The 1,153,433-nt window shown below is 44.1% G+C and overlaps 3 protein-coding genes across 7 annotated transcripts; all 3 read right to left on the bottom strand.

The window, feature by feature from the left end:
• Nucleotides 1–179,174: 179,174 nt before the first annotated feature.
• Nucleotides 179,175–234,899, bottom strand: ANXA2 (annexin A2). Of its 2 annotated transcripts, XM_075006879.1 has the most exons (13): nucleotides 234,769–234,888; nucleotides 228,467–228,526; nucleotides 221,994–222,093; nucleotides 206,355–206,449; nucleotides 201,527–201,640; nucleotides 192,412–192,502; nucleotides 188,999–189,078; nucleotides 188,391–188,450; nucleotides 186,314–186,407; nucleotides 184,355–184,450; nucleotides 183,186–183,244; nucleotides 180,731–180,853; nucleotides 179,175–179,475 (listed from the first exon to the last, which is right to left on the bottom strand). In XM_075006879.1, exons 2-13 carry the CDS (start codon nucleotides 228,512–228,514, stop codon nucleotides 179,416–179,418), a joined length of 1,020 nt encoding a protein of 339 aa, XP_074862980.1. In that variant the 5' UTR covers nucleotides 228,515–228,526; nucleotides 234,769–234,888; the 3' UTR covers nucleotides 179,175–179,415. The 2 variants fall into 2 exon arrangements, with proteins under 2 accessions (XP_074862980.1, XP_074862979.1); XM_075006878.1 differs by lacking the exon at nucleotides 179,175–179,475 and having other exon boundaries at nucleotides 180,608–180,853; nucleotides 234,769–234,899.
• A 37,676-nt stretch (nucleotides 234,900–272,575) lies between these two features.
• On the bottom strand, nucleotides 272,576–347,155 carry ICE2 (interactor of little elongation complex ELL subunit 2). 2 transcript variants are annotated; one of them, XM_075007080.1, is made up of 15 exons: nucleotides 346,861–347,155; nucleotides 342,318–342,422; nucleotides 338,966–339,227; nucleotides 337,075–337,194; nucleotides 331,763–331,897; nucleotides 331,334–331,456; nucleotides 325,869–326,028; nucleotides 316,335–316,519; nucleotides 314,362–315,307; nucleotides 296,433–296,611; nucleotides 281,235–281,364; nucleotides 277,887–277,971; nucleotides 277,474–277,524; nucleotides 276,094–276,352; nucleotides 272,576–274,431 (listed from the first exon to the last, which is right to left on the bottom strand). In XM_075007080.1, the coding sequence occupies exons 1-15, from the start codon at nucleotides 346,887–346,889 to the stop codon at nucleotides 274,255–274,257; spliced, it is 2,946 nt and encodes a 981-aa protein (XP_074863181.1). In that variant the 5' UTR covers nucleotides 346,890–347,155; the 3' UTR covers nucleotides 272,576–274,254. The 2 variants fall into 2 exon arrangements, with proteins under 2 accessions (XP_074863181.1, XP_074863182.1); XM_075007081.1 differs by lacking the exon at nucleotides 272,576–274,431 and having other exon boundaries at nucleotides 276,210–277,356.
• Nucleotides 347,156–354,901: 7,746 nt separating this feature from the next.
• On the bottom strand, nucleotides 354,902–965,014 carry RORA (RAR related orphan receptor A). Of its 3 annotated transcripts, none has more exons than XM_075006386.1 (12): nucleotides 964,685–965,014; nucleotides 531,084–531,113; nucleotides 400,577–400,662; nucleotides 384,835–384,976; nucleotides 377,672–378,067; nucleotides 373,629–373,750; nucleotides 371,167–371,299; nucleotides 369,970–370,077; nucleotides 368,271–368,381; nucleotides 367,299–367,411; nucleotides 366,590–366,750; nucleotides 354,902–366,266 (listed from the first exon to the last, which is right to left on the bottom strand). In XM_075006386.1, exons 1-12 carry the CDS (start codon nucleotides 964,845–964,847, stop codon nucleotides 366,110–366,112), a joined length of 1,722 nt encoding a protein of 573 aa, XP_074862487.1. In that variant the 5' UTR covers nucleotides 964,848–965,014; the 3' UTR covers nucleotides 354,902–366,109. The 3 variants fall into 3 exon arrangements, with proteins under 3 accessions (XP_074862487.1, XP_074862489.1, XP_074862488.1); XM_075006388.1 differs by having other exon boundaries at nucleotides 377,861–378,067; XM_075006387.1 differs by lacking the exons at nucleotides 531,084–531,113; nucleotides 964,685–965,014 and adding an exon at nucleotides 470,797–470,930.
• Between the last annotated feature and the right edge of the window lie 188,419 nt (nucleotides 965,015–1,153,433).

Here is a 1,153,433-nt window from a genome sequence, read left to right as displayed (position 1 = left end):
TTTTGTTTTTCACAAAGCCATGATCTAAGTTACAGAAGTGATGTGACTCTATGCATTCTATTTCCCTTGGCGGGTTTCACAATTAAAAGTCATTTAAATAATATTTAAACTTCATGATATACTTACTTCATCCTGAATAGTAACAGAGAGGGAGCCGTGCTAGTCTATACACTATCAAAATAAAAAGCAGTCAAGTAGCACTTTAAAGACTAGCAAAATAGTTTATTAGGTGAGCTTTCGTGGGACAGACCACTGGGTCTGTCCCATGAAAGCTCACCTAATAAACTATTTTGCTAGTCTTTAAAGTGCTACTTGACTGCTTTTTTTTTTACTTCACCCTGGTCTGCCCACAGTAAAATATATTAATCCGTGCAAGAGTGGAAACTGCCTATTTTTTCTTAATCCCCTTTAAAACTAGCCAGTTTTATGATGAAAACTACTGAGGATATAATAGGAAAATGGCCTATTAAAATTCTCAGGTAATGATTTCATAGAGCAGAAAAAGTATACTACATAAAGCTATACAAACCCACAAAGTGTAAGTTCTAAATGCCGAGAGCCAGCATTCAAAGGGTATTAGTAAGAAAAAAGGAGCGGAGTAGCGTGGTTCTCCTAAAAGAAGTGGAGAAGTTAAGTCTGTTTTTCATGGTTAAAGAGAAAGAAGTCAGGGCTTTCCCCTGGGAGCAGCTGTGATCTGATCGCCACCAACAGTTTTAATGCCAATATCCACAGAATCCCCATTAACACGCCAATGCATCAGTGCTTCCCACATCTTGTCTGTTAGCTTACCGAGACAGGGGTTGCACGCTAAGTGCGTGAGTGCCACAAATCACAAGCTAAAACAGTCTTTCCTCTTCAAAGGGGAGAGCAAAAGAAGAAGATGGGGGGAGAAGGGATAAGAGGGAGGAGAGATGCTTAAAGTGATTTACGACCCCCCTTTGAGAACAAGCCAGACATGGGCAAAGCTTTTTGCACCTGGGCCATTATGAGGCAACAAGGATGATCTCTCGAGGAGCAAAAGACATTCAAATGTACAAGTGGAAGATTAGGATGATTCAATCTTCCCTGGGATCAGTCAAGCTTCAATCAAAGAGAAATATATTTTAAATACACATTATGGGTAGTGTGTGTAGATGCATATAAACTCTTTCCGAAGAGAAAGGGAATGAAGATGAGCCAAAAAAAAAAAAAGATCTTGTGTATTCAAAGTGCTAATTCAGAACTCTTCTCTCTAATATACTCATGAAACATTTTAATTGTCTGACTTTGCATTCAAAAGCCTTGTTTGCAACTCTTAATTGCCGATGGCGTTGAACAAACAATTGAAATGCATGACTTGTGGGGTCTGCCTAAACAATTATAATGCGCTCTGCCAATAGATGCTGGGTCCCACTACCCTGCCCCCACCTTCTTCGTAATGCAAAGGAGCTAGTGTGGTATTTGGAGCCCAGTTAAAACCTTGCTAATTTGCAGTGCTGAGATGTGGGACTGTGACAGTGGCCTTACCCGTATTACTGCTTGCATCAGCACAACATGGCTCTAATAGTTCAACTGAATGTGAAGAAGACCTTTTCATTTTCTGCTGAGAGCATCCCTCTGGGAGGTGCTTTTCTAAATACAAATCCTTCATACGTCTGTTAGTTTTGTCTCTGCGTAAGATTTATGGAGCAGTTTTCCTGAAAATTCCCTTTGTGTGCTTTTAGCAGAGCCTCCCATTAATACAGACGCTCTTTCCCACCACAATTAGAATAAGAATTTCAATGAAACCATATGATTTTCAAACCCACTAAAGTAATCCGTATCTGTGTTGACATAAAACTAGTGGACAATATCCTCTTTCTAAATTGATAGTAATCTGCCAAGATACATGTCCTGGGGGAGGGTGTGCTTTGTTTCTTTAAAGGCAGGGGTGGCCTTGGGAGCTGGGGAGAGACTTGGATCAAATGGAGGAACTCACATAACTGTGTACATCCATACCCCCCAGGCCTCACACTATACCTATAGGAAAAGCAGATTTAATACAGGTTTCCTTTGTTAAAAAGCAAAACCAGAATAATTGTTATATCTGGCACAGCTATGTTTGTATAGTTCCCATTGGATGTGAGCTAGGAATTCCATTTTGACCCTGACTACACAGAGCTCTAAAGTTTAAAGCATGTTTAAGGAGAGAAGTTAAGCTCACTTTAAATATTGCCCTATATCCACTGCTTTTGATGATCAGGGTAGACTGAACCAAATTGTTTACCGTGGAGTTTGTGCCTAGATTCCTATTTTCACTGATGGACATAAGGACTTCTGCTGCACCACTAGGCAATAGTACAGTTAGCAGTATAGCCCCCTCATTCACTAGAGCAAACAGACTTGGAAACCTTCAGTCTGGAGAAAATATTTATCTTTAAGAGCATCAACTCTCATTTGATACAGGTTAGAAGTGGTCTTTATAGCTGAACTCCTGCAACAGTGAAAGTTAGAATGAATGCCACAATCTTAAATACTATGAAATTATGTAGCATTCATCCATCTGCCATTCCCGAGCTACTGTTAAGTCATAACGTGAAGAATTTTAGCGAGATAGTCCTTTTGAGCACAGTTCTGAATTCCTTACTCAAGGCTTGATTCTGCACATGCAAATGGTTCTCATTTCCCATGGGCTTTGACAGGTATGCAGCGCCTGGTAGGAAAGAACCCGTAACTAGTTACATATGCAGATTAACTGACTTCAGTAGAAGTTTTGCCTTGGTCATAGCATTAGCACTGGGATCACTGTATGACCAATGGGAAATAATGATAAGGTTTAGACCTCTAGTTTAGTATATTTTCCTGCCAAACTCACATAATCCAGCTAATCCGGAAATTTCTCCAGTAAAATCATCCAGAAGTTCTGAATAAAATTCTTGGTGTAGATATGTACTATCTGTGGAAAATATGTGCAATTTTACCCACACAAGACTGAAATTGGTTTGTTTAGTTTGGGAAAGAGAAGACTGACAAGGGACATGATAGCAGTTTTCAAGTACCTTTTGGTTACTTGAACTCTATTGATAGGACAAAAAACAATGGGTTTAAACTGCTTCAATGGAGGCTTAGATTGGACATTAGAAAAAATGTCCTAACTGTCAGAGTGGTTAAGCAGTGGAATAAATTGCCTAGAAAGGTCGTGGACACTCCATCATTGGAGATATTTAAGTGCATGTTAAATAAACATTTTTCGGAGACCGTCTAGATCAGTGGTTCCCAAACTTTTTGGCATCACGCCCCCCTTTTGATTTTTGAGAAATCCTCATGCCCCCAAACCTGTTCTTTGCCATCACCTAACCCCCTTTTAACAAAAAAATCAATTCTTAATTTAAAATAAACAAAAAAACTTGATATAAAAATGTTATTTAAAATTAAAAACAAGCACAAACAGTTTTTCTTGGCTGATGCCTGGTGCAGCCCCAGCTGGCCAGGTGCCTGAGCCCTGTGCCAGCCACCTGCCCACCTGAAACCTGTGCTGCCACAGCTTCCCGCCTGAGCTCCGCACCACCAGAGCCAGCTGCTCACCCAGCTGTGGGCCAGCCAACCGATCCGCTAGCCCAAGCCCCACACCGCCCAGGGCAGCCGACCACCCGTCAACTCAAGCTGCCTCCAAGCCTTGTGCTACCAGGGCTGACCACCCTCCAGCTTGAGCCACCTGAGCCTCGTGCTACCAGGGCCAGCCACCTGCCCACCAGCCCGAGTCAGCTGAGCCCTGTGATGTCATGGCCAGCCGCCCAAGCTCTATAAGTCCTGGCCAGCCGCCCAAGGCCTGCAAGCCCCACCAGCCACTCACCCGTGCCCTTCCCCTCCCACAAAGCCAGGTAGCACCACCCCCACCGCTCTTACTTCAGCCCCATCCCACTCACCTGAGCCAGGCACCCCAGCCCCCCATTTCACTCCATCCTCCTCCTCCTCCTTCCCAACTCACACTCACTCACCTCTGCACATAGGTCTTTGCCAGCTGCCTGCTTTTTATAGTGGCTGCGCCGGGTCACCCACATAAAATGGCAGGGACTGAGAGCCAGAAGCAAAGGCTGGCTCTTTCTTTGGGTAGGTGGGGTGGGAAATGATGGTGAGGCTGTTCTGCATGCCCCTCAATTTGGAAAACCATGGTCTAGGTGGTGCTCAGTCCTGCTGTGTGACAGGGGACTGGACTTGATGACCTCTCAAGGTCCCTTCCAGTATTCTGTGACTGTGTGGTTACATGAGAAAAGCTAGACAAAAGTATTTTCAGGAGTTGGGCCTTAGGCTATATCTCTACTAGGTCAAGAAAGTCGACTGCAGATACACAATTTTAGCTACGCCAGTTGTGTAGCTAAAATCGGCATATTTGCACTCGGCTAACTTGTCTGTCTATACAGGGGAAGGTCGATGGGAGAGTTTCTCTCTTTGACCTCCCTTATTCCTCACATATCGCAAGGACTGCAGGGGCTGATTGTGACTGGTAGTTTGATTTCATGCATCCAGACTAAACGTGTGAAATTGAACCCCGGAAGATGGACTCTTAACAGATCGATGTCAGGTGGTAGTGTAGATAAGCCCTTTGTCTGTAACTCATCATGTACATTTATGGAGTTGCATAAAGGATTTCTAATAAATGCAATCGCTGTGAGGAGTTTAATAACACATTCCAAATATACTGCACATGTCCTCGATCAGTATTAGTGATACCAGTAAATAACCTAAGGACAAGCACAGCCAAGCAACCAAAATACTTTAAAGGCAATTGAGATGATCAAACTATTAAAGCAAAAACACCAACTTACATGCCTAGGACCTAATCTCTCAACGTAGAGTGTAATAGACCAAAATTACACAGCAGTTACTCACTTCTGAGGTTCTTTCAATGTGTCATGGAGTATGTGCCTGTCAGTGTTGCATTTCATTTGTGGCTTAATCAGCCAACATGGAGCACTCTCAGAACAAAGTGGCTATCATCTCCCCCACAATAAGTATTGTAATTGCATCATTTCCATAACAAACTCATCCTTCATCAGCAGGGGACCTGGAAACTTGAATTCACTCTCAAATTCAGAGCCAGATCTTTGAGACACCTCTGTTTAATGAAAAACTTTGTAGTGGGTTGAAAAGGGGCACTTCCATGAGGTTTTGGGATTATCCACTGGACACAGAACTATGAATATTAATTTGAAAATTTTTACAGTGTAACTCACATCAACCAGTGAAATCTACCATTCTGAAATGAAAACTCACAACTTAATAAATAAGATTTAACACATTCTTTAGCAAAAAACTGTGATTCAAATTCTCTGCTGGCTCACCTCTAATGAGGTAAATGGAGTTAATGCCAGCAGACATCAGATTTCTGTCTCTCTGGTTACACACAACTCTCTTGCATTTTATACTGTCTATATTTAATAGATCACACTAGGGTTAGCCTTACAGGCAGAATAAAATGCGGATATTCTGCTTTCTAAACCCCATGACACTAACACATGAGGCTAATCGTGTTCCAAGAACATAGCAGTGAAAAGGAGAAATAGATTATACCATGTAGATGTGAAGGAGAAATACTGTGCTGGAATATTCTATACATATGCAAGCCATAACCTCATCAATCAACATTCTCAGGTCACTTTGGCTATGTTTAGGCAAAAGATATGTTTGTATCCCAAAATAGCAACTCCACAGCTACTTGCCACACTCTGAATAGCAAAAACAAGAAGTCCTGTGGTACCTTCTAAACTAACTGACTTTTGGAGGGTCTTGGACCACGAAAGATTATGCTCCAAAAATCTGTTCATCTGTAAGGTATCACAGGACTTCTCATTGTTTTTGTGGATACAGACCGACATGGCTACCCTCTGACACTCGAAATAGTCGCACTATTTCGAGTGCAGTGTTCCATTTCCACTACCCGTCTCCATCAGAAGGGTAGCGGAAACCTCGGAATAGCTGCATATTTCGAACTTCGGTGCCATTTGGACTGCACCAAGTCCGAAATAAGATAACTCAAAATAATTTACACAATTTGCATTGTGCAAATCACTTACATTATTTTGAGTTAGGGAGACAGTCTAGATGTAGCCTTTCAGAATTCAGTTTGTGGTCTCTTAAAAACCAAGCTCTTAGGTGGCTTCCTTCACCCTGACACAAACTTTGGCTCTGCATGTTGGTTCAGAAAGGCTAGAATTACGCAATAGCACAGCACAATATCAGTTGGGGGTTTTCACTTAAGAAACCCCTTTATAAAAAATAATTAGGCTGATTTAATATATTAAGCTAAAAGCATTAGATCCAGATTTTGAGAACTGTTTGCACCCAAGTTCATGTGAAATTACATGACTGCAAACAGTTAATTTACCTCATGCAGTTATGTCTGTGCATTCAATTCCATCTTCACTCTTCCCATCAGGAGCTGCCTCAAGCCAGTGATAAGTTTCAAGATTTTAAAATGCAAAGGGGAAGGGGAGTAATTCACAGGCTTTGAGTACGTCAGAAGGTAGAAGACAAAGAAAGAGCAGAATACAAATGGACAGAATTGTATGATTGCCCACTGCTCTGTTTTCAGACTTCTTGCAAAGAACGTTATGCAGATCAGAAGCTAGGAGAGCAGCACTGGTAAGGTTTTAAAAAAGGGGAGGTTCAAAATGAAGTGGTTTGACTTTGCACATAGCCACCAATATACATTCTGTAGTAGAGATTTATTACAATTTAATATTAGAAACATTAGTGCATCTAACATGTTACATGTTTATTCCAACATCTACCTTTAACACATGCAGCTGATATAAATTACATGGCTTTACATAAAGATATTTGTTAACCGAGGAGGACAGGAATGCAGGTAGGCAAAATTCCCCCAGGAAAACCAGATAGATGGCAGAAAACAAGTGACAGTAAGTTGATTTATCTAATAGCCATCTTTTCATCCCATAGCCTTACTAAAGGGGCTTAGCTTCACCGCAGTTGAAGTGTCTGTTTGGAACACCACAAAAATTAGGTTTGCAACTGAAATGCTAATATATACATAGCTACTCAGGTGATCCCAACAACAGACTTATTGCTGACATGTTTAAATGGCTTGAGATTGTCTGTTTGATTTTCACATGGGGTGTGATTTGGGAAATAATGGGTGCAATCAATGTGCAAATTTTGCATTTTACGTGGTGAGTGGTTTCTGCAGATCAGTGACAGCACATCTCAGCCATTTTATCAGGATGTATAGGAGAAGCAGGAGGAAGTAGACTTGAGATCAAACTCACAAGCAAATGATTCCCAGGTTTTTTTGTTCCCTGCTTTGTCAAACACTGGCATTGTCTTTAAGTAACAAACTCGATGGTGATTCTGTGGTCTGAAAAGTTTGGGTGCATAAAGCAGAAGTCAGAATATGAAAAGGGGAAAGCAGATTCAGCATCCATTAGGAAATACATTTCTAAGTAGTCTGATCGGCAGCCTTAGCATATGTTATTGTCTGATGTTTATGGCTGCAGAGCAATTCCAGGTCGAACAGAGGTTATTGGCAGAGGCAGGATCACAACTTCGGGGGGGCTGACAGACTTGCAAGTCCCTGGGCAAGGTGAGAGATGGGCTCTCTAGTCTCCTTGAAGGGGCATGGCTGTGGGCAGCCAATCCTGCATGCTGCCCAGAATGCTCCATGCCCTGCCCCCAGACAGCCCTCGGTGCCACCCAGAGTGCGTGGTGTGGCTTTGGCAGCGATTTGAAGGGCCCAGTGCTCCGACTGCTACTTTTCCTGTAAGAGCACCAGCAGAGATCCCCAGGCCCTTTTGAACTGCTGGGCCCTGGGGCAAATGTCCCCTTTGCCCTTCACTCCCCACTCCTATCAGCGGACCCCTCCAAATCCTTGGAAATCAGGCTCTTCATGGCAAGACACTGAAATATTGAGTATTACATGTTCTAATCCCTTAAGAATCTGAAATATTAGGAACAGAGTAGGCAAAGTACTGAAAAGTATTCCAAGACAGACCAAATAGGTTCTTCCCATTTGGAACATGTAGGGGCCACATTGTTCTTACCCAAATAAATCCGTTGATGCATGGAACCCAGTGCATTTAGGAAACTGCAAGTTTGGTCATACAGTTTCCACTCTTCAGCTGTGTCTACACGTGCACGCTACTTCGAAGTAGCGGCACTAACTTCGAAATAGCGCCCGTCGCAGCTACACGCGTCGGGCGCTATTTCAAAGTTAACTTCGACGTTAGGCGGCGAGACGTCGAAGTCGCTAACCCCATGAGGGGATCGGAATAGCGCCCTACTTCGACGTTCAACGTCGAAGTAGGGACAGTGTAGCCGATCCGCGTCCCGCAACGTTGAAATTGCCGGGTCCTCCATGGTGGCCATCAGCTGGGGGGTTGAGAGACGCTCTCTCCAGCCCCTCAGCTCACTGGTGGCCGCGTGGAGCGGCCCCTTAAAGGTCCCCTCCCCCTCCCTTCCTGTGCAGGAAGCTGAGGCAACGTGCAGGCTCCTGCCTGCACACGCGGCGAGCCTGCACAGCCCTCAGCCAGCCAGCCAGCGGCGATGGCGAGCTGGCAGCCCCCCCAGCGCCCCCAGGGGAACCCCCCCAAGGGGAGCCAGGGCAGCCAGCCGAGCCAGAAGACCAGCCAGTCTGGGAAGCGGCAGCGGGGCCCCTCCTGGACAGAGGCCGAGCTGCGGGACCTGCTGGGGCTCTGGAGCGAGGAGGAGGTGCTCCAGGTAATGGGGAGCAAGAGGCGGAACGCGGATGCGTTCGCTCGGCTGGCCGATGGCCTGGCTGCCCGGGGTCACCCTGCCCGCACTCCGGACCATGTCCGGAGTAAGGTGAAGGAGCTGCGGCAGGGTTATGCCCGGGCCCGGGATGCGGCCAGCCGATCTGGGGCCGCCCCCGTCACTTGCCCCTTTTACAGGGAGCTCAGGGACATCCTGGGCCCCCGGCACACCTCCTCCCCTCCGGCCACCCTTGACACCTCGGCTGACGAGGCCCAGCAGGCCCTGCAGCTGGAGTCCGCCCCGGAGGCAAGCCCCGCACCCCGGGGGCCCCCCCCGGAGGCCATCCCCGGGACATCGCGGCAGGAGGAGGAGGAGGAGGAGGAGGGGGGCTCCTCCTCCGCAGAATCCAGCCTGCAGATCCTCCTCCTGCCATCCCGGAGCAGCAGCAGGGCCTCCACCCGCCGGGGATCTCCGGACCGTGGGAGCGGACCGACAGGTAGGTACCCCTCTCTGGTGGACACCCCTGGGCTTGAGGGGCGGGGGTAACAGAGATGTGTCCAGGGCCCCCCACACACTCACATGGCCATGGCCCCAAGGACACCAGGGCCATGGCCCTCACAGCACTGCAGCCATCAGCCCCTGCCCCCCCCCACCCTGCACGACAGTGCCATGCCCCATCCCCGGGCCAGGGGGGAGCGGAACCTCGAGGGGCCCCCGGGCGGAGGGGGTGGGACACCCTGCAGCAGCAGCAGCATGTGATGGAGTCGGGGGAGTGCCAAAGGGAGACTCAGGCTACATATGAGCCACAGGAGCCGAAGAGCTCCCAGGGCCAAAGGAGGATCCTGGCGCTACAGCTGGCAGGTGACACCTCTGCCCCGAACAAACAGGAGGGAGGAGCCGAGCTGGCTTGGAATTGGGGGGCGAGGGCGGGGGCCACAGGTAGAGGCTAGGGGAAGGGAGAGCTGGTAGGCAGCCAGCCAGAGGAGGGGGAAAGCTGCATCCCAGAGGGGCCCCCCTTGGGGTCTTCTCCCCACGACGGGTTGGAAGGACTGTCTCTTCCGACAGCTGGTGCTGTCACTCCTGCCAGAAACTGGCCATCTGTGGCCTAAGAAAGCTCTCCTGCTCTCAGACCCTGCGGGGTGAAGTGAGAGTCGCTCCCACCAAGGGACGCGGTGCAGGGCAGGGGGACCTCTGAACCCCATCCATCACAGCAGCATCTCCCGGGGACGGGGATGGGGAAACTGCAGCACAGGGCGGGGGGGACAAAGGCCACGGCTCGGGGCCCACACTAACGCCTGTCTCCATTCTTCTTCCCCCCCTCCTCTCCTGTGTCCTGCACCTGCACCTGCACCATCTGAAGGACCGGAAGAGAGCGCCGGCGAGGCCTCAGTTGTCCCGGAGAGCCCTCCGGGACCATCGCTCCAGGGCAGCCCCTCGGCTGAGGAACGACCGGCCCCGCGGAGGGCAAGACGGCAGACCCCGCGCCTACTACCAGCGACGCCGACAGACCCCCAGCTGCTGGCCATCCTCCACCAGCAGCTGGAGGTCTCGGAGCAGCACCTCCAACTGCAGGAGCGGGCGCTGGCCTGGCACCAGGAGGCATGGGGGGCCTACATGCAGACATTTAACTGCCTGGTTGAGTACCTGGCCCCCCATGCCGCGCCGGCCGAGCCATCGTCCGCCGCGCCCGCTCCTGCAGCCCCACCACCAGCTGCTCCAGCCGTCGCCGGGCCGTCCGCCGTCGCCCCACCACCCACCCGCGAGTGCCACAGTGCCGAGGGACCCCTGGAGCCACCTGAGACTCGCCGGCGCCGATACCTTCCGGTCCAGCCCGCTCCCACCCAGCCGTGGACCAGACTGCAGGCACGGCGGGGCTCCCGGCCGGGCACGCCCAGTGCCGGGCTCTAGGGGCGAGGGGCCCGGGACGTGGCCCCCCCTTGCTGTATATAGTTTGACTGGTTTTTTTTGGTGCCCCCATTTGCCCCGTCCCCCCCATGTAAATAGTTCTCCCCGTTCTCCTCCCTGCTTTTCTTTTTTGTTGATGGCGCACACTTGTTTGCTTTGTTGTTGTATTGTTTTATTTGTGCACATCTTGCTTTGGCTGAACGTTTGTCCCTCCTTTTTGGTTTGTGTTTCACATATTTATTTATTTACATACCAAAAAAAAAGTTTCGGAAAGACAAAAAAAAAGTTTACGTTCAGCCACAAGTTTGTGCTGTCATTTGTCCAGGACAAGTGGGGGCGGGGGCGGTGGGGTGCTCCATGGTGTGGGCGTTGGGGCAGGAGTGTGGGGGAGGAAGGGGCGGGCAGTAGGGGGCCTGGGCAGAGTTCACCCTGTGGCCTGTTGGTCGAAGCCCCGACGGTGGCCTTTCCAACACCAAACTGCTGCCCCACGGATCGGTAGCTGTCCGGAGTGGCCAGCTTCCAGACAGCGATGCCGACCCATTTCTCCACAGGGAGGACACGCCGCATGGCAGTGTCCCGGTGCCTGAGTGCGGGGGTGAGCCACTGGCACAGCTCCAGGAATGTCTGCCGGGTCATCCTGAAGTTCCTGAGCCAGTGGTCGTCGTCCCACTCCCCAAGCACCAGCCGCTCCCACCAGTCGGTGCTGGTGGGGTAGCTCCACAGCCGCCGGCGTGTGAGGCGAGGGGTGGAGTGGGGTGCTGCAGGGGTAGGGGTTGAGCCCTGCTTCCCTGGGGGCATCTCCTCCCCTGGGGCAAGGAGGTACTCAGCTGCCTCCCACATGGCATGGGCCAGGGCAAGCCCTGCTCCTGCCGGGAGGGCTGGGTGGACCTCTAGCTGCTGCTGCTGCTGCTGCTGCTGCTGCTGGGGGTCCATGACTGCGGCGCCCGGGGTCTGTGTGCCTATGGCTCCTCAGACCGCGTGCTGTGCAGGCTGAGTGTGTGTGGGAGGGGCCCTTTAAGGGAGCGGCTAGCTGTTGCCCCGGAAGCGCTAGTCCGCCCGTTGACCCTGTCTGCAGCTGTGCCTGGCATCCCTATTTCGATGTGTGCTACTTTGACGTGTAGACGTTCCCTCGCTGCGCCTATTTCGACGTTGGGCTGAGCAACGTCGAAGTTGAACATCGACGTTGCCGGCCCTGGAGGACGTGTAGACGTTATTCATCGAAATAGACTATTTCGATGTCACAACATCGAAATAAGCAATTTCGATGTAGGCTTCACGTGTAGACGTAGCCTTCTTGTGGGCATCTTCTCCCTTAGAGACCAGAGAGAAGTCAGAGGATTAGGCTTTCCCAAAAACTCCTGGAATTTTGTGAGCCACCACAGAGTGCAGGTGTTGACTTTCACCCAAAGAGTCTAAAATAGCAAGGACAGCGAGGCCCCACCCTTGGAAGCAGAACCCCCGGGGGAAGAAATGGAGGCAACAGCAATACCTGGAGTCCCCAAGAAGTCTGAACACCTGAGCCAAGAACCCAGTCCTTGGGATGAGGACTACTCATCAGCTCGCATGCTGGACTCCCCCTCCAAGACCAGAGGGAAGATCCCACCCTCCGGTTTGCCTACGACCAAGTAGCCTGAGTTGACGGGAATGTGACAAGCCCACAGCTGTTCTAGCAACCATCCCACTTTGAGTTGGAAGCGGATTGCTCCTCCAGATTCCACAAACAGGCGAGGTTCGGACCCTGTTCATGGTCCCCCAGTGCCACCAGAAGGCTGTCTGAAGATTGGCTCATGACATCCCAGCAGCCAGCTATATGGGGCAAGACAAGACCCTGGACCAGATCTTGTTCTGGTTTAATTAGCCTGGAGTCTTTCAGGAACTGAGGGACTATTGCCGTTCCTGCCCTAAGTGCCAGCTAGCCACCAATGGAGGGATCCTGAAGGTCCCCCTTGGTCCTTTACCCATGGTTGGCACCTGGTTGAGCAAGTGGCCCTTGACATGCTTGAACCCCTCTCGAAAAGTAAGGTGGGGTTCCAATACAGCCTCATCCTGGTGGACTATGCCACACGCTTCCCCAAAGTAATTCCCCTGCAGAGTACCAGTGTCTGCACCATCACTGCTGAGACAGTAGAAGTCTTTGCCCACTTGGGGCTGCCTCAAGAATTTCTTATGGCCCTGGATAGTTCAGAAACCATGACAGAAGGTCACCGATTTTTAGTCTGCTTAAAAACTTCAGAAGAATTCAGTGTACGTATTTGATTGTGTTTTAGAAAATAGATTCTATACAAGGAGATTTTTGTAGGCACAAATGGTGTTTAACTATCATTTGTGCATTTAAAACTCCCCTAAATAATACTGCAAATCACAAAAGTTTCTATTTTGTCTCCAACCTCATGAGATGAAGGGTTGCCTAGTGGTTAGAGTGCAGGTGTGGGACTTTAGAGACCAAGATTCATTGCCAGGTACCCTGTGGCACCTGAGGTGAGTTAATAATCTCTTTGTGCCTCAGGTCCCCATTTGTACCTTATGGGTTACTGTCAAGACAAATACATTAAAAATAGCACTCAGATGCTATGCTAGCAGGAGTCCTATGAATACCTTAAATAGATAAATATCAAGGGAAGCGGCTCTCTAATGATGAGTGGAAGCAGAGAGATACAGGAGAATGAGTTACAGTCTTCCCCCCCCTTACAAGGGTAATTCGTTCCTGAAAAACCCCTCTTAGGGCGAATTCTCATAAGTCAAAAATGTAATTACCATTAATTTCAATGGGAAAAATTGTATGTGTTCCTGAGCCCCAAAATGTACACCCATTTATGCTAAAACAACACCAAACCCCATTAAATCCAGTGCAAGGGGGCGGGCAGGACAGAGCAGGGCACGGGGAGGCATCCCAGCCTGAGCGCAGCTTAGGTTAAGTGGGGAGGGGGTGCTGCCAGGGGCTGGCTGCGTGGGGAGCTAGGCAGGCACAGGGGGCCCCCAGCTGGCGAGGGGCGATGCCTCTCTTGTGCAGGGCTGTGTGGCAGAGAGGCCCCGCCGGCGGCAGGAGCGTGTGAGCCAGGTGCTAAACGGGAGGGAACGCCACAGACGGCGAGTGGCACCTGAGGCACAGCTGCGCAGGGCAGGCGGCGGTGGCCCCCTAGCCACCAGCAGGGTGAGCAGCAGCAGCTGGGCTGGGATGGGCTGCGTGCCCAGCATCCACGTCTCGCAGAGTGGTGTGATCTACCGCCTGAACTCAGATGAGTCTCCCTCCCCGCACCAGACTGCCGCCCTCTCGCAGGGCGCTGCCACCCCCCTTCACAGCCTCTTCATCAAGACCAACGCAGCTGACTCCATCCCCTCAGTGCTTGCCTACCAGAGCTGCCAGCCTCCAAATCGGTCCTCGTAAATGCGAAGAAATGCCTCGTAAGCTGAAGTAGGCGTATTAAATGAAACTCCTTGTAAAGTCGAATTCTTGTCACTCTAATGGGCATATCTCAGGGTATAACTGTATTTAATTTTTATCAAGGTGATGGCTAATAGTGGCTTCAGTTTCAGTGGTGTGAAAAGGACAGAAATCTGAGTGGAGTCATTCCAAGAGGCATTTAAGGAGAGGAAATGATGAACTAAGAGTAAATGGCACAATTCAAGGAATTTGGAGGCAATGGGGAAGGGAGATTAGGCGACAGGTCTGGAGGAAGGAATGGTCATAGAAGGGCTTTCTTAGGGACAGCAACCAAATGAATGCTAAAAGGCAGACGGAAAGAACTCCGTGGAGGGAGAAGTGAGCAGGGTCCAACAAAGCAAGAGGTCTTCAAGGAGATCAAGGTGGCCGGTACCAGAATATGAAAAGCCAAGAGATCTCAAAGTCTGGATTAGAGGTAGACATAGTCACAGCAGGAAGAGGGGTCTGGAGAGAAGAGAAAGGGATGGACAGATCTTGCCAGTAAACACAGTGTAAAGAACTGGGATAGAAGGGTGCAGTGGTAGATAAGAAGAAATGTTTGAAGACTTAAGAAGTAAAGATTTGCTTGGAATAGGATGTGTGTGAGTGGGCAAAAGCTGAGAGGTAGAATTGCCTGGCCAGGGATGGAACTGACGACAACATGAGCTTCCAGACCCTGATAATACATCTACCATATCATGCAGAGACATGAGTAGAATCCCTTTTATATAGCAGATTTCTATAACATCATTGCCTGAGTACATTCCTGTTGTTCGCTGATACCTCTCCAGGATCCTAACCCACAATTCTGTTAGGAAAGAAGCAATGTACATAATAACTATTACTAATTATTTAGCTAACATTGTAAATATGCACAAAGATTTACAAAATAAATTAGGCAAGTTCCTGTCTCAAAGAGCTTTATTAATTATTAAAGTATTTATACTTATTACCCAAATTATTATTAATTCAGTTTTTTAAAAAAAAAAAATAATATCAAAGCAGCTCACAAAGAGAAAATATTACTGAGAAACACCTGCCGAAATATCTTAAATGAAATCAGAGACTGGGTTATTCTGATATTGCAGTCACTAAGAGCAATCTTTCTGGAAAATATGTACATATTTTATTGAGGTCAAAGTGCAAAATACCCGGACAAGATCCAGAGTGCATTTCACTGTGCTTGTAAGTTTCTCCTCCTTTCTCCTTCCCAATGCCTACTTTGCAGCCCCTGCCGAGGTGAGTCAGAGGGAGGGCATGTTTGAGATAAGGAAGAGAAGTGGCAATATGGTGCTCACTGCCAGGCAACAGAGATGGAGCCACAGGGTGGGTGAGAGGAGCAGACAATGGAGCTGGGGAGGGAGTGGGAAAGTGGGGTGTGGACCCAGCTGCTGCCTCCAATATGCTTATTAAGGAGATGATCTGGAGGTGTCATGTTGCTTCCACCCCGAACAAAAAGTGACTGATAGTTTTCCAACATCTTGTTAACTGAAATGATCCGCCCCACACACCATCCCACCCGGGTGCCATCCACCCTGAGGACACATGGCGGATTGTGCTGCCTCTTTTATTGTCTTGTTTTGAACACTTGCTAAATTGATTGAGGGTAGTTCAGGCCAGGAGGGATGCCTGCAAACTCTGTAAGGGGGCAGGCTGCCACAGCACACAAAGCAGCAGCAGAAGGAAGTAGCTGCTAGTTTATATTACTTACCTACATATCATGTTACGGGGGGTGGAGCCAAAGGCAGCCTGTGGGTGGTCACATACCCCTAGAGCACCTTTCAGTTGTCCCCCCACAACCTCTTCCCCACACACTATCCACAGTTATGTGTCACCTCTCTTCAAGTCATTCAACTGCCCTTGCAGAAAGTCCTTCAACAATGTCGCCACTAGCAGCAACAATGGGACATGCTGTGGTGAGTGCCAGAAGAGAGACATAATCGGATGGAGGAAGAAGATTGAGGGAACATGCTACCTTTTACAAGTATCAGAGGGGTAGCTGGGTATCAGCAGAAACAATGAGAAATCCTGTGGCACCGTGTAGACTAACATATTTAAGGCATAAGCTTACATGGGCAAAGACCCGCTTCATCAGATGCATGCGTGGTCTTTGCCCGCGAAAGCTTATGCTCCAAAAAATCTGTTAGTCTATAAAGTGCCACAAGACTGTTCATACCTTTTTACAGCCTCACTTGGAAATTAGGCCTGAATTACTAGTGCTGGCTGAGGATTAGCACGCTAGGAGAAGGAACTGGAGCATCAAAGACAAGAGTAGCAACAGTGTTCATGATGTGGGGGAGAAGAGCATGCCAACTCTGCAGTCGTAAGTCCCATCTCTCAGGGTACATACACGCAACAAAATTGTGTCTATTTAAGATCAGATCAACAATCAGCCACCACAGTAATTAAATCACTTGTGCGCCTCCTCACGGCATGCCTCATGTCTCCTCATGAGGAGTGCTCCAGCCGCTGGTCCTGTCAGCGTGGGGCATTGTGAGCTGGTTTCTGAAAGCCAGCAACAGTCAATATAAACAGCAGTGTCTATGCTAACACTCTGTCAACACTGATTCTACACCTCTGATGGAGGAGTTACGAAATTCAGCAGAACAGGCCGGCTACATCAGCAGGAGCAGAATTTTAATATACACCCTATAGGTAAGTCAACGTAAGCTGCCTTGCATTGACCTGACTGCAGCTGAGACCAGGCCTCAGAGGAAACAGTGTGGCAGAACTTGAGATCTACTGAAGTCAAATGTCCTTTCAAGGTAAACGCTCCTCTCCCCCATCTGCACCACTTTTTTACAGGAAGAATAAGATATGCCCTGTGATAGATCATGTAATTCAGATACGCTAGTAGTTAGATTACTTGGATAGAAGAAGATAATAATAGGTATTGATTATTCTTGATAAATGCACACTAAATATATGCCACCTTTAACAGAATATAGACTAAAACCAACGTCCTACCCTAAGGCACATACAGTCCAAAGGCCTGATTCAATGCACACAGGAATCCTTCCATTGCCTTAACAGGCTTCAAGTCAAGTCTTACAAGAAACATAAAGCAAGCCCATAATGTAGTGAGTACATAGCAGCAGCAAGTTATAACAGCTACAGCCAGTAACTATATAAGCTGGTTGAAGAAATACCAGAACCATTTTGTATTAAAAATGGATCACAAAACTAAATGCAGACAAGACTAACTTTCATATCAGAGAACAAATACCACTGGTATAATAATAATAATGTAATATTAAAATATTATAATCAGCTAAACTTAGAAGATATTTAGATGGCAAAATTAAGAATATATGCAAGCACAATCTAGAGTTCTGTTTTATGCATACAAGGGGAATAATTAGCTGATCTGGAAACATGTAAATGAGAGCTTAAAAGCATTTTCAGAAAAGCACTTTCAATTTCAGTTACACACGCAGAAGTTGCTACACTATTATAATTAGATTTTTTTAAACAAAAGATTTATTTATTTTGAATAGGAGTATTAAATATTATACTAATTACTGGTTATTTCACTTTGTACCCAGGGAGAAGGAATTAATATTCATTAATTCCTAAAGCTACCAAACCTCAGCAGACCAGACAGATTCCAGCATAGCTACTGAGTTAAATACAGAAAATATTTGCTTCAAAATCTGACTCATTCCACAAATCATGGCTTTGACTGCTTTAAGTGATTAAATGAACTGCAGGATACAGGCAAAACATAAACCACCACAGTTTTGAAATCCGAATTAGTTTTGGGTAACACCTTCCTGAAGCACTTTGGATTAGTGTTATTTTGAGAAACACAGTAACTATGGTACCAAAGATCATTTCAATATCAGAGTCAGCCTGATGAGTGGGTGATGTAGGTGACTGCACAGAATGTGTCAGGGTCAAAAATCAAGGCGTGGAGTGGGCAGGGTGTACAAGGCCAATGCGGAGAGAGGAAGGAGCAGGGACCAGGGAGGATGGGTAGGGAGCAAAGTGCCTCCTAAGCTCTTCCATCCACTTGCGGAATTTTTCCATCTATGTGCAGAATAATTTTGTATGTCCACTGAGGCAGGTGCAAATGTGCACCCCACAGTAGAAACAAAATACCTAACTGTGGGCCCTCTGCTAATCCTCTGGGTAGCTTTGGAATCACTCCTGAGTGGCTGTATAAGTGTACAGCTGACATGAAGCCCTGGGAGGGAGCCTGAGAGACAAAATACAATTTTGCCCACGAAACCATTGTCCCTAAGGCTGGCCCCATTCAGTATATCCTGGAGATAAGTAACAATCAACACATCATCCGCTTTGGACTGCAGCCTCTAGTATATGTGCAGGCAAAACCGCCTTTGGCTTCCCATTACTATAGGAACAACACAGAAACATTTTTCTTGCACATGAACATAATGGCACATTGCACTCAAGACACACACAATTTTTCAGGAATATTTCCACTTAACTTTCTGTCCCAAAGACCTGGAACTCATCTGGATGCTATGGTTAATCTGGTGAGTGAACTGAGGCCAAGATTTTCAGAAGTGACAGGTACTTTTCAGGTGCCCATGTTTTGGAAAACCACCCTGAGATAAGGTAAAAGAGATTTATGTCTCAGAGAAGACATTCACAACAATTTTTCAGAACTGGGTCCATTTAAGGCACTTCAAACCAAGCAGCCAAAATCAATGTTCTTTTTTGTAAATATTGGCTTTAATGACCAGAAAATGAACAGGCTGCCAGTTTTGGTTAGAGTCTTAGCAAAGCAGATGCTTGCACAAGCTCTGTCCTTCTGCTCACCTTTTTTACAATGCCTCTAACCCCTGTAGCCTCCATGAGGAGCATCACCTGAACAGGAACTAACCCTCCGGGGGATATGACACTTTTTGTGGTGATTTTGTGATGGCGACAAACCAAGTCTTTTTGTTTTCATATTGGAAATGACCAGAGCTGTGGTACTGCTGCCACGCTGTTTAATGATGCTATGCAATAAATACAGATTTCTTAAGTGTGGCATAAACAGACAGTTTAACTAACTGTGGAGTTAATTCTTCCTCTAACACCTGAAGATTGATGGAGTGAGCCCTAAGCCAACAGGATAAATTCTCGTCTAACAGAATCATATGGTAAATGATGGTGTTTGTAGTTGCAGTGATGTAATTTATTGAAAACTTCTTAAATTAAAGCAATTAAATTTGACAGTAAAGTACATAGCACTTGTATCACATCTGCGATAGGAGTATCATCAAAGTATTGAGTAAAATCCCTAAGTCTTTGCTCTCTGTACAGCGCACCTACTACAATAGGGTCCAGGTTCATGACACTACAAATAAATATAATACGGAGATACAGACACATTTTATAGAACTGGAAGGGACCTTGGGAGGTCATTGAGTCCAGACCCCTGCCCCCTTGGCAGGACCAAGCACCATCCCTCAGTGATTTTTTTTTTTTAAAAGTCTATTTGCCCCAGATGCCTAAATGACCTCCTCAAGGATTGAGCTCACAACCCTGAGCTTAGCAGGCTAATGCTTGAACCAGGTCAGCACAGCTAGAGTCTCTAGGTCATTTTGGCCCTTTTGGGAGAGTTTATTAAATAACACCACTTTATTCAATTTTACAATATCCCATTTAGATTACTAATTTTTTCCTTATATTTTATATGTTGGGCAGAGTGTCTTTATTATGTATTTTAATTTTAAGGCTCTCAGTGGCTCCGAGGCATGAGAAACTCAAATTTAAATTTAATAACTATTGAACAAGTATCAGAGGGGTGGCCATGTTAATCTGTATCTGCAAAAACAATGAGAGGTCTTGTGGCACCTTATAGACTAACAGATTTCTTGGAGCATAAGCTTTCATGGGCAAAGACCCACTTCATCAGACGCATGCATTGTAGACACTGTCTCTAGAGTCCAAGTTATTAGCAATGTCATCTCTTTCTTAATGAAAAATACCTGTATGCCTCAATCTGTATGTTTTCTATTACCCTAAATAACCACCATTCCACCACATTTCATTGTAAATCAGCTTTATTTTTAAGTCATATATAAATTCTAACCAAATTTGTTAAAAAAAAACTCCACTCAGTTAGTTCCTATATTTTGTTAATTTAAATATTATTAGGACATAAAGAGACCCTCAGCATGAATTTGTCCCAATATGTTTCTAGCACAGGCCAGATTTTGCCAATAAAAGGCAGGACCAGACATTACCTTGTTTAAAATCAAGGGTCAGCAATCCCCAGGACGTGTACCAGGACTGGCACATGAACCAGTTTTCATCTGCATTTGAGCCAGATGAAATGCAGCCAGGAGTTTACTCAAAGCCATGCGGCCTGTGGATTAACAAAAGACCAACTAATGCTACCAGCCACCACCTAAATGGTAAAGCTCTGCATCTTAATTTCATAGAATCATAGGCTCACAGGGCTGGAATGGACCTCAGGAGGTCTTTGAGTCCAGCCCCCATCATTTATTTATTAATGATGCCCATTTCATGCACTTCAGTACTGAGCTACACGTCCAAATTATACTGGAAGTTGGTTTGTATTCAGCATGTATTTTTTCTGGGGGATGGGGGAGAGAGGGTTGGTTTTTTGTGCACTGCACCTTTAATTTTACAGAGACAAGCAGCCACTGTTTTCCTTTCAGTTCCCTGTCAGAATTAAAAAACTCTCACAGAAACTTAATATTTACTTCTTCTAGCTCATAGCCTGTGTCTCCACTACAAAATAACTTCGAAGTTGCTTACTTGGAAGTATAACTTCAAAGTAAGCAACGTCAAAGTAGAGCATCTACACACAAAATGCACCTGCCTTAGTTCAAAGTAGGCGTCCCCCTACTTCGAAGTTAAGTGTCCACACACAAGTAGCCCCTACGTCGAAGTAAGGGGCCTGGAAATGATGCGGGCATGGGGTTGCATGGCCGACAAGCCCTACTGGGCTCATAGCCAGCCGACCCCTTAAAGGGCCCCTCCCAACACCCACAGCCTGCCCGTGCTCAAGGCAGACAGGCTGTGGACAGCAGCAGAGCACATGCAGGGGAGAACATCCAGAGACCATGCTAGCTCCCTAGCTTCCTGAGGACGATGCCCTCTCCATCCTAGTCAGCCTGCTGGCCATGCTGCTTGCCCAGCTACGCCAGCAGCACGGCTGGTTCGCCTGCATGGGGCCCAGGCTTAAGGCCATGGCCATGGCCCAGTTGCCCCTCCCCCATTTCCCCCGACCCACCTCCAGTGAGCCGACACCACCAGCACCAAATGGTGGGACCGGCTGCTGCTGGAGGACTGGCAGGACGAGTGGTGGCTGAGGAACTTCCACATGACCCAGCAGACATTTGAAGACCTCTGCCACTGGCTCGCCCCAGCCCTCCAGCACTGAGACACCTGGATGCGGCCAGCGCTTCCGGTGCAGAAGAGGGTGGCCATCACACTATGGTGGCTGGCCACCCCCGAGAGCCACAGATACGTCGGCCACCAGTTCGGAGTCGGCAAGGCCACTGTTGGAGCAGTGCTGATTGAGGTATGGCCAGCCGCCACCATGGGCCCACCCTTGGGAGGGGGCAACCAAGAAAGAGGCAGGGGAGCCCCGGTGGAGGGGCACGGGGCCTCCCAGTCAGGCATTCATGGATGTCTCCTCCTCCCCTCCGCAGGTCATCCAAGCCCTCAACACCGTGTTCCTGTGATGCGTTGTGACTCCGGGGAACCTGGATGCCACCCTCACTGGGTTCATGGACCTGGGCTTCCCCAGTTGTTGCAGAGCCTTGGATGAGCCGTACATGGTGATCCAGGCTCCAAACCACAGCGGGGGTGCCTACATTAACAGGAAGGGGTACCACTTGGTCCTAATCCAGGCCCTAGTGGATGCGAGGAGCCATTTCCCAGACATGTGTGTGAGGTGGCCAGGCAGGGCCCATGATGCCTGGGTGTTCCGTAATTCATGGCTGGGACACCAGATGCAGGAAGGCACATATGTCCCCCTGCAGGAGCTCCCACTCAGGGACATCACAATGCCCCTCCCTTAATCATGGCTGACGCTGCATACCACTGCACCCATGGCTCACATGGCCCTATACTGGGCACACCATGCCGACCCAGGACACCTTTAATGGTCACCTCAACCATGCCAGGGGCACAGTTGAGCGGGCATTCAGGAGGCTGAATGGGAGGTTTCGTGACCTCCTCACCAGGCTGGATGTCAGCCTCCCAAACGTTCCCACAGTCATCAACACCTGCTGCGCCCTCCACAACCTTGTGGAGGGACACCAGGAGCCCTTTATCCACAGGGCTGGTCTGCAGACCCAGGGGCCAGCTATGAGCAACCACCCACTGCCCCATGCTGTGAGGCACAGAGGGATAGGGTCAGGGTCTGGGAGGCCCTGTGCCAGACCTTCATGCACGGCCTGCCCTGACTCCCCCCAGCCACACACCACACCACACCACCACACCCCTCAGGCTGTCCCCATCACCACTCTCCCATGAAGCACCAGGGAATGGGGTTAGGGTTGGAACAATGAACTTTAATGTGGGAATAAAGTATGTCACAAAACTGAATGGAACATGATAACGTCTTTGGTGTGCAAAGGGGAAACGGTCAACTGTGGGGAGGTAGGGGCCCGAACTGGGGGAGGTGGGGGCTGGGATGGGAGTAGGGTCAGTTGCCCAAAGGTATGGGGGGGCTGGGAGCCAGGTCAGCCGCAGCCACTCCTATCACCCCAGGTCTGGGGCCTCCTGCAGGACTGCAACAAGGCTGCAACCACAGAGAGGTAGGGCTAGGGTGGGGGTGCTGCAGGCTCTGCCTCCACCGGGGGTGCCACTGGAGCTGGGCCAGATGCATCTGCCTTGGCCAGAAGCCACCGGGCCAGCTAGATACACTCGGCTGGTGCCAGGTCCACCACGCGTTGGGCAGCAGCAGGATGGGTGGCTGCACGGGGGGCAGCTGCTGGAGCAGCTGGTGAGGGGGTGGAGGCTGGGCAAGATGGGAGGCCAAGGCCTGGCCCTCCCGCTCCATCACTAGCCAGTCACGGAGCACCCTGGTTATCTCCCCCACAGCTGCCCAGTTGGCGGCCACCCCCTCATCCCTCCAGCATTGTCTTCAGGAGGCCTGGCCATGGCTGTGGGGGGATGCAGGCTGGGGTGATGGGGCAGCCTCCTGAACCCCTGAGACTGCGGCCTGCTCAGCTCTGGGGTGGTGGCTGACCAGCGAGGGACCTGTGGAGACAGAAGGGGACAGGGGAATGGCCTGTGAATGCTGGATCCCAACCCCGGGGGGGCCAGAGCCCCCACTCCCTTGCTCCCTGACCTGCTTCCCTGCCACCCAATGGCCTGTGAGTTCCTGGATGCTCAGGGGTCCCACCTGTGTCCCCTCCCCCTCCCCCATCCTGAGGCATGTGGGCTGTTGGGCTGTTCCAGGGGGACCCTGTCCCCATTCCTTGTGACTTCCCACTTGCCCCGAATGTACCTGCTGTGACCTTCTGAGGCTTGGGCGAGGCGAGGCAATGCTCAATGCGGCCTGGCTGGGTGTCCTGGAGGGGGGAGTGATGATGGGGGTCCCATTGCTGGAGCCCTCATCATCACCCTCAGTTTTGATGGGCTGGTCCAGGCCCAGGGGGCTGCTGGTGTGGAATTGGCCCGCCTGCTCGCTGCTGTCCACGGTGTGGGGGGGGGACTGGCATTGTCCAAATGACCACCTCCCTCAGCCCCAGGAGCCTGTGCAACTCCCAGTAGCGGGGGCAGTGCAAGGGCCATGCCCCAGACCAGCTGGCAGCGTCACATCGCTTTATGTGCGTCTGACGGATCTCCTTCACTTTTATCCTGACACTGCTGCCAGTGCAGTCAGAGTGGCCTCAGGCAGCTAGGCCGCTGTCCAGCTGGTCAAAGGCCTCGGCATTGCACTGGTGGCTGCCTGTTTGTCGAAGGACCTCCTCCTCCCCCCGACAGAGTGAGGAGGTCCTTCAGCTCCTCCTCAGTCCAGAAGGGTTCCCTCCTGGCACGGCCGTTGCCCAGGCCCTGTGAGCCCTTGGACCCCTCATCCAGGGCCCCTTCCTGCTGCACCGCCATGGTGGGTAGGGGGTGCGGAGGCTGGCAGGTCTTCATGCAGGGGCAGTCTGAGGGAAAGCTCGTGCTGCCCCTGCTTGTGGCACAATCTCAGATTCCTGTCTGGGGTTGCCAGGGAGCTGCTTCCTTTAAGGCAGGTGACAGGGACAACGGAGCCCTGCTTCAGCTGGCCAGATTGTCTCCATCCTCCAGGGGGTGCCTCTCCATGGAGGACTCTTACTTCCAACTAAGGAGTCCAGAGCATCGACACATACTTAACTTCGAAGTTAAACTTTGAAGTAAGCCACTACTCCATTCCTGGGAATGGAGTAGTGACTTCGAAGTTAGCTGCCCTTACTTAAGTTAACTTCGAAGTAAGGAAAAGTGTGTGTAGATGCTCTGCAGGCTACTTCTAAGTAGCCCCTTACTTCAAAGTTAACTTCAGAGTAAGTCTGCCATGTAGATGCAGTCTTAATCTAAAGTAGGGGTTTTTTTTTCTGTAGTGAAATGCACACACACCCTTTGAGACAGGACCTAGGTATTTACATACAACATCTGCACACTGGCTCAAAACTCACTTCAGTTTCATTGCCTCTACTGGAGATTGCACATCTGTATTCCATGGTGAGAACTGAGCCAAACTGAAGTATATTCAGATCTTTTTTGCATCGTATTGTTATTGCTAGAAACACCGAAAGACTGATTCCAAGGTACCAATCGTGTTTTCTCATGGAGCTCCAGCCATGTTTGAAGCTGTCTTAGCTCAACTCAAAGTCTGAATATGTACAGATACAGTGTGCTGAATATTCTAGTGAGTGCAAATTAGTTGGTAACCTCACTACTGGTGTCCCTGAAAAACAAATCAGTACCAAATACTTTATAAGGAGCTATTAATCCTCAGAGAGAAAGGCCCTGATTCAGAAAAGCTTTCCTAGTTACAACAGCATTTAAATGAATACTTAGGTTCTTTCAAGACTATGAAACTAATTATGGAAGTATAGCAAAGTTTCACTCAATTATTTCCACTTAATCTTTCAATGGATTCAGAAAACTTTCCTTTTTCCTCTTTATACCAGTGATGTGGATTTATGGAATGTCATGATTGGTAGGAAATTATGATATAAAATGCATCATTAATATTTTAAAACCCTGCTTGATTTATATATACACACTGATAAATAACATAAAATAAGCTAATTAAACCAAACCCACTGAAGTGTAAATAGCATAAAAACTTATTCTTCTGTAAGCTACTGAAACCAACTAATAATTAAGATATTTGCCATACGTCTAAAGCAATACAGGCAGGGTTGGGGTAAGTGGGTTCTGTGCATGTGTAGAGAATGTGGGGCAGAATTATTTCCAGTATTAATTTGTAAGGATTAGTACAAAACATGCACCAAACCCTCATAAAGAAAAATGCCACTATATTAAATATTAACTACTTGAGTGGGCAGGGAGAAGTAATTATTTCACGTCTTACAAGAGTGACAGAAAGAGAAATTCTTGAGTCACATACTTTGTAATCATACTAGTAGGATGTTTAAAATTCATTACAGTACATTAAACTTGCACTGAATAGTTAGCTTCATTGCAAAAAAAATAATAAATAGTCAATTCGCTCTGATCAGCAGAAATTCTGTTAAAATCAGCAAAACACCAATTAAAATGTGAAAAATGTCACCTGCTGTAGTTATTCTAAAGGAACGGGGACGTATAAGAAGCCACTGATGTAATGCTTATTTTCATATCAATTGTGACTTCAAACTGTAAATCATTACAACTCTTACTTCTGTATATCCTCCACAACAACTGCATTAATCTGATTGATGATTTTACTTTTAATACTAGACCAACACTCACCACAACCACCAGGAAAAAAAGGACTTTCAGCACGGTTATAATAAATTCCTGTATTTAGGGGGTTACAACTGGACCATAACTATGTGAGATAGGTTTAAAAATGATGAATAAGATTTTAGCCTGATTTTTTTTCTGAGAGGTTGACAGGTGGGACAGAAGAGATGACTAGCGGTGGTTTGTTTACATTTGTAAAAATCCCTATTCATCAGGTTTGTTAGTTTCAAAAACATTTGGCTGCTGTAAGGCTCATATCCTGCAAGCATGCCCATGCTTAACTGCACAGACCTCAGCAGTTTCAGTAATTTCAACGATATTACTCTAGTGCCTAAAGTTAAGCACGTGCATATATATTTGCAGAATCAGGGCTTTGTGTGTACAATAAAATATGTCCCACAAGTGTTGGTAGGGATAGGATGAAATTCTTACTACCTTGAGCTATACTCAAGCTATCCAATGACCTATGTGTAGCAGAAGACACATTATTCTCCGTTTCCTGAAAGTCAGCAAGGACTAGTGTTGATGTTTTGTACAGATGTTCTTTGTCTGGGGCAAACGCTGGTTGTTGGTATAAGCTGAGAAAAAAGTTTGAATGAATCATCTCAACTTCTGAGTGTTTACACTGAACAGTTTGAGTTTGGCCCACCATTCATTTAAAATACTGCATGCCACCTGCCAATCCTGGAAGCCCTTATGAATCTCACCCCAGGCATCCTCACTGAAAAAAGTAACCTTGTAGGCTGAGTGATCCCATTCACCCAGTTGTTAAGGATGGAAAACATGAAGAAAAACCCGGTGGTACACTGGGCTCAGAGAGGAATAAGAGATATTTGGATTCCCTCGATGGGTTTTCTTTGCCCAAATATTTACTGTGCATGTCCAGGGATCAGGGTTTGTAGTGAGGTGGCTGCCTCACTCTGGCAAGGCAGGGGACCTTGAAAGCAGGCCAGAGTGAGCCTGTGCAAACCCTTCCAATCAGAGAGAGGCTCCAAGGGAGGCAGTCAAAGGGCTGCTTGCAGAGGCAGCCATGATAAGGAGCTGCATGGCAGAGCAAAGGGCAGTTGGGTCCTGATCAGTGACGGTGCAGGACTGGTTCCCAGGGAGAAGCACCTTGGACAGAGCTGTGCTGACAGGCTCAGGGGAGCTGGAGAGGAGCTGCATCCTGAAGCCTGCCAAGCTACAGAGTTTAATATAGAGCCCAGAAGGTGAAATGGTCATGTGGAAGTGGCCCAGGGAACACTGAGGGCAGTAGAGGTGAGTGAAGAAGAGAAGGACAAGGCTGGTGCCAAAGCATTTCTGGGCCAGGACACAGAGTAGTGAGTGAGCCTGGGTCCCTCTATTTCCCTATGCACCACACCTTGCTAGCCATTGCAGCTCCCCTGTAGGCAAGGGGCTAGACTTTGGGGCTGCAGTTGTCCACCGTGGCAGGTGAGAGACTGAGAAAGGCTGGTACTCCTGGAAGGGGCAAGAACAGAGTGGTGTGTGCCACTGGAAGGCAGTGTACTGATGATGTTGCTTCAATCCAGGGCACGAAGCAGCTCCACAAAGAAATGGAGAAGACAGTGGAGCAGCATGATGATGGGTGAGACATCGGCCCGAAAGCGGTACTCCAACAAACTCAGTTTATTGCCGGTGTGACCAGCAGGTGGTGCTGCAGCAGTAAGTCAACAATTACAGGCTTGGCCGTGCTATGTGCTCCTTGGTATTGTTAATCCTGAAGAGCTATACTAAGTCCTTAACCAGGGAAATCTCATAGTGATTTGAACAGAAACCAAGTGAGAACCTCAGCACTTTGTTCATTATTCATCTCTTTATTCATTCCCATCAGTGGTTCTCAGCACCGTACAGAGAGGAAGACATGGAGTTACCTTTACTGGACACACGATACAGTTCTGAAACAATGCCCTGCATAGTTATGGATTGGAAAGTTCAATCTCAGATTGGTGCAGATACCTCTCTTTGAAAGATCCTGTTTAATATTGGTTGGCTTTGTAACAGACACTTCTCTAACACAAGAGATTTCAGTGAAGAGGAGCCAATTATCTGGGATGCAAAAGGAATCCTATCACCAAACAGAAGTCAGCAAAGAGAGGAGAAGGACCATTGGGAAAGGGGGCAGTGTGGAAGAAGCATAGGGAATAAGATGGGCAAGAAGAAGGAGTTAGTAAAGAAACATAGGCCAAGACAGAGTTGTGTGGGGCTTTCTAGTCAAGGCAAGAAACCCAAACTTGGAAAACACGTGTGGGAGGGTCAGTGAGGGGATACTAAAGTAATGAATATTCATAACGTAAGTAATCCACCTCCTTACCCTGCTCAAGTACCCCTCTTGCATTAGCAAAGGAAAGGGTCATCCTAACTTCCCGAAAGCCAGACATCCACCAACTTTACCACAAGGTTTTATTTTTCATGCCCATTTGAAGCTTCTGAGACTGGTTAAACCAGGAATGAGTCTATGAGCCTTTTCACTGACTGGGAAATGCAGTAATGAACTACCTAAAGTAAGTTTCCCTGGTGATTTATTCAGAGAAATGCAGTATGCGGATGCCCTAAACCTTGTAGGAGGTAGAGAAAGTCACCCCGAGCTACATCCAACTTTAAAAACCCTTCACTGGTCTTCTGAAGGACCATTAGTCCAAGAATTAATAGTCAAAATTTTTCTGAGTAAAATCCAGTTACTGACTGCAATCAATAAGAAACCCTTTTTATTTGGACCATGACAAGCGGGAAAAAAGGTAGGCTTGATTTGCCCAGTCCCTTACAAGACATCACAGAATGTCAGAGTAATCCTCACAATGGCCTAGGTTCTAAGTCAGCGGTGGACAACAGGAAATCAAGGATCTCCACCCATGTGGTTGTCATATTTCCATATTTGCCACTTTTCCCCACCCTTCACTCTAAATAAATGCCCTCCCCCAGACCCAGGCACCCTTCTTCCCCTGTTCTAATTCAATGCCGGTGACTCAACAGAACTTCTGGTGACATCACTGGAGCCCCTGCTGGGGCCAACACCACGCGCTTCTCCCACGTAGTGGTGGGTGCACGCGCGGAGTGGGAGGATGGCACTTCTCACGTGCGGCTCTCAGGAGGAGATGCGTTTAAAGGCTCCGAGAGCTGCATGTGGCTCAAGAGCTATATTCACCACAACGCGGTGTCATATTTGCCACATGTGGTGAGTGGTGAACATATTGGACACCCCTGCTTTAAGTGACTGGCATCAACTCAAAGATATTAGCTCTGTAAAAGTAGCAATAATGTTAATCTGTTTCCCAACTGGTGCCCATCCTCACTAGGGATGTTAATGCTTAACCAGTTAATGAGTAAGCCTCACACTAACAGGATGAGGCTTACTGATTATAGTTAACTGGTACAAGCTAGAGCAGCTCTCTGCCCACCATGGGCAGGGGATTGCTCCAGCCCCATGGAAGTCTGAAGAAGCCCCATCCACGGCAGCCTAAAGGGGAGGGGACATCAAGGAGAGAGGGGTGGACAAGGACTGCTCTGGCTGGGCTGGAGCACCCCCGTCCCCTGGCACGCTGTGAATGGGTGCTGCTCTGGCCTCACTGCAGCACACCCCACCCATGGCAGCTTGGCAGGCATGGATGCTCCAGCTAGGCCAGAGCAACCCCAGTTCACAGTATGCCACAAGAGAGAGTGCTCCAGGCTGCCCGGGTTGGAGCAGCCTCTGGAGCTGTACCCACCACCCATTTAATCCGTTAACCAGCTAAACGTACCGTTTAAACCGTTAACTAATTAAATGGGATTTTACATCCCTAATCCCCACAAACGCAATGGCTCATTCTTGCCCAGAGAAAATGTCACTACAGGGCTAGGGAGACTCGGACTCTAATAAGTTACCATAACCCCAATCCCTCGTGGCGTTACAGAATGCTTCTTTGGGGCTATTGTTAGAGAGGGCCTGTGCAGGTTTGGTGTACAGCAGGGCTTTGGCTACAATAGAGTGTTTTGTCAACAAAACAAAACTCATGGAGCCTCTACGCACGAAATGCATTTTGTCAACAGAAAAGCCGTGCAGACGCTCCAGGGGCCCTTTTGTCAACAGAGCGGATCAAAAGATCGATCCGCTTTATGTGTAGATGTGATCTGTCAACAGAGGTTCTGTCGGGACATGGCTTCTGACAGTCACTTCTAGAGATAAATGCTTCTAGTGTAGATGTGGCCTGCGAGGAAGATGGAAAAACATACCTCATATAAAGTCTGCTATGTATTCAGTGTTTAAAATGGGCTGAAAAAAAGCATTTGTTGGAAGGGGCGGTTTATCTGCATCTAAGATGAAGCAGCCGTACAATGCTCAGGCTGTGCCTCCCAGAACCCAACTAAATCTTTATTTTTTGTTCCACATGTGTAACCTTAGCAGCCCGCACACACTTTCCCTCAGAAGTAAGCACTGCATATGCTGCTTTTCTGACATGCTATGTTGTGGAAGCCAGCCTTTCTCATGTGCCGTGGGGTGCTGCCCCCTGCTCCCACATTCTCCATCCATTCCCTCATGGCCCCTCCCTGGCCCTGGAGTACCTACGGAGTCAACGCCTACAGTTGTAGCCACATTGCTCCCAGGATATTAGAGACAAGATGGGTGAGGCAGTATCTTTTATGGGACCAACTTCTGCCCAGCAGAGAATGGAGAAACTGTCAAGCTCCCCAGAGCTCTTAACTCAGAGCGTCACAGCTAAATACAAGGTGGAACAGATTGTTCAGCATAAGTAGTTAACACATATTTCAAGGTGAAGTGGTCTGTTAACACCCCTTCAGACATAGGGAGGAAAGGAAAGGAGGGAGGAAGCTGCTGAAGGAGGATGCTAGTGAGTTACAGATTGTTGTAATAAACCATAAATTTCTCTCTTCAGTCCGTGATTTTTAGTGCCTAGCAAAATTATGAATTTAAACTCCCAGGCTCATCTTTTCAACGTACTGTGCAAGTTTCATTTGAGGGTGAAGAAAAAATAGGTCAGAATTAGTCTGATCACAGAGTGAAAAGAGTTTACCCTGGGTGATGTAATGTTTTTGTCTTTTATAATTTTCCTGTGCAAGTTCATTCAGGAGCATAGCAATTGTTTGGTTTCACCCAAAGACTCGTTATTCATCCTGAAAGAAACACTTCTTGAACCCCCACTTCTAGTCTTCAGACAAATAACCCACCCAAGCTCTGCACACTCATCGTCAGAACCAAGCGCCCAACAGACCAGGGCATGCCAATACAAAGCAGCAGCCACTCTGACAGAACAAGAGATGCCAAACCATCAGGTATGGGCGATTGGGTGAAGCTGCTTTTTGAAGAGGCAAGCTCCCCAGCCTGTGCCCCAACCCATACTCTAACCACATCTCATTCCAGGCCCTGGGCCCTGCCCACGATCTCCCTTTTTGCTCTGCTTGCCCATTCTAGCCAAATCAATGAACCCAAATGGAGCAAATGACATTTGGAAAAATCCCACACTTCTAAAATTTCTTTCTAAAGTAAATGGAGCATATTTTCCACTACATGACAAATTATGAAAACTGGACATGCAGAAGTTACTTAATTAAAAGCAGTAAACTGGGAATAAAAAACTCTGTCCCATGTTTTTTATATACCTGACTTTTGACAGAGATTTAGTTGCAAAAACTTTTTAGTAAGGACAAGTCAGTTGTCCTGCTGAATATAAAATTAAATATTTTGGACTACGTGCTGTAGCCCTTCTCTCTTTTACATTTTCTTAATCAGTATTTCTAAGCTGATTTTATTATTTAAATATACCAGAAATCACTACATATTTAAACTCACTGAAACAAAGATCTTATTTTAAATTAACCAGTCAGAGAATTTTATGACAAAGTTTATGTGTTCATGACAAAGTTCACTTCATTTTTTGAAAAGGGATGCTAATTTATTTTGTGTCATTTTCATAAAAAATGCATGTTTTTGAAATTTAACTATATGTTCATATTAAAATATGTTTCCAAAAGTGTTAGGCACCTCAAAGGATTTTATATCTTAGTAAGATATTGATTTTGGTTGCAGTATCCTTTAATATAGTTGATCAAATAGCTTGACCTCCTTTTTTCCCCACTGTGACTGAATTATATTAAAAGACTACCTCACCTTGAATGGTCCCTGGAAATGTGTATTTAGGATAAGTAGTTAATTACAGAATCATAGAATCCTGGAACAGCAAGCAGATGCCCAGAACTGGACACAATACTGCACCTGAGACCTAATCATCCATAACAGAGTGGAAGAATTCCTAACAGTGTCTTGCTCACAAAACTCCTGTGAATGCAGATGCCAAAACAGCATGTTCCAGGGTCAACATCAACCCTGGAATTCCTTGCAAGTCATGAGGATTAAGGAAGGTCAATGGGAAGAGCATCCCGTTGACCTTCTGCCATGAAGACAGGAGTGAACATTGACAGCTGAAAAGTCGATTTTCGGTGTGCAACTGGCATAGCTAAAACTGAGTCTCAGCTGTCAACCTTCTAGGTGAGTGTAGACACAGCCCCAGAGAATTGGACTGTACGAATTGCCCAGGAGCTTGTCTGGTCACAGTAAGTTCTATTTGCTTTTATTTTCTGGATTAAATTATGGGCCCAACTCTGTTTCCATCAAACCAATGCAGGTTTTGACATGGCTTTCAGAGGGATCCCTTCTGGGTCTCCTTCAATCCAGTCCTGCAAAGGCCTGTAAGCACAGACAAGGGTTTGCTCCCATGGTGCTCAGTGTGGGACAGGAAGGATTATCTTCCTTTAATATGTAACTTCTAATCAGTCACATTTTATTTTATGGACCCATTGAGAAAAGGTTAAGAAGCAAGTGTTATAAGCATAAGTCACGAGCATGCAAGCCACATACCAAGTGATATAGATGGTAATTAGCACACTGATAAATGTTATTATACATTTATAAGCAACCTAGTTACCTTCAGAGCTCCAACAATTAGTTGACCATTTGTTAATACACCTAGGGTTTGTCTACACTTGCCCCCAACTTCGAAGGGAGCATGTTAATCAGGGCGATGGCAGATTACTAATGAAGTGCTGCAGTGAATATGCAGCCCTTCATTAGGCTAATTCTACCCTGCGGCAACTTCAAAGTGCCAGCATGCATGTAGCAAAATTCTGAGGAGTAAAGGCACTTCGAAGTAGTGTGGGCACTTCAAAGCGCTTGCGGCTACCCGCATGCTGGCACTTCGAAGTTTGACACTTCAAAGTTGCCATGGGGGAGAATTAGCCGAATGAAGTGCTGCATATTCACCGCCATACTTTGTGTAATCTCCCATCACCCTGATTCACGTGCCCCTTCAAAGCTGGGGGCAAGTGTAGCCCCAGCCCTAATGATCTTTTCTTAATCCTTCATGGCCTATTATAAATGTACATTTAATATAAAGGGTCAGCTTCTTATCTTGTCCATCTGCCTTGCCATGTTCATACTCTGTTGTGCAACAAGTATTTTCCACACCAGAAAAAAATTGTGGCTCCTGCGTCATTATTTTCCTTTTTGTTGCTCATTGCTTGTTGGCAGTTTATCTTAGGTTTTACAAATAGCAAAAGCAGCAGCAGCATTTGGCTTTTGGATTCAATAGATGCATAAATTTTAATCTAATTGACAATATTTAGTAACAAAATTGCTCCATTTTAACTTCAATGCATTTCTTCATGTCTGGGAATTATAATTTAAAATAATAAATTCGACAAGATGACTATATAACACCCATTAATTCCAAATACTGCCTATTTTCAGCACTTTTTAATTATTTGAGTGTACTCATTCATATATTTAATTGGAGTAGAAAAATCATTCAAATTTCAGACCATTTACAATTACCAATTTATCTGCTGCTTTCCATCTGAATTACTGAACTTCAAAATAACATCACATTATCAGTGGTTTATTTTTTCCTGACTGGTAGGAAATATTGAATTAGTTGAGTACGAATGTCTCAGAAAATGGCAGTGTCATAAACCTGTATGAATTATTAAATCACAAAATTGCAGTTTGAAATAATACTGCAGATCTAACATAAACCCGAGGATATTCACCGTTAAGGCTGAGGCTATGTCTGCCCTAGCCCAGAAGAGCTATCTGCTCAGGGTTGATCAGACGTGTGAAGTTGACCCATGTACTCTTCACAAGATGCAACCTTCTTCAGAATAGACAGCCAAGTAAACAGAGCCCAGATATGTCTATTCTAGCTGTGCAATTGCTGTAGCTAGAATTGCATATCTGCAGTCAACTTACTTTGCCTAGTGTAGACATAGCTTCAGATTCTGTCCTTAATCATGCTCTGTTGTGCTCGCTATGCATCAGCATATTATGATCTGAACTATGGGACTGACTCTCAGAAAAAAGATTTTCTTGATATGCAATGGGAAGTTGGTAAAAATGAAGGGCCAGATCCACAGCTGATGTAAATTGTCCAAGTGCCATTGATTTCAACTGAGTTCTGACAATAAACACCAGTTAAGGATCTGGGCCTCAGTTTTAGCCTGCCTTCAGAGCATGATGGCTTTTGTGTTTGTTACTACTAGCAGGATGAGTTTGCTATGACTGTGATGATGATTAGCCTATGAAACTATTATTTTTAATATAATTAAGAACTTCCTGGAAAAACTGATGGGGGAGAGAAGCCAGATCCTTTTGGAGTCATCTTGACAATGTGCTCTTTTTAGATGACTGCCAGGGAAAGAGAGAGAAGATCGGTGAGGCAATATCTTTTATTGGACCAACTTCTATTGGTGAGAGAGACAAGTTTTCACACTCACACACAGCTTTTCTTCAGGTCAGGGAAACTTTAAGCATCACAGCTGTAAATATAACATCTAAAAGATAATAACATGATGGCTACATCTACGCTTAGAGAAATCTTCGAAATACCCATGCTAATGGCCATTTCGAAGAATACTAATGAGGCGTGGAAATGCATATTCAGCACCTCATTAGTATGCCACCGGCTGCGGCACTTCAAAATTGCTGCTTTTAACTCCCATGCAGCTCATCCAGATGGGTGTCCTTTTCAAATGGACCCTGCCAGCTTCAAAATCCCCTTATTCCTAACTGCTGGTAGGAATAAGGGGATTTTGAAGCTGGTGGGGTCCTTTCGAAAAGGACCCCCATCTGGATGAGCTGCGCACAAGTGAAAAGCAGCAATTTGGAAGTGCCATGGCTGGCGGCGTGCTAATGAGGAGCTGAATATGCATTTCAGCACCCCATTAGTATTCTTCGAAATGACCATTAGAATGGGTATTTCGAAGATTTCTCTAAGTGTAGACATGGCCGATAAGCAACAGCATGGATTATAAAGAATAAATCATGTCAAACCAACCTTATAGCTTCCTGTTGATAGGATAACATGCCTTGCTGATAAGGGGCAAGTAGTAGATGTGGCATACATAGACTTCAGTAAAGCATTTGATACGCTCTCGCATGACTTTCTTATAAATAAACTAGGGAAATGCAACCTAGACAGGACTACTGTAAGGTGGGTGCATAACTGTTTGGATTACCATTTCGAGAGAACAACTCAGTCATGCTGGAAAGGCATAACATGTAGAGCTCCACAGGGATCAATTTTGTGATTGGTTCTTCCAAACTGGGAAGGGTTGCATGCACTTTGGAGGATAGGATTATAATTCAGATTGATCTGGACAAACAGAAGAAATAGTCTGCAGTAAATAGGATTAAATTCAATAAGGAAAACTGCAAGGTATTCCACTTAGGAAGGAACAATCAGTTGCACACACACAAAATGAGAAATAACTGTCTAGGAAGGAGTATGGCAGAAAGGGATAAAGGGGTCATAGTGGACCACAAGCTGAATCTGAGTCAACAGTGTGACATTGTTCTGGGGGCGGGGAGAAGCAAACCCTGAGTGGTTGACCTTCCGTGATCAGAGTAGATGTACCTTCAGAAACAAAGCACAATTTGCAAGGTGTGAAATGCTATCAACTTCCTTTCTGTAATGGCAACTGTGGTAAGTACAACACAGGATCAGACCCCTAGTGCAGAAGCCATCACAGCTTTTAATTCCAGAAGAATAGTCCTAGATGAGACTATGAATAGTGTTAATGACATGAAGAGAAATGAGTCCTACCATGGGTGCTTGAGAGATTCGGATAGTTTAGATGATCCTTGTGCCAGACAAACCTTAGGCACAAGGCTAGTAAGGGCTTCCCATTGTCACAATCGCAACCCAAGCAAATTCCCTTTTATGCTGAGCTGACAAAGGAATATTTTCCAAAAGAACTGAAGTGCCTACTAAAATCCTAGCACTTTAAGACACATGGTAAAGTTCAACTGTGACCAGTAGATTTCCTTCTCATTCTGGATACTTCAAGAATTTTATATATTTACATAAGATTTCACATTTGTTCTCGGAATTATATTTTAATTGTATATAATTCTTTCAAGCAATTGAACCACCATTTTTTCCCTCACGTTGCAATGGTTTTATCCAGATGTTCTCTATCTTTTCAAATGATTTCAGGACCATCTTATTAAATGAAAATGTCACCATATTTTTCATGAATTTCAACAAATGGACGAGGGTAACCTTTTTTATTTTTCTGAAAGAGATCACCATTGAGTCACCAATGCTAGCATTTGGCTTTCTCATTTTCTCATCTTTGTACTTCCCTTGCTTGCCCCAGAACTGGAAGAACCAAAGAGCCATAGGGGAAATGGTTCTTATATGATGTTCATGATCCAAAAGGAAACCAAAGTTTGCAGAAATCCCAAAGAATACCTGTTCCAAGGAGTCTTCCAGTAGAACAGACCAAACAACGTCTGAACAGTTATGAATTTGGAGCTCTTACCTGAATTGAGACTTCTATGGTTTGACCATCACTGTAGTCAGTCTTACATTTCCACATCATGCTCCAGTGTCATTGGTTGTTCTGATAGTAGCCTCTCCAAAACAATATGCGGTTAGATAAAAAGTATAAAACAACAGTGAAGTGCAATTTAAAGAACAACCTGGGAAAATCACTGCTGGCTGCCCTTTTTGTAAAGGCAAAGGACACGCTGAAACAGCTTTAAAAAGTATCCATGATGCTTGAGCAAGGCCATACACCTGAACACTGGGAAAATCATTAAAGATTTATAATTTATAAATCAAGAAACAAGACTTTTCTTCTGATGCCATTCGGCTGTCTTACTTATTTCCTAATAGTTCTGCATCCATAAAAGGCCAAAGGACTCTGACCTTGGCAAACTAACTAAGCAGGAAAAGGCAATCATGTGTACAAGGTTGTCACCTACCCCACAAATTATGATAAAATATATCTCAGCATTGGAAAAAATAGCTGTATGTCTTCAGTGACATCCACTGTAGTACGTTTAAGGATTTGAATAGGACAGCAATTTATTTTGCACTAAAATGTTTTATGGTTATCATAAAGCATTATGTCTTCAGAGACTGAAAGGTGATGTTTTTATGGACTCCTGCTTCTTGTGGCATTATCTTCACAGCTCAGAAATGATCTCTTCTTTAAAAAAAAAAAAGCCCCCCCTATCTCCTGCTAGTAAAGGATGTCACACTATAGTTCAATTTAATAAAAGGAAACTAAGTTAAACAAAGGGTACAAGGAACATATTTCTAACACAGAAGAGTTTCACAATGAATGATTATCTGGCTAATTAGTAAAATAAATAATAATAATTGGCTGTCCCTCCTCATTAGAGTCTTTGAAAGAAAACGGAGCCCCAGAGCAGACTTCTCACTCTCTTTTGATTTGAAAAATTGAACATTGTTAATTACATTATCACTTTGCCAGAAGGCTAATCTTCCTGCACAATGTGAGGGTGAGAGGATGGATGGACAGAGTGGCTGAAAATGTGAAGGGAAAGATTCCCTCTTCTTGTACTATAGAGCAGTTGTTTAGGTAAATATATAATAATTGGACCAGGTCAGTTAGCTGTTGATTTAGCCATGCTGTAGCATCTGAACTACTAGGAAGTCTTTGGTAGAACAAATAGACAGTATGTGCTGTTGCCATGCTAACCTGAAGGGTTTCAAGCCTAAGGTAAAATGTCAAAGCTCCTTTCCTTCCAGCTCAGGTTTATCAGGCTTTGAACAACGTTGCTTTTGCACAGGGGTAAAACTCCTGTTCATGTGTCCATCGCTTTCTGGTTGCATAATTCCAATTCACTGTTTGCCAGGACTCCCACAGAACTCTGTCGCTAGCACAGAATTTAGAGTACCTGCCAAAGCCAGCACATCCAAGTGTATTACTTGATGCTGAAGGAATTTCACTGGCTTCTAATGAGGCAGTGAATTAGCCTTAAGGGATCTAGTATCAATTTGATGCATGCATTAAATGGAGTTACTTGCACACGTCACAGAGTTAATCAATTTATCTAGGCATTTATATGGCTCTCATCAGAGTGATATCTGAGCACTTTAGAACAGATCTGCAGAGGCCTTTGGAGGAGCACTGGCCCTACAGGGTATGTCTGCACTACAATTAAAAACTCACAGATTTCCCATGCCAGCTGACTCAGGCGTGGGGTAAAGGACTATTTGACTGCAGTGCAGACATTTGGGTTCAGTCTGGAGCCTGGGCTCTGGCACCCAAGGCTCTAGGACTCCACAAGGTCAACGAATCTCAGAGCTTGGGCTGCAATATGAGCCTGAATATCTGTACTCAGTGGTACAGACATATCTGCATGGGCCCCAGGGCAAAGTGGGAAGAGGGCCCAGCTCCCCACCCTGGGCTGGTGTGGGGCCAAGAACTGAAGGGGTGGGGCATAGGGCAGTCAGTCCTGGGGCCCCTCCCCCACCACACAAGGAGCGGCAACACAGCGCTCAGTGGTGTTTTGAAAGGGCCTGGCGCTCTGGCCTCTGTCTCTGCTACTGGAGCTCCAGGCCCCTTTGAAATGCCAGTCCCAAGGGCAACTGCCCCCTTTGCCTCCCCTCTGCCATCCTTGGGCCTGTCTATACTACAATTACACAGCCTCTTCGTCACAGTTTGTTGAGCACAAGTGTGCTGGCACCAGCTAGTGGGATGTCTAATTGCAGTGTAGATATTCGTGAAAAGTCGTTTGTTCGGTGAGATGACACTGCACATTTTTAACTCCCAAGTCCTTGCAATATATCCTTTCCTCAAGCTCAGACGCACACTGCAACACTGCCACCGCAGACGGTAAAGATGTGCTACCCTAAGCTTGTCAGCTTAAAGCAGCTATGCAAGAGAGCTGGCAGCAGAGCAGCTGCACTGCTGTAAGATCTCTGGTACAGGCATGGCTTATGTCTCTCACTTATCCAACCATTCTCATGCAAAGCCAGCTCACTGTTCCAGCAGCTTCAGCCTCCTGTTTTCAGCAAAAAAAAGGTAAACTTACATTGCAGACCCCGTCTACACCCTCAAGTTGTTGTGGTCTAATTTAATGTAATTTTTCAATTAGTACCATTGAAGAAATGTGAACAGTTCTTTGGACTTATTTGAGCTGGAGAGTGGTTTATTGCTGTTTAAGTCCTGGCCTACACTAAGCAGTGGCGCTGACAACTGCCATGGGCTCAGTAGTGGGGGCCTATGGCAGAAGTGGTGAGGCTTAGGGCAGTTAGCCCTTGGGCCCCACATGCTCCCTCAGAGCCATAGTCATAGTGGCAGCACACCACTCAGTGGCATTTCAAAGGGGCCCAGAACTCCAGCTGCCACTGCTGCTACTTTAAAATGCTGGTCCAGGGGCAACTGCCCCCTTTGCTCCCTGTCAGTGGGCCTGACACTAGGGAAGAACGTTGACCTAAGGCATGGAACTTTAGTTATGAAAATAGCATACCTAGAGCCAACGTACCTTAGGTCAAATTTCTCCGCTGTCCCCACAGCAGGAGGTTGACGGGGAGAACTTTCCGGTTGATTTCCCTTACTCCTCACAGCTGCAAGGCATATGGTGGTCAATGAGGTCACCCTTGGCAGCAACCCAGCAGTAAGTGTAGACAAGTGCTAACTCTGCTCCCAATCAACTTGAGTTAAACCAAAATAAGCCTCTGCAGGCTCAAAAGGACGTAGAACCATAGAATGCTAGGGCTGGAAGCAATCAGTCATCCCAGCCAGGAGTTTTTCACGATGGAACTTAAAAACCTCTAGGGATGGAGATTCAACCATCACTCTAGATAAAGGACACCCAAACTAAAATGAGAATGTCCTTACAAATTTTTGTACAGGTTTTACTAAAAAGAATTAAAGTCATTCCTCAGATTGGTGCGACTCACTAATGAACACAAGTCCATTGCCCAGAATGCTGTTTTTTCTGTATTACTTCCCTAAAATTTTCAATGACATTTTTGGACAAAACTTTTAACAGATAGAGGCTTTTCTCTTCTTAGACAACAGTGTGTTCAGACTTACAACAGCATCTGGATTAATTGAACACATATGCTCTAGCACTACATCAGGTCGAGTTGGCTCTCTATTATGTTAGTGCCATATTTGACATAATAATATGAGGAAACAGTGTCTAAAATATTAATATTTTTACTTCACCAGATTAGACAGAATCACTTTAGGTAGCAATTATCATATGATCATCTAGAAAGCTAGGCTGAATACAACCTTCTTTCAGCAAACTACTATAATGGTGCATAGCTTCTTGAATCACACAAAGTTATTTTTTAAAAAGAAACCGTAACTTCAGTCTTGCTCAGCTGTCAAACTGTGTTTCCTACTTTAGAGTTCGAAGGTTATTCTTTTTGAGCTGCACCCTAAATTTCCCATATGCTATTGTTAAATCACATTAGAGACCTCTCATTTGATCTCTAATGGGGTTGGCAGTGAGTCTTCCATATTACAGAGGAAAACACGACTGTTTTTTGCGTAATGCAGAGAAGTAGCTTCATTGGTGACTCAGCAATACAACTGCCAGTATATACGTGTGCTGTCTAGGCTCTTTGTTTCTTGTATCTGAGATTCTGTATTTACCCATAGCTTTCCTCTCTGTTTGTGTTGTAGATATTCCTTTGTCATTAGAAATGAGGACTGCTTGCACCAGTTCGCAAAGAAAACCACACTGAAATTCCAAGCTCTTATTTCTCAAACAAATCATTGTCTCTTTCCTGAGCATTTTTTTCCACACTACTTGCCTATTCACAACAGTAAATAAGTTTTCAAATTAAATATACAGGTTTGTGGTTCAGCAATATGTGCTTCCCAACAGTTGTCTTTCCAGAACTGTAAAGCTTTCTTACTCAGTGTCTAGCTCGTATGCCTGATTGTTAGCTATACGTTGCACTGGGAACTTTCCAGAAAATAGACAGAGCCCACCTTCCTGCACAGAAACTGCAGAACCCAAGACCTATGAAGGTTTTTCTAGAGAGTGGGGGATTGCTGCTTCAGAGAACACATGACTGGACATAGAAGTCTAATGACACAACTGCACCTACGTATCAGATGGCAAAATGTTCAGAGGCCATCCATTTTTGAGGAAGGACATAGTTCTCTCACTCAAAATGTAAGTGTTAATATGTTCACATTCTAATCCTATTAGCCCTGCTCTGAAGGGCTGGGATTAAACCAAAATCCCAGAGTCTGATGTCAAGGGATTTAGGTCTGGCCTAGAAGTTCAGCTGCAAACACCTTCCACAAAATGTGAAGTGTTCAAAAGTCTATCCATATTGCCATGTCCCAGCTGTTGACTTTGATTTCACCAAATTGGATTAGAAGTGAGCTCAGACTTAACTGAATGTGCCTGTTTGCCATTTTTAATGGCCAATTAATTCCAGTTTTCCATTCCATGATGCTCTAACACAACTTGAATTAAGTGGATAATCACATCCAGGCCTAATATATTTATATTTATATAGTGAGATTTCTCTAAAGATTTCTATTACTGTTTTCTCTGCAGCTCTCCTGCTTCCTTCTGCCCTCCAAGGGACAAGAATCGACACACACACACACATTACATGTCTCAAGGACATACACACTTCTTGGTTATCTGTAGTTAGATGTGTATGCATTCTTTGTTACTTCTTTAAGAAGAGAAGTAAAAGATCTCTAAAATATGTGAGTAGTGGGGAAAGCAAGAGAAAAAGCAAGTGAAGTCACTTGGCACTTCTTCAAAGAGACATTATTAAGGGCACCAGAGCAAACTATTCCACTACATAGAAAAGATAGGAAGTATGGAAACGGACCATCCCAGAAGATTTTGAATGATCTAAAAATCTAAAAGGAATTCTACAAGTGAAAACATGGTAAAATCATGAAGAATGAATACAAATAACACAAGTGCATAGAGGCAAAATTGGAAAGGTGAAATCAGAAAGCTAGCTCGGTTTAGCTAGAGACATACAGGATAGCAAGAAAACTATGAGGGTGTGGCCACACTTGGCCAAAATTTCAAAAGGGCCAAGCTAATGGCCAAATCGGAGAATACTAATGAGGCGCTGAAATGAATATTCAGTGCCTCATTAGCCTGCTGCCACCCTCCACACTTCAAAAGTGCCGCTTTTTGATCGCACGCGGCTCAGCTACACAGGGCACTTTTCAAAAGAATCCCACAAACATCAAAATCCCCTTATTCCTAGCAGCTGATAGGAATATATAAGAACTAAAAACAATAATAGAAAATATGGAAATTGCAGAGATGCTTAAGGACTTCTTTGTTTTGGTTTTCACCAAGAAGGTTGATGGTGATTGGACACTTAACATAGTGAGTGCTGGAGAAAATGAGATATGTTCAGAAGTTAAAATAGGAAAAGACCAATTTAAAAATTACTTTGAAAAGTTAGATGTCCTCAAGTCACCAGGGCCCACACAAATTTATCCTAGAATATTCAAGGCGCTGATAGAGGAGATATGTGAGCCATTAGCTATCATCCTTGAAAAGTCATGGAAGACAGGAGAGATTCCAGAAGACTGCAAAAGGACAAATAGGCTACGTCTACACGTGAAGCCTACCTCGAAATAGCTTATTTCGATGAATAACGTCTACACGTCCTCCAGGGCTGGCAACGTCGATGTTCAACTTCGATGTTGCGCAGCCCAACATCGAAATAGGCGCAGCGAGGGAACGTCTACACGGCCAAGTAGCACACATCGAAATAGGGATGCCAGGCACAGCTGCAAACAGGGTCACAGGGCGGACTAGCGCTTCCGGGGCAACAGCTAGCCGCTCCCTTAAAGGGCCCCTCCCAGACACACTCAGCCTGCACAGCACGCGGTCTGAAGAGCCATAGGCACACAGACCTCGGGCGACGCAGTCATGGACCCCCAGCAGCAGCAGCAGCAGCAGCAGCAGCAGCAGCAGCAGCAGCCAGAGGTCCACCCAGCCCTCCCGGCAGGAGCAGGGCTTGCCCTGCTCCATGCCATGAGGGAGGCAGCTGAGCACCTCCTTGCTACACCGGAGGAGGAGCTGCCCCCAGGGCAGCAGGGCTCAACCCCCAACCCTGCAGCACCCCACCTCCCCCCCCGCCTCACACGCCGGCGGCTGTGGAGCTACCCCACCAGCACCGACTGGTGGGAGCGGCTGGTGCTTGGGGAGTGGGATGACGACCGCTGGCTCAGGAACGTCAGAATGAGCCAGCAGACATTTATGGAGCTGTGCCAGTGGCTCACCCCTGCACTCAGGCAACAGGACACCGCCATGTGGCATGCCCTCCCTGTGGAGAAACTGGTTGGCATCGCTGTCTGGAAGCTGGCCACTCCCGACAGCTACCGATCCGTGGGACAGCAGTTTGGTGTCAGCAAGGCCACCGTCGGGGCTGTCCTCATGGAGGTAAGAGAACCCATGGGGGGAGGGCAGGGCAGGGGAGGGGGGCCCGGGCAGAGGAGGGCAGGGGAGGGGAGGGGAAGCCAGGGCAGGGGAGGGGAGGGCAGGGCAGGGCAGAGGAGGGCGGGGGAGGCCAGGGCAGGGCAGAGGAGGGCAGGGGAGGGCGGGGGAGTGCAGGGCAGGGGAGGGCAGGGCAGGGCAGGGCCACGCACACCCTGCTCACCCCTCATTGGTGCTGTCCCATGTGCTTTCTCTGCAGGTTGTGCGTGCCATCAACGCCATGCTCCTGCACAGGCTCGTGAGGCTGGGGGACCCAGATGCCACCATCGCGGCCTTTGCCACCCTGGGCTTCCCCAACTGCTTCGGGGCTCTGGATGGGACTCACATCCCCATCCGCACCCCGCATCACAGTGGAGGACGATACCTGAATCGCAAGGGCTACCATTCTGTGCTCCTCCAGGCCTTGGTGGACAGCCGGGGACGTTTCCAGGACATTTATGTGGGCTGGCCTGGCAGCACCCATGACGCCCGGGTTTTCCAGAACTCGGGCCTGTGCCGCCGGCTGGAGGCAGGGACCTACATCCCCCAGCTGGAGATCCCTCTGGGGGACACCACCATGCCCCTCTGCGTCATCGCAGATGCGGCATACCCCCTCCAGCCCTGGCTCATGCACCTGTACACGGGCCATCTCTCCGCTAGCCAGGAGCGCTTCAACCAGCGCCTGAACCACGCGCGCCAGGTGGTGGAGCGCTCATTTGGCCGCCTGAAAGGACGCTGGAGATGTCTCCTCACCCGCCTGGATGCGGGCCCCAACAACATCCCCCTGATTGTGGGTGCCTGCTGCGCCCTGCACAATTTGGTGGAGAGCAAGGGGGAGGCCTTTTTCCAGGGCTGGGCTGTGGAGGCCGGCAGGGCCGACGTGCAGCCACCCGCTGCCCCCAGTCAGCAGGTGGACCCCGAAAGGACCCGGGTCCGGGAGGCCCTGCGGGCCCACTTTGATGATGAGGCCGCGGGGTGAACTCTGCCAGGCCCCGCACTGCCCGCCCCTTCCTCCACCACACTCCTTCCCCAACGCCCACACCATGGAGCACCCAACTGCACCCCCCTCCCACTTTTCCTGGACAAATGACAGCACGCACTTGTGGCTGAACTTAAACTGCTTTTTCTTTGAGAACTTTTTTTTTTAACTATAAATATATAAAACAAGAACAAACTATATACAACATGTGGAACCAAAGTAATATGTGCAAATAAAACAATAGTAAGAAAAAAGTGTCCTCATTAATAAAAAGAAAACCAGGGAGGATAAAGGGGAGAACTATTTACATGGGGGGGACGGGGCAAACGGGGGGCACAAAATAATAACTTCAAACTATATACAATGGGGGGGGCCACGTCCTGGGCCCCTCGCCCCTACAGTCTGGCACTGGGCGTGGGCGGCCGGGAGCCCCGCCACGGCCGCAGCCCTGTCCAGGGCTGGCTGGGGGCGGGCCGGACCGGAAGATATGCCCGGCGAGTCTCAGCTGGCTCCAGGGGTCCCTCGGCGCTCCGGCCCTCAGCGGTGGGTGGCGGGGCGACGGCGGACGGGACGGCGACAGGCGGAGCAGCTGGTGGTGCGGCTGGTGGAGCAGGCACGGCGGGTGCTGCGGCAGCCGGCGCGGCATGGGGGGCCAGGTAGTCCACCAGCTGGTTGAAAGTCTCCATGTAGGCCCCCCATACCTCTTGGTGCCAGTCCAGTGCCCGCTTCTGCAGCTGCAGGTGCTGCTCCGCGACCTCCAACTGCCGACGGTGGATGGCCAGCAGCTGGGGGTCCGTCGCCATCGGCTGTTGGTGGTGCGGGGTCCGCCGTCTAGCCCGCCATGGGGCCGGTCGGTCCTCGGCCAAGGGGCTGGCCTGGAGCGATGGTCCAGGAGGGCTCTCCGGGACCACTGATGCCTCGCCGGCGCTCTCTTCCGGTCCTTCTGATGGTGCAGGTGCGGGACACAGGAGAGGAGGGGGGGAAGAAGAATGGAGACAGGCGTTAGTGTGGGCCCCGAGCCGTGGCCTTTGTCCCCCCCGCCCTGTGCTGCAGGTTCCCCATCCCCATCCCCGGGAGATGCTGCTGTGATGGATGGGGTTCAGGGGTCCCCCTGCACTGCACCGCGTCCTCTGGTGGGAGCGACTCTCACTTCACTCCGCAGGGTCTGACAGCAGGAGAGGTTTCTTAGGCCACAGATGCCCAGTTTCTCCCAGGAGTGACAGCACCAGCTGTCGGAAGAGACAGTCCTTCCAACCCGTTGTGGGGAGAAGACCCCAAGGGGTGCCCCTCTGGGATGCAGCTTTCCCCCTCCTCAGGCTGGCTGCCTTCCAGCTCTCCCTTCCCCTAGCCTCTACCTCTCCAGGTCCCTTCTACCTCTATTAGATGCGTATCTCCATATAAGATAACTAATTAAAGAATCCACCTGGAATATGATAAGTAACATCCATCATGGGTTTTTAAAGCCAACCTGATTGCTTTCTTGGATAGTATGATAAGCCTTGTAGATGAGGGGGAAGTGGTAGATGTGGTATACATAGGATTTAGTAAAGTGTTTGATACACTCTTGCACATTCTTGTAGATAAACTAGAGAAGTGCAAACTAGATGGGGCTACTATAAGATGGGTGCACAACTGGTTGGATAATTCTTCCCAGAGAATAGTTATCAATAGTTTGCAGTCATGGCAGAAGGGCATAACAAGTGGGGTTCCACAGGGATCAGTTTGGGGAACAGATCTTTCAGTATCTTCAGCAATGATTTAGATGAAGGCATAGAAAGTATAATTATAAAGTTTGCAGATGGTACCAAGCTGGGAGGGCTTGCAAGAGGGCTTATCCAGTACACAGGACAGCTGATAAACCACTGGCAGAGGAGGAGATAGATCAGGGTGGAAACTGGCAGCTTGTCACTTCTGGCAGTAGGCAGTGTTCCACCCCTGCTAAGAACCCTCCCACCATGGCACTAGGAAACCATTATGCTGTACTTGATACAGGAGACAAAGAATCGCCCGGTACAGCATAGGAGAAGCCTCATACCCCCAAGGCTGGGAAGTCTGCTGCCACCACTGCGAGGAGGAAATGTAGCATAGTGGTGGTCGGGGACTCTCTTCTGAGGGCGATGGAGATGCCCATCTGTCGCCCTGACATTGCATCTTGGGAGGTATGCTGTCTGCCAGGGGCCCGTATCTGAGATGTTACGGAGGTGGTGTCAAGGATTATCCGGCCCTCTGACTACTACCCCATGCTTCTCATCCATGCAGGCACTGATGATACTGCGAGGTGTGATGCTGAGCAGGTCAAGAGTGACTTCAGGGCTCTGGGGACACAGGTGAGGGAGTTTGGGGTGCAGGTGGTATTCTCCTCAATCCTGCCTGTCAGTGGTAGGGGCCCAGGCAGAGACAGGTGCATCTTAGAGGTGAATGCCTGGCTTCGAAGATGGTGTCACCAGGAAGGCAGTTTTTCAAAGGGACATTATTAAGGGCCCAAAAGCAAGCTATCCCGCTGCGTAGGAAAGATAGAAAATATGGCAAAAGACCACCTTGGCTTAACCAGGAGAACTTCCATGATCTCAAAATAAAAAAAGGAATCGTATGAAAAATGGAAACAAGGACAAATTACAAAGGATGAATATAGGCAAACAACACAAGAATGCAGGAGCAAGATTAGAAAGGCTAAGGCACAAAATGAGCTCAAACTAGCTACAGGCATAAAAGGAAACAAGAAGGCTTTTTATAAATATATTAGAAACAAGAGGAAAACCAGGGACAGGGTAGGGCCATTGCTCAGTGAGGAGGGAGAAACAGTAACAGGGAACTTGGAAATGACAGAGATGCTTAATGACTTCTTTGTTTTCAGTCTTCACTGAGAAGTCTGATGAAGCAATGCCCAACATAGTGAATGCTAGTGGGAAAGGGGTAGGTTTAGAAGTTGAAATGAAAAAAAGAACAAGTTAAAAATCACTTAGAAAAATTAGATGTCTGCAAGTCACCAGGGCCTGATGAAATGCATCCTAGAATACTCAAGGAGCTGATAGCAGAGATATCTGAGCCTTTATCTATCATCTTTGGAAAATCATGGGAGACAGGAGAGATTCCAGAAGACTGGAAAAGGGCAAATATAGTGCCCGTCTATAAAAAGGGGAATCAGAATAACCCAGGAAACTACAGGCCCGTCATCTGTGCCAGGAAAGATAATGGAGTAGGTAATTAAAGAAATCATCTGCAAGCACTTGGAATGTGGTAAGGTGATAGGGAACTGCCAGCATGGATTCGTAAAGAACAAATTGTGTCAAACTAATCTGATAGCTTTCTTTGTTAGGATAACGAGCCTTGTGGATAGGGGAGAAGCGGTAGATGTGGTATATCTAGACTTTAGTAAAGCATTTGGGATGGTCTCACATGATATTCTTATAAAAAAACTAGGCAAATACAATTTAGATGAGGCTACTATAAGGTGGGTGCATAACTGGCTGGATAACTGTACCCAGAGAGTAGTTCTTAATGGTTCTCAATCCTGCTGGAAAAGTATAACAAGTGGGGTTCCGCAGGGGTCTGTGTTAGGACCGGTTCTGTTCAATGCCTTCATCAATGATTTAGATACTGACATAGAAAGTACGCTTATTACATTTGCAGATGATACCAAGCTCGGAGGGGTTGCAACTGCTTTGGAGGATAAGGTCATAATTCAGAATGATCTGGATAAATTGGAGAAATGGTCTGAGGTAAACGGGATGAAGTTTAATAAGGACAAATGCAAAGTGCTCCACTTAGGAAGGAACAATTAGTGTCACACATACAGAATGGGGAGAGACTGTCTAGGAATGACTAGAGCAGAAAGGGATCTAGGGATTATAGTGGAGCACAAGCTAAATATGAGTCAACAGTGTGATGCCGTTGCAAAAAAAGCAAACATGATTCTGGGATGCTGTAGGACGTCCGGAGACACCCAGCCCCTTGGCCTAGGGTGGGCGGCGCCCAAAAGGGGTTACAACACCAGCCCCGCACTCAGTTCGGGGCGGTCAGCAGTTCACCGTTACAATACAATACAGGCCCCAGCCCTCAGTCTAGGGTGGGGCAGCAGTTCACAATAGCCATACAATTCCAGCCCAGCCCTCAGTCCAGGGCGGGGCAGGAGTTCACAATAATGGTACAATTCTGGCCCAGCCCTCAGTCCAGGGCGGGGCAACAACACAAGGGTCTGAGCACAGGCCCAGCCGTCAGTTTGGGGCAGGGCAGCAACACAAGGTTTGAGCACGGGCCCAGCGCGGGCTGGCCCTGTCAAGGAGCGGGTAGGGGGTCGCAGGCCCTCCCATTCCACTGCGACCCGGCCCGGGGCTCTGGGGGTCACTCACACATGACCACGGCAGTGGGGATCCAGGCCGCAACACACCACCATGGGTTCGGGAGTGTCGTTCCCCAGGCCACTTCCTACCTCTCCCTCCGCTGGCGGAAGGTCCCAGTCCATCTGGTCGGGGGGTCCCTCTAGGTCGGCCTCCTCCAGGTCGTCCACCTTCGGGGGCTCTGGCCAGTCGCTCATATCAATGTCATTGGGATAGTTGGGCGGCGGTAGCACAGGGGACCCGAGGTGATCCTGGGCCTGAGGGCTGTAGGGATCCCCCAGGTCTCTGGGGCAGACCGCTCCTGGGGCTTATTCCAAGGCGGGGAGTCTCCGCCAGCGTGAAGGTCCTGGCAGGTCTGGGAAGTCCGGGTAGTCCCCCTGGGGCATCTGGATCCGGGGTTGTTCGGCGCCGCTGGGGGCTTGCTCCTCCGGCAGGGCCGGGCGGTGACAGGCCCTCTGCCCTTGGCACCGGGGAGCTCGTGCAGGCGCGTCCTCCCTGCCCGGAGGCCCAGGCTTTAATGGGTCCTGAGCCCTGCCCTTGGTTCTTCTAGCACTGGGCCCCGCCCTCTCAGGGGCAGGCCTCTGGTATTCTGGCCCCGGACCCACCCACCAGGGCCTCTGCGCAGCCTCCTCTGCCTCTGAGTCTGCAGGAGGCCATACTGACTCACTACAGATGCATTAACAGGAGTGTTGTGAACAAGACACGAGAAGTCATTCTTCCTCTCTATTCAGCACTGGTAAGGTCTCCGCTGGAGTATTGTGTCCAGTTCTGGGCACCGCAGGTCAAGAAAAATGTGGAGAAATTAGAGAGGGTCAAGAAAAGAGCGACAAGAATGATTAAAGGTCTAGAGAATGTGACCAATGAAGAAAGGCTGAAAGAATTGGGCTTGTTTAATTTGGAAAAGAGAAGATTGAGGGGTGACATGATAGCAGTTTTCAGGTATCTAAAAGGGTGTCATAAGGAGGAGGGAGAAAACTTGTTATTTTTTGGCCTCTGAGGATAGAACAAGCGGCAATGGACTTAAACTGCAGCAAGGGAGGTTTAGGTTGGACATTAGGAAAAAGTTCCTAACTGTCAGGGTGGTCAAACAGTGGAATAAATTGCCTAGGGAGGCTGTGGAATCTCCATTGCTGGAGATATTTAAGAACAGGTTAGATAGATGTCTATCAGGGATGGTTCAGACAGTACTTGGTCCTGCCATTGGGGCAGGGGGCTGGACTCGATGGACTCTCGAGGTCCCTTCCAGTCCTAGTATTCTATAATTCTATGATTCTATGAAGTGCTTGTGAAGGATAGGATTATCATTCAAAATGATCTGAACAAACTGGAGAAATTGTCTGAGATAAATAGGATGCACTTTAATGAGGACAAATGCAAAGTACGCAACTTAGTTGCAAACGTACAAAACTGGAAATGACAGTTTAGGAAGGAGTACTGCAGAAAGTGATCTCGGGGTCACAATAGATCACAAGCTGAATTTGAGTCAACATTGCGACTCTGCTGCAAAAAAGCAAACATCATTCTAGGCTCCAGTAACAGGAGTGTTGTTTGCAACACGAGAAGTACATCTTCCACTCTATGTTGTGCTTATTAGGCCTCAACTAAAGTATTGTGTCTTGTCCAAGGCTCTATGTTCCAGAAAAGCTGTGGAAGAATTGGAGAAGGTCCAGAAGAGAGCAACAAAAGTGATTAAAGTTCTAGAAAGCACGACCTATGAGGGAAGAGTGAAAGAACTGAGTTTGTTTAATCTAAAAAAGAGAAAACTGGTAAGGGAACATGATAACTGTTCTCAAATACCTAAAAGGTCATTACAAGAAGGAGGGGAAAAATTGTTCTTTTTAACCTTTGAGGCTCAAACTAGAAGAAATGGTTTTAAATTGCAGCAAGGGAGGTTCAGGTTGGACATTAGGAAAACTGTCCTAACTGTCAGGGTGATTAAACACTGGAATAAGCGGCCTAGGGAGGCTTTGGAATCTCCATCAGTGGAGCTTTTTAAGAGAGTTTAGACAAACACCTATCGGAGATGGTATATATGATGTTTGGTCCTGCCATGATATGAGAACATCTTGGGGTTCTTTCCACTTTCAGTATTCTATGATTCTATGAAGGGTGTGTGTGTGTGTGTGCACTGGGGGGAGGAAAGATATCCAGTAGAAATGTGGCAATAGTAATTTCTACTCTTCCTTAACAATTCTGAATTGAGTCCAAGTTACTGCCCAATGAGTTATGAGTGGATGGAACCCAATTTTCATGGAAGGATAGCCCTGCAGTAGGTCTTCACCAGTGATTCTAGTCAATATTTCCCCTTGGCAATGATTTGATAATGAGTAGAACATCTTCATGTCACCCTCCTATTTGTGAGTCCACTGATGGCGGATCAGCCCAATTTTGGAGCCCCAGATCTTATCAAAGAAGGTGCAGGTGTTGGCAGGGCACATTTTCTAGCCCCCTCTCCATGTGGGGTGAGGAGAAAAGACCCCAAACAGGGCTGCTCAGTCATGGATGCAGCAGCTGGACCATTCTACCACCTCAGTCCTTGAAATGGAATGACTGATACATACATCCACTGCCTATGTGCTGGTTCATAACTAAAAGCTTCCAGATTTCACAATCCTGCTCCTGTTGCCATTTGCTAGTCACTGTAGGGCTTAAGTTTAGGAGAGTAGCAGGCAGAGGAAGATGCCTGTGCTTGACTTCTTTTAACGTCAGGGGACTGTTGCACTGCAGCCACCACACAGTTCTTGATGGCTCAGGTCCAATGGCATGGGATCCACAAAGACCGGGAGTCTCCTGTCTGCTGCAGCCTTCATCCATCTTAATAGCTATCCTTACCCTTACTATCCACCACCTCTTCTGCCATTGAGGACTTTTAGGATCATTCTCCATCCGGACCCCTGCCCTTGACCTTGCCTGCAGGGGTGACTCTGCTTGGGACTACAAGAATCCCTACGGCATCACTCTTTGGTTCATTGGAACGCACAAGCCTGCTCACCCATGGCAAGGTGATGATCCAGAGAGTGAGTCTAGTCAATAATCAATAAGCCAGAGGCAGTTCACCAGCATTAGCCCTTGGTGGGCTGCTGGCATTATATTTACCTGCCCATTCACAGGCTGCTTGCAGCTCCTGTTGGTAGTGGATTCCCATTCACAGTCAGTGGGAGCTGCAAGATGCTGTACCTGTGGATGCAAGAGTAAATACAGTGCCAGTGACCTGCCAAGTTTTAATCTTGGCAAACCATATCTGGACTGTGGTCTGCTTATTGCCCACTCCACGTTACTTCAAGCCATAGTTCAAATAGGGAGCTGAAAATCCTGTGCATCCCTTACAAAGAGATTTGGGTTCAGTTACCCACTTTAGGAAACTTCTGTGGACTTTATCATGGTGGTGAGTTCCACCTTTTATTATATCATGGTAAAAGTTAATGATTTCTATGCAGTGTATGTGCAATAGAAAGGAACCAGAATCTATGCCTCTTTCACAATCTTTCTCCAGATGTACACTTTCCAGTACAGTATGTCTCCGAGCACATCACATAGCCTAGGCTGGTCCAGATGAATTCCATTTCCAAACAGCATGAAGTCAGAGATGTTTGGCTTTGTGACCTTTCCTTTCTCCACTACAATGTCATTTTGAGTCATAACCTGACACTCTGAAATATTTCTATATTAACGGAAAGCATAACTGCAGAGGGCACAAAATAGATCTGTATTTAATATACCTTTATATTTCATACAGGTTCACTTTTTACAAATATACTTTTCTACTTGATTTAGCATATGAACAAAACCAAGAAATCTCTCTCTAAATTAACAGTTCTTCATTATTGATCTGACTGGTTGCTGCTTTGGAAATTCTTGTTAGAAAAATGAGACAAGAGTACTGTATTATGTCTTAAAATGAGCACTTCTCAAGTTGAACCCCACAACAAGATCAGATGCTTGCATAAAATGTTGACAGCAGCAAATAAGCCCTTTAACACTTGGGCATAACTGGCCCAATATGCCACAGCTGGCTATAAAGACCAACACCCAACATTAAGAGTATAAAACAATTAATACAAGATTCTGATCCTCACCTGTATGTGCATGTGGATGGGTCCAATTTAAGTGACAGTACCAGGGCCTAACTGGGGGCCTGAGCATTTTAAAAGGGTAAGAAAAAGGACTCCTTATTGAAAGGGTTGTTAAAAGAATGAAGTAATAAAGTAAAAGCACAGAATTCACACAGGGCTTCTTTGACCCTAGACTAGGCACACAGCAAGAGAGTTATCCCAGCTTCAAGCAACTCAGAATTAGAGCTTATTTCAGATAGACTACATCTACACTACAGAGATCTGTCAACAGAAGTTACTGTTAGAAGAGAACTTCCGGCAAAACCTGTCAGTAAATCCCATCCAAATCCATCAGCAAATCCCATCCCATCCACAACAGCGGCTCGAAAGAGCAAGCCGCTCTGTCAACAAAGAGCAGCCAGACGCCTGACCGCTCTCTCAGCAGAAGGCTGTGTTGACAAGGGTGTTATTCCTCATCACAGAGAGATGGAACACCGTCAGCGGACGTGCTGGGTTTTCTCAACAGACTGTCAGGAGAATGCGCTTTGTGTGGGTGTGTTCCACTGGTTTTGTCAATAAAATTTTGTGGTGTACTCGTAGCCATAGTATTTAGATCCCTCCAATGTCCAGGAATAACTGACTCGCAAGGCAAGCTAGGCTGATTGACAGCATGTCCGGACTGATAAACAATGCAGATGTTTCTGGAACATATTATTTTTTTGCAGGGATGATTTGTTAGCCCATCGCCCAACCCCCAACCTGGAGGACCAGGGAATCACTTTTTGTCTAGTCACTACCCGTCGACCTGTCTGGTGTGGGTGACCCTACAAGGAGCACTAGGCTCCTGCTGGCATAGCTCTGAGGGTCTCTGAGACACACAAGTCCCCCACCAGCTCAAGGTAGTGATCCCATCAGGTACTGTAAAGGTGGCCAAAAGATGGGAAAAAATATGGAACGCTTCACAAATTTTCAGATTACTTTTTCTTATGATCATTTTCAGCTTCATTAATGGCTTAGTCAAACCACACAGGCCAGCCTGGCTCAGCTATCTGGCAATCTTTGTATTTAGGGCAGGCATACAACATGCTTCTCTGCCACCCTCCAGCCAGGACTTGCACACGATGTAGCGCAGAGGTTGAGAACAGAGCTGCAAGCTGCCATTCCACAACCCAGAATGTTCTCTTCAGAGCAGAAATATGAGTATGCAAAACCCCTCATGTAATTACTTTACTACAGGCCAACCCAAATTCCAGTGATATCAGTTAGAATCCTACCACTGAGTGCAATAGGGTTTGGATTAGCCTCATCTAGAGGAAATGCCTGTTACTTAAGCAAGCCAAGATAAAACAACATAAAGAGAAGTGGATCAGAAATGGAAATCCTCACATGTGTGTAACAAACCAGGGGTAAAAACAGACTGGTCCCAATATTAAGCATAGTTATGAATATAAATGAAAATGTTAGCGCCTGCATTCATATATCATGCGTCACTCCTTGCAAATGCTCAAATTTAAACACAGAAAGAAACATAAATGAGTTTAAACCCCAGTTTAATTTGGGAGCAGGGCAGCTATTGGTCTACTTTGTAAAATGAGAGGATGCAAACCCCCTACCAAAAAGTAACTGTTTCAAAAGATCTCATTAAAAGGTTGTGCTGTTTGCACTAATTTTCTGTAGCAGCAACAAGAACACCTATAAATCTGACTGAATTAAATTTTTAGGCCTTTATTCCAGATAATTTCTTCTCCCTATGTGGACTTTCCCAGGAAATGAGATTTAATGAGTCATAGTCCTCACTGATAATCACAGGAGAGCTCATTAGCTTTTTGTCAGATTTGTGCCTACTATCTGCCCTCAATATGCCTGTGACTTATTTGAGTTAAATATGATTTTACAGAGGGAATGGGTATGCATGGATGAAGCAACAGAGTGGATTTGGGACACTAGAGAGAGACATATTTTCACTTACATTTACAGCCCATTGAGATCTGAAGAGAGAAAGCCCCTCCCCATTGGTGGTATCATTGTCCGGATGACACACATCATTGGAAAGAATTAAGAATGACATTTAGATTCCCTCGGCCCATGCAGACCTCTCAGCAAAGAAAGGGCCCAAATAGCTCCCGATCTGTGCATGTAGTCACTTGAATACTCTCAGGCGAAAGAGTACAAAGCTACTGCTTGTCACAACCCTATACTTAAGTCCCTTCCCCACCTGAGCTGTGCTGAAGCATCAGGCATCCCTTTCCTTGTGCACCCCCTGGGCTGTTTGGGGTGAAGGAGCAGCCATCCAGTGTAGGACTGAGCACCAATGCCAGCTGCTTCGTGCATCCAGGTGGGTCAGGGTCCCCGTGTGGTTGCAGGAGATAGGGGTGCAGGAGATGCAAGGTGTAGGAGTGAAGGGGCACAGTGCACAAGGCACAGAACAGGCATTAAGGGCAAGGGGGCATAAGAGAGAGAGGTGGGATGGGAGAGGTGAGTGTGGAGTGCCTAGGAAGCCTATGAGGGAGTGGCGCAATGGGGGGCACCATGACCACAGAAGCCAGGGGCACCAAAATGCAAATTTGCCCAGGGTGCCATTTTCCCTAAGGCCTGCCATGTGCAAGGCTCTCAGCCAAGAAGCCCCCTCAGGCAGCTAGCAGCTAGTCAGGTGCAAGGTCTATTCTCTCCTATGGGGGGTAGGGGAGAGTGTGCCAATAACATCACACTTTCATTCCCTCCTCCCTCCGGCTGTACAGCAGAGAAGCCAGGGATCACCTGCTGTGAGCCAGCTGACTCAGGCACAGATCATTGGCAGGTCCTTTGCAGCTCTGCGTGAAGCAGCTTTCAAACTCTGAGAGACCTGGGTCACTGAACAATCCTGGAGCTGAGCACTGAGCTGTGAATATTCATGGGGTGGGAGCACCAGCAGCCCACATAAGGCACTGCTTATGGGCACCAAGATCACATAACCACTGAGGCAAGCCTTTTATCCCACTCTATTCAGGATGTGATCCCTTGCCCATCACTGTGGCATTAGTGCTGTGTAGTAGTGCATTAGGGCTTGGTTATGAGTTGGTCTATGCACCTACAAATGGGAGTAAAAAGCCCCTTCACCGCTCACCTTCCTGAAGTCACAGTGTTGTAGGGGAGAACCTACCAATGTGTTGTCCCCATGTTGAAATCAGGTAGACAGGGCCCCCACAATGCACCAGCCAGAACTGAGCAGAGATATTCACGACAGTGAGCTCTGCCCACTCTTTTTCTGGCACACCTCACTTCTTCCAGGAAGCAAGAACCAAATCAGGATTCAAAAGTTCTCACCCTCTCTCCTACAGAACAGTCATGAATTTATTTCCCATATTTGTTGGGGCAGTGTACTTATGTACTACAGGTTGAACCTCTCTCATCCAACACCCTGGGGTCCTAACTGGTGATGAATGAGAGGATTTGCCACACAACGGGAGGCCAATATTTTCTAGCACATCACCAAGACTTCCACTGATGAGTGGGCTGTTAGAAGACATTTGGGGTAAACTACAGCTAAATGACAGCACAGAACAGAGAGATAGGACTGGTGGCTGTAAACAAACTTCATGGGATCATGTGACAGAGGTAGCTGTGTTAGTCTGTACTCCAACAAAACTAAGCAGCAGAAATGTAGCACTTTAAAGACTAACAAAATTATTTATTTGGTGATGAGCTTTCACAGGACAGACCCACTTCATCAGATCAATTTCATTTCCAGCACAGACTGACATTTATAAGTACAGAGGACAAAAAAAAATTGCAATAAAAGCTGACAAATCAAATAGGATAGAAGGAAGGGGGTGAGAGGTGGGAGATGTCAGTTGTCCAATCTGAGATAATTACGCGTATCAAAGGAAGGCAAAGCAGTCCCTGTAATGCATGAGGTACTTGATATCTCTGTTCATAGCGGCCGTGTCTACACTAGCCCCAAAGTTTACTAATGAAGCACTGACATAAATATTCAGCGCTTCATTAGCATGCGGGCTGTCGTGGCTCTTCGAAATTGACGCAGCTCGCCGCCGTGCGGCTCATCCCGATGGGGCTCCTTTTCAAAAGGAAACCACCTACTTCAAAGTCCCCTTATTTCCATCTGCTCATGGGAATAAGGGGACTTCGAAGTAGGCGGGGTCCTTTCGAAAAGGAGCCCCGTCGGGACAAGCTGCGCAGCGGCGAGCCGCGTCAATTTCGAAGCGCCGCGGCAGCCCTCATGCTAATGAAGCGCTGAATATGCATTTCAGTGCTTCATTAGTAAACTTCGAAATGACCATTTGTGTGGCCATTTCAAAGTTTGGGGCTAGTGTAGACATGGCCAGCATGTGTTGTTGTGTCAAATTTGAACACGTGCTCTAATTCACAAATCTCTCACTCTAATCTGTTGTTAAATTCTCTATGTTCCAGAACACAAATTCTTAGGCCTTTAACAGGATGGCCCACTCCATTCAAGTGTTCACTGATCAGCTTATGTGTATTGAGTTTCTTGACATCTGCTGTGTCCATTTATTCTTTGGCGAAGGTTTTGCACAGCCTGTCCAACGTACATAGTATCAGGGCATCGTTGGCACATAATGGCTACATCTACACGTGTATGCTACATCGAAATAGCTTATTTCGATGTAGCAACATCGAAATAAGCTATTTCGATGAATAACGTCTACACGTCCTCCAGGGCTGGTGCCGTCGACGTTCAATGTCGACGTTGGGCAGCACCACATCGAAGTAGGTGCTGCAGGGGAGCGTCCACACGTCAAAGTAGCACACATCGAAATAAGGGTGCCAGGAACAGCTGCAGACAGGGTCACAGGGTGGACTAGCACTTCCGGGGCAACAGCTAGCCACTCCCATAAAGGGCCCCTTCCAGACACACTCAGCCTGCACAGCACGCGGTTTGCAGAGCCATAGGCGCACACACCTCGGCAACGCAGTTATGGACCCCCAGCAGCAGCAGCCAGAGGTCCACCCAGCTGCCCCTGCAGGAGCAGAGCTCGCCCTGCTCAATGCCATGCAGGAGGCAGCTGATCACATTCTAGCCACAGAAGAGGAGCTGCCCCCAGGGGAGGAGGAAGCAACCCCAGACCCTGCAGCCCCCCCCGCCGCACACGCCGCCGGCTGTGTGGGAGGGGAGGGGATGGGAGCCCTGGGGGTGGAGGGGAGCCCTGGCAGGGGAGGGGAAGGGAGCCTGGCAGGAGAGGGCCAGACACACCCTGTACACCCCTCCTCATTGGTGCTTTCCCATGTCCTTCCCCTGCAGGTCGTCTGCACCTTCAGCGCCCTGCTCCTCTACAGGCTCGTGCGGCTTGGGGACCTGGATGCCGCCATCGCGGGGTTTGCCACTCTGGGGTTCCCAAATTGCTTCAGGGCTCTGGATGGGACCCATATCCCCATCCGTGCCACGGAGCACAGCGGAGGATGCTTCTTGAACAGGAAGGGCTACCATTCAGTGGTCCTCCAGGCCTTGGTGGACAGCCGGGGCCGCTTTCTGGACATATATGCTGGCTGGCCTGGCAGCACCCACGACGCCCGGGTATTCCGGAATTCAGGCCTGTGCCGCCGGCTGAAGGCGGGGACCTACATCCCCCAGCAGGAGATCCTTGTGGGGGACACCACCATGCCCTTCTGCGTCATCACAGGTGCGGCATATCCCCTCCGGCCCTGGCTCATGCACCCTTACACGGGCCATCTGTCAGCCAGCCAGGAGCGCTTCAACATGCACCTGAACCACGCGCGCCAGGTGGTTGAGCGCACATTTGGCCACCCCAAAGGGCGCTGGAGGTGTCTCCTCACCCACCTTGATGCGGGCCCCACCAACATCCCCCCGGATTGTCGGCGCGTGCAGTGCCCTCCACAACGTGGTGGAGAGCAAGGGGGAGTCATTCTTTCAGGGCTCGGCTGTGGAGGCTGGCAGGGCCAACGTGCAGCCACCCGCTGCCCCCAGTCACCAGGTGGACCCTGAGGGGATCTGGGTCCGGGAGGCCCTGGGGGGACATTTCGACGAGGCCGCGGGGTGAACGCTGGCAGGGCCCCCCCACTGCACCCCCCCCCATCCTCCACAACACTCCCTGCCCCTATGCCCACACCACAGAGCACCCAAGGGCACACACCCCCACACTTTTCTTGCAAATAAAAATAGACCTGTTGTTCGTGAAACCACCAAACATTGAATTCTTATTATTATTATATTATTTACAACAAACATAAATATTATATATATTATAATGATGATAAGCAAAAAAAAGGGGAAGACAAGGAAGGGGAGAACTATTTACATGGGGGGGCAGGTATCATAATATAACAGGGGTCTAATACAAACTATATACAAAATACAAGTAAAAGGGGATATGTACAAAGCCAGGGGGGCCACGTCCTGGACTCCACACCCCCTAATGTCCAGTGCTGGGGGTGGGCGGCCGCGACCCGCGCCTCAGCCTCAGCCCTGGCCGGGGCTGGCTGGGGGCCGGGCAGACCGGCAGATATGGCCGGCGGGTGTCAGCAGGCCCCAGGCCCCCTCGGCAGATGGCCCCTCGGTGGTGGACAGCGGGTGGAACAGCGGGTGGAGTGGCGGGTGGAGCAGGCAGGGTGGGCAGAGCGGCGGCCGGCGCGGCATGTGGGGGCCAGGTAGTCCGCGATGTGCTCAAATGTGCACATAAAGGCCCCCCATGCCTCCTGGCGCCAGGCCAGCACCTGCTTCTGCAGATGGAGCCGCCGCTTCTCCACCCTCAGGCGCTGCTTTGAGACCTCCAGCTGCCGCCAGAGGATTGCCAGCAGCTGGGGGTCCATTGCCGTCCTCGGATGGTGCTGGGTCCACTGTCGTCCCCGCCCTGGGGCTGGTTGGTGCTCCGCCGAGGGGCTGGCCTGGAGTGATGGCCCCGGTGGGCTCTCCGGGACCACTGACACCTCGCTGGCGCTCTCCGGTCCCTCCGTTGGTGCAGCTGCGGAACACGGAGGGGAAGAAGAGTGGAGACAGCCGTTAGTGTGGGCCCCGAGCCATGGCCCTTGTCCCCCCACCCCTCTGCTGTTGGTTCCCCATCCCCGTCCCCGGGAGATGCTGCTGCTGCTGATGGGTGTCCCACCCCCACCCCCTAGGGGACCCTAGGTTCCGCTCCCCCCATCCCCAGGGATGGGGTATGGCACTGTCGTGCTGGGGGGGGCAGGGGCTGATGTACTCTTCTGAGGTACATGCCACTGCTGTCCTTGGGGCCATGGTCACCTGGGCATGTGGAGGGCCCTGGTCATGTCTGTTGCCCCCATCCCTCAACCCCGGGGGTGTGCACCAGGGGGGTACATACCTGACGGTCCGCTCCCACGGTTGGGGGACACCCGGTGGGCGGACGCCCTGCTGGAGCTCTGGGACGGCAGGACGATCCGGAGCCCCCCATCGCTGGAGGAGGATCCCCCCTCCTCCTCCTCCTCCGGTGTCCCAGTGGTGGGCTCCTGGAGGGACCCCTGGGGTGCGGGGCTTGCCTCCGGGGCGGACTCCACCTCTGGGGCCTGCTGGGGCTCATTGGCCGAGGTGTCAAGAGTGGCCGGAGGGGAGGAGGTGTGCCGGGGGCCCAGGATGGCCCTGAGCTCCCTGTAAAAGGGGCAAGTGATGGGGGCGGCCCCAGATCGTCCGGCTGCATCCCAGGCCCGGGCATAATCCTGCCGCAGCTGCTTAACCTTGCTCCTGACGTGGTCAGGAGTGCGGGCAGGGTGACCCCGGGCGGCCAGGCCCTCGGCCAGCCGAGCAAATGCATTCACGTTCCTCCTCTTGCTCCCCATTACCTGGAGCACCTCCTCCTCGCTCCAGAGCCCCAGCAGGTCCCGAAGCTCGGCCTCCTTCCAGGAGGGGCCCCGCTGCCGCTTTGCCGCCTGGCTCCTGGGCTGGGAGCCCTGGCTCCCCTTGGGGGGGGTCCCCTGGGGACGCTGGGGGGGGCTGCCAGGCGGCCATCGCATCAGGTGGGGGTGTGGGTGGCTGCGGAGGAGTGTGCAGGCTAGCCGCGTGTTACTGCTGCTGCCTGCACGCTCTCTCAGCTTCCTGCACAGGAAGGGAGGGGGTGGGGGCCTTTAAGGGGCCGCTTCATGCGGCCACCATTGAGCTCAGGGGCTGGAGAGAGCGTCTCTCAACCCCTCAGCTGATGGCCACCATGGAGGACCCCGCTATTTCGATGTTGCGGGACGTGCAACGACTACACGTTCCCTACTTCAACGTTGAACGTCAAAGTAGGGCGCTATTCCCATCCCCTCATGGGGTTAGCGGCTTCGACGTCTCGCCACCTAACATCGATGTTAACTTCAAAATAGTGCCCAACACTTGTAGCCGTGACGGGCGCTATTTCAAAGTTAGTGCCGCTACTTCGAAGTAGCGTGCACATGTAGACACGGCTCTGGTGGGTAATTCAGTTTTATAAATGCTTGGTCAAGATCTTGTACTTTTCAATCTCTGTCAGTAGGATCAGAGCAGATGCGATTGTATCTAATTGCTTGACTGTAAACGATGAAATGTGTGATGGAAGCTGGAGGCATGTAGGTAAGCGTAGCAGTCAGGAGGTTTCTGGTAGAGGATGGTGTCAATGGGGCAATCAGTGATTTGTACTGTGGTATCCAGGAAATGTATTTCTCATGTGAAAGAGTCAAGACTGAGATTGATGGTAGGATTCAGGTTGTTAAAATCTCTGTGGAATTCTTCCAGTATCTCTTTAGCTTGGGTCCAAATGATAAAAATGTAATCAATGTAGCGTAAGTAAAGGAGGGGTAACGGGGATGAGAGCTAAGGAATCGTTGTTCTAAGTCAGCCATAACAATGTTAGCATACTGTGGGGCCATGCGGGTGCCCATAGCATTGCCACTAATCTGGAGGTCTAAACTGTCTCCAAATTGAAAGTAATTGTGGGGGAGAACAAAGTTGCATAGGTCAGCCACCAGATTTGCTGTGGTAACATCAGGGATGGTATTCCTGATAGCTTGTAGTTCATCTTCCTGTGGAATATTGGTGTAGAGAACCTCTACATCCATGGTGTAAATGATGGAATTGTCAGGAAGTTTTCCGGTGTTGTGTAATTTCCTCAGGAAGTCAGTGGTATCTCGAAGATAGCTGGGAGTACTGGTGGTGTAGGGTTTGAGGAGGGAGTCTATGTAGCTGGACAGTCTGGTAGTAAGGGTGCCACTACCTGAAATGATAAGGCATTCTGGGTTTCCAGGTCTGTGGATTTTAGGCAGTAAAAAGAATAATCCAGGTCGGGGCTCAGATGGTGTGTCTGAGTGAATTTGGTCTCAGTTAAACGCAGGGAGTTCTTTAAGTAGATGGTGTAGTTTACTTTGGAATTCCAAAGTGGGATCTAAGGAAAGAGGTCTGTAAAATGTGGTGCTGGATAGTTGTCTAGCTGCCTCCTGTTCATAGTCTGATTTATTCATGATGATGATAGCACCCCCTTTGTCAGCCAGCTTGATTATAATGTCCGAGTTTTTTTGGAGACTCTGGACAGCATAGTGTTCAGCACAGTTGAGATTGTACTTCATTTGTGCCGTTTCTACACAGGCCACTTCCTTCGGAAGTGGCATGCTAATACATGGAGCAAAAGATGCTAATGAGGCACAGGTGCAAATTCCCTACGCCTCATTAGCATAACATCACGTGATTTGGAGTCCAGAAGACCGTTCTACTGGACTCCAAAATGCCATGTCGAAGCACAGCACCCGGGGGGGCTTCAGGATGAAAGTTCTTCTTTCAGAGGCCCCTTTGTCCCGAAAATTTTCAGGAAGAAGGGGCCTCCAGAAGAAGGACTTCCTTCCAGAAGCCCCGCTAGGGGCCACACTTCTACACGGCGTTTTGGAGTCCAGAAGAACGGTCTTCCAGACTCCAAATCACATGATGTTATGCTAATGAGGCATGGGGAATTTGCATCCATGCCTCATTAGCATCTTTCGCTCCATGTGTTAGCATGCCACTTCCAAAACGGCCTTGATGTTTGAGTATAAGTTCAGTCTAACCTGAGAAAGATTCTCACCTGCAATCACTGGCTACACCACAGTAATACAAATCCTGGAACTCTTCCTTGCAACAAACCCTGCTGTCAACTTTGCCCACATATTTATTCTGGAGATACCATCACTGGACCTAACCATGTTAGTTACAAGATCAAAGGCACATTCCTGTGCACTTTCAGCAACATTATATATGACACTATATGCCAACAATACCCTGACACTATGTACATTGGACAGACTGGGCAAAACCTTCACCAAGAATAAATGGACACGGAGCAGACATAAAAGGGATAGAGAGAAACTGTTCTCAGTGGTGACAGACAGCAGAACAAGGGGTAATGGTCTGAAGTTACAGAATGAGAGGAGTAGGTTGGATATTGGAAAAACTACTTCATCAGGAGGGTAGTGAGGCACTGGAATGTGTTGCCTGGCAGGCGTGGAATCTCCACCCCTGGAGGTTTTTAAGTCCTGGCTTGACATAGTCATGGCTGGGATGACTTAGAGCTGGTGCTGCTTGGGGCAGGGGGCTGGACTTCATGACCTATTGAGGTCCCTTCCAGCTCTGTGATTCTGTGATCCCATGATTCTACGATTCTATGATCCTCCCAACCACCCTGGAGCCCCGAGAGCTCATCCAGTGTGGTGGATTTTTGGATATTAGGAAGCTGGTACCCTGCAGCTTGTACAAATGTACTTTATTTCTGCAGTAGCCAGGGGAGTCGTGGGAAGGGAAAAGGAGAGAAGATACATTATTTGCTACATTACACATTATTTTATTCTCTGCAAAAAAACTCTCTGATTTGTTTATAAATGCAAATTAAATACCTTTCCACTTGGCAAGTGGAGAATTTTCAAGCTTTTAGCATCAAGGCTGCTTGTATTGTCCCACCTACATGGTACAGGATGCAGGTTTCTGAAAAAAAATCTCTTCTGAGTATAAAGGTATTTCCAGTGAAGACAGGCCTAAGAGGTGGTATCCGCATTTCGATCAAGTTTGGGCATCGGGCCTACTATTGGGTTCAGAGTTGATCTGTGATTTGACAGTGCCAGAATGCTGCAAGCTTCTTTTGAAAGATTTCAGACCCATTTCGCGCAAGGTTAAATAGTTCCAGGAGATTTCTACTCTCTTGGGCCCAACCTTTGTGAGAACAGCCATCTCAGCCAAATCGGAACTGAAATAATTATAGGCCACTTCTGATTTGGGATCTGACCAGGTACCGCATGCATTTATGCAGGTTTGGAGGATCCAAGAGTCTGCATTTAAACAGAGTGATTTCAGAGGGATTCACATTCTTTTTAGCTTAAAATCTGCATAACAACAGAACATAGCTTTCCGCATTCATCACTATTTCAAGTGACAGCATGTTGGAAGTGAATAGGACAATACACAAAAATATCAGCTATAAATACAGAATACTTAATTAGAAAAAATGCTGAGAAACTAAAATAAAATGTCAAAGAATATAAGACTGGTGCTGATACAGACAGAAATGGAAAGGGTAAGACAGAAGTGTAGCTCATTTATTTGAACATGCTTTCAGACTCACTTTGTTCTATTTGTGTGTAACTGTAGCCATGTCAGTGCCCGGATATGAGAGATAGACAAGGTAGGGAAAGTATCTAACCTGCCTTATCTCTGCAGTATATACACCTACTTTACTCTGATGCAGTGTGGCTGAATTGTTTCTCAGGACTTTATATTGCAAGACCCATAGAAGTGTTCCTTAATTTTTTTTCAATTGAACAAAACGTAAGCTAGATCCCTCCATGAGATAGGAATGGCTCTTCCATCCATCATGCATCAGTTTGACCAACTTGCCTGTGAGACACAAGTACATAGCACACTCACCCATTTGCCCATGTGGTCTTGATTGTTCCACTGGTCATTTATGCACATTCATTTCCCAACTGCCTTTCCAAAGTAACTCACAATAGTCCTATATGTGTCTATCACACCTCACCCAGGGCACTGAATGCCCCAGTAGCAACTATGTGGGTGAACCAGACAATGACAACACGCTTGAATGAACTTGCACATGAAAACAATAAGAGACAGGATAAAAGTTCACCTGTGGGTGAACGTATTTCACAAACTGATCATTAGATAGCTGGCACAGTATTCCCAAAGGAACCCTGCACAACGCTTTCAAAATACGAGCCAGAGAACTTAAATGCATAACTTACTAGACAGTAAAAATGATAGACTGACTAGAGACACTGTTGTAATAAGCTGTAAATCCTATCTGTAACCCATGAACACAACTGCCTCGTGGTCCAGCTGATTCCCATCTCTGACCATGACCACTCCCAGGCACCCCACTTATTGGAGAGGTTGTTAATGGGCTTCTTCACCTTGAATGCCGAAGACATTATTTTGTTAGTCTTTAAAGTGCTATGTGACTACTTTTGTGTTTTGTTAGGATGCAGACTAACACAGCTACCACTCTGTTACCCTTGAATGCATGTTAATGACTTATGCCAAACAATCTGTTCCATGTTTAGCTCTGACACTCTGATTAAGCTTCCCAGAACTCTGGCTTGTCTACACTTATTTTATTTTTTTGGGGGGTGGGAGCTTTTTTTCCAAAAATCTCCACAGTGTTCATGCTGCCATGCACAAGAAGTCGAGATAAGAGGGTTTTCCTTAAAATAATAACTCCAGCCCTGTGAATGACTTTCATCAATTCCCACTCCCCTTTAAGGTCAAAAATGAATGTGTGTGAACAAAACACACCTATTATCAGCTTATGTGAATGCTTCTTTTGTAATGCTGTGGCTGTAAATGAAAGCTCTCGGTTGCGCAACACTGGGGCTGTGTGAATATGATATTTCAACTCTACTAATTTTGAGCCTGGGGTCTTGAAAAAAGCATCACCAAAAAAACACGCAGTCTAGACACAGCCGAAGAACTCTGTGTAAAGCAGGAAAGTTTATCTCTCAATCACCAATAGTAGCTGGCCCAATACAAGATGTTACCTCTCACCTTGTCTCTTTAATACCTTGGGACTGACACAGTAACAACAACATTGCATGCAAGAGGCTCAGGAATGCAGTGTGCCCTCGGTAGTCACACCTCTATTTACTGGAAGAAAGAAACTGGAAGTGGGCCTAGCAGGAATGGAGAGAGAGTCTTAGGCAGCTACATTTCCAACACAAACCAACCAGTCTGTGATGTTTTTTCATGAGCCTCTTTTACTAAGATTGTCAACAGAGCAAGCTATACATATTTTTAAAGTGCATGAAGATGTTATACTTAAATTATGGGCACTGTTCTCTCCTCCAACTCAGGCCATGCTTTTTTGAAAGTGTAATTCCAGACAACTCATACACCAGAGCCTAGCACAGTGGTGCTGGTGAAGGTCCTGATACAGCCAGGTCCCCTAGGACAACTTTATATCAGGAAGATGAGTTACCATTGGATCTCAATTATTAAAGGAAGAAAGGGTACGAAGATGGAGTAGTTGTTCTGTGCCCCAGATAAACATTTATGTAAACTCCAAAAGATCCTTTGTATTTTGCATGTTAATTTTAATTTTGCTTCATGTTTTCCATACTTACAATATAAAGGGGATAACAACCCATGAGACTTATGTTTACCAGCTCCTTCAGTTTGAATACATCTGCAGTTATGATGTAATGCTTCAAAATAACTTTCATCTTTCAGAATCACCAAAGGGTTTATATCAAATGCATTCAATATAATTATAATACAGGTATACATAAAAATGTACTCTACACATACACATACTTTATCTACTCTGTACAAATACATGTTGAAATGCCATGCTAGGGGAAGGAAAGCAACTATCAATATTCTTTCAGGTTCAAACACTAACTGATCTGACCACATTCATGAGGGGATATATCAGGACTGCAGGGCCACGTCTACACAAGAAGCCTCTGTCAACAGAAGTCAGCCAGAAAGGATTTCCCAGCCAAACTTCTGTTGACAGATCACATCTTCACTGCCCGGCCCTCTCTCAACAGAACAGCTGACTGGAAGCTCTGAAAAACAGGGCTGCCCAGTGAACCAGAAGCCCTGTTAACAAAAGGGCTCCAGAGCATCTAGACAGCTGTTTTGTCAACAGTACACTGTCAAGAGAGGCATTAGACCTGAACGGGGAGAGGTACAACGCTACCAGCAGATGTGCCAGGTTTTTGTCGACAAACTGTCGACAAAATGCATTTGCCACGTAGACACTCTGAGGTTTTTATTCATCAAAAGTCTGGTTTTCTCAGGAAAAAAACCCACTCATGTAGACATGGTCCAAGTGACCTACAAGAGACTATATCCCCTGAGACTTTGCCATAACAATGGCTATGTCTTTGTGTGTTCCCTTTCCATGAACATTAAAGAACTATTCAACTAACTCATGAAGAAAGCATGTTATGCATGAATACTCAAATTCCACGATTATTTATAACATTCAAAATGTTTACTGGTTTGTTACATAAGTCTGCCCAATCTGCAAAGAGGAACTACGTACCAAACTCAGACAGAACAATGTTTAAAGATCAAATATTTGAACTTTTTTTTCAATATTTGTCTTCAAGAAGCTATTCAAACAGGCAAATATCAAGTAAATTTGAAATTTTCACAAACATCACATTAACAGAAAGGCATCAGTACAATAAAATCTTCAGATAATTTATGGCGCTAACAACCCCTGTGTTTTATGATAGTGGTATGAGCTCTTTAATTTACTGACAGATCTACTGGGAAGTAAGGAGAAGGTTAAGATAGTGGACCTCTTGCCTTCCCACTTGGATCTGAAAATCTAGTCTCAACCACGGATTTTGTCCTCTCATTTTTGCCTGTGCAATTTATCGCACCTACCAATATGAGCATGTGCTCATTTTACACCCAGACAAAAAATAAAAAGCCATATCTGAGCACCCACAGCAAACAGCTGAGCTAGCTCTGTGTGAGCAAAATTGGTGCATAAAACAGCACCAGCAACACTGGGTCAGAGAGGAATATTTGCACACAAAATACCAGCTGTTTGAAAAGGATAAATTCCCTTTGACCTAAAAATCTATCTTAAGACTTATGCAGCCCCCATTACAGTGACATCTGAGCACGGACCCAGTCTTTAAGGTATTTATCTTTACAACACGCCTATGAGAAGAGAGGTATTAATACACCATTGCACAGATGGGGAAGAGAGATGCTAGTGCCCTAACCCAGAAGACTCCCCCACCTGTGTGATTAAATGAAATATGAAAAAACGCAGAGAAGAAAAAAATATTTTCCCTCCATAGCATAAAGATCAAGTCACCAGAGCTGTGTGCAGCCCTACTCCCTTTGCCTTGTTCAATACCCTGAAGACATTACTGGTTTGCAATGTAACTTTGCATTCCTAGAACTACAATGCAACTGAGAAGCTCAAAAAAATTTCAAACTGCTATGCCTCGGACCTCATGGTCAGTTGAAATGAACCCAGTTTCTCTGAAGCTGAGATCCCTTTAGGTCAAAACATAAATAACGTTTAATTAGACATACACCCATCCTTGGCTTCTCCAAGGAAACTGCCCAGACAGAGGTGTGGATTGATGATTGGAGCAATAGTCTGATAAACTAGACTCTGCCGTGGAATCACTGAGACTTGTCACAGAAGTTTGTGACCCTCTTTTTAAAGTAAGTTAATGGTGTTAGGTTGATACCAACTGAAATAGGGGTACGGGAGATGCGTCAGGTTCACTACCGCTTCGGGGTGCCAGTGTCAGTCATTAATCACTTGAGCTGCACTTTCTGGGTTTATGATTTTGACAAAACCCCTTCATCTGAATTATGGCCTTGTGTGCTGCAGTGGGCCATGTATTATACTACATGTAATTTTTAAATACAAAGACAAACAGCATGGAACAATTAGAATCTATGACTGAAAAGTCTAGCCCTGCCATGGCATAGGCAAACATAACTCTCTTCACTTCATATGGGGTGTATTTTTCATACATCACAGCTTTTTATAAATGTGCTATATAAAGCACCAGAGCTACTTTGCCAGCAAAATATAAGGAAAACAAATATGTCAGGGTAATGATGCCAGGACTCTTCTTTATTGAAAAAAAAGCAGTTTATTAATACCTTATTGCTACAAGCTAGATCTTATTATCATCTTGGGTCATTTAGAATCTTATTAGGTATTCCGATGGTGGATGAATAATCCTGTGATAAATTCTTTGCCATGTCCTTCACAGTTGTCATAGCAGGATCATAAACAGCATTTATAACAATCTAGCCTAGAGGAAAAGGCTTACAAAGGTCTGTTTAGCATGCAGGAAATATTCAGATCGTCCATGTCTGGTTAGACATGAGGCCCACAGGAGAGATACCAAAGTTAAATGTAGCATGGGATTTTCTGAAGATTAGTTTTAAGAAAGGCATTGGTTCAGGGACATGGGGACTAATGCCAGACATGTGGCCACCGAATCCTTCTAGTAAATGCAGTCACCAGTGTGGAGAAAATGTAGTTACAAGCTAGACCCTTTATGTGAACTAATAATTTAGCAGCATGGCTCTTATTAGTTGCAGCTATATGGTTTTCAGTTAAATGATGTATTTCTAAAATTGTTACATGAAAGGAAACATGCACACACACCAAAAAGGCATGTGTAACTTACATACATTGTGATCTTTGGAAACCTGACCCGCATTTTGGCTGCTAATCTCCCTCCCTGATGGTTACTAACATTCGAAACCTCATTCCTACTTACAGTGGGTCACATGGAGTCTTATCTGAAACTATCACTGGTTCAGGACTTTTGTAATATTAACAGGGGAGAGGAAAGAGGGTGTAAAGTCCAAGTGAGGAGATCATGGGTGCATGAAAAATATAAATTGTAATGACTTAAAATGGCTATTAAGCACTGCATGTGATTTTCTATATCTACATATGCACATATATATACCTTCTAGCACCACTTACTCTTTCATATCTGGCAGCCCGTAACCAGGAGGTTGCCAGATACTCCAATATTCTGGATAATAGAGAGGTATACCTGGCAATGTATAACACTAAAGAAAAACAAGATTAGATGCTAAGAAACATATAAAGATGTATGCAGAGTACTTTATTTACCAACAACAGTAGTACCGTAAACTTATATTGTATGTACTTTATTTATACTTACTTTCACTATACTGTACTTATGGAAAACAAAACTAAAATTTACTTATGGTAAAAATGCAGTTATTTGAGAGTTCCAGATAATAGAATTCCGGATAGGAAAGAGTTTACTATAGTAAGTTACTCGTTCACGTTGTTTCTTTCATTTTCAGAGATGTCACCAGTTCCTACACTAGTCCTTGTTTTTCTAAGTGCAGAGAATCTCTCTCAAACCAGCAGACTCTTTAAGAACCATCATATAAACTCATATAAACACTTAAAGTTCAAATAAAATGAATTTTATTTGAAATTCTAGGCATCCCTTCAGGCAGATGTATTACAACTAGGGTGGCCTACTGAAGGGGATACTTTGACCAGTGTGTTCTCTCTCTGTATCCCCTCCCCTGAGCTAGGAAGTCTCAGGCTCTGTCTACACTTCCAGGAAGATTGACTCTGGTCAGAGTCTTCCCGAGTTCAATTTTGCACACCTGATAGAGATGCACAAAATCAAACTGTCTGGGGTCGGCAGCCAAATCTCCCATCAACCTCCTTATGTGTGGACGGCCAAGTAAGTCAATTGCAGATAAGTCAATTTTAGTTATGCAATTGCTGTAGCTAGAACTGCATATCTGCAATCTACTTACACCCTCAGGAGGTAGCTGTGTTAGTCTGTATTTGTAAAAACGACAAAGAGTCCTGTGGCATCTTAAAGAGCTGTTAGTCTTTAAGGTAACATAGAACTCCTCATTGTTTTTCCTGAGACAGGTAATTTTCTTGCATTTGTATAAGCGCAGGGATTGTGAAAAGTACCAAGCTAAATTTACTTTGCTGAAACTGATACCTGTTCTACAGCGCTATTTGACATGAATTTTCAAGCAATTGAGTTCTGCTCACATAAGTATTCCCAGAAAAGAAATTTTAAATTTGCATACATGAGTATTCGATGATGAAAATCCACAGACCCGCATCCAGACAACAAATGGAAATAACATGGTCAGAAAACTAGTCTGAATCCAAGCTAATCTATAATCACTGATCTTGCAGTGCTTAATTTTACTTGCAGTAATAGCCCCATGTGATCAAGAAGATTACATGTGGCAATCAAGGTAAGCATGTGCATGAGTGTTTCGAGACTTGTTGGAGGCCATAGTTTGCATATCAATATCAAATACTCAGTCAATTTTTTTGTGATCAGGTCATGAGTTGGTGTGAGGTGTCAGGGAGAGGTTAAAACTGCCAAATACTTTTGAACAAGTAAATGGGGTAATGGCCTTCTACCCTGGCATTTTAGGTGAATGGAAAAAGAAACCAAATTAATCTTGACCAATTAATTTCCCTTAAATGCCCCAATGCCCCTTTCTGCTAACATTTGATCCGCTCAGTGCAAATTCTCATGGCGAGGCTTTGTGCCTCCTTATATGGTTTCTATATTACCCAGCACATGGGAGCACTACTGGGAACAGCTAATAAATAGCAATGGTTACAAACACGAAGAAAAGGAGGATTGCTGAAGATACGAAGCTTTGAATCCTGCTATTCAGAGCACAGGTGGGAGACAAAAATCATCTTTTTATATTTAGAATGGAAAAATAAGAAAAATGTTTTAAATGAAAAAGGAAATAGTGCTCCAAAAACTTTTAAGTCAATATTAGTTTGTTTCAAATGTGATCTTGACATGTTTCATTGAAAAAGAATGGGTCTCCTCTAGCACCATAAATGCTCACGACCAGACTAAAACACACACATTTTGGCTGTTATCCCAGCAACAACTTTTTGTCAAATTCTACAGCAGTACCTCGTATATTGGAGTCCTCTACAAGCTAAATAGAAAGTCAGTGGATTTACAAAAACACAGTTCTGTCCTCAGACTTTGCTGTAAGCCTCTTTATATCTGTCACTTCCTAGGATAAAATACCACATTTTTCCACTTCCCAATAGTGATCCACACGTGATTTTTCTATCAGCAATGTACCCATGAAAGGCAAGATTTTGAAACTCAACACTTACAAGAAACAAGTCGCACCATTCCGTGTAACAAAACTCTCCGCCTGAATGAACTGAACAACTGTGAGAAGGAGTACCATATCTGAAAATGTCTTCTGTTTCAGGAGGAAACGCCACAGACCAGTACTTTCAAACTGTACTGGAACAGACAGAAAGAGGAGAAATAGGTCTCAAGGTAAATGAAAGTCTTTGGAGATTGAAAATTATAGAGTATAAATGCACTAAATCCCTCCAAGGCTGGTTTGCTTAATATAGTCACCTAGGTGTATTAATTTATAGAAATCTCTCAGCTCTTAATACACTTTAAATTCCAGGCTATGTGGGTCTTATTCCTGGGAGTTAGTTCTGTACTGAAAACTGGAATATAAATTCAAAAAGCATCTGATCTGCACGCTACATTCTTTTCCTTAATTCAAAAAAATGAGAAAATATGTTCTTGCCTTAAATTAAGATTGCTTCAGCACTATCAGATCACAGTTGGCAAGGCATGTCAGGCTGAAGCAGAAGTAGGCATTAGGAGGTCAGACCTGTATAAGCCATTATCTCAAGTTAATCAGAAACATAGGTTGAAATCTGTCCCCTTGAAGTCAATGAGGTTTTTGCTACTGAGTTCAGTGGGATCAGGATTTTAGCCATAGATCTCAGTCTGACCTGAGGTACATCAACCAGTTCCACGCCAATGCAACTCCATTGGCTTCAATAGTAATTCTGGATTTACACCTACACATGATCAGGTTCAACCCAATAAAGCCACATGTGGTTTGCACACTGCATTCTTACGTTTTCCCAAGGTGGATTAGAGCCGTGTTGTCCAATGTAGTTTCTGTTTGCCACATGTGGCAAACTGGACACTGCCTTGTGGCAAAATGTGGCTCCTTAGAGCCATACGCATGGAGAGCCCTTCACACGCTCTGCGCACACACTACACTACTTGGTGCCACAAGTGTGTGGCAGCAGAGGCGTCTCCTCCTACAGCTCCAGTGTCGACAGCGCGTGGCAGGGCTCAAAGCATCATGCGGGGCAGCTCCAGCAGCAGGGTGGTTCCAGCGATGGGGAGCTCCAGTGGCAGCTCCGGTGAGTCGCTGGCAGTTTGCGTAGGGGGTGCCTGGCCCTGGGGAGGGGTGCCTGGGTCAGAAAGCGAGAGGAGAGGCGGCTGCGGCAGTTGTTAAATTTCTTTTGGACACCACTGGATTAGAGTGGCTTGATTTTTACAGCCGTGCCTTGAGCTAAAACCTGTATATGACTTATGTGTTACTTTGTGCGCTAGTGTTTCTGGCCTCTGAGGTCCCACATGTTATGAACCTACCTTTCAGGACTTCTAGTTTTACATGCTGATGACTTTTTTTTCCTTTCACCACTCAGAGATGTTCAGATTTGTTCTGCAAAATTCTCATCCAAGGACATTTTTGGCATAGCAGGTTTATATCCAGCTGCAAAAGTATTTTGTAAAAAGAAATGAATGCTAGATGCTAATCATAAAACATGCATAAAACGTAACCCACAGGTCCCCTCATATCCATTTGCAGAGGATATGAGGTGTTACAGATGCCAGCTGCAGAGACTGGGCTCCTTAACCCAAGCTGGGGCAGGTCGTTCTTTTTAGCTCTAGAAGTCTCAGGTTCCAGCCCCAGAAGGTACATCTGCTTTGCAGTTAAAACTCTGTGGTTGGCCATTGCCAGCCTGCTCAGGCTGCAGGTCTATTTAACTGCAGTGTAGACTTCTAAGCTCCAGCTGCAGACAGGGCTATAGGGTGCTGCGGGGCGGGAGGTCCCCAGGTTGGAGCTGCAGCCCAAGCTAGAACATCTGAGCTGCAGTTGAACACTCCTGCAGCATCAGCCCCCTGCAAACCCGAGTCAGCTGGCATAGGCTAGTCATGGCTACCTGCAGTTTAGACTTACCCAGCGTGCTAGCCAACAGGGCTACCATCTCCACTTCACCAGCACTAACCCCATCTATGGTAAAATACTTCTTGAGCTGACCGATAACTGATAGTACTCAACAACTTTCTCTAACACCTCCTGATTCCCAGGTCAAAGGTCATATCTGAAATCCTGTAAACCGGGGAAATTGCTTTCCTAGTAGTGCACCTTTACCGGTTGAGCACGAAAGAGAAAGAGTTCACATCCTACTACTCATTCAGTATTTTCTACATTGTAGGAAAGTATACAGGCATATCATTCATCATCATAGGAAAGGTAGGGACTAGAACATACCTGCAGCAGGTAGTCCGTCGTGTCCGATGATGACATCTTGAACTTGCACAGGCTCATCGGTTGTGGACTTGCATGTGGCTGAGGAGTCCAAGCTTTGAACAGCATGAGCATTCACAGTGGGGGCAAGGGAATTGTCCTGGCTCTGTTGATCCAGCTGCTGCTGTTGCTTTCCTCCTCTCACGAGCATCAATGAGGCGTACGCGTCTCTGCTCTTCAAAGTTGTCATATGCTTGTCATACGAGAGCACGCCAGCCTGTTCCGTCTTTTGCATGATGCCCTAGCTGATCTGGTTTTAAACCCGCATGAGCAATGCTGGCCTTTACACAGTCTTTGTACCTCTTGCAAGGCCTACCTTTATTCCTTTTGCCCTGGGAGAGTTCATCATAGAGGAGTTGCTTAGGGATTCTTGACTCCTCTATTTGTATGATGTGCCTTGTCCAGTGAAGCTGGGCGTTCAGAATCAAGGCTGCAATGCTCGTGGTTCCTGCTCTGTCCAGGACTTCCAGGTTTGTAACTCTGTCCTGCCATCAAATGTTCAGTATTGACCTCAGGCTGCATGTGGAAGAGCTCCAGAAGTTTTATATGTTTTCTGTACAAGGTCCAGGTTTCACAGCCATGCAGCAGACTGGTCAGGACTACAGCCTTGTACACTTTCAGTTTAGTAGACTGTTGGATATTGTGCTGATTCAACACTCGCACTCTCAGATGTCCTAGTGTCCGGCTGGCCTGACAGATTCTGGCATTCATTTCTTTGTCAAGGGAGCCATCATTGGCTATCACACTGCCAAGGTACTTGAACTCCTCTACTGTTTTTAACTCTGTGCCTTCAATAAAGATTGAAGCGGGGAGAACAGCAGATCCTGGAGCAGGTTGAAACAGCACCTCGGTCTTTCCTCGGCTGATGGTCAAACCAAAGAGGTGAGTGACCTCAGCAAACTTGTTGACGATGAGCTGGAGATCAGATTCCTTGTATGCCGTAAGTGCACAGTCATCAGCGAAAAGGGCTTCAAGGGTGAGCCTCTCAAGCATCTCGGTTTTAGCATTCAAACAACGAAGGTCGAAAAGTGACCCATCAAGACGTACCAACATTGTCCATTAGCAACAATTAACACAGTTAGTGACTCTCCAGATAGGATGGTTTAGAATTGTAGTACTAATAAATTACAGTTGTGTCTAAGGGTAAGAAATGTGAAAAACCCTACACCTGTTACACCAATGGTGCAATGCCAGTTGAGGGTTGCAGCAGCCTTTAATCATTCTGCTGAAAATGACACAAGTACCATACAATAGGGGAATCCTAGCAGCTGCTTTCTTCTTTGCGATGTGAATATTGAGGCCCTCTTGGAACTTGACAGCAGAGTGCCTTTGCTCCAATGATCTTGAACAAAATTTCCTCCAACTCCCTGTGGTTGGGCAGTGCAGTGTGCAGCTTCTACCTGGATGCTGAACTGTCCCCCAAATTATTTGGGGTTATAGCCACCTAAGGTTTGTAAATTTTTTGAAAATTAGTTTAGGATAGCAAATATGATTAACGTGCAAGATAATGAAAATCGTGCACATCAATAATGCCAAAGGTAACAGAAATAGAAAAGATTTCCAGGTGATTTTGTTCACTCATGCACCACTGTACACTAGATAGGGACAATGCATTTGTCTCCTGTGTACCATGCCCCCCGCTTCAAATTGAGTGAAATATATGAGAAGCATAACAAACAGAAATGAATCCCATTTGAAACTCTGAATGCAACAGATCATTCAGTTCTTCATCTATGTATTTCAAGCACTGGGTTTCTTTCACAAACTTCATTTCAAATTAGAATATACAGTATTAAGTGTTAAATTAACAGATTTTTGGAGCATAAGCTTTGGTGGGCAAAGACTTACTCCATCAGATGCACTGCCCATGAAAGTTTATGCTTCAGTATATGTTAGTCAAAAAGGTGACACAGGACTTGTTGTTTTTGCAGACACAGACTAACACAGCTACCCCTCTGATACAGTATTAAGCATTGAACACATTTTATTTACCTTCTGCTGTGATTGCCAGCCGTGCTGCTTTTAGATGTTATTAGGCATTTATAAACAGACTGAGCAATTGTACTTCTTGTATCATAACCGCTCAAGCTACAAGCAAATGATCTGTCCAGTGGCCAAACTATTGATCAGATCAATTGTTTCCACAATTTCCATTGAATGAGCATTATACTCCCTCAGTGATTGATTTAACAGGGCCCTTAGAGCTTAAATTGTAGCTACAGCTCCGTATTAATCATTTACAACGTAGATACATCTCTCTATTACTCATTTTCATATGAGTGTAGATCATCTTTATACAACCTCTGAATTAAGCCTCTCCTTATATAACTTTAACTTTATCTAACTTTATATTAAGTCTTTTGGACTGTCTCCACTAGCCCCAGAACTTTAAAAGGCGAATGATAATGAACCTAATTGAAAGATGCTAATGATTAATAAAATAATTAATAAATAGCATAATGGCGGCCACAGCACTTTGGAACTGCCTCTTTCAATCGCGTGTGGCTCATCTATATGGGGTCCTTTTCAAAAGAACCCTGCACACCTATAACCAAATAACTGAAGTGTACGGGACCCTTTCGAAAAGGACCCCATGTAGACGAGCCACGCATGATCGAGAGCAGCACTTTCAAAGTACCGTGGCTGCCATTATGCTAATGAGACACTGCATATTCATGGCAGTGCCTCATTATCATCTTTCAGTTAGGTTCATTATCATGCCACTTTCGAAGTTCTGGGGCTAGTGTAGACATAGCCTTGTTGTATATCTTGGTATTATGAAGTCCTTTTATTTAGAAACTTTTTACAACTTTATATTAAGTCTTTTGTATTAGGTAAGGTAAAGAAAACCTCTTCACACTAGACGTTTAATTAATGGATTTCCCTGTTGAGTGAATGAGGTGTATGGCTGCTAAGGCATGAAAGACAAGCACCTCCAGCAACAGCTGCAAGGGTCTGAGAGGGGATGGAAGCCAGATCCAAGAACAATAAGACCTGTGAAGTGGGCTCATTAAAAGAAGACTGGACATATCTAAGACCTCGGAGTCAGCAGCAAGTACTGGAAGCACCCCTTTTTGAAGTGTGGCAGCACTGAGACAACACCCAGAAGCTGCCACAGGTTCTGCATATGCATGAGCTAATGCATGACAAATTACCATAGATCTGCATGAAAGGGAAGCTGCTATAAATCCAGGGTATTTTGCACGGGGACCCTGGGTCTCTTGTCAACATCAAGCACTGATCCAGACCAGCAGAAGCCCAGCTCCAGCCCTCCCTGATCTAACTCACCTGGGCAATGAAGGCAGGGGGAGCAAAAAGACCGTGTGAGCGTGTGCGTGCACCTGCGTGTGTGCGTGCACGTGTATGAGTGCATTTATGCATATGATAAAGTAGAACCTGCTATAGCTATTACCAGTAAATGTGGCATTTTGACTTACCGCCTGCAAAAGATCCTGCATAAGTCTTTGAAGTACAACAAAGGCTATGTCTCCACTAGCACAAATCTGCAAATGGCCATTTCGAAGATCACTAATGAGGCTCTGAAATGCACATTCAGTGCCTCGTTAGCACGCCGGCGGCCACAGCACTTCAAAATTGCCGCGTTTCGCCGCCGTGCAGCCCGTCTAGACAGAGGTCGTTTTCTGCTGATAGAAATAAGGGGATTTCGAAGTTTCCAGGGTCCTTTGAAAAAGGACCCCCATCTGGACGAGCCGTGCGGCAGCAAAACGCAGCAATTTTGAAGTGCCGTGGCCACCAGCATGCTAATGAGGTGCTAAATATGCATTTCAGAGCCTCATTAGTAATCTTCGAAACGGCCAGTTGCATGGCCATTTCAAAGATTTGTGCTAGTGTAGACATGGCCAAAATGTCTAATGCACAGGAGAATTCTATGTAACCTCAAAACTTGCCTCTTACTCCAACAGAAGTCAGTCCGGGGACATATATTACCTCTCCCACCTTGTCTATGTAATTCCCAAGAAATAGATAGAGCTGGGGTCCTTGAAGGACTATGACTCTACATACCATTATCTGCCATTAACTCTAAGGCTGTCTAGATTGCAGGGATTTGTTGACAGACGATCACAGCCAAACTGTCAAGAGCGATCTGCTCTGTTGACAGAAAGCAAATGGACAGCTCAGCCACTCTATTGAAAAAATGGCCAACCAGAAGCACAGCAGACAGGGCTGCCGGGTGTCCTGGAAGGAGAGGACCCCCCAGAACAGCCAGAACAGCTCATGGCGACTGGGGCACAGCTGTTGACAAACATGCTGTGTTCTATTGACTTACTGTGGACAGAACAGCTTGGGGAATCTGGACACTCCATGGGCTTCTTTGTTGTTTTACTGACAAAACACTCAAGTGTAGACATAGCCTAAGTGTACAATACAGTTAGGTCAAAGGCACATGACAGAGAGGCAGGGTGGCACATAAAACGCAAATACTGTGTGGGATGGAATTGCTCTACTGGATCTTCATTTCTAAAAGCCCTGTCTGCCCTAGAATATATGAACAACTGAAAACATGAGTCACTGATCTGAATCTATTTATATTTCTTGCTACAACAATTTACAGTACAATGCTCACCTGGAATTACTACATTCAAGCCTGGGCAGCCACATAATAGTAATTAATTCTTCATGACTGATCTATACCTAGGTCCCACAATTTAGTGTGTGTACATAGACCACCACACCCACAGGAAAGGCCATGAATGTTATTCAGCCTTGCTTTTAACATGCATTTACTTCATTATAAATGATGAAGTATGGACTTTCCTGGATATTTCCCTTTAAGACACCTACATGCACAGTAAGTGGTGGTAATAATCTAGCCACAAGAAATGAGACAGAAGAATGAGCTCAAAAACTGGCTTTGTGACCAACACTTACTGGATTCCATTGCAAGTCTGAATATTTTACTGGTACAGATTACAGCTACGTCTACACGTGCAGCCAACATCGAAATAGTCTATTTCGATGAATAACGTCTACACGTCCTCCAGGGCCGGCAACGTCGATGTTCAACTTCGACGTTGCTCAGCCCAACATCGAAATAGGCACAGCGAGGGAACGTCTACACGTCAAAGTAGCACACATCGAAATAGGGATGCCAGGCACAGCTGCAGACAGGGTCACAGGGCGGACTCAACAGCCAGCCGCTCCCTTAAAGGGCCCCTCCCAGACACAGTTGCACTAAACAACACAAGATACACAGAGCTGACAACTGGTTGCAGACCCTGTGCCTGCAGCATAGATCCCCAGCTGCCGCAGAAGCAGCCAGAAGCCCTGGGCTAAGGGCTGCTGCCCACGGTGACCATAGAGCCCCGCAGGGGCTGGAGAGAGAGCATCTCTCAACCCCCCAGCTGATGGCCGCCATGGAGGACCCAGCAATTTCGACGTTGCGGGACGCGGATCGTCTACACGGTCCCTACTTCGACGTTGAACGTCAAAGTAGGGCGCTATTCCTATCTCCTCATGAGGTTAGCGACTTCGACGTCTCGCCGCCTAACGTCGAAGTTAACTTCGAAATAGCGCCCGACGCGTGTAGACGCGACGGGCGCTATTTCGAAGTTGGTGCCGCTACTTCGAAGTAGCGTGCACGTGTAGACGCAGCTTACAAGTGATTCAGATCAGCTTTAGAGCCTTTAGCTACACAGCTGCATAGATCTGGATCATGAAATGCAATAGCATTACTCTGCTACTCTAAGCAATTTTTATTCCTTGTACAGGATTAGACCATACAACTGCCCAAAGCTATAGAAATAGGGTTTGGTGCTATCTAAGGTAGAAATCTGCTGAGAAGGATGTTTGAAACTGACGATGAATGCATGCTCTGCAAATACTTTTTCTGCATAGATGGATGATGCATCAGAGACTAGACCCGATCATAAAAACTACAGTAGCAGATGCTACTGAGATAATAGTAGGAGCGACATGGACATTCTACAAAAGTCAATGAGAAAAAAAATCTTCTCAGGTATATGTGTATGTTGTTAATCATAATTAAGGCAGGTATGACAGCTTCTTGGCAACAGATACTGAGTTCCCTTTCCTGGCATACAAACCCTGCAGGAATGCTCTCTCTTTCATTATAAAGCCTCTCATTCTTTATGCTACTATTATCCACTTGGAGTACTTCAGATCTCCAAGAAAACTTCCACTTCATCAGTTGTTTGTCGGATGATGGAATCATTTGCTGCATATAACTCCCATGTACTAAGGGGTGGAATGTCTCATTAATAAAGTAATTGATAAAGAAAGAGCATTACAAGCTAGCATTATGTAGAAGTGTGTATACTGCTACACACGAGTAGTGCATCCTTACAAGTAATTGTGTGCCTCTTTATTTAGAGTACTGTGTCAAATATCAATGAATTCCCAATGTTCTCACCTGCATATAATATACTGCTCCTAGAATGATAGGTATGCATAAATACCTGGATATTTTTCAAAAAATACTTACCTGGAAATATTCCTTTAAAGTACAATTAAGCAATATATGAAAAACATCAGCTATTGTAACAGATTTTAATTTCTAAACACATTAAAAATTTGGGAGTCACACACTTCATACAGTAAACTCTTTCATATCCCGTATTCTATCACGTGGAACTCCCAAACAACCGGTATTTTAACCATCAGTAAATTTTAGTTACATTTTCCATAAGTACAGCATAGTGAAAGTAAACACAAATAAATACAGCACATACAGTATACATTTGGAGTGTACAACACTACTGTGGTTGGTAAATAAAGTAGACTGCATACGTTTTTGTTTGCTTCTTACTATCTTCTCTTGTTTTTCTTTAGTTTTATGTATTGCTAGCTGTACCTCTCTATTAACCAGAATATATGAATATCGGGCAACCTCGCAGTCCCAGGGCTGCCAGATATGAAAGAGTTTACAAAGCATTTACCGTAGATACATTCAAAGAAGACTTTTCAGATGCTTTTACCCTTATTTTCTCCACAATGGTTATGCACATCTAGGGGTGTTCCCACAAATGAAACAACACCCCTTCCACACCTCTTACTTTACACAGCCAGTGACAAAAAGTCAAAATTGTAAAAGGAGGGAAGAAAGGCTAAGAAAACATAAAGGTGGTTTTGTGAATAGCTTTAAGTCATCAAGATGAGAAGAATCTCCAGGATCAAAACATCACAGGGGTTATGTCTGCAAGTGGCAACAATGCTCTAAGGGATCATTCTTGAAGGTACAGGGATGAACTACTGACACCTTTGTCTACAAATCTCCCTCTGCCATTTTTTCCTGCAGAAATTTCACCTTTTTGGTTCAAGTATTTGAAGCAACCTCTTTACTAGTAGAGAAATAACACAGTGTCTCATTTGGCTTATACCAACCTCCTACAAATCTCATCTGAGAATTGATAGATTAGATTACTTTCTCTTGCTATATAATTCAGCATGTGTTATTAAATCCTAAAAGGCAATTTTAAAACACATATTAAATGATAGATGTCATACAGAGGAAAGGCTTATTACGTTTTATATGTATATTAGTTTAGGCACGTTTTTAAGCTAAAACCTAATACATACGTGAAATGCAACAATGTGTCTAGAAAAGGGTGTAGGAAATTGCAATGCACTCTGGCAGCAATAAATAACTGAGAAAGCCAATGCTACTTTCAGTTAGTTATTGCACTAATCAACCTTGAGTTCACAAGACAAAAACTGCTGATCAGGGAATGACAAAATATTTGAAGAACTATGTAAATAAAGATCCACATATACCGAGTTTAGCTGAGGGATAACTAAGTGGGGGACATGTTAACAGTATTAAAATGATGGAATGACCAAAGATAGAAAGGAAATGTGGGGTAGTATACAGGGATTTAACTGCCAGTAGGGAAGCCAAGTTATAAAAGAGGAAATTAAGGAGCAACACCAGGAAAAGCTACAGCTGATGAGATGTACCATGTGGTGGAATTGTCTCGTTAGGGAGATATGTACACACTACATCACTGAAATCCATATAAAAATAGAGGGAAAAACACATTTACAATGTTCTGCAGGGACACTTCTGCACTGGCAGAGAGATGGACTGGCCTTTTCTGGGTCCCATCACTACAGGATAAGTTTGGAAATGTGGTTTTAAAAGTACCCCTGCTGCTGACTTTTGATTTTGTTGTCTGTCTCTGGCTGTAGCTCATGTTAGTGAGATCCCATAGGGTTTAGCAATTAGCAGGAGGAAAGCAGTATGATAATCAGAAGAAATTAATGGTTTAAGAACATAATCTCACGCATCCCCTGGGACCTGTTCCATGCAACTGGAAACTTTAAAAAAACGAACAGGTAATTGATTCTTATTAAGAGAATTATCTACCAGAGAATCCTATTCACATAGAAAGGGTTTTAAATTAAGATGCTCTCAGAGCCAGCTGGAACCTGTTCCTGATACAGTATCCAGGGGAGATGGGCCTATGAACCTCTCCTCCACTTCCCTTTCACTCCTACACAGGGGGCTTGAACATAATGGGAGTCTTTGCAAGCAAGGGTTCATCCTCTGCAAAGGGAGCAGGGTGTGACATGGAAGCAGCAACACTATTTCCTCCTCTGTCTCTGCCTGCAGTGGTTGGCGAGTCAGCCAGTTACAGAGAGAATATACAGGGCTCTCTTGAAGACATAAGTAATTCGGGGAAGCCTGAATGACACCTTGTTCAGAAACACCTTCAGCCTTTGTTCACTAGAAGCTACATTCCATTTAACTGAGCTAAACGGTAAAGGAGACGTGGTCTGGAATAGGCCTCCAGGGTTTTACAGAACAGGTTGGACAAACACCCATCAGGAGTTTGGTCCTGCCTCAATGCAGGGGGCTGGACTTGACGTCTAAAGATCCCTTGCAGCCTGAGATGTCTTTGGTTCTACATGTGCAGAGCCCACCTTCCTTTTATGCTCTTTTGAAAAGACAGGTGCAATTTTTTTTAAGCCAGAAGAGACCATCCAATCCCCAAGTCCATAAGTGCATCATACAGGCCCCAGATTTCCACAGTTACCCATGCACTCTACCAAATAGCTTGTGTTTGCCCAGAGCATATCTTCCAGACAAGCATCCAGTCTTCATCTGGAGACATCAAGCGATAGAGAGTCCATGCCAGAGGTGTACAGTGGGAATTCAAAGCTGGCCACACTTGTGGTTGTCATCGGTCCACATTTGACACATTATATTATACAAAACTTTATAGAGCCAGGCACTCCCAGCCCCTCCCCCAGCTCTAACTGATGCCCTCCCCCAGAGCCAGACACACACACACCCTCTCCCTGCCATTCTAATTCAGTGCCAGCAACTTGCGGTGGGGCATGTTCACGGAGAGGGCAGCTGGCTGTTCCTATGTGCAGCTCTCAGGAGCAGCGGCATTTAAAAGCTCCAAGAGCCACATGCAGCTCAAGAACCATGGGTAGGCTACCCCATATTCGCCACAATGCAGCGTCCTATTTGCCATATGTGGCAAGTAGTGAGCATATTGGACACTCCTGATCTATGCCTAATGCCAAGACAAGATTTGGTCTGTGCTCCTTTGTCCAGCATATATATGAGACTTAGGGGATCTGCTTTCCAGTGGAAGAGAAATCAGTGCTGCATAAATCAGGTGTACACTAAATATAATTACACACATACTCCAATTCCAGAACAGAAAGGGTCAAACGACAATCAGCAGCTTTCAGTTAGGAATCTGAGCCCCAGCTCCAGCAACCAGTGCATGCTGAACAACTCTGTCTAAAGAATTGACTAATTAGAGATCAAGGTAGACACCAAACTCCTGCTGCTCACACATCTCCCTTTTGAAGGACAAATGCCAACACTCAGAACCTTGCATAACAAAAATTCACACCATGGCATGTCTTCCCAATATTGAATATTCACTTGTATGTTAGGAAAAGAACCTGAAACACTATGTGTAACAGCACCACCTAGTGATGCTTGCCATAACTGTGCCATACATTGGACTGTACAGCCAGTTGCTTCTTTTCCTTCCCTTCCCCCAATCATATAAATTAGAGGGAAAAGAAGAAATCTCGGTGTGGAAGTTTTACAGGTGAGAATTTAAGTTTAAAGTGCAAAAATTCACAGTGGAAGGTCCTCAACACAGAAGTAGGCCCCTTTCTAGAGTTCTAGTTCTGCTCTTCAACCGGATGCAATTTCCTACCACTTTCCTGTGATGCTGAGTGTTAGCATATGGCCCAGCTCCCTTGGCCACCAACCCTGCCACCCCACTCAGTTGCTGGCTCCATACTTACTGTTTTCATGCACTGACCTGAACTCTTTACATAGTCCCTTCCTTTTTTCTTAAAGTTCTTGGTCAGAGCGAGACAGTGGGATTTGGTACCCAAGTAAACAGATCATATCACAAGCAGTGGCCAGAAAGAGAAGGGAGTGTGCGTTCTGGAATGGAGGGGGCAGGCCATCTCAGAAGGGTGAGCCCTGAGAGGTGAAGTGAATCCCTGAAGCAGATAGGCTGGGCAAGTTGAAGTTGCTGTCTGTATGAGTTCCAGTCTATCCTGCATTTTAGTGGGCAGAAAACTTCCCTCTTCACAGGGAAGAGGGAAACACAGACACCTTCTGGTGGGAGACCAGGGCAGGATAGAGCTCATTCAGGAGAGCATCCCATTCCCATTCCAGGCATAGGCCAGCAGTGGATGTGGACGAGAGAGTCATTAGAATGTAGCAGGGCCAGAACTTGAACTAAGTTTCCAAAGGGAACAATCTTGCCTCGCACAGTGACTCCTGCATGTATTTTCTGTCATATAGATCAGGCAACTGCACAGTAAAGTCTTCTCATTTCATCCCTGATGCTGAAAGCACCCACATTCTTAACCATTAGGAACACACATAGTCCCATTGGATTCGGTAAGACTACTCCACTGCTTAGAGTTACGCACATGCCTAATTGCTCTGCAGGGTGGAGCCCTCAATAAATAAAAATGCTTCATTCTGCTTGCTGTCAAAAAACAGTCTCCCACGCGAGCACGGACCTATTGTAATAATATCAACTGAGGTCACAGCAGCTCTCTTTCCCCAATGGACATGCTGCCTGACTATCCTGCTGGTTTTGTCTTTCCTATGGTACCAACTCTGTTAGGATGCATTTCACTATTTGATAAATTGCACACTCAAAATGGCTCCTGAGGACTCAAAATCCACATTTAACAATTTCATATTCATAATGGTAAACATCAATATATCTCCATCGAGAAAAACTGCCATTTGCATAAAATTTAACAAGTAGTCCTTATTAATAAATTAGCCATATTCCAGTAGCGTATCCATTACAATCTTTCTCTTAAACCTCACAATACTTGTTACAAAAATTACTGGTAGGTGGGCAGGTTTTTACCATTTTTACAGACTCTACTACAGGAACCAATGTGATAAGGATCATAGGAGAAATGTACCTAATCTTCACAAATAAGTTTTCACACCTATCTGCTTTTTATACTTCAAAACCCTGGACTATCCAACACCAAGCAAATCACATATTTGTTTTCCCCACTGATACTTCAATTTTGTTAACATTTTGAAATGCCTGACCTCACACTCTCAGGTCCATGTAGGAAAAGCCACTGATTCAACCATTATTTCCCACCCACCCACCAAAGCATCTCACCAGGGAATCTATCTTACCTGAAAATAAAGCTGTCAGATTCTGAAGTGCAAATGGTCAAATATCTTACCATAAAATGCTCTGACAACTTCAGTATTTAGGCAGAAGGCCGTGTTAAAGTTGCTTAGCAGCGGACCTTTGTAGTATTGTAGGCTTAACTTTTCAATAACTTAACTCAAGTTCCATATACATTCTCTTATCTGATTAAAACAGTCATCACTTGTATGATTTTGGCACTAGGCAGAATTTCCAACAAAAGATAAATTATTCATATGCCAGGAAAGAAATAAATTAGGTTACAGAGAACCGGGCACTTTGGGAGGATCTCTCATGTGCTACTACTCTTCCAGAAAGCGTTAAGAAAGCAGATGCAGGAGGAGGGGACACCCAGCGATGGCGGTACTAGAAACAAAGATGACCATGTGGTCCACAGATGGCCTATATCTATACTAGAAGCACCTGTCTACAGAAGTTACTGTCAGAAGGGATGTTCCGATAAAACTTCTGTTGACAGATCGCATTTACAAATAAAAGCGGATGGATCTTTTGACCCACTCTGCTGACAAAAGGGCCACCCAGAGCATGTACACAGCTTTTCTGTTGACAGTTTCTCTTGACAAAACGCATTATGTATAGACCCTCTGTGAGTTTCGTCGACAAAACTCTCAAGTGTAGATGTCTCCCATGGAGATAAAGAAAGGAGCAGACACACACTGGAAAACGCAGTACTGGGCCCAACTTTTTAATCTCATCATTACAAAGATCATTAAGTTCAAATAAATATTTTCATTTCACACAGTATATACTATTTGTTAGCCATCCCAGATTGTAATGCTGCCCAAAGAACACTTAGGTTTTGTCTACATAGCCATGCAATCATGTCAACGCAGTCACATTGTTACAAGTCAGGCAGCACAGCTGCTGTTTGTCAGCTCGTCCATTGACAGAATATTTCCAGACCCAATAAGCGGTGTTTCCGTTGTCAGCGTGCTCCTGCTAGCAACATGGTGTTCACACTGGTGCTGGCCGTGACAAAACTTGTGTCTGTTTTAGAGAGAGGGGTTAGCACTTCTGAATGATAAAAATGTTGTCATTCAATTGCCACTGTGGACATAGCCTTAGTTTTAAAAGATTTCAAGGCTGAAGGTGTATTTCCATTGAGATAAGCAAGGTAAATATCAAAGTAAATCTGTTAACTTACATCCATTTCCCCACTTCCATATCACCTTCCATTTCTGCCTCCTCTTTCTCTTTTTCCTTAATAAAACCAACAAAAAAATTCTAGAATAAGTGGGCCCAGTCATTTAACAGTACACGAGGCACACATAAAGTTAGGAAACATAACACAATGGCTACGTCTACACGTGAAGCCAACATCGAAATAGCTTATTTCGATGTAGCAACATCGAAATAGGCTATTTCGATGAATAACGTCTACACGTCCTCCAGGGCTGGCAACGTCGATGTTCAACTTCGATGTTGCGCAGACCACATCGAAATAGGCGCTGCGAGGGTACGTCTACATGCCAAAGTAGCACACATCGAAATAAGGGTGCCAGGCACAGCTGCAGACAGGGTCACAGGGCGGACTCAACAGCAAGCCGCTCCCTTAAAGGGCCCCTCCCAGACACAGTTGCACTAAACAACACAAGATACACAGAGCTGACAACTGGTTGCAGACCTTGTGCCTGCAGCATGGATCCCCAGCTGCCGCAGCAGCAGCCAGAAGCCCTGGGCTAAGGGCTGCTGCCCACGGTGACCATAGAGCCCCGCAGGGGCTGGGGAGAGAGCATCTCTCAACCCCCCAGCTGATGGCCGCCATGGAGGACCCAGCAATTTCGACGTTGCGGGACGCGGATCGTCTACACGGTCCCTACTTCGACGTTGAACGTCGAAGTAGGGCGCTATTCCTATCTCCTCATGAGGTTAGCGACTTCGACGTCTCGCCGCCTAACGTCGAAGTTAACTTCGAAATAGCGCCCGACGCGTGTAGACGTGACGGGCGCTATTTCGAAGTTGGTGCCGCTACTTCGAAGTAGCGTGCACGTGTAGACGCAGCCAATATGTGTACAAATTGAACCTCTCTAATCCAGAATGCTCTTGTTCAGCAACATCTGTAATCCAGCATGATTTTAGTTAGGTGGCCGACAACTTATCACAGGTGTGGCCAAGTTTTCTGTGGTCCCATAAAGTTTATTTCTAGCCACGACTCCTGGTTCTCAGTGTTTTATGCTGTTATTTAGCTCTAATTTATCCTTAAATGTCTTCTAAGAGCCCAGTAAGCAATCAAAGTGTTTGTAATGCTGCTAGGCAGTATTGACCTCCTGTGGTCCAGCAAATTCTCTTGTCTGGGACCAGTCAGGTCCCCAGGGTGCTGAACAAGAGAGGTTCAATCTGTGTTATTCAACCACATAAGGTATTAGCTTCACCCAGTTTAATATTTGCATTAAACGTGCCTACTTGGATCTTTCCAAATGGTACCGAGTGTAAGTAACAATTTCAGGGGAATAGAGACACATCACTAAAACAGCCACCTTTCCGCTAGGTCTTCTATATTGGACATTATCGGCTTTGGATTTTTAAAGTGAATACAGTATTTAATTATCAATTTTCTAATCTACTGCAATTGTGAAACACTGATTAATCTAAATGATCACATCATTGCAATGAAAGTGGATGCACTGCTGATTGAATGCAAGCACTCTCTGAAGAGATTGGCAAACTTTTTAACGGTAAAACTGGGTTCAGTATATAAATGGCTCCATCTGCACTAGCCTCTTCCTTTCAGAAGGGGCATGGTAATAAGCGAGTTGGGAAGATGCTAATGAGGTGCTGCTATGAATATAGCATAATGGTGGCCTCATGCAATTCAAAAGTGCCACTTTCAAATTGTGTGCCACCTGTGTAGGTGGGAGCTTTTCAAAAGGGCCCGTTGCACTTTGAAAGCCCCTTTTTCCTGTTCGGTTTTATGAAGAAGGGGCTTTCAAAGTCCAGGGGGGTCCTTTCAAAAGACCCACATCTACACAGGTGGTGCATGGTAGGAAGGGGCATGGTAATGAGCGAGTTGGGAAGATGCTAATGAGGTGCTACAGTGAATATGCAGCTCCTCATTAGCATAATGGCAGCTGTGTGCGATTCAAAAGTGCCCAACTCACTCTTTACCACACCCCTTCCAGAAGGAAGGGGCTAGTGTAGGCTTAGCCAATATGAACACAACCTCTCTAAAAAACCAAAAGTATTAAGTATATTTTATGCAAGTGACTATTAGTCCTTCCTGGATAGTGTCATGGTATTTCACCTGTGGTACAAATAAGACCAAGCAGGCCTTTCTAGTATGAAAGAGCACCTTCTATCAGAGGGAAAGATTTATTTACCAGACCAGGACAACATGAGGACAAACAAAAGCTTGTCTCTGCTAGTATTTCAGAAACTCCACCCAGGTTAATCACTCGTATTTTCTGCCTCTCTAACCACTGAGCACATGCAGGCTGAATTCCATCCCCTGCAGCTTGAGCCTCTGATGGCATTTAGCCAGACACCACTCTATTGACAACACATAGCTCTCAGCTGAACAAGCCCCTAGTAGCTTTCCAGGAAATCCCATAGCCTGTTTGTTCACCTGAACTGCTCTGGCCCCAGACCATTTTTACCTTGGGGCCTGTTGGTCTCTCACTGAGCATTTGTTCTTCAAAGAAGTTTCCTATACAGCTGCCCTAGGAACCTCTCTCCTCAGACTCTTTCTCAAACTTGGCTTCCTATCTGAGCTTCCGCAGAAGCTTTTATTAATTCCAGGTGTTCCTTACCTAATTAGCACCCACCTTCTTAGGCTACGTCTACACTTACCCGGAAGGTCAACAGCCACTATACAATTTTTGGTAAGCAAATTTCACATCAAAAATTGACTTCGCAGCCGTTGACTTCTGCAGCTGTCCTCATGGCAGAAGGTCGATGCTTCTCCTTCCTTAATCCTCATGGCCCACAAGGAGTTCTGAGGATGATGTTGACCCCAGAATGCGCCTTTTCATACATGTGCAAAACGGCACCCTACAAAAGCGAACCTAAGTGGTCGATCTTCCATAGTCAGTGAAGATATTAGGCAAGTAGCTATCCACAGGTAGCACTGGGTTGGCTCACTGTCCTTAGCGAAACCTCACTCAGGTAGTCTGGGTGTGTGACTTTTACAGGCTCCAGCCCTTGTGATGACTTTCCCTGGGCCTACATGTTACAAAAAGTCATCTGAATGGCAAACCTTTTCTTTAAAAATTACTTTCACCACCACTTGACCCTCAAAACGCAGAAGATTAATCAGATAGGTAAAAATGGTCAAACAAACTGATCAACCAAGCAGGTGTTTTGAAAACACAGGTAAGAGCTCAGAATTCTTAAAATTGAGCAGGAAAGCCGACAGTACTCAAAGTCCATGGATCTCATTGCTAGCAAAGAATAACTGCCATGACTTGGTTCCAGGCTACACTGAAGATTTCATTCTTTCTTCCAAATCCTTGTATTTTTACCTAGCCTGTGTGCAAAGTGAGTAAATAAATTCCCACTACCTGCCATCTCATGTTGATATATTTGGATATAGTCTGACTCACCACTTCATAGCCCTAAAATGCTGTAAGTGTTATTGGCACTATAATGTTGATGGCCACATGCCAGTTTGAGATGACTGCAGTAAGATGAGCAAGGGAAAGTGACACCAGTGATAGCTGAGTTACGGTGTCCATTCCAACCTCACTTTTGAGTTGCTTATTAGTCTACCTGTTTCATGGTCTCAAACAGAGAGTTTGGGCAGGGGGGTGCAGGTTGATTAGTTGGTTTGATTTTATTTTCTGATTATCTTAGCTAAAAAAAAATTATATTTCTCATGGTGGCACTAGCAGTTTTGTGCTTCACTTTAAAACAGGGGTCAGCAACCTTTCCGAGGCAGAGCGCTGAAATTTGACCTTTTGACTTCTATGTACAGTCAGAGTACCGGTGATACCTTTTAAAGTAACTAGTAAGTCCTACTTACAACAACCTCTTTAATAAATTAATTAAGATGCAGAGCTTTACTGTTTAGGTGTGGTTGGTAGCATTAGCTGGTCTTTTGTTTAACCACAGGAGGCATGGCTTTGAGCAGGCTCCTGGCTTCATGGAGGAGGAAAGGCAGAGCTGAGCTCCTGCCGTACTTGCCAATGAAAATCGGCTCGCATGCCACTCTTGGCACATGTGCTGTGGGTTGCTGACACCTGCTTTAAAAAATGGCTGACACCATTTCAAATTTAGCTTTTTTTGTAGCTCTGACTGGAAATAAGGCTAAGAAAATTTCAGCTTAGTTATTTTTTACATGACAGCTGTTTAAAGTCAGCAGTTACATGCATGGTCATTAGACTGTCCTATTCATTGTTTGAAATATGGAACATTTTATCACAGTGCCAAAATGACTAGAATATTAAGAGCTCATCTAGACAAATCCCAATAATTCTTGCATTTACAAGAGATGAATGCCATGCTTCTCTGTAGCAAGGAATTTACACAGCAAGTTAAGGATGGCTTGGAAATTACTGATACCCAAAAGACAAGAGTTTTTAAGAGAGAAATATCTCTGAATATTGTCTGCCAAATAAACAGTTGGTCATACCATTCCATATCAGTAGCTGGGATTCCAAATTACACCATCTTCCTTTTTTCTGAGTCGCTGTTTTCTAATTTAGAGTTACCCATGATCAGATGATGTAGGATCAGTATCCTGAGTTCAATGGATTACACTGAACATTCCCTTGATTAAGTGAAATCATAGTTATCCAAGTTATCCAGTGTACCCCAAAGCATTCAAACAATTAAAGATGTACCATATTAATTTTACTAATCTTTAATAGATTATGATTTGAATTAAGTCTCTAAAGAGGGTATATGCATGTGTGTAAACAGCAAAGTGACAATGATTGGTCAAAAATGAAAGCAGAATGCTTAGTCTAATTACTTCATTAGTTATCTGAATATAACACACATTTTATTTAAAATTGTTTATTTAGAAAAACAAGATTGCCACTGGAAACGAGAAGTCCCTTAGCTTTCTTCTTTCCACTGGCAATCTGCTAACAGCAGCAAATTACTTTCAAATTACACATCATCTAGTATTAGTATTAATTGTAAACCAACCTCAGTTCACTTAATTGTGGGCATAATGAAGTATTACAATTAGCCATAATATATTATTTAAATAAGAAATATCCATATTATTTAGAGCAGATGCCAATTACAGAAGGCAATAAAATATGCTGGAAAATGCATTTCAATTAGGAATTCCATTTTAGCAATGCCAAAGGTCCCTATTATGACAGCAAAATGGCTATGGGTCCAAGCAGGCACACCTCCTTTGGGGAACCTGGGCCAAATTCTGCAACCCCACTGGTTTCAGAGGGACTGTTCAGACACAGGGAAGCATGACCACAGCTGTAATCAGAGACTTCTGAAGACAAGAGCCTATAATGCTGTCTATAATACATAAATAAATTAGAACCATCATTAATGACATTTCTCAACTCAGATTCAGGTTTGACTTAAACTGGCATGACCACATTCAATACAAATTCAGTGCTGACTTGGATCCTTTGCCCACTATATCACAAACACCAGTATTTACCTACTCAAGTGAGGGTATATCTATGCTTACAGCAAGAGCAACACCCCGGAGGTCGATCTTCCGGGCTAGGATTTAGCACAGCTAGCAGGGATGCACTGAACTTAACATTTAGGGTGCTCCATCAACCCCAGTACTCGTCACAGTCATGAGGAGTAAGGGAAGTTGCCAGGAGATTTTTTCCCATCGACCTCCCACTGTGGGGATGGCAGGAAGTCAACCTAAGGTACTTCGGCTCCAGCTATGCTATTCTTGTAGCTAGAATTGCATATCTTAGGTCAACTTTTTCCCCTAGTGTTGACCTGCCCTCAGAGGCATTTTTTCTACCTAATTAACAACCACTGTTTGATTGAGTTTTACTTTCCTGAAGGATATAGTAGAATGGACAACTTGGTTTTGTATGGATTTGGGCAGCAAGGAATTCTGGGATAAAATCCTGGCCCCACTGATTTCAGTTGGATTTTTATTTCCAGCTCTACCAACACCTGATGGCTTGGCCTGGGACAAGACACAAAAGATTTATTTCTAAAGGCCCAGACTGCCTAGATGCTGACTTTAATGCAACATGAAGATACTCAGCGCTTCTCAATATCATGTTCCTACTGTCTCTGCCCTACTTTCCCTAGGGAGATGAATATTCAATGAGAAGATTCACTTTAAACACAGTGGCTACATCTATACTAGAGGCATCTGTTTACAGAAGTTACTGTTGGAAGAGATGTCCTGACAAAACTTCTGTCAACAGATCGCATCTACACGTAAAAGCAGATTGATCTTTAGATCTGCCCTGTCAACAAAAGGGCCCCTCGGAGCATCTACACAGCTTTTTTGTCGATAGTTTCTGTTGACAAAATGCATTATGTGTATAGATGCTCCACGAGTTTTGTCTACAAAACTCTCTAGTATAGACGTAGCCAATGTGCAAAGTACCGTGTCTCATGCATTCGCTATAGTTCAGTTTAGTTTGTTATAAACCAGTTGCTCCCACTGTGCTGAATCAAACCATAAAAAACTTAGGTTAAAGAATAAGAATGAGCATTCTATTGCAGAAAACTGACCCTGGAGCTGTCAAAATCCAAGTTCCCACACACTTCATTGCTTGACAATTCTTACATAAGGCTTTACTATCAAAAGGTAGATGTAACAACTGTGAAAAGTAAGATAGATTTTAGGGTCCTTAACTTCAAAAGTGTTGAGTGTCCTCAATTCCCATTATCATTCTGGTTAGACACACTCAGTGCTTGGTAATTTTTCCCCTAAAATTGTTAAGGCACCCAATAAATCCTTTCTAACAAGAACAATGTTTAGCACTGCTATAGAGCTTTTTATCTTCAAAGTACTTACAAGCATTAGGCAGCTCCTAATGACACACTGTAGTAATGCAAAGTAAGGAAAAGATTTTGATTAGAATGAGGAAAAGTTGAAGGGAAGAAACTGCAAGCTGAAATGCACTGGGAGAGTGAGCAAGTTTCAGCCACAGGCCTACGGTAAGAGAACTTTTCTTGCTGTACATTAAGATAATTTCAGCATACTACAATTATGTGCCTAATTAAAATTAAGAAATTAGAACACAGTTAAAAGGAATAATATTTTGCTCACAGCTAATTTCATTAAAGTATTAATGAACAGGACTCATTTTATGGCTAGAGGGCAACTACATTCTGCAAAGTACTTCCATGCTAGCTAATTTATTCATGCATGAAAAACAATCCAATGAGAAATGAGCGAGCTGGGAACTGCTGGTCCTAATTAAAATATTTAAAACACCATGTCTCTTCTGTTCCATCTAGCCAAATACCTAAGCTAGGAGTCAGCGTGATGCCAATTAACATGGAACAAGCAAACACACAACACCCACAGATTCTGATTAAAGTGCATATTATTGTACCATACGATATATTGTTCTACACATATATGTAAATGTTTAATTAACCCATGTCTAAATCTGCAATATTCAAGAATCGATACTTTAATCCCTAAACAAGTGGCAATCAGACTGCATGGCGCATTCACTTTTATTTATCACGGTGCTATATTAGAAAGGAAAAAAAAAAAGAAAAAGAACCATCCTGCAATCAATTTGTTAAAGTGTTTCTGGAAGAGGAAAAGAAAAAAGCAAAAAAGATTTTCATCTCCGTACCTTAGACAGTGATGAGATTGCTAGTTGCCAAAAGCTTGTAAAAGGAAACCAGTGTTGGGTTAGCCTTAGGTAACAAAGTATTTTTTATTTATAACTGAAAAGAGAACCTGGGACTACACTCATTTTTCACTCTCGGACAGAAGCAACAAAACCAAAATAAAAATGCTTCCTTTATCAGCCACTGAGCTGTTTGTAATGGAAGAACTCAAGGGATGGTTACCATTAGAGAACAACCCTGAAACGGCTCAGAGAGAAGTTGGAGACTTAGAAACTTAGTAGAAAAGCAGGATCAAAAAATAAAAGTCTTCTAATTTTAGTTCACATGCAGATGAGAAAAATTACAGTTCAAGCAGACTTCAAAAAGCTGAGATTTTCCTCAGTTTGCACCAACACAGAAATTTCTTTTCCTGAAAAGTTGTTTGTTTTTTTTTGAGTTAATCTTCCAGCAATTCATGAGAAATCTAGTTCCCTACAGATGATTTTTCCTGTTCTAAATTCTTCCCCTTACCAAGTTCAGCAGAGGAAGGAAATCACCTGCCCCTTGGTTTTTGGCTTTTTTCCACCCTTCCTTAACCGAATACTTATACGATGGCTGAAATGTCAACATAAAGACTTGGGATTTGCCAGAAATCTTACTGGAGCAACTATTATGAAAATTTTCTGGTAACAAACCCCAGAAATGAAATCGTGTAGCACTCTATAGTCTTTCAAACTAACATGGGATCAGGCCTTACACACTGGTCATGGAGACGCAAGTTTGTGAGAGATGAGTGTGCTTTTTTATGGGTCCTCTGAAGCTCTGTGTTCATTGCCCTGGACCCAGTCAATGCTTTTGGCACCTTTTTGACACTCATTTGATTCAAGAGACGATACTGAAAGCTCTAATCCTCCTGAGAGCTGTGGAAGCAGAGATATATGGCCAGAAGAAACAGACTGAGCAGGGAACTCAGAGAGACAGGCAGGGGGATTTGAAAGTCAGATGAAGGAGCTGAAAGACTCAGGACAGGGGTAGCTGAGCATCAGTGAGGAGCTCTTTGGCAGAGGTATCAGGCAGGGGAAATGAAAGACACTGGCAAAGGGAGCACAGTATCTGGAGGGGAAGAGAACAAACAGAGATCTGGGAGATAGCACAGAAGCATGCAGCAGAGGAAAGAGAGTGAAAATCTGCTGGAAGTAGACATGTATGAGCCAGGGGACAGGTGGAAGAGCTGAGATCCAGATGAGGGTATCGGCAGAACTCAGAGCAGGAAAACACTGATGGTTATCTCCAGAGAGAAGGGTTAGGGGAGCTGAAAAAACTACATGATGGAAGCTTAGCTGCTCATTCAGGCTGCATCTACACTAAGAGATAAATGTGAATTTATTGATTTTGTAATTCCGGAATTTATAGGTTCGAATTTGACCATCCTCACCTCCCCACGTGCTCCTCATAAAGTTGACTTATTGCTGCCACAATCAACTGGCAAACATCAACTGTTGCAGTAGTGCATTGTGGGAACCTATTCCACAGTTCTCTGATCCCTGTAGCATTCTGGGTGTGCTCGCTGGTCTTTGACATCAATCTTCCCACATTGCATTTTCCTCATTCCCCTCCCATGCTAAGCAAACGTCCATTTTCCCCATTGGAAGGAAGGAAAAGTAGGGAATCCACAGAGATGGCAAAAATGTTTACAGAAATGTCTTTCTTCTGTAGCTGAATCTTCAACTGGCCATCCACTGAGTGTCTCCCCTCCCATGATTGCATCTGCTCCCTGAAAACAATACAGCGACATGGACGCTATTCTCAAAGTTAGAGGAAAGAGGATAGAAAAGTCCAAGAAAAAAGATTTTTGACTTTTCCTTCACTACACAGATATTGCCAACAGGGGTGATGGCAGTGAAATATCATACACTGAATTTATAAAAAAACAGGAATATCAACTAGCCGCCCACCCCCATGTTTCTGAGGAGGTCAAAGCATGAAGACAGAGAGAAGATGTTAGCAAAAACATTTTATAGCTTAAATATCAAACCAGCAAGTGCCTGTGATTGACAGCTGGCTCCCGAAAATATTTTTGGCGGGCGGGGGGGTGCTGTGGTCAGCAGCTGCAGAGCCACTGGGAATGTTGAAGAAACTAAAGTGCCCCCCCAGTTATCTTAACTGCCAGGCGAGACTTCCCCCTGACCACTACAAGCCCCAGTCGTCTCATGCTATGGGCATGGGGGCATTCAGTGGAGGGCCAGTTGAAGTGGTAACCCCCAAGTATCTCAACTGATGGCAGAGACTTCCCCTTGGTGACAGCAAGCCCACGAGTATTTTAGCCAGTGGGGGAGACTTCCCCCCAGTGGCTGCAAGCCTCCAAATATCTTTCCTGCCCTTGAAGCCATAAGCGCATGCTAACTAGGACATGGTGCTGCCTGGCAGCATGGTCAGCACCGAATGGCAGGTACATCCTTTTATTGGGTTGGGAGCTACCCACGTGATGTGGTTGAGCACAGGAAAGACCCCCGATTGCATGGCGCCTGTGGGGGAGGGAGGGGTGTTAGCGCACAAATGTAAACCACTGAGAAGAAGCCAACTTCCCACTTTTCTATGCCCTCAGCCCTGCACTCCCCAAGCCCCAGCCACTTACCCTGCATCTCTTTTCCTGGTCCCCAGAAAGCAGGTGCTGAGAACGGCTATGTCTGTCATCAGCACAGAACAGTTCCTGGCTGCCAGACACACTTGGTAAACTTGAGAGGTCCTCATCTACCTCAACCTCACCCTCTAACCTCTAATTTCATCCTCTGGGTTAGTTCCTATGCCTATTGACAAGGTGCCCTCCGAAGTACCTGAGGCAAGGCCACCCTTGATGATTGCATCCAGCTCCTTGTAGAAACAGCAGGTCTTTGGTGAGTGGGATCTCTTCCTGGGCCTTATGATAGGCTTGTCTACATTCTTCAATCTTCACTCTGCACTGCAGCATGTTCGGCCACTCATACCCCTTTTTACACAAGGACTGGGGAGTGGGTCCCAGTTCCTACTGGTCACTCGCAGCTGGGACTGGACACACTCCTCTTCCCATACACTGATCAGGTCCAACAGCTCAATGACAGTCCAACCAGGGGAGCATTTGGTACAATGGCCAGTCATGGGCACCTAGGAAGTTGTCATGAGACCACAGGACAGCAAGCCAGGCCACAGGGGTAGGGTCAAGCTGAAGGAAACAGGGTTTAAATTTGATAGTGTTTACAAGGGGGGAGGGCAGGTGACTGTTCACCTGTCCACATTGCAGCAGAGCTCAAACTGCAGACTTGGAATTGTGGGCCACTTCCTGGAGGCTAGAATCAGTAACAAAAGAGCTCAAGGTGTCTCTACTGTAAGTTTGTTGCCAGCACAGGGAAAGGAAAAGACGCTTCCCTCATGGAGCTAGAAGGCTTCTGTCAACAAAACTAGCCAGGTTTTGAGACCAAAGTCATGTTGCAGTGTGGGCACTCATGCAGTTTTGTCAACAAAATTCACTCTTCCTCCACAACACTTGCCAGTGTAGCTAAGCCCTAAATTAGCATCTTAGACAAATGTCAACATTTTCATGGAGCAGGAGCAAAAGGGAAGACTTCAAAGAAGAAGCCACATTTGTACGCATCTTTAGCCTGACAAACATTAGTCCTTCCCACTTACTCAATCAGCTATTTTAAAGAATGTTAGCTGGCTGCTTTCTAAATATGCAGATGTTCTGTTATCAAACTTCCCCAAAGAAATGAGCAGCTCCTTAATATTTAATAAACTTTGCATGCTGTCCCCAGGCAGGAAGCACAGACTGTTGATAGCCATCTACTAAATGGCCATTAAAACACAGTCTGTCTCTTTAAAATGCACTTAAACAGGTTGTATCACCTTCCATGGAATGTGAATTATCTCAGCTTTTAAAGAGGAATATTCCTTTTCCTAAGAAAAACTGGATACAGAGCAGTGGGAGTTAGCATGCCCAGCACTCGGTCCAGAGCCTAAAATAAAACCTCTGCCCTTTGACAGATGTGGCTTCCTCATGCTGCTACCACTAAGTATGGTGTGTGGTAATGGGAGCACGGTCCACAGGACTCGCTGTAGTTAAAGGAGGGGATAGAGAAGTCATTTATAATGTGACTTCATGGGAACCTTGTTTGTTGTCTCTTGTGGACAATGAAAGCCCTAATACATTGCAATAATGAGGTTCACTAATTGGATTTAAAAGCCATTGATACAGAACAATAATATTTGTGCATTCTAGTACCAGATTTTTATCTCACAAATGCAGAAATTAATGCTAATGTGATCAGAGGGAAATAGTAATAACCTTTAATATAATTAGGGCTAGGTATTGCCTTTCCTATGCTGGCACACCAAGCTCCCGGGAGGGCACAGAACCCTTCTTCCCTTCCTGAATGCAGTCAAGCAGGATCCTTACCCTAGGGAAGGGGGCTTAAATGCCAGGTTGGGACCTACTACAGAGAGGCCATAAATGTTGGTCAGAAGAGTTCTGGGAAGTGCGACTGCCCATCACACCTGCCTATACAATTCCAGGATCAAGAAGTACTCGTCTGTCAGCTAGCAGCCATGAGTAGCTGGCTAATGTATCTACTATTCACATCATCATTGACTAGACTATAAAAGGCAGCCTCGAGTGACACTTCTGACCATTGTGCCACACAAGCACCTTTAAAACGCACTTACTTCCTCAAACATCCGCCAAGTGGGACCTGTTGTTCTTCATATCTGTTATTAGTGCAGCTGAACAAAGCTCTTCTAGGCTGATCACTTGCATCAATCCCATCCTTTCCATTCAACTTGGCTTCGCTGGCACAAATCTGGCACTGAAATTAAAAGGAAATGGTGCAATATGGATACATTAACATGCAAAGAGTTTAATGGCTTCTGATTAAGAAAATTGTGCTCCAGAAGTTGATATGAAAGGTTGAATTAGTTCAGCTAAACTCCAAGGAAGCTCACAGAAGAATCTGGCTCAGTCTTTATTGGAAATGCAGAGCTGTAAGCACAATAGACAATGTGTTTTAAATTGAATATCATTCACTAGTCTTTAAAGCCAGTCTTGACTAGCTCTTTATAAAAACTTTAATGGTTGAAATGTGTTTTTTAAGCTACACGTCTTGATGGCTGATTAGCTTGGTGCCTGCAGAAAAGGAAAGAACAGGATTAGAGAGGAATGAAGAGTCTTTTAAAATTGGGATCCTCTTTGAATCTCAAAAATGAAGTGGATCCAATCCCCTCAGTTTGGAGTTTGTCAGGCCTGGAAGCCTCCAAAGAGTTAACTAGTACATAGTTCATTATTTAAAATTTATAGGAACCAAAGCAAAACATTTCCCTGCTGGAATATGAGTAAGTATTAGCTACATATGATTTTAGTCAGTTCTTCTGGTGACGGTCACCCTGAACACCAGAAAACATATTCGAACTAGGCCAACATTTTAAAAGGCCTGTACTTCCGTAAGCATTTGAAAATCAAGGGAACTATCACAGGGAAAATACCTTTCAAGATGGCCCACTATAAAGAGTAATTAAATTTAGGGTGCAGTATTTGCCATCTTACTGTATTGCCTGTGGTATTGGCTGCTCAAAATTCTAGAAGATCGCTTATTGCATCAGCTACTCATAAAGGAGATACAGCCACAGCACCAAGCTTTTATACCGAGTCAGGGCTTTGACATGGCTGATTTTAGCTCAGTGGTCTTCTGAGTAATATAGTTTAGTGCTTGGGTGGCCATTTGCACCTTCCCTCCCCACCCTCCCCGCTGCCCGTCTGTGTTTATGATTGGTTTAAAAAAAGGATGTGAGATTACAAATTACTATTTTTATAACTTAAATGAGATAAGTCATTATTGGAAGGGGTTGTTCATTTTTTCTTAAATGAAAGAGCAGCCTTGAGTTTTCGTAAGTGAGGGGTTCTGAATGACAATCTCGTTTCATAAAATAGAGTTGGCTGAATCAGGAGGGTCTTTTAGACACTGTGGGAAGTAATCATTTGCAGTGAAGTTTGTAGTGACAGCATCTAACTGGGCTGCAGTTGGTTATGTTTATATTTTGCTAAAGAGCTTGTTTTAATCATCTACAAATGAAGAGCGGTTTGGCCCTCTGAGGTATATTTTCTCTTCCTATTGTGCTGCAAGTCTGCCTGCCTGCAAAATGAAACTTCACAACAGCAAAAAGCTTATAGGTAGATGCCTTTTCTATCATTGTTTTTCCTAACATATGGAGTTGAAAACACACGCGCGCACACACCCACCAAAGGCAAGCATGAACAGAGTGATTTTTTGCACAATATCTGGACTCATGTACCTGCTTGGATTGCTTCAGGGAGCTGGAAGACCCTTGTATGGAGCTCTGTGTCACTCAGTGTGAGTAAATGTAGCAGCATTTAGCCCTTAACTGCTAGGCCAACCAACAATAGAAAAATAAATAACTGCCTTGGAGCTGATGTACTGCCTTGTTACACAGCAAAGGCTGGTTTGTTTGACAGTCTACCATTTCCATGGGTGGAAAGCGCTTTAACATTAACACTCAGTCCTTGTGTGGAAAAAAGATCATCTTCTATTGTTCAAGAGCAGCCCATCTGGCTAACAGAGTAGAACTGATGGTCTCCAAAGGCTATTCCTTATCCCTTTTGTAAAGGCAGCTGCAGGCCCATTGGCTAGAGTGGGGGAAAAGAGGGCAAAGCAATTCAAAATGGCCCAGGGCACCGATACTGCAGCAGTTGTGAAACTTAGCGTTCCCAAGCATTTAAATAGCTGCCAGAGCATCTCTAGGCAGTGCTGAGGGGTTGGCAGTGCACTGCAGTCTGGGTGATCCTGAGGGCTAGCTGCCCCCAACTGCCTGAGGTCCCACACATGCTGAGACCATGGAACTGGGCCTCCCACACCTTGCCCAAGAACTCAGAGAGGTTGTTGGTGCCCCTTGAGCTACAGATAGTACAGCTGGTAGTGGCACATCATGGAAGAGAAAAGATTTCACCTTTCAACAGTGGAAAATAAACACTGAATATACATCAACATATTTTCTTTGTACATCAGAGGCCTTGACATCTCAAATCTTGAGCTGGGAGTTTAAAAGACTTTCAGTCTGAGCAGAGAACATAATTAAAATAATTAAAAAAAGAAAGCAAGAACTGTGTGCAGAAAGAAATATGAAGTGTTGTTATAAGTAGCCTCACATGACAACAACTCATTTTAAAATATCAGACACTGTAACCACATCAATGTTTTGAATATTTCTTGGCTTAATAGTGATCTGCAACTTTTTCCAAGATAAGTTCCTGACACTGGCTACTTCTTTATTGAAGAGTTTTTTGTTTGTTTGTTTTTTGGTGGGACCTGGTGGTCAGGACAAAGTGCGACGGTGAACAGTGGCAGTGGAACCTGCGCATGGTGAACAGCACATTCTGTGAGATCCGTACCTGGCTGGCCCACGTGCTTCACTGCCAGGACATGGGGACGCAGCCAGCCCTCCTGGTGGAGAAGTGTCTAGCCATCAGTATCTGGAAGTTGGCCACCCCAGATAGCTACCGCTCCATGGGGCAGCAATTTAGGGTGGGAAAGTCCACCTTTGGGGCCATCGTACCATGTGCCAGGCCCCAGATCAGCTTGGTGGGGGGCGTCAGGCAACGGGGACCCCAGGGACCCTTGGGGGGCCCAGACACAGAGGCCAGGGAGCCCGCCACAGGGGACCCCGATACCCCACTCATACACCAACCCACTCCTGGGGGGGCACCATGCTAGGGGAACCATGGGGTGGGAGGGAGGAGGTGGCCGGGGATCGGCTCAGGGTACCCCTGAGCACACCCATGAGTGTGCATGCTCTCTGTCCCCTGCAGGTCATGAGGCCTATCAGTGCAATACTCGTGCAGTGGCTTGTGCGCCTCAAGGACCTCAACGCGGCCTTGGCAAGCTTTGCAGAGCTCAGCTTCCCCCAGTGCTTCAGGGCATTGGATGGAACCCATATTCCCATCAGGGCCTCAGCCCACCATACCTGCCAATATGTCAGCCACAAGGAGTACCACTTGATCATGCTCCAGGACATGGTGGATGCTCAGGGCCAGTTCACCGATGTCTACATCGGCTGGCCCAGCTGAGCACACAACACTCACATCTTTCAGAACTCCTCCTTGTGCCACCAGATGGAAGCGAGCTCATACATTGCCCAATGGGACCTTGTCATTGGCAACATTGCCATCCTGCTATGCCTGGTAGCCGACCTGGCATACCCCTGCAGCCATGGCTGCAGTGCCCTACATGGGGCACCTGACCTTATTGCAGGATCTCTTCAACTCCCAGCTGGGACACACCCAGAACACAGTGGAGTGTGCCTTCGGGCACCTAAAGGCATGGTTCAGTTGCCTCCTCAGGTTCCTCAGTGTGGCGGTGGAGAATGTCCTACAGCTCATGGCTATCTGCTCTGCTCTCCACAATCTCATCGAGGCAAAGTGAGGGGACACAGCATCAGGGTGGGCTGGCCCCACTGCTGCAGGAGTATAAGTTGCCACCCACGGCCCCCAGCTGGCAGCTCCACTGGGATGGGGACTACATCTGAGAGGCCTTCACCAACAGGGACCTCTTAGCCAGGCCCACAACACAGGTTCCCCTCCACCTCCCAAAGAACAGGGACGCATGGGTGCCAAACAAAACTGTGTTATGTAAATAACTATCTATAGTAACATATATACAAACAATAAAAACATGTTTCGGCATAATGCAAGGGAGTGGGGTCAACTATTTACAAGGGCGGGATGTCTGGCAGTGGGAGTGTAATAACTGGGTGTGGAAGGGTAAAGGAAGGGACCTACTCAAGGGATGGAGTGGAGGGCCATGAGCCCCAGCCCCCATGGCTGCCTCTCCCACCCCGGGTCATTGTCCCCGTTGGGGCCCCAATGGGGTGGGGAGCACAGGGAGGGGGTGGTGGGCAGCCAGTGGCACATCCTCCGTGGGGGCAGTGGCAGAGGATGGTTCCCAGGGTGGGGGAGCCTGCCATGGGGCCTGCCATGGCCAGGAGCCAGGACCCCAGGGTCTTGAAGGGCTGTTGTGGGAAGACCCCGGTGTAGTAGGGCAGCTATGGCCTCAAGGGCGGGGATGGCTTGGGCTTCAGGGATGGCAGAGGGGAAGGGAGGACAGCGGGGCGGACAGTGGAGGGGGCAGGAAGAGAGGGGAAGGGAGGATGGCAGGGGGGAGCAGCAGGAGGGACGGGAGGAGAGGGGGAGAGGGGTGACAGGGGGGCAGTGGAGAGTGCCATGAGAATTCCACATACCTGGTGGAGCATTCTCAGCATCTCCCCCGCATGTGTCCCAGCATCACTAGAGGTCCTCCAGGGCCAGGTGCTTCTCTGCCATGTCATTTAGGTGGAGTAGGGCGGCCACATACGCCGCTGCCTCCTCCATCAGGCTCCGGGAGCGGACCCTCCACACCCACCAGGCTGTGGCCGCACAAGTGGGTCATGCCCCACCTGGGAGCCTGCCAGCTTCTCTGGCCTTAGGCTCCTCCATCACCTCTCCTGTCTCCCAAATGGACCTGCTGTAAGACAAGGAGGTGGGAAGACGGGATTAGGGCCCCAGCCATGCCCTGTGTGGCAGTCCCCTGGCCCCCGCTTGGTACCTGCATCTGGGCTGGACCCAGAAGGCACTTGTGCAGGCCATGGCCCTGGCATGGTGGTCTTGGCAGCCCCTCACCTTAGGGAAGCTGCCACCTGTGAAGGGCCCCACCTGGAAACGGGGCACTGGGTGAGAGAGATGCGGTCAGGCACAGATGGCTCCATGCCCGGTGCATGGGTAGGCTGGGCTTTGCTGTGCACCCTGGGTTCCCCCACTGCACAGACCTGCGTGTGCAGGAGTTCCCAGTGGGGGGATGTGGGGGGGTGACCTGCAGTTTGCCTGTGGCCCCACAGTGCACTCTGGTGTGGGACATTGGGGGGAGCGTGGTAGGGGGGCCTGAGTGTGCCCCCACCGGGGTGGGGGGGATGCTCCATGCCATGTGCTTACCTGGCGTGACTTCATATAGGTCTGGGAATGCCCAGCTGGACATGGCCTGGCTGCTGGACCTTGATGTCATAGCTATCACAAGGGACCCCTCAGAGGAGGAGTCATCCAAGGGTCCCTGGGCTGGCTGGCTAGTCTCACCCACCTCCCCAGCCTCTTCAGAGGAGCCGCTGTCCTCCCCCTCTGGTGCAGCAGGGAGGTTTGTGGCTGCTGTGTCTATGAGGTGGTGCTGTGGCAAGGTGTCATCACCTGCCAGGATGTTCCACAGCTCCCTAGAATAGGGACACCTGGGTGGGCTGGACCCGGAGCGACTGCTGCTGTCCCTGGCCTGTGCTTATCCCTGGAGGAGTTTCTCAGTCTTGCACTGGACCTGGTCTGTGGTCCGGGCAGGATGGTCATGGGCAGCCAGGCTGTGGCCAGTCGGGTGCAGGCAGAAGCGTTTCGCCGGTGCCCCAACATGTCCCTCAGGATACCTTCCTCACACTAGAGTGCAAGGAGGTTTCTCATGTCTGGCTCTGTCCAGGCAGGGGCTCTCTTCTTATGGGTCTGCTTCTCCTCTGGGCTGCCTCCATCCGACTCCCCAGGGCTGCCCTGGCAGGAGTGGAGGGGCTGGCTATCTGACTACTGGCCATCAAGTCTGGGGTTACTGTAGGCTGGGTGCTGCAGTCCAGCACTTTTTGCCAACCTCACAGCCCCTGCTTCCTGCTCTGGGGTTTCTAGGTCCTTGCAGCTTTAACTTACTGCTGGAAGCAGGCACCATAGAGCCCCTAGGAGCTTGCTAGATTGTCTCCTGGCTCTGGCAGGGAGCCACCGTGGTGGATCACTTTTTCCAGAAGAAGCGGTCTGCAAGGGTCCACATGTGCTTTCTTCTGGGAGAATCTTCCAGAAGAAGGCGCTATTCCCCTCAGAAAAGAGGCAGTAGGGATCCAGAAGAAGTGGTGTTTTCTTCTGGATTCCTTCCAGAAGAGCACCTTACATGTGTGGATGCTCCCCAGATCTTCCAGCAGAAGCCTGTGTTCTTCCAGAAGATCTGACACGTGTAGACACAGCCTTAGGGTATGTCTACACCAGTGTTTCTTAAACTGCGTTCCATGGGACACTGGTGTTCCGTGAACAACTCGCAGGTGTGCCCTGAGCCTTTGGAAAAATACACTGAGGCTACATGTATACCAGCGAGTTTTCTGGAAAAAGCCGTCACTCTTTTGAAAAATCTTGTGGAGACTTTCCACACAAAATGTATTCTTTTGATATGAAATCCGCAGAATGTGGCACTTTTTCTGGCAGCCCTTTGCCTCTCCCAGGTGAGGAAGAGTCTTTTGAAAAATAAATGTGTTTATAGGGTAGGGGGCCCTTTTTTCGAAAGAGAAGTCCTCCATTGCACCAGAGCTGGGAGAAGCCCTGGCCAGAGCAATCAGAGCTTGATGCCCTCTGCCTCCAGCTGAAGGTGCAGACTGCCTTGAGAGCCCCATGGCAGGAAGCTAGGTGGCTGGTTGCAGCACAGGCACTACTCACACCCCTCCACACCCTCACTGCTGCACCCTCTCTAAGGACTGAGCCTAAGGCCTACAGGCAGCAGCACTGTGACCCCAACCCGCCCCCCCGGGGTCCTCCAGGGAGCCACCAGAGTGTTCCCAGGAGCTCCCCCCAGGGCACAAAACACAGGACCCCATCATGAACTTAGCCTGAACTGTGGAAGCTGCTGGGCCCTGGGAAGATGAGGCCATCCTGAGAGCGAGACCATGGGGAAGAGGTGGAATGGCCCCACATATGCCCGGCTTGCCCCCGGCTTGGCAGCACATGGCTATCCAACCCAGACCCTGGAACAGCTCTGAGCAGAAGTTAAAGAACTCAGACAGGGCTATGCCAGGACCAGGGACATGGCCAGGAAGTTAGGGTCAGGACCTTCCACCTGTCCCTCTATAAAGAGCTCCATAGCCTCCTCGGGGGCTATGACAGCTGCTCCTCAGCACCCTCTGGGCACGGCTACAGAGGACCACCCTCTTCATTACTGGAGCTGGAGCCTGAGACATAGGAGGAGCAGTTGGGCATATCCACCCAGTCCATCTTGGAGGAGCCGGAGCTGGACCCGGACTCACCCTCTGACCCAGAGTCCAATGATGGTTCCCTTGTTATCACTGTGGCCTTGGCATCCTGTAGCCAGGCCATGTCAAGAAGGACATCCCTGACCTGCTCAAGGGCTCCCCAGTAAGTACCCTGCATGTCGCATGCCCTGGGGCAAGGGGGAAACCACTCACCCCTGCCATGGCTGGAAGCAGGCCATCCCCATGGCTGCTGGCCTCACCCCAGACACACCCCAGAAGGCTGCAGCTCCCAGCTCATGGGTATGCCCATAAGTGACACTGAGCCCCCTGCTCCTGCAGATAACTCCATGAGCCACACATGCAGGGATGAGCTGGGGAGGAGAGGCCCTGCCTTGTCCGGTGCGTGCACAACCCATGGGGGGGATCCCTCAGAGCCAGGAATCCCCCAGGGCTGCTGGCCCATTGGATGGGAGGGCACAGGGGGGTCACAGCAGTATGCCTGCTCCCACTGGCCCCATGGGATCCCTGTGCAGCAGGACCCACCATGCAGGGCACACATGACCTTGCTCCTGAGACACCCCCAGCCTGGGGGTGTGGGGACTCCTGCCCACAGGGTTTGGGGGGCAAGGCCCTGGGGGCTATAGTACAGGAATGACTTACTGTCTCTCTATCTCCCATCTCATCCTTACAGCTGCACCATCCAAGGGCCTGGCAAGCCCCACCCCACCACCAGGGCCGGCCAGCCCCATCCAGGTTCCAGAGCCATGATGCCCAGGAGCAATGGAGGAGAGGGCTGATGCACAACCACCACTGGTGCCAGGGCAAGCCCACAGCTGGAGGGCCCATCACTATCCCCAGGATGACGCCTCAACCTACTCGGTTGATCTCAGGTGCCAGAACAATTTGGAGGAGCAGCAGCTGCAGGTGGAGGAGGCAGACCAGGCATGGCGGCAGCAGCAGGCTTGGGCAGAGCTGAAGTCCCACCAGGAGACAACCACCACCATCCCGCAGGAGCAGTCGCCGAGCCTGCCTCCCCCATGCCCTGCCCCTGCCTGAACTCCCCCAGGGCTTCGTGGACTCTGTCCACTGGCTGACTGCCACAGTGGGTGCTACCATGCCAGCCACCCCACCACCTCTGTCTCCTGGCCCACAGTCACCTCCTTCTCCTCCCTGCCAAGCCTAAGCCCTGCACCCCTCCCACTCCAATACTTCCCTGTGCACCTGGCCCCATCTGAGCCCCAGTGGGGACCCTGAACCTGGGGCAGAAGGGGATCCGACACCCACTATGGCTCATGGCCCTCCACCTCCCTCTGAAGACTAATGCCCCTGAGCCCCTGTCCCAAGCTCCCATGGCCAATGTACAGAGTTCGCAACATTGCACTTTCTTGTAAATAGGTTTGGGGTTATTTCTGAGCTAGTTGCTGAATTTGCTCTTTAAAGTAAAGGTTTGTTTTTGCGAAACCCCTGTGTGCCTCATCATTTTGGAGAGGTAGGGGAGGGCAATCAGATGGACCCTGTGGGGGAGGAAGTAGAGCTGTGGTCCCAAGGCCCTGTGGGAGTGGGGTCATTGGGATGAGTGGGAGAAGCCTCCCAGAGGGCCTCGTGAACTCACACCCCATCCCTGTGGGTTTGGCAGTGAGGATCCATGCCCAGCTGTTTGTAGTAGCAGTGGTACAATGCCGCGGAGAGCACAACATACCTACACAACTTGGGAGAAGTTTTGATCCCCTAGGTCCAGGTGGATGAGGAGACAGTGAAAATGTCCCTTCAGCCAGCCAAAGGCACGCTCTTCTGGAATGCACACACAGTTGAGGTAGCTGTTAAAAAGATCCTTGTTGGGGTCCAGGTGCCTGGTGTTCAGCCGCACGAGCCAGGGAAGGCGTGGGTATGTCGTGTCCCCCCATGATTCACATGTAGGTCCTTGCCTCCATCCTGTGGCAGAGGCCAGAGTTGCAGAAGACCTTCATGTCATGGGCCCAGCCCAACCAGCCGATGTAGAAATCAGTGAAGCATCCCCTGTGGATGACCAGGGCCTGCAGGACAATCGAATGGAGGTCCTTCTGGGTGATGCACAGGCTGGTGCTGTAGCCCAGTGCCCAGATGTGGATGTTGGTCCCATCAGTGGCCCTGAAATAGTTTTGGACTTCCAGGGCCATGAAGCCGGCCATGATCATGTCCAGGTCAGCAATGCGGATGACTCTCTGGAGCAGCACCGCATTGATTGTCCACATGACCTGCATGGGATGGAAACAAAACACATGTGAACATGTGGGTGGGTGTCCCTGGGCCCCGGCAGACTGCCCTGCCCCCTCCCGGCCCACTTCCTCCCCAAGCCCAACAGGTACCCCCACAATGACGCCCCTATGGCAGCAGGCCTGTGGAGGTTGGGACAGCATGGTCCTGTTATGACTGGCCTTTTCCCCTTCACCCCCTACCCAAACCCTCACAACCACCACCCCAGTCCTCGAGGGTCCCCCTCGGCCAGGAGTCTCTCCTCACAGGGCAGGGTCTGCAGCTTGAGCATGGCTTACCTACATGACGACAGTCCCGATGGAGGACTTCCCCACGCCAAATTGTTGGCCCATGGAGCAGTAGCTGCCTGGGGTAACCAGCTTGCACATGGCAAGGGCTCTGCACTGCTCGACGCGGGTGGTGGGCCACATGTGGGTGTCCTGTCTGCTGAGGGCAGGGGTGAGCCAAGTGCTCAGCTCGAGGAACGTCCCTGTCCTCATCCAGAAGTTCCGCACCCAGTGTGTGTCATCGCATTCACCCATGACCTTCCAACCCCACCAGTCCAAGCTGGTGGGGTATCTCCACACCCACCTGATTGCCCCGGGCAGCTGCTTTGTGGAGTAAGGCTAGCAGCTTCTGGTCCCTGCACTGGCTCTGCTATGCTTTGGGGAGCAAGGCAGCCTTAGTGTGTGCAGGGAGGGGGTGTTTGGGAGGGGCCCTTTAAGGGAGAGCCTGGCCGGAGCTCCCAGAAGGGCTTGCTGGCCATGCAGCCCCCATCTGCGGCATTTCCTGGCCTGTTCTTTCGAACAAGTGGTCAGGACTGTGTGGCAACTCTCTATCAATCCACTTTTTGGGTGTGGCCATGATCATTCGGTAGCTTTGTCTGCCTGGATCTTCCAATAAAACTTCTTTTGATGTATCGCCGTAGTTTAGCCCTAGCCTGAGGCTATATAAGTTCTGTTATTAAACATGATTAAATTACTTCATCTTGGTTTTGCCATGTATGTTGCTGTTTGTTTGTGGTGGGGGGGTTGGGGATTTTTTTTCTTTTGGTTTGATAATTTTATTAAAGAAAAATTTCATAGGTGTTCTGCATAAAAAAGTGTATTGTTTGGTGTTCCAGGGTCTCAAAAAAGTTTAAACACACTGGCCTACCTTACCAAGTTTTGCCATCAAAAACTGTCGTTTGGAAACAAAATAGTCAGAATGTTCATTGCAATGCAACTTTCATCAGGCGTTTTGGTCACAAAAAAATTCTAGTCTTATGAGACACTTTTTTCCTCTCCCCTCCCTTTGTTGTTGACAAAGAGCAACAATGCAATGAACAAAATAATGTTAAAAGCACTCAAACTAAATGAAATAAAATTTTTGTTTGATCCATGATTGGTTTTTCTCCCTCAACATTTCAATTCAGCAACAATTTTTTTAAAACCGCAGTTTTGGTTTGACCCCCAGATCAATTTTTTTCCACCTTTTTGGAGTTTCTAGGGAGATGAAAATATTCATTAATGACACAGCTCTCGTTGTGACCCAGTGTCACTGTGACGGGTAAGTTCTGAGGTTACAGAATTCATATCTTCACCTCTCAGCCAATGCCTTTGGAAGCATCATCATCAGGCTGTGTGGTGCTCTGTTGAAGCCAGATGTCTCTGAGCTTCACCTGACTCACATGTCCCCTTCTTCTCCTGGACTGCCTGAGGGTATGTCTATACTTATGGGGGTCGGGGAACGGTCGGTCAACGTACCACATTCAATCTTCAAGGGATTGATTTTTCCATGTATGTGAAGATGTGGCAAAATTCAGCTCTCTGAACTTGGCCGTCGACCCTGGTACTCTATGCTGACGTGTGGAGTAAGAGATGTCGGTGCGAACCTGAAGCTCCTATTACTTCGATTATAACATCACTAACGGCACGTCCAGAATTGCACATCTGTGATCAACTTTGATCCCTAGTGTAGACCAGGCCTGAGTTTGTCTTGCACCGTCTCTCTTAATGCATATGCTGGGCTTGCTCAATTCAAGAGAATCAAAAGTAGCCAGGCCTGCACCTCTGCCTCTGCTTCATGGGCCTACCCCACGCACACATCTATGCCTAGTCAGCCACTGCTAGACTCCTGGGGACTTCCAAGTTCTGGAAGCCACCTGGAAATTTGCTGGTAACTGTCCAGGCCAGCCTGAGTCTGGATTCAGAGGAGTCAGGTTCTGTTCCCATTTGACATTGCTGTTAGAATTGTTGTAAAATTTATGCTCATGTAAATGGAATCAGCATCGGACCCAGGAATTGCATTCTGAGGTATCTTCTGCATAGAACACTTCCCCTGCAGCATAAGTGATTGGCTAGAGGCTACAATGGGATAGTTAAACTTCGATGCATAGTCCCTGTTACCCATGTCACTATACCCCGTATAGACAAGCGGAGTGGGGAAAGACTCCCTGAGCTTGATTATCTCTAGAAGTTTACAAATAATGAGCAGTCCTGTAGCACCTCAGAGACTACGAACTTTATTAGGTCTTCATGGGTAAGACCCACTTCTTCAAATATGAACCACTTTTTCATCTGAAGAAGTGGGTCGAACCCAGAAGAGCTCATGACATACTAAATTAATTAGTCTCCAAGGTGCTACAGGACTGCCTATTTGTGAAGCTGCAGACTAACCCAGCTACCCCTCTGAGACAATTTACTATGCAAGGCTCGAGAATTTTACTTCCTGACTTCCTCTTCCTAGAAAGACACTGCTGACTCTTTCATACCTTGGCTGGAGTGAGTGAGCTGCCTCTGCCACAATCAGTCAATAGAGCTTCAGCAGCTTTATTTCCATGTCTGTGGATGATGTCTAAGGCCCCAGAGCTCTGATTTCGCTGGGCCCTGGATGTGCTACTTGTAACACAGATAATAAAATCACAACAAGGGACTTACTGCTCTCCTAAGTCAGGTTTCTGTCACAGAAGACTAGTCTGTTTTACAAATTCAGGCCTTTTAAAACTTAAACTATTTCATCATCTACCACTCTGCTCAGGATTCAATAGCTTAAAAAGCTTTAAAGAATTTAATGTCAATTTTATTTAATCTTTCAGCTTAGTGTGCATCAGCATCCAACCCTGAATGAAGCACGTAACATTTCATTCTCATAAAGCTACCTAATAAGGGGTAGTCTCATTTTTCTTCCTTAATGCAAGAGCTAATAAGCACTTTCATTTTCTGAACCTTCTGGGTCTGATCCAAACCTCACTGAAGTCAGTGGGTGTCTTTCAATTGCTTTCACTGGGCTTTACATTCGATCTTCTGAAATGACGGTATTTTAGAACTTCAAAGAATTGCAAACACTGATTGGTTGCTGTAGTGCCAGTCAATGATTCATTTGGTTACCTTGAGATTTCTACCCATTGCTAAATTGTATGAAATGATCTACTTGTCCCCACGTGTAATCTCTCTCTCACACACACACACACACCTGCTGCAAGTAACCCAAAGATGTGCTGAACGTTAGTCTAAATAGTGAAGAGAACAGAATCATAGAACACTAGAACTGGAAGGGACCTCGAGAGGTCATTGAATCTAGTTCCCTGCCCTCTCGGCTGGACCAAGCACCATCTAGACCATCCCTGACAGGCGTCTATCTAACCTGCTCTTAAATATCTCCAGTGACGGAGATTCCACAGCCTCCCTAGGTAGTTTATTGCGGTTTTTAACCACTCTGACCGTCAGGAAGTTTTTTGCAATGTCTAATCTAAACCTCCCTTGCTGCAGTTTAAGCCCATTGCTCCTTATCCTTTCCTCAGAGGACAAGAAGAACAATTTTTCTCCCTCCTCCTTGTAAACCACCCACCTCTTTGAGGTACTTGAAAACAGCTATCAGGTCCCCTCTAAGTCTTCTCTTTTCTAAACTAAACAGGCACAGTTTGTTCAGTCTTCCCTCAGAGAGCTCATGTTCTCTAGATCTTTAATCATTCTTGTTGTTCTTCTCTGGACCTTCTCCAGTTTCTCCAGATCTTTCTTGAAATGTGATACCCAGAACTGCACACAATACTCCAACTGAGGTCTAATCAGCACTGAGTAGAGCAGCAGAATGACTCCTCATGCCTTGCTCTCAACAGTCCTGTTAACATGCCAACATGCCTGTCATTAGGGCTATGTCTACACAAACAGTCTAAATTCAAAATAAGCTATACAATTTGTGCTATGAAACTTGTATAGTGTATTTAGAATCAATTTCAAAATAGACTATTTTAGCACATGGTGCTGTCTAAACGGTGCCACATGTTGAAATAAAGCGCTATTTCAAGGCATCCCTTTCTCCTCCTGCGATGAGCTATACAGGGATGTTGAAATTGCACTTCCATTATTTTGAAAAATATTTCAAAAAGGCAGGTGTGTTGCACAGATGTGGGGCAGCTATTTTGGGATACTGCAGTATCCTGAAATAGCACCTGACGTGTAGATATAGCTGAGAGGAGCCGGCGATCCTTCACCAGCCACTTTTAGTAAATTGGACTAACTTTTTTTTTTTAAACTGTTGCTAGGATTCTAAGTAGAAAACAGCTTTTTCATTTGGATATCACAAAAACCATTACAGACAACCTTCTCCTTTGGAACAGAAAGGCTTTATGTATGTAGTGTAACACTTTTCCCTGTGGGTTTGAAATTACACATAGTAGTGCCAAAGGTAAGTCATTTCTAGACATTTATACATTTCTTGGGTTTGGTTTGGTTTTGTTTTTCCCCTTTTCTCCCCTTGCGGAATATATTTGTGGCCCCCAGCAATCGCTTTAGACACGTCCGGATAGAGATAGGTGACACAAGTAATCTACTTATCTTCCTTTTCCATCACCAATAAAAGTGACAGCCTGCCTAATTAGGCCTAATAAAGCAGCAGCCAAGAGAGTGGCACAGCAGCGATCTAAAGAGAAATGGCATTGACCCACACACACAGGTGCCGCCTTGAGGCAGTGCTGTTATTACTTTATCTCCAACCCATTGCAGCAAGCATGTACCATATTCAAATGCAAGGAGCATGTTTTTCTCCTCAATTCTTAGATCAAGAACAAAAAAAAAATCTCATCTAATCAAAAAAGGCACTGACAATTTTTCAGCCTCACATTAAAAGCAAAGAGTCATTCGGAACAGTGCACTCGATATTCTATTTTATAATATCACTTTAAGCTATTTCTTTGAATCACAGACATTTCTTTGTTAAAAAGGAAAATCAAAAATTCATCAGAAGACTTTCTCCGGTTTCTTCTTCCTCTTTCTCCCCCCTCACCCCCAATCCTCCCACCAAACAGGGCTGAAGCATTGGTTTTTGAGCTGTAACCAATGCTTGTAGAAGTTAGGGGTCCTTAAGCAATTATTAGCGATGAGAGTTTGACACACTTGAGAGTTGTCAACAACTGACTTTAAACAAAGTGGAAGGAAAGGGAAATAAATGGTGCTCTCTGCAAAATTAATACACAGCCCTGCAAATTAAAGACGCAGTGTGTATTTTAAACAAGGGGGAAAATTGTGAACTTTGCACGAAACAGGATTTTAAGTATATCTTTGCAAAAATTATCAGATTGTCAAATGGCATCAAAGCAAATCAAGTCCATAGCTGTTCAAGATATTTCCACATTCGCAGACAAATTTGTGTCTTGCTTTATTCTCTTTCTCTGCAGCTATTATTTGTTCCTATTAGCCTAAGAGAGACTCAGATTGTTTTAGGCTGTTTTTGTTTAATTAACATTGGAATACTAACAAAGAGTATCCTTTACCAGCAGTGGATATCTGGACAGGAGATTTGAATTCACACCACAAAGGGATTCATTTAAATTTACCAATCACACTTTTTGCTTTTGAATGAGACACAGAACAGAGGCTCTAACATTTTGTGATCACAGATCCCTTCATGTTTTGCGGAAGAGTTGGACTTTTAGCTGAAGTGCCCTCATCAAATTCCAAAGTGCATGAAATTGGTGCATCCTGTTCGACCTAGTATTCTCCCCTATGGCTTAAACTTGACCAATTGTAATTTATCCCTGCCACCCCCAAATACTGTTTAATGATGCCATTCAGAATGGCTAGCAGATGGTTGCATTTTAACAGGTACTACAGGTTGCACCTCCTAAAACAGCATTCTCTGGTCTGGCAACATCCCTTGTACAGCTGGATGGGGAATGCTCCTGGACCAGACAGCCAGGGCAGTAGAACAAGCTGAACTGGCCTCCCAACAGCCCTTCAGGGCTGGGGGCCAGAGCACCAGGATCCCCTGGCAGCCACGCAGGGCTGGGGCCAGAGGCAGCATCACCCATCAGCCCCCATAAGGGTCTGGGGCCAGGGAGCTGGCTGCAGTGGCAAGCTGCATCTGCAGGACCAGGAAGCCATGGCTGGAGGATCAGCAGGGGAGGTCAGGGACCAGGGGTCATTAACCTCTCCTGGTCTGGCAAAATCCTTCATTCAGGACCGCTGAGGTCCCAAGGGTGCTGGATCAGGGAGGTGCAACCTGTAATGGTTTTCAGCAAAAATATACCGTTTACACAGCATACGCATGGAACTCATTGCTAAGCATCAAAGAAGCCAAGACTACAGTAAAAGGAGTAGACATAAGAATATCCTGTTATTAGTTTAAAAGTAGCAAAAGCTCAAAGCATAACATAACTTCTGATTAACGGTAGTTAGGAAGAAACTCCCCTGTATGAGGGTCATTTCAAAGCTGCCTGCTGTGAAGGCCACAGTCCTTCCTCTGGTACTTAAGCATTTAACATTTCAGACTCGGAAATCCGCCCAGTGAAAGGTAGTTCAATTTTTTTCCTCATGCCGCAATAAGATAAAAAAAGCATTTGCAGTGTCTGAAGGTTGTGGGCCTGATCTTACAGCTCATTGATCTCAACAGAAATTGTATTGATTGGTTTCAAAAGAGAAAGCCACCTCCTCCTTTTATTACAGGCTGATTATCACATGTTTAACACGTAGTTATTGCTGGTCAGTAAGTCCATCTCCCAATTTTAGGACCCAGCAGAGACTAAGATAGCTGAGTAATTGAGCTGATATGACAGCTTGATTCTAACGTACATGTCAATGTTTCTAGGGCAAGATTCTCAGAGAAGCCTAAGATTCTTAGGCGTATAAGGCCAACTTTCAAAATAAGTTACTGCTGGTGCCTCAAAGGTACCCACCTCTCATTCAAATCAGGGGTTAGGCATCTACATATCTTTGAGGATCTGGGCTTTATGGGGGGTCTACATTTTATTCATTTTCCATAGAGCTAAGGTTGCTATCTTATTTTAGTGCTTTTCAAAAAATATACCTTAGGAGCCTCCTTCTTCTTTGCCTAGTACTTTGGTTCCTCATTTGCACCTAAGATTAATGGTAAACTAACACATACAAATCAGAATGGCAGCATTTTCCAACCATTTTGCCTATCACCATAGGAAACTCTGGAGAATTAACAACTAGGGAATGCTGGAAAGTAGTTTCACTTTGAATGAATTAAATGCAACTTTTCAGAATGGTTATACATGTTGTATTTGCAATATAATTGTGTTATAGATTTATGTGTCCCTAAAACAATTTGATTTTAATTCTCTCCCTCTTTGTTTAAATGTCTGCATGACTTGAGTGTAAGTGAAATAGGTGGTCTTTTATTTTTACAAAAAGGATGAAAGAAACACCGGAAAAACAAAATGTGAATAAGCAGTCTTCAGGATCACTAGGTGGATACACTGCCATCTGCATGCACAATGTGGGAACTGAACTAGAACAGACAATCTGCAAACTCGTAAAAGAATGGGAAATAGAAAATGGGTTGTCTTTTCCTAATTTGGCTTCAGGATTGCTCCTTACCCTGTTCCCAAGTTGGGATGTAGGAACTGTGTCTTGTGCAGTTCTTGTTCTTGTGCAGATATGCTAAACAATAGCTTGAACGTTCAATGAACTGTGATTGGGGTTATTTTTTAAAAGAGAGGGAAGTATGAAAATTTTCAATGTTTCCATTTTTGTTACAACCTTCACAAATATTCAGAATTTCAATTTTTTTTTAAAGTTACTAACTTGCTTAACACCAGATCAAAAAACTAAAGGAAAAACAAAATTAATTCAAAATATTATCTTTTCTCCACCATTAAAACAAAACCAAATTTTAGAAATTCTGAACCAGCCCCAAGGATTATTAACTAAACTAATGATGTGCACCTGACACTGATCTGGAACGTCCTCAGATTACAAAGGGGTGAGGGGAACGGAAACAGATATGAAGTTTAAGGGAGAACATACCTTACAACCATTTGACTTTTATTAACAAAGGATACGTGCGCACGAAGCCTAGACAGAAAAAGGTCCTTCTGAAAGATTTTATAATATAAACAAAATTGCAAACATATGTAACCACATGACTGGCAAAGTCAGATTTCCCTATTGTCTCTTTCATGAAGAGATGGCCAAAGTGGACACACTGGGACATTGTGGGACACTTTAGGAGGCCAGTAAAATCAAATTTAATAACACTGCAGCTGTACAAGCCTAAGGTTGACATTGCAAATTCAGTTTTGGCCTTACTTCTCATGAAAAGTAGGGGTACAAAAGTCAACTTTAGGATCCCTTAAAATCAACGTACTGAGCCTTGTAGTGAAGACTGATGATTCATAAAATTGACCTGACTCACTTAAATTTGAATTAATCTCCTTGTGTAGACCAAGCCTCCAATTAATAGTTTGCCTCTGCCTAATCCTTGCTTTCTTAGGCCCCCAGCCTGCTTTGCATCTCAGAACATTTAGGGCTTGTCTACACTACCACCCTCCTTCGAAGGAAGGATGGTAATTGGGTGTTGGGAGTTTACTAATGAAGTGCTGTGCTGCATAGGCAGCACTTCATTGAGCAAATTCCGCCCCCCGCCCCCCGTGGCAACTTCAAAGTTTTAATCTGCAAAGTACCGGCTCGCGTCTCAGTACGGCTCACCTGCCGGTACTTCGAAGTGCCTTTACTCCTCAAAATTTTGAGGAGAGCGCCATCCCTGCTGCAGACATTGATTTCATGGCATCTGCTTGCTCAGCAGTGCTAGCTCAGTATAAACTGGCAATAAACTGAAATAAAACCCGTAACCCGCAATGAAGTGAAATAATGTAATTTACTGTACATGCTGGGCCCTTTTGATTATGATTATTTGAAAGTAACAGATGGAAGTCAGCTTGGGAACATAAACGACAAGAACATAAAAGACATTTCTCCTCAGAACTTTGGTCAAAGCTAACACACTGTCCTGGGAAGTGATAAAAGTTTGCTTACCTGCCACGGCACCTTATCTATGTACCCCCTCCTGTCCAGTTCATGCAAAGGGAACATTAACAGCGTTCCTTCAAAATGAGATATTTCAGAATAGCTCTTCCAGAAGAGCTTATTTCGGAATAAGCCTGCTCTGTAGACATACCCTCAGAGAGCGACAGCCCTCAATCTTGTACCCACCCTAAGCTGCTGTTATCTCACTATTGACTCCCATAAGTCATCATGTAAGAAATGATAAATTCTGGAGATCCTGGAAATGAGGTCACCAAAAGGTAGATACGTTACAAGAGAAAGAACTGCCCACTCAACTCAGATTTCCTATTTCTGCATTTAGGGTCTAATCCAAAACTCACGGAAGTCATGCTTCCATTGACTTCCATGGGCTTTGTGATCCTCAGCCCTAACGCAGCAAAATATTAAAGCATGCACTTAACTTTATGTGACTAATCCCCCACTGCGTTCAAAGGGACTAGTGTTGTGCCTAGTTTGGACTGGGATCCTGGTTCATGCACTGCTATTCTTTGTATGTAGCATATAGTCCTGGAGGGTTAAGAGCTCTAGGCAGTACCAGTGTTCTCTGTGACTTCCCAGGAGACATTCAGGTGTTGCCCAGCTGATTAGCAGAGCACCCACAGCCTCGTATAACTGGCAGCTTGTGTTTCTACTGGCGGTGCACATCTGCACATGCTTCAGTGTGCAAAACAAAATTTATTCTGACCATGGACAAAAAAAAGAGGAAATATTGGGCAGTCCCAAAGGTCCATCTGTACCTCTGTATGGCCTCCTCTCCTCTCTCCTTCCCTAAATTCAGGTCAATGTCATCTGTCCTCAGGTAGGTGACATTGACAAGAGATTGCCAAACACCAGTTTCAATGAGGTGCTGCTGTAAAAACTCTCATAAAGATACCGTGAAATAGATACCCAAAATAGGACTTACACCCAAGACAAACATTTACTACATTCCTCAGATGCTTAACTAGAACATAGGATATCACCAAAACTAAAAAAAGTGTAGTTATATCTTTTAAAACCTGTCACGTGTCAGCATTTCCCTCTCTTATAGCTGATCGGGGAATTTTCTATAGAGCCAGATCTAATGCAGATTGGGTTAACAATGATGTGGCAGAATTAAAAATAACTACCTTTTAAAATCCTTTGCCTCCTTTTCATATGGTCTTAGCAATCAGTATGTAGTTCTTCACCTCAATTAATAGTCACATAGGAAGGAAAAAGAAAGAAACACCAGTGTTTCATAAGTAAATAGAAAGTGCTAACCTTAGCATATTCAAAGGAGCATTTTAGCATGCGGCCATTAAGTTAACTCATGGTTATTTATTTCTTCTGCTTGTTATTAGCTCTGCGAAGAATATTATTCTAATTATGTCAGCCCAATCAGCAGTATTGCATGTCCAGGCTCATTGCAGTTAGTTTGAGCTTTGTCTTTCACACTGTGATACTAATTCAATGAGACATCAAACATTTACATCGACCCAGGATGCCGAGGTCAGGCAGTTTTGCCCTTCCACTCTATTAGCACTCGAGTGTAATTGTGTTTGTCACTCCCTGCATGACTAATAGTATCAGGGTGACTATCAGAGCACAAATGAGCAATGCACTAATATATTATTTTGTTCTATAATATCAATATGTGTTTATTCAGTGGTTGTGTTAGCCAAGTTGAAATGTTCACTTTAATATAGTAACCATAAGCTGTTCACTTAAGCAGACGCAGTCACTCATACAATTACTTTACAGCAATAGAATCTTGTCCACATGAGACATGAAAAAGTTGCTTTAAAATAAGCTTTGAGAACTAAACTTCAAGCCCTAAATTTGATCCAAAACATTAAAAACATATACATATATATATAGAGAGAGATCCTATACATCATTTTAAAAGAGTTTGCTTCTTTAAATCGAATTGCATGGTAAATTTAAACCAGCACAACTTATGACAGCATCACTACACACCCCAGAGAAAAGGAGGGTATAGAATATGGGCTCATTTAGAGGACCTCATTTTCTTTGACTTACAGAAGTCAACGGCCCCATTTCAAAAATATACTTAAGCATGTGCTTAACTTTAAGCTAAAATGTCCCTCCTCAGAATGGATGCAACCTCTGACTCTCAAATGCTGCATTGTTGTTCCACCACAAGGTTTTAGAATCATTAAACCTAAAAATCCCTCACGCTTATAGCTCTCTAAATTTGAAAATGACCACACATCATTAGCCAGTGTCAATGGATGGGAAGCAAACCTCACAGCACCAGTTTGAAAGGCACAGTGCCAGGGCAGTGTGTGACCTTACACTGTACACTTGGCACTGCCACAGAGAGGTTGGTAGTTATGCCTCATCAGGGAAACCTGCAGATGGCACAGAATTAATGTGCCTGAGAGCTGGTGAGAGAAAAAGACCTACACATTCTACATAGCCATGCCCTCAGTGTGCCTCAGCTATGATTTGGAGGAACCATTTCTGGAGAGGAGACGGCACCAGAACTGACTCTCCAAACCTTTTCATTTCATGGTCTTAGATATTATGGTGTGGGGGGAGGGTGGTAGTTCAAGCATTTAGACAGTTGATAACATACTGGTTAAATTCTTGTTCTAAGCCTCTCAGCACAAAAGCATGGTGGAGATAGAGTGGAAGGTGGTGATGGGGGCGGGAGTGAGGAGGCTTTTACAGTGGGGATACTTAGAAGCATACCCTCATTTCACACAGGATGCTAGTTCAGTTAGCAATGGCATCATTCATTGGTGGCCTGCTGCTACTGAAAACAAAACTTGTTGGGAAATGTTATTTAAACTCCTGTTGCTTTAACTGGGACCAGGATTTCAAACACAGTATCCAGAGACACTCACACTCACATTTTCCTGTACTGCAGAGATTGACTATGAAGCAGACTGGCAATTCTAAAACACTAGAGACCGAAATTAAATTCTAAGCAGCATTTAAAAACGAGCTTCTCCCAGTTATTTTCAAAGTTTGAGGCTCTTCCCAGAAGGCTTGAGATTGCATTGTATTAGGGATTCAGTTTTAAATTTTGACTTCAGGTTTCAAGAAAAAAATAAAGATCTCAAACATCTGTGAACTCACTGGTTCCTGCCAGTTTCCTGGACTCTTTTTCAGCTTCACATATGGATAATATATGTATTTTCAAGGACATTTAAAGATGCCTGATCAAAAATGAGTCTTATAACACTCCAGATGATTATTTTATAAGCAAGTGGTTTGTCCTTCTGACACACAGACTGAGCAGAACTTCAACTGTTAACATTCACATAAGCAAGACATGATGAAAGCCTTCTGCTTCTGCACTTCCTAGTTCTCAAGGAAAGAGAAAAGCAAGCTTTGAAATCTCAGTCCGATAGCTCTCGAACATAAGCTTGGAAATAGATCCAAGCTTTGGGAGCTTTACCTGTACTTTACATCTGGAGGTTGGCCCCTCATTAAATAGCAGTGATCTATGCTCTGTTTAAATTCTTGGCTTGTGATGAAGCCTCGGCAGGCTGAGTTTGGCATCTCGCCCAGTGTAACATATATCTGCTCCAAATCATAAACTTCTGAAAGTAATGCTTGCCTGAGCACAGCTATGCACTGGGAGAAGGGAGGCTGCGGGGAGGGAAGTGGAAGTATAAAACTCTTCTCCCTTTGCTGTAAGTTCAATAAATTCGACCACTGTATGTTAATTGAAAAATTGATTTCTGTAACCACAGATTAAAGATTACATTTTAAATAGCTTTTATTGTGATTCTTCCCTTGTGTCAACCAATTCACTTCTATTTATTGTTTCCAACGGAATCGGTCTGGTCGTGGACAGCAGCACACAGCTCAGATTTATTACATTTTTGCTCCCTCTGTTAGTGCGCATGGACAGAACACAAAGCAGTTAAAACCTTGTCTGCACTGGTGGTGGCATGTCATATGTGTAGCGACATCGCAGTGAAAAGTAGACTCTGTCCACAGTGCCATATAGAGCTAGATCAGCCTCTCTTAAATGTGGCCACCAGAGGCGTTTCTTATGGCCACAGTCTCCTGGGCAGTGAGGGGGAGCACAGCCCCTCTGCTGGGGAGACACATCAGCTGGGGGAGCAGGCAGCCATGCGAGTTTCTCCCCTTCCTGCAGGTGGCAGGGTTGGGCTCCAGCCCAGAGGCTTCAAGCTCCACCCACAGGCCCTGTTCCCTAAGCACAGGCTTTGGATTCCATTCCCTGGCTGCACTGTGGCCCCAAGCTCCCCTCAACCTCTATCACCCCTGGCCACCACCTGACTCCTCAGTGCTCCATCGCCCCGGCCTTCCTCGGTACCTACCTCCCCATCTAGGGCTTCATTTGCCTCTGTTCTTGCCAGGGCTGACTAAGTTTGCTGTGAACACTCTATTTGTCTCAGAGGGGTGTAGCCATGTTAGTCTGTAGCTTCACGAAAACAAGCAGTCCTGTAGCACTTTAGAGCCTGACAAATTTATTTATTAGGTAATGAACTGTCATGGGTAAGACTCACTTCCTCTGATTTTCCCAGGAAAGCTCCTTACCTAATAAATCAGTTTGGCAGTCTGCAAGGTGCTACAGGACTGAATGACATTAACTACAAAGTTATGCCGTCTAGTGATTAGCAAGCGGGAATCTGAAACCCAGAGTTCCCATGCTTTAATCTGCCCTTTATCACTGACTGGCAGTGTGGTCTCGGACAAGCCACTGAAGAATATCTTTGTAGTGCATCAAACACAATAGGAATACTCATGCATGTTGAACAGGATGGAGCTTGTAAAGAACTGGGTAGCAGTAAAGAGAAGCTATTTAATCTAAAGCATCATCTGTGTCCGTGGGTTAGGTGAAAATGGGTCTATGCCCTCTTATTTGCAGGCAAGGATTTAAAAACCAGTTGAAAATAATTTTGTTTTCCATAAAAACTATCACTGGAAACAAAATTTAGATTTTTCCATCAAAAATTGATTTTTTTGGTCCCGTTATAATGCGCATGTGCATGAATGTGCGTATACACACCATACAAGTCAGAACCCCTATTTATACTTAAAATCTACTGTCAAACTTTTCAAGAAAAATCACATCTGCTAGAGCTGATCGGGAATTTTCTGAGAAAACGTGTATTTTTGACAAAAAGGGAGGGGGAGCTCTTTCCTGCCCAGCTGTAATTACACACACACACACACACGCACGGCAAAATGTATTGTTTTGCATACTGTGTTTGCCTACCCATTTGCAGTAATTAAACCCCTGTGTATTATATTTCTCACGTGATCGATCCTTTCATCTGACAGATCAAAAGATTAAACAAACACTTTGTTTCCAAACAATATGTTGTGCATGACAAAACTGCTGCCATTTACTTGTAGCATCTTTGCTTGCCCCTGTAAACACAGCTGTTATACAGGATTTAGTTTTTCCTGCATGCAATAGTTCTTTTCCCCAGTTTCCATTTCCAGTCACTCGTGTGCTGGAGCCACACCAGCTCTGCAAGGGCAGCACAATGAGGCACCTAAGGGCAGGTTTTTAAGTCCCGTCTGGACAAGGTCCTGGCTGGGATGATTTAGTAGGGGTTGATGCTCCTTGAAGCAGGGGGCTGGACTAGATGACCTCCTGAGGTCCCTTCCAGCCCTATGATTCTGTGATTCAGGTACACCATCCACCATTCAGCAAGCTTCTGTCTTGTTAAGGGTGATGCTGCAGCACAGGCTCACATGACAAGAGTCAGTGGGGTTACATTCACAAGGCCATGGAGATTGCCCACCACCGGCACTGACTCTGCACGACAGCTAGAAAGAGTTTCTTCACTAGAGACTCTTCTGCGGACTATTTTGAACTGGCCCTGGGGGCTAGGAATATCTTTCTTCAGCTGTTTAGTCAGAGGAAAGAGCAGCAGAAGGCGGGGACTGGGGAGGCACAGTGAAGTTTCAAAACAAAATTCCCTCTGGGTCCCACAAGTCCAAAGGCTACATCTCTATGGGTTCTGAAAATCTCCCGCCTTTGGAAAGCACAACAAGGAATATTCAAGAAGGGTCTTTGTCACCCATCATGAGGGTTTTGCTGACCCCACCCGAAGAAAAAATGGTTTGGAAATTTGAGGATGAAGAGAGCTGCTAAACTGTGATACTGTTTAGTTAAAGAGATGGGTAGATGAGGTAATCTCTTCTATGGACTTCCGTTGGTGAAAAAAAGACAAGCTTTTGAGCAACACAGGGCTGAAGAAGCCCTCTGTGTAGCTTGAGAGCTTGTCTTTGGACCAACTTCTGTTTGTGAAAAAGACAATATTACCACCCCCCTTTATCTCTAATGTCTTGGAACCAACACAGCTCCATCACCACTGCCCACACATGGTAACAAAAGAAACACTACTATTTCCCGGCTCTGCAGAATACAAAAAAAAGTTAACCCTTCCAATGCAGTTTTTGCACAAATGGCAAGTCAAATGATATAGCCACCAGCAAGTTAGTGGGAACTGACAAACAGTGCATGTCAGTAATTCACATGCATTTTTTAAAGTAATACGCTAAGTCTGTAGTCTGCAACGTCTTCAGCCTCTCCCAAGTGTAACATGGCATTAGTTCCCAAAAAGCTGTTAGCAGAGTTGTTTCCACCACAATAGTGAAGTGTCTGTCTTCCAGTGGTTATGCTTCTTAAGAGCTAGCTGGAGCACTGACCAAATTCAGGGTTTCCCAAGGATTTTTGAACTAGATACACTCAAGAACAAAAGTAACTCTACTCTCCCTTGAGTTTTTATTTACCCATGCATACCTTTAGTTTGCCTATGTGTTCTGTATAATCTCCAGGTAGCACTTATTTGCCCTAGAAGTTAAGCAATTCAGACCTCTTCTGAGCCACTTGTCTTAAATCAGGGAATAGTTCATTTGAATGTGACCATGGCTTCATTCAGTCAAAAGGAGCTTTCCCATGGATTTCAATGGGACCAGGATTTCATACATTGTCCCAGATGATTAAGGGTGTCGGTTTCCAGTCAATTATTCACTTGTACATAGGTTCTTATATCACCCTCTTCACTATAGTATCTGCACAGCTTCCCTGAGTGCTTTAATCAACATGACTAACGCGTGGCCCAGGTGGTTCATTCTATGTGTGGCGAGAGACCATGTTGTGTTTCTCTCCCTAGATCACCTTCTCCCTCAGAGGCACTCTATACTTACAGCTATCCTGCAATCCAGCACCCTGGCTAGCCCGTGGTACCTGACACAGCCTAGGTGTGGGGCTGCAAAAACTGCAGTGTAGGTGCTCAGGCTCAGGCTGGACTTGTAGCCCAAGTCCAACTCAGCTGACAAGCCCCTGGGGCATGTTTAATTGCAGCATAGATATACCCTTGTGTGAAGAGCCCCAAAATGCCTTGAGTTTGTACTGTCAGATCCAAACATTCATCAGTACGTTTCATTCCACAGACAAACAAGGCCTGTGATTTTGAATGGCCAGGTTACCTTTCCAGCCCTATTTCCCCCATTCACCTACCTCTGAGCCCTTTCGGCTTTGAGTTTTAAAAGCACAGATCTGCCCAGGAAGGGTCTGTACTGCAGCAGCCTTGCTTTGCAACAGCTGTTTCCACATTAGAAGCTAAACCTGAAATTAACAATTACTTTGATGAGTCATCCCCTCGGTTCCTGCAAAAGAAAAAAAGAAAAATCATGAGAGATCAAGATCTTCTCAAAACAAGCATTTGTCTGCAAGTTCTTCTAAAATACATGTATGCCCAGGGAAGTTTTCATAGACTAGTTCTAGAAATAATACATTTGGGAATCACAGCTTTTCGAAGACACCCAAGCATGATAAGCATCCAATTCTTATTGAATTCCAGTGAGATTTGGGACCCTAAAGCCATGTCTACACGTGCACGCTACTTCGAAGTAGCGGCACTAACTTCGAAATAGCGCCCGTCACGGCTACACGTGTTGGGCGCTATTTCGATGTTAACATCGACGTTAGGCGGCGAGATGTCGAAGCCGCTAACCCCATGAGGGGATAGGAATAGCACCCTACTTCGACGTTCAACCGTGTAGTCGTTGCGCGTCCCGCAACTTCGAAATAGCGGGGTCCGCCATGGCGGCCATCGGCTGAGGGGTTGAGAGACGCTCTCTCTCCAGCCCCTGCGGGGCTCTGTGGTCACCTTGTGCAGCAGCCCTTAGCCCAGGGCTTCTGGCTGCTGCTGCTGCAGCTGGGGATCCATGCTGCATGCACAGGGTCTCCAACCAGTTGTCCGCTCTGTGGATCTTGTGTTGTTTAGTGCAACTGTGTCTGGGAGGGGCCCTTTAAGGGAGCGGCTTGCTGTTGAGTCCGCCCTGTGACCCTGTCTGCAGCTGTGCCTGGCACCCTTATTTCGATGTGTGCTACTTTGGCGTGTAGACGTTCCCTCGCAGCGCCTATTTCGATGTGGTGCTGCGCGACGTCGATGTTGAACATCGACGTTGCCAGCCCTGGAGGACGTGTAGACGTTATTCATCGAAATAGCCTATTTCGATGTCGCCACATCAAAATAGGCTACTTCAATGTAGGCTTCACGTGTAGACGTAGCCTAACTCTCAGAGAGCTTTTCTTCACTACAAGGCTAGCTCAAGGCATATGTCAAATGTTTTGCTCTGGTTCTTACACAAAAGTCTCTAGATCAGGTTAACTGGCAATTTAAATTGGAGGTAGGTGGCCCCTCCAGGTATGTCTAAGAGCCAGCTGGTTACCAGATTTCCAGAACTCTTGCTCCAGCCTAGGCACACAAGTCTACACAGCAATGAAGGAGCTCAAGCCCTGGGAGCCCTAGCCAGCTCACATAAGCTAACAGTGGGCTTTTCTTTGCTGAGCGGCAATACCCTCCGAGGTCTGGCTTCAAGCTTGAGTGCCACTGAGCTCAAACTAATCATGCAGCGTGGATTCAGCTGCTCTGTGAAGTTCACACTGTTGGAAGCACAGTGCTGACCAAGTATTGTGGTGGAGTGTGACCTCCTGGGCTTGAGTAAGCAAATCTGAGCAGAGACAACTTAAGGTAACACAAGCCAAAGGCACCTGTTTAAAACCCCAGCCCACAACAATGCAAGAGCAGGTACAAATAGCAAAAACGCACACTCATCCAGTCAACTGCAAGACAGGCATGTTTTTGGAAGCACATATCGTGGACATTAAGCTATTTTGCTAGCCAGGGAATGGAAAGCAAGCTTTAAGGCCCTTTCCTCAAAAGATAAAAGCAAATCAACTAGAAAAAGATGGGAATTATTCCCAATGTATTTCTCTGCTGTAAACAGAGAAGAGAGGACATAGCATTCCCCTGCTTTCTGAACTCCACCCTGGCAGCCATGTAAAAACAGACAAGGACTCACCAGCCATTTATGGACTGCAGTTCTCTTACCTAGACATGGGTATCTTCTTGTCAAGTAACTTGCCTGTGCTTTATACGTATCCAAAATCAACCAACACGTGGCTCCCCTCCTCACACTCCTTCTCCACACTCAATAACCGGAGAGCTCCATATACAGTTAAAGATGGCAAAACTGAGGAAAGAAGTTGGGGGTTGGAGAACCTGATGGAATCTCAGACTTCCAGACTTTTGTCATTGTGTTTTAGAATTTGGGATTTTTCAGTGGACCATGGTTAATTAAAGATGAATAGCAGTTGCCCATGGAAAGCTCAGTATGATGCAGAAGAGTTCTGTGTATTTTGCAAAATGAATCAGTTTAAAAACCAAACAAACAGCACAGGGAAATTGAGAACACCAGTCCCAAGTTATCTGTTAATTTTTTCAAAGTTCATTCCTGTGCCTCAAATACTGCCTGACTTACCCTGATTGGTTTCTAAAACAAACATGAATTTCTCAGCAGAAAAGGGCTGAGAATATGGCTTACAGCTCGAGGTGTTTTGTTTTCCTTTGTTTTTTCCCTCAAGTAACAATTTATTCTACCTGCTTGAACTGAGACACACAGGTGGTATGACATCTCAAGAGGAGGACTTGCCTTTATTTAGCAGACACAACGAAGCAGTCATGTCACATTGGCAGCCCGGCCCTGACTGGAGTTTGTGTGAGATATGTTGTCCCTTTGTTTGCTGCTGACAAGCGTAAAGAGCCACTTTCACTGCAGATAATAATGGTTAATTTATCACATAGAGCGGTGGCTGACCTCTGTGCGTCCCAGCCCCTCCATCACCTTCACACCTGCTCAAGCTAATTGTTAGAGCCAAGTGTAAATGAAAATCAACTGGGCTAATAATGAATGGAGCCCATTACTTGCAAAAGCACATTGCTTTACAAAGGTTTATCAAGCAACATTATAACCAGCCCCTTTGTCGCAGTTCCCTGTTTTATAAATGAAGAAGCTCATGCAAACACTTGAAGCCAGTAAATGAAAACAAGCTAATAGGACAAAAGCCCAGTATTTGGCCCTGGTTTTACAGCACCGGATCATGAACGTAAAAATATTAGAAAGTGGAAACAGAAAACATATCTAAGAAAAAAATGTTTCTATAATTCTGGGAAGGGGACACAACCAATCTTTTTTTCAGAGGCATTGGTGGTATAATGGTAATCATAGTTGCTCTCCAAGAAGTTGACCTGGGTTTTACCTAGAGAGGTGGTGGAATCTCCATTCCTTGAGGTTTTTGAGTCCTAGATTGACAAAGTCCTGGCTGGACTGATTAAGTTAGGTTTAGCCTGCTTTGGGCAGGGGGCTGGACTCAATGACCTCCTGAGGTCCCTTCCAGCCCTAGGCTTCTATGATCTTCACCCCTGCGAAATGACACTATTCTGTCCAAAACTCAGGGGAGAAGAGGAGTCAAAAAACACTAGGCCTTGCATAATATTTCTCTTTAGCAGACCCCAAAGTACTTAATGCACGCGCAAACCTTTGTTAGCAGAAATATCTAGCTCAGAAGTCAGAGTAAGAGCATCCAATAGAATTTACCCATAGCAAAGCCAAACAACAGTCAACATTTTGTGAGCCAAGTTTTCAGCTGGTGTAAGCTGACAGTGAAGTTGTTGTCTTGGAGCAGAAACCCAAAATGCAGTAAGTTGGTTTTTAGGAGCATGAATACATCTGCATCTCATGTAATTGCCTGAAAAAGAGCTGTGTTGCTCAAAAGTGTGGCTTTCACCAGCAAAAGTTGGCCCAATATAAGATATTCCTTCACCCACATTGTCTCCCCAGTATTTCCAAGTGTCACTGTGGGCTGGCCAGGATTAGTCAAAGCAAATTCTTGAAGGATCAACTACTAGGCTAAGAGATTCAGTCACCTAAATGAACAAGAGATTGCAGAAAGTGTAGCAGAGGACTCGAAACTGAGGCTAGAGATATTTACAGGAAACTTTCAATCTCACAAATTCTCTCTTACCTAAAAAGAACCTCCACGTAACCAGTTAAATGTCTCTTACAGGTTGTTGCTCCTTTTTTTTGGGAGGGGGGAAGAGTTAACTGTAATTATGGTCCTTGAGCAAGCATATTAATCTCTGCATATTATTCTAACCAAGCATGGAGCAATAAGAGTTTGCTGCTAGGTTCATAAAGGATTTGCATTAATGTACACTGATCTGCAATATATGCCCCAAAAGCAGCAAACAGCACTAGCACAGCAACACCAAAGGAAGTAAATATTTGCATGCCTGTTCTGTGGAGGGATGCCACAAAGAAAACTGAAGCAGAATAAGAACCTGGAAGAATGACATTTGGCTATAGTGATTTCCAAACCAGCCAGAACCAGCCAGCATTTGGGGGAACTTGGTATGGTTTCTGATAAGCAACAGCCAGTCTCCCCCATCAGATTTAACTGTCCTGAAGCTTGGCTGACTGTGGGCTTTGTTCTATATTACCCTCCAAGTAATGTTGTGTGTAGCTATTCCCACCCACGCAGATGCTACCATTCTCACTGGATAGAACTTTCCAGCTTCTTTCTGACAGCACAAGTGGCTACAAAGGTGCCGGCAAACACAGTCAGGCCCAACGAGTACCGCCTACACATGTCCATCCCTCCCCTCCCAGAAACTGAGTCAAACACAGTGACTCTCTTGGTATTTATTCTGCACATCAAAGGAATGTGTTAACAGCATAGCCAGGGGGAGCATTGCACAGATGTTCTTGGCTGGAAGTCAGCATTTCCATAACCCCATCATAAGTCACTCCTAGGAAAAATACATTTATTGGCCTGAACATGAGGCATTGTAAACACCAACAACCAAAAATATCTAACCCTACAGAGATTGTCCAAATTGTCTGTTGACATCAGTGGGAGCAGTTTCATGTCTCAGTGGAGCTGTGCCCATTTACACCAGAAGAGAATGTAAGCCAATATACTTTAAAAGTGATGTCTCATATGAGGTAGCAGTCAACCATTCAATTAAAACACTTGAGAAACATCTGTATACAAGTCACAGCTGACCAGCAATCCACGCCCTGTGCAATGTGCATGTTCATTTGGGTTGGAAGGGATTTGTGAGCCATGTATTCCATTCCATGCATTATAGGAAGACCAAAGTATTTGTTACAACAGTTGAATAAAAAGAAATTAATAAAATAGATGCCTAAGCTAGTCTGAGTCTAGTCCAGCTTGCTCTTCTACAACCTGCCTTGGCAACTGTTCCTCTCCTTAATTTTGTCATGCGCCTAATCCTACCGACATTTGGCTTGTTACACAATAAGTCCCATTACTACTTGTGCAGTCTTCACTGATTATGAATGTCATTTATGTAAGAGGTGCTGAGAGAGAGGTAAAAAAAATCCCATCCTAACAAGAGGTGCTAACAAACTCAGACCTCAGACTCAATGACTGGGGCCTACAGTTTTTAGTACAATTAGGGAAATATGAAATCAGGAAAAAGCAAACTCAATACAGACAGGAAAATAAATAAATAAATAAATAAATAATCACCTCTACCACACTTGGCATATCGTTTAGTCCAACGACAGACTTCCTGACTGATCACCAACATGAGAACATCTCAGAGAAAGCACTTTACTCCCAAGCCCAAGATGGGGGCATAGACCTGGAAAGATGTTCAGATAAATACAGAACTGCAGACTATGCCATCTTCCTCCCACACAAACGCAGTTAGAAAGTTACACATATTTTTCCCTAGTCCTCCACCTTCTCTTTCATCTTCCCTTCATATTTTTCTGTGGTTTCTTTCACGTTCTGGCAGGGGTGCAGTCCAAAGCTTTGTTCATGCCCAGAAGGTCTTTTGTTGGGTAACTGCTTCAGGTACCACACGCCCAGCCAGTTGCATCCTGGCCGCACAACCAAAGAGAGGACGCTCCACTCATTGCAAGGACTCGTGTACACCTTCATTCTCAGATATCCAGACAGCTTCTGTATTACTGCAGGAGTTCATTGCTAGCACTCAGTAACCTAAAGAAAGAAAATAACATACACCAGCATGGTGATGTCTTTCTTTCCCTGGGCACCAACCAGATTGTCCCGGGCTAGGGCCATGATCTTAGTGAGTTTTTCCCGGAAGGCCAATACGTACTACACCACAAATTCTCCACCAGGAGAGGCCTTCCCCTCCCACTCATCCGCAAATGATTACATTGATTATATAACAAAGACCATTGCTGCAGGCTAGGTGTGGGTTAGTTCTGAAGATACAATCCTATTTGTATTTGTAGCTTCTTGAATTGATAAAACAATAGTGATAGTTTACATATAAAAGGCCTACGTCATACATGCCAATAACTTGTTCTAAGCTTTAGAAGAACTAGGAACACTGCTGAAAATGAATGGATTCCCTCTTGAGCATTTTATTGCTTGGTTAGGACACCAAAATTAAGTTCTAGCTGACAAAGAGAGAAAGAACTTAAAAAACTCAAAAAAGAAATCAACAAGAAGTCCTGTGGCACCTTATATGCATCTGACAAAGTGAGTCTTTGCCCATGAAAGTTTATGCTCTGATAAATCTGTTGGTATATATGATTCCACAGGATTTCTCTTTTTTTGTGGATACAAACTAACACAGCCACCCCCGATACTTGTCACCAAAAGAAAATAAAAAAAACCAGGGTTCAATTGGCAAACAAATAAGCATTAATAAAACACTGAGATGAATAGCTCCACACCAATTAAAGCAACTAGGCAAACTTAGAAAAAGGTGCTATGAAAAAGTTACACTTGTATGAAGCTGATCATTCAAGAGCAACTACAGTCAGACATAAGGGAAGTGAAATGAACAGGTCGGTTACATATTTGCCACGGATATCCATCCATTAATGACTAAGGTATTTGATAAATCCAGTAAAAGGAGGCAGCATAAAATGGTTGATGTAATCAGGACACTCTACACCTCCATTAGGAATGCCCCATTTAAGAACATTTACAAGCGCTAACATGAACTAGCGTGACAATTTGTGAGCTGAACTCAGCCTTCCACAGACAGAATAATTATGCTAATAGAAGAAAAACTTTCTAAAAAAAAAAAGCAGCAGCCAAATCTAAGAGATCTGCCAGCACTACTGTCATCGATGGAGCGATAACTAGTAAAGAGCAGATATCAAAGGCTGTCTTTTCCTTCCCTTTCATGGTCTGTTCTGTTTGAGCCCATGGTGGTCACAGTTCCTTTAACAATATTTATAATGAAGGAACAACGTTGGAGATGTCAACCTTGATTATTCAGAAAGACTCCCCCTGCCCAACTCTTCCTTTAGGCTAGCTGTAAAAGTACCTGATTCCCAATTCTCAAACACAAAAGCGTGCAGAGCTTGAAAGCGGAGCTGACTAATAAAGTTTGCATATCCCTAAGAACAAGAGCACACAATGAAGAAGAAAAGGAATGGCAAGATTAAACACAACCAGTAAGCTTGGATGGGCAATAAAAATTTTAAGAGGCAAGAATTCAGATTTTTCTTAACTCCTGTTCATTTACATTTCAGTGCATCCCAAGAAGCATCTGTTTTAGCTCCTCACTGCCACACCAAGGTATAACGTACACCCAGGAAACTTAAATGAGTTTTTGGAGGTGGGATGACTGGAAGAGGACCTAAGTGCTGTGAAGCCTATCACATTGAACTTAATTCACAATGCAGCTGGAACAAAGGAGAACAATGTCCCAGTGAAAAGGTTTCTGGGTTTAGTGCTTTACTTTTGGTCCTTTATTGGTTTTTTTTACAAATGTACATAAAGTATTTTCAAACAAACAAAAAGCTGGACTAACACGTAATGATTTGCAATGCTGCAGCACCTCCGTGCATCTCAAAGTGCTCAACAAACACTGCTTACGGATAGAATAATAATAGCCATTGCTCAACCAACCACTGATTCTTCCCCTGCTGAGCTCTTGGCAGGGTCTTTGGAAGGCAGGCACCAGTGACATGGACATGGGCAGTCAGGCCTAGAGGACAGCATATAGTTCAGGAATCAGAGGTCAACGTCCGAAGTCAGGCATCAGACAAGAAGCGGGCGTCAAAGCCACGGGTAAGCACTGCATTGGAAGTCAGAGATAATGCCATACAGTCAGCAGTAGTCGTGAGTGTTCAGGGACTGGTATGAGCAAGAGCCAGGAACAGGTAGGGTCAAAGCCAGGGGTCAGGGACCTGGCTGGCAGACAGGTGGTGGACAGCAGGTTGTGTGAACAACTTATTGTGTCTCTGGCTTAAATAGTGTACCCAGCCCATCAGTTCTCATGGGCAGTATCAATTGGTCGACGAGAAGGCCTTAGAACTTCCAGTTCTCTAGTCAGTACCATCACTGTTTGCGGGGGTGTTGTGGGTGAATCAGCAGCCAGTACCACCACTGTTGGGGGGTGTGGTGGGTGCAGCAGCAGGCCCAATTCAAGATGCATAGCCCGTCACAGCCCTCTTCTCATTGGTACTGCCTGGCTGCTGGAGACTGAGTGCTGGCTGGGGAGGCAGCAAAAAGAAGAAACAGAAGAAAGTGCCCCCCAGTGGCTAGAGTAGCTGTCTGGCACAGCGAGAGAGTGCGAGGACTCAATTTGTTCCCTGTCCTGGTCCATAATGGGGACAGATTGCTGCACTAAAGTCGGCCCCATAAGTTTCCCACCACCACTCTACATGAAAGCGAGAGAGACACAGGACTCCTGTCCCCCATCCCCTGGGGGCTCTTTGACAGCACACAGCACGCTACAGAAGCACACAGAGCAAACTGTGACGGCTCTAGCCAATGGAAGCTACAGTTAGGATTTAGGGAGGCAGGATTACCTAAGTACATTAGCACCTGCGTGGGGGTCTGACCTATACACTGGGGTTAACATCCCTGAACTCACAAGTTTAAAGCTGATGGGCACGGGGCGCGAGCAGGTCGGATTGCACCTGGGACCTTTGGGGCAAAAGCCATGAGCCTCTCCCACATGAGCCAAAAGCCACCTGCCCCTAGCTAAAGCTGGAGAGCAAACCTCACTCTCCCTTTCCTGGGGACCTGAGTACCTCCAGGGCACACAGCATGGCCAAGAGACCCTCGTCATTAAGCTTTGACCTCTCCTCATTGAGGTTTAGTAGATACAATGGTCCAAATCAGGGCTGTCCCGAGGGGGATACAGGACAGTTCTGGAACTGGCCCTGCCCCTTCCCCTGCCGCTCCCATTGCGCCCCTTCCCCAGAGCTGCCTCCCCCAGTCAGTCAGCCCAGGGGTTCCCAGGGTGCCTGGTGCAAAGCAGAAGAGGGGGTCAGCCTCCCTGCACTCACCGCAGCAGTGGGAGCTGGAGCCTGCTCCACTCTGCCCCACCACCCTCTCCCAGCCCACTGTGCTCAGCTTCTCCGTGATGGCGGGAAGCAGAACAGCCCAACTCTGGCCCCCTGCTGAACTGCCTTGTTCTATTTCACGCTGCTCTGGGCCAGGGGCAGGACCACCCCCATGGTGAGGAAGGGCTGGTTAGTGGTGGAGCAAGGGGTAGGAAGTGGGGTTTGGGCAGAGGAGGGTTGTTCCCACCTGTCCCCAGGCTGTGGGGGGCACGTGGCAGGTGTCCCCCTCCACAGAATTTTTAGCAGTCATCAAACCACAACACGTAGGAGGCATCTGGGATGACCACACCCACCCAGCATTTGGGTCTCTCTCATACGGAGCATCTTTACAGTCAAACTACTCCACAACTCACGTCTCCATCTGTTTTTATAATCACTAGTTGAAGAAAAGTCATGTAAGGGGTGAAGAGGAATAAAATTAATTTGACTTTACTGTTCACATCAGTGGACCCTGATGTACGGCCTTGACAGAGTGAAGGAAATATCATTACATGTGGCACTACATTCACAGTCATTACTCTGGGAATGATTCATTTTAAAGAATATTTTTACAAACTCTGGCGAGTTTTGTTGTGGAGATTAAAAGCACTCTAGAAAATATACTAGTTTAGAATATAACGTCTCAAGGCATCTCCTAACCAACCCGCAGCTACCAGGCCAGAGCTTCTCCCTGAATTTGGCACAACTTTGGTGTGCAGAAGGGCCTATAAACCAGTCCAGGGAAATCACCAAGTGGCACAGAATAAGCATAGCCAGTGCTATTTGACCTCTTCTCACCATAAAAGGCTGATGGCTGTCACAGGGAAGGGGACAGAGCATGCCGATAGATTTTTACCGCTGCAGTTACCTCTGCATAAAGCCACCACAGTGAATGTTTCACTTGTGCATGTACATACTGGGCTCCTCATGACAGTGCTGTGAATATTCACTAGGAACGCAAATGTTACTGCACAGTGCAGTGCTCCCTGGGTAGGATTCCCAGGACACCATTCACCATTGTCCAGAGCTCTGCCTCATGGGAAGTTTGGCAATGTGGCAATGTGGTAGAAGCAGTCCCATGGGGATGAGTTGGGAGAAAAGGTCAACTTTCCAGCATGCAACTGTCTCTGCCCCCTAACGTTATCTACATCCCAGAATTTCATGCCTTTTGAAAGAGGTCCCACAAGCCCACAGCCCTCCCTGCTGTCGGCCAGCTCTAACTGAAGTGTGGTGCTCGTGCAGCTATGAGCATTGCAAGCACAGGACTCAGAATCCTCCACTATTTACAGAGCCACAAGAACCACCAAATCAGCATGGAACCCTACGCTTTCTTGGAGGACGGATTGCTGTAGGACGTAGTGCGTGTTGTATAAAGCCTCCGCTCAGTCCAGTACAATGGAGATGTAAGCCCTGCAACTTTCAGTCATTGCTGGTTTTAAAACCCTGTACCTTTCTGTAAGCTTTGAAACAGTAGCTCTGTTTTATACATGTAACTTTGTTCTATACCCTTATATTTTGTTGTTGCTGTAAGCTTTGTTTTGTAGCAGCTGCTAGGTCTATATTAAGTATTTTAAGCTAGTAAGAAATTGTTTATAGATACCGTAAATCTGTAAGAAATGCTGGTTGGTTGGTTGTAAAAGAACTTGCTTTCTCTGAAGTGAGCTTGCCTTTGTGCGAGTGAGGAAAGGTGTGAATGTGGGTGTGTGTGCGATGGCATCAGTCCCTGAAGCCAACCTGTCTGGACAACCAGCTGCCAGCAGCACCTGGGTGGCCAGAGAATAATAGGAGCTGAGCCCTGCAAAAAAGTCCACCCAAGAGAGAAAGAGGTACCATCAAGAGAAGATCAAAGTCCTACCTGCAGGGTCAATGGGACAGAACAATTGCTATTGGACTGAGACACGCAAAAGATGGGTGCAAAGCTATAGGAACTCTCTCTTCTTTTCCTGCTTCTTGCCATCCTGGCTCGGCAGGAGTTAGTCTCGGCTGAGGGTAGTATCACATAGGGTTGTGGAAAATCCACACCCCCAAATGATGCAGTTATACCAACACACCCTCTGTAGACACATCTGTGTCAACAGGAGAGATTCTTCCATCAACACAGCTTCTGCCTCTCACGGAGGTCGATTAACTCAGCTTTGGGAAAGTAGCATGAATACAAACTCAAGGAGTCTGGAAACAATTAGAGATTAGAAACAAAGCCCATTCTGTCTTTGAATGCATACAGAGGCCTCCTGAAGTATCCAAGAGATCCACACTCAGGTATATACACACACACCACCCCCACTCATCCCCTGAACCCACCTGCTACCCACAGGCCCCACCACCAACAGCAGCAACTGTGCAGTAGGAAGTGGCAGTGGGGAAGAAAGTGCTTTAGTGGAGGGGAACATGGGTGCACAGACATTTATTGAGGGCCTGTCCTAATGGTGGGCAATCTGTGGCCCATGGGGGTGGGGATGTCTGCGCATTGCTGTCACCCCAAGTGCCCCTGTGGCTCAGACGAAGCTGCAGGGGTGGCACCTGCAAGCAGTAGCATGTGAAGAACCCCTTGCCTGGGCACCCCAGGTAAGTGCCATCCTCCCACCCTCTGCCCCCCACCTCCCATGCACCCTTCTAGAGTCTGCACCCAAATTCCCCCTGCATCGCCTACAGCTCTCAAACTCCCTCCCAGAGCCTGCATCCCTCACACCCTCCTACATCCCCAGTCCCTGCCCCAGCTCAGAGCCTGCACTCCACACCCAAACTCCATCTCAGGGCCTACCCCCATCCCCTCCTGCACCCAAACTTCCTCCCAGATCCTCCCCCTGCCCCCAATCCCCTGTCCCAGCCCAGAGCCTGCACCCAGACTCCTTCCTAGAACCTGCACCCCTCCCCACCCACACGCCCTCCCAGAGCCCTAGGCGGGTGGTGGGTAAGGAATCTTGGGCACAGAAGGGGCCCCAGGAGGGGATGGGTAACACCAGAATTTCTGCAAACCTGCTGCCTCTGCTTGCATTATGAACATCTCATCTGTTCCATCTTGTCTACACCACAGAGATCTTTCAAAAGAAGTCCTTCTGGAAGATCTCTTCTGAAAGAACTACTTTCAAAAGACAGCATCCACATACAAAAAAGCGGCTCAAAAGAGTGATCTGCTCTTTTGAAAGAGAGTATCCACACATCCCCTGCTCTTTCGAAAGAATGGGCCAGGGAGCAAAAAAAATCAGTCATCATGAGGACTGCTCTTTCGAAAAAATTGCCCATAGAGCATCTAGACGTTTTCTTTCAACAGCAGGTTTTGAAAGCAGGTGCTCTTCCTGAGACGGGAGTGGAAGAGTGTTTTCAAAAGGAGAGACACGTTCTTTTGATTTAATTTTGAAAGAACACTTTGTACATGTAGACACTTTGCTGGATATTTCGAAAGACACAAATATTTTGAAAGAAGTTGCTAGTGTAGATGCAGCCCTTGTGTTTAAGGGACATGTTGAGTACCTTGTCCAGACCTGAAAAGCAGCTTTGAAAGAATCTTTTAAAGACAGGTCTACACTAAACCTTAAAGCTGATTGCAGATACACAGTTCTATCTACAGCTTTACATTTGGCTTACCTTGGCTGTCCTCAGAGAGGGACCTCCCTTACTCCACATCATAGTGATGAATACAGGGGCCGACTGTCCACCCCAACAGTTTGATTGTGTGTATCCCCACTAGGTGCGCAAAATCAAACCCCCAGGTGGTCAGCTCTGACAAGGTCAATCTTCTGTTTAGTGATGACATACCCTAAATTTTCACAGTAACTGAACTTGGTATTATCTCAACAACATTGACTAATAGCCTCGCACTAACATAGTTACAACACCGCAGCCATCTACACTATGCATTTGTTAAGGCATTGCTGGATTTATGACAATTTCTAGTTCACACATGATGGAAAGAAGTGTGCAGTTAACTAAAGCCTGTTAGGCCCACTGGTATGCAGGGCAGCAATGAAGGTCCTCCTCTTCTCTCTCTCTTTGGCCATTTGCTCCAGTGTGTCCCAGGTGTAGTTCATTCTCTTCATGTCTGCCCCAACAGCACCACCGGGTTGTCTTGGGCCTCCCACATTTCTGTTGTCTTTCAGGCGTCCAATGAAATGCTGCCTTTACAATGGCGTCTGCCTCCCTTCTCATCACTTCCCCTATCCACCTCCAGCTTCTTCTCATAATTATAGTGGCCATGTCCTCCTGGTGGCATTGCAGGAACAGGCCTTGGTTGGAGATTGTTTTCAGTCAAAAGATGCAAAGTCTCTTACGAAGGCGAGTGGTGTGAAAGGGAAAGAAATGTGCAGCTCTTAACTTAATGGCTTGGACCCATTTACTTTGGGTATGAATTTGACTATCTAGTGCAGGGGTGTCCAACAGTAGTGCAAGGATCACCACCCTTGTGGTTGTCATCCTTCCAGACTCACCACAGCCCCCCCCACACGCTAAATAAATGGCCTTCCCAATAGCCAGGCACCCCAGCCCTCCCAACTCCAACTGAATGCTCTCCCTCCCCCAGACACAGGCAGCCCCAGGGCCAGGCAACCCCTCCCACAACAAACTGAATGTCAGTGACTCACCAGAGCTGGAGCTGCAGGGGCCACCACTGCTGGAGATGCACAAGCTGTGCCAGGGCCAGAGCTGGAGCAGTTGTGGCTGCAGGAGAGGCACCAGAGCCACAGGAGCCTCCACCACCATGTACTTGTCCCACCAAGCGGTAGAGCACATACAGAGCAGGCATTGGACACTCCACATGTGTGGCTCTGAGGAGCCACATTTAAAGGCTCCAAGAGCCACATGCAGCTCCAGATCCTAGAACCCCCACATTGCGGTGGAGTGTTCACCACATTTGCCGAACAGCAAACTTATTGGACACCGCGGATCTAGTGCAAAAATGGGAGAAGGGAAAATGCCACAACTGGGGAAGCATTTTCTCCTTTGCCTTCTCCCATAGTCCAGCCTCCCAATAGTCCCTTTCCCTATTAGGTTTCTGTGTATTGGAGACAAGCAGTATCCAACCTCCACCCAAACACACACATCATTTGTTTCTGAGCTCAGCTATTGAGAATCAGACGTCTGCTCAGACCATCTTTCCGAGGCAGAGACTTCCTTGCAAGATGGCATCTTTCAGTTATCACAAGCTTGGACATTACTGCCAATGAGACCTATATCATAGCCGAAAATCTGGTGTATGTACTCTACATCATTCGTGCATAAGACCTTGCAGGTGACCAGCTTCAAAGTGGAAGTTTAGTAGAGCAAAGATACTTCTGGCTTCCTTATTAAAATCGTGAATTTACTGAGAAATACCCTCACCCCAAAGTGATCAGGTCTTGAACATCTGCTGCTATGTGTATTCATGTATCTGACTGGAGGAGCCCGCCCCCAGTTCCTAAGCTAGGCATTCAATTTAGATTTAATAAGACAGTAATTGCACATTAAATACTCATTGATTAACTAAAATATATTTATTCAGATGTAACCGATCTCTTTCTCAAATGCTCTTAGATATGCACATATTGTTACAAAGCAGTTAAATGGCAATAAATGTTTATCTAAAAAATTAGCATTCAGCTAACATAAAACACACACCCTATTAAATCTAATTAAATGCACACTGAAAACAATTAGAACTCTTATATGCTTGCCTGGATTTTCTGGGGAATGGAGTGTTTTACATCTTTATATTGAGTCTGAGATGGTCAGCAACGTCATTCAGGGCAATTTCTGTAAGTCCAGTGATGGGCTTCCTCTCCCACGTCCCCACAAACCCTACGGCTTCCAGTCCAAACAACTCCAGCTTGGAAATTGATCTGAGATAAGGTTGAATCAGAAACAAAAGCAAATATCTTGCTGTAAATAAAACCTTCTTTGAGTGAGGAAGGAATCAAGTTTTAAAAACCTACATTTTACATTTGCAGATCTTTGTCTGAAATGAAACCTATTTCCTTATAGCAGAGCAGAAACTAAAAATCTTTTTTTTTTTCAAATTCATTGCATGTCCAGTTCATACTGTTTCAGAGGAAATACAACTGATACAATGATGTGTGTGTATGAGTAACAGGTGGAACAGTTCTCTGTTTCTATGATGGAAGAAGTTTTGAGATCTATCATTCACTGCAGGGCTTTGCTAAGGGTATGACTACATTCACTGGAAGATTGATGCAGTGGTGGTCAATATTACAGGGTTCAATTTAACATACCTAGTGGGAGCCGCTCTAAATCAAACGATCAAGGCTCTACCATCAACCCTGATACTCCTAACAGCCATGAGGAACAAGGGACCCGTAGACCTCTGGCTGTGGGGTCAGCAGGGAAAAAAAAATTATCCAGCTATTCAATTCATGTGGCCCGAGTTATATCTTAAATTAATTTTTCCCTGTAGTGTAGACCTGGCCTAAATCTTTGAGCACTGGAACATTAGGGGCCTAATCCTGTAAACACTAAATCACACAAGTAGAGTCACCCAGACGGACGAGTGTTGCAAGACCAGGCACTAAATTAAGGGGTCTAAGAAACATGATTTGAAGACTAGTAATTACTCTGTCTGTTGTCCCAGAGCTGACTTCTGAAGGCCGGGAGAGAGGAGCGACATGTGGACCTGCTTCATATTTGAATATCTGTTTTTGTGTGAAATACAGAGTTCCTGACAGGTAAACCACAAATGTTGCACCAATCAAAAGGAGCTACAGGTGCTCAGCAATTCTGAAACCAGACTACAGTACTTTGATTTAATCGCATAAATACCAATATAGGAGGTCCAGCTTCAGGTATCCAAGTTTGGAAATAACCTCATACCATCAAAGCATGGTAAACACCAGAGCTTTCTGCCTTTGGGTGCAGCTTTTAATTTTAGGAAAAAAATACCTGAAGTTAGACTTTGATTTCCAGAGTCAAATATTGACATGACATTAATTTGGACCCTAATCTCAATGCTCCACAAACTCATTTACTCAGGGAGTTGGAGATCAGGTCCATAGGGTGACCACTTACCATGTTTTTGTATTACTTCTTTCTGGTAGTATGTTAAATAGGTGATGCTCACAATTCTTCTGAAGATGTTTCAGAAAATGCTGATTGCACTAAACTTAAATGTTTCACAGAAACCTCAATTACATAAAAATTGTCACAGAAATTGTTCCCATTATGATATTGAAATATTGTTCCAACTTTGTCCTTTCAATATTTATTAAAATAAAACAATTTGTGATTTCAAACAGAACCACATTTCAAGTCCTTGGAATTACTCAACATACAGAAATTCCAAAATTTTGATCCCAAAATACTGTGACTGCTAGTAATAATTTTTTGCCTTTTTGCAGCAAACCCAATTAAACCTTTCAAGAACTTTGAGATAAACAGACATTGTAACCATCTTATAGATGAGAAAAACAGCTACAAAAAGGTTAAATAACTTGTTCAAGAATCTAAGTCAACAGGTCAAGGAAAAACTTCCTGACTCTCTAACTACTGGCCCACAGGACCCATGACACAGTAAAAAACAAACCTTGGCTGTTACTTAATTGACTGTTAGAACTAATTTTCTCTTGGCCCTGTCAGAGCATGCATGCCTCACAACTAACTGTAGCTCATTAACTTTCTCTGCGTGCCTAGATTGGTCAGAGAAAAATCATTCCAAGCCATCATTCTGGATCCCAGCCTTAGCGACAGCAGCAAAAACCGACATGGTGAGACAGTGAGACTCCTGAGGCACCTGCTTCTGCACATTGGCAGTTCCCTCCAAACACAGCTGAGGCTCATCAGTGCGCCAGTGTCAGAAAACCTGCACTTCTGCTACCGATTTGGTGATTAAGCAAAGTACTGCTATCAAAGGGCATCTCACATAAGAGCTAATTCACTTTTCAATATGAAGCACATTAAAAAAGCCTATTGCTTAATAATGCACAAACCTCATTGAGAAGCAGAATATTTTTTAGTAAATGGCTGTTTATTAAGCACAAGTCCATTTGGGCTTTCCGAGTGAGGGAAGTAAAAGAAGCGAAGGTTATAAAGTAAAACAATGTAGCTGGAATGTAGGTGCAGCTAATCATGTAAATTCTGTTTGAAGCCTCACTTGTCTGTTCTATTATGAATTCCATAGGCAGCTACCAATTTAGCGCAGCTGTTACACTCCTTGTTCATTAAAAATTCTCTCTGCTGAACTTTTGAAGAGGCTTTTGCATGACACAAGTACCGGTCTTTTCCAGTTTCACAGTTACAAGCTACTGTATTGCTATTCACATTTGTACTACCAACTGTACCATGTACGGAAAAAAGAGTAGCCATTTAAAAACCTTGGTACCTCAGGCTTTCATTGCTAGCTGCTCTAAACTGCCCAGGGTGAAAACAATGAGAAGTCCTGTAGCACCTTGTAGACTAACAGATATTCTGGAACATAAGCTTTCATGGGCAAAGATGAAGCAGGTCTTTGCCCAAGAAAGCTTATGCTCTAAAATATATTTTAGTCTACAAGGTGCCACAGGACTTCTCGTTGTTTTTGCAGATGCAGACTAAGATGGCTACCCCTCTGATACTTGCCCAGGGTGAAGTTTCCCCAAAACTATGAGCTATGGTAGCTGTCAGCAACCAGTTTTGAACATGTGTTCCTAAACCTATAGCTGTCCATTGCTGTCTGTCACACCCTTCTCTTACCCAAACAGAGAGGAAGAAAATATATGGAGATCAAATGCTTCAAAATGTTCATGTTCCATTGTTTTCAACCACATGCTTTAAGAAAATCAAGCTAAGTGCTTCAATGAGAAACTAAGAAGGTGCAAAAAGAATCCCTCTCCTCAGAAGTATTAACCCCACTAATTGAGCATTTAAAGCTTTTAACAAGCCAGCCTTCAATGCCTGAGTAAGAACTGTAAAGATTAAACCACTGCATTCCGAAGAGGAAATATATATTCATTCATTCATTTCCCCCTCTCTATTTCAACAGCACAGCTTTAGCTTCCCTTTACGATAGTTTAGCAGCAGACAGATCAGTCAGGATCTGTCCCACTCAGTTGTCTTTCATATGAACAGTGACACATTACAAACAAATCCAGCAATTGTGAGATGGGGTCGAAAGTAGTGAATCTATTTGGCAGATAAACTTCTTACTTTCCATTTTAATTTGACTTGGAGAAAATATCAAGATGCTTATCAAAATAATTGCACTAAGCAATTTATTTGGGTTGAAGCACAACTAGTGCTTTTTCTTCCCTCTGCCTCTTTCATTCTCATTTTTTGCCTAGAGCAAACTCTTTTTTGCTTTATATTGTCAACTAGGAACAGAGTTCCTGAGGAGATGTACAGGGGGTAAAGAAGACAAATCTGTCTCCTTTGTGTGAAAGCTGTAGGCCAGAGTTATCAACTCCTCAGCTATTCGAGGCAGATTTGCATATCCAAGGCCACCCGAGGCAGAGAAGACATTTGGAGTCAGATTTTTCCACAAGAACACATCAGGGAGCAAAAAAACAAAATAAGGAAACTCCGAAAAGGATCCAAGTAACCACTCAAAAACTTTGCAGGGGAAAAAAGTTCCATTCAAGGACCTCTTTTTTGAGACACCCATTTTATACACAAAGGGATTTCCAAACATCTGTATTAAAGAAACTTCACAGACAGCAGCTTGGCATGCAAGAACTTCAAGACCTAAGAGCAGGAGACTGGCATCCATGCAGTTCGCAGGGTGTGTCTATATCTTAATACAACTTTTCAGAAGGCGGTGGTCAGCAAAGATCATAGCCGCAGTCCATAGAAGTAGTAGTTTGCTGTATTAAAAATAAATAATATTATAAAGTACCCACTCCTTGAAGGCAGGGGAAATCTGTGCATATCAGCATTCATACAATATGCTATATACATTAGGCATCGCATATTCAAATAGCACAGGGATTAATTTTGGTTGAAATAAATCCTACAGTCACATTATTTGATTCCATGAGATCAGCAATGTGATTCGAGGGTTTACTTAAATCAGAGTTAATCCCTGGGGTAAGTGTGGTAACTTCTTTGGTGCAGTACAAGCAACAAGTCCCACCCCCTCCTGACCCCCGGAGAACTGAGTAATATTTTGGGGGGTGATGGTAATAAGTTTCTCATCTCCAACATTTTTACTAAAGATATTGATAAGACAGCTTATGGTAACTGGCCAGCCGAGTCGCCAGCAACATAGCTAAATTTCTCCTTCTGCCTCAGTTCAAGTAAATAACTACCTAAAATGCAGACTGCCACCTTCCCTCAGCGTACTGCTCAAGGATGTCAGAATCTGGCTGTCAGCACAGAGCACTCATGGGCCATACTCTCTTTCCCTTGAATAGCAATAGTCCCACTGACTCAAAGGTGCCTGGTGTGGGGATTCGGAGGGGAAACGGCCCCAGGCCCCTCTCCACCTATGCTCTGCCCATGCCTCTCCCACTTCTCCCCTGCTCCACCTATGCCCCATCCTTGCCCCTTCTCCTGCCCTCCACACCACCTTCCTCTTCCTGCGGAAGTGCTGCACTGTTTCTGGAGGGCGTGGGGGCATCTCCCCTTCCCCAGAGTGGCGTAGCCCAAGCTCAGAAGCTCACAGTGCTCCAGAGGAGAGGCAGAACCATCCCTGCACTCATCAAAAGCAGTGCAGCACAATGGTGAGTGGGGGTGGGCACTATACTGGGGGTACATGTGACAACCCCCCCCCCTGCACACCCACACATGGCCTCTGCTGTGACTTGAAAACAGGAGTCTGGAGATCAGAACTGGCCCTCAGGCTATGTCCACAAAGTAATGAGACACCTGCAGCAGGCCCATGCCATGTGACTCAGGTGATGTGGGATACTTCATTGGTGCATAGGTGAAGGTTCATGGGTGTCTAGTTGCTGTGCAAAGAAGACCAAAGTCTAATGAACTCTGGCTGGTGAAGCTGTAGACTGTCACAAAATTCCACCTCAGAAATCTGTTGCTCCATGAAACAAAGACACTGAAGAAATGTGAGTAGCTAACAGTAACACCGAGGCAAAATTCATTCCTAAACAAGTGAAGGCCAATAGCCTTTTGAACCAGATTTAAAAAAAAAAAGTTGGTTCCAAATGTTGAAGAAAATTGATATTTAACAATAACATCGGAAATTAAGCCCATAGAACCATGAGGCCAAGTCCCACATAGGGTTGCCATCCATGTTGTTCATTAGTGAAATCATATTCCATTAATTTACGCATTTTCAGAGGGTGCGAGGAATTACATAACAGAATTCACCGAACCAGAAGGTGGTTTCCGGTTTCCACACAGATCTCTAGCTCATGCCCAGCAGCACCAACATTTTCCTTTAGACTTAGAAACTTGGCGAATCAGAGTCCAGTGTGTTCAGAGGATCGACAGCCTTCTGTAATCTAGAGCGTGTTTCTGCTCTCCTTTAGAAGAGTGATGTGGGAAAGGAGGACAAGACTGAGAATGCCCAAGATTTGGAGAGAGAGCTGCAGAATTGGTTAGAACCTTTTCGTCGTCAGTCTCTACGAGGATGTACTCCTTACCATGAATGCTGCTTTACATACTGCATACTTGGCAACAACGTGAGAAGACTCTATGTTTCTAAATCTAAATTAGCTCTTAAGAGAGCTATTTACAGGGGAACTGAATTTCAAACTGGATTCTAGCCATGTGCACATGCGCGCGCGCGCGCACACACACACACACACACACACACGATTTCTGGTGCCTCCATCTATGTTCCTCCTGCCAGTTTCCAGGCAAGTGGCTGCAAACACGGCATGAAAAGCCTAATTTCTGTGCTTACTGTTTGAATAGGGTAGAGATTAATGTCCATATAAAGCGTGTGCCATTTTGCAATCTTGAAATATACATTACATAGGCAATCTCAGCTATACACATAAAATGGTGTGGTTTAAATTAGCTGTGATGACTCAAGAGATCTTGGAGTCACTGTGGATTGCGCTCTGAAAACATCCACTCGTGCAGCAGCAGTTAAAGAAGCCAACAGAAGCTTAAGAAAGGGATACATAAGACAGAACACATATTGACTCTATATAAATCTATGACATGTCCATGTCTTAAACAGTGCGTGCAGATGTGGTCGCCTCATCTCAGAAGAGATGTATTGGAATTGGAAAAGGTTCAGACAAGGGCAACAAAAATTGGAAAACAGGTGACTATGGGGGCATATGGCTGAATTCTACTAAATCATGACTGGTGTGGAGAAAAATATTCTTTACTTCTCATACTCCAAGTATTAGGCGGTCACTAAATGAAGTTAGTGAACCACAGATTTAAACCAAACAAAAGGAAATATTTCTTCACACAACTCATAGTCAACCTGTAGAACTCTGCCAGAGGATGTTGTAAAGTCCAAGACTAAAATAGAGTTAAAAAAAGTACCAGATAAACTCATGTGAGGTAAGTCCATTAATGGCTATTAGTTGGTATGGGCAGTGAGGGTACCCCAACCTCTGCTTGTCAGAAGCTGAGACAGGGTGATGGGATGGATCATTTGATTGCCTGTTTTGTTCATTCCCTCTGAAACACCTGGCATTGGACACTATCAGAAGGATACTGGGGCTAGATGGACCTTTGGTGTGATCCAATATGCCTGTTTTTATGTTCAACTCTTCCACCAACAGAAGTTGGTCCAATAAGTGAGGGGTGAATAAAGTGGGGGGCAGGTCCCCGCAGTGGTGGGGGGGGTGTGGCAGCACATCATGATTGGCTGCTATGTGTTGGGTTCATCCATCTCATTAAAAATACTGGAATATGTTACTGTTTTTATGCATATATATTCACATTTAGATATTAATGAAGTTGTTACATTCAACACACTTTTCCTTACACATGCCAAAAGGTAGGTTTTTTATTTTCATATGGACACAACAGAAATTTCTGTTGGTTTGGATTACATTGGTCAGGTTGGGGGGGCCGTGCTAATTGCAGGGATGAAAAGTGGGGCCCGATGTAAAAAATTTGCTAACCCTGCAATGTTACCCCAACAACCTTTTCTTGCACATATACTAGTACCAAGACTGCTACACCACTCTAATCACAGTAACGTGTCTAACAAATCTTTATCCATGCTGTTGACATACACTTTATCATCATTTAGGAAACTCAAGAACTTATTCCCATTCTACCGCTTTTGTAATTTCCATAGTATCTGCAAGATTCATTGCAGACCTGCAGAATTCTCCTTTAACAAATAAGCCAACAAAAGCAACTAAATCACATTCAGATGAACCCTAAAATAAAGCTCTTTTTGAGGTTCAGCAGAAGCAGGGAGCTAATTGTAGCATTTGAATTTAGAATTTATTATTTAGGATATAGAATAGTACCAGATGGCAATATTACACCAATGCCACAAGCAGTGCACCTTGGAGGTACGAAAGACTGTCACAAAACAGAATATTTAGAGGCAATTTGGCTTGGTTACAAAAAAACAATTCTTGATATAAATTAAAACAAACCAGAATTTGCAACTGTAATAAGACTTCACTTATTGTGTTATTTTCCGCTCTAAAGCATCCTCAGGTCCTCCCATTATATAGGTGACCATCACACCTGATAAAGAATTATTCCTGTGGCTCCTCCAACCTACCAAGAGAGACATCTGCTTTTCGGTTGAAAAGCATCCCAAGTTACCCACCCTTCATGGCCAGAGGCAAAATGCAATAATTAAAACAATTAATGGCCCAGTGCATGCAGAAACTGTTCAAAACAAAAACAACCTTCTGATGTTCACCAATCCCATTCTCAAAACAAAAGTTAATATGAACTTCCCTGTAGTTTATAACTGATTGTGATATTTTCAAAGATGCTGAAATTCTGTTTTCAGAAGTCACTTCTAAAAGTGGGATTTCAGACTCCTAAATCATTTCATGGGCTTTTGAAATTTTACCTTACACTTCACGAGCTTTTTCCTCACTGCATTATCAAGGCAATAGTGAAGGAACTTATTCAGCAAGCAGTAACTTTCCAGCTACACAGAGCACCTCTTCAGGAATGAGAAAAGTACGCAGTGTCAGTTAACTAGAATATAGTTTGGCATCATTAGTTAGGTGTACCTCAAAACAGCATCCTAAAACTCATAAAACAAGCTGTCCTGTAGCACCTGCAAGACTAACAATTTCATTTATTATATTTATTATTAGCTAATAAAGAGTTAGTCTTGCAGGTGCTACAGGACTGCTTGGGGTTGTTTGTTTTTGAAGCTACAGACTAACACAGCTACCCCTCTGAGACTAAAAATCAGTAAGTATTCATAGGACCAAATTTCTGTGGTTCTTACTTGAATAAAATTTCCATTGACTGTACCTGAGGTATAATGTCAGAGCCCCAGTCAAGGTGAAGTGAAGCAAAAAGGGAGCTCAGTGAGTTACAGATTGTTGTAATGAAGTCACTGGATTCTTGACTTCTAGTGTCGAACACAGTTATGGAGTTTAGACACCCCAAACACCGAGAAATCTGTTATCAGAGTTCCTGACTACAGGTGCTACAGAGCATGCTCCAAGGAGAAAGCCTAGGGCAGGGGTCTGCAACTGAAAGAGTGAGAAGAGCCATTTTTTCAAATTCAGTTACAAAACTATCCTTCAAGAGCTGCAATGCATGTAAGGAGGAGACAGTCCTTAATAAACAGCGTCAAACCGTGCTTTTTGTCACCCCTATTTTAATAACCACGCAGGTGCACACACACTTATTTGTACCAGTTAGAAAGTTAAGTTACCACCATCTCCAGGCTTTGCCAGCCCCAAATCCACCTCCAGTCCCCAGGCTTAGCTCCTCTGAGCCCTAACGTCCTCCCACCCACCCCCAGGATTAACTCACATCAGCACATAGTTGCGCCACAGCCACAGCCTCCCACTGCCGCTTTCTGCCACCACCTCCTCCTCCTTCCCGGCAGGCTGTGGAGCTGTGCAGCTCTGGCAGGGGCAGGCTCAGCTGCCCCTCCTCCAGCTCTCCTGCCAGCTGACTTCTGCCCATGTGGGGTGGCTCCCAGCCTGGCTGGCTTTCACTTCCAAGCTCTCTGCTCTGCTGCCCCTGACTGCTCAGCAGCTCTGGAGCTGCCGCCGCTTAAACAGAAATTATTTTTAAATAAATTGCGTTTAAGTGGTGGCCACCTCCGGAGCCACAAGAGGAGTCAGCAGCAGCAGCACTCGGAGCCTCAAGTAGCTCCTTAAAGAGCCTCATTCGGCTCCAGAGCCACAGGTTGTTGACCCCCGGCCTAGGATATATATCTTAATACACTCAAAAATGCCTTCATCGAATAGCCAGACTTCACTGCAGAAATGGATTCCGTCATGAGACAGGCCATCCAAACACCTTGAGAGAACCCTGACGCAAACCCCTGCCCCCAGCCATACCTTTCTTACCCACCGCACACTGGAACCCCTGGCTGCGTCTACACGTGCACGCTACTTCGAAGTAGCGGCAGTAACTTCGAAATAGCGCCCGTCACGTCTACACGTGTTGGGCGCTATTTCGAAGTTGAAATCGACGTTAGGCGGCGAGACGTCGAAGTCGCTAACCCCATGAGGGGATGGGAATAGCGCCCTACTTCGACGTTCAACATCGAAGTAGGGACGTGTAGACGATCCGCGTCCCGCAACATCGAAATAGCGGGGTCCTCCATGGCGGCCATCAGCTGGGGGGTTGAGAGATACTCTCTCTCCAGCCCTTGCGGGGCTCTGTGGTCACCGTGGGCAGCAGCCCTTAGCCCAGGGCTTCTGGCTGCTGCTGCTGCAGCTGGGGGTCCGTGCTGCATATACAGGGTCTGCAACTAGTTGTTGGCTTTGTGTATCTTGCACTGTTTAATGAAAGTGTGTCTGGGAGGGGCCCTTTAAGGGAGCGACTTGCTGTTGAGTCCGCCCCGTGACCCTGTCTGCAGCTGTGCCTGGCTCCCTTATTTCGATGTGTGCTACTTTGCCGTGTAGACGTTCCCTCGCTGTGCCTATTTCGATGTTGGGCTGAGCAACGTCGAAGTTGAACATCGACGTTGCCAGCCCAGGAGGACGTGTAGACGTTATTCATCGAAATAGCCTATTTCGATGTCGCAACATCGAAATAAGCTATTTCGAAGTTGGGTGCACGTGTAGACGTAGCCCCTGTGTGGTATCACATTCATAATGGGGATCCCCTACTGAAAGAAATCTTTCCTGAATCCCCTCTTCAGGCCTTCCAACCTCCACCCCCAATTACATCATCAGAAGCTATCAACTCACAAGGCCAAGGACAGGCAGGATTATGGGATTTGCTTCAGCACAGAGCCAATTAGGGATAATGTACATTATTAAGCGTCACTATTTCAAGCTGCTACAGGTTCACAAGGTACACATTAGCAAGCAAATAACACAAACAGGACAATGTGCTCAACCAGAAAAGAGGTGCTTTGGAAGGCTTACGTCCCTTTCTGCCATGGGGAGTCCCAGTCCGAAAGTGTCTCACATCAGGGCCACAACAGATGTGGCTCCAGCTGGAGGGAATCAACCCAGGGCACCTGTGAGGCTGGAAGTCCCTAGTGGAACTCATCGAGGGGTGGGGTTTCCCAAGTTTTAATCCCCCAGCTGTTTACCGGGTGCATGTACTAGCCCAATGCTACTTTTAATGTTTTCACAAGGCTGAAGCCAACACTGCCCCGTTATGTGGTTTCCTAGGTTCCCACATTCAAACACAGGTGTTAAGGCTGCTTGTCTCATGCTTGGCATACATTGGCAGCTATGGGGTAGGGTTTCGTTATTTTTTTGTTTTGTTTTTAAAGACTGATCAAGGATGACACAGTCCACCTGCTGTTTATGCTGGCGAAATTCAAGGCTGTGCCTAGCAGTGCATAGCAAACATGGGAATTTCCCCTTCTGCTGTCTAAGGCCTGCGGGATGCTTTCTAAGGCCTTTAGGCCTACAGATAGGCCTGCTGACGTTACGCCACAGAGGCTAGCTCCCAAAAGACTAAGTCTCCGACCCAGTGACACCAGACTCTGACAGAACAGATGCTAAAGCTATGAACACCACCACAGGTCCTACAAACACCTACATGAAACATGTAAGTATGTGGGTGAAACCAGACAATTGCTATGCTCTCAGATGAACTCACACAGAAAAAAAAAAGGATCGAAGAAAGCCACACCACTCATGGCGAACACTTTTCAAAGAGATCATTTTGTATCTGATCTAGCAATCTTTATCCTCAAAAGATGCACAACACTTATAAAAAACAAGCCTGGGAGCTTAAGTTTGTAACTTTGCTAGGCACCCAAAATCATAGAGCGATGCTGGACTTCTGGGGTGGATTACAATGATCTGTAAACCACTGACCTGCCTTGTTGTCCTATGAAAAGTAGGACTTTAATGGCCACTTCACCTTAAAAGGCTTTTAGAACACTGTCACACGAAGAGGGGCCAGGACCCTCAGGGCAGCCTGAAATTTCATAAGGGGGGTGCAGCATAATTGGCTGCTGAGTCTCAGGCTCATCCATCTTATTAAAACGTTGAAAGCTGTTACTGTTTTTATGTGTGTTTATTCATTTATGTACCAGTTATTAAAGTTTTTACTTTCTACACACTTATTTTCTTACACGTTACGAAAGGGTTCCCCCCATCTGAATATAACTGAAATTTACATTGGTTTGGATTACATTTCATTGTATTACATGGGGAGGGGCTGCTAATTGCAGGGAGAAAAAGTGGGGCCCAGCGTAAAAAGTGTGTTCACCTCTGCTTCAGATTATAGGCTACCTATTTAAGCTGAATTACCTGTTCATTGTTGTGCTTAGCTGTGATGCTCAAAGTACCTTTCCCAGACCTGAAAAAGAGATCTGTATTGTTCCAAAAAAAAAAAGCCTCTTCAACATATAATCGGCCCAGTACAGTCTTTCCCCACCTTATGAGGATAATTTGTTCCTGAAAAACCCCTCTTAGGGCGAATTCTCGTAAGTCAAAACGGTAATTACTATTAATTTCAACGTGAAAAAATTTTATGCGTTCCTAACCTCCAAAAATGTACACCCATTTATGCTAAAACACCACCAAATCCCATTCAAATGAACACAATTACTTCAATAGTTAACATCGGTTATCGTAACACAACATGGGACACCTGAGGCACAGCTGCGCGGAGGGGGGGGGGGTTGGCGGACCCCTAGCTGCCTGCGGGGGGTGAGCAGCAGCAGCGGGGCCAGGATGGGCTGCAAGCCTGTTAGCCGATGGTCAGGTGAGATGCCACTATGCCCTTGTATTAATACGAGATTTCAACCGCCAGGGTAGAGCTCACTAGTGACCAGGCTGAGAGCCACTGAAAAGCAGGTAGGTTCTTTGTTTTGTGTTCAGTTTTGCACAGTAACAGGAGGAGTCAGGTTACCACTTAATCAATTACTTTGTTTATTTACCTAACAAGTTAATCTCTTCCTGTTACAATGTTGCTTTATTTGTTTACCTAGCCAGTTAAGCTCTTGTGGTTACAATCGTTACAAGGTTTATACTTTGATTACAAATAGCTAGCATGCACTCTAATTCATAGATCTATACTTGTTGAAATTCATAGATCTATACTTGTTGAATGCGTGCAAAAAGAAATGAAAAGTAAAATACCTAGCAGGTCTTATCCTCACCCCTCCATTACCAATGTGAAGAAGTCCTTTGTCCTTTTTTTTTTCCAGGAATCGAGCATCCCCGGGGACCTGGGGAGACCCCCACCCTCCTGTCCGGCAGGAAAGATAATTGGAGCTCAAATAGGGGGTCTTCCGGACCCCTCTTTTATACCCATTGGATCACGTAGGCTTCTTCCTTGGTTTAATTGAATTAAACTGTCTGATACTGGTTCTCACAGTGAGTTCAAGGGTGTAGTTCATGCCTGTGAGGTAAACAGTTGAGGGCATTTGTTTCTTAATGGGCTGGGAGGTTTTTCCTCCTCTCTGGGACAAGTGTCCTGGCGAATCAACTGATGGTAATAGGCCAAGGGCAGTCCGAGGCCGGCTCTTAATTAGCCCATTGTTCTTAGCTTTGCTCCGGAGCTTCAAAGACCGTGGCTAAGATAAGCCCATCTGCGCTCTCGGGCACTCCAGGGCTGGGCTATTCCTTTTAACCCTTTCGTGCTCCGAAGCACCTAGGGAAGGCAAGATGGAGTAGAGCAAAAGGGGGGGTTCTGTCTGGCTACATTGCCCAGCATCACAGAGTGGCGTGATCTGCTGCTGGGACTCGGATGAGTCTACCTCCCCCAACTGCACCACCACCCCCCTGCATGTCCTCTTCTTCAAGACCGACATGGCTGACTCCATCCACTCGGTGCTCGCCTACCAGAGCTGCCAGCCTCCGCCCAGCCCTGGCCCGTGCCTCCAGAAGTGCAGGGGTCCCGCAGCTGCTGGCTGGGCTGGGGTGCGCCGCTGCTGCAGCGCTGAGGCAGAGACCCAGACCATCTACAGCAGTGTCAAGGTAAAGGCGGGAGTGGGCCGAGGTGCCCAGGGCAGTGGCTCTGCGGATGGGTGCTGTCCCCTCCTCTCCTGGCTCTGGAGGTGGGCGCCCGCTGTGGCTGGCCAGGGGCTCCGGGAAACTGCTGCCGGGCGCTGCGGAGAGATGCACCAGGCAGGCAGCAGCTGCGGGCAGCCATTGCCTGGAGCCACGGTCTTTCTCCCATTGCAGGGTGGCTGAGTCCTGCTGAGGCGCGCGAAATCCAAATCAGTCCTTGTAAATGTGAAGAAATGCCTCATAAGCCAAAGTAAGGGTATTAAATGAAACTCCTCATAAAGTCGAATTCTCGTAACCTGAATGGGTGTATCTCGGGGTCTGACTGTAAAAGGTATTACAGGTATTACTTCCCCCATCTTGTCTCTAACATCCCAGTAGGAACTCAGCTTACAAGAAGTTGTTTAACATAGGTGATCACTTTTATCCTATTAAAAAAATAACCCTACCTGTTCTCCATGTGCCTTATACTGAACATATTTCTTTTGTTATGGTCTACATATTCTATCAACTGATGTCTAAGCCATTGCAAAAGTATCTTACAAATACAGTAAAATGGGATCCTGAATTAACTAGTATCTTCAGTAAGAAGCCAGTTCATCCATTGTTATGCAGTGAGACAGTGCTAAAATTGAGTGGACAGCTTCCTCAGTAGATAAATACTAGTGTGGCTCTGGAGTCACACTGATTTACACCAGCTGAGAATCTGACCCAATAATTACCTGTCTGGACGGCTTCAGAGTAACATTTATTATCTATAAAAAAAATTGCTAGAACAATGACAGAAGCATTAGATGGAATACTACAGGGAAGGGAGGGGACTCTACATCATATACAGTTGTACTCTCAAATTTGCAAACACTTGGCAGTCATTAAATCTTGTAGTTTCCACATTAATGCAAAGTTGCAGCATTCCACATTCCTCCTTCACAATACAACTACCTTTTTCCAATGATTTCCCTCAACAGCAGTAGTCAAATTTGGCAAGAAGCTGGATCATTTCATAGACATGCATGACATCAGAGTTAGTCAACTGTGGAGTTACTTCAGATATTAATGTGCCCAGCCAGAGACTGACTTTTTGTTTAAAGCATGCCTTCTTTAAGCATAAACGGATTAGCAACAGATTTGCAGTAATTAATTATAATTATCTATTTCCAAGGGCAATAAGGCATAATAGACTTGCTAACAGAAATGTTTCAATTTAGACTATGCTTGTTTCTCTTCCATAATACCATATATCCTTTGCTAAAATGTTAAGGGTCAAATACATTCCTTCATATTGAACATTGCCTCTCCCCTCAGAGTAGCCTCATTGACTTTAAAGAATGCCTCGCTGGGCTCTTAGGCATTTTCAACCTACAATGGACAAACTCCTTTTCTTCTGCAGCAAACACTATGCTCTTGATTTGGCCATGAGTAGATGGGAGTTTTACTTGAAGACCATAGACATTTTCTTACTGCTATAGTCTCAGCTTCCAAACACAATGCTACCACCTAGAATAACATCCTCTTCAACAGCAGGATACAAATTGTAATTTTGCAATAGGCTAACAGCCACAATTACATTTTTAATGTTTCAAATCATCTTGTATTTGATGTTTCTCAAAGTGCAGGGATATTTTACAACCTCAGGTCATTACCAAGACATATGGGCCATGTCTACACTAGCCCAAAACTTCGAAATGGCCATGCAAATTACATATTCACTGCCTCATTAGAATGCCGGCAGCTGCGGCACTTTGAAATTGATGCGGCTCGCCGCCACACAGCTCATCCAGACGGGCCTCCTTTTTGAAAGGACCCCGGCAACTTCAAAATCCCCTTATTCCTATCTGCTGTGGCAGATAGGCAGCAAGCCACGGCAATTTCGAAGTGTCGCAGCTGCCGGCATTCTCATGAGGCGATGAATATGTATTTCAGCACTTCATTAGTAAACTTCAAAATGGCCATTTGCATGGCCATTTCAAAGTTTTGGGCTAGTGCAGACGTAGCCATGAAGTTTATGTCATGTATTACAGAACCCTAAGGCTGGAATGCACTTCAGGGGTCATCAAGTCCAGCCCCCTGCCTAAAGCAGGATCAACCCTTTCTATATCATCCCAGCTAGGACTTTGTCAAGCTGGGACTCAAAAGCCTCAAAGGATGGAGATTCCACCCTCTCTCTAGGTAATGCATTCTAGTGCTTCATCACCCTCCTAGCAAAAGGTTTTTTTTCCCTACTATTCAACCTACCCCTCCCCATCTGTACCTTGAGACCACTGCTCCTTATTCTGCTATTTGTCACTATTGAGAACAGCATCTCCCCATCCTCTTTAGAGTCCCCTTTCAGGAAGTTGAAGGCTGCTATCAAATGCGCCCTCACTCTTCTGCAAACTAAATAAGCCCAAATCCCTCAGCCTCTCTTCATAGGTCATGCGCTCTAGCTCCCTAATCATTTTGGTTGCTCTCCCCAATGCATCCATGTCCACATTTATGAACCAAATACGTGGAGAAATCAACACAGCCCAATACATCAAAAACTCTACGCACACCAGCTCTCCACTCACAAGCTAAGCCAAGCTAGGAACACTGAAGCTGCCTTACTGCTCTTGCTGAAGAAAGCACTCATCACCTCTTTGGAAACAACATTCTACGTATCGCAGTTTAAAAATCATTTAATGGAAGTGAAACTCAAAGTCCACCTTTCAAGTAAAGTAGCTGCGAAAATGAGGAATTAAGCTAATTCAAAGAAATGCTTATTTTATGGTCTTCCATGCATTCTGAAGGTTCAGCTTCTGATATACAATAGAAATTAAATAATTTGCCAACCTGTCTGTCATAAGGACCATGTAAGATCACAAGTAAGAGTGGCAGGGATTTCAACCAATTATCCTCTCAGAGGGTGAAATGGAACTAAGTTATTTTTGCAACCCTCTGGGATGCAGTGTCTATCCACAAAGAGGACTAGTACAGGCTTAACTTAGAACCATCATAGTTTTCTGATGTGAAGGCCAAAACTTTCACAATATTTCAATAGAGTCCTGGGACTTTTCCTTGCAACAAAGCCCACTGCCAGCTTTGTCCACATATCTATTCTGGCGATACCATCACTGGACCTAACCAGGTTACTCACAAAATCATGGGCACATTCTCATGCTCCTCAACTAACGTCATATATGCCATCATGTGCCAAGAATGCCCAGATGATTCGTATATTGGACAGACTTCAAACTCTCTTAGACAAAGAATTAATGGGCACAAAACAGACATCAAAACATTCCTGATCCACAAACCAGTTAGTCTACATTTTAATGGAATGGGCCATTCTGTTAATGACTTAAGAGTCTGCGTTTTATTGAAGAATTTCCAGTCTGCTTTACAAAAAGAAGCTGCTGAACTCTCTTTCATATTCAAATTCGACACATTAACAAGTGGTTTGAACTGGGATGCAAACTTTTTGGGACATTATAGGGGCTCTTTGGCATACTTGGCTTAATCTAATTCTTGACTTCCCCCACTCCCCCACCCGCCCACCACTCTGCTCTCTGATTTGCTCACCTTCATCATTTTTTTTCTGATTTGTCAACTTTGATTACTGTTTTGGTTCTCTGTACCTTAAATATTGAGTCTGTTCTGGTCTGGCTATGGTCTGAAGAAGTGGGTCTGTCCCACGAAAGCTCACCCAATAAATTATTTTGTTAGTCTTTAAAGTGCTACTTGACTGCTTTTTTGTTTTGATAGTATATAGACTAACACGGCTCCTTCTCTGTTACTATTTGACACATTAAGAAAGGCCACATAAAATTCTGACAGACAAATCAGCAATTGTACACTAAAGTTATAGGTAACATAAGAAGATATTGCTCCTCCATCTTTTTATCCTAGTACTTTACTGTTTTCTATACAAAGTGTACAGTAGGCATTAATAAAGGATTGTGTCTCTACATCAGGCTTGCTAGAGCCAGCACTTCTTCAGGCAGATGCTCCTTTACTGAGTTCCTAGCTAAAACTAGGCCTTCCTTCAGTTAGACAACAGCAATTTGTTTTAGTTTGATAGGTCCTACTGAATAACAGCATCATCAGTAAACATATGCTTTCTTCTAAGCAGATTAGGCCTCCAATGAGGAAAGTGTGTTTATAATTCTAATTTGAAGCACAGCACATTAATATGCTGATTCTCATAATGCTTGCCTTAACCTGTTTCAAGAAATTATGACTACAAATAACTTGTACACAACACCTCTAAACTACCAGCTTGTACAAACAACATAAGAGCTGATGCAGCTTCATACAGATGATTAGAACCACTTCGGAGGCAATCATGATTAGCGTTTTGGCTTGAAGCCATGTTTTACCCATAAACAAAGCATCTGTTTCTGCGTTCTTGTCCCCAGCGAACAGACCCACCTCCACTATTAGTAATAGACACATTGAAGAGGGCCAGATGGCCCAGCTGAAAGAGCCTTTGCATTTTCCTGAGTGAGATGTACTGCGGCTCTGGAGCCAAAGCTGGCTCCAAATCATATTTCTTTGGACTCTAGGAGCCAGTAAGGAAAGATGTAAAGAAGAATGTAAATGCTGGGGCAATCCATGATTCAGAATTGGCAGCAAGCCAGCCAGGGTTCCCTGATGCAGGTACAAAGTGGACGGATGAACTGTGCAGCGTGCTTTTGCAGGAGTCAGTGTGTTTCAATGCAGATTGCCTTGACACCTTGCAGTCAGCAAATCCCCACCTATAGCTGTCTTCACTGTATGTTGTACATATTTGGCAAGTAACAGAGAGGGAGTCATGCTCGTCTATATACTACCAAAACAAAAAGCAGTCAAGTAGCACTTTAAAGACTAGCAAAATAGTTTATTAGGTGAGCCTTCGTGGGACAGACCCACTTCTTCAGACCATAGCCAGACCAGAACAGACTTAATATTTAAAGCACAGAGAACCAAAAACAGTAAGCAAGGAGGGCAAATCAGAAAAAAATGATCAAGGTGAGCAAATCAGAGAGTGGAGGGGCGGGGGAAGGTCAAGAATTAGATTAAGCCAAGAATGCAGACGAGCCCCTAAAGTGACTCAGAAAATTCCCATCCCGGTTCAAACCACGTGTTAATGTGCCGAATTTGAATAAAAAAGACAGATCGGCCGTTTCTCTTTGAATAACGGTGCGAAATTTTTTTTCAGTTACACTCATACTCTTAACAGAATGCCCCATTCCATTGAAATGTTGACTAACTGGTTTGTGGATCTGGAGTGTTTTGATGTCTGTTTTGTGCCCATTAACCCTTTGTCTAAGGGAGTTAGAAGTCTGTCCAATATACGAAGCATCTGGGCATTGTTGGCACATGATGGCATATATGACGTTAGTAGAGGAGCATGAGAAAGTGCCTGTGATTCTGTGAGTCACCAGCTTACTCACAGAACCAGGTTACTCACAGAATCACGGGCACTTTCTCATGTTCCTCTAAACACATTATTTTGCTAGTCTTTAAAGTGCTACTTGACTGCTTTTTGTTTTGATATTTGACAAGGGGTGTTACATATGTACTAAAGTGCAAGAGTGTTGGAACAATCTGTGTATTGAGGGTGCAGAGAGCTATCAACCCAAACGCTAAACCCTGTTTATGAAAGAAATCACTTCTAGACAGAGGATGTGATAGCATCTTCCTTCCAGGAACTAGGAATTAAAGCAATGCAACCTGTGTGCCGTGGCACACTGGTGTGCCACAAAGCAGTACTTAGCATACCTCAGAGATGTGCACCAGGACTGCCATCCGCTGCTCTGCGCATGCACCCCACTCTGGTGAGTTGCCGGCACTGAGTTAGAGTGAGGGAGGAGGCTGTGAGTGTGCTGAATGATGTCTTTTCTTTTAGTCCACTCCACAGTTCCTTTCTATGCTGCCTCTATCCTTTCCTATATATCGTCTCTGTCTTAAGACAATGTTTGACCTAACTCCTCTGCAGTGCTTGGACGAGGTCCACCACCTCATGAGCACAGAACGAAAAACAGCCTCGGTCTTTCTTTTACATGTTACTTTTTAGTCTCCTGAGAAACAAAAATTGAAAGCCCAGAACTTTCAAGAAGCAAGAGCTGGTAGTGAGGCTGGACAGACTAGAACAATTAATTCATTTTTATGAGACTAAGTGTATGTGTAGCAGGATATTTAATTGTAGCTGTTGTTTTTAAAGAAGAAATTTAGTGTTTTGATTTTAAAAATATTTTAAAAATCTATTTTTTATTTTCTTTTTAAATTCAAGGATTATCCATCCTGATAGAAACAAACCACTTATTCCAAAGACAGCCCCCACCCACACATGCTTGACCTCAGGAGTAACAGCAAACTTCTTTATCCCTCCAACCATACCACAGCTGTGGCAAGCACACCTCCTCTGTTAGATCTCTGGGCTGCACCAGTGATTCCTTTGTATTCCTGTTCCTGGCTAGGGGTGACTTCAACCTGGTCTACACTACAGAGGTGGTCAGTGTAAGGCAGCTTTCAGGGACCTCAGTGAGTAAGAATTGACACAGAAATGGAGCTTCCTCCAAGGTAACTCACCCACTACAGCAACTTAATAACTCTGCTTCTCAGAGGGGCATCATGCTTGATGATGTGGTTAGGTCAGAGCATCAGTCGAGACACTGCATTGCATCCATGGACTGTTGATGCCTTTCAGGCACCATCCCACAATACCCATGAATGAATGAAAGCCCTCCTGGCGAGGACATGCATGCACAGGCACTGACTTTTCAAAGTGTCAGGGCCCCTCCCCACAGCTCTGCCCCACATTCCACCCCTACACCGCCCTTCCAATTAGTCTCCACCTCTCCTCTTCCTGCCCAATTCTGTCCTGTCCTGTGAGCATCCTGCGTCCTTGTTCTGATACAGCAAGCGGGGGGTGCAGATCAGCAAAGCCTGTCAGTGGGCAGGAGCTGCCAGGTGGAAGCAGGGAGCTGCTGGTCCTGCTGAGCACCCACTAATTTTCCCCCATGGGTACTCCAGCCCCAGAGCACCCACAGAATCAGCACCTGGGAGCACATCACTGACTCAGACAGCATAAAGTGGACATGCCACAGCTACTTAGTTACTGTGGTGGCTGTCAGCCGCTGTATCTTCAGTCGATTTAATTTAGTAGTTGAAATTTGCCCTTCATTGGTGATAAACGCAACACTTAACACCTCTCTGGGTTAAAGCACTCTCCATAAGCAGAGTGACCAATCAGTCACTGAGATGAACTCAGTGATCCAGCCCAGGCCCGTCACTCTGCTCCATTATACGCAGATCCTCTGTAGTTTTAAAATTGCTCTTGGATCTCCAGGGATAAAAGGCAAAATAAAAGTGTAAATTATTCTTAATATTTCCCCTGCTGCCAGTCCTATGAGCATTGCGAGCACTACATGAGGGATATTCACTGGCTTTAAATTAAAGCCCTGAAGTGCAGGCGCACATCACAGTGTGGATCAGCAGAACTACCGCATCTGGGAGGAACACTCTGTCCGCTGGAATTGTTCAGCCATGGACACAAAGATTCCTTTGCAGCAGATTTAATCCAGCAAAGGGCCTTGGAACCCAGTCTATTACTAGTGACCACTGTGCTACAATGCATGTCAGCTTTTCTCACTTGAGGTTTGCATCAGCAATGGAGCCAGCAAAGATCATGGAATTGCAGGAATACAGGACTTGATGGGATCTCAAGAGGTCATCTAATCCAATCCCTGGCAACTAAAGTGGCCAGTATACAGACCAGCTCCGTTTGTTTAATCAGTTCTTCAAAAAACTCCAGTGATGGTGACTCCAATTTTCCTTTGTCATGTAGCCCAGCACTTTCCTCTCGAAGAGTAAGAAAGGTTCTCCTCATATTAAAAATAAATTTTCCTTACTGCAGCTGAACCCATTACTTGCTGTCCTACCCTCAGTGGACATGAATGTACAATCCTTTTTATAACAGCCCTGAACGTATTTGAAGATTCATCCTCCCCCCTTCAAACTAAAGTTACCTGGTATATTTTTTAACCTTTGCTCACAAGTCAGGTTTTCTATGCCTCTTATCATTGGTGTTGCTTGCCTCTGGACTTGCCCCAGTTTGCCCATATCTTCCTTAAGGTATGGTGCCTATGACTGGACACGGCACTCCAGCTGAGATGTCACCAGTGCCAAGTACAATGGGACAATTTCCTACCTCTTCTCATATACAGTACTCGAGTTTATATATCCCACAATGACACTACCCTTTTTACAACTGTATCACATAGTTGGTTCATATTCAGTTTGTGACCCACTATAACCACAGATCTTTTCCACAAGTACTGCTGCCTAGACAGGTATTCTCCATTTTGTAGCAGAAGACTGGAGTTCTCATTCTTAAGTGCAATACTTTACTGACTTTTGTATAAGTTTCCCAGGGTTGTTTGAAATCTAACCCTGTCTTCCAAAGTGCTTGAAACCCCTCCCAGCTGGAAGCATCTGCAAATTTTATGAATATAATTTCCACTTGGTTGTCTAAACCAGTACTGGAACCAGGACCACCCCCTCCTGCAGTACCCTTATAGATATGCCTGCCTTATTTGAGAGGGAATCATGGATAACTTGCGTATAGATTTTCAACCACTTGTGTACACATCTTATCATAATTTCATCTGTACATTTCCTAGTATGCATAGGATAGAAAACATAGATCATGAGCTCCTTTCCATATCTTTAATTATAAATAGGGACAATCGTTTCAGTTCCCTCTATGTGAGGAGTGGACAATAGGCAGCCCACAGGCCAGAGGTGGCTCGCCAGCAGATGCTTTATTTACCTGAGCATCCCCAGATACAGCCATTTGCTGGTTCCAGCCAATGGGAGCTGCAGGAAGTGGTGGCCTGGCCTGCAACACTTCCTAAAGAGCCCATTGGCCAGGAATGGTGGACCGTGGCCAACAGGAGCCACAAGTGTCTGTACTTGTGGACGCTTAGGTAAACAACATGTGATGGCCTACTGGAGCCTAACCCTGGCAGAAGGTACCCAGCCTGCAGATCACTTATTGCCCACCGCATCTCTGAACTTTGCAGTGACATGGCCACACACCTCCTGATTAAGCCCTGCACAGGGGCTCAGGGCTGCAGCAGGGAGAGGAGCCTCTCCCTGCTAGCCCCAGCAGAAACCAGTACCAGATTTGCCACAGATCTGGAGAGATCCAAACCCCGCACCTTCACCATATGAATTTTGTTCGGTGCATCTGTGTGGACAGTGATGTGTCACGCATCGTACAAAGTGTACCTAACAAAATTCATTCTGCCCATTTATGAGAAAGAATAGAGAGAACACTGACCATAGACTGTATAATACATACTTGGACAGCAGCAGACATGGCTGGCTCCTATCTTCTCTGTTTTATGCTTCAGTTCAAAGCAGCAATAAAGAGCGCAGGAGGGGGGACAGAAGGCAGCTTAAAATGACCTGAATTACCATCAATTTGCTCTCAATTTCAGAAACTCTTTTTAAAAGGCCTTTGGATGAGCAATGCCATTTTCTTGATCCGTGTCAGCCTTGTATGTTCACTTAATTAAAAAAACATTTGTTAGTATATTCAACAACATTCATAAACACACCTAGTAGGGCAAGGTGAATTCTGGAAAAGAGCGGCCCAAGAATGATAGTTAGAAAAATCCCTGGGCAGCTGGGAGTTAAATAAAATGAACAATTTTCCTCTTTCAAAGCATTCCAGTCTCAGATTAGACCAATAGAGTTACTCAGGGGCTTCAAGTTACACATATTGAAAGGCTTTGCTGGTCAGGGCCTACCTGAATTTGCTGTTTACTGGATGTCCAAGTTGGACTTCTCTGACAGAGGTTCCCAACTATATTATACCAAACAGCCCTCAGAGACAAGTCACTTGGGCATACTGAATTCATGTCAGATGCTGCTTATCACAATTCTGTAAACTCAAGATCCTTTTGCCTGCTTACTACACTCCTAGCAAATGCTAAAGCCGGTTCACTTGATGCTTTTCCTGTGCCTTGAATTAGCTCACAACATAACTCCAGAATCCCCTGTGCACTTGCAAAGCTTCCTTTCTGTTTAGTCCTCTCCCAACTGCTTAATGTCCACAACAGAAGCTTCCACTATACGCTTCTTGATTTAAACAGCTGATTTAATACCCTTGGACAAAAGGGGCCTGGTGTTTTGGTGAGCTCCCATGGGCCTAACTACCACAAAGAGGGGCTTGTTGAATAAAAAAGGAGGAGCTCGGAGGCAGGCACACTGATCTTTATGACCCATTGATTATTCTATCAGTTAGCAGAAACATAAATCTATCCCTTGACCTAACAAAGTACTATTTTATTTCTCTTGACTCTATATTTTTTCTTCGATGGCCAATAAAACATTGAAGATCACTAAAGGTTATGTTCCCATCAATATTTTCACTAAATGACAATAAATTTTAAAACCAGAGTTTGTAGCAGCGGATGCTGTTACCGTGACATTTGTTTGACTGTATCTCTGGAGAGGCATCACCACCCTCGGTACCACAAAACCCATCTGAAAACTTTTATGCTGAATCTGAAGTAGTTTATTCACCCTCTTAATATTTTAATGGGAACCTTATGCACTAGCACAATGCAGAGTAAGACAGTAACTGCTTCAGCAATGAATGGACTCTGGGGAGGACAACAAGTGGTCTTTTCCTGCTTTTAGTGTTTTATCCAAAGCCCATTGAAATCTATGGTGGCCTTTCTAAAGACTTCCAGGGGCTTTGTACCAGGGCCTTACAGAATTTAAAATTGTGCAACATAAAAGCAGTAAGGGAAAGTGAAAACAGTGACACAACCTGGAGAACCATACACAGTACCTGCAATTAAATTCAAGATGAAACATTCTTCAGCAAGAACTATTACGTAGAGAGATCAGGCCCTATTTTCCAGGGGTGATCTGCCCAGTTGAAGCATCTAAATTATCTAAATTAAGACCAATGACCTCATCCTTGCCTAAAACAGCAGCAGTGTTAGGAATTAATATTGTTCAGATACAGGGATAATTTCATAACTGAAACTCCCGTCTGCACTGTTCATTCCATACTTCTTATAACTGTATGTTTGGAGATTTGAAAAAGACTGTTGTAAGTAAAGCTGTCATTTTGGGCTTTGTGGTATAAAAGCCAAGGTAAGAGGAAAATTTATTTTTGTTTATGCATCCAGAAAAATTATTCACAGCTTATATGGTGTTTCTAATTCATACAAGTTGTAGGAAAGGCTCTAACCTACCAAGTATGTACTGAGTGAAAATCAGCCAACAATGTGATTACTGTTTGAATGGGACAATGTTGTTCAGATGAAGTGCTCTTGTTCTGTCTGTTAACTCATACACTGTAATTATAGTCTGTGTTTTCTGTGCATTAGAATCTGCACTAGATCCTTGTCAGCACAAGTTCTGTTCTGTAAACATTTTTTTAATTACAGTCCAACCCTGCAACCCCTGGTGGGAATTCTGCCGCAAGAGTGCACCCAGTAACAGCAATGGGATTACAAGTTGTAGAAAATGATGTTGCCAGACCCTCACTACCTAATACACATATTCGCACTGGTTTAGCTCAACTGCTGCAAACCCCAGGCCGTTTGCAGAGCTGCCATTCTGCTTTCTGTCACCAGAGGGCAGTGGTGTCTGGCAGTTCTCTGCATGTACACGCAATTTGCTGTGTTGACAGAAGTTCTGTCAAGATTTCTCTGGCGACAATAACTTCTGTCAACATATGCTTCTGGTGTGGACATAGCCCCTTCTGTGGACAAAACTCTAGTGTAGACCCAGCCCCTGTGCATGTGTCCTATTAAGTCCTATTTAAGTGTGTCCTGTTTAAGTGCGTCCTATTACTGATTTACTAAATCTACATCTACTAAATTTACTAAACTAAATTAAGGCTACTTCCACACTTAGTGGGAATGTTGATAGCTGCTACACAATTTTAAGTATACCAATTGTGTACCTAAAATCGATTTTGCAGCCATCAACATTGGTCCTCAAAGCAGAATGTTGACAGGTGCACCCCTCCTGCCACTGTTCCTTAATCCTCACAAGGAGTTAAGGGGGTCAACGCTGACCCCAGAACTCACTGTTTCATGCACGCGCAAAACGGCGCCCCGGAAGGTCAAACCTAAGCATTCAATCTTCCACAGCTAGTGGAGATGTAGCCTCATAAGTGAGTATCCACTTGGCCTTTTGCACTGGTTGCACCACATCAATTTAAAATCCCATTTTCTGCTAAACTGGTATCACTCTCTGAACTGATGCGCTCTGTTTGCAGGATCAGGCCAAGACCCTGTGCAGCACCTGAACAGTTATGGCTTAATCATTTAAAATAATGACTAGACTAAAAGCATTCTAACTACCTGCTCCTTCATGGGCTTCATTTGTGTATTAAACCTCACAAGTAACCTGCTTTCCAGCATTGAGGAGTCCTCCTGAATTGGTGAATGTTCCATTGTTTGGACTTTTAGCTCCCTTTTAAATCCACTTTCTGTCTCAAAATTGAGAGGAGCATTACAGCTGGTCATTTAATTAACTCAAAGTTGGCCTCATGGCTAGTCCAAAACACTTTTTGAATGCGATCAGGTTAACTCTCACAAGCACTATTCTGTTGAGGGAATGTAATAGACACAGCAAGCAGGATGCTCTCTGATGCAGCTATAATGGGCCAGGTCCTACATTAGTTTAGTGTCATTCTTAATGTTGAGCCTTTTTGCTCTCTTCCAGTTCCCATAACATGCTTTTAAAAAATCAGTATCACCCTCACTTAAAGGAAAGGCAGCTCTGCCCTGAAGCAACTGTTCTGATTCCCCGCCACAAGTCCCAGCCTTCCCAGTGCAAACAATAAAGAGCCCAACTCCCACCTTTTTAGGTTTTCAGTGGTTTCCTTGTGCTACCTTCCCCAGCCCCCGATAAAGTTTCCTCTCAGTTCAAGATCTGCCTGGGCGATGAGCCAACACTGTTCTCTTTTTAAGATAAATTTGAGTCGGGAAGAGAGAAGGAACAGTTTCTCTTCTTTCCATTTAAAATCATTAACGTTAGAGCTTTAAGTGCAAAGGAAAATATCAAGCCCAAAACAAACCCTTCAGATCCAATCTTAACCTGCTCCCTCTCAAACCTTTCCAGAAAGGGAGTTCTTCTTGAATGTAGAGATATTCAACCAGTTTTTCAGCTTGTGATTATGAATATCTTCACCAGCTACATATTTGCAATGGGCTTGAGAATTGTTTGCACGTTGTCCAGAACATCTATTTTTTAAAGTAACACTTCCCCCAGCCCCCTCAACACACCAGGGAATACCCTGCTCCACTGGGGACAGACAGAATTAGCTGTACAGTATAAAGCCTGTCACACAGCGAAAGCTTTGTCCTAACATGGACATTTAAAGTTATTATATCCATTTTTAACATAGTAATGCAAGACATGGCATTATATAGTGATCTCCTTGGAAATACAAAAGTATAGATATTTAAAATAAATGAATTGATAATTACATGACTTTAGATTTACCTCAGTGAGATTAAATGTATTGAGTTATATTTTGTAATAATCAGGAAAAGCCAAGTACGATCAAGTCTACATTTTCCAAAAATAATTAAAACCTGCCCACAAAATTTTCCAAGTAGTCATTAACTTGGTATTTTACTATCTACCATGCAAAAAAGAGAACAATTCATGCATAGCTATTAATTTAGAAAATTACATGCACCCAAACAAAACATTTGCAAAAATAACACACAAACCAAAAAAAAAAAAAAAATATCCAGGCTACAGTTTTATCTGTATGTCCAAAAAATTGGTTGGAGGTTTAGCCCTCTGAATAGCACCAGCTTGTGAGTAAACTATTTCCCCAAAATAGATATAAAAAAGCAAGTTTATAGAATTTTGCTTTCTAGCAAAATGATTCAAACAGCTAATACATTAGGAAACCACAGACTACATTTACTCTACCTGCACATCTCATCAACCTTTTTGAATTGCTGTTTTCCCATTAATAATTAAGTACAATTATCGTTAAAAAGTCACCTTGAGAAAGATACAGTTCATTGGGTATCTCCATTATGACACTAAACTACATAACCTGGACATACATAAGTCACACCACCTAATTAAATAAATTCTTTCACTCTTAAAATTTTAAGAAAGGGTTTCCTGAGTGTACACACCTGGATTTGAGCAGGGAGAGAAAGCAACCTGATACCCATAAATAACTGGAACTTTCTCCTTGAGCAAACCCACTTTAATAGCATGGTGCACAAAAATTATTCTGTTTTATCAGCACTAAGGATTGCAGAAGGGCAACGCATGTTCACCTATTAACAATTAAACCCTTGGCTGCTAATGTGAATACAGCAAAAGAAGTAGAGATGTACTTAATTTCCCACTGAGAAAACAAGAAAAATTCTTTGGAAAGTGCCAGTTTCTGTCAGCGAGCAATTTTATAAGAGGAAATAGTTTTGGTCCCAAAGGCTTCCGGTTGAGAGAACAAGGAAAAGAAGCCCCTTGGTACCTTGTGCCATTATTAACATGCTTTTTAATGGGATATTCATGAAAGTGTCTTGTTTTGAATAACCCAGAACTGGTTAGAATAAAAGGACCTGTTTGAGCTCCCAAGAGGCAGCCAGATTGATTGTCAAATATCCAGGTAATTATTCCCACTAAACATGAATTTAAGTTTAGTTTCCAAGGAAAGTTAAAACAGTATTTGTGACATTAAGCTTGAGAAAAAGACAAGGCTAGTCCAGAATCTAGAAACATAAATGTTTGCAGAGACCCCTGATCTCAATTTTTTGTTAAGACAGTGAAAACTTGAAGCTTTCTCAGAGCTCCCTCTTGTGAGCAAGTGCTAAAACTGCATCCCCTGCAAGAAGCTGCAATTTCAGAGCAAGTCATTCATGTGTCAGGCCCCTAAGGGTCATGACAACACCAAGCTGTGGTTCCAAGAGTATTATTTGTATGTAAATATTTGTCCCTAGAGGGAAACAGGTCAGTTTTCTGGGTTCCTATATATGAGTAGGAGAACATTTTTAACTGACCTTCCTCCTGGGGGCAAATGGCTCATCAGCTCCCACTGTAGCCCTCAAAAGAAAAAAAAAAACCCACAACCATGAGGTGCAAAGGAGCAAGCAGTGTAGAGAACCTCCTGTTCCTTCACAGCAAGGAGTAACTTAAGCTATTTGGACACCTGACAGCAAGACCTCTCTACATTCGGGCAGCATAAGTAGTACCTGCTTTAGGTCAAACTTGACAGTAAGCACCCTGCCTCAGAAGTCTAGGGCTGGTTCTTGACTTACTTACTAAGTATGCCTAGTCTCCTCACAAGGAATGCCTTATCCCTCTGTGCCTCCGTTTCCCATGTGTAAAATTGGGTTGTTATGGCTCTACCTCACCTGGGAATTGTGTACTTAGTGTCTGAGCCCCCAACCCACAAAATATTTGTGAGAGCCTCAGTCTGATGGTCTCATGAGGTACAAGCATAGGAGCTACATAAATATCTTCTCGGCCCCCAATTATAGGAAGAATGTGGATACACTGGAGAGGGTCCAGCGGAGGATGACCAAAATTAGGGGCTGGAGCATATGACTTATGAAGAAAGTTTGAGGGAATTGGGACTGTTTAGTCTGCAGAAGAGAAGACTGAGGGGGGACTTGATAACAGCCTTCAGCTTACTGAAGGGAGGTTGCAAAGAGGCTGTTCACAGTGGTCACGAATGGCAGCACACGGAACAATGGTCTCAAGTTGTGGTTGGAAAGGTCCAGGTTGCACATTAGGAAAAACTTTTTCACTAGGAGGGTGGTGAAGCATTGGAATGGTCTACCCAGGGAAGTAGTGGAGTCTCCATCCCTGGAGGTGTTTAAGTCTCACCTCAAGAAAGCCCTAGCTGGGCTGATCAGATGGGTTTGGTCCTGCCTAGGGCAGGGGGCTGGACTTGATGGTTTTTTTAGGTCTCTTCCAGCTCTATTGTTCTATGATCTACAGCACAAGCCAAGAGCCACAGAAATAAGCATACTTGTTGTGGCAGGGCTCCACTCCCCCACACCAGTGCCTCTACGGGTGATTGGGGGTCAGCTCCACAGACCAGTGGCGTCTCACCTGCTGTCATTTCTGCTTCTAGACCCATGTGACTCCTGTGGCAGCTGCTTCATGACACAGCCCTCCAGCCATGCAACAATCTACTCAGCCTTCTTCCCAGGGCCGATACTGCAACCCAACAATCCAACCCTTTCCTCAGTGGCACAGACAGAAAGGACAACACCCAGGTCCACCCTCTACGCCAGGTCCCACCCAGCCCAGAGACCCTGTATGTGGCAGCTATGAGTGGGGCTGCTGCCAATCTCTCAGAACATTTTCTTTAGCTACAGCTCCAAAACGTTCCCTAGTCCCTGCTCATAGCGCTACCTTGTCTAAGATGCTAACACTTCTTCTCTCTAGGAAACTCATTTTCCCTCTTTGAGCTCTATGCAAGCTACTGACCATGCTCTGGCCAGCAGCAATTTTTATATGGGCCTGCCAAGCCCTGCTTGGCTAATCTTCACAGCACCACTCCTGTTGGCCGCTTTTTGCATGGCCTCCCAAGGGAGCTATTAACCACTTGCGGGCCAGTGTAGGGCAGATGCCCCATCACACTGAAGTTACACAGCTGTGACACATCTCTGTGATTTGCTACCCATTATATATTGCAGCACCCTTAACCTAACAGCCCCTTACGTGCAAAAAATACTTAGCCCATCACTAGCTATCTCACCAGAGAAAGTGGAGCTTCACGCCAGTAGGGCACTGCAGTAGAAGGGTTCAATCAATGTGAACATGCCTATTAGATACTAGGGAGGAGAGCACTTGATTAGCTAAGACTGTAGAGTTACTAGTTAATGCATATGTCTCATAATAATATGAGAATACCCTACGCAGCAGCAAACTGACCACCTTGGTCTTTCTCCAGCAAGTAGCCCATAATGCCGCCAGACTATCCCCGCTGATATCGCTCTTTTATGTAGTTTCCACATTTGTCCAGAACTTCAGCTTGGACCATCAATCACCTGTGTTACTCCAGTCTCTTTACCTGCAAAAGACCTGACTTCAGTGAAACGCCTCGTAGACACTGCCTGTGCTGCCCGCGCGCCTCCAACTCTTTGTACCAGTGACTAGCAGCTCGTCTGCCCTCCCCTGGGATGACAGAGGTGGGACAAGCAGGGCACGCAAAAGTGCTGTATTCCACCGCCCCAGGGTGGCCACTAAGGGTACAACCCGACCTGGTCCTAGGCCACGTTAAAAGAAGCTTTCTGAGGAGAACGATGTTAACGCAAAGGAGGAACTTTCATGTCATGCCTGTCTCACCCATGTGGAGGGCGCCATGGCACAGCACTTTGCCATACATTGCTATTCGCACCCTAACCGTGGGACGGTGTAGACCAGCCTGTACTTCCTTGCGTAAGGTCCTGACAAACTAGCGTCTGACAGGCAGAAAGGTACTTAGACACCTAAGGATACGGCTAACGCTCTCTGGGTGCCCAGCTGCATTTCCAGGGGAGTAAATGCCTTTGAATATTGGCCCAACTGTTTATCTGTGAATGAAACATAGCTAGGGAAAAACTACTGTGATGGTTAAATCCTGCCCCATCCCCATTAATGTCACCGGGAGTGTTGCTAGGGTTTGAACCAATGTGTTCTGGCAGTCTGGCTTTGTGGCCAAGGCACATTATGCTGGCCTCGCAAAGGGAATCTGATCATTGTGCTATTATACACTGTTCCATGGCTACAAGAGGCTTGTTTTTCCTGCCTTCTTTTGCAAATCCCTTCACCTGGCCTCCACTTTGGCTGGAACGAAGCAGGATGGGTCAGCTCGGGGGCGGGGGGGGGGCCTTGGAGAAACCAGTATTTTGCTAGGAGAGGAAGGCTAATTTCCCCCCACACCTGCTATGCCGCTAACAATAAGGGCCTGACCTGGGACTTCACAAAGCCAGGTTCCATTTCCTATTCCTCTACTGACGTCCTGTGTGATCTTGGGCAAAGCAGTTAGCTGCTCTGTTCCCAGTGTCCCTCAGTAGAATGGAGATGCTAGCACTTCCCTGTGTCACAGGGATAGCGTGAAGGTAAACACACTGAAACATATGATATGCTCAGATATTACCAGACGAGGGTCTGGTGAACGCTGTCACTAGCTAGAGGGGTAAGTGGGCATCAGATAAAGGGCCACAAATGCTAGAGTGCTCAGTCTAGCTGTTAGCCCACCTGCTCTTGGAGGGCCTCGGGTTCCTCACTCAGCAAAAAGCTGACAACCCTGGCTGGTGTGAGACTTGCCTCATTGTGCTGCGGTTTGGGCTCCTCAGCCAGAGGGTGCTGTTGAAACACAAAGCCATACGAGTTGCTAAGCTGGTGGTCTGGTGTGTCTGTGGCCTTTGTGTTCCTCTGGAAGGAGAACTACAGTATGCATGTGCTGTGAATGCTTGAAGACAAAACCAGGGCCTTGCCACTGCTTGGGTCAGCACAGATTCACATCTTCGCCAAGACAAGTAGATGGAAATGGTGCAGTGGCCATCTCTGGCATACCAGGGATCTAAACTACACTGCTTAAAAATTGCAGTGCCTCTCACACATTTTTTTAAGGTACTGGCCTTGTAGAGAGTAGTATTTTTGTACGGACATTGAAACATAACCCAGCCTGCAATGCTAATTCTAAAAGCTCATGGAGACCTAATCTTGAAGCACAGAGATTACTGGCAGAGACCCACTCTGCACTGCTGTACCTGTTCATGTGCGTGGATCAGATGTAGGATGACAGCCAGACTTTGCAAATTTGTCAGCAGTTTTGGCCTCTCACTAAGGAACTGTTCGAAGTGTGAAGTGCATGATTTAAAACACATATTTTTAGTGTGTATTCATCAAACACACCAGCCCTTAAAGGGAAGCTAAAATGTGTATATTTAATTAAAGCTTTTTTATACTATCATATATAAAGCCTAACTGTCCCACTCCCCTCTCCCCAAGAACCACTGAGAAAGGTGCTTTAGGAAAGGAAAACCTGGACTGAACGAAAGATGTTTAGGGCTGTTAGTTCTTGGGCCTTTTTGACATGGTAGGGGTGTCTAAGATGGCTTTTATTTCCATTTGTTGTTCATACACGATACTAGCTGCCTAAATTACATAGGTCAGAGTTGGGCAGTTAATGGATGAAATTCAGGGTCTGGGATGGAGGTTGGCTGCATAAGGGAGAGCGGGGTAAAGGATTGGGGTATAGGGGGTGGTGTGGGGTTTGGGTGAAGGTGGCAGCAGTTGTGAGCTGGGGCAGGGGATGGGGCTGCAGGGGATTGGGTTGTGACCTAGGGCAGGAGGAGGGTCTGGGAGGGAGGAAGGGTGCAGGAGGAGGGGTAGCGGGTTTGGGTTCTGGGAGGTATGGGTGGAGGAGGGGAGACAGAGGTAGGGGTTATGTGGGCTTGTAGGGCACAGGCCTGAGGGAGGGAAGAGATGGGATTCCAGAGATAAGCTCTGGTCAGATTGACTCCTGGCCAGCAACCCAGCTGATTTCTCAGGCAGACTTGCTGCCTGCAGTACCATGGCTACGTCTATACTAGCCCCAAACTTCGAAAATGACATGCAAATGGCCATTTCGAAGTTTACTAATGAAGCGCTGAAATGCATATTCAGCGCTTCATTAGCATGCGGGCGGCCGCGGTACTTCGAAATTGATGCGGCTCGCCCCCGCGCGGCTAGTCCCGACGGGGCTCCTTTTCAAAAGGACCCCGCCTACTTCGAAGTCCCCTTAATCCCATCAACTCATGGGAATAAGGGGACTTCGAAGTAGGTAGGGTCCTTTTGAAAAGGAGCCCCATCGGGACGAGCCACGTCAATTTCAAAGTGCAGTGGCCGCCCGCATGCATATGCATTTCAGCGCTTCATTAGTAAACTTCGAAATGGCTATTTGCATGGCAATTTCAACGTTTGGGGCTAGTGTAGACACGGCCTATGACAGGAGCCATGTGCAGCTAGGAGCCTGGCGGGAGAGGGGTGTTACTTCAAACCAGAAGTTCCCATTTGGCCAGAAACCAGCCAATGGGGTTGTACTAGAGGCAATGGCAGTGCTTGAGGTCTCCCTGCTTCCCTGCCCAGCTATTTAAAGAAACAGCCTCCTGCAGCTGCTTCTCTGAGCCACGTGCAGGGTGGGCAGGCTCACCACTATGTCCACAGGCCAAATTTTGCCCAGCCCTGATATACGTTTATTTAACTTTGCTTTTCATTAACCACTTACATGGGCATTCCAGAGCGGAGTTTTGAATGCCCTGGCGCAGTGCACACTAGCCATCCAATTCCCGATGCTCATTCCGCTGACTGCAAAAATGGCTGCCAGCTGATTGCTTTTGTGGGACCCCAGGTGAGAGCAAAGCGTCCGGAGCTGACAGCTAATTATATTCTGCTAGTGAGCCATTTATGCTAGTGAAACGTGGAAAATAATGTCAAGAGTAGCATGCAAGCTCCATGTATTCCACCAGCGTTGCTGACAAAAGATCCTGGGTGTCACCTACCGCGATTGCGTTACCAGTGAGGAGGTACTACAAAGATGCGGGTCATGAGCACTGCAGGATATCGTGACAGAGTGCAGTTTGCTGGACACATTCTGCGTCTGCCAGATCAACTGCACCCAAAGACTGCAATGAGCTGGATACCGGCAGAGGGAAGAAGGAAGAGAGGCAGGCCGCTCAGGACCTGGCGCACCACAACTAAGGAAGACTTATTAAACATTGGTATATCATGAGAGGAGGCAGAATTCTTTGCAGCCGACTGAAATCGCTGGCGAGCACTCGTTACCCAATGTGCCCAGATGCACAGGCGGACCTAAGTCTAAGAAGTAAGTAAGTGAGCTGTTACCTCAGGAATTAGTTTTCATGTAGAAATCTAGGAGGAAAGGGGCTTTTGTAAGCAGGTGTAAATGCTGCTGCTCCATGAAGCCATACACTGGCCATGCGCCTGAAAAAAATATTACATTTGTGTATGCAGAGCCTGAGCGTGCAGCTCAATGCACCAAATCTTCAGTTGTGTGCGAAGTGAAGTGTGTGTGTGTGTCAGCCAGAAAACCTGCTTCATGCTTTATCAGGAATGGGGTTGCTGTCTGTGGCACGTCCACCATGCAGGAAGGTTGATATTATAAAAGATCTCTCCAGGGAGTAGAACAAGCTTTGCAATAAGGCTACAGGTCAGGTAACATCTGAGGAAAAGGCCTGGTGCTAGTTGGTGGCTCTGTGCTTCTAAAATGAATCACTGCCACCCAGTGAGGGCTTTAGGTTCCCATACTACAACTATTTTTTATTTGCATTACCCTGACCAAACACACACTAGGCAGGGCAGTGTATAATTTACATATTACAGCATTCAAAAAGCACACAGCACTAAGCCCTGGACCTGCACTAAGATACATACTGAGGCCCCCCCTCCCTTTGGAGTGCCCCAAGGGACCCATCCCTCATTGCAAAGTTGCAGCCCACTACCTTTTGCACCTGTGGGTAAGGGCTGTGAATTTCCACCAAGGCTACGTCTACACTAGCACACTACGGTGAAGTAGGCTATTTCGAAGTAAAAACATCAAAATAGGCTACTTAGATGCGTATCATCTACACATCCTCTGGGGCTGGTGCCGTCGACATTCAGTGTCGAAGTAGCAATGGGGAATGTCGAAAGGAGCTGCCCCGGAAGGAAATGCGGAGCTTCCACACACACGCGCACTCTCCATTGAAATAAGGGGCCAGCAAAGCCTGCAGATGGGGTCATAGGCTGGACTAGCCCTTCTGGGGCAAGAGCAAGCCGCTCCCTAAAGAGGCCCCTCCCAGACACACTCAGCCTGCACAGCATGAGGTCCGCAGAGCCAACAACTGGTTGCAGACCCCGTGCACACAGCATGGACTCCCAGCTGCAGCAGCAGCTGCCGCCAGAAGCCCTGGGCTAAGGGCTGCTGCACGCGGCGACCGTAGAGCCCTGCAGGGGCTGGACGGAGCATCTCTCAACCCCTCAGCTGATGGTCCCCATGGAGGACCCCACTATTTCGATGTAGCGGGACACAGATCATCTACACACGCCCTACTTCGACGTTGAACATCGAAGTAGGGCGCTATTCCCATCTTTGGATAGGAATAGTGATTTCGACGTCTTGCTGCCTAACGTCAATTTCAATGTCGAAATAGCACACGACATGTGTAGATGCGACGCGTGCTATTTCGACGTTGTGCCAGCTACTTCGAAGTAGCCAGCTAGTGTAGACGCACCCCAAGTGTGATAGTGACACAACTCCCTAGTCCAGCTGTAGTTATATTGGTATAAAGGACAACAGGTGCAGCTGACAGGAGAAGCAGCCAGAGCAAGGATTTATGTCCTGGGCCAGAGGGGGATAGAACACAGCCCAAAGAGGGTCGTGAAAACCTTTGACAGTGACAGAAAATAGCTTTTCTGACCCTCTTCTCTGTTTAAAGTCCACTGCATGGGCCTTTCCAAGCCAGGATGAGTGCTGTGCCTCTCGCTGGGGATGGGAATCGCCCCCTTCCATGGTGAGTGGGAAGGCAGCCCAGGGCCCCAGCCAGTGTTTGGCCCTCGCTTTGCACCAGCCTTGCCTGCAAACTGAGCAGCAGTGCAGCACTGTTCTGCATGCTGCAAGCCACATGTTGTGCTCCTCAGAGCCTCCCTAGTGCCTGGAGCACAGGCTGCAAAGGGCCGAGCTGGTGACTCTGGTCCTGCATGGCTGGTGGGGGTAGAAGCAAGAGAAGGACTTAAAGAGGCTGGAGTGGTCACTGCTGCACCTGTAGTTGGGCTGAGGTCCAGATGGATTGAATGGGCGTGGGCAAAACTCCAGCAAAACTGGTGTGAAACATCAGGAGTCTTTCCCTGTCTGGAGCCAGCTGTGTCCCACCCCGGCATCTCCGTAGCTCCCATCTGTGCAGAGATCCATCCCAGCGCTGCACTGACCACCACCCCATGTTCCTCTGTCCCACTATTCCTGATACCCCCATTCTCCTGTTCCCCAAGCTTGGTGCCTGACACCCTCTCCAATCCTTCTCCTCAGCCCTGAACTAGCCCTGTAAGCATGGTGGCTGCATGAAAGTGGCTCCCTGTGGTGGAAGTGTTTGGCCCTCTCTGACTGGGACAGTAGTCCTGTGAGGATCACATGCCTGTCTCTGCATTCCCTGGACTCAGCCTCACATGGGGCAGCATGGGGTAGGGGAGGAACAGAACAGGGTGTGTCAAAGCTCAAATGTCAGGAGCAGAGCAGCCAGTAACCCCAATCCCACAGCCCCCTCACTGGCACAATCCCTCTCCCCAGTTACAACTGTGCAACCTACCAAATGTTTTGCTTTGCTTTCTTGGAGTTCAGCCATCAGTGTAAGGATCTGAGGTTGAAGTCAGAGCCAAATGAAAGGTCTAAAGAGGACCAGATCCTGATACAAGTAGTTCTTGCTCCCTGTCTGGAAACTCCGACCCACAATCTCCCTCTGGACCATTAAAACCCTCCTTTGGAAAATGTTAGCACTGAAACAGGGCAGAGCCTGCTGGAAGGGGGAAAGTGAGTCACAAATATTATGAAAGCAGAGAGAGCAAACAGAAGAAACCGATTAATTGCAAGGCAAATGAGATAAAATGTAGAGATTAACATGATTTGGTTTCAGATGGCTATGTGGCCACTCACTGTGTAGTTGTGTCATTTACACCAGTGTTTCTCATCCACGGGACAGGTACCCTTGGGGTACACCCAGGTATTCCAGGGGATACATGAATTCATCTAGATATTCACCTAGTTTTATAACAGGCTACCTAAAAAGACTAGCATAGTCAGTACAATCTAAAAGTTTGTGCAGACAATGATGTGTTTCTACTGCTTCATATCCCTTATGCTGAAATGTACGTACGATATTTCTATTCCAATTCATTCATTTGATAACATGATGGTAGAAAGTCAGCAAATTCTCAGTAGTATCTTCTGTGATATTTTTACATGTTTTTGTAGGTAGGTTGTTTTAAAGGGAGGGGTAACTTGGTGGCACAGAAAACAAATCTGACTCTGAAAAGGGTACAGTAATCTGGACAGGTTGAATGGCACTTGTTTCTAGACCTCAGATTACCTTAGGACCATGTTTCTCAACCAGTGGTATATGTACCCATAGGGGTGTGTGAGAGAAGTCAGAGGGTACTTACAGGTTTTTTGTTTTTTTTTTTGAAAAAGGGGTACTTGATAAAAAAAGGTTGAGAAATACTAGTTTATACTATGGGATTTGATATACCTCAAGTGTATAGAAAGATTTCATAACACCTCAAGTATAAAGAAAGGCCAGGAGGAGCCTCCAGATCAAGAATACCAAGGAAATGGCCAATGACTATAGCTCTGCCTGCAATCCAGTATGGGAGAGGATTTGTTTTGTAAATGAATTCTGGATAATCTGAAAATATAGGACTTGCTTCCCTTTAAAATTAGACCTGGGTGTGTTACGAGAAAAAGAAAAGTGCCAAGATTAGAACTGTTTAATGAATGCTCCCAATGGCCAGCTCCTCTAGAGGGATATTACATATCAAATTAAACTCTCAGTTTTCATTCCTTTGTGGTGTGACACTCTGCAGATTGGTCCTGATCGGAAATATTTTCTAGACCCCTCCTATTCTCCCTCCCCACAATTCATGGCATAAAGCTCTTATTTCTAGATCAATATCATCACGAGATATTGTATTTCACACTACCTCTGATCTAGCAAAGAACATTGCTCATCCAGGATGTTGCACCAGGGTAACATGGAGAAGATTCCATGGAGATAAAAATGCAGGCAAAGAGCAAGGAATGTTTACACACCAACCTATGCTATTGAAACAACACCCAAGAGAAAGGCCTGTTTTCTTAAAGTAAAAATTCAGTTGTATTTGTATTTTAATGGAAACATTACATAAGGAGGCAGAGTCTTTCACAAACACGTTTCTCCTCTTTATTCTTGGAATATTCATTTCTCTGGCCTTTTGCTTAGAAGGACTTTGGTAAAGCCAAGCAAGGCACGGTTAATCTAGAGAAGTGCAAGAAAGCAAACAATACCATCAGCCTTGCAAATACAAACGCAAGCTAAAGTTAGCCAGGAAAGTCGATATTACTAGGATTGCATGAAGATGAAGAGCAGAAAAGTACATCTGTGGACACGGACTTCTTTGGTCACAGTCTTCAATTGTCTCCTCCACACAGGTTCAGCAGCGCCCTCTGGTAATCACCCTTAGTATCTTGCTGCAAAATGAGGGAAGGAAAAGGCAACATTAGAAGAAGTGAAGGTTACATGAAGTCCCCCCATGACCGCACTCTAACATAGACTTGCAGGACAAAACTCAACAAGGAGTCTATTTATGAGCAGAAGCTTTCTATAGTGTTTGGCATGTACCATGATAAGAGTGGGACCAGTAAGGAGAGCTCTGGTATACAATGAACAACCTAATGTCAGAGAGCAAAGGGGTATGGCTCACTTCTGTCCTCTGATTACCATCCATTAGCTATTTACTAACCTCTTCTAGTCACTACAAACTTGGAGTAAGTAACCCAATGGGGGAAAGGCTTTGATATGAAACCATGGTTTGCCCAACCACTCTCCAATTAAGTTTAATTAAGCAAAACATTTCTACCATTGTAAGTCAAAGGTTTGGAACTGCACAGTTCTCCCCGTTTCCTGAATACAAACAATAAGTAAACAATACAGTATTCATAAAGGGGGCTGGTCTACCCTAGAAAATGAGGTCATTTTAAACTAAGCGGTGTCTCTCAGCAGCAGTTAAACCAACTGTGTTGAGACAGTGCTAGGTCCATGCTATTGCCCCTCAGGGAGGTGGATTAATTAGAGCAATAGCGGAATCCATTGTCTCAGAGCAGGCAGTGTCTGCTTGGAAGCACTACAGCAGCACAGCAGCATTTTTAGTGTAGACAGCCCCATACAGCAGAGGCAGGAGCTCCTGCAACCCTGAGCCAGCAATCAAAGAAAAACATTCCCAGTTCTCCAGCTGATAATTTCAAAGAAAATAATTACTTGAGACTTATCTTCCCCCAATCCACATGGGCCACAGACAGGAATTACTCTAGCTTTAGGGCTACGTGAACTTCCACAGACAACATGGCCTGGAATCATGGCAGGAATTTATATGATACCCTCTTCCTTGGGCCGCTCCACAACAAGCCTGCTTGTGGGTGTTTTTTCTTTACGTTTGGCTTTGTGGGAAGGCCCAGCTTTTCTCAGTGGACATGAGCATGCTCCCAGGGACTGCTACACACAGCACACGTGGCCTAAAATCTGCATAACGTTCACTAGCTAGATTTACAGTATACAGCTGTCGAAAGCCAATGGGGGGGATTTTCAGAAGCGCGTGACACTGATCTACCTGCTCCCACTGAAGCCAATGATAACACTTCCATTGACCTCAGCTGGGGCAACTAGACCAGTGCTGAGTGTTTCTGAAAATCCAATACACTGATTATAACAAGGAGTCTTGTGATTTACCTGGATGAAATAATAGAGGGATTTTCCATACTTCCTCTTGAATTCACTCTTAATTTTCAGCATATCAACCTCCGAGCGGGAAACCATAATCCTGATCAGAATTTTATCGCGGGTTCCTTTGCCCTAAAAGCAGATTTGCATTGAGAGCTGTAGTAAGGTGAAGTGAAAAAATTCAGAGAGCTAATGTCTTATAAGGGGGGAGAGAGAGAGAGAGAGAGAGGGAATCTACTGATGAGCTGTACTTTCCCGCAGGAAAAGTCGCAATCAATTACTTCTTTCTGCACTCACAGTGCCCTCCTAAAAACCTGAGACTCAAGCTTGTTTTCCTACCAATCTCCACCACTTGCTCAATTTATTAGCGTGCATTTTCCATCACTGCAGAAGGTTTAGGCACTTACATCTTCAGACATCAGGATCAAAACCCCAATAACTGCACCAGGAACATGGACTGTAGCTGAGTACTGGCATTGTGCGTCACTCATTCTAGACTATACCTTTTCTTACACCATCTTCATCATCTTATCCAAGCACTTTCTAGTAAGCGCAGATCTGCACTACAGGAGAAGGTCAAATTAAGGTACACAATTTCAGCTACACAAATGACATAGCTAGAGTCAAGGTACCTTAATTCGGACTTCCATGCTGTCTCCAATAAGGGAGATTGATGGGATTCTACACTCCAGTTGACTTCCCTTACTCTTAATGGGGGGCAATAGTACCATGGTAAATTGGGGTGCCCTGTAAATTTGATTTCATGCATCTAAACTGAACTCTGGAAGATCGACTGCAGCAGCGTCAATTTTCCCTGCAGTGTAGATGTACCCTAAGTCACTATGCCATAGTGCTAACATTCCTCCCAGGTGATCTCTCCTCTCCCCAGGAGGAGAATAGTGCATGCAATAGCACTTTCTTTTAGTAGAGTTTTATTTCTAGGGGGTGTATGTGCTTGTGTTTTTAATTCATAGTTTCTTTATCCAGTGAAAGCTAATTAACTGTTAATCTAGAACCTGAAGAAGCACTCAACTTCGACATCCGAAATGTTGGTGACGGTATTTCAGTCTAGCAATTGTTTAAAAAATATTTAGTCTGTAAGGGCACCCTGCCTCCAAAACTATAACAATTTTAAGTTACTGCTCAGTCAGTCTGAATCCTAATCATTTGTAAGTGTTCCATGACACCATTTTAAAGCATGTGGGTCAGAGAGTCCTAAGCTTAAGCCACCAGTTCGCAGAGGTTCATCAAATTGCTTTGGCATATGGAAGGTTTCGCTCATACTTGCTGAACAACTCTCTGACTAGATAACCAAGATTTTAAAGGGTTCTTATTTAAAATCTTCCACTTCTTGTAAACAATTTTGTTTCATCCTTGGGATCTTTTCTACAATTCGGTGACCGAGCTGGGACACAAAGGTGATCTAACAGGTAATAGTGCCCTAAAACAACGTCTTGTAACTTGTGATCGCAGCCTGTGATTTCACCCTGCAATTCCGATGACCACTAGGTTTCAGTCTGGCACTTTCCAAAGTTTCATCATTTCATTCCTATGCTGACTTTCTGTTGCTATGTATTCTGTGTATGGCATCTCTTCTGACTCCTACCTGCCTGTGGACCAGGTATATTTCCCCTTCACTTCAATGGGAGATGGACTGAGCTAGAGTACTGAGCTTGAGAGGCAAGATTTTTTCTCTCTGTCCATCACTGCTCCCAGCTGATTTAAGTCAGTCTAGCCTTTGTCACTTTCCTCTACATTAAATCTTTGCTTAACCCAGAAACTCCAGGCTAACTTTTTATTCTAGAAAAAAAAAGTGAACACTAATATTCCTGACCTATGGGAAAATATGCATTTGAGAAATGGGGGAAGAAATCACTCAGTGGTTTGAGCATTGACCTGCTTAACCCAGGGTTGTGAGTTCAGTCCTTGAGGGTGCCATTTAGTGATCTGGGGCAAACGGATTTAAAAAAAAAAAAGGGTGGGGGTGAGGGGATCGTGTATGGTCCTGCCAAGAGGGCAGGGGACTGGAGTCAATGAATTCCCAAAGTCCCTTCCAGTTCTATGAGATGCATGTCTCCATATGTATTATTTAATAAAAACTAAATGATATTCCCCACTGCTCTGCACTTCAATTACAATGGCAGTTTTGAAGTTATGTTTATAGTTGGTTCTGTTTCAGTTCTTTCTGTTCTATTTCTACAAGCAGGTGCCATTAGTCTATTATTTTGCACTGAACACATATCTCCTGATGTTACTGAACAAAAAACATTAGGTTAATTTCTCTATGCATATAATTTCAATATAATTCTTTTGAAGAAGGCCAGGACGACATCATTGTTGGGAATTCCAGTGTCATCTAAACAGTCACAGACATAATGGACACTAAAGATTAAAATGTAGTTGACTACGGAGAGGAGGAAAAAAATTGATACTATGAAACAAGGCACTTTTCAGTCCACCCTACCTTCATGGAGTCATACAATCGGTCCGCAAAGTACAACTGCTTGTTCTGAATGCACTGGACTGCAAAATGAAGAATATATTATTGGTTAAACATACTGCAGACACTCAGATCTGCAAACTAAAATGGCTTTGACTCCCTTCTTCATAGATCTCACTGTTAAACTAGGAGAGGGTTTTCAAGAAGGGATGGATTCCCACTGCCAAAAAAACCATACCAACCAACAAAAATCCCAGAGACAAAATGGTTTGTATCTGCAACATTTACTTCTAGAAGTTAATAGATTTCAGTAGTTGTGCCAAGGAAGGTTTCAAATTTAACCCCATGTCCCTAAAATCAAAAAATATTTTTCTCCTCAAATTGCTATCACATCTCAGTTTGGTGTCCCACCAGGGTCCAGTCTTTGATCCATACTCTACACATCTTACATTCAGATCACACCCTTTCTGAGCATGTTAACACAGATGTCCCCCAAAGAGAGTTTTTTTCTTCATGGCTTTTCGGAATTTCTCGTCTTAAACAAGAGCCTGCTTCTACTACAATGTCAATCAACTCAGTGTATCCGAAACAAATAACCTCTTGTCATAACGTCCCTCCACCAAAATCCCACCACGTTACTCCCGTTCCACAACCCAAACCTCACATTCACCCTTAAGTGTCTACAGAACACAGTCCTAAATCAAACTTAATTTCCTAGCCTCCAAAATCCTTGGACCGGCTTCAACCCAGAAAACACCTTCCCTCTGTGGTCTTCTTCAACCTTTCGGGGTGCCAAAAAGCAAACCCCAAGCAAATATTTAATGCTTCAGATTGCAGCTCTAATAGCCATTTTTCCAAAGACGTGAAGGAACAATTCTGTCTCCGCTGAAGATTATAAAGGGGAGATGAACTAACAGCAGATCATCCGCTTTGGGAATGGACAGTTGGAGAGCTGATTTTTACCAGATGGCAGTAAATCACTCGCTACACTCCACCCACTTCAGATTAAAATAATAAAACACATTGGCTGATCCCACCCTGACAGCACTCCAAGCTTTTCTTCTCCTCCACCATGCTCAAACTGGTCTGTAAATAGCTGGGCTGTGCCTCATTTCAGCAAGCAGATTGCGAGAGCACCTTTGAAAGGTTTCACCAAAAGCTACTGTTAATAATCTGAATGATGGTTTTCTTACCAAGATTAAGGAAGGCATTTTCCAGGTCTCCCTTGACCTCCTTCTTGATGCTCTCCAACATATCATAAGGACTGTAGCTCTTGTACCTCTCAAACACTATAGTAAAGAAGGAAACCATTAACAGAGCAGAAGTGTACCTCAGTTATGTACACAAATTCAGGGAGGCAGAAAGAGGGTGTGCACAAAAAAACTGCAGAAAACAACTAGAGAGGAGCCAGGGGACATTAAGAAATTTGAGCACCAATATCTAAGATCTTATGCTTCCTCACTTTCACGTTCATGAATGAATGGATGTATTTAAGGACATTCTCAGTTCATCAGTGATTTAGGAAAATGTCACCATGTATTGGTTTTCTCACTAAGATATATGAAAAGTCACGATGAGAGATTGCCAGGAACATAGATATTGGTTCAACCCACATCACTCTGTGGCACTTAAGTCCTCAGAAATAAAACTCTCAAAGGAGTTTTCTGGGTGATTATTATATTAAAAAAAACTAGGAGAGTGGTTCCCAACCTGGGGTCTGCAGACCTATGGGGGTCCGTGGAAAAAGATAAAAGATAAATAAAATTGATCATAGAAAATACATTTTAAATCAACTGCAGAGTTACAATCAATTATTATTTTAAATTAAATATCTTCCAATAATGTCATTAACTGCTGTCCGACAATCTCTGTTGTGGAGCCTTTGTGTGACGAAATAATGACAACGGTTAGAAGCGTACAAACATTATTAGCCAGACATTCAACGTGGATTTGTGGCTGAAATCAGGCCTGCTGAAGAGAAAGGAGACTGATGAGCAAAGGGAAGCAGCCACAAGTGGAACTTTTGAATGTTACTTATTCACATTTCCTTTTTCATTTAATGACATGAACACAGCGGCTGCAGTTGGCTCTGACGGGGGCCCACGAGTGGTTTGAGGGAGAAGTGACTGGGGATCTGCGCTAGTGAAAAGTTGGGAATCGCTGCACTAGGAGCCCCTCCAAAAGCCCAGTGACCAAAGCTTTACATGTGTGTTGTTCACATATGGTAATTGTGCCCACTCATCCCTCGTTAAACGAGTACTTTACTTACAAGTACTCACTACAAAGAGGGACACATATACTTACCTTTGTTCACTAGATGAGCGAACTCCACCCCGCTAATACAAGCCTTACGCCCCTCCCCACAGACCACACTCACTGCATCCTGACCCCTCCCACTGGCCCCGCAGACCCGACCCACTGTAGCCTGAAACTCCGCTGGCCCCCCAGACCTAACCTGCAGCAGCCTAAATGCCCCCCGCCCACCCGACAGACCCATCCCACTGTAATTTTAACACCCCTCTCTCCCCGTGGACCCAACCTGCCGCAGCCTTAACCCCCCCACCTGCCCCACAGACCCAACCTGCCACCACGTTTTAACCCACCCTCCCACTCACGGCCACAAACTGCCCCCAGCCTTTAACCTTTTAGCCTTTAACCCTCCCCATCCACCCCCAGCAACCCAAAGTTCACTTACCTTTCAAAAGCAGCGCCACATGCTGCCACTCCTTCGCCTAATTACGAGCACTTGGACTGAATCAGAAACTTTTACATGTATTTTAATGGGAATTTAGTGTCCCTCTTGTGAGTTTTCACCTACGAGCAGAAGATGGGAAACCCCGCCAGTCCCACAGACCCTGTTGTGCTCGTATAGCAAGGGAGGAGTGTACTTAAATGGTGCCAGCAGTGAATTCAGAGATCACTTCTGAAAGTGCTGCTTCCGGCTCTGTATATATGTTCAGATAGGTAGACTGACATATTTACTCTAAAGATACAAATGTATTTCTTTTCAAATAGTCATGGCTCAACACATAAACTTTTCACAGTATCTCCCTCCTTCCCGGGCTCTTGCTTGATTTAATTATTATTGCAACCAAGCAATGACCCTCTCACCTCTGCCTTCCTCTTGTAGAATTTTTATCTTTGAACAATACCTTTCTGGAGGTGGGGGATGCTCCTTTCAGTCATAATATTGATCCACTTAGGAACATCGGTTCCCCTCCTCTTCACGCCAGCATCATAGAGGTCCTGTGGTTAGAATGAAAAGCGCTGTTTAAGGCTATGTCTACACTACAGCATAAAGTCCATTTTAAGGCACTTAGCTTGGTTTTATAATGTTGCTGTCTTCACTACAAATACCATGAGGTCAATTTTAGGGAGCACTAAGGTCGATTTTCTCAGGTTGATTGTGCAGCTCAGTGTAACGCCAAGTTCGAATTTAAAAGGTCAGATTAATGCCAGTGTGGAAACAGAGTTACTATAAATCGACTTTATTGGCCTCCAGATGTGTTTGACAGATGTTCTACTCAATGCTCTACCACTGTACGGTCTGTCTGCTTTCACCTCCCATGCTTCCCAGGTGTGCAGAAAGTAGGAAACAGGAAGCCCAGCATTTTTTAATTCATTTTTTATGATCAGGGTGGTGATTGCATCTAGCCATGAAAAAGAGCCCCAGCATAGAGCCATCAGGGTCTCAGTTTGGCTGGCAGGCTAGCCTCCACCCCACCACACCACGTGGCTGCTTGGCTGTGAGGACCAGACAGCAGCACATGGGACAGTGGGGCAGCATGTTCTGTGTGGGGTGAAGGCTTCTTCCTTGCACAAGATATAGCAGGAAAGGCCAAAATATACTTTACAATACTTCAAATTTGTACGTGGAGGTGTACTCCCCCACAGATGCCATGCAGTCAGAGGTCTAAGCCGCCACCCCCCACCCCCCAGCACCATGTGGCAAGCCAGCCTCCACCCCACAGTGACGGCTAGGCTGTGGGGGTCACACTTGTATGAGAGGCTGAGAAACTTCTTTCCTGCGGATCACATTTGTAGAGGGGCAGCCCCTCCTCCCCCAACAGGTGCTATTCCCACTTTTCCTAATTTCCTTCTAAAAACTGGCCATTTGGTTTCAAAGGGTGCAGAATGAGGGCAATGCAGTCTGGGAAGATGAGAGTGGGTGCCATCAGGGCACATTTGGTTTAAAAAGTTTCATAATGCAGACCTCTCAAACAATATCTCACTGGGAAAGAGACTTCTGAAAAATGGCTGTTTGTTTTGAGACCAATGCAGTATGGGAAGATGACATCACACTCCCACAACCCCTTGTGGGCAATTTTTTCCCATAATGCAAGCGAAAAAATCCAGAATGCAATAGGGCTCAGGGAACTGTGGGACAAGTTCCCACAATGCACTGCTACAACAGTTGAATTTTGGTGATTAGTGGGGACACACTAAGTCAGCTTTGTGGGCAGGTGCAGACACTCAACTTTGACTTTATAAAATCAAGTGTTACAAATTCGACTTTGATGAATTCGACTATTTTGCAGTGTAAACATAGCCTTAGTCACAAAGGGTAAAATGAAAGCATCACTGCAAAGCTGTAGAATACCTCAAAAAACAAGTCTGACTTCAGTCAAATCAGAGGGAAGCGTTAAATACGTTGACACACACTTAACCTAACCACTAAGAGAGTGCACACAGATTCAATGGACTTACAGAGATGATTCCCAACTAACCTGGGCTTTACATCCTTATAATTCCACTGATATCAGTGAAGACACTCTTGACCTCCTAGAGAGTAGTCACGTTCTGGGTTTAAATGGTGACAGGTGAAAAGGATAGCTACATAAAACTGTCACTAAATTTAATTTATTACAAGATTTCTCCTGATTCTCTCTTGGAATCATTTGGCAACTATCATTCTTGAATCGCAGCAGAGGACCACTGCCCTGTTAGGAAACTCCACTCAGATGTCTTTTCGTCAGGGTATTGACAGAAGCAGTAAGACAGCTGTGTCCAGATGCTGGTAGGAAAGGGAATCCCTATGTGGAAAAGGCTGGGCTCTCACAAGCGTAAGTGGTGCTGGACGAATTCGTTTCTACGTCCACAGAATGCGAGGGAACACACTCTATATGAAAAAGTAAGCAGCATTTATGTGGTCTATTCTGAGTTTTCTGAGATTTATTTCATGACAGTACACTCAGGGAAGTTCAGTTACTACTGGTCACCGGCACTTACTTTAGCATCCATGTCAATCAACTCATAATCAATCACAGACGTGTCTTCAGACCTTTTACCCTACAAACAAAAAGAACAAACATTTAGCAGATGTAGCTGAACTGAAACAGTGGAAGCTGCTATCTATTTTTTGTCTGTCGGTGTTCACCAACCTTTGACAACTGAGCATTACAACATATTCCAGCTCCAGTACAAAGCTCTATGTTAGTTACTCTCGCATCAACTGCATGGTCATGCAGCATCTGTAGCATGGTCTTTCAAATTGCCAGATATGCAGTGACAGGGCATGTGAATGCAAACTTGGTATCAGTCAGATGACTGGATTGCTAGTCAATCACTTAGAACAATCAGTGTAAGTGGCCTGTCACAACTGGTGAGCAGACTGAGAAATAGGATAGAATTAAGGAAAACTAGATAAAAATATTTACTGAAGGAGCTGTCCCGTGCTTTGGGGGCCAGTGCGGCTTCCCAAATTGTCCTATGGCCAAATACAGGCACTCAGGGGGCAGAGATGGGGTGAGGGCAAGGCCTGGATGGGTCATGGGTGCAGCGCCAAGCTCCACATCTTCTTAGGGATGGCCCAGCGTACTAACTCAGATTATCTTTACCTTTGCCAGGGCAACCATCAGCTTGCGGAAGTCGCCAGAGGTGTCAGACACAATGTCCTTTTCCAGATCCATCTTGTACACTAGAAAAACAGCAAATATTTTTCTGTTTCCTGCTGACCCACAAACATTACTCCATACCTCATCAAGGGCAACCGGAGGGAGAACAGCAGCCAGTTACTTTAGCTGCTGTAGCGGGAAGACATACATGAATAACTGGCTAGTCTATTAAAACAGAGCAACAGACTGGACCACAGGAAGCCCTGCTCAGATCCCTCGTGTAGGCATGGCTCTGCATCCAGGTGTGTTTTGCCACCACTTATTATTTAAACACAACTATACAACAACGATGCGCTTGTGTGTTTCATTACAGATCACCAGTCATTGACTTTTTAGACTGCTTGCAGCCAATAAACAATTTTATTCAATATGACCATAGTTTAAATACCTATGCTTAAATACAGGAGTGCTTTCTTCTTGGAGTATCAATTTTCTGCATTACTATGAAATTCTGCAACTTTCCCTCTGAATGTTTATTGGTACAGTAAACCCTTGAGTTATGCAGCGGTTGCATTCCTGCAACCCCAGCATAACTCGAACGTTTGCACAAGTCGAGGAAAGCCAGGAACCAAGCTGCCCCCTGGTACCCAGCTCCCCCAGGCTTACAGAAGCCAGGAAACTGCCCAGGCCACCAGGGCTGGTCACTTTTCTGGAGCGCAGGGAGGGAATCAGGGAGCAGCCTGGTTCTGGGCTCCCTACCCCTGGGACCCAGGAAACTGACTAGCTCATGGATGGTCAGTTTCCCCATACTGCCAGCACAGAGTAGCCAGGAACCAGGCTGCTGCTTGGTTCCCAGCTCCTCGCTGCTCATGGGACCCAAGAAACTGACCAGCTCATGGCAAGTGGGGAGCCAGGAACCAGGCTAAAAAGCCTTCTCCCTCCCTCCATCCCTTCTATGTGGCTGGGGGAAGGGAGGGAGAAGGATCCAGCTGCGGGTCTCCCCGTCCACCCCACTGGGGACCCTGCAGATGGCTCTGTTCCAGCTACAGGATCTCCCTGCCCTACCACCCGGGCACCCCGCAGCTGGGTCTACAGGGTCTTACCACCCCCTCCATTCTTCCCCCACACATACCTCTTACATAAAAGTGAGATATGTGCATGTTGAATGCGCATATCTCGAGGCATTATTGTACCTCTGGAGCTCTCCATTTTACCATCTACGCGTTTTCATCCAGTTCATCGCTGTAATAATTATTTTCACCTTATGCCACTAACACTCAGCTGTCTTTGTTCGTATTTTATTGATTTGCCCATTTCTCCTTTACACACTTGTTTACAGCTATCAAATACAAATATATGACAATTTTCCCCAATTCAAGCTAAATAAGACACCTGTTACTACCAAATTAAACAGTGGCCACCTTTGTTACTGTTTGTGATGAATGCGAGTTGAAACATGAAAGGTCATAAGAAATCATAAGGAATAGTCTTTGATATTGAACTCACATTCACATCACTGTTAAATCTGGTTAACATCAACTGAGAGATACAGCTAGGAATAGGTAACAGCCTTCAGCATTTTTTAAAACTCCATGCTTTGTATCAAGTCTTGTCCAATCTCTATGCACCCCCCACCCTTTTTTTTGGATGGTGGGGGTGGTAACTGTATCAGTTAAGATGATAAAAAGGTTTCTTCAATAGATTCCAAATTCAGGTGCTCAAAATCGGCAGAATCTCAGAGTAGATTCCTCTGTCTGCCTTACAATAAGAAGAAAACAGACTATTGCTGCTGTGTTTTCACATGAGAGAAACATTTGGGAGATGTCCCTCTGTACTTGTTTACTACAAGATCTGTAGTTGATTCCAAGGCACCAAACTTTGACAGACAGATTTCTTCCTCCCTGCAAAATGCTTCAAGTAAATTTCAAGATAAAAAGGTTAAGTGAAAATAACTCTTGAAAGCACAATGCTAGCCAGCCACCTAATTCTGTGTGTACATTTAGTCAGTAGAAAGAGCAGGCAGCCAGTGAAATCCCGGGCTCCAATGACAACATTGACACGAGTATTTCACCGCAGAACTTCTCCAGTACCCAGGCTGTATGTATGGGTCCATAAACCATAAGGACTTACACATGAAAACAAAAAGCAGTCAAGTAGCACTTTAAAGACTAGCAAAATAGTTTATTAGGTGAGCTTTCGTGGGACAGACCCACTTCTTCAGACCATAGCCAGACCAGAACAGACTCAATATTTAAGGCACAGAGAACCAAAAACAGTAAGCAAGGAGGACAAATCAGAAAAAGATAATCAAGGTGAGCAAATCAGAGAGTGGAGGGGTGGGGGGGAAGATCAAGAATTAGATTGAGCCAAGTATGCAGACGAGCCCCTATAGCGACTCAGAAAGTTCCCATCACGATTTAAACCACGTGTTAATGTTCCAAATTTGAATATAAATGTCAATTCGTCCACTTCCCTTTCTACAAAGGAGCGATAATTTCTTTTCAGTAATACACATACTTTGAGGTCATTGACAGAATGGCCCATTCCATTAAAATGTTGACTAACTGGTTTGTGGATCTGGAGTGTTTTGATGTCTGTTTTGTGCCCGTTGACCCTTTGTCTAAGGGAGCTAGAAGTCTGTCCAATATGAGTCAACCGGCACAAAACAGACATCAAAACACTCCAGATCCACAAACCAGTTAGTCAACATTTTAATGGAATGGGCCATTCTGTCAATGACCTCAAGGTATGTGTGTTACTGAAGAGAAATTATCGCACCGTTTTAGAAAGAGAAGTGGACGAGCTGACTTTTACATTCAAATTCGGCACATTAACACATGGTTTAAATTGTGATGGGAACTTTCTGAGTCGCTATAGGGGCTTGCCTGCATACTTGGCTCAATCTAATTCTTGATCTTCCCCCCCACCCCTCCACTCTCTGATTTGCTCACCTTGATTATCTTTTTCTGATTTGTCCTCCTTGCTTACTGTTTTTGGCTCTCTGTGCCTTAAATATTGAGTCTGTTCTGGTCTGGCTATGGTCTGAAGAAGTGGGTCTGTCCCACGAAAGCTCACCTAATAAACTATTTTGCTAGTCTTTAAAGTGCTACTTGACTGCTTTTTGTTTTGATAGTGTATAGACTAGCACGGCTTACCCTCTGTTATAATTCTGACTTACACATGGTATTTATAGCAGGCAGCATGTCCAAGTCATATTCAATTACACTGAAAACTTGGTCAGTTATGCCCACACAAACACCTCTGTTGGTTGTATCTGACCACAACACTAGGGAGAAGGAAAACCTCCAGGAGTGTCAGTGGTTGAAAATGGCTTCCCAATTGTCCCGTCACTCATCCAAAAGGAGGAAATGGGAGGGCCTAAGACCACTGTGTCAAAAACACTCCCGCACACTTACTTTCCTTGTAGACTTTGTTAATTTCACAAAGCTCCTGGTTTGTCCTGGAACAGATGATCTCAATGAGAGTATCTTCATCAGTCCCCAAACCCTGAAAAACAGGTTAAGTTTTCTTTAGACATGGTTCTGAAACACGTGGTACACACTATGGTAGCACTCCCTTCTCTCTCCTCAGTCTTAGGGCACACTCCCACCCCCAGCAGACAGACCAGTGTTAATTAATTAAGCTGCTGACATTTTTGCCCATAGTACTGACCCTCCTGCTGATGGCTGAGCCTCCTTCTCATTAACTAGTTTGCTACCAGGTTAGTGGCACAGCACTGAGCTCAGTGCAGAAATGACTGCTAGCCAATGTTTCGGTTGGGACAAGCCAGCTTTTCCCTATTAAAATCTTCAGCTGTCAAGCTGAACATGCATGGTAAAAATCTCCCTTGACAACAAACCATCACAAAAGGGAAAACGGAAGGGATTTGTCACAGTGCATGGGAGGCCAGTACCAAATTTAACTCTACCTTTCATAAAATCACACACTGGAACTTTACCTGCTTTCACATGTACAGTCAAACCACTGGAGTCTAGCAAGTGGAGTACAGAAGTCTTCTCTGCCCGTTAGTGACTAGCTGTTCAACCTTTGGGAAATAAATCACTCAGCAGCTTCATGCTTCAGTTTACCTCACCAGTAAAATGGGGCTAATGCTATTTAGCCGCACCTTGGGCTGTCATGAAGCTAATTCATACTTTTTAAAGGACTTTAAAAAAAAAACATAGATGAGATGTGTTTAAGTCCCAAATATTATTCTAATAACCTTGAAATACAATTAATATCAGTGGCAAACCACCAGCCAGGAGTATTTCAATGTTGCTTTGACTGTCTCAAAATTTTGAGGAGTAAAGGCACTTTGAAGTTGCCTTGGCACTTTGAAGTACTGGCGGGTGAGCCGCGGCTACACATGAGCCGGCACTTCGAAGTTTAACACTTCAAAGTTGTCGCAGGGGAGAATTAGCTTAATGAAATGCTGCATATGCAGCGCAGTACTTCATTAATAATCTCCCAACACCCTACTTACCATCCTCCTTTGAAGAAGGGAGCTAGTGTAGACATGGCCTATTTGTATTTGTTTCACTTTGCATCAGAAATCAACAGGCCCTGCTGAAAGTAACATACTCTCTTATTTCACGCCCTTGATCTAGCAAAGTGAAATAACAGGTCGAATATAAAGTCTCATCTCTACTTAGCTTTGTTTAACTAAAAAACAAACTAGTATTTTATATCCACAAGGGAATGTTATGCCTCTTGCATATTCTTTAGCTATTCTACAAGAGCAGAAGTCAATACTGGAGCCCAAACTTCAGAGGGAGTTGGCAGTATTATCACCCATGTTAATACTAAGGAATAAAAGTGTCTTTAGCATGGTAGACTAAATATTCAGATTAATACATACAAGCTGGATGTGTTGAAAAGACATGATAAAATATCAGAGGGGTAGCCGTGTTAGTCTGGATCTGTAACAGAAATGAAGGATCCTGTGGCACCTTATAGACTAACAGTAAAGTTTTGAGCATGAGCTTTCGTGAGCAAAGACTCACTTCATCAGATGCTGGTCATGGAAATCTGCAGGGCCAGGTATAAATAAGCCAGAGCAAGGTTAGCTCAGTCAGGAAGGATGAGGCTTACTACCAGCAGTTGATCTGGAGGTGTGAACACCAAGGGAGGGGAAGCTGCTTTTGTATTTAGCCAGCCATTCACAGTCTTTGTTTAAGCCTGAGCTGAGGGTGTCGAATTTGCAGATGAATTGTAGCTCAGCAATTTCTCTTTGGAGTCTGGTCTTGAAATTTTTTTGTTGTAGGATAGCTACTTTTAAGTCTGCTACTGTGTGGCCCGGGAGATTGAAGTGCTCTCCTACGGGTTTTTGTATACTGCCATTTCTGATATCTGATTTGTGTGCGTTTACTCTTTTACGTAGAGACTGTCCAGTTTGTCCGATGTATATGGCAGAGGGGCATTGCTGGCACATGATGGCATAAATTATATTGGTAGATGTGCAGCTGAATGAACCCACGATGGTGTGGCTGATCTAGTTAGGTGCTGTAATGGTGGTGCTGGTGTAGATATGTGGGCAGAGCTGGCAACGAGGTTTGTTGCATGGATGGGTCCCTGAGTTAGAGTGACTGTGGTGCGGTGTATAGTTGCTGGTTAGGATTTGCTTCAGGTTGGCAGGTTATCTGTGGGCAAGGACTGGTCTGCCTCCCAAGGCCTGTGAAAGTGGGGGATCATTGTCCAGGATGGGTTGTAAATCCCTGATGATGCGCTGTAGAGGTTTTAGCTGAGGACTGTAGGTGATGGCTAGTGGTGTTCTGTTGGTTTCTCTCTTGGGCTTGTCCTGTAGTAAGAGGCTTCGTGGCACACGTCTGACTCTGTTGATCTGTTTTTTCACTTCCTCAGGTGGGTATTGCAGTTTGAAGAATGCTTGGTAGAGATCCTGTAGGTGTTTGTCTCTCTCAGAGGGGTTGGAGCAAATGCGGTTATATCTTAGTGCTTGGCTGTAGACAATGGACCGTGTGGTGTGTCTAGGATGGAAGCTGGAGGCATGAAGGTAGGCGTCGCGGTCAGTGGGTTTACGGTACAGGGTGGTACTGATGGCCACACTGACTGCTACGCCTAACTTCATGCACAAAGATATAACCGCATTTGCTCCAACCCCTCCGAGAGAGACAAACACCTGCAGGATCTCTACCAAGCATTCTTCAAACTGCAATACCCACCTGAGGAAGTGAAAAAACAGATCAACAGAGCCAGACATGTGCCACGAAGCCTCTTACTACAGGACAAGCCCAAGAGAGAAACCAACAGAACACCACTAGCCATCACCTACAGTCCTCAGCTAAAACCTCTACAGCGCATCATCAGGGATTTACAACCCATCCTGGACAATGATCCCTCACTTTCACAGGCCTTGGGAGGCGGACCAGTCCTTGCCCACAGACAACCTGCCAACCTGAAGCAAATCCTAACCAGCAACTATACACCGCACCACAGTCACTCTAACTCAGGGACCCATCCATGCAACAAACCTCGTTGCCAGCTCTGCCCACATATCTATACCAGCAACACCATTAAAGCACCTAACCGGATCAGCCACACCAACGTGGGTTCATTCAGCTGCACATCTACCAATATAATTTATGCCATCATGTGCCAGCAACGCCCCTCTGCCATATACATCGGACAAACTGGACAGTCTCTACGTAAAAGAATAAATGCACACAAATCAGATAGCAGATATGGTAATACACAAAAACCCGTAGGAGAGCACTTCAATCTCCCGGGCCACACAGTAGCAGACTTAAAAGTAGCTATCCTACAACAAAAAAATTTCAAGACCAGACGCCAAAGAGAAATTGCTGAGCTACAATTCATCTGCAAATTCGACACCCTCAGCTCAGGCTTAAACAAAGACTGTGAATGGCTGGCTAAATACAAAAGCAGCTTCCCCTTCCTTGGTGTTCACACCTCCAGATCAACTGCTGGCAGTAAGCCTTATCCTTCCTGACTGAGCTAACCTTGCTCTGGCTTATTTATACCTGGCCCTGCAGATTTCCATGACCAGCATCTGATGAAGTGAGTCTTTGCTCACGAAAGCTCATGCTCAAAACTTTACTGTTAGTCTATAAGGTGCCACAGGACCCTTCGTTGCTCTTATGATAAAATATGTATTTCATACCTTGGTCTATGATCAAAGTGAAGATGTAATCATCAGGTTTCTCTATTACTTGCCCTTCTGTAGAGTTACAGTAAAAACCAAATGCCACAGCACTACTTTGAATGACAATTGCTTAAAATGGAAATCAATGATTGGTGTTAATACAATAAGAATATTACTAACCCCTCTGTGAAGGTGACAGCTGATAGACTCTATGGGAGTACAGATGCTCCAAAACACTATAGTTCAATCAATATGCTCCTATCCTTAAGCTACTGGTCAATTGCTTATTTCAAATGTTTATTATGAAAGAGAACCGGAGCTATTTTATGAGCCCATTTCTTTTCCTGGCAGGGTCTTAAGTGCCTCATTAACTCTCAGGTATTTGGAAAGCTGAAAACACCCATCTCCTAAAGCCCTAGCTCTATCACGGAAAAACATGAGACTAGAAAGACAGAACTTATGCAGGTTACTTTTCTCATATAGGGTAGAAACAATATTCAAATCTGCTTTATGATAAAAGTAAAAGGTAAAAGAGAAGCCTTCCATGAAACGTACAAACAGCTTTACTGTATTAAAATATCACTTTAGGGTCTGATCCTGAAAATTTACTACCAGGTAAGGAAACCTTAAGCCCTTGCAAATACATACTGCTACAGGACTTCAGTGTGACTACCCAAGATAGCTTTTATGTCTAGCCATGACTCCTATAAATTGGGTACCTGTTCTAGCATTTGGGGGATGCTGCTTCCAACATCAAAAAATTAAAACAAACTCAACAAGAAAGAGTCCAATCAAATCTTGATGCCAAACACACCCTATGGAGGAGTCACGCAAGTTGTCAGCCATTGAATTGTGTGTTTAAGCCAACCATTATCACAGGTTGTCAGTTATCTGATAGAATCCTTCTATTATGTCTACTAGGCAGAACAGAGCAGAATTTTGCCAATTTTCTGGTAATATTGGGCACAATCCCAAGAACATAACAGCTGCCACGTTGTCATACCCCTGACCCGTTTAGCACAATATCCTGTCTCTGTCAATGCACTCCATTGTGAAAACTGACCATTTATTCCTACTCGTCCTTTCTCATCTTTTAACCGGCTTCTGATCCATAAGATGACCTTCCCTGTTATCCCAGGACTAATTAGTTTCTTGAAGAGCCTTTAGTGAGGGACCTTATGAAAGGCTTTCTGAAAACCCAAGTATATTATATTTATAGGACCATCCTTGTCCACATTTTCTGACACTCTCACAGAATTGTAGTAAATTGGTAAGGCTTGAATTTCCTGTACCAAAGCTATGTTGACTCTTTCCCAACAAAATGTGTTCATCTCTGTGTCCAATCATTGTGTTTGTTGCTATAGTTTCTACCAATCTGCCCAGTACAAAAGGTAGACTCACCAACCAGGTAACTGCCAGGATCATCCCTGGAATCATTTTTAAAAAAACTCCCTGGAATCGTTTTAAAAAAAAACTCAGCATTATATTACCTATCATCTAGCATAGAAGTGAAGAGTCAGTAGCTCTTCAACTTTGTATTAGAATTCCTGCAGAACACTTCAGAGAATACCACTAGGTGAGTTATTACTGATAGTTTTAGAACACATTGCTAAACTGGTCTACAGTAAGCCCTTGATTTAACAGACTAATGGGGAAGGGGTGTCTGCAATTCCCAAAAGTCCATTAAACCTGAGGGTTTACTGTAGTGCCCACCCACCCCCACCAGGCTTCCCCAGTCCCAGTGGTCACCTCCACCCTAAAAAAAAGCCTGCCGTTCACCAGAGCCTCCACTGCTGGACCACACTTGTTGACCGGGACCCTATTGGCATGGCTGAAGCTGCCTGGCAGGAGCGGCCTTGCCACTCATGGATGAAGGCACCTGGCTGGGGGATCCGTCATGCACTCTGACCACAGGGGTGGAGCGGGTACATGAGCGCCAGCCTGCCCATGTGCGTACCCCACCCCTGGTGAGAGGAACACGCGGTGGCTCTGGTGGAGGAGGTGGTGGCTCGTCCAGGCCGTGGCACCGTAACACTCTTAACTTTTTTTGTTGTTGTATTTTTTTGTTTTTGGGGGGTGGGGCATAATGTTACGGACTGCAGCAGACCTCGGGAACAAAATGGGGGGGCGTGTTCCACTGTCCCTGCAGTCTGCTAAATAATGGTCTGTGAAACCAAGGGTTTACTGTACATATCAGTGAGAGAGAGTACTTCAGGACTGTCACCCCCAAAAGACAGCACCAATGGGATATCTCCTTCACATCTTCCACAGCGAAGCCTTATGCAAAGAATTGATTTGGCTTCTATGCAATGGCCTTGTCTTTCTAGGGTAGCCCTTTCACACCTGGTCACCTAGTGACTTCCTTCTGAGGAACTTAAAAAAAGGCTTACTGTTCTTTTCTGCTTCTTTAGCAAGATGTCTCCTCACATTCCTTCTTGGCTAGTCTTATTTTATGGTTTACCCTTAATCTGACTCCGTGTGTGCATTTTCCATTTATTCAAACTAAGATATGACTTCCACGAGTTTGCCCTTTGACCTCTAACAGCCTCCTTTATTTTGCTGTTTAGCCCCAGTGGCAGGATTTTAATCCTCTTCCTGACTTTTGTTAGTAGGGGCCTACATCTAGTCTAAGACACGCACAAGAGTTGGAGATCACCTGCCTATGGGTCAAAACCCCAGGAACAGGCATCTCACATCACATTACTTTACATCTAAACTAAGGGTTAAATTATGAAGAAACTCATCATTCTGTAAGTGCTGCTTTAATAAGAGGAAAAAGAATAACACCAAACAATCCACAATAAGGCTCACAATATAACTGGAACAGGAAACACCTCACTAGGTTGGCTCTAATGAAAATTTAGGAGGAGTAGAGATTAAGAACAAAAATATTTAGTAAAGTTTTTGTTTTGCTTTCAGATGTACTGATGTTCATAGAAAGATCTTTTTTAAAAGTAATGGAACTGTGATCAATATAATACTGCAGTGAACATAAAACTAACTCAGAAGCAGTCTTTCTCTGGGGTAGAACAAACTGTAAACACTAAATATTGTTCAAAAACGTAGGCCATAAATGCCTCTTTGCTTTGTTTGTGACTTTACATTGTTGTAAACTATTTGCATGGTCTAAACCTGGAAACAGTTAGGCCCAGATACCTACACAGTATATGGCTTATTTTAGAAAGGGTTATCAGTCAGACCCCTAACACAAATACTGTGCAATGTGCTTCTGAATCTGAATCTAGAAGAGTTTTAACTTGATAGTTTCACAGTTCACTGGTTACAACAGTGTCAGTTTTAATTAAATCCCATGTGGGTTTTTTTCCCGTTTTGACATATTGAGGGTCTTCCAAGGTCCCAGTACAGAAATAACTCCATGATTTTTGGTCCAAAATAAGGGTTAATCCCCATAACTGCTCTGACCCTCTCTCTTTTTGTGGTAATTTCTCTCTATGCTAATCACTGGAGGAGCCTTATGTATTTGATTTCTCCATAAATATTACTAGTGAATTTAGTGATAACGATTAAATTAATCAGTAATTTTTGTGGGGATTTTTTTCCCATCTAAGATTCTCCTTGGATGTAGCTTTATTAAGCAAACTTCAGATGCAAGAAACTAGTGAGTCAGGACGGACTAAAGTACTTACATGAACGGCAGCATTTAACAACCACAACTAAAAACTAAGAGCAGACAGAGGATATCAGGGTTTGGATCAGTGGAAGAGGGGGGTATAGGAGCTGTTCTCTGTCACCATTTGGAAGGATGACAACTGCCCAATGTCACAAGTAATGGTTCCAGTGAGAGCTTCACAGCCTGGTCCTCTGGATACCAATACAGTAGTGGGACAGTAACTGTCCATAATTACCGACATATAAACAGTCAGAAGACTGACAAGGGTTTGCATGATCTGGAACAACATACAGGATGTGTCTGTTTCAGCCAGCAGAGGGCAGCATTTCACTGGCCAAAAGAACCAACTTTAACTATGATTTATTAAATGGTTTTGTACCTTTCCTATGAGCTAGGATGTCTGCAACTAGTTTAGTTTCTTGCTGCCAATTTCAATATAAACGGTTCACACAAATACTTCTTTTTAAATTAACGTTAAAAAATTTAACAACCCCCCCCCCCATAATGTAAAAAATGTAGGTGAGAAGGTGGATGAGGGAGTGTCTTCTATTGGACTAAAACAAGAAGTCCTGTGGCACCTTAGAGACTAACAGATATTTTGGAGCATAAGCTTTCGTGGGCAATGACCCGCTTTGTCATTTGACAAAGCGGGTCATTGCCCACGAAAGCTTATGCTCCAAAATATCTGTTAGTTTATAAGGTGCCACAGGACCTCTTGTTGTTTTTGAAGATACAGACTGACTCGGCCACCTCTCTGATACTTCTACTGGACACACTCTCTCTCTCTCTCTCTCTATCTCTCGGTGAGAGACAAGCTTTTGAGCCACACAAAGCTCTTTCTCAGGTGTTGGAAAGGAACTCCGAGCAAGATAATGGGCCACGCTATCTTGAATGGTCCCTAACAATACGTGGTAACTGTTTATGCTAAACTCTCTGTTCCCCCTTGCACTTTGCTGTGACGCTGAGAGTTCCTTTCCCAGACTTGAAGAAGAGCTCTGTGCAGCTCCAAAGCTTGTCCCTCTCACCAACAGAAGTTCCCAGTTAACATTGTCTCACCCACCTTGTCTTCTAATCTCCAGGGACTGATGTGGCTACAACAGGGCTGCACAGAAAACTGTAAGGGACATTTAGAAATATAAAACCCAAAACAGGAGTTGTTTTGTAGGATTTTAAAAGCAAATTATGGCACGGGTAGGTGTTCACAGTTTTGCATGTGCATGAAGCTAGAATTAGTTTTCAAAGTCATCCTTTCATAGTCTCCTAGGGAAATCCACCTCATGTGCTTCCTTTTCTTCAGAGTCCAGAGCAGGAAAGGACTAGGTATGAGTCACTCTTTCACAATCAGAGATGTGACCCAGTAATTGTTGATAATTCCTGTGATAGAACAGAAATCTTCAGCTCCAGCTAACAATTCTGCTGTGTTGTTTTAATATTATCAACACTTTTTTGTAATGCAAAAATACTACCAGCATATTAGTTTGCTTTTCAAATGATCTTATATAGGTTTCTGTTTAAAGCAGATGATCAATTATGTCCTTAGCCTCATGTTAATATTTCCAAGCTGTTTGTAAAAAATAAATGACAAAAATCGAAATTTTGGCCCAATTTACGTCTTGCCCAAGGACTTAACCAGTGGGTACTGGTCTGGAGAGCCTAACACTGCACCCTTGAAAACTGCAGCATTTAAAAATACCTGGCCGTTTTTAAAAATCACGGCCTCCGTGGCCATGCAATGGATGACATCAGACATGGAGTTCCTTTAATTTCAGTGCTCATTTACCTTCATGGCACCTTTCAGTTCAGAAGCATCATACTGAGCTGGTGTCTTCAACAGGCCCAAAATCACTGCCTCCAGGTGACCTGACAAAGCTGACTTCAGTGCTGCAGAAAGATCCTTTAAAAAAAAAAAAAGTGGGGGGTTAAAATGATTAAAGCTCATGCTTGACCTCCAGACAATTCTGCCTTCAGTGATTGTGCTCTCCCAAGACTGCCACTGTTTTTTCTGGAGAGTGGACAAAGAAGGTAGGGTCCTTCTCCAGCAAAATCTAGAGAGGAAAAATGCAGCAAGTAGAGTTTCCTTCACCCCTTTAAAGGAAATTATCCATCTGCTTTCAGCCCAAGTCTCCAACCCTCACTGTCATAGAGAAAAATAAATAGAGGTAAATGTGTCCATTTCATAAGATGTGTTGACATTCCAGGAGCTAAGTTTATAGTTCACATTATCTTATGGGTTTCAAGTTTTACTTCAATGACATAGACTAGTTGCTCTGCCCTGCAGTTAAAAAACCATCAAATATTTACCATCAGTTTTGGATCCAAACTCAGTCAATAACCTCCTTAAATGGAACATCTCAAAAGGCCACAATTGGGTTCACTGCAGCTGTTAGTGGTCTCATTTGAACAAGTTTTGGTAAAAAGAGAACAATAAGAAAAGTCGCTACGACCTCCACCAAGTTGTGAAGAAGCTCAGCTCAGGTCACTTCCAGGTGTGCTGACTTGTCTTATAACAGAACCCATTACACCAAATCACTTAAAACACACTCTCGTGCTTAAGTGTAATTCTGCCCCAGTGCAGCTGGCCCCTTAAAGAAAACGGCCAAGCATCCGCTGTGACTTGAGATGGATCTAGTGACAATAAAAGCCAGTAAGTGTCTCAGTGGAGATGGAAAGAGCTACATGAAACTATCTGGGGCACAACGTGAGAGGCAAAGGCTCTGGGCCCCACAGCCTGCTTTGGTCATGCAAGCTCTTTTGTTTCAGTGTAAGTTTGTGAGTTTTATGTTTGGAGACTAAAACTGAGCCCTGAAGGACTGGCCTGAGCAGACTTTGGTAGTAGCAATAATCTGTCCTGGGCTGGGGCAGACAGACCAGATGTCCTACACTCTGCAAGCTGACCAGTAAGAGAATGTTCTTTCCCCTTCAGTCTGACAAATATGTAATGCCACAAGCCGCACTTGAGGTGTACCAGCCCATTTGTGCGTGCATGCAAATAGTCCTTGCAGACTTCTGATTAACCCATGCGGACAATATACTCCTCTCTAATCAAGTCCAGTATCGTATGGTCGATTCCACTTAACTTTGTGTGAAGTTCAATCTTTGCACATGGATGTGAAGATTAAAAAGCACACACACCAGTGCAATTGGATTAAACAAAAGAGTTGAACTCAAATGAGTTTGGAAGCAATAGTTTCTGTCCTTGTTCCATCTGCTTTCCAGCTTTGGGCTTGGCAGTACGGTACTGGCAAGCACAGGAGAAGGCACCACTTGTAGAGGGCTCTAACTTCCCCACTGCTGGTGCACTCGAAAAGGCACCTATTTTGTGTTGACGGAATCCTGTTCCAAACAGGATTACATTTATGCAAATGAGGTGCCTCTTACAGCGCACCACAGTGCGCTTAGAAAACATCCTTGCAGTTTGCTTTGGTGCACCAAGTAAACAGGTACTTAAGTTTCCTTTAAACAAATTTCTGGTTGGGTGTTGGAAGCAACAAGGCAGACAAATGTTGGTGTAACACTGACTCACACACATCAGCTTGCCGACAGGGAGCAGAGTTCATTTTGTTTTATGGCACTTCTCTCAAAAAGAGAGCATGTAAACATCTTACAGCCCTATTACTACAGAGCGTCAGTCAAGTGCAAGGAGGGCACAACCCAGCACAAGCCGCCATTACCAGTGTATGTGGTTGTGAGGACCACTAGACACCCAAAACAGTGGGAACTATTTCTGTCGGGCAATGGGCTAGATAACCTCCTGAGGTCTCTTCCAACTCTAATCTCCTATGAGTCTAAGTGAAGCTCCCCCATCTGATGTACACAGACATATCAATAATGTTCTTACAGTAAGGCTGTTTCTACACTCACCCCTTCCAGTCGAAAATGGCATGGTAATGAGATAATTCGAAGCAGGCTAATGAGGTGCTAACGTGCATATTCAGCACCTCATTTGCATAATGGCAGCCACACAAATTTTGAAGCGTCTAACTTTGAATTGCAGATTGACAGCGTAGATGGGGGCAGCTTCGAAATAAGCGCCCCACTTTGACATTCCCTTACTCCAATCTAGTTCTGTGGGAGTAAGGGAATGTCGAAGTGGGGTGCTTATTTCAAAGCTGCCCCCATCTACACTGTCAATCTGCATTTCGAAGTCTGCACTTCAAAATTCACACAGCCATCATTATGCTAATGCTAATGAGGTGCTGAATATGCACATTAGTGCCTCATTAGCCTGCTTGGAACTGCATTGGTACCATGCCACCTCCAATGGGAGGGGGGCGAGTGTAGAAGCTGCCAGTGTGACCCCTTATCTCAGGGGGCTTCATTCAATGCCACATCTCCTGACCAGTTGAGCTCAGGAAAACAGAGTGTTTAGCTCACATGAGAATCTGGTGTGAAAGTCCCTTTCCAGCAAAAACTATGTATTATGCATGCTGTAGGAGCCAGTTTAAAGAGTTTACCTTACTAGAGTCCCATCTAATTGTTTATCATAGAGCCTGTCGAACAGGACAAGCGTTCATTCACCAGAGTCAAAGGTAGATCAGTACAGCTCTTATCTGAGGTAAAAGGCTAATGGTAGGACAGAGAATTACCTTCTTATTTTTAACTGCAGCCATGGGATTGTAGGAAGGTGGGAGTAAATTCTGCTAACAACAGCCTAATCCCTACATATGCAGCAGGGATTCCTTCCTGTCAGTCAAAGCCAGAAGTGAATCAAAAGAGAAACACTGGGGAGCAAACACTTGCCAAGCCACTCATTATTAAATTTCACACTTATAATCAGCAACATGTTCCAACTGGAAATTAGACCATGGAAACACAATCCCAAATGGAGTTACAATGGGCAGAGGCTGGCTAGAAGTTTGCAGAGTTCTGTGCACAAATTTACATAGCAGCCTTTGATAACTCTCCTAACACATCTAGAAAGGGAAGATCTAGCAGCTGCGTGGGTGAGGGATGCGGGTTCTCAAGAAAAAGATGGGTCAAACAGAGCTTGGGTTTCCATGAATGGGAAGGGAGATGGGATCATGAGACACGCCCGTTAAACAAAGATCCGTATGACTAACGGACGTTTCACGTGTCTCCGCTATAAGCAGTAAGACACATCATGCATAATGTACCAACTCCACCTTCAGCAGGACTTTGATTGAGCAATATAAGCAGTCTCCAAGGAAATCCACAAGAGAATGCCTCTAGAGAGCACTGAGTCAGACAGGATGCATCAATGCAAGTGCTTTTTCCTGCTCTCAGAAAACTTACTCATTTGTTTTTACAGTTGCCTAGGGAAGTCTGTTCTCTTAGTTTCAATTGTTTCCACAAGCCACTTTACCTTTGGCACCTATATAATCCCATATTTTAACTGGTATCTTTAGCAGACATTTAGGTTGGGATAAGGGTGAGAGTCAACATCTGCATAAAAATTCTGAAGCTCATCTTCATGATTTTAGAACTTTGGCATATTTTTAACAAAATTTCAATCTTACTATTCATGGTTCATCTTATAACACAGCTATCATGATGCCCTTGAACAAGCTGGGGGATACACTCAGATGGTGTGGGGATGTGGTGGGGGGGCGGGGGGAAAGAAGGAAGCTGTATACACCCATCTTGCACATACTCGCTAGAGTCTGTGGCTACCTACATCAGGAATATATAAAAATTTGTGAATTTCACAAATGTGACACTGGCTTTGTATTTGATTTCATCTGAGATTCCAAGGCTTGCATTTTGTGTCTGACAAATCAGAAAAAGATAGTCATCATAACCCCAATCAGAATTAATGTATATTTTTCCATCTTTTATGTGGGCATAACACTTCAATTAGAGTAAGATTTTAAAATTTGCTTGAGAGAATCTCACTCAGCTCCTCACAAACACAGCTCATATTACAGACAACTATACATATTTTATAAGCTCCTTTTCATCATCAGCCCAGTGCACAGGCTAGGCTTGTCAGGGTAACATCTGGTGATAATTTAGTCCATGAGCTGATTTTGTTCAGTACCTGCACAATCCACTGCTAGCAGTAGTCACTTAGACAGACTTTGTGAATGAATGAAAGCTGGAAGAGTTTTCTTCCATGAAGCTGCAGACATATCATTCCCTTAGGTCTGCTCCCTTTCACTGGCTCCCAGAAGGTCAGGCATCATTCGATGTAAATAGCTTTTCACATGCTCAAGTACAAATGCTGCTCCATATACAATGGACAGGGCTCTGAATAGAAGAGATTGTTATGGGTTGCTGCTAAAACCATAGGTTTGTTGTCTGGAGGTGCGACAAACCCCCTCTCCAAGTGATTTCAGGCACACATGTGCATGTTTGGCAGACCTGAAAGTCTGACGGCAGGGGCAGAGCTTTTACTTTCAGTGGTGGCCTCATGACTTTGGAGGTGTGGTAGCATAACCCATCAGCAGCATTCCTGGTACGCTCGAATAACTCAGGGACAAGGCATCCACTGTTACTTGCTATTGTGCAAGAGACCTGGGTCCAAACTCAGTCATGGCAAAAAGCAAGTGGAGCCCCCAGTGAAATCAATTACAGACTGATCACTTTCAGCCTACCCAGCAAGGGGAAGATTATTAACGATCACAAACCAGTTCTGCTGCTCACCGTACCTTTTTAGTTCTCCTCTGATAGGCAAAGGCGATGTCCTGCCTCTGTTCATTGCTGCGGTTTGTCAAAATGTTGATGATGGTGATCTCATCCACACCTACAATGACACAAGGCAAAGAATTACTAAAAAATCCCCTCTTAATTATTAAAACAGTATAACTGGCTAGAAGTGCAGGGTATGCCACAACCATTACCAACAACGTCCTGCCTCATGATAAGTGCAGCCAGAGATAGCACCACTTTTCAAAACAAGTGCAAATCCCTCTGTGCACGGAAAGGTGCATGCACTAATGGCACGTGCCCATGTGAACAAACAGCCCTGGAATGCAGAGGTGGCATGCTACTTCTAACTCCAGACAGAGTGTGTCTCACTCAATTTCCAGCTACGAAAGACGCCTGAGAGTAATTCCTGTAAAAGTGATGTGAAATGCAATTCATTACAACTTGCTCCCATAGTTTCGAATCGGCAATTTCAATCAGCAGTAATTTCTCCAGTTCACCACTGGGCACACGACTAACATTCCAAACGCAGCCATCAGAAGAAAGTCCACCACCTTTCCTTTCCACAGCAGCACCCAGGCTCAGAAGGCTCAGGGTCTGGCGGGCTACACTGCAATGTAAACCCAGGTCCAAGCTCGTGCCCAAGCCTAACCCCCTCTTCTACATACACACAAATCACACTAATCCATGGGAGACGGAGGGCCAGCGTCCAAGTCAAGCTGGGATGCATAGTGCAAGCCCTATTGCTCTGCAGTGTAGCTGGGGAAGGCCCCAGAGCCCTGTCTCAAGACCATGCCCAAAAGTCTCCCCTCTCTTAAACAGCAGGACCACAGCCCCAGCCCTACCAGCAGGAGTCAGCTGGCACAGTGTGTAATTGCAATGTAGAAGTGTTCTGCAAATTGGCCAGCAGCATCCCCAAGGCTGCTTTTCTTTGTGCTCTAGATAGACAAGTTTTCCCACACTTCACCACAAACAAAGGGAGAGAGCAGCCGCATTTGGGGAAAGCACTAGGAAGTCTGGGGTGTGGATGGCTGGACTGGAGTCTGCATGATGCAGACAAGATGCTGAAGCCCCAGGCTGAGACCCAGGATTCAAAAATTCTTATCCTGGGATTACAAATGAGTAGAAATATTCAAACCCTAGGTAAACATATGGGTCTGCTAAATAACAAGCAGTCCTGCAGAACCTTAAAAACTAACATATTTATTAGGTAATGAGCTTTTGTGGGTAACAGCCACTTCCTCAGAAAGCTGCTTGTTATTTGTGAATCTACAGACTCTTACGACTAACCCTGTCAATGTATGGATCTACTAAATTCTGCTAACCTGGATTTACACACACACACACACACACACACACACACACACGTCCTAGGAGATGTAGGCTGAGGGTTTGGCCTAGAATTATCCAGTCTACCTTTCTTAGCAGCTGAGCTACAAAACAGTGATGTTTTTGTAACATCTGAAGTAAAGGTTTCCTGATCACTGTGTATAAAATGCAGAAGAGAATTTGGATTCATTGCAAGAGTGACGCTACACACCCAGGGCTGGAGTCGCTGCCTTCCAACAGAACCTAAATTGGAGGCACCTGGCTTGGTGAGTCAACATTCCGCACTCTGCTAGTGCGCCCACAGTACAAGCATGAGGTATGATCTTCTGAAGGAGTTTTCACCCCTCTGCCTTGCAAACAGACTTGCTTATATATCCCAGTCCAAGGTCCGATGGAATTACTTGCCACAGTTCTCTTGGACTTGAATGGGCATTGTATCAGGTCCATAGCCCTTCCCTTAAATACCAGAAAAGAGTAGGAAAGCTGAACTGCAGTTAACCCCATTCACCAGGGGGCTAGGAAGCATTCCCGCACCTAACATACCTTGTCAATCAATACAACTGTAATAACTAATTATTAATGTATTCACCAGATGTCTTGGGGCTGATATTAACTCTGAAAATTCACACTAACAGACAAAAAAATCAGTATTTACATTCTAGCAATTATGCACTAACTTTGCCCCAACTAATTTTTTGCGGATCTGTTTGTGTAAAGAGAAAGGTGTCTGCACATGTGGTGGCCCAAACTCTACAGAACAAAAGGAGCAATTGTTTTTTAAAAAATTAGCAAAAAACGTTATCAGGAACGAAAAAGAGACATGCTATTGTTCACAACAAGTACCGGAGCTGCCAGGGAACAAGGGGTTAAAGAGAGTTGTATGAAGAGGAGTTGGGGCAGCCACACTTTTGATGCTGAGTGGATCTGAACTAATCTGTAGAGGTCAGTTTAGTTCAAGGCATTCTCATCCAATATGGTAGGCGGTCAAATTTTCATAAGGGTAAGCCTGGGGTAAGGCTATATGGCTGTTTAAGAGATGCACTTGTTTTCTGTTCAGAATCTTGCTGCTTTAATTTAATTTTCACACTTCACCCACCTTTAATAAAAACAACTAGTTTATAGAGGAGCAATAATACCTACCCCAGCCCTTATTAAATTGCACAAAGCAGGAAATGTTTACCAATCTGCCCCCAAATTGCCAACACCCATTTAATTGTGCCCCTACTATTACAAGTCATCTGAAAATTAGCCCCTAGATAAACTGTCCATTTAGATCAGAGGTACAGCAGAGCTGTCTGGACTTGTCACTCAAGGACATAAGCAGAGTGGCACAGTTGTGGGAAATAGCTAGATACAGTAGGATCTCACCATTCCCAAGTGCCACATTGGCAAATTCAATTATTTGCAAGTGACCTTGCTTCCCTGGGACCCCGGGGCCAGGAGCGCCAGCAGCTGCCATGGCTTCCCCAGGGCTCCAGGCTCAGAGCTTCTGCAGCCACTGCTTCCCCGGGACAGGGAGCACCCATGCTGCTGCTTCCCAGGGCTTTGAACCCCTCCCCCACCATTCACGAAAATCAACATTCAGGGGGTTCTGAATCCAGAACCTAGCAAATGTTAAGACCCTACTGCACCAAATTCTTCCAACTAGAAAATAGCAGCATCATATGTACAGGGCCAGACAGTCAAAAAGGTGCTCCTGGTGTTAAGTTCTAACACTATGCTACAGTTTTCATTTGACTGAGTTCCATTAGCTGATTACTCCTTCCGAGTCACGGATGTAACGAGGCCTTTTGTAGCTTTAGTCTCCAATGCAGAAGCTAGGACTTAGAAGAGGCAAAGCTACACAGAGAGAATAAAATTTTAAAACCCAAGTGTCTGAAATTGGGACATAGTTCTGTATGCGAACACTCAGATTGAGGTTTTTAAGTCATGGCTAGGATGACTTAGTAGGGGTTGATCCTGCTTTAGGCAGGGAGCTGGACTAGATGACCTCCTGAGGTCCCTTCCAGCCCTAGGATTCTATGTAGCTACATGCAAAGCACACCCAGTCTCTGGAAATTCTTGCTGGTAGTAAAAAACATTTCTGAAGTTCCTTCTGAATTACCGACCCAGTAAATACCACTGAGATAAATCATCTGACACACGGGGAAAGCCTGAGAAAATAAAATTATACAATTGCAGCCATCTACAAATAAGACAATGAAATCTCTGCAAGTCAAAACTAAAAGGACACTTTCCTTACCTTGGCTCTTCTCCTGCTTCTATTGTTTTACTTTTTTAAAATTACACTGAAAAAACCCTACAGGGTTCCTTGGGAATCCTGCACCTCGCTTGTTTCCTCATAGCAGTGCTGTAACTTAGTAACACTACAAGGTGCTTGCTGACCCATGGACCACAACTCCCTTATCTTTGCAAAATTATTGTTTCCTCTCACTTCAAGATTCAAAGGGAGTCAGACTGTTGTGAAAAACAGGTAGTATGGGAGAGTTCCCAAACTCTGCACACTATTCCATTCATTTCCAGTTGAAGTATGACAAAGATAGGGCCCTCCCTGCTTAACTCTCAGCTCTGACTTCTGCTGTCCCATCACCCTATTCCCTAGGCTCTCTGCTCTGAGGCAGTAGGAGATGCCCTGCAGAAGGAAGGCTGCCTTTTCATTTCTGATTCCTTGAAGTCAACAAGCTCCATGAAGTGTCCACATGGGAAGTTCATGATGTGTCAGCTCCCACTAGATTAGAATTACGGTTCCAGAATACGTAGGGGAGCTAATAGCTCCAAAAAAGGCTTCTTTACTCACCAGAAGTTAGTCCAATTAAACATTTCTCCCCCCCGCACCACTTTATCTCTGTAATATCCCAGGACTGCCAGGGCTACGACTACCTGGTATAGTTCCAGAAAGCATTGAATTGGTGACTTAAACTGAAGAGTTTCTTGACTGAAAAAGATGCAAACACTGTAATCTACACCCCCAATTACCCTGCTTGGTGCAGTAATTCAAACTGATAAACACTGTGTTTGTTCTGCACTTAACAGGTCCCACAGAAAGGTGATCTGCAGTTCAGCCTTGATTCTATAAAGAAATGCACAAGCTGCATTCCTTACTCACATGGGAAGAAACCCTTGTTTCAATAGGGTTCTGAGGGTATGTCTGAACTACACTGGGATCAATGCTGCAGCGACTGATCCACCCGCAGTTGATTTATTGTGTCTGGCTTCTTAGTCTGGTTCCTCTGGACAGGCTAGGGCTGGTTCGTTTCAGCTCCCAGTCTGACCTTTTGCTTTTAGCCTTTTGCTACAAACCGGCAGTCAGCCTAGCTCCTTCTCTTCTTCCTGACTCCACCTTTTCACCAAAATCCAGTAACTGATACAAATGACACGATGCCAGGCTTGCTAAACCCGGCCAATCATTTTCAGATTCTGTTGTGCACTACGAGCACAGGCAGATAAAAATGAGCTCCCTGGCATTTACTCACACAGGTTTTGTCTACTCCAGAAAAGTGAGAGGCAGTGAAAAGTGTGTTACTTCTGCAAAAAACCCCTCAGCACATTGTAGAAAAAAAATGAGTACTGAGTTACCCACGATTAGCCAATGTATTTTTAAAATGACTATTTCCTAACATAACTCACTGCATCTTTATAGCAAAAGGCCCTCCTCCCCCAACCTCAGCTAGGCCAAGAGTCACTTTCACAGGGCAGCTGCACCATGTGAAAAGGTTAAGTCAATGCCCCTGAACCAGAACAGGTGAGTCCCAGCCACTCAGTTGAAGAGGGACTTGTAGAGGGCTGCTGATGGGCAGCTGGGAGGATGGATGAGACTGGCTCCCCCTCCCCAGGGCACAGCCTGTGGATCTAGTTCTTGTGGTGGGTCCCTGGGCTCTTGTTCCAGAAAAGGAGCAGAATCAAGCAAAGAGGGAGGCTGCAGGGAGGAAGGGTGCTAGGTACCCTGGGGTGGTCTGAGGCGAAGGAGTGAGTTAAAAGACTGCTCTTCAGTTTGTTTGCTAACCTCACTTCAGGATGTAAGCCTGGCAAAAGACTGAGTATCGCCGTACACACTTGGGCCCTGGGGAGAGGCACAGCCTTGTTCATCACACACACACACGTCAGCTTTTGCTAGGCCAGAGATTCACTGCAGCATTCTGCCAGTCTCTAAAGCTGCAGCATCCAATACGTTCGCCATTTGCCACATGTGGTGAACAGGGCAGCGCAGTGTGGCAAAAGGCAGCATTAATGAGCCGCACACCCAGGGTGCCCCTCTGTGCACACCCCCCACCACATGGTGAGACAAGCGCGTGGTGGCAGCAGCAGAGGCAACTCCTCTGGCCCCAGCTGGCTCCAGCCATGGCGCAGCTTCAGCCCAAGGGAGCTCACATGGCATCGTCTCCAGAGAGGTGCAGGCTGCAGTTCGGGGCAGGTCCAGTGAGTAATCTGGGGGGTTGCCTGGCTCGGGGAGGGGGAGCATCTGGTAGGAGGAAAGCAGAGGACATGTGGCAAACCATTAAATTTCTTTTGGACACCCCTGCAAAGCTATTTAACAAAATACAGTTTAAGTCCCGGCCTTTGAAGCTGGGAAAACAAAGTCTTCAAGCATTAGAAAAATGACAGGACAAAATCCACAAATATTCAGGTTACAATTTCCTGTTCACATTCTCTGGGAATGGAAACACAAGTCTATTCATTGCTCTGACATTCCATGGAAAATGCATGCTTGCACTTCAGCCCAGGGAAATATGCCTCTAGCAACTGCTCGGCCAGGATACTGACTCACATTTGCTAACAGGGTGGGGCAGAGGGGCTGATCTCACTTGGCCACTAACTAAACCTCTGGAAATTTGAATTGATGCAGGCTCCCTTCCATCCTGATTAAAAGCAAACTTCTTTTTGCTGAGCATATTTTGCTTGTATATTTCTACTGACAAGTAACAAGCAGTTGATAGCGTCACTTTTGATGTGTTCCATTTTTTCCAGCATGACAACTCCTTCCAGGCTCAGAAAACAGAGACTTAGAATCTTCATCTTGAAAACATTTTTATGACATTTTTCCTTCATACAAGTGGGCTACTTGCTTCTAGTGCCTTCAGTGTCATGGCTTAATCAGCTAGCAAGGAGGCAGTAAAAACATCAGCTGCGTAAATTAACAGTTGTGTTGTGGGGGTGGGGGGAGGTGCTGCTTTAAACAGGGTCACAATCTCTACTCAGCCCAGATATGGACTCATTTTGATAAGTATCTAGGTCTATGCTCTGCAACCGGCATGCGGTGGCACACTGTGCCGCAAACCAGTGCTTAGTGTGCCCCAGAGCTGTGCACCCACGGTGCTGCACATGGTCCCCAGCTCTTGGTAGCAGAAGCGCTTCATGGTGGCAGCAGCTTTAGGGCAGTGGCAGCAGCTCTAGCGAGTCGCAGGCATTGAGTTAGAGTGAGGGGGGACTGGGGGTGCCTGGCTCCAGGGAATGTGGGGAAGGGGATTGGATTAGATGAGAGGTTGGAGGGTGCCTGTCTCTTGGGGCAGGGAGGGGTGTAATGTATAGCAGGTGTGCTGTGAAAAATATAACAAATACTGAAGTGCGCCCTGAGGTGATAAAGGCTGCTGAGCACGGATCTACGTCCCAGAAAAACTTGGATGCCCTCCTAGCAAAAAGTTACAGTGCACTTACGTTATTGCAGGCAGCAGACTTAGTGCATCAGTTTATTTACCATGAGTCTTAGTTTCCCCTTTAATTTTCAAGAACAGCATGGATAGACTAGCAGGGAACTATCTCTCTGTAGTTCTACAAGTAGTCTTTGACTGCAGGACTTTGGCCAGGTGTGGTGTTTTAGTCATATTATTATTGACAGCACCCCTTCAACTTTGAGTACTTTTGGGGGGGAGGCGGGGAAGCACACTAGGTTTTGTACAGCTATCCAGTCTCTGCTTGAATCCCCACCAGCAACAACAGTGTTGAGAAAGGATGATTTTTCCGAGTAACACTATAGAGGAAACAAATGGCCTACCCCATTTGGGGAAATGGAACTCCCAGTAACCACCTTGAATAAACACAGCCATTGCTACCACGGTTACAACTCTCATATAGGCAGGTGGAAATACCAAGTTGGTAACTGTCAGAGGTAGGATGGAGTAGAGAGGACAAACAGAGGTGTCAAGAAAAAGATACTAGAAGCTCAGCCAAGTGGCTTTAAAAACTAGCCACGTACCACGCATACTAACAAAACAAAACATTCAATTTATGTCGTTTCCTAAACAATGGCTATATAAGTGAGTAAATTTTTTGCTTATAGGATGATAAAGGAATACAGAAATAATTAAATTCAAGTTAGCACCACTTTACTTGCAAACTCTCTGCCTCCAGTCTGTTATTTCACAATGATCACAAGACTATACTGGACAAAACAGATGGGAAGGATTATTTTGACTGTATATTTAGGCACCGAAGTATTTGTGTAAATATGTTCAAGGCTCCTTGAGCCATTTTGGCACTACTGGATTTGAAGTGCAAAGTATACTTTTTTGGGGTGGAATGGCTCCTGATTTCAAGTAGGCCACAATTCCACCCATGTTTTGCTTTGCTGTCTGCCTATGAGATAGGCATCACTGTATAATCTCTTTGCTGAAACTATAAATACTGAGCACAAATATCTTTTTAATGCAGCTTTGTTAGATTTTCAGGAGCATCTCCCAGAACATGCTATGCTGGATTTTCATAAATCCCATTTGTCAAAGTAATTTTCCTCTAACCTTTTATTCTCACACGCTAAGAATACCATTAACAGCTACAGGCATGCTAGACTATCCACATACATAATACAATCTTCTGGAAAAATCCATGCATTAGATAACAGTCTCTCCTCTGGTTTCTGGGTATGATTAATGCTGCGAGAGCTTATTCTGTAAGCACTCAAAAAACTGAGACATGTTCATCCAATAATGGAACAGAAACATATCATGTGACTGAAGTAGAGAGTCCATCACACAGTTTGCATTTTAAATGTTGCAATCAACAGCTCACAAGTAAGCCAAAGAACAAGAATTATTCAGCAAAATTATTTTCAGACAGACAACTACTATGCTTAGTTATTAAAGCAAAACAAAAAACCAAGACAAAATGTTTGTTATTAAATTTATTATTAACCCAACTTGTTCTGTATTAGAAGTATGCAGAGGTACAACACATTTTCATTAACAGGTATGTACGTATTGTTATAAATGCACATAATAAGCACACGTTACTAGTTAAAAAGGATGTGGCCCTTCAGTGCAATTATTTATCTATACTGTATTTTATTCCACACTGACTTTCTTCATGTACATCAATGTTTGGATATTTGCATTATCCAATGTAGCACAGACAGCCATGCATCAGCAGGCAGAGAGGCTTGGCCAATTTTATTCAAAAACCTAGTGCCAACATTTTGTTTGCACAGGATAGTATCCCATATGGATTTTCTAACAAAATGAATTATGTAAAAAATAATTAAAACCTGGCCTCTATAATAGGGCATGCTTATTACACAGTTGTACTGGGAATAAGCCAGAGCTACTCAGTTTATGGGCATTTATGCTATCTCAGGGTTGTGTTGCAGTTAATTATGAGCCAGTTTATGTAATCTGGATTCATTATTTTCTACTTTAGACCTTTATTTTCTTCTCCAGAGTTTTAGTCATATACAGGAAATGATCTACAGCTATGCTGTGCGTTCTATGCATGTAATCCTAAACTAGGCAGAGTTAGAGCAACAAACTTGTGCAGCACACAGAGGACATCACCGTGTTCCTCTCAGACGATAAATTCCACAGTAGCTACATATAATGTTAAAAATTGAGCTGTTCAATCAGAAAAATGAACTGATCGTGTATATTGTTTGGATACTGTAATCTGCACAAGATTCATGAGCTCTACAGCCTAACCAAGAAATTGTTTTTGTTTAGTAGGAAGACATGAGGTAGGATGAACCACCTCAATCAGGAAACTATGACTTTGTAAATTCATGGTGCTTGCATTTTGGAGAAATAACTGGAGTAGGTGTAGTGAATTTTCTGATTGGGTAAGAGTGGTTTACTATTGCATTTGAGCATCTTAAATCAGGGCATGCAAAAATCCTAAAAACCTCCAGTGCCAAAACCACACCCAAATGTTCCTTTATGGAGTTTATCAAGCTCTAGAGAGGCAATCTGAACTGTATTGCTATAACATAAAACGATAATCCTCAGAACTATAAAACGATCACAACTTTCTAATGGTAACACTGTTGTCCAGACGCTGGGCTCAAAAAGAAAGGTTTGGGTTAGATGCAGCAAATCCTCCTCTGTGTGTTGTTGAGCTCAAATCACGATGGGCAATTTGTACTTCAACTTCCCCTGGCTACGTCTACACGTGCACCCAACTTCGAAATAGCTTATTTCGATGTTGCGACATCGAAATAGGCTATTTCGATGAATAACGTCTACACGTCCTCCAGGGCTGGCAACGTCGATGTTCAACTTCGACGTTGCTCAGCCCAACATCGAAATAGGCACAGCGAGGGAACGTCTACACGCCAAAGTAGCACACATCGAAATAAGGGAGCCAGGCACAGCTGCAGACAGGGTCACGGGGCGGACTCAACAGCAAGTCGCTCCCTTAAAGGGCCCCTCCCAGACACACTTTCATTAAACAGTGCAAGATACACAGAGCCAACAACTAGTTGCAGACCCTGTATATGCAGCACGGACCCCCAGCTGCAGCAGCAGCAGCCAGAAGCCCTGGGCTAAGGGCTGCTGCCCACGGTGACCACAGAGCCCCGCAAGGGCTGGAGAGAGAGTATCTCTCAACCCCCCAGCTGATGGCCGCCATGGAGGACCCCGCTATTTCGATGTTGCGGGACGCGGATCGTCTACACGTCCCTACTTCGATGTTGAACGTCGAAGTAGGGCGCTATTCCCATCCCCTCATGGGGTTAGCGACTTCGACGTCTCGCCGCCTAACGTCGATTTCAACTTCGAAATAGCGCCCAACATGTGTAGACGTGACGGGCGCTATTTCGAAGTTACTGCCGCTACTTCGAAGTAGCGTGCACGTGTAGACGCAGCCCCTGTTTCACTGGCCTGAACAACATGAGCAGTGCATTTAAATGCTTGGCTACCTATGTAATCCAGTTGTTTGCATAACTATTTAAAGTCTATTTTGAAATCTGCAGCTTTTTGCTCATTTTAAAACAAAATAGAGTATATAGAATTATTCTCTTTCAATTCCATAGTCCATTTATAGAGACATTGTATATGTTCAAAGGATCATACGAACAATTACCGAGATAAATATCAGTGATCTCTGGTAGAAACAATATCTTACAGGCATCTTCAGATGTACATAATAATAAATATTGAGCGTTTGTTAAAGTGCTGGAAAATCCCACAAACACGTTCCATTGTTTGCGTGCAGAAAGAATTCCTAATATTGTCACTATATTGATTTTTACATTAGGTCATTTTTGACTGGCAGAAATACCATGGCAAACACGTTTTGAGAGTTTGCAAATGAAAAGTCTACTGGTCTTAGTGTGAAAACAGCCCAACCTGTATATTCAAGTGATCAAAGGAAACTTTAAAGAAAAAGGTTTAGAATTCTTGTGCTTTATCTCCTTAGGCATGTACTCCTTGGGCAGCTGTCCTTAACTGTTTTGTTCCAAAACAAAAAGCAGTCAAGTAGCACTTTAAAGACTAGCAAAATAGTTTATTAGGTGAGCTTTCGTGGAACAGACCCACTTCTTCAGACCATAGCCAGACCAGAACAGACTCAATATTTAAGGCACAGAGAACCAAAAACAGTAAGCAAGGAGGACAAATCAGAAAAAGATAATCAAGGTGAGCAAATCAGAGAGTGGAGGGGTGGGGGGAGGTCAAGAATTAGACTGAGCCCAGTATGCAGACAAGCCCCTATAGTGACTCAGAAAGTTCCCATCATGATTTAAACCATGTGTTAATGTGCCAAATTTGAATATAAAAGCCAGTTCGGCTGTTTCTCTTTCCAAAAAGGTGCGATAATTCCTTTTCAGTAACACACATACCTTGAGGTCATTGACAGAATGCCCCATTCCATTAAGATGTTGATTAACTGGTATGTGGATTTGGAGTGTTTTGTTCCACTGTAACACCAAACCAGAGTCTACATTTACAAGTCAACACATTCTTACAGGGCGTGACAGCTTCTTGATCATAGATACAAGCCCAACCCTGCAAACACTTATATAGGAGAATATTTCTTTTTTATTTATGCATCTGCAAGACCACGAACTACTTATGACACATTTAACAGGCAAGTTCCCCAGCTCTTAAAAAAGTCAAAGCTACACCTGAACAAATTGTTTATTCTCACAAAAAGAAAGTGAACAAACATTAGCCTAGCTTTTCCTGACAGGACAAACCATTCCATTTCTCAGGGTAATGGAAATAAGAATACAGTAGGGTCTCAACATTTGCAAGGGTGCTGTGTTGAGAATACTTGTGAATGTTGAATTTGGCGAATATGGTGCCCTGCCCGGGGCCCTGTGGGAACCGGCAGCTGCCGGCACTTGTGAATAGTTAATTCGCAAACACTAAGTTTGCAAAACGTGATACCCTACTGTAATTAATGGCTTGGTATGCCAGAGTAAGGATATGCCTGTATTTATGGGAAGACTGACGCACTGGCAGTCAATCGTGCAGGGTTCGATTTAGTGTGCCTAGTCGGGACACACTAAATCAAACTGTCAGGGTGCCACTGTCGATCCCAATATTCCTGGCAGCTGTGAGCAGTAAGGGAAGGTGATGGATCCCAACAACATCCCACTGTATGGACTGAGGCAAAAATCGATTTTAGATAAGTTTACACCAGCGGTGCAATTCTCATAGCTAAATTTGCACAGCTCAAAATTTACCTCCTCGTGTAGACCTGGCCTAAGTGTCTTTACCTGGAAGGCTTCTCAGAACTTTTGAAATGTTTAAAGTTGCCATATAATCAGCAAAGCACAATACTGCTGATTAAAGCTAAACACAAAGCAGGGCCACATACCCCTCAGAGCTTGCTCTTTGTTTTAAAAGCAAATGGGAATTTCAGATTTTAAAAATCCATTCCTGCTTTTGTAAAATGAGCTCTTAGGGAAAAGGACGTTATTTTTCCCTATGACTCTGTCTGCTGGTGGAGGACGTTCGCAGTTTTGTTTGGTAAGATAGTTAATTACAAAATAACCCTTTTAATGAAAGAACATTTCCCTTGCACAGAAGTGTCCTGCTGTGAGGAACAGGCAACGGTTTTATGCCATTGTTTGCTCAGTTTCCATGAGACAACACTGAGGAATAAAGGAGGACTTTGTTCAGATTCACAAAACTCAGCATTTCCTTCAGATGATAAATTGCTCAACTTTTAATGTCTCTCTGTTCTGCTTCTTGGCACAACCTCAGCAATTCCTGCCACACCCAACTCTGTACTCCGATCTGGAATATTACCCACACCCTTTCTTTGTTAAGGAGGAGGATGAGATGCCTTTGCTACTGCCCTTACATGTCCATGCTCTAAGTGTGATAGAGTTTGTTGTAATCAGTTTGTGATGTTTCTTCCTAACGTGGTTCCAACAAACGGGAGTGAGTTGTGTCCATAAGGCAGCTCTTTCCCCACAATACCAGGCTACCTGACTGCATTTCCAGCTGTTCTCTGAAAACCCAGGCAGCTATTGCACAGGGACTCAGCCGGGCCAGAGATCCTGCAAAACCCTGAGATGTTCCCACAGCACAGCTGCTTGGAAAAGGGCTACTTCTTCAGTGGAAATTGTTCAGGTTTTGGTGAAAAGATGAAAAATTAATTTAACCAAAAACTGCAGCATTTCAACATTAAAATGCCCCCATCACACTCACTGAAGTTCAGGTGTATGATGCTCCCATTTTCTTTTGAAAGCTGGGATCTCCAGTGGGAGGTGGGACTACTTCTCTCATCATGCACTATCTCCCGTCTAAGTGGCAGAGCAAGGGGGAGATGGTGCAACATTGTATGCAGAATGCCACCATACTGTATGGGAGATGACGTGCAGCTCGAGACAGGAGCTTGGTCCAAGACGACTCAGGCACCAGAACTACAGATCATTTCAGAATTCAGATCTTTTTGTTTCTGGGTCTGTTTTTGATGAGGATTCTAGTTTTTCTGCAAAACGTAGACCCTTGTTGCAAAAACCCTCAGCACCGCTGAAAATCCAGTTTTCCCATTAAAAACCGTTGCAGTGGAAAATTTTCCAACCAGTCCTAACCAGCGGTCAGACACTGTGCTGCACATAGAGCAGGGAAGATGGACAACTGGTCAAACTGGTTAGACAGGCATTGTTAGGGGCGCTGAGCTACACAGCAAAACAAGCACAATCAGTTGTTAGAAGACAACAATACGACAGTGAACTCTCTAACAGTGAAACGTGGCTACCTACTACAGTTACTAACCAAGGGTAATTCTTCAATCGATTTAGTTTGGGAATGCCAGCAAACCCCTCAGCAGACTGGAATACAACTACTACCCTCATGGTCCATGGATAAAAGCCATGGTCAGAGCTAACCACACCACTAACAATTACTTGTTACAAATTGAGATAGGATGTTGGAGGAGCAACAGAGGCAGGGCCTATGATACAGCAACACTGCAGCATCTTCGCCATTTGCTATTTATCGCTCTCATTAGGCAGTGTCACCTATGATCAAAGTCAGAATACCTGAATGGGTGGAGTCCAGTTTAGAGACTGAATTATACTTAGGGATGTAGAAACTACACAAAGGGCCATTTTCAAGGTTATCATATTTTGAAGAGGCTGTGGACAGGGCATTAGACAAAATCATAAGAACTAGGTTCTGTTCCCACCTTTGACAGATCTGCTATGTGACTTCTATTTAATTCAGATTGTGAATTCTTTGGGAGTACGAAACTACCACCTACTGCACTGTTTCATGGCACTTGAACAGCCTGGTGGTCACAGTGCATTTTAACTAAATGCAACAATAAAATGATATTGTTTTCATTATGATGGCCTCCTGAGGTGCCTTCCAGCCCTAGGATTCTATTCTACGATTCATTGCTGCTTCACACTTTCCAATTGAGTCTCTTTACTTTTACACCAAATATTTCAAAATATCAGACCATTCTCAGAAAAATTATTAATTCCTTATCCTAAAGAGGAAAGATTTAAATGCACCGTTTAATCATTTTTTCAAAGTTCAGCATAATCATGCATGGAAATGTGGCTTTTTATAGACTTATCCCAACCACCTGTTGCTATAACCAGATTTAATTACAAACTTTCATTCTCTTTCTAAGACTATTGTACTGGCAGTTTTAAGTCCTTTTCTTGCCAAGATTTCAATAGTGCAAGTCATTAGACAGCTCACCTCCACCCCACTCACCTGCAGCAGGAGACTTCCGGCTCCTCGTCCTGCACTCAGGCAGGTGGGGAGCCCATGGGCAGGTTTGCTGGATGCTAGCACAGGTGCTAGAACTGCTTCTGCACTCCCCACCAGCAACTTGAGCATTTACTGCCTCAGCCGCTTGTGTGCTCCCCAGCAGACAGACGCAACTTGAGCGATCCCCACCAGGCAGCAGAAGGAAAGGCAAGAGCCCTTCCCTGCTAGAGTGCTCACTGCCCAGAACCACCCCAGGCAGCCGGGGGAAGGCACGGAGACCTTCCATGCCTGCAGCAGCCAAGGCAGAGACCCCAGCAGCGGCTTGTTTAGGTAAGGGGAGCAGGAAGGTGATCCTGCACCTTCCTCCTGCTTGGGCCCCACATCCCCAGCTTGCTCTTGGACCCATCCTCCTACTCAAACTCCACATCTCCAGCCCATTCCCACACCCCTCCTCCTGCTCAGATCCCTCCCCCACTGCCCCTGCACCCCTCCTCCTCCTCAGACCCCACCCCCCCAGCCTGCTCCTGCACCCCTACCCCGGCCCCACACCGCACCTGCGCCCCTCTCACCCCACACCTCCAGCCTGCTTCTGGTTGGACACACCATGCCCCAATACCCCAAATCCCAGCTCATTCTGGCAGCTCCCTCCCACACACAGAACCCCTCATTTTTGGTCTCACCCCAGAGCTTAAGAAAGCTCACATCAACTACTAGCCTGGGCTCCCATAAAGAGAGGCTCTCTCGTCCTGCTTCAGAAGGGGGCCACATCAGTTTTGTGGGGTCCCCCAACCCCAAAAACAGTTCCCCACCCCTGCATTAGCAAGGCCACCCAAAATTGATTGAGGGAACTTTAAGTGGCACATCAAGAAACCCAGCATCTGAGATCAGCTCTTTCACTTGCAAGTATAATATGGAGAGTGGGAACACTTCCCCTACCTTTGGTCTTGATGGCTGATTCAATGGCTGCTGCATCTCTGTCAGCATCAAAATTTGCGCATGCCTTCACGGTGGCGTATGCACTCGGAGGAAGAGAATGCTGAGATTTAAAAGATACAAAAAGCAAAATTGAGTCTTACGTTTTGTTTGTGGCTAATGTATTCTTCCCAAAAGGTGAAGTATCAGAGTCATTTCCCCAACATGCACACATGGACAACCTATTAACGTAACTGAAATTCAGCTCAGTGCCTTTGTGTTTGACCTTCTGAATGTATTACTGTTCCAGGAACTTGCCCCCAGCCATGCATTTTTCATTCAGGAAAGCACACACCTATGGGCATCACATCACTGGGGATGGCAATCACGCTGCAATGCTGAGGACAGTTCACCCACTAAAGTTAAAATGGCAAAAACCTTAACCAACTGGGCTGGCTAGAATTCAAAGAAGTCTGTGCCATAAACCAACTTGGAAGAGATTTCAAAAGTCCAGTCAGACAAAAAACAGGACATTTGACATTTAAAACTGACAGTCTGCTCTTCCATTTGGACTACTCATTTCCCTTGGTCTGTACCTTCAAACGCTTCCTAACATTTCCAGACCACGAACCTCCTTCCTGGAGTCTGATTAGTCTGTGTACCCCAAGTTTCACCTCATTTAAAAAAAATTACTTGCTTTCAAAATTGGACATTCCAATACAAAAACGACCCAGCACACTGTTACTGAAAAATTATTATTTTATCACTCATTTTTTAATCTAAGAATTCTAAAGTAAGTCAATTAGAATATAACTAGTGTACTTACATTATGGTGTATATTATATAGAATTGTATAAACAAGTCATTGTCCATATGAAATTTTAGTTTTATGGATTTTGCTATTGATTTGTATGTAGCCAATTGTAAAACTAGCCAAATATCTAAATGAGCTATATCCCCTGGAAGACCTCTTCATATTGCCAGGGGGTATGTACCCCTGACTCAGAACACTGTTTTATGGTCAAATTGTTAAAAGGAGGACACGTATACAACACAGCCTCTAAAGTACCACTGCAGTTGTCCACAGAAGCCATATTGCACACCTACCACCACCCCCCACTCATGCATCTGATGAAGCAGGTCTTTGCCCACAAAAGCTTATGCTTCAAAATATCTGTTAGTCTATAAGGTGCAACAGGACTTCTTGTTGTTCTCTGTATATTACACTGGCATACACCCTGGGCTCTCCTTTGAAAATCTGAGCTACGCTGCAGAGACAGGGAAGCCGAACACATTATGGAAAGGAAACACTCATTTTTGTCCCTAATACTAACAGCCCTTTCACACAAAGCAGCCAGAATCTGGCCGACAGCCACTCCATGGGATGCACAATTTCCCATTATCTATATATTTAACTTCCCACAACAACAATAAATGGAAAAGCGTAATGCCATGTGTCATACAATACACATTTGAAGGCTTTAACTGATTAAGTTGGCACTGTTGGATGACCTGGCACAGTTAACCCACTTAGCCTCAGAGAGTTAGACTTGAAAAAGCAAAGCGAGGGGGTGGGGTAGCTCATTCCCTCCCTATGCACAGTATGAGCCATTGACGCTGAATATTATGCTGACAAACGGTAACTGTAATGGAGGGGAGAAAAGAAATCAGGCCCCATCTATGTTTCAGGATTGATTCTTCCCAGATTGCTCAGGCACTCAAAGCCATGTGCACCCTTAGATATACAAGAACTTCTCACAGACTTTCTAGTGAGTTTAATAAGCATCTTGCTCTTGCACCCCATGCAAGAATTTCAGCCCTGAAGTGTAAAGCAACATGGGCAGTTTGAGCAAGACCAAAGCAGAGAATGCAATCATGCTTTCCTCTTTCAGCTGGCCATTGCCAATGCTTCACTCAGGTGGAAAAGAGGTGAAGCCCAACATTTCAGAAGTGATTAGAGATACTGAGTGCCTCAACTTTTAGGTGCCCAGATTGAGCAAACTTCAAGGAACCCACTTCTCAGAGAGGAAAGGGGTTCAAAACTTGTCAAAACTCAGGAACTCTTTAGACAGCCTACCCTAGGCATACAAAAAATCATTAGTCACCTTTGAACATTTAGGCCTAAACAACTAGCTCAAGGTCACCTTACTCAGGACACTACCACTGATGCAAAATCCAGGTTTCATGACTTCCAGTGTGCGCCTCTAAGCAGAAGTCAATGTTGCTTCTGAAAACTTTGTGGTAGGACACAAAACTCTACCCACAGCCATGCAGTGAACTTCAGCCCAACTGCCTCCTTCCAGAGCATATTTAGGATCAGACTGAGATATCAGCTTAATCAAGCTCCACAGAAGCCAAGATCACCCATAAGAGCAGTTGCTTAGGAGATAGGGTAATTATGCCTTGGAACAAGTATGTGTCCTCGTAGAAGGCTTATCTACACAGGGAGTTATTCCTGGCTAACGCCACGCATGGATACTCTTAACTGCCTTATTTGAAACTAGTTGTGTCTATTAAACTAATTTGGAATAAAGCATGCTTAGTCTGGAATAAGTGTTTCCACAATTAAGAGCTAATCAGAAAGAGTTAATTCACTCCGGAGTCACATTTCCCTTATTCTGGATTAACTTTCATGTGTAAACAAGCCTTTTTGCTCTATAGGTCTGAGACAAACATAAATAGCTGCGTCTTGTCTCTGGTCATGTCAGACCAATCTGTTCAGTTTTCTGGTGCAAGTAGTGCACTCAGCACACCCTATAGGGCTAATACTCTTTTGGGGAAATAAGTTCCACAAAGACTAGTTTTGTTTTTTCAGTGAATTGCCCTGCCTGGTCAAGAAGAGCAAATACTTCAAATTCAACAATTTTTTCAAGTGTTCGGGCCTCTTTTAGTACTTCTGGAATATGAGGGCAGCATAAAATTCTTGATGTCAGCTGGCAGAGGGCACCTGGGATGCACAGAGTTTTACAGGGGTCCCTGTGTCAGCTAAATGCACAGTACGTCACCTGAAGTGGTGTGTGAAGTCTCTACCATGAGACAGCGCTCACTAGTCATCCTAATTATGAAACATACGTATGGAAAATATTTAAAAAGTTATGAATCTACACTGGAAATTATGTTCTTCAATCCCTGAAACAAGAGGGTGACGCCTCTCTGACAGGTTCTATTCTGGCAGAGGGTAGTAGACGTATATCTTTCTGTCTGGTCATTGTGGCTCACAAGTCTGTTTATGTACTGAGTCACCATCTAATCAAGATTGTGAAATTGGCAGAAGATTGTGAAATGTATATGAAGGAGCACATAGCAAGTCAGTGTCCAACTGATGAATAAAGTTCAAAGGACTGTTTTAGTGTATCAAGGGTTCCAAAGAGACACCCAAGAGCCTTTACATAGTGGATAAGCTGGAAGCATATTGTCTTCTGAAAAAAGGCACACAGACAAGTCTAGCTGAAAAACCCTGGAAGGACACTGAGGGGACTCCCAGTCTATAATAAATGAAAATATTCACTACTGTTCTAGAACACACAGAATCACAGGGCTGGAAGGGACCTCGGGGGTCATCTAGTACAGCCCCCTGTTTCAAACAGGACAAACTCCAGTTAAGTCATCTCAGCCAGGACCCTGTCAAGCCAGGACTTAAAAACCTCTAGGGATGGAGAATCCATCACCTCTCTAGGAAACGCGTTCCAGTGCTTCACCACCCTCCTGGTGAAGAGCTCTGTCCTAATAGCCAACCTACACCTCTCCTTCTGTAACTTCAGAGCATTGTTCCTTGTTCTGCTATCTGACATGCAGACATGAATTTTTACGTTTCCATTTCTTCTACTTCAGATCACCAGCAGACAAAAGACACTCTCCCATTGACTCAGCCTGATGTGGTTGTTGCAGGATGTAGAGCTAAGCTGCATCCACAAGTTTAACTCAAATTGCATATCCGAGATCGATTTGTCTACATAGGGTAGACCTGCCCTTAGTGAAACTGGTACAGTAAAACCCCAAGGTACATGGAAATTGCATTTCCAGCAGCCCCCACATAACTCAACTTTCACATAAGTCAGTGGAGGGGAACCCCTCCTTCCTCTGAGCCCCTGGGAGCCTGAAGCCAGGTGCAGCAGCACCTCGTCAGTTTCCAGGCTCCCATTCAGCTGGGGGGAGTAGCCCCTAGCTCCCAGCTCAGCAGTAGCGCCTGGCTCCCAGCTCGCTTGGGGCTCGGAGGAGGAGGGGGGAAGGGAGAGGAGGGAGGCGGTCCGGCAAGCCTCTCAGCCCAGGAGACAGGCGCAGCAGCACCTGGTCAGTTTCCTGACTTTCCTCAGCTTGCAGGAGCGGGAAATTGACCAAGTGCTGCTGTGCCTGGCTCCAGGCTCCCCCAGGCTTCCCTTCCTCCCAGCAGCAGAAGCATCCCCCTGGTTTCCCCCAGCTGGGTGAAGCCAGGGGGAAGCCGCAGTGCCGCTCCTTCCAGTGCTTGGAGCCAGCAGCGGAGTACTGAAAGGAGCAGGTCCACGGCTTCCCCCTAGCTTCGCCCAGCTGGGGGAAGTGGGCGGCTGGAGCCTGGGATTTCAACATTTGCATTAACACGTTAAAAAAAAAAAAAAAAAAAAAAAAAAAAAAAATCACATAAAGTGGGAGTTTACTGTAAGCTGGAGTACGATGCTTCTTTGGAAGTAGCAAGTCCGTGAATATTGTGGGTAGCGAGTGGACCAAGGGCTGGACGCTCCAGGGAGCTGCTCTGAGGTCTTTGGGATTGGGGTGCCCTACTGATAACCCACTGAAACACGACAGAGCCTGCATGGACTTAAAAGGGGTGCTGTGTTGTCCCAGACTGGTGGCATCAGGACTGACAGCAGGCACAGACAAGGCTCTCTCTCACACTAAGTGCAGGTGGCAGCGTGCTGCCTCATAACCCTAGCAAGTGTCACAGTACTCATTGCTTGAAATTGCCCAGTGCGGGGGCGGAAAAAGGGCTGATGGAGCATTATTTTTAACATGTGGTTTAACTGGGCCATTTGCTGTGGTTTAGGGTTTCAGTTTTATTGGTCAGTTGTGAGCAGCCAAAGTTTTTTTTAATGGATCAACAAAATATTTTTGCCTCATTAACCCAAGTTTTTTTGCTTACTTGCATTAGGAACAAGTAATGGGGCGCATGCGCGGAGCAGGTGGACAGCACCCACGTGTGTAGCTTAGAGGAGCCACATTTAAAGGCTCCAAGAGCCACATGCGTCTCCAGACGCCACACAGCAGCGTCCCGTTCACCACATATGGCAAGTGCGGAACATACTGGACACCGGGGGGCCTAGTCCATTGGCAGTCAGCATTGCAGAGCTGGGATTCACCTCCTCCCTGATTACAATCATAAGCAACCACAAATCATGGCACAACATCCTCATATTTCACGGTTGTAACCTCATCTTGTACCATTGCAACATCATGGATCACACACAGACACCTGTGGTTTCCTGGACAGCTCAATTAATACCCTAGGACAAATGCTGAGACAGGGTGAATTAGCAAAGTCCACTGACATACATGACATCATGCTAGACCTGGCAGAAGAGAGTCTGAACTCTTATGGAGGGAGAAGAGGTTATTTTGTATGGAAAATGACTTGGAGGGGGAAGGAAAATTTTGGAGGGAGGAAAAAAAAAAAAAAAAAGAGAAAAGAAAAGAAAAATCAGGTGTTTTGATCCCTGCCCCTCCAAAAAAAAGGCCCACCAAACCTGAACATTTTTCAAAATCTTCAGCTTTCAGTTTGCAGTAACCAAAACCTGAGAACATTCAGGTGTGTCCTCCCCTCCCCAGCCCCCCGTGTGTGTGTTTTGTTTTCTAACGAAAAGCTAAGCATTTAGAACATAAGGAAAATAGTTTCCATCAAAAAAAATTATGCAGGAAAAAAAAGCATTTCCTGGCCAGCTCTGACTCACACCACTTATACATCAGCCTTGGAATTGGCCCAATCTAGCTCTTTCCTTTCCACCTCTCCGGTTGTTTAGACTTTTGGCGTGTTTTCCCTGCCTTTCTACTTCTAACCTCTTGTCCATTTGGAGAAGCAAGGAGGAGATGCACCATTTCTTGCATCTGATGAAGCCAGTCTTTGCCCACAAAAGCTTATGCTCCAAGACATCTGTTAGTCTATAAGATGCCACAAGACTTCTTGTCATTTCTTGCTGTGTACTTAGTCTTCCCTGCAATGCCTTTCAAGTGGCAAAAAGCACAAACTGCCACAGCTTGGGAGAAACTTAATTAAACCCACTATCTGCGCAAGAGACGTGTGTGATGGGTGTCCTAAGGGTCACATGTATCTCTAGCACCACACATGGAGTATTACCCGCCTCATTTTTAGTCTGGGTCAATTCAATTATGTGGCATTTCAGAGCTTCACCCATGCAATCAGTACAGCTCAGGCTCAGTCCTAACAAAGGTATCCTGGAAAGGAAAGGAGACAAGCATTTAAGAGATTGTCATAATAAGTCTCTTTGATAGCTCCTCACAGCAATACTTACATCTCCCTCAAGGCTGAGCTTGCCGAGAATTTCACGGATTGTAGACATCTTGAAAGGAAACTGGAAAAAAAAAAAAAAAAAAAAAAAGGAGAGAGACGTCTTTTTTTTTTTTTTAAGCCAAGCACACTACAACACATTAAACTGGTCTTCTTATACCGTTTTACCAAAGCTAGTTCAATCCAGCAAGAGATGAAATAACGAGATATTAATTCAATGGGAATTGGTCTTCACTCTCCTATATGGCAGTAAATGACCATTATTACTCAAAATCACTTTTCGGAACTTTTACATTTCAGTCCATCAGTTTGGGAAACCTCACTGTATTCCTGAAAACTACTACCAGATACACCCTTCAAAAAAATTCTCCTCCCCCTCTTCCTCCAGGTCTCTTACAGTCAAACACTACTGCTCAGGAAAAGAAATAGAACTTGTTCAGTCTCTAGTAAGTTGGAGAACTCCTACCAACAAAAAACCCTCTGAGATTTCAAAAATCAATGCCACTCATCAACTCACTGCCATTTCCTAAGAATCCATCAGGATTCTAACTAATGACATTACATTAATGAATTCTGGAACACAGACAACTAGCAGCTTTATTTTAGCATCAACAAAATTTCTTTTAGAAAAACTGTACTCTTGGCCCGCATCACCATTGAAGAGAAAACAAATAAAACAACTATTTTAAGCCAATGACCTGCAAGTCAGAGGCTAAATCCCTCAATCATAAGTCCTGAAATAACTTAAATTCACAGAACCCATTTGTATTTTACAGAAGCAGCTGATGTTATTTGATCTGGAACCCCTGAGCCACAATGCTTGCGCTTAACTTGACACTTGAGCAGTTTCTAATATTATCACTAAAATAAATTTTAACAGTTACAATCCAGGGGCACAAATATAGTGATTAGCAGCATGAGTTCCAGATCACAGGTAATAAGGACCCATTCAAAATGCAGTCCCCAAAAGTAACAGGAGGGCAGCCTTGGGCCCTGCACTTTGGGCACCGGAGTCGGGGGTGGGGAGTTGCCCCAGGCCCCACCCCCCTCAGGATGGTCCTGTTTTTCAAGCATCTAATATAATTATGCGTCTAGATGAAAAATAAGCCTAATGTACTTAGAGCCTATAAACTGCACAGCGATCATTTCTACTGGAGAAGCTGATGTCATTATGTCACTTTGTCTCTGACCAGTGTGGTTTCTTCACATAGGCAATAGTATTGTTTGATTGGGAGCATCCTAAATCATCATGAGTAAGAGGAGGAGAATAATTTTTTCCAAGGGGTGTAAGCAGGAGGAGTTTGGGCAACACCACTGCATTTCTGAATTCTGGCAGGAAAACAGGAGCTCCCAAATTCCACCAGCCGGGATTAAAATATGACCATGTGTGTCACCAGATGTTGCTATTACACCAAGCATTTATCATTACCTGTTTCATATGCTAAAATTGAAGGCTGCCTTGTAGGGACTCCAGCAGCAAGAAACATAGAGGCTATGTCCCACGGGAAAAAGGAATTAAATTAGATAAAGGGCAGTGCTAGCACTTCAACTAAGAGGTGGAGAAATGTACCCCTGCTCAGACCATTAACCACTACGTTATGTGAAGGTGTTGGAAACAAGTCATGTTTGTTACCCACACCCAGTTAATATTTAGCACAGATGGGATTAGGATAGCTGTCCTCAGTACACAACACCAACAAACTAAACTCAGCCTGGCTTGGAATGCCTCCCTCCCTCCCAGGCCCTCTGAGATACTGCTCCAGCAGCCAGTTCTTTTCCTCACTCACCTAATCACCTCCCCTTCCCAGACACTCTCCCTGCACACATCCTTTCAGTCAGTTATTCTTCCAACTGCCAGCACCATACTCAAGAGTAAAATTGGGAGCCAATAGTTCAGAGGTAGCTCAGCTGAGAGCTTATGTTTAAGGGGGGCTAGGAGTTCCCAACTGAGATTGGGAGGGACTCAGCCACTTCCCTATTGCCAGAAACTCTACCTTGTTCTTCTGCTACAGATTGAACTGCTCTAATCCAGCACCCTCAGGGTCTGGTGCCAGATGAGAGAATTTGCCAGACCAAGGGAGGTCAGTATTGTGTAGTAGCATTACCAACCCTTCCACTGCCGACTGGGCTCTTAGAAGACATTCAGGGGTAAATGACAGATAAATACCAGCACAGAACACCGAGAGTGAGGACTGGTGGCTGGAAACAAACTTTATGGGACCACAGGAAACTTGGCCACACCCATGATAAGTGGCTGTCCAGCTAACTAAAATCATGTTGGATAAATTCCAGACTAGAGAGGTTCAAACTGTAGTAGAGCTCAGCCCCTTACAATACTCCATTTCCAAGTGTGGCTCTTTTGAAAGCAGAGTGTGCTAATGGTTGATGCCAAGCAAAGAGCAACCCTCTCATGGTCATCAAAACATCAGACAGTGCTGTCAAAGAGCATGATAATCTTGAGGAAAACAGCCTAAAGAAAATAAACACTGGTCCCTAGGTACCTTACATTGCAGTACTATAGGACATTGCTGAAAAAGGGGCCATGTGTAATAAGTTACATATGGCAAGAAATAAGGCTTTATATTTTTAATACTAAAAATCTACTTCTACCCATATCCCCCAAGCACCATCTATTTAGCAAAAGTATTATATTTGGCTAAGACGACATCATAACAAAATGTCTTATTTTATTTTTCTTAGTTCCCCTATTCAACAAATACTACTACTTCTCCTTCTTCTATGTTTCTCAAGTTCAAGACAGAGCTGCCCCAGATATTCTACAGCTGTATAGACTAGATCGGTTTACTATGATGGTCACAATTTTAGAAGTGTGAAGAATGATTTTCCCTTCCTACCAAACTTGTCTTATTTCTCATCGCCATCTCTAATAAAGCAGAAGAACAGCCTGGAATGCCCTACAGTGTGCATTTCTGATAATCAGTCTGGTTTTTAATATTAAGAAATTAATCCTTGTTTTAACAACAGCAGGAACACTGCTGGACAAATTCAGTGTAATCTCCTCCATATCTAATCTGTCCTAGCTTGTCCTGTCTGTAAGGCTTTTAAGCATCCAGAACAAAGAGAATCCTTAAACGTTCTGACGCAATTTAGGTGGGAAAGGAGCAAAGTTTAAACTGTACTTACCTGTCCACGGAATAATTAAGATATAATATCAAAGGGAGTAAGTCTGCATTGAAATAATCAGTTTTAGGACAAAAATTCAGAACAATCCAGATCCAACCCTCTAAAAAGAGGCAACAGAAAAGAAGTCGTAAGGCCTTGCACAGTCCTTACTCATGATGATTGCAAGGATTGTGATAGGTCAGTTCCATTATGAAAGCCAACGTACTTGTTAAGCCATCATAAACTGTAATGTTACAAACAAGATAACCTTTGGACTTAAGATACTTGAAAACTGATCATCAGGACATGACTAATAAGTCTCTGGTCTTGCATGTCACATAGGGCTAAACAGCTCCACCGGAAACTAAAAGAGAATGCAATTGTAGCCTAGTGTTTCCCAGAGCTTTCTGCAAGCCTTCCATTTCTAAATCAAATAAAAACCACACTGAATCAGACTTGTTGGAACAGAAAACTTGAACAGAGTCCAGTAACTGACCTAACACACCCTGTGGTACAGTTGAAAGTGGTATATTCATGGTATTACCCAGAAACAATGCTATAGCAACCACAAGCCAATCAGAACCAGGTTTAGTGCAGATCAAAAGAAAACTGGCAGCATAATGGGGATTTCTGTAAAATCAAGGTTACAGATAACCATCTATTACTGTACAAATGGTTAGCTACTCACAAGTTCTGCATTAGAGTTTTGGCCACATGCACATCAAGATATGCTCCTTGTTCTGAGGTAAACCCCCTTGTTACTGGTGAAATTCTGACTCATGTGGTTTGGATCTGGGTATATTTAGAATAAAAAAACAACATGCACTGTCTTGCTCTTCCTTAAGATGGAAGAAATTTGGGCCTCTATTCTGAAGCCTTAAGGCAAGATTTCATATTAGCAGGCAAGCTGAAGCAATCTGCTTTTCTTCACAAGGCTATCACATGACCCTGAATGACAATATCACTCTTTATTGAGCTAAGTAAGAGATCTCAGTTATTCTTTGCTGAGACAACATGCATTTCACAGGCAGCAGGTCAGTTGCTTACACTGTTACCGGTCTGTGTCTGATCCTGTACCTCTTACCCATATAGGTAACCATCAGGCAGCATGGTGATGTTAGTTTAGATATACAGGTTCAGATTTCTGTTTCTGAGCACAGCCCAGATGTGTCATGAAAGAAAATAAAGGTTCCAGGGAAGTAAAAAAAGATAGCCAGCTGTTTTTTGAACAAGCAGCAGTCCTGTGAGGAGGCAGCAAACCTACATTCCTAACCTGAAAAAGTACACCACTTTTCTGAATGACAGAAGGGTGTTCCCAGGCTTGTGGGGCAAATAAAGGAAGAAAAAAAGAATGGAAACTTTTAACACTCAGAAGTTTAAGTCGTTCAACCAAATCAGGGTGTGGCGACAGAGCAGCTGCTCAGACACTAGAGAGGGAAAATGTGGAGGAGGAGATAAAAAAAAAAACAGTACCACAGAGAAAGAGCAGCATGTCTGTTCAGAATGGAACAAGGACCAAAGGAATTTATCTGAGTGTGCTAGTAACTGGAAATACAGGCAGGGCCAGGCTGTGTCCACAAGCTACACTCTAGAGCTTAGCAAGGTAAATGAAGCCATGAGTTGATTACATTTGAAGGGAAAAGATTTCATAAGCCATAGCTGGAAACCTTTATTTCAACCCACCAACAGTGCACCTTATTTCAGTTACTGATCTGCACCCACAAATGTACTCCTTAATCATAGTCCTAATGCATAACCTTTCAATAGTCTTATGAACGGTGACTCCCAACGGTACTATAACTGTCCAGTAGTGAGCCAAAACCACACACAGACTCCATGAAAATGCCCTAGTACTGCATTCCTACAGTTCAGATACATGGTCATATTCCTCATCCACCCACAGCAGGGGTGAAACAAAACCCACCCATCCTGGCACTGACACACAAGGCCCAAAGAGCAGCACAACTGCAGCAATTTTGCTAATGGGGCCTAACACAGAATGCCATCCTCCATGACAGACAGTGGCATGTACAGCTGTGTGGTGAGGGGAAGATGGCGTAAGAGCAGTGAGGTTCAGCTGTTGATTCATTATCTAAAGCTACTGTATCCGAATAGGAAACCTTCGGGGGCCAAAACTGCTAGAATAGCGGTTTGGCTGTTGCTATGGCTGCAGTGCTTTACCACACCCTGAGAAAAGTAGAGTGAATGGAAGGGGTATTCCCACTCTGAAACTCACAAGCAGGGCCCATTTATATGCAGTCATGCACAGAGCTCACAATTTGTTCTGTCCTAACATTCACTTAGGGATACACCTGAATGAAACTTACATTTAAAGTGAAGTTAACAGCTCAGCTGTCGAAAATGCCTCTACAAAGCTCCTGGATGAAACAAATGAATCTTCTCCACTGTGACAAAACTGCTCATTCATTTAAAGAGCCTTATAGTACTTTAATAGGAGAAGAAAAGCGATGTAGTTCTTATGGGACTTTTTAGTAGTTTGGGACCAACTCCTCCTGGTTGGGACTAACAAACAAACCTCCTTTCCACACACCCCCTCCCCCCGCCAAAAAAGTATAACGTTGAGACTTCAGTAGCGTAGTTTCATGCTAATAAGTTTAAAACAAAACTTGATCTGAGCTACTGAGCCCGCCTGACTGCGCGGCAGGACGCCGAGAACAACGTTCAGAGAGAAAAAAAGAACAACGCAAAGGGGAAAAAAATTAAAAAGAAAAAAGCCCCGACGGGCGGGGGAAGGAGGGAGCCGAGAACCTTTACCGCCTGGAGGCCACACCCAGCACTGCAGTCTGGCTCCTTCTCCGATGAATTGCCATGACAGGCACCGTCCCAGCCAAGCTCTGCTGCCTGCAGCCCTAGCAAGGGTGGTAATGACTTTATTGCAGGTGCTATTTATGCCTCCCCAGGCTGTTCCCCGCAGCCCCCCGCCCGGGCCGGCATTCACCGCGAGTGACCTAAGCCTGCTCCTGGCTTCCCTCAAACAAAGTTTCCTGTTGAACAGCAGCGGCAGAAGCGGGGCGCGGCTCCCAGCCTCGCACGGCCCGGCCCCGGGGCAGCTTTGGGGCTCCGCAAGGCTGGTTCACACACACCCAACCTTCAGCACAACGAGTGCCGCTGCCGCCCCCCGTTGCCTCGGGGCACTGCTGGGCTGCCCGCCTCGCGGCTTACCTGGGGCCAGGCACGGGCTGCGCCGGGATCCGCGGGACTCGGAGAGGGAGGGCGCTGGCAGCTGGGGCGGGGGTTTTGTACAGAGCCACATCTACAGCCTGGCCTAGTCCCCACCCCCTGGCACTCCCCCGCCGCCCGCCCGCGGCAGGCGCCCCACCCAGCGGCTCTGACTCAGCCGGGCCGGGCCGGAAGGGGGCAGCTGCTGCGGCACTTCGGACCCCGTTGGGGGCTCAGCCCCCGGCAGCCGCTCTCGGCCTCCGCCCGCGGCTCTCTGCAGCCCCCGCCGAGCGGCTGGCGCGCAGCTGGGGGAGGGGGCAGGGCGCCCACAGCCCGCACCCCTCCCCCCTGCCGCCGCTCGAGGCGGGATTTGGGGGCAGGAGAGGGAGGGGCTGCGGCGGTGGGGGGAGGGGCTGGAGAGAAGCCGGGTCGGGGGGAGGGGATGAGGACGTTGCAAAGTTACCCGGGCCGCTTCCCTCGGGCAGCGGGAGCAGTGTGCGCTGCTGCGGGCGGACCCTCCCCCTGTGGCTTCCCAGCGGCTGCAGGAGCGGCGTGCGGACTCCCACCCCCCGGGGACACCCAAATGTGGGGCTGGGCAGGTGGCGAGCAGCTGGAAGCGCTTCAGCCCTGTTGCGGTGCCAGGGGTTAAATCGCCTGGGGGCAGGAGGCGGGGCAGGAAAGCCATGGGGGTGGCAGGCGAGGCAGAGATGGAGCCTAGGGGAGCTGGGCCCCAGGCCGGGAATAGTCCCCGGGCCCAGGCCTTACAGGTCCATAAAACACACCCGCCACCCATACTTGCTGCATAAAGCACGGAGGGGCAGAGGTCTCCTGGAGTTCCCAAGATAACCCAGCTATTTCTAGCCAGGGCTTTCTATGCGGTGCTCTTTTTTTAATGGCCACACAACCCTCCTGTGTGTCCCCACCAGCAGCACTTGCACCCACTTAGTGGGGCAATGGAGGGAAGTTAACAGCCTGGACTAAACAAAGGCATTCACAGGTGTGAGCTCTGCCCGGAGCTGACAGCAGAGGTGCAAATAACAAATTTCTTACACCTACTTTCATATCGCAACCCCGGCCCGGACTTTGGGGGAGGCGCTGAGACAGTACAGTGCCTGTAAGAAATTTAAGTGCAGGCTGGCATGTGGGGAGCACAGGGCAGGGGGTTGTGGTGTGTGGGTGTACGGAGGGCCCGAGGAAGGACTGGGGAAGTAGGGTTGTGCAGGGGTCAGGGCAGGGGCTTGTGGGGCATGGGAGGCTCGGGGCAGAGGGTGTGGTTTGCTGAAGGATGGCATAGCATGCCATAAACACGTAACCAGAGGACCACAGCAGTGCTGGATAGGGATGTGTGCGGGGAAGGCCACTGCAGATGGCTGGACTTGAGCAGAATGGGCTCTGATAATTGGTGGCAGAACCCCTGCTAGCTCATAACAGGTCTTTATGCAGGAGGAGGGCTAGGGGTAAATCCTCTGCTGATGAAGAGCTCAGCTGTCTTGTGGAAAGGCTTGGTGTATTCAAGGTAAAAGGGCAAAGCCCTTCAGGCATCCAGTGCCTGGGACAGAAGACTGGGACAAATGTGTCCTGCTTCATGGGGAAGGTAGACATCACCTTCAGTAGGAAGGCTGGGTGGGCTTGCAGCTGACTTTTGTCCTTATAGATCATGTACGGTGGTTTTGAGGTCACGGGTTTAATCTCAGAGATTTGTCTCACCATTGTCCCTGTTACCAGGAGGGTAACCTTTCGCAGTAGGTGGGAAAGGGAGCAGGTGCCCAGCACCTCAGAGAGAGGACTAGTTACCCTAGACATCTACAGGAAGAGTCTCTCAAGACTCTTGACAACAGGTCCAGTCAGTTGGAGAGAGTCAGGAAAGGTCTGCCACATTCTGAACCAGCACTGGAAAGACCGTGCCAGGGTTGTCATGATAACCCACAAGGTCTTAATCTCTCAGCCTCTTCCAGGACACTGCTGATGAGAGGAATCTGACGGAACATGTATATGAGGCTCCTGGGCTACAAAAGGAGGAAGGCATTAGAGAGGGAGTCTTGTCCAGAGCTTGACGGCGACTGGAACTCATGGAGGCCGGCACCGCGACTCAACTCTCAGGCAGCATATCGGGTAGGCTGCCTGTTCAACATGAGCAGAGGCCTGACTTCCTAATAGGGGAGATGAGCTGCCCAGCATGTGCCTCAGCCCCATGCTGCCTCTTGCAGGGAGTAGGAGACCCTCCTCTAATGGACTTCAGATGCCACGGTGCTGGATCAGACCCCTGCTCTGAGGTCAGCGTGAATGCCAACTCCACCAGGAGCACTTCAAATTGATATCATGCTCCTTCTTAGTCCTAGGTTTGAAGAACTTGCAGATGTGACACTTGCAGCTTATGTGCCCTTTGCCCAGGCAAGTAAGAGAGCTACCAAGCGGATCGCTAATGGGCAGAGGGGTTAAATCCTGAGGATTGGGGGCAGATGTCTTCTCCCCTGCTGAATCCCGGTTGTGCCCTTTGAAACTAAGCTACTGCTCAGGGTAACTAGCTCAATTACTATGTACAATTAACTCACAGGTTCATACGAACAAAGACCAAACAACGCTAGCAGAAGCAGCAGACATTCTGTGCCCTCTCAATGGCAGCAAGAAGGAACTGAGGGTAGAGGGTGCCAGTGGCAGCCCTTATACTGCCCCACATAGGTGCTTCTCCAGGGGCTGCCAAAGCCAGTTTCCTGCTGAAGGAAAAACTTGTAGCACCAGTGCATGTGGCGAGCACCCACACCTACTATGGAGTGGCATGAGCATGCCCTCAAAGAACCACCTGGGGAGTCACTACACAGCCTGCCCAAGAGAGGTTACCTCCTGAAGCTTTGCTGGAACAGAGCAGCTGTGCCTTCCCTGATGCCAGGCACAGACTGTAAGGGCTGGGAAAAGAGATGATCTTAGTTTTCACATTACTCAATCTTACGATTTCCTGAACAGATGGCAACAGTTGAGGTCAAATTTTGAATCCCTGTTCACCACAACCATCATGGCTGCAATGATTTGTGCCCTTCAGCTTTCTGAACGCCAATGTCAGAAATCAAACAGAGAGCACTTTCTCCTCGGGCTCTCCAGAGCCCTGAAGATGGGAAAACGGATGTGTTTTGGGCTAGTGGTCTGATTCTGCCTCTTCTTTAAGTTGCCCTGAGTGCAACTTTTCCTGTACTGTACATTTAACCCTCTCTTCACCCCCAGCCTTCCAAACTCTCCTATTGTTTTAAGTTGCTTGATAATTGCTCTTTGATTTCTTCCATGATCCACTTTCAGTTCTCACTTCACTATCCCTTCACAGTAATGCCGGGGGGCGAGGGGAGGGGGTTATTTTGGGTTGGTTTTTTTTTCACTTTTTCAGCTTTTTCTGATCCTGATGACAGACCCTAACTCTAGCTCTTCAGGTAGGAGCTGGTTCTTGCAAATCTTTGGCATCTGCCCAATCTTACTGACATGAATGGGGTCGGCTGCATGCAGCTCTTTAAGGAGCCACTTGCAGCTCTGGGTTCTGCTGCCACTGACTTCTCTTATAGCTCCTGGACCTGACATGCTGAAATGATGGCGCTAAATTGGTTTAACAGCCCGCAGGAGGGATCCAGCCATTAAACCAATTAAATTTAGTTCCATTATTTCAGCTTAGCAGGGCAGGGAGCTGCCAGCACTGCAGATGGGGGACGTGAGCAGAGAGCAGGGGCAGCCAAATCTGCCCCGGTGGAGTAGGGCAGCCCCACTGAGAAGAAAACAATGGGATGGGAGGAACAGCAGCAGTGTGCATGCAGCCGGAGGAACTCGTCACTAAGGCGGGTTAATCCTGGGTTTGGGGCTGAGAGGGATGGGGGGTGCGGTGAAAGGAACAAACTTTCTAACTGGTACAAATCACTGTGTGTGCACTGTTCTTAAAACGGATTACAAAAGGTACAGTTTCACATTATTTATTAAGGGCTTTCTTTATAGTCATATGCACTGTGGCTCTTGAAGGATTGATTTTGTAACTGAATTTGACAAAATGGCTCTTCTTGTTATTTTGGTTGGAGATCCCTGGACATGAGTGTATCTAAACGGGTGTTTAAATGTGTGGGAGAATCACAGCCTTAAACACAGCTCTTCCTGGCGTGGCTGTGGCTGATTCTGAAGATAGTACATTATCCTACCCTACTCCAATGATAAGCTGCAGTCAAGCCAACCTCTTTCTTTTTCACTCTGCATGTTTTGGCTCAGTTTGTATAACTAAGGAGACACAAATTGAGCCCTTGCATTCGCATATTTAACAGATAATGCAGCTGTCCGCGCCAAATGATGTGTTAGACAAATATGCTTAGCAAATGCACAGAAGGGATCAGGCCAAAATGATGACTAATCCAGAGGCTGGGCCCAGCCTTTTAGACCCTAAATTTGCCACTCTGTCTTGAATTGACTGCAGGTTACAAATGAAGTTAAATATAAACAGCCACACAGGCTCTCAGCAAAATAATTTGGTGAACAATACATACAAGATCACTATAGAAGAGCTGGCTTTCTCTGAAGGATCCATCTTCAGTAGATATTAATCACGCTTCATAAACATGTAAAGTGTTCATCCTCCCTATATCCATAATGTAGAATTCTCAGTAGTAAGATTTGCAATGGTTTACACACTAGGTGTCTTCTAGAATTGTAACTCTGCTGTGTGTTTGGATAGCATGTGGTACACTAAAGCCATCTTTTAGCTAACACAATGCTGCACACTAGACTGTGTTAAGTGCTCCATCAAACAAGCTTATCAATGGGATAAGTTCTTTTCTGTGAAGTGTCATTCTCGGACACAAGTTCACATTCCAGAGCACAAGTCATGCCCTGCTCACAATTCAATTTACCTGAAATCCTTCCTTCCTTTTAAAGGGCTCTAATTATCCCTGAGAAAGACCTTGTATGTAAGAAAGCACTCACGTACTCTCATTTGTGTATTTTAAGGAATTTGTCATTATGGTAAAAAATAAAAGCAGGTGGAATTAGGTTTATATCACAGAAGTAAAACTTAGTTACATCTAGGCCCTTGGGAGGGAGTGTTCGCTAGTGGATAAGATGCTCAGCTCAGAGTCAGAAGGCTTAGGGTCTGTTCCTGGCTTCCTTGCTGATTTGCTCCCTGACCTTAGGCAATTCACTTCACGGGTTGGTGTTGCCCTCCCACTCCCACTTTTTGTCTGTCTTTTCTATGTAGACTGTAAATACTTCAGGGCAGAGCACATAGCAAAACGAGTCCCAGATAGAAGTTGGAGCTTCACAATCCAGTGACTGCAACTTGGAGTTACACAAATTCAGACAGTGAGAGAAATTAACCACTGGAACAAGAATCTCTCAAGGTTTGGATTCTGGAGGATTCTCCATCCAGATTGCATTTAAAAAATGCTCTAGTTCTAAAGGGATTATTTTGGGAAATTCTAAGATGGGAAGTCAGACTGAGGCTCCAAAGCTGCATGTGGACTTTTGGGGGCTCCCAACACTATAACTGCAAAGTTAAAAAACAAACAAACAAACAAAAAAAAAACCTCCTGATTATTTTCAGTAAACAATGAATGTCTAAAAGCCCAACAACGAACAACACGTATCTAAATAGTAAATGATATGTGATCTCAAACCACTGGCTAACTCTCGCTTTCCTATATGCAGTGCATTGTGGGATATGATACTGTATCTCTGTTTTGATTAGGTTACGAACAAACTCTTTATTTTGAAAAAGAAAATTTTATTTTGCAAACGCTTGTGGCCTTTCTGCTGTGAGGGGCAACCTGCATTTTAAGAAAGAAAACTGAAATTAAACTTGAAGTAAAACTGGCAGAATTAAAGTGGGTTCAGGAGTGAAAGTCAGGGAGACAATGGCACAAACACACACGTAAAGTGTGAGGAAACAGAACATGTAAAATGTCTGTGAGCATCCTGCAGTAAACATGTCGCATTACAAATCATTGTGCGCACGCTGCACTTAAAATAGAGGTTACAAAAAGCACGGGTTGACCTTATTAAGGACCATCTCATATTCACATTCATTACAGCTCCAGAGTTATTGATTTTTTTTAACAAATATCAGAAAACAATGGCTCTGCTTGCTTTCTGGGTTGCCAGCCTCAGCACTCAAGACACACAAAGGTCTCTTTGCCATTGGATCTATGAAATGAAACAGTAGCTGAATCCTTCAAGCGTCTAAAACTGGAGCATGTCTAGCGGTCACCTTTTGGTTAGGTTGCTGGGTCTCTTCTTTTCAGAGAAGCAAAATCACATTGTCGCAGAACTGTATTGGTCTGAAATTGGATGCTAGCCTTGTGGTTTAAATTCAGCCGTGTGGTTTTGCTTTGTTTTCCTAATGGGTTGAGGTTGAACATAATCCACTACACATCAGCACCACATCTAACAATAATACCTTTTACATTTCCATAACAGCTATTCAAACTATCCCGGACACTTAGGTACACCACAGATACCAATGAAGAGGATGTATAAAAGTACATAGCACTGCACAGTTCTGGGGCTACTGGCCAGCTTTGCACTACCATCAGTCCTCCTCTGGCAGATGAACCTAATGAGAGAAACGAAATGGCCATGGATGGCTGCGAGTCCACAAGGAAAGGTGCATTTCCCAGAGATTTTGGCTAATCAGCACTCTAGCCCTGTTCATCCCTTTACCATTGTCAAGGCAGCACTACAGATCTGTCTGATACTTCCCAGTGATAGGATGTGCATTTACATTTTGTTGAACAGTATGAAAACTCGTGTAGCCTGAGAGTTTTCCATAAGTGAAGATGCTCCCGGGTATAAATTATACCATAAAGGCAATGGACTAAATTACAGCTAGCAATTTGCATTATGATTCACCAGTTTTGCATGATAACTAAGGAGAATTGGTCCTGATATAAGTACACATTGTCATGGTAGTCTCCCCACATGTTTTATGAAAATTGGTTTATGAATAGAAATACGTCTAACTCAAAGATGCTTGCACACAACAGGTCATGTAATCTATCATTCAAGAGCCTGTGCACATGTATGTTTTATTTTTGTGCATATATCTTTCTTGTATGTGAAGTTAGAAATATGAAATGGGTACCTGTTTTATTAGTTCAGGTAGTCTAGCAAAAGCCATTAGTGATACCTTAGGAATTTGATGGCTTGGTGATCAAGTCAACAAACTCTAAATAGTTTTGGTTTTCCTGAAAGCCCAAAATATGGTCAGTCCTACAAAGACATGGGCAGGTCATCCGATTCTCAAATCGATTTTGGATCTGGTTCATTTCCACTGAGGGCAAGTAAAGTTTAAGAGAAAGAATTCCTGCCTTTGGCAAAAAAGATATAAGGCAGGGCGGGGAACCAAGCAACAGGGGGTGGCCAGATGCCAGAAGACCCCCCCTTACTTACCACCTAAGATGCCTGCTGGAAATATTTAAGACTGAACAGGAGCAAGGATCAGGCCCAAGCTAGGAAGCAACTCAGCTTGTGAAAGAGATGATTAGAACTATTTAGATTCAGAATTTGCACATAAGAATTTTCTGAGTGTATTAGAAATAGCTGACATGTTTTGGGTTTTTTTGGCTTAGTAACTTTGCTCTGTCTGTTTTCACTTGCAATCATTTAAATCCTACTTTTTATACTCAATAGGAAACACTTATTTATTATCAAACCCAGAGTAAATAATTGGAGTGAGGGGAAGCAACCACTGTACAGCTCTCTTTTTCATTGATAAAGCTGGAAAAAGCTGTCTCTGTGTAAAAGCAGTCCCAAGGGGCCCGAGACAACATGGGGCCTGAGACATCACCCCCCACCCATTGCCCCTCTCCCCAACCAACTAGGCCAGGGATTACCTGGGGCAGGGCATGGTGACAAGCAGTCGCCTCCCTTTGCCTGCCCCCCACCTGCCACATGTGTCACACAGTGCAACTGGCAGCCTGCTCAGCTCCACTGCATCCTCCACAGGTGACTGCTGTGGAGATGTGGGGCTCAGGGCATCAGAAGCCAGAGCAGAGTGAAGCAGGCTGCTGCTTGCACCATGTGGTGAGTATGGAGAGGGGGTGGTGAGGGAAGGAGACCCCCTGTTGCTGCTTCCTGTCCCCCACCACTCGCACCCTGCCCCAGGTAATCCCCCCTCTGTCTCTCCCATCCATAGGATGGTAGAGGCAGCTACTGTGGGGCCTCCAAAAACCTGGGGTGTGGGGTGGCCACCCCATCTTCTCCTGTGTTCTGCTCCCAGTGCATCCTGATCCTTTGGCTTGTCTTCTGCTACCATCTCTACAGTGATGACTTGCTGATACACTTTTCTGCTCTGTTCACTGTCATCTTTCTGATTGTAGCTTGAGACAGATCTTCCTGTATATCCCATCAAATGACACTCAGCTAAACTTCAGCTGTCTTCCTCCCTCCCTTGTCTATCATCATCAGGAATTTCCCCATCCTCCCAGTCCTTTGAGTTCACAACCCAGGTGTAACTGTTTGGTTCCTTTTCCCACTGAAAGATCTTCCCAGATACAGAGCAATGTCCCTAGGAACACCTGTCAATGATGCCAAAGCAGCCTGCACACTGAGACTGTAATTACAGGTACAGATCCAATGAGCAAACAGCTGTACCAAATATAGGCACAGGCTAACAATAGTAAAGCTCTTTCAGGGCAGCACTGTGCACGCTGCTGTGCTTATGTCATCATTTCTGGTCAGGCTTGACTCATGGCTGAATCCCACTGGGCTGATTGTCTCCTGCTACCAGAAACACAGCGTGGGATTAGCACTATGCTTATACAGACCATATAAGAGGTATACTATGAATGAATCCTACCCAAACAAGGCAGGTCCCTTCCTACAATTTGTTACCTGTGTTACTGCCTTTCACATATCACTTTCTAGTTTTCAGAGCAAACTGAACTAAGTTCCCCTGGGTTTCTAAAATTGCCCAGCTAGTTGACGTCATTACGTACCATGGGTCTGCTACTACTATAGTGCCATGGAGATCAGAGGTTGCTTACATCTGTAGACAGACTAAAATAAAACACATTTTATAAATACCAGGAACCAATGGTGTCAGTGACCCAGCGCTCCCTGTAAGACAAGAGCTTGGGCGGCAGCCCCGGAAAGATTCAGGTGCTGCCCAGCTGATTGGCAGAGCACTGACAGCCTCCCACAGTGGGCAGAGGCACATCTGTACATGCCTCAGTGCATCGAATAAAATTTATTCTGCACATGGATGGAAGAAATTAAAGGGAGCCCTGGGATGTACTAAATGTGTACACTGAAAGGAAAGAAAGAAAAAGAAAATCACAGTCTACACAAACAAGCATTCCTACTGTGTGTAACTGTGTTTCAATTAGCTTCCTGAATCCAGGAGGATTTCCTGACGCTCTGTTCCAAAGCAAAATATCTGGCTGCCTTCAGGGGGCTGGACCCATCCACTACACCACTTTAGGCATAAAAAGAAAATCACACACAAGAAGGGGTAATTCTACTAAGCAGCCTCAGAGGATCATTGGGAGGCAGAGACCAGAGATTTTGCCTGAGTCTGAATACTGTGCTGGCTTGTGTCCCGAAGATACTAGCAATATTTTTTCAGAAGCCTTCCCCTTTGCTGAGACCGAGTCAGCTCTGCTGTTATCACTGTTAGGACCCGCAGTGCCTGCCTGTCTAACACTGTGCTGTTGTGTGCTCTCTGTGTGGAGCTTGCCGCCACATGGTAAAGTTTTCCTAAATGCACTTTCATCACCTCCCGTTTCAAAATGGAATAGCTCAATGCCCATTTTCTTAGGCAGCAGCAGGGTCCACACAGACACTTAATACACAGTAGGCTAGTCCCAGTTTACACCCCCAGCTTGTCACAAACCAAGTATTCAGATACAGCAGCCCCTCATGCGCTGGGTTACTGTTTCTGTGTTTTAAGCACCATTGCAATTACCTTTGTGAGCAGGAGTAAATGACAGAATAGCTCAAATGCTGGCAGTGGCCAGATACATTAGCGATTGCTCCCCAGGGGGCTGACTCCAGCATTCGCAGCAGTGAGAAACTGGGAAAAAATGTTCCTAATGCAAACAGGGCCTCCGCCAGCAGCAGCAGTTGTGGGGGGAACAGCACGCAGCACCATGCCACAGCGTGCTGTGCCTGGGAAATGGGACAGAAGCCACGCTAGAAGAGGGAAACTTCAGAAAACTGTTACGAGGTTTTCTCTGTCGAAAAGCTGTCTCTGAGAAATCAGCTCTATTTCTGGGTTACTGCGTACCTGCAAGCTCCTCTTCCACTGTCGTGCCTCACAGTCAGTGTAGGAAGAACAATGGGTCCCCGCCAAAGGGAGAGGCAGTTGTAACACCCTACTGACTTGGAGCAATGGTCTTGTAATGTTCAAGGAATGTAGTTGAGTATCAGGTTCAAACTAATTTTAAACAATCCTTAAAGAAGACAGTCTTTCCCAGTGAAATGCATGAAACAATTATGCATCACTACCTATGTACTGTAGTAACTATCTGTAAAGATTGGCAGCTCTGCCTCTAGTCTGCCTCTTCAAAAATATCACACATATCACAGAGAGGAAAAGATCAATACTGACAAGCAGCTCTATCGTATTACAGCAAGCAAACCCTTGTTTCACTTTGCTTTTCAGACAGAGAGAGGTTTCTTTTTGGTTTCAAGAGCTAGAGGAAATCACTGAATAAAAGAACGCTTTATGTAATTACAAATCAAGCACTGGGGAAGCAAAGCAGTGGTAACCAGAGCCTGAACTGAATTTAGATGAAATGCATTCTGTTGAAATGTTTCCGATATAAGGACAGATGAACGTTTTCGTTGATCTCTCTTTGACACAAACATGCATGTGCACACACCCCAACAACTAATTACAGAAGCACTTTGTTACATTAGTTTCCCAATATCTTACTGAAGAGGCTGAAATAAATATAATCAACTTGTCAAACTTTTTTCCCCCATATTTATATACACAAGGAAATCATAAATATTCAACAGTATAAACACCACATTAGATAAAATATACATACCTTACCCACATATACCCTTTCCCTGTTCTCCATTCTGCCAACTCTGAATACAAGTGATGCTCAGGCTTTTTAATGTAATCATGCCTAGAAGTCCAAATTATGGACTATCTGGAACAGAAAGACAGTCCTTTTCCCACAGAGCTTAACATTAACAATCCAGCAAATAACTATTCCTTTAGCAAACACAAGTCACCAAAGGGGCAACTACTGTATTCAACCTGAACTGTATTCAAATTTTAATTTAAAAAGTACTTTATCCCACCAGTAACAGAGAGGAAGCCGTGCTAGTCTATACACTATCAAAACAAAAAGCAGTCAAGTAGCACTTTAAAGACTAGCAAAATAGTTTATTAGGTGAGCTTTCGTGGGACAGACCCACTTCTTCAGATGGTTCTCTGTGCCTTAAATATTGAGCCTGTTCTGGTCTGGCTGTGGTCTGAAGAAGTGGGTCTGTCCCACGAAAGCTCACCTAACAAACTATTTTGCTAGTCTTTAAAGTGCTACTTGACTGGTTTTTATCCCACTAGGTGTCTTCTGCACCTTTTGCCAGACAAGGACATTACACTCTCACATCTGATATGTTCTGTTTTCCCTCTCTCTCAATAGAAATTTTCAAGTCCTTTTGCCTTGGCATGTTCCACCTGTTTCCAAAGTCCTCTATTTCACTGTTGGTTTTATGTATGGCTCATTGAAAAGTTGTTTAAGCCAACGACCATGATTCCAGAGCAGGCTGCAGCTTACCCTTTTTTAGCCCTTTCTCAGTAGCAAGAAATGCCGTGTTAACCCCTAGGCCCGGAGAGTTAGGCTTGATCTGCTTTACCAACTGAGGACAATATAACTGTAGCCCTAGTGGAAGTGGAAGCCACACCCTTAAGCAATGTAACACCAACTTAACCTGAGAGTAGACAGTGCTATGTTAACAGGAGGCCTTCTCTCACCAGCACAACTACCATGGCCTGGGGAAGTGCAGTAGCTGTCTAGCTTCTCCCATTGGCACGGTGCTGCAGTGGTGCCTCTGAAGCACCGTCAGTGCAGACAAGTCCTTAGTAGAGTAGATCATTTGATGTTCAGACTGTATTTCCAGATGAGCCCTAACAGAGTGAGGTGCCCCAGCCCCGGCTTCGGGCAAGGTGAACCAGGTGGTTGCCTTCATGGTTCTACACTCCCACTGGCTGGGTCCTGCTGTCGGTGTGCTACCTTGGGCCCCACCCATTTGCTCGGGCTTTCTGTCATCGCGCTGCTTTGGGCCCTGCAAACTCTTTGGCTGGACCTGAGATGCTCAACCCCTACTGAACTGCAAAGGGAGATGAAAATGTAAATGCCATAGGCCCTTTTGAAAATATAACTCCACAATTTCATCACCCAGATCTGACAACGTAGCTAATAAACCAGAGTGCATATGGTCAAAAACAGGCCTAAAACATACGCCACAATCTCTGTTTCCTATTTACTATCTCTGATGCCTGGAGGAGCTTAGAGGCAGCAGCTCTGATGTGGCAAGAGAGTTTTTCTGTACCAGAGAGCATCAACCTATTCCACCTGTTAATGGCTGCAATGGAAGAGTCTTTATTGGCATCGTTATGCACACTGACCTTCATCACCTACGTGGGCTTTGCTGCGCTTGAGCGATGGAGGAGGAGGAAGCATTCCAATCCTATTTCAGCTCCAGGGCTCACCACAAAGGAGCTGGTTCACTCACGTGTGACGGGTGGATTACTTGACGAAAAATGAGAATGTCCTTTGGCACTGCCTAAAAGAAAAATAAGGTCTGTCTTTTTAGCTCAAAGCTGAAGCAAGGTGAAGCTAATTTGGTGTCTATGGCGACAGGATATTCAGCGAAGGAAGGTGTCAAACCACTGTAATGGTAGCAAGCGATGTTTCTGCCACACAGAACCAGACCTGCACTCTTGGGGCAGCTGTGAGATCTGGACAAAGATTTCTGCCACACAGGGCCGGGTAAGCACACTATGACTGGAGTACAAGGGTGGCGCAAATGAATGGTTCATAGCCTGTGTGCAAGAGTTAACATAACAGCGTCTTCTCTTTTGTGAATCGCTCAAAACCCTTCTTTTATCTGCACAGGAATGTTTTTGACGGTTGTATCCTGGGGGCTGCCTGGTGTTCCCAAAAGCAACTGATTTCTGACCTCTTTAGGGTGGAAGGGAGAGGTGCAAGTGACAGCAGATGTACAGCGTGGCCAGAGAGAGAGAGAGAGAGACACAGCTGTCATCCTTCTCCTGCGCCTGTCCCAGAGGAAGACTTGAGGATGCTTTTGTGGGCACAAGAGGGCTAAGGACCCAGTAGTTCCAAGTCATGGCTGCAGAGACACAAGCTGTCAGGCCAGGATGGCAATGGCATATCTAAAAGCCAAAGGGTGCTCGACCAGTCTTTTTCCTGTCAGGATTGGACTTGGTGTGAAGGGAAATGTTCATGTTTACAGCAATTCTTTGGCATCACAGATGATATGAGCCATGACATGGGGTGGGACTGTCTTTAGCGGTGAAGAAGAGAGACACACTTTGTTTACACACAGATGTAGAGCAGGCCTGCCTAGCGGGGTAGGGACCCACCAGGGCCCCAGACCCTTTACATCACTGCTGGAGTGCTCAATTCCAGGCAGCACAAAGGGCTGGGGAGTGCAGTACTGCCTGCTTTAGGTGTGGCTGAGGGCCGGCTGCCCCATCCCCTACCCGGCTGCCAAAATCCTGCCCCTTCCGGGGACACAAGGCTGCACTCCTCACCCCCACCCCCACCCCCTGGCCCCGGGGCCTGTCAAGTCTGTCGGCCTCCCTGACACGGAGACACAGTGTGCTAGTGAAACATGTCCAAGTGACAGCTCTGATCACTGACTGGCTTCCCTCTCTCAGGTCCGCGTGGCTCAGGGACTATGGCTGTGGAACACAGACCCAGTGATGTCTGGTTAAAAAAATCTCCATTGCGGCTTCTGGTAAATGCTCTACAGTAGCTCATGCAGAGATTTCAATAACAGCACCTATTTTCAGCCGTGTGTTGCTCAGGGACCACGCTGGCCAGAAGACTGATTCCAGGCATGTATCCCTGGAGAAGGAGGGGCTATTTCCAGGAAGTCGAGAGGGCCTACTACAAAATTGCCAACCATGGATTCTAGTTCCTTCAGTGGCTTTGGGTCTGCAGAATCACATTGTTCCCTGTCTCCAGTACGTACATATCCACACCACCTACTCGTGTGTACTCTCCTTCAGGAACAGGCTGCTGCAGATGTGGTCAATAAGGGGGTTATGACACACTACACATCTAACCATGCGCAGACAGCTTGAGATTTACACTAACGTGATTCGTGTTTTGTGTAGCCAACCAAATAGCTCTGGGTACTACACACACCTAAATTGTACTGGGAAGATTATATATAGAAGAATCTGCATTAAATTGGTGGGTATATGCTCGGGGGACTCTCACCAGGAACACTCTGCATTCTTTGTGCATAAAGACAAGGGATGGAGGTTACTTTCTGTGCTCTTTTTTAAGTTTGAATTCAAACTGCTGTGTAAAATGCATTCCAGTAAAGGCTTATCTGAGACCACATATTATGGACACAGTGAGTGAAAACAAAAAAACAAAACAAAAAGCTTCCGTTTGTGTGAAATGTCTTCTCGTTTTGTCCTTGGAAGAACAACTCTGCAAGCTCAGAAGTTTGGTTGGTGGAGCTCTGCAGGCCCTGACATGTTCACTAGTTAGGATAAAGAACAAGGCTTATTTATTCCCAAAGTCTACAAAGGAGCCAGGAATTCATATAGACCTAAAATAGAAAGTGACTTATTTCACTGCTAGAAATGTTCTAAAGCTAATTTGAATTTATTTAATTTATTTCCAAAGCGTTCGTTTATCTTCTTCTTATCCTGTTGTTGGCTTCAAGTGGGTTCTGAGAAAATGCATTAGGGGTATTGATCACAAAGGAAATTTGGCAGCATTAGCAGCTGCACGTCAATATTTGTACTAATGCAGAAGGCTGCAATCTTCACCTTACATATAAATTCAAGCCAAAAGGAAGAATTTACTAGGGAGACTCCAAGGCAGCAGAGGGGGAGAAGTTTTGGTGCATCACAGGATGGAGATGATGTAGAAAAGCCGGGAGCTATGCACAGCTGAGGTGTCTCTGCATTCTGACTCTCTTACCAACATCAGCAGCACATCTGGGTCAAACTGACATGCTGCTATTCATTTTTCATCAGTCCTGGTAGTCACGGGAGTTCTCAAGGGCTTGCGCTAGCCATGTAAGCAACAGTTGGTTAATTGCGCGAGCCCACTTGGCTGAATTTCCATGAGCTGTGATGTTGCATTTGCTGAGGAACATCTCGCTGTTTCTCCCGCGCTACCTCCTTCTAGTTAGATACACTCCAGGAGCCTCCTAATGCCCATTGCAGCAGCATGGAGAGGTGCAGCATGACCAGCTCCAGCAATTTTCAAGGGAGTCTCAGGACATTTGGAAACAACGAGCAGTCACGTAGCACTTTAAAGACTAGCAAAATAATTTATTAGGTGAGCTTTCATGGGACAAACCCACTTCTTCAGACCTATGAAAGCTCCAGACCCACGTCATCTGTCCCACAAAAGCTCACCTAACAAATTATTTTGTTAGTCTTTAAAGTGCTACTTGACTGCTTTTTTGTTTTGATAGTGTATAGACTAGCACGGCTCCCTCTCTGTTACTATTCAGAACATTTGGTGTTTTTTCTGGAAGCCTCACTCCTGGAATCCTATGCTTAACGTCAGAATCTCAGCGTTCGTGTGTCCAGCTTTTAGGCTTTCTAGTTGCAGATAAAGCTTGAAAACAGAATCCTCCTGGCTCAGAACCCAAAAGGTGAACAAAAAGCCCCATCTCCCCTCCTTTCCAGGATTTCATGAGTTGGAGCATTTGAGGCTGGCATAATACTGGGTCTGGGCTACCGCCACAGCCTGTGCAAGTCCCTTCCTGCATGAACGCTACCAGTTGAGCAGCACCTAGGGGAAAACAAGAAATAAACGCTGCACAATTCAATTTGGAGACCCAGACCGGCTGTATCATGCTCGTGGCTAATTGCATCATCTTGTTACAGACAAATCTCATCTGTATGTGGAAAACTCTACAGGCTGGTGCTCTGCCGTGAGTTTTAATAAAACTGAGATGTAATCATATGGCTCCATTTGAATACAGTATTTCTATACAGCTGCAGCTGGACCCATGCCATCATGCAAGGGAGTGGGGCTGGTTGGTTTGGACATACTCCTGGGAAAGCAACATCAGTGTACTGATTCTTTTGGCTACCTTGAAGAAGTGTGTTACTCAACTGTGGATTACAGAGACTCCCTCTAGTATAACAATATTAAGCATTGCAATGTACATCTCTAGATCAACTATTTATCCAAAGAGTGTTGTAAGGAAAGTAGGGTAAATAATAGCCTTTTTTTTTTTAAGTTTGATAGCAATTCCCAAAAAAGTGGGAAGAAAAAAGTTTCACTGTCAGGCCATTAGACTTTTTCAGTTTTTTGAAGGTATGAAATGAGTAGGTAGGAATACAGCTTGTCTACACTTGTCCCCAACTTTGAAGGGGGCATGTTAATCAGGGCGATGGGAGATTACTAACAAAGTGCAGCGGTGAATCTGCAGCACTTCATTTGGCTACTTCTGCCCTGCAGCAACTTCGAAGTGTCAAACCTTGAAGGGTTGGCGTGCATGTAGTCGCGGCTCACCCGCTGGTACTTTGAAGCGTCTGCGCTACTTCAAAGTGCCTTTACTCCTCAAAATTTTGCTGAGCTCTTTGCCAAATTCTACCCTACTCTAGTGCAGAGAGAATCCGTCTGTGTATCATAGAACACGTCAGTCTCTGTCTGTTGGTGCCACATTTGTTCAAGAACGCCCCAAACTATCAGGTCTATGATCACAACATTTAGTTTGCAGCTGCCTCTTACTTAAGCCAAGTTGGGGTTTGGTTGCAGATGGGGCTGCTGGAGGGAGGAGCAGCCCCCAGACAACCTGCAGGCAACAGGAGGAATGCTGGAGGCTGGGGCAGCCCACATAACCTCACCCCACCCATATAGCCTGCAGGGGGACAGCTGGAGGGGGGCAGCACCCAGAGCCCGCTCCCCCAGACAGACAGCAGACCACAGGAGGGAGTAGTTGGAGGGGGGCCAGACACTTGCAGCCTGGCTCCTCCCCAGACAGTCTGAAGGCCACAGAGAGGCTCTAGGGGTGTGGAAGCAGCCCCCAGAGTTCCCCGCCCCAGACAGCCTGTAGGCCATGGGAGGCGCTGGAGGTGGGGGCAGCCCTCAGAGCCTGGCTTCCCACCCAGACCGCCTGGAGGCTGTAGAGAAGGGGGAGCAAGCTGGGGGCAACTCTAAGATCCTCCCCCTCCACAGCCTGCAGGCTGAATGAGGGCGACTGGAGGCTGGGGGAAGGCCCCAGAGCCTCACCCCCACTTCAATGGCCCACAGATCATGGGGCAGGGCTGTTGGTGGGACAACAGCCCCCAGACAGCTTGCACGCCACGGGCGGGGATCCTGGAGGCCAGGGGCAACCTCCAGAACCTTACCCCACCCAGACACCCTGCAGGCCATCAGGGGTTTAAAGGGGAGAGGGACAGCCCACAGAGCTGCGGTCCCCTGAGGAACCACAGGGGCAATGGAGGTGGGGGCAGACCCCAGATCCTGGCCAGCCTGTGGAGCGGTACCCTCAAAGCACCACTCCCACAGACTAGTGCAGGGCTGCGGGAGCAGCTGGAGGCTGGGGTTAGCCCTTAGAGTGCTGCCCAATCCCAACAGGCTGCAGTACAGGGCAGCCACTACCCCAAGAAAAGACCCCCTGGAGAATCTGCAGGCATGAGAGGCAACAGCAGGCTGAGTGCTGCCCACCCCCACAGGCTGCAGACCAGGGGACCAGCTAACACCCAGGGCCAGCCCGCAGAGCCCCCGCCACCCAGCAACTCCAGATCCCTGCCTCCCAGGAGGAGTCACCGCATGAGGGCGTAGTTGGAGGGGGGCCAGACATTTGCAGCCCGGCCCCTCCCTAGACTGGCTGCAGGCCACAGAGGGATTGCTGAAGGGTAGGAGCAGCCCCCAGAGTTCCCCATCCCAGACAACCTGCAGGCCACAGGAGGCACTGGAAGTGGGGGACAGCCCTCTGTGAGGAGCTGCCACCATAGCAGCATCACCTTCAGTGCCATGGGTGGCCCTGGAAACCCCTCCCTGCCTCCCAGCACCCTGCCCCGAGACCCCTACCCTAACTCCTGCACCTCCCACCTGTCTTGACTTCCGCTCCTCCACCCCCTGCCTTGAGGCCCTACCCACCTAACCAAAGCCACCCACCCCCAGCCCCTCCTCACCCCTCAACCCTCGACTCCAGCCGTCCAGTCTGAAAAATACCATCATTGAAAAAAGCACATGCGTTTTTGTTTTCAAAGAATTACGTCAGTTGGAGAGTCAAGCCATGCCAGGTATGCCTGCTAGCTTACTATGCAGGAGAAGTCAGTGAGATGTGTTAGATTCGGTAGTGAAAAATGCGCTCCTTCTCCTTTTCTCTGGCAATGCTATTTCACAGGCTTTAGAACCAATCTCAGTTCTAAAAAAACCCCTTCATTATTGTAATAAATAAAAAAAATCAACACTCACACAGAAAAAAAATCTCAAGCTAAGTTTCTTATATAACTTCATGTTTAATTACCTCCAGTATTACATACTTCAGACCAAACTCCCACTTTGTCTTCAAGGCATTTTCTCCTACCTGCCCAGACTGACCTGCCCAATAGAGAGGAAAAAGATAAACAGTGAGGAGCCCAATGGGCATGGGCCCAGGACCAGTCCCATTTAATTAGTTTTAAATGGCATGGAAGACAGAGTTGGAATTTGCTGATGACATGACATTAAGCTAATGGAAACAAACAAAGCAAAAACTACCAGAGGACTTTGTTCAGAAAGCCAAACAAACTCTGTCCAGCACAGGCTCCAGGTGGGGTGAGGGTAAGATAAAAGTGGGTGCAGGCTACCTTTTTGCCCAGCCTGTCCTAGCCCAACTAGGGGCTTGTTCACAGTGTAGAAACAGTATCATGGCTTCTCATCTGCAGCGGCCCTCCCAATGGCCGGTCTGACAACTGGGGATTGTTGGCCTACAGAGGCACTCCTGGTAAATGCCCCACCATCTGTGTTGGGAACAATGAGTAGCAGCTTGTCAAACAAGGGTGGTAAAGTCTTAGCTGACCACTTGGGCTGGTTTTAAGTCCATTTTGTGCCACCACATTATAAATTTAACTTGGATAAGCATATAGTAACGCAAAAATAATCTAGTGATTCTGGTATACATTCGCAGGGCTCAACCCTGCATGGGAAGAAAAACTTGCTCATGGTGGATAGTCAAATACATTTTAGCAACAGTAACAGAGAGGTAGCTGTGTCTAATAAAACAAAAAGCAGTCCTGTAGCACTTTACAGACTAACAAAAGAATTTATTAGGTGATGAGCTTTCGTGGGACACACTGAACACATTACACCCCCTTCCTTTGTCACTCTTCATGCCCACTAGCCTTACGTTTGCTTGTTTTTAAACTAAAATAAAACAAAAAAAACAGTCCTGTAGCACTTTAAAGACTAACAAAATACTTTATTAGCTTCCATGGGGCAGACCCACTTCTTCAGATCCGAGGAAGTGGGTCTGTCCCACGAAGGATCATCACCTAATAAATTACTTTGTTAGTCTTTGAAGTGCTCTATGACTGCTTTTTTGTTGTAACAAACGTAACACTAGTGAGCACGAAGAGTGACAAAGGAAGAGGATGTATCTAGCAATGTCATGTTGTTACAGGATTTAGGCTACGTCTACACGTGAAGCCAACATCGAAATAGCTTATTTCGATGAATAACGTCTACACGTCCTCCAGGGCTGGCAACGTCGATGTTCAACTTCGACGTTGCGCGGCACCACATCGAAATAGGCGCTGCGAGGGTACGTCTACACGCCAAAGTAGCACACATCGAAATAAGGGTGCCAGGCACAGCTGCAGACAGGGTCACAGGGCAGACTCAACAGCAAGCCGCTCCCTTAAAGGGCCCCTCCCAGACACAGTTGCACTAAACAACACAAGATACACAGAGCTGACAACTGGTTGCAGACCCTGTGCCTGCAGCATGGATCCCCAGCTGTCGCAGAAGCAGCCAAAAGCCCTGGGCTAAGGGCTGCTGCCCACGGTGACCATAGAGCCCCGCAGGGGCTGGAGAGAGAGCATCTCTCAACCCCCCAGCTGATGGCCGCCATGGAGGACCCCGCAATTCCGACGTTGCGGGACACGGATCGTCTACACGGTCCCTACTTCGACGTTGAACGTCGAAGTAGGGCGCTATTCCGATCCCCTCATGAGGTTAGCGACTTCGACGTCTTGCCGCCTAACGTCAAAGTTAACTTCGAAATAGCGCCCGACGCGTGTAGCCGCGACGGGCGCTATTTCGAAGTTAGTGCTGCTACTTCAAAGTAGCGTGCACGTGTAGACACAGCTTTAATGTGTTCAATAGGTCATTAGCAGCTTCTTAAAGGGAACATTTAGAATAATACAGGCTGGCTCCAGCACCCTTGGCCACCTCTCAAACAAGGGAATTTGACAATCTAGGGGAGGTCCTCTGCCACTGTGCATCCCCCACCAGCCCATTGCTGGCTCTGCTTACAGCCCTGGCTGGCCACACTGTTGCAGCCCTGGCCCACCAGCCCAGCCCCAGCTGCTGCAGACCTGGGTCCCAGCCCAACCAGGCTCTGAGCTGCTGGCCCTGCTTGACTCCCAGCTACCAGGGCTCTCTAACCCAGGAACATCTATGTTCCCATCAGACCATGGATGTTGCCAGATCAGAGAGTGCCAGTTTAGGGAGGTGAAACCTGTATTACAGATACAATGGCACTCAGAGGAGCTCAGAGACTGAACGGTATACTCATTTAGGCTGACTCTCCACGAGGTAAGAAAGTTGATTTTCAGATACACAATTCTAGCTAGCACAATCTTAGCATAGCTAGAATCAACGGATCAGAATCAACTTTCTTCCCTAACATAGTCCAGGGCTCAGAAGTCTTGCATCGATGTCCCTTACTCCATGCAGTAGCCTGGAGCACAGGTGTTGACGGCCAAGGCCAGAGAGGTCAATTTTGCTGTGTTTTGACAGACACGGCAAAATTGAATTTGGGAAGATCGACCTTCCCACAGTTGATCTTCCCATAAGTATAGATTAATCCTTAGATAACCAAGAAGCTAGAGGACACTAAAATGGAGGACAGTACTAAACAGGCTGAAGGACAGCACCTGAACTGGTTATTTTCTTCTTTTGACAACAAATGGTTACTCCAAGTGGATGCCAAGTAAATTGAGAACACAAGGAAGTACCTGTTCAAACAGCGCATCACTAACCAGAGAACTTTACTGCTGGGGTGGTTCCTAAACTTAGATCCCCAGGGAGCTCTCTGGTTACATGGTGCTGGCTCTTCTCCCATCCTCCAGCTGCTAAACTGCATTAAAAACAATGGAAACATATTTAAACATTTTCCATACGTTTTTGTACATAAACAATTTCTGTCATGTCCATGAGGATGTTTTGCAATTGCCAAGAGGAAGGGAGGAGATCTGAACAATGACATGAAGGAAAGGGGGCCCGTAGTGGCACATGCTCGGATGTTTGAGCTTGCTTGCTACTGCAGGAGCTAGAGAGGGGAAATTGCACTGTATGAACAATAGCCATTATGGTTACACATGCTAAAAAAAAGGGGACCAGTGAGATCTCATGCGTCCATGTATAAACTGATAGTTACCCTTCACCTAGTCATGCACAACTGGTCTGCTATGTCACAAGGTATTTTCCTCTTGTTCTGAAGCACCAAGCCACAGTCACTTCTGAAGGGTAGCTGTTAGATTTGAAGGGCCGGGGGACTGACCCAGTATGGCAAAAGCTACGTCCTTATGGGATGTGAAAACCTACTCTGATAAACTGGAGAAGGAGAAAAAATTCTTTTATTGTGAAAAGGAACAATGGGAGAGGAAGCTCTTCTCTATTCACAGACTCTTTCCCACACTAATCAATGGCCAACTAGCTCACTGTATAGCTCTTTTCTCCATCTAACCTTGACCAGTAAGGGCTGGCTGTCCTGGGTTGACTGGGGATTAATAATACATTGACAATTTATTGTTTCCAGCTGTCCTAATAAGGAGCTGGCAAAAAGTGAATGCTTCACCAAAAGCAGCACTTTACAAGGATATAAAAGCCTTTGTTAGGCCAAAAATAATGATTAAAAACATTTTAAAGATAAGCAAATGGTGAAATTTCATAAATACGTCTATTGTTATGAAGCTCACATTGTAGTAAGATGAGGCCCTGAAACAAAAGCCCACAGAAGTATAACAGGCCTGGTGTGAGGCCTAGGGCACAACAGTCCAGACCTTGCTAATGTAAAGCTGAAGTGGTGAACAAGGGGCAGGTCCCTGCTCACAGAAGCTGGCAAGAACAGGGCTGGTAGTAAAGCAACACTTATACCTAACAGCTACTAAGAACAGGCCATAAACACATTTCAGAGGGATCATAACAGACACCTCATTAAGAAACATCCTGGTACCAATACACACGCCACAGCCAACAGGAACATGCTGCCCCAGGTTCAGGACAGGCTCTGTACTGACAGATAGCACAGAACCCACAGGTACAAGGTCATGGGTGGTATCTAGGATATGTTAGAAGATGGCAACCTGATACCTCTGAAGTGACGTGTGACTTGTTAGTACTTATGTATAAAAACGTAACCCAAGGGATTTGTCTGTGTCCAACCTAGTGAGCAGTGACAAATCCCTTGTTACTGAGTCAAGCCCATCGTCATGGGCGCACATTCTTAGCCCACCTGTAGACCTCTGATCCAGGGAAGCTATTGCTGTGCTTCATTTACAATCAACCTGGCCCGACACCGTCAATCCTTAACTGGCTTGGTGGTCTTGGGGGGGAGGGGGAAGGGCTTTCTTCGAATCTGCGGTGTCAGCTGCTTGCACAAGCCTACACAACTTATGCAGGCAAATGGTTATCATCGTCAATGGAGCACAAGCCCTATCAGGATACCACACTGGTGACTTCTGGCTACCACACGCGCAAAATAGTGTCCCACAAGCAATGAATTTTGCTACACACACGCCAAACCATGCAGCTTAATTTCAATTAACAGCTTTGTTTCAGCGCATTAAATGGAATGATTGGAGGCTTAAAAGTACATTTAAAATATAAAATCAGCTTAGAAACACTGATTAAGAAAATACAAACCAGAGAAGAACTGCGTCAGGTATTCCTTGATAATGTTCTGTTCAGGCCAGCCGACGTTGCTCTCCCACAAAGATTTTGCAAGTAAATCTGACATACTTCAGGTATGTAATCCCCTCCCCCACCCCCACCCCCCCAGGGCTGACATTTTTAACTCATACATTCAGTGCTTTTAATTATGTAAATACCCCTGCTGCCCCAATACCTGCCCATTTTCTTCCTGCTGGAAGAATCGGCAGAGGGGAGGCACGTTCGGAATGCATGACTTATACATGTAGTATGCCCCAGAGGTGGGACCAGACCTTACCTCTCTTTGGTAGCTGGCTGCAGGACTACCCCACCAAACCCAGCATCCCCCAGGCCTGCTGCACCAGAGTGTAATGCAAGGTGCAGGTTTGCACCTTAGTCCACATTGCTGCCCTGCACATGATGTCTGAGCCAGGCACATGCACCAGGAGTGCCGACAAGGAGGACTGGGCCCTTGTCAAGTGTGCCGCGACGGGAGGGCAAGGATGTGATAGGACCAGCTTGTAAACAGATCTTAATGCACAACGTGATCCAGGCTGACAGGTGCTGGGAAGTAATAGGGGGAGCCTTTCATGCGGTCTGAAAATGACACAAAAAGTTGGGGGGGGGATTTGCAAAATGGCTTAATGCTGTTCTATTACATGCAGAGCGTGGAGCACCCACACCCGATCTGAGGCATGAAGTTTCGGGCAAATCTCAGATGGAAAAGTGTCCTGGTTAACACGAAAAGGCACATTAGGGCTACATCGACGCCAGAGCACTACTCTGAAGTAGTGTATTTCGAAGTAGTGACATCAAAATACGCTATTTCGATATGTAGCCTCAACACAGCTGCTGGGGCTGGCGCAGTCAATGTGCAATGTCAAGATAGCAATGCGGCACATGGAAAGGATGTCAAATGGGGGCGTCTACGCACACAAGCAGCCCCTTTCGAATTACAGGGCCACGAAAGTCTGCGCATGGGGTCACAGGGCAGAGGAGCACATCCAGGGCCACAGCAAGCTGCCCCTTTAAAGGGCCCCTCCCAAACACTCTTGGCCTGCAAAGCATAAGGCCCACGGAGCTGCCACCAGCCCCACAGACACAGTGCCTACAGCCATGGACCCAGAGCAGCAGCAGCAGCAGTTCGATGTCCTGCAGGTTGCCACCTGTGGAGCAGGCGCTCTGCTAAGCACTGTGCGGGTGGCTGCCCAGCAGCTCCAGGCAGGGGATCCCTCACCAGGGGCAGAAGGGGACGTCTCAGACCATCAGGCCCTCCTGCCCCCCCACCCCATGGGTGCTCTGCCAGCTCCGGAGCCACACCAACAGCTCTGAGTGGTTGGAGCACTTAGTCATGGGGGAGTGGGACGATGACATGTGGCTCCAGAATTTCAGGATCCACCAGCAGACATTCCTGGAGCTCTGCCAGCAGCTGAGGCCCACCCTGAGGCATCAGGACACCCGGATGCGGCGCACCCACCCTGTGGAAAAGAGGGTTGCAATAGCTGTCTGGAAGCTGGCCGCTCCATACAGCTACTGCTTCGTGGCACACCAATTTGGTGTGGGCAAGGGCATGGTTGGGGCCATCATCACGGAGGTAAGGAGGCCCAGGCACCTACTCACTGGGGATGGGCGGGGGCAGGGAGGGAGGCCAGGGCGGGGTCAGGCACACCCTGCACACCCTCAGAGGTGCCTATGTCCCCTCCCACAGGAGGTCCACGTGCTCAACGCGCTGCTGCTGCAAAGGGTCATCCAAATAGGGTACCTGGATGTGGCTGTCACAGGCTTCACCACAATGGGGTTCCCAAATTGCTTCGGGGCCCTCAATCCCTATCCACGCCCTAGGGCACAGTGGTGGATGATTTATAAACAGGAGGAGTTCCAACTCGGTGGTCCTGCAGGCCATGGTGGACAACTGGGGCCATTTCCAGGATGTCTACATGGGCTGGCCCAGCTTCATCCACAACACCTGCATGTTCTGCAACTCAGGCCTGTGCCACCGGCTGCAGCCAGGGACCTACACCCCCCAGAGGAAGATCCCACTGGGGACACCACCGTGCCTCTCTGCCTGATGGCAGATGCAGCACATGCGGTCCTGCCCTGGCTCACACACCCCTACTCAGACCACCTCACCACCAGCCAGGAGCTCTACAACACCCAGCTGAACCACGCCTGGCAGGTGGTTGAGCAGACTTTTGGGCTCCTCAAGGCCCGGTGGCGCTGTCTCCTGGCCCACCAGGACGTCAGCCTTCCCATTGTTCCACAGGTTGTGGGCGCCTACTGCATGCGCTACAACCTTGTGGAGGATAAGGGGGAGGCCTTCGTGCAGGGGTGGGTGGTCAAGGCCAGCACAGGCTACCCCCAGCCAGCCACCATCCCTAGCCGCCAGGCCCACCAGGAGTGGGGACAGGAGGCCTCGAGGTGATATTTTGATGGAGGGCCCCAGTGAACGTGGCACTGGCCACCCCCGGTGGACCTCCTGCACACTGCCTCCCCAACGAGCACACTTTACACAGCGGTTTGGGAAAAATAAAACTGTAAGGATATTGTAAACCATTTGAGCTGCTTTGACTACATATTTTGGGGGGAAAAAAACCCTAAAAACAATTATCAGAACTATTTGCATAGTGGGGGGATAACTATATACATGGGGAGTTAACTATTTATGGGGGAGGACAGGTGGCTGGCTCAGCCGTCGGCCCATCACTCCAGGGCAGGGGTGGAGGGGCACAACCCCCCCCAGGTCTGGGTTGCAGGCCACGCCCTTGTCCGGGGTCCCCAGAGACACCGGCTGGGAGCTGGGAGAACTGGTAGGTACAGCTGGGGCAGATCCTCAGCCCAGCATTCAGCCCCAGCAGGCTCCTGTCTTGCGCAGGCAGTGCAGGGGGGCAGCAGGGGAGGGGGAGCAGGAGGTGGCAGCCGAGCCACTAGTTCCTTGTAGGAAGTGGCCACTCTGTTGAAGATGGCCATAAAGGCCCCCCAGCACCAGGCGGCCTCCTGCTCCTCACAGCACAACCGCCGCTCCACGATGTCCACCAGGTGCCGGAGGACGGCAGCCACCTGGGGGTCCACACCAGTTTGCCCCCAGCTCTGACAAGGGCAGACCCATCTCAGCGCAGTGCCCCCAGGTGGTCGCAGTCCATAGACGTGGGAGGGCAGTCTGGGACAAGCGATGGGGCCATGCTCTCCTAGCCCTCGGATTCTGTGGCCGTGGAACGCGGGGGCGGGGGGTAGGGTTGAAGAGAGGAAGGTCATGAGTACCAAGCCCTGCCCCATGCCCCCCATCGGTGAGGGTCCCCATTCCATCCCCCGTCCATAGGTGCAGTGGCTCTGTGGGCAGCCCCTTTGCGTGGTCTCCCCCACTACTCCTCCTCCTCCTAGGAACTGGGTACGGTGCTGTCCATGGGAGCGGACATTGACGGACACTGGTAGCTGTGCTGCTGTCTGCTGGGTGCGTGGAGGGCCCCAGTCATGTATGGTGCCTATTCCCCATGCCTCGGGGGCGTGTGCCCTGTTGGGTACGTACCGGAGGGTCCAGCTCCATGATCAGGAGAAGCCCGTTGGATGGATGCCTGGCTGGAGCTGCAGGAGGTGAGGTCCAGCACCAGCTCCTCCTCCTCACTTGACCGCGCCGATGGCTCTGTGCCTAGCTCTGGCTCTGAGGGTGCGGGACTGGCTTCTGGCCCCGGCTCCAGCTCTGCATGCTGCTGGGGATCCTTGGCCATGGTGTTGGGGACAGCCGGGGAGATGAGGGGAGAGATGTCCTGGGGGCCCAGGAAGGCCCTGAGCTCCCGGTAATAGGGCCAAGCAGCAGGGGTGGCCCCCATCCGGCTGGCTGAATCCCAAGCATGGGCGTAACCCTGCTGCAACTCCTTAATCTTACTCCTGACATGGTCAGGAGAGCAGGCATGGTGACCCCTAGGCAGTCAGGCCCTCAGCCAGCCAGGTGAACGCGGCTGCCATCTGGCACTTGCTCCCCCATATGGGAAGGTGAAAGGCAGCCATCTGTGGGGATGGAGCAAGTTATGAGCTATCTAGAAAAACTAGCTGTATACAAATCCATGGGTCTGGATTTAATGCACCCAAGGGTACTGAGGAAATTGGCAGACTTCATTGCCGAGACTTTGGCCATTATCTTTGAAGACTCTTGGAGATCAGGAGAGATCACGGCTGACTGGAAAAAGGCAAATGGAGTCCCCATCTTTAAAAAGGGAAAGAAGGACAATCCAGGGAACGATAGACGGGTCAGGCTTACCTCAGTCCCTGGGAAAATAATGAAGAGGATCCTCAAGGAATCCATTTTGGAGTACTTGGAAGAGGGGAATTCACCACGGGCAAGTCCTGCCTGACCAATCTGATTAGCGTCTATGATGAGGTGACTAGCTCTGTGGACATGGGAAATTTCAGTGGATGTGATATACCTTGACTTCAGCAAAGCTTTTGAAACAGTCTCCCACAACATTCTTGCCTGTAAGTTAGGGAAGTATGGATTGGATCCATGGACTATAAGATGGATAGAAAGCTGGCTTGATGGTCTGCCCAAGGGGTAGTAGTCAACAGCTCAATATCTGGATGGCAGTTGGTTTCAAGTGGAGTACTGCATGGCTCAGTTCGGGGGCTAGTATTGTTCAACATCTTTATTAATGACCTGGACGAGGCACCCTCAGCAAGTTGATGGATGACACAAAATGAGGGGGAGAGATAAAAATGCTGGAGGGTAGAGATAGGATCCAGAGTGACCTGGATAAATTGGAGGATTGGGCCAAAAGACATCTGATGTGGTTCAACAAGGAGAAGTGTAGAGTCCTGCACTTGGGGCAGAAGGATCCCAAGCATTGTTACAGGCTGGGGACCAACTGGATAATCAGCAGTACAGCAGAAAGGGACCTAGAGGTTATGGTGGATGAAGGACTGGACATGAGTAAACAGTGTGCCCTTGTAGCCAAGAAAGCATATTAGGGTGTGTTAGGAGGATTTCAAGCAAATCTAGAGAAAAGTGGGTTTTTCCCCTCTATTCAGCACTGGTGAGGCCACATCTGGAATATTGTGACCAGTTTTGGGCCCGCTAGTATGAAAAGGATATGGATGTGCTGGAGCAGGTTCAGAGGAGGGCAACAAAAATGATTAAGGGGCTGGAGCACAGAGGCTGAGGGGTTTGGGCTTGTTTAGTTTACAGAAGAGAAGACTGAGGGGTGACTTAATAGCAGCCTTCAACTTCCTGAAGGGGAGCTCTAAAGAGTATGGTGAGAAACTGTTCTCAGTGGTGTCAGATGGCAGAACAAGGAGCAATGGTCTGAAGTTAAAGAGGGAGAGGTGTAGGTTGGATATTAGGAAAAACTACTTCACCAGGAGGGTGGTGAAGCACTGGAATGCGTTGCCTAGAGGTGATGGATTCTCCATCCCTTGAGGTTTTTAAGTCCCAGCTTGACAAGGTCCTGGCTGGGATGACTTAGTTGGGGTTCACCCTGCTTGAAGCAAGGGCTGGACTAGATGACCCCCTGAGGTCCTTTCTACCCCTCTGATTCTATGATTGCATGGAGCACCTCGTCATTGCCCCAGGGCCCTGGGAGGTCATGGAGCTCAGCCTCAGACCAGGAGGGACCCCACTTCCTGCCCCCATGGCTGGGGCCCTGGGTACACTTGGGGGGGAGCCCTGGGGGCACTTGGTTGACTGGCTGGCTGCCTGCCATCTCCTCAGTTTGGGCAGTAGAAATACCTGGGCTGGGCCCTCAAAGACAATACATCCACTGTAGGGTCCACTTCCTTCACCACCACCTCTGCAGGAAGGTTAAGGCCCTATGCCACCCTACAGAGGTCCTGGTGGGCCTTATTGTCCAGAGATGGGTGTGGCCACCATACTGCATTGTCCGGGGAGGACAATGACGATGCCAGCAGGACTGCTACCCTGCTCTTCCAGCTCCCTTTCTTCCCTTCCTATGGCCATCTACGAATGGTACAGGGGACTGAGCTGGGGGCTGGGTTACCCATTGCAAGGGGACTACTGGAGATAAGGAAGGCTATGGGATGGGCTCTGGGGCTGGAGCCCCCCACAGCAGCTGAATAGGTATCCCTCCCCCAGCGTGCCACTGATGGGGCCTGAGAGGGAATACCAGGCTTTGCACCTGGTAGCAGACCCAGGGAGCCCAAAAGGGCCTTTGCACCAGGGCCTACCATTGAGGGGGCCAGGTCTGCACCAGGTCGGGAGAAGGCTCCTGAGGATGGGAGCAGTGCCTGCACCAGGAGCTGCACAACACCATGGGGTCTGCCTCGGAGTCAGTAGTCTAAAGCTGATCAAAGTGTATTGTTGCCTATGAGCAGTATTTCGTAGGTCTGCAGCTTGTCCCTGTGCCTAGGGGCTAATGATGCGGACAAGGGGTAAAACAAACTCAAGCCCTGTGCCAAAGGAAGGGCCTCCAGTGCCACTGGCCTCCCCACCACGTGTGGGACTTGTAGCAGTGCCACAAATGTAGCGTGCAGGGTGGAAGAGGACTGAGCTGGTGCCAACCACACTGGTCCCAGGGCCTGCATGGGAAGCAGTGCTGGGACCTGAAAGAATGCCAGTGTCATGAGTGTTGGTGCCATGATGAGTGGTGATACTACAGCCAGCGCCGGAGTTGGCATTGGTTTTGGGGCTGGTGCCAGAGTCGGTTCTGTTAGGATGTACACCAGTGCCAGAATTGGTTCCAGGATTGGCCAAAGACTAGGTGCCAGGATCCCAGGCTGGTAATGGAAGGTCGCTGGCAGAAAGAGAAGTTACTCACCGTAGTAACGGTGGTTCTTCGAGATGTGTCCCTGTGGGTGCTCCATGTTAGGTGTCGGGCTCGCCCCGGTGCCGCAGGTCGGATCTTCCAAGCAGTTTCTGCCGGACCGCGCATGCACCAGTGCGCGCCGCTCCCTTGCGCGCTCCTGGCCACGTGCGCGATCCGGTCCCCGCCAGTTCCTTGACCAACCGCCTCAGATGCTCCTGCAAAACACTAAACAGAGATCCGAAGCGGGGAGGATGGGCGGGTGGTGGAGAATCCACGGGGACACATCTCGAAGAGCCACCGTTACTACGGTGAGTAACTTCTCTTTCTTCTTCAAGTGTCCCCGTGGGTGCTCCACGTTAGGTGACTACCCAGCAGTAACCCAAAATAGGAGGTGGGTAATTATGGGCAAGCTCCATAATCTTGTCCCCGAGAGGACCGCTGTCGAAAGCTGGCTATCCTCTTGGAATACCCTGTGAAGGGCGTAGTGCTTGGCGAAGGTGTCATGAAATGACCAGGTCGCCGCTCTGCAAATGTCTTTTAGCGCAACGCCCTTGAAAAAGGCTGTTGATGCCGCCACCGCCCTAGTGGAGTGAGCCCTGGGCGTGGCCAGTAAAGGAGTCTTTTTGAGTTCGTAGAACATTTTTATGCAGGATACGATGTGCTTCGAGATTCTCTGTGAAGAGAGACCTTCTCCTTTCGATTTGGGAGCGAGAGAGACTAGGAGTCTATCCATTTTCCGGAAGGACTTGGTCCTGTCTATATAGAAGGCTCGTGCCCTCCTCACGTCCAGGAGGTGTAGGCGCGCCTCTTTGTTAGAGTTATGAGGCTTTGGATAAAACGAGGGTAAAACAATAGGTTCGTTAATATGAAACTCAGAAGAAACTTTAGGAACAAAGGCTGGATGCAGCCGTATGGTTACCGCCTCCTTGGAAAATACTGTGCAGGGTGGCGTTGCCATAACTGCTGCAAGCTCGCTCACCCTGTGAGCTGACGTGATTGTGAGAAGGAAGGTCGTCTTTATCGTAAGGAGGCGGAGGGAAACCGTGGCTAAAGGCTCGAATGGTGGTCCCATTAGCGCACTAAGCACCAGGTCCAAGTTCCACGAAGGTGGAAGCGGTTTCCGAGGGGGGTATAGGTTTACCAACCCTTTGAGGAACCTGGTAACCATGGGATGGGTGAACACCGTGTGCCCTTCCTCTTCGTGTCTGAACGCCGAAATGGCGGCAAGGTGGACCTTTAACGAGGATAGTGAGAGTCCTCCTCTCTTGAGGTCCAGTAAATACTCTAATATTACAGGTATAGGCACCGAAAGGGGGGCTAACTGTTTGGTAGAACACCATGCCGTGAAGCAAGTCCATTTCTGCTTGTAGGTCTTCCTGGTGGAAGTCCTCCTGCTACTTTCTAGGACTTGCTGCAGTTCCTCCGTACATGTGCTCTCTAGGGAGCTGAGCCATGGATTAACCATGCTTGTAGTCGCAGGCCTTGGGGGTGCGGATGCACTATGGACCCCTGGGCTTGCGTGAGCAGATCCGGCGCCACTGGGAGGGGCATCGGTGGACGGTCCGACATGCGCAGGAGTAGGGGGAACCACTGCTGTCGATCCCCCGTTGGGACTATCAGGATCATTCGGGCTCCTTCTCTCCTGGCTTTCTGCAAGACTTTGTGGATCAGCACTGTGGGAGGAAAAGTGTAAAGCAGGGGACCCCTCCAGGAGATCGTGAATGCGTCCCCCAGGGACCCCCGTCCCAGTCCTGGCCTGGAGCAGAATCGTGGGCACTTCTTGTTGTGTTGAGTGGCAAACAGGTCTATCTGGGGAAAGCCCCATGCGTGAAAAATCGGTCGTAGCAGATCGGGATGGATCTGCCACTTGTGCGTGAATGCGAAACGCCTGCTCAGCTGGTCTGCCTTCACATTGTGAGCAACTGGTAAGTACGAGGCTTTCAAGGTTATATTGTTGGCGATGCACCAGTTCCACAACCGGACTGCTTCCACACATAAGGCACAGGACCGAGCTCCTCCTTGCCGATTTATATAAAACATGGTGGAGGTATTGTCTGTACTGATCGTGACTACTTTGCCTTGTATATGGTCTCGAAAGTGTCTGCAGACGTTGAACACCACTCTGAGCTCCAGTATATTTATGTGCAGTGACTGCTCCGTGGAGGACTACAGCCCTTGAGTCACCTCTTCGCCCATGTGTGCTTCCCACCCTATGAGGGAGGCATCTCTAGTAAGAAAAACCGATACTTGTGGTTGGTGGAAGGGTACCCGTTAGCATGTTCTTGGGGTTTACCCACCACTGCAGGGATTTGCGCACATCTGTCGTGGGCGACACCACCCTGTGAACGGTGTGTGCTGCCGGTTTGTATACGCTCTCCAGCCAGTGCTGCATGCTGCGCATGTGTAACCTGGTGTTCTGTACTACCAACGTCGCTGCTGCCATGTGGCCCAGCAGCTGTAAGCACGTCAGGACCGGCACCGTAGGGCTGAAGGTGATGACTTGCATGAGGGAGCTGATGGCCCGAAAGCGTGTCTCTGGTAGATACACTCTCGCTGTAATAGAATTTATGCGTGCCCCTATGAACTCTATGTCCTGTGTGGGGTCTATCTTTGATTTTGCCAGATTGATAACCAGGCCGAGCGAAGAGAACGTGCCTGCTGTGACGCGTATCATGCGTAGTACCTCCTCCTTCGAGGCCCCTTTGAGTAGGCAGTCGTCCAGATACGGGAATATAAATACCCCTGTCTGTGCAGGTAGGCTGACACCACTGCCAAGGTCTTGGTGAAGACTCTGGGGGCCGAGGAGAGGCCAAACGGTAGGACCTTGTATTGAAAATGTTCTTTGCCTACCATGAACCGGAGGAATCGTCGGTGAGCCGGATGGATAGTTATGTGAAAATACGCGTCTTGTAAGTTGAGGGCTGCGAACCAATCTCCATAGTCCAGTGCCGTAAGGATGGAGGCGATTGTGATCATCCGAAAGCGTTGCTTGCGCAGGTACCGGTTGAGGCCTCGAAGATCTAAGATGGGCCTCCAGCCTCCTGTCTTTTTCTCCGTGAGGAAGTATCTGGAGTAGAACCCTTTCCCTTGCAGTTGCTCCGGCACTCTTTCCACTGCCCCTATGAGCATAAGATGGTCTACCTCCTGCTTGAGTCTCGCTTCGTGGGAGGCATCCTGCAGGTGGGGCCTGGGTGGAGGTCGTGGCGGTGGGAGCGACTGGAAGGGGATCGCGTACCCCGTGGCTATGATCTCCAGCACCCATTTGTCTGTGGTGATCCTTTGCCACTGGTCGTAGAATGGTCGGAAGCGATGGTGGAATAACAGCTTCGGATGACATTGTGCGATGGTAGTGATGGTGCAGCCCTGGATCTGTGTGTCAAACTTGTGGCCTTTGGCCCTGCCCCGAGGACGCACGGCTCTGTTGGGAACGTCGCCTGGGAGTTCTGTACTGTTGGTGCTGTTGATGTCGCCCTTGCTCGTAACCCCTGTGGTACTGGGGACGCTGTGGCTGATACTGGTGCCGTCTTTGCTGAGGGTAGTACTTTTTCTTTCGTTCTGTATGGAGGGGTGTAGATCCCTAAGGTCCTAAGAGTGGCTCTTGAGTCTTTACTGGAATGAAGGTCCGAGTCAGTTGATTCAGCAAACAGCTTCTGCGTGTCTAAGGGGAGATCGACGATCTTCACCTGCAGATCCCTCAGTATACCTGAGGTTTGGAGCCAGGACTCCCTTCGCATTACCACTGCCGTAGCTGTTGAGCGTGCTGCTGTGTCCGCAACATCCAGGGCGATCTGAACTCCCGTCCTCGAGGCCGCGTAGCCTTCTTGCACGATAGCCTTGAGCACCGGCTTCTTGTCCTCTGGAAGCGAGTCCATGAGGGAGGTTAACCTAGAGTAGTTGTCGAAATTGTGGTTCGCTAGATGCGCTGCGTAATTCGCCACTCTCAACAGTAGGGTGGAGGAGGAGTAGACCTTTCTGCCAAACAGCTCTAGTTTCTTGGCATCTTTGTCTGTTCCCCCTGTTTTGAACTGAGACGTTTTTGATCTCTGTTGAGACGATTCTACCACCAGAGAATTTGGTTGTGGGTGACTGAATAGGAACTCCATGCCCTTCGCCGGCACGAAGAATTTCTTGTCCGCTCTCTTGCGGACAGATGGAATAGTCGCAGGGGTCTGCCATATCGTGGTGGCGGAATCCAAGGTTGCTTCGTCAAGTGGTATGGCTATTTTAGAGGAGGCCGGAGGTCTCAGATTTTTAAGGAGCTTATGGTGCTTCTCTTGCACCTCTGCTGTCTGGATGCCTTACGTGAAGGCCACCCTTTTAAACAGCTCTTGGAACTGTTTGAGATCGTCCGGAGGATGGACGTCCCCCGGGGCCGTAGCCTCATCCGGGGAGGACAATGAGGAACCGCTAGGGTACGCCTCTCTGGACCCCTCCGGGTCCTGTTGATGGTGGTACATCCGCTCGCTAGAAGCTTGCGAGGGAAAATCCCGGGGTTCCAGAACCAACTCCCCCTGAGATATCTGAGTCTCTGTCCCCGTTCGCGACTGCCCTCGGGGATACGGAACCGTCTGTGGGGATCTGTCCCTGGTAGTATGCCTATGGTGTCTATGCCCCGCATGATTGGGGCGACCATGGCAACACGGGCACTGCTCCTGGGATGGTGACCTGGACCACTCCCTTGGTGCATACCCCCTACGTCTGGGGGAGCGAGATCTTCTGGAGACCTGGGATGCTGGACAGACCGATTTGTGATAGTACTCAAGTGGCTCAAAGCCCAAGAAGGGCGAAGGTGGTCCAAGCCATGGGGAGGCTGGCTGTAGAAATGGAGATGGGGGCTCCGGATAGGCTAGGGGTGACCCCTGCCTTCTCATTCGAGTCCGCAGGACGAGCGGAGGGGCTCAGAGAAAGCAGCTCTGCAGCCCTGTATGGAGAGGGACTGCGGTGCAGTGTTTTCTGTGCTGCCTTTCCCCTCCCTTGTGGGGGTGGCTCCGCCCCCTGACGCGTCAGGGATCTTGGCCCCGTAGTCTGCACTGCGCTCGGCACGCTCCTCAGCGGTGCCGCATGGGCGGTCTCCCCCGGTGCCCTGCAGGCTGCGTGCCTGTGCGCTCTGCGCCGCCGGTTCCCCGGGGGTCGGTGCCGCTGTTTGCGGTGCCGCCAGTTCCGGCGCTTGCTTGGCTGCCGCCCTGCCCACAGTGCGGGCGGCTGTTTGATCATCGGAGGCTGAACCTCCGCCATGTGCGTCTCCGTGCTGCCGCCGATCAGCTGTAGCTGCGGCTGGGGGCTGTGCGCTCCACCCGTCCCGCTCGCTGTTGCTGCTGGCAGGGATCGGGTTGGGGAGATTTTCCTCCGTTTTTGCGCTGATGGGGTTAGGGACGCGGTGTCCCTTTTATGGGCCCCGGAGGGTCCCTCCTGCTGCAGCCGCTCCGGCACGTCTGGCTGGAGGGCCTTGTCGAACAGCAGCATTTTCAGCTGCATTTCCCTGTCCTTCCTTGCTCTGGCTGTTAACTTGGCACAGAAGGAACATTTCTGAATGACATGGGATTCTCCCAAGCACCTTATACACCGACTGTGCCCATCAGACGCTGGCATCGCCTCGCAGCACGACTCACACTTCTTGAATCCTGAAGAGGACATTGTGGTGAGTCTTTGTATTGTTAATAGGGTACTTAGCACCTTCTCTGTGCTTGTTCCCCTCTCGGATAAAGCCTGCTGCGGCAGGAGGGCTAATGGCCCTAGGCTCCTGGCCTCCGGTGCTCTGCTTGTTACTAGGATCGGAAGCTTTGAATTCCTTTCCTTTGTTTGTTTGTTTTTTTTGAAAACAACAGCCGACTAACAATCTAAGACTGAAGAAACTTTAAAACAATTAAAAACGTTAAATACGCTAACTCTGGCCATAGCCTGAGCGGATTCCATCTGCAGCCGATGGCGGTTAAAGAGGAACTGGCGGGGACTGGATAGCGCACATGGCCAGGAGCGCGCAAGGGAGCGGCGCGCACCGGCGCATGCACGGTCTGGCAGAAACTGCTTGGAAGATCCGACCTGCGGCGCCGGGGCGAGCCCGACACCTAACGTGGAGCACCCATGGGGACACTCGAAGAAAAAAGGCTGGTTTTGAAGAAGAGGCCATGGGAGGACACATGTCCACAATGGGCGGACCAGACAGTGCTGCCAATTCAATTAATTTCGTGGTAGCCTGGAAGGTATCCAGAGTGGAGGGAAGGTCTAAGTCCTCCACAATCACTGGTGCCAGAACGGCCATCAATGCTGGACTCAATGCACCTGCTTGTGGGCCCCGAGTCGATGGTGTTGGGGTTAGTGGCAAGCACACAGCTGCCACACGCTTGACAGTACGTGTCACCTCTGGGGCCTTACTTGTGCTCCAGGTGGGGAGTGCCCTCTCTAGTGTTGAGCCCCTTCCTTCTTTGCCAGGGAGTTTAACTGGATGGCAGGGGGAGGCAGTCTTCAGTGCCGCTCTGCCTCTGGCCTAGGTGTTCAGGTGTCTCACATTGATGCTGCCATGCTCCAAATCGAGAGAAACAAAGTCACTTTTTCGGGATGAAGGGCTGATTCCATGAAGGATCAGCTTCAGCCTCTGACCTTACTTTCTTCACCCTATGGTTGAATGCTCTGCAAATGGAATGCTTCCTGCAAGTGACTCTCCACTATGCATGCAGTAAGACAAGAGGAGTGAGGGTCACCCTTTGGTGTGGCCTTCCCACATCTCTCATACTGATTGAAATCCTGGGGCTGCTGCATACCCTGCAGCATCACTAAGTAAGGGAAAACCCCCTCAAAGACGAACAACAGTTATTAACAGCAATCAACTACTGATTAACAAAGAACTGCTAACTCGGAAATACCACCAACTGGAAAAACAGTAGTGGGAGCTCTAAATATCATCATTAGGCAGAAAGAAGGAACTGAGTGGGGGTTATGTCATCAGTGGTATTTAAAAGCAACGGAGTAGAGATCACCGCAGGGGGTGCTCCAGCTGACATAACGGGTACTGCTTGGGGAAAATCTTCCAATAACCATGCATGTGGCACGCATGTACACACACATATCAATGCACAGGAGCAACTTTTTTTTTGGGTGGGGCCAATGATCCCCTGAAAAATCAGTTGGGGGCAACGCGCAAGTGAGGAGCAAAACACAGCTGTTCGCAACTCTTCAAGCTCTGGGAGGGAGGGAGGGGAAGGAGCAGGCATGGAACACTTCAAAGTGCAGGGCGAAAGGGGGAAGAATAGAAAGTGTGGGGCTCCAGTGCCACAGTGGTGTGGGGGAAGAAAGAAGAAGGGGGGTGCATGAACCACAGGTGGAACCGTGGGCTGTCCATCACACTGCTGTCACTGAGTGGAAGGATGGACACTCAATGCGGCCCACTTGCTAGTCTTGGTTGCCTATCGCTGACTTAACAGGTCTGTGGCCAAAGATCACAATTCCTTGGATGCCACAGTACAATTTTTACTTGTATGTTGAAAACCACGCTTTGGATCCCCACCCTCAGTTACCTGGCACATAAGCAGAGCACTTCTGCTGTAGGTCACCAAATGGATTTATGATTTTGAGTAAGAATGTAACATTCATTATTCAGCAAATCACTGTATCAAACGTTGCTCCTCATTAACATAATACATCTAAAAAAAACAACTAAAATGGTCTGAGGAGTTAATAGGAACAGAATAACTAAATAAAACAAAACAGTGGTAAATTATAAATTATTTTTTAATTCATAGAAGAAAGTTTTTATTTAACATTTGCTTCTCAGCACTGCGTAAAAACTTCTTTCTTTAATATGTTACTAAGTTAAAAAGAAATATGTATAAACCCACTAAAACTAAATAGTTTATTCATCTTTTTTAGGACATTAAAGAATGTTTGCATATAGTCCTTCTGAATAGAACAACTCTGAACATAAAGGTGCAGTTAACTTACATAACAAAAGAGACAAATCATTCTGAACTTATTGCTAACCAAGGCCTTGAGCCTGAATGCAACTACTTTGTATACATGAACAGACCCAATGAACACAATCAAGGCCTATAAAAGAGCACAGTCATTAAAAAAGTTTAAATTCCTTATCCTGAGTATTCAGCAGCAGCTGAATATCTCTCAGGATCAGACCCATCACAACTACTTACAGGCAGCAACCTACAACCCCTTTACCCATAGCATATTATTTAGCAATAATAATTCTTCAGTTTTGAACTGTGACCTGTAATATGCCAATTTAGTAGCTGGAGTGCACAGACCTGTCCTCTGACAATAACGAACACATGTAACTATTTAACTAAACTAGGTATGTTGACAATCAAATCTTGTACACTGGATTTATTTATTTATTTATTTATTTAGATTTTATAAAAACAGCAATTTAAAAGAACACAATTTTACAGATATTCACTCAAGGAGAAAACATGTTGGCATTCCCATAAATACTAGCCAAGAATTTTCATGTCTGAATCTTTGCCTTAATTCACCCCTTTCAGCTTGGCTCCCAAACTACAAGCAAATGTTTGGCTCATCTCTGTAATAATGACTAAATCCCTGATCCTGCAACTCTTTGCATATGGGTGAAACATTGTATACTTGCATGGAGCTCTAGCGATTCTGACAAGGGCCCGCCTACAAAAACATTGTGGCTCTAGTCATTCAATACCACATTAGCAACACACTTGCTTTGGAGGATTTGAAGTTTTGGGAAGAACTTAATGTCAAAAACTAATCTCAAGAAAACACAGAAGTAAATTTTAAACTTTCTTATATTGTGGTATACCCAAAGGCTCACTCGGACATAATGCCAATATCAATAATGGAACTTGAGAGAGACAAAGCTTGTGCAAACTTAACAAATGCTGCTCTTCAAATGCTGTTGACAAATCCACAAGGAACAAGCCCCTTATTGTCAGGATTAATATTACCTTTTCAAATAGGACAGAAAACACCCCACTTTTTCAATATTACAAAATAATTAAACTCAAACTACAGCGATGAGTTTTAGATCTAAAGTTTGAATCAAAATTCAAACAAAGCTAGTAAAAATGCACATCTGCAATAAACTCTGGGAAGAGTATCAAGACAGAGGGATAAAGACTTTCATTTATGTAATAGTGAATGTTGGTGTTAATGTCTCTTCTCAAATTATAGATTATAAAATATAAGCAGTTATGAGTGTTATATTTGTTCACAAGTCTTAACTGCAGACACCTGGCATTTCTTCTCATGCTAACAAAAATGTTCACTTCTGAGTTGCATTCAATGAGTTAACAAAGAGTTAAGGAACTGTAGCATTTCACAACCTTCCTCAACAGGGCCCTGCAGCTCTCACTTCTGCCAGGGCATTCTGGCTTCTCTGAAGCACTAGGAAAAATAAACTTTGTCTGATGCTTTTTTCCCAATCCATCGAATCCAATCGTTTTCTTACTATGGCTAAAGTGTTCCTGCTTTGCTTGAGTTTGCTTTTATTTTTTTTCCCACTTTTTCACCTTATTTGCTTGTTTGCCATTATTTTTCTTCAGTTTCTTTGCAGCCGCACCTTCATTTCTAACAGGCTTAGCTGGCAAGGGAGTGCTTTTTGCTTCCATGGATACTGGCTTCTCATTGTTGGGTGTGGCTCTGTGTGCTTTTGCCCAAACCACCTAGAAGCATTGAGGGAAAAAACAGTATTAGCTACTTTAGCTGCACTAACATTTAAACTTAAATATCTGCAAGTGTCTATTCAGAAAACTGCCTGCTACATCTAGCCCACAAAGCAGTTCTTAAAAACATTACTTTTACACAACAGATTAATATAAGAAGCCCCTGGGGGGGAGGAGCAAAATAAGGTATAAGAAATACTGTTTGCCCACTCTTTCCTTTTTAGAATGCAACAGAACTTGTACAAAATATTAAAGTCAGAAGTCTCACTCTGTTAGTCGATTTCTCACAGTCCATGAAATGCATCATTTACTCACTGCCCTATCGACTGGGACTCTGACAAATTTCATTAGAGGCTTCTCCAGACCTACACAATCTAAGTTTAAGTTTAACCTTATGTCCCAACAAATCAGTTTAAGTGTGATTTAATTTTAAGACACATGGGTCATTTTCCCAGTCTGATAAATTCTTTAGTAAAAAATTCATTTCCAGCTAAATTATTACCGAAAAACGTATCATGCTAACTTAATCTGTGCAGTACGAAAAACAAGAAACCCTGCTTTGTGAAGACATTCATTTTCATTAGGCAGGAGTAAGCCACCCAAAAGCAACTGTATGTTTATAGATGAAACACCTTCATTGCATTTTTTTAAATAAAAGGTAAATCATATGCCTTCAGACAAGGAGTGATAAGGCACTAATTTTAAAAATGGCCTTGAATACCAATACATGTAGCCATTTGCATGATTATTTCAGAGTTAGGAATCAGACTCTAAGTAACACCCTTTGCCTTAGGCTTGTGTCAAGAAGCAACCTGAATTGCTATTGTAATTTCTTCTAAGGCAATGGAGTTATGCGAGACTGGAAAAAGGCAACAGGCTATTACAGTGCAAGACGTTTATGAGAATTTGACTGCCTTGATCTTACACACTAAGTTGAGGGATTGTTGTTGATGTACAGTTGTTTCTCCACATGCTCTTCATAAAAGCCACAAACCTGAGGGCATATCCCAAGGCCCTCACGTCTCAAAATGAACAAAATTAGGTTACCAGTGAAATCACGATGCAAAGAGAAGCAGTTTTGTAAATCTCTGTTAAAAACAAAAAATCCTTCCTGAAAAAGTTTGAGGAAAATAATGAGAACAAAAAGGACAGAGGAAAAAAAAATCCACCTCCAGAGCCAAAATTAAGAGGAAGTCCTTCCTGCAAATGTGTTAGTCCCTGTTTAGCTGTGCTTGCAGCATGTTGCTACACAAGCTACAGATGCTCCTATTGAAGAGCATGGCTCACCTCCTACACCATTACAAAATACTATAGTCCAGGTAAGCTCAGGGAGCAAAGTTTCACTTCAGAACTTTGCTACATAAAAATTCCCCAAACTGTGATAAGGGGCATGTTTTTAAAAAATCCATGTCAATCACCACAGGGGACCCCTGAGTAACAGCTAACTCTAATTACTCATTAAATTAACAGGGCCAGTTGCAGGTAAGTGAATTTGTTATTCCTGCAGTGTGTTCTGCACTCTGAGGGCTGGGGTATGAATTTTTCAATTTAGGATCTCAAACCCAAAGGCGACAGACTATTAAGCTACCTGCAACCTGTGGAGCAAACTGGCTTATTGTAAATGAACCTACAAATTTATTCCCATTTGATGTGTTTACTCACCTTCCGCTTTCTCATATTTTCTTGGGGTCTAGGTGGAAAGGTGCATGGGACTCTTCCATGATAAAAGTGGTAGGGTAAAGGGAGGCTGGGATCCAATGGTACCCATGGAACTGAGAGGGTGGAAGGTACATTAGGCATACTGCAGTGAGCTTTATGTAAATTATATGATGCTCTGGTTACTTTCCCAGGACAGCTCTGGTAGATTCCAACTGATGAGTCTCCTGAAGCATGCGTTAATAAGTAAGAGCCCTCCTGCAAACTAAAGCACAGTCGTCACATATCAAAATCAAGATAAACTAAACGATAGAGAAAATAAAAAAAATTAAGTGGTTTTGCTTCCCAGTCCAACCATTTGCTCTGTTCATAATTCAACATGGTAAAAATAATAAATGTCTTCTGCCAGATAAAGACTTGTTCCAAAGGAAGGAGAACATGGCTAACAAAAGAGGACAAAGTATTTAATATTTACACACCTAAATAACACACACAATCTGTCATCTCTTTATAAAGTAAAGAATAAAACATATGGGTGAAAATGCAAATCTATCTTCCATTAATGTACTATTATCATTTGTTATTTAGGCCCTCCTTCAGCTAAGCACTTAAGCACGTGCTGAAATCCGTCCCTATTCAGCAAAGTGCACAAATCATTAGAAAGTGCAATAATTAAAGCGTAATCATGATTATGTACACTGGAAGCTTTTTAAATCCACCCAGGATTGCGTACATCTACAGAAAGAAGCAGATCCCCAGCAGAAAAAAGTCTTAATTACGTGTGGTAAAACTGGACTCAAAAACCATGAACCTCAAAATTTAGAATATAAAATAAAATGCTTCACATGCACACATGGCAAGAAACAGGCTTTACAAAACAAATCTTATAGTTCCAAAGTGACTCAAAGCCTGGGATTTCAGCAGTTAAATAGCGCAAAATAAAGAAAAAAAGGCTGCAGAGAGCGGTTGAAGACATACAAACTGTGCAGCTGTAAGTAAGGACAAGTGAAGTCCTGGATGGGGGGAATAGTTCCAGCACAAGCAAAACTAGCAAAAGGCTAGCAAAGCAAGGCACAAATGTTGCCCCCCGAAGCACCAAAAACCTTAGGGCCCAGTCTTGCGAACTGAGTGGTGTCAGATGAACTTACTGTCTGAGGAAGGTCTATTCTTGAGTAAAGAAGCTCACAGGATCAAACTTGTATTTTATACTGTATCTTTTGTACATAAAAAGTAGCTCTAAATGCTTTACAGAGCACATACTGGTATTACCTAAGTTAACAGAGAAACAGCAACTGAAGAGTAGACAATCATGGTACAAAAGAAAGAAAGTTATCTTTGGAGCTTCTGGGTGCTACTGCAATATAAACACCAGCAGAATGTACTTACTCAATCACTGTCTTCAGGATATGCCAAAGAATATTTAACGAATTTGCAGGCCTGTGGGCAGAAGATTCACAGAACGTAAATTTATAAGCCATGATTTTCAAAAGTGACAAACTGGGAACTCAATTTGAGATCTCCAGAAGGTATCTGATTTCAGCAAGTAACGTTTTGAAAATCGGGTCCTTTTAAAATAACTCAAGCTGCTGATCCCAAAACAGACACCCCCAATGTCATCAGTTGTGACTGGAAATCTTGGCCATCATACTTAATATACGGCATTTGTGAGTCTTAGGGATAAAATCACGCTTCTAATTCCACTCATGGGGAGCTGTGCCACCTACAGATTCAGAAATGACCTGAAAATGGCTTGTTAATTCTGAAGCTCTTTTTAAAGATATGACAATAAGTTCACTTACTTAAACAATCCAAATTTTTCTTTTAACCGTTTTGGAGAAATCTCTTCAAGCATAATGAGCTTTGACGTGAAAGCATCAATATGTCCTGAAAAAAAGTATCAGTTGAATCTCTTTTCAGTCAAGAAATAGCAAAAAGGAGCAAACTTTATAAGAAAAGAAAGACTTTATTAAATGTTTGTGTAGAAGCCAAATCTAATACAAAAGAAAATGTTAAAAATTTTGCTCATCAATCAGGTAAAAAGCAGTTCTAACCTGTAACCTGCTCTCTACGGGTATTTGAAAATGAAACACTAAATTGCTACCATTCTCTAAATATAAATGTCTATGCTTAGGCCTGCATTTCCAAACTATGCTGGACAAAAACCAAAATCTAAAAATCTGGAATAATTAAACACTTCAGAAGCAAACACTCATAAACCAGGCTTATCCCTTACCTTGTAGCTAAATCCTGGGAGTTTGCAAAGCCTGTTATACTATGTTCATTCTTATGGTGGTGTTTTGGGTTTCTGTATTAACACTCATCATCATCATAGTGGCAAGGATATGAGAACACTTTATTGTACAATCAGTTTCTATCCCCTGCCTTTAATCCCTTGCAGTTTGGATTTTCAAAAGATCTATGATAGTCAAGTGCCCAACATATAAAACTGGTTTTCAATGGGAATTTAGCACCTAACTCCCTGGGGCACTTTTGAAAACCCCATAAATGCACAAATTACTCAGAGGCATAGTCCAAAGAGACTACTCATGGGAGCAGAATTATGTCCACAGTCATTTATTTTTCACTTTTTAGGGGACTTCCTCACATAGCAATAGAAGAAAAGAATTAGAATAGGAAAATGTGGTTAACCCACTAAAATTGAATGGTGGATGCAGAAGTAAGGGTTAAAAAAAACTGACAACATTTCACACTGATTTGAAGATTAGGTTAAAAGGCGAAATTTCCATGTAAAAGCTAGGATAAAAATAACTGCATATTTAAGACACAAATACAAAAATTTCTGCTGTAATGTTATGTGAAAAAAAATGCCTAAAAGGGATAAATGCAGATCAACTGGAAGAGTTAAATAACCACAGGCCACCAGAGCTGCTACAGAAACTAGCAAAATAAGACTCACTTCTTCTACAACAGGAAAACAAGGCCTAACTGTAGAACATTCATTCTCTGTAGAAACAGGATTTCTCTGACGCCATGTGGAATGCCAAACTCATTCAAAAGCATAATTTTGAACAAAGCAGACATCACATCTGCTGTAAATTACACCGTTTATCCACATTAGCCAGCAGCAAGTTACCAATATAAAGACAACCTACGAATCATAGTTAGGGATCCTAGTTACATGTAATGTGGTCTAGTTAATGTACTGTAGAGCTGGATCAAAATTTTCCAAAAATCCTTAGCTTTGTTGTAAAATGCCAGTTTTGTAGATTGAATGTTTTACCAAATCTATGACATATCTGACAAAAGCTTAGACAAAATACAGGCAAGCTTCTGCACTCACCCTTCAACTGTGTGGACAGGAGAGGCACAGCTTTACTTCACTGCCTCCCATAGCTCTGGAATTCAGAGATGCCCGGGGACAGGTGGGCATTGGCTGTAGAGGCAGAACACCTAGGGGGTCCAGAATCTCTGCCCCTCCAGCAACCAGGCTGCATGCCTCTAGTCAATTTTGACATGAGAACGGATAGGAAAGTGAACAAAAATCCATTCTGATTCTTCTGAAACAGAGGTTCTTTTCAAACCCTTTCCACAGAAAATGTAATTTCTTTTGTTTTTTGGGTTTTTTGAGACAGTTTCTTGCCCAAGTGGAAAAAACATTAAAATATTTGCAGAGAGAGATTTTATCCCCAGCCAGCTGGCTGTATTTGTTGTATTTTCTATTAATGTTTGTTAAGTATTTAGTTCAATATATTTCTATTCACAGGATATGTCCTGTGGCCAAACTCACCTTGCTGTAGCAACTAAGTTTTGCATTTCCTGGCTTCAAAACTATAACTGTATACTCACAAACAAAACATTACACCTCCCCAACCCCGCTTTGTAAGAACTCTGTTTGTAGCTTTCATAGAAGAGGGCTAAATACTCCATGCAGTTACCTCAGTTTTAATCTGCTCCTGTTTTCTAATTTCTAATCTACAGCCATTATATCTTCCACTGAAGAGCTGTATTTTTCCACAAGCTCTCTCTCTTTACTAATGCATTCCTTCAATTCCATTTCACCCAGAAGTGGCTCCTCCCCTTTTCTTTCCTCTCCATCTTTCACATATTGGAGGACAGAGAATATTGAGTGGCTCCTCCTAACCCCGTCAGTGCTGTTTCTAAATCACAAGGCATTGGGAAATAAGACTACAGGGGTCAGACATGGGTGGAAACTAGCATACTTCTATCTGAACATTTTTTCATCTGAAGGAGGAGTAATCCCTTGGCAGAAAATGCTCCGTTACTCTAGGTAATGCAGTTCAGTTATAAATCTTCTGGAAAAATTACAGATAAAACTGTTTTTGTCTACCATGTGATTTGAAACTCTATCCTTCATATTAAGAGTTTTTGCTTAAAAGGTAAGACAACTGAAATCCTAATATTCTGCATTCAGTGCAATCTCAAAGATGCTCAGTATTTCATAATTTTAAAACACAAAAATTCTTAAGAAAGATCACAAAAATGTAAAGAACGCAGTAAAACCAGAAAAGATAAAACTATTCCCAGTTCTTAGGATTTTTGAGACTGTACAGTGCCTTCTGCTCTTGTATGATGTATGAAAACTTTTGCACATGAAATAGCTAATGTGAAATAAGCAGTTTCATGTACTTAGAACAGGAAACGTGCTTGCAATTATAAATATTTTAAACCCTGATATCTTAAAAGTAAAAATGTGAGTTACAATATCTGGGAATATAATTGGTCAAAGGGGAAATTCTGTTTGCTATGACACTGGAAAGAGGAAGGATGATTCAATGATAGACCATGTTCCAATTCTCTTGCCTTTTATTTCATTCTCCTTTATCATCATCATGAGTTTGAACACACAGGAAGTTCTGCTCTTCCTACTTCAAATAAAAATAAGTTATGACAGCTGATCTTTTCCTTCACTATAACAAACCAAAAGATTCTATCATCTTAGCCAAATACTTAATCTCTCACTGCAGTATGCAAATACTGTTTTGTTAACAAGTACCTTGAACAGTATAGTTGAAACTTCAGCATACAACAGCAAATAAATAAAGTATGAGGCTATAATGAACAAAGCACTAACCAAATATGAAAGAAAAAAAACCACTCTTGATTAATATCACAGGTACAATACTCTAATACACTAATTAGTTAGACAAGAATAAACACAAACTTACCAATATAAAACAAGCATTTAGAATGCAGTAAGTTCTCTGTCCACAACCGACATATTTCACTTTCAGTAAGAGCTTCTACTCCATAATAGGACTGATATTCTACTTTTGGCAATATGAAAACTGGCATTTGCTGAAAGTAAAAAATAATATTAGCGACGAGGCCACTAATTATTAACAAGTTAATACAGTTTAGTTACTCTTAGGTTATAGCTACACTTTGAAATAAAGTTGCATTTATTGAAGTCGACTTTTTACTACTAGATTTTATAAAGCCAACAGTGAGTGACCATACATGTCATGTCAAGAAAGTCAACAGTGTGTGTCTCCATTGCCTTTGCTAGGTTTGACTGTGTCAATAATGCACTGTGGGTACTTATCCCATGGTGCCTGCAGCCCTGTTGCAGTCTGGGTTTTTGTGCCAGTATGTTACGGGAGAAATTGCATAAGTGCTTTTAAGTGTCTGATGTCATCACCCCAAAGTGCATTGCCCTCACTCCCCCTTCCATTTGAAAGGGAATGGCCAAAGGAATTTTGTGCTATTTTTCCAAAGCCTGCCCCTGACTCACTCCACTGCACAGTGCTAGCATGGATCTTGAGCAGCTTAGAGATGTTCCACAGTGTATTATGGCCACTTCCAAAAGTATCCTGCAACATTTTATTAGACAAAGCGAGTGGGAAGAAGAGGAGGATGTGGCCGTTGATTCAGAACACGTTGACGGGGTGGAGAACAGGAATGCACAGCTGCTGTCTGACCAGGATGCACTGCATCCAGTGCAGCACCAGTTCTGGAGACATGAAACCAGCACTCACCGCTGGGGCCGCATTACGTTGGAGGTCTGAGATGACCAGCAGTGGCTGAAGAACTTCCGCATGCGCAAAGCCATGTCTATGGAACTTTGTGATTTACTGTCCCCCATGCTGCAGAGCTCTGATACCAAAATGAGACCTGCTTTGAGAGTTCACAATCGAGTGGCAATTGCTCTGTGGAAGTCTGCAATGCCTGACAGCTACCAGTCACTGAAAAAAATCAATTCAGGGTGGGAAGATCTACAGTTGGGTCCACAGTGGTCTGAGTAGCCAAGGCAATCAATGCCCATCTGCTGCAAAAGACTGACTCTAGGAAATGTGCGGGACATAGTGGACTGCTTTGCTGCCACAGGGTTTCCTAACTGCAGTGGGGTGATAGATGGAACACAAATCCCTAACCTGGCCCCAAACCACTTGGCCTCAGAGTGCATAAACTGCAAGGGGTACTTCTCCATGGTGTTGCAGGTGTTGGTGGATGACACAAGTTGTTTCACAGACACTTACATAGAATGGTCAGGAAAGGTGTATGACACGTGCATCTTTAGAAATTCAGGACTATACAGAAAGCTCCAGGATGGGATTTCCTCCCAAGACCAGGGTAATCAAGATTGGAGCCATGGAGATGTCCATAGTGATAATGGGTGACCCTGCTTACCCTCTACTCTGACTCATGAAGTCATACACAGGCACTCTGGAACGCAGCAAGGAGCACTTCAACTAGAGGCTGAGCAAGTGCAGAATGGCAGTGGAATGTGCCTCTGACCATTTAAAAACCAGATGCAGGTGCCTTTTGACCCATTTGGACTTTCTGCGAAGCCTACATGCCCACTATGTTTGAAGCTTTCTGTATTTTCCGTAACATTTGCAAAGTAAAGGGGGAAAATTTATGCCAGCCGTGGGAGCAGAGGCAGATGTCCTGGGCAGTGTTTATGAACAGCTGGACACAAAGGCAATCAGCAGTCAACAGACAAATGCAATGCCAATCAGGGATGCTTGCAGACTGGCATTAATTCAACCTTTTAAGTTTGAACTTGCATTATGCCTCCTGAGAAGGGCGGGGCAAGAAAGCCGACTTTAGAGCCCCTTAAAATCAACCGAATGATATTTGTAGTGAAGACAGTCCCATTACAAAATCAACTTTATGCTCCAGTGTAGACAAAGACTTTGTATATGACATCCATCACAGGCTTCTAAGTATTTCTCAAGAAATAATTACACAATATTTTGGTACAAAAAATGTTTTACACAAGACACTATAAATTTAAATATTATTAAAAAGGTTAATTCATCTATTTCTTATATTTCTGACTTAAGTAAGCTTTTATGTGTAAGTAAATTACAATCTAATAAAGTCCTAATTAGCTAAAGTTATTATACCTCTACAATCTGCAGCAACCTCCAAAAATCAAGAAAAATTAGAAAATTGATCCATTGGAGGGAGAGGAGAATGCCACATATATTGTATGCCAAAACCACATTTAAGATTCAAAAATGTTATTTCTGTTTTAACAGTAAATTTTTTATACAGAACATTAGTCTTCCTTTTATCTAGGCTAACTGCACATTTGAATTTTTAGTTGCTGTTTCACTGATGTGACTACAAATTTTAGTCCTCACATCCCCAAACACGGAGTACAAGCACTTTATTGGCTGGAACAAGAAGGCTGTGAAGGGGGACTGGAGCTTATAAAAGGGAATTTTGTGATATAAGCATAGGCTCAGAAGTTAGGAGAGTGCAGCCCTACTGCTGGTTCACTACACTTTGTCAGTTAATCTCAACTGTAGTTCAGTTGCTACCTCTATAAAACCGAAAAAGTTGAAATTATAATCACAATCACAAGTGTTTTCAAATATTAAAATTTGCACTGAGATCCTAGAAAGATGATATAGAAATACAAAAGACTTATGCATATTTGCAAAAAGAATCTAGAAGAACGTTTACGTTCCAAAATCAAGCATTAAAAAGTTAGAGGACTGAATTAAGGTTAAACAGGAAACCCTTAATTCTGGTGTTTAACTTTTTTTTGCAACCCTCAAGATTCTTTTACTTTTTTTGTGGAAAAAAGTGTAATGTATTCATTTTTAAAAAAACAAACACCTCAAAACTAAAACATTTCTTTGTGTGGAACAATACTGACCCTCACACGGTCAGCAGCAGCATTTGAACCTTTAGATCCACAGCATAAACATCTTGACCACTCCAGCTCATGGAGTAACTGGGAAGATTAGGGTCTTCTTTATGCGAGATAGTTACTAGATGGGGAGTATAGAATTATAGGGCTAGAAGAGACCTCAGGAGGGCATGAGTCCAACCCCTGCCTGAAAGCAGGGCCAACCCTATATATAATCAACCCAAACCAGGGAGTTGTCAAGCCAGCACTTAAAAACCTCTAGGGATGGAGATTCCATTGCTTCTCTAGGTATCCCATTCCAGTGCTGCACCACTTTCTGCTGAAGTAGTTTTTCCTAATAGCCAACCTAGACCCACCCCCTCAATGTAACTTGAGATCACTGTTCCTTTTTTTGCCATCTGTCGGTACAGAGGACAGCCTTTATCCATCCACTTCAGAACCCACCGTCAGGAAAATTAAGACTACTATCAACTTGTCCCTGACTCTTCTCTTCTGCAAACTAAGTAAGTCCAAATCCCTCAGCCTTTCCTCATAGGTGATGTGCTCCAGCCCCCTAATCCTTTTGTTTGCCCTCCACTGGACCCGCTCCAACACATCAGCATCCTTTCTATGCTGGGGGGCCCAGAACTGGACACAATACTCCAGCTGTGGCCTCACCAGTGCCAAATATAGAGGAATAACAACTTTTCTAGGTCTCCTGGAAATGCTCTTCCTAATGTACCTTAATATGCCATTAGCATTCTTGGCTACAAGGGCACACTGACTCATATCCAGCCTCTCATCCACTGTAATCCCCAGGTCCTTTTCTGCTGCACTGCTACTTAGCCAGTTGGTCTCCAGTTTGTAACAATGCTTGGAATTCTTCTGTCCCTTGGGATTCTTGTTGAACCTCATCAGAATACTTTTGGCCCATTCCTCCAATTTATCTAGGTCACTATGGATCCTATACCTACCCTCCAACATATGTATTTGTCACCCTAGCTTAATGTCATCCAGAAATTTGCTGAAGGTGCAGTCCATCCCCTCATGCATGCCATTAATAAAAATGTTGAACAATACCAGTCCTAGAACCAATCGTTAGGCACTCCACTAGAAACCGACCATCAACCAGACATTGAGCTGTTGATTGCTACCCATTGGGCCCGACCATCTAGCCAGTTTACTATCCACCATTTACCCAAGCCATAATCCAAGTCCATTTATACAAGCCATAATTTCGTAATTTGCAGGTAAGAATACTGTAGGAGACTGTAGCTAAACCTTTGCTAAAGTCAAGGTATATCACATCCATTGACTTCCCAATGTCCACAGAGTCAGCTGCCTCATTGTAGAAGCTAATTGGATTGGTCAGGCATGACATGCCTTTGGGAAATCAATGTTGACTATTCCTGACCACTTTCCCGTCTTTCAAGTGCTTCAAAATGAATTTCTTGAGGATGACTTTTTCTGCAGTCTTAGGGAAGACGGATCGGTCTTTAATTCCTTGGAGTATCCTTCTTTTCTTTTTTTTGAAGATGGACACATCATTGCCTTTTTCCAATCTTCCTGGACCTCTCCTAATCTTCACAAATTTTCAAAGATAATGGCCAAAGCTCTAAAATGACATTTGTCAATTCCCCTGGACACACTAAATCCAGACCTATGGATTTGTGTACCTTTAAGATTTTCTAAATAGTTCTTAACCTCTTCTTTCCCAGCAAGGTCTGCCTACCTCTTTCCCATACTTCATTGCCTAGTGCAGCAGTCTGGGAGCTGACCTTGTCTGTGAAGACAGAGGCAAAACATAGCATTGAGTACTTCAGCTTTTCCCACATCACCTGTCAAGATGTCACCTCTTATCCAGAAAGGGCTAGACATCCTTCCTGATCACCGCCTTATTGTTAACATGTCTGCAGAAAACCTCTTGTTGCTCTTCACATTCCTTGATAGCTGCAATTCCAATTGTGCTTTTGCCTTCCTGATTATTCCCCTGCAGTCTTGTGCAGTATATTTATACTTTATTATACAAGACACACTGTGTTGCCAGCCTCAGACAAACATGTACTGAGCATGTGCAAATGATGATTTGCAAAGGCTTATAACTAAGCAAAATCCGAGTGAATTTGCATGAAGAGAACAAAAGGTACCTCTCTAGCATCAGTATGAACTGCCTGACAAATTTCAAATCCCTGCTCCAAAGCATCGATATGTCAATGTGTTTTATGAGAGAAAAAACAATGTATTTTCTCCCAGACCTATTCCTGAAGATACTTCAACCGTTTATGCTGAAATTTGAAAAGAAAAAGACAGATGCAGAAAACTGCAGCTGACTGGTTCAAATCTGGCAAAGTTATAAGCAAATGAAACCAAGATGTAATGGAAAGTGTAAAACCTTAAGCATTCTTGTCAGCTCTGCCTATAATTATTTCAGTAGAGGGCTTGGTTTACCCTGTGATAAAACTGGAATAAGGTTTTCACTGAAACAGGGAATCCTACCTTCACATCTGGGTTTTAAATGTTTTTGTTATTTTATGAAAGACCTCACCATGTAAAGCTGCAGAATACTTCCTCCTCCTTCCATATCTTGGTGAAGGGAGAGAGCAAGCTGCACTGGTCAAGGAAAACTATTATAATAGACTTAGCTGCAGTGCCAGAGATGCATTTATACAGCTAGAAGTGGAGAGGAGGTGGAGGAATCCCTGGGGGGTACAAGCATGTTGCTTGGTACAGTTTATTAGGTGACACTGAATGAAATGAACTAAGGAGAAAACTCAAGAGCAAACTTCTCATGTGACTCCTACAGTGTCCCCTTGCCCCTATGTTAAAAGGTACAGATAATCATAATGGTTTGAGAACAATGCAATGGTCCAAAACTGCTTTGCATGTGGGCCAAAAGATCATATCTGTTTCCCAAGGGCCCACAGACCCACTTCATTCCATTAGCAAAGCTGCTGTGAAATATTTCACAGCAGATTGTTGTCCTTGAAAAACAGAAGTATCTCAGCACCATGGGAATTCCTAATATTCTGGTATCAAAAATTTACTGTGAAATTGTTCAAAGATTCCTGTGCTTTGCTGAGAAATCTGTTGTTTAAATACACTAGCATCATGCGGGTAATTGGCTGGTTGAGTGTCTTGAACAATAAATATATTTTCAGAATAATATGGCTAGTTTGCTATAGTAGATGACAGATACTGTACTCTGGAAATGGTTGCACACCATGGGTTTAGATCCTCTGATCTCATACTTTTATTTGATGAGCTTCACACCTTACCTCATATGCCAGAAAAAAAAATATGAATCACAAGACTTCAGAAACGTGTGCACATTTTGCCTCTCTCTCTTAGTCTCCATTGTGGTTTGATTATTCCCTAAGATTCAGGAAGAGTTACTGCTGTTTAGATACTAGCTCATTGCTTGTATATTCTCATAAGTAGCTACCTAGTATGTTGCTAATATCATGATTAGGGATGTAAAATCTCATTTCATTGGGCTCCCCAGCTGCCCCCAAGCCCCTTGCCCACAGCCCCAGTTCCTCACATGCTGTAAGAGGGAACGCAGTGGCCCCATGGGGCCAGAGCTACTCAAGGGCCTAGCAGTTAACCGTAACGGTTAACCCTCCTCCTTTTAGGAGGAGGCTTACTGGTTGACCCATTAACCAATTAACCATTAATATCCCTAATCATGATGATGACTGGCTTTTGCTTGTTGCTAGTTTATTGTACATTTTCCCTCAAGCTTTGTCAGATGATAGTGTTGGACGCCAAGTTTGTGCATCTCCTGAAAAGGGAGAGACTTGTGGGATTTCAGTATTTACACTCAATTTCAAATCTTAAAAATTAATAATTACTCTGTACTAATAATGGAAGAGTGTTCAAAGGATGACATGCACATGGACAGAAAGACATAGGGAGGCTCTTCAGGCTTCTACCACTCATTTTGTCAACTTGTCAGGGTTTCACAATCATTATTATGAGCTTTTTACTTATTAAAAAGTGTATTCCAGCTGCTGAAATTTAAAGCTGCATGTACCAACGCTAAACTTCGGAAGGAATTCTAGGGGAGAGGGAACTTTAATTCCACTCCCTGTAGATTACGTGTTAATTTTATTTGGCCACGGAACCCTTTTAAAAGTGAAAGAATTTTGCAGAACCTCATTCCCAAGGTCTACCCCCACAGCTCCTAAAATCCACACCCCCATCTCGAGGCTTTGTCCACCTCAGCCCCCAAACCCGTCCCCCAACCCTAAGCTTTATTCCCCCACCCTGCCTCCCCAGGCTTAACTCCTCTCAGCCTCAAACCCACCCCACGATTAATCCGCCTCAGCCCCAAACCAGCCCCCAGACTAACCCTTCCATGATGCTGGCTGGGAAGCCTAGGCCAGGCGACCACATGCATCCTGTGGAAAGAAGGCTGGTGCAGAGGTGCTCCATTGGCAGGGGTGAGCCGGGGTTGCTCAGGTAGCAAAGCGAGTGAGTGGCTCTCTGCCCTGCCACTGCTGATATAACAGAACTAAATTCAGTTAGTCCAGTGGCCAGATCCATCACACTGCTCTGCTGGCTGTTAAGCCAATTAAATTTAGTTTTACTATTTCAGTGGTGGCAGGGCCTGGACTTGCAAATTCCTCCTTAAAGAGCCGCAATGGAATTTTCTCATAGAACCCTTATTTTAACTTTTCAGGTTCACACCATTCGGTAAACACTGACTTAAGAGCATCAGTGACAACTGTAAAGACTCTAGGCTAGGGGTCAGCAACTAAACTGGCAAAAAGAACCATTTTTTCCCTCCAAATTCAATAAAAAACTGAATTCAAGAGACGAAATGTATGTGACTATGAGATGGTCCTTAATAAATAACGCAAACCATACATTTTGTAACTCCTATTTTAAGAACAGCACACACAATGATTTGTAATGCATTACATGGTTACTACAGGATGTTCCCAAACATTTCACATCGTCTCTTGAGGTTGCATTTTTTTGTTCTTGGCGAATTTCTCATTGCAAATGAGATATAAAGGGAGCCCAGCCAAACTTGATATAAATGCAAAGAATAAGGTCCGTTCAGTGTGAAATTCTCTGTTCCTCCATTTTCTTCTTTTTTGAAGCCATTCCAACTCCACTTTAATTATGCCAGTTTTATTTCATGCTTAATTTCAGTTTTCTTTCTTAAAATGTGTGTTGCCCTACATAGCAGGAATGCTGCAAGTTTCCTTTTCTTTTTCAAAATCAAGACTTTATTAGCAACACAATCAAAACACAAATACAGTATCTTATCCCATAATGGGTTCCACATATTAAAGTAGGATTTATCCTGTTTTTTGAGATCGCATATCATCTACTATGTATATATGAGTTGTACATTTCTGGACCTTTAGATGTTCACCATTTGTCGAAAATAATCAGGAGGGTTTTTTTTTTCTTTGCAGTTATAGCATAGGGCACCACAAAGAAAGCCTTAAAAAAGAGAAGTTACTCACCATAGTAACGATGGTTCTTCGAGATGTGTCCCCATGGGTGCTCCACGATAGGTGTCGGGCTCACCCCAGCGCCGCAGATCGGATCTGTCCAGCAGTTTCTGCCGGACCGCGCATGCGCCGGCGCGCGCCACTCCCTTGCGCGCTCCCAGCCACGTGCGCGATCCGGCCCCCGCCAGTTCCTTGACCAACTGCCTCGGATGCTCCTGAAAAACACTAAACAGAGATCCGAAGCGGGGAGGATGGGCGGGTGGTGGAGCACCCACGGGGACACATCTCGAAGAACCACCGTTACTACAGTAAGTAACTTCTCTTTCTTCCTCGAGTGTCCCTGTGGGTGCTCTACGATAGGTGACTACCCAGCAGTAACCCAAGAAAGGAGGTGGGTAATCGGGTTATGTGCAGCTTGCCCCCGAAAGGACCGCTGTCGAGAGACGGGTATCCTCTTGGAATACCCTGTGTAGGGCATAATACTTGGCGAAGGTGTCATAGGATGACCATGTCGCCGCTCTGCAGATGTCTTTTAGCGCAATGCCCTTGAAAAAGGCTGTTGATGCCGCCACCGCCCTGGTGGAGAGAGCCCTAGGCGGGGCCAGTAAAGGAGTCTTTAAGTTCGTAGCACATTTTTATACAGGATACGATGTGCTTCGAGATTCTCTGCAAAGAGAGACCTTCTCCTTTTGATCTGGGAGCGAGAGAGACTAGGAGTCTATCCGTTTTTTGGAAGGACTTAGTCCTGTCTATATAAAAAGCCAGCGCCCTCCTCACGTCCAGGAGGTGCAGGCGCACCTCTTTGTTGGAGCTATGAGGTTTTGGATAAAACAAGGGTAAGACTATAGGTTCGTTAATATGAAACTCTGAAGAAACTTTTGGAACAAAGGCTGGATGCAGCCGTAAGGTTACCGCCTCCTTCGAAAATACTGTGCAGGGTGGCGTTGCCATAACTGCCGCGAGCTCGCTCACCCTGCGAGCTGACGTGATTGCAAGAAGGAAGGTCGTCTTTATCGTAAGGAGATGGAGGGAAACTGTGGCTAAGGGTTCAAACGGTGGTCCCGTTGGCGCGTTAAGCACCAGGTCCAAGCTCCACGAAGGTGGAAGCGGTTTCCGAGGGGGGTACAGGTTTACCAGCCCCTTCAGGAACCTGGTAACCATGGGATGGGCGAACACCGTGGGCCCTTCCTCTTCGTGTCGGAAAGCCGATATAGCAGCAAGGTGGACCTTCAACGAGGATAGGGAGAGTCCGCCTCTCTTGAGGTCCAGTAAGTATTCTAATATTACAGGTATAGGCACAGCAAGGGGAGCTAATTGCTTGGTAGAACACCATGCAGTGAATCGAGTCCATTTCTGCTTGTAGGTCTTCCTGGTGGAAGTCGTTCTGCTACTTTCTAGGACTTGTTGCACTCCCTCCGTACATGTGCTCTCTAGGCAGCTGAGCCATGGATTAATCATGCTTGAAGTCGCAGGCCTCGGGGGTGTGGGTGCACTATAGACCCCATGGCTTGCGTGAGCAGGTCCGGCGCCACCGGAAGGGGCATCGGTGGGCGGTCCGACATGAGCAGGAGTAAGGGGAACCATTGCTGTCGATCTCAAGTTGGGACTACTAGGATCATGCAGGCTCTCTCTCTCGTGGCTTTCTGCAAGACCTTGTGGATGAGCACTGTGGGAGGAAATGCGTAGAGCAGGGGGCCCTTCCACGAGATCGCAAATGCATCCCCCAGGGACCCCCTTCCCAGTCCTGCCCTGGAGCAGTATTGTGGGCACTTTTTGTTGCGATGAGTGGCAAACAGGTCTATCTGGGGAAACCCCCATGCATGAAAAATTGGTCGTAGCAGATCGGAACGGATCTGCCACTCGTGTGTGAGTGCGAAGTGCCTGCTCAACTGGTCTGCCTGAACGTTGTGAGCGCCTGGTAAATACGAGACTTTCAAAGTTATATTGTTGGCGATGCACCAGTTCCACAGGCGGACTGCTTCCACACATAAGGCACGGGACCGAGCTCCTCCTTGTCGATTTATATAAACATGGTGGAGGTATTGTCTGTATTGATGCCGACTACTTTGCCTTGTATATGGTCTCGAAAGTGTTTGCAGGCGTTGAACACTGCTCTGAGCTCCAGTATATTTATGTGCAACGACTGTTCCGTAGGGGACCACAGTCCCTGCGTCACCTTTTCGCCCATGTGTGCTCCCCACCCTATGTGGGAGGCGTCAGTGGTGAGAAAGATAGATATTTGTGGTTGATGAAAGGGTACCCCTGTTAGCATGTTCTTGGGGTTCACTCACCATTGCAGGGATCTGTGCACCTCTGTCGTGGGCAACACCACCCTGTGGACGGTGTGTGCTGCCGGTCTGTAGACGTTCACCAGCCAGTGCTGCATGCTGCGCACATGCAATCTGGCATTCTGTACTACGAACGCCGCTGCTGCCATATGGCCTAGCAGCTGTAAGCACGTTAGAACCGGCACCGTGGCGCTGAAGGTGATGACTTGTACAAGGGAACCAATGGCGCGAAAGCGGGCATCTGGTAGATAAACCCTTGCTGTGATGGAGTTTATGCATGCGCCTATGAACTCTATGTCCTGTGTGGGGTCGATCTTTGACTTTGCCAGGTTGATGACCAGGCCCAGCAAAGAGAACGTGCCTGCTGTAACGGGTATCATGCGTAGTACCTCTTCCTTCGACGCCCCTTTCAGTAGGCAGTCGTCCAGATATGGGAATATAAACACCCCCTGTCTGTGCAGGTAGGTTGACACCACTGCCAGGGTCTTGGTAAATACTCTGGGGGCCGAGGAGAGGCCGAATGGCACAACCTTGTATTGGAAATGTTCTTTGCCGACCATAAACTGGAGAAAATGTCTGTGAGCCAGGTGGATTGTTATATGGAAATACGCGTCTTGTAAGTCGAGGGCTGCGAACCAATCTCCATCGTCCAGTGCCGTAAGTATAGAGGCGACCGTGATCATCCAAAAGCGTTGTTTGCGCAAGTACCGATTGAGGCCTCGAAGATCTAGGATGGGCCTCCAGCCTCCTGTTTTTTCCTCTGTAAGGAAGTATCTTGAATAGAACCCTTTCCCTTGGAGTTGCTCCGGCACTCTTTCCACTGCCCCTATAAGCATAAGATGGTCCACCTCCTGCTTGAGTCTCGCTTTGTGGGAGGCGCCCTTTAGATGGGGCCTGCGTTCCAGTCGTGGCCGTGGGAGCGACTGGAAGGGGATCGCGTAACCCGTGGCTATGATCTCCAGTACCCATTTGTCTGTGGTGATCTTTTGCCACTGGGCGTAGAATGGTAGGAGACGATGATGGAACATTAGCTTTGGATGACATTGCACGATGGTAGTGATAGTGCAGCCCTCGATCTGTCCGTCAAACTTGTTGCCTTTGGCCCTGCCCCGAGGAGGCACGGCTCTGTTGGGAACGTCGCCTGGGAGTTCTGTACTGTTGGTGCTGTTGATGCCGCCCTTGCTCGTAGCCCCTTTGGTAGTGAGCATGCTGGGGTTGATACGGGTATCGTCTTTGCTGAGGGCAATACTTTTTCTTCCTGTATGGAGGGGTATAAATCCCCAAGGTTCTGAGAGTAGCCCTTGAGTCCTTACTGGAATGAAGGACCGATTCAGTTGATTCAGCAAACAACTTCTGTGTGTCAAAGAGGAGATCAACGATGTTCGCCTGCAGATCCCTCGGGATACCCGATGTCCGAAGCCAGGATTCCCTGCGCATGACCACTGCCGTAGCCGTTAAGCATGCCGCCATATCTGCTACGTCCAGGGCGATCTGAACTCCTGTCCTCTAGGCTGCGTAGCCTTCCTGCACGATGGCCTTCAGCACCGGCTTCTTATCCTCTGGAAGCGAGTCCACGAGGGAAGTCAGCCTGGAGTAATTGTCAAAGTTATGGTTTGCTTGGTGTGCTGCATAAATTTGCCATTCTCAACAGTAGGGTAGAGGAGGAGTAGACCTTTCTGCCGAATAACTCTAGCTTCTTGGCATCTTTGTCCATTCCCCCTGTCTTGTACTGAGAAGTTTTCAATCTCTGTTGAGACGATTCCACCACCAGAGAATTTGGTTGTGGGTGACTGAACAGGAACTCCATGCCCTTCGCCGGGACGAAGTATTTCTTATCCGCTCTCTTGTTTATAGGCGGAGCGGACGCAGGGGTCTGCCATATCGTGATAGCGGACTCCATAATTGCTTCGTCGAGCGGAATAGCTATTTTGGAAGAGGCCGGAGGTCTCAGGTTTTTGAGGAGCTTATGGTGCTTCTCCTGCACCTCTGCTATCTGGATGCCTTGCGTAAAGGCCACCCTTTTAAACAGCTCTTGGAACTGCTTGAGATCGTCCGGGGGGTGGACATCCTCTGGGGCCGTAGCCTCATCGGGGGAGGATAGAGAGGAACCACTAGGGTAAGCCTCTCTGGATTCCTCTGGGTCCTGTTGACGGTGATACATCTTCTCGCTGGAGGCTTGCGAGGGGAAATCTCGGGGTTCCAGAATCAACTCCCCAAGATATTTGCGTTTCCGTCCCTGTCCGCGATTGCCCTCGGAGATAGTGAACCATCTGAGGGGACCTGTCCCTGGGGGTATGCCTATGGTGTCTATGCCCCGCATGATAGGGGCGACCATGGCAACACGGGCACGGTTCCTGGGATGGAGACCTGGACAACTCTCGAGGAGCATACCCCCAGCGTCTGGGGGAGCGAGATCGTCTGGGTGATTGAGACAATGGTGAGACTGATTTGTGATAGTACTCCAGCGGGTCAAATCCCAGAAAACGCGAGGGTGGCCCAAGCCATGGTGACGCTGGCTGGAGGAACGGGGAGGGAGGCTCAAGGTAGACTGGGGGAGACCCCTGCCTCCTTGTTGGAGTTCACAGCATAAGGGGAGGGCTTAGAGAGAGCAGCCCTGCAGCCCTGTCTGGAGAAGGGCTGCGGTGCCGGGTTTTCTCTGCTGCCTTTTCCCTCCCCTGTGGGGCTGACTCCGCCCCTTTCCGCACCGGGGATCTTGGCCGTGCTCGGCACGCTTCGCTGCGGTGCCGCGTGGGTGGTCTCCGCCAGCACCTGCAGGCCGTGTGCCTGCAAGCTCTGCACAGTCAGCGCGCCGGGGGTCTGTGCCGCCAGCTGCGGTGCCGCCAGTTCCAGCGCTTGCCTGGCCGCTGCGGGCCGGCTGTTTGATTATCGGAGGCTCAGCCTCTGCCACGTGCGCTTCCGCGCCGCCGCTGCTCGTCTGTGATTGCGGCTGGGGGCTATGTGCTGCACCCATCCCGCTCACTGTGGCTGCCGGCAGGGATCGGGTTGGCAAGAGCTTCCTCCGTTTTTGCACTGATGGGGTGAGGGAAGCCGCCTTACTTTTATGGGCCTCTGCGGGTCCCTCTTGTTGGGGCCGCTCCGGCACGTCTGGCTGGAGGGCCTTCTCAAAGAGCAGCATTTTTAGCCGCATTTCTCTGTCCTTCCTTGCTCTAGCCGTGAGCTTTGCGCAAAAAGAGCACTTTTGGGTGACGTGAGATTCCCCCAGGCACCTAATACACTGACTGTGCCCATCGGAGGCCGGCATAGCTTCGCGGCATGACTCACACTTCTTGAATCCTGAAGAGGACATTGCGGTGAGTCTTTGAGTTGTTAATAGGGTACTTAGCACCTTCTCTGTGCTTGTTCCCCTCTCGGACCCAGCCTGCCGCGGCAGGAGGCCTAATGGCCTTACGTCCCCGGGCCTCCGCTGCTCCTCTCGTTACTAAGGCTTTTATATACTTTTCTTTTTTTTTTTTTTTTTTGCAATAAGAAAAACAACAAGCTAACAAAGACTGAAAGACTGAAAAGAAACTCTAAAAACACTTAAAACATTAAATACGCTGACTCTGGCCGCAGCCTGAGCGGATTCCGTCTGCAGCCGATGGCGGTTAAGGAGGAACTGGCAGGGACCGGATCGCGCACGTGGCCAGGAGCGTGCAAGGGAGCGGCGCGCGCCGGCGCATGCGCGGTCTGGCAGAAACTGCTGGAAAGATCCGATCTGCGGCGCCAGGGTGAGCCCGACACCTATCGTGGAGCACCCATGGGGACACTCGAGGAAGAAGCACACCTCCAGCGCTGCAGGTTGCAGATAACTTCTCTAGGCTCATGTATGTCAAGAAAAACCCTAAATGTCCTAAATATGAAAATCTGAAAGGCCACATAATGATGAGTAATACAAAGAATATAATGTAGTACTTATGGTCGTGAAGACTCTCTGAATTGCAGGAATGATCCTGCAAACACTTAAGTACCTACCCAGTTTTATTCAAATGAACAACCCATTGACTTTGACTAAGTTCACTTGAATCACTGTTTGTAGCATAGTAACAGAGAGGAAGCCGTGCTAGTCTATACGCTATCAAAACAATAAGCAGTCAAGTAGCACTTTAAAGACTAGCAAAATGGTTTATTAGGTGAGCTGTCCACGAAAGCTCACCTAATAAACCATTTTGCTAGTCTTTAAAGTGCTACTTGACTACTTTTTGTTTTGTTTGTAGCATAGGGACTTATCTTCACCAACAGGACATCATATTGCCTAATGAGATCAAATTCCCATTTTGGGAGTGTCACCACAGCAAGAAGTGAAGGATCGGATCCCAAAATACATAAATTCATGAACTAAATGGGGCTACACAAGTCAAAAGTAATCCTCGTCTCTCTATCAACAGGAAATAATTGCTCAATGGACAGAAATTGGATGGCTACAAAAATGAACAAAATACAAATGTATGTGTAAACAAGGACTGAATGATCTACATTAAAGGAATAAGCACGTGCGTAAACGGTGTCAAAAATCAAGATTTTTACCTTTTTTGTTTGTTTCTTTTTATTAGATTGTAGCTTTGTCTTTACTTTCTGCACGCTGCAACGCACCAGTAACAGCAAGTCATTCAGACTGAACAATTTATATACAAGATTGCCATCCTCAGGAGCTGTGTATTCTGAACTGTCTTCAACAAGCAACTTAAGTTTAGATGCGAGTATTCCTTTGAATATAAGAAAACAGAAAATAACAGGCTCATGTAGCCTTAACAAGAAAATAATGAGCTTTTTTAGTAAGAGAGCTAGCAAATTCTCTTTTCAAACCAAACCAGAGGCGTCACTTGTGTATTTTGAAATAAACCAAACCTAGCAGATTTCCTACACCAATCCTGTGTATCTATTTAAAGTATAGTAAACATTTGCATATACAGTAGTCCTTCAGGATACATGAGGGTTGCATCCACATAATCCTTGCATGTCTGGAATTTCGGGTTAGTCGAGGGGGCAAGGGCAGTGGGTTGGGGCTGAGGGGTTAAGCCTGGGGAAGTTAGGGATGCAGGGGGGCAGGATGGTGGAATTGAGCTGGGGCATGTCAGGGTTGGAGCAGGGTCCCTGAGAGTGGTGGGCAGGGGGCTGAAGCCCGAGCCCTGTGCAGGGCTGCAGTGCACCAGTGGCTGCAGCACAATGTGTGGGTTGGGGGTGAGCTGGGGCTGCGAGGAGGGCTTATTGCAGATGGGGGGAAAGGGGGTTTTAGCCCCTCAGCTGCCCGCTGTTGCAGCCAGGTGGGGGACTAAAACCTCTCTCCCTACCTTCCTAGAGCAGGGCTGCTGTCAGCTTGACAGGAGCGACGCTCTGGGAAGGGGGTTTTAGCCTGCTTGGCTGCCCAGAGCCACAGGCATCTAAGCGAGCTAAAAGCCTTCCCCTTACCTTCCCAGAACAGTGCCTAGTGCTGCTCTGTGAAGACAGGGGTAAGAGGCGCTTAGTCTGCCTAACTGCCTGTATCAGGAAGCTAGGCAGGCTGACAGCCACACATCTTCAGGTTGTGTGAAACTTAGTTAAAGTGAGGTTCATGCAACCTGAAGATGTGTAAAGCAAGGGTTTACTGTACTTTACCCTGATCCCAGTTATTGTTATGAAGTTTTATATAAATGGAGGATCAGATTTTGACAACTCATTTACACTAGTGAACAGAATAACTTCATGAAGATGTAGTTACTTTGCATCTATACTCTTGTAACATGGCAGATGCTGTCTCAAATACCTAACCCCGACATTTCATCTCGGGAGGTGTGCTGCCTGCCGGGGTCCCGTATCCGAGATGTTACGGAGGTGGTGTTGAGGATTATCTGGCCCTCTGACTACTACCCTATGCTACTTATCCACGTGGGCACTAATGATAACTGTGAGGTGTGACACTGAGCAGATCAAGAGTGACTACATGGCTCTGGGAGTCCGGGGCGTAGGTGGTATTCTCTTCAATCCTTCCTGTCAAAGGTAGGGGCCCAGGCAGAGACAGGTGCTTCCTGGAGGTGAACACCTGGCTGCATAAATGGTATCGCCAGGAGAGCTTTGACTTCCTCAGCCATGGGATGCTAATCCAGGAAGGACTGCTAGGCAGAGATGGTGTTCACCTTTCAAGGAGAGGAAAGGCCCTATTTGGACAGAGACTGGCTAAAGAGAAGTTACTCACCTGTAGTAACGATGGTTCTTCGAGATGTGTCCCCGTGGGTACTCCACAATAGGTGTCGGGCTCGCCCGGCGCTGCAGATCAGAAATCTTCCAGCAGTTCCTCCTGGATCGCGCATGCGCCGGCGCGCGCCACCCCCCTGCGCACCCCCAGTCACGTGCACGATCCGGTCCCCGCCAGTTCCTTGAGCAACCGCCTCGGATGCTCCTGAAAAACACGAGACAGAGATCCGAAGCGGGGAGGATGGGCGGGTGGTGGAGCACCCACAGGGACACATCTCGAAGAACCATCATTACTACAGGTGAGTAACTTCTCTTTCTTCTTCGAGTGGTCCCTGTGGGTGCTCCACAATAGATGACTACCCAGCAGTAACCCAAGTAAGGAGGTGGGTAATCGGTTTATGTGCAGCTTGCCCCCGAGAGGACTGCTGTCGACAGACGGGTATCCTCTTAGAATACCCGAGACAGGGCATAATGCTTGGCGAAGGTGTCATAGGATGACCAGGTCGCCGCTCTACAGATGTCTGTTAACGCAACGGCCTTGAAGAAGGCTGTTGACGCCGCCACCGCCCTGGTGGAGTGAGCCCTGGGCGGAGCCAGCAAAGGAGTCTTTCGAAGTTTGAAGCACATTTTTATACAGGACACAATGTGCTTTGAGATTCTCCGGGAAGAGAGACCTTCTCCTTTTGACCAGGGAGCAAGAGAGAGACTAGAAGCCTGTCCGTTTTCCGGAAGGACTTAGTTCTGTCTGTGTAGAAGGCCAACACCCTCCTCACATCTAGGAGATGCAGGCGTGCCTCCTTGCCGGAGCTGTGAGGCTTCAGGTAAAACAAGGGTAAAACTATTGGCTCGTTAAGATTGGACTCCGAAGAGACTTTTGGAACAAAGGCTGGGCGCAGTCTTAAGGTTACCGCCTCCTTTGAGAATACTGTGCAGTGTGGCGTTGCCATCACTGCCGCGAGCTCACTCACCCTGCGGGCTGACGTAGTTGCAAGGAGGAAGGTTGTTTTTATCGTAAGTAGATGTACGGGAACTATGGCTAATGGTTCAAAAGGTGGACCTGATAGCGTGCTGAGCACCAAGTCCAAATTCCAGGATAGTGGAAGCGGTTTCCGAGGCGGGGGGGTACAGGTTTACCAGCCCCTTCAAGAACTTGGTAACGATAGGATGGGCGAACACCGTGGGCCCTTCCTCTGTATGCCGAAAGGCTGATATAGCGGCGAGGTGGACCTTTAGCGAGGATAGAGAAAGCCCGCCTCTCTTGAGGTCCAATAAGTATTCTCGTATTACAGGTATAGGAACGTCAAGGTGAGCTAACTGCTTGGCGGAACACCAGGCTGTGAATCGAGTCCATTTCTGCTTGTAAGTCCTCCTGGTGGAGGTCCTTCGGCTACATTCCAGGACTGGTTGTGCTCCCTCCGTACATGTGCTCTTTAAGGAGCTGAGCCATGGATTAGCCATGCTTGTAGGTGCAGACCCTGAGGGTGCGGGTGCACTATGGACCCTTGAGCCCACGTGAGTAAGTCCGGCGCCACCGGTAGAGGGAATGGTGGGCGGTCCGACATGCGCAGAAGCAAGGGAAACCATTGCTGACGATCCCAAGCGGGACTATGAGTATCATGCGAGCTCTCTCTCTTCTGGCTTTGTGCAAGACCTTGCGGATAAGCGCTGCAGGGGAAACACGTAAAGTAGGGAGCCCTTCCATGAAAACATGAATGCATCCCTCAGGGACCCCCGCCCCACTCCTGCCCTGGAGCAGTACTGGGGACACTTTTTTTTTTTTTTTTTTTGTTGTTGTATTGGGTGGCAAACAGATCGATCTGGGGAAAACCCCCATGTACGAAAAATGTGCTGTAGCAGATCGGAGCAGATCTACCATTCGTGCGTGATTGCGAAGCGCCTGCTCAGCTGATCTGCATTCACGTTGTGAGCGCCTGGCAAGTACGAGGCTTTCAACGTTATGTTGTTGGCGATGCACCGATTCCACAATCGGAGTGCTTCCGCACATAGGGCACGGGATTGTGCTCCCCCTTGTCGACTGATGTAGAAACATAGTGGAGGTACTGTTGGTACTGAATCCCAACTACTTTGCCATGTAGGTAATCTTGAAAATGTTTGCAGGCGTTGAACACTGCTCTGAGCTCCAGTATGGAAATGTGCAGTGTCTGTTCCGCAGGGGACCACAGCCCTTGCGTTACCTTGTCGCCGATGTGCGCTCCCCATCCCATGTGGGAGGCGTCGGTAGTAAGAAAAATAGAAATTTGTGGTTGGTGAAAAGGCACCCCCACTAGCAGATTCTCGGGGTTTTCCCACCACGCCAGGGATCTGCGCACCTCTGTTGTGGGCGACACCACCCTGTGGACAGTGTGGGATGCCGGTTTGTAAACGTTCGCCAGCCAACGCTACAGGCTTAACATGTGCGACCTGGCATTCTGTACCACAAACATCGCTGCCGCCATGTGGCCCAGCAGCCGTAGGCATGTTAAAGACCGGCACCGTGGGGCTGTATGTAATGACTTGCACCAGCAAACTGATTGTGTGGAAGCGGGCATCGGGTAGGTACCCCCTTGCTGTGATAGAGTTTATGCATGCCCCTATGAACTCTGTATGTTGTGTGGGTTCGGACTTTGACTTTGCGAGGTTGATGACTAGGCCCAGCGAAGAAATGTGTCCGCTGTGACGCGTATCATGTGTGAGACCTCTGCCTTCGAGGTCCCTTTTAGCAGGCAGTCGCCCAGATATGGGAAAAATAAACACCCCGTCTGTGCAGGTAGGCTGACACCACTGCCAGGGTTTTGGTAAAGACTCTGGGGGCCGAGGAGAGGCCAAACGGAAGAACCCTGTGCTGGAAGCGCTCCTGGCCGACCGTGAAGCGGACGAAGGGTCTGTGTGCCGGGTGGATTGTTATATGAAAGTAAGCATCTCGTAAGTCGAGTGCTGAAACCCAGTCTCCATCGTCCAGTGCCGTGAGTATCGAGGCAACTGTGATCATCCGAAACCGTTGCTTGCGCAAGTAACAGTTGAGGCCCCGAAGATCTAAGATGGGCCTCCAGTGTCCTGTTTTCTTCCCTGGTAGGAAGTAGCGTGAATAAAAGTCTTCCCCTGGAATTATTCCGGCACTCTTTCCACCTCCCTTATGAACATAAGGTGAGTCACCTTCTGCTTGAGCCTCGCCTCGTGGCAGCGTCCCTGAGGTGAGGCCTGGTGGGAGGCTTCGTCAGTGGAAGCGACTGGGAGGGGATCGCGTAACCCGTGGCTACGATCTCCAGCACCCATATGTCTGTGGTGATCTTTTGCCATTGGGAGTGGAACGGTCTGAGGCGATGATGGAACATGAGATGAGAGTGGCATTGAGCAAGGGTATTGATAGTGCAGCCCCCGACATACCCATCAAACTTGTTGCCTTTGGGCCTGACCCGAGGGCGTATGGCTTTGTTGAGAACGTCGCCTAGGAGTTCTGTACTGTTGGCTGCTGTTGATAGCGCCCTTGGCTGTAGCCCTGTTGATATTGAGCACGCTGTGGTTGTAAGCGTAGCATCTTTGCTGAGGATAAAATTTTTCCCTCCCGTATGGGGGAGTATAAATGCCCAAGGTTCTAAGTGTAGCTCTCGAGTCCTTACTGGAGTGAGGGACCGAGTCAGTTGAGTATGCAAACAGCTCTTGTGTATCAAAGGGAAGGTCCACGATCTTCGCCTGTAGGTCCCTCGAGATATCCAACGTCTGGGGCCAGGATTCTCTACGCATGACCACTGCTGTAGCCGTTGAACATGCCGCCGTGTCCGCCACGTCCAGGGCAATCTGGACTCCCGTCCGCGATGCTGAGTAGCCCTCTTGAACAATCGCCTTTAACACTGGCTTTTTATCTTCTGGAAGTGGATCCATGAGGGGAGTAAGCCCGGAGTAATTATCAAAATTATGGTTTGCTAGGTGTGCCCATAATTTGCCATTCCCAATAGCAGGATAGGAGAGGAATATACCTTCCTGCCAAACAGCTCTAGCTTCTTAGCATCTTTGTCCGATCCCCCGATTTGTACCGAAAAGCCTTTGACCTCTGCTGGGACAACCCGACCACCAAAGAATTTGGTTGTGGGTAACTGAAGAGGAACTCCATGCCCTTTGCCGGGACGAAGTATTTCTTATCCGCTCTCTTGTTCGTAGGCTGAACAGAGGCCAGAGTCTGCCATATAGTAGTGGCTGACTCCAGAATGGCTTCGTCCAGCGGAATAGCAATTTTGGATGAAGCCGGGGGTCTCAAATTTTTCAGGAGTTTGTGATATTTCTCCTGCACCTCTGCCGTTTGAATGTCTTGCGTGAAAGCCACCCTTTTAAAAACAGTTCCTGAAACTGTTTAAGGTCATCCGGGGGAGAGAGATCCCCGGGGGCCACGGCCTCATCTGGGGAGGATGAGGAGGAACCACTAAGGTAAACCTCCCTCGAACCCTCGGGTTCCTGCGGTCGATGATACACTTGCTCGCTGGAGGATTGTGAAGGAAAGTCTCGGGGTTCTAAAATTAACTCCCCTTGAGACAACTGTGTTTCCGTCCCCGATCAGGAGTGCCCATGGAGGTATTGAGCAGCCGGGGGGGGGGACCTGCCCCTAGGTGTAGGCCTGTGGTTCGTCTGTGTCCAGCATGATAAAGGATGACCATAGCAGCATGGGTGAAGGTGGCCCAAGCCATGGTGACATTGGTTGGAGGAACGGAGAAGGAGTTTCCCACCCCCCCCCCTCGGATGGGCCGGTGGAGAGACAGGCCTTCGGTGCGGCGTGTGTATCACGGGGGAGGGCTTGGTGCTAACGGCAGCGCAGCCCTGTCTAGAGATGGACTGCGGTGCCAGGTTTTTGATGTTGCCTTGCCCCTCCACTGAGGGGCCGGCACCGTTCCCTCCCATGCCAGGGATCTCGGCCCCGCTGTCAGCGCTGCGCTCGGCACTGTCAGCTGCGGTGCCGCGCGGGTATCCTCCTCCGGTGCCTGCAGGCTCCGTGCCTGGCGCCCCTGCACCACTAGTGCCGCAGGGGTCTGTGCCACCTGTGGCGATGCCACCGGTTCTGGCGCTTGCCTGGCTGACGCTCTAGGCGCCGCGCGTGCCGGCTGCTGTATAACCGGAGGCTCAGCCTCTGCCATGTGCGCTGCCGCTTGCCTGAGTATGCGGCTGGTGGCTGTGTGCTCCGCTCGTCCTGCTCGCTGCAAACGCACGGCAAGGATCGAGCCAGGGAGAGTTTCCTCCATTTCTGCACTGAGGGGGTCCTCTTATGCAACCCAGAGGGCCCTTCTGGGTGAGGCTTCTCTGGCAAGTCTGGCTGGAGAGCCTTATCAACAAGAGCATTTTACGCCTCATCGCTCTGTCCTTCCTGGCCCTGACTGTGAGCTTAGCACAGTGAGAATGCGTCTGGGTAGCCGTAATTCCCCCAGGCATTGGATGCCTTCGTTATGCCCCACGGAGGCCGGCATAGCTTCACGGCATGACTCCTGCTTTGTAAAACCTGAAGAGGTCATTGTGGCGAGTCCTTTATTGTTAATAGGGTACTTAGCACTCAATCCGTGCCTTTCCACCCCAAATAGTGATCACCGGCCTGAGGCAGTGGGTGGCCTAAATGGCCTTCACGTCTGCTCTTCTCTTCTCCGCTCCTCTCTTTTTCCTTTTTTTCTTTTTTTTTTTTTTTTGCTGATATTCTTTTTGTCTTTGCTTTCTCTCTCTTTCTTTTGTTTAATAACCGAAAACAACAAATTACATGTGGAAAAAAACCACTAAGTAATCTGACTCTGGCCTTAGCCTGAGTGGATTCCGTCTGCAGCCGATGGCGGTTGAGAAGGAACTGGCGGGGACCAGATCGTGCATGCGGCCGGGGGTGTGCAGGGGGGCGGCGCGCGCCGGCGCATGCGTGATCCAGGAGAAACTGCTGGAAGATTTCTGATCTGCAGCGCCGGGAGAGCCCGACACCTATTGTGGAGCACCCACGGGGACCACTCGAAGAAGAACCTAGGCATCAGGGCTTTAACTAGGTTTGACGGTGACAGGGGAACAAGGCCCATGGGTAAGTAGAGAAGATAGAGACCTGGGAGATGGGTCGGAAATGGGAAGGAGTATGGACTATAATGCCAGAGAAAAAGGAGGATCAGGGCAAAACTGGGAGGCAAGATCAAATCAATATCTTAGATGCCTATATACAAATGCAAAAAGTATGGGTAATAAGCAGGAAGAACTGGAAGTACTCATAAATACACCTACGACATTGTTGGCATAACAGAAACTTGGTGGTATAATACACGATGGAATGTTAGTATGGAAGGGTACAGCTTGCTCAGGAAGGACAGACAGGGGAAAAAGGGAGGAGGTGTTGCCTTATATATTAAAAATTTCCACACTTGGACTGAGGTGAAGATGGATATACAAAATGGATGTGTTGAGAGTCTCTGAGTTAAGCTAAAAGGGGTAAAAAACAAGGGTGACGTCCTGCTAGGAGTCTACTACAGGCCACCTACCCAGGTGGAAGAGGTGGACGAGTTTAAAAAAAAAAAAAAAAAAAAAACAACAGTCATCCAGAGTCCAGGATTTGGTGGTGACGGGGGACTTCAACTATCCAGATATATGTTCAGAAACTAACACAGAGGGGCACGGACTATCCAATAAGTTCTTGGACTGCATTGGAGACAACTTTTTATTTCAGAAGGTTGAAAAACCTACCGGGGAAGTGGGGGAAGCTATCCCAGATTTGATTTTAACAAATAGGGAGGAACTAATTGAGAATCTGAAAGTGGAAGGCAGCTTGGGTGAAAGTGATCGTGAAATCATGGGAGTTCACAATTTTAAGGAAGGGTAAAAGGGAGAACTGCAAAACAGAGACAATGGATTTCAGGAAGGCGGATTCTGGTAAACTCAGAGAGGGCAGGTAGTGTCCCATGGGAAGCAAGACTGAGGGGAAAAACAACGGAGGAGAGTTGGCAGTTTTTCAAAGTGACATTAATAAGGGCCCAAAAGCAAGCTATCCCACTGCATAGGAAAGACACAAAATATGGCAAAAGACCACCTTGGCTTTCCCAGAAGATCTTGCATGATCTCAAAAAAAAAAAAAAAAAGGAATCATATAAAAAATGGAAACTAGGACAAATTACAGAGGATGAATATAGGCAAACACCACAGGAATGCAGGGGCAAGATTAGAAAGGCTAAGGCACAAAATGAGCTCCAATTAGCTACAGGCATAAAAGGAAACAAGACGACTGTTTATAAATACATTAAAAGCAAGAGGAAGACCAAGGATAGGGTAGGCCTGTTGCTCAGTGAGGAGGGAGAAATAGTAACAGGAAACTTGGAAACAGCAGAGATGCTTAATGACATCTTTCTTTCGGTCTTCACCAAGAAGTCTGAAGGAGGAATGCATAACATAGTGAATGCTAGTGGGAAAGGGGTAGGTTTAGAAATTAAAATAAAAGAAGAACCAGTTAAAAATCACTTGGAAGAGTCAGATGTCTGCAAGTCACCAGGGCCAGATTAAAGGCACCCTAGAGTACTCAAGGAGCTGATAGAGAAGGTATCTGAGCCATTAGGTGTCATCTTCGGAAAATCATGGGAGACAGGAGAGATTCTAGAAGACTGGAAAAGGGCAAATATAGTGCCAATCTGTAAAAAGGGGAATACGAATAAGCCAGGAAACTACAGACCAGGTCAGTTTAACTTCTGTGCCAGGAAAGATAATGGAACAACTAACTTAGGAAATCATCTGCAAACCCTTGGAAGTGGTAAGCTGATAGGGAACAGCAAGCATGGATTTGCAAAGAACAAATCATATCAAAACAATCTGATAGCTTTCTTTGACAGGATAACGAGCCTTGTGGATAAGAGAGAAGCAGCAGATGTGGTTTAGCTAGACTTTAGTACGGCACCTGATACGGTCTTGCATGATATTCTTATCAACAAAGTATGCAAATACAATTTAGATGGGCTACTATAAGGTGGGTGCAAAACTGGCTGGATAACCCTACTCAGAGAGTAAATAATGGCTCTCAATCCTGCTGGAAAGGTGTAACAAGTGGGGTTCCGGAGGGGTCTGTATTGGGACCGGTTCCGTTCAACATCTTCCTCAAAAATTTAGATACTAGCATAAAAAGTACGCTTATTAAGTTTGCAGATGATATCAAGCTAGGAGGAGTTGCAACTACTTTGAAGGATAGGGTCAAAATTCAAAATCATCTGGACAAATTGGAGAAATGGTCTGAGGTAAACAGGATGAAATTTAATAAAGACAAATGCAAAGTGCTCCACTTAGGAAGGAACAATCAGTTTCACACATACAGAATGGGAAGCGACTGTCTAGGAAGAAGTATGGCAGAAAGGGATCTAGGGGTTATAGTGGGCCACAAGTTAAATGAGTCAACAGTGTGATGCTGTTGGGAAAAAAAGCAAACATGATTCTGGGATGCATTAACAGGTGTGTTGTGAACAAGACACAAGTCATTCTTCTGCTCTACTCTGAGCTTATTAGGCCTCAGTCAGAGTATTGTGCCCAGTTCTGGGCACCGCATTTCAAGAAAGATGTGGAGAAATTGGAAAGAGTCTAAAAAAGAGCAACAAGAATGACCAAAGGTCTAGAGAACATGACCTACTAGGAAAGGCTGAAAGAACTGGGCTTGTATAGTTTGTAAAAAAGAAGATTAAGGGGGGGGGACATGATAGCGGTTTTCAGGTATCAAAAAGGCTGTCATAACGAGGAGGGAGAAAACTTGTTCTTCTTGGCCTCTGAGGATAGAGCAAGAATCAATGGGCTTAAACTGCAGCAAGGGAGGTTTGGGCTGGACATTAGGAAAAAGTTCCTAACTGTCAGGGTGGTCAAACACTGGAATGAATTGCCTAGGGAGGTTGTGGAATCTCCATCTCTGGAGAAATTCAAGAACAGGTTAGATAAATGTCTATCAGGGATGGGCTAGACAGTACTTAGTCCTGCCATGAGGGCAGGGGCCTGGACTCAATGACCTGTCAAGGCCCCTTCCAGTTCTAGCATTCTATGATCTGTGGAATCAGAGGTGGGTTGTGAATGTGAATTTAATTCAGTGATTTTCTGGGATTTTGACAGAATATTTAAAATGCTGTACACAGTTGCAATCATAGTAGGTAGGTGTAGCCAGACAGACTCCCCCTTTTCTCAACTCCATCTTGTTTCTCCTGGATGCTTCAGAGCACCAAAAGGGTTAACAGCTCAGCCCTGGAATGCCCAAGAGCTCAGATGTGCTTATCTCAGCCACAGTCTTTTGAATGCTCTGGAGCAAGAGACAATCGGCTAATAAACAGCTGAGCCTCGGACTGCCCTTGGTTAATTACCATCAGTTGATTTGCCTACACAAACATCCCAGAAGGAGGAAGAATCTCCAGCCCATATAGGCTATGTCTACACGTGAAGCCTACATCGAAGTAGCCTATTTCGATGTGGCAACATCAAAATAGACTATTTCGATGAATAACGTCTACACGTCCTCCAGGGCTGGCAACGTCGATGTTGAACATCGACGTTGCGCAGCACCACATCGAAATAGGTGCTGCGAGGGAACATCTACACGCCAAAGTAGCACACATTGAAATAAGGGTGCCAGGCACAGCTGCAGACAGGGTCACAGGGCGGACTCAACAGCAAGCTGCTCCCTTAAAGGGCCCCTCCCAGACACAGTTGCACTAAACAACACAAGATACACAGAGCCGACAACTGGCTGCAGACCCTGTGCATGCAGCATGGATCCCCAGCTGCAGCAGCAGCAGCCAGAAGCCCTGGGCTAAGGGCTGCTGCACACGGTGACCATAGAGCCCCGCAGGGGCTGGAAAGAGAGCGTCTCTCAACCCCTCAGCTGATTGCCACCATGGCAGACCCCGCTATTTCGATGTTGCAGGACGCGGATCGTCTACACGTGCCCTACTTCGACGTTCAACTTCGAAGTAGGGCGCTATTCCCATCCCCTCATGGGGTTAGCGGCTTCGACGTCTCGCCGCCTAACGTCGATGTTAACATTGAAATAGCGCTCAACAAGTGTAGCCGTGATGGGCGCTATTTCGAAGTTAGTGCCGCTACTTCAAAGTAGCGTGCATGTGTAGACACGACAAAAGAAAGAATGGCCCAAAAATTATCTCCACCCCACAGGTGTGGACCAGCCTTGTGAGAACTAGTGTCTCAGACGAGTTAATGCAACTGGCACCCTTTTAGATAAGGAAGAAGCGTAGATGACCCAATGGGTATAAAGAAGGGCCTGGCAGACCCCCTAATTGAGCTCCAATTACCCCTACCTGCCGGTCAGGAGGGTTATTGCCTCCCGAGGTCCTCGTTATTTATTGCTTCTTCACGAGGGATTGGGTGAAATGCTGGCCATGCCACATTGGTAACGCAGGGGAGAGAATAAGACCTGTGAAGTGTATTGCTTTTCTTTTGTTTTCTTTGTGCACATTCAATAATAGATCTATGAATTTTTACATGCTAGCTATTGACAACTAAAGAACAGAGCGTAAAACTTGTAATCTTTGTAACAAAGTATAAATCATGTAAGTTTGCAACAAAGTATATATGCCTTGTAATCTTGTAACCATAAGAGCTTAACTCTTTTAGTTAAATAAACAAGTAATTGGTTAAGTGGTAACCTGACTCTTCCTGTTACTGTGCAAACCAAACACAAAACAAAGAACACAGCTGCTTAATAGCCTGGTCACTGGTGGGGCATATTGAGAGCTAAGTGCTGAGTTGTGCTGCCTCCGTGGAGCAGACTCTTGGGGCACCTGACAGCCTCCCTGGCTGCCCGCTGCGAAGGGACCTCATCCTAGCAGTTAAAGACACGGGTGTAGGGTGTCTCAGTACAACCTGTGGGTCACCCGTCAGCCTTCTTGGCTGCCCCCTGTGAAGGGACTCCAGCCTGGCAGTGAAAAACTCGTGTGCTAGGACCCTGGGGACTCCATCAGCCTGCCCGGGCTGCCTGCTGCAAAGGGGCTGTCTGTCCTAGCAGTTAAAGACTCAGATGAAAATAAGGGCATAGGTGGTATCTCACCCAACCATTGGCTAACAGTAGGAGACCCATGGCTGAAGGTAAGTGCTACAGCTAAAAAAGACTAAAAGACCTAATAAATGTTCCAGGGTTGCATGACTATGGAAACTCTTTGTCAGGGGTCATCATCAGTTTGGTCTAAAATACATCTACCTGACTTCTAAAATACAAATGGCAAGGAATAAAATTGGAAGAGTCTTTCTTGAATCCATGCAGAGTTGGAATAATATATAATTTTCACTGATTTCAACCACAGCAACAATATTTTTTGGCAGCTGCCATCTTTCAATGCAGGATTTCTAGATTAATTGCTTTCTTTGCCTTTGGTACATATGGTCTGTGTTTCTTTGCCTCTATTTCTTTTTAGGTTTCATATCTAAAATAAAGACATTTTTAAAATCCAGCTGCTCTTGAAGTAGTGTATAATTTTCTGAAACAGCTTACACTTGCCAAGATTTTACTGAACTTGATTTTTAACCTATTTCTGCCTCATACAAAGAAAACTGTATTTCAAGTGTCTCCCTCAGTAATACAAGTTGGCCAAATGAAACATATTACTTGACCAACCTCATGTTTCTTAAACCCTGGTACTCCCCTGGCTACAGCTACACAATATACTTCAATGCTGACATCTTGCATACACAAAAGGTCAGGTAGTCAGCCCATTTATTGGTGGCATGAAACAAACAAAAAATCCATTTATGATGCTTCTCAGAATTACCTCCATGGAGTAGTGCTAGATGCTTAACTGACCCTAGAAGTGAGGACCCTACCGACAGACGCCAAAAACTATAAGATCTCTACCAAACATTCATAAACCTGAAATTACCCACTGGGAGAAGTGGAAAAAAAAAAAAAAAAATCAATCAATCAATCCGGCCAGATAAATACTCAGAAACCAACTACTCCAAGATAGGCCCCAAAAAAGCCAGTAACAGACCACCACCTACAGCCCCCAACTCAAACCACTGCAACACATCATTAAAGACCTACTACCTATCCTAAATCAGGATGCCACACTCCAGAAGGCCCTAGGTGGCAGGCCTGTTCTCTCCTATACACAACCTCCCAACCTCATGAGGATTCTCACTAGCAAACACAGGCTATACCACAATACGACTAATCCTGGAACTTTTCCTTGCAACAAGGCCCATTGCCAACTTTGTCCACGTATCTATTCTGGAGATACCATCACTGGACCTAACCAGGTTATTCACAGAATCACAGGCACATTCTCCTGTTCCTCAACTAACATCATATATGCCATCATCTGCCAACAATGCCCACACACCATGTATATAGGACAGACTGCAAACACTGTTTGACAAAGAATGAATGGACACAAAAAGACATCAAAAAACTCCAAACACACAAACCTGTCAGCCAATACTTTAATGGAGGGGGCCACTGTTAATGACCAGAAAGTTTGTGTTTTACTGAAAAGGGACTTTAACAACCATCTACAGAGGGAATGCTCAGAACTGTCATTTATATTCAAATTTGACACATTAACATATGGTTTGAACCAGGACAGCAATTACCTGGCTGATTATAAGGACTCTTTTACACGTTGTTTTATCTCTCTCAACTTCCCCACCCCACGCCCCCCTCCTGCTTTCCCTCTACTCTTCTGATTTGCCAACCTTGATAACAATTTTTCTGATTTGTCAACATTCATAACAGTTTTTGGATCTCTATGCTTTATATATTGAGTCTGTTCTGGTAAAGCTATGATCTGAAGAAGTGGGTCTGTCCCACGAAAGCTCATCACCTAATAAATAATTTTGTTAGTCTTTGAAGTGCTACATTACTGCTTTTTTGTTTTGACAGAATACAGACTAACAAGGCTCTCTCTCCATCACTAGAAACAAGGAGTTTGAGATGGCATACAAACCTCCTTTTGTCCCTGCATCTCCAAGCCAAGTGTAGTTTGTATGTACTACCACATCCACTTTTTTGGAGTGAAGTTTAAACTGATACCTGCACACTCCAAAGAGATTTTTGAAGAACCTTTGTTAAAGGGCTCATCAATCTGTTCAGGCCCCAAGATGTCATTCGGTATCAAATTTTAGGATGCCTTTAATACAGTTAAAAAAACAAAATAAAAAACAAACTCACACTTCTGGTCTTATTTATTGGTCATTTAACAAACGGAGTAGTAACAGCACACACAGGCTGTGTCTACACTAAAGAGTTTTGTCAACAGAAGGGACCTTCTGTCAACATAACTCAGGGAGCATCTACACTCTTAAAGCATTCTGTCGACAGTCTCAACAGAACTCTGCATTTTTCTTGGTAGTATTATCCCTCCAAAATTTGAGGCATAACAATCTGTCTACAGGACTGGGTCTACACTAGCACCCCCCCTTTTGAATGGGGGATGCTAATGAGATACTTCGGGATGTGCTAATTAGATGCAGATCATCTACACGGGGTCCTTTTCGAAACCAAATAGAAATAAGGGGATTTCGAAGTGTGCGGGGTCCTTTCGAAAAGGACCCTGTGTAGATGAGCCACGCACAATGAAAAGTGCCACTTTGAAAGTGCCGCAGCTGCTATTATGCTAATGAGGTGCTGCAGTCACTGCAGTGCCTCATTAGCATATCCTGAAGTGTCTCATTAGCATCCCCCTTTTGAAAAGGGGGTGCTAGTGTAGACTCAGACCAGAAGTGTAGTGTAAACACTCCTGTCAACAGAGAGGACATGCTTGCCAGGCAGCCCTCTTTGCAGAACTGCCATTCTGCCTTCTGGCACCAGAGCAGTTCCCTGTCAACAGAGCAAGTTGTGCGTAGATGCAATTGGTTGACAGAGGTTCTGTTGAGATTTCCCTGTTGACAGTAACTTCGGTCAACAGATGCTTCTAGTGTACAGATAGCATACACACTCACACACACACTTCAGAATCACTTATTCTTCCCTCATGTAATTGAAGGGAATTATCTTTAATTGTGCCTGCTCCAGACCTGCTACCAAAAAGGATTTTAGAAATATATAGAGGTTTATCATTTCCAATCACCTCAAATGGTTTACTGAACACTTTATGATGGCCATTCTTAAAAGCACAAGAACATTAACTTCTTCAGCAACACTATTTAGCTGGTGTAGCTAGAGAAACAGAAGTTGTAAGTACCGTACACCAGAATTCCACATTATTAGTGTATGAAAGCCAAGACACTAAGAACAATGTTTTACCTCTCTCTCTGTTTGGAGGCAGGTGTGAACATCTGAGGGCATAGTACGGAGGCTGAGCAGACACACCCTCTCTGACATAGAAAGAGAAGAGTAATGTGGCAGCACGGGGGCTAGCTGCTCTACGTACGTATCCCAGATCTCTGATGCTAAAGCTACGCTTTTATTTTTTAACACCCTACCCTGGTCAGAGAGAATTACATCCTGAGCTGAATTTGTAAACACACACTTAAAGCAACGAAGAAAATTTAGATTATTTAAAAAAAACAAAACAAAAAACAAAACATCCTACTATCCTTTTAAGCCCTCATTTCTGCTTAACTGTAACTTTCCCCAGGTTTCCCGTCTTTTGCTCTTGCCAGCACCATTCAGAGACCTTTCAACCATTGCCTCCCTCTACCCATTGCCTCTTAGTTATCCCTTTCGCTATTCCTCGGATGATTTTGGGTTGCTAGCACAATGGCTAGGAGCATCAACAATGAAAGTAAGAAAATAAAAATAATGTCCTCTTGTCTACATCTATATCTCCACTAGCACCCTTTCGAAAGAGACATGCAAATGAGGGGCATCAACAATACAAATGAGGCACCAATTTACATACCTGGTGCCTCATCTGCATATTTTTCAAAAGATGAAATGAAGTGTAGACGTGATTCTTTCGAAAGTAATCCCCATCTTTGAAAGATTTTTTTTTTAAGCAAGAAAGGTTCTTTCGAAGATGGGGATTACTTTCGAAAGAATCATGTCTACACTTTTCTTCTTTAGAAAGAAGAATATACAAATGAGATACCAGATACGTAAATCAGCACCTCATCTGCATTTTCAATTTCCCTCATTTGCATGCCTCTTTCAAAAGAGGAATGCTAGCGTAGATGCAGCCTACAAGTTGTATAATGCACGTTTCCTTCTTTGGTCATAAATACCCAAACTCCATTGTGGGAAGGATAGATCAGTGATTAGAGAAAGCATAGGCTTTGTAAACCCTGCGTTGTTAGTTCAATCTCTGAAGGGGCCACTCAGGGGTCTGAGGCAAACAGTGGGGGAAAAAAAAAAATCTGTTAGGGATATTGTGACTGCAGGGGACTGGACTCCGTGACCTCTCAAAGTCCCTTCCAGTTTTATATGATAAGTATCTATCTCTCTCTTTTTTTTTTTTTTTTTTTTAATTCACCCTGCAATTATCTTCTCTCTCTCTCTCTCTCACACACACACACACACACACACACACACACACAGGATCAGGCAACTTTTTTAGGACTCAAAAGTAGAAATTGTTACTGTAAAGGAAACCACATTCCACCATTTCCACTGAATGGTATGTAAAAAGATGAAACATCACTTTGGAAGTATCTGTGACCTGCTGAGAGTTAAGACAGACCACAGAAGAGCTGTTTTACCCGAAGAAAAGGGATGTGGGGACTCGGAGTTGAGCTCAGAGGATGGATAGACAAATCATCCCTAAAGAAGTGGAGAAGTAAAGCCTTTTGGAAGAAAGGCTTTTGGTTTATACTGGCATTTTGGACTCTGGTACCCAACAAGAGGTCTGAACTTTTGGAGTGAGCTACCCAGAGGGCTGAGTCACATAAGCCACCAAACCGGACTCCAAACTCTATCAGGGAAATGGAGGCAAAGAAGCTACAGCACTGTGTTCAGCCACAAAGATACATATGAGGCCATGATGCCATGACAGGAACTAATTCTCATAATTAGGGCCTAGATCTTACTGAAGATATAAAAAAAATACACAATATTTAGAGATCCACAATGCTTGAGAACAAACTGAAAGATAACATTACTTTTTTGCCTGAAAACATATGTACAATAACTTTATTTTGCTAGTTTAATAATAAAACAAATCAAAGTTTTACCTTCTTTATAACTACAATGATTTCCTGCATATTTTTTGCATTTTACCAAAACATGTATCATTTTGGTTCTCTTTTACACACAACAAAATGCTGTTCCAAGCACCACCACCTCTCCTCCACCCTCAAAAATTCATGCTTTCAGCAACACTGAATTAAGGCTTCTGTGTCTGCAATCTAGATTCTGCTTCTAATTATGAATGCATTAAACATTTACACTTACCTTTTGGAGATCCCTGAAAATGTGAAGTCCAGGAAAGTTTAGATAAGCTGCCTGTGTTTGCAGTAGGCTCTGTGCTGGAAGATACAGTGGGTGTTGAAGATTGTGGCACAAGGCTAGGTGTAGGATTTAAGCTTTTATCACAATTCACCTGTGGCTGCTCAGCAGCTTTTGGGGAAGGCGGCTTAAGGAGTTTAGTTTGCATTTTCAAAATGTGTCCAAGAGGATCAAATTCTTTAGACAACCTTTTTGAAGGTCTTTTGGAAACAATTTTTTTCTGGTTTTGGCTCTCTGAAGAGGTAGCCAAACTACTTGATTTTTTTACTGGGGAGGGTGGTTTAGATGTATCTTCTACAGGAGTTAAATTAGAACTGAACATAGCTGCTTTGCAATATTCCCCACTTTTATCTCCTGTGTCAATAATCAAACGTTCTTCACCAGTGTCACTATTGCAAGAAGAAACGGGAGTTTCATATGCTTCTGTAACTTCAGAGTCTCTCTTGAAACTATCAGTTTTAGCCAAAGTACTATTGTCCGACACTTTGTTTGTGGCGATGCCACGCTGCTCATCATTTAACTCAGCTTCATCTGAATCATGGCCTTTAAGTGAAGAATTTTCTTCAGAATTAGTGCACACATCACTCAATGATGGCAACTGGGTCTTGTTTACATTCTGCATATTACTACTTACTGGTAATCCCCACTCATTAACTTTGCTTGTTCCGTCTTCAGCACTATCACTTAAAGCAGAAGATGCCAACTGCTTCTCTATTTTTAGTGTGCCTGGCAGAGTTTTACATATATTTGCAGGAGTATTTTCCATTTTTGATGTCTGTGAGGGTTTAGATATTTCTCCAAAGGTCTCTAATTCTGTGACATCATCGTCAAAGTCTAGCTCCTCATGGTTCGGATTCTGAATCCTTCTTAATTGACAAGTATCAGGAGGCATCTTCACATAACAAAGAAAATTAATCAAGAAAAAAAATGCATCAGACCAAAGTAAAACAACAGCTAAATCCAATGAAGAGATGCAAAACAATGTTGAACCCAGACATTGTTTTGAAGATGTAAAGAAAATATTTCAATGTTACATAAAAAGCTGTAATTCTAAATTAAGTGAAAAGTCCTTTCAATATGAAAATAGAGAACAAATAATTGCCAACTATGTCAGTCACATAGGCTACATACACACTGCAAGATAAATTTGAATTTATTAAAATCGATTTTATAGTGCCTTTTTAATTTAATTTTGAGTATCCTCACTTCCCACAGGCTCCCAACAAATTCAACACATTACTTCCATCCAGAAATCTGCAGCAGTGTACTGTGAGAACCAATCCCACATTTCCCTCAGCCCCACATTCTCCGCTGGGAGCCAGGTGCAGCAGCACTGTCAGTTTCTCAGGTCCCCACAGCTGGACTTGGGGCACTGACAGTGCAACAGACTATGGTCAATTTCCTCGCTCCAACAAAGCTGCAGGACAAGGGAAACGGACAGTGCAGCAGCCCAGGTTAGTTCCTGGCTCCGGCTAGCGTGTAACTTTGTGGGATACATACAGGACACTTGTGGAGGCTAATAAATTTGAATTAAGGACACAGTGCTTCCACGCTAGCCTTTAAGTTTGAAATTGACACTATACCATCAGTTAATATCAACATTTTATCATCAATATTAGGGCAGACTAAAATCAAGCTAATGACATTTACAGTGAAGACAGTTTTAATATGGAGCTAACTCCTTTAAATTTTATTTTAATCTTGTAGTGTAGATGCAGCCACAGTCTATCTTTGGAGAAGGCACACATCAGTTACTAGACTAAGATTGGACAGAATAATGTAAGGGGAGAGATGCGTTCAAAAAACCTCACTATGCTAATCAGGTGATATTGGGGGAAAAACAAGGAAACACTAAATGACGACAACAAAAATCAAGGAAATAAGCTAGCATTTGCTTCTAAAGACAGACAGATACATACGTTCGTCTGAAACATATTTTCCTCAGATGGACTGTCCATAAATACAGCAGAGACTGGAATAATTGAAGTTTTGGATGTCACGGAGTCCAGAGAGATGTCATGAAAAAACTGATTCTTCTCTCTCACAGTCATTTCTTTTTTTGGGAGTGGTGAGTCAATACAAACTACTTTGACTGATCTGCCATCTTTTAAGAGAAGGAAAGGGTTTATGTTTCCCAAATTCCAAAGAAAAATAGATGGGTAATTTAAATATTAAACTTTTTCCCTTCCACTTGTGTTCAATACCATTTCACAGTCAAAATAAGGAGGCTTAATAAACACCAATCCTTTCTATTGCTTATTCATTGAGAAACAAATACAGCAAAGTACAATTTATTACGACCCCGACGGCAAGAATATGCAAATTTGTGACTGTATACTTCAGTTTCGTATCCCATTTAAAGTACACTTCTATACTGAAAACCTTATTTTTCAAATTAGCATCTTGGGATTTCACATTCATTTATATCTCACTGATTTCCATACCAGATATGTTCCGTTTACAAACAAACCTCATAAAGGCTCGAAAGAGTCAAGCTTGTGTTTTCCATTTCATATCTCCTTACCAGTAAGGTTGTTCACCAACCTAAACTATATCCTTAGTCAGCTGCAACACCCTCCTGTTTTCAGATTTTGCCTGCAGTACAACCATATCATAGACAACATAATCTGAAGACAATAGGGATACCCCTGCAGATGTAGTTACCATAGGACATCCTTCGGACATACAGCAACCTAAAGAAGGAGAGAGGCCCTTATGGGGACAGGAGTAATTAAGTGGAAGGGAGAGCAACAGTAGTGCTACAGTGGTGCAGCTGCACTGGTGCAGCCCTTAGGGATGTAAAATACCATTTAAAATTAGCTAACTGGTTAAACATGGAGTTTAACTGATGAAATAATTAAACAGGGAGCAGGGGGGAGGGAAGAGGGGCAGCATGGCAGGAGTAGTGCCACCAACGGTTAACCATTTATGTGGTAAGCATCATATATTTAGGGTGAGGCTTATTGGTTAGCTGTTAACATCCCTAGCAGGCTTGTCACGTTGTCATAGCCTACGTGTCCATGGGGCCTATGCTGCCGTGAACCTTAAAAACCTTTAACATGCTTTGATATGCCACTTTGAAATGGGAGCAGATTAAAGCACACCAAGGAAATTTTCGTGCAGAGCACCAGGGACCACATGAACACTTTGGCTGTGTTTATACTTGCCCAGAAGGTCAACAGCTGACACACAATTTTAGGTGCACCAGTTGCATAGCTAAAATTGACTTTTCAGCTGTTGACTTCCGTGTCTGTCTTCACACCTGCCCGTTGATCTTCCTTAATCCTCACCACTTGTGAGGAGTTCCAAGGTCACCATTGACCCCAGAACACACTGTCTCACCCATGCATGAAACAGCACCCTGGATGATAGAATATGAGCAGTCGATCTTCTGTGGTCAGTGTAAATGTAGCTTTGGTGACGATCTCCCCATGGTCTATGAAAACTGGCTTATGAATATAAATATGCACAACTTTGTGTTGTTTTGTCCAAAGCATCTCATGTACCCTACCAAGCTGCTATAGTTTTTCTCCAATTTGGGTTTTTCATAGTTTTGCTTTTATTTAGGGCATGGTTGGCAACCAAAACAGGAAGAAGAGAACTTTTTCAAATTTGGTAAAATTCAATAATTCAAGAGACACTGTGTGTGAATGTTGGACGGTCCTTAATAAGTAACTTCAAACCATACATTTTGTAACCCCTATTTTAAGAACAGCACACACAAAGATTTTTAGTGTGTTACATATTTACTGCTGGATGTTCACAAATGTTTTACATATTCTGAGTTGCATTTTTTGGTGGTGGTGAACTTCTCATTGCAAATGAGACAAAGGGAGCCCAGCCAAACACCGTATAAAGGTGAAGAACTGGGTCCATGCAGTGTGATATTGTCTCTTTGATTTTCCCCTCTGTGAAGCCATTCCAACCCCACTTTAATTATGCCAATTTTATTTCATGTTTAATTTCAGTCTTAAAAATGCATGTTGCCATTCACAGCAGGAATGCTGAAAGTTTCCTTTTCCTTTTTAAAATCAAGATGTTATTAGCAACACGATCAAGACACAGATACAGTATCATATCCCATAATGCATTTCACATCTTAAAGCTTTATCCAGTTTCTTGAGATTGCATATAATTTCCTATTTAGATGAGTTGCTCATTGTTGGGCTTTTAGATATTCAGAATTTGTCAAAAATAATCAGGAGGTAATAATCAGGAGGCCCTTTTTTTTTTTTTTTGTTCCCAACACTTTGCAATTATAGCATTAGGCGCCACAATGAAGTCCTTATAGAGCGGCATGTGGCTCCAGGGTGTGTCAGGCAGACTGCAAGGCAGCCCAAAGGCAAAGAACTGATAGCTTCTCATTGCTTATACAGGCTTTCCAATAGGATGGGAAACTTTTGTTCTATAAAAACCCCAGTCCCATCCCATGGAAAACAATGAATCAAAACAGCTTTTGATTCCTGGTGGCATGGTAACATTTCTCTCTAGCACCAACCATCTTCTAGACTTACAGAACAAACAATGCTGTTTACAAGTTACTAAGTTGATCACCCCACTCAAAGGGGAAGGAATAATGGCTCTTATCAGCACATTTAAAAAGACTTCCAGTTCATGTTTCTATCGTCATCTAGAATGATACATGCACCAAAATAAACTATATAGATCCAGCAGATTGTACATCAGCTATTTTGTCCAAAGCATCTCCAACTTACGCATATTTATATTCATAAGCCAAATTTCATAAAGGTGTGGGGGGCGCAAATTTATGGCACAGTAGGGACAGATTCACACCCCAGCTTGGTATGAGATAAGTACAGGTAGGTAGCCCTGCAACTCTGCGGCTATCCACATGCACAGACCTGGACATGGATATTCCTTGCTCAATTCTGCGGATGCAGATACCAATTTTGTATTATCAATATAAACTATGTGAAATTGCCAACCCAGAGACATATTAAGACAATAATGTCTTCAACAAACTGGAAAAAACAAAGCGAAAAAATGTCAAGTAGCAGAAGAAATGGAGAAAAATGGGGACACCTATATTCACATTCCTGCCAGGAGGCATATGCTAACAAAACATTTATGTATTTGTATGACAATTGGTTTAGACCAGTGTTTCCCAAAGTGTGGTACATGTACCACCAGTCATATCTGAAAGAATTCCAAGGGGTACACAGCAGAAAATATATTTCTAAACATCAGGAGATAAGCACTGGGACAGCACTGGGGGCGGGGAGCAGGGTACGCCACTAAGAACTAAGTCCCAAAAGGTTACAAAAATATTTCAAGTTTGGGAAACACTGGTTTAGACTAGACTACAAGGGTATTTTTGTTGTTGGGTTTGTTTTTTTTTTCCATTTTTATTGTTGTTTTCTGTTGGCAGGTGTGCCCTTTATGAACATAAAATATGCATATAACATTACATTGTAACAATGGTTCTTTTACTTCCAGGAAATGTTTGCTAATTTGTTTTATGAAACTATAGTAAATGTTTTTCTGAAGGTCTTTATTTTACATTCAGTTCTTCAATACCATCTCTACTTACAATAATTTATCAAATTTGCAAGGAACGTATCTGCATACTTCAAACAGCCTAATTTAAAATTTTAAAAGGCAAGGAGGACAGTTCAATAAAATGAAAGGACATATAGCATGTCTAAACTCAGTGTTAATTGCAGTACCTGCAGTAAGTAACAAGTTAGGACAGTTTGTTTACACTATATTAGATGGCTTTGCTCTCAGTTCATCTCTTGGAAAACAGAGGACAAACTGCAGTAGGTGATTATAAAAAAGTCTAATTTCATTGCATTTATCAAAAAAAGGAAACAAAAAAAATCATCTTACTTTTTGGCTTACTTCCAGATTACTGCAGAAAACTGGCTTATCGCTTTTTCCTTAAACGAACTTATGAAATTTTTTAACAACTCCATCCAAACTACATTAATTGATTTTTAACTGAAATGCATAGTAATTCTGAGCAGAACTGCCATGATACCTGCATCTCAGGTAGTTGATTCCCCATAAAACTGTAAAATCAGAGTTGTAAAAATAGCTGAACTGACATGCTTTTTTAAAAAAATGAAAAACGCTAAATGCAGATCATGGTAGAGCACTGAAAAGTGATTCTCATACAATAAGGGGCTTTTAGGGGGCAGAATGGATTCTCTCAAGTAATATCACAAGATTCATCCTCCCGCCCTGTATTCTGTTTCCATCAGGAGTCTTGCTGTTCCTTGACATAGTAAATAGCTTTCACTTAATTGAATTACCTGTGATAGATATTGGTGCATGGAGTTGCTACTTTTGACATATGTCACCATGATACTAACAAATGCTCTATAGCTGAATTAAATAATTCTGTTTATGTGTGAACCAGATTGGAATCCATCTTTATCTCCCAGGGCCTCTACAGGTTCCATGGGGCTAATAAGAGGAAAAAATTATTTCGGTCAGAAAAACAAAGCACACAGAGTGCACACTTGCAGACATGCAGAACATTAAGGAGTCCCATTTCTGTAATTTGTTGACCATATCTGCACTAGTACAGGTTTTATGTAATACTGACAAAAAGTATCAGACACACATTAAGCAATATTCAGCGAAGACGGTGATGGGAGGTGTTATGTCACATACATGGGGTTTTTTGTGTTCTAAAAACTGATTACATTATATCTGTAATATATAATTGAAGAAGGCATTCCCAGTTATAGGTTTTTGCTTTTCAAAATGGTCATATAATGGGAAACATACAAAATATCAGTAAAAAATCTGAATTTCTGGAAAATAATTTTTGTACGTTAATTTCCAAGTAAAGTCAACACAGAATCATAAAATACTGGAACAAAGTAGGACCCTAAGAGGTCAAGTCCAGTCCCAACCTCATGGCAGGAGCAAGCACCATCTAGACTGGGGTAGGGAACCCCCTACCCATGGGCTGCTTGCCTGGATCCAGTCCCCAAGGCTTGGGGCTCCCCTCCTCAGCATCTGGCACACAGTGGTGTACAGAGCGTGGAGCCCCAAACCTAGGAGGCCAGAGCCAGACAAGACAGGGCTGGATACAGCCTACAGGTTCTGACTGGTGGCAATAGGAAGCTGCTCTGCATGCTGCCACAGCCACTTCCCCTCCCCTGACTGGCGGAACAGCATATCAATGTTGCCTGGAGAGACTTTTCCTCCACTGCATTGTATTTGTATGTCACACTATGCTCCATGTCACCAATGCACATCCTCACAGGAGTGCCTGCATGGATTTAACTCTCAGCATGGGGCACTGTGGGAATTATTCTGAAAGACAGCAACAGCCAATGTAAGCAATGCAGTATTTACACTGAAGGCAGGTCTACACTACAGGAGAAAGCCAACCTAAGACATGCAACTCCAGCTAGAAGAATTGTGTAGCCGCAGTCGACATACCTCATATAGACTTTCTCCACCATCCCCACAGTGGGAGGTTGATGGGAGAAACTCCCCGTCGACTTTCCTTACTCTTCACGAGGGTGGGGAGCGGTGTTCCCTCTAATTTTTTTCCATCTAGAAGCAGTAAAAATGTTGGTATGTGCACCAAAGCATGTGCAGATGTGCAGTGCCAATGGAAACACATGCTGCCATCTATGGGTGTTCGGGTAATCAGCTGGACAGCACTTGAATCTTTCCTGGGTGGCTGGCTGAGCACTCAGCTTACAGGGAGCACTGGTGAGGTGAATAATGGGGTCAACAGGGACACCCTCAGCATTCACTTTGGCACATCCCTACTAGACATGCTAAATTGAAGCCCAGAAGATCAATCTCCATAGTGTTAATTCTGCAGGAAGTGTGGATGTACCTGACACTCTGTCAACCGAACCACATCTACATCACTGCTATGCCTCTCATTAACATGGAGTTATGCTGCCATACTGTGTAAGGTGTACTGACAGGAGTTGCATTTTAGCGTGCTTTCTTACAGAGCTAGGATGATGAAAGCTGTCTTACACCAGTCGAACTTCATAGCATTGACCAGGGCTCAGTCTCACTTTCAAAAGGGATTTAAGCACTTGGAAACCAAAAGGTGCTTACATCGCTATTGAAAATTGTATTTAAAATCTTAAATCAGTTAGAAATGCCACTAAGAACTTCTGGAAAGACTGCTGAGAACAGCCTACTAATTTTCTATGGGCTGAAAGTCTAAAAGGCAGAGAAACCCAAAAGGACCATAAGCTCAGCCCTCTTTTTGCTTTTGTTGGTCTTATTTTGTATTCTCTTTCCTCTGTCCTTTATTTTTCTGATCCAAGTCATATATGCCAAGCCAACAGACTTGAGAACCAGGAATTGCTCATATTTTAATCAATAAACCTTCAGTTATAGACTTGTTTTTGCCTGAACATTATTATGGCAGTGCTGCTACTAGTTCCTGTCATCAGGAAAGAGAGGGAAAACTACATCCAGCTATGACAGGGTGTCCAACCCGTGGCTCTTTGAGCCATTAAACGCAGCTCCTCCTGAAACTGTCTAAAACGACTAACCTACCTACCACCAGCCCAGAAAAGGAGCACTACTTTTTATTTTTCCCTTATTTTGTCTTCTTTTTGTTTCTGTGTATTGATGCAAACTCATTTGACAAAACTTGAACAGCTCTGAATGCTCAGGTTGAGACATCATTTCTATTCCTTCAATAAGGAAAAAAGCTGGTTTTACAACTTGCCAATTTTTCCTGCCTTCTTAGATTAATTAAGTAGAAGGGTTAACATGTACTGTGATTACTGAGAATCATAGAAGAGTAGGACTGGAAGGGACCTCGAGAGGCCATCGAGTCCAGCCCCCTGCCCTCATAGCAGGACCAAGCACTTTCTAGACCATCCCTGAAAGCCATCTATCTAACCTCTTCTTAAATAGCTCTAGTGATGGAGATTCTACCACCTCCCTTGGCAATTTGTTCCAGTGTTTGATCACCCTGACAGTTAGGAACTTTTTCCTAATGTCCAACCTGAACCTCCCCTGCTGCAATTTCAGTCCATTGCCTCTTGTTCTATCCTCAGAGGCAAGGAAGAACAAGTTCCCTCCCTCTGCCTTATGACACCCTTTTAGATACCTGAAAACTGCTATCATGTGCCCCCTCAATCTTCTCTTTTCTAAACTAAACAAGCCCAATTCTTTCAGCCTTTCTTCATAGGTCATCTTCTCTAGACCTTTGATCATTCTCGTTGCTCTCCTCTGGACCCTCTCCAATTTCTCCACATCCTTCCTGAACTGCGGTGCCCAGAACTGGACACAATACTCCAGCTGAGGCCTAACCAGCACAGAGTAGAGCGGGAGAATGACTTCTCGTGGCTTGTTCACAACACACCTGTTAATGCATCCTAGAATCATGTTTGCCTTTTTCGCAACAGCATCACACTGTTGACTCATATTTAGCTTGTGGTCCACTATAGCCCCTAGATCCCTTTCTGCTGTACTCATTCCTAGGCAGTCCTTTCCCATTCTGCATGTGTGACACTGATTGTTCCTTCCTAAGTGGAGCACTTTGCATTTGTCCTTATTAAACTTCATCCTGTTTACCTCAGCCCATTTCTCCAGTTTATCCAGATCCTTTTGAATTATGACCCTATCCTCCAAAGAAGTTGCAACCCCTCCCAGCTTGGTATCATCTGCAAACTTAGTAAGTGTACTTTCTATGTCAATATCTAAATCGTTAATGAAGATATTGAACAGAACCGGTCCTAAAACAGACCCCTGCGGAACCCCACTAGTTATACTTTTTCAGCCCGATTGAAAACCATTAATAACTACTCTCTGGGTACGGTTATCCAGCCAGTTGTTCACCCACCTTATAGTAGCCCCGTTTAAGTTGTATTTGCATAGTTTATTGATAAGTATATTATGTGAGACCGTGTCAAATGCTTTACTGAAGTCTAGGTATACCACATCCACCGCTCCCACGATTTACCAAAAATGATTGCTAAAGGCTCAGATACCTCTACTATCAGCTCCTTGAGGATTCCAGGATGCATTTTATCAGGCCCTGGTGATCTGCAGACATCTAAATTTTTCTAAGTAAATTTTAGTTTTTTCTTTTCTTATTTCAACTTCTAAGCCTACCCCTTTTCCACTAGCATTCTCTATGTCAGGCATTCCTTCCGATTTCTCAGTGAAGACCGAAACAAAGAAATCATTAAATTCCCTGTTACTGTTCCTCCCTCCTCACTGACCAATGGCCCTACCCTCTCCTTAGTCTTCCTCTTGTTACCAATGTATTTGTAAAAAGCCTTCTTGTTTCCCTTTATGCTTGTAGCTAGTTTGAGCTCATTTTTTGCCTTAGCATTTCTAATCTTGCTCCTGCACGTTCGTGTTGTTTGCCTATATTCGTCCTTCGTAATTTGTCCTAGTTTCCATTTCTTATACGATTCCTTTTTTATTTTGAGATCATGCGAGATCTCCTGGTTAAGCCAAGGCAGTCTTTTGCCATGTTTTCTATCTTTGCTACACAGTTGGATAGCTTGCTTTTGGGCCCTTAATAATGTCCCTTTGAAAAACTGCCAACTTTCTTCAGCCGTTTTTCCCCTCAGTTTAGCTTCCCATGGGACCTTACCTACCAGCTGTCTGAGTTTACCAAAATCTGCCTTCCTGAAATCCATTATCTCTATTGTACTGTTTTCCCTTCTACCCTTCCTTAGAATTGTGAACTCTATGATTTCATGATCACTTTCACCCAAGCATCCTTCTACTTTCAAATTCTCAATAATTTCCTGCCTATTTGTTAAAATTAAATCTAGACCAGCTTCCCCTCTGGTAGCTTTTTCAACCTTTTGGAATAAAAAGTTGTCTGCAATGCAATCCAAGAATTTATTGGACAGTCTGTCCCCTCCTGTATAAGTTTCCCAACATATACCTGGATAGTTGAAGTCCCCCATCACCACCAAATTCTGGGCCCTGGATGATTTTGTTAGCTGTTTAAAGAAAACCTCATCCACCTGGCTAAGGGGCCTGTAGTAGACTCCTAGTAGGACCTCAATCCTTGTTTTTTACTCCTCTGAGTCTAACCCATCAATTCATGGGAATAAGGGGACTTCGAAGTAGGCGGGGTCCTTTTGAAAAGGAGCCCCGATGGGACGAGACGCGCGGCGGCGAGGCGCGTCAATTTCGAAGTGCCACGGCCGCCCGCATGCTAATGAAGCGCTGAATATACATTTCAGCGCTTCATTAGTAAACTTCGAAATGGCCATTTGCGTGGCCATTTCGAAGTTTGGGGCATGTGTAGACGTAGCCATTATCTGACAATCACCTGATAAGCATACATTATTTATTCAAAGTGTTACAGAGAATCAGTGTATAAGTATGCATACTTAGTGAAACACTATTTGAAACACTTGGATTTTCAAAATCTTTTCTCTGTGTACCTCTGAAAATGGATTATAAAAATGCAAATTGTGGTAACAGAGGCATCATTAATTTGATATAAAAACATACTGTACCTGCCACAGGAATCATTTTAACAGAAACCGGGATTTCCCACTGTTCCTTGTAATTTAGTCCATGATTATTCAACAAAGTAAATAATGACTGACTATTTAAAACTAGTTGAGGAGAATACTTTGAAGCAAGCTTTTCAACATTTGGATCCAAACTAAGGTCCTGAAATAAAGAAAATAAATAATGACTTTTTAAATATTAAACAAAACAAAGTTAATTAAAATATCCAGTTTTTTAAAAAATATTTATTGAATGTATTTGAAAACAAATGTTCACATACAACATTAGTATTTGAGTTCAGAATCAAAGGCACCTAAATGCAAAGTGCTAGAAGCATTCTATGAACACTATACTTATATTTTGTTGCACAAAGAAGTATCTAGTAGATTACAGCTACTCTGAATTAGCAGAAAAAAGGGAACAGAGAAAAGCAATAAACAGCTGTATGACACATCACCACCCCCACCACTGGATTCCTATCACAGTTAGTTTAGGCCATATAAATCACAGATGTGGTAGGAAAAGGAGGAACCACTAGCTATTTCTTCCAGGGTTTTGCTGGTGAACTGTATTGGGTTCACAGCTGCAGGACTACCTTTTGATGAACAAGGGGACATGTTAATACTTTCATCCTGACTTATCTTCTTGTATGTCTGAGATATTTCTAAATCTCAACCTTTCAAAGTCTCTGGGGCTGCATCTACACTGAGAAATTCAATTTATTTTTCTTGACTTTCTAATTCTGGAATTTGTAAGTTTGATTTTGACCATCCTCACTTCACACCAGGCTCCCCACAAAGTTGAATCATTGCTGCCACACACACATTGGCTAACTCTGACTGTTGCAGTAGTGCATTGTGGGAAGCTAGCCCACAGTTCCCTCACCCCCGTAGCATTCTGGGTACGCTCGCTGGTCTTGACGTCATCTTCCCCCATTGAATTTTCATCATTCCCCTCCTGATCCCTGAAAATAATGCAGAAGACACTCAAAATTAGAAGAAGCTATTTTTGGTGTCCCCACACACTACATTGCCAACATGGGTGCAGCGACTGTATTCTCAACTGGCCGTCCAATGAGTATCCCACTTCCCATCATTGCATGCATGTGATCCCCAAAAATAATGAAGAACGTAGGAAGAAAGACTTTTGGTTTCCCCATAAATTTTGTTGTTAATGGAAAGGGTTTTGCCTTTCCAGAGCACTATAAGGCTTCTGTACAATGACTGTGTTCTCAACTGGCCATTCACCGAGTACTCCACCTCCCATCATTGCCAAAATGTTATCCCTGAAAATACTGCAGGGGCCCGGAATGCTTCCTACATTGAGAAGAATGTAGGAAGAAACAATTTTATAGTTTCCCCATACACTATATGCAGTTGGGGAGAGTCTTAATGCGGGGTCCTGGACGGTGCAGGAAGAAAAGAATTGTTGGTTTTCCCCTAGCAGCAGCAAGCCCACGTATGGGCCAAGGGAGCAGTCACTGGATGACCAGTTGAAATGGTCCTCTCCTGGCAGCAGCAAGTCCTGTTGCCGCCGGGGTAGGCTTTTCCCCAGTGGCAGCAGCAACCCCAGGTGTGGGCCAAGTGCGGGGTGTTACTGGATGACCAGCTGAAGTAGTCCTCCCCCCGTCAGCAGCAAGCCCCTTAGCCACCTGAGGAGACATTTCTCCATTGGCAGCAGCAAGCCCAGGTATGGGTCAAAGGGGAGGGGGATCAGTGGATGACCAGTTGAGCTGTGCCTCTCCAGCGGCAGCAAAGCCCCCAGTATCTTAACCACCAGGGGAGACTTCCCCATGACAGCAGCAAAGCCCTCTCTTTCCGACGGAACTGGCAGCATTGCCAGCACTGAACGGCAGAAACATCCTTTTACTGGGTTGGTTTGGGGGTTACCCACGTGATGTGGCTGAGCACGGGAAAGACCCAGACTGTGTGGCGCCTGTGGGGGAGGGAAGGGGATTCGCACACAAATGTAAATGGCTGAGAAGCAGTTTCTCGGTGCGTTATGCAAGCACAACCCCAACACAGCCTTGTTGACGTGATATGGCGGCGCACGGGCTGGCACGAAGCAGCACGGAAAAAAGTAGCAAGTTACAGACAGAGCCATGAACTCCCTACAGCGGCTATCTGAAGGGGTAGATACACTCACACTGCTAACAGCAGAGGAAGAAAAAAGCCATTTCTCAGGCTGCCATACTAATATGAGCCTGCAGTTAATGGCTTGTTGCTCCCGCTTGCAAATTCAGGCTCCTCCTGTTACTGGAGAGTAGCGGCCAGAGCAGAGCAGTGAGGGGGCATTACAGGTTACATACAGGAGACCTCTGGAGGCTAATAATTTTGCATTTAAGATGGGGAGCTTCCATGTTTGTATTTAATCGAATTTCTGAATTTGAGCTTGACGCTATACCCATCAGGTAACTGCAATTTTGTAATCTCAAGATTAGTGCACCCAATATTGAGCTAATGGTTTTTACAGTGAGGACAGTCACATAGTAAATTTGAGCTAAGTGAATTAAATTCAATTTTATCTCTTAGTGTAGACGCAGCCTGAGCCTCTTGAATGGTCACTGAAGGACATATGAACATAGCTCCTGTACTAATGTATGACAAGCTACAGTACAACCCTGAGATACATGCAACTCGAGTTGCAGAAAACCACTGCTGTCAGGGGTGGTAGCCTGACTCTTGGCTGCTGCCCCGACAAGAGCGGTTTCCCTATTCCTGGGAGTAGGGAGAAGTTGGGAACCAGGCGACAGCCTGGCGCTTGGCTCCCTTCCACTGGCAAGGGCCAGGAAACTGATCAGCACCAGTCAGTCAGTTTCCTGTCTCATGTGAGCCACAGGGAGCTGGAGCCTGGCTCCCAGTTGCCCTTGGCTCCCAGAAGTCTGAAAACTAATAGTGCTGCTGCATTGCTCGGTTTCTCTGCTCCTGGGAGCAGTGGGTACCTGGCTTCCCGAGTTGCATGTAAATTCAACTGACATGGGGTTGCCAAAAATGCAACCTCTGCATAAGTCAGAGGCCGACTGCATATGAATTTTTTTTAAGTCACATCACACAGCCTATGTGATAACAATAAGAAGCTGCTGTTTCCTATCTTTATATGAGAATACTAACAATTTATAACATTTTCAGAAAACTATTTGACATGCAGCTTAATAAACTGTTTAACTCTGACTTCATAATCCGTAAGAGGGTTACTCAGCTTGTGCAGTAACAGAGGTTTGAGATGGTTGTCCTTATGGGTGCGCCACCTGGGTATTACAGTACCGCTGCACACCCGTCAGAGAAATTACTGTAGCAGTTCCCTTGGTGGACGGTACAAGCGAAGCGGCTGGAGTGTGCTGAACATGGTGGCTGCTGCACATGCTCAGCCCCAAAACCCCTCCATTCCTCCTCTGCAGAGAGAGAAAGTATGTGGAAGACGACAGAAAGAAGGGTGGGTGGTGGAGCACCCACTGGGTCAGCCATCTTGAAGAACCTCAGTTACTGCACGAGGTGAGTAACCCTCTCTCCCTTGAGGAGTGTCCATGTGAGTGTTCCACCTTATGAAGCAGCCTTCACTGATGGTGATTGACGATAAATGAGAAGGTGGAAATTCAGATGCTGATTCCTCTGTAGGGTTGTCTGAGCCTTCTTCTTTGTCCAAGTGTGGCGATATAGCTGGGGATATATTAGGTCTAGGCAAATGAGGCAAGGTGTACATGCTCAGTGGCTGTTTTACTCTGTAACATGCCCAGGGATCCCAGTAAGGCCAGGAGGGAGGTGATGGACAATGGGATCCACTGTTGCTGTTGTTGCTAGTGGGGTGACTGTCATGGCAATTTAAGGAGAGGAATGATGAAGAGTGTCACAGGCCACTACACTACTGTCATCACCTTCACCACTGTCCACTGATTGCTCTGACCCTGTGGGAGATGCCATGAATCTAAGGCAGGGAGTCAGTGGTATGTCATCAGTGCCAAACAGAGGAGTGCCCAGTATCAACAGCACTGCTAGTTCGTTTGCCATGGAAAAGGGCATGACAACTGGAGGAACAGGTGTGGAGCCCCATGTGGAGGCAGTATGAGGAGCCTTTCATGTGTCTGGTGCCATTTTTTTGCTCTGTACTGACTGTGCCAGGTCGATCTTGCAGAGGCTTAGGGACAATGTGTGGCAGCAATGCCGGCAGCTTGTTCGCTGAGGAGTCTATTTTGGTTGGTGCTAGCATAGCCAATTTCGGCTTTTTTTGTGCCATTGTCTTAGAGCTGGCACTGGGAGGGTCTGTAGCTCCTTTGGTCATCTCAGCGCTGGAGGTGCCCAGAACCTTGCAATCTGGTGCCTTAGAGTGAACCAATACCAGGGTGGTTTTTCCTTATGGGAGTGGTTCGATGAGGCAATTTCTCCTGGGTCTCTGATAGTTTCTTCTTGCCCTTTGTTGGGCTGGAGTCTTGTAGGGATGATTTACACAGAGGTGCCAGTGCTTCTGAGGTAGCCATTGGTGAAGGCTGCAATGGTGGCGAGGAGTGTTCAGTGCCAGAGACTGGTTGCACAGACTTTTCAATGAGGAAAAGTTGTAACTCTCTTGCTTGCTTTGTTCTACAGGTGATCATCCTGCAGTGGAGACATGGAGATGCAGTGTCCCTCACCTAAACACACTGAGAATGACCACCTGAAACAGGGATGGACATTCTGCAGATCACACATCTTTTGAATCCTGGCGATCCAGGCATGACTAACTCTAAAAAAGACTAAACTTAAAAAAAAACAAAAAAAAAAAAACGAACAAGTAGTCCTGTGGCACCTTATAGACCAACAAATATTTTGGGGCATAAGCTTTTGTGGGCAAAGACCCCCTTTGTCTACACTATCACTAACAAATGCTAAAGCTGAAACTACAACTATGAACAACAAGTAGCTGTCTAAAATACTGAGGAGAGATGTTAAAGGAAATTTTATGGGGACAGTAGCGGGTTCTGACTGGTGTCGATGGTGGCAGAGAAGGAACTGAGGGTTTGGTGGGCTGCTCATGTGCAGCAGCCGCTTTCAGCACATGCCAGCTGCTTCACAAGCACAGCCTTCCAAGGGAACAGCGACTAATTCTTTGAGCAAAGGTGCAGCAGTACCCTAATACCTAGGTGGAGCACTCACAAGGATCCTATTTAAAGAGCAAATAAATTCCTATAATGAGGAAAAAAAATCCTGTGTAAACTATTATCCAACTTCCTTTTTAAAACAGATTCTTAAACAGAGTACTGTGAACAACAGCTCAATCTAAATTCAAGGTTACAGATAGCCAACATTTCACATTCTAAGGGCATCAACTAATGTCTACTGAAGTGAATGGAATTTACTGCAGTGCTGTTTCAGACTTTTAAAAGGCAGGGTGAGTGCCATAATAGAAATGCTACATTGATCATGAACCACTAGAGAGAATGATATGAATAAAACATTTACCTTTTATTACACTCACTGTAATAACAAATGTTACTCACATCATGCATAGCAGAAGCTTTCTGTTCCGGGGTTGCAAAAGATGCTACAGTTTCATAATCTGTGGATAGCTGTACTTTCATATACAGGGCAGGTGACCATACTTTAGCAAATCTTGCCTTTCCCTTGAATAAAATAAAGCAGAATCACATATTGGCATTTGTGTTCATATTTTATATTAGATACTTAGAATGAAAATAGTGCCTATAAAAATACTCTTTAAAAATCTTAAATTTTTATATTTTAAATATATTCATACAGAAGAGTTACATTCCAGTCTCCAATTTAATTACTTCTATAAGCAGTGTCTTGCAAATTGTATCCTGTAACATAAGCATGCAAGAATGATCTCAATCACTACAGCATTACTTAATGTAATGCATGGTGAATACAAGTTACCAAAAAATATTATCTGAACTTATGTATTTTACCAATGCAAGAACACTTTTCTCCAGCCTGAGGGTCAACTCTGTATTAAATTTGCCTCCCAAGATACTGGTGATGCCATGGAGATTGTAGAACTCAGGGTACTTCTTCATATGTGCAATACTAGCACTTAAAAATTGCTAAAGAAAAACAGAAAGATGTTATGTAGCCTCCGTATTGATATCTTAACAGTTTCACACAAATTAAAATAACCGCTGCAAAAGTTACATCTGCCTTTATCTTCAGCTACAAGAAAGAACCTATATTTCATCCATTTCTGCAAATGGATTTGTTCAGAATACTTCTTTATGCGTCTTCAGAATTCAGTTTAACAGACTGTGACAAGAGGAAAAAGGAAAATTTGAGACTGGCAGGAAGTCGCTTTTCTTTCTCTCTCTCTCTTTTTTTTTTTTTTTAAAGCACTGCTCCAGAAGAGAGGTGGGTACGTGCTCAAATAATGTGATAGAGGCAGGGCTGCGAGTCCCCCAGTATTACCACTGAGTATCTCGGAATTAAAGATTAATACATAATTAAAGACTATATTGTGTGAACAAGCATCCAGGAATATATCTAACCAAAACTGGCACCTCTAGATAGAGACAGCACACAGCAACCTACAGAGGAAAAGGGAACATCTTGTGGTTAAGAAACAGGAACTGAAATTACAAATTATAGATTCTACTCTTGGATCTGACACTGTGTGGTCCTTGGCAAATCACTGGGACCATCATTAAATGGATGAAACTTACTGCTTAACTGGTTAGACTTCAACATCCCCAACTGGGACATGATTTGCTGATTGAATGGGGTGTGTGAGTGAAAAAGACTGAAGAACGTAGGTCATTAAACCATCATTATTATAAAAAAAGGTGGAGACACACCAAACTCAGAAGAATTACAGTCCATATCTCTGAAAGAATTTGAAAGGGAATATGAAAGTGTCTAGCTAAGTTATGTTGGTCTTAAGATGAGAGGTATTTTTAAAAACTAATTTAATTTTCCATATTTAAGAAGCGAGCAAAGAAGGAGAGAGGAAAAGTTACACTTCTGCAGGACTAGTTCCACAGGGGAAAGATACTGGACACACAGATAAAGAATTACAACACTTTTTAAGTATGAAAAATATTAAAGGCAGAAATCAAAATGGATTGTCTCTATCAGTATTGTTAAACAATTTAAGTGCATTAATCAACCGGCAGAAAAGAGTAAAAAACTATTTTCTGTAGCTTAGCATAAAAGCATTTGGTACTTTACCACACCATAGATTACTCTGATCCCTAAAGCTAGAAAGTATAGAACTAAGGACTACTAGCACAGATTAAATGTCATTTTAGGAAAGTGAAACTGGAGGTCTTGATAAGAAAGAACAGTATGGAGTGGACAAACTTGTTCAATTATTATTGTGAACCAAGGCTTCAGAATGCCAGGCACCATAACAAACAAAACAACATTCATTCATTCTCTCTCACAACCACCCCCCACTACCACAGAGCACTGAATTCAAGTGTGCTTCATGAGTTACTTTTTTTGTATTTCCTCTGCGTAAGTTACCATGGCTGTGTCTACACTAGCTCCCTACTTCAAAGGGAGGATGGTAGGTAAGATGTTGGGAGTTTATTAATGAAGTGCTGCACTGCATATGCAGCACTTCATTAAGCAAAGTGCCCCCCATGGCAACTCCAAAGTTTTAAACTTCAAAGTGTCGGCTCGCATCTAGCTGCGGCTCACCTGCTGGTACTTCAAAGTGCCCAGGACACTTCCAAGTCCCTTTACTCCTCAAAATTTTGAAGTAGGAGGTAGTGTAAACAAGCCCCATGAGTTTATAATTTCAAAAGTAATTAAGATGTTCTTACAATCTTATTTTGGAGGTTCTGCAGGTGATGAGGCAGGAACAAACAAAGCAGAGAAACAGATTAATGTACTCTTATCTCCCACACATTTTTCCCAGTTTTGAAAACCTTTAAAAATAAATCCAATGTGTCTTTTTAAGTTCTCCTCTTCAAAAAAACAGCTAAGTCATTTTTTGACTATAGTAGCTGAGAGCCATAGATAACATTTGTTGTCCTGTTCCACCAGGAATAGCAGATAGAGAAAAAAGCTCTTAGAAGACTTTAGAAGTTTTGGGTACAATGCAAATAAATACTTATTGTATTCATCATCATCATCATCAACCTTAGGCTCAGTGCCAGTTGGTGTCTGATGCCTCTCACTATTTCCTTCCATCTTTCCCTGACCAGTGCGGAGTGGCTTAGTTTCTGTAGACTAGCTCTGCACCAATCTACTACATCTATCCATTCTCTGTGGGGTCTGCCTCTCCTATTTGAGCCATTCATTATGGTGAATACCAGGGTCTTGATTTTTTGTTTGCCATTCATTCTGCAAATATGCCCAAATAGTTGTAGCTTCTGTTCTATAAACCTTCTGCAGCAGGTTCTCTTTCAGCTGTATCATTCTATATAATGCCTCATTGGTGACCTTCTGCATCCATTCTATTCTCAGAATCTTTCTATAACTACTCCTTTTGAACACCAACATTCTTCTTTTTGAATCTTTCGTTATCACCCATGCGTCACATCCATACAACAGGCTGCTGAATACACATCTTTAGACGCTCAGCTTCATTCTTAAGCTAACTGCTTTGCTTTTCTAGATCTTATCCATCGCCTTCAAACTCGTTCTTGCTTTCGATATTCTAGTCGCTATTTCCTTCTTACTGTCTAGATCACGTTATGTTGCTCCCCAGATGTGAGCTTCTCTACATTTTCTAGTTCATTACCATCGACACTGATCTTCCTTCCTATTTCCTTATCTCCAAATACCATTGTTTTTGTTTTATTGATGTTCATAATCAGTCTGTACCACTTCCCTTCTTCATTTAACACCTGCACCGTTTTATTGTATTATACATACAAAAAAGTCTGTGGAGCTATAACTATCACATTTGATACAGTACACAAAGGCATTAGGAGTACTTAAAAGTTTACATTTTTATTCAGCTGTCAATCTGTAAATACATATTTAGGCCTGTCAAAAAAGAAGAAATTTTTATTACAGTTTGCAGTGAACTCAATAAGTCCTTCCCAGAAAATAAGCAATGTTCTTTGTAGTCTCATGGGCATGCCCTACCTTCTGTTTGGACACAGACACATTGTTAATCATTCCTTTGCCATGGTATCTGTTTTAGGCAACTTCAGGTGAAGGATACAAGGTTAAAGAGTAGGGGGAACATCCCCTGTGGAATCACATTCCCATGAACTCTGGATGCTGAGACAAATTACACTAGTTTCATATTGTGTATTCCGGGACTGTAGTAATTCATTACTAGTAAAAATTATTCAGTGTTCTGTGCACAACTGCTGCTTCAAAGATGACTTGAGGCAAGCAATTTTATTCAATATAAATCACCCATTAAAGAACACAAAGGAATTTTTAAACTTGAAACCACATTTTGTGACCAGAGGTGTAGGGTCCTCTGTTTATAAAAAAGAGAAACTCCCAAATATAAAACAGTTTACAGCAAATTAATACTAAATTTCAATTTTAATCAAATCCAAAGTCTTCTTTCTTTCTTTTCTGAAACAATACAACTATAGTCTACACTTCCGCTTTCACTGCAAATTAGTGCAGGAACAAAAGTACAATTCCACTCTTGCCACTCATGCATTATTTTACAGTACTGAAGGAATATGTACCATTGTAACAGAAAATACATGGGACCTAGGAGAGGGCTGACCTCAACCTACTTCACTAATGACACCCTCAATTTTCCTATGAGAGTGATTTATCAATTAGAGGGAGTCCACGCAGGTATAGGAAGGTCTCATCTAATCCAGTATTCTTGGTGACCTTTCAAAGCTTTGCGTAACATCATCAAATTAGAGCTAACAGCAGCTCTAAATAAAACTGCATTCTTCTTTAGTTTCAGAATTGAAGAAAAGATACTCAGTTCCTAGTCAGCTGAGATATCTACTATATGACACTGAGCCAGTAGAATACAGTAAACTCTTTCATATCTGGCAGCTCTGGGACCCGTAGATTACTGAATATTTAAATATTCTGGGTAATAGAGAGGTATACCTAGCTATGCATAACACTAAAGAAAAACAAGATTATATATTGAGAAACAAACAAAATGTATGCAGAGTACTTTATTTACAAACCAAGCAGTATTGTATACTGTAAACTTATAGTATATTTGCTGTATTTGTGTATGTTTACTTTCACTACACTGTACTTTTGGAAAATATAACTAAAATTTACTTCTGGTTAGAATGCTGATTCTTTGAGTGTTCCAGATGATAGACGGTCAGTTAAGAGAGTTTACTGTATCTATTTTTTGAAAACCTTATTCATTTAAATGCATTTTAAAGTGTAAATTTCTAGCTTGCTATTGGGATTGAGTGGGAAGTAATATTTCGTAAGAAGACTGTGCCATCCCTCACATCCTACATGCTTAACTAGGTGATGGGGAAAAGTTGCTTACTCTTAGCAGAGACCCAGACACCCAGGAATGACTGACTCCTACGTGGCTAGGGTCTGGGTTCCATGTCCATGGAGAGCCTAAGATGTCAATGGACATTTGATACCTAGCAACTCATGACCATAGATAGCCCATTCCTCCAAGGAAACCAACAGCATCTGACCTGGAGAACAAGGGCTGAGGATGGTCTAATGTTTCCCCTAGAGTAAGAACAAAGGATGGAAAAGCAGGTAGGTGGCATTTTTAAGTGTGGGCTCCTTGAAGGAGTCTCTCCCTGATCTGGGAGAAAAGAGGGGTCAGAGGACTGCGTACATGGGGCTGACCAAGACTGCTGTAACTTTCCGTTCTCTGTGTTAATCAAGAACTTTTTATATTGTGCTCTAGCTCTCTAAGAAAACACACTGTTTTAACCATGCTGGATGAGAGTCAGTGCAGATGCTGATGGTTTGGGCATACAACCTTCTCAGGTGTACAATTCAGGTGGGCTTTCTAAAGGGAGCTCATGAGGGAATGGGAGCGGAAGGTTCCAAATTTCAGTTGAAGGTGACAGTGAAGCCTAGCGTAAGAGCGTGATGTTAAGGAGATGGGGCACACTGAAGGAGTCCTACAGGGGCCATTCCAGAGATGTTCATGAACACCCGACCTGTGGATCCAAGACAGCCGTAAGCAGGATTATGTCACTTGCTTCACTGACAGCAAACTGCTTTTCTTTATTTACATTTGATTACCTAAGTTTACCTAATTTATACTGTGCACATCTGTTCATCCTTACCTAGTATGACCCCCCCGCCCCCAATATGTTCATTTAATGAATGAATGCACAAAAAATTATGTTACCTCAGTATAAAGCTGTGCACCCTCAGGGATGGTATCATAATCCTGACTGCAACTCTTTGCAGCATTCTGTGCAAACTTTAAAAAATCTGCAATTTCACGGTTCACAAATTCTTTCATTTGCTGAAACAAGAAAGGATAAAGAGTCCCATTTTGAAGACAGCAAGAAAAAAAAACAAAAAACAAAACAAAACCCCAACCCCATAACTTAACTGTAAATGTGTACCAGTATTATAAAAGATGGGTTTACCAAATCTCATTGTCCACCTGCATATCTACAAAGCATCTAGTAGGTTATATAACACCACAAGAAGCGAGGTGTCTAGAAAGGGAGCAGTGCAGATATCTCAGTGAAGAACGGAAGGTAGTATGGTCCAGATCTCACTAGATATTCTGCCCTGGCAGATTCTTGTACACCTCCACTGAAGTCAACACAAAGGAGTTTACAGAATTCGATTCTATTGCCTTAAAAAGAGGAGCAACAAATAATAATATAATTAAGGAAAGCGATACATGCCCATGGCACTGTTAGAGCAAGTTTAAATGAGCCATGTCTACATTAGCACTTACATTACTATTAACAACAGCACAGTAGCCCCTGTCACTTAAAAAAACGGGTACTAATTTTTCCAGTGTAGGAACACCCACTGTCACAAAGTAAGAGACAGGAACTGCAAAAAACCAAAAGGACCACAGCACCACCAATGAATCCGTTAATACCGCCTGAAGGATGCAGAATCTCATGATGCACCCGCCCCACATGAAGAATAAGAACTAAAATGTGAACATCACTAAGTGGTGTGTGTCTAACCTGAAAATCTCTTTTAGTGTGGTATTCCACACCCTCACCAAGTCTATTCTACTGCTTAACTAGCTTTATGGTTAGAATGTTTTTCTGGATATCAAATCTAAATCTCCCTTGCTACAAATAAAACCCATTGTTTCTTGTCCTACCTTTAGTGGTATGGAGAACAAATGACCACCATCCTCGTTATAACTACCATTAATATATTTCAAGACTTATCAAGTCCGGAGCCAGGCTGGATCTCCTTCATGTCCTCTCCCTGCCCCAGCACCTCTCTCCCCAAAGGCCCGTACCTCTCATACGGACAGATAATGCCCCGCACAAATACAAAATTCATGTCTGCATGTGAAAAAGTGATCCGTGGATATCCGCAGATCTGCAGTGTTCTAGATAAAAAACTGCATCCATATTCAATCCACAAACACAATACATGGATATCTGCATGCATGGATGTTGACACACACTGGTATAAATCTGATATCCTTAGATTTGCCGGGCTCTACAGACTCATCACGTACCTTCTCCACCTCTAAAAAAGAGCTGATTATGCTCTGACCCTGCAGGTTGTCTTATCTCAGCCAGCTGGGCTCCGATTCCCACACAACTACTCTAGGCAGCTTGCGGGACCTCTCTACTGTTCTTTTCTGAGGTCAGATGTGGCAGGACTTCCGGACCTAGTCTACCCATCACAGAAGCAGAAGGACATCATGGTGTATCTAGCTTTAAATACAGTTAAAACATTTGTGCACAACATTCTGAAATTCTACATGTGTTTAGTGCACTTAAGCAGTCGTCATCACTTTCATTCCTCCTGTAGGTACTTTTGTAGTTAGGGGACAAGTAAGCAGGAAGCATCAAGTTTAGTTGATGTCATGCTATTCTATCTTCAGTTAAAAAGAAAGAAAGAAAGAAAGAAAGAAAGAAACCTTAGTTACGTTTAAAAATTCAAATTTTATAGTTGTGGAGATAAAACATTTAAGGAAATAATTATTACAACCACATTTTTAAATCGATGAATGACTTTTAGAAAATTTTCCTTGGATTATTACAGCAAAGAATATTAGCAGAAAAAACAATTTTAATACTTACCAAAAACCTGGAATAGTCTCTTTGGTATTTTGCATTAAGTTGGTAGGGTGTAGGACTTTTTGAAAACTTAGTCATTAGATATAAATAGGTTTTCTGCTCCTCCTCAGTCAGGCTAGACACAAAAGGATAAGGGATTCTGGGCTCTGGAAAAGGATTATCATCAGCTGTGGGTTCAACTTCCTCCTCAGCTGGAGCCTGTTTATTAAATGTTTTCTCATCTTCTACAGAATTTACTGGTGCCTCTACATTTTCTTGTTTATGTCTGAAAGAAAAGTGATACATTAAACATTTAATATTTTTCACATGGGGACTTGTATTTGAGAAAACTAAGGCTGACAGTCAGGGCAGAACTTATATTTTTCAATTATCAGGCAAAATGCATCTTAATTAATAGAACTGTGTTATTTTATTATTTTGTGCTTTTTAAAGACAGTCAGACCCTAGGACTGATGGAAGTTTTACTATGGACTTCAAAAGAAGAAAAATTGTTCATAGTTTCTGCTAGATCAACTCCACTTTTCCAGGAAACACTTATAATGATAAAGTGTTACACTTTCCATGCTAACTTAGCAAAAACAATGAGGAATCATGTTGCACCTTAAAAATTAAACAAATTTATTTGGCCATAAGCTTTTGTGGGCTGGAACCCACTTCATCTGATGAACCTTGTTACACTAGACATCTTGATAAAAGAGTCAATCATAAATATTAACATATATTTCAAAGGATCATTCAAAGTTAAGTGGCCCATTAAACTCCTCTAATAATCAGAGGGGAAAATATATCTACACTTAACCACTTAAAGCCCAGCTGTGGCTTCATTTTAAACTGGAAGTGTGACCACAGCATGAGTGCTGGGAGAGAGCTCTGCAAGCACTCTGTGTAAACTACTGCTGCAAGAGGACGAGCTTACAGCAGTGGGAGCACAGCTAACAGTGCTGTAGCCTGGTTCACATTGGTGCTTTACATTGCTGTAACTTGCTGCACTCAAGGTGTGTGTGTTTTTTCACACCCCTGAGCCAAAAAGGTACAGTACTGTAAAATGTCACTGTACATTTGGCCTCACTTAACAATTAGTAATCAGGTAGGCATCACTACAATGAATTTAAGTTATAATAGTACAAGAGATGCATTTGTCACTGAAGTCTCTTTTAAAAATAGAAGACATATGGCTTTAACAGCAGGGAAAGTACTGGTTTCAGAGAAGATTCCTCCCAAGAACAGAGCACACTATGCAAAAACACCAAACAATACTGCAATCAGTTGCTAAAACAAGATAACGTAAGAGCCAAGAGCAGCATGGAGGACGACATTGGCCTAAAAATAGAAATCAAGGTATGAAATAAGTTTAAACAAAAACAAGCAAAAACCACCTTAATATAAAGGCTTACTTAGCCTCTACGTATTTACAAGTTAACCTAAAATATGCTCATTTTTAAGGATAACAAAATGAACATTAACTGCTCATCTTCGAAAAACATATTTTAGAGATTGGATTTCAGCACTAAAAATTGTCTCAAGAGCTATTTCATACCTAAGAGTATCACATCTACAGCTCTTAATACTTCACAGCTGTCTCACTGAATATGAGAATATGTCTATCCTCATGGCACAAACTGGCAAACTTAATTAAGCTGCAGCAGGGACAAGATGCTGACTCAGATTTGCCAATGTAGGAATGTCAAGACATTCTAGCGGTTTAAATTGGCTACATTCAGCAAATAATTAAATGGAAGCACATCAAGATTATTTCACTGTGCAGTGCTGTCAAAATGTTCATCAGAGTGCATACTAAAATAAGCGGACAGGACCTTTCCATTCATATTTGCAGTTACACTTTATTTGAGCTGACTGTTTAAATTTTCCCCCTTCATTTTCTGCAATCCGCTCTCCTCTCAGCTACAATTTCCATAAGGAGGGAAGAGAAGAGTAGCATTTCAGTTAAATATTCTCAGGAGTCCCTTCATAAAGGTTCACAAATTCCTGGACTATCTGGAAAAAGAACAAAATAGTTCCTATTTAAAATGAGTTACTTTTCCAAAGTCTGAACTTCCCCAATCCCTACAATTCCTCAAGTCTCATCCTCTAATACTTCTCCGCACGCTCCTTCCCCCACAGCACCACATTTACATATAGAATCAGGGCCAAATTTCACCCATGTCTTGGAAAATGCAACAGCTTTCCTACAGGATAGCACTACCTGCTGGCATAACAGGCAGCACTGATCCAAGTCCTACTGGGCAGAGTCACTACACAATGTAGGGACAGGTCAAGGACCGACTAGGACTACTGTACTCCACAACAGCCACTGTAGGAAAGGAAATCTGAACTCAGGTCTTGAAATGGAAAAACTGTTTTCCAATTATTGATTTAATAGTGATCTATGTAATCTATACATGTTTCTCTCCCTCTGCATATATATATGCTCCAGTAATTATTTGGTTTCTGAAGCTGGTTTACTTTTTTTTTTTTTTTTTTAAATATGTTGGTTCACCTGTTTAAAAAAAAAAAAAAAAAGCAGCATCGGAAGACACAGAAGCTTACGAAAAAGCAATGTGTGTACTCAGATTCCTGAAGAAAGGACAGATCACTTGTCACATTCCTTTAACATACTGAACATCCCTCAAAATAATGTGACCTCAAATCTCTGCATTTGGAATTCAGTGCTCTGACTGATGGTATGAAAATTCTTTAAGCCATACAAATGCTAGTTCTATTGGCAATAACTGCTAGCAAAATAACAAGAAACAAAAGTTGTGGAATTAATGAGGCGTGCAACTATCATTGCTGCTTTTTGTGGCACCCTATTTCCCATTTTTCTGCTATATGTAGTTTTGTTAGGTTAGCTGCTGTTCAATGCAGTGATCTTACCTACAATGCACCTAGCATATTGTTGGATCTATGTAAACAAGACACGTAATAAGAAATGAATAAATGGGATTCTAACTCAAACAACATTATCTGCCTCCTCAACATAAGAGAAAGATGGAGATGCAGGGAGTGGAACACAGCCAGCCTCACCAAAGATACTGGGCCAAAGGAAGCAGCATTTTTGCAAGTTGCCGGTGAAAGGAGTTGTGCTTAAGACTTTTTTTGTTTGGTATCAATGAGGGAGCAGAGGATCAGACCAGTACCCAATTCCCAGCAGGATTCCTGCTTTACAGGATCCCAAGAAACAGAGGACAGACTATAAAACCACTAAGTTTCCATGCAAGTTGGGGAACTATACATATATTTTTTCCTCGCTGTCTTCTTTTTCAAGTTGTATAAGAAAGAAACGTATGTCTAACTGTGTAAGGAAACAGACAGGCAACACAGCAAATACTTGCAACAGCTAAAAAACAATACATACTTGTTTGACAAAAGCCACAGTTCAGAGAGCGTTGGAGCCAAGGAATACTTCTCATAAATGTCCCGTGAGAAAAACACTTCACCACCATTTTTTGGTGCAGCATCCCTGTTTAAAAAAAACAAAACAAAACTATAATGTGACTGTATTTCAGTCATTTTATGGTGACTGACCACAATTTAAGGACAATAGGTAAGTGACTGAACTCCCACTAAATAAGACCTACAATGCTGTGTACAAAAGGGGAGAATGTTATCCATAGCGTTTACACTCTCCTCCTCAGACCAATATAGCTAACCCAATGTTGAATGCAAAAGAAAACGTATAGATGGGATGATCAGGAAAAACATACTTTGTTGGAATACTGCAGTTCCATACAAAATCAAAATATTCACAATGTTGGATCATTTCTGCTAGAATTCCATTTACAAAAACACTGTACAGGTTGACTCTCTCTAGTCTGGCACCCTGGAACCTGACCACCGCTGAAATATAGGAAGTCAATATTGTCTAGCATCATTACCAACACTGTCATTGCTTACCAGGCTCTTAGAATACATTTAGCGTAAACTAGAGCTAAACACCACCACAGAACACTGAGAAACAGGACTGGCAGCTGTAAAACTTTTTGGGACCACAGGAAAGTTTGCCACACCCATGATAAGCGGATGTCTGGCTAACGAAAATCATGCCAGACTATGGATGTTGCCAAACTTGAGAGGTTCAACCCTTAATACTGAAAAAACTTCTTATAATGTTGGAATTTCCAGCTTTGAAAATTTCACAATGAAATATTTCATCTCTCTTTTGAAATAACATTTCATTTCAATATTTTTACTTTTGTATTAACCAGATTTATGAATAAAATTAAAAGTCATAATTTAAACAAAATATGTAGATTTTATTGAAATCAAAACAATTTTTATACCTGAAAAGATCTTTCTTGAAGATTTTTAAAGTGTTCGTGTTTTGTCACAGTTCAAATTTCAAAATTTTGAAATCCTTCAGGAAACGGTACTTCAGTCCTCCATTCAGAACTGGTAATTTCTTGCTAACATTTGTTTAAATGAGGCAGAAAGTGACAGAGGGCAGATTTATTTCTGCATTTCTCTCCGGAGCAGAGAAACTCACACAACCACCCTTAGCCTTAAAATCAGTAACTTTTCTCAAGCATGAATACATATTTTGTTGACTTATGTATCTTATTTCTGCCACTCTCTCTTGTCCTTTCCACCTCACATTTTATGGGAAAGAGAAAGTGACAGATTTTTCAATGATAATTAAACTACATGTGCTTGATTCTATGCATCACCAGTACACAATCATAAAGATTCGCAATGCTGCAACTTTTCCTGAGGTGTGAAGTCCACTGTTCAATGAGGGAAGAAAGCTGCTAGAAGTTAATGCAAGGTAGGATTCCCCAGAAAGAGTGCACTGTCTTCATGCGAGTTCTACTCCTTATCATCTCACTAAATCAGGGGGCAAAATGAGTTCAAAACTTTGATTTACAGATATACTAATAAAGCTTTTCTGAATTCCTCCTCCTCCTCCTCCTCCATTTGTCTCTATTCCTTTACTTCCATGATCTCCAATATGTTCACCACTTGCCACATGTGGTGAACAGGACACTGCATCGTGGTGAACACAGGAGTGGCCAACCCATGGTTCTCGAGCTGCATGTGGCTCCTGAAGCCTTTAAATGTAGCTCCTTCTGAGAGCTGCACATGGTGAGTGCCATCCGCCCACTCCGTACACATGTCCCACCACTTGGTGGAAGAATCACGTGGCAGTGGCTCCAGTGGTTCTGGTGAGTCAATCAGTATTGAATTAGAATGGGAGGACTGGGGGTGCCTGGCTCTGGGGCAGGCATTTATTCAGAGCGCAGGGTGGGGAGGAGAGGGAAATGTGGCAAATGTGGAAAGATGACAACCACAAGTGTCAACCTTTGAATTTCTACTGGACACCATTGCTTTCCTTCTTCCCATCAGAAGATATCATCTGTCTTCAGTCATATAAATCACCAGTAGCAAGACAAGAGAAATATCACCAGCAAATTAACTGTGATACAACTCAAGTTTCATCCTCAGCTCCTACTTGTTCTGTGAGGAAGGGCTAAGTGCTTCTTGTGCTTCTGCTGGGAATATTTAGAGAACAGGGCAAAAGAAAACCTAGTTTATCTTTGCCCTATTTCTATGTCCATAGAAGCACTGAAGGAGAGTGCTAGTACGCTTACTGGCCCAGCAGGCTGAGAGTAAATTTCAGAACTATTAAGGGACATGGATCTGCCTGCCAACATTCACCTACGAATAATATCACCTGATGATGACACAAGGCCCTGATTTAACAATACACAACAACACCACTCAGATAAGAAATGAAAGATATATCTAACTGAAGCTGCAAAGAGAATTTAGACAGGCAAATGGAATTATCTGTACCTCAGAATCAGTAGCACTGTTCTTGCAGTGTGTCACAACATCTAAAAAAAACCCAAAGCAAGTGCAGTCAAGGTTTTCTGAACAACAAACTGTAAATTCTCCACTTAAAACTTCCTCGGCAATTTAATCTAGACATAGTATTCATCGATTTTCATGGTGCACTGTCCTAAGTTATTTTACATTATTGAATAGGGATGGTGCACTATTAAATTGCCACTGTGGACTGTGGTGCAGAGTTATGTTAGACAGGCCCCTACTAGGCACATTTATAAGTGCTTTGGGATTCTTCTGAATAAAAGTAATGGCAATAATACCCCCCACCCCTTCCATTACTTATGGCATAACCATACTGCAGCAAGGGTAATTACAATCCACCTATCTACAATAGGTCTGGTAACATCAACTGGATAGGGTATGCTTTCACTTTTTGTCCTGAACACGCAGTCCTATTGTGTAGCACTGGCCTGACCAATTAAACTTCCTCCTATTTTTCATTTCCATTGTGCTTCTGATTTTTTCAGAACATATAAAATTTGGAAAGCACTCTGTCATTCTGGCCGTGTCTACACTAGCCAAAAACTTCAAAATAGCCATTTCGAAGTTTACTAACGAAGCACTGAAATACACATTCAGCGCCTCATTAGCATGCGGGCAGCTGCGGCACTTCGAAATTGGACGAGCCGCGTCAGACGGGGCTCCTTTTCAAAAGGACCCCACCTACTTCGAAGTCCCCTTATTCCTATGAGCAGATGAGAATAAGGGGACTTTGAAGTAGGCGAGGTCCTTTCGAAAAGGAGCCCCGTCTGGACGAGCCGCGCCAATTTTGAAGTGCCACGGCCACCCGCATGCTAATGAGGCGCTGAATATGTATTTCAGCACTTCGTTAGTAAACTTCAAAACGGCCATTTGTGTGGCCATTTCGAAGTTTTTGGCTAGTGCAGACATAGCCTCTGTGAGGTAAGTTTGTAGAGATGGGCCCCAGACTTGCAAACACTTATGAACATGCTGAAAGTTAAGCACTTGCAGTTTTTTTCCCAGTACCATGGCTGCAAAATGAAAGTCCCTCAGAGCAAGAATCTCATTTTATTTATCTGTAGAAATCATTGGCATAATAAATGACAATTTAAGGCATTATGCAGAAGCTACTACCATGTACGCTCATTTGTAACTATAGTTTTTTGGTAAAAAACGTGAATCAGAGAGTGAGGATCAACTTATAAATGAGTTGGTAAATGTTGGCTCCCAGCCTGTCAGCATAAGCCGCTGGCATGCTCAGACACAGTGTGTACCTGGAGTGCTGGCAGGCCCGGAGCCCTCCAGCTCACAGCCCTCTTCCAGACCCTGCACCAGATCACAACTGCCTCCCAGACCTGGCACACCTCCTCCAGGTCAGAATCCTGTCCTGCACATATACCTCCTCCTGAGCCCTGCAGCCCTACCTTCCCAGGTCACAGCTCCTTCCCTAAATTAAACTCCCTCCCAGATCCCTTTCCTTATCCCAAGCTCCCTTCAGCGACTGTGGGGGGAACGGAAATGCGGTGCCCACTTTTGGAAATGTCACGCCCCCTGCGGGGCGCCCCCCTGCCCTAGACCATAATCCCATCCTGCATCCAACCTGCCTTCCAGAACCGATCCCTCCCAGCCACTCCTGCGCCCGCCCAGACCCCACACCGCCTCCTGCGCCCCAATGCCCGGCCCCAGACCTCAGCGTCCCTCCGTTATCCTTTCCCAGCCCGTCCGAGTCCGAGTCCGAGTCCGAGTCCCAGCCCTTGGGCGATTCCTGCGCCCACCCTGGACTTGCTGCCCCCGGCCTGCTCCCCGCGGAGCTCCGAGCGGCCGCGATGCCTGCTCCGCATTGGGCCTTTCAGTTCTTCGGTGTATCCCGTGCACCGAAGGCGGCTCCTACCGCCGGCATGAGGTGCCACCGAGCTCCCCTCCCGACCCCGCGCTCCACCCATCGGTCCCGCCCCGGCTGCGCCAGCCCGCGCAGCGCCGGAGAAAAGCGGTGGGGCTGCAGCCGTAGGAACCCCCGCTCCGCCCCGCCCCCAGCTGGCCCAGCGCACAGGGAACGGGTCCCTCCAGCCCCAAGCAGGGCGGCCCCTACTCACCATGTGAGCCGCTTCTCACCGGCCTCCATCTTGGCCGCGCGCCTCCCCGTGGCTCTCCCTCAGGGCGCTAGCCAATAACCACCGCGGAGCGAGCACAGCACCGTCCGCGTGGCGTCGGCAGCCAATCACAGCAGGAGCTAGACCAAGCGCCGCGCGGGAGCCGCCATGGCTGAGACGGGCAGTGCCTGACGCGCCAGATGGGCGAGTGAGGCTTGCACGGAGTCACTCCAAAGGCAGCTGCCAGCGCGGGCGTGGCCGGTCACACGGCTCCTACCCGCCTCCCGGCCCGCTAAGAAACGCCCACCTCGCTGCCCCCCTCCGCTCTGTTGTCCGACAGCCGGGCTGTGCGTGCGCCGCTGCGGCCTGGGGGGCCCCTCCCTCATCACAGAGCAGGAGAGCCCCGCCCCGAGTCGGGGGCAGGGACGGGAAGAGACACAGGCTCCCCCAACACCGGCACCAGCAGCGGGGGCGCTGCCTACACTCCCCAACCCCGCCGAGCCGGACCCAGCCCAGGTCACTCCGCCCCACCTGCGCCTCTCCGGGGAGGGGGCGGACGTGACCTCCCCCCGTGGCGGGAAGCGGAGCAGCTTGGAGCCAAGTTGTTCCGCCTCCTTCCTTCCCTGCCTCCCACCCACCGACCGCCCGCCCGCGTGCGGCAGCGCCAATCCCTGGGCTGGTTTGCTCGGGGGAGGGGATTTGAGGGATGGGTCGAGTGGGGGGCGGGGAATGGTTAGGAAGAGGCGGGGCGTGTGGGGTCCCAGGGCGTTGTCCTGCGCCCTGCACTCTGCCAGGCTCTGGGTTGCCAGGTGGCCGCAGTGTGCGGAATGGGGCAGCGTTTCAGTTGCCCCTTCAGAGCTGGGATGTCTGCAACTGGGCAGCCGGCGGGCCCCCGTCCCACAGAACCTTTCTGAAATGCTGGCAACCCTACCTCGGGACAGCCTGCCCTCCGCTGGGCGTCGGCTCGACACGTGGCCACTGCCCTCCTTGTGGTCCTCTCCAGCAGTGGTCCCTGGCCGCCTCTGCCCTTTTTCTAAGGCACCCCCCACCCCAATGCTTGCTCTTCCCCACTCTTGCTCACTTTCACTAGGCTGGGGTGCAGGGGCGTGAATGAGGGCTCCAGCTGGGCATGCAGGCTGGGGCTCGGGAGGAGCAATTGGGTTTGTGAGTGCCCTGGGCTGGGGCTGTGTATTCTGGGTGGGGACATAAAGGAGGGGTTTCGGGTGTAACTTCTAGGCTACGATGAGGGCTCTGACTGAAGGTGCAGGCTCTGGGTGAGGCTAGGGAAAGGGGGCTTGGGGTAGAGGGGAAGTCTTTGGGTTGGGGCAGGGGATCAGGGTGAGAGGAAGTGCGGAGGCATGGCAGTGCTTACCGGGGATCCCAGGAAGCAGCTGCCAGGTCCCTGTGGACCGTAGAGTCATGAGCTATGTCTACACTACAACAGTCCTTCAAACGTTCTTCCAGAAGATCTCTTCTGAAAACATTTCTTTAGAAAGAGCATGTCCACACACAAAAAAATGCGATCTGTTCTCTTGGTAGAGAACATCCACACATGCCCTATTCTTTTGAAAGAACGGACCAGGGATTGAAAAATCTGGAGACATGAGGACTGAACTTTCGATAAATGGGCCCCCAGGGCATCTACACAATTTTCCCCACAAAGGAATCTTTTGGAAAAAGGTGCTCTCCCTCATCTGGAAGAGGAAGAGGGCTCGCGGAAAAAGTGCTCCATTCTTCTGATTTAATATCAAAAGAACACAGTTTGGCTGTGTCTGCAAGTGCCGCTTCTTCTGGAAGGAGCACAGTAATGAGCTTTCTGGAAGATGCTAATGAGGCATGGATGCAAATTTTCTGCACCTCATTAGCATATTGGCACACCCAAAGTACACGTCCAGACGCATGGCCTGCAGGGATCTTCTGGAAGAAAACCTTCCTTCCAAAAGCCCCTTCCTCAAAATTTTGGGGAAGAGGGGGCTTCCGGAAGGAGGGTTTCCTTCTGGAAGATCCCCATGGGCCACGAGTCTGCACCTGTACTTTGGAGTTTGGAGTCTGGAAGAGCTTCTTCTGGTCTCCGAAGCATGTGCCAATATGCTAATGAGGTGCTGAAAATTTGCATCTGCCCCTCATTAGCATCTTCCAGATAGCTCATTACTGTGCCACTTGCAGAAGAAGTGGCATGTCTAGACACAGCCTTTCTGTGTAGATGCTTGGGGATTTTTCAAAAGAGCCCTGGCTTTTTCCAAAAAACTCACTAGTGTAAACATAGCCATGGTGGCTGACCAGAGAGGCTCTTGTCATGCCCTTACATCTGCAGGTCACAGCTTCTGGCCAATGGATGCTGTCATAGGAGCACCTGCCAATATAAGGGCAGCATGAAGAATCTTGCTTTGCATTGCAGACAACTTTTTATTCCAAAAGGTTGAAAAAGCTACCAGAAGGGAAGCTGTTCTAGATTTAATTTTAACAAATAGGGAGGAAATTATTGAGAATTTGAGAGTGGAAGGATGCTTGGGTGAAAGTGATCATGAAATCATAGAGTTCACAATTCTAAGGAAGGGTAGAAGGGAAAACAGTACAATAGAGATAATGGATTTCAGGAAGGCAGATTTTGGTAAACTCAGACAGCTGGTAGGTAAGGTCCCATGGGAAGCTAAACTGAGGGGGAAAAACGGCTGAGGAGAGTTGGCAGTTTTTCAAAGGGACATTATTAAGGGCCCAAAAGCAAGCTATCCAGCTGCGTAGGAAAGATAGAAAACATGGCAAAAGACTGCCTTGGCTTAACCAGGAGATCTTGCATGATCTCAAAATAAAAAAGGAATCGTATAAGAAATAGATACTAGGACAAATTACAAAGGATGAATATAGGCAAACAACACGAGCATGCAGGAGCAAGATTAGAAAGGCTAAGGCACAAAATGAGCTCAAACTAGCTACAAGCATAAAGGGAAACAAGAAGGCTTTTTACAAATACATTGGTAACAAGAGGAAGACTAAGGAGAGGGTAGGGCCATTGTTCAGTGAGGAGGGAGGAACAGTAACAGGGAATTTGAAAATGGCAGAGATGTTTAATGATTTCTTTGTTTCGGTCTTCACTGAGAAATCGGAAGGAATGCCTGACGTAGAGAATGCTAGTGAAAAAGGGGTAGGTTTAGAAGTTGAAATAAGAAAAGAACAAATTAAAATTTACTTAGAGAAATTAGATGTCTGCAAATCACCAGGGCCTGATGAAATGCATCCTAGAATCCTCAAGGAGCTGATAGTAGAGGTATCTGAGCCTTTAGCAATCATTTTTGGTAAATCATGGGAGACGGGAGAGATTCCAGAAGACTGGAAAAGGGTAAATATAGTACCCATTTATAAAAAGGGGAACAAGAATAACCTGGGAAACTACAGGCCAGTCAGCTTAACTTCTGTGCCAGGAAAGATAATGGAGCAGGTAATTAAAGAAATCATCTGCAAGCAATTGGAAGGTGGTAAGGTGATAGGGAACAGTCAGCATGGTTTTGTTAAAAACAGATCATGTCAAACCAATCTAATAGCTTTCTTTGATAAAATAACGAGTCTTGTGGATAAGGGAGAAGCGGTGGATGTGGTATACCTAGACTTCAGTAAAGCATTTGACACGGTCTCACATAATATACTTATCAATAAATTACGCAAATACAACTTAGATGGGACTACTATAAGGTGGGTGAACAACTGGCTGGATAACCGTACCCAAAGAGTAGTTATTAATGGTTTTCAATCCGGCTGGAAAAGTATAACTAGTGGGGTTCCGCAGGGGTCTGTTTTAGGACCGGTTCTGTTCAATATCTTCATTAACGATTTAGATATTGACATAGAAGGTACACTTATTAAGTTTGCAGATGATACCAAGCTGGGAGGGGTTGCAACTTCTTTGGAGGATAGGGTCATAATTCAAAAGGATCTGGATAAACTGGAGAAATGGGCTGAGGTGAACAGGATGAAGTTTAATAAGGACAAAAGCAAAGTGCTCCGCTTAGGAAGGAACAATCAGTGTCACACATACAGAATGGGAAAGGACTGCCTAGGAATGAGTGCAGCAGAAAGGGATCTAGGGGTTATAGTGGACCACAAGCTAAATATGAGTCAACAGTGTGATGCTGTTGCGAAAAAGGCAAACATGATTCTAGGATGCATTAACAGGTGTGTTGTGAACAAGACACGAGAAGTCATTCTCCCACTCTACTCTGCGCTGGTTAGGCCTCAGCTGGAGTATCGTGTCCAGTTCTGGGCACCACAGTTCAGGAAGGATGTGGAGAAATTGGAGAGGGTCCAGAGGAGAGCAACGAGAATGATCAAAGGTCTAGAGAAGATGACCTATGAAGAAAGGCTGAAAGAATTGGGCTTGTTTAGTTTGGAAAAGAGAAGATTGAGGGGGGACATGATAGCAGTTTTCAGGTATCTAAAAGGGTGTCATAAGGCAGAGGGAGGGAACTTGTTCTTCCTTGCCTCTGAGGATAGAACAAGAGGCAATGGACTGAAATTGCAGCAGGGGAGGTTCAGGCTGGACATTAGGAAAAAGTTCCTAACTGTCAGGGTGATCAAACACTAGAACCAATTGCCAAGGGAGGTGGTAGAATCTCCATCTCAATCTCAATCTCCATCCAATATTTCGGAAGAGGTTAGATAGATGGCTTTCAGGGATGGTCTAGAAAGTGCTTGGTCCTGCCATGAGGGCAGGGGGCTGGACTCGATGGCCTCTCGAGGTCCCTTCCAGTCTTACTCTTCTATGATTCTGTGATTCTAACCCCTGATCCTAGGGGCAGAATGGACTTGCTGGCCGCTTCTGGGAGCCATGCAGAAATAGGGAAGGAAGGATCCTGCTTTGGTCCTGGACTTCCACTGTGCTGCTGACTGGGCTTTTGACTGTACAACTGGTGTCTCCAGGGTCCTTTTTTGATAGGGCATTACAGTTGAAAACTGGAGTGATGCCTGGGAAGTCTAGGTATCGAGGGGAAGAGCAAGAAGGCTACTCCAACAGACCTGAGCTGCCAGGGAGTGCTGGGGTGGTCCTTCCCCTTCTCTGGAGTGGCATGGCTGGCGCAGTATGAGCTGGAGTAACCCGGTGCTGCCCCTTTCCTGCCGCTGCTGGTAAGTGCAGGGCTGTGAGTGAGGGGAGCTCCTGGCCCTATTCCCCTTGCCTGAGGATGGCTAGCCCCTCCTGCCTTGGGGGGTGCATGCAGCCCCTTGTGCATCCCTCACATATTCTCCTTGCATAGTTACTATATCGATGCAACAGAGACCATGGAGGCTGGAGAGAGCAAGGAGGATCTTTTTGATAATCTAAATACATACAAATTTATTATTTTAATGTGTAATGTGTAACGATGTATGCAACAAAATTAGAACTAAAATATGCAACTAACTCTGTTTGCTGTCTTTAGATTTTTAGATTGCTCCTGCACCTTGAGCAGATCTTTTCAGGGAACTAGCTACAATGATTCCAAGATCTCTTTCTTGAGCCATTAGCTAACATAACCCCAAGATTTTGTATATATTGTTGGGATTATCTTTTGAGACATGCATTACTTTGCATTTATCAACAGTGAATCCATCTGCCATCATGTTGCCCTATTAACCAGTTCTGTGAGATCCTTTTGTAACTCTACAGTCAGCTTTGAACTCAATTATGAACTTAATTTTTTTGGCGTAATTTTGTATCATCTGAAAATTTTGCCACCCCATTGCTGATCCCCTTTTAAAGATCACTTATGAATAAGTTGAACAGCATGGGTCTCAACACAGACCCTTGGAGCACACCACTATTTATGCCTATCCTTTGTTTCCTATCTTTTAAGTGGAGAACCTGGTTATGTTATCAAGATCATCTAACAATCCTTTAATTTGTTGCATTACTAGATTTTTGTTATTGCCCAGCCAACCTCTGTTTATAAACAAAGTCTCTGCCCCAAAGGCAAAGCTGCAAGCAGCACAAGCTCTGCTGTAGTTAAGAAATGCCTCTGGGGCTAGGGCATATGCTTCTACTGAGACTTTCCCATACCCCAAACCCCTCATGTCCCCGCCAAGCTCCTCCACACTAGGATCATGCCAGGATGAGCCTGCCCAGCTACACCTGGTACATCTGGCACAGAAGGGCAGGGCTATGGGTATTTCTGGGGTGGTGCCAGGCAGCCTCACTGCTGAGTCCTTGCATTGGGGATAGTAGGGGACTTCAGGGAGATTTCCCACCTCAATGCGGCCAATGGCTTGCGCTCCCTATTACTATATGTGTGAAGATCAGAGGTCTTCCGAGGGGGCCTTCCTGTCATAGACTTCCAGTATGACATTGGACCCCTCTTTTAAGGCTTGATCTCATGGGGAGTCTTTCCACTGATTTAAAAAAGACTGCAGACAGGGGACTTAATTAGGCTGTGTCTCAGTTTCTCCATCCAAAATAGAGAGAATATACTTGCCTGCCTCACAGGACTTTGTGTAAATTCACTGGTATTGGTCAGGTGATTTGAGTTCAGCAGATGGAAAAAGCTTAGATGTGCAATTCTGCTAAGAGTGTTTTTCACAATTCCAAAACCTTTCTTCTCCATACATGCAGCACACCTTGCTCCTGGAGCACAAGAGAATTTCAACTTGGGACTTTATGGGATGACTCCACTTCCCACTGTGTGATCCTGGTGCAATTTGTCAGAAAAGGCAGGGCCAGTGAGAGTTCGGCCCTCCAGGCCTTCCCCAGTCGTCGCTTTTCAACAGGATCGACCAAGCTGCGTATAGGACTGCCAGTCTTATGCTGTGTGAGTGCTGCAGGGAGGGCTGAATTATTTGTGGCAGCAGGCACCCTGTGCTGGTCTGTCCTCAGGGCTATACCAACTAAGTGGGACTGGATGGCAGAGGCTGAGCAATAAAATAATCAGGAGGACTGGATCCACTTTGACCCAGGCCAGAGGCCTTCAAAGCCTTCTCACAGGTAAGCAGTGGCCAAGGCTAGGCAATTAGCTATTTTTTTATTGTCTATTTTTTATTCAAATTCTGTGATAGGCTGGTCAGGGGGAGTAGTTGTGGGTGCGGGAGGGAGTGAGTTTGCATGATGGAAGCCTGAGGAGAGAGGGTGTGGAAAGCAGAAGTGGAGGCAGGAAGGAGGTACTGAGACCAGGGCAGGGGATTTAGTTCCTTCACACATGGGTCTTGCATGTCTGGTGCATAAGGCTGGCACCACCATGCTGCCTCAGAAGGACGTTTTGCCTTCTTGGTTCTGTGAGCTGCATGGGTGTTACTATTGTTAAAAGGGGCAGCAAGCTTTAATTTTACTGACAGGATCCATGTCTCTTGGCAATTCTTATTGTCTGAGGTGCTTGCTGCTGTTACAACAGTAAACAAAGGAATCTCTGAACTTGTTTGTCTGAGAAAGTGAAAATGAGCTGGCAACTTTTGTAGTCTGACTCTAGCAACTTTCTTCCTGTCTGAGAGCAAATGCCAGCTGAGGGTGAGGCCCAACACCTTAGATACCTTCTGCATGTCCAGCACATGGTACAAAATATGCTTAATTTTGTTGAGAGAGGCAGACCGCACAGTAACCGTGGCATTTCCAACAGTTCACTGCTTAACTTAATAATGTTCTTTTAAGGTAGTTTTTTGCAGTATGTAAATATGGCACCCAGGCAGCAGTGCTAGCTTCTCCACAATGCCACATCTATATACCTGAACAGACTCTCTCTTCAGGACTTGCCAGTGCGGTTCTAGAATAGCAGACACTTGGATTCCAAGCATCACATGTGTACACTCTCACACCGTTAACATTCTTGTCGTTATTTGTAAGGCTACATCTAATAATGTAGTAGGGCAAGGACATGTGCACAAAGATACTTTACTGTGCCTGTCCATGTCAAAGGGTGGAATACCAACAAACCCTATAGAGGTTTATTTGTTCAACAAAATCCACCATGACACATATAGAGCTTGATCAGCTTTGTACCTCTGTACAGACACCCAGAAATAAATTTAAACACATAACACAATCCAGAAAATGAATATAATCCTAATGTCAAAAATAGTAAGACAAGAGTTTCCATTAGAAGCTGAACTTTTATTACAGGATAACAGTACATAAAGCACATCTAAAATCGATGTGTTCAATGCACTTAATAAAGGTAATGTAATATTAAAGGTACAAGATTCTAAGTACAATATAACAACATTCATATTAGAATGAAAATTGGAGTATTTAAAAGACAACATTAAATCTCTTATTTTTACAGTTGTATTTACAAAATGAGTCAAAATACTTTTTTCAGGATTCAGAGTAAAATAAACTGTTGAATATAAGCAGAAAATTGTAACAGTGAGCTTAAAAGAAGATCCAAGAAAGTGAAAAGTTAGGTAATCATGGGTCAAGATCATTAGCAAAGTTTTAGTACAATACCATTTTAACATTTCTCTTGATGGCTTATACTTTCATTGTGGCTAGAAAAGGAATTTTTACATACTGTACACGTAACAGACAGCGCATATCTCCATGTACAGTATAATTTCATTTAAACTTGCATGTATTTACAGAAAACAGTGTATTACTCAGTGAGGTTTGTGAAGTTTATGTGCTTAATTGTCAAACCAACTCATATTTGTAATCAGCACTTAATCTGATCTCTTTATTTGAAATATTTAGTTACAGGAGAAAATATAACAATGAGGGTTTTGCATAATTTATAATACAATGAAATCTAAACAATCTGGGAGAACATTTTCCTAGCATAAAGTCTATGTTGTATGTTGTTACGATAAAAATGTAAGAGATCCTCCATTGCTGCTTGAAAGTATCAAACGATGATGTAAATCAACAAGGGATTTAGAAATAAAATCATGGCTTATAGTTAAATAAGACTGTAGAAGTTTTAAAATTAATTGTCCTGATAATGTTCGCAATTAAATTTTCTACTTACGAAAATATACCCTACGGTGCAGTAAAGTTTGTATTTTATTTTCAGGATAATAGTATGTTACTGTAAAAAAACAAAAACAAAAACAAAAAAACAAAACAAAAAAAATTTTCCTTGGATTGAGGGTAAAAAAAGCAGTGCAGGGCAGCCAAGAATCATGGCTTTAAAATTCACTACCTTCTGTTATCAAAAAAGTGCAGTAAACAGAAACATTGTTTTTAATAAATTGCTCAAAAATCTTTGCTAAAGATCTTATAAATTCAGTAATATTACAGAAAAATTCTAATAAATATTTAAAAAGGTTAATTACCTCAGATATTTGATATCCATTAATTTTTTAAAGAATTTAAATGGCAATATTCATGGGAGGAAAGAGTTGAAGCAAAGAGAAACTCCAGGAAGTACGTTTCTAGATAAATAAAGGTATGTGTAAAAATTAATATTGAGTTCTACAACTGACAGAATTCCTCAAAATATATTTCTGTGTTAACTTTCCATGTCAAAGTCCATCTTTGAACATGGACATGTGGTTTTAATGAGAATCACATATGCATAAGGTCAGAATTTGGACATCAATGTTTTATGGGTCACAGAACATTCCCATTGACATTAACTGGAATTGTGCAAATAAGTATGATCATGTGGCTTCTGGAATTGTTAGTGCCCTCAAATCCTTATATATTTAGGGAGTAGAAGGCACCAAGAACATAGCAGGTTTAGGTCTATAAAGATCACATGAACTAACTGGAAAAGAGAGAGACCCCACCCCCCAACAAACCAAATGTCTACGTACTTCAACTCTGAAATCAGACAGGATTGTATACTGGGAACCGGCTACATATTTCTCATATGATGTGATATGCAATGAAAGCATTTTAGAAACCATATGGATAATGAACAGGAGATAACACATATTTATCATAATATGAACATAGAAAAATATTTGATATCAAATATCTATACTGTTGAAGTAATTTTCTCCTCATTAAATATACTACAGAATAATTTATATAATGACACTATGTATTTAAGGAGAAAAAAGCATGTCCCAAATCTAGTACTCTGATACAGGTACTCGTTGGGCATATATAGATTTTTTAATATATACTCAGTGAAATTAACAAGACCCAAAGGTGGTATTGTCTAGGAATAAGAGGGGTTTGTTTTTTGTTCACAAAAGTAACTTATCTAGCACCACACATCAGAAAAAACACAAAAATAGCACACTCTAGTTCTAAACAGCTATGTCTAAAATAGATTATATAGTAAAACAGATATTATACAGCATACTGTGGTATTTGATAAACAGATAAATATTTGCACTGTGTAGGCTGTTTATAGCATAATTTTATACAGAATGAAAGCAAAAAAGTTAACTGTATAGAGGTGAGCAGAACAACATTAAATATTATGACAAAAGCAGAGAAGAAGATAAAGTTGAAAGAACAGAGCAAGAGAAAATGTTTACAGGCCATTACAAGTCCTTAAATTAGTAGTAAAATAAGGAATCAGTTGCTCAAGTTTAAGAAAGCAGTAAACAAGAGATTGCATTTTACATGCAGATGTTTAAAATTTGTATTTCTTTTAAATCTATGCACAAAAAGTCATTTATTTTTATTGCTTGACATTCAATTATGGCTAGAGTATTTTTTGATTTTTTTTTGTACTTTGGAAACAAGAATATTGTTAAAGGTGCCATAAAAATGGACAACATTGAAATCAGTTTGCAAATAAACCTCCTAACACTGCAGTTCTTTATACATTTTAAAAAGCCTTGTCTGGGGTTTGTCATATGTTAAATATATTTAAATTGGGAAAATACACTGTAGCTTGAAGCCTCCCATTGGCCCAAACATCCAATACAAAAACACATCTCCAGAAAAGGAGCAGGCAGACAATACAGTTACATATAAAGAAGCAGCCAGCTAATGTCCTAATAGTTAAAATATTTACCACTGTTCTATAAATTTTTTCAAAATTTAACACAAAAATGAAGAAAAATTGGATTGTAGAAAGATATTTACAGTACATATGCATTTTGTGAAATAAAATTCACTGTATTGCTTATGAATTCTCTCTGCATTTAGGTATCATACAATTAAGGAGATTGCAAGTGACTGTAAAATTTAAGCTTCTGCATTAAGATAGTTTAGGGAAAAATCAGTATACTAAGCAGATGTAAACATAGTATGCAGATGTTGCCTAAAAATAAAGTGTGATGTGATACACATTATGCCAAGCTACAAAACTTCCTTGTGTAGTGCAGCTTCAAAAGGTAATGAGATTGCAAGGAAAGATATGCAAGTGAAAATTGTGGCAGCAAAACCTAAATGTAAAGAGCATATAATGATTACCTGCATAGTTGTCATTTTCACACATTTTTATTTTTGCAGTGTAAAGGGGCTAAACATTTTCATGAAGCAACATGTTTTATTTCATATTTGGATGGAATCCACTTATTGCTCAAGAAAGTACCTGCTATATTCTACTACTAATAAAGGCAACCTCCCACCCCCACAATTGTGTCACTAGCAGTTCCACATATGAAATATAAAAAGTAGAATACAGCTTTTATTATGTTGTGGAAATTCCTAAATACCTGAATAAAGTTCAAAGAATGGAGTAGATAGTAGTTGCAAGTATCCTTCTGTTAAACCTTACATATTTTCCCACTCTACCCAGTATCTCTTGCTATGGTACACAGTAATGGGAGCTAAGTGAATACTGTAAACATTTTTCTATAATTGGTTATTTCAAATTTTAAAATATTTCCATTGCATCTGTCTTTCTTGTATATTTGCTTTCCCTGAATATTCCACAAAATGACGTATGTGGCAGGAGTGTTCTCCAATTAGAGAAAATAAATGTAATGTGTGTCCTATGTACCACAATGAAAACCAGCCAGCACAACCAAAATTGCAAGTATGAAATATTCAGAGAAAATTCCTTATTAATAATTATTTCAAAATATTGTATGGTATTTTTTCCTACAACAAATATTCATAAAATCCATTATCTGCCTGTTGGAGATTCAAATAGAGCCAAGCTGTAGAATAAATGATGCATTATGAATGATATGCCCAGTTTTAGTGGTAATCTAGTTTCTAAACCCATTTATGTGTCCCTAGCTCTGAAGGCTAAGGAAGGTCTAAGCCAATGATTAGTAGAGCTAGACAAAAAAGTTTTTGACCCTAACTTAAAAATATGCAGACTTATTCTGTGAGTTCATGTTGATTTGGCTGCATTGATTGGTTTGGAAAAATGTTTTAAAAATCCAAGTGTTTGGACATTTTGGGGAAAAAAAAAGTCCCAGTTGAAAATGACTCTTTAGAAATGTTTTAATTTGATTCTAAAATATTCAAACATTTAAAAACACTTGAAATCAAAACAATGTTTATTTGCCAAAAATTCAAACATTTTTCTTGTCAGTCTCCCCAAACTGTTTTTCCTGACTGCTCAAAATTGCCAACAAACAAAAAATCCATTATTTACTCTGTTATCAGAGGGCTCAGGAAAATACATGCACCAATGGCTGGAGCATCCAAATAGAGAGATACATTGTATCTTGTAAACTTTACATATTGAATAGAACATTGTCAATGATTTGCAAGTATGAAGAGAAGGATGACAAATCCTTAGTCTTTACATGTTTAGGATCAGCACTGGGGGGGTTCTTTTGTAACAAAAATGAAACGGCACTTGATCAAGAAACCGAAACTTGCATGAATTAGAAAATCAACTGCATAAGCATCTCGACAGGTTTCACTAGATTTATTTCTTTACATAAATATAGAATTGGGATTTTTATAATATGAGCAAAGGAAAAATGAAAATGCCCCAAAACTGGAGACATTATGCTTTTTAAAGAACAATATAAAATCACACAGGTAAGATGATAAAAAATTTCACTTCTTCACCTGGCTAAAGAGTCTCAAAAATCTTGCCCTTTGTAAACTGCTTACCTTAATTTTCTTCAACTTGTTTTTATTTTAAATGCAAAAGAAAGCAAAGCAACAACTTGATCAGTTCTGCAGAGTTTCCAGAACCCAATATAGACATATTTGAAAAAAATATTACACTAAATCCATAGAGTTTTGGCACTGACAAATTAGACTTCTGTTTCATGCCAGTAGGTAAGCTACAGTGCTTTTTCAAACCACATAATTTTGGCTTACAGTGAAGCATACAAAGCAACCAGCAGGGAAGGTCTAATAACTTTTTCTTCAGGTTTAATGGTGTTCTGTGCTACGTGACTAAAGAATGAATAATCATAGCGTGTCCACTCATAGTGCATATGAAAAACTGATTTGTTCTCTTTAATAATTCTAATTTAAGCATTGAAGATTCATTGTCTGTTACAAAATACTGAAGTTCAACTCGATATAAACACTTACGATTAAAACAAAGGGGGATAGTAGATCTTGAAATAAAATTTGAGCAATTATGTGCTTTCCAAAAATATTTACAAAATTCAGCATGATTTTTAAAGTTCTATTTCTTCCTTTTTTTACATTTTTCATTAAATAAAACTGATGAGCAATGCGCTAGAAACTCAAAATGAGGCACACATGGAGAGTACAGACACATAAGAGTTCTACAAGTTCACTCGTGCCTTGGAGGGATGATGATATATTTTCCAAAAATCAATTTGTCCCAGTAGTACTGGCCACCCTGTCAAAGAGTTTTAGTTGATCCCTGAGCACATTAGTTTCTGACTCTTAAACCCAACTCTGAAATAATAGGGTTTCTATTGTTGATAACACGATGGATTGTCATTCACAGTTAAATCAATCATAAGGTGCGTATTTATTTACCCTTTTCGTCACCAATCAGGACAAAGAACTGCCAGAAAATAATATATTTCTCTTTCTAAATAAAAGAAGGGCACACAATGATTAAACAAATTTTTATGACAGTGGCTTTTAGGATTATTATCTGGCTGCCCCCCAACAACAAACAAGTGATTCAATCGACATTCCTTAGGAAAAGAAAGTAAAAAAAAAAATCCTGTACAAATATGTATTTTTCCCTGAGGGATAACGTTTCACCCGCAAGTGCTCTATGTACATATTGCACTATAGAGGAATGAAGAACATGTGCAAAAAAGCAACAATGATCAAAGCTTAGTAATCAATTCTTGTAATCGTGATTCTGCTATGTCTCGCATTTTGGAATGTCGTAACACAAATAGCCATATTCCTTTCATTAAAAACATTTTTTTAAAAAAGAAGAGGAAATGAAACAAAAACCTCACACCTCTACTATGGCACATTCAATGAAATAAAAAGTTTTCCAAAGACAAATAGACAAATTCCATCAACAAAGTAATACAAAGTTCGTTCATTTGTTTTTTTTTGTTTTTTAGAAAAATTACATTACTTTCTTTCATTGTTTCACATTACAAAATCTTTTTTTTAATCTTTACACAAATCACATTTTATTGCAGGAATATTTCAAGTGCCATCAAATATTTATAGAAGGGTTAAAAAAATAGAAGTATCTCTAAAGTGGTCCAGACAAGGCTTTGTATAGAATAATTTTTTTCCACCTTCTATTTTTGAGTTAAGTATTTTGAATACATTTTTAATTCCACTGACAGTTAACAGCCTGGAAGCAGACACACACAGACACACACGCTCATGCATACATATGTGCATGTGTGCACAAGTGCGTGCACACACACTCAGACCTTGGTATCCATACTATGACACATACACGTCATAAAGAAAAACCAAACTTAAAAACAGCATCTCACATCACTTCATCCCACGGTTATTAAACATGTGAAGCGCATCAGTCCAAAAAGTATGCCTGGGTGGCCCAACTGACACTGTACTGTAGTACCTCTTCTAGAAGAGAACTCCAGAATGTTTCTGTGCCATTGAACAAAAAACCTGGATAGATGCCAACAACCCAAGACAATTTCTTTACAAATTATGAGAAACAGCTCACTCAAGTGGAATAATTATTCCAGCATCTTCAGCTATTTTCTGTAATTTCACTTTTTTTTTTGGGTGGTAGTGAGTTGGGAAGACTCTGAAAGTTTCATACTTATAACATTCATTCACAGAGCACAAATATGTATTTCAACTTGATATACTGCTGAAGTTCTGGTCTTAGGCCCAGCTCTCAGATGTTCTTAATAGGCATACATAATCTGTCAATGTCCTGTTTCTATACTGTAGATTAATTTTAACAAGTTATATTCAGAATAAATGAACATCCCCTAAAAAAAAGGCTGTTTGGCAGCAGGAATCTTTAAGTATAGCTACTGCCCTGTTATTCTAACTTTTTTTTTCTTCCATCTGAGCTACTCAGGGTGACTAGGAAAGCACACTGATGTCAGGTGTACACTAGTGATCTGATTTTACAAGGTGCTGAGCACTCAGCAGCATCCACTATGGACAGTGAGAGCTGGGAGGTATGCAGCATTTTTGAAAAGCAGATCATAAATCAGATGGCTTTCAACTAGGCCTTCTCTTGGCTTCTGGCGCAAATATGATTGCTCCTGCAATTTTATGTTCCCAGTGAGTTATAGCTAGATGTTAAATATTCCATCTGTTTGTACCTGAAGAACAGATAAAGTACTATTTACCAGTGGACAAAAAGGTAATGAGTGAGAAAAAGGCCCAAAATACTCAGCATGGTTACTTTACTTACTGTCAAAACCAGAGTTTTTGTCTCATTCTCTGGAAGAGGTCACATCTTACCATACCAATCAATTAGCTGACACCGGAATTAAGTTTAGTTGATCTTTAATGGGACAGCACCTGAGGCTGGTCACATTCAGAAATCTTTTGCTAGTCAAAAGCTTGTTTTGAAACTAAATCCACAAACACAAAGATCAGAATGGAAGTGCAAAGTCAGGCTAGTTATTCCAACAAATAAATAACAATTTCACAAAAAAGCAAACTAATAAGAACTGAGAGATGCATTTGACTGTTTGTTATTAGCAGGAATATTTTCTGGGACATTTTAAAGATTAGGGGATCAACCCAAAACTGCCTGTGTTGACTGTATGGGGCTCTGGATTAAATATGGGGCATTCAGGAGGGAACAACAAATGGCATACACCATATTCTTCCATGCTCTTTGACAATGCCCCCTCTTAACTCTGGCCTTTGCATTCAGGAAAGCACAAGGATTTTTCCTGAAGTGTCCATGGGCACATCATTGTGAAGGAGGTGTAGAGAAGGTGAAGCATGGCTTCATTCCTGTCAGTTAGCAGAGCTGGGCAGGGATTCTAGAGAGGCAGACTGAGACACAATGATTGCATTGGAATGCAGCACTCCATGCCGACCCCAGTCTGGGTCACTGGTTAAATGCAACAATTCTAGTCTAAGTGAGACATGTTCTCATTATAAAGAAGGGATCATTGTGGCTGCATCTCCTCCAGTTACTTCTCAGTTAACACAGCGCACACAACCGGAGCTTTAGGCCCCACAGATTTAGAGATACAGGGTTCTTTTTTTCCTAATAATTATTTGCAACAATTAAAATGATTACAAATGAGATGTTGTTGAAAAATATTCCTCTGCCTTATTAGTTTGTTTGCCTATGTACAAAATATGGTCAAGTGCACAATTTTGCTGTTTTCCATACTCAGTTTCTGCTTTGCTGAAAAGGCCCTTATTGACGTCAGTAAACAGAGAAACATAAAACCTTATGAATTTTAATAAAATAGACTATGCTATTTAAAATGGTACTCTATAAAAAGAATTTGAAAGGCAAACTGTTAGTATTAACACTCAAGTTGGCAGCCTTCCTTTAAAACAATATGTCAAAATGACTGTCATTTAACTGTTAAAATGCAGACACTCCAATTTGTCTTGGGAAACACACCATTACTATTGTTTTGGTTTTAAAGGAAAAGAGAGGATTAAGCAGATTTACCTGGAAAGTTATTTAAGAATTTGATATATATACCTCACCACACAGATTAGTCATGTACCAAAACCTTTTATTTAAATCCATTTCCCTATCTCTCTCATATACAAAAAAAAAAAAAAATGTGATCACAGGAAAAGGAACAGGGGTTGGATGAGTAGTGTAAAAAAGATAACATGATCCTATATTCACACCTTAGAAAATAAAGTTATTCATATTTTGCTACCTCAGCAGGTCTTTGGGGCAGCGGTTGTCCTTTAATATATCTTTGTACAGTGCGTAGCAAAATATGTTGACAGCCTTTAGGTCAGGGATTTTAGATTTTCACTGAAATATTAAAAATAATCATGAGAGGTGGGTTGTTGTTTTTTTTTTTTCCTTTACGGTTATAGCATTGGGAACCACAAAGAAGTCCCTAAAGAGCTGCATGTGGCTCTGGAGCCCCAGGTTGCAGACTCCTGCCTTAGGTGCTACTCCAGTAGGTCAACAATAACTTTCAGGAATTATCTGTGTGGAAAGTGCAAGGTTTCATTTTGCTTCTGTATAGCCCCAATTCAACACTCGAATTGCTGCCAACTCAAAGGAGGTGGTTCTAGCTTTGTGGTGATAGTTACATGTCATTTCAGACAAGCCATAGCTGCCTAACACTTCAAACATGGGTGTAGACAACTGTTCAGCTCATTTTATAATAAGTGGATAAATTTAGTCCAAAATGATCTATTAAAGTGGATATTTTATTATGTTTTCTCTCTGGTCTCCCAGATAAAAAAGAAGTTGTCTACACTCCTATCATGTTTATCCTATCTTAAAGTACCGTGCGAATGACACTGGCTGACTGAGGGCAAAGTTAGCCAAAGAAGAATTCCTGGATTAACATTTTCATTTAACTGAGCTGGAAGATCAGTCTGTAATCCTAAAACTGCCATTCCAAGTAAAGAGGGAAGGGAAGACTTTTTTTTCCCATCCAAGCTAGATAACTTAGTCTTAATATTGTTTAATATGGAGCCATGCAGAATTAGTTTATTTTAAAATCTGACTTCTCTCTTCCTTTGGGACAAAAATCTGCCGTCCATACTCCGGCAAATCCCCATGTAAAAGAAACAGTAATTTGCATATGTAAAGACTGCAAAATGTGGCCCCTTTTTAGCGTAATGCATGGATCACAATCACTTTTGGAATACACAATGTAGTTTATCATCTTATGCTCATTCTTTAGTCCACTCTCATGATTTCCAGACTTTATGTAGGGCTGTGCTTTATTTTATTAGTTTAGACTCACTGATAGAGTGCTTCTTTCCAAATAAACCTAGCTGTTTCTAGAGTCATAAGTATGACAATAGCACTTAGGTGCTAGTCAAACGTGTGAACTATAACTTTCAGGAATTGTCTGTGGGAAAATATAAAGTTTCATTTTGTTCCTGTATAGCCCCAGTTCAACACCCCAATTGCTGCCAACTCAAAAGAGGTGCTTCCAGCTTTGTGGTGATTGTTACCTGCCATTTCAGACAAGCCATAGCGGCCTAACACTTTTAACATGGGTGTGGACAACAGGACTTCTCTCTCGCGCTGTGCTGGATAAAATTACTAGATTTTGGAAAACAGCCTGCTGAAGCCAATAACAAAATTCTAAGTGACTTCAGTGGGACCAGTCATTTGCTTTAATAGCATTGTTTACCAGGCAGAGTTTAAAAATATGTAAAAGTGTATACAATATACACAAATGTGTGTGTGTGTGTGTGTGTGTGTAAATACAGACATAGTACACTCTGGTCAACATTTTCAAACCCGTGTTCATACTGTTGAGTATTCATACCTATAATTATATAAAATAATTAATGGGCTGATTTTCCAGGGTTCTTCACACTTGCAGCTGTGTTTGACCTGCAGATGCTCAGCAAATTCTTGGCTGTGGGTGCTTGGTGTTTTTGAAAATCAGGGCTTTTATTTCAGGGTCTAAATATGGATTTAGACATGCAATTTTAAACACCCATCTTTGAAACTTTTGGGTTTTGTATAAAAATAAAAGCACCTTTTAAAAAGCAGCTGAAAAGCTAATTTGATTTTAGAAAATGTTCATGGTTTTCAGAACTCAAAGTCAATGACATCATTTCGGGATGTGACCAGCCTCTCTTGAAAAGTAATGTTGAAAACAGCAGCATAAATACCTCCCAATGTATCAGTACCTTCCAACCCTCCTTCAGTCAAACTTGAATTTCTGGTGCACATGCAACACAACAGTGAACACGCTAGCATTTAATTTAAAGAAAAAGGTGCAAAATGAAAGTGCCTTATCAATTCAACAAGAAAAGCTGTACCAGTAACTACTTTTTATATTAATTAAAACAATATATAAACAATATCTCTTTTGCTATATATAGTCTTCATGCCCATTTACCCTGTAATATATTATAATGCTATTGTTGCTATTGCTATGGACCCTTTTCGTGTCATTCTGCCTACTGGCAATCAATGGTAGATGAAAAAAATCGTCCTTCATAAAACAATGAGCAAGTTGTGCAAGCTGATGCTGAAATCTCTGCAGTACACACCAGTCGCTGGACTCCGCTGTGATCAACAAATTGATTGTTCTGTTGAAAGTCTGTGGGCAGTGAACTACAAGGAAAAAGAAACCTTCTGAGTTTAGTACCCTCATTCTGTGTAAACAGAGGTCAAAGATCGAGAAGTCGAGACAGAAAAAGGGTCCATATTTGTAGGCATAGTGGAAATCATATGCATGAGAAAAACAAGTTCAACTTTGTTTCGTTGTTTCCCATCCTTTGCCTGACCCCAACTGCCAGAAAGATGTGCAGTGTGTTGGCTCCCTAGTATGTGCAGGGCCATATAAAGTGTCTTGATTTTCTTTTCTCTCTCTCTTTTTTTTTTTTTATAATGTTTGTACGTCAGACATTCTAGAAGTGCTTAGGTGATATATTTACCCATCAATTTGCATTGCTGGCTCAAATTCTGAAGTGAACAACTCCTTGTACAACGGAGGAAAATGGAGTCGTACAATGTCTGGGTATATTGCTTTAAATGCCATAAGTTTTTCTGTATGCCGCCCACACAGTGCTCTTAAAGTAGACACTTTGCATATTAACTGGAAAAAAACACACACAAGAGAAATACAGTTATACAAAAAACAGGCACTATTCTCTGATGTTGCCTTTAGGAGTAAAGCTCTCTTAATCACTTCTAGTTTACCTTAATTGTTTTCCTTAATGATGAACTTTAGCAGTTTAAAATTGCACTTGCTTTTTCAATTCAAAGAGAGGAAACCATTAAATAGCAGGAATTTTATGGGCCCTAATTCCATTTCTGTAGTAGGGCTGAAATAGTAACCTGCGTGGCAGAAACATTCACTGGGGTAGTTGGGGGAATAGAGAGGGAAGGTGGAAAGAGAAGAGACACTTGATAGCTTTTCAGGGGCTCAAAGTTAAAATTACATTTCTCTGACCACTCTAGTTCTCTCTCTCCCCTCTACCTCAGCCCTTTCTTCTTCTTCTGCGTTCTGTTAGGAAATGGTTGAAACTATGTGGGGGTGGATTTGAATGAGCAAGTCAGCAAAGGGAGAGGATGCAAAGGTCAGATGAGAGCTGCTTCTAGAGGATCATAATCAGATCTTCATAATCAGTGTTTGGCGCTTACCTTTGTTAGGATTCCATCTTCTCGGTGATTCTTCTGTAGGACGTGCTGAAGTGCTAGCTGAATCTTCTGTTGAAGTTTTTCAATTTTTACCTTCTCCTGAAGCCATGAACGATCTAAATATAAAGGAAGTGAATACCTCTGGTATTGAACGCTGGCAACACAATATGCAAAGAAATGTTCTCAGAGCCAATGCTACATTCATCCTTCCTGTTTCTAACCTCCCTTCCATTCCAAGGGAGTTTTATATAGGCAGTGTAAGATAATCTCAGCAAGCCTGAACCATATTTGTTAATGGATCACAGGCTAATAAGACTGTTTTACAGAATATACAAAATTAAACAGTATTTTCATTTTGGAGACAAGATTATATAATGAATGACTAACCAAATAATCTTTGTTGCAGGCTTTCCTTTTGGCATACAGAAAACAATTGAAACAAATAGTTTTAAGATAAGCATATTTAAAAGAAATCGTTCCTGTGCACTTTTTGGCAAACAAGGAGCGTTACATCTGACATTGCCAAGGTGTCAGAACCAAACAAATCTGAGGATTTTACATGAAGAAAACACAACACAACATACTCGTGATTTGCCCAATGGCATGACAATGTCATTCTACAAATCAAGGACACCTACCACCCTCACTCACATGCTAATACCTTGCCCCTTGAGGAGATCCACTGTTTTCAACTGGACTACTCACAAAGACGTGTACTACTCAACAGGGACTAAGGGCAACACAAATCTAAGCATATAATATTTAGAATGAATCATTTGACCAAAATACCCTTTCTCACTGTTTAAATACATTTGCTAAAGTAAAAGCTGGGGTAGAAATGCTAAGGGAAGGGTCATTCAAGAATGAGGCTATATTACATGCTGAGGGATTGGCTAGCAGATTTAAGGCATACTCCATAATAAAAGAATCACTAGACTTCATCAAGTAATTGTAGAATGATAATCTTCATCTTACCTGCAGACATTAAAACAAATGCAGAAAACAAAGCAATCTCATCTTCTGTCAAATGCATAGAACATAAGCTCTTTCCAAATTCAAACACAAAACTAATAAAGTCTTCACAACCTGCCAAAAGAATATACAGTATGTATCACTCAGAACTTCTGATAAGACAGCTTCAAGATGAGGAGTCAGTTACATTGTTCTGAAGGAAGAGGTTAACGGATGTGAAATACCTGTAAGACCAGACCTACAATTTTTTTGGCTGACTTGATCTTCAAATAACTTGCCCTGAACATGTAAAATTGGTTTTGATTTGCTGATGAAGGAAGTGCCTTTGGTAATTTTTGGGGGGTGGCAGGGTGCAGAAAAATGCAAAAAAATTGTTTTAAAGTTTATCAAGAGCAACTGTGCTATATATCGTCATAAAAATAAAATGATCTCCAACTCTAGCTGCTGGGAAGTGCCAGAGGGCTAGGTAGGAAAAGGAGGAAGGAAGAGAAATGGGGAAGGACAGTAGTAGGGGACAAAGTATGGATATAATGGGTTGTGGACCTAATGGACATAAATTGGCTTGACCTTGATAGGGGTGGCTCCCAAATGCAAAATGGCACTAGCTATAGAAGATCCAAGAGGAGAGGGAACATGCAGATGAGATAGGACACCAATGGGGCTGAAGGATATTGATGAAGTGGAGCGCAGAGAACTCAAAAACAGAGGGCAACTGAAATAGGACAGAGAAGACAGACACAGAAGAAGGTGCAGAAGACTGAGGGAGGCATATAGGACAGGGTAAAGCAGAGTGCTGTGAGATTTTAATGTGGATAGGAGCCTCCTCAACTCTTCCTCCTTTGCCTTCTAACCCTTGTGCCATGCACATACAACTCAGATTACCATCACTATCATACATGCTTCCTACAACTTGCAGAAGGGGAGCCCTGAAGGGCCATGGAAGATTTATCAGAACAGAGCTTTCCCCCTGCAGATCTTATGTACCAACCTGGTTTGGACTTTGTTGTTGTTTATGGACAAAAAAAAATTAAGGTTGAAAATATATTTCAGTGGAGTCCAGCTAACAGCCCACATATATTACTACTATCTCAACTCTTAGGTCCACATTTTGTAACTGTGGGTGTTTTGTAGAATATCTGTAAAATGATACAGACAGTCCTTCACTGTCATATTATCCTTCACCACTCAAAGTTATCTACCCAATTTCCAACCCATACACAAACTTAACGATATCTTACAAAAGTATACACAAAAGGTCAAAATGGCAAATTACTCAGAAACTGAAAAAAAAAAATCCAATTATTCTTCAAGTGATCTACTCCAAATAATCTGTATCGTTAGAATGTAGCAAATATTACTCCAGTTATCAAATCTGGGGGTCTAAACTGGATGCATATTCAAATTAGCACTGAGCTGCTTTAAACAGGTGTCCGTGTGCCTGATGTGAATATCAAGGGCTCAGTTCTGTATTACGCTTCACGATTTCAACTTCCATTGATCTCAACTGGCCCCCAAATGTAGTCAGTGAAGTTTAAGAAATACACCCACAGTAATAAGCTATTCAAGACTATCTACATTTATTTTTAAACTTTTCCCTTTGTATTCCTAAAAGAGTGATCACATTCAGTCTATTTTTGTACCTCTTTTCGTTTCTAACCTCCTTTCTACTTGGTTTTATATGGAGTACTTGAGATTTCCTTACCTAATGACTTGAAAACATCTGGGCTAGCATACTTGCCGTCAAAGTACACTGTGTTGTTTTGGGAGTCGAAGGCACGGCACATTCTGATGAACACAACCTCTAAAGATCCTAAATGCAAACAATGCATGGATGTTATTGTTTAGATTAGGATTTCTGTTATAAAGAGCAAACGGAGGAAGTTTCTTAAAAAAAGATTTTAAAATGTAATATAGGCTGCATTCAGTATAAGCCCAGCATTATAGTGGTTTCTGCAGATGTAAGCGAGAAAAGTTTGATTTATCTTGAGCATTAAATTAAGTCTCTAAAGTTAGTTACATCAGAGTAAATCCAATGTCATTTCATTAAAGTCAAGGCAATTAAATTTGGATTTACACTAATGAACATAAAAGAACATCTCAAATTATTTGTAAACCATGTCACTTCTGTATCTTCTTAGACCAAAGCCTGAACTTTTATCTGGAAGGGAGCAATTCACTGTTATCAAAATAACTCAGAAGTCTATTTGTAAGTGCTTGACCCAGTCATTTGTACACACTTAGTATTTACATTATTTCTAATGGCAGCTCCACAGTTCCATCCAGAACATCTAAGATGAACACACTTCTTCAGGAAAGAGCTTTAAAACTTGTTTGCTGTGTTAACATAGCACTCCCCTTCCAGAAGGGGAATGTAAGTAAGCGAGATCAAAAATGCAAATGAAGCATGGATTTACATATCTCATACTTCATTTGCATATTCCCATACAATTGAGCTTCCGGAAGAGACTTTTCTGGAAAGAAAAACAGTCATGTAGATGGGGTTCCTTCAGGAAAAAAACTCCATTTTTGAGAGAACCCTTCTCCCTGAAATGAATGTGGAAGAGGGGTTCTTTCGAAAACTTTTTTTTTTTTCCTGAAGGAACCCTGTCTACATGACTGTTTTTGCTTCCGTAAAAGTCTCTTCTGGAAGTGCAAATGCACAAGAATATGCAAATGAAGCATAATATAGCTAAGTCTGCACTTCATTTGCGTTTTCAATCTCACTCACTTGCATTCCCCTACTGGAAGGGGAGTGCTGTGTGGACACAGCTATTTTGCTGTACTGAAGGGTACACAAGGAAATACCTGAAGTCAAAAGTAGTTTCAATCATTTCACCTACATAGCATTCCCCTATGTTCCAAGCTTGTTGGAAGCATGCCTCAGAATTCACCAACATACCTGCTTTTAAAAGCACGATTTGATCATTTTGACACAGTTCCATAAAGCCATCGATGCGTTTGGCAAACTCCACAACGTACTGTATAGCTTCTGTTATTTTGACTGCACATAATTGCCACATTACCTCCCTCTGCTGTTGAAGAGAAAGGGATCAATCACTATTCCAGGTTGTGTGTGCCCCTTTTGAAAGACAAAAGTTGAGCTGAAAAGCAAAGCAGAGCCCCCAGTCCTTGCTTGCATTCATGAATAAAATTTAGGAAGTGGAGAGGATAAATAAACCTCTTACAGGCATAGGTATACGTGCAGCTCTCATTGACGGCTGGCAGCGAGATCTAGGCTGGAACTTCTTGTCTAAAGGAACGAATTCTTCCCTCAAATGCTTGCGCACCGCTTCCACTGATTTACATTGGAACTGGATGCATGCAACAGAAGGCAGAACTGGACCCAACAGACGTAACTAAGCTCTCAAAAGCAAATCCATGTTTCTTCCTGAGTATTCGGTTTTCTATTTAATTTAAATCAAGTAATAAGAGGATCTTATAATATACATCATTGCATGTTATTTGAGGTACTGGCGAGCAGTCGTTTGCTCCACAAGCATGTCAGCAACTTAGAATGAAGCTAAGTTCATTCTAAATTTAGCCAGGTCAGGGAGCCCCTGTGTGGGGAGCCTGGCTAGGGCTGGGGAGCTCCACAGCAGTGGAGAACTGGCCCACAGCAGGGAGCTGGGCCACAGAGCTCTGCTGGCACAAGGAGCCCTATGGCAGCCCTACTGGGGGCAGGGTGCCCTGTGGCAGCCCTGTGGGCAGCAGGGAGCCAGACTGGGGTGGGGGAGCCACAGCCTGGTGGGGCACAGAGCCAGTGTCAGGAATATGGCTGTGCAGCAAAGTAAGTCTGAAGGCCCCTCATCAGTACAGCTGGCTTGCAGAAGGCTGCTTAATTAGCTATGCAACCTGACTGGCTGCTGAGACAGGTCAGCTGGCTTCTAAGCCATCAGCAGCAACTTGCTAGTTTCCCAGTCTCATAACATCCACTGTACCTGCTCCTCTGTTAAATGGTGCCTCCTGCTCCTGCCTTGCATCTAGTCTTGTCTGAGATTCTGTTTGCTCCAGTTCCTGGCCTTTGGTTTGACCCTTCACTCTGGCTTTTGACTACAGGCTGTGGCTTGACCTAAGACTCTGGTACCCAGTTTCTGCCTTCCAGCTGGACGCTTGGCTTTGGCTGATCACAGTTCTGACCCTAACTGCTATGCCTGCCTCCTTCTCCGACAACTAGGGTAGCCTATCCCCATTCTGACTGAAGTTTCTTCCCAAGGTTTCTCCCAGGGAAAGCACATGTGTACACATCCCCTTACGCAAGGTAAGGAGCAAAGGCACATATAAAAAAAAGACAAGGGAAAACTGGTTAACACACAGGTAAAATGCCCAAATACGCCAAAACACATGCACTAAAAGAGAATCTGGGAAAGCAGCAGTGCTGCAATGCGTCATACCAAATTGTACATCAGTTTGCATGAAGGTTCTTGACTGAGCCTGACTCAGCTACCCTTTTATCCAAATCTCAGCTTTATTAATGGCAATACCAACTTTCAAGATTTTAACAGTAGTTGCACAATATTTGATGTATTCCTTAAAGCACAAGTGGACACAGGCCAGTTTCTGAGAATCTCAGTCTTATTTTTTTTTAAACAAAAAATAAAATAAAAATAAAAATAAAAAATTCACCCCTCTGGGTTGTGGAAAAAGGTTTGCAAACACGAAAACTAAAGATGCAAAAATCTGAAGAAGAGAAACCAAGATCAAAATTTTATAGCTTTTAAGCTAAATTCATGATTTTTTGGAACTTGACTGATGATATTTGAGTACTTGGGATACAAAAGACAAGATACTGGACCACTTACTAATATAGCTTGATGTCAACCTACGGAAGACAACACAACCCATGTGCCGTATACATGCTCAGCAGTATAACACAGGTGCCAAGAACCCTGTAGCAACCAACATGGGGTTTCTGCGTCTCACCCTTCTGATCTTTCTTAGTTGTAAGGAGTTTTGGTGCCCAGCTGGATCACAAATTAAGCACCAGAAATGTAAACAAGACCTAGCCATAGGGAGCACTGTTGTCAGTAAACCAGAGACTCATTTTACCTGTTAGGGGTGGCACTGACTCATTCTTTTTATGCCTTGTTCTTTAAGCATAGGCAATCAGGACTACGGGCCACACCTGTAAAAACCCCAACTCTGAGATCCAGAGAAATCACAACTCACTTGCAACTTTTCATGTGACAAACGTGCAAAGGACATACTACACTCCCACCTACAGACCAACTAAAATTTCCTACTGGAAATAGAAAAAAAAATGAAAAAGCTGAATTTAATCGTTAACTGAATGCTATCAGATTAACAGCTCTAGAAAACATCAGCAGCCTAAATACAGTATTTTATTTTGGCATTTGATTATACCTTGTTCTGGTAGTTCTCAATTTCTTCCTGAAGAAAAGTCTGCCATGTTATTTGCTGTAGCTCCTCTCTCAAGTACTGGCAAGTTTCCATGTGTGACTTTGAAATATTCTGTGCAAGATGTTCTAAGAAAATAAAGCAAGGAGTGGCGCGCATTAAAAAAGCAAAGCAATCCCTGTCTGATTTCTGTCCAGCAGAAGAGAGACTGTACAGTTTACCATTAGAAACAGTAGCTATAATGCAAAGAACCTAAATTTAGTTTCTAATATTTCTGTTGGCTCTATGGCTTGTCTTTTTGAAAACATTTCATGACACTTACAAAAAGATACAAGTAAAAATAAATCCTGGTTCTCAAGGGTCTCCATGCAGGCCTACATATCAACACTACTTCTGCTAAAGCACAGCATTCATAGTAGTGTGGATGTTGTAGCAGAGGGCAGCTCAGGCTAACCACCAAAGCTTTGACCCCCAGCAGCACTCATATTACTATTATTAGTACACTAACTCAAGCACAGCTAGTTTCTGTCCGTCTTCCTGGGCTGGTAAGCCCACTCCCAGCTGTAGAATATGCCAGTCATAAGGGGCTATTTGTACTGCAATTGGAAGTGTGATTGCAGTGCATGCAGACATACCTAAACTAGCCTTAATCTAGCTAGTCCCAGTTAAGCCACAGCAGCATGGACTTTAGTGCAGGCTAGCCATCTGAGTAAGAACCTGGTGTCGTGGGCTGCTGTTGCTTAACAACTCTTGGTATCCAAACTAGCTAGATTAAGTCATCCCTGATTTAAATTAAATTAAAATACTCTTGCAGTCCCTACATTTCCTAATAGCTTTGACAATGTTCCTACAGAGATGGGAGACTATCCAGTAGAGGGCAGTATGCTTCCATTTTCATATAGGATGCCACTATTTCACCCACACAGTTACAGAAAAGTTTCACAAGTGCAAAACTGGTAGATTTGCTCTGTTATTAGTTCACTACCAGTGGCAAACTTACTTAGGATGTCTAGGTGAACATGGGCTGAACTAGGTATACCGAGATTTGAGAGAAACAGCTCCTCTCTCCAGGAGCCATGGTTGCCAAATAGATTTTAAGGGAGGAAAACCCATTTGAAACTATGCAACAAACAAGCAGTCCTGTAGCATCTTTAGACTAACAAATTTATTTATTGCATAATGAGCTTTTGTAAGACCCACGAAACCTCATTACCTAATAAATAAATTTGTTAATCTTTAAGGTGCTACAGGACTGCTTGTTCTTTGTGCAGATACAGACTAACACACACCACCCCTCTGAAGCCATTTGAAACTATGTAAAAGTAAAGCTCTGTGGAAACCTGAGAAAGCTTGTGATCTGCAAACTCAGCTCTCCCTTGCTCTTGATGAAACGTGGTGGTGGTGGTGGTGGTGGTCTTGGTGTTGTTACTGTAATGGAAAACTGCCTGGGGAGCAGGGTGAAAAGTTAAACTCCAGCCTAGGAGTTATAGAAGACAGGCTGAGGAGTTGATGTGGCCATCAAGTTAGGGTGGAGGCACATTAGTGGAGGAGGGATGATGACAGCCCTGCTGGTGCTGTAAGTTTCTCCATGGATAAACACCACATCTGGCCAGGGCTGTCAAACCAGCATCCTTCTCCAGAACTAAATCCATGGGCATTTGAAATAGGATAAATTATTTTGTTAAAAAGTAACAAAGTATGGAAGACCCTTAATGTAAAATATCAGCTGGGACACTGCAACACAGAAGCCGCCTATCTGGGAAAGGCAAGTTTCTTTTCTCTAGGCATGATTTATTTTATAAAGAAATGTTGGTATAAAAAACACTTTTTAGAGAACTAAGATAATTAAAATTGATTTAAAAAGTCTCAAAGTTCCCTTGGTTTTAAAGTAGTTGTGTAGCCATAGCTACATGATGGAAGATTATGTACAATGTATTCATTCTAAAAATCATCCTGTTTTTGCTAATACGCATTGTTAAAACACATCTGGATGGCTCATAGGGAAAAGATGTGTACATATTTTTGGCACAGGTTTTCAAAGGCAGACACCTAAAAATTTTGCCTTTATAGAACTGCAACCTGTGTCTCCTTGCCCATCCATATTTGAGCACAAGGAAACAGATCTATGAAAGAGCAAACCTTTGTCCCCTACTTGTGCAGTTCCACAATCAGTGCTTTCTCTGGCTAAACCACCATGAAGCTCTGGTCCTAAAATGTACCTGAATGGTCATCCATAACTCTCCTTTTAAAGCTTCTTGAGTCAGCTCTTCTGTGAAAGCTGTATTTGTTTGCTTGTAAAATCTTTTAAATAATAAATCCACCCCACAAAACAGGTTGTTTCAGATCATGTTAGTCTTTCTCAACAGCAAGGAAATTCACTACAGGTTTAAATTACAACCTTCAAAAAAAGCTTGTATCACATGCACCATTTAAATTACACAATATAGGACATAAAGTAGTTGTTGCCACCACAGCTTTCATATGCTCCAGTAGCAATTTCATACATATAATTAAAAACCTCATTAGAACCTAGTCGCATCATCTGACAGCACAGGGAGAGTTTATCTGCAAGATACACAGAGCTAGATTTCACAGAGGGTCTATGCACAAATCTAGATGTCAATCAGGAAAGTATTAATCACATGTTTACATACTTTTCTGAAAGTGAAGGTTTCCTGAATTGGGACCCTAGACTGGAAAATACTTAAAATATGGTTATTACTGTGTCTGGCCCTGTCCACGTTGGCCAACCAAACCATATTACAAAACAATTTTAAAATGGGAGGACTGTAATAAACAAATACTTTAAGCCAGGCTCCAAACTCAGCATCTCATTAGGACGAGGCAGCCTTCAATTCCCTTAACCCAACAAGACATCCTTTAATAATCACCCATGAAAACTCATACACACAAATCCATGTGGCTGAGACAAAGCTGTTGGCACTGTCTTTATTTTCAGATTTCTTCTTCTCGTTTTTACTTATCTAAAATTCAGTTTATTTGAAATGAAACAGGGCATAATCCACAGATTGTAAAGTCACAACAAGCTGTGCTGTGGAAAATTTTGTTCCACAAGCAGAGGAGGAGGACTTCAAACAAAAGTAACAAAAAACCTGTTTTCATGCCTACTAAAAAGAATAGGGTAGGTCAATCAAAATTGCGAGATGCTCATTTGTCATTTAAATCAGATATTTTTGAAACAGATTGTTTTACTGATGTTGTATGTAAGTATTTATCATGAATGGTACCGAAATAAACAAAGTGGCTATTTTAAAACCACTCGTTGCTCAACTAAGCAAAGTGTGATTTAAAAACCATTTGCATAATGCAGGCAAACCACCTTTTCTACCATGAGTTACTAAGAACTTTTGTGGCATTCTGTACTCAAGACGACATTCAGGGACAAAAATGTGGGGCAGAACATGTTAAGTAGGGCTGTTATAAGGACTCTGGGGAAATTAACAGAACTTCCTAGAATTCATTCCCTAAGGAGTCACCACCAGATTCTCCCCCACTTTGTGTTTTCTGGAGTCTCCTGACTAAACGGTATAAAAGGCCATCAGAGCAGAAGAGCATTCAGGACCACCTGGTATAGGTACAAATGACACCTAAGAAGTAGAGAACAGGCCCACTCATTTTATACTGCAAACAGAGTAGAGCTGGGAAAAAATTTTTTCTGAATTTTAAAAAATGACAGCGTTCTTCATAAAATAAATCACTCAAAGAATATTACTTGCCCAGGTCTGAAAATGAGTTTAACTAACTGCTGACATTTGTTGTTCACCCCATCTTAAATAGGATTCTAAACCAGGGGAAACTACGGAAATCCTACCAGCAAGGAGCCAGTGGTATTTGCTGGTCTGATTCTGTATGGTGTTAAGCTCCATCAACTGCCAAGGGACTCAGGGTGCTGAGTGCTTCAGGGAACTGTCCTTGAAGCAGGAATGTCTGTAATTTTAGAGCAGCATTCACAGAAGGCTAAATGTGTAATTTTGGATCCAAAGGGTATTATTAAAGCAATTACAATGGAAACTTTTCTCTCTTATTACCTAATTCTGCCATGGACACGGTTGGCGAGGTCTCCCCATTTGTAAAAGAACAATAAGGGAAGAAGCCCGATGCTGGTGTGTAGTCACATATTGGTTCTGGTTTGATTCCATTAATATCAAGACCCGACTGATCTGGAGAAGGTTGTATGTCTAAGTAGAAGCTGCTAACTGCAGAGTCTGCTTTGCTACCTTCAGAGGTATGCCCATCAATGTAATTACTGAGGTCATCATGTAGCTCTGTTAGCCCATTCGTGGTGATACTGTATGTTGGCGTCAGTGGTTCTGCCTCTCCAGGTTGTTGTTGGTGATCTCGCTGTTGTTGCTGCATTCGATGTTTCTGCACCTCTGCATACAAGCTGTCCCGCTGCTTTTTTGACATTCGACCAAACTTTACAGCTGAAATATATACACAAAACACACTTCATTTCCATACATCATCACTCACTGCACCATAACTATTTTGAGTGCTTAGATACCTGTGATGAACACATTATAAAAATCTAGATCTGTGCACATATCTCCATGTGCCTACAGGAAACCCACAACTTAACTGCCACACTTCCTGCTTCATCTTATACTTTAAATGGTAGTTTTATTAAAACCTTTAATTTAACCCTTTGCTTTTATTATTTTGGTAGTTCACTCGCTCTCTAACTGTATAGATAACATATTCAACTAAGGTACACCTCCATGATGTCACAGTTACAATATACAGGTAGTCAAAGCCCATTTAGAAATCACTGGTAAAAGCCAATGCACAATGACATTTGGTGGTATAACACAAATAGCACCATTCCGATGGCATATACACTCATCCCTCACTATATGAGCACAATTGGTTTCTAACTTTTTGCTTATAGGCAAAAACTTGTGAGAGGGACACTAAATTCCTACTAAAATACGTGTAAAAGTCTCTGATTGGTTCCAAGTGCTCAGAGTGGCAGCAGGTGGTGCTGCTTTTGAAAGGTAAGTGAACCTGGGGTTGCGGGGGGATTAAAGGCTGGAGGCAGTCTGGGGACATGAGCGGGAGGGAGGGTCAAAACCTGGTGGGGGGTTGGTCCATGAGGGGGGGTGGGTTTCAGGCTGCTGCAGGTTGGGTCTGTGGGGCCGGCAGGTGGGGGAAGGCTGCAGCAGTTTAGGTGTGCGGTGCTGGTGGGGGGGAGGTTAAGTTGCTGCGGTTTGGGTGCATGGGCCAGTGTGGAGTTTAGTTTTCAGCGGTTCAGGTGCATGGGACCGGCTGGGGGTTTAAGTTTTGGTGGTTTGGGTGTGTAGGGCCAGCGGGGGGTTTAACTTTCAGTGGTTTGGGTGAGTGGGGGCCAGCGCGGGGTTTAAGTTTTGGCGGTCCGGGTGCGTGGGGTGGTGGGGGGTTTAAGTTGCTGCGGTTTGGTGTCTGCGGGGCCAGTGGGGAGGGGGTCAGGTGGCAGACGGTTGGAGCCGTGGGGAGGGGTAAGGCTGCAGTGGGTTGGAGCCGTGGGGAGGGGGTAAGTCTCGTATTAGTGGGGACTATTCACTTGTCCACTGAACAAAAGGTCGGTATGTGTGTCCCTTGTCTAAGTGACTACTAGTAAACAAAGTACTCATTTAACGAGGGATGAGTGTACGCACAAGGGTAGCCAAACTATGATTAGATATAAACTGGTGGGCTCTGTCCAAAAGAGTGTCAAATAGCAAGTTTTACAGAAATCAGCACAGAGGCACATGGAAAAACTGTGGAGCCAGCTTATGACAACACATTTATCAGTGCTTGAAATCTATCAGTGTGATAAACAAACATTTATTCTATGATTTGCAGTAAATAAACCCACAATATATCCTGCATGAAAAGATGTATTTGTGACTTACGAAATTGCACATAAAAATCAGAAGCAAAGGCTTTTCTGATGACTTGGCATCAGTGGTTTTGTGTATCACAGCAATTCCTAAGAACATGCTGCAAATTTTCTGGGATGTGCATCAGCTATAAAGGCTTCATGTTTTGGGGAAGAAGACTTTCAGCACACCTGCTTCTCCAGCAGGCCAAACAAGAAACCTACCCCCTGATGAGACCAATCATTAGAGATTTTCAGTAACAGCCAGGTATTTAATTCCACATGAAAAATAAATCGAATGGAATAAGGTGGGTCCCATTTATTATATGCACAAAGCAATGCACTGGTTTTAGAACATTTGGGATTACAGATATGGGACATCGCTGATAACATTAACTAAGAAAGACAGAACCAGGTCCTCAACTGGTGAATGTGGCTGCAGCTCCAGTGAAATCAATGGAGATGCATTTTTCTATATTAGCTGTGAATCTGGCCTTTTATTCCATAATGTCCTTAAAATGTATTACATGAAATATTGCCCATTCATTTTTTAGACATACAAGTTGTCACATGCATGCATACAAGGTGGGTTTAGTATTGAGAGTACTTAATATTTTGTCCCAGGAAGATGTTGATTATTAGGATTAAAGGATGTTATAAGGTTTCTCTGCCTCTTTGCAAAGAAAAATGTTTTAAGCATTATCATTCTGCAGCTTTACTCTTCCATTGTACATGTGCCGATATTTGACTCATATGTAAACAGTAAATAATTTGGGCCTACACTGATCTAATGATTAGATTCTTACTTGGAACAGTTAGAATATGGATGTAATAAACACAGAGAACAAATGTTAGGTCAGTTAGACTACAAATGGCATCTTCATTGGATGACCAGGGACAAGCTTGTTAATGGGCATCTATAGTAAGTGAGGAGGAAAAAAAAAAGCCAATCTCTGATAGTACTGACAGCTTTTCATTATATAACACATTGGCTGTGTCTACACTAGCTCCCCACTTCATTCAGCTCATTCTCCCCCGTGGCACCTTTGAAGTGTTAAACTTCGAAGTGTCAGCTCGCATGTAACCGTGGATAAATTCTGAGAAGTAAAGGGACTTCAAAGTTGCCCAGGCACTTCAAAGTACTGGCGGGCGAGCCGTGGTTACAGGCAAGCCGGCACTTCGAAGTTTAACACTTCAAAGTTGCCACAGGGGAAAATTAGCTTAATCATTAATTATCTCCTGACACCCTCCTTACCACGCTCCCTTTGAAGTAGGGAGCTAGTGTAGACACACACATTGGGTGTGATTACACTAGCTCTGTGTTTTGAAATCAATTTCAAAAGGGGGTCCAATTTAGAAAGAGGCCACAGATCACTCACATGCATAATGGCCTCTTTCAAAATTGTTTTTGTCAAAAAGGGGCACAGATTTCAAAACCGCTCTTCCCATCCGATTTCAGGGTAAGTTGACCCTTTCAAAATCGAATTTTGGAATAGGTCATGCATAGACGCTCCGGGACCACTATTTTGAAATAGCAGGTCCTCCATGACAGCAGCCTCCAGGAGTGTGGAGACACTCCAGTAAGCCCCAGCAGGGCTCTATGGTCCCTGGGGCTGGCCTCTTAAAGCCGCACAGCCCTGGAAACCCCATCCAGGAAGTTACGAGTGTGCCCAGCGCCTCAGGAGCACAAGCTCTGCCCAGCCCACACTCCAGCAGCCCAGACACCATTGCCAATCAGCCCACCAGCTGGATGACACCTCCCATACCCCAGGGACCCCTAGGATGCCCCCTCCTCCCAGCCTGAGTGGTCGTCGGATGCAAGCCAGGGCCAGAAAAGGAGGGGCCCCTCCTTACAGAGGCTGAGATTAAAGATCTCCTCGGCCTCTGGGCAGATGAGGATGTGCTGTTGCACAGCACCAGGTGGCCCCGAAATGCAGTGGCCTTCGAACAGCTGTCACTGGGGCTGCGGTAGTGGGACCACCCCCAGTGCACAGCCGAGCAAGTGTGCTCCAAAGTAAAGGAGCTGAGGTAGGCCTATAGCTGGGCCAGGGATGCCTGCAGGTGATTGGGGGCAGGTGACTGGGGGTAGTGACCACCCTGAGGTGCCCGCACGACCGGACTCTGGACCAGTTCCTCATCCTGAAAGATGCCCCCGAGCCAGTAGCTGTGGTCAACACAGCAGGTCCTGAAACTGACACCACGTGAACCTGCATGACCAGCTAGGACCAACAGACTGGATGGGGCGGTGGAGCCAGGGAGCAGCTTGGAGGACAAATGCCCCCTTATCACCGCCATCAGCTCCAGCACCTCCAGCCAGGCTCCCTCAAGAGCAGTTCCCCCCCATATCTGTTCTTCGGAGCCCCAGATAGGTAACAGGTGGATTGGGCAGCCCAGGGAGGGGCACCCCATCCTGCATCCCCTGGCTTCATCCCAGACCCAGACAGTGGTGCCATCTAGCACCTGCACCCGTGGACAGTGCCCTGACCCTCCCAAGTGGGAAGGGATGCAGGGGCTGGACCACAGCCAGTGGGCGCCCCACAGATGTGCCCCCAGCAGCCACATGAGACCCCCCAGGGGGGTCGGGCAAGCAGACGCCATATCAGGGAATGGTCGGGGAGGCTGGGTGGCAGTACTGATGGGCGGCCCCTCTCCCCCTTGTGTTTCCACAGGCTCTTCCTATGGGGGCCAGACCAGTTCCATCCCAGCCACCAGCACACCAGCCCCACCATCCCACAGGGCCGGGGAACCCCTGTCCCCCTGCCGCCCAGGCAGCTGCCCACCCAGCCCCAGAGGGCCCACCATCACCATCGCTTTGACCCAGAGGAGGCCTCGGCATCCCACACTGCTGCCATCTGGGAGTGGCTCCAGATGGAGCAGGAGCACAGGGCCTGGCAGAGGGAGGTCTGAGGCAAGGTGGCCACAGCCCTCTGGTGTCTTGCCCCCTGGCCATCCCACCTGCTGTCCCCCCATCCATCCCTATCCCCACACCTGCTGTCCCCCAACTCACCATCCTTATCCCAGCCACCCTCTCCCCAGCTACCCGGCTCACACTGGGCCGCTGGCTTATCACCAGTGTGGGCCGGGGAAGCCCACCCCCCCAGCACCCTATCACCCCCCCACCTCTTGAGCCCATCTGGCCCCCCCTGCCAAGGCAGTGCCCCAGACCCTGCCTGAGCCTACCTCCCAGTCATCTCAGCCCCAACGAGGCTCCCACACCCGCCAAGGGTCCCACCTCTCCACTCCCATGGAGGACTAGGCCTGCCCATACCCATAGCCCCATCTATAGGGGAATGCCCCCACCCCTTTGTACATAGATATGGGGGAGAAATATCTCCCAATTATGATGACCCCACACCATTTTTTGTTCACGTAGAGTTTATTTACGTATGTGTTGATTCAGTTATGTTTAGTAAACCGTTGTGTTGCGCACGCTGGTGTCCCCTGTGTGTGCATGGGCTGTGATGCAGGGTGGGTGCACAGGGGGCTGTGATGTGGGGTGGGTGTGGCTTGGAGGGTGCCATGGGAATGGTCAGTGAGGCTCCCATCAAAGGCCTCCTAGACCCTAACCCCATCCCTGCGTGCCTGGCTGCAGGGAGCAATGGGCAGCTGCTCACACCCTGGGCTGCTGTCTGCAGCCTACCCCTGCACAAAAGGCTCCTGCTTGCCCTCCGCTATGCTGTGCAGGGCACAATAGGCCACAATGACCCCGGGGATATCAGGCAGGCTGACGTCTAGCCATGCGTTGAGACATCAGATGCGCCCCTTCAGACATCCGAAGGCCCGCTCCATGGCATTGCGGGCGTGGTTGAGGCAGTGATTAAAAACATCCTGGCTCTCGGTGTGCCCTCTGTAGGGGCGCATCATCCATGGCTGTGCCCCAAGAGCAGCTCCCAGGCAGGAATGTACATGCTCTCCTCCATGTGGCACCCGAGCCAGGAATTCTGGAATACCCGGGCGTCGTGGGCTTGCCTAGACCAGCCCATGCAGATGTTGCTGAACCAGCCCCGGACGTCAACGAGGGCTTGCAGCACCACCAAGTGGTACCCCTTGCGGTTTATGTAGCAGCCCATGCTGCGGTCCGGGGCGTGGACTGCTATGTGGGTGCCATTGAGGGCACCAAAGCAGTTGGGGAACCTGATGGCTGTAATCCTGCCAGGTCCCCAAGACGGAGAGACCTCCGCAGGATCACACAGTTGATCACCTGGACCACTTATGTGAAGGGGGGTATTGACATGAGAGCCTGCATGCTGGGGAGCCCCGTGGTCCCCTGCCTCCTCCCATGCAGGACCCCCCACTCCTGCAAGGCTCCCCCCCACATCCCTCCCTTGAAGGGTCCCTCCCACCCAGAGGCCCACTCCCCCCATTCCCAAGGTGGGTGTGGGGCCCTGGTCTGGCTTACCTCCAGGAGGACAGCTCCAACGGTGGCCTTGCCCAACCCGAACTGGTGTCCCACCGAATGGTGGCTGTCCAGGGTGGCCAACTTCCACAGCGTGATCCCACATATTTGTCAACTGCGATTGTGGGCCACATGCGGGTGTCCACGTGCTGCAGGGTGGGTGTGAGCCACTGGCACAGCTCCGTGAATGTCTGCCTCAACATTTAGAAGTTCTGGAGGAACCGTTGTAGTCCCACTGGCTCAGTACTAGCCTCTCCCACCAGTCCCTGCTGCTGGGGTGGCTGCAGAGGTGCCGTAGAGGATGGGAAATGGGGTGCGGCAGTTGCCCTGTGGCCAGGGCCTGCAGGACCCCAGCGGGGGCGTTCATGGACTGCAAGGCTTCCACCATGGCTAGGATGACCATGGCCATCTGCGGCCCCGTGTCAGTGGAGGCGTCAGCCTCGGGCAGCTGCTGGTTCTCCATGAGCAGCAACTTCCCCAGAGCACGGCCCCCACAGTGCTGTCCGCTGCTTGGCAGTGCTGTGTGTGTGCAGGATGGGTGTGTTTGGGAGGGGCCCTTTAAGGGATCTGATGTTGTGGGACCCAGAAGGGCTTGTTGGCCATGTGACCCCGTGTGTGGGTGTCTCCTGGCTTGTTCTTTCGAAAGGGCTCACGCTGTTGCGCGGACGTTCCCTTTTGAAAGACAAGGCCTCTTTCCAAATAGTGGACTGGTACAGCAATTTGCTTTGTGTGTGTGGCTGTGCTATTTCAAAAGCTCTTGTTTCAATGTAGATTTTCAACCTCTCCCACTTTCGAGATTTCTGCGTAGTGTGGACACAGCCATTCTATAACTTCCACTGGGTGTGCTCTGATGTAAGACAGTATTCAGTACTTTTAAAGTCCTACATTATGATTCGTTTGAGCAGATATCATACTGAATATTATTTTATATATACCAACCCTGGGCTAGCAGCACTCACCATCTCGAGACATCCCCACAGCAAGACATTTCTGTAATCGACAGTGCTGGCAGCGGTTTCTACTAGTTCGGTCAATCAAACAGTTCTTCTGACGAGGACAGGAGTATGTAGCATTGCTTTGCTGACTCCTCCTGAAAAAGCCCTGCAAGAGAATTGCAAAGCAGAAGATGCTGTTTGTCACTGGATTCATAGGTTATCATAGGCAATATTCTGGATGGCATTCACACCAAAGAGAAAATTGTGTTTAAGAGGAGACCATTCATGAACTTACAGAGCTAAATATTTTCCCTGAGGAAAAATATTTCTTTAAAAAAAAATCCAACAACTTTAAAATACATTTTTCTTTATTTTCAGAGATACTTTTGTAACACAACTAAAACAATCCTTTCCAAGTAAGATAGTGTTTCAAGACCAGACTTCCTGGCCAGCCAGTTTCCTGGCAGAGGCGTTTTTTGCTGCTATGGGAGAAATGTAGGTGCCATTCCGTTTTTAATCCTGGCTCAGCAGGGACATCATATTCAGAACATAGGTACAGGGAGAGCAATGCAGCATCCTACGGCTATCTACTTCTCAGACTGAGCTGTTGTTCTGACATCACATTGGATGTGGCCACACTAGCCCCCTCCTTTGGGAAGGGGAATGGTAATGAGGGTTTTCAGTGGATGCTAATGAATATGCAGCACCTCATTACCATAATGGCAGCCACGCAAGCTTCAAAAGTGCCGCTTTCGAAACACATGCCACCCATGTAGATGGGGGGGGGCTTTCAAAAGGACACCCTGATTCTGAAAGCCCCTTTTTCCCATTATGCTAATGAGGAGCTGCATATTCAAGGCAGCGCCTCATTAGCACCTGCTGAAATTCCTCATTTCCATGCCCCTTCTGAAAGCCATCCTTTTTGGATGGGAGGAAATGTAGACCATCTGGACGTGTAGTTGCACATGGGAGGGATGCACAGCCACAGGAGAGCATGTCCACGGGCATGTGTGCTTACAACACAGGGAAAAAATGGAGGTGGGTGATCAGAGCTTACCCAAGTCACGAATGTGGTCAGCTCATTGAGATGAGGGGAAAGAGGGGGATATTCTAACTTGCTGCTAAACTAATTTTTTTTTCACTCAGTGAAGTGCTTCCTGAATTCTCTGTAATGGGTTACATCTGCAAGAAAATATAAAACAGTGAGTGGCTGGGTCAGTGGTTACAACACAGTCCTGGTTATCAGATCTCTCTGCTTGTATTTCCCACTCTGCCGCTGGCTCACCTTGAGATCTTGGTCAGTTCATGTCATTTCTCTGTCTCACACTCCCCACTCATAAATGTGCATGCATGAGTGTGTAATACCTACTTCACAAGGTTCGGATGTCGTACTGTCATTGTAAAGAGGGATTTTAGTTTCATGTTACCACATAAAGGACTAATAAACAGTGTTGCACAGAAAGTAACTCCTCAGAAAGACTAGGTGCCCTTTAATTATTGTTGGATGTTCTTTATTTGAAGTCCAATCCTAAAGTGCCTCGGCACATGCATCTGGCATCTAAGCAAGTGAGACAAACATTCAACATGGCGACGGAGCGACTTCCCAGCCAGTCTCTTGCAGACAAGAACATGACCCTAAGCCAACAAACAATGGAAAGCCACAAGAATCAAACCTATGGAAAAGTGAGGACAGAGTCCTGCATCAACTTATCATCAAGAATGGCTGACTATACACACACCTTCATACAAGGAAAAAAGTGGGAGCTGAAGGTTCCTTCCCTCAGACTTCTAGATTAGCCCCTCTATGTTAATCTTTGGTGTTTCTTCAAGTCTGAGGTTTAAATGAATTTAGCGCTTGTGAACGGTGGATATCCACAAAATATTTCAAGACAAAACACTTTTTTGGCAGATATAGGCTGGCCAAAATATTTTACAAATTTGTGTCAATTTTAGTGAATTGTTTCAGTCAAAAATAATTTTTGGGATATGGGGAATGTTCAACTGTTCATTTTAATATTCCAAAAATTAAGTGTTTTAATTTTTCATATTGGATTTACGACAGGTATATAAACTACTTAAACCTTCACTGATGCAGGGACTGGAACCTGGGCACCCCCTTCCCAGGTGAATGCTCTGACCACAAGGCTATGGAATCCTTTTCTCGCTCTGTCTCAATTAATCTAGTTCTGCACTCAACAGGAAGAATGACAGCTTTAATTTGGCCACACAATTTGTTCTGGACAGCTACACAGATAGTTAGCCTCAAAACTTTTTATCTAGGAATGGTCTGTGGTTGGCTATTCAGGATCAGTTTCAAGAAGTAAGTTGTTTTTCAGAATCGTAACTGAGAAAATACTGGGCTTTTTGCTCTTTTAGATTTGTCCGAGAGACATATCTGCCCAGCAAATTTTTGTGTACAATTTATCAACTAAGTTACAGCTTGCAGCTAAATTTCAACAGTGAAGCACTCCCTAAAGAGCTGTGTTATACACAACTGGGACCTTTAAAAGCATTTGCTGTTTACATCCAACGTGCGTAATGTAATGGTTTTAAAGATTGCCTGTGCTATACTATGTGTGTCTCTAGAAAACAACAGCAGCAGCGTTTAAAGCACAGCAAAGCCTAAATCACAAAAATCAAGAAATAGATCCAAACTTCTCCAGAGCACAGGAATGTTCTGGTTGAGGGTTTTGGCTGCATTTAATAAGGAACTGAAACAAAAATTAAAACAAATATGACCTGATTTGGTGTTAATTTTTTTGCTTCAAAATGGTCATGTTCTTAATTATATATTTATGCCAATTATCCTAGAACTCTTCAACCCTTTGAACTTACATTATTACAAATGTATGCACGAGACACTAACATCAAAAGAGTAATTATAAGCAATTAGTGTTCTTTGGAATTTTCTTTGAAAATACAGCAATCTACAATCTTGTACAATTTTCACTGTCTTAGCAAAGGCACTGAGTTAGTCTTGACCTTGCAGGAAAAGCAAGGGTCTGAGGGGAAAATAAAATAGATAGCTACAATTTTGATGGAGGCCAGCTAGAAACCATATGATCTCTCAATTACTACTATCATTTATGTTGTGGTGGCTTCTAAATGCCACAGCCAAGTTATGTCCTGCGTTGAGGAGTATAAACACCATCCTGTCACAGACACCAAGTGGTCAAGAGAGAGCACAGAGCATTTCAGGACTGTGCCTAACTGGTGGATCATCAAGAGCTGGGATAAGAGCCTGAAGACCAGGCAGTAGGTGGCTGATAGTGAACTTGAGCGGACAGTATCAGCCCAGATTGGCAGGAGATGGTACAAGGAGACAGAGGCTCCAAGGAGAAAGCACTGGAAGGAATTTGGAGGCAGATGAGGGTAGGAAGTGGGCCAGGGAAAAGCAGTGAGTCTGAGGAAGCAGACTGTAGCTGTTTACTACAGTGGCCCTGGGCTGGAACTTAGAGGAAAGGAGAAAGAGGTCCTGCAGGAAAAGGGATGAAAAAGCCCTCCTGACTCAAGAGTAAAAGGACTATTGAGCCCAGGGTGGGTGTGAAGACCTTGCTTCAGACCATGAAACTCTGCTATACTCTCCACTACGCTGTGATCTCTGAGGGTAGATCTACACAGCACACATATTTCAAAATAACTATCATAGGCCGTTTCTACAAAGGCCACTTTCTTTGAAAGTGGCATGGTAATACACGGCCCGAAATATGCTAATAAGGCATGGATGCAAATTCCCTGTGCCTCATTAGCATAATGTCACATGATTTGGAGTCCAGAAGACCATTCTTCCGTACTCCAAAATGCTGTGTAGAAGCGCGTCCCCAGGGGGGCTTCTGGAAGGAAGTCCTTCTTCCGGAGGCCCCTTCTTCCCAAAAATTTTTGGGAAGAAGGGGCCTCCGGAAGAAGGACTTGCTTCCGGAAGGCCCCCCGGGGGCAGCGCTTCTAAACACCATTTTGGAGTCCGGAAGAACAGTCTTCCGGACTCCAAATCACATGACCGTATGCTAATGAGGCACAGGGAATTTGCATCAGCACCTCATTAGCATATTTTGGGCCATGTATTACCATGCCACTTTCAAAGAAAGTGGCCTGTGTAGAAACAGCGATAGAGTCCACACAATACAACTGCTATTTCAAAATAATTTCAAAATAGCGGTTGGCTTATTTTGAAATTGGTAAACCTGACTGCACAAGGAATAGTGCTTTTTTCTAAATAAGCCACAGTGCATCCAACGGTTCTGTTCTGAAATAGGATCTACGTGTGTAGATGCTGTATTTCAAAATAGCTAAGTGCTATTTCAAAATGTATTTTTGTGTGTGGTACTGTTATTTCAAAATAAGCTATTACAGGATAACTTATTTCAGAATGGCTACATCTATACTTGCATTCCTCTTTCTGAAACAAAATAGGAAGAAGGGTTCTTTCAAAGATGGGGTTTATTTTCGAAAGAGCCCCATCTACACTGCTTTTTTTTTCCTTTTGAAAGAATCTCTTCAGAAACGGGATTATGCAAATGTAGCATGAGGTATGTGAATCAGTGCCTCATCTGCATTTTCAATTTCCCTCATTTGCATTCCTCTTTCGAAAGAGGAAGGCAAATTTTGACGTAGCTGATAAGGCTGCGATGTAGACATACCCTAAATGACCTGGCTGGAGGGCTGAGTTGTGAAAAGGGTCAAACAGTCTTAGAGGGGGTGTTGACAAGGTGCTGCATGCTTAGTGGTGCCCTGGCTGGTGACCGACACCTCTACGAGCCTCATTGTGATGGGCACTGGATAAAGATACAAAATAAGTCCTGACCCTAAAACCTTACAGTGTTGTCACAGAACATAATTTGGTTTAGGGTCTTCTGATAGTATGTTGTTTACAGCTGTACCAAAGGTGAAATGCTGGCCTCACTAAAGCGAATATAAAATTCCCAACAACTTCAAATGAGGCCAGGATCTCATCCTGAAGTCTCTTTATTCACACACAGATTAAAATAGTTCTAGCTGAACAGAGAGGGGCAGAATTGGAAGTTAGATTCATCTCTGCCTTTCAAACTTCTGTTTATACACAGTATACTGTATGTTTTTTCATAGGGTGCCAAAAAATCAAGTTGGGGAAAAAAGAAGCGCAGGGGAACTTTTCATCTGCTTGTCAGTTTGAAGACAAGCTTGTTAACAAGCAACTTTGAAATGTAAATAGCAGTTTTCACCAAACCTATTAATAGTTTCAATAACTTTCCTATTTAATGCCTGACTATTATAGACATATTAGTTTAGTTTCCGTCTTTAGGAGGAGAAAAATTCTCTGATGTCACAAATCTCGCTTTATTGGTTCCCTTTCCAGCTAGACATGGGCTAAAATGCTGATCTCATGTTTTGGTCTTTTGACAATTTTCTTTTAATGAATTGATTCCTACAGTTCATTAGCTTACCCTCTTCCACTTCTGTGTACACATATGTCTTAATTAGCTGCTCATTGGCTGTTTAATTACAAGAAAACAGCTGACAGCTGCCTTGCTGCATACTAATGGCAAACATTTTGGAATGATTATATGCAAGCCTGTGACAACTAAGACTTATTCATAATCCCATGATTTATGACTAATACTTAGAGACATCCACGTATCATTAAGTTTTGCAATATTCTCAGCAATTAACAATTTGGGAAAAAATCCTCTCTATTTTAAACCAAACTCTCTTCACATTTCTTATAAAAAGGTAATAAGAGATAATTTTATGAAAAAGATGAAAATATTCCACTATTTGTAACCATTTTATTAACTTATTTTTTAGAATTCAAGGGGAAAAACTTTTAAGTATTAATAAAGATTAAGGGTCTGACAGCTCTGAAAACAAATGCAAAAAACCAAACCAAAACAAAACAAAACAAAAAAAAAAAAAAAAATCAACCTAGTGACAATTGCATGAGACACGTTGGTTTTCTTCTAAGCTGTGTCTACAAGAGCCCCTCCCTTTCAGAAGGGGCATGTTAATGAACGAGTTCGAAAGATACTAATGAGGCGCTAACACGAATATGCAGCACCTCATTAGCATAACGGCAGCCTCAGCGATTTCAAAGTGCTGCTTCATAATTGTGCGCTGCCCATGGAGATGGGGGCCTTTCAAAAGGACCTCTCCGTCTTCAAAAGCCTAACACCAGATAGGACAAAGGGGCTTTCAAAGACTGGGGGGTCCTTTCGAAAGGCCCCTGTCTCCACGGGCGGTGCACGATTCAAAAGCAGCACTTTTGAATTGCTGTGGCTGCCATTATGCTAACGAGGCACTGCAGATTCATGGTAGTGCCTCCTTAGCATCTTTCAAACTTGCTCATTAATATGCCCCTTCCAAAAGGAATGGGCTCGTGCAGACACAGGTATAGTGTCTTTATCAGTTTATACTCTGATTAGGTTTCCACCGTAACAGCTCAAAAGTTTTTACTGGAAACTGGTTTAGGCAGAATTGTATTAAAAAAAAAAAACACAAAACAGAAGAAAAAAACCCTTTTTAAAAGGATTTAAAGGCAAATATAGACAAAAATCAATGTGACTCTCAGAGGCTAAGTACAAAACAACAAAAAATTAACTGGAGAACTAGTCTGATGCATAAATTGAATCCCAAGTGAAAAAGGCGTGATGATGCAGGTAAAAGTAAAACAAAAGTATTCTCCTTCAAAGCAACAACAGAAATACTCCATCTGTATTTCTTAATGCAACACTGCTGAACAACAAGAGAATAATGACTGAATGCCTACAAACTTCTGAAACCATAAGACATGCCCTCAAGTGCCCTATTGTTTCAGGTGGTTATGGTTTCAGGTGTTATGAAAATGAACATATGAATTCAAATAAGGAGCGTGGCCATGCCTATGTCCTTTGGTGGTCACTTGATAGCATGTAGGACATGTTTAAGTCACCCACCTATTTGTGAGTCCATTGATGGCTGATCAGCCCAATTCTAGTGCCACAGGTCTTACCACAAAGGAGGCAGATATTGGTAGCTGTTGGAGGGGCATGGGACAGTTTTTGACACTCTTCTACTTCTCCGCCTTTCCTTGTATGCACTACACCAGGACTTCTCAAACTGTGCTACCCTTTCATTGATTATCCTTCTCCACTGGGGACAGTCTTAGGCAAGGTTCTTCCAAGTGTCGACACTGATGCTGCACCTTTTCATGTGTGCCTTCAGCATGTCTTTATATCGCTTCTGCTGGCCCCCAACACTCCTCTATCCTTTATCCAACTCAGAAAACAAATCTGTTTTGGGAGGCATCAATCAGACATCCACACCATGTGACCAGTCCAACAAAGTTGTTGATGAAAGATAATGGCTTCTATGATGGTCATGTTTGACTCTTCCAAGATGTAAACAATATCCTATCCTCCCAAGAGATGTTTAGGATTCTCCTGAGGCAGCGTTGATGATATTGTTCATGTGCCTTCAAATAATGCTTGTATGTTGTCCAGGTTTCACATGCGCACAGTAGCGTTGGAACAACCACTGTACAGTATACAAGGAGCTTTGTCTTGGGATAGATGCACCAGGTCTCCAAGACCCTTTCTCTCAGGTGGATGAAAGCAGAGCTTGCATGGCTCAGATGATGCTGGATTTCCACATCAATGTTGACTTTAGTGGACGGATGACTTCCAAGGTATGGGAAGTGCTCCACATTTTCCAGCAGTTCTCCACTGACTTCAATAGAAGGTACGTGATATTTTTCACAGTTGAACTTGTTGAGCTTCTTGAAGACACTGATGATCAATGTCTCTGAAATCTCGTGGCATCTGCTCCCTATCCCAGGAGGTGGAGGTTTTTGTGGATGTCTGGGTTGCCTTCTTTGAAGACTTCAGTGGGGATTCCATCTTGTCTGGTTGCCTTGTTGACTTCATCGCTTTGATGACAGCTTGGAACTCAGCTCATGATAAGAAGTGTTGCAAGATCATCCCTAGGTGGGTGATCAAGGTCAAGCGGTTCTAGGACCATGGTGGAGGGGCAGTTCAAGAGCTTATTATAGTGCTCCCTCCAGCAAGAAGAAATGGCTTCATTCTCTTTCAAGAGTAAGATACCATCCTTTGATCTCAGGGAATGGATTCCATGGTTTCTCCATCCATAAATAGCTTTGGTAGCATTGAAGAAACCTTTTGTATCATTGATATCTGTGAGATGCTGGAGTTCTTATGCCTTCTGAGTCCACCACTGGTTTTTCAGAGTCCTTGTTCTTTGTTGGACTTTGGCGTTGGCCTGGACTTCTCTCTTCATTGTGCAGTTGATGTCGCTCTGCCAATCCCAAAGGGCTTTTCTTTTTGCCACAATCAAGTGTACAATTTCCACATTGTTCTCAAACCAATCCTGATGCTTCCTGAACTGATAGCCAACGGTTTCCCCACATGCTGCAATGATGGCATTTTACAATTGACATCAGTACTCTTCCACATCTGAAAGCTGTATTGTCAGAAGCTTTTTCTGAAGCACTATCTGGAAGTCACTTCATCTGAGTGGGTCTTTTAAGCCTTATACACTGATCTTCCATTGGATCTGTTTCCTGTGACTTCTCCATTTGGTGACAATCATGATCACCATTGTGGATTGAATAAGGTGATGATCAGTGCAGCAATCATCAGCACTAGTCATTGCATGTGTGAGAAGGACATCAAGCCAATTCTAAGTATGGACAATTCCATGGTCTATGAGGTGCCAGTGCTTTAACTGAAGATCTTGCCATGAGGTCTTACATTTGTTTTTCCAGAAGGAGAGAGTTCGCAATGATGAGCTTGTGTTCTGCACATTTCCTAAGGAGACGCACTCCATTGAAATTGCTGTTGCCGGCTCCTTCTTTCCCAATGGTAGTCTGCCAGAGGTCTGCATCTCTTCATGTCTTCTCTGGGGATTTCTTTCAGTACTGTGTCCAACAGGGAGTAGAACTTCTCCTTTGTGTCATCTTTGGCATCTAGAGTTGCTGCATAAGCACTGATGACAATTGTCAGTGTTTTTGGCAAGTTTAAGCGGAGAGCCATGACATGCTCATTGGTGCTGCCAGGATCTTTGTCAGGGCATTTTTGATGGAAAATCCTACTCCATGAATTCATTTTTCTTCCTTTTGGGGTTCCTTTCCAGCCATGCCTATGTGTTAGCTGGCAAATTAGGCACGACTGAGCAAAGAACCTGAAAAACTAGGTGTATGCACAGCTCTGAAGGCATAGTCCTGTATTTAGCATGGCAGAACTCAATTTTTGTTTTGTCATAATTTCAGACTATAACATCAATGCTTATTTCTAAGCATGTTTTCAATATATTAAATTTTCACAGTTGGGGGAAACTGTGTGAGTGTGTGTGCTCTAAATCGTTCTTCTAAGTCAGCCATAAAAATGTTAGCATACTGGGGGGCCATGCGAGTGTCCATAGCAGTGCTGCTAATCTGGAGGTATAAGTTGTCTCCAAATCAGAAATAATTGTGGGTGAGATCAAAAAGTTAGAGAGGTCGGCCATCAGATTTGCTGTGGCAACATCAGGGATGGTATTCCTGATAGCTTGTAGTTAATCTTCCTGTGGAATATTGGTGTAGAGAGCATCTACATCCATGATGGCAAGGATTGAATTGTCAGGAAGGTTTCCAATCTTTCGTAATTTCCTCAGGAAGTCAGTGGTATCTCAGAGATAGCTGGGAGTGCTGGTGGCATAGGGTTTGAGGAGGGAGTCTACATAGCTGGACAGTCCAGTAGTAAGGGTGCCAATACCCGAAAATAGGGCATCCTGGGTTTCTAGGTTTGTGGATTTTAGTCAGTAAACAGAATAATCCAGGTAGGAGCTCAAATGGTGTGTCTGAGTGAATTTGGTCCTGAGCAGAGTCAGGGAGTTCTTTAAGTAGATGGTGTAGTTTCTTTTGGAATTCTACAGTGGGATCTGAGGAAAGATGTCTGTAAAATGTGGTGTTGGATAGTTGTCTAGCTGCCTCCTGCTCATAGTCTGACTTTTTCATGATGACGATAGCACCCTCTTTGTTAGATAGCTTGATTACAATGTCTGAGTTATTTTTGAGACTCTGGACAGCATAGCGTTCAGCACAGTTGATTGTATTTCATTTGGTGTTGTTTGTGCATAATTTCAGTCTGTGCATGGTTGCGGTAGCATTATATATAGCAATCTAGACTATCATTGCGCCCATCGGGGGAGTCCACATAGAATTCTTCTTCTTTTGGTGTTGGTAGGGGGGGATCTAGTGAGTCAGACTGATGCTCATTGATGTGTTGAAAGTATTTTCTTAGACGGAGATGATGAAATAAGGCCTTGAGATCACCACAAAATTGAATTAAACTTGGGGAAGAGGTGGGGAAAAAGAAAGACCCCAGAATAAGAGAGACTCTTCAGTTGGGTTGAGCTTGTAGCTGGAAAGGTTAACAATATCGTTCATTGAGCTGTGGTTGTTGTAGTATCCTGAGGTATGAAGTAATTTAGATAGTTTATCGTCCTCTCTTTTTCGTAGAGAGTGGAAGTGTGTATTATAGATTTCTTGTCTAGTGTAGGAAAAGTCCCTCTCTGTGGGGTCTTGCGTGGAAGCTTGATTACTAAAGAGAGTTTAAAGGTCAGAGGTCATTCTTGCTTACTGTACAGGATACTGATCAAGTGGTTCCTCAGCTTCTTAAGAGTGTGTGTGGCATAGTTTTTCACTATGATCAGCGAAGTACATTGATTTTAATGGGTTTTTCACTGTCAGTCCCTTGGGTACGATGTCCATCTTTTTGCATTTGGAGAGAAAGATGACATCAGATGGATCTGAGCAACTTTCTTCATATAGTTGATGGATCTCCATTCCAAAAAAAGCTAAATGTAGTGCCTTGCATGTTAAATAGTAACAGAGAGGTAGTCGTGTTAGTCTGTACTCCAACAAAACAAAAACAGCAGGAATGTAGCACTTGAAAGACTAACAAAATGATTTATCTGGTGATGAGTTTTTGTGGGACAGACCCACTTCTTCGAACCAATTTCATTTCCAATACAGACTGACATTTATAAGTATAGAGGAACAAAAAAAATTGCAATAAAAACTGCCAAATCAAATACACAGGGGCGGGGGAATGTTAATTGTCCTGCCTGAGAAAATTATGAGCACCAAAGGAAGGGAAGCAGTCCTTGTAATGCGTGAGGTAGTTGATGTCTCTGTTCATACCACATGTTAATGTGTCAAATTTGAATATGAATTCCAACTCAGAAATTTCTCACTCTAATCTGTTTTTATATTCTTTATGCTCCAGGACACAAATTCTCGGGTCTTTAACAGAATTGGGTGAGTCAAACACATGGTTTGAACCAGGATGGCAATTTTCTAGCTCATTATAAGGACTCTTCTACCTACTTTGCTTTATCTAATTCTTGACTCCCCCCCCACCCCCTTCTGGCCCCTCTGATCTCTGATTTGCTCACCTTGATAATAATTTTTCTGATCTGTCAACCCTGACTACTATTTTTGGTTCCCTGTGCCTTCAATAGAGTCTGTTCTGGTAGAGCTATGATCTGAAGAAGTAGGTTTGTCCCACGAGAACTCATCACCTAATAAATTATTTTGTTAGTCTTTAAAATGCTACTGGACTGCTTCTGTTGCTTAGGTTTTGGGTTTTTTTAAAATCAAAGGTTAAATTATGTGCAGTGATTACCGCCACAAAAAGCTAGAAAACACATTGTGGAGAAATAGTACCTGTCTCACACTGACAGTAGTCAAGAGACAACAAGTTATTGTCTACCAGAAACAGCTCTCTTCAGAGACCTTTATTACCACTACTGTGGAGGAGCATAACACAACCAAAATCCTCTTTCACCTTTACATCTTCACAGCACAAGATTTTAAATGCTTTCTAAGCTGTGATCGTTTACACTCTGAATGCGGGTGAATGAGGGTCATCCCCACTCAGCATGCCTGGATTTTGCACAAAGGTCAGGAAGCTCTGAACTCCGAGTCTGCTGTTGCCCGCCGCTCACCTTTTTTTTTTTTCTCTTAAGAAAAATATATGGACACAGACACAGCATGTCAGATACCCACCAGGCAGACACTTCATTTTAACCCAAAAGCCAAGAATGAGTGAAGGGCATAAATGAGGTAGGCTTAATATTATTCACCTACTTCAATTGTGCACAGGTTTAATTTTCCTGGCTGTTGCCTTTGCTGGATGCACATAGTTATCATATTATGGTCTGGACTGGAGGCTCCAAGAACAGAAGAACATCGCTCAGTTTGTTGTTTGTTTGGGCCGTTATTTTATTTGTGGGAGAGGGTGCATTTGCTTCCCCTGCCTTTAGCTCAGCTGACCTGGTGGTATTCTCAAGAGCAGATTAAGTTTTATATTCTTTGCTGCATAGGAGACCAAGGGAAGCTTTTTGCCTGACCTATATGGGACTCTGTTTGCACTCCCCACTGTCATTCTGGCATCTGTCAGTATTCTGAAGGCTGGCGGTTCAGACAGAGACCTCCTTGTCCTTTGAAAAGTGATACAGGGATTTACATTCAAGAAGGAATGGCCATCCTGATGGAGGGATTTTCAATGGATGAACGTATGCCTGCTGAGGGGAGCAGCTGATCACAGCATCTTGCAGAGGAGGAGAAGCAGCATTGCCCAGTGAACTGTCTCCATGCAGAAGGCTGTTCACTTACTACCTGAAAGCACTGGTAAAGCGAGACACACTGACTCTGCCAAAAGCTCTTTTTGTGGAGATGTGCCCAAGAATTTCTATACCAATGAACCTTTCAAACTAGGCTGACAAGCCATTCTGCGCATTGACAATACTGTGAGCCTTAAAGATTGGGACAGTTCCATTCTATGCGGGTTCCTTTTCCCATTGGGAGATTGCATTGTATGTGCAGGGTGGTGCTCTTATAAAGCAACCATATCTCCCTGTCCCAAAAATGGGACAGGGAGAGATGGGGGGAGGAGCAGCTACTCCCAGCTCCACCAAGCCCCGGAGAGCCAGGAAGGAGGCCACAACCACTGGCTCTCCCCAAGCCCCAGGGAAGCAGCGGCTGCCGGCTCTCGCCACGAACCCCAGAGAAGCAGCAGCCCCCAGGAAAGCAGCAGCTTCTGGTGCTCCCCAGGAGCCTGGGGAAGCGGCAGCCACCAACCCTCCCCATGGAAGCAGCAGGGATGCTGCAGTCACCCATGCTACCCCCACATCCCCATGGCTCAGGGAAGTGACTTTTGTGCTCTCCAGCCAGCAGCTGCTAGGGCAAAAAGTCAGCGGGGGCAGGGCACAAATAAAGGACAATTAGTCCTTTTTAAAAAATAAGTCGGGAAGGATGATCACCCTATGCTTTTATCAAAAGTACAAGTTGCTCCATGCTTATGTTGGTGAAAGCAGGTCAATGAAGAGGGTGGAACAGCTACTACTTCATATGAACAACACTTTGATAAGAAGCCACTGATGTACTGGTAAACCAGAATGTCCTGTTATTCAGAATGGATGGTGGGATAACCTGCACTCAGGAACAGCTTGAGGTGGACAGAGATGATAGCTGGTTGTGGATTTCTTGATTTTGTATCTTAGACAGCGAATCCGTGTGGTTCCTCTACAGACATGCTGATGTGGTTTTTTTCCCCTTCTATATCCTGGAAGCCACTGGTGTTCAGAATCACCAATGGATGTTCAGGCTTTGCCATTCTTCCTGTGCTTATCTATGGAGGCTTATAGGCTGGAGGGAGCTGAGCGTTAGGGTCTACAGTTGTTAGGGGTATAATAAATAGAATACACTAGTCTCAAGTCTTCATACAGGAAAAGGAAACCAGATAAAAAGATGAACAGAGAAACTGACCCTCTTCAACTGATGACCTGGATGAACGCTTGAAGTGATTTACAAATTCCCCAAGAGATGATATTTATTAAGACTTTTTCTCGCGTCTCTTCCCCTTTTGGGCTTGGTGGTTCTGAGGTGGAAGGAATCTCTTATTCTTTTCCCAGTTCAATTTTGAACTGGAAATACCTGTCTGAGATACTAGGAATACTGTAGACTATCCATAGTAATGGAAAGCACATTAAAAAAAAAAAAGTTAAAGAATTTCTCTGAACTTCTGAAAGTCCTTAAACTGAAGACTGGGAGGGCCTCAGAGAATTCAAGCTCTCTAAAGAAATTGGAAGAAACAAATCTAATTGATGCCATAAATTTCTAGGCCTGGATGATGGTATGGGTGTGGAGAGGGTCTTGCACTTACATGAATATGTGAAACACAAAGTCAGTTAGCCAGGGCTGCTGGTGTGCATGAGTGTCCCTTTCAAAAACAGAGACTAATTTGCATAGAGTACAGCAACCACACGGGGTTTCACACTGCACATCTCAGCTGTCCTTTGGATGAAAATGACTGGCTGATTCACAAGGAATCATGACTTTGGCCTTCAACAATATCATATACTGGGGACAAAGGGACCCTATAAAAGCAGCAGTCTTGGCCAATGTATGCAATCCTTCCCTTCCCTCTCATGAGCCTGGCCTTTGAATCTGGAAGCTGCTCAGTTGTGAACAGAAACTTTAGCAAGATAAACTGAATGAAGATGTTTTGGCAGAGTCCATCACTGAAGAAGCAATGAGTTTGGGAAACATCCAGTTTCCATTATGATCCTCTCCAAGGAATCTCTCTTTACCAGTGCTGTTGCTAGACTACAGGGTGAGTCAGAGCAAAAGCCTGTCTGGAAGAGAACAGGAGAAATCTATGGTTGAGCATAGGGATAGAAGCCTAATCTCTGGAGGTGGCTGCAATATAATGTGTCCGTCAAAGGAACCAGGCAAGCGCTTTGGGAAAAAAAGAGCAAGAGTAATCTCTAAGCCTCTGAAACACGAATTAAAGGTGGAAAACCCATCAGTACTTGAGTGACAGCAAAAGATACATGCACAAGAGAACACCACCCACAAAACAGGCCTGCAGCAGGGATGTACATGCGTCTGTATCAGGTTGGAGGTGTGAGTGACCCTGATTTCTCCATTTAGCCATATTAGAGGTGTAGCCAGACTAGTGTCAACATTAACACTGAATTAAATTAATTTTTGTTGGAAAAAAATTGATACCAGAGAGTTAACACTGCAACAGAAACCTTAGTTTTGAGGTTACTGAAGATTCAACTTCAGGAGGGAAAAAATATTCAAACCTAAACCTCATAAAGCAATGAACTATACCACAATGAAAAAAAAAAGTTACCAGAAGGAAGCTTTTATATCTTTAATACAAAAAATACTTCTCATACAATTTTTTCATCTCTTGCTGTTTTCTATGCAGGACAAAATATATGTATAAGTCAGTGCAGTAAATTACAAACGTATGTTTATAAAGGGAAACGTAAAAACCTGAGATCTCAACTAGCACCTTTCAACAAGGTTGCTTGGCTGCTTGCCATAAAAATCAAACCAAACCAAACTCTCAAAACCCCAACAATATATTTTACATAAAAATAAAGAAAACCACAAATTCCATCTAAGTGAATCCGTAACACACATTCTTTGTGGCTTGCTGGAAAGGACTCCTCTTTCTACACCTCTTCTGTTCAATCAGTACCCATTTCACAATGAAGGGACCTGTCACATCCACAGCACAACAGGAAGTCCTATGATTTTGGAAGCTGTCCCAAGAGCTCAGGGAAAAAAATTACCTAGGAATGCAAGCTTATACTTAGACTGTATTTTAAGCTTGCTGTTTTACCCCTACCTTTATCAAACACAATCAATTTCACAACAAAACAAAATTTTATATTTACAAAATAGAATCAAGATCATAAACACAGATGTTTTAAGATTTTTTTTCTATCCAAAGCTTACCTTGCAGCCTTCACATGTAATGACACCATAATGGATTCCTGATGATTTGTCTCCACAGATCTTGCATGGAATAATTTCAATTTGAGCTGCAACAGAAGCATGCAACCAGTTAATTACATTTTCTTTTAAACACCTTATAAAAGTGTTCCCTGATCAGCATTTGTACAGTGAAAACTAATAACCTTCTAAACATTATACTGCATTAACTATTCATTGCTGAACTGTGAGGGTCCCTCTAGAGCCTTGGACTAAATTATGGCTGCTCGTTATATAATAGCTTTCGGGTTATTAAAATGGGTCATTTGAGAAGGTGTTTAAGAACCCACAAGAAGGCTAGGATCAGCATTTCAAAGCCAAAAAGAATTAGGGAATTCACATTTTGGCTGAAGAACTAAATAGATACTATAAGGTTTCTTCCAATCTCCTTTCCGCAGATTATTAAAGTTTGCCCTGGCTGAAAATCCAGGATATGAATGTAAGACTTTATAAACAAATGTCACAGCCATAGAGTGCACATTGCTGACCAGTTTTATAGCCAGATAAATATAGTAAATACTAGTAGCATTTGAAATGAAGGATCCCAAATTCACAAAAAAAAGATTCAACGTTTATTAATAACAGTTGGCATATAAACATCCTGAGAGTGAAGAAGGGAGAAAAATATGGCAGTACTTTTGGTGCACTGGAGTGTATCCTTCCTTCTGTCCTCGCATTTCTCTCGTCTTGAGAAAGGACCATGGATGATCTCACTGAAAGCACTGCTTCTTTACTGGACTAACAGCAATTACAATTATGTTTACCATGCTGAACAAGCTTCATAGGATATCTGCAAGCTCATAAGGTGCCTACCTGGGCAAGTAATGCACATTACCAGGGAGACGGTTCTCTGTACGTATCTACAAATATATCCTCAAACTCCAACAGCATATCTTGTTTGCTCCTTTGAAAAGTTCTGTTGTTAATAAAGTCTCTTCTGAGGCAGGACTTTTCACCAAGTATCAGTAGTGTTTCACAATACAGAAGTCCAATGTATTCTGTGTATATGTGCAAATGTACTTTTGAAAAATGGTTTGTATCTGGGTGCTGCTGCCTTGTACACTGCAATGTTGAGGGATCAGGCAACATCAATTAAACTGGGCCGCTCCATCCATGAGTTTTTACCAGATACAATGGAGTTTCTTACCATAATTTACTATCCAAAGAACAGTTAAACACGAATGTGGAGATAATTGTCTGATTGCCTCTGAGAGGCTATGTATTTACTTAGTTGAATTTATAGCTGCCTAACAGTAAACCTCAGAGTACCTTATATCACTGAATGTTTGGGATCAAGTATCAGAGAGATAGCCGTGTTAGTCTGTATCTTCGAGAACAACATGAAGTCCTGTGGCACCTTATAGACTAACAGATATTTTGGAGCATAAGCTTTTGTGGGCAAAGACCTACTTCGTCAGATGCAGGAGTGGTGGTGGTGGAGATTCAGAGGAGGGAATGTTTGGGGGTACATTACCCTTTTCCTCAGCAAGTGTTCATGTGGTAAATGTGTCTGCTTTTCTGATTAGAGATAGCATATTTTTTATGTGATGTTAAGCACTTTATATACTGACAGTGTTAAATGAAGTAACAGCTCATTTCAGGTTTTTTCTCTGATCCACCAGCATACACTAGCAAGCCTCAAGAGTTTTGGGTAGCATGTTATTAGAAAGGTTGGAAAATATTAAAGGAATATGTCAAATTTATTCCAAGCATCTGGCAAATTAAAACTTCACCCCAATCCAGACAAAATACAGTGAACCAAGCAACTCTAGAGGAGCAGTGACTTGCTCTCCTCAATTGAGCATTAGTTGCCATATATATGTTAAGCTCAGGACAGCAGCATCAGAAACTATGCAACTATATGGCTTCTTTACAGACATTTCTGTAACACTGTTTCTCAAACATTTTCACACAGTGGGGCTCTGAGTGCAACTGAATCTATCCTGGACACCTCCAACTTCCAGATGTTCAATCTCACAATTTTCCTGGGAGAGAGAAAAATGAAGATGCCATACTCGGGCTCTTCAGGAGACAGGTCCTCTGAAACCTCAGGTGCCTTACCTACATGTGTTGTACAACTGCCTAAATTTCACTTTGCTGTTCTGCTCGCACATGGAAAACAACAGGTGAGGGAGCTACCAGAAGTGTTAATTTATATAAGTTTGGTAATTTTTTGTTTTTGTTGAAGGATAATGACAATGTGGAGGCAGCGGTGAGAATGTGCGGGGAGTTGGGAAGTTGGTTTAGAATGAGTAGAGGTACGAGACAAGGAGAACTGATATCACTGAGCAGCTTCATCACACATCTAGAGAGAATGATGGTCAAGACCAAGGAATAGGTAGAAGGGATATCAGTGCACGGGAAAAGAATTAACAACTTAAGGTTTGTGGATAATACAGTTATCATTTAGGAAGATGAGGATACCCTAGCAAAAACGATGCAGGTGCTAGATGAGGAAGGGAAGCAGTACAGAGTGGTTATGAATATCGATAAAACATAAAAAATGGTATTTGGAGATAAGGAAATAGGAAGGACAATCAGTGTAGATGGGACTGAACTAGAGAATGTCGAGAACTTTACATATCTGGGGAGCTACATAATATGATCTAGACTGTAAGAAGGAAATAGGGCTAAAACAGTGAAAGCAAGAGCAAGTTTGAAGGCAATGGATAAGATCTGGAAAAGAAAAGCAATTAGCTTAGGAATGAAGCTGTGCGTCTTGAAAACGTACTCAGCAGTATGTTGTACAGATATGAGACATGGGTGATAACAAAATATTTGAAGATAAGAATATTGGCATTCGAGAGGAGTTGGTATAGAAAGATCCTGAGAATAGGATGGATGCAGAAGGTCACCAATAAGGAATTACACAGGGAGATAATAGAACCTACTGCAGAAGGTTATACAACAGAAGTTACAGCTATTTGGGCACATTTGCAGAATGAATGATGAATGACAAATCAAGACCCTGGTATTTGGCATAATGGACGGTTGGAATAGGAGAGGCAGACTTCACAGAGAATGGGTAGATGATATAGTAAGTGGTGCAGAACTAGTCTACAGAAACTAAGCCACTCCGCATGGGACAGGGAAAGACAGAAGAAAAGAGTGAGAGAGGCATCAGACACCAATGGGTGCTGAGCCCATGGTTGTTGATGATGATGATTGTATTATATGCACTAATCATTACTACAGCATCTGAATGTGCCACAAATGATCATAACTGAAGCACCTCACCACAGGTGACATATCATTAGACTTACCCTCAGGAAACTGAGGCATGAATATTAAACAACTACCCTAATATCACAGAAATTTTAAGGTAACTTCAGGAATAAATTACCCTGCTCCCACTGCTGTACTTGAACCATGATCAACTTTCTTTCCTGCTGTTGTGAATTAACATCCCATTGTAATGTCTGTTGCCAGTCAATGAATAAGATTCAAGTGCACAGATAAACCTCATTATATTTTAATACTCCATCTCTGTATATGCAACGGCTTTTATTCCACATATAAACTGATGTAATAAGTTACAGTTTGTATGTTATCACTGATGCGTTTGTTAAAGTCTCATCTGAAGTTTAAGTATTTACACTTTTTTTCTTTTTTTTCTTCTTTCTTTCTTCACATTGCTAAATAAGAGGATATTCACAATTTGTTTCCGGAGGAAAGTAACAGGCCTTCACAGTACTAGCCTGAGGCTAAGTGATGAACAGTCTAAAAAGGGCAATAGTGAGCCTTCAGCGCATTGTCTGGAATGTTCTACTACTATACCAAAAAATAATTTATATAAAATACAACAAATGAAACAGTAAGACCCTTGCCGCTGATCATTATAGATAAGGATAGTGGTACCAAATTACATACATTTTTAGAACTCTGAACTTGTGATAAAGTAGATTACCTTTAGTATGCTTAGTTTAAATTACCACACATCATGTAATACTTCCCCTTTACTTTTGAGTTACAGTTCAACAGAAGGAAGTTCTGAACCATAAAGGCTATGTCTACACTATGGCAGTCTGTCAACAGAAGTTGCTGTTGGAAGAGATCTGTCGACAGACTGTGTCCACACATGAAAGCAGATTAAAAAAGCAATCCACTCTGTTCACAGACAGCGGCCAGACAGCCTGCCTGCTCTCTCAACAAAACGGACCACAGAACCTCATCAGGGAGGGTCATATGGCTGGCAGTCCTTTCTGGGAACCTTATAGGGACCCCCCACCCACGCTGAGGCATCCCTACCTCCATAAGGGACAGTATACCTACTGCAGGGCTCACCCACTTTCTGTGACAGAGTTTGCACTTTCCAGACAGCCATGGTGCTAGAACTGACTGCTGCCGGACACTGGGATCAAGGGGCATACCCTTGGTGCCCCAGGGCACCACTTGCGCTTGCCCCTGTCGGGTGATCAGGCAGGTCTGGAGGTATACCACCAGTGTGGACTGGTGGGACCAGCCTCATGGGGCAGTGGGATGACCAGCAGTGGTTCCAGAAATTCCAAATGAGAAAGGACACCTGTCTGGAGTTCTGGGCTTGGCTCGCCTCCCCCCCGCCCCACCCACACCCTCTGCAGACAGGACACCTGGATGCAACCCACCACCCCCCAGGAGAAGCAGGTTGCCTTTGCCCTCTGGAAGCTTGCCTCTCTGGACTGCTAGTGCTCCATTGTCGGGGGCATCCGCATGCAGGTAAGGCCCTGCACAGGGGGCGGAAAGGGGAAGTCCCACTCCACGGGGACCCTCAGGGAACACGGTTAGGGGACCCTCAAAAGACCCACTGCTTGTGGGGGGCTCGCAGTAGGTGGGGTGCTCAGAGAGTCTGAGGAGGGGGAAGGGGTTTGGGAGGGGGAGGGAGCCCTCCGAGGCCCCGGGACACCCTTCCTCAGCTCCTCATATGTGTTTGGTCTCCTCCCCTTGCAAGTAGTGACTGCCATCAAAATGCTCCTGCTCCAGAGTGTCATCCACATCACAGACCCGGATGCAGTCATGGCTGGCTTGACTGCCCTGGGGTTTCCAAACTGCTTTGGGGCAAGCGATGGGACTCACATCCCCATCTGTGCCCTGGACCACCGCACAGCATGGTACATCAACCACAAGGGATACCACTCCGTTGTGCTGCAGGCCCTGGTTCACCAACGAGGACAGTTCCTGGACATTTATGTTGAGTGGTTGGGCTGGGTACACAACCATGACTCCACCCTGTGCTGGAGGATGGAGGTGGACACCTATATCCCCCGCTGGGAGTCTGGCGGTCGGGGACGTGAATATGCCATTGTGCATGGTAGGGGATGCTGTCCCTTCATGCCCTGGCTCATGAGGCTGTACACCAGCCACCTGGATCCAAGCCAGGACCTGTTCAACGACCTGTCTAAACCAGACATGGAACCAGGTCAATTGTGCATTTGGCTGCCTCAAGGCTTGTTTTAGGTGCCTCCTGACCCAGCTCGACATGGGGGAGCACAATGTGCCCCAAGCAGTGACCACGTATTGTGCCCTCCACAACATCATGGAGAAAAAGGTGAAGGCCTTCCTCCCAGGGTGAGGGGGGGTGATGCTGGCCACAGCTATGAACAGCCGGACACAGCTCCAGTCCGCCAAGCCCACAGGGATGGGGTGAAGACCTGGGAGGCCCTACAACAGAGAGCTTCTCCCAGTGACCCTCCTCAGGACACCCCTGCCAGGGACCTCAGGCCCGAAGCCCTATTCCAACCCCACCTTGACCCCTCCCCTTCACCTGCTCACCCCTCCTCAACCTCTCCCCAACAAAGAGGGATGCAGGGGTGGTGAACAAATAACGTATTTACTTAAACGAAGATAAATGTGTTAAAAATAAACATTGTGCAAAAAAACTATTTACAATGTACAAGGATATAACTATATACAATGTGGGAGGGGGATCTGGGATGGGGGGCATCCATGCTTGGCTGCGGGGGGGGGGGGGTTGGAATGGGGGATGCTCAGTTCAGGGAAGGGGTGGGGGGCCACAACCTCACAGAGGAGTGAAACCCCCAAGTGGGTTCCATTGTGGAACCCCCTCCCACTGCAGGTCCAGGGTCACCATCAGGGTTGAATTAGGGCCAGGAACATGAGGAAGTATGGAAGTGGGGATGGGGGGCGCTGCTGCAGGGTTGGGCTTGGCAGGGGAAGTGGGGGAGGCCTGGGGAGTGAGGGCATGGTGGTGGGGGGTCCTGGGGAGCAGGGGTGCTGGCCATGGCTTTGCCAACTGCATGAGCTGCAGCATGCCTGGGGGCAGTACAGCAGGGGTGGAGGGGTTTGGCATTGGGGGGAAGCAATAGCAGTGGGGGAAGCAGGAGTGGCAGCCGCGGATTGCTGGGCCAACAAGGCCTGCCAAATGATGGTGGCGGCATTGAATCGGGCCATAGTTGGTCTCAGACCCACATCCACAACTCCCAGTCCCATGCCCTTTACTGCAGGTCAGCCCTCAGCCACCACTCCTGGCGGTCAGTCTGCCTCCTGAGGGCTACTGTGCTGGCCCACAGGGCATTCTCATCAGGCTGGCAACAGCTCCTCTGGCTGCAGGCCTGCTCCCATGGTGGTGGGGTCCTGGCTCTCTTGGGCGCTGGTCCTGGGCTTCCAGGCTCTGGTCCTGGAATGGGGCTGGCTGGCTGGCCCTGGCAGACTGGTGGGGCAGGCTCCACCATCAGATGGTACAGCTATATGAAAGAAAAGGAGGAGAGATTGTGAGTAATTCCTGCAACACAGTCCCTAAGGCCCTGCCCCTGCCATCCCCCAGGCTGAAGGACGGTGATATCCTGGGAACACAGGCACGCGTGCCTTGCATGATGGGCCCTGCTGCACAGGGATCCCATGGTGCCTTGGGGACCAGGCCAACCACAGCACCTTCCCCATCCTCCTGTTCAACAGCTTTGCATCCAAGATGGAGTGTCTGACCACAGAAGGGTCCCTGCATGGGTGGTGGGTGAGCCAGGCACAACCTGGCCTGCCCCAGGGGCTCCCACATGCGTGCGGCTTGCAGCAGCATTCCTGGTGGTGGGTTCTGCTTCCTGCCTGCATGCATGTCCTTGAGCCAGGAGCTATACTCCTTGGTGGCGTGTCTGAGATCAGGCCATCACCCATGTGGCTAGCCTGCTTTCTGCCATACCAGGGGCACCCTGGGGTTCATGCAGCCTTCCATGGGGCTGGAAGCAGGCTGGCACTCATGCCTGGGGGCTGCCTGCTAGGTCCAGGTAAGACAAGAAGCTTTGTCCCATTTTGAACATGCTGGGACTGCAGCATGAGGCCCCGCCTGAGTCAACCTGGTGAAACTTGCTGTATACCCTGTCTGCGCTCACCCCCCGCTCACGCTAGGATGCATGATGTGCAGGTACTTACCAGAGGGTCCCTCAAAGAGGTCCAGGGACACCCTGGACGTGGGCCAAAGTCCAGGGTGATCACCAATGTGGCCTCACTCAAGCCAGCATCTGAGCCTGGCTCTGGCAGGGTCCCAGGCTGCTCCTCCTCTGGCTCCAACAGCTGTGGGGGGCATCCTCGGCTGTGTCTACAGCAGCAGTTGGAGGGACCCATCCTTACCCCTCTTCCCCGCACAAGAGCTGGTGGACCTTCTTGAAGGAGGAGCAGAGGTCCTGCCCCTGATCTCTGCCGGGTGTCCCAGGCCTGGGTGTGCCCCTGCCAGATCTCCTTCACTTTTACCCAGACTACCTCCAATGGCTGGGTGGAGTGGTCCTAGTCTGCCAGGGCGGTGGTCAGCAGGGTGTAGGCAGGGACATTCCTCCTGGGGGCTTAGGGATCCGGAGGCTCAGGAGGTCCTGCAGCTTGGGCCCACTCCAGGATGGGGCCTGGCTCAATGCCATGTAGCTCTCGCTGGGTAAAAGGAGAGTCTGTGGAGCACGGGGAAAAGCAGTTTGCTGCTGTGCTTCTGTCATGCTTCTCACTTCCTGCTATGGGGTTTCTGGGGCTCCCTGCAACTTTAAGTATAACCGGAAGCAGGGAGCATAGAGATGGGACTGCGATGGACAAGGCACCCCCCTGGCCAGGTACAGTGCCATGGAAGACTGTTCTGTCAACAAAAGCCCTCCTGAAGCGTCCACACTTGTTTTCTGTCGACAGAGGTGTTCTGCCTCATGGGGGAGAGGCAGAAGGCTATCAATAAAAGTGCTGCATTCTGTTGACAAAATGCATTTGTAGTGTGGATGCTCCAAGAGTTTTGTCGACAAAATGCCAGTTTTGTCAACAAAAATCTCTAGTGTAGATGTAGCTAAATTATTTAGCATTGCCAGAACCAGCAACTGTATTACCAATAAATGTGGGGAAAAATATCAGATCAGTTACTGCTTTAAGTAGCTGCTTTTGCAAAACAATATTAAATGAGAACCCCATCATGAGTTGATATCTTATCTGTAAAGGTAATAAAGGGCCCTGCTGCTTTTTGGCTGGTGAGTGCAAACTGCTAAATAAGCTATATTTTTATTACAAGGGTGAAAATGTTATGTTCCCTTTCCTCATTTTCAACTTTGATACACAAATATGCACTTGCTAAAATCTTGTTTATATGCAAATAAGACACATGAGAAACATTTTTGCATGTCAAGAATATGTTACAACTTGAGTTACTCACAGTCCCAGCTTCAAAGTTTTCTGTGCTATTAATGTTAATTGTGTCTGTTTGGTGCTTACACATATTTATACAGTAGTTTTTTTTCCCCCAGGTTATATAAAATACTGTAATTCATGCTTTAAACTAGAATTAGCTTAAATTATAGTTTACAATACCAGTCTCCCAGGGTGGTGCTCAGACTGATTTTGATTCATGCATGAACAAATTATTTCTTCCGTATGAACTGGAGAAAAAATAAACTCTTGTGGTTGCTTAGAAACAGCTATGGATACCAAGGTGACAGCCATAGTTTGTACTGCTAGATTAGAATACTAAGAATATTTCATATGATGAAAATAACATATTCCAGAACCCCACTCAGAGTTTCCTGTGCAGAAGAAAGTGGCACACTCCCACCCAGAAACTGAATTACAAAACCAAAACCACACACCAAGAATCCCAAATATCGATTCAAGCTGGCAGAGTCATCTGAATAGCACAACAGGCTGTTGCAGAAATAACACTTGAGCACACAAAGTGGCTACTGAAGGTTAGAGGAAGTACTTCTGGATATGTAAAGGTACATATACTGCCCCCGTCACATTAGTGTTTGAGCCCTTCACAGTCTTTATCCTCACAACACCATTATTATCCCAGTTTTGAATTGGGAATGTGGAGGCATACAGAGGTCACATCACTTGCCCAAAATCACACAGGAAATCTGGAAAGGAGTAGTGAATTGACCCAGTGTCTTGCAAACGGTAGGCGAGTGCTCTAACCATGGGAAACTCCTTTTCCATCCATTCCTGATGTTTTGATTTGGATGTTTTATTGACTGGCCACCTATTTTAGTTGGTAGGTCTTCATTGTATTTGCATTTTCAAAAATAAAATATGATTACCTCAGCTTACTTCCAACAGACAACCCAAACCAGCACTAACTGACTTCTTTGTGACTTGCCTATACTTCCTCTCCTGTGCCTCATTCCTTCCTTCTGCCCAAGTCTGAAAGAGCCTCCCTGTAGTTCTCTACCAAGAGCCCTCACTCATAGTCCTTCCCCAAACCTCACCTCATGGGTAATTACCCCTCCCTTATTAAATCTCATATTCTCATACTTAATGATACACTGACCTGTGCCTTGTTCTGCTGAGACTGCAAAGTCTTCTAGTAGGGAAGGAGTCTAAACTCTACATTTGTGTAATGCCATGTAAATTTACAGTTTTTACATTTTATTATTTGTGTTATCTTGTGTAGAAGCTGAAACCAAGGCCATGGCCTGATTGTGCTAGGCACTTCAAGAGACAGATCCTACACCATACCTTTGTAGTTTAAACAGACAAGACAAAGGAAGCATTATTCCCATTTATAAATGGGAAATGGAGAAAAAGAGATTAAGGCTCTGATTCAGCAAAACACCTAAGTATGCTTTCAATAGAACTTGTAGAATGTTTGGGGAGGGATAGCTCAGTGGTTTGAGCATTGACTTGTGAAACTGAGGGTTGTGAGCTCAATCCTTGAGGAGGCTATTTAGAGATTGGGACAAATAGATACCAGGGATGGTGCTTGGTCCTGCTGAGAGGACAGGGGACTGGACCAGATGACCTCCCCAGGTCCCTTACAGTTCTAGGAGATGTGTATTTCCAATTAATTTAATATATCCAGCTCAGTGAGTAGGTGACTCCTCTGGTATATAGGAGACCCAGGTTCAAGACCCAGCTCTGAATCAAACCTAGAAGGGGGAGAGGCATCTCAATGGTTTGAGCATTGGCTTGCTAAAGCCAGGGTTGTGAGTTCACTCCCTGAGGAGGCCATTTAGAGATTGAGGCAAATATATAGCAGGGATGGTGCTTAGTCTTGCCAAGAGGACAGCGGACTGGACTAGATGACCACCTGCAGTCCCAAGCCAGTTCTAGGAGCTGCATATCTTCTAATTCAAAAGGTTTATTTATCTGAAAGAAATTTCACTTGACATCTTTGCCACTTTCCAAAAAGTTGTTGAGGAAAGCAAATTCCAATTTTTTTCAACTGTTTTAATTTCAAAATTGTAGGGTGCCCAAAAACTTTTTAACTTTTTTTTCCAACTGGCAAAAAGATACAAAGTCAAAATGTTTACATCTGAGAGAAAGAAAACTTAGAAAAAGTTCACTTTTAAAAAAGAGATTTCATTAGCCCCAAATATTCCCACTTATCATTTTCAAATGAACGGTAACTTCAAAGATGCAGAAAGCAAAAATGTAGAAAAAAGTGGGGTTCTGAACATCTGCAAAAGGGCTGGGGTAAGAGTTTAAGGAAAAAACAAATGTCTGTGGATGGGAAAAATTTTACGGGGGCGGGAAGAAGCCAGTTTTCCATGCAGTTTGTGTACATGCTCCTGTGACATTGATTCCTGCTTTGCTGAGAAAAATAATGGATTTATGCACATACTTAAATGTTTTGCTGAACTGGACCCTATAGGCTTAAACCATGCAAGGTGTTAAGCATCTTCTCTCTGATTCAACGAAGTGCATATGCATGTGCTTTATTTCAAGCACATAGAAAGTCCTATTTACATCATTGGGATTACGTGCATGATCAAAATTGCTAGATTAACTCTTCAGTGATTTGTTCAAGGCTGCACAGGGAGCTGTTAGAAATCTCCAGAGTCCCAGTCCAGTGTCTTAGTGAAGAAAGCTTCTTCCTGTCTATACGCTAAATATTTAACAATAATGAAAAATCCTCTCCTGCATTTGGTTTAGCTAGTTTCTACCTCACAGGATGTGCAGAATTTCCTCACCCCACACATTCAAATAGAGTGCTGGACTAGCAATTCATTTTAAGTATGTCAACTGAGTTAACCTGCTTCTGAAAGGCTGTGATTTATGCCACACATCATTGCAACAGCTTTTTATCAGTATATTGATTAAATTAGGAGTCATACATATTCATTGTCACTAAAAGGAAGGTAAGTGTAATGTGCTGTTTAAGGCAACAAAATCTGAACAGAGATGGAATTAAGTATGTACAATTTTACTATATAATATTCTAATCTTCCAGCATTTTCAGCTTCATGATCTGAACAGTTTGCTCCATCGTGTACCCTAAGTAATTCAACTCAGCTGCCAATTTCTCTCCTCCAAACATCTGCAATTTCAATAAACCAAAAGCTAGTGGCAGCTTAGATTTAGGTCCGCCTGTGCGTCTGAGCATATTGGGCAACAAGTGCTCTCCAGAGATTTTGGTCTGATGCCACTGTTTCCGCTTCTTCCCACGTTATACCAATGTTCTTAAAGTCTTCTTTAACCGTGCTTCGCCACGTTTTCAGTGGTCTTCCCCTTCTTCTCTTTCCTTTAGCTGGTGTCCATCGCATTGCTACCTTTGGATGAAGATTACCTGAAAGACGCAAGATGTGTCCAGCAAGACACAATCTATGCTCTGCCACAACATCCTGCAGTCTCCGCAGACCACATCTTCGCAGAATCTCTTTGTTAGTAATGCAATCGATGTAGGTAACACCAAGGATCTTACGCAGACATTGTTGGTGGAACATATTCAGCTTATGTAATATTCTTGCAGTGTTTTTCCATGTTTCACTGGTGTAGATTGCAGTGGACATGACAAAGCTTTGTAGTAAGACCAATTGTTGACGCTGACCAAATTGGGCATAGTCTTTGGAACACTGCCGAGGCTTTCCCAATTCTGCAGTTGACATCCCCATCATTGGACAGAGTACTGCCAAAAGAGGTGAACCGCCAGACATCTTCTAAGGACTGACTTTCGACCACTATTGGCGTGTTCACCTGAGCTTTGCCAATCCACATCACCTTTGTTTTATTGCTGTTTATCCTCAACCCAACTTTACCTGCTTCTTTTTCTAAACTTGTTGTCATGTCCTCTAAGCATTCGCCTGTTTCTGCAAGCGGCACGATATCATCGGCGAAGTCCAGATCCGTGAGCCAGCACGGTTTTCCCAAGAGATACCAAAATTCGTCCAGCACACTGCATTCCTCATAATGAGGTCCACAGCCAAAAGGAACAAGAATGATGACAGAACACACCCTTGCCGCACACCAGAGTCAATATTGAAGAAATTGATCATACCACTATCAGTCCTCACACAGCAACTGGAGTTTAGGCAGAGATTTTAGAAGGTGTTGATGTAGCATTGTGGGATACCATAATTATGTATTATGTTCCACAATGACTCTCTATGTACGCTGTCAAACGCCTTTTTGAAATCGATAAAGTTTATTGACAGCGGCCATTGAAATTCAATACTCTGTTCAATAATGTTGCGCAAGGTGAAAATTTGCTCGCTGCATGAGTGTCTGCACCGAAATCCAGCCTGCTCCTCCCACAGTGTATTATCCACTGCGGCCAGAAGCCTCCTGAGCAGGACAATACAAAACACTTTGCCCGGGACTGACAGGAGCATAATGCCTCTCCAATTACTACAAATCGATGACTTTCTCCTTTTTTGGAAACTTAATCATTCCCTTCCTCCAGTCACTTGGGACATACTCTGCTCACCAGCATGCATTCAACAACCCCGTTAGTTCTTGCACGACACTGTTGCCCCCATACCTTAGTAATTCGGCCGTGATTTGGTCAAGACTGGTGGCCTTGTTATTCTTCAGCGATCTAAAGGCTTTATCACTTTCTTCAAATTTGATCACGCCTAGGTCTACTTCTAGTTTGTCAGAAGGATTGGAATTACTAAAAACGTAGGTTGTGGCTGGAGCTGGCTGGTTTAATATCTCTTTGAAGTGCTCTATCCAGCGTGCATCTTGCTCTTCTTTACTAAGTCAGATCTTCCCGTTCTTATCCTTGATAGGAGCATTGGAATTGCATCTTGCACCCGTTAATTCTCGGACAATATGATACAGCGTCTTGGTGTCACATTTCTTAGCTGCTTCTTCTGCTTCAGCACCCTTACGTTCCAATCACTCTTTTGTGTCAGCGTGGCAGCTTTTCTTAACTTGACAATCCAGCAACTGATACTTTGCAATAGTCTCTGCTATCTTGTTTGGCGATCTTGCCTGGTCTGTATGCTGTTTCATGATTTTATGCTCATCTATCAGTTTCCAGGTTCTGTCTTGTATCCAGTGTTCTCTTTGCATGCCTCTTCTCCGTCCAATGGTCTCTTCTGCGCTTTTAGTCACTGCTTGTTTGAACCGCATCCACTGGTCTTCGAGTTCATTTTCACGATGCATTTATTGGAACTGATTCTTGAGTTCGAGCTTGTGCTGTTCAGCCATGGCCTGATCTCTCAGCTTTTCAACTGCGAAGGACAGGAGTGGTTGCCTTTCTCTTTTTCTTTTCAAGCGAAGGCGAAGCAATGCCATCAGAAGATGATGGTCCGATCCAATATCGGCTCCATGATACACTCTTGCATCTAACAGCGCTGATCGCCAGCATTTGCTGATACAGAGACAGTCGATTTCATTGTTAGTGATGCCATCAGGAGACCGCCATATTTTCTTATGAATATTTTTGTGCGCGAAATAGGTGTTCCAGTACACAAGTTATTCATGCTACAGAACAGCAGTACTAGTGGCAGCACAGCTCCAGAATTTCATCAATATGTTACATTTAGTAAAGTGACCAGCTGACTGTTCAGCTATATTAAGCTATTTAAAAGCTCATTCATTGGCTATAACAACTTTGTTAGAACATACACTATTTATTTTCACAGAAACTCACTGAGCCAAATTCTACTGAGAGTATGTTACACTAGAAATTTCAACTGCGAAGACACAAAAGCTAAGTCCATAACAGCCCCTTCCTTTTGGGAGGGGCATGGTAATGTGCGAGTTGGGAAGATGTTAATGAGGTGCTTCTATGAATATGCAGCGCCTCATTAGCATGATGGTGTCCATGTGCAATTCAAAAGTACCACTTTTGAATTTCACACCACCCGTGTAGACAGGAGCCTTTCAAAAGGCCTCCACCTACCTGGGCAGTGCCCGATTTGAAAGCAGCACTTTCGAATCACACGAGGCTGCCATTATGCTAATGAGGTGCTGCATATTCATGGCAGTGCCTCATTAGCATCTTCCCCACTCACTGATTACCATGCCCTTTCTGAAAGGAAGGGGCTAGTGTAGATGTAGCCAAAGATAGCTATTGCTCAAGAGTACTTGAAGTACAAAATGATCTCTTAAAGTCCCGTCAAACATTTAGTTTGGAAAGATGAGAGTGACATGCACTAAATGGGTAAGAAAAGATAATTCACATTTTGGCTTTCCCTACTTAGGCAGCAGCAATGCAAGCAGTGAACATAGCCATTTGTAAGAAACACTGGACCAGATCTTCAGCTAATGTAAATCACTCTAGTGACATTTAAGTCAATGGACTTATGACAGTGTATACCACCCGAAGATCTGCCCTCTTATCAAAATGGCTAGTCTTCAATGAAGCCTTCATTTCTAGAAGGTTTACATTAATTTCATTGTCGAGCTAGACACAAAATGCATTTGTTTATTTATATCTTGTGAAGGATTGCAGGGGTGTGTGTGTGTGTGTGAAAAAGTATTCCATCATCCAAAATTATTTGAACACAATTTCCTTGGGGGAAAAAAAAACTCTTCACTAACTGTAAAGTGCCCTTAAAAATCATAGCTTTGAGAAATGCACAAAATTATAGAAGATTCAGACATTCAGGAACAATTCATTCTTTAGATAAATATTTTAGTGTATATTGTAACAACACAGATATATGATGTTTTAGGATACTCATCTTGTAACGTTCTTTCAGGGCAGACAACATAGCAAGCATAACACAACCCAATTACCAGCTGTGATCACAGATTCTGCCCTTCTCCCCAGTGGAGAAGATGATGCAGTCACCAAACATGGTGTGCAGCATAATCATTACTTCACTGCACTTACCAAACAGATGAAAGAAAATACTGCAAAGAGGGAAGGGCTGGGGGAGGAAGCAGAGAAAGGACAAGAGGAGAGGTCCTTCCATGCAAGGTTTTGCACATGCCACAGCCTAGGCATTTTGAAGACTTGTTTGACTATTTGAACAACATAAGATATCCAAGTTTAATGAAATGGCAAGATCATCCTGTGACATGTTGGCTTCTCATACAACACAGAGCAGGGATCCTTTCTTCAGTGCCTGAATAGCACACATTTATGAATCAAACAAGTTTAATAATTCTGGCCCTTTCTTTTCCTTTTCAGTTAAATGTGTGGGCCAACTCTGGGCAGGAATGGGAATGGAACAGATCAGATCATTCAATATGCTGCATGAATCTAGATACCATTTCAGTAAAATAGGTTTTTAATCAGAGAAAAGATACTGTGCCATCTAATTTAAGACATGGTGGTAAAGTGATTATCCTAAATCAGAGTTAACATTGGCAGGTCAGTGGTTCAGAAGATGGGAGATCTATTTCTGATTTCAGTGTTGTCCTGCTGTGCTAATTTAGCCATCACTCTGTGCTTCCACTTCCCTTTCTGCATAATGGAAATGATAGTGTTCATCCCACACAAATATCTTAAACCTTTGTCTTTACAGTTAAATCCTATACGTGGATGTCATGGGGATATGACTGTTCTGTAGTGCCTGCTAAGTGTAGCACTGCCTTAATTTCCTCCTCCTGCCTCAGGGTTCTCGCTCTCTCCCAGGATACATGCTGCTCAGACGTCCAGTTGGGACACTGAGTTCATTCCCATTTCAGAATAACAAATCCAAATAAACAAAAGGCACTTCTAACTTTCAGGGTTTCTCTGCCCCTTCTGGGTCACCTTTCAATCTCTCTAGCCCTGCTTTCATATGAGGCCCCAGCTCTCCTCCTCAGGGGTGGGCTGTAAATCAGCCAGCTTCTCTGTTAGCTGGACCCTTTCCCCAAACAGTCCTCAGAGTGCATGGCACAGCTTTCTGCTAGAGCAAGAGTGGGCAATAAAAAGTGGCACCCTGCCAGTGTTAGTCCCTGGTGGGCTGCGACCACTATATTTACCTGTGCCTCGTGCCTCTGCAGGTACTGGGCAATCACAGCTCTAGTTGGCCATAGATCACCATTCATGGCCAATGGGATCATCAGAAAGTAGTGTGGGCCACAATATCACTTCCTGCTGCTACCATTGGCCCTGGAAGACAACGAGAACACAAATGCCTGATATCTGCCAAAATGCAGGTAAATATAAAGGTGGGAGCCTGTCAGGGACTAACCCAGACAGATCAGATCTGGCCCATGGGCCATATTTGCCCAGGCCCGTGCAAGAGTCATCCCTGCCATGTTGGCCCCTCTCCTTCCAACAAACTCCCCCTCGTTTGGGCGAAATTAACAGCCTTGCTCCTCCTTCTCTCCAAGGATCTTGATCTCTAAAGCGTTAAAGTTGCAGTGATGGAATTTCCTCCCCAGAAACACTTATTTCCCAGACCACCATTTCTTGGTCTGTATCCCTTAGGTCCTTGTATACATCAGACTTTTCAGAATGTTAAAGGGCAACATCTTATCACAGGGATGAACTGGCCACTAGGCACCACTAACCTTAAGGGAGTGGGCTCTCCTGTTACATGGGTACATAGCCAAATAAACTAGATGTGTGCTAGGTAGCTTCGCTGAGTTCCAGTTCGGAAGGAATCTCCTCTAAAAAGGCTATTTGCCCTTCTCAAGCTGCTAAGGTGCTTTGAGATGCTGAGACTGAATATACCATGGATATAAAAACACTGAAGCAATGAGTCTGAAATTTAGAATTCCAGCTACAGTGTTAGCTATTTCTTCTTTACATTTATCAATCAATATTTAAGAGCAGAAGTGCTTAGCCATAAGAACAGCCACACAGGGTCAGACCAAAAGCCCATCTAGCCCAGTATTCTGTCTTTTGAAAGCGGCCAGTGCTAGGTGCCCCAGAGGGAATGACTTCTTCAAGTGATCCAATCCCTGTCACTCACTCCCTGCCAAACATAGGACACCATCTCTGCCTATCCAAACTAATAGCCATTGATGCATCTACCCTCCATGAATTTATCTAGCTCTTTTTGAACCCTAGTAGTCTTTGCCTTCCCAACATCCTCTGTCAAAGAGTTCCACAGGTTGATTGTGTGTTATATGAAACCACGAAATATTGCCACTGACACGGCAATATCAAATATTTAGATGCACCAACACCTCACTTCGTCCGTAATGAAAAATGTGTTATTTTAAAAAAACACTAACCCAAGTTCAGCAGCTTACTGTGACACTGCGTGGGAATGGAGGTCAGCAGCTTCTCCAGATGAAGTTTCTATTCTGAGTTGCCACTGTATTTATTCAATGAGCAGCAAGCAAAGCAAGCTGACCCAGACTGGATGATGATACAGGATTCACAGAAGTTTTGTCACCCTTAATTTCTTTTTGGAAATCACAAGTGATTGAGGTTAGTGGTTAAGATAAACAATATGGCAGGGATACCTGCCATGATGTTAAATACTATATTCTTCATACAAATGCTATTATATGACCATGTGAGGTATCATTAAAAAGACTGATCTACTGCAAGTGTTTATGCAATTTGTATGCACATACCATTTCTGTATCTGAAGTTAGGAACACTGATTTAGTAACAATTACAACTGTATGCATATTTGGAGGAACATCCACAAGAGAGTAGGCCTGAATGAGCAATTTAAGAAGGACAACAGAACTTTAGAGATACTAATCTCCCACCACCCTGAAGAGTTTCCCGGAATGTTGTTTTAACACTGGAGGGTCATCTGATGATGTCACCTGGTTGTACATTGCTGATACTTTTCCAATGGAAACAAAAGATTCTGGCCTTATGTGAATTCTGTTTAAGGCTGGAATGCAAGGCAATCAGAGACAGCTAAAGATACCTCAAGGGAGAGGCAAGGAGAGAGTCCAGGATGACACAGGGGTCCAGTCCTTAAAAAAGAAATAACTGGAATTCTAAACTACACAAACTCTACAATCTGCCTAAACAACAGTTAGGGTAAGAAATTATATTTTGTAACCTGGTTCCTCGTGTGTATTAAGCTTCATCTACTCATTTTGTTTTATTTGCTCAGTAATTTGTGTTCCTCTGTAATTACTTAACATTTACCTTTTGTAGTTATAAGCTTATTTCTTGTTTATCATAACATATTCCAGTTTTACAATTCACACTGGGGGGGAGGGGATAAAGTTATGCATCTCTGTCCACACTGAGGGAGTGTGTGATTTTCATGAGTTTGAATTGTGCAGATCCTACTGTACAGTGCACGACAGCACTATTTTAATTTTTCCCTCCAAAGAGGGTGTGCATATACAGAAATGTCCCATCCATTGGAGGGGTCCGAGCAGTCTCCCTGCACAACCATGCTTTGGGGGTATGCGGGACCTGGGCAGCACAGGGGCTGGCAGTAGTGAGACCATCCCCACCCCATGCCACTCTTTCCCTTCAGAAAATGCAGGGCTTGGGCAACACCATGGTCACCGGTGACTGCACAGACCTTTATTTTATTTTATTTTTACAGATGATAACCTTCTAAATCCTCACATAGCTCTACTTAAGAAACAATTGCTATAGCTCCATCCAAAAAGATGCACGATTGTGCCATATGCAAGATTATGTGGTTAAATATAGCGGACAGATGAATTACATGAGCTTTGTTTCATAGCTGGTCTTACAGTAGTATTGCACAGTCTGATGGGAAGGGTACAGAAGAGACTGTAATGCTAAAAATATAAGACATTAAATCTGGCTGCTGCACCTTCAAGAGCACCATGTACATCTATATTATCTGTTTGCAAAACGAAACTTCAGTTCAATAACCACCTGCATGAGCACAAACCAAATGATACCTACTATTACTAGAAATAAGCAGGTGGGAAAGCAAATCATCTTGCAGTACTGTGTTAACATTACTAACAAGTTCAGCTGAATTCATTAATGCTAACAAGGTGACAGTTAGGCTCCTGAATTGTAAAAGGGACACTTGTCAGTATTAATGAGGCTAACATATGAACTGCACTGCTGGTAGCTCTATCTTTTGCATCCTTTGTACATCCATACTTCTATACTGCAGGATTCTGTTGAAACATCTGAGTATGCTTAAAAACTATTGCACTCCTATTCCTCCATCATACAACAACATATGTGTTGATTTGTTTTCACTTACCATTATGCTAAATCATACACCAGTTTAGTGGTTACTTCCAGAATCCAGAAGAATTAAACAGATGGGATGACAATCAAGGTGGTTGCCCTTTAAATAGAATGTTATCAGCACTTGGCTTTTTCCAGTACCTTTGCAAGGGCACAAAAACTTCACTAGGCGTATTGCATCAGAGAGAATGGCAGGATGTGTTCCATGGAAAACTGAGAAGTGGTACTTTGAACGATGATGTTAAAAGCTTGTCAGCCACGGATGGCACACAAGCCACTTCCTCACAAGAGAGCTAAGCTTTGATGAAAAACTTTGAATTTGCCTTTTATAACTAAAATAAGCATAGAACCCATCTCACCCAGAGAGTTTTTCCAAACAAGTGACTACATCTGCATTTAAAAATATTTTCTTTTTTTCGGGCTTCACAGGAACTTGATGCCATTAAAAAGATTTCTTTTGATGTTGCTTGCCAAGTGGCACAATTAGTTTCTCATATGAAGATATACTCTGTCTATTTTAAATTTTCATACTAAAGTGATTCATCTAATAGATATATAAAAACAACCAAACACAGGCTCAAAGTCTCCACTCACTATCAATCAACTCCTCTCCCTCTAAACAGATCTTCCTGGGTCCATATGTGGTAATATCCTGTAAGCTGGGCGTCCTGTATTACTTGGCTATGTCAATGTTAAAAATCATCAGTAAATTAGGATCATCAAAGACTTCTACTCTACCCTAATCTATGCACCATCTCCTTATATTAGTCCCTTTACCACATTCAGGGAATTATTTTAACCAAATATGAAGTTTTTTAAAAATGTGTTTTTCACTAGCACCATCTCTAGTGCACCTGTGCTGTGTTGCCTTTTCATAGGAAATGTAAATCAGGCCTTTAACTTAAAGTGATACAAATATTTCAAAGTATGCCAAATCCACAATTGTTGCAGTAAATTACCTAATTAGTTTCTAATGGAAAACTCCAAAAATGTTGATTATGATAGCGATTTTTTTCCATGTGAAGGGAAAGAAAAATGTATAAAATTTTCACTGATATCTATAAGCAACAGGGTAATTTGCCCCTCGTGCATTTCTTAACCTGTAGGTGTCATCAGAGTCAATGTGTATTGGAAACTAGGAAGAGCAGCTTAAACGTTTAATGTCCGCTCCTTTGGTTATGGACTATCTTCAGCTTCACTTAGTTCAACACCTTTCAAATTATTAGTACTACTTTTCTCTCCATAGAGGGCCGCTTCCTCCCTTTTCAGAATGTTCTCTTCTATTGTGTGTCTGTGTGTGCACACCACATCAGTCCTACAGCTGTTTGTTAAAGCAATATTGCACCCAGAGAAAAAAAAGTTTGATAATCTCCCCCATCAACTTCCCTAATGGTCATACTCTGCCTCTGAACAGCTTCTGTTCACCTCCTGACTCCCCAGTCCCAGCCCTCAAAGAGCATCACTCCTACAAGAGGAGCACTGAGTTAAAGCCTAAGTTAACACTAAACAAAAAACAAGCAGTCCTGTAGCACCTTAAAGACTAACACATGTACTTATCAGGTTATGAGCTTTTGTGGGCAAGACCCACTTTAATCTGAGCTCATTCACACAGGTCATTAGGAGAGACTGGCATAGTGGAAAGAAGAATCTAGGACTCAGCCAGAGTCCACAATGCAAGATAAGTTTGTTAAAGATAGGTTGAATGCACAGTTATACATTTTACCATGTATCACACTGGCAAATATTTCACATGTCCTTAACTCCTGAAGCACTTTGCTTCCTTTCTCATATTCTGGGGTGATCATTACAAGACATTCTCTTCTGTAGGTTGACCTACATTCAGTCCCCTGGCTGAAGACTTGCATGTGTGAACATGAGCATGCGCGCAGACACAGACACAGACACCAGCTGCCCCAAGCTCTGTCCATTATCTGTTAATACAATGCTAAGATTAGAGCATTAAAATCACTAACGGAGGAAAAGCAAAATCTCTTATTTCAGCAGCAATGTTAACTTTGCAACATTGCACATCTTAAATATTTCAGCAGATATATTTTGTGATGCATAAAGAATGGGATGGAGAATATTTCAAAAATATTACAGTCACATAAATGAATTGTACACCCTCCCATAATATAATATGATCAGATATTTATTCACCCTGTCTATCTGCATCAAGAAAAAGGGCACAGTCAATGAGATTGAAAGATGGTAAATTCAAAAGTGGCAAAAATGAAATACTACTTTAAGATCTTTAAAGGCTCACTGTGCTATACTCCCTGCAAACACACAGTGAGAAACAATCCCTGCTCAAGAGCTAACAATCCAAATAGATAAGACACAGAAAGAAGAAACAGAGGCATAGACAGATGAAATGAAACAGCCTCATGTCACACAGCAGGTCAGCAGAGCTGGGAACACAATCCAACTCCCATGAGACTAAGACCAGTGACAAAGCATAACAGATTAGTGGAATTCATTTCCACAAGAAGCCATAGAGGTTGCAACAGATTTTCAAAAGTGATTAGACATTTATGAGAGTAACAAGAACACCTAGACATCTTATAGTAAAATGTTAAAAACAAACAAAAGCGTTGGAAGGGATATAATGCCATGTTTCAAGGCACAACCCACCCTCTTGGTACTGGGTAAAAGTTATTCCATAACTAGAGGTTGTAGGTTTCTTGCACCTCTCTCAGAAGTTATCTGCTACTGGTACTACTAATGACAAGACACTGGCCTAAATGGATGTTCATCCAATCTAACAATTTCTGGAATACAAATATTCACCTATATACACAAAACGTTTGTATGAAAGTATAAGAAAATAATTGCTCTGTTATAAATAATGGTACCATTTAAAGTAAATCCAACTGGGCTTTGAAGTTTATATTTCATCTTGCTGAACAGGAGAGCATAGGGGACTACAGGTTGTACTGCCCTGGTCTGGAACCCTTGGAACTAGAGTGGTCCTGAATGAGGGATTTTGCCAGACCATGGGAGGTCAATGCCCCCCAGTCCCTGCTCTTCATTCCAGGCTGCTGGCCCTCTGGCCACTGATCGCCACCATCAGCTCTCTGGCATTCCATTCCCACACAGCTGTTGGGGGATGCTGGCACCCCAGTCCTGAGCAGTGCTTCTGAGGATGCTAGTTCTCTGGCCATGGTGCTGCACAGGGCTCCCAGAAGCTGCTAGTGTTTTGGGCCTCTACGGGCTGCTGGGATGATCTGGCTTGCCCTTTTGTCCCCACTCTCCAGTTCAGGAGTATCCCTAGTCCTGCTGGACCAGGGATGTTGCTGGATGAGAGAGTGCCAGGTTTAGTAGGTGCAACCTGTACTGCTACTGATCCTCCTGGTCAGACAAAGACAACTTCCTTCATATGTAAAAAAGTAAGGTCCGGTTCTCTACTGTGTTACTGCTGTTTCATGTTGTAATAACTCTATTAATATCAATGGAGTTATGTTAGTATAAAACAGCAGTAACGCAATGGGGGATTGGGCCAATCACATCTTTATGTATAAGAGCTTAGAATTTGCAAAATGTTGTGAACTGTTTAAAATGGTGCTGAACCATCTGAAGCTGTAGACACCATTATTTCAAATCACTACTCATGATCTTCTCCGCTCTTGAACATTAATATATTGGAGTTTTATTCGCAGAGTTTGGCAGAGAGTACAATTTGCCATATGATTTTTTTCCTAGGTATAGCCTGAAAGCAGCAGTTCCTGGATCTTGGAAATTAGTAGGCAGAAGGTACAACAGGCTGTCCAAAAGGATGGGAATGCCATTGTCATTTTACCTGCTCATATATCCAAATGGGCATGCTCAAATGTGATTTTTCTATCACTAATAAGTTACAGCTCAGTACAGTACAGTTACAGTATTTGCACTGCTGTCTATTAGAATGATGTCCATGACAATTTGCAAAATTCAGATTTTTTGCTGTAGACCTTTTTCTGTGGTTCTCCTCCCTCCATCTTACTGTATCTAAAAATAGCTATGTTCAAAGCTGAGAAATGTAATCTCCACCCCTACCCCACTAAAAAAAAGACAATGGGTTGGGAAATTATAATCCTGTGAAAAAGAGGAAATTCTAATGGAAACTGTTCTGCAACCAAAATTAGAACTGGTGCCACAATCTACCAGCATCCATCATAAATTCTTGTTTTGCACACACACATTACAGCATTTAATTTCCTGTCTGTGAATGATAAAACAACCCAAGTCTGTAGATACAACAGATCTCATTGCTGTTCAATATTAGCTACACTGATGATTTGTACCTGAAAAAAAAAAAAACCACAACATATTTCCAAGGTATTTTCACATATGAAGATTTTGTATTGCATTCATGCATATTTAAGCTCAAATTCTACAGCAGTAGCATGCTAATATATTGCTGAAACTTATGAGATCCTGATTATTACAGACCATTATTCACAGGACACCCACATTACATATATAGGTTTGCTAAAAGTTACATGTAACATATATAAACACTAACAAAGTCTTCAAAATGACAGTGACATCATAATCTGGCAAGAGGTGCCAAGATTAATGACTACATAAGTGTCTGAACCCAGGAACAATAATCAGCTCTACTGGTTTTATTTCTGTACACAGGTTATTAGAGCCAGCTGACACTCCAAAATCCAGTTTAAAGCTGTTACAATCCTTTCATGTATTTATTTGATGTTGGAAGAAAATGGACATTCAACAAAAGAAGAGTACAGCGTGATAACACTAATGCCAATCCCTTACCTATTTTCCCTTAAGCCAAACCTTACTTTAACAAACACACAAAAAAGAGCCTGGAAATAATGTCTGTAGCAAGCAATGTTACTGAAAGAATGGTATCAATGAAATCCTAATGTTTCAAAAGGAAAATTTCAAAATGAGTGCAAAACAAAATTAGCATCAATCCCCAAATAACTGGTTACTCTTAACAATGAATCTTTAAAATAATAATGGTGTTCAGTCTCCAGCACAATTATTCACACTTTTAGCTCTCCTTGTTTAGATATGTAGTATGACTGACATTACCAGACACTATTCCCTACATCTCCAGGCAGCTTTTGCACAGGACCCTCAGAATAAGAACTTTAGTTACAGTGAATAGTCCACAACTGCAAATAATCTTATGCCCACAAAAGTTCAAATATTCACCAAGTCTAACCAATGTAGGATTGAAAACTAAAGTTAGAAAAGTGGCAGCTATGAAGACACTCCCCTTCTGCTAGGCAATGTCACAGGAAACCTATGTCTACACTAAAGCATAAAGTCAATTTTAAGGCACTTAGCTCCATTTTACAATGTTAATGTCTTCATTGTGAATACCAATAGGTCAATTTTAATGAGCACTGAGGCTGACATTCTTGTGCTGATCATCCAATGTGGTGTAATGCAAAGTTTGAATTTAAAACGTCAGATTAATGCCAATGTGAGAATAGTGTTACTTTTATTTTATTGGCCTCCGGAGGTGTCCCATGGGTATCGCACAATACCTCACAGGTGTACATTCAGACCACTTTCACCTCCCCTACACTCCCCAGGTGTGCAGGAAGTACGAAACAGGAAGCCCAGCATTTTAAGTTAATTTCTTTATGATCAGTGCAGTGATCACATCTAGCCTTGAAAGAGAGCCCCAGCATGAAGCCATCAGGAGAGCCTCAGTTTGGCTGGTGGGTTAGCCCTGCCCCACCACACCATGTGGCGGCTGAGCTGTGGAGGGGGGGGAAGTCACACTTGTAGGAGAGGCCGACAAACTCCTTCTCTGCACTTCACTTTTATACAATGCAGATCCCCACCACAATCACAGGTGCCATGCAGCTGCCAAGCTAGCCCCTGGCCCACCACACCTCGTGCTGGCTGTGCAGGGCAAACCATGCTTCCAGACAGCAGCACGTCCTGACCTGCATGGGGTGAAGGCTTCTGTGCTACACATTTACCAGGGGTTCACCAAGTGCCAGGGGTCTTGTACCCCCGTAGCAAAGATTTTTGAGGGGCTGCCTAGCTCCTGTAAGGCAACACATGCCCAGGAGATGGCTCCCCCACCAGAAATATTTTCTGGGGCTGTTGCCGGGGAGGAATGGTGTATTTGCACCTGGAGAAGAGTTGCTAACTACTAAAAAACAATGCACTCTGTCTTTCCTTCTTCTGAGTAATGCTAACCACTAGACACCAATGCCCTCAGGGATTCTCTACTTTTCCTTCTGAAAAATGGCCATTTGTTTTCAAAGGGAGGGGAAGGAGGGCAATGCAAAGTGGGTAGATGACATCACACAACCACAACCACTTGTGGGGCTTTTATTTATTTGGGACCATAGAGCACCACCAGCAAAAAAACAAAACAAAAAAAAACAAACAACATCAGAATGCTTTGGGGCTAGAGAACTGTGGGCTAAGTTCCCACAATGCACTGCTGCAACAGTCAAACTTTGTCAATTTAGTGTGGACACTCAACTTTGACTTTGTAAAACCCAGTGTTACAAAGTTGACTTTGATAAATTCAACTTCATTTCAACTTTATTTTGTAGTGTAAACATAGACAAAGAATGGGGGATACGGGCTTAGGTTTTTGTCTGGTTTTAACTTAACAGGTCTGTTTTTAAATGGTTTATATCCTGCCTGATAGTGAGACAAAGCCAGATGTGTTTTTGGTGATATCACAGATGGGAGACCCTATTTTGAAGGCCTGCTATTCCATGCCTTCTGATGCGACCTCATATATATACTGGCAAAGACAGAGTGGTGCACTTTCAAATGGCATCCTTCAGGGCATTACCTCTGGCAGGGGCAGTCACCCTACTCTCAGAAGAACTGGAATGTCTTTCTACTTACCTACCCAATCCTACCACACAATGTGCCTCTCGCCTCTCCACTGTCAGTGGTACATGCTGGACACCCACCAGCTGCGAGGGGTGTAGCCAGCCAATCACATTTGCAGTTGGTGAACAGGCACCCTGAACATCGTGTTTCACTCTCAAGGGAGCAGAAGACCACAAATTGTCTCAGTGGCTTCTGCATGACATGGAAAGAGCAACAAGGTGGCCACAGAATGCTAAGCTATTTGGGGAGCAAATGATGGGGTGTACAGGTGGGAAGAGAGCATGGAACATGTTCTGCGCATACCAACAGCCCATTCTTCATCTACTATTAGGGAGATGCTGAAGTGTTTCAGGAACCAGGGACCTCTGGAGACAACAGGCCCAATTTAGCACGGTGATATTCCAGGTTCACACCAGTTTTGCTCCCCTGGTGTCTATGGAATTCTGAGATCACAACAGTGAATCAGGCCAAAGGTGTCCATTTGTTAGAGTTCTTATGTGGGAAGGGCCCATATATTGATGCAATTAAATGCTAATTCTGGTGTTCTTCTTTGGGCAGCAGCAGATCTGTGATACGCTTTCCCCTTCTCTGCTGGAACTCCGTAAGTATTATAGCCTCAGAATACGGGACTCATATGGACTAAGTGCAAAAGTTTTTCCTTCATGGTTGTGATGAGATTTTTAGTATTCCCTAAGGCGAAGTCAATTAAGTGTGCAGAGAGTATTTGAAGCACTAACATCTCCTCACTGACCAGTCAACAACTTTGCCTGCCTACTTATCTCCAGCATTTCATGTGATCAACACGAAAAACCTGATACAAATCCAGGTGGGCAGAAGTGGGTTTACTGACAGCATTTGGTTTGTGTTTGCTAAAATAAATGACAACAATTGATAAAAAGTGAATTGAGATTAATACAAAATACATCAAAACTTAACAGTCAGTGAGTTAAACCTCACTTGGCCAGGCAGGTAAATAATATTTTTGTCATTTTACAGATCGGTAAGCTGACTCACAATATTAAGTGACTTGAAGATCACACAGTGAGCCAGTCAGAGTCAGGAATAAGCACTCTCCCGATTTCCCCATCTCATCTTTATCTACTAGACTATAAAGCTGTAAGTAAATACACTTCCTATTCTCTTGCCACTTGTTGATGCCTATTTACCAATTTGTATCCGACCTTTGCCAGAAGATGAAAGGGGAAATAAACATTTCAAAATCATTTGTTTAGAAATGATTTAGACACCTTCAGCTGGTATATTATTCTTGACACAGGACCAAAACTTTGATCAGAACTCCAACATACCTATATCTCGAAAAATACATACAGTGTAACCCAGATTTGAACTTAATGGGGGTAACAATAAAGAGCAGAAACAAACCAAACAGATGGATTACAGGATTAGTTCAGTCCTAAAGATTCCTGTATGCCTCAATACAGTAGCCAAAGAAAAGTAAGCTTGGAGTGACCAAGCTGTCAAATCCTAGACTAACAAAAAAAAACAAAAAACACACAACATTCAGTTTACGTCTACACTACAAAAATAACTTTGAAGTTGCTTACTTCGAAGTAAGCAACTTTGAAGTAGAGCATCTACACACACACCCTACTTTGAAGTTAAACTTCGAAGTAGGGCACTACTCCATTCCCAGGAATGGAATAAGGACTTTGAAGTTGGGCTCCCTACTTCGAAGTTAACTTCAAAGTAAGGGAAAATACGTGTAGACTCTCTGCTGGCTACTTTGACGTAGTGCCTAATTTCGAAGTTAACTTGGAAGTTAGTTCCTAGTGCACACACACCCTTAAGAGTGGTAGAAAGTTATTGTTTTGTTCAATTTGCCACTTGATTCTCCAAAGAGACAGAGCTCTATTGCACGTTAATAACCAGTTACTTAGTTGAAATAACATGAATGATGATAGTTCATCAAAAGCTTGAGCGCTTAACAGCACCAATCTCTTTGAAAACGTGATTTCCCTGAATGATACGGGGAAAAACATAGAAAAAACAGATACTTCACAAATCCTGGTGTATTTGAAAAAATCCACCATGGAAGGAGAAAAATTTGTTTCAGGGGCTGTTGGTAACTACAGAAAAGTTAGTCCAAATTTACACGGTGATATCTCCAGCAAAGACAGTGGAGGTATTCTGAATTTATACCGCTCAAACAGATACAAATCTGGTCCAAAGTGTACTAAATAGAATATAAAAATGTCATTGTGTGCTCACTCAGAGGGGATAAGTACTGAGGTGCTAAGAAATTAGAACCACAACAAGATGACCCTATTTGCATGATTTCCTCATCGATGCTAGCAATATACAATGGGAACTGAAACCCTCAGCTAAAAAAGATACAGCTGTACTGATTTTTCCCCTTGATTTGCATGAATACATATATACTGGAAATAAGGATCTGTGATAATGCCATGAATGTAATTTTCCAAACAGGACTATTACCACTGCTACTCTTCTTTAATAACACCTATAATGCAACCAAATAGCTGCTTCACATCCTCAACTGGTGTAAATCAACAAAACTATACTGACTTCAGTGGAGTTACATTAATCTATACACCACTGGAGCTTGTAGTTCCAAGTTCCCAATTATGTTGCAGTTATATGCCAAATTTAAATAACAGTATCATAGAACATTCCATGTACGGTATAATAAAAGAAAAGGGTACATTCTGCTGTCCAGACTCCAAAAAGCCAAACATTTGCTGTGGCATGGTAAGAGTTATGTATCCTTGTTTCAAAGAGCAAGATGAAATTTCAGTATAAATTGCTGCTCACAATAACATGTTAAAATCTGTAATTATTTATACTGTACTACTTTAGGAAGCCTATAATTATTCTGTAAGATCTTGCCAATGTCTAGTCTATTTCATAATTGCCAACACTGGCTTCAAAGAAATTAGTGACTGAGTTAAAATTGGTTTCATATTAAGTCACTATTGAAGCAAAGTAATTGCACTGTTATGCTACATTACTACAGTGTTCATCTGGGGTGGGGAGGGGAGAGAATAAAAATAACTAATGTCCAAATCCTAAGATTCTAGGCAAAAAAAACAGAGGGGAGGTTGCTAACGGGACCTATGAGATGACTGAACCTGGATACCTGTGAAGCTAGGCCGAGTCCAGCAACTGTGCAGTATGAGCGGCAGCATTGTAAACAGGAGAGGGAATGTTAGCCTAACACAGATTTATAGCTAGATAGTGCATCTGTCCATGTTCTCTCTCTGCCAAAATAGGCCCTGTATTTCTTCACAACTGGAAGACTATGAACTGTGGAGATCTATCACAACGACCAGAAGAGTCCAAAGGTCCCACCCTTAGCCTTTGAAGCTTGTAAAATATTTTTGGCCATGTTGCAGGAAGTTATCTGAATTAGAAGGAACACGCTGACTGCTTGCAAAATTCTACCTGCCAAAGATGATGTTTCATTTTCTCTTAAAGTGGGTTGTTAAACCAGGAAACACTTCTCTTGCGAAGGAAAATATTTGCATTTCCCTTTTCATCTTTCTTCCTGCCTCTACTCATAAGCAGCTGAGTTGTTAGCAAGTCTGGAATTCCTGCTTGTATTTTGGGGTTTACAATTTAATCACCCTGATGCTCACATTCTATGCTTTGTCTTTAAATCTACTCACCTGAAACTGCCATTCAAATCAAGGAGCATGGTTCAATATGGCCCTCTGTTCAATGCCCAAAATACAGTGTGGCAATACAAGGGGAGAGAGGCAGCTCTAAAAAGCAAAAATGGCCCTGGTTAATCAGGAGTCTTCACAGATGGAGTGGGAGCAGCTGGGAAGAGGCTACTATAAATCTATTAGGGCCAGCAGATCTGACCTGAGACTGCCACAGGGGCCTTTTAAAAAGACACACCCACACTCACGTAGGGAGGTGTGGAGAGTGGAAGAGGAGGCTGGAGTGAGAGGATTATTGTAGAAAGAGAAAACTGATGAGAATGTCAGCATATTCTGAGATGGCAGGGGAAGAGAGGTGCTCAGAGGAGTGTTTGGGGTCCCTTTTCCCTGTGCCCCCAGATAGCCCCTGAGTTCAGCTGGTGGCTGAGGAGGACTATTTATGAGACCAGGGGGTGCCTACATAAAACACCCTCCCAAATGGAGTTATCATATTTGAACTTTCAAAAAAAAATAAAAAGGACACTCCAAGAGGGAGTGTATTTGTACCAGTATCTACCAACTCACCTGATATTAACGTACTGTGTATACTACAACACATTAATATAATGTGATTTGGTAGCTACTGATACAAATACACTCCCTCTCAGGAGGGTCATCTTTTTTGAAAGTCAAATATGGTAACCCTACCCTCTAACAGGGAGGACAGGAGATCAATCGCTGACAAGGTGCCTAAACTATCTGTGAGGCTGAACTGAGCAAGGATTTAAGGCCCAGCAGTGAGACTGGCCTCAACACACACATCAGTGCAACAATCTGAAAACTGCCTGTTTCAAATACTACCTTTTAAAGAAATCTATCAGCAGAATAAAGGACTTCTCTCTCTGCTTGAGACAAACATTAACTTGCAGTGGCTTTTCTTCACCATATCCTACTGTATACTGCAGGGACGTGGGGGAAAAATACTTCTATACCTCTGCCTAATCAACACTTACACATACTTAACTTTAACCTTGGGAGAATTCTCTGATTTTACACCATTACTCATGAGCAGAAGTTAGAGGTGAATGTTTAAGAGCTTGTCAACATGAGACATTATACTGCTAAAGTAAAGTAATGACATAAATTTGACATGTAGACACTCTTAGGCCGAGTCTGCACTTAAAAGTTGAGCACCAAACCAATGTTGACCTAAGCATATAAAAAGAATCACATCCCAGAATGCCCTATTTAAACTGCCCTAAAACTAGATGGAAAACTTTATTCTGAAATAAGACAGTCCTTTTTGCTATAGCTTATGCCCCTCTGGAAGTGGTATCACATAAGCTGAAGAAAGGAGCTCTTATTCCAGAATAAGCATGTTTACACAGGGAGTTATAGAAGCATAACAATGCTGGCTGATTATACTGATATAAATTTCCATGCAGACAAGCTGTGAGTGTAGGCTGGTCAGAACCCTAGTGCTTCCAAAATGGCCTTGAGCTGCACAAGTCTCAGCTGTCCAGCACAGTGCTTGGACCTTCCTTGGGCAGATTTTCTGAACACGCTTAAGCATTCAAACTGTACCATGAGCGAGTCAGAAGCAGGATGGGGTTACTTTTTGGTTTAATCTGGACTTTTTTACATTCAGAGGGGAGGAAATGTACAAATCTTTGATAAATTGAACACTGTATGGAGGAGATGGGACAAAAGATAAGTGATTCAAATGGTAAATGTGACTTTTTGTTTGCAGTAGCAGAAACTGAGGAGGAGGTAGGGTGGGGGTGACTTCAAGGATTTAGGTAAGTCGTCACGGGCTGCACATTTCTAATATATTAATGGAGGAAGCGCGGGGTCCGGGATGCAGTTTGGGTGCAGGACAGAGCTCAGGCAGGGGCAGGTGACTCTGGTTCAGGGTGTGGGAGGAAGTTTGGATGCAGGAATGGGTTGTGACGTGAAACAAGAAGTTGGAGTGTGGGGGAATGTGTAGGGTACAGGATTTGGCCTGGAGATGCTTACCACTGTGATTCCCAGCCGACAGTGCAGAAGGGCTCAGGCAGGCTGCCTGCTTGCCACGGCCCCACTCTGCTCCTGGCAGCAGCTGGCTGCTGCTAGCATGTCTCTGCCTGCCCCTGGGGAGGAGGAGCAGTGGATCTCTGTGCGCCATCCACAGCTGCGAGCACCTATCACCTTGCATCTCCCACTGATCAGAAAACTAGGGCAACTATATCTCCCCGTCCCAAATAAGGGACAGGGAGATATGGGCAGGGAGGGGTGACTCCTCTTGGCTTCACCGAGCCCCAGAGTGCTGGGAAGGAGGCAGCAGCCGCCAGCCCTCCCAGGAGCCCAGGGAAGCAGCAGCAGCAGCTGCTGGCCCACCCTGGTAGCCCAGGGAAGCAGCAGCCACTGGTGCTCCCCAAGCCTGAGGGAAGCAGCAGGGATGTGGCAGCCACCCAGGCTCCCTCACTTCCCCAAGGCTTGGGGAAGTAACTCTCACCAGCAGTGGCTCCTGTGCTGCTGCTGGCAGAAGAGATTAGCAGGATTGGGCTCAAATATGGGGCAATTCATCCCTTTTGAAAAATAAGTCGGGACGCCTTTTTGGCTTTCTGGCTTCAGGACCATCCTGCCTAATACGGGACGGATGGTCACTCTACCAGAAACCCTCCAATGGGAGCTGTGAAGGTAATGCTAGGGCAACAAGTGCAGCTACCTCCCTGCCCCACCATGGGTACACACAGACATGTCAGCAGGCGTGCCAGTCATGGGACCATGGCAGGTGGACAGCTTGCCTGAGCACCCTATTGTGCCATGGCACTTTATAAGATCATTATGGGGCAGCTGAAGAGCCGCCTGTACGCCCAGAGCTGCAATTGATGGGAGTCATGGCCAGCCAGCTAGAAACATGAGATGATCCAGGTATGAACCAGGAACCGTATTTTCTCCATCCCTAGTCTAGTGGTTAAACTACTAGTTAGGAACCATGTTCAGTTCCTGGCTCATACACGGTGTTCCTTGTAAGCTATGCACTTGGGTGGCCACGCAGGAAAGATTCAAATACCATCCAGCTGATTAGCTGAGAGCCCACAGCCAATAGCGTGTTGCTATGAGTGATGAGCATTTGCACATGCTCCAATACACTTGACAAAATTTATTCCGTGCATGAAATTAGAGGGAATATTGCTCACAAGACCTCCTATCTGACCTCAACCAAGTCATTTCTTCAGCACTATAACTCAGTTCTCCATCCGTAAGAGGAGGATAATACTTCCCTGCATGTCTGGAACGTTATAAGGACAAAATTATTGTTGTCAAGGGATTAAACAACTAATTGTATGATTAATTGAATGGTTTAAAAAAGTTAAATTGTGACTGATCATGCTATTAAACAATAATAGAAAACCATTTATTTAAATGTTTTGGAATGTTTTCCACAGTTTCAAGTGAATGGATTTCAACTACAAACACAAAATATAAAGTGTATGGTGCTCACTTTATATTTTCGATTACAAATATTCACACTAAAAATAGTATTTTTCAATTCACCTTTATACTGTACTGTACTGTACTGTACGTGATTTAATTGAACTTACCAATGTAGAATTACGTACACAAAATAACTGCATTCAAAACAAAACTATGTAAAACTTTAGTGCCTGCAAGTCCACTCAGTCCTACTTCTTGTTCAGCCAATCACTCAGACAAACAAGTTTGGTTATAATCTGTAGCACATAATTCTGTCCGCATCTTGTTTACAATGTCACTTGAAGGTGAGAACAGGCATTCAAAGGGCAGGACATTTTTATGCCAGATGCTCTGAAGATTCATGTGACCCTCCATGTTTCAACTACCATCCAGAAAACATGTATCTATGCCAATGACAGGTTCTGCTCGATAATGCTCCAAAAAAGTATGGACCAACCCATGTTCATTTTCATCACCTGAGTCAAATGCCACCAGCAAACAATTGATTTTCTTTTTCAGCAGTTTGGTTTCAGTAGTTTCCACATCAAAATGCTGCTGCTTTAAGACTTCTGGAAGCATACACCACATCCTGCCCCTCTCAGATTTTGGGTGCTGCTTCAAATTGTTAAACCTTGGGTTCTTAAACAGAACACATGCTGGGTCAACAACTGAGATTTCTACAACAAATATATAACAGAATGCAGGTGAAACGAAACAGGAAGACATACAATTCTCACCAAGGAGTTCAATCACAAGTTTAATTAACATTTTTTTTAAATAAACATGATCATCATGGAAGCAGGTCTTCCTGAATGGTGGCCAAAGCATGCAGGGGTATACGAATGTTCAGCACACCTGACACATAAATGTCTTGCAGTGTCAGCTACAGAAGCACCACGTGAATTCCTAGTCTCACTTTTAGGCGGCTGTAAACAAGAAGCAGCTTCATTATTTCCCATAAATGAACTTGTTTGTCCTAGCAATTGACTGAACAAGAAGTAGGACTGTGTGGACTTGTAGGCTCTAAGATTTTGCATTTTTTTTTTCAGTGCTTTTATATAGCCAAAATAAAATCTGCATTTGCAAATTACTCTTTCACAATAAAGAGAATGCACCACAGTACATGTATGAGGTGAATTAAAATACTATTTCTTCTATAATTTTTAGAGTACAAATATTTGTAATAAAATTACATAAAATGGGCAGTGTACACTTTGTATTGTAATATAAAATCAGCACAGTAAGCCCTTTCATATCTGGCATTCTATCATCCGGAACTCACATAACCGGCATTTTAGTGATAAGTAAATTTTACTTATGTTTTCCATAAGCACAGCATAGCTGTCAAACCCACCCATCCCAGGATCCCTGCCCTGGGTCCTCCTCAAACTGACTCCTGCATCCCGCACCCCCCCCTCCCCCCAACCAGCCCTCTGCCATTAAGGACCTGGCCAATGCCACTTAAGTCTTCTAGTTCTATGTATTGTACTGATGACTAACCGTTAGCAGAAAATTAAAAACAATAACCCCATTGGAATTGGCAGTTGCTACCACTGAACCATACGGCAGGCAGGAACATCATACAGCTGTGCATTCTCTGGTTAAATCAACAGGAATATATAGGTATTAATGGGCTTCTAATACAGCTTCGTATAGCTCCCCCCATGGACAGATAAGCAAGTACAGTTTACAAACCACTTGAAGATTCAAATTTTCTGTGCTGCTTCTGCTTGTGTTTGGAAAGTCTTGTGGTTAAGGCAATGAAATAGGATTCTGGGATCTTGCCTGGATCACTGACTTTACCACAAGACTTCCTGTGTGGTTATGGCCAAACTTTTTCTAACTTTCTCTCAGATAAAAGTAATACTCTCAAGCTACATCTACATTCCAGCGATCTGTTGACATAAGTTACTGTTGGAAGGTATCTGCTGACAAAATTTCTATCAACAGATCGCAGCCACACACAAAAGCAGATCGCTCTGTGGATCCGCTCTGTCGACAGACAGTGGCCAGACTGCCTGCTGCCTTGACAGAATGCCCAATTGGAAGCACAGCAGACAGGGCTGCCCAGTGACCTGGAAGCCCTGTCTGTTGACAGAGGGCCCCCTGGAGCATTCACATGGCATTTTTGTTGACAGATCCTCTCAAGAAAGGCATACTGCCTAATGGGGAGAGGCAGAAGGCTGTCAAAAAAAGTGACAATTTCTATTGACAGTATGTCAACAGAATGCATTTTTAGTGTGGATGCTCCACAAATTTTGTCAACACAACTCTCTAGTGTAGATGTAGCTTCAGTGGTGTTGTGCAGATAAATTAATACAAGTTGCTCATATAATCTGGTAACAATCAGTGTGTGCATGCACACATAACAACAACATTGGCTCAAGCACAGGGGAAGGAAACAGGAGGTCCTGAGTTCTGGTCTTATCTCTGCCATTGGCTATCTTTAATATATCTTTCCATTCTGTAGCACTTGAAAAACCACACTCTGCCACTCGCCTGCCTGCAAATCACTTCTCTCCCTGTGCCTCAATTTCCTCATCTTTACAATCTTTGCAGTATTGTTTGAAATGCAAATATAAAAAGAGCTTTAAAAGCTAGGTATTATTATTGCTACTCCTGCTATTATATAAACTATCCTCATTCTACAGGTAGGCAATTGACACTCAGTGCTTAAGTGACTTGCCCAGAATCACACAATGTCAGTTTAATTAAGTGTCTCAACTCTTACATCTAATTTATAAGGTCCATGGTCCCCCCTAAACATTCAAAACATACCTGAACTTCAAATCCATAAAATGGGAATAATATACTGTTGCATCCATTTACAGCTCCTTTAAAATCAATATGAGGCCAGTCTGAGAAGCTTAGGTAAGATGGGTCAAATTTATGTTTTTCAGATGTAAACTTTTTCCTATAACCAACAAAAATATCTCTTTGAAATATTTTTAATTAAAACAGTCTATTTAAAATAATCACCACTTTCTTCTACAATGCTATAGGTAAGTGCAGCATAAACACCAAGCCTGGAAGGTGTGTTGCAATATGCTGGTGTGTGAAAATCAGAAAGAGAAATTGACTAGAAAGGGAAGCAAAAATTAACTTAGCACTAACTGACTAGGTAAAAACAAATACAGTAAACCCTCAAAATGCATGATTTCGAGTTGTGCTTAACTTGCATTAATGCAAGTTAAGCGCAACTCAAAATCCCACTCCCCCTGGCGCTGGCTCAACCCCCCGTCCCGCACAGACCCAGTTCAATCCTCCCAGCCCACGTGGCCCCGGTACAACCGCACCCCCTAAGCCCTGCTCACCACTGCATCCGGCTCTGGCTCACCACTGCTCACAGGTGGCTCCAGTTCAACCCCTCAGCCAGCTCACCACCCAAGCGCAGCTCCGGCTCAACCCCCTTGCCCTAGTTCAAACCCCCACCCATGGCCCAGGTTCAAACCCTGCCCTGGCCCTGGTTCACCACCTGAGCACAGCTCTGGCTCAACTCCCCTGTTCCACTGCCCCCCGCCCCCATCCCTGTGGCTCTGGCTTGATCCCCTGCATCCCTCCCATGGCCTCAGCCCCCACCGCCAGGCTTAACCCTCCCTAGCTGCCCCACCACAACCCCAGGACTTACTTTTCAGAAGGAGCTACAGATGCTCCTGCTACTTCCCCAGCTGCAGAACATTCATTCCGCCAGGAAAAATAAGCCCCCCGCAACTTATGCAAAGTTTGAGTTACACGAGGGTGCATGGAACACAACCCTCAGTAAATCAAGGCACTACTGTAATAACCCCCCCATCCCCAGGTCCACCCGCCCCCCCCACAGGCACACACATCCCAAACAATTGAATCATGATAAGCCAACTTCATAATGGGAATAATTGTGTTTAAATAGAAGTTATAAGCAAGAATAACTTTACGTACATAATTTAACTTGCTCTTTTAAGTGTCAAGTAATATTCAAACAGAAAAAAAAAATCAAAGGATATAAACCAGTTAAAAGATAATTACTAAGTCTATGGCCGAAGTATTCAAAGTGACTATATAACTTGAAAGTTAATAGCATGTTATTAAAACATTTGTGCTCGGTTGCAGCATTCTGTGCTTTGTTTCTGTTAATGAATTCCACAAATATTTGCATGTAAAAATTACTTCCACAAAACATACCAACCAGTGCAACTGTTAACAGAAACAAAATACTCTTTTCTACCTTTAAATCTAAAAAACACGAACCAACATCAGCAAATGGTTACAGTAAAACAACAAACTCACTTTCCTCATTTCATATTTTATACTACAACATCATAATTTCACTGTCATGCAAATTGCTGAACAATAAAAACATATCTTTAGAAGAGGCTACTCCTAGGCTACACTGCTCCAGGAAGCCGGGCACTGCCCTACACACACCAGAAGCAGAGGGCAGGGGTGGGTCAGACAATCCACCTATGTGACTTAAGTGGAGGAAGCACAGAAGACCCAAATAAGCCATACGAAGGCAGGAGGCCTTCTTCCATGTAGTAATGCATTCAATTAAAAGTACTCTGTTACTGAACTCCCTTCCAGAATGAGAGGGATTTTCATATTTCTCATATGTGGTGTCCTTTTGAGCTCCCATGACTTTATCGTAAAGACACAGGCAAATTTATAGTTGGTGGACAAATGTGGCAATATTTGCTAAAGTATGAATAATCTTCTTTAATTTAACAAACAGTCCTGTAGCCCGTTAAAGACTAACAATTTTATTTTTTAGGTAATGAGCTTTCATGGTCAAGACTGCTGAAGTTGAGTCTTACCCACGAAAGCTCATTACCTAATAAATAAAACTGTTAGTCTTTAAGGTGCTACAGGACTGATAGTTATTTGTGAAGCTACAGACTAAGACGGCTAGCCTTCTGAGATCATTTAATTTAGTATTAAGTGTACAGCCCCAACCGGAGAGTCTGTCAAAAATCAGCATATAGTCTCCCAGTGACTTCAACAGGCATTCACTCCCATTGATTTTATTGGGAGTTGGCTCAAGCCTTAGCTATAAATAGTATCTTATCTTTATTATTCCGGTTTTTCACTTATAAACATGATTTGAAAATATTATGGACCCACAACATGTAAAAACTACAACTCGCTGAGCTTGTCAACATTTTTATTACAACAACCATTTATGTTCTCTTGTCCCTTTTCTTCACAGTATTGTCAATACCTGGGAATTCAAAAATCATGTGTAAAGTCCTAAAAATCATGATAGTGGTTTAAAATACCATGAGTGTTTCCAAGTTGGAAGAACATTAGACAGGCCATACTGGACCAGACTAAAGTTCCATCTAACAATATCCTGTCTTCTGATTGTGGCCAATGCCAGATGTCCCAGAGAGAAGAAATAGAGCAGGTAATCATTAAATGACACACATTCACTAGCTTCAGGGAAACACAGGGGAGGGACACAATCCCTGCCCATCCACTCAACAGTCACTGATGGACTTATCATCCATGATTTTATCTACAGTAAACTTTAACTGGCATTCAAACAACCGGACTTCTCTATTAACCAGCATTCCATTCCATGTGTGCATGGTCAGCAGCTCCTCCACCCCCCCGTCCACAGTGGCTCCCCGCGCAGTGCAGCCATGCACAAACCACCCAGAGAGGCTCCTCACGTGGCGCCCTGCCCAGAACAGCTCCCTGCACCACACGGCCATGCACGAGCCACCCAGAGCAGCTCCTTGCGTGGCACTCTGCCCAGAGCAGCAGCCATGCCTGAGTCACCCAGAACAGCTCTCCATGCCACCCCCTGCCCACAGTGGCTCCCTGCATGGCTGACTCGGTTGCTCCCTCTCCTGGAGCGGCCCTGCTGCCCCAGCCCAGTGGCCAATGGGGGTGATTTCCTGCAGGACACAGTGAATTCTCTCTTGCCCGGTAAGAGCAATGTCAGTGCCTGAGCTTGCTGAATCTCTGCGGTTGATCGATGGAGCAGTGGAGGCTGCGCCCTCCCTCCAACCATCCGCTTTAATTCAAGTCTGTTTGAGTAAGAGCTGCACAAACTGAGCACACAAGCCAAATATAAGGTTGCTGCTAATTGGCCTCCAGAACAATTCCTCTGCTGGGCTGCGATTTTCAATGGAAAAGTTCACCTTTGCTCACTCTGCCTGTGCAGGTCAGTGTCTGGCAGGAACTCTTCCTCTCTGCAGGGCTGACAGGCGGCTAGAAAAATATCTGGCATATCTGAGTATCTGGCAACTCCCAGTCCTGAGGCTGCCAGATATCAAAGAGTTTACTGTAGTTCTTTTCTGAACCCCGATGTATTCTCAGCCTTTATATCACCACCTGGCAAGGAGTTCCACAGGCTGGCGGCCTGTTCTGTGGAGAAACACTTCCTTCTGTTTGTTTTAAACATGCTATTAATTTCATTTGGTTACTTCTAGTTCTTGTGTTATGGGAAGGAGAAAACAGCACTTGCTTATTTACTTTCTACATGCTAGTCACGGCTTTATAGACCTCTATCATATCCTTAGTTGCCTCTTTTCCAAGGTACAAAGTCCCAATCTGATAAATCTCTTCCCTCCTATAGAAGTAGTTCCACACCCCAAGTAATTTCTGTTGCCCTTTTCTGAACCTTTTCCAATTCCAATATGTCTTTTTTGATGCAGGGCAACCACATCTGCATGCAGTACTCAAGATGTGGGCATATCATGGATTTGTATAGAGGCAGTAGGATATTTTCTGTCTTATTACCTACCCTTTCTTAATGATACCCAACATTATGTTAGCTCTTTTTGACTGTGACCACACATAACTGAATGCCTTCAGAGAAGCATTTATTTTAATATTTTCAGGTTTTTCAGTTCACATTTCCAAATTTCTCTTTGCAACCACAATGACGAGGATCTTTACTGTTAAGTGAAAGTGAAGATTCTTACATATTATATGATCCCAGAAGCTTGGGCTTGAAAGAGGAAGAGTCAAGCAGTCTACAAAGTACTCAATACAACAGCAAAACAGAATGTTTCCTCCAGCAGAGATGATCTTCCTCAGGGTTAACTGTAACATGCACTTACATATCACAGCTTTGTGATAAGGCCTGCAATAAAACTATGAGAGTTGGTAATGTTGCTGTCAAGAGCTACCAGTGGAATTTTCTGTGATGTTGGAGATAAGCCTATCTGACCGGCCAATTTCATGGTAACAGCCAATTTTGGTGGACTACACATAAAAACCATTAAAACTATAAAAGACTCCTGATTTTGTATCTGCACCTGCAAAAATGAGCCATGGTTGTTCACATCCCCACCCATGGATGCAGACACCTGCAAATACAAAGTGGGTCTCCGTGGATTTTCAGGGCTCTAAATACAGTCTAGTGTAATGTCAGATCAGAGCAAGTCTCCATCAAGCACCAGAACCACAGCCACAAGTCTTCCATGCTTGTATCCCACTGATTATTCTGACTGCCTGGCACTTAGGAAACAGTGAATTGGTGAAAGCAGAAATTCACCAAATTATGCAGCCCTAAAATTTACAAGGGCTTATGACTGATTTACATTTGTATCTGCCTCATATTTCCCATAATCCCCAGCCTCCCCACTTTGGCTATGGTAACACTAGCCCATTTTGTCAACAAAACTGGTGGAACGTTCACACACAAAATGCGTTTTGTCGACAGTTTGTCAACAAAACTCAGCACTTCCGCCAGCAGCGTTCTGCCTCTCAGCCATGACACATAATGCTGCTATCAACAAAAAAAGCTGTTGATGCTCTGGGCGGGGTGGGGTGTGGGGCTTCTCTCCACAGACAGGGCATTCAGAACAATGGGAAGTCCTGTCTGCTGTGCTTATGGGTGCGTGCTTTGTCGAGAGAGCAGCTGAGCAGTCTAGCCACTCTGACAGAGTAGAGAGCTCTTCCGATTGGCTTTTGTGTGTGGCTGCACTCTGTCGACAGAAGTTTTGTTGGGGAATGTCTTCTGCCAACGATTTGTGTTGACAGAGCACTGCAGTATAACCATAGCTATTAAGTATAGAACAAAGCAGATGGCATAATAAAAGGTTATCAGATCACAACCACAGTTTAAAAGAAGTCAATCTTCTTATAAAACTTTTTTTTTTTAAATTTCAAATACTCCAGCCTCAGAAGCACTAACTGGTATCAATCTCCCTAGTACACGTAAGCCTAGGAAGGATAATGGTTGGAGATGCCTTTCTTCCTCATTTCTCCACTACAGTGGTCCAATCTTTTCCAAAAGAGGAACTGGGATAGATCTGTATAATCTCAAATGCTCCCAACTCCCAGTTCTGCAAAAACCAGATTTTTTGGAGGAGGGAGCCACAGAAATATCCACAGAATAATTCGTAGAGCAAATAACCAATCTTGATTTTGAAAATTGTCAGTGATGGAGAATCAACCACAACACTTCATAAATTGTTCCAGTGAGTAATTACACTCACTGATCAACATTTATGCACCATTTCCAGTTTGTTTCTCTTCAATTTGTTGTTTACAAAGTGATTAAAAAAAAAAAAGGTTTTGTTGTACACACTCTGAACCCTACACCAAGGCTATCTGTGCCAGAAACTGTTAGGTACTGATTAGAAGCTTTGTGAACTGGTGCTAGATTTTCTCATAGGCTGGCTGGCCCTTTAAGGGAAGCTGGGCTGAGTCTCACCTGTGACTAATCAGCTGCCTACCAAATGAGAGTATCAGGTGCTAATAAAACACTAAGGAGTGGTTCAGTTGGGGTGGAGAGCTGTAAGTAGTAGTTTGGCTTTCAAGAACATTGGAAACTGTAGGGAAAAGACAGACCACAGGCAAAGATAAAAAAAAATGGATTTAATCTCCGGAATTTGTGTTGAACTAGTTTATTGTTCAGAAATAAAGATGAAGCACTGACAGTGTTGGTGTCAACCACTTATGGGCTTGTGAACCAGGCCAGCAGCCTTCAGCTTTGCTTAGAGAACTGCTTAATTGTTTCCCCAGAGCTATTTTGATATGATAATTGAACCTCTCTTGGCTATCACATTAAAACAATAACCAATATTATTAGCACCACCTTCATCCCAAACTAGAATATTTTAAGGATCAAATTTACTTTTTTTTGTCTGAGCTCTTGGACAAGGAAGAAGAGGAAGCAGTGGATAGATTCTACTCCCATATATTCTTTGTTTTGTTATTAGCAGCATGGTAGTGACTTGTTATTTTTGATAATTCTTTCATTTACTGAATAGTAACAGAGAAGTAGCCGTGTTAGTCTGTACTTCAACAAAACAAAACAGCAGAAATATGGCACTTTAAAGACTACCAAAATGATTTATTGGGTGATGAGCTTTCATGGGACAGGCCCATCAATTATGATGAAGTGGGTCTGTCCCATGAGAGCTCATCAGCAAATAGATCATGTTAGTTTTTAAAGTGCTGCATTTTTGCTATTTTGTTTCATTTATTGATGTTACCTGTGAGCAAAGCAGGGTCCTGATAGACCGTGTAATGCGTTAGGCTAGGCCCTCAAAGCCCCTACTGGAGGTGTTGAGACCCTACCACATGCCTCCCCAGAAAAGAGCAGTAGAAGGTCCTTCAAGCTCCCTGGAGCTGCTCTATGAGAAGCAACCAATCAGAGCACAGCAAGCTAGTACAAAGATAGTTGCTGGGCCAAAGCCTGTTCAGTTCCTTGTTGGAGATGCAGGAGCACGGATGGCGTGGCTGGCTGGCAGAGCTGCAGAGTAGCAGACAGGGTGGCACCGCCAAAAGTTAGAGAGAATGAGAAGACCTGATTTGGCTGATGAGACTCTACTGGGACAAAGCCCTGAGGAAGGGCAAAGAGAGCCCACGACCACAGGGAAATGGTCCAAGGAATTAGAGCAGTTGTGGAACTTAAATGAAACGGACACAACAGACAGCTGGTATCCACAGGGTACCTGGGGTGGAACCCAGAGTTGTAGGCAGGCCTGTTCCCACTCCACATTAGGAGAAGAGGCCTAGATACTGAGGCACCCCTGAAGGGGAACTGAAGCACAGAGCTAGAGAACTGTAGCACAGACACCCCAAGAAGATTGAGGACATTATCTGAGAGGGAGATGTGGAATACTGCCTTATGCCGGAAAAGTTAAAAACAGAAAGAAAGAGGACCACAGGCACATACAATTGGCCAAAGGGACACTCATGAGAGTGAACCCAATCACAGACCCTGAGCTTAAATATATGTTGCTTGATTCTTAAAAGCAGTTCTTGATTCAGTCATCAAAGTATATTTTACCTGCAAAATAATCTGGTCATTCAGGGAGTTTATCTTTAAAAATACTGATATACTGAAGCAGCTGCATACTTCAATGGTAAAAATATTTTCACGCCTCTTCTCTTCAACATACAGAATCTGACAGCAACATTTTTTCTGAAAATAAACAGGCCACACAGAAACAAATAGAAAGTTTTATTGAGTGTGCCAATATAACAATGTTGATGGTGCTCCCTACGATGAATGCCAGAAGTTAGTACTACACTTAGGGTGAACATATCTGCCTGTCCCAGATACGGTGGGAGGGGCAGCTCCTCCCAGCTCTGTCAAGCTCCGGGGAGCCAGGAACGAGGTGGCAGCTGCCGGCCCTCCCCAGGAGCCCAAGGGAAGTGGGAGCCACTGGCGATCCCCAGGAAAGGGGCAGCTGCTGTCCCTGCCCCACGGCCCTGGGGAAGCGGCAGCTGCTAGTGCTCCCCGGGAGCTCTGGCAAGCATCAGCTACTGGTGACCTTCCGGCTGCCAGCCTCCCTGGGAGCCCTGGGGAAGTTCTAGCCACCAGCCCTGTCCCAGAGCCCCAAGGAAGCCGTAGCTGTCAGCGCTCCCTGGGAGCCCAGGGAAGTGGCAGCTGCCCACGCTTCCCCAAGGCTCGGGGAAGTGACTTCTGCCAGCAGCTGTTAGAATGGCGATGTCTAGAGAGCTGTTGTACTGAGCTCTCTCTCATTCTCTTTTTTAATATTCTTATAGGAAAAAGATCTAAAGCATAGCTGTCTAGGAAGGGTAAATGCTGGTCAGGCTTTAACAAAGAACATGAGATGTACAGATTGTTGTTACTCCTCCCCACTCTAAAAATGGAATCGGGCAGTGAGACTGGCAGTATGGCTTGAACAGAAGCTGACTGCAAGAAAAGCACAAGAAAATGAATTAAAACTGAAGAATGTTGGTATGAATGAGGAAGCAGCAGCAGTGATTGAAATAGTAGTCCCAGGAATCTACACACCCAAGGAAAGGGAACTGGGGAATTGCACAGCATTTAGGCAAGATGACCATAACATATATCACACAGCTATGCCAGAAGACATTAATTTCAATATGACATGGTATCATATTGATCCTAGTTGTGGAAAAAAAAAAAAAAAAAAAACACACACACAAGAATTGGGCCTGTCTTCAAGCCCTTGGCTAGGCAACAAGCCTGGTTTTAACATCTTATACACATACAAAGGAATAGTTTTAACAGTGGTGCCAAAAAAAAAAAAACCCAAAGGCTCAGTACTACAAATCATTTGCTTATGTAACTACTCTTCTTGCAAGAATTCATCACTGATTTCAATCATCCAACTGATAGTGTGATTTACAGAGGAATTGAGCACCTGCATTTCCTACAGATCTCAACTGGATCAGAGAATGTTCTGGGCTTGTTAAAAAAGCAGGACCTCATCTGTTTTGTTCTTAATATAATCTAAGACAGATGTTTCAAACTGTGGTGCAATGGTGGTATACAGCGAACTGTCAGATGATAGCGAGATGGTACCTCCAGTTACAGACAGCATTAAAAGGCAGCTAAAAATAATCATGTTCCTAATGTTACTTTTCCTCATAAACAATTGCTGTGATTTCCACACATATCATATGCAGGAGCAAGTGGAAAGGGTCATGGCCCACAGTTTCAGAAATAAGATCTGAGACGTTCTCTCTCAATATGTATCTCATATTTCTAAGTAGTAAAGAGACCCATGATACAGACCTTAACTGGTACCTCTTTGAACTGGAGTGTTTGATACATCCAGATTTTAGTTGTTTACCATTGGTGCATTAATACTTCATATCTAGCTTCTCAGAATTTATAGTTAGCTTCTCAGAATGCATGTATTAATAGCTTTTGGGAGCAGGTATCGAACATTTGATTATCTTTCTTGCATTAAGTTTCTTGGATGAAGCAAGACAATTATCCCCATTAAGAACAGAGCTGAGAAAGTTTACCTTGATGATTACCTATCAGGCAATAGTAAGTGGATTGGTTATAAAATGTTGTTTTTAGGTACTCTGTAGCATGATTACTGCAACGTCAGAGGTAGACAGTTGCAAAACTAAAACACAGATATAATAAAAAGCAGTAAAAGTACTAACCCTTTTTTAAAGCAGCTGGTTGTCTTGCAGTTTATCAATGCGGTATAACATTTCCAGTCACATCATTGACAGAAAAGCACCCATTTTTCATAGCTCAAGAGGCACAAACTTCTCTGAACCAAAAAGTTATTTTTATTCAAGGTCATTTGATGTCTCTTTTGTTAACTATCTACAGTTCATCTTAAAAAAAAATTATTACAAAATTGAATTAACTCATATCAAGCAGGCCATAAATATTTATATCTATCACATTATACATAATGCAGATATGTATTGTGAAGTTACACTATAGAAAATTCAAATGGTGGACTTTTTCCCCTATAACCTATTATAAAATTGTGTCATTAACACAGTCAATGTTAATTATTATTTTAATATGCTTGGATAAACACATGAATTCTAGCTCAGCTATTCTGTCTCAACCATAAGTACTATGTAGCTGGAGGACTACAAGCTTTCATGAAACAGCAATTAGAACAGAAAGACAACTATCAAAGAAGAGGGGTTCTTGCCAGCTCTCATGTTATATTTTTCTAAGAACATCAATGGATCTGCAACCTTGGTGTGAAAAAAACCAAATTTACCTCTCTCTCCTTTATAACAGTCAATATAGCTTCTTAATCCACCATATTGTCACGGCATCATACTAAACTCTCTATCAATTCATAACAAGAAGGGGAAACGTGAGACTGCAAAACTATTATAGAATATCTGTCAATCTATCATCCCTAACAGATCCCTACACAGGCAAATCCTTCTTTAATAAAAAATAAAAATTTAAAAGCCTTCATTAAATCAAGACATTTAAAAAAAAATAGGCAAATACATACTTGCCTATTTAAGTCACAATGCAACCCCACAGAGAAAGTCTAGGGCTGGGTTTACACTTGCCCCCAACTTCGAAGGGGCCATGGTAATCAGGGTGATGGGAGATTACTAATGAAGTACTGCGGTGAATATGCAGCACTTCATTAGGCTAATTCTCCCCAACAGCAACTCTGAAGTGTCAAACTTTGAAGTGCCAACATGCATGTAGCTGCGGGCACTTTGACGTGCCTATGCTAGTTTGAAGCGCCTTTACTCCCCAAAATGTTTGACACTTTGAAGTTGCCGCGGACAGAATTAGCCTCATGAAGTGCTGCATATTCAAACACAGCACTTCATTAGTATTTTCCAATCAGGCTGATTATCATGCCTCCTTTGAAGAAGGAGGCAAGTGCAGACATAGCCACTATGTTTTAAAAAACTACCAGATCCATTCATCTCTTTTAGCAACTAATACAATCTAGGTCTAGAGATTTCTGGTGAGTTTAATAACCAATGCCGTTCACCAGCTCTGTCATTAAAAATGGAACGGTTTCCAATCAACAGTTCTTCAAAATGCCCTAAAATATTTCAAGTGGGTTATTTAACTTGATTGTCCCAATTACTTACAAATACATGGACTTTAGTTAGTACTCAAGCTAAAACATTTGTCTTCTTTGAAGAGCAGATTTTTTTCCATTTACTCTGCAACTCTTCAAATTTCTAAAGTGTATGTATAACACACTGGATGTTTCCTGAAAATAAATGAAAATCTTATAGTGAGTTTGCTTCATGAGAAATGCCTTTAATCTAGCAATTTGTGATAAATATCCTTGAATTATGCTGATAAGCAGTCTGTAGCATCTTAAAGATTAATAAATTGATTAGGTCATGAACTTTCTGGACTAAGACCCAATTTCTTTTGATTATTCGAGAAGACAATTAGAATCCAGGGTTGATGTGGCAGGGAGGGGAGGAAGGAGGGAAAAAGGGATTATCTGTCACTAGTAGGACCAGTAGATGAAGCAAATTAGGTTAACTGGGATGTGTGCTAGTCTTGTGAATGTGGGGAAATTGCCTTTGTAATACATAAGATAGTTAAGATCTCTCTGAAGGCCTAATTTAAAACGTGTCAGATTTGCAAATGAATTCCAATTCAGATGTTTTCGTGTGCAATCTTGTGGTAAAGTTATTTTGTGGAAGAATGTCTACTTTTAAGTCCATTAGTGAATGTCCAGGGAAGTTAAAGTGTTCCCCTATCGGTTTATGTGGATTCAATTCCTGACGTCGGATTTATGTTCATTCATCCTTTGGTGCAGAGACTGTCTGGTTTGTCCAATGTGCATGGGAGAGGGACATTAGTGTCACATGATGGCACATATCACATTAGTGGATGAGCAGGTGTATGAGCCCCTGATGGTATGTCTGATGTGGTTAGGTCCCGTGATGGCGTCGCTAGTATAGATCTGTGGACAGAGCTGGCAACAGGGTTTGTTGCATGGATAGGTTCATCAGCTAGTGTTTCTGTGGTATGATGTGTGGCTGCTGGTGAGTATTTTCTTGAGTTTGAGCAGTTATCTGTAGGAGAGGACAGGCTGTTATTCCACTTTTCAGCATAAAAAAGACATAGCCTAAAATGGTGTAAATAGGTATAACTCTACAAATGGACATAAATTCTTTACTAGTTTGTATCCAAAAAAGGAACAATCAATTTATTACATTATTAGAGTTTTAGCACAAATTACATACCATCCTTGTATGAAGTGAAATCATTTTAATTCCATGATTAACTTAGCTTCAAAGCACAGGCATACCCATAGTGATAGGAACCATCGCCAAGATCTACAGAAAGTACAGACAAAAGAGAGCAGAGGAGCAGAAAGCCATTTGCAACAACAATTATCTTCTATTTCCCTGAAAATATTGTTTTCTGATTTGAGATCAAGTTGATGACCACTTTAATTCTTTGGAAATGGTTGTGGTATAACAGTTATCTTCTGAACTGTCACAGATTCCAAAACACTGGATATGCAGAATAAGAGCATAAGAACGGCCATACTGGGTAAGACCAAAGGTCCATCCAGCCCAGTAGCCTGTCTGCCGACAGTGGCCAGTGCCAGGTGCCCCAGAGGGGGTAGACTGAAGACAACGATCAAGTGATTTGTCTCCTACTATCCATCTCCAGCCTCTGACAATCAGAGGCCAGGGACACCATTCCTACCCTTGGCTAATAGACTTTTATGGGCCTAACCACCATGAATTTATCTAGCTCTTTCTTAAATTCTTTTATAGTCCTAGCCTTCAGAGTCTCCACTGGCAAGGAGTTCCACAGGTTTACTATGCGCTGAGTGAAGAAGAACTTTCTTTTATTAGTTTTAAACCCGCTACTCATTAATTTCATTTGGTGTCCTCTAGGCCTTGTATTATGGGCACAAGTAAATAACTTCTCCTTATTCAACCTTTCCACACCTGTCATAATTTTATATACCTCTATCATGTCCCGCCTCCATCTCCTCTTTTCTAAACTTAAAAGTCCCAATCTTTTTAGCCTCTCCTCATATGCGACCTGCTCCAAGACCCTACTCATTTTAGTTGTCCTTTTCTGAACCTTTTCCAGTGCCAGGCTATCTTTTTTAGGTGAGGAGACCACATCTGTACACAGTATTCAAGATGTGGACATACCATAGATTTATATAGGGGCAGCAAGATACCCCTTGTCTGATTTTCTATCCCTTTTTTAATAATACCTAACATCCTATTTGCCTTTTTGACTACCTCTGCACACTGCATGGATGTTTTCAAGGAACTATCCATGATAACTCCAAGACCGCTTTCCTGATTAGTTATAGCTAAATTAGCCCCCCATCATATTGTAAGTATAGCTGGGGTTATTTTTTCCAATGTGCATTACCTTATACTTATCCACATTAAATTTCATTTGCCATTTTGTTGCCCAGTCACTCAGTTTGATGAGATCTTTTGCAAGTTCTTTACAGTCCGCCTTTGTCTTGACTATCTTGAACGGTTTAGTGTCATCTGCAAACTTTGCCATCTCACTGCTCACCCCCTTCTCCAGATCATTTATGAATAAATTGAACAGGATTGGTCCTAAGACTGACCCTTGGGGGACACGACTAGTTACCTCTCCCCATTCGGAAAATGTATCATTTATGTTTACCCTCTGTTTCCTGTCTTTTAACCTGTTCTCAGTCTATGAAAGGACCTTCCCTCTTTTCCCATGACAACTTAATTTACATAAGAGCCTTTGATGAGGTACCTTGTGAAAGACTTTCTGGAAATCTAAGTATTCTATATCCACTGGATCTCCCCTGTTTACATGTTTGTTAACCCCTTCAAAGAACTCTAACAAAGAACTTTAACAGACTAGTAAGACATGACTTCCCTCTGCAGAAACCACGTTGACTTTTGCCCATCAAATTATGTTCTTCTACTTGCCTGACAATTTTATTCTTTACTATTGTTTCAATGAATTTGCCCAGAACTGATGTCAGACTTACCGGTCTGTAATTGCCAGCATCACCTCCAGAGCCCTTTTTTAAATATTGGTGTCACATAAGCTATCTTCCAGTCATTAGGTATGGAAGCTAGTCCAAATTACAGGTTACAAACTAGCGTTAGTAGTTCTGCAATTACCCATTTGAGTTCTTTCAGAACCCTTGGATGAATGCCATCTGATCCCGGTAATTTGTTAACATTAAGTTTATCTATTTGTTCCAAAACCTCCTCTAATGACACGTCAGTCCATGAGAGTTCCTCAGTTTCATTTCCCACAAAAAATGGCGCAGGTTTGGGAATCTCCCCAACATCCTCAGCCATGAAGACTGAAGCAAAGAAATCATTTAGTCTCTCTGCAATGGCTTTATCATCCTTGATTGCTCCTTTTGTATTTGTATCGTCTAGGGGAACCACTGGTTTTTTAGCAGGTTTCCTGCTTCTAATGTATTTAAAAAACCATTTTGTTATTACTTTTTGAGCTTTGGGCTAGCTGTTCCTCAAAATCTTTTTTGGCTTTCCTTATTACAGTTTTACACTTAATTTGGTAGTGTTTATGTTCCTTTCTATTTACCTCACTAGGATTTGCCTTCCACTTTTTGAAAGATGCCTTTTTGTCCCTCACTGCTTGTTTTACATGGGTGTTAACCCATGGTGGCTCTTTTTTCAGTCTCCTAGTGTGTTTTTTAATTTGGGGATCTACATTTAAGGTGGGCCTCTATTATAGTGTCTTTGAGAAGCTTCCATGCAGCTTGCTGGGTTTTTGTTCTAGTCACTCTGTCTTTTAATTTCTGTTTTGCTAACCTCCTCATTTTTGCATAATTCCCCTTTTTGAAATTAAATGCCGGTGTGTTGGACTGCTGAGGTGTTCTTCCCACCACAGGAATATTAAATGTTATTACATTATGATCACTATTCCCAAGTGGTCCTGTAATAGTGACCTCATGGACCAGATCCTGTGCTCCACTCAGTATTAAATTGAGAATTGCCCCTCCCCTTGTGGGTTCCCGTACCAGCTGCTCCAAGCAACAGTCATTAACGGCATTGAGAAATCTTATTTCTGCATTTCATCCTGATGTGACATGTACCCAGTCAATATGGGGATAACTGAAATTCCCCATTACTATTACATGTTTTATTTTGGTAGCCTCTCTAATCTCCCTTAGCATTTCAACATCACTATCACTGTATTGATCAGGTGGTCGATAATATAACCCCACTGCTATATTCTTAGTAGAGCTTGGCATTATCATCCATAGTAATTCTAGTGAACATTTTGATTCATTTAAAATTCTTATTTCATTTGATTCTACACTACCTTTCACATACAGAGCCACCCCGCCACCCATACAGCCCATTCTATCCTTCCGATATTTTTTATATCCTGGTATGATTGTGTCCCATACATGGTCTTCATTCCACCAGGTTTCCGTGATGCCTATTATGTCAAATTTCCTCCTTTAATATAAAGGTACTCTAGTTCACCCATCTTATTAGTCAGATTTCTAGCATTTGTGTAGAAGCATTTTAAAGATTGGCCTCTGCTTATTTGTCTTTCCATCCCAGATGTATTAGATTCTTTTATACGTGATTGTCTGATCTAGCCCATTGTTTGATATCTCCCCTACTCTCTTTTTTACTAAAGCCTAGAGTATCTCTATTGATGGATTCTCCTCTAAGAGGAGAGTTTCTGTCCAATCCACGTGCTCCTCTGCACCAATTGGCCTCCCCCCATCTCTTAGTTTAAAAACTGCTCTGCAATCTTTTTAATGTTTAGTGCCAGCAGTCTGGATCCCCTTTTATTTAGGTGGAGCCCATCCTTCCTGTATATGCTCCCCCCTCCCAAAAGTGTCCCCACTTCCTAATAAATCTAAACTCCTCCTCCCTACACCATCGTCTCATCCATGCATTGAGACTCTGAAGTTCTGCTTGCCTACCTGGCCCTGCATGTGGAACAGGCAGCATTTCTGAGAATGCCACCATAGAGATCCTGGATTTCAGTCTCTTTCCTAGCAACCTAAATTTGGCCTCCAGGACCGTCGCTCCTACCCTTTCCTACATTGTTGGTACCAACATGTACCACAACCACCAGCTCTTCCCCAGCACTACACATTAGTCTGTCTGGAAGCCTCGAGAGATCCGCAACCTTCGCACCAGGCAGGCAAGTCACCATACAGTTCTCCCAGTCATCACAAACCCAGCTATCAAATCACCCACTACTAAAACCTGCCTTTTCCTAACAACTGGCGTTCCTTCCCCCCAGAGAGGTATCCTCAGCGCAAGAGAATACCGTAACATCCTTTGGAAGGAGGGTCCCAACTATGGTATGATTTTCCTGAGCTTCCAATGGCTGCTCTCTTCCCCTGAGCCTTTCATCCTCTTTAAGAGCACTGGGGCTCTCGGGGTGGAGGTGGGACAATACTACAGTATCCCAGAAAGCCTCGTCCACATAGTTCTCCGTCTCCCTGAGCTCCTCTAGTTCAGCCATCCAGGCCTCCAAAGCCTGAACTCGGTCTCTGAGGGTCAGGAGCTCCTTGCAATGAGCGCACACATACGCCACCCGCCCACAGGCCAGGTAGTCCTACATGTTACACTCTCTACGCACTAAATAGGATAGCCCCCACTCTGCTGCTGGGCTTCTGCCTGCATTTTCTCTATTGAATAATCTGAATATAAATGGGGCTTTTATTTAAAGGCTTGGGATATGTTATATGTCAGAAGGAAATGACACTCTCTAACCTCCTGCCTCTAAACTCCCCTCTCAAAACTCCCTCCTGTTCGCAAGCTCCCTGATCGCTATCTAGCAGGGTTTACAAACCTCTGGCCTTCCTGATAGCCTTGCCCTCTGGCTACAGCTCGACCAATGAGCAGAGAGTTTTAGATTTCAATCCCAATTATGACTCAGCTTCCAACTGCCACTCCGAGCACACGGCCTGTCAAACAAACAAACAGCTCAACACTCAAAAACCTCCAAACAAACAAACAAACACACACACACACAAGCCCAGAACCCTCACGCACAAAATACCCACATGCTGCAGACAGCTGCTTACCTCAAGGTGCCGGAAATTGCCCCTCCTTCACCAGGAGAGCCCCTCTCAAAATCCCTCCTGTTAGCAATCGCCCTGTTCACAAGCTGAATGTGCATTTTGAAGAAATGAGCTGTCACACACTGAGGCTTAATAAAATCTTAGTGTTCTTCTACTAATAGCAGCTGCAATGGATTTAACTATTAATTGAGCACCTTCCCACTTTGTATTAATCTCAAATAGTAATTTGCAGTAATTGGACGGATGGATAATCTTGATGAAAGGCAAACAAGACAGGCTATATGCCTTTGACCAAATCACTTGGTCTGCCTGAAGCACAGGTTCTTCATCTCTGAAATGTGTACCAATATTTACCTTTCAGGTCTGTAGGGTAAGAAAACATATTTTAACTGAAAAGTGATTTTGGATGCTTCCACTTTTTGGTGTGAAATTAAGACACCACAAGTACCTAATTTTCAATTGGTGGACTCCAAACAAACCAAAACCTCACTTCTCACTTGAGTATGATTCATTAACATTCGTTAAATGGGTTGAAATCCTTGGATGAAAGCCACTATGGAACCGCAGAGTATTACTGATAGATTTTTAAAAAGTGCATTTTCCCCAAAGTAAATTTTGTGATCAAGTTTGAAGTCTGATTCTCTTTGAAATCTGAATTACCTAAGCACATTTGCTTTGGAATAACGTAGGTCCATCCAGGATTTCACATCCTCTTTCTACAACAATAAATACTTGGTGATTAACCAGTCACTTAGATTCAAGGGACCAAATCCTCTGGTGATGTAGGTGAGTGCTGTGACAGGTTGAGCCACAAAGGTCCCTTTGAGACTGTGTCCTGGTGGGCTAATCATGCCACTGACCCCACCTATCTGCCTTCTGGGGCCCCTGCTATCCTGTCTGACTGAATCAAAAGTTTGGGTTTCCCTCTGCCAATGTACAGTGTGGAATTCACAGCCCACAGCAGAGAAACAGACACTGAGAGGCACTCTCTGGGAAGGCTCAGTCACAGGCACTTAACACAGCACCCAAATGCACAGCCCCAATGGGACCAAAACCCTCAATAAATCACTCTCACTATGCATAAAGTTTATATAGAGCGAGTTCATAAGACCTTCAGCCCCTTTGTCAATGAAAGAGAGATATGCACAGTTGTTGTCTCCCCAGTAACAGTTATTTAAACTGGGTTTATTAATAAAACAGAAGTGATTAAATATAACAGTGGGTTTTAAGTGTTTACAAGTGATAGCAGACAAATCAACCTAAGTTACTAAGCTAAATAAAACAAAACATGTCAGCTAAGCTTAATAGGCTAAGAAACTTGTTACATGGAATTTCTTATCTTAACCTTAGTTTTAATCATCTCCCTCATCAAACTAGGCAGCCTCCTAGTTTCAGCCTGATCCTTCCCCTGTTCAGACTTAGATGTTTCCAGCAGTCATCTTGGTGGCAAACATGGGGTGTCTTGTAACTAGCAACAACTCTATTTTTTGTTTCTTGCCCTATAAATCAATTTTGCTCAAAATTGGAAGGCTTTGTGTTCAGCTTCAACCCTCTTACACCCTCATGAGAAAATACCATATACAAAATGGGTTCTAGCATCAGGTGACCTGGCTAGATGTCTTAGTGGGACCAATCGTAGTCCAGGCTTGCAGGAAAAACAAGACTATTCACAAATTGTCGTCTTGAGACACCAGGCTATTAATTGCCTTAAGTATCACTACTGGTTTTTGCTAGCACGCCTAGATCAACAAACAGGTTTATACTTTATATTTCTAACTTCAAATACAAGCATGATACACACACAAAGGCCGTTTCTACACATGCCACTTTCATGCTAATAAATGGCCCGAAATATGCTAATGAGGCACAGATGCAAATTTCCCCATGCCTCATTAGCATAAGGTCACATGATTTGGAATCCAGAAGACGTTCTTCCGGACTCCAAAACTATGTGTAGATGCACGACCCCTGGGGGAGTCTTCCAGAAGGAAGTCCTCCTTCCGGAGGCCCCTTCTTCCCAAAAATTTTCAGGACCACGCTTCTGCATGTTGTTTTGGTGTCTGGAAGAACGTCTTCCAGACTCCAAATCACGTGACCATATGTTAATGAGGAGTGGGGAATTTGCATCCACACCTCATTAGCATATTTCGGGCCATTTATTAGCATGCCACTTTCAGAGAAAGTGGCATGTATAGAAATGGCCAAACAGAATATACAAAAATCAAGAGATTACAATCTCTCCAATGGTAGGTTACATACCCCATTTTGCATAAAGCACATACTTCCAAAAAAATTTTGGGGTGCAACATCATAAGTGTCACTTTTGATTTCAGTAGTGTGAAGTCCTACATTTATTTTTTCCCTAACATTTGGTGGAAGAAGTATTTCAATAGAAAGGAAACATATACATATACTTCCATAGAGCTGGAAGAGACCTCGACAGGTCATTGAGTCCAGTCCCCTGCACTGACAGCACCTATCAACTGACTTTTTTTTTTTTTTTTTTTTCCCAAATCTGGAGCGGGCAAATCCATCAAAGATTATTCACATTGCCTAGGCAATCTCAGAACTAGGGTGAATTTTTTTATTTTAAAACATTTTTATGAAAAGAAGTTATTTTTGGTTTACAGTCTGAAATACTAGGGCTAAGAATTTGCCAGATGAAATATTTAAAAGCCTGGAAAGAGACTCTTAACAGGTTTTAAAAATCAACTTTCAAAAGATCCTTCAAATTTACCAAATAAATTGCATTCACCTTAGTAGTTATTCTAAAATGTAAACTGTCTCTCTCTTCTAATCAGATTTCATGTTAACAAGCAGCAGGGACTTGATGTCATTCAATGAAGACACTTGCATCTACTGGTAACATCCCGAGATGAACATATCTGTAGCTAACTGCTGTATGCCAGGGTACATATATAGTAATCTGAACGTTGTGGTCACATTTTACAAAACCAATGATTCTAGCTTGTTCAGCTAAGAATCAAAGCATCAGCTGTTTGCAGGAACCTACAGTACTCAAATACAGTACTTCACAGGAGTGCTCAAGTCAAGCCAGTTATGCATTACAGCTAAATAGCAATTCACTGTATCTCTCTCCATCAATACTTTGCAGACTAAGCAATGCAGTAAGTCCATCAGCACTATCTTGTTTTGCAAAAAAGAGATACAGAATGAATGCACCTGTTAAAAACATATTTGCTGCATCTTTACCAGATAACGAAAAGTGAAATTTTCTTGAATCAAATTGGTAAGTTAGTGACACACAGAGTCCCTGAATCAAATTCTTCAATGGCATAATTCTACAGAAGTCAGTGGAATTGTATCAGAGTATAAGATACCAGGGGCTTTGCTGCTGCTGTGGGGAGGTCTCCACTGGCGGTTAAGATATTGGGGGCTTTGCTGCCATGGGGGGCCACTTGAGGCGGTCCATCCCCAACTACAGACCCCCCCACCCCTTCACCCATACGAGGCCTCAAGCCACCAGGGAAAAGTTTCCCCCAGTGGCTTAGGGACTTGCTGCCACTGGGGGGGGGGGAGGACCATTTCAACTGGTCATCCAATGACCACTCCCCCTCGGCCCATACTTGGGCTTGCTCCCACTATGGAAAAAAGTCTCCTCACGGCTGCCAAAGGGCTTGCTGCTGCTGCTGGGAAAGGAACAACTCAAGTGGTCATCCAGCGACACCCCGCCCCATCCCTTGGCCCATACCTGGGCTTGCTGCTGCCACCAGGAAAAAGTATCCCCCAGCAGCTAAGGGGCTTGCTGCCACTGGGGAAGGACCACTTCAACTGGCCACCCACTGCATACCCCACCCCACTCCCCCTCGCCCATACCAGGGGAAACCAAAAATTCTTTTTTTCCTGCACTTTTCTAACTTCTTCTTCTAACTTTAAAAAACAGTCCAGGACCCCACATTAAGACTATCCCCAACACCAATATAGTGCATGGGGAAAAATTCTACCTTCCTATCCTACGTTCCTCTCAAATTAAAAAATGTTCCGGGCCCCTGCATTATTTTCAGGGATCACATGCACGCAATCATTAGTGGATGTCCAGTTGAGAATACAGTTGCTGCACCCATGCTGGCAATATAATGTGTGGGGAGAGCAAAAATTCTTTCTTCTAATAGGGGAAGAGGACATCAACACCAGCGAGCATACCCAGAATGCTATTGGGATAAGGGAACTGCAACAGTCGACATTAGGCAACGTGTGTGTGTGGCAGCAATGACTCAACTTTGTGGGGAGCACAGTGGAAGTGAGGATGATTAAAATCGACTATAAATTCCAGTATTAGAAAAGTGACTATAAATAAATTTGATTTTACCTTGTAGTGTAGACGTAGCCTTTCATTGCATTCTTCATTTCTACTTTATACACCTTCCCCAACCCCCACCAATAGTTCAGAAAAAAAGATGTACTAATGTACAACTAATGTAATAAAAGGTGTTCTGCTTTCTCATGAGGACCTGGGTGCAAAGCTATCTGCATTTCTACACAGTTTCTTTTGTCCTGTATGGCTCTTTGATGTGAAAGTCTGCCACTAAGAAAGACGAGCTCTCTCTGATGTTGACCTTCTAGACTTTATTGTAACTACATGTTTACAAGAAGAGCTGACAGTCATTTTCACTTCTCCATAGTCACACCTCACGATGGAACCTACTTTACGAACCAGAGTTTTGGGGAAAATATTAAATTACCATGGTACACTTCAGAGTTGTCATTGCGATGTCTGTGTCAGAATTTCCATTTTAAAGCGCAATTTAAAAACTTTTACTTCAACCATTAAAAATAATTCTTCAGAGACAGTCGCATGATCTCTCTTTAGAATGGCCTTTACAAAGCTAATTGCTGTCATTTGAAAGGGAACTTGAAGTAAAACACAACCTTGAATAGCCTAACAAAACCAATTTTAAAGTGATATTTGTTAAGTGATTGGATAAGTGTTAAGTGATAACCATAAAATGTGTTTCTTTTGTGTTGTGGAAGAGGGAGAGGAAAGGAAGATGAAAGAAGTATTGTTGCAGATATCACTACGGAAATCTCCAGCAGTAGACTTCCACTGCACAAAACACGTTTGCCAGCTTTGTAATAAAAACTACTAGTCACAGCCCTGACCATCTCATGCACTGTAGATATCCATAAGAGGAGAGCGGAAGTGGGCTAGGTAATGCCTCACTGGTGATGTCATGGAGTTGCCAAAAAAAGCACCCTCTCAGGTGGAAGTTGTAGGAGGCATGGGGGTGTCACACTTTATTCTCACAGAATGTAGGGGCCAGAGGAGAAGATCACCATAGAGGACTCCCTCTCCCCTCATTGCTCTTCCCCAAGTTCTCACTGCTGTAATCCACCACAATACAAATATGTGACATCTCTGTCTCTGGACCATGGAAAACTGCTGTTCCAACTGCCTTCTACAACCCCAAGCTCCCTGCAGTGCATCTGGAAGTTCTCAGGGGGGAGGATGTTGTGTCAGAGACAGCAGTGCCCACTTCTTTGCCTCTCAGGCAGAGGCTGTTCAGCTCTTAGATAACAAAGGGCCCATATTTCCGTCATGTTTATGAGATCACAATCTAGAGCTGTTTATATAACTTGTTTTAATTACCAGTTGATGCAGGCAACTTACTCAGCAATTACAAATGTTTTGTACACTCGCATTCTTGCCAAATGTATCTGTTAATACAGCAATGTACTTGCAGTACCAGAAAAACTACCCGAGTCTGGTACAATGTACCTTACGTAAGTAAATAGTTGGGGTTCTTCCTTTGAGCAAAACCCAAAGATAAACGTAATCGCAGCTACTCTGAAGTGTCTCCCATAATTTGGTCCTCTTTGTGCAGCAAAGTCATTATAGTGTGGTTTGGAAGACATTTTCTTCAGATTCCTAAGCACTTCAGGCTGCTGTTTTAAATGTGGTATCAAAGGATAGCTTCTCTTTCATTCATGTTTTCCAACATTCACTATTAATATAACATCTAACATGTAAATATTTCCAATATAAATATTAAGAGACCAATTAAATGAGAGAAAAATTTATTTCTAGGCAAGGGATGCCAAGAAGATATTTTATGCTGTGCAGAAACTTGCAGTATTAATTGCTCAGCTGGGCTGGCAACAGTCAACACATAAAGCAGAATTTTTTTTTCTACACAATAACTACTCTGTGGCAAGTCAGATACAGACAAACAAGTGGAGAGTCATTTAACTGAAGGAAAACTGCATCTGTTGATAAGCAACACTACAATTTAAAGTTAACTCAGAATGTGAACAGCTCAGACTGTTCTTTTTAATCCAGTACAGCAATTCACACTGCTCTAATGAAAGTCAAAACAAAAGCAAATGAATCTCTCTCCACTTAGAGGAAACTAATTCTTACAATGACAAGGAACAACTCATCTTTGTTTGTCTTTCCATTCCCTATCTGAAGTGTGAACTTCTGGAAAAAGGGGACAATAGAGCTTCACGTGCCTAGAGCGGATTCATCCTTAACTAGGGATGGCGGGGTCTGGTAGATTTGGGGGCTGAGGAGCAAAGATGATGCTGCCCTCCTTCTTAGAGGTTAAGAATGAAATTAAATCAAATACGTTGCCTCATGTCTGCAAGTTCTATAGGAAAGCACTACAAATAAATAAAAAACTCTTCAAGGGAAGGCTTGCCTTCGAGTTGCATCTGCATACGCTACCTATCACAAGGAAACCTTGAGCTCTAATTGAGTGCCTCTATGTTCTAATACAAACAACAAACAATACTCGAATTTGGCAAAAAATATTTGAGAAGTCACAGAATCATAGGGCTGGAAGGGACCTCAGGAGGTCACCTCGTCCAGCCCCCTTCTTAAAGCAGGATCAACCCCCACTAAGTCATCCCGGCCAGGACCTTGTCAAGCCAGGACTTAAAAACCTTGAGGGATGGAGAATCCACCACCTCTCTATGCAACGCATTCCAGTGCTTCACCACCCTCCTGGTGAAGTATCCTAGATATTAGGAAAAACTATGCTTCTCCCTCTTCAACTTCAGACTATTACTCCTTGTTCTGCTATCTGACACCACTGAGAACAGTTTCTCACCCTCCTCTTTAGAGCTCCCCTTCAGGAAATTGAAGGCTGCTATTAAATCATCCCTAAGTCTTCTCTTCTGTAAACTAAACAAGCCCAAATCTCTCAGCCTATCCTCATAGGTCTTGTGCTCCAGACCCTTAATAATTTTTGTTGCCCTCCGCTGAACCTGCTCCAGTATATCCACATCCTTTTTATACTGGGGGGGTGGGGGTGGCCAAAACTGGACACAATATTCCAGATTCTGGCTACAGGGGTCTGGCGAGAGGGACAGGAATTCTGAAGACTTAATCCCATGCTTTTGTGCGTGTGTGTGTGTGTGTGCGCGTGCGCGCGCATGTGCATGCACACACACACACACGCATACCCACACACCCTTCCTCTCCTTTCCCCTCTCGGTTTCCCTTGACCCTCTAGCAAAGTGATGTGAGAAGGGTAGATGAATCTAAGGCTTTCCCTGCAGTCCAACTGATTTAATTAAACTCTGTAGAGACTCTTATTTCAGTTTAAAAATGTCTTATTTGGTTTAGTTTAAACCAGTCTGTAATAGATTTCAGCTACACCAAAATAAGCCTGGTCTTAAAGTGCAGTACACACGGCCATCTAGCCTTTGGCACCGGATTTAACAAAAACCACTCACTTCAATGTAGGTGAACTCTGATCCCCTAGGGCCCAGTGCTTAGCCTCTGGGGTAGAAAAACAGGTACAGATGACATTCAATATCCTGTTCCTTGGCATCTACAGCAATAGGAAGCAGCAGCTCCAGCAGCAGCCTGGAACTCAGCTGCATCTTTCCCAGGGTTTGTTTGATTGGTTTACAGTTAAATGAGCTTTTTTATTAATCACACAAATACGCTGAAGGAAAACGACGCACACAAGCAGCACATTATCTAAGAATATATGTTTATAAGGCATGCCAATAACCCCAGGGACCTCTCTCTTATTTTTAAATCATGGTTCAGCAACTATGTATCAGATACCATGCATGCACGAAAGACTTTATGAGCTCTTGTTTAATAGATACAGCTCCATTTTGGTGTCACTTAAATTTGAGAGGATTCATTCTAATAATCAATGTGCAACACTGGAGCAATAGTAATCAGAACATCTGCTTAATTATATTCTGTGTGACAAGCACCAATTTGAGTATATGTTAAGATTATAGATGAAGTTTGATTTGTTTTTATATTTGAGAATGATCAGCTTCTTCCAAAACATTAAAAATAAAGGATAATTGGAGCAGTTTTAGGAAGACCCTGATCTCATGTTTCAATAGCTACAAACTGCACTGTATTTCTGAGAACACAAACATTATATAATAATTACATGGCAGACACCATATATTATAAACATGCTGAATATTTTACTTGCATTGTTCAACAGTGAACAGGTTAGATGTATTTACATTTAAGTAGTTCTAATTAAGCTTAGAAATCAACTTTCCTCAAATGAAGACTGGATGATTATACCTCTCGTAGCACTGATTTTAATCCAGCAGGCTACGCACACACCATGACAAAAAGCCTATAGTAAGACAACCAGAAGGTCTAGTAATTCCATTGCTACTGTCTATTATGAAACACAAAAGGGAGCAAAAGTTGTGAGATGATATCCTGGCCTCCTTGAAGTCAGTGGCAAAAGAACCACTGACTTTAACAGGACCAGAATTTTACCCCTGCTGTACACTAATGGGAATCAGCAATGGATGCAGCTGACCACTGCATGTACAAACCATGGCAAACTGTGTCATGCCTGTTGCCAGAAATGGGAAATTTTCCTATGGTTGAACATAATGCAGGTAGAACACTGACCTGGCTTACCAAAGGGTGATGAAAGCATGTTCCAGAGCCACTACATGCTAATACCATGTGGTAGGAGCTCAAGCAACTTTTGAAGAAGGTAGCTGTAAAGGCTGAAGATTGTACTGAAACTGGGATGCAGCTATACTATGCCTGGTAACCAGTGGACATTCACATGTAGTTAATACATTCTCAGAGCACAGAAGTCAACCTTCTGCCATTTGTCCCTCACAGAAAGGGTTTAGGATGCAAGTGCAGAATGGTGAACAGTCTGGAAGAGCTAATTTACAATCCAAATATGACCTGAGATTTGGGGACATGGAACTCAAGTTTTTTGGTGTCCATTAGTTTCACCCGCTATAGAGGCAGTTTTCCATGGCACCATTAAGGAAAGATGTGAGAAACTCCATTAGTTTCACCAGAACTTCCATGTGAGGGCTATCAGCCATACTTTACAAAAATGGAACCAGAGGGCCTGGTGGTGTCTGGACCCATGTGGACACACAGGCCCAGACACTCAAAAGTACTGATTTCTCTAGGAGTCAGGGAGCTAAGTATCTGAGAGGCTCTGCCCTTGAGCTCAGCAAGTACAAGGACTGTTCAAGGGTAATTGCACTAGCCTTTGTAAAAGGAGGTGAGGAGGGATGGTACCATGACTACATTACTCATTATACCACCCAATGAATGGGGTTGGTCCAAACTCATTGTTGTGCTCTGTAGAGAGGCACAGCAAGAACTGCTCACGCCCTTGCTCTCCAAGAACCCTTGTGACTTGCATCTGCCTCACATCCAATGCCTAAAGCAACTCCAACTGAGGCAGTACACTTCTTTATAATATTATAATAGTATTAATGCTGCACATTAAAAGGCAGCACCTAGCCTTAGTATCTACATCAAATGCTTAGCTTTTAAAGGTGAATAGTTCAGGGTACTCTGTATAGTTGTGGCCAATTTCTTTCTGGAATGCAAAATGGACAGTCACCAGCAGAGAGAAAAGAAAAGGAGACTGTAGCATTTGTTAACGTTGGTCTAAGGACCCTTTTCAAATACGTCAGAGTTGAAGAGAAAACCAACCCCCCGTGCTAGATATCCTAAGAAGGTATTTTATTTAGCTTTTTGGTCCCATATTTAAAGAATGATTTGTGCCATTTTGCTCCAATAAGCAAAGAGGCTGGCATGCAATATCCCTTTAGATCAGAAGTCTGTAGCTTGTGGCTGTGGAGCTCCATGAATGTCTTTAAGGACTTCTTTGTGGCTCCTGATGCTCTAACTGCAAAGTAAATAAAAATTCTCCTGATTATTTTCGATATTTAGGTGAACGGCTTTTACCAAACAATGAACAACTCATATCTAAATAGTAAACAATATGTGATCTCAAAATATTGGATAACTCCCACTTTAATGTGTGCAGTGCACTGTGGGATACATGTTTGAACTGTTCTTAAAAAAGGGGTTACAAAAAATATGGTTTGACATTATTTACTAAGGACCATCTCATACTCACATGCATTGCAGCTCTTTGAATTCAAAAAAAGAAAAAAAAAGGCTATTCTTCTGATTGCTGACCCCTATTTTTTAGGCTCGTCACATGACTCTTCAGGCTAAGATATACCTAACGTGTCTTTCACAATATGAAGGACCATATAACATCTCATTTGATGCTATTCGGGGCCGAAATATATCCAGCCTGACAGTTTCTAATTTTTTAATTAAAAAAAACATTAAAACCATAACTTTAAAAGGCAACAGCTTCAGCACGATCAGCATGTGCAGATCCCTTAGATATCAGTCCTCAAAGAAAAGCCATATCATGAAAGGAGAAAATTAGCCGCATCCTTGATGTCTGGAGTTATCAGCTGTAATTGCAAGTTACAAGCAGATGATGAATATTCACTTTTCTCCCATTTAACTTCTGATCTCACTGCAAATGATGAGCAAAAGAGTACTTTGTTGTTTTTTTGGTTTTTGTTTTTTTAAATTCATCTAGACTCACTGCTCTTGTAATAATTAATTAATTTTTTCCAGGAGTTTGCCTGGCACATGGAGTTATTTTGCAGCCTACAAAAGCTTATCTCATGAGAATGCAAAGGAAGAATGTAGTGTCCAAAAAGCATCTCTCACACTAGATAGATAATTTACAAAATTACAGAAGAACATATTTGCATTTACCTACTGGAGAAAGAGCCAAACTCTTCTGACTACAACTTGATTTCTTTTTTATTCCAAGAAAAGCTATCCTATTTTTGAAACAAACATATCCATATAGAAAAGGAGAAGAAGAATTTTTTCTGGTAGTAACAATGAAACACTTTACTTTACATTAAACACTCATTATATACTCAATTATACACTAAAGAACATTTCCAGGACGACACTGGTAGTAATTTACCTAACATTCCGAGAGAGAAAATGACAAAGATGAATTTTTCAAATGCTATACAAAGTGTGAGAAATATTATTCTAGGTGGAAGTCTTGCAAGGAGAAGAAGGAGAATGAGAAACGAAAACTTAAATTGTAAATATATTTAAATTAATAGGCACAATCTTTTTGTCATATGTTGGTAAAATGTCCAACGTAGTGGGACCCCAACACCTGGCTATGACCCTAGGTGCTACCGCAATACAAATACATAGTAATGCAGACAGATACTCACATATCTACCACCAAGGCCAGCAACCAAGTTAAATTGCAGACTCTTTGCGACCAGTTTCTTGGACTATGGTTGCCGTAACCGTTTCCCATCCACCTCATACCAGGCCCATGCATCTGCCACATGAGCCTCACTCCAAGTTGCCTTCTGTGCTGGCATACTGAGTTGGCATATAGATCACCTCCCAAATGCTTTAAGCATCCCCACCTCCTAGCCCATGCAGAATGACATAATTCTTTGACGTTTGCCCAGCACGAAGGTCCTTGAAGAGTCTTCCCATAAACTGACTGAATTTCAGTCTAAACATTCAGCAAAATCCCCAAATTGTTTTAAAAATGGTGTAATGTCTTTCTGTTGTCAGCCAGTTTAATCAGGCTAATGTTTTTTAAGAAGGCAACAGCTCTATATCATAGAAGACCCTTATCCTGTGACAAGATCAGTGCTTGCAATTGCCATTGACTTCAGCAGGAGCCTAGGCTGCTCTTCACATTGTGGAATCAGTTTGCAAGTGAGGTTAGTAAGGTGCATAAAGCTGCCTATGAATTTTACACAAAAATCAGGCATACATACCAATTCTGCCCTCCCACCTTTTATTGGCAAATTTCTATAGCCTTCCAGAGAACCCAAAAGCGATTAGTTTGGCACAGCCAACATGATATAACAAGTCCACTGAATTAAGTAGCCACAGGTCCATCAGAACAGCTATATTCCTTAATATGTCAAGGAAATATACACACTCTCAGGGGCCAAGTTCATGGGCCTGATCCTGCAGCCAATCCACACATCACCTTCCCACTGATGTTAAACAAGAGCTCTGTATTGGACTGCTCACTAGAGAAAGTTTTGAATTTTCATCAGCAATAAAATTACACTGCAAGTTATGCCAGGCTTAACAACTTAAAATTAACTAATTTTCTCCCCCCATGAAGAGTCCTCTGTATGTGGTGGTTTACTGGCAAACAGCACATGCTTCTTCCACAAGCATCTCATAGTCAGTAGGTCAATGTAAGTAAATGTGCCCAAAAGCATCTCAAGAGGTCAGCTCAATAGCTTCAGAACAGCTCAACTACAGTGATTTGTTTAGCAAGCCTATTGGTCCCAATCTTACAAAATAAAAGGTATTGTAGTCAGCAGCAGCAAAGGGGGCTCAACAAGCTTCGGGAAGTGAGGAACACAAGGAGTCTGTCAACAAATATTCACAGATTGTGCTATGACAGGCAGCCACTAAACAAAACAAAAAAAAAATAGCACTAATAAGGAAAGTCACAGGCCTTCAGTAAACCAATAAAGTGGACAATATTTTAAAGTTACTAACAGTGCAAACACTCAAAAATATAGCTTATACAGAAGCCAGCCAAAAAAACAGGGCAATATCTTTCCATGGTTAAACCATAAGCTCTTACCATTAATTAGATTTCTAACCATTACAAATGATTTAACTCACGAGTTTTTGCTTCTTTGTTTTAAATTCTGCTTTGTACTTTTTATGTCTGAACAGTAAGAGTCAATAACAATAACTTAAATCAAATGCTGCACTCCTCTGTTACTAATAAAATATGTTCAATGCAAAGAAGCTGGGACACATTTTACACTTTGGCTGCATCCAAGCTAGCAAGTTCTTTCTAAAGATTTTTTAAAAAAAAAGAGGCTCTTTCAAAAGATCCCATGGGGCACCTACGTACAAAAAGTGTTCTTTCGAAAGTAAATCGAAAGAATGTGGAGCTCATTTCGAAAGCGTTCTTCCACTCCTGTCTCAGGAAGAACGACTTCTTTTGAAATAAGCTTTTGAAAGAAAATGTGCGGACACTCCTCAGGGTCTTCCTTTCGAAAGAGCAGTCCTTGTGGCACCTGATTTTTCAATCCCTCCTGTGTGGACACTCTTTAGAAAGAGAAATTCTTTCAGAAGAGATCTTCTGGAAGAGCATCTTTTGAAAGATCTCTGAAGCATAAACATAGCCTTAATGTCCCTTATACCATTAGGATCCTCTATTTAGCAATCTCCAACACAAACCTAGTGAAGTACTTCTAGGGTCATTTTTACTGAAGCTGAAGTAATTTGTCCAGCTTATTTACCTAGGGAACAGGTGATGCTGCCAGCTGAGCACATACAGAAATGTACTAGCACTCTGAAGTCCCATTGAAATGATCTGATGCCCCACCATCCTGCATTGTGGATGGTAATTTTCACTTGTATGAAGGTGTGCCAAAATGACTGTAAAAGCCAAATTCAGCATCAATGGCTTACTTGTGCCTTTGGCCCATTGCTAGTTATGACATTTTGTCAACCAGAATTTTTAATCTGGTGTATTTTACACACATTTATGGAATCTACCGAGTCTTGCTCCTGTTCTAGTTAATGGCAAAACAAATACTCAGATCCACCCAAGGATTATTCTACTTAGAAATAGCATGCATATCATTTCTTTTTTAAACAGAGCAGTAAGACAAACATGTAGCATCACACTCTTCCCATAAATTTAAAAAAAAAAAATATATAGCCTGAGTTTGTTTATACAAGATTTGCTTAATCACCTGTTACTAATTTGTAGTAATGGACAAACAAGTAAAAATATCAATCAATTCACAACATATTTCCTTTAACATCATAGACAAAAATGTTCACAACGCTTATTTTCAAAACCAGAAAGCTTTCCCCTCAAGCTGAAATAAAAAATTTACATTTCATACAGGGCAAACTGCTTTAATCACATCCACCTCTTTGACATTGGCTGTGCTTTGGTTTACCAGGCCTTTAAATGTACCACTCAAAGAAAGCAACACGCTTAGAGTTAACCATATTTTGTAATTCTTTCAAATCCCTATATGTGCTAGAAATCGCTGCATATTTCAGAAGGAAAGAAACGATGTAAGAATTTTTCAGAGCATTTGTTTTGCATGATGCACAATCCTTTCCAAAGGGAGTCAATTTCAGGACCGGAATGAAAGTCGGAAGGGAAAAATTTAATGTTTCTATGCTGTTTTTTAAAAAAATCTGGTACAGAAATTTGTACCATTCCACATTCTTCCACATACCATTTTCATCATCTCAACTTCACAGCAACTATAAATGATCACATACCTCCAAAGTGCTAATGCAGCATCAAGAATAAATAAAATATTCTAATCACCTAGAATTATTCTGTTTCTCCCTTGTGCATTTGAACCCATATAAAGAAACTGCATTCCCAATGCTTCTGGTCAACTTCTCTTAAAGCACAATCCTGCAGATCTATTATTTCATGGCAGCCAGAGGTCACTCCAAGACAAATGTGTAGGCAAGAGCTATGGGCTTTGGAAAAAAAAAAGTGGTGATTTTGATTAATCTATTTGTCAGAGACAATACCGAGCACCACTTTGGTAATAGCAACACAAGAACAAAATACCTCTGTACTCTGAAATCCTCAATACCAAAAGCAAAAAAACAATAAAATACATTTCTTATTATTGAAGCTTATCCAGCGAACCACTTAAAAGTCACTGTTGCAAAACTGTTAAAAGTAATGAATAAATTTGTTAATAGATAAAAGATTAAACAGCATGTACTTCCAATGAAACCAGAGAAATGCCTCACACTACCAAAAGAGTGAACATCAACCTAACTAGTTATAAAACTATTCTATACCTACAGCTTATAAGCACAAAAACTAAGCATTAACAGCTTTACAGAATATGGAAAATAGCTTATTGAAGCTCAAAAACAAGGATGACTATAACTCTGGAGTTATGAAAGTGAGTTTCTCAAAACACAACTTATTCTCATCTTACAACGTTCCATTATGTTTCTTCCATAAGCAATCTCATGCGATGTATAATCTAAGGATATATTCTTTGGTATATATTCAGATTTTCCTCTTCAATTACATGTTTGCAGAGGGAAACTTAGAAACAGTAATTTGTCAGTACATCCAGCAGCATTTTGAAGAACTGTTATAATTTCCTTTAAAAATCATGCTCAAATTATGCTTTTTAATTTTTTTTCACAGAAACAAATATTTTGGATCACCTCAATTACAGTCTTTTGTCAACCTAATTTAGAGATGCTAATGATCAAAGGATGGTACTATCTTCTGTTAACCAAGTCTTCAGTGTTAAAAAGAGTGAGAATCTTAGCAACTGTAAATTATCATGCTGTCACTGCACACTAATATTGGTGTCTTTCACTTTGTGTCTTTGGAAAGTAAAAAACTCAGGCAGGCACACATTTTGCTCTCTAGTAGGATCATCATTAAATATTCAGTTTCAAATATTTTTTTAAAAATGAGATCTGTGACAAAACAGTTTTGAGTTTGGAAACTAAAATAATAAATATACAAAGACTAGATTACAAAGAAAGAAGGTTTTATCTAAATACTTTAACAGATTTAAATATGTTTTTATTGTTTTCTTGCTTTAAAAATATACTGCAGTACATCATATCTGTGGATCCCATTATATTAGAAAACTACAGACCATTTGACAACATACCTGTAAACATTTGCTTTCTCATCAAAAATCTTTCTGACTCTCCTCAAACTTTCATTATCTCTCAGGAAGGACTGGGATTTGAAAGCAGAGAAAATGTCAGATTTTAAAATATCACTTGAGCATTCTCTGGTTTTCTTTCAAACCAAACCTTATTTTAAAATGTACAGCTTTTGGGGCCTGACATTTGTAACCACACAAACTGTCCACAGAACACCCCACACTCCTCTGCCTCTTGATCAGAAGTATATTTTAACGTGGAGATTTTGTTAGGATTATGCAGCACGTCTGTTTTATGCAACCCCAACTATGTTAATCACAACCTCTCCCTCTGCAAATCATGTGGGCAGATAATCCCTCTCTTATCCGCCAACTTTTACAGAAAAGTATAAAGTACAGTTGTTCTCCAACCACAGGGCTGATCTGGACACAAACGAAAGGGGAACCTCTCCGCACGTGTCTGGTCACTTTCACGATCCAATTAACCCTAAATCAAACAAGCGCAAGCCCCAGAAGAAGCTTGGGCTACCTCAGCTGTCCGGACTAAGAAGAAAACACCTCTCCAGGCAGTAGCTGGCTCAGCCGCGTCTCCCCTCGCCCAGGAAGGCAACAGACGAGCCAGTCCAGAGGCAGGGCTGGCGCCAGGGGACTGACCCGACACTGGCAGGCGGCCCCGGGGCGAGGGGGCCAGCGATCGGTCAGGGGAGACGCCGCCCTGCAGTAGGCGCTCAGGCTGGGCTTGGGGCGAGGGAAGGGGAGGCGCCCGCGCCGGGACCGCCGCGCCGGGCAGCGCTCTCTGGGCGCGGGGCTCGCCCCACGGACTCGCCGCAGCCACCCGCGCCCGGGCCCGGCCGGCTGTCGGCGGGAAGAGCGGGCCGAGCGGGCCTCGGGCAGAGGGAACGGGTCCCCAGGCAGCCGAGCCCCGGCCCGCGGCGCTGCCCCTACCTTTCATCGCGGCGATCACAAAACACATCATTTGTCAGGGGCGACACGGCGCGAGCAGAAAGGACCGAGGGCTGGACGGGCGCTCCTTGTACCAGCGCCTCGGCGGCGGCGGCGGCGGCAGCAGCAGCAGCAGCAGCATCTGCCAGCTGCCAGCCCGCCACCGCCTCCTCCCCGGCCCATATGAGACTCCATGTGACCCGCTGACATCAAGCCAGCCCCCTCCCTCCTTGTTTACACAGCGCGCCTCCTCCCCGCCCCGCCGGGGCTGAGAGACAGCGCCGCCGGCCAGTCACAGGCAGCAGCAGCGGCAGCGGCGGTGCCGCCTCCCCGGGCCCCGGCAGCGCCACGCGGGGCTCGCGCCGTCTCCCCTTCTGCAGCCGCGGGGGCAGCGAGCGGGCCCAGCGAAGGCGGACAAGCCGCCGGCGGAGCGGGGAAAGAGCGGCCGAGCCCGCAGTCCTCTCACGGACGGGCCGAGGGCCAGCCCGGGATGGCGTGAGAGAAGCGCCGCGCCCCTGCAGGAGACGGCTCAGTGCCCCGGGCGCGCTACTGGCGCCTGCCCGCAGGTTCCAGGCGAGCCCTACAGGGCCGCGCTGCTGAACGCCCGCAGCGGCTCAGAGCCCGGCCCCGACGAAGGAAAACCGGCCTTTCCCCCACCCCCGCCTGCTGGTTCGGAGCGGCCGGGGGCCGGCTGCGACCCTCTGAGGTGGGGGCGGGCTCGAGCTGGGGCTGTGGCCAGTGGATCCGCACCTGGGCAGAACTACCTTAGAAGCAGCACCTCTGGCTCCCCACCTGCTGGGGTGCTAGAGCACAATGCAGCTGGCTCGACCTTTCCCTTGACCTCTCTTCAGCGTCACATTTTCTCAGAGGATTGGAGTGTGAATTGAAAATTAAAACCGTATATTAAGACTAGATCTCAGCAGGACACAACTACTGATTTATTGAGCATTGACATAGAGGATTAGCTAACTGAACGTTTCCCTATTAAATATACTCCATGAGGGCTCCTGTTCCCTCAATTTACTGTAAAATGTATGACACATAATTGGATTTTTTTTTCTACATTCGGAATAGTGGTAGCAGTCACCCTACTGTCTGTTCACAGGACTAAAATTTGCTGCTTTGATACACTCAACAAACACTTAAATTCAACTTATCCAAGTACACTGTGAAGAAAACTGTATTAGCAAGGACATTTATCTTGCCCTACTATTTGTGTGCAAGGTAGAATAGTGCACAGATAGGTGTTGATGTTAGAGGAACAATGACCATAATGAAGCTGTCTGCAGTATTGTAACTGTGTGGGTCCAGGATATTAGGAAGATAGACTAGGGGAGGTAATATCTTATTAGATTGTGTTGGTGAGAGAGGCAAGCTTTCCTGCTGCACAGCGGGCTTGTTTCTCACTAACGAACGTTGGTATTCTTTACAAATGATAAGCCACTCAGGCATTCCAAAGGCCAAAGTTTTGACTTGTTCTCCTCCTTGGTTGAAAAAAAAAATCATAAGAAGAACTGGACTGATACACTTAGGTTTCCTAACTTTGGCATATTTCATCTGATCCATATTGCCACCCTTAATTTCATGAAGTACAGTCTTACTCTTCAATATGCAGAATAAGAGACTACTCAGTGAGCATGGGTCAAAGAATACCACCCCAAAATTGTTTTCTTCACAATACTTCATGTACAAAACACGTCTAATTCATCATACACTCAACAGAAATAATACAGGGTGTGTTGGAATGGATCATTTTCTGTTACTATTGTCTTATAACTTCAGAAGCTGGACTATGTTTCTTTTACAAGAGTCAGTTATTCAATGCCACACACTTTGCAATTTAGATGTTTTAGGGTCCCTTAGTGCAGAATGAAAGATTGCCATAATGTATTGAAATAAAGAGATAAGCATTTCATTCTGATACAATGAGTAATGTCAGATCAGTGTTGAAAAATGTCATAGTCCATTAGCATGGCTCTGCTTGTCAAGTAGTTATCCTTAAGGTAATAGCCTTAGATTATCCCTGATCTGTATTTATTTCCAGTCGAACTGAAGTGAAACTGATAATCTCGAATGACGCTAGATGTGCTAAATGGCTCCCATAGTAAGTAATCAACACAGATTTTTATTCCTACATTTTATAAGATTTGCTTCATATAGTTACAGGTTAGATATTTTATATGATGAATGCAGTATCTGTCCTTAAAGCTTTAGAACATTCATGCCACACACTTGAAAGAAGCAGACTTGTTTCCACTGTATTCTAGACTTTGTAATAACATTGCCATCTCAGGCCATCCGCAAAACTCCCTAGTGTAGGGGTGCGCAAAGTGAAGGGCAGGTCTCAGGCTCATCCAACTCATTAAACATGTTGGAATACATTATTGTTTTTATGTATGTGTATTCACATTTATATACCAATTCATAAAGTTTTTACATTCTACATAATTTCTTACACATGCCCAAAGGGTTTTTTTTCTTTTAATGTGATCATAACCAAAAATTCAGTTGGTTTGGATAACTTAGATAGGTTGGGGGGGACCCTGCTAATTGCAGGGATGAAAAGTCGGACCCGACATAGCAAGTTCGCTTACCCCTGCTCTAACATACATAGTGTTTAACCTACAGACACATTTAATTATCTTTGTGTCTTCCACGTGCCTCATTATGATCATCCAATCCAAAACTGACTTCTGTTTTTAACCAAGAGTATTACAGTAATTGTACAGCATTACATTAATTTAGTCAACATAACAACAGCAAGAAAAATACCCTATTTGCTGTCATTTTTCATATCCTGTTCCCACACTACAAGGCAAATTACAGTTAGCTCAACATTACAGTTTACTTAACCAGAATGTATTCTCCAGCTGTTGTATAAGCAATTTCTCAAACCTGAATGAAATAATATGAAGAACACTTTTCACGTAACAGAAACTTATATTACATTATGTTTGGATTATGCGATACTTGATAAGTATTAATAAATGTTAAGACTAAAATATTGTCAATAGCCATACATTTGTCAGACAGGAAAAATTATTAGATTCAGCTCATTCATTGGTTTATGGATCCAAAGACCACATGAATGATTTGAGATGACACTAATACTCCTGTGTATGGTTTTTCACTAAAGATAGGTAGGAGAGGATGGAGAAAATAAAGAAGGAGATTGGGGATCAGGACTTTTGGGCTCTACTCTCATCCTTCCCACTGACAGTATATATATGTACAGGTCACCTGGATCTCAGTTTTTGCTCTGTGTGTGTGTGGGGGGGTGGCATGTAGCTGTATTAAGTAGGTAGAGTTCAGGAATGACTCTCCTTTTACCACTGCTGGTTCCCTAAAGATGTATATATTCATCAGAAATTTCAAGAGAAGTTACTTTTTTTTTCAGCTTTGGGGTGGTTTGTGCTGTGGAGGGAGCAAGGAAGAAGCATAATGGGGACTGTTCCTTGCACAACAGAAAACTTTACAACCAGACCTTCCCTCAGGCACGTGAGCAATGGCCGGCTACAATCTGGCCTTTATCTTTACCATGCATCACTTTATCCATCTGTGAACAAGGTATAATATCTATCACACAGGGTGTTAAGAAGCTAATGTTTGTAAATTACTGAGAGATCAGGTTACTAAATTATATAACAATGCTATTTATATTACAATACATAGATCTTCTCAAAATCAAATTATTGCATGTTGCCTCTGTTACACATTGAGGAGAACCTTGTTTATTCCAGAACGTGTGTGAGAAACAGCAATGAACAAATTGGTCCCATTTTAAAATGTCTGCAAAAAAAAGTTAGGGACTGTGTTTATAGACCTAGAGCTAACTTTCATATGACAGTAGCATTTGTTGACATGCTTCCTGTTCCATGCATAGAGCCAGTTAGGCAGAAATGCAGGGTCTTAGTTTGATGAGATTCTGGTGTACGAAGCTCGGGGAAACTTTTGGGAAAGGGGAAACCCATACAGGATGGATTGGCTCCACTTAAAACAAAATGAAACCAGGTGGCTGGCACTTAACCTTTAAAAGGTCAGAGAGCAATTTTTAAACTAAAGGTGGAGGGAAATATAACTGCAGAGGAGCATGTGGTTCAAACAGAGGCATCCCTATGGAGAGGATCAATTAATAGGGATTCTTCACGTCGTCAAGAAGAGAAGATGGAAGATGATAAAATGTTGGGAAATTAAAATTAAATTAAAAAAGAAACCCATTCAATTAGTGCTGCTGCTGTGAGTGCAGTGGACTGGACTCAATGACCTCTCAAGGTCCTTCCCAGTTCTATGAGAGATGTTTATCTCCATGTTTCAAATTTAATGGCAGAGACAAGTTATAAAAAGTGAAAGATTTTTGAAGTGCTTATATAGAAATAAGTCTAAATAATAAAATGGGTGAACTAGTGTGTCTCATATTTAATAGTGTTATCGATATAAAAAGCATCACAGGAGCTTGGTGAAATGAGGATAATCAGTGCATCAGGGTACAAAATAGATCAAAAGTACAGAACAGGTCTTGCTTGTGGGAGGAGTGGCAATGTATGTGAAAGAAAGCATAGAATCAAATGAAGTAAAAGTCTTAAAGTTAACTAAACTACCACAGAATCTCTATGAATAATAATTTTATGCTCTAATAACATGAATATAGCAGTTGCAGTATATTACTGACCCCCTGAGCAGGATGCTGACAGTAACTGAAATGCTGATTAGAATTTAGTTTATAAAAATGAAATGCTTGGTAATCATGGGGGATTTATTTCAAGTATTCTCATATTGACTGGGTACATGTCACCTAAGGATGGGATGCAGAAATTAAGTTGCTTGACACCTTAAAAGATTACTTCTTGTAACAGCCATTCCTGGAACCCACAACAGGAGAGGCAATTCTTGTTTTAGCCCTAAGTGCAGCACGAGGTCTGGTCCAAAAAAGTGAATGTAGCTGCACAGCTTGGTAATAGTCATATAATGTAATTAAATTTAATTTCGCAGTGGCAGGGAAAACACAGCAGCCCAACACTACAGTATTTAATTTTAGAAAGGGGGGGGGGCTATACAAAAATGAGGAAGTTAAACAAATTAAAAGATAAAGCACTGAAAGTGAAATCACTGCAAGCTGCATGGAAACTATCTAAAGACACCATAGTGGAGGCTGAGCTTAATGTATATCCCAAATTAGAAAACACTGTAAGAGAAGAAAACAGTGCCATCATGACCCAAACAACAATTGCTGGTAGTAAGCCCCACCCTTGCTGACTGAGCTAACCTTGTTATCCCCACCCTGGCTCTGGCTTATTTATACCTGGCCCTGCAGATTTCCAAGACCAGCATCTGATGAAGTGCGTCTGTGCTCACGAAAGCTCATGCGCAAAACTTTTCTGTTAGTCTATAAGGTGCCACAGGACCCTTCGTTGCTGTTACAGATCCAGACTAACACGGCTACCCCTCCGACACTTGCCATGGTGGTTTGTTCCAATGGATAATCACCCCTCCTGTTAAAAACAGAGAGGGGAAGCCATACATGCTCAAAACTTTTCTGTTAGTCTATAAGGTGCCACAGGACCCTTCGTTGCTGTTAAAAAGGCTGTGAAACAAGAAAATCTCTGTGGAAAACCTTGCGGAACAAGCTGCAGGATGGAGAAACTTGAAAGAACTGTTTGACATCACTTGTAAGCTAGCTGGGTTACAGCACACAGTGGATCAGCCAGTACAGGTAAGGAGAGATGTGTGCTAATGAACCCAAGTGAGCAGTTCAGTATATGGAAGGAACAGTTTAAAGAGCTACTGATTCACCCTGTCCACATGGAACCTCTGGAGTTACCACCTGTGAATATACCTCTGCAAAATGACAGCAGATCAAGGCAGGTAGTGAGACATTGGTCAACGTGATGTAACATCTATTTGGAAAAATTTGGGACACTGAGGAGACCCCACAAGACTGGAAACATGGCTACCTTATCAAGCTTCCAAAGAAAGGCAACCTGAAGGAATGCAAGAATTGGGCATCACGTTACTGTCTATTCCATGAAAAGCGTTCAACAGCATTTTCTTGGAGAGAATGAAGACAGAAATTGATAGACAGCTCATGGAAGAACAAGCCGGCTTCCAAAATGAGAGATCTTGTACTGACCAAACAGCACCTCTCACAGTGATCAGAGAACAGTAGTTTGAGTGGAACTTCACCCAGTACATAACCTTCATAGACTTTGGAAAAGCCTTTGACAGTGTTGATAGAGACACTTGGTGGAATTTGCTGCAAACCATGGCATCCCATCCCAAATTATTAACTTGATCCATTCAAATACCAGGTGTCTCAACATGCCAAGTTGTTCACAATGCCTTCTTGAGAGAATCCCTCAGCATACTCTCAGGATTGTGACAATGGTGCCTATTATCACCTTTCCTGTTCTTGATCACAGTGGACTGGATTATGAAAAGGACAACAGATGGCCATCAATGGGGCATTCAATGGGCACTTTTCAACCAGCTAGAGGACAGTGGTTTTGCTGATGACGTTGCCCTCCTTTCACAACAACATGAAAGCATGGAAGAAAGGATCACCAGCTAGACAAAACTGCTTCAATGGCTGGACTGAACATTAACAAGGGAAAGACCAAGACAATGAGGATCAACCAGTGCACATTCAGAGGGGATGACCTGGAAAATGCAGAGCAGTTCACATACTTGGGGAGTATTATGGGCAGAGATGGATGAACAGACAAGGATTTCAGAGCCAGAATAGGGAAAGCAACAGCAGCATTCAAAACTATTCGTCTCATGTGGAGTTCACAAATAGTATCTGCGACGGTGGAACTGCGGATCTTCAACAAACACGTGAAGAGTGTGCTACTGTATGAATATGAGACCTTGTGTACTAAAAAGCCTTCAAATTAAAAGCTACATTCATAAACAGATGTCTGAGGTACATCCTTGGCATCAAATGGCACAACTTTGTCACAAATAAGGAGCTTTGAAACAGAGCAGGACAAGGACCACTTGACAGTCAAATCAAGAGAAGAAAGTGGGGATGTCTAGGCCACACTCTCAGAAAACCATCATCCAGCATAGTCCATCATGCTCTCACATGGAACCCACAAGGAAAATGAAAAAGAGGGAGACCATGGACAACATGGAGAAGATCTACTGAGACTGAAGGACAACAACTGGTGTACTCTTAGAGTCAGCTAGAAGTTGTGTCTTGAGACAGAGTGAAGTGCAGGAGACTTGTAGATGACCTATGTTCCACTCAGAGTACAAGGGTTTAAGTAAACTCAAGCTGGACTTCAGTACTATGAACATAATTAATTAGGAAAGAGTCAACAGGGTTATTGTGAAGGCAAATTGTTCTTCACCAATCTAACAGATCTTTGAGGAGGTCAACAAGCATGTGGAACAGTGGGATCCAGTGTGCAAAATATACTTAAGATTTTCAGAAAGCCTTTGGACAAACTCCTTCACCAAAGAAAAAAGAAAAAAAAAGCAGTGCTGTAGCAAGTTAAAGACTAACAATATAATTTATTAGGTTATGAGCTTTCGTGGGACAGATCCACTTCTTCAGATCTGGAAAATTCTGATAAATGATAACTGAGATGAAGAGAATATAAAAGAAAGATAAATGATAAATCAGCTGAATAGGATAGAAGAGGGGAAAAGAGTGAAAAATAGTTTTTGCAAGAGTCTATTAAGTTCAGTGGGCTGCCTGGGATCAGTACAAATATCAATGGTGCAGAGACTGTCTTTGTAATGCGTGAAGTAATTGATATCTTTCTTGAGTCCAAGGTGAAAAGTATCAAACTTGAGAATGAACTCCAATTAAGATGTCTCCCTTTGTAATCTGGTGTTAAAGTCTCTTATAGAATGCAGACTTTTAAGTTTTGAATGCTCTGACTCGCTATATTTAAATGCTCACTGACAGGTTCATGTGTATTCAGATTCCTAATGTCTGATTTGTGTCCACTCATTTTTTGACAAAGCTATTGTCCAGTTTGTCCAATATACAGAGCAGAGAGGCATTGCTGGCACATGATGGCATATATCACATTGGTGGAAGTGCAGGAATATGAGCCCCTGATCATGTAACTGACATGGTTAGGTCCACTGATGGTCTCTGCAGTGTAAATACGTGGACAGAGTTGGCAGTGAGGTTTGTTGCAAGGAGAAGTTCCACGATTAGTATTTCTGTGGTGTGGCGTGTGGTTGCTCATGAGAATTTTCCTGAGGTTGGCGGTTATCTGTAGGAAAAGATAAGTCTGTCACACAAGGTCTGTGAGAATGCAGCATCAAGTTCTGGTATAGGTTACAGATTGTCAATAATGCGCAGGAGGGTTTTGAGTTGGGGGCTATAGGGAATGACAAGTGGTGTTCTGTTCTGTTATTAACCTTCTTGGGCTTATCTAGAAGTAGCTCGTTTCTGGGTATTCATCTGGCCCTGTCAATCTGTTTTTGTTTTGGTTTTTTTTTAAATTTTTTTCCCATTTCTCCTGGTGGGTAATTCAATTTTACAAATGCCTGATAGAGTTCTTGAAGTTTTTGGTCTCTGTCAGTAGGATTGGAGCAGATGTGGTTGTACCTAAGGAGTTGATAAGGATGATGGATCATGTGATGCGTCCTTGATGGAAGCTGGAGGCATGTAGGTAAGAGTAGCAGTCAGTGGGTTTTTAGTAGAGAGTGGTATTAATTTGGCCATCAGTGGGTTGTACTGTGGTGTCCAGGAAATGGATCTCTCACCTTCACCAAAGACTCTCAAGAAAAGTAAGCTATCACAGGATAAGAGGAAGTGTTCTCTGATATATTGGTAACTGGTTAAAACATAGGTAAGTGTAAATGGTCCATTTTCAGAATGAAGAGATGTAAACAGTGATGTCCCACAGGCATCAGTAATGACCTCAGTCTTAGGTGAATGATCTAGAAAAAGGGTAAGTAGTGAGGTGGCAATATTTATAGATCATACAAAGCTACTCAGGATAGTATAAGTCCCAAGCAGACTGTAAGCAGCTAGAACAGGATTTCACAAAACTGGGTGACGGAGCAACAAAGTGGCAGATGAAATTCAGTTTTGATAAATGCAAAGTAATACACAAAAAGGAAATACTTTTTAACACAAAACTCAGTCAACTTGTGGAATGCCTTGCCAGAGGATGTTATGAAGACCAAAACTATAACAAGGTTAAGAAAGAACTAGACAAATATATTGCTGGATAGATCCAACGATGGCCTTAGCCTGTTTGCCAGAAGCTGGGAATAGGCTACAAGAAATGGATCGCCTGAGGATTACCTTTCTGTTCTTTCTTTCCGGGACACCTGGTATTGGCCTCTGTCAGAAGACAGAATACTGGGCTAGAAGGACCTTTGGTCTGACCCATTATAGCAATTTTTATGTTCTTATGAAAATTTTAAATGACAATCAGCTTGAAGTTTTCATCACAAATTGCTGACATCCACATTTTTGAATGTTTTCATGGGCTATGGTTACACTAGCGAGTTTTGCCAAGAAAACCCCAGTTTTGTTGACAAAACTGGTAAACTTCCACACACAAAATGCATTTTGTTGACAGTCTGTGGTCAAAACTCAGCACTTTTGCCAGCAGCATTCTGCCCCTCAACAACAAAGCATAATGCCGCTGTCTGCAGACTCTGTCAACAAAAAAGTTGTGTGGATGTGTGTGGGGAGCGGGGGCTTTTCTCAATAGGCAGGGCATCCAGAACAATGGGCAGCCCTGTCTGCTGTGCTTCTGGGTGCCTCTTTTGTCGAGAGAGCAGCCAGGCAGTCCAGCCGCTCTGTCAATGGTGTGGAGTGCCCGTCCGATTGGCTTTTCTGTGTGGCCACATTCTGTCAACAGAAATTAGGAAATCTCTTCCAATAGTGACTTCCGTCAACAGATTGGGGTAGTGTAACTGTAGCCAGGTATTGTTGGTAATGACTAACACATTAGTTTGTTGAAAACCCAGTTTTTAATGAGAAAAAGAGATCTTCAGTACAGTAAAAACTTTAGTGATTTCAAAATTGGTTGACAAAATGTAAATTTTAATTTTTCATAAATAAATCCAAAAATTGGGCAAAAATGGACTTCCTTCTTGTAGTGAATTAGAAGCAATCTGAAACTGCAAAATTTTACAAACATTGTTTTACCATTTTCAAGCAGCTCTAAATACAACCACACAACTGGCCAAAAGTCTGGGGAAAGCTATCACTAGTGAAGGGTAAGTAAGTGTAAGCAGTTTCTGGAGATAAGCACTAAGGGTATGTCTACACAACATAGTTATTTGAAATAACTATTCTTTTGTCTACAAAATGCAATAGCAATTGAGTTATTTCAAAACTGGTAACCCTCATTCTACAAGGAACAGTGCTTATTTTGAAATAGCTATTTCAAAATAAAAAAGCAGTAAAGTAGCATTTTAAAGACTAACAAAATAATTTATTAGGTGAGCTTCCCTGGGATAGACCCAGTTCTTCAGAAGAAGTGGGTCTGTCCCACAAAAGCTCACCTAATAAATTATTTTGTTAGTGTTTAAAGTGCTACTTTACTGCTTTTTTGTTTTGATAGTACATAGACTAGCACGGCTTTCTCTTAACAGTGATCAGGGATAAGGGGCTGGCAACAAAGAGGGTTTTTGCTGACAGAACCACATCTACACTGCTTATTTTCTGCTGTTAATATGCAAATGAGCCATGCAAATTTGCAAACAAGCAGCCATTTGCAATTTCATGTACTCTCATTTGCATCGTGCTTCTGGCCACTGGACTGAATCTAGATGCAGCCTATGCGTGCAAACAATGTGCTATTTTGAAATGCATTTTTGAGTGTAGCAGCATTATTTCAAAATAGCCATTTCAGAAAAGGGCTGCTTTGTAGACATAATGTAAAAAAACACTGGTCTTTTAGGAGTTTGGTACACGGAGAATTCTGGCAACTCTTATAACTCCAGAATTGGAAATCCACTTTCTTATGTCTTTTGCTCTTTCCACAATGATTTTACAGAAAACAAACAAACAAACAAACATGGGCACAGTGGGATCTAAACAACCATGTTTGTTAAATATACACACGCAGAAGGCCTAGCTACACTGCTGCTGTCAGTTGTTAGCCCCCTAGAACACTACTCAATTCTTATATACAATATACATGGAGTGAGAATTATCCGTGAATTGCAAGATTAATTTTTTTCTGCAGCTTTTGCTAACATTTTAACTCAACTGCTTTATTTGTGGCACTACGAGCAGTTCATCAGAGAAGGTGAATATAGCATTGATCGTCCCAGCTCAGGTACCTCTTTTGCTCTTATTTATGATGGCGTCTAGCACTTCTAACCTGCCATGCTACATTGTGTCAAATACTGCACATCTCAGAGTTCTTATTGGTCCAGCGTGCCTTCATATCACTCCCAATGGGAGACTGGTTATATGTCACAATCAAGCCATTGTATGAACTCCATCACTAGTTTCATTTAGGTACAATGGTATTCACTTCCTTTCTTGAACTGCTGCATTGTTGCTTTGCTCTGTTAAACTGGTGGCACAGTTCTGCAGTTGGTGTAATAAAGTAGACAGACAGATATGGAATTTGCAAGTGCTTTGGTGCTCTTCCAGATGAAATGCAAATCTACAAAGTGATTATCGTTATAATCAGCAAGGTAAGATGATGCCAAAGAAAGGTTTGAGAGGACCTAGTCAGATTTATTGTCACCCAGACTCCAACCTTGAAAACCCTTGAAAGGACATCACACACTTACTGTCTCCACAGAGGTAAGATGTCTTCCTAATCACCTTAATTCTTAAGTATACTAACGTAAAGATTGCTGTCACTGATTACATATGAGATCATGACATTATAGCAAGATTTGCAACAAATTTATCAAACTACATTTGAGAGTGTATATGAGAGCCCTAGGATGGGTTAAAATATAATTAGTACTGGTTATTCTGCTGCACTGCAGAGTCTTTCCTTGAGCTTACAGGGTGTCTCTGTTGTGGTTCTGAAGTCAACCATATTTAAATACTATCTTGTAGAATTCTCACCTGTAACAGCAACTGGATCAACTCCCTTTGCTCACAATTACCCACCATCTCAACAATCACAACAAGTGATACTTGCTGAGAACTGGAGACGTGTACAGGCTATTGATTCCTCCATAAGAAATGGCAAGATCCTGACTTCCTTCCAGTCACCTGCTGACCCAAACAATATCTCTCTCTCATAAAAAAAAACCCACTCTGCTTCAAAGCTCAGACTCTGAAGGAAAGCTGAGTATAATGTAGTGAAGCAACTCCAGAACTTTCTAGAATCTTCAAGTCCTTTTGACTCTGACCACCTTAGTTTGAGGCACACCTAAACTATGGAAACAGCTCTGATAAAGTTTGTTGATTACTAATCAACCATCGCCCTGGTGGTGGATGAAAATAAGCATCTATGCTGAAAAGACATCATCGTGTTTGTCATGTTCCTGGGACTCCTGGAATGAATCGCTGGAGTTAGTGTGCCTCTGTCCCCTTCTTTTTGAGAGACCCCAGAGTATTGTTGGAGAATTTTTACCAACCTAAAGACCCTCTAACATATGGGCCGTGTCTACACTAGCCAAAAACTTTGAATTTGAAGTTTACTAATGAAGCACTGAAATACATATTCAGCGCCTCGTTAGCCTGCGGGTGGCCGTGGCACTTCGAAATTGATGCGGGTTGCCGCTGTGCAGCTCTTCCAGACGGGGCTCCTTTTCTAAAGGACCCCGCCTACTTTGAAGTTCCCTTATTCCTATGAGCAGATGGGAATAAGGGGACTTTGAAGTAGCTGGTGTCCTTTTGAAAAGGAGCCTCGTCTCGATGAGCCGTGCGGCGGCGAGCCACATCAATTTCGCAGTGCCGCAGCCACCTGCATACTAATGAGGCACTGAATATGTATGTCAGCGCTTCATTAGTAAACTTCGAAATGACCATTTGCATGGCCATTTCGAAGTTTTTGGCTAGTGTGGACGTAGCCATGGTAAAGCATATGTTCTCTGTGATTACCCCTTTCTTCCCCATCACATGCATTGGAACAAAGTAGGTCAGAGGGGAAGTGAAATACAGTTACAGTGTCTTCAGTATGCCAGTGGTATACAGGTCTGTAGTTACAAACCTTCCTTTGCTATGTCTAACAAAGAATAAAATATGGATGAGTATTTGTTAGACAAGACTGAGATACTGTACATTGATGGGGGGAAAATGGTGGAAATATCAGTAATCTCACTTGCAGAAGTCCGTTTGCCATTTTATGCCATGGTTCACAGACAAGGGTATTGCTGGTCCCCAGCTGTTTCTGTAGAAGCAAGCAGTTCCTTAGCATGTGTCTCTCTCTCTTTTTTTTTTTAAATCATCTGCCCTTAAAACAGAGATCACATGTTATAGTTGAATGTGGTCCTCAGTATAGCTTGGCACCTTTTTGGTTAGCTTACATAGTAGTACATATTAACACTATTCGGACCTCTAGTGTGAAATCCAGCACCCCAGTTATTAGGTAGCATTTCTCTGCAAGAGCACACCATTGTAATGATCCACAATTTGCACTCACTAGCAATTGATTTCTAGGTGAAGTTCAAGGACTTGGTCTTAACCTGTAAGGTCAAGTAGGCTGAAGTCTTGGCAGCTTCAGAGGGACCACTTGTTTCTTCACATGCCAACGTAGGAGTTGCAATTACCTGAGCTGGATGTAACACTTCCTTTCAATTGGAGAGAACTACCAGCAAAACATACCTTATCTTTAGATGTGGTGGCAGCCACTTATTTTTCCTCAAGTGAAGGAGAATACTGTGGAAAATGGAAAATGGTTCTGAGCAGAGGCCATCTGCTCTGAGACTGTGATTTTTTATGTATTTGTATTCAAAATTGTTTGCTATATTTCAATATTGTGTTTTTAATTAAATGTGCCTAGAGAATTACATAAGTGGACCTGTAAAGAACTCTGAATATAGCCAAGCAATGACCTGGCTGTTCAATCTTTCTTTGCCCACAATTTGTAGCACTTACAGTAGTCTTGGTGAGAGTACTCATATGAGTACAGACCACAGAATCTGCCCCTAAATATACAAATTTTGCCCCTCAGCTCTGTCAAGTTTGGGCAAAATTAAACTCTATCCCAGTGTCTCGACTCCCTCAGGTCATGTCTTATCCATCCATCCACACAGATGCGACACAAGTTCTCCTATTTTGAATGTGTGCTTAAGAACAAGGCTACTGTGGGATAAATCAGCTCTTTCTACTGTAAGAGCTCAGAGAATATATATGGAAATTATTTGGCTTTCATTGGAGAATAGATGTTTCTGTCCAGTCAAGCAAACTAATCAATTATTCTGCGTTATGAAATACTCTTTTTTATAACTATTGACATTTCAGTCAGTTGTGCCCCATGTCAATAGTGGTTTTACTGCTCACATTTAAACTACAGCTTACTGGACAGGATTCATCTAAGTTGACATTGTCTGATCAGCTGCATATTCCCTGCTCCTTTGAGCATATACATTATTTATACAGCATTGCATTGAAGAGTATTTGTGCTAGGATGAAAACAATTAAGGCACATTTTCATGTTCAGATAAAACCATAGGATTAATACCAATTACACTCTCTAAAATAATTGAAGTTTCGTTTAACACCACTCTCCATCATTACTTTTCAAACCACTTAACATGAGGTTCTAAGCTTATCTGACTCCTGTTACTCAAACACAATACATATGACTGGACACATCTTAGGCACTGCATGTATCTCATTCTCTTCAGTTCTTCAGCAGATTGACTTTGATCTCTAAAATGTTAATGAAGTCTGGCAAAGCTAGAAGTGCCTCTAATGGCATATAGTTATGTCACTGTTCATTTCTGCCATCCCTTACCTCCACTGATAACAGGCAAACTGTTTTTCATGGATCAAATATTACTGATGTAATACAACTTCTGGCCCAGCTCTGGAATTTTCACTCAAGATGCCCTCTTGTACCTCACTAGATTTTATAATTTACAGAAGAAAGTTTATTACTGTATAGTGATTATTAAATTAAAAAAATTGATAAGTTTTATAAAAAATTAAAAAAAGTTTTATAAAAATTTAAAAAATTGATAAGTAGATAAAGGTCTTGTATGAAACACCTTCTAAGTGACAACTAATTATAGCTTTTAAGACATTAAGGATGTAATAAATTTTAAGGACTTTATTTAAAAATAAGCCCCCAAATATTGAATGAAACAAATAAAAGGCTACTTACCTATGTACAAATGCTACCTACCTATGTACAAAGACAAATAAGCTGCACAAATAATGATACATTTACTGGGCACGAAATCTAGACAGATCATTCCCTTGAATAATTACTATTATCAGACATGATAAAGTGACACTGTTGAAGGATATTAGTCTTTAGTGGGTGCAAAATAACAAGATGATTACTGACAAAGGAAACTAATTATTAGGGAATATTGTTTTGCTAATAATTACCAAATTCTGGAGAGAATACCTGCACAGTAGAAAGAAAGAGAAGTATAAGCTGATTCATTTGATTATAAAGCAGAGCATATAGGACAGACCTACAGTGAATGAAACCTTCACATAAAACCTATCTGTTCTACAAATTTAAATTTATATTAAGTTAGCTATAGACAGATTTTTTAAATGTATTTAGAAACAAGCCATGGAAGGTACTTAAAAATGTCTAATTTCTTATGTTAATAATTTAGAAAGAACTACTGTTGCTTGCCTGATAAGAATCATTCTTAACTTAGGATTTAAAACTCATTAGCATACGTTCATCTGACAGAAAGGAATTTGCCAAGTATTCTTCGCACAGGCACATCATTTCTGATTATTTCAATTCAATTTTAAATGATCTTTGACAGGGCTACTGAAAGGCTTGTCAGAGACTAGAGAAACATTATGACATTCTTTTCCCGAATCCCCTTCCAGAACATGAAATAGGAGGGGCAGTGAATAGAATAAAGTCTAATTTAAGACACAATTCATCGTCACTTTAAGGCTATAATAACATTGCAGGCTGAGAGAGGTCTATCTCTAAAACATAGCAGCAGTACTTTGGCTATCCCCTGTGTTCAGATTCTAACACACAGCACATTAGAAACCCAAATAACTTGGTTTCAAAGCAATGCATTGCAAGGATGTACTTTCCAGACTACTATCTGGTGCCTCCAAGGCTGGTGCCATTGATGTTCAACGTTGAAGTAGCAATGGAGAACATTGAAAGGAGCTGCCCCAGAAGGAAACGTGGAGCGTCCACACACACACAAGCGCTCCCCATCGAAATAAGAGGCCAGCAAAGCCCCAAGCCGCTCCCTTAAAGGGCCCCTCCCAGACACACTCGACCTGCACAGCACGAGATCCACAGAGCCAACAACCAGTCGCAGACCCCACGCACACAGCATGGACCCCCAGCTGCAGCAGGAGCAGCAGCAGCCAGAAGCCCTGGGCTAAGGGCTGCTGCACCTGGTGACCACAGAGCCCCGCAGGGGCTGGACAGAGCATCTCTCCACCCCTCAGCTGATGGCCACCATGGAGGACCCCACTATTTAGACGTAGCAGGATGCAGATCATCTAGATAGGCCCTACTTTGACGTTGAACGTTGAAGTAGGGCGCGATTCCCCTCTTCGGATAGGAATAGCGATTTTGACGTCTAGCCACCTAACGTCGATTTCAACATCCAAATAGCTCACGGCATGTGTAGACATGACGCTTACTATTTTGATGTTGTGCCATCTACTTTGAAGTAGCCGGCTAGTGTAGACATATCCACTATGTGTGTGGTATTGAATAAAGATCTGATCAATATGAACTGGCATAGCTGCTTACTCACAATGCCAAATTCATGGGGAAGTTAGGCAAATTATCCCAAATGAGTGCCCATAAAAATTTATATCGCTGCACATATATATAGGCTACGTCTACATGAGAAGTCTGTCGACAGAAGTGACTGTCAGAAGGGATTTCCCAGCAAAACTTCCATTGACAGATCATGTCAACACATAAAAGCAGCTCAAAAGAGCAATCTGTTCTGTTGACAGAGAGCAGCCAGACTGCCTAGCCCTCTCTCAATAGAGCAGCTGATTGGAAGCTCTGCAAACAGGGCTGCCTGGTGAACGGGATCCATGCTTGTCTGTTGACAAAAGGTCCCTGGAACATCCATGTGGCTGTTTTTTTAACAGAACACTGTTGAGAGAGCCATTATACCTGAATGGGGAGAGGTATAATGCTGCCAGCCGATGTGCCAGGTTTTGTTGACAAACTGTCGACAAAACACATTTTGCATGTAGACACTGTTTTTTCCATAGAAAAGTCTAGTTTGGCCAGGAAAAACCTTTCATGTAGATGTAGCCATGTTATTTTATAGTGAATATTTTTCTGAATGGGCCATGAGCTCCATTCAAATGGTCCATGGATAAATCCCTCTAAGGTTCCAAGATTGGAATGTTTTCTGTCTGAAAATGAACTAGGTCTTGAGGAAAAAAATAGAAAAAATGACATTGAAAAACATCTTGTCATATTTAGGCAGCAGTTTGAGGATGATTTTCCAGTAGAAGTTGAACCAAACTACTGGGAATGTAATCCTTCTGGAATTGAAATCAGTGAGCTGCACTTTAGTTTGTCCAGTAAGGCACAAGAGTGCTTGTTGACGTTTTCTTGAGATGAAACATTATGTTAGAATTCAGAAGCCATTTCCTAATTGAGGTTTGGATTCAAAGAACTGGACAGTACCTAGAACTTGCACACTTGATGACAATTGCTACTACCTACCTGTGCAAGACAGGATTTTAACCACTTACTGCTCTTAAGTCCTAATACAGAAGCAGGATGAATGCTGATCCTGACCTAAGGCTAAAGCTGCACCCAACTTCCCTAAACTATGTTCACAAAAGCATGCAAATCCACTGCATGGGAGAGGTAAAAGTATGGATAATAAAATTTGAGCTGTGTGCCCTTATTAGTAGAACAAAAATATGTTTCAAAACAAAAAAGCAGTCAAGTAGCACTTTAAAGACTAACAAAATAATTTATTAGGTGAGCTTTCGTGGGACAGACCCACTTCTTAGTTTGTTATAAAAAATATTTTTGTTACTGAGAGTTTTTAATATAGCATTTTTATCCTAAGAGCTTTACAACCAGGGGCAGCCGGTCCTTAAGGCAAAGGGAGGCTCTGCCTTCTCACACAATGTGGAAACCTCTGCTGGTTCCATGCCACTGATGTTTTTGTTATGGTTCAGGCAGGTTCTGGGGTGACTGGCAAGGCTGAGTAGCAGGAAGCCTCCTCAGCTGCCTGCCCCAGAACCTGCATGGAACATACAAGCTCACATTTCAAATGCAGAGCTTCTCAGCTTGCAGAGTACCAGAATGGCTGCATGGGCGGAGCAGCAGAAGGCATGTTGATAGCTGGGTCCTAGTGTGTGTTGGTCTCCCCTTCTGTGTGCTGGGAGTAGAGCTTTCCTGTTTTCTGTGGCTGCAGTGGGGCTGGTGAGCAGGGTGGGCATGTCTGGCACATGTTACAAAACACGCTCCATTTTGCTGAGAAATAAATTGCAGAAAAGGAGAAGGGGGAAGGGAAGAGGAGGGAGGAGAAGGGGGAAAACAGGGCCCCAGGGCCCTTATAAACATTGCAGCAGTGCTGCTGCATTGCTCCACGTGGCTTTGGCACGGAGCAGGACAGTACAAGAGAGGCACTAAGGGCAGACTGTGCTAAGCTCCAGCCCTTCTGCTCTAGGCCCTGTCTCTTCTGGGTGTGGAGCTGGGACCACCTCTCACCTTGCCCCAGGGCCCACAGTGACTGTCAGCCTCATTGACAATGATATATTAAATTCCTACATAGCAGCACGAAGAACCTCAACAACTGATGTGGCAGAATCAGTCTCATTCCTGGGCCCCAGGTCCTCTGTTTAGTCCGCTGGCCCCACCTTATGAACCCCGTTACCCTTGCTGGGGCAGGGGGCGGTCTGGGGGGACCCGGTCCCCACCCACTTGTTCCAGGTTCCAGACCAGGGACCCTGGATGGCTGCTACCAGTGAGGGCTGACTCCCTTCACCCTTGCCGCTGCAGCTCCTCTCCCTGGGCCACTTCCCCCAGACAATTCCCCCGGTGCCTCCTTCTGCTAGTGGTAGCCATGGCAGCAAGTCCCCTCCTTTGCTTGGCTCTTCTGGCTGACCAGTTCCCCACAGTCTCTGGTGGAGCTTCAGGTGCCCCTGGATTGGGGCAGTCCAGCCCCCCAGATTGCTGAGGCTCCTCTCCTCTTTTGTAGTCTCTGGTGTTCTTCTAAGTCTCCTTAATTCTCCTCACTCGCTTCCCAAACTCTCCTTCACCACCACCCTCTTGCTCTGCGTGGAGAAGGTAGCCCTGAGTGGGATCAGCTGGCCCTAACTGATTTAGGGCAGCCTACTCCTCAGCGGCTCCCACTCTGATTGTCAGCTCCGGCTCCTCTCTGTTTTTCTCCAGCCTCTCCTCTCCTGGCCCCACACTGCCACACTGGTTCATGAAAACAAAGTGGTAGACTGTCTGCTGTTGCACCAGAACTAAAGAAGGGATGAAAATGAACTCTTCTGCAGATAAATGAATGGCTAGAACGCACTGTATGAATAGCTAACACCACAGCTGAACAAACCCCTCATAAGAAAGTGGAAGCTGTATCACTTACAATGGAGGAGCTGAAGAAAGCCATCAAAAGAGGCGGAAAGTAACCAAAGTCTAGAGATGTACTGACGGGAGCAACACCAAAATGTTCAAGACTTCTAAGGATAAGGCTTTTGACACACTGCTGAAGATATGACGAGCTATTCTGAAATAGCCTATTTTGGAATAATGCTGCAACACAAAAAATGCATTTTGAATAGCACTCAGGCTATTTCTAAATACAGCGACTACATTCATAGAGCCTATTTTGAAATAGAGCCATTGGATGCACTATGGTTTATTACAAAATTGGCTCTATTACTTATGTTAATAGGGAATAGCTATTTCAAAATAGGTGCTATTCCTTGTAAATAAGCCAACTGTTATTTTGAAATTATTTCAAAATAGCGGTTGCAATGTGTAGAAGATAGGATGGCTATTTTGAAATAAGAGATGTTATTTTGAAATAACTTTGCTGAATAGACCTACCCTTAGTCTCAGCTTTGTGTGTAAGGGAAAAAAAATTGATCAAAACTATCAAGACATCTTCTGGGCTCCTTGAACGTCTTTGTTAGATTTGCTAAACTGTACTATAATGCTGAGTACAGTGCAAAGGAGACATACAAGAAATAGGAGTCATCAGAATCATAGCACTTTATACTTAAGACTAAGTGACACGACAGGAGCAGGGACCAGGGCATTTGGCAGATGGCACAGCCATTTGCTAAAAGTAGGCAAATATCTGCAGTTCCCTTCATTGTAATGGTATTTGTCAATAGACCCGTGGTTACGCGATTCCTGGGAGAACTCTCTTCCTGTCTAGTTTACAGTGAAATGTGGATTGCGACTAGACACTGTTGCAGTTCACCTCTGCAAAAAGGCATATTCAGTCTAAAGGCTGGCATGGATTAAGAAGACGTATGTGTTTTTAGGATGATAGAAGGGAGTATAGTGAGACTATGACTATTTAACCTGAAGAGTCAGCATACATAGCACTCAAGAATGATGACTGAATTAATCTTGAGCCAAATCCTCTCTTTCATCTGTGCAGGAAAGGGAATAGGCAGATGTCAGCTTGGGGGCTGAGACATGTACTGCATCTGCTGTACTTCATTCACTGCTCCTGGTCTCCATGTTAAGTTCTCCATGATGCTGTTGATTTATACAAGGGTACCAGTGCCTTAAGCCAGGGCCTCCTTAAAAACTGGTGCCCTGAGGCACTTCCCTGTTGGAGGGGGAGCAGGAAGAACTTAAGATAACACAACCTACATTAATGAGGTTTCCTCAGTATTAACATAGGCAGGGAGCAGACGTGTGTTTAGGCTCCAGAGGGATTGGGGGCATGATTACAGAAACTCTGGGCTTTTCAAGGATGGCACTCACATCTGGTGATTTCGTAAACATCGCTGAAGAGGATAGAAGGTAAAGGAGGGAAGCAATGGGTCTAGTGATTGCTAGTTGTTCTACACAGGTTCAGACACCCAATGAAGTAATAATCTGGTTTAAAGTTTGGGGAGAACCTTGAGGCATTTCCAGAATCCTATGTGAGTTGTCCCCTAAATGGATCTAGACTGGATATAGCAACAGCAACCAAAGTACCTGAGCCAAGTCTTCTGGCACCTGTGGGAGGAAATCTCACAATCATGATGCACTCCCATTGTAGTGGTACCCTTAGAACAGGGGTTTCCAAACTGTGGGCTGTGGCAAATAAATACTGTTGCCAATACAGTGGGGTTTCTGGCAACCCTCATGGATCACATATGGTTGCTACACATTTTCAAGATGCAGTAAGGGAAAAACAAATTTCAGATTTGGAAGGAAAAATTCATTTCCCTGAAGAAACCATTATGACCCAATCTTGCACTGAACTCAGTGAAGATGGAGCCAGCCTGCAGGGAGCTGCTTGCAGAATCTAGGCCTTCAAGTTCATCCACATTTGGCTTGAAGCCAACGTGTAACTATCTGAAACTAACTAAAGCTGTGCTTGCATCCGCACTAGGTGCTTCTACTATGTGGCTGCACCTGTAAAGGAACCTAAAACCTCACTGTGGATCAGGCCTCAGCTTGTATATGCTACAATAGTGGTATATTTTTTAAAAGGAACATTGGTATCTCCTTGATTTGGGCATAAAATCCTGCCCCATCACAATGAACTTTCCATGATGAAAATCTACAGATATCCACAGATAATGCTGAGTTCTGCCCACTGAAGTACATAGAGATGCACACATTGGATGAAGACAACATTTGGCAAACTGTGTTGGTAGCATTCTCAGCTCAGGTGAAAACACTCAGTTTGTTAGGATTATTCCTCCCACCCTGCAAAAAAATCAAATGTTTCTTTTGGGTAAGATAGTACATTAGTCTGACTGTTTCATACCCAACCATCTCAGGCCTTTCATTTCCACATTCTCAAGGATGAACAGAAGTGTAAGCTAGAGTGGCCAGTGATTGGCATTAGCTGGTCCTCACCATAATAATGTGACAATGTCTCCTATAAAAATTATCTTTCATGTAATGCTATACTGGATACACAGCAATCTTCCAAAGTCACATTAACTAGTGCTCTGTCACATTATAGCTGTTCACTGCTAGTGTATCTGACAGATTTTTTGACACGAAACAAAATACAGCAAACAAAGGACAACAGTAATGCGATCAGCTGAATGCTCTCTGTTCTGCATGATGGAGAATCTCACCAGAAATAGAAGTAAATAGTTCCATCATCTTGCAGAACAAATAGTCTCAGAGGGGTAGCAGTGTTAGTCCATACCGTCACAGAAAATAAGCAGTCCTGTAGCACCTTAAAGACTACCAATTTGTGGTATGACCCATGAAAGCCCATTACCTAATAAATAAAAATGTTAGTCTTTTGGTTTTGTTTTGTTGGTTTTTTGTTTTGCTTTGTTTCATTTTTTGTTTTTGTTTTTCAGAACAAAAGAAACCAACAGGAAAGAACCAGCACGAACAGCAATGTGTATGCAAATGTCAGAGTTAGGGCAATCATACTATAGTACTTATCATCCTATGGTACTAAACTAGGTATCAACAAAGATCTAAATTCAACATGTATATGTAAGAGAGTCACAGTCTCTTTTGCATTTTACATGAGGTTATTTGCTAGCTTCCAGATTATTTTTCTTTATCATGAATGATGATGTAGTATTAATGTCTCTATTCAAAGCAATGCACCAGCTTCAGTTTCACACATGCACTTTCTTTTTAAAACTCTGAAACTGAGCAATAGAGATGGAGGCAGGAGAGTTTACCAACAGAGGGCTGAATTTGATCTGAATCTCATCTAAATTAAAGGGTGATCAAGCCTCCCTGATGAGTATGTGCTGTCTGATCTCACTGTAAAGATAAGTGGGTGAAGTTACATCATTAATGTAATGATTTCTTCAAATGAATTGATATCTCCTATTCTGATCAAGCCACCACTGTTTCCAAAGAGGGATGATTGGTGCTTGGCATTTGTCTTTCTCTCCAATTCAAAGACTATGCATAAAGTGTCTGGATGACTTGTGTTTAGATTACGAAAACAGTGTATTTGTCCCTTTTCTACAGACTGCAGAAACTCTGACAATAAAAATGGGAGGCATCTTTCTTACGAGGCAGATTTTGGAATTTTAAAGGACTGGCGCACAAAGAACGAGGCCTTAGAAAAGCACAGAGTGCTGTGAAATGTTTAATGGAAAATTTACCCCATTTTTTGACCAGCTCCTAATATGTGTGGATGAGAAAGAGCCTTGAAAAATATGAACACTCATTTGCTGTTTGAGTAAAATGTTTGGTTCCTATATGAGCAGAATATGTAGTAAAGGAAGTAACACTTGAGATCAGAAAGGCAGTGATGGAAGCCTGCAGTGTGTTCATAAGGTAACAAGCGGTCTGCAGTGAGATATTGTGGTTCTGAGTAGAATTCAGATAGTCCTGAGGTTATAAGTTATTCAACAGTGAGCTAATGAGAGAACATCTTTTTCAAACAAAGGGCTAACAGCTCTTTTATTGAATCTTAACATCTTTGAAAGACACTTGCTGTGGAAATAAAGTTCTGTGAAAAGACACAGGAAGGAAGGGAAAATAGAGGTATTTTATTTCTGAAGCATCTCTGCTTCAGAATATTGGAGTTTTAAATACTACTGGTCGAGGTGTCATGGGATAGGTAGATAATCTTTGTTCAACAGAGGGATGGTTTGGTATCCTCTCCTGATGGTAGTAGTTTCAGGGCAATAAAGAACAAGCTGTTAAATTTCCCCCTGTATATTCAACTCTATCAGCTTAAGAATATGTTACCAAAGATGGTTTTCTAGGTATAAAGGTATTTTCAACCATGAACAGAAATCGTAAACTTTGCTGATTATTTGCTTAACTGATATATCCATATGGAGCAGGGCTAGAAGCTACTTTCTAGATGGTAAACTTACCTCAGAGAATGTCTGGGTCAGTCAATGGTCAAGGAAAACAGAAACTCTGTTGACAAGGATACAAGGAACCCAGAGTAAGACCAGGCAGAAGTGCTGAGGCAAGTTGCCTAAGTTGATGTCTGGGGACCAGAAACCTACAGATGAAATCCCCAGCATATTCTGTGGAAAGGAGGCCCTGTCATTCTAAATAAGATGGTGGCATTTTCATAGACCCATCAAAACAACCTACATAAGGGCAAATGGAGCCTTAATTACCAGCATATCCTAAACCCCTGCTCCTAACGCTGACATTTTGCAGATGCAGTTTTGTGGCAAATATATGACTGGACATGCCAGTCAAGTAGGTGTGCAATCATTTTGGGCAGGATGCATAAGAAGGCAACGTGAGTAAAATGCTTGAGCTTAAAGGGCTGCAGGTGCACTTTTAAAGAATGTGTCTAGACCATTCAGTATACATTGGTTTAAAATAAACTTGTATGTGCAATTAATCCACAAGTAATTTTATATTTGGTTCAAGTGTACGCTATCTCTTTGTTAAATCAAAGTTTTGCTTACAGAAACAATCCAATCCTTCATTCAGATTGTACATTTTGAAAACATTTGCCTCAATTCCCTATTTTCGTCGGGTTTATGTCGCACCAGCAATCCAGAAGCAGAAAAAAATCCATGGAAAAGTTTTGTTGCTTCGCAAAATCTTGTCAACAGTTTCATGTTTGCTCAACTTTGATTTCCATATTCCATGTCCTCACCCAAATGGTGCTAAGTTTGAAAGGGAGTGGATTGAGGGGAACTAGATGTTCCTACTTCAAGCTATACCTGTTATTTAACAAACCAGTACAACCATTTCCCATAATAATAATATGCAGGAGACTCAAAAGCTGCTTGTCTGGCATTTTTTGCTGCACTTCATTAAAGTAATCACCAGCATGTTGTTTATATGAATGATTTCAGAAAGGACATACAGCCATCTTTCTTCCTAATTGTGTAGCCCAAAATCACTCAGAATGCAACTGGTTGAATAACCTTTTCTGCCCCTGTATATTTTAGAACCACATAGTTTGTTTACTTGACTGCCATGAGCTACAGAGTCTGTCCTGCTAAGCCTGAGTGACCAATATAGCCAGCTTGTCATCCACATCAAACAGAACTGCCACCTAATTTCAGCCCCTAGAATCTGTAACTGATGAAGCTTCAAGAGTCCAAATGAGCACACAGAGCTTGATGCTTGCATCACAGGCTGTTTGCAGTTAAAAAACAAAAACAAAGAACATTGATTGACTTTTGAAGTGAGCAGATGTGAGATGGACATTAAGAAGAAATGCTGTGTTTTCAGTTCTTCCTCACTTTTACAGGGTGCAATGGTACTTTCAGTAAATTTAACATTTATTTGCCATTTGAACATGTCAAGAGGAAGTAAAGTAGTTTTGTGAAAATTACATTTTGTGCTGCCATTTTGAACCTTGTATTATTGCAAGCTAAGCCTGCAAAGCAGTTCCAGTGTTCAGAAGCCACTTCCTTTATCATATACACTGCACTGCACCCTGCACTGTGCAGCAGTCATTTCACTTTACTTTCGAGCCAAACCACCTTGCAGGATTAGATCTGGAAACTCAACTCTTCAGCCCTCCTCCCGGCTACCCGATGTGAACACAAATAATTATGTGCTGGTTTTGGTATCCAAATGGGGAATCAGGGCATTAAGAAGTGGGTGTGGAATGTACCTTTCAAACAAAGCCACCAAAAAGAGGGAAAAACTTTTTCAAAAGGATTTTATAAGCTACTCGGTGTGACAATACTCGGAACGAACATTGTTAAAAATACTCTGTTTCACTTGCTGTCCCAGAAGGGCGTGAAACGAGGCAGGAAATTATTTCAGTGCTCAAGATGGCTTGTAGGGGCACCTTCTTATTTTGACTTTTGTGGCAGTTCCTTGGGTCAGAGATGAGCACTGCAGACAGTAGCATCACACATAAATCATTACTCCGTTCTATTTAAATATCCCATTACCAGGCGAATACTAAAGAGGACTTAACATCAATTCAGTATTTCTCTTTTTATAAATAATGCACAGCTTGTTGACTTGACACCACAAAATGGTAGTGCAGTACATCTGTGGTAATGTGGTAAAACAGGTAAATATGCATTATGTTTTGGCTGGCTTAGAGCCACATTTCTCTGGCTACATTTAATGCAGCTGGCACGATTCAATCCGTGCATGTTTATTGGGTATAACATTACTCCATTTACATAAAGAAATGTATCCAAATATATTTGGGGGAGGATAAGAAGCTAAGGGAATGGTGACTGAACCAGGATCCCACATATTAGGTTTCCATTTGGAATTGGTTTCCCAACAGACCTAATTTCAATCACAGTAACGTATGTCTGGGGTTTCTCAGGGTCTGATGGATGGAAAATATTATGTCTGTGTTTAAATTCAACTCCTGCAAGCCTGCCACTCCATATGGCTACAGTTTAGGTGTGTACACCAGCTGGCACATTTTGGTACTGCCATACCAGAGAAATCATACTACATTTTCCGTAAAGGAAGTAAATTCCTGTGGCTACTTGATTTTGGCTTTTTTAACTGTAAACAATATGTCCAAATCCTTTGAATACAAAAAGAATCCCAAAAATGGGATGGCAAATGTGTAACTAATTCCCTAAAAGTCTATAAGGTAATAAGTAACTCTTGGGCAAAGGATTTAACGTTAATATAAACCTTGCAGGAACTGGTAGAAAATGAGCTATTTAGCCAGGAAGAAAAATGGAAAGAGATACCACTCTCCTTTCAGGCATACTGGGCCAGGTTTACTCCTGATCTAATTCCATTGTAATCAGCTGATTTACAGCTGGAATGAATCTGGCTCTATGCTACTAAACCAGTAGTTCCCAAACTATGATCCCACAGACTACGGGTTGGTGATCCAAGGACTTGGTGATCCAAGTCACATGATTCTGACTCTCCTTATTTCCAGCAGAGACTAGCAGGACAGATGTGAGAGCACATAAGATGATAAGCTAAACTAGATAGGGGAATTCATCCCTCTCCCAAGAAGTACAAGGATTCAAAGAAGAGCTAGATAAATTCATGGAGTTAGGTCCATAAAAGGCTATTAGCCAAGGGGTAGGGTTGGCTGTCCCTGGCCTTTGTTTGTCAGAGGCTGGAGATGGTTGGCATGAGACAAGTCGTTTGATCACTGTCTTTGGTCCATCCCCCTCTGGGGCACCTGGCACTGGCCACTGTTGACAGACAGGATGCTGGGCTAGATGGACCTTGGTCTGACCCGGTAAAGGCCATTCTTATGTCTCTTAGGCCGTGTCTACACTAGCTCCAAACTTCAAAATGGCCATGCAAATGGCCATTTCGAAGTTTACTAATGAAGCGCTGAAATGCATATTCAGCGCTTCATTAGCATGCGGGCGGCCACGGCGCTTCGAAATTGACGCATCTTGCCACCGTGAGGCTCCTTTTCGAAAGGACCCTGCCTACTTCGAAGTCCCCTTATTCCCATGAGCAGATGGGAATAAGTCCCCATGAGCAGATGGGAATAAGGGGACTTCGAAGTAGGCAGGGTCCTTTCGAAAAGGAGCCCCGTCTGGACGAGCCGTGCGGTGGTGAGCTGCGTCAATTTCGAAGCACCGCGGCCGCCCGCATGCTAATGAAGCGCCGAATATGCATTTCAGCGCTTCATTAGTAAACTTCAAGATGGCCATTTGCATGGCCATTTCGAAGTTTGGGGCTAGTGTAGACGTAGCCTTAATAGCTTAGATATACAAATGCTTTCTCAGTGTTACTCTTCCATTACTGTCATTGCCACAGGGATGGTGCCTGATGGCAACCGGTCCAGGAGAGAATTTTTCTACTAAAAATACAGTGCATGCTATAGTTTGATATTTTCTGTTCTAATCCATAAGAAACACAGTAGGGAGTAATTATGGTGAACATGGAAGTAAAAACAACTAACACATTCAGTAAATAATGTGGGAAATAACAGTGATGAATGACACTGAAACAGAAGAGTTTATGTTACATGTTTAGGTATGTATATAAAATTCTCCCTTTGGGTCCAGTGGGGCCACTTACATGATTAGGGACCTGTTGTAAAGTTCAGACACTGGCTCTGCAGAAGTTAGGGTATTCAAACAGAAGTTTCAGTCCAGGCCCATCTCTATTAGAAACCAGGTGAAAGAACAAAACTTCAAACTAAGAGTTCAACTGCTGCAGTACCAAGGATATCACAGATCCAACAGCCAACACTAAAAGCTATTGTTCAGAGGGAAAAAAATTACCTGCAATAACATTCCTGGTTTTGGTTTGATATTTACAATGCTCAAGAGATTCACTTTTTACTCTGAGATTGTAATAGACTGATTGTTCATGTTCAAATAGCCACAATGTACAATATCAACAAGAAGTACAATATACAAAAAGTGTAATGTACAATATGTACATTATATTAATGATTCAAATATGAGCATTTGTCTACTTTAACTGGAACCATAAAGGCATGCTTCCCCCAATCAAAGTGACTTGTTCATATTAGTGGAGTTTGCACTTCAGTGGGAATCTAAAATCTCTAGTGTTTAACCAGCTTTGGTACTTCTATTGAAAGATCATAAGAAATAGTACCTAAGGGAATTCAAGACTCATTAACAAAGTGTTTGCCCGAGAGCTCAAGAACACTTATTCTAGCAAATGCTAACTATGTGAAAGGAAAATCTTTTACTTGCAGCATGGGATGGACAGAATTAAATTAAAACTATGCAAACAAAGCACTTGTCAGGAAAAAAAAAAAGATGATTGGTGGCCAGAAAAAGATTAACTGTCCAGGGGATAGGAGAGGGAGATCATATCAAAATTTAACCTTTATATTCCACAAGGCTTCCAAATCACCTCATTTTGGCAAGATACTTGCATAAACAACCACCGATTACATTACACATCTGGATGATATATCTAGTTGAATTCCATCTGGGAATGACTTTCGTAGAGATAAAGCAAATAGTAGGAGACAGGAACACCTTAATGGCAATCCTTATAAATTCAAGGTATATCATGTTCCTGCACCATCCATAGGCCTTGGAATATTAAATCCATGAAGATGAGTAGTGTGTTTCAGTCAAAATGAGAGCATTTAAAAGGACATGGCCAAGAATTTAAGACCAAATGTATGGATCAGAGGATGAAATTTTGCTTTGTTGTATTTGTAGGTCAATATCCAGTTAATCAAATTGTCCTTTGACCTTGAAGTAGTTGATTCCTATTACTTGTGCTGCATTGGAGGTGTGAGAGGCAGTTTAAAAACGCAGCCCAGCTCTGAAGATATTCCTGTGTACATTTAGATACAATGCAGCAAGAGAGCTAACAAATAATGGAGTAGGGAGAATGATGTGGGGCTAATGTATCAAGAGTGGAGGTAAAAGATACTGTGGGTGTGCCCACAGTAGGAACTAACTTCGAAGTTAGGCACTACATCGAAGTAGCCAGCAGAGAGTCTACACTTATTTTCCCTTACTTTGAAGTCCTGGGAATGGAGTAGTGCCCTACTTCAAAGTTTAACTTCGAAGTAGAGTGTGTGTAGATGCTCAACTTCAAAGTTATTTTTGTAGTGGAGACACAGCCATAAAGTTCTAACAAACAGCCAGTTGGGTCACGCTGTTGAACAGCCTTTTTTTCGTCTAGGATGTTGGACAGACTGTTGCCTCCTAGAATGGATCAAGACTGGTCCTCTGCCCTCCTGCAATGTCTGTGCAGCTCTTCAAAGTGCTCAAACAATAGTTAGTCCATGGTAGAGGAGTATCCAACCCTTAGCACTTGATTGCAACAGCAGACTCAGAAATGTGCCCAGCTGAAAGCATGGCACCTACATCCCACTCAGGACAATCCTTATTTGGAAAAAAACGTACAGCAGTATTTTGTTTTTTGGTTTTTTTTAAGAATTTCTACTCATTCACTCCTGTGGGTTCCAAGTGCCTTATATCTTCACTGTCTTATTTACTTTTTCAACTTTTCAAAGCAGAACAGGATGTTTCTTCTGTTGGGTGCAGCACCAGACACAGCAATGAATAAAGAGTTATTGGACTTTTACACGGTATATTTAATTTCACAATGCTTTCGTAAATCCTTCAGTTCTTTCTCTGGTGGAGATTTCTCTGAGGTGGGACACAGCGCCCAATGCTTGTCTTCACCTGCATGGGCAAAAGGAAAGACAATGGGAAGAGATGGGATATGAAGACATAAGGAGTAGTCTCTTTGCTACATTCTTTTCTGTTCCCTAAATCAAATCTTGCACTGGATTTCATAAGCCATTCCTCATACAATGAAGGCTCAGCAGCTCATAGGGGCAAAAAGGAAGATGGCAAAAAGGCAAAGGTCTTTGGAGCAAGCTCATGGTAGAGCCTTGTAGATATAACTAACTCCCATTCTGTGCCTGTTTTTCACCCAAGGAAAGAGGGCAATGTGCAGCCACAGGAAGAATGGGTCATACTGGACCAATGCTTCTAAAAGATGTGGGAGAGCATGGCCCATTAGTGCAGAGGATGGCCGTGTCTACACGTGCACGCTACTTCGAAGTAGCAGCGCCAACTTTGAAATAGCGCCCGTCACGGCTACACGTGTTGGGCGCTATTTCGAAGTTGAAATCAACGTTAGGCGGTGAGACGTCGAAGTCGCTAACCCCATGAGAGGATGGGAATAGCGCCCTACTTTGAAGTTGAACATCAAAGTAGGGCACGTGTAGACGATCCGCGTCCCGCAACATCGAAATAGCGGGGTCCGCCATGGCAGCCATCAGCTGAGGGGTTGAGAGATGCTCTCTCTCCAGCCCCTGCAGGGCTCTATGGTCACCGTGGGCAGCAGCCCTTAGTTCAGGGCTTCTGGCTGCTGCTGCTGCAGCTGGGGATCCATGCTGCAGGCACAGGGTCTGCAACCAGTTGTAGGCTCTGTGGATCTTGTGCTGTTTAGTGCAACTGTGTCAGGGAGGGGCCCTTTAAGGGAGTGGCATGCTGTTGAGTCCGCCCTGTGACCCTGTCTGCAGCTGTTCCTGGCACCCTTATTTCGATGTGTGCTACTTTGGCGTGTAGACGTTCCCTCGCAGCGCCTATTTCGATGTGGTGCTGCCCAACGTCGAAGTTGAACATCGATGTTGCCAGCCCTGGAGGACGTGTAGATTTTATTCATCGAAATAGCCTATTTCGATGTCGCTACATTGAAATAAGCTATTTCGATGTAGCGTGCACGTGTAGATGTAGCCGATATGGGGCCCTTCTGTGGCTTTATGTTTACGTATTTTGGATTTGGAATTAACAGAATCTCTTCATGGCTTACCGGCAGCTACATTTTACTACTACTCCTATGGAAGTATAATTGGAGTGGGGTTTTCAAATATCCTGGTAGGTGGGATTCACAAAATGTACTCCCACTGGCCAAATGTGGACATACACAAATACCATCAGTCCATTTATTTATGCAAAATACCAACTTGTATATGGAAATGAAGGGTGTTTCCAATACCAAGAAGGGGTGCATTCAATCTCTACTCCTTATCCGCTGAGCAGCCTTTGACAATTTGCCCGTTAGTTCCATCCAGGGGAGAGGCTGTTGCTTTTATACCTCTGTTTCATTGCTGGTGAACATACTACTACTACTTAACCCTTGTACTCCACGTGGTGCATAGGTCATCTACAAGTCTCCTCCACTTCCCTTTGTCTCAAGAGAACACTTCTAGCTGGCTCCAGGAGTACCCCAGTAGTCCTTCAATCTCTGTAGACCTTCTCCATGTTGTCTGAGGTCTTCCTATTTTGCGTTTTCCTTGCAGGTTCCACATGAGAGCTTGATGGGCTATGCTGGATGATGGTTATCTGAGAGCGTGGCCTAACTGTCCCCACTTTCTTCTCTTGATTTGAACATCAATTGGTTCTTGTCCTGCTCTGTTCCAAAGCTCCTCATTTGTGATGAAGGATCTACCTCGGGCATCTGCTTATGAATTTCTGTAGCTCGTGATTTGAAGACTTTTTAGACAAGTGGAAACAGATATTCCCTTGTCCAAGAAGGCAAAAGGGCTGTGGCCAAACATGCTCTCATTAGCTTTTTGACAGAGATTCATGAGATATTGCTTGTCTGTGCTTTATGTCAGCAATTGCCTGTGCTTTATTTTAACATTATGTTCCTATCACATCTCTAGCTGGTTCAGGTTGTGACATCTGCCATTTGAAGTGTTAAAAGTACTTTCAAAAGATGAAGGTGGAATTTTTCCTGGCTGCCTAAGAGAAACATGCACCAAAATCCCACTAGAATTCAGTGAGAGTGGGACACCATCGATTCCTTTGAAAATTCCAGCTTAAATCATTTTGGCTTTGATTCAAGAAAGTCACATCACAAAGTCAAATCTTATTCTGGGTCCCTGCTAACCATCTTACTAACTCACTCTTTGCCGTATCTATGTGATTAATTCTTTGGTTAGCAAGCACAGAACCCTTCAGACATCATTTCCTTCCTCCGTGTCAAGCAGGTTAACAAAGCACACAAAGTATTTCATTGCCCCAACTTGCTTTTTAATAGTTCCTGTCACCTCGTCATTTGTCTCTACCACTATGACTTTGCAGAAAACTGATCTCATGATGACTTAGTGCCTGCTTCAGTAATGCAGATGCCCAGTGACCTCAACATTTCAGAGCTGCTGCAAGGCAAAGTAGATATTTTATTTTTAGGGCCCCACCAAATTCATGGTCCATATTGGTCATTTTCATGGTCAGAAGATTTTAAAAACAGTAAATTCCATGATTTCAGATATTTCAATCTGAAATTTCATGGTCTTGTAATTGCAGGAGTCCTGGCCCAAAAAAGGAGGTAAGTGAGAGTCACAAGTTTATTATATGGTGGAGGGAGCAGGAGGGGAGATTTTTCACAGCACTGCTATCCCTCCTGTTTACTATTGGTGGTGGTGCTGCCTTCAGAGCTGGGCAGCTGGAGAGCAGTGGTTGCTGGCTTGGTGTTCAGCTCTGCAATCAGAGCTATTGCCAGCAGCAGCACAGGAGTAAGAATGGTATGGTATGTTATTGCCACCCTTATTTCTGCACTGCTGCCTGCAGAGCTGGGACCTTAGTCAGCAGCTGCCACGCTCCAGGTACCCAGCTCCGAAAGCAGCAGAACAGAAGGAAGCATGACATGAGTGCCACTCTTACTTCCGCACTGCTGCTGGTAGGGTGTGAGCTTCAGAGCTGGCCAATATTGCACCCAATGCTCTCTGGTTGCCTAGCTCTGAAGGCAGTACAAAAGTAAGAGTGACAATACTGTTACCTCCTAAAATAAACTTGTGAATCCCCTGCAACTTCCTTTTGGGTCAGGACCCCCCATTTGATAAACACTGGTCTCTTCCATGACATCTGTATGATATTGGGTAAAAACACACAAAAGGCCAGATTTCATGGGAGGACATCAGATTTCATCGCCTGCAATGAGGTTTTTTTGTGGCTGTGAATTTGGTAGGGCTCTACTTATTTGTATGTTTCACTTGAAAGTTTCAACCTGGACAATAATGTGAGATTTTAACTTGTTTTTAGTGTGCCAGGTTCACTATACTTGACTGAGACAAGAGGTGCGTATTTCTGATGCATAGACTCATCTAGAATACAGTTGTCCAATTCACATGGTAGCAGCGGAGATGGAAGCGATAAGATAATTTTTTTGCTTCTGGCATGGTAGGGTGTGTCCCCTGGCATGGGAACTGGTGCAGTCCTGTTGAAGAAGGAGGAAACATGACTCAGTGAAGGAGAAGGATTCAGGGGATGCCACAGAATCCTCTTGTAACATGAAGCTGCACAACAACACAGAGAGGGCCGGGATGTTTAGACCTGGCCTCTGGGGAAGAGGAGGATGCTTCCTGTATGGATCCCCCACCTCTTCCACTCGATGACGTTGCCCCTTCCTTTTTAATGGCCTTACCCTTGCTGGTTAAACAGGACAAAATAGGAACAACGAAGAAAGGATGAATGGGCTGAGATGCAGGAGTCAGGGTCTGGAGCAGTCTGAGGAGGGAAGTGATGATGGTAGTTTGGCAAACAACAAGTTCTCATGATCACTATTTCCTACTAAAACAAAGCACTTTTCCTCACCTGTACTGCTCTTACCCAGCTGCCCACTTCTGTTGTCTACCCAGCATTCTTCAACCGGTTCTAGTCACACCAACTGAGATTTATTATTCGACTGGCAAAAAGAACAGGGGCCAGTGTTTTAAAGGTGACATTTGAGGGCTTTTTCTTAACAACTGAGCCCCTTCCACTATGCTGTGGTGTATAAAGCCTAATTGTAGTGTGACCACAACTCTCCTGGCCAAATATGGGACATGGGAGAATGACGCCGTCCAGGCCAAAATGGAATGGATGGTCACCCTTACATCGGAGTCAGGTGCTGGCTGCCCTGTGGTGGCTGCTGCCCTGGGGGGAGGTGCTTCCTGGCTGTGGATGAGGGGAAGCTGTGGCTTTCAGCTGCCCCTTGACTTAAGGTGCTGGGAATGGGGCTGCCGCCCCACCAGCAAAGCTCCTGGCTCTCCCAGCTAGGGGAAGCTGGATGACAAGTGCACTGCTGGTCTGGTTCCTGGCTCCCAGCTCCCCCAGCCAGGGGAAGCCAAGCAGCAGCCGTGCCACACCACCAGTTTGGCTCCCAGATGCCCCAGCGAGGGGAAGCCAGGCAGCAGCTGCATCACCTTGTTGGTCCGGCTCCCTGTTCCCCCAACTGGGAGGAAGCCGAGCAACAGCTGTGCTCGTCCAGTTCCCAGCTCCTGCAACCATCAGGAGCCAGAACTGGGCACAGTAGCTGCCTGAACTAGGGAAAATGGAATATGGGGCAATTAACCCCTTTAGCAAAATAAAATGGGACCCCTTCCTGAAGCCCGAAATATGGGTCTGTCTTGCCCAAAATGGGACAGATGGTCACTCTACCTCACTGGCTTTTTATCCTAAAACACATTGGGAAAACCAATGCTGATTTTGCTGAGCACATGCACGGATTTTCAGAGGTTGCATATTTTTTGCTCTTGCAGTTGGACTGATTAGCAGGGCACAGTGAAGTTTTAATATATGCCTTCTTTATTCATAAAGTTTGTTAATCACCAAGGGTGTGTTAAATAGTAACAGAGAGGGAGCTGTGCTAGTCGATATACTATCAAAACAAAAAGCAGTCAAGTAGCACTTTAAAGACTAGCAAAATAATTTCTTAGGGGAGCTTTCATGGGACAGACCCACTTCTTCAGACCATAGCAATACCAGAACAGTCTCAATATTTAAGGCACAGAGAACCAAAAACAGTAAGCAAGGAGGACAAATCAGAAAAAAATGATCAAGGTGAGCAAATCAGAGAGTGGGGGAGGGAAGGTCAAGAATTAGATTAAGCCAAGTATGCAGACGAGCCCCTGTAGTGACTCAGAAAGTTCCCACGCCGGTTTAAACCACATGTTAATGTGCCAAATTTGAATAAAAAAGCCAGCTCGGCTGTTCCTCTTTGAATAGCGGTGCGAAAGTTTTTTTTCAGTAACACACATACCTTTAGGTCATTAATAGAATGCCCCATTCCATTAAAATGTTGGATCTGGAGTGTTTTGATGTCTGTTTTGTGCCCATTAACCCTTTGAGTAAGGGATTTAGAAGTCTGTCCAATATACAAAGCATCTGGGCATTGTTGGCACATGATGGCATATATGATGTTAGTAGAGGAGCATGAGAAAGTGCCCGTGATTCTGTGAGTAACCTAACTGGGTCCAGTGATGGTATTTCCAGAGAAGATATGTGGACAAAGCTGGCAGCGGGCTGTGTTGCAAGGAAAGGTTCCAGGACTGGTATTCCTGGGGTAGAGACTGTGGCTGTTTGTGTTAGTTTCACCAGCTCTAACTCAATTAAAAATCCCTTTTCCCCTCAGTTCATCAGCTGCCTTTAGCTTGGCTCTCCAGATAGCATCTTCCCGGTTATACTCTGCAGCTAGCTGCAGCAGAGAATCCTAGCACCCTGCCCATGAGGAAAGTGACAGGATAAAGAGGAATGGAGGCAGAGCAGTCTAAGGCCTTGTCTCCACTACAGGGTGGATCAACATTGCAGCAAATGATCCACCAGCCATTGATTTATCACACCTACTGAAGACACGATTGATCTCTGAGCTCACTACCGTCAATGCCAGTACTTCACCAAGACAAGAAGAGCAGCCAGCTACTCTTCTAGTCCTGGTGGAATACCAGCATCAACAGAAGAGCAACCCTCATTGACCTTACCACAAGCAAGGCTCCATGGTGTGTATGTTGACTTCAGCTATGCTATTTGCGTAGAAGAAGTAGATCAACAGTGCAGAAAAATGTAGACCAGGCCTATGAAAAGCGACGTCTAGTACACTAATACATAATAACTTACAAGTCTAATTTCTCAAAGTGTTTACTGGTCTCAGTCCCCCAAGGCTTCACACACAAAGAGCTCTATTCAAACAGGTGGGTTGCTGCAAGCCCCTGCTGTACGCATTCAGATGTTTTCCCTCATCCACAGTCTTTAACACGGCACATTCTGCTCTCTGGTAATGTCACCTTAAAAATTAGAAGCACAACATACCCTGCAGTAGAAGGGATTCCTCCTCCCACCACCCACTTTTAATAAATCAGGATTGCTCCTTGATGCCATGTTGCAGGTAAGTGTATGGATCCTAAGGAATGATGGACTCCGGTTTAGACAGCCATACAATTGTTTTAGGGATTAAGTTTGAGGTAACAATGGGTTCATTGAGCCAACTATTATCATCTTACTGTAGAATGAGCCTCCTTAGTTCCTCCACTTGTGTTTATCTTTGTCTCTTTTCAAAGTCAGCACTCCAGTTGATGCTTCTTAATTCACTTTAATGAGTTAATGGGGAAATGGAAGTAGGGGGGTTGGGAAAATCTGTGTATGAACTTACTAACAATGAGTACTAAACTGAGATCTACCCTTTCTGCATTGGAAGAACAGTTCTGAGACGGGCTAAACCGCGGGACTCAAATCATTTGTGGTATAATCTGGAAATATCAGAGGAAAATTTCACAACACTGGCTATGTCTAGACTACAGGCTTCTGTTGACAGAACTTCTGTCAACAGAAGCTTTGTCAACATAGTATGTGTCCAGATTAAGGCTCTGTTGGAAGAGATCTGCAGGTCAGGAGCATTCTGTCGATACCCCTGTATACCTCGTTCTATGAGGAAGAAAGGATGTCTTGATAGAGAGGAGTTTTCCAGCATTTGGCCCCATGTGGATGGGCCAAATGTTGGAAAAGCCTCTCCCAACAGAACTGTCAGCAAAAGGTATGCAAATTGTGGTGCGCACTGAACAGTTTGCCTATCTTTTGCCAACAGTTCCCCACAGTCTAGACATAGCCACTGTGGAAACTGTCTTGGCAACCAACTATTTTCACGATTATTAAGGCTCTGAGATACTCTGTATATTTTGGATCACTTCCCATTTGCTCCTACTTGGGTCTTTTACTCATTTTATTTGGAAATTACATTGACTTTTTAAGGTTTTGAGGAAAGTCTTTTGAACAGTATTTGTTTTCACATCTTGAGAACTAGCCTTCAAAGGAAACCTTAAGCAGAACAGAAGCTGTCAGAGTACTCACATCTTGTCTACCCAAACAAACAGATTGCTCCAAACTCAGCTGAGAACTGTACTTGCATTAGCCTGCCACATTTATGCTGTCCATGTGTACTGGGCTGATACCTGTTAAAAAGTCCTTAGTTTCATGGAAAAGCATCATCTGGAGTTTCTGTGAGCTTGTTTTCACCTTCCTAAATGGTGGACTCAAGTTACCCCAACAGAAATTATTGCAGACAAAAAGACTGTGGAGGTCTTAGATGAAAGCCATTGGGAGTACAGCTACAGATTATCATGTGCATAACTGCTTTAGCCTCATCTACCTAAGACACACTTACAGGAAGAGTCATATTGTTGCAGCTACACAGGAATTAGACAGGTTGGGAGCCACTCTCTGATGCATCAACCTAACACCATGTCCACTGGATTCACTCTGACTTAATTTCATTGAGCAGATGTGCAAAACAGCTGTAGAGCCTTGTACTAGGGCTCACAGTTAACCTGGGCAATTATATTAGGTTCAGTTTTAGAACATTTGCCCAGCCTAAAGAAGGGCAGATCTTCTGGGCACTTTATGCCTAATGTTTCCATAGAAAAAACATTTTTGTAAGCTAAATTTACAGCTACAAAACCATGTGTTTCATGTGCATGAACATCCAAATAGCATCTATTATAGTGGCAGCATCACACAGTGCACAGGACATCCAAGCTCTTTTCCCACATTAGCCATTGGCTTGATGTGTGACCTAGAGCAAGTAAGCTAACCTCGCAGTGCCTCAACTTCCACAGCTGTACAATGGGCATACTACTTCACTGCCTCCATATAAAACTCTCAGAGACCTAGAAATGAACTAGGGTACACAAATGTAACCATGGCACGCTAGTATATTTTTTGAAATATAGATAGCCCTGGGTTTTTACAGCAGCGTTATCAGGAAAAAAACCCCCAACATCCTATTCTTTGAGGAAACCATGCTAGAAGACTACTAGTGGCAATGGTGGTAGCTTTCCTGGGAAGGTTTAAATGATAAGCATTAGAGATTAACAGAACAGATGGGTCAACTTGTGGGCTAATGGTTTATAACAAGCACAGTGGCTAATGAGTTTAAGATTGGGCTTCTTTTCAAGACATAAAGCTGTTCCATGAAGCAGACAGGGGTTTGTTACCAAGGACTTATTTGAAGTCTTTAATATTCATGTAACATTCTCAACCACAATTACAAATGGCTCAGTGAACCTGATAATGAGGCAGACATGATTCTGGTTTAGGAACGATCTTATAGGTTCCCTGCTGCATCTGAGTCAGAGAAGGATGGATCTCCACTAATCTCCTGTCTTGCCATTGAAAAAAATGTTCCAAGAACCAAGTCCAGATTAGCAAGCCAGAGAATAATTTCATAAGCAGGATGGTCTAAGACTGAGGCTACCCTACCACTTATGTCAGTATAATTTACGGAGCTCAGGGGTAACTTATGTTGCTCAGGAATAAAAGGAGTAAATTATACCGACCTGAGCACTGGTGTAAACAGTCAACAGGAGAGCTTCTCTAGCCAACACAGCAGCTGCTATCACTCATTGAGGATCAATTAATTAATTTGATGGGACAGCTCACTCCTGTTGGCGAGTGGCTATACTAGCCTGGGCTATCACCAACAAACAACCAAAGCAGGCACTCCCTCCCACAATTGTCCGTTATTTGTTACCGGTGTCCACAATCATACTGGATGTTGTCTCTCACTTCTAGCCTCTTTGACAGGATGTTCTGAAATGGTCCAATGCGTGCCATTGTTTCCAGGATGAGTCGAAGCCTGGATGTTTTTGGTGGGGTTGGAAAGATGTTTGTTTGGGACATTAGCAGTAGCCCAGGATATTTTCCTCTGTGCCTCAGGATTGAATGAAGATGCTATAAGAGCTTCAGCCTGACATAAAAAAAAATCTTACAAGATTTCAGAAATGCATTCAGAAGGTCTGAAAGTTCTTTTGAACTGCTAAATTCAAGAGGGTCATGGTTCAACTGTACTCACCCATCTTTCTCTCTCTCTCTCTGGTGTTTGGATGGAGCGTGTGTGCCAAAGTGGGCAACCACTGAAAGCACGCTGGGGACACTGGTTTTAGAAGGCAAGCTGGAGGAAAACAGATTACCCTGGGACACTACTCACAAGTCATTTAGTATCATCCTCAGAAGCAAATATTGCCTCATTAATCATCTTTCAGATTCTGCAACTTTGTGGCTAATTGTCTACCATGCCTGATGAGCCCCAGAGCAGTGTGTTCCCACAAACTAGAGTGGTGGGATGAAAGAAAAGCAAAAATCATGTCTTGCCATTGAAAAAAATGTTCAAAGAACCACATCCAGATTAGTGAGCCAGAGAATAATTTCACAAGCAGGATGGTGTAAGTCTGAAGCTATCCCACCACTTATGTCAGTGTAATTTATGGAGCTCCGGGGTAACTTCTGTATGCAGGCATGAGTGGGATGGAGAGAGGCTTCATGGAGAAGAATCAGTGTGCACAGGAGATAGTGAGCACAGACACCTGGCCAATGGGGATGCCTATCAATGGAAACACAACACAGCATACTCAGAGATGTGACTACAACAACTTAGTTCTGAAACAATATGTTTAGGGTAGATATGAAAACAAGGCTGAAGATGGCAAGGCTGGAAGGATAATAGGGTCACGTCAGAAAGTTAACTCAGACTTAAGGTAATTGATTTAGGCAAAAGATTACAAGAAGGTTACAACTGATTTAGGCAGTAGGTTACAAGAAGTTGACTGCTGGAGTGTGAAATAAAACTGCTACTTTCATTATATGTGGAAACACTGTGTTGACTGCCAGGAAAATATTTTTGTCTCTTGTCAAGAAGTTTGATTGCTTATATCACTGCAATAATAATGTGAAAATAGAGGCTCATTGGCAGAGTCCCCTCTAATTTTTTCCAGCCATGTGTGGAGTAAATTTTGTTGTTTGCACTGTCAGTAGAAACACATGCTGCCAGCTCTGGGTACTCTGCTAATCAGCTGAGTGGCACTTGAACCTCTCCTGGGGGCGTGGCCCAAGTTCTCAGCTTACAGGGAATGCTGCACTGGCATTGTGCAGCAGCTGTTGACGTAATGGATGGAAAGAGAAGGCTCCTGGATTCTATGGCCATCTTTGCCATTTTTGCCATCTTTGGTGACTTCAGATCACCAAATTCTCAGATTTCATATGAAACAGACTTACCCTTCCTGCTCATTTACCATTTAATGAATTCAGTTTTCGATGAAATGGATGTAGTGTTAAAAAAGGAAATATAAAATCCAAATGTAGAGGAGATATCTGCAAGCAAGCATGTAAAATCCAGATGTAAAGACACCCATATTCCAAGTAGCTAGAGTTCTGAGAAATATTATATTTCTGTACTCGAGTTTTTCCTCTCACTTGACCCTTGAATATACAGACAAGAAATCTTGTACAGGTCATAATATTCAAAAGCTAACACAATTGCTTATGAGGTTTGTGCTGCTCTGTGATAGCTGCAGTAAATTTCAGGTATCAAACACTTCAACCATTTTACCCCTACGAAATGTCCAGCCCTATTCAAAGATCACCACCATTGGACTTCTGGACGTTTTCATCTTGTACATTTTGATGCTTGTTCATCACGCCCTCAGACACCAAAGAGTACATTTTAAATGTGATTTAGGGGTTAGTGGCACAGCTCCCATTAATGTTAAATGAAAGGCATGATGCTAGATCCCCATGATACCCACTCCCTGTCCTTTAGGAAAGCCTAAGAATCCAGCTTTTCACTCTAGTATTGTGTTAGACCACAACAGACAGCAGCTTACAGAGAGACACAGGGAAAAAGCATTCCATTGCTATGTCACCAAAAGAATTCAGTAATATAGGTCAGCTTCTACATGGATTTACCATCAAATAATGTACCATTAGTTATACTTTAAAATTCAGTGATGTTCAATATCAACATGACACATCCCCTTCCCAAGTTAAACCTAAACACAAATGCTTAAGATTCCAAATACAAACAAGTGCAACAAAGCACCGCCAGTGAAGCTGACTGCAAGGGCATATTTACAGGATATAGTGGTACCATGGAATGAAAAATGGCTGCTAGGCAATGTCAGTGAATAAACTTTCACTGCCCCATCAGAGTTTCAAACACCCATTTCAGACACCTAAATCTGAAACTGACAAATTTACTATCTGCTTTGTGTTTATGTGTGTAACAATAAATAACCAGCATGTGGCCCAAGGGCTAGGATTTCATGGAACATTAAGCTTGTCAGCAAGGTGGATGTCTATCATTAACTATGGTTTGAGCTGCCAGGAGATGAACACAAAGACCATAGTTAATCTTCCAGGAAGTTGTGTTTAAAAACGATACTCATGGAAGTAAGTGGCTCAGAGCCTGCAGTTTGTTCCATGTGGCTGGAGCTTTGTGCTCAGAGTCCCACTGGAATGAATCATTAGGGGATTTGGGGAAACCAGTACCCACCTGCATTTAGCCACAAAGGCTTCAGATCAGACTCCACGCAGGCAGAGCAGAGGTGAAGGAGGCTGCGCCTTTGGAATCAGTCACCCAAATAAAGTCCATGAGCCCTAAGTAGGTGCTGAGCAAGCTCTTTGTACAAAGCTGTACACGGTGCACATCAGGTGTGGTTTATGTGTCTGCTGTCCTATGTCTTTTTAGCCCCAAGTAGGCTAAATTGTCTCTAGTTTTGTGAAAAGGACAAATGTCCTCTGAATGAAGACAGGAAGACTGCATTTGAAGTCTTAAAGACTGGATTTAAACCCAGCTCACCAGGGATGCAAAAACATTGATTTGCTTCACTCTTATGGAGAGAAATGGTACATAAAATGCCTCACCAATATGTTAGGCTTGTTTGTACATTCTCAAAATGAAATGTGAATCCATAATTCTCCACACAAACATTGAATGCTTATACAGACCAACAGACAGAGAATTAATGTATAAAGGCATGTTTAGGTGGTCACGACTGCATATGCAATCACAATATAGGCATGTGCCATTTAGACAAATATGTATTTGTATGTATGCAATCCAGAAGTGCTGGCCAATTTTCTTTAAATATATCCTGTGACAATATAATCAGACTTGTAGCACCAGCACTATCAAACAGAAAACAGCCTAAACAGAGCTGATTTTAGTTTTTTATTTTCAAGGTAAATATTCTTTTTTCCTCCTCTGCTATCAAAAAAGTTAGTATTGTAGAAACATGTTATTTCTGCACTTGTAAAAAAGTAATACATTAGACACTGAACCATACTAATATAATACATCTTGTTTTGCTACATATTTGTCAACAAAAATGTATTCTGTTGCATTGTCTTTGTTTTATATGCATCATTTACTTTTCTCACTTACTCTTTAACCATCTGATACTCAGAATATCTGATAGTGAAATGATACCAGCTTTGTTATTGTTGTGCTTTCCCCATAACAAAGACTAGTTATTGGCAACCACAGTTCATTCAATTTGCTCTACCCTGCTGACACAGTACTTTGTTGCTATGAATGTTACCCAGTAGACTTTCTGTTCTAACTACTTGGAAAGTAATTTTTCAGTCCGTAACAATCTGATCCAAGAACCTGCTGTTCCAATTCCTCAATGGTTAGGCAATGCCAAAACCCTTGCTACAGTCCTTAAGATCAGTCAGCTCCCATAGCCTACAGTGCTTTGAATCATGAAGATTCATTTTCTCCACAGTTTCCTTATTTTTTTTAAGTTATTTCTGTAATGCATGAGCTGAGCGATTAAGTTAAATATGCATAGAGAGCTCAAGTTCCACCAGGAAGCACTGATATTTATAGCAGCCCTTCGTAAATCTTTGTCTTGACACTGAAGCCACCTCCATATCGTCTTTTTAATGTCTGAGGCTATTCAGATTAAGAGCTCTGGTTGTCATAATAGAAGATTCATAAACAAGCACTCATACATTTCATGCTGTCTGATAATTGACAAGAGCCTTATTTTTCTGCCTGTACATCTAGGACTTCAGACCTTTTCCTATTTGAATACAGATGATATTACAGTTTAAGTTTACATGATAAAATCCTCTGATATAGTCAACTTGCCAATTTCAACATGACTGTCATGAAAACATCAAACATTTGCCAGTTCATAAGCTTGTATTTTCACAGAAATACAATGTGTTGTACATGTTTGTTTCCATGAAACATGTGGCTGGAATTAAACAGCTTCTCTGTATAACAAACACAATTGCAAGAAAAATACATAGTGAGAGTGGATTCTGCCTTTTATGTTTGTGGTGCAGCTACTAAAGATGTAATAGAACAATCACTTTTAAAAAATTGGGATAAGGACACTTTTAAAAGGCACGTCTATTTAAAAGCCGTTAAGAACAGAAGGGTTGTAAGTTACAATGGACACTGTCTAGAGGGAATGCTCTCTGGAGTGGTGCAATATAAAAGCTGAATCAATATGCATTGGGAAGGTGGCATTATACACAAATGACAAACTGTCCCTACTGCACAAGATTTTGATTTTATCTCTGTTCATGAGAATTCCTTTAATAAACAGTGTTAAGAAAGTGAATTGGTGACAAAAATAGAGTATGCGGATATGTTAAGAGGTAATTTGTGCTGCCAGATGAGAAGTTGAGACTAACTTGCTGCTGAGCATGATCCTGCTTTCAGTGACGACGTGATGATGACTCCACTGGGCTCAAGACTGGGCCATCATCTGCTCCTTCCCCATGTGCCAATCAATGTCTTTGTCCAGCACTTCCAAAATTCCCTCACCTATAATGGTAAAATTCTTGTGAGGGAGAACAAAAGTGGGTTTCTTCAGACAGCCATGAAAAGGGTATGGGGAAAAGTTATATAGCAAGTGATAGGGGAATATATAAAAATCAGAGAATTAGGCTTATGAAAACTATCAGAAATAAATCTACGGCAACTACTGTTCTCGGAAGATTCGTATAGCAGCATTCTTACCCTATGTCTAAGTGGCCGGCGCTATTTCGGGATACGGTGGTTGCTTGAAATAGCTGTCCGGGTCTAAGCAATGTGCCCGTTGTTTCAAAATGGTTTCAAGATAACACACGCGCTATTCCAGCATCCCAGTACATCTCATCGCATGAGTAGTACAGGGAATCCTTGAAATAGGGCTTTATTTCAAAACCTACATGAAATAAGCAATGCAATTTGCACAGTGCAAATTGCATAGCTTATTTAGTGCTTATGGCGGTGTGTAGACCTAGTCTTAGGGTACTATTCTGCAAGATGCTGAAAGCTTTGGCTCTGTTCCAACAAAGGCCATACTTAATTGGATCAGAGTCACTGCACTCAGCACCTTGTAGAATGGAGCCTTTATTCTGCTCTCTCTCCATTTCTGTTGCAATTTCTAGCCACAAGCAATGATCCCCAGCTGACTATATTGCTTTCCTCCTGACCTGCTGTGTGATCAATGCAAATGCAAATGATCTGCACAAATTATCTACTCAGGTTAATGGTAAATAAGCCACAATTCTTCCCTTCTTGGAAGATTTTTTTTCTTTTTTCTTTATCACCCTATAGCTCTCCGTTAGTGTAACAAACGTTGCCAAAAAGTAAAGAAATTATGAAGACTGACATGAAAAAAGAAATGCAAGGATACTTCTTGATAGAAATCAACCAAAGATTTAGTGGATGTAAGTCTAAATGAAAACAGAACATACAAGTACCTTCAACTAGCTTGTACTAAGACTATTAAAGCAATCAAAATCATCTGCTGACTTATCACACAGCAGTGAAACAATAACTATTATTAAGGGTTGTTTTGGGGTAAAATTAGTATTTTGCTTTAAGTTGGTTTTTGGCTTTGAGTGAACTAATTTGGAATAGATCTATATTTGATGAAAGTTGCTGAAGAGGAAGCTGAATGGGAAAGGCCAGGACCCCCCGCCAACCCAAAAAAAAAGCTTTTTAGTGGGTGTTGAAACAACATCTATTCACCTGTGTCTGACTAATACTCAATAATTTGGCCTATACCTGCTGTCTATTGAACCCAAAAGCAAAATCCTGCAGATAACTAAACCTACCCATTTCTCTTAACTGCAGCTTATCTCATTCACACAATGTAACGTACAAACATCACTATGTTGTATTGTAGGGACAGCAGTATGGACTATATCAATTAATGCAGTTGCTTTTTACTAACCTAATTTGGTGTCTGACGTTCTGAGAAAGAAAACTTCATCATGTCACTTTCTCAGGCCAATTATGGGTTCAGCTTTAGAAACCCCAGATTAACAATTTTACCTCAGATCTGTAGCATAGGTTATTTTCAGTCAGATCTTGCACACAGCTGGACTTTAGATTTGGATATGCACTGGAAATGGCAGATTTCTTTATTCAGGCAAATCTATCTATGAAGAAAAGTTGGGGGAAGCACAAAGCAAAGGCTGCTTAACACCAAGCTCAACAGTGCTTACTCCTATTATTAACTCCAAAACATGACTTCTGCTGGAGATCTAATCCAAGTTGATGGAAGTCAACATGAATCTATCCACAGATCTCAACACACTTTGGATCAGACCTTCAGTGAAGGAGGAATTGAAGAATCATGCATACTATATGTTCGTTTATGACTGTTTTGCAAATAAGTAAATTGAACAGGTAGACTCTTCCCCTTAAAGAAAAACACCCATAAGAACATAAGAACATAAGAATGGCCATACTGGGTCAGACCAAAGGTCCATCAAGCCCAGCATCCCATCTGCCGACGGTGGCCAATGCCAGGTGCCCCAGAGAAGGAGAACAGAAGACAAGTGATTTATCTCCTGCCATCCATCTCCTGCCCTTGTTATGAAGGCTAGGGCACCATACTTTATCCCTGGCTAATAGCCATTTATGGACCTGACCTGCAAAAATTTATCAAGCTCTTTTTTAAACCCTAATAGAGTCCTGGCCTTCACAGCCTCCTCGGGCAAGGAGTTCCACAGGTTGACTGTGCGCTGTGTGAAGAAAAATTTCCTTTTATTAGTTTTGAACCTACTACCCATCAATTTCATTTGGTGTCCCCTAGTTCTTGTATTATGGGAAAAGGTAAATAATTTTTCTATATTCACTTTCTCCACACCATTCATGATTTTATATACCTCTATCATATCGCCCCTCAATCGCCTCTTTTCCAAACTGAAAAGTCCCAGTCTCTCTAGCCTCTCCCCATATGGGACCCTTTCCAAGCCCCTAATCATCTTAGTCGCCCTTTTCTGAACCTTTTCTAATGCCAATATATCTTTTTTGAGGTGAGGAGACCACATCTGCACGCAGTACTCGAGATGTGGGCGTACCATAGTTTTATATAGGGGAAGTATGATATCTTTTGTCTTATTATCGATCCCTTTTTTAATAATTCCTAACATCCTATTTGCCTTACTAACTGCCGCTGCACACTGCGTGTTCCTGTTCCATCCCTGACACAGATTTCACATGAGGCAATCTGGACCCCAGAACATTTACTAGACAAGTGGACACCTTTACATTTACTAGACACCTTGCAAGAGCTTGCTGTTTCACTTCTGGTCCTGACTGGCTCATGAGGGCAGAGGCACAGATCTGAAAACCCAAACCCAAGCTAACTGAAAAGTCTGTGTTGGGATTGAGGATGGGGAGGGTTAACCACAGAAGTTGAGTATTAATTTGGGTGGCTAGCCTATTTCTAATAAGAAAAGGGGGCAGTTCAGATTTAATTTGGCTAGAGGGTTATGTACTTAATAGCTTCTGTAGGTCAAGCTCATTGCACGCATCAGGGGTTCCCTGAATCCCTCTACTTGTGTAAGGAAAACAGCTGATTTGTAAAACACATACTGAAGTCCCACTTTAAACTACTTTATGCATGTCAAGGGCCAAGAGCCGATTAATATGGGATGAGGAGAATGTTCACTGACAGATGATGCTGTCAGGTGTAAGCTGCTAAATTTGTTTCCCTAAATACTCTTAGTTAATATCAGAGGTGAAAGTATGCAGGGGCATCCCAGTGTGCAGCTCCAACCAGAGCTGGCTGAGACTCAGCAAAAAGCCCGCAGGGAGCTATTGAAATAGTTGGCAGGGATGCAGGTTGCAGTGGGACAGAACCTGTAAGAAATTTTAAGTTACTTTCACCTCTAATTAATATACTAAATTTCCCACTTGGGCTTTCAAGCCTCCACTTGTCCTTTAATGACCACTAGGGTTAGATCTTCCTAGGTGCCCATTTTCACTCAATTCCAATGCACGCAAAGCTGAAGTAGGGTAGGCTACGTGAATTTCCAATCTGCAAGCAGGCAATAGAAGGACGGTGAAAAAGTGGGGGTGCGGAGGCAGGAGGGGAAGAGATATGTTAAGAGTTGGAACAGGAAACTTCTTTTATCTGTGAGAGCTGTTTCAACAGCAGCTAATATCACACCTACATATCTGTAAAGCAGCAATAACAAAGATAAGGAGAAAGCTTCTTCACATAAACACTGGGTGGGAAGGCTGGTCACTGGCTCTATCTAGAAGGAAATCTCTGAATGGCTTCAGTCCCCGTTCTGGTTTTCTGAAACCTGAGAAGCCCAGAGACTTCCCCTGCCTCCAGCGCAAGGTGCATGCTGAGATTAAAGGAGGTCTGATCTGAAGTTCCAAAAAACTGCTAGATTAGTACCATTGTTATGTGCAGCCTTTTGAAGTTAGTGGTAAACACCTTTCAGAGAGGAGAGGAGAGGAAGTGTGCTTCGAGGGTGTGTCCATTCTCTTGTTCTGCTGGATGAGTTGTTACAAGTATTTGAAATACCTTGCTGCAGCTGATCTTAGATGTGCGCATGGCTCTTGCACCCTGGATGCCTCACGAGAGAGCAGAGAAGTCTCACTATTTAGTTACTACATCTTATTATTTATATTAGCTGTAACAATTAGTTCTGTGACTCAGCACAGTTAATGGAAGACTCTGAAACATTTTCAATCTCTCCCATTTGAAAAAATATAGAGGTTAATATACAATCTACACATTGCACACTTTTAGTCCATATGCATTCTGCAGTTCTTCATTTGGTGCAACAGGTGACAGTCTGTATCCCCATATCTGCCCTTTTTGGAAGCCATAATTTTTCTACAAACTATTCCTTGCAAGGAATCATTTGAAAACTCATAATTTACTGATTTTAATTTTTCTAGTAAAATATGCAAAGCAGCATTGAATGTAAAGTTAAAAGATTCTACTGTATGCCATTGCTAAGACATATTTCAATTCTACAGAAAGCAGGCACAAATCATTTCCTGAGAGACAAAAGGCAAATGGATGCCTCAGCCAGGTGTCCACCAAATCAAGTGGACTATCAGCTGTAGCAAAAAAAAGGATATGGGCAACAAATTTGCATCTTGGCAAAGAAACAGCTGGAGATTCCCTCCCCTGCTCCCGCCACCCCCACTACTTTTTGTCTTCCGAACCCCAGCTGGAGATGATTCTCAAAGAAGAAGAAAAGCTTTAAGAAAGGGGAACAGATGCCCCAAAATACCTATTGTTTCATCCCTACTCACAGCATCAGCACTTGGAGGACAAAGGAAACATCACTGGACTGGAGAGGGCTTCTGGCAGAAAGGATTTCAGCCCATAAGACTTGTTAAGTAATGAGGTGACAGAGACTTTTGCTTTGAATTCACTTAGCTTTTAAATTAGGTGTTAATTGCATTTTACCTTTTATTTCATAGTAATCCATTCCGACTTTTATGCTTCATTACTTGTAATCACTTTACAATCTATCTTCCTATATTTAATAAACTTGTTTTATTGTTTTATCCAGCCCAGTGCATTTGGTGTGAAATGTCCAACTGGAAACTCCATTTGAGATAACAAGATTTGTACCTATTTTCTAATAATAAGTGATGGATTTTATGTAAGCTTGTGCTGTCTATGAGAAGACAGAGCAGTACTAAGGTACATTTCTGGGAGAAAGTCTGGGGCTGGGAATTTGCTGGTGTTGCTCTGCAGTGTGATTCAAAAGCGGCTGGTGGAAAGGATGGAGCATACTGCTTGGAAGGGGTGAACCAAAAGTCCAGAACCAGGCACCAATGAGCCTTATGAAGATGAACCAAGGTGACTATCTGGTTCCAGGACAAACTGGACCTAGGTTTAGGCTCACAAAACGTTAAAAAAAAAACAACAAAACTTGGTACAGGTTGAACCTCTCTTGTCATGCACTATTGGGACCTGACTGGTACCAAACGAGAATTTGCTGGCCCATGGGACATTACCAACACTTCCACTGGTTACTAGGCTGTTAGAAGACATTTGGGGTAAATTACAGCTAAATAACAGCATAGAATATTGAAAGGCAGGACTGGTGGCTGGGTCAAACTTCATGGGACGACAGAAAACTTGGCCACACCCATGACAAGTGGTTGTCTGGCTAGCTGAAATCATGCCAGATTCTGGATTTTGCTGGACAATTCAGTTCCAGATTAGTGAGGTTCTATCTGTAGCCACTTATGTGAGGTTTTGACCTATAAAAGAAAGAAATTAGGCATTGAGGGGTATTCTGACATTTGCAAACAAAAAATAAGATCTCTCTTGTTTTGAATTCCCCGTAGGACAAAAGCTTCAGGGTTTGTGTCATCCTATGGATTTGAATGTTACAAAATTCAATTATGTCTGTATCAGAAAAGCAAATTTTGTAAAATACTCATGTTAATAAAACATTGCATAACACAATGATATTTCTTATCAACTCTTACAAACAGTGAGATATTTCATGGAGTCTTCAGATGTTGCCTTACATCTCACCAAGGTTTAAAATGAATTCTGGAGGAGCTGATGACGTATTAATATTTTAAAATGTAACAGAGAGGAAGCCGTGCTAGTCTATACACTATCAAAACAAAAAGCAGTCAAGTACCACTTTAAAGACTAGCAAAAAAGTTTATTAGGTGAGCTTTCTTGGGACAGACCCACTTGGTCTGTCCCACGAAAGCTCACCTAATAAACCTTTTTGCTAGTCTTTAAAGTGCTACTTGACTGCTTTTTGTTTTGATATTTTAAAATGGAGAGTAACTAAAATATACAGGTGTAATAAATTATATTGTGCATGGAGAGCACATGATATTCAGAAGGAATGTTTTTCACTCTTTTGACTCTATGATAGAAGTCAGATGAATATTTTATTGATCACCCACAAAACAACTGTATTTTAACTGTGTTTTGCCATTGATCTGATTGGATTTATTATAGCATAGCAGAAAAATGAGACTTTGTTTTGCCTGTTTAACTCTTAGTTGTCAAAACATGAGAAAAGCTACGGAGAAGTAGCCATGTCAGTCTGTAGCCTAATGAAACAAAAGAGCAGTCATGTAGCACCTTAAAAACTAACAAAATAATTTATTAGATGATGAGCTCTCACGGGACAGACCCACTTTTTCTTGTCACTATTAAACATGCAAGGCACTACATTTAGCCATTTGGAATGGAGATCCATCAACTATATGACTGAAGAAGTTCCATCTAGTCTTTGTTCCTGCTCTCGCTCTCTCTGCGGGAACATAAAATCTAGATACACACAGAGCAAAAAACCCTGATGAGGGACTGTTCTCATCACTTTGACAGAGGGTCCCAGCAACTCCCACTAACTCCAGTGGCTGTAGCTCATGTTCTGTGGGAGAAGAATTAGGCCAAGAGTCTTTGAACAAATAAGCTTCTGGGTCCAAGTTTTTTGTCTGGCCCATAATTTTATAATGGACCAAACCCCTTGAGTATTGTGCACATAACAGCTCGTATTCATCACCACACAAGGGTGGAAAACAGAGGCCATCTGAATGGTTTGCTTAACTCCAGACAGTTTTACATCAGCATTTGAATTCTGTTCTTGCAGCAAAGTCAATGGAAGCTTTGCTGTTCACTTGAATGGGGACAGGATCAGGCTCCAGCAGCTCACCATGGCTACGTCTACACGTGAAGCCAACATCGAAATAGCTTATTTCGATGTAGCGACATCGAAATAGGCTATTTCAATGAGTAACGTCTACACGTCCTCCAGGGCTGGCAACGTCGATGTTCAACTTCGACATTGCACGGCACCACATCGAAATAGGCGCTGCGAGGGAACGTCTACACGCCAAAGTAGCACACATTGAAATAAGGGTGCCAGGCACAGCTGCAGACAGGGTCACAGGACGGACTCAACAGCAAGCCGCTCCCTTAAAGGGCCCCTCCCAGACACAGTTGCACTAAACAACACAAGATACACAGAGCCTACAACTGGTTGCAGACCCTGTGCCTGCAGCATGGATCCCCAGCTGCCGCAGCAGCAGCCAGAAGCCCTGGGCTAAGGGCTGCTGCCCACAGTGACCATACAGCCCCGCAGGGGCTCGAGAGAGAGCATCTCTCAACCCCTCAGCTGATGGCCGCCATGGTGGACCCCGCTATTTCAAAGTTGCGGGACGCGCAACGACTACACGGTCCCTACTTCGACGCTGAACGTCGAAGTAGGGTGCTATTCCTATCCCCTCATGGGGTTAGCAACTTCGACGTCTTGCCGCCTAACGTCGAAGTTAACTTCGAAATAGCACCCGGTGCATGTAGCCGCGACGGGCGCTATTTCGAAGTTAGTGCCGCTACTTCGAAGTAGCGTGCACGTGTAGACATGGCTCATATGTCTTGTGTTCAGGGCTGTGGCATTTCTTTTGAGATTAAAACTCTCCAGCATACTTGGGATGATTCAGAACCATGGCATCTTTTACTCTTCTCAACCACTCTCAGCTAGTTCTGAAAGCAGCAAGGCACAAACACTGACATTTGTGATAAGTTTCAGCAGTGGCCATATTGCAAAATACAAAGGATGCCAAAACCAGATTTGGAGAATGCCAAACTGTTCATTCACTAATGCACCCTTCAAGCAGGAAATGGTCTTTCAACCCAGTCACAACCTGCCATTGGTAAACAGAGATATTTTGAGGGTTTGTTTAGAATTTTAAAGTATGTAAAATAGCTTACATGCTGAACTTTGAATTCAATCCTCCTCTTCACCCCAACATACGTACTTTTTTCTCTACCCTCGCTACTGAAATTGTGTACAGCTGCTACTGGTAGCAAGTTGGAGACATTCATTTCTAACAACAACAATATGAAATGTAAAGTTAGGAGAGTTTCTTAATTTTTTTTAAGTTACATCCTTGCTGGTGTTTTGGAGGCTGATCTAAGCCCATTCAAGTCAAATTCTAGTGGCTTCAACTGGATTTGGATCAGGCCCATGGTTTCTTTGTTACAGCGCACAGCACAGGTTACCAATGGTGGAAGAAGAGGCCAACAAAGTCAATGTAGTATTTTGAGAATTTACCCTGGCAGACAAGTACTATACAGCTATGCTACTGCACAATGAATCAATGGCCCCTGACATCTTACAGTAGAAAGAGTGCAGCTTTCTGAACTGAATGGATGGGTTTCCTAAAGCATGTACTATCTAAGGTTGAAGACTCTATGGAATGAATTCTGTTAGTTTTCTTCTGAACAGCTTCCTGCCTAATGGTTTTTGGAATCTTAGGAGTTCGTAGCCAAAAGCTTCATCTCTTTTCTGTGGGTCTTTACAACAGCACACCCAAGTCCATCCTTCCAATATTAAGACAATAGTGAAGAAAAGGTCCTTACTCATGTTATATCCTTCACACAGCAGTGTATTGACTAAATGAAGCATGAAACAAAAATGGATCATGTTAATATACAAATCACCATTTGTGGGTCTGAGCATTGAGGAGTGGATCAGAACTTACGTGTGGATAAAATGTTGCAAAATTTAGGAGTTTCATTTCACCTACTTTTCCCATCTGAGTTTCTACACGTATCCAAACTGCTCCACTAAGGAACATGCATAATTACTCATCTAAAAGCTGATTAGAGTCCTGACTTACCGAATGTCATGTGCATCACAGTTTGTCGGCAACTACTCAGCTTATCCTAGTGCACCTGGTGCTCTGCAGACAAGACATGTTATATTGCCTATCAGAGACCTCTGTTGTGAGAAAGCACAGCAAGAGGGGCTTGCAAACAAATGTTTAGAGCCAAAAGTCACACGTGCCAGCAGAAATTCTGGAGAAGTATGAAGTAGTTGCACTATAGCTGGAGTCCCAGGTAGGAATTCTAGCAGACTCAGCCAAAATTCTCCAAGGCTGTATACAAGGCTTTCCTGATGCATTACTGTTGCAGAAACTACAAACTACTTTCATGTCTGAGCTCAGCCAGCTCTGCCAGCTGATGGGGTGGAGTCTAGCCAGGAGGCTACACACACATAGCAGCTATGTAGAGAATGGAGGATAGCAGGGTCCTAACATACATCTGATCATCTTGCTATCCTCAATGAAAGCCATACATCCAAGCCCAGTTGCCGTTCTTGTGTGTGTTCCCATGCTCACCACTTCCTTAGGTGGCAGATGGAATCCTCTATAAATCCAGAGGCTCAGGTTATGCATGAAGGAGTGTGCTTCACAATCTCAGGCCCAGTATTCAGTGTCTTATCAATCAATAGATATAAGACAACTTAGCTTGTACACACTCTGTCTTCTGCAACAAACCAACCACTAACAGGCTACTGGGACTGCAGGAGACGACAATGGATTCATTACTGGTAAGTGCACTAGAAGCAAACACTTCCTTATGACAGCTTAAAAACAAATGCAAGTTACATAACCGACTGGTGAAGAACAGGTGTCCCCTGGCTCCCAGAAGAAATCAAAGTCTAGAAAAAAAGTTTTAAACCAGGCGAAAAGCCCCAGATAGTTGTCAGTAGGATTCTTCAGCAGGGCAAACAGTGCTTCAAGGACAAACAGGAAAGTAGCTGCTATTTGAGGTAACTTCATTATAAAACCATTTTTAATAAGCATTCTTAACAAAGAGAGGGAGCGTGCTGGCAGAAAAGCCTCCAAGGGATCTTAAGGCTGCCCAGTTAAGTTATTACGAAGGTATGCACAGGGGACCAAACAGCTATTTTATTGACCTCAGGAGACAGGGTTTAGTTTGTCACCTGTTCTCTAGAGACATCATTCCCACCAGAAGAGAGTGTTAACCATCAATTTTCTGCCTGTTCCTACTTTGTGAGGGAAAGCGTATTTTTACTTAGACTCCAGTAGGGACAAAAAAGCACAGTGTAAACTATGCAAAAATGTAATTGAAAACCTGGGTATTCCTAAGTCTAAGCAGTAAAGATGAACCCTTTGTTCTCTTTTTCCCTTTAGCACAATTACATAATTACCACGTTTAGCACAATTACTATAAACTACGAAAGGTAAGTCCACCTCTGTTGTGACCAGAATGAGGCCAGAATGAGGCAACACCAGACCAGAATGAGGCAACAACTATAGTCTAAGAGGGACACGTAGAATAATAAAGAGGACAAGTGTTGGTAAGTTGCCTTTTTTGAATCAAACAGAACAAGAAACTTCAGTCTGCTTGTAAAAGTTTGGTGACCATGATTCAAGGTTATATGACAGCTGATGAGCTGGCTGCAAAGCTGTCCTCCCTCACTCTCCAAGGAGCCAGGCCCTCTTTTTAACATCCTCTTAGGGCTGAAGGTATTAAGGACCCAATTCAGGAAAGCATCCCTTAAACACATGCTTGAAGTTCCATATGGTTTTAAATCTTCCTGAAGTCAAGTGCTTTGCTGAGTCAGAGCCCAATGTAAACCTGATGATGTCGAGTAATGCCAGAAAATTATCATGAGGATGTGACAGGCAGGGGGCCGACTTGCCAGGCTCCAGGGCAGGAGTGAGGGGAGGATGACTCTGGCAGAAGCGTCAAAGTAGCTTCTTAGTGCTGCCCACAGCATGTGCTGCTCCAGCAGCAATTTAAGTGGCCAGAGCTGTGGCCCGCATGGCTGTCACAGTTGCAGTGGTGGTGGCTGGAAGCCCCAGACCATTTAGACTTTCCAGGCTGCAGGTCAAGTGCCTTCTGCCCCCACTGCTGGCAGCCTGGTGACAGGTAAAGCACAGACAGGTGGCTATGAGGGCTAGGAAGAAGCTGAGAGGAGATCTCCATTAACAAAACCTGCAGGAGTTGATTCACTTCCAGCTTTGTTAACCCATCTGATGGTTTGCTTTGTGAATGCTTCTGTTAACCAAATCCCATAAGGCTCACACAGACCTCACCTGCTTCAGCTTTCAAATTAGGCCCCACTGTTTTGAAACTACTCTGCAACTGCCACTGGAAAACTAAGGGTTTGTTGACATTTGGAAACAGTTATTTCAGAATAATTATTTTGTAAAAAGAAACCCTGTGATACTCCTGCTCTAGAACAGGAGTATCCACATGAGGTCTTACACTGAAATAGTTATTCCAGAATTATTCAGCAATAGCTATTCCAGTTGATAAGTGTAATTGACATGTGCAATTGACAAGTATAATGAAGCCCTGATTCTGAACCAATCAATATAGGACAATTTCTAGATATTCTGGGTAAAGACTGTTTACACAGTTAATGTTGTGATGCTGCATATTTCCTCTAACACAGTTTAAAGTGTCTGCTGGAACTGGAATTTGCCTTCCATTTAAAAGCTTAAAGTCCATGGAGATTAATAAAGTAAGATTAAAATTTCATCTTTCATTCAACTTGGAAGCAAACATAACAACATTATCTTAAAAAGGGCTGCAGAAAGTCAGTCCAGGACCACATAGAGCTCATACACACTGAACTTAGTTGGTATTAAAACATGTGGCTCGTATTACAGTAGCAGCCCAGAAGCATGACCTCCTGACTCTGTTCTTGTTAATATCATAAGTTAACAGAGAGCAAAGCAGAGAAAAATGTCAGGTCAGAGGTTGTGGTAATGCAGCGGAAAGGTGACAACTAGCGAGAACCCACTGAGATTTGAGAGCTCAGCACCTCCATCTGTTGCAGTATGACCGATATATCAAGAAGGTGAAGCTAACCCTGACCTAAAAGTCCTCTTTATAAACACAATTCGAAAATCAAATAATATATGTAACACTAAGATATAGATATAGGAGACAGCATGGTCCAAACCCATTTGCAGCAGCTCACATTCACTGCAGTGAGTTATCAGCCATTTTTTTAAAAACAATATTAAATTCCTTTCCTACACTCATTCACACATCTGGTAGAGATATTTCCATTAGTTGCTCTTGTTGCTCCCTTTGCTGATCTAACCCATCTCTTTGTGCTACAGAGGTGCTGAGCCCCCAGGGACACGTAGAAGGGAAGGGTCCATGCATGTTGGACCAATTGCACATCCCTTACCAGATGGCAGATCCCTCTCGAAACTGCCATTTGATAATGATGCTGGGTGAAGTGGGATTGAGGCACTTGGCTATCAGTCACTGGCAAGGCAGAGACTCTTTCTCTATGCAATGTCATGGGAAACACCACCTCCCTTCCAGGGACCACAGTGCCATACCTGGCAGTGAAGATGGTCAAAGGCTCTAGGTGAGAAGTTTTGCAAGCACCCCCAAGCGTAACAGTAATGCTTTGTGGGCATACCACTCCTGCAGAAGTAGCCTAGCTCAGGGTTGCACAAAGTGGGAGGTAGGCACGGAATTTTGCAAGAGGGACGCAGTACGATCGGCTGTGGGGTGTCAGGCTCATGCATCTCACTAAAAATGTTGAAATCTGTTACTATTTTTACATACACACATTCACATTTATATACCAGCTAATATAATTTTTACATTCCACATACTTATTTTCTTACACATGCTGAAAAGTTTTTTTTTTTAATTAACATAACTGAAAATTCAGTTAGTTTGGATTACATTAGACAGGTTGGGTGGGGGGTACTTACAGTGATGAAAAGTTGGGCCCGACATGAAAAGTTTGCTCATCTCTGGCCTAGGTGATCAGCACCCAGTTCTGATCTCTACCCTTACCCTAGCCTGCGTGTGAGCAGCCCCACTGAACAAAGCATCCTCGAGTCACTGGAGTGTGCCATGAAGACTTCTCATGTTCTTTGCACTACAGAAAATTGAGCCATTCTGTGATTTTTCCTGAGTGCACTGTGGCAGAGCTCATCAGCCCTTCTAGTCACAGTGGGGTACTGGCGGAAGACATGAGATATCTATCGGAACTCAGATGACTCAGTGTGTTTCCCCTTTAACCTTCTGGCAAAACAGGTGAGTCACCAGCTCTGGTGAAAGGGTGGACATGGGCTCTGTTGCACATTCCCAGACAGGGCAACTACCCCAGCTAGAGAACATTACTCCGTTTTTGTGTGCATGGGAGATTAGATCCAGCACTTTAATAAGAACATGCATTAACTCTGGGGAAAAAAAAAAGAAGCCCTGTGTGTCCAAAGTTTGGCTGGTGTGCAGAGCTGAGGCCAGTCTACATCAGAGAGTGGAGACCCCAGAATATGGCTCAAAGAAAAGTTCCTTCAGCCTTCAATACTCCCAGGCACTTCAAATTGCTCCTGATATGGTATCACCACCGAGAAGTGATCTGTAAGAGCGACAGATGAGTTCCACATTTATTTTGTGAGTAGGCATTATGTTTCTCAGAGGAGCTGAACCGATGAGTCCTCCAAACTGCAGTCCTCTCAGAAATCCTGCAATTCATTCAGCCTGGACATGGGCAACACAAGACTCTTGGAAAAGTTCTCTCTCCATGCTTCAACTCCGGCCCAGAGGGAAAACCCCCTACATGGCCAGACTCAATGCCAGTTCGAGGCTTGCTCTTTCTTTTAAGATCACTAATAATGATGGTGGCTTATCCTATAACTAAGTTTGTCAGATCATTAACAGCGTAAACAGTGTGATTGTGTCTACTGAATGCAGAACACACACACACAAAAAATCTCCTGTTCTCAAGCTAGGAATCAGAATGTCTTTCTGAATTACTGACAGAAAACAACACAGTGCCCTCATTAGTCAGCACCGTCAATAGTGATGAAGCATAAATCATTTGGTACAGCAAATTAGGTTTCCAAACCAAGCTGTTCACCATAGCAGGTCCCAGAAGCACAATCCATTAAAACAGAAGCAAGGACAATTCCCTATTAGTCTGACATGGACTAAGAAAGTGCTTCCTACAGACTTCAGGTCTCTGGCTAATGTTAAATTTCATTTGTATATGGCACTGCAGAGTGAAAATGGAGAAGTGGTATTCCTGACAACGGGACAGTAAAAGGCGCTACTATATATAAAATATATAGTCTGGTGGTTTCAGCTTATTTCCAGGGGGACTGGAGTCCAAGTCCCAAACCACCATGTACAGTAAGCACAATCACTAGCCTCTGCGCAAGAGAGGCGCAGGACTGAGCTAGCATAAATTCTGAATTACTTACCACCTCTAGAGAGGGTGGTCCCTCCAGGCCAGGGTTGAGCTCATGGGCAAGGCTGTGCAAGGAAGCTGTCTGTACAATGCCTGGCCTGCGGATATACAGAGGACTTCAGTCTCCTGTACTGTCAATCTTAGCGTGAGCTCAAATATTCACCAACAGCTATGGGCCAAAATTTTTCCCTCAGATGCCCACGTGTAGCTCCCATGCGTGTCGGTGGGAATCACATATCCACACATCCAATGGGAGAATCTGACCCTAAAAATGTGTCTTGTGTTCTCATCCCGCCTATGCAGAGGACCATCATTATGCTCTAAACAAGCCTGCGACATTTAACGTTTCAAGAAACGTGACATCTGAATATCTTGTATCAACGAACGGTTGACTGTTATTAAATTTGATAATACATTGTTTAATGGTGCATGATTTTAAAGCGTGTTTTTCTTGACATGGATTTTTAAACTTGTGAGTGAAATTGGAGTGAGATTGATGTAAGATATTTTATGAAACTGGTTTCATCCTCTGAAGCTATGGTAAAGACACCTCTATGTCTTGTCTTTGTTAAAATTCATCCTAACAAGTCTTGCATAGCCGTGTGTGTGATTCGAAGGTCGTTTGCTTTGCTCCTTCAGTGGATATGTGAAATGGTGTGCAAGTGCAATTACTTTACTACCTGACTTCTGTGACATATTATTTCTGAATGTTGCAGAGTATAATATCACTCCCCAGTCATAACAGTTCCTCAGCTCTGAGCTTTTGGCTCAATGTGGGGTAAGAATGCAGGCTGATCCCAAAAGGAGCTGTCTCTGACCAGGGGACTCGGAGTAAATATGTATTCAGCCAGGGCACCTGTCCACATCACTTACCACAATGCCATTGCCTAGGTCTGTGTATATAGATGGCTAACAGACAGTCTCATTTTCAGCAACTACCTCCTCAAGCACACGCACGTAATCACCTAACTTATAGACTAGTGGACAGAAAAGGGGGAGGGGATTTAAAATAAAATTGAAAAATAGGTTTTCATTTGAAGCATATTGCATATGTAACAGGCACACGAATGAAAGAGATCAGAAGGAAACTGTTCTCTCCCTTGGCTTCAGGATACTAGTTACCAGCCAACTCTAAAAGCACATACATGAGAACCCAGAACTTACCTTGCCTCTTAAAACTCCTTCCCTTCCCTCCACCCCACAACACACACACACTGCATCCTCATATGGATGAAATTTTACTCCTGGGCTAAACCACTCTGCCTTGGGAAGCACACCAGAGCTTGTAAAGTAGAACTTCCCCAGATCACACAAGCAGTTAATAGTCTGAGAAGTATAACAGTCAGACTACCATGAATTTCATTTGTAAAAGGAGACCAAATCAAAAGATATTACTTACATGTATGTGTCTTCTTTGTTACCGAAATACCTGGAGGAAAGAAATGAGACCATTGTTAGGAAAGTCACCATTGTATAAATCCTTTTGATACATATTTCATTGTTAAGCTCCTTTATCACAGACATACAGCTGCCTCTATAGAAGAGGGATGAACACTGATTTCAACATTAGATTGATTCTGAGGGTCCTCACCTTTAATTCCCAGGATACAGAATTTTCCCACACCCATGGCAACCAACACACATCAACCTAGTCGAACAGAAAAGATCTGAGCAAGATAGCAATTCATTTGCTATTGTCATTAAGTTCAAGTGGTGTTGTCACTGCAAGGGGCAGATCATGCACATTAAAACCCAACAAAGAGCGTTATGAACATGTACATTATCGGTTGCTATTCCAAGCTGGGAGCAAAACAGATATACCCTGTTAAAGATATTGAAGTAATAAAGATGTTTTTATGCCAAAGAGGTTTTTGGTGCTGGTCAATGGGGATGGTCCAGCTCCACGGCAATTTGAGACATTGTAAAAAAAATGCAACAAAGCAAATGGAACTAGGCAAGATACATAATACCAAATAAAGATAACATTAACTCCACTAAATGTCATCGGAATTCATGCTTGAATAAAAATGATGTTGTCTCCACTTTAGTAGATAACTGGTGCTATATTCTGAGCTCTCATTATTTAAGCTTCACTCTCCTTTGGGGGCATACTGCGAGAGGGGAAAGAGGTTACTGGAAGGAATACAACTATTTGAAATATTTAGTTCATGATTAAGACCTGTAAAAATATCTTGGTTAGGTTTTGCTTGTAATGTATGCAAGTAATGCAGCTGACACCCAAAACAAATTTACACAGAAAGAGTAAGGTTTTATTTCACCACATTACTTAGTTATGGAACTTCTCAGTGAAATGAAGTGAATTATAAAACGCCACAAAAAAGGCATCATTTATAAATTTATACATGACTTCTAAAGGTGACATTTTCAAAGTGTTCTTATTTTGACAATAAAATACAATCAGTATGGGTGACCCTAAGCACGCAGGGCCAGATTAAATCTTCTGGGAGTCTGGGGTGAATAGATTTTATGGGACCCTCCCTCCAAAGCTCAGGGGGGCCAAAATGGGGGGTTCAGTGTGTGGGAGGAACGGTTGGGGAGCAGGGTGGAAGTGCAGGGTCCGGCTGGAGGCAGGGTATGGGAAGGGGCAGGCAACATAGGCATTTACCTGGCACAGCTCTGGGGCAGGGTGGGGTGGGGAGAACAGGCAACACTGTGAGGCCCTGAGCTTGCAGCTATCACCCCCAACTGCTCCAATTGGCCATGATTCCCAGCCAATAGGAGCAGAAGTGGAACCTGCAGATGAGCACTGCTAGTGGAGATGCATGTGGATCCAGCCAGTGGAAGGGATGGGGGAATATTATATATATATATATATATATATATATATATATATATATATAGGTAGTCCATCGTGTCCGATGATGACATCTTGAGCTTGCACAGGCTCATTGGTTGTGGACTCGCATGTGGCTGAGGAGTCCAAGCTTTGAACGGCGTGGGCGTTCACAGTGGGGGCAAGGGAATTGTCCTGGCTCTGTTAGTGCGGCTGCTGCTGTTGCTTTCTTCCTCTCACGAGCATCAATGAGGCACACACGTCGCTGCTCTTCAAAGTTGTCATACGCGTATCCTACGAGAGCACGCCAGCCTGTTTGGTCTTTTGCATGCTGCTCTAGCTGATCTGGTTTTAAACCACCATGAGCAATGTTGGCCTTCACGCAGTCTTTATACCTCTTGCAAAGCCTGCCTTGATTCCTTTTGCCCTGGGAGAGTTCACCGTAGAGGAGTTGCTTAGGGATTCTTGACTCCTCCATTCATGTGACTTGCCCTGTCCAGCAAAGCTGGGCTTTCAGAATCATGGCTTCGATGCTCGTGGCTCCTGCTCTGTCCAGGACTTCCAGGTTCGTAATTCTGTCCTGCCATGGAACGTGCAGTATTGACCTCAGGCTGTGTGTGTGGAAGTGCTCCAGAAGTTTTATATGTTTTCTGCACAAGGTCCAGGTTTCGCAGCCATGCAGCAGACTGATCAGGACTACAGCCTTGTACACTTTTAGTTTAGTGGACTGTCGGATATTGTGCTGATTCAACACTCGCACTCTCAGACGTCCTAGTGCCCCATTGGCCTGGCAGATTCTGGCATTGATTTTTTCGTCAAGGGAGCCATCATTGGCTATCACAATGCCAAGGTACTTGAACTCCTCTACTGTTTTTAACTCTGTGCCTTCAATAAAGATTGAAGGGGGGAGAACAGCAGATTCTGGAGCAGGTTGAAACAGTACCTCAGTCTCTCCTAGGCTGATGGTCAAACCAAAGAGGCGAGTATACTGATGTATTATCAGCACAGAGATGCTAGTTGAGGCCATGAGTGGATGTGAGAGAGCACCAAGACGCTCAATTCGATTTTGGCCTAGCCATCTGAATCACATTACATATATCAACAGAAACGTTGCAACACCCAGTTCTGTATCTGGATATTTTTAAAGGTCCAACCTTGTATTTGAATTTGAAATTATAGCCCTCATCAAGAGCACCCATTTTTCCCCTCTCCAACGAGAGAGAGAGACTTAGTTGTACATTTTCTTGGCTGATCTGCAGAATAGCACACAGCACTCTGCACGGAAGCTTTCATCACTACAAACCTTTCTAACATTTCCTTGACAGATGCTTTCACCTCAGCTCTAGCCTATTTGACTATCTCCTACACTCTTCTGAACAGCAAACACAGAGAATAGTGACTCTTTAATTTGAACACAATTTGCAACTTACTCTCAGAATCTAGCGCTAATAAATTGATACATCAGTGCTCTTTCAGCATTATGAAAGCCATATGTGCATTCTCCCCAGAAAATAATGCTTTTGGTGAAATCACTTTGAACAGACAGTGCTTATGCTGTCACTTCTGATTACTTACAGCCCCATCACAATAGGGTTTGCCACAGCACAAAACACACTTAGCTGTATCTGCTGACTGAGGGAGGACTTTCTCCTGATGCACGAGGCACTGACAGAAATATCAATGTTTAAATCTTTTTACTTAAAATTTTTAAACAAGTCTGGTATATTAATCTAATCAAATGTATCTGTAATAATGACCGACTATCAGCCGATAGGTCTTAAGATCTTTTTGCACACGCACATTTAGATCTGTTTAAAATCACGTAGTCATCTTTATTGCAGTCAATAATGATATCTTCAGCAATATTACACTGCCATTAGCTACGCATAAACTAAAGGTTTTAATTTTAATTGATCCTTTTCTGAAACCACTTTTGGTCCACATGAAATTGGTGTGGGTTTTGCCATTGATTTCAACAGGACTAGATTCAAATTAAGTAGAAATCTTAATTAAATTTTTAAAGAATTAATATTTTTAATTTGTAAACTTCAAAATTCCTCCCACATAAATAATTAAACATGGGGAAACTTTGAACAGCAAAGATACAGGGACATCCAACCAGTGAATCCAATAGGATATATTCTAACCAGTGCTTTAAAACTCAACAATAAACACACAGTGCATTTCTAAGCCATAGAGGCATATATCTTGTCTAATATTACGACAGAAAAACAAAGGCATAATAATTTTAACCATCTAAGTATAATAATTGACTAGAAATATACAATTTAAAGTGTGCTATGAAAAGAAATGTACAAATAACTCTGCATTTGTTCATATGAAGGCATAAACTAGGCAGTGACATGAAATTTAAAGCACTCACTGTCACCACCAAAGCTAACTGTATTAGGCTACGTGTACACACTCAAGTTATTTCAAGATAACCGCTGTTAATTTTGGAACAGCTATTCTAAAATACTTTATTTCGAAATAGGGCTGCTGTGTGGACACAGTCGTAGGCTAGTCTTAGGGTACGTCTACACTAGTTAAAGCAGTCAACAGCTGGTATGTGATTTTAGCTACGCCAATCGACTTTTCAGCCGTTGACTTCCATGCTGCTCTTCATGGAGGACGGTTGACGGGAGCACTCCTCCCATCAACCTTCCTTAATCCTCGCAGCACTCAAAGAGTTAAGGGGTCAACGTTGACCCTGGAAATTGCCTTTATATGCATGCGTGAAATGGTGTCCCGGAAGATCAACCCTGAGCAGTCAATCTTCCATGGTAATGTAGATGTAGGCTTAATGTCCAGATTTTTATGTCTGTTCTCTGAGCCATCTCTCACTACAGGTTCAACCTCCCTGGTCCAGAATCCTTGTGACCCAAGCGGTCCAACATAATGGATTTTGCTGGACCAGAGTTGTCAGTTCTCCCTCCCTGCTGGCCTCAGCCCCTGCTCCTGGGCTCCTTGCTCACAGCTTCCTGACCCTGTTTCCCCCTCCCTCAGGCTCTTCAGCTGCTGGATCCTGGCCCCAGCCACCCCTCCCCAGTCACTACTTCCCAGGGTCATGGCTATTCAGGGTCATGGCTTCCCAGGGTCACTGCTTCCCACATGCCCGCAGGAATGAGATGCTGGTCTCCAGCATGGGCTGCCAGTTTACCAGCCCAGGCCCTGCTCCTTGGCTGCTGCTGGCTCTCTCCCAACACCCCTTGCCTCCAGACCAGCTCTGGCTCCCCTGCCCTGGGCTCCTGCCACTGGTCTGGATAGCCCCGCCTCCTCCAAGCCCCAGAACTCCTGCAAGATCTATGGTTCTGCTGCATGATGGATGTTGCCGGACAAGAGTTTTAACCTGTAGCTTTACACACAGAAGTAGTCAATTACACCAAAATCAATGGGATCTCTTAAGGATCTAACTCTGCAAAGTCTAATGCAGATAACCTGCTTTTGTCACATTCAGTTAAATGGGATTATTTGTGTTCATAGATATTTGCAGGACTAGGCCCTAAATTTGTGCCTAGAATAGAACAGAAAAAGGAATACAATGGAGAAATGCATATGGTAAAATGGAAATGGCATGGATGAGCCACAACTCAGCACTGGATCACACTCCAAGGTGTGTCCAAAATAAAGCACCAGGGCCGTGTCTACACTTACTAAAAACTTTGAAATGGCCATGCTAATGGCCAAATTGAAGAATACTGGTGAGGTGCTGAAATCAATATTCAGTGCTTCATGAGCATGCCACCGGCCGTGGCACTTTGAAAGTTCTGCGTTTCCCTTGCCCGTGGCTTGATCCTTTTCAAAAGGACCCTGCCAACATCGAAACCCCCTTATTCCTATCAGCTGAAAGCAAAGCCATTTCGAAGTTTTTAGTAAGTGTAGACAAGACCCTGGTGCTTTATTTTGGACACACCTTGGAGTGTGATCCAGTGCTGAGCTGTGGCTCATCAGCTGACAGGAATAAGGGGATTTCTATGTTGGTGAGGTCCTTTCGAAAAAGACCCCCTGTGCAGACGAGCTGCGGGCAAGCGAACCGCAGCACTTTCGAAGTGCCGCAGCCAGCGACATGCTAATGAGGTGCTGAATAGTCATTTCAGAGCCTCAGTAGTATTCTTTACTTTGGCCATTAGCATGGCCACTTTGAAGTTTTTAATAAGTGCAGCGGTAGCCCCGGTATTATTTTTGCAAGCAAACGTGGGCATGCATAACCCTTTGACTCCAGGTAAAAATGTTATTTAAGAAAAACTCAAACTTTACAATCTGATTACAGTGTTTGTCTTTACCCACACGGGTTCTTTCCTCAAGGCGATGTTCTGAAGTAATGTGCATCAACTTAATATGATTATCACTGTTCTAAAATGCCAATTTTTCATTCGGACTTTAAAACAAAAACGAACAGCTTTAGTGTTTCTAATACAGAAAGATTTCTTTACTCCAACTGGCCTGACTTCAAAGTAAGGCAAAGAAAATGTCATGACAATACCACAGTCTATCTTTGCCATGGTTACCAGTCAGTGACAGTTTCACTATTACTTTTACCACAGGGTTTATCATTTCAGCAGTGTCACTGGACATTCCCAGTCAATGCCAAATCCTAGCCAAGTTAACATGTTGCTGTGCTATTCTCCATTCAGCAACAAGCAACTTAATTTCATTCTAAGTGAAGAGAATTTATATGACACTTCTTTTCCCACTTCCACTAAATATACGCAATTTGCCATTATAGGTAGTATATACAAACAAACAAGTTTCAAAGGGGTAGTCGTGTTAATCAGTTTCAGCAAAAACAACAAGGAGGCCTGTAGCACCTTTAAAAATAACACATTTATTTGGGCATAAGCTTTCATGGGCCGGAGCCCACTTTGTCAATGCACCTGACAAAGTAGTCTCTAGCACACAAAAATAAATTTGCTAGTCTTTAAGCTGCCATAGGAATTCCCATTGAACTTACAAAAACAGTTTTCTGTATGCAATGAACGTTAGGGAAAATATCTGGCAACAGGGATAGGAGGAATTTGATTTTGCTAACAGTTTGCCGTATGGCCTTCACTTTCCAACTTGAAACAGAGAGAAAATATCTTTTGAGAATAAAAAAAAAAATCAAATGTTTTATGCATTATAAGTTATTTCTTAGAGTTGCCCACCCAAAGAACATTTAAAGAAGCATAATGAAACACCACTTACACAGTGAATTCTCATAGTTACTGCCATTGTACAATTGTCAGTTCTCCATATTTCAAGGAGAAATCTTCTGCACGTTGATGCACAGAACGGTAAGTCCCCTCTGCAAGAATTCTTTTTTCTCCAAAGCACCAAAAGGGAATGTTTGCTTGTGGGCAGTAGGTACATATAGGTTTCTTAAACCTCTGAGAAAAATGGGCCAAAGAATTTGTCTTTAGAAAGGTCTGCCTGCATCAATGGCACACCATGTAACTGAGCTGCAGCGTATCTCAATGTGGATCACATTTCATCTTCTGTCTTTAAGATTAAGGTAAACCAGTGGTGAGCAACCCCCAGCACAGGCGCCAAGCGTGGTAAGCAAGCCGATTTTCATTGGTATGTGAGATGAGATCTTAGCCCTGCCCCTCCTCCCCCATGCAGCTGGGAGCTTGCTCAAAGCCATGCCGCCTGTGGGTTAACAAAAGACCAGCTAATGCTACAAATCACCACTTAAAAGGTAAGTGCTGCGCCTTCAGTTATTTATTAATGAAGCTGTTGTAAGTAGGACTATTCGTGACTTTAAAATTATCACTGGCACTCAGACCGTACATAGTCATCAAAAGGTCAAATTTTGGCACTCTGCCTTGGAAAGGTTGCTGACCCCTGATGTAAACTGACTTTATACTACTAGCTCAGGCTTTTGAGCCAAAATTAGCTCTGTATCAATGGATGGATACAAAAAATCAGGAAGTCAGCATTGTAAGCCCGGGAAATTCTGGAACTTAGTATTTTTATGCACATTACAAGCCTGTCATTATGGAATCAAAACCATTAAAACTTTTAAACTCTAGGCTTCCTGCCTGATGCATTGTGTAAAATCAGAAACAGAATGTATTACAGTCTTCTGGATCCCACTGTGTTTCTGTCCATCACCCATTCTCCTTTACTTTATCATTGTTAGAAGCTAGCAATTAAGGTGGTGGATTATACATAACACTTGGTTGCTTCCAGAGAACCTAGCAAAGCAGAATAATAGATGTGAATGTCCTCAGACAGGAATACATTCTTTCAGAATGTTTAACAATGGTTTCTATAAAGTACATAGGGATCCCTGGTTTGAAGAAGTCACATGATTTTTGGCACTGTTTTTATGATGGCCAAAGTAAAAGAAAAGGGCGCACACATATTGTAAATGAAGGCTGAGCAGGTCTGACCCAACAAAATGGTGTTACAAAATGGTGTCCTTGTCTAGGACAAAAGAGCTGTTAATGACAATCGGTATATATTAACGAGAATATGCCAAGTATTTTTGTTTCAACAATTCTTAATGGACACTAATGCTTATAATTCACTCAAATGAAAAATAAATGTATGTGCTAAGGTTGCAAGGACAACCTGCACTAGATATCAAACCATGAGGAATGTAAGACAAGTTAACATTCCATCATAACATAAATGCCTTTTTTAAACAAAAATCACCTGCGAAATATTTATGAGCATAAAAATGTTTTGTAATGTCTTTGCTTTCCTAAAGCTTGCTCATACAAGCTCATAGAACAGCAGCTCACCATAGCAAAAACAAAGCTTTTCTATTGAGGGCTTTTATTATAAAGGAACGGTGTTCGCGGGAGGACTCAATGTCTCTCAAGCTCTTGAGTAGTGAGGTGCCCAACTCTCAATGATTTCAAATGGAGTTAGATGCCTAAATGCCTGTGAGGATATAGGCTTTGGACTCCCTGGCTGAACTGGACATACAACACACTCTTCCCAGGGCTGGAGGAAGACCTGGCCACTATCAGTAACCATTTCAGAACTGGCTAAGTGCTGCAAGTATTTTAAAGTCCCATTTTCAAATGTCACTCAGGAGCCAAAGATCCAGTGAGACACGGGCTCCTATGTACCTAAGTTACTTTTGATCTTATTTACTTTAAAGCAAGTTGCCCTCAGCATTGTGCAAAACAGCTTAGGAAGGTGAGTCACATGTACTCATTGAAAGGATTTCAATAGCCACCCAAGCAGAGAAAGCCCAGCAAGGGGCAAGGACTAGTGTCCCCCATCCTATATATACGTATCTCATAAAGCTGGAAGAGACTTCAGGAGGTCATTGAATCCTGTCCTCTGCCCTCTCAGCAGGACCTATCACCATCCCTGACAGATTTTTTTTAAATCTGTTGCCTCAGATGCCTAAATGGCCTCTTCAAGGATTGAGCTCACACCCTGGGTTTACAGGGCCAATGCTCAAGCAACTGAGTTACTGTCACTACCTCTCCCAAAGAAGAGAGGGGACTCCTGCTGCCTCTTCTGGTGGTGAAGAAGGGAGTTCCATGCAGTTGTCCACATCCTTCTGCCGCTACTACTCCAGGGTGAGGGCAGGGTCCTGGTAAAAAGGTAGAGCCAGAACCATAGAGAGAGTCATTTATCTAGGACCCTGCTTGCTGTACTCTGGTCCTGGTTCTCCCATGTCTACAGGCAGTTCTGTCAACTCCCTGCCTTGTTTCTACCAATAGAGATCAGGTGTAATTATTAAAATTCCGACTACATTTGGCATACATGCACCCAGACAAGATTCTCCAGACATGTTGCTTAAACACTGTTCTTCAGCTTCCCCCTAGGCAAAATGGGGTTACTATGAGACCTACTGATGGAAAAACACTAAGAGAAGAGGTTAATGGCCTGATTTAAGCATGCTCAGCACTTAGCAACACCATGGCTGGGTCAACACTTTCCCCCAACTTCAAAGGGGGCATGTTAATTAGGGCGATGGGAGATAACTAATGAAGTGCTGCAGAAGTGTCCATGCTACTTCCAAGCCTCTTTACTCCTCAGAATTTTGCTACAAGCATGCCAGCACTTAGAAGTCTGATGCTTCAAAGTTGCCACAGGGGACAATTGGCCTAATGAAGTGCTGCATATTCACTGCAGCACTTCATGAGTAATCTTCCATCGCCCTAATTAACATGCCCCCTTCAAAGCTGGGGGAAAGTGTAGACAAGCCCCATCTGACTTTCAGCCAAGTCACTCCTGGTTCTGATAACTTGCTATGTGATCTGGTGCATCATTTTATAACTTAATTTTTCAGAAAGGTGACATACCTATAAACTGAAATACACTTGACCATTGAACAAGCCAATAAAACTAATATTGTTTCTTCAGAAACCCAAAATACCCACCAACGGACAAACGTCATTGCTATTACGAAGGCTATTCTCTCTCTTTGTAGAAATCCTGACCCAGCTAGAACATTTGCTGGTATTTCCTCTCAACATTTCCACCCCATAAATTCTAATTGTCCCAGTTAGACTGTGGCCACACTAGCCCCTTCTTTCGGAGGGGGCACAGTAATGTGGCACTTTGGCTGAGGCTAATGAGGTGTTTCCGTGAACATGCAGCACCTCATGAGCATAATGGTGCCACACACGCCTTGAAAGTGCTGCTTTTGAAATGCATGCTGCCCATGTAGCTGAAGGTCTTTCAAAAGGACCCCCTGATTTCGAAAGCCTCTTCTTCCCATTTGATTTTGAGAAGAAGGGGCTTTTGAAATCAGGGGGTTGTTTCAAAAGCCCCCTGGCTACATGGGTGGCATGCATTTAGAAAGCAGCACTTTCAGAGCGCGCATGGCTGCCATTATGCTAATGAAGCACTGCATATTCATGGCAGCACTCATTAGCATCTGCTGAAGTGCCACATTACCATGCCCCCTCCGAAAGGAGGGGCTAGTGTGGCCACAGCCTTAAAGGACAAAAAACTCCAGAGGGCAAAATTCTGACTTGTCAAATGTCTCTAACCAACTTCAAATGTTACATACTATAGGTTGAACCTCTCTAGTCTGGCACCCTCTCGTCCAGCAGCATCCATAATCCAGCATGATTTTAGTTAGCAGGGTGACCACTTATCATGAATGTGGTCAAGTTTCCCATGGTCCCAGAAAGTTTGTTTACAGCCAGTCCTGTCTCTCAGTGTTCTGTGCTGTTCTGTTAACCCCAAATGCCATCCAAGAGACCAGTAAGCAGTAAAAGTGCTGGTAATGCTGCTGGACAATACTGATCTCCCATTGGCTGGTAACTTATCTCACTCATCACTGGTCAGGTCCCGGGGGTGCTAGAGTAGAGAGGATCAACCTGTAGTATAATGGGATTATTACACACATGGGCTACGTCTACACGTGCACCCAACTTCGAAATAGCTTATTTCGATGTTGCGACATCGAAATAGGCTATTTCGATGAATAACGTCTACACGTCCTCCAGGGCTGGCAACGTCGATGTTCAACTTCGACGTTGCTCAGCCCAACATCGAAATAGGCACAGCGAGGGAACGTCTACACGCCAAAGTAGCACACATCGAAATAAGGGAGCCAGGCACAGCTGCAGACAGGGTCACGGGGCGGACTCAACAGCAAGTCGCTCCCTTAAAGGGCCCCTCCCAGACACACTTTCATTAAACAGTGCAAGATACACAGAGCCAACAACTAGTTGCAGACCCTATATATGCAGCACGGACCCCCAGCTGCAGCAGCAGCAGCCAGAAGCCCTGGGCTAAGGGCTGCTGCCCACAGTGACCACAGAGCCCCGCAAGGGCTGGAGAGAGAGTATCTCTCAACCCCACAGCTGATGGCCGCCATGGAGGACCCCGCTATTTCGATGTTGCGGGACGCGGATCGTCTACACGTCCCTACTTCGATGTTGAACGTCGAAGTAGGGCGCTATTCCCATCCGCTCATGGGGTTAGCGACTTCGACGTCTCGCCGCCTAACGTCGATTTCAACTTCGAAATAGCGCCCAACACGTGTAGACGTGACGGGCGCTATTTTGAAGTTACTGCCGCTACTTCGAAGTAGCGTGCACGTGTAGACGCAGCCATGGTCTCAGGGAAAACCAAGACAGTTTACACTGAGGCTCAACACCCTTTACTTACCATGGCATATAACTTTCTCCCCTGTATATAACACTGGACAACTGGCCTGCTACATTTTTTAAAACTCTCCCATAAAGCATCCTCTATTGGCCTCTACAAGGACAGCACAAGCTTCAGCACTGCTCAGACTCTGCAGAGAACATTTTCTCCTACGTACTGATCATGAAAGCACCAATTCAGACTTCAGCACTGCAGAGAAACCCTGATTTTGGCTTGCTCTTAACTGAGTTTACTCTTAGTTAACAGAAGGTCAGTTAAGTGAACCAAACTCTCTGGCTCTTCTTTTATGGAGAGAGTGCTGGCCTAACTAATTGGGGAAGCTCAGTGAGCTGAGATCCATTTTAAGGAAACAAAAAGCAGTCAAGTAGCACTTTAAAGACTAGCAAAATAGTTTATTAGGCGAGCTTTCGTGGAACAGACCCACTTCTTCAGACCATAGCCAGACCAGAACAGACTCAATATTTAAGGCACAGAGAACCAAAAACAGTAAGCAAGGAGGACAAATCAGAAAAAGATAATCAAGGTGAGCAAATCAGAGAGTGGAGGGGTTGGGGGGAAGGTCAAGAATTAGATTGAGCCAAGTATGCAGACGAGCCCCTATAGTGACTCAGAAAGTTCCCATCACGATTTAAACCATGTGTTAATGTGCCGAATTTGAATATAAAAGCCAGCTCGGCCGTTTCTCTTTCCAGAACGGAGCGATAATTCCTTTTCAGTAACACACATACCTTTAGGTCATTGACAGAATGCCCCATTCCATTAAAATGTTGACTGACTGGTTTGTGGATCTGGAGTGTTTTGATGTCTGTTTTGTGCCCATTGACCCTTTGTCTAAGGGAGTTAGAAGTCTGTCCAATATACAAAGCATCTGGGCATTGTTGGCACATGATGGCATATATGATGTTAGTAGAGGAGCATGAGAAAGTGCCCGTGATTCTGTGAGTAACCTGGTTAAGTCCAGTGATGGTATTTCCAGAGAAGATGTGTGGACAAAGCTGGCAGTGGGCTTTGTTGCAGGGAAAGGTTCCAGGACTGGTATTCCTGGGGTATAGACTGCGGCTGTTAGTGAGGATCCTCATGAGGTTGGGAGGTTGTCTGTAGGAGAGAACAGGCACGTCACCCAGGGCCTTCTGGAGTGTGGCATCCTGATTAAGGATAGGTTGTAGGTCTTTAATAATTCGTTGCAGTGGTCTGAGTTGGGGGCTGTAGGTGATGACCAGTGGTGTTCTGTTCTTGGCTCTCTTATCCCGCGGTCTTTCCTTCTGCCCTACATCCCCCACAAACTTAATACAATTCTGTGGTGACCTTGAAGCCTTCTTTTGCCGCCTCCGTCTAAAGGAATTTTTCCAGCACACCTATGAACAACAGTCTGACTCTCTCGACCCCCCTACCAACAACAAAAGAAGAAGAACTCTATGTGGACTCCCCCTGAGGGTCGTAGTGAAAGTCTGGACTTCTACGTACAGTGCTCCCGCAACCGTGCTCAGGCTGACATTATACACAAACAATGCCAAATGAGACACAATCTCAACTATGCTGAATGCCACGCTGTCCAGAGTCTCAAAAATAACCCAGACATCATAATCAAACCAGCTGACAAAGGGGGTGCTGTTGTCATCCTGAATAAGTCAGACTATGACCAGGAGGCAGCCAGACAACTATCCAACACCACATTTTACAGACCTCTCTCCGCTGATCCCACTTTGGAATTCCAAAGGAAATTACAACAACTACTGAAGGAACTCCCTGCTGCTACTCGGGACCTCATTCACTCAAACACACCATCTGAGCCGCAGCCTGGATTATTCTATTTACTTCCCAAAAATCCACAAACCTGGAAACCCTGGACGCCCTATCATTTCAGGTATTGGCACCCTTACCACTGGACTATCCAGTTATGTGGACTCCCTCCTCAAACCCTATGCCACCAACGCTCCCAGCTATATCCGAGATACCACTGACTCCCTGAGGAAATTACAAAACATCGGAAAAGTTCCTGATAATGCCATCCTTGCCACAATGGATGTAGAGGCTCTGTACACTAATATTCCACATAAAGACGGATTACAAGCAATCAGGAATACCATCCCTGATGCCACCACAGCCAATCTGATGTCTGACCTCTGTAACTTTGTTCTTACACACAATCATTTCTGTTTTGGGGACAATTTATACCTCCAGATTAGTGGAACTGCTATGGGCACCCGCATGGCCCCAGAATGTGCTAATATATTTATGGCTGACCTGGAACAACGATTCCTCAGCTCTCGTCCCCTATTACCACTCCTCTACTTAAGATACATTGATGACATCTTTATGATTTGGACCCATGGTACAGAGGCTCTAGAAGAATTCCACAGAGACTTTAACAATCTACACCCCACCATCAACTTATGCCTCGATTACAACATGCAAGAGAGACATTTCCTGGACACTACAGTACTAATCAAGGATGGCCTGATCAGTACCCCACTGTACCGAAAACCTACTGATCGCTATACTTATCTACACCCTTCTAGTTTCCATCCTGCACACGTGACTAGATCCATTGTTTACAGTCAAGCTCTTAGGTACAATCGCATTTGTTCTGATCCAACTGACAGAGACCAACTGACAGAGACCAAATATTCATAAACCTGAATTACCCACCAGGAGAAGTAAAAAAACAAATCGACAGGGCCAGACGCATACCCAGAGACCAGCTACTCCAAGATCAGCCCAAAAAAGCCAAGAACAGAACACCCCTGGTCATCACCTACAGCCCCCCAACTCAGACCACTGCAACGAATTATTAAAGACCTACAACCTATCCTTAATCAGGATGCCACACTCCAGAAGGCCCTGGGTGACGTGCCTGTTCTCTCCTACAGACAACCTCCCAACCTCATGAGGATCCTCACTAACAGCCACAGTCTATACCCCAGGAATACCAGTCCTGGAACCTTTCCCTGCAACAAAGCCCGCTGCCAGCTTTGTCCACACATCTTCTCTGGAAATACCATCACTGGACCTAACCAGGTTACTCACAGAATCACGGGCACTTTCTCATGCTCCTCTACTAACATCATATATGCCATCATGTGCCAACAACGCCCAGATGCTTTGTATATTGGACAGACTTCTAACTCCCTTAGACAAAGGGTCAATGGGCACAAAACAGACATCAAAACACTCCAGATCCACAAACCAGTCAGTCAACATTTTAATGGAATGGGGCATTCTGTCAATGACCTAAAGGTATGTGTGTTACTGAAAAGGAATTATCGCTCCGTTCTGGAAAGAGAAACAGCCGAGCTGGCTTTTATATTCAAATTCGGCACATTAACACATGGTTTAAATCGTGATGGGAACTTTCTGAGTCACTATAGGGGCTCGTCTGCATACTTGGCTCAATCTAATTCTTGACCTTTCCCCCCACCCCTCCACTCTCTGATTTGCTCACCTTGATTATCTTTTTCTGATTTGTCCTCCTTGCTTACTGTTTTTGGTTCTCTGTGCCTTAAATATTGAGTCTGTTCTGGTCTGGCTATGGTCTGAGGAAGTGGGTCTGTTCCACGAAAGCTCACCTAATAAACTATTTTGTTAGTTTTTAAAGTGCTACTTGACTACTTTTTGTTTTGATAGTGTATAGAGTAGCACGGCTTCCTCTCTGTTACATTTTAAGGAAGTTTCTGTTGGTCAAGCACTTATTTTCTTTGAACACCTTTATCTCAAGGAGGGTCTTTCAGACTTCTAAGCATTTTCTTTGTCTTACATAAACAAGCAATAGTCTCAGAGAGATTACTGATCTCCATTCTCTGGGAATACTGATTCTCCAGATCTGAAGAAGGGTCTGTCCCATGAAAAAACAACACCTAGTAAATAATATTGTTAAGTCTTTAAGGTGCCACAGGACTGCTTTTTTGTTTTATAAACAAGTAATGAAATAGATAAGAAAAATTGACTAAACATATTTTTAAAAATCTCCACACTTATATATGGCAGCCATCAGTGTGGTATTTCCCTATTTGTACCTAGCGTATTAAAAGTTAAATACAATTTATAATTGTATCTAAAAAAAGAACATCGATCCAGCAAGGAAAACTCTGAATTCATTTTGTTTTAATGACTAGTAATTACACAATTGACTGAGCACACCATGAAGTGAGGATTTAAAAATAGTCTTACACAACACAATTATGAGGAGTGAATTCAGTTTAATGCACAATGTTCCATAAATCCAACTCCCCACCACACACACTATTGTCCTTAAGAGAAGCTAAAACCAAAAGAAATCGTGTATCTCTTAAAAACTGACAGAATCCTGCTTCTTATTATATGTTTTATCCAAACTGTGAGCCTTCCCATAAGCCATCATTTTATATAGTCTTAACTATGACGGTAAAATACTGCCACAAGCGACAGACACCCTCTCTATAAGCCCTTTTTACCTTTTCCTTGCAGTGACATTCAAAGTACAGTGTCTCCTTCATTTAAAGGAGCTGTCCTATCAGCTCACTAATGGGACCAATTCATTTAACCTGCGTTAAATATACAGCCAAGGAGCTCTGTAATGTGTGCAGCTTCCTGAGGGGAATCAGAGCTCGTGGTTGGCCCTTCCTGCTATTTGATTCATTGACTTGAGTTCGTCTTTCTTCCCTCTAAGTCTGATTTTATACAAAGACGACATCCCAGAAAAGGTGAAACATTTAACTATTAGCATAATTTCAGTGAGCTCACTTCGATATTGCCACACGCATCTTAATACTATAAAACAATGGGAGCGTCTGGGTTTCAGACATATTTGCTGCATTTTGGGCCACTGACAGCCCATATTGCTCCTTTGATATTGCTGTGGGAGCTACTTATTCTTGCAACTTACACCATAAAAGGTTTACGTTTTCTGATTGCTCCCCTCACCTTCTGCAAGTAGTTTTATAAATTACATTTAGAAACAGTACCTTATTTAATTATGCAGTCTAAGGAGGCCAACTGTCTAATCACACAACCCAAACACCCTGCCCAGCCCCCTCCCAAAGACCGTGTTCCATTTACTTCCATCCCCCCACTCTCACCAGATTGGGGCAATGGATTGGGGTGCAGGAAAGGGTGTGGGGTTCAGGCTTTAGGAATAATTATAATTTGACAGAATTATACTTTTCCTTACTACATTTTCCCCTGACGTACCAATTATACGCAACATTCTTCACTTATCTAAATTTCCTTGTGGCATTGCTACATACAGTAAAATTCCTATAACATTATGTTACCCAAGCGCTAGCTACATCTCAATGATGAGTAAAGAGCTCTCCCTTGAGCCTCTCTCGTCCAGCACTCTCAGGACCCGGCTGGTGCCGGACAAGAGAATTTGCTAGACTATGAGAAGTGAATAATGTTGAGCACATTACCACGATTTTTCACTGCTTATTGGGCTCTTGGAAGACACAGGCCACGTCTACATGTGCACGCTACTTCGAAGTAGCGGCGCCAACTTCGAAATAGCGCCCGTCATGGCTATACGTGTTGGGCGCTATTTCGAAGTTGAAATCGACGTTAGGCGGCGAGACATCGAAGCCGCTAACCCCATGAGGGGATGGGAATAGCGCCCTACTTCGAAGTTGAACGTCAAAGTAGGGCACGTGTAGCCGACCTGCGTCCTGCAACATCGAAAGAGCGGGGTCCGCCATGGCGGCCATCAGCTGAGGGGTTGAGAGACGCTCTCTCTCCAGCCCCTGCGGGGCTCTATGGTCACCGTGTGCAGCAGCCTTTAGCCCAGGGCTTCTGGCTGCTGCTGCAGCAGCTGGGGATCCATGCTGCATGCACAGGGTCTGCAACCAGTTGTCGGCTCTGTGGATCTTGTGTTGTTTAGTGCAGCTGTGTCTGGGAGGGGCCCTTTAAGGGAGCGGCTTGCTGTTGAGTCCGCCCTGTGACCCTGTCTGCAGCTGTTCCTGGCACCCTTATTTTGATGTGTGCTACTTTGGTGTGTAGACGTTCCCTCGCAGCGCCTATTTTGATGTGGTGCTGCCCAACGTCGAAGCTGAACATCGACGTTGCCAGCCCTGGAGGACGTGTAGACGTTATTCATTGAAATAGCTTATTTCGATGTCGCTACATCAAAATAAGCTATTTCGACGTAGCGTGCACGTGTAGACGTAGCCATATAGGGGTAAATGACAGCAAATAACAGCACAGAACACTGAAGAACCAGGACTGGTGGCTGTAAACAAACCATAAACTTGGTCACATGGTTGATAAGAGGTTGTCCAGATAACTAAAATCATGCTGGATTACATATGTTGCTGGATGAAAGAGTTCCGGATTAGAGAGGTTTAACCGGTGTTGTTCAACATCTTTATTAATGACCCGGATGAGGGACTGGATTACATCCACAGCAAGTTTGCTGATGACACCAAGCTAGGGGGAAAGGTAGATAAGTTGGAGCATAGAGATAGGATCCAGAGTGACCTGGATACATTGGAGAATGGGGATGGAAGAATCCCAAGCATTTTTATAGGCTGGGGACCAACTGGCTAAGCAGCAGGACAGCAGAAAGGGATTTAGGGATTATAGTGGATAAAAGGCTGGATATGAGTAAACAGTGTGCCTTTGTAGCCAAGCAGGCCAATGAGGTGCATTAGGAGGAGCATGTCGAGCAGATCTATAGTTGTTGTTGTTCCTCTCTATTCCGTACTGGTGAGGCTACATCTGGAGTATTGTGTCCAGTTTTACCCCACCCCGCCCCCCAGTATAGAAAGGATGTGGATGTGCTGAAGCAGGTTCATTGGAGGGCAACACAAATGATTAAGAGGCTGGAGCACATGACCTATGAGGAGAGGCTGAGGGATTTGGGATTATTTAGTTTGCAGAAGAGAAGACTGAGGGGTGATTTAATAGCAGCCTTCAACTTCCTGAAGAGGGCTCTAAAGAGGATGCAGAGAAACTGTTCTCAGGGGTGACAGACAGCAGAACAAGGAGTAATGGTCTCAAGATACAGAAGGAGAGAAGTAGGTTGGATATTAGGAAAAAGTACTTCACCAGGAGGCTTGTGAAGCACTGGAATGCATTGCCTAGAGAGGTGGTAGAATTTCTATCCCTAGAGGTTTTTAAGTCCTGGCTTGACATAGTCATGGCTGGGATGACTTAGTTGAAGCAGGGGGCTGGAGTCAATGACCTCTTGAGGTCCCTTCCAGCTATGTGATCCTATGATTTTATGAACCTATAGTTTGTGCATCAATTTAACTTATCTGGGATCCTTCCTGGGGGAATGCACTAAATACCTACAATGTTGATAGAAAATGTAATTTTTTCTACATTTATGAAACATGCAACACTAATTTTATTGAGTCCGATGTGTTATTTTCATGACAACACACTTAAAAAGTCAGAAGAACTAGTTTGCTTCAACCCTAGAGAAAGCCCCAAATCAAAACAACAGGATTGTGAGGAAGGTCAGCTCTAGATCTATGCAAGTAGCCTCAGCCTTTATATGAGGGTAAATCAAAAACTGGATTAAGAAACATGGACAACTTTGCACATTAATGCAAGTTCTGTGGGTTGGGGTCATCTGTAGGAGAAAAACAGGCAGTTTCTCTGGGCTTAGTATGCCCAGGTCCTTGGAATTCTCTATGTTTAATTCTATGAGTTATGGAGATTGTAATGGTTTCAAGTAAAGTTTGCCCCTTTCAGCATCCTATACGAAGAGCAACATTACCACCGTTGTTCCCCAAAACAGCAGGAATGTTGAACAGTTTATAGAGAACATCTCCCAGTTCAAAGAATGAAATTTGCTCATTTAGCAGAAAAATACTGGTAGATTTTCTGAAACAGTTTATGTATGGGAAGTCTAATTTGCACAATGACCATTAAATTGGATTATCAAATACAATTTACTAATGAATTCCAGGCAGACTAATTCTCTTGCATGACATAGTACAAATGCTACCTCTTCCATCTCTTGCTGCCAGTGGTTACTGAAAATACTGCTAGCAAAAGGGAATCTTCTTAGAAATCCAGCATTAAGACAGTCTGTTCCTTAAAGGAATCCACATCCAAATGACATTTCTGCTTCTGTAGCACTCAAACTACTGGACAAAACTAGGCTAATGGGCAAACATTATAAAACGTTTGAATAAAACCAGTGTTTGCGTGCTGACCACAAAAAGTCCTATATAAAAATTAAATATAGAATTGAGCATTATTATTGAAAAAGAAGAGGGGAAGCATTGACTATAACCATGAAATTGGTTTTGCAATGGAATTTAGAATAATGATTGAAACAGTCTTTGAACTAACCTCTGAATTATCTGCTGGTTTGGGAATACAGCAATTTGGCAGACACTGTAAGGTAAACTGTCTCTAGAATACCACACTATATCCTTCTACTTTTATTGTGTTGTATGCTGCTAACCTCTGTGTACTAACAACAAATGGCAATGTGCGTAAGTGAACACAAATGAGATAGTAAACAAAATCCACGTTTGTGATCAATGTTTGAGCTGAAAACAAGTGTTACTTCCGTGCAGACTTTATTTGAACTTCTTATGGTATTACTGCTGGTGCTGGACTTTTACTTCATGGAGATACAGAGATTGGTATCCTTTGGTAATACTCATATACTCCCTGCAGTGGTTCCTGAGGAAGTGAGTTCCATCGGAAGGAGAGGCTGCACACATGTATAGCTTTTGTGAATATAGTTAATTTAATAAAAGGTCCAGACCCTAAGAAGGACTGTGAGACTGAAACAGAGACTGTTGGTGACAGATGGCAGAACAAGGAGCAATGATCTGAAGTTACAGAGGGCGAAGTGTAGGTTGGATATTAGGAAAAACTACTTCACCAGGAGGGTGGTGAAACAGTGGAACGCGTTGCCTAGAGAGCTGGTGGAATCTCCATTTCTAGAGATTTTTAAGTCCCAGATTGACATAGTCATGGCTTGGGATGATTTGATTGCTTTAGACAGGGGGCTGGACTAGATGACCTCCTGAGGGCTTTTCCAGCCCTGGAATTCTATGATTCTATGACTGTGGAGTTGGAAGAAAGAGGCCTGGAGATGGGGAAATGGACCCAACACAGCAGATGTCCCATGCCACAAAGGGATGTATTCAGGTGGTGGCTGGCTCTATTCATTGGGCCTGAATCAACATACACACTTGGTTGTGGCAAAAGCCTGCCCTATGTCTAGTATTTGTTAACTTATGTCCATAAACAGTTGAAAAGGTTTTAAAAAAGAACTAGATACATTCATGGGGGGAGGTTCATAAATGGCTACTAACCAGAATGGCTGGGAGCCTCTCTGACAGAAGCTGGGGATGGACAACAGGGGATGGATCACTTGATGATTACTTGCTCTATTCATTCCCACTAAGGCACCTGACATTGGCCACTTTTGGATATTTGGCTAGCTAAACCTTTGGTCTGACCCAGTATGGCTGTTCTTCTGTTCTTCCTATATACTGACATGAAGATACCACCCAAGTTTAACATGCTAACTACTTTCATCTAAGGTTTAACAAAAAACAGTTAGGCTTGTAACATGAGAAACTCATATATGTATTGTTCAGTTAATGACATACAAACCCAGATATGAATAGATGAAAAAACAACAGATTCCAAGAATAAAAACAAACAGCTTCCCGATTTTACTTCTCTTGGTAAGTTAAATCTTATTAGGTATTTATGTTCTTCTCATTACATTGTGGGGGTAAGGGCTTTACTGTTCACTCAATGAAAACAGTGTCAGTTACTCACCTTGAGAAGTTATTTTAGCAGAACTACATTAATCCCATTGTAATGTATAGTACAAGGATGTGTTGGAGAACTGCATATGAAATAGACAATTCCACCACAGGCTGAATTTCAGTTTGGCTTCGGTGCCTATTTTCTTCAATTAACCCTGGTGCACACAAATTGCACATAGGCACAGAAGAATTCCCCATTCTCTTCAAGACAGTACATAAGGAAAGACTTCACGTACATTTTTGCACAGAAGATCTTTCATCAGCACAGTAGTTAACTGGTACAGGAAAAAATATTTTTACAGCAGGAAGAATGGGGTAGTTATCTCAATAGTCTAATCACAATAAGGCCTTGTGGAACAGCAGTCTTCTCCCAAATTCTGGCTGTTACTACTCTCCAAAGCCAATATTCAAGCATTTTCTAAACTTATAATACTTATCCTGTTTCCTCAACTTTATACTTCTTGTCAATAAATATCAGAAATGTCTAAGATACGACAGTGACTGTGGAAAGTCACTTACCATCAAGCTAGCAGTAATACCATGCTGTGTAGAAGATCACTAGCTCCTATGACTGAATGGCTTGAACTTGTACGTTTCCTCAAAGATGGCACCTCTAATAGCTCAGTGTCCACTAGTACAACAGAGACTTTGGTGCAGTACTGTCTAAGGAAGAATTCTGTACCATCTTATGAATCACAAGCTCCATTTTAACTTTCAAGCAGCCCTTGGAGATCTCCAAGTTCAGAGCCAGCATAGCTCTGCTCAGCTTTTGACAAGAAACAGGTGGCATGTTTGCAGACTACAATTTATTTGCCAATTCCTTATGTAATTTATAATCAAATTATTATTATAATTGACGTTTGCTACCCCTAATAATCACATGCAGTGACTGACTAGCAAGTGGTAAGCACATTACTTTTCAAAAGGAGTTGCAACATTTGCAAAGATATGAGCAATGCAGTGAAGGCCTTTTTGCAGTTATGCTGACGCAAATTTGAAAATATGAAGACTTATTCCATATCAGAAAAGTTTTCAAGTCAACAAAAAATGCTTGGTGTGCTTTCCTTGCAGTTATTGGAGATACATTAATATTTGGCATTTAGTTTATATAGGGCTTTATATCTTCCAGCAGGGTGCAAACATTGTCAAAACCCAAGAGTGATCCCCAATTTACTGACAAACAAGACACAAATGTAGTTACAAAAACTACTCAAGCCAATGGACCTGAGATTCCAAACACGTGGGCATATGAGATAATGGAGGCTTTCCATACCCAATGACTTCTTCCGCTTATGTGGTGAAATCCTAATCTTGTCCCGTTCAGGAGTGCTGGAACAATTTGTATAGCAGGGGTGCTGACAGTCACTGAACCACATTGTAAACCCTGTATATAACGGACACTACTTTAAGCCAGAGAATTCTACAGAACATACCCCCCTCCCACCCCCAACCTCCGCACCTCTAGTTCCAGCAACCTGTGGCAAACAGTTCAGAAGGTTTCAGAATGATTGTAATCACACAACATAAGCATTCTGCCATCAACGAGGAATAGAAAGGGGGCAAGAAATTAAAAATACCACTTGTGTAATCAACAGATATCTTGGATCTCAAAGGTGGGCCTATGTCCTGGAGGTAACACTTGTAATTTTCTAACGCCAGACCAGAAGTCTCAATTTGGGACATATCCAGAAAATACAAAGACTGGCATTCCTCCTTCCACCATTTGCCTTTCAATTTTGCATATTTTGTCTTATAAAATGACAAAAATGGAAAAAAATATCCTGATTTACTGCTTTTTTTTTGAAAGGAGAACTGTTGTAATTGCAGCCAGTATATATGTAACTAACATGGATGCAAAATATCAGTGAGCACACTGAAAGCATGCACAATAGAAAGAAAAAAAATAACCTATTGGAATTAGCTGAAAGTTTTAGGATTTCATTCTTTATTATATTTATATCTTTCTATTGTTTGTAAATCATCCTAAAATATTTAATAGATATTTACAGTCTTGCTACAGAGTTTTCAATATTGTTCTTTTTAATAGTTTAGTCATATTCAAAATTCTGCCATTCTCAATTGAATCTTAAAGAGTGGTTCCATAAGGAAATGTTTTCTTTACTGAAGAGTTTATTGGACTGAATTAAATTCTAGTGTAACCCCACTAGCTTCAGTATAGTATGACTGAATTTGGCCAACAATATTCTGAATGGAGTCAGCATTGGACATCAACTTCTTACTACAACTGGGAGATTATTTTAAACCATAATTAAATAATAATCAGTACTTGCTAATAAGGAATATTTTCTGTTCACCAAGTAGTTCCATTATAGATTCTGAAGAATGATCACTTTTAAAGAAATATTTATGATCCAGGAAGTCAATTACTTGTGCGTTGCATTATTTTATCATCAGTGGGTTTGTAAATTTCACTTTCATTATTCTTCTGAGATAGACTGTCTCAAAACCTGTACTTTTTAGTCGGCTCTCTCCAGGTAACTTTTTGACTTTTATAGACCGGCTTCCTTTTATTTCAGAATGTACCAAGGTTGAATTTCATCTTCTAATTTCTTTGCTCTCCTGGGGTGAAGGAGATTCTATTACATCTTGATCAGTGGGGATGAACGAGGGGAAATAGGGAGGGGACAGGAGCTATGCTGAAGGCTTATGCAAAAATTGCAACTGGAATATAGCACAAGTGGCACTTCATCACTTCACACTATAATGCAGAGGTCCCTGGAGAGTTCACTTTAAATCACTAAAATTATTTCAGGAAAGGGGAAAAGACTTTAGAGAAAACTTTGTCAACTCTAGAAAAATTAATAAACTGGTTGTCACTGATGTGAACTATACTTCTTGACAGGAGTTTGCAAAATTTATAATTCCCACTATGCCATCTTGTGAGCAGTGCACTTGTTGCTAATTGTATTTGAACAACCATTTAAAACTACCTCCCCCCAACCCCCATAACAGTAGTGACAGATACTGGGAAGTTCCATGCCATTTCTGCTCTATAAAGTAAGGCCATTCTGAAAGCCTGTTGTCCACGGAAAGTATTCTTTTGTCATTGTCAAAAGCCATATACTAGAAAAATATCACTTTTATTGATCAATTGATAATACGAGCTTCCTTCACCACAAATGAATAAGATAACTGAAACTGATCTCAAACACAACCCTAGAGAGAAATACAAGTGGAAGATTAATGAACTTGTAGGTTCAACTTTGCAGTTCTGACTCAGATAAAAATCCCACTAAAATTAACCTTGTATGTCTTCAGCTTCCATATTTCATCAGAAATGGTGAACTTAAGTTCTCCCACAGACAGCATACATTGAAAAGATGGGCTAAATTAATCTTTGATCTAACTGTTCAAGCCAAAGAGTTACACAAGGGGTGAGTTTTGGAACATTATGTTAACATATGTTCTCCTCTGCACATTGTTTTTCTATATTTTGCATTTCTCCTTATGGTGATATGGAATGGCAGAGCTTTTACTCTCATGTGCCTTTGGTTGCTGGTTCTTTTGCAGCACAGAGTCTGCCAAGTTGTTATTATGGTTGCGAATTCATGGTACATTCAAAATGTCTTCACATCCCTGTGCACAGTGAAGCCAGTCAAAAAGAGTAACTCCTTTGCTGAGATGATTATCTTCTAGGGCTTAAATCCAGCACATAAGAATTACAGTGGTCTGAAAAATACTGCAAGGTGATAATGAAATGTTCTAGAACTTTGGTATCTTTTTGACCTTTTATAATACAAAGGTTTCTAACATATCTGAACTACAGTAAATAATGAAATAAAATAACTGAGTGTTTTTCTTTTTTACACTGTCTATCAAAAGGGAAGATAATATTAATTGGAAGAATAAATCATCATCCCAAAATCTAAATATTTCAAAATACAGAATCTTTTGTATTATTCTAAGTTTTAATTTTGGAGATGAGTGCGTTTGTTTTCATTATTTAGGCTGAATTTGTCAACATCATACAAAAGTCACTACAGCAGTCCTTCGAAAGAAGTTCTTTCAGAAGATTTCTTCTGAAAAAGTCTTCTCTTGAAAGATGGCAACTACACACAAGAAAGCAAATGGAAAAATCAATCCACTCTTTCAATAAGAAACAGCCACACCCCAGCTGCTCTTTTGAAAGAATGGGCCAGGAAACAATGTGGATCAAAAAATCTGGCACCATAGAGGACTGCTCTTTTGAAAAAAGGGCCCCTGGAAAAAGGTGCTCTTCCTCATCGAGCAGTGGAAGAGGGATGCTGGAAAAAGTGCCACGTTCTTCCAGTTTCATATCGAAAGAACACATTTTGTGTGTAGATGCGCTGCAGGGTTTTTCAAAACAGCCCTGGCTTTTCTGGAAAAAAAAACCAAAAAAAAAACCAACTCACTAATGCAGACCTAGCCCTGGACTGATGTATAACTCCAGTGATCCTGCAACCTCATCGCCAGGTGAAAAAGCCATCGACAATCTTGAAGGCACAAGCTTAGACACAGTTGTACTGACCCACTGGCACTTTACCAATAAGAATCCATTAGGAAGGTCAAAGAGTCTGCCATAAAAGTTCTATTTTTAGTAGTGAAATTTCTGCATGGGGGATGGGAGAACTGTCATTTTAAATCAAGTGAAAGTTTGCTGTCCTAAAAATACTCGACATAAAAATGGGAAAAGAAAGGGCAGAAATGTACACATGAAGTGCACCTATCACTCCAGACCCCTGATAGATTATAGCCCTATTACTGGAAATTGGATGGCTGCTACTGATTGTAATACATAGTAATAAATGTGTGTAAAAATAAAATATTTCTTATCCTCTGCTATTGGTATGTGCACAAGTTTCATAGTGAAATCAATTGGCTCACATTATATACTTCTGAAGACAGACTATATATAGCTCACGGTCTTTGAATTAAATTGCTGGATTAGTCTTTCAAAACAGCCCATTTATGCTTTTAGTGCTACCTTCTTTTGAAGTTGAAGACACTCAGCAGACTTTTTGCAAGAGATGTTTACAATAAAGAAGGGGAGAATTCAGAGCAGCTTGGCACAGAAACAGGGTAATTTTGGAGCATACCTGAAGCAAACACCCCAAATCCAACACACTTTTCCAGTGGATTCTGCCTTTGTTTCCTTCTGTGTACTAAATTCTTGAGAGCTTAGCTGTGTTATATACCCCTTTTGTTACATATAGGACTATTGGAACAGATCAGTGCACTACAAACTCAACAGGTTGGCACGGTCTACACAGCATGACTGGACCTGCCAGATTTAAGTTTTGTGGTTTAAATGTTAATGGTGTATAACTCAAGAGTAGAAATGATTTTTGGGGGGATGAATAGTTTAGAACTCAGGAGATGCTTGTTAAATTCCATGTTCACCCTGGGATTTCCTGGATGATTCCATTTAATCTCTTTGTGCCTTAGTTTCCTACCTGTAAAATGGGAATAATATACTTTGCTCCTCTGATCCTGTGTTTTGTCTACTTCAGTTGTAAGCTATTTAGAATAGGGACTGTCCCTCACTCTGGCTATGTTTAGACTGCATCTTTTTAAAAAAATAATTTATACAATTCGTGCTGCACAAATTGCATACGTTATTTTGAAATACCGTGTTCCAAACTTGGTGCCATCCAAACGGCACCGAAGTTCAGAATAAACGACTATTCTGAAAGTTCTGTTACCCCTCGTTCTGAGAAGGGTAATGGAAATGGAATACTGTGCTCAAAACGGTAGCGCTATTTCAAGTGCAGGGAAAAGCCGTGGCATTGCTATTTCAGGATACTTCTCTATCCAGAAATAGCACCCATAGTCTAAACATAGCCTATGTGTTTGTACTGATTTCAGTTGCAGTCCCAAACTGCTACTGTTATATTGCTATTAATACCCCACTTGGACCAACTTCAGTGTCTCAGCATCATCACTCACGCAAAGAACCAATTACGTAGAGTCTGAGCAATTTAGTAAATAGGAAAGACTTTTCACTTCATGCCTATGCTTTATGCCACCTTCCACCGCCCCCAGAAGAAGTCAGAATGAGCCTCCCATCACCTTTAACTGGCAAAATGGCTAAGGGAACATTAAAGCATTCCTTAAAACTTTCTGGTTCCTGTAGTGCGAATTCTCCTAAGGGACTAGGAGATAGCTTTTGCAAATGCTTGGGAGCAACAAGAAGGCACTGCAGCTGAAAGAGTCATGAATATCTCCAAATAATCCCACACTAGCTATTTTCAGGGCTCTGGGGAAATTAAACAAGGGGTGGGAGGAAGAAATAAGCTAGCTCCTTCACATGCATATCTCAAATTTACAACACCAGTGATTGGAGCCCAAATGCAGAATGTCAAACTTTTCTCTGCTAATATATTTTAACAGAATCATACCCATACAAAAATTGACTTCAGGAAAACACAGGATGTATGAGGGCTTGTTCCAAGGTCAAATCCTTAGGAAGCGTAAACTGGGAGAGCACCTTTTAAGTCAGTGGATATAAATATCCTGTTCCCAGTTCTTACATACAACTTCAGCACCTGCAGGCTTTGTTCAAGTGGGTCTGTCCCACGAAAGCTCACCTAATAAACCATTTTGCTAGTCTTTAAAGTGCTACTTGACTGCTTTTTGTTTTGATAGTGTATAGACTAGCACGGCTTCCTCTTTGTTGCTATTCATGCGTTAAGAACAGTGATAGGCAACTGGTGAATTCCAGTTCTTAGCCCTTTTAGCTGTGATTCTGTTTTACTTTGAGGGTCTATACCCATAACCACTTGGGTATAGTTTGCACACAGTGGCTATTATTACAACCACCTTTTAGCATTATTTCTTCTCCCTAAACTTGGCTTTAAATGGATTTGGCACTGAGTGATCAAACTGAGCTTTTTTTCTGAACTGCTCCCCAGAAAGGTAAAATAGCTGAGGAGTTGCAGTGTACTGAGGGGTTTACGCTTTATGCAAGCAAAAATCCCATTACACTTCACAGGGCCATTTCAGGGTTGCCGTATTGTCCCCGAGCTCTTTGGTAGTAATGTCAAAGTTTGGAATATGCTTTGATCAACCAACTCGCATGGCTTATTGAGCTAAGTCTGACACATGGCAGACCCTGGCTGTAGCAGACATGTTTAAGAATACAGTTTAAGTTCTTACTAGTTAAACCATGCAGTAATCTGCTTCAGAGAGCTAACGGTGAGCTAGTATCTTTTATTGGACTAACTTCTATCCACCTACATTTAGCTGCGATACTCCATGTACCTTTCCTAGCCCTGACAAAAAGCGCTATGGGGTTCAAAAGCGTCTCTCTCACATCAATACAAGATATCACTGCACCTATGTTGTCTCTCTAAAACCCTGGGACTGTCACAGCTGCAACCTACAACATATACACAGCTCAAGAGACTCTGAAGCTAAGGTGTTCCCTCCTCCCCCACACATTAGGCTTAAGCAATGGCTTTACCAATTCAATTCTCCTTTATAGTTAGGTTATGGGGATGCCACTTGTATATAAAGATTTAGAAAAGAAAATTCTTGAAGATACTGTAGCCTTCCACATACCATGAAACACATCTTAAAAATGCCTTTCCCAGAGACCTAGCTTTAAATGTGAACTCACCACAGGAAGAAAAATTCACTGTGCTACATCACGTAAAGCCAGTGACTTGTTGTGGTATCGTGTCATGATGCACATACTTGTCCTTGTCAGTAGGTAATGTATCTGGTTTCCCATGGCAGGCTCAGATTTCGAGAAAGTTAACGAAAGTCATCATAAAAATGTTTTGTTGTCTTTCTGCCCCTTACTGCTGTTGTAAACGAGAAACCTTAAGAAGCTGCAGCTGAGGTTTTAGACACAGTGGAATTCTGTCATTGCAGTGATGCTGCATGGATGCTACTGACAGCCGTGGTTGACCCAAAAGGGAAGGAAAGGATACAGAAAGGAGAACTGAAGACAGAATATGTAATTTTGGGTATTTTCCACACTCAAAATACATCAGGCGTTTAATTAATTACATTGGAGAAACTTTCAGAACAGCTAATCTTTCATTATAAGTACACATGGAGAATTTTAGTGTACAATAAATAACATGAGAATTTCTGGTTACAAATCATCCTGAATGGGCGATTTTGTAGGCACAGCTGGGAATTTTAAAAATGTGACCCTTTTTGCCCATCATTGAGGAAGGATGGTCTTTCTGCTAATAAGTTGGACTAGGATTTGGGACATCTGGCTCTACCACAGACTTCTTGCATGCCCTTGGGCAAGTCACTTGGCTCCCCATCTGATAAAGAGGGATCATGATGCTCTGCCTCAAAAAGATTCTCAGGAGAAATGCATTCATGTTTATGAGATGCTCATCTACTACAGCGATGAAGTTCATGTGAGTGTGCTGATAGATTCCTAACCCACTGCCATCACAGTTTAGCACTTAGCTACCTGTCAAATACTAAATGATAGCTCTGTCAGTCTGCATATTAAAGTTTAAATCAATAATTGCTATTCACTTTTTCCCATTTTCCAATCAAGTAGTCAGCACTCTGTAAACAGAATGAAGAAATAGTAATTCAGCCAAGTGGAATTCACAGACATGTCAAGTCACAAAGCTCTGTTAGGATCCCTTAGATTTAAATTGACTTAAGCCTCCTTCCAACCTTAACTGCAGCACTTGGCAGGGGCCACAAAGGAAATCATTAACATGTGGAGAAGCGGCCCCTTCTACACATGTGGAAAATAAGCACTGTTCATAAATGAACATCATAAAGGAATTGTATAAATATTTACTCGGCTGAAGGAATACAAGGCTCAGGCATTGGCCAAAGCTTTTCATGAATTAACGAAAGGGAATGTCTAATTAAGGAAACCAAAACTACAGGGTTTACAAGGCACATAAGACTACTTGTGGAAGCTGAATGCAAATACCTTAACTGAGAGACTGCCTGCTGGACTCTTGATCTTAGCTGACTGCTTGCAAAGTGAGAAAATGATTAAGGTGGATGGGATTACTGCCAAGGAAAATGATTCCACAGCCGGGGGAAAAGCCCCATAAGTTACTGCTGTCGAGTATGTTCCCACAAATGTCAGTGGTTTGAGTATTGGCCTTGTAAACCCCAGGATGTGAGCTCAAGCCTGAGGAGGCTGTTTAGGGCTCTAGGGCAAATAGACTAGAAAAAATCTGTCAGGGAGGGTGCTTGAACCTGCGGAGAGGGCAGGGGCTGGACTTGACCTCTTGAAGTCCCTTCCCATTCTATGAGATATGTATCTCTATCTCCACTAGGAATTTTATATACTGTATATGGTTGATGCCTCCCCCCTCAGGAGAAAAAAGATGCCCTGTTGCAGGCTTATAACCAGAAGCTCTCACCGAATACAAGTAATAACTAAATAAAAAGCAATAATTAATGACCAAGGCAATGTACATTCCATTAAGTCGAAGCAGCTGTCATAAACATCTTAATTTAGAGGGCTGCTGGTTGGGGAATTATAGCACTGTAAAAAGCTTCTTCCTTCTGCTGCTCCACAGAACTGGAGCATATCAGGCCTTTAAATTTTTAAACATGGCTTTTATGTTCTATAGAGCACAAAACCCTTTGAAAAGTCAGCTTGTTAGGAGATTCACCTTCCAGAATCTTACCTTCAGGTCTAGCTGGGGTGCTCCAGTGCTTCGAATAGAGATCTTTCTGGTGCATCGGGGGTTTTAATGTTCTTATTGTTTAAGCAGTACAATAGCTATCTCCATCTGATTTAGTGGGACATTCTCCCTCGTTATATATAGAATATATACAAATCTTGCTGTTAAAATGTCATGTTCCCTGCCAGAACCATACAGAATATAAGATCACACTAGCGTTCTCTTCCCACAAAAAGGCGGTATATCACCATAGTTACAGCTCAAAGCCTCCTGGAAATCTTAAAGCCGGGCTACTCTGTGCATTCAGGGCTTGGCAAGAAAATGCCAAGAGGGAGCGAAAATGGCACATTATTAAACTACACCAGGATATTACCTCAGGAGCTAAACCAGTTGTACATATGCCCCAACTGCTATTAAAAAGGCAGCCCATAGTTATCTGCCCCCATCCTGCAACTCTCTCGAGAATAAATCCTTGCACGATTATCCCGTCTAGTAAGCCAAGCCACTTGTGCTGCACCATATTGAACATATGTGGTTTTTTATTGTCTCCCCTTGCCAGTAAATACTGACTAATAGCTGTCATTTTGTAATTTCCCAGCTATGCTGGTTACTATTTTAAACAATCTTATCTTTATAGAGTGTTGTTTTGGGGAAAACTGTCTTTTACCTTACGTTTTCTCTTATTGCATATCTGGTAAACAGCTCCTCAGGCCCTAACCATGTTATGGTTGACAGTGGGCTAGGAAACATGATTAAGATTACTGCAGGTCTGTATACCAGTCTGATAACGTGCTGATAAGAAAAATTATCTGTCCATACTGCCAAGCAAAACATGACAAAACTTTACTTCTTATCTGAGTCCCAAATTTGTGGCTGAACCATCACAGGAAGCACTGACTACAGGATATACTATTATGCCTATCACAGAAAAGCTGCCTTTTTTCCTTCAGTGGCAAACCCTCTACAAAGTCCTCGATAGAGGGAACACACACATTTTCAAGAGATCTTATCAGCAAACAGGTGGCTACAGCACACATGGAGATTTTTGCAACCAACTCTTGCAGATCTCATGCCTATTAGACAGTGTTTATATTGCCATGATTTTGCTTAATATTTTGTTACAAACTTCCTGAAAGCAGAGTGTTCAGCCACATGAGCAGCTGTAAATCTGCTTCATGCAACTATTCCTCAAACCTGATAAAGTCCTGCTACATATAGTTGGGTTTTTTTGGTTGTTCTTGTTGTTTTAAACAAACCTCTGAGTTCTGCATGCACAATACAGGAGACTCATCTGCAGGTAAGATGCATTACATTAGTTTCCCTATTTAAAGGGAAGAGTTGAACACAGGACTCTAGTTAACAAAGGGTTTCCAGTTTTGTTTGTACATATTCCTAGATGTTTCCTTAAATGACATATGGATTGTAAGGGACATTGAGACATCATCTAGTCCAGTCCTGTGCACTCATGGTAGAACTAAGTATTTTGTAGACTATCCCGCACAGGTGTTTGTCTAACCTGTTCTTAAAAATCTCACATAATACAAATTCCACAGACTCCCTTGGCAGTTTATTGCAACGCGTAACCACTTAAACAATCAGGAAGTTTTTCCTCATGTCCAACCTAACCTGCCCTTGCTGCTATTTAAGCCCAATGCTTCTTTTTTATCCTCAAAGGTAACTGAGAACAATTTTCTCCCATCTGTGCCCCTACCCACTCTTCTCTTCTCCAGTCGAAAACACAGTTTTGTTTTGTTTTTTGTCTTCCATCATAGACTGTGTTTGCTAGACATTTTTGTTGCTGTTCTCAGAATTTTTTCCAATTCGTCCACATCTTTCCTGAAGTGCAGTGCCCAGAATAGGACCCAATACTCCAGCTGATTAATCTTTACTTCCTGAAGAGTCTGAGACAATCCTGGAGGCTGGCACCCCTAAATTATCAACATTGACATTCACTTGCCTTTCCTGTTATGATTGAATTCAACTTTACCTTAATAGATGTTTAAATGGTGTAAGAACAGCTGTAAATTATTTTTTTTCCAATGTGCCTTCTAAAAAGAAAACCTAGAGCTCAATTATTTACTGAGGCTGAAATTGACAGAGTGGATATCCCATTTGTGGATATCAGCCCTTACAGTGCTCTGGTAGAGTGCAGAGCTATTTTGCAGATTCACACTGACAACCAAACCAGGTGGAGCTCATCAGTTTTGACTCAGCAGCATAAAAGGCTTAAGATTCCTAAGCACCTAGAGGTGACGAACAAAAAATCTCCCTCACCACTAGTCACAGTAAAGCCTTCCTGCATAAGGGATATATATTTAAACTGAAAGGCAGCAAGAGAAGGTTTTGGAGTATAAACATACTGTATGTATTGGGAAACATGTATCTGTTCACAGACCACTTAGGACATTTGCTCAATGTTTTAATTAGCGGCGGTTGGTTTTTAAATCCTGAGAATAATGGAACATAGCTCTTTTTTTTTTTTAATTTGTGCTAATAAAAATATGCAGAATCTAAGAAGCACTTTTGTTTCCATCTTTTTTTGGTTTTTGTTTTTTCTTTCATTTTGGTTTTTTCTGCAGGTGTTCTTTGTGAGTAAGAAAAATGGCAATCATTCATTTTGGAAGCAAGCGAGAATAGGACTCAGCAACTAGGGAGTTCTAGTCCCCAAGAAACACATGCTTGCTAGCTCAGCACATGCAGCTGGTTCATCTTAACCTCCCCTCAGAATTGCCAGTGTATTCCAGGAACATCAGGCAATTTTTCTTTCTTCTTTTCACTTTTTATAAATTAATACAAAGGGGCCAAAACATACTATGACATTCCGAGGCATAAATGGGGTCGGGGTGGGGTGTGTGTGTTAGTTGAGGAGTAAGACAGGAGGGGCCTGAACTTGGACTCTGTCTAAACTGAGATCCAGAACTTTACAGCGCAGAGCCAGGTCTAGCTGTGAAATGCTAACAAAGGCTGCACAGGAGGCCTGTGCGCCTTGTGCCAAGCTATTCATTTTCAGCATTCGCCAGATGTCTGCTGTGATGTATCGAGTCCTGGATAACTTCTGCAGCAATCAAATGTTTCTTTGCCTCCTCACCCCCTAATCTGTGTGTCTGGCTTTTGAGAGCCTATGAAAATCACGCCAATCTATTTGGTCTAAAACTCTTTGGGGAAATATTTTAAGAGTATTTGCACTGAGGCAGCCCATAACACGTGCTGTGCATTAGCATCGCCACACACAGCAGTGAGTTATTAGACCCTCTCCAGTGGGGCCAGCAGCTGCTGTGGGCCACAGAGTAAGGTGTGGTCAAGATGGGGTGGGGCCAGAGCAGCGAGCCCTCAGTGTCACCCGACCATGGTGCTGCCCCCCCACATCCTTCAGAGCCATGCACACTGCCCAGCACAGCACTCCAGCACTCTGGCAACTATTCACTGTGGCTGCAGCAGCAGTGGCCAGGAGCCCTGGACCTCTTAGAATCACCGGTCCCTGGGGCACCTGCCCTCTTGGCCCCCTCTCCCAGGCAATTAGTGCGCCTGGTTTTGTCTGACACAGAGGGGGTGACATAAAGAGGAGAAATTAAGCAATTTTCTCCCCCTTCAAGTGTTTATTATACCAGCAAACACAATTCTTGCATTTTGACTAGCTCCCAAAAACCATGAACTGATACTGATTTCCAAATGCATGTCTAAAGTACAACCAAGGGCCCTTTTTTCCATGCAGGACAAACCTTCCCAGAATCTACCTTTATGTTCTTCCCCACAGTTCCCTTTCCTTGGAACCCTTGCACAGCAAGGCCACACCTGCACTACAGAGTTATTTGGAAACAGCATTTCAGACGCATAACGCTATTTTGAAATAGTGCCATTGGATGCCGTTGTGGCTTATTTCAAAATAGTCCTGCTCTGTGTCTTAACAATCGCAATTTCGAAACAGGCGCCATTCCTCCTGCAATTAGGGTTACCAAATTCGAAATAATTCTCCGGCTATTTCAAATTTCTTTTGAAATAGCCTGTGCATAGCGTAGATGCTCACAAAGTGATTTCGAAATAACTCTGTAGCGTAGACATAGACCAACTCCTTTTTGTTGAGAACTAATTGTACAGTAGGAGGGCCTGCATTACTAAGGACACGAGACATCTCCAGCATGCTCCATTAAAAGGAAATGCCCCTCTTCCTATGTAGAGCACGCCTCGTACACACACCATGCTCTGAGTCTCATCCCCAGAGAAGGGCTCATATGTTCAGATCCATTTTTGGGGTCCCCCTGAGATAAAACTATCTCAACATGCTGCCACTGGGGTAAAGCAGAGCACTACTAATCTGTTCTTGTCTCTGGGTCCTGTCCCTGGTGCAGAAGAGAGAGAATGAAATAAGTTTGTTAAAATGTATGGCCTCTTTTCTTCTCCATACCTCTTCCCTAATTCCCAGAGACATGGCTTGTCACAAATATTTGCTTTTTTTCATCCTTTAACAAAATGATTACTCCTGAAAATCTCACAATCACTGAGGGGCCTGAAGAGAGTTTTACAACATACAGAGACAATCACGTACAAGTAGTGTCCATGTTTCTTACCTGTTTCAAGAACAAAGAATAATTTATTACCTTTGTCAGACAGTATAATTCTAGTCATCAAGTACAGACAGATTCATGCTAACATTATTCACTTTTGGGAACAAAAAGAATCAGAGGCAAACACTCCCTGTTTCTATTCAAGCTCTTATACCTCCAGTATTTGATTCCCATCACTCTTCACTGGGTATTTATTATAACTAATTCAATGTTCCCCATAAGCTGTGCATTTGTGCGGCCACTCAGGAGAGATTCAAATGCTGCCCAGCTGGTAGCAGAGCACTCAGAGCTCTTTTTGGTTCTGCTGGTGGTTCACATTCACACATTCTTTGATGCTCATAAAAATTATTCTGCACAAGGATGGAAAAGATTAGAGGGAATTTGGCCTGCCACCTAAGTGGAATACCACCCACCTAAGTGACACCCAGTGTACTTTTATGGGACAAAATACACCCATTCTGCTGCCCCCTCATCTCCACTGATATCTGGAAGCTGCTCCTGCACATAGACTGGATCAAAATGCTTCATCTGAAGAATGTTTAATCTGCATTTATGGATTTCTTGTTGTTTGCAATATTGCCATTGGAACACACTGAGGACTGACACAAATCAGATCACTTGCATAACCAGCAAGGCAAAAAAATCCACTGACCTTTCCATTAAATGTTCAAATGCTAATTAACCTGAGGGGAAAACTTAATGATATTAAGTGTCTTCTGAACTCTTTGCCCTTCAAAGACAAGTAAGTGAAAAATATGTCTCTTTCTTAGTCTAGTGGAATGGATGTGGGTGGGGGCGGGGGGGGCGTTATAAGTATTGTCTTGTCTATACTACAGATTAGCCCAAAGTCAGTCAATTTACTGCCAGCTGCAAGTATACATAAGCAAAGCTGTGATTAGCACCCAGACAGCTTTCTTGGTTTCAAGCCGATATAAGTTTAACCAGAGCATATTGTACCGTCCTGGTGTTTACATTGAGTGTATGTCTGTACTTACAGGGAGGTCGGTGTGCTGCGATCAACCTTCCAGGGATCAATTTTGCCACATATGTGAAGACGCGGCAAAATCGCTCTCTCTGGGCTTGGCCATTGACTCTAGTACTCCATGCTGACATGCAGAGTAAGGGACGTCAGCGCAAGCCTGAAGATCCCTGATCTACACAAGGGAAGAAAGTCAATCCCGATACGTACCAGAGAGGTAGCCGTGTTAGTCTGTAGCTTTGAGAACAACAAGAAGTCTTGTGGCACCTTATAGACTAACAGATATTTTGGAGCATAAGCTTTCGTGGGCAAAGACCCGCTTCATCAAATGCATGAGGCTCATGCATCCAAAATATCTGTTAGTCTATAAGGTGCCACAAGACTTCTTGTTGTTCTTGAATCCCGATACGGTGATTCTCACTATGCAAATAGCATGGCTAGAATTGTGTATCTGGGATTGACTTTGATCCTTTGTGTAGACTAGGCCTGAAGGTTTACTCTGGTGGACGGTTTTCCCAGTTGCTGGCTTCCAGTGTCTGAATCAAACTTCAGACAAAGCTTTACTTTACTTGCATATCTGAAGTTGAAAATGAGTTGCAATAAGCTTGGGAACACCAAACGACATGAAAGTACCTACACGTCAGACAATGTCTTAATGACTGCAACTCTAGCTTAAAGATTCAGCCTGGAAAGAATATAAGGTAGAGTGATGAACGAATGTTCTCTTTATTTTAATGACATGAATGATAACGGAAGGTACCTTTAATTAATAGGCAGCATGTAGCTTGAAGCTTGAATTAAAGTAAAAGGAAGTGCAGCATGTGAGGTGTCATCACAAAATAGCTGTATGCAAAAGAGAGATAATTAATAGTTTACAGTTCAGTTTGTCAATATTATAGGTTTCCTGGGAATGACATGTTCCTTGACTTCAACAGTAAGTTCAAGGTTGAACTGTGGCATGAGCAAAATACAGAAAATAGGTATGTTGGGATTTTAGGCACCACACAGATGGCTGAACATAATGCTGGATCCATTTGGGAGAAGAACAAAAACTGTAGGGAAATAAAATTTATATGCTATGTCTGGAATTTTCAAACAAGATCTCTAAAGTTTGGCAACCCAGTCCCCCTCAGGGTATGTCTATGCTTACTGGGGGTGGGTCAGAGAGCTGCAATCAATCTTCCAGAGATTGATTTTGCTGCATGTGTGAAGACGTTGCAAAATTGAGCTCTCTGGGCTTGACTGTCAGCCCTGGTACTCCACACTGACACGTAGAGTAAGGGACATCAATGCAAGCCCAAAGAGGACTGATCGAGGCATGGCTAGAATTGCATATCTGGATCAACTTTGATCCCTAGTGTAGACCAGGCCTTAGGGAATCCATAGGAGAGGAGTTATAAAGTCTTTTGCAAAAATCTCAGACTATGATCCTAAGGGGTACCACAGAATAAAACTGTAAAAATGCATATTAAGCACATAAAGAATAGGTAATTGATAAAGGACATTTAAACTCACGTTGCTCACCTTAGCTACCACCTATTGGCCATAGGAAAGACCTTCAGAATGCTTGGAAAACAATTAATTCTCAGGCACACTAGATCTCTTGCCAAGCAAAAAAAAAAGCCATTTGACATTCTCTGTTCTCTCCAAGCTCATTCACATGCAGACCAATGCTTGACAGATGCTTAGAGATTGCTTCAGGATAGGCATGAGAACACAGGGGATATTAGAGATGGTTTCTGTTGTTAGTGGAGCTGCAAAAGCCATAACTCCCTTCTACTTATTTGGGGGTAGGGGGAGTAATCAGTTTCTTACATTTTGGTAAGCAAGAGGTTAATAGACCGTTTTTTTTTGTTTTTTTTTTAAAATTACCTCAAACACTAAAATGTTATTTCTATTGTATTACATTTAGGAGCCCTCAGGGTCACAGGGTAGATAATCAAAAAGGACAAGTAGAAAATTAAAAAAGAGAGAAAAGCAATCAAAAAGAGCACTGAGGAGGCCCATAATCCTCCACAGGAAGAATACTAATTATACTACTGCATCATCTTATAATTAACCCTGATCTGGAGTTCTTTTTTAGCAGTAATAACTTTCACACGTACAATCATTTTGATTGCTAATTGTTCCCAGCATTTCTTGAACAGCTATTTCAGCTTGTGTATCTTCTTTTCACACAGCAGTTAACTCTCATTTATAAGAAATAAGACAAAATATTTAGTCTGTGGGATAATTTTGTCACCAGACATTCCAGTCACTGTTCTGGCTTCATTTTATGTTTGAGCCATGGGGAGAACACATTCTCTTCCTCTCCCAAAAGGACTTCTTTCTCTCTCTCTCTGACAGTGAAAAAATATCTGGTATATATCTCAGGTAGCACCTTCTTAAGCCAGTTGCTGAAATTGGTTATTGGTTTTTTAATGACTTCCATCTGTACTTTCATATTTACTTTAATAAATGTGGGACATTATTATAGCAAGTGCACTGTGAATTCCCCACATACTTTCCTTCCCTGACAGATCCCTACTTGGGCTCACATCATTCTTGGACAATTGGGCATCGGTTAGTATGTTATTTCTAAAGATTGACAAACAAAACCAAGTTTCTGCCTGATTACATAAAATTGATGGAGTCCAAAAAAGAAGAGGCCTGCATTTTCTCTTTGGAGATGGTGCTTCTTACTGAATGAAATCATTATTCCCAAATAACCAACCTAAGGTTTAGGGAGACTATGAAAATGCACAGATTATTTTAAACCAATGAGCTATACCAGGAGTTGGAATCTAGAACCATTCTGGATGAGTGGAAAGGACAGGAAATGGACCTGGAACAAGCAGTTTTCCTTTTGAAATTTGCCTTCCCCTCCCACCACATGGCTAGTGCCTTACCCCACACAAGAAGTGGCTGCCAGACGGTGTGGACCAGGCTGGCTGGTAGCTTGTCCTGTCCTGTGCAGGCCCTGTCCTGTTTCAGTGCTTGAGAGGGCATTTTCCCTACACAGGATTTAGCAGGAGGCAGAGAAACTTATTTTGTGCGCTGTACATTTTCCGGGGCTGCCCCTGCCCCTGCAAGGCGCCATGCAGCTGTTACATTTTTAAGTAGTCCCTGCTGGAACTGTGCTTCATTGGACATTTCCCAAAGAGTGTTGTCTTCTGTCCCTTTTTAAAAGGTAACCCCAACCCAGCAAGTTCTTTGATTAACGACAGTTTCCTGCGCTCTCCCTGCAAGACCACACTTCCTTCCCAAAGCACGTTGCTCAGGGGACGATTTCCTATGAAGGAATGGAGCTTGTGGCCTCTCTCTCTCTCTCCCTTCCCTCTCACACACCAGCAGTTGAGCTAGTGCTTCTTTACTAGAAGAGGCAAAGGAATCCCTTAATTCTTTAATAGGGCCAATAGACAGTCTCAAGGGTTAATCTTTCCTCAACTTATCTATCCTTTAACACTTCCATAACTTCTCTTCTCAAGCCACTAGCAGTTCTGACAGGGTAATGGCGTCTTCCAGCACTCTAACCACTAGACACTGATGCACTCCCAGAGAGGGAGGAGAACACATGTCATTGTATCTTCTTTCTTTGGGAAGACAGTGACTCATGTAGCTCATTCCAGCACTCTATCCACGAGATACCAACGCCCTCTGCCGCTAGGCACCAGCGCCCTCTGGGATTCCATACTGTATCTTTCCTTCTCTTCTATTCAGTCTTGGATTCATAATGAGTCTGAGTGCCCTCCACCACTTGCCTCATGATGCAGACATCCATGTAATGACTCCTTCCAGCAAAATAACCACTAGACACCAATGCTCCCTAAGATTCCATACTGAGTCTTGAATTAATTACAGTGCTTGAGACACTACCACTAGACACCAGTGACCTCTCAGCACTGGGGAGAGAACCCAGGAGACCTGGCTACCAGCCCCCCTGCCAACCTACTACACCCCTCTCCCAGAGTGGGAAGAGAACACGTCATTGTATCTTCTTTCTTTGGGAAAATCGTGGTCCATGAGGTCACGACAGACAACTCCACTGGTATCTACACCAGCTGCAAGTGACTCTTGGGTATCATGGCTTTCACCAAGGGAAAGGACTCTTGGGCCAGAAGTAGTCTCTTTAATTTACTTCAAGTAATGATAGTACATGAGCCACTACTGTGCTCCAGGCAGATTGGCACATCAATAGCCAGCTCTGACAACGACAATCAAAGCATCCTGATGCAGGGGCAGTCTTCGGAAAAATGGCCTTTTGTTTTCAATGGCGGGGGGAGTGAGAGCAATGCACTGTGGGATGATGACATCACACGCCCACAACCACTTGCGGTGAATTTTTCCCCACAAGATACTGGCAAAGAAACCCAAAATGCAATGGGGCTGCAAGAACTGTGTGATAGGTGCCCATAAGGCACTGCTGCTGCAGTCAAACTTAGGCAATTTAGTGGGGACACACTAAGTTGACTTTGTGAGCGGATGCAGACGCTCAACCTCGACTTCATGAAATCTAGTGTTACAAAGCCGACTTCAGTCAATTCGACTTTATTCTGAAGTGTAGACATAGCCTCAGTTAACATGATGCTGCATTTGGGGAAAGTTACATTTTTCGGTGTGGACCTGGTCCTTGGGAGGGTCTCTGAGATATAAGGGAAACCCTCTCCTTATCAGTACGTGTTTAAACTTATACTGGGCTTTACAAAGAGGCTCTGGGAGTTGGGTACTCAACTCCCACTTCAAATGGAAGAGAGCAAACCATTTAACAGCTTATTTGAAAATCTCAGCCCCAGTTTTCGGTGTACAGTGCGAACCTTAATCTCACTGCACATTCTTAATGTAAACGTCTATTACTCTAATGCATACAGTATTATCGCTGCTTCACAGCTAAAGGGCATGTAATAGTGAATACAATCACCGGATCATTTGAGTTGATGGTGGCAGTGTTTAGCTTAGATCTCGTAAAGTTGACGATAATTAAACTTCTACAGATTGTTACCTCATCAGGCAACTAGAACTGTGGCTATTCTTACAGTAATGCCTATTAAAAGGTATCACTTCCCCATGTCTTCTTCCAAATGAGTTACTGCTGCGGAAGTGATTTTGTTGTAGGAAACTGCCACACCTGTCAGATTTTTCTCTTTGCCTATTATTTTAGTAGGCAGGCAGCAGAGAAGAGAGAAGTGATCAGTGGCCTTGTTAAGGACTCACATTCCTAACATCTGCCAACCCTCTCCTCCTAACTGAACACACAATAAGCAGCAAACAATCAGAGACAAAACAGCAAAGCACAAAAATCGCCGTCTCCTGACAGCCTTTAGGTCAGCTTTGAACCTTGAGCTACGCACATCCTAGCATACCACCCAAGCTGCGCACTCACAGAATGCAGCTAATGAGGTTGAAACTTTTCCTTATTAAACGCTGAACAGTTCCATCACCACTCTGGATGTTGTTCTTGTACTTTTTATTATCCAGCACCAAGAACCTGACCTAGGAGACTTTTACCACAAGACAGTGGCACACTGATAAAAGTAAAAGGCTGTCAGCTCCCTTCAAACACAGTCAGAGATAGGTAGCTGTGTTAGTCTGTATCTTGCCCAAACAAAAAAGCCAGTAATAGTAATAATAATAATAATAGGTGATAATATATGAGGCGATGAGCTTTCGTTGGACAGACCCCACTTCTCAGATCTGAAGAAGTGGGTTTGTCCCATGAAAGCTCATCGCCTACTAAATTATTCTGTTTTCTTTAAAGTGCTACATGACTGCTTTTTGGTTTGGTTCAAACACTGTGTTGATGGAGATAGCACAAACAGCAGGAAACAGCAGTAGCCATCACCTTAAATTTACTATTTATTTTGTCCCTCCACAGCCATCAAAAAGGAACTCCACCAAAAAGGGCAATTATTAATTCTACTTAGAAAATCTGTAAAACAAAAAGAAACTATATTTGGGAACAGGTAGAAGGTGATAATGTTAAAACATCAACTTCTATAAGCAGAAAAACAAGAGTGAAGGTTAATATAATGCAACACTAATGTGTATACACATTACAGCTGACACAGAAAGCATTAGCTGATGACTTCCAAAATATGGAACAATGTTTCTGGAAATGGAGGTTCAAACCAAACCCTGCAAACAACAATAGTAAGTATATTTCATCTTGATAATAAGAATGCCAAAAGCTCATTGAAAGTAGGTAACTCCCTGTGGTAAAAATATGCAACACAATTGCACACCAACATATCTCGGCATAAAACTCAACTTCACTTCTCTTTCCATGTTCATCTTAAGAAGGTAGGTGCAAAGACAAAAATGAGAGCCAACGTAAGCCAGAAACTAGCAGGCACAACACAACATGCATCAGCATCAGTATCCAGAACATCTGCAACAGTATTTGTTGTCATGAAGGAATGCCTGTAAAGACTTAAACACAGAGATAGTGGGTTTTGTGTTGGCAAGCCGCCAGGTGAGCCAATGAGAAGAGAGAGGGGGATTGTTTAAATGAAGCAGTTGCATATTGAGAGAGTCTTTTCTGTGGCTAGAGGAGAGACACAGAGATGAATTAAGACTGTGGGAATAAGTGGACTTCGAAGTAGGCAGGGTCCTTTCAAAAAGGAGCCCCGTAGGGACGAGCCGCACGGTGGCAAGGCGCGTCAATTTCGAAGTGCCGCGGCCACCCACATGCTAATGAAGTGCTGAATATGTATTTCAGGGCTTCATTAGTAAACTTCGAAATGGCCATTTGCATGGCCATTTCGAAGTTTGGGGCTAGTGTAGACGTAGCCAGGGAGACATTCCAATGTGCCTTCCTTGTCCTGAAGAAGGGATTCTTATTTGGGTGGTGGCAGCTACTTCCTAAGGTCAGGGAATCTGTTGCCTTGGGAAGCTTGTAATCAGAAGTCTATACAGGCAAGGTATTTGTTAAGGTCTCTTGCAGGCTCCCATTTTCTACACTTGTATATTCGGAAGCCAAATGTTATACACCCATGTGTAGCAGATGCAGCCACACAGCTGAATATAGCAAAACAGCGCATCACAGGAAACCTTAAGTTTGACGGCAGCGCTACAGCTACCTGTCCTGTCTAACTTCACTCCTCCACCAAGACACTCAACTGCCGCAACACTCTGCAAAGCTCAGGGAACCTAGGGAAACTGATGTCTTCCTGTTCACCAAGATCTTGACAATGCCCCCATTTGGCTTGATCAGCTGCAGGACAAATTGAAGTTTCTGCTCTACAGCCAAATGAAAGATGACAACTGCTGCCTACATTAAGCATTTACCCCTTTAAGAAAAGAACTGTGGGTCTTAAATTTTGTTTATTTGCCTTTGCAACCAAAATAACATTCTTTAACAAAGACCTCATGGATGAGGCAGTGTCTGTTTTTGGACCAATTTCTTTTGATTAAAACACTGATTCTGATCAATGGAAAAACAAGAGTCAAGGGTGATACCGTATAACGTATATATGTGAATACATGTATTATCATTCTATTTAATTGGATTCCAGCTCACAGAACAGCAGCCTCATTTTCTAGAAGTGACTTACTCCACGAACCAGCAAAGGGACCTTCTGAAAGGGTTTACAACTGCTGGGGAAGCGCCTCAATTTAATACATTATTCCTGAGAGAATCAAAGTTTCAGAGACTTGATTATACCTTCTGCTTCTTTATTACAGACATACTAAGCCAATCTGGAAACAGAAACAATCCCCCAGGGCAAAGGTAACCTGTCACATGTCAATAATACTGAATACATGCTGCAAACACAATTTGGGAAAAAAATTCCATGAGACAATAAAATACATTCAAAAAATAAGTGATTTCACAAAACTCAAAATTTGTTCATGGCCAGAAAAATATGTGAAATTTATCATGTAACTTGGGGATTCTGTTTTTAAAAAACAAACGGAACATCCTTCCAAAAGTGACATTTAAAAAAAATCCATATTTAAAAAAGCCTTTTTCCTATTCATGAAAGAATTTGTTTTAAAAAATTATTCAGCTTGAATTTTTGTGCTCCAGTTTTCTCCTCTTGCAGAGTGGCTGTGTGAATGTGCGGAAGGTCGGGGGATGAGACAAGCTGTGATTTCTCAAGTTCTCCAAATGGGAATTCATTCAGTCAAATTCATTGAGGGAACAGTGATCCAAATAACTCTGCCAGGACTATAAGATGCCAGGAAGGAGCCACTCAGGAGGCAGAATGAGTGAGGAGACTAATTCAGCCCCCTTCAGCCCTTCCTCCCCCACCAGCCAAACTCCAATTTAAATACCCAAGGGCAAGCTAGGCTCAACTTCTCTCAAATAGGGTTCACGTAACAGAAGCAACACAAGCGCCTCTGTGGCACACATACAGATCGAGTGGGAACTCTACATGGTTAGATTGTCCACATGTCATGAGTCAAAGTTCCCCACCTGCACAGTGTCAGTCATCTAATTGGCTACCTAATCTGATGCACAGATGACATCACCTACTCTGTCGAAAGTAGCCAACAGACTGTATCTACAACAATCCTATCAACAGACCATTTCTCACCATGTAATTCTTTGCTCAAAGTTGCTCATTTCAAAAATTACTTCCTCAAATGAGTACAATTCTAGCCCAAAGGCAGGTTCCTTTGCTCCCCTCAAGGACACAATTGCATTCCAACCCTTTTCAGTGTTTGGGTGACGAGTCACCATCACCTCTAATTTCACAAGATGCTTGGGTGATTGCCTTCTCCTTCCCACGATTCTTTTCCTCCATGCTGAGATTAGCTCGATTTTTTTGGCGTGTAGATGTAATTTATACCCAGCTGTTGATTGATCACTCAGTCAAAACATAGACCTGAAAGTGAAACTCTGCCTGAAGAAAAACGTTTAGTTGGAATTTAAAATGCATCAACTACCCTACCTCACAGGCCGTTTTCAGTAAGGGAATACTTCAGACCACAAAAATGGTAAATTCTCCCTTGTTCGGAGTCTATTTCTTAAACTACCATCAAACATTCAAACAAGGGTCACTAAACTCTAACTCTCTCTCTCTCTCTCTGTGTAATGTTAAATGCCTAGATTCCCAGAGGAAACAGCAAACCACAACAACATGCAGACTATCAAATCAAAAGAAAAATCACCTTACACAAAAGTAGACTAATAAAGCAAAATACCTCCAGGGATGTGTAAAGTGAAAGCTGATATAGTACATGAACTTTGACTGTCCATTTAAAATGCCAAAACTCCAGCTCACTCGAGGCTCACGGTGTTGTCTGGAAAAATAATTCATGGTGATCTGAACCATAGCTTGAGAAATCATTAAAGGCACCAGTAACAATACGGTGAAAGCTTTGTCACAAGCAGTGCAACCTCTGTGAAATGTTCTCTGGAGTGAACTGGAGTAAATAACAGTAATTGCTTTGTTAGACTGCATGCCAGGAATAAAGGGCTTTATATTTATGCAGCATAAGAGTCAAAACCACTGTGGGAAGACTCTTTTTCAGCATACGGATTGTAATGAAATAATTCTGGTACTTCTGCAAGCCAGGAGCTTCCCCAGGCGTTTGATATGGAAATGTACTACAATGTACAGTAGAAACCTGCTAAATGAAGTCTCTCATTGCACAAAAAAATTATATTCTTTGAACAGAACCACTTATTTCCCCTAGCTGCTGTGCTCTCAAGGGAGTGCCTTGAGCTCACCTTTGCTCAGTGCTGCCTCAGTATGCCCAGCATTTCTGTCAGGAGGCGGCTACCAATGATGTAAGGCCCCTGCCATTGTAATAGGTTATTACAGGAGTAGAATCTGATTAATTTGCCTCTTACCAAGGTTTCCTACTCCCAGAAGGTCTCACAAGACACTTCAGTTTCTTTCACAAGCAAGCTGTTTTAGTATCTATATATAACACACACCTGCCCTCTCTGTTCTCTGCTATCCTCTTCCCCAGCCGCTCCCTGCCTTCACTTCTCATGCCTGCGCTCCCATGGCCGGGGAAGCCAGGGTTCTGCACTCTAAGGCAATGTCCATACTAGGGAAATAAGTCGATTTCAGACGAGCAACGCTAGCTACAGCATTTGCATAGCTAGAATCGACATATCGGAATCGACTTATTTCCCTGGTGAAGACCTAGCGTCTATAGTCTTGTGCCAACGTCCCTTACAGTGGTTGACAGCTGAGGCCAGAGAGATTGATTTTGCTGTCTCTTCCCAGATGGACAAAATTGAACTCTGGAAGATCAACCGCCAGCACGTCAATCTGCTGGTAAGTATAGACAGTCCCTAACTGTAGCAGTAAAGGACCACAATATGTTGAGCTTGGCTTCTTCCAAAAATTTCCTTACACATTAAGTTGCAGTGTAGGAGTTCTGCAGATCAGCTCTCTTTTATTAAGTTCCCAGTAGGTATTTGTGTTTTTCTTTTTATTGCCAAATCATTTCATTAGGGTAACTAAGTAACCATCAGGCCAACTACTTAGGCTGGTATCCCTGCCAATGTAGGCCAGATCCAAGGCAAGTAATCCCTTAGTATTACATCCCCTAGTTCCCACCCTTAAAGAGTAGACACATTTATCATTGTAATGTAAGTTGGCTCCTGAAAGTTCATGCAGGGAGGAAGCCCTCAATTCTTATTTTATGTGCTTCCATTTTTCTTTTGGTTAGTTTGTTCCACTCTAACCCCAACAAGGAAAAGACGAATAATCAGACACAGGGAGGTGACAAGTGAGGTCACTGGATTTTTTTTTTCTTCAGATTCAGCCAGTGTGACTTAGTAAGACAAAATATTGCTTTAATACTCTATGTCTTCAAACACCTGGGCAACTCTTTAATGTTGTGCAGATGGAAGAATTTGGACCTGGCTGCACGTATATAATATTTTGTCCCCAGAGAGTCTCGGGACAGCCTCTGGGGAAACTGGTTCCTGAGGCTTGCTCCTCCTGTTAATACCACATGGATAACTCAACTGATGGGCTCATCAGACATGAATTCCAGCATCGTCACAGTCCTATTAGAAATGGGCCTCTCATTGGGCTCACCTACTACAAACTATGCTTGAAATCTGTTTGAGCACTGATCAAACACAGTTTCCACTTAAACCTGTTGGGAGCAAAGTTGTTTGCAGGTACGGACAGATGTAAAGTGTGTTTTAAATTACGTACAAGGTTCTGTCCCCACGGTGGTCAGCTTAGTGCTCTTCTATCACACAGGAAAGATATGCTGCTTCCAACAGTATCTTCTTCTGCTGTATAAATGATTGAAATGGAAAACCTGCCCTACCTCCCTGATGTATTGGGCAGAAAGAAGGTTTCTGCTTTCATGGTCATCAGCCCAGGAGAAGCTGAGAATACCTGGTGGCAAAAAAAGGTTTTCATATTTCTTAACAGTGCCACACTCTCTAAGTGAGTGAAGATCTCATTTCAACACATAATCAAATAAATGCCAGCTATGGTTAATAACTGTCCCTAGAGATTCAAAAACTCTTCTCCAGATAATGGCTATACAAGTATTAATTTTTCAGCCAATTTTCCTCAATATTGTAGCAACAACAGTGTCTGCTTTCTGAAAAGTGCATTAGTTGTCATGAATAAATCACAGTTAACCTGCTGCACTTTTCCCACTTGCAAGAGCTGCCTGCTGTTGATTTGGAAGTTTTCTGCTACATTTAAACAACTCTACAGTTTGTTCTCTCCTCTTCAGAGCAGTTTAAAGCCACTCATTTCCTGTGTACCATCAATATTCAGCCAGGAAGAATGAATAGTATGAGAAAAATGTGTAACCTCAGTTTAAAGTCCCTTCCTGAATATAGGTTTCGTTTTTATTTTAATAAAAACCCCACCATTAATACAGGGAATATATATGTATATGTATATATATATTCCATAGCTGTTTGCTAATCTTCCATATACACCCTCCTAAAATCAATGTTGAATAATTGCCATAAATAAAACTCAGTCATCACAGCACAGCTGGTAAACTGCAGGCTGCCAGCAAATGTGGCAATGATGAATGATACGCAGTGGGTATTTTTTTTTAAACTTCCAAGTACTGCAAGTGACTGTAATTCTAATGGAAAGTGTCCAGCTGGCAGTCCCAGACAATGAAGTCTTTGATCCCATGTGCCTTAATCTTCATCTAGTGGTATCACCTCTAGGACTTAGAGGGGAGTTCTGTATTCCTGGCTCATATGGATTCTGCTCTGCTCTTAATGAAATCAATTATTAAAATTTCAATTGACTTTCATAGGAACAGAGTTGTGCCCACAATGCATGGGTAAACTACAAAGACTCTGAACAAAGACACTAGTTAGTGGCAAATGTATGGGGGGTGGGGAAGGGATGGTAAAATTGGGAAGCATTTCTTTTTCCAGTCATGAGAAACCTAATTAGAAACAAAATAGGAAGACCTGTACGAGAATATCTTGGCTGTAGACAGGCAGGTAACATAAACATGCTCATTTATTTTAGCTGGTCCATAATATCCTCCTGCAGGTGTAGGCCACACATAAGCACGTGTTACAAGCTCCTCTGTGCCATGTCGCAGACAATATGAATCGTTATGGATCCCAGCTAATTTTGAGCTCAAGCTTTTAGCACTAGAGGTCTCCGGTTCAGTTCCAATGCATTGGCCTAGTGGGCAGCTATCACACCAGCACATCCTGAGGGGCATTTCAAATAACAAAACATTCCTCAAAAGACGCTTGCTTCCTAGGAGGCTATCCCACAGCAAGAGCACCCTAACCTGTGAAAACAAGGGCCACATGGCCAACAGTCCACATGGTGCATTGCCTTCCTGCAGTGTGCCTGGCTTTTGTAGGTTGTTACAGAGAGGGAGCCAAGGCCCACCTCAGCCTCAAACCCTGTGGGGAATGTGGGATCACTGAGGGAGAAGTCCCTGTGCTTCCCAGATAGGGCCCTTACACAGGGACCAGAAGTGGCTCCTTAGGTCCACTCTCTGTGCACCTACGTAAGTAGAGGACCCAATCAGATTCGACATACCCAGTGCAATAATTCAGCTTAATCAGGCAGGAACTAGTGTTTAATGGCTTTAGTTCCACAATGCTTCATCTCCTCAGATGCATGGCCATTTACATGTTGAGTGATATTTCACTCATTTTAAACTTATGGCAGGATATTCATTCTTAAATTACTCTTCTTTCTAAATCACAGTAAATACATTTGTTGGTAGCAGGATATCAGCAAAGGGACATTGTGCTAAGCAGCAGCAACTACCCATTTCTTCCAGCCAGAGAGCACAAGAGCAAATGAGACCTGCATACCTTTCTTGCTTTTTCTTTTCTGAACACATTTAGGTAGCCAGTCTTCAGTCGCTTTCTAGAGCAACAACAGAAAAGGGCTTTTGTTCTGGTGCTTAACCTTTTGTTTTATAATTGATAAAGAGTTCTTGAAAAAGTCATAAATGATTTCAACATCATCCATTTTGCTTCTAGCACCTGTTAAAATTCAAAACATTTCAAATAGGCAACTTCCTCGTCTTCATTTGCAAGAATCTCACAACGAATGCAGCACACCTAGCACTGAGGGGCTATGTCTACGCAGCATCCTACACTCAAAATAAGATACACAATTTGCACTAGTTTGAAACAATTCACTAATTCAAAGCATCCCTTACTCCTCCTGCAATGAGAAAAATATTTCAAAATACTGCGCATGTTTCAAAGACCGAGCCAGAGAGCAGGAAGCATCTTCTGGGTTCCCTTCTTGTCTCTGACTTTGACACCCCAGGACAGCTGGAAGAGGGTCATTTCCAGGGGACTGCTCCTCCATTCCAGCAATATTGGGACCTAAGGAAATGCTCCTGATGGCTGCTTTTGCCATGGCAGAAGGGTTGTTATGTAGGAGAGGGGTTTGCAAAGTGGGCAATAGGCCGTCTTGGGGGTGTGTGAAATTTTGTAAGGGGGGCAGAGTAGGACTGATTTCTGGGTCTTGGGCTGCATCTTATTAAAAATCTTGAAATATGTTACTGTTAAAAGTTTGCTCACCCCGATGTAGGAGAGATGAAAGGTTCATTCATAGAGTTCCCCTTGTGACTGTTACTCGATGTACTGAAAACACCACTGAGCCTGCCTACCTGCCCTTTGGGGGTGCTCCCCTCACCTTTCTGCTGACCCAGCCACGCCAACTCCCTGCAGCGCTGACACAGAGATGGGGTCATGGCACAGGGCAGAGTAACACCAACACGGAGATCAGCTCAGCTCTGAGAAGGCTCAGTCACAGGGACTTGACACAGCACCCAGGTGCACAGCCCCAGTGGGACCAGAACCCCAAATAAATTCATCTTACTCTGTATAAAGCTTATACAGGCTACGCTCATCAAATATTTGCCTTCTTTAAGAAAGAGATATGCATAGCTGTATGCCCCCTGCCCTTGTCCTTTCTCACCTGGGTCTAGCAATTCTTCCCGACTCCTGTCATTATAGTTCCTTTGTTTCCAGGTCTTTTCAAGCATTCTCTGGAGGTGAGGAGGCCCTCTGTAAAGCCCAGCTGAAGAAAATCTTTTTTTTACTTCCCTTGTCGTATATAGAATTTCCCTACGGCAGGAAGCCTTTGTTCAACTCACCCACCCACCCCCGTGGAAAAGTACAGAATTTAAGATGGATTCCAGCATCAGTTGACATGGTCACGTCTTTGTAGCACTCCAGAGTCCATGAGTCAGTAGTGATGTAGCACATCTGAAAAAAAGACTCTTGCTAATGGTCTATTAGCTGTGTGTCTGGCTTCTTCATTGTTGTTCCTGATTGGCCTGTAATAGGCTTTTCCCCACATGAACACGCTGATAATAAATCTACAGTCAATATTCTGAATTTCAGATACTGAAATGGTACACGTATACAAACAGAATCTACCCATTGAGCAGATTACCAGCTTTCCAATGATAACTTAAAAATTATTTTGCATAAATCTTTTTCCAATTATGCATATTCTCAAAAAGAGTAGGAAAGACCCTATTAGATACACATCTTCTAGAATGGACCTGGGGAGATCATCTAGTCCAGTCCCCTGCCCTCTTGGCAGGACCAAGCACCATCCCTGACATCTATTTGCCCCAGTCCTTCAATGAGCTCCTCAAGGATTGAACTCTCAAGCCTGCATGTAGCAGACCAATACTCAAGCCCCCAAGCTATCCCTCTGCCCTATAGAAGAGACTCTTTCAATCTCCCATTTCCTACAACACTTGGATCTCTTCTCACCAAGCAGAGACGTTTCTAAAGCACCTACCATTGATTCTTTTCACAATGCTTACAAATATAGCAAGAGTTACCCACAAGTGGTTAGCTCAGCTCCAGGCATAATGCAGCTCCTGGCTGGACCTCAGCTGCTTTCTCTTTCACTCCCGTTATAGATCCATCCTCTCTTCAGCATCCAGTAACTAACAACCTCTTTTTTTAACTCAAAGTCAGCCAATGCGAACAGTATAGAGACTCAGGTTGCAATTTCAGTTTCAGTATTCACAGCATTGAGTGGTATGAGCCCTTTACTATGTTGCAGCTTTGGACAGTCAGCATTGTTTCTGAGGCTGCAGAATAACACCTACTGAGGGAACATCCTGTAGGCTAGCCACACTGAATATATAACAAGAAGTCCTGTGGCACCTTATAGGCTAACAGGTGCCACAGGACTTCTTGTTGTTTTTGAAGATACAGACTAACTTGGCTACCTGTCTAATGAATATATAGCTCTGCTGAGGCCCTAACAAAGGCTCTGGCGTGTTGCATGCACAGTTCAGTTTGCAAGTTTAACTGTAATGAGATGCTCTCTATGTGGAAAAGTATTGGCACAGAGGAAATCGATGACAACAGTATAGGATCTTGGGACTGGCAATTGCTGTCCAGTACACACATGCATTTTCCTCCACAAGGTGCCACGTTGTACTGGTTTTACATAGCTTCTGCCTCCCCTGAATATCATTCAATCCCCTCCTTGCCCTCTTCCTGAATGTCCCAGGTTTTTACCTGTCTCTTTTTCTACCATGGGACTTTTAAGATGACTAAGCAGTTAATATAAAGATCATCAGTAATGATACAGTGATGCTGTGGGGAAATTTACTCAGAAGAAAGCCAGGTCTCTCTCTCAGACTCATGGAGTCTGATGCCATGTGATTTTTTTGTTTTGTTTTGTTTTGTTTTGTTGACACTTGTTTTTGTGTCTTGATTCTGTGACAACTTTTGTGAAATAGGTCTCATTTCTTAACTCTGGACATGCTGCTTATCTGTGATCTGTCACCACTTCCTCTGCTGTAAATACCCGCGGAGGACATTTAGCTGGATTTCAACTGTTGCCTGTTTCTCCAACAAGATTCATCACGTAATACGGAGCCTCGCTCAGTAAAGCACCACAAGGTCCCGCTTTAGTTTTGGTTTCACGTAGTAGGCTGTGGGCTTAGGAGCAGTAGCAAGATCTAAGGAGCTGGGATGTTACTGTGGGGATACGACTGAGTTGTAGCAACAACAGTTTGCATTTTGGGAGGCTCCTTCAAGGAAAAGAATCTCTTGTGTCACAGAAGGTTTGGTGAAATGCTGTTCTTACTGTTCTGATGAAGCGGGTCTTTGCCCATGAAAGCTTAATCTCCAGTAAACCTGTTAGTTTATAAGGACTTCTTGTTGTTCTCATTATGTCTCTCTCCTGCACTCAGACATAGGAGTGATGGCACAGATGGCCCAAGCAATGAATTCATTGCTTTTTGCTGTGGGGTATTTTTTAGGATGAGGCGTATTAATGTTGAGCAAAAGGAGGCAGGACATACGTGATGCTGCAGTGCAGATATAGAAAGAGGACAAAGAGGTTCAGTGTGGCAGTACTGACTGTTCAGAACATTTCCAATCAAACCTCCAGATTAACTGGTCTCTCTTGTCACCTCTCACTCTGTTTAATTTGCCAGGCAGGTTATGCCAAGGGAGCAGACATGCTCCACAGCTGCTTTCCAGTACCTGTGCTAAGCCACACCCACTTCCCGTGCATTCCCAAATCTGAGATTTTTCTACAAATTTTCAAGGTAAAAGCAAGGGACCACTTGCGTGTACCAAACACCTCTCCTGTATTGAGGATGCCCAAAAATGATGGTCTGGCCTTGAGCAGGGCTGCTCACCTCACTGCAGCCTGAGCAGCTCTCCCTTACCTGCTTCTGCATGGGTAGGGCAGTGAGCTGGGTCTAGCACCGGAGAAAGAGATCTCAAATAGGGGGTAGCGCTTCTTATGTCACACTTATGCACAGGAAAAAATGCTGTCTGGGCCATAATCTGCCTCCTGGACCAAATACTTGAGGGTTAATTTCAACTATTGCCAAGGTACAGTGGCCAACCAGATCTGAAGCATTTCGCTATGGTGCAGGAGTGAACAAAGTAGGGGTGGAACCTCTGCTGAGTCCCCAAGAGCACAGAGATTTCATTTGGGACATGAGTGTTCAGCACCTGGCAGGATCTGGCCCAAACTGCAGGTGGATGGAGAAGGAAACATGAGCAGAAGTGTTCACTCCCAGTGAACTCAAGCTTGCAGGCTCTTATTGAAAATGCCACGCTGGCTTCAATGCGTGTTAGGAAAGACTATCAGTTTGAGCAAGCATCAGAAGGATTGGGCCCCAGAAGTGCTGCAGCCCAGTTCCTACCTGAGCACTCTATTATAGCAGTTACCCTTTGTTCTACAGAATGTTCCCTTCTGCGACTTCTGTGGGCTCCCAAGCCTGGGATGTGATTAGAGTGGATGATTACGCTTACATAACAGCATCCAATTAATTTGCAGCACAGCACAACAGCAGAGGAAATTGTTTGAGTTCTCAAATCTCACCCTCCCCGGTTTATTTTAGTGACATCAAGGGATTAAGGCAAACTGGGTCAGTAGAGCACTGCTGGGAAAACAACCAAAACATCAGCCCTGACCTTGTAAACGAAAGTGAGAGACAGCAAATAGAGAAAAGAGTTTGTACCAGGTTCTATTAAAAGAGCCATCAGGATGAATCAGTCTCCTGAACACACATTTCCATTTGAAAGCGCTGAGGTGATGGCTGGGCAAAATAAACTGTACTAAAGCTTTCAGTGGAACAGAGTTCCTCTTTCCTGCTGTGTTAAGTGAGTCAAGGATTCAGAGCACAGACATCAGTGGAGGTTTTGGTTTTGTTATGAAGTGGAGAAGGCCTCAAGTTTTAGATTCATATAACAGTTTCCATTACTTTTAATGGGGATAGGATGGGCCTCTTACATCTTCAAACTCAGGTGTAGAAAACATCTTGCACCAGGCTAGGTGCATGTGAGAAATATTTTAAGAGCTTGCAGGCTTGAGTATGCTTCCTAACTGGGGATTTTTTTAAAATTTTTGTGCATGTGCCTGTAAACTTCACTTCACACACATGGATTCTCGGAAGAGACAGCCAGCTTCACAGCAGAACAGCAAAATAATCTCTCGAGAACTCAGGACAGCATTTGGTGTACATCAAAAGATGAACTCTATAGCCACCACTTAACAGATCTATGAAAGCAACAGATTGTTCCAGATTAAACAGGGCTGCAGTGAGCTGGTTGGTTTGCAAACACTGCTGAACTCTGCATACCCAGGGAAGTGAATAAATATCAACTCCTCAGTTAGAAAAGAGAGAGATGCTTCTTAAAAGGACACTTGCAGGCCCTATTTGGACAGAGTTAAATTTGGACCAACCCATTTTGAAATTTGTAAATGACTCCTTCCTCTAGCCACAAACAGTGATTCCTCCTGCCCCAGAATCTCCCTTCCTCTGCCAAGTTTTTCAATAGATCTCAAATTCACATAACACTATTAGTTTAACAACTTAAGCATGAGGGCACCTCAACCCATCAAAACAGCATTGTTTGTGCCCGGCCAACTTCATGAACTGAGGCCAGCACAATGCTGGGATAGCGTAGCATGTGCTAGGATGGTACTGCTGTGGATTGTACAGAAGGAATGAGAGTATGTGTGTTTGGGAGAAAGGACTCTGAAACAGTCGGCATTTAAAAAAGAAATCTAAGCATTTAGGATTTGGCAGAGGCCAATTATGACAAGTCAAACATTTTTCTCCTGAAAAATATGCCCTATAAATAATTCAGATGCATTTCACACATTACATAGGCTTTCACTCTTTGGAGTCAAATTCAGCTTTGGCTTAAGTGGCACAGCCCTCTAGGGAGCTGAACACCAATTATACCAAGGGGTTTGGGGATCAACTAGTATTGCACCTCGTTATTATAAGGCTGTGTTTGGTCCACTGTGTTGAGTCAGCATATGTCAATGGGCCCAACACACATCAATGGACGTAAGGCCCACAGTTCCTCTCCCCCTCTTGACCCTCTAACAGCAAATCAAAATGCCTAATAGCAACTCTCCATCTAAGAATCTTATCAGAGGATCATGAATATGAAGAGCAGAGCTCATCCAGAATGTATACTGTTCTGATTTTCCCTCTAACATATATTAAGGGAAAATAATGTGTTACACCACTTGGATTAGCATTACCTCAATTTTGAATCTTTGATATTTTAACTTTTAAATTTTTATTAAAAATTTCTAGTTTTTACTTTTCTATGATGTGGGGGTTTTGGGCAGAGGGAGAAGGTTCAGAGATGGCGATAAATGGAAATATTTGGGCTAGGGATCTTAGACTGTTAATTGCACTAGCATAATTTATACAATCCTTTATTCTGGGTGTATGCTAAGATGTCCCTTGCAGCTTAGAAATTCTATCAGTGTCTTGTCCTAGCAGCAGTCAGTGAAGCATTAACATCTTTGATACCAAGGTGCTACACAGTATAGCCTAAAATCAAGACTATCAAAACTGACTAGTTGTTTTTCAGTGCCTAAATTTCTGGGTTCCAAAATAGAGCCAATGTAAAGTGCTCCCCCTTTGTTAAATCAGGCCTGTTCAAGATGTCATTGGTTGGACATTGCATTACTGAGGCAACCCAAATTATTAGGCTTTTTACAAAATCATGGGCTTAGACTTGCAAAATCCTTGATATACAACTGTTTGGCCTGCAGATCTTCTGGGCTCTTTCATCTTTGCTTGCAACGTGTGTAGGATTCTTGCCACACGTCTGCATTAGTCTTACAGACCACAATATTTTACTGCTTAAACTTGAAGAAAAGATTACCGTGCACTCTTTTCTTCTTCAGGCTCATTAACACTAGCACTAGGGCTCCCTTGACTCAAAGCAAGTCAAAGGTCAATGCTGGTGCTACCACTTTACCAATTAATACAGCACTAAAAGAAACCAAGCCCCAAATAATACCCTGAATCAATAGCAGCTACTATTCCCACAAGTAACTAATCAGCAAGCTCTCTTTCTAATAGCATTAAATATCGGTCTTTCAGGCTTGGAGATCACATTTAGTAGGCACATTTAGGTCCTACGCAAAAAAAAAAATCCTAGTTATCCTTACTCAGATCATTCCACAGACTGTCACTGCTCTCAGTTATTTGAGTGATGCCTAGAAAAGTGACACCCATATGATACAATGGAGGGCAAATTGTTTGCATTTCAATTTATTTAATGCAGTGCACCTGGAATATATGCCTGCGGATTTGGCTGGTAACTAGCCGGGAGACTTGAAGAATGCTAGCATGAAAGCTCCAGGATATCTTAAAAGATGAAAAAAGGGAAATGTAGAGTTTTGAACATCAGATGATAAAAAGACCCATTTTCTTCTTGCACACACTCTCAAGATTTGGGGGAGGCTAAAATTCGGATTGGCAATACCAGGTACTAGAATACACCTGGCTGTATTGTGTATTCCTTGACACAGCCCCTTCTCCAAATTACAAAGAGATTATTTTTTTACTCATTCGTGTGTGTGCACGCATGCACACCTGTGAGATATGACCATCTGTAAAACAATCTGTTGGTAAACAGCCTTAGAAACCCAAATGACAGGAAACAGGACCAAGAGAGCAGTTCTCCTGGTTAGCTGTCTTACTAGCCTGTGGAAAGAAGAATGTTGGCATAACCCCTATGAGGATGATTTAAAGACAGGTACGGGTCTTCCAGCCCAATGTACCATCGTCCCTCCCACCCCTTAGCAACATTCCCACTATTTTGCGTAACTGAGGATTAGCCAAAATTGTGCTTCTATCCCTTTGGAGGAAAGTCAGATAATCTCGGGAAATGCCTGTAGCGTCGTATGCATGGGTGGGCAGAATTGAAAGACCGCAGTTTTCCACAAGGTATCTTGGCCCAGTATTTTCATCAGGGTTGCACACATTGCTTTAACTCCTTACACACTCATCTGGTTTCCAAAAAACAAGCAGCTGTCCTGCAGTACCATAAAGACTAACGAATGCATTTATTAGGTAATGAGCTTTCACGGATAAGACCCACTTCCTCGGATTTGGAGTGGATAATTAGAATCCAGGGTTTATATAGGAGGAAAGAAGGGAAGGAAGGAGGAGGGTGAAGGGAGGGGTCACTAACAGATCCAGTGGAACAAGTAAATTAGGTAGTATGTGTGTCATTCCTGCAACTATCAAAGGTGGGAAAATTGCTCTTGTAATGCATAAGATAATTGAGATCTCTGCTAAGCCTGAGGTTAAATGTGTCAAACTAGCAAATGATTCCAATTCAGATGTTTTCCTCTATAAACTTGCAGTAAAATCCTTTTGTAGAAGAACGGCTACTTTTAAATCCTTTATTGAATGTTCTTGGAGGTTGAAGTGTTGCCCTATGGGTTTATGTGTATTCCTGTTCCTGATGTCACATTTATGTCCATTCATCCTTTGGCACAGGAACTGTCCAGTTTGTCCTGGCTTGTAATTATATACTTCAGATCTGAATATCTGATGAAGTGGGTCTTACCCATAAAAGCTCATTACATAATAAATACATTTGTTCATCTTTAAGGTGCTTGTTGTGAAGCTACAGACTAACACAGCTAACCTTTTGTTTGCAGGTAGCCTTCAAATGCTTAGTAGCAACTGTTGTAAGCTTGTCCAGCATCTATGTCTTTCCTTTCTGAGTAAGATGAGGGAGTCAGAACTGTTGAGTTCTGGCCATACTTCTGTCCTGAATTGCTGTGACAAAATTCACTTGGATTTGGGCCTCAGATTCCAACCTATGTTATAGTGATGATAATACTCTTCTCATTGCATTGTAAAGCACAGTCCAATTGGTCTGCAAAATACTCTGAGATCCCCGGAGAAGGTGTTATACAAACATCTGCATACGAAGCCATTTCACTGATCATAGCACCATGACATTCCTATCATAGTACAAAACTCTGCCAGCACAAAAGCATAGTTACAGCACATGACTAACAGAGGCAGAGATTTCACAAATCTGAAATCAGGACCTTAGTCTTGAATTCCTTGTATAAACCCACTGACTCCAACCGGAATGATGCCTTGGGCACGACTGCAAAAAAACAAAACAAAAAACAACAAAACCAAACAAAAAAAACCAACAACAGCAACAACAAACACAAATTGAGAAAGACACTGCTAACATATTTTACTGAATCCTAATCTGACTAGTGATACTTTGTAAAAACATCTTAAAATAGAAAGAAAGCAAGGATGTGGCATTTTAAACTACTTTAAAAACAATTGCACAAGAACATGCCCAGTCACAGGGCTTGATACTGTACATACAGCTCCAACCAATCTCCCAGCGCCTTCAGAGGGTATTTGCTTGAGTAGGAGTGAAACAGTGGTCCCTTAATGTGAGCATAGAATACTGCATATTGCCACTGTAAGGTTCAGTTTATTTATTTCCTCAGACAATCCAAGCCCAATGAACCTAATGAATGACATTTCATTGGAAGTATTATCTATTTATAATAATAATACATCTTGTTTTATTCCATAGTTCCTGCAATTTCTCTAACAGCTGACCCAAGATTATGTCTCCAAAATAGACAATACTAGTGTGTTGTAAATTGCTGCTGTTCCTTCTCTCTCTGTTAACGAGTTTAGAAAATGACATTCAAGGTGCAGTTTTGCCAATTAGAGCTGCAGCTCCCTGATTCTTGAAGGGCATTGCTATGCCTAATTGTTCACATAGACATTTTAAGTCCTCGTTGTCTGCTTCCTGTGCTGTAAATCTATTACTCTTCACAGACAGGCATACAATTGGTAAACAACATAAAATCTACACCCAAAGAGGTGAAAGCAGCGAGTTCCAGACTCCATAGGATTTTGCCCACAGGATTTCCTGTCCCAAGTCTTTGAACAATAGTGGAAAAAATGAATGTACCTCATCAAACTGCTCACAATTAAACCTTATAGCAATCTTCCAAGTAATTGAACAGTGGGCAGTGAAAGCAGGAGGCAGAAGGATTTCAGAGCCACGTACTGTACTGGTTTTGAAGATTAACGAAACAGTTTCATAAAATTTTACGTACAGACAGGGAGAAAGAAAAATGCAACATTTTGCTATGTTGCTGCCTACATTTTGTAAGATAAACCCAGTTGTGCTTTCCTTTCAAAATGTAACACCTCTGAGCACACAGGCTCATTCTAACAGACAGTGGGAGCTCTGGGTAGGCAGCCCTGAGACCAGCACTTGGGACATTCTGCCAGTGGATGCCAGCTACTTGTTTCAACAAAGACCATTACAATTTGCAGTGGGAGCATGTCACTGACCATCTGGCCGTTTACCCTGATTTTTCCATAACTAGTGAGATGCTAGGCACTCCCTTAACCCACTGGCCAAACTCCCATTGGACCTAGTGTACATGACTAGCTAATAAACATGTAAAACATTTCTATTGCTTACTGTGAAGAGATGCTTGTATAGGGTGGGAAGGGAAAAGTGGAGAAGTAAGCTGCCTATACCATCTTCTCCTCTTCCTCTCTCATCCCTAGCCCTTGGGCATCGGCATAGCTCAGGGTAGGACTTCACCAGGAACAACACTTTGTAAAAAAAGAACTCTAAATACTAGAGAGATAAGAGCACATCCAGGTGCCTGGGGAATAGCAGAGACAGAGCAATCATTTTTTCTGGAAGACTGTCTCAGGTGTGTCTGGTTGGGCATGCAATGTCAGACAAGTGGAAACGCTTTCCTGGAAGCAGGGGTGTCTAGGAACTCAGAATCATTCCAGTTTCACTAACTATGTGAAACTAATGAGGAGCACACAAATAATGGGCGATGAGCAGGCTACAGAGTTGACACAGCACCTGGAATACCTAGTTCTTGCTCAAAATGCTGCTGCTGAGCCTTCCTTCATTAGTTAGCATCTAACCAGAGTTCCAATTTTTTCCACCTTTCCCCTCACAGCCCCAAGCTCCCTCTGACCTGTGTTTTCTCAGCTCTTGAGCTTTTTAATTTTCTGCTGCCTACCTGCTGGCAATGGAACTGCTGCACGACCAGCAGGCTTGGTCTGCTACTCCCACTGTGACTGACACTTTATTAAGAAGGGGTGGTGGGTGTCTCTCATTACGCTTCCAATGAGTGAAAGCACCTCAGAACTCATTTAACTTGCTCTCACTGGGGAAGACTTGCTGTACCGCCAAGAAGTTCACTTTTCTGCTGCCTGTAGCAAAAAAGAAAAAAAAATCTTTTTTGTTTTAACATTAATAAGGTGAGAGAATAGAGAATTTCCAAAAGAAATTAAGAAATGCATAAGATAGATGCTAGTGTGAAGGATCCCTGTGAGCAAGTATGGAATCCAATTCAAAGAGACAGTAAGTATCCATGCCAAAAAAGACGAGCAGGGCCAAAAAGAACACCACAGGCAAAGGAGAATAATAAAGCCTGTGCCTAGTGCAGAGGGTTAAGCAAGTCTCTGGACCCATTTAAACTTTTTTCCTTGTTTATGAAAGTTATCTGTGGCAATAGATGTGAAACTCCTTGAAGTAAAAGGAGAGGAAATAATTTTGATTCCCAGGCTGAAAAGGTCAACTAGATTCAGAAATGTACATCAAGAATAGAAACCTAATTAGAGATCACACTGCAGTGGCTAAAAGGGATTAAGCTCACAAAGCTTTTATTTGAAAAAAAATATTTTTGCAATACTTTCCTTGAATTACTAATTGATTTACTAATATGGATCTCACTTTACAAGGCTCTGCTGTACCTTTTTACCTGACTTAAGCTACTGCATCTCAGTTTCCATCCCCGTTACATTAGCTACTATATACCTAAAAAGCAATATATACCTTTTTATTACCTCACTTCTTTTTATTTTACACTCACCAGCAATCCTGTTAAAACAAGGGTGACACATTTTATTTTGCATCCAATGACGTGGTACCTCCACAGAGATTATAAAAGCCAAAAGACTAAGCCCATATGTCATGCCCAGAACTGGATTTATACCCCTAAGCACAGCATCAGCAGCCCCAACCCCACTCCCTGCCTACAGCTGACCTGTCTGTTGCACACAGATTGAGAGACGTAAGGATGCTCTTAGAACACCAGCACCCCTTGGCAAGTGCCTCTGTGCCTAGTTGTAAATCCAGGATCAAAGCCCCCCAGGAATGAAGGTCAAGGCAAGTACTTATTACCACACAGGTAAAGGTTTTCCAGCAAGGTGCTTCAGTCAGCTAATCATATTAGTAGCACAGATTAGGATCAATGCCAATCCTTATTTAAGGGCCAAAATGTATTTTCTTACTTACAAGAAGAGCCTCATTTAACTTTGTGGATGTTCTATTTTCTTTTTACAGTATATAGGAGTACATGTTGTGCTCAGAAGAGATACAGACCAAAAGCATAAAGAACTACTAGCACATAGGCAATAAGCCTCACTGACTAGCCTGGGCAGCTGTTAACGCAAGCTTCTCAATACAGTTGTGCCAAGACACTCAAAAGCTGGACAGTCATTGAACCGGGGGCAAAAAATGGAATTAGGAAGAGGTCAACAAACACAGTTATGAACCCAGATTCATGCAGTATTTGAATGACTGCTACATACAACTCTGCTGCAAAGTGAACTATTTTCCAAACAATATTTTGCATCGTGTTTATTTTACCTTATGGAGTTGGGACAGCATTTTTTGTTTCGCTTCTTGTGCACTTAACACTGAACACAAAATTAAACCCGGTGCTGATCCAAGTGCTCCCCTCCCGCCTTCCCCCAACCTTCTAAAAATAATTCAGCAGAACAATCCATCATCAACAAATTCCCCTTGAAAGACTGAAATTATGTGAGTGGCAAAGATACAGGTCAGATGTTTGGGATGTATACTATGGACTACAGCCAGTAATTGTTAGTACCTGTGAAGAAATCACTTCCTAGGTTTCCCTAGTACACAGCTGTTGCTAGGGAGAATTATTAGCATATGGACTGAGGTGGAGATCTTAGCTACATTATTTACTTGTCTGTGACATTTAACTTAAAAAATTGTTCCAGAATTAGTTATCCTTGGCTTGATCAGTGCAGTTTATTAAACAGGGATATTAAAACTTTGAATGCAAGCTACTCTAAACCGTCTTGCTGTCATTTCAAAGGGCTTCCTACTGTCATACTGAAATGCCCAGATATGCAGACTGCTGTGAAATATGTAGGCGATGCCTGCTGACTGATTTTCAGATGATGAGGAAGCATGTGAAAGCATCAAAGTTTCCTGTGTGGATGTGTGTACATTAATGCCCAGCCTTTGAGAAATCTAGACGTTTTATTGTAACTCGTTGTTTAATAGATTGCAAGACTTCACACACTGAACCCTAGTTCAGAAACATCCTGCTCTCGAAAGGTGTCTTACAGATTCTAACTTTGAGATTCTTAACAGAATGACTGCTGTGAGAAAACAGCATTTGAAGACTGACTTAATGCCTCTCCCTCAATTTGTCATCTTCCCTGTTGCTGCTCACCTGTATTGTACTATGACTGAAGTACCAGGGTACCCCAGCTATCAGTTCCATTTGGTAGGAGGAAGGGATGAAAAAAGGAAGGAGGGCTTTCGACACTACGCCAGAGCTTTGCCACCCTCGATGGTTAGTCCAGCCTTACTTCTCATAAACAAAAGAGACAAATAAAAATGTCATTTTTAAATCAACCCTGCTGCTCTGAATGAGAATAGAAAGGCGAGAATACTTGGGCTTGGTCTGATGGTGATTGCAGATGCTCAGGTGATGAAGGCAATTAAAGTGCCTAGACATATGTTTCATGTCTTAAACCACTTTAGACAATTTTCTTAGTTGAAAACTTGGGCTCGCATCTCCCATTTCATTTAAGGTGTTGTGCTTCATCCTTCAGACCCCAGGAAAGTAAGAGATTTTGGTAAATGCATATGGCAGGTCCATACATAGGGGAGATGCACTCCCCGAAATCAGAGTTCTTTCTCTGCTGTGCTGTGCAGGGACAGCCTGTGGGTCGTGATGGGAGAATCAAAGGTACCCTGAGAGCTGTAGTTCTCTGGCCAGCTCCCTGCATACAGATCTGGCCCTGGACCATGAAAGAGACTACATTTCCCAGCATGCCCTGGACTGCTAGTGACAGGAAAGTGAGGGGAAGAAAAAGGAAGCTGTGAGACCCCCTGAACAACACTTGCTGTGCATGGAGAGGGCTGCTGGAAGAGGGTGGTGCTGTGATTGGAGAACATGGGTGCTCAGGGCCCAGATTTCACACACAGAAGACTGAGGTATTTTGGAATACTGGTGTTCACTTACAGTGTTACAAGAAGATCCCAGAAGGTAATTTCTAGAAAATCTTTATTACTATATGCATTTTAGTGTGTTCTAACAAAATCATTTTACCAATATCTGTTCCCACTCAGATTTTCCATCAACCTCTCTTATGCACACTCATAGCATGTCTATTTTTGAACTCCTTTATATTTTAAAAAATTGTGCTCCACATTTACAAAACAAACAACTCTCCACAGAAATTCCTGCCCATGGGCCTGCCTCAGTATAGTCCCATTGGCTTCAGCTGGATTACTCATGTGCATATAATGAAGAATCAGCTGAAGAATCTTGCTGAACGGAATGCACAGATGGGAGGCCTTGTTAAGTTGAACAGGTGCACCTGTACAGGTGCAGAGTGTGTTTCAAGATGTGCTGTACCGTGAGTGCTGAGTGGTACCCATTCCCTTTGCTGTAAGGTATGCAGCATGAATAGATGCATCTGCAGCGATCTGCTGAACCCTCATCCAACATGCGGAAAGTGGAGCTTGCCTTGGACTATGTCTACTTCTCACAAAGAGCAGGAGCACCCCAGTCCTGTGCTGCTTCACCCCTCATCCCTATCAGCAGTGAGTGGACCCACAATGAAGTGAGCATCCTTATGTACTGAACAGGCTCATGGGGAAAAAAGTATGTAAACACATATTCTGCATTTGCTAGTGTAAATAAATACCCATCTGGGTGAATCATAGGCTCAGACTGACAACAGTATTTCATAAGTGCCAAAACGCAAGCTTGATTTCATGACAGCTCACAGTTCTCATTTTGCTCTGAGAGAACTGACAGGAGAATGGGCCCCTGCTTGCATCGCTTTGGATTCAATCATAACAAACACATTTAGCAATCTGATTTGATTGTTCATTTGGTATCCTCTTCAGGCCTTTCAGTCTGAGCAGTTCACAAAATCAGTCACCGCCTTGTTTATTCTAGGCCCCGTTCCCAACTCTTTTGTAGCTCTCTTCTGGTCCTTCCATACAGTCACTACATTGATTTATCACAAACACCACTCATCACACTTTCCTGACACTTATTTCCACTTCCCGGCACTTTTCTTGCTGCTTTCATTTTTTTCCTGTGTGAGCTGATTCCCTAGTTGCTCTTCTACTAAATTATGCTCTATTATTTCCACAGCCTGAAGAATTCACAGCTGAAGCATTATTTCTGAGCTTAATTTGTATTCCTGGCATGTGCTATAATCTGTTTGAGTTCTATCTGAAGCCAAGATGCTGACACAGCACCAGTTTTCTTTCAGATTTTGACTGGGTGGAAGTGTAGTTTACTAAGGGCACAGGAATAAGAACGCTGTTATCTACCGAACATGCACGCGCGCGCACACACACACACTCACACACACTTACTTTCCAGTAGCTTTTTTTTTTTTTGCACAGTGTCATTACTTCTGAACAGAAATGATAAGTCCGTGGCTATGTCTACACTGCAGATGGAAGTTAGCCTTCCAGCCTGGGGAGACAGACACACTTTAGTATGAGCCCTGCTAAAATTAGCAGTGTGGACATCACAGCCTAAAGAGTCTGAGCAGCTATGTCCACACTGCTAATTGTAGCCTGTTTGCGTGAGCCCCAAGAATGGACAACCCACTCTTGAGATTCCCCCCGCAAGCAGATCAACGTACAAGGCTGACGTACACGAGAAGGCTCCAATGCTTCACAGCACCATATTGTAAAATCTTGTAACACTACAGTGTTATAGAGGCAGTAGTTGTGTCCCCCCCCCCAGCTTGTATTATTAATTCCAAAGTAGGCTGTATCACACTTGGTTCCTTGGTTCAGTTCCTTTCTCTCTCAAGTAACCATGCTCTTCTATGGCTAAGTTACAGTGGACACAACTCACTACTAGCATGATGAATGCCCTTCCAGTAACACCAAGGGTTTCAAAAGCAACCAAAACCTAACCCCCTAGATCCAAACTCCTTTGCATTTTAAGGGAAGTCCAAAATCCAAGTCAGATCTCAATTTTGCAAGAGGCCCTAATCGCTGAACCAACCCTGGAGAATAGAGTGCTCACATTTTTGTACCAGATCTTCACTTTCTGGGGTGGAATTATAAAATCTCCAATTTTTGTGACAATCTTCTTAATTTTGCCCCAAATGAGAACACACAATAACAAGCTGGACAAGAGAACATTGCATATTAATTTTTTATGTACACAGACTGCTAAAAATTAAAATCCCTGGCAAACATTTACATTTAGTATATTAGAGAAATAGTTCATAAGGCACTGTTACTATTCACTGTAAATTGTTTCATGCAAACTGATAATTAAAGAAGCAACTATTTTATAATTAAGTAACAATTAATACAGCGAAAAACCTGGGACGCTCTAGAGCTTAACCCACAGCAACAATAAAAAGTGATATAAAGTAGACCATTTTCAGAAATCACCTAGGTATACAAACTATTCTTACCTTGCAAATTTCTGCATAGAATGTGGTGTCAAGCTAAGGAGATATAGTCAAGGGAGCTGCCATCCTTATCTCAAAAGACCAAGGTATATGTTTCAAAGCAGGAGACTGCATTAGTTTAAAAGAAGAAACAGGCTGGTTTTCTGGCTCCCAGATGCTTTCCAGTAAAGCCTGAAAAGGTTACTAAATGACAAATCAGTGTTATAGATATCCTGAAAGCGGGACTGCTTCTCCATAACAAATATGTTCCAAAACTTCAGTGACAAATCACTTAGCAAGACTGGTCTGGAGACTACCAGTTAGCAGTTACTGTCTTGTGTGTTGAATAGTAATAGAGAGGTAGTCACGTTAGTCTGTATTCTAACAAAACAAACCAGCAGTCATGTAGCACTTTAAAGACTAACAAAGTAATTTATTAGGAAAGCTCATCACCTAATAAATTACTTTGTTAGTTTTTAAAGTACTACATGACTGCTGGTTTGTTTTGCTACTGTCTGTTTCCCATTATGTGGTTGAGGTTTGAGAAATTCAAAAGTCTTTCTCAACTTGAACCACAAGCAGTTATTTGTACCTGCCATAGTGATGGAAAGCTCATTAGTTCAGTATGTCACAAAGTGTCCTTCAAACAGGGGAAAATCCTGGGTCATGTGTACCACGTGTTGAAGGTGTACGTCTTTCTAAATATACAGGTGCTCAATCCTCTGATGCAGAGCTTCCTTGTTACATCTCATATGGCCTAATATAAAGGGTTCTCAAAGAACAGAGAACAGGGAAGTTTCCATCATTTGAAGGAACAGTAACTCACTGGCTATAGTCTTGTGGAAGGCTTTACAGAGGTATTGGCAAGGGTTTGCCTTAGAAGGTCAGAGCCAGGATATTCAGGACTACACGTCCGGAACTCATTTTTTCATTCACATGATGTAACATTCCCTCAGTTTGGAGACACCTGAGTCTCACCTTCATGCACAATCTTCAAAAACAAATCCTCAGAAGAAAGAATTCCTTGTTCTTGGAGCTGGCAGGACTTGAACTGGAGGAGTAAGGTGGCTGTTTAACCTCCTTCTCCACTCCCCATCCCTAGGGTGACCAGCCATCCTGATTTGGGCAGGACGATCCCAACTTATTTTTTAAAAGGGATGCATTGTCCAGTATTTAGGCCCTCAGGGGCTGGGCCTGGTGCTGGGAGCTACCAAGGCCACTGCTTTCCCAGGGTTCCAGGCTGAGAGTGACCATGGCTGCTGCTTCCCTGGGGCTCTAGGTGGGGATCTCCCAAGGCTGCTGCTTCTCTGGGGCTCTGGGCTGGGAGCGCCCATGGCTGCCACTTCCCTGGGGCTATAGGCAGGGATCTCCCAAGGGTGCTGCTTCCCCAGGGCTCCAGACTGGGAGTGCCTGTGATTGTCACTTCTCTGGGACACCGGGTGGGGAGCACCTGCAGCTGCCACTTCCCTGGGGCTGAACTGTGGGGCACCAGCTCCCCAGGACTTGGTGCAGCCAGGATGAGCCCCACCCCCATATCTCTGTGTCCCATATTTGGGACAAGGAGATATGGTCGCTCTACCTATCTCCAACCATAGGTTGTCCTCTGATACAAGTTAGAGGATCCAAATGTATGCTTTAGCTTTGGGCTAGTGACACGAGGAACACCAGGGCCATGCAAGCTGGGGATTCCCAGAGAATGACAAGCAGTTGCTATGCTCCCTACAACAGGGGCCTGCTCAGCTCTATGCCACAGGAAATCCGCCGCCCCCGCCCCCAGTTGGGGCACTCCTAGTTGTAGCAGTTGTATTGCCGCTCTCTGCTGACTGAGTGGTGCAAAGAGTGTGTGTCAGGGCCAAGGATGCAGCCCAAAGCATCCTGAACCCTTTACCACATTTTGTAGAATCTTAATTCATTTTCTTTGCCAATTCATACAAACGCGCTCCTGATATGCCACGTTACCAGTTGTCTGCTTGCTCACAGACCTGTATAGACTGAGCAGAGGAGTTTGTATCACAGGGTATTACATGGCAATGGCGCCGATAAGACATTACTTAACACATGTATTAGCAAAACGTCAGTTTAAGAGACCCCGATTTAATGGACTTCAGAAATAACGGCCTCTGTCTGCCAGGCCCCTCGCCGAATAAACACTGGTGACTCATCAGATCTGCCAAGGCTGGAGTGGCTGGGCCTGGAGAAGCTGCCACCACAGAGCCAGAGGAGCTGCTGGAACGGCTGCGGCCACCAGGGATGGAGGAGCCCCAGTGCTGTGCACCCCAAGAGCCATGGGCGCTGGAAGGAGCCAGGCTGGCGTGCAGCTCCTCTCCCAGTGATTGGTAGAGGGATGTGGAGGTGTGAAGGGAAGAATGGTACAGGAAGGGAGAAGGGGAGTAGGGAGGCAGAGGACAGGAGTTGGTGACAGGCTGGGAAGGTCAGTGCATCGTCATATAGTGTAACCATTTGGATTCAATGGACCTTTGGCATTAACAGACACAACTTTCCCCCATTAGTCCATTAAATAGGGGGTTTATTATACTGTGATTGTGTTTTAACTACACTTTACACTGGTATGTAGTCATGTAGTCAGTTACTATGTATATAATAGTGACAGAGAGATAGCCGTGTCTGTATTCTATCAAAACAACAAAGAAATCGTGTAGCACTTTAAAGACTAACAAAATAATTTATTAGGTGATGAGCTTTCATGGGACAGACCCACTTCTTCAGACCACAGCCATACCAGAGCAGACTCAATATATAAAGCACAGAAAAGGTTGACAAATCAGAAAAATTGTTATCAGGGTTGGCAAATCATGAAGAAATCAGACTATGAACAGGAGGCAGCCACACAACTTTCCATCACCATATTTTACAGACCTCTCTCCTCTGATCCCACTTTGGAATTCCAAAAGAAACTACAGCATCTACTTAAAAAACTACCTGCTTCTACTCGGGACCTTATTCACTCAGACACACCATCTGAGTCCCAACCTGGATTATTCTATTTACTTCTCAAAATTTACAAACCTGGAAACCCCGGATGCCCTATCATTTCGGGTATTGGCATCCTTACTTCCGGACTGTCCAGCTATGTAAACTCCCTCCTCAAACCCTTCACCACCAGCACTCCCAGTTACCTCCGAAATACCACTTCCTGAGGAAATTACAAAACATCGGAAAACCTCTTGATAACACCATCCTTGCCACAATGGATATAGAGGCTCTCTACACTAATATTCCATGTGAAGATGGACTACAAGCAATAAGGAACACCATCCCTGATGTTACCACAGCTAATCTGGTGTCTGACCTCTGTAACTTTGATCTCACCCACACTTATTTCTGATTTGGGGACAACTTATACCTCCAGATTAGTGGCATTGCTATGGGCACCCGCATGGCCCCACAATATGTTAATATCTTTATGGCTGACTTGGAACAACTATTCCTAGCTCTCATCCCCTACTACCCTCTTTTTCTTACAATACATTGATGACATCTTTATGAATTCCACAGAGACTTTAACTATCTGCACCCCACCAACAATTTATGCCTTGACCAGTCCACACGAGAGATACATTTCCTGACACTACAGCACAAATCACTAATGGCCTAATCAATATCACTCTCTACTGTAAACCCACTGACTGCTACACTTACCGACATGCTTCTAGATTCCATCCTGTACATACAACACGATCTATCATTTACTCTCAAGCCCTGAGATACAAATGCATCTGCTCCGATCACACTGACAGAGACCAAGAACTACAAGATCTGTACCAAACATTCATAAACCTGAATTACCCACTGGGAAAAGTAAAAAAGCAAATTGTCAGGGCCAGACAAATACCCAGAAACCAACTACTCCAAGATAGGCCCAAAAAAGCCAATAACATAACACCACTTGACATTACTTGCACCCCCAACTCAAACCACTGCAACGCATCATTAAAGACCTACAACCTATTCTAAATCATGATGCCACACTCCAGATGGGCCTAGGTGACAGGCCTGTTCTTTCCTATAGACAACCTCCCAACCTCATGAGGATTCTCATAGCAACCCCAGGCTACACCACAATGATACTAATCCTAGAACTTTCCTTTGCAATAAGCCCCTTTGCCAGCTTTGTCCACATGTCTATTCTGAAGATATCATCACTAACCTAACCACATTAATTACAGAATCACAGGCACATTCTCCTGTTCCTCAACTAACATCATGTATGCCATCATGTGCCAACAATGCCCAAACACCATATATATAGGACAGACTGCAAACACTCTTCGACAAAGAATGAATGAACATAGAACAGACAAAAAAAAAACCTCTCTAAATACACAAATCCATCAGCCAGCACTTTAATGGAGTGGGCCATTCTGTTAAAGACCTGAGAGTTTGTGTTCTACTGAAAAAGGACTTTAACAACCGTTTACAGAGGGAATGCTCAGAGCTAGCTGTTCAAATTTGACATAGTAACATGTGGTTTGAACAGGGACAGCAATTACCTGACCCATTATAAAGGATTCTTTTACATACTTTGATGTTTTCTCTAACTCTTAACTCCCCCTTCACTCCACCCCCACCCCTCTGCTCTTCTGATTTGCCAACCTTGATAACAATTTTTCTGATTTGTCAACCTTGATAACAATTTTTGGACCTTTGTTCTTTATATATTGAATCTGTTCTGGTAAGGCTACGATCTGAAGAAGTGGGTCTGCCCCACAAAAGCTCATCACCCAATAAATTATTTTGTTAGTCTTGAAAGTGCTACATGACTGCTTTTTTGTTTTTATGTATATAATAATAGTTGTCTTTTTAAATCTCTGGGTCTTGGCCATATTGACAAATTACTAAAGGGATATAAACAGTGCCTCCAGCTCTTACAATTTTGCTGTCAGTCCCACAGTTGAGTTTTTAAAAAATCCCCATGAATTTAAGTTCTACCTTCAGCATACAAGGTTTTGCTCTTCTCTGAAATGGCCACTGTATCCCACAGCTTTTAAATGGATTAAAGCCACAAGCTCTTTTCTGCAAAAGGCACAGGTGGCCTGTCCCTTTAAAATTCATTAGTTCAAGCAAGGTTCCAGTGGAACTGAAACTTGGTTGCCCGTATGGAAGTTGGTGGCCATGTGTGGTTGATGGCCATGGAAGCTGGCGGCCACACGGGGAAAAGAGAATGTTGAGGTGCCATGAATGAGTTTGGTGAGGGGGTAAGGTGTAATGTGGGGAAACAGGGCAAGAATCTCGGAGTAATGCAGGAATCAAGGAGCATATTGAGGAGGTGGCATGGGACTGGTGCAGCAGAAGTCGGACTGTGGGGTGGTAGAGACAGAGAGTGTGAGGGACTGGTGCACTGGTAAAAGGGCAGGAGACATGGGGGTCAAAAGAATGTAAGTGGATAGGGCGTGAGAAAGTAAGCAGGGAGAACAGGAGTGGGGTATTGGCTTAGCTAGGGAGGACAGTATAAAAGGATTGAATAACAGATTCCCTATACCCCACGGACACATGAGAGGGAGAGGAAGGATACTATGGTTGACCTGGAAGGCTTGCACTTATCTGTGTACATTTAAGGTTGAATTGGGCAGTATTACCGTACCGTAAAGAGGTCCCAGTCACAGAGTATGCCTCTTCTGTGGTAGATGCTGTGCAAACACAGCATATAAGCCCACTCACATGGTGGGGATGTGTGACTGCCCCTTAAAAGGAGGAAAAATCCCAGAAAACTAGTGAAAACCAGTCTGAATGGATTTGGAGGGTTTTAGCTATTAACTTTTGAATGTTTGGGGTCAGCAATATTGTGCACATTACTTCAGCGCTGAAGTTTCAGAGGGGTGGCCATGTTAGTCTGTATCTGCAAAAGCAGTGAGAAGTCCTGTGGCACCTCATAAGCTAGCAGATTTTTTGGAGCATAAACTTCCATGGGCAAAGATCCACTTTGTTTAAGGACTTCTTGTTGTTTTTGTTGTTTCAGTGCTGAAAATTCATCTTTGATTCAGAGTATCCCAGAGTTTCAATTGTTGCTTGAACTGCTTTGGCCAGGAGACTTTTATTTCTCCTGTTCGTATTTCTGGGTCTTAAATGATCTCTGTACTTTCAGTTCTGCTCCTAACCAAGATCAGGAAGTGCAGTGGCAGCAAAAATTAAACCAACTTTATCGCAGCTCAAAAAAGGTTTGAGTTAGTCCAGTACCACCTCAGGTGAAATCAAATCAACAGGTTTATTCATTTGTTGGTCTATGGATACATGAGCTCTTCTAATACACACGTCGGCCTAAATGAATGCATCTTTACTTGAGTTCATTGAAGTCTTTTGATATGCAGTAAAAGCTGAGTTATCTGCCCCATACCAACCAGAAAGCTGTATGAACCACTATTTTTGATCTTCACTGAAAGTCTGGTTTAGAATTTTGTTAGTGTGGGCCACCAGCCTTCCTGCCTGGCTCCCTGGAGGCAGCAACATGTCCCAGCTTTTCTGAGCAAAAGAAATGGCTCAAGGGGGCTCTATGAACTCAACCTGCTCCAAGCGCTGCCTCTACAGCTCTATTGCTGCTTATAGAGGCCAATGGGAACTGCAGGCAGAGGCAGCATGCAGAGCCACCCAGCCATGCCACCTACTAGGAGCAGCAGGGCATGTTGCCTCTTTCAGGGAATCACCTGAGGTGAGCACCGTACAGATTCTGCACCCCAAAACCACACCACACCCGTGCCCCAAACCGCTGCCCCAAGTCCAAACCCTGCACCCATCTACTACGCTACAAATCCTCAGTCCCAATCTGAGAGCCCCCTCCTGCATCCGAAGCCCCTCATCTCTGTCCATCACAAGGGCCCACACCCCCAGCTGGAGGCCCTACTCCCTCCTACAGCCAACCTCCTGCCCCAGTTCAAATTGCTGCCCCATACCCAGAATTGCCTCATATCTGGCCTCATCCCAGAGCCCACATCCCCAGGCCAGAGCCAGTATCCCCTCCCATACCTCATCCCGAAGTCCCCCTGCCACCACCTAATCTCTTAGCCAAACAGAATATTTGACTGACTGGCACCACACACTTCCCCAGATAACAACATTTTTACTATATGTCACAGAAAGGTTTGAAATTCTCAACTTCTTAGGCGACGAGTCATTATCTTACATTCTTTTCTAATTTTTTCCATGCCTTTATAGATTTTCTAGTTCCACTGTGACAGAAACATTTACTCATGCTGATCAGCTTTCAGTGTTTTTCCAGCTCACTTGAACAACACAGGAGCTCCCCCAAGTAACAACCACAATCAGGAAGTCCTGTTTAATCTGATTGAACTAAATCAGCTATCACCTGACTTCTCTTCTCTCCTTTTATGTGGCTTAATTTTCTACACTTTGGCTCTTCCCTTCTCTCTGACTCACTACTGGCTCTTTTTCTCATTACAACTTATTATTCTCAGCAACTTCAGTTTCCACATTCAACCCATTAGCCACACATATCCTTATTGGAGCTTGACCACTGAATCAACTTAACAAAACAGTCACTTACTGGACATCACCTTCACTATACACTGATCACTTTTGACTACTTGGTTTCCTCATTCTTTACATTACATTTTCTGTAGTTGACGCTTCCGTGACCTAAAATCATTGATGTGCAAGATCAGTGTAAGAACATAAAAATGGCCCATTGGGTCAGACCAATGCTTCATCTAGTCTGGTATCTTGACTTCCGACAGTGGCTGGTGCCAGATATTTTAAAACAGGACAATTTACTGAGTGATTCATCACCTGTTGTCCAGACCCCGAGCTCTTGGCAGTTAGAGGTTTAGAGACACTCAGAGCATGGAGTTGTCCCCCATACCATCTTGTCTACTAGGCACTGATGGGCCCCTCCTCCATGAACTTACCTAATTCTTTTCTGAACCTAGTTATACTTTTGGACTTCACAACATCCTCTGGCAAAAATGCGTGCCATGTATGTGATGAAATACTTCCTTTTGTTAGTTTTAAATCTGCTGCCTCTTAATTTCATTAGGTAACTATTTATATAGAGGAGTAAATAACACTTCCCTGTTCCCTCTTATTCCATTGCTGCTTCCTAGGCTTAAGAGCTTTTGGTGAGAGTCCTTATCAAAGGCTTTCTGAAAATCCAAGTATATCCACTTCTCCACATGTTTGTTGACTGCCTCAAAGAATTCTAGTAGAATGGTGAGGCATGAATTCCCTCTACAAAAGCCATTCTGACTTTCACCAACATATCATGTTCATCTGTATATCTGACAAGTCTGTTCTTTACTATAGTTTCAACCAATCTGGCTGCTTGGAACTATAACCTCAGTCCCTCTCAGGCCACTTTACTCCCCTCTGCTGACTCATTTCTTGACTCTCTCCCACCACAAAGTCTGCACCGCTAACGCCAATTCTTGCTCTTCTCCAACATCCACTGCCTCTCCTTTTTCTTCTAGGCTCCTGAGTAGCTCTGGAGAAAGTTGGGCAATAATATTAGTGTCCTCCACTACATGTATGTTCTTTCCTCCTTCACCTCTGCCATTTTTTTTTGCCAAACACATTTCCTCAGTCTCATGTCCCACTGCCATGTTGCACTGTTTGTAGCTATTCATATAAACATCTGGATACTGCCTTGCTTCATCTTTTATCAAATGCCCTCCATGAACTGATTCAAAAGGCCATTTCCCTCTCCTCAAGATGTGTCTCAACCATGAGGGTTGTAAAACTCACCCAGGCTTGAAGAGAACATGGAGATTATTTAACTCAGTGCAAACATTTATTACTCTCAGAGGAACAAAATTGCATATTCTGGAAATGACAATTTGATTTTATCCTCTCTCTGGCTGACATTCAGTTTCTCGGAGAGTATAATTTTTGAGGCATGGCTCTTATCTTCATATGTTTTTGCACATAGCCTAGCACAATGAAGTGCTGATCCTGAGAGGGAGACTTTGGCTGCCCCTGCAAAATAAATGAATAATGTTGTTGATATTGATCATCATCTTCATCATCATCATCTCAGTGTTGAGAGAAAATTGCTCACTGATGGTAAAAGGAAATTGTCCAACTTTTCTATGTCCAATAAAATAATCCAAATTTTAGTGGATACATCAGAATGGATAATTTTTTTCCAGGCAGCGTCTTTATATGCTGGTTTCTATTTTATTTATCTGTACAAATATATAAAACCTGTTCAGGTGTCATGTTAGGAAGAGCTGGAAAAATACAACCAATGTAAAAATCATTCTCTGCTGCTTATCTTCCAATCTGGTACGTTGGGGAAAAAACTTATGTCAACAAAAGAATGGACCAATGTATCAGAGTGAAATTATTCCCAGGAGGAAAGCAATTAGTGAATATATGTTGTTTCAAATTCATGTAGACTTTAATTTAATAAACACAAATAGATGGATATGCTTATGAGACGGCATCTCCTTTAGGCTTGAAATTACTGACACAGAAAAATTGTCACACTTCAGTGCATTCAATAGTACTCCCTAGACTTTCAAAGCTTGCTTATTATGGCAACAATTAAGCATAAAAAGCCCAAATTTAATTTTGTGACTAAGTCTTGCTCACTTTACTGTGTTTGATTCTTTTGCCTCAGAAGGCAGACTGGGGAAATTACTGTATTCTGCACATATCTGTGCTCAGTATGAAGTAAGCCAAAAAAAGATTTAACTCAATTTTTTTGAGGTTCAGAAGTATGAGATTCAGTGTGGTCCCCACTCTGCAGCTGAGCCCACTGAAATAAAAGCCTGCATGGAGCTCATTGCAAGATCAGGGTCTTGCTTTGTTCATTTATTTAGTTATATGACATTTATTACACTTTCATTCAACTTGAAGACAGGAGAGAACTATTCTTGCAGCATGAGCAGAATTGTCATTGTTCTTTGCTCATGAGAATGAGAGTTACAGGTTAAAAAATAAATCTGAAATTTCTATCTGAGCCAAAATAAATCCAACATACAAAGGTTTGCTTATGACTAATCTGTGGCCTTTCTCCTAGGGGAGAACAACCTTGTGCACACTGCTTTCTTGTAAATATCTTCATCCTGCAGAGCAGACAAGGGAAAGGGAGAGTAGAAAAACTAGACAGCTGCACCAAAGCCCAGAGACTTACCCCCTAATAGTGGCTTCTCTATCGCATTTTGGAGTAGCAGGAATCAAATTCCACTCTCGTGTGCACAACAGGACATATAAATGTACCAATAATCTCTACCAGGAATCCGCGTATTTTATTAGAATAGCTTAAAAAGAATCACAACAGGGTTAATGCAGCTGAACAATAGCATACCTGGAGTGTCACATCAGTCTCATATATCCTTGACTATTGAGCCCAGAAAAATAAATTGACTTGAGTCTAATCTAATTGTCGATATAAGATTCTGTTGTGTAGACTATTGACTTAAATCTCAAGTACGGCCTCCAGCAAACGATGTCCAACACAAACAGCCATACCATGCTGCAAAGCTGTATTGATGGCTATCACCAGCATTTGTTCCTTCCATAAGAAACAATAATCAAGAACTGAATTTTGTGGGAACCAGGGTAATCCAGAGATCAATAGAGTTAATAAAAGCTGACCTAGATTTTTCAAGGATTTTTGTCTTCTTTACAGCTTAGCTAGCATGGACTTGTTAATTTAGATGTGTTAAGAAGTTTCTGTAACACAGAGAATTTTGCTATTATACAAAGGACTTTTTCCAAGGAAGTGTTTTCCAAGGCCACACAGAAAATCTACACCTTCCCAAGCACAGAGAAGGGTCCCTTCATCCATTCTTCTTTTATAACTCATTAAGGACTCAATCTTTCAGCCTTATTCAGATTAAATTTCCTTTGAATTTCACTGGCAGCACTGCCTGAGTGAGACCTACAGGATTTAGCAGAACCACGTCTAACTCTGTCATGCAGATACCTCATTGCAGACCTGCACGTTGCCATTGTATTATGAGTAGTATCAGGATGAATTTGCAAAGATGGAAATTAAAATCATATTCAGTTTAATGCTAATGAACCTCCACCCGATAGGATTCGCAACAGAGTAGCAGAATCATCTCCATGTTTTGCTTCTCTGGGATTTTGTGGAGGAAGAATCAAATGCAAGATGCAGGACATTCCAAACGTACACAGCATGTTGGAGTGCAAGGGTACCTCTCTGCACCATGTCTAGGAGTCTGTAGTCTACAGCTTAGATGCCATCTTTTCCATTGCAATGCAACAGACAACTAATTTTACCTTTGTCCTTGTCCAAGCATTCATCTCATACAGTATCTTAGTACATTAGCAGTTTCTTCCTTCAAAAGAAGAAATGGCAAAAGGGACCAGAAGTGCACCTGATGGGATACAAAAGCTAGAGCCTGTCAGACACATTTCTTGTCTCAAGAAGATCTGGCAACCACAGGCTTGTGTTTCAGTAGCTTAGCTCTGCTAAGGCAGGAGTGATAAATCTCCTTGCTTACCACAAGCTGCTGCAATCAGCCACAGAAGGTAAGAGGAGTCGACAGTGAACACCATTAAGTGCAATTTAGAGAAAAAGAGAAAAGATTAACAGGTCAACAAATTAGGTAACCTTTCAATATAAAACTTCTTGGCTGATCCTATTCATACACAAGCTGCTTAGAAGCACAAAACTAGTAGGCACATTGGGTGAAGCTGCACAAGCTACAAAAACATCTAAACAAATAGGGCCCTCGCTGACCTTGAAATGATGGGATGCTTTTCCAAAGTACTGAGAGTGGCACCATACAGCACCACTGATCCTAAGAAGGCCAAGGCCCTTCCCATCTATGAAATTAACTTTACTTCTGCACGTTATGGGTTCCAGCCTCCACTTGGGCACACGGCACAGGACTGGAATCAACGGCAGACATCTTTCCTTCCTCTTTAGAGCAGGGAAGTCTAAACACAATCACATGTAAGGAAATCCTTCTGTTCACAGCGTTTACTGCTAGGTGACGGGGTGGCCATCAGCATGTTTGGCATACATATCCCCACTGTGCTTTGATACATATGCATTGTCAGTGTGGGGCAGCAGTGTGTACCCAAAGTGTGTCCAAGCACGCGTTACAGAAAGAGGACGGGAGATCCCTCAGTAATAAACAGGTTGCATATTTACATGCACTAAACATTTTAACCGACACTGGTGGGAACCTTTATCAGAGGATTGAAAAAAAGTATATTGTTATTGAAAAATGCATCATATTTGCCTGAAGCCATATTTCCTGGATTTGACAAGTGTGGAAGAAAGAAGCACAAAAGAACTTCACTGAGAGGACCCTTGTTTCAGAGCACTTCTAGAATGACCAGATGCAGGAGGTACTGAACATCTGCTGAGAAAACCTACTTACTTTTGTAAGATTTACAAGTTAGTTTTACAGATCCCAAGTCCTTCAGTCATCAGTATCCAAATATTTGGTGATTTATCCAGATGGCACCAATATATCCTAAATTTTCTACTGTATCCTGCAAGCTCCGAGTGCCTCCCAGGTGTTCCTAAACTCCAACTGAATTTTTTTGGGAGTCAAGGATGCTCAGTTGGTCACAGGATTAGAACTCACAGCCCCACTAACTCAGCTGCAGTCAGATGAAGAACTCACATTTTTCCTATATTTTGCACCTTGTACCATAATTTCTACCTGAGCAAAACGAATGGTAAATGGTATAAGGTGAGTAGCATTATACATTTTCTTTGTGCCAAGATAAAGGATTATCACAAAGTGCAAGACAATAGAGATACAGCATATATTCAAGATGGTCAGATTTTTACCTCCAAATTTTCGTCGCTGATGTTTACCTCATTTTACAGAAAATTGTGTACAGAAAACAGGACAAAAACAACACTAACAGAGCAGTGTTTTTTCTAAGTGTAACTGTTATATGCTTGAATAATTTCCATTTCTTATGTAGAAGCATAACTGTTACATATTCATTTTTGTATTTGCCATGACTCTGACTCATGACTACAACTTCTATGGCTGCATCACTGAATGTCTTAATTATTTCTCTCCAAAATGAGCTAAGCTTTTCATTTGAACTCTCTTAGATGTTTGTTATTTTCTTTCTGAGTTTGATTTAATCTCATGCAGTTACCTAGTACAACGTTACATTTTGACTTTTAAGCATATATGAATTAATTCAAGTCCTTGAGCATAAGCTTCCTACTGGAAATAGAACTTTCTGACAGGCATACTGACGCACGAATCCATTTACCTTTCACATACATGCATTAAAAAAATTTTTTTTCCAGTTAACTGAAATATTTTCTATTTAGACCAGCACTGTCCAGTAGGTTAGGCCCAATATTTAAGTGGGGTTTTAAGAAACCTCACATGACTAGAAATAAAACAGGAAAAGATAATTGAGCCATAGTGTTACATATGGAAAAAACAAGGTACAGAGAGGTTAAGTGCTCCACCATCCATGAGAGAAAACAGACTAGAATGAGATCTCCAGGTTTGCAAGCCCTCTGCTTCAGAAAGATACTCACCATTATGGCTTCCAAGAACATGTCAGTAAGATAAAGGAGAATGCAACTATCTTCAGGATGAATCTTCCATTAAGGAGAATTGTTAGCAGCTTTACTAATTGGATCTCAGATTTTTATCAAAGGAAAAAATTGCATCTATGTCTTAGTTACAACAGCCATCGTGTTTCTTTGATAAAGAAACAGTATAAAGGTTAGTCGTATTTGTTAATATCAAATACCATTCTCCACTATTAAAGTGCATGGTTATTAAAATGCCTTTTAAACCCAAACTGTTCTTTTCTGTGTGTTCCACAGTCCTGCCTGTTCATATCCATTTTCTGCTCAGAACAATGAGGTTGAATGAGGCTGAATTTAACAACTTCAGAGTTTAAGGCTGAGGGCTTTGAAAAAGCCTCCACACTGCAGTTTAGTAATTATGTGGCCACATAGTATTGCCTGTTTATTAGAAGAGTCTGCTGCTTTCATGAGACAAATTCTGCATACCATAAGCCCGAGTTAAAGTGGCAAGAGCTAAATGCACTTTGGCAAAACAGGGCCATTCATTTTACTGATCAGATGCTGTATTCCACCCCGCATGTATGCCAATACTCCAAGCAGCATGGAGTCAGTAACCGACAGCTTAGTGCATTAAATGGAGCTGCGCTAAGTCATCTATTTATCCTCTAGCTGCGCTTCTTCAAGCAGTTAGCACCACCACAAGTGTACTAAGGAGAATTTACACTTTGCTACAGTTCAATAAGCTGAACTCTGATGCCACTGGTAAATTGGCTGCAGTGTCAAGTCACAGTTATATAACCCACTGAGCTGAATGCCTCCCCATAGGGGCAGAGAGAGTGCAGAAAGGAAAAACAAAGAAGTAGGAACCCATGTTTCAAAGGCATTATTAACCAAATGCTAAGAAAACAGAGTTTGCAGACTTCTCATCAGTTCTGAGTTTGTAAAGGATTTTGTTTGCTATTTTCAGCCCTGCAGAGCAACCGATTCTGAACAATTTAGGTGTCCAGTGAAATCAGTGAAATGAGCTAATCTCAGATACCTGCCAGCAGACCATGCTCCACAAATTCACAATGCAGCATAATTCTCTGCATTCGCTCAACTGAACTTGATGATTAAGAGCACGCACACAAAAGTATTGTCCAACCCAGCCCAAACCACAGACACTTACCTTAAGTTAATGAAGAAACACCTGAATGGCACAGAGCAGATGTCATTCACTTGGCATCTCAGACACAGGTGAATGAAGATTTACAGCACTCTCGGAACTTCTAGCAACAGTTTACCAGTGCCTCCAAGAGTGGCAAGGACTAAAACGTCACTAACATCTCTCTTCTGAAGATTCAGACCAAAAAAAAAACTTTGCCCAGAGATTCCCCACTAATTTAGATATTATCAAGGGTCAGATCCTGTCAGTTAGTGTAAATGGACATAACTCCACTAACTTCAGATTAGCGGGCTAAAGTTTAATTTCTGACCTCTCTATTAAGGGCTTGCCTCCCTCAGGAAGGTTAATTCAAATTAATGTATGAAGTGCATTAGTTAAACCACATTAACAGTGTCCAAACGGGGATTTATTTGGAATTTAAGTTGCCTTAATTCAGTTTCTAAAGGGAATTGAACTAAAGCAAATTAAGGTCACTTTAATCTGAATAACAGCATCCATGAAGAGGTTTAACTAATCTACTTTAAAATTCATGCATTCAGTTAATTTGGATGAGTTTTTCTGAGTATCCTTGCCTAGACAAGCCCTGGGTCTGCAGTAGGAAATGGAGTTTTGGATCACAGTTACCTGTCTCCCAAAATGGGACTAAAACAAGTAATTTATTTCACACAACTCAATAGCAGTTAGACTGTAACAAATTTCTGTCACTACAAACCTGGGTTGCAGTTTGCCTCATTTTGACTCATGTAAAAGTTTGACTTCCCATGACTGCTTTGCACAATGCATTTTGTAGAGTATTAGCAATACAATTCAACCACTTAAAAGGTCTGTTTCTTGGCCCCATAACTGGTTGAATATGTACTCTTTCTTTTGCAATGCTTACATATTTCCCAGAAGACGATGGGGGACAACATTTGAGGTTCTCTCAGGAAGGGCATCTACACAGCAACTAGAGAGTCATTTGGATAATCAGGCTGGAGAAATCTAGTATATTGGAGAGACCCTCCTGTCAGTAATAGGCTCTGCAAAATGCTGCTGGAAGTCAGCTGACATTTGTTTCAGTAGTTTTGCACATGGCAAGTACGTACGAAGTTCTGAACAAAGGCAAAAACCTCCATTCACCAATAGGTGAATCAGCTCTTCCCACTAATGACAAAATAGTCAAAGCTTCCAGTGTCATGATTCTATTTATGTTATGTTGATCTAATCTGAGAATCCCAGAAAATGTTCATAGGGGAAGGATTAATCATTTCAGATAAAATTAAAGCCAGTCCACATTTTAATCCACGATTACTGACAGTAGATTACTCTCCAATATACTATATTTCTCCAGCTTGATTATCCAAATGACTCTCTAGTTGCTGTATAGTTGCCCTTCCTGAAAGCAGAACCTCAATTCTTGTCCCCCATCAGCTTCCATGAAATATCTAAACGTTGCATTTTAATCCATGTCAGTAATTCAATCTGCACTCTGAAGTTAAAAAAAATCCGGTAATTTGTTTTTCACAGTTTTGCAAGTGTTTGTCAAAACAAGAAAAAGAAGCACTGAAATACCGTGCAAAGGTTATTTTCATGTTACATTAAGAAGCCTCTGTATTTTCAGACAGCTATTCAGACTGAACTTTTAAGACATCACTCATTTCAGTTGAAAAACAAGCAAATCATGAAAAAGAACAAACATTCAGGAAACAATGGATCTGAACATCAGGCAATATGCAGTGATTGAGGGAAGAAAATATGACTTTTTGACAGGTCTAATGTTCAATCCCCACCCAATAAGAAGAGTTTAAAAATCAGAAGATGGGATCAGGGGATCCAAGTTTGATTTCTATGAGGTTAGAATCTGAAGACTAATATGATCAATTCTGACCTCCTTCCTACAAGTTCTAGCTCACCCTGCACTGAACGTGCAATGCACATGGGAATTAACGATAAAGAATACAACATAATGTACCTTACTTTATAAAGAGTGATCCTGCAAGGTGCTAAGCACCTTCAACTTCCACTGCAATGAATGAGAATTAAGGGCGCTCAGCACCTCACAGGATGAAGCCCCTATAACATAGTACATATATTACAGAATCAGCATTCAGATTTCATTCATTCCGCAGGTTAACTTTACTCATGGCTAGGGCAGCTAACATCATCTTTGTCCTCTAATATATCTATTTGTGTGCTGGATTTTTATTTACTTATTTATTTATTTTGGTCTATCTTGACCCAAGACTTTTCAGCCAACAGTTTGCCTTTAGTTGCATGCACATGAGAAATAAACCTCAGTGTGCATCTCTCTAAAGAATCTGTCGTTGCCCTGACACAAAATTATGACACATTCAGGGAAAAGAGTGTGGGCTTTGAAACCAGTACAATTTTTTTCTGTTTCCTTTGTCTGTTGAATATAGGTTGGGGAATTTCAGTGTTTTTTAATTGTGCTACATATTTTAAATAAATGAATAAGTGAATGGAGTAGGGATTTAGATTTTATCTGCAAACTGCTGAAGCATGAAGAGGCCAAAGCAGTTACTTACACACTCTTGAATGAAAGAAAGCGCAAAAGAGTACTGTAGAGAGAACATTACAGGACCTTATATCATGTGGACATTCCTTCTTACAAAGCCCCCTGGAGACTTAGTTAGTGAGCCTGAGTTGAGAAGCTGAAGTTCTCTCAATTGACCCTGTAAGTTGTGGTGAGCGTAATGCCCATGGATGGTGCAATTTATGGGAGATGCCAAATCATCAGTTTGGCCAGCTTAAGTAATGAACATCTCAAGGAGTATTGCCACTCTGTTTCACAGTTCCCATGCCAACAGTGACCGTCCCAGTATTTTATCTTCCCAGGTGATTTTCTGTTCTGCCGATAGCAAGTTCAGCCAGCCTTTCAAATATGATTAATGGGACACCCATGGGGACATCTGAAGCTTTTGGGGTTGGCCCTGCAGGGGCTAAAGCAATCAACCTGAATTGTAAAAGTCTGAGTAGACATCAAAGTCCGTAGCCTTTAGTTATGCATTAATTCTAGGTAACTATTCACAGTACTATGAAAAAAGCTCTTGAATTTACTGCATAAAGCATGCTGTGCCTGTGGTCTCTTGTTTGGGCACTAGACGTCAGAAAATTTGGTGGAAGTTGGAGTAGGCTCGAGTTAGGTTACATCTACACTTACCGGGAATGTTGATGGCTGCTACGCAATTTTAGGTATGCCAATTGCATACCTAAAATCGATTTTGCAGCTGTCAACATTGGTCTCTGTGTTCACTGCAGAATATCAATGGGAGTGTTCCTCCTGCCAACATTCCTTAATCCTTGTAGCTCACAAGGCGTTCCGGGTTCGACACTAATCTCGGAACATGCTGTTTCATGCATGCATGAAACGGTGCCCTGGAAGATAAAACCGAAGCATTCAGTCTTCCTCAAGTAGTGTAGACCTAAGCCTCTGTGAATGATTCTCTTCTGGATAGGCCTTCTTTACAGGCACAAGATTCTGCTGCATCTCTTTGAATGTGTACATAAATTTACCCATCTATGAAAATGATACAATCACTTCATAGCAAAATGGAGGGTGAATTAATGTTTATGGAGCATGCTGAATTCCTGTGGGAAAAAAATGCCATTGTCAGTGCAAGTTATTTTATTACAGATTAAGATACAACATAGTACGCCATTGCTACAAGGCAGGCCAGCCAGCAAGAGTAAATTAATGTCTTAAATAACTTCCACTAACACAACTGTTCTGAACAAAATGTTTTGCAGCTTTATTTTGATTGTCTTACTGATAATGTAACTGCTTTCAAATACTGCACTTTAGAAGTGGTGATGTTTAATGACAATAAGACACCACTGACCATGTGTTAATTCTGATTAATGTACTTCCAAAGCATTCTGGAAGCACTTGGCTTTCCTCGTACCTTACACTATACACCCAAGGCATGCATTCATCAGCACTACTGCTCAGTCTGTCATGTCTTATTGCTTAACTAGTGTACCATTCTCAGTGTATTTGCTCTGAGCCTGCCTCAGTCCATTTACATCACACTACCTTCCCATACACACAGTTTTGAGGTTCGCCTGACTCTGGATGATCAGGGTCCTTTATGTTTAATAACATTTTACTCTGCCAGTCTAATTAACTCCTTCACTGTATCTGCAGTCAGATAAAATGCTCATTTCACACCACATTAATTTTTATCAGCTGAACATTAAGTAACACAAAACTATCTATGCTTGGTTTAATTTACATACTGACAGAGCTACAAAGCATTACTGCAGTGACTGCAAAGCAAATAAGTAGAAATAGCATCAAGCATGGCTCCCACAAAAAGAAATATTGATTTGCAAGGGCGGTAGTCCAAATAAAATCAAGAAAAAATAAAGAAGGTGGGGGCAGAGAGGAAAGAAAGTCATAGAATCACAGAATACTAGGACTGGAAGGGACCTTGAGGGCCATCGAGCCCAGCCACATGCCCCAATGGCAGGACCAAGTACTGTATAAACCATCCCTGATAGGCATCTATTTAACCTGTTCTTAAATATTTCCAGCGATGGAGATTCCACAACCTCCCTTGGCAATTTATTCCACTGTTTGACCACCCAGAATGAGAATGAGAAATTACTTCCTCTATCTGAGCCCTAAAACAGCCTTGTACATTGTAACCCAGGGGTCAGCAACATTTCTGGGGAGGAGTGCCGAAATCTGACCTTTTGACTTCTATGCATGTTTTGAGCGATAGTGACATTTTTTAAAGTCACTGAGACTGCATCACCACTAGCAAGTTCTTCCAGAAAAATCAGGCCCTTTTTTGAAAAAAACATGCTGAGCATCCCCATACAAAGTCTCTATGGAAAGAATGCCGATCTTCTTCTGCAAGCCCTCTTCCACTCCTGGATCAGGAAGAGCACTCCTTTCGAAATCTTCTTTTTGAAAAAAGCCTGTGTAGACGGTCTGAGGGCCATTTTTTTTGAACGAGTGGTCCTCATGGGGCCAGATTTTTCAATACCTGGCCCGTTCTTCACAAGAGCGGGGGCTGTGTGGACACTATCAAAAGAGCAGATCACTCTTTCGTTCCGTTTTTTTGCATGTGGACGCACTCTTTACAAAGAAGATCTTCTGCAAGATCATCTTTTGAAAGATCATTGCAGTGTAGGCGTGGCCTAGTAGTCCTATTTACAACAGCTTCATTCATAAATAAATTCATATGCAGAGCTTTACTAGTTGGGTGGTGGTTGGTAGCATCGGCTGGTGTTTTGCTAATCCACAGGTGGCCTGGTTTTGATCCAGATCCCAGATGCATGGGGGAGCAGGGGTAGTGCTGAGCTCCTGCCTCTCGTGCTGATAAAAACTGGCTCGCATGCCACCCCTTGCCAGGAGTTGCTGACCCCTGTTGTAACCAATAGCCCTTCATGTGCCTTAGCCTGAGAGGAGTGCTAAGATAAAAGCTGGTGCCTTCATTGGCTAAAAGGAATCAGGGATGTTGATTTCTCATCACTGAGTTTAAAATGAAGAAGAAAGACTATGTCTCAGAGAGTATATCAGAAAAGTTCTCCTCACTCAGTGCTGGCCCACTGAATTTAACTCAGCAGCAATGCTGACAATATTCTCTTTGTAGGCTGGTTGTCACAAAGCAAATCTGAAGAGAAGTGTGGTGTGCAGGATACTGAGATTCCAACAGCTGAATAAATAAGCAGGAGGAAAATTCAGGGGACTCAGTCAGAAACCAGTGAAAATCTAAAGTCTCCCAGCTCTCTTAAGTGGTGTTTTATGAATGACACAGTTCCCAGAGTATCAGCTGTCCACCGGTATCAATCTAAATATATAGAGGTGTTCCCAGCTTTTTAAAGTAATTGTATGAGTTTAACCAGATAGACTGTGGCTGTAAAAACTGCAACCCCCACCGTCTATTCTACCATCCAGAATCAAACCAATGCTAAAACCAGTTGCACACAAATTCAGTGCATCAGCAGAAATCAGCCCAAATTTGCTCAAGAGGATCATGAATGCTGGCAAACCGTGGTGCGAACTTGAAGTTTCTGTCTAAATAAAAAAACAGGTGACTTAAATATGCTTGTGTTGCAAAGATTTTCCCACTGACCCAAACTGTTTCTCGTCCACCTCAACGTTTCCTTCATAGTGTGTTCGCTATAGTATTTTTAATTCTCTATTCCAGTTCCCTTTGGCTTCCCTGGATGTCTGATTTTCATTTACTTATTTTTAATAGCACAGGGATTTTTTTCAAGCTCCTTGGACCTTCTAAACATTTAGCAATTGCTTTGCTGAACTACAATGGGATTTCTCTCACAAAAATGCAAGAGGTCACTGACACAAGCGTCTGCTGTATAAGTAAGCGCCGAGGCCCTGGATGATGACTACATTGTTAGTATTCAACATTTCTTTCTCTCCCCCCCTGCCCCGCCCCCAGAGCAGGTTTTCTAAGACTCAAAAGGTTTTCCAGTGATTTGCTAAAGACAGAGATCAGGCCCAGTTGCACTGGATGACTTGCTGGCTTCTCTGTCCCTCAAAAGCTGCTACTGGTGTTTTTACAGTTACAATGCTCTGAGCCATTTGAAATTTGGTTGCCCTTCCTGCACTACTGACTGGCATCTGTGCTTCCCGACTAATTTGATCCAAGCGGGCAGAAGAGGGAATCTACATTGCACTAGTCAGTCACATCACGGGGCGTGGGGTTGTGTGTTCCAGTGAACCTGAGAATGATACCGTAGGGAGTCTCGTACTCCCGGCAGGGTCACCCATGGTGGCAAGGTCACTGGGGGAGGGTCCAGAGGAAGAACGATCCTAAAAGTCCTCAATGGCAGAACAGGCGGACAATAGCAAGGGTAATGCTGCAATGGCTGACAAGTATCAGAGAGGTAGCCGTGTTAGTCTGTAGCTTCGAGAACAACAAGAAGTCTTACGGCACCTTATAGACTAACACATATTTTGGAGGATAAGCTTTTGTGGGTAAAGACCCGCTTCATCAGATGTTGCATGTTGCATCTGCTGAAGCAGGTCTTTGCCCACGAAAGCTTATGCTCCAAAATATGTGTTAGTCTATAATGTGCCACAAGACTTCTTGCTGTTCTCGAAGCTACAGTGGCTGTGAAGCAGATGAAGGCTGCAACGATAGGACACTGCTAATCGTCATGGATCCCATGCCATTGGACCTGGACCTTCTATCCTTCAAAGAATGTGTGGTGGCTATAATGCAATGGTCCCCCACATTTAAAGAAGTCACGCATGGGTGTCTTCCTATGTGTACTCGGACTCACAAATCAGAGGGTGACATGAAGCCATCCTATTAGTTATCAAGGGACCACCAAGAGAAGAGAGAGAAAAGAGAAGAGGTCAGTCATGGAATTGCTCCCTGAGAAATCTGGCTGTTGCTGTGAAGTCCTCGGTTACTGTGAAGAACTCCCCTTTCTGAGGAGACTTCTCTCCAACGAGCAGGAATTGTTCCTAACCTAACAACACTGCCGTTCACCTTGAACCGCAAGTAAACATCATTTCAACGCAGGGCACAGCAATTAAGCTCTTTCTCTTCCCTGCAGTGCAATTCATTATTGCATTTAAGCAATCATTAAGCATAACTGCATTGGGAAACAACATTACATTTTAAAGTAAGTTGATTATTTACAAATATTGACCTCAATGAAATTAAGATTTGATTGAAATATAACTTAGTTCAGTGCCTAATGCTGCCTTCCTGATGAACAGGGAAATGCTGAATAATTTTCTAGTTTCGCTACCCCAGTCTTCTTTTCTCTGCTGTACATACAAACCAAAATGTGTGATCCAAACACCCTTGAATATTGGTGGTACAATTAAAACTGGATCCAATATACAAGTCCCCGACTTACAAATGGGTTAGGTTCTGAACACCTGGTCATAACTTGATTTGTAAGTTGGAAATACACTTACACTGTAATCCTGAGAGGTATGTGTACCTTGAATTTCGTGTAAATTGGGGAGGGATTGGGTTGGGCCCTGGGAAGGGGCAGGGGGTGGGTTAGGGTGGCAGGGGTGGTAGGAAGGTGCACTTGAGCTGAGGCTTGCAGGGAGTTGGACCTGGGCAGCAGGGGGTTGTGTAGGGGTTAAGCCCAGCCAGGGGGTTGGAGCTGGGGCTGTGGGCATGGTGGGTAAGGGGGTTGGAAGCCCTGGGTGCAGGTTGAAGCTGCAGCCTCACATGCCAGGGAGTGTGAGCTGGGGCCATCAGGGATTGGGGGGTTGAATGGGGTGAACCAGGGCAGAGGGGGTTAGCGGTGGGGGTAGAGCACCATGCACCTGCAGCAGCTGACAGCTGGAGCCCTGCGCACACTGGTGGCTGACACCCCAGCATATGCCGGGGAGGAGGAGCTCGGGAGGGCGGGGTGCAAGTGGGCAGAGGGGAGATTGAATGGGGGTGAACCAGGGCGGGGGTGCATTGAGCTGGCAGGGGGGATAGAGCCCCTGCACATGCTGGTGGCAGCTGACAGCCGGAGCCCCAACCGCGGAGGTAGGGGTGAGCTGTGGCCATAGGGAGGGGGTTGAGCGAGCTGGGGGAGAGGTTGAACGGGGGTGCACTGGGATGGGTGCTTGAGCAGGGGGCAGGCTGGAGACCTGCCATGCTGAGCCAGCTGTGTGGGGCTGTGATCTGAGGCCACAAGGGTTAGGGGGTTGGGTCTGGTTCTACGGGGGTTGGGGACAGGTGGGGGTGGTCAAGGCCCGGGTGTGTGGGGGCTTGGGGCAGAGGGCTGGAGCTGGGTCTGTGGGGGTTGGAGGGGAGCCCCAGGTGTGGGGCTGGAGCCCACCACTGGAGGAGCTGAGCTGGGGTGCATGGGTGGGCGGGGTGAGCTAGAGGTTGGTCATAAGTACAAATGGTTGTAAGTCGGGGGCCGCCTGTACTCTGCCTTTTCCCAATCCGACTGAACTCCCTGGCTTATCCTTACAGAAGTAATTCAACATTTGTTACAGATGGTGTCGCAAGGCTGATTCATGCTATTTTTGGCTCCCCTTTGATATACAAGAAGGAAAATAGCCCTAAAAACCTCCCTATCTAAAATCATGGATTGTTTTGGAGTAACTACAATACACAGGCTGTTAACTTTTGGCGACACACTCATCTCACAGATATCAGACAGTGTTCTAAGCTATTAAGCCACCAGGAACTCACAGGATAACGTGACTTCTAACTCAAGGTAACTGAATGGAAAAAACGTCTGCTACTAATTAGAGCTGTACGGTGAACTAATTTGCATCCTTGTTCTCACTGGTATTGCAAAAAAGAATGGATGAGTGGTTCTTGCCTCACATCTTTTGCTTCATTCCCATACAAAATAGGTAGTTTTTACAGGTGAAAAAACCATTTGCTGCACACAAAAAAGGTGTCGCTTCCTACTGGGACAGCTTTGGTTTGCGGCAAAGGGAAATTGCTCTTTTGCAGAAAACACTATGTTACATGGTTGCAAGGATGCAAAACTGCCCCTTGATTGAATCTGAGAGTTCTTGTGTATACTCAAAACACGCCAATGTTACTGTCACAAAAAGTCTGAGATGTATCTCAATCATTTCACTCCTTCCCTCCATACAGTAAATGTGCAAGAGAGACATCCGTCCATTGTGCAGACAGACAGGTCAAGCCTTACACACCACTTAAATCCCACCGTGGGGCCACGTGGAGCACTTGTGAGTGGTACAATTGTGCAGAATTGCATCCAGGCACTTCACATGTTCTGAAAAAGATATCCAGACACTATCCTGTGATAACAAAGATGCGGGCCAAGCAGCAGAATGGTCAAAGAATCCTCATTTGCCCAGACCCATTGCTACAACCCACAGTGGAAGTCGTGTGGAGGGGTTGTGGCCTGCCATTTAAGTCAAGGTGACTATGCTATGGTCCCAACCCTCTGTGTTGGCATGTATTCACTTTCCCAGTGCTCTCATATTTCAGCTGCACAGCCACCATTTATTCTAGCTTTTTGCAAATGAAGCTTCACTAACAATGCCGCATGGATATCAACAAACCCTCCAAGACAAAACTAAAATTCCTATAAAGTTCAGTACCTTTCCTCCCCTCAGCACCAAAGACAACTGATTCCACTACATTAGAAACTGACTAGAAGGGGCTCCCATCTTTTGAAACAAATCTTGCCTTTAGCAAGTGTTTTTGAGCCATATGTGAATGCTAATTTTCATCTGTCACTGGACTTCATCTCAGGAGCTGGTATAAGCTCATGCTATGGAGCTGAGATCTAGATTTAGACTCCACTCCAAACTTCCCCTAAGCTTGGAAACGGAGTGATTCAGATTCAGTACCCACTCCAGGATCACCTCTACATAGTACTGTACATAGCAAGCCAAATTAAACCTGTTCTCACGTGACGTCCCCGTTTTATTGAGGGCTTCCTGTTTCAAAACAACATCATTCACAAGTCTCTTCCTTCCCCGGTGAGTGATTTATCTTCAGTCACTGAGGCTTTTCAGGCTGTGAGAATGTCTGTCAGCGAATTTCTCATATACCAATTGGCACACTCCTCCCATCCCCCCCACTCCCCATGTTTTCCCTGAGATCTGGCTTTGCTAGCCCTTCATCTGGCTTCTGTCTTTTTATGACTGAAATAGGTAGTTTATCGCTATGCAGGCTTCAAGAGTGAAACATCACTGGTTGAGAGGGAGCAAGTATTGGTCTTGACAGTTAGGATGCTGCTTCTCTTCCCAAAGATGACTTTTCTGACAGCACCAGAAAGCTTTGCTTGCTTTCAAACTCTGAGATATGACAGGGGCTCAGTGTGGAGCATGAGACAGACTATGCCAGGTCAATATTTTTGTCTACACTAGCTTATGGCCTCTTTGATGTTATCAGCTAGCTGAGTAAAAGATCCTGTGGGGAAAATTAATGATCTCCATCTCCCACCACAGATAAACTTTCCGTGGCCATCCCCGGATAGAGTTGAGGAAACTACATAAACAATATGTTTTTGTTAAGCTAGTGCTTAACTGAGAAATGGTTCTGGGTATGTCCTTCAGTGCTCTCACACACAAGTGGGAAACAATCTGGTCTCATGGCAACTCATTATGTACTCCTTTCTTTTACCACCAGGAAGTGCATAAAGAGAAACACATATGAGATGAGACTGAATGAGTTACATAAGGCTTCTAGACATTCCACATAAAGCATTAACCCTTTCTAGTCATAAGCTAGGCTGCATAGATTTGGAAATATCCCGGTTCTACATTAAACATGCCTTTTTAATTTCCCTCTCTACACTGTGTATAAACTTTTCATGCCTACCTTTAGCAAAGAGGAGCCTCATTGATTCTTTCAGTACTCAACTGTTGTGAAGCATTCGGGGTGTCTATAAACTGGTTCAGCTGAAGGTGTCATTGCTAACAAGTAAATTGACTCTTCTGTGTGGTACACTGAAAGTTGTTCAAAACATACTAGATGCTTTAAATCATTAACATCTGTTATGGCATTACTAGAAATGTCATTGCTTCAGAAATGTAGCCCTGTGCAGTGATCTGTTTTATGGGTTTGGTTCGGACTTAAATGGGAGGCCCACATCCTTTCAAAGATTTTACCCACTGTAACTAGCAGCAAGTTTCTAACCTCTCTGAAAAAAAGTCACTCTGTGGGAGAGCAAAAAATTAGCTTATTCATTGTTTGCTAAATGTTAATCGCATTGCATTTGTTTATACAGAGTTTTGGGGGTGTTTACGTACAGAATTAGCAATATCTACAAAAAAGCAAATACCACATTGTTAATCCTAATCACAACTGATACTTTCACTCCAAGTACAGGACAACCTTCCTTTTTACTTGTAGGGGGTTGGAGGGATGTTTTCTGGGTGGAAGCGTATGGCTAGGATGATGTTTTCTATAGCACAAATCTGATCAAACCGTACAAGAACAGTGCTGAAAAGCCTATAATTGTCACAGAAACTAACATTACAGATCACACTGTATTAGTATAACTAGTGATGGATAAAGGATTAGAAGTTGGAACGCATTAGCAGAGATGCCTAGAAGTTTGGATGTTAAACAAGTATTTCAGTCACAAGGAATTGCAAAATTGAATTCAGAAATCTTGGGAGAAACCAGATTCCTGATGATAGTTTCTGGAATTCTTTTTAAAAAAATACCAACCACCACCACCTAGAAGGAGAAATATCTGATATAAGATACTAGGGTTTGGAGGTTAAGAGATGTAAAAAATGATAGTGGCTGGGAATCAGGACACAGGAAGGTGCACATAAAGCACATATTTGAAAGCTCAGCCTTCTTGAAGAGCAGAAATTGCAGGCACCCTAACAATTACCTAGGGATGCAAAAATTCACCTGGAACTTCCAGGGAAACTCTTGTTCCTTAAATGTATTAAATTTCTCTGTAACATATTGAAAAGGTTATGTGTAAAAACCATATCACTTGCCAAACTTTCCTCAGTGCAATGATACTGAATGAGATACCTTTTGACAACCCCAGAGGAAAAATTGTGTTCTTCTAAAACTGAGTTGCTTTCACTCGCTACAGTCTAGCATTCAGCTACTATGATAAATATGAACATATAGATTGGCCATCACAACACTGAATAGGTAGGTACAGTAGATTACAGTTAGATGGAAAGAAGAAAGCCCTCTGTGTTATGTAAGGTTTAAGGACTATGGTTAAACAGAGGTTTAACACATTACCTCCTCCCCTTGAATAACTCATCTCAGTCTCCTCCTTCCAAATGCAAAATATTTCTTCCATTTCATAAATTTCAGTCTTTCTATGTGGCAAGAAAACTGCCTCATCCACAAGTTGAGGAAGATTACATAGGTTACTCATTTTCTAACTATTATAAGCATTCTATTCATGTCCTCTGCTAGCTCCATTATAAGCAATACAAGACAGAGCCGTCACTCTGTCCAAGGGGCTTAACGGTGACAGTGTTACATCAGTGCAAAAGCAGCTTCATTTGTTTGCTTCTAAAAATCAACCAAAGCATAAGAAAGAAAACAGCTTTAGCTGCTTAAATATTTCTGAATTCAAATGGAACCCTGGGGCTCTGAAATGCTCTATTCATACAGTCTCCAAAAGTCCTGTCCCAGCCCGACCCCCAACATTCTGGAAAGTTGCTCAGAATATCAAGCCAAAGGTAAAAATGAAAAACATAAAGGATATTTGGACTGTTGCCTTCAAACTTAATGTCAAAAAGATGTGAAACAAACTGACCTCAAATGCCCCTATTGTTTGAAGCGTTTTTGCCTTTTTTTTTCCCCCCTAACCTGGCTACTTGGAAGTATGGTATAAACAGAACCTCATATTCCTTTGTCCACTTAACCAATCACACATGCTTCAAACATACACATTCTTAAAAAAGCCAGGCAGCGGCAATGCATGACAACTCAGCATTTCAGAAGGGATAGCGGATCAACAACTCCACATAAATCAATATCCTCTGTGGAATCTGGCATATGGAGGTACCAGGCCTCTCTCTGTCTCACCCCCGATTGTTCATATTCTAAGTGCAGTACCAGTCATCAGCTGATAAAATCATATTTGTGTTTCTAACACCTTTCCAGAAAGAGGCTGCAAAGCTGAGTTTGCTGGCTAGATACCGGCATTATTTCTAGAGAAAACAGGAAATCTGTCAAGGTTTCCTTCCTGGTTTTCTTCAGCAGACACTTGCTATTTGAGAGGGCAAATGGAGTGGCAATAGATAGAGATTTTCTGTGGTGTAATTCAGTTTTACTTTTACAGGAGAAAGGAAGAGACAGCAAGTCTTTGGAGCTCTCATATATTACATTTATCACACATTCTTGATTTTAACCCTGCTTGTTGCTTTTATAACAATGGTGTATTTATTTTGATTGATTAATGGCAGGATAATCACTGGGATTAGTGGAGAACCAAGGCAACTGGGCCTTAATGTTTTGAACAACAAATTCAAGGTTTTATCTGAAGACCATTATCATTTTAATCTCTCTCTCTCTCTCTCTCTCCATCTCCATATATCCTGTAGGGGGACAATACATTTCCCTCGTTAATAGGGGGATCTGCACTGCTGGTGATTTATCATTTGTATTAGGAACTGGGCCAAATCCACATAGTTTCTTATGGAGATCCAAATTTCCTTTAAGCCCATCTCTACCTGCTATGTGGTATCTTAAAGATTCACAGCACTTGTCACTTCAAATTGGGCCTGAGACAGCGACCCCTTTCTGCATACAACCCGAACTATTTGAGGACAAAGGAAAAAATGAATCCTGGGAGTGAAAAATGGAGGGAAAGCCATGTACTGCTCAAGCTGCTTTCTCACTAAGCCCTTCATTCTGATCTACTGTAGTTCCTCAACCAGCCCAAGCTGAGTTCTAGAGGGAATGTCCTACACAAACTGTAAACAATAATGCAGGGCAGCATGCTTTTGGCCACTTGGAATGTGTCCTCTGATACTGATAGGCCAGCTCATTTCAGTCTTGTCTGGCAAGTATTTCACATCATTAACATTGGGCCCAAACCAACACCCAAGAACCAGACACGTCTTGCATTTTGGGCAAGTCCAGAACTGCATTCAAATTTTGCAGCTTGCATCCATCCGTCTACGGGGGAAGTAGTAAAACTGACTCAACTTCTTTCTGGACTCTGCCTTTGTAAGCAACTGATTCTAACCAAAAAAGCCAGACTGACTGTGGATCCAAAAATTGGTACAAAGTTTAAGTTGTGACCTCTTCCAAAACTATGAATCATTACTTCCGCATAACCTAATAACTCATATGCAACGAGACTATCCAACTTGTGAGAGTCTGAGCTGATCTCCCCTGACATGGAAATTTAACTCTTCCTCCAGCAGCCAAAGGAACACCCGTCTCCACATGGATTACTTCATTATACACAGTAACTTTGACAACAACCCAAATAAAGATAACAGCTGAATGAGCAACAGTGGCACCAGTTGAAACTCTACACCTCTGCCCACCCCTTGCAGCATCACTGTGTATAGAGCACAAGCAGAGAAGTGGGCTTCAAAAACACCCTTGGTACAAGCAAAATAAAACGTGGAAAATAATGATACTAGGGTGATGGTAGGAGAAAACATAAACCATAATCCCCTTCAGTGATTAGAGCGAGATGCATCACCACTCCTCTCCTTTCACTTGTGAACAAGATTTCAACCCCTCAAGCACAGATTTGAATATTTAACTCTGTAGCTCATCTCCAAAGAACCCTGGTTGCATCCAATGCATCTTTAATAAGCGTTTTAGTCAGCGAACTGCCATTTTGAACATTTCCCTTTTCCTAGAAAAGTCAAAACTGTCAGTAGCGTAAATCATCTGTTCCTGTTTTTTTTTTTTTCAGTAAGAAGCAATATGTTAAAAAAAGCACAAGAGAGACGGAAACATGCATACTGCGGCTGGAAATGTATTATGACTATATAGCATTATGATTTATATTACATGCAATACCCCCACAACTCCAAGTTAAAAGAACATTATTCAGTTTGCAAAATTCAAGCACTTAGGAAATGCCAGAATTAAGTATGTCTGGGCAACCTTAAGTCACTCCCACCATGCATATGGATTATGAGACAGTCTTCATTCACATTCCACATCTTTCCTTCTTTTAAGGGAGAGTGTGTGTAATGGTGTGTGTGCGCACGCGCACGCAAGTGTAGGATTTAAAAAAAACCAGAAAAATTCCCAGCCCCCCACAAGTTCCAACATGTAACATCTGACACCCGCATGGTTTATCAGCAGGCTTGGAACCTCTGGATCCACCACACAAAGCCCTGCTACTTGAGCGACCGGGTAATTGTTAGCAGTAAAAGGCAGTCATTTTCTAAGTGGAAGCAGCTCTCAAAAGGAATAGGATGCTTTTCCAGTGAGTTTCACAAATTCTTTCTGGCTGTAAAGTAATGGTGAAATTAAAGCAACTTGTTTTCCATTCCAGGCTTTGAAGAGGAGAGCGATCTAGTGGGCACAGACTGTTCGGCTCAATGGCTAATGCTGTATCTCTTCCAACACATCATTGTCTGAGTTCTGTCTCTTTCCAACCTCATTGCAGTCCCATTTTTTTCACCTACCCAATCCTAGTCTCCACTCTGCAGGCTTTTCGTACCAGGCTCCTTGTCCAGGGAGTCCCGGTCACCTCCGAGACATTTTCCAGTTACCCTCCTTATTCTGCCAATTTTTAATCCTAGTCTATCACCTGCCTTCCCAAATCCTTACCCCAAAGGACTCCCCTCACCCTCACAAAAAGTCTGACTGGTGCATCTCTGCATTTGAATCAGGAAGCTTCTTTCTCCCTATTACGTGGGTACAGGAGGCCCTGACAGTACATAAGATACAGGCTATTTGCTTCCAGTTCTGTATCCAAGCCCTTGACAAGCCACAAGCAGCTCAGAGTGGCAACTGCAGGAAAAGTCCTGCTCAGCTCCCAGTTTAAGCATGCTCAGTGTAGATGGAATATTAGAACTGAGCTGCTAAAACCCAGAAAGTCTCTACTGAGAAGATACTAATTATGATTTTTATAATGTGCCCAAATTTGGGCAGATTTTCACTAAGATGACAAAAGGTTTCTCTCTCACACAACAGCCTCCCATGGCCTGATTTCTAGTTCCTGCTCTAAACACGGGGGCACTAGAAATTTTTTATTGTGGGCAAAACACCCTAATCTCCCTAGCTTCATTCTGAGAAATGGCGGAACTGTTTTGCCTGAAAATTTTCAGCTAATTCAGCCCAAGACAACCAACCAACAGGAAAGATTTCAGGTGAAACAATTTGTAAAGTTGTAAGTAATTGGAAAGGGGGTATTAAAACAGAAAATGGTCAGCATCCTTCATAATGGCTGGTGCTAATCACCCAGCTGATAACACTAAAGATCAGGATGTTGTCAGAGCACTGTTCTTATTGTATAATACCAAGGAGGTGGGAAATCTGGAATATTGCTCTGACAATATTCTTGCTGTGTATTAGAACAGAACTGATCACTGACATTACAAAAAGGACATCATTCTACAGCTTAAAGAATAAATGCAGAGCTAACTGTAGGAAAATTCATGTTGTCCTTCATTTTAATTTAATACAAGACTGTAAATCCCAGTTTTCATGAAGTTTTGCATGGATGCAGCACTTGGTATTCAACAAACAACAAGTTTATTTCTGAACTAGATAACTTTTATATTACATTTAGTTAGATTTTTAAAATTTTCTGCAGCAATGAGGAAAGGTAGTTTAGACCAGAAGTTAATGGAAAATTCTGATGAGAAAGGTCCTACATGTAACTTAGCAAATAGCTAAACTAGCCGTTCCAACTGGCTTTACTTGCCCATTCTAAAGGAATTACTTTTCTAGTATGGTTTGTTTAAATAAGTACCAGGTTGGTAATGACAAACTCTCTTTATGCATGGTGTCCCATAAAACATTCATTAGCATCCTCTGGGATGGCAGAGTGTGGTTTGATCCTCTTGGCTATGTCTACACTACAGAGATATTTTGAAAGAAGCTCTTTCAGAAGGTCTCTTGTGAAAGAACCTCTTTCAAACGAATCGTCCACGTCCAAAGAAGCGGATCAAAAGAGTGATCTGCTTTTTCGAAAGAGAGCATTCACGCAGCCCCCACTCTTTCAAAAGAACGGGCCAGGGATCGAAAAGGAAAACTGCTCTTTTGAAAGACGGGCCCTGTGGAGTGTCTGTACACCTTTTCTTTCCAGAAAAGCTTTTGAAAGAAGGCAATCATCCTGAAACAGGAAAGGAAGAGTGATTTTGAAAGGAGAACTGCATTCTTTTGATCTACTTTCAAAAGAGCATTTTTCATGTGTAGACGCTTCATGGGCTTTTTCAAAAGAGCCCCCTTCTTTCAAAAAGCTTTCGAAAGAACTTGCTAGTGTAGATGCAGCCCCTGTGATTCCATGTTCCACAAATATGTAGAAAAAACAGAGAACAAGGATTTAGTGTGCATTGGTGTAATGATAAAGGAGACTCTGCCCCTTTCAAGTTCTACCTCCTGCCTTGTTTCTCCTTTACTACTCTTTTTGTTTAGTCAGTTGGACGTCGTAGGAGTCATCTATCTGTTGCATCTAGACTGTGTAGGAGGGAAATGACTAGCAGGCTATATCTGCATTCCTCTGTAGCTGGCTTTGGGTGAGGGCACTTTGGGGGCGGGGGAGGAAAACTTTCTGCCGTGTACCTACTTGTGCTTCCAAGCATTTTGCCTCCAGCAGAGGATGGAGATACCAGGATTTCATTAGTCTCGTCCACAGCTGCAAGTGGCTTCTTGGGATTGTATTTACGGCCATGGACCTGGCAGAAAAAAACCTAACTATGGATATCAGTGCACCTAAACCAAATGATGGTGCAAAAATGACAGTTTAGTTTGGGACAGAGTCTTGTTTTCATTCTCTGGTGGTGCATATACTATATTTTTTTATATGCAGACTTTCCTTATCTTTATTCAAGCCCCTCCTGGCATCAATTAATGGGTAGCATACACTACAGCCTTCCCAATGGCCAAGTCCTGCAGTGCAGATCATTATCTCATGCCTAAATATACTGGTGGTTTCACACTTCATTTTTCTACCTCTAGATTTCCTGCCCCTTGGGGGGCATACGATTAAAAAAAAATGACTCTCCAGCACAGAGCATCCCTATACTCCATCCTTATGATTTATGCTGCTATGTGAACTGTGGTCCTTGAAAGAAATATCATCCCAGCTGTAATGAGGCCGAAGGTTTAGTTAACTAATAAATCCTTCAGGAATTTATTCTGGATGTTGATGAACTTTTCATTAAATTGGGCTGTGCATAGAGAAGTTTCATCTAACATAACGTGTTCCAGACTTGTATCCTCCATGGAGTAGAACAACATACACAACTACTACTTGTCAGTGAATAAGTTAAACATCACGAGTAACAATGTGGCAGTAAAAAGTTTCTGAGACTTTCTGGAAAACTACTTTCTCCTCCTCTGTACAAAGTCAGAAGGAAAGCATGATAGTGATTTAATCAGAACATGCAAATGAGGTCAAGTTTCTTGAAGGCTTGTGGGATTTCCCCAGAGAAATTTACAAAATATCCTGGCATAGAGGTGTTTTTTTTTTTTTTTGGTGAGTCACTGACTTTATTTTTGGTGGTTTTATACCATTGTGTAATGTCTCTGTGTCAGTTTGCACTCTCTGCTGAGCACAAATGCTCCAAACGGGTAGGTATAGATTTTAATTTCATTTTGAATGCTTTGGTGTATGGGAAACTTTAGGAAATAATGTATGTAATGTTTTTTATTTTGCCACTATTATTATTGTACTAGGTGTTATATTCAGAGCAATATTCTTCTCACAAACAATAAAGTCAAATGAGAGCGATAAATCTTATAATTGTGGTCAAAGCAGTTGCTTTTTCCATTATTATTCAGATTCTGCTTTCTTTCCTTTACTTTCAGTCCAAGTGGAAATTGTTTGCCACTAGCATGAGGGTATGGTAAGAACTGTTGCTATTTACAAATTTCACTAAAAAGAGAACCCAGAGTCTCAGTCCAGTACGCTATATCCTGTACTAAGTTCCCTTTGTGTGTTCGTACATCAGATCCACCTAGAAGTTACTATACCTTTTACTTTAAAATTGCTTTTTTTAAAAAAAAGCTAAAATGTCTCAGATTTAAATTGTGGCATTTATCATATTTTAACAATCATCAGCAATCTTAAGTGTAACTGAGCTGCAAGATATCAAGTGCAAAACATTCTTCCAAAAATATTATCAGAAAATTAGAAATCGCAAACAATCCATCTCATTACAAACATCAGCATTTTGTCCAGAAACTGACGGCAAGATTTTGATGAAAAGACTTTGCTGAAAAAATTAGTTCACTAATGTGAATGGATTTTCTTAGGTAACTAAATATATTTAATAATGGCGGACATGGGGGAATCAAATTTATCTGAAATCACCGCCGTAAGCAGGTGAATGATTTAGGCCCCAGGTTTCTCCCTTTCAAGCGGGCAGCAATAGAGTTTAATTATATAAATGAAGTAAGGTGAGCAAAGTGGTATCTTTTATTGGACCATTTTCTGTTGGTCAGAATGATAAGGTCTCAAGTTTATACAGAGCTCTTCACCAGGACTGGAAAATCTACTCAGTGTGTCACGGCTAAATGCAAGGTGGAACAGATTGCTTAGCTTCTGTAGTTCTTTCATACTTCAAGGAACCATTCGAAGTGAAGCAGCTGTGAACACTCCTCAGCTTTTAAGGGGGAAAAGTGCATGTGTGGGGGGAAGACCCTCTGACAGGAGTGGTCTTTTGAAATATGTGTTAAGCACTTACGCTAAACAATTTGTTCTACTTTGTACTTAGCTGCGACACACGGAGTACATTTCCCAAATGAGAAGAGCTCTGTGCAAGCTTGAAAGTAAATTGGGCCAATAAAAGATATTACTTCTTCTGTCTTGTCTCTCTTTTATCCTGGAATAAACAGGGCTACAGCTACATATGTTACATTACTGAGCAATTCTGCAGCCTTAAAAATACTGGTGAAGTTTGCAAAATTTGAACTCCTCTTCATGCATATCATGTCATGTGCCCATTAATCTTCAATTTGAGCCACAAGTATAAGAAGCCAAGGCTCACTTACACACTTTTTTGTGGGGAGTCTTGGCACCCAGAAATGCTTTTTCGCTACTGAGTATATCGGGAAATTCCATATACATCATTGGCCCAATACCCGGTACATAAGCAGAAATAGAAATCCCTAAGGTTGATATCCTGTCACTGTCATGATGTACATAAAAGAACATACAGCAGATATACAGTCATCATGGCTGTTTTTTTAAAAATGGGACCCCTAAATTCATGTCAGACTTGAGCAAGACATGACATATTTCTGTAGAAATCTATTGTGGAGGTAATGTTATTAAAATTGAAAAAAATATGAAAAAAAAATAAAGCTAGAGAGTTTAATGGCACAGACCAGATGAAATAATTTTGATAATTTAGGTTAAATCACCAATGACAATTTTGAACATCCTCAAGGCTTCTGTTCTTACTTAGTAAACAGCAAAACAAGTTATTTCTTTGAAACTGTGTAAATAGTACATCTCACTTATTTATTTCTCCCTACATTGTGGTACAGATCTTCCTCAGAGAGCACGTCTGCGAGAATTATAGATAACAATGTTTCATGTCCTTGTCGGCCCCACTGTATGCGGGAGCCTCTGACGGTTGCTGTGTGCTGTAATCTGGTTCTAAGACCACAATGCCCATGAAACAAAACAACAGTCACGTAGCACTTAAAAGACTAAAAAATGTTTTATTAGGTGATGAGCTTTCGTGGGACAGACCCACTTTGTCCATGAGGCTTTGGGAAGGACAGCGGGTTTTTGGCGTGGCTGGAAAAAGAAGATGGTGGTCTCCTGTTGTTGGAGAGCTAGGGCTGATTGAACACATTACATCAAAAGCAAGTGTGACACTTGCTCCCAGCCAGGATGTGCTTTGGGGAGCTGCAGCCTACTAATGAGAGACCCTACAGGGAAGGAGTTTGATCTGTGTGTGTTAGAGTGCTGCAGAGGCCAGGTCCAGGTCAGAGGGCTGGTCAGCTTGTTGCCTTGCCTGGACTGACACACAGAACCCTCACCCAGCTCTTGGCAATCCAGTGAACAACAGCTGCGCCCCAATGCAAGCCAGTAGCTGGAACTCTGATAATTAAATAGTGTGCACTCTTGGGTGGGAGAACTGAGGGCAGTGTACCTGCCAGTTATGTTTCATTTATTTCTGTGTATATTGTTAATTGATTTTATTCATGTAACTCTGTCTTCTTAAGTTAAGGTGTGTGTTGATTCTAATGGGGTCTATTAGACATATACTATTTATAATTGCTGTTTGGGAGTTAAATCCAGATTATAACTGGAATAAGTTTCCTGGAGGTTCCCAAGGCACACCATTAAATGTGTACAGGGGCCAACCAGAGGGAGGCCCCTCCATTTTACAGAGCTTTGAAATAAGGGGTGGAAAGGGGATTCACAACTATCCAACATCACCACAGGGGTACTCAGGATCTCCTTTAATATTGCATCCATCAGGCGCATAGACACACAACTGAGTACTGCCTGCTCCCGACTGGCCCAGAGAGGAGAAAAAAAAGGGGTTGCATCAGTGTACCAGAACCCTTGAACTCCACCTCCCACCCCAAATTAGAAGTGGAATTTATCTTACTCAGTCATCTTCTCTCCAACTCTGCTAATGCACAAACACTTATGAAGTGTGAGTATAGGATTCAAATCTGTTCAACTCAAATAATGCCTGACAGGCAGAAATAACTGTAGAATACTTATCATGACACCACATCAACCTGGAGATTTATTTTATTTTAATTTTATTTCAGCCCTGGGAGGAAACCTAGGAATGGAATCGCCTCTAGACTCATATTGTGAGGCTGACAAGTGCAAACTCTCGATTTCAGTGGTTTCAGTTGCATGTCCGTCTTTTCTGGGATGGTGGCATGTTAACACTTGCTATTCAGATTCTAGGTGTGATGATACCTGTACCAACTTGATGTGCTAAAGGACACTTCTTGTAAGCATTACATTTAAATGAAGAAAGAAATTGGCTTATATTTTTAGCAGCTCCTGCACTAAAACTCATTTGACAAAAGTGCCAAAGGGACAGTTAACAGGGAATACGACTCTCTCCCTTCCCCACCCCACCCTCCATGGAGGAAGAAAAGTGTATAATTTATCTGAAACTGACTGAAACTTTTGTGGCCTTGGGACCTAATTTTACTTGATAACTTTTAAAGGGACATTATTATCTTTTTCTTTCCATTGTATTTCAACCATAGGTATTGCTCTGCTTCCTCTAAATATAAATTGTGTGAACTCAAATAACATTACTGATCTCAAGGACCTGAAAGGGAATCTGCATATTCATTTATTAAGACTTGCAGCATTTTTCTCAAGTACCATAAGTGAGCCTATCACTATTATTCTCATTTTACAAATCGAAAAACTGAGGCACAAGGATTAAGTGACTTGCCCAGTGTGATATAGCATGCCAGTGACTGAGCGAGGAATGCTGTCGATGAGTTCTGACTCCCGATTCGCTTCTCTGATCACAATGTGATGCTGATAAAACAACAGGTCAGAACCTTAGTGCACTTCCATAAGTACACTTACTTCACTGAGTCATGCCATACTTGCACAGGAATACGTGTGACCAAATCTGGCACCAAATATTTAATCAGACTAGTGATAGTGTCAGTTTTCAGCTCAGAGTGATTTCTTGCAAATGAATCATTAACCCCTGAAAACACAATTTAAGGCTGCATCTACTCTATGAGATAAATTCAAATTTAATTCAGTTAGTTCAATTTTACCATGACTGTCTTCACTGTAAAGACCACGAGCTCGATTTTGGGTGCACTAATCTCAAGATTACAAAATCACAGTTACCTGAAGGGTATAGTGCCAAGCTCAAATTCAGAAATTTGATTAAAGGCAAATGCGGAAGTACCACGTCTTAAAAGCGAATCCAGAGATGTCCAATTTGTAACCCATAATGCCTCTCTCACTGATCCGCTTTGGCCGCTGCTTTCCAGTAACAGAAACAGCCTGAATTTCCAAGTGGAAGCAGCGAGCCTTTAGCTGTGGGCTCATGTTAATATGACAGCCTGAGAAATGGCGTCTTTCTTTCTATGCTGTTGGCGGTGTCTGTGCATCTGCCCATTCAAATAGCCCCTGCAGGGAGTTCGCAGCTCTGCTTGTAACCTTCTATTTTTTCTGCACTGCCTGGTGCCAGCCTCTGCCCCGCCATACCATGTGTCAACAAGGCTGTGCTGGCGGTTGTGCTTGCATAACACGCCAAGAAACTTCTCAGCAGTTTACATTTGTGTGTGAATCCCCTTCCCTCCATGACAGGTGCCACATAGTCTGGGTCTTTGCCGTGCTGAGCCACATCAGTAACCCCTAATGCCCCCTGCCCCCATAAAAGGATGTGCCTGCTGTTTGGTGCTGGCAATGCTGCCAGGCATGTGTTTAGGGCTCCAAGGGTGGGAAAGATATTCTGGGTTTTGCTGCTGCTGTGGGGAAGACTCCCCCAACTGTTAAGATACTGGGGACTTTGCTGCTGCCATGGGGGAGGACCACTTCAACTGGCCCCCCAACTACTGACCCCCCCCTTGCCCATAGCAGGCCTCGCTGCCACCAGGAAAAAGTCTCCCCGGTGGCTAAAGGGTTTGCTACCACTGGGGAAGGAACACCTCACCTGGTGTTCCCCAGCAGCTAAAGGGCTTTCTGCTGCCAGGGAAGGACCACTTCAACTGGCCCCCCACTGCACGCCCCTCTTCACCCATACCAGGGCTTGCTGCTGGGGAAAGTCTTCCCCCAGCAGCTAAAGGGCTCGCTGCTGCTACCGCTGGAGAAAAGGTCTCCCCCAGTGGCTAAGAGGCATGCTGCCACTGGGGAAGGAACATGTCAAGAGGCCCCCACTGCATCCCCCATTCACCCATACTGGGGCTTGCTGACACCAGGGGGAAACCAAAAATTCTTTTTTTCCTGAACTTTTCTATCCTCTTTTGTCTAACTTTAAAAAACAGCCCGGGGCCCTGCATTAAGACTCTCCTCAACACCAATACAGCGTATGGGGAAACCAAAAATTCTTTCTTCCTATCCTACATTCCTCTCAAATTAAAAAAACATTCTGGGCCCCCGCACTATTTTCGGGGATCACATGCATGCAATGATGGGAAGTGGGAGGCCAGTTAGGAATACAGTCGCTGCACTTGTGTCGGCAATGTAATGTGTGGGGAAAGCAGAAATTCTTTCTTCTAATTTTGAGGGTCCCGGCATTATTTACAGGGGTTGACGTAATTTCAGGGATCGGGAGAGGAATGATGAAAATGCAATGGGGGAAGATGACGTCAAGACCAGCGAGCAAACCCAGAATGCTACGGGGATGAGGGAACTGTGGGCTAGCTTCCCACAATGCACTCCTGCAACGGTCAAAGTTAGCCAATGTGTGTGTGGCAGCAATGACCTGACTTTGTGGGGAGCCCGGTGTGAAGTGAGGATGGTCAAAAAACTGAATTTATAAATTCCAGTATTAGAAAATCAATATAAATAAATTTGATTTTATCTTGTAGCATAGACATGGACTAAAATAGTAGTGCTGAGTGACTAGTAGCTGTATGTATCTGCAGGGGATAATTTGCTTCTCTAACAGTGGGCCGGCTTCTGCTGTTAAGTTTAAATCACTCCTAATGTAAACCAGGATAATGGAAAATAGGATCCTCACCAAGCTACAAAATGCTTAGGACTTATTTCTGCCTGGGCCTGGCCACAAAGTGAAGAACATGACAAAGCCAAAAGAGTGGAAAATGAGAGTGCTCCCACTGATTTCAGTGGACACAAATGCTTAGAGTAAAATAAGTGCTTAAGTGCATAGTTGCATTTGGCCACCATAACGAACCAAGTCCTATGCACATATTTTACTGTAAAGGCAGAGAGAAAGTTGTGTGACTGCTGGAAAGAATTATCATCACTGTTAGGTCAGTACTGCTTGTGATTGTAGGTGTAGGGTACTTAATGGATGTAATAAGCTTCAGTCTATACAGAATTATGAGAATAAGCAGAGAAAGTTTTTTAAAGGATAAAACTATTCCTGCACCAAACCAAGAAGCGTAGATGAATGTAGATGTTCTCTAAAAGGAATGGCTGCTAAAGCAAAATACTTCAAGGCTGAAAATATTGAATTATGAAATTCAATTATGATAAAAAACTTGAGATTAAATTAATTATCCCACTGGAACAATAATTTTTATGGGTATCAAACTACATTATGATTAAAGAATAATGTGTGGAAGCATTGATGAAACAGCCATTAAAATATAAAAGCCACTACAACTGTATAAGTCAAATTTACTCTCAGCTACAGCATTACACAGCTGAAATCTTACCCTAAGCTTCGGCGGCGACGCCAGCCCTGACTGTAAGACACATGGGGAGCAGTCCTAGAAGGCACTGCGTAGTCGATCTATAAATGCTGTGCAGATTTAGAGATACATTGCACACGTGCATAATTGAGGATAGGCGAGCACGAGTAATCTCTCTCAACGCTTGTACCAAGCTCTGGACATTGCAATAATATGGCTGGAAAATGCAGAGCCTGTGCATCGTGATCTCTGTGGATATGCCAGGAAACTCCTAGAAAGGGTCTCTCGTAGATGTACTGCGAGGCAGAGCCATGGGGCCGCAAGCAATGGTCCCTTCACATTTTTTACATCTCTGTGTAGAATAAATTTTGTTACGTGCACTCAGGGATGAGCAGATGTGCACCACCAGTAGAAACATACGCAGCTGCCTGTGGCCTGTGCTAATTAGCTGGGCCGCATTTGAATCTCTCCACAGTGGCCATCCAAGAGCTCAGCTTACATGAACACTGGCCCCAGGACTCAATAAACCAAACAGATCCTTTGCACTTTTCTAAAACATTGTTGGCCCACAGGCACCAGTTTGACTTTTTATAGTGAATTTGCAGTAGGGTAGTTGGGGGTGCACTGGACTCCTTAAAACATGCATGGACTCAGGCCTGGGCTTTGAGCTGCACCTCCTGGGAACAGACAGGGCAGACATGCTCTACCCCAGGTGTGGGGAACCCCAGGCCCACGGGCCGGATCCGAACTCCAAGGCACAGAGGTCCCCTCCATGGCACTTGGCCTGTGGCAGGATGGAGAGTTTGGAGCCCTGCGCATCTTGGGCTGGATCAGACCAGCCTGTGCTGGATCCAGACTGAAAGCTCTTGCGAGCGCTTGGGGGGCAGGAAGCGGCTCTGGGCTCTGCTGCATGTCACTGCTATTCCCCCGGCCAGGAGAAGGGAGGGAGAACAGCATTGGCCTTGCCAGTCTGCCTGGAGGCTTCCTACTGCTGCTCTGATTGGCTGGAATTCTGGGTAATCAGAGCAGCAGAGGGTAGGGCCTGGGAACAGTGGGGTGGGGGCACAAAGCCATGTGCAACTGGGGGTGCTGCAAAAGTAAATGCACCCTCATTGCCCAGACCCCCATCTCACCCCACTGTGACCCCTGCCTCCCACCCTGCACCCCAAACCCTACACCCCCTCCTGCCCAACCACCGCACCCCCTCCTGAACTCTCTTCCTGCACAGACCCAGCACTCCCACCCTGAACCCTCCCTTCCAGACGCAACACCCCAAATCCTTCTTCACCCTTCCTCTCACCTAGACCCACACCCCCAGCCTGCTCCTGCATCCCCCACTCACACCCTGCTCCTGCACCCCACTCAGGCCCAGATCACCCACCCCCAGCCCACTTTTGCACCCTCCCTTCTGTCCATACCCCACAATTCCCAATCTGCTTTTGCACCCTACCTCCGGCTCAGAACCCATAGTCAAGGACCACACCAATGAGGACTCTATAGGTCAGTGGTCCCCAACCTGAAAAAGATTCCCCACCCCAGCTCTGTACTCTTCCAAGATGGAGGAGCTTCCAGTGGTAGAGTCAGCTAGAACTCTTCCTCCAGACCTCCTCTGCAGAACAACCTTTCTAGGTCCCTTTCCTGCACAGCCTCAATCAAGGCAGTTTAGAGCTTCAAATGCAAATGGGATTTATACTGTCCTCAAGTTGAAAACAGGGGTCTTTCTTTACTTGCTACTTTTCAGCTGTCTTCATCAAACGTGATGCACTGATCCAATTTAATCTAGGTGGTGCTTTATGACTGGGATTATTACACAAAACAATTAAAGAAAGTACAGCCCTGTCCCAAAGGACATGCAACCTCAGATGAGAACTCTGAGACTTCAGAAGAAAGTCCTGAACTGTGCAGCAGCACAATTTAACTTCACCTCCATAGCAAGATTTTGCTATCACTTTAACTTTAGAGGATGCTGCTAACCCCTGGGCAGCACACTGATTCTAAGAATGAAGATAACTATCTTTGCTCTGTCACACCACAGGAGAGAAAAGAACCCACCCACCTGCCTGTGTGACACCATCAAAAGTTCAGAGAAAATCAAAGGCAGTTTAATACGAAAAATAATAGGGGGAAAAGAGCGGGGAAAAGAAACTTGTTGAGACTTACCCAAGGTGAAGTGATTCACGGCAATCTTTGCACACAACAAGGGGGACATTCATTTTCCCAACTTATTATCCTTCGCAACATTGCAGCTGAAGTAAACTTCAAAAGAATTTATTTGTTCTGCCATCCCGAGCTGGTAGCTAAGCCCTCCTCTAGCCACCCTGTAACTGAGGTGTGGCCACTAAAAAAAAAAATATCAGCACATAGATTGTGTTTTTGTGCTTTGGAGGAGTCTGGGATTGTAAACCAAAAGGTAGAAACAGGAAAAAGAAGAGAAAAACAACATTCTCACTCTCTCTCCCCCTTACCCACACGCTCAACACCCAGAAGGCAAATAAAAAGACTAAACACTCATTACTATTTTAAAATCTCGTGATTTTGGGGGTCTGACACATGATGTTTGAATACTTGGGTTGGCAACTCTTTCCTCAGCCACTTTTTTATTTTGTCGCAGACCAAAGCTCAGTGGTTTGAGCATTGGCCTGCTAAACCGAGGGTTGGGAGCTCAATCCTTGAGAGGCCCTTTAGGGATCTGAGGCAAATAGATTAAAAAAAAAGCAGGGGGTGGAATGGTGCTTGTTCCTGGACTCGATGACCTGCTGAGGTCCCTTCCAGTTCTATGGGATATGTGTGTGTGTACTTCCAAAGAAAGGAGTCCTGTAGTTTGCAAGGATACAGATTAACATGGAGATTTTATCCTGTTCATCTGCAGATCCTTAATTTGGCACTAGTAGAAGTTTCCACCAATGCTTTACACTGTCCAACTACTAAAAGTATGGCGGCCATATTTCCCTATGCTGAATGCAGGATGCCTGGTAAAATTACTCATATTCAAGCAAGTTCAACAGCAACAAGGGCACAAGTGTTCAAATGAAGGTCAGGTGGACTGAGCCCTTGTTAAAAAGGAACACTGCATAACTGGATTCTTTTTATTTAACATCTTTAAGGCTTTAGGGCTCTCACAGGGAGAGGTTTTACACACACATGCAGCTGCACACCCACACCCCTCTCTCGGGGTGGAGGATAGGGGAGGGGTTGTGACAAACTGAGTGACCCTCCTGTCTGGTGCTCTCCATCCTCCATGCAACCGCAGGACAGCTGCACCTCTCCTGATGCATGGCACCACACCTGTCTGAGGTAGGGTCATGTGCTTTGCCCCGATTGCTGCCACGGTTCACACCAGAACACAGCCAGTGGCAATTTTTCAGTACTGTAAGGAGAGATGGGATGACCTGGTCTGTGTATTTGTAAAGCTCATCTCGCCCCTGTGGCTGGAAGTGGTTTGTCCTTCCAGCACACACAGTGTCAAAAGGCGGATGCTCATTGATGTAATGTCCCCCCGGTTACAGCATGGGCAGGGAAAGGTTAAGAGGATGCATGGTGCACCACGGTCCAGGGAACTTGACTGCAGGGACTTCAAGGAACACAGGAGGGGAGGGTGGCTCAGCAGGGCATGATGCCAGGGGACAGAGCGGTCCCATGCTCCCTGTGGGCAGGACAGGGGCAGGTGAAAAGGATGCTAAGCCCCTTCCCTTGGATTCCTATGGAGCCTGCAGGTTCAGGGTGTGAACAGGCTGGAAATCACTTCCCCACATGCTCCAGAGCTTAGCTGAAAGGTGGGGAGCCTTCCCCGTGCCAGTGCTGTGCAGGGCCTTGGCAGATGCAGGGCTTGGTGCCTCCTGGCCAGTGTCCTAGGCTAGAGGGTCTTGGGCTTTCATGGGGCACTGGCCCAGCCAGAAGCAGTGGGGGAAGGAAAGGAGGAGGAGCATCAGGGCTGGAGCGGGTCAGGGGCACAGATCAGGGAAAGGATAGTGGTGAGGGCAAGCATACAAAGGGCTGATGGGTGAGGAGCTGAAGAACACGTAACCAGCTGCCTCCTGGTGCCTGCTCACATTCACTAACCATCACTGCTTGCGGCACACAGCCAGCGTCAGCTGGAAGGGCCAACAAGAGCTGGCACAGTGAGGGGCTCTGATAACAGGCCAGCTGGGGGAGTGGTCAGCCCTGCGTGTTGCATCTTCATCTCACCATGAGCCCTGCATGCTCACCCCGATTGTTGGCTCACTGCTAATGGGTGAAAGGCTGGTGAGCAGGGAGCCAGCCAGCAGCAGGACCCACCAGTACTGATGAGCAGGAGACAGAAAATAGAGGACAATTTGCCTGTTTTAAAGAAAAAGTAGGGACACATGCAAGAGGGATTAAATAGTGCACTATCTCTTTAAACACTAACTCAAGGGTGTCAATCAAGACCAAGCAATCAGACAAACTAGAGCTCAGTAACTAGAGATTACAAAGATTGCCACTAGAGGGTTCACAAATGATTTAAAGGGATACACCCTCATTTCTATACAATTCCATTCCCTGTCTATTTAGCTGGGATGGGATTATTCACTAGTACACAGCAGAGCCCTTTGGAGACAAATACCCTCCAACACTGCAATGGCTATATTGCCTACAGATCAAAAGCTGAGGTATCTGCACTTGAATGCAATGAAACAGAAGATTCAACACTTATCAGCTCCAGCATGCAGAGACTTGGCACAGAAGAGTGGAGCATGGCATTGTATATCTGAGCTTTACCAGCACAGAATCCTACCAGAACATACTGAAACGATGTTACTCTACAACAAAAACCAGAGTGCATTCAACTCCAGTGCACCTGAGGGTAAGCTGAGACAAAGCCCTCTGCTACCTCAAAGCACAGTCAAAACTGAGGGCAATCATTTGTCAATCATGGATCACTAACATGAGGTCCCCCAGTCAGCCCCTGCATGTACTTGAGATAAAATGCTACTGTATAAATATGACTGAAGTTAATATGTTTACTCAGTTTTTTGGTATGGCTAAACTAAATTAATTTTAAGGTCCATCGTTGACTTTAGAGTATAATTAAATAAGGCTGATACAACTAAAATTTTAGCTCAGCTATCTGATTGTTGCCTTCTCTTGGGTTGCAATGTACTGCTCTCTCCCTGCAATCCACTAAGGTGTGTCACTTGCCAGACACATGCTAACACTCATTGTTACTTCAACAACACTATAATATTCACCAATTTACCACAAACACTCTTGTTTATGTCTCAGAATAGGAACAGCAACTTGCCTTGACTTTTGGGTTCTTTTCATAACGGAGTTTACATAATTTAATATGAATAATGTGATGTGACTCACACAGGAACTTTTTTCCTTTGTGCAGATATTTACAATCATGTGGGTAACAGTGTACCCCCTTTAAAAAATCTGAATCCATATTACAATGTGATTGGTAGGGATGAACCCCATGACTCAGGAAATTGGAACTGGGGTCTGGTGCCTTTCAGCTCTGGTTTACTGGGTCAAAAAATACATAGGTATCAAATTAACAGCATCTGACAACTGATAGGTGACACATTGGTAAGATGGTCTCAGTCCACTTCCTGGTGATGCCATCACAGCTGCTTGAATTCAATTGTGGATTATGTTGAATACAGTTTTACAAGGCTGAAATCATAATGGTGAAAACAATCATATATTACTCCAACATTTTAGAATTTTATAATATAACATTTCAACAACTTTTAAAATACTATTAAAACTTTTAAATCAATTGGGGAACTCAAAAACACACCAAAATTATAATTGTCTATTAAATTCCATGTGGTTTTACCATAAGGGCTGACAGCACAGATGGCAGGATCAGAAGAGAAGCCACCTATTGAGTGGGCCTGGAGAATGTCTCTCCATCTCACCAGGGAGTGATTGCTTTGGGTGAAGGTGAGTGACACTGGCAAGGATGCCTCAAGAATCTTGCCCTGCCAGCAACCACACTAGACTTTTTCTGTGGCTAAAGAGAGTCTCTACAGCTGTCAGTGCACGAATACAAGTTGAATCTCCCAAATCTGCACTTCTCTAGTCCAGCAACACCCCTGGTCTGGCATTGTCAGTGATGCAGTGCGTGCTTTGGGACTGGAGCGCTCATTGGGGAAAACCGGCAGGCTAGGACCAGGACTGTTGGGGGACCAGGGAAGAGCAGAAACTGGTGGGATGGAGATGCAGAGGCCCAGTAGCCCACAGGCTGACAGAGGGAGACCAATGACTATCAGGCAGCCCTGGAAGCCAGGAGGCCAGTTGGCGGAGAAGTGAAGAGGAGAGCCTCAGCAAGCCTGACTGTCTAAATTACATAGAAGAGGTGTAGTGACATGGTCTGAAAGAAGCTTGCACAGTCAAAGCAAAAAATACGCCAGCACCAGCGAGTCAGATTGCTGATTTAACATAAATGAACATTTTAAAGTAAGGAAGGGAGTCATACTTTATATTTATAAATACGTTTAAAGAAAAATCTCTGCATTTGTCCTCTGTAAACAAGATGGCAGAAGCTTTAACATCTCACTTTTTGTTTATCACTGCAGAAATTTCAGAGTGCAGCAGAACCTTTAGCTACGGCATTCAAACCCAAACAGCAAAATATAAAGTCCCCTTTCAAGTGAAATTTAGAATTTAACTCATCCTCCCATGAGACCCTCCCATCATGAACTGTCATTAGTCCTAATGACACTAATCAGAAAATGGCTGTTCAGAATGGTTTTTGATATATCTTTGTGGAAGCTTGCTCACATTTCTCAACCAGCCTTTCAGTATATCCATATTGGCATTACCTGCTTCCATTTCATGAAAGACTAAAAATACCAGTTTTAGAATAGCAAAGAAAAAAAGGCAGTGTTTTGGAGAGGTTGAAAGCTGGTCTACAGAACTCAGCAAAGCATAGCAGACCAACATGCTGCACGATTACCACATAGTACACAAGTTACAGCCCAGCAATGCTCAGTTTAAATCTAACCACGTTTATATTGTATGAAAGAGATGAGATAATAAAATAAAGATGCCTGGAATCATCTTACTGTTACAAGTTAAGATGAAACTTTTATGGCAGGGATGATTCTCTCTGATAAGCTCAAGTATCTCGCTAACCTTTATTGAATGGTTTGTGGGTGAGAGCCTAACCAAACAGAGTCTAAGTACAGCTGCATGAACCATGCAGACTGAAGAAATAATACTGCACCACCTACCACCATAATCACCCGTGGGCCGCTGAGAACAACCTGCCTCAGCCAAAAATTTTCATATTTAAAAAAAAAATGCATATGTATTTGTGGCTTAAGACTGCACTGTTCTGAGAACTGTCACATTAGATTAGCGCCAAGGGGAAGATAATGTCTGTTTCTTAAACTCACTTTAGAATTGCATGCTTTCCTCCCCAAGACGGAGTCAGATTTTCTAAAGAGTTCAGCTCCTGTTTCAGCACCAAAGTGGCCAGATGTTCAGAAGCACTCAGCACTGTGGACATGGAGCTCTTCAGAAAATCTGACCATAAGGATCACAATGGCACCTGCTGGGCACTTTTCCAAATCTAGCCCCAGTGACGGGTGTCCAGGACTTGACAATCCAAGCACAACATTTTGAAAAATCTGGCCTGTGCCCCTCTCCTTCAAATTCTCCTTATATCTAAAATAAAGGTTTCTAGAGGTATAGTCTTTACTGTGCTGTTATGAAAAATACCACCCGCAGCTATTCCGAACTTGAATACAAACATGAGCATTAGCAACAGCTCACTAAAATATTTAAAGGTCCAACTGGAGCAGGAGTATAGTTGTGGGTTGTGTAAAGTATTTAGCTGATTATGATGGCATAAGAGGGCTGTATGTGAAATGTGTAATTTCTTCTGCCGGTGGAATGAGAAGGTAAGACGTCTTTATTATGAAAAAGACAAGCACAAGGATAACACCATAGTGTGAACACAAAAACACATTTTATGTATGCAAGCGTCTTTCATTCATTTTGTTCTTGAGTTAGTGGATGTGGAGGTGTGGTACAAACAATGGAAGTAGCAGATTGCGATTGTCATCTTTCTGGTTACGCCAGGGGAATTTATATGATGTGGCTGGAGCTGGCCTGCAAGCTTCGCAACTTGAATAATCAAGGACAAAAGTGTATTAATCCTTGACATGGTTCCATGGCAAACAAGGATAATATCGACTTGAGAAGTAAATTGAAAATAAAAGTACTTTTCCTCTGTAATGGACAGAGAGCTTCCTCTGGTCCAAAGTTTGTCTGGGATAGTGCAGTACAGTGCTCATTGTGGTCACACTTCCTCTTGTCAAACTGTCACTGTAATAAGAAGTTACAGTAGAGTGTTTTACCACAGAAATGCAGTGAAGACATCAATAGTCACACTGAAAATAGACTCCAGGAGGCCAACAGAGGTAGCTAGGGACCCATGAGGAAACTTCAGAAAGGTAGATTTTATTTTAAGAATGGTACGTTTGCCATCCTGGAACAAGCCAACAGAGTTAACAGCTGGGGCTTCTGTGCACTATGATAACACAAATTAATAAACAGTAGTAATCATATCAACTTCAGTATCATGTCTCTGACAGTGGCTTGCACCAGATGTCTCAGAGAAGAATCACTGCGTCCCTGCAGCCATAGTGCATATGGTCACTCTTGCACTACTAGATGCACATGGTTCTCTTACTGACCCCAGATGATGATCACTTGTGCTGTGAAGCACAAAGAGACATGAAGCATGACCAAAATCAAGAAAGCAATAAAAGCCTGTCCATTTATTTTATTAATAATGGTTAGATGTTTGCCCAACACCCAACTCTTGATCTGAACACCTCTGGAGATTTTGGAGGGGGAAAGGGGAAAGACAGGGTGTGGCCTCTCAGTAATTTATGGTCATAAAAATTCAAAAAGACTAATCAAATTTAGATAACAGAGGACAGAAAAGGATCAGACTGTCCAAATCAGAGTTCCTTCACAGAGGACATATCACATCTTAAACTCACCTCACATTTCACCTGAGCCTCCATCTCCATAAAACTCTACAAAACTTACTTCATGAGTTGGGCCCGTTTGTCATGATTAAGATAAGACTTTAATTCTTTATATCGGCAGCAAGGGGAATTAGCGCATATCTCCAAGCTCACTCATAAATGTGGTGCTGCCAGACATTCTCACACTACTAACAGCCAGCAGAGTTTGGGGGGTGAAGCTGATTGTACACACTTCCAACTGAAAAAAACCAGTAGCTAAAACTAAAAAACCAAAACCATGTCACAGAGATTACACAGCCACTTTGGACTGAAAGGTCACTGCACCACCACCCTGGCCATTATCTCCAGTTTTAAAGGTCAGGATGACTGCTTAGCTCTATTGAACAAGACTGTAGCCTTTAGCCAATCTCTTAATGACTGAAGCTGCGACCCCTGACATAGGTGGGGAGCTCTCACTATAAGAACAAAAATGTTAAAACACAGTGACCCTGACCTTTCCATGCAGTCTCCTTCCTTTCCACAAAGCAAGGTTACAAGATATAAAACAAGAACTTACCACACCACCACATTCTACAACAGACTACAAGATCACTGACACAACTGGCCAAGTTACAGCCAGCTACGCTACCCATCTACCAGCAAAAAAATAACCCAGGCACTCAGCAAGTAAGTAATGAAGGGAAACAACGCTCATATCTAAGGGGAAGAAACAGCTCATGTGAGAGCAATCATTAAGACAATTAAGGGCACTAACCATTCATGTCCTTGACTGCTAGTATTGCTCAGGAGTATCTGTGCCAGCGGGCAGACCTCTGCAGTGTGTTCTGTTTCAGGAAATAACTCGTTTTAATATGAATCCATTTGCCACACTGCAGAGCTCCCCCTCTCTCTGAAGGTTCTTCTGGGAATCAAGCACACAGCATGTTCTGTAACAAGGTTTGTGTGTTCTAGAAAGGAATCAGACGAACTGAAATGGAGCTGGGAGCACAGTGAGAGAGACTTCTACAGGATCTGTAAGTAGGCTAGATGTCTTGCTTCCATGCTTCATCACAAACCTGAAACAAAGGTAAGGTGCATCAACCTGAATGAAACAGGGTTGAGCTCTTAATAACTGTGGGCCAATCTATGGAGATTGTACAATGTTTAGTGAGCTATGCAGGCATGAAATCATCCAGAAATCAACAGCTTTGGATACCATTGTGTTTTTAACACCATGAATCCCAAATTAAAAAAACCTCACACAAAGCAAAACTGAGAAATGATTTCCAGGCGGCCCTGAAAACCAAAATCTTTGCACAATGTTTGTCAGCAGTCATATGAAAGTAGACAGATCTCTGGTTGTCATACCGCCCACCTACATTTCAAATTCACTTGCACGGTATTCATACACAGCACACGACATGTAAGTAACATCACCGTACAGCTCCTGTAGGTTGTCTTCAGAATTTGGATGCACAGCTTTGATGTACAACAAGAAGTTCTGTAGTACCTTATAGACTAACAAACAGATAGTTTGGAGCATAACCTTTTGTGGGCAAAGACCCACTTCATCAGATGCATGAGTTGTGGGAGGAGGTTTCAGAGGCATATTTAAAGAGGGGTTCCCAGTAAAAGGGACGACCAAAGCTGACAAGGTCTATTCAGTCAGGGTGGAAATGGATCATTATCAGCAGTGTACATCAAGGCTGTGTCTACACCTGCATTCCTTTTTCAAAAGATGTATGCAAATGAGGGAAATTGAAAATGCAAATGAAGTGCAAGTTTGAAAATAGCTTCTTTTGAAAGAAAAAAACCCGTGTAGACACTGCTATTTCAAAAATAAACCCCATCTTTGAAAGAATCCTTCTTCCCTTTTTTTATGGGAAGAAGGATTCTTTCAAAGATGGGGTTTACTTTCAAAGGAGCTGCATCTACACTGGTTTTCTTCTTTTGAAAGAAGCTATTTTGAAATAAGAATATGCAAATGAGGTGCCAGATATGCAAATTCTCACCTTATTTACACTTTTGAATTCTCTCATTTGCATACCTCTTTTGAAAGAGGAATGCAAGTGTAGACACAGCCCAAGAGAGGAGAAAACAAGTCAGATCTGTCAGGGGGAATGTGGCCTATTGTCAGATTCTAATATGGAGATGTGAACATACAGAGCAGAGAAACTGCTTTGGTAATGGGCCAGCCACTCCCTGTTTCTGTTTAATCCTTGGTTAATGGAGTCAAATTTGCAAATTAATTGGTGCTTTGATGTGTTCTTCATGACCAAACACTCACTCCCCTAAAAATAATTCATAGCATCTATAACAATGAATATACATAATAAGAAATTACAAATATGGGGGAGGCAATACAAAATTTGAGTTAGATAGTTGAGAGACTGCTGAAAAGAAGAGCACCTCTGAGAAACTCACCCTAAGAACCAAAGGAAAATTTTATTGCCCCTCAGCAGAAACATACAGGATTTATTATAGATTCCATCTGTGATGTGGCAAACAGTGGAATAAATTGCCAAGGGAAGTTGTGGAATCTCCATCACTGGAGATATTTAAGGACAGATTAGATGGATGTCTATCAGGGATGGTTTAGACAGTACTTGGTCCTGCTATTGGGGCAGGGGGCTGGACTCGATGGCCTCTTGAGGTCCCTTCCAGTCCTAGTATTCTCTGATTCTACTTCTTGCTTGCTCGTGTGTGCTTGGTTCTTCCATTACATGTGGCAGCGAATTCTCCAGAGGAATGCAAACAGACTCTGCTATTTTGTTTACAGTGTCATTGCTTTGGACACAGTACAATTGGTAGCACAGGCCATAGTTATATCAGAACATTTATGTACAGTACTTCAAATGTTCCTTCTGGTTTAGCAAAGCACATGCTTAATTTCAAACATCTGCTTTGCTGAGCAGTGATAGGCTGTTGAATTGGGGCCACAGAAAGGGGAAGACAGCTGCATGCTCCTCCTCTCCCATCTTGGCACATATTCGCACTAAACCAAACTCTACTATAACCCGAACTGGAGACCACAAGGGTTTGCATTCTCAATTCCACTACAGTGAAATGCACTGGAATCAGATTCTCTGCTCTATAAATAATGGGTTATATACACCTAAATTTATTTCTACATACTCATAGGCTCTCAAAATATTTATGCCTGCACTGAAGCGATTATATTTTTGAGAAGTAATGTTTATGTGTGCCATATCTGTAACACAAATATAATAAATATGAGGCTTTAATTTATTTCTCTTCTGAGTATTTTGGATTGGAGAACCGGAATCCCAGCACTGCAGCCGAAGGAGGCATGAGATTCTTCCTTTCAAAACGCAGATGAAATTGCTTATTCTGCTAATAACCTGAAAATTAAAGCCAACATTTTTTCCACTAAAAGCTCAAAGAATTTCCCCTACAACCTCTGTCCTATCTGTCAGTATTTCTAAGCCTATTCTCTATTAAGCAGTTTTCACTGCATATTTCTTTGTGTTCACTCAGCTTGTAGTACCATACTCCTCAAACTTGTGTAATTAAGAAAATACGTTTTCCTAGGTTTGTATTTGCAGCCACCCACAAGCAACCCTTCTCCGTTTTGGAAGAAGATGGCATATGGCTGTGCAGTGGCGCGCTCTCTCCTAGCTTCCTTTTCATGGTCATGGAAGATTTGCATTTGGACCCCTGCTTTCGAACACAGCAGCTAAGCAGCTGAGTACCACAATACAGAATGCAATATGTTCATTTCATTTGTACAGAGTGCATTACATGCACTGAAGTGGGGATCAAAAATTCATCCTGGCCTGGAAAACTTAACCTTGTCAGAGCACAAGGGTAAACTAAAAGCCCAACTCGACCCATATTTGTATACTGTCAAGTTTGGGCTCAGTGTATCCATTCAGGTGTTTTCCTATGTGTAATGGTCTTTCAAAGCTAGATCACTGCTGCAAATTGTAAGGCTTTGTGAGATCTGGAACTGGTACAACAGAATATAATGAGAATGGTGCAATCTGGGAGACACCTGTTTTCACATTCCTTCCCTCTCCCTGGAGCAAGATGTATCAAAGGAAAACAACAATGCTTTATGAACTCCTGCCTTCCCTTTCATGTTGTATGAGAAGATAAAGAAGAGCACCCCAAAACCAATTGTTATTGCACAGGCTCAGTGACTATATTAATATATGTATTTCTATTTTATTAGCAATATACTGCAAATGAAAAGTGCAAGAATCTAAGAGATTTTGCATTATAAGGAGATTATTAAGAGAATCTCCTGCAACAATGTTATAAAGAAATCCAACCATAATCTGTTTTATTTGTTCATTTTTGTGTGTTTGTTTTCCAATAGTAGTAGTAGTAGCATCCTTCAGTCTACGTAGACTATGGATCGCGCCCTTCTTAGTTCCGTTTGGCATCCTCATTTGCAGCGTTGGCTGTGACTATGAAGACCCACACAAGAGTGACAGTCCTTGCTGCATCTGTTGCATATGTAATGGGTGTCTGGCAGGTCCTTACTGTGCTTTCTGTGGGCTCACTTCTCCTTCGCTAGCTGTCTGATCCTCAACTCACCCTTCTGAAGGCCCTTGTATAGTTCCTGCCTCCATCTGCTGTGATCGTCTGCCAGCTACTCCCAGCTGTCTGGCTTCATGTCTACTTCCCTGAGGTCTCTCTTGCAAACATCTTTGTAGCGCAGCTGGGGGCATCTGGGAGGTCTTTTGCCAGAGGCTAGCTCACCATACAGAATGTCTTTTGGGATCCTTCCATCATTCATCCTGTGGACGTGGCCAAGCCAGCGGAGCCACCGCTGCCTGAGGAGGGTGTGCATAGTTGGGATTCCAGCTTGCTCAAGGACGGTAGTGTTGGTCACTCTGTCCTTCCATGATATTCCAAGGATGTGCCTGAGGCAGCGCAAGTGGAAGACGTTCAGCCTCTTTTCCTGGCGGGCATACAGGGTCCAATTCTCACTGCTGTAAAGGAGGGTGCTGAGGATGCAGGCTCTGTAGACTTGCATTTTGGTGTGAGTGTACAGCTTGTTGTTATTCCACACTCTCTTGCTGAGTCTGGACAGAGTTGTGGCTGCTTTACTGATCCTCCTATTTAGCTCAGTCTCCAAGGACAGGATGTCAGTGATGGTGGACCTGAGGTAAACGAACTCGTGGACGATCTCCAGTGTATAGTTGTCAATGCTGATTGATGGAGAAACAGCAACGTCCTAAGCAAGTACATTTGTCTTCTTTAGGCTGATGGAGAGCCCAAAGTCCTTGCATGCTTTGGAGAACCGATCCAGCAGCTTCTGAAGCTGGTCTTCTGTGTGTGACATGACAGCAGCGTCATCTGCGAACAGCATGTCTCTGATGAGGACTTCATGCACCTTAGATTTAGCTTTCAGCCTTGCAAGATTAAACAGTTTCCTGTCAGATCTTGTGTGCAAAAAGATGCCCTCTGTTGAAGATCCAAAGGCGTGTTTAAGGAGGAGTGCGAAGAAGATCCCGAACAATGTCAGAGCAAGGACGCATCCTTGTTTGATGCTGCTCCTGATGCTGAAAGCATCCGATAATGTGCCATCGTATTGGATGGTTCCTCTCATGTCTTCGTGGAAAGACTGGATCATCTTGAGTAACCGTGGCAGGCATCCTATCTTGTGGAGCAGTTTGAACAGTCCATCCCTGCTGACCAAGTCAAAGGCCTTGGTTAGGTCAATGAAGGCAATATAGAGTGGCTTCCTCTGCTCCCTGAATTTCTCCTGCAGCTGCCTCAGAGAGAAGACCATGTCGATGGTAGACCTCTCTGCTCGGAATCCACACTGCGATTCAGGATACACCCTCTCAGCAATCTTCTGGAGTCTGCCAAGGATGACACGAGCGAACAGTTTACCAGTGATGCTTAGGAGGGAGATTCCACGGTAATTGTTGCAGTCGCTTCTGTCTCCTTTGTTCTTATACAAGGTTATGATGTTAGCATCGCGCATATCCTGTGGAACCTCTCCCTCTCTCCAGCACAGGCACAGTAGCTCAGGTAGGGGTTCCAGGAGAGTGTCTGTGGCACACTTGATTACCTCTGGTGGTATACCATCCTGGCCCGGGGCCTTTCCTACTGCAATGTTGTTGATGGCTTTCTTCAGTTCATCCACAGTTGGTTCCTGGTCCAGTTTGTCCATTACTGGTAGGAGTTTGACGGCATCGAGGGCTGAGTCGACCACAATGTTCTCGCGTGAGTACAGCTCGGAGTAGTAGTTGACCCAGCGCTCCATCTGTTTCGCTTTGTCAGTGATGACATCACCAGATTTGGCTTTCAGAGGTGCCATCTTCTTCTGGGTGGGTCCTAATGCCTTCTTGATGCTCTCGTACATTCCCCTGAGGTTACCAAAGTCAGCACTGGTCTGGATGCTGCTGCATAGCTCGAGCCAGTAGTTGTTGGCGCAGTGCCTGGCCGTCTGCTGTACTGTTTTTCTGGTGGCTCTGAGCGCTTGCAGGGTATTCTGGCTTGGCAAACGTTTGTACTCCAGAAGCGCAGAGCGCTTTTTTTCGATGGCTGGAATCATCTCATCAGAGTTAGCTTCGAACCAGTCATTTGTGTTTCAAGCTCTTCTTCCAAACACAGACAAGGCTGTGTTGTAAATTGTATCCCTCAGATGCTGCTATCTGGATGTCACATCGGCACCCCCAGGGTTGCTGCGCAGATTCTCCTCGAGGGTCGCTCTGAACTTTTCAGCTCTCTCTGAGTTAGCCGTCTTCCTGGCATCGATGCGGGGCCTTCCAATTGGTTTAGAGCAGTGCAGCTTCTTGGGAATCACCTTGAGTTTGGAGCAAACTAACGAGTGATCTGTATCGCAGTCAGCACTATGATAGCTGCGTGTCAGAAGGATGTTTTTGAGGTTATCACGTCTAGCGATGACCACGTCTAGTTGATGCCAGTGTTTTGAGTGTGGGTGTCTCCATGACACTCTGTGCTGTGGCTTGGTTTGGAAAAATGTGTTTGTGATGCACAGATTGTGGTACATACAAAGTTCGAGAAGACACTGACCATTTTCATTCATTTTTCCCACACCAAAGTGGCCTAAGCAGGAAGGCCATGAGTCACAATCGGCTCCAACTCTCACATTGAAGTCACCCAGAACATACAGTTGTTCGCGAGCAGGTATTTGTCCTATGGCAGCACTGAGCACATCATAAAACTTGTCTTTTACTTCCGGTGCAGTGTACAGGGTTGGGGCATAAGCGCGGATCAGGTGGACAGCAATTTCCAATAAACAAATCAATTAGAACTATTTTTACATGTACACTATTCCTATCCATGCATGTTGACATGTGATACTCTAATCAACCAAATCTAATGAATGTAAAAATGTACTATATATACTTAAAAATGAAAAATGTATGTATGTCACCACCACTTAAAGTGACACAAACCAGCTCTTAGAAGTGACTGAGCTCTCAGACACTCATAACTTCATGCCCCATAATTATTATCAGTAACATAGTTTCCGGAAAAGAGTAACATGTTCCCAAACACATAACATGTTTAAATATGCTTTCCCTGGAATGAGTAACACACAGTGAGACATGCAACATGAACGACACCTAAGATTTATGGTCAAGCGTGTGGCTAAACTACGGGTCTGCAACGTGTGGCTCTGGAACCACATGCAGCTCTTTAAGGACTTGTTTGCAGCTCCCAACAATTTAATTGCAAAGTAAAAAAGCCTCCTGATTATTTTCGATAAATGGTGAACGTCTAAAAGCCCGACAAGGAACAACACATATTTAAATAGCAAATGTGATCTCAAAACTTTGGATAACTCCCCCTTTAATATGTGCAGTGCATTGTGGGGTATGGCACTGTCTCTGTGTTTTGATCATGCTGCTAATAAAGTCTTCATTTTGAAAAGGAAAAGAAAGCTTGTGACATTCCTGCTGTGAAGAGCAACACACATTTTAAGAAAGAAAATTAAAATTAAACGTGAAGTAAAATTGGAATCATTAAAGTGGGTCTGGGAGTGAAAGTCAGGAAGACAGTGGTACAAACACACACATGCAGGCTACATCTACACCAGCACACTACGTCAAAGTAGCCTATTTCCAAGTAAGAACATCGAAGTAGGCTATTTCGGTGTGTATCATCTACACATCCTCCAGGGTTGGTGCCATCGACGTTCAACGTCGAAGTAGCGATGGAAAACATCGAAAGGAGCTGCCCCGGAAGGAAATGTGGAGCGTCCACACACACAAGTGCTCCCCGTCGAAATAAGGGGCCAACAAAGCCTCTCCCTTAAAGGGCCCCTCCCAGACACATTCAGCCTGCACAGCATGAGTTCCACAGAACCAATAACCGGTTGCAGACCCCATGGAAGCAGCATGGACTCCCAGATGCAGCAGCAGCAGCAGCAGCCAGAAGCCCTGGGCTAAGGGCTGCTGCACACGGTGACCATAGAGCCCCGCAGGGGCTGGATAGAGTGCCTCTCAACCCCTCAGCTGATGGCTGCCATGGAAGACCCCACTATTTCGACGTAGCAGGACGTGGACGTTCAACATCGAAGTAGGGTGCTATTCCCATCTTCGGATAGGAATAGTGATTTCGACATCTTGCCGCCTAATGTCAATTTCACCGTCGAAGTAGTGCACAGTGCGTGTAGACATGACGCGTACTATTTCAACATTGTGCCAGCTATTGCGAAGTAGCTGGTGAGTGTAGATGCACCCGTAAAGTGTGAGGAAAAAGACTATGTAAAAAGTTGGTGACTGTCCTGCAGTAAACAAGTATTGCATTACAAATCATCGTGCATGCACTTTTCTAAAAAGAGGGGTTACATAAAGTATGGTTTGACGTTATTTGTTAAGGACTGTCTCATTCACATGCATTGTGGCTCTTGAATTATTGAGCTTTTACCAAATTTGGGGAAAAAAAATGGTTCTTCTTGCTGTTTTGGTTTCTGAGCCCTGGGCTAAGCCATTTTCAAGCTCAAGATAAATATTCATTCATTCATCTCTATCATGGAACGTTTTGCAGCATATTCATACAATAATAAATGTAAGGGATGCCTGAACATGTGTCTATGTCATTTAATGACTTGCTTATTGGGTGCAGAAGAAATGCCTTTTTTAAACATGCCACAGAGAGACACAAAGCCACCAGCCAGAATGATGCCTGCTACACCCTTTGAAAGGCTGTGACTTGTTCTCCCACTGCACCAGTTTAACTTGAGCAGCTAACATGTAGCGTGTGGGTTATAGCCCTGAACACTGGCCTTGGAGCTACCACCATGAGCACTGCACACAATCAATCCCTGTGCTCCTGGACTGATTCAGACATGTTACACTGCAAGAAGTGCAGGGACTGATTCAACTCTCCCGACCGTAGTCAAGCCTAGTCATAACTAAACCCATTGTCTTTAGAAAAGTTCATTTTTAATTATATTTTTCTTTTGCTTGAAAAATAATAAATCAGGGTCTCATACAGTTAAACATGTCCTGGGGATCTTGTAAGTCTCATCACAAGGTGATATTTGAGCTTCAGTCTTAGTCATGTATTGCAGCTTTGCTGGCATTTCAGTATGAGTTGTAGCAGTTTTGAAGAGACCTCACCTGCAGACTGCACCACACTCAGGCTGCTGCTACACTACCATGGTCCCATCAGGGTGACCTTCCCTTACTCTGTTCTAGTTCTGCAGGAGTAAGGGAATGTCGAAGTGGGGCACTTATTTTGAAGCTGCCCCCGTCTTCACTGTCAATCTGAAAATCAACATTTGTTCGCATGGCTGCCATTATGCTAATGAGGCACTGAATATGCATGTATGCGCCTCATTAGCTTGCTTCGAATTGCCTCATCACCATGGCCCCTCCGACGCGACCATGGTAGTGTAGCATCTGTCTCAGTCACTCCCTCAAAGCTTCTAGGTTGCACCTCCCTTATCTGGCCCGCTCAATGAGTCCCAAACAAGAGAATTTGCCAGATAGGGGAAAGTGCAGGGCTGTGCTCAGGGACTACTGGGGTACCAGCCTCCAGCCTCCCTCCTCTGGCTCTGGCCCCAGCCCAGGCTTCCAAGGCCCCCCCATCCCTCCTGCTAAAAGGCAGGAAGGGGGCTCCATCTCCAGCTTCCACCCACGGCAGCCTCCTGGCTTCCACTGCTGCGGGGTAGGTGAGGGCTCCAGCTCCTGGCCCCATGCTGCTGGAGGGCTCAGGCTGCCAGCCTCTCAGCCCTGCTGCCACAGGGCAGGTGGGGGCTGCAACTCCTGGCCCCCGCTGCCAGGGACCTCCAGTTCCCAGACCTGCAGCAGCCTCCTGCCCTGCTCCTGCAGGGCAAGGAGGGGCTCTGGCTCCCAGCTCCACTGGAGCTCCTGCACCTGCCAGCTATTCTCTCCTCTGGCAACCTCTGTAGTCAAGCCGGACAATGGATGTTACCGGACAAGACAGTACTGGATTTTGAGAGGTGCAACCTATACCAGTGATTTATTTTACCCAGTAAGAACCTGGTTTCTGGACATTTAATCACTCAGTAACTGCATCCCAGGCCCACCTTCTTTTAATCCCTTCATTTGAGACCTTTCGGAATTGTTTCATCAGACACTCAGTAAAGCCTTGCCCAAACCAAGCAGTGCTCACATTATTTTTGGCTTATTTATAGTTCAACAGGAAATGCACAGCCTGCTTTGGCATGAGCCCAACTGTGCAAAATCCACAATTGTTTCTTTGCCTCCAGTTCTCGCCCCGTCTATTATAGTCTATTATCCTCTGAGAAGGAATCCCGGTCTGACAAGTTCATTCATAAAGTTTAGTTAATCTGCAAGCTTTGAGAACAGCTCTATAACAGAGAACACCAAAGTAAACTGCATGGCTGTTTCAACCGAGTTAATATATAACCATTAAATCAAGACCAATAGCTTCTGAACCGGCCACGTCTGCAGCCCCATTTTTTTCAACTTAAGAAAAAACAAACAAACCAACCAAACAAACAAAAGGAGAGAACACTTCCTTTGCAGAGTATGCTTAATCCACAATTGGTGTGAACAAAAACCAGCATTCCTTCAAAATCCTGCACACCGCATAACTCAATGGGATATTGAAGTCATGTCTAAATGGAAAGGATGGCTACCAAAAGCATTTTAATTCTGAGTACTACTGTGCTGAGATGAGTGTCTATATCCACATCACCTTGAATCAATTCCACAATCTTTCAAGGACAGGGAAATTAACAAGGACTATCCATTTTGCGAAAAGGTTTACTACATATCTCATTGCTGACTTCTTGTGGTATTTGTATTTATTTCCAATAGAAACATCAGTATTACGCTGACATTAAAACATTCTGCAGTGCAGCCAAATACCAAACAGACTTAGGCTCTGAATATATGTTCTGAAATTGAAAACTGGTGACACTGTCCAACTAACAGTTTATTCAGTCCAAGAGACTGACACATCATGACAACCAGAGTAAAATTCATTTGCACTTACCAACAAAACCCACAAATGTATAGCACTCTAAAGAAGCTGGTAGTGAAGTGATTTTGAAAGGAATTGCTTTTTACATGCATGAGGACAGATTTGAACCTGTATAACATAACTGTTTGCAAAACAAAATAACTGTCCAAGGAGACTTCTCTGAATCCCAAAATTTCACAGACAAGTAAGAAGCTGCCTTGCCACCTGCTCTGCAACTCTGGATGCCTTAAAGGCTACGCTGCTGTGGCTCACATCCCTGACATCAACAGCCAGACGACAAGTGTACAGCTCACACCCCACCCAGTTACTCTTTACAGGGTGACCTCAACATTCACGCAGGCCCTCACTTCCCCCAAGCCATCTGCTCTGTAATGGCTGGTCCCCCTGACTCTTGTATTCACAGAACTTTTTTAAGTTTGCCGCCCTTTTAAAGAGACAATACACTGCAGTTCATTAATTTAAGTGGGATTTGCCAAACATTCCTATTTCAACCACAGCACTGAATTGCTTTACTGTACAAGTAAAACAAGTATATTTACTCAAACAGATAGGTGTTTACGTGAGTTCACATGTAAGGGATAAAAACAGAAAGGGTAAAAAAACTAAACAAGCAAAAATATGCTTCAAAAACAAACAGTTAATTTTAGCAAGTTACAATCTTTGCCTAAGTATTTCTCACTTACATTCAGTTCCCTGGGACTTCTATCCTTTGGCTGAAGGGCCCAATATTCTGTGATTTCTTTGCACACAACCCGCACATATATCACACAAGATACTAGTTTTCCAGTGTTATATTACATGCCACCTTTTGATATGCATCATGACAACTGTCTGTTAGGTCTGACATGAAGCACTGACTCAAAGTAGTAAACCACCAAATGGGCCTCTGTGTCACAGAGCTCTCGCCTTTTCCCTTCGTCCACTAAACAGACTAGGAAAACCCATTTCTTTGTCTACCACATTGTCACTCTGATCCTCCTTTGAGTCATATCCTGGTGACCTCGTTCAGTGACATTATTTTTTTTTCCAAAAATGGTCAAAATAATTTGTCAAACTGCAATCTCCCATATTTGCCTAGGGTTGAGTGAAAGAAGCAGGTGAGGCTGTACGCATGATGATGTTCAGTGTAACCCTGTGTCAATAATGGGACAACACAAGCCCTCACTCTTGCCCCCTGTAGTGAGCCGGTGTGGCCTCCCACTGATTCAGAGGCAGAGGAGGCTGCGCAGAGGCCCTGGTGGGCGGGCCCGGAGCCAGAACACCAGTGGCCCGCCCCTCAGAGGGCAGGGCCTAGAACCAGAAGGGCCAAGGGCGGAGCTCGGGACCCGTTAAAGCCTGGGCCTCTAGGCAGGGACGGGGTGCCTTTGTGAGCTCCCCGGTGCCAGCGCCAGAGAGCCCGCTGCCCCGCAACCGGCCAGGAGGAGCAAGCCCCCAGTGGCCCAGACCAGCCAGGCCAGCCACGGATCCGGATGCCCCAGGGAACCTACCCGGACTGCTCAGACCTGCCAGGAGCCTCATGCCAGTGGAGGCCCTCTGCCTTGGAGAAAACCCTGGGCCCAGCCAGACCGACGAGGGCTAGCGACCACGAGGCCCCAGGAGCGGCCTGCCCCAGAGTTCCGGCAGACCCCCGCAGCCCCCAGGCCCAGGATCGCCTCGGGCCCACCGTGCTACCGCCGCCGGACTACACCAATGATGTGGAGATGACCGACTGGCTGGAGCCCCCAAAGGTAGACGATTTGGAGGGGGCCGACCCCGTGGGACCCCCTGACCAGATGGACTGGGACCTTCCCCCGGTAGAGGTAGAGGTAGGAAGTGGCCTGGGGAACACTGCTCCTGAACCTATGGCGGTGTGTTGCGGCCTGGATCCCCACCGCCGTGGTCGTGCGTGAGCGACCCACAGGGCCCCGGGCCGGGTTGCAGTGGAGTGGGAGGGCCTGCGACCCCCCACCCCCTCCTTGACAGGGCCAGCCCCTGCTGGGCTTGTGCTCCAAACCCTTGTGCTGCTGCCCCGCCCTGAACTGAGGGCTGGGCCTGTGTTATAACCCTTTTGTTGCCGCCCCACCCTGGGTCAAGGGCTGGGCTTCCCAGGACCGCCAGTGTGGCTGCGGTCCCATCTGCAGCTACAGGCACTGCCATAGCTCCGGGCGCCTACACCCCCCACCCAAAATAAAGCCTGTGTGAGAATGGCTCCTCTACTGCACTCCATGTTTTGCTCTTCTTAAGGGTTTAGGGATTTGCTTAGAGAAAGCAACTGCTCCTGTGTTAGAATTAATTACAACCAACAAAAACACGATAAAAAATAAAAAGCAGGAAGCTCTAATATTACTGCCATTTGGTGGCTACATCTAGATGTGAATTAATTTCATCTCCACTTGTACACACACCCAGGGCCCCTTAATCTGCTGCCTCTACTCTGTGTAGTCATTTACACCTGCAAGAAATGGGTTTGAAATGTTACCCCACAGATTCTCTGTGCATGAACACTGGTGGTAGCAATTCACTCCTGCTTTTGCAGCTGTAAATGACCGGGGCACAAAGTGGCAGAGGATCAGGAACTGTAAGCAGAGCACAGTATGATCATGGTTTATGCACCCCATATGAGTGAGATAAAGTGATGTAAGTTTGGGTGACTCTGGCACAAATATCCTGTATAAGTTAAAATCCTTACTAGGCAGTAACAGCATGGTCCTCCCCAGAGAACTTAACCTCTGCACTAGCTGGACAGGAATCTCATGATGCTACAATCACCATGGACTGACACAGAAGCATGGGAAAGCGATCAATGGCAGATCACCTAGGACCCTGATGATTTAGGGGTGGAGAAGAGAAGAGAAGACTGAGGGGCAATTTGATGGCAGCCTTCAACTTCCTGAATTGAGGCTCTGGAGACAATAGAAAGAGACTGTTCTCAATAGCGACAGATGGCAGAACAAGGAAAAATGGTCTGAAGTTACAGAGGGAGAGGGGTAGGTTGGATATTAGGAAAAACTATTTCACCAGGAGGGTGGTGAAGCACTGGAATGCATTGCCTAGAGAGGTGGTGGGATCTCCATCTCTAGAGGTTTTGAAGTCCCAGCTTGACATAGTCATGGCTGGGACGATTTAGTTGGGGTTGATCCTGCTTTAGGCAGGGGGCTGAACTAGATGACCTCTTGAGGTCCTTTTCAGCCTTAGAATTCTATGATTGATTCTATGACTCAGTGTGGCTCCTATGAGAGAAGGAAAGAGTGTGTTGCTAGCAAGCCCGAGTGTTTGCCAAGAAGGGAGCAATGGGACAGCCGTTCTTCCAGCAATGGGACAGCCAGCCAAAATGTCCTCCCTCCAGGAAGGTTCCAGGATTGCATTCACACACACTCTTTGGGGAGTGCTGAAAATGATGAGGCTGCAATCTGGCTCTAGAACAGATATTTTGGGTGGGTGCAGGACAAAGGGCAGGGCAGGAAAGGGGGAGCAACTTCAAAGCTGCACAGAATCGGGAAGCTTATTCTGAGGCTGCACTTAGGAAGGCTGTGCCCTACCCTTTCTTGTCACAAAGCCTGCTTAACGCAGGAGAATTACAGAACTCTGGGCAGCCCTTAGCTCTAAAGCCTGGTGAAATGGCACAGATCTATAATTAATACATAGTGACACTGGTTAAATCTTCCCTTTGCTCTTCTGATGTTGGGCTTGTACACGCTGCGACTTGTATAACTTCCGTTGCTCAGGGACACAAACAGGACATTCCTCTGAGCGACGTGCTATACCAACCTAAGCACTGGTGCAGACAGCGTTATGTTGACAGCACCAGCATTGCTCTGGCCTCTCCTGCAGGTGGAGTAGTTATGCCAACAGGACAACTGTCCACTTCCCATGTAGCACTACACATGCTTTTTATGCAGCGTCTGATTTCATCAGTGAGCAGAAGGACATGGCTGATAAGATTCACTCCAAACTCTTCAGTGGCAGGTAAAATTATTCCACCTCTGATAAGAATCCACGAGCGGGGCTTAATTTGAGAGGTCCCACCACAGTGCAGATGAGGAGAGGTAGGGAAGAAAAGAGCAGCAAAAACTGCCCTGCATCCCTCCAACAGCTACCAACACCTGCCTCTTCAGTGATAAGACCTGCAGTTCCAGAATTAGCTTTGTCAGCTATAAATGGATTCACAAATAGGAGGGTGACATGAAGATGTCCTACTTGTTGTTGAGTGACTGCCCAGAAAGAGGAGAGAATGAGCTTTCGGGACACTCAACACAGTTTGAGAGTTAAATATAATTTACACTCCCCATTAGTTTAGGTAGTGTGGCATACAGTAGGTCTCTGAAACTCACAGCATGCAGGCCATCTAATGCCAGAGCATTTTTATAATCCATGCTGGAGGTAAAGGGGTCACGTCTGTCCCCATACCCCAATCTGTGCCCCTTCCTGCCACTGCCCTGCCCTCTGGCCCCCATTGGGCCTTGTTCTCCAGGAACACAGCCTCAGATATTACTGGCGGGGGACCTGGCATGGGATGGTGGCAGCAGCAGTCAGCTCCCCTGTCTGCCCCCTAATGAGTTGATGGCTTGTGGGCTGTGAGTTTGAGACCCCAGCCTAGAAGGTTGAGTATTGGGCTGGGACTCAGAGCACTTGGTTTCTGTTCCCCACTCTGTCACCAGTCTGCTGGGTGACCTTGGGAAAGTCACCGCACCTTTGTGGCCGTCTCTGTGCCTCCGTGTAAACAGGGATAATACTGACTTTTGTCAAGCATTTTAAGACCTATTGAGGGAAAGCACTGGATTATGGGCTAGGCATTATCGTTATATCACTTTGTCCGCCCCTTAGCAGATCTGCATCAGCCTTATACCTGAAGAAAGCACAATTTCTTGCAGGCATATTGGCTAGGGACAGTGGAAGGAGTGAAAAATCCCAAGAAACATGGAAGAGAAGGAGGCACTTGCCACATGATCTATAATATATTTGCATGGAGAAATATTTTAATAGAAGAATGAATCTATATGGGAACATGATGCCGTGAAATGAAACATTTCATACCGTGCTTTCTAAAGAAGCTTGTCTTGTCTATATGGACACAGTAAAATAATCAAATAACATCTTTAGTTTCATTGCATAAATAACTTCAGGAAGGAGTCTGCTTCTCTGCAGGGTGCAGCTCAGATAGTTACAATCAACAATATCTGCACTTTAATGCCTTTAGACCACTAGTTTTAGACACCTGCCTCCAAGACGATTAAAATGCCAGCCTCTGGGGGGCAGCTGAAAGAAAACTGCTTTTGCCAATATGTAATCCAATCCCCGTCCGCACAGACAGCAACTGCTGTACTATAATGAAGACGGCACATTATAGACAAACTCCAACAGAAAAGACTCTATACTGCAGAGAACCTGCAAAATACGACTCCTTGTATGAACTTGGTCAGAAGCCATAGGATTCTCTTTGGTTTATAAGTGAATTTCTCCACATAGCTGTTAATCCAATATTTCTGAATATACCTGTCATTAAACATCTAGCTCTTATCTTTAGAATTTCTCTGTCTCAAGAGGGCCAACAAATGAAGTTCTGCGAAAAATGACACTGCTATATTATTAGTCTGTTTAAGAACTGAAAGACATTTTTAAATATTGTCCCAGGGGCCAGGAAAGCACAGGGTGAGACTATTTCTGTCTAGGATAAGGCATTTTAATTCATTTGTACTATTTTATTTTTTTTTTAAATTTTCAAAATTAAATTATTTGACCTTCTGCCCTAAGCACGTATGAATGTGTACACACAGACGCACACAGTAACGATCTCACAAATATCCTGTTCTACTCAGGTTTTTATTCTATGCCCATCTCCATGGCTCTGATAGCCTACCTGTTAGGAGTAGCAAATGAAGTTTCCACCCACACATGTTCCCCTTCTTTCTCCCCTTTCCCTCCCCATCCTCCTCTTGAATACGAGCAAGAACAGAGAGAGCGTGCAATTCCATTGTACGCAAAGTAACCCTGATAAACCCGCCTCTGAAAAACTTCTGTTCTCAGTCACCCTTCAGGAAGCATCACTTGAGTGCCTCAGCTGAACTCCACTTTGGCGGTCATTCCATATGAGATGAGAACTAGCATAGTTTGCCTGGCTAGAACGCCTATGACAGACAGAGAGGTCAGTAATCAAGTGTTGAACTAATAACTACATAACAATGCAGGGACGAAAGGAAGGAAATGGGAGAAGGACTCTAGACCCCTGATAATACATAGTCTTAGGTGCTCCTAGGATGCTATAAATGCTTCTCCCACACAGGAATCTAACAACTACTTTCCCATGAGCAGGTTTGCATACTGCAGAGAAATTATTTCAAAGTAGTGCTCCCGCTCTCCTGGAAAACAACAGCTGACTGGTGCAATGCTCTGTCACCCTTCACAGTTACCTTCCCGCTTTATAGTATTAATCTTCTCATGCTACTTACTTGTGCTGCCATTCCACCAGGTGAGAGGAAGATAATTGCCAACCCTCCAGGATTGTCCTGGAGTCTCCCAGAATCAGCACCAATCTCCTGGTGACTACTGAAAACCATCCAGGAGATTTTAATATGATACATTCATCCCTCATTAAACGAGTATTTTACTTAACGAGTACTCCCTACATCAAGGGATGCATATACTTATCTTTGTTCACTAGACGATAAAACTCGCCCCCCCTAATATGAACCCCCCCACCTCGGCCCCAACCTAGAGCAGCCTGAAAGCCCGCTGGCCCCGCAGACCCAACCCGCCACAGTCTGACCCCATCACTGGTCTCACACACCCAACACGCCGCAGTCTGAACACCCCCCTTCTCCCCCCGCCCCACGGACCCAATCCGCAGCAGCTTGAACCCTTCCCGCCCGCCCAACCCACAGACCCAGCCTGCCACCAGGATTTAACCCTACCTCCCACTCATGGCCCCAAACTGCCTCCAGCCTTTAACCCTCCCCAAACCATACCCCCCAAACCAAGGTTCACTTACCTTTCAAAAGCAGCACCACCTACTGCCACTTCTTCACCAAATTAGGAGCACTAGGAACCAATCAGAGACTTTTACATGTATGTTAATTGGAATTTAGTGTCCCGCTTATGAGTTTTCACCTACGAGCAGAAAGCTGGGAACCAATTGTGCTCGTATAGCAAGGGATGAGTGTATTTTAAGAAAATGACATTACATGAGGGGAAAAAATCTGAGAATAGCCTTTGTCACAGCTGGCAACCCTAGATGGATAATTGCTGTAAGAGGTCACTATTACCATGTATTCAATGACTATGATGACTCTATTCATCTGAAGGCAGTGCAGAAATAGGAGTGGCAATTTGGTAATCTCCCTAAAGTATTTTCCCCCAACTCCCTTTTGGGTCAGACCCCTCTATATAAGAAACACCAGTTTCCCACGCGCTATCTTAAAGTATAGAGTAACAACCACAAAAGAACAGATTGCACAAGTGCATGAGGGGAGACTGGATTTCAAGGTATGTGATGCATTTTTCATAGCTGTGAATTTGGAAGGGCCCTATCAATAAAAGAACAGAGTTGACTTATGCACTCAGATCTGTGGACCCGGCATAACAAAGTGTTAATGAAGAGACTTTCAGCAAACTCTCTCTGCTATGAAGTACACTACTCTATCATCATTCCCGTAAAGACCTAAACTCCAAACAGTAATCATTTTCACAGCATGAAGACTTTTTTTCTCTACAATAATTTCTAAGTATTTCTAGTAAGCAGGCCTAGCACACTTGTGTAAAGCTATAAACATCTATTCCATTTGCAACCCCCAGGGTAAACAGCACTCAAGAACATTTGACATGATGGACAGTAATACTGCCAAAGTCATTAGTGACTTTCCAAAAATCCATTCTAAAATAAAGTCTTTAGATGCTGATTTATACATAAGATTACAATTGTGTTACAAGAGGATGTAGATGTAAATGACTGAGAAGAGTATATCCAGTGAAGTCAGGCAGGAAAATAAAAATCGATACTTGGAAAAAAATGCCCCCCTTGCTGTTCATTTAAAAGACTGTCAAAACATTTACACAATAGACCATAATGGAGGCCTCTTCTACATGTGGGTGTGTGCATCTCTATCATGTTAACGATGCTCTGGAGCACACGGATTAGGGATATATACTCATTACTCACGCATAAATAGTCGACATTATCCAATTTGGTGGCTTGCATATGCACATACATATTCTCTTTTCTTTATCAGTGCTAAGCAAGACCAAAGTAATTCATATGAAATCCACATTAATCGTGTGCTGAAAGTCCATGAAATTAGGATTCAAAGTTGAAATCTGTATTCAACCAAGCCTGGCAAGCCAAAGGTACCATTGGAGCTACTGAGGTCTTCTACCGTATTCATTCAACCAGTGGGTGATTCTGGTATCTGTTAGGCTATAAGGTGCACAGGATTTCTCATTGGTTTTGGGTGATTCTGCACACCTTACTGACAACACACTTAGCCACAGCAGGGTGAATGAAGGACTGTATCTCTATCCACCTTAACACTGACATTTCATGGCTCTTAGCAATTAAGTCAAACACTTAACTTTATTTTTAATTATGGGAAAATACCTTTAAGATGATGAAGAAGCAGAGAAAATTACTGTCTGACATCCTGAAAGTGACCATTGAAGCAAAACAATTATTCTATTATAAATTAATAATGCAATTCATTTGTAATCTATTCTTGAATGCTTGAAGAACAGTTCAAGCTCAAATGGACTAAAATTCTCTATAGAACCCATTTATTGTATAAGATAAATTTAAGGGCAGTGTCACATTTTGAAAAATGTTGTTTTATTGGCTGCAATTTTTCATGGTACCTGTGGGGACTGATGACAGCTCAACAGTGCAATTGTCCTTCATGTTGATATCTTAGTTTTTTTATTTGAAACTGTCCAGGGAATATACTACATGTGATTTATTTTTCCCTGGACCAGTAAAAGGTTTCAAACAGGTGAAAATGGATGTATGGCTAGTAGGAGAGAAATGGGGGATCAATCCACCAACTGACTTATTTAGTGGAATCTAATAACCAGTAGGGAATATTTAATCACTCCACATTAGAGCCACATAAGACTTTTGATGGAATCTTCCCTTCTGTGTTCCTAGTATAAAAAAAACCAACCACCTACATTTAGGAGCAATAAGCACTTGCTTTGCAGTGTTCTCAGGTGCCAACTGGTACTCTGCATGTGACTATATGGCTAATTTTCCAAATGAAATAACCCAGCTATGTTTAATTTTACTAATGGGCACTACTCAATGTTCTCAACTCATACCCTATAAAATCTCAGCTTGAACAAATTAAGCTAGTTTAGAGTCAATTTGTGTTTGTTACCACCCACAGCCCAATCCTGTTTAGCTACACCAAGATGAATCTGGATTGAGCCTGCCATCTTTATTGGGTTATTTTGGATTTAACTGGTACAATCAAGATCAGAAATTAGCTCCTTAGCCACAGTGGGCAGGTAAGAAAGAAAAGGTGTTATATTTGAGCTTGGAAACAATCACATTGTCATTTTATACACTCCTAAAACCAGGACATTAGTGAAAAAATGTAGACAGATTCCTAATTTACATAGGCTAAGCATTAGCCCTGTCTGATGATATTCCCCGCTCTGATTTGGTTAATTGCCCATACCACAGTTTGAAGAGTTTCCTTATGCTTTTGGAATGCACAGCTGACTTGTCGAAAAGCTATTGCTTCTCTGCATGAGAGTACAGTGTCCATGATCAGGGTTCTGTATTCTCTTTCACACTTACACTCTGCAATTTGTTTCACAAGGGCAGACTGCAGAGGGCAGACCGCTGTGATCTGGATGGATGGAGTCCATCTACCCATAACCAAATGCAGGAACAGGGCCTCAGTCAACAAATGGCAAATTATAAGAAGTCTACTTCAGTTTGATTCTTAGTAGTTACAGTAAAAGCCCTGTTACCCAGCATTTAGATAACTGGCACGCTCTATTAACCAGCACTCAGGACAGGCATCCCAGCCCTGCTCGACTAACTGGAAAATTTGATTATCCACCAATCCTGTTCCCTAGGGATGCTGGATAATCAAGCTTCTACTGTAACACAATAAACTTTTGTGAGTCAAATTTTCTTCTCTTGAAGCACGAAAAATAAAATGGCTTTCGGGGTAACTTTCTTCTTTTGGGGATCCTCTTTAATATTGCAGCAACAGTAGATGATTGGATTTTACTGGCAGGCAAGGTATAAAACTTACTTTATACCGCTCAGTCAGCCACAGTTACTATTAACTGGATTATTCTTATGCTGCTAGAGCATCCCCAGCCACATTTCCTTTTTAAAATTCTTGGTCCGTAAATTGACCTTGGCAATACAGACGTTTTGAAATACTGCTCTCAGGGATGTATTTCCCATGGTGTATGGTGTATGGGGTAAAATATTTACTGAAAAGTGGATAGGCTTCAGTTTGAAATAGTAAAATCTCAAACTCACACATGCTGGTTTCAGTTAAACGGCTGTGCATTCCACCTCAGAGGTTGCTGTACTTCAGTAGCAGCTGAAATCCTCACTCTTTTTTTATTTTTTTATATATATATATATATATATATATATATATATATACACATATATATATATATACACACACACACACACACACATAGAATACATAGTGTGTATACATGTATTGTATTCTGTGTGTAAATATATATACACACACACAGACCACATATTGTGTGTGTATATAATACATATATATATTATAAACAGAATATATATTGAATATATATGCAATATATACATAATTTATATATATCACTGAAGCCACAGGGAGGGGAATTGGGAGACTTGTTCATGTGTGTTAAGCAGTTTGAGTTATTTGGATGCGAGGTACTATAGTAGGGCAAGGAATTAATATATTTCTTCAATCCAGAGAGTACCCCAAATTTGAGAATGGCATCGCACTCATTGTGCACCAGAGAATCATAGTAGTGTACGACTGGAAAGGAACCTGTTGTCCAGTGTCCTGCACTAAAGGCAGAGCTATGTGATAACTACACCATTTCTGGCAGGCGTATGTCTAATCTATTCTTAAAACTTGCAATGACAGAGATTCCAAAACCTCTCTAAGCAATATATTCCAAGGTTTTACTAATCAGACAGGACCTTTTTCCTAATACCCAATCTAAATCTCCCTTCCTGCTTTTAAGCTCATGGCTTCTTGTCCTATCCTTAGAAGTTAGTGAAAAGATTTTTTCTCTGTTCCCCTTGTAATAACTGCTCATGTACTTGAAAAGTGTTATGTCCTGCCCTGCATCCAAGTCTTCTCTAAATCCAACAAACTCATTTTTGACCCCAATCTTTCCTCGTAGCCCAAGTTTTCTAGACCATGAATCATTTATGTTGCTCTTTCTGGACTTGCTCCAATTTGCCCACATTGTTCCTGAAATGTGGTACCTAGAACTTGACACAATACTCCAGCTGAGACCATGTCAGTGCAAAGAATTACTTCTCATGTCTTGATCACAATACCCCTGCCAACACGTCCTGTAATGCTGCTTGCCTTTTTTTTCTTTTTTGCACCAGTGTCGCACTGTTTACTGATATTTAGCTTGTGAGCCACTATAACCCCAAATTTCCCTTAGGCAGTGATTTCCCATATTGTGATTGTTGAATTGATTGTAACTTTCTAAGGGGAATACTTTGTATTTGTCTTTATCGAATTTTATCCCATTTACTTCAGACAATTTCTCCAGTTTGTCCACATCATCTTGAATTTTAATATTATGCTCCAAAGCACTTGCAATCCCTCCCAGCTTTTTGAAGTCCACAAACTTCTTTAAGCTATGTCTACACTAGGCAAATAAGTCAATAGCACATACGCAATTCTAGCTACAGCAATTGCATAGCTATGAGAGATATATCTGCAATCAACTTGCAGTACAGGGGTTCACTGCCAACCCCTGATAGGTTGATTGTGTGTCCCTACCAGATACATGACATTGAACCCTGAAAGATCAACTCTCAGTGGGTCAGTCTCCCAAGGTAACATAGACATGGCCTAAGCGTATTCCCAAACCAAACTCTGTGACCTTCAGGCTTCCAGTTGTCGCGCACTTCCAGCTTGACTGTGAACCACTGATAACTATAAGGTGGATGAGAAATCTTTTCCAAAGAGTAATAGATTTGTCTAGGTTGTACTTTTCTAGTTTGCTTTTGGGATCGTCATGCGAGGCAGTATCAAAAAGCCTTGTAACAGTCAAGATATACCTCATACCACTTGGTCTTGACCGAGTACGTTTGTCTTCTTTAGGCTGATGGTAAGCCCAAAGTCCTTGCACGCTTTGGAGAACTGATCCAGCAGTTTTTGAAGCTGGTCTTCTGTGTGAGACACTACAGCAGCATCGTCTGCGAACAGCATGTCTCTGATGAGGACTTCTCGCACCTTAGACTTAGCTTTCAGCCTTGCAAGGTTAAACAGTTTCCCATCAGATCTTGTGTGCAGCAAGATGCCCTCTGTTGAAGATCCAAAGGCATGCTTCAGGAGGAGTGCGAAGAAGATCCCGAACAATGTTGGAGCAAGCACGCATCCTTGTTTGACGCCGCTCCTGATTCTGAAAGCATCCGATAATGCGCCGTCATATTGGATGGTTCCTCTCATGTCTTCATGGAATGTACTCGGTCAGGATGTTGCTGAATCCCCATCAATCAGCATTGACAACTATACGTTAGAGGTCATCCGCGAGTTCGTTTACCTCGGGTCCACCATCACTGACACCCTGCCATTGGAGACTGAGCTAAATAGGAGGATCGGAAAAGCGGCCACAACTCTGTCCAGACTCAGCGAGAGAGTGTGGAATAACATCAAGTTGTACACCCACACCAAAATGCAAGTCTACAGAGCCTGCATCCTCAGCACCCTCCTTTATGGCAGTGAGACTTGGACCCTGTATGCCCACCAGGAAAAGAGGCTGAACGTCTTCCACTTGCGCTGCCTCAGGCGCATCCTTGGAATATCATGGAAGGACAGAGTGACCAACACCGCCGTCCTCGAGCAAGCTGGAATCCCAACCATGCACACCCTCCTCAGGCAGCGTCGACTCCGCTGGCTTGGCCACGTCCACAGGATGAATGATGGAAGGATTCCAGAAGACATCCTGTATGGTGAGCTAGCCTCTGGCAAAAGACCTCCTGGACGCCCCCAGTTGCGCTACAAAGATGTCTGCAAGAGAGACCTCAGAGAGGTAGACATCGAGCTGGACAAATGGGAAGAACTAGCAGATGACCGCAACAGATGGAGGCAGGGGTTACACAAGGGCCTTCAGAAGGGCGAGATGACGATCAGACAGCTAGCAGAGGAGAAGCGAGTGCACAAAAAGCACAATAAGGACTTGCCAGACACCTACTACATCTGCAAGAGATGCAGCAAGGACTGTAACTCTCGTGTGGGTCTTCATAGTCACAATAGATGCTGTAAATGAAGTCCTCAATTGAAACTTTAAAGGGCGCGATCTATAGTCTATGCAGACTGAAGGATGCCTACTACTACTACTTGGTCTTATCCACTAGGCTTGGTACCCTATCAAGGCATGCTATGAAGTTGGTGTGACATGACTTCTTCTTGACAAATCTGTACTTATTGTTACTTATCTTATTTTGTTCCTTTGTTATTTTCTAAGGCTACGTCTACACTAGGCAGTTTTGTAGACAAAGCTTGCAGCGCACCTACACACAAGATAGGTTTTGTCAACAGAAATTGTCCACAAAAAAGCTGTGTGGGTGCTCCGGGGTCCCTTATGTTGACAGAGTGGGCCAAAATATCAATCCGCTTTTATGTGTAGACATGCTCTGTCGACAGAAGTTTTGTTGGAACATCTCTTCCGACAGTAACTTCTGTAGACAGATGCTTGTAGTGTAGACATAACTTAAGTGTTTGCAGATTGATTGCTTGATTAATTGTTCCATTGTTTTTTTCCAGGTACAGAAGTTACAGTGCAATTCCCCAGGATGTCCTTATTTCTCTTTGTACATGTTGGCATTATATTTGCCCTGAAATCTCTGAAATCCTCTGGTCCTCTGAAATCTCTCTTCCCTTCAATGAGTTTTCAGAAATAATCCATGCTGTTTGTACTAATGGCTGATGCATCTTCAGTTAGATCCTTGAATATTCTAAGATGTATTTCATCAGGCACTGTCAACTTAAAGACTGCTAACTCGTCTAAGTAATTTTAACTTATTTTTTCCTCAGATCCTACCTCATTTTCACTATTATTCCATATAGTAACAAAGAGGGAGCCATGTTAGCCTGCATTCTAACAAAACAAAACAGCAGTCATGTAGAACCATGAAAGCTCATCACCTAATAAATCATTTTGTTAGTCTTGTATCGGAGGGGTAGCCATGTTAGTCTGGATCTGTAACAGCAATGAAGGGTCCTGTGGCACCTTATAGACTAACAGAAAAGTTTTGAGCATGAGCTTTCGTGAGCACAGACTCACTTCATCAGATGCTGGCATCAGACCAGCATCTGATGAAGTGAGTCTGTGCTCACGAAAGCTCATGCTCAAAACTTTTCTGTTAGTCTATAAGGTGCCACAGGACCCTTCGTGTTTGTTAGTCTTTAAAGTGCTACATCACTGTTGTTTTGTTTTGTTATTCCGTATGTTAGACATCCAATCACTACTAACCTTTTTGGTGAAAAACAAACATCTGCCATTTCTACATTTTCTTTAATTGTCCTTCGCCTTCATTAAGAGGCCTACCCCGTCCTTGGTATTCCTCTTGTAAAATAAATTCACCAGACTTCTGTTAGCATAACACACAATGAGCATTTTCAGTTAAGTTCATGTGTGCCCACTTATGAACAAGGTTATTTGCATGCATTTAACCAGTGTGAAAGCTGAAAATTATTGCGCTATGCACAGTAAGAAAGGAAGAGAGAAAAACCTAAAATGCCTAGAAAAGACTGTTTCTTGGTTTATCTAGCTCTGGTATAACTTTTGGAAGCTAATAGCCTGCTTGGAGCATGTTCTGACAGTTGTTGTTCAGCCTTGTTCCTTTGGTTCATCTCCATAATACAAAGTTTTCCAGGCCTAGATGCCATTCTGAAAATTCAATTCAAAGGCTGAAAGCTCATGTTCAGCAGCTGTCAGCTTCGTGCTAAATTGTTCAATTATGTTTCATAACATTTTAAAAGTATTTTGATTATGTTGTCTTTTGGAAAGAGTGTCTCATTTCCGCAGGGGAAACATATTTTGGTTGTAACTATCATGAAATTATTTTCCCTTGGCAACACACATAGGATGTGCCTACACTCCAACTGGGGGTGTAACTGTGGCTCTGTTTGAGAAGTTTTTACACTGTGCTCACCACTACAGTACTTGAGTGTTCTCAAATACTACAGAGCATTAAGAACCATGAACTACACATATATCACATGCTCTTTGTTCTCTTATCTGTGGAGCAGAGTGTCTTGGTTTGGTAGGGTTTTTAAATATACCTGTTCCTTTGGGTTAATAATAGGAAAAGTTAGATCAAAGAAACACACTTAGTCCTTAGAGCAGGAAGCAGTGAGGTGTGTGATATCCTTCGTTCTTGGAGGAGTTCCTTCCACAATCTTGGACCACTCCCAGAAATAGTCTGTTGCCTGCCTACTGAAGCTTCACCTTGTTGATGTGCTTTCCATTAGAAAATAAGAACAGTCATACTGGGTCAGATCAGTGGTCCAGCTTCCCTCAGAAGCCAGATGCTTCAGTGGAATGACAGCACACCAATACCTTGGTAATTGCCCTGTCCTGAACAGAACAGGGCGATTGTCAAGTGGTTCATCCTCTGTCATTCAGTCCCAGTTTCATTGTGCCAGAGGTATGAAGTTGTCAGTCACAGTCTTCATCACAGAGGTGCAAAGAATCTTTTAGATATCCTGGGTTTCAAGTAGAGTGGCACTAGCTTTATTCTAGGTAGCGTGGCAAAAAATAGAAGTGAAGACATAGAGGCACGAAACCCGGCATATACTAGGAATGTGAGTATATATCCTTAGTTACAGGAGGGCTTGTATAGCACATGATGAAGCCCAAATCCCTGCATCTTCACTGCTATCTTTAAGCACTATTTAGATTAAAACGAACAAGTGTTTGCATTCCTGAGCTGCTGTCGCAACTCTGACTGCAGTGTAGACATACAGACATCAGCTGCTGAAATGATGCAGTCATATTGGAACATTTCCCCCCCTCTTGCAAAGTTTCCTATTGTTTTTTTTAATCTAAAATCCCCAATGCTGTGAAACCAAACCATTTTATAAAGGAGTGGAACTTTGTGGCTTTTTAACTCAGCTGTACACTAACAGTCTGCACTTAAAATACAGACAAGTAACACTTAGGATGGTTAGTACTCAAAGGTTCAAACCATCCTTTCATGTCATACAGGCTGTATATGTAGAGCCATAAGCAATACTTGTTTTGGTAATCAAATTATTATTAGAAGAACTATTTGCAAATATATGTGTGTACACAGAAATTTCTGCTTGGCCACCTTCAGAATGAGACTAAGGTTATTAAGTGATTGAACAAAGGAAAGGATAAGCATGCAGCTACTCTGCAATAATGTATAACAAAATACAAAACTAGCCATTTCTTGTCAAATTAACGCTGCAGAAGCATCCACTTGCTGCACTTTCAGCAATCCAAGGTATTTTAAACAAAGCAGGAAATAGAAGGACTAGAAAGCTTTGGCACAAAACAGATATTTTAAAAATAACACAGAGAAATAAGGAACTGCAGGGTATTTCCAAATCCCAAGGTAGCAAGTGTCTCATATGTAAGATGGGTAATAATTTACCTATGCAACTAACTACTCCCAAGTGGTTACATTATGTTCCTAATGACATTTCCAGAAAACCTCAGATTCAACATCTGAGCAGTAGAAATGCTGACTGAGTTATGATGCTCCCAGGAGCAGCAATTTCTAAAGGAAACACTCTTGGGGAACGTGTAATATGGCAGTCTGGTTAATACCTTTAACTGTTGGTTCTGCCCAGTTTTTTGAAGTATAGGGCTTTCATAGGAAATTAAGTTTTAAGAAACTAAGAGCTCAGAGTTTTGAGTCAACATTGTTCAAGGCCACTCAGGTGGATTTCAGGGAGTTTGCTGCTAAGCTTTTGAGTTCAGCTCTCAAGTGCAATGTGCTCTAAATACATGACCCGCATTGAACCACTGCCCTAGCAAGCTGTAGCTATTATTCACTTCACAATACAAACTCTATAGTACCAGAAGGCTCGATCTACATGATATATTAACTGCTTTATGAAGCCTGCTTGGTTTAAGAGACTATGGCCACATAAGCTATGAACAATGCCATTTATCAAGTAAACTTCACAAAGGTGTTTTTCGAGTCCTCCATTGCATTATCACCCAGCTACCTTCTTTACACACAAAATGAAGGAAAAAAGGTCTGGTTTGAGACATAACCCTAGGGCATTTTTTGCATAAGGAAACTTCTTCCTCAACTATGGCTCCTTCCCCAGCAGCGCCCAATTAAAGTCCCTGCCTGGCACTGTCAGCCTCCATAAGTCCTGTGTAATTAATAGCTTACGGACTGACTCAATGCACAAGAAAGTAATTAGTGGTAAAGTGAGAAACGTATCTCTAAACAAGTGTAACATAACAGCATTTCTCAAATGCCTTTGCCTTGATCCCAAGGCAACCTTACGGCTGCAGTATGAACTAATTGTCTGCCCATTAGAGATTAAGGATAGATTTTGTGGTTTCCTAAGAGAAGCTATGGGGAAACACAATATAATTAGCTAGAGCATATTTTTCCCCACTCTTTTTTTTTAAACTCATGAGACATTAATGGTCCATTCATTTTACATCTGATGATTGGGCATAGGAGTCCATCTTATCATGGAAAGGTATTAAACATTAAGCGTATAACCAATACAAAGAAAGGAAGTTAGTTTTGATAGCACTAGTTTTGTACACAGTTTTCTGACCTACACTACAGGAATGAGATTAAGAGTTCTACGAAGACAGTATTCGACAGGAGGAAGCTTGTACACTTTGGTCATCACTACAACATTAAGGTGACCACACTGCCCTATGACAAAAATGGGACAGCAGGCTCCGGGGATGGGGGGTCTGCTATCTCATGTCAGGGCTCATTGGCTGGGTGGGCTGTGCCGTCTCCCAGCGGGGGGGACGAGGGAATGCGGCAGCCACCCAGTGGCTGGGGTCCCTGGCAGCAGGGCCTGCCGCACTAGGGAACAGAGCAGTTGCCCCACAGAGGAGCTCCCTGCCAGTGGGGGCTGCTGCCCGGAGGCACAGGGCACTGGGGAACTGTGCAGCTGCCCAGCAGGGGAGACTGTCGCCCCAAGACACTGGGTGCTGGGGAACAGGATCCCCACAAAATTCAGGACAATTTGCTCATTTTCTTAAAGAAGTTCGGATGCCTGTGAGACAGTTTAATTAAGGGGCTGTCCTTGTAAAACCCAGGATGGATGGTCACCCTACACAACATGGAAGAATCGCTGTAAAAAGGGGGTGAAAAACTGTATAAAGTGCATAAGCTGAGGCAGGAGGCATCCACACATACAGACTTGGAAAATAGATAATTATTTTAACCTCAGATTATACACTTAGGCTCAAAAGCTATTAAAGTGACAGCAAATAAAAGAGAAAGGAACCTGACTCTAACCAGCTGATAACTTGACCTGAATTAAAGGAACATTATGATCCATTACAATCAGGTTAAGACAATTTCTGGAACACACAGGACAATCTTAGGTTAAAATAAAGAGCGGCAAGTGAAGGAACACCCGACCTGAATTTCACTAGTTGTTATAAACGAACCTATAAAATGGTGGTGTTTGAAGAGATCTTCTGGATTATTTACTCCAAGTGCCTTGCATTTTTACTGTCATATTTCTATCACAAATTTAAATGATATATTTTCTGTCCTAAAGACTTCAGTAAATCAACCAGAAAGGTAAAAAAAAAAATTCCATAAAACACAGCAGAGTAACATCAAAGAAGGAGCCACAGAAGTTTCAGAACAAAATGGGTTCTGGCATGAGACTCTTAGCTATTTTTAAAACACTTACGTTTCTAGCCCTCATGGCTGCAGAGAAAAGCTTTAAAATATGACGTGAGTGCATTCTAAAGGCACAAAACCCAGAAAGCAAATAAAACCTCCTCATATTTTATATAAAATCTCATGGGGAGGGGGTTTGACTTGTGATTTTTGAATGCTTGAGACTGGTGAGATCGGAGTTTTTAGCAGCAGAAAGGTTCATTATATTAAAAGCCAAAGCGTACAGAAAAAATACATGCTATTTATTTTCACATTCCAGTTATAAAAAAATAACAAACATTAATAACAGCATTATAAAACAATCACATTGGGGACACTGAAAAATTTGTACATAGTAAGGGAGGTTAGAATCACAGTCCCTGACATCCATGGGAGCTGGGTGACTCTAGGGTTGGTGGAGGCAAGCTCCTAGCCCCACCCCTACCTCCCAGGGCCCAGCCCCTTATGGGAGCCAAGCCCTCCCCACTTATAAGCCGTGTCTACACATGCACGCTACTTCGAAGTAGCGGCACTAACTTCAAAATAGCGCCCGTCACGGCTACATGCGTCGGGCACTATTTCGAAGTTAACTTCGACGTTAGGCGGCGAGACGTCGAAGTCGCTATCCTCATCAGGAGATGGGGATAGCGCCCGACTTCGACGTTCAACGTCGAAGTAGAGACCGTGTAGTCGTTGCACGTCCCGCAACTTCGAAATAGTGGGGTCCGCCATGGCGGCCATCAGCTGAGGGGTTGAGAGACGCTCTCTCTCCAGCCCCTGCGGGGCTCTACGGTCACCATGGGCAGCAGCCCTTAGCCCAGGGCTTCTGGCTGCTGCTGCGGCAGCTGGGGATCCATGCTGCAGGCACAGGGTCTGCAACCAGTTGTCGGCTCTGTGGATCTTGTGTTGTTTAGTGCAACTGTGTCTGGGAGGGGCCCTTTAAGGGAGCGGCTTACTGTTGAGTCTGCCCTGTGACCCTGTCTGCAGCTGTGCCTGGCACCCTTATTTCGATGTGTGCTACTTTGGCGTGTAGACGTTCCCTCACAGCGCCTATTTCGATGTGGTGCTGCACAACGTCGAAGTTGAACATTGACGCTGCCAGCCCTGGAGGACGTGTAGACGTTATTCATTGAAATAGCCTATTTCGATGTTGCTACATCGAAATAAGCTACTTCGATGTAGGCTTCACATGTAGACGTAGCCATACAGCGGCAGGCTTCCAGCCCCCAGCGCCTCCATGGCCCCAGCCTCTCCAGCCCAGGAGCACAGGAAGGCAGGCGTCCTCAGTGTCCTGCCTGGAGCTAAGACAAGGCACACTGCTCCAGTGATCCTGGCCTCAGTGTGGCTGATACCCAGAGGCAGCCTGGGAGCCATGTTGGAGCAAAGGGCATTCTGGGGGCTGAGTGTGGGCAGAGCCAGACTGGCACTTTGGGAGGGCATTGCCTTCCCCTGCCTCTTATACTGTTGCCCATATCATCATCATCCTTTACTCATTGCTACAGCTAGTTGTGGCAGAACACATGTGAGATAAAGGGTTAAAATATTTAGAAATTCACAGGCTGCATCACAGCTAAATTATTATTAAGACACCATTATTTGAAACACTTGAAACAGTATTTCAATAATGTCCAAACAGTGACATTCCCATTCTGGTATTTAGGAGATGTATTCCCTCATTAATGATATTTTAAATGGCCAAATATTACAACATCACTGTGGTGTGTTAATAATGTATAAATATTTAATTTGAATACCTTCAGTATCAATATAAATATCCACGGAGATGAATGTTTTCACACTGCTGAAGCTGAGATGTTCAAAGAAGAGAAGTCCTGGATCTCGCATGCAACTTTCACTCTGTTTTGTGACTGGTTTCATTATGAATCACAGGAAGAAATATAACTAGGAAACCTGTTGTAAGCACCGATTATTAAAACACAGATGTGAAGTTAAATACAGTATACTTGAAGAATCTTTCAGACAAGGATCTTCAAAAGGTTTGGAGTTCAGCCTTACTTCAGATAAGCACACAAAAATTTGGATGCTTACAGCTTATCTCATATTTATGTTTGCAAAACTGGGTTGGAATTTCTGCAAAAGCAAGTTCTCTCCTGAGACTGCCCATACTTCCAGCCCTGTTTCTGGTTGTTTGCACCATGAGAAGAGTATTATTTATGATATTTCAACACTTCTGGAATGGAAGACACTCTTATCTGAACTTGTGAGAATCTCCAGAAATTTTTGAAATTAAGTTTATCCTTAAAAATGTAAGGAAAGTTTCATATTATAGGAATGAATATTAATAAGAACATCACTTAACATACACACTTCTCCAGTTTCAATGCCATTCCTTATGTCTAGAGTCAAATGCAGACAGATATTTCAAGGTTCTTAAAATTCTCTTACCTATTTTTCCCAGTAATTATCTTTCTGCAACCTGCAGCATTTCTACCTTGTGACAGAGAATAAAAGTGCAAATGTAAAGACCCATGATGTAACTGCTAGCAGGGACAGGTGGGAAACAATATTCTCATCACATTTGGAATCAGATCTTGTATACTGCAGTGGCTTGGGACAAAAAAGCCAAAATGAATTTGCAGGCATTTTCTGACTTAGCCATACTTGAAGCTTCTTATCAGTCAAGAACTAAGATGCAAGAGACTTCTTCCTTCCTTGAGAATATGTTGCTGAAGGCTACATTTGCACACCAAATTTCAGGCTTTGCAACCATGTCGTCTCACATATCTTTATTTTCCCTAATAGCCACTGATGGCTCTTATTTCTGAACAAATGCATCGCTTCATACAGGTTGGCCATAGTCCAGAAAGGGGAATCAGTTTCTTAATATGGGGTGGCAATAAGGCACCCAAGACAAAGTTTATCTAAGAAATGTTACAATTCTATCGATGTAATCCATAAACTAGGGATATATCTGCATTCTGTCTTCTAGTTTATGAGTAATAACCTCAAGTTTTGCACATTCTTCAGGTCAGACTTATGTTAGGGAGTACTGTGCACTGATGAGTAAATTAATCAAAAATATTTAGCGCTGAATTCATTCTACAAGTTATTCTGTTTGCACATTTGTTCTGGAAAGTACACTATAATAGCCAAAGAACATAAGTGAATCCATAAAAATACAATTTCCTTATTTTTTAAAGCAATTCAGACATATTGTGCAAGAAAAATGGAAAATAATGAATCTTATGAGCAACAGGCAAATCAATGTGGGTGTATCATACCAACCTACAGGCTTCTGCATTGTACCTAAGGAACAAGTACAAATAACTCTTTCTAATATTCAAGGTGGACGATTTCTTTATCTATTCGCAGGTTAGTCTCACATGCAAGGAACCTAATATAAATAAAGTATCTTTCAACTTAAACATGAGTCTTTCCAAATCAAATCTCTCTTAAAAAGTCTCATTTCCTCTTTCGGTATCATATACTGACTTGCCAAGGACACTTTCAGCAATATTTACAGTCTCATTTTGGACCAGGTTAAGTACAGTATACTTCTTTCCCTTTAGTTCTAACATTACACATATTTTTAATTTATGTTTCAGTCTGTGGCAGCCAAGAGAGGACAGTATGAAAATAAAACAGTTGCACTATGGTGTATACCATATGCACAGCCTTCCCAAGTTCTAGTCTTCCCTCAATCTGCAGTGAAAATAAATGGGATGTGTTGCCAAGGGGCCTTTGGCAACAGTGAAGGAGGCGAGAAGATCTGTCCCAAAGCAAGATTTAAAAGTGACTACAGCACTTACAGACAGGAAACGCGTTGACAGGCTGCACTACTTCACAATATGTCTTTTCTGTTTTTATTTAACGCATTGCTCTGTCTAAAAAGCAGGAGACTTTAGTTTCTCTAGCGTTGACAAGAAATGGTGACTCTGAAGGAGGCCAGGATGCCTTTAATGCTATTATGTGCTTCCAAAGTCCCATCTTTCTCTACTGGTTAGGGTTAATCATTAAGCAGGATAAGCAGGCACACTGGCAGAGGGTGGCCAGGGGCAACTGCACAGGGGCCTGGGCCTGGGCCTGGCTACCTCTACTGTAGCAAGAGCAGCAGCAGCAGCAGCAGCAGCAGCAGCAGCTAAAGCCCTGGGTCCCTTTGAATAGCTGCCTGAGCCTTTTGCCCTGCTCTGAGGGCGGTGGAGGGCATCAGTGCTGCTGTCTGGGATGCCCTAAGGGATGATTGTCCTTCGCCTGGCTCCTTCCCCTGAGGCCCTACCCCTCTGGGGGGAGAGGGCATGGAGCCCCCTCTCTCCCACAACTTGCTCCAGGGACCATAGTGGCTGTTGGCCCTGCTGAGTGTAACAATTGTTCCTTCAAGATAATGATCTTCCAATGCTTCATCAGGCGAACTACAGTTCCCTTATACTGCTCCAGCAGTGTAACGAGCCCTTAAATTTGGTATGAATCCCAGTTACACCTGTTTCCAAGCCTCTGGTCATTCTTAGAGAGGCATAAAGAGGCCCCCAGGTAAATGAGAAATCAGGTCCAACTGTGTTTCTTATATATACTTAGGCCCTGTGTGCCATTCTGGCATTGTAAAGGGGCCTTGATGGGCATGCAGGCTGCCAAGCACCCCAAGAGCTATTAGTGCAGATGAGACTAAGGCCATCTCATGCTCAATGAGTGAATAAGTCTCTGCAGAACATCGGGAATGACATTTGTATACCCCCAAATGGGACGGTCCACATTACGTTTTGATTCAGGAAAACTGGATACATGTTGTGAAAAGCCTGACAAATTCCATGGATTTTTGCTTGAAAATGGGACTAGGATATGGCCTGAAGTAAAGAATTAATAGATTGGTAATATGATTTTGCTATTTTCGTGTGGGCCAACTAGTGGAAAAGGGAATAGCTAGAACATTAGTGAGTTTTCTGTTCATAGTACTAGAGAGGTAGCAGTGTTAGTCTGTATTCTAACAAAACAAACAAGCAGTCACGTAGCACTTTAAAGACTAACAAAATAACGTATTATGTAATAACATGACTGCTTGTTCGTTTTCTATTCAAAGGAATTCTTCAAAGAGGACTCAGTTTCCTGTTTTTTCAGTAGAGAGAAAATATCGGATGAGACAAGGAGTTCTGCTGCAGTTGAGCCCCTGTTTTTTCTTAGGATAATCAAAACTTTTGTGGATTAAACCCTCTGGTGTTTGCAGTCTGCACAAGTTTGATCCAAGTACAGAGTAACAAATTACTTTAATTAGAGTCACGGTTACAGTATAGGTAAAAGAATCTGCATAAAGTTTTAGACACAGGCTCTTACTCCTGAGTTAACACACAAATCTTTACTCTTACATTTAGATTAAAAATTTGATACTGAAAAAATATTTAGTCATCCTTTTCAGTAATATTGTGCAGTAAAAAAAAAAAAGTTATATTGTCTTTCATACAAAGAACATCCCGAAAGGTCTTTGAGGTAAAGGATACAGTTAAAAGTCACAAAACAATAGCAGATGGAGAGTGAAATTAAGATCTGAGGGGAAGTGAGAAGAGAGACATTTGTAGGTGAGATATATGAGCATAGATGGTGTGTTAACATGCAGAGAGAGGGAGCCTGAGGTAAGTGGCTTCAGCTAACAGGTTCTGTGGAGTGGAAGGCTCCTTTCAGTAATTTTGAGAGTGGTTAAAGGGAAAAGAGGACCCACCAGTGCCAGCAAATGGACAAGAAAGAACAGAAAAGGGATTCAAAACAAAGAGAATTTAAGCTGCTGAAATTCAAGACTGTGTAATGCCAGTTGTGTGGTCACTCTTCCCTTCAGTTCTTTATTACAATTGATCGTCTATCTCACAAAACAAAACCGTATCCCACTGAAAACACACAAAGGTGTTTGCATGTTCAGGCCTCATTTAGCCGCTCAAATTTTGCAGGACTAAGTGCTTTACTGATTTTGGATTCTGAACAGGAGAAAGTAGGCAAAGTATAGATCATGGGAGCGAGAGAAAAAATTCTGCATAATATATGCATTTAAATATTGTAATGTTTCTTTATTTTTCTCTCTCATCCTCTATCTACAGTCTCTCCTAAACAGAATGGAGATTCAACAAAGTTTAAGTTGAAATATATATGGCACCTATTTGCCCTAGTTTGGTTTGGATAGTATGGAAGTGTGCTTTTATCCCTCATCAGAAAAACATTAAAATACTTTAACCAAATATGTTGAGTCCACAAACATGAAAGAACAGAGGCCCTGAGAAATGAAATTCTTTAAAGAGTTTGGAGACACTTCAAAGAAATTATAAAGTAATTAGAATGCTATAAATGGTTCTGATATTTATATCTTCTCACCTTAGAGAAATCTGTCCTTCCTTGTTTTGATTCTTTATTCCTTCTCTGGAAAGATAAGTTCCTTAACTATATTATTCATTCTTCTTTAGTTCTTATATAATCAGTCTTTATTAATTTGCTAGGTTAAAAAAATCTTAAATTTGTTTAAATTCTTACACATCAGGATGCTCAACACACTTAAAATGCAGAGACACAATTAGTTTTATTGTAATTTTTCCTCAAATATAATCAGAGATTAGCTACATATGCAAGATGCAGTAACACATTAAGAAACAGAATGCAAAATCTGTCTGTTATCTCTCTGTTTTAAAAGAATCATTCACAAAAATACTGCCAAATAAATTAAAAACCAGCTTTATTTTACTGGGATGGGGGTTTTATATAATAGCAAGAAATTGCTGGACTTTGCAGGTCAAGATGAAAAATGATGCCAGAAAGGTAATCTTTACACATCTCATAGTATTTTAGGTAAAGAAGTTAAACTAATGAAATCAAAAACCACTAGTGAAGAATAGTGCATTACAGAACCGATGACCACAAGTGTGCTTCAGACAAATTAATTGCAGTATTAGAAATGTCACCAGACTCCTCAGAATCTCATTTTTTCGCATCGTGCTGTGAACACCTGTGACTTTCTGACAGCACATATATTTGCAGAGAGAGAGACATGTAAGTTCAAAACCAGCTTCTCAACACAGTTTCCCCCATGTGAGTTTTCTACCAACTCCTTGAATATCTATAACAAGGAGGAGCAAACCAACCCTGAACTGCACTTCTTAATGGACTTAAGAACACACCACACACATCAAAGGCAAAAAGTATCAGTGGTGCAACTATGTTAGTCTGAATCTGTAAAAACAGTGATAAGTCCTGTGGCACTTTACAGACTAACAGATTTTCTGGAGCATAAGGTTTTGTGGGCGAAGACCCACTTATACATCTGACGAAGTGGGTTTTTGTCCACGAAAGCTTATGCTCCAACATATCTGTTGGTCTGCCAGGTGCATCAAAGGCAAAAGGAAATGGAGATGATTTCAGTGGCCTGGTTTCTGGACTGTGCATGGAAAAAGGAGCTCTCTCGAACATGTGCTCAACTTCAAACAGAACTTCTTTAAAACAGGGGCCAATCACAACCCTTCACTCCACGATTCTCACTTCTCATCCAGCTCCTTTGTGGTGTCCAGGAGCCAGACTGCCTGTAATGAGGCAGCTGAGAAGATCAGAGGACCAGAGAGGGGTGAGGATCTAGGGAAAAACGGTCTATGAGCTGAGAGCTTCTATATCAATAGTCCCCTGTATCCCACCATGAAGAAGTGAGATGAGGAAAAGCTCTCTTCTCCTGACCATAGGGGGGATGTGGTTCCATGCCTCAAGGTTGGGGGTAGTGTAGTCCAACAAATGGAATGAGCCACAAGTGAGCCTCTCACCTCACATCTTGTATCTTGGCCACAAGAGAGGCTCAAGCCCAAAGTGACTTCAAGAATGAGCTATAAAAGAGAAAAGCTGACAAAGAGTTACATTTTCAAAAGGGTCTAACTGGAGGGTGACCACATTGCCCTATGGCAAATACAGGACACTGGCATCCAGGGATGGGTGGCTGCTGTCCCATATGAGAGCTCCTCGTTGATGGGGGCTGCTGCCCCACAGTGAAGCACAAGGGATGGGGACCCCAGAGCCCCAATGAGGGGAGCAGGGGATGGGGGCTTCACATCCTTCTGGTGGGTGATGCCAAGAATAGGGGCTCTGCAGCCTCCTGGCAGGGGGAACAGGGCAGCTGCCCTGCAGAGGAGCTTCCCTGGCAGCAGAGGCTGCCACCCCAAGACACTGGGTTCCAGGGAACAGGAGCCCTGAGAAATCTGGGACAATTTGCCCATTTTCTTAAAAAAGTCAGGATGCCTGTGAGACAGTGTAAATAAAGGACTGTCCCGGGAAAAATGGGACAGATGGTCACCTCATGTAACTGGCTTAGCGGCCTAAGCAGGCTGTCTGATGTCGGGGAGGAAAGCAAAGGGGCAGTTGTCCCAGGCCCCTTTAAATTGGTGCCAGAGAGCCATGCCGCACGCTCTGGGTGGCTCTGAGCACTGTGCTCTTCTACCTGAAGCCCACATCTTCTGGGAACAACAGAGCTGCTCCCTGTCCCTGCAGAAGCTGTTGGCTCCTGGGCCTAAGTTGCATTTTCAGAAAGCTGCTTCAGCATTTAGGATCCCATGAGTACATTTTTTTCAAAGGCCTCTTTCAATGAGATTTAGGCTGCTGAGTGCTTCCGTCTCTTTTGAAAACTGTTTTTCTTGACCCTATGCTTCCTTGACACCCCAACCACATTCACACTGCTTCCTACCACACAACACATACTTAATCGAAGATCAAATGTGCTAACATTCAAGTCTAAAGCTCAGCTCTTTCTCCAGATGCATCTTGGTGACTCCTGCAGAAGCCAAGGAGACAAATCCGGGGACAGAATGCTATAGCATGTTTCCATTTATCAACATCACTTTTCTTTTTACAGAAAGTTCCATGGGAAGGCCGTTAGTCTGAATGTCGTGTGTTAGGTTCATCTTGCACTTCAGAAAATGTTTTATTCCATTAGTTCACACAATATTTGCCACTTTGATTTTCAGCACGGGGTGAAAAACAAGAAGCTCTTCTTACATCATTATCTGTGATGATGAAAGATTTATTTAGAAAGCAAATCTTTAAGTAGTTATGTAAACTGCGATTTCCCAAACTGTGACAATAGTGAGACATCCTGAAGGTCTTTACCCTTTTGGCACATCCAGTAAATGCTCGGGGCACACAGATTTGGAAGGGAAACACATTAAAAAGGCAAAGTATTTCCAATAACAGAACAGAAAATTATACAGGTTGGACCTCCCTTATCTGGTAACCTTGGGACCTGAGTCATACCAAAGGAGGGAGTTTGCCAGACCGGGGAGGTCAGGCCATTCTGGGCTGCCCTTCTCCAGCCAGTGGATTCCTTGCCTCCAGCAGCTCTATGCCTGGGTCTCCCCGCTCAAGGCCAGTGATGGCTCTATGCCTCTGTTGGCCAAGGATCCCTGCCTTGGGGTGGCAGTGGCTCCACATCCCCAGCTGCTGGGGCTCCCTGACTTACGGCTGCTCTGCACCCTCAGTTGCAGCGGCTCCCTGCCCAGGACTAGCAGTGGCTCTGCTCCTAGCCAGTAGGGCTGCCTGCCACTAGATCATCTGAGTCCCCAGCTGCTAGCAACCTCTGTGGCTGGAGCTCTCTGCAGGAGCACGGAGGTTGCTGAACCAGAGAGTCCCAGATGAGAGAGGTTCAACCTGTACTCTCCGACTCCGCATCTAAATGAACATGAAACTGGAATACCTGCTGCTGTCCTTCCTGAATGTCTGGACTATTGAATAACTGTGTTAGTATTTAAGAAAAGCAGTGAGTGCTGTGACAAGCATCTGCTCTGATTTGGCTTGCAGGACATGGAAGATACAATTAGGATGACAAAGCCAGTGTGATTGTATTTCTCCTACAATAAAATAGCATCCTTTGCAGCAGTACCCAGAGGAGGAATTAGAAAGATGTACTTAAAGAACCATTTTTGCTACCAAGCCTTTAGAAGATAGTTATACAACATTGATCACTGAATGCTAAACATCTGAGGGAAGTATCAACTTAGTCCAAGAAGATAAAAGTTTGCCACAATAGTAACATATGATTTAGACTTTGCCTATGGACTAATGCCTTATGATGGAGCTTCAGAATGAATTTCTGTTCTAAAGATGGAGCATCAAAGGTCTGGGAGCCAAATATCAAGGATGTGCAGCTTTAAGGCTCTATTGTGACAAAGAAGAATCCTCAGTATTTTCTGATTATGTGGAAAAATATATCCCACAGTTCAGATGTGTAGGTTTTGGGAGAAATATTAGTAATTGTTAAGTGCAGTTCTCTTCCTCTAAACTCTATTTCCTTTGAGTTCATCTTTGGTTGTACCTGGTTCATAAACATCCTCTGAGCGTGCAAATAGGTCTCTGGGGCTCAGCAGAGGCACAAGGTTCTATCTATATGGAGATGTCCATAGGAGCAAAATTAACATCATTTTTTCTAGTCATTTTCTGCTAAGCTTACTCCCAATCACATAATAGTATTTTTCACTCAAAACCCCAGAATAAATAGTGTTTATTCTCCTCAAATGGACACAGTCACTAGAACCTCCATCTCCCCAGGAGATTAAGCGTCCACATGGAGTTTTCACTCAAGGTAACAAGTCTAGACTAGCTAGTACCACATACAGGCACCAAGGTGAATCTGGAACCTAATTACTATGTTTTTCACCTCCACAACTACTTTCAGTGCAACAGCTGCTAGCTCTTCTCTTCTTTGTATACATCACCCTAATGCCTGTCAAAACAGAGCAGAAAGGATGAAATATGCACTGTGAAAGGGGGGCACTGTAGCATACTCATAATGAAAAATGAACATCTTCAGAGACTTCACTTATTAGGGGTGGGGACATATTTGCATTACCATGTCCTGGGCCATGAGGTAATATAAATAAATACCAAAGCAGGAACACAGTGCCTCTTCTCAGATATTTGCACCTGAGGGGAAAAATAAATGGTTAAACTACTGTATGAAAACTCACCCCTTGTTTTAACAGCTCAGGAAGTTCTCTTCAGACACAAAGTACACTGCTCACTGACACCTGCAGCTGTGCTGCCGCAGGGTTGTCATCTAGGTATTTACTACAGTAATGGAAAGGGTCTTTCCATCATTACAGTAAATTAATCCTCTCAAGGGGCTGTAGCTAAGCAGATGGAAATATTCTTCCATCTACGGTGGGGCTAAGGACAACCTAATTACATCCCAATGGCTACGGCTACACTATTCCACAACTTCGAAATGGCCGTGAAAATGGCCATTTTGAAGTTTACTAATGAAGCGCTGAAATACATATTCAACGCCTCATTAGGATGCCGGTGGCTGTGGCACTTTGAAATTGCCGTGGCTCACCACCGCACGGCTCGTCCAGACGGGGCTCCTTTTTGAAAGGACCCCGGCAACTTCAAAATCCCCTTATTCCTATCAGATAGACAGGAGATAAGCAGATGGGAATAAGGGGATTTTGAAGTTGCCGGGGTCCTTTTGAAAAAGGAGCCCCGTCTGGATGAGCCGTGTGGCGGCGAGCCACAGCAATGTCGAAGTGCCACAGCCACCGGCATCCTAATGAGGCGCTGAATATGTATTTCAGCGCTTCATTAGTAAACTTCGAAATTGCCATTTGCATGGCCATTGTGAAGTTTTGGGATAGTGTAGACATGGCCAATGAGTGTGGCTAGATTGGTCTAAATCGTGGATGGAGAACCTCTGAGTTGGGGGTCACTGACCACTAGAAAAATCAGTTGGTGGCTACACAAGTGAGAAGGAAAAAGAAAGTGTGGTCCCCAACTGAAAAACAAAAAGTGGGACACTTCCCTTCACTCCCCTCACACACCAGCCCCAGAACCTAAGGGAACCAGGGCTAGTACATTGTGTGGGCCCCTCTAGGCTCTGGAGCTGGTGTGCAAGGGGAGTAAGGGGTTCAGCATGGGAGGGAGATGCCAGGAAGTGGGCTTGAGAGGTGGGATCTGGGTGGGAGGGACTGTACAGGAGGAGGCTGGGGGTGGGTGACCCGGGCAGAAAGGGGGTGCAGGAGTGGGAAGTGGGTGGGGGGTCTGGAACAGGCTGGGTAGGAGGAAGATTGCAGGGTCCGGAAGGGAGAGAGTCAGGGTGGGGGTACTCCATTTCCTGGCTGAGTTTTATATTTTGACCAGGCCTGTACACACTCCTTCTGGTGTTAGTTTTATTCTCCAACCGTATCACTCCATTCCACAGATGAAGATTTTATATATCAACATCTAAAGGGACTGGATGCTCATTGGTTTGAGGGAGAACTGATAAGCACCCAGGCCTTTTAAATGCTTAATTGCTCTGAACCTGATCTTTGAATCTTTTGAGTGTTTACCATCTTAATTTAAAGAAACAACTTTGGAGCAACAAAACCACCTATTTTATCAGGATACCAGACAAACTATTACCCAGAACCTGTGTGGGATATCTTCCTTTTGTGCACTGAATAATTTGTTAGGGTGAGAATGGTGCACCTCTCGCCCATTCAGTTCCCTTCATATTCAGCAATTGGAAGGGAGAGACCTGTATGCATAATCCTGCTGCACCATCTTCTGCCATTCTAGTTAAGAAGATCAGCATTTATTGACTGTATCCTTGTGTAGCAGCCAGAGAACATCCTCCTCAATGCCATGTAACTCTACAAGTCTTTTCCGGGGAGGTCATGGAACTCTTTGGAACGAAATGTGCTGTGTTTATTTTGTTTTCAAGTTTCTAGCTTTTGTATTGCTAGATTTTCCAGTATAGAATTTGATACTGTGCAGATAAAAAGAAGAATGCAACAATGGGCATCCTTGATGATTTCACAGTTATAAGTGAATGACTTCAATTGCTCTACCGAAAATTAAACATCCATGCTAACTAAAACTCACTTGCTCCCAGGCCTAGGACTGAACATCATCAACATTAAATTATTTTAATTCACTATTGTACATCTCTTCCCACCAAAGAAATATCTCACTAGGATGATTCTTCCTGTCTGATCATCATGTGAAGCTTACCGGAGAGCACTCAAACCATATATGGCCTCCAGGACTGTCACAACGGTATCTCAAAAACAATACATGCATGGACACACACATGCCAATCAGCTAGATGTATCCTTCTACAGTCCTGTTCATCCATTGTGCCCCTATGGTTCTGGCCACATACAGCTGCTTTCCCACCCACCTCAGACTCAGAAAGATGGTACAGATTAACGTGTGGTGATATAGCAGCAGCACCCTTTCTAACAATAGAAGGATGCTGCAAAAGGACACTGCAGCATGTACCATTTTGCCAAGCTGGGTGGCTAGGAAAATCTCAAGTATTGCCACAACCCTGAATTGTAAATAATTTAGCCTATTTCCTTATTAAAAACCAACCCAGAATCTACGCATTTAAGAATGAATTTACCTTTCTGGGAAGGGGGAAGGAGTGAGGAAAGGACCGTTTGCCTGTCATACTCCAGGGTCAAGGCAGAAGACACGTGTAGCAGTAATTCCATTTATTTTAAGATCACAAAACAAGCCCCATGGAAAGTTGGGATTTTTCAAGGAACTAATCTGAGAAAAAAAGCTGCTCTCTTGAATATCTCTAATGTTAAGGCCTGAATTAGGCTATACCTCAAGGTTTTCTGGTAAAATTCACAGCTGATATGACTTGGGTAGCTTGTGTAGACAACACAACTTGAGGTAGCTTTTAAGCAGTAAGTCTTTGTGAAGTTTAAGGGACAAGTTTTCAAGAGAAAATGCAATGAATGAAAAAAGTGTGCATGCACTCATTGTGCCTGGAAACCTCTTTACTTCATGTCATTCCAACATGCTTCATAACTCTCCATTTTTAGTCAAGTAAAAACAAACCCCCAAACCACATAATTAATAATGGCATCAATTAGCAGCCTTGCTGACTGTACACTGAGGCTGAATGAGTGAGTGAATAAATTGGTGCAACTACCTTCTCAGCTACAGCGCTGATAGTCCAGGCCAGAGCTGACTATTTTTGCCAGGGTAATTATAGGAAATCATATGTACAGGAGCTCAAGATTTTTTGTTTATGTACCATGGCACTTCTTCCATTATGCAACTGTAACATTTGCAGTTCAGCCTTTTTTTAAGTGTTAATTATGTAAGCTGCCTACACCTGCAATCCAACCAGAGACCCTCTTCCATTGAGGAACTGGGCTAATCTAAAAACTGTGAAACCTCAAACCAGCTCCATGCAGGCATCTGTGGTGGATCCTCGTCACTGTCACTGATATTCATCCTTTGTTTCACCTCCATTGTGTTTATTGCTAGTATTTATTTTTTGAACGTTGCATAGTTGAACTTTCAAATTACTCTTCTCCACAAAGGAAGGAAAAAACAATCCACGGCCATTTCCAAAACATTGACATTGTATCTTTAATGGGAACAGCTAGAATTAAATTAGGGCCTTTCCTGGGCAAAAGGAAAGGTAGAGAAAATAGCGGGAAAATAGAAAGAAAATAGCACGATTCCTATAAAGCAAGCACGTATCACAAGGCTCATCCCAGAGCATAGGAAAATGTCTGTCTATTTACATGGCACTTTCTAAACATGAAGTAGGCTCAGTTTCCACAATCTGCTGAGAAGGCCACATGACACACTAAATGAAATCCAGACTCTCTATACCCAGAGGGCAAGAAAGACAACCAGGAAAATCCAGGAAAATCTGACTGTCCCTGCATGTTCACAGTAAACAATTCTGACTGCATTCTCCTTCAATTTCTGCGCATACATGAACTTCATTAGTAAATGTGCATCAAAAAGGCACTGGGGGACAAATCAGTAACTGTTCTTTATAGCAATCGGAAGTTACTGAGAAAATCTTCTATAAAAGCTTTGTCAAAAGTCACTTAAGGATTAGTAGGAGCTAAATCCTCTAGCAGAGAGATTCTTCTCAACTGCCACAAATGGGTTTTAGTATCTTAAAAATCTTAACATATATGTACTATTCTTTCACTCAGATGGGCCATCTCAGTAACTCTGCACCCTTGCACAGATTCTTTTTGTCGTTGTATATGCTCAGAGCTGGCAACTCTTTCATGTGACTATCTTGTTTCTATGCTGCAGGACAGTTCTGTATGTACATCTGCCTAGTCTGACTTGAAGACAATCAACAAGATTTGAGCTAGTCTAAAATAATAGTCTCAATAGGATAGCACACTGTATGCCAGTAAGTCACATTGCAAGTTAAAATTCAATGTTCCCTTTATGGATGCAGCCTATAGAGTCTTATTTGGTTGACATACAAGTTAATGCTTTGCTTTCAGTCTCTAGGAAATTTTGTAGGTGATTGGTTTTAAATAGTCAGAATCTTGACACATGTCAAAGCCTTTAAAACTCAGAATTTTAAGAATTAATATTTAACATGCTGTCAATGAGGAGCCATCACAGTTATTGTCTTAAAATCATTTGGACAAGTCTTTCATTTTGACTTGTCACTTGAATTTATATCACGAGCAGAATGCAGTGTCTGTCTCTGCACACTGAGCTCCCATGAAGGAAATAACTTTGCAATCAATAAGCATTTAGAAACAGTTCTGTATTTTCTCCACACATGGAGGATGGCCCAGTGAGATGTGTCAGCATGATCACATTCACAGCTGCCTCTTGGATAAAAACAATATGCTTGCGTTTTCCAAAGAGTCTCCTTATTGGAGTTTGCAAAGCTGCTGTATATTGGACACTTTGCACTAATCAACAAGATAAACTTACATGATTAGTTTATGAATGGCACTCCCCCGTCCCCTTATTTGCCAATGTTTATGTTTTTTCAAATATCACCTGAGCAATTTCAAGCAATTTTCTTTTCATCACAACAATTTCTTTCCAAAGCTGAACAGATGAAATCTTTTCGGTCTGCAAATAACTGAAAACCACAATCATTAATCAACAATGGCTTCGTTTATATGTCAGAAGCAAGGCAATTAAAAAAAAAAGACATTTTTTGAAGCACGACATCTTTATTTATGAAAATATTGGTGGCATTCCTCATATGCAGAATGGAAAATATATCTGATGTAAATTCCTTAATGGCACCCACCATATTAAATGCTTGCTTGTAGGGCATACCCACAATACAAAAAAAGGCAAACAAACAAAAACCAAAAACATGTGGCTACATATCTTGTTCATTTGTTTTTGCACTAATCTGTAAGTTTCCCTGTAAACAGATTTATATCCTGGTTCAGCACATCACACAAGCACCTGAGTAATGCCACTGATGTCACTGGGATTACTCATATGCTTTAAATTAAGCACTTGCCTTTCCAAGTGAGAGTTTAGCAAGCAAATCACTTCTCCAAGAAATCTTGCTTCTTACTGTTCATAGAAGACTGTGAGTGCCTCACATTTTATAATCTTATTTATTCAAATTTTCCTTTGTGCAATTAGAAAAAATTGCACAAATGGAGATCACACAATTCAGTGAGATGAGTACTTCTGATTAAAGCTGTGCTGTTTACCTTATCAAACTGGTAAATCATGTGGGATTATTTCAATTCTTGGATCAAAATGAACATAGGTGCAAGCACTTCCAAAACAAACATTCATGGGAACAATTCTTAAATATGGTTCCCATGAATGACTAAATTCAAAGCTTTATAGGTTGTGTTGTGCCTTGGTGGCTCACAAACACAGCTTCTGATTTTAGCATTGTAGCACCTGTGAGCAAACTCAAGACAAACACTTTCTCTTGAAAATTTCCTGAGATCCTGGAGTTACAAGCACAACAGCTCACAGCAAAAGCACTTTCACTTGTCTCAGGAAGAAGCAGAATGAAGGGTTTAGATAAATGGGTTCTATGAATGGACAGTCTCTTTCAAACAAAACGGCCAAAGTACCAAAACTCATCATGTATCAGAGAGGTAGCCGTGTTAATCTGTAGCTTCGAGAACAACAAGAAGTCTTGTGGCACCTTATAGACTCACAGATATTTTGGAGCATAACCTCTCATGGGCAAAGACCCGCTTCATCAGATGCATGAATGGGGGGGGTGGTTTCAGAGGGGTATTTAAAGAGTGGGGTCCCAGTAAAAGGGAGGGCCAGAGCTGACAAAGTCTGTTCAGCAAGGTGGAAATGGCCCACTATCAACAGTACTTATCAAACGAGGAAAAAACAAGTCAAATCAGACAGGGGGATGTGAGCCTTTGTCAGAGTCTAATGGGGAGATATTAGCACCCAGAGCAGAGAAACTGCCTTTGTAAGCTGCGAGCCGCTCCCAGTCTCTGTGTAATCCATGGCTAATGGAGTCAAATTTGCAAATAAATTGCAGCTCAGAGATTTCTCTCTCCATCTGATTTTTAAAAGTTTTTGTTTCAGGACTGTCACCCTTAAATCTGCCACTGAGTATCCAGGGAGACTGAAGTGTTCTCCCACAGGCTTCTGTACATTACCGTTCCTGATGTCTGATTTATGTCCATTTATTCTTTTATGGAGAGACTAGCCAAGCCTATGGCCCTGAGTACGCTGCAGCACTCTACCACAAAGATCCTGTGCAGAGTAGTTCTAGGCAAGGAGCTACTTGGGGCTGCTAAAAACAGGAGCATTTTGGCCCAGCCAGGAAACATAACAGGTCTGAGCTTACTGCAAGGTGTCAATGGCTTTGTTCATTAGAACAACTTACACAGAGAAAACAGGTTTGTGTAGGACAGCTGCTTTGCCCCAATTCTCACAAGCAATCCCGATAGGCCAGTACTCGTCCACAGAACCCATAATGCATTTGTGCAAATGAAAGCAGATCTGAGACATAGCTAGGTGGTCACAAACAGGTTCAGGAATGTTTTCAGTCACCCTTCCTTTCTTTACTGAAAGGATTTCCTGCAATTTTTGTTTACTGTTACTTGGCTTCACAATATGAAAAAGGTCAAGAGTTGCAGATCTGGGGCAAAGGGTGGAGAAAATCTGTTTTAATACAAAACTGCAAGAATGAGAAGGATGATAGGCATATTCGTTCATCTACCGCTCCTACACATGACCTGTTTTGTCAGCAAAATTAAGCATCTCTCTTGGCGTTTTCACAGCTTTAACAAATCTGCTCAAATTCATCAGTGTAGGTGAGAACTGGTTATTTTTATTTAGAGATACATTTTGCTGTATCCAGGCACTGGATTTGTACATGATTGCAGGAAGTAAACATACCAATTTTCATTCAAATGGAATTCCCGTGTTGGCACCGCACTGGCAAAAATGATAATTATTTATACTTCATCTATTTTTGGGTATCTAAAATATTTTCATACAAATGTCAGTGAAACATTGATAAATATTTCAAAAGCATGTCATAAATATGGAAGCAAATCTCCAAGTGATTTCATTTCCCCTGAAAAGTTCTTTAGCCAGGGTGTACTCCTCACACTGAGCTGATATCAAAATAGGTTGTAAAGATCTCACAGTAGGCTCTCTTGTTTGGTACTTGCGGATGTGAAAAAATCTATCAGTTCTCTAATTAAAATTTATTTTCACACTTGCAATATTATACAGTTATTGAGTGAGGGAAGCTCTACTTTTAAAATAAATAATCAATACATACTGTGCTGCTTAATTCCTTCCTGTAGCCTAAATTATACTGCTGTGATCCCTAGACTTTAAGAATTTTCCCATAGATACTATAATATGAACCAGTAAATTCTGAGCTGATGAATTATACGCATCCATCTATTCAAGTGTAATCAACAGAAACCCAAAACTGTCAACTGCAACATTACAGTTTCATCGAGCTGAAGCGCTGAATGCCAAACCTCAAATGGGGCCCACTTGAAGAAGTTCCCCAGCTGTCTTCCCTTTGCATAATACATTTGAAGTGTCATATTCTGCTGCATACTAAGAAATTCTTCTCTTCAGGCTTCTGTAAGCTAAAGGAGATCAACTTAACAAACAGAACAGGTTAAAGAGCTTTAGTGCATAGTTACAGGTTCTATCCTTCAGACTTTTCCTTGGGGAATCTGCTATTAAAGGCCCTTCATCCAGTGGGCAAGTGAGACCCTGAGCATTCTGGACCTTCTGATGCCTCATGAAATTGCCACTGCTTCTCTTCACAGCATGGAGAAGCAGACAAGTTAAGAATCCCAAGCAGAGCAATAATTTACCCACAAAGGCCAGAAAATTTGAGTGATGGGGTTCTGCAGAGAATGGACATTTCAGCAGCTTCACGGCCCCCTCCCACATGCAGAAGCCAATCCATACCGTGTGGGGAAGGAAACTGCACAGTGCTGCAGCTCTGTCAGGTTTTGTCCATTCGGTCTGCGTAAACTGAGGTGGAACAGATGCTGTGGTCTGGAAATACAGCAGTTGTTGCTATTATTTGTACACTGCAGTCTCTCAGAGTGCAGCAGTTGACCAATTGCCAACTTCTTCATGAAGACCACTACTGCCAACACATAAGCATGTGGTGCACCATATATTCTACTGGGAGAAAAATCCTCCAGGAAATTAGATTTGTCAGTTTTAAGAAAGATCAATTTTTGTTCTTCAGTGGGTTACAGAAGTCCATGCAGTAAATCAAAACTAAAACCACAGGAGAAGAACAGTGTCAATTCTAAGTGCATTATTACCTTGATCTATGTCATCACCTCCACATCTGGGTGTATTACTGTATCTCAGTTACCCTTCCTTAGTAGTTACAATACAGGTTGAACCTCTCTCGTCCTGCACTCTCAGAATCTAACCAGTGCCAGATGAGAGAATGTGCCGGAAGATGGGAGGTCAATATTTTCTAGCATGTTACTAACACTTTCACAGTTTACTGGGCTCTTAAAAGAGATTTAGGGTTAAATTATAGCTAAATAAAAGCACAGAACACTGAGAACCAGGACTGTTGGCTGTAAACAAACTTTATGGGACCACAGGAAGCTTGGCCACACTCATGATAAATGGTCGTCCAGCTGAGTAAAATCATGCCGGATTACGGAGTTTGGCAGATGAGAGAATTCGTGATTAGAGAGGTTGAACCTGTAGAACTCACACAATACACAGTATCTGATTCAGTTAATATTCCACCTTGTGGGGTCCAATTTACTTAATCCGTGAAAGAGAACAATGAGAGTTTTCTTGGCCAACCCAAAGAACAACCAGTTCTGACCCTGGTTAGCAGGGCTCCACAGCTCAGTCCACATGCCTTCCCAGTGCTCATCAGCGCTCAGTGCCTTCCAACCTCTCCCAGTTCTTCCTATTCACTTCTTTCTGCCTCTATACGTTCCAGCAACTCACTTCTTACAGAGGCTGTGAAAGGGAGGTTAGCCCTCCCACCTTCCTTTCAGCTGTGTTTACCTCCTCCTGAGTGCCTATGCAATCAGTGCAGACTGCTGTAGCCCTTCACAGGGAAGGTGGGTTACCAATTTCCCTGCTAGCCCAGGGCTGGATGAGGTCTACATGTGCCATAAGAAAAAAAGGACAAAATAATATGAGGATCTAAATTGTGTGATTTAAACCACTTATATATAAAGTTACAATGCTGAGCCAGAACTTGGGAAAAGAGGCTGCATCTACACTATAAGATAAACTCAAATTTAAAGGAGTTAGCTCAACATTAAAATGTCACTGTCTTCACTGCAAATGTCATTAGCTCGATTTAGTCTGCCCTAATAACGATAACAAAATGTTAATATTAACAGATGGGCATAGCATCAATCTCGAGTTTAAAATGTCATATAAAGGCTAGTGTGGAAGCACCATGTCTTTAATTTGAATTTCGTAGCCTCCACAAGTGTCCCATATGTATTCCACAAAGCTACATGCGACACCTGGCTCATTAATCATTAATAACTTACAACCTATTCTGGATCACGCTGCTATACTCCAGAAGGCCCTTGGTGATTGGCCTGTCCTTTCCCATAGGCAACCTCCTAACCTAAGAAAGGCTCTCATCAGCAATCACAGGTTACACCACAGTAATACTAATCCTAGAACTTTTCCTTGCAACAAACCCTGCTGCCAACTTTGTCCACATATTTATTCTTGGGATACCATCACTGGACCTAACCATGATCAAAGGCACATTCTCATGTACTTCCATCAGCATCACATATGCCATTATGTGCCAACAATGCCCTGCCACCATGTACATTGGAAAGACTGAGCAAAACTTTCACCAAAGAATAAATGGACACAGAGCAGGCATCAAGAAACTCAATACACATAAGCGGGTCAGTGAACACTTCTATGGAGTGGGCCATTCTGTTAAAGACCTGAGAATTTGTGTCCTGGAGCAAAAAAATTTTAAAAATAGATTAGTGAGAGAAATTTGTGAGTTGGAATTCATATTCAAATTCAACACATTTACACATGGTACGAACATAGGTATCAGTTACCTCACGCATTACAAGGACTGCTTCCCTTCCTTTGATATTCATAATTATGTCAGGTAGTCTATTAAAATCCCCCCACCCCTCATCGTCCTTTTATGTATTTGATTTGTCAGGTTTTCTTAATGCATTTTTTTTGTTTGGTCCTTTGTACTTCTAAATATCAGAGAGGTAGTCATGTTAGTCTGTATCTTTGAGAACAGCAAGACGTCCCATGGGACCTGATAGACTAACAGATATTTTGGAGCATAAGCTTTTGTGGGTAAAGACCCGCTTCACCTTTGCCCACAACAGCTTGTGCTCCAAAATATGTTAGTATATAAGATGCCACAGGACTTCTTGTACTTATAAATGTCAGTCTGTATTGGAAATTAGATTGATCTGATGAAGTGGGTCTGTGCCACAAAAGCTCATCACTGAATAAATCATTTTGTTAGCCTTTAAAGTGCTACATTTCTGCTGTTTTGCTCTCTTGGAAGATATAGCTTCACGACAAAGTAAGCCCACAAGACTGACCCTGGGCTTGAGAATCTGGCTTAGTCTAGCATATTTGTAAGCAGCCACACTGCAAAGTCCTATCCAATTTACAGTAAGCTCTTTCATATCTAGGATTCTATTACCTGGAACTCTCAAATAACTGGCATTTTAACTGTATGTAGATGTTAGTTACGTTTTCAATAAGTACAGTATAGTGAAAGTACACGTAGTTACATTCAGCAAATACAGTATAAGTTTACAGTGTACAGTACTACTGTTGTTAGTAAATAAAGTACTGTGCGTACATTTGTGCTTATTTCTTACTAACTAATTTTGTTTCTCTTTAGTGTTATGCATTGCTAGGTACACCTCTCTACTCTGCAGAATATTTGAATATTGGGCAACCTGCCGTTCCTGGGGCTGCCGGATATGAAAGAGTTAACTGTAGTTTGTTCTCACTGGGGCTGTGCTCACCCACAAAGACTTTTGGGACATATGCCATAATTGCAGTAGGCCATTCTACATTGTGATTCTAGCCTAGTTGCAGTAAGCTGCCATTCTATTTGGTGATTCATTCCCAGTGAGAACTTGTGAGAGAATTTGTCCATCCTTCTGGCACACGGAGGAAACCAAGAAGGCACTGGTGGACAACCAGCACTGCCATGATTTAACTTGCATCCTCTCCGCAAAGTGGGTGGGTTAGTTATGCCCGATCAATGCACGCAGCGTGCATTTGCTCATTAGACATGTCATCCCCAGTATGGGTTATTTTGCCTTCTGATTTGTGACAGCCAGAGTGCTGGAGGACCTGGGGGAGTGTGTACAAGACTCACTGTTGCAGCTGCATTCAGGGCAAAAATCAGGGGCAGGCATTAGCTTCTGCATTCTACAATGTATCTCCTCTAATCCTGTAGCATGAATGAAGTTCTGTGGTACATAAGAGGCATGTGCCATGTACAAGTCCAAAGTTACGTTTTTAATGCCTACTAGGCAAGAACAAGACACACAAGCCCTTCGTGGTACAGCTGGACTCGGTTTTGTAGCAGGCATAGTAAGCAGCAGGTTGGGGTCTTTGCTCTTTTGCTTCTACTTTGAAAACATGTGTGACAGATTGGCTGCTAACTGTATCACTCTTGTTCAGGCAGCCATCTGCATTTGCAAAGGGGAGGGGGGCATGTTCGCAAGGGGCCCTGCAAGGTGTATGTGTGTGTGGGAGCTGGGCAGCTCACAGTGGCTCACACAATCTGTGTGTGTTTCCTACCTCCTGTGTGCCTGCTGAGTGCAACTCTCCCTTCCCACATGGGTCTGCAGTGGGAGGTGGTAACCAGCAAACTTGGGGGTCAGGATTTGTTGGGGATGAGCAAATGGAGGAGGATTGCCAGTGGTATCAGTAACAGAGGTTCCCCTGCTTCATTCAGGTTGCCAGGCACAATGTCAGTCTTCTTGGAATCACAGAGCATGAGAGGAAGTGGGTGCTGACTGAATGTGCCCAGAAACCTGAAATTTTTGCTGCACTGCTTTGTGCTCCAATCAGGCCAGATCACTTACGGCTGGCTCGGTGTGGAAAGGTGTCCTGCCATGGAGACAGAATAAGGCAGGGCTCCCCAGAAACCTTGTGAGAAGGATTCAAGATTACCCCTCAGGGAGCTTTAAGGAGATGTGCAGGGAGGATTCCTGTGCCGCCTTCAGGCATATTAACAAACATTCCAGGGAGCCCAATTACATTAACTGACTTGCAGCATGATTACAAATATGAATTCACCAGCAGCACCCTCCCCGACACCAGCAGCAACAGGTCCTGAGGGAGGGTCTGGTTGCCCAGTTAAGAAAAGGTCCTGGTTGCTGGTGAGGTCCAATGCGCCATTTGCCTGGTGAGCTTTCTCCTCCCCCTCCTCATCAACAAAGTCTTCTTCATTCTTGCCAGGGGCTTCCTGAAGAGTTGCTTGGGAGGTATCACAGACAGCTTGGGGCCACTGGTTGGGCTTCCCTAGACTCCCATGCAGCTGCTCATAGAAGCGACCTGTTGCAGCTCTGACCCAGACCAACTGTTTGCCTCCTTTGTCTTCTGGCGTGCTTTCCTTGGCTACTCTATTTTCACCTGGCACAGCTGGGTGTCTGCTGCATCCCTTTCCCACCATTTCCTGTGCAATTCCGGCACAGACACCAGAGTTGCTGCTGCTGCTTTGGAGTTCTGCCTGCAAATATTCCTCTCCCCCCAGTGTAATCAGGTCCAGGATCTCCTGCATGCTCCATGCTGGTGCTCATTTGTGATGCTGGACAGTCATGGTAAGGTGTACTCCTGTACTCGCCACACTGGCCAAACAGGAAATGAAATTCAAAATTTTCCCTTTTCCTCTGTACCTGGGAGAGCAGCAGAGTTGAAAGTGCTGGCCAGAGCACTCACATTGGGGCACTGTCGGACACATCCCAGAGTCCAAGAATGTCAACTTTGACAGCGCCGTGTCTGCACTCTCTCAAAGCTAACCATGCAAGGTCAAATTTAGTGCGACTCCTCTCATCAAGGATGAACAAAGAGACCAACATTAACTACCCTTAAAGTCAGCTGACAGGACTTGGTGGTGTAACATTGTTTAAACTATCAACCTAACATGGCTAAATTAATCTTAAATTCGTAGTGTAGCCCATGCGTCAGGTGAGAGAATTTTGAGTGTGGACAGGAGGAGGGTTAGGAGCAACATACAATAATAGCTTGGCTAACTCTGCAGTGAAAATATACCTGAGATACCAAATGTAGTAAGTGGAAATTCATCCAAGAGCAATTTCACTTGAAAAAAAAATGTATCTGTTACAGTTAGAATTACCATCTATTGTACCAAGAAATATCTTAACAACAAAAATAATGTCATTAAACCCTTCCATCTTGTATCCAAAAACTATTAATCAGTTCTGAAACATAAATGCTATATGTTATATTTATCTGGTCTAACTCAACACACCTTGCTTGGGTACCCATTTTTGAGTTTGTATAAAGTTTCTCCAAATGGAAGAACGTAGAATATTACCAGGATCCGTGTACCAAGTTATGCTGGTTTCCATCTCAACACATTCAGGATGCTCTGGGTTAAGTCACTAATATATGACTGGCATGTGCAAACCTAACTGGCTTCAACTGTTTCTGAAACACACAGGACTGTTAGCAGTATGGCACAATAGAGATCCCACTGGCAATCTTCAGCTATTAGAAAAATACATGAAGAAAGACTGCAATTGCTGGTCAAAACTACTGTGTAATTAGGTAAAACAGTGCAAAAAAAGTACCATACAGAAGTATTGCAAATACATAGTCACACTCACATTACTGTTGTTTCCTTGGAAGATGCTATACTAATCTACTTGTACGTCTCACCAATAGAAATTGGTCCAATAAAAGATATTACCTCTCCTGCCCTGTCTACAGAAAGATAACTGACATTTTTAACAAAGTTCACATTTGAACAGCTGTAATAGCTTGTAGTCTTCAGATACAGAATGGATTTGCAAAGGGAAAAATAATCAAATTTTTAGCTGTTTACAGTCACATAACTCAGCACACACATTAAAGTACTATACTCATGGCAAGGCATTATATATATTATATGGAACGTGTGTGTGGAGTAATATGGATTTTATTTTGTCAGCCATAAATTATTATAGTCCAAAATGGACCAGACAGCACCTGTCATGTGAGTTATGGAGACTAATTGGGAGAGTACTGAAGTGTCACTACTGACCTGATTAACAAGGATCCTTGCATTAAGATTTATTAAGATTTGAATATTTCAGCTTACCAGGTAATGTCAAACTGCCTGGGTAATTCTCTGCCTTTGGTGATATTCAATGTGATAGTGAAATTTAGAAAAATATTGACATATTTCTTCCCTGATTAGTTGAGTGTTGCTGGTGTAACTGTGTTACAAACATGAAAAGAACCAACAGCTCAACTTGGTAACTCTTGGAAATGAGAATGGGTTTCAATTTTATTTTCAAAGACTACATTAGCAGCGTCAGACTGTGCATGCCGCATGCAGCTGTGTCCGTAGAATCACAATGCAGCTAATGAACAGTCCATTAACTCTGCATTTGTAAAATTCTGGGAAACATCTCAGATGAGACATAACCCGACGGCAAAAAATATTAATATCTCAAGGTATGTCTACACAGCAAACCTATTTCAAAATATCTTTGCTAACATCGACACAACATAATCACTATTTTGAAATAATTTCAAAAAGGCAGAGGGCTTATTTCAAAATAAGTAAACCTAATTGTATGAGGAACAGCACCTATTTCAAAATAGGGGCTGTGAAGACAGGGAATAGAGCCTATTTTGAAATAAGCTATAGTCCGACCAATGGCTCTATTTTGAAACAGGCTCTATGTGTGTGCACCCTCTATTCTGAAACAGCTGAGTGCTATTTTGAAATGTATTTTGTGTGCAGCAGAGTTATTTCACAATAAGCTATTCCAGAAGATTTCTTCCAGAATAACTTATTTCAAAATAGGGCTGCAGTGTAGATGTAGCCTCAGTGTGCTGTCAGTCAGAGAGTAACACAAGTTGAGCTAACGCTTTTAGAGTAACCCTCCCAAATGAACTGAGTAATAGAGAGTAGCCTTCCCAAATATTTGAACACCTGAGACACACCATCATGGGTTCATTCAGCTGCACATCTACCAATGTAATTTATGCCATCATGTGCCAGCAATGCCCCTCTGCCATATACATCGGACAAACTGGACAGTCCCTACGTAAAAGAATAAATGCACACAAATCAGACATCAGAAATGGCAATATACAAAAACCCATAGGAGAGCACTTCAATCTCCCAGGACACACAGTAGCAGATTTAAAAGTAGCTATCCTGCAGCAAAGAAATTTCAAGAACAGACTCCAAAGAGAAATTGCTGAGCTACAATTCATCTGCAAATTCAATACCCTCAGCTCAGGATTAAACAAAGACTGTGAATGGCTGGCTAAATACAAAAGCAGCTTCCCCTCTCTTGGAGTTCACACCTCCAGATCTACTGATGACAATGCAACTCAGCCTGCCTGACTGAGCTAACCTCGTTATCCCCAGCCTTGCTCTGGCCTATTTATACCTGGCCTTGCAGATTTCCAGGACCAGCATCCGAAGAAGTGAGTTAACTGACAAAAGCTCATGCTCTAAACTTTTCTGTTAGTCTATAAGGTGCCACAGGACCCTTCGTTGCTCTACAGATCCAGACTAACACGGCTACCCCTCTGATACATGATAGTGTAGGGAGTACTCTGGATATTAGGAAATCAGGAGAACTTCAGCTGAACCAGAGGCCATGCCTATAGGGTTTGACTTTCAAAAGTTCTCTCCTGGAGACACAAGGTGAAGCAGCTGAATTAGTATCTGTGTTTGGAAAGACTTCATCTTGACTAAGAAGGAGGCTACCAACCTCATGTTGGAATAAGACTGAGAAACTGGCTAATGTAGACTGACCCACACATTACGATTGCTTCAAGTTGGACTTCAGCAAGTCCATTTGTAAGAGGAGCTATTGGCCTCGAGCAATTGAAAATGGCAAATTTTTGGTCTTAAGGGATTGTATCCATGAGCCAGACAGCAACATTACTTTTACTGGTAAGCAACTGCTGCACTTTCCATGGGGATGCTATTCAACTATCATTTAGAAAGGAGGTGGATTCACGAGAAAATTCTCTTATTCACATGTGGTCCACACAATGAAAAAGCATAAAGACTTCCAGGGCAGAACAATTCTATAGGGGATTGGGTCACTAAGATACATAAAGATTATTAAAAAAATTAAAATACAGCAAACAATCATATGTGAAACAAACATCCCAAAAGTCTGGTACCACTGTGGTTTTAAAAATAGGTTCAGTCGCACAATAAAATCAGTAGTCAGCACATTCTGGTCACCAAGCCACTGGTCTCATCGCAGAATCCAAATAATTTTAAACAGAGTTCAAGGTGCTAATGCTAACTAGAGAGTAAAGCAATAACTTTTTTTTTTTTAAATACTGCCACCTGCTGGGACTTAGTGACTCAACTTCCAAAGAAAGTCAACTATCAGCCAAGGAAAAATGCATTTTCCTTGCAATTTGTTCATCTCCCATACCTGGTTATCGTAATGATTGCTTTCATATGCTGAAGCCATTTTCTGTAATAGCTTTGTTTGTAGCTATGGGTACAGAAGTTTAACAACATTTTTGGAATATAAGTCTACTATGTCCAGCAGTTCTTTCTCCATTGAGGGCTGATCCTCCTGCTCATCACAAAGTAAGGTTAATAGCAACATTAAATTTCTGGCTGATCGAAAGCATGCTTCCATTCTGCAGTTTGATTACATTCTGGAGCGCGCTAGTCCCAGTCTAGACACACTATCAAAATTACCTGCTAGTGAACCATTACCTACACTTCAGGTTCCTCTTTCTTCTGCTATTTGTCATATTAAGAGCAAAAGAACATTGATCTTTCTCATTTGGTCCTAGTTTGGCAAGTCAGAAAAGAATTACAACCAGGGTGTTCTGAGAAGAGGATGGCTGACTCTTTGAGAAAGCAGGTTTCCTTTTGTGCGTGACAAGCACCTCCTATATTCCAGAATGGTCCTCAGTATAGCTGCAAAACAACAGGGCCTTTCTGTAATAACTTTTATTAGAAATAGTGATAAAAACCTCAGGCACTATTCTACAATGGCAGTTCCAAACACACAGGCAGAGCAGCTGGCAATGATAAAGCATGTGATTCAGTACAACACTGAGTGGATGGGTTTCCAAACAAACAAAAGAGTAACATTTTCTAGAAGCAAGTGTAAGGGAAGAAATAAATTCATCATTAGAAAGTCTAAATTAGGCAACTGAGACAAAATTTCCTCCATATAACTAGCTAGATTGGCTAGCCACTTGAAAAGCTCATATTACTACTAACTAATAAACCATGTAATTCTAATTTGTTATCACAGAGCAGGTACTGTACATGCTTATTTAGGCCATCCACATGACAGGATAATTTGTAGTTCTATAATTTCATGGTAATTATAGTTGGAATTACCATGTACAAACTGGGCATTTCTGATGTAATTACCAACAATTGGCCACTATACACTCAAATGCTATTGACACAATTAGAAGTACCCTTACAAAACAAAGTACCACATAAGGCTGAACCTTTTTTGCTTTGCTCTCCCTTTCCATTGGGGAGCACAAGATCTCAGGAAGCTGGATATTTAGGGCAAAATATTCAAATGAAGGTGCTGGATATTAGATCTTCTAAATCCATACTTAGTGCCTGCCAGTAGCCAGTGCTGTCAATAAGAACACAAGTTTGAAAAAGTTGGCCCTGTGTGTTTTGTTTTTCCTTTAATTGTTAGGTCCCCAGAAAGAAAGGGGACCATGGCTATTAGGTAATTTTTGAAAGGGGGTGATGGAAGGTGTATTCTTATGTCTATACTTATGTCCATACGCAAGGAATAGGAGGAGCTGCATGGGATTAAGGAAGAGGAAACCATGAAGTTTCAGATTGTGCACATGCATCTGGTTGACTGGGTATGCATGTTAAATAAATAGGGTTCTCCTTCTTTCGTAAGCTTGGGAAAGTTGCTTCTCCTCTCTGAACATCAGTTTCCCCATCTGTAAAAGGGGGATAGTGATACAAACATACTTTGTGAAATCCTTTGAGATCTACTGATATAAAATTATTTAAAAGCCACATATTGTTATTATAATGTTTAGCTCTACAAAAATCTTTACCTGCTTACCAACAATCAGCTGTGCTAAAAATTGCATAGTTCATTTGACAGAATTAACTCAGTGCAACCTATTCAACTGGCTATGGCATCTGAAGCACAAAGTGATGCAGCTGTCCTCACATACTAAGCTGATTAAGCCATAGTATAAATATTTGGAAATGAAACAATAGGCACATGCCATGCATAGATCATCAGATCAGATCAGATCCTGAACAATGCAACTATTAAATATCAAAGTGCTAATCCCAGTAGCTACTAGAAAGTACTTAAGGTAGGAACAAGAAATTTATGATGACAATTTAAGTAGCAATTGCAGATTGTGTAACCATACAGGAGAGAAAGACAGATACCCCCAATGGAAAAAAACTTTAAAATCGAGATTTTCCATCCAGTGTCCAGTTCAGGAAGAAAAAATACCCTAAGTAATTAAACCTGCCTACAGTAGTGCATTGAAAAAATGGTTTCACAACAGTTGCTCATTTATGTATAAATTTTCCCCTACCTCTATCAAGTCATACTGTCAAGATACAGTTCAATGCATGCGTACAAGCCCTTGTGAAGCAACGCTAAATTTGGGTAGCCAAGAATCTGTATTTGGTGCCCTGATGTTCCCCATCAACAAAATAAAGGTGAAATTCTGATTTTATTGACTATTATGGGGCAAGGCTTTTGCCTTAAATCTTGGCAGAGAAAGCTTAATCTGTGCATCAAATTTTCTCATGTTTAAAGCTTCGGGTTTGATCGTGTGAGAAAAGAAATTTACTCTGAGACTGGTCCTTTGTTAGAAATAAATCAAACATCCTGCTGAAGTCAACAACCCACATTAAATTATATCAATGTTACAAGTTAAATGAGGAAGCTAGAACACTATTTTAGATGTCTCATTTAAATTACACACCTATTTACTTGCATTGTTGTGAACACGCTTAGAATAAGGCCCAATGAAAGAGATGCCCTCTGCCCTGACAAAAAGGCAGAGAACTCAACTGTTCATTTCCATCATTGAGGAGGACTGTGGCCAACATTTGAGAAGATCAACCTGCTGGGAAGTTTCAGAGGAGTGGCCGAGTTAGTCTGTATCTTCAAAAACCCCAAGTCCTGTGGCACCTTATAAATTAACAGATATTTTGGAGCATAAGCTTTCGAGGGCAAAGACCTGTTTCGTCAGATGCCAGGTGTAATATATGAAGTTGCAGCAAAATAAAGAGATTGCAAAATAAATATATAACGTGCATTTATTTATTTATTTCCAATCTCATGTTTTTTTTCCAGGAAAAGTAGAGAAGGACAGAAGCTGGACCAGAAACGTATAGAACTTACAATATTGAAGTTAACTGAAATTTCTATTAGGAATAAAAGTGTCTTTCAACCAGGTAAAAAAACAGTTTATTTACATAAGACATCAAATTTTCCTGATAAAAATTTAGATGCTCTGGGAAGTAGAATAAAGAACAGTAAGGTCTAAATGTATTTGCAGTTAGGCTTATGGTTAGAAGTGATTACTTTTACTGTAAAGAGAGCAAATTTTGCTAGAAGATGACTGAACGCAACACTGTAAAATCAGAATTTTAAGCCATCTCCAAGCTCAGAGTTCTGCTCTCTATTAACTCTGTTATTACCAGTTCACTGAAAATAGATGAGAGAGAAAATCAGAGAGGGGTCTAAGTCTCCTTTTTATGTGGAATCTCTCTCTCACTCATGTTACCATAAGTTACAAACATCCCCTGAGAGAAGTGTTCACTCCATAGTGAATACAAATTTTAACTGTAATTGAGGACAAGATGATCCATGGGACAGATAATGGAATATAAACCCTTTTCCCTCTGAGTTAGTCTTGCAAGATCCAGTTGTGCTTGAATTCCCAGTCACACCATGCTGAGGTTCAGTCCTTGCTCTGTACCCTGTGTGATTTGACAGTACCTAAATAATTACAGTGAATTGTTCCAAGCAACAGCAATAGTTGTGTATTACTTACAGCTCCCCACATAGTACAGTATTCCACAATAACATTAAACAATGAGGAGTCCTGTGGCACCTTATAGACTAACAGATTTTTGGGAGCATAAGCTTTCGTGCAAATGATGCATGCATCCGACAAAGTGGGTCTTTGCCCATGAAAGCTTATGCTCCCAAAAATCTGTTAGTCTACAAGGTGCCGCAGGATTTCTCGTTGTATTTGCAGATACAGACTAACACGGCTCCCCTTCCAATACATATTAGGATTAGTCACAAAGATACCACGACATTTGCTGATTTCAGAATGGGGTCATGACCAGGTCCATCCCCCCAACCCAATGCAATGAAATGCAGTGGCAGGAGACAGACTGCACACCCCCTGCTGGGAGTGAAACTCAACCCCAGCCCTTACATAGGCTGGCGCAGAGGTGAGGGAGGAGCAGTGTTCACTCCAATTTTCTTCATCCATGTGCAGAACAAATTTTGTGATGTGAACCGAGGCATGTGCAGATATACACCACCAATAGAAATACAGCCTCTCAGCTGTGGAGGCTCTACTAATCAGCTGGGCAGTATCTGAATCTCTCCTGGGCAGTTTCACAAGTGCTCAGCTTACAGGGCACCCTGGCAGGGAGTACAAGTATGTGAACCGTAGGTTCCTCCACTGAGGATGTGCACATTCTGCATGTGCTATTGCAACCCTGGGGTGGAAGAGCCCAGAACGGGAACTGTTCCTATTCCTGGGCATGGACATATAATTGGATTTTTTGCTCCAAAGCTTTACACAAAAGTGATTTGCTTGCATTATGGGGAAGATAGACTTCGTTAACTCTACTAAAGAGAAAAAAACTAAAGCATGAAGAAATCAAATGACTTTACAAAGGCTACAAAACAAATTATCATCAGAGTCAGGACTAAAACTCAGGTGTCTTTGCTCTAAGCTACATTACTGCAGACTGTGCCACTAACTAGACATTTAATTGTGATTTATACTAAATCCACAACTGCAGTAAGTGAAAAGAAACCTAGGCAGCATAGTTGTGAAGACTATAGCAGGTGAACTTATATGGGAACATAGTGTTAGAAACTGTCATCCAGAGAAACTCAAATACCAATCCACAGACTGACACAAGTAGTGATCCCATAATTCTGGGAAGAATTCACATCCTCCTGGCTGGGTAACTTTTATTTCAGTATCTTTTTCTTGGATCCCTCACAACTGCACAGAATCTTGTTGGCTAACTAACATCCTTTCCTGCTTTGTTGTAACATCACAGTTCAAAAACATCTGAGCACCAAATCCGTAAGAGAGCTGATAAGCCTTTCCCAGAGCCAGGTCTTCTGTCTGGTCTTTCCCTTCTCCCTGGTATGGTTCCTATTTCTGCTTCCTGCAGGTAACGTCTGTAAAGCTGGTGCAGACACACCTCCTTCACCTTCGTTCTCTCTTCTAGGTTTAAACTAGCTCCCTCTTAAAGAAGTGCCACTTCTCCCCTGCTGTCATGATTCTTGGTCATCAGACCCAGCTGGCCACAGAGCCATGAGCTGGGTTCTGGGCCACAGTCACATTCAGTGCCCTGGAATTATGTATGTGTACATTGAAAGTGAACAGCCTTGCCTGGCTATGGGAAAACATCCAGATTGTTTTGCTTTGATGTCACAGTTATACCTCTCCACACATTCAGCTGTCAGAGTCCCATCACCTGGCAACAAGCATGCTGCTGGAGCAGCAGAAAGAGCAGAGGAAGAAACACCTTAGGGAGATGAGAACTAACTATTTCCATATAGGAGACAGGTCACATTTTTGCTGACGTGCCAGTTTCACTGCTCAGTAACATACAGGGCAAGTCATAGGGATATGAGGAGCTAGAGGGAGAAATGCACATTCTTCAGAAGTACACAGGAGAACCCCTTGCTTGCCCAACTCTGGACTTTTGCAGCTCTCTCTCATCCCTTTTCTTTCTCTCACAATTTCCAGAGGAGACACAAACACACTCTCCCTCCCTCTTTTTTGTTCTTTGCTTTGAGCGCCAACCCACTGGAAAAAGCACTGTACGGTGCCCCTGCTGCGCTACAAGTCTCCTTTTCGGTTCAATTAATGAGCCATAAATAACCCGATGAAGGTGTCAACAAAGAGTGTAATTTATCATTACTTGTCAGAGGGGTGATTCTTGGGAGGAGAATGTTCACTCACAGCCTGGTGGAACATGTTCAGATTTATTCCTTGTGTGGTACCGCCTGTCTCCCCCCCCGACTCACCAAAATTTATCTTGTGCTGGAACCCTCACAGGTGTGCTGCTTTGACAAATATGCTGTGAAGTCTGGTATTCATCACAAGCAGGGCTTTGTAGGGAAGGAGGCAGCAAGAAATAAATTTGTTTTAGAAAGAAGGTACTTGTGATTCAGTGTGCTCAGGGGTATAGGGAAAGGCAGACAGGCTCATTATTTTTAACCTCCCTGTGTCTGCAAGAGGAGAAAATGAGGTAATGCAGTTGATGTGACATTACAGTCCCTGACTTCATTACTTACTGCATGGTTAAACAACCATCTAGGTAATTATTATTGCTATAGTCTTACTTACCCCCATATTATGCACCTATTCTCACACTTATATCTGACCCATGGGGCCAAATGACTGCTACTACTGTTTTTTTTAAATGGGCAGAATTTTTCTCATGGGCAAACCCCTTAACATAAATTACTTTCCAGCTACTTTGAAGAACAATCAAAACCTTGGATTTTCATGACAAGGGCTTGTCTCCCTTGGTTCTGTCTGAAGTACTCAAGTTTGTGAGAGTGTTTTGCGTACGATCCACGTTCGCATAAGACAAGTGTCATGACAAAAGATTCTAAATGTTGAGGTCATTAAAACCCCAGTCCTGCTTTTATTGTTGATCTCACAAAAGCCTTTAAACTGAAAGAGCACCACAGAAGACATGAACGAATTCCATCTTCATTTCAGACGACCAAAAATCAGCTTCAAAGAAAAACTTGGGGTTCATAGCAGTCCAGCAATTTGGCACTTTGGCACAGTGGTGCATATATTGTATTGGAGAATCTAAGCGCTCTTCACTAAATAGAAATCCCTAGTTTTAATGGCTGCCAAGATACCGTTCACAATATAAACTCAGTGGAAACTAATGTAGTAATGACTGCCTGAGTCTTCAGAGAGCCTGAACTAATAGCTCTAGTCATCTTAATGGAGAAATGTAATACAATCTTTATGAATGAAGTGTAAAATAATCTTTTCTTCCTGCAGATCAAAGCACACAAGGATGGAGAGTGATATCACAGTGATCCACACAGTCTTTTTTGACTGGTTTCTTCAGTGGTCAGGATTTGGGAAACTTGCATTGCTTCCACCATCCAACTCAGCCCCTGCTAAGGCTAATTCATACTAGGCCACGACAATTATTTTTGGGACTCTTACGATAATGCCATTAAACACTGAATTGAATAATGATTTTCCGACCTATTCAATGCTTCAAAGATCTATTTTGAGCTACGTAAGTTTTTGCCAAAGAGAGAGAACTGTATTAAGACATGCTCAGCAGTGTTCAGACTATATGATGTTCTTCTATCAGCATAGTTAAATATTGGATCTCTTGGGACCATATAGTAAAGGATGGAGCAGAGAGGGTTTTTCAACTCTACTGAATACATTACATTCCTAGTTGTTAAAACTTAAAGGTAAGTAAATTAAAAATTACAGAGTTTCTGTGCACATAGAATGCTGTCACATCACCACTGGGGGACTGGGGGATTATACTGCTAGGATTATTTTACAACAGTAAGACATAAGAAACCTGTGACAAGATCAGAACAACTCCTACTAACAGAAGACAGTAGAAAGCTCTGTTATGATTCTCCTGATACAGAAACTGCCACTGCACACACAGAGAGAATGCTTGCTCCAGTCCCCAGGATGTATGGCGATTAACTGCTCCACAAAGTATGCCCCACAAGTTGTCGTCACCTTCAACAACCATGGGCTCAGCACCTGTTGGTGTCAGATGCCTCCCTCACGATTTCCTTCCACCTTTCCCTGTCTGGTGTAGAGTGGCTTAGTTTGTGTAGACTAGCTCTGCACCATTCTACTATATCATCTGTCCATTCTCTGTATGGCCTGCCTCTCCTATTCGAACCACCCATTATGCTGAATACCAGAGTCTTGATTTTTTGTTTGTCGTTCATTTGGCAAATATGCCCAAATAGCTGTAACTTCTATTGTATAACCTTCTGCAGCAGGTTCTCTTTCGGTTGTATCTTCCGATATACTTCCTCGTTGGTGACCTTCTACATCCATCCTATTCTCAGGATCTTTCTGTAACAACTCCCCTCGAATGCCAATATTCTTCCTTCAGATCTTTTGTCATCACCCATGTCTCAGATCTGTAAAATATGCTGCTGAATACTCATGTTTTCAAGACACTCAGCTTTATTCCTAAACTAATTGCTTTGCTTTCCCAGATCTTACCCATCGCCTTCAAACTCATTCTTGCTTTCGCTATTCTAGTCGCTATTTCCTTCTTACAGTCTAGGTCATGCATTATGTTGTACCCCAGATACGTGAACTTCTCTAAATTCTCTAGCTCAATCCCACCTACACTGGTCTTCCTTCCTATTTCCATATCTCCAAATATAATTGTTTTTGCCTTATCAATGTTCATAATCAGTCCATACCGCTTTCCTTTCTCATTTATGTCAAGAAGTATGTCTTGACCTTTTCAGATTTGGTAGCCTCTTGTATATTTTATATGTAAAATTTTCATGATCCCCTTAGATTTGCCACAAAAGACAGAAAAATCAAGATGTAGCAAAGATAACCATAAGACAGATACATTCATCTGCAAGTGTGTCAAGAAATTGACAGACAATGTATGAATGGAAAAGGTATGTAGAGAGTAGCCATGTGAAAATTTCTGTGCTTTGGACTGTAACAATTTCAAAGCCTCAGGAATTCCTGATTTGTTTATTATGCAACCCTTTGGGGGTCAGAGCACACTTGCTGCGAAACACCAATGCAGAGGACAAACATAAAATCCATTACTAGGCAGAAATAGAATTCGCAGTCTAATCTTTAGATAGACATAGTCTACTTTTGAGAATGGTTAACTAGCATCCTTTTACAGTCAAGTATTTATTTGCAGTACATCTTTTATTAAAACCCAGTTTATACTAATATGAATGGTGCAGTCCTAAGAAAAGCAACAACTACTTATCCAATGGCATGCAGCAAGGAAGAGGGGCTCGGTGTATCTAAAACTATGAGTTCTGAGGCTTAGGTCTCAGAAGCATCCACTTGTGGCATTTCTAAAGCAACACACCCAACCCTGGAATTCAGGGACTTGAAGTAGGTGCATGTGTCTCCTTACACACCAAATCAAAGTCAGCAGGAAACATTCCAATAATAAGTTACCAGGTTAAGACTACACAAACAACAAGCCGTCCTGTAGCATCTTAAAGACTAACGTAGCTATTACGTCATGGGTAAGACATTTCCTCAGGTGACTGGATCAACATAGTCAGGACCCTCAGGCTCAAAAATAAAATCTCTTCCCTCTTTACCTCTCATAAGTCTCTATTTTCCTCTTATTAGTTCAGCTTACACACAAAGAACCTCTCTCATCAAAACTATCCCTTTGCCCTAAGCATCCCTGGCCTAATTTTGAATACTATCTGACTAAGGACACATGCCTTTCAGGTCATTTCTGTTTGAGCTGATTCCACTGCAGTAGGTTTCAGATAAAGCCAGAACAAGCATGATCTGTGTACTTCATGCCGACTTTAAAAACATGTACACAAAGAAAGTCACAGTCAGTTTATGGCTTTATACTTCCAAACAACGCTCCTGTCAACTTTTATCCTGAAGTTAAGGAATTTGCATTCGAAACTTGCAACTGACAGCCTCCCTGCTAAAGAAATCCCTTAACAGCATAACATCAGCACCACACTAAATAAATTAACTGCTGTAGGTCATAGTGGCCTCTCATTGGCACAGATCCAAAGATTTTTGTTTTGCTTTGTTCTAAAAGGCTGTACCGATGTATGATAACAAATCTCTACTTGTTACCTAGCATTCAACAGGCAGCTATTGCACCAGCTGCTCCATGCTGAAAGTACCTTTCCTAACAGCCCCCTACAATGTTTGGATGCAGATTGTAAAACTTACATAATGATGCCATTTAAGGATCAGCTAGAGGAGACAGTTTCTAGAAAGAGATTGATCAGCTGTTTCATAGCTTGACCTCTTGCAGTGCTAGGGTGAAAAAAAGAACTCTGTGAGACGGGAAAAGTGAATGGCTATACACAGGAAGTCTATACAGTTAGCAGCAGTTTGTTATAACTGGATGAGGGATACTGGTAGCTTGAATGATACAGAAAAAAATCACATTATTTCTACATGACAGAACAGCAACTGTGAAAAGCAAGCAGACCATTCCCTGGATGAGTGTACAGAAATTCCATTAATACTAACTGGCAACTACATACACTACACACCCTGCCACAACAAAGAGAAGTAAATAACCTCTCTGAATAAACCCACAGGAAATTCATTTTTCACAAATGGTCCACTACAGCAACCTGATCCACTACAACAGCAGCTGTGAATCATTTATATTATCATTAACATAAGAACAAATCTTGTTTAACATATACAGTTCATGTTGAAGGGATTATGTAAGATCCATACAGTATAAGAGTGAGCTTAACCACAGTTAACAGTGCTGTTGTGGGCAGTTAATGATAAAGTCAACATACTCAGTATATGTTAATATAGCCCAATCTACAGTAATTATTTGATGGTTTTATATTATTCATTACAACATTCACTGACATGTCTGGTAGCCTTCCTTGCACATGTCCAAAAAGCAGAAGATGACCTGTGCATACAATGACCCCAGTAGTCTGTAGACCAGAGTCACCATAAACATCTGAATTACAAATGAAGCCATTCCACCAAATGCCCAACATACAACGATGGTATTTTGTTTAGATGGCTGCCAGGTTTTGCCCAGTTGGATCAGCATAATGTCCACGTTTCACAACTACATAACAGTATGGAGAGGATACAGCCCAAATAGATCCTGAAATTGGTTAACTAGCTGAAATGATACAGCAGAAATGTAGCACTTTAAAAACTAACAAAATTATTTATTTGGTGGGACACAAAAGCTCATCACCAAATAAATTATTTTGTTAGTCTTTAAAGTGCTACTTTTCTGCTGTTTTGTTTTGTTGGAGTACAGACTAACACAGCTACCTCTCTGTTAGCGGAACTGATGCTGATTACACATTGGGTGTAAATAAGCTATGGCAGACGCTGCAAAGTCAATCTCTCAGGCTGTGTCTACACTACCGCCCTACTTCGAAGGGAGGATGGTAAGTAGGGTGTCGGGAGTTTATTAATGAAGTGCTGCACTGCATAGGCAGCACTTCACTATGCAAATTACCTCCCTCCTCACAGCAACTCCGAAGGGTTAAACTTCGACGCGCCAGCTCACATCTAGCCAAGGCTAACCCTCCTTTACTTCAAAGTGCCTGGGCAACTTCGAAGTCCCTTTACTTCTCAAAATTTTTCTAAGTACCCGGGGCACTTCGAAGTACCAGCAGGTGAGCTGCGGCTAGATGCATGCCGGGACTTTGAAGTCGAACACTTCAGAGTTGCTGCGGGGGGTGGGGGGGAATTTGCTTAATGAAGTGCTGCATATATACTGCAGCATTTCATTAAACTCCCAACACCCTACTCACCACCCTCCCTTTGAAGTAGGGAGGTAGCATAGACAAGCCCTTAGAGAGCCCCAGTGGGAGAGTTAGAGGAACTGAGTATCAGAGAGGTAGCTGTGTTAGTCTGTAGCTTTGACAGCAACAAGAAGTCTTGTGGCACCTTATAGACTAAGGGAGATTTTGGAGAATAAGCTTTTGTGGGCAAAGACCCACTTCATCAGATGCATCCCATAAAAAAAGGGAAGAAGGATTCTTTCGAAGATGGGGTTTACTTTCAAAAGAGCAGCGTCTACACTGGTTTTCTTCTTTTGAAAGAAGCTATTTTGAAACAAGAATATGCAAATGAGGCACCAGATATGCAAATTTGCACCTCATTTGCATTTTTATTTCCCTCATTTGCATACCTCTTTCGAAAGAGGAATGCAAGCATAGACACAGCCAGCCTGTTCTGACGCTAGATACAGATTTTTAAGGTGCTGACATCTGATGCCCCAAATGTACATAAGCAGTGGTTCTATTATGCAGGCCAATAATCAAGTCTTCTCTAGTGGCTGGAAAACCTACAGCCCTTAAATTCCATTGAGCAACTCATTCAGCTGAATCAAATGCATCCTTAAGATCTCCATACAACACAGACAGAGCTCATGGTATCTGTCTGTCTACAAACGGAGGGCTAAAATGGCTTCTAATGTGGACCTGTAAACCCTGACTGTTGGGGGAAAATATTTATGATGTAGTAGGGGCTCCAAACCACAACATACACAAACACCTTCTCTGGCAGGAAAAACAAGATGATTGGCCTGTTGTTCTCACATTCACTGGGCATTCCCTTGGCCTTAGAAAGTGGGATCACAATACCATCCTTCCAGGCAACCGGCAGAGTTTCATTTCTCCAAACCAGGGATATGATGGCCAGAAGTGATTTCACTACAGGGTCAATGAAACATTTTAGCAGCGCTGGGGGATGCCATCAGTGCTGGCTGCATGTCTGTTTTCCAGGCTGCAGATGGCCTGCTTCAACAAGTCCTGCACTGACTGGGGTGGCAAAAGCGAGAGGCAATGGAATTGGCCAGGAGGCCCAGTTGTGAGCCTGCTCACTGGCAGATCAGGATTTTGGCTCTGTATGTTGTTTACCTGAATTAGAAAAGCTAAATAGTAATTTCTACAGCTGTTTTTTTGTCAGACGACAGGCTGCCTCTTAGAACACACCTATTAACTGAGAATTACTGTAAATGAAGAGGTACAGGAAAGATATCCTAGGCATTTGCTGTAACAGACTGGAACACACACTAGCTTTCTGAAATTTGGTTAGCATGAGCAGATCTGGCTCAGTTTTGTAAATATTTGCCTGAGATAACAGAACTTCTTTGAGTAAAAGATGTGAACAATCACATTTGGGAGAAAATGTATGTGTGTAAGACTAAGGCTACCTCCTACACACATCAGCATCATCTTCATTTTGAACTCACTGCATTTGAACTGAGCTGCTGACTTTAACACAGCAGGGACAAGCACATTTTCTTGTAAGACAAAGCAGGGCTTGTTCCGAGGGGGCACGACAATCAATCCAGTTGCCACATAGGCAGTAAGTGTTCATTTACCATTAGGTGACCTGTAGCAGTAATATATTATGTCTTTTGCCAGCAGGAGCCTAGCCAGCTGCAGGACACTGCGACTTTGTCAGCAATCAGTCACAAATGTCCTTTACAACCTTTTGTTCACTGCTCATTAAGGTGAATTATAACAGTGGGATGGAAAATTTTTCGAGGGGGCATGCTTTAACATTAGACTTAACACACACCATGTTGATCCCAACTCAGCTGCTCCTATTAAACTCTGAGATCGTTACATGTATTTCACCTCCTGCACTCTCAGTCCCAATACAACTTTGTGCACACTTTTGCCTAAGCAGGAAGAAAACCCACACAGGTCTGTTTAAACAAACACTACTTTCTGCAGTGTGTACAGCCTGTCATCATGTCCACAAAGGCCTTTAGAGAACAATAGATTGTATTACAGTACAGTGAGTAGGCCTGCATATTACCTTTGTGAAAGTACTTTGTTCTAATATATTCTAGTTGCACAGACAATAAGGGTAATTCTGAAAGACACTAAACTGACACTGTGGGATGAGGTATTTTCAACAAACGTGGATTCTTTCTTGCAGCTCTTGTGTGCTCAGTTTCCATTGACTGTGCTGACGGCACCACCAGGTATTTTTATCTATTCATAATAAAATAATCTAACAACTTTATCCCCATGTGGTTACTAATAGAATTACAACCTTCAAATGTGCGGTGTGCTCTTACAGCCATACGAACTTTTCACTGTAACAATAACCCTACCAGCAGCTGGCAAGCTAGGAGTCTGACCAAAAATATACAGAGAAGCCAGACAGGAAACAACATTGTCTTCTCACAAACCCTGCTAAAGAATTAAGCCTGAGAATGAGTACAATCTTCTAGTTCCTACCTATTACAAATCACAACTATATACGTGGGCAAAGCCGTTGCTACCTACAACTCAAATGACATAGTGCCACTAAATCTGTAGCTAATGAACACTCTTCCTCCATGACAGCCAAGATCCAGAAAAAATCATGACAGCTGGAGCTTACATAAAGTTCATGTACCTAAGTTGCCTAGAAAGCAATGACAAGCAGACTCCATGAAAACAGAATGAATACCATTCTACAGGCTCACACCGAGCTCCGACAAAGTGCTAGAAATGGTGACACTGAGCTTAAGAAGACTTTGAGCAATTTCAAACCAAGTCGCATCTTTACTTCAAAATAAATTAACAACGACTTCACTGTTTTAAACTGGTTTTAAGATTTAAACGGATTTCTTTATAAGCCCTGTCTGTAAAAGCAAATTATATCCCAGTATCTCTAATACCAGCATTGAAAAGAAATCTACAATGAATTATCTCTGTTTCAGTTCCTGTCAAATACATATTTCATTATAAATTCTACCAGAATTAGTCACACCTGTGAGGTAATTCTGCTTTGTCTGATATCTATTGAAGGAACAGATCAATATCTAACTTCAACCCCAACTTTTTTCCATCTCTCATACCACAAGCCTACTTCAAAGTATTTGCTTTGGAAATATTTTCATTCACAAAGTACTTAGCTAATTAGTCCTGGCCAAGAGGGGGTTTGGCAAGTATGGCTTTCCATCCCCAGAGGGCCCATAATCTTCCCTTCTTTCCTTGACAAAAGTGATGCCTCCTTAGGGAGCTGGGGCGAGGAGCGAAAGCCAAGAGATCCATGCCGTTGTTGGTAGCAACTAATGCTGTTCTCTCTCCACTCCAAAGCAAGTTGACCAAGATCTTAGACTTTTTTTCCCCTCTCCTTGTTATTTCAGCCAAACCTAACTTACCTTAACACTTATGAAATAAACTAAACTAAATTCAGCATTGGCCTTTTAAAAAACGTAAGTTGCTACCTCACAAATTTGATCACTATATAGGAGACTCCTTTAGAAATATGAGTGAAATTCTTAAAAAGCTACTGTGCTGTAGATCAAAAGTCTGAGTAACAAGTGATCAAAACCCCTATACTCCAATACATCCTGCTGGAGACACCCATCTCTTAACTTAAAAAAAAAATTATTAAGAGAACCAAAAACTACCCATATGGCTAAAGGACAGTGTAAAAGAGCCAGTGAGAGACAAACAGGCATCCTTTAAAAACTGGAAGTGAAATCCTAGTGAGGAAATAGAGAGACACATAGGCTACGTCTACACTAGCGCACTACATCGAAGTAGCCTATTTTGATGTAAGAACATTGAAATAGGCTACTTTGATGAGTATCGTCTACACATACTCTAGGGCTGGTGCCAGTTCAACGTTGAAGTAGCGATGAGAACATTGAAAGGAGCCGCCCCGGAAGGAAATGTGGAGCGTCCACACACACAAGTGCTCCCCATCGAAATAAGGGGCCAGCAAAGCCCCAAGCTACTCCCTTAAAGGGCCCCTCCCAGACACACTCAGCCTGCGCAGCACGAGATCCACAGAGCCGACAACTGGCTGCGGACCCCGTGCACACAGCCAGGACCCCCAGCTGCAGCAGCAGCAGCAGCAGCCAGAAGCCCCGGGCTAAAGGGCTGCTGCACGCGGCGACCATAGAGCCCTGCAGGGGCTGGACAGAGTGTCTCTCAACCCCTCGGCTGATGGCCACCATGGAGGACCCCGCTATTTCGATGTAGGGGGACGCGGATCATCTACCCGTGCTCTGTTTCGATGTTGAATGTTGAAGTAGGGCGCTATTCCCATCTTCAGATAGGAATAGCGATTTCGACGTCTCGCCACCTAACGTCGATTTCAACATCGAAATAGCTCACTGCATGTGTAGACGTGACGCGTACTATTTCAACGTTGTGCCAGCTACTTCAAAGTAGCCAGCTAGTGTAGATGCATAAAATCTGGCAAGTCACACATAAAAGTATAAGGCAGGCCCAAAAAGAATTTGAAGAGCAACTAGCTAGGGACACAAAAACTAAGAGCAATTTTTAAGTGCAGTAGGGTCTCAACATTCTCTAGGGTTCTGTGTTGAGAACCCTTGTGAATGTTGAATTTTGCAAATGGGGGGGCTCAGAGCCCTGGAGAAGCCACGGCTGCTGGCACTCCCTGCCCAGGGCCCCAGGGGAAGCGGTGGCTGCTGGGACTCCGTACTCAGAATTCCTGGGGAAGCCGGGGCTGCTGTGGCTCTCTACCCAGAATCTCGAGAGAAGCTGGGGCTTCTGGGGCTCCCTACCCAGAATCCCGGGGGAAGCCGGGGCTGCTGGGGCTTCCTACCCAGCATCCTGGGGAAGCAGCTGCTCGTGGCCCCTTGTGAATACTTGAATTCACGAACCTTAAGTTTGTGAATGTTGAGACCCTACTGTACATCGGAGGCAAAAAATCTGCTAGTCAGTCAATGGAGGTAGTGGGTGATTAAGTTGCTGAAGTAGCAGTCAAGGAAGACAAGATGAGTGTGGAAAAGCTAAAATGAGTCCTTTGCATTGGTCTTCACAGCAGAGAATATGGAGCAGTTTCCCAGACGTGACCAATTTTTCTCAGTTGATAAATCTGAGGAACTCTCCCAGACTGAGGTGTCATCAGCAAAGGTTTTAAGATGAACCATAATATGTTGACAGGGCCCTGGTGGCATTCACTATCGGATAGTATTTCAGTTGTGAAAGAGATATAATCCCTTATTTAAGATGAAACGTACATGAATTACAAGTCAATCCAACAAATGCTTACACAGGGGCTTAGCTTTACAAATTGAAGCAGTCTCCATTGGGACCATTCAAATATGCAAAGCTCAGCACTGGGACGCCTGCAGAATCAGGGCTACAATGCTCATCTAGAAGAGTCTGCATGGATTGCAAGGACATTGTATCTCCAAGAAAGGAGAAAGGGATGTTGACATATGCACTGATGGTTTTTTACTGGCTTTGGCTCAAGAAATAGTTACTCACAATGCCTCACGTTAAAGTAAACAATGTATTGTGGTTCCCACAGAAGACTTCACTAGAGACAGGTTGACAGGTCTTCCACTAAGTCATTTCAGCCGGAGGGACGAAGAAGGCTTGGTAACAATTTCAAACAAACAGAGAATCCAAAGTAAAACAAAGAGAGTGCTGCTGTGTTTTGAAAAATAAATGAGTAATAATGATTTTCCAACCATATTTCAAAAAATATATTCAAGGCCAATTGTTAGCTGACTATATTTTCTCATCTAATTACAGGAAATGTCTCAAACTCCATTTGCTATAAAGCTTAATTGTTAGCTGCTGCTTCTGTTATTCTATCTGGCAGTGTTGGTAGCGCCGCAAATTTCAACTCCAGTGGATCTCCACATAAAGACTCGCATCACACAAAAAGTAACTGTTAAATGCAACAATAGCAAAAAGGTAATTTCCATACTTCTACAAACCATGTCAATATACAGCAGACTGAACCCCTCTCTCGGAGATATGAAATTTATCTTTCAGTTGCGAAGCGCCAGCACTGTACGTGAGCCACATAATTCACTTCTCTCATGAGAGATCAATTCCATAGCCCATACTTTAGCTCATCATTTATTCTGTTACAATCAGTGGGGCTAGGGCAGGAAATGTCCTGCTTCACTTTGAGGTCTGCTCCATTTAATAGCTGAATGCAGAACACTACTTTGCTAACATCACAAAGCTCTCAGAAAGCTGATGTGCTACATGATGAGAAATGCCACAAAAAAGCAGCCCAGGATTTCATGACTATAAAGTAGCTGGTAATGATTGCTGTTTATACGCAGAAATCTATTCTGCTCCATTTGTGGTTTAAAGAAGCCAGATTTCAGCTATTCAGCTAATTCTTAAAAGCGTGCAGAATGTAAATGCAATACTGAGGGTTGTTTATATTATTACTGCCCTTCACCTAATTAATATATGAAGATAGAATACACTATGAAATGAGGGGAATAAAGTTCTTTGGCTTCATGAAGTTTTAAGTGACCATAAGACACAAGAAAAGACGGTAAATTAGCTGTTGATCTGTTAAAATGTTTCCCAACTTCACAGGGGTTGTTAGTGAAAACTAAGCCTGGTGTCTCTGAAGTGCTTTGTACATGGAAAGTACAATGGCAGGAAACATTTTTAAAAGCACCATTGTCTCATTCACAAAAGTTCCTACGATGTTAAGAAACCTAAGGCCTGATCTCCACCTAAAACACAAGTCAGCCTAGATACGTTGCTCAGGGTTGTGAAAAATATTGTGCCCTGTGCAATTTAGTTATGTTGGCCTAACACCCAAACGTAGACAAAGCTAGGTAGACCGAAGAATTTTTTCAGCCTAACTACTGACTCTCAGAGTAGTAGGTAATCTGCTTCCACAGATGTGCCACTTATACCCATGGTACTGCAGACATATCCTAAGTCCCAGTGAAAAATCAATGAAACTGAGGGCTATACTACACAGGAGGAGTAGGAAAGCTCAGCTGAACTGACTAAAGGTGGGAATTTAAAATCCATTCATTAAAATACTTCAATCCCTGTGTGGATGCTCATTCAGCACCAAAATCGACATAGTTCACTTTAGCTTAAATTCCAAAGTAAATTTAAACTGAAGTTGGGTAGGACGATGTTGCCACCTTGCACAATTTATCATTAGAACAATAAACAGGTTTATATTTATTACGACTTCAACAATTAATCAAAATGACTGCACTAAACAGCTGGAGAAAAAGGAGCTGGTGAAACCATTAGTTTTACTCTTTCCCCAGAATATTTCCAAGGATTCTTCAGTTTGGTCTAGTCCTTTTTGTTTATTACAGCAAAAACATATGCCTTCCAACATTCTGTCCCAAATGTACAAAGATGTATATTAAAACTGAAAGAAATCAGAACAAAGGTTGCCCAAGCTTTTAAAGTAAGCTATTGAATACTGCAAATACAGATTTAATCAAAAAGAACACGGTAATTACTGGCACTGTGCAACAGTTTAGAAGCAAGATTTTTTTTGCAACCTTCTGACATTTTTTCCTCTCCCTTTTAAAAGAAAATTATTTCACCTGCTGTAAGCGGAGAATAAAAGTAAACAGCACTGTTTATTTCCAGAACCAAAACATTCACAAATGTAATTATTTCTATTAGTGCTGGGCCGAACTGTAGCCCCTAGATCCATGTGCAGAAGGCAGGGGTTCCGGCCATCTTCATAGCAACGTCTCCCCCTGCTAAGACTTCCACAGGGTTCTCTGTGGATCTTGAGCACAAAGGAAGGGAGGATGGCATGGACTGAACAGGTTGTGCAGGGAATGGTGGAAGTAGTAGCCCCACAGCACATTGTCTTCCTCCTTGCATGCTCTGGAAACCCCCTAGAAAGGTCATACAAGATAGCATTATCTTTTCCTTCTCCCGCACCTCCACCTCCCATGTGATAACAAATGTTGGCCCTGGGGAGCTTGCTAGAGAGGCTCTGTTGAAACTGCATGGTGAGAAAGGTGGAGACCCACTGAGGTACCACTGTGAAGGTCCAGGATCTGTGTGCAGAGGGCTCTGGCCACTTGTGTAACACAGACAGTGTTACAGTGTGGGGTAGGACTCTCCATAACTCAATTCAGAAAGCCAAAGCCCACCTTGTTGGCAGAATAACCCGAGATCAGATCTGAGAGGGGGTTCTTATTGAGTTTGCCTCCCACTTGATCCCCTCCCCACAGGTTTAGCCGTTAGAGGGCACAATGCAATCTAACTTTTAGGTATGGGATGCCTGTTTTGTTTTTTGAGATAATCATGTGTTTCTTTAAAAAACACCCACAGGAGTGAATAACTAAATGAATTATCATCATTAGATAGGGATTTTTATGGAAAGTTCTGTGAACTGTTATACAGTAGGCCTCCGAATAGATGATCACAACAGTCCCTTCTGACCTTGGAATCTATCTTCTATCTGAGAAGAGCCCACAGGCTGCAATCAGATTTGGGATCCCACTGTGGCAGATACTATGCAAACAAATAGAAAAATCACAATCCCTGCCTCAAAGAGTTTACAAACTAACTATAACTGTACTCATGCCAAACACTCTTCCTTCCCTTGTGAAGGGAAGGGAGTAGTTCATTTTTTTCTTGATATGGCCAAAAGAAACCAAGGTAACAATTCTTGCTCAGAGGGAAATATTACACCTTAACATTCCAAGACCTAAATATTCAGGTTGATTACTCAATTTAAATTTTGGTAGCAATGGAATGATTAAAAATGGATAATTTTACATCCACTAAGTACTTTTACATACCCTCTCTGTGGTACAAGGCAGTGTAAAGCCAGACAAGGGGAAAAATATGGTCCACCAATTGCTTCTACACTTATCCCTCATTAAATGAGTACTTTACTTACGAGTACTTGCTAAAACGAGGGACACATACCTACATTTGTTCATTAGATGAGCGAACTCCCCCTGGCTAATACAAACCTTACCCCACTCCCTGCAGCCCCAACTCGCCTCAGCCTGAAACCCCACTGGCCCCGCAGACCCAACCCACAGCAGCTTGAACCCCTCTGCCTGCCCCATGGCCCCAACCTGCTTCAGTCTGAACCCCGCTGCCCACCCCTCAGCCCCAACCCGCAGCAGCCTGAATGCCCCCGCCCACCCCGTGGACCCTTGTGTGTGTGTGTAATAGATATTTCCTGTCACAAATACATTCAATAATCAGTGCAGTTGGGCCTGAAGTGTTGGATTCCTTAGACTTCAGACCCCATTGGCTGCTATTCTCTTCGAAACAATGGCCAATCAATATGGGAATCAACAATGAACTGAATGTCACTCCATCCTGCATGTCACCTATTACAAAGATGCCCTCCTAGCCAAAACAAATTATGTTGTATTTATTTTACCTTAAGGACTGCAGCTTGGCTGAGTAACATGAAGCAGCATAGTTTCCAAATGTAGTTTTAAGATCTACACTCACACTTTGGAAAAGCTGTAGAAGCTCAAACTCACACTCACCTCATTTTCTGCTAATAAGTTAGGCATGTTGAAAAGGAACAACGAAGGGGACAAAGGTGAGCATTTGCTTATCACCTTGAGTGAAAATGAGTTGCAAAATACACTGATCCCTCGCTATACAAGCACAATGGGTTCCCAACTTTCTGCTCGTAGGCAAAACCTCATAAGAGGGACACTAAATAACCATTAAATACATGTAAAAGTCTCTGATTGGTTCCCAGGGCTCCTAACTCAGGGAAGGAGTGGCAGTGGCAGCAGGTGATTTGAAAGGTAAGTGAACCTTGGGTTGGGGAAGGTTAAAGGCTGGGGGCAGTTTGGGGCCATGAGCAGGAGGGAGGGTTAAAATCTAGTGGCAGGTTGGATCTGTGGCAGGGGTTTTGCATTGCCGCAGTTTGGAGTCGTGGGGCCGGCGGGGAGGGGGGTCAGGCTGCGGGGCCGCAGGGGGTACAGGCAGTGGGGGGGTCTGGCTGTGCATCTGGCAAGGGGGTCTGGCTGCCACAGTTTGGGGCTGTGGGGCTGGCGCGGGGTTCAGGCTGCAGGGCCATGAGGTGTTCAGGCTGCCGTAATTTGGGGCCGCTGGGCTGGCAGGGTGTCAGGCTGCTGTTGTATGGGGCTGCAGGGTCAGCAGGGGGGTCTGGCTGACATGGTTTGGGGCTGCTGGGCTGACAGGGGTGTCTGGCTGCCACAGTTTGGGGCCACTGGGCTGGCAGGGTGTCAGACTAGAGCAGGTTGGACACGCAGGGAGGGGTAAGGCTCGTATCAGCGGGAGGGAGTTCACTCATTGAGTGAACTAAGGTAGGTCCTCGTTTTAGCGAGTACTTGTAAGTACTCATTTAACGAGGGATGAGTGTAAATATGTTGGAGCAAATGACATTTTCTACTTCTCCATACCAATATTATGGCCCGTCCTCATGCTGATGATTTATTGCTTTACTACCTCAGTATGAATGCACAGCCATAGTAACATATCACTGCTTTGACTGTTCTATTGCACGGAACTCCTGGGATTATTTGTTTGTAATTTTTAAGGATGGGGGGCATCATTTAGCCTAATATTAAAATCAAATATCAAAGAGATCCTCAAAACCTAACTCCAAGATTATTATTTGTGAAACTAATAGTTAAAATTTCTGCTCTGAAACAAAATTTTCATGAGACATTTGCAAATCCTGTTTTTTTCTGACTATAGCAGAAAAAAATACAACAGCAACTAGGAAAGAGAATATTAATGAAGTAAAAATATATTATTTAAGATCTGATTCAGTTCAGGAAGGGAGTAGTGAGAAATTATACTTTTTACTAATGTCTTTGAAAACATGAGAGCTGCGTAGACCAATGGAAAGTAGTGAATAAAAAGTTGAACATTTTCTTCCTTCACTGTCTACATAGTACGGAGAGCTGTGCAGCACACACTAACATCAGCAATCATTAATCCGGTGGCATAACAAAATACAAATTACATAACCAGCTGAAAAACTCAAATTACCTTTTATGCTTTTTGTCCTTATTTATAAAACATTAATTGGGCTTTCGCCATTCATATGTGTACATACAGGTCTACTAAGAGAGACAATCAATTATGTTTAGATATAAACATGCTTTTGCTGCTCTGCACTTTGTGCCCCAATTGTGCTAGAAGTGTGTTATTTACAGGGTTTTTTTTTTATATTTATGTATTTTGCAAAACAAGCTGTAACGGTCACTGGTCAAATGATTAAAATCCAATTTTCCCCATCCTAAATGCAGAAGTCTGGCACTTCCTTCACTGGCCGGAGAAAGACCTGCCAAAGCTAGAGCTTAAGTCAACCTGTTAAAATTTTTCTGATTCCACGCTTTCATTTCCTCTCTCTCCCTTGCTCTCCCACCCAAATCTTGGACTAAAAAGATTAGTGCAGATGAACAAAAATATTTTTCCACGTCAGCATTTGCTATCACAGTAGAGCACTAAGCAGGTTGTCATATGCTTTCACTGGAAAGTTGGAAATTCCTACACTTCTCTTAAATATAATCACCTTGCCACAGCGGGAGAGGGAAAAACACCCCGGTTGCTTATTTTGGCCTATGTTTCTCATGATTATCCAGTATGAGGTCCTGTAAACACAGTAACTTCTCAAATTAATGCTTTTGCCTTGTATGAAAGTTCAGTTGGCTTCTGCTGCTGCACACTACACCAATCAGTTTCTGGCTCAATGCACTTAACAAGTAAATTGACCTAGACTAAAGAAAGCCAAAAATATGCAGACAAAGTAATCCACTTTGTTGAGCACTCACGCACACATTTGAATTAATGATTGGGAGTGGGTGGCGCTAGCAACAGGGTAGCCAGGCATCAGGTTGCCCCCTTAGCCCTATCAACAGATGTCACTAACTGTAACAGGAGAACAACAGGGAACAGGAGACAAAATGAAAACCAGACTAAAGCTGGGTTTACACTACAGAGTTCTGTCAACAAAAGAGGCCTTCTGCCGACAAAACTAAGGAGCGTCTGGACAACAAATGAGTTCTGTCGAGAATCTGTCAACAGAATACAAAGAGTTGTGTCTTGTTTGTATGAGGCATAACACATCTGTTGACAGATTCTGTTAACAAAAAAATAGTGTAGATGCTCTGGTTGGCCTCTGTTGACAGAGAAGGCTTCCAGTTCACCGGGCAGCCCTGTTTGCAGAACTTCTGATTGGCTGTTCTGTTGACAGAGGGCTGGACAGTCTGGCCATTCTCTGTCGATAGAGGGAGTTGACAGGGGGAGCTTTCATTAGGTGTGGACGTGTTCTGTAGACAGGTTCTATCAGGAAGTATCTGTTGACAGTGACTTCTGTCAACAGAACTCTGTAGTGTAGACACAGCTTGAGGGATCTGAGTCACTTTGAGGATCTGAGTCACCATTTTGTTACTCCAGTTTTATGCCTGTGTAAGTCCACAGAGTTATTGTATCTAACAAAAGTAATAATGTGGTGAACCATGTTGAGCCCAGTTCTGAGCACGTGACTTAGTTCTCTGAAGTTCGTATGTACAAGTCATGAACTTAGTCCACACAGTCCCAGTTTTAGATATGAGAGCCTAACCTGAGCAAGGAAGCATGGCTTAATGACTGCAGAAATGGACTGAGATTCAGGAGACCTGAATTCTATTCCTGGCTCTGTCACTGGTGTGCAGGACGGCCACATCCCCGCTCTGTGCGTCAGCTTTTCCTCTTGGAAAATGAAGATAACAAATACTGACCCCTTTTGCAAAACACTTCGAGATCTGCTGGTGGAAATCATTATTAGTGCACACAATCCTATATTTAGGTACTTAAATGAGCATTTCCATGGATAAAAGCCTTTTAAACATAGCTAACTACGAGTTTTGCTTGTCCTGTGTAGAGAAGAATTTACCCACCATTTACTTTTTAACTGCTGCAAAACAGCCCAAAAGCATGTAAGTATAAAAAGGATCTAATGCAAACATCACACTGAGCCTCACAGGCCTGACTTCAGAGCAGACTCTATTGCAAGTTGCTTGTCAATGTGTTTGCTTTTTCTAATAAGTATTCAGATTAAATCAGGGCTCAGCCATAAGCGATCATATATCTTTATACAATATAATAAACAGAGAAGACACAGCATCTTAAGACTTGGATGGATCTGAGCTAAATACCATCAAATCACCCTGCTCGTTTCCTTAAAAAAAATAAAATAAATAAAAATAAAATAAAAAATAAAAATAGCTGCCAGATATTCATAGGGCACCAGTCACCACCGTATTTAGCAGCTGATCAGTCAAGCATGCCAATCTGTATTCAGGCTATTTCCACTTTAAGGAAACTTCCTTTTAAAAATAACAATTTTGATTAAGAAATGTCCTCCGGATTTTTTTTTAATCAGTTTTGTGTGCCATGTCTCATAACCCTCCACCTGGAAAGCTAAGACTGCTTTAATCTCCATGAGTCTAGCTGATTAAGAAGTAGAATGAGAGGGAGGAATTGTAAGAAGCCCACTTTAGAAACCTCTAAATCTGTTCAAAAACAGCTCCCTCATTCATAATAATGTCATTTTACCTCTACTATTCCAACCCACTGGTCAACATCACATTGTGCTCGACCCTTTGCATCAATTGAGCAAAGGCATTTATCACATCACATGAGGCATTCAGAACACTACAGAATTAGGCCCTTGATAAAGACAGGATTTCTGACCTTCCTTTATTGGCAATAAAGATAGCCAAACGAACGCTTTTTTCTGGCCTCTGTCTTCTCCCCCACTGTCAAGTCATGACATGAGTCAGGTTAGTTTTGTTAAAATGTATATAGCTTTTACACAGAAAACAAAAACCAAAACTTGCTTCAGGTTCCCCTGCCCTTTCTACTCACAGGACAAAGCTGCAATCAGTAGTGTCACCCTGGCCAGCAAGCTACAACAACATTAAACTGAAATGAACCTGAGGTTCTCAATTCAGCAAGAAATTATGGGCAATGGCCACCTCAGAAATCACCCTCGAGCTGCAGAATGTCAGGAGATTCATCCCTTGCTGTATAATCTTCTCTGCATTGACAGGTCAGGGCTGAAGTTCACCATTGCTCTAAACTACAGAGAAAATCCGCAGCCTGCTATGAAAAACACCAACAGGCCATGTTTCTAAGCCATGCTTGGGGAGGTGCAAGTAAAGACCTCTTAAATAGCAGGGGCAGCTATTGACAGCTTCCACACGTCCCTTTGAAGAGGTACTGAGTCTCTCAGACATCAGTCCTGAGGACTAGGCTCCACTGGTCCTTCTCTCACCTCCTGCTAAAACAAAAGAAAATCACCTTTTTGTGCGTGTGTTAAGAATGAACTCTAACTGAGTGGGTGACATGTCCTCATTTAACACTCTTCTACTGACATCCAAGGCTGCGCCTGTGGTCCTTGAGGCCAAACTAAGGAAGGAGTATGTATGAGCAACGGCATCTTGCAGAACTGGATTCTCCAGGTGACCAGTAGGAAGGTATCCTTAAGAGTTTGGCGTCTGATATAACCTGAAATCTCAGATAGGGATAGGGTGGGGTGCCTGGAAGTTCTGGGGAAAAAAAGCCTCTGCATGGCGCTTTTCTCCACGCTGCTGTTCTCACAACCAGGGGACAAGGAGACAGCAGCGATAGCAGCAGTGACACCAATGCCAGCACGCAGATGTAAGCATCTACCATTGCCCAGTCCCTCCCACCCCCACTCTGCTTCTGCACTTTCCCTTCCACCCAGACCCCACCATCTCCATCCTATTCCTGCATCTTCCCTCCCACCCAGTCTCCACCTTCCGCCCACTCCTGCTCCCTACCTTACACCCAGACCCTACACTGCTCCCCAGTACCTCCCTCCCACAGACTGAACCCTGAACCCCAAACCCCACCATTTTTGGTCCAACCCCAGGCCTCCAGAGGGGTTAATCTGGCCTGGAGGCAGCCCTGAAGCTCAGTCCCAGCCTTCTCCATTCCCCAACCCTCTGCCATGGTGCTGCTGTGTGAAGGTAGTATGGGGTCTCAGTCTGGGGCCACATCAGTGTGGATTTTGTCAGGATTTTTTGCTTCTTTCATGTGGCCTCATGACTGACTGGTCTGTGGGTCAGTGGCCCCCAACACCAAAACAGTTCCCCACCCCAGCTGCAATAGATTTTTAGGCAGTTCACAGTACAGTCACTGGATCATTCTTGTTATAATTACACTATTAGCTCTCCATGTCCATTTTTCTATCCTCCTAAATATCCTGCAAACTGTTCTGCAAATCAAGTCCAGTTAGTTATGTTCAAGCGTGACAACAGACAAAGCATCTACCATTAGATCAGAGATATTAATCCACAAGGCAATAGTGGCTGCATCAATTTTAGAAAGTTCTGTTTGATATATGTTCCTCTCCAAGCACTTTACAAAGAACTCCAAGTTACATCATGTGTAACAAATCTTCCAGGCAATGATGAGAGATTTTGAAAAAAAGGGGGGGGTCCTACAAAAACCTTTTGTGCCTGCGTTTCTTCAATTAACAGTTTGACTACTGAATCATAATAAGAACTTGGCTGAGATGTATCATGTTACTTAAAAGGATTAGTCAATCACCATACGTAGACATCTACCCTGTTTTTGTTACACCTCTGATTTTGGTCATTTGGACATGCCCCATCTGACTTAGGTAGACTGTGAAGCATAACCCGATTTGGTGAGTTGTGAAGGTTGTAAATTGTACAATAGCTAAGTCCTGCTTAAGTTCAGTTATAATTTCTCCTTAGGATGTCACACTTTTCTCAGAGGCATTTGAGGGACAAATTCCAGTACTTGCTATTCTTAAAGGTCAGCATGGATTACACCAAAAGGAGAGACCATAATATTTCCTATATTTGTAAACCGAAAACAAGGTTTCTAGTATGAGACTGTGACTTACGAAATATGTTCGGTAAGTAACATGCACTAAAAACATAACTAGATGACAGACTAGAAATGTCAATATTGATAACATCAGATTTTATCTGTTCTGAAAAAAATTTCCAACTATGCAATACAAGAGTTCTTCACTATTATTATTTCAGTTACTACCAAAGCAATTTTATACATTACAGAGTTAATAGAATCATATGTTCAGAAATGTGGGCATATGTATACATTGTACAGAGAGTCCTAAAATAGCTGTAAGTTTTACCTCATGATGACGGCTTGCTTAGGGTTTGGAAAAACAACACTGGCTGCATTAAGTTTATTAACTTTGTTTTTCTGAATTCCCAAGAAATCCTAAACCATAGTTGCTGTTTGTTGTAGAACTACCATATTCTACACAGCATACTCTGCCACATTGTAAGTAACAGGTTAATGAGATTTGTTCTTAAGAAACATAGATGAGCCCAACTTGCATTCTTTTGCTCCTAGTAACAGGGAGAAAGCTGTGCTAGTCTATATACCATCAAAACAAAAAAGCAGTCAAGTAGCACTTTAAAGACTAACAAAATAATTTATTAGGTGAGCTTTCGTGGGACAGACCCACTTCTTCAGCCATACCAGAACAGACTCAATATTTAAGGCACACAGAACCAAAAATAGTAATCAAGGTGGATAAATCAGAAAAAAAATGATCAAGGTGAGCAACTCAGAGAGTAGAGGGGCAGAAGGCGGTGGGGAGGGAGTCAAGAATTAGATTAAGCCAAGTATGCAACAAGCCCCGATGATGACCCAGAAAATTCCCATCCTGGTTCAAACCACGTGTTAATGTGTCGAATTTGAATATAAAACGAGAGTTCAGCAGCCTCGCTTTCAAGAGTGTTGTGAAAATTCCTCTTCAGTAAGACACAAACTCTTAAGTCATTAATGGAATGGTGCACTCCATTACAACACTGGCTGACCAGTTTGTGGATGAGGAATGTTTTTATGTCTGTTTTGTGCCCATTAACTCTTTGTCTAAGAGCGTTTGAAGTCTGTCCCATATACAAAGTATCTGGGCATTATTGGCACATGATGGCATATATGATGTTAGTTGAGGAACATAAGATTGTGCCCGTGATTCTGTGAATAACCTTGTTAGGACCACGTATCAGAGGGGTAGCCGTGTTAGTCTGGATCTGTAACAGCAACAAAGGGTCCTGTGGCACCTTATAGACTAACAGAAAAGTTTTGAGCATGAGCTTTCGTGAGCACAGGCTGCATCTGATGAAGTGAGTCTGTGCTCATGAAAGCTCACGCTCAAAACTTTTCCGTTAGTCTACAAGGTGCCACAGGACCCTTCGTTGCTGGTTAGGACCAGTGATGGTATCTCCAGAATAGATATGTGGACAAAGCTGGCGGCGGGCTTTGTTGCAAGGAAAAGTTCCAGGACTGGTGTTCCTGTGGTATAGACTGTGGTTGTGGGTGAGAATCCTCATAAGGTTGGGAGGTTGTCTTTAATAATGTGTTGCAGTGGTTTGAGTTGGGGGCTGTAGGTAATGACCTGTGGTGTTCTGTTCTTGGCTTTTTTTGGGCCTATCTTGGAGTAGCTGGTTTCTGGGTATTTGTCTGGCCCTGTCAATTTGTTTTTTTATTTCTTCTGGTGGGTAAGTCAGGTTTATGAATATTTGGTAAAAATCTTGTAGTTTTTGGTGTCTGTCAGTAGGATCAGAGCAAATGCAATTGTACCTAAGGGCTTGACTTTAAACAATGGATCTAGTTATGTGTTCAGGATGGAAGCTAGAAGCGTGTAGGTAAGTACAGTGATCAGTGGGTTTCTGGTACAGTGTGGTACAGATCAGGCCATCCTTGATTTGTACTGTAGTGTCCAGGAAATGTATCTCTTGCATGGAGTAATCGAGGCATAAGTTGATGGTGGGGTGCAGATTGTTAAAATCTCTGTGGAATTCTTCTAGAGTCTCTATACCATGGGTCCAAATCATAAAGATGTCATAATGTATCTTAAGTAGTGGAGGAGTAATAGGGGATGAGAGCTGAGGAATCGTTTTTCCAGGTCAGCCAAAAAATATATTAGCATATTGTGGAGCCATGCGGGTGCCTATAGCAGTTCCACTAATAGTAGTAGCAGGCATCCTTCAGTCTGCATAGACTATGGATCGCGCCCTTTAAAGTTTCAGTTGAGGACTTCATTTACAGCGTCTGTTGTGACTATAAAGACCCACACGAGAATGACAGTCCTTGCTGCATCTCTTGCAGATGTAGTGGGTGTCTGGCAAGTCCTTATTGTGCTCTCTGTGCACTCGCTTCTCCTCTGCTAGCTGTCTGATCTTCAACTCGCCCTTCTGAAGGCCCTTGTGTAACCCCTGCCTCCATCTGCTGCGGTCGTCTGCTAGATCTTCCCAGTTGTTCAGCTCGATGTCTGCCTCTCTGAGGTCTCTCTTGCAGACATCTTTGTAACGCAACTGGGGGCATCCGGGAGGTCTTTTGCCAGAGGCTAGCTCACCATACAGGATGTCTTTTGGAATCCTTCCATTGTTCATCCTGTGGATGTGGCCAAGCCAGCGGAGTCGACGCTGCCTGAGGAGGGTGTGCATGGTTGGGATTCCAGCTTGCTCGAGGACGGCAGTGTTCGTCACTCTGTCCTTCCATGATATTCCAAGGATGCACCTGAGGCAGCGCAAGTGGAAGACATTCAGTCTCTTTTCCTGGTGGGCATACGGGGTCCAAGTCTCGCTGCCATAAAGGAGGGTGCTGAGGATGCAGGCTCTGTAGACTTGCATTTTGGTGTGAGTGTACAGCTTGTTGTTATTCCACACTCTCTTGCTGAGTCTGGACAGAGTTGTGGCCGCTTTTCCGATCCTCCTATTTAGCTCAGTGTCCAGCGACAGGGTGTCAGTGATGGTGGACCCTAGGTAAACGAACTCGTGGACAACCTCTAACATATAGTTGTCAATGCTGATTGATGGGGATTCAGCAACATCCTGACCGAATACGTTCGTCTTCTTTAGGCTGATGGTAAGCCCAAAGTCCTTGCACGCTTTGGAGAACCGATCCAGCAGTTTTTGAAGCTGGTCTTCTGTGTGAGACACTACAGCAGCATCGTCTGCAAACAGCATGTCTCTGATGAGGACTTTTTGCACCTTAGACTTAGCTCTCAGCCTTGCAAGGTTAAACAGTTTCCCATCCGATCTTGTGTGCAGCAAGATGCCCTCTGTTGAAGATCCAAAGGCATGCTTCAGGAGGAGTGCAAAGAAGATCCCGAACGATGTCGGAGCAAGCACGCATCCTTGTTTGACGCCGCTCCTGATTCTGAAAGCATCCAATAGTGCGCCGTCATATTGGATGGTTCCTCTCATGTTTTCGTGGAACGACTGGATCATCTTCAGTAACCGTGGAGGACAGCCTATCTTGTGGAGCAATTTGAACAGACCATCCCTGCTGACCAAGTCAAAAGCCTTGGTCAAGTCAATGAAGGCTATGTAGAGTGGCTTTCTCTGCTCCCTGCACTTCTCCTGCAGCTGCCTTAGAGAGAAGACCATATCAACGGTAGACCTCTCTGTGCGGAATCCGCACTGTGATTCGGGGTATACCCTCTCAGCAATCTTCTGGAGTCTGCCAAGGATGACGCGAGCAAACAGTTTACCAGTGATGCTTAGGAGGGAGATTCCATGGTAGTTGTTGCAGTCGCTTCTGTCTCCTTTGTTCTTATACAATGTTACAATGTTAGCGTCACGCATCTCCTGTGGAACCTCACCCTCTTTCCAGCACAGGCACAGTAACTCATGCAGGGGTTCCAGGAGTGTGTCCGCGGCACATTTGATTACCTCTGGTGGTATACCATCCTGACCAGGGGCCTTTCCAGCTGCAATGCTGTCGATGGCTGTCTTCAGTTCATCCAGAGTCGGCTCTTGGTCCAGTTCGTCCATTACTGGTAGGAGCTCGACGGCATCGAGGGCTGCATCAACCACAACATTCTCGCGTGAATACAGCTCGTTTGGAAGATCCACTAATCTGGAGGTATAAATAGTCCCCAAATCGGAAATAATTGTGGGTGAGAACAAAGTTACAGAGGTGAGACACCAGACTGACTGTGGTGACATCAGCGACGGTATTCCTGATCGCTTGTAATCCCTCTTCATGTGGAATATTAGTGTACAGAGCTTCTACATGCATTGTGGCAAGGATGGTGTTGTCAGGAATTTTTCCAATGTTTTGTAATTTCCTCAGGAAGTCAGTGGCATCTCGGAGATAGCTGGGAGTGTTGGTGGCATAAGGTTTGAGGAGGGAGTCCACATAACTGGATAGTCCGGTGGCAAGGGTGCCAATACCCAAAATGATAGGGCATCCGGGGTTCCCAGGTTTGTGGATTTTGGAAAGTAATCCTAATTTCAAATCCCTGAATTTCTAATGAAATGAAACCCAAGGAGGCACTTAGAATTAAATGTGATGACAGAAATGGAAAGTTTTTGTTAGAAGTTTTAAATAATTTTACCGAATGACATCTCAGTTGACCAAAGAGTTTTAATCATTGCTGTTTATCTGTCTAAATGCATAAATTACAGTTAAGGTTGACTGGAAGCTTCAAATATAATGTTGCCAATAAGCTATTAATATTTTTATGAAAGTGTGCCACCTATTGTGTTATAACATTTGTTCTTTCTTCTGTCTGCTTCTATTTTTGTCAGTAAAATGCACTTATTTAAAAGGCACTCAGCTACATATGCAAACACTTTTAACCATTTTTTGGTATGAAGGTGCACAGCAGCACTTCAGTGATTTCTAAGGTTAAACTAAACGGTTGGTAAATCAGTCACAAAAATGTATAGGGAGAGCAGAGCAGAGCAAATTCAAACACTTTTTGGCAAATGCATCTAAACCACCAAAAGTTCCTTTTCTGCCACCATTCCATTTAAGATTCTGACCACACAAAGATGGGATAATATAGTCTGCTGTTGCACGTATTTGGAAGCACGTGTTTCTGGAAATGATGGGAAAGACAGAAATATTCACTGTTCTCACCTGCTATCATCAATGTTTATTTCCCACATATTTCAGGAAGACAATCCATGCATTAGAATGTTAACTTGAACCACTGAACTACAATATGACTGTACTCAATAGATCCATTTTTAAAAGACAGCTAAAAGACTAAAAGTTACCTGATAAATGTGAGAGCCTCTAAGACACATGACGGTCACCCATCTCGTGCTATATTTACTGGCACATGGTTTCATCCTATTTTCTATAAAATAGTATTTATATTTTTACTTAATAATACCATTTTAAACCCATACTATTAATAAGACACTATAACAATAATCAATTTTAAGACCTAGAATCATTTCTTCAAAACTAGATCACTACTGGGTAATAAATGGTGATTTAGAAAACTAACATCGATCAGTTACATCTTTGTTAATAATAACAAAAATGGCTATTTACAAATATTGTTTTACAACTAATTTACTGCTTCACTGCAAGGGGTCTGAATATTTTTGAAATCTTGTGTGTTTTCATCATGTCTTTTATACACTTTTAGTCAGTTCAAATTTTAGGTTTAAAAATATGAAGCGGCAACACCTCATTAACTTCTTAACCACTTGAAACTAAAATCATAAAAAATTCCCATTACTTAATAACACGATTTAATGGAAAACTGTTGATTAGCTACCAATGCTTCCAACAATACTGAATCGTACTCACAGCTTGTAACTCCCTGGGATGAGATATCATGTTCCCAGCATTTCTCTATTCCTCCCCCCAAGTTTAACTCTGTAAATTCCTCAAGAAATGAACTACTGTGTTAAAATAACTGTCAAAGAAAATACGTGAATTGTGATTCCTTGTTAATTCACTGGCACAATATATTTTTCAAAACAGTTTTTCATGCCTATTAACATCGAGATCATGTTTTATTTTTGCTTTCTAAGAAAAAAATCTGTAAAAAGTGTCTATTGTTTACTGGTAAGATACACAGAGAAAGATAGCTTTACAGGTACAAATGCTGTGGCTAACTAAATAAAATAAGACTTAGGAGCCGAAACAAAAAGGTGAGGATGGGGGAGGGAGGGACTTTAGGTTATGAACCTGACATTTGCACCATACGCTATGCAACTCATGAGGAAATATCTAAGACATGAATGGTAACAATGGAGGGAACAAGAAAAAAAAATCCAAAAAACAACAGAACTTCTTATATTTGGCCTTTTTCATAGCTGATTCCCTTACTTTGCCAATAAATATCCAAACCCTTGCTACCAATATTTACAGTGTTTTTCATGTGAAGGAACTCTTATTATCAACCTTTTTAAATGAGAACTGTATTTTCTAAAGATCATTCAATTGTGATGTTAAAATGAGAGCTTGATTATAGGTGTGAGTGACACTTGAGCTATGTTACCAGTAACAAATAATATGTGCATTATAAATCTTGCCTTGCACACAATCACAAGCCTATGAACTACCCCTTTTTTCCCCCCTACAAATGATTAGTTGGTCTAGGAACTTTTACTACTGTAGAGCTGGTTATCAAGACAAACGTTACCAGCACTACCATTCTGTCTATCTGGGGTTTCATTGCTTTAAAGGAAAGTTTTTCATTACAAATGATCATATTAATCTGAGAACATGTTTAAAAAGATCATGGGATCCTACAGAGACCACTTCTTTACCTCAAAGCCAAAAGGGGGTACTTCTGGAGCTGTTGATGCAAGTTTGAAAACAAATTTATAGCTTCTTTTAATATAATCTCAATTTGAAGAGGACTTGTGTGGGTTTTGAATTTTCTTCTCTGAACATTAGTACATGAGTCATTGAAACTGTTCCTTGTGACATGAATCAACTTTCCCTTGTCTCTTCATCCAACAAGAATGTATCCAATAGCACATAGGTCCTTAATTACTCGCAGATATATTGACTCATTAGTCACTCAGTGGAAAGAATGCCATCTACTATAAAATAAGCAGCACCACTACTGGCTTCTAACAGGTAATGTAAGACTTCCATCCAAGCAGAGACCCAGCCAAACATTCTCATTTTCTGATAGACAGCAGCAGAAAATGATATGGCTTGTATATATACAAAGGTTTTGTGAGATATGTCTATTTAATACAAACACAAATACATTCAAAAAGACCATTTTATTTTCATGAGTTCTACTACCTCATTTCAGAGTTTGTTAACTGAAGAAAAAAAATCTGTTCCTCGGCTTAAAATATCCACAACAGCCCTCACTGAAACTAGCGTAACATGTCAATGGCTATGTCAATTTCGTCTGAAATTTGGCCTTGTTCATATGGGTGAATGCCTTCAACAACCCAAGCAAAGGTGGGGTAGGTCTTTATATTAAATAAATAAGCAATGAAGAATAATGCCTCTCCTAACTGTAGCAAAAGTATAGCCCTTTACAGTTTCAAATTACTGTATAAGGCAAACAAACTAATTAATCCTTACGTTAGCCAGGAAAACTATTGCATTCTTCAAACCACCCTTCCTGGTCATTGCTGTCCTTAACATGAGTTGCAATACCAAAACTACTTTAGCATGCCAACTCTGAAATTGAAGGCAAGCACCACTCAAAGACGTAGATAAAATTCTCCCCACATCTCCTCATTACATCAGCATAACCCCCAGTTTAGCCACTGGCTTTTTCAGCCACCTAAGCAATAGCTCTCATTTTGCCACAAATGGAGCAAGGCACGAGAAATGGGACAAACCAGCCGTGGATGGGTAGCATGATACAAAGATATAGAGCTGGGTGGTATCACTGTTGAAAGCACTGTGACCAATGATATCTCATCAGGAGCCATCCAAACATGCCACATATACACCAGATAGGAGGGAAAATGAGATGGAATTATGTGGCACCCCAAACCACTCAAAGACAAGCAAGGCACCATGGCCTAGTAGATGGAGCACTTGACTGGGACTCAGGTAATGCAGATTATGTTCTTAGCTCTGCCACTGGCCTGGGGAGTAACCCAGGTAATTCACTTGCTCCCTATTTACCTAGTCTTCCTGTCTCTAAAACAGATGGCAATGATGCTGGCCTCTTTCGTCAAGTGCTTTGAAATATACTGATGAAAAGTCAGAGCTAAATATCTTGTTAATTATTATTGCTCCAAATGATTTTCCAGGAAAGAACTTCAACCGCTCAAGAGCATCGCCACACACTCCTGCTATAGCTCATGCATGAGTCAACTGCACCTCACGACGACTAGCAATGGACAGAGACAAACACAATGCAGTTAGCAGCTGGTGTAGCATCAGCATATTATCACCTATCATCTCATTCCCACCTGGATGTAGTGCCAGTTGATCCCAGGACTTGCTTCTCAGCTTTTTTGCTGCTGTAATATCCATCCCTGGAAGAGGAAGAATTTCTTGTGGTGGTGGCTTTCACTGGACTGATTTCGGGGGATGGGGAGTAAGTGGGAAAGAACAGAATGGCACTCCAAGTGTTCATCCTGGGCAAGACTAGAAGGGGTAAAAGGGATAGTCAAACCTGTGACAGGTTGCACCCTGGAAACTCAGGGCTGAAAAACTGATTGATGATAAAGACAGCTGGGCAGAGGCAAACTAAACTGGCATAAAAACCACAAAGTCGACCACAAAAAAGAACTGTGTAGTCACTCCCTAAAGAAGAAGGGAGTTGGTGGAGTCTAGGGAGAGAGTAAATGCTGGGATCTCGCATTGGGCTACAGATCTTCTTGCTAGAGTCTGAAAAGTAAGAAATACTCACATGAAGCAGAGTCAGCTGTAGTTGTAGCCCAAAGGGAGAGTGGCCAAAGATAGGGAAGAAAGATAAGAAGCAGGCCAGTGAAATAGCAACAGCATCTGGGATTGTAGTTGCTAGACATAAAGCTCCTGGGATGGATGGAACCCGCGGCCCAGGTTCCCCTACCCGTCGCTGAGGAAGTGGCAATTTAGGCAGTGGACCAGAAGACTGAGACTGTGGGCCCAAGGAGTGACAGACACTGGAGAATGGGAAAATTGTAGCGCTGTGGCCAGAAGCCCAAGCCAGGGAGAACTCCACAGAGGGAGCATGATGTGAATGACTAGCCCAAAGACTGGAGAAGAGCTAAACCCTTGCCATGGCCACAAGTCATTGCCATAGCCATGAGTAGTAAATCCTACAACCACCGCCTTCAGGGCTATGGGGGCACTAGGCCTCTTCAGCTCTGTAAAGGCATTATGCATTGTGTGTTATCTGACAGAAAAGGGACAATAGCTTTTCATCATCAAGGGCTGCAGTCAGAGCTGTCCAATCAGGATTCTTTTCTGCAAAGAAATTTACTATAAACATTCCAAGAGTTCCAAATAACAAAAGAACAACTTCTTATTAACTGATTTTTGAAAACAAAACAACAAAATCAAGAGAGGAGAAATGCAGAGAGAGAAGTGAATAACAACTTAAAACTTCTTGTGGGTCTGTACTTCCCTCTTTGCAGAGGCACAGCTGAGCCAATGCAGCTGGCTACTTGACAAATGAGAAAAAATAAGCCAGTCTGAGCCAGCGGTTAGCAGTCCAAGCACAGCATCTCAGATAAATGAGTGCCTGCCTCAGGTAGGGCAGGAGATCTTCTGAACCATTCCTGAGATTTGCCAGCACTGCAACAGCCTTCAGCCATCAAAACAGCCTGAGAACTCGCTTTGATCACTCACTCCCAACTTTGGTGAAAAGGGGACCATAAGCCTCTTCCCAAGATTCCCCCCTCTTCTGTCTACTCCATCCTTTTCTCTACCTGAGAGCTACCTGTTTTCCAGTAACAATTAGATATTCCTTTCAGCGCACTGCTCAAGCTGATATGCATTGTATGGAATGAGGTGACTGTATCCATAACTCTGAACAGTATTTTGACACTGATATGGTCTGTTCTCAAGAGCCCCATTTTGGTTTGCAGGATGTTGATCTTTAGCCGATCCTCAGCTACTTCTCCTTTGTCACGGCACGGAGAGTGAGCCGTATTTCCATGGTCACTTTCCCACACTCAGCTGAATTTCTAATGGCTCCCCGCACTGAAGTTGTGCCACCCCCAACATTGTTTCCACATCTGGGACAGAAAAAGGTATCTGGAGACAGAAACTGGCAACCTCCAGAAACCTTATTCAATATCTATAAATGATTTCTTCAGGCTCCCATGGGTGAAGTAGGTGGGGAAGTGAATGGGATGACCCTACAGAAGGGTGGAGGGAAACACCACGGCCCAAATGGAAAAGGGATCCCAGTATCAGAGGACAAAGAAAGGGGAAAGCTTCAGAAAAAGGCGGTAAGACGTGGAAGGGGAAGATGCCGTCCAGTGTGGGGTGAGTGTGCTAGTCTTCCTCAGAACAGACAACTGAGTGTGCAACTCCTGCCTTCTTTCTTCACAACCTGTCTGTACGTTCACCTTTAACTACGAGGCAATACAACCTAATGGCCTGAGTTAATAAACACCCCCTTATCTACAAGGCTGTGCAGCCCAATGGTCAGAATTGATGAATTCACCCTTACTCTCAGGGCTGAAGTACACTGTGGCACACAGACCTGAGTCAATAAACCCAACCTGGTGTGCAGAGCAGCATGGCAGAATGGCCAGAGCCAGAAAACAGGGGGAAGAGGGGCTTCCAGGCCCTTTCTGTCCACTGGATCCCACCCAACCCATCCATGGCCCTTTTTGTGGATGTAGGCTGGCAGGGAAGGGATCTGTCCAAGCCATGCTGACTCCTGGCTTTGGCTCACTCACCAGTTTGCCATTGCCTCCCCCTAATTCTTGCTGCCTTCCCTATAGCTGTGGCCCAGACATCCATCTTATCTCCCAGGTCTCTGGGCTTGTCCTGAGGCGTTTCTTGGGCAGGTACAGTGCATCCTCTCTATCTGGCAGTCATCCCCAACTCAGCCAAACTGCTCTCCGTTGTACCGGTGCACCTGGAGCATGGCCAGTAAGGCAGAAGGCATGTGGCTAGAGAGAAAGCAGAACATTCAAGAAAGCTTGAAAACTATATTAATTTTAAGTTCATAGTTTAGGTAGTTATACAAATGATAACTTAAAATTCACCAGACTATTTTTTTATATATCGATAGATATATAGATAGATAGAGAGAGAGAGAGTACATCAATGGACCCCCACACCAATTTCATATTAAGGGAGAATTGTCCTAAGGAAACAGTTTAATTGATGGTAATAGCTACAGGCACTATCTGTGCTAGGCTCTGAATGAACGTATAAGAAGAGGAAGGTTTTATAATCTAAAACCTTGCCTACCCATGAAATGTGAAGAGTTCAACTTAAGCGGTTTTAGAAACTGACTTAGTTAAATCAGTGCCAATGCCTGGGAGGACAGCTGTTATATTAGTTAAACACTGGTTATCTTGGTTTGATTTGTGAAGTTAATGCAAGTGCAATCAATGTAATCCAAGTAGAAGCCGCTATAAGCATCAGCTATGTAGAGAGAGCCTGAAAATAACCCGAGTTTATAATGAGATTTCTGAAGACATTTTCTTTTCCAAATATACAGATGCTGCTTTTCCATTGCTGGTAGCTTCCAAGAAGACTTCTGCAAATCACATGCTTCTGGGGCAGAATTTGGCTTGTGGTCATGGATTTCACACTTGGCTTCTTGAACAAATCTAAATAGGTCTAGAAAGCTAAGAAACTTTGGAGCAGCTGAACTGTAGATGGAGGGTTTTTTTTGCGGGGGGGGGGGGTAGGCAATAAAAAAATTCTAACATTTAGAACCACTTAGAGGCTGGAAAAGCAACTTCCTGTAAAATGTTTAATGTTTCAAGCAGTTTACCAGCTGGAATAGCAACCTTTCTGGTGTTAACAATTAACAGTTTGAGCCACTCAACAGATGGAAAATTACGGAATAGATTTAATATGTTGAGGCTCTTCTCTGGGAAGAAAAATAACTTATAAAATACATTAGTCATCTGGAACCATTCAGAGGTGAACGGAAGACTTTTTTTTTTTAAGTAAAACCTGAAAAAATGGTATTGATGTTATGAAACGAATGTGGAGCTAAAGTTAAAATAAATACTCATCTAACAGCCTAAGAGAAATATTAGAAGTGAGTTACTGAGTAGTTTCATTTCACAGAGGGCTGTGCAAGTATTTTTGGTTTTGATCAGCCTGAGGATATGCCCCATAAGTTTTTCTTTGTCAAGCCCGCATCTCAAAGTTAATTGTAGATTAAACCACAAATTTTCAACTGGTCAAAACCAGAAATTTAATGAGTTAGTTGGTGACGAGATGAAATCAAAGCCCCAGAACTAAATGCTCATAAACTTCCAGGAAATCAACATCTATAAACATCCTCTTACCATTTTGAGTTCATAACAAAATGCAAGAATGACTGAGTTTCAATTAGAACTTAAAGCCACATTTTCCCCGGTTCTGCACAAGACCAAAGACTAAGGATTTTTGAAAGCCAGAGGCATGGACTCCATTGTATGATGGAATACACTGAAGTATTCACAGCCTAAGCACTCTTGTAGTAATGTCTATAAAATACGCCTTTTAAGGTATCATTTGAAAATTCATAACTTTCCCATCAGTACTCATAAAACACTTGTGGCAACTGTTTATATGAAGTTATGAGATTCCCCTGTATGAGTTCAACACATTTTGCAGCTCAGTCCAAGCAAAGTCAGGTTTGGCCCAAACAAAGGAAGGACTGCGTGCTTCCTTAATTTGCATTTAAGTAGTAAACAGAGTCACCAAACAAGGAGAGAAAACAAAAGAAGTTCATAGTGGTGGAACAAAACAGCAGGGAATATCCTTCCATATGGACTCTATCTCCTGGGTCTCAGCTGGAAATGTTTTTCAGTGGGGTGGGACTGAACCCATATAAAAGAGGGCAAACATCCCAAGGGATATCACCTTTCCCATCAGTGCACCTGAACAAAGGAAGCAATCACTGGCCTTTACGGGAGGGGTGCAGACCTAAGGAGTTTGGTCAGCAAGAATGCTAAAAGCATCTGGTAAGAAAACTTAGCTTTGAATCTAGTATAGTTTAAATTCAGCACCAGTAAATGTTTTTTTCCTTTATTTTTTGTAACCATTGTCTGATTTTTATGCCTCATTACTTGTACTCACTTAAAATCTCTCTCTTTGCAGTTAATAACCTTCATCTATTGTTTTATGTAATCCAGGCTACGTCTACACGTGCCCCAAACTTCAAAATGGCCATGCAAATGGCCATTTCGAAGTTTACTAATGAAGCGCTGAAATGCATATTCAGCGCTTCATTAGCATGCGGGCGGCAGCGGCGGTTCGAAATTGACGCGCCTTGCCGCCGCGCGGCGCGTCCAGATGGGGCTCCTTTTCGAAAGGGCCCCGCCTACTTCGAAGTCCCCTTATTCCCATGAGCTCATGGGAATAAGGGGACTTCGAAGTAGGTGGCGTCCTTTCAAAAAGGAGCCCCGTCTGGACGCGCCGCGCGGCGGCAAGGCGCATCAATTTCGAAGCACCGCTGCCGCCCGCATGCTAATGAAGCGCTGAATATGCATTTCAGCGCTTCATTAGTAAACTTCGAAATGGCCATTTGAATGGCCATTTCGAAGTTTGGGGCACGTGTAGACACGGCCCCAGTGTGTTAAAATTGAAGAGTTGGGATAAAAAGCTGTACATATTATTTCCTGAAAGGAATAACACAGAATATATTTGTGCTGTCCAGTAAAGGACTGGGCAGTGCGGGACATATATTTGTGGGGAGAGAGGTAGAGTCAGAGACTAGAATGATGTTTGGATCACCCTGTGGTACTTTCACAGACTGGTAAGAGCCAAGCCATGGCTGGCTGGATGCAGTACACACACAAGAAAGTTGGAAGTGACTTTTAAATGCTATTGACTATTTGTCAGCAGTGAAAGATATTGCATTAAGGACAACCCAGGTTAGAGGTATGGGTGACACAGCTACTCATGGATGCAGACTGTACACTAGCATGTCTCACATGGAAATACTTCAGAGTATAACAGGTCAAAACAAGAGGAAAGAGACAATACAGCATAACACATTCATAGCCACATAGATCTGATACAATCTCCGTGTTCATCAGTAAGGACTCATCCAGTGATGGTCAACACCACACACCAAGGGCTCTTTAACTCAAGGAAAACTCCTTTAACGTAAGAAACAACCAAGATGCTTCCTTAGTAGTCTTCACGATTAGCTACTTAAACGTGCCAGGATCACTTTCCTGTCCAGGCAGTAATGGAGGTTATGGATAATGAATGGCTGGTAAGGAGTCATCAAAGTAAAACAAGGTACAACTAAGAAAACATTTTTTAAAAAGTTAGGAAGTTTTGGGGCAACAGGAAGGGAACTGTCAAGGAAGCAAGGGGGAGATTACAGGATTCATTTATTGAACAGATAGGTGGGGAAAGTCCTAGCTGGGACCATGGGCTAATCTCCTCCCAAACAATTCTGTGTTAACATGAACAAATGGCAAATCAGCCACCACCATTTATTCACCACACTCTTTGCAAAGCAGCAAGAGAGGCATCAATGGAAGTTACACAAGCTACTAAATGCCTTGAGGATTCGCATGTGAGTGCATGTGCAAATCAAGAGATCCATATGGGAAGTAACTTCTTACTGATAAAATTATTGGCTTTTGAGTCAGAATCACCTCACTTTATAACTATTTCTGTCACCAAATGAAGATACCATGAAGCAAATTACACCTGTTTGACAGATGCATAGTCTGAACCATTTAAGTCACAAACCAAGAGTAAGGAGACATATGGGAAATAGTGCTATCTCAGTGGTACTGCAGCCATATGGCAAGCTTGCTTTTGTTTAATTTAACAATCAACTCATTATATCGTTAACTCAATTCAATAGAAATAGCAGGGGGAATCCCACTAATTTACCCTGGAGTTTTGTAGGGACCCCTGAATGTGTGAAAACAACGAAATCTAGGGGGAATTAGAGAGTTGGTATGATGAGGCAAAGGAAAATTTCCATTTGTACAGATAAGTTTTATACAGCAGTTGCCAGTAGAGAGTCAACATTTGAAAGCACCATGGTTTCTCCTGTTCTGAGGACAGGAAGAAACTGCAGTCTCACATGCAATGGTAAACCAAAAAAGCAGTCCAGTAGCACTTTAAAGACTAACACAATTATTAGGTAGTGAGCTTTCGTGGGACAGACCCACTTCTTCAGACCATAGCCAGACCAGAACAGTCTGTTTGGTAAGTCTATGATCTGAAGAAGTGGGTCTGTCCCATGAAAGCTCACCACCTAATAAATTATTTTGTTAGTCTTTAAAGTGCTACTGGACTGCTTTTTGTTTCGATAGTATATAGACTAACATGGCTATCTCTCTGTTACTACACACAATGGTAAAGTTAACAACTGCTTGTAAATGTTGACTGTGCATTGGTGAGAACTATTTCTTGTCATCTGAAACTGACAGCTGATATGGTACTTTCCTAACTTTGAGGCAGGAAGAGCACAATAGGCTGTTGGTGCAATTTTTGGAAATGTCTTCAACACAGACAACACATTTTGAAAGTGGATGGTCAAAGCCCCACAAAAAACATCTCCATGTGTAAAGTGCTAGTTTGAGTATTCAAGTAATCAGATGCTCTTGTTCCACCTGGGGAACAAATCTGACTAGTGAACTTTGAGCTGCTTTATACTGATCATACTCTAGCTACAGTTTACATAAAAAACATCCAAGTGCACAAGAGAAAAATGTTTACAGAATTAGATATCTGTATATTTGCTATTTACAGGAGTTTTATTAATAATTCTAATAATAATGTACAAAACCACAGCCTGGACAAAGATGACGTGGTCTTGCTTTGAGGATCTATAAGATGCTTTTCAACTCACTAGGAAGGAAATGGGATTAAATCTTGAGTGCATGGGACAACTGCAACAAAACAATGTCTCTCAAAATGAGAATTAACACAAAGTCAGCTGACTGCACTAAAAAGCACAGATCTAAATATTAAAAATCAAACTATCAATAGCAGTAAACTGATCTACTCTAAACTGTAGCTTTTAATGGTCTCAATTTTTTAACAGAGGAGAATATTCAAGTTAGCTATAGTAGTTGCAATTACCAAAGGAAGAAACAAATATAGCTCTAACTGTAACATCTTGGGCTCACCATTAATCTTTTTATAAGCGTCATAATTACACTAGAGATTTGTGTGAATAGCTGAGACTGTTCATCCAATATTTTCAGGCTGTATTCCTCTATAGGTCTTTGTGGTTGGGAAGGAAGGAAGCTCGGTAAAAGCAAAGTCATGGGGGGTGGTTTCAGAGGAATATTTAAAGAGTGAGGTTCCAGTAAGAGGGAGGGCCAGCGCATACCCCTCTGAAACCACCCCTCAACTCATGCATCTGATGAAGCGGGTCTTTGCCCACGAAACCTTATGCTCCAAAATATCTGTTAGTCTATAAGGTCCCACAAGACTTCTTGTTCATCTTCACAGGCAGCTTGTGCCTGAAGCCTTTCCCTCAGATTGACTGTACAAGAAGTTCTTCCATTGCTGGACTTCCACGAGAGCCAAGAAAAACCTCATCCACTCTCTTGAAGAGCTTGGCCCTCACTCCAAAAAGTCAACACAAAATGGCAGCAGCACAGAACAGTGTCATTGCACCCACTCAGGGATCTCTCCCTTTACGGCCTATAGTTCTGCTGATTCTTCTTGACCAATGATGACTGCTCCTCAAACCCAAGTCTCCATAGTTCCTACAGTGGGCACCTTAGGGCTGGGCCACAGTCTCCATCCTGGGAGGAGTTATTAAAGTGGTGTTCCTATTTCGTGTGTATGCATGAGGTAGAGTGAATGGTGCGTGGATGAAGGTGGAATGGAGCATTCAGATGGGGAGTGAGAGCAGACAGGTGGTGATAAGTGCAGTGGAGAGAGCAAGAAAGGACTGCAGATGACCCAGTGGTTAGGGCACTAGCACAGAATTTAACAGAACAGCCTTAGATTCCCTGCTGCACCACAGACTTTCAGTGTGACCTTGGGCAAGTCACTTTGCCTCTATGTGCCTTAGTTCCTCATCTGTAAAAAGGGACAGTAGCACTTCCCTATCTCACAGAGGTTGAGTTATGACAGCAACATGAAAGACTGAGGCTCTCAGGCACTAAAATAAAAGAACAATGAAAACCCTTTTCCAGTATAGAGGGATGGGTTCCGAAGAAGGAAAGGAAGAAGAAAGAAGGACTAAAAAAGGGAGAGAGAGGGTAAAAGCATTAGGAAACGATAACATAAAAGCCAGAAATTTAGAGACTAAAATAAATTCATAAGAATATACAAGTAAGCACATGGAGCTGGGACTAGAGGGAAACAACAAAGGGTAAACAATTTTTGGACATTTTTAAGCAGTGACAAAACTGAAGTATGAGAATAATTATATCACTGCAAACTAATGGTATTCCCTCACCTTGAGCAGTCTGTCTTTACAATACAGGAGAAACAAAACAGGTTCTAGGCAGGCAACAAACATGGTGATAGCCACAGGAATCCTTCCATATGATTGTATGGACTGGGATTTTTGGTATATAGAAAAGATGAATAAGAGGGTATAAAACAGAGGCACATAAAACAATAAATGGCAAACAAAGATAATTCACGCACTCCTGTTTACCTTCTTGCAAAGGGAAAGAAAAAGGACACTCAATGGAACTGAAAGAGAAGGAGTCTAAAAATGGTAGAAGGAAATTTGTTATTACATAATTAATATGGGAACTCATTGTCACAAGCTATAAATTTAGGGGTAAATCATTAAAAGAGCTCAAAATTGGAGAGTTTTGACATAGACTGTAAGAATATTCAGTCAGTCTTGAGACAGCATAAAATGGATAAGGGCAGGTATAACTCCCAATACCCATCACTAAGCACCTGTGTTCAGCAAGTAGAGTAGTCCCTCGAGTTATACGATGGTTGCATTCCCACGCACCCTCACACAACTCAAATTTCATGTGAGTTGGTCGGGGTGGGGGGTGGTAGCTTTTCTACACACATTATTTTCACCACATAATCTCTCTCTTATTTATTTGATCTCCACTCAGGTTGGTTAAAGTTTAGTAGGAGGTCCTTCTAGGTGGATGTGGACCACATAGTATCTCCCCGCATGACAAAACTCCAATAAAATCCTTTATCTGGAAGGACTTCTGCTTACACATATCATAATCAATGGAAGAGAGTTTTCTGCTTTAAAAACCTTCTCAACCAGGCAATTTGCAGCATAGAAGAATTCCATTTTTTTCTATTTTTGACATGTTCTTCCATTATTTAAATTGCTTGTTATGTTCCTGCTCTCTTATTGACAGTGCTTCTTGACAGGAGAAAGATTAATTTGCCTTTAAAATATGGAAGACAAAAATACACCCACTAACAATGAGAAATGATGTGGCAAGAAGAATTCCACTTTTGGGGGTATGCAGGATGATGTTTTCATTTTGGTTTTTTGGAGTAAGTCTGTGACCTTTCCTCTTCCTTGAGCACTTCTTGGTTGAACATTTGAAACCTTGAAAGACAACTCAATCTTGAAGCATGCCCCTGCAAAAACAAAGTAAATTAGCTATCTTGCCATAAATTTTATGTCACTGAACTTGGGCAACATCACACAAAAATCCTTCACCTTCTAGAAACTGAAGAAAGTGGATTAGATTAGGATAATGGCTGGTTAAATAAGGACAAGATCTTTACCTAATCTCAGTGAGACTAACAGAATGCCAAAACCTCATTAACAGAAGTAGATTTTGAAAAGAACCCTGTACTCTCTATAGTTCTCTGGCTTAACTACAGTGATCTCACTGGCCTTCTACCAGTGCCGAATCTGATCCATAACCCTCGGCATTGAAGTGACTAATTTTTCACTGTTTATCCATTAACAATAAAGAAAACCAAAATTCCTCTATAATCATGTCCTTTCCCCCATGAATCTAAGGCAGACTATCAAACGTCAGGCAAAACCCTAGTGCCAGTTTGTGCTGCAGGCTTGACTGGCTAAACATGCTGAAAATCCTGGACAGCAAATGCTACAGAGGCTGTGATGAAGAGTCCACAGTTCCTAGCTGATGCTTCGCATCCTGTGAAGCAAGTAACTGAAATAAATCTATGTAGATTAACAAATGGCTTCATTGCAGGAAACTGCTAATTCATCTCCAAATGAAATTTGTGAGTCACCTAAAGCAGGTGTGAGCAAAGTTTTTTACATCAGGACCCACTTTTCATGCCTGCAATTAGCGCTCAACCTGTCTAATGTAATCCAAACCGACGGAAATTTCGTTTATGTTCATAGGGAAAAAATGTTTTGGCATGTGTAAGAAAATAAGTGTGTAGCATGTAAAAATGTTATTAATTGGTATATAGTTGTGAATATACATGCATAAAAAGAGTAACACATTTCAACCTTTTTAATGAGTTGGATGAGCCTGAGACCCAGCAGCTGAAATTATGAAACTGCACACCCCCACAAGGCGGCCCGCCCCGCTCTCTGCTCACCCCCTGATCTAAAGTGTACAGCAAAACACAAGGTACTATATTTTGAGACTCTTCCTCAAAGATCAATAAATGCAACAAACCAACAGTTTCATCTTATTTCCTGAATTCAGCTTTAGGGCATTTTCTCTTGCTGTTAAATTTCAGAATTCACATTTCAAGTATAATTAACCACCCCCTTCCCAGGATATCACAATTCAGACCACTAAGTGGCTAAAAAAAGATTTCAGTAAAAATACCACATCTAATTGTCTTCTAAAATACACTGCCTAACTTGCAGTGTTCAGGCTGGAAAGTATTTTACACTGCTTCATGTCTAAGCCGTTTTTATCATGTCAGAGCATGAATTTAACAACAAAGCACTTTCGGGCACTCTCTAACTTTCCATTACAGCGGCATTTAGCCTAAAGCTCTGCAAACCCAATCCAGTAGCCCCCTCCATGCACCTAATTCCCGGTGAATTCAATGGAGTTCGACACGTCCAGTGGATTACAGTCTGCCACGGAATCCTTCTGCGGAGGCCAAGCATGCATCAGTCTGTGTTTCAGACTGCGTGTTAAATATTTGTGAATATATGGTCAATCAGAAAAGCTCAGAGCTAGGGTTTAAAAGGCTTAGGATAATAGCTGGGCAAACAGTTGAAAAATGTGGTTTTGATGAACCTGCAACTACAGTATTTGTCCTCCTTCTCCCCTATTTTTCGACCAGAGAAGGCTGGGGCCATGTGCCCCCAGTTGTCCCTCTCCCCAGTCTTCCAGCCGGGGAAAGCCTAGGCCATGTGTCCCCCTCCCCCACCCAGTTTCTTACCTTTCTGGTTATGAGTATTTTGGATACTCCTGTGGTTTTCATAGACTCATAGTAATCATAAATTTTGAAGAGTGTGTATAAGAATTTGTATTTTATGCTGTTTACAGAACAGGGGATGTAATTAGTCACCAACACCATGATATAACAAAGAATCTCCACCACTATTTAACCAAGACCTTACATATAGTCTTAAGTTTATTATGATGTACTTTGCTAAATCAGGACACCAAAAGTGAACAGCATGATATTAAGTTCATCAAGAACATATTCTAGAGAGTAACAAAGAGGAAGCCGTGCTAGTCTACACACTATCAAAACAAAAAGCAGTCAAGTAGCACTTTAAAGACTAGCAAAATGGTTTATTAGGTGAGCTTTCGTGGGACAGACCCACTTGGTCTGGCTATGGTCTGAAGAAGTGGGTCTGTCCCACAAAAGCTCACCTAATAAACCATTTTGCTAGTCTTTAAAGTGCTACTTGACTGCTTTTTGTTTTTATATTCTAGAGAGGATCAACATCAAAACAATTCTAACAATCAATTACAAACTGGATTCTGAGATGGATTCCCATCTCTGTTATTTTCCAATAACACCTATTTATTATGATGTGTTTTTAATCTGAGAAAGTCTCGTTAGTAAAACATTAATTTTTAATATTCCATTTTCTGCATTCTTCTCTCATGTTTTAGCTTCTCAGTGTTTTATGTCAGGTCTACAATAGGGGAGTAAGTCAATTCAGATAAGCAATTCTAGCTACGGCAATTGTATCAGAAAAGTATCGGAAATTGACTTACTTTTCTTCACTAAGGAAGGCCAACGGGAGTGTTTCTCCTGTCAACTTCCCTTACCCCTCACAACAGCGAGGAGTACAGGGGTTGACTGCTGACCCCAGACAGATCGCTTTCATCCATTTTCACCAGATGTGCAAAATCGAACTCCAGAAGATTGACCCTGACCAGGTCCATCTTCCACATAGTATAGGCAAGCCTTAAGGCAAATGCAGGATCCATAAGTAACCCTCTAGCTTGTTAAACCCCTACATCATAGGCTATAAGTGGCACATTAATTACCATGATCAAGAGAATTAGTGTGTATTTTTCTGTAAATATTAAACCAGATATTTTACCTCCCAAGAAGACTTTCCAGGTTGAGAGAATTTAAGCATTCATCCACTGCATATTCGAGTTCATACTTCAGCAAGCACAGAAACATAAAACTCATTTCAGAAATTTCTGAACATTTCACACAACTTAAAAATGCACAAACAAAAAGACAAGGTGGGCAAAGTAATATGTCAAAACACTTGTTTCTCTCATGCACAGAAGCTGCTCCAATAAAATATTTTACCTCACTCAATTTGTCTCTGTTAAACAGAAATATTATGATATAAAATGACTTTTGCCTAGAAAGACTCCTGGGTTCAATTTCAGTCTCCACTGAATACTCATTAGATATCTGCACTCCTGACAATAGGAGTTTAACCTCTGTGAGAGGTTCATGTCAGAGAGGTAGCCGTGTTAATTGTTGTTTCTGTGTCACTCAGTTTATCTAACTGCACAATGAATGTAACCATAACAGTCACCTACTACAGAGGGATCTTTGAAACATATTAATGTTTTGGACGAAGTGCCTAGATATTCTTGGATGAGAGCAGCTATATAAGCATATTGTTACTATCATGAAACAAGGATCCAACTACTTACCACCCACAATGAAGTGACTTTTTCCAACAGCAAAATCAGAGCTCTTTTCAGTCAAACTGATCCCCAAGCAAAAAAACAATATTTTGCATTGAAACATACTCAGAATCTGAATTCAATCGCACTGTTACATACTAGTTACATACTTCACAGGCTAAAATGCAATTGCTTTGTGGTCATCAGAAAAACATTAGCATAGGAGTCAAGGTCCAGCATTCTCATCTTCCTTCTTACCATGGATTTGCCCTAGTTCTTCCATCTTCTCCCTCTGTAAAAAAGGTGCAGCTGTTTTACCTTTATACTTCTCACAGAACATTCAAAAATAGCATTTCAAATACTGACAATCCAAAATACTTTTAAATACTATTTATTACTACTTCTATTATTATTAAAATTGTACCATTTTGTGCACATAAATCAGCCAAGGTTTTGTCTACATTCAAAAGTTTTACCGCTTTAACTATACCAGTTTAGATACAGAGGCAAATCCCACCCCTTACTAGGTTGATCACAGCTATAAATGTGCTTATAACCGTGTTCATAGCCTATAATATACTATATTAGCATAAAAGCATCTTTATATGAGTATAACTACATCCACATTTAAGGCAGTACAACTACAGCAGCAGAATAAACAAAATCACAATCCCCAACTAATAGCATTATCCATGTCACTTTCAAGTACAGCTCATACCTGAAAGTGCTAATGGAACTACATTTGGCAGTTACCTTCTCCTGCTACTGGAATTATGCCCTTACTGGAATCATCTCCCACAGATGGATCAGGAGCAGATGGCTGCTTTAGGCTTCAGTTCAGCAAGGCACTTAAACATGTGTCTACCTTTAAATATATGAGTTGTCTAAATGATGTCAGTAGCACAGGGCTTAAATTATTAGGCACTTCAGGCTACCTTGTCACCCAGCTGGAACGAGGTGGGATTATCTGTTATCACCCTGAATTAGCTCAAGAGCACAGTAGCGTGTAGGGTTTGAACACGCTCTCATTCACATAAATGGAATCAATCTGATTAACTTTAATGGTCAAAGCTAAAGTCCACACTCAGATTGCTCCAAGTAAACCTCAGACCTGTATGTCTGTGACAGCTCCATGTGGAACAAGTATACATACAGACAAAAGGAAATATGAAAGCAGGTAAATGGAGAGAATCCCTATTGCTCATCAGCAAACCAAGATGTAGTAGATATTGTAGAAGTTTTAGTCAGTATTTTTAATTGCTTTCTGTTACTTAAACAGCAGAGACATGAACTAATATTTCATTCTGTTGGTCTATGTAACTCATGTGGCGTATGAAAGTCACTATCTCGTTCCAGTCTGTGATAGATCCAGATTTGAAGTCTGTCTAAAAAGAATCTGCCTGTGTGATCTTTACTACTCTAATCACTAGATGAGTCCAAGCTGCTTTCATACCTTTTTTCATGACAGTTTGAGAAAGCTGACATCATCTTATTCATAAAATAAGAAATGTTGATCCCATAAGCAAAGAAAACAAAGTTTTCCTGAATAAAATACAGGCACTTCAGCTCCAGTGTAGATTAAATAGGTTATTCAGGATGTAAATCTTCATCTCATGGATTGCATGGTTTTGCATAAACCCAGAAATACAATGCTTCTTTTTCCTTTTAGCTATTTTGTTCTGTTTTCTTCCCTGGCTTCTTGACATTTGTATAATTTTCTTTTGGGGTAGATAAAAATAAGTACAATCAAAGAAATATTCAGAACTTAAATTTTCCATTTCTGTCAATTAGCTACATCAAATTCTGTGGAAAAGTATCTTTTGTTCATATAAAAAGCCGACCCCCCCAAAAAATCACAGATACAAAGAGCAAACATCTCCCAAAACCCTCAAACCTGCTTGTTTCTTATAGAAGTTTAGCTCTTACAACCAAACCCAAATGCTGAACCAAAGCCTCCTCTGGATTTTAAATCCCATTTGGAATTTCGTGACCAATACCTCTATCTGTACAGGAAGTTTTGTTCTGGCTCCAAACTTTCTGGTTTGTGGCCATTTGCATTCAGTTTTGCTTGGAAGCTATAAACCTTTAAGCAGTTCTTACTGCTTTGTTTGACTAACAATAATGGTTGTCATGAAATATCCTAACAAAGTACTGCACTAAAAAATCCCAAATTTCTTAAGAAGGAACACCACATGCATTTTTACACATTTTCTATCCTTATTCACAATACTGACTGTCCATGGGACTCAGTTAAAATGATTATTACACACAGCATGGCTAATTTTTTAATGTAAATTACATGCAAATGTATGCAACGCTATCTTTAATGCAGATGTAGCAAAAAGTATTAAGATGTGCAGGGCCTAATTAGGTCCTACATCAAAAACTATATATAAAACTTGACTCCAAAGTCTCAGCAAAACAAATTTAAGCTGGAAATCCCAGTATACATTTTTAAGAGGAAAAAAAAATTAATTCTTTCCCCTTCAAGTTCTGCCAAGCTGAGAAATGCATAATATTAAAAAGTTTCTTGTTTAATTATTTCTCCTGCAAAACATAGTACCTTTTTTTATAATAAGACCAGAATATGAATAACTGCAAAGCTCAATAATTCTTTTCAGCCCCTTAAGGTTTTAAATGAAGAGATATAGCCACATCATAATATATGGCAATATGTAAAAGCTAGAAATAGGGACAGATCATTTATCTTCATTAAAATGTGCTGGACCAGTTGCAGTTTGGGCTGGTTAGAAAAGTAGAACACAAAACATCAGGGCTGGCATTTCTCAGTAAGGGCCCACTGAGGTCACGAAGGAGGGCAGGATTGTAAAAGAGAGGAGTCCATTCCTGTGAGGTGCTAAGCACCTTGAATTCCCACCAATCTCAATGGGAAATAAGGATGCTCAGCAGCTTGCATATGGGGACTAAGCACTTATCACAGGTTGGTTCTTTATAAGTGCTACCTAGATGTTAGTGGGAGCTTGACTGATTAGGAACTACACATTTTGGCCCATGTTGTTATAAGCAGAGAAGGACTCTCGACACATTGGAAATGGAGATGGAGCTCATGCTCCCTAGAGTGAAATCATCCCTTTCATCCTTGGTATTTACAATTCCAGTTATGCCAAGAAGAGTGCTTCTCAACTAGGGACACGTGTACCCTTGGGGGTACACTGAGGTCCTCTGGGAGTACAACAATTCATCTAGATACCTGCCTAGTTTTACAACAGGCTACATAAAAAACACTAGTAAAATCAGTACAATCTAAAAGTTCATTCAGACAATGACTTCTTCCTCTGCCTTACATTGAAATGTACGCACAGTATTTCTATTCCAAAGCATTTAGTTGATAAGATGATTAAAAAGTAAGCAAGTTTTCAGTAGTAGTCTTCTGTGACATTTTTCTTGTAAGTAGTTTTTAAGTGAGGTGTAACATGTTGGTATTTCAAAATAAACCTGACTCCTCAGAAGGGTACAGTAAACTGGACAGGTTGAATGGCATTTGTTTTGAGACCACAGAACAGCTTAAGACCAGTGGTATGTGTACCCTTAGGGTACGTGAGAGAAGTCTGGGGGTACTTTTATATATATTTTTTGAAAAAGGGTTACTTTATTAAAAATGTTTAGACACACTGGCTTAGTGGATGCTGACTGTTGGGCATCTCTATGTAAAAGCTCTTCCCCTTTCTCTCCCCATACACACCTGAAACTGCCGTCTAGACGGGCTGGCCTACACGTCTTTCCCTTCCCTGACAAGCAGCTGACTTTAAACACCCCCTTTCCTAAATTGTGGCACACATCTGTGACAATCTGGGTATGAACTGGCGTCTGTGCTCTTCAGAAACTTTACCATTCAGCTCCTCCCATTTCTGGTGACTGCCAAATATATCTGATGAAAATCCTACGGAATTGCGCAGCCTGCAATCTAAAAATCATTTTCAGTTTCTTGTTCCCTTTCTATCTTACTCTGTAGCTCTGTTATATCTATTTTGCTAGTTCTATGAGACAAAAATTGCAATCACCATATCAGTCCAGTTCCAGCAAGACCTAACATCCCACATATGCTGCCCAGGATATTAAAAACAAACAAACAAACAGACAAACAAACAAAAATCATTCTCTCATGTGCAGTGAAAGGCGCTGGTTTTCTGAAGATCTCTTTTCTGCCTCCATTACACTCATTTGTTTCCTATAATAATTCTCACAGCCATCTGTAATAGTCCCTTAGAATATTGTCGTCCACTTCACAGTCATTCTTTCGTCCAGAACAGTGGCGCACATTGTGGATGAATATGCCCACTTTGACTTGATTGTTGCTGAAACAGTGTCCAAGATAACAAAAAAGCAGTCAAGTAGCACTTTAAAGACTAACAAAATAATTTATTAGGTGAGCTTTCGTGGGACAGACCCACTTGTTCAGACCATAGCCAGACCAGAACAGACTCAATATTTAAGGCACAGAGAACCAAAAAGAGTAATCAAGGTTGACAAATCAGAAAAAAAAATTATCAACATGAGCAAATCAGCGAGTAGAGGGGCAGGGGGGAAGGGGGGGGAAGTCAAGAATTAGATTAAGCCAAGTATGCAAAACAGCCCCTATAATGACCCAGAAAATTTGCATCCCGGTTCAAACCATGTGTTAATATGTCAAATTTGAATACAAAAGAGAGTTCAGCAGCCTCTCTCTCAAGACTGTTGTGAAAATATTTTTAAGGGTTTTTTTTTTTAAAAGATAGAAGTAGTATCTGAAATTTGCCCAGTATTTTTCTTCCACACACCCTGTTTCTGAAAGATGGATATTCACACCGTCTGAGCACATCTGCTCTTCCACCATTTCTTGGAGTTGTAAATTCTTATGTTTGCTTCCATGGAGCTGCTAACTAGCAGAGAAATGAAAACAACAGTTGTCGGTTGCCTTTGTGCACATAATTTGCCACCCCGGCATTCAGAGCCTTCTATTTGAATTAACCAGATCTAGAGAATAAAACTTTCAAATTAAAGATGCTCCTACAGGAGGTGGGGCTCATTCTGTATGTACCAAGAAAGCATAATAACCGAAAAACAATACATGTACAGAAAGACACACATTTTCTGGGCACATTCAAGTGGAATATGAATTATGACTGAGCTCACGGGAATAGACATCTGATTACATGCAAAATGGAGCTTTTGTAAATAACATCATTCTTTGTAAGTTACAACAATTATTATCAGTAATTTAATTTTTGGCCCTGGCAACACATCCATCATTGTTTAAAGTGTCCGCTTTTGTGTCTCCCTCCTGAATCATGAGGCTCCAGATTTTATAAAGTTTAAGGGAGCAGCTACATAGATTATGACTCCAATAGCTAGAGGTCAAAAGATTTTAAGTCTCCAAATATATGATGCCTTCTGTGTTTACTGTCTTACAAGCAAATTGCAATTATTAGAATTTCAATATTATTATAGTCTAATAACTAATAAATAAATGTGTTAATCTTCAAGGTGCGACAGGACTGCTCATTTTTTCTGAATAGTATTATAGTCTGTATTTTTTAGACTTTATGTACAATTTAATTGATATCGATACTGAATGCTTGTATGTAAGGGGTCGAAGAATGAAGAAGTTTACCACCCACAAATATTCAATCTTCCTACCCTTCACGAACACTGCTATGGAATTATTCTGTGATGATGGAGAAAACTCCAGTAACTATCATAATTTCTAATATTTTGAAATATTACTGTCAAAACTTTATTATTATTTTGAGTGCTCCCTTTTAGATAGAGTTGTATAAGATCCCAAAACATCAAATAGCTAACTACAACAAAATATTTAAGAAAACGAAAGAGCAGTCCAGTAGCACTTTAAAGACTGACAAAGTAATTTATTAGGTGATGAGTTTTTGTGGGACAGACCCACTTCTTCAGATCATAGCCATACCAGAACAGACTCAATATTTAAGGCACAGAGAACCAAAAATAGTAATCAAGGTTGACAAATCAGAAAAATATTATCAAGGTGAGCAAATCAGAGTAGAGGGGCAGAAGGTGTGGGGGTGGGTGGGAGAGTCAAGAATTAGATTAAGTCAAGTATGCAGAAGAGCCCCTATAATGACCTAAAAATTCCCATCCTGGTTCAAACAATGTGTTAATGTGTCAAATTTGAATCTAAAAGAGAGTTCAGCAGCCTCTCCTTCCAATCTGTTGTGAAAATTCCTTGGCAGTAGGACGCGTTGCAGTGGTTTGAGTTGGCCAAGAACAGAACACCACTGGTCATTACCTACAACCCCCAACTCAAACCACTGCAACACATTATTAAAGACCTACAACCTATCCTTAATCAGGATGCCACACTCCAGAAGGCCCTAGGTGACAGGCCTGTTCTCTCCTACAGACAACCTCCCAAACTTATGAGGATTCTCACCAAACAATCAGAGTCTATACCACAGGAACATCAGAACTTTTCCTTGCAACAAAGCCCGTTGCCAGCTTTGTCCACATATCTATTCTGGAGATACTATTACTGGACCTAACCAGGTTATTCACAGAATCACGGGCACATTCTCATGTTTCTCAACTAAGAGACTTCAAACTCTCTTAGACAAAGAATTAATGGGCACAAAACAGACATAAAAACACTCCTGATCAACAAACCGGTCAGCCAGCATTTTAATGGAGTGGGCCATTCTGTTAATGACCTGAAGGTTTGCATGTTACTGAAGAGGAATTTTCAGAACAGATTGGAAAGAGAGGCTGCTGAACTCTCTTTTATATTCAAATTCAACACATTAACACGTGGTTTGAACCAGGATGGGAATTTTTTAGTTCATCATAAGGGCTCTTCTGCACACTTGGCTTAATCTAATTCGTGACTCCCCGCCTCCTTCTGCCCCTCTGCTCTCTGATTTGCTCACCTTGATAATATTTTTCTGATTTGTCAACCTTGATTACTTCTTTTGGTTCTCTGTGCCTTAAATATTTAGTCTATTCTGGTATGGCTATGATCTGAAGAAGTGGGTCTGTCCCATGAAAGTTCACCACCTAATAAATTATTTTGCTAGTCTTTAAAGTGCTAGTGGACTGCTTTTTTTGTTTTCATAGTATATAGACTAGCACGGCTTTCTCTCTCTTACTATTCAAACTATTGAAGGGGTTTGTAAGTAACATTAACTTCAACCATAAATTCAAACTCCTTGACTGACACTAGTCATTTAGCCTGAAGCTAATTAGATATGTTATTTCAATAAAACCAAAGTTTTTCAGTTGGCCCTTAGCTTAATTCTACTGATTTAAAATGATTAGAAGACATGTTTCTTTATTCCTTTTATACAAGCTAGTGGAGAGAAATGCTGACCTGACCCAAATGAACTTTGAAGTTCAGAAAGGGCCATTTCCCCCTCTTTATTATTTTAGCTTATCACTGCACTTCTGGGCTTCAGTCTACTAAGGGGCAGAAATCTGTGTTGAACTTGTGATATACATACTGTTCCCTGTTCTGATTCATGCCTTTGAATCAGGGCATGTCACTTTCACCAATACTTTTTTCATGTGGGTGTTTAAAGTTACGCACCTAAACAAGTGGTTTCCTTTTCAGAGGTGTTGACCATACATGATATATGTGAACACAGACTGAACTCAGCATGAGCTATGGGAGCCTAGCACCACTGAAATCAAGCCACCTAACTTCAGACACCTAAATTTGAAAATATATTCTTAGTCTCCTTGTTTCTTAATTCTCGACTACCAGAATGGGAATCAATTATAATTTCTGACTCTACAGATGTCTTAAGAATATTTGAGTCACATACCTCAAACAGTCATATACTAAAGTGAGCTTATAAATAATGGTATAAAATACTGCAAGAAAGCCTATTCAAATCAGATTTTGCTACCATTTTGCAGACCAAAGTGTTCCAGACAATAATCAAGATCTGGGTGACTGTGTCCAAACCAAAATTAAACTCAACACTTTTCACTCCAAAGGAAAGTTGGGAACAAAGTGAGAAACGCCAAAATTCTCAATCTGAAGAGCTGGTGCTATGATCAGAGTCCAGGCTGAGGGAACTGTGGGATAGGTTCCCACAATGCTCTCCTGCAACAGTTGATGTTTGGTGATTTCAGTGTGCAAGCAACATGTCAAATTTGTTGGGAGCCTATGGGAAGTGAGAATACTCAAAATCAAATTAAAAAATGGCATTTTTACATCAATTTTAATAAAGTTGAACTTATCTCGCAGTGTAGAGATAGCCTTGGAGACTCAGCTAAAATGACTAAAGTCGATGTAATGGAGCCCTCTCTCGCACAAAATGAAATTAACAAGAGTTTTGCAAATTACTTCAATTCATGCAACATCAAGCCCAGACTCTCGTACTATTGCTGACATTAGGTGCATTCGTGCTCTTTTACATTTCAACATTATTAATTAGTTCCCTGATGATCATAACCACAATGCAAAAAGGGCATCATGAAAAACTCATGAAAGTGCCTTTTTATTTTATTATCTATATGAATCCATGGGGATAGATACCATAAGAACATTAGAAGAAATACTAGAATTTATGCTAAACCCTGCCTACTCCATACAGTATAGTTTTTCATGTGTGACAAAAGTCTCTAATTACAATTAATGACCAACTTCTTTATTTCTCCCAAATACTATAAATATTTTTCCAAATGTTTAACTTTGTTATCAGATCTGAGTTAGCCGATTTTAGCTGTTGTAGAAAGAAGCATTCTTCATAAAGCAGGGAGTTGCAGAAGGAAAGCAATTTTCTAGCTGATTGCTTAGAAATCTTTTGCTGTTACCTTAAGCAGTGTCCTTTTTGTGCCATGGGAAAAGGATCCCACTTGAGGTAAGATACATGTCAGGCTCAGCACACTCTGTAACCAGGACAAACACTTCCGTTAATGGAGAAGATAACAAAAATATAAAACATTTATAACAGTGCAGAATTCAGAAGACTACCTCTACAGCGCCTCACACATACCTAGTTGTGCCCACTCCTTCTAGATATGACTTACATAGAACTTGGCAATTCTGAATGTGCAGTACAGGCTAAGAAGAGCATTTAATATTCCTTGTATTGGGCAAATCTTGGAATAACAATAAATATTGCATTCCCCAAAGGACCCCATGCCCTTGAAGTCAAGACCATACACCATTGATAAAATTTCTACCGAGCACAGCATTGCCTACAATGGGTATTCAGGTATGCCCTCCAAAACAAGCTGAAGCAATGTAAACTTCCATTGCAGCTGTTGCCTAGCATATTAAATCCTGTTAACACACAGCTGCATTTGGACAATCTCGATATGAAATAGTCTTCCGATTGTCTCGCAGAGACATAGAAGCAGGCTGGTTGACCCCCCCAATTTGGAGATCAGTTTTAATGAACAAAAATGGTGGTAGGAAATTCCTTGAGTCTAGTAAACATACATTGTCTAAGAATAGCAGTTAAAGCCTCACTATTTCATTAGGAGATCACAAAGTATTTTACAAAGGAGGAAAATGAATCACCCATTTTACAACTGGGGAAACAGAGGCATGGAGAGACAAATGACTTGCCCATCAGATAGCTGAACAGAGCTCTCCCAAGCCCCATTCTCTTGGGCAGTGTTTCCCAAATGTGGTATGTGTACAGCTGGTGGTACTCATAAGGATTTTAAGGGGTACGTGGCAGAAAATAAATTCCTGAAAATCAGGAGATAAGCACTGGGACGGTGCTGGGAGACAGGGTATGCCAATAAGGCTGAAGTCCCAAAAGGGGTATGCGAATATGCTAAGTCTGGGAAACACTGCTCAAGGGCCAGCCACTAAAGCACAGTGGCTATGGTTACACTAGCGAGTTTTGCCAACAAAATCCGGGTTTTGTCAACAAAACTGGTGGAAAGTCCATGCACAAAATGCATTTTGTTGACAGTTTGGCAACAGAACTCAGCACTTTTGCTGGCAGTGTTCTGCCTCTCGGCCACGAGGCGTAGCACTGCTGTCGACAGATTCTGTTGACAAAAAAGCTGTGTGCAAGCTCTGGGGGGGCCTTCTCTCAACAGATAGGGCATCCAGAACAATGGGCAACCCTGTCTGCTATGCTTCCAGGTGCCTGTTTTGTCAGGAGAGCAGCTGGGCACTCTGGCTGTTCTGTCAGCAGAGTGGAGATCTCTCCCAATTGGCTTTCATGTGTGGCCACACTCTGTCGACAGCAGCTTTGTCAGGAAATCTTGTCCAACAGAAGTCGACAGAGCACTGTAGTGTAACCATAGCTATTGTACATTTCCCCATACAGAGTCATTACTCAAACAAATGTCCAAATACTGACACATTAACCGAGCCTTGCAGTAAAGCCATTTTGATCTGAACTTTTTAAAGCCTGAAGTACAAGGCTCCTCCAATTCCCAGTAAGGCCCCTATCTAGCAACATTCAATACTGTGCAGCACTGGGCCTTTAAATAGCTGGTCACATGTACAGCAAACTGATTGACTGATGCACTCCAGAAGATGCGTGGAACTGCTCACATGAGAACAAGCCAGAAATAATTTTTAACTGATTTTTAAACCACTTTCAATCTGGATTGTTTTGTAGACATCAAATCATATCTTTTCTATATGAAGTATGAAAACTTTCTGTAACACAATATATTACACTACTGCATATTTACTTCACACCAACTGCTATATATTTTATTTCTCTTTTAAATGCATTGCTTTGACTTTTCATGGCATCATGGACTTATAGTTTTATATACCATGCAGCATTTCAACAGCAAAACCAGCATTAGCAACTCACACTTTTAGTCAAAATGATTTCATGGAATATACATTCATTCTCTTCCTGGCTTTCAGCAGAAAACAATAATATAGTAAGGAGAGTTTTGAAACGTGCCTCTAACAAACAATATTTTTAATGTACGTTTAAACTTGCCTCTGGAATCTCCATTACATTCATATCTTAGGGTGCATCTACACTAGCTGGCTACTTCGAAGTAGCCAGCACAACATCGAAATAGCACGCATCGCGTCTACGCGCGCCATGTGCTATTTCGACGTTGAAATTGACGTTAGGCGGTGAGACGTTGAAATCGCTATTCCCAATGTCGAAGTAGGGCGTGTGTAGACGATCCGCGTCTTGCTACTTTGAAATAGTGGGGTCCTCCATGGCAGCCATCAGCTGAGGGGTTGAGAGACGCTCTGTCCAGCCCCTGCAGGGCTCTATGGTCACTGTGTGCAGCAGCCCTTAGCTCAGGGCTTCTGGCTGCTGCTGCTGCTGCTGCTGCTGCAGCTGGGGGGCCGTGCTGCATGCACAGGGTCTGCAACCAGCTGTCAGCTCTGTGGATCTTGTGCTGTGCAGGGCAAGTGTGTCTGGGAGGGGCCCTTTAAGGGAGCAGCTTGGGGCTTTGCTGGCCCCTTATTTCGACGGGGAGCACTTGTATTTGTGGACGCTCCACGTTTCCTTCTGGGGCAGCTCCTTTCGATGTTCCCCGTCGTTACTTCGACATTGAACTTCGATGGCACCAGCCCTGGAGGAAGTGTAGACGATATGCGTTGAAGTAGCCTATTTCGATGTCCTAACTTCGAAATAGGCTACTTCGACATAGTGTGCTAATGTAGACGTAGCCTTAAAGAGGTTTTTTGCCCATAAAAGCTTATGCTTCAAAAAAATCCATTAGTTTATAAGGTGCCACAGGACTTCTAATTTTTTTAGATGAGTATGAAGATGGAGGTGGCATCAAGGATATATCAAGGATATCAAGGTGGCAAGCAGGTCGGTGCCAAGGTCAGTGCTGTGTATGCCTTCAGTGATGAGTCTTGATGGCACTGTTTGGACACCATACCGCACTCCAGTGCCATAGGCTTCAGTGAATTTTCCAGTGCCAGGCAAGAGTGGGGCGGTGCCTCAGTCCTGGACATGTGTGAGAGGCCTGGAGAGTTGCAGTGGTGCTGCTTGTGTTCCATGTCTGGCACCAAGGGTGGGGCTCTATTTTTCAATGACCTGTTTTGCTTGGGAGTAGAAGCAGCTGAAGCTGGTGGTGCCGATGGTGCCAGACGTGTGGGAGATGCCAAATGCTGGCAACTCATCTCTGAAAGTGCCCACTTGAGTGGTGCTGGCTTCAAAGGTGCTGGGGGTATCGCAGGGTCTTTTTCAGCTGTTGAGCCTGTGAAGACAATGCCGGAGGCCAGGAACGTACCAGTGAAATGCCTGCCTTGGCAGCTCAAGTGCTGACTGAGGTAGAGGGATGCACAGAGTCCATTCTCTTGGTCTCCTGTGCCATATTTTTGGTGGAGGGCTGCTCCAAGGCTGGTGGTTGGCAGGACTTTTCGTAAAGGGAAGTCTTGAGGCTATTGGCTCAGTCCCTTCTGTCCCTGGCCATGAGGCTGGAGCAACGGGTGCAGGATTGGGTTTGGTGACCCTCAGCCAGGCATTTAATATGGACACGTGGCTGTCGGAGGCCAGCGTGGTATTCCTGCACTTTGCACATCACTTGAAGCCAGGAGAGCCGGGCACGGCAATGATGTAGCAACTAAATTCTAACACTAGTCCTAACTACAACTTTTTTTCATTAAACTTTAACAGCAAAGATAACTTGGATAAGAATGGCTAAGGGGAGAACAATAACTAACTCTTCTTTGTCTTTCAGTGAGAAAGAGCAATGCTCTGTCTGCTGCCGAGGATGGTAGAGAAGGAACTGAGGGGCCTGTGCCATGTGCGAGCCAGATAGCATGAGGCGGCGCTACTGAGCATGTGCAGCACAGGAAACCACAGCTATAGAAGAATCTCTCAGCATCGGGATGAGGACACATCGACACCCAGAGTGGAGCACCCATGGGGCACTACTCGAAGAACAGATTAACTATCCAACTCCTGTCAGTACCAGCAATCTACTTACATGTACAGACCATAGATCAATAGGCTAGAGATAACATGAAGCATGAGTCTGTATTTATACATTTGTCCCACAGAGAAGGAAAATTGAATAATTCCATTTTTCTTAGTAAAACAGATTTTTTTACACTTCTCATGCCTTGGCTGAACAATCACAACATCAGCAAAATGGAACAGCCCAAATTCCAACTTCAGATTAATGCAATGTCATTTAGGGCACAACATAGCTCTGTGTATATTGTAGTTTGCATATCTGCATGGTAATACAGAATACAGAGATGTTACTAAAGATGTCCTAATGAAACACTGTTCAGATCTAAATCCAAAATTCTTTAACTCCCAAGTGTGCTCATATCGAGGGTTTGGATTGGTCTCACCTCTGTTTTTAATTACATGTAGCAGCAAATATTTTGTAATTAAATCAACTGGTGATTAGAACTCCACATGGCTTAGTGCTGAACAAGTTATTCAGGAGAAATAAAGGAGTGAAGCCAAGGCTTAGAAATTTGTTTCTGGAGATTTCACTTACAGGCATGTTAGCCGGTGGCCGGATAATGTGCAGTGAGGTATTCCCCTGGGTCCTAAACAACCCAGTTTTTTACTGCTAGAGCAGGGAGCTCCTAGGGCTCTCGCCTATGGCCAGGCTGTGGTAACCAAACGGTTAAAGTTCTTTTTATTGTGCTGGCTGTGTTGCAGTGACAAAAGGGTAACAGTAGTCAGGCTCAGATCTTAACTAGTTACAAGTTTATTAAGCTACAGTTATAAGCATGTGGTTACAAACGGCTATTGTCCACTCCTTATATGCTAGCAAAGTACAGGTGTTAAGTTACGTTACAATCCAATACAAAGATATCTGTTACCATTTAACACAATGATATCTTGATACAATGACATCTAGTTACAGAGCTCTAATTCTTTAACTGTGCACAAAAAGAAAGGAGACCTTGCATGGGTATATCTTACCCTCTCTGCGTCTCTCGATACCAGCGTAGCCAAGCCGGATTGGTCACTCAATTCCGCGGAAAGACGAATACGAGGTTGGGCGTCCCCAGTTGTGGACCTCGGGAGGCAATCACCTGACCCGACCAGCAGGTAGTTGGTGGAATGCACTCAAAGTTAGAGTTCTGCTGGGCCCACCTTTTATACCCCTTAGGTTACGTATTCGCTTTCTTATCTAAGGTGCCAGATTGTACTGGTCTGTCTTTTGTGACGCCAGTTTGTTACAAGGGCATTTCTTACTTAATGTGCACTTGTAAGACAGAAGATAAGCAATTTAGGAGTACAGGACATTCTTTTGTGTGGGCGGAGACTTCCCCTTCTGGGATGGCTGTGTGGTCATCCTATCCATCAATGCCAGCTGGGGTGATTTCCTAAGGTCCCCCCCCTTGTTGACAGTTTGGCCTGTTAGCCTTTTATCTGTACTTTTTGTTTCTCAGGGTCACGATAAGCTAGCACATCTGGGCCTCAATGAGGGGCATCAAAGACTGTGATGTCAGCAGCCGTTTCCGTGCCCTGTGTGCTCCTCGGTGGGGGGGCAGGGGGCAGCGAGCAAGCTGGCTTGTAAGGGGGAGACTTTGTCTGGCTACAAGGCAAAATATGTATAAACAAAGATATGCCTAGAAAGTGATATTCCGATCTGAAGTATGTTTGGGACAGTTGAAAATACTGTTTTATTATTTGCTAATTTTTTCCACTTCCTTCATAGAATCATAGAACAATAGAGCTGGAAGAGACCTAAAAAAGCCATCGAGTCCAGGTCCCTGCCCTAGGCAGGACCAAATCATCAGATCAGCCCAGCCAGGGCTTTGTCGAGGTGAGACAAACACCTCCAGGGATGGAGACTCCACTACTTCCCTGGGCAGACCATTCCAATGTTTCACCACCCTCCTACTGAAAAAGTTTTTCCTAATGTTCAACTTGGACCTTCCCAACCGCAACCTGAGACCATTGTTCTGTTTTCTGCCATCTGTGACCACTGTGAACAGCCTCTTTCCAGCCTCTTTGCAACCTTCCTTCAGTAAGTTGAAGGCTGTTATCAAGTCCCCCCTCAGTCCTCTCTTCTGCAGACTAAACAGTCCCAATTCCCTCAGCCTTTCTTCATAGATCATATGCTCCAGCCCCCTAATTATTTGGGTCGCCCTCCGCTGCACCCTCTCCAGTGTGTCCACATCCTTCATATAATTGGGGGCCCAGAATTGGACACAGTACTCCAGATGCAGCCTCACCAAAGCCGAATAAAGAGGAATAATCACTTCTTTGGACCTAGTGGCAATGCTCCTTTGATGCAACCCTTCTTGGCTACAATGGCACACTGTTGACTCATGTCCAGCTTCTCATCCACTACAACTCCCAGGTCCTTTTCTGCAGAACTACTACTAAGCCAGTCACACCCCAGCCTGTAACCATGCTTGGGATTCTTCTGGCCCACGTGCAGGATTCTGCACTTGTCCTTATTGAACCTCATCAGATTTCTTGCGGACCAGTCTTCCGATTTGTCTAAGTCACTCTGGACCCTGTCCCTACCCTCCAGCGTATCTACCTTTCCCCCTAGCTTAGTGTCATCCACAAACTTGCTGAGCATGCAATCCAAACCCCTCACCCAGGTCATTGATAAATATGTTGAACAGAACAGGACCCAGAACTGAACCTTGGGGCACTCCACTAGAAACCGACCACCATCCTGACATTGAACCGTTGATCACTACCCACTGGGCCCAACCTTCTAGCCAGCTTTCTATCCATCTTACAATCCATTTATCCAATCCATATTACTTTAACTTGCTGACAAGAATACTGTGGGAGACTGTCAGAGAAAACATGCCTGCATTCTTTATTGCCTTTAATTCTCATTTAATGGCCATTGTTCTGGTCTGTCAGAGAAGCTACAAGCAAACAAATCTGTTGGCAAATATTTTGACAATGTTGTATGTCTTTTTCTCTCTCCCCCCCACTCTTCTTTCTTTCTCAAAGAAAGACTACAACTGATTTTCACTTTCCAAAATTACATCAGTTCATCAGATACGAAGTTCTTCATTAGAAAGCTACAAAGAACCAAATGGCAGACTGAATGTAATCTTCCTGGCACAATATAGAATGTTACAGATAACTTGCTAACTAGTTATCCTTTCCCATCACAAGCACTTAAAGAGCGTTATAAAGAAAACAACATGAACATCAAATAAAAGCTGTTTTTTAGCCAGAGATACTGCCATATCCAAGCAGGATGGGGACATGAGCTGTTAAAAAGTTATACAGGCTCAAGAAACAAAATTAATTTTGCAATTAAAACTGCCTACAACTGGTGGTATTCAAAGCTGGGATTTTAGTCTGACACAATAACAAGGAACTGAATCTGGGTTAAGGCACTAAGCCTCAACTTGACTTCCAAATTCAATCCTACTCTTTTGATTTGGGACCATGTCTTTAGAACCAATACTAAACAACCTCCAAGCCACATCTTTATCAGCAGTAAGTGAGTATAGCTCCACTGACACCAACTGGCTACAGCAACTTATATCACATAAGGATCTAGACTTTAGAAAGTAAATACAACAGACCACTTGATTTAACTTGCAAAAGAAGTTTCTGGACTCTCCCATTCCACATCTTATATATCTTTTAGTGGAAGAAATGTGAACCATCAACTAAAATTTACATTTCAGAGGGGTAGCCACCTTACGTTGTAGCTTCACAAAAAACAAGCAGTCCTGTATCACCTTAAAGACTAACAGTTTTATTTATTAGGTAATGAGCTTGCCTAAGACTGACTGACTTCTGAGCCTTACCCATGAAAGCTCATTACCTAACAAAGAAAACTTTTAGTCTTTAAGGTGCTACAGGACTGCTTGTTTTTTGTAAAATTTATGTGAACTTCTGTGAAAGAAATTATGATAAAAAGAAGTCACAATAATTTGATGACTTGGGAATTTTTCACAGTTTGCATGCTCTGTCTCATGTGCTCTGTGCTCCTTCACCCTTTCAAAACTTCATTCCTCCCATCACATCCCTAGCACTTGAGACTATCCTTCCATTAAAGGTATCCTAACTCTCCTCTTTGAAAACACTCCAGCAGTCCCACATGTAGCATTCTGGCTGCCAGGGCCTCCTTTGCATGTAATGTTTCTCTATTGCTCAGTTCTGTAGACTACCTAGAATTCTAGAATACTAGTATTGGAAGGAACCTCAAGAGGTCATCAACTCCAGTTCCCTGTCCTCACAGAAGGACCAAGCACCATCCTTGTTAGACATTTATCTAATCAGTGCTCAAATATCTCCAGTGACAGAGATTCTACAACCACCCTAGACAATTTATTCTAGTAATTAACTGTCCTGACAGTTAAGAATTTTTTCCTAAGGTCCAGTCTAAACCTTCCTTTAAGCTCATTGCTTCTTCTCCTATTTTCAGAGGTTAAGGAGAATAATTTTTCTCCCTCCTCCTTTTAACGCCTTTTTAGGTACTTAAAACTGAGAAAGCACACCAGTTTTTTAAACAGAAAAGTTAACCTTTCATTTTGACACTCAACTATAACTTACAGCACGTTCTGGACAAAGATCCAGGTCAGATCTTTCCTTATATAGACACTTGTCTACCTGTCATCAACGTACAGATCCTTTTGCAACATGTACTCCCACAACCTCTTTTACAACTGTCATAGGGTACAGAAATGTCTGCTTTAAGGAAAGAAACATGTTAACACACTATCAGTTATTTGGGAACTTTGAGCAAGCCAGATGCCTTTATAGAAAAAAGAATTTTTGAAGAAAATATTTAAGGAAAAAACACTGAGATAATTTGATGTGTTCTGTCAAAAGCTTCTGGAATGGATTTTCCTTGGTCTCTGAGGCTGAACTTATTGATACAACATTGTAAGTCTGCGGGGACCATAGACAAGGTACTGGAGGTTTAATATAATGCGCTATATATATTATATTTTTTCCCCTCAGATAACAGCTGGTCCAAATAAGTTCACCCATTTTTATTTTCCTATGTTTGTTTTTGGTGAGCCGAATTAATTTACGGTGAACTGGTAGTCAAAAATCTTTACTGTATTGAAATTATATACCAAAATCTCCACTGGCTTGTAAATTCAATTACTTCTTGATTCCTTTTTTGGGAGGAAATGACAGTTATTAATTGAATGGAAGAATGCCTTGATACTAGATACTGCATTCACAGCGTGTGAGTCTCCTTATAAAAACTCAACAAACTCTGAGTCTTGTTTTACTCTTCACTGAGGTCTTTTGCATCTCACCAGAAGTGTTGTGAGGAATAACCAACTAATAATTGTCAAGCACTCTGAATTCCTTGGCAGACAGTTAAATAGATAAAAGTCTAAATATATTATTGTAACTTGATCATTTTGCATCATTAACATACACATATCCCTTTAACTACAAATTAGACACATTGACTTCTAGTAGGTCACTTACATACGTGGAAGAGTCCAATAGAATTTACTAGAAATTAAAACCTATATTGTTTTTAAACACTGCTTTGACTTTAACACATGATAGAACCACAGAAGATTAAAAATATACAGAAGACGACATTTTTTGTTATAAACCCTATTGACTTTTTGACTAAATAGTATGGTAACCTATGAAACTTCCACGTCCTCTTCATTTCAACCCTTTTTAAATTCTATTCAAACATTTTAGTCACAAATCAAATTTTGTGAACTGTACATTTTAAATACTTGTCACTAAGGAAAACAGCAATACAAACTTAAAAATAGGTATGTTTTTTCCCCTCACCTAACCACAAATTTTACTATCATCTTCAGGCCAACACAGGAAGTAAGCATTGATCACAGTGCACAGTGGAGCTACAATCGCCTGCTACAGGAGGTTGCCATCTCCATGGTAACACTATGACAGAACCAATCTGAATTCAATTTCAGGAGTAACAGGAACAGATAATTTTGCACTCAATCAATCACTGTCAGCAGCTGTTATCAGCCAATCAGTCATTATGTCAGTCAGTCACACTTTCAACAAACTTCTTCCATGGAATGGTCAGGTAAGAAGAGAACATTTTGACATCTAGAAGCAAGAGCTATTCAATTTTCACTTGCAGGTCTAAGACTTAAAGGTGCGACACTCAGGATATTTTCCTGTGGGCAGTGAAAAAGAGCAAAGGTATGTAATCTGGACTGAGGAACCACAACAGCAGTTACTAACACTGAGAAATTCAAAGAACTCATAGTGCTTGGCACTGCCACTTATTACGGTCGGAAGAGTTAGAGACAATGCACACACAGACATAGAAGATATATTACTACAGCTTTTAAGGTTCAGAAAACCTTGCTAAATGCCATGAGCTCACTTGTAGAAAGAGTCATTTTGACGAGTGAACAAAGAATCTTTGGGATTTCTTTATTATAAAAGGGGTAGCACTGATGACATCTTGCTCTCTGCCTTCTTCTCCTTGTTCCCTTTTGCTTTCTTCCACTGATATGGCTGTTGCTGATCCCTTCTGGGCTTGACAGTTTTGTCTCTTGATCCCCTTACAAGGTCCACTTTTGCACCTTTCCTAGCTAACAACTGAAACCTGTTTCCTCCACTCTTGCATCTTCAGCTGAAATCCCATGACCAGGATGGTTTCCTCCACTATAAATTCTAGTTCTCTTCTTTCAAATCTGCCATTCTCCTATTTAAAAGAACTCTACTTCCCCCACTTAACTACATCTTGTGCCACAATCCCTTCACTTTGTTCCACCTTTGGTTCTCTCCTCAAACCCTTCCCATCTCATGACTCCACTTCTCTCTCTGCACAGGATCTAGCTCACTTCTTCCAAGAGAAAACTCACAAAATATGAAATTACTCTCCCCTTCATTCAACTTCTCTTCTCCCCCATCAGACTACAGTCACTTATCCTCTGTTCTTCTAACCCCTTAATTTGCCCCAGTGACTCCATCCCATCCCCTAATCTCAGTTGCACAGAATCTCATCCTTTCTCTTCCTCTTCTCTCTACCATCCCACTTCTCTTCTCTGGCTCTTTCAGCTCACTATACAAGAATGTTTTACTTAGTCCCACCTTTAAAAACCCACCATACCACTTGCGTCTCCAGCTACTTCCCTCACTTACTTCTTCCTGTCATTTCTATCGTCATTCACCTCCTTCTTTAAACTTCCACGCTGGATTTCCTTTCTTCCAATGTCACCTTAGAGCCTCTCCACTACCTGCAAGGCTTTAAAACCACTCACAGAAGCCATTAATGACTTCTTCCTACCCAAAATCTCAGAACAAGTATTCCATCCTCTTCATCTGTCAGCTGCCTATGTCTCTATTAACCACGCTTCTCTACTCAATGTTTTGTCTCTCTTTGGGTTCCATGCCTCATTCACAAACACAAGTACAACCGCCCGCTCTGCACAAATGACTCGCACATCTGCCTGGGTACTCCAAACCTCTCTCTGTCTGCTCAAAGTAAAATCCCAGCATCTGTCGATGGTATTTTTCCATTGATGTCTAGCTCATCATGGCTGTTAATTTTAGCTGCTCTCTGAGATCTTCCTTCTTGACCACTGTGACCACCTCTTCCATCCTGCTTGCCACTGAGACCTGTAACTTGGGTGTCACCTTCACCTCTTGTCTCCTTCTAGCACCTTAAATTATGCCTATGTGTAAATATTACAGATTTTTTTCCACGCATCTCTTAATATATGTCCTTTCAATCTATCTACACAGCTCAACCTCTCTGGATTCCGTATTTGAAGTTTAAAGCCCATAACCTCAAATTAAACAAAGCAACAGAAATGTAGCCTGCTTTGTTCAGTTGGAGTACAGACTAACAAGGCTACCTCTCTGTTACTATGACTTCAAATTGTATTTTCTGGGCAGCAACTATCCCCCTGAAATACCTTCTTATTCTTCATCACTCTGCATAATACCAGTATTTAACCTAAATTATCATAATTCTATATTAATACATTCTCTCTTTGCTCAAACCAGGAACCCAGGGAAATGCCCTCAAATACTCGGAAGGTTTAGATCTAGAGCCAAACTCTACAGTATGCTCTCACTTCTAAACTACAAGGTTGATAATCTGGCAGAGGTATATAAAGGTATGTGGGGTTACATGCTTTTTATGGTGATTTTTTTGGGCTTAGTTTCATTTCCAGTACTTCCAAAAACCTACCTAAAAGCACTAACCTGAACGCTGTCGATCCAAAGGTACTGGTAAGCATGAGCAGAGATTTAGCCATCAAAAGAATGAATGAAGAGTTCTTGAGTGTTAGAAGGTATGATTTTCAAGTTTGTAGGATGTGAATCTTAGAATTAAACTTGCAGCTTTAAATACCAACCCCAAACTGAGAAAGTCTCAAAGCACGTTACAAGGCTAGGTAAAGCATTATTATCCTCATATTACAAACAAGGGAGCTGAAGCACATAGAAATTAAATGACAGATAGAGGCACACAGAGCTAGTGTTTGAGCTGGAAACAACATTCAGTCTCCGGACTCTCATTCCAGTGGTCAGTGCACTATGTTGGTAGTTAGACCCAAACCTCCCAATCTGCATACAGAGGTGCTCTGCAAATAAAAGTCCAGAATTATTCACATAAACTATGATGGACACAAAGTCACGTGGAAGATACTTCAGGATGAAACCAGGTGTGCCAGTATAAGAACATCACTATCGCCCTTGGACTGTTTTCCAATATTGAAACCAGAAAATCTGTGTTTCAACGGAACATTTTAAAGATGTTTTCAAGAGGTTCCTTTTTTTTTTTTTTTTTTTTTTTAAGGCTTTGGGGTATAGCTGGTCAGTTTAAGATGACTTCTGATCAAATCAACGGAGCTACAGATGCCAACAGCTATCAAGATTTGCTGCAGTGTGAGAGCAGAAAGGAAGTGCTGCGAGCGATCTCAAGTAATTTATTTATCAAAACTTGTTTTGTACAAAAGACTGTGTGTAATTGGTCATCCAAAGGAAATTAATTTGTATCTCTCTCACTGCCTGGGAAGAAATGGTGACAGCCTAGTAACTGGGAATGGAGGCATACAACAGAGCCATCACTGTTTTTCCTCTCTTTTGTTCTCCTGTATCACTTAAACTTTTTATGAACTGTTTATGGAACTAATTGTTAAATATTTTCTCGTCCTCTCCCACAGCTCTGACAGATTTTAAGAGATTCTGAATGGTTTCAAAGATACTGCATTAAAATTTTTCATTTAGTGAACATCACACATGCTAAAAATAGTCCCACATGCTGGAGGTTTAATAGGTAGAAAACACTGCTCACAGTTCTGGTTAGTAAATTCTGAGGGAAATCCAAGTGAGCTCACCACTACAGACCAAACCATCTAGTCACCTCTCTGAGCACACACACAAAAGTGAGAGGTGACGGTTGGGAGCTAGAAGAGAACTAATAATTTCCACATGCCAACAATGTAAGGATGCAACCAGGGCCATCTTTGCTTTTTCAGTGCTGATTGGCACAACAAATAAAATTGATATGGTGATAGGGAAGCTTGGCATATGCTATAATGCATTCCCTATAACTCTAAGCCAAGAAACAGGAAGAGCCATCTACAATCCTAACTAATCAAACATGTGGCAAAGGAATGTGCATCCACAAGCATATTCAAAGCAAAAGGACCAAAGAAATCATTCATGGCATTACATATTCTTCTAGCCCTTTTTGCCTACCCCACCAGACAGATACACAACCTCCACGTGAACTGCTATTTCTCTGCAAAACAAATCTCCAGATGCGTGCCCATGATCATACACCCAAGTGCGTTTAGGGTTATTGTACAGCTACTCAGAATATGGGCTTGACACCTCTTTGAAAGTTAAGTCCAAGCTGTGATGCAGCCTTAGTGCTGGGAAGGATTTGGTACCTAAAAAAATGGTAACATCTACAAAACCACTGAAGAGCATTTTACTGTATAGGGACTAGGAATACAATATCCTGAACTTATTGTTCATTTGGTTTCACTCCGTTTGTTTGGATATGTTTACCTTCATATTCTTCTAATGACATTATACAATATAGTTTTAGCTGATTTGAGGGGCTTTTTGTGTATGCCCTTCAAGGGATCCTTTGACATCACCCCTGAACTGATTCCAACACGGATAAGTTAAGGTTCATGCCCCTCACATTACCTTGCAATGACAACTATTACAAAAATAAAACTCTTGTCTTTCCATACAGCTCCAAATTGCTTGACGTCTACGAGTAACTCGCAGGATTAACAAAGAAAACTTTCATGAATGACAGAACGTAGATGGATGGCTGTAAGAAGAGGTGGTGACTGTGGACAGCTGTGTGGCATCCCTTCCTTTGGTTTATATTTAGCTGAACCATAAGTTAAAGCAACCCCTAACATCTGCTTCATCAGTTAGAGCTCCCAGTTACTAGCAGCCCCTCCCCCACCCCAAAGTAAATAGGGAGCGGCTGACTCAGCCTCCATCCTTGCTTGCGTTGGGACCAGGCAGTTTCCCCCACTGCTGCTTTGAATTTAAAATACACCACTGGCGGAAACATCATCTACAACAAAAATCTATCATTGTAGAAATATGCTTGAATATTCAGCTCCAGAGAGAGAGGGCAGGAAGACACCCAGCGAAGCAAAGGATCCACTGTACGGTAAGGAGCAGAGCTGTTCTGAAGACAATTTTCCCAAGGAATGTATTTCTTCTCACTCATTGATTTCAGAAAAGCTCTGCCTACACAATCACAGCCCACTTCTGATTAGTCTGCCTGACAGGAGGGAGCTGCTGGCATGTGCAGTGCTCAGCATTTCTTCAGTTCTGTGCTATGGGTGGCTCTGATGTCAGTCCCAGCATGAGCAATAAAAATCCCCTTTAACAGCTAAATCTCTTCTACCTGGGACACCCATGGAAGCCGGAGGTCAGATCTTCATATTCATGACTTCATTATAGCTGGGTCTGAACCCCATGATCTGATTCAGAGCCAGTAGGTAGTAGTAGTAGGCATCCTTCAGTCTGCATAGACTATGGATCGCACCCTTTAAAGTTTCAACTGAGGACTTCATTTACAGCGTCTATTGTGACTATGAAGACCCACACGAGAGTGACAGTCCTTGCTGCATCTCTTGCAGATGTAGTGGGTGTCTGGCAAGTCCTTATTGTGCTTTCTGTCCGCTCGCTTCTCCTCTGTTAGCTGTCTGATCTTCATCTCGCCCTTCTGAAGGCCCTTGTGTAACCTCTGCCTCCATCTGCTGCGGTCGTCTGCTAGTTCTTCCCAGTTGTCCAGCTCGATGTCTACCTCTCTGAGGTCTCTCTTGCAGACATCTTTGTAGCGCGACTGGGGGCGTCCGGGAGGTCTTTTGCCAGAGGCTAGCTCACCATACAGGATGTCTTTTGGAATCCTTCCATCATTCATCCTGTGGACGTGGCCAAGCCAGCGGAGTCGACGCTGCCTGAGGAGGGTGTGCATGGTTGGGATTCCAGCTTGCTCGAGGACGGCGGTGTTGGTCACTCTATCCTTCCATGATATTCCAAGGATGCGCCTGAGGCAGCGCAAGTGGAAGATGTTCAGCCTCTTTTCCTGGCGGGCATACAGGGTGCAAGTCTCGCTGCCATAAAGGAGGGTGCTGAGGATGCAGGCTCTGTAGACTTGCATTTTGGTGTGAGTGTACAGCTTGTTGTTATTCCACACTCTCTTGCTGAGTCTGGACAGAGTTGTGGCTGCTTTACTGATCCTCCTATTTAGCTCAGTGTCCAACGACAGGGTGTCAGTGATGGTGGACCCGAGGTAAACGAACTCATGGACGACCTCTAACGTATAGTTGTCAATGCTGATTGATGGGGATTTAGCAACATCCTGACCGAGTACGTTTGTCTTCTTTAGGCTGATGGTAAGCCCAAAGTCTTGCACGCTTTGGAGAACCGATCCAGCAGTTTTTGAAGCTGGTCTTCTGTGTGAGACACTACAGCAGCATTGTCTGGAAACAGCATGTCTCTGATGAGGACTTCTCGCACCTTAGACTTAGCTCTCAGCCTTGCAAGGTTAAACAGTTTCCCATCAGATCTTGTGTGCAGCAAGATGCCCTCTGTTGAAGATCCAGAGACATGCTTCAGGAGGAGTGCGAAGAAGATCCCGAACAATGTCAGAGCAAGGACGCATCCTTGTTTGACGCCGCTCCTGATTCTGAAAGCATTCGATAATGTGCCGTCATATTGGATGGCTCCTCTCATGTCTTCGTGGAACGATTGGATCATCTTGAGTAACCGTGGAGGACAGCCTATCTTGTGGAGCAGTTTGAACAGACCATCCCTGCTGACCAAGTCAAAGGCCTGGTCAGGTCGATGAAGGCTATGTAGAGTGGCTTCCTCTGCTCCCTGCACTTCTCCTGCAGCTGCCTTACAGAGAAGACCATGTCAACGGTAGACCTCTCTGCGCGGAATCCGCACTGCAATTCGGGGTACACCCTCTCAGAAATCTTCTGGAGTCTGCCAAGGATGACGTGAGCGAACAGCTTACCAGTGACGCTTAGGAGGGAGATTCCATGGTAGTTGTTGCAGTCGCTTCTGTCTCCATTGTTCTTATACTACGTTACAATGTTAGCGTCGCGCATATCCTGTGGAACCTCACCCTCTTTCTAGCACAGGCACAGTAGCTCATGTAGGGGTTCCAGGAGTGTGTCCACAGCACATTTGATTACCTCTGGTGGTATACCATCCTGACCAGGGGCCTTTCCTGCTGCAATGCTGTCGATGGCTGTCTTCAGTTCATCCAGAATCGGTTCTTGATCCAGTTCGTCCATTACTGGTAGGAGCTCGACGGCATCGAGGGCTGCATCAACCACAACGTTCTCGCGTGAGTACGGCTCGGAGTAGTGCTCAACCCAGCGCTCCATCTGTTTGGCTTTGTCAGCAATGACTTCACCAGATTTGGATTTCAGAAGTGCCATCTTGTTCTGGGTGGGTCCTAATGCCTTTCTCATACCCTCGTACATTCCTCTGAGATTACCAAAGTCGGCACAGGTCTGGATGCTGCTGCATAGCTGGAGCCAGTGGTTGTTGTCACAGTGCCTGGCTGTCTGCTGTACTGTTCTTCCGGCTGCTCTAAGTGCTTGCTGGGTACTCTGGCTCGGTGAGCGTTTGTACTCCAGGAATGCAGCGCACTTCTTTTCAATGACTGGAATCATCTCATCGGAGTTAGCTTCAAACCAGTCGTTCGTGTTTCCAGCTCTTCTTCCAAACACCGACAAGGCCGTGTTGTAAACTGTATCCCTCAGATGTTGCCATTTAGATGTCGCATCAGCGCCCCCAGGGCTGCTGCGCAGATTTTCCTGGAGGGTCTCTCTGAACTTTTCAACTTTCTCTAAGTTTGCCGTCTTTCTGGCGTCAATGTGGGGCCTTCTAGCAGGTTTAGAGCGGTACAGCTTCTTGGGTCTCAGCTTGAGCTTGGAGCAAACTAGCGAGTGATCTGTATCACAGTCAGCACTATGATAGCTGCATGTCAGAAGGACGTTTTTGAGGTTATTACGCCTAGTGATGACCACGTCTAGTTGACGCCAGTGCTTCGAGTGTGGGTGTCTTCACGACACCCTGTGCTGTGGCTTCGTTCGGAAGAATGTGTTTGTGATGCACAGATTGTGGTACGTGCACAGTTCAAGGAGACGCTGTCCATTGTCATTCATTTTTTCCACACCGAAGTGTCCTAAGCAGGAAGGCCATGAGGCCCAATCAGCTCCAACTCTTGCATTGAAGTCACCCAAGATGTACAGTTGTTCACGAGCAGGTATTTGCGCTACAGCAGCACTAAGCACATCATAGAACTTGTCTTTTACTTCTGGTGTGGCGTACAGGGTTGGGGCATAAGCGCTGATCAGGTGGACAGGACCGGCGCAAGTTTGAAGCGTGATCCGAAGAAGTCTTTCTGATCCGCCCATGACTAAATCCACCATTTGTAGAAGGGTGTTTCTGACACCAAAGCCAACACCATGCTCTCTGGGTTCTTCTTGGGTTTTACCCTGCCAGAAAAAGGAGTAGTCCTTTTCCTTTAGAGATCCCGAATCTGCGAGTCACGTCTCTTGCAGTGCAGCGATATCAACTCGGAGCCTCTTCAGTTCCTCGTTGATGTCAGCGGTCTTTCGGGTGTCACTGATGGCCTGAAGATCTTCAGTCAAGCCGGTCAGCATGGTCCGCACATTCCAGCAAGCAAGCTTAAATTGTTGATGTTTCTCATTTCTTGTTGATTTTCTTATTGGTTTGCCTGGTGCCCAAATTTCAGTCACTTGTCAGGTTCAGGAACCTTAAGCCTCACACACCCAGTGAGGCAGGTGAACTGTGGCGGGACAGTACCCTACTGGCTGGGGACTGCCCAGCTTGAGGAGGGCGGTGACTGTGTAGTGAGATGCGAGGATCTCTCCCACCGTCGAAGGCAACCCCTGGTGCTCGTTCTCTATGTCAATTGAGCAAGAGCTTACAACCGGTATCTGTTGCCTCCCGTGTTGACGCAACGCTCTTCAGCGATGCCAGAGTACCTCTCCGGGCGCGAGCCTGGGCACTTATTATGGAGACACTGGGCTGCCCAGACACCAGTGTCTCCCTCTCGGCTTTACTGATATAGTCCAAAGGAGAGGATAACCTCATGCTCAGCTGCAGGAGTTGCCAGGACAGTGCCAGAAGTTGACACCGAACCGCCTTCGGACTCCACTCTGGATTTTCTGTCAGGGTTTACTGCCTTAGCCTTTCTCCTTCCCAGGATAACTCACAAGGCAGTGGGGTGTGGAGAATGTGGTTAAGGATCCCACTACTTCATACCTCTGTCACCACGAGTCACCATAGCTTCCTGCAGAGCAATGACCTCATATCCCTGGGACCCTCCTCCTCACCTTTCGCCGCCACCTTTCAGAGCCAATGCTCACTCAACTCAGAAGTGTTCAGTTTAGTTGAGACAGCTCTTTAAACACAGGACATTAATGATTAGCCGGAGGTCCTGAAAATCTGTTACAGACCCAAGACAGTTATTAATATCATTGCCTCCAATATCATGAATGCGATTTAAATTATTTTGTGCAAATGATAAGTAACATAGGTACTCGTAGAAAAGGTGCAGTTATATGAATTCAACTTCTAGGCCTTTTGTAGAGAGCGAGATCTCCACTGTCTGAGCCATCGCTATGAGACCTTTCATGGTCACTAGAGTCTCATGCTTCCATTTATTTCTTAAGTGACTTACAAAAACCCATGTAAAATATATTTCTGTGCCAACTGTATTCTTACGGAGGTAAATCTCAGAAAAATCCCAGAAAGAAATAGAAACAAATATTGTACACAATATGACATAGAAATATTAATGGTAAATTTAAAAATGGATCTCAGATCAGTTTAAATGTCTGTATCTGACCTCCAAGTTGATTAGCAATACATTCAAAGAACGTTAATGTATTAGCATCCCTAACCTATTCTGACATAATAAAAACACATTCTCTTGCACAGCAGTTTATTACATGTTCCTGCTGCTGACATTGCTATTCCCATCTGTTTTCTGTGAGGTCTCTTTAGTATAAGAATTTTTAAACTATTTTAAAAGCAAACATCTGGATTAAAGAAACCAAAACCATCTAGAAAACTCTCATGCTCTACATTTTGATGAGAATTTAGATATGTTTCTTCATTTCCAACAACAGGCAAAGAATCTATTTGCTATGAAGAAGAGCTAGTTAAGAAAAGCCAACAAAGCTAACTAACTAACCACTGCGTCCCTGAGGAAGCCGGAGTAGGGGTGGTGCCGAAATAGGGAATTCTGGATTAGAGAGGTTCAATCTGTATTGCAATAGTGCATAGGGTTGCAGCAGGATCGGGGCTGCACTGTGCTAGGCATTGTACAAAGAGGTAGTGAACAGTCTCTGTCTCAAGAGCTTACAGTACGTTTGTCTGTGTCATGCTCTATCTATAGTATAACAATTCTTTTTCAAAAAGGATGTGTGTTGTGTTCAGATTCTGAGATTACAGACAAAAATAATTCTCAGTTTGGTACACTCGTGAAAACTAAGTTCTTTATTATGATGGCAGTGCAGGATTTATAATACTCATATATATAATGGTCATTTCCTTTAAGCATGTGAGTTTTGTGCTGCGTTTTTTTAATTACTGTAAATGAAGTGACAAAAACTTCTTTGTCCCATAGCAATATAAACATATTTAAGAAGCAAAGTTTTTCCACTAGGCATTTCCCTGTTTCTTTTCAGATTTTTTTCATTTGAAACATTCTCCAGTGTTGCGACAAACACAGGACAGCTGTAAAGAACAGAGAACTAAAATGTGACACTGATGAAAATGAACCGGACCAAACCAGTGTTGCTTCCTCAATGAATAAAATCATGACTGGATCTGACTACCCCTTCCCCCAAGGCTTAGGTCTATCCCACCCCTGCCCCCAGCACAGCATCCAGTCCATGGACTCTTCTTGGTGGGGGCAGGAAGCAGTTCCAGGATCCATGCACTGCTCCTGTCACTCCTCTTCCCTTTTTCCCCTCCCACAGCTGGGGGAATGGCAGGGCACTGCTGCCTAGAGAGGCTTTCCCCCACCGCTCTGATTGGCTGAAATTCCACACAAGTGCCCCGCATTGCCCAGATGCAGCATTCCCAGCCTCCTCCTGCACTCCCTTCCCACCCAGCCCCCACCCTGCCAGACCTCCCCAGTCCCAGCCAGATGCTGCATCCGTTCTCCCGAAAAGACCTCATGTTCCAAGCCTGCTTCCTGGAAGCCCCATCCCACATTGAACCCGTCATTTTGGGCCCACTCCAGAGCCTACGGTGGCCCACAAAATGTATCACTCCTGGCCCCTCTATGCCCTGGGGCTGGAGTGTCAGGGGAATGAGGAGAGCATCTTTTCTTCTGCTTTTCAGTCGGGGACCACCTTTGTGGTCCCTGACTGACTTTTCAGTAGGTCAGTGACCCCCCTCACCCAAAAAGGTTCCTCACCCATGTTTTAGAGAAAGTATTTTAAACAGTAGAAATGTCTTGTTTTATTCAAGTCTGTATTTCTGAATAAAATACTGGTTTAGGATTAAAATTTAAATCCATATACGTTTCACATACCATACACCATCCATTGTAATTTTACTTCTTCACAGCTTTCAGAAAGGTAGAAACCATGCCTTTCCTTTACATGGAGAAAAATTTCAATATTGTTTCCAATATGAATATATGTTCACTAAGTCCCTGATGTAAAAAATAAGAAAAACAAAATAAAAAAATCCAAAACCAGTTCTGCTGGTGTTTTAACTTGGGGGCGTTAATATCTCTTCGTGCTCAAACCATCTACATATGTGCTTAACACTTTCTGGAGATTTGCTGCATGCATTTATGTGCTAATGCACTCTAGTGAATTTCTCTATAATAGCCAGCCTGAAATTTGTAAGACTCAATAACATTAAAGAAAGAATAAACTTCACCTGCGGTAGAAACACCTTTTCAATAAATTGTTGGAAAATGCCTTTTCAAACAGGCAAGAAATGAAAAGAAAAATATTAATTCCCATAGCAGTGTTCTATTGACTTGTGATGGGTTAATAAATATAGAAATATGTATAGGATTATGTTGTGCTCATCATGTTAGATCTAACTTTTACATGATTGCAGACACCATCCTACTTACTTTTTCCATTCTAAAGTCAGTCCATTGCTTCTTGTAAGAGAGTTTCATAAAAGACCAGACTATACTATATTTTGGACAGACATTTTTGAGACATAAAAAATTGCTAGAAGTGCAGTTTAACAAGGGTGTTATACTAGGGTGGTTATGCCATCTAGTGATATTTGTTAAGTACTGTTCTCATCCCAAAATGAGAACTCTTAAGACGGCAGTGTTGAACCTGATGTTTAGTGCACCTGACAAACACTGAGAATTTAGAAGCTCTCATCCCTTGAGCAGTGGCAGTGTTTACTATTACCAGCAGGGACCATCCATAGGGAGATTATCTTGTGGAAGAAAAATGCTTTTAGGGAACACAGGGTAATATGCCTCTGGAAAAAAGAAAGACTGATACTTAAGAAACATGTTAGCAAAAGACAATTCTCAAAAGCTTTCCTTTACATACTACACAGCCACATCCATAGTCTACTAAACAAAGCAAGCAATACAGGTATCAAGAATTTGCTGCAGCTCGCCAACAGGAGGGAATCCTCGCAACAGTAGGAACAGCCTTTCAGTATCAAATAAGCCAGCGGCAGGGTTAAGGAGATGTGGAGGGCAAATCACAGTCACAGAAAGAAACAAAAACAGGTCAAGCTACAACCACCAGAGCAGCTACTCTTCCTTCTCCAAAAAGGGGATACCTCCCCACAAATAAGTCACCTACTTCGGACTGGACTTGATGACCTCTCAAGGTTCTTTCCACTTTGAGTATTCTATGATTCTATGACTTCGGTTTATTCTCTTTACACCTGCAAAGATTCTATCTCACATACAATACTCAGTCATTTTCTTCCCCACGCATATCAAAAATTGCCTCATCACAAGGATCATAATGAGCTTTGCAGGGAGATACATTGTAAAACCTATATTAGAGATGTATCCAAAATAATATGCAGGATCTGAAAACACCGTGACTGTAGACTTGCATCTAAATTGTCATGGGTGGGCTGAGGCCTCTAAACATCAACTAAACCAAAATCTCATACAAATACCCTGAACTATACAAAATCTGAATTCTAACTTTGTAGCTGAGGCACATGTCTAAATTCTTCACAAACAGGAACTGCTTCAAACAGCACTGGGGTGGAACACCGTTGCTGTTTGACAGTGCACAGAGCCATGACGTGACAGTGAGAAGACAGGAAGGGAAGAAGGACTTTTCCCACACTGGAACATTAATGGGTGGTTTTCAGGCAAGCAGAAGGATGCTACACAATTCAGAATACCACAAACAGCAAACTTGTGAAAAGTGCCAAAGTTTTGAGCAGTGAATGGGAGGACGGGACGGTTAGTAGCCAGAACTGGTTAGGACTTTGGTTTTAATTATTTAAAGAAACCCATCCAGCGATACTGTGGCTCCAAGCAACATATCTGAGCATTCATCACTGGTTCACAAAAAACAAAACAGAACACCATTTGTCGATTCATTAGCATTACACTTCCCACAGCAACTTGGTATTCCCTGGAGATCCTGCATCCAAATACTGATCCACCTGATGAGTGTTCAAAATAAATGGTAGTATGACGGTAAGGAAAGGCAGAACTGAAAGTTGGCAGTACAGAATCTTTTCATGGGTGGTCTAAATAGAAGGGTTTGTTGCTGTTCCAAATGCTTAGAATCTTTCCTACTCAGTCTCTAAACACTCAGGGAGCCTCTTGCAGGATGGGCACAGGATGAACAGGACTTAAATTTTCTCCTCAACAGAAACTACAATAGCATTAGACTCCTGCTCTGTCAACAGCTTCACTGAGCAATCTTCATATAATTGAACAGAAAGATAGCTAGTTAGGCATGATGTTGAGAGTCCTAAATTACAGAAGCATACATGCAATAATAGTACTGTTTTCACAGTCATCAACAAAGTTTATATCACTGCAATTAACACTGTCAGTATTATGATACCGAAAAAAACCAGCCATTACTGCATAAGACTTAATAAATGTGACAGATTGGACCATTAATTTTCAGAATTAGAACTTGTGGGTATTTTATTAACTTGCAGACAGAGTAAAATAGCTCAGCTATGCTACTGTAAATGTGTTTATATCTTCCTACAAAACCTGCATAGTTTTTATTAAATAGAAGTGGTGAAAATTATTTTAAATTGTCATCATTTATTGTGCGTAACAACTGCTATCATTTGAACAATAAAATTAGCTCTTTTGCTCAACTATTCAAATCCTTTATTAGACTGGTTATTTTAAAATAGCATTAGAGACTTTTCAAAGTAAGCCTGTCTCCTAGAATGCCATTTTATTTTCCAGATACAGCTAGGCAAACACTCCATTTAGGCCTCTGTACGGACCAAACAGATTTCAGTTGAATGCAGTAGGCTAAGCTGACCACAGAGAGGAGATCACACAGTGACAGGAAAACTCAGGAATCATATTTTGAAAAATGTGCAATTTAGGCACATCTACATTATCGTGCAAGCTCAGGTTTTGGACTCAGGCACAAATGAAACTCTCATTCCAGCCACACACAAGTCACTCCTGCCCAGGCTCAAACCCAGGACCTGAGGACCCCATTGTAATGGAACAACCAAGCCCGAGTCAAACTGGGATCCAGAGCTCAAGCCCTGCACTTTGCACCCCTTCCGGACTCATGCACTTGAATCTGCCAAAAGTATTACAATCATACAGGCTCTTTCTTTGTCTTTTGCACAAGTTTCCACAGAGTGAACAATGAATAAAAGGACTAAAGAGGCCACATTTGGGGAAAGCGTTAAAAAATCTGGCATGTAGTTGTTTAGATTTTGATCTGTATATTTTCCACTATGGACTCTGGAGCCTTGGGTTTGTGACCAGATTAGAAAATTCTTAACCTAGGGCTGGCAAGCTGTGCAGACGCTCAAGCCTGAAGACATTCTAATGCAGGGTCTGTTGTATGGAGAGCCGCTAACACTCAGCTTACACTGCAGTATAGACATATCTTTGAAGAGTAAATACAAATGACTTGCAATGAGACTTAAGCTCTTAGATCCCTTTTTGAAAACTGGATTTATATTATTACTAAGTCACATTGGTATAACGTGGGAAGAAGCGGCAACAGTGGCATCAGACCGAAATCTCTGGAGGGCACTTGTTGCCCAATGTGCCCAGCCGCACAGGCAGACTTAAGTCTAAGTCTAAGTAAGTAAGTCACTGAGATTTCTGGGAATTTTGTCACAAAGCAATTTGAATTCATCCCAGATAAAATCTGATTTCTTCCCCTCTCGTTCCTCCTGAAACACAGCCTGATTTCAAGCTGACGCAAGACACCCGACTGTTCATTCTGTCCTCCAGCTTCATATCCCAATTAAATTACAAAGTTGTCTCAACTGTGTACTTTCTGTTTTCACATGGGACAGCACAACAGCCTGGTGATTGAGACACTCACTATATTGAAGCCAAAGGAAACATGGATGATTCATAAGAACGCATCTTTGAATCAGGTAATCCCTGCCACTGTGATATAAATCTGAGGAAACTCAACTGAGTCACTTGATTTTTTGCTGTTCTGTTAGAGAATGATTTTGTATAGAAAAGAGCAAGAGAAGACCAGAGTTTAAGTTCAGAAAGGCAGACACTAGATTTTTTTTTCTTTTTTTGAGGTAGAAAACACTTGTCCATTTTAAAGTGCCTTAAATTGCACTTGTTAATTCTAATATGAGAAAAATGTATAAATAGATTTATCTTTTTAACAAGAATTAAAATAAAGCAGGATGAAGCTTCAAAGCACTACCTGAATCTTGCATGGGATGTATGCATTACATTTTAAACAGATATTCATTCAGAGCACTCCTTTAAGTATATTATTAGGTGATATGATTGACAGAAAATGTATTTATGCAACAAAAAGTGCTTTAAAATACAATTTACTTATGTCATTTATTTTTGCATTCCCAGTGCATATTTGTTTTGAAAAGGCATTGTCCTTAGTAAAATCTATTGTACTCTACTTGCCCATGAACACTACAGAGTTGTTTATGTGCAAAAATGTAGCATTTCTTCAAAACAAATCTTCGCAGATTCAATTGAAGAGGAAAAACTAGCATCGCAGAAATGTTCAAATTTTTACTCCCCATATTTGTAATAACATTTCACAAATCAATGCTTCAAAGCAGGATAGATCTTCAAAACTGGCCCTGTCTTTGTTAAGATTTTACCCACTTCCTCCTTCCCCAATAAATCTATCCAGCTTTTCTTTCACACTGGTAATTTGTTGTTGTGTTTCTTTCTCTGGTGACCACAGTGGAACTTAGCATGGCTTTGTCTGTGCATCAACATCTTCATTATGGGTTTCTTAGTACAATAGTTCTCCAACCTAACCATTCCAAAGGCCATGCTATTTAAAAATAATCATCTAGCAGAGAAAGCTTTTCCCCTGCACTCTCATAACCTAGGTGGTTCTCAAAATGATTCATGAAGAACCATTAATAGTCCACAAACCATAAAAACTATGGTATTAATTTGGGCAGCGTCTGCTGGCTTTAACAACAAAATCCAAAATACTTTGTTGTCTTTGTTCTTCAAATGATTAAAAAAGAAAACTAATGGATTAACTGTCCAGTAGGTACTTTTAATAAGTCTATTTGTAGTCCAGACTTCATACTAAGTGAGTGAGAGAAGTACAATATAAAGCGAGTTTGGGGGCAAATCAAGGCCAAGCCAAACTCTGTAGAGAACAAGCTGAAGCAGCAAAAGATATATCAGGACATGTTACTGTAATCCTGTACTGATTGTTTCAGTCCTATTTGTTCTCTTCAGCCTCATAAATGGGTGTTCCTGCAAATGTCCCCTCACCCTCCCTTCAGCATAGATTACAACATGAGCAGTATGGGGCCGAGGGGGAGGATGACATGAGGCTGTCGTAGGAAGGAGAAGTAGCTCCATGTGCTTAGAGGGCAGGTGTGCCGTGGTGACAAGGAAGAATGCGATGATGGGTGCTGTGCTCTTGAGTTCTGCTGAGGGAGCTGTAATGTCTGGATGTGCATTCCGGGGGCAGTAGTAGCATGGCACGGACCCTGAGTACATGGGGTGGGGTGGAGGGCGTAATATAAGAATATCACCATGTTGATGAGGTAATGGCAGTGGTTGAGAGTATTCATATGTTGATTGAGGAGTGTGGGGCAATAGCGTAGTATATACCTGTTGGCTAAGGGATGGGAAGTCATGCATACTAGCCATATTGGTAGTGGGGAAAATTTGGGGTTCTGTTTGTGACTTCCTCGAGTGGTTAGGACAGAATATACACATATTAGTGGTGTGGGCTTTTATGAGCATGCCAGGGGATTGCTGGCTGTGTTTATGTATACGCCGTAAAAACTGACAACTAGCTCCTCCTCTCTTTCTTCCAGTTTCTGAGTGCATGCTTGCAAAGGCATTGACTTTAATGAAATAAAACTCAACAGGACTCAAAATTAACCTTTTAGTGAATCTTTCACATCCAGTATGAAATAACAGAGCATGTTGTTGTATGACATTTTTGTAGGTGAAAACATCAAAGGCAGCCCTGACACAGACTGATCTACCTTTGAACACCCAAGGGTATCTGAAACTGCCAAGTCTCTGTAGGCTAGACAGAGAAAGAGAAAAAAGAAAAAGAGATCTGAGATATTCCATTATTTAAAGCAAAGTCATTCTAACTAGGATTTAATTCAATCTTTTACGCTTTGTTACTGCTGGGGGCAGGGAGCTGTTAATACACAAGTCGAAAGAGAAATTCAGGATAAAAGGCAAAGAATATTATTTCTCACAGGCAATCCATAATAATGCAAAAATACATTAAAATTTAACTGGTACCACTTAGTGTCTCTCTTCAGCTTCAATACCTTAGACATACCTTTATTTAGTCATGCAACAAACAAAAAAACCTTTATTTAGTCATGCAACAAACAAAAAAGGAAAAGAAAAAATAAAGACACACTCCTTTGAAGAGGAGATGACTACCATATGATAATATGATCAGAAGTCACTTCCTGGTAGCCTAACAACGTGGAGTATCCTTGATCCATTCCCAGACACTGACCATATGTGCACCTCTGTTTTGTTTCTGTAACTCTACCTGGCTAAGATGGAAAAGGCAGTACTGCAAGAGAGTTGCAAATACAGATATGAGTCTCGATACAAATCCAGCCTCCACAAAGTTCAGGGCAGATCCATTTTGATGTTCTGATTTAGGTTCATCTATACTTCAGTTGCAAACATTTTTCATAGTTACAGTTATGATGCTCACACTGTGCAAATCTGATACAGGACATTATTTTCTCACTTCCAGAAAAAATTTCCAGGCACATTTAGGTAATTTTCATCTCTGCATAATTTTTTATGTCACTGGTCCCTAGTCAATTACTAATTTGTATTTTCCCCAGATAACAAATTTAATGCTAGTACAGTACAGAAAGCCATCATCCAGCATAGTCCATCAAGCTCTCACGTGGAACCTGCAAGGAAAATGCAAAAGAGGAAGACCTTGGACAACATGGAGAAGGTCTAGTGAAATTGAAGGACAGCAACTGGGGTGCTCCTGGAGCCAGCTAGAAGTTTTGTCCCAAGACAGAGTGAAGTGAAGGAGACTTGTAGATGACCTATGCTCTACACAGAGTACAAGTAGTAACAGTACAGTACAGTTGCAAAATCAAGTGTAAAATAGGCCTTAGTTTTTTGTTCTTTCTCCTACTCCCACCCTTTGCTTTGGTGTTATTTGGTCTTTCTTCAATTTTTACACACACACACACACACACACACACACACACACACACACACACACACACACACACACACACACACACACACACACCTGCTTTGCAGGACTCAAATGGACCGAACACAGATTTCCAGACAGATGGAGTTTTCAAGCTAACCAACTCTTGTAACTTTTACCAAATCAGAAACATCAAATCCAAATGGAGACTGCCTGTGTCTAATTTTATAAAGGCATTTAAATTGCTATACTTTACCTATGAGCGATGTTTTAATGTTATCACACTTGGTAATTTCACAAAAATATTGTTGTAATTACGTCACTTCAAGACAAAACTCTGCTATACAACAGAACATGATCAAACAAGAAAACTACACTAAAAAAAATCCACTTCAACTATATGTGCACATGATCACTGCAAAATGGCTCAGTCACGTTTATTTACAGAAATCACCATAAAATACACCAAAATACCCTTCTCTACAATATTGTCAGTCTCATCTTCTGAAATAATCATTTCCCTCACGCTGTACTGAAGTCTCAACAGAAAGTTCGTAAATCCAGTTTGCAGTAACCGCTTGACACTTAGTACAATAACTACGTATAAAAGGTGTAAGAGATCAATAACTAAGGAAGGGAGCTCTCTGTGGAAAGGAGATGAACTACTGCTATCGTGCCATAAGCCTCTAATTCTTTGCTTGTAAGCATTCCATGCTGTCCCAGAAAGGTGAACTGAGAATCTCTGAGAGCACACTGAAATGTGGGGCTCTCAGGGAATTTATGTAAGCAACGGGGGCTTCAGAAGGCTGAGACATGTGTATTGGGTTTTCCAGTGGCCAGAAAGAAGGGCAGACATGGTGTCATGACTTTTAAACAATGAACTGGCTCTGTCCAGACACAGGTTGGTTAAGAGAAGGTGGGATCAGTGGTTCAGCCCACTCACAACACATTGGCGCCCTTCCAGAGGGGAACTAGGCCCCGGTGTGACACTCAGGTGTTACTGCTGCTTTGTTTCCCATGGTCCATATACCAATCCATCTTTCCTCAAGATAAACTAGTATTTCTAACACATAGAAACTAGTAATACTTATGATCTGTTACTAAATACATGAAAAGCCCCATGCTAAGGAATGAGACACATTACACTTGGTGCTACTGTCAAGTTATAGGCATAGCTTCCTTCACACAGAATAGTCCACTTTCCACCACATCTGAACTTCCTTCATGGAACAAAATCTAAAATATCCCACCAGGACTCTCCAAAGGAAGCAACTTCTCACCTTCCCAAACCCAGCGCATGAGAACTTACGTGAAGTACTTGAAAAAGAAAAGAATTTGTACCTGGCCTCTATTTTATATGTATACAAAAACAGAACACAATTTCTGAAGTTTCTTTCGCAGCCACTAACAATAGTCATAGGAAGATCAAAAGCCAGCCTGAAATGCAAGTTCTTAGATAAAGTTGCTAATTCCTATATCACTTTCTCCCTCCAACTGTGATTCTCCTACTTGACCCTCATTTACCTGGATCAAAAAGCACCAACTTCAATAAACCAAGATAGATCTACTGAGCCACAGCTATCTCACAGAACAAGAAGTCGTCTTGTAGCACCTTATAGACTAACAGATACTTTGGAGCATAAGCTTTCGTGGGCCAAGACCCGCTTTATCAGATGCATGAGTGGGGGGGTGGTTTCAGAGGGGTATTTAAAGCGTGGGGTCCCAGCAAAAGGGAGGGCCAGAGCTGACAAGGTCTATTCAGCAAGGTGGAAATGGCCCAATATCAATAGTACTTATCAAAAGAGGAAAAAACAAGTTAGATCAGACAGGGGGATCTGAGCCTTTGTCAGAGTCTAATGAGGTGATATTAACGCCCAGGGCAGAGAAGCTGTTTTTGTAAGCTGCGAGCCGCTCCCAGTCTCTGTTTAATCCTTGGTTAATGGAGTCAAATTTGCAAATTAATTGCAGCTCTGAGATTTCTCTCTCCATTTGATTTTTGAAATTTCTTTGTTTCAGAACTGTCACCCTTAAATCTGCCACTGAGTGTCTGGGGAGATTGAAGTGTTCTGCCACAGGCTTCTGTACATTACCGTTCCTGATGTCTGATTTATGTCCATTTATTCTTTTATGGAGAGACTGTCCAGTTTGGCCAATGTAAATGTGCAGGTAAAGGAGCTCCTGATGGTAGGGTTGATGTTAGGTCCTGTGATGAAGTCACTGGTGGAGATATGTGAGCAGAGTTGGCAGCGAGGACTGTTGCAAGGCCTACAGTCACTGTAGTTCCAGGCCTACAGTCACTGGTTTGTGATTTGTAGTGGCTGCAAAGGATTTGTTAAGGTTGACAGGCTGTCTGTAGGCGAGGACAGGCCTGCCTCCCAAGAGGTGTGAGAGTGAAAGATCATTGTTCAGGATGGGTTGCAGATCACTGATGATGCGCTGGAGAGGCCTTAGGTGGGGGGCTGTATGTGATGGTCAGCAGTGTTCTCTTGTTTTCCTTGTGAGGCCTGTCTTGTAGCAGGTGGCTTCTGGGTACCTGTCTGGCTCTATCAATCTGTTTCCTCACTTCCTTAGGTGGGTATTGTAGTTTGAGGACAGCTTGGTGAAGGTCTTGTAGATGTTTGTCTCTGTCTGATGGATTGGAGCAAATACGGTTGTACCTTTAGTGCCTGGCTGTAAACAGTGGATTGTGTAGCATGCCCTGGATGGAAGCTGGAGGCGTGTAGATAAGCATAGTGGTCCGTGGGTTTTCAGTATAGGGTGGTATTTATGTGACTGTCACTTATCTGCACAGTAGCGTCCAGGAAGTGAATTTCTTGTGTGGACTGGTCCAGGCTAAGTTTGATGGTGGGATGGAAACTGTTGAGATCACGGTGGAATTCTTCAAGAGTCTCCTTCCCATGGGTCCAGATGATGAAGATGTCATCAATGTAGCGCAGGTAGAGGAGGGGTGCTAGGGGATAAGAACTGAGAAAGCATTGTTTCAGGCAAGCCATAAAAATGTTGGCATACTGTGGGGCCATGCGGGTGCCCATAGCAGTGACACTGATTTGAAGGTATAATTTGTCCCCAAATCTGAAATAGTTGTGGGTGAGGACAAAGTCACAAAGCTCTGCCACCTTTTGTGCCTTGGTCTCATCAGGGATAATGTTCCTAACAGCTTGGAGTCCATCTTCATGTGGGATATTGGTGTAAAGGGCCTCTACATCCATGCTGGCCAGGATGGTGTTTTCAGGAAGGTTACTGATGGATTGTAGTTTCCTGAGGAAGTAGGTGGTATCTCGAAGAAAGCTGAGGGTGCTGGTAGCATAGGGTCTAAGTAGAGAGTCCACATATCCAGACAATCCTGTGGTGAGGGTGCCAATGCCTGAGATGATGGGGTATCTGGGATTTCCAGGTTTACGGATCTTGGGTAGTAGGTAGAATAAACCTGGTTTGGGTTCAAGGGGTGTGTCTGTGTAAATCTGCTCCTGTGTTTTTATAGGGAAGGTCTTAAGCAGATGCTGTTGTTTCTTTGTGTTTTCCTCAGTGGGATCCTTGGACAGAAGACTGTAGAATGTGGTATTGGAGAGTTGCCTGGCAGCCTCCTTTTGGTAGTCTGTCCTATTCATGATGACAACAGCGCCTCCCTTGTCAGCCTCTTGGATGACAATATCAGAATTGTTTCTGAGACTGTTGATGGTGTCACACTTCTGCACAGCTGAGGTTATGGGGTAAGCGATGCTGCTTTTCCACAATTTCTGTCCGTGCACCCGGCAGAAGCATTCTATGTACAGGTCCAGTTTGTCATTTCGACCATCTGGGGGGGGGGGGCGGTTCATGAGGAATTCTTTTTCTTGTACGGTAGGTAGGAGGGTACCTGTGGGTCAGTGTGCTGTTCTGTGTCATGTTGGAAGTATTCCTTGAGTTGTAGACAGCTAAAAGAGGCTTCCAGATCACCACAGAACTGTATCAAGTTTGTGGGGGTGATGGGGCAGAAAAAGAGTCCTCGAGAAAAGGCAGATTCTTCTGCCGGGCTGAGTGTGTAGTTGGATAGGTTGACCCCTCTGAAACCACCCCCCACTCATGCATCTGATGAAGCAGGTCTTTGCCCACAAAAGCTTATGCTCCAAAATATCTGTTAGTCTATAAGGTGCCACAAGACTTCTTGTTGTTCTCGAAGCTACATACTAACACGGCTATCTCTCTGATAGCTATCTCACAGTTTGTGTCAGAAGTAGTTATGGGATGTGGTTTCATCCACCAAAAGAAGAGATTTGAAACATTCTACATAGGTAGAATTTGGGTTGGTTGTCATCGGCTATACATTAAATACCTCTACATCAAGAAAGCATTTGATACATTCTCATGACCTTCTTAATAAATTAAGAAAATGCAATGTAGATGGGCCTTGTATAAGATGGGTGCATAACTGGTAGATAACCATTCACAGATTAGTTATCAATGGTTCACAGTCATGCTGGGAGGGCATAACGTGGGGTTCTGCAGGGATCATTTTGGGACTAGCTTGTTCAGTATTTTCATCGATGATTTAGGTAATGGCATAGAGAGTACGCTTACAAAGTTTGCACGTGACACTAAGCTGGGAGGGTAGGGTTATAATTCAAAATTATCTGGACAAACTGGAGAAATGGTCTGAGGTAAACAGGGTGAAGTTCAATAGGGACAAATACAAATTTCTCCATTTCAGGAAGGACAATCAGTTTCATACATACAAAATGGGAAGTGGTTGTGTAGGAAGGAGTACTGCAGAAAGGGACCTAGAGGTCATTGTGGACCAAAGGCTAAATATGAGTCAGCTGTTTGACACTGTTGCAAATAAAAGCAAACATCATTCTGGGGTGCATTAACAGGAGTGTCATAAGCAAAACATGAGAAGTAATTCTTCCACTCTACTCTGCACTGATTAGGCCAGTTCTGCGCACCATATTTCAGGAAGGATGTGGAGAAACTGGAGAAGGTCAAGAGAAGAGCAATCAAAATGACTGAAGGTCTAGAAAACATGACCTATGAGGGTAACTGAAAGAATTGAGTTTGGAAAAGAAAAAACTGAGAGGGGACATGATAACAGCTTTTAAATACCTAAAAGAAAAGGGAGAGAGAAAAATTATTCTCTTTCAACCTCTGATAATAGGACAGGAAGCAATAGGCTTAAATATTTTGGGTTGAACATTTGGAAAAACTTCCTAACTCTCAGGATGATTAAGCTCTGGAATAAATTGCATAAGGAGGTGGTGGAATCTCCATCATTGGAGATATTTAAGAGCATATTAAACATACGCTAGGGATGATCCAGATGGTGGCTTGGTCCTGCCATGAGTGCAGGGGATGGGACTTGATGGCCTTCCAGCTCCCTTTCAATTCTAGTATTCTAGGATTTTCTGAAACATAAATGTTTCATCCCAATTTTTGTTTTTGAGGTTGATAATAAAAGCTGAGGCAGGAAAATGCTAAACTCAGTACTGAGTTTGTTAATAAAAAAAGATAAATATTCACTATCTTTTCTTGTTAAAATCTCAGGCCACGTCAACTGTATGAAGACTTACATACCAGCATATCTTGTCTCTGTAGTTTAGCATAACTATACGAATTTTTCACACCCCTGGCCAACACAGCAACTTTGATCTAACGTCTAAGGCTAGGCCTAAACAGCACGGTTAATCTGAAATAATTGCCATTATTTCAAAATAACTATCCTAGTGTCTACACAACTGCTATTTCAAAATACTTTCAAAACAGCAGTTGGCTTATTTCAAAATGGGTAAAACTCATTCTGTAATGAATAGTGCCTATTTTGAAATAGCTGTTTTAAAATAGGTGCTGTTATGACAGGGAATAGAGCCTATTTCAAAATAAGCCATAGTGCGTCCAATGGCTCTATTTCAAAATAGGACCTGTGTGTGTAGATAATGTATTTCAAAATAGCTAAGTACTATTTCAAAAAGAAATTTGTGGATAGCAGTGTTTTGAAATAAGCTCTTCTGAAACAGTTTATTTCAAAATAAGGGGGCTGTGTAGACATACCCTAAGGGCTTGTCTTCACTTCCACAAAAATTGGCCCAGTCAGATCAGGGTCAGGATTGACGCAATCAGGGTCGATCTTTCAGAGTTCAGTTTTGTGCAGCTGGTAAAGATGCGTGAAATCAATCTCTCTGGGGTCAGCAGCCGACCCCTGAACTCCTTGCTCCCCTCAGACTTCCTTAGTGAAGACAGCCGAATAAGTTAATTTCCGATACATCGGTTCTAGCTATGAAATTGCCATAGTTAGAGTTGCTTATCTGAAATCAACTTATTTTCTTAGTATAGACCAAGTCTTAGGGTAAGTCTATACTAGGGAAATAAGTTGATTTCTTAGACGCCATTCTAGTATGGGATTTGCATAGCTAGAATCAACATACCAGAATTGACTTACTTCTCTAGTGAAGTGCAAGCCTCTTTAGTCTCACGTCAACATCATTTACTCAAAGTGATAGCGTAGTGTACAGGGGTTGACAGCCAAGCTCACAGAGGTTGATTTTGCCGCTTCTTCAGCAGATGCACAAAACTGAACTCCAGAAGATCGACCACAATGTGTTAATCTTCTGGTACGTATAGACAAGGCCAAAGTGTCAATCAAGCCTTACGGGACATCTACACTAGAAAAGCTACAGTGGCACTGCAGCTTGACTACTGTAATGCTGTAGTATTTGCACCTACTACAGCAACAGAAAGAATTCTTCCATCACAGTAGTCAATCCACATTTGTCACAGACCTGAGCAATGAAGTTAAGTTGACTTATCTCAGTAGTATAGACAAGCTCTTAGATTCCACATTAGCAGGACAATAATGCCCTTCTGGGGAGTGGGGCAGGAAGCAAGTGATAACAGCTTGCACATTACAGGAAACCAATGTATAAGAACTGAGGGTAAAACTGAACCTCTCAACAGAAAGAGCTAAATATGCCATGCAGTAACCATGCACAGAGTCATTAAAGAGAACCATGTTTTGACTTAGAGACTCTTTGTCAGTAGTTCTTGCTGAACATGGAAACAGGATCTGCACACTTGTCACATTATAGACTTGGAGAGACACTCACCAACATGCCAACCTACAGCGCTGCAAATACATGATCTATTGCTGTTTGAAGGTTCTGGAGCAAAATTCATTCACTGGATCATACACCCAAATGAAAAACAATTCTCGAACTTCATCGTTTTAAATATTGCTCAGAAGACACTCGTAGAAAATGGATAGACCAGGTAGGTCAAAAAGGTCCCTTTTTGGGACTTATTATTGGCAGAGGACATTATAGCTAAGTTTCACTGCTATGGGCTAAACCATTTGTGATCTGTAAAAAGCACAAGTATTCCTATGTCAAGTCCACAATTTCTCATCAGACCTTTAAAAAAAGCACTAATTTTTAAAGGGCAACCAGTATCAAACTGTTGTATTCAATAAGTTCTGCACAAAAGAATTAGGATTGCTTCCTCTAATGTTTTTTTTTACCACTGCTCTTTTTAGGCCACTTTATAAACTGTAGAGCTGAAGGCTAAATTGTACCAGGTAACAGGAGATGACTAAACCTCTTTACTTACGCAATGAGAAAGATGCCTGAACACATAACCTGGCATAGTATTCTTTGAAGTTAACAGATTGTCATTTCATCACCTTCTAATCATTTAAATGATACGTGTAAATCTGCCATTTTCAAAGCAAGAGTCCTTACAATGCACATCTGATATTTATGTAGGGTGGTGTGGTAACAATCCCAATAATCATGAGCCTGGTTACTGATAACACACAAGTCAGTACAGGAACATTCCCTTGCACAACTAAACAAATGCAGATGTGATGCAAAATTTATACATGGATTTATGTATCCACATGTAAATCTTACGCAAACCTATGTAATCTGAAAAGATACATGAATTATATGGTAGCTGTTACAGCTCAGTTGTAAACTATAGGGGTATATTGCTTTGCAAGAAGTGATATAAATGACTGAAGTGACGTGCATGGCAGCACAAAATTTCTTATTTAATATGCAAAAGTTCCTCCTGGATTATTTTGAAATGCTCAGATGTTGCGATTAAAAATGGCTGCAGAATAAATAAATAAAATGTAAATCTATAAATACTGATTTAACACAAACATCCAACAATCCAATTGTCTTCACTCATGCAAAACTCACAAGGAGATAGAGGGTAAGAGTTCTATTGTACAAACATGAGTAGATGTGTGATTATACAGACAATGAACTACCTTCACACACCATTCTAGATAGCTCCACGCACTCTTATTTTTACAAGACCAGTAATTTTCATTGATCTGTGCACAGCCATTACAGACATTCTCAAACTATGATGGATAAAAAGTGACCCATTTAATTTTATTTAAGCTCAATACAAATTTTAAAGACCTAAACCTAGAGCTGTCGAAGTGTTAACACTAGCTTTTCACAGCAGTAGCCTCTTCTGAAGATGCAGTGAGCCTATTTTCTTCATGTCAGTTCACGCAAATAGTTCAAATAAATGTCTAGTTCATTCAAAGTTAAGAAACTAATTGGGAGTTGAAAAAGTAGGAAAGCTTGTTCTTCTCTTCCAATCTATCCGTAAAAATTATAAGATAATCCAATAGTTCAAAAATCTTCCTGGCCAGAAACAAAACTATTCACTAAGTACAGATGGTACATCCTTCGTTTACCAAATTAGTTAGTTTTACATGCAAAGCATGTTTATCAAACTTTGGTTTTCTTTTGTATCTAGAACATTTGAGTTAGTTTTACACTGGAATCTCTATACTCTCAGAGTGCCCCTAATCCAAGAACACCCAAAATACAGGAGAAGCAACAGCTCTATGGGCAGCCATTCCTCCTTCCCCATGGCTGGGGGAAGGACAGCAACCAGAGTCGCTTCCCCCTGAAGCTTTTGCAGTCACTACCATAATAGTGGGAGGTGCTGCCTGGGAGCGGTAGGAGACCTGGAGTCATGTAAGCCATCATGAGCAAGGTGCCCAGTAAGTGCCCCAGTCACATCTCCTTTGTGATACCCAAACCCCACAGTGCCCCCGTGACCCAGTAAAAATCTTTAATTTGGCACATGCTATTTCTCAGGGTTGCAACATTAAAGCAGTTCAAATGTGTTTAATAAACAAATTTAAAATGCTGACTTGTACATTTTTATTGCATGTTCATCTTAATAGAGCTTGACATAAATCACAAATAAAAGGCAGATTACCTAGTAAATAAGAAATACATCACACTCCCTTTTTAAACGTAATAAAAATGCAACCTGCAAATCAACATGTTTTAATAGTTTACAATCATTGAAAATTAACCTCTCTTTAGGAACCTAATCAGTACAAATGCAAAACATGATTTAAATTCATGGTTCAAATCAAGCTTGCTACTTACTGAATTAAATAATGATAAATGTGGTGATTTAAATTGTTTGGATTTAAATAACTCACCCTGTCTCTACTGTCTGCTCATGTCTTCTTATTACTAATATTGCGATAGTGCCCAAAGGCTCTTACTCAGAATCAAGGCGCCATTATATTAGGTGACATGAAAATACATGGTAAGATGCAGTTCTCACCCCAAAGAGCTTATAGACTCCATGGACCTGGTCCAGCAGGTGCACAGAAAAACTGCTGAAGATGGCATTCATTTTCTTCAATGATTCTGGTTCCTGCACTTTTGAGTGTCCAGCTTGAGATACTTTGAATGGAGTCTGACTGTCAGACAGCAGTGAGAACCTGCTCTCCGAAAATCAAATCCTTTTGAGTATTTGTCATGGTGGACAACTAACACCTCTATCGGAAATTTGGCCTATTGTGCCTGTGAGGAGCCCTACTTACTCCGATGAGGCTTCACCAGGGCATGAGGGTCCTCTGCTACCCCACAGGACTGATAGACCTAAACAAGGAAGACTGACCACGAGATCGGAAAGACAACATACAACCAAAGGCATCACATTTGTGGTTGGCATATGTACTGAGAACTGATTTTGGTTGTGTTTGATTGATGTATCAGAATTCTCAAAGCATCAATGGCAGAGTATTACGGTGGAGCCCCAGATTATATTTACAGAATATACTACAGAATGCTGTGAATCACATAAGTGAAAATAAATTAAAATTGAAAAAGATTTAAAATAATATGTGGTGATGCATTATCCTGGCCTTTGCATGATTGACCATTGACTTAATTCCTAATTCACAAAGTAACAGTAATCCTCAACAGGTTAGAAACACCACGTATAACTGATGGTGGGATGTGGGATTGGGAAAGAATCCCCCCATCCCTGCTGCCCCATGTCAGTTTGGCAGTGACCTTGGGATTTTCCATCTTCCCCTGCAGTTTGTGGTGCAGATTGTTTGACAAGATTATTAGGGTATAGCTCAATCAATTCCCTGCCATTCTGATGCACCTCCATCCCTCCTATTTTCTGGCTGTGGCACATAGACAGAGTCTAGTTTCTTTTGGGCTGTAATATTTTGGTGTGATTTAGTGTGATTTGACAGCGTGAGGGTGTTGATGGCCTGTGATATTCAGGAGGTCAACCTAGACCATCTATCAGAGAGGTACCATGTTAGTCTGTATCTTCAAAAACAACAAGTCATCCTGTGGCACCTTATAGACTAACAGATATTTTAGAACATAAGCTTTCGTGGGCAAAGACCCGCATGAGTGATGGGTAACTGAGGCCCACTGATGCATCTGGCAAAGCAGGTCTTTGCCCATGAAAGCTTATGCTCTAAAATATCTGTTAGTCTATAAAGTGCCACAGGACTGCTAGACCATCTAGTGGTCCCTTCTGACATTACACTCTATGCCTCTGATGCACTGAGAAAAAACAAGGCTGTGCTGAGTGAAGGGAACAATAACACACATTTTTTCATTGATTCAAAGGACTGAGTACTTTCAGCAGGTAGTTTCACTGAGATTACTTTTCACTCAGCATGCCAGAGAATGCAATATGAGATGAAGTGCAACCTAGCTTTCAGCTGTATTTAAATAATGACATCAATATGGTCAAGTGATACACTTGACAGCATTGTGTGCACCACACTAAGATTCTACTTCTCTCTCTGTGTGTGCATGTGTATGAGTGTATCTAACGTTAACCACAAAAATGGCTAGTAACAAAATTCATTGGGCTAAGACAGAAAAATGTAGGACCTTTGTTAAAACACTATAAACAAGGATAAGGAACCACTTAGTAAAGTAAAAAGGTATTCATTTAGCTGCATAATAGAGTAGAAAGAAACCTCTTGCCACTTAACGTCTGTTTGTATTCTATTTCTGCACCTTCAAAGCTCCAATTCTATGGATGATTTGGTATAAGCGAGCAGTATACATAAGGCATAACAGAGAGGGATATGTTAAGTACCTACAGGAACCATTTATGGATCATCTGAGGATGAAAATAGTATATAGACTGAAGAGCATGATGTATGTTCTTGTTACATTTATTTTAGTTTGATCATAAGGCATACTACCAACTTTCCTTTTGGTTTAGCACAGACAATCTTCAGTTCTCCTTTCCTTTCCAACTTTCTGCTTTGGGGAAAGCAAAATAGGATACAGATTTGCATCTTGGTATGGCTGAGGGGTAGGAAGAGAAAATATATGCACAGCATTTGTTAAAATATTTTTGAATACACTGACTGTAAAATCCATAATTAAGTCCACAGAGTAAATTGCCAGAATAGGTATACATTGAGTTATGTGCACAGATACCTGAGGTGCATTTAAGTTTTCAACATATGTCTATAACTAGCTTTGAAAATTTTCATTCTAAATATTTAAAAAAAAGAGAAAGGATAAATTTACAGGACTTTTGCTGTTACTTCTTGCAGACTGGTCCAATTGTGATTTCATCAGACCACCTTCTGATGCGTTTTCCATATACTGTAATATGTCATGTCACTTCCTGCTTAGTCAGGGAAGATCTTAAAAACTTGTTAGTAAGAGATTGAGATACTTGGGGCAGGACCTATTCATCTAGCCCAAGCAGACAAAAGAATAGGAGAAGAAATGAATTATTGTCCCATTTATAGATGGCTAACTGAGCCACAGAGAGAAGTGACTGTCTGAAAAACCACCCAAGAAGCCTGTGGCTGGACCAGAATTAAACCCAAACCTCCTGAGTCCTGGTGTCTAAATCCAAAGACAATCCTTCCTTCTCAGCATATGCAGTTTGTAAAGAGAGACATTCTGACAGAATGTGCTTCAAGAATGTCGGTGAAAATAGAAATGACATATGTTAATGTACAATTATGTGCATTTCTCGGCCTGTGGTCCACAGATTTATATATTTCTGTATACTGTTTAAAAATACTATATATAGTACAATTCTGATCACACATTATTTTAAGTCCCTAAAAATACAATTTATTTAGACCAGTGGTACTTATGTTTTCCCCCTCCAATGCACAATGCATTGTATGTTTCCATAAATTAATACTTACACACATATAACACACAAAGACACTTATACAAACTCAGTTTTCCATTTATAGATTTTTCATTATTGTTCATTTTCCACAGAAGGCTGATCTTAGAAGATGACTAAAAGATCTTACTCTCAGGCAGAGAATCATAAGGTTGGAAAACTGATGCAGAATCCATGTAGGGATGCTAATTTATCAGTCATTACATTACTTACTGCTATACGCCACACTCTACCCAGCTTACCAAGTTTCAGTATTCTATTTGAAGGTGCTCTTTGCTAATTTAATAATATAGCTGAGCTAAATCCTGTCAGAAGACGGTAACATTTTGGAAACTTTCACTGTAAATTTCAAAAGAGGATGCTCTACTATTGGACGCAGCATAAAAGCATACAGAGGGAAAGCACATTTCCTTTCTCTAGAGGCTTCTGACTTTGCCTTACCAAAATAACGTAAGAAATTACCACCACTGCGGCCATTAATGAAACCATGAGCATAAAACAGCTACAGCTCCCGCCTCACCTTGCTGCCTAAGTCCCCGTTCTACAAACTCTAGAAAAAAATGAAGGCTGCTGCCAGCCTCATTGCAAATACAATGCAGCAAAGCACCACATCTACCCATCCTCAAACACCACGGAATTCCCATTAATTTAAGGAGCTAGTTAAAAAACCTGTGGTAATTCCTTCTTTTAAAAATTTTTAGAGGCTTGTACTAACCTCCCTCACACACCTTGCCCCTTCTACTTTCTCACACAACTCTGGCCCCACACCATATGGTCTCTCTTGGTGCAAGTGCCTTTGCCCCTGCGGTTCTTGAAATGTGACACAGACCAGGCTTGTATGCAGGAATTTCAGGGGTGTGTGCACTTTTTTTGTAATTGTGGACCACCCCCTCCACCCACCCACACCCCTGCTCTTCTCCTTCCTCTCAATATCCAGCTGGCCCTCTCCCACTCCCTCCACTCTCCCACAACTAGCCTAGTTTTGCCCCTCTCCCCCAGCATTTCTGCTACCAGCAGCCACACCTGTGCACATAGGGACCCCCTGCTGCTCTACTTCTCTCCCCTGCTCGCTGGGGTTCTGGCTGCCACACACCCAGGGCTCTCCTAGCTGCCCCAGCCCGATGCATGCGCCATGATCCTCCCAATGGTGTGCAGGGCAGGGCAGCAGTGTTCCTGCTAAGATTTTCTATCCTTGGATGAGTTGAATTTTCCCTTGCATGGGTTCAAATTTCTTATGCGCAACACCAGTACAGAGGAAGTGCGTGGAAGTGCACCACCAGTACAAAAAAACCCTAGATATAAATATATGTTGTCAATGGTCCACAGGTGTGCAAGAAAAGACATTAAAATAAAGGATAATTAACCAGGAGCAATACTTATGATGTTTAATATGAAATCAAATAAAAAGAAAATGAACACTCCTTGGAGTACCTGTATTGCCATCCTTTCTAACAACTCAGCTAGTGAACACCCCAAAATGCATATTGGCCACACATAGCTCAGCTTTAGAAGGCTAAAGAAGGCTATGAGTCAATTAGAAACACTCCAAAACTTATGGGATGGAGTGTGGGGGCTTAGGGCTGTGGGGGTGCAGGAGTTAGGTTTGGGGTGTATGAGGTGCTCAGAGTATGGGATTAGAGTGCATAGAGGTGGCAGAAGCTAGGGCAGGGTGCTGGGGATGTGGAGGTGCAGGAATCAAGGTTGGGGTACATAAGGCGGTCAGGGCAGGGGTTTGCAATGTGTTCAGAAGTTAGTGCAGGGCACTGGCGATGTCAGGGGTTCAGGAGAACATGTTGGGGCATGTGACGGGCCCAGATCAAGACATCAGGATTCATGAGGGGCTCATGGAAAGGCGCTGGGTTGAGGGAACACAGGAGGCGGTGTGGGGGGGGGGGGTAGAGTGGTAAGGGTGTGTGTGTGGTAAGGGGGTGGGGGGAAACCTGACTCTGGGTTATTTTGCCTGGCTACTGAGACAGAGCCCAATATGGAGCCAGGCTGCTGCCACAGCCAGGAAGGCTGAGACCGTGCCCAATGGAGCTCTGGCCACTGGAGCTGTAGCAGCAGGGCCAACCTCAGTTAGATCCACCCACTCAGCCAAACAGCCCCACTCGGCCCAAAGATCCCCCCACCTCCTGCTTGGCCCGAGGAACCCCTCACCCCACCCCTGCTCAGTCTGAACCCCACTATAAGCCCCCAACACACCCCCTGAGCCTGAACACAATCTCCTACTCTGCCCAAACATGCATCCCAATAGCTCGAACAAGCTGCCCCACCCCCCACCTGTCTGAAGATTCTCCCTTCCCCCCGCCACTCAGCCCAAAGATCTCCCTACCCACCCCCCACCACTCAGGCCAAACATCCACCCCTTTTTGACCTGCTCCACTTGGGAGGGGAAGGATCACCTGTGACATGGGACAAGCAGGGGCTGTCGTTGCAGGGGAGGCTGGCTGGGGAGGTGACCAGTGGTCAGGATGGGGGCAGAGCAGGGAAGGGGTGTGACCAGTTAGGGTACAAACGCATCCCTCATACCTGTCTGCGTACAGGCCTGTAGCCTTCCTTTACTGCTCTGCTTTATCAACTCTAACTCACTTCACATCTTCACCGCAGACTACCCTTCTCTCTTTCAAAACCCAGGATGGGGAGATGGGGGTGGGACCGCACATCTGGGATTATTAATTTATTATCACCTCTGCACGGCTGGAGCAAAAAAAGTGGTGTTACGAATAAGGAACCCTAAAACTGAAAACCACTAAAGCGATTTACCATTCTCACCCTCAAAAGTGCATCAACTCTTAATATCTCAGCACTCAGAGTCTTTTCTTTCTAATCTCAAAATTCTCAAGCAACAAAACAGACACCTGACAGAACCATGTCTGCTGCTGCTTTGGGGAGTCAGCCATTAGACTGCTTGGTAAAAAAAAGCTAACAGCAGTGCCTTCAAGGAAGCAATAAAATGCCCTGCACAGTATGCTCCCTTCCACTTCTTTCACCAAATACCTTCAATTAAAAAAATATAGAAAAAGGTTATTTAGCCACTTTTGAAGTACAACAATACCTGCCTCCAAACACTCAGGCTGTGTCTAGACCAATCCCCAACTTTGAAGGGGGCAAGGTGTCGGGAGATTACTAATGAAGTGCTGCTGGAGCCAGCTGAGTATTGGTTTGTTTGTTTGTTTGTTTGTTTTTAAACAAAACAGGCACTGCAGAGCTCTAATTGTATTCCTTCCAAGAAAGCAACTAGTGAATTGCTGGAAAACAAAACAAAAATTTAAATGATAAAGGTGGATGTCAGAAAACATTCCCAGAATCACATACTTTTGAAGACATGCTGGGAAGAGAAGGGAAAGCAATACAGAGAAAAATGTCAGAAAAGAAGATACATTTGTTTGGCAAAGTCACAATGAGAAAAGGGAGACGAGAGGAAGGAAAAGGAGATCGTGTCCAGGGAAGGGAGAAGGGGCAAGTGGAAACAGCTGGAATTATTCAGCTGTGTCAACATTCTGCTGTTTCACAGATTGACTAGCAAAGTGTCATCTGAAACCAATTACATTCCCAAAACCCCATGGACCCAGTTCATAACATTGATTAATCCACATTGTGAAAATGTCCCCAAGCAAAACTAGAACAGCTGTCAGCCCTTGAGCTCCAAAGCCACATTTGACTTGAAAAGCAACTTTTTATAACAATTTTGTAATTTACAGAAGACCTCCTTAAGTGCTTGGGAAAAAAAACAAAATAAACAAAACAAGAACAAAAACTCCATTGCTAGGAAAAGTCTGTTCAGCATTAAACTCAGGACAATACAAAGCCCCCAGGAGTGAACACATGCTTCAGAACGAACAATACCTTCAAGATCAGCTTCCAGGCGCTAGGGCCTGCAATTTAGTTTATGAACAAAAGAAACATTTTTGCCCCCATTTCAGTGCACTGAACTACCCCCCTTCAGGTACATAAGTGGCAATATACAGAAATGATCAATTTGCCTTACAAGGGAAAATGATTTACCTACTATTATTTATACTTTCATACACTCATGTATAAGCAAAGTGGCACGTCTGCCCCGTGCTAAACGCAGATTCCTTTAGTGCATTTTTTGTGGTTCTTGCCTTTGAATGTGGTGAAAAAACACTGAAGCAATATTTGTTCTTTAGGCAACAAACACATTAGCAGTCTAACAAATTAGTTTACCTTTAGAAGACACTATGTTTTGTACAATAATATAAATTCCAGTCTCAAGTAACTGGGCCAGATAGTGAATGGTTTGTTTTTCACTGCAGGCTATCAGGTTGACTGTCTTGACACCCTGAGCTGTGATGGTGACCTTCAGTCTCTGTAGACATGGGACAAACACTGTTAACTTCTATAAGCAGATTAAAAGCCACCCCTCTGGTACTGCTAAAAGGTACTCAAAAGTGTTCAAGGGCACCATGGTTCGTGCAAGGAACAAGCTATTTTCACTATTTTCTTTGGACTCATCACAAAATATTACAACAATAATTCCTATATTATTTAAATTGGATATTTCAAGAATAATACCATCATTTATTATTTGCATTGCAGTAGACCCCAGACAGAGGTTGCTACAGGTTGCACCTCACAAATCCTGAACTCTCTCGTCCAGCAACATCCTCAGCATAACTCTCATTTCTCTTTCTTAGCTAATAAATTTTAATTTAATGTGCTAAAGAAATTGGTTTCAGCCTTCTCTTTGCTGACATGTGAAGTATATTTGAACCTGGGGTAAGAGACCAGCCCTTTGAGGCTGGGAATAGAAAAATGTGTGATGACTTTTGGTTTTAATAACCGTTCATCATTAAATCCAGTTTGTCTGGTTGGTAATATAGTACAGATAGAAGTTTCTATAGACACTAGCTGTGGCTCTATGGTAAGCTAGCATAGTGATTCAGGAGCACACATTTGTTGCTTAGTAGGTTAAATCTAATTTGAGAATACTATACCAGTTTGGAGTGCCTGCCTGGTTTTCTGACAGTTTGACTTGAGATTTAAGTTCTCAGCTATGAACCATTGTGACATCCTAATTGGAATCTGGCTGCTTCAGCTTCTAACTACTGGTTTGCGTTTTGCCTTTTTCTGCTGCATGAAAAAGCCCTTTAATACCCAGCCTCTAATAATTTTGTGGCTCTTTCCTACATCCTCTACAATTCTTTTTAAAATGTGGACTCCACAAGAGTAGGTAGTATCCAGTATTAGTCTCACCAAGACTGTAAACGGAAATAAAATTAGCTTATATTTTCCCCTTGACTTGTGTCCTACTTTGTCTCACTCCACTCTGGTCTAGAGGTGAAGATATTGATAGAAAGCTATAAAGCAGTGTTTTTCAGCCTTTCTGCGTACCCCTAAACAATTTCACAACCAGGCATGGACCCCTCTGTGATCCACAGACCCCTTATTATGGAATTCTTACACAGAATGAACACAATTCAGCTATAAATACTGCACATGCTTAGCAAGGCATTTGATGACGCATGAAAAAGGACGCTAAACTGTGGGCTGTGTGGTAATGACACTTCCATAGGCGGGGATTAGGGATGTTAATGATTAACTGGTAAACAACCAGTAAGCCTCATCCTAAACAGATGGGACCTACCAGTTAACTGTGCTGGAGGGGGCACTCCAGTGCAGCTGCAGCAGCTCTCATCCATGGCGAGCTGAGCAGCCCCTGTTCTTGGCTGGGATGTGAGGGGAAGGCCTTCCAGCCTTCTCCCTCCCACACTTTTAATTGGTTAATTAATTAAACAGGATTTTACATCCCCACTGGGCGTATTTACATACTCTTTATTGATCAGAAAAACAGAAAGCCTTTTCTGGGATCTGAAACTTTATTTTCATAGTCACAGACCTCTTAGACCTAGCATACGGACCCCCCCAGCGGCCACGGACCATAGGTGGAAGCCATTGACATACGAGTAATTGATAAGAGTCTCCAAGAATTCGGAAGAAAACAAGAATGACCGTGCTGGGTTGGACCACTGGTTCGACTAGCCCAACATCCTGTCAGTCATCCAACAATGATCAGTGCCACATGTTTCAGCTGGAAGACAGAATACTGAGCTAGATGTGCCATTGCTCTGTCCCATTATGGCTGTTCTTATAGCAATTCCTACTGTAGTACTTCAGTCCCAGGTTTTGTTCTGTATTGTTTTTAGTGTGACAACACCTCTCAAAAATATGCAACAGCTCAACAGATTGAACTTTAATGTTCAAGTGCTAAAGAGGAGGTATGAAGTGGGGACAAAAATAAGCAATGAAGAATAACAGAAAGGACAGACGTGTTCCCTATATACAACAGTGACCATATATAGTAGTAAGTGTTTGATGCCTGTAGCACTTTGTCATCAGAAAATATTTCTGAAGCAAAGACTTGCAGCTGTACCAATCTCACCAGTTATTTATTTGCAATACCTTTAGGGATGTTAAAGACAGAGTAATCTGGCAACTGAGCAACCACCAAAATTTCTGTCGGTTACTCAGTGGACAAGCCCCCTACTACCACCCTGCTGTTCTGGATTTAAAAGGCTGAGCTGGCATGCAGGCTGGCTCAGGTTCTGTCCCCACAATGTGGATTGGGCTCGTCCCCCCTGCAGCACTCCATTTAAATTTAGGCATGCTGGCTCAGCCTTTTAAATGCAAAACAGCAGCAGGGAAAACTGCCTGATTCATGCACAAGCAGAGATAGAGGCTGAGCCAGACACTCTATTTATTTGGGGGACAGGAGAAAATGCAAGTAAGCATTAGCACTAACCGATAAGCAGATACAGATAAGTGTGTACTCAGACACTCTGTTACACCCTTAATTTCCATGGCATCACCACCTGATTTATCCCTGTAGTAAGTCAGATGTGACCATATATTAGCCACATCCTGTGTTTACTGAAAAATGCTGCATGATATTTACCCAAACTGCATGATGACCATGCAGTTTGGATACCTACAGCACTATCATATTACCTACAGTTAAATGTTTAAGCAACTTATGTTCCTGTTGTCACAAGCATCTATTCAGAGGAAAGGAATTCTGACAATGCCATGCTTCTCAGCTGAGGGCAATCTCATGCATCTGCTTGCAGATATTTCGGCATACTTACCCAGTTTGCACATATATGCATAGTACCCAGAGGCATTCAGACCTCATACTAGGGTGAGTGAAGTCTCTGCTCTACAGCCTCAGCTGAGAGCCAGCTGGCTATTAGCTCATGTGGTAGAGTGTAGGGCTTTAGACCCTATGCTTGTGGGTCCTATCCCTAGGACTGACAACCCAGATCGGGCAATATTACATATGCCTTTATGCACAGGGTGAACCTCTCTAATCCAGCACTGCAGGGAACCTGACTGGTGCCAAAAAAGAGAATATGCCAGCCAACAAGAGGTCAATATAGTCTAGCAGTGTTACCAGCAATTCCACTGCTTCCTGGGCTCTTACATGACTTAGAGGTAAATTACAGTTAATTGCAGAACACTGAGAGCAAGAAGTGGAGGCTGTTAAACAAACTTTATAGGACCATGGGAAACTCGGACACACCCATGATAAGTAAACATCCAGTTAACTACAATGTTGATGGACCACAGATGGTGCTGGGGTACAGAGATTCAATCAGTATAACAAATAGGACTAGTTACCCATTTACATACTTTGCTCACCTTTGAACCCATTACCATTAATCCATAATGCACTGAGAGGTAGCTTCACTATAGCTACCTGGGTGGTTTTCAGTCCCAATAATATAGAAATCCAAGGCTACTATACAAAGTGACAGTTTAGTAGATAGCCTCAGTGACAATGAACTGTAAAACAAGGGGATTTAGAGCAGATAAAAATTACATATAAATAGGGACAAATGTGTTTGGATGCAATGAAAAACTGTGGCGTATATTGAAACACCCCAAGTCACCCACTTTATATGTCTCATCTTTTTTCAATCAAGAAAATCTGACTTCATTTTATTACATGCTGAGCTGTATAAGAATTATCCTTCTCGTTACAGTACACGTTGCCATGGCTTATAGGTCTTATCTAACTCGTCCTTTGAAGACAAAAGAAGGGCAGCAGGGAACTCCTGCCATCCAAGTCTTACACCAGGAGAACATGAATAATTTGATCCAGTTGTCTCCAGACCACTGACGCCCCTTTCAGCACACTTCAGCCACTGACTTTTATTAAGCTCCAAGAATTTTCATTTACACCAAATTATAAAGAAATAGCCAGGCCAACAAACCAGCCTCATCAAATGGTTGCATTTATTTCATGCTATCCCTTCTCTTTCAGGGAAACAGAGAAGGAATGAGCCTGAATGCAGGAAGCAACTGTTGGGCAAACTTTTGCCCCTTTCTTCACTTCCTTTCTGATTGGTACCAAAACTGGCACTAGAGTTGCCTACCAAAATCTGAAATGGCTCACAACCAGCAAAGTGCCTAGACCAATATTTTTAGATGGTAAAAAATTAACAGGCTGGCAAAGGTCAAACAGGTGAGAGCTAAAGAGGAGAAATGCATTTTTATTCTCTTTGCTGTTTAGGAACAATTCCATGCCTTCTTGCAAAGACTCAGAGGCAGAAATTACTGCTCAAGGATTTGGCAGAGTAAAAATTTTTGCTGATGTAAAAAAAAAATAGCAAACCTACTTCTGCACTAAAGCAGAGAATGTGCTGTTTACAGTCTCAGCATATACAAGTTCTACAATGACCTTCTCAGAGCAGTGCCTATGGATTTAGCCTTGCAACATCTATTAAAGTCAATGAGAACCAGATTTCCGTGCAAGGCTCAGTAACCATGACTGATATGGGACTGGAGCTTTGGGTAAAGAACTCTCAGTTACAGGTGAGTGCAGAGCTGTGCGGGCCATTCTGAGCCATCTCCTTCCTCCTCCACTCCATGCCCCGCCCCCCCAACAAAGAGGAGCTACCTCTGGTAAGCTGCCCCAGTCCAGAGCCTCATCCCACACTTAAGTCCCTCCCAAACCCCTGCCCTTGAACCTACACTTGCACCCTAAGTCCTCAATTCCCTCAAATCCCATACCCCAACCCTGAGCCCAGCCCAGCACCCCTACTCCTACCCAGTCCTTGCACCCCCACCTAATCTCCAGTCCTGAGTCCCGTTGGCCTCAGCCTGGACTACCTGCTCCTGTACCCTAAACATCTCATCCCCAGGCCCAACCCAGAGCCTTCACGCCCTCCTGCCCCCATCCTCCTACTTTAACCTGCAGCTCCCTTCCACCGCCCAAGGCCCACATTTTTGACCCCACCCAAAAGCATAGACAGGCCTATGAAAGCTAATAGCCCTGGACTGCCAGAAGAGTGAATGAGTGAAAGATCATATTGACTGATGAAATATTGTGGATGGAGAAGGAAAGGGACAGGGGGAGACAGAAAGATTGTGGTGTGTGGAAAATTAAATCCACAACATGGACAGGTATAAAGTCTAGGGGTTCAGGAATTCTGTAAGCTCTGCTTGAGCGGTGTCATGGCACTTTCTGACAGTTGCTCAGGGAATGAGCTTGCTCCATCAATATGAAAGAAAATAAGCTAAACAGTCTCAAGAGCTCTGGGAGACAGGGACCAAGGAAGACAGCCAAAAGCAATGGCTCTGTTTTGATACCCGCTCTATTTCAAAATAGCTGAGCACTATTTTGAAATACATTTTGGGTGTAGATGTGCTATTTTGGAATAGCTTATTCAGGAATAACGCTGCTGTGTAGACATAGTCTCTCTCGCTCTTAGCTGGATGGAACAAGACATTTCACATGATGAAATAAGGAATTTGCAGGAATCCTCAAGCAGTCCTGAAGTCCCAACATGAAACCACACTCCTAAGTAGAGCAGGATCTATTTTTTTTGTTGAGCTTTCAAACCAGGCTGGCTTCCTCACTTACACTTCAATACAAGCCAGCTTTGGTACATACACGGGTTTCCTAGAGTAGGTGTTATTAAACACAAAACTCACACAAGGACTCCAGACTTTGCAATGGTTCAAAAAATCTGTTCTTCTCATTTTATATTTAACAGCAGCAGAAAACCACAATTCCATTCACCAATCCAATTTCTCCTCAGTCTGGGCACATACAGAGACCTGGCCTTTGTTAACCCATTAGTTCCAGGACTTTGGATTTCTCCATGTTAGAAGTTCACTTTAAATCATGCTTAACCCAGAGGCATACCAAACTTAAGGGCTCATTTGCACTCATGTAACACTGAAACATACAGTCTCATTTAACTACTCGTCTGTCCCACGAAAGCTCACCTAATAAACTATTTTGCTAGTCTTTAAAGTGCTACTTGACTGCTTTTTGTTTTGATAGTGTATAGACTAGCACGGCTTCCTCTCTGTTACCATTTAACTACAGTGTTTGCCCAGTAAGCTAGCCTAGGGTTCCTCCAAGGTGGAATATTTTCAAGGAAATGAGGGGGAAAAAAAAGATTCCCGAAGAAATTTCTAAAAACCCTGAAGGTTAAAAGAACAAAAAAAAAAAAAAAAAAAATCGAGCTACATTGTTTGATGTACAGTCCTGTCACTTTAACTTAAAACTCTTGAGTAGTCCTGCAAAAGGAAAGAATCTATTGTCAACATAGCCACTTTGCACCCACGGTCATCCAGATGTAAATTTTTCTTCTCTTAGGCCGTGTCTCCACCACAGTGGTCTTTTGAAAGACAATCTTCTGGAAGATCTTCTTTCGAAAGAGGATGTCCACACACAAAGCATGTCAAAAGATAAACCTCCTCCTTCAAAAGCAAGCGCCCACACAGACCACACTCTTTCGAAAGAACGGGCCAGGGATTGAAAAATCCAGCACCATAAGGACTGCTCTGTTGAACAAAGGGCCCATGGAGCATCTACCTATGCTTTTTCTGAAAGAATCCTTCAGAAAAAGATGTTCTTCCTAATTTGGGAGAGGAAGAGGGCCTCTAGAAGAAGAGCCACATTCTTTCAAAAGGAATTCAAAAGAGAAAATTTTGTTTGTGGATGCTCCACTTGTTCTTTTGGAAGAAGGCCTGATTTTTCAAAAGGACTTGCTAATGTAGATGCAGCCTTACCATTTTTCTTCTTATTCTTGGCTACATCTACATCTATACTCGAGATTTTTGCAGACAAAACTGGGGTTTTGTAGACAAAACTCGTAGAGTTTCTACACACAATGCATTTTGTAGACAGAAAGTTGACAAAAAAGCTGTCAAAATGCTCCAGGAGCACTTTTTTTGACAGAGTGGATCAAAAGATCGATCCATTGTTATGCATAGACAGAATCTATTGACAGGAGTTCTGTAGTAACATCTCTTCCAACAGTAACTTCTGTAGACAGATGCTTCTAGTGGAGACGTAGCCCTCATGCTCATCCTTTTACATCTCCTATGAATCTCTCTTCTTCTGACTAATTGGGGTGGTTTTTTTTTGTTTTTTTTAAATCCAGTTTTAGTTACATAATATACAAGTTTTCAGTGAAATTCCGGTTCCATCGATATGAAGGGCACAATTCCCATTGAGCCAAGTCTTCATTCATGAAATCTAATAAGGAAAACAACTTTGTGCCTTACTCTGTCGCTGTTGTAGACACATACATGAGATCCTTCTACAATGTGCACATTATTGGTATACTCTTGTGCCATATAAACACCCATATATTATAACAGACCACGCCACGAGCAGCTTTTGCACTGTAACCCAACACCTTGCTATCCAAGCTACTGCCAGCTGTTTCTGAGCACAGATCTCCCCGACTACACTTCTACAACTGTGACTGCTTCCAAGCATGTTATTTCATGGAATGGTTTGATACAAGTGATGAGTCATTGTACAAAAAGCATATGGACTGTATGACTTTCTAGGGAAAAGTATCAGAGGTGTAGCTGTGTTAGTCTGGATCTGCAAAAGCAACAAGGGGTCCTGTGGCACCTTATAGACTAACAGAAATGTACGAGCGTAAGCTTTCGTGGGCAAAGACCCACTTCGCCAGATGCAGGTAGTGGAAAGTTGCAGAGGCATGTATGAGTAGGCAGGCCAGAGCAAGGCTAGAGATAATGAGGTTAACTCAGTCAGGGAGGGTGAGGCCCACTACCAGCAGTTGATCTGGAGGCATGAACACTAAAGCTGCGTCTACACGTGCACGCTACTTCGAAGTAGCGGCAGTAACTTCGAAATAGCGCCCGTCACGTCCACACGTGTTGGGCGCTATTTCGAAGTTGAAATCGACGTTAGGCGGCGAGACGTCGAAGTCGCTAACCCCATGAGGGGATGGGAATAGCGCCCTACTTCGACGTTCAACATCGAAGTAGGGACGTGTAGACGATCCGCGTCCCGCAACATCGAAATAGCGGGGTCCTCCATGGCGGCCATCAGCTGGGGGGTTGAGAGATACTCTCTCTCCAGCCCTTGCGGGGCTCTGTGGTCACCGTGGGCAGCAGCCCTTAGCCCAGGGCTTCTGGCTGCTGCTGCTGCAGCTGGGGGTCCGTGCTGCATATACAGGGTCTGCAACTAGTTGTTGGCTCTGTGTATCTTGCACTGTTTAATGAAAGTGTGTCTGGGAGGGGCCCTTTAAGGGGGCGACTTGCTGTTGAGTCCGCCCCGTGACCCTGTCTGCAGCTGTGCCTGGCATCCCTATTTCGATGTGTGCTACTTTGACGTGTAGACGTTCCCTCGCTGCGCCTATTTCGATGTTGGGCTGAGCAACGTCGAAGTTGAACATCGACGTTGCTGGCCCTGGAGGACGTGTAGACGTTATTCATCGAAATAGTCTATTTCGATGTTGCAACATCGAAATAAGCTATTTCGATGTTGGCTGCACGTGTAGACGTAGCCTAAGAGAGGAGAAACTGCTCTTGTATTTAGCTAGCCATTCACAGCTCAGCAGTTTCTCTTTGGAGTCTGGTTTTAAATATTTTTTTGCTGTAGGATAGCCTTGTTATCTCCAGCCTTGCTCCGGCCTGCCTATTTATACCTGCCTCTGCAAATTTCCACTACCTGCATCTGACGAAGTGGGTCTTTGCCCACGAAAGCTAAGGTATATAAAGTGCCACAGGACCCCTTGTTATTTTTCAAGGGAAAAGATTGAGACATTTCCCAATATTTGTTCACAAATCCCCCATATTATGTCACCACAGCAGAGCAAATTTGTTCAGTCTTTGAACTATGTCTTTCATTCTTGCTTAAATGGATAGCATTATACTGACAACTCATCATACAAATGTAAGCAGCATCAGAACGAGCGCTTTCATTGCAGCTAGCTGGTATGGGATAGAAACCCTGAGTGTGTCTATGCAAATAGTTTGCTCCTGCTTTGCTAAATTTGTTAGATATTCAGCTGATAGAGTGGCATTTTTTTCATTGTAATAACCTTGGCTGGTGTGCAATCACAAATAATATTACAGTAAACGCTTTCATATTCAGCACTGAATTTTCCAGAACTCTCAAATAGTCAGCATTTTATCCAAAAGTAAATTTTATTTACATTTTCCATAAGTATAGTATAGTGAAAGTAAATGTAAATAAATACAGAAAATACAGTATAAATTTACAGTGTACAATACTACTGTTGTTGGCAAATAAAGTTCTCTGCATAAATTTTTGTTTCTTAATATCTAATCTTGCTTTTCTTTAGTATTATGCATTGCTAGGTACTCCTCTCTATTGTCCCGAATATGTGAATATCCAGCAACCAGTCCTGGGGCTGTGGGACTTGAAAGAGTTTACCGTAATGCTAAATGCAGGAATTGTGAAATATGATCACCAGCTCTTGCAATTATTGTGGCAATACAGAAAAGCCAGACCGTGTTTAACTCATTTCAAGAGGAGAGCGACACTGGCAGTGTAAAGAACCTCAGAGGGACAAGGGATCCCCTGTCAGAGCTCTGTGGGGGGAAATGGGGAATGCAGGGTGCTGAGCCACCAGGCCACATGCCCTCTGGATGTCAGCTGTGAGACTGGTTCAACCTGTTTCTCCCCACTGTTTCAATGATGGAGCTAAAATAGACTCCAAAACACATCTCTTCTATTAATTTCAATTTACTCCAGTACATGCTGAAATTGTGCTCTGGGCCAACAGCTGAAATCTCACACAGCTGAAATCACTAGGTTTTGCCCAGAGCCAAATCCGCCCCATGCCAGTGAGCACTTGGCCAATGGGAGCAGCAGAACAGCCAGCAAGGCAGCACAACATGCAGTCAGTAGGGCAGGAGTGAAGAGCAATGAGCAGGCGGATGGCAAATCACAGCAGAATGAATAAGATGCTTCCCTACCTCCCCTCCTCAGGACGGGAGGTCAACCCTGCAGATGAACTCTGAGTCTGCCCTGATCAAAGGCAGCACCTGTGAGTGGGGTGCTGAAAAAGGTTGGGCATGGAGAGCGGGCATCTGATAGACTTAAGAACCTGAGAGGAAAAGGACACCGCTCACTCAACCTATGTGGGGCTAGAGTGTCACTAGTGCTTTGTTTATGAACCCGGTTTGTGGTGTTTTCCCAAATCAATACCAAATTAATACTCCTCGTTTTTATTCAAAGTTTGTTTTCCACATACAGATCCTATGCTTTCAGGGGGGAAAGCATTCCTTTCAGAGGCATCCTATGGTGGTGTGGGAACTTCCCAGGTTACTGGCTGGGGGCATGAACCCATTATGTGTTGGATGGATGGGGAGAAACACTCAGGTATTGATCCTGGCCCTTGGCACTGCTGGCCCTACCTGGCAGAAGGGTTACAGAACTAAAGGGTTACAGAACAGGGGTATGGTGGAAGTTCAACTGTATATAATATGTGCTGCAAACTTTTTGTTTATCATTCTGAGGAATGGAACTCCTGGAAGAAGTCTGACTTGTTCTCCAGGACAGATGTCCATAGCAAACAAATTATATTTCAACAAGTGTACAACTTCATGAAACATCCTGAATCTTGGGACATATTTCAGCAACTGATCTTTCTGAAACTGATACTACCTATTCAGCTTCTGGCAGCCCTGGAGTGTAGTTCTTGCTTGTGGAGGTAAGAACAAGTTCTGGGTTTAAGTTCCAGGGAAATCCTAGAGCTGGAAATAAAAATATATAGTACTGATACAGGAATTACTGAGTAATATTTTATGGCTGGCCTTAGGCATGAACCTAGATTAGATAATAATAATGTTCTCTTCTGACCTTAAAGCCTAAAATATGTTAAATCTAGTCTCAGGTTAAAGCCTTTTCTCTTCCACAGACAACATTCATTTTTTTTACATTGTTTGTCTGTCTTCTTCCAGTAGTTGTAACAATCTGTTTATAGGATTTCTTCCCCCTTCCTGGCTGAATTATCCCCAAGCATCTCTAAATCCCCAGCAGCAATTCCAAGTGATTGCACTGACATGATGATGATAGTGGAACTTCAGCTCCCCAGCTGCTAAATTCAGATAGAGGTCTTCTGGGGCACTACCTTTTTAAAAGTGTTTTTTTTTTTTTTTTAAATTTACTGTTGAAGCCCATCTGCTACACAGGCAGGTCCGTCAGGTTTTCCAACGGCAAGGAAGGGTTCTGAAAAACAGAGGTAGAATGCAACTGATCATTTCTCATATTCTAGTTTGTCATCCCCAAAGGGGTTACTCTGTAATGAAAGAGGTGCCAGGATTTAAGCAATTAGGTGCGAGAGCTCAAGACATTTTTAAAAAAAAAAAATTCATACCCGATGTAGAAAGTACAGAGGTGCCAAGGCTACGTATCTCCAAGCCTAGAGGTGAAAGGGCTGAAACCCATATCCCACATTCTTAATAGAAATTTGTTTCAGCACTGCACTGATGCCACCAAACACAGCACTGACCAACTGCTGCTTCTGGAAAGTGTCACAACAGCACTGGGTGGGACTGGCAAAGTAACTTTTCATGTCACCTCTTCTTGGTTACACATTATGCTGGATTTCCTTTCTAAAAAAATAAATATATCACGTTATTATTTTTAACTCAAGGCCTTGATTCTCAACACGTCTACACTGGACAGACATCAATAAACTGTGACCTCTAGTCATGCTACTTGAATGCTAACTGAACATAGCTGTAAAAAGCAAAATAATAAAAATAAACCAATAAGCAACTGTTTGGATATGTACAAATGATCCCTTCTTCTGGCAGCACTCACTCTGTACCTGGAAAAGTTCTCAAGGCAATTTAGGTCCAGGTAGTGCAACAGAGAAACAAATACAGCAGCTTGTAAATGTTATAAAACACATCAATACATCAACACTAATCTTAGTTGAAGTATATATTTACTGGGTCCCCTTCATGGAACAGTTGAAAGACACTGAAAACTTTTCACATTTTTTTCATGTCTGTTGTTTTGCAACCCTTTTGTAGAGATGATTAAAAAAAAGTTGAAATATAAATGAGTTCAGAAAAAGTTATCCACATTTTAAAAACTGAGTCCAGGTCTGATAGTAATGTTATACCTACTCCACTGATGCAGGGTGAGCTTCCCAAAGGACGCTAAATGATTCACAATCATGCATCTCACTGACATTCAATGGGATTTGTGTTCCTAACATCATGAACTTTGAAAATCACACTTGTGCATAAATGGTGGCTTAACTGAGAGGCTAGCAAAACACATGAAAAAAATTCCGAACCTCGTGACATTAACAAACACAAAAGCGTGTGTGTCACAAAGGGATGTTACACAATGTAGCTAACAAATTTATTTTTCAGATTCGGTGTCAAAGGGGTTGCAGAGCCTTGGCAATAGCTGAGATTTAAGTTACCCCTCTGTTCAATCGTTTCCATAAACTCAGACCCTCCCCCTCATATTCAAGTATGAAAAATCATTTTTGTCATAGAAGATAATAGTAGATAATAGAAGATAATAATAAAAATACCAACAAACCAGAAACCTCAGAACAATTTTTTCCATCCTATAAAATGTTCAAATTCACAATTTTTTAAACAGCATGAAAGCAGATTTATAACAAATCAGGAGCAAAGGCAGTTGTTACTATAACACAACAAATCAACCATTCACTTTGTGATCACTCCTAAATGCAATATATAGTAGAGGAGCAGTACATTATTTAGCAAGCTTGTTCTCAAAGTTTATAAATCACCTGCTTGCCTGATAACTAGGGCCCAGACTCTCATTTACTGCAGAATTAGTGCGAGTAATCAGCATCAAGCTGTGAGCAGTCACACAGCAAAGCCATAGCCAGGTTACTGTGTTCTCTTGATACCTCACTCTCTTGTGTGGGTCAGTACTGCTACATCTACATGGCTCCCCCAAACTAGAAATAGGCTCTTTCAGCATCTGGCACTGTCTAAATAATGCCAAATGTTGAAATAATGCACAATTTCCAGGGAGCCCTTACTCCTCCTGCAATGTGGAATACAGGGATGCCAAAATAGCAGGCTTGTTATTTCTAAAACTATTTCAAAATGACAGGCATGTGGCAAACACAAGGAGCAGCTATTTCAGACTACCTTGGTATCCCAAAATAGCCTTCCTGTGTAGACATAGCCTTGGACTTTTGAGCGCCTCTCTCATGGTTCTTTGTGAACTTTTTCACTTATGGGACTGTGGGAGGGTACTGGAGAACTATCAGCAAGCAGCAATGTAGCCTACGTGCTCACTGGAAAGAGGGTGGCTCACCAGGCTGAAAGAAACTAGTAATGGGGCTCTAACTCAGAGCCCTAAGGAGCCTGGATTGAAGGCACCATCCATTTTCATCAGGATGTTTGTGTTTGTGGACAGGAGAGGGATTAAAAGGAATAGTAAGAGACTAGGCTCTCTCCAAAGTAAAAACAAACCCTCACACATAAGGCAACTGTATATTGCTCTAAAGGGGTCTTAAATCGATTTTAATTGGCACAAGTTGTTCCAAGTAATAGTGCTTTGTTTATCCAGATCTATTTAAATAATGTGGATTTAAACAAAATTTACTGATGTTCAGCAGTGCTGGTTGGGAGATGCCCACTTTAGCAGTCAAACCAGCTACCTGAGGAACACTACTGTATTCGGAAAAAATACCCTTGGAAATGGAGTTTTTAGAGACATGGCTAATGTTTAAATAATGCATGTCCTAATGCTCAAAGAGACTTGGACTTCAAGAACCAGCCTAACCACAAAGCAGGTTCTGCTCAGATGGATACCGACACGCTGAGCTTTTCTGAGGGATAGCTCTTCAATAGGAGAGAGGGAAGGAGGGCTTGTCTGCTAGGGGAGGCTCCATTTAATGTTTAACATTCCATTACTAAGGTGACTGCCATTCTGTTGGTAAGCTTGTGTAACTTCTCAGGGTCGGGTAGCACCATATTTTATTCTTTATGGAGCTGCCCTCTGCATTTGTACAAAAGAATATACAATATAATGTTGTCTAAGACAAATGCATTTGTGTTTGGAGCCTTGTTTGGGGAGGTAGCTGGCTAAAACACCAGCAAAGAAGTCTTGCCTCTATAGGAAAGCAGTGCATGCCACGGTTAACTACTTACATACTTGGGCACAGACACAGAGAAGACTGCTGTGTTGTTCCCTAAACATTGCTACAGGAGGGCTTGCAAGGACCACTACGGCCCTGTGCACCCTCAGGCAGATAAGTAACACTTATTCAAGTAGTTCCACTGAGCTCAATGGAGCTGACTGCCTGTTTGCAGGCTGGCAAATGGCCATAGCACCATTGTAGTAATAATTATATGGCATTAGTAGCTGGGTGGTGGCTATGGAAACAGATAGCACAGGCTTTAAGCTGGAAAAGACAGATACATAGAAAAGAAAGTGGGACAGAGCGCTGGAGATCAATAAAACGAAACAGCAGAGCAGGGCCAAAAGGTCTCTCTCTATTCCTGAAGTATCTTACGTTCTATTAATACTCTCTCTTTGGCTCTGTTTCTCTTCCTTTGGTTCTGTATTCCTAATTGCTGTTAGAGTTATTGGATTTGTGTTGCCGTTGTGATAACCAACGGACTGCTACAAGTTTATTTATTAATGACCTAATAACAGCAACCACTAATGACTCCTCCTTCCTGCCAAAAGGTAGCTATAAGCAGGTCGCCATTGTTCTGTACTTTAAAAAGAAATGTCTCGGGGGAGCTGAAAGAAGTAAATTCTCTAGAGAGTTCAGACCAAGAGAAATGTATTGTCTGGAATGTGAAAAAAATGCAGCTTAATAAATCATCATCTGAAGTTGCCATGGAAATGGTAAATGTATAGTCACCTATATTGTTTAGCTCCATACATCCATTCCTGCAGGACCAGGATAATGCTGACTCTCAACATTATTAAACCGAACTTGAAATTCCTATTTAATGTGAGGGCTAACAGCACTACCAACTGCTAGGACAGAGTGTACAGCTCATTGTAATCAGACTCAGAACCCGCAGGGCTACTTGAGGTGAAGAACATTTTCTTCATGCAAGTCAGCTATACACCAACCACTCTGTGTGCTTTTTGCAGAATTTGCTTTCTGCTTCAGACACCTCTTTAAAGCAAAGTGCCAGAGAGCTGCGCTTGCTTTACAAAAGTGTAAACTGTATAGTGGTCAATCGAATATTTCAGTCCCACCTGGAATGCCATATGGCACTTTATTATAGCTATAGGTGAACACACACACACACACAAGATAAAACTATCTGTACCAATAGAGATTTCTCCCAGAGTGAGAGCAGAGAGAAAATGTGATACAAAAGGAAAGGTGGTGTTTGGCTCCATCATCCAGCTGGGTTAATAGATCTCCCACAAACTTCCTTCAGCAAATTCATCAATATTGTTTTGTCTCCGTTTCCTGACTTGCAACATGGGAATATCCCTTCTTTTGCTCCCCACAAATTAATTCCTTACTGTGTGTGGAGAGATTTGAGATCCTAAGATTGATGGTACTATATAAGTGAAGACTGTATTAGCTTTAAAAACTCACTATTCCCAAGAGGATTTGAGAAGATAGACTTGTTGGTAATCCACAGCTCTAAAGAACACAATCAGTGTTTATAAAATAAAGACAAAGCATTTCCACTTTCCACAAGGAGAGAAATTGCCTAGTCATACTTCAAGTACCATAATAAGACAGATGTGTAATTAGACCGTCAAGAAATAAACAAAACTGACAACGACGCTAGCTGCAGTTACTTACTGGAGATGAACAGCTGAAATGCCAGGGGAATAAGAAAGGCCAGTTGGCTTTCTGGTGAACAGTAAGAATCGCAAAGATAAAGAGAAATTTCAATATTCTGAAAATGCATCATGTTTCTCAGACAGTTGTTTGAAATGTTAATTGTTCCATCTCAAAATGATACCTGTCACACATAGAGTGGAAAGTTTGGCTTTTCTTAAACCTGCCCAATTTCCTAGTTTCTAAATGGGCTCATTCTTCCAAAAAGAATTGATAATCAATGATTAATTTTAATACTTCTGCATTTGCCAAATATCCATACAATGGAATAGTACTAACTATTATCTCTAAATATTTACTATGTTGAATATTTTAGACTGAAATGTGCTCAGCGTAGGTACCAGAATGATGATGCCAGACAGTGAAGTCCATTACTATTCTCCCAGTACATACAGCACGAATAATGGCAGTGCAAGATTTCTCCTTACTCTCCCAATGCTTCAACACTGATTTAGAGAAACCACCGTAAGGAATGGAAGGAGCAGTCCATTCTACATATTTTTGCACTGTCTGCTGGGACATCCAACTAGGGTTCTGAGTATCCTCAGTTATGATTATTGTTCTTGTGATGCAAACATCTGTCTGCTAAGAATCGGAGAAAAACAAAGAGCTCATTTTACACAGGGTTTGAATAACTATCCCTGGATTATGAATTTTCATGAATAAGCTAACTCGGAAAGATTCAAAATTGTACCTTTGATACATTGTCTGCTATCTCTAAATACCAAACATCTGAACTATTACTGTTTTCATAATGTAAATTTTCAGGTAACCACCTCATAATGGACACACTCACTTTCCGTACTTTTAAATGCCCAGACAAAACCATGCCAAATGGGTGATGGATTTGCATTCCCAGATTATAAAGCCATAATTCCAAAGGTAAAGGAAAATCCCTCTGGAACACCATATGAAACGTACATATCTTTGTTTAAAGGGTTCTCAGAATGCTGTGTAACACCTCCAAAAGGAGCAATATGCATGAGGCATACAATTCTTGTCTTCACTGTAATCCCTCAACAGCCCGCTACACTATGGGCTTATCTACACTAGCTCCCTACTTTGAAGGAAGCATGGTAAGTAGGGTGTTGGGAGTTTATTAATGAAGTGCTGCAGTGCATATGCAGCACTTCATTAAGCAAATCATCCCCTCCCCCTGTCCCGTGGCAACTTAAAAGTGTTAAACTTCAAAGTGCCGGCTCGCATGTAGACACAGCTCACCGGGCGGTACTTCGAAATGAAGGCTAACGGAGGAGTAAAGGATGTCCTCAGGAGTAAAAGGACTTCAAAGTACCCTGGGCACTTCCAAGTACCAGCGGGTGAGCCGCAGCCAGGCACGAACTGGCACTTTGAAGTTTAAAACTTCGAAGATGCCGCGGGGGGGCATCTGCTTAATGAAGTGCTGCATATGCACCACAGCACTTCATTAATAAACTCCCAACACCCTACTTACCATCCTCCCTTTGAAGTAGGGAGCTGTGTAGACAAGCCCTGTATGCTGTAAATTAATATTAGAAGAACATGATATAAAGTTGGTCTTAACGCTTTTCTTCTTTTGTAGATATAGCAGTGTATGTAGAGTACACATGAAGAATTTTCAACAGTAAATGGTATGCCCTGGGTACTTTGTTCTTATCTTTGCTTAGAATGAGGGTTTCCCTTGAAATCTTTACTCTTCTCTTTGCACATAGACAGAATTGCCATCCTTCCCTGGATCTCCCTACAGTTATATTACTGGCTCCGAAAAGCAGTTAGGATGATTTTAATAGTGGCCTACACAAATTAACTTTACCGTACACTTAAAACTCTCCATTTAATGGACTAATGGGGGGAGGGTTGCCCATTATTACCAAAAAGCCCATTAAATGCGAGGGTTTACTCCCCCGCATCCTCAGTCCCTCCCCCCAACAAAAAAACTGAAAAACAAAACAAAACAAAAGAAACCTACCACTTACCAGATCCACTGCTGCTGGAGGGACCTCTGCACCCAGCCGGGGCTGGGACCCCCCCTCACCACTTGTGGCTGCAGCTGCCTCATTGCTGGAGGTGCCCCACCACGCATGTCTAGAGACATCCCCCTCACAGCTGGAGGGACCACCTCGCAGCCTGGAGGAGCCACTGCTGCCACAACATACTCTTCCCGCCAGGCGTGGGGCATGGATGTGAGTGCCATTTGTGCACATATGCAACCTACCCCTGGTGGGAGGAACATGTGGTGGCTCCAGCAGAGGAGAGAGTGGCTCCTCTGGGCCGCAGTACCATAAGTCGCCCTTTTTGGGTTGGGGGCAGGATTTAGGATTTTACAAACCCCAGTGGGCTTTGGGAACCATGGAGGACATCCGTTGTTTCCGAAGTCCACTAAATCAAGGTCTGTAAAATTGAGGGTTACTGAACAGGGGAAGCACGGAGAGATGGATGGTTTCATGGGACTAAGACACACGGACATGTGGGGAACCTGTATTACAACGCTGAACAACGTTTCTCTCCTTTCTGCTGGAAAGGCCATTTACTTGAAGTTTATGAACAGTTCCCATGCGGGGGCAGACACCTCAAGGGAGACTGCAGCATTAGCAGGTCATTTGCCATTGCAACTGCACCAATCTCCTGCCCACATGTCACAGAAGTGACAGGATGCAGAGCTCTAGAGAAAACCTAAATTCCTGCTGTCAATAAGATTGTGACATCCCATGCACATAAAGGCCAGAAAAAATGGGGCCAGTCTCTGTAAAGCTAGAGCTGTACTCTTTGAGAAGAGACCAATCCTGCATAGAGAGTAAGAGCAGAGGGAGAGGAATAGCAAGAAGAGGCATTTTTTCCAGGTTTGGTAAAAATTCAATAATTCAAGAGCCACAATGCATGTGAATATGAGAGGGTTCTAAATAAATAACATCAAACCAGGCTTTTTGTAATCCCTAGTTTAATGATTTGTAATGCGACACCTGGTTACTGCAGGGCGTTCACAAACATTTTACTTATTCTATTTCCTCACATTTTATGTGTGTGTCTTTGTACCACTGTCTTCCTGACTTTCACTCCTGAACCTACTTTAATTGCCAGATTTACTTCATGTCAAATTTCAGTTTTCTTTCTTAAAATGTGTGTTGTCCTCCACAGCAGGAATGCCACAAGCTTCCTTTTCTTTTTCAAAATCAAGACTCTATTAGAAACACAATGAAAACACAGATAAAGTATCATATCCCATAATTTACTGCACATAATAAAGGGGGGAGTTATCCAATGTTTTGAGATCACATATCATTTACTATTTAGATATGAGTTGTTCATGGTAGGATTTTTAGACACTTGCCGTTTATTGAAAACAATCAGGAGGGGTTTTTTTTTTACCTTGCAATTATAGTGTTGGGACCCACAAAGAATCCTTCAAAAGCCGCATGTTGCTTCAGAGCCACAGGTTGCAGACCCCTGAAATAAGGCACTTCACAAAGCCACAGGTAAAAGCCTCAATCCAGGAAGGCTGGAATAATTTTTATAGTAGGGTTGCTGAGAGTCATTTAGCCAGACTGCAAACCCTACAGATGCTGGAAACCTCTTTAAGTCAGGGGATGTGGTAGCAACCCAAACACCCCTCCTTCCCGGCCCCTATGCCTGAAGCACTAATTGGTTAGACACTGGACTGCATTTCCTACCAGGGCCTTCTCCCGCTTGAATGATACAACCACAGGAGAAAGGCAGATCACAAGTGTGTCAGAGGAGGGTCAGGTGGGAGCCTCTACCAACAGGAGTGTGCACAAGGTAATCAGAAATTAAAACTAGCCATTTTCAGAAAAAGAGTTTTTCACCTGCAGACCACATGTACTTATCTTAAAGAACAGCAAAAGTTGGATCAGTTTAGAGCCTTAGATGTTAGATTTTCATTATTAACCTTTCATCTCTGTTTTCCCTCCTTTATACCATAGAATTCATACGCTTTTGCCATGCACCAGAGTTCAACGCTCAATAGTAAATATTTAAAGCTCTGTAACAATTACTTTCTGAAAACAGGTGGGCATTAACCACCAGGTAAATCTAGACAATTCCGCAGTCCATCCACTTCTTTGATCAGATAACTAAGAGACTGCTGTTGCTTGATGGAGCCAGCACTGAATGCAGTCTTGGCAGCCTAACACTGCAAGTCTGAGCTCCAGATGGAAATATAAATTCATAATAGGTTTAGGGCAAACATCCAATGTGCCGTCCCACCAAGGTGGCATCACAGTGGAAGCAGTTTGCAATCTCACTGGAAGTATGGTGTAATGAATCAAAGTGAGCCTTGGAGGATAAAAGCAAGACCAATATTTTGTCTTGTCTGCACAAAATACTCCATAGCATAATATTAAATATGCAAAAAGGTTAGAGTCAGGACAGTTTCCTCTGCAACCTTGTCATACAATCACTTCCTGAGCCCTTCTCTTTCTCTCTATAGAAACCAATGTAACAAATGCTATTTATATCTCTTACCAGTGCACACATTGTTTTCCTTCAGAGTCCGTTTCTCAGCATACCCCAAAATTTACAGGTCAAAGAAGAGACTCTTGAACAAAGAATAAAATAAAATGTTGAGTCTTCTCTTTGACAATGAATGAAATGCTACAAAATATGGAGATTCCTACACTGAAATACTGCGTTAAAGCCAAGTGAATATTTAACCCTGAGTATGTCTCTCCACAACAGAGACTGTTCAGGAAAGCAGGAACAGCTTATGTTAGTCATTGGAGCCTTCCAATGGCAAAAGGAAGTACAGTTGACTAAAAACTAACTGAGTTACAGAATTATATTTTGAGAGGACTTTGTCTGCATCCCTGAACAAGAATCCTTCCAAGATCTTTGAGGTAAAATACAATAAATGCAACTTTCTTTGGGTTAGGAACAGAAATATTTCCTTGCCAGTAAAGTGACTCCAATAAAAAGTATTGTAGCCACAGAAAGCAGCTATACCAGGAGTCAGCAACCTTTCCAAGGCTGAGTGCAAAACTTTGACCTTTTGATCTCTTTGCTTTCTGCACAGGTTTCTTCTTTAACATTTTGATAAATACATGAAAAAACCTGAAAGGGAGTATTTATGACATGCCACTGGGGGCAACTCTCTGTCACTGGGACCAGAATGCCCCCTCAAAACGTCAGTCACAATGTGCCTGTCAGAGATTTCCCTTAGGCGAACCTCTACCACTCACCCACAACTGTTTCAGATTTGGGGACAAATTATACCTTCAAATCAGTGGCACTCCTATGGGCACCCACATGGCGCCACCGTATGCCAACATTTTTGTGGCTGACCTGGAACAAGGCTTTCTCAGTTCTCGTCCCCTAGCGCCCCTCCTCTACCTTCGCTACATTGATGACATCCTCGTCATCTGGACCCATGGGAAGAAGGCTCTTGAAGAGTTCCACTGTGATTTCAACAGTTTCCACCCCACTATCAACCTCAGCCTGGACCAGTCAACACAAGAAATTCACTTTCTGGACACTACTGTGCAGATAAATGATGGTCACATAAATGCCACCCTGTACCAAAAAACCACAGGCCGCTATGCTTATCTACACGCCTCCAGCTTCCATCCAGGGCACACTACACGATCCATTGTTCACAGCCAGGCACTAAGGTACAACCCTATTTGCTCTGATCCATCAGACAATGACAAACATCTAGAAGACCTTCACCAAGCTGTCCTCAAACTACAATACCCACCTAAGGAAGTGAGGAAACAGATTGATAGAGCCAGACAGGTACCCAGAAGCCACCTGCTACAAGACAGGCCTTGCATGGAAAACAGGAGAACACCACTGACCATCCCATACAGCCCCCACCTAAGGCCTCTCCAGCACATCATCAGTGATCTGCAACCCATCCTGAACAATGATCTTTCACTCTTACAGACCTTGGAAGGCAGGACTGTCCTCGCCTACAGCCAGCCTGTCAACCTAAACAAATCCTCACCAGCCACCACAAATCACAAACCAGTGACTGTAGGCCTGGAACCAGACCCTGCAACAGTCCTCGCTGCCAACTCTGCTCTCATACCTACACCAGTGACATCAACACAGGACCAAACATCAACTGTACCATCAGGGGCTCCTGTACCTGCACATCTACTAATATAATATATGCCATCATGTGCCAACAATGCCCCACTGCAATTTACATTGGCCGAACTGGACAGTCTCTCCGTAAAAGAATAAACAGACATAAATCAGACACCAGGAATGGTAATATACAGAAGCCTGTGGCAGAACACTTCAATCTCCCTGGACACTCAGTGGCAGATTTAAGGGTGACAGTCCTGAAACAAAAAGTTTCTAAAATCAAATGGAGAGAGAAATCTCTGACCTGCAATTTATTTGCAAATTTGACTCCATTAGCCATGGATTACACAGAGACTGGGAGCGGCTCGCAGCTTACAAAGACAGCTTCTCTGCTCTGGGTGCTAATATCTCCTCATTAGACTCTGACAAAGGCTCACATCCCCCTGCCTGATCTGACTTGTTTTTTCCTCTTTTGATAAGTGCTGTTGATATTGGGCCATTTCCACCTTGCTGAATAGACCTTGTCAGCTCTGGCCCTCCCTTTTACTGGGACCCCACGCTTTAAATACCCCTCTGAAACCACCCCCCCACTCATGCATCTGATGAAGCGGGTCTTTGCCCACGAAAGCTTATGCTCCAAAGTATGTTAGTCTATAAGGTGCCACAAGACTTCTTTTGTTGTTCTCCAAGCTACAGCCTAACACAGCTACCTCTCTGATACTCTACCACAAGAGTGTCAGACTCCAGAGCGTATATTAACCACTTTTCTATTGCTTAAGTCACATGGTACACTGGATATGATGCACCTCCCAGGCTGCACTACAAACCAGAGGTATCATCTCTATGTAAGCATCATCTTTCCAAAGGGCAACGACCCACATTCTGCTATTGTACAGAAACTGAAGCAGAGGTCAGCAGAGAAAGAATTAATTAATATCACATAGGTGTTTGAAGTAACTCAGGTACTAGCGGTGCTCAGTCTTGCAGTATTATCAGACGGTATGGCAGAATGCATGTGATTTATTCCATTCTCTTCCTTTTCATCTCAGAAAACTGTCAGCATTGTTGTACCAACAACATACTGTTACAGTGGCATCGTGAATAGCTCTTGGATAGCAAACAAGAAATATTAAGTGAGCTTTGCCAATTACTTACTGTATGTTTTGCTCACAAGATGACTTACTCCCTTTGAATTCTATTGTTGGAAAGACTACCCTTTTAAAATAATAAGCACCACTTAAGAGCAATTGTTATTTTAATTGGAAATTGGGAATTGTAAATCTTTTGTTTAAAAGGCAATTGTATGTTCTGCTGAACTCTTTTGAATGTGCTATACTTTAGTTCCCTTGCAGGCAACTTTGGTTATAATGAAATTTTTCACTTGCAAATTAGATTTGCTTGTAGCAGGAAACAAAAAGCCATCATCAGAGAGACAGTAAAAAGACTCATGCTTACCTCATATGAACAATTAGCGATAGCATCTGCCATTAGGAAAGCCTGTCTTTTCCAGTTGGCCATTTTGCTTTTGATCTCAGAGCAGGCCTACAATACCACTAAAGTGGATCTAATTTACCTCACCCAGGAGCGTGAAAAGGCATCGCCTTGAGCAATGCAAATCATAGCAACCTAAGTTCTCTCCTCATAGGCGCTATGTTGGTGGGAGACAATCTCCCAATGACATAGCTTCCACCTCCTGTGGGGGTAGGGTAATTATGTCGACAGCAGGGTTGATATCAAACGTCTTCACTGGACATGTCACAGCAGCACAGCAGCACTGAGTAGCGCTTCCAGTGTAGCCTGAACTGAGAAACATAGACTGTCTATGCCCAAACAGTATCAACTTGCATTTAGTAAAAATCTAGAAAGTGACATAACTGATCGTCTATAAGGAAACCCACTCCATGGTTGTTTCTTCTCCAGTCCTTAGCTGAACTAAATGAACTAATAAGGACTTTGCCTCAGAGAACACAGCGCCTCCTCTGTCCCATCCTAAAATCATGCAGGAAATACTGGCACTAAATAGCCTTGAATTTAAAGTAACAGAGAGGTAGCTGTGTTAGCCTGTACTCCAACAAAACAAAGCAGCAGAAATGTAGCGCTTTAAAGACTAACGAAATGATTTATTCGGTGATGAGCTTTTGTGGGACAGACCCACTTCATCAGATCGATTTCATCAGAAGTGGGTCTGTCCCATGAAAGCTCACCACCAAATAAATCATTTTGTTTGTCTTTAAAGTGCTACATTTCTGCTGCTTCATTTTGTTGAATTTAAAGTGTCAAATAAGCCTCTCCTTCCCCCCCAAACCACACCAAGCCCTCTTGCATACGTGCGTCTCTGATCTCCACTTCTAGCTGAGCCAGATGATCTTATGATAACCTGATAATAATCACACCACTAGCACAATGTCTTACAAGATTTACACTGGATTGGGGGAAAAAAGGCACGTGAATGTGCTTGTGGGAGAACGATTAGCTCTTTAACCAATGAGGTGTTAGCTTCTGTTATACAAGGCCAGAGCCTCAGCTGATGTAAATCAGTGTAATTCCATTAACTTCTGTGGTACTAGGCTTTACTGTAGCCAAGGTCACATATTACCTAATGTCACCTGAAAGTGCGGTATACAGGGTAGTACTGGGTAGCAGGCCATTGGATATCACTTGTCACACAGCAGTGGGTATGGGAAATGTGGATCCTGGACCTGGCACTCCAACTCCACAAGCTACATAAGCACATGGCCAACTCAGCTAGTGGGTAAAAGAGCCCTTCACAAACAATGAAACGATCCATTAGCTGCTGTGGGCATGTGCTTAAGCAGTTAGCTAAATTGGGTCTCAAAGAGTTGCACAGAATCTTTAATGATCATGGCAAACAGGACTTCCTGCTTCCATGTCTCACTGGAAGAAAATTCAAACTCTCTGTTCCTTCCCCTGCCTCTCTTTCCTTCAGTACCACATCCCTTCCTTTATCTCTTTTCCATGTAAATCATGGCTAGTGTGACCAATGTCTCCAATATCTCATTTCCATGAGCATCTCAAGACCAGTTAATCTTCACCACTCCCTTGCAAGTTACTAAAAAATTACTTTAAAATGTTTCAGGGAACTGAGAGGCAGAGGCTGCCTCTACATTACAGTGATCCTTTGAAAGATGTTCTTCCAGAAGATCTCTTCCGAAAAACCCTCTATCAAAAGATTGCGTTCACACACACAAAAGCAGATCAAAAGAGTGATCTGCTCTTTCAAGAGAGAGCAACCACACCCCCCCACACTCTTTCCAAAGAGCAGTCCAGGGATCGAAAAATCTGGTTGCATGAGGACTGCTCTTTTGAGAGAAGGGCACCCAGAGCGTCTACACACACTTTTTTTCAAAAGAATCTTTCAGAAAAAGGTGCTCTTCCTCATCTGGGAGAGACAGAGGGCCTCTGAAAGACATGTTGTGTTCTTTCAAATTCCTTTCAAAAGAATGCATTTTGTGTGTGGACACTGTGGGATCTTTTGAAAGAGCCCCAGCTAATCTGAAAGATCTTACTAGCATAGATACAGCCAGAGAGATTAAGTAACTTGCTGAAGGTCACAAAGAAAATGACTGCATAGCCAAAACCTGACACTAGGTCTCCTGAGTCCCAGCCCAGTCCTTTACCCACCCAGTCCCAGTCCCTTACCCACCAGACCACCCTTACTTCTTTGTTGTACATACAAATTTCTGAGAATATTGGATGTAATTTAAACTTGAAGTTATGTTTTCTCTGACCTGGCATCTTGTTTAAAATTCCTAGACTTTGTATTTTCTCAAGGCCATAATAATTCTGGCATTGTGCAGTCAAGTTGTTATTTCAATAACTAAGGCACATGTGAGAGAGAAGTATGGTATTTTTAGGCTCACTGAAGGAGGCATTGTTCATTTTTATCCTTTCTCTGGTGATCTGTATCTCTGACTGCCTTTGGGATTTTTTCTTTTCTTATTTTTTCCCCCCGTTAGAAGGACACCAAAGGCATTTTTATCAAGCTCACCCTACAAATCCCCATCTCTAGGAACAAGCCACAACTAATTTGGGAAAGTCAGCAGATGGGAGCAGACATGCAGATGATAATGAAAAGACATCAGAATGATCCCCACATTCAAGCAGAAATAGATAAGTAACAAAAAACACATTCATTTAATGTCATTGATACTATGCTCAGCTTGAGGCTCTGGAACTTGGTACATTGTACAAAGAGAAAAGCTCTTCCTTTGGACAAAACAGAGATGTCATTTGGGGTTTTAGGGAACATAGTTGATGGCATCTGCTCACTGCTCATTTCTTTGACAACGTTGGCAAAGAGAAGTACAGGGGTTTGCTCCAATTCAGCCATCATCTTTAAAAACATCAAAACAGCAGTGTAACATTTTATCAGCATTAATGATAACTAGACATTTGATCACAAATGGGATGAACAGGAGAGATACGGCCCCTCGATCTGGCAGATGCTAGCTCTCATTTGGTAAGCTGCAAGAGTTTTCAATTGTCCTCATGGGGCTATAACCCAAAATGATGTGCAAAATGCAGGTGAAGACACTGGACTATGACTCTGAACCACAGTGTCTTCCACCTTAAAAAGATCTGCCTTATGTGGAATAATGTGTCCTGTTGTGAAACAGTTAGGATTATGTCCTGACAAGTGGGCAACCAACTGGAGTGGAGTGCAGGATCCTAGTATTTATGAGCCTGTATCAGACCATAGACCCATACGTTCTGCCTCCAGCAGTGTGCCATGCCTGATTCTGAGGAAAATCACCTACACTCCAGGAAGCACTTTTCCAAATGTGCAGTGCTGTGTTGGTGTGAATGTGTTGGGGCAGTGACCGAGTGGAATAATCTCTCCCCCATATCCCCTGCTTTGGTTAGCAATTTAAATCTTTTGCCAAATCCTTCATTTAATTCTCTCATACTATTGCCAGCTATGTTAGGATAGGTCATTGATCCTTTTAGGCTCAGCTCATAGCAGAGATGCTTCTGAAATGATGAGCTGGATTGAAGACAAAGATGGGGGGGACCTCAGGGCCTTTAAGGTGCTACAGGACTGCTTGTTTTTGGTGAAGCTATAGACTAACACAGCTATCTCACTGAGGCTACATCTACACTACTGAGATTTTTTTAAAAAGCCCGGGCTCTTTCAAAAAATCCCGCAGAGCATCTACACACAAAATACATTCTTACAATATTAAATCAGAAGAATGCAGCACTTTTTCTGGTGGCCTTCTTCCTCCCCCAGATGTGGAAGATGAAGAGTGCCTTTTTCCAAAGGATTCTTTTGGAGAAATAAAAAAAGTGTGAAGATGCCCCAGGGGCCCTTTCTTTGAAAGAGCAGTCCTCATGGTGCTGGATTTTTCAGTTCCTGGCCCATTTTTTCAATGGCGCAGGGGCTGTGTGGATGCTCTCTATCGAAAGAGCAGATTGATTTTTTCAACCTGCTTTCTCGTGCGTGGATGCACTTTCAAAGGAAGTTTTTTTTGGAAGAGATCATCTAGAATAACTTGTTTTTGAAGGATCACTGTAGCGTAGACATAGCCTGAGACTAGAATAAAGTAAGGTCTCCCCACAGGCCATTGAGTTTGCAAGTCAAGGCTGCCTATATAGACTCTCTAATGAAGCTGATTGAAATATGTATCAGTTGTGTTAGCTGCCGACTGGACTTTCGGTTCTTACCAGCTCTCTGAGCATGATGCTCATGCCTTTTATCTCACACCATCACTGCATTAACTAGCAACATGAAAAAGTAAAGACTGGCTTACATTAAAAGGCTCAGTTCCAAACAGACTCCAGCTGGGGAATTTTGCATTCAAGCTTCTAGGGCTCTGAGATAACATAAATAAATGGATAAAAATATTTATTGTGGGTTGAACTGCCATGCTGGATCTCCTGAATTTGAGGGAATTTGGGATGTGAATTTAAAAATCGTGCCCATCTCTGGAAAAAACAAAAAACAGACAAAAAACACCAGCCACTCCTGAAATCTGGCACGGCACATTTTATCTAGTTTGATGCCAGGAGGTTGCTGGGTAAGATGCAGGAGTGGGCCTTATAATGACGTTTCTGTCCCACAGGTTAAAAAAAAAAAAGAGGTTCTTGGTAAATGGTCCCGAACATTCTTTCTTCCTGTAACAAGTTGGCAAGAGGCACAGATTTGTTCCATGGCCTGCCCTGCACAGGGAGGCACCCTCCTGAACCCTGGCAAACAGCAATGCTGGAGTTTTCCAATGTAAATCCTTCCAAATGGCACAAAATCGGCAATATGTGATCTTTTATTCCTCTCCCCACTGAGCATGTAACTATTCTCCACAAAGAGAAAATCAAAGCTGTACCCCAAGCTGTGCACTGCATCTCTGCTGTACAGTAACATAGGGGCCATTACGGGGAGCCCTGGCTTACTTGCTTCCAGCTCCTTACTTGCCTCTCTCCCTTAAAGCCATTTACCCTTCAACATCTAGGCTACCCTCCCTGCATGGTGAAGTCTGACAGCTTCTGTGTATGCCAAAAATCATTATTTTTCATTAGTTTCTTCCTTATTAAATGGATTTTCAGTGTAACACATCGATTTCATCTCTCCATGAGGCGATACACACACGCACAACTGATGTTGAGACTAGTGTGAAATTCAAGATAAAAAGAATGGTTTGTCTCTCTTGTTCTCTCAGCACCTAGTAAAACACCAGTTTGATACATAGATCAAGACTGGAAGATGATCTGAGAACAGCCAACAGAAGGAGTGGTAGACCTGGGTAGGAATTATAGATGGTGCAGACATCACCTATAATTAAAGTTCCCTAATAGCAACAGAAAAGAGATCTTAAAACTTTTTCAAATAATAATCATTCAGATGGAGATTTTCAAAATTGGGTTCCTGCTTCAGGTCGATTTGTCTGTTGGTGAGGTTAATATTTTAAAGAGTGGTGTGGGGGAGCAAAAGAGAAGAGTTTCAGCTAAAATGGGTCTGTCACATCAGACAAAAACTGCAGTTCATATATGCAGAGGAAAAATGTCTTAGAAACTGGCAAATGAATATGGATAAAACTGAAATCCCACCATCTCATATATGTATATGAGAGAGATGTATGCACAAACAATTATCCCATTCCACTACCACATTTTCTCGGCAGCTCTCACATCATCTTTTTTTCCTTACATCATGCTGACTTTTCTTCTGTCCTTTATGTAAAAAAAATCCTTTGTATCAGTAAGCATCTCCAACAATTCCTTTTTGTTGGCATGAAACCACCTTACAGCTATCCCTGGAGAGCCATCCCTCCTGCATCTGTATCAGATTTCATGAAACCCAAAAGTTCCCAAAAGGAATCAAGTTAACAGATACTTTATGTATAAGGTACATGACATGTATAGTTATCACAACAGAGCCATTGGTTATATTTTGTTTCAATCTTTAATACTGAATGTTCTTCAGTTCCATTGAGGAAGAACAAGGTGAGGTGACTGCTAAATAAACTGCAACTTTCCTTTAGTTTAGATACTTGTTGACACACTAACCATTCTACATGCTGAATAGTAACAGAGAGATAGCATGTTAGTCTGTACTCCCACAAAACAAAGCAGCAGAAATGTAGCACTTTACAGACTAACAAAAAGGATTTAATTCAATGATGAGCTTTCATGGGACAACCAACCCCGCTGCCAACTTTGTTCACATATTTCTTCTGGGGATACCATCATTGGACCTTGCCATGTTAGTTACAAGATCAAAGGCACATTCTCCTGCACTTCCAGCAACGTTACATATGCAATTATATGCCAACAATGCCCTGACACTGTGTACATTGGACAGACTGGGCAAAACCTTCGCCAAAGAATAAATGGACACAGAGCAGACATCAAGAAACTCAATACGCATAAGACGGTCAGTGAATACTTCAATGGAGTGGGCAATTCTGTTAAAGACCTGAGAATTTGTGCTGTAGAACATAGAGAATTTAACAACAGATTAGAGCGAGAGACTTCTGAGTTAGAGTGCATACTCAAATTCGACACTTTAACACATGGTATGAACAGAGACATCAACTACTTCACGCATTACAAGGACTGCTTCCCTTCCTTTGATGCTCGTAATTCTCTCAGACAGGACAATTAACATCCTCCACCTCTCCCCCACTTCATTCAACCCTTTGGCTACGTCTACATTGGGATGCTACATCGAAATAGCTTATTTAGATGTAGTGAAATCGAAATAAGCTATTTTGACGCATAGCGTCCACACATCCTCCAGGGTTGGTGCCATCGACGTTCAGTGTTGATGTAAGAAAGCACTACATCAAAATGGGCCTCGCAGGGGAGCGTCTACACACAAAAGCAGCCCCAATAGGAATAAGGGTGCTATGGACAGGGTCACAGGGCAAACTAGCCCTTCTAGGGCAACAGCAAGCCGCTCCCTTAAAGGACCCCTCCCAGACACACTTGGCCTGCACAGCACGAGGTCTGCAGAGCTGACAACCAGTTGCAGACCCTGTGCATGCACCATGGACCCCCAGCTGCAGCAGCAGCAGCAACCAGAAGCCCTTGGCTAAGGGCTGCTGCACATGGTGACCATAGAGCCCCTCAGGGGCTGGACAGAGCATCTCTCAACCCCTCAGCTGATGGCCGCCATGGAGGACCCCGCTATTTCAAGTTAGTTGGACGTGGATTGTCTATACACACCCTACTTCGACATTCAACGTCGAAGTAGGGCACTATTCTCATCTGCGGATAGGAATAGCAATTTCTATGTCTCACCGCTTAACGTCAATTTCAACGTTAAAATAGCACATGGCGCGTGTAGACATGACCCGTGCTATTTCGACGTTGTGCCAGCTACTTCAAAGTGGCTGGCTAGTGTAGATGCACCCTATGTGATTTGTCAGTTTTTATTGCCATTTTTGTTTGGTCCTCTGTACTTATAAATCTCAGTCTGTATTGGAAATTAAATTGATCTGAAGACGCAGGTCTGTCCCACAAATGCTGATCACTGAATAAATCATTTTGTTAGTCTTTAAAGTGCTACATTCCTGCTGCTTCATTCTACATGCTGTTTGCTGAAAACTACTCTGAATGACTCTCTGGAAGTAAAATACCAGGTGCAGCACACCATGTAGCATATTTCAATTTGCTTCACATTTATAAAATACTGGCTCCAGACACCTTGAAAACCTGTGCCCAGAAAACACAGGGACACAAACAAAGGACTCTGTGAACACTGCAACTCCAAATCATTTGCATGCAAGAGGAGATTAAATCCCTTTCATTCAAACTTGCTGAATTTGCCTTGCAACCCCCCTGAAATGCTACTTTGCAAGTACTGTGTGCATTTATGAATTAAAAAGAGACAAACACCAAACTCGCCTTGATTTTAACAAATTTGATGGAAAAGGTGGGTTTTTCCCCCCATTGGGCACTATACTAATTCATTTCAATCTCTTTTTTTAAATCAAGCACAGTTAAATTCAACCATGCTCTCCATTTTTTTTAAGATTATTTCTGCCTAGGAGGAGCAAGGAAATATGTACATTTCAGATCATCGCTTTGAAGGTATAGCAGCAGGCAACGAATCCCAGACATTCTGCCTTCTTTTCTGTTTACCTGTCAGCTTTCTATGCCTCCTGATTTCAAAACCTGCACTCCCTTGTCACGGTCAGCAATGCAAAACATATCCTTCTGTTCCCCAGTCAGACTGAAGAACTTCATACTATGCAGACAGATCACCAAGGGAACCAAGAAAATTAGCAAATCCACTTAGGTGATTTCCTCTCTGATTAGCCCCACAGCCTGTGGGCTCCATCAGTTTGGATCCAATATAAACTCTGACAAGCATACTGAAAACTTCTGACATCTCCAATTGACTTAAATAAATTGTCCTTATAATGAGAAAAATAGTTTTGCCTAAACAAAAACAGTCTACCTACAAGTTGTGAAGTGAAGGGATAAAAATTGAACTGCAGGATCTAGTTAATGGACTCTAGAAAATGTTAATGTCTCTAGAAAATGGACTTCTTGGGTCAGTGAAGGCCTTACTGCTTTTTGAAAGTCACAGTAACAAAGAATATATTTATTGAAAAAGAATAAAGGAAATATTCTGGCTGTGGCTGCACTAGCACACCCCTGTCAAAAGGAAGATGCTAATGAGCCACTTGGGCAGATGCTAATGAGGCACTGCCATGCATATAAAGTGCCTCATTAGCATAATGATGGCCACATGCATTTTGAAAGTGCCACTTTCGAAATGCGTGCTGCTGGTGTTGACGGGGGGGCCTTTCGAAAGGACCCCCAGATTTCGAAAGCCCCTTTCTTCCCATTTGGTATTGGTATTGGTATTCCCATCTGCTCATAGGAAGAAGGGGACTTCGAAGTAGCCAGGATCCTTTCGAAAAGGAGCCCCATCTGGATGAGCCACACGGCGGCGAGCCACGTCAATTTCGAACTGCCATGGCCTCCCGCATGCTGAGGAGAAGCTGAATATGTATTTCAGCGCTTCATTAGTAAACTTTGAAATGGCCATTGGATGGCCATTTCGAAGTTTTTGGCAAGTGTAGACACAGCCTTAAAGTTTCATAGAATCATAGAACAACAGAGCTGGAAGAGACCTAAAAAAGCCATCGAGTCCAGCCCCCTGCTCTAAGCAGGACTAAACCCATCAGATCAGCCCAGCCAGGGCTTTGTCGAGGCGAGACTTAAACACCTCCAGGGATGGAGACTCCACTACTTCCCTGGGTAGACCATTCCAATGCTTCACCACTGTCCTAGTGAAAAAGTTTTTCCTAATGTTCAACCTGGACCTTTCCAACCACAACTTGAGACCATTGTTCCGTGTTCTGCCATCCGTGACCACTGTGAACAGCCTCTCTCCAGCCTCTTTGTAGCCTCCCTTCACTAAGTTGAAGGCTGTTATCAAGTCCCCCCTCCGTCTTCTCTTCTGCAGAGTAAACAGTCCCAATTCCCTCAACCTTTCTTCATAAGTCATATGCTCCAGCCCCCTAATTATTTTGGTCACCTTCTGCTGGACCCTCTCCAGCATATCCACATCCTTCCTATAAATGGAGTCCCAGAACTGCACACAGTACTCCAGATGCGGCCTCACCAAAGCCAAATAAACAGGCATAATCACTTCTCTGGATCTATTGGCAACGCTCCTCTTGATGCAACCTAATATGCCATTAGCTTCCTTGGCTACAACGGCACACTGTTGACTCACGTCCAGCTTCTCGTCCACTACAACTCCCAGATCCTTTTGTGCAAAACTACTACTGAGCCAGTCAGACCCCAGCCTGTAACAATGCTTGGGATTCTTCTGGCCCAAGTGCAGGACTCTGCACTTACCCTTATTGAACCTCATCAGATTTCTTGCAGCCCAGTCTTGCAATTTGTCCAAGTCAGTCTGGACCCTGTCCCTACCCTCCAGCGTATCTACCTTTCCCCCTAGCTTAGTGTCATCCGCAAACTTGCTGAGGGTGCAATCCAATCCCTCATCCAGGTCATTGATAAATATGTTGAACAGAACAGGACCCAGAACCAAACCGTGGGGCACTCCACTAGCAACCGACCACCATCCTGACATCGAGCCATTGATCACTACCCTCTGGGCCCGACCTTCTAGCCAGCTTTCTATCCATCTTACCGTCCATTTATCCAATCCACATTCCTTTAACTTGCCAACAAGAATATTGTGGGAGACCGTATCAAAAGCTTTGCTAAAGTCCAGATAAATCACATCCATTGATTTTCCCCTATCCACAGGGCCAGTTATCTCATTGTAGAAACTAATCAGATTGGTCAGGCATGACTTGCCCTTCATGAATCCATGCTGACTATTCTTGATCACTCTCCCCTCCTCCAAGTGCCTCAAAATGAATTCCTTGAGGAGCCCCTCCATGATTTTTGCAAGGACTGATGTAAGACTGACCGGCTTATATTTTCCTGGATCATCCTTCTTCCCTTTTTTAAAGATGGGCACTACATTTGGCTTTTTCCAATCATCCAGGACCTCTCCCGATCTCCACGACTTTTCAAAATTAACAGCCAAGGGCTCATCAACAACATAATAAATGTTTACAGTAAGAATGTGCATATAAGAAATGTCTTAGTATATTAGAATTAGCTGGTGTCTTGCTTATTTTAATTTAGTAACTTGGTGTAAACAATATCCCTCAGAACCCTAGAATGAATTAGGTCCAGGCCCATAGATTTATGTACATTTAGCCTTTTTAGATAGCTCCTAACCTGTTCTTTCCCCACCAAAGGCTGTCCACCTTCATCCCACAATGCATCACTTATTGCATTAGTCCGGGAGCTGTCTTTGTCCGTGAAGATTCATGTTTCAATCTGCTGAATCTGTATATCCTATTCCTGTGCATGTATCATTTGTGTATACTAGTTAGAAATTTGAAACATGAATCTGGTTTTAATTCTAGGTGTGCTAATAAGGGACATAGGCACACTTTTGGAACTTAGTGGCTCAAACCAACGACCTGCAAATGGTCTTGTTTGTCCCATAATCCCAAGCTGTAGCGAGTCCTAGAAAGATATGTGACCATGCCACCTGGTACTGGAATCCATGTTGAATCTTGTATTTTGCCATAGGGCTGGGGAGACTGAACAAAGGGTTCCCACCCTGGGGGAAAGTCTATTTAAGGAATGGAAAGCAATCAGGTCTTTATGATCAGCTGGCTTTTGAAACTGCCTTGCCCATCCACAGAGGATATGCATGAAGAAACTTGAAAACAAAAGGCTCTTAAGAACTCTGAAAAAGGTATAGACCCAAGCCAGAGTAAAGATCATCTTTGATATGAAGCATTTTACGTAAGATAAGAATAAATGTTTACAGTAAGAATGTGCATATAAGAAATGTCTTAGTATATTAGAATTAGCTGGTGTCTTGCTTATTTTAATTTAGTAACTTGGTGTAATCTGCCTGTTTTCACTTGCAATCACTTAAATATTACTTTTTATACTTAATAAAAGCACTTCTGTTTATTATCAAGACCAGCATAAACAATTATTACCTTTGCGGGGAGGAACCAATGTGTATCTCATTTATTGATAAAGGGGGAAGACACCTTTATGAGCTCAAAGTTTACACAGAGTAAAACAGATTTTTTTGGGGTGTTGATCATCTTTGGGGGCTGGGTTCCTGGGTATTGTCAAAAGCTGCACAGACAAATCCTCCCAGAACTGAGTGGGTTCGCTTTCTGTATTGCTCTGTGGGGAGGGGAGAGGAGAAGCAGTAACCCCAACTCTTGACTTGGATGGGGGAGACAAGCTTATGGCCCAGCAGGACAGGTTGGTGAGGAACCCAAGAGGTCTGCAAAACAACCATGACTGGCTTGATCAGCGCCCAAGCGAATTTCTGTGATACAAGTCAACACATGGACCACTGGGGATACCTCTGAGGGGACCAAGACACAGACCCCTGCTCTGAACAGTGAGGGCAAAGAAGGAAAAGGAGAAATTGGAGCCTGCCACTGGCAGGTCAAGCTATGCCACCAGCTAAGACCTGTCTGAGACTCCATCACAGGCAAGTCGGCCCCAGCAGCCAAGTCCAATGCAGGGGAATGTGTCAATGTACTTCCCGTTATAATGGCCACATCTTCACCTCTGTAGGATTTCATTATTAATGCGTCTTTAATTTACTTGTGCTAGAAGAGGTAGTGGTACAAAGGAAGTTGGAGCTGCTGTCTGCTCTTCAGTGCCTGTTAGCCTGCGGGGGAGAGGTGGGATATGCAAAGTGGTTTGTTTATGTACACAAGGGTATCCCTTGAATCAGCCCTAGAGATCTCAATGAAACTTCCACTGAGGGACTCTACAATCCTGTCCTATATATTCCTAGGCTTGGCAGCCCTGTTTCCCCCACTGAATGAGGACATTTTCCCCCTGCCATTCAGCAGTAACTTTGGCGGGCACCACTGTGGGACACAGATGAGTGGTCTATGGGGCCGGGCAGCTTTGGAACATCAGCGGCAGCTGTACTCTCTGTGCCTTTGCTACCTTTGTCAGTGATTCCCAGCCAAAATGTCACTGCCTGGGGAAATGGGGGAGGGGCATCTTGGTGGTTAGAGCGTTAGCCATTGTGAGTTCAATCCTGCAGGGGGCCTTTCAGGGGTGTGGGGCAGGCTAGATTAAGAAAAAAATCTCTCTCTGGGATGGTGATAGGTCTTGCCATGAGGGCAAAGGACAGGACCTGACATCCTGAGGTCCCTTCCGGCTCTATGAGATATATGTATAAAAAAGGTGGCAGGTTCAGTGCCAATGCCCCAAACTCAATGTTTCATGCAACCAGGCAATTCCTGCCTTATTTCCCTCACCTCTGGCAGGCCATACTCACTGTGGCCGGTGCTGAGAGTGTGCCATGCTCATGCATCCCAAGTGTCAATTAAGCCTGTCCTGGATGAAGCTTTAGGGGAGCAAGGTAAGGGAGTTCCGAACCTTAACTTTCATCTTCTAGTGTGACATACACTCGCAATTTCACTTCAATGTGTATATCTGTAGCTGCTGCTGCTGCAGACTTTAGGGTTATCTCCTCTCCCATCTATACCACTTGTGAGCCAGATAAAGACAAAAAAGAACAGGACCTGGGGTGTTGTGTGCAGTGAGACCCTGCATGCTGCATCAAACCATGAGCAACAGCTTGGAGATGGAGAGAGGACAGAGGAAAAAGGTGAAGGAAAGGAACAGGGAAATGCACCAGTGCACAAGGAGCCTTCTAGAGCAGCGACTCCTGTGCACCTACTGGGTCAACAATTCTGGGTCACATTCCTTTGCAATCAGTGGAGAACTCCATTTCAGCACTTTCCTGCCTTCCTACAACATTCTATCTGGCAGCATGGGCTCCATGGAGCACGATAGAAAGGACAAGTCAGCTTCATATACACTGATCTGTGAAAGCCCCAGACACATCATGTGTAATCAAAATGGACATGAATGTTAACTCTCCTGTTAAGTTCCATTAAGTTTTTAAATACATGTGCTTTTAAAATTGCACAGATTTGTTTTGCAATGATTTGTTACTCAATAAAAAAACCTTATTTTATGGAAAATAATTCATCTTTATTAGCTCACAACATATGTTGCAGAATGACTAGTAGTACTGGAAGCACCCACTTGTTATTGTAGACTGTAACCGAACTTACACAGTGACACACACAGCATAATAATCACACATATACAGCATGCACCAGACAGTTACTAACAGGCCCCGAAATTCCGAAGCCAAGCAAAGCAAAGTCCACCCAGAACAAATTACCGTGAATTATAGTTAAAATGTTCTTTCGAGGTCACCTTCAACTTCATATCTCTATGCTGTGTTCTTCTATTGGCCTGTGGTGTTTGGCTGTTCAAACTCAGCCGGCACCATCTCTGCCCTCCAGCCCAGCTGTGACTCTTCCCCCTTTGCTTCACAGATACCCTGCAGGATACAGCAGTAACTATGACCATTGGGATTTTTTTTTCCCATTGAGATCCCATCTTGTGATTAAGCCATGCCAATGTCCCTTCAACCTACCAAATTCACATTCGGCTGTCATTCTGCACCTGGCTAGTCAGTAGCTGCGTCTTTCCTGGGTGCTGTCAAGGTGGCTGTGCAAGGTGTACAAGGTAGATGGGTCCTCCAGGATCAGTACTGGTGTGGCAGGTACCAACCCCACACTGAGCAGGGGTGTGACGGGGCATACCAACCCCACACTGAGCAGGGGTGTGACGGGGCATACCAACCCCACACTGAGCAGGGGTGTGATGGGGCATACCAACTCCACACTGAGCAGGAGGTTGAAAGCCAGGGCTATTGGATGGGCATGATCCAACTGTAGGCAAGGTACAGAGGCTGGAGAAGCCTGGCAGTTAGGGTTGACCAGCAGTGGGGAAGGAGCTCCTGCAGAAGCCCAGGAGTCACAGTCACCTGAGGAGCAGCCGCAGCCACCCGAGGTGCAGCAGCGACAATGGTGGCAGCCCCCACTGGAGCAGCAGTCCACAGCAGGAGTGGCTGGAGGGGGCGAGACCTGAGTGGAGGCGATGGACTACACCAAGAACAGGTAGGAAGTAGCCCAGGGAAGGGGGAACCGAGAAGGTAACCCGTGAACTCAGTGTGTTGCAGTGGGGATCCCTGCTGAGCTGGTGGCTGGGGTCTCATGCCCACCACCAACAGGGTCCTTGGCTAGAGCTTGGTGGAGTGGGTGGGCCCAAGCTCCCATACCCGCACCTCCCTCTGAGCCAAAGGAAGGGAGGACGTACGCTGGAGAGGTTTGACTGGGCCGGGAGGCCCACAAACTGCATCTGGGCTGCAGAGGCCTGACTGGGCCTGGGGGTGATTCTGGGACCCTTAGGAGCAAGGCGGGGCAGGAGACCCCGCAACAACTGGCATTTCAACATTGCCCATGTTAAGCCACTGGTTAAAAAAGAAAAACCTGTTTGCCTCTTTCTGAAAAGTCCTGTGTCCTTAAAGATATGAGCATCACACAGCTTTCCTGACCATCCAATATCGGTGTCTGTGAAGCACCCTGGTGATCCACCACGCTTACAGAACCATTGAAAAGCAGACTTTTCCCCAGGTATCGTATGGGGCAAGGTGGCCTAGTGCCAAACTAGGGATGTGTGTATTGATCTACTACAATTCAGGAACCCCTTTGCTGCAAATCCATCCACTACCTCCTACACATGACCAAGAGTCACAGTCCTCTGTAACACTCCCACAGTGCATTATCAAAATCTAAGGTGATTGCTATTAACCAGCAGCCATCCAGCACTGCAAGTTTACCAGTAGCTCCTCCGCAGACATGTGCCGGTATCTCTGCATTGCAGGAGTGGGGCAACTTCAGTGCACGAATGTCACCTGCACATCAGGAAAAATCCACAGCCACTGTTGTGTCATCACAAACCTGAATTCTGATGTGCTCCCATCAGTTGGTGCTCATTTCTAAGGCCAAGAAAAGGCACTCCACCATCAGCAGCTGCTCTGGTAACATTACCACTTTGAACTGGGTTTCACAATGTCCCCCCAGCAGCCCATCTTCAAAGAAATCATCACATTCCCCACTGATTTGCTTCTCCTTGAAGCTCTGCACATCCAAGGTGATTGTGCAACTCATGCATGCCATGACAATAGGCCAGAATTGTGCAAGGTTTGGTGCTTCTGCCAGAAACAGCCAACAGCCATGTAGGTGGGTTTTCTTTAAAAGAAACAGGCAGGTGACTTATGGGACATAGATAAAATTATGGGATGAAGAAAGTTGCATGATCTGAACTTCTCCCTTTGTTTCCAGACCCACAATGCATTGCCAAATTCCCTTAAAGACAGCATGCTGGACAGTGAGGAGTTGCAGGCTGGGATACCTAACCTTGTGCTCTACTGTCCATCAACACAAGCGCTCCAGGTGAGCGCATGTGACACTGACACACAGAGCCAAGTATTCATGCACCAGAGCAATATATTAACCGCATCTGCTTTATGCCAACGTGACTTGCATTGGCCAAAGTGCAGTTTAAACATGGCTTTACACAGTGCTGGACACTGCAACTCACTCGGTTTTTTACTGTTCACTCATGCCTCGTTTAACAAGTACTTGACTTACGAGTACTCATTAAAATGAGGGAGACACATTCCTATCAATGTTCACTAGATGAGTGAACTTCCCCTGCTAATATGAGCCAGTTGCTGGCGGGGGCTGGGAGACCAGCAGGCCCATGGCTGGCTCCACACCAGCTGCGGGGTCCCCAGTGGCGGGGGAAGGTTGAGAGACCGGTAGCCCTACGGCTGGCTGTGCTCCAGCTGTGGGGGGAGGGAGGTGAGTCCAGCAGCCCCACTGGGTCCCGGTGTGGGGGTCAGGCAATAAGTCCCGCAGCCCCCCTAGCTGGCTGCACTCCAGCCGCTGTAACCCCGGCAGGGGGCAGAGAGACCGGCAGCCCTGTGGCTAGCTGCACTCCAGCCTTGGGGTCATCGGTGGGGGGACAGGGGTGCAGCAAGGGGCTGGCTCCGCTCCACCTGTGGAGTCCCTGGCCAGGGGGCAGGGAGACCCGTAGCCCCACAGCTGGAGCCGAGCCGGCAGCAGGGTCCCTGGCCAGGGGGCAGGGAGACCCACAGCCCCCCCGCCCAGTCCCAACATTCCCCCAGCCCACAGCTCCCAGCACAACCTCCCACAGCCTGCTCCCAACACCCACCCCATCCAGCTCTATTCCAACCCCCCCAGCCCCCCAACCCCTCCCCAGGTACTGCTGGTGCAGCCATGAGGAATAAGCTGCCATCTCCTCCACCTGAGCCACCTGCAGGTTTTAACCCACCCTCCTGCTCATGGCCCCAAACTGTCCCCAGCCTTTAACCCCCTCCCAACCCCAGGTTCACTTACTTTGCAAAAGTAGTGCCACCTGCTGCCACTCTGAGCACTTGGAACCAATCAGTCTTTTACAAGTATTTTAACAGGAATTTAGTGTCCCTCTTATGAGTTTTCGCCTATGAGCAAAAAGTTGGGAACCAATTCTGCTCGTATAATGAGGGATGAGTGTACTACAAACGTACAGCCTTTAAGCACAGCGAGTACGAAGCCCCCAACGGAAAAGAAAAAATTGTCAGTAAAACAAACAATAAACCAAATGTGCAGACAGTGATCTTCTAAAGCTACTTCACAGCAAGATAGTAAGTTATTTATCAAAAAACACACGGGTTTTTAAACTTACTTCGCAAGCGAGTACTTCACTAATTTAGTAAAACAAATATTTCTTTCATCTCATTCAGAAAAGCACTCAAGCATATGTTTGACTAAGCATCTTCTCAAGTCGGTACACATATATACGTGCTTTGCTGAATCAGGTCAGAGAGACCCATCTAATGCCAAATGAAGTCAATATTGGGCATTCGTTCACTTCAGTGGACACTGGATCTAGTCCTAAAAACACATCATAAAATATATTGGTATCGGTTTCAAAATATGCAAAAATTTAAAGACATAACACTCATCTCCAGTTCATCTATGCACACAAGCATGTTAAAGTGATAAACTGTTATTAGAGAAAAACTGAGACACAAAAAAAGCCACTAAAAGTATCAATTATTGAGTCTCAAATTTTTAACTTTGGGTACTTTACAACAGACAAGCATGAAAATGATTTCCCTAGCTTATGATCTGTAACTTATGCAGGTTATCATAATGTGAATAATGAAATGATGTTTTGCATAGTGTTATTCCTAGGGGTTATAAAAGAAAAAAGTATTGGCAGCATCCTATCATTGCAAATGGTCCCAGGGTTTCTGATGTTTCACTTCTATTCATGTTAATGAGGAAAAGAATACTCAGACAAACTCTGCTGTTGGCACAGCACACAGTAAAAAAGTTCACAGAATCCCAAAGAGACAAAGAAAGAGAGAGGAAAATAGCAATAAAATCTCTAAAGAATAAAGTAATAGTTTCAAAGATCTCTAGAAGCAGTTAAGAAAGGGTGGGCAAAGAGTCAAAATAAAAGACTATGTAAATAGGCTCATAAGATTGAAAGGGACCCAAAGATTCATTCAAATCCCTTTCCTCCTTATTTTTGCATTGCTATCCACTTTCCATTGCAGCTTCAGGCCAAATCAATAAAAAAAAAAAAAAGTTCTCAGTGCAGCAGAAATCTTCAGAGACATTTGACAGTTTCTTTGGATAAGAAAAGCTAAGATACTAATCTGCATGTTTTGGCTTGGAATCACTGAAATTTACACAGAGAAAACAGCAAACCATTTGAGTCTGAGCCATCACTACTACTAAGTAATGTAATGAATCAGATTGATTAATTGGATTCCCAGTAGACTTCTTAAACATTTGTCTCTGATTCATAGACAACTATGTATATATGCCACAAACTTGTTAGGTATATGATAAATGGATAGAAAAACTCAGTGTATATGCACGGTTCTTAGTTGGAATTAATAAAGTATTTCAAAAGACCTCTGGAATCTTTTGTCATCATCATGTGGTTTTTCTCCTCAAAATTTTGTCCAGAATATGTTCATTTCCTTGAAGAAAACACCGAATTTGGAAACTGATCAACAGCATCCTATTCAGTTCAACAGCAAACTCATCTGGGGCCTAATGGTCACGCACTAACTTTACAGATATCTTACCCTCTGAAAAGGTCAATGCATTTTACCAGTTAGTCTACAAAACAATAGAGCTGGAAGTTGGAGGGGAATTGGACATAGTGACAATAACATCCCTGTAAGCAATCTCTATAAAAATATTATCACGCTGTTCCCTTTTATTACCTTTTCTCCTCTCTGTTTCCACACACAGGTCAAAAACATCCACCACTATTGGTTAAATTATGCTTACTGTGCTTTGACAGTGACTAAAAACCATATCCCCAGTCTGGATAAATGCACCACACAGAAGACCCTCTATGCCTGCTTATATCTGTTTGGACAATTGGAGCTTGTCCCTATATCTGTTAAAGAACTCTTGGAGCCTGGGGATCAAAGGCACAACTATAAATGCAAGTTATGAATATAATGGTAGCCTTGGTCAAAAGCGAGAGATATTTTAACAATTAAAAGTCACAGGCAGGGTTTCCTGTAAGTTGCGTGCTTGTGTGACCTACTCAGGGAAATCCAAATGTCGCCCAGCTGGTTAGAGCACCCACAGCTAATTTTTTTTTATTTCTACTGGTGGTGCACATTCCCATGTGCCTCAGTGCACATAAAAATTTGTTCTGCACATAGATGGAAAACATCAGAGGGATCACTGGTCAAAGATTCTGTATGATAGAACTAGAAAGGACATCTATGACGTGTCCATGTGAAGTAGGATTTGTTCATTACCCTCCACTGTGGCACTCCTTACGTGTGAGTACATCATCCCTGTTCCAGGGAGACCCATTTCATTACCATCAGTGCAGCTACTGCATACTTGCTACAAATACAGACATTACATGCCACTGCCAAGAATGTTGTTATAACTATGTCAGTCACAAGGCTAACTCAAAGGGGTCATGTTAATCTCTTTTACTGGACTAGCTTCTATAGTCAAGAGAGACAAATTATTGAGCTTATGCAGGGCTCTCTGATTGGCAGAAGTTGGGCCAATAAAAGATATTACTTCTCCCACCTTATTGTTGTGAAGATCACACATTTTTCATCTCTAAATATGTATAAATCCACCAATATAAAACAATAGGTTTAAATCCAACAATATCATGTTTGATTCATTGATCTGATCATTAAAAAACAAAGGGGAAGAGATTTCATTGCCTTCCACATTCCTAACCTTCTCTCACTTTGTGACACACTCTTCCCTCAGTCCCACCTTCTCACATAACATATAGGTGAAAAAATGACCAATATTTTAAATGACAGCCCTAACCCAGTTAAACAGAATTAAATTTCAGTTACAAATTTACACTCCCTCCCTTTAACAAAGAATGAAAAAAAGGCAGATGGTGAGAGACCAGTCATAGGGAAAAAGCCTAGAACTTCACATTAGTATTGTTTCCATTCCTGAAAAATTATTTAACATGTCAATTAGCAGTAAACTGCACTGCAATCAATTCCAGGTATCATGCAAATTGTGTGTGAATTCTGCCTTTACAGTTAGTGTAATGTTTATTGCTTTCAAATTAAAAGAAAATAAGACAACATTGACCTCAGTCAGTTGCTAAAAACAGATTATTTGTATGAGTATCTTGGTAGCTATTTTTCTGCTGACATGCATTCTTAAGACAGCACATGAGGTCCTAGTGGTTAGGCATGCCTACAGCCCAGCAGGCTGTCACAGAGCCCTGGCGGGTTTATACACAGGCACTCTCATTATGACCACAGCAGTCATAATGAAAAGTCAGATTTGTCAACAGATACCAGAATTAGTAACTATATCATATACTAGGGAAAATCTTTCATCTCATGTACTGTGGTTTGGTAACAGCCAGGATAAAAATGCATTTTACACCAAAGGAAGGAAGCACTTCTACTTTGTGACAATGTATTTGGTTCATAATCGCAGAAACAGATGCCTCAAACCACATGGGCCCCTTGGGTTAACGCAAGTGGGAAAGAGGAGGGGAGGGGGTTGATTCAGCTAAATAGCAGTAGTAGAAAAACCTAGGTGCACTGAAGGAGGACTTAATAGTGCACTCTGAAATTGGTATCCTTCCTGGATGAAAATGTAAACAAAAGAGAATTGTTTTTCTTTCATATTCTGTGTCAACTAAATCTTACACTCAGAAACTGATTTTCATTTTAATAGAATGAACTGCTGAAAACGTGGGAGGCATTTAATAACTATGTGCTTGGGAATGATTACAAAAGTAACAACTACAAAACCAAGTACGTATAATGAATAACAAACAAATCAGAAAGCAGACAAATTTTAGACTAATGAGAAAAGGCTTACAATGAACAGCCCTAAAACAGGTGTAAGAGTGGGCCACCAGCATCAGACTGAAGACGATGTCAGCCTAGAGCACTGGTGGGCAAAACACAGCCTACAGGCCAGAACCAGCCCGCCAAACCATCGGATGCAGCCCATGGTTCAGCAGGAGTCTCAGCCAGGCTCCTTGTCTGCCCTGTCCCCCACACGCTGCTTAGAAAAGCCAGCTGTCTTGGCCATGTGCTTCTGTGAGTGCTGCAAGCCCCCGGGGAAGAAAGAGAGGCTTTGCAGGCTGCCTCCACCCTCAGAACAAATCTCACGGCCCCCATTGGCAGGTTTCCAGCCAATGGGAGATGCTTGTTTGCAGGACAGTCAGCACCAAGTACATGCAGGTACATATAAGTTCACAGCATTTACAGAAGCACATGGTGCCTGCTGGTTGCTCTGAGCAGCCTGTGAGTGAATGGAAGGAAGGGAGCCCAGCTCAGAAGCCTATTGGCTAGAAGACACCCACATAAGCACCTCACAGCCAGAATCTGCCTCTGGTACCCCAGCCCCTCCCGGCCCCTCCTGCTGCCTACCCATCCCAGACCCCACACCCTAATCCCCTGCACTCCTGTACCAGGTTACAACCCCATCCCAGAACCTGCACCCCACCTCCAGGTCTGAATCGATTCTTGTACCCATACCCCCTCCTGGACACTGTCCCCCAATCCCATGCTCCCGGTCACAACCCCTCCTTCACCCAAACTGCCTCCCAGATCCCACACCCACTCCTATATCCCAACCTCTTACCCCATGCTCCCTTTTGCACCCAACCTCCATCCCAGACCTTGCACCTCCCCTGTTAATATCACAGAAGAGTGCTTGGGTGGCCATTCAGGAGAGATTTAAATGCCACTCACCTGATTAGCAGAGCACCAGCAGAAGGCAGCACGTGTTCTATTGGTGGTTCATAACACACATGCCTTGTGCACATAAAAGTTACTCCACCCATGGACGTAAAAAGTTAGAGGGAACACTGGTAGGGATCAGTTCCATTGTGTACAGGTTGAACCTCTCTAATCCAGCACCCTCAGGACCTCAGTGTCGGATGAGAGAATTTGCCAGACCACAGGAGGTCAATATATTCTAGTACATTACCAACACTTCCACTGCTTACTGGGCTCTTAGAAGACATTTGGGGTAAATTACAGCTAAATAACAGCACAGAACACTAACAGCCACGACCAGCAGCTGTAAACAAACTTTTTGGGACCACAGGAAACTTGTCCACAGCCATGATAAGTGGGTCGTCCAGCTTGCTAAAATCATGCTGAATTATGCATATTGCCAGATGAGAGAGGTTCAACCTGCATGTGTGTTGGGCGAAAAGACATGTCTAGGCTTTCCTCAGACCCCACTGCATGGTCTCTCAATTTCCTGTGTGTCAAACCTGGTTAGGTTTTTTCTTGTTTGCATGAACAAGGAGAGTAGAGAATGTCACTCTTATGAAACTGATTTTCATTTATTTTAGTAGACTGCAATATTGATGACATGCTCATAATCATCAAGAATTTCAAGTGACCTTTTCTTAACCTCATCCCATTACTCACTGGAGTCTAAGATATCTCAACGCTGTACAACTATTCCTTCAGGACTGGTGAGTTGGAATACTAAAAGCCCTTGCACTACCTAACAGAGTATTGCATGACCCGGGAATTGGAATGCTTACCTCTTATGAAACAAAACAGCTTTTTTAACATATACACAGTTCTCTTCTAGCTCTGAGTTGTTCAGTACTACTGAAATGAAGGGCATCCAGTATTTTGTGTCGCTTTCATATTATGGGGGCCGAATACCTTTTTAAATCAGTTTCTTTTTATCCAGGGATTGCCTACATGGAAATTAGAAATTGCCATGGTTCTTGCCCAGTGTTGGAATGTCTAAACCAGGCTCTCTCAGCATTTTTCAAAACACTATCCTTTATTTCATCCCAGAAACCCCATCCCTGTTAGCTGTGATATTCCTTTTACTTACAAATATAGAAAGGTCAAGATGGTCATGACCTACATCTATTCATGAACTCCCTATGACTTGTCAACTGTGTTTATACTTTTGGCTGTCTCTCATTGCAGAGGGTCCTTCAATATATTTAACATCTCAGCAAACAGATTATGCTACATTTCAAACACAGAAAGGGACACATATTTTACTTCCCCTACTGAAGTTTGACTAGACATTCCAAATCCTGTTGCACAGACATTGCCACCCAATCTATGCACTGAACACATCACATCCACTGTAAAGTGTGACTAACCAAAAAGTAAATTTCTCTCATTGTTTTGAAATCAACTTTTCATGGGATCAATTCCCATGGCTTTGTCTACAGGCAGGCTATTGTGAACTAGCTCTTCCTGGTTCCTCAATGTTCTCTTCCAAGTTAAAATAGGAGGATTGTAAGAATGTCTGACACAGGAAAAGGCAAGGAAAGGGTGTGTTTAATTTGGGACACGTGTTCTTACCAACCACTTGTTCAGCTTCTCCATCCTTGGTAATCTAGCACATTTCATTCATCATCTAACTGGAGATCCCAAGGAAAGCTTAACTAATCTGTGTTCTTTTTGTTTGTCATTTCGGCTTAAGTCCAACCTTTCTTGGAAAAAAAACTTTCCACCTCATGTAAAGAGAGATGAAAGTCAGAAGACCACTCTCACTATCATCTCCCCTACTTTTGAAATCTAATATCATCGATATCAGATACTTTAAAAAAAAAGATAATGGAGGAAAGCATGGAGGATAAAGGTTTGAATTAACTTTTGTGGTCATTACAAAAGAGAGTGAAAACAGAATGTAAAGGATGTTCTTCACATTATGTAAGAAATGCACAACTTCTGTTATTGAAAAAAGTAACTAAAAAAATAGCCAGATTGTAATGACATTTTCATTGTTTTTTTAACCTATCGATATTACTTCATCGCTATAAGCATTCCCATTTCCCCATATAGGGATAGTTAAATCACACTGAATTCTAACAGTCAATGCCCAGTGGGGGACTGTCCCCCTCAGTAAGTGACCAAAAAAGTATCTATATTCTCACCTTCGAACACATAAGCCAATCTACACTAGAGCACTCTTTTGAAAGGGGACCTTTCGAAAGAGAGTGGTAGAAAGATGCCTTTTCAAAGGGGAGCATCTACACATGGGCCGGGGCTGGTGCCGTCAATGAGCACCATTGAAAGGGCCATGCGCCAAGTTGAAAGGGCCTGTCCAGGATGTCGAAAGAGAGCATCTACGCTCACCAATGGCCTCTTTCGAAAGGAAGGGCCAGGAAACACTGTGGATGGGGTCACAGGGCAGCCAAGCCCTTCCATGGCCACAGTAAGCCACTCTTTTAAAGAGCCCCTCCCCAAAACCCTCGGCCTGCACAGCACGAGGCCTGCAGACACAGTGCCTGCAGGAACAGACATGGAGCAGTAGCAGCTCAACACCCTGCTGGCTGCCAGCAGCTGCATGGACATCCTGCTGGCTGCAGCCCTGGCAGGACCTTCCCCCCAAAGGGGCAGAAGGGGCCACCCCAGACCATGGGGTCCTCCAGGATACCCACCTCTGGGCACTCCGCCAGCTCTGGAGCTACCCCACCAGCTCTGAATGGTGGGAGCAACTGGTCATAGGGAAGTGTGACAACAACTGGTGGCTCTGGAATTTCCAGATGTGGCAGCAGATCTTCCTGGAGCTGTGCCAGTGGCTGTCTCTGGCCCTGAGACACCAGGACACCTGGATGCGATGCACCCTCCCCGTGAAAAAGAGGGTCACGATAGCGGTCTGGCAGCTGGCCACTCCAGACAGCTACCGCACCGTGGGACACCAGTTTGGTGTGGGCAAGGCCACAGTTGGGGCCATGTGATGGAGGTAAGGAGACCTGGGCATGCACCCACTGGAAAGTGGGGGCCCAGGGTGGGGCCAGACACACCTCACAGCCCCTCACAGGTGTCTATGTCCCCCCTCCCCCATCGCAGATGGCCCACACTCTAAATGCCATGCTCCTCCAGAGGGTCATCAAGATCGGGGACCTGGACGTGGCCATCGTGGGCTTTGCTGCACTGGGGTTCCTGATTTGCTTTGGGCCCTCAATGGGACCCACATACCTATCCATGCCCCAGAGCACAGTGGAGAACAATTTATAAACAGGAAGGGCTACTATTCCGTGCTCCTGCAGGTCCTGGAGCTCATTGTCAGTCCAGGAGGGGGTGCCCATTTTCCCCTTCTGGCTGGACCCTTGGGAGCCCAGGGTGTGCTGGGGATGGGCCCTGAGGCTCCTCGCATGGCTGACTGGTGGCCATCGCAAGCAGGTGTCTACTGAGGGTCACAATGAGGCATAAAGGGGCAGCACGTGTAGCAGCTGCTGCCTGCATGCTCTCAGCTTCCTGCAACAGGGTTTCCTGGTCTTTTAAGAGCCGCTGCATGCACAGACCACAGAACCCCACAGGGACTGGGCAGTAGGTTTCTGCCTAACAGCTGACTGCCACCATGGCAGACCCTGCTCTTTCAAAGAAGTGGAACACAGAGCATCTACACATGTCCTATTTCGAAAAAAGATGTCAAAAAGTGACCTCTTCCTGTTTTCTGTTTGGAAGAGCAGTTTTCAATTCTTGCGGCACCCGCTGTTGATTTCATCTTTGAGAGAGCGTGCGGCGTGCATAGATGTACCACATGCTACTTCGAAGTGGGGACTGCTCTTTTGAAAGGACAGGCTAGTGTAGACGCAGCTGTACTCATGATGAAATATCAAAGTAATGATGAAGTAATATTTGAATATCTAAAAAGTCCTTGACAAAAGATTAAAGCAGCATTTTTAAACAAGGTTCAACAGAATCTGTCTTTAAAACACTTGTGCAATTGTGTAACACAAGCTGCACACAAGAACTAAAGAGGTTCATTTAGCACTTTGCAGAATCACAGTCTCAGCATTATCGGAAGTGGGAGCACTGGCTTGGTTCATCAGCATCTGCTTTCTCATAGCCAAATCCCAAGATGTGCATTTTTAAGCCCTCAATTCCCCAACTGGATTCACAATATTTAACACATATGTATGTCACATAAAACCAGCAGTGGCTACTCTGTAGACTTCAAGATATTTTGGAAACCAGAACTTAAAAGTGTACGGAACCACCCTGTCGAGAACCAAATCCTTTAGTGAAATACCAGATTGGTTAACTTTTTTACTAGGAACTTTCTGGTTGTATTGAAAAACCTGACTTCTACAGTGCCATATCTGAAGGAATTAGGTGAAGGGCCACATCATTTCCCCAGTGACTTCAACCGGGAAAATGGCCCTGCCCTAAATGAGCTACAGTAAAAGCCCAGTTACCTGGCATCCAGATAACCAACACATTTGGTTAAACAGAACGTTCCTGGGCCGGCTGCCACAGCTGTCATAGGGCCCATTACCTGTTTGTCTATACCTACTGTGACAAAGTCCCTTGTCAGCCTCTGTGGGTCCCTGCACTTCCTGGAGGATCTGTGCTGCCTCAGAGACTCACGGAGGCCCCTTTTTGCCCAGGCCCTTCCAAACGCAGGGGTCCTCATTTAGCAAACCATCCTCATCATAGGCAGGACCAGTACAGGGAGAATAATACCAGTCCCCTTGCAGGCCCGCACCTGCTCCAGTAAAGTGATCCCTGGGGGGAAGGGTGGGGGGAGTCCAGACCCACCCTCTACCCTGGACTCCGGCCCAGGGTCCCTATGAGAACGAGAGGCAACCAGCAGGACCTTCACCCCTGCCCCAAAGTAGTAGCCTCACCCTGGGCCACTTCGCCCACCACTTCCCCGTGGTACCTTTTCACTGTGCTCGTGCTCCTGCTCCTGCTCTCGCTCTGCACCTCCCAAAACCTTCCCCCTGCTACCAGATGGGGAGCCTTTTATAGGGAGCACAGGACCTATCTGACCAATGAAGGTCTGGGCCTAGACAGGGAACAGAAACACTCTGTCCTCTCGGCTGCACGGCTGCTGCGGGGATCCCATTTGGGGAGCCCTGCGGTTGGGAGGTGAGGTGCTGGGGGGTGGGCAGCCTTTGGCTGCTTCAGGCCCCCCTGGGGCTGTCTTTTGGCCCCCTTTCTGGGCCAGCTTCTCTTCCCTGCCTTAGGCAGGCTGCTTTCTTCTCCCCCCACCCCACCCCTCCCAGCTAGTTTCTTCTGGACCTGCTGGGTGGGTGGTGTGAGGGGGGACTCCTGCTGCCCTGCCTCTTGGTGGGGAGGGGGGTACCCCCCCCTCCTTCCATCTTCTGGGGGGGACTCTGCTGGCCCTCTACTTGGGCGCACCTTTCTATCCACTGGCTGCTACATCCTCACTGCTCCGGAGGAGGTAAGGGGCTTTCTTGGGCGGCAGCTGGGCTTCCCTCCACAGCTTGCTCTGGAGTGGCTTGGGGGAGGGGTGAGTTTGGTTGGGGCCCCTCCCCACCGGGACCCCAGAGGGGTGGCTGCATAGATGGGGGTGGGGTGTTAGGGTGTGGTCCCTACCCCACCCCTGCAGCCACTGCCTCCTTTAACCCCCCCTCAACACCCAGCTGCCGCCAGGGCCCTGTCCAACTGGGCCCCACCCTAATCATCTGCCCTTTCCTCCTTCCTGCATCTGCAGGGCTCTGCAGCAATAGCTGCTGTGGGCCTTCCTTCAGGCACCCATGGGCACACTCTTCCCCTGACACCCCCTCCCCTTCCTGGTTGGCTCTGCCACCCCCTCCTTCTTACCCCTCCCTTTGTGCCCACCCCACCCCTTTTTGTGTTTGTTAGGTGCCTGAGTCCCTCCCCTTCTCTTACACTCAACCCCCCCCCACGTCCCAATGCAGTAGTAGAAGCCGTTTACCATCTTGTGCTGGAAGTTGTGGCCTTCTTGCATTCCCTTTCCTCCCTCTCTCCTCCTGCCCCACCCCCACCTGACCACGTCCTCAGCCTGGCCAGTGGGGGAGGGGTAGCCACTTCCTCCTTCCCTTCTCCCTTCCTCCTCCCCTCCCCCACTCCTTCTTAAAGTGCCCCACCTCTATAAAATTCCTTGCCCTGCGCCCCTCATCATGACCTCCACAACCTCTGGGGGGACATCTGGTGATGCCCCCCTCCCTCTTCCCTCCACTACTACCCCTTCCACCCTTGAAATGGTGGCCCACTCGTCCAGGGCTGCTGGGGATCTTGCCATTGCGTTGGTTGAGGGCACGGGCGTGGGCTCCGGGGCTCCTGCTGCCTCCGCTGCGGCGCCCTCCTCCAGCGACCCCGCCCCAAATCCACCCCCCCCTCCCGAAAGGGCAGGAAGGGCCAGGGGACCAAAAAGGGCAAGAGCCCTGCCCAGAAGGCCAAACCTCCCACGGCCGGGCCCTCCACCCCAGCTGCCGAAACACCTGCTGCAGCTTCCCCTCCTTCCCGCCGCCGTTCCCTCCATCAATCCTGGGAGCTCTGATCCCCTGCCCCCCAGGTCATACGCCCAGGCAGCAGCGGCCGCCATGCATCCTGCTCCTTCTGCCTCCACTCGGAATACCATCCCTGATGTTCGCGGCCCCTTCCCCGCCCTCACCAGGAGGCACAGAGTCCACTGCCTCATAGTGTCAGCCTTGCCCCACGTCGAGACCTACGTGCAGGCGTTGGCGCGGGTGGTGGGGCCCGCGGCCGTGGTGGCGGCCTCTCGAATGTTTGGGAAGATTGTCTTCTTCCTGGCATCGCAGGCCACCGCGCAGGAGGCAGTGGAGAGGGGCTTGGCGATCGGGGGCATCCACGTGTCCCTGGAGCCGCTCGAGGACCTCGGCATACAGATGGTTTTCTCCTCTGTCCCTCCCTTCCTCCCCAATTCCGCCCTTCTGCCTTTCCTCACCTCCCTGGGCTGGCCCTTGTCAGTCCCGAGTCCCCTCCCTTTAGGCTGCAAAGACCCCGCCCTACGGCATGTGCTCTCCTTCCGCCGTCAGGCGTGAATCCAACTGCTGCCGGTGGCAGCACAGTGCGGGGTGGCCCAGGAGGGGACTATACTGGTGCCTCATCAAGGGGCCCAGTACCGGGTCTATTACACCTTGGGGGAGGCCCGGTGCTTCGTGTGTCGGGCGGCGGGGATGTCCGGAGGAATTGCCCCCTGGCCCGGCATGAAAGAGAGTAGCCCGGGACCTCCTCCAACCCGGGGGGTGCCAGCCACATGACCCACGACGCCCCAACCATGGCAGGCCCTGGGACTGCCCCTCCTCCTCCTGCCCCGGACAGAACCATTGCCGCTCAGGCATCAGAGGATGCCCAGGCGCATGGCAAGAAGCAGCAGGCGCCGGCACCTGAGCAGGCATTCAAGCCGGATCTGTGGAGGAGAGGGAGGCAGGGCTGGCAGCAGGACCTGGACAGGGCCACCCCTTTCCCTCACTGTCCCATCCTCCTTCTCCTTCCCTCCCTCCTCGTTACCTCCAGCCCCAGGTCCTTCCTCCTCTACCCCGACCCCGCCTCTTTGGAGGACTGGCTAGTAGTAAGGGGGAAGTGCAAAAACAGAAACGCACGTGCCCAGCCCTCCACCCTGTCTGAGGATGGGGTAGATGTGCCGCGCAAGGCGTTAAAGACAGCCACCAGCCCTGATCCACCTGCTGAACCACCGGCTACTGACCATCTGCTGGGGGGTGACCGAGGCCACCGCAGCAGCAATGGAGGATACCACCCCTTCTGTCCCAGAGCCCGAGCCCAAAGGGGCAGAGGAGGCCTGTCCTGAGCCCATGCCCTCCTCCGACTCCCCTCCGGCTGCTGCCCAGACCACCGTCGCGGAGCACCCGGAGGTGGTGAGCCCCGGCCTCGCCCTCCTCTCGCAGGAGGTCGAGGCCCTAGGCCTAACCCTGGCTGCTCTGGACATAGAGGGCCTGCTACTAGAAGCCTGTGGGCCGACTGCCTACACGCAGCTGTCCCCCTCACTTTCCCCACCTGCCGGCGATCCCCTAACAACTACCCCTCCTTGTTCAGGGACATCGCGGGGTGCAACCACCCCCCTTGGCTGGGGACACCCTCCCAACTGCAATTCCCTAGACCCTGGATGCTCCAGGAGGATCTGTGTTCCCCCCCTTGCTCTCCCTTCCATCCTGGAGTCGAAAACCCCAATGCCGACCCTCCCACCTCATTGGTGCCTGCTGCCGAATGCACGGGCCCCTTGTCCTTTTCCGAGTGTTGAGAAGGGAGAGGGTGTAAAGCTCCCCCGCCCAAAACCCCTCTTGTATGCACTCCTGCCCCTGCTCCCGCCCCACTCCCCCTCTCCCCCCACTACCTCCCCCACCCTCCCTCCCTCCCTCCCCCTCCTCCTCCTCCTCCACCTCCCCCTTTTCCTCATGGCCCCTCCCCCTTCCCTAAAACCTTTACCCCTCCTGCCCCCATCCCTTTCCTTCCTGCCCCACCCCTTGGACCCTGTGAGTTCATAACCACTCCCAAGGCTGCAACCCCTCGGGAGGGCCCCTTTGCTTCACCCTCTCCCAGCACTTTCAGGGCTGCTCTCCCTCCGCCACCCCTACTCCTCACAAAACCAAGCCCCAGCCCCCATCCCGACCTTCTTGCCGGCCGTTGGGCCCAAAAAGATACGAGGCCGAGGGCATTCAGGACCCCGAGGCCCTGGCACCCCACGTGCTGGCGGACGAGATGCGCGAGTTCTTGGAGGACGTTTGCGGCTCCAAGAACAAAGTAGCTCTCGCCCTCCAGCGCTGGGGTGACTTTCACTTCATCCTTGAGTCCTTGAGGGCCCTTCTAAAGGAGGGCAAAGGGGACCGGGAGGAGGGATGCCCAACAGGCCCGCGGCTTCCGTGATGCTCTAATCACACATGGCTTCAGCCACGGCTTGCTGCGCGGCCCCATGGGGACTGTTGGCGTTCCCTCCGGCAAGGATCCTCCCCAGCCCTCTAAATGCCACCGATCATATTTGCCACCTTGAACACGAGGGGCTGTGGGTCAGGTCTCCGCAGGTGCCGGGTGCTCTCCTTCCTCCGAGGGCGGGGGTACTCGGTCACCTTCTTACAGGAGACCCACACTACTCCGGACGCCGAAGCCAGCTGGCGGCTGGAGTGGGGAGGTGGGGTCCATCTTAGTCATCTCTCGGCCCATCAGGCTGGGGTAGCGACTCTGTTCTCCCCAGACCTGCAGCCCAAGGTGCTGGGGAGCGTCGAGGTCATGCCAGACCGCCTGCTGTATCTCCGGGTATGGATGGAGGGGCTGCCCCTCCACCTCATCAATGTTTATGCCCCAACATCCGGCCTAGAGAGAACATCCTTCTTCCGGCAGGCGGTGGCCTTCCTCGACTCCATCGATCCTCGCCAGTGCCTGGTCCTTGGCGGGGATTTTAACTGCACCCTTGAGGAGCGGGACCGTACAGGGACGGAGCAGTGCCAGGCCGCTGCGGATGTCCTCAGGGAGTTCATCAATCATCGCTCCTGGGTGGACGTCTGGCACAGCCACCACCCGGACGAGGACACCGTCTTCACCTACGTCTGGGTGGTGGGCCAAAAATCCATGCACTGCCGGTTGGACCGCATCTACATCTCCCGGCAACATCTCTCTCGGGCCCACTCCTCCAGCGTGCGGCCGGCCCCTTTTTCGGACCACCACCTGGTGGCCGTGAAGGCTTCCCTCTCTCGGGGGAAGCGGGGGTCGGCCTACTGGCACTTCAACAACAGCCTGCTGGGGGATGTGGGCTTTGTGGCATCCTTCCAGGAGTTCTGGCTGACCTGGCGTGGGCAACGGCATGCCCTTCCCTCGGCGCGGCGGTGGTGGGATCTGGGAAAGGTGCGCACGCGGCTCTTCTTCCGCGACTATGCCCGGGGGGCCAGCTGGCGGCACGATGTGTTGCTAGGACAGCTGGAGCGGGAGGTTCTTGAGCTGGAGAGGCACCTGGCCGCCAGCCCCAGAGATCCATCCCTCTGCGGCACGTACCGGGAGAAGCGGGACGAGCTCGGGGCCCTCGACACCTTTCGGGCACAGGGGGCCTTTGTGAGGTCGCGGATCCAGCTCCTCCAGGAGATGGACCGCGGCTCCTGCTTCTTCTATGCCCTGGAGAAAAAGAGGAGTGCCAGGAAACATATCCTCTGCCTCCTTCCGGAGGACAGCACCCCTCTTACGGATCCGGTGGAGATGCGCGAGAGGGCTCCTGCCTTCTACGCCACCCTTTTCTCCCCAGATCTGACTGATGCTGATGCATGCAGAGTGCTTTGGGACCAACTCCCTTCGGTCAGCACGGGTGACCGGGACCGGCTAGATCTTCCTCTCACTCTAGCTGAGCTCTCGGAAGACCCTCCGTATCCTACCCACCAACAAATCCCCGGGCATGGACGGGCTGACCGTGGAGTTCTACCGCGTGTTTCGGGACGTCCTCAGCCCAGACCTGCTCAGCGTATGGGCTGAGTCCTTGCAAAGCGGGGCCCTCCCCCTATCATGCAGGCAGGCCGTCCTCACCCTGCTGCCCAAAAAGGGGGACCCCTGTGACCTTCGGAACTGGCGTCCCATCTCACTCCTCAACACGGATTACAAGATTATCGCTAAAGCCATCTCCCATCGCTTGGGGTCCGTGCTGCAGGACGTGGTCCACCCCGACCAGACCTACACCGTCTCGGGCCGCACCATCTTTGACAACCTTTATCTGGTCCGGGATCTCTTGGAGCTCGGGTGTAGGGATGGTCTGTCATTTGCCCTCCTGTCCCTGGATCAGGAGAAGGCGTTCGACAGGGTGGACCATGGGTATCTCCTGGGCACTCGTGCGGGCCTTTGGCTTCGGACTCCGTTTCATCCGGTTTCTCCGGGTGCTGTACGCTGCCTCAGAGTGTTTGGTCAAGCTCAACTGGACCCTGACCACTCCGATCAGCTTCGGGCAAGGGGTGCGTCAAGGCTGCCCGCTGTCAGGCCAGCTCTACGCTTTGGCCATCGAGCCCTTCCTCTGTCTCCTTTGACGAAGGTTGACGGGGTTGGTGCTCCATGAGCCGGAGCTGCGGCTGGTTCTGTCAACATACGCCGACGATGTACTCCTCATTGTCCAGCACCCGGGAGACCTGGCGCGGTTGGAGGCCTGTGAAGCTGTTCACTCGGCAGCCTCCTCCGCCCGGGTCAACTGGGTCAAGAGCTATGGCCTGGTGGTCAGGGCTGGGTGGCAGGCGGGCCGCCTCCCACCCACACTTCAGGCCATTCGGTGGAGCGCGGGTCCGCTGTCCTATCAGGGCATCTTTCTATCTGCCACGCATCCCTCTCCTCCAGAAAACTGGCAGGGTTTAGAGGGCAGGGTGGCTGAGTGGTTGCGGAGATGGGTGGGGCTGCTCCGGTGCCTCTCCCTATGGGGGAGGGCACTGGTGCTTAACCAACTAGTCCTGTCCATGCTCTGGCACCGTCTCAACACCCTTGTCCCACCCCCGGGTTTCCTGGCCGCCCTCCAGAAGGTAGTTATGGAGTTCTTTTGGCCTGGATTGCACTGGGTCCCTGCAGGGGTTCTCCATCTCTCCCTGGAGGAGGGAGGACAGGGCCTGACCTGCCTCTGCACTCAGGTCCATGTCTTCCGCCTCCAGGCCTGCAGGGACTCCTCAACAGCAATAGTGCAGATAGTCCAGGATGGAGCACGCTGGCACACTCTTTCCTTCGTCGCTTCTGAGGGCTCTGATACGACCGGCAGCTCCTTTATTTGCCTCTCAGAGGCCATGCGCAAAACCTCTCGGAGCTGCCGGCCTTCTACCAGGACCCCCTCCCGCACCTGGCAGCTGCTCGCAGTCTCCAGGTCCTTCGGCGCCACCGCGGGGGAAGACCTGTTTGCGGAGCCCCTGCTCCACAACCCCACCTCCGTGTGCAGGCGGCGGAGTCCCCAGCGGTGTGCCAGAGGCTGGTCCTCGGTGGAATCACCAGGGTCAGAGACCTCCTGGACTACGACCGGGGAGACTGGATGGAGGCCCCGGCGCTCACCCGGCGCATGGGGTTCTCCACCCTACATTCTCCCCAGCGTGTACTCGAGGAGGTGAAGGCTGCCTTGCCACCTGCTGCTCATGCCTACCTAAGCGGGGTCCTGCAAGAGGGTGCACCCCGCCCCCCTCTCACTCCTGGCCCTCCAGATCTCTCTGTGGGTCCCTGGCTCCACGAGACTACCCACCCCCCTCCCCTGTATCATCCCAGCCAGCTGCACGCCTTGCAGCCAATCCCCTTTCGAACCACGCCCCAGCGTCATCTGTACACGCTCGTGCTTCACACGCTCCACTTCCCCACCCTCACGTCCCGCCCAGTTCACAAGTGGTGCAACCTTCTACCATCTTCGGAGGGTGGGGAGCCCCAGAGGGCCAGCCTCTATTCTACCCTGGTCCCGCGGCCCGCCGGGGACATAAGCTGGAGAGTCCTTCATGGGGCGGTGAGCACGGGCGTGTACTTGGCACGGTTCATCCCCCTCCTGGACACTTGCTTTTTCTGTGGAATAAGGGAGACCCTGGCACACATTTACAGTGAGTGTGCCAAGTTGCAGCCCCTCTTCCAGCTCCTCCAGAACCTCCTGCTGAGGTTCTGGATGCACTTTTCCCCACACCTTTTTATCCTTGCACACCCCATCCGTGGCCCCACTACGTCGTGGGACCTCCTCATCAGCCTCCTCCTGGCTATGGCCAAGGTAGCCATTTATAACGCTCGGGAGAGGAGGCTGGCAGGGGGTGAAGCCTGTGACTGTGGGGCCTATTTCCGCTCCGCTCTCCACTCATGAATCCGGGCAGAGTTCCTTTGGGTGGTGTCCACTGGCTCTCTCGACACCTTTGAGGAGCAGTGGGTGCTGTCCGGGGTTCTCTGCTCGGTGTCCCCTTCTGGTTCCCTCCTTCTAAACCTTTGACCTCCACTCCCTTCCCTGTTTTCTCTTTAGTTGTCTCCTGTACTTTGTTGGGGCCATGGGTTTTTTTTTTTAATGGGTTCCCTCTCCCTTTAAGAGGGGCCTTCTAGTTGTGGGTGGGCTGCACCCGCCCACTCCCTAGCCTTCAAATAGAACCTAGTATACTGTCCTTCTAGAAGGCTCCGGAAGCTTCCAGGTAAGGGTCTGCTACCGGGTTTACCACACTACATACATACAAGAACATTTGATTTAATGTTGTTCATGGAACTGTATACACACAGAGTAGGAAACAGACCCTACCTCAAAGAGCTCACTCACTAAACAGACAAGACAAATGCAGGGCAGGGGAAAGGGATAAGATACACATAACTGAGGAATACAGATTGAACCCTTGGTACTTGACCAGTCCCACACCAGGGAATTTGCCAGACCAGTTTACGTCAATGCCAGTGGCCACTCCCCAAGGCTCTGCTGCTAAAACCCCGCAGTGCTGAGATTCCCTGCTCTGGCCACTGGGGGCTGGGCCTCCTCTGCTACTAGGGCACCCCTGTTCTGGCCCCTAGGGGTGCCATGGCTCTGCTGCTCCATCCTCAAGGGAGCCTGCTCTGGCCACCAGTTCCCCCTGGGGTACAGCTGCTCCGCTGCTCAGGTCACCAGCCACCCCAGGCTTCCCTGCGTGGGCCGTCAGAGCTTCTCTCTTCCCTTGCCCCACAACAGTTGTGGTCCCAGCCTGACAGTTTTTCTCCATGAGGGCTCCAGACCTGGACCAGCCTCAGGGTCGCCAGCAATGCCAGACGAGGAGAGTTGCCTGAAGTCTGAATTCCAGAAGTTCAACCTGTTGACTTTGCAGTATTATTGCACGAGCTTACATAAATCTGGAAGGGGGAATAAAACCTCATTCAGGACATATGCCAGATTTTATCCGAGGGGGGAAAAAAATCACCGGTGGGCAAGCTATTCCATTACTGGCCCATGTTGGGTTTACTTGAACTTCCTTCTGAAAAAGCCACTACTGGTCATTGTCAGACATAAACATGGGACCAAATGGACCACTACTGTGTTCCAACATTGTAAAATTCCCATGTTCATATAGGACAATTCAGGATAACATGGTTGAAGGGGTATCCATCCCACACATGGTGATCATTACCCATCCAAGGTATAAATAAAACTGATTCATTCTAAGACAGCTCTGCTCATGTTTCATGCTGAATCAGCAGAACCTTTTTGTCCTTTTAAAGGTGCTATATATCCCACTATGTCTTCAGTTCATCTTGATCCTTTTTTTCCAGGTCCTTGCACTGCAGCAAGAGCACAGAACAATGAAGTCACACTGCTGACCTCTCCATTAAAGTGACCTTAGCTTTTCCACTCCTCTGTATTCAGCCAAGCTGGAGAGATGAATAGCTACTTTAATTTCTGTCATCTTTAACTCTGAAAACCAGAGTCTATTTTGGTTCCATTTCACATTTTTCTCACCTTGCCTTGCTTGCTCTCTTCTTAACTTTTCATCTCTTCCTGCTTTCTATTTTTGCCGTTCTCTTCACCTCTCTTACATTTAAAACTCATTCTCCTCTCTCCCCTAATTTGCACCTTAATCCACATCCCTTACTTCATATCTAACCCAGTCCAATTCTTCAACAATTTAACACACCTTCTCCCAGGTTAGGTAGATAAGAGACAGTTTGAGACCACTGCAAAAGTTGCACAGGTTGAACCTCTCTTGTCCAGCACCCTTAGGACCTGACTGGTGCTGAACAAGAGAATTTGTCGGACCATGGTACGTCAATATTGCCTAGCGCACTACCAACCATTCCACTGCTTATTGGGCTCCTAGAAGACATTCAGAGGTAAACTACAGCTAAACAACAGCACAGAGCACTGACAGCCGGGACTGGCAGCTGTAAACAAACTTTATGAGGCTATGGGAAACTTTGCCACGGCCATGATAAATGGCCATGTAGCTAACTGTAATCATGCCAGATTACAGATTACAGACAAACCTCTTCAATCCAGAGTGTTCTGGATTAGAGAGGTTCAACCTGCAATTTTTCTGCAGTGCTATCCATCATTGTAGTGCAGACCTGCCATAAGTTACTAGAGAGCCAAACCTCATGAGCACGAACCAAGCCTCCCTCCGCACAGTTAGGGAACACAAAACCCTTTCTTGCTCTGTGAAAACTGGGATAGCCAGAAGAGTGATGATTTTCAAAAACTGGTGCCTAATGTAGGCACCTAATCTATATTTAGGCTCCAGAATGTGTGGCCTGATTTTCATAAGTAATGAGCACTCAGTATCTTTAATAAAAAAAATATTAATTAGAGATGGTCCAAAGGACCACATTTTAGATCCATACCTGATTCTTGGGTCCTAGCAATGATGGGGAAAACTTTCAACAAGATAGTCTGATGGGTTTATCCAGAAAGATCTAAACAACAACAACACATCAATTCCCCAGCTGGTAGAGTTTTGGATAAAGCAGAGTGTTGTTAATACACAACAGACCAAATTCCAAGGTAATAGAGTTGGATGCTGGGAAAACAGCTCATGAGGGAAGAAGCAGGGGAAAGAATTTCTCTTCATCAAGGCATACTCTGCAACCACTAATTCCATCCAGCCTAATGGCAGGAGTTGCCTCTGGAAAGGACAGAGAGAATAGTGGTGACCAATCATTATCTATCTTCTGGGCTGTCTCCATCCATACCCTACCACAACCTCAAACCCCAACAGCATACTGACATGCAGGAACCCCTGTAGGGCTAGTATCCATCTGGGAGTGGGGAGAGCACACACAACATCATTCAGGAGAGCATATCAGTTCTACTGCACAAGGCCCCTACAAAGGTAGAGACAGGTTTTACTTATCCCTTGGCTCATTGCCTCAGTGTACTTTCCTGTGTTCTATATAAATAATCCAGCAAGATGCAGAATTTTCATAGTTCCCCTCTGGAACTAGCAATCAATAAAAAAAACTTGTGACCATTAAATCCAATTATAAATACATCACAGCTTTAGACAGCCACCCAAGGAAAAGTGATGCAGGGGTAATTCCCACACAGCAATAAAATCACAGGCTCAGACCTGATTTCACAGGTAATCATAGCTGTTCCCTCAAACCTCAAATCCATGCTCAACATGAACTCCCAGTTTGGCTCCATGTACCAGAGTTGGTTCTCATGACTAAGTAGATGTAATATAACTATTACCAGCCAATTTACTTCAGAAAATGACAAGTGAAGAATATTAAATCTTCATCATTCAAATCATTAAAGAAATGAAACTGAGTGAGTCACTGATGAAGCAGGGATATACTAAGGATTACAGGCATAGCGCTTTGTCTGATGGGAAGAATATCTCTATGAATGAAAAGAGACACCATGTTGTACATTGTACAAAACAGTATGTTCTGGAGTGATAATTGCTAAGGGGATTATCAGGACAATACTGTATACAAAATCTTCTAAATTCAAACAACCAGCTTCATTTTAATAACTTAAAAATCTTTGTAGAAGTTAGAACAAAAGTAAAAGGAGAAAACACTTGCAAAAATATACAAAACCTTACATAGCTACCCCTATTTCTCTCTTGATTATGTTTCTAGAAATAATCTATATGGGCAGTAAATTTGATTTTAACAGGATTTAACACTGAAGACCTTTGATATTTTGCAAATGATTTCATTATTTGTTCATTAAGCCCTATAGTCTCCTTTAACACAATCACCACCATTTTGTGCTCATATAGTACTTCCTATTACACAAGCTCAAAGCACTTTACAAACACTAATTCACTGACATAACATGGATGGAGCGATTACATGACTTGTCCATGTAAACAGTAAGCATGTGACAGAGGTAGGAACAGAATTCAAATCCTCTCCCTCCCACACCTATACATTAATCACTAAACTCCACACTTCCTCTTGTATCAATATAATTGGTTTGCTTGGCCCCATCCCCAGACTGCCTAAAGATGTAAAGGGTTTTTTACACAGGTTTTGAAATTGGGAAAATCACCACCTTAACATTCAAGCACAAGACACCACCCCTGCACCCCACCTCTAAAGGAAGCGCCATTCTTACAAAATGAGAATGTTGATTAAATCTTCAGCAACAATGGAAAAATGCAAGTGATGTTGCTACAAGAAATGCTAGGCTGACCCTCGGAGCACCTTGAAAGTTTTGTCTTCATGATTAGTCCTTACGTCAACACATATTAAAGCAGATAATCACATGGACTACAGTAAACTCTTTTATGTCTGGCAGCTCCAGGACTGAGACGTTGCCAGATATTCAAATATTCTGGATGATAGAGAGCTATATCTAGCAATGCATAACACTAAAAAAAACCAAGAGTAGATATTAATAAACACAAATTTATGCAGAGTACTTTATTTACCAACAACAGTAAATACCGTACACTGTAAACTGTGCTGTATTTATTTGTATTTACTTCCACTATATTGTACTTATAGAAAATGTAACAAATTTACATATGGTTAAAATGTCAGTTATTTGAGAGGTACAGACAACAGAATGCTGGATATGAAAGAGTTTACTGTATTTGAAGCACAGGTCAAATTCATTTGTGGTGATAACAAATGGAGGAGAAAATGAGGCCATCAGGCAAAATTCAGATTCACGTTTTAAAAGGCTCCCCCCCCAATAATGCAGCATGTTGAATTAAATGGGTTAAAGCAATACAATGAATAATCTGAGAATTCATGTGTCTCTAACATGAAATGACCTTTCAGTTGGGCCTGAAATCTGAACATATACTTGGCACTTTTACAAATCTTCATGGAACTAATACGAGTCTATTTTCTGGCTCCTCAGCAATCCTCTGCTTAAATGTGAAGAAACTCCTTCAGAATAACGAAGGCCTTGGAAAAGAAATGGGAAAAGATGGGGATAAAAGGACAATTTATAAGATACATTAACTGGTTTGGGTAAAGTGAACCAAACTTTTTTCATGGGATTAGCTAATTTGAAAATAAAAAAAACACAATAAAGAACCAACAAAATATTAAATATGAACTACTCATAAAATTTCCACTGTGGAGCTAAGTATTTCTATGCCCTTGTTTATTCTATTGATTCTATGCAAGGTTTCTATAAAACACATATTTCCAGATGGAAACAGTAGTTCACTGAACATACATCATTTTCACTCCAGATAATTTCTCCAAGGATAAAATTAATTCCCACACAGAACTGCACAGGGCTCTAAGTGCCCATGTGCAAGACTGAATCGATAAAGGCGGCCATACATGAAACCTCTGTGCTGATGGAGTAAATTTCAACCCACAATATTATTGTATTTTATATTTACGTACACAAATCAGAAGGGCTTCTTGTTAATGTTTTGCATTAAACAACCACTCTGAACATCAAAATGCCGAAGGTCAAACATTAATATTAACAATAGCACTACGGAGCTCAGGTACAAGCAAAGTCCCAAGTGCAGTTTCTCATTCATATGATGGAGAAATTCCACATGTTTGCCTGTCATGTTTAATGCTAAAAAAGCCTAAAATTATTTCACACAATTCTAAGTATTTATTCTGAAATAGTTAAAGGCTGAGTGGGACATGGTGCATGACAAAATGTTGTGGACTGTCAGTCATTTGTGAGCAGAGACTGTATACATCCATTATTGAAAGAATAAGTATATGTAACTAATAACAGAAGAATTGCTAAAGAGATTACGGTCATATTCAAATTCTGATTAAGCATAAATTTGGGGGCTGAGAGATATAGAGTTGGGAATAAAGTAAGGAATAGAGTTCAATAGTTCCTAAGAGTTCTAAACTGTTCTTGCCTAATTTCAGACACAAAAAGGAGAAATCCGTTTTTTTTACAATATTTCCACCATCATGATCTTAAGTCACAGAGGAAAAAGATCTCAGAATTTGGATGCCTTCCAAACCAAATTTAGGAAAATAGGCCAATTCCATTTTTGGATGTAAGGTAGGTCCACAACTGCATAGAAAGGCTCAGGTGAGGCAATCAGTGTTACAAGACCTTTCTGGAACCTTGAACATCTGATTTGTAACATGCATTACTCTTATGAGGTGGAATGACTCAGCTATACTGACCTCTGGAGATCTGTTCTGAACACTTCTGAAAGTTAGGTAGGCGCACATGGAGTAAGGATTAAATTTTCAGAAGCCTTTGTGTCACCTGCGAACCAAAACAACATACTATTCTTGTATATGCTGTCTACACTGTGCACATGGTCATCAAAAGGACAATGGGAAAATGTTGGTCCTCCAAGTAACAGCTCCACAAACCAAAGGGTAAACCTTGAAAATAATGCAAAATTCTCTTGTACTATAAATGATGGAGGTCAAACAGACAATCTCCAAAAAAGGAATAATTCACCTGATTCTATGGGTGATATAAGGAAGGCATTGTGGCTCTGCTTTATACACTCCCCGTTTATAAAAATAAAATACTAACTTTTGTGCTTCTCCTTGGTTTATGCGCTAAAGCTAGCTCTCTATATGGTGATACTCAGAATTTAAAATTTGTTATTGATTTTACTTCATAGGGCAAAACAATCCTCTCACTTAGTAGGCAAAAAACAGCATCATAATTCAATCAAAAAAGAGAAGAAAAAGAAAATAAAAAAAAAATCTGTGATTTACAGGTCATATTTCATGCTAATTATTCTTACCAGATGTGCACATTGAATTTACTATAAATAATTTAGGTATGTTTCCCCTCTCTGATGATTTAATACTTCTAGAATATCTATAATGTGTTAACTTCCAAAATAGATTTCATATACTTATCCATATTAGACCAAATATTTGTTTATGATGGTCTCCTATAAGTTATTGCTTGAAAGGACTTTCAGAATGGATTTCGAAATCCTTGGGGCTTTTGCTAATTTCAGGACAAGGAACTCAGGCTGCAACTTTGCAATTTCCACTTATGCATGCAATCCACTGGTCACCATTAGCAGATATAGCAACATCCAATTAGAGAGTATGAAAGCTAATAGTTAAATTTGCAGAGAATTTTCAAAGATCTCTATCTTTGAACAAAATTTATTAGGGCTCCATTAGCCGTTTGAACAGTTTTAATGAAGCTGAGGCTCAGATAAGTCTGTAGCTATTTTATTCTGAATAACTTTGAAGAATTTTAATTTTTGAAGCTTTAGCATCCTATAATTAAAAAGAATTCTTAACATATTTCAATATAAAATAGGTTGTAATTTAAACTGTAAGTTCTACTTTCCAGTTTGGTGTGTGGCCAAAATACATTTAACCAAAAGGCACTCTTTCACGTATTGCTACTTGCTTCCTTAAGATTGTTAAAGTTCTCACAGAAGCCATCACATCAGTTTCTTATTCAGAACTATAGCAATACATCTGAAGAATGCTTAGTTTTGGCAGTCAGATTCTCTGCCTGCAGTGCCTGTTGCATGAGAACATTTACCTACAACCGTGCAAGTCTATTCAAATGCCAAATTGCAATCCCATTCCAAACATGGAAGTTATATGACGAGATTAAACACTTCTTTTCATTAAGCATTAAAGGTAAAATGAACATAAGCATTTAAAACATTTTCTTAAATCTATAATCTTGCTCACAAAACCACTTTACATTATCTTAAGCCAGTGTAGAATGGGCCTATCTAAAAGTACCCATGATGAGTATTGATGATGATTAAGCCATAGGTAGTGACAAATGACTTCTAATGTATATGTACAATCATTAAATTCTCTGAACAGGAAACAAAAATCTTTATAACTGTAGTTATCATGCAAACTCCAACAACAGAATAAAAACAATTACACACTTAATGGCCATCAGTTGATAAGAAATAATGGATTTTGAATACATTGCATAACAAACTGGTGAACTCTTAGCCTAGCGAAATTTCACATATTTTGTTCACATTAGGCTACTCTAAGGGACTGAAGTAGCTCAGATCACAAATGTTCTTTCAGTGGATACTACCTCTTAACATGTAACTGCATCATTTTAGCATGCAAAAGCCTCAGAAAGCAAAATTCCTGTGACAATGGTGACACAAAAGTACATAAATTATGTTTTAAATGGAATAACTTGTGTTTATTTCCTTTTTTAAAAGTCATCTAGGTTCACACACTGCATTCTTCACTCACCACAACACAGGACAGACAGAATCAGAGGGCTGGCGTGGGTTGTCTAATAAACAGCAAACTGACTATTGCCAAGAAAATTAAAAGGGCTTCATAACACCACTACAAACTGCACAAATTTCTTTTTTTTGAAGGTCTTTACAGTAGGGTTGTATTTTGCAGACCCAGGGCACTGTTATTAGTCACTTGTACCAGGGTGGATTGATTTAAATCACCAAATAAAATGATTGATTTAAATCAAGTTACCAAAAAAGCTAAGACTGACTGTGCTTAGAGCACATTTAATTTTGGAGGAAGCCTCATTGAATTCACCAGCCTTTCTGGTTTTCTTTTCTTTTATTTGAGAAAACATTACAAAATGGGGTTCCCCTGGAAAAGAAAACGTATTCTGAAGTAAAATAGGGAATAAACTTATGGCACCAGCATTATGTTCTGTGGCCATGATGTTCCAAAATATGGGGTATGTATTACATAATATCAAACAAGAAAATGACAATCAGTGGCAACTGGCATCTCTAGATTTCTCTTACAGCAGCTTTCTGTATTGTATACTTGGTGCATAGGTTCTAAACATAGTAAACTAATTAAACAAACCAGAATGGTATCTTCTCACAGTGACCCTGTACTTAAACTGAGTGATATTCTCACTCTCAAGAAAACGCCAAGAGCCTTACCCTCCTCCTCACTCATTTCTTACCAGCCTGGGACCTGCAGGGGTATTTGCTCTGGGTAGGCAGCAATGCAGCTCTGCCTTTCTGACTACTGAATTCTTTTGCAAGTTTGGATTGGAAATAAATGAAGCAAAGGGCTGCTAGAAAGAAAGAAACCATACAATTAAAAAAACATTCCAGGGAAAAACGTATGGTGCTTCCCCCAATTATTATTAGTTTCAGCTCTCCTTCCCCCCGGGAAATATTTGGGCAAAATGAGATAGCTCTACATGAAATGCAAGCTTCTGATGTTGACAAGGAATCTTTTATTCCCCCCAGAATATTTGGCTTGACACTTCAAAGTCTTACTTCTCACATTTGCAGTGATTCTTCTATAAATATATCTCTCTATATGCACACAGAGAATGCAACAAATCTCTGGCCACACAGGACTTCACAGTGATTATTGATAGCAATCATCAGGGCCCACAGACCTCACAGTCAACAACAGGGAAATATTGTAGGCCTTCTGCTCCACTAAACACAGGTCCATTCAAATTAGCTAAGGGAGAATGTTTGATCTGATCACACCAGATATTATTATATGGGCCAAACATTACCAGACATATCATTTAAGGCACTTGGGCAGGTCTCACAATCTATTCTCCAGAGGGCAATTGATACCAACATACATTAGGCCATATACTGCATTCACACAAACTATCCCTCATACATCTGATCCAAACACAAGGGCAAATATAACAGGCAGGCATACATAGGAGGGATGAAACAGGGAGAACTTTGGTATTGACTAAGAATATGTTTCCAGCATTTTCCATCACACCCTCTATATTTTCGTTGATTTCTTATTTTCTCCAGGGTTACGGCTTATTAGCATCTGCTGCCAGCTTATGCTGGAACTACACTTTTTAATCTCCCATAATGAATAATAAATGAAAGGAAGCACTACTGAAAATTGTGACAATCTGCTTGTCAATAAAAGCTGTTTTTCACAGAGAGAAACCTTCTGTGCAGAACACCAAACTGTCCCTACCTTCATACACAGTATTCTATTTACAGTACACCTACGTGTTTTTAATCACATCAGAAAAGTGTAAATTCTGTGAGCAAATCCTTTCATCTTGGAAGCCAAGAGATGTATCAAAAAGTTTTAACCAGTTTCAAAATATTATAGCCACATTTTCAGCTTCCTCACTCATTTTCATTTATAGCATAAAAGGAGGGGATGTAGTGCTGACTTTCTGAACCAACATTTACAGACACACCTTACCTACGGTAACACCGCCAGAAGTACATTTTCATGACTACATTAAAATCTCACTATTTTTAAAGGAACTTTTAATGATCCCAGCTGAAATTCCTGGTGTAGGTAAGAAAACTGTTTGGTGGAGGGCTAGTAGCTCTCTAGGAGTAAAAAAAAATTCATTATTATTGTTAACAGCTGAATAAAAATCTATTTTAGGCACTAGAAATGCAAACTCATTGGTACTGTTCTGGTGCACAGAAACCACCACTTACAAACAGAAACAAAATTAACCCATCTACTTTAACTGCTCAGGCAGAGGGTGACACAAACATTACATAAGGAGTTTTAAAGTATTTCAGTATAAATTTAAAACACCTTGAAAAGGTTATCCTAGCACGATTATTTTGAGTTGTCAATAGGGTAGACGCTAAGCCTGCAATGGGTTTGTGTCAACTATTGTTCTCATAAACCCACAATTAGCACCTCTGCAAATGGGGAAGGAGGACAAGGGTAGAGCAGGGAACTGAACACAAAAGTCTCCCAGGTTGTAGGCTAGTGCCCCAGCACTGGAACATAACTCATCTCAAATCTTTGCATGGATGCAGAAGTCCGCTTGCAAGGAGCTATCCAGAGGATCCGTGCCTTAGCCTGGACCCTCACCATTCTGTAAGAGGTGGAGTGACGTAAGATCACAATTACAAATGCACATGCAAATCCACTATTTTGAGTAGCACTGTCTTTGTTATTTTCAAACAAAACATGAACAATAAAAACAAAGCCCTCACTTAAAAGCACTCCCCCATTACCACAGTTACCACATTGTTATCTCATTTCCTTCTCACCAGCAAGTTTGCCTTTTTCTCTTACGTGCAAAACAGATTCCTCCATTGTCATATGACAATCCTCAGCCCATTCATTTTACATATTCTAAACAACATCTACAAGCCTTCATAGTGCTTCCCTGTAGCCATTGCTGAGCATCTGGGACTGCATTCTCCAATGACATTCCCCCGCCTCCACCTTCTCCCCGCCCCCCCCCCCATCTTTCCCTGAGCACGTCAAGCCACATTTGTCATCTCTACTGGCATCTCTTCGCTCCTGAGTGGTATCTGTTAGCTCTTCCATCTTCATCTTTCAACTCAACTCGACATGTCTGTTAGCTCTGTTGTGATTGATTTAATCTTGACAATTAATAAATATGACACACAAGGTTCTGTTACTTCAACACTGGGAATTCCAGCAACGGGACTGTTTTTGAAGGAGATGTTACAGGTAAAATTTCTGGAGAAGCCAAAAACCCAAACCAAAAAAAAAAAAAAAAAAAAAAAAACCAAAAACCTTACTTACAGCCACATTAAAATCCTTAACTTCTCCATCTAAGCCAGTAAGGTGGCCTAGCCCCACAGATCCTGCAGCGATGGGCACGCTCTGCATTTTAACAGACAGCAACCATTTTAGACTTACCCATGTGGTGCCCTACACTGTAATGCACAAGCCTTATTTGAAAGCTCAATAACATGACAACACAGCACTGTAGTTCTTTACTCTAAGCTGGATAACATGGTTGTTGATTTTATGCCACCTTTGCTTTGGCAGTGTACAACATAATGCCCTTGCCATTCTAGAAGTGAGTCTGTCAAGACAGCCAAGGAGACAAAGCTCCTCCCCATTGTGCTAGCATGCTAGCTGTTAGAAGTGGGGGTGGGGGAAGGACAGAGAGAGAGAGAGACCTGAGCCTTCAAGAGCAGGAGGCAATGACGAGATAGTAACAGGATCTGATCTGCAAAGTCCTTCCATTTGGTTTGTGTAAGGGTTGTATGTGGCTACAACTACCAAAAGAAGAACCCACATAAAATTCTTAAAATGAATGGAAATCTGCACTGGTTAAGGAGTAAAAGCAGTGGGCAAAAACTCAGTTATTTTGCTCTGAGAATAAAATTCATTTAGGGAGTAGGGACTGCAGAGAGTCCCCACAGCAGCTCTCCTTTATGAGGACTGGATGCAAAGAGAGGGCTGCAAAATGGACATTGCAAATTAATTCCACAACTCCTATCCTCAGAAAAAGAATGTACCACGTCAGCTCTCTGTAAGCCTTGGCTGAGCGGTACTTTGGTGGTGGGGCGAATACTGCTTCTGTACTCAGAATTACAAAGATTCAGATTCCACAGCCCCCTCCATAAAACCATGGAGGCAAAACCCACTAGGCACAGTTATAGGGAGCACTAGAAGGATATCAGCAAAATACCATAGGCTTCCTTCACCCTCCCCCTCCACTGGTGACCTACGAGAATGCATGGGAGCAACAGCCTCTGCTTCAGCCTCCATGGACTGGATGACCTGTACCAGTCATGGAAGAATGACAGAGCCTATCAAGCTTTTGGTAGACCCCAATCAGGGTTGTCCGAGATTGCCTCAAAATCATGAAGCTACCTATTTTCACAAACACACCTACGTGGTAAGGATGAGCCCATCTCTCCATTTCATAGCTTGAGAAACTGAGATAGTGAAAAATTAAGTGCTTTGCCCCAGTTCACACAGGAAGAAAAACAGGAAGTAAGACTCCAAACACTGGAGTCCTAATAAGACCAGCCTCTTAGCCAAAAAGTACTGTGACAGTTTGGGTCAAAGACATTCCCTTGATATGGGCTTATCATGCCACTGAACCTGTCTATCCACCCTGTGTGATGCCCCACCACCTTGCCCTGCTGAACCAGATGTTCTAGTCTCCTCCAGCAAAGGCACAGAGCTGGGGTAACAGCCCACAGCTGAGTAACACAGACACTGATGATAGCTCAGCTCTGGGAGGGCTCTGGTATAGGGATATTGACAGCACCCAGGTGCGTAGCCCCAAATAGGGCCAAAACCACTAAGTTAACCAGAAAAACAAATTCATTCACAGATCACTGTTTTGAGCATCACATCATTAAGTTCCTTAAGTATCACTAATGGCTTTCATTAGGGGTGTCTCTACCCAGCTAAATTATTTCAGAATAACGGGAGCCATTCCGAAATTATGCTGCTGTGTTGACATAGACTAGAAGACCTAGATTAATAAGCAGGTTTACACTTCGTATTTCTAACTTCTCATATGAGAAAGAAAAAGGCACACAAAGATAATACACATGTAAAGGGGACTACAAAATGCGGGTGGAAGCAGGGTATTTGGACTTCTCCAACTCTGCATGGTCCTTTGCATATCTGCCATTTATTTGGGCTTTAAGTGAAGTAGGTGAATTTTTCAAGCACACAGTGATCAAAAATCCTTTAGTTTTTTATCTGTGGATTTACACAGATCATTTTTTTTAAATATAAGTGACCCAAAAGAGAACATACTGCTAAGTCTGGAGTCATAGCTTTTCTAGAGATTTGTTTCCCAGCATACAGATGAGAAAATAAAGGGCTGTAGTTTTATTGTCAGTTGATCACATCATCCAGACTCTTCAGATGAGATTACTTCTGCTCTTCACTCCAGGCCATCTGTTTGCCTGTATCAAAAGGATATATGCACACTGGTGTTCATTACTGTACAACAGGAATGCCCTCTTCCTGCACAATATCACCAATTAATTGTTGTTACTTTGTGCTCTAAGGAAGTAAGCTGGATAGTATCCCCCACTCTGGCGCACACACAAGCAGCAACACTTTCATCTATAATTTAGGGAAATGGATGCAGTTCAGCAATAGTTAAAGACTAATCTCTTATGGTTTTTGTGCATTTACATAATTGATTCACCAGATAATGTACTCTGCTTCCTTATTTAATAAACATGTTAATGATTTCAGACAATTACTCAGAACTGCCTACAAGTGTCTGCCTAAGACACCCAACAAAAATAATTAAAACGAAAACACACACCAAAAGGAACATCCTTCATATCACATTACACAAGATATTAAGTCAATATGTCACACTGTCACCAGTCGCTTGCTACCTGCTGTTATACATTTATTCAAACTCTAATGAATTACATTGGGCTGGGGCATTGGCTAGACACCCATGTCAGCTAAACAGGGAACTAGAGAATAAAACCATTTTTTTGTTGTTATTCTCTTAAAGAAAAGAGGCTGTGAAACAGAAGGAAAGGAGGATGGGAAGCAGAGCACACAGACTAGATAGAAGAGATTAGAGAAGACATCTCTGTCATGAAGTCTTTTGGGGGGGTATAAGGAAAACACCATGGAAAAAGCAAGGTTTCTTTTATTTTTCCCTCCACAGCTATGGAGAAGGCCCAGTAAACAAATATATGACTTTAAATCTAATACACAAGCATAAACTTCATTCTTGTGTTTCTTTTCAAAGCTGTAGAGATCCCGCTGACCTCAAGAGGGGGATTCACAACCACGTCACAACTGTCCAGGGGATTTCAGCCAAGGGAACTTGCAGGTCACCACCAGAAGAGGTGGCGGAGAGGTTCCAGTTGCACTTACACAGGGCAAACACCACAGGGAAAGCATTTTCAGTCATCCAGGCTAAGTGCTCCTCTTTTCCACCCTACCATTACAAGTCACCAGCGGGGTGGACAGCAACCACAGGCCTGGGGGCAAGGTGGGAGGGGGGGCTATAGTTTTTAATCCAAACAGGCTATTTACCCCATGTGTGTTCATACAGCAATTTGGGGAAAGGAAGATAGTAATCAATAGCAAAATGTTACACACCATCACCATTAATGCTAGCCAGGGAACATTACTGGAAAAACATCAACAAGATGCTTCAGTGACTCCAAGTAAAAAGCTAGAATGTACATACTCCTGTGCACTAAAGTAAAATCAGCATATTATGAAGAGAATGCAAAAAGCCTGTGAGAAATGGGTTGCTTTCATTTTGCCACAACTCAGAACTTCACAATTGTAATTTGTAAGTCATCAGCATCACCAGGGCATTCCCTTGCAATCTGTACCAAGAAGGGAGAGTACTAAAGCAATCCTCATCAGCAAAAGCCACAATTGCAAGAACAGCCCTAGGTGTACATCGAAAACACATTTGTGCACATACATTATTTCTATACCATAAAACATTATACTGTCAAGGACATTATACCAATCTTACCAAGCTGTCAGAGTTTCCTAGGTGGATCTGCCCAGTTCTGTTGGGATTTGGCATATGCTGACAGGAAATCTCCTTCGAATATGTGGAAATACTGTGCAACAAGTAGGGAAGGAATCGGGCTGGGAAAGCAAAATATCAGTGTTCTCAGAATCTGACATCATGGTGAACTAAACTCAAATTAGGTTGTCGTGCCGGTGCAACGTCCATGGCACTCATGTTTTTTAAGGTTGTTTTGTTAAACTAAAAAGAACTTAAATAAATCCTCTATTTTTGGTTTTTCACTTGCAAGCTATTTTCATATTATTTATTGAGAATATTGCTGTACCAGCCCTTATTTTCACACTTACTACATATAAATACATGAACAGTCCACATTAAAGGTTCATGGTCATTTCATCATTCTCTTCCTCCTCCTCTGAAAAGCAGAACTCCTTTCCCATCATTAACTATTAAGAACATTCCCATCATTAACTACCAAGAACATTCATTCTTCTTGCTTTGATTGCATTTCCCAGCCACATCTCTGTAGCTCACCCCACTCTAAGCAAGATACATAAAGCAATGGGCTGAAATCCAAATGGAATATTTCGATCAGGCTACAAATTTGTACTCAGTAGGATACCTGAAAAAAATCATAGAATCATAGGGCTGGAAGGGACCTCAGGAAGTCATCTGGTCCAGCCCCCTGCTTCAAGCAGGATCAACCCGCACTAAGTCATCACAGCCAGGACCTCATCAAGCCAGGACTTAAAAACTTCTAGGGATGGAGAATCCACCACCTCTCTAGGCAATGCATTCCAGTGCTTCCCCACCCTCCTCGTGAAGTAGTTTTTCCTAATATCCAACCTACACCTCTCCCTCTTGAACTTCAGATCCTTGTTCTGCTATCTGACATCACTGAGAACAGTTTCTCACCATGCTCTTTAGAGCCCATTTCAGGAAGTTGAAGGCTGCTATTAAATCACCCCTCAGTCTTCACTTCTGTAAACTTAACAAGCCCAAATCCCTCAGCCTATCCTCATAGGTCTTTTGCTCCAGCCCCTTAATCATTTTTGTTGCCCTCCACTGAACCTGCTCCAGCACATCCACAACCTTTTTGTACTGGCAGGCCCAAAACTACCTACAATATTCCAGATGTGGCCTAACCAGTGCTGAATAGAGGGGAACAACCACTTCTCTAGATCTGCTCAAAATACTCCTCCTAATGCACCCCAATATGCCATTAGCCTTCTTGGTAACAAGGGCACTCTAATTACTCATATGCAGCCTATTATCCACCACAACCCTGAGGTCTGTTTCTGCTGTACTGCTGCTTAGCCAGTCAGTCTGCAGCCGATAACTATGCTTGGGATTCTTCCACCCCAAGAATAGAACTCCACACTTCTTTTCGTTGAACCGCAGCAGATTTATTTTGGCCCGATCCTTCAATTTATCCAGGTCACTCTGGATCCTCTCTCTAACTTCCAATGCATCTACCTCTACCCCAAGCTTTGTGTTGTTCACAAACTTCCTTAGGGTGCAATTCAGTCCCTCATCCAGGTCATTAATAAAGATGTTGAACAACACCGGCCCCAGAACAGAGCCTTGTGGACCTCCCCTTGAAACTGACCACCATGCAGATATTGAGCCATTGACAACTACCTGTTGGGCCCGACCGTCAAGCCAGCTTTCTATTCATCTTATAGTCTATGGATCCAATCCATACTTCCTTAACTTATGGGCAAGAACGTTGTGGGAGACTGTATCAATAACTTTGCTGCAGTCAAGGTATATATCATCCACTGAAATCCTCATGTCCACAGAGCCTGTTGCCTCATCATAGAAGCTAATTAGATTGGTCAGGCAGGACTTACCCTTGGTGAATCCATGTTGGCTACTTTTGATCACTTTCCCCTCTTCCAAGTGCTCCAAAATGGATTTCTTGAGGATCCCTTCCATTATTTTCCCAGGGATTGATGTAAGGCTGACGGGTCTATAGTTCCCTGGATTGTCCTCCTTTCATTTTTTAAAGCTGGGCACTATTTTTGCCTTTTTCCCGTCACCCAGGAATTCTCCTGATCTCCAAGGCTGTGTCCACACTTAGAAAAAACTTCAAAATAGCCATGCTAATGGCAATTTCAAAGATGACTAATGAGGCGCTTTTCAAAAGGACCCCGCCAACTTCAAAATCCCCTTATTCCTATCAGCAGAAAAGGACCCCCATCTGAATGAGCTGCACAGGAGCAAAAAGCGGCAATTTTGAAGTGCCACAGCTGGCAGCATGCTAATAAGGCGCTGAATATTCATTTCAGCACCTCATTAGTATTATTTAAAATGGCCATTAGCATGGCTATTTCTAAGTTTTCTCTAAGTGTAGACATTGCCCAAGAGTCTTCAAAGATAATTGCCAAATGCTCGGCAACAACATCTGCCAATTCCCTCAGTACCCTTGAGTGCATTAAATCCAGATCCACGGATTTGTGTACACCTAGTTTTTCTAGATAGCTCATAACTCATTCCTTCCCCACAGATGACTGCCCTCCACCTTCCCATACTGCATTGTCTAGCACCATAGTGTGGGAGCTGTCTTTGTTGATGAAGACTGAGGCAAAAAAACTACTGAGTACTTCAGCTTTTCTTACTGCATCTGTCACTAGGTTACCTCTCTCATCCAGTAACGGCCCCACAGCTTCTCTGATAATCCGCTTATTGTTAACATGCCTGTAGAAACCCTTCTTGTTACCATTCACATCCCTTGCCAGTTGCAGTTCCAATTGTGCTTTCACTTTCCTGATTACTCCCTGGCATTCTCCAGCTGTATGTTTATACTCCTCCTTAGCCAACTGTCCATGTTTCCATTTCTTGTATGCATCCTTTCTGAGTTTAAGTTGACTAAGGATTTCTCTGTTAAGCTAAGCTGGTTGCCTACCATGTTTGCATTTCTCTACTATGCAGTGGGACAGTTTGCTCCTGCGCCTTCATTAAGATTTCTTTAAAATACTGCCAGTTCTCTTGAACTCTTTCCCCTTCATCTTTGTCTCCCAATGGATCCTGATCATCAGTTCTCTCAGGGAGTCCAGGTCTGCTCTTTTGAAATCAAAGGTCTGTATGTTACTGCTCACCTTTCTTCCTTTGGTCCGGATCCTGAAATCTACTACCCCATGGTCACTGAGGCCCACGTTTCCACCCACTTCTATTTCTCCTACTAGTTCTCTGTTTGTGAGCAGCAGGTCAAGTTGTGCATGGCCCCTGGTCGGTTCCTTCAGCACTTGTACCAGGAAGTTATCCCCAACATTCTCCAAAAACTTCCTGGATTGTCTGTGTGCTGCTGGATTGGTCTCCCAACAAATGTCCAGATGATTAAAGTCTCCCATGAGAACCAGGGCCTGTTATTTGGAAGCTTCACTTAGCTGGCTGAAGAAATCCTCATCTACCTCATTTTCCTGATCTGGCGGTCTGTAGCAGACACGAACTACAACATTACCTCTGTTACTTCCACCTCTAAGCCTAACCCAAAGAGACACAGCTGGATTTTCTCCCTCCTTACACTGGACCTCTGAGCAATCACACTGCTCCCTCACAAAGGCTACGTCTACACTAGCCAAAAACTTCAAAATGGCCATGCGAATGGCCATTTCGAAGTTTACTAATGAAGCGCTGAAATATATATTCAGCACCTCATTAGCATGCGGGCAGCCACGGCACTTCGAAATTGACGTGGCTCGCCGCCACGTGGCTCATCCAGATGGGGCTTCTTTTCGAAAGGACCCCGGATACTTCGAAGTCCCCTTATTCCCATGAGCAGATGGGAATAAGGGGACTTCGAAGTAGCCGGGGTCCTTTCGAAAAGGAGCCCCGTGGCGGCGAGCCATGTCAATTTCGAAGTGTCACGGCCGCCCGCATGCTAATGAGGCGCTGAATATGTATTTCAGCGCTTCATTAGTAAACTTTGAAATGGCCATTTGCATGGCCATTTCGAAGCTTTTGGCTAGTGTAGACACGGCCAAAGAGCGCAACTCCTCCTCCATTTCTCTGGTTTTTCCTTCCTAAAGAGTATATAACCTTCCATGACCATGCTCCAATTATGAGAATCATCCCACCAAGTCTCCATTATTCCAACCACCTCATACTCCTTTGACTGTGTCAGGGCCTCTAATTCTTCCTGTTTGTTCCCCAGGCTTCTGGCATTTGTGTACAAGCATCTGAGAGAATTGGCTGATTGGCCCACTTTCTCCTCTTCACCCAGGAAACCTACTTGATTGTTCCCTACTCCTTCCCCATTTATATCAGGGCTTGTGTCACCATCCCCTGATGAACCTAGTTTAAAGCCCTCCTCACTAGGTTTGCAAGCCTGCTCGCAAAGATGCTCTTTCCTCTCTCTGTTAGGTGGATCCCGTCTCTTCCCAGCAATCCCTGTTCACAAAAGTGAATCCCATGGTCAAAGAAACCAAATCCTTACCCGCTACACTACCTATGCAACCATGCACTTACCACTGTGATTCAACGATCCCTACCCAGACCCCTTACTTACACAGGGAGGACAGACGAGAACACCACTTGTGCTCTATATTCCTTGATCTTCCTTCCTAGGGTTATGTAATCCACCACGATCTCATCAAGGTCGTTCTTGGCTGTATCATTGGTTCCCACATGGAGAGGTAGGAAGCAGTACTAGTCTACATGTTTAATGATTTTTGGCAGAAACTCTGTAACATCCTAGATTCTAGCCCCCGGCAAGCAACAAACTTGCCGGGATTCTAGGTCCAGATGGCAGATGGATGACTCTGTCCCTCTTAGGATGGAGTCCCCAACCAACACTACACATCTTCTTCTTTTTGGGGTGGTGGTCATAGAACCCCCTTCCCTACGACTGCACATCCTATGCCCTAGAAACTGTGGGGTCTCCTTTGGCTCCAATCCCTGTGAGGTATCAGCTACAAGCTATCTTCACCGTATCACCTGTGCAGAGATTGAAAGCGGTTACTTAACTCCACTGGAATCAGAGACACCTGAACTGGTTTTCTCCTCCTGGAGGTAACATGGTTCCAGTTCTTCTCCTTGTTTAGAGCACCCTGCTGCTCCTGCAGTATCATCTGTTGCCTTCTACCCAGAAAGTCTTCACCCTCACTGATGGACCTAAGGGTTGATATTTGCTCCTCAAGTCCTCTTCCAAATTGGCTATCAGCTTGCTCTTAGTACACAGAAAATCCTTTCTATTGTCCAGGAGGAAGACAAACATGGTACATGACACACAGGTCACAACAGCACACTTCTCACTAGTCATGTCACTTTCCATTTTTTCCCTTTTCAGAGAGTTCCCTTCAATGTTTCTAGTGCCACCTTGAAGGGCACAAGAGAAAGAAACCTATAAGACAGGGAAAACAGATATGGAGCTCTGCCCTAAGGCGAACTCCCAGACAAACTCTCTGTTAGCTGCTCCTGTTTGCTGCTCACAGTGTTTGCCATGGCTGCCTTCTTATAAAGCTGCTAGCTGGTTAGGCCCAGCTCAAAGCCTTTGCCTCCAATCCAATCAGCCCTTGAAGGCCCACCTGGAAGGAAGCTCTCCCAATTCACACCTTACAAACTTGCCTAACTGCCAGAATAACAAAATAACAGAGGAGGAAAAGTCATAATTAAGATAATTAATTCAGACCAGAACAGCAGTGAACAATGACTACTTCATACTAAGATCTGTTTGTAAACCTACTCCAAAACTGTGTTAATTCAAAAGCAAACTGTAACTGGATCACAAGCCTCTGGCATATGATTGGCCAAATTCAAGACATGACCTGAGATTTTCCCTGTGTGCAGTAGTCTTCAAGAGTGCACTGTGGAAAGGGAAACGTACCACTTTGGCTTCATATACACTGGCAACTGAGCAAAAAAGCTTTATTGTTCACAGGTGTTTAAACCACCTTCCGACAGAAGGGCAAAAGCTTTGCCATGGTAAGTACTAGTATTAACAGTGCTTAGTCAGCACTTCTAGGAGTGAAAGTCTTTTGATAGCAAAAGTGCTGACAAACAGAATTTACACAGTACGGCCTTTTAGCAACACAACGACACCAACACAGCCGTGTCTCTAAAAGAAACATGTAGTGTAGCCATATGCTGGTCACAAGTGGCTCTGGGGCAGCCACACTATGTTAGAAAAGAATGGAGGGAAGAGGCCAGGCTAGGGAAGAATGGAACAAGCCCAATTTTTGCTTTTTTGGCAGTGCCAATTTAAAGTCGGTGTATAGAATAGGCAGAGCATCGTGTGTGAAGGCTGAAAAGTTAATGTTTAGCACAGGGCTCAAGTTTGCAGAATGTGGTCCCCTCCCCTCATGCCTTCTGAGGCTACTCCTCTGCTTCTTACTGCCCCATTTGGACCAAAACCTCAGGTGAAGTTAAGTGGAGCAGCTCCATCAAAGTCAAGAGATCAAAGTTTAATTATGCCAGCTGATCATCTGGTCCAATGTCTCCTCACAAGCATTATTTCCATGCCAGCTGTAGTGCCTCACTCAGCTTCCCCAGGTACTCTAAACACATCTCACTCAACCCACTGATCTCTGCTCTGGGGATATCTGCTCCTACGAGAAAAAAGAATGAGCTTTCTAAAACAAACATTCAAAACAAAATAGTGAACACTGGCTGTTGCCCTCACGAGAGCTACATTGCATCCTTTCCCCCACCCCCTTGTATCTTTTCCATCTGCTGCCTTTGAGCTGTCTTCCTGGTTTTTCTATTTCATTTAGAATATCAGCTCTTTGAGGCAGGAGGCTGTATTCTGGTGGGTTGGAAAAGCACCACTGTACACTGTAGGGCACTCTATTAAAAGAGCTATTAATAACTGGCTCCATTTGCAGGACAAAAGTAGAGTATTCAGTTGTGATGTGGGTATCAGTTCACAAAGCACCCGCACTCTGGTCCTGTCAGCCACTACCAGAGTGAATGTGTAGGTCAGGAAACCATTGCCTATGGGTTTCAGTAGCATTTGCAAGTGACTGCAGGAAGTTTATTTTAAGAAACTGAATTTCTGCATCCGAAAGTAGTCTCCCCTTGTTAGCTGAAGTGTCCCACTTGTGCAATTCAAATGTTAGGTTTATTCCACCTGTTAAATTATACATAGAGCATAGTGTTAAATTATACATTTAGGAACAGCTCACGTAAGTGAAATAAAGCCTCTTTTCAGGTCGCTCCGATATCCTCTTGCATTAAAAACCCACCATTTCACCTTGTTATTGCATGTCTGCAGAATGGAAGATATGTTAAAAGTAAATAGTGAGTTAATTTCTGCTTTAGGGGCTTCCAAAAATGTTTGTCTTCTGGGCCTATGTGAAGTGAAAGATAACTCTGAATTTTCTGGCTTTCATCCCTTCCCCAGTCAGATCGTCTCCAACAAATGGGAAGCATGCTTTCTCCCACATCCAAAGATTCCAGCTCCCCTCCTGAGGCTAGCATGATGCTGCTGTTTTCCTTTAGCCAGAGGATCAGTACAGTGGATGTTGACCTTGTAATACTGATTTGTGACACAATAAAACAAAATGTGCTCAAGTCAGGGTAACACCATGTAGGAGACAAGCCAGAGGGGTAAAAGAAGAAAAAGAGTCAGACAGAGAAAGATGAAGAGTGTTGCAAGTGATGTCTAATCCACTGCCAACCTAATATTAAACTAATGTTTTTACTTCCGGCATCATTTACCCATTCTATGTCACCCTCACACAATAAGGGAAGAACACTTTCCATATCGGAGAGGTACAACGTGACAACAGAACATAATAATTCATTACCAAGTTGACAATGCCAAAAATGTGGCAATTACCAGCAATTCATGGTGGATATATATGGGTGACTATTCATTACTGTTACCACACAGAAATCAGGAGCAAGTACCATAGTCATGAACAGTTTAACTGCCCACTCTGTTTCCTTTCCTGTTGAAGAACCAGCATCTTTCTTGGATTTTTTGGGGTGTGTAGCAGGGAACCAAAGCAGGATGCGGAAAGAACACCACATCCAAGAGATTCAGCTGATCATTCCACTTAGTTTTAGAAGCAAATCATTATTTTTTTCTGATCCGTATGTGATAAGATTTTTTTTTTTTTGGTATAATACATCTCAAGAGAACACTCATCTAGTGCCCATATGTTGAAAAGCCCTTAGAACTGTATTAGCTATAAATACAACTTACCATATGCGTACACGTATGCTTGAGTGAACTGTGGCCATGAGATGGGCACTGAATCATTTTCTGGGGGCTTGGATTTACGTAATTTCCCTACATTTTCAGTTATGGTCCATAAACATGTGCGGAAGTTTTGTGTGCATGTCAGTTTTGCAAAAGCAAATGGCTGTCTGCATACACATACTGAAAGGCGGCATCCAGTCATACAAGCTGAAGACAGCATTGCACACGTACGCAATCCTGTGGATGAACTAACAAGAGGCTTGTTTTAGGCTGACTGAAAAAAGATCCAAAAGCCTTGAAATCCAGATAAAACGTAAATATACTCATAGCTGATTGTATTGAGACAACTCATCAGTTGTAATTTTGTTGGTGCTCAGAAAATAAAGCAACAAACAGTATCAAAGAGCTGTTTTCTTCCCTTTCTAGCTACTTATACACATTTAAAGTTGCATAGCTTATTTAGTTTTAAAGACAATTTCATTAACTGATCCTCACAGTAATCTTTACAGATCACTCCTTACAGCTTTATTATTAGAAAGGGGATCACGTTTAATTCAGAAGGTGGCAAAATGTGTAAAATTAATCTGTCAGATGGAAGGCCTATTTTTCCAGCTCAGCAGCTAAGAAAACCGCCTTCCTATGCTGCTGTGAGCTTCATCCTGGGCACCCACAGCTCTCAGCACCCTCGTAGGGCACAACAGCTGTGGTATGTTGTGCAGGAAGAATCGCCGAAATAAATGGGGCCCAGCACTTTGATTATAATAATAATAATAATAAGGACCTTTACTAACAATCTGGTATCCAAAAAAAGTGGCCAATGTCACACAAGGAACAATTCAGTGATGTGTTTTAGGTGACCTGTGCAACGTAGCCATTGGACTGCTAAAGGGTGAACCATCTTGCCCTCTCCCATCACCTCCTTTTTCATCCCTAAGTGATGGTCAGAGAAATAATCAAGTCTTGTTATGATGAACAGATGGACAGGTATGGCCTAGTTCACAGCTGCAAAGCACAGGGTCTGCCTCCTGGACAGCTGAAGAGGGTGAAAAGGCATTGCTATGTGCTCTTCACTCTCAATGGACAGTGTGGTATAGCTTTGATTAGCTGTTCAGAGTGCTTCTCTCACCACACCAACATCAACTCTGTCTTGCTAGGATTCAATTCTCCAGCCAGCAGTCCATCTCACCCTGGCACTGGAATAGTGACAGGATGGTGCTCTCTGCACTGCTAGCTAACAATGGCTCTGCTGCTTCCTCGGCTGGAAAGAAACAAAATTCAACAATAATGATCAGGAATTAGCCACAATAGCGCAATGACTGAGGATGTGTTGTGAAATGAGTCCAGGGCTCCAGACAAAGACGTTAATTCACAAGGGGTGGCAGGAGTCCTCATCCTACAGGCAGACTTACCCCATGGACAGAGAACAACAAGAAGTCTTGTGGCACCTTATAGACTAACAGATACTTTGGAGCATAAGCTTTTGCGGGCAAAGACCCGCTTCATCAGATGCATGAGTGGGGGAGGGTTTCAGAGGGGTATTTAAAGAGTGGGGTCCCAGTAAGAGGGAGGGCCAGGGCTGACAAGGTCTATTCAGCAAGGTGGAAATGGCCCAGTATCAACAGAACTTATCAAAAGAGGAAAAAACAAGTCAGATCAGACAGGGGGATGTGAGCCTTTGTCACCTGGACAGAAGCTCCCTCTACCCCATTCCCATGACCTTAACTCATTGGGGTAAATCTTCCAGAGAACAGCTCCTTAGTAACATGATCATGGTGGATGTTCCCTTCTCCCCCCATCTCCCACCTATCTAGAGGCTTGCATCCCAGAGAACTGACCTATTCTGTTCCTCATCGGTAGGGAGACGGAGTCTGCCTCTCCACCTCCTTTTGCCCCCGCCAAAGGCTGAGGGATAAAAACAGAAGGACTTGGAGAAGTTCCATAATCTCTAGGAAGGTGCCATTATTTCAGTGTCATAGCCTCAAAGCCAGTCATTCTTCTCTCTGTTCTGTACCTTCTCTTTCCCTGTTTCCCTCAAGTTTGATTTTCCCTCATCTTTGTAGCAGCCACATACAACGGAACTGAAGAGCTAACCCCCAGAAAACTGCTTTCATGATTTTAAATGTTACTTTAAACTCTGACTGGTTTCCCATCAGAATACCCTTTCAAAAATGCTCTTTGTTGCATGCTAATTTGACTGGGAATACCTGATCTGAATGCTGAGTAATTTAGCAAATTAGGTGACCTGTGAGAAGCTTATCTTTCTTAATATGCATGTAAAAGCTTGTCACAGAGGGTATTTTCCACTGAAGAACCTCTACAGTCTGAAACCCTAATGTGGTATTCAGTAACACTAGATAATATCACACTATGACTTTTTATAATTTTTTACAGGAATAATGATCACATTAATTAAATCTCTTCCTTTTACACTGACCATGGAAGCAGAAGAAGATAGTCAATCTCAGATCATATACATAACACTAAAACAGCATCAACCATGCACATTTTCACACATTTATATGAAGTTTATCCTTCCTTATATTATATTAATATTTCAAAAGAAAACTAACACAAAACTGCCATAGCTAAGTTTAATTCTTTTTTATGCTGAGACATTAATAATGTTCCTATAATTCATATTTAAGTTATATGCAATGAAAAGGAAGGTATCTAGTATTTCAGAGTGTCCGTTTGACAAATAAAGCATTTTGCATGCACTCCCTGGGTGAAATGAGCTGTAAGTCTAGCTTAGTAAATTCTCATCTTCCCTCTTCCACCCTATCCCCTAAAAATATGCAGTTACACTTGGATGTACTAAATATAAAACATTTGGGGTGTGTATTTGGGGTGAATATTCAGCACCTCATTAGCATTAGGACACTTCCGGCTGTGGTGCTTCAAAAGCACTGATTTCGAAAGTGCACAGCTCAGCGCGGCTACATGTGGGTCCTTTTCAAAAGGACCCCGCCCCTTTTAAAAACCCCTTATCCCAATCACTGATTGGAATGAGGAAATTTTGAAAGGTGCGGGTCCTTTCAAAAAGGACCCCAGTGTAGCTGTGCTGAGCCGCGCCCATTCAAAAGCTGCGCTTTCGAAGCGCAGCGGCCGGAAGCGTCTTAATGCTAATGAGGTGCTGAATATTCAGTTCAGCACCTCATTAGTAATCTTCGAAACATGGCTATTTCGAAGATGTGCGCCCATGTAGACACAGCCTTGGAGTGTATTACATTATTGTGGAATTTAGTCAATTGTGTCAAATGTCCATGTTAAAAGTTACATATCTACTGCATCGCCCTGAATATAGACAAAAGGCAGATATGTTTTTTAGACAGCAAATGGTCAGAGTTTATTGAATATATCCATTTCATATGCATGAAAGATACTTAACAAATAGGAGCCTATAGGTGCCTGAATCTTTACCTAACCCAGGGATTCATGATTCCAAAGTGCAAAAACACCTTCCAGGCAACAGGCCAGATATTGCAGATGGGGCACATCTGAAGAGCCAACATTTTTAAATCTCAGAGCCTATGAAAGAGTTGTTTGGTACACCTAGAAATTTGTCTTCTTGAAACAGCAAGTCCTCTGCACCATATCATATTGAACATTTTATTACTACAGGTTGAAGGAGAGCCCAAAGCGACCCCTCTGACATCAAAAAGGAAGACAAATAAGGCTGTCATTGCCCCATCACTGTTCTGCATCTTCATTGCCATCACCCTTTTATTCATGGAAAGCCAGACGATCTTTAGCACCTTCATTAAAGCATATGAGAATCTCAGCCTCCCACTGAATGTCAAAAAGACCAAGGTGCTCCACCAACCCTCATTGACAGGACAATCTCATGCACCTTCTATTTATGTTGATGGAGAACTGTTGAAAATGTGAAGCATTTCCCAGACCTTGGAAGTCATCTTTCCTTTAAAGTCAACATTGATGCAGAAATCTAGCATTGTCTGAGCTGCGCAAGCTCTGTTCCTGCCCACCTGAGACAAAAGGTCTTCAAAAACTAGGACAACTGTGTCAAGACAAAACTCCTTGTATACCTATTCTGTAGTTATTCCAGTGGTATTGAACACATGTTAAATCTGGACTACAAGCATGATTTGAAAGCACTTGAACAAGATCATCAATGCTGACTCAGGAGAATCCTACATATCTCTTGGGAGGACAGGCACACAAACATTAGTAGCCTGGAAGAGTCAAACATGATCAGCACTGAAACGATTATCATTCACCAACAACTTTGTTGAATTGGTTATGTGGTTCAGATGTCTGACCAGCACTTCCCAAAACAGATTGGTCTTTTCTGAGTTGAAGGAAGGATGGAGGAGCATTGGAGGCCAAAAGAAAGGATATAAGGCATACTGAAGGAACACATGGAAAAGTGCAGCACCGGGTGTTGACACTTGGGAGAACCTTGCTCAGGACCATCGCCAGTGACAGTGGTGATCCATGAGGGGGTGGCACAATTTGAGAGGTCCTGTCGCAGTGCAGATGAGGACAGCGAGAGAAGAAGAAAGGAGTAGCAAAAACTGCCCTGAATCCCTTCAACTGCTACCAACAGCTCCTTCTGTGATAGGACCTGCAGCTCCAGATTAGTCATCAATGGACTCACAAATAGGACGGTGACATAAAGACACCCTATTCGTTATCCAGTGACCATCAAGAGAGCAGTTGAACGTCTCTAGTCTGACACCATTAGGACCTGACCAGGGCAAAATGAGAGACTTTGCTGTGCTACTGGAGGTCATTATTATCAAGCAGCGTTACCAAAACTCCCACTGCATACTGGACTCTTAAAAAACATTTAAGGGTAAATTACAGCTAAACAACAGTTTGGAACACAGAGCCAGGACTGGTGGCTGTAAATAAATTTTATGGGACTATGGGAAGCTTTGCCACACCCATGATAAGTGGTCACCAGCTAAGTAAAATCATACTGGATTATGGATGTTGTCGGACGAGAGGGTGCTGGACTAGAGAGGTTCAACCTGTAGTTACACCAAAGCTCATAACAAATAATGTTCTGTGGAAGGGGTTCTATCATAAATATTATCCCATGGCTTAAAATGTGATAATATGAATTGCTATTATGTCTTTAAAAAAACAAAAGGGGGAAAACAAAGCCCAAAAAGAGAGCACGACACAGGGTTGCAGCATCTGAGAGGACGCATGGAAAATCATTCTCTAGGAACACCTCCTTAAACTTCCCAGCTGAAAGGGGAGTAGGCCTTCTACTACACACTTTCATGGGGTATAGTCTGCTCCCATATGCAAGCTGGTGCCCGGGGAGCAGGACGTGAACAGTCTCTGATATCCCCTAAGCACAGGGATTGCATTTCTGTTTGTCTGTGACAAGGGCTAACCTGTACACAGTAAAAGGGAAGTTCCTCAAGCTCTTCCTGGCCTAACTGCTCACTGGCATAAGGGCCAAGCCGACTCTGGTTCAAGTCAACCTAGCCTTCCTGTGTTGTGTGGTATGACAAAAGCACAGAATCCACCACGCACACATGGATTTCACCCTCACCATTCTGAGTACCAACGTTATTATGATATAAGCTTTTATGAGTTGCACCTCCCTTCATGCCTCCCATGAAGTGAGTGCAACCCAAAGTAGTTTATGCCATAATAAAATTGTTAGTCTTTAACGTTCCACCAGATTCCCTAGCTGTTTTCACTGAAACAGACCAATGCGACTCTCTCTGAAACAAAGTTCTGAGTGCAGTAGTGGGAATCCTCCCAGCCCTTGGCCATGGGAGTGGTTCTACCAGCACAACCACAGAGAGAGGAAACAGTCAAGTAGCACTTTACAGACTAGCAAAATAGTTTATTAGGCGAGCTTTCGTGGGACAGACTTGACTGCTTTACTGCTTTTTGTTTTGATAGTGTATAGACTAGCACAGCTTCCTCTCTGTTACTACAGAAAGAGGAGCAATGCAATGCCATCGACTTTACTTTCCACACTTGTGTTGTTTTCTCACCGTGGGTTAAAGGGCAAAGGATGTTTTTCAACATGATGTTTAAAGAAGTCTTCAAAGACCATGGTGCAGTGACAGGCATGCCAGATGCCACAGAAAGAGCAATATAGAAAACCGACCAAATTCTGGGGATTACTAAGTGGCTAAAACAGAAGCAGCAGAGTGAGCAGGTGGGAAAAGTGGATACAAGCTCTGAGAAACATTGCTCATGTAAACATTTCAGGCAGACAGGTTCCAAGAAACTGACGTTCAAATTTCAGCTGAATTAAAGCCAGCCTCTACACACAACCCATCTCTTGCCAGAAAGACACGAGCACTGACGTAACAATGCTACTTATTCCAGGGCAATAAAAGTTGCCACAATCTGTCCAAATGGAAACATAAAAGTGTGACATCCAAATATTTGTATTGTAACCAAAGGACAACATGCAAGACAGCCTCTCAGAACGTATTGGCTATCTTTCGAAAGAAGTCCTCCCAGACAATCTCTTCTGAAAAAACTTCTTTCAAAAGAGAGCATCCATACACAAAAAAGTGGATCAAAAGAGTGGTCTGCTTTCAAAAGAGAGCATCCACACAGCCCCTGCTCTTTTGAAAGAGCAAGCCAGGGATCGAAAAATCGGGTGCCACAAGGACTGCTCTTTTGAAAGAAGGCATTCTGCCTGAAATGGGAAAGGAAGAGCAATTGTGCAAGGAGTGTTGTATTCTTTTGATTTACTTTCAAAAGAACACTTTTTTGTGTGTAGAGACAGGGAACTCTTTCAAAAGAGCCCCCTTCTTTTGAAAAATCTTTTGAAAGAACTTGCTAGTGTAGACACAGCCTTTCAGTTCCTTTACACACTTACTAGAAGATCACCTAAAGAGGGAGATGGAAGATGTTTCAGTCTTTTCAGACACTAGTTTCAGACACTAGTTTTCTTTTATATCTGGGTTCAAGGCACAATCTCAATGCAACTTACAAGGATACACTTACGGTGTAGGTTGCTCAGACAGATGTGATCTTTACCTAAAGTTGTACCAGCAGATTGAGACTCAAAGTTTTATCACAAATCAACATCAAATGATAAGCTTTAAAAATTGGCCCCCAAAACAGAAAATGAACCACAGTCCCTACCTTAAGTATCACCTCTAAGTAACTCCTGGATAAAAATTAAGCAAGTCAGTATGGCAGTAAGCACAAACCTCAAAACAAACATTCTAAAATAGAAAGTTGTAAAGAAGAATTGGACTTATATTGAAACAGTAAACCAAGAAAATTACAATCAATATATGACATAGTAGAGAGACGGTTTCAGATCTGGAGTGCTGAGATGAAATTTTAACCCTTAAATGATGGCATACGCCTGAAAATGCATAGTATGAGAGTGAAATAATCAACCCTTGATATGACAAAATAATTGAATAAACAGTTATGAATATGTGGCTTTTTTATCAAACCCTCACTGTGTACCTAAAGCTTTACTTGTATCAAAAATCTGTCCTTGGTAACACTTAAATAACCTCTGGGGAAAGGTAAGGAATGCATTCAAGGAACTTCATCAGGCACCTTTCCATTCAGATATGGCAGGTGCCTTCCACCAATTAAAGGGTCTCTCTTCATAAAAATGTTTGCAGAACACCACTCTAGATCACATCAGTTCGATCACAGCACCTCTGTGATTGTTCTCAGATATAACCCTCCTGACTGTACCAGGAACATATTAGCATATCCTGGTTGGCTGCAGATGAGGGTTTTAAGTTTTGCACAGGGACTCTTTACAGTGTGGAGAATCTTATGTGACAACGCAGACTGCAGGCATCTGAATATATTGCCCAGAAAAAGGATGAAGGATAGAAATGAAAAGATGTGACAGAAACCACAGGAACTTAGTCCAAATTTCTGACAAGAAAACTGAATATTCAGCATCTGGGGCTTATCTTAAAAACCACATTCTTTTTATACTCTGCCTGTTCTGTACAATACAACATATATTATATGACAAAACAGTACCTACTTATTTCATTATCCATTTGCTGCAGGAGCGTAAGGATCAGTTGTCACCAAAATATCAGGAAAATAAATGGCCAATTAAGTGTTTATGAAACCAGCTCGCTTCCATGGACTTTAAGAGATCATGTTTACTCTTTCGTGCAAACTTAAATGCAACTGCACATGGAAAGGTGTTCCTTTGCATTTGTAAAGGCTCTAAATGAAGCATTTACAATCTAGTTAAAAGGACACTGCATTAAATGACGTCAACATAGGTTGTCATTGACTTTACTGAGAGCGGGCCTATTGCTTAGCACATATAATCCAGTACTTCAAAACAACTCTGATACATTCCCACAAGGGTCAATCAGCTCATATAGGCTGTTTTCAAACAATCTCTCTATCATATTGCAATGGGGAAAAATGCAAACGTACAAGGCAATTTGTCAGTATACAAAAACTTTTTATTGTCACTCATTAGTTCAAAGTCTCAGCACACTTAGACATCCTGTCGCAGAATTACTCTGATATGAATACCAACTCAGGGCAGATCTACTCTTAAAAACCTGCAGTGGTGCAGCTGTGCTGGTTTAGTGCTTCAGAGAAGTTGCTATTACAGTGATGGGAGAGGCAGCATCTACACCACGCTGTAGGCCAGAATAACTTCTTCACTAAGGGGTTAGCGTTTTTCATACTCCTGAACAATGGATTTATACCAATCCATGACTGTGGTGTAGACCAGGCTTGTGAGTGAAATTTTAATTGTACTGAAGTTCGTAGGTTCAATATTTTACCCAATGAGATCGGTTCAAGTTACATTTTTCAACTGGAATTGACTAACTTATGTTTACGTCTGCCTGAGGTTTTGGCTAGCATGCTCATGGGGCTCTTTAAAGTTGTTTACTGGACAGAATCCATGCGGTCATTCTAGCGACCATTCAGAAACAAAGGTAGTTCACTTCCATGCAGGCCCACGGAAAGTTCTACATTCTGGAATGCCCTCTTAAAATGGCAGCACACTTCTAAATACTCCTTGCGGCCACACATGAGCTGACATTGAGCAATGGGTAAGTAAAATTGCAGTTTCTATTTCTGTTTGAAACAAGAATTCTAATTCTTTGGCTTGGAAACCATTCCCACCATCACAGAGATCAAAGTGATAATTCTGCCATAATGTCCAATCTTCATATTTGACGCAATTATCAAATTGAACTTAGCCTACTCTGTACTACCTGACTCTCCAGACTGCTTTCACCTGTCTTGGTCTTTAATGAGATGCCTCCATTTAGCGTGATCCTTTTTCTATTTTCCCAGCCCTTTCATTAGCTAAATGGATAAATTAAGCAGCTTGGGGATTTGTTGGTTTGACTATCTAAACACCCTATTTTAATAGATTTTTATCCTTAAAGCTACTCTGTGGATCTCAAAATAATAATAATAATAATAATAATAAGGAGAAGCAGCACTGCAAAATAAAACACCACAAAATAACAAAGTTTACAGTACATTCATCACTGTTCAGGGTTTGCAATTTAAGACCATGATCCTGCAGTTACATACACACCTGCTTAAAGTTAACAACAGGGAAATGAGTCCTGAGATAAACACAGCTAATACAAAAACAAAGAAATAACCAGTTCAGAAACAGGAGGATGAAGGGAAAAGCAAATGACATGAAGTATTCCTGAAAGAATTGGGTTGTAAGATAAAACAGGGTTATTTTCCATACATGTAATGAGTCAGTCTACAAAAAAAATTTTTTTAAGGTAGCTGAACAATTATTTTCAGATCTGATTTGTATGTGTTACACATGCATATTGTTATGAATATTAAAGAAGAAATCAAATGCCAATCCATCATCCTATTGGTTTGGTATGTTCTTTGCTGTTTGCTGTGACCCAAGAGCTAAAAGAAAAACACCAGAGAGCTGATATTAAAGTTAGCATTTGCTAGTAACCACACACAACAGTATGTGAGATTACTAGTGTTTCTCCCAGTACATTTTTTGTAAAAAAGGAGCCAGTATTCAGCCAGCTCCACCACCACACAGCCAATCCCGTCGCTACAGCTGCCGAGGTGCCAGCACTCAGTACCAGAAATACCAGCTCAAAAAACACACGCGCACGCACGCACGCACGCACGTTTCTCTGACTCTGAGAACACAGGAGCTTCATATAATTATGTACTGTGGGTTGGCAAATATTGACCTTAATGGCTATTGGCCCTATAATTAACAAGCTAGCATTGACCATGAAATGTCCCGAAAATTATTTTAACATAGTAAAATCCAGAGCTTCACAAATGCGTTGAAATAATTCCACTGCTGATGTTGCTGTGGATCAGTAAGGTATATACTCCAACCCCTAGATTAGCAGCCAATTGCATTGTCGCCAGCATACCACTCAGAGCTGGGTCGCCACGTCAGCACCCCTTCAGAAGGGCAAAAATCAAAAGAGGGTGGTTGAAAGCACGGCTTTCAAAAGGGAGCAAGTGCATGTTAAAAGTGGATTGATGGGTCAATCCACCCTTTCAAAGGGCTGCTGCATTCTATCGAAGGGAGCATCCACACAGCTCCAATCACTCCTTCGAAAGAAGGGAGGCAGGAAACGCTGCAGACAGGGTCCCATGGCCAACAAGCCCTTCCGGGGCCGCAGTCAGTTGTTCCCTTAAAGGGCTCTTCCCTCCACCCCACACGAGCTGAGAGCTGCCCAGCTGTCCCCAGCCCATTTGTGCTCCAGGATGGAGTCCCAGCAGCAGCTCCTGTATGAGGACACCCTCATCTTGGTGAGTTTCCTGGCACTGCTGTGCACCATTGCCACAGCCACCCCACAGCTGCTCGGGTGGCTAAGCAGCCCCCTTGGGGCCACGGAGCCACACCCCTCAGAACACTGCCAGCCCTACCCCCAACTCAGCAGCACTCACTGGTGGGAGCGCCTGGTGCTGGGGGAGTGGGATGGTGAGAGGTGGCTGCGGAACTTCCACATCGAGGCAGGCCCTTGACGAGATCTGCCACTGGTTCGTCCCTGCACTCTGGCACCAGGACACCTGCTTGCGGCCCGCTCTCACTCTGGAAAAGTGGGTCGCAATCACCATCTGGAAACTGGCCACCCCGGACTCCTACAGCACCAAAGGACAACAGTTTGGGGTGGACAAGGCCACTGTTGGGGCTGTACTCATGGAGGTAAGTCAGGCTGGTTCACATACCCTACACAGGTGGGTGTGTGGGGGGGTCAGAGCAAGGGGAACACTTGGCTGTGGGGGGCAGGCAGGGAACAGGGACACGGTCCACGCTACCCTCACAGGAGCACAGGTCCCCCTCCCCTCCCCATGTAGGTTGTCAGAGCCATCAATGCTGCTGCACAGGATCATCTGCCTGGGAGATCAAGATGCCGCCATCATGGGTATTGAGAACCTGGGATTCCCGAACTGCTTTGGTGCATTGGATGGCACACACCCCCCCGCATCCATGCCCCAGCACACAGTGCCAGCCAGTACACTAACAGGAAGGGCTACCATTCAGTGATCCTCCAGGCCCTGGTGGATAGAAGGGGCCAGTTCACAGACAGCTACATGAGCTGGGCTAGCTGCACCCACAATGCCCGCGTGTTCAGACACTCCGGGATCTGCTGGTGCATGGGGGTCAGAACATTGATCCCCCAGCATGAGATCCCGGTGGGGGGATATCACCATGCTACTCTGTGTAGTGGCAAACGTGGACTCCCCCCTCTAGCCTTGGCTCCTGCAGTCGTATACATGCCACCTTGACCCACCTGGGAGGTATTCAACCATGCCTGTAATGTCATGGAGTAGGCCTTCAGGTGTCTTAAGGGGTGGCGCAGGTGCCTCCACACAAGGTTGGAGGTCGGGGTTCTCCATGTGCCCCAGGTAGTGGGAGCCTGCTGCATCTTCCAAAATATTGTGGAAGGTATGGCGGATGCCTATGTCTTGGGGGGGGTGGGGCAATGGGGCCAGCACCAGGTACGAGCAGCCCAGTGCTGCCCCCATCTGCCAGGCCCATTAGGACGGCCTTCACATTAGGGAGGCCCTCAGGCAGGCCTTTGCGGATGGCCACCTGTAACCCATACCCACCCCCATCCCCCATGCAGCCCCACCCCCCACTGTCCCCACCACACCACTACCACACCCAGATATCCATCCACCATCCCTCCCCGAGGAGCACCGTACAAGAGGGCATATGGAAAATAAACTTTTATGTACAACGGAAAGGTACGTGCATCTATGTATGGGGGCGGGGGGAAGATGTTGTACCAGGGAGCAGGAGGGCTCTTACCATGGAGGGGGGTGGGAGGGCTCAGTCCAGGGCTGGGGTGCTGGGCTGCAAGCCCCATCGGCCCCAGGAACCCCTGGCCCCCCCAGGTGTAGGGTCACTAGCAGAGCGGGGAAGGAGTGGGGAGTACCATCAGGTAAGTTCACAGGAGGTGGTAAGGGGGGGGCAGCAGCAGGCTCAGCAGGAGGGCAGCTGGTGGTGGGGGCCAGGAGGCAGGCCACATTGGCTGCACGCTCCTGGAGCGTGGTGCCAATTCCCTCCAGGGTGGTCAGCAGCCTGTCCCATGCCACCTCCACCACTCCAGGTTCACCTCAGCGAGCTGGAGGTGCCACTCAGCCACCTCAGCCTGGCAGTGGCTGGCTGAATCAGCCTCTGCCCTCTGAGGGATCCTCCTGCCATGGCCCTGAAGGCGTGCCACATGGGGTGCTGCCTGGCTGCCCTCAACATCTACTGTGGGGCTCTCCAGGACCAGGGATGGCACAGGGCTCTCCTGACCCCTGAATGGTACAGCTGAATAGACAGAGGGACAACATGTTGGTATTGTATTACAGCCTGGGGGGTCTGACCATGAGCCGGCAGTCTCCTCTTGGGGCTCCCCCACCACCCTCCCAGGGCTGGCATCCCATCTGATGGTGCGGTGGCCAGGGGTCATCTCGGGTGGGCAGGCTTCCCAGCCTGTCGTGGTGGGTTCCCAGGTGCTGTCCAGCCCTGACCACCTGCTGCCCCACATGTAGCTTGCAGCACTGTCCACTGGGGGCAGGTGCTGGCCATCACCAACAAGATGCCACAGGGTGCTTTGTACCACGCTGGGCCGGGAAGTGCAAGGCTTGGGACCACTGGTCCTGTATGAAGCCAGCTGGCTGGTGTCTCACCCCTCACCCCACGGACTGGGTGCACGCCCCGTTGTGTATATGCCAGACCATCCCTCTGCACTGCCTCCTGGGTCCCTGGTCTATGCTGCTCCTCTGTCTCCAGCTTGTCTGTAGATGTATCCAGGACTGCTGGGGGGTGGGGAGCTGTCCTGGAGCCCCAGGATGTCCCAGAGCTTCCAGAAATAGGGGCAGGTGACTGGAGCTGCCCCGGAGTGGCCGGCCTGACCCAAGGCCTGGGCTTAGCCCTGCCGAAGTTCTAACTTTCAAGCCTACTTGCTCAGCAGTACGCTCCTGGTGGCCTCTCATGATGAGGCCCCAGGCTAGGCGGGCAAATGCTACGGCGTTTTGCTGCTTCACCCCCACTTCATGTAGGACCTCCTCCTCTTTCCAGAGGGCCAGGAGGTCCCTCAGCTCCTGCTCAGTCCAGGAGGGGGCCAATATTTTTTCTTGTCCCCAGACCCTTTAGAGCACTGCAAGGGCTGGTGGGGGAGCACTGGGGCTCCTGCGGGGTCTGAGTACTGGCCATCATTACGTGCTGCTGCTCCTGAGCTTCGCAGAGGGCGTGCTGCTGGAGCTCATGCTGGGGCTGCTCAGAGCATGCTCTCAGCCTCCTGTCACAGGGTTTCTGCGTCCATGCTGCTTTAAGGGCGCCTGGACGCAGGGATCAGAGAGCCCCACACTCCAGCTAACCGGCACCGTGGTGGACCCCTTTTTTGAAAAAGGGAACTGTGGAGTGTCTACACATGTACTCTCTTGACTTAGTTTTTCAAAAGGGGACGATCCTCCTGATATGGGATCAGGGTTCGGATTTTGACCTCCGCACCTCGTTCTTTCGAAAGAAGGTGTCGCACATGTAGATGCTCCTCTCATTCTTCTGAAAGAGAGCCACATATTTCGAAGTTTAGTATACATGTGGACACAGCTAGAGTGAAATGCAAAGAGCTGGAAGTATTGCACGCAAACTGCCATTAGATGAAGACATTAGACAAGACAAAAAAGTCCCAGCCTTAGGTTTCTTATCGGATTATTAAAAATCCTATTTTTTTGCAATTAAAAGCAAGTATCTACCAGTGTCCTCAATCTCAACATACATCTCTAGTGTTCTGGTCCTCACCTCTTCCATCACAAAACAGTAGATTCACAGATTTGCTGGGTCTTGCCCTGGTATTAACTCCATGAACAGCAGCCAGGCATCCTGTGCATGGATCATTCCACACTACTTTTCTAAGAAGCACTTCTGGGAATATCATTGTTCATATCACACTATCCTGAGCCCTGCAAATGAGGTAAGCCCAGCTTCTCTGGGTCAGAGCAGGTGCTCCCATTTTCAGTCATTTTAGGAAAAGGAACAGCTGGATTCTGTAAAGGTCTAGAGATCCAGTGGGTTGATGCCCTGGAGGAAGCCAGGAGGAGTCGTCCCAGTGAGTCAGAGCAGACAAATTCTGCCAGAAACCAAGGGCCTGGAGAAGGTCCTGGAAAGGAGCAAATGGTGGTTCCTGAAGGAAGGCTGAAGACAGGACAGCAGGAAGAGGGGTTTGCTGGCTGACATTCCCAAGTGACACAGCCAGGAGTTTACCCAGTGACATTGCAGGGCCAGAGAGCTGGACCCAGAGGAGTCACAAGAAAGCTGAAAGGAATGCGGGATGCTCACCTGGCTGGGACACTCCGAGCAGAGAGGATGCCGTGGAAGTGGGGATCCGGCTGGTAATAGAAGGTTTGCTCTCCAGCTGGAAGGGCTGATGTGTTTGCCATTGTACAGGGCAGGAAAGATCCATACACACAAATCTTGATTCAGTCAATTTTATGTAAAGGGCAAAACAAAGAAGCTGGACCAAAATGACTAATTAGAAGAATTAAGCTCTGCTTAAGCAATTTTAAGAACAATAAATCCAACCACACATCAAAGCTGCAACTACTAAAATGACATTTCATATAGAAATTACTACTCCAGATTGGAACAAGAGGGCCCAAAACATTAAGGCTGTACGGACATTTTAAAAAAAAAAAAGAAAAAAAAAAACCCACGGCATGAGAAGTTCTCAATTCTACACTAGCCAGTTGTTTCCAAAGAGCAGGCCCCTATGTAGTGCATGGCACGTCTACACGCCATGCGCTCTTTCGAACGCAAAACTGACATCAGGGCTGCGTCTACACGTGCACGCTACTTCGAAGTAGCGGCAGTAACTTCGAAATAGCGCCCGTCACGTCTACACGTGTTGGGCGCTATTTCGAAGTTGAAATAGACGTTAGGCGGCGAGACGTCGAAGTCGCTAACCCCATGAGCGGATGGGAATAGCGCCCTACTTCGACGTTCAACATCGAAGTAGGGACGTGTAGACGATCCGCATCCCGCAACATCGAAATAGCGGGGTCCTCCATGGCGGCCATCAGCTGGGGGGTTAAGAGATACTCTCTCTCCAGCCCTTGCGGGGCTCTGTGGTCACCGTGGGCAGCAGCCCTTAGCCCAGGGCTTCTGGCTGCTGCTGCTGCAGCTGGGGGTCCGTGCTGCATATACAGGGTCTGCAACTAGTTGTTGGCTCTGTGTATCTTGCACTGTTTAATGAAAGTGTGTCTGGGAGGGGCCCTTTAAGGGAGCGACTTGCTGTTGAGTCCGCCCCGTGACCCTGTCTGCAGCTGTGCCTGGCTCCCTTATTTCGATGTGTGCTACTTTGGCGTGTAGACGTTCCCTCGCTGTGCCTATTTCGATGTTGGGCTGAGCAACGTCGAAGTTGAACATCGACGTTGCCAGCCCTGGAGGACGTGTAGACGTTATTCATCGAAATAGCCTATTTCGATGTCGCAACATCGAAATAAGCTATTTCGAAGTTGGGTGCACGTGTAGACGTAGCCCAGGTGTCGCAGGAATCAAAACCGCTCTTCCAAACAGAGAATTGGAAGAGGCGACTTTTTCAAAGCCTTTTTTGGAAAAGGACATGTGTAGCAGCTCCGCATCCCACTTCTTCGAAAGAGCAAGGTCTGCCATGACGGCGATCAGCTGTTAGGCAGAGATGTGCTGCCCAGCCCCTGCAGGGCTCTATGGTCTGTGTGCGCAGCAGCTCTTAAAGCCACACAGACCAGGAAACCCCATTGCAGGCAGCTGAGAGCATGCAGGCAGCAGCTGCTACACTTTCTGCTCCTGCACGCCTCAGGACGACCCTGAGCAGTCCCCTGCTCACAATGACCACCAGCCAGCCCTGCGAAGAGCCCCAGGGCCCATCCTCTGAGCGCACCCAGGGCTCCCAAGGGTCCAGCTCGGGCCGAAGAGATGCGCCCGCTCCTGGATGGAGCATGAGCTCCAGGATCTGCTTAGGCTCTGACAGGAGGAGGTGGTGCTTCGGGTGATCGGGAGCAAGTGGAGTAAGATTAAGGAGCTGCAGCATGGTTACGCCCGGGCTCAGGGCTCAGCCAGCCCCCACTTTGCACCCCTACTACAGGGAGCCAGGGGCCAAGGATGGTCCTGAGGACACCTCCTTCCCGCTGGCCCTCCTGGACACCTGGGCCGAGGAGCTGGGACTGTCAGCCAGCCCTGCGCCGCCGGAGCCAGGTGCAGCAGTAGACTGATCCAGTGAGGAGAGGGACCTGGCCATAGATCTCCCCTCCTGCACCTCTAGCTGGGCATCGGCCAGACAGCTGGCCCCTGACCTCAGCGGTGGATCCTCACATACGTTCCCAGCAAGGCATGCACCCCGGATCATGGGGCAGGGGCACCATACATGGATGGGAAGCCCCCAGACCTCTGGCAAACCCCAACCCGCCAAGGCCCAGCCGGACCACAGACCACACCATACACAGCATGGTCACCAATGTCCATCAGCACCTGCTCCTGCAGACAGATGGTGAGGGGGCAGACCGCACAAAGGGGCCACCCACAGGAGCACCGCACCCATGCATGGGGGATAGGTGACAAGAGCCTGGAGCCCATGGGGAATGGGAGACATGGGCCATGGGGCTGGGGCTGGTACTTACATCGTGTTCCTCTCTTCCCCCGTTTCTGCAGCCACACCATCCAAGGACTGGGAGAGCCTTGCCCTGTCCGTGGTCCTGGATAGCCACCCGGAGGCGAGGGACAGGGTCCAGCTGGAGCCACCACCAGCGCCAGGATGGGCCTGGCCATAGCAGAGCCAGAGGCAGCCAGCAGAGGACCCCCACCTCACCACCTCCATCCGGCGCCAGGTGGAGCTGCCCGAGTACCGGCTCTGCTTCAAGGAGAGGGGGCTGCCTGGGAGGAGTTTCTCTCCACTGTCCATGATGTGGCAGCCACATACTGGGAGCTCCTGACCTGGCTGCCCCCTCCCACCACCCCCCTCTGCTGCCCGCCTGTCATGATCCCAACCGCCAGCCCCCTGGAAGAGGGCCCCACTGACCCAGACCAGCGACACGAGGCTGATCCCCAGCCCAAACTCCCCATACTTCCCGCCCCCTCCCAGCTCCACCGTGGACCCCAGATGGGGGGTGGTATAAGACCCAGGGCCCATGTGGGTCACATCCCTCCATCCTGACCCGGAGCGATGGCCTGCTGGGCAGGTCACCTTGATCCCCCCCTCCTGTAAATAGTTGGACATTCTGTTATGTTTGGCATGAAGTATTACCCACATGGGTTTTGTACTTAACAATACACCGATCTAGTTCTCCAAAACCTCTGTGTGCTCGGTGGTGGGGACAGTGTGCAGGAAGCCCAATGGGGGTGGTTGGGACGATGCTCACTGGGGCCCCTTGTCAAAGTACTGGTGCAGAGCCTCCCGGGCGCAGATCCCATCCTGGTGGGCCTGGCCGCTAGAGGTGGCAGCTGGCTGAGGGTAGCCTGTGAGGGCCTCAACCACCCACCCCTGCATGAAGGCCTCCCCCTTACTCTCTACAATACTGTGGAGCATGCAGCAGGTGCCCACGACCTGGAAGACATTGAGGATACTCGCCTTCAGGTGGGCAAGGAGAGAGTGCCGAAGGTGCACTTAACCACCTGGCAGGCGTGGCTGAGCTGGCCGTTGAAACGCTCCTGGTTGGGGGTGGCATGGCCCATATTGGGCCACATGAGACAAGGCTGGAGTGGGTATGCTGCATCAGCCACCAGGCAAAGAGGCATGATTCCAGAAATTCCAGAGCCACTGGTCGTCGTCTCACTCTCCCATGACCAGTTGCTTCCATCCCCTGGATCTGGTGGGTGTAGGAGTCCTGTGACACCCAGCCCTTGGCCTAGGGCAGGCAGCAACCAAAAAAAGGGTTATAACACCAGCCCAGCCCTCAGTCCAGGGCGGGGCAGCAGTTCACAGTTGTAACACAATCCTGGCCCAGCCCTCAGTCTAGGGCGGGGCAGCAGCACCAGGGTTTGAGCACAGGCCCAGCACGGGCTGGCCCTGTCAAGGAAAGGGCAAGGGGTCGCAGGCCCTCCCACTCCACTGCGACCCGGCCCGGGGCCCTGGGGGTTGCTCACACACGACCACAGCAGTGGGGATCCAGGCCGCAACACACCGCCATGGGTTCGGGAGCGTTGTTCCCCGGGCCACTTCCTACCTCTACCTCCACTGGCGGAAGGTCCCAGTCCATCTGGTCAGGGGGTCCCGCAGGGTGGGTCTCCTCCAAATTGTCCACCTTCAGGGGCTCCGGCCAGTCGCTCATGTCGATATCATTGGGATAGTCGGGCGGCGGTAGTACGGTGGGCCCGAAGCGATCTTGGGCCGCCTGAGTGCTGCAGGGGTCCACTGGGACTCTGAGGCAGGCCACTCCTGGGGCCTCGTGGTCGCTCACCCTCACCAGTCTGGCCGTGTCCGGGGCTTCCTCCAAGGCAGCGGGTCTCCACCGGCGTGAGGGTCCTTGCAGGTCTGGGAAGTCCGGGTAGTCCCCCTGGGGCATCTGGATCCGTGGTTGCTTGGGGCCGCTGGGGGCTTGCTCCTCCGGCTCGGCCAGGTGGCGACACGCCCTCTGACCCTGGCACCGGCGAGCTCGCGTAGGCCCCTCCTCCCTGCCCAGAGGCCCAGCCATTAATGGGTCCCAAGCCCTGCCTTTGGCCTTTCTAGCCCTGGGCCCCGCCCTCTCAGGGGCGGGCCTCTGGTGTTCTGGCTCCGGGCCTGCCCACCAGGGCCTCTGTGCAGCCTCCTCTGCCTCTGAGTCAGCAGGAGGCCATACTGACTCACTACAGTTGGGTAGCTCCAGAGCCCACAAATTGCTCAGGGGGACGGGCAGAAGACCCCATGGTCTGGTGCGTCCCCTTCCGCCCCAGGGGAGAGCCCTGCCAGGAGCTGCAGGGCAGACACCAGTGCTGCGGCCAGCAGGGCACCCACTCCACAGTGACAGCCAGTGGAGTTTCCAGCTGCTGCTGGTCCATACTCACTCCTGCAGGCACTGTGTCTGGGGGGCTTGTGGTATCTCTGCAGACCTCGTACTGTGCAGGCTGTGTTGGAGAGTGGCCCTTTAAACGGTGCCAGCCCTAGCCCGTGTGTAGATGGTCTCCTTCAAAAGGTCGTCTTTCAACCACTCTTTTCCAAAAGGTGCTCTTATGAAAGAGCTGTTCCTTAGCTGTTTTCAATAGAAATTATTTGACAAATATAAAAAGAAACCCCAAATTCCCATAATGTGTAGGCCTCTGTGATATCTATGACCTAACCGCAAACTTCAGAAACATTATATTTCCAGTGTCAAACACCATGATTTTCAACTTCTAAGAACACAGGCTATTCAAATATTCTGAATTAGCATCTTATATCTTTTTATAGTCTACATTTACCTCTCAAGTGTTTAATTTTGGAGAAAAACTAAAGCTAGAGATACAACCCTGTGCAGTTTTTATTCGCTATGGAGTCTGTAGAAATGTACCTATTTGATTTATAATCCTGTTACTCAATATTTCTTCATGCACTACTTATTTAGGCAATACAGATGCACTGTGTATTTTAACCATCATCTAAGCTAACATGAGCAAGAGCTATTTTATCTTTGATGAATGAACCCTATGAAGTACTGTAGGCTGAAAGAAATTCTTACACATAAACATGCACATGCAGGAAGCAAAGTCCATGCTGCTCCTTCATCAACGAGTAAGTGAACTACAGAACAATATGGGTCTGAATTCGGATTTTCTCTCTCTCAATGCTCTAATACAACACAAGTTTAAATTGTAAATGAGTCTCAATACTAAATAATAATTTCAAGCCTCAAAAAGAAGGCCAAAAGGAAGTCACTGAAAATCTGCAAGAATTTGTACCATTTCACCAAGACATATCAACCTTTAACAGGCATATCTGACTAAGAGAACTTTGCTTTAATTACTTACTTTCTTGCAAATGGATGTGGTGATTTTGAACAATCCTCCAGTTAAGTGTACAGACTGCGTGACCTCCAAGACACAAAGACTAATGTTTCAGTTTTCTACTCCATTTCACCATTTGGCTCACCAGAACAGCCATCCTCCATAGTTGTTTCTGTTTCAGGTATTCATTTCAAAAGGCTTCACTGCGTACAAGCCATTTTTTGTTTGTTTTCTTCAAATGAGTAGCCGTAGTGAAACTATTAGGCATAAAGCAAGCAGGACTGGCCCTATATTTTTTTTCTTTGGTGCACAAAAACAGTCATTTTTAACAAAGACTGTACCTTCTGACAGGCTCATGAGGACTGCACCATAAAACACTGTCATCTTTGACTATTAATCACATACAAGTTGATATATCGTCATTCTCAAGGAACAGGGCTTTAAGAATTTAACTGTATCAAAGTCCCTACTCAAAATTCTGGTTACACACACGTTATATCTGTCACCAGAGATCCTAATAAGACATGGCATTGGAGTGCGATGCCCACAAGGACATTGTCATTCAGCTGCAATGTTAAACTCAGGCTTTTCTACTCTATAAGATATGTATTTAAAACAGTGCATCCCCTATAAGTCAAGCTGCATCTAGGTCAGTTCTCCAGCAAAGGTGCTATTCCATATTCACCAAGTTAAATGGTTAGGAAAAGGACAAACCCCGAAACCAGTAAGCACCCACCTCATGGATTCTGATCATACACAGGAGGGTTACAATGGCTTTGAAATTTTGATTTAAAAATTAATGAAAAGCCACATCACTCAGCCCAGTACAGTTAGATTTATATCTTTACTGAACAATTTATGAAAAAGTTATTAAAAATACTGTATAGCAAACAGAGTGGCCAATGCAATGACATTCAGACCCACATATGAACCAATGAAAGTTTGCATCCAGTGTGCCCATGTCTACTGCTAAGATGAACAAAGCATTCCAAACTCAGCATGGAACCAGAGAAAAGGGCCAAAAAAAAATCAAGAATCAGGGATGATGAAAGAGAATGTCCAAAACTAGCAGTGTGAGGATGCAAGTTAGAAAAGCACTGGAAAAGGAATGAGACAGGGCCAGCCAGGGGTCTGCGACCTTCGGCTCTGGAGCAGCATTCAGCTCTTTAAGGATTTATTTGTGGCCCCCAACTATAACCGCAAAGTAAAAAAGCCAAAAACCAAAAACAAAAACCCCAATCCTCCTGATTATTTTTGATAAATGATGAACGCCTAAAAGCCCAACAATGAACAACTCATATTGAAACAGCAAACAATAAGTGATCTCCAAACAGTGGATAACTCCCCATTTAATATGTGCAGTGCATTGTGGGATATGACACTGCACTTGTGCTTTGATGATGTTACGAATAGATCTCATTCACATGCATTGCGGCTCTTGAATTATTGATTTTTTTACTGAATTTAGAAAAAAAAAAAACAGACTCTGCTTACAATTTTCATTGCTGACCCCTGGGCCTGGGAAATCACCACCAAATTTAACAGTTCTACAATTGCGCCCCATAGCGAATCAGACTTTGTTCACTGATGATGAACAATGCCTGGTCCTCAAATAAGCAAAAGAAGAAGCTGTACGTTAGGAGTAAATGCTAGCGGAGAAGTGGAATAAGTGAGTTCTTAATATTAGCAGTTGCTCCTCCTCCTCACCACTACTAAGGCTGACATCTGCTGCATTCTCACTCTTCCATCACATGCCATCAAAGTCACTTTCCTCCACTGATTGGATATCGTACTATAAACATCACACAAAAAGTGGTCCACATTATTTCAGTACCCTCTGTTAAAAAACTGACACTGTTGTTCAAATATTATGATCCCACCTCACTTAAGACTTAGACAAGCCCTATACGGTGCCTCAGTCCACACACAGGGTGTGTCAATTATAGAGCACTCTGGAGTGTTGGTCTGTACACACTGTGTACGCCCAGCTGGCGCAAACTAAGAGGTGCCTAGTTTGCACTAACATACCCCTATTTCAAACAGAACTTCTTTGTGGCTCCCAACTATAATTGCAAAGTGGGAAAACAACCTTCCTGATTATTTCTGATAAATGATGAACACATCCTTCGGCTCACACCAGCTGGGCATGTATGGGATACTTATTGGGCAACACTTCAGAACACTCTGTAATTCACTCCCCCAGAGTCCAGATGCAGTGCTGTGTAGACAAGCCCTTACTTTCTATTGCAACACAATACAATGTAATGCTGAATTAAAGCATTTGCTTCATCAGCTTGATCTAGCTGAGGAATCTAGTGGAAGTTCTTACCAATCCGCTGAAGAGAAATGAGCACATAGTGAAGCTATTGATGTCAATACTGTAATCATACTGAGTAATTTATCCATAATGCTGATGATTTTGCCCAGAGAAGGATATTGTGCGCATCCTATAAATATTTCTGTCTCACACACATAGCAACTGTTTTTGAAATAGGGTTTTTAAATCTAGCTGGCATTTCCCTGATTTTTTTTTTAAATGATATTGGATTTAAGCATTTGGACAGAAAGAGAGAGACTCAGCTAATCCAATACATTATAATAACTAATAAAATTTCAGGATGGGCAAAATCAATGCCCCATTGCACAAGTCAAAAATCCAACTGATGTTCTGGGTCCCACAGCTCCTTTGGCTTCATGAGTCCAGTTGTTAGTTCCTGTACTCTAGCCTCCTGAAATCCCCTGGCTGTTTCTTAAATGCATGGTTCACTTTTGCTATCTGCAGTTCTTCCACAGCTGACAATTAATCCCGATGTCAGCCTTTACAGAAAGAACTGATCTCTGACACCCAGTTTTTCCATTCCTATGCTGGATGACTTGGGAGTCAAGTGGTCACCACAGCTCAGGTTTTGACTTATATTTACACACCATACTGCTATTGGTTATAATACCTTTAAAGTATTTTAACTAATGAACTGTTTGATCAGTACTTAGAAAAACCTGAACCAGCCCAGATCATGAAAGCTCTCTGTGGAAAAGGCAACCCAGTTTAATTTTTACTATAAATACAATGATTACTTGTTCAATTTAGAAATGAAAAAACAGTCTTTGTAGAGAACTGGAACCCCAAGAGGACAAACAGAAGACAGGAGTTAAATATTGATCCTACACACTGAAAATGTGGGTCCAGTTCTGCTCACCCAACACTCATGGCAATCAGGGTCCACACTCCAAAAGGCAAAAAAAAAAGAAAAAGGAAGCTTTCATTTCAAGGAATAAGCATTGAAATCAACTGACTGCATGCAATGTTATTGTGCTACACATGTTAAGGAAGGATTTTATTAAGTTGAGAACATTTTTCTTCTTCTTCTTGGACTGCCCCATTGATTGATAGGTCTCATCTTCTATGACATCATTGGTGAGCAACTAAACCAATCCTTGATGGGCAGACCTGATTACAGATGTCACATAAAAAACTGCCAACTGTAGGCATTGTACTTTCTTTCTGGAGTCTATGCTTTTCCTGTAGTGCTTGCATACGCTAGCTCTCAAAGCAATTATGAGCCTGTACAGGGGTTGGCCGACAGGACAGTCTGTCCTGAACAGTTTCCAGATCATTGGGAGATATGCCACATGACTTCACATTGGCCTTTAAGATATCTTCGCAGCATATGTATACAGGATGTATGTGTGCATGTGCTTGTGTGCGTGCACATGCACGCGCACACACACACACACACACACACACACACACACTAGCTCCACCTCACAACAGGACTGAGTGATCAGACAAGTGTGAGTCACAAAGTTTCATTGCACAAGACAGGCAAAAAGGCAAAGATGGACCAAAAAAATTAATACTAAGCAAGTGAAACAACTGGGCACTTCCCCACTGAGAACAGTGATAACGACTGAAGGGAAACAAACGCAAACCCTTTGAAAGTCTAAAGGGTTTGAAATGAAAGGCAGCCCGAAACTCAGGGACAGCCTGTAGGAGGAAAGTTGTCCATGAAACAATGGATTCCCCCATGTAGCAAGGGGATACGCTGCAAAATTATTTAAAAGTAATTAGTAACTTTGTACTAAAGTACAAATTTTCTCTACCAGGGCAGTGTAATGCCTGAGTTTGCTCCTTTATATTTATTTACTGCAGAGCCAGTATGTTTGTTCCCCTCTACAATTTCATATGAGTTGTCAAAGTAAACTTTGTTTATTTTTACATCAAGCAGGTTTCTACTGTGCAAACTGTGTGACAATGCCTACCACAGTGAATTGATAACTTGAGGGGTGGAAGTGGGGAAAGGCTTCATGCCTTCAGGTCTGACAGACCAGAGAAGAACGGTACTTAAGAACTCAAAAAGGACGGATTTGGGAAGACTCAGGGCTTGGGAGGACCATTGGTGTCATCCTGAAAGAAGTAACTGGAGTGGTGGAAGCCAGGAGGAGACCATGTGCTTGTAGGCAGCTATTAGTGCCAGGCATCTGAGTCACAGTAGCACAGCGTTAAGGCATCCCAAGGTTACAAGGCAATCAATATCAGACTGCTATCCGGTCCAAGCATATCCCAAAATATCCCACTTGCACACCCTCTCTCACTTCAGAGACCGGGAGAGAATGCTGGGAGCAGCTAGCTCAATGAAAGATATGCCACCATGTCGGAGAGAAGGGATCTTTTCCTCTTTCACATCCCTATTCCTGACTAAATTGACAGAGATTACAATACTTGAAAGCTTCTTCATTAAGAAGAGAGCTGAAGTATCACTTACAATTCCAGCCACACACTTATTTATGCTTGGAAAGGTTGTATCTTTTTGGACCCCAAGGCTGCCAACTGGCTGCTCCGCAGAAAACGATTATGGCATCAAGTCAAGGAGGAGGACTGGAGGAGTGATAATTGGGAAGAAATATAGTTGGGACTTACAGATTTATTTTCTTTTGACAGAATATTATAAAACTTAAGACAGTGGTTACTTTTGCAGGCCTATTACAGTGTCTGTGCGGATCACGGCTGTCCTTTCATGCATTCAGTTTCTGAGCTTTACAAGTATATTAGGCAAATAGACAGATGCATTTTGCTCAGTTACACTGATGAAAATCCAAAATAATTTTGCGAGAGTTCAGGTATTTACTCCAGATTTACATGAGTATAAAAGATTAGCATTTGATCGCATTTGATCTGTCTCACACCTGTTAGTAAGCCAATGATAAGTAAGGCCAGAGAGCATTTTATAGAATGAATGTGGCGTGGCTGGGCCACACGCTCAGAAAACCATCACCCAGCATAGTCCATCAAGCTCTCATGAACTCGCAAGGAAAACGCAAAAGAGGACGACTTCGGACAACACGGAGAAGTAACCGGAGGGGAACTGTGGCCAATGGTTCAAACGGCGTTCCCGACAGCGTGTGGAGGACCAAGTCCAAACTCCATGATGGCGGTAGCGGTTTCCGAGGGGGATACAGGTTTGCTAACCCCTTTAGGAACCGCGTGACAACAGGATGGGCAAATATGGTTGGCCCTTCCTCTTTGCGTCGAAAGGCTGATATAGCCGCAAGATGGACCTTTAGCGAGGATAGAGAGAGCCCCTCTCGTTTGAGCTCCAGCAAGAGTCCAGAATTACAGTTACAGGGGCGTCCAGAGGTGCTAACTGCTTGGAAGAGCACCAGGAGGTAAATCGTGTCCACTTGTGCTCATAAGTCCTTCTGGTGGAGGTCCTCCAACTGCACTCCAGGACTTGCTTCACTCCCTCCGAACATGTGCTCTCTAAGGCGCTGAGCCATGGATTAACCACGCCTGTAGGTGGAGTCCCTGCAGATGTGGATGCACTATTGACCCCTGAGCCTGCGTGAGAAGGTCCGGTACTGCCAGTAGGGGAAACGGCCGGCGGCATGCCATGCACAGAAGCAGCGGGAACCATTGCTGTCGGTCCCAGGTTGGGACTATGAGTATCATGTGTGCTCTCCCTTTTGGCTTTCTCCAAAACCTTGTGTATGAGTGTTGTGGGAGAAACGCTTAGAGTAGAGGGCCCTTCCATGGAATCATGAAGGCGTCCCCCAAGGATTCTTGCCCTATGACCGCTCTGGAGCAATACTGGGGACATTTCTTGTTGTTGTGAGTGGCAAACAAATCGATTTGGGGAAAACCCCATTTGTGAAACACTCGTCGGAGCAGGTCAGAATGGATCTGCCACTCGTGTGTGAGCACAAAGCATCTGCTGAGTTGGTCCGCCTTTACGTTGTGGACACCCGGTAAGTATGAGGCTTTTAGGGTTATATTGTTGGCAATGCACCAGTTCCACAACCGGACAGCCTCCACACAGAGCGCACGAGATCTGGCCCCTCCTTGTCGGTTTATATAAAACATGGAGGTGTTGTCGGTATTTATCCCGACTACTTTTCTGTGCAGGTAATTTCGAAAATGCCTGCACGCATTGAACACTGCTCTGAGCTCTAGTATGTTTACATGCAGTGTCTTTTCCACGGGGGACCATAACCCTTGAGTGACTTCGTTGCCAACGTGCGCTCCCCATCCCGTATGGGATGCATCTGTTGTGAGAAAAACAGTAATTTGCGGTTGGCAGAAAGGCACCCCTACTAGTAGGTTCCTGGGGTGTACCCACCATGCCAGCGACCTTCGCACCTCCATTGTGGGTGATACTATCCTGTGAACGGTATGGGCTACTGGTTTGTAAATGCTCGTCAACCAATGCTGCAGGTCTCGCATATGCAGTCTGGCATTTTGTACCACAAACGTGGCGGTCACCATGTGCCCCAACAGCTGTAGACATGTTAGGATTGGGACAGTGGGGCTGTACGTTATTACTTTTACCAGGGATTTGATGGCGCGAAAACGGGCATCAGGCAGGTATATCCTTGATGTACCAGAGTCTATCCGCGCCCCTATAAATTCTATATTTTGCGTGGGCTCGGTCTTTGACTTCGAGAGATTGATGATGAAGCCCAGCGAGGCAAATGTGTTTGTGGTGATGTGTATCATTCGTAAGACCTCCGCTTTGGAGGTTCCTTTCAGCAGGCAGTCGTCTAGGTATGGAAAAATGAAGACGCCTTGTCTGTGTAGATACGCTGATACTACTGCCCGGGTTTTGGTAAAAACTCTGTGTGCCGAAGAGAGACCGAATGGAAGAACTCTGTCCTGGAAATGTTCTCTGCCTACTGTGAATCAGAGAAAACGTCTGTGCGCCGGATGAATTGCTATATGAAAACACGCGTCCTGTAAGTCGAGGGCTGCAAACCAATCTCCACCGTCCAGTGCCGTGATTATGGAAGCAATTGTAGTCATTTTGAAATGCTGATTGCTCAAATACCGATTGAGGGCCCGTAAATCCAGGATTGGCCTCCAACCTCCTGTCTTCTTCTCTGTCAGGAAGTACCGGGAGTAGAAGCCTTTCCCCTGGAATTAATCTGGTACTCTCTCCACCGCCCCTATGAACATGAGGTGGTCCACTTCCTGTTTTAACTTTTCGTGGTGAGAGGGATCCTTGAAAAAGGGCCTGATGGGAGGGTTTGGTGGTGGCAATGATCGAAAAGGGATTGTGTACCCCGTGGCTACAATCTCCAATACCCATCTGTCTGTGATGATGCTTTGCCATTGAGAGTAGAACGGTTTGAGCCGATGGTGAAACGTGTTGAGATTGGCACTGAGAGACGGTCTTAGTTTTGCAGTCCCCGACGTACCCGTCAAACCTGCTGTCTCATGGTTTGCCTGGAGGGGGCGCGGCCCTGCTGGGGCCGACGTCTAGGGGCCCTGTACTGCTGTGGCTGTTGTTGGCACCCCTGGTCATACCCCTGTTGATAAGCATAAATGCCTTTGTTGAGGGTAAAACTTCTTCCTCCTGTACGGCGGGGTGTATATACCCAGCGTCCTAAGTGTAGCTCTCAAGTCCTTGCTGGGGCGTAGGACCGAGTCAGTTGAGTCTGCAAATAACTTCTGCCTATCAAAAGGCAGATCTGCGATTTTTACTTGCAGATCCCTGGGAATCCTGGAAGTCTGGAGCCACGATTCCCTACGCATTACTACCGCAGTGGCTGTGGAACGAGCCGCTGTGTCTGCTACGTCTAAGGCAATCTGAACTCCTGCTCGTGAAGCTGCATAGCCCTCCTGGACAATCACTTTGAGGACCGGTTTCTTGTCCTCTGGAAGAAAATCCATGAGGGAGGTGAGTCTCAAATAATTGTTGAAATTATGGTTCGACAAGTGAGCGGCGTAATTCGCCATTCGCAGCAGTAAGGTAGATGATGAGTAAACCTTTCTGCCGAGTAGGTCTAATTTCTTTGTGTCCTTGTCTGATCCCCCTGACCTATATTGGGACGTTTTGGCTCTGCGCTGCGAGGATTCAACCACTAGTGAATTCGGCTGTGGGTGACTGAACAGAAATTCCCTGTTCTTATCCGCCCTCTTGTTTGTAGGAGGGATGGAGGCCGGAGTCTGCCATATGTTGGTGGCTGACTCCATAATCACTTCATCTAATGGGATGGGCGATCTTGGATGAAGCCGGGGGTCTGAGATTTTTGAAGAACTTATGGTGTTTCTCCTGCACCTCTGCCATTTGAATGTCCTGTGATTGAGCCACCCTTTTGAACAACTCTTAAAACTGTTTTAGGTCATCTGGGGGAGAGATATCTCCAGGAACAACTGCTTCATCTGGGGAGGACGAGGAGGCATCGCTGTGATACATTTCCTCTAAGTCCTCAGGTTCCTGAGTCTGTTCACGTTTGTTCTTTTGAGGTTTCCAGATGGGGTTCCAGATCCTTTGAACCACTATCTGACTGGGAAAATTGTGATGTTCCCCCAGGGTGAGACTGTGTGCTGTGATGTCGACGAGGTGTTGACAGGGATCTACCCCGAGATCCAGATCCCCTGTGCCGATGTCCCATGTGGTAAGGGCAGCCATAACAACAGGGGCAAGGGCCCAGTGATGGGGACCTGGACCACAACCTGAAAGCGTAGACGTGGTGTGTAGAAGGACGTGACTGTCGAGATGATGCTGACAAAGGTGGGGATCCTCTGTGATAGTATTCATATGGATCCCTGCTGGAGGTTGGTGAAAAGTGTCTAAGCCCGGGGAATGGCGGCTGAAGGAATGGAGATGGAAGTCTGCGGCAGGTTGTTGGAGTTGCTGCCAGACGAATGTCTGGGGGAGAGCGAGGTGATAATGGCAGCCCAATGATCTCTGGGGAAGGACTGTGGTGCCGGGTCTTGGTCTTCACTTTCCCCCATTCGGGCACCGCAGGTGTTCCCATCCGTGCTGGGGAGCTCGGCACTGTAGTCGGTGCCGCGCTTGGTTCCGCTGCCCTCTGTGCCGCTGCCCTCGGTGCCGCGCTTGGTTCCGCTGCCCTCGGTGCCGCGTGGGTAGTCTACTCTGGCACCGTTGGGCCCCGTGCCAGGTGCCCTCACTCCGGTGCCGTCAGTGCCACAAGACTCGGTGCCGTGGAAGCCAGTGCTGCCATTTCCGGCACCTGCAGAGCCCTTGGTGCTGCCTCCTTAACAGCTGGAGGCCCCTGCACGGGCACATGTGCCGCGGCCTTCCCGCTATGAGAGGCCAGCGGGCCCGGGCCCTGTGCTCCGCTCATTCCGCTCGTAGAAGTAACTGGCAGGGATCGAGCTGGTGAAAGCTTTTTCTTCTTCTGCACAGAGGAGGTCAGAGAAGCCGCCTTCCTCTTGTGCGAGCCCGAAGAGCCCTCCTTATGAAGCTTCTCCGATGTCCCAGGCTGGAGGGCCTTGTCGAACAGAAACATTTTTAGCCTCATTTCCCTGTCCTTTCACCCTCTAGCTGTAAGCTTAGAGCAATGAGGGCATTTCTGGGGGACGTGGGCTTCCCCGAGGCACCGAATACATTTGCTATGCCCATCTGAGGCAGGCATGGCCTCCCGGCATGATTCACATTTCTTAAAACCCAGGGAGGACATTGTTTGAGCTTTAAAGTCTTTAAGTGCTAACAGGGCACTTAGCAGTTAATCAGTCTAGTAGCAGATAACAGATAACTTTCAAGGCCTTCAGATAGCAGACCTGCCCGAGGCGGCTGCCTCCGTCCTTTTTCTTGCTCTCTTTTCCTTGTTAAACTACTATAATAACTAAGCAACAACTATTAACAAGAAGTAAAACAGAGTTTATCTGTCTCAGGCGTTGGAGCTGGAGTGGATTCCGTCTGCAGCCGTTGGCGGTTGAAAAGGTACTGGCAGGGACCGGATCGCGCACGTGACCATAAGCGCGCAAAGGACCAACACGCATCGGTGCATGCACGACCCAACGGAGACTGCTGGAAATTTCAAATCTGCGGCACCGGGGCGAGCCCAACACCTACTGTGGAGCACCCACGGGGACCACTCAAAGAAGAGCAAGTCTTCTGGATAAGAGAGAAGCAGTAGATGTGGTATACCTAGACTTTAGTAAGGCTTTTGATACAGTCTTGCACGATCTTCTTATCAATAAGCTAGGCAAATACAATTTAGATGGGACTACTATAAGGTGGGTACATAACTGACTGGATAACCATTCTCAGAGAGTAGTTATTAGTCGTTTGCAGTCATGCTGGAAGGGCATAAGTGGGGTTCTGCATGGGTCTGTTTTGGGTCCAGTTCTATTCAGTATCTTTATTGACAATTTCGATATTGGCACAGAGAGAGTATGTTTATTAAGTTTGCAGATGACACCAAGCTGGGAGGGGTTGCAACTGCTTTGGAGGATAGGGTCAGAATTCAAAATGATCTGGACAAACTGGAGATATGGTCTGAGTTAAAGAGGATGAAGTTTAATAAGGACAAATGCAAAGTACTTCACTTGGGAAGGAACAAAAAGCTTCATACATATAGAATGGGAAGAGACCGTCTAGGAAGGAATACTGCAGAAAGAGGTTTAGGGCTTATAGTGGACCACAAGCTAAATATGAGTCAACAGTGCTGTTGCTAAAAAAGCAAACAAGATTCTCGGATGCGTTAACAGGAGCGTTGAGACCAAGACACAGGAAGTCATTCTCCACTCTACTCAGCGCTCATTAGGCCTCAGTTGGAGCACTGTGTTCAGTTTTGGGCACCGGATTTCAAGAAAGATGTGGAGAAATTAGAGACAGTCCAGAGAAGAGCAACAAGAATGATTAAAGGTCTAGAGAACAGGAGCTATGATGGAAGACTGAAAGAACTGGGTTTGTTTAGTTTAGAAAAGAGAAGACTTAGAGGGGACATGGTAGCGGTTTTCAAGTACCTAAAAGAGGGTTACAAGGAGGAGGGAGAAAAATTAGTTTCCTTGGCCTCTGAGGATAGAACAAGGAGCTTAAACTGCAACAAGGGTGGTTTGGGTTGGACATTAGGAAAAACCTCCGAACTGTCAGGGAATAAACTACCAAGGGAGGTTGTGGAATCTCCATCACTGGTGATATTTAAGAGCAGATTAGACAGACATCTACCGTGAATGATGTAGATGGTGCTTGGTCCTGCCATGAGGGCAGGGGACTGGACTCAATGACCTCTCAAGGCCCCTTCCAGTTCTAGTGTTCTATGATTCTAATTGAAAGGCTGCCATAAAAAAAAGACAGAGGAAACATTCTCTTGATACAGAGGGCAGGACAAGAGTCAATAGGTGCAAGCTATGGCAAAGCAGATTTAGAGTAAATCTCAAGAAAAATTTCCTAACCATTGGAACAGGAAGACAATAGAACAGACTGCCTAGGGAGGCTCTGGAAACTCCTTTCCTGGTCATTTTCAAAGAAAGCTGGCTAGACACTTGTCTTGAGTGGCTTAGACACAATAAATCTTGCATCTTGGCAGGTTAAGATTAGATGACCCCTGTGGTTCTTTCTAGATCTCTGGGTTCTATAAGTCTATGATAAATGAGAAGTCTCTTATGTTGACAGTAAATAGGTAGGAAAGAAGAGCAATGTGCTCACATATTTTGCATACATTAACATCAGTACAGTATAACCCCTAGTATGGATTCTCTTTAGTCCTTCCTCTGGAAGCTTTCAATAAAATCATTTTAGAAATTATCGTCTACCACAATGGGTAAATTCAGAAGACAGACCAAGGACTGAACTGACAAGGAAGCTTGAGGCCTTCATAGGTGTAAATATGCTCAAAGAACGCAACGTGTTGTTCTTTATGTGCACACCTACACACAGGCACAGTTCTGTTTCTCATGAAAGTGTCTTTGACATAAATTCTCTGACCAGCTCCATGTAGAACTCTATTCCCTCTAGCACTGGCCCTTCAGGATTAAGTACACTGGTGGGAGCAATATCAGGAAAGCATCACAGCTGCTCATGCTGGACCTGATACAGGACTTTAGGCTTCAGAGCTGTCAGCCAGGACCATGTTCACATTTAAAAGCAAAAAAATTAACATCAGTTTGGGTACAAACCTATCTGCAATGACACCCCGATTGCCAATGCCACCATGGTCTGCTCTTCTGTCATGGACAGTTGGACAGCAAGGAAGTGGAACTGGAAGAGGAAAAGCATGGTCAAAATATACAGGTATGTTTTCTGAGTCATAGTCAGCTTTTGCGTCATCCTGAGGCTGTTACGGTGGGGAACAGAGAAGAGAAACAGCCATTCCTCACAAATCATGCATATGTCCTGTCTCAGGCTATGGAGGTGATCTTATCTGGTACGCTTATAGCCTACGTACCTCCTACCTTCAAAACGGCAGGGAATTTGAAAGGCACTTTGTCCAATTAGAAGCGTGGAGAAATATTCATCCTGTCCCTGACTAAGATGAAGCACTTCTTTCAGAAGCTGAGGTGGAACAGTGCCAGCATCAGGGAGTCCAAATCTTCTGCACAGAGCCAACAGTTATTAATTAGTTTTATTAGTGGCAGGTCCTTAACGTGAAGTGACAGGGAAAGAGAGTCTATCCCGTCAATACCAAAATATAAACTGTCCAGATTTCGGTTGTGCTATTTCACAACACATACAGGCGGCCAGCCAGGGAAGTGTGAGGAAAAGTGAACACAGCCAAGTCTCTGTCTACAGTGTTTCTGTATATTAATGGCATGCTGAAAAGACTAAGTTACCTCAGGTGGCTCTCTGGGGAACAGCTCATGAATTTTAATTATGAGGGAGGGAGCATCCGGAGAAAAAATGCTCCCTACATGCTAGCATTTAGCCTAGTGTGAGCTACAGCAGTCACATCCCATGAGAACAAAAACAGGGGAAATTGGGGGAAAAAAAGCCTGTTCACATTTTTCACTTTAATGGAGCTGCTTACATGAATTAAGTGAACAGGATCTGTCAAATGACCACCTTGCAATAATGTTCTGCAGAAGAACAGCACTTCTTTTTCTGCATATTTATTTTGTGCAATAATCAGAATGCATGCTTCAGGAAACTGACGTTATCGTTACTGTTATTCCCAAATATAGTTTTATTCAGCTGACCAGAATCTTAGCATGAAATTTTACCTGTGGTCAACACACCCTACTGCCCTGTGAATTATACCTTTCAAAAAAAGGGAGAGTATAAAGGAGAGTTGTGCCCATTACTTTATTCAAGGTTCTGGGTATGGATGGAATGCCCTCTTTCTTAGAGTATCGCCTTAGTAGGATAAAAATAACCACATTTTGTAACCCTAGCACTGAGGGTGCAAGTTATATTTTAACACATCAGATGCTTGACAGGTTCACTTAACCAGATAATACATGTTAGAATATAACTTCACCTGTCTGCAACAGGGTTTTCAATGGTTTAGTTCAAGTGTGTGAGCTAACAAATTTAATAAATCCCTTTTGTCTTTGTTCACACACACTAAGAGATCAAAGAGTAATGTACATATACATGCTGAAAGAATTAATTCCTGCTGAAGTAATTTATCAGAAGATATGCAATACTATTATCACCATTATTCATACCCAAGTACTGCAGAGGTCCCAACCACAGCCAGAGATTGATTCAGCTATAGTAAGACACAGTTCTTGTCCCAAAGAGATTACAGTCTGAACAATGACAGAGAGCAGGGTAACTACGACATGGACATAAAGCAGCTCACCCAAAGCGACATGACAGTTTAGCAGCGAAGCTGGGAACAGTATCCTACTCACTAGGCCAGTGGCTCTCAATCTTCCCTTTCATGGACCATTTGAAAATTGCTGAGGGTCCTTCAAAATACTGTTTGTACTAGTAGTTAATTACTGTAGAGTGTTTTATTATAGAAGCACTATATTAAAAACCTTAATAACTAATGTTTTTGTTCTACAAATAAAAGCACACAACTCATGTCCATACTCTTAGCTTTCTAATGCAATGGATTTGCCAGCTTTTGTGAACATGTTTCAGGGAAGTTGGGTACAATGTTTGCCTTCTTTTGCTTTATGTCAGGATCAGCATTTATCCTGCTTTTGTACTTGGACTGGAGGGCAGTAAGTGATGAAAATCCAGTCTTGCACAGGCATGAGGTACCAAATGACATCAGAAAATGTACTAGTTTGTTTGCCCATTCTGGGTACTCTGTAGTTCTCTAAATCCACAACTCAGCGCGGGAGCGTCTTCTGAATTCTGATGTAACGTTTCGTTGCAAGAAAGCTCCAACAAGTATTCTTGTGCCTAACTGGACAAACCAAAGGGCAGCTGATCGATTTCAATTTCAAAAGGATTACATATTCAGCTTTTTGGTTCAGCATTTACTAGAAAGTAATCTAACTGTTGCTTAAGAGGGACAAACTGTTTTTTTTTTGTTTATTTGTTTTTGAGGAGTGGGGGTGGTGTCAAGAAATAGCTCATTTTCAGAGAGAAAACCTTCCAGTGATGGAACTTTAGAGAGAACTAATCACAGATCACATGAATGGAGCTTGCTGAACACAGTTTGAGAACCTCTATGCTAGGACACATCACCTCCTTTCCCACACTGAAATACCACAAAGCTCTATGATTCCAATACAACATTCTGACCTGTCTTCCCAACCTGAAATGCAATAGTTTTCTCACTATGATATAAAAAAAACGGCATCAACGCCTTTACGTGAAACTGGCTAGTAAGACGGAAGAGGATACCTGCTTCATTTTTAACCCCTCAAAGACAAGGGGATAATTATAAACTAAGATTTTGCCCCATCGCTACAATCAAGCATTGGAGAATTTTTAAAAAGGAGAAAGATATATAGAAAGACTGCATCCATAATTAAACTCCTAAAACAATACTTATGTCTCCTGTGCAATTCAACTGCCCAGTTATAACAACACTTTACAATCCATGCTGTACAATTCAGCAATCACATGATTATCTGAGAGTAACAGTGCACCTGCAATAAAGGGCTTGGATAAATATTACTTTGGTAGAAAGCTTTAAGGCAGCAATGTTAAACGAAAGACAGTCAAGGCTGTCCTCTCAAGTTCTGAAGTAAGTAATTTCCTGCTGGAGAAGGACCTCTGTGGATCCAACTCAGAAAGAAGTGTATGACCTAATGGTAATATTTTTAATTACATTGGCTTTATCAGATCAGCAAACATGAGGAGATACCCTATAGAAAACTAACCTTCAAATGAAGAGAGAGAAAGAGAAGGAATTATATTTGTTTTTAGAAGTCCAGAAACTCAAGGATTATTATTTCAGCTATAACATAAGAATTATACAGGTAACTTCACATAAGAATAACGCCAGGATGGTCACTTTGTCAAGAAACAGCCAACCTCTATTTGCTCACCTACAGGACAGCCAAGAAAAAAACTGCTGCAATGTCCTGCATGTCACATTTTAGACCGCATACATTTGGCAACATACAGTTCCAGTCTCAGGAACCAATAATAAATGCATTTATTCAGGAAGAAGTGTTTTCACAGGCATAAATAGGAGTTCGTTGTCAGTGGAAGTTGTGCGTCTTTTTGTGCCTTAGACAGCTTCTCTACATGCCTCTATGGTGCTCAGAGCTACCCAGGACACAAACACTATGTCTACACGGTACCTACACTCAAAATAAGATACACAATTTGCACATCTTATTTTGAGTTTCTCTCAAAATAGGCTAGTTCAACATTTAGCACTGTCAAAATAATGCATTATTTAGAAACATCCCTTACTTCTCCTGCAACGAGGAGTACAGGGATGCTGAAATACCACACTCTATTTCGAAAAATATTTTGAAATAACAGGCATATTTCAAAGACATGGAGTAGCTACTTTGGGATTCCACATGTGGAGCGGGGGATAGTGAGCCGGAGGCGCATGCAGGGGGTGGGGTAAGCCAGATTTTGAGTTGCACTTAACTCACGTTAATGCGAGTTAAGCACAACTCAAAATCGTGCATTTTGAGGGATTACTGTACAGTGGGGTGTGCACTTAAGGATATTCAGATTAAACAACTTGACTTTGGAGTCACTACAGTAACAAACAGTCTATACAACTTCCTAATCAGTTTAATTCTTTGCAAGTAAAATACAAGTGCTCACTGCGTGTTGAGGGAGTGAAGTCTCCTTAGAGCCATGAGTCTTTAGAAGAAATGCAGGTAAGTGAATTGACAATTTTGTATGAAGATCTGAGACTTGCTTTGAGTGAGCTTTGAGTACAGGCATGGCGAGATTTTATCTCTATGGGAACACTGCATATGGCAGGGTCACATGGAGGGGATGGCCAAACTGAGTTTACTTACGCTTCCAGCCAAGGTGATAGTAACGAGGAAGACAACTTCATGAGAGGAGGAACAGGGAACATGTTGCTCATTGTTCAAAGGGTGGCTTAATGAGTGCTGAAAGAACCCAAGTAAGCTCCCAGTGAGGGGCTGGGTTCCTTTACTTGTGCCTGCAAGACAAACATCTCATGGAAAGCTAATGACCAGATGTTTTTAGGAGTGGGGGTTACTAAGTGAGCAAAGACTGAGTTAAGGGAAAGTCCTGTCATATCAAGAATTGGATCATATCTGCTGTTCCTGGAGATAGATGACTTTGCAGAGCCCAGAGCAAGAAACCATTTTGTTTGCCTAGGTAACATTTTCTAGTACAACCCTTTCTTCTATTAATGATTCAAATATCTTCAGAACAAGAACATTTTAGATTTGATGCCAAACCAAATACAAAGCGGTGAAATGAAGCACATCCAGGTTGGAACCCTGACTCTACCATTCTCTTGAGTCCAAAGATCTTGGAAGGACCAAATGCTGATATAAAAGAGACAGGAGAGATGACACTCCTCCTTGGTGTTCTGGACCTCCCTGGGAAAACCTGAAAAGTGTAGCCCCAATTCCCAGTGTGGGAGAATGGCAGCAGCCACTGACAGTGTCAGCTGCTTCATCTGAAGAGTGAAGTTTTGGTCACCAGTTTGTCTTCATGAAAAATAGGCTAAAATTGAGCCCCTTGCTGCTGAGGTAAGTTATGCTTAAAATCTTGGAACTTTGATTAATTCAGAAAGTCATACTGAGCCAACAGCACTTTCTAGCTTGATATTCTAAACTAGAGATTAGCAGGTGTAAACACTTTCCGATGGATCCAGATATTTAAGATTTTTAATTGTCCAAATGTTTGGCCTCCTTGTCAGAAGGGGGATGTGGGGATTTTGGGCATTCCTGCCTAGATATTTCTGTGGTACCCTGAAAAACTAAGGAGTTTGGTGTGGAGTGAGTAAAGATAAACCTGAATCCTCTGTCCATGACTAATTAATGCTTCTCAGTTCTTTTTGGGATGGGGCACATGTTGTCAGTGTATGCCATATGGCTCACAACATTTTAAGCATGGCTTCATTCATTAGGAGCATTATTTGCCTAGATATTGTGGGGTGCAGAACGCCCAGAAGCTGGTGTTTTGTGCCATGGATCTCACTGAAGGATACTTAGGAGCTCCACCACCATCCTAACTGGCAGGACTTGGACTTCTTTAGGGGCACCTGAAGGGAGTGGGCCCAATTGGAATGGCTGCCCCAGTGGGTGATGAAGAGATCCCCTTATTAGAATTGGCAATCCAGCTCAGTCTCCTATTTCTATAGGGTCTGGTTGTTCTCCTGACGAGTGGCATGGCATGAATCTCTATTAGAGCGCACACATCCCAGGGACTGTGCATGTGGGGATCAGAGTCTTACTTATAAAGAGCTGTGTAATAACTTGTGACTACAGCGATTACATTGTTCATCACCTTCAAAAGAGACAGCAAAGAGCAGACACTGACCTGTTCAGGCAGTCTGGCTTGCTGGGAGTATAGGGTGGATGCCTTTGGTGGACCACCGGGGGAGAATACAAGTTCAGTAAGGTGAACTGTGACAGATTCATTTAAGGGTTTCCACATACACAAGTAGAACCAAGACAACAGAAGTGCTGGATGAACACATTTCTTGATCAGCTGTATCTTCACAATATTCACCTGAGAAAGTGGTGCACTTATTTTCTGCATTCACTGTCCCTTAAATAAAAAGCCTATATTTAAAGGAACCATAGATAAGACTATTAGCTGATATGTCTGCATGTAATATGTGCAGGGTAATTATGTCAATCTATGGTACTCAAGGCCAATGACTATCTATTTAACTCAATGTTACTTTGCAGGCCCTGTGCACTTGAATTGTTAGCACATGCACTGTTAATAACTGAATGTTTGACTTTTAGCCATTAATTCCTGCTATTTATGCTTACCAGCATTGATGAATTGTATCTAAACAGATATGATCCTGGACATTTAATTGATGTTTTTCTGAGGTGACAATTTGCCTAAAGGGCCACCATTGCTTTACTCATAGCATCCAAGATTGCTTTTGTATACAAAGATAAGGATGAATCTGAATAGCCAATTCCAAAATATTAGCACAGTGTTAATATTAATATTGTAATATCATCATATTAAATACTGTAGAATCATAGGGATAGAAGAGACCTCAGGAGGACATCAAAACCAACCCTTAGCTAAAAGCAGGACTAATCTCAATTAAATCATGCTTGTCAGGGGATCTGTCTTTTGTCACCACTGAGAACAGTCTCTCTTCACCCTCTTTGGAACCCCCCGCTTCAGGCAGCGAAGGGGTATCCACTTTCACATTTGTGTTATTCCATCAGGATTATGGACAACTCCACTAACCCCTCAACTAAGCTGTAAGTTCCCTCTCATCATCCTCTCTATCCCCTAGAGCTGCAGTATCCAGTACACTCCCCATTTGCTACAGGCGAATGTGGCTCAGAGGGCTGGTTTGGCGGCTTTTGTGGCTAGGTGGCTCCGGAGGCACAGGCTCTGTTGAGTCCCCAGGGGCAGGGGCGTTAGGGTATCTGGCTGTAGGGGCTGAGTGATTGGGTATAGGGCTTTTGGACACCACGACCCTAGAGAGCTCAGCATGGGAAGTCCTGCTATGCCACTGTACCGCCAACTTTACATTGGGCCCTTGACACTTGTGTGTTCAGCTCTCTCTCACTCTGTGGCTTTCCTTATTAAGTTAGCCTGAAAGTACACTGTGCACACAGAGCCTGAGAGATTCTAATGGAACACTGCCAAGTCCCACTGCAGACATGGGCACACTGCCAGACACAAGAGACATTGCTCACAGGGGATCATCTAAGGTACGGTCCTTCAGCCAGCAGGCTCTTTACAGCACGGGTCTTTATTTTTGTTTACTGTACACGTGCCAAGCACAATGTGGGAACAAAACAAATAAAACCACCACCACAAATAAAAGATCATAACTGGGATGAGAAAGGCAACTACAAACTCAGCAATGATGCGGGAGTGGAGAAGGGTAAACCTTGGGGAACAGCTGACAAACTAACCTCGAGCTGCATGAATCCCAAAGCCAGCTGTGTAGAACCCTAGAACATTTCGGTGAACCAGGAGCTCAAGGGAGAGCTTGTCTCTGATTAAACAAATGAGAATCTGGACGAATAACCTTTTCGTTTGATGAAATGCTGCAAACATTCCCACATGGAATTGGAGCGTGGGCACGCACAAGAACTGACCAGCACACCATATTAGCAGCAGAGGTGGAAAAAGTACCCAAAAAGCTACTTGAGTAAAAGTATAGATGGGGAATGGAATGTACTTTAGTACAAGACACTGGCATCCCTCTGGAAAACTGCTGGAGTAGAAGTATCCACACAAATTTTTTTATTGTACTCAAGTATCCAAAAGTGAGAAGTACTCAAGTATCCAAAAGTCCTGGCTGGACAAGGTCCTGGCTGGGATGTCTTAGTGGGGGTTGATCCTGCTTGAAGCAGGGGACTGGACTAGATGACCTCCTGAGGTCCCTTCCAGCCCTGTGATTCTGTGAAAGCAGCTGCATTTTTATTCAAGTAACTTTTTAGGTACTTTTTCCACCTCTGGTTAGCAGGGCTCACAAAGTTGAACTGTAGCTATTACAGGTTAAACCTCCCAAAACTGGAATTCTCTCATCCAGCAACATCCATCGTCCAGCAGGACCACAGATGTTACTAGACCAGAGACCCCAGGTTGGGAAGTTAGTAAGGGGAGCCCGGTTGCCTCGGGCAGGGGAGCCCAGCTTGCATCCCTGGCCAGAGGTGACAGCCAGCCAGGTCTGGCCTCTGTGAGATCAGGGCTGCATCCAATGCCCATGAGGCCGGGACTATGCAGGCAGCCTGGCCAGGGCTGCAACCAGCATCTGCAGGCCCTGGGCAGGCTGGCAGGTCAGCCAGGGCCACTCTGTACCCGCAAAGTGGGGGCCATACTGGCAACCTGGCCAGTCCAGAGCCAGTTTCTGGGCTGGACCTGGGGCTGGTGCCTACAGGGCCAGGGCAGTGCCTGGCACCTCGGCCAGGGCTGGAGCTGGCTTCTGCAGGGCCTGGGTTGTGCCTGCTGCTCTGGGGCCATACTAGCAGCCCAGTCAGGCCATTGCGCTGGAACCAGCATCTGCAGCTGGCAGCCAAAGGCAGCCAGCCCAGTGTCAGCCTAGCAGTGGCCAAGGTCTGGCAGGAGGTAAGGGGGCTCCAAGGCTGGAGGTGATAGCAGGGACAGAGCAGCGGGTAGCAGACAGGGTGGCTGGATCAGGGAACCTCCCTTTGTCCAGCAAATTCCCTCATCCAGGACCAGTTAGGTCCCAAGGGTGCCAGATGAAGGAGGCGCAACCTGTAATAATAGGATATATGATAGACTATATGATTCTGAATACCCAGATGCAACTTCTTGAAGCTATAGTGAAGAGGTCCTCTTCCCAGCGTCATTTAGAAACTTCTCCATAGGAACAGTGCTAAGCAGTGCTTTTTTTCTGCACCAGTACTTGCCAGTTCTGAGTACCAGCACCTTGGCAGCCTCAGCCACGGGATTGCCTGTGGGGAGGGGGCAGGGAGCTGGCTGAGTACTGGCATCTCTTTCCCCACCCTGCAAAAAAGACACTGGTATTAAGAAAACTCCAAGGAAAGTATACCAAAGCTGAAGTGCAGTTTTTCTCTTGCAGCACCATAAAGGCTCAGGTAATGGTATTAAAAGGGTATGGTGAGGGAGAACATTACATTTTTTTCACGACAGACTAATTTAATGAGTTATATATCACTTATCTGCCAGACTAACAATTAAAACCTTAAATAAGTCATTGGACAGCAAAAAAACTCAAGATAATGGCCATAATTTTAACAATCTAAAAGGAAAATTAAAAGACACATTATCTTATCACCAATATAATTACCACAAAAGAAGCCTGCTTTTTCATAGGCTGCTTTATCAGCGTATTTGGATTAGTGCAACGTGAAACGCAGCAACTGCTGTTATGTAACTAAACCCTGCGTATACAGTTGTCATTCTGGGTAAATTTAACTCTGCAGGTTTAGGACTGAGAGCTGTTGCTAGAGAAGGCCACGGAAATTTAAAGACGCAGCCCCTTGTTTGTTTGTGGTGGGGGAAGGCAGAGCTTTCACAGAGATAGGTCACTCAGGCATTGTGTTTTGTGAGGGCACATTCTGCTGTTGAGAAACACTGTCACATTAGCCATTCTAATAGCAAGTTTGAAAACAATGAATCCTGACAAGAGCATGGCTGTTCATTTACCAAGCTGGCCACAGTTTCCCTCCACCTGCATTCAAACAGCAGGCATTGGCAATATAGATACTTACAGGGTTTAATATGGTTATGAGCCAAGGGATAAGCATTTGTATAGAAAATACGTCATCACAGGAAACTTCATAATGAGAACATGGTATAATATTAGCATTGTTATGAAAATGCTTTAGCACTTGCAACTAGCACATCTCATAGGCTGAGACTTATGGCTAATTTAAAAGTCTGTTTTCTTTATTTTATTCATTAACAGACAAAACACTGAGTTACCTTTAAGTGAAGTTGGCTAGTTATCGTTCAAGTCTCTAACCTGTAGCCCAAATAACAGCATTGGGAGTAAAGGAATTTCAAAGTTGAGTGTGTATTTTGAAGCACCTGCATCTAGACTGCCTGTCAGAAATTCCAAGTTAACAGCTTCAAAATATACGCAGCTGCCATTATGCTAATTAGGTGGTGCATATGCGTGGCAGCACCTCATTGATATTCCCCAGTCCGTCATTTCCATATCCCCTTCGAAGAAGGGGGCTAGTGTAGACACAGGCTTTATCTTTTATCTGGCATTCCTTATCACCTAGGTCCCATGGACAACTCAGTCTTTGAAATATTACAACACTCCACTCACATATGCATCTTTTTTCAAGAGCAACAATGACTTTTGCGTGCATGCAGTTTAGGATAGAAAATGCCATGATAGGTTTACATACATCTGTTCCAAAAGAGCCGTGTCTACACATGCACGCTACTTCGAAGTAGCGTCACTAACTTCGAAATAGCGCCCGTCATGGCTACACGCGTCGGGCGCTATTTTGAAGTTAACTTCAACGTTAGGCAGCGAGACGTTGAAGTCGCTATCCTCATCAGGAGATGGGGATAGCGCCCTACTTCGACGTTCAACATCGAAGTAGGGACCGTGTAGTCATTGCGCGTCCCGCAACTTCGAAATAGCGGGGTCCACCATGGCGGCCATCAGCTGAGGGGTTGAGAGACGCTCTCTCTCCAGCCCCTGCAGGGCTCTATGGTCACCGTGGGCAGCAGCCCTTAGCCCAGGGCTTCTGGCTGCTGCTGCGGCAGCTGGGGATCCATGCTGCAGGCACAGGGTCTGCAACCAGTTGTCAGCTCTGTGGATCTTGTGTTGTTTAGTGCAACTGTGTCTGGGAGGGGCCCTTTAAGGGAGCGGCTTGCTATTGAGTCCGCCCTGTGACCCTGTCTGCAACTGTTCCTGGCACCCTTATTTCGATGTGTGCTACTTTGGCGTGTAGACGTTCCCTCGCAGCGCCTATTTCGATGTGGTGATGCGCAACGTCGAAGTGGAACATCGATGTTGCCAGCCCTGGAGGACGTGTAGACATTACTCATCGAAATAGCCTATTTCGATGTTGTTACATTGAAATAAGCTACTTCAATGTAGGCTTCACGTGTAGACATAGTCAAGAAGAGGTATTCCAAGTAATTAGGCTTTCAAAAAAATCCCAAACTAAAAACATCCTGATCAGTACATTATGAATGGATATACCAAGGATGCATCTGAACATGGTTTAGTACATTTTACAGACAACCATCTGAAAATGTACACCCCTTTGCCTACCACAATGATGCAGAGATGACAACGTCACTGGAAACTGCCACTGGCAATGTGGTTTTACCTAACCCAAAAAGGAACATTACTCTTTTTCATCCAGAAAAAAAAAAATGGAAACATCCAAAGTTTTACCGAATGACCTACTATGCCACGCAAATATGTTGCTCAAATAGGTATGCATATTGCCTAAAGCGAAAAACCTGAAACCCCATAAATAAAACAATAAAGTCCTGAGGCTAAGCATTAGATAGATTTATTAGTGTGTGTTAAGATCTAAAGACAGAGACATGTCTGTTACATTAAGAAGTTCTTTTCAGCAATTAACCTATTTTGAAATTTCACTCAAACGCATGCCAATGTTAACTTGTTTGACTGATAAACAGCTAACTGGACAATAACGCTGGTTTTCTAACATCCGATAAAATTAAACAAACTCATTTTTCCTTGTTTTCATTCAAGCATTTTATTGCAATCAACCGTGATTCTATCCCTGGAAAATTTGAAGAAGAAATACAAATCTCTAATGTATGTGCTAGAAGAAAAGAACAGAACACAGGATTATGTTCAGCTTAATTATCGTGTACTGAGCTCAAATGATTTTTTGCCTTTTTAAAATGGCCACAAATCCTTAACACTTAGCTCAGCGTAGTTCTTATTAGTAGTATTATTCCCCCACCCTCAATTTCGTTGCTCCACTCCTATCACTGCTTTCAATTCCAGGCATGTTGAATCAGACATTCATGTACCAATGAGCCATAAGATTCACCTCTTGCTGCAGTTACACAGGGTCTCACCTTCTCCTCTTTCCCTCTAGGCTGCTATGATGTTCTCATCACTTCTTCTTTCCCTTTCAGATTAGTGAACATTTTCATTGACTGATGTTACATCTTAATGGCTCTAATATAAAAAAAAAATGTTCATATAAATTTATCCGCTGACATGTTTAAAAACTGCAATAACCTTACAGAACTCATGGACTGAGGAGTCTTTTCTACCTGAACCCTTGGACAACTCTCCATCACTCATGATGAGGTCTATAAAGGTCACTTGGCATTCACTGGTAACAAAGGAGTCCACCTTAGCCAGGGAGATGGAACTTCTGAATATATTCCTCCTACCTGTTAGAGAGAGATTCAATTTCCTTTATACAAGCTGCATATATTGCACATTTTTTTCTGGCATATGCACCAGGTTTACTGTAGAGAATTAGAGAAATAGGAAAATGTAATTCCAGGAGAGAAGGGTTCTCAAAGCTGTTACACAGTAAATCAGGGAGATGGCATCAAGATGACAAGTAGCATACATCCAGAGGAAAATGTTCAAGGTTTGATTCCTCAGTTCATACATAACTAATAATACATAAGCTGCATAGTTATATACTGGAGCCCTGCATGTCTGTGATACATTGTGAGGCATGAGCTGGAAACAAGTGCTCTGAGCTTCCTGCTGGGCAGGTATTCTATTGAATTTGCAATATTTTTCCATTTTTATAATCATGTATTAAAGAATCCCCTGACTTGCATGGTCACACTAGAGTCATTCAGACAAATCCTACATCAGCCAGACAGACGTCTCCATTTATAAAAAATATGTAGTCCTGCAAGCAAATTGCTTTGTTGACGTCCATTCTAAGTCATCACTAGCGCCAATGAAGTGATAACAGCCATAAAAGTGGCACGTGCAGCATTGTGAAAACACAAAAAATGTGTACAATAAGATTTTCTTCATCTGACAATGGCAATGTGAACCCTTCCCTTTTTTCCTGGAACAAATGAGATAGCCTTTAAAAAATAATGTGCCCTTTTCTTTCCCTTTTGCCTTTTCTCAACTGAAATTTCCAGGCAGTATTGTGTGAGCAAGCACTTACTTTTGGAATTATGGTGAATCAATTGGTGTCCTTGCTCAAATCAGCAGACAGCACTAGTGGGGAAGCTATGATTTGGATAAGCATCCAGGAACAAAAATGCTCGTGGAAACCCTGTTGTAAGAGTAATTCCAGCCACATCCCACTTCAGCATGCAATGACAAAAGCCAAGACCCCGCATATACCCCGGGTCCCATTTTAAGACTGCACTCCTACAGACTTTGGCTCTTTCACTCTCCCTAATTTCCCACTCAGAGACATGGCCTCAGCCCTTCCTAAGACAAGCTGGAGACAACAGGAATATTAGATACTGGCAATCAGCTGACTTCCCCCTTGCTCAACAGCAGCTATTGGCCTACTACTTTATCTATTAAGTTTCCACTTTTACTCCTCCTTGAGCAAAACCTGGTGCACAGAACTCAAAAGACATGAGCAGAAGCAGATCCCAGAAGTAAGGCAAACACATCTGCGGATCTAAGAGGGAGGATGTGGGGTCTAGACAGCAGAAAGCAGAAACCCTGGGGCTGGCTTACTGCAAGAATCGGAACCTCAAAAGAAGATTTTAAGTTCATTTCCAAGGACCAGGAGAAGCTTGGATTTTAGCTACATTTATCACACATGCAGTTTTTGTCTATCATTTTATTCCCCAGCAATTAATGCATTTGGACAAAATTAAAAATTGACAAACAAGGGACTATTAAGGACTGACAGGCATTACAGCAATAAAACAAACTATATTATTAACAGCTCATCTTTATGGACTTGCACCCCATGGCCTCTCTGCACTCTAACAAAAATAACCTCCACCATTTAAAATTAAATTATTTAATTTAAACTGAATTAATTTATTAACTCTTTCCTGGTACTTTTTTATAATCATGTATTAAAGGATTCTCTGATTTGCATGGTTATGCTGTATTCTCTCAGACAAATCCTATGCCAGCCAGATAAATGTCTTCATTTATAAAAATGAGGCCTTGCAAGCACATCTGTTTATTCACCCCCATTCCAGGTAATTGCTATAACCTCTGGAGCATTAAGCGTTCCTGAGAAGGGCACAAGAGCAAGTGCAAAAAATGAAATAAAATCCAGAATCCCAACATTTCATACTAGAATATAACAAATGAAACCAGAAAAGAAAGGTAACAAACCCAGGCTGGCTTTATTTTTAGGGCCTCCAAACGTTCTCTTTTTTGCATACCAGTGTGCCTTTTTGGCTGGCTGAACTAGTTACGGAAAGCACCTGACAGTTTCAGCTGACTCAAGGAACACATTTAAGTTCTATCAGTGCTGCATAGTTATTTGCATCAACTCAGAGTCTGTTCTTTTGACAGTTGTCTCATTTAATTGAGTAAAAAAAGCTGTCAGTCTAAAGCAACTGAGCCCAAGGTAAACTCACTTTGAACTAACCATCTGCCAGAGCATCTCCCAGGACAGCCAACACTTAAGGATAAGTTGAATCCAGTTCTCCAAATCCTTAATTAAATCATTCCTGAATTAAATCTTCAATGGCCCTAAAAATCAACACATACATCAAAACTACACTGAATATGGGGAGGCAAAGGGGCAGACAGACATTTTCTCATTTTGATAGCAATGAAATAAAAATATGTTCATGGTAAATGAAATCCACACTGCAAGCCTCAAAATTCAAATAAATTTGGAAGTGCTTTTTGAACTCTAGGTACAGGTTTTGAAAATCTGAGTGGGCATAACAGAAGAAAGCAGTGCAAATCCTGTAGAAAAGGAGAAAGCAGATAATGCTGCCTTGGGTGAAGCTTTAGTTTCAATTCCCAACAACAGGGCAGATCTAGTCAGGTAATTTACCAATTAGAATGGCTGTGTAGGATGGCATATGATTGTTGGAAAAATGCAGATTTGTGTTCTATCTGTAGTGGCAAAACATGAAAAAACTAAAGCTACTTTTCAGGATTATACCAGCGGATGGAAATATGTGTAACTCTGTAACAAAGATGGTACAGGTGCAGTGTCATATTCACCAATGACTGTCACCACAGTGCTATGGAAGGGGGTGGGGACATGAAAATAATTCTTGGCTCCAAAAGTGTGGGAGAGAAAAGTCCTTAAAATGTCCGTGCACGTTAATGAGACTCAGAATGCATTTTGTACCCGCACTGCAACTATTCGTCCTCAAGGCTACCGATTTTGACCCATCAACTCTTTCAGTCTCATCACCTTGAATCAAAAGGCAAGCGAAACAACTGAAGACTGTAGGGTTCTTATGTGTACTGTGAAGTTATTCAGATCTAGTAACCCCCAAACACCTCTAAAAATCTGGTAAGGCCATTTATTGGGTTGCAACTAAAGCACTGGCTAGTTTAAGATTAATTTAGCTCAGCAACACAGACAAATTAGCTCTTTTCATCTTTAATCCATGTTACAAGAGTAATTGGTGTTCACTCTGACATGGAAATCAGAAGCTGAAATTCAAGTTAGGAAAAGGTAGTTGAAAAATAAACAGAGAGGTTACTTAAGAGTCTGCATTTGCAGAAGGAGGTGGAAGGCTAAGGCAATGAACTTGTAACATAATATAGGGCTTTTTCTCCCACCATTTTATTCCCTTTCCACTTCATCTGAAGCACCCACACTTGCCTAAGTAAACACCTTGGCAGCTAGCTCAGTCCGTAAATCACTGGAAAAATAATTCCGTGGTCACAGTTTCTTCAATATGTTGTTGAACCTCTGACATACACATGGAACTAACCCACATAAAGCACCACCTCTTTCAAAGCTACCACTTTTTCCTTGTTTTTAAACAAAAGGTACCAAGTAAGAGACTCAGCTTTACAAACTGCATAGGCACCTGGCCATGATCTACCTGTCTTTAAAGTCTATCAACCCATGAGTGTTTCTAGTGAAAAATAATTCATTTTTTGGAAGAACACAAATAAAGAGAGACAAAAGTGGTGAGGTTTGGGTGCTTTAAAGGACACAATGGAAATTTCAAACACAATAGTTATTCTAATTACAGAAAGTGCAAACCTGTTAAAATATAGTAAATACAGATATTAAGCCACATTATTTGTTTTTGCATGGTTAATGATTTGAAGGTCATCTCTACCACTTCTTAATTTTGGATGACTATATGAAATTGCATCATGAAATTAGTATGTTCTGGGAAGACTACAGGTGTGTGGATCCATCCTAAGACTAGCAAAATGGTATCCTGTCTTTACCAGGGACAATGGTGAGCAACCAGATCACAGGAAGAACAATCCGCTATTCAAAATAAAACACATGGTTCAATGAGTTTGTTCTAGCTGGGAAAAGCATGTCCTTCTCTTGTCTGAAGGGGGTGGGGTTTGGAAGTAATGGAAAGCGATCAGGAGGAGAACAAAAGAAACAGATGACCCCATTAGGAGTCTCTGTAAGGGACTCTGGGGAGGAGGGGTCGAACAAAGGAGAGAGCTGTTTTGGGCCAGATTAGGATGAGGGAAGGTGCTGCAGGGAGAGGATAGGCAAAGGGGTGGAGGACTCTGCAGGCCTGATGGAATACAGATAATCCCCACGAATTTCCAAGGAAAGGATGAACAAATAAGAGAAGTGGCTGTTGTCTTGGATCTGTTGTCCGAGAGCAAAAAGTTGTTACACTGTTCCAAGCATGAACCTGGAGAGCATTAACCTGCAAACCAGAAGGCTTCACACCTCTTTGTTGGAGCAGTGGAAGAGACGGTGTGTAAGTACCGAGGAGTTTAAAGAGTCAATGCTGCTCCCATGGGCGATAGGCAGCAGGATACGAGGCTCCAACATTCAGAGGTTCTACACTCAGAGAGTGCACCTAGGGACCCCAAGGTTGGGACAGTGGCTGGACTGGTCAGCCTCCAGGAGTCCTGACACACGGCAGGGGAACCAGAGCGCACAGACTGGACTTCCTCAGCAGCAGTCCTAGTGGGTGATAAGAAACGGCACTCCCTGGCCTCAGTGTCACAACATATGGAAATAAAGGGCCAGATTTCGCCCTCCAGTGTGCTTGCATCAACTCAAGAGCCCGTTACTAAAGTACCTTAATTACAGGTTCTGAAATCCTCATTACCCATTTAAATTCTCTCTCCTTTCACACACCATTATATGCAACTGGATACATCCTTGCATTTAGCTTAACCCGGAGCATTTCCCAATACAGAGACATTCTCTGAATGAACTGGGGACAGGGGAAGGTAGTTAGTGGCTCAGTTTATATCAGTAATTTCTTTCATTGCCTGAAGCAGCTGTTAACTCAAGTCTGCTGAGACAGGTATGCCCAGTGCACTGTGGCATCCCTCCTCACTGACCCACCCCTTAATTCTGATGGCACGATTTAACAGTGAGATGGATGTGGCTATGTGAGAGGACTGCATAAGCCTGTAAGGACCATATGCCCTTTATGAGAAAGGAAGGCCTCTGTATGCATTACCAAGAGCTTGGTCTTGTGTCACTAACAGCAAATAAAGAGCAACTAATCACCAGAGTGATGGCAATAGCATTTATTTGGGGACATATACCAGGATGTGGGAGCCTGCCTTACACTCTTGGCCTCCCTGACACAGAAGGCGCTATGTAAAACAAAGACAGATCCCCTGCTCAGAGTTGTTTACAAGCCAAGAATGAAAAAACAAAACGTCGGAAAGGACTAGAAAAGTAAGAGACCACAATTTCTTCATTACCTCCATCAAAATTAACACAAAGGATGGATCTGTTTCAAGATAAATTTGTTCAGGAAGACTGACAGCTCAGTTTACATAAGCAGTGCAAATGCCCGTGTACGCACAACATTCACCTGACTTATCCAAACACCTTTTACTTGAAAAACTTGGTCTGGAAATAACTTGACAATCCTCTCTCTTACACTTTGTCACTTCTTCTGAACCCAAAACATACAAGGATGTGAGAAACAGGCGGGGAGGGGAATACACTTTTATTTTTGAACTTCAGAACACACTGGGTTTGGTTTAAATTTAACTTTAGGGAGAAGGTTTGTGATTTGGGAAGAAGAGCCCTCCTGCCTCCGATTACTTTACTCATCCTGAAAGTTCACCTATGACTGACACCTGTGTTAGGGGATCTAAATTACATTCTATAATCTGGATGGGAGAGTATCACACATGGAAGTCTGTATATTCTTTGCAGGCCAGCAGGGAAATGATTAAGATTTCATGATTGCTAAGGAAGAGATGGGGAGGAGTGCCACTGTAAAGTCAGACTTTCTGAGCAGGTTAGGTGACGGAATAAACCATCTTCAAGGAGACAGGATTATTTTAATCACACTTGCGAGGCTAAATAAAATATCACAGCCCAGGGACCTGGGCCCTGTCTTACTGCATATGGCTCATAGTATCTGCACTCCATATTAAACACTTACCCAACCACAAAACTTGCAAAGTACATAAAACTCACTCATCTGATTTCCATGCACCAGAAGTCTCCCAGGACAGGTCCTTCCACCACCTGCTCTTTCCCGGCCCATTCTGAGTACCCTTAATTAGCTCATTAATTAGCTGTCATACAAACACTGCTCTCACAGACTGCCTCTCAAACTAGAGGAGAGGCTTCTATTAACACTATAGGAATTCTGCTTCACCTACCTAAATGTTCAGCAGGACTCATTGGCTTCGTAAACTCTAGACCAGGATCAGCAACCTTTCCGACACGCAGTGCCAAAATCTGACCTCTTGAACTCTACGTACAGTCCGAGAGCCAGTTATACTTCTTCAAGTCACTAATATTCCTACTTGCAACAACTTTATTAATAAAGAGGCAGAGTGTTACCATTTAGGTGGTGGTTGGTTGGCAGCATTAGCTGGTCTTTTGTTAATCCACAGGCAGCATGGCTTTGAGCAAGCTCCTGACTGCATAGGGGAGGAGGGGCAGAGCCGAGCTCCCACCTTGCATGCCGATAAAAATTGGCTCACGTGGAGTGGCATGCATGATGGGGGTTGCTGACCCCTGCTCTAGGCTATGCAATTTACAAGGATGATGGGGCAATTATCCGGAGTTAAAAACAGAATGTTTTTGCTCCAGGATGATTCTCACAGTGAGTTCTGAAGGACCTGTATGCCCTATTTTAGATTACATCTTCAGCAACTACGTTTGGTTATGGACGTTCCCTATGTACCAGTGATGAGTGCTCTTTAACTTAGTTCTGATAACTAAGATGCTAAGACCTAAGTAACTTTTTTTACTTTAATAGCGAATATTGAGATCATAAACAAAACAGAGTCAGGTGCCACATGCATGATGAGTGTGAGATAAATAAGATTCCTTTAAAGTAACCTGGTAGTACATTAACGGGTAATGATTTATGATCCTACAACCTGCTAAGGATTGTAGAGAAGCACAGCTTTTGCTATTAAGGAGCTCATTTGAAGGCAAACTGTTGATTTCTGCACTATAGGAATTAAGAAGTCTGTCTATATTACAGTCTACTATTTGCATTTCCTGTCTATTTTTTTAGTGTAACACATTTTAAGGAGGATCTGGTACCACATCTGTTTTTTATAGTTGTCAAAATAAAATAAAGTGAAAAATTATATAATATTCATGCAGCTCCTTAGACTCATTGCCATGTTCATTACCATGACTCCCAAGCACAGGATGTTCAAACCAAACTTCATGTACACTGAGCTCAACTGCACTCTCAGTTTAACCTGTGAAATGCCACTGGGTCATAGAAATTAAACCAAAATTGCCATCTTGAGTTATTCTATATCCACCACTTACTTTTATGGGTATATGAGAAGACTTACCCAATATTACTCAAGTCCTTCAGGGCAGGGGAATGGGAGCACGGGGGGTGCAGGAACCACAGCAGTGGGTGGGGGAGTCAGGGGAAGGGGCTCAGGGAAGGAGGTGCAGAAATGAGGGTGAGGGTGGGAGGAGGCTCCCGACAAAGTGTGGGGCAGCTGGCGTTGCTCCAAAAGGCCAGCTTGTGGCAGCAGGAGCCGCACTGCCTAGCCAGCAGCTTCTGCCCTGGGCCAGACTGGGGGAGCAGGAGCCATGCTGCCCAGCTGCCGGCTGTTCTGCAGCTCTTCAGGGCTGCTGAGGATGCACTTGCTTGCTGCCCCCCAGTGGTCATTCTAGAGTATAACTGTCCCTGCTACCAGATCCCTCCCTTTCTGCTTGGATCTGCAATTGCATTTTTTGCCAGGACATAGGATGTGCACAACTACCAAACTAGCTTTAAGTTACGGCCAGCGGAAGCTCCCTACCAAATTTGGTGGTCCCAACTCTTACCGTTTAGGAGGAGTTCTTCAACAAATAGGCTCATGGATAGACAGAAAGAGAGATGGGCAGACACACAAACGCTCTCAAATATACAGCAAAAAATGCAATCTAAGGCTTCTACTAAAGAAAAAGGTTTTTTTCTTGCATTTTGTGATTTTGGCAAATGTCATTAAAAAAGAAGCACCAATAGGTCAGATTCATAGCAAAAAACCTGATTGTACGTCCATGACATCTTTAAGAAAAAGTCAGCTAATAATGCCTGTTACCCAAGTATTGATTGGGCCTGGAGCTGTTTTCCAAAGAACAGCAGACACTACTGTACTATTCAGGATCGGCAAAGCATACTGCCATCCCATAATCATAGCTTGCTTTTAACAAATCAGCCGACGTTGCTTGGTGACTCTTTGTGAAAGAATCGCTTCAGCAAGATTGGGGCCTAATTTTGCCCACCCAGAAGGCGGCTTATTAGGACGGCAGGGATGAAAGCTACCTTCTGTTATACTATCAAGAAGTTTATTCGTGCTGAAAAACATCCTTCCCCATAAACTGTGGAACAAAATGTTTAAGGAATAAATAAATGAGAAGCACCTGAGGGTGAAAGAACTGAAATATGAACAGCTAGGACAAGACAAAGCAGGGAAAAGAAACACTATTCCAAGATGAGAATCAAATGAACCCCATAGCCTTTGTTAGTGGACAGTGAAAGAAAATCTATTATACTTTCAAATATCTTAACATGATATGCCACAAATTAGTAAAATAAGGATCTCCTGAACTAATATTTGGCTTAGTGTCATCACTAGCACTCATCCTCCTAGTGCAAAAAAACCAAAGAACACTTAAAAACAAATCTGCACAGCTGTTTGTCTTTCAGAAGCAGCATTATAGTACATCAATTTAGCAATTTGTCAGTGTACCTGCATCTGCTCTAGTTGTTTCCTACATCAATTTCCTGAAGCAAAACCTGTTTCCATTATTTGGCCATTACAACATGTTGAACCCAATGGTCCACCATTTGTTATAATTTTGTCAATTAGAAAAACCAACATGGGAGATGATCTTTGCTAACAGGATACCACATCCATTGCAGTTGTTGTTTTCCTAAGATTTTTTTTTTACTGTTATTTAACAAAAGACTCTTGTTACATGCAAGCGTGCTACTTCTGAATGGAATCTTTATATATGGGCTCTTTTATGGGTTAATTAATTGAGCTTTGCTCTAGACTTTGTTACCTCTGTATCATCCTTTCCAAAACCAGCTCTTGCATTCTGAAAATAATATTGATCCCAATTACAAAAAAAATATTTTGCTTAAAACTTCACTTTTAGAACAATGAGACTTGCTGAGGTCTTTGGAAAAATCTAGCTGAGAGTGCCTGGTTACTAGTTTGACATGAAATATTTTGTTTAGCTGTTAAGATGTTAAGAAAATGATTTTACACCCTTTCTGAATGCTTATTTTCTATTATTTTAGGACTGATAAGGGTTAAGATTCTGATCTCCTCCCCTTTCTACCACTCTCATTCTTACAGAAAAAAATAAAAAAAAAGGTCAGAGAAATCAATGTAGTTTCACCACAGATTTAACACATAACCCTCTGACAGCAGTTTGCATTAGTAGGATCGAAAGAGAAAGGAAACTGAAGCATTTTAAGTCTTTTGAGAAGCAATGTATGTCCTTTAGAATATAATTCAAAAGATAAGATGTTTGTGTGTATTGCTGAAGTGGGAAAACAAGTTTCAGGAAACATTTATTTTCCCAAAGAATGGAGTGTTAGTTCTGGGAGTAGTCAGAATGAGAGAGGAAAAGTTGAAGAAAATATACAGTCAAAAGGATATGCATTGGTTTTCATGAGACATCACAAATTTTATTAAGGTTATACTATTGAGGGCTCTTTAATCTATCACCCAAATCCATTGACTTGAATCTCACATCAACAAAATTCAAGCTGGAAATAAAACACAAATTTTCAACAGCTGAGGTGTTAATCACTGTACCAGATCACCACGGCATGTGGTCAATTCTCCATCACTTGGAGCCTTTAAATTAAGATTGAGTGTCCTTCTGCAAGAGAGGTTTGATTCACACTCATTTGTTGTTTATGACAGCATAATCACTGGTTACAATTCAGGTGGTCACATTTGATCAATTAATATCTTTATTTGGCTTTAAAATCTATGAAATAATTAGGTACAGGAAGGAGTCCTACTTCTCACACTTCCTCGATGCAACAACCCCCGCCCCCCAATGATTAGCCCTACTGTGTTGATAAAGAATTAAACTGAGATGCAGGGAGGGAAGGAGGAATGTAGAATTTTACTGTCCCCATTCACAGACTAATCAACTCACAGCTCTGGTTCCCCCAACAGAACCTAGTTTTTGGATCCCTAATATCAAAGTCCACTTGGAGGAGCTGATTCAAGCAAATCTGACCCACCCACCCACAAAACCCTCCAAAAATCCACTTACTTGGGGCACAAAGATTTATTACTTGCTCCAAACTCTTAGACCATAAATGGAGAGGCTCAGTGTTTTCAAGGGGGAAAAGCCCCCCAGTATAGGCAATATGTTTGGAATTGATGTGGAAGGAGGAGGGTCTGAGGACAGTTAAGGAGTTCTCCTGTTTAAAAAACAGAGAAGCAGGAAACCTGCAACATACTGTAACCGGGGTTTTAATAGAGTAGCAGACATTTCATTCAACAGTGCATTCAGTAATCACCAAACCACGAACATGTAGCACATCGCCCCCTAAGAAGAGCAATGAATATCACTCTATCTTTGGTGGGTCCCAGTGTCCCTAGTATTTGTTTGCAGCTGCAGATGGCTGGTCAGACTAAATGTACCAAATGTCTTGTAATACTGCACGAGGGTTCATATGTGGTAGGCCCATGGCACTTGAAGCTGCCTACAAGAAACGTACATACAAACAAATTAAACACTGTTCTTGAGTCCCATCACTTGCCATTAGCAACTTAATTCATCACTCTCAAGCAATCCCAATTGTGTTGATATGAAGTTTTCTGCCTCTTTATATACAAAGCAGATGCATAGTAGATGTCCACTATACAGAGGACAGATGTGCTGTTCCAGGAAATGCCCTGCAATCTCTACAGTTATCTACATTTACAGTTTCTTTAGCATGTGAAGCATTAAACAAATTCTAAGGAACAGACACATTGTCATTTGGAATATTCACAAGTCAGGTTCACTAATGACGCAGAACCTGAATTTGTGATCATGTCTGTATCCTCGTGAGGGCTCCCTTTATTGTTCTATGTGACCAAGTTTTCTTCATGTAAGTAGAACACTAAGATCCCATTTGTTAAGGCAGTATATTCACCCGCCCTAGTCCAGCACTTTCAGGACCTGAGCAGTCCTGGACCAGGGATTTTGCCAGACGGGGGTGGTCAATTCTATTGGCCTCCAACCCCTGCTCCTGGGTTCCCCTCCCCACTGTTGCCAGGCTCCTCAACTCCCCCCACCCTCCCACAGGCTCCCCAGCCACCAGCTCCCAGGGGCTGCGATCTCCCACCTGTCCCCAGCCACAGCTTTCCCGGTCTGTGGCTTCCCACCCAGTTAGCCCTGGCCACTGCTCCCAGCCTGAAGCGAGGGTCTTTCACTGCAGCTCCAGGTCCTTGGGGCTCCCTGGCTTCATTTTCCCCCACAGCTTTGGGGCTGCTCTGCCCTGGGCTCCTGCCACTGGTCTGGCTGGCCCCTCCTCTGCCCAGCTCTGGGACTCATCCTGTTAGATCTGAGGTCCTGCTGGACGATCAATGTTGCCAGACGAGAAAATTCTGGATTCAGGAGTTTTAACCTTTATCCTGAAGACAGTGTGTGCTCCACTGCATTCATAGACTCCTTGCGGGCCCCCAACAAAACTCAAAGGCAGACTTACGCACTCACTACTGGCGCTGAGAAAAACAGATTACTGGTACAGCTCCAAATCCTGCACCTTAGAACAGCCCCACTGACACTACACTAAACCTCATGCAAGTCAAGAATGTAGCAGCAGTGTTCCCTGTAATTCTTCCATCCATGGGTGGAATAAATTTTGTTATGTGCACCACGGCATAGGCAGAGATGCACCAACAGAAACACATTCTGCCCAGTGGGGGTGACTCTGGGCACTCTGCTAATCAGCTGGGAGGCACCTGAATCTCTGTTTATCAGCATGCCTCTGTGCCATAAATTAAAGTGCTGGGGCCTTGCAGAGGAATAGTCCCTGACAGCTACCAGTAGATTTTCTGTAATAACTGTTGTGATTAGAGATATTCATGCTTAAAATAAGACCTTGACAAATGAAAAACTTGTAAAAAAAACAAACACCAGTCAAAGGTAAGTTTTGGGGGTGAGGGGACTCCCACTGGAAATAATGAATCTGCGTTCAAGGCATGATGTGAATTTGTGAATTCACATATGTGAATTTCAATTGGTCAAACAGTAACACGTATGCAGTTGAAATAGATGAGACATTAAATCCAGGTCACTTCAGCACAGAACAAACCTTTCTAGGGCCGAGAAAAGTTGGAAAATGACTCAAGCCCCCACATGGCGATGTTACAAACACACACACGATATATACATTGTTTTTGTTTCTCATGTGGGTGGGGAGAGCGTGAGAGTCAGGGAAGAGCAGGGAAAACGAAGTTACCATATAGTTAAGAACTGAGGTTAGGAAATGGGCAACCTTAACTCTAACATACTACTATCACTCTGTCCCCTACTGCGCATAATACAATAATATTGATCTCAAAACTGTAATTATTGCTCTTGTTCAGGAGTGGGCAATAATTTTGAAGGAGGGCACACTCCAAGATTTTGGTAAGTGGTTAAGGGCCACACTTTTTTTATAGTGTGGGTGCGGTACTTGGGACGGAAGTTGGGTACAGAAAGGAACTCGGGTTATGGGACTGGGGTGCAAGAGGCAGTGGGAGGTCTGAGAAGGAGTCTGAACGAAGGAGGGGGTTGTTAGATGGGGCAAGGTGTTGGCATCCAGGAGGGGATATGGCTGCAGGCAGGATTCTGGCCTGGGGGAGGGTTATAAGATGGGGTACAGGATCTGGAAGGGAGTTTGGGCACAGTACCAGAAGCAGACTCTGTCCTGAAGATGTTCACCTCAGCATCTCCTGGCCAGCAGCCCCAGCTCAAATGCGGTTTCATCTGGCCCTCTGCACTTGGGGGGGGGGAGGGGACGGCTTCCTGCTCTCATCCCCAGCAAAATCTCTCAGCTCCTATTGGCCAGAAACTAATCAATGGAAGCTGAGAAATTGTGCTGCACTTTCCCTATCCTCAGCAAAATCTCGCGGTTCCCACTGGTCAGTTTTGTGCATCTAGCCAATAGGAAGTGAGATTTTTTTGCTGGGAGGTGCAACCGTGCATCCCAAATTCTCAGCTCCCATTGGCCGGTTTCCAGATAATCGGAGCTGAGAGAATTTTAGGTGTGTGGGGAGCAGGGGGGGAATGGCAATTGAAACTCTACCCCATCTGCCGCCCTTCCTCTGGCTAGATTAAAAGGCTTGGGTGGCCAGATCCAGTCCCTGGGGCCTATCTTCCCCTGCCCTGGCTCTAAAGCAATATGAAATTCATTTTATCTTTAAATACCTGCATAGTGCTTTAATTTCCTGCCTGCACTCCCACTGCCTGCAGACATTTCATTGTGGCTTTAGACTTTTTACATAACAAATACTGTAGAGAGAGAAGAGTAGCTACATTATAAATTTCTGAGGTCTGTTCTACACAAGACATTAAAGTTGACTGCAGATACACAATTCTAGCTATGGCAATTGTGTAGCTAGAATTAGCAGTGTTTCATAAGTGTGGTACATGTGCCACTGGTGGTATGCAAGAGGGGTTTCCAGGGAGTACACATGAGAAAATAAATGACTAAAAATCAGCGGCTAAGCACTGGGACGGCACTAGAAGAAGGGGTACTCCAGTAAGGCCGAAGTCCCTTAAGGGGTACACAAATCTTTTAAGTTTGGGAAACACTGCCCTAAGACACTAGAGATCCTTCAGAACACTGTGGTAATCAGATTAAACTAAATAAAAATTATGAAGTACCACATTTGGGAAACTAGATGATATTCTTCCCACACCCATAAACAAAGGAGTACTACGGGGCAGAGAAATTCAAGTAAGAGAGAAACCGGAGTAACATGAATGTTGGATGTAGCCTGTAATTCAGCAGAACCACCACTAGTTCTAGAAAGGCTGCTGTTTAGATTTATGCATATTTCCTTTAAAAAACGACAACAAAAAATAGTCAGTACTAGGTTCCACTGTACATTGAACATTTTGGAGATGGCGGAAGCCAGATGAGTATGGCCCATGGGAAGAGATGGCTGTGGCCTTAACTTACTGAGAAGGTTCTAAAGATCTACCAGAACTGCTGTCAAACACACAAAATGTGGAACACACAGCAAAAAGGCATGGGTTAGGTACCGCCCAGCCCTAACCCTTCCCCTCTGCTTTAAGCAGAGAATAAAACAGCCTAGGGGCTGAGCTCAGCTTTCAGGTTACCAAATCCATTTGCTCATAAAGCGGCCTTACAGCACCCTACTGTTAGATCACAACAAAATATTTTCCTAATATTTGCATTGCTCCTGGACCATAAAAGCAGCCTTTCATTTTAATCTGCTTAACACACTGTGGGAAAGTGCCTTTAATTTCCCAGCCCGGTGATAAGACAAACAATTCATATAACGCGTTAGCACAATATCTACAGAGAAAGCATTTAGTCAGAGCTCATTGGAAACAATGGGGTGCCAAAGCAAAGCTGCAAGGAACAAATGTCTGAGAACTTGCCATGCATTAAAGGCACATTCTGTTGCACTTTAGAGAAAAGACAAGGTCATCATTTACAAAATGAGAGCTGTCCAGAGGCAACAGATCAATTAAATCTTTTTGTTTATAGATTCCTCAGCTCCTCCAATTCAGTGTCATCCTCATTCCCCTGCCCTATGTACCAGTGGTTTTCAACCTTTTTCATACCAGGGACCAGCTGGCTGTCTTCCTAAACTGTGTCAGGAAGATCTCAGGAATCAGCACAAGCCCAGAGACCAGTTGTTGAGAAACACTGCTCTATATGTACCCTTAACTTCTTTGTGCATTTTCAAAAGCCTCTCTTGGGTGTCCTGGCTCCTCCAAAACCATCCCATGCATTCCCATAGCAACTCCATTGCTTTCTTGTGGTCTCCTTACCCACATCCCACATTTTCCTAGGGCTGGCTCTTCACCTCCTCACACCCCTCCAACTGTGCACTGTCTCACAGCTCTGCCAGAGCTGGAAATAAGCAGCTGAGCAAACATTTTCTTACCTTCATTCAGAGGTACCACAAAGTGCCTCTACTCAACCCGACCACTCTTTATTTAAGTCCATGGTGTCCAACAGAAAGTCAAAGATTGTGACACCTGTGGTTGTCATCTTTCCATATCGCCACATTCTCTTCGTCTAAATAAATGCCCTTCCCCACAGCCCGGCTCTTCCACAGCCAGACATTCCCAGCCCATCTCTCTACATAAACACAGTCCCCCACCCCTCCAAGCTAGGCACCCTGAGCCCCCTCCCCCATTTTAATTCAATGCCAGTGACTCGCCTGGGCCACTGCCACCACAAACTTCTCCCAGCAGGCAGAGGGGCACGTGCACAAAGCGGGCAGACGACACTCCACATATGCAGGTCTCAAGAGCCGTATTCACCACAACACAGGGCCGAGTTTGCCACATGTGGTGAGTGGCGAATGTATTGGACACCCAGGTCTAAGTTTCTGAAAACATCCTACTTCCGCAGCCTCTGCTGAGAAAAGGAGAAGGTGACAGGATGGGCCGGGAAAGTTCGGAGAAGCATCAGCAACCCAAAGATCCCAAACAAATGGCTCTTGCAGTCTCACGTTTGGCAAGGATGGATCAGAGGCAGGTGGTAACATGTAAGCGTGATGGCCTGCCCCCAATATGCCTAAGGCCACCCCCGAGAGGTGCAAATAACCCAACCTAAAGCCCCAGTACAGATACCTGTATAAGGGCTGTCCCGAGGCAGGGGTGGGGACAGGGCTTGGGGCAACCCTCACCAGTGTTCTAGGCACAGCCCTCCCCTCCACAGGAAGATGTGGAGCAGACAGCCCAGGCTCTGTGTTTTGGGGGGCCCTGCAGTGGCCAGTCCAGCCATCCTATGAAAGGGAGAGGGATTCCCTGGGGCTGGGGCCAGGAGTTGCATGTGTGTGCGCACATGCAGCAATGACAACAGGGGGTTGCCTCCAACCCCCGCTCCCCCAACACCTCACCATGCAGACAGCAGGAGCTCAGCAGCCTGCTCTGCTCTTCTGCCCTTCTGGTGCACTGTGGAGAAGCAGGCTCCTGCTCCCACTGCCCATGGGGGGACTGCAGTGGGAGAGGGGAGGTAACATCCTGCGGCAGCTGCGGCCTCCGCTGCACACAACCCCCAGCCCCAGGTAATCCCCCCATCCATAGGACGAATGGGGCATCTGCAGTGGAGCCCCCTGAAACGTGGCAGCTGCCCCACCCTTATCTTGTGTATGAGACTGCTCTCACTGTATAACCCCAACATAGGTCACACTCTTCCACCAACCTAGCTGCTGCCTTTCGAAGTGGTTCATTTACCATTGCAATGGAAAACCCCCTTCCATGGTTGTAGCAAATGTCAGCACAAAGCAGTGCACGCACAATGCTGCTCCCGTGCCACTATAACGTGGACACAGCCAGAGACAGCGAAACCTGTCAAAGGGGCAAAATTAATCATCTCCAATTGAAGTAAGCAAATTCCAGAGACCACATGCTGCACAGTTTGGGCTGGGTTTGCCTGGTATCATTAGTGCCTCCTTCACACTACTACAGTGAACTTCCTCTCCCCAGCTAGCTGGGTGGCCAGTGAATGTGGTTTGAGGAACAGTCTCGGGAATGGAAATTGAAACCACGCGTTCCTTAGAGAGTCGAGTAGTCTATTGCTGCACTGATCCAGTGAAGAGAGGCTTTGCTGTCGAAGGCTCTGACTGCATTTGGCTGGATATTTTGACAGCGGTGTCATGCCCCATTCATGCAGATACTCTTGTTGTAACAGGATAATTCACCCTATCTAGAATGTTATTGAGACACGGCTCAGTGAGACATGGTCCTTCTAATGTCATGGTCAAAAGTACAAACAACTGCAAATAGCTCAAAAACTAGAGCCAAACAGTTTTAAAAAGATGCAGAGAGGCTAATCCTGTACATGAATTTGTAACAAAAATGTACAGCCTACCCACCCATCCCCCAAAACAAAAGATAAAGCAGAAGTGTTTTGTCGGGTTCAAGCCTCAGAACCAAGCTTTGCTCCCCGAGGGAAATAAGGAAGGAAAAGAACCTAACTGGTTTCCTGCAGCAGCCATGTCACTCCTGAGGCCATTTTGAATGGAGTCTGCTTCTCTTCACTGCCCCCTAAACAATGTTTCAAGCCAATGGAGCCACTATGGACACTGGCCAATAGTCTTGCCCTCAATCTCCCTCCAAAGCCTCCTTGCTTGTTGGAGCTCACACCAGCACTAGGCAACTCCACTCCACAGCAGACTGAGTCTGAATGGGCAGACTGAGTCTGAATGGGCACGGAACGCATCTGGTTCTCTGCAGCCTGTCCAGCCTTCCCCTCCCATCAGAAAACAAACAGCCTTTCTTCTGCCTTCTTTACCCAAAGGAGACAGGACTGGACTCGATGGCTTCTTTACGTCTCTTCCAGCTCTGTTGTTCTATGATTCTATGACTTTCCTGAAACAAAAAACTAGTCAATAGCCAAATACCACAAATAGTGGAACACAAGCACAACTCAGGTTCTACAGCCCGTAACTTAAACACAATCCTTCCTTACTGCATAACAATGCTTACTCCCCAGTCGAGCAGACATCTTCCTTCTTCACCATTAGAGGCGCAGCCCAATTAGGGAGGCAGTATTATGGCAGCATAACTGTACGTCCTGCAAGGTACTTACAAATCCATGAAATAAAATATAATTCACCAGTTTTCCACACATTTATTCATGTTACTAAGAAGCTTGATTTTTCCCAAAATTACTCAAGTGTACTTCTCAATGAGTAGCGGGCCTCAGCCACTATCCTGAAAACATCAATAAACATGCTTAACTTTACATACTGTGAGTAGTGCCACTGACTTCAGTGAGTCAGCTCACAGTGCATGAAGTTAAGCATGTACTGAAGCATGTGCAGGATTAAAATCCTAGTTAGGAATGTAAACACACTCTCAATCTAGAAGCCAAGATTAGTATCCATGTTGCTACTGCATGATCACCAACTAACCAAAAGTCAGTTTTCTTGCATTACTGATTTTCCATGGAATTAAGATTAACACAGTTAGGGAAGTATACTGTGATTTCAATAAGACATAAAATGCCACTACAGAAACAGTAATAAAAATCAAGAGGACTTCTAGAAGGACATTTTCAAATATTTTTAAAATAATTCATTATTAAAACAGGCTCTTAGAAGTACTACAAGAAAATCTCTTGCTACTTGTTTTGTACTTTCCTAGTGGTCAGCCAATTATTGGGAAAGAGAGTGAATACTCAACAGAGTTTGAAATTACTGTGCAGTTTTTTTCCGTTACAATTTTTCTGTATGTCAGCATCGGTGAACAGCCATGGAAATAGTTGCTACATCTGTGTTTGGTTAGGTCCAACATATTGCTTCAGCACACTGTGGTTCAACATCAGATGCTAAAAATCTAGAATACATTCATTATCAGATTAGAAATTTATAACTCACTATTCAGTCCTACATTACATTCCAGGCCAACAATCTGCAACCTCCACAATCACACTGCAAATGACTAATAAAACTATTCTCATCTAAAAATTATGCACATAAAATTTTATGCACAGAGACAAGAGATTGGTATGTCCCATTTTCTTCTGGATTGGTTTCCTTCTGATAGTATGTTTTGTGCTGATAATACTTTTCTTGAAGTAATAAAAATCTAACAAAAGTTGTATATTAGCTTGTTTTGGCAAATTTTGAGTCTTCTTTCAAAGGCATATTTAAAACTCTCTCTCTCCGTCCTCGCTAGCAATTCCGTACAGTTGCATATCACTGGTGCACAACTGGTATGGACAACTTTGCCAAACAAAATCAATTTTAGAAGTTCCTTATGAATAGTGATTGCTTTCCATTCACAGATATCCAAGAAAGAAAATTCTCAAATTAAAATTCTCTCACGCTCATATGGCAGGAAACAAAATCCTACAACCTGTGTTTCATCAGCTTCGGCGTTGATCTTGCAGAACGTGACCCAGCATCAAAGCCATCAAGCAAAACGGTTAATGCATAATTTAAATTTTCCCCACCATGTTCATATTTGTACGTGTGTTTCAGCAGCCTGTTTATACATCTCTGGACATTAAGACAGGAAAATTGCTCCTAACTGCTCCCGTAACTTAACTTCCACTAGATAGGTCAGATATCAAAAAGTGTACCCAAGTACTTCCTATATAGCCTACCGCGTACCAGGGTTTACTGTTTTCCATTGGCATCCCATACGCTCACTTTTTTTTTTTTTTTAAATAAGCCATAATAGTTGTTGTGGCAATTGGTAAGCTTTAGTGTATTTCACCAAGCATTTAATGCATTGCGAGAGCTAACACAGCTAAAACCATGTGTCTATTAGTGATTCCTCTTGTGTGCAATGGCATGTCTACTCTGGGATGCTGGAGGAACAGATCAGATAGTGTGCATGTACTACTTTCAAAAGACAGCTCCACCTGATCAGATATACATACATTATTCTCTACACAGGCGCTCCCTTCCGATGAGAATACTGCTGTATGCTATAAATTCTGACCTTCCCTGGAAACAGAAATTAGAGAAAAGAGATGCTTTTTGTTCCAGCCCATTTTAGTACAATTACATTGTTACTGATTTCCATTATTGTTATAAATCAGGTGCCTCCAACATGTTTGAGCAAGCATGGAATTAAAGTACATAAACATAGTGCCAATTAATGTAAAATAATCCATAACATGTATAAAACAAAAAATTTGAAAAACACTAGTTTTTTACTTCTGGATTGCTACATCTGCCTCATTATTCTTGTGTACCTATGTGCAGTAAATGCATGGTACCATTACAAACTAACATCAATAAAACCTTTAACAAGATTTAATTTGATTCTACAAGGGAGGTTATCATAATCCAACTCTGCTTTCTCACCTTCTGCTAGCAATTTCTCTCAGCTCCGGTTCAGCCACTAACTTTGTTCTCCATCTCGCCATCTATTCATGCTGTTATAATACCAGCTCAAACACTGTTTGTAACAGCACAGCAATTTCTCATAAGTTTCCAGTTTCAGTGTGCTGCTTTAGAAGTATATGGAAATTGTTAGATTAAATGACAAATTAAAGACTCTGCAGTGGGGTACCATTACTTGATCATTTATGTACATTTGGGTTGAGCATGAATTTTAAATGTTGCCCCTTAACAGCAAAAGCTTCTGTTTGTGTGATTACTGGGGGCTTGAGTGAGAGGAGAAAACTGCGTAACAGCCACTGACCTTCCCCATATCCCCAAAAGAAAAATCACATTGCTTTAACATCACACGCTTTATAACAAGCTTCTTAAAGCCTCTGTTAACACCATAGCATTTGGTAACACACTTTGTACCGCAGTATTTTTAAAAAGTAACTTTGCATAGAAATCTGTTTAAGCAAATGCAGGGCCTGCAGACATACTGCTTCCAACCTCAGTTTGGTGAGATCTCAAAACCTGCTGAGGCTTGGGCTTGTGCACTGAATGAATGAAGACGACATTTCCAAAGAAGTTTGAAAGAACTAGTAGTCACAATTTAGCAAGCAGCATTCTTTCATCTAAAACAGAACTCATCACTGATGTTATAGCGTATTCTGCTCCAAGAAGTTCCGTCTTTTTCGTGAGAGGCAGTAATACACCGAGTCATGGGAGACTTAAGAATTCTTCCACAGGAAAAGAACTGCTCATCCCAGTATCTTGACTGCGTAACTACTTTCTAACTACCTCAACTCTTTGGCTGTGGCCACACTAGCCCTCCTCCTTTTGGAGGGGGCATGGTCATGAACCACTTTGGTAGATGCTAATGAGGCACTGCCATAAATATGCAGTGTCTCATTAGCATAACAGCAGCCACATGCCCTTCAAAAGTGCCAGCTTCAAAATTCACACTGCCCATGTAGCCAGGGGGTCTTTTGAAACAACCCCCTGATTTCAAAAGCCCCTTCTTCCCACTTGTCTTTGTGACAAAGGAGCTTTTGAAACCGGGGGGGGGGGGGTCATTTTAAAAGGCCCCTGGCTACATGGGCTGTGCGCATTTCAAAACCGGCAGTTTCAAAGTGCATGCAGCTGCCATTATGCTAATGAGGCACTGCATATTCATAGCAGCACCTCATTAGTATCTGCTAAAGTGGCTCATTACCACACCCCCTCCGAAAGGAGGGGGCTGGTGTGGCCACAGCCTTTCAGTGTTCCAGCCATCTACAGTATTCTTCATTTCTGCTCTTGTACTATCTGTGCCACTCTACAGCTGTCAAACTCCACAGAAGAGGAAACTGGATTTCAATAACATCTGAAATTATTCCTGATAGCAGTATAGTGTTTCAAGTACCTCAGGACCCTTCTAAAGAAATGATGCTATCAGGTAGGAAAAACTGACATTTAAACTGCGGTAACACAAAAACCTTCACCTCTTCCTCTCTGCCTGACTACCTACAATTTTCTGAAGATGCACAATTTTGTTCCAGATTAAACATAAGCAAATTAAACTTCAGAGAAGGATATGAAAAGTAATTTAAAACTTTATAATGAAGATGTAATTTAAATATATAACTCCTATTGACATGCACCATTACCTACTCTGTCAATCAGCACAGACCAATAACAGATACGCTGAAGTACTAATTTGGAGTTTAGACAGAAAGCAGTGCTCAGTAGGGCAGTTCAGATCCCACAAAAGTTCATGCCAACCTCCTCCTCACTTCCAGTTAGGGAGAGTGGACAACCAGTATTCAAAAGACATGATGCTATATAGATAGATACAGGAAATGTGGTCAGAATTTGTAAGTATCTATCACCCAGTTCATCCACCAGAATTTTGTGAAACTGAATTTTCCATTGGCCTATTTTTGTTCAGCAGTAATCCCAAGCAAACCCAAAAAGTTATTTTGAAAGATGTAGGGGTAAGTTTTGAATTCATGTAGTTTTTGAAGAAATGGTTTCATAGAGCTTGGTCAGGGAGACTGCTACAGTCCATCATCATTTACAAATCCCACTTCTAACGACTTTTTTTTCCCCTTGTCCATGGATCAAGTTCTTCTGTCAAGACACCGCATCAGATACTGCAATACATCATCATCATCAGTACAGACTCCTTCATCACAGGGCAGTTTTTATGAATTTGGGGCTCTAATAGCACAGCAAGCTTGGTTTCTAGAACAGACTTCAGCCATGTCTGGCAGTCTGGCAGACACCCTCACAACCCAGCTGGATCCTCACACCCACTGAATTGAAGGGATGGCCTGCAATTGCTCCTCACAGCCAGCAGCAGCAGCTCCCTGAGATTTGAATGGAGAAAGGGGAGGAGAAGACAGCAGTAAAAAAGTGGCAGTGGCAGTAGCTGGCAAGGACAGCGGGAAAAGGAGGAGATAGATTACTAGTCCCAGATTCTGGCACCAGCTATCCTCTTCTGAGATACCTGCAACTACTTACATAGCTTGAAACCCAGTGTCCCACACCCACAAGCAGTCCCCTGAACTCCATTCCAGGAACACACCATTCCAGACATTTCAACAACCTTTCTACCTTTCAAGCACCCCAGCATCTGCAAACCTCCACTTATCACTCCTCCTCTCACACACATTGCCACGTCCATCCACTAATGCCACACTTTCCCCCACTCTACACACCCTGCTCCAACCAACCAGCACCTCTGTCATTCACAAGGAGTATCACAGAGCTGCACACAAATTGGCAAATATCAGGTTGAAAAGTATGTTCCCAGCTGAGTTTGAATTTCTTGCAGGAGACAAAAGGAAATCTCATTTATTCTCCAGCTGGAAGGAGTCTGTAGGGTGCACTGGGAGGGGAGGGTGACAGGAAGGGGATAAATGGGTTAGATAGACTAATGCCTGAGTAAAGATTTTAAGACGACAGATGATGACTAAGGAGGAGGAACAGAACTGCAAGCAGTATGAAAAATCTGAGCTTGAAATGAAAAAAAAGGGATGAAGGATATTTTAAAACTGAGTATATGACAAAACTGAATATAACAGGTTATCAGAGAAGGTGTGGGGCCATTACTGGATGAGGGAGATAACCTAGTGACAGATGATGTAGGAAAAGCTGAAGTACTCAATGCTATTTTTGCCTCAGTCTTCACGGACAAAGTCAACTTCCACATGACGGTCCTAGACAATGAACTATAGGAAGGTGGAGGGCAGCCATCTGTAGGGAAGGAACAAGTTCTGAGCTATCTAGAAAAACTAGATGTTCACAAAGTCCATAGGTCTGGATTTAATGCACCCAAGGGTACTAAGGGAATTGGCAGAGGTCATTGCTGAACCTTTGGCCATAATCCTTGAAGACTCTTGGCAATCAGGAGAGATCCCGGATGACGGGAAAAAGGCAAATGTAGTGCCCATCTTTAAAAAAGGAAAGAAGGACAATCCAGGGAACTATAGACCAGTCAGCCTTACCTCAATCCCTGGGCAAATAATGGAGGGAATCCTCAAGGAATACATTTTGGAGCACTTGGAAGACGGGAAAGTGATCAAAAGTAGCCAGCATGGATTCACCAGGGGCAAGTCCTGCCTGACCAATCTAATTAGCTTCTATGACGAGATAACAAGCTCTGTGGACATGGGGAAGTCAGTAGATGTGATATGCCTTGACTTCAGCAAGGCTTTTGCTACAGTCTCCCACAACATTCTTGTCCATAAGTTAAGGAAATATGGATTGGATCTTTGGACTATAAGATGGACGGAAAGCTGGCTTGAGGGTTGGACCCAACGGGTAATGGTCAATGGCTCAAAATCTGGATGGTGGCCGGTTTCAAGCGGAGTGCCACAAGGCTCAGTTCTGGGGCCGGTGTTGTTCAACATCTTTATTAATGACCTAGATAAGGGACTGGATTGCACCCTCAGCAAGTTTGTGGATGACACAAAACTAGGAGGAGAGGTAGGTACGTTGGAGGGTAGCGAGAGAATCCAGAGTGACCTGGATAAATTGGAGGACTGGGACAAAAGAAATCTGATGTGGTTCAACAAGGAGAAGTGTAGAGAGTCCTGCACCTGAGGCAGAAGAATCCTAAACATTGTTACAGGCTGGGGACCGACTGGCTCAGCAGCAGTACAGCGGAAAGGGACCTAGAGGTTATGGTGGATGAAAGGCTGGATATGAGTAAACAGTCTGCTCTTGTAGCCAAGAAGGCTAACGGCACACTAGGGTGCATTAGGAGGAGCATTTCAAGCAGATCTAGAGAAGTAATTATTCACCTCTATTCAGCACTGCTGAATCTTGAATATTGTGTCCAGTTTTGGGTCCCCCCCCCCAGTATAAAAAGGATGTGGATTTGCTGGAGCAAGTTCAGCGGAGGGCAACAAAAATGACTAAGGGGCTGGCGCACAAGACCTATGAGGATGGGCTTAGGGATTTGGGCTTATTTAGTTTACAGAAGAGAAGACTTAGGGGTGATTTAATAGCAGCCTTCAACTTCCTGAAGGGGAGCTCTAAAGAGGAGAGTGAGAAACTGTTCTCAGTGGTGTCAGATGGCAGAACAAGGAGTAATGGTCTGAAGCTGAAGAGGGAGAGGTGTAGGTTAGATATTAGGAAAATCTACTTCACCAGGAGGATGGTGAACCATTGGAATGCATTGCCTAGAGAGATGGTGGATTCTCCATCCCTTGAAGTTTTTAAGTCCCAGCTGGACAAGGTCCTAGCTGTGATGACGTAGTGGGGGTTGATCCTGCTTGAAGCAGGGGGCTGGACTAGATGACTTCCTGAGGTCCCTTCCAGCCCTATGATTCTGTGAAAATATGACACAGTGTTGATGAGTTTTCCAACAGAATTGGTGGAAGACCCATCATTTGAGACATCTGAAACTCAATAACTGCACCACAATGAAAAGCCCTGCATGAGCATACAATTAGTCTACATCACCTGGAGAGGCTTTTCCATTCCTGTTTTCTACAATTCTACTCAAGCAGAAATGTAACATATTAAAGTATTTTCAACACATCAACATTTACTCAGCTCTGCTCTACACTATTAAAAAGGTGAGATATGATTCACTGCTGCAGCAGCAGAAAGATCACACCCCAAACACATAGCAAAAATTAAAATATTTTCTAACTAAGCAACATTCAAATTATCTAAACTGCCACCCCCCACTCTTCTGGAGAAATATACACCGCCCGTGTCTGAACTTGCCAAAACAATCATTTAAAACATACCTAATGAACTTAAAGGACATGAAGTGATTTTATTTTAACAAGAAACATTATTTTGCCCTCCCCTTTCCATTTAAATTTTGTTCAAAATTCAATGTGCCCATAGTTTTAAATTCAATCCTTAATACCTTTTTCTTAATTCTACTCATGGCGCTGACTGTATTTAAAACAAAAAGAAGTACTTAGAACAATTATTTTAAACTGAAATATGTTTATTCCATTATATAGAATACACTTAAGGCAGTTACCCAGACTTGTTACTAATACCAAAACTAACAAAGTTATAACTTAATTTGATATGCTGGACTTGGTGGTACCAGTCTCTCTTTGCAAACATTTTAAAAACTGTCTTTTATCAACATATTTTAATAAATTAACTGCAAATATTTTTCCCCAGAATACTTTCGCTTCACAGGTTTTTGACACCTTATCTTGAAAACTTAAGTAACTCAAAATACTCAGTCTTAGAAGACTTTGTGGGATGGGTACAGAACATTTAATGCCAGCAAGATAATGAAATGATTTTAAGGATAATTTTAGACATTCTAAAATCTCAGGCTAGCTTCTTCTCTCCATTATAGTCAGGTATATCAGGACTAAATCCATTAACCTCACTGAAGTTTATCCACATTTTCCCAAGAGCATATTTCCTTACAATAGGAAAGTAGCATATCAGACAACTTTCAACAGTTAAAATCATCCTGCCACTCAAATATATAGTTCTGTACCTGACCTACAGTAGTCATGTTGCCAATTAATCTTTGTTACCACATGTATTCTTTATTTATTAAAATTATAGTATCTGAATGAATGATAATAGTACTGTATTTAGATACTGGTTTATGAGCCACCAAGATACTTTTCAAGCCAGTGAAAATAAACAAAAAAAAAAGTACAGTTTTATAACAACAAGGGAATAGGATTGATCCTGAAAAAAATAATGCAAAAGCAGTATTATTGCTCTTATTCTACAGGCATTTACAACTAAATGATTAAGGTTTGCTTTCAGATGCTTCACAGTAGACCTCATTTGCCGAACAGGCAAATCCATAGTCCTAACTCAGACACAGTACTTCCAGAACAGTACTCAGTGTGAGAAGTGTTTTGAAAAATGTAAAAAGAACAATCAAAACTCAAAAACCCAAAGACCGAACAGTAAATGGGCAAATTTACATCACAAATATCCTATTTAGAACATCTGAAATATTTACTAAGTATGGAACTGCACATGGAGCTGAAGAATATAAGAATGATGCCACTATTCCTCGAGGTTTTAATCAAATTACTGACAACACAGTCCAAAAATGTTAATAAAATAAAAATCAACAAATAGTCTCAACTGGCCCTGGTTCCAACAAGGTTCGGGAAATGCAAACAGTCCCTAGGTAATTCATCCAGAAGGGGTCAGGAAATTGTCTCATATGTGCATATAGCTGTGTTTACAGAATCACCACCCAAAAATACTTAATACAATGTCCTCCAATAACATGAATGTTGCCTTTAAAATGTTCAGCTTTCCTAATGAGATACCTGAAAAATGTATTGGAGAGCACGAATAGGAAACTGTACTCTACCATTTCTGTCCCTTCTCTCAGCTATGGGACCCTACTTTCCTCCAGTCACCAACAATGCATGAAACAGAATAATGGCCTGGAAAAGAAAATTAATATTTTGCTTTCTAGTCCTAGCTCTTATAGAGAGACAGAAGAGAAACTTTAGGCAAGTAAAACAAACCCCTCAGCAGCTCTTGGGGAACACTGCAGGTGATTGACATACTATTGATGATTAAAGGTGATATAAAAGCCTAGAGAAGAAATTGTTTTCAGAGATTAGGATAACTGGTGTTTCAGATTTAAAAAAAAATGATAATGCAACTTTTAAGTACTAATGTGAAAACAGAGTCCAGGTCCAACATCTGTTATTTTTTCCAAACAAATTCATTTTTGAAGGAAGTAATAAAACAGAAGGTCTTCGGCTAGGAATGTGGAGCGCTTCATTGTGGTCTACAAACAGCTGGATGGTCACATGATGCTGCTTTCTCTGTTTCCAGACGCTCAATAATTCATCTATTATATAGAGGTAAAAGTCCCCTAATATTATTTTACTATGTAAGCAATTGCAGCACTTGCCTTAAAAACCTTGTATGTCTGCAGATCAAAGTGGAAGTGGAATGTGCAAAGGTGACTAGGGTATGCAACGTAGTGAATGCTCACTGTAAGGCACCTGACAATCTCTGTACTCAGACATGTATGGATTACAATTTAACCAAATGGAAATCTTAAAAACTACTGTCCTTAGGTGAAAATAAACATCTAGAGCAGGTGACAATATATTTTATTTAGAAGTATCAGGCTTTTTTATTTCACTGTTGTATGCTTTTCTCTACACAGGGTGAAATTACTCACTACCACCAGTCCACATGTGATCCCTGTCTCTCTCGCTATTACATAACACTACTTACTTTGCAAATGCTTTTGATAGCTAAAAGCAAAATATAACTGTTAACTGTTATAACAAATACTCAATATTTAGGAATCTGACATACCAGATATGTAAGTGGTACCAAGAGACATGATATCTCAAATGTTACAGTACTTAAAGCTGCAGTCAGAAATACAACTTCTCACCATGTTTTCCTTCCCTCGGTCCCATCCACTACCCTTTTCTTCAAGTGTTTACTCTCCCCAATTTTCTGTTAAGAACAGCCAATTTAGCTGTGCAGCATTGAGTACAGGATGGCAATGGCAGCAGCTGATAAAACAGATAATTAAGAACAAATATTTCCAGTGTCTGGCATTGATTTAAAAATCAAGGAATTCTTTTCTGAATACCAATTCTGCAAACTGATCTGCATGTGTATCTGGATCTACCTGCATGGAACAAAGCGCAGGATAAAAAAATCAAAAGATCAGTGGTTGTGTTGAACAATTCATGAGCATAGAATTTGGAAGTTACCTGTGTTACAGGGCTATTCTTTTTATCGCGAGGTCATCTCAATGTCAAGAAAATTTCCATATCAGGTATATATCCTTTATATGAAAAAAACATAAAATCAACCTCAAAAATATAAAAGAAACAAATCACAAAGTTAGGGGGTTCAATTTCACCCAGTATCTCCAGAAACAGGCCCTGCTTCAAATGCAGCTAAATTGTTAATTACAATTGTGCTATTTTCTTGCAGTGTTACAGACCTTTGTGGTTCACCTATTGAAAAGTCATTACCACCTAGTATATAGATCAATTTATTTTCAATACTGTATCTTAGGCAACATGAATACTGAATGCCAACTCCAATTCTCTTACTCTTTGCAATTTAGGAGAAAACTTATATTCTCTGACAACCCCATAGGTCATCCCTGAGCCCAAAACATTTTCCTTCTTTAAATAATTTTTTTCCACCTCCCTTCCCCCACCATGCACAATTATCGTCCCTAAAAAACACACACTCCCTCAGTTGTTACAGCCTCTAAAGACACAATTTACAGGAGATTTTACTCGTGCATTGCTGCAGGGATGCTTCCATCACTGACCTTCGCATTTTCATTCAGACTGTTACATAACCTAGTGCTTGCGTGCAGTCTGTATCCTCCCCCCACCCATCCTTTATTTAAGGCTACACAAAGCAGACGAGGGACATATGGGTCAGCAGGTTAGCGGTATCAACGCCTATGCACTTCAGGATCATCCCCCGCATCAGCAATATTGCCTCCCCCCTCCGTTTTCTGCCTATCTAAGTCGCTAGTAGTCTCCTGTTACATAACTGACAAGAGCTAAAAGTTGCACGATTGCAGGACTATGCTGAAGGCTGCCATGCCTAACAATCCCCACGCGCCAGCAATGACCAGATTGAAGCCTACAGCCTGGGAGCGATTGGGGATGGGGCGGGGCAGCTTGTGTAACAGCCACAAACTCCTGCGGCTCTGAAGCCGTTCGGCAAACTCCACCGCATGCCGGAGGAAATTCTCTCCAGTGTTTCTGATTAACCTTGTTACATAAGCGGCTTGCAATCCAAATCCACTCTCTCCGGCTGCGACTCCAGCTCTGCATCATTCTGCAGCCCAAACCCGGCTGCAGGCAGAAGCCTTCCCCGGAGCCGGGCTCTCCCTCGCCTCCTCTCCCCGCCGCCCGTGCGGCCACTCTTCCGCAACTGCCTCTAATCCAGCGTCTCAGCGTGTCACCTCGCGGGCTCTACTGTACGCGCCCGGCCGGGCGGGAGGCTGCCCGGAAAGGGGGCGTGGCCAACGGGGGAAAATACTGTAAAACACGAGCCGGCACATGACCAGCCATGTTCCAAGCGGCGGCGGCGGCCCCACGCCCGGGACACCGAGCTGCCCGCGCCCCTGCCAGAGCCGGGCCGGGCCGGTCCGCCCCGCCCCGCCCCGGCCGGGTCCCCGCGGCCACGTCCTCTTATGTCGGCGCAAATGTTAACTCTCCCCCGCCCCGCGCAAGCCCCAGCCGCCGCCGTGTCCCCGGGCCCGCACGTCGGTGGCAGCGGGACGTGGGGTGCCGCTGGCAACAGCTCGGCCGGGGGGGGGGGGGCGCGGCGGCGAGCCCAACTGCGAGCCCGCGCAGCGCCGCGCCCCGCCCCGCCCGGGAAGTTGTGCACCTCCGCCCGGAGCATCACTCTCGGGGCGGCTTCTCCTCCAGCCGGCGCGCGGGGAACCAGCCGCTCCGCCCGGGCCAGCAAGAGCCCCGCAGACCGCCCCGCGCAGCGCGCCACAGCGGTCCGGGGGAGGGCGGCGGGAAAGTTTGTTCCCTCGACCCCCGCCCGCTATACAGCGCGGGGCGCCGCTCCCGGCGCAGGGCTGCAGGGGACAGACGGGACCGCCCCGTGCCGCTCGCACCCGCCGGCCCCGGCCCGGCCCCGCGCCGCTCCGCTCCCCTCCCAGCCAGGGAAAAGCGGCCGCAAAAGTTTGCCGGCTCGGAGGGCGGGCGGGCGAGCGGCGGGAGTTACCCAGCTGCGCCCGGCGCCCCGGACCTACCCCCTTGTGCCGGGGCTCTGGCTGCGCTGCGCCCGCGCTGCTGCCCCGTCCCGGTGCGCGCCCCGAGCCGCCTCGCCCTACCTCTGCCGCCGCCGCCGGAGTAGCTCTGTCTGCGGGCTGCCGCCGGCGCTTCGCCCTTGCGGGCCGGCTCCAGGCTGCGCGGCGTGGCCGTGGTGCCCGGCTCGGCGCCGCTGCTGCCCGGCTCGGGGGCGGCGGGCTCGGGGGCTGCCGGAGCGGACTCCATGTTTTCCCGCTGTGGCTGGCTCGGCGATGGCGAGCTCCTGCGCTCCCTCTATCTTCTGCGCGCAGCGCGACTCTATGGTCGGCGGCGGCGGCTGCGGCGGGGAGAGCCGGGCCGGGCCGGGCCGTGACCACAGGCAGCGCTAGCGAGAGCCCCGCCGCCTCCCTCCGCCCTCGCGGGCTGCCCGGCCCCAGCCGCAGCTCCGGCTGCACAGCCGGCGGGACACGCCTCGGCCAGCCCGCCAGCCTGCCCACGCCCCGGCCCCACGCGCGGCGCGGCCCGGCCCGCCCCGCCCCCCCGGGCGCAGCCCCTCCCCCCGCCGGGCAGGTGCGGGGCAGCGGAGCCGCGCGGGGGCCAGTGGCTCGCGCTGTGCATGGGGCAGCCCAGCTCCCTGCGGGGGTTCGGCGCGGTTCAGCCGCTGCCGGAAAGGGCGGGGGCAGAAGCCCTATGGCTGCACCCAGACTGCCCAGCTCGGGGCACCCGGGGCCCTTGTGGCCTTTGCTTCCCAGCCCGCACCCCCACCAGAGGCGCGGAAGCAGCAGCCCGGCCGGCAGGTGTTTCACACTCGTGTGAGGCCCGGCCCTGTCCTGTGGCTGCACAACAGGCAGGATCTCGCCCCGGCCCCGACCCCGGCCCCTCCTCGCACGCGTCCCGGTGGAGGGCCTACTGGCCGAGCTCGGGGCAGGCGCCCACAGACCGGAGACAGAGGACCCCGAGTTGCGGTCTCCTTCCCTGTCCTACTGCTTTTCACAGCTCTTACTACTGCCAGAACCCTCCCGTCCATAGCGCGGCGGCGGGCAGCTGCCACGGGCCCCACACTGCCAAGCCTCAAGGTGGCTGCCCCAGTGTTGCTAGGGCGGGGACAGTCCCCCATATTGACGTTAGCCCATGGCGCTCAGGCTCGCGTAGAGGATTACCGAGGGAGAGAGAGAAAGACCCTGGATGTGACACTGGGAGTCACCCCCTGCACTCACTACACCCACACTAGTAGCAGGAAGCACAATGACCCACGGGCATCTGCCAGCCGGACCACAGGCCAGTGCGTGGCAGAGCACGTGGCCCCAGCCTGCTGTGCTTCCCTGCCCTTGGGTGTGTTGCCCCAGACCCTTCTCTGGCTGGCTCTGATTACTGACCAAGGCCCTCTGTTCCTCATCCCGGAAAGCAGGCTGCTATGGTTCACCCTCTTTTACAACAAGATAACACAAGATTAGCAGAACCACTGTAGTCAGAATTGGGAACAAACATGCCCTGAATGTGAGAGAGGCAAACTACCTTTCAGACTTACGGTGCAAAATCTCTGCGCTTACCAGCTGGAGAGCCAAGTGCTGCTCCAACCGCTACATCAGGCCTGCATCAGTCAGGAGAGGAACCCATGAATCCCAAGAGACAGCATTCACAGCTGTCTCACACGTACTTGGCTAACATAATGCAGGACATGTGCAGCTCTAGGGCCCCGTTCACAAATCAAACGATATCCTGCTCCATTGTTCTCTTAGTCCACATGTAAAATATCTTGGCTGGGGCTATGAAGGTTCCTGGGCAGCAGGTACAAGAGGCAGGGGAAGGCAGTGTTTTCCCAAACTGCCTGGCCAGCCACCGCCACACAACCCCTCCTATTCAGCAGGGCTCCCTGAGTCTCTTGGGGCAGCCTGGGTTTCAGCCCTGCTAAGGCTGGGACCATGCCACCAGACCTTCTGGAGTCAGGGAACTGGGGTCAGGCACCATCTACCATCTGGGGCTGGAGTGGCCACCTGTACTCTGGAGAAGTTCAGGGTCAGGTTCTGCCTGCCTTCATTGCCCATTCTACCTGGGGCTGCACACTCCGTGCTGGGCGTGCAAAGGCTGAGGCTACATACCTCTGGGGCGGGGGGGGGGATTGTGTCTTCCCCTGCAGTGGTGAGAAACTTGTCTCCCATGGGAATCCTGGACAACAGGAGCACGGCCTCTGGCAGCAGGGTAGGGCGGGGGCAGAAGGCTTCCCTTCCCAAGCCTACATTCACTCAGTGCCCATGTGAAGGTCCTGAATTTAAACCCACTGACCACCTATGCCAGGTGGGTCGGGGTGGGGGTGGGAAATTAACCATGTCTCAGTGCAAACATACAGTGGTGCTCAGCTGAGATTACAGCCTGTGGTAGGAAGAAACTAAAAACACAGGAAAGATTTCACTTTTGTGCCCAGAGAATGCAAAACCTCCAGAAGGTCAGAACTTCATTTAACATTCTCAGCTTTCTTTGCTAATGGCTACAAAGCTTTTTCTTTTGCATCACTGCTCTAAGGCCAGCACAGCTTAGCAGGGATCAGCAGTTGTTCCCATCTAATGGATGTTTGGTGATGGCGATCTGGTGATCTGGTGCAAGTTTAGTGGGTTACAGTTGCAACTTTCTACATCATTTTTTTTTCCCCCACAGACTGGCTGACTCAGAAGAGAAACCAAGAATTGCATAAGTCACAGAAATTACCTGAACTACTTGTTTCCCCTCACACAAGTTTCTCCCACTTCCCACATCCAGGATGAGGCCTGTTGATAAGACAGAGAATGTTGGGAAGCTTTCCATATTCAAAAAAAGAGGACTTCCAGCCTGAAGGATGTCAAATCAATGCCTTTCATCAACACTGAAAACAACAGTCAAAGTAAGCATTACACACATGAATGTTTACAGGACATAATGCTTTGAGACTAACACAAACTTTAAATTATCAGGATTTTTGTTTGTTGATTTTATATACACACACAGATTGAATACACTCCTACTTGTGCATAAATATATTTTCATGCAGCTTTTATTTCTTCTGTTCACAAAACTAAACAATTTAAAAATTAATTAGCAAATTAATTTTGTTAAGGGAGACCAGGGAAATGAATGAAGCTTTGAAAGCTGGTGTAGTACAGCGTACAGTAGGGTTTGGTTGTTGGAAAATGTGGATTGTTCAAAAACTAAACATAAAGGAATATAGACTAGAGGAGAAAATGCTACTGTTCATAACAGGGATTTGAATCAATGCACAAGAGAAAGTCTCTCTCAGCAGCATTTCTCTGTAACTCATGAGGCGCAAGAATGAGAGCCTAAATTAACACAGCTCAAAAGGCAATCTCTCTTCATTGCAGTGTTTTAGAGACATCCACACAAGAAAAGGACAAAACGGCCCTGTCACTCAGAAAAACAGCAGACAAAGCCTCTGGAGAACCCAAATTCAGTGTCAAGGAAACAATAGCAGCGGGAGCTCCCTCACATTCTGTATAATTAGGGAGAAACAATCATTACTGCAATCAGACTATGTGGCATTATATCAGAGGTACTGAAAGAGATCATTGCTCAAACTACCTCTCTAACTAGGCAGCTATCAAGCAGTCAGTGCTGATCTTGTAAGCCCAAGCATGAAACGAACAAGCAAGCAGCTGAGCCCATTTCACTATCATGTACACAAGGGCTATGTCTACACAAGAGCAATCTGTTGACAGAAGTTACTGTCAGAAGATACCCTCTGACAAAACATCTGTCGACAGATTGCTGCCAGACATGAAAGCAGATCACTGTTTTGATTCACTCTGTCAACAGGGAGCAGCCAGGCTGCCTGGCCGTGCTCTCAACAGAACAGCCCCCCAGAACAGCAACAGACAGGGTTGCATGGCTGGCAATCCCTTCTGGGACCTGCGGCAAGGCATGCCCTTGAAGGGCACCCCCAATGCCCATTCCTTGCCCATACTGAGGCTTGCCTATCTCATCAAGGGACAGCACAGCTGCCACAGCAGGGCTTCAATGCTTGCTGAGAGAGACACAGCACTTTCTGGATAACCGTGGTGCCAGAGCAGCCCCCTGCCTTGAACTGGCCCCACCCAGAAGTGCTTCAGCATCTGCTGCACCTCATCACGGATATCCTCCTCCTCCTCCTCTGGGAGGGTGAGCCTGACACCACCTTTGAGGAGAGAGCTGTTGCTGCTGCCTGGGCCCACCCATGCGGATCTGGAGGTACAGCACCAGTTACGACTGGTGGGACTGGCTGGTCATGGGGCAGTGGGGTGACCAGCAGTGGCTCCAGAACTTTCACATGCAGAATGACACCTTTCTGGAGCTCTGTGCCTGGCTCACCCCCACCATCCAGTGACAGGACACCTGGCTGTGGCCTGCCATCCCTGTGGAGAAGTGAGTCACCATTGCCCTGTGGAAGCTTGCCACTCCCAACAGCTACTGCTCCCTCAGGAACCAGTCCAGTGTGGGGAAGTCTACCATCAGGGCTGTCCTCATGGAGGTAAGGCACTCACGGGCTGTAGGCCCCACACAGAGGGAGGGGGGTTGTTCCACCAAAGGGAGGCAGGGTCACAGGTGCAAGGGGTGGGGTGGGGAGTGAAAGCCCCATCCCTAGGAGACTGTGCCATCCCATCCTTGCACAGCCCTGCTGCCAGGAAGGCAGCCTCACAGGGCAGCCTCCTGGAGAGCTTGGGGTCAAGAGGCAAGGAGCGGGCTGGGGAGTCCCCTAGGGGCTCCCTCCCTCAGTCCCTGATGTGTGTGTTTGGTTCCCTCCCTTCACAGGTCGTAACAGCCATCAACACGCTTCTGTTGTGGAGAGTGGTCTGGCAGATGTGGACATGGCCATAGCCAGATTCACCATCCCAACTGCTTCAGGGCTATCTACAGGACCCACATCCCCATCCATGCCCCAGAACACAACGTGGCCAAGTATTTAAACCACAAGGGATATTTCTCCATCATGCTTCAGGACGTAGTCAACCACCATGGACAGTTCATAGATGTTTATATCAGGTGGTCAAGCCAGGCACACAACGCATAGGTGTTCCACAACTCTGGCCTGTGCAAGGGAATGGAGCTGGGTACCTTCATCCCTGGCCGGCAGCTGGTGGTTGGGGACATGCACATGCCACTGTGCATTGTGGGGGATGCTGCCTACCCCCTCATGGCTTATCTCTTGGCTGCTGAAGCCCTATACTGGGCAGCTGGACCTGAGCCAGGAACTCCAAGCCAGGTTATCTAATGTGTTTGTACACCAATGCCAGAAGCCTAGGTAGCAAGCAGGAAGAATTAGAAGCCCTGGCCCAGTCCAAGAACTATGACTCGATTGGGATAACAGAGACTTGGTGGGATGACTCGCATGACTGGAGCGCTGTCATGAAAGGGTATAAACTGTTCAGGAAAAACAGGCAAGGGAGAAAAGGAGGAGGAATTGCACTGTATGTAAGAGAGCACTATGATTGCTTGGAACTCCAGTACGTAGAGGGAGAAAAGCCTGTTGAGAATCTATGGGTCAAGCTTAGTGGTGTAGGCAACACTGGAGATGTGGTAGTTGGTGTCTGCTACAGGCCGCCAAAGCAGGATGATGAGGTAGATGAGGATTTTTTCTGACAACTGAGAGAAGTTTCCAGATTGCAGGCACTCATTATCATGGGGGACTTTAATTACCCTGACATCTGTTGGGAGACCAATACGGCGGTACACAAGCAGTCCAGGAAGTTTCTGGAGAATGTTGGGGATCACTTCTTGGTACAAGTGCTGAAGGACCCAACCAGAGGTCGTGTGTGGCTCAACCTGCTGCTTACAAACAGCGAGAAACTAATAGGGAAGGTAGAGGTAGGGGACAACCTGGGAAGCAGTGATCATGAGATGGTAGACTTCTGGATCCTGACCAAAGGAAGGAAAGAGAGCAGCAAATTACACACTTTGAACTTCAGAAAAGCAAACTTTGACTCCTTCAGGAACCTGATGGGCAGAAACCCCTGGGATGCTACCATGAATGGAAAAGGAGTCCAGGAAAACTGGCAGTATTTTAAGGAAGCCCTATTGAAGGCACAGAAATAAACCATCCAAATGCTCAGCAAGAGAAGTAAATATGGTAGGAGACCAGACTGGCTTACTGGGGAAATCCTTGGAAAACTTAAGCACAAAAAGGGAGATTACAAAAAGTGGAAACTTGGACAGATGTCTAGGGAGGGATATAAAGGTATAGCTCGAGAATGCAGGGAAGGCATTCAGGATCAGGAAGGCAAAAGTGCAACTGGAATTGCGACTCATGAGGAATGTGAAGGATAACAAGAAGTTTCTACAGGCATGTTAGCAAGAAGAAGGTGATCAGAGAGGGTGTGGGGCCCCTACTGGATGAGAGAGGTAACCCAGTGACAGATGATGTAGGGAAAGCTGAAGTACTTAATGCTTTCTTTGCCTCTGTCTTCACGGACAAGGACAGCTCCCAGACTAATGCAATAAGTGATGCACTGTGGGGAAAGAACAGGTTAGGGGCTATCTAAAAAAGCTAAACATACATAAATCCATGGGCCCAGACCTAATTCATCCAAGGGTTCTGAGGGAGTTGGCTTATGTCATTGATGAGCCCTTGGCCATTATCTTTGAAAAGTGGAGATCAGGAGAGATCCTGGATGATTGGAAAAAAGCAAATGCAGTGTCCATGTTTAAAAAAGGGAAGACGGATGATCCAGAGAACTATAGGCCAGTCAGTCTTACATCAGTCCTTGGAAAAATCATGGAGGGGCTCCTCTAGGGGGAGAGGTAGATATGCTAGAGGGTAGGGACAGGGTCCACAGTGACTTGGACAAATTGGAAGACTGGGCCACAACAAATCTGATGAGGTTCAATAAGGACAAATGCAGAGTCCTGCACCCGGGCTGGAAGAATCCCAAGCATTGTTACAGGCTGGGGTCCGACTGGCTTAGTAGTAGTTATGCAGAAAAGGACCTGGGAGTTGTAGTGGACGAGAAGCTGGACATGAGTCAACAGTGTGCCATTGTAGCCAAGAAGGCTAATGGCATATTAGGTTGCATCAAGAGGAGCGCTGCCAGTAGATCCAGAGAAGTGATTATTCCTCTTTATTTGGCTTTGGTGAGGCCGCATCTGGAGTACTGTGTCCAGTTCTGGGCCCCCAGTTATAGGTAGGATGTGGACATATTGGAGAGGGTCCAGCAGAGGGCGACCAAAATAATTGGGGGGCTGGAGCATATGACCTATGAAGAAAGGTTGAGGGAATTGGGTCTGTGTAGTCTGCAGAAGAGAAGACTGAGGGGGGATTTGATAACAGCCTTCAACTTACTGAAGGGAGGTTGCAAAGAGGCTGGAGAGAGGCTGTTCACGGTGGTCACGGATGGCAGAACACAGAACAATGGTCTCAAGTTGTGGTTGGGAAGGTCCAGGTTGAACATCAGGAAAAACTTTTTCACTAGGACGGTGGTGAAGCATTGGAATGATCTACCCAGGGAAGTAGTGGAGTCTCCATCCCTGGAGGTGTTTAAGTCTCGGCTCGACAAAGCCCTGGCTAGGCTTATCTGATGGGGTTTGGTCCTGCCTTGGGCAGGGGGCTGGACTTGATGGCTTCTTAGGTCTGTTCCAGCTATATTGCTCTCTGATTCTATGAACTCTAATGCCCGTCTCAACTGGGCAGGGATGCAGGCTGAGTGTGTCTTCAATCACCTGAGGGCATGTTTCAAGTGCCTCCTTACTCACCTGGATGTGGGGGAGCACAATACCCCCCAGGCTGTGGTGGTGTGTTGTGCCCTGCACAGCATTGTGTAGGGGAAGTGGGAGGCCTTCCTTCTAGTGGGGGAGCAGATGCCAGCTCTGGTTGTGAGGAGCTAAGCACAGCTCTGATCCTCCAAGTTCATAGGGATGGGCTGCAGATCTGTGAGGCCTTAAGGGAGAGTTTCTCCTGTGGCCCCCAATGACACTCCCCATAGCACCCCCCAGCAGGAACCTCTGGCCTGCAGCCCTACCCTGTCCCCACCATGACCCCTCCTTTCACGCCCCTCACCCTTCCCTGACCCTTCCCCAATAATAAGGGCCATGAGGATCATGATCCAACAACTTCTTTACTTAAACAAAGATAAATGTGTGGAAAATAAACCTTGTAATAAAAAACTATGTACAAATCACTAACCCAGTGAACAACATACAGTGTTGAGGGCTTGGGGCAAGGGGTGTGGGCATCAGAACTTGGATGGTGGGGTTTGGGATGGAGTGTAGCGAGCATCAATCCATGGAATGGGCTGGAGCACCACAACCCCATGGGGGACCATGGCCCCGAGTGGTGTTGGCTTCAGGATCCCCTCTGGCTGTGGGTTCAGGGTCCTCATCGGGGCTGGGTTGGGACTAAGGAGGTACGGAGGTGGTGGGGTGCCAATGGGGTCTAGTTTGGCAGCAGGAGTAAGAGAAGCCTGTGGAGTAGGGGGGCAGGCATGGTGGGGGGCAGATATGGCCCTCATCCATTACCAAAATCAAAGAAGCCTTGCTGGCTAGCCAGCCGGGACAGGGGCACAGGGGTAGGGGGGTGGCCATGGCAGGGGGAGTGGCTGTGACAGACATGAGCGGGTGAGCCAACAGGTCCTGCCAGATGCTGGTGGCGGCATCAAAGAGGGACATCTGTTGGTCCCAGGTCCACAACTACCACTCCTGGGCCTGTGACTGGCAGTCCCAGTGGTCCTACAGCCACTGCTCAAGGAGGTCAGTCAGCCTCCAGGGGGTGGCCATGGGGGCCCTCAGCAGGTCATTGTTGGCCCAGCAACAGCCTCTCCAGTTGCAGGTCTACTTTCCTGGTGAAGGGGTAGGGGGATGGCTTGGCCTTAGCTCTTTGTGGGTCCAGCTGTAGGGAGGACAAGCAGGGGAGATGGTGAGTCATTCCTACAATGCAGCCCCTAAGGCCCCGCGCCCCAGCATGAACACTGACCTACAGCCCTTGGCTGCAGGACAGGAATGTGCTGGCAGCACGGGCATGTGTGGCCTGCACAGCAGGCCCTGCTGCATGGGGATTTTGTGGGGCCTCTGGGACTGGACTGACTGCTCTGCCCTGCCACCTCAAAGAGCTAGTGGCAAAGAGGGGTGTCTGGCCACAGAGGGGTCCCTGCACGGGTGGCAGGTAAGCCACGCACAGCCTGGCCTTCCCAGGGCCCCTCCCCCATGTGCAGCTCACAGCACAGCAGATGCTGACTCCTGCTTGGGGGCATGCCCGCATGCAAGGAGCCACGCTCCTCCGCGTGTCTGGGGCACCCACTTGGCCAGCACACATTTGGCTAACCTGATTCCAGCTGTGTCAGGGGCTGGTAGGCCTCCCCATTCCCTGAGGCTCATCTGGCCTCCTGTGAGGCTGGTGTCCATGCCAGGGGCTGCCTTCTGGGTCCACGTAGGCACATAGTTCCACATGCCAGGCCCACAGCACAAGGTCCTGCCTGAGTTGGCCTGCCGATGCTTGCAGCACACCCCATCTGTGCCCACCTCCCACACCCTGGTGTGTGTGAAGCACGCGATACTTATTGGGGGGACCTTCAAACAGCTCTAGGGGGGCCCTGGAGGTTGTCTGCCTGGAGGAGCTCAAGTCCAGGGCGATGATGAGGGTGTTGTTGTTGACCTTGGACCACATGTCCACCTCTGGCTCCATCATGGGTACCAGGGTACTGCTCCTCCTCCTCTTCCTTGGGCTCTGGTGGAGGGGGATGTCCCTCCTCTGCTGTGTCAATGGTGGCAGCTGGAGGGTAGGTGTCATCCACCCCCAGGAACTGGTGCAGCTCCCCACAGTAGGGGCAGGTGGTGGGTTCTGGTGTCACAGGCCCTGCTATACCCCTGGTATAATTCTTTAACTTTCGCAGCACCTGCTTCATGGTGCAAGCAGGGTGGCCCCATGCCTCCTGGGTGGTAGCTAGCTGGGCATATGTGGGGGGCATTTTTCCACTTTGCTGAAGGGTTGAAGAGGGTCTCTTCCTTGGCCCACATGCCCAGCAAGTCCTGGACCTTGGGCCTGGTCTAGTAGGGGGCCCACCATTTGGTGCCCCAGCATGGCTCCTTGGACCTCTCCAACAGTTCCCCAGAGGGCACATGGGGGGGTCATGTGGTGCCTGAGCCTCTGCCATGCTGCTGCTCCAACACTCAGCTTCCTGCCACTGGATTTCTGGGGCTCCCTGCCGCCTTAATAATGGCTGGAGGCAGAGACCATAGATCTCTGCTTGCTGTGGACAGTGCGTCCCCTGGAACATCCAGACTGGCTTTCTGTCAACACAGATCTGTTGACAGAGGTGCTTTTCCTCATGGACGAATGGCAGAATGCTATCGACAAAAGCATCACATCCTGTTGATTTACTGTTGACACAACACCTTGGTAAAGTGGGGACTCTGCGGGTTTTGTCAACAAAACTTTGTGGTGTAGATGTAGCCAGGGTGGGTGGGAAGCCACAGAAACTTGCTCCTCCTCTCGTCTCCAGCAGCCCTTGCTTGGCTAGGTCTACACAATGGTTATTTCGAAATAACTGTCCTAAGCTGTGTCTACACGTGCACGCTACTTCGAAGTAGCGGCACGAACTTCGAAATAGCGCCCGTCACGGCTACACGTATTGGGCGCTATTTCGATGTTAACATCGACGTTAGGCGGCGAGACGTCGAAGCTGCTAACCCCATGAGGGGATGGGAATAGCGCCCTACTTCGACGTTCAACATCGAAGTAGGGACTGTGTAGTCGTTGCGCGTCCCGCAACATCGAAATTGTGGGGTCCTCCATGGCGGCCATCAGCTGGGGGGTTGAGAGACGCTGTCTCTCCAGCCCACGCAGGGCTCTATGGTCACCGTGTGCAGCAGCCCTTAGCCCAGGGCTTCTGGCTGCTGCTGCTGCAGCGGGGGATTCATGCTGCATGCACAGGGTCTGCAACTCGTTGTCGGCTCTGTGTATCTTGTGCTGTTTAGTGCAAGTGTGTCTGGGAGGGGCCCTTTAAGGGAGCGGCTTGCTGTTGAGTCCGCCCTGTGACCCTGTCTGCAGCTGTGCCTGGCACCCTTATTTCGATGTGTGCTACTGTGGCGTGTAGACGTTCCCTCGCTGCGCCTATTTCGATGTGGTGCTGTGCAACGTCGATGTCTCCACATCGAAATAGGCTACTTCGAAGTAGGCTTCACGTGTAGACGTAGCCCTAGTGTCTACACAACACGACTGCTATTTTGAAATTATTCCAAAATTATGGTTATCTTATTTTGAAATTGGTAAACCTCATTCTAGGAGGAATAGTGCCTATTTCAAAATAGGCCCTATTCTCTAGCTCAACAGTACTTGTTTCGAAATAAAATCGTGCATCCATTGGCTCTATTTCAAAGTAAGCTGTGTGTGTGTAGATGTCAAAAATAGCAAAGTGCTATTTCGAAAAGTATTTGTGTGTGTCGCCGCATTATATCAAAATAAGCTATTTCAGCATAGCTCTCCTGGAACAGCTTATTTCGAAATAAGGGGGCTGTATAGTGGACATTCCCTTTGACACCATTTATGTGCGTCTGACCTTTTTTTGTGACTACTGTGACAGAGTCAGTCTCATTCCTGGGCCCCAGGTTCTCTGTTTTGTCCACTGGCCCCACCAAATGAACCCTGTTACCCTTGCTGGGGCAGGGGGCAGTCTGGGGGGAACCCAGTCCCCACCCACTTGCTCTGGGTTCCAGCCCAGGGACCCTGGACAGTCGCTACCCGTGAGGGCTGACTCCCTTCGCCCTGGCCCCTGCAGCTCCTCTCCCTGGGCCGCTTCCCCCAGTGTCTCCTTCTGCTAGTGGTAGCTGTGGCAGCAAGTCCCCTCCTTTGTTTGGCTCCTCCAACTGACCAGTTCCCCACAGTCTCTGGTGGAGCTCTAGGCCCTCCTGGGTTGGGGCAATCCAGCCCCCTGGGTTGCTGCAGCTCCTCTCTTCTTTTGTGGTTCCTGGTGTTCCTCTAAGTCTCCTTCCTTCTCCTCGCTCATCTCCCAAACTCTTCTTCACCACCCTCCTTGCCCTTCCTGGAGAAGGGCTTATTAAGGTAGACCTGAGTGGGATCAGCTGGCCCTAACTGATTTTGGGCAGCCTCCTCCTCAGTGGCTCCCACTTTGATTGCCAGCTCTGTCTCCTCTCTGTTTTTACTTCTGCCTCCCCTCTTCTGGCCCCACCCTGCCACACTACTTAGGAGAAGTCAGCTGCGACTTTCATCCTCCTCTAGGGAAGGCTTGAGCTACAGCCAGATATCTGTAGACAAAACAAAAACCTGAAGGAAACGGGTACATCTGGGGCTGAGATTACACTGGTAGGACCAATAGTAGTAGCCTGTTATGGGATCCCATGTAAGTCCCTCTATCAGTACTGCCAGCAGCACTGGATTTTCAGTGGCTGAAAGGAAAGGAGTATTAGAAAAGAACTAAAGGTAACAAAGAAGAAAGAAGAGAAATCAGTCAGAAGAGCAGAGGCACATTATTCTAATAGTTATTGGCACAGCAACATTCCCTCATGCTGTCAATCCCTAATGCCAAGTGTCCAGCTGGATATACATTTAAGTGGCATGATGAGAGCTAGTAAAAATTTTTCCAAGAAAACAATTTTTTTTTTCAAAAAGTGCCAATTTGCTGAAAAAAAGGTTTGGCCGTATCTTTTGCAGATTTGATGAAACTTTAGTGAAAATACAAGCAGGTTTCCATTGCCAGCCCCAGATTCCCGGCTGCTGCCACAGATTTGTTTTTGGGAACACCACGTTTCACTGTTTCCAAAACAAAATTTTCAAGGGTCTTCATTTGGCAATAAATTGTAAGTCAGTTGGCTTTTGTCCTGATTCAGAACAAAAGCACATTGTAAAATACCAACTTTGTTGTAATGCAAAATCCCTCCGTTTCAGCCAGCTCTAAGTAGTTTTCGGCCTGGAGATTAATTTGAATGTATGCAACTTAGGTCACTTTTATAAAGCATCAGTCTTCACTACAAGGCTCATTACATTAATTTTAAGAGGTCCGAAGGTCGACTTTTGTACTCCTACTTTTCACATGGAGTAATGCCAAATTCATATTTCCAAGGTCAACTTTAGGCTTGTGTAGATGCAGCATTATTAAATTCAATTTTGTTGGCCTTCTGATGTTTCCACTCTGGCCATCACTTTCTGCTCTGCTGTCGTCCAAGTGTGCAGGAAGCAGCCCTGGAATTTTAAATTCATTTCCTTTGTGCTCAGCGTGGCTAGCAGAGCAAGCAGCACACCCGAACAGCACGCGTCAGCATCACATCTGGCCGTGAGTTCTAAAGGTTGCAGACTCACCCCAGCATGGGGCATGCATGAGATCCAGGACCTCATTGCTGTGTGTCGGGGTGAGGGAATGGGGTGTGAATCTGTCCTGCTGCAGCGACGAACCAGCAAAAGGAATACAAAAATCTCACAGGGCATGCAGCAAACAGGGATGCCCAGTAGTGCTCTGTAAAAATAAAGATGCTCAGGCAAGCACGCCAAAAGACAAAAGAAGCAAATGGATGTTCTGGGTCCCAACTACTGCTCCAAAAAAAAGTCTCTGGAAAGCTCCAGAGATACTCCTCAGCAATCTTCTGGCAACAGCAAGAAGGATATGGTGGATGAGGACGAGGAGGAGGAAAGCATTCAGCAGGTGACTGGAAAAGCTGACCTTGGGGACAGTCAAGAACTGTTTGTAACTTTGGAGCCAGTCCCCTCATCCAAGGATGTTTTGCAGCCAGACCTTGATGGTGGAGAGGGCACTTCTGGTGCATATTCTTTTTTTTATAATGCTACAAGTCGAGTTCAGCTGAGCTGGGATAAATCTTTATGCCTATGCAGCTCAGGATGCCTGGAATAGCTTGTTCATATTTCTGGGGAGGGAACACCAATCCTGTTTGGACATCTCCATAAAGATCTCAGACAGGTACTCTGATTTTTCTCATGAGGTTTTTGGGGAGGCCTGCCTTATTCTGCCTTCCACAATAACACACTTTCCCATGCCAAGTCACCAGTAAGTTACCTGGAATCATGGCACCACATAACATGTTTGCAAATCTACCAGCCTGGTGCCCACAACAGATTAGTGTATGTGTATCATATTATCTTAGGAGGGGGCCGATGTCCCCTTTTGCAACCTAGTAGAAGCAGGGGAAGGAGCATTAAGCAACTATATACGACAGCACAAGCTGCTCTGTCATGCAAGGCTGTGAGGGTGTGGAGGGAGCAAGCCAAACTGTTTTAGCACGCCACTGATGAGCCCCAGAGGGGGGTGCAGGTATGGAACCTGAGGGATTGGGTGTGATTTACACATTTTAGCAATCCAAGAGTGTTCCCAAAAGGTATAAGGTATTTTCCTCTGTTCCTTTAAAACCACATGTGGCCAGGATCAAGCCATCCCCACACCTCACCAGCTTGCTGGCAAACCAAAGCAATGTAGGGTTCGCTAATGAGGCCCAGAGGGGTGCAGGTATGAAAATTGAGGGACTGGGTGTGATTTCCACATTTTAGTAAGGCAAAAGCATTCCCAAAAGGAATGGAGAATTTTCCTCTGTCCCTTTAAGACCACACAAAATCAGAATCAAGCCTCCTTTCCCACCTCAGCAACCAGCATCTTACCATGACTAGAAGGTAAATGTGAACCATAGGGTATGTAGAATCTTTCTGTGGAAAATGATCCCATCTCAGCCTTAGGAGTCTAAAAGTGTCCCTGTAGAGGACACATGTTCTAATTTTTAAACAGACATCCCTTCATTATATGCCTTTGTAAGCTGTTGCACTTATCTACATTAAAATGTATCTCCCGCTAATGTGTGTCCTTCACTGTCTTCTAAGCTCTGCAACATGGAGTGTGACGAATGTTGGGCCACCACCTGCTGGAGTGATGCTTAGCTAGATACGCAGGAAAAAAAAACAGGGGAGAACAGTTTATGGAATAGATCAAGGTAGCGAGCACAGAATGTCTACCTGATCAAGGCTACATCGACACTACAGCTATCTGTTGGCAGAAGTTGCTGTCAGAAGAGATCTACTGGCAAAACATCTGTTAACACATCACATCCACACACAGAAAAGGATAGAAAAAGGCATCCACTCCATCAACAGAGCAGCCAAGACTGCTCAGCCACTCTCTCAACAGAAGGGCCAAGCTGAAGCTTGAGGAGTAAAGGGACTTCAAAGTTGCCCAGGCACTTTGAAGTGCCGGTGCATTAGTCATGGCTACATGCGAGGCAGCACTTCAAAGTTTCACACTTTGAAGTTGCTGTGGGGGGAGAAGTAGCAGCACTTCATTAATAATCTCCTGACACCTTACTTACCATGCTCCCTTCGAAGTAGGGAGCTAGTGTAGACAACCCCATAGTGTTACATGACTAATAGAAGTATTTAGAAGCTTTCACTTGAAGGAATGGTACATCACAGTACACCCTCTCACCAACACATCTGCTACAGCACTTTCCCACCACCCCCTTCTCTAGTCCTATTGGATTCCAATGAGATCTAACCACAGCACAGGATTGGCTCTAGCCATACTCACCTTTTTCCTGCTTAGGGGGCTGCTCATTGTCTGCATAATACCAGCTTTGCCATGTGCATCAGGAGCTAGGTCACTGCAGGTTGCAAAGCCAACAGATGAATGGAAGAGGTCTCAAACACATTACAAGGTTTGCAGAAGAGGAGTTAGATGCTGGAGATGGTGGGGGAAGGGAGCAGGAGAGTAAAATATGTTTATGAGAAGCTAATTTCAGTCACTGGTGGTGAGGGACCTGTGATGGATCTTCAGATGCACCAGTTCATGTGGAGCTGACATATGAATTTCTCTTGGCAATACTAGGATACACTTTTATATAATTCCCTCTTAAAACAAGCAATTACATCGTATGCATTCCTTCTCTGCTGCTGTATCCTCAGATGTGAATTTTAATGATTTATATAACTTAATTGAAATTGTTTTGCTCATTAATGTTAGCATTGCAATTAAAATAGCAGACATGGGTTCCACTTGAAAGCTGCTACCTGTCTGTACCTGAAAACAAACTTTAAGTAACTTACCCAAACTATTAATTTCTAGCAAAAAATACTGGTTACATGTTTGGCAGTAATTCAAACATTACTTCAGTAGAATTTTAAACATTTGCTCTAGGATAAAGGAGAAGAAATAAGATAAAGGAGAGTCATGTGAAGGGTAGGGAGAAGCATTGTGACTAAATTATTAAAAAGACTCTTCATTCGTATTTGTGACTACACACACACACAAATATAACACAATTTATATAATGGTGTGTACTCTTCCCTCAGCTGCGAAATGAAGCAGAAGGGTAGGCTGTTGGCCTTTGATACAGCTCGTCAGAAGTCAACGGTAAGATTCTTTCTCCTATATGCCCTGCAAACTCAGTGTAAACCACTAATCTTAACATAACATCATAAGAAAGTCCATATTGGGTCAGACCAAAGATCCATCTAGCCCAGTATCCTGTCTTCCAACAGAGGCTAGTGCCTAATTCCCCAGAGGGAGTGAACAGAGCTGGTAATCACAAAATTGACCCCTCTCCTGACAGCCATTTCCAACTGCTGGCAAATAGAGACTAGGGACACCACACCTACTTATCCTGGCTAATATCCACTGGTGGATCTAGCCTCCATTAATTTATTTAGTTCCTTTGTGAACCTTGTTAAAGTCTTGGTCTTCACAACCACCTCTGGCAAGGAGTTCCACAGGCCCACTATGTGTTGTGTAAAGAAAGTCTTCATTTTGTTTTGTTTTAAACTTGCTACCCATTAATTTCATTTGGTGGCCTCTAGTTCATCTGTTATGGGAAAAACTAAATAACTTTTCCTTATTTACTTTTTCCACACAAGTCATGATTTTATAGACCTCTATCATATCCCTCCTTAGTCTCCTTTTTCCTAAGCTGAAAAGTTACAGTCTTTTAAAATCTTTCTTTATATCACACGTGTTCCAAACCCCTAATCAGTTTGGTGACCCTTTTCTGAACCTTTTCCAATGCCAATATATCTTTTTTGAGATGAGGCGAGCGTATTTGTATGCCATACAGGCAATAAGATATTCTCTGTGTTATTTTTTTAGCTCTCATCAATACACAAGTGATCATATTCACATTCAGTATCTCCTGATGTAAAGGGTGAGTAGTAACAGCACAAACATATTATTAACACACCAATAGTCTTATTCACTAAAATAAGGCAAATGGCACAGTGAAGTTGGTCTCCCACAGTTAATTTTCTTGACACCTTCTCTCACTGATGTTTTCCTGCAATTTGTTAATAACATTACTGAATATCTTCCTGTAGGAATCTGAGCAGCTTTATGAGGTCCCACAAAACTCAAAACAAGCCTCTTTTCCCACGAAGTTGAGTTAATTGAATTTTGAAGGGAGGCCTGGATGAGACAAATCTCCCAAAGATGACATTTTTCTTCACAGAAGAGGGAAAAATTATACATTTTGATGAAGATCAGAAAAAGAGAGGCCATTTGTAAAAGGTTTCACAGATCAGACTCTATTTAAGTTTTAATTGTTAGTTTGTTTTTAATTAAATCTCTTTCATATTTTAACACCGTTTCTATTGACTAGCCATTTTCCCAAATGCAATGTTGTTATATAATTGAAGTAGTTAGCCTATCCATTAAATCTGAATGATAATTAGCACCTTTTATACAAAGATTCTTTTCAAAATGTAATTTGACTAGAAAGCTTTTGGTGAGATTTAAATCAACATAGGAAAGGTAAAATGCATTGTCGGAAAAACGGAGTCCTTACTATGTGAGGATGTTGCTCAGATTGTATTAAGTGATTGTTATACTCCCATTGAGCTTTGCCAGTGACGAACTTCCTAAATTTGTATTCAAAATAAGAAAAACTTCCAACTGACAAACCAACAGTATGTAAAAGGAGAAAGATTAGTGTATATCTTCATTAGTATTTCTTGTCCTGCATATAATATAATGCTGTAAACATGGTGCTTTACACTGTATTGATCAAGAACCAGCATATACGTATGTAATCAAGGCAATAATTTCATAACCCCCGTTGTAATGCAAACACCCAAGGAAGCAGAGTGAAGACTAAATGCTTAGGATAGTCTTAGTATTTCCTGAATCTAGTGCTTAATATTCTCCACATAATGAAACAAAAGATTATTAAAATCAAACAGTGGCACTTTTCACCCAGCCTTGAGTACTAACCCTGTGGAGCTCTGGCAGAGGGGCTATTATGGGTTCCTACTAGGAAGAGGAATAACACTGAAGCAGCAATCATGCATCTACCCCAATAAGTCCTCTCCATTAATAGTACTTTGTCCTTTAGATAGTCTGAAACTTTAGAAATAGCTCCTCTAATGTCTGAGCCAAAAAAATATACTCCATCAGTCTCTCCAAGCCAAGCACAAAATTGTAGGGTTGGGGTTTCTACTCCATGGCCCATTCCTTGTTGTGGCAAGATGGCTTGTATATTTCAACAACTTGGAGAGCTGTGCCAGCGGAAGCTCCAGCTCCTGGGTGGGTCTCCCAGACTGGACAGGTCAAAGGTTAGAGACCAGGCAAATTTGGATCACCTCTCCCCAAGGTAAAACAGGGTGGCTTAGGGTTAGCAACCCTATTCATGAGAAAACAAAAGTTACAGAAACATCTACAAATAAACTTACTACTACACAGGTCTTGGGAGGAATTGGCAATCTGCATGAACTGAGTACGAAGCATGGGAGGGAAAGCTGAAAGGAAGCTGTCCCACAGATGACTCTTCTCTGACCCAGGACAACCACTCAGTTTAGTACTTGGAACGTTCAGACAATGTGTCAAACAGGGAAAACAGCACAGACTACAGCAAAGATGAAACAGTTCAAGCCTGCAGTGCTGGGCTTGTGTAAGACAAGATGGACACAATCCAAGCAGCTACACCTGGCAACAGCTGAAACCCTCATCTACTCAGGAGATGAAGAAGAGGGCGCACGACACACAGAAGATATAGGCTTGGTGTTATCAAGAGAGGCATCTGGTGCTTTAATGGAGTGGACAGCAGTATCATCATGCATCATCACAGCCAGATTCTACACCAAACTCTGGAAGGTACTGACTGTGCAATGTTCAACAAAGCAGGTGAGGAATGTAAAACAGACTTCTATGAGAAACTACAAAATGTGATGAACCAGAAAGCAAAGAAGGATATCTTGATTTTCACGTGTGACTTCAATGTGAAAACTGGAAGCACAAATACAGACATGGGACCATGGGAAAAGAAGGCTTAGGTATCATGAATGAAAATGGAGAGCGCTTCAGTGACTTTTATTCCTTCAGTGATAGGTGGTAGTTTTTCCACACAAAAGAATCCATGAGGTCACTTGGGTTTCACTGGACCACCAGTCAGAAAACCAGATCAATCACATCTATATCAGAAGCTCTTTCATATGATTGATGCAGGACATCCATTCTAGAAGAGGAGCAAAGGCAGGTTCAGACCACCATTTGGTCACAATAAAAGTCAAGCTCAAGAGGTACACTACAAAAGTGACCAAGCTTGGACTGAGATTCAACATAGAGCATCTGAAGGATATAGACACAACAGCCTGTTTCCAAGTGGAGCTGTCCCACAGATATTCACTTCTGACAAACCTCCCAAAAGATGCTACCATGGAACAAATTTGCGAACATAGGAAAACAGCCTTGAAAGAGACCTGCAAGAAAACGTAAAAACAATGCATCACTGAGAATGGATCACAGCAGAAACTCTAAGAAAAGCGAAGGAATGGAAAGACAGAAAAACAGCAGTCAACAACAAATCAAGAGCAGCCAAAGTGGAAGCTCAGAGACTGCATTCAGAAGCCAACAGAGATTTTAAAAGGCTATAAAATAGGACAAGAAAAACATTGTGGAAAACCTTGCACACCAAGCGGAACAAGCTGCAAGATGGCGAAACTTGAAAGAACTCTATTACATCACATGAAAGCCAGCTGGGTCAGGAGGGGTGTGTGTTAACAAACCCTAGTGAACAGCTCAGTAGATGGAAGGAATGCTTTGATGAGCTACTTAACCACTCTGCCCACATGGAACCTCTGGAGTTACCACCTGCAAATATATCTCTGCAAATTAACAGGAACAGCCATTCAAAAGAAGAAATCAGAAAAGCCATTGCCCATTGGAAAAGCACCTGATCTAGACCACATGCCTGTAGAAGCAATCAAGGCAAGTAGTAAGACATCAGTCAACATGATGTATAGACTAGTTGGAAAAATTTGGGACACTGAGGAGATCCCACAAGTCTGGAAACATGACTAATTTATCAAGCTTTCAAAGAAAGGCAACCTGAAAGAATGCCAGAGCTGGTGGGACATTATGTTACTGTCTATTCCAGGAAAAGTGTTTAAGAGGATTCTCTTGAAGAGAATGAAGACAGAAATTGATAGACAGCTCAGGAAAGAACAGGACAGCTCCAAAGTGTGAGATCTTGTACTGACCAAATAGCAACTCTCAGAGTGACCATAGAACAGTTACTTAAGTGGAATTTCCCCCTTTATATAACCTTAATAGACTTCACAAAAGCCTTTGCCAGTGCTGACAGAGGCACCTTGTGGAAACTTCTGCAACACCAGTGCATCCCATCCAAAATTATTAAACTTATCCATTCAATGTATGAACCCTCGACAAGCCAAGTTGTTCACAATGATATTTTGACAGAATTCTTCAGCAAAGTCTCAGGAGTGTGATAAGGGTGTCTAATGTTACCTTTCCTGTTCTTGATCACAAGGGATTGGATTATGAGCAGGACAACAGGTGGCCATCAATGGAGCATTCAGTGGACACGTCTCAAACAGCTAGAGGACATTGATTTTGCTGATGATGTTGTCCTCCTTTCAGACCAACAGGAATACATGGAAGAAAAGTTTGCAAGGTTAGACAATACTGCCTCAATGACTGGACTGAGTATTATCAAGGGACAGACCAAAACAATGAGGAATAACCAGTCCAAGAGCACCACCTTCACACTGGGAGGGGATAATACTTGGGGAGTATTATGGGCAGAGATGGAGGCAGAGACAAGGATAGCAGTACCAGAATAGGGAAAGCAACATCTGCATTCAAGGCTCTCCATCCCATATGGAGATCAAATAATATCTGCAAAGATGAAATTGTGGCTCTTCAACACAAATGTGGAGAGTGTGCTCTTGTACGGATGCAAGACCTGGTATACTAAAAGGTCTTCAAATCGTAAGCTACAGACATTCACAAAGTGATGCCTGAGCTACATCCTTCAAATCAAATGGCAAGACTCTGTCACAAATGAGGAGCTTTAGAATGGAGCAGGACAAGAACCACTTGACATGCAAATCAAGAGAAGAAAGTGGGGATGGCTAGGCATCACTCTAAGAAAACCATCATCCGGCATAGTCTGTCAAGCTCTCCCATGGAATCCGCAGGGAAAATGCAGAAGACAAAGACCTTGGACAATGTGGAGAAGATCTACTGAGACTGAAGGACAATAACTGGGTACTCCTGGAATCAGAAGTTTTGTCTTGAGACAAAGTGAAGTGGAGGAGACTTGTAGATGACCTATGCTCCATTCAGAGTACAATGGTTTAAGTCAAGTAAGTCAGGGTTAGATTACCTTTAAATCTGAATTATATCAGAGTGGAATCTGCAATTTTAATCTTAATTATTCAGATTTTAAATAATATTGGGCTTAATTTATTTAATGTGGTAGTTAATAAAATATTTTTATTTGAAAATAAAAGAAGGAAGTTATCCAGTGTGTGTCAAGGTCAGCTAGCATGGCAAAAGTTATTGAAAACAGATATTCTCCATTCTGTGCAACTCTCAGGCTTGGTCTGCATAGCAGTTGCGTAGCTAGAATAGATACATTTGTAATTGACTTTAAGGTCTTTCCTCACTAAGGAATGTCAGTGAGAGACTTTCTCCCATTGACTTCCCTTACTCCTCACAATAGCCAACCCCAGACAAATGGACATACTGGTGGAGATGCATGAAATCGAACTCCAGAAGATTGTCCCTGACTGGGTCAATTTCCCAGTAAGTATAGACATACCCTTAGAGAATTTAGACTCCCACAGTACAAAGCCAGAGTTAGGACATAAAGTTGGAAACAGCATCAGAATGATAAAAGGAAAATCTATCCAGTCATTACATTTTCATTGAAGACAAACTCATGCATTCTTATTTAGTGAGATGCCATATTCAAGCAACTGGGCTTTGTTATTCTAGTGATCACGTGATTAGTTTTGCTCTAGTTACGTGCAGCTGACACTAGCTACAATGTGCAGTCAGGTTTTGTTATCAGGCTTTCAGGTAGTCAAAAACTTACAGAGGGTAGGGATGGAAAGGAAGATCTGAACAGGGTGCTCTTCATGTACTGACAATCTCAGATCTGCAGGCAGTGTATTACCTTTATAACGTACTGCTGATGTCATAGTTCCTTGTGTTTGTTCCATTTAGAAGATAAATACTTTACACCTATGTTCTTTGTCTGAAGCACCCCAACACAGAAGTGTGCTTGCAAGGAGTGAAAATCAATCATAGTAGGTATAATTCCAGTGTGTCAAACGTTTACAAGGTAGGAAAAGGTAATTTTCTTCCCTATATAGGAATGAGAGAAAGGAGAGGATGGAAGCAACTGACCATACATAAAAATGACAGTTCTACTAGTAAGAAAAACTGTAATTTATTTTCACCATAATGTTTTCTATAAAGAAGTACCCAGTAGCTACTTGATTGTCTACATAACAAAGAATTGGTGACTTGTGTCTACTAGGAATTGGACATACATCCACACCATGAAACCAGACCCCTTGTTGATATACTCAGTATAGGCTCCCAATGTTTCTTAGAAATGAGGATGCAACTACTTTCTTCTCCCTGGAGTTGGTCCTTCAAAACCTTCAGTTTCAGAATGTGTGCTCCGTGAATTGATGGACCACATACAGTACACCAGAGTGATGTGGTACAGTTCTGGTTGAGAATATTGTTTTGGTCCTTAGGAGATGTCTGGTGGCTCACATCTTTGGGATAGATCGTCCAGTCTGGCCAAGATGAGTAAAAGTTGATTTAAGTCACGTTTGTGGCTCCAGAATAAATCAGGATCAGCTCAGGACTCTGCCAAGGCCCAGGATTTGTGGAACACCGGGAAATTCTAGTCACACATTCTATGGACTGATTGCATCTCCTGAATGAGGGGCTGCTCAAGGATTCCCAGGTAGAGGGCCAGCTGAGCCATCTTTCAGGATAGAGTGGGATGAAGGACCTAGCCATAAGATTGAATAAACAACCAATTTGTACATCTAGAGCCATGAAGACAACAAATGAATACAAATGAACAAAGAATATATTCCAGAATATTTTTCTAAATGATAATAACCTAGGAATTGAAGGCAAGGTCAGAACAGATGACAGCATATCAGGTCTCTTCTTTTCTCCATACCTGTCAAAAGAGAAAGGCTTCAGGTTTAGTTTTAAATGATTTATACTTTTTAATAATCATATAAAAACTTAAATTTCAAGTAGTGGAGAAGGTTTGTAACAAAATAACCATGACCTGGGACTCTCGTTACTTCGTGAATTATGCAAATTAAATGTAAAATAACTTACTGTTTCTTTAAATCTGTCTTTGTCAGAGTCAAAGAACACAGACAGAGTTCTCTTCAAAATTGTCAGTGTGTGTTTACCTGCCACCTGCAAGACAATTGTGAGGGAGTGGGAAAAGGAGCTCCTGGCATCCTAGGGGTTAAAGAGGGCCACTGGGGCCCAGTTAGCTCTGCCCTGCTTTACTTGTGACCAATACCAGACTTGGAAGGAGGAGAAAAGCAAGGAGCCTGGCTTAGGCTGGGGTTGACTTGCAGTGAGAGAGGAGGAGGTTCAGCAGAAGAACTATGACCTGCCAGTTCAGCAGTCATGGGAGCGTGTAAGTCCCCCTACCACCATTCCCTTCTGGGAAAAGTTGGGAACCCCCAAGAGACCCCAGCTAAGAAGGAATCTGGACTATTGGGAAAAGTCTTTCCAAGAACACATTGTCAATGAAGTTCAATAGAAAAGTTGGTTTCTTTTTCTCCCCTCTAAAGGGAATCACCACTTTTCTTACAACAAAGCCATTACATATAGTAACAGAGAGGTATCCCTGTTAGTCTGTATTCTATCAAAACAAAAAAGCAGTCATGTAGCACTTTAAAGACTAACAAAATAGTTTATTAGGTGATGAGCTTTCATGATCTGAAGAAGTGGGTCTGTCTCATGAAATCTTATCACCTAATAAATTATTTTGTTAGTCTTTAAGGTGCTGCATGACTGCTTTTTTGTTTTGATAAAGCCATTATGTAAAAGTAAAAAGCTATGCAGAAAACGCTGCCTAATATAGTTTGACACTTAAAACATAATTGGCTTCCAGCTTCTATATGCTCAGTGTAAAAACAAAACAAAAAAAACAACAAAAACCCTTTTCCTATGCAAATTAGTTTTAGTTTATATTTGACTATTATGTGTACAGTGGGAGAGACTTTTAGGGTTACCTATACAGTTGAACTGAACTTGCAAAGGAAAAGAGAGAACCTTCAAGGAATTCTTCCATTAGAACTTGTACCAGCTCACATGCCAGACGTTTGCTATCTTATTGGTAGTGCACAAGATACTTTCTGAGTGGGACTTAATCTCACGTTACGTCTGCAATGAAGAAATTTGATATTTTGTTTATGTTGTAGAAATTTAACAAAGAAACGCCAGACTAACCAGCTCAGGAAAACTCTTAAACTTAAAAATTGATAAAAAAAATACTGAAGTTACAGCTCAATGGATGAGTTAAAGTCAACTCATTACCTATCAGAAGTTGGACTCTAATTTTTGCTGGTTTTGACAAAGCTCTAATCATTTATACGACTAAGTTAGCCAGGGTTACGTCATAGGCTACATCTACACTAGCGCATCCACATTACAAATGTGTTTTGTTGACAGTAAATTGGCAGAACACAGCACTTCTATCACAGTGTTCTGCTGTTCCCCCATAGAATGCTAGGACTGGAAGGGACCTCAAGAGATCGAGTCCAGCCCCCTGCCCTCATGGCAGGACCAAGTACTGTCCTCATGGCAGGACATTTATCTATGCTGTTCTTAAATATCTCCAGAGTTGGAGATTCCACAACCTCCCTTGGCAATTTATCCCACTGTTCGACCACCCTGACAGTTAGGAACTTTCTCCTAATGTCCAACCTAAACGTCCCTTGCTGCAGTATAAGCCCATGAGGCAGAACCTCTCTCTTGACAGAATCTGTCAACAGAAAGCCAGTTTGGAGGCTCCAGGGTGGCCTTCTGTTGATGTATAAGTCCTCCATGGTGCTGGACAGCCTGCCCAGGGGAATGCCCTGTCCTCAGCAATCCCAGCTCTATGCTCCCTGTCTCAAGCCATTCTTCAAGGCTCTGGGAGTCACGGAAACCCCATGGAAGGAAGCTGACAGCAGGGAAGCAGCCCAGCAGCATGCTGCTCTTCACTACGCTGCAGAGCCACTCTTGTCAGCTGCTCCCTCTGAGATGGCAGAGAGCCAGTCACAACACAACCCCCCAGGCCCTTCTAGAGACCAGCAAGAGGAGTCCCAGGGGCCCCTCCGGCTCCCAAAATGCTGGGCCCCATCCTGGATGGGGCCTTAGATACAAGACCTCCTAGCCCTGTGGGGAAAGGAGCACATACTCCTGGAACTCTCAGCCAAGAGGAGGAATGCCCTAGCATACACCTGGCCGGCCACCGCCCTGGTGGCATGGTGTGGGTGAAGGTGAAAGAGCTGCACCGGGATACATCCGGGCCCACGGTGGACAGTGCAGATCAGGGTCAGGACAGACCACCTGCCCCTACTACAGTGAGCGCTGATGCCTCCTGGGGGGCAATGATACCTCCCCCTTGACTGCTGGCATGGACACCATGGAAGGGGCCCCTCCTGCAGCCGCAGCCTGAGGGGAAGGAGGAGACATACCCTGGGAACCAACCCCCACTGGAGCCAGAGTTGGATGTGGGGTCTGAGGCCAGTCGCAGTCCCTTGGTGATCACCCTGGACTTGGGCCTCTCCAGCCAGGCCACCTCTTGGGTGTCCCTGGACCTGTTTCAGGAATCCTCTGGTAAGCACCCCATGTATCACACATCCCAGAGCATGGGGGAGGAGGGTACAGATGGGGAGTGCTGTGAGCCTCACCAGAATGGCTCAGGTGGGACCTCGCGCTGTGAGCCCGGCATGTGGAACCATGTGCAAGGCACCATGTCTCACCTGCACCCAGCAGGTAGCCCCTGGAAACAGATGCCAGCCTGCTGCCAGCCTCACAGGAGGCTGGATGAGCCCCAGGCCTCAGGGGAGGGAGGGCCTGCCAGCCTCTGCCACAACTGGAAGCAGGCTAGCCACATGGGCACCAGCCTGACCACAGACACACTGAGGAGTGTGGGTCCCAGCTAGTGGGCTTGCCCAGGTGAAAGTCAGCACCCATTCTCATAGACAGCACCGCAAGCTGCACCTGTGTGTGTGTCGGGGGGGGACCTGGGGATGGCCAGGCTCGGGTGGGGACCGCTCTGTGGTCAGCCTGCTCTTGGTAAGGCACTGCATGGTCCCCAAGTGGTAGGTCCCACTCTGAAGGGTACACATGCCTGTGCTCCTGGGACATCCCTTTCCCATGCCCCAGGAGGGTGTTGGTTGCTACTCTTGGTGGAGGGCAGGGCCTCCGGGGCTGCATTGTGTGAATGACTCGCCATCTGTCCTCCTGTCTTCCTGACAGATGGACCTGATTCAAGCGAATGCTGAGCCAGCCCCACATCACCATCTAGGCCAGCCAGCCTAGAGGCAGGACCAGAGTGAGCTGTCACCCCACACCAGTGAGAGGGTGGGCTGCAGCTGTAAGGGCCATCGTCAGGTGGAACAGGATCTCCAGAGCGCCCACACTGCTGCTCTGTGGAGGATGATGGACCTCAGGGTGTGGCAGGCGTGGGACTGAAAGTGGCAGGAGTGGGACCAGGAGTGGCAGGCGTGGGACTGGGACTGGTAGGTGTGGGACAGGGAACAACTGCTGTCCCACTTTGATGCTGCCACCAGCATATGGTGGGACCTGGTGGCCCAGCCACCCACAGCTGCCACCCCTACCCCTGCCACCATCCCTGCTCCCCCCACAGGCTATCCGAAGGTCATCCTGGATCTGCTCCAGTGGGTAATGGCCAGGCCCCTCCCTGCCATGCCTGCCCCCATGCCGTGCCCAGCTCTCCCTTGCTCTCCCTGCCATCACAGACCCAGTTGCAGCCCCAGTACCTCCCCAGGCCCGTGGATCCAACCCTGCCCTGTCAGGGACCCAGAATCCGTGGTGGGAGAGGTTCCCAAGGCTGATGCTGCTTGGGATCCCAATACCTCATGAGGTCACAGCCCACCAACCCCTCCCTGGATTGATGCCCCCCTACCTCCGCTACCAAGCCCCCCCACACTGCATATAGATACCTTTTATAGCATTCGCTCTGTAAATAGTTTTTTATGATGAGGTTTATTTCACACTTATATCTTCGTTTAAGTGAAGTGTTATTTGTTCACCAGCCCCATGGTCCTCTTTATAGGGAAGGGGTCAGGGAGGAGTGAGAGGGTGAAGGGAGGGGTTGTAGTGGGGACAGAATAGGGCTGTGGGCCTGGGGCCGCCACCCAGGATGCCCTAAGGATGGTCCTTGGGGTCCTTGGGTGAAGCCTCCCTTAGGGCCTCCTGGCTCCACAGACCATTCCTATGGGCTTGGTGACAGTGAGCTATGCCAGGCTGCTCTAAACTGCTGTTGGCATCCACCCCGCACCCTGGGAGGAAGGTCTCCCTCTTCCCCTCCACAATGTTTCAGAGGGCACAGCATGCTGCCAAAACTTGGGAGATGATCGGCTCCCCCACATCAAGATGGGTGAGGAGACACCTAAAGCGTGCTTTGGGGGGGCCGAAGGCACACTTGGCCTACATCCATGCGCAGTTGAGCCAGGAATTAAAGAGTTTTTGGCCTGGTCCATCTGCTCAGTGTGAGGTTTCATAAGCCAGGGCATGAAAGGGTAGACAGTGTTCCCTACAATGCACAGTGGCATGGTCACATCCCCAACTGCCAGCTCCCACTGGGGGACGTAGGTGCCCGCCTCCATCCTCTGGCATAAGCCAGAGTTGTGAAACGCTCGTGTGTCATGTGCCCGGCCTGACCACCTGATGTACACATCGTAGAACTGTCCATGGTGGTTGACCAGGGCCTGCAGCGTGATGGAGTAGTATCCTTTTCTGTTGGTATTTTTTGGCATGCTGTGGTCTGGGCATGGATGAGGATCAATCCCTGAAGCAGTTGGGGAACCCCCAGTGAAGTGATTCCATCCATGACTGCATGCACATCTGTGAGATGACAACACTCTGGAGCAGGATGCCATTGATGGCTGTCACAGCCTGCAAGGGAAGGAGACCATACACATGTCAGGGACTGAGGGAAGGAGTCCCTGCCCATCTCCTCCCCTCAGAGATCCTGGGGAGTCTCTCCCACCCCCAGCGAGGGGCTGCCCCCTCTGGCAGCAGGTCCGTGCATGTGTGGGATGGCATGGTCCCCTGGGGATAGGACGGCATAGTCCTGGGGGATGGGGTTTCTCCCCAACCCCACCCCTTGCACCTTCAACCCCTTTTCCCAAGGGTCCCCCTTGTGCAGAACACCTTTCCTCCCCCCATGCAGGGCCTGCAGCCCAAGAGTGCCTTACCTGTGTGACGACAGCCCTGACAGTGGACTTCTCCACACTGAACTGGTTCCTGTCTCCGAAGAGTGTGGGCGAGCCAGGCGCAGAGCTCCAGAAAGGTGTCCTTCCACATCTGGAAGTTCTGGAACCACTGCTGGTCGTCCTACTGCCCCATGATGAGCCGCTCCCACGAGTTAGCACTGGTGCTGTGCCTCCAGATCTGCCTGGTCATCTGCGGGGGAGTGAGCACAGGTGGGCCCATGTGGCAGCAAGGACGTGCTTCTCTGTGGCGGTGTCTGGGTTGTCCGCCTTGGGGAGTGGAAGAAGGGTGGCTGTGAGGAGGTTCAGCAGAAGCTGAAGCATCTGTGGGGGCCAGTGCAAGCCCTGGGGCTGAGCTGGCAACACGGCTAACTGGAAAGCAGGAAGTATCCCTCCGCAAGTGTGTGAACTGTGCATTCACTATGCTGTCCCTCAATGAAGTAGGCAAGCCTCAGCATGGTCAGAGAATGAGCGTGGGGCTCCTGGAAGGGCTTGCCGGCCATGCGACCCTGTCTGATGGTATTCCAGGGGCCATTCTATTGAGAGAGTGGCTGGACAGTCTGATCAACAGAGCAATCTGCTTTTCTGTCTGGCCGCAATCTGTTGACAGAAGTTTTGTTGGAAGATCTCCTCTGACAGTAACTCTGTTGACAGATCACTCTAGTGTAGTGGTAGCCAAAACGAAACGGATATAGACTTCCCTCCCCAGAGCCACTGCTTACATAAATTCATCAGTATGAACTTCTTATTACTCACTCAAAGAAGTCAAACTTGAACATTATACTACTGTTCTTACATGAGCATGTATGAAAAGACAATTGTCAAACTATTCACGTTACAGTGACATCATTTTGCCTTTCCTTGCCTATATATCAGCTGTAGATTTGCATTGACAAGTTCTTGGTACATACACCATTGGGGTCTTCTCTTCAGCGTTTCCTGAGCCCTGATTTATACGTTCAAGCTGATATTAAATATGCAAGCGAATGATGAATTGTAGCATAGTCACAAATATGTATGAAATGCATTTTTGCAAGTGTTCACTGACCAATTTTCAAAGGAAAAAATGTTGGGTTACCTTAAAGGATAACTCCATGGAAGGCTTTGTTGCTTTCAATTAAATTTGAACACAATCCATATATACTTGCAACAACAACAGAAAACACAGATCTAGTAAGAGGATTTCAATAGTTGCACATTAGAAGATTAAACTAAGTCATAAATATGTTTTAAAATTCTTTTATTCATTTCCCAGCAGTGGTGGTGAAGCTCTGCAGAGATGGAAGTGTTTGAAACCGAGATATATGAATATGGGACACGGAAAAATTTACTGTCAGTTATTTTGCAACCCTCAACATATGTATTTCTTTGGACTCAGATATTTTCATGTTGACTATGTCTGAATCTTTGCATTTCCAACAGGAAAAGGAACTTCAAAATCATGCCTTATGAAACGTACTATTTTGTCTGTCAGTTTACAAAGGTTTCTATTTTCAATCTCCCACAGCTCCAGAATAAAACAAAATGTAGTGAAGTTGCTAAATAATCCCATTTTCAATATGCCAAGACACTCAGAATAAGTAATGTGCCTTTTGTTTTGTGTTTTTCTCCTCCCTGTAATTAAAATGGAGAAAAAGGAGGAGTCAAAAGTATCATGATCTTCTGAAATTAATAGTATTAGCTAATAAATTATTCCAATTTAATGGACAAGACAAAGGAGAGTCATTTTGTGCCAAATTACTGCCGATATTTTTCTACTTGAAATTGTTCTAGTAAGATTCAGGAACCTTGTCTTCCTGCACAAGGCCTCCTAATCCAGAAAGTGTTTTTTGGGTTCTACCACAATATAAATAAATAATAACCTTTGAAACACAAAATGAATTCTTGTTGTGCATGGCTGTTCAAAGTGTCAGCCTTGTGTAGTACAAAGATTATACTCCTTCTGATCTGATCTCATATCCCTCTCCTTTCCTGGGGGAATGCACTCTTGCCCTGGGATGCTGGAATTAAAAATTCCTTATTAATTAATTTTCAGCTGGCAAAAACCACACGTGTTTTATGTTCACTAAGAACTGAAAGTCTGTTCTCCTTGTTTAACTACTTGTAATTAAAGTTAAATAAATAGACCAGCTATTTGACCCGAATGAAACTGTTGATTACCATAATAGTTTTTTTTCGGCATAACTATGGAATTAGGATGAGAATATATTTTATGAAGACCTTGATTCAAGGTCATATGACCAAAGTGGTCATAACATCTTTCAGAAAAAGTCTCTTTTTGAAAAAGGTATGCAGAATTATTAGCGAAGAATCCTTAAATTTTAAAAGAATGGTTGAAAACTGGTCAGTTTTAAACACATGCTCACTTAGCATTTCCTAATGCTTTCTTTTATGTTTCCAAATGAATGTCCTTGTTTCTCATTCTGGACGCTACACTGCCAAGCACAGAACTAAGTGTTCTAGGTTTTGCACACTCAGAAACTTGTTTTGTTCATGAAACAGCATTTCCTCTCCCAAATCTGGCAAACAGATGTCCGTGTTCCCTTTTTGGCCATAAACAATTAATATGTGTGCACACACATCTGATTTTGAGGGCATGCAATTAATGTAGATACCCAAATATTGTAGGTCAGTGAAGTTGTGGTGATTTACAGAAGTGATTTACTAAGATTTTGATGCATGTTGAATGCACACAGTGCAACCCTGTTAAGCAACGCATTTCAAAGATTTACACTGGTTTGTCATTTAAAAGGTTTCAATCCTGCCCTTCTTATTGAGATCAGTTGAAAACAAAAAGTTTTGCCTAAATAAGGAGTTAAGCCAAACTGAGCCCAGAATTTAAGAATTTGCCATTAGAGAAACATTTTGACCAATCTTTAGAAGCGTCAGTCTTAAGTACTTTATCAGTCATTTTAGAATGCTATAGCAGAGTACTTGTATCCTTTTGCTGGTGACTTGAATAAAAGGTGTGCTTAAGTAGGAAATAGAAAACATTTAAATCCTTGTTTAGCAAGATTCTAAACATGTATTATGCTTCCCATACATGCACACTGGTTCAGTTTAGTAGCAATGCTATTAGGAAACAAGCAGGAAAGAAACCTAAATAAGCAGCCTCCTGGAGTGTCAGTAAAGGACAGTGCCTGAGCTATTAGTTCTGAAGATGCTATTTCTATGTGCCAAACAAGTTACAATACTTGGGCGGTTCATGCTGTAAGCAAACAGATTCAAAGGCCCACAGACCCTTAAAACAAGTCTCTTCAATCTCTTTTGAATTGTGCCTTAGCCCAGCATCTTATTAAAATTACTTGGAGCCGTCTTCTGTCTTCCCAAGTCATGAGGCCCCGAGCCAGGCGGCCATTTCATATTAAACTGGGGGAGGGCAACTTTCAGCGGGAGTCCAGGAGTCACTTAAGCCCTGGCAGCTTTTTAAATCCATCTATTTTAGGAGCATGTGTTGTTATATCCAACACCATCCTGCATTACCCCACCTTCCCACTCCAATTCACCTGTCAGGACCCTCACACCCTAGGCCCCCCACTACCTAAACTCCCTCCTCAATCAGCTGGCAGCCCCACCCACCAACCCATACTGCCACAACCCATCTGGAAATGCTCCAGCTAAAAATGACCTGGCTGTGCCCCCTTCAGGGAGCTCTCTTTCCATTCAGTCATCTACCCATGGCCCCTGCCTCTAGAGACAATGGAGCAGTCAGAGGCAGGCTGAGGAAGGAGAGGCCACATGGAGTGAATTCTCCTGGGAGTGGACAGGTTTCCTGTCCTACCAACCACCTTCCAGGAATTCCTTTCCCCCACTTCCCTAGGTCAGCACTTCCTTTCATAGGTGCATCCCATCACAACCCATACTCTCACGATAGGGTAGTCACACCTCCTCTGAGATCTTCACAGAGATAAACATTTGGAACACAAACAGGTAGCCAATACTTATAACATCAACTACAAAAAGTGACACATACACAAAAATAAGATTTACAGGTCCAGCAGGTTATAACATTAAAATGGTAGGTCACAAGGCACATTTTGTTGAAAGCAATTCTGAGTTATGCACATTTATATTCATAACCCATTTTCCACAAAGCATGGGGGGGTCCGTCACACAGCCCATATCACACATCCAGTGAGTCTTCATCTCATGCACAGAGTGATGCTGAATGTGGTGGGATGAGAGTGAGAGAAAGAAATCTCAGGTCAGTAGGGCCTAAGCCATAAACCAGTTAAGTTTCTCTGTGTGGCATTTTAGAGAAGACCCAGGCCACTAAGTGACTGCATCACTACTCGCCATGTAACTTTGCACCAGCCCACAATTATCAGGCCCATCCTGGGCTCTCACCAGCCCAGTAACTTCTTACAGGGGACCCCTACTGCTTTTCATTCCATGCCTCCCCAATCTGTCTACTGCAAGTTCTTTACTCACAGGCACTTGCTTTTCCCCCTACATTTTGTTACCCCCAGAGGTGTGGAAACAGTATCCAATTATAAGTTCCCTTGGACAGGGGCACATCCCAGTTTTCACACTGCAGACCTGCTTGGGGTAAAAATAAACAAGAAGTTTAGCAGCCTAGTACGCTTTGCACCTTCACCCTTGACCTGTGTCACCTTGCACGTTGCAGCACCACACACAGTTGTAACTGCATTCCTGCCTGTATCTCATAATGAGCAAGTACAGAACATTACAAGCATTCATTAAAGACCTTACGTGGCATATTATCATACTCAATGCCAATGCATACAACCAGTTGATTCAATTGCATATTCTTTGGTGTTCAGCCCCCTGTCCCCTCCCGGGTGTGTCCGGACCCTGATTATCACACTAATGTTAAAAAAATATACATATACAGTAACTACGGTCAGCCTAACATTATTATGCCCTAAGCATTGACTTAAGGAGACAATGTCTTCTTCTTGGTACTGTCCAGACAGGCTAACTTTTGAGAAACATTGATTTATTAAGCTGAAGATGCTGAAGAGTTACAAGTGGTGAATTTGCTGCTGGCCCAATTGATGTTTCTTTGGGGACTTGTGCTAATGAGATGGGCTGTATTTGAGTTGCTGTTTGACAAGTTTTCTGCTACTGAAGCACTCTGAGGGGCAAAGTGGAACTGCTGAGCTAGGATGTTACCCAATTGATCTGCTGCAACACCCTTTTATGTTTCTGCTCAGAAGGATGCTCCAGTGGAAGACTTTCAAGGGTAATTTTGAAACACTCTTCATCTTTAAGAAGTTCTAAGAAAGTGCAGGGCTATGGGGACATGGGCTGGTGGATGCTTTAGTGATTAACATATTGCTTTCTATTTTATTTTATTCTACATATACACTTTTAAAAGCACTGAATTTAATTATACTTCATGAGCACAAAGGTAGCTCTTTTTCCAGAGTGGGTGTTTTGGATGCTTTTCACCACTTTTTGTTGATGTTTCTGAGACAATGCCCTAAAAATAAAAAAAGCTGAAGTAATGGAGAATTTCTCTGTTGAATATGCACAGGAAGTAAAATCCACTTGTACTCAGAAGGCCCATGCAAATTTTACCTATTATTTAGGTCTCCAGTAGTGTCAGGTGGGATGAGGAAACTTAAAAATGTGTAGGAAAAAATGGCAGATTTTGATGTCCACAAAGGAGAAGTTGTGATCATCAAAATACAGAAAACAGAAAATAGTTCCAGAAGATCAAGTGTTACATCTCCCACAAAGGTAATGGAAGTGTTCTCTTTAAATCTGCAATCCTTTGCTGCAATCTCCTTTCTGGAGAAAGTATTATTTGTCTTCATAGCTACCAAAGCTATTTATGCATCCCTTTAACTCTGCATCTTCCTCAAGAGAACCAATAATTCTGTTCTCAGTTCCCCTTGCGCAAATCAGGCGTAAATACAGTAAAATCAATGGACTTAACCCAGTTTGGTTTAAATGACAACTGGATAAGGTGGAGTGTGTCAAAGTCATAACTTGCTGTTTCATTTGGTCAGTATATACATCACGTTATACATCAAGTTTGGGAGTCTCAGGGAAATAGGTTGAATCAAGGTGGGAAGATGCTTATTTTACTACTACTCAAACTACCTTGGCTCAAAGAAGAAGTTGCTGAAAATTCTTGTTTCTTCTGGGATTATATTCAGATTTTATTTCCCGTGAAAAGGGCGGGCATGAGACAATGTTAAATACAGAATGAGTTAAACTGTACAGCAGAAAACACGTGAAATAGTTTCGCTTTTTTGAGGAGGGAGAAAAGGCATTCTCTTTAGTCTCCGAAAATAGGTGTGGCACGGTTGGGGTAGACCACCACATGCTAAGCCAGGTATGTGCACCTGTCTCTCTTAAGGAACTTGCCTACCATCTTCCGGGCCAGGGTTTGGCAACCAAAATATCAAGAAGAGCCATTTTTTTCCAGTTTGGTAAAAACTCACTAATTCAAGAGCCAAAATGCATGTGAATAAGAGAATGTCCTTAATAAATAACATCAAACCGTACTTTTTGCAACCCCTATTTTAAGAACAGCGCACACACAGTGATTTGTAATGCAACACATGTTTACTGCAGGATGTTCACAAATGTTTTTTTTTTTTACACTGGTTTGTCATTTAAAAGGTTTCAAGCCTGCCCTTATTTAGATTAAGTGAAAACAAAAAGTATTGCCTAAATAAGGAGTTAAGGCAAACTGAGCCCAGAATTTAAGAATTTGCCATTAGAGAAACATTTTGACCAATCTTCAGAACATTCAGTCTTAAGTATTTTGTCAATCATTTTAGAATACTGTAGCAGTGTACTTGTGTCCTTTTGTTGGTGACTTGAATAAAAGGTGTGCTTAGTACTGAAGTAGGAAATAGAAAACATTTAAATCCTTGTTTAGCAAGCTTCTAAACATGTATTATGCTTCCCACACACACACACACATTGCTTCAGTTTAGTAGCAATGCTATTAGGAAACAAGCAGGAAAGAAAACTAAATAAGCAGCCTCCTGGTAAAGACGTGGGGCTTGTCTACGCTACCTCCCTACTTCAAAGTATGGAGGATGGAAAATAGGGTGTTGGGAGTTTATTAATGCAATGCATTGTAGCACTTCATTAAGCAAATTCCTCCCCACAGCAACTTCAAAGTTTTAAACTTCAAAATGCCGGCTCACGGCTAGCTGTTGCTCACCCGCCGGTACTTCGAAGTACCCTGGGCTAGATGTGAGCCGGCACTTCGAAGTTGAAAACTTTGAAGTTGCCGTGGCAGGATGGGGGAGGGATTTGCTTAATGAAGAGCTGCATATGCAGTGCAGCACTTCATTAATAAACTCCCAATACCCGTACCATCCTCCCTTCGAAGTAGGGCGCTAGTGTAGACACAGCCCTGGAGGGTCAGTAAAGGACAGTGCCTGAGCTATTAGTTCTGAAGATGCTATTTCTATGTGCCAAACAAGCGACAGGGTCCATGCTGGAAGCAAACAGATTCAAAGGCCCACAGACCTTTAAAACAAGTCTCTTCAATCTCTTTTGAATCATGCTTTAGCTCAGCATCTTATTAAAATTACTTGGAGCCGTCTTCTGTCTTCCCAAGTCATGAGGCTCTGAGCCAGGCAGCCATTTCAGATTAAACTGGGGGAGGGCAACTTTCAGATTTGTAATGCGACACGTTTACTGCACGATGTTCACAAACTTTTTGAATATTCTATTTCCTCACACTTTACATGTGTGTGTTTGTGCCAGTCGTCTTGACTTTCACTCCCAAACCTTCTCTCTCTCTGGAGGATGCTAAGGAAAGTTGTCTGAAATGTTGAGATCCCATAGCATTCACTATGTAGATATTTGTTGTTCATTTTGGTGCTTTTATATTTTCACCATTTATTGAAAATAACCAGGAGGGTTTTTGTTTCTGTTTTTTTTTAACTTTGCAGTTATAACTTTGGGAGCCACAAAGAAGTCCCTAAAGAGCTGCATGCAGCTCCAGAGCCACAGGTTGCAGACCCCTGCCCTGGGGTGTCTCTCCTCCCCCTGCCTGCAACCGTGACCTACCTATCCAGCCGCAGCATGCAGCTATGTGGTCTGCTGGCCACTGTCTGTCTAATTGTCCTGAATTGTCAGGCAGCATAGCCCACTGGCCAGAGTCAGTCTAATCACCTAATGGCCAGAGTTAATGCCAAGAGTCAGTGAAATCACCCTACTCTGTGGGCAGTCCCGCCCAATGGCCAATATCAGTCTGCCTGTTGCTAGATGTGGAAGGACACCTTTCTGGAGCTCTGCACCTGGCTTGCCCACACTTTTCAGAGACAGGACACCAGGATGCAGCCCACCATCCCTATGGAGAAGCGTGTCGCCATCACCCTATGGAAGCTCGCCATCATCAACAGCTAGCACTCCATCGGGAACCAGTTCAGTGTGGGGAAGTCCACTGTCAGGGCTATCGTCACACAGGTAAGGCACTCTTGGGCTGCAGGCCCTGCATGGGGGGAGGAAGGGTGTTCTGCACAAGGGGGACCCTCAGGGAAGGGGGTTGAAAGTGCAAGGGGTGGGGTTGGGGAGAAACCCCATCCCCAGGACTATGCCGTCCCATCTCCAGGGGACCATGCCATCCCACACATGCACGGACCTGCTGCCAGAGGGGGCAGCCTCTTGCGGTGGGGAGGGGGGGTTCCCCAGGATCTCTGAGGGGAGGAGCTGGACAGGGACTCCTTCCCTCAGTCCCTGACGTGTGTGTGGTCTCCTTCCCTTGCAGGCTGTGACAGCCATCAATGGCATCCTGCTCCAGAGGATTGTCATCTCACAGATGTGCATGAGGTCATGGACGGAATCACTTCACTGAGGTTCCCCAACTGCTTCAGGGTGATTGATGGGACCCACATCCTCATCCATGCCCAGACCACAGCATGGCCAAGAATACCAACAGAAAAGGATGCCACTCCATCACGCTGCAGGCCCTGGTCAACCACCATGGACAGTCCTACGATGTATACATCAGGTGGTCAGGCCGGGCACACGACACATGAGTGTTTCACAACTCTGGCTTATGCCGGAGGATGGAGGCGGGCACCTATGTCCCCCAGTGGGAGCTGGCAGTTGGGGATGTGACCATGCCACTGTGCATTGTAGGGAACACTGTCTACCCTTTCATGCCCTGGCTTATGAAACCTTACACCGAGCAGATGGACCAGGCCAAGAACTCTTTAATTCCTGGCTCAACTGCGCATGGATGCGGGCTGAGTGTGCCTTCAGCCCCCCAAAGCACGCTTTAGGTGTCACCTCTGGCATTCCTGCAGCTGGTCCTTCCTCTCCAGCAGCCAGCCCTGAATGAGCTAAATCGCTCCCTTTTATACCAGCCCCACACTTGGAGCATCCTCAGTAAAGCAAAAGAAGTGTGGCTTCCTTAGCTCTTAATGCAGGGTTAACCCTCTTGTACACAGGGTGGGATGAGGACACTCTGTCACAGTAGGACAAGAAGAAATGGGTTAGGGTTAGGGTTAGGGTTAAATTGCAGCAATGGAGGTTTAGGTTGAACATTAGGAAAACATTCCTTACTGTCAGAGGGATTAAGCACTGGCATAAATTGCCTAGGGAGGGTGTGGAATTTCCATCATTGGAGATATTTAAGAGCAGGCTAGATAATCATAGGTCAGGCATGATCTAGATAGTGCTTGGTTAGGGCAGGGGACTAGGCTGGAGAACCTCTTGAGGCCCTTCCAGTTCTAGTGTTCTATGATTTTTACAAATCTTAATTTAAAAATGGCCAATGGGGGAGACTCAATCCCCACTCCAGCAAAATGTTAAAAATCATGGTTAAATATCAGCAGCTTATTTTCAGGTGAATTTGTCTAACTTCAACTTCATGCCATTTGTCCTTATTGTACCTTTGTCTACTAGCTTGAGGGGCTCATGATAAGATTTTTGGTCCCCAGGTGTTTACTTACAGATGGTGATCAAGTCACCCCTTAAATTTCACTTTATTAAGCTTGAGTTTATCATAGGCTTGTGTTCTAATGCTTTAATCATTCTTGGAGCTACTTTCTGGACCCTTCCCACTAAGTCAACATGAAATAAAAGCTTAAGTTCTCATTGGCTGTGCTCATCAGCAATCTTCAGCACCATTTCACAGGCACAGAGTGGGGAAGTGTCTGGGCATTAAGGACATTTATCCTGCACGCCTCGTGGAATTCAAACAAACCTATTTAGGTACTTGTGTTCCAGTGCGCTACTCTCAGACTGGGTAAATGATTCACTTACCCAATATTTCCCTTCAGGGGAAAGCACTGTTCTGTGTCCAGAACTATGTATTATTGGTGCGTACTTGTCTAGGGCTGCAGCATTTCAGTGATGGGCGAGGTAACTGCTCTATATGAATGGTTCTCAATCTGTCATGACTACTGTATTCCTTTAAAGAGTCTGATTTGTCAGGTATAGCCCTCCAAATTTCACCTCACTGAGAGACTACTTGTTTACAAACTCAAGCATAACACACAACAGTGTCATAGTATTATTACTGGAAAATTGCTTACTTTCTCATTTTCACCAGAGCATTACACGAGTAAATCAACTGGAGTATAAATATAAAATTTCGTGTATAGTATATAGGGCAGTATAAATGAGTCATCATTTGTATGAAATTTTAGTTTGCATTGCCTTTGTGTGTGCTTTTTATGTAGCCTATTGTAAAACCAGGCAAATCTCTTGATGAAATCTCTAGATGAACCCCTGGGAAGTCCTTTGGATACCCCCAGGCTACATGTACTCCTGGTTGGGAACCATTGCTTTATCTAACTGGTAATCAGTTTTTATGGTGGTATGGGTTCTTGTTTGGCCTCTGATATGAAAGATACTATTTAATTTACAATTACTGACTGATGACAGGGCCAGCTTAACTCTTCTGGGCTACGTCTACACGTGAAGCCAACATCGAAATAGCTTATTTCGATGTAGCAACATCAAAATAGGCTATTTCGATGAGTAACATCTACACGTCCTCCAGGGCTGGCAACGTCGATGTTCAACTTCGACGTTGCGCAGCACAACATTGAAATAGGCGCTGCGAGGGAACGTCTACACGCCAAAGTAGCACACATCGAAATAAGGGTGCCAGGCACAGCTGCAGACAGGGTCACAGGGCGGACTCGAGAGCAAGCCGCTCCCTTAAAGGGCCCCTCCCAGACACAGTTGCACTAAACAACACAAGATACAGAGCCTACAACTGGTTGCAGACCCTGTGCCTGCAGCATGGATCCCCAGCTGCCGCAGCAGCAGCCAGAAGCCCTGGGCTAAGGGCTGCTGCCCACGGTGACCATAGAGCCCCGCAGGGGCTGGAGAGAGAGAGCATCTCTCAACCCCTCAGCTGATGGCCGCCATGGCGAACCCCGCTATTTCGAAGTTGCGGGACGCGCAACGACTACACGGTCCCTACTTCGACGTTGAACGTCGAAGTAGGGCGCTATTCCTATACCCTCATGGGGTTAGCGACTTCGACGTCTCGCCGCCTAACGTCGAAGTTAACTTCGAAATAGCGCCCGGCGTGTGTAGCCATGACGGGCGCTATTTCGAAGTTAGTGCCGCTACTTCGAAGTAGCGTGCACATGTAGACACGGCTCTGGAGGCTCAGGGCTATTAGATTTTCTGGGGCCCCCCCTCAGGCTCCAGGATGGGGACAAAAATGAGGGGCTCAGGATACAGGAGGGGGCTGTGACTTGAGGCAGGGGTAGGGTATGAGAGGATGTGAGGACTCTAGCTTGGGGTGCAGGCTCTGAGGTGCAGCATGTCATGAAGCTTTTGAGGTGCAGGAGAGCTGGGGTCAAGGGGGTTGGTGTTCGGAAGCAGTCTCTGGGCAGGAGTCTGGAGTTGGAGTGGAGGGTCTGGGTGGGAGTTAGGGTGCTGGAGTGGGCTCAGGGTAGGGTGACCACATTGTCTTCTGGCAAATACAGGACACCGGCCTCCAGGGATGGGGGCGGAGCTGCTGTCCCATGTCAGGGCGCCTTGGTGATGGGGGCTGCTGCTCCAGGGTGAGGCACCAGGGATGGGGGATCTGCAGCCTCCAAAGGGGAGGCACCAGGGATGAAGGGGAGTGGAGGATGGGTGCTCCAGAACCCCAGGTGGGGTGAGGGGGCGTGTTCCGAAGCTTTCCAGCCGGGGGACCAGGGAATGAAGTAGAAGCTGCCTCCCTGAGGCACGGGAGGTTGAGGAACAAGGCAGCTGACCCTGTGGAGGTGCTCCCTGGCAGCAGGAGCTGCCTCCTCTAAGTGTAGGGCACAAAGGAAAAAGGCGGTTGTGGAGTGCACCAGCACTGGAGGCTGCCACCATGGAGTGCCAGGGAAGGGGGCAGCTGCCCACACAGGAGTTCTCCTGCAGCAGAAGCTGCTGCCACTAGGTGCAGAGCTCTGGAGACAAGGCAGCTGCCCAGTGGAGCTCCCTGGCAGTGGGGGTTGCCACTCCCAGACGCAGGGTGCCAGGGAACAGGAGCCCCACAAACTATTGGACGATTTGCCTATTTCCTGAAAAGAGTTGGGAAAAAAGAAATTACTGGGGCAGTCCTGGTAAAAACGGGACAGGTGGACACCTTAGCTCAGGGTTGCAGCTCAGAATTGCGGTGCCGGGGCTGGAATGGGTGGAGGGTGTTGGGAGGGGGCTCAGGGGTAGAAGCAGGGGATTTGGGGCCTTTACCTGGGTCTGCTCCCGTTTGGTGTGTGGTGTGGGAGCAAACAAGTGGCTCTGCATGGCCTGTGTTGCCCTACATTAACCTGCAGGCTCTGCCCCCACAGCTCCCATTGTCCATGATTCTCACCAATGGGAGCTGTAGGAACCTGGGGACAGAGCATCCCACTGGGGGGTGGGAAGAAGGAATGGCAGTATGTGGACCCACACAGGGGCTACAGGGGCTGCAACCCAGTTCCCTGGGCTAAGGTGGCCCCTTTACCCTGGGGCCCTGTGCTGCCTCCCCTACAGTCACTTTCTTTATCCGGCCCTGAGTGATAATATCATTCATGTTAAGCCATTATACTATGTGGAAAAGAACAATTATCTCTAAAATAAGCAAAATTAATTAGAGGGCTGTGACAGGTTGCAGGAGCATAGCTTGTTATCAGTTAGTAATTGCAAATTAAATAGCATCTTTCACATATTAACAAAAAAAAAAACCTGAAAGAGTGGTGAGAATACTCAAAGATATCCAATCCACAAGCCAACAGACTGAATTCACCGTTTCACCCTTTACAGTTTTCTGTTCACCCTTTCTTCGTCTTATTTTCCTTCATTGTTTTTGTATATAAACTTTCATTATGCATTAAACATGCATACAACCAAGATAGAGTTTAGCTAGAGAATGTTTAAAAGAATCTTGCTCATTGCAGTTGGATAGTGTTATTTTTGAGTCTTCCCACCTGTTGACAGCTCTTCATTTACTCCAAAGCTATTAAATAGTTACTAACTATTGTATTTGTTACAGTGGAACCTCTCAGCATATGTATTAAGGTCTGCAGTCATGATAATGGAGCTTGCAGAGTTGAGGCACAGAGTCACTGGGTAGGCTTGTCTTGGAAAATCCTTGTTTCTTTCTGCTTTATGTTACACCCTAGTCTTATTTTTATTTTGTACTGACAAATATTTCTTCTTCTAATAATCTCACTGAGAATGTATAAAAAGTTTTAAGTGCTTCATTTGGAAAAGCTCGGCAGTTATTTATAGCAAGCTGCAAAGTATAAGTTGGTAATTTAATTAATGTTTTAGAAGTCATGGCTAGCTCCACATTTTTAATGGTACAAAATAGGTTATGCAAGTATATGCTCACTTTAAATTACCCAGTTAATTTGACTGGCATTCAGGGGATTTTTTACACCTCAAGTTTTACATATATATTCACATGAAGTAATTTATGCACTTCTGCAGCTTAAAACTGCTTTGAGGCTGGGAGGCTGTGTACAGTGGAGAAAGTAAAAAGGACAAACTTATTCAAAGAGTAGAAGCAGAGAAAAAATAATAATGCAGTTACTTTCAATTAAGAATTCCCCTCATAAATAAAACTGTGTGCAAAGAGACATCTACAGTACGAAATTAGGTTGAATTTGTTAAGGGCAATTTTTAGTAACTGATTTTGTGAAGTCAAGGATGCATGTCCATACCAACACATGAAGTCAGTGGAGTCCATCCCCATTAGGGTTGGCAGCTTTGACTTTGTCAGCAATACACGGTGGCTACCTTGCTGCCGCCTTGCACTATGGGTTAAACTCCCGGTGTCTAATGGGACTAAAAAGTGCCAGGGTGGTTCTGGGTATGTGTCGTCAGCCTCCCATCGTGCATTTATCTCCTCCCCCTTCTTTTGGAAAGCAATGGCAAAAGATGTTCTTGTGCCCTTTTTTTCATATCTGCTTAGATGCCATTGTCAGGCTACCATGGAACCTGTCTAACTTCAAACTGTTGTGGCAAGTATTATGAGCACCTCACACATTGTGCTGTGGTATGTGCAGAATGTAAGCAGCTATCAGAGTGAAGACTCTTAGGAGGATAGGAATGTGAACTACTGGAGAGGAGGAATGGGGAGATTCTGGCTGCACTCAGTGCTTCTACACAGTGGAGTGCTGGGTCTCGTGCCATGACACAGGGTCAGATTGGTGGGACTGCATTGTTTTACAGGTATGGGATGATCAGCAGTGGCTACAAAACTTCCACATGTGTAAGGCCACTTTCATGGAACTTTGTGAATTGCTTTCCTCCTCCATGAAGCACTGCAATATCAAAAAGAGACCTGCTCTGGCAGTTCAGAAGCATGTGGCAATAGCTCTGTGGAAGCTTGCAATGCCAGATCTACGCTTCTTCTATATAACCTTCTTCTACAAAAGACAGCGATTCTGGGAAATGTGCAGGACATAGTGGATTATTTTGCTGCAGTGTAGTTCCCTGATTGTGGTGGAGCGATAGATGAAACACACATCCAGACCACCTTGCCACAGTGTACATAAACTACAAATGATACTTTTCAATGGTGTTGCAAGCACTGGTGGATCACAAGGGTCCTTTCACCACCAGCAAGTGGAATGGTAGCAAAAGGTACGTGACACATGCATCTTTAGGAATTCTGGTCTGTTCACAAATCTGCAGAAAATCACCACTGGAGATGTGGAGGTGCTGATAGTGATCCTGGGAGATCCAGCTTGTGCCTTGCTCCCTTGGCTCATGAAACAATACACAGGGAGCCTTCAAATACAGGCTGAGCCATTGCAGAATGGTCGTAGAATGTGCATCTGGCTGTTTAAAAGCTAGGTTCAGGAGCCTGCTGACTTGGTTAGACCTCAGCAAAAGCAACATTCCCCTTATGGTGGCCACCTGCTGTGTGCTGCATAACTTATGTGAGAACAAGGGGGACATTTTCATGTTGGCTGTTGGGTTGGGAGGCAGGCCACTGGGCCACTAACTATGAGCATCCAGACACCAGGGCAACAAGGAAAGCACAAAAAGGGGCACTGCTAATAAGGGAGGCTTTGAAAAAAACAGCTTTATGAATGACCAGGCAGTGACATGCCCTTGAAGCCTTTCTTCCAGCTGCCTTATGTGGTTGCTCATTTTCAGTTTGCCATAAATCAAAGGCTTCAGCATTCTGGTGATGACCAGCCCAGCCTAGCTTTTATTTAGTGAGTGTGGTTTCTGTCCCTGTGAAGTGTCTGCATTCCAAACCCTCATTACTGGTAACTTTATGTTGACATTGGAGACAGACTATGGCATGCAGATGTCATAAATAGACCTTATTTAGAAGCTTGCTGCCTATATCAATCCAGATCTTCCATCCGTACAACAAACTGGATAACAACGTACCTTTAAATATAGGAAGTTTGCACACCAAGTAGCTAAACAGCAGGTATAAGGAGAACATGATAAAGAAGGCATTGACATCCTTGTCTGTTCCTCCATCTCTGCCCATAATACGTCCCAAGTAGGTGAACTGTTCCATGTCTTCCAGGTCATCCCTTCTTGGTGTGATGGTGTTGTTGTTGGACTGGTTGATCCTCATTGTCTTGGTCTTTCCCTTGTTAATGCTCAGTCCAGTCACTGAGGCAGTTTTGTCAAGAGTTGCAAACTTTCTTCCATGCTTTCATGTTGGTGTGAAAGGACAGAACCAAAATTTAACTGATTTTCAGGGGGTGTTTGGGTATTACTGCAAAAGAATCATTTAGCTCTAGTTTTACACACACACACACACACAGAGGAGTGATAGCATGGAAAATAATTCATATATTTAAGTTTTCTATCAGCAGATTTCAATTTTCCAAAATACATTATTATTTTGAAATATTAATTGTAGAATTCTAACAAACATTGATCTAAGTGAATTATTTATAAATGAGACTATTTGATATCTGAGCTGCGTTGGCTGTAGAAGCTTTCTGATAAGCATGAGATTTTGTATGCAGTCAATAGTTGATTTTCACTAATAGTCTCTCCAATTCATGTATTTTTGTGCATGTTCCTGCCAGAAAACTCATCCATAGAAAATATATACATGAAAAATCTGAAATTTAAAAATGTAAATAATTTTGATTCCTTATTTTGCATAAAATTTAACCATATTTAACATTAGATTTTCCTAATACATTACAAAGGCTTTTAATGTAATTTTTTGCCACAATTAATATGATTAATCTCTGCATATTGCTAATAAAACTGTATTCTTCTTTTTCGGAAGCATTTTGAGACTAAGTTCATCAGTAACCAGTTGGAGCTGTTAAATTAACTTGAATGAGAATAAAACTAGATCCAAAAATTAATTAAGTAAATGTATTTTCCTTTTGGCATCATACCCATTTGGTATTAGTGCTATATAATAAACCATTCTTACTCAGTAACAGAGAGGAAGCCGTGCTAGACAGACCCATGAAAGCTCACCTAATAAACTATTTTGCTAGTCTTTAAAGTGCTACTTGACTGCATTTTGTTTTGATAGTGTATAGACTAGCATGGCTTCCTCTCTGTTACTGAGTAAGAATAAACTATTTTGCCATTCTTTCTCAGGGAGGTATGACTCTAAAATATTTCCAGTTGGAAACCACACAAAATGCAACACACATTTTATATACAGTTAATGCTCTGAAAAATATTAACACTTTGCAAGGGAAACGTTTCATGACAAACTCAGCTTTTGTCCCCTTGAATTGATCTTGATCTTGCTGCTTTTCTTCCTAATGCTGACTTTGCCTGCTGTATTTTTTCTTAATTCATTCCTGCCTGATACAGTTTCCTTGGAGAGAACTACTTCTGGGACTGCTTAATGCATTAATATGCAACATTTTTTCAAGGAGTCACAGTCAAAGTGTAAATGGATAAAGAGTTGCACAAATATATCCTACATCACTTTACATTACTTAAGTTACCTCATTTGCATTCAGTCCAAGCTTAGAAATAGAGATTGGGGTCAATCCTGTAGCTGAACACTCTCAACTTCCACTGAATTAATAGGAATTGAGGTTTTAGAACCTTACAAAACTGGACACTTTAAAAAAATAGTTCAAGTCTTCAACTCATGACCCATCAAAAACATGGCACAACACACAATACCTAATACATAATATGCTAAACTGCCTAGTCCCAACTCTAACTTCAACATCCAAGTTAAAATACTTTTTCTTTACAAATTCAAAATATCAAATATCTAGACTAGTACATATAGGTTATTCCTACCCTACTGGACCAAAACCAAACCTTTGAACACCCTTCAAGATATTTAGCAATATATTAGAGCTAAATAACAGCACAGAACACTGAGAGCCAGGACTGGTGGCTGTAAAAAAAACTTTATGGGGCCACAGAAATCAAGGCCTCTCACATGATAGGTGGACTTCCAGCTAACTAAAATCATGCCAGACTACAGATGTTTCTGGACAAGAGAGTGCCAGATTAGAGAGGTTCAACCTGTTCTACAGAAAATACAAAACTCCTTGCATTCATCTTTGATGTGTTTGTCATTTTATTTCTATTTCCTTGTATAGGTCATCAGTCAAATTTGTGTTTCCAATAACTGTAAAACGTATTATTCCTTTCCATACCACGTCAGTTTGGTAGGTCAAGTATATATTTGCTTTAGAGCACTTCATGCCCATGCAGATGGCTAGGATGTGCTATAATGGATACCAGTCTCCCTACAGCCTCATTTCACCCCATTTTGTGTTGGAGAAGCAAGTTGCTGGTGTGATAGTTGAAGGAGACCGGGGAGGAGGAGGAGGACCAGCCAGCAGAGGGCTAACCCCCACAGGAACCAGACTCTGAGAACAGCAGCCTCATCCTCACCCTGGACCTGGTTGCTGGCAACCAGGCCAATTCCTGGCTCACCTGCCACCCATGAGGGTGGGGTAGGGGTACAAGAGGGCTGGGGGAGGGAGGGGCTGTGGCGCCAAAGGCAAGATATGCCTGGGAGGCACTTACCTGGGTGGTTCCCTTCACCATGGTCCCTGCCTCCCATGCCCCCACATGTGCTCAGAGCAGCTGCAGGGGCCATGTGTGCTGCTCTGAACTGAAAGCTGTGAGTGGGAGGAGGGATACTTCACCTACTGTTTGTCTTGCAAATAGGCAGCTCCTATTGGCTGGACACTGGCCAATGGGAGATGCAAGATTTTGCTGGGGGAGCCTACCTCCTTCGCCAGATTCAAAAAGTTCACAGAACCCCACAGTCAGCTTTTCTCCATACTGAGCAGAGGTAGGGCAGGCAGACAGCTGATTGAGGCTCCCATGGGCGGGATCCAGGGACTTTTCAGGCTGGATTTGGCCCACAGGCCACATCTTGCCTGTCCGCAGCTTTGATGGTTGCAAATCCTTTTGCCCCATGTCTTCCAGCATATTCCTCTTTTCACACTTGCCCACTTCCTGTTCTCCGCAGAGATTCCATCTTTTCAAGGTGCCAGGAGGTGCTCAACCCCTGCTCTGGTGCAGGCCCCATCTCCACTCCACCCCTTCGTCCAAGCCTCTATTTTTACCTCTTCCTGGCCTGCCCCCATCCTGTCTCTTCCCACTCCCTCCCCTGAGCATGCCCCACTCTTGCACCTTCTTTTCCCCTCCAGCCCCTCCTGCATGCACAGAATCGCTGATCTGCAATGAGCATGAGATGCTGGGCAGGAGGGGGAAGAGCTGATTGGTGGGGCCCAATGGTGGGTGCGAGGTGCAGGGAGGGTGGAGGAAGGGCTGCCAGTGGACGTTGAGCACCCACTTTTTTTTCCATGAGTGCTTCAGCTTTGGAGCAAGCACTGCATTGGCACCCTATACTATTAACCTACTTTGTTCCCCTCCTCTCTGGTTCCTGATCAGTTTGTACTTTTTTTTTTTTTTTTTTGCTGCCTAATCATTGGTTGGGAGAAGCAGCTGTTACCTAGGAGAATGAAATACGGGAAAATCCTACTCCCTGAAGCATATTCATTGAGTTTTCTGGGACTAGAGCAATCTCAGCACAGACAGAATCTCACAGTACATCTATACTTCCTGGAAGATTGATTCATTCAGGGTTGATCTTTTGGTGCTCGATTTAGTGCACCTAGTGAACCATTAGGTCTCAACATTTGACCCTGATATCCCTCATTCTTGCAAGGAGTAAGGGAGGTCAATGGAAGAGTTTCTCCCATTGACCTCCCTTTGTGAGGACAGCCTGATAAGTCAATCTTAGATACATCAATTCCAGCTATGCAATTATCACACCTGGAATTGTGTATCTAGGACTGAGTTTCAGGTCTAGTGAAGACCTGCCTTTAGAGGGAGTTCTGCTCACCATCTCTGATAGGGACCTGCAGAACACATGCAAATGGCAATTTTCTAAGATTTGTAATATGGCCAGATTTGAATGGATTTTCCTGGGAACAACAAAAGACCTCTGACCCCCTGATAGCACTGCTCTGTATGGAGCACTAGAAATTACCAGCAAAACCATAAAAATACTCCCTCCCCTACATCATCCTTAGAAACGACTATCTTTTTTGTTGAAAGCTTGCCAAAAATAATTGAGGCAGACATGAGAATGGGCAATTTCAGCCTTAATAGTTAATGTTTGATGAAGGTTTAAAGAAATCTGTTGACATGGGCTGTGTAAGATAAAGCATTCATCAACCTTCACTTGAGCATTACAGCCAGCTCTCTCTATAAATACACACTGAGGACATACATTTGCAACCAAGAAGGTGGTATCTGGGGCAGGTGTCAGGTCAAGTTACTGGATTAAAACCTGGATTTTTATAAGATTACACCTCATGAATAAGATGAAAGTTTTTCTCTTGGTGACCATTCTTTTCTGTCTTCTGACTTCTGCATCTTGGAGGACCTTTCACATTTCTGTGCCCTTTATTTCCTATAGGCGAAGGGTGAGGCTACGTTATACATGCTACATCAGTGCAGCTGGACCCTATGACAACAGGCGAGAGCTCTGTGGTCAGCATAATAAATCTAACCATGTGCGAGGCAGTAGCTATGCTGGCAGGAGAAGCTCTCAAAGGAGGATATGCTGCCAGCATTTTATGCTGCTCCAGGAAAGATAGCATTGGAAATGCAGATTTAAATTTCAACGTCAGGCTGAAATAATGCCTTTTCATGAGCTCCTCTCATTGATGATGGTGCCTCATCCTGTTCGCTTAGGAGATCAGCTGTGGCCAGGTATCACACCCTTGTCACTCGCTCCATGGACCCCTCTGGCTCTAGGAACTGCAGTCTTTTCATGACTGAGCACCCTCACCCGAGTCTCTACATCTTGGTGGACCTTTCACATTCCTGAGTCCTCTATTTATAGTCTAAGGGTGAGGCTACTTGTTATGGTGGGGGAGGGGCAGAAATGAAATTCTTTCTAGAACAAATCGCTTCAGACAGTGCTCTGTCCTCTGCCTGCTCTGTGACATAGCCCCAGTGGCTGGGAAGGGAACCCAGGCACATTCTTTGCTCTAGCTCAGGGGCCTCTGACCAGCAGCCAAGCTCTGCACTCCTATTCCTCTGAGCCACCTCCTACCTTCCTGGAGCCCCCTTACCCCCACCTTTGGGTTTGCCAACCTCCCAACTCCCTCTTCAGAGGCAGTAACTGGGAACTATCCTACAGAGTCCCAATGCACCTCCCTTCACTGAGGGAATGACTGCAGGCTACTTCTCTGCAGTCCCTTCACTTGCCAGCTATTTGGCTTTATACAGACCCCTCCTATTCATGATCCAGCTGAGCCTTGTATCTGACTAATTGATACCTGCTCCCTGGTTCCTCACCCAAGTGCCACCTATAATTTAACAGAGCCTTCTCTGGGCTAGTATTTGGAGTGCATTCCACCACATCTACTTATTTCCAGAACGTTGCAATTGCAATGCATAAAATTAAAAAACAAGTAGAATTGTAAGTGTATTCATGTATTATGTAAAATGGACATCTTGACTTATTGCTATATAGTTGCAGCTCTACCATCCATCCTTCATCGTTATGAACATTCCAAGTCATTGGCTGTGTCTACACGTGCCCCAAACTTCGAAATGGCCATGCAAATGGCCATTTCGAAGTTTACTAATGAAGCGCTGAAATGCATATTCAGCGCTTCATTAGCATGCGGGTGGCAGCCGCACTTCGAAATTGACGCTCCTTGCCGCCGCGCGGCGCGTCCAGACGGGGCTCCTTTTCGAAAGGACGCTGCCTACTTCGAAGTCCCCTTATTCCCATGAGCTCGAGCCGGTTGGTTGTATCCTTGATAGGAAAACCCCACAAGAGTTGAACCCGGCCCTTCTGGCAGGCATCTGGCATTAACAGAAGGGTTACAGGGATAACACATAATGGCTGTGTCTACACGTGCCCCTAACTTCAAAATGGCCATGCAAATGGCCATTTCGAAGTTTACTAATGAACCGCTGAAATGCATATTCAGTGCTTCATTAGCATGCGGGCGGCAGTCGCGCTTCGAAATTGACGCTCCTTGCCGCCGCGCGGCGCGTCCAGACGGGGCTCCTTTTCGAAAGGACGCTGCCTACTTCGAAGTCCCCTTATTCCCATGAGCTCATAGGTTACGGTCATTAAACAAGCCATTTCTATCTCAGACTCTGTGCTTGCGAGTGGGGGGGAGAACCGCCTTACAGGCACCCAGCATGGGGGTGAAATTGTCCCAGGCCACTGGGTGGGGGCTCGAGCCGGTTGGTTGTATCCTTGATAGGAAATTCCCATGAGCTCATGGGAATAAGGGGACTTCGAAGTAGGCAGCGTCCTTTCGAAAAGGAGCCCCGTCTGGACGCGCCGCGTGGCGGCAAGGAGCGTCAATTTCGAAGCGCGGCTGCTGCCCGCATGCTAATGAAGCGCTGAATATGCATTTCAGCGCTTCATTAGTAAACTTCGAAATGGCCATTTGCATGGCCATTTCGAAGTTAGGGGCACGTGTAGACACAGCCATTATGTGTTATCCCTGTAACCCTTCTGTTAATGCCAGATGCCTGCCAGAAGGGCCGGGTTCAACTCTTGTGGGGTTTTCCTATCAAGGATACAACCAACCGGCTCAAGCCCCCACCCAGTGGCCTGGGACAATTTCACCCCCATGCTGGGTGCCTGTAAGGCGGTTCTCCCCCCCACTCGCAAGCACAGAGTCTGAGATAGAAATGGCTTGTTTAATGACCTTAACCTACCCCAAGGTTACAGCGACAGATGCAGTATATCTCAGCACAGAAGAGACAAAACCCCTTTTAACCCAGATACCATCCCCATATGCAGTATACCCCAGTCTCTTGCTGCGGCTCTTGGCCCCTTTTCCACACACACACAGTTACAGGGTGTACCCTCTGCGGTGCAGTCCCAAACTCAAAGCCCACAGATACATCACCAGGGCAATACTAGCTGTCCACTTGTCTGTAGCCTCCCCTTGCTGTCACCAGCCGTCTGCCAGTCGCCGTCGTCCGCTGCCGCTCCTACCAGCCACCCGCCATCGTCTACCGCCACCGCTGCTCCTACCGGCCGCCCGCTGGTCCTGCTGTTGTCCACCAGTCCTAACCCCACTGCTTGGGACTGCCCTAAGGCAGAACCCAGTGATTTCAGCTCTGTGTGGCCTCAGCTGCCACTCTGTGATTTCAGCTCTTGGTATCTCTAGTGTGAGGTTTCACAAACACCCTAGTATCCAGCTCTACCTTTTAACAGGTGGGGAGGGTTAGTCAAGCCAGGCTTATAGCTATATGGCCAAGGCATAGGCAGGACCAAGGCACTCAGCAAGCTGACTCAACCAGTACCCCTCCCCTGTCTCTCACAATGCTTTAAACCAGGGAGCCCTGTGTAATCAATGTCTTACACAGCTAAGGCGACTGCCCTGTCCCCCACAACAACCCAGAGCATTGGTGAGATCTCACAACTCCCGCATTAAGTGTCAGCTTAAATTGTGATTTTACATCTACATGTTTACAATAGACCAAATCTCATGGCTTACTTGCTACCCATTAGGCTTTGCCTGAAAAGGTATCACACATGCACACCTTTTGCATTCTCATGCAGATGACCTCTGGGAGACTCATTCCTCCCAGCCTTCAGCAGCACTGCATTCCTTCTGCCACATTCCCTACATCCCAAACACAGAATCATCCTTGATTTGTCAAGATCTCACATGATCAGTTATCTAGAATACCAGAATTCACTTAAAAATAAGTTTTTGGCTGTAGCACCTGGGCAGGCCTCAGCTTACCCCTATGCAACATGCCCAGGCCCAACTGTCCTGCTCACCCCTCCACCCCCTCTGAGAACACACCTGTCTTCAAAGTTTCAGCTTTGCTGCTAATGTTACTTGGAACATCCTCTCTTCCCAGGCCTGAGGGAAAATATATAGGGAAGCTCCTTCTCAACCAGGGCACGAGAATGATGCAAATTGACAAGCCATTGAACGAGCTAGCTCTCATACATACAACGTGAGCAAGCTGAGAGAGACAAAGATTTCTAAAAATTCTCTCTAATCTATTTCTGTTGCCCTAATCTTAGGGGCTGCTGGGAACAACTGCAGTCATCAGAGTTAAAAGTGTCTCTTTTCAGTATGGAAGAACCTACATCTGCACAAATACCCTTAAAGTTACATAGAAACACAAAGCAGTTATTTGAAACAAGGTTCGTCCTGAGAAGATGTTTATTCATTGTTTTCAGACAATTAATTACTTGAATAACTTTGGTGAAGTCATATTAGGATCAGTTTGCCCCTTTTTCAGCATAGAACAACTCCCTTGCCAATTGCAGATAGGTTTTGTTGCAATAATTTCTACATTATACATCAAATACTACAAATTTTATTGAGTAATATCCACATCATTAGAGAGATGTTTCAGAGAGTAGCTAAGCTTCGCTGTGGTTTTTAGTGACCTCTGGATGTTTGCTTTATTGGACACACTAAATAATTATTCAGCACTGCTGCCTATGGCTCATATCCTTAGACCAAATACACATGTAAAATTCTAATACAAGTTGAAGCTCTCTAATCTGGAACACTCTCCTCCAGCAATGTCCATAATCTGGTATGATTTTAGCTGGATGACCACTTGTCATGAGTGAGGCCAACTTTCCCATGGTCCCATAAAGTTTGTTTCCAGCCATCAGTCCTGGCTCTCAGTGTTGTGTGCTGTTACTTAGCTGTAATTTACCCCTACAGATCCCAGTAATCCCAGTAAGCAGTGGAAGTATTGGTAAGGCTGTTATGGACCTCCTGTGGTCTGGCAAATTCTCTTGTCTGGCACAGTTCAAGTCCCAAGGGTGCCTTATTAGAGGGGTCCAGCCTGTAATAACAATGATTATTGCATTAGGTGGAACTTACACTGTTAAAAACACTTTGAATAGGGATGAAAAATCATGTTATAAACAACAAAATATTAAAAGAAAAAATTTAAGCATGTGGTTTTATTTGTGTCATCTGGACAACAAGGATAACAAAGCCTGAACAGAACGGAGGCCACCAGACTTGATATTATTTTTCATGGCTCTGAAGTTGCTGAGACTCAAGAGCATCTTGAGAAGAACTTCTGTTCTCACCCAAAGAAGTTGTCCAGTGATGAATGCCTTATGACACAGGGACAGGAAATCCATGCCTTATTCCATATTAATAAACAGGTAGTGCACACTTTGCTTATCTCTAGTGCTTGCAAATAATTCTTGTAGACATACATGCCTTGTAACATGACTGTTAGAATCGTACTTGGTGAACACCAGTCCAAGGCCTCATATCTTCCTTGATTCTTTTCTGGACAAGATAGATGTGCTGCTTTATAACTGCATGGATCATAGAAACGTTTTCTTCAACAAACAATTCCTCAGTTTCCAATCAAGTTATTTTCTTAGTGGCCAGAAATATCTGAGATTCATGTAAAACATTTGAGAAGACTTTCATCTCCACAGCGAGATCATCTTGCTATCCTTTGAAAAGGCCATTGCCACTTCCATCTCAGGAAACTCTGAAAAGGCAATTTATACTTTCATCTCTTTCTTCAGGATAGGTTACTATAATTCTTTATTGGCTGGTTCACACAACAGGGCTCTGCAAATTTTCCAGCCGGCATAGGTTGCTGCTCCATTTCTGTTGAGGAAGTAAAGATCTGAACATATTTCATTGACTGTAAAATCTTTCCATCAGTTCCCACAAAGTAAATTAATAGATTAAAAATTTTCTCTGGTTACTTGCAGCACAAATCACAGACATTCAATCCTGGTCTGACACATTTTACCAATAATTTAAATATTCCTGTTCCTGGTTGTATTCTATACTATGTAGGATCAACATCTTCTCCATGTTCCAAAATTTGTCTGATAGCTGCACGAAGCAAAAGCCTTTAGCTGATGTATTTCAAGCATTAAATGTCTCCATCTGCATGGTACTATGTGCTGCTTAAACTGTATCTTCTTAAATTTAAGTTTGAAGTTGTTCCCTTCTTGGCAGCTTATATTGCTAAAATTGATTTTATGATAGGCTACTTTACTCCAGCACTGATTTTCTATCTTGTTTCATTAGCTGTAGTTTTAATAGTTTGCTTCATTAGTTTTTAAACCTCTGGACTCTGATTATTAACTCTTCTTTCTAATTTACCCAGGATAAAATAATCAGTTGCCTTTAATGTATTGTTCATCCAGCCTCTTGTAAATTTGCATTATCACCTCATAGGCCTCACATTTTTTAGCAATCAAGCTAATCCTTATATTTACTTCTATAAGGCTCTGAACTAAGTTAGCTCAATTTATAGTGTAGAGCAACTTGTTCACCTTCCTAGTATTCTGGTTATCGAATTGAGTGATCTTCATTATTGTTTATTTTGTTAAGTGTAATAAGGCTTTCCAGGATTATATGTGACTAACAACAGGGTCTTTCTAGTGAGTTTAAGTATGGAATAATATCAATGATTTGCAGGTTCATGTTGAACTAGCAGAAGAGAATCAAGCCCATTCTCTTAAACACAATCATAGCTATGTGCTTGGTCATCAGATTCTCTGACCAGACTCTTCACAGGATATTACCATTCCTTTATCCAGCACTGGTCCCTATTCCTGCAATAGTTTCTTTCCCCTCGCCTGTGTGCCAGGCTGCTTAGTGGCCTCCTTAAATTGCACCTTGAGTAATTTCTTTGGCTTTCTTTCCTCACTGGTACTAACAGTTTCCTCCCACTCTCCTGCTCTTGATACCGGTCATAATTATGTAATATAACATTGTATTAAAGATATTCTGGGGGTACAATATATGACAAACATAATCCAGGCATGTCATATAGCTGAAACATGCCTTTCCTCACTTGTCCTTAGTCTGTTTTTTGGTCTCATTTAGATGTTAATCAAGTCCCTTGTTGTAGTCATATAAGCAAGACCCATGCATCCATGGCAATAGGGACACATAATTGTACTTTGAATGGCTTCTTTGGATATTTAGAGTGGAACTTCTCTGCACTCTAATATTCTTTGTGTCATTTACTTCCCATGAACTGTCATAGTGTTTCCTGTTGAATTGATCAGTCACAGATTATGTCTTTGGAGTTCCTTGTTAGTACAATCAATTTTTTTCTTTCCCAGCATCACCTAGAATTTTGAGCTGAGGTAAGAAAGCATAGTTTAGAGACCTGGAAGCTTTCTTTGGAACACATTCCAAGGTAGTTTTGTGTATCTGAAATGAACCCAAACATTAATATCTATTTGTTGTGGCCCCCATAACACGTTTTATATTTTTGCATTCCTGTTCCTACTTACTTTTTTTCCCTTTTTTCTGGCATCTTTTGTTAATGCTTTGCTTAATTCTCCTTTGAACTAGAGCGATGTTATTATTCTTTGTTTCAGGAGCCTTCTTTGAAACGAAGTGGACTGAGGAGTAATGCTATACCTGACAACCTCTTCATGTCCTTTATGTGAAGCATACCATAATAGCATCATTAAGTTATATATCCTTGAACAAGAACACTAAAAAAAGCTAAGGAGATGAGAAAGATGCTCTTTCTTGCTACCTCTAAGGAGGAAGTTAGTACTGTTTTGATTCTGTATCAGCAGCTCTATACAATGAGGCAAGTGAAGAATATATTCTCCCAAGGAAATTTAAAAAGGAACTTTTCTGTAGGCAGAATGTTACCTGCTGCCCATGACAGACTTTGACTATAATGGAAGTGTACAAAAATTATCGAGAAAAATATGTGAAACCAGCCACACTAGAAAACATTTTCCTTACACAAAATTTGACACACTTCTGCAGAAATTACATGTAATAGACCCATTTTTCTGAATGCAGATGGTTTTCACATACTTTATGTGACATTTGTTCATGATTTTGATGTGCAGATAACATCTCAAAATTGCATATAAAGCAGAAGTTAAAGAGCTGCTGAAGAAAGCAATGATTTTTGCAAAACAAATCTACTAAACCAAAATTTCAAAATTCACATGATTCTAGGGAACCCCGGCTCCTAAAAGTCACCCACTGGACAGAAGCCACTTTGTGAAGTGCATCACAAGATTCAGAGATTAGTATTTAGATCCCCCTAAAATAGAAATAATGTTATAAATAGTTAAGCTAGTAAGGACTTAATCCATGCTCCATGACTGGATTGTGTGTTACCTTCAAGAGATGCCTTTCCAGTAAGGAAAAGGGAGTTTTCTATAGACCTAATTTATATATTTCCAGGCTGCTCTATTGCATTTTGGAGACATTTTAAAATGGAGAAGATCAATGGAGGACTGGAGGACTTTACACAGAAGATCATCTCATTTGGAGGGGAAGTAGACTCTGGGCTGGTGTCCAAAAGTTAAATGAAATCAGCTAATACCACTGGAGCTCATGAGAGTCTTTCAAAAGAAAAAGTAAATTGGGGAAACCTACCTAGGACACTGGATAAAAATACTAGCTCTTTAGAAAATTAAATAGAAAAAATGTATTTAAAGAATTTCATACCTAGGAAATAATTACAGGTTGAGTCTCTCTAATCCAGCACCCTAGGGATCTGACTAGTGCCAAACAAGAGAATTTACTGACCCATGGGAGGTCAGTATTGTCTAGTAGCAATTCCAATGCTTCCACTGATTACTGGTCTCTTAGAAGACATTTAGGGGCAAATTACAGCTAAATAACAGCACAAAACACTGAGCACTAGAACTGGTGGCTGTAAACAAACTTTATGGGGCCATGGGAAACTTGGCCACAGCCACGATAAATGGACATCTGGCAAACTAAAATCATGCTGGACCATGAGTGTGTGCCAGACCATAGAGGTGCAACCTGTACCACGCTATATCTCTAAAACCCCAAAAGATAATTAAAATATTAAAAAAGATGGTGGGGCAGAGTCTTTCCTGCTCCAGAACTCTATTAAATGTGGTCAATTAATACAAGGACGAGACATCCAATACCTCATTACATCTCCCTGTGTCTGAAAGTGGACTGCATTGGCCCAACACAGATGCTATCGGTGTAAGATCAGAAAAGAACCATATATCAGTTGAAGATCAGTAAAGTGGAGCTGAGCTTCATCCACTTATTCCTCCTCCTCTGCCTGACTAACCCTCTATATTGTACCAATGATTAGTTGTGCACAAGCTGAAGCAAATTTTAGCTCACGAAGCAGAATGCCTTTCTTGACAGACTCTGTTGACAAAAAAGCTCTGTAGACACTCCAGGTGGCTCTCTGTTGACAGCACCGCTGTGCTTCCGGTCAGCTGTTCCATTGAGAGAAAGCTGGGCAGTCCAGCCACACTCTGTTGACAGAGCACATGGCTTTTTTGATCTGCTTTTGTGTGTGGCCGCACTCAGTCGACAGCAGGTTTGTTAGAAGGTCTCTTCCAACAGTGACTTCTGTTGACAGATGCTGTAGTGTAGACATCACCTCTAGAGAGATAACAATTCAACAGCACCATAAGCACTGTGTCACATGCTGTACTAGAAGTACCTGTTTAAGATTAGGACAAAGATCTTCAAAGGACCCTAAAGCCGTGTCTACACATGCACGCTACTTCGAAGTAGCGGCAGTAACTTCGAAATAGCGCCTGTCACGGCTACGCGCGTCGGGCGCTATTTCGAAGTTAACTTCGACGTTAGGCGGCGAGACGTCGAAGTCGCTATCCTCATCAGGAGATGGGGATAGCGCCCTACTTCAACGTTCAATGTCGAAGTAGAGACTGTGTAGTCATTACGCGTCCCGCAACTTCGAAATTGCGGGGTCCTCCATGGCGGCCATCAGCTGAGGGGTTGAGAGACGCTCTCTCCAGCCCCTCAGCTCAATGGCGGCCGCGTGGAGCGGCCCCTTAAAGGTCCCCTCCCCCTCCCTTCCTGTGCAGGAAGCTGAGGGAACGTGCAGGCAGCAGCTCAGACACGTGGCCAGCCTGCACGTCCCTCAGCAGCCACAGGACCCTCAATGGCCACCTGGCAGCGCCCCCAGGGGACCCCCCCCAAGGGGAGCCAGGGCAGCCAGCCGAGCCAGGCGGGCAGCCAGGCTGGCAAGCGGCAGCGGGGCCCCTCCTGGATGGAGGCCGAGCTGCGGGACCTGCTGGGGCTCTGGAGCAAGGAGGAGGTGCTCCAGGTAATGGGGAGCAAGAGGCGGCAGGGTTATGCCCGGGCCTGGGATGCGGCCGGCCGATCTGGGGCCGCCTCCGTCACTTGCCCCTTTTACAGGGAGCTCAGGGACATCCTGGGCCCCCGGCACACCTCCTCCCCTCCGGCCACCCTTGATACTTCGGCCGACGAGCCCCAGCAGGCCCTTCAGCCAGAGTCCGCCCCGGAGGTAAGCCCCGCACCCCGGGGGCCCCCCCCGGAGCTCACCCCTGGGCCATCGCAGCAGGAGGAGGAGGAGGAGGAGGAGGAGGGGGGGTGCTCCTCCTCTGCAGAATCCGGGCTGCAGATCCTCCTCCTGCCATCCTGGAGCAGCAGCCGGGCCTCCGCCCCCTGGGGATCTCCGGACCGTGGGAGTGGACCGACAGGTATGTACCCCTCTCTGGTGTACACCCCTGGGCTTGAGGGGCGGGGGTAATAGATATGTGTCCAGGGCCCCCAACATGCTCACATGGCCATGGCCCCAAGGACAGCAGGGCCATGTCCCTCACAGCAGTGCATCAGCCCATGCCCCCCCCGCACCCCGCACGACAGTGCCATGCCCCATCCACGGGGCAGGGGGATGGGGAACCTGCAGCACAGGGCTGGGGGGACAAAGGCCACGGCTCAGGGCCCACACTAACGCCTGTCTCCATTCTTCTTCCCCCCCTCCTCTCCTGCGTCCCGCACCTGCACCATCGGAAGGGCCGGAAGAGAGCGCCGGCGAGGCATCAGTGGTCCCAGAGACCCCTCCGGGGCCATCGCTCCAGGCAAGCCCCTCAGCCGAGGACCGACCGGCCCCACAGCGGGCTAGACGGCGGACCCCGCACCACCAACAGCCGACGGCGACGGACCCCCAGCTGCTGGCCATCCACCATCGGCAGCTGGAGGTGGCGGAGCAGCGCCTGCGGGTGGAGCAACGCCGCGTCGAACTGCAGGAGCGGGCACTGGCCTGGCGCCAAGAGGCATGGGGGGCCTACATGGAGACTTTCAACCGCCTTGTGGACTACCTGGTCCCCCATGCCGCGCCGGCCGCCGCAGCGCCCGCCCTGCGCGCTCCACCTGCCGCACCACGAGCTGCTCCGCACGTCACCGTCCCGTCCGCCGTCGCCCCGCAGCCCACCACCGAGGGCCGGAGCGCTGAGGGACCCCTGGAGCCAGCTGAGACTCGCCAGGAATATCTTCCAGTCCGCCCGCCCCCAGCCAGCCCCGGACAGGGCTGCGGCCGCGGCGGGGCTCCCAGCCGCCCACGCCCAGTGCCGGACTTTAGGGGCGAGGGGCCCGGGACGTGGCCCCCCCCCTTGTATATAGTTGTGACTTATTAATTTGTGCCCCGTTTGCCCCGTCCCCCCATGTAAATAGTTCTCCCCTTTATCATCCCTGGTTTTCTTTTTATTAGTGAACAAACTTTTTTATTACTATTGTTTTATTTGTACACATTACTTTTGTTCCACACATGTTGTTTATAGTTTGTTCTTGTTTTATTTATAGTTAAAAAAAAAGTTCTAAAAGAAAAAGCAGTTTAAGTTCAGCCACAAGTGCATGCTGTCATTTGTCCAGGAAAAGTGTGTGTGGGGGGGTGCGGTTGGGTGCTCCATGGTGTGGGCGTTGGGGCAGGGAGTGTTGTGGAGGAAGGGGTGGGCAGTGGGGGGCCTGGCAGAGTTCACCCCGCGGCCTCATCATCGAAGTGGGCCCACAGGGCCTCCTGGACCCGGGTCCCTTCTGGGTCCACCTGCTGACTGGGGGCAGCGGGTGGCTGCATGTCGGCCCTGCCGGCCTCCACAGCCCAGCCCTGGAAAAAGGCCTCCCCCTTGCTCTCCACCAAATTGTGCAGGGCTCAGCAGGCACCCACAATCAGGGGGATGTTGTTGGGGCCCGCATCCAGGCGGGTGAGGAGACATCTCCAGCGTCCTTTCAGGTGGCCAAATGAGCGCTCCACCACCTGGCGCGCGTGGTTCAGGCGCTGGTTGAAGCGCTCCTGGCTAGCGGAGAGATGGCCCGCGTATGGGTGCATGAGCCAGGGCCGGAGGGGGTATGCCGCATCTGCGATGACGCAGAAGGGCATGGTGGTGTCCCCCAGAGGGATCTCCCGCTGGGGGATGTAGGTCCCCGCCTCCAGCCGGCGGCACAGGCCCGAGTTCCGGAAAACCCGGGCGTCGTGGGTGCTGCCAGGCCAGCCCACATAAATGTCCTGGAAACGGCCCCGGCTGTCCACCAAGGCCTGGAGGACCACAGAATGGTAGCCCTTGCGATTGATGTAGCGTCCTCCACTGTGATACGGGGCGCGGATGGGGATGTGAGTCCCATCCAGAGCCCCGAAGCAATTGGGGAAGCCCAGGGTGGCAAAGGCCGCGATGGTGGCATCTGGGTCCCCCAGCCTCATGAGCCTGTGGAGGAGCATGGCATTGATGGCACGCACAACCTGCAGGAAAAGCACATGGGAGAGCACCAGTGAGGGGTGAGCAGGGTGTGTGTGGCCCTGCCCTGCCCTCCTCTGCCCTCCCCTCCCTTCCCCTCCCCTCCCCTGCCCTCCTCTGCTCTCCCCTCCCCTCCCCTCCTCTGCCCGGGCCCCCCTCCCCTGCCCTGCCCTCCCCCCATGGGTTCTCTTACCTCCATGAGGACAGCCCCGACGGTGGCCTTGCCGACACCAAACTGCTGTCCCACGGATCGGTAGCTGTCGGGAGTGGCCAGCTTCCAGACAGCGATGCCGACCCGTTTCTGCACTGTGAGGGCACGCCGCACGGCGCTGTCCTGGTGCCTGAGTGCGGGGGTGAGCCACTGGCACAGCTCCATAAATGTCTGCCGGCTCATCCTGAAGTTCCTGAGCCAGCGGTCGTCGTCCCACTCCTCAAGCACCAGCCGCTCCCACCAGTCGGTGATGGTGGGGTAGCTCCACAGCCGCCGGCGTGTGAGGCGGGGGGGGCGGGGTGCTGCAGGGTTGGGGGTTGAGCCCTGCTGCCCTGGAGGCAGCTCCTCCTCCGGTGTAGCAAGGAGGTGCTCAGCTGCCTCCCGCATGCCATGGATCAGGGCAAGCCCTGCTCCTGCCAGGAGGGCTGGGTGGACCTCTGGCTGCTGCTGCTGCTCCTGCTGCTGCTGGGGGTCCATGCCTGCGTCACCCAGGGTCTGTGTGCCTATGGCTCCTCAGACCGCGTGCTGTGCAGGCTGTGTGTGTCTGGGAGGGGCCCTTTAAGGGAGCGGCTAGCTGTTGCCCCGGAAGCGCTAGTCCGCCCTGTGACCCTGTCTGCAGCTGTGCCTGGCATCCCTATTTTGATGTGTGCTACTTTGGCGTGTAGACGTTCCCTCGCAGCGCCTATTTCAATGTTGTGCTGCGCAACGTCGAAGTTGAACATCGACGTTGCCAGCCCTGGAGGACGTGCAGACGTTATTCATCGAAATAGACTATTTCGATGTTGCTACATCGAAATAAGCTATTTCGATGTAGGCTTCACGTGTAGACGTAGCCTAAGAGAGTTAGGCACCCAAATATCATTCAAGGTCAGTATGAGTTAAGGTGAATTCAGCCTGCAGCAGGTTGAATTACTTGTTTCCAACACGTTTTTTTATTAGTTTAACTTTTTTCCGTTTCCAAACTGATCCATTGTACCTTAAAATATTATTTATTCTTAAGTGTTTACCAAAGATTTTGAATAATTCACAATGTTTCAGGTTATTCTTGGAACATTCACATATTAGACAGCTGGGTCACAAAGCATTGTTCTTCCTCTCTGATTGGATCACTGAAACTATTTAAGTACAAAAATAAGAAATGATGAATGATAAATGGCAAAGACTCTCTCTCTCTCTCTCATGCACAGTTTTGTTTATATCCCAACATAGCCACACATACAAAGTACAGTCAGTTAAACCCAAACCTGTTCTCTCAAATGTCTATAAACAAAGAGAGTCACATACACAGGAGCTATATCCACACTACAGCAATCTCTCAAAAGAAGTCCTTCCGGCAGATCTCTTCTGAAAGAACTTATTTCAAAAGAACAACAAGAAGTCTTGTGGCACCTTATAGACTAAAAGATATTTTGGAGCTGCTCCGGCCTTCCCTTTTACTGGGACCCCACTCTTTAAATACCCCTCTGAAACCACCACCCCCCACTCATGCATCTGATGAAGCGGGTCTTTGCCCACGAAAGCGTATGCTCCAAAATATCTGTTAGTCTATAAGGTACCCCAAGACTTCCTGTTGTTCTCGAAGCTACAGACTAACATGGCTACCTCTCTGATATATTTCAAAAGAGTGCAGCTACACACACAAAAAAAGTGGATCAAAAGAGTGATCTGTTGCTTCGAAAGAGAGCATCCACACAGCCCTTGGTCTTTTGAAAGAACAGGCCAGGGAATGAAAAATCAGGCGTCATGAGGACCATTCTTTCAAAAAAAAGGGCCTGTGGAGTGTCTACACACATTTTCTTCAGAAAGAAGCTTTTGAAAGAAGGTGCTTTTCCTGGAATGGGAATACAAGAGTGCTTTCACAAGCATCACTACGTTCTTTCGATTTAATTTCAAAAGAATGCTTTTTGTGTGTAGATTCTCTGCTGGATATTTCAAAAAATATTTTGAAAGAACTCACTAGTGGAGACATGGCCAGGCTGAGCAGCTAATAGTGGTTCAGAATACAAACAGCATTTGTGCAATAGACAAATTCCTTTAAGGATTTCAAGTATAATACCTCCTCAGCGTGGCTTTTTTTAAACATCTCTCGGTAGCAAGGTGACTGTCATTAATAGATACCTCAAATCGATTTGCAGTACAAAGAAATTCACTATGTCAAACACCAGCGCTAAAGAAAAAGCTAATCATTGCCACAATACTTTATGACTCCTTTGAGTACTATGTTATTTTGTGCCAGTCCTCATTATGGATTAATTGCAGTGCTGATGCATAGTCTAGAATTAATATAAACAACACAGAATGTTGTCACTGCACCTGGACTCCATTTAAAGTTATGTAATTCAGTTTACATTTTTAATACAGAACTCAATTACTGTGTTTTGCACAGAATGTCATTAGACCTTGATGTTCAAACTGTAATATTGATAACTCCATCCCAGAGATTATTGTGGGATGTTTTGGAGTATCAAATACTTAGAAAGGCATCGTCTCTTTCATTCAGCGTGGTTCTATCTGCATACAAGTGGGGAGAAAGGATAATCTTGTGCCCAAGTTACTGGGCTGGCACTCTGGAGATCTAGGTCCAATTCTCAGCTCTGACACTGAACTCCAGTGTGCCTCCATTTGTCATCTGAGAGAATAAAGATAACCTTTTCCCTACCCTTTTGTCAACCTTGTTTATTTAGACTTTAAACCCTATTTCCTGCCACATGTTTGTACATTGCCTCACGACCTGGGCTCCCCAATCTCTAGATAATACTGAGATAAATAATGAAATGCCTTAATTAGAACTCCTACTTAGTCTAAAAGACTAAGCCTAGAAATCATTATTTACTAAAGCCTTGGGGGGTGCACTTTGAATGAGCACACACAGATGTCTTGATATGTTAGGGAAATTTAAGAAGGCCTTCTTTTTGTGCATGCACGCAAGCACACACGCACACACACACTTTGCTGTAGTGGAGACATCTATGTCACCAGAGATAACAATACCCTGGAAATCAGAAGTTAGGCATTGACATTTTCTTAAGGATTTAAAGATAGGTTCTATAACATCCATCCTCTATGAGTTTTGCATCTACACTAGCAAGTCTTCTGGAAAATCAGGCCCTCTTCTGAAAGAAAAAGCAGAGCATATACACACAAAATGCTCTCTTTTGAATTCCTTTCAGAAGAATAGTATCAGAGGGGTAGCCGTGTTTATACCCGGCCTTGCAGATTTCCAGGACCAGCATCTGAAGAAGTGAGTTAACTCACGAAAGCTCATGCTCTAAACTTTTCTGTTAGTCTATAAGGTGCCACAGAACCCTTCGTTGCTGTTTCAGAAGAATGTGGTACTTCTTCCAGAAGCCCTCTTCCTCTCCCAAATGAGGAAGAGTGCCTTTTTCTGAAACATTCCTTCAGAAGAAAAGTGTGTGTAATAGACGAACCAGGGGCCCCTTCCAAAGAGTGGTCCTCATGATGCTGGATTTTTCAATCCCTGGCCAGTTCTTTCAAAAGAGCAGCAGCTGTGTGGACACTCTCTTTTGAAACAGCAGATTGCTCTTCTGATCCGCTTTTTTGTGTGTGGACATGCTCTTTCAGTAGAAGATCTCCCGCAAGATCATCTTGTAGTGTAGACATGGAGAGTAGTTTTGGCTGTTTGGGTTAGTTAGACTATCTCTCCTCAACTCTTCCAGTATGAGTATGAGGCTGACTCTGTTCTTTCTCTTCCATTCTGCCAGTAGAAAGCAATGTTGAGTCTGCTATCGTTGGGTGTTTTGAGTTTGGTAGTTCTGGACATCTGCTGTAGCAATGACCCAGCACATTAAGCATGGCTGAAAATCTTCTTAGTATGTAGTTTGGAGCTTAGCAAGCAGAAGCACAGCCTAAGGTACTTCTATCAGCTACAGGTACTTAACAAAAGGAAAGAACCTGCAAGGCAAAAGATGGGGGATGTAATAGGGAAGTTAATAGCTGTCAGATCGTCATTTCACCCCTTAAACGGGCTGATTGGATTTTCTGTGATTAGTTAACCAAGCTAGAAGCTTAGAGTGTTTATTTATATGGCTAATAGAAAAATCCTTTCTGGTTTTACATAGTAACTTCCTGTTGCTGTACTGTGTATGTACTGAAGTACATGCCTCTGTAACGGATTTTTACACTGAATTTGTGTTCTTAACCACCTTTTGCTTGACCAGTCAATTGGGGCTGGTGATCTTGCTCTTCATGTCCAAGCATTCCTGTCAAGAGTGTCTTCCAAACTGACATCAATATTCTCCATATTGTCCTTTAACGTCTCACACCATGTTTTTCTAGGTCTTCATTCTTGTTTTTTCTTTTGACTAATAGGTCTTGTCATTTCTGGCCAACATATCCTAATCTCATCATCTCATATGACCCAGCCATCTTGGTTATCAATACTCCTTCTGCTTCATCATGACAGGGGCTACTGTGTCATGGCCCAGAAGGAAACATTTGAAGTACAAGTACATAGCCAATATTCATGCTTTCATGTGCAAGAATGAATAGTATAAACAGAATCAGCAACTCATAAGCTTTTAATAGACATCTCACTTGGCTCACTTTGCACAAGATTTGGTGCAAACATAGAACAGTAGTAGCAACATTGTTCTGCATATTCATTTCAGAATCCAATAACATCACACTCGCCTTCTGACTCATACATCACAGCTAGCCTTATCATGATCTTTACACTTTGATCTTTATTTCAGTGGCATATTCTGACTGCAGAAATTTCCAAGCAACTCCCTCCTTTTACATCTTCATTCAGCCCCATTGCCATCAGGGCTCAACACTGACCTGAACTATATAAATTATGGCACATGTAGTATTACTGGCTTGCTGTTGTCCCTCTCAATGAAGCATCACATATAGTCCATCTTATGTCAGTTGATTCTTAAGCCATAGATTGTCTTCCAAAACCACAAACATAAGTGTTAGAAATGGGAATAGAGAAACACAAACCACACCACACTGGGTAGTTCCTTTGCTCCACAACATTCAATACACTGAGTAATAAACAGGCAGGATATATCTATGCTGTGGTCTCAGGTTGTGATTGCAGCTCACATAGTCATTCCTGAGATCTTTTTAATCTAATTACTCAGGGTACTGGCAGCAGTGAAGCAACACCAGCCTGGGCTATTCAAGCCTACCTGAAATCCTGGGAAATTATTCATTTGGCTAGTCTGAGAGTTCATTGTTACTGGTACCCAAGCTAGCTAGACAAATGCTATTGTACAAGTTTCAATCACATCCCAGTGTGACAGTGTCGACATACAATCCGAGAATCTTAACCTCAGTGGGCCAAATTCAGCTCAGTTACACTGCCAGCTGGTAAAGGCAAAGCAGTTGGCTAAATGAAGGTCTTACATGGCATGTCTACATAAAACAAGATGTTTTTGCTATTAATCTCATATTTCTGTTATATTCTGTCCTCAGCTAAGATTGGAGTAGGGATGGTCTGAACTGCACACCTGTCTAGTGCTCAGCACACTGGGGCTCCAGATCCTTGATTAGCTCTTCTAGGTGCAACAGTAATACAAATAATATAAACAACAGCAAACTTCATAAATGTTGTGCCCTCAGTTTACATCTTTGCAATCCAAAAGTGATTGAACATGGCTTAGGGGGCTTGTGCACACTGTTAGTACTTTAATGTAATAATACTGTAAAAGCGAAAAGATGAGCCAGTTTGTACTTTTTTTTTACATTTGAGCAGCACTGCGAGATTTCACAAGGATGATGTCACTGCCCCATGCTGTGTGAAAACTGGCTTATTAATATGAATATGCATAACTCAAGATGTTTTATGCAAATGCATCACGCAACATGTCATTTTAAAAGTTGTAATTCACTGAATCTGTATATTCAATTTGTTTGCATGTATCTTTTGTGTGTGTGAAGTTAGAAATAATAAGGGGAAACCTGTTTATATTCTAGTAAAAGCAATTAGTGGTATTTTAGGAACTTAATGGCTGGTGATCAAGTCAGTGAGCTGTGAATAGTTGTTTTTCTTGTAAGTCCAGACTGCGGTTGGTTTTATGTGACCCTGCCACCTGATAATGGAATCCATTTTGAATCTGATACTGTTCCACTCAGGCTACGTCTACACTAGCACACTATGTTGAAGTAGCCTATTTCGAAGTAAGAACATGGAAATAGGCTACTTCGACGCGTATCGCCTACACGTCCTCCAGGGCTGGTGCCATCGACATTCAACATCGACGTAGCGATGGGGAAAGTTGAAAGGAGCCGCCCCGGAAGGAAACATGGAGCGGCCACACACACAAGCGCTCCCCATCAAAATAAGGGGCCAGGAAAGCCCGCAGACGGGGTCACAGGCTGGACTAGCCCTTCTGGGGCAACCGCAAGCTGCTCCTTTAAAGGGCCCCTCCCAGACACACCTGGCCTGCACAACACGAGGTCTGCAGAGTGCTAGCCACACTCTCACAGACTGACGCACAGCAGCGATGGACCCCCAGCAGCAGCAACAGCAGCAGCAGCAGCAGCAGCAGCTGGAAGCCCTCCACATAGTCACCTAGGGAGCAAGCGCCCTGCTAGGTGCTGCATGGGAGGCCGCTCAGCAGCTCCTGGCAGAGGAGCCCTCCCAGGGGCAGACAGGGATGCCCCTGACCACCGGGCTCCCCTCGTCCTCCCTCGCTGGGTGCTCTGCTGCCTCTGGAGCTACCCCACCAGCTCTGAGTGGTGGGAGCAGCTGGTCATGGGGGAGTGGGCCGATGACCAGTGGCTGAGAAACTTCTGCATGCACTGGCAGACCTTTCTGGAGCTCTGCCAGTGGCTCACCCCCCCACTGAGGCAGCAGGACACCCGGATGTGGTGTGCCCTCCCTGTGGAGAAGAGGGTCACAATAGCCTTCTGGAAGCTGGCCACTCCAGACAGCTACCATTCCATGGGACACCAGTTTGGAGTGGGAAAGGCCACAGTTGGGGCCATCATCATGGAGGTAAGGAGGCCTGGGCATGCACCCACTGGGGGGGGGGGGGGGCTGGGACCTGGGTGTGGGGCTGGGGAGGGAGGGATGCCAGGGAGGGAGGGGCTGGGTGGGGAGGTACCCGGGGAGGTGCCCAGGAGGGGGACCTGGGGGGAGAGGCCTGAGGGGAGGGGCTTGGGGCACCCTGCACACCCTCATGGGTGTTTGTGTTCCCTCCCCATAGGTGGTCTGTGCGTTCAATGCCATGCTGCTCCAGAGGGTCGTCCAACTCGGGGACGAGGATGCAGCTGTCACCAGATTTGCCACCATGGGGTTCCCAAACTGCTTCAGGGCCCTGGATGGGACCCATATCCCCATCTGTGCCCTGGACTACAGTGGGGGAAGATACACTACCACTCCGTGGTCCTGCAGGCCATGGTGGACAGCCAGAGCCTCTTCTAGGATGTCTATGTGGGCTGGTCTGGCTGCAAACACGACGCCCACATCTTCCAGAACTTGGGCCTGTGCCACTGGCTGAAGACAGGGACCTACATCCCCCAGAGGGAGATCCCTCTGGGGGACACCACCATGCCCCTCTGCCTCGGAGGGGATGTGGTCTACCCCCTCCAGCCCTGGCTCATGAGCCTGTACACTGGCCACCTCAATGCCAGCCAGGAGCAGTTCAACGCCCTCTTGAACCACGCCTGCCAGGTGGTAGAGAGGACCTTCGGCCACCTGAAGGGCCACTGGCGGTGCCTCCTTGCCTGCCTGGACGTCGACCTCCAGAACATCACCCAGGTTGTGGGCATGTGCTGCATGCCCCACAACATTGTCGAGAGTAAGGGGGAGACCTTCGTCCAGGTGTGGGCAGTTGATGCTGGCACGGGCTTCCCCCAGCTGGCCACCGCACCCAGTCACCAGGCCCACCACAAAGGGGGTACGGGTCCATGAGGCCCTGTAGGTCCATTTTGATCATGGAGACCTCTGAGCACCTCCCTGGCCTTCCACGGAGTGTCTTCCACACACCGCCCGCACACCATCCCCCCCAACAAGCACATGTCTCAGGTTCTTTGGAAAATGAAACTGTGAATTATTGAAAACTGGTAACTGTGTTATGTGGACAACCAAAATTGCAACCAATGTACAAAGGAGGACAACTATATACAAGGGGAACAACTATACATAAGGGAGACAACTATATATAAATGGGGGCCCAGCGGATGGCTCAGACGTTGGCCCATCAGCCTGGGGTGGGTGTGGAGGGGGCATGACCCCTGGTGGGTAGGGGTTGGGACCCCTCCCCCTTTTCTGCAGTCACCAGCACAGCTGGCTGGGGGCCGGGAGGACCGGCAGGTATGGCTGGGATGCCTCCACTGGCCGGGCTTCAGCCCCAGTGGGCTCCGGTTCTGGGGGGCTGGCAGGTGGCGAGGCAGGCAGTGCAGCAGGTGGGGCGGCAAGGGGCACGGTAGGCAGCGCAGCAGGGGGCGAGGCAGGTGGGGTGGTGGTGGGGCATTGGGTGGAGTGGCGGGGAGGGCAGCATGGGGGGCAGCAGGGAGTGGGAGCTGGGTGACAGCCTCCCAGATTGACCCAGCTATGTCCCGGAACACCCCCATGAATTCCTGCCACGCTGCCCAGTGCCAGGTGGACTCCTCCCGGTTGAATTGGAGTCTGTCCTCGGCCACCTCCATCTGCCAGCAGAGAGCTGCCAGGAACTGGGGGCTCACGGGGCCCATCCCCTGGGTCCAGCAGTGTTGTGACTGTCCCGCTGGCCTTGGGTGTGCCCCCGAGCACTGGCAGTGGCTGACCTCCAGCGGGATCTCGGGGACCACAGAGGGTGCCTGGCTGCATGGGGCCTCAGCTGGTGCAGCTGCAGAGAGGGAGAGAGGGAGGGGAAGGCTGTTAGTACTGTGCCCTGGCCTGTGGCCTGTTCCCCCCACTTCCCCTTGGGTTCTGGGTCTCTGTTCCCATTGGTGGGTGTGATGTCCCTGTTGGGTGTCCCCACTGCATGGTTCCCCCGCCCCTGGGGTTAGGGCACAGTGCTGTCCATGGGTGTGGGTGCTGACAGGAGCTGAGGGCCATGCCGCCATCTTGGGACCATGCTGTGGCTGGGCAGTTGGGGGTGAGAGGCTGCTGGGGGTGTGTGAGGCTCCCGGTTGTATCTGGTGCCCCCGCCCTGTGGGCCAGGAGTGTGTGCCCTGTGGGGTACGTACCTGACAGTTCATTGCCATGGTCAGGGGAACCCCGGTGTGCAGATGCCCAGCTGGTGCTCCGTGAGGTGGGGGTCTATGAGGACCCCCCCCCACTTGCTGCTGGACCCCTCCTTTGCCATACCAAGGGGGGTGCTTCTCAGGCAGGCCCTGGGGTGCAGGGCTGGCCTTCAGGCCAGACTCCTGCTCCGAAGCCTGCTGGGGCTTATCAGCCATGGTGTCAAGGGTGGCTGGGGGGGTAGGGAGGAGATGTCCCGGGGCCCAGGATGGCCCTGAGCTCCCTGTAATAGAGGCAAGAAGTGGGGGGCGGCCCCAGACTGGCTGGCTGAGTCCCAGGCCCAGGTGTACCCCTGCCGCAACTCCTTCTCCTTACTCTGGACACAACCCGGAGTTCGGGCAGGGTAACCCTGGGCGGTCAGGCCCTCGGCCAGTCAGGTGAATGTTTCCGCATTCTGCCCCTTGCTCCCCATCACATGGAGCACCTCCTCCTCGCCCCAGAGCCCCAGCAGGTCTCAGAGCTCGACCTCCAACCAGGAGGGGCCCTGCCTCTTCTTGGCCCCCCATTTGGCTGCTGGGGGCGCCTGGGTCCCCTCGGGGGGGAGCCCTGGGGGTGCTCTGGGGGCTGGCTGGATGCTATGGGTGGCGGGTGGTGGTTCGGGGCCTCTGGAGGGCGTGCAGGGCTAGCACGTGCATGTGCTGCTGCCTGCACACTCTCAGCTTCCTGCCACAGGAAATCCGGGTCCGTGGTGCTTTAAGGGCTGCTGCACTGGACAGAGCATCTCAACCCCTCAGCTGATTGCCGCCATGGAGGACACCGCTATTTTGAAGTAGCGGGACGTGGCTCATCTACACACGCCCTACTTCGATGTTGGTCATATTTTGGATGGTCCCAAATCTGCCTGTAGTAAATAATAATACAATAAATCAGTTGGAGGATTGTTATTGTTATTCAGGGAAAACATATAATATAAAACTTGATCCTTGGTGGGGAAGGTTACATTTTTATCAAAAAGCCTCTTTTTTGCTTCTTCAATGTTATCGAAGCTCGAATCATTCGAATGTGACTGTATATAGTTGGCCAGTTGTCTTTAGGTCACTTCACTTAAGGTGCAAGAGACTCTAGGTTAAAATCCCAGTGAACTGTGCCAGGAACCCATATTTCTAATTTAGGGTTCATTTTTATGAGATAATGCGGCTCTTGGAGTGCTGGCTTCTATAGTCTGAACTCCTGGTCTTTTTACATGACCACAAAGTGGAAAGCACAGCCGAAGAAATAAATACATTCAATCTGAGGTAAAATATTAAATAGCACTTAAAATAATTGAGATTAAGGGTCACTGAAGATTGGTAATTTGTGGTAAAAGTGTTCTTCTCTATTCTGCAGCTCCTTCCTCGCTGAAGGTTTGGCCCAGGTTTCCCATTCTGTTTTCTGAGCAGAGACTGTGAAATGTTGACAGAATTCAATCTGCAGAGAAGTAAAATGGGATTTAGTTTTAGTATTTTAGCTTCCAAGGAAAACTGTACTCAGGATTAAGACTATCCACTGAGTTCAAATGTCATTTACAATCTGTTCAGGAATTTGTGTCGTTGAAAATGAGAGTTTTTACACTGCCACAGTCTGCACTGAGCTAGTTGAATTGATAAAAGGTACTTCAGGCCATTTAGAATGGGCATCTACCATGGTCAAAACATTTGCCCCATAGTTAATCCAGTGTAGTCTCTTAGCAGACGTGTTGCTCTGGGTTAGCTGGTTACTCTTTGTGCACCCTTTTAATATGACTCTCCATATTTTTTTAATCAAGCACATCTAGGCTACGTCTACACGTGAAGCCTACATCGAAGTAGCCTATTTCGATGTCGCCACATCAAAATAGGCTATTTCGATGAATAACGTCTACACGTCCTCCAGGGCTGGCAACGTCGATGTTCAACATCGACGTTGCGCAGCACCACATCGAAATAGGCGCAGCGAGGGAACGTCTACACGCCACAGTAGCACACATCGAAATAAGGGTGCCAGGCACAGCTGCAGACAGGGTCACAGGGCGGACTCAACAGCCAGCCGTTCCCTTAAAGGGCCCCTCCCAGACACACTTGCACTAAACAGCACAAGATACACAGAGCCGACAACGAGTTGCAGACCCTGTGCATGCAGCATGAATCCCCCGCTGCAGCAGCAGCAGCCAGAAGCCCTGGGCTAAGGGCTGCTGCACACGGTGACCATAGAGCCCCGCACGGGCTGGAGAGACAGCGTCTCTCAACCCCCCAGCTGATGGCTGCCATGGAGGACCCCACAATTTCGATGTTGCGGGACACGGATCGTCTACACGGTCCCTACTTCGACGTTGAACGTCGAAGTAGGGCGCTATTCCGATCCCCTCATGAGGTTAGTGACTTCAACGTCTCGCCGCCTAACGTCGAAGTTAACTTCGAAATAGCGCCCGACGCGTGTAGCCGCGACAGGCGCTATTTCGATGTTAGTGCCGCTACTTCGAAGTCGCGTGCACGCGTAGACACAGCTCTAGTGTGTTACAATTTTGACTAGCACCAAAAAAGTCTATCTACAGTTCTACCTTGATCAGCTGCTGGATGCCAGTCAGAGTCATAGATCTTTTCTTGCCTTACTTTTGGAATTTTGCTCTAAACAACAGTCTTTTATTTTCTGGACACTCCTTCAGTGCTGATGCCTTTAATTAGGCCATCTAATATTGGCAACATTTGTCTCACCAGTATCAAAACATAAGTCTTTCACCACATTTAGCATTATCTTTCTGAGGTTCCCTGCAAAGAAATGTTCCTCTGTTCTTTAAATCTAAACAAAAAAACATTCATTTTCCTTTCTGCTTTCAGTCATTGGTTTGACACTTTGGGCAATATATAGTATTAGATTGTTGTATCTTGAAATAGCAAAGCTTGGTAGATTGACAAGCAAGATCAAATGGTTTGTCATACAGTCAGAAACTTAGTTCAAATTATTCTTTCTACTTTATCAGACCAATCTGGTTCCAGAAAATAGCAAGTGAAGTTGCTTATGGCTTTCTGCCAAACATTTGCATTCCCAGGACAAAATTTCCAACAGGACTCACCACAAACTTCCCAAAGTGTGGCAAACATGAAGAAAACAGATACAAAGGAAAATAAATATGTGATGGCTGCTTTTTGGGAAGGACAGAAGAGAGAGAAGACAAAACTGTGATGAAATTTCTTCATTGCCTCCAGCCCTTATTGAATATTTTTTCTCTGATTTGTGTGGAAAGTCATGAAAAATCTGGCAGACTTGCAGGCATCATTTAAAGAGAGTCAAGTAAGCCACTTTAAAAGGTTAATTGAAATATGCAAGTTACATTGTATGCTCTTTGTCTTCAAGGTTATAAACTGTTTACCAGAATCCTGCCAAATTCCTGTCATCTGAAGGGAATCAGAAATCATTTCTGTTGATGACAGACCTCTGAGCAGATGGTAAGTAAATCATGGTCTTGATGTGAAATGCTAAAGCTTTTATGCAGGAAGACACTATTAAAGTATTATCCAGGTTAAATCAGATACTGTATAATCCTGGTTTATTAGTAGTCAGGCATGAAGACTTCCGCTAAGGAAGTCTGCAAGCTTTATAATCATTGTGGCAACAAAGATACACACATATACGATGGGATGTATCAGCCATGCACTGGGGCCACTAGGTGCTGACCACTGATTGTGGGCCCAGAAGGCCATACCTCCTCTGATTTGTTGCATGTGCTCCAAGAAGTGTGTCCAGGTACAAGAAGGCAGCCGGTTCCTGAAATGGTTCCTGATATGCTCCTGGTAGTAGTCTGAGGACCCAGCCTCTGTTCCAGGCAATTCGTTCATGGTGGAGACTGCCAGGGAAGAGAAGCCCAGGGGGAAGCAAACCAATAAACTGTTTGTTTCACACCACCCAGGGGCCACAGACAGACTGACGTTTTGCCCTGCCCAGAAGGTTAATTCCCTCAGTATAATTCCTTGCACCAGCCTGAAGGCTGCAGGGCTGTAGACACTTTGTTTGCTTTGCTCCATTCAAGAGTTATAGCTTGATTGCCATTAAGAACTACTACTGCCCCCACCCCCACGAGGTCTCTAGGCCTCAGACTATTTGCCATCCAGAGCCCATGGACTATCCATGACTCGTCCCACAGGCGATTGACAGGGGACTCCAGCTCAGCCTGCAAGGCCCTGGTACACCTTATCTTACCGTATGGAGGTCAAGTCACGTGACTAAGGGTAGTTTACTCATTTAGAATATAGTATCTATGCTTGTTGTTGAGTTTGAATCATCCTGTATCACTCACATAAAAATATGTCATGGATAAAACCTCACTTAAAAGATAAACTAGTGAGGCAGCACAAGAATGGGAGTTCCCTCAAGGTTACCGCTTGGTTAGGCTAAGGTGAGAGATTTTATTGAGAAGGTAGCTGTGAAATGTGAGTCATCATTTTAAGAATTCCAGAGTATACGAGAGTTGAAAAGGATTTAGTACACTACAAGTCAGGGGTAAATAACACCTTGGCTACGTCTACACGTGCACGCTACATCGAAATAGCTAATTTCGAAGTAGCGACATCGAAATAGCCTATTTCGATGAATAACGTCTACACGTCCTCCAGGGCCGGCAACGTCGATGTTCAACTTCGACGTTGCTCAGCCCAACATCGAAATAGGCGCAGCGAGGGAACGTCTACACGCCAAAGTAGCACACATCGAAATAAGGGAGCCAGGCACAGCTGCAGACAGGGTCACGGGGCGGACTCAACAGCAAGTCGCTCCCTTAAAGGGCCCCTCCCAGACACACTTTCATTAAACAGTGCAAGATACACAGAGCCAACAACTAGTTGCAGACCCTGTATATGCAGCACGGACCCCCAGCTGCAGCAGCAGCAGCCAGAAGCCCTGGGCTAAGGGCTGCTGCACACGGTGACCACAGAGCCCCGCAAGGGCTGGAGAGAGAGTATCTCTCAACCCCCCAGCTGATGGCCGCCATGGCGGACCCCGCTCTTTTGATGTTGCGGGACGCGGATCGTCTACACGTCCCTACTTCGATGTTGAACGTCGAAGTAGGGCGCTATTCCCATCCCCTCATGGGGTTAGCGACTTCGACGTCTCGCCACCTAACGTCGATTTCAACTTCGAAATAGCGCCCAACACGTGTAGCCGCGACGGGCGCTATTTCGAAGTTACTGCCGCTACTTCGAAGTAGCGTGCACGTGTAGACGCAGCTCTTGTGTTTTGCAGGGTAGTATGGATAGCCATCTTCTCAGTGAGCCCCAGACTTTCATAAGAAGATGGGGAGAAGGCAAGCAAGTCATTTTGTAATGCTAAGAAAGAGGATTAGAACTAAACTCATTGAACAGAATAAGAAAAGGTCATAATCATTTTCCACTTTAGCACCTTGACAGCTAAAATTACAGATAGATGTATTTGACACACTATCACAACATCTACATGTCAGACAACAGTGGTTTGCAGATTTGGTAGCATTGTATAATTTTTGGTGAGGCTGTATCATTTTTAAAACATTTTCACTAAGACCAAAATAGGGTATAAGTAATACTTAACTAATATAAAAGCAGTTCATGCTTGAAAAGCATGCAATATATATTAGATGGCCATATTTTAGAATGTGACCCAAATTACATATCTAATTCTTTTGTAGCCTGTAATGATTAGTTAATATTTTCCACAACATTAGTATTCTTCGTGTCATCAATATTTCAGAAGGATGATTTCTCAGGGGGGAATACTGACTGTAAAATGTTCTGGGGCTGCAGAGTAATTTAATTTGTTATGGGAAAACTTGTTGATTTTTCTTCATGAAATTTTCAGTAATTTTCCAGGGACAAAGAGAAAGGTTTGGATTTTAAATACTTATGTTTAAAAATAAACTGAATGCAATATTCAATACACTTGGTCTCCATGTTGTTCCATTAGGAGACTAATGTTAGTCTGGCAGCTAAGTCAGTCTTGGATCTCTGATTTTCTTTCTGCATTTGACCCACTGCCAAAGAAGATGCAAGTGTCACATCAAACTGTTATAGTGTTGTGGGAAAGGGGGCATCTGGTTAGACAACTGCGATACTACTCCCTTTCATTCCCTTATTATATAATGGGTGAGAAGAACAGAGGAATGAGCGACTCATTCCAGAGGACAAAGTAGAGGGTGTGTTGAAAGAAATTAATAGAGCAGATGGCCTTGACATATCCTTGGAACAAGAGAAAGTGACAGAAAGTGAGGTAAGGAGAAGGCAGAGATAGGGAGATGGATCATGGCTTCTGCTTCTTCTGCATCCTGGAGGAAAGGAGGCAGGCCAAAAAACAAGGGACAGTACTTCATCATGGATCTTGCTGAAAGGCAGGCCAGGGCTAGGACCTTCTAAGCCAGCCTCTTCTCTCTTGCTCTGACCAATGCTGAAGCTCATGGGATGCTCTGGGATGACCGCGCAACAGCCTGGGACAGTATAAATCTGTTTGCATCACCACAGGCACCCAGGATTCACTGTAGCTGCCTCTCAATCTGGCTGAGCTCTTGAGAGCCTAACAACAAGTCCCCAGATACTGATGGTGACATGGGAGTTCTACTATGTGTCCTTGTCTACCTCACCATAGTCTGGACTGAATTCTTGGGGAGCGAGGTGCTCCTCTTGTCATACAGGCAACCCATGCTCACTCTGCTACTCAATGTGGGGGACCTCCACATCTTTCAGAATTAGTGTCCTGTCTCGTTGCTCAGCACCAACTGGAAGGTCATGGTGAAGATCATCTCTCTGCAGCTTGGGTCAGTGCAGGCAGATATGGTCCATCCCAATCAGATTTATACTGTCCCAGGCTGTATATCTTAGATAATCTTCACTGGCCAGAGATCCCCTCCACTCCTGTGAGGGGAGGGGAGGTTGTTTGCCATCTACCCTCCTGTCCTTGGACCAGGAGAAGAGATTCAACAGGGCGGACCCTGGGTATCTCCTGGGCACTCTGTAGGCACTCAGCCTTGGGCTTGTTTTTTGTTTTTTTCAGGTGATGGAGGCTTCTGTGGAGTGTTTGGTCAAGCTTAACTAGACCCTGACAAAACTATCAGCTTCAGGTGAGGGGTGCATCAAAGCTATCTGTTTTCAGGCCAACTGAGGCATGGGTGTTCCTGTCAGTGTATGCCAATAACATTCTCCACATGGTCTGGGACCTAGTGCAACTTCTATGGGATGGTACTTCCACACCCATCACCCACTGTACCTAATCGGACTCCTCTCCTGATAGCAAGTGGTGGGACCTACTATCACCTGTGGAAGGTAAGAAACTTGGATAGGGAAATCAGTATTCCACCTGGCTCGCAGGCTATGTCTACACTAGAGGGTTTTCTCATCAAAACAGCCATTCTGCTGAGAAAACCTGTGGGGTGTCCAGATTCCCAAGGTGTTCTGTTGACAATAAGTTGACAGAATGCATCACCTTTGTTGACAGCTGTACCCCACTCTTCATGAGGAATAACACCTCTGTCAACTGATCTCTATCAACAGAAAGCTGGTCTGGATGTTCGGGGGGCCCCTCTGTCAACAGACAGGGCTTCCGGAACACCAGGCAGCCCTATCTGCTGTGCTTCTAGTTGGCTATTTTGCCAATAGAGTGGCTGGGCAGTCCGCCTGCTCTCTGTTGACAGAGTGGATCGCTCTTGTGAGCCACTTAGCAGTTTGTCTGCGATCTGTCAACAGAAGCTTTGTCAGAAGATATCTTCCTACACAAGCTTTTAGATATAGCTCAACAGCCCACCAGAGATACTAGCTGATGGTTCCTTCATGGAGCCATAAGCATGAACATGTACCTGGTGCAGTTTACGCCCCCCCCGGCCCCCGCCCCTCAATTCCCTTCCCACTTGCAGTGTAAGAGAGGCCCGGACATACATCTGCCTTGAATGTCCCAGGATGCATCCTCTTTTCTGGAACCTCCAGAACCTTCTCCTTAGGCTCTGGCTGCACTTTCCCTACACCTTCAGATTTACGCCCACCCAACCTATGGTCCTCCAAAGTCATGAGACCTCTTCATCAGCTTCCTCCTGGCACTGGCCAAGATGTCTCTCCATCATACCAACAGGCAGATGCTGGAGCAGAAGGTGCTCTGCGACTGTTGAGCCATTTTCATCTTCTCCCTTGGTTCATGCATCCAGGCAGAAGTCCTCTGGGCTTCCTCCAGAGGCTTCCTTGGTATTTCTGAGGAGCAATAGATGCTGTCCCTTTCCGTAACCCTGATTTTGAACCTGTGACTCTCACTCCCATTCCTATTTTTCATTAGTTGTCCTCCACTTCCAGTTCAGAGCGGGATTCAGCAGCTCCTCCACTTAGGCTGGGGGAGGGGCCTTTAGGTGAAGGTGGACTTGCACCCACCCTTCCCAAGTTTCTCAGTAGGTACTCTCTCCATCCCCCAAAGAGGAGCAGCAGTACATGGGCCACTAGGTCCTTTTCATGCCGGGACTCCTCTGGCTCCATCTGTACAGCAGCTAGCTCCCTAGGTAGACAGGACTGGGTCCAGGGGTCTGTAGCAAGGAAAGAAGCAGAACCCCCAGCCGCACGCCCATCCATGTAGATGTGTCTCCTTGAGCTCCAAGAAGCTGCTGGCATCCTGTTCTTTTCCTGCTGTGGTTCCCAGGAGAGCCAGCAGGGAAAGGAGGAGTACATAGGGCTGCAAGGCAGCCCCACACTGGCAACTCCTTTGGCATACTGCAATAACACACTCAGGTCTGCCCCACAGTGGGGCTCACTGCTGTACAGACAGAGGGGGCCAGGATGGCAAAGCCATGCTTCAGGAGGAGAGTCACCCAGTGGCCTCATGTTCTGCTCCTTTTGCCACTGTGCCTCCAAAGGCACAGTGAGAAGAGAGCAGAGCTCCCTACCAGAGATGAGGGGAATGGCTAATGAGCCGTGAAGGGACAGTCCCAGACAGGGAGAGTGTGAGTGGCCCCAGGCTGGGTGGGGGAGGAGTCGTGTGGAGAGTCACCTGAAATGGTCACATGACCCCAAGCACTCCACCAGCCCCCTGTACTGGTTGGCCGTGGGTTGCACTTGCACAGCTGCTGAGGAGGTACGTGGGGGTGGGGATGGCAATAATCTCATCTCGGGTTCTGCAACCGGCAGCTCCAGAGCCACATGTGGCTCTTTAAGGACTTCTTTGTGGCTCCCAACACTATGATTGCAAAGTAAAAAAAAGCCTCTTGGTTTCAATAAACAGCGAATGGCTAAAAGTCCAACAATGGACAACTCATATCTAAACAGCAAACGATATGTGATCTTGTAACGTTGGCTAACTCCCCCTTTAATGTGTGCAGTGCATTGTGGGATATTATACCGTGCCTGTGTTTTGATCGTGTCACTAATACAGTCTTGATTTTGAAAAGGAGAAGGAAGCTTGTGGCATTCCTGCTGTGAAGGGCAACACACATTTTAAGAAAGAAAACTGAATACCAAGCAATCACTTTCCCTGTGGAGCCAGGGGATCATCGCCTGCTGCATGCTTGTAATCTGTTATCAAATAAAACAGCTTCTGCTCTTTCTCTAACTGCAGTGCCATGTGCAGATGGGAAGGAAGCTAACCTGTGAAGCTGGGATTTTCCAGAGGAGGCTAAGGGAAGTTGGCGTCCATATCTCATTGAATTCCTAGGCTCCTTGAAAATCCAGCCTCTAAAATTAACTTGTGGGCTTGCAATGAGCACATGAATTTCTTATTAACATCCATTCTTGGCTAACGCCCTGGTTCAGTGGCTATCTCAGGGAGCTACACAAAAGTCACATGAGAGAGCACAATGGGAAAGCATATAAAAAAGTCTCACAATACAGTTCAACCACAGAAAAGTAGTGGAGTGTGTGTCACTAGGTGGCAGTGCCCCTGTGCCAGAACAGATGCTTGTACTAGGCCAGTTAGAAAGGGTGGGGCTCTAAAAGAATAAGGGGGAATTAGAGAAGGGGCGGGGCATGGCACGAGAAAGTAGACAGAGTGATCAGAGTTACCTGAGACTCAGGTCACAAGAGAGCTTCCATAGCCAGAAGGTGTTTACTGGGGCCGATACTGGAGGCAAGGAGAGCAGGAAGAGGTGTTTGCTGGCTAAACTCCCCAAGGCAGAGACCCAGGCTTGGAAACGGGAGCAGCAGCTGAGGGAGATGCCTATTGGCTCTAAGCTAGAGAGCTGAACCTGAGGGGCAGTGGAGGGGCTCACTGGCTGGCACGTATCTGCCTGATTTCAGCCCCTGGAAGGAGGTGCGCTCTGATTTCAAGGCATCAGTGCAGCTGATATTATGTGTTCACCTTAGCCACATCCTTAGCGATGGTGGAGAGTTCAGCGATGGCGCTCTGGCTGTCAGGCAACATGGACAGCTCACATGCTCATCTCTCACGCTGTCCCTCTGTTTGCACTTCCTCTAGTTGCACTTGGTGGCCTTACTACTGTCTATCAATTTGTATTGTTAAACTTCTCCAGCAGAGGGCAGGTACAGGATGAGGGTCCTGGTTTCCCACCCAGCATCTGGCCCTGACACAACTGGGTGGTTCTGGTTTTCTACATCTCTGTCCCGCACCTGAATTTGATGATGGCTTTCCCATGCCAGAAAGCAGGACAAAGGGCAACAGTGAGGGATGGTCCATGGCCCCAGCAGAAAGGCTGTAAAGTTCTGGCAGGGTAAAGGCAGTTCCATCTCAGGGGGAAGCACTGTGGTGGCTGTCCTGGCAGAGGGACAGAAGAGCACCAACAAAGAACCAAGGTGTGGCAGAAGACAATGGAGTGTCATATAGCAGGAGTCCCAGTGGAGTGGCTCGTTGGGATGCCCACTGAGAATAACAGGGTTTACTTGTTTGGGATGTAGACCCTCTGCGGGATCTTTTGAAAGAGCCCCCTTCTTTCGAAAGAAATTGCTCGTGTAGATGCGGCCATTGTGTTTCAGCTAATGAACGGTGAAGATTCATTTTTTGGTAAGAAAAATGTTATGTGAACATCAAGGAAAAAACCCAAGCCCAAACCCAAACAAATAACAATTCTACACGTACTTCTCATCAGTTTTCTTTTCTTATATCCCTAGTCAGGTCCAAACCCCAGATCCAAACACCTCTGAACTCTGTAGAAGTACCCAGTTCCTCAAACGATTTAACCAGAGCCCTAAGCCATTGTTACTGAAAATTAGACAGTCATCTTTGAATTCATGAACTTGGGGATTAATGGTGAAACTGGATTGGATTCTAATTTATGTTGCTTCAGACGAGAAAAGTAGATACCAAGCGCAGGCTCATTGTCGCAGGTGGGGTGGGGTAAAGAGGGCATTTGGCACCAGGCCCAGCCTTGATAAGGGGCTAGGCATTCTGGCCGCCACCACTGCTACTTTGGCAGCGATGATGGAGCTCCAGGCCCCTTTGAAACACTGTGGCAGTGCTGCTCGCTGCCATAAGAGAGCGGGGGCGGGGGCAGCACCACAATCTGGTCAGTGCTGAGGGCTGACTTCCCTTGGCCCTGCCCCTACCAGGGCACAGAATGGCACCCCCCTGGGGGCCTGCAGTGGCTGTTGTGCTGCTGGTCATGTGACACATATGGCCAGTCAAAACCAGCCCTACAATTTCAGAGGTAGCATGGCTTTCAGTGAGACCTTCTGTTCCCAGCCATAAATCATACAATCATAGAGCTGGAAGAACCCTCAGGAGGTCATTGACTCCAGCTCCCTGCCTAAAACAGGATCAACCCTCACTAAGTCATCCCAGCCAGGACTTTGTCAAGCAGGGGCTTAAAAACCTCTGGGGTGGAGATTCCACCACCTCTCTAGGTAATGTGTTCCAGTGCTTCACCACCCAATTGCTTTGGTGCCTTTGAAAATACCACCCCAAATTGTTAACTTTGGAGTCTTACAAAGAAGTGTTCACAAGCCATGTATGGTCTAAGAATTATTGACACAAAGTATTCAAATAACTTTGATTAATAAATAAATTCAAGAACATAAAGCTTCTGCAAGGCAGTTTTGATCTGTAATAAGCAACATTAGTGGAATATTTTATTTACTATGAACTCTATTATTTGCCCCACTCTATAACCTACCTACTGCACTCCCTTGAATAGCACAGAAAGCTCTGTGATTGAATTATAATGTTTTTGGCTCATTATCCAGTAGAAAGCACTAGATCAGTGGTGCATTTAAACCTCCATATCCTGCTGCCAAGAGCAGGCCCCCTCTCCAACCATGGAAATGAAGATCCATAATCACTGTGCTAATGCTTTCATTGTCCTCTAACTTCTAGAGCCATTTTCAGTTTACACTCAAGGAAGAAGGGCTGCCGGGGGTGGAGTGGCGGGGGAGAAGAGTACAATTTGACAAAGACCCTGAGTGATGAATACGGCTTTAAGGGAAAGAGATTTGCCCCCTAACCCTTTAGTCTTTTCATTCACTCTCCAAATGCACTAAGATTAATAATGCCCTTGGGCCATTGTATGCAAACCTCAACTGTGCATGCACAGAAAAGATTATAATTGAATACCCTATTACGATGGGGGAAAAAAAACAGACAGACAAGCCTCAAAGACTGAATTGGCCTGGTTTGGCTTTGAGCTCACAGCACCTACAATTATTCTGCAATGATTTTTATTTATCTGTTAATGCTCCCACTAGGCAGGGAAAAAGTCTAGTCATAGTTTAGAAATCATGGTTAGGCAGAGAGCTCTAAATTGAAAAACTAATTCAGTTGGATAATGAAATGTGGCTGGCCCCCTAAAGTCCCACTTTGAATGAAAACACCTCAAATCATGTTTATGATGAGTTTACAGGAGGATTTTGCTAAGTTATATTTTATAAAACATATCTGAAGTAACACTTACATTGATGATCAATAGCTAAGAGTTGCTGAGCATTCCTCCAGCTGGCATAAAGAACGGGGGTGGGGGGAAGGGAACAACCTTGAATGAGCAAATTATCAAGCAGCCACAGTGAAATCTATTAAAGGAAAGAGTACAGAGCCCCCAGACTTATTTCTTTGGGCCACCTGCACCAGATCTGCTGTTAACAGCAAAAGCTTAGGTATCTATTTATGATTTTATTTCAAGGGTTTCATATCACCTGGTGCCCATGAGGAAAACATCACATATGAAAATAATGCAGGGCAACAGGCTCATTGTTGTACTTTGTAAGTCAATGCCTCAGAGAATCTGCACCTACCTACTTGCAAAAATTTAGACAGAAGAATGTGCTTGTTCAGTATATATAATGGGACTTCCATGCAGCAAAACTGAGGACATTGGACCAAATTTTAGTCTCCATTAGACTACCAAAAATCCTGAGTAATTCCATCAGAAGTTAAAGTCTGGCCTTAATTTCAATTGACTGGTTTGCTGCATTGTATTATTTGAAATTGAGATATGATGATTTGCATCTATGGAAGTTAAATTAGTGTTACTAATAATTTTTTAAGAAACTGAGCAATGATGTCTTCATTTTAATTATTTTATAATGCTTTTCCCCAAAAAATGTCTGAAAAAATATATGACTATAACATGAACAAATTCAAAGTGACAACATTGTAGCATCTATGGCAGAAAAGGTTTTAAATATTAAAGCAAACCTTCTTAATATTAACAATTAAATTCACGGGGGAGGGTTTGTTGCTTAGTGGAAGTACAATTTGAAATCTAAAATAAATTCAAGCTTATCTTACATAGAAGGCTAACAATTTATTATCTTATCTACATAATCATTGCCGTTTCACAAAGAGACTAACTCCAGCCATCACTTAACATACTACAGTTTATATCTAAGACTCTGCAAAGCGAACAACATAAAATATGGATTAAAATGACAAAATAATTCCAGACATGATTAGATTCATGTGCTGTGTAGCCTGCACAGCAGGTAGGGAATCCTCGAAGAAGAATTAGGAAAAGGTTTAGGAAAAGCAGATTAATGGTGAAAAGATTAAATGTGTTTCAAAAGCAGGACAAAACATATTTTTAAAATGACAATCCTCCTAAGAGCAATGTGAAAGGATGCTCCTGAATGCAAAACACACATGCTCCATTTTAACCATACAAATACAAATGCTTCCTGTCAATAGAAATAGAGAGTGTTCTGTAGTCTTTTAAATCATATGATGGGGAAGTGATTCACGTTGATAGTGACCAGACTAATTAGCTTGGTTTTGGGCAAATTAGACAAGAGTCTGTTCTCTCCTTCGTATACACTTGCAATACTGCATAATTATTCAACTTCTGTTAAAAGGTCTTCACTTTGAGAGAAGGCTCAACTCTCTGTATTTTCAAATCCAGTAGCATGTTACAGTTGAAAACTAAAAGGTGACACTCAAGTTCCTAGAAAAATGTATCAACACATATTGATCATGGTACCAAAGGCTTATGTAGTTTAGAGGGCCTTTAAAGGCAGCAGTATGTCTAACCTTGCATGGAACCAAACCATGGTTGTAAGGGACTGATCCTATAACCCAAGGAACTCAGTGAGCACACTTCAGGTACAGAATGTAGCCTGTACTGATGTTAAAAGGCACCTGAAACATCTCTTGGTGCCAAAGGCGCAACATACTGCAAAAGTGTAAGCAGCAAGCAAACATGTTTCATCCAGTCCAAATGAGGTGTGCTGGCTGTTTTGTGTGTGACAATCCACCAACACCTAAAAGGAGTTTTGCCAGCCTGAAGCATGAGAGATTCTTTTTATTCATCTTCTGTTTCATGACTCTTTGTGATACACTTGGGTCATATTTTCCTAGCTTTTCTCTGGCGTCTCAAAAGCTAACATTTATTTTAAAAAATGCAAATTGAGACTGTTACCGAAACATACAACTCCTTAAAAACTGAAGGAATACACCAAACATCATGAGGCTCATGAAAAAAAAATTACACAGCTGTCAGAGGCTTTCACTGGTCTTGTGCTTAACTGATCTCATCACCAGCCAACTCATTTCTTCTGTGCCAGATAACTCAGGGCTTGTCTACACTTGCCCCAGCTTCAAAGGGAGCATGTTAATCAGGGTGATGGGAGATTACTAATGAAGTGCTCTGGTGAATGCACAGCACTTCATTTGGCTAATTCTCCCCCGCGGCAACTTCGAAGTGTCAGACTTCGAAGTGTTGGCATGTGTGTGGCCTTGGGCACTTCGAAGTGCCTTTATGCCCCAAAATTTTGAAGTTGCCATGGGGGAGAATTAGCCTATTGAAGTGCTGCATATTCACCGCAGCACTTCTTCAGAGTTGGTGGCAAGTGTAGACCCTGCCTCAGCGTAATATGGAAGAAGAACATCAATTCCTGGGTGATTTTCCAGCTCCAATGCTTCAGATCTCTGAGGATACCAAAGGGTACATCTGAACTAGAGGAGAGAGAGGACACAGTTTGACTAAGCAGCTCCCACTTGCCCATGCGCAGGCAGCAGGTCCTTCCAGTGTCAGCCTTTGGGGATGAACTTTGGGGAAACCCCAGTCCTCAAAACTCTTTCACTAAAGCTGCCAGTACTATCTTCAAAGTTGCTTCAGATAAATCCGGGAATTACAACTCTACCCAGACTCTGAGTGGCTTTAAGAACCTCCCAATGTCATATTCACCCAACTTTAAACCTGGGACTCTGGACCATTTTTCTCATTTGCTGCCACTGCTGGGTGATATTCCTTCATCCTGTAAGTTTTACTTTTCCGTCACTGTGGCCCTTCAGATGCCCAACATCACTACACCCCAGTCTCTCACCCATCTCCTAATTCTCTTTTTTTAATTTCGCAAAGGCCACAATAGCTAAAAACCAGCTTCTCACCAAACAAAATTCGGAGTTTGAGCACAGCGCTTGGGTACTGAGATGCATACAGCACTTTCAGATGAAGAAAGTGAAGTAACCTATGCACTCCTTCCATTCAGCCTACCCCCTCTGTTCTCTTGCATCCATTTCCTTTGTGTTGTATATGTCGGTTATAATCTCTTTGGAGAAAGCATGTCTTGTGTGCGCTCTGTCAAGTACCCTTCCATACTGTGTAACAGAAATAAGACATCCTCTCTGTTTCCCTATTTGTAAACTAGCAGTGTAATGCAGTACTTCTCTACCTCACAGGGGAGCTGGTGAACTAAATTTGTTCATGAGTGCTAAGCTCGTCGAGGTCCTCTTACAGACAGCTCTACACACGTAAAAAGCATTGTTCCAGATCCAAAAGAAAATCCAGCTAGCTTTCTATTTTAACAATGGAGAGACTAGGGTCTCTGCATAATTAAAGAGGCTCAACTGAACAGTAAAAGCATTATTTATATTTTAAGTATGTTAACTTGGAAGTATCAAAGGGATGCACTCACTGAGCACCATGGGATCATGCAGAGAGATGAACAAAAATGTTTCCTTTCTCTTTATTTTTTTTAGTAGTACAGCATGCAAAAGGGCCCATGAGGATGTCAAGCAACTAGCAACCACAGAAAAACAGGTTTCTAAGTTAATGTTCATAACATGAAATCTAATATTTTCACCTTCTGCCTCCCTAAAAAAGTCCAACCAACTGCATAGTACTTAAGGCATGTGGAAAGGAATGCTGTTAATATATTGCAAGAGATTTTTCAGTTAGCTGCCCTCTGATTTTATTGGAGGTTTTTTATAATTAAATATGAAAGCGCTCAACGTGGCATTTCCTTAAATTTTCATAAGAATGTTGGAAATATTTGGAGTATGGCCAAACTGACTTCAAACTCATTACATCACTGGCTCTTGGTAGTAACTCTTCAATCGGTTTTATGGTAATTTCAGGCACCTATATTTCTCTTTCCAATATTAATTTTATTATTTGCAAATATTATAGCAAGAAAGAAAGAAATGCAACATAATCATTTCTGTTACTTCAACTTTTAATTGGCAAAGAGGTTGCTGAGAGGGAGCATGCTGTTTTCAAGTAGCCTGTAATATATGCTCTTAAACTTTAATTCTGGGTTGAAGAGGTCATGAGCTTGCAGAGGGTTCTTTACACTTATAATGGGGAATAACAGTAGATTCAGTAATACCTCTGGAGCCAGAATGAACAATTTGAGCATTCTCATCAGAAACCCGATTTTCTCAAGCATAATATACAGTATTTTGTTGTTATTGGTTTCTGATATTTTAGGAAAATGTCCATTTTAAACTAGGGTACCCAGAACTCAAGCTGGGGATAGACAATCAGACCCTTCCTTTACACAGTACTGTATGAATGCAATAAAGTTGTAGCATAACACATACATCAGCTTCACAAAACAATCACACAGGTTGAGGGCTGACACCTGTTCGCCGCTACACTGACATGCAAGGAGTAAAGTAGCTGTTCCCCTCCTCGGCACCAGAGGTTCTCAGGTGGAATTCCTCTGCAATAAGACACACCTTTCTGCACTGGAACCACACCTCATTAATTCACCAACCCTCCAGGAAAAATGGTTCACTAGAGGAAGGATGTATATTCCTGTTCACTTGCCAGACTTTGTTCCACCAAACTACAGAACACACAAGGCATTTGATAGGATTATTTCCATCATTTACAATACCTAGAAGCACATATCCAGCACATAAAAGAAACTCATAAGATGTATACATTGAATAGTTCTGCAGGGTATAACCCTCATAATTTCTATACTCCACAGATTGCCTGGCCGGCTTTGCTACTTTATGTTCTGCTTATGTAGCCTTTGAGCTCCTTTGGCAAAACTAGAGAATGTGACCTATGAAGAAAGGCTGAAAGAATTGGGCTTGTTTAGTTTGGAAAAGAGAAGATTGAGGGGAGACATGATAGCAGATTTCAGGTATCTAAAAGGGTGTCATAAGGAGGAGGGAGAAAACTTGTTCTTTTTGGCCTCTGAGGGTAGAACAAGAGGCAATGGACTTAAACTGCAGCAAGGGAGGTTTAGGTTGGACATTAGGAAAAAGCTCCTAACTGTCAGGGTGGTCAAACAGTGGAATACATTGCCAAGGGAGGTTGTGGAATCTCCACCACCAGAGATATTTAAGAACAGGTTAGATAGATGTCTATCAGAGATGGTTTAGACAGTACTTGGGCCTGCCATTGGGGCAGGAGGCTGGACGCGATGGCCTCTCGAGGTCCCTTCCAGTCCTAGCATTCTATGATTCTATGAAAACACCACCACCTAGCTACCTGCAGAAATTTTCTTCCTACTCAGGAGAAGCAACCATGCATCATAGAGCATCACATGCTGGTTCACTCTGGTGATTCTTGTTTTTATCTGGATTCCTCTTGTACAGAGTGCATCATTCAAAGTTGCTATAAGTAAATAGCTACTACTCTTCCAAATAGCTCAGCACAAGTGGTATTGCTTATAACTTAATGCAAGATGAGCTACTCAACGTCTGTGACTGATTTTTGACAAGCCAGGTGACAGTCAGCGTCTCTAGCACTTGTGTGTGCCTCTCTCCAATTGTCCTGTCCTTTGAATCTGCCACTTCCCTGGGATGACTGTCATCAAGTTGCTGAATGGAGTCTTCTTCAAATGTCAACAAAGAGCTACATGTAGTAATACGAAAATCCATTTGATTCTAAGCACTCTATAGTGCCTTAGGTTTTCGACATGCCTTACAAGTTAATTAGCATGGCTCGGTGGCAAACATCTTTTGCTGTTTCATGCTTCCAAAATGGAACTTTGCCATGAAGTTTCAGACAGAAGCTCGTTGTCTGTCACTCACACTTGTGAAGAAAAAGGAGAAATATGCTAATAGATATTGGAGCAGCTGTGCATCCCCTAGCTTTTAAACACAGAAATCATTATATGCAGAATTATTTTGGCTGGAACAAGGCAAGCTACCCAGCATCGTGCACCATGGCCAGCCCAGTATTTGAAGCCTCTCAGGGAGGAGAGCTGGGCACCCACTCATTGATCACCTGCCAAGACTAGGCAAAAAGATCATCACAAAATGTATAGAAGCCTGATGTTACACACATGCCAGATAGAGTGAGAAGGGACCTCAGGAGGTCATTGAATCCAGTCCTCTGCTTTCTTGGCAGGACCAAGCACCATTCCTAAGCACCACATATCCCTAAATGGCCCCCTCAAGGGCTGAACTCTCTACACAGGGTTTGAGCAGGTCAATACTCAAACCACTGAGCTATCCCTCCCCCCTACACACAGCTCAGCCTTCTGCCCTGAAATACTAACCCTCCTCGTCTTCCTTGTCAGAGTTCCTCCCCTGTCAGACCCTGGGTGCTCACATGTATAGGGACAATAATTCTGCCTCTTGTGACTTTCAAGAGAGATTTAATATTCCCCACACATCTGTACCACTCTGAAAGCTACAGCTAGAGGTGGACCAAAAATCAGCTAGAAGTTTTTTCACATAGTTTTCCAAAAATACTGCTCTTTTTTGGTTGAATAACTGTTGGAAGTTAGCCAACTCTACTGTTCCTTTTGCCATTGCTAACTGCTCTGTAACACTGTGCTTATATAACAGTATTTCTAGATAGCGTGCATTAGAATAACCATGCTTTGGAAACAGCAGTCCCCTCATGTTCCCAGCAACAACTTGTACCACAGTCTCCTGTTCAGGCAAGTAAATTGCTGGCTGACTAAGCAACCTGGTTAACCATGGCCAATTGTTTTTGAATTCCTGAGTAGCACCTCTTTGACTGCAAACAGAACTACTTGTTTGAGAAGTGGTCAACAAGACGCAAGCCCATCTACGATACCATGATAACACTGAGAGCAAAGTTTTATGCAAGGCAAAGGGGGAGACTACCCAGCTGTTGCTGTTCCATTCACCTCATTTTGGGAATCTCATGCCTCAGTCTAAGCAAAGAGAACTCTGGTATTTCTCAGGGGTTTGGGTTCAAATGTCACTGTGGTAATAAGAAGTAGCACATTTCTTTTTAGGATCTAATATGAAAAAGGAAACTCATTAAGTAGAGGAAGCCACAAACGGTTCCCTGGCTGAAAATCAAGGGGATTAAACCAAGGCAGTAAACTTCATTTAATTAGTTTCCTCAACTCAAGGGGGAATTAAGCAAGCCTGTGGTCAGTCAGGCCTCAGTTATATATTGTTATGAACATGCACAAGGACCCAATTCATTCTGCTTGGCATAAATGAATCCAAATTTGAACCAAAAAGGGCCTACATACTGAAAGAGAGATTCAGTCCTTCAAAAAAAGGCACTGTTGTGTTCTGCAAGTTGGTAAGAACCTTACCGTTCCTGACTCTCTCTCTGGCCTTCAGGCCGCTCCCCCAACCTCACCAAGCTCATCATGAGGATCAAGTTCCCTTCAAACTAGGACACAGCAACTCAAAGCAGCACTAGACCCTCCCAGAACAACAGATGGAAAACCTACAGGGGGATCTCCACTGCCACAATGATCAGCACCCCGCCCCCACTAAAAAAAACGTTTCAAGATCCATGGCTCCTATACACACATATCACAACATGGGGCGTAGCCCATCCAATGCAGTAGAAGCCCCCAACAACTATATGGGTGAAACCAGACAGTCTCTATCCTCATGACTGAATTCACACAGGAAAACGATGAAAGGCAGAGACACCGTATCTCCTGTAGGCGAACACTTTTCACAAAGTGATCATTCTACATCTGACCTGCCAGTTGTCATCTGCAAAGGAAATCTACAGAACAGCTGCAAAAGATGATCCTGGGAGCTCACTCAGTCAGCACATCCCGTTGCTCCAGGGCTCTCCCTAGGGCAGTGTGAGCCCCACAACAAGCCCTACCCTGCCTTGCCTCCTCACACCCTGCTCTGCCCCCACCCCACCCTGCAAGCCACACCATGCCTCTTCCTGCCCCACGTCTCTGCCTCATTGCACCCCTTCCCCAAAACCACCTCCCCAGAGTGATACAACTCAGGAGAGTACCAGGGTCCTGGCACTGGCAGCAGGGGTCATTCCCCACCCAACTCATCACAGCCACAGGGAGTGGAGCAGCCTGGCTTCAGCCACGTCACTCTGCTTCTCACTGCTGCCGTGAAGTGGAGTGACCCAGCTAGGAGATGGCAGAGTGGAATAGCTTGGGGTTGGGCTCCTGTCATCACTGGTGACTGCTGGGTGAGCCTGACCCCTGCTGCCAGTGCCAGGCACCCCCAGTAATCCTCCAGGCAACCCTGGGCCTCACATACCCTCCCACCTCCAAAATGCAGTCTGAGGCCGCTCCTCCAAACTGTCCAATGGATGGGATGGCGCTACCTTGCTCCACTGGGCTATGTCACTTGCCAGACAAGAAACTGGTGCAATTTTGTGCTGAAACAGCATCTACTTTGGTGACAAACCTGGATTTGTAGTGTGGTTGATTGATTTAAATCAAGGCAATTTAAATCACTGATTTAAATAATCAAGAGAAAAAAATCATTGATTTAAATCAAGTTTCTCACTGAGGTACATCCTTTGCATCAAATGGCAAAACTTGGTCACAAACAAGGAGCTCTGGAATAGAGCAGGACAAGAACTACTTGATGTTCAAATTAATAGAAGTAAGTGGGGATGGCTGGGCCACACTCTCAGAAAACCACCATCCAGGATAGCCCATCAAGCTCTCAAACGGAACCTACATGGAAAACGCAAAAGAGGCAGACCTTGGACAACATGGAGATCTACTGAGGGTGAAGGACCTCAGCTGGGGTACTCCTGGGGTCAGCTATAAGTTTTGTCCCGAGACAGAGTGAAGTGGAGGAGATTTGTATGAGACCTATGCTCCATCTAGAGTACAAGGGTTTAAATAAATAAATAAAATTTCACTGATACTTCATATATTTCTTAAATAACGGTGCAAATCTGATCACTAGAACATGTTTGTTTACAATTCAGTACAGTATTTCACAACAGCTAAGAGGGTATACTTTGTGTAATTTTTAGATAACTTGATTTTTATTACTTTAATAAATAGTACATAACACTCATGACCAGGATCTTCAACTAAAATAGCGAGAAGAGCCATTTTTTCAAATTCAGTTACAAAGCCAATACTTCAAGAGACGCAATCCATCTGAATACAAGACAGTCCTGAACAAGTAACGTCAAACTGTACTTTTTGTAACCCCTGTTTTAAGACCAGTGCCTGCACAATGATTTGTACCAGTTAGAAAGTACAAGTTGCTTTCACCCCTGGATTGGAGCACAAACGAGGACAAGGAAAACACTGCACCTAGGGTTAGACTCCTAAGCAGGAAGGAGCAGTTTTCACATCAACCCCCACCCCAGTCCCTGGCTCTACTCTCTCAGCCCCCAAACCCACTCCCCATCTCCAGGCTCTATCCACCTCAGCTCCCAAATATACTCCCCTAGCCCCAATCTGTACCCCGCAGCCCACAAACCTGTCACCCCCAGGATTAACTCCTCTCGGCCTCAAACCTGCCCCTTCTTGCATCTCCAGGCTTAAACCCTCTCAGCCCCAAACTCACCCCCCACCCCATCCGCAGGCTTAACCCGCCTCACCCCAAATTGGCCCATGGGACTGACCCATCTGTGGCACTGGCTTTGTTTATTGTTAGCAAGTTAGGTGTGGCAGCATGGCTGGATGGTGGGCAGGTGGGGCAGGGGAACTGCGCAGGGAGGGAGGGCCTCTCACCCCAGGTCCTGCTGTGGCCAGTGGGGTAGAGGGCCTACTCTAGGTGGGGGGACTGTGGGTGCGTGAGGGGTGGAGCTGGCTCCCTAGGCCTCTGCTGAGAGCACAGGGCAGAGGGAACCCATGCAACCAGCCACAAAACAGACCCTTGCCTGAGTTACAGCTGGGAAGGGGCACAACGCAGCTCACTCCAGCCCTCCTGGTGCAGCCGGAGGAGGCAGAAGTGCTTGGATGGTGGGGAGCCTATGCCTGGTGATCACATGTGCCCAATGGAAGGAAGGCTCCCTGCCCTGCTGCTGCTGAGACCGTGGAACTGGATTTGATTGGTTTAATGGCCAGATCCCTCCTGCCTCCCTGCTGGGCACGGAACCAATTAAATTTGGGTCTAGTGTTTCAGTGGTGGCAGGGCAGGGAGCCACGAGAGGAGTCAGTGGCAGCAAAGTCCAGAGCCACAAATGACCCAGAATCACAGAATCATAGGGCTGGAAGGGACCTCAGAAGGTCATCTAGTCCAGCCCCCTGCTTCAAGCAGGATCAACCCCTACTAAGTCATCCCAGCCAGGACCTTGTCCAGCTGGGACTTAAAAACCTCAAGGGATGGAGACTCCACCACCTGTCTAGGCAACGCATTTCACTGCTTCACCACCTGCCTGGTGAAGTAGTTTTTCCTATCTAACCTACACCTCTCCCTCTTCAACTTCTGACCATTACTCCTTGTTCTGCCATCTGACACCACTGAGAACAGTTTCTCACCCTCCTTTTTAGGGCTCCCCTTCAGGAAGTTGAAGGCTGCTATTAAATCACCTCTAGGTCTTCCCTTCTGTAAACTAAACCTATGCCACGCTGCAGATGTGGCAGCAGTACATTAGGACAGGTAAGAACTAAATCGTGCTCACAAGCACAACTGAATTTATATTTTATTCAAGTAAGTATTGCGTGTTACGTAAATGTTTCCCAGCTGCAATAGCAGCCGTCTCCTGTGCCGCTGGCTATCAAAAATTTTCTTTAATTTTTAAATGTTACTAACTTTAACAGCCAACTCACCAGAGCTAGGGAGGTTAATGGTTTAACCATAAGCCTGACCCTAAACAATGAGGCTTACCAGCTATGGCTAACTGTTGGGGGCTGGACCACACCCTCTCCACCACAGATGGGGGCTGAGTCAGCACCGTGGGGCCTGCTCTGAGTGGGGGACAGGGACAGTCCAGCATAGCCAGAGCAGCCCTCAGCCGAGGCAGGCCTGGCCCAGAAGCACTGTGGGCAAGCGTGCTCCAGCCTGGCTGGAGAAGCCCCATCCACAGTGACCTGGGGTGTTCAGCCCCACTGGAGTAGCTCCCAATCCACAAGCCGGGCAAATGTGTCTGATGCAACCAGACTGGAGCGACCCACCGCTCCCAGCAGCTTCCTCCCCACATTTAATACATTAATTGGTTAAATTTAACTATTGACTGGTTTAGTAAAGAAACAGGGCTTTACATCCCCACTCTGAACACTAATTATACGGTCTCCTTAAAACGTCTACAACGACCTCCTCTTATCTTCCCCACTCCCTCTGTCATTTTGAATGAGGAAGAGGTGGAGGGAGTGTTTGATCCTGTTGCTTCTTTATTGCCTATGGTTTAATTTTCTGGTGAGGTATTTCTTTCAGCAATGTCTCCTGAAGTGTCTGCCAGATTTCTACAGCAGCAGCAGCGCAGCAGCAGTTTCTCTGAAGTTTGTTTAAGGCTATGGATAAAAGGTTTCAGTATACTGAGCATATCCTCTGTAATCCAAGGTTACATACTTTAGATGAGATACTTCTATCTATTTAAACGTGTTTTTATTCACAAAATATTATGAGACAAGGCCAATACTTGGTCAGTTGTTCAAAGCACTCAACTACTGAGTTCCACTGACTATTTTGATGGAGGATTAATTTGGATTCTTCTGTTCTCTTTAGTGAAGCTGAAGAAAAATGGTTGTTGTGGAAGTGTTTTGTGACTTCAACAATATTTTCTTTTATTCCCGGAGAAGACCTACCTAAATCTTTGGCTAAAAGGCTCATTAAATAGACACTGCAGCCATATGTTATTAAGGAGTGTACTTCTTTTTCTTAAGTATTTTCTCATCTTTGCCGTGTGTGACAAACATGCGCAAAATTGTGATGTGAGAGTTGAATTTTTATTCACAGTTTATTACAGCTTTCACTGCCACTTCATTTAACTATTCTGTTGTGTGGGCATTTCCCAATGTATCTATTGTTTTGGAAGGATATGCAGCTTCATCTTCTGTTGTCACACAGGCATATATTACTGGATCATTATGTACACGGCTCCACCCATCAAGGCTTACACTGACCTATTTCCCCTCAGTATTTCTTGCACCCAGTTCTAGTCTGGCCTGCCATCAGGGGAGGGGGCAAAGGGGGCAGTTACACCAAGGCCCAGTATTTCAAAGGGTCCCAGAGCTCTAGTCATCATCACTGCTCCTACAAACCCATCCATGATGGTGGTTTTACTTGATTGAAATCTTTTGCATGCTTCTGATACTTTGTTGTCTGAAATATGTTTTGCTGCATCACTGCTTCTAAAAGTACCAATGGATGACTCTGATGTTGTTGCAAACAGATGGTCAAAGTCTCTTATGCCTAAATGGGATCCTGGAACAAAATTCAGGAATGATTTTGAATATAGTAAATCCTTGAAATATACGGCTTCAGATTGTGGGCAGCTAAGCAGGCTAAAAGCCTTCTTTCTGCCTTCCCCCAGTGGCACCGCTTTCAGGCTGACAGCTGCATAGCTGGGGGAAGGCAGGGAGAAGCAGCCAGGAAACTGACCAGCCCTGGTGGTTCCTTCAGTTTCCTGGGTCCCACAAGCGGTGGGAAGTTGGGAATCAAGCGGCAGCCTGGCTTCTGGCTTCCCTCCACTTGCAGAGCTGGGAAACTAACCAGGGCAGCAACCCTGGTCAGTTTCCTGGCTGCATGAGTGGAGGGGAGCTGGGAGCCAGGCTGCCCTGGTTCTCCTCTCCCCTCCACTGGCTGGAGCCAGAAAATTGACAAAGGCTGCTGCCCTGGTCAGTTTCCGGTCTCTGCAAGGTGAAGGGAGCCAGGCTGCTGCCTCCTTCCCAGCTCCCCATTGCTTGTGGGGCCAGGGAAACTGACCAGCACATGGTCCCGCAGGCTGTCCCCTGATTCCGAACTCCCCACCGCTCTGGGAGTTTCCCAGCTCCTACAAGCTGCAGCCTGGTTCCTGTCTCCTTCATGACTTGCGTGAACATGTTAGTTTTGCAGGAGTTGCAGGAATGCAACCCCCATGTAACACAAGGGTTTACTGTAGTCATTCTTCACAGTTCTTATGAATCTATTATTGAGTTAATCATTTACATTTTTTAGCAAGGATGCAGCTCTGATTCTAAGTTATCAAAAAAACTAAGACTTACAGTACTTAACATGCACTTAATTTTGTATTACGACCCATTGAACTCTCTGGCACTACTGGTTGTTTTTGAGAAAACAAGTATGGGATCAGGTTGCCTGCCTCAACCAGGCTCAGCTGCAGGTGGAGTGCACCTTTGGCTGCCTCAAGGCATGTGTCATGTGCCTGCTCACCTGCCTGGATGTGGGGGAGCGCAAACTCCCCCAAGTTGTGGCTGCACATTGTGCCATGCACAACATAGTGGAGGGGAAGCCTTCCTCCAGGATTGTGGGGGTGGATTCTGGCTTCAGGTATGAGCAGCCACATGCAGATCCAATCCAGCAGGCCCATCAGGATGGGGTGCAGGTCCAGGCAGCCCCAAGGAAGCGCTTCTCCCACAGCCCCCAGTAACCCTCCCCAGGACCCCCCCAGTGGGTGCCTTGGGCCCACAGCCATATCCCATCTCCACCATTACTCCTTCCTTTGCCCCCTCCTTGACCCCTGCCCAATAAAGAGGGATGTGGGTGTGGTGCTGAAATAACTGTTTTACTGGAACATCTGGAAACAAAACCATGTTATACAAAACTATTTACAAGAAACCAAAGTGAAAACATGTACATGGGGGGGGTGGACAGGGGTGGGAGCATTAGAAATTGGATGCGGGGGCTTGGGGTGGGATGGGGGAACTACTTATTGGAGGAATCCTCACTCAGCTCCAAGGACACACTGGGGGTGGCCTGGCTGGTGGGGACCTACTCCAGGATGATCACGAGGGTTCTGCTGTTGGCCTCCGACTCTGGCTCTGGACGCAGCAGGGGTTGGGTATCAGAGTACTCCTCCTCCTCCATGGGATCCAGCACCTTGTCCATGGGGCTCAGTGGAGGTGATGTGTTGTCCCCTGCCCCCAGATCTGGTAGAGCTCCTTGTAGTAGGGGAAGGTGGCTGCTCCTGCCCTAGGACATCAGCTTAGGCGTAGCCCTGCCAGTGCTCCTTAACTTTTGCCCATACGTGCTCCATGCTCCAGGTGGGGCGGCTCCATTCTGTGAGGGTGGTAGCCATCTACGCATAGGCAACTGCTTAGCCTTGTGGGGAGGAGGGTTTCCTCCTCACCCCACAGGTCCAACAGGGCCTGGAGCTCAGGCTTGGGCCATGACGAGGCCTGGAGCTTGGTGCCCCAGGGTGGCTCCTGTGACCCCCTCAGGCTGCTTCCTCGAAGGCCCCAGAGGAGTCTCGGGGTGCCTGGCTGTCTGCCATGTGGAGAGGCTCGGTCTCAGGGAGTGGCTGTGAGGGTGTAGAGGGTGCAGTCTGTAGCTCTGCTGCTTCCACACTCAGCTTCCTGCCACAAGGTTCCCTGTCTCCCTGTGCCTTTAAGAATGGTCAGAAGCAAGCACCAGAGAGCGCTAAATGCTGTGGACAGGGTGTCCACCAGGGCACCTGTGTGGTTTCCTGTAGGCCTTAAGGCTCCCCTGGAACATCCAGCCCAGCTTTCTGTGGACAGATCTCTGTTGGCAGAGGTGTTATGCCTTGGGGAGAGCAGGATAAGACCGTTGACAAAAACGCTGCATTCAGTCAATTTACTGTCAACTGCACAGCTTGGGCATCCGGATGCTCCGCAGGTTTTGTTGAGAAAAGTTTCTAGTGTAGCCTTAGCCCAAGAAGCTCCTGGAACTGGGTGTGGTAGTTGAGGAGATTGCTCTGATACGTTCTGTGTCTGTTGCTGGGCTCAGACTCCAGGAGGGAAAGCAGGCAGGAAAGCTGCTTTTCTAAGGCCATTTGTCCTATGTGAGCTGGGAGAAGCTGAGCCCTGGAGCAGAAAGCAGGCTGGCGTCCCTCACTCTGAAGCACTTTGCAGGGGGTGGTGCAAGGGGACGTGGGCATGTTAATAATAGCAAGGCCCTGGAGCAAGGCAAATAAGTGAAATCTAGCCCACTTGAGGTTACACATTAGCACCCAAAAGGATCACTTGTAAAGCCGACAGATCCTGGTCACTGGCAGGTGGGACTAACGTTGCTATAATGTGAGTTAAAAGGCAAGTGCCTCACAGGTAACACTGTAGTTCAGACTTTGCAGTGGTCTCAGTGCATCTGAGTTACATCATGACGCTTTTTCTATGGTAAATGTGTGGGGGACTCCAGGAAGCCGTATGTGCGCTGAATAATGTCTTCCATTTTTTTCCCCAGTCCACCTTCCTCTTCCTTTCTATGCTGCCTGTGTCCTTTCCTATGTATTGTCTCTCTGTCTTAAAGACAATGTCTTAATTAACTCTTCTGCTGGGCTTGGTGCACCTCTACCACCATGTACGTACAAAACAAAACCAATTCTATTCCATCTGCTGAAAAACAGAAATTGAAAGCCCAGAACTTTCAAGAAGCAAGAACTGGTAATTAGGCTGTAAAGACTAGAGCCATTAATTCATTTTTATGTGCCTGCATGGGTGTGTCTACACTAGCAAGTACATTCAAAATCCAGCTCGAAAGAGCGAGTTCTTTCAAAAGACCCCATGGAGCATCTACACACACGGTGCTCTTTCGAAATTAACTTTGAAAGAACTCCCCTGTTCTTCTGAAGTTGGCCCTCCCATCCTGGGATGGGAAAAGCGCCCTCCTTCAAAAGGCTATTTCAAAAAAGCATGTGTAGACACTCCGCGGCCCGCTCTTTCAAAAGAGTGGGTCCTCCATGGCTGCGATCGGCTGGCAGGCAGCGGCGCCACTCCCAGCACAAGTGGAGCTCTATGGCTCCAGCGTCCAGCCATGTTTCAGGATGCAGACACCCAGAAGCCCTCAGGCAGGAAGCTGAGAGCATGCAGGCAGCGGGGAGCCCACACTGCTGCACAGCCTGCTCCCTGGCACGATGCCCCAGCGAGTTCTGAGCCTTCCTCAGCACCATGACCAGCGCCCCGACCCCCACCCACTCCGGGGACCCCACAAAGAAACCAGGCAGCCCTCCCAGGAGGGGAGCCAGCCCCCCAGGCGCTGGGCCCCCTCCTGGACTGACGCTGAGGTGTGGGACCTCCTTGCCCTCTGGGCAGATGAAGACGTCCTGCACCAGACGGGGTCTGGCGCAGGAATGAGGTGGCATTCCAGTGCCTTGCCACAAGCCTCACTGGCCGGGGTCACCCCACCCGGACCCCGGACCAGGAGAGGTCTAAGGTGAAGAAGCAGCACCAGGGATACTGCAGGCCCCGGGACATGGCCAGGCAGTTAGGGGCAGCACGCACCAGCTGCCCCTACAATAAAGACCTGGACCACCTCCTTAGGCCCAGTGAAGTGGAACCCCCGGCTGTGCTGCTGGACACAACGGTCCTGGCAATGGAGCAGGAGCCCAAGATGGGGAGAGAGGAGGACCGTCCTGGATCCGCGCCTGGCACCAGGCACCCACGGAGGCTGGAGACCACCAGTGATGATGAGGGCTCAAGCAAGGGGGCCCTTGTCATCGACATCCCATCCAGGCTGTCCATCCAGGCCCCATACACCCGTACCTAGCCCAACTTCCTGGAGGGACCCACAGGTAGGTGGCCTGCACACCAGCCACTCCGGGACTGAGGAGGGGGCATCTGGTCCCGTCCAGGGTTGCAGCAGCCCCCCCACATGCCCGCCAGCCCGGGGCCTGTGGACTCCAGACAGCCGCGTCCCATGGGCCCAGACAGGGGGCCAACACATGGCGCTCAGCACCACGAGGGTGGGACAGCACCACAGGCTGGTGGCTGTGGAGGGACTGGGGGTGCAACATGGGGCAGCTTGTGCCCATGGCACCCACACAGGGAACCCTGGGACATGGGCATCACAGGGCATTCGGAGGGGGACAAGAGTCAGTGCTTGGGACTCGTGGCTTCCCCCACTCTCCCCTTTTGTCTCCACAGCTCCCGTAGCCAGCGGCTGGACCTGCCCCACCGCCGAGGGCGAGGGGGAGCAACCCAGACTCTGCACTGTCCCTGCGTGGGTCCACCACCAGTCTAGCCACCGGCGCCACCTGGGTGGGGAGGAAGACACAGGGGAGGCTGCCCACACTGCAGCACTGTGGGACCTTCCCAGCATGCTGCGGGAGTGGCTGGAGATGGAGCGGCAGGCCTGGGACTGAGTGGCAGCCAACCCTGACACCCCGACCCAGGCCATGGCCGGCTGCCTGGCCCCGACTGCCACCCCATCGCCACTCACTCCTGGCAGCCGCCCCTCCTGCCCTGACTTCACCATCCCCTGCCCATCCAACAGGGACCCCGGACACTGGGGGGATGGGCAGGGCGTGGGCTATGGGGAACACACCCATCGAGCCCCCAGGAGCACTAAGCTGCCCTCCTCCTGGTAGCCCATCCGTGGCCTCTCCACCCCTGTAAAAAGTTACCCCCTGCCCCCACCACCCATTCCACCCCCCTTTAAATAGTTGTAAGAAGACTTAGCTTTGTTATTTATATAAAATGTTTATTTTTGTGTTCTACCCCCGTGTCCCCTGTGCATGTGTTGTGGTGGGGGGGGGGAGTGTGCGGTGTGGTGGTTTGTGTGCATGTGTGTGTGTGCACAAATGCAGGATGGTGGTGTGTGTGTTTGTGCAGGGTGGGGGGTTCACCATGCATCCCTCTCAAAATTGCACTGGGTGGGGGCTTTCAAAGTAACGGATCAAAACTTCAGTCCCCATTGGTGCGTGTGGACGCTCCATTTTGAAAGAGCATCTTTCGGTGTTCTCTTTCAAAACAGAGCTGTAGTGTAGACGCACCCTAAGTGTATATGTAGCAGGTTTGTGGTGATATTTAACAGCAACTATCTTTTTTCAATGAGAAATTTAGTATTTTATTAATGATTAAAAGTAAAAAAAATCCAATTGGAATAAAAAAATCAGGTTTTTGTTTATTCTTTAAAACAAAAACATTGATTTTTATACACCTAATTTGAAGTGATCTGGTGGGTGAATGTGACTCCAAAACCTACAGGTAGAACAGCTTAATCATCCCGATTAACATCCTTTACTACATGTGAGCAAACAAACAGTAGGCAAAATGCTTTTTAAACACTTTGGCTAGGATTTCCAAGGGGACAAGGAGCTAGCTGCCCAATTGCCAGCAAAAGGCAATGGGAATGAGATGACTGTAAAATACAGGGTGGGATTTTGGAAGAAGATTTGCAAGCCCAGAAGAGGAGCCATTAACTTTTTTTTTTTTTAGCTTGGATTTTTTTTTAACTGTACTTTGCAAATAAAAGCATTTACTCTCCAACAACCTTGGAAGTTGCAGTTAGGGAGAAAACATAGCTTCTTTCTTGCCTTCTTTACCATAAATACCAATTAAGCATTTTTTTTCCTCTGCACCAGCTCAGAGTCTCTCTCTCTCTGTGTTTTTGCCATTGTGCTTCACAAAACCAAGGACAGAGAATGAGAATCAGAAATAGTCATGTTTCTCCCCTTTCATTCCTGACATCATAACTCATTCTGCTAGAAGGTCTGCATTAATACAGCCAACTTCTATTTGTCACTCAGCTACCCAAGCAATCCTTTTGTACCTGATTCAATAGTTTTCTTTCCAATTACATGCTTGCAAACCATTTCTTCAGTCATTTGTAGAAAAAAAAGGATTGATATTCAGATATTTAATATATCTATACCTCATTAGTATATAATACTTTTCTGCTGTGAAAAAATGCTATTCCTCAAGCTCCCCTTCTCCTAAGAACAAGCCCCATCAGATAAAAATATGCCAATCCCTGAGACTGTATTTGAAATCTGGTCTCAGCTTTTGGGACAAGTTTGCAGAAACTTCATTAATATATTGGTCCCTCCAGGCCTTGGAATCAATGAGTCTACCTAGAGGTTGTTGGCATACCTATGTGTCTTCAAGCTACATGAGCCACAGCTGCTATGCAGTGCTCCTCCCTAGAGCCTGAGCAAGCCCTGAACTAGTTCTTGCTGTCTGTATGCCCCATGTTTCTGCTGCAAGTACAGCCTTATATTATTAATGCCTATACCCCTCATGTTGTCTAAATGCTATTGCACTAGTGTCATTGTATTCATAGCCTACGTAAACAGGGACATATTTCAAACAAATACCTGTTTACAAATGAATAATTAGTTATTTAAGACACACATAACTCTGACAATGTTTTCGCTCTTTGAGGATTCCCCATAGTTTATCAACCAAACCAGCATCCCTGAAAATATCCATCTGCTGTAACCTTTCAAAATCTCATTCCTGTGACCTTCATGTAGGTTCCAATTTCTTGCAGGGACTAGTATCCCTGAATCTGAGTTGCTAACATAGGGCTATACCCAACTACTGCCACAGGGCTACATATAAAATTGATATTTCTTCTTGTAACAGGTGCACAGGATGCTCACTGCTCTGAACCCTCAGTGAGGACCTAACTAAAGTGACAGGACACAGCCTCCTGTCAGGCCAGAGTCCCAGATTTCAGGCACATAAGTTAACTGTTACTTGTTGGCACCCAAGCCACAGAATGTTTCCATCCCTCTTTTCAGTTTGGATAAACTGTTTCCATTCTGTCAAAACAAAAAAGCAGTCAAGCAGCACTTTAAAGACTAGCAAAATAATTTATTAAGTGAGATTTTGTGGGACAGACCCACTTCTTCAGACCATAGCCATACCAGAACAGGCTTCTGGGCTATGGTCTGAAGAAGTGGGTCTGTCCCACGAAAGCTCACCTAATAAATTATTTTGCTAGTCTTTAAAGTGCTGCTTGACTGCTTTTTGTTTTGATAGTATATAGACTTGCATGGCTCCCTCTCTGTTACTGTTTCCATTCTATTTGCTTTTTCTTAAGCAAGATGCTCCAAATACAAGTTAAAAGTCAATTTCATTCTGATTTGCATTTTCCAGAAAACTTCAATTTCCAACTTTCATAGAAAATGCTTTGCTGCCTTGGGCCCCTGTATATTTCAGTTGATTCATACCCAGTGCTTCTCTAGGGAAGTTTCAGCACTGGCTTGAAAAACATTATAACTAGTTTCCATTTCAAACGTATGAAACATATGGGAATGGGATTATTTCAGTCATCTACAGTCTAAATAATATTTTGTTTATGGAATTATAATTTCAGGGACTTTTCCAAATCCACATAATGTTCTTGAGCACTTAGGTCATTTGCATTAGGTCATTTGCATTAGCACATACATGTGTTAAGGACACATCTTGGCAGCCAGCTCCTATTGATTACTCCTCCGTTGCTGTTGCAGAGAATTACTCCATCTAAAGCTAGGATTAATGGATGCTCCTGAAACAGACTTCAGTTAGAGTAAAAGATTTTTTCCAGCTAAGTGTCTTTTTCCCATCTACTCTTCAGATCAGAACAGACAACATGTCTCCATGAGTCTACCTTGCCACACTTCTCATGGGCTATGTCTACACATAAGAACATAAGAATGGCCATACTGGGTCAGACCAAAGGTCCATCCAGCCCAGCATCCCATCTGCCGACGGTGGCCAATGCCAGGTGCCCCAGAGAAGGAGAACAGAAGACAATGATCAAGTGATTTATCTCCTGCCATCCATCTCCTGCCCTTGTTCTGAAGGCTAGGGCACCATACTTTATCCCCGGCTAATAGCCATTTATGGACCTAACCTGCAAAAATTTATCAAGGTCTTTTTTAAACCCTAATAGAGTCCTGGCCTTCACAGCCTCCTCGGGCAAGGAGTTCCACAGGTTGACTGTGAGCTGTGTGAAGAAAAATTTCCTTTTATTAGTTTTGAACCTACTACCCATCAACTGGCTTTTTTTGACAAAACTCACGGAGTATCCAAATTATTAATGCATTCTGTTGACAGAATATGACACTTCTGCTGGCAGTGTTCTGCCATTCCCCCAGGAGGCAGAATGCCTTTCTCAACAGTATGCCAGGGCTGACACTCTGGGGGGTCCTCTGTTGACAGACAAGGCTTCCGGAAAACTGAGCACGCCCTCTGCTGTGCTTCCAGTTGGTCATTCTGTTGAGAGAGCAGCTTGGCAGTCTGGCTGCTCTCTGTCAACAGAGTGGATTGACAGAGCAATCTGCTTTTGTGTGTCGCTGCAATTTGTCGACGGAGGTTTTGTCAAAAGATATCTGCCGACAGTAACTTGTATTGACAGATCGCTGTACTGTAGATGTAGCCATGTATTCCTGGTTCTTTCTCCTCCCACACCCAGACCCGATGACAGGATTGCTGACCTATGCTCTACAGGCACTAATCCTGAAAACCCTGAAACTTCAGTTGGCACTGAATGCTAGATATATTGGCTGTATATGATTTATAACGGTCATATTTAAATAAGATCCATGCCACACATTATTATTTGTATTATTGGAATGGATTTATTCCTGGAGGTTTCCAAGGCACACCACTGAGTGTGTACAGGAGCCAGCTAGGTGGCAGTACCACCACTTTTAAATTCCGTTAGGCGTAAAGGACTAAAGCAGAGGGCTGGCTAAAGGATTTTCACCTATCCAACATCAACACTGGGATACTCAGGGTCTCCTTTATTATCAAGAACATCAGGAGCCCAGGAACACAGGTGAGCGTTGGCTGCTCCAAAGTATCCCAGGGAGGAGTGGTAGGTCACATATGTTTTCTCCCATGTCTGTAGACTGTCTGAAACAATAACACTGATTAGTATGAACTACTTGTATATTTCAGTGGCATGTTAAGCCTGAAAACTACATTGTTAACTATTTCAGAAACATCCAGCTAAAGCGCTTACTCCAGAATCCCAAATTACACCCTCCACCAGGACCATTGCTGGTATGTCCCCAAATGCTCTCTGAGTACTCAGCTGCCAGAACTGTTCATTTCCCCATGGTAATTTCTACAGTGCAGTGAGCTGTCCACTATGGACATCAATCTGTGTCATATCAAAAACCAAGAATAAAAGGTCCATGTAAAATAAATGTAACATACGATTCAAATAACAGACATAGGCTATTACTTTAGCTGCCCGTTCTCTTGCATATTTATTTAGAAAATCCCTCTCATTGTTTAATTTAAAGGAGACTGCTGAAAAATTTCAAAGCTATGACAAACTCAAGTCCCTGGCCAGAGGGGAGATTTTATACCAGCGCACCCTAAATTGCACTAGATTCCGATTTGCCTACTGGTGCAGTTAATTTTGCTCTATAAGAGGAATATGGCTTTTGGCTTGCCATTGCTGCTGATACACACACAAGTTGTTGCCATCATAGCTGAATGAACTTTCTTCCTGATCCGACATGCCCCCCCGAACGCCACCACAACAACGCCACTCACTCACTCCGTTTCAGAGCCAAACGGTGGTCTGCTAGGTGGGCTACAAAGACCTTTGTGCTCCAGGTCAAAGCCAACCAGCACACAACCACCAAGAACAGGCAGCAGGTTTAAAATGGACAAAAGAAAGTATTTCTTCACACAACGCACAATCAACCTGTGAACTCTGCCAGATATGCTGTGAAGACAAAGGCTATAACCATGTTAAAAAAAGAAGTTGATAAGTTCATGGCAGACAGCCATTGATGGACCCATTTGCCAGAATGGGCAGGGATATAAAACTATGCTCTGAGGTGCCCACAACCTCTCTTACCAGGAGCTGGGAATGGGCAACAGCGGGTTGATCACTTGATGAATACTTGAGGTAGCCGTTTGCATCCCAGCTGATGTGGGGTTGTTCAATTTCATGCCACAGTGGCTCTTTGAAGAACTGCCATGAGACGAAATGCAGACCCCGCAGGAGCTGTTCGTGCTGGGAGGCAGCCAAAATACTGCTTCCAAACCCAAAAGGATTGGTAGGGAGCCTGCCCCCACACCCTTCCTGGCCAGGGCAAGGAGGTTGGGAGGGAAGGCAGGATTCTGTTGCAGCTGAGACATCGTTTAAATGCTGTGTCCCTTCTCCAACCAGCTGGAGGGGAGGGGAGCCTGCTCTCTGCAGCCACCTCCACCCCACTGACTTGGCCACCTTTTTGCACACTGTCAGGCCCAAGTTTCCCATGAACCTTGTAAGTTGTTATTTACTGTACTTTGCATGTAGCTCTGATCCACTGGATGTTAGTTATTTATTGGATCAATTATTAAAAATAATACTTTTGAAAATATTGTTACAATTATGAAATTCATGATGTGAAAAGTCAAAATTCAGACGCCTGAACTGAAAGCTGCATATGGATCACATTTAGGGCTATGAATAGCTAGAGATAGTTGAGTTGAGCAGATCTGGAAAATGCATTTGTGCTCACTGTCGAAGATGGTGTATTCTGTGGTGGAATTGAAACATTAATGCCATTGATCCTTGTCTAGCTTGTTGTATGTATTACTATGTTGCAAACCTCTCAAATAAGATGGTACCCATTGTAAATATAAGTAAATGTGACCTTATGAGCAATCAATTCAGGTGAAAAAAGTGGGAGTGCTGTGGAATTGTTTGCCTCATTGAAGTGTGCCACATTACTGAAAAGGTTGGGAACCACTTCCCAAGAGTATCGGAGGGGTAGCCGTGTTAGTCTGGATCTGTAACAGCAGTGAAAGGTCCTGTGGCACCTTATAGATTAACAGAAAAGTTTTGAGCATGAGCTTTTGTGAGCACAGACTCACTTCATCAGATGCTGGTCATGGAAATCTGCAGACCAGCATCTGATGAAGTGAGTCTATGCTCACGAAAGCTCATGCGCAAAACTTTCCCGAGAGTGTCATTTCTCCCCATTCTGTCAAGCCCCGAGTGCTATGCCCCGGCAGACATTTTATCAGTAACATCTGACTCCTTCTTAAGCTCCTTCAGAGGCTTTGGACTCGCCTATGAATCTGTCACATGACTATTTTTCTGATCGTCTCTCTGACCTTTTCCTGGATACCATTTTCTGTTGGCTTATTGCAGATTTTGAGGGCACGTGTATTTGTAACAATCTGGATATCTGCTCCTCAGAAAATGTGCATGTAAAGCTCTTGTGTAGCTATTTCAGTGACCTACAAGTCCTGTTCCTGAATTTATTCTTCGTGTTGTACTCATTTTATATTCCTTTTTGTTAAGAACTTGTTGGGCAAGTTTTAGCTGTTTCTAAACACTGTAACAATACAGTAGACAGGCTCTTAAACCATTAAAGCTACAATAAAGGTTACATCTGCCTGTGCTCCCACACATGCTATAAACCATATCATTTCTTGATTATCCATATTTCATGCGAGGGATATTTGATTTTTTAACTCATTTCTTTTTCTGCATCACAAACACATTCTCCAACATCCTCCTTTCTGAAGACTCATTACTAGCTGAATTGATTGAACTCTGTAATCTATTAATAAGGATTTAAAGGGGCTTCTGACCTGCACATGTAATCTGCTGTGTTGGTTTGTAAATTATTCATTGCTACTGTTCATACATCTCTGATGAACGCTGTTTCTCCCTTTCTGATGAGTTCTTGACTTATGAGTTCACCTGTCGGTTATTTTGTCTGTGTGTCACTCTGTAAAATTAAATTAATATATAATGTGGATTTTTGTTGAATATGCTCCTTTCTGGGAAAAAAGTTGTTATGCTCAAGGTCTTTTCTCATCCAAACTTTCATACAGCACACATAATTTTCCATAAGGACTGGGAGGTTATAAAAAAACTGTATATTTTATCCACTTCTAACCTTATGAGCTAGCCAAATAAATTGTATGTGCCAGGAAACATCCACAGACTTCAACCCTGATGCTTAGGCTGATGCAGTTAAACATATAGCAGAATGTTTCTAATAATGCATGAAGAACCAAATTTTGCAGCCTTGAAAGAAATTTTTACTTGTGACATTACAATTATATTAGCTGCTTCGACATAAGAAGACTGAGTGTGACAGTCCACCCATGCTTTATAAAAATTGGCTTATGAATATAAATAGGCATAACTTGGAGAGGTTTTGGATAAAATGTCTCATACAACGTATCAATTTTAAGGTTACAATCTGCTGGATCTGTGTAGCCTATTTTGGTGTGTGTATCATTCTTGTATGTGAAGTTAGAAATATGACATGTTCATAGTTTAAAGTGTGCTGGTGAGAGGCATTACTGGTGGCCTGGAAGCCTAAATGACTGGGCTTGTAAACAGCCTTTTTGTCCTATAAATCTGAACAGTGTTTGAGCCCGAGAAAACACATACCATACTATGAACCATACCACCCGGTATTGGGTTCCATTCTGAGCCAGTGTTTTTCCGTGGAAAGGCAGGGTAGGGGGGAGAGATTGCCAGACAAAAGATTCCCTCCCTGAAGTGTCTGTTTTAGCCATGGAAAGTTATCAGCTTTTTGTCTTCAGCCAGCCTTAACATCTGCCTGACACGTCCCAAGAAGATATTTGAAGAATTCTGAAAGGCTGTTGATCCAGTCCAGAGCAAAACAGCAGCTCTGGTTTAAAAGTTTTATCTGACAAGAGAGGTGCGTCTACGCAAGAGCGCTACTCTGAAGTAGCAGGCACAACTTTGAAATAGCGCACACTGTGTCTACATACGCCACTTCAAAGTTGAAATCAACGTTAGGCACGGAGACCTCAAAACCACTATGGCTATGAGGAGATGGGAATAGCGCCCTACTTCGATGTCTAATGGCCAAGTAGGATGTATGTAGATGATCTGCGTCCCATTAGTTCAAAATAGCAGGTTTGCCATGGCAGTAAGCAGCTGTTAGCTGGAGACGTGCCATCCAGCCCCCTGCAGGGCTCCATGTGCCCAGCGGCTCTTAAAGCCACACGGACCCAGAAACCCCTTAGCAGGAAGCTGAGACTGCGCAAGCAGCAGGCAGCAGCCGTGCCACAAGGCACCCCTGCATGTCTCAGAAACAGCACATGGCAGCCAGCCAGCCCTCCCACTCCCCCCAGCGCCCCCAGGGCTTCCCTTCTTGGACATACCGGGGTTCCCAGGCCTCCAGCCAGTGGGGCAGTAAGCAGGGGCCTCCCTGGACTGACTCCACGCTCTACAACCTGCTGGGGCTCTGGGGTGAGGAGGAGGTGCTCCATGGAATGGGGAGCAAGCAGTGAAATACGGAAGCATTTGCCTGGCTGGCCAAGGGCCTGACTGCCCAGGGTCACCTTGCCTGCACTCCTGACCATGTCAGGAGTAAAGTCAAGGAGTTGCAGCAGGGTCATGTCTGGGCGCGGAACTTGGCCAGATGGCCTGGGACCGTCCCAGGTGCTCAGGCCCATCCTGGGCCCCCGGCACACCTCCTCTCCTTGGCTGTCCTTGACACCAAAGCCAAGGAGCCCCAGCAGGATGTGGCTCGCGTTGGGACTCGAAGCCAGCCCCACATCCCCAGGGCCAGAGGCGGGACCATCTGCCCCACCATCAGCGTGGTCCAGTGAGGCGGGGGAGCTGGCGCTGGTGCTTAACGGCTCCTCCTGCAGTGCCAGCCAGGCACCCACCTGACAGGACTCCCCTGATCATGGTGGTGGAAGGTCAGGTATGTACCCCACAGGGCACACGCCCCCGGGCCCGGGCAGACCACAGCCCTGGGAAGGCACCATGGCTGACAGTGCCTGTCAGCACCTGCACCCGCAGCCAGCGCCATGTCCAGCCCCCAGAAAGGGGGCGGGGCAGACCATATGAAGGGGCTGCCCTCAGGGCCACCGTACATACCTGTGGGGGACAGGGGATGGGGAACAGACACCCATAGGTGCTCAGGGCATGGGCCACAGGCCAGGGCTCGGTACTCATGACCTCCCTCTCTCTTCCCGTGTCCACAGCCACACCATCCGAGAGCCAGGACAGCATGGAGCCATCTGTGGTCCTGGACAGCCCCCATGGACCCCTGGACCACAACCACCCAGCGGCATCGCCAGTGCTGGGACAGGCCTGTCACTGCTGGGGCCAAGGGCGTACCCCCATGGACTCCCCCATGGTGGCCACTGTTCTCTGGCACCAGGCAGACATCATGCAGCAGAGGCTCCACTTCAAGGAGCAGGAGGCCGCCTGGTGGCATCTTCAATTGCGTGGCCACCTCCTTTGAGGAGCTGGTGGCCTGGCTGCCACGCCCCCCGCACTGCTCTCCCTGCTGCCCCATCTGCTGCCCCGCCTACTGTCCCACTTGCTTCCCCACCTGCCAGCTCCCCAGGGCAGGAACCCGCTGGGGCCGGTGACGGGGCTGAGGATCCATCCCAGCCATACCTCCCCATCCTCCTGGCTCCCAGTCAGCCCCTCCAGGGACCCTGGACAGTGGGGGGGGGCAGTGACCTGGACATGGCAGGGGTTGCGCCCATCCACCCTCACCCTGGAGTGATAGGCCAACGGCTGGCCCATGCATGTACTTCCCCTCAGGTATATAGTTATCCCTCCCCCATGTACATAGTTGTGATATTTGTTATTGTTCCAAAATCATAGTCAAGCATTTCAATTAGCTAACAAGAATTCAGTTTTATTTTTCCCAAACCCCTGTGTTATGTATATTTTTGGTGGGGGCAGTGTGCAGGTGGTGGGGGCAGTGTGCAGGGGGCCCGCCAGGGATGGCCAAGACAGTGCCTCCTAATCAAAGTACTCCCACAGGGCCTCCTGGACCCGGACCTCCTCATGGTGGGCCTGGCAGCTAGGGGCAGCAGCTGGCTGGGGATAGACCATTCCAGCCTCAACCGCTCACCCCTGCATGAAGGCCTCCCCTGCTTGCTTTCCACCCAGCTGTGGAGCATGCAGCAGGCACCCACAACCTGGGGGATGTTTGGAAGGCCCACATCCAGGCGGGCCAGGAGGCAGCACCACCAGCCCTTCAGGCACCTGATGGCCTGCTTGACCACCTGCCAGCATGGTTCAGCTAGGCATTGTAGCGCTCCTGGCTGGCGTTGAGGTGGCCCATGTAGGGGTGCATGAGTCAGGGCTCGCATGGCTAGGCCCCATTTGCCACAAGGCAGAGGGGCACAGAGGTGTCCTGCAGAGGCTGTCCCTCTGGGGGATGTAGGGCCTTGACTCCAGACAGTCGTACAGGTCCTAGTTACGGAACACACGGGTATTGTGGGTGCAGCTGGGCCAGCCCACATACGTGTCCTGGACCTGGACCCAGCTGTCTACCTCATGGTAGCCCTTCCTGGTTATAAAGCATCTGCCACTGTGGTCTGGGGTGTGGATGGCGCTGTGGGTCCCATCAAGGGCCCCAAAGCAATTCAGGAACCCCATGACAGTGAGGCCTGAGATGGCCACGTCCAGGTCCCCGACTCAGATGTTCCTCTGGCACAGCAGGGCGTTAACTGCACAGACCACTTGTAGGGAGGGGCCATGGGCATCTGTGAGGGTGTGCAGGATGCGCCCTGTCCCCTCACCTGGGCCCCCCCCTCCCTGGCTCCCCACCTGGCCAGCTTTCAGACAGCAATCTCAACCCTCTTCTTGATGACTAGCAAAATAGTTTATTAGGTGAGCTTTCGTGGGACAGACCCACTTCTTCAGACCATAGCCAGACCAGACCAGACTCAATATTTAAGTCACAGAGAACCAAAAACAGTAAGCAAGGAGGACAAATCAGAAAAAGATAATCAAGGTGAGCAAATCAGAGAGTGGAGGGGTGGGGGGGAAGATCAAGAATTAGATTGAGTTAAGTATGCAGACGAGCCCCTATAGTGACTCAGAAAGTTCACATCACGATTTAAACCATGTGTTAATGTGCCGAATTTGAATATAAATGTCAATTCATCCATTTCCTTTTCTACAAAGGAGCAATAATTTCTTTTCAGTAATAAACATACCTTGAGGTCATTGACAGAATGGCCCATTCCATTAAAATGTTGACTAACTGGTTTGTGGATCTGGAGTGTTTTGATGTCTGTTTTGTGCCCGTTGACCTTTTGTCTAAGGGAGTTAGAACTCTGTCCAATATACAAAGCAGCTGGGCATTGTTGGCACATGATGGCATATATGATGTTAGTAGAGGAGCATGAGAAAGTGCCTGTGATTCTGTGAGTAACCTGGTTAGGTCCAGTGATGGTATTTCCAGAGAAGATATGTGGACAAAGCTGGCAGCGGGCTTTGTTGCAGGGAAAGGTTCCAGGACTGGTGTTCCTGGGGTATAGACTGTGGCTGTTAGTGAGGATCCTCATGATAATTCATCTTTATAATTTCCAACACAGGCTGCAGAATGTCTAACGGTTCTGAAAGCACCCACTTACTGTACAGTGTGAGTCTACTCAGGGAATCGGAGATAAACAGTGTAATAATAATAAATGTACAGTAAGCACTGGAAAACTAATCAGGCATTAACAGTTTTATATGCATAGATGCACAGCATTCACAACACAATTCCTAACAGACCCCAAAAGAGCAGGGCCAGATTGAGCACACTATACCACAATGCATTTCTGTGGCTTAGCATTAAAGTGCTCTTTCAAAGTCTCCTGAAGCTGTATTTGGTCCAAACTGAGTTCTTATAATAGCCCATAATTCAACCCATTCAAACCTTTGTTCAAATTCAACTGAAAGCTGTTTCTACTTCACACTCTATCCCGTCAACAACTTTTCCCTCTGTGTGTCATGAAAGTTAAGCAGGATGCAGCAAGTAGCTATAATAATTAGGAATTTTTTTCCCTAGTGAGATCCAATTTTATGAGTAAACAGTGTCAGTGTCCCTTTAATCTACTAAAAGCTCATTCAGCTATCATTGTATACCTGCTTAACCTTGGTGCTGTTGAAGTGACTGGCGTGCAACATCATGAGAGGACAGCAGGCTGGACAACAAGGATCGTAGAATCATAGAATGCTAGGACTGGAAGGGACCTCGAGAAGCCATCGAGTCCAGCCCCTGCCCCAATGGCAGGACCAAGTACTATCTAAACCATCCCTGATAGACATCTGTCTAACCTGAGCCATGTCTACACGTGCACGCTACTTCGAAGTAGCGGCACTAACTTCGAAATAGCACCCATCACGGCTACACGCGTCGGGCGCTATTTCGAAGTTAACTTCGACGTTAGGCGGCGAGACGTCGAAGTCGCTATCCTCATCAGGAGATGGGGATAGCGCCCTACTTCGACGTTCAACGTCGAAGTAGGGACCGTGTAGTCATTGCGCGTCCCGCAACTTCGAAATAGTGGGGTCCGCCATGGCGGCCATCAGCTGAGGGGTTGAGAGACGCTCTCTCTCCAGCCCCTGCGGGGCTCTATGGTCACCGTGGGCAGCAGCCCTTAGCCCAGGGCTTCTGGCTGCTGCTGCGGCAGCTGGGGATCCATGCTGCATGCACAGGGTCTGCAACCAGTTGTCGGCTCTGTGGATCTTGTGTTGTTTAGTGCAACTGTGTCTGGGAGGGGCCCTTTAAGGGAGCAGCTTGCTGTTGAGTCCGCCCTGTGACCCTGTCTGCAGCTGTGCCTGGCACCCTTATTTCGATGTGTGCTACTTTGGCGTGTAGACTTTCCCTCGCAGCGCCTATTTCGATGTGGTGCTGCGCAACGTCGAAGTTGAACATCGACGTTGCCAGCCCTGGAGGACGTGTAGACGTTATTCATTGAAATAGCCTATTTTGATGTTGCTACATCGAAATAAGCTACTTCGATGTAGGCTTCACATGTAGACGTAGCCCTGTTCTTAAATATCTCCAGCGATGGAGATTCCACAACCTCCCTTGGCAATTTATTCCACTGTTTGACCGCCCTGACAGTTAGGAACTTTTTCCTAATGTCCAACCTAAACCTTCCTTGCTGCAGTTTAAGCCCGTTGCTCCTTGTTCTATCCTCAGAGGCCAAGAAGAACAAGTTCTCTCCTTCCTCCTTATGACACCCTTTAAGATACCTGAAAACCGCTATCATGTCTCCCCTCAATCTTCTCTTTTCCAAACTAAACAAGCCCAATTCTTTCAACCTTTTTTCATAGGTCACATTCTCTAGACCTTTAATCATTCTTGTTGCTCTTCTCTGGACCCTCTCTAGTTTCTCCACATCTTTTTTGAACTGCAGTGCCCAGAACTGGACACAATACTCCAGCTGAGGCCTAACCAGCACAGAGTAGAGTGGAGGAACGATTTCTCATGCTTGTTCACAACACACGTGTTAATCCCAGAATCATGTTTGCTTTTTTTGCAACAGCATCACACTGTTGACTCATATTTAGCTTGTGGTCCACTATAATCCCTAGATCCCTTTCTGCTGTAGTCGTTCCTAGACAGTCTCTCCCCATTCTGTATGCGTGAAACTGATTGTTCCTTCCTAAGTGGAGAACTTTGCATTTGTCCTTAGTAAACTTCATTCTGTTTACCTCAGGCCATTTCTCCAATTTATCCAGATCGTTTTAAATTATGACCCTGTCCTTCAAAGGAGTCGCAACCCCTCCCAAGTTGGTATCATCTGCAAACTTAATAAGCGTACTTTCTATGCCAATATCTAAATCATTGATGAAGACATTGAACAGAACCGGTCCTAACACAGACCCCTGCGGAACCCCACTTTTTATACTTTTCCAGCAGGATTGAGAACCATTAAGAACTACTCTCTGGGTACGGTTATCCAGCCAGTTATGCACCCACCTTATAGTAGCCTCATCTAAATTGTATTTGCCTAGTTTTTTGATAAGAATATCATGAAAGACTCTATCAAATGCTTTACTAAAGTCTAGGTAGACCACGTCTACTGCTTCTCCCCTATCCACAAGGCTCGTTATCCTATCAAAGGAGATCTATGTGAATTCATTGCATTTTTATAAAAGGCACAAAAATTATGGGATCTAGATCACAAGATAGGATGGAGGCTTCTGCAGTCTATTCAGCTAAGCCCTTTCTCCTACTTGCCCTCTACAACACATTTTTGTCTCACCAAGCATTGCCAAAACAGTGTGCTTGATGATGGTAGGTTTCAGACTGGGAACCCAACTATGTTGTGTTTTGCTCTGCATTAACACAAGAACTCCTAGTGAGGATGTGCAGCACTGATGCAAGGAGCCATGTATACAAAAACACCAGCAATGTACTAACTGCGGCAGCTTTATGCCAACCTAATGTGTGCAGGAACACTTTATAGTGCTAGCGGGAGCTTGATTTGATATAACAGTGCAACAATTACATTCAAGATGGTCAACACAAATTTTGCCCCTTATTCATGGGACTAAGAAATTTCGAAATTCTCTTTACAGAAGTATTCTTGCAAACAAAAACTTACTCATAGAATTGTGTGAAGGGAACAGAAGATGATGTGAATGTCATCAAAGAAAACACACAACTTACTTGAATAACGGCTCTTTAATGTTTTTTCCAGTAATAACCCACCATTAATAATAGCTTCACTATGCGTCATATAGACCTTAGAAATTTTCTTTATTCTAAGGTGCTTCTTAAAGCACAGGAAAACATGAAACACATTTCTTTAAATTCACACTGACAAGACAGTTTTATTTCCACTATAAAATAACATGCAACCGTGATTTGAGAGGATCCTAATGAAAATTTGAAATAAATTTTAAAGCAGTTGTTTAATACATGAAAACTCCAATTGTAGCTTTGCCGCAAAGGCCTTTAATAGCACCTTCACTCCAATGACATATTACCTCTATGCACCAGAAGTCAGGATTCCCACACTGAAACTGATGAATGACTACTGCTATGAGCCTGAAAAATTGGTCTCCATTGGAGATGTTACTGTTAAGGTACCCCTCAATATTTTCTCCAAGGGCATAATCAGGAAAGCCAGGATAAAGACATTCCCCTTCTAAAAGGAAAAAATAAAACCCTCTTTTTTCCTAAGAATGAGTTTTATTGTTTTCTTTAATGCAAAAACCAAATCAAACCAAACAACAACTCGCTAGCTTTCGAAATATGAGATAGGTGAAAGAAAAATGGGAAAGAGGCAACCAGACATGTGGCAGAGAATTAAAATTAAAATGAATTAACTACAGCAGTTGAAATTGCTTAGCAGGCTTGAACCACAACTTTTTCACAACTTTTATCTCTGGTTATTGGATTTATCAATCCAAAATGTTATGATTAATGTTGTTATTTCAGAGAGGTTATTTTGTTATTATTTCGAAGGACCCACTCAGCAGGCTTTGCCAGCATTACTCTGTTGTGGAGACAAGTACCGAAGAAGATGCAATGATTTGTATTAGGGTAACAGTAGAGGTCCTGTTGTGTTAGACAGTGTAAGAAATAGCCATTAGAGGTTGACCCTCTCTAGTCTGGCGCTCTCTCGTCTGGCAATGTTCCGTAATCCAGAACGATTTTAGTTAGATGGATGACCACTTATTGTGTGTGCCCAAGTTTCCCTCAGTCCCATAAAGTTCATTTCTAGCCACCAGTCCTGGCTCTTAGGGTGAATCTACACTCACCTGACTGTTGACTGCACTGTGTTCGATCTTCTGGAGTTCAATTTTGCCATGTGTGTTAAAGTGTGGCAAAATTGATACCTCTGGCTTGGCCATCGACCCTGGTACTCCACACTGTTGTGTGGAGTAAGGGATGTTGGTGTGAGCCTGAAGAGCCCCGATCTACACGAGGTAAGAGCGTTGATTCTGATACATTAATCCTAGCTAATGGCATAGCTAGAATTGAGAATCGACTTTCTACCCTAGTGCAGATCAAGCCTCAGTGTTTTGTGCTGTTATTTAGCTGCAATTTACCCATAAATGTCTTCTGAGAGCTCAGTAAGCAGTGGAAGAGTTGGTAATGCTGCTAAACAATATGGACCTCCTGTGGCAGGAGAGGAACCTGAGGCACACAGGACCACCTTGAGAAGCCTGCTGTCCCAATCCACACTTCCTCCCCAGCTTGAAACCTAGTGCAAGCATATTAACTTTGGAATAGACTAGAGCAGTGTTTCCCAACCTTTTCAGTAACACAGCACACTTCAATAAGGCAAACAATTGCATGGTACATCCACTGTTTTCAGCTGAAATGATTGCTCATAAATATCACACTTACTTACGTTTACTATGGTTATGGTCTGACTAGAGAGGGTTGCAACATAGCAGAGCACACAACCAGCTAAACAAGGATCAAATGGGACGTTGAGTAATCAAGTAACTCTGAAATGTTCGATTACTCATTGGGAGGGGGAGGAGGCGGCTCCAGAGAGCAGGCTCCCCTTCCTGGCATCTTGGACACAGCATTTAAACCGCATCCCAGTCTCAATGGGTTTCCTTCCCTGCCTTTCTCACCACTTATCACAGCAGGGAGTGGGGCCATGCACCTTGCCAGCCCGTTCAGGCCAGGAAGCAGCAGTTCCCCATTTCAGCTGCCTCCCATTGTGAACGGGATCCTGCAGGGTCGGCATTTCCCCTCGGCAGGGGGAAATTCATGGCACACTTGGACATTTCTCACAGCACACCAATGTGCCACTGCACGCTGGTTGGAAACCACTGGAATAGAAAAGCAAGAGAGCTTGAAATTGTTCCGGTTTTGACTGCCTAAGTCACACAGCAGCTTCATATCAACCTCGTAACGTTCTCAGGAGAATTCAGCATCTGAGACACTACTTAGACTCCTTTTGCCACATTGATGATGAAAACATCTAATGGTATTTCACTTGCTCATCAAAAAATTACGCATCCAGGGGAATGACTGATTAAAATTTGCAAAGCAGATTTAAATATTTATCCCAAAACATTCAATCATTTGCAGCCTATTCCAAAAACAATGGAAAGCTTCCCACATTTCTTTCCATATTTCAGCTTTCTCCATTTGGTCTTTTCCATGGTACCTTTTAAAACAAGCCCACAACCTGCAGAGAAGCACTCATTATATTGATCTATTCACTCCTTATTTTAGGTCTCATTGTCTCCAAGTGATGAAGCACCTGTTCATTTCCCACTGAACGTTGAGGCAGCTATGAATGGGTTAATGCTGTTGCTTTCAGCTGGGGTTTGGACTCAATGACCTCCTGAGGTCTCTTCAAACCCTATGATTCTAATTCTTGAAGGCAGCTTTTCCAGAAGCTGCTAGGAGAGGCACACTTGCCCACATTCTTAATGCTCAGATTCCCAGGCTTGACATGCACTTTGTGGACTAGGCCTCTCAAAACGGCCAGCAGAAATTGCCCCTGTCCGAGGATGACTCCTTACTGCTCTCCATCGAAGCCTTTCTGTGTGACTTTAAGCAGAAAAACTGCACTGGAAAAAGCATTCCCTCCTGCTCGCTTCCCTCCATCGATAGCGCTCACAACGCCAATGTTATTACACTCTGGGTTCTGCTTCCAAGATGCAAAACATAAACACAATACACGCATTTCAACATAAATCAAAACACTTAAGGGTGGAATCTGATGTTTCAACCACTTTCCTGCTAGAGAGAAAAAAATATCAAAACACAACAAAAATATAACCAAAGGAACAGCAAAAGGAAATATTTACAAGGGAGAAGAACGCTCAAAATCAAATGTGACACATTTATGATGTTCCTGCACTGATGGGTAGGAATCAGATGACCTTCCGCTGACAGCATTTGCCAGGCAATAAATAGAGGTGTTAGATTTTTTTCCTGACTCTTTGCCAGACAGTTATAACAGTGAAATTGATCATGTCCCTTCCACATTCTGTTTTATAAATCTCAGTCAGGATTTAAGATAACAGTGCCATCCAATCTCACATTGTGTAACAGTGGCAGCCTGACTCTATGAGCACTAGAAGCTGGAGCTAGGTTTCCAAGAGATATGGTAATGACTGACAAGGAAAATATTTGGGAAAGTGTGACACACATTTCAGACAAGCCCCACTTGCCCACTGTAGTCTGTGGCTCATTTATTGTGCTTCAGTCTAATTGGAAAAGGCTAGTCCATCAGAGCAGGGCTCTTATCTTTCATACATGTTTAAAAAACATCGTTGACACTTATGTGGATAACCAACAATAAGGCAGTTGCTTTGTCAGGTGTTTTGGGATACTGCTGTCTTATAGTCCAAGTTTACCACAGCTCGTTATTTTAACGTAGATTCATAAATGCAGTATTACTCTATTTCTACTGACAATCATTATTAAGTACAAAATTCAGTGTGTATATGCACAGTGGTTAGTTCACAGGCTATATCTGAATATCGCCTTAGGTTACAGAGCGTACAATTTAAAACAGACATGAATATATTTCATCTTTCTCCAATGTTTACAGTGAATCTAAAATAGGATCACAATTTCATACCCCTTTTGAAAGCTCAGACCCTCCTGATTCCATTGGGAATAGCAAACTTCCATCTTATGATAGATGAGTTTGTTGAAGTCATACAGGACTGTTTTTCTTTTCATTCTATGTTCCAAAGTTTATTCTTTGTAAGTAATGGAATAGCTTAGTACTCATTGCCTCTTCTTGAGTGGTTTGGAATTTAAGACTTGCCATTCTTGTTTCTGGGTTTATGCCTTTGTAAGACTGCTCCGGAGACTCAGCACTGAGGTACAGGCAGAGCTGCCACACACCCCTCCCCGGGGTCCTAGGAATAATCTGGGCTTCCGTGAGGCTTGCAGCAGGCTGCAGCCCATCTCTGGGTGCGGTCTGCTGGGTTTGGGTGGCACATACTACCTTGCACATGGTTCCATGTGCTAGGACTGGCCAAGTGAAGCTCACAGCACACACATCTGCACCCACCCCACATGCTATGGGGTGTGTGATGCATGGGCTACTTACCAGAGGGACCATTGCCCAGCTCCAAGGACGCCCAGGGGGTGGCTTGGCTGGCAGGGACTGACTCCAGGATGATCAATAGGGTGCTGCTGCTGGCCTCTGACTCTGGCACTTGATGCCCTGTGGGGTGGGTCATGCGATCCCTCAGGCTGCTCCCTCAATGGCCCCAGGAGACTGTGGTACTGTGTGGTACTGTGGAGGCCTTTTCTGTCAACAGAAGGCCCTCTGGAATGTCCAGACCAGCTTTCTGTCAACAGATCTCTGTGGACAGAAGCATTATGCCTCACAGGGAGCGGGATAAGACAGTCATCAAAAGTGCTGAGTTCTGTTAATTTACTGTTAACAAAATGCCTTGAGAATCTGGACACTCTGCGGGGTTTATCAATAAAATATGAGTTTTGTTGACAACCCTCCCCCCAATGTAGACATCATAGAATTAGAATTCTAGGGCTGCAAGAGACCTCCGGAGGTTATCTTGTCCAGCCCCCTGCCTAAACCAGGATCAAACCCCACTAAGTCATCCCAGACAGGATCTTGTCAAGCCAGGACTTAAAAACCTCTAGGGATGGAGATTCCATCACCTCTCCAGGCAACACATTCCAGCACTTGACCGTCCTCCTGGTGAAGTAGTTTTTCCTAATATCCAACCTACTCCTCTCCTTCTGTAACTTTAGACCATTGTTCCTTGTTCTGTCATGTGTCACCCCTAAGAACAGTTTCTCTCCATCCTCTTTAGAGCTCCCCTTCAGGACGTTGAAGGCTGCTATTAAATCACCCCTCAGTCTTCTCTTCTATAAACTGAACAAGCCCAAATCCCTCAGGCTCTCCTCATAAGTCATGTGCTCCAGCCCCTTAATAATTTTTATGCCCTCTGCTGAATCTGCTCCAACACATCCACCTCCTTTCTATACTGGGGGGCCCAAAACTGGACACAATATTCCAGATGTGGCCTCACCAGTGCCAAAATGAGAGGAACAACCACTTCTCTAGATCTGCTTGCAATGCTCCTCCTAATGCACCCTAATATGCCGTTAGCCTTGGCTACAAGGGCACACTGTTTACTCATTGTAGTGAGTCAGTATGGCCTCCTGCAGACCCGGAGGCAGGGGAAGCTATGCAGAGGCCCTGGTGGGCGGGGCCAGAGTCAGGAGACCAGAGGCCCGCCCCTCAGAGGGCGGGGACAGGGGCTAGAAGAGCTAAAGGCGGGACTCAGGAACCATTCGGGGCTGGGGCTCCGGGCAGGGAGGACGTGCCTGCACGAGCTCCTCGGGGCCGAAGGGAGAGGGCCTGCGGCCGTCCGGCGGAGCAGGCCCCCAGAGGCTCCACGCAATCCCGGGTCCGTGTGCCCCAAGGAGACTACCCGGACTTCCCGGACCTACCAGGGCCTTCCCGCCGGTGGAGACCCCTCGCCTTGGAAGAGGCCCCGGGAGCGGGCTGCCCCAGAGTCCTGGAGGATCCTTACAGCACTCAGACCCAGGACCGCCTTGCGTCTCCTGTATTGCCGCCGCCTGACTACCCTAACGACGTTGTTATGGACGATTGGCCGGAGCCCCCGAAGGTGGATGACCCAGAGGAGACCGACCTAGGAGGACCCCTCGACCAGATGGACTGGGACCTGCCGCCAACAGAGGGTGAGGTAGGAAGTGGCCCGGGGAACGTCGCTCACGAACCAATGGCAGTGTGTTGCGGTCTGGATCCCCACTGCCGGGGTTGCATGTGAGCGACCCCCAGGGCCCCGGGCCGGGTCGCAGTGGAGTGGGAGGGCCTGAGACCCCCTACCCCCTCCTTGACAGGGCCAGCCCCCGCTGAGCCTGTCTGTAACCCTTGTGTTGCTGCCCCGCCCCAAACTGAGGGCTGGGCCGGTGTTTAACCCTTGTGTTGCTGCCCCGCCCCAGACTGAGGGCTGGGCCTAGAACTATACAACTCTTCTGAACTGCTGCCCCGCCCTAGACGGAGGGCTGGGGGCCTGTATGGTGGTAGCGGTGAGCCGCTGACTGCCCGAACTGAGTACGGGCTGGTGCCCTAACCCCCTTTTTTTGTTGCCGCCCGCCCTAGACCAAGGGGCTGGGCGTCATGGGACGTGTTACAGTCATATCCAGCCTTTCATCCACCATAACCCCTAGGTCCCTTTCTGCTGTACTGCTGATTAGCCAGTCAGTCCCCAGCCTATAACAATACTTGGGAGTCTTCCATCCCAAGTGCAGGACTCTACACATCTCCTTGTTGAAACGCATCAGATTTCTTTTGGCCCAATCCTCTAATTTATCCAGATCACTCTGGATTCTCTGTCTACCCTCCAACATATCTATCTCTCCCTCTAGTTTTGTGTCATCCGCAAACTTGCTGAGGGTGCAATCCAGTCCCTCATCCAGGTCATTAATAAAGATGCTGAACAACACTGGCCGCAATACTGAGCCTTGGGGCACTCCTCATGAAACCAACAGCCATCCAGATATCGAGCCATTGACCACTACCCATTGGGCTCGATTGTCAAGCCAGCTTTCCATCCATCTGATAGGCCATGGATCCAATCAACTCTTTCTCAATTTATGGGCAAGAATGTTGTGGGAGACTGTATAAAAAGCTTTGCTGAAATCAAGGTATTTTACGTTCACTGACCTCCCCATGTCAGGAGAGCCTGTTACCTCATCACAGAAGTTAATCAGACTCGTCAGGCACGACTTGCCCCCCGTGAATTTACGCTGACTATTCTTGATCACTTTCCCCTCTTCCAAGTGCTCCAAAATGGATTCCTTGAGGATCCTGTCCATTATTTTCCCAGGGATTGAGGTAAGGCTGTCCTGTCTATAGTTCCCTGGATTGTCCTTCTTTCCTTTTTTAAAGATGGGCAATACATTTGCCTTTTTTCAGTCATCCAGGATCTCTCCTGATCTCTAAGAGTCTTCAAAGATAATGGCCAAAGGCTCAGCAATGACATCTGCTCATTCCTTCTGTATCTTTGGGTGCATTAAATCCAGAACCATAGATATGTGTACATCTAGTTTCTCTTGGTAGCTCTGAACACGTTCCTTCCCCACTGATGTCTGCCCGCCACCGTCCCATACGGCAATATCTAGCACTGTAGTGTTGGAGCTGTCCTTGTCTGTGAAGACTGAGCATTGAGAACTTCAGTTTTTCTTACATCGTCTGTCACCAGGTTACTTCTTTCATCCAGTCATAGCCACACACCTTCCCTGATAACCTTCTTATTCTTAACATGCTGGTAGAAATCCTTCTCGTTATCCTTCACATCCCTTGCCAGCTGCAGTTCCCATTGTGCTTTCACTTTCCTGATTACTCCCTGGCATTCTCCAGACATACATGTATGATCCTCCTAAGTCAGCTGTCCATGCTTCCATTTCTTATACACATCCTTTTTGAATTTAAGCTGACCAAGGAGTTCCCTACCATGTTTGCATTTCTTATTATGCAGAGGGATGGTTTGCTCCTGTGCCTTCAGTAAGACTTCTTTAAAATACAGCCAGTTCTCTTGAACTCTTTTCCCCTTTGTCTTCATTTCCCAAGGGATCTTGCCCATCAGTTCTCTCAGGGAGTTGAACTCTGCTTTTTTGAAATCAAGGGTCTGTATATTACTGCTCACCTTTCCTCCTTTTGTTAGGATCCTGAACTCTACCATCTCATGGTCACTGCAGCCCAGGTTGCCAGCCACTTCTACTTCTCCTACTATTTCTTCCCTGTTTGTAAGCAGCAGGTCAAGTTGTGCATGGGTGCTGGTCAGTTCCTTCACCACTTGTACGAAGAAGTTATCCCCAATGTTCTCCAAAAACTTCCTGGATTGTCTGTGTGCTGCAGTATTGGTCTCCTAACAAATGTCCAGATGATTAAAGTCTCCCATGAGAATTAGGGCCTGTGATTAGGAAGCTTCACTGAGTTGTCTGAAGAAGTCCTCTTCTACTTCATCTCCTTGATCTGGTGGTCTATAGCAGACACCAACTACAACATCACCTCTGTTATTTCTGCCTCTAAGCTTAACCCAAAGACACTCAACTGGATTTTCCCCCTCCTTATGCTGGACCTCAGCTATCATACTGTTCCCTCACATAGAGTGCGACTCCTCCTTTTCTCCCTTGTCTGTCCTTCCTAAAAAGTTGATACCCTTCCATTACCACACTCCAGTTATGCAAATCATTCCACCAAGTCTCCTTTATTCCCACCACCTCATACTTCTTTGACTGTGCCAGGGCCTCTAATTTTTCCTGTTTGTTCCCCAGGCTTCTTGCATTTGTGTATGAATACCTTAGAGAAGTGACTGATTGCCCCACTTTCTCCTCTTCACCCAGGAAGCCTACTTTATTGTCTCATACTCCTTCCCCACTTACTTCAGGGCTTGTGTTACCATCCCCCTGATGAACCTAGTTTAAAGCCCTCCTCACTAGGTTTGCAAGCCTGCTTGCAAGGGTGCTCTTTCCTTTCTTCATTAGGTGGATCCCATCTCTTCCCAGCAATCCTTGTTCACGAAAGAGAATCCCATGGGCACAGAAACCAAATCCTTCTCTGTGACACCACCTATGCAACCACGCACTTACCTCTGTGTTTCGATGATCCCTACCTGGACCCTTTTCTTCCAAAGGGAGGATGTACGAGATCACCACTTGTGCTCCACATTCCTTGATCTTTCTTCCTAGGTTTATGTAATCTGTCATGATTTCATCAAGATCACTCTTGGCTGTATCGTTAGTTCCTACATGGAGAAGTAGGAAGCGGTAATAGGCTACAGGTTTGACAGGTATTGTTTCCATATTGCCTGGAGAATAGTAGGTAAACAGTGCAGAAATGGGGGAGCAATTTGAACAAAAGAGTGCAAATATCTAGGCACTAAGCCCATTACTACAGTTCCATTCACCACTGGATCTATCCTCTATTGTACCAATATTTTGCCATTACTCACTGTGCAGTAGGGAGAGCTTAGCATTTCACAGCCCAGGTATAGCCCTTGTCATGAGATCCTTTCCTCTCCATACAAAAGCTACACACCTGTTCTTCCTCCCATTCCTCATTAGCATGGTAAGTTTCTCTCTGGGTTTTAGGGTTATGGTCTGCCATGTCTTCATGTTTCTATGAGATAATCCATATGGCTTCTGTTGCCATAGAATGGATTTTTAATTTGGGGGAAGGAAAAAGAAGAACATCCACCCCTCCAGCAGACAGTGAAGTTTTGTGACTGTTTCTGCTTAAGCAAGTTTTCCGCTATTGAAAATGGCATCCTCTTCCTCTGGTGGTTTTCTTAAGAATATTTAAGAGCCATTCCAGAGACAGCAATTTATATTTCTGGGTGCTAATATGCAGCAGAAATATATGACTGAATTTCATGTGCGAATTACAAATGTATGTTTGATGTAATTCGTTCTACAAATAAACACCCCCTGTTGCTGCACAAAGCAATACTGTTATTTCATATATGCCATGATTTCTGAAAAGTTGCTTCCACTGGGAGGAAAAAACACTGCATACATTTCTACAGTTATTTAACTTAAAATATCACCAAGATTTCAGCATAGAATCAACTATCAATTGAAAGCTGTTTTTAGCTATAATATATTTGTAAAATGTTTACTATATAGCTTCCCCCCAAGGTCTTTGTTCCAAAGAGTTTACAACTGAAATGGACACACACAAAATGCAGGACAGTGGGTAGAAAAAGATTAAGAGAACTGTGCCTTAGCAGCATGGGCGAGTGCACAATTTAGTAACGTCAGTGTCTCTGTCTCCTCCTCTTCTACCCAGTTTGCCATATGTGATCGGTGAAGCTACATGAGAGCTGTAGGATCAGGCCCATGAACTTCACCAATGCAACATCCTGGAAAAAAAAATCGACTATCACCATGTGTATTGTTTTACAAGCATGTTGATGACCGAACTTGGAAGACAAACTTCAGGATCCAGTGAGTCTATAAGTAAATCTTACAGAATTTAATTTAATTTAACAAAATATTTCATTTAATAAAATCTTGCAGAATTTAATTTAATAGAATAAAAGTTAGTAATCCCAATACTATGAATCTCAGCAATTTCAAGTGTTATTTGAATCTTTATCCGGGACACTGAAGTACTGTCCCACCTCCAGTCTGACAGCCCCCTCTCTCTTAAGGAGGATGAAAGGCTCGGGGAAGACAGCAGCCATTGGGAGCTCAGTGAAACCATCCCATAGTTGCAAAGGATGTTACAGTATCCTCTCATACTGAGGATACCTCTCTGGGGAAGGGAACACCAGTTGTTAGGAAAAGGCAGGTGTTAGTAGTGGGTGAGTCGATTGTTAGAAACATAGACAGCTGGGTTTGTGATGACTGGGAGAACCATATGGTGACTTGCCTGCCTGGTGCAAAGGTTGCGGATCTCTCAAGGCATCTAGGTAGACTAATGTGTAGTGCTGGGGAGGAGCCAGTGGTCGTGGTACATATTGGTACCAACGACATAGGAAAGGGTAGGAGCGATGTCCCAGAGGCCAAATTTAGGTTACTAGGAAAGAGACTGAAATCCAGGACCTCTAAGATGGCAGTCTCAGAAATGCTGCCTGTTCCACATGCAGGGCCAGGTAGGCAAGCAGAACTTCAGAGTCTCAATGCATGGATGAGACGATGGTGTAGGGAGGAGAAGTTTAGGTTTATTAGAAACTGGGGACACTTTTGGGACAGGGGAGCCTATACAGGAATGATGGGCTCCACCTAAATCAAAGGGGATCCAGACTGCTGGCACTAAACATTAAAAAGGCCGTAGAGCAGTTTTTAAACTAAGAGATGGGGGGAGGCCAATTGGTGCAGAGGAGCATGTGGATTGGACAGAAGCTCTCCTCTTGGAGGAGAATCCATCAATAGAGACACTCTAGGCTTTAGTAAAAAAGAGAGGAGGGGAGATATCAAACAATGGGCTAGATCAGACAATCACGTATAAAAGAATCTAATACAGCTGGGATGGGAAGACAAATAAACAGAGGCCAATCTTTAAAATGCTTCTATACAAATGCTAGAAATCTGACTAATAAGATGGGTGAACTAGTGTACCTTATATTAAAGGAGGAAATTAACATAATAAGCATAATGGAAACCTGGCGGAATGAAGACAATGTATGGGACACCATCATATCAGGATATAAAATATATTGGAAGGATAGAATGGGCTGTATGGGTGGTGGGATGGCACTGTATGTGAAAGGTAATGTAGAATCAAATGAAATTAGAATTTTAAATGAATCAAAATGTTCCCTGGAATCACTATGGATAGTAATTCCAAGCTCTACTAAGAATATAGCAGTAGGGATATATTATCGACCACCTGATCAGGACAAAACAAAAAAAGCAGTCAAGTAGCACTTTAAAAGCTAACAAAATAATTTACTAGGTGAGCTGTTGTGGGACAGACCCACTTGTTCAGACCATAGCAATACCAGAACAGACTCAACATTTAAGGCACAGAGAACCAAAAATAGTAATCAAGGTTGACAAATCAGAAAAGAATTATCAAGGTGAGCAAATCAGAGAGTAGAGAGCAGAAGGAGAGGGGGTTTGCATACTTGGCTTAACCTAATTCTTGATGCCCACCCCACCCCACCCCGCTCCATTACTCTCTTCTACGAAAGCTCACCTAACACATTATTTTGTTAGTCTTTAAAGTGCTACTTGACTGCTTTTTTGTTTTGATAATATATAGACTAGCACGGCTTCCTCTCTGTTACTGATCAGGACAGTGATAGTGATGTTGAAATGCTAAGGGAGATTAGAGAAGCTACCAAAATAAAACACTCAATAGTAATGGGGAATTTCAATTATCCCCATATTGACTGGGTACGTGTCACATCAGGATGAGATGCAGAAATAAGATTTCTCAATGCCATTAATGATTGCTTCTTGGAGCAGCTGATACGGGAACCCACAAGGGAGGGGCAATTCTCGATTTAATACTGAGTGGAGCACAGGATCTGGTCCATGAGGTCACTATTACAGGACCACTTGGAAATAATGATCATAATGTAATACCATTTAATATTCCTGTGGTGGGAAGACACCTCAGGAGTCCAACACTCCAGCATTTAATTTCAAAAGGGGGAATTATGCAAAAATGAGGAGGTTACTTAAACAAAAATTAAAAGCCAGGGTGACTAGAACAAAAAACTTGCAAGCTGCATGGAAGCTTCTCAAAGACACTAGAATAGAGGCCCAACTTAAATGAATACCCCAAATTAAAACACATACTAAGAGAGCAAAAAAAGAGCCACCATGGGTTAACATCCATGTAAAACAAGCAGTGAGGGATAAAAAGGCATCTTTCAAAAGGTGGAAGGCAAATCCTAGTGAGGTAAATAGAAAGGAACATAAACACTACCAAATTAAGTGTAACACTGTAATAAGGAAAGCCAAAAAAGATTTTGAGGAACAGCTAGCCCAAAGCTCAAAAAGTAATAAGAAAATGTTTTTTAAATACATTCGAAGCTGGAAGCCTGCTAAAAAACCAGTGGGTCCCCTAGACAATACAAATACATAAGGAGCAATCAAGGACAATAAAGCCATTGTGGAGAGACTAAATGATTTCTTTGCTTCAGTCTTCACGGCTGAGGAGGATGGGGAGATTCCTGAACCTGCACCATTTTTTGTGGGAAATGAAACTGAGGAACTGTCCCAGATTGAAGTGTCATTAGAGGAGGTTTTGGAACAAATAGATAAACTTAATGTTAACAAATCACCGGCACCGACTGGCATTTATCCAAGGGTTCTGAAAGAACTCAAATGGGAAATTGCAGAGCTATTAATACTAGTTTGTAACCTGTGCTTTGGAGCAGCTTCTGTACCTAATGACTGGAAGATAGCTAATGTGACACCAATATTTAAAAAGGATTCTAGAGGTGACTCTGGCAATTACAGACTGGTAAGTTTAACATCATTTCTGAGCAAACTAATTGAAGCAATAGTAAAGAATAAAATGGTCAGGGATGTAGAAGATCATAATTTGATGGGCCAAAGTCAACGTGGTTTCTGCAGAGGGAAGTCATGTCTTACTAACCTGTTAGAGTTCTTTGAAGGGGTTAACAAACATGCAGACGGGAGATCCAGTGGATATAGAATACTTAGATTTCCAGAAAGTCTTTCACAAGGTACCTCATCAAAGGCTCTTATGTAAATTAAGTTGTCATGGGATAAGAGGGAAGGTCCTTTCACGGATTGAGAACTGGTTAAAAGACAGGAAACACAGGGTGGGCATAAATGGTAAATTTTCCGAATGGAGAGGGGTAACTAGTCGTGTCCCCCCAGGGGTCAGTCTTAGGACCAGTCCTGTTCAATTTATTCATAAATGATCTGGAGAAGGGGGTGAGCAGTGAGATGGCAAAGTTTGCAGATGACACTAAACCGTTCAAGATAGTCAAGACAAAGGCGGACTTTGAGGAACTTCAAAAAGATCTCATGAAACTAAGTGATTGGGCAACAAAATGGCAAATGAAACTTAATGTGGATAAGTGCAAGGTAATGCACATTGGAAAAAATAACCCCAGCTATACTTACAATATGATGGGGGGCTAATTTAGCTATAACTAATCAGGAAAGCGGTCTTGGAGTTGTCATGGATAGTTCCTTGAAAACATCCATGCAGTGTGCAGAGGCAGTCGAAAAGGCAAATAGGATGTTAGGTATTATTAAAAAAGGGATAGAAAATCAGACAAGGGGTATCTTACTGCCCTATGGAAATCTATGGTATGCCCACATTTTGAATACTGTGTACAGATGTGGTCTCTTCACCTAAAAAAAGATATCCTGGCACTGAGAAAGGTTCAGAAAAGGGGAACTAGAATGATTAGGGCTTGGAACAGGTCCCATATGAGGAGAGGTTAAAAAGATTGGGACTTTTCAGTTTAGAAAGAGGAGTCTGAGGGGGGACATGATAGAGGTATATAAAATTATGATGGGTGTGGAGAGGGTGAATAAGGAGAAGTTATTTACTTGCGCCCATAATACAAGACCTAGAGGACACCAAATGAAATTAATGAGTAGCAGGATTAAAACTAATAAAAGAAAGTTCTTCTTGATTCAGCGCCTAGTTAACCTGTGGAACTCCTTGTCAGAGGAGCCTGTGAAGGCTAGGACTATAACAGAATTTAAGAAAGAGCTAGATAAATTCATGGAGGTTAGGCCCATAAAAGACTATTAGCCAAGGGTAGGAATGGTGTCCCTGGCCGCTGATTGTCAGAGGCTGGAGATGGATGGCAGGAGACAAATCGCTTGATCATTGTCTTCGGACCCCACCTCTGGGGCACCTGGCCCTGGCCATTGTTGGCAGACAGGCTACTGGGCTGGATGGACCTTTGGTCTGACCCAGTACAGCCATTCTTATGTTCTTATGAAAAATAAATGAATAAAGTATGTGTATATTATCAGCATTAAAAAAATCAGAAAGTCTTTTCACTTAGGAATTTCAAGTGCAAAATTTATTTCAGTTTAAAAATCTCATTTACTGCAATGAAATATAAACCAGAAAAATTATTAGAGAGAAATTGGCAGTTATCAGATTCTAAACTTTACTCAGCAGAATTATTTTATATTTCAAGTAATAATTCTAGATTTTGCAAAGCAACATACTGCTATAGCAATGAGAAGTCCTGTGGCACTTTGCAGACTACCAGATTTCTTGGAGCATAAACTTTCATGGGTAAAGTGGGTCTTTGGCCACAAAAGCTAATACTTGTCATAATGCTATAGGTTAGGTGTATATACATTGTATAGTTATACCTATACATATATCTTTATATATTTATATATCGAAATAGATATGTACAAATGCCCAAGCTAAACTATCATCTTGTTTATTAGTTGCAATGAAAATGAACAAATAGTGGCTAGAGGTATGCGGTGCTCTTCATAATGCTCTTTTTGTATATTGCATTGTTTTATACAGCTCCATCTTGAATATCGGGAGCTAATAATTAAAACTCTGCAACATTCACAATTTTGTTTCAGAGATGAGCTGCAATACCCACAAACACACAGGCCCGAGTTGCAGAAGACCCACGCATTGTGGGTGCAGCTGGGCCCACCCACATACATGTCCTGGAACCAGCCCTGGCTGTCCACCATGGCCTGCAGGACCACAGTCTGGAAGCCTTTCCTGTTTATGTATTGTCCCCAGCTATTCTCCAGGGCACGGATAGGTATGTGGGTCCCGTTGAGGGCTCTGAAGCAATTTGGGAACCCCAGTGTGGCAAAGCCCATGATGGCAACATCCAGGTCTCATATGCAGATGATCCTCTGGAGGAGCATGGCGTTTAGAGCATGGACCACCTGCGGGAGGGGGACATAGGCACCTATGAGGGTGTGCGGGGTGTGCCCACCCCACCCTAGAGCTTCCCCGAGTCCCCACCGGCTCGCCCTCCACCTCCTCAGTGGGTGCATGCCCAGGCCTCCTTACCTCCATCACGACGGCCCCAACTGTGGCCTTGACCACATCAAATTTTTGTCCCACATAGCGGTAGCTGTCTAGAGTGGCCAGCTTCCAGACAGCTATTGCAACCTTGTTCTCCACGGGGAGGGTGCACCACATCCTGGTGTCTCAAGGCTGGGGACAGCCACTGGCACAGGTCCAGGAATGTCTGCCAATGTATCCAGAAGTTCCAGAACCACCAGTTGTCATCCCACTGCCCCATGACCAGTTGCTCCCACCACTCGGAGCTGGTGGGGTGGCTCTAGAGCCAGTGGAGCACATGGTGGGGGCCCAGAGGACCCCATGGTCTGGAGCATCCCCTTCTGTCCCTTGCTGCAGGGGGGACCCTGCCAGGAGCTGCTGGGTGGCTACCAGTTATACAGCTAGCCGGGCGCCCACTCCACTGGCTTCCAGCTGCCGCTGATCCATGTCCATTCGTGCAGACACTGTATCTGCGGGGCTAGTGGCAGTTCTGCAGGCCTCGTCCTGTGCAGGCCGAGTGTGTCTGAGAGGAGCCCTGTAAAGGAGTGGCTCAATGGGGCTCTGGAACGGCTTGTCCGCCTTGCGACCCCGTCCACAGTGTTTTCTGGCCCTTTCTCTTGAAAGAGGCTGTTGGTAAGTGTAGCTGCTCTCTTTCAACGTCCTATACATCCCCTTTTAATGTGGTGCGTGGTCCTTTCAACAGCGCTCATCGATGGTGCCAGCCCCAGCCTGTGGGTAGCTGCTCCCCTTCGAAAGGGCGTCTTTCAACCACTCTTTTGAAAGAGCACGCTAGTGTAGATGCAACTAATGCTTTTTTCTAAGAATAACTGGAAGCACTGTCAAAAACTCAGAAAGCCAACTCTGATGTGATTTTAATATTTTATACCCCAGTCTTATAGTCTGAAATATATTGAATATTTAGGTATTGTACTGTATCCTTTGAATGCTCTAACCAAACCTGATCAGCAAAAGCTTAAGAAGGGTTTCAAACTAAACCTTTCTATGGCCTATTTTCTTTCCTTTCTTTGGTATTGCGTGAAGTTTCATTTCAGATTTTTATTTGGTGAATCATCATGAATTTTTTTGGCCATGCATAGTTGTCACTAACAAAGCAAAGTCCAACAATTTCAACTTGCCAATTTATGAGCACCTTTCTATTCTACTTCAAGTTTAAAATGTCAACCAATCACAGGCTAAAGCATTATCACTGAAGTCTGGGTTCAGAACCACAGCTGGGCTTCATAGCCACCTGCCAAATTTTTAAGCGGAATTTTCACAGTGAATTAACACTTGCAAATACATTGTGTGTGAAGCCATGGAAAGCAAAACTCACATTATTCTGTTTAGGGATGGGCTACACAATTCAGATAAAGAATCCCACACTTTCTCCCAATATACAAAATGAGCATTTTTAAAGGTGCAACTTTTATTTTTTGCAGGTTTTTTACTTGTTTCTGCACTTCTGAGTTCCGTCAATACTAGCGTGAGAAAGGCTTCACATAGTAAGAGGACCAAAAAAGTGCTACCAACACTAAACAAAGTAAAAGAAATGGCTACAGTGGGAAAAAAAATCCTTCAAAACTTGAAATTTAAATCTTACTGAAGAAAATTAAAAGGAGCATAAACTGTGACAAGTCAAGTGTAACAGAATAATTAGGCAGGCCGAAAAAGCATTTGAAGAGCAACTTGACAAAGATTCAAAAACTAACAGTAAAAATGTTAAGCATATCAGAAGCTGAGAGACTGACAAACAACCATTGAGTCCACTGAATGATCAAGGTGGCACAGGAGCACTCAAGATGATAAATAACAAGCAGCCCTGTGGCACCTTAGAGACTAACACATTTATTAGGTCATGAGCTTTCATGGGTAAAAACTGCTTCCTCAGATGAAAAAAAATGGAGAGGAAAACAGAATTCAGACTTTATATAGCAGGGTGGGTGGGAGGGAAGGCAAAAAAAAAGGGCTATCTGTCTCTGTTAGGACCAGTTAATGAAGCAGATTATGTATGGAGTGTCGCATTCCTGCAAATATCAAAGATAAGGCCATTTTGAAGACACACAAATTCTTTGTAAAGTAAGTGAATCTTTCTTTTTAGATAACAATTCTGAGGAACTATTCCAGATTGAAGCGCATGTAGAGCAGGTTTCAGAATAAATTGATAAATCAAACAGTAATACGTACCAGAACCAGATGGCATTCAACCAAGAGTTCGGAGTGAAATATGAAATTACAGACTTACTAACTGTTGTATATTACCTGTCATTTAAATCAGCGTCTGTACCAAAGGTCTGGTGGATAGACAATGTGCCATTTTTCAAAAAAAGAGGCTTCAGAGACAATGCATTATACAAAGTTTCTCAAGGTAGTTGAGTCCAAAGAAGACTGGAAAGAGTTAAAAAAGGGATTTCACAGAACTGGGTTACCAGACAATAGAATGGCAGATGAAATCCAACGATGAAAGATGCACTTTGAAAAACAATCCCAACTATATATACAAAACACTGGGGTCTAAATCAGCTGTTACCCCTCAAGAAAGAGATCTGGAAGTCATTGTGGATAATTCTCTGAAAACATCCACTCAGGGTGAAGCAGCAGTCAAAAAATGTCAACAGAATGTTAGGAACCAATTGGAAGGAATAGATCGTAAGAAATTATCTACATGTGACTGTATAAATCCATGGTATGCCCACATCTTGAATTCTGTGTGCAGTTTTGGTCACCCCCATTTCAAGCCAGTTCAGTAGAAATGGGAAAAGTACAGAGAAGTGAAACAAAATGATTAAAGATAATGCACAGCTTCTTTATAAGAACAGTCTAAAAGACTGGGACCTTCCAGCTTGAAAGAGAGAAGACTAAGAAGTATCGGAGGGGTAGCCGTGTTAGTCTGGATCTGTAACAGCAATGAAGGGTCCTGTGGCACCTTAGTCAATAAGGTGCCACAGGACCCTTCGTTGCTAAGACTAAGAAGGGATATGATGGAGGTCTATAAAATCAGGAATGGTGTGGATAAAGTAAATTAGAACACGTTATCTACCCCTTCACATAATGCAAAAACAATTAATTAATAGCAACAGGATTTTTAAAAAACAAAAGGAAGTACTTATTCACACAACAGAGTCAACCTCTGGAACTCATTATCAGGGATGTTCTGAGGGTCAAAAATATTAAGGACATCTAAAAGGAATGCCATGAATTCAAGGAGGATCACTCTATCAATGGCTGTTGGCCAAGATGGTTAGACATGCAATCCTTCGATGTAGGTATCCATAGCCTCTGATTGCCAGAAGCTGGGAGTGGTTGACAGGTGAGGGATCACTTGATGATTATCTCTTCTGTTCATTCTTACTGGGGCACCTGGGAGTGGCCAGTGTCAAAAGACAGGATACTGGGCTAGATGGCCTTTTGGTCTAACCCAGTATGGCTGCTCTTATGTTATCTGTAGTTTCAGATTTAATCACTCGGAGGACACAGTGGAAATCATCTTCCCACCAAATAGATAATGGGAACAACTGCAAGTGATTGTCAGAATCACTTTATTCTTTAATGAGAAAGAAAACAGAGTCAATATATTTGGTGAAAGAAACAAGTTTTGAGCTTACACAAACTTCTCCTTCAGCTCACATTAAGGAAGACCAGAAAAAGATCTCTGTGTAAGCCTGGAAGCTTGTCTCCCTCACCAACAGAATTACCACAGACCAAAGAGGTGCTGACTTACCTGGTACAGTATCACTTAGGCTACATCTACACTAGAGTGGTTTCTCAACAAAACCTGCATTTTTTCGACAAAACCCAGGGAGTGTCCAGATTACCAACTGCATTATGTCAACAGTAAGTCAGACAAAACTTCTGTCAAAAAATCTCCCGAATCTAGACATAGCCTTAGTGACCAAACTTCTATTTCATTAAAATGACAATGATACTAAGGAAAAAAGTTCTCATTGTTTGTTGGAGAAAATGGATTACCAGTTACGGTAAGCAACACAAAAAGGATTAAACAGAAAGAACTTTCTATCATTATTATTGATGCTATGGCAAAACAAATACTTGTGATGTAAGTTCATGGATAACATAGCTCAGTGGTTAAAGCCTTGGCCTTGTAAACCCAGGGTTGTAAATTCAATCCTGGGGGGGCCTCTGGGGCAGATTAGATTTAAAAAAAAGCCTGTTAGGCATGGTGATAGGTCCTGCTGTGAGTGCGGGGGAATGGATTTGATGACCTCCAAAGGTCCCTTCCAGTTCTATGGGAGATGTATGTAAATGTAGTATATATTATATCTGAAACAGATTTTCCTGTGTATAGATCTGTAGCCCAGTAATGAAAACTTGATAGCATCACGTCTGCTACAGCTCTGCAAAAGTAGGTGGTGTTGGTGATAATGGATGGCAATATAACACTAAATATTATAATAGTGCTCCCAGAATTGCAGTACCTGAGAAGTGTAATTCACACTAAGAATACCTTGTTAAGTTTGTTGGCTTCTTCATGAAAAGTATGAAACTTCAAAACTTTACTTTGCAAAAGAAAGGAATTGAATAGACTAAGAACATTTGTGCGAATGTTACCTACATAGGAATATAGATAATAATGGAAACATAAACAAGTCAACCTTTGTTGGCCATTAGAGTACAGTTTCATGTATGATATTATGCTATGTCCCAGTATTAATAATAGGGAATACTCAAGAATTTAGTGGCAATTGGTGGCTAATACTGACTTGTTGTGGGGACCGATATATTACAGAATTAGGAAATGAACAGATAGATTTTCAAAGGAGGCAAGCTCTCACTTACGCAATGAAAAGTATTCAACTAAGCAATTAAATCAGGTGGCCAGACGTATAGACGTCCCAGTAGCTCCCATTTGGGAACAACTGAAGCTGGTGGTGCTGAGATTTTCTGAAAATTTGGCCCTCATTTCCTCACTACATAACACAAGCAAAGTAGATGTTTGTGCAATAAATAATAGACCACCTTGAGAACTATCTACAATGACAAAAGTCTGGAAAACTGTAGACATGCCAAATTCTGCCGAGTTGAGGGTCCCAGAAATTCTGCAAAATATGCCACTGTACACCTTTCTTAAATAAGCCACACAAAACACATTAGGCCATTGGTTTCCGTGCAATCCCTTCCTGTATTGCTCATGGATTGGTTTCTTGTAGACTTCTCAATCACTCTTGAGATGTTATCTGGCTGTATGAGAATGTAATATTTAATATTAGAATGATAGAACTGGAATGGACCTCAGGAGGTCGTCAAGTCCAGGCCCCTGCCATCATGGCAGGACCAAGCATCATCTATACCATTCCTGCTAGATATTTATCCAACCTGTTCTTAAATATCTCCTGTGAGGAGCTAGACAATTTACTCCCATGTTTAACCACCCTGACAGTTATGTTTTTCCTAATGTCCAACTTATACGTCCCTTGCTGCAATTTAAGCTCATTGCTTCTTATCCTATCATCAGAGGTTGAGGAGAATATTTTTTCTCCCTCGTCTTTGTAACAAACTTTTAGGTACTTGACAGGTGTTACATCCTCTCTCAGAGTCTTCTCTTTTCCAAACTAAACAAACACAGTTCTTTCAGGTGTACCTCATAGGTCATATTTTCTAGTCCTTTAATCATTTTTGGTGGTTTTCTCTGTACCTTCTTCAATATCTTCACATCTTTCCAGAACTGGACACAATATTCCAGTTGAGGTCTAATCAGTGCAGGGTAGGGCGGAAGAATTACTTCTTGCGTCTTGCTTACATCACTCCTGTTAATGCATTCCAGATTGATGTTTCCTTTTTTGACAACAGTGACACACTGTTGACTCATATTTATCGTCTCGTCCACTGTGACGCCCAGATCCCTTTCTGCAGTACTCCCTCCTACACAGTCACTTCCCATTCTGAAAATGTGAAACTGTTTGATCCTCCATAAGTGCAGTAATTTGCATTTGTCCCTATTGAACTTTGTCCTAATTACAGACCATTTCTCCACTTTGCCCAGATAATTTTGCCCAGGAAACTACAGGCCAGGCAGTTTAACTTCTGTGACAGGAAAGGTAATGGAACAAGTAATTAAGGAAATCATCTGCAAACACTTGGAAGGTGGTAAGTTGATAGGGAACAGCCAGCATGGATTTGCAAAGAACAAATAATGTCAAACCAATCTGATAGCTTTCTTTGATAAGATAACAAGCCTTGTGGATAAGGGAGAAGTGGTGGGTGTGGTATACCTAGATTTTAGTAAGGCATTTGATACGGTCTCGCATGATATTCTTATCAATAAACTAGGCAAATACAACTTAGATGGGGCTACTATAAGAGGTGGGTGCAAAACTGGCTAGATAACTGTACTCAGAGAGTAAATAATGGTTCTCAATCCTGCTGGAAAGGTATAACAAGTGGAGTTCTGCAGGGTGTGTATTGGGACTGGTTCTGTTCAATATCTTCATCAACGGTTTAGATATTGGCATAAAAAGTACACTTATTAAGTTTGTAGATGATACCAAGCTAGGAGGGGTTGAAACTGCTTTGAAGGATAGGGTCAAAATTCAAAATGATCTGGACAAATGGGAGAAATGGTCTGAAGTAAACAAGATGAGGTTTAATAAAGACAAATGCAAAGTGCTCCACTTAGGAAGGAACAATCAGTTTCACACATACAGAATGGGAAGCCACTGTCTAGGAAGGAGTATGGCAGAAATGCATCTAGGGGTTATAGTGGACCACAAGTTCAATATGAGTTAACAGTAGCCGTGTCTACACGTGCACGCTACTTCGAAGTAATGGCACTAACTTTGAAATAGCGCCCGTCATGCCTACACGTGTTGGGCGCTATTTCGATGTTAACATCGACGTTAGGCGGCGAGACGTCGAAGCCGCTAACCCCATGAGGGGATGGGAATAGCGCCCTACTTCAAAGTTGAACGTCGAAGTAGGGACCGTGTAGTCGTTGCGCGTCCCGCAACATCGAAATAGCGGAGTCCGCCATGGTGGCCATCAGCTGAGGGGTTGAGAGACGCTCTCTCTCCAGCCCCTGCGGGGCTCTATGGTCACCGTGTGCAGCAGCCCTTAGCCCAGGGCTTCTGGCTGCTGCTGCTGCAGCTGGGGATCCATGCTGCAGGCACAGGGTCTGCAACCAGTTGTCGGCTCTGTGGATCTTGTGTTGTTTAGTGCAACTGTGTCTGGGAGGGACCCTTTCAGGGAGCGGCTTGCTGTTGAGTCTGCCCTGTGACCCTGTCTGCAGCTGTGCCTGGCACCCTTATTTCGATGTGTGCTACTTTGGCGTGTAGATGTTCCCTCGCAGCGCCTATTTCGATGTGGTGCTGCACAACGTCGATGTTGAACATCGACGTTGCCAGCCCTAGAGGACGTGTCGACGTTATTCATCGAAATAGCCTATTTCGATGTCGCCACATCGAAATAAGCTACTTCGATGTAGGCTTCACGTGTAGACGTAGCCAGTGTGATGCTGTAACAAAAAAAGCAAACATGTTTCTGGGATGCGTTAACAGGTGTGTTGTGAACAAGACACGAGAAGTCATTCTTCTGCTGTACTCTGCACTGGTTAGGCCTCAGTTGGAGTATTGTGTCCAGTTCTGGGCATGACATTTCAAGAGAGATGTGGAGAAATTGGAAAGGGTCCAGAAAAGAGCAACAAGAATGATCAAAGGTCTAGAGAAGAATCGGGTTTGTTTAGTTTGTAAAAAAGAAGATTAAGGGGGGACATGATAGCGGTTTTCAGGTATCTAAAAGGGTGTCATAAGGAGGAGGGAGAAAACTTGTTCTTCTTGGCCTCTGAGGAGAGAACAAGAAGCAATGGGCTTAAACTGCAGCAAGGGAGGTTTAGGTTGGACATTAGAAGAAAGTTCCTAACTGTCAGGATGGTCAAACATTGGAATAAATTGCCTAGGAATCTCCATCTCTGGAGATATTTAAGAACAGGTTAGATAGATGTCTATCAGGGATGGCCTAGACAGTACTTGGTCCTGCCATTGAGGCAGGGGGCTGGACTCAATGGCCTCTCAAGGCCAGTCCTACCATTCTATGATTATATGATTCTATGAATTTTGAATTACAGTAGACCCCTGACTTACATGATTTTGACTTATGCATTTCTTGCAATAAAGAGAGTCAAAATCATGAGTGGCAGGGAGCCCAGAGCCAGGCGCAGCAGAGCTGGTCAGTTTTCTGGCTCCTGCAAGTAGAGAGGAGCCAGAAGGCAGGCTACCACCTGGTTCCTGGCTCCCTGCCACTCACAGCAAACAGGAAACTGACCAGTGCAGCAGTTCTGGTCAGTTCCCCGGCTCTTGCAAGCGGAGGTGTGCCGGGAGCCAGGCTGCTACCTGGTTCCTGGCTCCCTGCCACTCGCAGAAGACAGGAAACTGACCACTGCAGCAGTGCTGGCAAGTCTCCAATCTCCTGCAAGTGGAGGGGTGCCAGGGGCCAGGCTGCTGCCTGGATCCTGGCTCCTTGACACTCTCAGAAGCCAGGCACAGCAGCACCAGTTAATTTCCTGGCTCCCCACCATTTGCGGCAGCCGGGAAACTGACCAGTGCTGCCATGCAGGAGGAGGGAGCCAGGTGCAGCCAGAATTGGGGGACATGAAGGCGGCAAGGTCCCCCCTCATCGCAGCTGGTCCCAACTTATGTGAAATTTGACTTATGCATGGGTGCCCTGTAACGCAACCTACGTGTCAGTCAGGGGTCTACTGTATAGCTTTATTCTTCAAAGCACTTGCAACTCCTCACAGCTTGGTATCATCCACATACTTTATAACATCCTGTCCATGCCACTATATGTCATAGATGACAATATCAAACAGAATCAGTCCCAAAACTTAAATATAAAAAAGAAAAATATTGTATGCATTAAAGATACCCTCCCCCAACCCTAAAAGCACCTAGAATTCCAATATGTAACATGCTCAACACGCAGCCTATAATAACACAGCTGCTTTTTTGAATCCCCTGACTCTTGTTTCTCCAAAAGCTGACCTAAAAATATAATTAATAGGGAAACAAGCAAACTAACATTGCCTCATGAAATTCTTTGTACTTTCCTCTGTACCTGCAGTTTCTTTTTTGATATTTTTACATCTCAAGGTGCACAAAAATAAAATCCACAGAACAAACAAAATTTTGAATCTTAAAAACTATGGCTGAGATTTCAGGAGGGTTCTGCTTTTATATAAACTGTTTCCCCTCCTCCTAATTCATACCTAAAAGCATTTGACTTTAGAAATATCTGTGTTCACATATTTATTATCTACCTGGGTTCTTAGGTCACTTGTCACCATGGAAATCCAAACAGATTATTACACATAGGCCGTGTCTACACAAGCCCCAAACTTCGAAATGGCCACACAAATGGCCATTTCAAAGTTCACTAATGAAGCACTGAAATGCATATTCTGCGCTTCATTAGCATGGGGGCAGCCGTGGCACTTCGAAATTGACGCAGCTTGCCGCTGCGCATCTCGTCCCGACGGGGCTCCTTTTCGAAAAGACCCCACCTACTTCGAAGTCCCCTTATTCCTATCAGCTCATGGGAATAAGGGGACTTCGAAGTAGGCGGGGTCCTTTCGAAAAGGAGCCCCATCGGGACGAGATGCGCGGCGGCGAGGCGCGTCAATTTTGAAGTGCCGCGGCCGCCCGCATGCTAATGAGGCACTGAATATGCATTTCAGCGCTTCATTAGTAAACTTCGAAATGGCCATTTGCGTGGCCATTTTGAAGTTTGGGGCTCGTGTAGACGTAGCCATAGACACACATTCAGAATTATATATACATTCACTTTGATCATATCCAGTTCCTTAGTCAGAATTCTGATGTAAGCTCTCAGCTAAGCAGCAAAATGAACGAGCTGCCAAAGAGAAAATTGGGTTGCAAATGAAAGTGTGACAGACACCATCAGAGGGGATGAGGAGAAAGATCGTATGGCACAAAAGGAAAGTAAGAAATGAAATGAAAGAAATGTGGATAACTGGCATGATTTCATTTGCTAAGTGTAATTAGTACAGTAACAGGGAAAGGAGCATCACAGGTAATCACAAAGTTACATATCAGTTACATAGTCTTTCTCATTACTTACAACCATTGAATGGTCAGTTTTGGTAGGGCACTACACACCATATTCCTGTTTTATGCCCCATTCCCTTCTCATACGAATGAAGCTTTCCCCCTTCTGTAGCTCTTTGATGTGTCTGTCTAAAACATGTAGTATGTCCAAATTCAACAGTGAAATCATCAGGATGGTCAGACATTGAATATCTTCCCAAAGCTCCCTTTGTGTAGCCAATATCTCTGCCTTGTCCACGCTGTCAGTGCCATCTGCCAGCAGCCTCCTCAGCTCACAATACCATCTGCCAACCACTGACCTATAGCTTTGTCTGCTCTTAGTGCTATGCTTGCCTAAGCTTTTGCATTCCCAGATTGCTCTCAATACTTCTGCCCCACTTACATATACCAACTTCCAGAGTTACAGAGTCAGATAAATAATATTAACCAACAAAAATGGAAAGCGTTGACTACTGATTGTCTCTCCCATCTTAAAAAAATTAATTTTTAAAAAAAAAATCACCCTTTTCCCCAGTATTTCCTAAGAAGAATAGATCTAGGTCTGTGGATTTTAAATTTGCATTTGCTCTCCAGTAGTAAATGGTCACGCTGTTGGAATAATTGATCACAATATGAGGTGATTTGAGTACACTCTCTCTATAGCAACAAACATTTAAAAAAGGAAAGGTTTGTATCGAATTATACAGTATAGTGTTTCTAGTGAAGTTATCCATGCATCTGACAAACCTTAACCTGGTGGAATCGCTTCAGAGTCTGAGTCAGGGAAAATGATTCTATTTTACCTTGCTATAAAACCTTTCATTCTATGCTGCCACAAAACACTGGAGAAAATACTATTTGTATCCATTTAGAGGTATTAGGATAGAGCCATCTCAGGGCCCCATGAAATGTGGACAAAATTAGAAGCACATTAGGGGGTATGTCTACACAGCAAAGTTATTTCAAAATAACTTTGGCTACATCTACACTACAGTGATGCTTCGAAATAAGTTCTTCCAGAAGCTCTCTTCAGAAAAAAACTTGTTTCAAAAGAGCACGTTCACACACAAAAAAGTGGATAGAAAAAAAAAATCAACCAGCTCTCTCGAGCATCCACACAGTCTCCGCTTTTTCAAAAGAAGAGGCCAGGGACTGAAAAAATCCAGCTCCACGAGGACTGTGCTTTCAAAAAAGAGGGCCCCCAGGGCGTCTATAGACATTTTTTTTCTGAAAGACTCTTTCAGCAAAAGGTGCTGTTCTTCATCTGGGAGAGGAAGAGGGCTGCCAGAAAAAGTGCTGTGTTCTTCCGATTTAATATTGAAAGAGCCAAGGCTAAAAACTCACTAGTGTAGACGCAGCCTTTGTGTCTACACAACACAACTGCTATTCCAAAATAATTCTGAAATAGTCGTTGGCTTATTTTGAAAAAGGCATTTTGAAACAGGGGCTGCAGAGAGAGGAAATAGAGCCTATTTTGAAATAAGCCATAGGGTGCATCTACACTAGCACGTACATTCAAAATTGAGGTTGAAAGATGGCCTTCTTTTGAAATAACCCACGGAGCATCTACACACACTCCGCAATCTTTCAAAATTAACTTTGAAAGAACAGGGATGTTCTGTCAAAGTTGGTCCTCCGTTCCCATGATGGGAAGAGCGCCCCACTTCAAAAGATTATTTCGAAAGAGAGCGTGTGGAGACACTCCATGGACGGCTATTTCAAAAGAGGGAGGCCTCCATGGCGGCGATCAGCCGGCAGGCAGCAGCGCCACTCACAGCATAAGCAGAGCTCTGTGGCTCCGGTCTCCAGCTGTGCTTAAAGACACAGGCTTCCACAAGTCACAGGCAGGAAGCTGAGAGTGTGCAGGCAGCAGGGAGTCCACACTGCCTGCTGCGATGCCTCAGCCCAGCCCCTCGCCTTCTCCAGCCCCATGGCCAGCCACCTGGACACCGACCTACCCAAGAGCCCCCCCTCCCCCAAGGAAAGCAGGGAGCCCTCCCAGGAGGCGAGCCAGGCCCTCAAGCGCCGACCCCACTCCTGGACAGAGGCTGAGCTCCAGGACCTCCTCTCCCTATGGGAGGATGAGGAGGTCCTCGACCAGACAGGGATCTGGCCCTGCAATGCCGTGGCATGTGAATGCCTGTCAAAGGGCCAGATCGGTTGGGGCCATCCCACCCACACCCCGGAGCAGGTCTGTTAAAAAGTAAAGCCACTCCAGCAGGGCTATTGCAAGGCCTGGGACATAGCCAGGCGGTCGAGGGCAGCTCCCACAAGCTGCCCCTACTACAAGGAGCCACACCGCCTCCTGGGGCCCAAGGAGGCTGGACCCCCAGTCATCGTCCTGGATGTGGCCAAGACCAAGCCAGCAATGCAGGGTGAGGAGCGCCTGGAACTGGCAGCCAGCACCAGGTGCCCATGGGCGGTGTGCTGACTGGACCCCATCAGCAATGACGTTGGGTCAAGTGAGGGGGCCCTCGTCATCGACATCCCATCTGGGTCTTCCAGCCAGGCCCCATCCACCCGTGCCTCGCCCAACTTCCCAGAGGGACCCACAGATAGATGGTGTGCATGCCAGCTGCCCCAGGGCCTGGGGAGGGGGAACTGTGTCCTGCTGGGGTGGCCACAGGCCACCCACACAGCCACCAGCCCCAGTGCATATGGACACTGTATGGCCATGCTTGCTAGTTAGTGTATGCAAACCAGCTGTACCAGAGATCTGGCTCCTCGGTGAACATGAGGTTTCTGTTTGCTTTCTGCATTGAGAGTGAAGTTTTTGTCAATATCATTTAACTTACATCATTAACTCAGGCATTGCTCTCTCTCAGGGGACTGATGTGTGGCCCTCAGCACCACATGGCTGGGACAGGACCATGGATCAGCGGGCCATGGAGGGACTGGAGGGGAGCCCATGCCCATGCCACCCATGTGGGGAACCCTGGGATGTACGCATCACAGGGCTCCCAGGACGGGGGTGGGGGTGGGGACAAAGGGGCCAGCATCCAGGACTAATGGCCTGTTCCCCTCTCCCCTTCTGTCTCCACAGCTCTAGGAGCTGGCAGCTGGACCAGCCCCACCACCGAGGGTGAGGGGCAGTGGCTCAGACCCTGAACAGGGACTGTGCAGGGCTGCTGCTGGGCTGTCTGCCAATGCCACCAGGACCATGAGGAGGAGGAGGAGGAGGCAGCAGGGGAGGCCACTCACATGGCAGCCCTGTGGGACCTCACCGGCGTGCTTCAGGAGTGGCTCGCCATGGAGCAGCAGGCCTGGGACAGGGTTGCAGCATATTTGGATACGTTGACCCAGGCTGTGGTCAGCCACCTGGCCCCGATCGCTGCCCCCTTGCAAGCCACTCCTGCACCTGCCCCTCCTGCCCCCACCCAGCCCAGCCCCTCGTCAGCCTTCCCCCTCCCACCTCACCCCCTGCAGCGACGCCCCCAACCACCTGCCCCCATCCGGTCTCATACAGCTGGCCTGCATGTTGCTGGCCAGGGACAGCCAGGAGGAGGTCATGCCCCCCCACCCCCAACTCCCTCTGCCCTGACCCCAGGGAAGCTGCGTGGGCCTTGCCCCGGCCATACCCCTACGTCCCTGTGCCACCATTCCTGGCCCAGCACTGATGGGGCCCCTGGATGCAGAGGGAAGGGGTGGGTACAGGTGATGGGAGTCCCAGCCCTCAACCCCAGTTGACAGGTAAAGCCCCCTGCCCCAACCCTCGGGCTCCCAGGGCTTGGAGGGCCCCCACCCAGGGCTGCTATGCCCCTGTATGTAGTTGCCCCTAGCTCCCCCACCTGCCTGTATGTAGTTCCCTGGAGTTGACAGAGGCACAGACTGGGTTCAGGTGTAATTAGAGTTTATTACCCCTATGCTCCCTGTGCATGGGTGGTGGGGGTGCATGGGAATGGGGATGGTGGTTGGGGTGTGTGCAGGGGAGTGGGGGTTACTGGGATCCCGCGCGAAGGCCTGGCATATGGTCTCCTGTACCTGCAGGCTGTCCTGCTGGGTCTGGCAGCACGGGGCAGCAGGGGGCTGCTCATTCTCATGCCTGCCTCTGTGGCCCACCCCTGCATGAATGGCTCAGGTTGTGTCTTCATGAGGTTGTGCAGGGTGCAGCAGGCCCCAACCACCATGGGGACGCTGTGGAGGCCGACCTCCAGCCTGGTGGGGAGGCACCTGAAGCGCCCCTTCAAGTGACTGAATGCCCGCTCGACTGTATTGTGGGCCCAGTTCAGCCACTCATTAAAAACGTCCTGGCTGAGCCGCACGTGTCCTGTGTCTGGCCTCATGAGCCAGGCCTGCAGGGGGTAGGCCGTGCCGGCCACGATGCAGGGCGGCATTGTGGTGTCCCCAACAGGGAGTTCCCACCGGGGTACGAAGGTCTCTTCAGCCATGCAGCAGCCCAGCCCCGCGTTTCAGAGCACCCTGGCATCATGGGCACAGCTGGACCAGCCCATGCAGATGTCCTGAAAGCGCCTGCTGGCATTGACAAGTGCCTGCAGGACCACGGAATGGCAGCTCTTGCACTTTACATAGTCCCCGCTGCTGTGCTCCAGGGCCTGGATGGCGATGTGTGCGCCGTCCAGTGCCGCAAAGCAGTTTGGGAAGCTCACCTCCTTGGACCCCCCGGATGGCATCGGCCAGGTCCCTGATGCAGATCAGTTGCCTCAGGAGCACCTTGTTGATGGCTCAGATAACCTGCAGGGCATGGGGCAGGATGTGCTCTTGAGTGTGGGGTGGGGTGCGGTGTGCTTGCCCATCCCCATTCCCTGCAGGGCAGGCTTGCCTAGGGCCCCCTGCCTGGCCGCCCGGCCCCATCCCTGTCCCTGTCCCCAGCATGGGCCACCCCCTCAGTTCCCAACAGTGCGCTGGCCACAACCTCAATGCAGGTGGAGCTGCTTAGGGTCTGTGGGGGCCCAGGCTGCCTTTTCTGCTCTCTGTTGGCCTGCATGCCTGGGGACAGGTAGCTGGCCCTCAGCATGTGCAGGCTGGGGCTCAGGAGTGCGGGGGTGGGGCTTTAAAGGTGTGGCAGGTGGTGGCCCCAGAAGCGCTTGTCTGCCATACGACCCTACCTGTGTCACTTCTTGCCCCTGTACTTTTGAAGCAGCGCCCTGGGATGTGTGGACACTCTCTTTTGAAAGTGTGGTGGGGCTGTTCGAAAGGGCGGGTTGGACCTTTGCTCCCTGTGTGGATGCTCTGCTTCAAGAAGCTGTCGTTGAACATTTATTATCGAATGCCGTCCTTTTGAAACAGAGCTGTAGTGTAGACACAGCCATAGTGTGCCCAATGGCTCTATTTTGAAATAGGCTCTATTGTGTGTAGACCCTCTATTTCAAAACAGCCGTTCACTAGTTCAAAATGCATTTTTTTTGCAGCAGCATTATTTCAAAATCATCTATTCCAGAAAATCTCCTCTACCACAGCTTATGTTGTAGACATACCTGAAAAGAGCTATGTAAATCTTGCAGGCCCATGCAGAGCAGCCAGGATCTCATGATTTCAACTTTCAGTTGTGTGGCTTCCCACTCATAATAAAAAAATCCCTGGGAGTCAGTACATTTGTCTTGAAAGGGCAAAGGGCAGAGATTTCATATTATAGTAAAAGCCAAAAATGTTAATACTCTTTACTTATGTCCTCCCCTTTACACTCCCCTCCCTGGTGGCCTCGCCATTCCCACCCCAAACCAAGACACCCCCACATCACAGGTGCATCACAGAGCCCACCCCTCACTTTGTCTGCTATTCTTCCCCTCTACAGCAATAAGCTTTATGCCATTTTACTTGAAATGGTGCTCTATTTTTTTCTACAGAAACCTCATGGTTTTTGTCCCTCTTTCAGATGTAGGGCACGCAATAATTTACATACAGCAACAGCAACGCCCCCCCCCACCCCCCCGAAAAAAAGCGATGCCTGAATTAATGATATAACTTGAATAATGTGGACAAAACCTTCACTTACAATGCAGGAAGCAAACAGAAGCCTCATGTTCGTTGAGTGGCCAGACCTCCAGTACAGCTGGTTTGCATGTAGTAACTAGCAAGCACAGGGAGGACTGGCGCTGTGAGTCACTGTTTGACAAGTTTATAACCACCACCCACTCCAAATACGTGTTGAACAACAAAAGTCTGGGCAGCTTCCATGGAAATATGGAGTCCACCTGTGTGGAGTTTGTCACTTTTATTTTTCTGCGGATGAGAACTACAGCCTTTACTTTGTTCTTGGCCCTGATGCAGGAAGTGTCTCAGGCACTTGATCCACAGTCAGCTTAGATAATCAGGCTCAGATGCTCAAAAGGCATGACAATCCCCAATTACAAAAGAACACTGCAATGAACAAATCACAGTTGCAGTTAGCCTAACTCCACTGACAGTTTTCATCTGTGTATGGGGAGTAGGAATGGATTTAATGAGAAGAGTGCTCCATGCTAAAAAATGGAGGCAGTAGCTCGAGCAATGAATTCTATTCCCATCTCTGCTACTGGCCTTCGCTTCTTTGTGCCTCAATTTCTCCATCTGTGAAATAAGGCTAAAGATATTAACCTCCTTTGTAATATGGTTTGACTCCCACTGATGAAAAGTGGTATGTGAGAGTTAGCATGAGATACTTTAGACAAGATGGTTTAGAGTCCCTGGACAATAAGTGGTTCCATCAACAAATAAAACTTTCCTTTTTCTGGCTTGTTCTAAATCACTAAACCTGGATGTGACTAGTAGTGGTATTTCATACTTTTTTTCCTTTTGCATTTATTTTTTAAGATCTTTTATTTTTCCTTATATGAAAGGGGTTTTTTCCCCATAAAGCACCAGAAAGCCTCTTATGCTTTTCTTTTAAAATAGATATTTAGACAAGTTTTCCTGCAGTACCGCCCAGGTTAGGGTTTTTTAATTTTTAAAAATCATAAACCCTAAAGGAGAGAATTATGAAAGCAAGCCTGAGCGTTCTTGTCTAACTGCTTCAGGCAGGAGCTCTCCCCCCTATCCACCACTACCCAAAAAAGCCACTTAGCATTACAGACATGATGGAAAATTATTGGAAAAATTCCAGGTTACAACAGTCATCTGATGAAACGGGTCTTTGCCCACAAAAGCTTATGCTCCAAAATATCTGTTAGTCTATAAGGTGCCACAAGTCTTCTTGTTGTTCAGGTTACAACAGGTGTATGGCAAGGCTGCCTTCTTCCTCCATTTCTCTTCCTGATTGTTCTAGACTGGGTCACAAAAACAGCATAGGGGACTCCAATGGACAACTTGAAGAGCTAGAGTCTGCAGATGACTTAGCCCTGCTTGCAGACAAACTAGAGTATATGCAAGAGAAGACGGATACCCTACAGTAAATAGCTGAGCAAATGGGCCTCAAGATCAATGAAGAGAAAACCAAGCTGGTACACGTTAATACTAGACAGGAAGGTAAAATTACAGCTGAAGGAAAAGCAGTGCAAAATGTTGACCAGTTTGTGTACTTGGGGAGTGTTATCAGCAAAAATGGGGGTTCTGTGGAGGACATCAGTGTGAGAACACAAAAGGTGCAACAAGCCTTTGTCATATTACGACCAGTCTGGTGTACAAGAGCCATTTTAACAAGAACCAAACTATGTATTTTCACTTGCAATGTGAAATCAGTGCTGCTGTATGGATCAGAGACATGGCGCATTGTTCAGAGTAACACTAAGAAAATTCAGACGTTTGTCAATAAATGCCTTAGACATATTCTCCAGCTCAAGTGGTATGATAGAATGCCAAACAAAACCTTGTGGACCAAAACAACCCAGAAGCCAATGGAGGTCCAGATGAAGAAGAGAAAATTATGATGGTCAGGCCATAACCTGCATAAGGACTGCAAGGAATGTTGCACAAGTCAAGCCTTAGAATGGAACACAAAGGGAAAGAGGAAAAGGGGATGTCCCAAACAAACATGGCAACGACATTTCCTGGATGAAGTAAAAGCAGCTGGCTTAATGTGGGATCAAATCAAGACTATAGCCAAGAATCACAAGAGATAGAAAATGATCACGGAGGCCCTATGTTCCACTAGGAGCCCAAAGGATTAATCATCATCATCATCATCATCTTCACCACCATCACCATCACAGAGAGTCTCTCACAGGACCCATCTCTCCTCCATCCACCATTGTCAGACTGGTTCACCAAATGTAGCTTTATGCGGATCATTATACAGGGCTCCACAGAACATCAGTGCTCTCAGGGTACATCTGTACTGCTGCCCAAAGCCTGCTGCTGGCCTGTGCCAACTGACTTAGGCTCCAGGGGCTTGTGCTAATGGGCTGGTTATCTACAGTACAAACATTTCAGTTTAGGCTGGAGCCTAGGTTCTAGGACTCTGCAAGGTGGGAGAGCCCCAGAACCTGAGCTGTGGCTTAAGCCCAACTTCTAACTACATCGAAGTTAAACAAGTCCCTTGAACCTGAGGCAGTTGGCACAGTCCAGCTGCAGGGATCTAAGAGCAGTGTACACATACACTAAGAATAAGAGCTGGAGAATCTCTGGCTCATTGGCTTCCTTTGCCTGATGTCATTTGGTATTTGTTGCTCAGTTCAGTTTTTAGGGATCAGTATGTATTTACAGAGCAGCATTTTGAGCTGGAATTTTTATAACAATGGTTCAGTGAATTCTATTTACTATTTTCTTTTGTTTTGCTTTGTTTTGCTTTTTTCTTTCAAGGCCTACGTGTCCTTTCCTGCCACATTTCCCTGGTGGTGACACTGAGCTCCGGTAATTTCCATCACTGCATAGCAAATTGAATTCCATCTTTAACCTACACCTCATTCACTGATACACTTTCTCCTATTAAAGTGAAAAAATAAACCATCATCAGCACCATCAACTATGGAAGAATTTGCCTGAGGCAAAGCTGACCCAAGTGAAAGGTGAATTCTTCTGCTCAGAAATGAAAAAGACAAAAAGTCAGATTGTACCTATTTCATGGCATATATTTAATAATTCTTTTCTTGAAGCATCTTCAAGTTTATGTGGCACAAACTTTCACGTAACAGCTGTATGATAAAATAAATAGAGCCGAGGGAATAATATGATAAGTGTGGCCTCTCTTTGCAAAAATAACCAAAAACAGGCCACAATTTCCTTGATATTTTTCATTATTGAGAATGGTTCAGTGTTTTTTAGATCATTTTTCTGAAATCTGGATTATTCAGCTGTTAGTGTTATATGTTCACTAAACAAGCTCCGTTGATCAGTTGTGATTCAGAAGTCAAGTCCTTGGATTTTGATTTGTGTCCTGATGCAAGGACTGTGTAAGCACTTCTGGTGCAAACCCTTGCACATGTGGATAGAATATATAGTTACCCATATACTCGTCAATATGAAATTAAAATCTTCCTCTGTAAAAACTGTCACTTCAAGAAAGGTGAATTTAAGAAACACAGATGTACTGGTGAATTCATCTCAGTTTCTGACCGGATAGCTTGGACAAAGGAAGCTTATGTCTAAATTGGTTACTATGAGTGATCCGAAAGCATAACAGCTTTTTTTTTTTTTTCTCAGAGGTATCTGAAAAGCCAACAAAACCCATTAGGCACCAAATGCCAACAGAACTTCAGCAGAAATGCTTTGGTTCAGTGACAGCTATTCTCAGAAGGGTATAGTTAGTACCTACTGAGGTGATGATTTGTCCCCTCAAGGATTGGTAGAAGCATTGCGTTTTAAAAGGGGCAACTACTCTTCACTAAGAGATAAGATGTTAAGGAACACTTGTAAAATTACTTCTATAAGGCAGCTAAAATTTAGCTTCTTTAGTTTTGAAAATGCGCCAATGGCATTTCCCAAAAAGTAGAAACCATAAAGGTGTTCCCAGTGCCATCTAACATAGGATAGGATATTGGAATATGATGAAGGTTTTAAATCCACATGCAAGAAGTTATTCCCCCGCTCCACAGGAGCACATACAAAGAGAATAAAATGGCATCTTGTGCTCTCAAACTGTGTATTCTAAAACAAGATGGTTCCCAGAGACTCTCATAGAAGACACATGAAGCTAGCCCATCTACAAGCCACAATGTATGCAGGCTTTGCATGAGCAACATGCAAAGAATAATGCCTTCTTAAAGAGGAAAATAATGATGTTAGAAAGAATTCTCGTGCATCTTCAGCGTGTTTCTATGCCCATTTTATGATCCCAGAACTGTAAAAGAATGAAAATGCCCCACTACCTCAAAGGGCTGACTACTATAGTAGGCAAAAAGGGAAAAATCGATATGAGCAGATGGTAAAAACTGTAGGTGCCTTAGGAAAGACAGATTACCAGGACATTATGATATGGTAATTCAGTTTCTCTGAGTCATAGCAATGATTTTACATTTTTAGACTGAACGCTCATTCTATGTCTTATGCTCAAAATACATCAGGTTGGAACATTCAGTACCTATAAACTGAAAGCCATTGCCCGACAAAATTGATTTAAGAAGTTGAGGGCCAAAACTATTGTCAAAAATTCCCTCTCTTCTTCAGACATAGAATTTAAATCTATATTTAAATACTGTCATTAAACAGCAACCTTGCTTGAAAACAGCTGTAAAAAAACTCAAGTAATATCTAACTGGATTTTAAAGGAAAAACTGAACATTAAAGAAGAGATGAAAATTTGAGTAAAATAATGACTCCAGAGATTTCCCTATCCCAAGAGCCATGGCCATATGAGACAGAGGAACAGACAGAGTACTGGACTAGGGGACAGGAGATATCAGCTTTATTTTGAGTTCTGCTGGCTGGGTGATCTCAGGTAAGTCATTCCCCTAATATGTGCTTCCGTTTCCATATCTGTAGAAGTATTTTGAGCTCTGCTCATGAAAAGAGCCATAAGAGCAGAATATTATTATGTCTTCAGGAACAAAAAAGTACACAGAGATGCAGAATGCACAGCATGTGTGAAGGAAGGGATGGATAACTAAAAGAGAAATTATCTTTCTGGATCACATTACTGGCCCATGTGCTGTAATATCCTGTTTTGACAGTGACCACTGACTAGGGTAACCTCTTCAGTCATCACCCCAGCCAGTTATGCAGTGCTTCACAGAAGGAGCAGGATTCTTACATAAACTATTAAAGTCATCATCTGATGCCCTGCAGCATTGGAGGTCTTAAAATACTACCTTCTTCCTAGTCTTAGCTTGCATAGCAACAAAATATTCCTATCACTAAGCTCCTGTAGCTGTGAGTTTTGAAATTGCAAAAGCAAATTCACTACAGTAGCTAAGATGAATTTAGTAACTATGTAATGTCAGTCTTTTTGGCAGTTGGTCTCTGGCTTATATCATGCAGCCAGTGGTACCATATAGAACCTAGATGTATGGGGAGCTTATATGAGGGAATCTGCCTTCTTGACTTCCAGTAAAACAATTGGAAAATTTGCTACCCACACCATCCAGCTGCTGTAGTGCAATTACAGCAGAAATTTGTTTCTATTTAAGTCAATGGCATAACTCCCATTGACTTCAATGAGATCAGGATTTCCCCTTAGAGATTTCTTTTTTCTCCTCATTAGTGCATTACTGGAAGAAACATTCATATTTGGTCAAAGACTCTAATACAGATACATCCAAACCAGATGCTTTCAAAATTCCGTTCATCCTAGAATTTAGTGCTGCTTTTTAAAGACTCAACATTATTTTCTGAGCTGAGCAAGTAATTCACAGCAAGTAACTTGAATTCAGCCTCTTCCACTTCATAGACTGCCAATGAAAAGATCATTATTTCCTCAAATATACTCCTTATATGAATTTGATGAATATCTAATCACATATTTCTGTGGATCCTGAATAATCTAACTGTGAGTTGTGTTATTAGCTGTGATTTGTCAGATGCGTCAAATAGTACTTACTGTTTGATCAGGTGAGTATGCATGCACTTTCAAATACAATAGACAGCTTTAAAATGTGTATGCCAACAGTGCCACTACAATTTGTGACATTCAGGCTGATAATTCAGATGATGGAGGAAAATGACATTCAAAAGGATGCCAACTCCAAACTGAATCAATTTCAAAACTGAAATATCGAGTCAAAATTTTGCTCACTTTTCCAGCTGTAAAATTATCAGCAATATTTGACCACTGTTTCTAAAATTTTGTTTTTGTCTAAACAGATATTGAAAAACTGTGCTCCTATATAACAATACTAATTCAGAATGTAGAGAGTGTTTTTCAAAGGCTAAGTTAGGTACTCGACTATGCCTCTGAGAATTTTTACCTTAATAATGTCTGTATTTCTGTGCCAGTGTTTGGTACATTTTAGAGGTTAGCCATAATTAATCTGATCTAATATATTTAGATTAAGCTATCCTAAACACTCAAGCTAGAGCTGATAAAATAGTTATGTTCTGTGAATCATTTAGTAAAGAATTATTCTTACAGATTTTAAAGAACTCTCTCACCTCCCAACCAAACTCCCAAATTATAAATCCTTTTCCCAAATTAGCCATAGTCATAAACACCTTCCTTATTATTGTACATTTGAAATCTTTAGTCAAAAGAAAGAGCAGGTGCCCAAACATAACCACGTATTTTAACTAGTTTCTCGGACAGAAAATCTATAATTTGAGTTGGAAGGTATTGAGTGGAATCCTCAGTTCCCTACCTCTGGCTAAAGAGATAAATTCCCTAGAGAATGTGTCAGTCTGAATTGAGATACTGAGGCATTTTGATAATAATTCAATACTTGTTTCAAAACATCCTGATGCTATTAAGTAATTGGTGGTCGGGAATAAGCTATTAATGTTGAATTTATTTGAAAGAACGTCCACCCTTGATATCTCTCCAAACGTTGCTGGTGAGAGAGTGTACATTTAAATCAGTGACTGAAGCCATGATCTGGATACAAAACTGTTAAAATAATTCAGTGTGCCACTTTAGTAGATCAGAGGAGATGAAGTTCCAGAGACATGTGAGAGGGCCAGTACTGGCTAGGAAGAAGTTACCCTCCCACTTTTGAAGGCCCTTCCCCAGGGAAGGGGTAGCTCATTGTCAGTGCAACACCAGCTCACACTGTGTTTACTCATGATACACATGGTATGAGGGAAAACTGCAAAGCCTAGTCCCTACTACTTCTTCAGTCTCTTATTTGGCAGATTCCTTTTGAGTGGTGGCACGTTAACATGTGGTTTGAACTGGGATGGGAATTTTCTGACTCACTTTAGGGGCTTGTCTGCATACTTGGCTTAATCTAATTCTTGACCTTCCCCCCACCCCACCTCCGCTCTCTGATTTGCTCACCTTGATCATTTTTTTCTGATTTGTCCTCCTTGCTTACTGTTTTTGGTTCTCTGTGCCTTAAATATTGAGTCTGTTCTGGTCTGGCTATGGTCTGAAGAAGTGGGTCTGTCCCACGGAAGCTCACCTAATAAATTATTTTGCTAGTCTTTAAAGTGCTACTTGACTGCTTTTTGTTTTGACAATTCCCTAGAGTACCTCTTAGAGCTATGGGTATTGTCTGAGCTTCTCTGCTTCCTGTCCACTTCTGGTTCCCTCATTTTCAATTGATGACCTGTATTTCAATCCGTTTGTGCATTCTCCCTCCTTCTCGAATAAATTGACCATGTTGTCTCCTAGACCTCCACATTCTTGTTGTACTGAGACATGGCAGCCACCCTTCCTAGAGGAACCAAATAGGCTGGCTTCTTTGTAGTGTTAGTTATATGAGGAAATAATCCTAGAATCAGAGATGGAAAAAATCATTTCAAAATTTCAATCCCTGACCAGCAAAACTTGAAATGATTTGATTCAGTTTAGAGAAGCAAACAACAGGTCAGACGAGTAGCACTGGACCATTTTTACAGTGGGTATGCTGATAGCCAGTAATCCTCACCCTCCCACTCCTGCTTATTCCTGTCCACCCCCTTCCACTCTCTTGAGCTGGGGCCAGGAGCAGGGCTGTTGCACTGGGTAGATGGATGGGATACACAGACAGGGTTAAAGTGGCCGAGGCTGGGACTTTGTGTGGGACTGGGAGCAAAGCTCCTGATGTGGGATTGATGATGATTGGGACACCACATAGGGACTACAGATGCAGGGCTGTGAACAGAGCCCTGGGCAAGGGGTGGGTGGCATTGAGGAGCTGAGCCCCACATGCAGAGCTGGAGGTAACTGGGTCTCCGTATGTGGGGCTGGGAGCAGAGCCCTGGCACAGATCCTGAAACTGAGAGCACAGCGGAGCCCTGCGAAGCCAGCACCAGGACCCTGGGTACAGGATGCCATGTGGGACCCACACACAAACTGGGGGTGCTGCAGCACCTCACAACCATTAGTTCCCACGCTTATGGTCAAGTCCATACTTCAATTATCCAAGTCTTTGGAGATTACAAAACGGCTGTAAATCTTCTTTACACTCAGAAACTAGAAGCAAAATATTCCCTTCAAACTTGCCTAAATCTTTAAAGCATTTGACTGAAGTTTGGTTGTAGGAATGGGTGATGCCTCAGCATCAATAATGAGGGAGCATAGGTGAAGATGTTTTTTTGATAAACTGTTCTGGTATGAATGTTATGGCTGAAAATTTTCCATCAGATTTTCTGGTCTAAGTGACACATTTCACAAAAAGAATCCCCTTTCTGAGGAAAAAAAACTTTTCATCAAAAAGCTAACACCTTTCCAAACTGACAATTTTTTTTTAAATTTTTCATGTGAAATGCAGTAACCTTTGGCTTAAAAAACAAAATTTCTCTTCAGAAATGCTACGGTAGGCATTGGCATAAATACCTAAATAAAATTTTCTTGAAATGTCATTGTGGCACCTCTTCAGAGTTGATGTTTGGACAACATATGGCCCTTAGTGTGAGCTTCCTAGCCAAAATCCAACTCTTACGATGACTCACCATGGCAACTCAGCCAGAAGGGAGACAAGAGCTCCTCACGGGGACAGGGAGGTGACAATTGACATGAGGGAGGTGACAATTTTCCTGGTGCCCAGCACTTCAGAGGGGCCCAGAGCTCCCACCGCTCCACCCTGGGCCCCCTTAGAGTTGCTGCCAGGGTGGCACTCCATGTGGCTCTGAGCTGGGAGTCTGTGCCACAGTTTGGGCAGCGCTAGGGGCTGAGTGCCCTTGTACCTCCCTCTTCTGCCCAAGGCTCTGCCCCTTCTCGGGCACAAAGCCAGGTCTCCCCACGTCTTGCCCTGGGGCCAGTGGTGGCTGCCAGTCTTGCTGCACGGGAGGCAGTTTAACCGGAAGCTCAACTCCCAGAGAAAAATGGGGCATCTGACTCCAAACTGCAACTCCTCTGAGGCACCACAACAACTTTTCCAGTATAAAATGTTCTCATTTTCATTTATCAGTTTTTTAAGTTTTTTGCCAGAAGTCCAATATTTTCATCGAAATTTTTGAATATGACTTTTATTTTGTCAACAGTTTAAGCAAATATATATATATATCACCCAGCTCTAAAAATCATTTATACAAAACATTTCCACATTGCTCTAATGTTCTTAATTTCTCTCCTCTGCAAACTTTTTCTTCATCTTTCCACCCATGGCACGTTAAAACCGAGCGTGGTGGGTTGTTTGTGTAGGAGGTAGAGTGGGCAAGTCTGTCCCCCACAATGTCAGCCTTGAACTCTCATCAGCAAGCCCCAAACCTTGCAAGGAGCTATTTAAATGCCACACAAATGCTAGGGTGTTAACTCTCAAGATTTTATTGCAAGCCATGCAATAGTTGAGGTCCTGGAGTGATATGAAAATCCGAGGAGCTCAGCTTTCATTTCTAATAAATGCTCAGGTTGATAGCCATACTTGTGGTGGAGAAAAGCTTGAAAATGCCATCCCAATGCATGACAACTACCGGTAAAGGAAATTCAAAAAATACATACTTTTTTAAATCTTAAGATTTCAAAATCTGTTTCATGATCTTTGTGGCCCCACTCGTGATACTGAAACACTCTGGATAGTCACTACTGACAATGACTAGCCAGGGCTATAAGAACCCCTATCGTTGTTACGTCCAGAAACATCAAACTGAAGGTCAGTGGAAAAGACTAAGACATTAGTTCTTTTCTCTCTCTCCTCCCATAACCACCACCAACCAATGTTTCCCAGACACTTCTGTGTGCTAAGCACCATCCTCTGTGCCCAAACCACACAGTATCAAACACACAATAATATTAGTCATATCTTTTTAGACTATTAGGCCCAGAATTCTTCTACATCTCAGATTGCTTACAGTTAGCACATGAGAGAACTTAGCAGTGTCTGGAATCATATTGTACGGGCTGTGGTGCTGGGATCAGCTCTATGGAGCCTCTGGCTATTTACATAATCCAAATAAATAACAACATCAGTAAAGTCTTCCTTACAAACATCCTTTGTAAGACCTTAATTTCACACCGGATCACTTAACCTACATTGACCCTCAACATTGCACTGGTTTTTTTCTAAATGTGTTCCTCACATCCCATTCTGTTCAGATCAACAGAGCTTCACTGTCCTTTCCCATGTATCTATGCATTTCACGAGAGCCCTGTTACACCAATTGCTTGGGATGGTTTGGCAAATTCAGCCTCACAGTATGCCAAATTCCATGCACAGATGCATGTGTCTGGCTGTCACTGAAACAGAAATCAGTGGCTTTTTCTGTTTCTCCCCTGGTATGGAGGACTGTCCATCAATCATAACCAAATGGAAAATGAGTTTTCCAGGCCCATCCCATGGCTTTGTGTACAAAAAAGAACTGGGCCATTTGCATTCCGAAGTGCTTTTATGAAGTGGGCATTTATTAACAGCGTTTACAGCTGGTGTTTGGGGGATGTTTTCAGGAATGGCATCCATAGGACTGAATACAACACTGGCAACTGAACAAAGGCTTGCGGCTGCAAGTGCCTCGTTCTGCGTAGGGGTGGTATTAACTTTTGGGCCAATTCCCCACACCATGGGGACTGGACGCTGCTATTCCCCTCCCCCCTTAGAGTTCAATTTTGGCTTCTTTAACAGCTCGAGGGGTTCTGTGTGACATGGCATAGAAAAGGAGGAAGAGAAAAGCAACACTAGACAAGAAACACAATCAAAAATGAATGCTCTTTTCCCCCGCCAGCGGAGCTGGAGAGAGGGGCTTTTAAGCATTCTGTTATGGGCGTTAGCCAAGCTTTTGTTCCTGGCTGCCTGCTCAGCCATCTTTAGCCCCCTGACACCTACAATTTGGCCAACCTCAATATACCTTACAACATCTGCAATCAGGAGGCTGGAACACCCCCATTATTTCACAAGCTCTGTGGCTCTCATAGGATCTGAAGAAAAGCAGTATCAACACACCATATGCCAGGAGGGGTTATCTATGCCTCACACCTAGTATCCACTACAAGAATGAGTGTCTTACGGTGGCCACATGGCAGCCTAGTAAACAGTTACTGTAAGAGACCTTGTCCTCAGGTAGAATATCAGCTCCCTCCACACACCACTTCTAAAAGGAAATTAGCCTTTAAGAGAGAGGTTCACTTGGCTTAAAAAGCTGCTGAACAAATACCAAATACATTGGTTATCTTTTGAATTTACATTGCCACCACCCTGCATTGGTGAAACATTTTCTATTGAGTGTCATTTTGGACGCTGACCCACTAATTCCATGTTCACTAGCACCCCTACAAGATTTGGGAAAGCATGAATAACAAAAGACTGAGCGTGCAGAATATTGACTACATACTGCTGTTTCTTCATGAAGATTAGCATAGAATTATGGTTTTTATTGTGTGCAATTGTGGAAGGAAGATACACAGGTATGGTTCGTTGCATAAGTGATTTAAGTTCAACTTTAATACTGGCCATTTTATATCTGATCGTCTATAGCCAAAGTAGCCAGGATGTGTTTTTAAATCATTACAATGTGGTGTGGAGGGTACTAAAAGATCTAAATATAGTTTTCATTATATTTAATTGTATGTATATTAAAGAGATTAAAATTTTATGGTCGTCACTGTCATCAAAACTAATTTTGTTCATGGCTTTGCAGCAATTACAACTTATTTACAGCTTACTAGTTGATGTTTGCTTTTTAAAACTAATATTGATGTGGTTTAATATATTACACAATATCACAATGATATGAATACACCTTTCAGATCTCCTGCATTCCTTTGAAGGACATTCATGATAAAGGCCCGGTATTCTCTTTGCCTTAATCTCATTCGAGCCAATTACGAACCCTCCACTTGCCAGGTTGTACATAATGGCACTCTGATGGAATCTTTCACTGTCCGAACAGCTGTGAGACAGGGACGTCTACTCTCACCATTCCTTTTCCTTACAGTTATGGATTGGATAATGCTAAAAACAACAAGCGGACACCAGAGAGGTATTCACTGGACCTTCTCTTGTCAATTTTGCTGATGACATTGCTCTCCTGGCACATCAGCATGAGCATATGGACAGCAAAGTTGCAGCACTGGATAGCGCTGCCTCAAAGGCAGGCCTGAAAATCAGTAGATGTAAAACTAGAACTATGAGGGTCAACCACACTAAACAAGACAACATCACTTTAGGGGGCGAGACCCTCAAAGACATCAAAGAAGGTGGTGTTGTGAATAAAGATGGTGGTACTGACCTAGACATCAAACCCAGGTTTGGCAAAGTCACAGCAGCATTTCAAACGCTGTGGCCAGTATGGAGATCACACAACACCTCCGTTGAAACAAAGCTGAGAATCTTCAGTTCAAATGTAAAGTCCGTCCTGCCGTGTGCCTGTGAATCACGGCGCACCACAAAGTCCTCAACACACGAACTGCAGACGTTTTTGAATAGAGCCTGAGGTACATATTACCGATGTAGGTAATGTGGCAGAAGGAATGCAGTGCTGCTGAAGGCTGGGAGGAATGAGTCTCCCAGAGGTCATCTGCATGAGAATGCAAAAGGTGTGCATGTGTGATACCTTTTCAGGCAAAGCCTAATGGGTAGCAAGTAAGCCATGAGATTTGGTCTATTGTAAACATGTAGTTGTAAAATCACAATTTAAGCTGACACTTAATGCGGGAGTTGTGAGATCTCACCAATGCTCTGGGTTGTTGTGGGGGACAGGGCAGTCGCCTTAGCTGTGTAAGACATTGATTACACAGGGCTCCCCGGTTTAAAGCATTGTGAGAGACAGGGGAGGGGTACTGGTTGAGCCAGCTTGCTGAGTGCCTTGGCCCTGCCTATGCCTTGGCCATATAGCTATAAGCCTGGCTTGACTAACCCTCCCCACCTGTTAAAAGGTAGAGCTGGATACTAGGGTGTTTGTGAAACCCCACACTAGAGATACCAAGAGCTGAAATCACAGAGTGGCAGCTGAGGCCACACAGAGCTGAAATCACTGGGTTCTGCCTTAGGGCAGTCCCAAGCAGTGGGGTTAGGACCAGTGGACAACAGCAGGACCAGCGGGCGGCTGGTAGGAGTGGCGGTAGATGACGGCGACCGGCAGGCGGCCGGTAGGAGCAGCGGCGGCGGTAGACAATGGCGGGTGGCCGGTAGGAGCGGCAGCGGACGATGGCGACTGGCAGATGGTTGGTGACAGCAAGGGGAGGCTACAGACAAGTGGACAGCTAGTATTGCCCTGGTGATGTATCTGTGGGCTTTGAGTTTGGGACTGCACCGCAGAGGGTACACCCTGTAACTGTGTGTGGCTGTGTCTACACGTGCCCCAAACTTCGAAATGGCCATGCAAATGGCCATTTCGAAGTTTACTAATGAAGCGCTGAAATGCATATTCAGCGCTTCATTAGCATGCGGGCGGCAGCAGCGCTTCGAAATTGACAAGCCTTGCCACCGCACGGCGCGTCCAGACGGGGCTCCTTTTCGAAAGGACGCCACCTTCTTCGAAGTCCCCTTATTCCCATGAGCTCAGGGAATAAGGGGACTTCGAAGTAGGCGGGGCCCTTTCGAAAAGGAGCCCTGTCTGGACACGCCGCGCGGCGACAAGGCTTGTCAATTTCGAAGCGCTGCTGCCGCCCGCATGCTAATGAAGCGCTGAATATGCATTTGAGCGCTTCATTAGTAAACTTCGAAATGGCCATTTGCATGGCCATTTCGAAGTTTGGGGCACGTGTAGACACAGCCTGTGTGTGGAAAAGAGCCAAGAGCCCCAGCAAGAAACTGGGTTCTACTGCATATGGGGATGGTATCTGGGAAAAAGGGGTTTTGTCTCTTCTGTGCTGAGATATACTGCATCTGTCGCTGTAACCTTGGGGTAGGTTACGGTCATTAAACAAGCCATTTCTATCTCAGACTCTGTGCTTGCGAGGGGGGGGAGAACCGCCTTACAGGCACCCAGCATGGGGGTGAAATTGTCCCAGGCCACTGGGTGGGGGCTCGAGCCGGTTGGTTGTATCCTTGATAGGAAAACCCCACAAGAGTTGAACCTGGCCCTTCTGGCAGGCATCTGGCATTAACAGAAGGGTTACACAAATAAGATGGCAAGACAAAGTCACGAATGAATGAACATCTGTGGACATGAACAGGCCAAGAGCCAGTGGGGATCCAAATAAAAAGGAGAAAATGGGGATGGCTGGGACATACTTTGAGGAAATCCCCATTCAGCATTGTTCGACATGCCCTAAAATGGAATCCTCAGGGGAAACGCAGCTGAGGAAGACCCCGAATAACATGGAGGAGATCTACAGTCACGGAAACACAAGAACTGGGATATTCATGGGGCCAGATTGAAGTCATTGCCCAAGACAGAACCAGGTGGAGGAACCTTGTGGATGACCTATGCCCCACTTCAGGTTCAACAGTTTAATATTCTCTTTCCCTTATCATTTTGCAGGTCTTTAATGGAGCACCCACATTTTTCTTGCTATAGAAATACCACATACGTTGAAAGGACTCCTTGAGATCATGCTTTTGCTAAAAAACTATTTATATTAGTAGATTCTTGACAGTTTGCTTTATTTTGATACAGTCCCTCTCCACTTACTGTACTCTTTCAAATGTTTTTAAAAAGCCCTATTTTTGGGTTTCTGATTCAGAAAACAAACAAGAGCTCTAATCAGAAACAGATCTATAACTACATAAAGTACTTGCTCGGTGTACACAATTACATTTAAATTGCCATGTATCTTTTTAAAAGGAAAACAAAATATATAATAGATTAAGCTGTACATTTCAATTTTATATTTCAGTTTTCTATTTTGCCATGTCAAATGGTGTGAATCATCTTATTATCTTCGAGTATGAAAGATAAGCTATTTGTTTACAGCCCTGCTTAATAAGGAAAGAGGGATCGCTCGGTGGTTTGAGCATTGGCCTGCTAAAACCAGCCTTGTGAGCTCAATCCTTGAGGATGCCATTTAGGAGCTTGGAGCAAAGAGATTTTAAAAAAAAAAGAGGTATGTTGCTTGGTCCTGCTGAGAGGGCAGGGGACTAGATTGAACAGCCTCTGATAGTCCCTTCCAGCTCTATGAAAGAGGGATATTTCCTTAAGATGAAGAACATGTTTCTTGAAGACTAGAAGTACATAATGACAGAGAAAATGATCTTGTTTCAGAAAGACTAAGAAATATATTTACTACTCCTTCTCATGATCATTATTGCTTTTTAGAAGTGCAGCTGGAGATAAAGAATATGTGACAAACAGCGAGCAAAAAAAGTGATGTAAATTAAACTAGTGAAATTGGTGGTGAAAACAAAGCCATTTATGACATAGACCAAAAGTTGAAGACATAAAATCTGCAGTTTACACTACATTTGCTTGCATCTCTTTTACTGATATGTAAAATAATGCATAAACATTCAGGATTAAGCAGCATTAAATGCCACTTGAATTAGAATTAGAATAATTGTTAATGTTATGATAATAGAGCTCTATCCTAAAATACATACCATCGTATTCTGTTAAATACCACCGTATTATCCATAAGAATATTCAATGGCACGCATTTTAAGGGCCTCTCTGAAAAATATCTTACTGTAGCAGCCCATAATCTTTCCTGGAATACTAAATATATGAAAATGCTAATATTTTTTTTGGCCTGCTAAATATACTTAGGGCTAATTCTCTGCTTTGAAAGGTATATAGGAAAGGAGAACATTGTTGGTGCTTACCTTCCCCAATCATCTGCATAATTAAAATGCAATATTTAGCCAGTTCCCTTGCTCTATCTTTTTTTGCATGTCAGGGTCTCACATAATATATTAGTGGTATAGATTAGCATTTTAATATCAATATAAATATTATCTGAATTATATGTTTGTGGGTAACTATATGATAGGTCACATTTTAATGTTTAGCTCATTAGCTACTGGAGTTACTAATTTATTTCCAGTGAAAGAGAGCTGGCATGTGAAAAGGCTCTGGATTCTATACCTGTTCAAGTGTACACAATACATTTGTTCCTTACCCATTCATCTAATGGCAGTGATGGCAATGTTTAGAAAAAAAGACACTGTCTCATTCACCTTCTCTCTTGACTTTATGGCATCAATAATTCCTTACTTTAGAAATGATACTTACCTCCTTTGTGAAGCATGGGGACATGTATTGATGAAAACTGCTATAAAAGAGCTAAGCATCATCATCATTACTGCACCCTCAAATCAGCCTGATAAGAGCCTGCTGGATTCTATTTGGCACCAAACATGAGGAGCAAAGTTGTCCACTAAATGTTGAAGGAAAGATCAGTAATGTTAAGGAGGTCATTCTGAGGCAGAAAGACATGGATTGATGGTTAATCCTGGGTCCAGTTCGCTGAGCTTCCCCATTGTTTGTACATATACCCTTAACTCATTTAAATGCTTCTCCTTTTATTATTTTCTTCATTACAGTAGTACATAGGGCCCAGGCAGTTCAGATCCCATTAAGCATATGTACATATGTACTAAGAAAATGTTTCTGTGTCGAAGATTTTGGAATCCAGACAGCTAAGATTTACATTAGGAGTTTAGGACTCAAGATCACAAAGAGATCGTGTCAAGTCAGGAACTGAACTCAGATCTCTTGACTTCAGACGTAACCCCAAGACTATTCTCCCTAGCATTTTCTTTCTCCCCCTTTCTCATTGAAGCTATAAGCCTGGCTTTTCTACAGATACTAGTGAATGCAGCTTGTATCAAGGTAAGAATTTTAGCCAAGGTACCTAGCAACCAACTGCTGAATTACATTTGAAATTAATAAGCAAAACAAAGAGCTTCCCAGGCCCACATAGCTAATTTTATCATGTAGCATGGACACATACGGGCACCCCAGAATCACCAGTGATGATCAAACACAGAAACTTCAGCAGCAAGAACACAGGCTTCTAACACACGAGTTACTTAACTTCTTCCTCTATGAGATACAGTAGCACTAAACTATATACTTACCAGAGGCAGCCTGTAGGGGGAAAAAGTCATTATATGATTTGTAAAGTGAACAAAACTGACAAAGTCATTAACAGAAAATAAGTGTGGAACCCCACGATGCTTTATTTTAAGTCACTTTTCAGAGGATAACTGTACTTCAATTGGTTTTCCAGCCTTTGTAACACCCTTTGTTGCTCCCACCATGCTCAGCAGACTGATTAAGTTGAAATATTAGCTGGACCAGGTGAGACACTCGCATTGCAGAACACGACTGTGAAGGGATCCCAGCAGAGTCAAATCAAAATCTCAGGGAAAAAAAGCCCCGAGCTAATGCAGGAGTTCGCAATGGAAAGCTTTTGCACCAATCACAACCCAAGACCAACAAAGAAGAAAAGAAAAAAGAATATTAGGTTTTGAAATAAACTGAAAATGAAAAAGGAGAACTGAAGAGATGAAAGACCGTTCAAGTGTTTAGTCAGAGAACAGATGGAAAGATTGCACAGACTAGAACAGGGATGAGCAAATTTCTTTATGCCGCACCTAGCCTGCAATTAGTCGAGTTCCCTCTGCCCCCGCACTGGTGCCAACCTGTGGGAGGACCATGGGATGTGGGTGGGAACATGCGCTGGCTGGGGGCTTAGGCTCTGGGTGAGCAGCAGCTTCTCCTAGGGAAGGGGAGAAGCGCTATGGGGCCAGGCCAGCTGCAGTGACATGGGGAGAGTGCAAGTGCTGCACTGGGACCCTCTCCCCCAGCCAGCACAGCCCCTGCTGTCAGGAACCAGACACTCAGTGCTGCAGAGGTGCAGGTGCAACGGATGAGCCAACCCCCACTCCCAGCTCAGCTCAGTATGATCGGCTCCCCTCCTTCCCACCCCTGCAACTTCCGCTGCGTCACCAGCCCTCTGAGGTGGCAGCAAAGGGCTAGTGATGCAGCAGAAGCTGCAGGGGACATGGGGGTGCCGATCACACTGCGCCTCCCCTGACAGAGTGCAATGCCCCCCAGTTTGTGCACCCCTGGATAGAGAATGAGACATGGAGACATAAAGAAACATGGCTCATGAGTTACCTGGACCATCTCCATGCAAGTCTCAGGTCTTTCTAAGTCAGGGACTGACATTGGAGTGCTCGCTCTTCATCCTGAGTTCTACTGTATAACCATTGTAGCCCACAGAACTGGCTTTCCTTTAGTATATTCATGGCCTTGCCTCAAGTTATTGTTCTGCTTTTACTATATTTAGCAGCAATGCAAGGAACTTTAAAGGCTATAACATGTAAGACATTGGCTTCAGTAGTTAGCCTAAGGTTTGAAGCCTATGAGGTTTGCCCTACATACATGGTCAAGTATGTAGGTTAAATTTTGGGGATTGCAACAAACAGTATAAGGAAGAAGTTTATCCATAATGAAATCAGCCAACCAGAAAACCACAAGCTAGCACCAGCTGTTGGGACCTCTTAGAAAGAGCATCCAATTGTGAGAGTGTCATGGGAACTCACTGATGTATGTGGTAATGTCAATATACTAACCTACAGAAGCAATACACCTCAACATTGGAAGAGGGGAAAGTGATGAAAAGTACTCAATATGGATTCACCAAGCGCAAGTCACGCTTGATCAGTCTGATGAGGTAACAGGCTCTGTGGACAAGGGGAGGTCAGTGGCTGTGATATACCTTGACTTCAGCAAACTTTTGATACAGTCTCCCACAACATTCTTGCCCATAAGTTAGGGTACTATGGATTGTATACATGGACTATAAGATGGATAGAAAGCTGATTGGACAGTCAGGCCCAATGGGTAGTGGTCAATGGCTCAATATCTGGATGGTGGTCATTTCAAGTGGAGTGCCCCAAGGCTCAGTTTTGGGGCCAGTGTTGTTCAACATCTTTATTAATGACCTGGATGAGGGACTGGATTGCACCCTCAGCAAGTTTGCCGATGACACCAAGCTCAGCGTCATTGTTAAACTAGGGGGGAGAGGGCGATACATTGGAGGGTAGAGATGGGATCCAGAGTGACCTGGATAAATTGGAGGATTGGGCCAAAAGAAATCTGATGCTGTTCAACAAGAAGTATAGTGTCTTGCACTTGGGATGGAAGAATCCCAAGCATTGTTATAGACTGGGGACCAACTGGCTAAGCAGCAGTACAGTGGAAAGGGGCCTAGGGATTATGGTGGATATGAGTAAACAGTGCGCCCTTGTAGCCAAAAAGGCTAACAGCATGTTCAGGTGCATTTTGAGCAGATCTAGAGAAGTTGTTGTTCCTCGCTCTATTTCACCCAGTTTTGGGCACCCCAGTATAGAAAGGATGTGAATGTGATGGAGCAGGTTCAGTGGAGGGCAACAAAAATGATTAAGGGGCTGGAGCACATGACCTATGAGGAGAGGCTGAGGGATTTGGGCTTATTTAGTTTGCAAAAAAGAAGACTAAGTGGTGATTCAGTAGCGGCCTTCAGCTTCATGAAGGGGTGCTCTAAAGAGCATGGCAAGAAACTGTTTTCAGTGGTGACAAACAGCAGAACAAGGAGAAATTACCTGAAGTTATGGAAGGAGAGGGGTAGGCTGGATATTAGGAAAAACTGCTTCACAAGGAGGGTGGGGAAGCACTGGAATGAGTTGCCTAAAGAGGTGGTGGATTCTCCATCCCTCGAGGTTTTTAAGTCCCAGCTTGACAAAGTTCTGGCTCGGATGACTCAGTTGGAGTTGACCCTGCTGGAAGCAGGGGTCTGGACTCGATGACCCCCTGAGGTCCCTTCCAGCCGTATGATTCTATGATTCTATCATAGAAGGCAATCAATTTGGGCAGGCATATCTTGCCATTGGTGAATCCAAGTTTTCCTGATCATGTTTCTCTTCTCCAAGTGCTTCAACTCCCTGAGAGCCTGAGCATTTGTTTTGCGGAGTGGGGCAGTTGGAAAGCATGTTTGGCAGTTTGGCAAGTTTGCAAAGTGTGCATTGCGTAAGAAGGGGCTTCTGGAAGGAAGGTTTCCTTTTGGAAGATCCCCACGTGCCGCATGTCTCCATGTGTACTTTGGCGTCCGGAAGAGCTTCTTCTGGACTCCGAACCACGTGCTAATATGCTAATGAGGCATGGAAAATTTGCATCTGCACCTCATTAGCATCTTCTGGATAGCTCATTAGCATTCCACTTCCAGAAGAAGCGGCATGTGGAGACACAGCCTTAGACAGCTACCTCAGAACACAGTAATTGTTTTGATTTTTCTCCAAGGGTTCTGAAGTCTGGAGATGAACTTCTTGGATAGCATCACAATGAGAGTTCAGAGTATTAATAGTTTTGAATAATACTTCAGATGATAAAGAATTACAGTGAACCAAATAAGTAAGATAGAAAGGACAGCTACAGGTATGAACAAATGTGCAGACACTCAACTTAATCACAGTATAGATTGCAGATTAATTGATCTATAACCCCATTGTTGGATAGAATACTTTAAAAGAACATATTTTGCCAATAAAATATTAAATATATTGCAAAGACTTTTTGGCAAAATCAAATTGGTGCAGGTCTGTATGATGAAGTGAGGGTTATGTCCTAGTATGGAAATACATGTTCTCTTGTGAGTAATGTCAGTCTTTGGCTAAATACTATATGGCTGGAGGCCATATAAGAACCTGTACAGGCGGAATATGTGCCTGTGTCTCACCAGAGCTGAATGTGATTTTCTTCTCCATGACATAAAGTCATTCCTAGAGGCACCACATTCTAGAAGAAGAGGTGCTTTAGAATACTTCAGCTCAGAAGTCAGCAGACAAATGCGTGAAGGAGAGAGGAACTGGATTCTGAGTTAAGAATTGGTTCAGAGAATCAGACTTTCTGCAGATGTCAATACCTACTAGCACACAAAAGAAATGTGCTCCACATATTATCTGTAGAAATATCTGTGCAAGACAGATAGACATTAAAATATGTTGCTTCCCTTATTTCTTCTTATAGACTATTCTTGTCCCAAGCAATCCTCATATTTATAGAACATAAAATGGATTCTATTCAGATACTTGGAAACTGTTATCCGATGAACAATCTTAGACCTCTCTGAAAATCATCTCAAAATATGTTCTTTCCATTCTTTATAAAGAGTAGCCAAACTCTGCCTGTGCCCATACACTCCCATTGAAGTAAACTGTTCCCTTAGTGTAATAAAGATCCTGTTAAGTTGTCTGTTCCTATAATTCCCATTCCCCAGTCAGAGCTGAAAGTACTCACCAACTCTCTGGATCAGGCCTTAGGAGCTCTAATACCTGCTATTTCTCAGGAAATTCACTGGAGGACTCTGGGGATTTTACAACTGCCCTGTGTGTGATGTATGACTATTTTATATAGTAAGAAAGCAAGTTGCTGTAGCAGATGGCCAGTGAGGGTGATGTGTATGATGATGAGAGCTAAAACAAAATAAAAACAAAACACCCACCTGTGAAGCAATAAAATGTCAAAGGGAAAGGCAGAGAATAAAATGGTCTAAAATATGAGGCTACTCTGACCAATATAATTCCAGAAAATCCAATAGTCCCCCTCCCCCCACCGTAAAAAAAATCTCAGTGACCTTTTCATGGATCATGTGCTTTTTGTACTTGCCAGCACAAATGTATATTTAGTAACTCACTGAAGGATTTACATCTATTACATTGAAACAGAATGCAAATGAGATATTTTAAGTATCATTTTCCGATTATTATCAGAGAGGCAGCCGTGTTAGTCTGTAGCTTCGAGACCAACAAGAAGTCTTGTGGCACCTTATAGGCTAAAGAGGGTCTTTGCCCACTTGAAAGCTTATGCTCCAAAATATCTGTTAGTCTGTAAGGTGCCACAAGACTTCTTGTTCTTCTCTATTTTCTGATTATGTTATAAAACAAATTGTTGGATCTGTTTGAATTCCTGTTTTACCATATCCATCCTTCAATCTGTCCCCTCTTCTCTTTTTGAGGCTCTTCCCCTCCCTACACCTAGACTAGCAGTGGCTGGAAACTTCTGTATGTTTTTCTAACTGAATTCAAAAGGAAAGAAACCTGGCAGTTTTGCAACTTGCCATCTAGTCCATTAAATTGAGATATTGCTCCTGTAACATGGCAGAATGGTACAGTGGGAATCTTCTCAGATGATCTTAGTTTAAGCAATCATTTTTAAATACTGGCAGCATGAAGTGTAAAAATGCTCAGGTCTGGAGTATCTGAGATGCTTCAGATGCCCAAGGTATAATTCATCAGACACCATGACCATGATGCTAGTAGTACTAATTTTGCCCTTGCACTTCAAGTAACATAATACATAACATTATATGCATACACTGACAATACTTTTTGAGCTGTTCAAGCTTGCTGAACACTTACTTCCTGAATAAAAATAAAATTAAACAAGGGGTTCAAAGCCAGGCAGTCTCCTCTCTTTACAATGAAACAGGAAAGACAAAGAATCTTTGCATTCTTCATTTAATACTTTACTTCTTAATGTGATGGTATTTGTTAAAAAGAAATTAATCAAGCACTTAACAGTCATCAGTTCTTCCAAAAATATGGTACAAGAAGTACTTCACCTACATACCCTGTTCATTCAACATTGGACCAAGGTCTGTAGACAACTACAGATCATATATGTCATATGTCCTTTAATATACGGTCTGCTGTCTTTTTGTTAATATCAAGTGGAAAAGAACATTCAGCTTTTCAATAATAGTATGTGTATTGGATATTCTATTGTAATATAGTGCACAATAAAAGAGCACACTGTACAAATCACATAGAAGTCCTATAATCCTATCGCAGTCAGTTGTCAACCTGTTGCTCAGCATCAGAGGCTAAAAATGGCACAGCTTTGTTATAAGAGGCAGACCTTTTGAACCTGAGCACCTGATGCCAGGAGCAACTCTCTACTGGAGGGATATTATGAGCATCAGGTTCTTAACAGTTCCTATTTTCTTTACCCAGCACTCATGTCAGACTCACAGTGCAACTGAATGGAAAACAGACAACTTGGATGTCACCACAGCACAGCGCAAGAGACAGACGACTGTCAGCCTGCAGTTTCTTTTGGTCATGATGAACGGAGGCCTAGGAAGTAAAACCCTGTGCAGTCAGAAAACCCATGCTGTATATGAATTAAAGGTTTTCTTGAAGACCTACCCCCAGAGCAAGACAGATGCTCAGCTTTCTCTAAAAAGAACAGCCATTTTCACAGAGAAGATGGCAAACATTTCTTTTTCCACCTACAATAGAACAGACTTTACAGAAAAGTGTCTGCCATTTTCCCCTTTACGTGACAGCTCTGAAGCCTATGTATAAACCAACCGAAAGCCAAAATTATCAGTCTCTCCACAGCTAGCCTCCATCATCAATCTAATCTTCTTGCCTTGGGAAGTTGCTCTCAACCTTCCCAGACTACTCTACCCTCTTCAGGAGTATGGTTTGCCTTGTGTACTCCCACGTTTTACCTCACTTAAAAATATTTGGCTACCAAATCATACATAAAACAGAAAAGTTGCTTATTTTCTCATTCTTAACATATAAAATAAATCATGTGGAATATAAATCTACTTACATTTCAGTGTATATAGAGCAGCATACACAAGTCATTATCTGCTTTGTATTGTTGTCATTGGGGTTTTTATGTCGCCTGTTCTTAAACTAGGTAAATAGCTAGAAGAGTTGACGTATTCCCTAGAACATCTCTGTGTATCCCTGGGGCAGGTCCGCAGACAAGGGGAGGTCAGGGGCCAGTTGACCACAGGCCCAGCTCCGTGGCCCTTTGAAATGCCACAGTAGCACTGCTCCAGTTGCACGTGAAGGAGTTGCGGGGGCAGTGCCACAGTTTGGGTGCCACTGAGGACTCACTGTTTTTGGCCCTGCCCCTTCTGCTTTTGGCCCCACCTCTTCTGGTGTGCAGAGCCAGGCCCCCTCCCAGCTTGCCACTGTCCCAGGGACTACAAATGCAAACCTCCTTCTAGTCATTCTGAGCAATTGCACCAAAATCAATGAAAAAATATAACAAATGTGGTGAGTGTGAGGATTTTTTAATTGTAAAGATGTAAATGAAAAGTAGAAAGGACCCTCAGAAATTATGGTTTCTGGTGGATTAAATCAACCGATAACTTTTGCTCATAGTACTTTTAGAATTAATACCCAATACTATCTCACCATTCAACTTGAAAGACAATATCCAATCAGAGTTGGGAGCTATTCACCCTAAAACTTCACTGTAGATGATTTTACTAAAGGTAGCATCGGGAGACGCAACTGAGCATGTGTATCAGAACCACATGAAGCTGAAAAGGACAACAGAGAAGGAAAAAGCATGCTAAAATTACAAGCAACTTTCCTTCTGTTGTTGGCATTCAAGACAGTGCCACGTTTCCAACCTCACTGCACTGTACAGCTACAACTCCCCAGAGACTTGGTAATGCAATTAGTAACTAATTGCTGGTGAGAAGCTACATTTGTGTCAATGAATTACTGGACAAAAAGTCTATTGAGTGACATCCGCATTGCGGTCTTCTCCATATTGTCCTGTTCAATCCTTCTCCCCATGTCTCCAAACACAGTCTAGACAATTTAACAAGATTTTCTGATCTGTGTCGTCCTTAGACCAATGCAGCTGTATAGGTCCCAGATGCTAAAATGCCAGTCTCTGAAGGGTCCCCTCTACTCTCACCACCTCCCCCTCAGCTGAGGATGACATTTTCAACTAATCTTCTCAACTCTGAAAGCACCATCGCCTGGCTTCACCTTCCTGCACGGTTATCCTGAGAGAACCAGAAGCCATTCAGCTAGGAAGGCTGTGGCAAATTCCCCACATGTATTTGATATTTGACTGGCTTCAGGTAGGGAACAGAAGGCTAAAGAAAACAAAGAGTTTGTAGAGATAGGGGACAACTAGTGATATTCAGCAAGAGCACAAAATGAGTTTCTTTACAGATGTGTTCATACTTCTAGGATCGAAAACCCTACTGCCATTCCCCATACTAACATGACCTGCTTTTGAGCACTTTTCTCTGGGCACGACACAGCTATCCAAAATTCCTTAAAAACCTGACATAATCCTACTAGCAGCCTCCACCTAGCAATTCCTGATGCTTCATAACTATGTGCACAGAGGTAAGCCCTAATGAAAACCCTTTGCCTGAAGCTAGAATTTCCTATTGGACACATTACGTTTAAGTCACACCAGTGCCATCTGTTGGCAGCTCAGAATGTTTGTTCTGATGTGTTTATTGAAAACATATTAACAACTATTAACCTAAACGTTTCTCGCTGTGTCAGTATGAGGCATGCTTTATGCATGAAATGCTTCCACACTGGGTAAAAATCATCCACAGAGAGAGTTCTACAATTATGAAGTTCTTCAGTTTGGTGTGAATGACAGAATTAAAAATAAATCTGTATTGCTTTATATTTGCTAAAGGCTCCCAACAAGAAAGCAGTCTCAGTGCAGAAGCTCTCAGGTACCACTGTGATGAATAAAGCTAGAATGAGAGGTTCTGCTGATACTGTGACATGCAGTATTACCTTGTAAAGAAGTGCTCACAAAAATCGCTCCTGATTTGTGATAACCATGGGTATGTATGGTCACTGAAAAGGAGCACAGGGCTGAGTATTCACTTCACTTGCTTTAACATTAAAGGAAAAATATTTTAGCTTGGCTTATTCACATTTTCCTGCTCTGAAGAGTTTCACAATATGAGGGGAGTCTGAGTCTGGATCTAAATTTGGTGGCTTATAAAGCTAATCAAAACCAAAATCATCTCCTGGAAGTGTTTAGATACTTACTTCCCAAAAAGGAAATGGGAGATTTTTAATGAAGTAGGACAATAAGAAGGAGAAAGTAAGAGTTTGCAGGAGAGAAAGGTGGTTAAACACAAGTCTGAAACTTTTTGAGGAAATGTTTAAAAAATATGACTCTTGGTCAAACATTATACTTAACAGGTATCATAAGAGACCCAGGACTAAGTATACTTTGGCAGGGAAGTTTTAAGTATATCTAGACAGAACAATCCCATCAGAGACCAGAAAATCACCTCCAAACCCCTTTAAGTTACATGGCAAAGTTTTAACAACAAGCAACAAAACTACACTTCAGAATGCTTGCTCTAAAACACCTAAACATGTCAATTAATAATGCTGATAAACCAAGTTCTTCCACTACAGCCCCCCAGACTTTCTTCCAGTTGTAGGCCAGAAATTTTCCTGTCTTCAAGTTCTATCTGAGAGCAGCTGATCATGCCAGTGAGTCAGCTGGGTCTACTCTGCACTGCCACTGCTGCTTGCTCTTGCTTTGAAGTAATTTTATCATGCAGGAGGGCTATTAAAGTTATTACCGTGAAACTTGAAACTGCTCTGTACTTTTAAAAAAGTCATTGTGAAGAGCCTCCATTTGCTCTACTTGACTCGTGAGTTCAGATTTACCAAGCTCAGACCTCCCTGCTGGAGCCTGCACTTTGTGTAAGTAAACAATGGTATCTGAGCCTGTATGTCAGATAGCTAGCTCAATAATTGCCGATTTGTATCTGGAGAATGGCAGTCAGTCACCGAAAGGTGAGACTTGGATTCCAACCATGATGGAAATCAAACACCAAATGTTTTACTTGGCTCTAGAGATATAGTGAGCTGTTGTAACATTAAGGGAAGTATAAGTTCAACATGCCCAGGTGGCCAGTAAGCTCTTATTTTTAAAGGTAGTTAAGTATAAGTACAGATACTGGACCTAGAAAGACAGAAGGTGTCCTCCAGGCAGTGCAAACAGTTTTCAAGGATGCCCATGGTAGGAAAAGATTTAGGTCACTTCATATGATTTTTAAAGCTGAAGATCTTTAGCAAGGGAAGGGTGGGGAAGGGAATTAACAGCAACAGCTCCATGGCCTGGAGATGTTTCCCAAAGTAGGGAATGAAATCCCTAAAATCATCTCCTAACTCCCTCTACCAAAAAAGGCTGAAGAAGTCAAACCAAACTCTCCATCCTAAGCTACAAGCAATAAAAAAAAGCTACGATGGTAGTGGTCCATCAGTCCTCTATTTTCTCAATGCAGATCATGAGGTGAGCAGGTGTGCTTGTGCAGATCTGACAATCCCAGGGAAAATCTCTGGTTATGGGCCCATGGAGCACGGGCACAACCTGAAGCACTTTATATATTGGGACAATGACTCAAAGCAGAACTAAAAGTTCATTCTATTTTTTTTCTTTAGTTTTAAATATATTCGCTGACCTTCATATTTTTTTTAATTCATCTTATGACCCTTCAAGTTTTTCCTGCATTTCATTTTGGAGCCGGACAGGACCCAAATACTTCGTAAACATACCCTCCCTCCCAGTGACAATTTTAGACATGTATATTGGCTGGTAGCATGGTTCTACATTCTTCCTTTTCAAGAGGTGTGAAATCCAGAAATGGTTTCATAATTAGAGGTTTTCTTGTCTTATTGGAAAGCTAACTACTATGTCCGACCTTTCAACCAGAACTGGGAAATCAACTGGTAAGTATTTCTATGCTGATCTAAGAAATTATCATTTCCCCAAATTGTAAAGTAAAGTTTGGTCTTCTGAGCACAGTCAGCCACTACTGGGATTCACTGAGTATTGCTTTCAGTATCTTATTTAGGACCTAATTCTCCCCCACTGAACTGACTGAAAATTTCCATCATCTTCAATAACAGCAGCGCCTTTTTTTTCAAATCAATTCCCTTAAGAAATAATATTTCTCATCTTTCCCAGAAAACGCAACTTTTCCACTTTAATTCTGTAGCAAGCTGTATTTCAGAAAACAACCCTGCTTATTTATTTGTTGCATGTATTCTTAGTTTTATGCAACTCTTCCGAGCTGCGCATCATCTAAACACAAGGAGCCTTACTTTTGCAGTTAAACAGGATTCAGAACTAGATAACAGAAACAGGTGAGTTCCATTTGAACATCAAGTGCAAAAGAAAGTTAACCTGTTCCACACTCCAGCCATAAAACCCTCCGTGCATGCCTAAAACCATAGGAACCATCCACTGTGAATGCCCTGGGGCAAAAGTGAGGCATGAAGATGACACACGTCCACCCTTAGCTTGAGCTATGTCTAAGAGTCCCAATTTGGTCCTACAGTTAAAATTTCTACAACAAGGTACTTAGACCATGGTATAGTCAATAATTTGTGTTAACAGCCAGTGTTTATCAATTGTATGAATGAGAAGACTAATTTATTACGCACAATGATTGGGCCAGTTTGCTGTATTTTTAAGCCTGTATTTACAACATGATGAAACATATACTGACAACTACTTGAGTCATATTTTTAAATAGACTGTAGGCTTGTGTACATGCAAAAATTTCAGCAGTTACAATTCTGGTAAGATTACCTATGTGGACATTCGTATTCTAGAATATGAGTGGCTTTTTGGCAACTTAATTTAAATCGCTTCCAACAGGGACATAAGCTAAATTGGAAGAAAGAAAAGTGGCTCATGTCAGTTTAACACAGGCAGTGAAACTGCTTTAACTACGGTGGTGTAAAATTCCCACAAGTTGCCTTATAATGCAGTAACTTTCTCATGAACAAAAGCCCTAATTCACAGTGAATCCCACCCCCTACAGACAGCTGACAACCTGCATGACTTGTACCATTGCATTCATCACATTTATGCCAGGAAAATTTAGGTTACTACATACAAACAGCTCTAGTGTTTATCGAAAACTGGGATTGCATCTGTGCCGAATGGCAGCTAGGCACAGCCATCTGTCATTTTGGGGTTTGGCACAGAAAGATGAGGTTCCGTAACCAGGTAGGGATCGAGGGAGGCTGATAACAGCCTCAAGGCTTCAATTCCCTACAACTTCATATTGTGCTGCCTTTGTAAATCTGTTACCGGGAACCACATTAAGTGCAATTCTCTGATGCTTATGTTTCATAGCTGCAGTTATTTGAAACAGAATATTATATGAAATTGGAAGCCTGGGGAAGAGGTGAAAAAAAAAAAAAGAACCCGTTGTTCAATATTCATGAATTTGACCCAATGTTATCATAATTTAGTTTCCTTTGATAAGTCCTTTATTCCCAGCTACTGATCTGCATTAATAGATTTTTTATTGTCCATTTAGTCCCCTGTGTACAAATTCTGTGGCTCTCCTTGTCATCCCAGTGTATTGTTCCACTATAGTGAAAATGGCCTTGTGGACCCTGCTTCAGCCCACTACAAGTTCAGCTGTGTGCTTTGATGCACATCTGTAGGAACGTTCAGTCCATCATTGTAGGTTTCACATGTCCACTGAGGGTGCAGCAAGCTAGTGTGCTGTAGAGTCACACCTAGCTAGCCAGGCACTGCCTCACTATGGAGACAAGCCCTAAGTCTCTCATTGTAAGTTGTTTCCTCCAGACACACAATCAGTTTTTGTGCTTCTTTTTCGCATCTGCTCCAGTTTTTTTTAAAGTGTGGCCACCAGAACTGGATGCAGGATTCTGTTCTTTTGTCTGACCAATGCCCCATAGGGAGATAACAGTCACCTCTCAACTTCTCTGTTTATACAACCAAGAATTGCATTAGTCCTTTTTATCCCAGCATCACACTGGAGCTCACATTCAGTTGTTTCTTCAGAATAACAAGAGACTTTTTAGAGCTGTATATCCTTGATATAGTCCCCCTTTCTGGCGGTTTAATCTCCATTCCTTGTTACTAGATGTTTGAACCTCAAACCAAACATGTTTTAATACAGATAAATTAAAACAGGCCCAATTTAGTGACAGATCTAGCCTATACTGTGTGTTCTTCAGTATTTACCACTCAACCAATCTGTGTTAAACCAGCAGGCTTTATCAGCTTTGATTTTATACTTACTTCCAGATGGATTGCAGCATGGTCACTGGTGTTTGTAGGGAGCTATCAGAAGAAAGATTACCATTTCAGAACATTGTCTTGAGTACTGGTACATTAAGTTACTTGAATGCTACTATTGGCTTTCAGTAAAAGACCTAGATTAATAAGCAGGTTTACATTGCAGAGTTCTAACTTCATTTACATACAAGAAAGATATGCACACAGAAACAGAATGTACACAATCAGGGGATTACAAGCTCTTGAATGATGGCATACTTGTCCCACATAGGACAAAAAATGGACATCTGTCTGTCCGTCCACCTGTAAGTCTGTTTGTTAAAGAATTCCCCCAAATGATAAGAGCTAGTACCACCACATTTGTGTGCAGCTTCCTCTTATAACTTAAAGCAAAGTCAGGGTTTGGTTGTGCCAGGAGAATGCGTTGTGTTTGGGATCAGATTGTGACTCATTAATGGAAAGGTAGGGGGCTGATAGCAGGGACAGTTTTGCTCTGCAATGACTGCAAGAGACAGATATACTGCAGAGTGACCACAGGAGGGTGCCACACCAGCAAGAGAGTGGCCAGCTGGGGGTGGTGCTCTACATGTTGCTAGCCACTGGCTATGGATGAGTGGCATCCCTATCCCCAAGCTTCAGCCCAAACATCTCTCCCAGAGCCCTCGTCCCTAGAGCTGGACCAGGGGGTGGGGGAACCTTGCTGCCTAGCAGCACTGCCAGTCAACATCCCTGCTGCCATGCCTCCTTACCCACCCCTCTCCCTGGGGAGTGGCTACTGGACAGGCCTGAGCCAATCACTGCAGTCCCTCCACCTTGGGAAGAGCCCCCAGCAGGGTAGCACAACCCTGGCCTTCCTGGGAGGAGTCACCAGCTGGGGCTGGGCAGCAAATTCTGAACATCATTAGTAACAGTTTTATCATCTCCATTTAGTAACAGGTCTGTACTATTGCTAGGATTTCTCTTGTTCTTAGTATACTTTAAAAACTCCTTATTTTCCCTTGTCCTGCCATCCAAGGATTGTCCTTAACTTTAACTGTCTTTAACTTCCCTTATAAATAGAACTACATGAGGTGCAGAAAATTAATATCAGTCACTATCGCTGCCTCCCATTTTTGTGCCTATGTGCTATATTGCTGTTAGAACTCTCACTACCTTTCTTTGGTCAAAAATAGCAGCACATTATGTACTGGAAGCTTAGGGTTTGGAACTCTGCAGAAAATCGTCGTTATAACTGTATAACTATTGTGGGATGCAAAACACGGCAAACTCAGAATCCAAATAAGAATCCAGATACAAGTGTCATAACCAGCTGAATATTTCTGTAGGTTCTGATTTTACAGGATACTGAGTGACTTTGTCTCCCAACAACGTCTGTAGGAATCAACTGTGCTGAGAACTTGACAGGATTAGGCCCATAATGAACCAACCAAAACATCTTATGGGAAGATCTTTAACTCTGGTGGGGAGTGGGGGCTTACCCAAGATCTGTATCTTTCATTAGTGTATTAAACCAATCAGAGCCTCAAATGTTTTCTCTGTTCTGCTCAAACTGATTTTCATCCAAGGCAAACAGTTCTCAGAAATGTTAGTGATACAGGCTCTTGTATAAACCTGGCTAGTAGGTAAGAAAACTTTCTTATACAAGAATCCACATTCTTGAGAATAAAAAGAACTATGTGAAAAACAACTAGGAAAAAACGTAAAAGCCAGAGTGAATATTACCATTGACATTAAGTCTTCATGCCTGAAACATTTCAAATCTGTTCTCTTTTAAAAATGTCTTTAGATCTGTTTCTTTGTAGCTTTGGCAGCTACTTTTGCAACTGATGACACACTGACAAGAAAACTGTGCCCTACCTTTTCATTTAAAATATATCGACATACACGGCAGACGCTCGTATGCTGCTTCATCTTGACTCTCGTGGTCATGCCCAACCATGGAATCATTTCCTTCAATTGACAATAAAAGAGCACAGGTATGTAGTTTATCAGTCCTCTTCCTCAACCCGCAACTTGGAACATTTCCAGAATAAGCTGCCTTTCCTTGGAAAAAGGAGAAGCAGCTTCTAGAATGGTGAACTTTATTTGTTGCACCTTACCACTAACAAAAGAGCCTTAAGGGTCTGATCTGTCAAAACCAACTATTTCTTACCCAAGTATTCCCACTGGCTTCACAGGGAATGACTCACATGAGGAAGGAGGCCCATTGCCCTCACTTCAGATATTCTAAACAACCCCATTACTGGGGACACTGCAATATACGTGTCCCTTATGAATTGAAAAAATGTTGGGTGTCAAAGACAAAGGTTGTTTGTACACCACACACTAGACTTCCGGATCTTGCTCTTACTGGGTTCTGAAAAAATTCATGCTCATCAATCATTACAGAGGAATTCTTTAATAAGACTTCCAGATACTAAAATGTGTCAATGATTTTAGCACAATTACTTTAACAGCTAAAAGCATGCAAACAAACAAAAAGATCACCAGTTCCCAACTCAGATCCTAGAAGCAGCTCAGTTCAGGGATAAGTAGTAACAAGGTCCCAGTGTTATCTGTCCACGCTATCTATTGACATAGGAAGGACCATACTAGGTCAGACCAAAAGTCATCTAGCCCAGTATCTTATCTTCTGATAGTGGCTGATGCTGGGTGCCCTGTATCCTCTTGTGGTATCTACTGCAGGCCCCCTAACAGTATGTTATATCTCCCAGGCTCCTGAGTCTACTGGCTAGGAGTTGACTTGGGTGGTAACTAGAGTTTGTCATGAGCCTATTATACATCAGTCATTAAGTTTCATTATTCTACTAGGAAAAATGGGGAATCATTCCCTTTAAGGAAAAGCACAATCCAGGTATATCACTGGAACAGCATTCTGTATATGAAACTAGTTTCCAGACATTCTAGGTAGGAATTTCCAATGTACCCTATTTAGTTCAGTGCCAAAACTGCCTGTCATTTAGATGCTTTTGAAAATCCCACCCCCAAACCAGGTTTAGAAGTGTTTCATGAAACCTGAGATTCACGATGGAGAGGAAAATTGTTTGGTGGCCAATCAAATGGGCAGGATGCTGGGGAAACCTTTTTTCAGGCAGCTAATATTACAAGAAAGATGTTATTCTTACATGTGCACTAAATTAAATTTTAGCTTTAGTCATAGCATCATAGAAGATTAGGATGGGAAGAGAACTCAGTTGGTCATCCAGTGCAAATCCCTGCTCAAAATAGAATGATCTGGCACTAAACCATCCCATTATCAAGCCTTGCCTTAAAATCTGCTAAAGATGGAGATTACACCACCTTCTTGGCATTCCATTTCAGTGTTTTACCACCCTCTTGGTGTTTCCTAATATTCCACCTAGACCCACCCCCACTACTGAAATTTTAGATTATTGCTTCTGCCGCCACAGAAAAAAGCCTGGTCCCATCCTCTTGGAAACCCTGCCCCCACTTTCAGGCAGTTGAAGGCTGCCATCAAATCCCCCCTCATTCTTCTCTTCTGCAGACTAAATAAGCACACTAACCTCAGCCTCTCCTCATAAGTCATCTGCTCCAGCCCCTTAATCATTTTCATTGCCCTCCATTGGACTCTATCGAATTTCTCCACATTCTTTCTGTAGTGGGAACCCCTCTAAAACTGGATGCAACACTCCAGATATGGTCTGACCAGTGTCAAACACAGAGGAATAATCACTTCCCTTGATGTGTTTGCAAAGCTCCTGTTAATACAGCCCAGTATGACAGTTGCCTTCTTGGCAATAAGGGCATACTGTTGACTCATATCCCCTATACCCTTTTCTTCCTAACTTATGCCTAGTCAGTTGGTCTCCAGCTTGTAGCAGTGCATGAATTCTTCCATCCTGAGTATAGGACTCTGCACTTGTTTTCGTTCAACTCATTGGATTTTTTTTGGCCCAATCATCCCATTTGTTTAGATTGCTCTGAGCCCTATCCCTACCTTCCAGGATATCTACCTCTCCCACACTGCTTAGTGTAATCTGCGAACTTGCTGAAGTTGCAAACCATCCCATCATCCAGATCATTAAAGATGATGTTGAACAAACTAGCCCCAGAACCAACCCTGGGTTACTCTGCTTGAAACCAACTGCCAACTGGTCATTGCACTGTTGATCACCAGTCATTGAGCCCAATGATCTAGCCAGCTTTCAATCCACTTTATGGTCCATTCATCCATGCCATACTATTTTGACTTGCCATCAAGAATATTGTGGGAGACCATGTCAAAATTTTTGCAAAAGTCAAGATAAGTCAAATCAAAAGTCACATACACTGCTTTTTCCAGCTGAGCCAGTTACATCATCACAGAAGGCAATCAGGTTGGTCTTGCCCTTGATGAATCTGTGTTGACTGTTCCTGATAACTTTCCTCTCCTCCAAGTGTTTTAAAATTGATTGCTTGGTCCATGAATTTTCCAGGGACTGAAGTGAGGGTGACTGGTCTGTAGTGCCCTGAATTCTCCTCCATCCCCTTTTTGAAGATGGGCACAACATTTGCCTTTTTCCAATTGCCTAGGCCCTCCCCTGATCACCAAGATTTTTCAAAGATAATGGCCAATATCTCTGCAATCAGATCAGCCAACTCTCACAGCATCCTTTAATGCATTAGTTCCATCCCCATGGACTTGTGCATGTCCATCTTCTTTTCCAAATAGTAACCTGTTCTTTCACTGCTGAGGGATGCTCACCTCCTCCCTATATTGCGCTGCTGAGTGCAGCAGTCCGGGAACTGACTTTGTGAAGACAGAAGCAAAAAAGCATGGCAGCTTTTTCTACATCATCTGTCACGAGGTTGCCTTCCCCATTCAGTAAGGGTCCCACATTTTCCCTGATCATGTTTTTATTGCTAATGCACCTCTAGAAACCTTTCTTGCAATCCTTCACATCTCTTGTTAGCTTCAGTTCCAGTTGAGCTTTGGTCTTTCTGATTCCACCCCTGCACGCTCAATCAATGTTTTTATATTCCTACCCAGTCATATGTCCAAGTTTCCACTTCTTACATGCTTTTTTTGGTGTTTAAGCTCACTGAGGATTTGCTCATTTTTTTGGCCCCTTTCCCCCCATAATAGCCTTCCAGGGAATTCTCCCAACCAGATCCCTGAGGGAGTCGAAGTCTGCTTTTCTGAAGTCCACAGTCCGTATTCTGATGGTCTCCTTTCTTTCTTTTCATCAGGATCCTAAACTGAACCATCTCATGGTCACTGCTGCCCAGGTTGCTACCTTCTGCTTCTCCTGCGAAGTCCTTCCTGTTTGTGAGCAGCTCTCAACACTCCAAAAACTTACTGGATTGTCTGTGCACAGCTGCGAGTGAAGTCCCCCATGAGAACCAGGGCCTATTGTTGCTCTTGCCTCTAACATTAGCCTAAAGACTTTCAATGGACTTTTCTCCAGTTTTGTGCTGGAGCTCTAAGCAATCGTACTGCTCTCTTACATATACTGCAACTCCTCCACCTCTTCTCCCCTGTTTGCCCTTCCTGAAGAGTTTATACCCATCCATGAGAGGGTGCCAGATCATGTGAGTTACCTCATCAACTCTGTATTATTCCAGTCACATCACTGTTCCTTGATTGTACCAGGACTTACAAGTCTTCCTGTTTGTTTCCCAGGTTTCTTGTATTCCTGTACAGGCACGTAAGATAACTAGCCCATTTTCCTATTTTCTCAGTATGAAACAAGAAGCTTCCCCCATTGCACCATTCTCCTTGTGTTTCTTCCCATATCCCTCTTCTGCGTTCACCTCAGGGCTTAGGTCACCCTCCCCCCTAGCTTAAAGCCCTCCTCACCAGGTTATCAAGTCTGCCTGAAAAGATGGTCTTCCCCCTCTTTGTTAGATGGATCCCATTTCTTCTGAGCAATCCTTGTTCCTTGAACAGCATATCAGGGCCAAAAATCCAAGGCCCTCTCCCCAACACTCCTCTATCCTTCTTCCCAGAGCCACGTGGTCTACAGAGACTCACTCAAGGTCTTTTGTGCCAGTGTCATTGGTGCCTACGTGAAGTAGGAAGGGGTAGCAATCTAATGGTTTGATTGGCTTTGGCAGATACTCTATCACATCCTGAATTCTAGCTCCTGTTAAACAGTACACTTCTCGCGTGTCTCAGTATACAAGGCGGATGGATGACTTTGTCCCCCTTAGGAGGGTATCCCTGACCACCACTACCCATCTCCCCAACTCCTTCTCTTGAGAAGGATGGTTGTGGAACCCCAGCCCTTAAGATATTGCCTTCCATTCAGTGGGGTCTTCTTCTGATCCCTTTCCACAGACAAGTCTTCCAAACCATTTTCTGGAGCAGTACACATGCAAAGAGACTGAAAATAGTTTATCATCTCTATCTGCACTGTGGATGCATGAGTTCCCCTCTTTCTTCTTCTGGAGGTCACAGGCTGCCAATTTTCCTCCTCACTCTGCACTGACCTTTCTGACACTTCAGCATGCTGTGCCTGCAGTACCAAATGCTGACTTCTATCCAGAAAGTCTTCATTTGCTCTGATGTGACACAGTAGCTACTCGGACCTAATCCTTTAACCTTGCACTTCATCCAGATGGAGCTGCTTCTGTCCTCTGGGAGAAAGACTAACATACCACAGCCTGTGCAGGTAACAACTGATCACTCATTATCCATATTGCCTTCATTGTAGGAGCATCTTCAAATGTTTTGTTTACTACTCACAGAACCCCAAAAGCACAAAAACTCTGTGGGAGTGTCCCTCAGGCAAACTCCCTCTGTTTGCCTGTCCTCCATTGGCAACTGGCTGCTTTTTCATAAGGTTGCCTGTTTAAAGCTGTTAGCCCAACTTCAAGCCTTCCCTCTAATCAAGCACACAAGGTCCATCTGGAACAAAACACTCCCAATTTTCACTTTTCAAACAACCTAACCCATGGTCAGACAGTCCCTGCAACTAGCTCCAGTCAAACAAATGGTCACAGCAGATAGACACTCTGATATCCACCCGACTGGCTCACAATACAGCCCTCCTAAGCAAGCACTCACTGTAGGTCCTTCCACATGGTTCTCAGGCAGACTCCTGCTGTTTGACCCTGGCTGCCAACTAGACATCGAGCTGTTGACCAGTAGTCATTGAGGCCAATGACGTAGCTAGCTTTCTGTCCACCTTATAGTAAATGTTGACAAATATTTGAAATGTTTTTGTGTGAATATTTTACTAAGACATTTGGAAACTAGTAACAACTCTCTTATAAGCAACCTCTCATGAGCAAAAGGACCAAGGACATTAGGACCAGAGGTATTTGGTGAGCCAGTGCTTTTCGATCTCTAATATCAATTCTGTGTAACCTTAAGAAAACTTTGAAAAAGTAGCATAGGGTGATGAAGAAAAAATAAAGCCACCTAATTAGTAGTTCTTCCTGGCCCTCACCTGGCCTTCACCCTCATCATATATATGGTGCTACTTATTTTTTTTTATGCTTTCCTACTGGAACAACAGTCTACACACAGAGAAGCAATAGGACTGCCATGTTGCGTCTAAGCCTCTTTTTAGAGCTGTAGTATTAGAAACTCTGCTCTTTAACAGCATAGCATATCTTCTGGCCTCTAATGCTATGACTAGAACAATGCAAGAATGACAGATAGCCAGACTACACAAAGATAAATAATTAAAATTAAAATTAAAATGAAGAAAGCTTAAAAGTAGATGCAATGAGTCAGCTCAGCTTATCTGTGTAACCCAACTTGCACTGACACTCTACAGACAAGTCTAAGTAAGTCTAAGTAAGACAGCAACAAAGTGTCAGAAAATAAAGTTTTTCTCCTTTTGATCTTGGTAGAAAATGTGAAGATGGGACTCAGTGTCGTGGCTAAGAGGAGCATGCATCACCAGCTGAGCTTCTCTGTGGGATTTAAATATTCTTTCCCCCAAACATACAAAGCTCCATTGTTCATAAAATTTAATGCTTTAACTTCGTCCAGTTTCAGGAGGTAAATCCTATAAGGCTCAATGTGGCATTTTTAAAGAACTGCCACCATGAATCTCCAGAATTTTGTGTCTAACCTTGCTTTTAAGTGCTTGCATGACTAATAAAGTGTGACATTGCTAAGATTTGCTAGCCTTCTTTTCTGTAATGTAAGTTCTAGCTGACAAAAATAAGGCTAAATTTAGATACCTTCAGCAAACAAGAACCTTCAAAACAAAAGGTGGCTTAAGGATAAACATCAACTGTGACATGTTTATACTCCAACATACATAAGTTCAAATAACCCCTGTTTGGCTGCCCCATTCACAGTTATGGGTTGGATGTGAAAAATAGTTTGCCAAAACCTAGAGAAATATCCTTATTTGCTATTGTTGTTCTACTGGGTTTCACCCCTGTGGCAAATGGGGCCCAGTGGGTCTCACACTGAAAAATAAAATGCCCTTTCCCCAAAATAATGGACAAAAATATCCACTCTATAGATTAAATAATTGATGGAAGAGACTTTCTCAGAAATACAGGGGAAACATGGTACAGCAGAATCTCCATACTATAAACATGTTCCATTAACATACTGTATTTTTCTCCTTCTCAATTGACTGCATGCCCTTTAAAATGAGAGACTGCAGCTGAGTCCTTTAGCATTTCCTTATTGAAATCATCCCAGACTGTCTTAAAAAATGAGGCACCACAATATTAGCAATAAACGGGAGTTAACTGGTGTTTCCTAAGAAAAGATGATTTACAATGGGAGTAAAGCATGGTAAAATAAAAAAAAAAAAGCAAAGTGGATATTTACATTTTCTGGTTTCATCTCAAGTCTCCGGATCTCAGATGTATTTTTGTTTGTTTTTGCATTGCATCAAATGTATACCATAAAAACTGCATTAAGAGGATGACTTAAATATCCACAAGTGTTTTGGCCCTACAGTACTCTCCCTGGTGGACTTAATCATGTTATTTAAAAGAAATTTCATCTTTAAGTACTTGCAAAACTTTTTTCTTTTAACAGGAAAAACTGAAGTACTATTGAAAAATGAATTTTTAAGCCTTTAACTTTACCTGACTAATCCAGTTAGCTTACTGAATGGCTGCTAGATGTTCCTATGACAATACCATTTTCTCTAGTTCAGAAATTTTATTGCACTTGCAACAGACAAAACCGAAATACAACCCCCCAGATAATACACTTGCAGTAAGAGAAAGTTGATTCTTTTCTTTGGTATTCTTCAGATGGAGTTGTGAACTCATGTGACCCAGAATATAACTGTAATGTGGAACGATCACTATCCAAACCTCAAAGAGCAGTAAGATTGAGAATATGTTTTTTCTGCAAATTTGTAAATCAATATAGAGATTACTCACTGGTTAAAATACATTTCTGAATCTTCTTACCAATGCAGAAAGACCAGCGGAAGAGAAATTTTATCAGTGACTCTAGAAAAAAATTTAGATCCTTGTTCTGCTATGAACAGCGTTTGTAGTGCCATGTGGAACTCATAGCAGGCTTAAGGGCCTTACATTCTAGTTCGAGTGCTCACATAAAATTGGAGACCAAATTAATGCCTGGCATAAATTCACCAAAGCTGGGGAGTTATTCTAGGGCTCAAACTGGTCTTCAAAATTCAAAGTTCACAGATATCAACTTCCAACAGAATTTTTAAATAGAGAAATGATATTTTAATAAATATGCATAAGGTTCAAACAGCATATACAGGTTCCACCTCCCTGGTCCGGCACCCTCAGGACCTCACCAGTCCTGAACACAGGATTTTGCTTGACAGGTGGGTTAATGCCTACTGGCCTGCCATAGCTTGCTGCTGCAGCATGCTCTCCTCCCAAGCCCTGGTTCCCTATGGGGCAGCCAGGGAACTCTGGCTGCTGGAGGATGCTAGCACCACAGCCCTGGCCCTGGCTTCCGCTCCACGTGGGGCAGCCACTAGATGCCAACTGCCAGTGGATGCAGGTCCTTCGGCCCAGCTGTGTGTGGGGCAGCCATGGGATGCCAACACCCCAGCCCAGTGTGGGGCTGCTGGGGGCAACAGTGTTCTGGCTCTGGCTCTGCATGGCTGCCAGGAGGCCAGCTTGGTTTGTCCTCCTGCCCCAGCCCTCTGGTCCAGGAGCATCCCTCATACTGCCAGACAAGGGACATCGTCAGACCAGAGAATGTCAGTTTTCAGAGGTGCAACCTGTAATTCTCACCACACGAAGCATTAAAAATCTCCACCATATACCTAGTGCATCACACACTGTGCAATTTTGTTGCTCTAACTGGCTTTAAATGAAACAAAACCAACTCTGAATATTCAAGACACAGTCAGAAGGTTTAAATGTCTTCTGTCACATTTTACTCCTTTCTTTCGTATTTAATTCACTATGAATTATTTCTCCTTAAGTGATAACTCAACATCCTGCTAACATGTTTATTTTAGGATAAATAACCCAGAACATATTTTAACCAACTCCCAATTTACCTATGAAACATGCACAAATTGGCAAAACTAGAACAGAACAGTTTGTACTTTTAAAGGACTGGGGCAATGCAAGATGACATTGGAATTACTGCAAGACTTTGGATACTGCTAGCATGAGAAAATGCAAGAACTCACCACACTAGTGATGGATAATATTTTGTAAAAACCGGAAATAATCCTGATCACATTTTTCTTTTGATAACATATATTAGCTGGTACTAAATTTTTCAATATTGTCTATGCAGATTTAATAGTTCTTAAAATTAAGCAATATGTTCTGATCAAAAGATTAATAAATAGAAGGTGGGGTGGGGCGGGAACACACTAGCTATTATCCTGTAGTGCTTTCAGCCGAACTCAGTGGTCATTAACTCTGCTGATTAAGACACAACAACAGAAGTTTATGTGATTCTGGTTTTAATCTGTTACTCCTTTGTGAGTTCCACAGCACCTGGTCACCTTGGGTGTCTCAGGTGTGACTTCTGGCCCTGTCATCAGGACGGCTGCAAAATCTGCAGTGCTGACATAGTAACTGTCTTTAGCTAACAGCTTCTAACAGTAGAGGAGGATCATTCCACTGCTGCCTCCTTTACTCTACACTGGGCTACACATAGTCAGCCCAAAAGGGATAAGCAAAGAAAAGAACAGGTCAGAGGTGCAGAGTGGAAGCAAGGCGCCAGGCAATATGGGCTGCTACGAGCTCACATTAACTCTTCCCCCCTCTCACCCTCCCTTTGTAGCATGAAAACACACAAAGCACGGCATTGACTGCATTCTCCTGCCTCGCAAAAGAACTCCGCTTTCTCTGTTGCTCCTACGCTACCTAGTGTCTTAACAGACTTTTGGCAGTATGGTGCCTGGAGCTTGAATACTCATAAAACTCATCTTAGTGCATAAAGTACCAAGGGCAGTGGCGAACAGGAGAGTCACAGAGAAAGATACTTTGTCCTCTACTGCAACCCCAACTGGGCAGAGCAGAAAGACATAAAAGGACAAGTAGTGCTAAAAATATTAAGAGGAGGGCAGAGGTGCTGCACAAAGCTTCTACTTCCAGCTAATTTTACCGAGAGTTCACAGAAACATCTTCAATATATTTTGTAGTACAGGTTGAACCTTCCAAAACCAGCATTGTCTTGTCTGACAGGGCCAGAGACCGT

Source organism: Carettochelys insculpta, chromosome 12, assembly GCF_033958435.1.
Source record: "Carettochelys insculpta isolate YL-2023 chromosome 12, ASM3395843v1, whole genome shotgun sequence".
NCBI classification, from domain to species: domain Eukaryota; kingdom Metazoa; phylum Chordata; order Testudines; family Carettochelyidae; genus Carettochelys; species Carettochelys insculpta.
Note: the sequence above shows the minus strand (reverse complement) of the source record. Positions and strands in the feature narration are given on the sequence as shown.

Excerpts from the sequence above, each read along its gene's own strand:
- ICE2 (XM_075007080.1), bottom strand. The coding sequence starts at position 346,889 with ATGGAGGCCGGTGAGAAGCGGCTCACATG. Across the intron at positions 331,898-337,074 it reads GTGCACAGCTTTATACTGAG|CAATTTTTAAGTGCTAGTAT; the intron begins GTAACATAATTT and ends GTTTTTCTTTAG. Across the intron at positions 274,432-276,093 it reads AAAATATGAGAAAGCGGAAG|GTGGTTTGGGCAAAAGCACA; the intron begins GTGAGTAAACAC and ends CAATGCTTCTAG.
- ANXA2 (XM_075006878.1), bottom strand. The coding sequence starts at position 228,514 with ATGTCTACAATCCGTGAAATTCTCGGCAAGCTCAGCCTTGAGGGAGAT. Across the intron at positions 186,408-188,390 it reads TGATTGACATGGATGCTAAA|GACCTCTATGATGCTGGCGT; the intron begins GTAAGTGCCGGT and ends TTCTAACCACAG. Across the intron at positions 183,245-184,354 it reads AAATGCCTTCCTTAATCTTG|TCCAGTGCATTCAGAACAAG; the intron begins GTAAGAAAACCA and ends TTCATTTTGCAG.
- RORA (XM_075006386.1), bottom strand. The coding sequence starts at position 964,847 with ATGGAGTCCGCTCCGGCAGCCCCCGAGCCCGCCGCCCCCGAGCCGGGC. Across the intron at positions 367,412-368,270 it reads ATTTGTTTTAATGTCTGCAG|ATCGTTCATGGCTTCAGGAG; the intron begins GTAAGATGAAGA and ends CTTTATATTTAG. Across the intron at positions 366,267-366,589 it reads CCAGCAATGCAAATTGATGG|TTCACTGCCCACAGACTTTC; the intron begins GTAAATATATCA and ends TTTTCCTTGTAG.